The 880,338-nt window shown below is 45.5% G+C and overlaps 2 protein-coding genes across 2 annotated transcripts; both read left to right on the top strand.

The window, feature by feature from the left end:
• The first annotated feature begins 135,733 nt into the window (after nt 1-135,733).
• LOC137562609 (A.superbus venom factor 1-like) lies at nt 135,734-690,605 on the top strand. The gene is made up of 41 exons (XM_068274112.1): nt 135,734-135,809; nt 144,955-145,156; nt 175,451-175,613; nt 216,703-216,773; nt 232,563-232,648; nt 233,640-233,722; nt 251,952-252,039; nt 267,912-268,014; nt 298,172-298,289; nt 298,614-298,729; nt 303,986-304,132; nt 312,461-312,658; nt 319,617-319,811; nt 324,099-324,260; nt 329,627-329,756; nt 351,517-351,603; nt 357,666-357,860; nt 441,364-441,472; nt 445,615-445,700; nt 454,366-454,505; nt 460,276-460,482; nt 464,949-465,012; nt 481,869-481,955; nt 491,649-491,852; nt 500,045-500,123; nt 519,536-519,695; nt 524,905-524,997; nt 528,099-528,249; nt 534,881-535,047; nt 590,151-590,309; nt 615,266-615,325; nt 627,579-627,669; nt 633,843-633,891; nt 646,828-646,915; nt 656,085-656,174; nt 660,223-660,328; nt 665,244-665,333; nt 681,272-681,355; nt 681,464-681,547; nt 683,858-684,005; nt 690,250-690,605. Exons 1-41 carry the CDS (start codon nt 135,742-135,744, stop codon nt 690,386-690,388), a joined length of 4,947 nt encoding a protein of 1,648 aa, XP_068130213.1. The 5' UTR covers nt 135,734-135,741; the 3' UTR covers nt 690,389-690,605.
• A 48,677-nt stretch (nt 690,606-739,282) lies between these two features.
• On the top strand, nt 739,283-879,550 carry C3 (complement C3). The gene is made up of 41 exons (XM_068274111.1): nt 739,283-739,377; nt 742,064-742,250; nt 742,340-742,502; nt 743,974-744,044; nt 751,998-752,092; nt 754,772-754,854; nt 757,042-757,129; nt 759,351-759,453; nt 766,904-767,024; nt 768,811-768,926; nt 771,801-771,947; nt 777,904-778,107; nt 781,016-781,207; nt 783,695-783,856; nt 789,980-790,109; nt 793,995-794,069; nt 794,886-795,089; nt 799,547-799,658; nt 802,016-802,101; nt 804,372-804,511; nt 806,601-806,813; nt 809,412-809,478; nt 809,900-809,986; nt 811,844-812,047; nt 822,872-822,947; nt 830,102-830,261; nt 833,671-833,769; nt 834,775-834,925; nt 836,443-836,606; nt 839,757-839,915; nt 850,000-850,059; nt 856,276-856,366; nt 857,659-857,704; nt 858,377-858,464; nt 858,546-858,635; nt 860,623-860,728; nt 862,078-862,167; nt 865,353-865,439; nt 871,003-871,086; nt 875,998-876,133; nt 879,298-879,550. The coding sequence occupies exons 1-41, from the start codon at nt 739,316-739,318 to the stop codon at nt 879,437-879,439; spliced, it is 4,941 nt and encodes a 1,646-aa protein (XP_068130212.1). The 5' UTR covers nt 739,283-739,315; the 3' UTR covers nt 879,440-879,550.
• The last annotated feature ends 788 nt before the right edge of the window (nt 879,551-880,338 follow it).

Raw genomic sequence — 880,338 nt, 5'->3', positions numbered from 1 at the left:
CCAATGCAGAGCCTAGCAGTGGAGGTTTGCCAGTGGTGGTTAGCAGGTGTCAGGCTGGCACTGGCAGCAGGCCTGCCTGCCATTCGTGGTGGTGTAACCAACTCCAATGCAAAGCCGCACAATGGAGGCTCTCTAGTGAGGGTCAGCAGGTGGCAGGCTTGCACCAGGCCTGTCTGCCATTTGGGGTGGTGTCACCAACTCCAATGCAGAGCCACACAGTGGAGGCTTACTGGTGAGGGTCAGCAGCTAGCAAGCTGGCACCAGGCCTGCCTGCCAATCGTAGTGGTGTCACCAACTCCAATGCAGAGCCACGCAGTAGAGGGTTGCCAGTGAGAGTCAGCATTCGGAGTGGTGTCACCAACTCTAATGCAGAGCCACGCAGTGGGGGCTTGCCAGTGAGGGTCATCTGGAGGCAGGCTGGCACCAGGCCTGCCTGCCAATCGTAGTGGTGTCACCAACTCCAATGCAGAGCCACGCAGCAGAGGGTTGCCAGTGAGAGTCAGCATTCGTAGTGGTATCACCAACTCTAATGCAGAGCCACACAGTGGGGGCTTGCCAGTGAGGGTCATCTGGTGGCAGGCTGGCACCAGGCCTGCCTGCCGTTTGTAGTGGTGTCACCAACTCCAATGCAGAGCCACGCAGTGGTAGCTTGCCATTTAGGGTTAGCAGGTGGCAGGCTGGCATCAGGCCTGCCTGCCATTTATAGTGATGTCACCAATTCCAATGCAGAGCCACGCAGTGGAGGCTTGCCAGTGGTGGTCAGCAGGTGGCAGACACATGGGGACCTCTATGGACGCTGTTCCCAGAAGCAATAGCCCCTTTTGCCCCTATGATAGTGCCGGGCTTGGTCTCATGACTGGAGCGGACTTCGGAGGAGAACGAGAGAAGCCTTCTTAGAATCAGAATCAATTTATCAGAATCAGAATCAATTTATTTGGCCAAGTAAGTTTGCACTTACAAGGAATTTGTCTTGGCAGTTGCTTAACAAACACAAACAAAAAACAATACAAGGACAGACAGAATGGCGTCAATTCACCAGAGGTTACCAACCTATTTATCTCTTGGGAGGAAATTTACCTCCTGTGATATCTCCAAATATCAATTCTCCAGAAGTATAGGGGAAAATATCGACAGAGAGAAATGCAAGAGATAAATGTGAGATAAGTATGAGATAAATAAGTGATAGTTAGTAGTTAGTTTTTCTCCAAATCACAATTCACCAGGGAAGAAAGTGGGGTGTGGCCATTCGTTATTTTTTCATCTCTTTATCTCCTGAATGAACCTGGAGATATCGTGGTTTTCACACAGCAGCTGCTGCTGTGGAAGATGGAGCCTTTTGAGCTTACTCTGTTAGGCCTGGTGCACACCAAAAACCGCTAGCAGATCCGCAAAATGCTAGCAGATTTTGAAACGCTTTTTCTTATTTTTCTGTAGCGTTTCAGCTAGCATTTTGCGGTTTTGTGAAGCGTTTTTGGTGTAGTAGATTTCATGTATTGTTACAGTAAAGCTGTTACTGAACAGTTACTGTAACAAAAACCGCCTGGCAAACCGCTCTGAAGTGCCGTTGTTCAGAGCGGTTTGCGTTTTTTCCTATACTTAACATTGAGGCAGAAACGCCTCCGCAATCCAAAATCTGCAGCAGCCCGGGAGTATGCGCTTCTGCAAAACGCCTCCCGCTCTGGTGTGCACCACCCCATTGAAATACATTACCCAAGCTTATCCGCAGCCTCAAGCGGATCGCAAAACGCAGCCGAACCGCTCTGGTGTGCACTAGGCCTTAGAGCTTGCTTCTATTATGAGTAGACGAAGGCGCAGGAGGAGGGTCTGTTTAATCGCCCCTCGTATTTTTCGTGAGAGAACAGTTCTTGATAATTTTACTGAGACAGAGGTGGTGAAGAAGTTCAGACTCACTCGTGATATGATTTATGATATGATCCGGCAGTAAAAGGCGGGAATACTCTGGTCACGTAGTGGTAAAACTCCGCCTCCTACCCACAATGCTTCACTTTCAAGCTTACAGAGAGGAAAAGTATCCCATGTAAATCATTAATACCGATTACCTAACTCTCTGCTTTCTCACACTTTCCTCATGCATATCTTTCCATTATCCCCTGCTATCGAACATTTTTCTCTCTGTCCTCTCACATTGGTGAATTGACTCCAGAGTGTTAAAATACCTCATGAGATAAACTACCTACCTTTTTTCTCTTAGTAAATCCTCTCTGGTGAATTGACGTCAATGACAGGTAATGATTTATTGTTCTGAGCAAATCTTCTTACTTTGGCATATTTAGTAATGGAATTAAATGGAATGTACCTGTCATGCTGTACACACACACATTGAAACTGAATGCTGACAAAACTGTCAAAAAATCTAACAGAAAAAATCTAACATAAAATTGTATGTTGTGTACTAGGCATACATAAATAGAAGGGGTAACATTGTACAATAAAGATTGCATCATTGATAGGAACCTTAGACTCTGGAGAGGCGGCTGGTAAAAGTGCTCCTAGGGTAATAATGAAAAGTACAAATCTAGCCCTGAGTATATGCGGCGCATGGATCAAAGAGGTGAGTGTAACAGCTCCAGCTATGTGCGCTCCCCCTGCCTGCTATCTGGGTACAGTGGGGCTCTCTGGCTACCTAAAAGGGGGTTCTATTGTGAACTAAAGGGGAGATTTCTGGCTAATTAAACAGTGTCTACCTACATGTTGGCCTTCATGACATTGCCCACATTTTAATATATGACCACGGCCATTTTCTCCCGGGTGGGACGCAAAAACTGTCTTTGTCCCCGGGCGTTCAAAACCCTATCTACACCTCTGCTCTACCTGGGTTATTGTAGATCCATTTATGGTTAAGGGGAGGTGCTGGGTGGGAGATCTCCTAAAGTCTAGTATTATCTCCATGGTTTTAAGAGCATTTAGTTCCAACTACATGCCTGTGTGCAGACTTGTCCCCGTTTTGTATGAGACCAACTACTGTTGTGTCATCTGCAAACTTCAGAACCTTAAAGAGGAACTCCAGTGAAAATAATGTAATAAGAAAAAGTGCTCAATTTTTACAATAATTATGTATAAATGATTTAGTCAGTGTTTGCCCATTGTAAAAGCTTTTAAATCCCTGATTTACATTCTGACATTTATTACATGGTGACATTTTTACTGCTGGCAGGTGATGTAGCTGCTGCTTGCTGTTTTGGCAGTTGGAAACAGCTGTAAACAGCTATTTCCCACAATGCAGCAATGTTTACAGACAGGAAACTGCCAGGAGTTTGTACTCAAGAGTTTCTTGAGGGAGGGGTTTCACCACAATAGCAGTCATACAGCGCCCCCTGATGGTTTGTTTGTGAAAAGGAATAGATTAGATCAGCTACTGATTGGGATAAAGTTCAATTCTTGGTCGGAGTTTCTCTTTAACAGATGGATCTCTGGAGATGCAGTCATTGGTGTAAAGTGAGTAGAGCAATGGGGAGAGCACACAGCCCTGAGGTGCACCAGTACTGACTGACAGAGAGCATGATGTGTGTTTACCAAGTCTAATCTGCTGTCTCCTGTCGGTTAAGAAATTGGTTATCCATTTGCAGATGTATTCAGGTATGTATAGCTGGGAGAGCTTACTGTGTAGCAGTGATGGCAGGCCTGGATTTACATCACAGCAGCCTATAGGCACAGATGTCCTGGCACCTTAGACTTTGCCCGCCATTAACCTAGAAACTTCCACCAAACTTCAGCGCAAGTGTGCTGGCTGGCCCAGCTGTCACTTCTCTCTTACTTCCCCTGCCCGTCATAGGTAGTTACAGGTGCCCCTTAGTATTCGGTAGCCAGAAGTACCCTCAATATTTAGTAGCAAGAGGTGTCCCTAAGTATGAGGTAGCTAGAGGAACCACAGTATTAAGTAGCTAGAGGTCCCCCTGACTGAAGAGAGATCTTGTCAGTGAAATGTCAAGAGAAAGGTGAGTAACCTCTCATATACACTCTTATCAGGACTCTACATAGGAAAGGAGGGAAGGGAGCCGCCTTTCCATCATCAGGCGCCCCTAGGCACATGCCTACAATGCCTTATGGTAAATCCGTCCCTAAATGATGGAATTATGGTATTAAATGCAGAGCTAAAATCTGAATAAAATCCTGGTGTAGGTTCCTGGGGTGTCTAGATGCTGTAGTACATAATGCATACACATGTTTACGGCATCATCTGCGGATCTAATAGACCTGTAGACAACAAATTGCAGAGAGTCTAGTAGGGGATCTGTGATGGAGTTCAGATAAGCCAGTATCAGTTTTTCAAATTTTTTCATAACCAATGATGCATGGGCCACAGGCCTGTAATCGTTTAGGCATGTAGGTTTTGATTTTTTAGGAATCGGTACAATGGTTGAGCGTTTAGAACAGGCAGGGACAATTGAGAGTTCCAGAGATGATTTTAATGTGTCTGTAAATACAGGAGTTAATTGATCAAACATTTTGTAGACACGGAATCTGGCCCAGCTGCTTCAAAAGTCTCCAAAAGGCTTTCCCATCCTAAGGTAAATGCCCCCTAGGGGCACTTTTTGTTTGCTATAAGTACACTTTAAGAAGCGAAGCCACCCCAAAACACTAATGTACCTCACTGCGCAAGTGTGAACTGTGCAGGCATAGTAGAAAGGAGTGCTTGCGCACATAGAAAAAAAGTGATGCATGAGCACCTTTGTTCTACTGAGCCTGCACAACCCATAATTGAGCAGTATGAACACAATCATTCATGGCCACTCTTGCACACAGCAGAAACATATTCGACCTACTGGCAGTGGTGGGCAGAAATTTCGCATATGCAAAATTTTGCATAGAAATTTTCAATTACGCATCATAGTCGTAATGCGAAATTTCAGATAAAATTGTAATTCATTTCGTATGTAATAGTAGTATTTCAAAATTTCACGTAATGTTTCACGAAATTTCGCATAATTTTTTGCTGAATTTAGAGGTTAAAAAGCAAGGCCCCCATACATACTATTTCTACCAAAATATGTAAAGCAAAATAGTGGGTATAAGTCCCAAAAATTTTTTCAAAAAGACCTTGTAGTTTTTGAGAAACTCGATTTTAAAAATGCAAACAAAAATGGGTTTAAAACATTTTTGTACATTTATGTAACGATCCGTGTCAGCACGCAGAGAGAATCTGATTTTTGGTTATCTGCAGTATCACCAAGAATACAGATCTACACCTGATTATGGATGATCTGCAGAATCACCAATAATACAGATATAGTGCTAACCTCTGGACACCTCTGGATATATATGGTGAGTGTTTGGTGTAACAGTATAACTTTGAGCAACCCACCTGATGAACAGGTGACCCTAAGCAGTACAGAAGACACTGCTATGGGGAGTACAGAAACCTTTCAGCAGCCTGAGACTCTCCAAGGGGTGGAGTCAGGCTGAAGGTAGGAAGGATCAGAGAGTGAGTGACACCTGAAGGTGGATGTCACTGACTGATCTTGGAGACTATCTCTTAAGTGGAGAGAGATAGCTCTCGTGATCGGGCAAGCCAGGTCGGCAACACACAGACAGAAAAGGTACAAAGACAGAAGGCTGATTCGGTATCCAAGTCAGGCAGGGTTTGGCAACGTGATATCAGATATGCGAGGTACCGAATCAGAAAGCAGAGGGATAGTCAGGAAAGCAACAGGTGATAACAAATATCAAACAATGCCTAGTCTTGGGTGTGAGGTCCGTGGTCTCTACACCCTGGAACTAGTCTGATGTATAACAGAATGATGATACAAGTTCCCTAGTCTTGGGTGTGAGGTCCGTGGTCTCTACACCCTGGAACTAGTCTGAAGTATAACAGAATGATAATAGAAGTTCCCTAGTCTTGGGTGTGAGGACCGTGGTCTCTACACCCTGGAACTAGTCTGAAGTATAACAGAATGATAATACAAGTTCCCTAGTCTTGGGTGTGAGGTCCGTGGTCTCTACACCCTGGAACTAGTCTGAAGTATAACAGAATGATAATACAAGTAATCTGGCTCAGTGTGAATTCCCAGGTCCTCCTGGTTCAAACACACTGTAGGATCTGACTAAGGTCTGAGTGCTTCCACGTAGTGATCGCAACGGCAGACAACTTGAGAGTGGCCAGCAGTACCCATGTATAGCGCAGTGTTCTCTGGCGCCACCCTGAAGTGATCAACCAATGGTTACCAGCTCTGAGGTCAGCTGACCGGCCTGGTCAGCTGATCTCTCCTTGGCCATCATAAAAGTTCTGCCTTTCAGCGCGCACGCGTATTCCTAAATCTGTGTGAACTAACAGGCTCAGCCACACTAGCTGCACGCTGCTGCGTGCAAACCGCCGCACTGGACGCGGAACCAGCCGCCTTGCCGTCAGCACATGCGGCGGCTTTTCCGCGTTCTGCCATGTCACTAGATGCACGCTTCCGCGTGCAGACCGCTGTGTTGGACGCGGAATCAGCCGCCTTGCTGTCAGTACACGCGGCGGCTTTTCCGCGTTCTCTCACAATTTAAAAAACATTTTTTACTTGCATTTTTAAAATCGAGTTTCTCAAATACTATAAGGTCTTTTTGCTAAATTCTTCTTTTGACTTATACCCACTATTCAGCTTAACATATGTAGCAATTGTGGTGTCACTAGCATGTATGGGTGCTTTGTTATTCACTGCTAAAGTCAACAAGAAATTACGCAAAATGTCACAAAATTTTATGCGAAATTAGAAATGACTACATGAAATCAATTGAATTTGCAAATCGTAATTGCGTATAAGCTTAATTGCGAAAATGTATGTGAAATTTAGCGAAATTGTAATATGTTGATTACGATCATCAGTACCTACTGGGTTCTACTGGCCTCTTGGCCTACCAGCACTGGAATGATACAGGATGCCCCTGGACTATGCAGAGGAATTAGCCTGCAATTCCAGTGTTCCCTTTTTCTCATTCTTTTCTCAGCTTTTCATGTTCACTGTGCAGAAGCTGCTGAAATACGTTCTATGCCATGCTCACATATGTTTACAAAGCAAGCTAGGCATGACAGTGCAGTTTCAAAGAGAAAGAAGAGTAATGGAAGAAATTACATCAGAATTGGCTTTCGTCAGAGACAGTAAAGATGGAAAATGCCTGGAACAGTTTACTCTTTATATACTGTATAAAATTCACTGAAATCAAAACGTGGACAGTACGATACATATGTTACATAAGTAGAACAAGTATTTATCTACTTATATGTTTTGTTTTTCTTGGGATAGTATGGCTGTCCCTGCTGCTTTAACCTTCCTGGCGGTAAGCCCGAACTGAGTTCGGGCTATGCCGCCGGAAGGCACCGCTCAGGCCCCGCTGGGCCGATTTGCATAATTTTTTTTTGCTGCACGCAGCTAGCACTTTGCTAGCTGCGTGCAGTGCCCGATCGCCACCGCTACCCGCCGATCCGCCGCTATCCGTCGCGCCGCAGCCGCCCCCCCCCCCCAGACCCCGTGCGCTGCCTGGCCAATCAGTGCCAGGCAGCTCTATGGGGTGGATCGGAATCCCCTTTGACGTCACGACGTCGATGACGTCGGTGACGTCATCCCGCCCCGTCGCCATTGAACGGGATCTCCGGATCTCCGATCGCCGGCGGCGATCAGAGGGGCTGGGGGGATGCCGCTGAGCAGCGGCTATCATGTAGCGAGACTTTGTCTCGCTACATGAAAAAAAAAAAAAAAATTAAAAAAAAAAAGATTTGCTGCCCCCTGGCGATTTTTTTGCAAACCGCCAGGAGGGTTAAAGGATACCCGAGGTAAACTCCCTTGTACAAAGGGAAGCCCCATGGGCAGGAGTCCTCATCCTCCGTCCCCCTCCGTTTGGGTGTAAATGCCCCCACAAGTGTGCCAAGTCACGGCCAGCAAGTCTTTACTTAGTGCGCTTGCGCCGAGCACTCCCAGCCACAGGACAACGATAAAGGATGCATGTTGTCAGCGCTTGCGTAGTAGGGCGTGACTTGATCGCAGCTTGGCACACTTAAGTGGGCTCCGCCCCCCTCTGCTTGGGGCGGAGGGAAACATTGGGTTGCAGTGGGCATAACGACTCCACAGCCTCCATTTGCACAGGGGAGTTCATCTCAAGTAAGTTTACGTAAGTTTACGTTAAGATAATTTAGATCTTGATATATGAGCTTTGGCTTTACCTGTTAATGGTGTGAAACAGCCTCTTAGGGCCCTTTTCCACTACAGCGTTTGCGATTGCTGAATCACAAAACCGCAAATCGCGATTTTAAAATCGCTACGGTTTGCTTTTTAACATAGGAATCGCGGTAGGTAATTTTCACTACCGCAATTTGTTTTTTACTAAATCGCGATTGCGCTGCGGAGCGATTATTGCCGTGATTTTTCTATGCATCGCATAGCATAGCAAAATCGCGATCACAGGCGTCGGGGAATAAAGGACTTTTGCTGAATCGCAATCGCTAGCGTTTAGCGCTAACCCTAGCGATTGCTAGTGGAAAAGGGCCCTAAGGGGTACTAAACTTCTTTGATCTCTCAAAGTAGGCAAGAATGTGTTATTTTTTTGCTGTGGTTCCCGTGGAAACATATAAGCGTATTTTCCAGTAATTCCTGACTGCCCCTTTCCGTAAGTATCATGTGTACAACCAGTTACTGATTAAAAGCTATATAAACAAATCTGTTTTGGGAAGCAGTGCAAAGGTTTTTTTGTTTTTTTTTGTTTTGTTTTTTCTTCTTTAACTCTGAATTTGACCAGCAGCAAAATATATGCTATCGGTTTCAAGATTGCAGAGAAACACAGGGCTGCACAAGAGCTTGCAATCAAATGTGTTGTTTTCTTACAGGAAGAGAACAGTATTGCACGGTGTAAAGCTATATACAGACATTACTCCTTTTTGTCAAAAAACGATAATTTCTATTTATAGACATCAAAAAACAGCTCTACACATGTATAGTGTAAAGATATAAACAACTTTATTTCTCCATCCAAATAAAACAGTTATTAAAAACAATTAAAATCACCCGATTTAAATCAACAGTAATTGATATTCCAGCTCAAAGACAAGATAATACAATAATTCATAGTAATAAAAATGTATTAGTAGGGCCAGAGAAAGTGCCAAGTGCAAAAGTGTCCTATACAAAAGTGCCTAGTGCCAAATAGAGTACGAATACTGTATTAATAAATACTGTGCACAAACAATGAGGACAATTCATATGTCCATATTCCTGAAAAAGTGCAAATTGCTGCAAAAAGCCTGATAAAGAAATGAATAAACCTCACCCTGTAAAGAAAGAAATAGTTATTGGGACAAAAAAAACACAAAAATAAGTATATGTGTGCAGAGATCACGTGCATGAACAGCCCCAACCAAAAAACGCTGGATCTGTCCAAGCACACAAGCCCCGCACACAGTCTCCGTGCTAAAAAGGGGGAACACTTACAAATGATTACAATGTGTAAAGGTATACATACTGTGCATATTAAGTGAAGGACATGGCCTTACCAAGTTTGAGCTGGAAGCCGGGAGAGAAAACCGTGCCTGACGCGATCGCAGCTACTCTGCTGCTTCAAAAGAGGCTCTTTTGAAGCAGCAGAGTAGCTGCGATCGCGTCAGGCACGGTTTTCTCTCCCGGCTTCCAGCTCAAACTTGGTAAGGCCATGTCCTTCACTTAATATGCACAGTATGTATACCTTTACACATTGTAATCATTTGTAAGTGTTCCCCCTTTTTAGCACGGAGACTGTGTGCGGGGCTTGTGTGCTTGGACAGATCCAGCGTTTTTTGGTTGGGGCTGTTCATGCACGTGATCTCTGCACACATATGCTTGTTTTTGTGTTTTTTTTGTCCCAATAACTATTTCTTTCTTTACAGGGTGAGGTTTATTCATTTCTTTATTAGGCTTTTTGCAGCAATTTGCACTTTTTCAGGAATATGGACATATGAATTGTCCTCATTGTTTGTGCACAGTATTTATTAATACAGTATCCGTACTCTATTTGGCACTAGGCACTTTTGTATAGGACACTTTTGCACTTGGCACTTTCTCTGGCCCTACTAATACATTTTTATTACTATGAATTATTGTATTATCTTGTCTTTGAGCTGGAATATCAATTACTGTTGATTTAAATCGGGTGATTTTAATTGTTTTTAATAACTGTTTTATTTGGATGGAGAAATAAAGTTGTTTATATCTTTACACTATACATGTGTAGAGCTGTTTTTTGATGTCTATAAATAGATGTGGACACACATTGGCATCTTTTCTCAGAATTTATGGTGTTGTTACAGGCATATTTGTGTGTCTCTTGGCACTAAGTTTATGTGCGCTCATCAAGTCTTTGAATATAAAAAACGATAATTTGTGATCATTGTGGGGCCCAATCTAACGTGTATATGGAGTAGATGGATATGTCAGCACTACAGTGCGTGCAGTATAAGGGCCTGTTTCCACTAGTGCGGTGCGATTTCTTTGTGGAAAACGCATAAACGAGTTCGCATGCGTTTTTGTGTATCTTTGTAGGTATGCGATTTTAACCATATCAGTGCCTGTGTGCTTTTACATTGATTTGACACAAAAATGTATGCGAATTTGCATGAAAATTCGCATAGCAAAAACCACATGCGAATTTCCTATTAATTACATTACATGCGAATCGCACACTAGCCTTGCGGTGTGCGAATTCTGATGGCTCTGCTGTGCAGATTTTTCCTGCACAGTAAAACGCTCAGTTTTCCTGACAAGTTGAAACAGGCCCATTGTCTATTATTGGCTATGCGAATCTGCATGCAGATTGGCTCTAGTGGAAACGGGCCCTAAGGGATTGGGGTTAGGTCTAGTCCAGTTCGAACCTATGCAGCCGATTCGGCGTGCTCTGACATATTACAAACATCTATGAAATAAGGAGTAGAAAAGGGAAAGTCTGGACTGTTAAATTATACTTTAATCCAAACGGTGTGTACAAACAGATCACAATTTGCATTATGCACATGCTGTTGATGAATTTCTCACACACGGGTACATAGTGGTGTGACTGGTGGCGGTGAGTGTTGGGCACTAAAGCCCGATGGCCATTTTGCGCACACTGTGCTTCTGCGGAGGCCTTTACACATGCTAGATTATGTACGGAGGCTCTTAAAGTTCCCAACCCTTCCCTTGCCTCCCTTGGTGACTCTCACAACGTGGGGGTTTATCCTATAAGTGTCATAAAACAAGTTTGGCCATCAGGTTCTTCACACCTCATAACAACTGTAGCCACAAAAACACCAGATCTAGAGGATCAAGGGAAGGTTAGTGGTTGGTGCCCCCACACACTTCTGGGTCCCCCTGCAGTTGCTCCCCCCCTAGTTATGCCCCTGTATGGAGGCCAATCTAACATGTGTACAGGTAGTCCTAAATGCTAATGACCTTCCCCCCAAAGCAATGTTTCCACTGTAGCTTATAGGTAGAGTGACCAGATTTTTGTAGGTCCAATCTGGGACAGGGCCGAAAAATGGGCGTGGCCATGACATTGTATGGGCGGAGCTAACATAATGATGTAACACTGAGGCATAAGAAAGCAGTGTTTACGCCATGATATGGACAAATGAGACTTTGCATCATGCAGGGGTCGAGTCCTGCGTGGACGCGGGTGAACGGCGTTCACCTACTTTTTCTTCAGAGTGAACACCGTTCACCCTGGCTTGTGTGGAGGGAGCAGAGCAGAGAAGGCAAGCTATGGGGACAGTGGGGATGGGCGGACATCTCCCCCCCATCCCTCACCTTTGTGCTCCCCTTCCTGCCTCTCTCCCCTCCAGCGTTGTTAAGTGTCGGGCCGGCGGCGAAAGTGGGCGGAGACTTTCCGCCTTCTTCCAGCCGCAAGGGACGCTCCGCTCTGTGTGCGGCTAGAAGACCAAAGTAGCCGCACACAGAGCGGAGCGTCCCTTGCGTCTGGAACGAGGTAAGTCTCCGCCCACTTTCGCCGCCGGCCCGACACTTAACAACGCTGGAGGGGAGAGAGGCAGGAAGAGGAGCACAAAGGTGAGGGATGGGGGGGGGGGGGGGATTTCCGCCCATCCCCACTGTCCCCATAGCTCGCCTTCTCTGCTCTGCTCCCTCCGGGTGGGGGGCTGGGGGCACACCTGGATAACCTGGGCACATATACCCCTGCCTACATATACTGGGGACATATACACCTGCCTACCTATACTGGGGACATATACACCTGCCTACCTATACTGGGGACATATACCCCTGCCTACCTATACTGGGGACATATACACCTACCTACCTATACTGGGACATATACACTTGCCTACATATACTGGGGACATATACACCTGCCTACATATACTGGGGACATATACACCTGCCTACATATACTGGGGACGTATACACCTGCCTATATATACTGGGGACATATACACCTGCCTACATATACTGGGGACATATACCCCTGCCTACAAATACTGGGGACATATACCCCTGGCTACCTGGGCACATATACCCCTGCCTACATATACTGGGGACATATACCCCTGCCTACATATACTGGGGACATATACACCTGCCTACATATACTGGGGACATATACACCTGCCTACATATACTGGGGACATATACACCTGCCTACATATACTGGGGACATATACACCTGCCTACATATACTGGGGACATATACCCCTGCCTACAAATACTGGGGACATATACCCCTGGCTACCTGGGCACATATACCCCTGCCTACATATACTGGGGACATATACCCCTGCCTACATATACTGGGGACATATACACCTGCCTACATATACTGGGGACATATACCCCTGCCTACATATACTGGGGACATATACCCCTGGCTACCTGGGCACATATACCCCTGCCTACATATACTGGGCATATATACCCCTGCCTACATATACTGAGCATATATACCCCTGGCTACATATACTGGGCACATATACCCCTGCCTACATATACTGGGCATATATACCCCTGGCAACATATACTGGGCATATATACCCCTGGCAACATATACTGGGCATATATACCCCTGGCAACATATACTGGGCATATATACCCCTGGCGACATATACTGGGCATATATACCCCTGGCTACATATACTGGGCATATATACCCCTGGTGACATATACTGGGCATATATACCCCTGGCTACATATACTGGGCACATATACCCCTGGCTATATATACTGGGCACATATACCCCTGGCTATATATACTGGGCACATATACCCCTGACTACATATACTGGGGACATATCCCACTGGCTACATATACTGGGCACATATACCCCTGGCTACATATACTAGGCAACTATACCTCTGGCTACATATACTGGGGACTACTATACTCATGGCTACTTATACTGGGGACACCTATAGACCTGGCTACCTGGGGGTACCTATTTTGGGGGAACTGCTGTCAGATTATCTGCATTTTTGTGGAACCGCTGTTATGTATTTTGGGGAACAGCTGCCAAATTATGTGTATGTTAGGGGAACGGCTGCTGCCAAATTACGTGTATTTTAGGGAACTGCTGCCAGATTGTGTATGTTTGGGGGACCACTACTGCCAGATTATATGTCCTTTGGGTGTTACGTGTATTTTGGGTGATCCGCTGCCAGGTTTCGCGTATTTTGGGGAACTGCTTCCAAATTATGTGTATGTTTGTGGAACTGCTGCTGCCACATTGTCTATTTTGGGGGAACCACTTTCATATTATCTGTATTTTGGAGGAACTTCTACGAGATTATGTGTCTTTTTGGTGAAATGCTGTCAGATTCCATCTATTTTTGGGGGATACACTACGGTAGAGCTCAAACTTCCTCGGCAGACCTTTTACATCACTGCTAAGGTCATGTATATTTGGCCCCACCCATGACCACGCCCGCGGGGTGCTTGACCACGCCCATTTTTTGGTGCGCCGAATTCTCCGAGTGAGTCCACTCACTTCTTTTCCCAGGACTAGACCCCTGGCATCATGGGTGTGCAGAAACTGTGTGATGCTAATAGTATACCGTAACCACAAAGCAGCAAACATAGCCATCTATGACCATTAAATAATAAATGCAGTAACAGTTACCCCGGACACCAGAAACTAAATGCAATGGGCAACATGTCAGCACAAAATAAACGCAATGCGGGCAACATGTCAGTACAAAATAAACGCAATGCGGGCAAACATGTCAGTACAAAATAAACGCAATGCGGGCAACATGTCAGTACAAAATAAATGCAATGCGGGCAACATGTCAGTACAAAATAAACGCAATGCGGGCAACATGTCAGCACAAAATAAACGCAATGCGGGCAAACATGTCAGTACAAAATAAATGCAATGCGAGCAATGTCAGTACAAAATAAATGCAATGCAGGCAACATGTCAGTACAAAATAAACGCAATGCGGGCAACATGTCAGTACAAAATAAACGCAATGCGGGCAAACATTTCAGTACAAAATAAACGAAATGCAGGCAACCATGTCAGTACAAAATAAACGCAATGCGGGCAACATGTCAGTACAAAATAAACGCAATGCGGGCAAACATGTCAGTACAAAATAAACGCAATGCGGGCAACCATGTCAGTACAAAATAAACGCAATGCGGGCAACATGTCAGTACAAAATAAAAACGCAATGCGGGCAAACATGTCAGTACAAAATAAACGCAATGCGGGCAAACATTTCACCAGAAAATTACTGCAATGCGGGCAAACATTTCACCAGAAAAGAAACAATGCGGGCAAACATTTCACTAGAAAAGAAACACAATGCGGGCAAACATTTCACCAGAAAAGAAACGCAATGCGGGCAAACATTTCCCCAGAAAAGAAACACAATGCGGGCAAACATTTCCCCAGAAAAGAAACGCAATGCGGGCAAACATTTCCCCAGAAAAGAAACGCAATGCGGGCAAACATTTCCCCAGAAAAGAAACAATGCGGGCAAACATTTCACCAGAAAAGAAACGCAATGCGGGCAAACATTTCCCCAGAAAAGAAACGCAATGCGGGCAAACATTTCCCCAGAAAAGAAACGCAATGCGGGCAAACATTTCCCCAGAATAGAAACAATGCGGGCAAACATTTCCCCAGAAAAGAAACAATGCGGGCAAACATTTCACCTGAAAAAGAAAGCATTTACTTACCTTGCAGAAGGATCCGGCCTCTGGCGCGCTGCTCCCGGGACCACCTTCCTCCTGAAGTCTCCCGCGCTGACAGCCTGGCAGAGCAGGGCTACGGAAAGATGGCGCCCGAAGCCCTGTACTGGAGACAAATAGTCTCCAGTACAGGGCTTCGGCAGCCATCTTGCCGTAGCCCTGCTCGCCTGCCGGTGTCGGAACAGACACCGGAAGAGGAGGCTGGAGCGGGGCTGCGGACAATGAACTGGCACGGCGTCTATAGACGCCGCTGCCAGTTCATAAGGATAGAGTGGCCAGAGTTCCGAGGCCGGGACGTCCCACTGCTGAAAGCGGGACGTTTCCTGGGACCTCATGCAGCCTGGGACAGCAGACCCCGAATCCGGGACGCGTCCCGGGCAATCCGGGACGTCTGGTCACTCTATTATAGGAGGACGCTGTAACGTTCTGCTAGTGTGTGAGGGACACTAGCAGACAGACAGATATCAGAGACTCCCAGAAGGGAAACGCCGTTCCGTTACAGACAGTGTCAGTGAAAGCAGAACTGACACTGCAATACAGATATTGAGAATAGTCAGACAAATCGAGTTGGCAACAGATCAGATTAGTAAAGTACAAAATCGGCAGGCAAGATCATAGTGAGTATTCAGGCAGAAGTCGGCAACAGATCAGATTGGCATAGGTACAGAATCATTAGGCAAAGAGAAGGCAGAGAAACAGGCAGAAGTCAAACACAGTATCTATCTATATATATAAAATCGGGTGTGTGTGTGTGTGTGTGTGTGTGTGTGTGTGTGTGTGTGTGTGTGTGTGTGTGTGTGTGTGTGTGTGTGTGTGTGTGTGTGTGTGTGTGTGTGTGTGTGTGTGTGTGTGTGTGTGTGTGTGTGTGTGTGTGTGTGTGTGTGTGTGTGTGTGTGTGTGTGTGTGTGTATGTGCCGCGATCACGCGAAAACGGCTTGACCGATTTGAACGAAACTTGGTACACAGATCCCTTACTACCTGGGATGATATGTTCTGGGGGTCTTGCAGCCCCCCCTGCACACCTGGGCGGAGCTACAAACAGCAAATCAGATTCCACCCATTCAAGTCAATGGAAAAAATGTAAAAGGCTGCCATTCTCACAGTAATCAAGCCAGAGTCCCCACACTTGGCACAGTTGGTCACTTGGTGTCTGAGGTTACAAATCCAGGAAAAGTGGGCGGACCATAAAACAGCCAATCAAATTTCAGCCGTTCATTTTAAATGGGAAAATGTAAACTGCAGCCATTCTTACACCGTTAATGGCAATGTTCTCAAACTTTGCACAGTTGGTCATTGGGTGGATGTGATTAAGATTCAAGAAAATGGGTGGAGCCTACAACAGCCAATCAAAATTCACATATTGATTTTCAAGGGGAATATTTAAACTGCTGCTATTCTTACACTTTTAATGGCAGAGGCTTCAAACTTGCTACAGTCGGTCATTGGGTGACTGGGGTCCAAATTCACTAAAGGGGCGGGGCCACATACAGCCAATCAGATTTCCTTGGTGGATAAACTGTTTCCATTCACACATTTTTGATGCCAGGAACCTGACAGCTCACAAACTTGGTCATTGAGTGACTGTGTGTCAAGGTTACAAAAAGTGGGCGGAGCCAAAACTACTTTTACTGGGAAAATATAAACTGCAGCCATTCTTACACCGTTAATGGCAATGTTCTCAAACTTTGCACAGTTGGTCATTGGGTGACAGATTAAGATTTTGGAAGGTGGGTGGAGCCTACAACAGCCAATAAAAATTCACCTTTTGATTTTCAAAGGGAATATTTCATCTGCTACCATTCTCTTATACTGGTAAAAGCAGATGCCTCAAACCTGGTACAGTTGGTCACTGGGTGACTAGGGTCCTAATTCAGGAAGGGGGCGGAGCCACAAACAGCCAGATTTGTTTATTTTTCAATGGGAATATACAAAGTATTGATACCAAGGACCCCAAAGCTGATAAACTTGATAATTGAGTGACTGTATGTCAAGGTTAGAAAAAGTGGGCGGTGCCAACAACTTCATTTTTTACATTGCAGGGTTCCCAAACTTTACACAATTGGCCACTGGGTGACTGGGATGAATATTCAGAAATGTGGGTGGAGCCTACAACAGCCAATGAAAATGTACCTATTGATTTTCAAGGGGAATATTCACATTGCTACCATTCTTACACTGTTAGTGGCAGAGGCCTCAAACCTGATACAGTCAGTCATTGGGTGACTGGGGTCCAAAATCACTAAAGGGGTGGAGCCAAAAACAGCCAATCAGATTTGTTAGATTGATTTCAGCCATTCTGTTATTGTTATTCTGTTACGTTCTCAAACGTGACACAATTGGCCACTGGGTGACTGGGACTAATATTCAGAAAAGTGGGTGGAGCCTACAGCAGCCAATCAAAATTCACCTTTTGATTTTCAAGGGGAATATTTACATTGCTGCCATTCATGCACTCTTAATGGCAGAGGCCTAACATCTGCTACAGTCAGTCACTGGGAGACTGGGGTTTAAATTCTAAAGGGAGCGGGCCAAAAACAGCCAATCAGATTTGTTTAATTTCAATGGTAAAATGCAACTTATTGATGCCAAAAACCCCAAAGCTCATAAACTTGGTCATTAACCTCTTAACGACCGCCCCCAGCCGATGGGCGGCGGCAAAGACCGGGCCCAAACGACCGCAATACGCCCATCGGCGGGGGCGGCTGCGGGAGTGGCTGTGCGGCGATCGCGTCATTCGTGACGCGATCAGCCGCCGGGGACTGGCTCCGCCCACCGTTCGTTGTAACCCGCCGGCCGTTCGGAAGCGCCGGCGGGTTACTAGCACCCGGATCGCCGCATGTAACAAGTATAATAGGCTTTGTAATGTATACAAAGCCTATTATACTGGCTGCCTCCTGCCCTGGTGGTCCCAGTGTCCGAGGGACCACCAGGGCAGGCTGCAGCCACCCTAGTCTGCACCCAAGCACACTGATTTCCCCCTCCCCTGCCCCCTGATCGCCCACAGCACCCCTCAGACCCCCCCCTGCCCACCCCCCAGACCACTGTTTGCACCCAGTCACCCCCCTAATCACCCATCAATCACTCCCTGTCACTATCTGTCAACGCTATTTTATTTTTAAGTCCCTAATCTGCCCCCTACTCCCTCCTGATCACCCCCCCCCCACCCCTCAGATTCTCCCCAGACCCACCCCCCAGACCCCCCCCCCCCGTGTACTGTATGCATCTATCCCCCCTGATCACCTGTCAATCACCTGTCAATCACCTGTCAATCACCCGTCAATCACCCGTCAATCACCCCCTGTCACTGCCACCCATCAATCAGCCCCTAACCTGCCCCTTGCGGGCAATCTGATCACCCACCCACACCAATAGATCGCCCGCAGATCCGACATCAGATCACCTCCCAAATCCATTGTTTACATCTCTTATCTCCTCTAAACACCCACTAATTACCCATCAATCACCCCCTATCACCACCTGTCACTGTTACCCATCAGATTAGACCCTAATCTGCCCCTTGCGGGCACCCAATCACCCGCCCACATGCTCAGATTGCCCTCAGACCCCCCCTTATCAATTCGCCCGTGCAATATTTACATCTGTTATTCCCTGTAATAACCCACTGATCACCTGTCAATCACCCATCAATCACCCCCTGTCACTGCCACCCATCAATCACCCCCTGTCACTGCCACCCATCAAACAGCCCCTAACCTGCCCCTTGCGGGCAATCTGATCACCCACCCACACCAATAGATCGCCCGCAGATCTTCTCTCCTCTAAACACCCACTAATTACCCATCAATCACCCCCTATCACCACCTGTCACTGTTACCCATCAGATTAGACCCTAATCTGCCCCTTGCGGGCACCCAATCACCCACCCACACCTCAGAACGCCCTCAGACCCCAGCCCTGATCACCTCGCCAGTGCATTGCTTGCATCTATTTCCCCCCTCTAATCACACCTTGAGACACCCATCAATCACCTCCTGTCACCCCCTAGCACACCTACCCATCAGATCAGGCCCTAATTTGCCCCGTGTGGGCTCCTGATCACTCGGCCAAACCCTCAGATCCCCCTCAGACCCCCTTCCGATCACGTCCCCAGTGCATTGATTGCATCTATTTTCCCCTCTAACTGCCCCCTGAGACACCCATCAATCACCTCCTGTCACCCCCCTAGCACTCCTATCCATCAGATCAGGCCCAATACATCCTGTCATCTAAGAGGCCACCCTGCTTATGACCGCTTCCACAAAATTTGCCCCCTCATAGACCACCTGTCATCAAAATTTGCAGATGCTTATACCCCTGAACAGTCATTTTGAGAAATTTGGTTTCCAGACTACTCACAGTTTTGGGCCCGTAAAATGCCAGGGCAGTATAGGAACCCCACAAGTGACCCCATTTTAGAAAGAAGACACCCCAAGGTATTCTGTTAGGTGTATGATGAGTTCATAGAATATTTTATTTTTTGTCAAAAGTTAGAGGAAATCGGATTTTTATTGTTTTTTTCACAAAGTGTCATTTTTCACTAACTTGTGACAAAAAATAAAATCTTCTATGAACTCACCATACCCCTAACGGAATACCTTGGGGTGTCTTCTTTCTAAAATGGGGTCACTTGTGGGGTTCCTATACTGCCCTGGCATTTTAGGGGCCCTAAACCGTGAGGAGTAGTCTAGAATCCAAATGCCTCAAAATGACCTGTGAATAGGACGTTAGGCCCCTTAGCGCACCTAGGTTGCAAAAAAGTGTCACACATGTGGTATCGCCGTACTCAGAAGAAGTAGTATAATGTGTTTTGTGGTGTATTTTTATACATACCCATGCTGGGTGGAAGAAATCTCTCTGTAAATGGACAATTGTGTGTAAAAAAAATCAAATAATTGTCATTTACAGAGATATTTCTCCCACCCAGCATCTGTATGTGTAAAAATACACCCCAAAACACATTATACTACTTCTCCTGAGTACGGCGGTACCACATGTGTGGCACTTTTTTGCACCCTAAGTGCGCTAAAGGGCCCAAAGTCCAATGAGTACCTTTAGGATTTCACAGGTCATTTTGCGACATTTGGTTTCAAGACTACTCCTCATGGTTTAGGGCCCCTAAAATGCCAGGGCAGTATAGGAACCCCACAAATGACCCCATTTTAGAAAGAAGACACCCCAAGGTATTCCGTTAGGAGTATGGTGAGTTCATAGAAGATTTTATTTTTTGTCACAAGTTAGCGGAAAATGACACTTTGTGAAAAAAAACAATTAACATCAATTTCCGCTAACTTGTGACAAAAAAAAAAAATCTTCTATGAACTCACCATACTCCTAATGGAATACCTTGGGGTGTCTTCTTTCTAAAATGGGGTAATTTGTGGGGTTCCTATACTGTCCTGGCATTTTAGGGGCCCTAAACCGTGAGGAGTAGTCTTGAAACGAAATTTCTCAAAATGACCTGTGAAATCCTAAAGGTACTCATTGGACTTTGGGCCCCTTAGCGCAGTTAGGGTGCAAAAAAGTGCCACACATGTGGTATCGCCGTACTCAGGAGAAGTAGTATAATGTGTTTTGGGGTGTATTTTTCCACATACCCATGCTGAGTGGGAGAAATATCTCTATAAATAGACAATTGTGTGTAAAAAAAATAAAAAAATTGTCATTTACGGAGATATTTCTCCCACCCAGCATGGGTATGTGTAAAAATACACCCCAAAACACATTATACTACTTTTCCTGAGTACGGCAATACCACATGTGTGGCACTTTTTTGCAGCCTAACTGCGCTAAGGGGCCCAAAGTCCAATGAGCATCTTTAGGCTTTACAGGGGTGCTTACAATTAGGCACCCCCCAAAATGCCAGGACAGTGAACACACCCCACAAATGACCCCATTTTGGAAAGTAGACACTTCAAGGTATTCAGAGAGGAGCATAGTGAGTCCGTGGCAGATTTCATTTTTTTTTTTTCGCAAGTTAGAAGAAATGGAAACTTTTTTTTTTTTTTGTTGTTGTCACAAAGTGTCATTTTCTGCTAACTTGTGACAAAAAATAAAATCTTCTATGAACTCACCATGCCTCTCACTGAATACTTTGGGATGTCTTCTTTCCAAAATGGGGTCATTTGGGGGATATTTGTACTATCCTGGAATTTTAGCCCCTCATGAAACCTGACAGGTGCGCAGAAAAGTCAGAGATGCTTGAAAATGGGAAAATTCACTTTTGGCACCATAGTTTGTAAACGCTATAACTTTTACCCAATCCAATAAATATACACTGAATGGTTTTTTTTTTATCAAAGACATGTAGCAGAATAACTTTCGCGCTCAAATGTATAGGAAATTTTACTTTATTTGAAAAATGTCAGCACAGAAAGTTAAAAAAGTCATTTTTTTGACAAAATTCATGTCTTTTTTGATGAATATAATAAAAAGTAAAACTCGCAGCAGCAATCAAATAGCATCAAAAGAAAGCTGTATTAGTGACAAGAAAAGGAGGTAAAATTCATTTAGGTGGTAGGTTGTATGACCGAGCATTAAACCGTGAAAGCTGCAGTGGTCTGAATGGAGAAAAAGGCTCTGGTCCTTAAGGGGCGAAAAGACTGTGGTCCTGAAGTGGTTAAGTGACTGTATGTCAACATTAGAAATAGTGGGCGGAGCCAAAAACAACTAACTTTTTACATGGGGAAATGTAAACTGCAGCTTTTCTTACACTGTTAATGGTAGGGTTCTCAAACTTCACACAGTTGGTCACTGGGTGACTAGGATTATTATTAGGAAAAGCAGGTGGAGCCTACAAGAGCCAATCAACATTCAACTATTGATTTTCAAGGGGAATATTGAAACTGCAGCCATTCTCACACTGTTAATAGCAGAGGCCTCAAACCTGCTACAGTCGGTCGTTAAGTGTTTGGGGTTCAAATTCAGTAAAGGGGTGGAGCCAAAAACAGCCAGATTTCTTTTCTGGATAAACTGCTTCCATTACCACAATTTTTATGCCAGGATCCCAAAAGCTCACAAACTTGGTCATTGAGTAGTGACTGTGTGTCAAGGTTACAAAAAGTGGGTGGAGTTAAAAACAGATTTTTCTGGGAAATTGTAAACTGCAGCCCTTCTTCGCTGTTAATGACAGGGTTCTCAAACTTAGCATAGCTGGTTACTGGGTGACTGGGATTAATATTCAGAAAAGTGGGTGGAGCCTAAAATGCCAATCAAAAATCACATGTCACTTTTCAAGGAGAATATTAAAATTGCTGCCATTCTTGCACCGTGAATGGCACAAGCCTCAAACCTGGTACAGTTGGTCATTGGGTCACTGAGGTTCAAATTCAGAAAAGGGGACAGAGCCACAAACAGTGAATCAGATTTGTTTCATTTCATGGGAAAATACAAATTATTGATGCCAAGGACCCCAAAACTCACAAACTTGGGCATTGAGTAGTGACTTTGTGTCCAGGTTACAAAAAGTCGGCAGAGCCACAAACAAATTTCACTGGGAAAGTGTAAACTGCAGCCCTTCTTACACTGTTTATTTCAGTGTTCCCAATCTTTGCCCAGATGGTCACTGAGTGACTGAGATTAATATTCAGGGAAGTGGGTTGAGCCTATAATAGCCAATCAAAATTCACCTGTTGATTTTCAAGTGGAATATTTAAATTGCTGCCATTTTTACATTGGGTGACTGGGGTTCAAATGCTGGAGAGGGGTGGAGCCACAAACAGCTGATTTGTTTAATTTCTATGGTAATATACAAATTATTGATGCCAAGGACCCCAAAGCTCACAAACTTGGTCTTTGAGTGTTTGTGTGTTAGGGTTAGAAAGTGGGCGGAGCTAACACCAGTCAAATACATACCCGGGCAACGCCGGGTCATCAGTGGGTGGAGACAAATACAAATGTCACTACGAAAATGTAAACTGCAGCCATTCTGTTAATGGCAGGGTTTTTAAACTTTGCACAGTTGGTCACTGGGTGACTGGGATTAATATTCAGAAAAGTGGGTGGAGCCTACAAAAGTGAATCAAACTTCACCTGTTGCTTTTCAAGGGGAATATTTAATTGCTACCATTCTTGAACTGATAATGGCACAGGCCTCAAACCTGGTACAGTTGGTTATTGGGTGACTGGGGTTCAAATTCAGAAAAGGGGGTGGAGCCACAAACAGCCACTCAGATTTCAATGCAGATTATTGATACCAAAGACCGCAAAGCTCACAAACTTGGTTAGTGAGTAATTGTGTGTTAGGGTTAGAAAAAGTAGGCGGAGCCAACACCAGCCAAATACATACCCGGGCAACGCCGGGCAATCAGCTAGTTCCCTATAAACTAAACAAGCCTCGCCCACAGCTTTTCAGAGAGCCTTGGCATTTAGTCCCGTGTAGCAAGGGCTTATGGGAACACAGTCAGGGCAGGAGGAGGAGGAGGTTGCTAGCAAGAGATTTCAGAGGCAGAGAGGAGGAAGGAGGAGGAGGGGGAGTGAAAATTTCCACAGGCTGAGTGCTATCAGCTTGCCTTAGTGTAGTGTGACAAACAGAACATGGCTGCCCTCATTGTATCACAACAACAAATAATCATAAACTTTTGAAGCTGTTTGCAGCTAGATTTGCAGTGTAAACCATCTAAACTTTAGATAAGATATATAGACAAGTTACTTGTTATAGTTACTTTTTCATCTCGGATCCGCTTTAAACTTACTACTTGTCAATATAGCATAGAGAAAAGGCAGGCACTGAGGCTTATGAATGTGGGTTACACCCTCTATGGCAGTGATCTGCAAACCTGGCTCTCCAGCTGTTAAGGAACTAAAAGTCCCACAATGCATTTGCCTTTATGAATCATAACTGTGGCTGTCAGACTCCTGCAATGCATTGTGGGACTTCTTGTTGCTTAACAGCTGGAGAGCCAGGTTTGCAGATCACTGCTCTATGGGTATGGATGGGGCAAACACGTTAACTGTCCCAGTGAAAGCTCAAAGTGTTGTATACAGACACGGGGGTGGAGGTGCCCAATATATAAGATAAACTGATTCTATAATTGAGTAAGTAAGCAAGGTATTTTCTTAGCTGTCTGGATGAATAACACCAAATAATTGGAAAAGGTTTTATTCAACAGTGATGACCATAACCTGCTAATTACCATTATATGAAATTTGGGTAATTTTTTGCAATTACGACCATATGTAATTACCATTTGGAGATTCATTTGATTGTGTGTAATCCATTTGTAATTTTGCATCATTTTCATGCACTTTAGTACCGACTTTAGCGGTTAATAGCAAAATCTGCATACATGCTGTCATCAGCAAAATTGGTACAGATTTTAAGGGGAATAGTGGCAACAAGTCAACAAGTTTTAAAAAAAAAATGTTTTTTCCTTTGCATTTTTAAAATTAATTTTCTACAACGACAAGGTCTTCTTGAAAAATTATTTTTTAGATTTGGACTCACTATCCTTCTGAACGTATATTAACTACTTTGCGACCGCCTCATGCCAATGGGCGTGGCCGCGGCGGCAGCCCCAGGACCGCCTAACGCCAATTGGCATCAAGTCCTGAGGCTGCAGTTTCCCAGGGAACGGCCGTGCGCATGCGCGATCATTCCCTGCCACTTCACGGAACGGAGTTCCGTGATTAGCCTGCTAGCCACCGATCGCGGCTAGCAGGCTGCTTGTAAACGTAAGGGAAAGTGATCCCCTTTGTTTACAGGCGTACAGTGCTGCGGTCTTCAACAGCGCTGTACGAGATCGAAGATCTCCGGCCTCTGATTGGCCGGGGATCGCCGTCCTCTCATACGCTGATGCCTATGAGAGGCGGAGAGCAGGACGGATCGCCGTCCTGCTCAATTCCTTAGGCAGAGGGGAGGAGGGAAGGAGAGGGACAGCGGCAGCGGCAATGAGAGCCTCTAAGAGGCTGAAGAAAAAAAAAATGCAGCATGTCCCCTTAGGGACAAAATAGGAGGTGAGTCCGATCGCCATATTCCTTAGGTGGGCTGTGCAGGAAGCTGAAAAGCCTGCACAGCCCTGTAGTGAAAAAAAGTGCCTGGTCTTTAGGGGGGTTTAACACGACATTCATCAAGTGGTTAACCACTTGATGACCGTAGGCTTACACCCCCCCCCCCCCCTAGTGACCAGGTGATTTTTTACCATTCAGGGCTCTGCAGCTTTAACCCTCTGGGCGATACAATTGTATCGCCCAGGAGGTGACGCAGCACTATTTTTTAAAATTGTTTATTTTTTAAATCATGTAGCGAGCCCAGGGCTCGCTACATGATAGCCGCAGCGCAGCGGCATCCCCCCACCCACTCCGATCGCCTTCGGCGATCGGAGCAAGCAGGAAATCCCGTTCAGAACGGGATTTCCTGCTGGGCTTCCCCGGTCGCCATGGCGACGGGGCGGGATGACGTCACCGATGTCATGGACGTCGTGACGTCGGAGGGAGTCCAGATCCACCCCTCAGCGCTGCCTGGCACTGATTGGCCAGGCTGCGCAAGGGGTCGGGGAGGGGGGGGACTGCACGGCACGGCGAGCGGCGGCGGATCGGCGGCGAGCGGCGGCGATCGGAAGTTACACGCAGCTAGCAAAGTGCTAGCTGCGTGTAACAAAAAAAAAATTATGCAAATCGGCCCACCAGGGCCTGAGAAATCCTCCTGCGCGATGTACCCTGAGCTCAGCTCGGGATTATCGCTCAGGAGGTTAAAAGCCATAAATTGCTCGCTGCAGAGCCATATAACTGGGCATGTAAATGATCCCCCCTCCCTTTTCTGCCCACCAACAGAGCTTTCTGTTGGTGGGCTCTGATCACTGCTGCAGACTGTTTTTTTATTTTTTTCATTAATTTAATTTTTTTTTTTTAAATAAAAATGTCTATTTTTTATTTATTTTTTCCTGCCTCCTCCCCAAGATCCATTCATAGCGATCCCTCTCATAGGCATCAGCCTTTGAGAAGGGATTGCGTTGGAGCCGTTCCAGGGGATAGCCGAGTGACACCGCTGTCCCCAGTACAGCACTGCTGTAGAAAGCAACTCTGTACAATGTAAATAGATGGCGAGATGGCGGTTTCGCTGTCTAACAGTCCCCTATTGCAATTACCAATGGTAGACTGATGACGGAGCTGAGCTCCGTCACTCAAGCAGGGATGTGCGCGCGATCCCCTGCAAACCCCGCCCCCAGGACCTCATGCCAATTGGCGTTAACTGACAAAATAGTAAGATACCATCCAGCCTCCCTACGCACATTATTTTGTCAGTTAGATTTTGCAACTGCTGCCCAGGAATTCTGTTGAAAACAAAGAAAACCCTGAGAATCCCCCATGAGAAAATGGACTGGCCCAAAACCTGACGGTTCTGTCAGATTTTACCTGCCTACTTTTTTTTGCGATAGTGGTCCTTTAAAATTGGTTGGTTTGCCCATACATCACACAACATAGTTACATAGTTACATAGTTATTTTGGTTGAAAAAAGACATACGTCCATCGAGTTCAACCAGTATAAAGTACAACACCAGCCTGCTCCCTCACATATCCCTGTTGATCCAGAGGAAGGCGAAAAAACCCTTACAAGGCATGGTCCAATTAGCCCCTAAAGGGAAAAATTCCTTCCCGACTCCAGATGGCAATCAGATAAAATCCCTGGATCAACATCATTAGGCATTACCTAGTAATTGTAGCCATGGGTGTCTTTCAACACAAGGAAAGCATCTAAGCCCCCTTTAAATGCAGGTATAGAGTTTGCCATAACGACTTCCTGTGGCAATGCATTCCACATCTTAATCACTCTTACTGTAAAGAACCCTTTCCTAAATAAATGGCTAAAACGTTTTTCCTCCATGCGCAGATCATGTGCTCTAGTCCTTTGAGAAGGCCTAGGGACAAAAAGCTCATCCGCCAAGCTATTATATTGCCCCTGATGTATTTATACATGTTAATTAGATCCCCTCTAAGGCGTCTTTTCTCTAGACTAAATAAACCCAGTTTATCTAACCTTTCTTGATAAGTGAGACCTTCCATCCCACGTATCAATTTTGTTGCTCGTCTCTGCACCTGCTCTAAAACTGCAATATCTTTTTTGTAATGTGGTGCCCAGAACTGAATTCCATATTCCAGATGTGGCCTTACTAGAGAGTTAAACAGGGGCAATATTATGCTAGCATCTCAAGTTTTTATCTCCCTTTTAATGCATCCCAAAATTTTGTTAGCTTTAGCTGCAGCTGCTTGGCATTGACATATAATCAGTCAAAAGAGACAAAATGTATACATTGGTTCAAAACAGTAGATGAAGGTTTCATCAAGTATTCTAACTTCTTGGGCTGGTAATATGCGTTTTAAAGGGACTCCGAGCAGTAAATAAAAACAAAATCTGAACTTACCTGGGTATTTCTCCAGCTCACCGTAGGCCGGGAGGTCCCTCGGCGTCCTTCTGGCTCCTCTCCCAGGCCCTGCTCAGAAATGGCTCTCGGCGACAGCGGCCGGCGTGGTAACGACTGACGTCAGCTTTCCGGAAGAGGGAGCCCGACATTCGGTCCCAGCCGCCGGGAGCCATTTCTGAGCAGCACCCGGGAGAGGCGCCAGAAGGGCGCCGTGGCACCTCCCGACCTACGGTGGGGTGGAGAAAGCCCCAGGTAAGTTCAGATTTGGTTTTTATTAACTGGTCAGAGTCCCTTTAAATGCCATTATTGTTTTTATTTTTTACTTCATGTGCTGGTAAGATTGTTTTTAATGTCACAATTCGTTGTATTTCATGTGCTGGTAAGATGGGATTTAAATGCCAGAAATCTTTTTAGCTTATAACAAATAGTATGTACTGTGCCTAAGTTATATTTGAACTCTGGTTTTACAATGTCTCCTCGCCACCTGGAGTGTGTGGTATGGGATGTTTAACCACTTTCCTACTAAGGGCCTGATTCACAAAGCGGTGATAACTTAGTTATCACGCCTAAAAGACTTTAGGCGTGATAACCTTTGCACTAGCAAAGTTATCACCGCTTTCTGCTGTAACTCGCGCGAAGCTCCCGCGCGCAAAACTTTGCAAACGCGCAAAGTCCCATAGGGCTTAATGGGCGCTGCAAGACTTTGCGCGCGGGAGCTTTGCGCGAGTTGCTTCAGATCAGGCCTAAACTAGGTTTAGGCGTGATAAAGGACTTTTCACAGGCGTGCAAAGTGTTTGCACCGCTTTGTGAATCAGGCCCTAAGGGTTTCCCCCCTTAAAAAAACCAGAGCTATTCATATTTCACACTCCTCCCAATAATTTGCCAACTACTTTATCGTTACTTATCACAGCTAAATGATCTTTACATTGTTTTTTTTTTTCACCACAAGTTAGGATTTCTTTGATTGGTACTTTTTGCTAAGAATCATTTTATTTTGTATGTATTTTAAAGGTAAGAAGAAAAAAAAATTAAAAAATGAATAATCTTACTTATCTGCTATTATAGTTTTTAAATTAAACGTGCTACCATAGATAAAACCCAGTTATTTTAGTTGCCTGTGTTTGCCTCAGTTATTACAACATTTAAATTATGTCCCCAGTACTATATAGTGACAATATTTTATTTGGAAATAAAAGTGTTTATTTTCCATTTTGTGGTTCTTTATACTATATTTAAATTAGAAGCCCTTATTGCAAAAATAACAGCAATATACCCTAATGACATACATATGCAAAAAAAAGTCCCTAAGGTAACTACAGTATATATGTATTTTTTTTAAATACTGTCACTTTTTTTTTTTTTTAGTGTTGTATTTCATTTCTTAGTGAATTTAAATGTAGTTTGCCTGTATTTTTTATTTTCCCACTAGATGTCCCCACACTTGCCTGTGTACTGAATTGTACACAGGAAGTAATGTGTTGGTGTATTTACTTTCACTTTCATCAACGGCATCTCGCTGATTCCGGTGATCATTTGTTACGAGCACCTTCATCAGAAGCAGGAAAACAGGGCGCATATGACTAATGGACAAAAAGGGCACCGCCATAGGCTGCAATGCAAAATATCGGCTATTGGGCGCCAGAGAGGAAATTAGGGCGTCCAATAAAAAGCGGTTGCAGGGATCTTGATAACAACAATTTTCATTTGAATACCGTTTACAAAATCATTTGGACTTTCGGTTTACCTTATTTTATCATTTTTAAATTTTGCTTTCGGGAGTGAAATAAGCAAATTTTCGTTTTCACTTATCGTTTTAAAATTCGTTTTCATAAGTATAATGCTTAAATATCGCTTTCAAGTTTATTGTTTTACAAATATATTGCTTTTAGTATTAACCTTGTTTTCAGACTTATTATGCGTAAATTATAGTTTTCAGATGTATTATCTTACTAATATCGCTTTTCATATTACCGTTATTTTAAGATTTTTAATGCGTACATAATTGTAAGGCTATTTATTTTATTAAAAATATATAAATTATTCTATTCATGTCATTTGTAGTGAAGTATTGTGATGATTGCTGCTGCAGCAGCTGTTGCTGGAAGTAGTAGTGCTGCAGCTCAGGCAGTTCTGATCTATTTCCATGCAAACTGCATAGCTTTGTCTGTCTTTCCCTGCTGTCAGCTTGTGACTGATTATCATTCACCTGTGTGGGAATCTGCATGTCTGCTCCCATTGGATGACCTCAGTATAAAGATCTGCTTCCTGCAGGGTTTCCTTGGGTTTTCATAGCTTCAGCCTAAGCCTGTCTTGCTGTCGCTTTAGCCCCCGATCGTGTTTCTTGTTAAAGATACTTTGCTGGTCTTTGCATCATATATTGGTTCATTGCCAATATATATGCATACCAGCACGTTTATTATTTTCCTTGTATTTGTGTTACGTTGATATATCAGTGTTGCTGATATATACGTACACGAACTGTTTATTTCCTGTGTACAGTTAGTCAGTTTTCCAGCACGTTTTGGTAGTTTGCGCGTACCGTGAACACCCGTGCTGAGCTAGTTATCCTGTTCCTGGTCCTGTTTGTGGATTGCGTTCATCTCTGCGAAGAGATAACGAATCCTTCTGAATCCTGTTCTGTTCCTGTTTGTGGATTGCGTTCATCTCTGCGAAGAGATAACGAATCCTTCTGAATCCTGTTCTGTTACTGTTTGTGGATTGCGTTCATCTCTGCGAAGAGATAGCGAATCCTTCTGAGTCCTGTTCCCTGTATTACTCCAGTCCTAGTCAGCGTTCCTGCTTATGTCATATATCGGTTCATTGCCGATATACACATATGTTAGTCAGAAGTTACAAATAGTTTCATTGATAGCTGTAATTGTAATACGCTAGGAAAACATACTTATTGTATATTATCTGTGTTACGTTCATCTATCTTAATCCTGCTATTTCCTGACTATCCTGTCCTGTCTTTGTGAGGCACGCCATCGCCGCAGCGCATTGGCTGCCTCATTCCAGTCTGTCTGGTTTTGGACGCTTGCTGTCGCTAAGTAGCCGCTAGCTAGCAAGCGTTCATTCTGTCTACCTGTCCTGATCTCCTCAGTTCTGGTTTATGCGCTCAGCGCTACTTTGCGCTGAGACGTTGTGGCGAGGGCGTTGTTTGTGGCTGTCAGATCTGCACCGGCTCTGTGCGCCACAATCTCCTATTGGAGTCAGTCCTCCCCTCCACTATACTAGGGATAGCCTGTTTCCTGGTGTTAGTGTGTGTGCCTCCTCCACGCCAGCTCATGCGTTGCATGCTGACTGTGGAGAATACACCACCAAGCCTTACATTATGAAAACCCCATTACCAATCCCCATTGTGGGGGGGATTCCCAGAAAGTATGACACTGTTAATTATGGTTCCTGTTCCTTTAAGAAATTTGAAGAACTTAGCTCTGAAACAGAAAATGAGTTTTTCTCTGAATGTGCCAGGTTCCTGGCCAATCCCGATCTCCAAGCGACTCCTGTTTCAACCTGGGCACTCCAGCTAGTTTATATTTTGTTTAAAGGGCAATTGCTTCAGTGGGCATGTGATGTTCTCAATCATTCCGATTTGAATGAGAGACCACTGGAATTTCTAGCGTTTGGAATCCATAACTAGATCCATTGCCTTTTCCTCTAAATGAACTCCTGGTAGCAGGCCAATCAGCTGCTCCTTCAATTGCTTGCAAGAATGAGCAGCAAGCAGAAAGTGTTACTGATAATTTTCCTGCAGCTTTGAATAAATCATCAAAAACCGCAAGGTCAAAGGCAAAACGCAAACGTTCTAAAAAACGTGTCCAATCTGCAGAGTCGTTATCCTTAGCGACTGAGACCTATAATGAGATTCTGCCATTAACAGATAATGAAATGCAATTGTCTTTCAGGGGAGTTAAATGGACTTATGAAACTACTAATGAACTTTCATCACTGGCTAGGGAAAATAAAGATTTTTGTTTAAAAGAATTATCTGAGTATGATTATGAGGAGATATTACAGAGTATTGAACAAATCAACTTATTTGTGAAGCAAGGAAAGTTTGCATACACTACAGTTAAACACTTGCTACAGGTATTAGAGATTCTTAAGAATAAGGAATCTGCCAATCACCTGCTAATTAACCCAATATATGTCCCTGCCACAATCATATCTGCAAACTGTGATCTGCCTGTTAAGTATGCTTGGAATCCTCCATTTGAGAAAGGAGAGATGGAAGCTCTGGTCAATGAATGGAAGAATGATTCAAGTTCATTTTGTCAATTTTACAGTGCAAAAGGTGAATTAGTATTGAATGCATGCATTAAGTCTGCCTATAACCTAATAAAAACTGGTGTGTGTGGGTATGACTTTGTGGCTCCATTGATCAATGTGTGGAAAATGATTTTGGATGATTTTTATGCGATTCAATCAGTTGATACCAGGGAAGACACACTGTCAATTGGAGACTGTCCCACTTCTCCAGTTACTGAGTCCCTGCCATGTCTTGTGAATGTTCCTGTAACTCCACCCTGTACCATGGATAACTCAGTGTTACTTCCCAGTAAAACAGAAGCCACTGATACTTTCTTAACTTTGCCCTGCACAAATTTCTCAACAGAGAATCCAGAGGTCCTGCTGACTTCTGAGTCCAGCCTAGCCAGTACTCATGAGTCTTTGTTCAGTGAAACAGACACCAGAAAAATCTTGCCTGTCTCTGCAAACACTTCTGCAGAAATTACCCGTGTTAATAAAGTTCAACTCCTGTCTGATCCAGCAGATGCCAATAGATGCACTACATCAGTTTCCGAGTCCCAGCAATCCTGTCCAGAAATCTCAGAACCCCAGCATCTGAATTTTCCAATTTTACAATTGAATGGTGATTCAGATGCGCAAACATTGTGTCTTGATCTTCCTGTTTCTACACCTCGCTCTAGTTTCGTGAATAGCTCAGAGCATCTGCTCTGTGAACCTGAAATCGCAGAATTATTACCTTGTTCAGAAAATGTTCCAATAAATTTGCCCTGTACCATGAATTGTGCTGTAGATCTCTCCAATGAAACTCAGGTCACAGAATCATTATGCTGTCCAGCAGGTGCTTCCATGGTTTTGCCCTGCAATATGGACTGTTCAGTGATCCTGTCCAGTGAAGCTGTGGTCGCAGAGTCTTATGCTTCACCCAGTACTTTGGATATTTCAAACCCTCTAGCAGAAGGGTCTGAGGCACTGCTTACCTCAGTTGGTGTTGCAGTAATATTCACTTGTCTAGCAGCTGTTTTGGAATTACAGTCTGCTCTAATAAAACTTGATGAATTTCTGCCCAGCAAAGCAGAAGCCATTGAAATATTGTCCTCGTCAGCAAGTGTGTCAGATACCTTGCCCTGTACACAGTCTGATTTAACCAATGTTGTTGAGTCCCTCTCCAGTGTTGTAACAGCCAAGGAACTCCAGCCCTGTCCTCTGCATGTTTCAGAAGTCTTGCCCTGTAACATGGATAATTCTGATTCTCTGGTCAAAATAACAGAAGTCTCAGAATTTCAGTCTGATTTAGTAAGCATTCCTGAAACCCTGCCTTGTATCCTGAAAGATTCTGGTTCTCTGGCCGCTGTGGCAGAGGTTCCAGAGTCCCCTTCCTGTCCAGGGAATTCCTCAGTTTTGCCTAGTCCAGTGGGGGCTGCTGCAATACTGACTTGTTCTGCAGCGCCTCATGAGCTCCAATCCAGTATATTAAATGAGTCTCTGTCCAGTCCAGAGGTAGTTGTGGAGTCCCTATCTGGTTCAGTGCATACATCAGAAGATTTGTCCTGTCTTGTTAGTGCCCCTGAATCTGATTTGTTACTGACTTTGCTGGAATCAGCGACATCTAAGTCTGATCCTGCATTCTCGTGTAAAAATCCAGTAGTTGCGAAGTCTAGTCATGATGATTTTTTTTTGGCCGGTCCTGGTTTTGGTCCCGTCTTGGCTGACCCTGAGGCTCACAGTTCCTTGACGTGCCCAGAGGTTTCTCTTGTGCCAGTGTGCCCAGATGTTCTTGGTGTGCCAGAATGCCCAAGTGTGTCTAAGGTGTTAGCGTGCTCTGATGCTTCCTTAGTGGGAACATGTTCTGATGTTGCCAGCAGTGGTGCTCAGCAGAGCTCGAATATTCGAGTAGCTCGAATATTCGAGCTCTTTTTCAGCTATTCGAGCTCGGTATTCGAGCTCCGAATAGCTGGAGCTATTCGAATGGGCTATCCGAGTACACTCGAATAGCCCATTCACTATTCGAGCTATTCGAGCAACTCGGCGCTATTCGAGCTCGGTACCGAGCTCGAATAGCGTCATAGCCCAGATTGATGTCCTTAGAGCCAATCAGAGGGCTCCCAGGCCCTCTGACGGCAGCCAATCACAGAGGGGGACCCTGGCCAGCCCCTACCCTATAAATAGCGGCCGCCATGTTCCGTTTCTCCATGCTTGCCTGAGACTTGTACAGAGAGAGAGTTGCTCCTTTGTGCTTTGGCTTAGCAAGTGCTCTATTGTGATCATTTACCTAGCGTTTTTGCTCACCTACACCTGCCATATACACCTATATTGTTGTTAGTTAGATAGACATTGTATTTTAGTTAGTAGCTTGTGTGTTACATTAGAGACAGGCAGCTGCTGCAAGCTTACAGGTTTAGGCCTCAGGGGGGCCTTGCCTCTGTGGGCAGCTGTCCTCTGTTTATTTCTCTCATCTATACCAGTATTTCTGCTGTCCTTTACTAATAGTATTGTAGTTATACTGTACTAGGAGTAGGACACTCACTGACTGTCACTGTTTATAGGCTACTAGCTAGCTCCTGCGTGTGTGCACTCACTCACTGTCTGTGTGTACACACACTCTATTTCCTTCTGATTACTGATAGATTATTGTTAGTTAGTTGTACTTACTTACTACTTATACTCTTACTGTACCCGTAGGGACACTCACTGTCACTGTTCATATAGGCTACTAGCTCCTGCGTGTGCGCACTGCACTCACTGTCTGAGTGTACACACACAACACACACTCTATTTCCTTCTGATCGCTGATTGATTATCGTAATTAGTTAGTTCTACTTACTGTTACTACTTACTCTTACTGTACTAGGAGTCTAGGACACTCAGTCACTGTCCATAGGCTACTAGCTCCTGCGTGCGTGCACTCACTGTCTGAGTGTACACACACCCACACTCCATTTCCTTCTGATCGCTGATTGATTATTGTAATTAGTTAGTTCTACTTACTGTTACTTTACTCTTACTGTACTAGGAGTCTAGGACACTCAGTCACTGTGTTCATAAGCTACTAGCTCCTGCGTGCGTGCACTCACTGTCTGAGTGTACACACACCCACACTCCATTTCCTTCTGATCGCTGATTGATTATTGTAATTAGTTAGTTCTACTTACTGTTACTGCTTACTCTTACTGTACTAGGAGTCTAGGACACTCAGTCACTGTCCATAGGCTACTAGCTCCTGCGTGCGTGCACTCACTGTCTGAGTGTACACACACCCACACTCCATTTCCTTCTGATCGCTGATTGATTATCGTAATTAGTTAGTTGTACTTACTGTTACTACTTACTCTTACTGTACTAGGAGTCTAGGACACTCAGTCACTGTGTTCATAGGCTACTAGCTCCTGCGTGCGTGCACTCACTGTCTGAGTGTACACACACCCACACTCCATTTCCTTCTGATCGCTGATTGATTATCGTAATTAGTTAGTTGTACTTACTGTTACTACTTACTCTTACTGTACTAGGAGTCTAGGACACTCAGTCACTGTGTTCATAGGCTACTAGCTCCTGCGTGCGTGCACTCACTGTCTGAGTGTACACACACCCACACTCCATTTCCTTTTGATCGCTGATTGATTATTGTAATTAGTTAGTTCTACTTACTGTTACTACTTACTCTTACTGTACTAGGAGTCTAGGACACTCAGTCACTGTGTTCATAGGCTACTAGCTCCTGCGTGCGTGCACTCACTGTCTGAGTGTACACACACCCACACTCCATTTCCTTCTGATCGCTGATTGATTATTGTAATTAGTTAGTTCTACTTACTGTTACTACTTACTCTTACTGTACTAGGAGTCTAGGACACTCAGTCACTGTCCATAGGCTACTAGCTCCTGCGTGCGTGCACTCACTGTCTGAGTGTACACACACCCACACTCCATTTCCTTCTGATCGCTGATTGATTATCGTAATTAGTTAGTTGTACTTACTGTTACTACTTACTCTTACTGTACTAGGAGTCTAGGACACTCAGTCACTGTGTTCATAGGCTACTAGCTCCTGCGTGCGTGCACTCACTGTCTGAGTGTACACACACCCACACTCCATTTCCTTCTGATCGCTGATTGATTATTGTAATTAGTTAGTTGTACTTACTGTTACTACTTACTCTTACTGTACTAGGAGTCTAGGACACTCAGTCACTGTGTTCATAGGCTACTAGCTCCTGCGTGCGTGCACTCACTGTCTGAGTGTACACACACCCACACTCCATTTCCTTCTGATCGCTGATTGATTATTGTAATTAGTTAGTTCTACTTACTGTTACTACTTACTCTTACTGTACTAGGAGTCTAGGACACTCAGTCACTGTGTTCATAGGCTACTAGCTCCTGCGTGCGTGCACTCACTGTCTGAGTGTACACACACCCACACTCCATTTCCTTCTGATCGCTGATTGATTATTGTAATTAGTTAGTTCTACTTACTGTTACTACTTACTCTTACTGTACTAGGAGTCTAGGACACTCAGTCACTGTGTTCATAGGCTACTAGCTCCTGCGTGCGTGCACTCACTGTCTGAGTGTACACACACCCACACTCCATTTCCTTCTGATCGCTGATTGATTATTGTAATTAGTTAGTTCTACTTACTGTTACTACTTACTCTTACTGTACTAGGAGTCTAGGACACTCAGTCACTGTGTTCATAGGCTACTAGCTCCTGCGTGCGTGCACTCACTGTCTGAGTGTACACACACTAAATTTACTTGTGATTACTACTGATTATTGTAACTGCTAGTTGTACTTCCTGACTGTTACTACTTACTTACTGTACTAGGGGACACTCACTCAGTCACCTCACCAACCAACCCACTCCATTAAAGTACCCCACTTTTCACCCGCCCTTTTACAAAACTTTTGTCTATACGCCCAAAACATTTAAGATGTCTGGAAGTGGCAGCCAGCGCGGTTTGGGCAAGGGGAAGGGCAGCAAGGGAATCAGGAGGAGAGGGAGCAGCATTGTGGCAAGCCGCGGCCGCGGGCGCGCCACCATGCACAGTTCCGCAGCAGCAGCGTCAGTGGCTAACATTCCTCCCATAGCCACTGGCCGTGGACGCCTTGGGCGCCGCCCAGCAGGAGCATCTGCAACTCACGCTGCAGAGACACAGCAGCAGCAGCGTGTAGCACCTGCTCCCATTTTCCTCCAGCCGGGTCGGAAACGTCCCATTGAGGAAAAGGATGCAGACACTGTGGTGCAACTCATGACGGAGGATGAGCAGCCCGCCATCAGCTCTGCATCCGAGGCCTCCACCCTCACCACCACCCCTGTTCGCAGCAGCCGCCCAGCAGGGCCTGGGGAGGAGGCCAGTTCACCATCAGTCGCCGACCTGTCACTCAGCAGTCTTTTTACCCCAGGCACCATCAGGGTATTGTCTGCTGTTGTTGGCGATTTTGAGGAGGAGATGCTGATGGGCACTTTGGGGGAGGAGGGATTGGACAGCAAGACTGTGGCGACAGTCAAGCGTCCCATCCATGCATCAGGAGAGGAGTTTGGGGGGTCATCATCCCAGCAGGACATGTTTCAGGAGGGGCATGATGATGATGACCCGGTGACAGACAGACTGGGTGCCACCACCTCCAGGGGATGTCGTCCTCAGCAGCTCTGAGGAGGAGGAGGAGGATGCGCTTGTGGGCCTTGCAAGGAGGCGCATCATTGCAAGCATTGGCAGCGTCCCACAGCCTGCTGGTGTCTCAGGCTCAGCAGCAGCAGCAGCAGCATCAGCCAGTACCACCACCAGCCGCACCCAAGCCCCCCCCCCAACCACCACAGGGAGACAGGCAGCAGCGCTTCCATGCCGTAGGGGGATGTTTCTGTCACCAATCTGGCGGTTTTTCACCATGCCCACTGTGTACAGCAAGTACGCCACTTGCAACCACTGTCAGCGGAAGTTGAGCAGAGGTGCAGACCCCTTAAAGTTCAGCACCAGCTCGCTCATCAACCACCTTGCGGCTAAACATTTCCACCAGCATGAGGAGTTCCAGAGGCTGAAGGCATCTGGTGCTGGCAGTGGCACCACACCCATCACTGCACAGCCTTCAGCAGCAGCAGCAGCAACAGCAGCCACCCGCCCTCCTGCTCCTCCAGCAGCACCAGCAGGAGTGCGGAAACGCACTGCTCCTCCCCCCTCTGCAACTCCTGCCGCCGACACTGAGGCCTGTTCTGGCAGCCAGTCCTCAGTGGCCTCCTCTGCTGTGTCTGCTGATTCCCGTGTCAGCAAAAGGCCACGCCAGAGCCTTTTGAGCGAGTCCTTCCAGGGGGTGGTTAGGGCTCTGCCTCCCAGCAGCCGTCGCGTGCGGCAGCTGAACGGCTTGCTGGCACGGGCCATGTGCTCCCAACTCCTGCCGTACACGCTCGTGCAGGAGGGGAGCGACATTCGTGCGCTGCTTGCTTGCGCAGCCCCAGACTGGCAGCTCCCCAGCAGACACTTCTTTGCCCGCAAGGCCATTCCTGCACTGCACCGCTTTGTGATGGCCAATGTGGAGCGAGGGCTGGAGCACGCGGTTGGTGAAAGGGTCCACGTCACCATGGACTCCTGGAGCAGCCGCTTCGGGACAGGCCGCTACCTGTCCTTCACTGTCCACTGGGTCAGCTTGGTGGAAGGGGGTGAGGATGGGAGAGCAGCAGCGGGCACAGCAGCAGCAGCAACACAGTGGGTGGTGCCACCCCGCAGACTCAGGGGAACTGCAGCAGGTTCCTCCGATCCTCTGCCATCCTCCGGCACACCTGGCCAAACCCCCCGCCTCAGCAGCAGCGTGAAGGCCCGCCACTGCCAAGCGCTGCTGCACTTGGTCAGCCTTGGGAAGACCAAGCTGACGGCAACCCATGTGTTGGCCAAACTCCAGGAGCAGGAGAGGATTTGGCTGACCCCCAGAGGCCTCAGAGTCGGAGAGGTGGTGGCCGACAATGGGGCCAATCTGGTTGCCGCAATAGACAGGGGAAACCTGACCCACATCCCCTGTCTTGCCCACGTGCTGAACCTGGTGGTGCAGAAGTTCCTGCGCACCTACCAGGGGATGGGCGAACTGCTGGAAACGGCAAGGAATGTTGTGCGTCACTTCCGGCGCTCGGCTGCAGCCTGTGTGAGCCTGGAAGACGTGCAAAAGGAGCTGGATCTGCCACGCCATCGGCTGATCCTTGACGTTCCGACTCGCTGGAACTCCACCCTGGCGATGTTGGAGCGTCTGGTTGAACAGAGGCGCGCTGTCAAACAGTACCTTGCCCTGGCCACTGTTTCCGCAGCTCAGAGAAGGGACAAGACCAGCAACTTCCCGTCCATCGTCCCCGATGATGACTGGAGGCACATGCAGCAGGTGTGCTTAGTGCTGGCTCCCTTCCTGCAGGCCACAAACATGGTGAGCAGGGACCATGCTATGGTCTGCGAGTGGGTGCCCCTGGTTTCTCTGCTGAACAGGGCCCTCGATGCTTTGCTGGAACAGGGAGCGGCAGCCTTGGACCAGCAGGAGCGGCAACCAGCTGCGCAGTCCACCTCTGAGGGGGAGGAGGAGGAGGACTTGGTGGAGGTCCCTGACCTGGCTGCTGATGAGGGGGATCAGCACAGCGCAGCTGAGTTGGTGCGGGGGTGGAGAGAGGATGAGGCGGCAGAGGAGGAGGATGAGGACAGCACTGACGTCGATGTGCCAGCAGACGTGGCCCGCCTCTTCCCAATGGCAGCGCACATGCTGACGTGCCTGCGCAGGGACCCCAGGGTGATCCAGATGAAGCAGAGGGAGGACATCTGGATCAGCATGATGTTGGACCCACGCCTCAAGGGGAAGTTGAGCCAGTTCCTGCCGCCTGCAGGAGGAGACCCAGCGCAACAAATAAGGAGCTTGCAGCAGGCCCTTGTTGAGCGCTTGGAGGAAGCCTTCCCCCAGCCTTCCACCCCCACTGTCCAGCAGCCAGCACAGAGGCAGCAGCAGGTGCCTGCATCCAGCAGCAGCAAGCGCCCCACAGACCTGCTGTCTCTCAGCCATGAGCTCTACAGGACTGTAGAGGCTCCGGCAGCAGTGACTAGAGAGGAGATGCATGCAGCAGCATCCTCCTCCGGTCACAGCCAGCGCCTGACCCGCATGGTGGCTGACTACATGGGGTCGTACAGCGGGCTTGACAGCGATGCCCCTGTTGATCCCATGGAGTATTGGGTCAAGCACATGGAGATCTGGAGCGAGCTGGCGCAGTACGCCCTGGAAGTGCTGTCCTGCCCCCCTTCCAGCGTGCTGTCCGAGCGCTGCTTCAGTGCAGCTGGTGGCGTGGTCACCGAGAAACGCTCACGTCTGTCTCACAAGTCTGTGGACAGACTGACGTTTCTCAAGATGAACCAGGCGTGGGTGGAAGGCGAGTTCCTGGCCCCTGTTGTCGGCGAGAGGGGGACATGAACTGGCTGCCGGAACCATCGTTAATGTGCCTTACCACCCTTTACCACCTCCTGGCTCCTGCTCACTAAGCCAGCCTGGTTCACTTTGACTATTACGTCGCCTGCAGCCACACATTTTACACCTACAGTGGGCTGCTGTGTACTGCCCTTCTGCTGTCTGTCTGTGTTTCCCACTGCCAGGGTACACAGAATTACCTTCTTCTGCTGCCACTCTGCCACCAGCTATTACGTCAAACAATAGCTATATTGGTTGCAAAACCAAAAACCAAAAAACCATAAAAAAAAAAAAAGGTTTAATTTTTCTGAGGTGCCCGGGTTGAAAACTGTGTTGTCCCAGTTGTGTATTGGACACAATGTGGGCTGCACGACCGCTGTCTGGGACCTCCTGTTGTGTTTATTTACAGCCCTGGTATCACCGCTAGGTACCAGGGCTATTATGTCACGCTGCCTACCTGCTGCCACACTCACACTGCTCCTCCATACCTCCTCCTGCTGCTGCTGCTGCTGTCTGTCTGTGTTTCCCACTGCCAGGGTACACAGATGATTTACCTTCTGCTGCCACTCTGCCACCAGCTATTACGTCAAACAATAGCTGCTCGCCTACTCCTCCATTCCTCCTCCTGCTGCTGCTGTCTGTCTGTGTTTCCCACTGCCAGGGTACACAGATGATTTATACTCACAAACATAGGAGTTAAAATCGCATGTCAGCGGAATGCCAGCCGCTTCCCTCAGTGGTGGAGGATGACGCGCTGTGGCCAGCAGCGCGGATTCCGATGTCCTGGGCTCCGTTTCGCTGGGGAGTGGGCGTGGCTGGGTCAGTAAGCGTGTGACGTCATGACGCGTTTCGGCGCACGGCGCCTTCGTCAGATGACGTCTACACGCTAGACTTTATAAATTGTGGGAGCGACTATGTTGTGTATCTCCTGACCTGTGGGTGTCCAAAATTTTATGTGGGTAGAACGACCAGACCCCTCAGACAAAGATTGGGTGAACACAAAAGGAACATACTGGATGAGGTAGAGAAACATAGTGTCCCACGCCACTTTAAGGAACATCACAACAGTACGGTTGACACACTCAAGATTTTAGGTCTAGAAATGATCCCCAGATCCCTACTACAAGGACAGAGATTCAGAAGGCTCTGTGAGAGGGAAACCTTTTGGATTTTCAAATTGGATACCCTTAGCCCCAAGGGTCTCAATGAAGGCCTTGAGATATCAACGTACCTGTGATATACCATTGTTTGTAATATATTGACTAATTGTTCAATCTGATTGACTGCAGCTGTTTATTTCTATGTATACTAATTTGATTCCCTCCCCCTCTCCCTTTCTCTCTTTCTCTTCTTCAGCACTCCCCAAATTAGCAGAACTATACACTAGATGAGGGTGGTAAGTATATTGTACAATAGGCAATGTCCATAGCAGGTTGAAATTTCATTTTCATTTCTCCCCCCCTAGAGGTGGTTCTAGGGAATCTCTCTATTGGGAGACCGTTGGTTCCATCCCCCATGGGCATCCTTTGTCAAACATTGCCCAAGAGTTAATCTATAACTCTCCCACAGGCTCTAATCTCCTGGCCATGGGCCACCTAGCGCCCATACAGGGCGTACCAATTGCCACAGACTCCAATTCCCCCCCCCCCCCCCCCATTTTTTTCCTCCTGATCTCCCCCAGGTCTTTTTCCCTTCCCCCCCCTTTCCCCCCCCCCCCTTCCTCCCCCCTTCCCTGTTCCCAGGGCCCACCCACCCCCACCCCCCACCTATCCCTCCAAAATCCCCCTGTCACCTCAGAGACTCTAAGGGTCTCATGATTTGTGTACAATGACCTTGAAAAGTCATGTACACATATATAAGTGTACATATTTGTACAACCCCTGAATGTGGGGTGTAATAACCCATGAGCATAAATCGCCTGTTCCAGCCCCAGAGAATTTCAGTGCATTGGGGGCGCTCTTTATACAATCATGGTTTACAAGTATTTTTTATGTATGTTTTATGTATTTTTTATGTAACTTTTAAGCAATTTTATGTATCGACCAGCGATCATGTAATCTCTACGATGTTTTGTATATGTACTGTCATTGACTAGAGTACAAGTACCTAATGGTGCCCATTGTTGAAGGTTAGTGGTGGATTGTAAACAACTAATTGCCAGCTGCACGGTTATTGGCTGTAATGAATATCCGCTCCTTATGTGCAGCGCATAAGAAAATACTGATTGAAGATATAAATATTAGCCATTTATGTTGGCACAGGTTTTTAAACATTAATGTATATATATAATATTGCTGTTTCATCCAATTTTTTATAATAAGGTCTCTTTGTAATCTATTTATGTCCATTCAAGCGAGAATCTACTTACAGCTATGGAGGATGACGTGCTGGCTAATGCGCCTATACACACGCCTCCCCTCCAAGCTTTGATGCCCCACAATGTGTGCTCAATAAAGTTGTTTTGAGTTTCCCACAGTCGCCATGGCGACTACACAAGGAAACACTACAAGTAAGCCTAGCATAGCGTGTAGACGTCATCTGACGAAGGCGCCGTGCGCCGAAACGCGTCATGACGTCACACGCTTACTGACCCAGCCACGCCCACTCCCCAGCGAAACGGAGCGAAACGGAGCCCAGGACATCGGAATCCGCGCTGCTGGCCACAGCGCGTCATCCTCCACCACTGAGGGAAGCGGCTGGCATTCCGCTGACATGCGATTTTAACTCCTATGTTTGTGAGTAGAACTTTTATGTGTCAATAAAATACCCTGAAAACGTTTAATGCACTATGGCGCGCTCTATTCTTTCTTAGTTGTTTTGCCAATCACCCTATCTGGAGCGCTGCAGTGTGGAAACTTTAAAGGGGAACCATCTGTGACAGTGTGACCTCTCGGCTGGAGCGCAGGATAACTTCGTGTGTTTACACAGATGATTTACCTTCTGCTGCCACTCTGCCACCAGCTATTACGTCAAACAATAGCTATATTGGTTGCAAAACCAAAAACCAAAAAACCATAAAAAAAAAAAAGGTTTAATTTTTCTGAGGTGCCCGGGTTGAAAACTGTGTTGTCCCAGTTGTGTATTGGACACAATGTGGGCTGCACGACCGCTGTCTGGGACCTCCTGTTGTGTTTATTTACAGCCCTGGTATCACCGCTAGGTACGAGGGCTATTATGTCACGCTGCCTACCTGCTGCCACACTCACACTGCTCCTCCATACCTCCTCCTGCTGCTGCTGCTGCTGTCTGTCTGTGTTTCCCACTGCCAGGGTACACAGATGATTTACCTTCTGCTGCCACTCTGCCACCAGCTATTACGTCAAACAATAGCTATATTGGTTGCAAAACCAAAAACCAAAAAACCATAAAAAAAAAAAAAAAAAGGTTTAATTTTTCTGAGGTGCCCGGGTTGAAAACTGTGTTGTCCCAGTTGTGTATTGGACACAATGTGGGCTGCACGACCGCTGTCTGGGACCTCCTGTTGTGTTTATTTACAGCCCTGGTATCACCGCTAGGTACCAGGGCTATTATGTCACGCTGCCTACCTGCTGCCACACTCACACTGCTCCTCCATACCTCCTCCTGCTGCTGCTGCTGCTGTCTGTCTGTGTTTCCCACTGCCAGGGTACACAGATGATTTACCTTCTGCTGCCACTCTGCCACCAGCTATTACGTCAAACAATAGCTGCTCGCCTACTCCTCCATTCCTCCTCCTGCTGCTGCTGTCTGTCTGTGTTTCCCACTGCCAGGGTACACAGATGATTTACCTTCTGCTGCCACTCTGCCACCAGCTATTACGTCAAACAATAGCTGCTCGCCTACTCCTCCATTCCTCCTCCTGCTGCTGCTGTCTGTCTGTGTTTCCCACTGCCAGGGTACACAGAATTACCTTCTGCTGCCACTCTGCCACCAGCTATTACGTCAAACAATAGCTATATTGGTTGCAAAACCAAAACCAAACAAACCATTAAAAAAAAAAAAAAGGTTTAATTTTTCTGAGGTGCCCGGGTTGAAAACTGTGTTGTCCCAGTTGTGTATTGGACACAATGTGGGCTGCACGACCGCTGTCTGGGACCTCCTGTTGTGTTTATTTACAGCCCTGGTATCACCGCTAGGTACCAGGGCTATTATGTCACGGCGAGCTGCCTGCCTCATTGACTGCCTGCTGCCACACACTCATCCTCCTCCTCCTGCTGCTGAATTTACCTCCTGCTGTCTTTGTGTTTCCACTGCCAGGGAGCACATACAATGGCGCTTCCAACATGCGTGCGCCCACCAGCTATTTGTTACGCTCAAAAATAGCTGCATTTCTTTAAAAAAAATTGAAAAGAGAAATACGTGAAGAAGAAGAAGACGATATTGAAAAGGAAGGAGAAGATGAAGATGAAGAAGAAGAAGAAGATGAAGAAGAAGATGAAGAAGATGATGAAGAAGAAGATGAAAAAGAAGAAGAAGATGAAGAAGATGAAGAAGAAGAAGATGAAGAAGAAGATGAAGAAGAAGAAGAAGATGAAGAAGATGAAGAAGATGATGAAGAAGATGAAGAAGATGAAGAAGATGAAGAAGAAGAAGAAGAAGAAGATGATGATGAAGAAGAAGAAGAAGAAGAAGAAGAAGAAGAAGAAGAAGAAGAAGAAGAAGATGATGAAGATGAAGATGAAGATGAAGATGAAGATATAGAAGATGAAGATATAGAAGATGAAGATATAGAAGATGAAGATATAGAAGATGAAGATATAGAAGATGAAGATATAGAAGATGAAGATATAGAAGAAGAAGATATAGAAGAAGAAGATATAGAAGAAGAAGATATAGAAGAAGAAGATATAGAAGAAGAAGATATAGAAGAAGAAGATATAGAAGAAGAAGATCGAGAAGAAGAAGAAGAAAGATAAAGAAGAAGAAGAACAAGTATATACAGTAACACTACTGAACAAAATTAAGGACACAACTTCTCTTTCCACATTTTTTTTTAAAGGAACATCCCCACATAATCACTTGCTGTTGTTACTTGGAAAAAAAGAGGTTTCTTGCATCATTCACCCTCAAAACAAGTGTTGGAAGCTATTTAAGGCCAATTCGAATAGTCAGCTCGAATAGTTAGCTCGAATACCGACTCGAATAGTGAGCTCGAAGTCCGAGGTCGAATCGAATAGTAAAAATTATTCGACTCGAATATTCGACTGACCTCGAATAATTTACTATTCGAATTCGACCAAACTCGAATTTTAAAAAGGGGTATTTGAGCATCACTAGTTGCCAGTCTGCCTGCATGCCCAGAGATGGTTCTGGTCCCTGAAAGCCCTGATATTGATGTTTGTCCTTGTGGCCCTGACTCGGGAATTGCCCTAGGTTCCATAGGGGTTCTTGATAGTTCTCCATGTGAGCCTAAGGGGCGTTCTGACCTATGGGGATCTCTTTGGAGCTTCAAGGTGTTCTGGGAGGTCTCTGAGAAAACTTGTCCTGGTGCCTTGGACTGGTTCAACAGTGGGTTTTGTGTTGGTAAAGACAGTACCGGTGGGCATTGCAAAGGCTTTGGTGTTTCTGAACGGTTCCTGGAAGGCGGTGGGTATCGCTCAGGGAATTTCGGAGGGCTTTCTTCTGGAAGTCATGGTTCTGATGGGTGTCACATTGGGGCTTGTAGTACTGATGGGCATGGTTCTGTAGGTTCTGGTTCTGATGGGTCCAGTCTTGTGGGGACTGATTCTGGGATTCGGTCTTGCCGGGCTGTCCCGGTCATCATGAATTATCAGTCGGACTGTTTTGTTGGGAATTTCAGTTTTAAAAAGCGTCTGGAATCCGCTTTTAAGGGCGGGGGTACTGTGATGATTGCTGCTGCAGCAGCTGTTGCTGGAAGTAGTAGTGCTGCAGCTCAGGCAGTTCTGATCTATTTCCATGCAAACTGCATAGCTTTGTCTGTCTTTCCCTGCTGTCAGCTTGTGACTGATTATCATTCACCTGTGTGGGAATCTGCATGTCTGCTCCCATTGGATGACCTCAGTATAAAGATCTGCTTCCTGCAGGGTTTCCTTGGGTTTTCATAGCTTCAGCCTAAGCCTGTCTTGCTGTCGCTTTAGCCCCCGATCGTGTTTCTTGTTAAAGATACTTTGCTGGTCTTTGCATCATATATTGGTTCATTGCCAATATATATGCATACCAGCACGTTTATTATTTTCCTTGTATTTGTGTTACGTTGATATATCAGTGTTGCTGATATATACGTACACGAACTGTTTATATCCTGTGTGCAGTTAGTCAGCTTTCCAGCACGTTTTGGTAGTTTGCGCGTACCGTGAACACCCGTGCTGAGCTAGTTATCCTGTTCCTGGTCCTGTTTGTGGATTGCGTTCATCTCTGCGAAGAGATAACGAATCCTTCTGAATCCTGTTCTGTTCCTGTTTGTGGATTGCGTTCATCTCTGCGAAGAGATAACGAATCCTTCTGAATCCTGTTCTGTTACTGTTTGTGGATTGCGTTCATCTCTGCGAAGAGATAGCGAATCCTTCTGAGTCCTGTTCCCTGTATTACTCCAGTCCTAGTCAGCGTTCCTGCTTATGTCATATATCGGTTCATTGCCGATATATACATATGTTAGTCAGAAGTTACAAATAGTTTCATTGATAGCTGTAATTGTAATACGCTAGGAAAACATACTTATTGTATATTATCTGTGTTACGTTCATCTATCTTAATCCTGCTATTTTCTGACTGTCCTGTCCTGTCTTTGTGAGGCACGCCATCGCTGCATCGCATTGGCTGCCTCATTCCAGTCTGTCTGGTTTTGGACGCTTGCTGTCGCTAAGTAGCCGCTAGCTAGCAAGCGTTCATTCTGTCTACCTGTCCTGATCTCCTCAGTTCTGGTTTATGCGCTCAGCGCTACTTTGCGCTGAGACGTTATAACGAAAGCATTGTTTGTGGCTGTCAGATCTGCACCGGCTCTGTGCGCCACAATCTCCTATTGGAGTCAGTCCTCCCCTCCACTATACTAGGGATAGCCTGTTTCCTGGTGCTAGTGTGTGTGCCTCCTCCACGCCAGCTCATGCGTTGCATGCTGACTGTGGAGAATACACCACCAAGCCTTACAAGTATTTTACTGTATCAAATATATTATTGTTTCTATGTGTGTAAGGGTGTTTGTGCAGTGAGGATGGTTAGGGTTAGGTAACACCAGGGGGTGGTTAGGGTTAGGCACCACCAGGGGGGTGGTTAGGGTTAGGCACCACCATGGGGGTTTTAGGGTTAGGCACCTCTAGGGGTGTTTTATGGTTAGGCACCACCAGGGGTGTTTTAGGGTTAGGCACCACCAGGGGGGTAGTTAGGGTTAGGCACAACCAGGGGGGTGGTTAGGGTCAGGCACCATAAGGGGGGTGTTTAGGGTTAGGCACCACCAGGGGGGTCTAGGGGTTAGGGACAGGTACAGGGAGGGTTCTGTGTGAGAGTAAGGTTAGGTATAGTTCTAGTACAATATTTGTAATATATAAAATTAATTAAACTATGCTTATTACCACCAGATGGGGGGGGGTCTAGGGGTTAGGGATAGGTATAGGAAGAGTTCTGTGTGCGTACAGTTGCAGTAAAATACCTGTAATATCTACAATTACTATGTTTAATACAAGTGTAAATATCGTTTTTTTGCTATAGACAGTATTTTGCCATTTCATTACCGTTAATTCAATATATTTAGCACTTGATTTTCGTTTATAATATAGAGACGAAAAATATTATTTTTAATAAAAACGTTTAATTTTGTAGATATCCTGTTCCTTTTTTTCCAGATGCCCCTTTCATCGGTTTTCATCGGTGAATGGGAACACGTTGCCATTCACCAATCAGTACCAAAATTCCAGTGATACTCTCCTGATGTTGCAATTAAGGCATCCAATTACATTAATTTATGTTGTCAAAATAATGTTTCTCCTTCGAATGTCCAGTGTATATAAGCTGTGTGTTTTAACATTGTGTTAATATACAGGAACAAAGTCTGAAGAAGGCTTATTAGCTGAAAGCTTACATTTTGTTTACCTCTAAGTTAGCCAATAAATGGTATCATCCTGATTCCAAACTTCTTGCTTTTAATGAAGCTTAACACAGTACAACTCTGTTCTGTGTTATAACATTCTAATATGTTTTGAGATAAAATAGGAGTGTTCAAAAGTGGAAATTACAGCTCAATCGGTTCTAGAGGGTCTGGGGCCTTGGGCTATGGCCACTTCTCAGTAGCATGAATGAATTCCTAATGTCTGGCAAGAACTTTAGTTCCCGTGGTTGGTTGCACTGCACACTTGTTAGGGCTGGCAGATCTCTTGTATTTCTTCAATCTCTGTGCCTCAATCTGACACTATCCTCTTTACTGTAATCCAAACCCCGTCGTGAACGGGAGACAAGTTGCACCTACCCGACTATGGTTACCCCCAGGACTTCAGTGTGCAAAGCATAGAAAATGAGGCAGGGAAGACTTGAGTACTACCAGAACTCACGAGGGGGTTGATTCATTATGGCATGCCTTATCAGAGTAGCATAGCTAGCCCTATGAACTTATGCTAGGTAAACACCATACAATTTTCTGGCAGATTTACCTGCCAGATTGATTATTTCCGACATGTCCGATCTGAATTTTGATCGATTTTTTGATCGTTTTCTTAATGGGTTTTTTTTTTTCTATTTTTTGATTTTCATTCAGTTCTATGAAATTCAGATCGGACATGTTGGAAATAATTGATCTGGCAGGTAAAGTCTGCCAGAAAATTGTAGGGTGTTTACCTAGCATTATGCCTGCTAATTAGCAATAGCGAGAGCTCCATTCGTCCTGCCCTGAGCCCCTGCGGGTCCAGTCACTTTAAAGGACATTATCCCCGCACTTTGATTGGCCCGATAGGCTGCCTGTCAAGTTTCCTGTCAAGTGATAGGCAGCCTTTTGAGCCAATCAAAGTGCAGGGATAATGTCTTTTAAAGTGATTGGACCCGCAGGAGCTCAGGGCAATACGAGTGGAGCTCTTGTCATTGCCATTTAGGAGCTATAAGTTTGTAAGGCTCGCTATGCTACTCTGATAAGGCACGTTAACTCTGATAAAGCACATTAACTCTGATAAGGCACACTATTTGTTATAGAAAAACAAAAGTTTGCTTTCCTAAAACAGAAAGAATTTGCGATAATTCAGGTTGGAGTGAGCTTGAGATGTCTCCCAGTGCATCACTGCTGAATATATGCAAATTAGCCATTGTTACCCTTAGAAGCTAAACACACCTCCAGAACCGCTGGAATGAGATGATGTATCAGCTTGTTAATTTGTACAGAGCCATAATAATCCAACATGCATACAGACTGTTTTGGATTGTTTGCTCCTCATCTGTGCATGGCATGGATTCATTAGGCTCTATGGAGTAGGGCTTGTGAATCCGAGAGGCACAGACTAACCAGCAAGCTCATGGTGACCCAGAACTCATTGGAGTGTGTAAGGGACTACAATGGTCCTAAAAGCCCCCTTACTAAAATGTTAAGAAAAACAAAAGTTTGCTTTCCTAAAACAGAAAGAATTTGCGATAATTCAGGTTGGAGTGAGCTTGAGATGTCTCCCAGAGCAACACTGCTGAATATATGCAAATTAACAAGCTGACACATCATTGCATTCCAGCAGTTCTGGAGGTGTGTTTAGCTTCTAAGGGTACAATGTTTCATTTCATATATTCAGCAGTGTTGCTCTGGGAGACATCTCAAGCTCACTCCAACCTGAATTATCGCAAATTCTTTCTGTTTTAGGAAAGCAAACTTTTGTTTTTCTTAACATCTTAGTAAGGGGGCTTTTAGGACCATTGTAGTCCCTTATACACTCCAATGAGTTCTGGGTCACCATGAGCTTGCTGGTTAGTCTGTGCCTATTTGTTATAGTGAATCAACCCCAGCTGTGTAACAGGTAATAAAATAATAAAAACAGTCCAGAGTTGTACACAGATATCAGATGGCAGTCAAAGAGAGGAATAAGCAATCTCGTAGTCAGCAAGTCAGTGTCATACACAATAGATAATTCCAGGTACCAGGAAAAGACAAAAAGTGGTCAAAACTAGCAGACGGTAGGTCCAGGCTTCAATCAATAGAGTAGTCAGATAACAAGGATGGTAATACAGGCAAGGTAATAGGCAGGAGATACAAAGGTCTGCCCAGCAGCTAGCTATAGCAACTAAACGCTATTACAGGCAACTAACTGATTTTCCATCCTGGTTTAACCCTCTTGGCGGTATTGATTATTTCCAGATTTTAGGGTCTTTTTAAGCCCTTTCTCTTACTTACCTCCCTGGGCCCCAGTGCTGCAAGTTTGCCTCCATCCTCTGGGTGGCGCTGTAACACTTTGGTGAGATCAATGACTGCAATCTCACCTTAGTGGTTCAGAGCCTCCGAGGGCAGGAAGGAGAATGACTACCGATATCCCCCAGCAGGTGAGTAAAAGCTCCCGCTGCGCACAATACTCTGCATAGTAAAGTGTGCAATAATGAAACAATTATTGTCAACTTTCTGTAAATCCAATAAACTTCAATTCAATTTTCAAATATTACTGTGTGTGTCTCCTATATGATATATCCAACTGACATGTTGCATCGTAACAACCAACAATTTATACAGGAAAATCATGACAATTAACAAGGTTGCACAAACTTTCGCATCCCACTGTACATGCCAACTTTGGACCATGAACAAGATAAACCTTTGGTAAATCTTGATGTGTTAATCCTTCGCACCCACACCTGCAGCTTCAGCATCACTGCCATCTGGTGGAACATTACAGGAGTTTCTGTAAATATATATTTTATTTGGTGCTGTATGACCCTTGACAGATCTCCTTAGCTTTATGTTTAAACTAGTTACATATTACACAAACCATTTCAACTGACCCATTCAAAGAAACAGGTCATTTGCCTTGCAGCATCATGTGGTGGAGAAGTCTGTGCCTTGCAATGCTATTCTCCAGACCTGGACCTTAGTTCATTTAGTGTAGTGACAGAAAGACACACATTACCTTTATACTGTGTATACTCTTTATCTCTCTACCATTAACCATGTATTACTAGCAAACAGTTTATCAGCGCCAAGGAAATAGAACATATGATCGCTGCCGAGAATGAACAATGTCCAAAGTCCACAAAATTAGTATTAAGAAGTCAGCGCAGATCAAAGAGGAATAAATACAGTCAATAAAACTTCACCATAGTGATATTCCAACATCACATGGTCTCGTGGCCAACCATCACCAGAAAAGAGTAATTGGGGCTTTCCAGCTGCCAACAACTCACATTATAAGGTTGTATGTCTCACATTTAGTGGTAATCCTAACGAACCTCAAGCAGATATGGATCCAAACTTCCACCACTCCCTCACTCCAATATATGGTATGGTACCTCTCAAGCCCGCTGTCTGGGTGTCACCCTGGACTCCGCACTCTCCTTCACTCCCCACATCCAAAACCTCACAAAGTCCTGTAACTTCCACCTCCGTAAAAAAACATCTGCAAGATCCGCCCTTTCCTGACCTCTGCCACCACCAAACTCCTCATCCATGCCCTCATAATTTCCCGCCTTGACTACTGCAATGCCCTTCTGTCTGGTCTCTCCATGATCCGAATTGCCCCGCTACAGTCCATCATGAATGCGGCAGCCAGAATGATCCACTCCTCCCATCGCTCCACCAGGGTGGCTCTCCTCTGTGAATCCCTCCACTTGCTTCCTATCCAGTCCAGAATCAGATTCAAGATACTGTGTCTGACCTACAAATCTGGAGATTTGTACCTTTCATGTCCCTACCTCTCCCTCTAGATTGTAAGCCTTTGGGCAGGGTCCTCCTCCTTCTGTGCCCTACCTGATCATGCACCTTCATTACTGTGAACCCATGCTATGCATTTGAGTGAACCTAACTTGCCTAATCTCCATGCTCCATCCAGTGACTGACTAAGCATTACCTTGTACTCATACTGTGCTGCGTAATCTGTTTTTTCTTTTTTTTCCCCGTATTGTCGTATTGCTGTACGTCACCTCTAAATATTGTCTGTAACCTAAATTAATGTTCAGCGCTGCGTAATATGTTGGCGCTTAATAAATACAATAAATAAATAATAAATAATGGTATCCAGGAAGGCCAATATATAAACACAACAAAAATCGGCAACTCTAAGTGTAAACTGTTTATTGTAAAAACAATTGGTTTAGACCGTAAAAAACAAGATAAAAACAAAGACTTACATATGGGGCCCAGGCCAGGAACTGGGGAACCGCTAATAAAAACTTGCACGTATAAACTGGTCCACAGCCAATAAGACATTAACCACTTAAGCCCAACTGGACAAATATATTTGTCCAGTGTTGTTGTGGAGAGTGCACCACCAGTTTGCTACTAAATGAGGCACATGTGGTATCATTTTAACCGTGACGAGTTGTGGAATCCATTTTGGTGTGTCTAAAACCTGTGAACCACGTCACATGAAAAATAGGTAGGGACAAACTCAATTAAATATAAAAAGTCATTTTCAGAATTATGATCAAACTTGGGAAAGTTTTAGCAACACTACAAGAGACAAATGTGGTATCATTTTAACCGTGATAAGTAGTAGAATAGAGTTTAAAGAGTTTTAGGGTTGAGGCGCATGTCTCCTGTATTTTTTTTAGTCACAAACTGAATCAAAAGAAATTACATTTTTGCATATTCTGTACCAAAATAAAAGACTTGTAAAATGAAAACAAAGTGACAGAATATGAAAGAAACAACATATATTGTTACCTTAGGAACCTGGATTTTTAAATATGTGTGCCATAAGGGTATATTACTATTATTTTGCAAAATAAGGCCTTGTAATCATTGACAGTGTACAATGAGAAAGCAAAAAACACAAAACAGAACAAAGACACCTTTATTTCCAAATACAATATTCTCTCCATACATTGTGCTAGGAACATAATCTAAATGTTGCAATAACCAGGATGGATGAGCAAATAAAATTAGTGGGTTTAACTTATAGTCAGCACTGTTTAATTTAAAGCTATAATGGATGTAAATGGAGAAATAGATTGTTTTTTTAATTTTTTTCCCTTATTTTCCCTTTAAAATGCATAGAAAGTAAGGTGATTACTAAACAAAATGAACACACACTAAAAGCCAAATTTGTCCTGAAAAAAACAATATATAGATCATTTAGTTGTGATAAGGAGTAATAAAGTTATTGGCAAATGAATGGGAGCAGCGCCTATATGTGAAAATTGCTCTCGGGCTGAAGTGGTGCCGCCTGTCTTCTTTCTGACCGGTTTTGCAATCTAGCATCATCAGGGAATCCATGTATCCACTGGTTAACAGCAACCTCCTGAGGAATGCTCCCAGCTTTTGATGAACTCTATACATTTTCAGCAAAATTTACAAAATGTTGTTAGAGTTTATTATTTAAGAAGTTATTGGAATTCCTATTAGGCACTCTTTTTGGAAGCAGGAAACTTGGGAAGCCATTAGCGGCAGAAATCCCCCCCCCCCCCCACCATAGGCAAAATATCAGCAAAAGTTTGAAATTTGAGCACCCACAGCGCCCCATAAATATTGGGCGCTCTGGGTAGTCAAATGTCACACTTTTGGTGATGTTTTGTATGGTGGGTGCATATGTGGCACACAATAATTTGTGTTTTTGCGGTGGAATTGCAGTGTGGTGGGGGAGGTTAAGGTTAGGCGTCTGTGGGAGGATTTTAAGGTTAAGCGTGGGGGTTGGGTGTCTGTTAAGGTTAGATTTGGGGAGAGTCAGTTAAGGTTAGGGATTTGGGGGTTAGGCATTGGCTGGAGGTTAGTTAAAGAATTGAACTGAAAATCAAGTCAAAATAACCATACACAGGTCATACTTACCTCCCATGTAGTCTGCTCATCAATCTCTTTCTCCTCTCCTGCTTCCTGCTTGTCCACTGTGATCAATGGAATTCTCCGTCGTCCATTTTGAAAATAGTCATTACCCCATAACAGCTTCCTGGTCAGCACACTGTTAAACTGTTATATCGCCCACTTTAGCAGTAGGGAGACATGGAGATTACCTTGCACATTCAGTTGAAACTGACAGCACCTGATATATAACTTACAGCAACTGGTATATTTCAGTTCTGACATCTTGTCAGAACTGGAAGGGATCACTGTAAGAAGATAGTGAGCTTCTGAGAGGAAGCTACTTCATGTGTTTATTTTAAATAATTTTACTCAGTTCAGGTTCCCTTTAAGGGTTAGGCATGAATAGAGCGAGGGTTCTGTGTGAGAATCGAGCGAGGTTTAGTTGTAGTAAAATATTGGTATTATTTACCGACATTTCACTATCGTTATTGCCAATTTAAAAAGTAGAATATTGGTAAATTTACCGATATTCTACTCTCCGAAATTAGGCACCCAAATTTCCTTGTGCATCTTTTTCATGCACGCCTCCCCCCTTTCCCCCGAATCTTGTAATTTGCATTGTAAATCATTCCATATGACATTTTATGCCCTTGTAGACCGTGGATCTGAAGCTATAAAACTTAGTACACACATGCAATTTCCATCCTCGTGGAGGAGCTTATAGACAGATGTTTGTTTGGGGACTCCCCACTTGGTGACAAGTTTTTCGTACAAAACATTGTTATGTAATATTTCATAATTCAATACAAAGATTTGGATCACTACAGACACTAATGACATAGCTCCCAACTGTCCCTCTTTTTGAAGGACAGTCCCTCTTTTGGGAGCCAAATCCCTCTGTCCCTCTTAGTACTTTATGTGTCCCTCTTTGAAGACTGATGTAGAGATCTATGTAAATATTGAAAATGTGCTTAATTGGCTTTTAAAGAGAATCTGTACTCTAACATTCTTACACAGCTTACTGTGTGACTCATGCAGAGCTTGGAGAGGTTGTGTAAAGCTTCTGCCAATGACAAGCAGTGCTGCACATTCCACACATTCCAGCCTCATTCCAGCCTCAGCCCAACAGAGCCGACAGAGGACAGAAGATAAGATTTATTACAGAGACAGTGCAACTAGGAAAGGCTGCAGTAAGACAGACCACATTAGAACAGGCATAGGAACTTATAGGATAGAAGAAATAAGGCTCAAAATTTTGTTACAGAGTCTCTTTAACTTTATTCCCATTCTTGACATTGATATATTTCTTGTTTTCAAATGTTAATATGAAGGGAAAAAAAACACGGATAGAAAGAACCAATGTGGTGTGAATTATAAAACAACATATTTTTTGTTATGACATATTTATGGTATGTGTGACTAGTGGTGTGTGGGGTGCATAATTAGGGGTGTGGCTTAATTGTCCCTCTTTTTCATTTGAAAGTTTGGAGGTATGACTAATGAACCCTCCCTGCTTAGCTGTGCCTGAGCTCTGCTCTGCAGTCTCACAGTCTACGAAGGGCCCTGCTGAAGAACAAGGTGCTCAGATATTTTCACTAAAATCTATTCTCTACATTTCCACCAGCGGTGGGCCGAAATTTCGCATTGAAATTCGCAATTATGCATCATAATCGTAATGTGAAATTTCAGGGAAAATCGTGATTTCGTATGTAATAGTAATATTTCATGATTTTGCATAATGTTTGCAAAATTTCGCCTAATTTTATGCCAAACTTAGTGGTTAATAGCAAAGCCCCCATACATTCTATTGACACCAAAATAACTACATATGTTAAGGAGAATAGTGGGTACAACTGAAAAAAATAATTTTTCAAAAAGACCTTGAAGTTTGCAAAGAAAAATGGTTTTTAAATTGTCATTTTTCTGAGTTTAAAAAAAAATTCTTTACATTTTTGAAATTGATTTTCTCAAAAACTAGAAGGGCTTTTTAGAAAATTCTTTTTTTGCTTGTACCCACTATTCTCCTTAACATATGTAGCAATTTTGGTGTCAATGCCATGTAAAGCATATAAAACAATTATTAAAAGGAAAAAGAAAACTCACATACGGGGCCCATGCACAGGGAACCCCAGTGCACGGGCCCCGAATGTGAGTTTTCTTTTTCCTTTTATTAATTGTTTTATATGCTACGTAATAAAGATGGTTTACACTTAGATGTGCCGTACATCTCTTTCATGTCACTATCCTATTGGACTCCCCTCTGGCGAGTCTTTGTGACCTCAGGATATCTGGCAGCAGGCCTGCCTGCCATTCATGGTGGTGGTGTCACCAACTCCACTGTAGAGCCACGCAGTGGAGGCTTGCCACAGTGGTCAGCAGGGTAACCCAATGTGTGGTACAGGTAAAATATGAGCCCTGACCATGCTTTGCAGACCAGTTACCAGTGGTTAGATGGACCCTTGCCCCAACACTGTGTGCCAGAGATGCTGTGACTTGACAAAAAAAATGTCAATGTTATTTCTGAAAAAAATTATTGTTATTTTAAAAAAAAAATGCTATTAGTGCACTGGAATGTGGGATGTGGAATAGGCCCTGGGAAGCTGAGGGTGATATACATGCCCTGACCGTGCTGCTTTTAAATGTCCATAATGTGTGTGTGTGTGTGTGTGTGTGTATATGTATATATATATATATATATATATATATATATATATATATATATATATATATATATATATATATATATATATATATATATATATATACATACATATAAGTGTTATAAATATACAAAGTCAGCGCAGGTTTATAATAATACAGCTTTCGGCATTTTCTGTTATACAGGATCCTTGGATGAAAAGGTAAAGAAGCAAGGCTTACCAGATTCCAACAACCCACATTATAAGGTTGTAAACGAATTTGATAGATGGTCCGCAGAACTCTCAGATGGTGTTGTTTCACCAGCAATGCCACACGCCACAGATTCCTCTGGAATGCAGTAGATGCCAGCCTGCCACCTGCTGAACACCAATGGCAACTGGCAAGCCTCCACTGCATGGCTTTGCATTGGAGATGGTGACACCACCACCACACCACAAGCCTTGTGTGATGGTTTGTGTTATTTTTTTCATAAATTACTTTTTCATCAATAACTTTAAAAATAATTTATTAAAATTAAATTTGACAAATACACTTTCGGGCTCGTTTCCACTAGAGGGAATCTACATGCGTTTCCTGCATGCAGATTCGCTCAAACAATACTAGTGGATGGCGCCGTTTCCACTTGTCAGGAATTCTGTGCGGCTCACTCTGCAGAAAAAATCTGCACAGCAGAGCCGTCAGAATTCGCACGCCGCACACCCGCACGCGAATCGTCGGTCATGTAACTAAATAGGAAAACCGCAAGCACTTGAGTCTTGCGGTTTTCCCGGCGTTTCCGCGCGCGATTTCGTTAAAAAACCCAATGCTTGCCGGCATTTACATGGTTAAAATCGCGTTGTTAAAATCGCGAACGATTCCGCGTGAAAATCCGCATGAAAACGTCAACGAATCCGCAACCGTATGCGGATTTGTTGACGCGTTTTCCGCGAGCAAAACGCGCCGCACAAGTGGAAACATACCCTTAAGAAAAAAAAAAAAAGGTTGTAAACTGAGCCTGTCTGCTTCAGTTGAGCGCACATGCAGCACGCGCACATCTAAGGGCCTTATAGACCGGTTACACTCAATTTTGCATAACTATCAAAGAAAAGATACCTTCTATGAGCAAAGACATTTTCAAACTTTCCACAATGGAATTTGTAAAAAGTCTTAAAGTTTATTTATCCCCCAAAAATACATACATAAAACAGACAATTACAATAAAATAAAATATTCCCCTAATTCTAATTGTAATCAGAAAGCCTGGGATGTGTACCTTTCATCAATAATAAATAAATATATGTATATATGTGCATATACAATCCCTGACAATGGTAGGCTAAAAATCGTGCAAACAGGACTGTGATTATCACAGTAAAGTGAACTCAATTAGTATTGCTGGATGCAAAAAATTTATATGAAAAGTGTGAAAAAGCTCCAAAAAGACCAAAAATATAGTAAGTGAAAACGCAAGATATACATGTGCATATAGAGCGCCTGTATATCTGCAAAAAGCGCCAAAAAGTATATGTGATTATGCACACAGTGCTCAGCAAATGGTGTGCCTTTAAAAATAATCCGAGAGCTAACTGTGTGTATATATCCCCACAGCGCTCACTCGTGCTCAATAAAACAGAAAGGGGGGGAGTAGGAGAGGAAAACCCAATGCACAAGGCATGCAGCAATACAGTATATAAAGAGCCACAATAAAACCTGTAAGGAAAATACATGAGTAAGTGCAGTGAGCCGCAAGTGAAAAATACCTTACTGAGCTGAGAAGGGACAGCAGGAACGGGGAACCTGCGCCCTACATGCTCGCAGACAGTGGCTGCTTCAATGGAGGCTGCTCAAATTCTGAACTACGCATGCTTATACCTCAGTGGTGGGCGGGGCTTCCTATGCAAAACATTGTGTGGCCACACAAATGATTCCTCTCTATGGAGCGCAGTGATCTGCGCTCCAGGATGGAATCATGGGATTCGGGACCAGAAGGTCGCATTTCCCCTATAGGGTAAATAGAACGGAACGCTGGAAAGGTCACACCATTTAGCTATTGAAAAATACATACACAGTGCAGTGCAGTAAAGGTATACAGATACAATATATTACATAGCGCCCATAATCTAATAATAGTAAAACAAGATTACAAACATCATTGTACTAATATACATCATAATCAATAAATCAATAAATGACATAATACATGGATACATTTATCATAATGAAAACACAATGGGCTCAATTCTGGTAGTGTTTAGTAAATAATTACCTCATGGAATTGGGTTTACCTCATGAGGGAAATCAACTTTTGAATTCTGGTAGTTTATGTAAAGTTTTACCTCATGTAATTTCATGAGGTAATTCATGCAGTAATTTTCGACTAAAAATGTGTGGTATTTAGTAGTGAAATACCTCACACTTGAATTCTGAAGAGAAATAAGGGGTGTGTTTGCATGTCTTTTACCTCACATAATTAGACCTACCTCTACCACATGATAAATGTAGTGCTGTGACAGAATTGTGATATCAGTCACATAACATGGAGCCTTTTCAGCTTGTTCTGTGTTCAGGGCCCCCATATTTTGCTGAAATAAATAAAAGTGATCTGACCAACAATCCCCCCCAGCCCCAGCTTCCATTTTGTTTTAAGAAAGAAAAAGTGCTCCAAAGCCTGTACTATCCTTCATCTGCTGCACCCCCCCCCCCCCCCCCCCCTTCAACATTGCCATTCCCCATCCTCAGGTTGGAAAAAAAAAAGAAAAAAAGTAAAAATGCTCCAACCCACAGCCTCTATTTTAAAAAAAAATTAAGTATAACTGCGGCAAACACCGATTTCTCCCCCCCCTCCTCCTCTGGTTAAAAGTGCTCCGAGGGCCCACCCCCCAGCAGCCTCTAAAAGTAAAAGTGCTGTAACCCCCCCTCCAGACCCCCAGCCTCTAAAAGTAAAAGTACTCACACCCCCAGTCTCTAAAAGTGCTGTCCCCTCCCCCAGCCTCTAAAAGTGCTACGCCTACCCCCCCCCCCCCGCCCCCCAGCCTCTAAAAGTAAATGAGCTGGATTTTTTTTGTAATGGATGCCCATAAAATTTACTTTTCATAGGTTGCTACATAATCAAATACACCTTCCCTCCTCAAAAAAAAAAAAAAAAAACATCTTCCAAAGACTATCCTAACTTATGGAACACAATTAAAGACAATGGCCTCGATTCATAAAGCATTCCCTCATTCGGAAATGCTGAAAACGGCTCACTTTACCGACCACACAGCAAAATCTGTATTCATAAAGGCTTTTTCCGCATGAAAAGCCGACATTCGCGAGCAGAGTGATAAATCACCGCCTTGCGCGGTGATTATCATAGCAAAAGTAACAAGTAGTCAATTCATAAAGATTAGAGGTAGCGGTATGCGGACGGGTATTACCGCTACCTCTGATGTGGCGAGAAGCGTGCGGAATACAGTGCAGTGAATGGGACAGACCTCCCAAGCAGCTGCAGAGAGAACACCGCACGGAGGGATTCCGCCTGCTTCTCCTGTTTCCGCATGCGTAGGACAGCCTAACGCCTGCCTACAGCGGAATATCTCCGCACGCCTGTCACATCTAGCTACATTTTTATGAATTACCACCCTGAAGGCGGAAATACTGACAGCGGTGTTTCCCCGCTCGACTTTCCCCGCTCGACAGCACTTTTATGAATCGAGGCCTATTACTTATTTGCTGCAGGCTTACCACTGAAATACCTCTTGTTTTACCTCACTCTATGCATTTACCTCATGTTTTACCACATGTTTTACCTCATGTTCTGAAATGGAGAAAAATCTTTTAGAATTTATAAAAGAAGAGGAAAATACCTCATGAGGTATTTTACCTACCAAAAAATATTTACCTCACAGAGCTACCAGAATTGAGCCCATTGGGCTCAATTCTAGTAGCGTTTAGTAAATAATTTAGTAAATAACTACCTCATGGAATTGGGTTTACCTCATGAGGGAAATCAACTTTTGAATTCTGGTAGTTTAAAGAGGAGCTGTTAGGTATAGGGTCTCAGAGAAAATAAACACATATATCAGTAGCTAAAGATTGGCTGTACTTACATTACATATGCATTTCACTGTCCACGTTTGGATTTCACAGAATTTGTATATAGTATATGCAGAGAATGATGCTCCTGACAGCTCATGGCAGGTTCCATGTTTGTGAAGCCAAATGTGTCGTCATGTCCTGCCTGCTTCTGATCACAGAACAGCTCATACTGAATAACACTAGTTTGCAGTGAATATTAATGAGCCATGTGGCTAGGAACAATAGCGGACTCCTGCAGTGTACGCTGCCCCGAGATTTATCTGTGCTGTGGCTGGACTGAGTTTTAGAAGCTGCTGAAACTTGATCCCGTCTTCTCCTTAGCAGCCGAGGGGAGGGCCCCAGAATGCTTTGCAGTATGTTATGCGGCTTGCGTCCTGCTTAGCTCTAAGCTTTGCTGATAAGCATACATCAAAGGTAAGAGAGATCTTTATCTTCAGTAATGTCTTTTTGGCTTCCTTCTAAACTGTTTAACACAGGAGACTAGAGGTTTAAATTAGCTTCTGCAGCCTGACAGTTACTCTTTAAGTAAAGTTTTACCTCATATAATTTCATGAGGTAATTCATGTGGTAATTTTCTACTAAAAAGGTGTGGTATTTAGTAGTGAAATACCTCACACTTGAATTCTGAAGTGAAATAAGGTGCGTGTTTACATGTCTTTTACCTCACATAATTAGACCTACCTCTACCACATGATAAATGTAGTGTTGTGATAGAATTGTGATATCTGTCACATAACATGGAGCCTTTTCAGCTTGTTCTGTGTTCAGGGCCCCCATATTTTGCTAAAATAAATAAAAGTGATCTGACCAATGAATCGCCCCCTCCAGCTTCCATTTTGTTTTAAAAAAGAGAAAGTGCTCCAAACCCTGTACAATCCTTCATCTGCTGCCCCCCCCCCCCTCCTCAACATTGCCATTTCCCCCCAAAAAGTAAAAATGCTCCAACCCACAGCCTCTATTTAAAAAAAAAAATTAAAGGAATACTATCGATTCACATATTTTTTTCAATTGACACAGGAATTGTTTGGGAAGTGCTGCTAAGTACTGGTCTATACATTTTAGTAGCAACTTCTTTGTTTACTGTTATCAATATACATTCAAACTTTACTGACGCCAAAACTGACGGCTGACTGAGCCATGAGGAGAGGGGAAATTCCCCTCACACTTGATCAGTTAACTCTGTGTAGCTCTGTGTGTGACAGAGAAGAGAGCTCCCAACAGCTGCAGCTCCTGTGTCCTGTGTTTCTGACTGACGCGTCTGAAGAGAGCAGAGGAAATGTAACTAATTGTCACCGCTTTTTCATACTGTTTTTGCTTTCAGAGTTTGATATGTTTGATATTTGCTTTCTGTAGTCTGATATGCAACTCTGGCTGTGCATTGAAGCAGACACCACTTCTGCAATTGATTTGTCCCAATATAGCTAAATCCTACCCTCAATAAATTACAGCTTTTGCCTCTGATATTTAACATTAGGAAAATGTTTACACAGCTACTTAGACATTATTTGCACACTGTCATTTTAGAACACTTGGGTATCAATAGTATTCCTTTAAGTAAAACTGCGGCAAACACTGATTCCCCCCCCCCCCCCTCCTCTGGTTAAAAGTGCTCCGAGCCCCCAGCAGCCTTTAAAAGTAAAAGTGCTGTAACACCCCCCTTCCAGACCCCCAGCCTCTAAAAGTAAAAGTACTCACACCCCCAGTCTCTAAAAGTGCTGACCCCTCCCCAGCCTCTAAAAGTGCTCCGACACCCCCTCCCCCGCCTCTAAAAGTGCTCCTCCCCCCAGCATCTAAACGTAAATGAGTTGAATTTTTTTATTATTTTTTAGAATGGATGCCTATAAATTTACTTTTTATAGGTTGCTACATAATCAAATACACCTTCGCTCCTCAAAACAAAAACAAACAAAAAAAAAACTCCCAAAGACTATCCTAACTTATGGAAGACAATTAAAGACTATTACTTATTTGCTGCAGGCTTACCACTGAAATACCTCATGTTTTACCTCACTCTATGCATTTACCTCATTTTTTACCTCATGTTCGGAAATGGAGAAAAATCTTTCATAATTGATAAAAGAAGAGGAAAATACCTCATGAGGTATTTTACCTTCAAAAAAATATTTACCTCACATAGCTACCAGAATTGAGCCCATTGTATTTAGTTTTGAGTGTTAAAAAGGAGTCCTCTGAGGGCATCTTGTGGGCATTCAGAAAAACTACATCCAAAAATAATCAAAAGTGCTTGAACAAATTTTCATATGAAATATTTCAAAGTAGACATATTCTGGGGAAGAAAATAGGAAACATTTTTTTAGAGAATCTGTTTATTGCCACATGCCCAATCGTTGGTATAACTGACACCAACATCAGTCCCAGTGATATTTCCCATAAGGTCCACTGTACACTTTTGTGATTAGAGATTTCAATAACATCAATTGGTGATATCAAATTCCAATATGGGTGGCTCTCTAATAGTTTACAGTGCCTATCCGTTAGAACGAAGCTGGCTTGTCCAAATGTGCTTTAGCATATTTCAAGTGGCTCTGTTTGTGCTGTGGGCAGAGAAAAGGCTTCCTCTGCATCACTCTCACATACAGCATCGCCTTGTGTAAAGTGGTTGAACGATGCACAGTGATTCCATCTACAGCAAGATGATGTTGTAGGTCTTTGGTGCTGGTCTGTTGGTTGATTCTGACTGTTCTCACCATTTGTCACTTCTGTTTATCCAAGATTTTTCTTGGTCTGCCACTTCAAGCCTTAACTTTAACTGAGCCTGTGGTCTTCCATTTCCTCAATATGTTCCTAACTGTGGAAACAGACAGCTGAAATCTCTGAGACAGCTTTCTGTATCCTTCCCCTAAACCATGATGGTGAACAATCTTTGTCTTCAGGTCATTTGAGAGCTGTTTTGAGACCCCTATGTTGCTACTCTTCAGAGAAAATGAAAAGAGGAGGAAAACTCAGAATTGACCCCCCTAAAATACGCTTAATCATAATTGGATTCATCTGTGTATGTAGGGCAGGGGTCACTGAGCTTACCAAGCCAATTTGAGTTCCAATAATTAGTTCTAAAGGTTTAGGAATCAATAAAATGACAAAGGTGCCCAAATTTATGCACCTGCCTAATTTTATTTAAACAATTATTGCACACTTTTTGTAAATTTAATAAACTTCATTTCACTTCTCAAATATCACTGTGTGTCTCCTATATGATATATTTAACTGACATTTTTTTGTCATAACAACCAATGAGTTATACAGGAAATTCATGACGCTTAACAAGGTTGCCCAAACGTTCGCACCCCACTGTATGTTATGAGGGTATATTACCGGAATTTTAGTACACAAGGGTTTACAAATGATGGGACACACAAAAAGAAAATACTCTAAACAGAAAAAATACATATTTATTTCCAAATAATATTTTGGCACCATACATTATGCTAGGAACATCCTTTAACCACTTGAAGACCACAGTCTTTCTACCCCTTAAGGACCAGAGCCTTTTTTTCCATTCAGACCACTGCAGCTTTAACGGTTTATTGCTCGGTCATACAACCTACCACCTAAATGAATTTTACCTCCTTTTCTTGTCACTAACACAGCTTTCTTTTGGTGCTATTTGATTGCTGCTGAGAGTTTTAGTTTTTATTTTATTATATTCATCAAAAAAGACATGAATTTTGTCAAAAAAATGATTTTTTTTTACTTTCTGTGCTGACATTTTTCAAATAAAGTAAAAATTTCTGTATACATTTTTGTCCAAATTTATTGTGCTACATGTCTTTGATTAAAAAAAAATTCATTCAGTGTATATTTATTGGTTTGGGTAAAAGTTATAGCGTTTACAAACTATGGTGCCAAAAGTGAATTTTCCCATTTTGAAGCATCTCTGACTTTTCTGACCACCTGTCATGTTTCATGAGGTGCTAAAATTTCAGGATAGTATAAATACTATGTCCCCATTTTGGAAAGAAGTCATCCCAAAGTATTCACTGAGAGGCATGGTGCATTCATAGAAGATTTTATTTTTTGTCACAAGTTAGCGGAAAATGACACTTTGTGACAAAAAAAAAAACAAAAAAAACCCTGTACAGCCTAAAGGTACTCATTGGACTTTGGGCCCCTTAGCGCAGCTAGGCTGCAAAAAAGTGCCACACATGTGGTACTGCCGTGCTCAGAAGAAGTAGTATAATGTGTTTTGTGGTGTATTTTTACATATACCCATGCTGGGTGGGTGAAATATCTCTGTAAATGACAATTTTTTTATTTGTTTTACACACAATTGTCCATTTACAGAGATATTTCTCCCACTCAGCATGGGTATGTGTAAAAATACACCCCAAAACACATTATACTACTTCTCCTGAGTACGGCAATACCACATGTGTGACACTTCTTTGCAACCTAGGTGCGCTAAGGGGCCTAACGTCCTATTCACAGGTCATTTTGAGGCATTTGGATTCTAGACTACTCCTCACGGTTTAGGGCCCCTAAAATGCCAGGGCAGTATAGGAACCCCACAAGTGACCACATTTTAGAAAGAAGACACCCCAAGGTATAGGAACCCCACAAGTGACCCCATTTTAGAAAGCAGACACACCAAGGTATTCTGTTAGGAGTATGGTGAGTTCATAGAAGATTTTTTTTTGTCACAAGTTAGCGGAAATTGACACTTTGTGAAAAAAAAAAACAATACAAATCCATTTCCGCTAACTTGTGACAAAAAATAAAATCTTCTATGAACTCGTCATACACCTAACAGAATACCTTGGGGTGTCTTCTTTCTAAAATGGGGTCACTTGTGGGGTTCCTATACTGCCCTGGCATTTTAGGGGCCCTAAACCGTGAGGAGTAGTCTTGAACCCAAATGTCTCAAAATTACCTGTGAAATCCTAAAGGTACTCATTGGACTTTGGGCCCCTTAGCGCAGTTAGGTTGCAAAAAAGTGCCACACATCTGGTACTGCCGTGCTCAGAAGAAGTAGTATAATGTGTTTTGTGGTGTATTTTTACATATACCCATGCTGGGTGGGGGAAATATCTCTGTAAATGACACATTTTTGATTTTATTTACACACAATTGTCCATTTACAGAGAGATTTCTCCCACCCAGCATGGGTATGTGTAAAAATACACCCCAAAACACATTATACTACTTCTCCTGAGTACGGCGATACGACATGTGTGACACTTTTTTGCAGCCTAGGTGCGCTAAGGGGCCCAACGTCCTATTCACAGGTCATTTTGAGGCATTTGTTTTCTAGACTACTCCTCACGGTTTAGGGCCCCTAAAATGCCAGGGCAGTATAGGAACCCCACAAGTGACCCCATTTTAGAAAGAAGACACCCCAAGGTATTCCGTTAGGTGTATGGTGAGTTCATAGAAGATTTTATTTTTTGTCACAAGTTAGTGAAAAATGACACTTTGTGAAAAACAATAAAAATCAATTTCCACTAACTTTTGACAAAAAATAAAATCTTCTATGAAGTCGTCATACACCTAACAGAATACCTTGGGGTGTCTTTTTTCTAAAAAGGGGTCACTTGTAGGGTTCCTATACTGCCCTGGCATTTTACGGGCCCAAACCCGTGAGTAGTCTGGAAACCAAATGTCTTAAAATGGCTGTTCAGGGGTATAAGCATCTGCAAATTTTGATGACAGGTGGTCTATGAGGGGGCGAATTTTGTGGAACTGGTCATAAGCAGGGTGGCCTTTTAGATGACAGGTTGTATTGGGCCTGATCTGATGGATAGGAGTGCTAAGGGGGTGACAGGAGGTGATTGATGGGTGTCTCAGGGGGTGGTTAGAGGGGAAAATAGATGCACTCAATGCACTGGGGAGGTGATTGGAAGGGGGTCTGAGGGGGATCTGAGGGTTTGGCCGAGTGATCAGGAGCCCACACGGGGCAAATTAGGGCCTGATCTGATGGGTAGGTGTGCTAGGGGTGACAGGTGGTGACAGGAGGTGATTGATGGGTGTCTCAAGGTGTGATTAGTGGGGGGAATAGATGCAAGCAATGAACTGGTGAGGTGATCAGGGCTGGGGTCTGAGGGCGTTATGAGGGTGTGGGCGGGTGATTGGGTGCCCTAAGGGCAGATAGGGGTCTAATCTGATGGGTAGCAGTGACAGGTGGTGACAGGGGGTGATTGATGGGTAATTAGTGGGTGTTTAGAGGAGAGAACAGATGTAAACAATGCACTTGGGAGGTGATCTGATGGCGGGTCTGCAGGCGATCTGATGGTGTGGGTGGGTGATCAGATTTCCCGCAAGGGGCAGGTTAGGGGCTGATTGATGGGTGGCAGTGACAGGGGGTGATTGATGGGTGATTGATAGGTGATTGACAGGTGATTGACAGGTTATCAGTGAGTTATTACAGGGAAGAACAGATGTAAATAATGCACTGGCGAATTGATTAGGGGGGGGGGGGGGTCTGAGGGCAATCTGAGCATGTGGGCGGTTGATTGGGTGCCCGCAAGGGGCAGATTAGGGTCTAATCTGACGGGTAACAGTGACATGTGGTGATAGGGGGTGATTGATGGGTAATCAGTGGGTGTTTAGAGGAGAGAACAGATGTAGACAATACACTTGGGAGGTGATCTGACGGCGGGTCTGCAGGCGATCTGATTGTGTGGGTGATCAGATTGCCCGCAAGGGGCAGGTTAGGGGCTGATTGATTGGTGGCAGTGACAGGGGGTGATTGATGGGTGGCAGTGACAGGGGATGATTGATGGGTGATCGATAGGTAATTGACAGGTGATCAGTGGGTTATTACAGGGAAGAACAGATGTAAATAATGCACTGGCGAATTGATAAGGGGGTCTGAGGGCAATCTGAGCGTGTGGGAGGTTGATTGGGTGCCCGCAAGGGGCAGATTAGGGTCTAATCTGATGGCTAACAGTGACAGGTGGTGATAGGGGGTGATTGATGGGTAATTAGTGGGTGTTTAGAGGAGAGAACAGATGTAAACAATGCACTTGGGAGGTGATCTGACGGCGGGTCTGTGGGCGATCTGATGGTGTGGGTGGGTGATCAGATTGCCTGCAAGGGACAGGTTAGGGGCTGATTGATGGGTGGCAGTGACAGGGGGTGATTGATGGGTGATAGGTGATTGACAGGTGATCAGTGGGTTATTACAGGGAAGAACAGATGTAAATAATGCACTGGCGAATTGATAAGGGGAGGTCTGAGGGCAATCTGAGCATGTGGGCGGGTGATTGGGTGCCCGCAAGGGGCAGATTAGGGTCTGATCTGATAGGTAACAGTGACAGGTGGTGATAGGGGGTGATTGATGGGTAATTAGTGGGTGTTTAGAGGAGAGAACAGATGTAGACAATGCACTTGGGAGGTGATCTGACGGCGGGTCTGCAGGCGATCTGATGGTGTGGGTGGGTGATCAGATTGCCCGCAAGGGGCAGGTTAGGGGCTGATTGATTGGTGGCAGTGACAGGGAGTGATTGATGGGTGGCAGTGACAGGGGGTGATTGATGGGTGATAGGTGATTGACAGGTGATCAATGGGTTATTACAGGGAAGAACAGATGTAAATAATGCACTGGCGAATTGATAAGGGGAGGTCTGAGGGCAATCTGAGCATGTGGGCGGGTGATTGGGTGCCCGCAAGGGGCAGATTAGGGTCTGATCTGATAGGTAACAGTGACAGGTGGTGATAGGGGGTGATTGATGGGTAATTAGTGGGTGTTTAGAGGAGAGAACAGATGTAGACAATGCACTTGGGAGGTGATCTGACGGCGGGTCTGCAGGCGATCTGATGGTGTGGGTGGGTGATCAGATTGCCCGCAAGGGGCAGGTTAGGGGCTGATTGATTGGTGGCAGTGACAGGGGGTGATTGATGGGTGGCAGTGACAGGGGATGATTGATGGGTGATCGATAGGTAATTGACAGGTGATCAGTGGGTTATTACAGGGAAGAACAGATGTAAATAATGCACTGGCGAATTGATAAGGGGGTATGAGGGCAATCTGAGCGTGTGGGAGGTTGATTGGGTGCCCGCAAGGGGCAGATTAGGGTCTAATCTGATGGCTAACAGTGACAGGTTGTGATAGGGGGTGATTGATGGGTAATTAGTGGGTGTTTAGAGGAGAGAACAGATGTAAACAATGCACTTGGGAGGTGATCTGACGGCGGGTCTGTGGGCGATCTGATGGTGTGGGTGGGTGATCAGATTGCCTGCAAGGGACAGGTTAGGGGCTGATTGATGGGTGGCAGTGACAGGGGGTGATTGATGGGTGATAGGTGATTGACAGGTGATCAGTGGGTTATTACAGGGAAGAACAGATGTAAATAATGCACTGGCGAATTGATAAGGGGAGGTCTGAGGGCAATCTGAGCATGTGGGCGGGTGATCGGGTGCCCGCAAGGGGCAGATTAGGGTCTGATCTGATAGGTAACAGTGACAGGTGGTGATAGGGGGTGATTGATGGGTAATTAGTGGGTGTTTAGAGGAGAGAACAGATGTAAACAATGCACTTGGGAGGTGATCTGACGGTGGGTTTGCGGGCGATCTGATGGTGTCGGTGTGTGATCAGATTGCCCGCAAGGGGCAGGTTAGGGGCTGAGTGATGGGTGGCAGTGACAGGGGGTGATTGATGGGTGATTGACAGGTGATTGACAGGTGCTCAGAGAGGATAGATGCATACAGTACACGGGGGGGGGGGGGTGATCAGGAGTCCCCAGGGGGCAGTTTAGGGAATAAAAAAAATAGCGTTGACAGATAGTGACAGGGAGTGATTGATGGGTGATTAGGGGGGTGATAGGGTGCAAACAGTGGTCTGGGGGGTGGGCAGGGGGGGGGTCTGAGGGGTGCTGTGGGCGATCAGGGGGCAGGGGGGGCAGATCAGTGTGATTGGGTGCAGACTAGGGTGGCTGCAGCCTGCCCTGGTGGTCCCTCAGACACTGGGACCACCAGGGCAGGAGGCAGCCTGTATAATACACTTTGTATACATTACAAAGTGTATTATACACTTTGTATGCAGCGATCGCGGGGTTGACAAACCGCCGGTGCTTCCGAACGGCCAGCGGGTTGTCATCGCGGGTAGGCGGAGCCAGTTGCCGGGGAAGCAGACGCAATTGCTTCCCCGGCATGCCGAAAGGACGCAACGCCCTTGGGCGTATTGCGGTCCTTTTGGCATCCACTTTGCCGCCGCCCATCGGCTAGTGGTTAAATGTTGTGATAGCCAGGATTAATAGGCAAATAAAATGGGTGGGTTTTATTTATAGTAGCATTGCTTATTTTAAAACTATAGGGGATGGGATTGGAGAAATAGTGTATTTTTTTTCTTTTGGGGGGGGGGCGAAGAAAACAAGATATAGATCATTTACGTGTGATGAGTAGTGATAAAGTTACTCGCAAATGAATGGGAGGATCACTGACAGAGGAAAATTGCTTCCATCCTTGAGGTGAAAACACCTGTAGGCTGAAATGGTTAATGCTTCAGATTTCCTTTAAGGAATAAGTACATTTGAATTACAATGTAGCTGAGGACTCTGTTTTGTGTTTCTTGATGGTATATTGGCTGTCCGGGTCCAGTACTTGCAGAGGGCTCTCACCTTACATGATCATCCATGTATGTATTATCTTTGACATCAATTCCATTAATATTAAGAACACCAATCTATAATATATTCATTATGTTCATTTGTACAAGTATCAAGTGTGTCACACACACAAAAAAAAAAAATATTTTCCATAAACAAAAATGAAGGTCTGTGTTATTTGTCCAAATGGAATATTGGTGAATCAGTTTAATTACCTAACGCGCACTTTGCAGCACCAAACACCACTTTCTCCGAGGCCCATACTGAGAAATAGAGATGGCCCAAACGGTTCGGCGGCGAACGGTTCCCGGCAAACTTCGGTGGTTTGCGTTCGCTAGTGAACGCAAACTTTTCCGAAATTTCGGTTCACCCCCATAGTGCATTATGAGGGTCAACTTTGACCCTCTACATCACCGTCAGCAAGCACATTGTAGCCAATCAGGCTACACTCCCTCCTAGAGCCCCACCCCCCCTTATAAAAGGCAGGCAGCGTAAGGCATTGGACTCACTTGTGTGCCTGCATTAATTATAGAAGTGAAAGCTGCTGCAGACTCTCATAGGGAAAGCTTAGTTAGGCTCTTGTAGGCTTCTTAGCTTGCTCCTTGCTGATTCATATTGCTAAAAAAGCACCCCTCAACAGCTCTTTTGCGAGCTAATCTTGTTCTTGTGATCTATTTTGTGTGTGTGTGTGTGTCCCACTGACACTTGTGTTGCATAGACAGCCTTGGTAATTACTACTGTGTGTGCCACTGCCAGGCCCAGCACATTCAGTGACTACCTGTGTGTGTGCCAGGTGCGCATTGTAATACCCATCACTGCATATACCTACTACCTGTTGTTCACTTCATTGCACCCACCTACCTACGTGAGCACACGCAGTGTCACTGTGCCTGTCCAGTACCTGTGTGTATGTGTGACAGGTTTACATTGTAATACCCATCACTGCATATATCTAATACGTGTTGTTCACTTCAGTGCACCTACCTACCTACATGAGAGCACGCAGTGTCACTGTACCTGCTCGGTACCTGTGTGTGTGTGACAGGTGCACATTTGTAATACCCATCACTGCATATACCTACCTGTTGTGTTCAGTGCACCCACCTACCTACGTGAGTGCACGCAGTGTGATATACCACTCCGTGCATACCTGTTAACTGCACCTGTGTGACTGCACATTGTATTACTCAACTCAGTGCATACCTTTCACTTCACCCCCCCCCCCCCCAATATGTACAAAACGGACAAAACAGGTAGAGGCTGAGGTAGAGGCAGACCCAGAGGAAGGCCACCCAGCAGGTCTGTGCGAGGTCGTGGTGATGTGATTTCGTGTGGCCCTGGACCAAAGTACAGTGCTCAGAAGAAGGCACGTCCCATCAACTCCCAAGATTGTCAGGATTGGTTGACTATTTAACATAGAACACCTCATCTTCCGCAGCCACCAGCGCTACTCCAGGTACCACATCCACTACATTTGACAGTTTGCAGAAGTTATTTGATGGGGAAATCACTGATGCACAGTCATTATTGTTACAACCAGATGAAGGCGCTAAGCAAGTTACTCCACCTCATATGTCTGAGTTAGGCGACTCTATGGACGTAACGTGTGAGGAGGATGATGATGAAGTACCTGCTGTTAGTGCAGTTTTGGAGGTGTTTGAGGCAAGCGAAGCTGGGCAGGATGATTATGATGATGACGATGATACAGATCCCACGTATGTTCCCAATAGAGGAGATGAACAGGGGGATAGTTCAGAGGGGGAGTCAGAGAAGAGTAGGAGGAGACGAGTTCCTGAATGAAGCAGGGGGAGCTCGTCATCAGAAACAGCTGGTGGCAGTGTCCGGCGCCATGTATCGCCACCTATGTACAGCCAGCCAACATGCCCTTCAACGTCAGCTGCTGATGCCACCATAGTGCCATCACCCCAGGGGGGCTCAACGGTTTGGAAATTTTTTAATGTGTCTGCCTCAGATCAGAGCAATGCCATCCGTTCTCTCTGCCTCCGAAAATTGAGCTGTGGAAAGGCCAACACTCACGTAGGGACAAGTGTCTTACCAAGGCACATGGAGAAAAGGCACAAACTGCAATGGGAAGAGCACCTGAGCAAATGCAGCACACAAAAGAAAAGCCACCCTCCTTCTCCTCTTCCTCCTTTAGGTGCAGCATCTTCAGCCGCTTTCTTCCTTGCACCTTCACAGCCACCCTCCTCCACTCCACCTCTCACCTTGAGCGGTTCCTGCTTCTCTGCCCACAGCAGCCAGGTGTCCATGAAGGAAATCTTTGAGCGGAAAAAGCAAATTTCTGCCAGTCACCCCCTTGCCCGGCCTCTGACAGCTGGTGTGGCGGAACTGTTAGCTCGCCAGCTGTTACCATACAAGCTGGTAGATTCTGAGGCCTTCCGTACATTTGTGGCCATTGGGACACCGCAGTGGAAGATGCCATGCCACAATTATTTCTCTAAAAAAGTGATACCCAAACTGTACCATGAAGTTGAGAGGCAAGTGGTTTCATCTCTAGCACACAGCGTTGTGTCAAGAGTCCATCTGACCACGGATGCCTGGTCTGCCAAGCACGGTCAGGGCAGGTACATTACGTACACAGCCCATTGGGTCAACCTGGTGACCGATGGCAAGCAGGGAGTATGTGGCTGTGCAGCGGACCAACTTGTGACACCTCTATGGCTTGCAGGCAGGGCTCCTGCCACCTCCTCTCCGTCTGCTACATCCTCTTTGCTGTCGTCATCCTCCTCCTCCTCCTTGGCTAGTGCCACAATCTCCTCTGCAGCTATTTAGCCCCATCTCCCTTGGGCCTATTCTGCATGCAATGTACGATGGTGTCACGCCATCTTAGACATGTCTTGCCTCAAAGCGGAGAGTCACACTGGAGCAGCTCTCCTGGCTACTTTTAACAAACAGGTGGATTACTGGCTGACCCCGCACCAGCTGGAGATCGGCAACATGGTGTGTGACAATGGCAGCAATCTCCTTTCCGCTTTGAATTTGGGAAAGCTGACACATGTACCCTGCATGGCACAATTGCTGAATCTAGTCATTTAAAGATTTGTGTCAAAGTACCCAGGCTTAGAGGACATCCTGAAGCAGGCCAGGAATTTGTGTGGGCATTTCAGGCGGTCTTACACGGCCATGGCACGCTTGTGGACATTCAGCGGAAAAACAACTTGCCGGTGAGACGCTTGATATGTGATAACCCGACTCGCTGGAATTCGACCCTAGTAATGTTCTCTCGCCTGCTAGAACAGGAGAAAGCCGTCACCCAGTACCTGTACAATTACAGTAGAAGGACACAATCTGGGGAGATGGGGATGTTCTGGCCCAACAACTGGAATCTGATGCGAAATGCATGCAGGCTCATGCGGCCGTTTGAGGAGGTGACCAACCTGGTGAGTCGCAGTGAAGGCACCATCAGCGACTTGATCCCGTACGCTTACTTCCTGGAGCATGCCGTGCGTAGAGTGGTGGATCAAGCTGTGGAGGAGCGTGAAGAGGAACAGTTACGGGCGGAAGCGTTGTGGGATCAATTCACATCAGACCCAGGTGTTTCCTCAACACTTGCGGCAGCACAGAGGGGGAGGAGGAGGAAGAGTAGTGTGGGGAAGAAGAGTCAGACTCGGATGATGAGGAAGGTGTTTCTTTGGAGGAGGAGGAGGTGGCAACAGAAGAACAACCGCAGCAGGCGTCGCAGGGGGCTTGTGCTGCTCCACGTTCCCGTGGTATTGTTCGTGGCTGGGGGGAGGAGGAGGAGGACTTACCTGATGTCACTGAGGAAGAGCAAGAGGAGATGGATAGTACGTCTGGAGCCAACTTTGTGCAGATGGCGTCTTTCATGCTGTCCAGCCTGTTGAGGGACCCCCGTATAAAAAACTCAAGGGGAATGACCTGTACTTTGTGGCCACGCTACTAGACTCTCGGTATAGGCACAAAGTGGCGGACATGTTACCAACTCACCTGAAGGCTGAAAGGATGCACCACATGCAGAACAAGCTGGCAAGTATGCTTTACAGTGCGTTTAAGGGTGATGTCACAGCACAACGGAATAAAGGTACCACTGCCAGTAATCCTTCTCCCATGTCCATGCAGGCAAGGACAGGATGCTCCAGCAATCTCATGGTGATGTCGGACATGCGGACATTCTTTAGTCCAATGCCTCGCCTTAGCCCTTCCGGATCCACCCTCCACCAATGCCTGAACCGGCAGGTAGCCGACTACCTGGCTTTAAGTGTGGATGTAGACACTGTGAGCAGCGATGAACCCTTGGACTACTGGGTGCGCAGGCTTGACCTGTGGCCAGAGCTGTCCCAATTTGCCATCCAACTTCTGTCTTGCCCTGCCTCAAGCGTCCTGTCAGAAAGGACCTTCAGCGCAGCTGGAGGCATTGTCACTGAGAAGAGAAGTCACCTAAGTCACAAAAGTGTTCAGTACCTCACCTCACCCTACTGCCCACCCCAAGACTAATTCAGTCCCCACACACAGCATCTCTGCCTTCACGCCGTGTGACTGCCTGCTCCAAGACAAAGTCGCTCCCCACACAGCATCTCTGCCCGCAGGCCACTTGACTGCCTTCTCCACCACCACCAGCAGGGTCCAGGACACCAGGTGGTTCCTGAATTTTTAAGGATACTGCTAGCAGCGGCCACTACAATAATATTTCTGGTGCGTGTACCTGCCTGCCTAATTTTTCTGCCTGCACTGCAGCTGCAAGCCTGCAACAACAAAACAAAAGGCATGTACATGTGCCAATTCCCCTTCGTGATCATTACCTTGCCGCAGTGAAGAGGCTTGCGTATCACAATGAAGCAATGACCGCCGGCTATATGAGTGTCTTGGGGGGGGGCACACCCACGATAATAAGGTCGTTGCTTCATTGTGGACAGACCAAATTTGTTCAGTTGGACAGTCACTGTTCTGTCATTCAGCTACCTCAGCCCGTCGACCACATGGTGCGCACCAGTCCGGCATGGCCGTCACTACACAAATGGCTGTTTGCAGTCACTGCATACCTTTCTCTGCATCTGTGACTGCACATTGTATTATACCTGGCAGTCAGTGCATACCTTTCACTTGAATGGATGGCAGACTTGCCCTCCATAACAGATTCTCGTTAAAGGCAAGTGGTGTAATCATTGTCCTCCATAACAGATTCTCGTTAAAGGATTTAAAGTTTATTCATCTCATATACAGAAGGGCCTCGAAAGTCCTCCTGTATTGTTATTTTTGGTCACTACCTTGGGACGTGCATGCCATGCCTCCTGCCTTCCTTGGATGTGTGGTGGTAGCTGTTTCTCAGGCTCCAACTCCGGACCGGAATCAAACCCTGATTCCCCAGCCATTACCCGTGGTCACAATGGCAGACTTGCCCTCCATAATAGATTCTCGTTGAAGGTACTGAACAGCAAGTAGAAAATGTAATTTTAAAAAAATAGATGTAAGCTTTAAGAATGGTAGAGAAAGAACCATCGAAAGTTGATAAGGCAGTCAGACATTACCTGATATCACTGAGTGACGAAGAGCAATCTCGCCATGGTGCGCAGTAGTCCGGCATGGCCGTCAATACACAAACAGCTGTTTGCGGTGCGTTACACAGTGAGTTTGGTCTGTCAGTGTGAAGCAGTACACTAACATAGCCCCCAACCATCCCATTTTCGTTGGGACAGACCCGATTTGGGGGGGGGCTGTCCCGCTATCCCGTTATGACCCCCCAGTGTCCCGGGCGGCTGGGGGGTCAGATGTGCAAAAAAAAAACTATCGCGGCCCCAGCGAGAAGGAATGGTAAGACTGCCCGCTCCGCTGCGCTCTTAATCTCTGCATACAGGGGGACACTGGGGGGGGGGCACATTCGGAGGGAGGGAGGGACAATATTATCCCAGACCCGCATCCCAGATCCCACACACCGCATCCGCCGGCTGGGGCCTCGATCATTTTTTTACCTCCTCAACCATGGGCACCCTCACCCTTCTTAATAAAGGATAGATTATACATATTTAGGATGATTGACTAGGGGTGTGCCAGGGGGTGTGGTTGGGGGTGTGTCAACGGTGTGGCTTAAGTGTCCCGCTGTCTCATCTCAAAAAGTTGGGAGGTATGCACTAATTACACTACCTAATTGATGTATACCAGGGGTCTCAAACTCAATTTACCTGGGGGCCGCAGGAGGCAAAGTCAGGATGAGGCTGGGCCGCATAAGGAATTTCACAATCGCGGCGCACTGCCACCTCTGCCCGCCCCTCTCACTCTTCCTTCACAGAGAGGGGCGGGGAGAGGCGGCGATCCGTGCGGCGATTGACGTCAGGAGGGGCAGAGATGAAGCTGAAAGCTCTGCCCCTTCCAGGAAATGCCGGCGGATTGCCCCCTGGGCGATTTGGGGGCTCTGCAGCCCTCGTTTAGCGGCAGGGATGCGGTGGATTACTTGGTAGCACTGAAGTGAACTATAAGGAAGCTTTTGCCGGCGAGGGCCACAAAATATTGTAACGAGGGCCGCAAATGGCCCGCGGGCCGCGAGTTTGAGACCCCTGATGTATACACATGCAAGATGTTTTAAAGCACTTTAGGCCTGCAATTTAGCATTCAATGTGATTTCTGCCCTTATAACACTGCTTTGCGTCAAATCCAGATTTTTCCCTGGGACTTTTGGCATGTATCCCCCTCCAGGTGTTAGACCCCTTGAAACATCTTTTTCATCACTTTTTTGGCCAGCATAAGTGTTTCTAGTTTTCCAAGTTCACCTCCCCATTGAAGTCTATTGCGGTTGGCGAAAGTTCGCGCAAACCGAACCTTTCGCGGAAGTTCGCGAACCCGGTTTGCAAACCGAAAATCGGAGGTTCGGGCCATCTCTACTCCTTAGATGGAAAAATGGAGAGTGAGCTGTGGCAGTGGACCGGAGGATACTTGAGGACCAGCGTAGGACAGGACGTTTGCAGGGGGCAGGTAGAAGCCCCAGGTAAGTGATTTTTTTTTTTAAAGAAAAGCTTAAAGAGACACTGAAGCGAAAAAAAAAATGATGATATTATGATTTGTATGTGTAGCAGAGCTAAGAAATAAAACATTAAGATCAGATACATCAGTGTAATTGTTTCCAGTACAGGAAGAGTTGAGAAACTCCAGTTGTTATCTCTATGCAAACAAGCCATTAAGCTCTCCGACTAAGTTAGTCATGGAGAGGGCTGTTATCTGACTTTTATTATCTCAACTGTTCCTGGACTATTTACTTTTCCTCTGCTAGAGGAGAGGTGACAGGTCATTACTTCACAGACTGCTCTGAAAGACTCATTTTGAATGCTGAGTGTTGTGTAATCTGCACATATTATAGAATGATGCAATGTTAGAAAAAACACTATATACCTGAAAATAAAAGTATGAGAATATTTTCTTTGCTGCTAATCTTCTAGTAATTATTCATAGTACACAACCAATTCACTATATCATATTTTTTTTCGCTTCAGTGTCTCTTTAAAGATAATGGGATCCCATATGTAAATAAAAAAAAGTCAGATATTCACCTAAGGAGAGGGGAGGCTCGGTCCTAATGAGCCATCCCTCTCCTCTCCCGGGGCCCCCGTTCACATCCCCCGCCGAGGGGACATCGGAAGTCTTCGGGAGCCGAGTCATCCCAAAGACAGGCGGCTCCATACTGTGCACGCACGAGTATGTTAAAGTGGGCGCTCGCACGAGCGCAGTGTAGAGCATCCCGTTTTCGGGAGCACTCTGGCTCCCGAAGCATTTCCGAAGCCTCCCTTCGGCCGGGAAACAGCGGTATTTGACTGAAACGGTCGAATACCGCTACGGGGGAGCCAGCGCAACTGCAGGCATCGGGAGAGGAGAGGGGATGCTCTATGGGACCCAGAGCCTCCCTCTCCTTAGGTGAGTATCTGACTTTTTTATTTAAAAACGGGTTCCCATTCACTTTACAGAACCCCTTTTAGGGCTCTGCCTCTGACACAGGCAACCAGGGTTCAAATCTTGGCTCTTCCTGCTTAGTAAGCCAGCACCTGTGCAGTGAGGAAACCTTGGGCAACACTCCCTAACACAGCTACTGTCTATAAAGCGCGCCCTAGTGGCTGCAGCTCTGGCACTTTCAGTTCACCAGGAGAAAAGCATGATATAAATGTTCTGTGTCTTGTCTCGTCTAAAGCAGACCTGAACTCTTGCACAACAGAGAAGGAAACACAGAGTAATCCACTCTGTGTATGTTTATAGAGATCAGTCTGTCTAATTCTCCCTTCTCAACAAGAAATGAGCCAGTGTAATTTGAGCTGTCAACTGTCTGCCGAGTTGTGAGCTAATATGTAAACACAGGAGGTTAACACTTTCTGTGCTCCCAGAAAACTACGAAGTAACTACACTGCAGCATCTCTGAAGGAGCACTATAAGCTGTAACAAGGGAATTTTTTTTTACTGTAAAGGTTATAATGCCATTGCTTAACATTTAGAGTAGAGAGAAAGTTCTGAATTCAGGGCCGCTTTATCAGAAAAAGTATTGGCGGGTGCCACAAAGGCGGATAAGGCGAGGCGGAGGATTTGGCATCACAAAGCCCATTCCTGAAGGATTTCATGCTGAAATTGATCGGGAATTGGCCTGCGGTGTATGCGTAGCCAACAGATCTCTCTGATTAAACTGGAACAGAGAGAGATCTGTCTTGTCGTTCTGCCCATACGTTGTTAGATGTAGGTGTAAAATTGACAGAAACACAACAGAAGTAGTAAGATTTCATTTTCTTTTATTTAGAAGTAAAATGAAAATTAAACAAGTTGGATAAAATATGAACTAGCAACAGATCTTTTCAATACTGTGATAATAGGACCCCTAATAGCTAGGACTCTGGCTTCTGTATAGAAATTTCACCAAGAAACCAGCAGCATCAGGACTTTTTCAGAACCCCATTTACTTGGAGCTCCACTAAAGATGAAAAAGACCCAGCTGGATGAATATTTTTGGTGTTATAGTAGGAGCCCTTTTATTCAAGGATCTGCTGTATTAAATTAGTTGTAGACAAACACCAGTAGCATAACTTTTGGGGGGAAAAGTATCAGGATCCCTGCTAGGACAATTTAGTAAATGGGGACTTTGAAGAGAATCTGTACTCTAAAATTCTTACAATAAAAAGCATAGCATTGTATTCCTTATGTTCTCCTTGGCCCCTCTTTGCTGTTTCTGCCACTCCCTGCTGCAATCCTGGCTTGTAATTGCCAGTTTTAGGCAGTGTTTACAAACAAAAAACATGGCTGCTAACCAGCATGTGATAGGCTGAGAGTAGCTCAGTCTGTGACTCATACAGAGCCTGGAGGGGGCATGGAGAGGGTGTGTATAACTTCTACCTATCACACAGAGCAGCACATTCCTGCCTGAGCCGACAAATCTGGAAAAGGAAAGAAGATTACATTATATAACAAAGATAATATAGCCACTGTGCAACTAGGAAAGGCTGCAGTAAGACAGACCACATTAGAACAGGTACAGGAACTTATAGGATAGAAGAAATAAGGCTGAAAATGTTGTTACAGCGTCTCTTTAAATGTATTTAAAATTTTACAATTTTTGTGATAGTGGGCCTTTAAAATTTAACATTACAGTTTGCATCATAATTGTGAATTACGATGCAAAATTATGTTTCTGTAAAGTATCTGCAAAGTTTGTGCTCATCACTAATAAGGAAAAGCTGGCATGGATGAACAAACAGTAATGACAATGGGTAATAATTAACGACAGAGCAAGAGATTGTAAAGTAGTTAGTAATAGAATCCCCAGGTCATGTTACTCCACCCCCACAACTTGGGCAAAGTAAAGTCATAAGGTTGTGGCTAGTGATGAGCAGAAATTACGCCCATGCGTAATTATGCATCGTAATACGCAATTACGCATCATAATCGTAATGCGAAATTTCAGGGGAATAGCATAATTAATTTCATAGTTAAATGTTACCATTCGGAATTACGCATGAATTTACGCGTAATTTAGTGCAAATTTTGGTGGTGAATAGCAAGGCCCCCATACATGCTATTACAACCAAAATTGCTACATATGTTAAGTAGAATAGTGTGTACAAGTTACAAAAAGAATTGTTCAAAAAGACTTAGCAGTTTTTGAGAAAATCGATTTTAAATATACAATAAAAATTATTTTTAAACTGTCATTTTTCTGGGTTTAAAAAACATTTTTCTTTGCATATTTAAAATCAATTTTCTCAAAAACTACAAGATCTTTTTGAACAACTCTTGTTGTAATTTGTACCCACTATTCTTGTTAACATATGTAGCAATTTTGGTAGCTATAGCATGTATGGGGGCTTTGCAATTCACCACCAAAATAGGCATGAAATTACCCGTACAGTACACATAAATTCATGCGTAATTACGAATGATAATACAAAGTCAATTGAATTACAAATTTATAATTGCGTATATGTGTAAATGCGTAAATTTACATGTAATTTTGCGCAATCGTAATTAGCAGGTTACGATCATCATTAGTTGTGGCAACGTAGTCAGGCCCAGATTTACATCACTGGAGCTTATAGGCACCCTCCATGAACCTTCAGCACCGAAAGTGTGCTGTCTGGCCCAGCTGTCACTTCTCCCCAACTTCCCTTGCCCAGTATAGGTGGCCCAGCTGTCCCTTCTCACCGACTTCCCTTGCCCAGTATAGGTGGCCCAGCTGTCCCTTCTCCCCAACTTCCCTTGCCCAGTATAGGTGGCCCAGCTGTCACTTCTCCCCAACTTCCCTTGCCCAGTATAGGTGGCCCAGCTGTCCCTTCTCACCGACTTCCCTTGCCCTGTATAGGTGGCCCAGCTGTCCCTTCTCCCCAACTTCACTTGCCCAGTATAGGTGGCCCAGCTGTCCCTTCTCACCGACTTCCCTTGCCCAGTATAGGTGGCCCAGCTGTCCCTTCTCCCCAACTTCCCTTGCCCAGTATAGGTGGCCCAGCTGTCACTTCTCCCCAACTTCCCTTGCCCAGTATAGGTGGCCCAGCTGTCCCTTCTCCCCAACTTCCCTTGCCCAGTATAGGTGGCCCAGCTGTCCCTTCTCACCGACTTCCCTTGCCCAGTATAGGTAGCTACAAGTGCCCCTTCGTATTAGGTAGCCAAAGGTACGCTTTTAGATTAAGTAGCAATAGGTGCCCCATACTGAAGGGAGAACTCATCAGTTGAAAGCCAGTAGGTGGATGATTAACATCTCCTTACACCCTACTCGGGCTCTGCATAGGGAAGGAGGGAGGGAGGCTCTAGGGGAGGGGAGTGAGCCACCTTTCCATCATCAGGCGCCTGTAGGCACATGACTACAGAGCCTTGTCGTAAATCACACCCTGAGCATAGTTATACCAGGCCTTCTGCTCTCCTGAGAATTTGACAGAATAATAACATTAATATCAGCATGTATAGCAGCAGCAATTTTAAAAAGTGGTAGCAATGCCACATCCTATGCATCCTCAACGCCTGGAGAAAAGTTACAACAGCAAGATTATCTGGCTGTCTGGCTGAGGCAGAAGCGGCTGTTTTTTTTTGTTTTGTTTTTTTTTAGTTACAAATTGCAGCAACAGTGTACTCAAGCCTTCAACCCCCCTCCCTCCCCACAAAAGTTAAATAGTGATATCAGATAGTTTGGCCACAGCATATAGTACTGTGAAGGCAGGAGATGTGACCTCACCCGTCAGATGTTTACAAGACTTGGTCACCTTCATGACCTGGCAACAGTATGTAAAATGTCAGAGAGATATGGTAGCTGATATTACAGTTGCAGCAGAAGAAGTGCAAACATGTGTAACATCAGAATCATTTATTTCACCAAGTACATCCTTATTGAGGTTGTACCCGGAATTATTTTAGCACATGCAGGGACGGTTATGTAACGAACATCAACAAAAATATACATAGAGTGGCATACAGTATAGAGTAGGCATAACATGCAGTTAGGATGCATAGAGCAGACAGAGAGCATAGCGGAGAAGGACCAGTGGGGTCATCCGAGAGCTACATGAGGGGAGCTGCCACACTTATTTGCGTTGCTTGACTGCTCTGCATCGATTCAGGTGCCCGCATTAACCCTTATCACTCGTATGTCCCGCATAGCGCGACATCACGAATTTCCCAAAGTGGTTTGTATGTCCCGCCATGCGGGACATTTCTGCAGTGGCGGCTTGCGGCGCATCTATCCCCCCATGCAAAGCCTGATCTCTCTCTGCCTATTTGTGAGCATGTAAAACTACATGCCCACACAGTCGCTACCCCCCTGCTCCAAAACCGGAAGTACGCGATCAGCACTACAAGCAAGTGACATATGCATTGAAATGTCACTGCATTTGCCTTGCAGAATTTTTGCTGATTCCTTTTTGCAGATTCTTTTTTGCAGATTCCATGCAGATTCCATTGCAGATTTCTTGCAGATTGCTTGCAAAGTTGCATAGAGGATCAGTGGCATCCTATGCAATGGACGTGAAGGAGAGTGTAAATAGTAGCCAGCATTTCATTGCTCTAATGCCCAATCGAAATACCAAAGATTGCATTGTGTGTAGTGACATGAAGACACCGGGCGGCAGGCAGAAAACCACCTATTATTGCGAAACTTGCTCACGCAGGCCAGGATTACACCCAGGAAATTGCTGTAAAATGTACCATACTTTGGCTTTCTCCTCTGCTACCAGCCAATAGAAGATTCCAAACTGTCCAAATAAGGTATCAAATTAAACGTCATAATGTGTTCTTTAATATAAGATATACCATGTTACTATGTTATGTTCCATGTTAAAATGGGAGAGAGAGTAAGAGCGCATTTCTGTAAAAAAAAAAACCTCTGAGCAGAAATGACTCCCTTTAGGAAAAAACTCAGAGTGGAAAGGGTTAAAGTGGTCTGAAAGGCCTGGGGCACACCAGAGGAGTTTTTCTGAGCGTTTTGATTTTTTAAATCTACTGCTAATGTTATCCTATGTGTCTGTGCACACTGGAGCAATGATGTTTTGTAAAAAAAACCATAGCATTACATTGGGAAGAGCTTTTGAAACCTCTAAAAGCTCTTCCCAATGTAATGCTATGGTTTTTTTTACAAAACCTCATTAAAATGAATAGGACTACGAGGGCAAAATGCAGGCAGTCAGTAGTGAATCACAGCGCATGTATGGAAACATCACACAGTGCGCATATGGAAACAAGCCCTATGTGCATAAAGTAATGAATTGCATTTATCTCTACTGATCGTGTGGTAAGACATTATGCATGGTATTCTGCTTACCGCAGTTTAGTGAATCTACTCTAATGTGAACTTGGTAGTGGCATAGCTCCCTACTGTCCCTCTTTTGGAACCAAATCCCTCTGTCCCTCTTTCTTCCTCATGTGTCCCTCTTCCAGGACTGATGTACAGATTTATGTAAATATATGTTTTGTTTTGTGTTTTTTTTTTACTGAAAAATGTGTTCAACCACTTCACTTCCAATTTTCACCGGTCAGTGCTCCTTCCCTTCATTTGCCTATAACTTTATTACTACTTATCACAGCAAAACAATCTATATCTTGGTTTTTTTTTGCCACCAATTAGGCTTTCTTTGGGGGGTACTTTTTGCTAAGAATTATTTTATTCTAAATACATTTTAACCAGGGGAGTAGCAGGGAGTCAGGGACGGATCAAGACCAAGTTGCGCCTGGGGCAAGGTCAGGTTTTGGCGCCTAAAGGTCAGGTCTTGGCGCCTAAACTGCCATTCATTTTGCCGCCTTTTTAAGATTTCAACAAACTGCGCCTGGGGCAAGATACCCGCTTGCCCCCCCCCCCCTTAGATCCGTCCCTGGGGAGTAGCTAGAAATGACTGGGCCCCATAGCAAAAAAGTTATATGCCCCCCCCCCATGACCTTCAGACCCCACGGACCTTGAACCTCCCTCCCAAACCCAGGACCCTCCACCTCAACATTCCCACACCCCTCTAAGTACAGTATAAGTAGCAAGGTCTATAGGTGTCCCCAGTTTAGGTAATAGTCAGGGGCGTAACTAGAAATCACTGGGCCCCCTTGTGGCAACAGCAATTTAAACTAAATACTGTACAAACGTTTTAAGTCATACATGAACATTATGGAAAATCCAAGTTGAAAATAAACTGTGAAGATAAACAATTTCATCCATCCTACTCCTGAAAAAATGTATTCATTTTTTTAGAACCTCCCAGTTTTATTTTCTGTTTTAAAAAGCTAAAAAAGTACGTTTAATGCTATTGTCTCATATGATAAGGATTCAGCTTTTCCCATAGTCTCGCAGTTAGCAATCATGTGACCCCCAACAAGACAAATTCAGCAATCATGAGGCCCCTATCAAGACAAATTCAGCAATCATGAAGCCCCCAACATGACAAATTCAGCAATCGTGAGGCTCCCAAAAAGACAAATTCAGCAATCATGAGGCCCCTATCAAGACAAATTCAGCAATCATGAGTGTCAGGAACCGGCCCGCGGCACGCCTGCGTATACGGTTCCCGACTGCGGGTTTGACCAGATTGAGAGGGGAAGCAGCCTTAGTCAAGCTAAAACAAGGCTGGGACCCCTCAGAACACCTCTCACTGCCACCACTAGCGGTTCGCTAGACACTTCCACTCTGCTGTCGAGTCCTCAGCGCGCACTCCGCGTTTTCGTATTTGGGTCAGCTTTGCGCTTAGGCCAAATACGGGAACGCCACGCACCCACACACACACACAGTTGCAATCTTACACTGTCGTGAAGCAAAGACCCACTAACAGTCGTTCCGAACGATACGGTTAGCCACTCTGCTGTCGCTACTCGCACTGGCGTTGTTCGTACGTTGGGTCAGCTGCGCGCTTAGGCCAACGTATGACAAACGCCCCCACACACAATGCAATTTCAATTTCATACGGTAGTGTTGCTCAAGCGTACAATTAGGCATGAACTTATACACGGTTACACTTCAGTCTCTTCAAGGCTATGAGTGTTAGTTTAGTACGGCAGAAGTCAAACTTATTAAATAATAATTTAATATTCTAGAAAAACATAGAACAATGCAGAACTTAATATATACAAAAAGATTACAAAAAAACAAAGTAAAAATGTTACAAGATAAAAGTTACAAAAATAAGAGGTTACAAAGATAACACACACGGATATTTGCGTAAAAATAAACGGGGGAAAAAAGAACGTTACCAGCTTAGGTTAGAACGTTGTTTGACGGGAGGACGCCGTTTCGACCAGGAGTCGCGATCCTCCCTAGCTATTCGCTACCTCCAAGAGAAGATACCGGTGGCTGTCCTGGGCCACCTTAAATAGTCCGAAGTGTCCCCTGGGGCATTTAATGTCCAGCCCCCAGGAACTAATGCAGTTTCCCCGTTTGTGACATCACCGAACGCTTGTCATAATCCTTCTTGTGATATGCACTTCAAAGGGGGTTCCTGTTTTAGCTTCTTGAAGTTTGGCAGGACACAATGTCACCCATTTAACTCTGCAGACATCAAAAAGCTTCCTCCACATTATTTCCTTGGTTAAAGTGTATTTTAGCACATCCATGAAAAGATCGAATTTTGGTTACAGGTAGCAGTTTGCCTGTAATCCTGTTTACACTTACAGATTTCAAAGCAATTCCACTTCCGTTTTTAAAGTCTGTAGAAATTTCCAACCCCTTCAGGTGTCCGCTTCCCATCCCCAACACTCTGGCAGGCTTGCTTTGTATGATGGGACAATGGCTGATTCCAGTTCAAAAGCCATGCCGACCAGCCTATTCTTCCTCAATTGGCAGTACACACAGTTTCCCCGGCTGGACAATGAGGGCAGAGGTAATGTACATTTACATGCAGACTTACATTATCCTTCAGATTACTCTGACCAGGTGGCCAATTACTACCAAGCACAATACACATCTGAGGTTTTACCCAGTAGACAGAAAAAAGACAGAAATATGTTCTGTTATTATCCTTAACATTATCAGCACCCCAATATATCACCACACCTCCCCTCTTTAGAATGGGGCAAGGCAGATGATCTTCCCAGATTATCCTGCCTGCGCCTACATTGTTGGTTCTGCTTGACGGGACAACCCGTCCGCATTCCCATGATTGCTCCCCTTCCTATGTTGAATGGTGAAGCTATATTGTTGGAGAACCAAGCTCCATCTCAGCAATTTTCCATTGTCACCAGAAACCCGATGTAACCAACTAAGAGGGTTGTGGTCGGTGACGACCGTGAATACGCGACCATAGAGGTAGTGCTGCAGCTTTTGTAGGGCCCATACAATTGCCAAGCACTCTTTCTCTATGGTGGCGTAGGCTACCTCCCGGGGTAGCAGCTTCCGACTTAAATACAGAATCGGATGTTCTTCCCCAGTCTGGTTTACCTGGCTTAACACAGCACCCAGGCCAAAGGCTGAGGCGTCCGTGTGGACCACAAACCGTCGGCTGAAGTCCGGCGCTTGCAACACGGGAGGGCTGGCTAGGGCCCTCTTCAGAGCTGTGAATGACTGTTCACATTCTGGCGTCCAGAGAATCTGCTTGGGCAGCTTCTTTTTGGTGAGATCTGTCAATGGCTTGGCGAGGACACTGTAGTTGGGGACAAACTTTCTATAGTACCCAGCCGTTCCTAAGAAGGACTGAATCTGTTTCTTCGTTTGGGGGGTGGGCCAGGACACAATGGCATCTACCTTCCCCGTATCTGGACGAAGCTCTCCCCCACCCACCACATGTCCCAGGTACTGTACCTGTTTCATGCCGATCTGACACTTGCTAGGCTTGACTGTTAGTCCTGCTGCAGTGATGCGCCCCAAAACCTGTGACAGCTGCGCTAAGTGGTCGTTCCAGTTGGCGCTAAACACGGCGATGTCATCCAGGTAGGCGACAGCGCAGTGTTCCAAACCTTCCAGGAGACCATTTACAACCCGTTGGAAGGTGGCTGGGGCGTTTTTCATTCCAAACGGCATTACATTAAATTCAAACAGACCTGAGGGGGTGATAAAGGCAGACCTCTCCCGTGCCTCAGCTGTTAGAGGGACCTGCCAGTATCCCCGACTCAAATCCACGATTGTTAGATATTGCGCGCCAGCTAGCTTATCTAACAATTCGTCGACCCTCGGCATTGGGTAAGCATCTGACGCAGTTATCAAATTTAGTTTTCGATAATCTACACAGAACCGAGTGGTCTGGTCCCATTTGGGTACTAGCACTACAGGTGATGCCCATGCGCTGTGCGACCGTTGGATCACCCCTAGTGACAGCATTTCCTCAATCTCCTTGCTGATGTGGGCCTGAACCTCAGGGGAGACTCTATAGGCTGACTGTCTAACCGGCTTGTTATTTCCGGTGTCAACATGGTGTACAGCCAGGCTGGTCAGACCAGGGCGGGCTGTAAAGGTACCACGGTAAAGGGTCAGCACATCAGATAGCCCAGCCTGCTGCTCTGCTGTCAACTCCGGATTGATCTGCACCTCGGTAACAGAGTCAGTTTCCTGTAATTATGTCAGGAACCGGCCCGCGGCACGCCTGCGTATACGGTTCCCGACTGCGGGTTTGACCAGATTGAGAGGGGAAGCAGCCTTAGTCAAGCTAAAACAAGGCTGGGACCCCTCAGAACACCTCTCACTGCCACCACTAGCGGTTCGCTAGACACTTCCACTCTGCTGTCGAGTCCTCAGCGCGCACTCCGCGTTTTTGTATTTGGGTCAGCTTTGCGTTAAGGCCAAATACGGGAACGCCACGCACCCACACACACACACAGTTGCAATCTTACACTGTCGTGAAGCAAAGACCCACTAACAGTCGTTCCGAACGATACTGTTAGCCACTCTGCTGTCGCTACTCGCACTGGCGTTGTTCGTACGTTGGGTCAGCTGCGCGCTTAGGCCAACGTATGACAAACGCCCCCACACACAATGCAATTTCAATTTCATACGGTAGTGTTGCTCAAGCGTACAATTAGGCATGAACTTATACACGGTTACACTTCAGTCTCTTCAAGGCTATGAGTGTTAGTTTAGTACGGCAGAAGTCAAACTTATTAAATAATAATTTAATATTCTAGAAAAACATAGAACAATGCAGAACTTAATATATACAAAAAGATTACAAAAAAACAAAGTAAAAATGTTACAAGATAAAAGTTACAAAAATAAGAGGTTACAAAGATAACACACACGGATATTTGCGTAAAAATAAACGGGGGAAAAAAGAACGTTACCAGCTTAGGTTAGAACGTTGTTTGACGGGAGGACGCCGTTTCGACCAGGAGTCGCGATCCTCCCTAGCTATTCGCTACCTCCGAGAGAAGATACCGGTGGCTGTCCTGGGCCACCTTAAATAGTCCGAAGTGTCCCCTGGGGCATTTAATGTCCAGCCCCCAGGAACTAATGCAGTTTCCCCGTTTGTGACATCACCGAACGCTTGTCATAATCCTTCTTGTGATATGCACTTCAAAGGGGGTTCCTGTTTTAGCTTCTTGAAGTTTGGCAGGACACAATGTCACCCATTTAACTCTGCAGACATCAAAAAGCTTCCTCCACATTATTTCCTTGGTTAAAGTGTATTTTAGCACATCCATGAAAAGATCGAATTTTGGTTACAGGTAGCAGTTTGCCTGTAATCCTGTTTACACTTACAGATTTCAAAGCAATTCCACTTCCGTTTTTAAAGTCTGTAGAAATTTCCAACCCCTTCAGGTGTCCGCTTCCCATCCCCAACACTCTGGCAGGCTTGCTTTGTATGATGGGACAATGGCTGATTCCAGTTCAAAAGCCATGCCGACCAGCCTATTCTTCCTCAATTGGCCGCTAATTAGCAGTACACACAGTTTCCCCGGCTGGACAATGAGGGCAGAGGTAATGTACATTTACATGCAGACTTACATTATCCTTCAGATTACTCTGGCCAGGTGGCCAATTACTACCAAGCACAATACACATCTGAGGTTTTACCCAGTAGACAGAAAAAAGACAGAAATATGTTCTGTTATTATCCTTAACATTATCAGCACCCCAATATATCACCACAATGAGCTCCCAACATGACAAATTCAGCAATCGTGAGGCCCCCAATAAGACAAATTCAGCAATCATGAGGCCCCCAGCAAATCATGAGGCCCCCAACAAGACAAATTCAGCAATCATCAGGCCCCCAACAAGACAAATTCAGCAGTCATGAGGCACATACATAGACAGCATTGGACATAAATAGGCAGCATGCCCCCTTAATATGGTAGACACCTCTCACCTGGCTTCTGAATTCTCCTGTACTGGCTGCTGTGCCTGGCAATACTGTTTTTGGCTGGATTGGGGATGATGTGTGGGCTGAAAGGCCTGGCAGTGATGCTGTGGCCAGGCTGGCGGTGATGCTGTGGCCGATGCTGTGGCTGGGTTGGCGGTGATGCTGTGGCTGGGTTGGCTGGCGGTGATGCTGTGGCCGGGCTGGCGGTGATGCTGTGGCTGGGCTGGCGGTGTTGCTGGGCTGTGCTTGGCTGGTTGAAGTAAATGCTGGCCTGACTGGTGGTGATGCTGTGGCCTTTTTGACAGTGATTCTGGGCTGGTTGGCTGGTGGTGATGCTGGGCTGGCTGGCCTGGATAGTTTAGGTAGTGACAGGTGCCCCCTAGTTAAGGTAGCGCCACGAGTCCCCCAGTTTAGGTAGTGACAGGAGCCCCCCAGTGTATGTAGTGACAGGAGCCCCCCAGTGTAGGTAGTGACAGGTGCCCCCAGTTCAGGTAGTGACAGGGACCCCCCAGTTCAGGTAGTGACAGGGACCCCCCAGTGTATGTAGTGACAGGAGCCCCCAGTTTAGGTAGTGACAGGGACCCCCAGGTTAGGTAGTGAGTGACAGGGACACCCAGGTTAGGTAGTGAGTGACAGGGACCTCCAGGTTAGGTAGTGAGTGACAGCCCCCCCCCCCCCAGGTTAGGTTGTGAGTGACAGGGACCCCCAGTGAGGTAGTGAGTGACAGGGAACGCCGGATTAGGTACCAAGTGACAGGGACTCCCACTTAGGTAGTGAGTGACAGGGACCCCAGGTTAGGTAGTGAGTGACAAGCAGCACCCCCCAGGTTAGGTTAGGCCGCCCTCCACCCAGGCCCGCTCAGGGCCGTTTTGGGGGGCTGAAGGGGTCACAGCATGAGGGAAGAGCTTGGTGGCACGTCGGTGGGGAGGGGGGACCTCCCTCCCTCACCTCGGGCTTTCCCCTCTGCGCTCCCCTCCAGCATTAAATACCGTGGTTATGCAGGAGGCGGGCAGCGGCAGATACATACCTTCCGTGCGCTCCAACGTGGAAGTTCCTCTAGCTAGCCTCTGACGCGACTTCCTGTATAAAACAGGAAGTCGCGTCAGAGGCTAGATAGAGGAACTTCCACGCTGGAACGCACGAAAGGTATGTAACTGCCACTGCCCGCCGCCTGCATAACCACGATATTTAATGCTGGAGGGGAGCGCAGAAGGGAGAGCCCGAGGTGAGGGCACGTCCCCCCTCCCCACCGACGTGCCACCAAGCTCTCCCCTCATGCTGCAACTCCTCCCGGTCCTAGGAAGGCATCCTGCTGCGGGCCCCCTGTGACGTAGAGCTTGGGCGGGCCCCATAGCAACCGCTATGGTTGCTATGGCGATTGCTATGCCCCTGATTTTAACCATTTCAGCCCGCTGGGATTTTTCACCTTATGCATCAGAGCAATTTTCACCTCCCATTCATTCGCTAATAACTTTATCACTACTTATCACAATTTATTGATCTATATCTTGTTTTTTTCCGCCACTAATAAGGCTTTCTTTGGGTGGTACATTTTGCTAACAATTATTTTTTTATAAATGCATTTTAACAGGATAAATAAGAAAAAATGGAAAACATTCATTATTTCTCAGTTTTCGGCCATTATAGCTTTAAAATAATCCACGCTACCATAATTAAAACCCATGTATTTTATTTGCCCGTTTGTGATAGGGACAAAATTTAAATAGTATAATAACCGAGACAATGTATGGCGCCAATATTTTATTTGGAAATAAAGGTGCGTTGTTTCCGTTTTGCGTCCATCACTATTTACAAGCTTATAATTTAAAAAATGTTCATAGTATACCCCCTTCAAATGCATATTTAAAAAGTTCAGACCCTTAGGTAACTATTTGTCTTTTTTTTTTTTAATTGTAATTTTTTTTTCCATTAAAAATTTTATTTGGGTAATATTTTGGTGTGGGAAATAAACAGTTATTTTTTAATGTTATTATATGTGTAAATTGTAATGTAAAAAATATGTAGATGTAGTTTCTTATTTTCTCCTTGTGCTTCTCGCTAAACAGAAGCACAAGGGGGATACGATAATTTTGACGTGCAGAAAGACTAAAGCCTCTAGTAAGAGCGCTTCGGTTTTTCTGCTGGGGACACGGATCGGTGATCGGGAACCATGTTCCCGTTCACTGATCTCAGGGCTACCGGGGGACACCACGGGGGGCACGGGGGTGCGCCCGCGATCGCACGCAGGAGTGCGCCGAAGTGCGGCACTGCAGCAGAGCAGCCGCCCGGACGTGAGTTTCACGTCCGGCGGCAGAAAAATAATAAGAATAAAATGGGAAAAATAATCATTATTTCTCAGTTTTCAGCCATTATAGTTTTAAAATAATACATACTACCATAATTAAAACCCACACATTTTAGTTGCCCATTTCTCCCAGTTCTTGCAACCTTTAAAAATTTTCCCTACTACAATGTATGGTGCCAATATTTTATTTGGAATTAAAGGCGCATTTTTTCAGTTTTGCATCCATCACTAATTACAAGCCCATAATTTAAAAAGTAACAGTAATATACCCTCTTGACATACATGTTAAAGAAAGTTCAGTCCCTAAGGTAACTATTTATGTCTTTTTTTTCAATTGTTTATACAAGTGGGATGCGAAAGTTTTGGCAACCTTGTTAATTATCATGATTTTCATGTATAAATCGTTGGTTGTTACAATAAAAAATGTCAGTTAAATATATCATACAGGAGACATTTGCGAAGTGAAATTAAGTTTATTGGAATTACAGAAAGTGTGCAATAACTGTTTAAATAAAACTAGGCAGGTGCATACATTTGGGCACTTTTTTTGTCATTTTATTGGTTCCAAAACCTTTAGAACTAATTATTGGAACTCAAATTGGCTTGGTAAGCTTAGTGACCCCTGACCTACGTACACAGGTGAATGTAATTATGAGAAAGAGTATTTAAGGGGGTCAATTGTAAGTTTCCTTCCTCTTTTAATTTTCTCTGAAGAGTAGCAACATGGGTGTCTCAAAAGAACTCTCAAATGACCTGAAGACAAATATTATTCACCATCATGGTTTAAGGGAAGGATACAGAAAGCTGTCTCAGAGATTTCAGCTGTCTGTTTCCACCGTTAGGAACATATTGAGGAAATGGAAGACCACATGCTCAGTTCAAGTTAAGGCTCAAATTGGCAGACCAAGAAAAATCTTGGCTAAACAAAAGCAACAAATGGTGATAATATAACAGTCAGAGTCAACCCACAGACCAGCACCAAAGACCTACAACATCATCTTGCTGCAGATAGATTCGCTATGCATTGTTCAACCATTCGGCGCACTTTACACAAGGAGACGCACCCACAGCACAAACAGAGCCGCTTGAGGTATGCAAAAGCACATTTGGACAAGCCACCTTCATTTTGGAATATGGTGTTTTGGATTGATAAAACTAAAATTTAGTTATTTGGGCATAACAAGGGGCGTTATGCATGGAGGAAAAACAACACAGCATTCCAAGAAAAACACCTGCTACCTACACTAAAATGTGGTGATTCCATCATTCTGTGGGGGTGTGTGGCCAGTGCAGGGACTGGGAATCTTGTCAAAGTTGGGGGACGCATGGATTCCCCTCAGTTTCAGCAGATTCTGGAGACCAATGTCCAGGAATCAGTGACAAAGCTGAAGCTCCGCCAGGGCTGGATCTTTCAACAAGACAACGACCCTAAACACTGCTCAAAATCCACTAAGGCATTCATGCAGAGGAAGAAGTACAACATTCTGGAATGGCCATCTCAGTCCCCAGACCTGAATATAATTGAAAATCTGTGGTGTGAGTTAAAGAGAGCTGTCCATGCTTGGAAGCCATCAAACCTGAAAGAACTAGAGATGTTTTGTAAAGTGGAATGGTCCAAAATACCTTCAACCAGAATCCAGACTCTCATTGGAACCTACAGGAAGCATTTAGAGGCTGTAATTTCTGCAAAAAGAGGATCTACTAAGTATTGTTTTTATTTCTTTTTTGTGGTGTCCAAATGTATGCACCTGCCTAATTTTGTTTAAACAATTATTGCACACTTTCTGTAAATCCAATAAACTTCACTTCACTTCTCAAATATCACTATGTGTGTCTCCTATATGATATATTTAACTGACTTTTTTATCCTAACAACCAATAATTTATACAGGAAAATCATGTCAATTAAAGGTGCCTGGCTCTTCTACTGACCACATATGCTATTGTTCCGTTGTTATTGCCTGATGAAGCGGGATCAAACCTGCGAAATGCGTTGCATATTTGGAGTTCATAAATAAAATATATTGACTGTCTTTACTACAGTCATTGTGTGTCTACTTGGAGGAGTTAAGTCCACCACTACCTCCTCTATTTACCAAGAATTTGGTTTTTAAGCTCATTTAGCTTCCTTTTATCCTCTTGGCGCCTCTGTTCTCCTGCATAATATTGAGTCCACCCTGGGTGGAGGGTTGAACCCCCTTTTTTCTCATCTACAGAGAGTGACTTCTTATTCCTGAGTGGGGTCAGGAAAATCTCCCCACCTGCCTTTACAGTGGTTGCCTAATGGTAACCCTGGTTTGTGAGTATTAATATTTACTCTATCTAGTAACCATTTACCAGTACATATTACACTATTGGGGCTCTTGGTGTTCCTTGATTTTTATAACAATTAACAAGGTTGCCCAAACCTTCGCATCCCACTGTATACATTTTTTTTTTACAAAAACATTTTTGTGTAACTATTGGGGAGTGTGGTAGATAAGGGGTTCATTTTAAATGTAAAAAAATGTCTGTTAATTAAAAAAATGTTTGTAGATGTAATTTTACTATTTGGCCACAAGATGTCCTCGTGCATATCTTTCCTATGTATAGTATTACTACGCAAACAGGAAGTAATGCATGGACGTGTAAGTATCGGTTCTTGAGAATGACAGTGCCATCTCATTGATGGTGGCAGTTATTCACACGAGGACTTAGATCAATGAATGGTAACTGTGTCCACCTATCCACTTCAGCACACAACAAATCCTTCAAATAACTAGTGATGATCATAATCTGCTAAGTACAATTACGTAAAATTTTGTGTAATTTTCGTAATTACAGACATACGTAAATACGGTTTGGACATGCAATTGGTTTTGTGTAATCACCCAAATTTTTCCGTAATTATGTGAAAGTTCACATAATTTTGTGCTGGTTAATAGCAAAGCCCCCATACATGTTATCATCACGAATATCGTTACATATGTTAAGGGTAAAATTGGGAACAAATCAAAAAGAACTTGTAGTTTTTGAGAAAATTTATTTTGAAAATGCAAAGGAAAAAGAGCTTTTAAACTTTCATTTTTCTGAGTTTAAAACCATTTTTTCTTTGCATTTTAAAAAATTTCAATTTTCTCAAATACTACAAGGTCTTTTTGAAAAAAACAATGTTTTGACTTCTTCCCAATATGCCCCTTAACGTACATAGCTACTGTATATTGGTGATGGTGGCATATATGGGGGCTTTGCCATTAATCGCCAAGTCGGCATGAAATTACACCAAATTCCACGCAAAATTATGGATGGATTACATTTACATGTAAAACGTACCGTACGAATTCAACGCATTACGATTTTTTTTATTATTATAAAAAAATTGTGCTCATCACTACAAATAACTTCTGCACATACACACTGTTCAAAGTCAGTAAAATATACCTAACTACCAGCTATCTCTACCTGAAGTACAGAGCCAGCGCTACAAGTAAGGCAAGGGGGCAATTGCCCCAGAGTCCCTGCCTTCCTTTGCCAGGCAGCAAAGATGTACTTGCGGCCTGATGTTTGCCTGACCCGGCGGCTACTGTTGGGTACTTTGCTGCCATTCTTCCTGCGTGTGTGGTCTGACTCTGCCTGTGTGACGATGGCTGTGCGGCCGAGCGCACAGTGCGAGCGGAGGAGAGATTGAGCCGGGGAGGAAGAGACTGCATGGGACCATACATACCACCTGTTTCCTCACCCTAGAGCTGGTGGCGTCTGGTCTCCATGGTTCCTGTCTCCCTCTCCCTGATACATACAAGTTACGCCACACCGCCAGCCAGGCATATGTGCGCTCCCTCCCCAATCATGTGATCTAGGCATGGACGTCAGTGCGTGGGCGTCCAGCCTGTGAGGAAAGAAGAGGTCACACACTATTGTTGCTGACTGGCTGCATTGGGAAGATTAATGTGCCTGGGTGAGCTTGACTGTTGCCGTGTTGGTAAGTCAGTCAGTCAGGCAATTACGCTACAGGTCACTCTCCTCTCTGGGGTGTGTGTGTGTGTACGTGTGTGTGTGTGTGTGGGGGGGGGGGTAGTGCTCAGCCTGCCGCTTGCCATGTAATTCATGTATGTAGCCAATGAAAATCAGGTACTCTGTTTTCCCCTGCATGCAAATATTTGCACTAGATATGATTTCACATGGGCTGTAAGTTCTATTCAGTGGTGGGCCGAAATTTTGCATATGCAAAATTTCGCATTGAAATTTGCATTTATACATCGTAATCATAGTGAGAAATTTCAGCAAAAATAGTAATTAATTTCATATAAACTTTCGCATAATTTTTGCGCAATTTCTCAAAATTTTGTGCTGACTTTAGTGGTTAATAGCAAAGCCCCCATAAATGCTATTGCTACCAAAATTGCTACATATGTTAAAGGGAAGGTTCACAGTCTGTCTTAAAAAAAATAAAAATACAAATCCACTTACCTGGGGCTTCCTCCAGCCCGTGGCAGGCAGGAGGTGCCCTTGGCACCGCTCCGCAGGCTCCCGGTCTCCTCTGGCGGCGCACCCGACCTGGCCAGGCCAGGTGCCAGGTCGGGCTTCTTGTGCGCTCCAAAATGCGCCTCCCGGCGGTGCACTGATATCATCAGACGTCCTCCGGACTGTACTGCGCAGACGCAGGACGTCCGATGATGTCAGCGTGCCGCCGTGAGGCGCATTTTGGAGAGCACAAGAAGCCTGACCTGGCAGCTGGCCTGGCCAGGTCGGGTGCGCCGCCGGAGAACGGGAGCCTGCGGAGCGGTGCCGAGGGCACCTCCTGCCTGCCACGGGCTGGAGGAAGCCCCAGGTAAGTGGATTTGTATTTTTATTTTTTTAAGACAGACCGTTAACCTTACCTTTAACTAATTAACCTTCCTGGACGTAAAAGTTACGTCCAGGAGGCTATGTGCGCTCCCGCGTGCCCCCGCGGCTGATAGCGCTTGTGCATGCGCGCTCCCGGCCCGCGGTTCGTTAGCCAGGCAATCAGTGAATTGGGCTATGGTGACCGATCACTGATTCCTCTCCCCCGCAGAAAAAGCGACTGCTTCTCTCAGAAGCTTTGCTTTTTCTGGCTCTAGCGTCCCTCTAAGCGTACATGTTACGCTTAGAGTGACGTCACTAAACAAACTCATGGCTGCCATCTTGTGGCCAAAAAGTAAAACTACACCTAAATGTATAAAAATAATCATATATTTACATTTAAAAATGACAATTTACATCCCACCCTCCAAAAAATACCCACATAAAATGTTTAATAAAAAAAAAACAAAAAAACATTACAATAAAAAAAAACATGTAAATATTTACCTAGGGGTCTAAACTTTTTAAATATCAAAGTAAAGAGGAAATATTTCTATTTTTTTTTTTTAAATTATAAGCTTGTAAATAGTGATGGATGCAAAATGGAAAAAATGCACCATAATTTCCAAATAAAATATTGTCGCCATACATTGTGATAGGGACATAATTTTAACGGTGTAATAAACGGGAGATATGGGCAAATACAATACGGGTTTTAATTATGGAGGCATGTATTATTTTAAAACTATAATGGCCGAAAACTGAGAAATAATGAATTTTTCCAGTTTTTTTCTTATTCTTCCTGTTAAAATGCATTTACAGTGAAGTGGCTCTTAGCAAAATGTACCCCCCAAAGAAAGCCTAATTGGTGGCGGAAAAAACAAGGTATAGATCAGTTCATTGTGATAAGTAGTGATAAAGTTATAGGCTTATGAATGAGAGGTGAACATTGCTCGGATGCATAAAGTGAAAACGACTGAATGCGAAGTGGTTAAGGAGAATATTGGGTACAAGTCAAAAAAAATAATTTTTCAAAAAGACATAGTAGTTTTTGAGAAAATCATTTTTAAAAATACTCAAAGAAAAATGGTTTTTAAACTGTCATTTTTAGTTTTAAAAAGAAAACACTTTTTCTTTGCATTTTTAAAATCGATTCTCAAAAACTACAAGGTATTTTTGGGAAATTCTTTTTTTGGCTTGTTCCCACTATTCTCCTTAAAATATGTAGCAATTTTGGTGTCACTACCATTTATGGGAGCTTTGCTATTTACTGCCAAAGTTCACACGAAATTACACAAAAATGATACTAAATTTTAGGCGAAATTTAGAATCACTACGAAATCAATTGAATTTTACAAATCATAATTACCTTTAAGCGTAAATGCGAAAATGTATGCAAAAATTTGCGTTATTGTAAATTAGCTGATTACGATCATCACTGGTTGTAATGCACACCTGATTACTCCCAAGTCCCTGGGGCCCCTGCACAATTTGTGAACTGATGGAAAAGCATGTGATTTGTCTGATCAGCTGATAGATTTGCAAAGCTCTGATTTGCTGTGATCACATCCTGCTTTAGCATATGATCATGACTAGCAAATCAGAGACGTACATGTCTATCACCTGACCAAACCAATCACATGAACTTCCATGGGCTCTCCTAGACTTAACTATCACTATCACTAATCAAGATACTTCGAGCAGCAAACATTTTTTCTACAACATAAAGATTTCTTTCAGCTCAAGAGGGACCTCAAGAGAAAACTCTGAAGACCTCAAGAAGAACTCTGAAGACCGCACTCGCCCCCATAATATTTAATGGAAATGAATCAAGCCTTTAGGGAAAATGGGTAATGGTTCGATTAAAGACCCTATTTATCCACTTACTTGAGCGGGGTGGTTATATGATCGTTCCCTTTTTAAGGTGATGACTAGATAGCTGCATAAGCCTCCTCATTACCTAAACTTCCTTTTCACACACCCCAGCCAAGTTTTCAAAGTCACAAAAAGGGTGTCAAGTGGGAGCAGCTCTATTTTCTTCATTTGAATATACTCTACAGGAACTTGCCTAAATTTTCTGTTCTGTTAGACCTTTAAGGACAATTCCAAGCTGTAATTAAAACAAAAAAAAGAGCTATTTACCTGGGGCTTACCTGGGGCTTCCCGACAGCTCCGATTTCACCCGGTGGTTCCGGGTCCCCTCTGGGGAAGATGCTGACAGGCATCTTCTGCGCCTGTGTGAGAGTCGCTTGCACTCACGTGGTCTGGAGTGTTCTGCGCAGGCACAGAGCTACTCCTCCTGCACAGTACACTCCAGTGCACGTGAGCACGACCGAGAATGGCTCTAACGCAGGTGCAGTAGATGCTGACCTGGCGAGGTCAGCATCTGCACCAGAGGGGACTCCGGGCCATCGGCTGAAAGCGGAGCTGCAGCAAGGGCACAGGACGGCTACCAGGGGCTGGAGGAAGCCCCGGGTGAGTAGATCCTTTTTTTTATTTAATAAGCTCGGACCTTCAATTTAAAGAAAATAATCTTTTGATGAATCTTGATGTGTTTTAGTTGCTTTGACTCATTTACCCACATCTACAGAAGTGATGAGGGAAAATGTCAATATTCTTTTTGCATTATTTTTTGGTAAATAATGTTAAATTAGATTTTCGAGTGAAAATGCCATTGAAAATAAGTTTTGTTATTTTTTGCATTCTTCGTTAGGGATGCTCGTTCGGATTCCTCGGAAATGTAATTTCTATATTTCCGATCAGGAATTGCATTTCCGCATGGGAATGTGGAAATCGGTAACACAAGTGTGGTAGGCGGATTTCCTCAGAAATCGCGGAAATTCCTGTGGAAATTTCCGCTGACTTTAACATCGATTTTCTCAAAAACTACAAGGCCTTTTTGAAAAAAAAATTCTCTCTTGTTCCCTCTCTTCTGTTGAATATACCCTGTAAATTTTGTATTTCTATGACCTATAGAGGCTTTGCTATTAACTGCTAGTCGGCGGATTTTGACTGTAATGTAAAATGCAGAAAATCTGCATTACCTGATATGCAGTAATTTTAAGCCAATGAGAAAACTCAGAATGAATAAGCCAATCAGAGAATGCGGAAATTTCCACCTAAATCCCCATTCTCTGATTGGTTTTATGGTTTATTCATTCTGAGTTTTTTGGTTGTCATAAAATTACTGCATATCAGTAATGCGGATTTTCTGCATTCAACATTACAGTCAAAAGCCGCCGACTTTAGCGGTTAATAGCAAAGCCCCCATAGGTCCTAGAAACACCAACTTTCAGGGTATATTAATCAGTGTGGCAACTAGAGGAAAAATACATTTTTCAAAAATACCTTGTAGTCAGCAGAAATTTCCGGGATATCCACGGAAATCCGCATCGGAATACAGAAATCGGTAGCAGAAAGTCAAATCGGTAGTGGTAATCGGCAATAGGGGTGCTCGGAATTGCAAATCCGTGTACCGCGGTAAATTCCGCATACCGCCGCTCCGGAATTCCGTTACCGGGTCATTCCGCGGTATTCCGGAGGGTTTCCACGGTATTCCGGCTATATTCCGGAATTTTCCGAGTGTATGCTTCCGTATTTTTATTACGGACTTCCGTAAATTACGTTAGCGTTGTTCATTCCGTCTTTTTGCTCATTTACTCATTGTTTTTGGTATCTTCTGCCTTTTGAGATGATATGAATTGTGTTAGTGAATAAAGTTTTTGTGTATGGTTTAAATTTGTGATAACAGCGTGCTTTCGTCAGTTTCCGCCCATTTTTCCGGAATTCCGTTTTTTTTTTCAATGATACACTGGGGGGCGGATCCCTGGAGGAATTCCGTGGTTTGCTCACTTCCAGGAACTTGTTGTGGAGTCTGGTGAGGCAGAGAGACCTGGAGGAGCAGATTGCACCTGCTATTGAGGTAAGTGAATAATATGTACATATATTTGTTTACATATATGTTTATTATGTTTAATGATGAATGCAATTATTCCTTTTTTTTAGGTTAGAAAAACAAGTTACCATATTTGTGTGTTTGACACTGACCTGTCAGTCATTTGATTAGGAATAGGATAGCATCATGTTGCATTTGATGGAGATTTGTGGCATGCACTTTCTGTGCATGAAGTTACCTTCGTGGGCATGTAGCGCGGTTTTTATTCCAGACCACATGGTGGAGGAGGGCCAGTGTTAGGAGTTGGACCCAGGAATCTAAATTGGGTTGCAAGGGTTAGTGCTGCTGATGGGCATTATGGGGTTAATGTATGACTTGCATGACTTTGCACGTGTTCAATTTCATTTGTATGCTATTTTGTCGGGTATGCTGAAATGTTGGAACAAAGTGCAGACTGATTAGTCGCAGCTGTGCCCACAAAGTGCAGTCTGATTGGTCGCAGATGTGCCCACAAAGTAAAGTCCGATTGGTCGCAGATGTGTCCATAAAGTGCATTCTGATTGGTCGCAGCTGTGCCCACAAAGTGCAGTCTGATTGGTCGCAGCTGTGCCCACAAAGTGCAGTCAGATTGGTCGCAGCTGTGCCCACAAAGTGCAGTCTGATTGGTCGCAGCTGTGCCCACAAAGTGCAGTCAGATTGGTCGCAGCTGTGCCCACAAAGTGCAGTCAGATTGGTCGCAGATGTGTCCACAAAGTGCATTCTGATTGGTCGCAGATGTGTCCACAAAGTGCATTCTGATTGGTCGCAGATGTGGCCACAAAGTGCAGTCTTATTGTTCGCAGCTGTGTCCACAAAGTGCAGTCTGATTGGTCGCAGCTGTGCCCAGAAAGTGCAGTCTGATTGGTCGCAGATGTGCCCAGAAAGTGCAGTCTGATTGGTCGCAGATGTGTCCACAAAGTGCAGTTTGATTGGTTGCAGATGTGCCACAAAGTGCAGTCTGATTGGTCGCAGATGTGTCCACAAAGTGCAGTCTGATTGGTCGCAGCTGTGCCCAGAAAGTGCAGTCTGATTGGTCGCAGCTGTGCCCAGAAAGTGCAGTCTGATTGGTTGCAGAGGTGTCCACAAAGTGCAGTCAGATTGGTCGCAGCTGTGCCCTCAAAATGCAGTTTGATTGGTTGCAGATGTGTCCACAAAGTGCAGTCTGATTGGTCGCAGATGTGTCTACAAAGTGCATTCTGATTGGTCGCAGATGTGGCCACAAAGTGCAGTCTTATTGTTCGCAGCTTTGCCCACTAAGTGCAGTCTGATTGGTCGCAGCTGTGCCCACAAAGTGCAGTCAGATTGGTCGCAGATGTGTCCACAAAGTGCATTCTGATTGGTCGCAGATGTGTCCACAAAGTGCATTCTGATTGGTCGCAGATGTGGCCACAAAGTGCAGTCTTATTGTTCGCAGCTGTGTCCACAAAGTGCAGTCTGATTGGTCGCAGCTGTGCCCAGAAAGTGCAGTCTGATTGGTCGCAGATGTGCCCAGAAAGTGCAGTCTGATTGGTCGCAGATGTGTCCACAAAGTGCAGTTTGATTGGTTGCAGATGTGCCACAAAGTGCAGTCTGATTGGTCGCAGATGTGTCCACAAAGTGCAGTCTGATTGGTCGCAGCTGTGCCCAGAAAGTGCAGTCTGATTGGTCGCAGCTGTGCCCAGAAAGTGCAGTCTGATTGGTTGCAGAGGTGTCCACAAAGTGCAGTCAGATTGGTCGCAGCTGTGCCCTCAAAATGCAGTTTGATTGGTTGCAGATGTGTCCACAAAGTGCAGTCTGATTGGTCGCAGATGTGTCTACAAAGTGCATTCTGATTGGTCGCAGATGTGGCCACAAAGTGCAGTCTTATTGTTCGCAGCTTTGCCCACTAAGTGCAGTCTGATTGGTCGCAGCTGTGCCCACTAAGTGCAGTCTGATTGGTCGCAGATGTGGCCACAAATTGCAGTCTTATTGTTCGCAGAAGTGTCCACAAAGTGCAGTCAGATTGGTCGCAGCTGTGCCCTCAAAGTGCAGTTTGATTGGTTGCAGATGTATCCACAAAGTGCATTCTGATTGGTCGCAGATGTGTCCAGAAAGTGCATTCTGATTGGTCGCAGCTGTGCTCTCAAAGTGCAGTTTGATTGGTTGCAGATGTATCCACAAAGTGCAGTCTGATTGGTCGCAGCTGTGCCCACTAAGTGCTGTCTGATTGGTCGCAGATGTGGCCACAAATTGCAGTCTTATTGTTCGCAGAAGTGTCCACAAAGTGCAGTCAGATTGGTCGCAGATGTGCCCTCAAAGTGCAGTCTGATTGGTCGCAGATGTGCCCACAAAGTGCAGTCAGATTGGTCGCAGCTGTGCCCTCAAAGTGCAGTCAGATTGGTCGCAGCTGTGCTCTCAAAGTGCAGTTTGATTGGTTGCAGATGTATCCACAAAGTGCATTCTGATTGGTCGCAGATGTGTCCACAAAGTGCATTCTGATTGGTCGCAGATGTGGCCACAAAGTGCAGTCTTATTGTTCGCAGCTTTGCCCACTAAGTGCAGTCTGATTGGTCGCAGCTGTGTCCACAAAGTGCAGTCTGATTGGTCGCAGCTGTGCCCAGAAAGTGCAGTCTGATTGGTCGCAGATGTGCCCAGAAAGTGCAGTCTGATTGGTTGCAGCTGTGCCCATAAAGTGCAGTTTGATTGGTTGCAGATGTGTCCACAAAGTGCAATCTGATTGGTCGCAGCTGTGCCCACAAAGTGCAGTCTGATTGGTCGCAGCTGTGCCCACAAAGTGCAGTCAGATTGGTCGCAGCTGTGCCCACAAAGTGCAGTCAGATTGGTCGCAGATGTGTCCACAAAGTGCAGTCTGATTGGTCGCAGCTTTGCCCACTAAGTGCAGTCTGATTGGTCGCAGCTGTGCCCACTAAGTGCAGTCTGATTGGTCGCAGATGTGGCCACAAATTGCAGTCTTATTGTTCGCAGCTGTGTCCACAAAGTGCAATCTGATTGGTCGCAGCTGTGCCCAGAAAGTGCAGTCTGATTGGTCGCAGATGTGCCCAGAAAGTGCAGTCTGATTGGTCGCAGATGTGTCCACAAAGTGCAGTTTGATTGGTTGCAGATGTGCCACAAAGTGCAGTCTGATTGGTCGCAGATGTGTCCACAAAGTGCAGTCTGATTGGTCGCAGCTTTGCCCACTAAGTGCAGTCTGATTGGTCGCAGCTGTGCCCACTAAGTGCAGTCTGATTGGTCGCAGATGTGGCCACTAATTGCAGTCTTATTGTTCGCAGAAGTGTCCACAAAGTGCAGTCAGATTGGTCGCAGCTGTGCCCTCAAAGTGCAGTTTGATTGGTTGCAGATGTGTCCACAAAGTGCAGTCTGATTGGTCGCAGATGTGTCCACAAAGTGCAGTCTGATTGGTCGCAGCTGTGCCCACTAAGTGCAGTCTGATTGGTCGCAGATGTGGCCACAAATTGCAGTCTTATTGTTCGCAGAAGTGTCCACAAAGTGCAGTCAGATTGGTCGCAGATGTGCCCTCAAAGTGCAGTCGGATTGGTCGCAGATGTGCCCACAAAGTGCATTCTAATTGGTCGCAGCTGTGCCCACAAAGTGCAGTCAGATTGGTCGCAGCTGTGCCCACAAAGTGCAGTCTGATTGGTCGCAGATGTGGCCACAAAGTGCAGTCTGATTGGTAGCAGATGTGCCCTAGATTGTCCACGCTCCTCCTATGCAGCGTGGACAATCCAGAACGCCGCACGCTGCCAGCTCCAGATGACACCAACGCTCCCTACGCGTTCCCAGAGGCAGAAGCAGCGCTGTCTTCCGCCAAAATGGTAATTTTCTTATTCATTACTGCTCCCTAGCAAGTACATCAGGAATTTCTAGCACTTCAGAAGTATATGAAAGTATTAGATATCCACTTCCGTATTACTATTAATCAGATGATTTGTAACTAGATAGCCATTTACACAATAGTCATTGTACAGAGTATAGAACGCTATGTCGCTGTGTTTGCCTCAAAACAGCAAACTCATTGCAATTATACATGTTTTGATCATAAATAATTTCTCGTATGTGAAAAAATATATTTGATATTTTGCAATGTTATTATTCATAGAGTTGTACGAACATGGCAGATGCTGCTGAAGCCGGTGGGAGTGGTGGTGGTGATGGTGATGGTGGGAGGAGCAGGACGTCAGCCTCTGCTGCCTCCGCTGCACGCCTGCGGAAGCGGGAAAAGAATTTGATTATTAAAGTAAGTTTATTTATTTTTTTCTTCACTGTATTAATCCATGACTTTCAATTTATTTTGCTTGACTGTGTAATGCATGCTGCATCTGTAGCTACTTTAATAGTACCATGAAGCTTTGCAATTGAAGGGCTTAATGTTCAGACTACACAACTGTACGCCCCATACACACACTCAAGTCAACACTCAACAGCGGTGTGTAAAGGCCGCCGGGCGGATTGCTCAGAACCTCAGAAAGAGCCTTATCAGTCAGCCGACAGCCTGTAGACACGTCGGACTGTCCACGGAAAATCTGACCAGCGGGAGGTGACTACAGACCCGTCGTTGCCTCCCGTGTAGCGTTTGTACTGGCCTTTAGGCTCTCATAACTTTGATTTCGATTAACTTACCGAAAATCTCCTTCTATTGTTCAAGGAGTTGATAAGACTGCTGATGATAAGTCAATTGAACATTAAATTGACTTTTCATCAGTCTTATCATATGTTAGTACAATAGCAAGCGATGTAGGTATTGTAAAGGTTACTTTTAGCGGATCATTAATTTTGTTGTTGTTTTTTTTTTTTTTCAGACAACGTTACGAGGGGCCTACGATAAGGGGAAGAGGGAGGAGAAGAGGGCTATTCTGGACCAGCTACAGCGGGACCTTGAGACCCGATACCACCGCACATGGTCGGTCAAGAAGATCCAGACCATGTGGAGCGACTTCAAGTCGAAGACCCCATGTGCGGTGAGGAGAATTAAAGACCAGCTTCGGGAATGTAAGTAAATAATGTGTTTTTCATATATGTAGCGTGATGTGTACGTGTTTTCAACCTTGGAAATCCTTACGATTTTCATGTCTAACAAATTGTCTCTCCTATTGGGTATGTAACTCACAATTTTAAAAACAATCTCACATTCTTTTTTAGTGGATCGGTCTCAGGCACGCAGGCGGGCCCGTTCCGCCTCTGCTCCTCCCTTTTCCCGCAATATTGTGGACCCCACTCAGGAGGATCCTGCTGCTTCCTCCCCCCCTGCTGATGATGAGGCTGGACCCAGCACCAGCCAAAGGCCCCGTAGCAGCCGGCAGCGTGGGCGAAGGCGCTGCCGGCAGCGTGGGCGAAGGCGCTCCCGGAGCCGATCTGTGGCATGTAAGTATTTTTTTAACAAAGTTGCAACATTAATCAGATGACAGTGGTACGTCTCTTAGGAGATTAGTACATAATGTTTTTTTTGTACAGAATAGAATTTTTTTTTTTTTTACAGTCCCAAAAAAAAAAAAAAAAGGTGAATGATACCATGTCTTCTTTTTATCTTAGCCTCTATCTCTGTGCGATTGCGCAGACGCCGGCCACGGCAACTTTCCTCCGGCAGGCCAGAAAGTGGTGCCATTGAAACAGCTGAGTGTAAGTAAAATTTATTGTTGTAGAACAAAATACATTAATAAGTGTTTGATGCAGCTTATTGATTTGGAGCCATTGTGTAGTGTATGTATCGTATTGTACTCTAGGGTCTATTCAGGGGGAAGCCAAGTATACTAGTTGTAGATGTTTTGGATGTGGGCGGAAGAATGAGTGCTAGGAGGAAAACAATACAGACAGAAGTAAAAATAATTTTCTTCATCATAATTTTTTATTACATTTCAAATACAGAGTTCCATAGTAATGAAAACAGCTGACTGCATAATATTCATCATACATTCAAATACACTTGCAAACTATTCTATGAATAACACCCCTGGTCTGTCTTATTCCCATGAAGAACAGAGGGAGGTAATACATGAAGCACTCCTATGCGCTTAGTCCAGCCTGGGAGTTTTAACTTGACCCATACTAGGTAACCCCCAGGGCTCGGACATCAATGTACTGTATCAATTCAGTGGCCCGAAGGTTAGCCCTTGATACAGGGTTACAGGGATCCTGTTTCAGTGCTAGAGTGTCTACATAATGCTCGTCGCTGTAGTGAGTATAAAGTACAACACCTGTGGGAAGGACGGACGAGGTCTGACTAGTCTACCATAAGTAACACTACCTACTTAACTTATAGTGTATAGTATACCAGGAGCTATATTGGAAGTGAGATTCTAGTTAGTGTATTCCAACCAGGTACTAGGAAGGGTGAAGATCTTATGGTCCACTGAGGATCTTAGTCTAATTTTATATTCCATATTCAGGTTGCTGTTTACTAGGGAGATTAGTTGGGAAATAGATAGGTAGTCGGCCGATTTCCAATTGCTAGTTATCTGGGAGAGTGCCGACAGAATGATATGCATAACCTGGGGCTGCAAATTTAGTGGGATCTCCTCTAGCCCTACTAAGAGTAAAGCTAATTTAGCTGATAGACGTACGTAAGTAGGGAAGGAAAAAGCTATTAATTAAGGGCTGGTTCAGACGGACGTTTGCAGAGCGTTTACAGCCAGCGTTCAGGGCTTGGTGCTAAACGCTCCCATTCAAGTGAATGGGAGCGTTTGTACCAAGCTTTCAAGCACGTTTACACAAACGCGGCGTTTGGGTCCCGATTTTCCCTGGCGTTCAAGGAGCCCCTGGAAGCTACATGTAGCTTCCAGGGGAGGTTAACCGCGACGGCTAATGTCCCCCTAGGGGAAGAAAAAACGCGACCGCATCCAAACGCACACGAACGCTGCTGAACGCGACGCCAACGAACGCAACGCCTCCAAACGTCCATCTGAACCAGCCCTAAGAGTTCCACATGGTCCCAAAACTGAGCAATATTAGGGCACTCCCATAGCATGTGGAGTAGAGTCCCCACTGAGTTCTTACAATGCCAGCAGTTGGGGGAGTTATCCTCTGAGAACGAGGCCATTCTTCTGGGGGTCAGATACCACCTGAAAATAACTTTACGTGAAAGTTCACAGTGGGAGTTGTTCTTTGAGAGTTTTAGGCTTTTAGAAGTGGTCCTGAGCACATGCTGGTCAGTTATGTTAGATTGTAGGTCATTGGACCAGGCTAAAGCATATCTTTTCAGTGAGGCATCACTCACTTCTAGTATCGACGTATACCAAGTGGAGATACCTCCGGCCAAAATGTGTGTGTGGGGGGGGGGCCTTTATTGTTAATGGCTGTTAGGATTAGGATATGACTATTGAGCTGGGGTATATTAATTTTGTTATTTTTGATCAGGCTATATATCCTATGGTAGGTAAAGAGTTGGTTGAATGGTAATTGGAATTCTTTATGTAATTCCTCAAATGTTTTAAGCTGAGAGCCTTGTGACAGTTGGTTTAGTGAGGTGATTTTAACTTTATCCCATGCGGATAGGTTCAAATGGGGGCTGAGGATTTTAAGGGCATTTAAAGAGATGGTAGGACTATGAGTCAGGGACGACTTAGGCGGGAATTTGATAAAGTGTTCCCATGCCAGCAAGAGAGCCTGGATAGTTGTGTATTGGGAAGATGGTCTCTTTGCTCCCAGGAGCATAGCTTCTGACAGAAGTAAAAACTTAAAGGACCACTATCTTGAACAAAGTTGGCAGTTAAAATGGGACAGATGACAGGTTTTGGGCCAGTCCATGTTTTTAAGGGGGATTCTCAGGGATTTCTTTGTTTGCAACAGCATTTCCTGAACATTTGCAAAATGTCACTGACATAATACAGTGGACTGTTCAAGTGATTAGTGAGGCCGGCTGGTTTCTTGCTAATTTTTCAGTTAATCAGATGTTCAGGAAATGCAGTTGAAAACAAAGCAAACCCTTGAAATACCCTATGAGGAGATGGATTGTCCCAAAATCTGTCGGTTATGTCAGATTTTCAATGCCTACTGTTTTTTGCGCTCGTGGTCCTTTAAGGCATACAGTAAAAAATGGCGCGGAGGAAATAATGGCGCACCGTTCTGCCGATTATAAAACGCTATTTACCGTTTTAATGTAAATACATTAAAACGGTAAATAGCGTTTTATAAAACAGCAGAATGGTGCGCCATTGAAAAATGCAGGGAACTAGCAGAGGGGGTCGGGCTGGCAGCGGGGGTCGGGCTAGAGAGGCAGCGGGCAGTGGGCTGGCAGCGGTGTCAGGGTGGAGAGGCAGCGGGCTGGCAGCGGGGGTCGGGCTGAAGAGGCAGCGGGGTGGAGGGAAGATTACGCAGCATGTGTATATTGTGTATACATTACCTTGTCCCGGCCGGCGATCGCTCCTTCACTTCATAGCTTGCACGAGTTCTGCATCCAGCCAATCACCATGCGGCTTCAGTTTCCGCATGGTGATTGGCTGGATGCAGAACTCGTGCAAGCTATGAAGTGAAGGAACGATCGCCGGCCGGGACAAGGTAATGTATACACAATATACACATGCTGCGTAATCCTCCCTCCACCCCGCTGCCTCTTCAGCCCGACCCCGCTGCCAGCCCGCTGCCTCTCCACCCTGACACCGCTGCCAGCCCACTGCCCGCTGCCTCTCCAGCCCGACCCCCTACTGCCCGCTGCCTCTCCAGCCCGACCCCGCTGCCAGCCCGCTGCCTCTCCAGCCCGATCCCTGCTAAAAAAATTGAACATATAAAACGTTAAATATCGTTGTAATGCAGCGCCATTCTGACACTATTGGCGCTGTGCGCCATTTTTGCCTGTCCCCCCTTTAAGAACTACATCCCGATGTTGAAGGGATTGGAATCGTTGCAAAGCAAGAGCACTAACACACCAACCACCACTACATCACCCTGCCTCCAAATTAGAACACTTCTTCCGGCCAGTGATTATGTCCATAGTAAAACTAGTGTATCATCCGTAAATATAATGTAAGGACATGCTTTAATTTCACAACTTCAAAGGAAGCTTCATTCAAATTTGGCCATAAATAAATGTACATAATGGGGCAACATATCACTTGAAGAAATGTTGACAAGCTGCAGTACTATGCATGTGTGGAATGGTAGTATAAAGGTATTTCACATCCATTGTAGCCACAACAAGTTCTAATACATTTTTGATTTTTTTGGGTGGATTGCAAGGCACTACTTTTGGCAGTCATATTTCATTACTCTTTCTTTACTTTAGGTAAAACCAGGAGTTTTGTTTTTGAATCTGGATGATACCATTCATTGTCAAACTTAGACATGAGTAAACAGTGAGCTTTCGGATTTTAAAATGCCTTCGGCGGACTGGTTCCTGACTAAAAATGAAAACCACACTTTATGTACACTGACATACAGAGTTGAATAATTTTTCGGCAAACATTAATGTATTTTTACATGTCTTAACTGTTACTCAGAACACTTTTCTTGGCCTCTTGGCTAAATTGATAAGTTAAACAGTTCCCTTCATGTAACGTAAAGTACACTCTGGTGATGATGATGGGTAACTATTGGAAATTCCAAGTTGAAATACTAACTGGGCTAGTAGTCACATGCCACATTAATTTTAAACTAAAGAGCATTCTGGCATTTCAAACCAGCATATGCAAGTAAAAAATAATGCATAGTGACAGTAAACAGTAAACACCATCAAACACAAGCATATAACAGAAAAATTGAATTGAAAAATTAAAAATAAAATAAAAAGAATATTGTAATATTGAAAAGCCATTGTACCAGCAAGAGAAGTTGTAAACAAGAGTACTGGTTTTAACCATGTTGTACAAATATGATCCAATGTATGTACTTTGTCTCTTTTTAAAATCTCATTTATGACTTTAAGCCACCCATTAATACAGTGAATGTCAATGTTTGTAAGCCGTGTTTTCAGTGTTGGCCAGGGAAAAGTACAAGGAAGCCTTTTTATAATTAGAAAAATCTCATGTTATTTTTCTCAAAATCAGCCAATAAATGCTATCATCCTGTTTCAAAACTCCTTGTTTTTATGGCTAATACGGTACCACACTGTACTGTTTTTACTTTTATTAAACGTTATTGTACAATGTCCATGTATAGTGTAATTTTGTAATTTTGTACATCTTGTTTTTTACAGCTTCTGAACTTCTAACCGCCCGTGTTGCTGCCCTTGAGCAACAAGTTCAAGGGCTGCAAAGTGACGCACAGCAGCAGCGGGCGGAATATGAAGCGCGCCTCCAGCAGCAACAAGCTGCTTTTCAGCAGCAGATACAGCAACTGCAACAACAGCTGGAGGCACAGATCGAGGACCAACGGCAGAGGATTCTGGCCTGCAGGGAGGAGGGAGAACGGCTCCATGAATATTTTGCCCAGGTTGCCGGTAAAAGGAGGATGTAAGGCGGGTCCTCCTGGAGTCCTCCGGAGTCAGATTAGATGGACAGCGTGTGTGAACAGCATTTTTCAGATCTTGCCACTGATTCTACATTGGATTTAGATCTGGACTTTGGATGGGCCTTTCTAATACATAGTTATGTTTTGTTTGAAACCGTTCCATTGTTGCCCTGCCTTTATGTTTAGGGTCATTGTCCTGCTGAAAGGTGAACCTCCGCCCCAGTCTCAAGTCTTTTGCAGAGTCCAAGAGGTTTTCTTCCAAGTTTGCCCTGTATTTGGCACCATCCATCTTCCCATCAACTCTGACCAGCTTCTCTGTCCCTGCTGAAGAGAAGCACCCCCAGAGCATGATGCTGCCACCACCATATTTGACAGTGGGGATGGTGTGGTCAGAGTGATGTGCAGTGTTAGTTTTCTGCCACACATAGCGTTTTGCATTTTGGACCAAAAGTTCCATTTTGGTCTCCTCTGACCAGAGCACCTTGTTCCACATGTTTACCGTGTCCCCCAACATGGCTTGTGTCAAACTGCAAACTGGACTTCTTATGCTTTTCTGTTAACAATGGCTTTCTTCTTGCCACTCTACCATAAAGGCCAACTTTGTGCAGTGCACGACTAATAGTTGTCCTATGGACAGATTGCCCCACCTGAGCTGTACAGCTCTGCAGCTCGACCAGAGCCACCGCCATATTTGACATTGGGGAATGGTGTGTTCAGAGTGATGTGCAGTGTTAGTTTTCTGCCACATATAGCGTTTTGCATTTTGGACCAAAAGTTCCATTTTGGTCTCCTCTGACCAGAGCACCTTGTTCCACATGTTTACCGTGTCCCCCACATGGCTTGTGTCAAACTGCAAACGGGACTTCTTATGCTTTTCTGTTAACAATGGCTTTCTTCTTGCCACTCTACCATAAAGGCCAACTTTGTGCAGTGCATGACTAATAGTTGTCCTATGGACAGTCTCCCACCTGAGCTGTAGATCTCTGCAGCTCGTCCAGAGTCACCATGGGCCTCTTGACTGCATTTCTGATCAGCGCTCTCCTTGTTTGGCCTGTGAGTTTAGGTGGACGGCCTTGTCTTAGTAGGTTTACAGTTGTGCCATACTCCTTCCATTTCTGAATGATCGCTTGAACAGTGCTCTGTGGGATGTTCAAGGCTTTGGAAATGTTTTTGTAGCCTAAACCAGCTTTACGTTTTTCTATAACTTGATCCCTGACCTGTCTTGTGTGTTCTTTTTACTTCACAGTGCTGTTGATCCAAATATTCTCTTAAGACAACCTCTGAGGCCCTCACAGAGCAGCTGTATTTGTACTGAGATTACATTACAGACAGGTGCACTCTAATCTCTTACCCACCCTGTTTTAAAAGAGCAGGCAAATGGTTGATTTGATGTTGGCAGCCAACCTTTTGTTGAGGTGACAGGGGGCCAGATTTATCAAGAGTGTTTTAAACAAAATATTAGTATTATTTTTAAAAATCCTTGCAGAACTGTCTCAGACAGCCGAAAAAAATCACTAGATAATGAAGATTCCTTCTTAAACTGTAAGGAATAGAAGGAGATAGGAAGGTCTCTCAGGCAGTGCAATGTGTGCGGAAAATTGCTGTGGCTAAGGCTACCAACACACCTGCTGTCAGCAAACTCTGACTGAGAGGGGAGGAGCCCTTCACAAATCACATCTAGCCTACACTATCTGTAGAACTGCTAATGAGCACTTTTCTGCAACATTAAAGGAATGGATTTGCACATTTCTTAAATGTTCAGTTTATTGATTTTTATTATTTAAATGAATCACATATCAGTTACTTCATATGGAGAGCATATCTTTCTCCATAGACCTTGTGTAAAAAAAAATAGTTGCTATCACTTATTTTTGCTTTGGCAGCGAGCAGAGCTGGCTCATTAGCATACTGTAGGACGACGGGCTTCAGCCTGCTTATAGCAGACACTCCAGCTGATTTATTATAACGCTGACTCACACACACTACAGACAGCTGCTGTTCTGAGTTCTCTGTAACCAGTTAATTGAATAGATAAAGCAGTCGGCTAATTATGTACTTATGAAAAAGCATGTTTGTTTATTTACTTATCTAGTTACAGAGAACCGCAGCTCTCTGTAGTGAGTGAGTTAGCGTTATCAGCTTGAGTGTCTGCTATCAGAGAAGTCCGTCCGGCGCATGACACAGCCCAGCTCTCTGTGGTGTATGAGCCAGCCTTATAAATCAGCTGGAGTGTCTGCTAGCCTATAAGCAGGCTGAAGCCCGTCGTCGCATACTATGCTAATGAGCCATCTGCCAAAGCAAAACTAAGTGATAGCATCTACTTTTTTTTAACACAAGGGCGTCAATTCACCAGAGAGGATTTACTAAGAGAAAAAAGGTAGGTAGATTATCTCATGAGGTATTTTAACACTCTGGAGTCAATTCACCAGTGTGAGAGGACAGAGAGAAAAGTGTTCGATAGCAGGGGATAATGGAGAGATATGCATGAGGAAAGTGTGAGAAAGCAGAGAGTTAGGTAATAATCAGTATTAATGATTTACATGGGTTACTTTTTCGCTCTGTAAGCATGAAAGTGAAGCATTGTGGGTAGGAGGCAGAGTTTAACCACTACGTGACCAGAGTATTCCCGCCTTATACTGCCGGATCACATCATTAATCATATCATTCACGAGTGAGTCTGAACGTCTTAACCACCTCTGTCTCAGTAAAATTATCACGAACTGTTCTCACACGAAAAATACGAGGGGCGATTAAACAGACCCTCCTCCTGCGCCTTCGTATCCTCATAATAGAAGCAAGCTCTAAGGCCTAGTGCACACCAGAGCGGTTCGGCTGCGTTTTTTGCGATCCGCTTGCGGCTGCGGATACGCGTGGGAGGCGTTTTGCATAAACGCATACTCCCGGGCTGCTGCAGATTTAGGATTGCGGAGGCGTTTCTGACTCAATGTTAAGTATAGGAAAAACGCAAACCGCTCTGAAAACCTGCACTTCACAGCGGTTTGTCAGGCGGTTTTTGTTACAGTAGCTGTTCATTAACAGCTTTACTGTAACAATACAGAAAATCTACTACACCAAAAACGCTTCACAGAACTGCAAAATGCTAGCTGAAACGCTACAGAAAAACAAGAAAAAGCGTTTCAAAATCTGCTAGCATTTTGCGAATATACTAGCGGTTTTTGGTGTGCATCAGGCCTAACAGAGTAAGCTCAAAAGGCTCCATCTTCCACAGCAGCAGCTGCTGTGTGAAAACCACGATATCTCCAGGTTAATTCAGGGGGTTAAGAGATGTAAAAATTACGAATGACCACACACCGTTTCTTCCCTGGTGAAATGTGATTTGGGGAAAAACTAACTACTAACTATCACTTATTTATCTCATACTTATCTCACATTTATCTCTTGCATTTCTCTCGATCGATAATTTCCCCTATACTTCTGGATAATTGCTACTTGGAGATATCACAGGAGGTTAATTACCTCCCAAGAGATAAATAGGTTGGTAACCTCTGGTGAATTGACGCCAAGGTCGATGGAGAAAGATAAGCTCTCCATATAAAATAACAGATATGTGATTAATGTAAATAGTAATTATCAATAAACTGCCCCTTCAAATAGAGACACTGAAGCGAAAAAAAATGATGCTATTATGATTTGTATGTGTAGTACAGCTAAGAAATAAAACGTTAAGATCAGATACATCAGTCTAATTGTTTCCAGTACAAGAAGTGTTAATAAACTCCAGTTGTTATCTCTATGCAAAAAAGCCATTAATCTCTACGGCTTTCAGAGTCGTGGAATGGGCTGTTTTATGACTTTTATTATCTGAAATGTTATTGAACTATTTAATATTTCTCTGCCAGAGGCGAGGTCAGTAGTTCACAGACTGCTCGGAAAGAAGAATTCTGAATGCTGAGTGATGTGTAATCTGAACATAGTGTATAATGATCCAATGTTATAAATACAACTATATACCTAAAAAAAAGGGAATATTTTCTTTTCTGCAAATCTTCTAGTAATTATTCATAGTACACTACAAATTCATTATATCATATATTTTTTTTTCTCTTCAGAGTCTTTTTAACTGTAGTGTAGCTCTAGAAATCCACGCTAAACTGTCGCTATTACATAGGCTTTGCGAATTTTCTTACTATCATGCAGAACTATTCTTCAACTGGCTAGAACAGTTTTAGAAGAATAAACTGTCGGTAATGCTTTGAGAAATCTGGCCCAGGGACTATGTTACACAGTGCCAACTGTCCTGTGTCCTGGTCACCCCTCCCAGTTGATAGGCAATGCACTGTTATGTTGATGGAGTAGTAGACATCAGAAGTTTCCTGTCTCGTCCAACTACAATTCTCGCAAACTCTTTCTGTTGTAAGAAAGGAAAGTTTTATGTTTTCCTGTGTTTCTTGTTTTGTACCTTTTTTTAAAAAAATTGACAAAACTTATTGCAAATTGCAATAAAAGTTTTTAAAAAAACCTGGTCTTTGTTGTATTGTATGTATTGCACAATGCATATCTAACTGGCTGGTGATAACAACCATTAGGCTCTTGCCTGCCTGGCATTACTTTTTTGTCTGTTGTAGGCACCACAACGTCCGGTAGTTGAATTGTCACAGGCTCAGCAGCAGAAGTACGTCTCATAAGGTTTGACACAAAAGGTAATTGGCAGCAGAGTACACACAGGTCCTCGCACACTAGAGACCTTGGTTGAGGGATATCATGTCCGGTAGTTGACTGGTCGCAGCATCAGAAGCAAAGTAAGTATCACAAGGTTAGACACAACAGGTAATTGGCAGCAGAGTAGACACAGGTCCTCACACACTCAAGACCTTGGTTGAAGGATATCATGTCCGGTAGTTGACGGGTCGCAGCAGCAGAAGTAAAGTAAGTATCATAATATTTGACACAACAGGTAATTGGCAGCAGAGTAGACAGGCCCTTGCCCCTTAGGGACCTGTGTTGAAGGATATAAAGTCCAGGAAATGGACTTGTCACAGCAGTAGTAAGTATCATTAGGTCTTAGAGTCTTGAAACAGCAGGTAACGGCAGCAGAGTAGACAGGCCCTTGCCCCTTAGGGACATGGTTTGAAGGATATAACGTCCAGGAAATGGACTTGTCACAGCAGTAGTAAGTATAATTAGGTTTTAGAGTCTTGAGACAGCAGGTAACGGCAGCAGAGTAGACAGGCCCTTGCCCCTTAGGGACATGGTTTGAAGGATATAACGTCCAGGAAATGGACTTGTCACAGCAGTAGTAAGTATCATTAGGTCTTAGAGTCTTGAAACAGCAGGTAACGGCAGCAGAGTAGACAGGCCCTTGCCCCTTAGGGACCTGTGTAGAAGGATATAAAGTCCAGGAAATGGACTTGTCACAGCAGTAGTAAGTATCATTAGGTTTTAGAGTCTTGAGACAGCAGGTAACGGCAGCAGAGTAGACAGGCCCTTGCCCCTTAGGGACCTGTGTTGAAGGATATAACGTCCGGCAGTTGAATTGACACAGCAGTAGTAGTAGTAGTAAGTATCATTAGGTTTATGAGTCTTGAGACAGCAGGTAACGGCAGCAGAGTAGACAGGCCCTTGCCCCTTAGGGACATGGTTTGAAGGATATATCGTCCAGGAAATGGACTTGTCACAGCAGTAGTAAGTATCATTAGGTTTTAGAGTCTTGAGACAGCAGGTAACGGCAGCAGAGTAGACAGGCCATTGCCCTTTAGAGACATGGTTTGAAGGATATAACGTCCAGGAAATGGACTTGTCACAGCAGTAGTAAGTATCATTAGGTTTTAGAGTCTTGAGACAGCAGGTAACGGCAGCAGAGTAGACAGGCCCTTGCCCCTTAGGGACATGGTTTGAAGGATATAACGTCCAGGAAATGGACTTGTCACAGCAGTAGTAAGTATCATTAGGTCTTAGAGTCTTGAAACATCAGGTAACGGCAGCAGAGTAGACAGGCCCTTGCCCTTTAGAGACATGGTTTGAAGGATATAACGTCCAGGAAATGGACTTGTCACAGCAGTAGTAAGTATCATTAGGTCTTAGAGTCTTGAAACAGCAGGTAACGGCAGCAGAGTAGACAGGCCCTTGCCCCTTAGGGACATGGTTTGAAGGATATAACGTCCAGGAAATGGACTTGTCACAGCAGTAGTAAGTATCATTAGGTCTTAGAGTCTTGAAACAGCAGGTAACGGCAGCAGAGTAGACAGGCCCTTGCCCTTTAGAGACATGGTTTGAAGGATATAACGTCCAGGAAATGGACTTGTCACAGCAGTAGTAAGTATCATTAGGTCTTAGAGTCTTGAAACAGCAGGTAACGGCAGCAGAGTAGACAGGCCCTTGCCCCTTAGGGACATGGTTTGAAGGATATAACGTCCAGGAAATGGACTTGTCACAGCAGTAGTAAGTATCATTAGGTCTTAGAGTCTTGAAACAGCAGGTAACGGCAGCAGAGTAGACAGGCCCTTGCCCTTTAGAGACATGGTTTGAAGGATATAACGTCCAGGAAATGGACTTGTCACAGCAGTAGTAAGTATCATTAGGTCTTAGAGTCTTGAAACAGCAGGTAACGGCAGCAGAGTAGACAGGCCCTTGCCCTTTAGAGACATGGTTTGAAGGATATAACGTCCAGGAAATGGACTTGTCACAGCAGTAGTAAGTATCATTAGGTCTTAGAGTCTTGAAACAGCAGGTAACGGCTAGAGTTGAGCCGAAATTTTCATAATTTCGCATTACTATAATTACGCATGCGAAATTTGCGATTACGATGCGAAATTACGGTAGCGTAATTGCCATTAAAATCGTAATTGAAAATACCGTAAGCGTAATTTTCAATGCTTAATTTCGCGTTTCGTTCATGCCGTAATTTCGCATTAAACGCTACCGTAATTTCGCATTAAACCGTAACGCTCCGTATAATATAAAAAAGCCGCCGACTTTAAGGGTTAATAGCAAAGCCCCCTTAAATGCTAAGAGCCTCACATTTGGAGAATATATTAAGGAGATCAGGAGGAATAAGAGGAAAAATTTTTTTTTCAAAAAGACCTTATAGTTTTTGAGAAAATCGATGTTAAAGTTTCAAAGTAAAAATGTATACATTTAAAAACCCGCCGACTTTAACGGTTAATAGCAAAGCCTGCTTAAAGTTTAGGAACACCAAATTCCTAGGGTATATTAAGGGGATCAGTGGGAATAAGAGGAAAACATTTTTTTTTCAAAAAGACCTTATAGTTTTTGAGAAAATCGATTTGTGAGTTTCAAGGGCAAAAATGTCTTTTAAATGCGGAAAATGTCAGTTTTTTTTGCACAGATAACAATAGTGTATTATTTTCATAGATTCCCCCAAGTGGGAAGAGTTTTACTTACTTCGTTCTGAGTGTGGGAAATATAAAAAAAAAAGCGACGTGGGGTCCCCCCTCCCAGACCCCTTTAACCCCTTGTCCCCCATGCAGGCTGGGATAGCCAGAATGTGGAGCACCGGCTGCGTGGGGCTCCGCACCCTGACTATACCAGCCCGCATGGTCCATGGATTGGGGGGTCTCGGAAGGGGAGGGGCAGCCAAGCTTTCCCCTCCCCCTCCGAGCCCTTGTCCAATCCAAGGACAAGGGGCTCTTCTCCACCTCCGATGGGCGGTGGAGGTGGAGGCCGCGATTTCCTGGGGGGGGGGGGGGTTCATGGTGGAATCTGGGAGTCCCCTTTAAAAAGGGGTCCCCCAGATGCCCACCCCCCTCCCAGGAGAAATGAGTATAGAGGTACTTGTACCCCTTACCCATTTCCTTTAAGAGTTAAAAGTAAATAAACACACAAACACTTAGAAAAAGTATTTTAATTGAACAAAAAACATAACCACGAAAAAAGTCCTTTAATATTCTTAATTAACCATTAATACTTACCTGTCCCTTTAAATAAATGATCCCTCGCAATATCCTCGGAAATGTTCTATCAGTTACAATGTAACAAAGTTATTACAATGTAACTTGTATGCGAGTATATACGGTATACATTTTTACTTTGAAACTTTAACATCGATTTTCTCAAAAACTATAAGGTCTTTTTGAAAAAAAAAAATTTCCTCTTATTCCTCCTGATCTCCTTAATATATTCTCCAAATTTGAGGCTCTTAGCATTTAAGGGGGCTTTGCTATTAACCCTTAAAGTCGGCGGCTACCTAACATTGATCCATGCGTCAACTTTTCCGCTTGGGAGCATGGCCATACGCATTAATTTCGTAATACCCACAGTCTGTAATGCGAAAATTACGCGAAAAATAACGCTTACGCGAAATTTCGCAAAATCCTTCTTCATTACGATTATGTACTTACGGCCATAATCGTAATTACACTAATTACGCGAAATTTCGCGAAATCGTAATTACGTCATTACGCTCATCTCTAGTAAGGGGACTTCAATATAGGCAGCAGGCTATGGGGGTGCTTCAGTATAGGTAACAGGCTATGGGGGGCTTCAGTATAGGTAGCAGGCTATGGGGGGCTTCAGTATAGGTAGCAGGCTATGGGGGTGCTTCAGTATAGGTAACAGGCTATGGGGGGCTTCAGTATAGGTATGGGGGTGCTTCAGTATAGGTAACAGGCTATGGGGGGCTTCAGTATAGGTAGCAGGCTATGGGGGGCTTCAGTATGGGGGACTTCAGCATAGTTAGCAGGCTATGGGGGGCTTTAGTATAGGTAGCAGGCTATGGGGGGCTTCAGTATAGTTAGCAGGCTATGGGGGCTTTAGTATAGGTAGCAGGCTATTCGGGCTTTAGTATAGGTAGCAGGCTATGGGGGCTTTAGTATAGGTAGCAGGCTATGGGGGGCTTCAGTATAGATAGCAGGCTATGGGGGGCTTCGTATGGGGGCTTCAGTATAGATAGCAGGCTATGGGGGCTTCTTATGGGTGGCACATATCCTCCTCCCTCCCCCCGCAGCCTCCTCCGCTCGTCCCCCTGCATACATAAGGAGAAGCAGCCTCTCACCTCCAGCATCAGCGTGGAGCCCGGAGCGGCAGACTTCTCCTTCACTTCCTAGTTCCCCCTAGTGGCCACCGGACCGGCTCGCCTCTTACTGATGACGCGTAGTAAGAGCTGGTCACTAGGGGGAATGAGAAAGTCTGCAGGAGGTCTGCCGCTCTGGGCTCCACGCTGGAGGTGAGAGGCTGCTTCTTATTTATGCAGAGGGCGAGCGGAGGCAGCGCGGGTAGCGGGAGGAGGACAATTGCGAGCGGGTGAAGCGGCGGATGCGCGACGATGCAGCGTCGAGATTCGGCGGATTCGGCGAACGTAAAATGGCGTCGGGATTCGAATCCACGAATCTCGAATATTTCCTAATATTCGAGGGATTCGTGGATTCGCCGGATTCGTCGTCCCATCCCTATTAAATATTGTTAGTTTTGCTATCTCTAGAAAGGTTGTCAAATTAACCCTGGAGGGTTGCGAGGGATCATTTATTTAAAGGGACAGGTAAGTATTATTGGTTAATTAAGAATATTAAAGGACTTTTTTCGTGGTTATGTTTTTTGTTCAATTAAAATACTTTTTCTAAGTGTTTGTGTGTTTATTTACTTTTAACTCTTAAAGGAAATGGGTAAGGGGTACAAGTACCTCTATACTCATTTCTCCTGGGAGGGGGGGTGGGCATCTGGGGGACCCCTTTTTAATGGGGACTCCCAGATTCCACCATGAACCCCCCCCCCAGGAAATCGCGGCCTCCACCTCCACCGCCCATCGGAGGTGGAGAAGAGCCCCTTGTCCTTGGATTGGACAAGGGCTCGGAGGGGGAGGGGAAAGCTTGGCTGCCCCTCCCCTTCCGAGACCCCCCAATCCATGGACCATGCGGGCTGGTAGAGTCAGGGTGCGGAGCCCCACGCGGCCGGTGCTCCGCATTCTGGCTATCCCAGCCTGCATGGGGGACAAGGGGTTAAAGAGGTCTGGGAGGGGGGACCCCACGTCGTTTTTTTTTATATTTCCCACACTCAGAACGAAGTAAGTAAAACTCTTCCCACTTGGGGGAATCTATGAAAATAATACACTATTGTTACCTGTGCAAAAAAACCTGACATTTTCCGCATTTAAAAGACATTTTTGCCCTTGAAACTTAAAAATCGATTTTCTCAAAAACTATAAGGTCTTTTAAAAAAAAAAAAATTTTCCTCTTATTCCCACTGATCCCCTTAATATACCCTAGGAATTTGGTGTTCCTAAACTTTAAGCAGGCTTTGCTATTAACCGTTAAAGTCGGCGGGTTTTTAAATGTACCGTATATACTCGCATATAAGCCGACCCGCATATAAGCCGACCCCCCAACTTTTCCCTGAAAAAACAGGGAAAAATGATTGACCCCCATATAAGCCGGGGGTAGAAAATGCTGGATTGGTGCAGCCCCCCAGTGTGTCCCAGTATAGCTAGTATAGTGCCCAGTATAGGTAGGTAGTGTCCAGTATAGCTAGTATAGTGCCCAGTATAGCTAGTAAAGTGCCCAGTATAGCCAGTATAGTGCCCAGTATAGCCAGTATAGTGCCCAGTATAGCGCCCAGTATGGGTAGGTGGTGCCTCAGTTTAGCTAGTATAGTGCCCCAGTATGGCTAGTAAAGTGCCCAGTTTAGCCAGTATAGTGCCCAGTTTAGTTAGTATAGTGCCCAGTTTAGCCAGTACAGTGCCCAGTTTAGCCAGTATAGTGCCCAGTTTAGCCAGTATAGTGCCCAGTTTAGCTAGTATAGTGCCCCAGTATGGCTAGTAAAGAGCCCAGTTTAGCCAGTATAGTGCCCAGTTTAGCCAGTATAGTGCCCAGATTAGCCAGTATAGTGCCCAGATTAGCCAGTATAGTGCCCAGTTTAGCTAGTATAGTGCCCAGTTTAGCTAGTATAGTGCCCAGTTTAGCTAGTATAGTGCCCCAGTATGGCTAGTAAAGTGCCCAGTTTAGCCAGTATAGTGCCCAGTTTAGCCAGTATAGTGCCCAGATTAGCCAGTATAGTGCCCAGTTTAGCCAGTATAGTGCCCAGTTTAGCCAGTATAGTGCCCAGATTAGCCAGTATAGTGCCCAGTTTAGCCAGTATAGTGCCCAGTTTAGCCAGTATAGTGCCCAGTTTAGCTAGTATAGTGCCCAGTTTAGCCAGTATAGTGCCCAGTTTAGCTAGTATAGTGCCCAGTTTAGCTAGTATAGTGCCCCAGTATGGCTAGTAAAGTGCCCAGTTTAGCCAGTATAGTGCCCAGTTTAGCCAGTATAGTGCCCAGTGTAGCTAGTATAGTCCCCAGTTTAGCTAGTATAGTGCCCAGTTTAGCTAGTAAAGTGCCCAGTTTAGCCAGTATAGTGCCCAGAATAGGTAGGTAGTGCTCCCCCCCAGCTCCCCGCTCCCCCCGCGGCCGTCGCTGCTATTACCTGTTTAGGCAGCGGCCGCTTCCTAATCTGCGTTCCCCTTCTGAAACTTTATCAGAGTGTATCACAGCAGCACGCCCGGCGCTGCTGCTGTGACGATGCAGGGGGCAGGAATGAGCGCGGCTCCCTATAGCGGCGATCTGTATCGCCGTTACCAAGGGAACCGCTCTTTCCTGCCCCCTGCATCGTCACAGCAGCGCCGGGCGCGCTGCTGTGATACACTCTGAGAAAGTTTCAGAAGGGGAACGCGGATTAGGAAGCGGCCGCTGCCTAAGCAGGTAATAGCAGCGGCGGCCGCGGGGGGAGTGGGGAGGGGGGGGGGGGAGCGGGGCGCGGACCACCCACCACTAACCACTATACCACCAGGAAAGAGTCGCATACAAGCCGACCCCCCAACTTTTTACCCCCTTTTTGGGGGTCAAAAATTCGGCTTGTATGCGAGTATATACGGTATACATTTTTACTTTGAAACTTTAACATCGATTTTCTCAAAAACTATAAGGTCTTTTTGAAAAAAAAATGTTTCCTCTTATTCCTCCTGATCTCCTTAATATATTCTCCAAATTTGAGGCTCTTAGCATTTAAGGGGGCTTTGCTATTAACCCTTAAAGTCGGCGGCTACCTAACATTGATCCATGCGTCAACTTTTCCGCTTGGGAGCATGGCCATACGCATTAATTTCGTAATACCCACAGTCTGTAATGTGAAAATTACGCGAAAAATTACGCTTACGCGAAATTTCGCGAAATCCTTTTTCATTACGATTATGTACTTACGGCCATAATCGTAATTACACTAATTACGTGAAATTTCGCAAAATCGTAATTACGTCATTACGCTCATCTCTAGTAACGGCAGCAGAGTAGACAGGCCCTTGCCCCTTAGGGACATGGTTTGAAGGATATAACGTCCAGGAAATGGACTTGTCACAGCAGTAGTAAGTATCATTAGGTCTTAGAGTCTTGAAACAGCAGGTAACGGCAGCAGAGTAGACAGGCCCTTGCCCCTTAGGGACATGGTTTGAAGGATATAACGTCCAGGAAATGGACTTGTCACAGCAGTAGTAATTATCATTAGGTTTTAGAGTCTTGAGACAGCAGGTAACGGCAGCAGAGTAGACAGGCCCTTGCCCTTTAGAGACATGGTTTAAAGGATATAACGTCCAGGAAATGGACTTGTCACAGCAGTAGTAAGTATCATTAGGTTTTAGAGTCTTGAGACAGCAGGTAACGGCAGCAGAGTAGACAGGCCATTGCCCTTTAGAGACATGGTTTGAAGGATATAACGTCCAGGAAATGGACTTGTCACAGCAGTAGTAAGTATCATTAGGTTTTAGAGTCTTGAGACAGCAGGTAACGGCAGCAGAGTAGACAGGCCCTTGCCCCTTAGGGACCTGTGTTGAAGGATATAAAGTCCAAGAAATGGACTTGTCACAGCAGTAGTAAGTATCATTAGGTTTTAGAGTCTTGAGACAGCAGGTAACGGCAGCAGAGTAGACAGGCCCTTGCCCCTTAGGGACATGGTTTGAAGGATATAACGTCCAGGAAATGGACTTGTCACAGCAGTAGTAAGTATCATTAGGTCTTAGAGTCTTGAAACAGCAGGTAACGGCAGCAGAGTAGACAGGCCCTTGCCCTTTAGAGACATGGTTTGAAGGATATAACGTCCAGGAAATGGACTTGTCACAGCAGTAGTAAGTATCATTAGGTCTTAGAGTCTTGAAACAGCAGGTAACGGCAGCAGAGTAGACAGGCCCTTGCCCCTTAGGGACATGGTTTGAAGGATATAACGTCCAGGAAATGGACTTGTCACAGCAGTAGTAATTATCATTAGGTTTTAGAGTCTTGAGACAGCAGGTAACGGCAGCAGAGTAGACAGGCCCTTGCCCTTTAGAGACATGGTGTAAGGATCCGCTCCTCTCGGCCGCAGTATGGTCTGAGGCGACGATTGAGGTAGAGTTAGCTAACACTTAGCAGGGGTTTATTTTAATAATATAAAATTATAGTTTGTGATCGTGCCTAGGATTGAACCCTGGTCTCCCACATCGGAGGTGGTGAGCTTGACCACTGTGCTATGGTTAATACACTCAGAAAGCTTGCTGGTCAGCATTGGGTGGGTCAGCTGACCTGTTGTGGTCATCTGTTTCAGCTGATCTCACTGTCAGCTGATTTATGCCTGCGTGTGATTGGCTGCTGTATGCATGTGGCCGGCCACTGATTGGTTGCATGTAGTATATAAGTCTGCTGAGTGCTTCCTGTCATTGCCCGTGATAGCGTTAGCTAGTCTAGCTGCTGGGTGCGTGTATCCTGGTTGGAAAACTAATCTTTGTTGGATTACTTGGCTTTTTGACCTCTGCCTGATTTTGGACCTTCCTTGCTCGCTGCCTGAACTGACCCCGGAAACTCTCGACTACTCTCTTGCCTGCTCCTCCTGTACTGCGAATCTCGGATACCTGTGTTTGACCCCGGACTGTTATTGGACTCTGCTTTTGTTTCTTGTTTGGTGTTGGTGATCTATCTATACCCACCCTGCATTCAGCCTCAATATCTTGCGCCCTAAAGGCCTGGGTGTAACCGAAGTCGGGTAGGTGTTGTCTCTCACCTCCCGTTCAAGCGGGGACGCGCCACACAAGGCGAAGACGGCGGAGGTAGATTGGGACATTGAGGCTGATTCGTGGGTGGATAGGTTGCCAGGCCTTACATTATCACGGGCCCCTACAATTATTATCATGGAGGAGCTCCAACGCCAGATATTGCTACTTACTGGAGCCGTTAACCAGCTTACAGAACGGGTTAATACTCTACAAAACCAGCAAGCTAATCTGCCGGCTCAACCTGTGGACAACGCAGGGTCTCTTCCCGCTTCGGTCTCGGGGACGTCTGCGGAACCAAAGCTACCACTTCCAGAGAAATTTTCAGGTACCAGGAGTCAGTTTAGTAACTTTATGAACTCTTGTCAAATGTATTTTCGTGTCAGACCAATTGCTTCTGGTTCTGAAACTCAACGTGTGGCTCTTATCATTTCACTGCTCCAAGGGGATCCCCAATCTTGGGCCTTTGGCCTTCCACATGGACATGTGGCCCTTTCTTCTGTTGATGAATTTTTTAAGGCCATGGCAGTATTATACTCAGATCCTGATCTCTCCACTACAGCCGTTCAGAAGTTAAGAGATTTGAGACAAGGCCGCAGACCTGCTGAGGAATACGCTGCAGAATTCCGCAGGTGGTCAGTCTCTACCAACTGGAATGATCCTGCCTTACTTGATCAGTTCCTGCTTGGTCTGTCAGAGACTGTAAAAGACATTTTGGTCAGTCATCCAGTTCCTGAAACGCTTGAGGATGCTATTACCCTTGCCATTCGGGTGGATCGGAGAGTCCGGCAGAGACGCCAGGGGAGAACTTTCTTTCCTACCGTCACTTCTGTCCCTCAAGTCACTTTGCCCCCTGAAGAACCGATGCAACTTGGTTTCTCTAAACTGTCTCCTACTGAGAAATTAAGGAGACGTTCTGAGGGTCTGTGTCTCTATTGCGCAGGCAAGGGACATATGGCCAAGGATTGTCCTGTAAAAAAGAGGCCGGAAAACTCCAGCGCCTAGGTGGGTCCGAGGAAACTCACCTAGGCGAGCAGGTACTTCCTCTTGCATTAAAACGCATTTTATTACCTGTAAGCATTTTTTGGGGTGACAAGTGTCATTCATGTGAAGCATTTCTTGATTGTGGTGCTGCAGGTAATTTCATTGATTGTTCACTGGCCACGAAATTGGGCATTCCTGCCTTGGAATTACAGGACAGGATTTGTGTGACTGCTATAGATGGTTCTCCTCTACAGGAGAATTGTCCGATAGCAATCACTCCGGAAATCTCGTTTAAAGTTGGTGCATTGCATATTGAGTCTCAGTCATTTTATATACTGAGAATGCCTACCTGTTCTATGGTGTTGGGGTTGCCATGGTTGCAGAAGCACAATCCGCAGATTGATTGGACTTCTGGGCAACTTACTAGCTGGTCCTCCTTTTGCCATAAACATTGTTTGAAACTTGTTCCTTTGCATGGGGTTGAGATAGCTTTTGATACATTACCTATTTGTTACAGAGAATTTGTTGACGTATTTTCTCCTCAGGCTGCTGACAAGCTCCCACCCCATAGATCTTACGATTGCCCTATTGATCTTCTTCCTGGTACTATGCCTCCTCGAGGACGTCTTTACAATCTCTCTGGTCCTGAAGATCGGGCTATGAGGGAGTATATCAAGGAAAATCTCAGTAAGGGTTTCATTCGTCCATCCACTTCTCCCGCAGGAGCGGGGTTTTTCTTCGTGGAGAAGAAGGATGGCGGATTGCGGCCCTGCATTGATTATAGAGGTCTGAATAAGATTACTGTTAAGAATAAATACCCATTACCTCTCATTGACGATTTGTTTGCCCAGGTCACAGGAGCTCGGATCTTTACCAAACTTGATTTAAGAGGAGCGTACAATTTGATCAGAATTCGTCAAGGTGACGAGTGGAAGACAGCTTTCAATACAAAGGATGGGCATTATGAATATTTGGTGATGCCATTTGGCCTTTGTAATGCTCCGGCTGTCTTCCAAGACTTTGTAAATGACATCTTTAGAGAATTCTTGGGGCGGTTTATGGTCATTTACTTAGATGATATTTTGATCTATTCTGCGTCACTTTCTGAACATAGATTTCATGTCAAGACTGTACTGCAGAAATTGAGAGAGAACTCTCTTTACGCCAAATTGGAAAAGTGTGTTTTTGAGACCAATCAAATCTCGTTCCTGGGGTATATTATTTCAGATTCTGGTCTCGCCATGGACCCCGTTAAATTGTCCGCAGTCCTAGATTGGCCCCAGCCTTCCGGGCTCAAGGCTCTCCAGCGTTTTCTGGGTTTTGCGAATTTTTATCGCAAGTTTATTAAGGGTTTTTCCACTTTGGTCGCTCCTTTGACTGACCTGACTAAAAAAGAAGCTGATCCCACTCATTGGCCCCCTCAGGCCTGTCATGCCTTTGAGGTATTGAAAAAGGCTTTTTGTACTGCCCCTGTACTGGCTCATCCAGATATCCTTAAACCTTTTATCATTGAAGTTGATGCTTCCGAAATTGGCGTAGGAGCAGTTCTTTCACAATACTCAGGTTCTCCAGAACGTCTTCACCCTTGTGCCTTCTTCTCTCGCAAGTTTTCTTCTGCTGAAAGAAATTACGACATAGGGAATAGAGAGCTGTTGGCAGTTAAGATGGCATTCGAGGAGTGGAGACATTGGTTGGAGGGAGCTTTGCATCCAGTCACCGCGTTTACTGACCACAAGAACCTAGAATATATTGAAAGTGCCAAGAGACTCAATCCTAGACAGGCCCGGTGGGCATTGTTCTTTGCCCGTTTTAACTTTACAATTACTTATAAGCCTGGGTCCAAAAACATTAAGGCAGATGCATTATCACGTTGTTTTGAACCTGAAACTAATCAACCTGTAAGTTCAGAATCCATTGTTCCCAAACATTGTATTATCAATGCGCTGTCCACCTCTCAGTTATCACCTGATCTTTCAGTGTTACTGTCTTCCTGTCAGAATGATGCACCTGCCGAGAAACCACCAGGTCTGTTATTTGTTCCATTAACTCTTCGGTTACAGGTTCTACAGCAATTTCATGATTCCAAATTAGCGGGTCATCCTGGTGAAAAAAAGACTGTAGATTTATTGTCTCGTCATGTCTGGTGGCCATCGCTCAGGGTGGATTGTAAGGCCTTTGTTAAGGCATGTCCAGTCTGTGCTCGAAATAAGACTTCTCATCCTGCACCCAGAGGTAATCTGCAACCACTTCCCATCCCTGATAGGCCTTGGACTCATGTGTCGATGGATTTTATTGTAGATTTACCTTGCTCTCAGGGGAATACTGTCATATGGGTAGTGGTTGACAGATTTAGTAAAATGGCTCACTTTGTTCCCTTGAGTAAGTTACCCTCTGCAAAAGAATTGGCAGAATTGTTTATTGTCCATGTTTTCCGTCTGCATGGTATCCCTGAAAACATTGTCTCTGACAGAGGAGTACAATTCGTCTCGCAGTTTTGGCGAGCATTTTGTTCTCGTATTGGTATATCATTGTCATTTTCCTCTGGATTTCATCCTGAGACTAATGGACAAACTGAGAGAACAAACCAGTCTTTGGAGCAATATCTCCGGTGTTTTGTATCTGATTGTCAGGACCAATGGTTTGAAGTTCTACCGTATGCAGAATTTGCTTTTAACAACCTTGCCAGTACCTCTACTAAAATGTCCCCATTTCAGATTGTCACGGGTTTAAATCCTAAGTTTGCTTCCCTATCAGGTACGTCTTCTGGGTTCCCAGTGTTGGAGGATTGGCTGTCACATATGGTTTCGTTATGGGACCAGGTTAAAAGAAATTTAGAGGTGGCAGTCAAACAGCAGAAAAAATTTGCTGATAAACATCGTTCTCAGGAATTTTCCTTTTCACCTGGTGATTTAGTCTGGGTCTCCACCCGTAACCTTTCTTTACGGCAGCCTTCTTCCAAACTGGGTCCCAGATATATAGGTCCTTACCCTGTAACAGAAAAAATCAATAACGTCACCTACAGGATTTCATTGCCTCAATCCATGCGGGGAGTCAATTCATTTCATGTTTCTCTGCTGAAACCGGCAGTTAATACCATGATATCTGACTCTCCACCACCTCCGGTCATTGTTGATGGAGAACCAGAATACGAAATTGAAAAAATTCTGGATTCTCGTAAAGTACGTAATTCTTTACAATACCTTGTTGACTGGAAGGGCTATGGCCCAGAAGAAAGATGTTGGGTCCCAGCACGTCAGGTACATGCTAAAGAATTAATCCATCAATTTAATTTGAAATTTCCAGATAAACCAAGGTTGGAGTGTTCGGAGACCACTCCTCAGGGGAGGGGTACTGTAAGGATCCGCTCCTCTCGGCCGCAGTATGGTCTGAGGCGACGATTGAGGTAGAGTTAGCTAACACTTAGCAGGGGTTTATTTTAATAATATAAAATTATAGTTTGTGATCGTGCCTAGGATTGAACCCTGGTCTCCCACATCGGAGGTGGTGAGCTTGACCACTGTGCTATGGTTAATACACTCAGAAAGCTTGCTGGTCAGCATTGGGTGGGTCAGCTGACCTGTTGTGGTCATCTGTTTCAGCTGATCTCACTGTCAGCTGATTTATGCCTGCGTGTGATTGGCTGCTGTATGCATGTGGCCGGCCACTGATTGGTTGCATGTAGTATATAAGTCTGCTGAGTGCTTCCTGTCATTGCCCGTGATAGCGTTAGCTAGTCTAGCTGCTGGGTGCGTGTATCCTGGTTGGAAAACTAATCTTTGTTGGATTACTTGGCTTTTTGACCTCTGCCTGATTTTGGACCTTCCTTGCTCGCTGCCTGAACTGACCCCGGAAACTCTCGACTACTCTCTTGCCTGCTCCTCCTGTACTGCGAATCTCGGATACCTGTGTTTGACCCCGGACTGTTATTGGACTCTGCTTTTGTTTCTTGTTTGGTGTTGGTGATCTATCTATACCCACCCTGCATTCAGCCTCAATATCTTGCGCCCTAAAGGCCTGGGTGTAACCGAAGTCGGGTAGGTGTTGTTTCTCACCTCCCGTTCAAGCGGGGACGCGCCACACAAGGCGAAGACGGCGGAGGTAGATTGGGACATTGAGGCTGATTCGTGGGTGGATAGGTTGCCAGGCCTTACACATGGTTTGAAGGATATAAAGTCCAGGAAATGGACTTGTCACAGCAGTAGTAAGTATCATTAGGTTTTAGAGTCTTGAGACAGCAGGTAACGGCAGCAGAGTAGACAGGCCATTGCCCTTTAGAGACATGGTTTGAAGGATATAACGTCCAGGAAATGGACTTGTCACAGCAGTAGTAAGTATCATTAGGTCTTAGAGTCTTGAAACAGCAGGTAACGGCAGCAGAGTAGACAGGCCCTTGCCCCTTAGGGACATGGTTTGAAGGATATAACGTCCAGGAAATGGACTTGTCACAGCAGTAGTAAGTATAATTAGGTTTTAGAGTCTTGAGACAGCAGGTAACGGCAGCAGAGTAGACAGGCCATTGCCCTTTAGAGACATGGTTTGAAGGATATAACGTCCAGGAAATGGACTTGTCACAGCAGTAGTAAGTATCATTAGGTCTTAGAGTCTTGAAACAGCAGGTAACGGCAGCAGAGTAGACAGGCCCTTGCCCCTTAGGGACATGGTTTGAAGGATATAACGTCCAGGAAATGGACTTGTCACAGCAGTAGTAAGTATAATTAGGTTTTAGAGTCTTGAGACAGCAGGTAACGGCAGCAGAGTAGACAGGCCCTTGCCCTTTAGAGACATGGTTTGAAGGATATAACGTCCAGGAAATGGACTTGTCACAGCAGTAGTAAGTATCATTAGGTCTTAGAGTCTTGAAACAGCAGGTAACGGCAGCAGAGTAGACAGGCCCTTGCCCCTTAGGGACATGGTTTGAAGGATATAACGTCCAGGAAATGGACTTGTCACAGCAGTAGTAAGTATCATTAGGTTTTAGAGTCTTGAGACAGCAGGTAACGGCAGCAGAGTAGACAGGCCCTTGCCCCTTAGGGACCTGTGTTGAAGGATATAACGTCCGGCAGTTGAATTGACACAGCAGTAGTAGTAGTATTAAGTATCATTAGGTTTATGAGTCTTGAGACAGCAGGTAACGGCAGCAGAGTACACAGGCCCTTGCCCCTTAGGGACCTGTGTTGAAGGATATAACGTCCGGCAGTAGACTTGTCACAGCAGTAGTAGTAAGTATCATATTAGGTTTGAGACTGCAGGTTTTTGATGTAAAATTCACGGGGGAAAAAATCAGATACAATATTCGCCAAGTTTGTAAGGGATAATTTTCATTTTCTTCAACAATTTTATTTAATTTGGTCTCCTTAAGGATCAATAAGAGGGGCATTAAAATCATCATTAATCCAGGATTCGTTCATTTTGATGAATGTGAGTCTGTCCACATTTTCTGCAGACAGACGTGTCCGGTAGTCAGTGACCACGCCACCTGCCGCACTAAACACTCTCTCAGATAGAACACTTGAGGCGGGGCATGCAAGTACCTCCAGCGCATACTGAGCAAGTTCTGGCCAGGTGTCAATTTTTTTGGTCCAGTACTCCATGGGGTCATTACTCTCTATGTTATCAGGAGCACTAGCCGACCCTAAATAGTCACTCACCATACGGTCCAGCCGCTGGCGGTGACTACTATTGCTGCTGGTGCTGCTGCATGGAGCATTGGAAGACTCTGGCTGATAAAAGTCATAAAACATACTCAGCAAATTTTGTGGTTTTTTGGTACTGCTGGGACCACCACAAGTTTGCTGAGTACTTTGCAGAGGAGTGAAAACTGTGGCCCGGGGTGAAGGTGCGGGAAAAGCATCTTCAACCCAGCGAGCAAGGGCTTCACGGATCTTTCGCATCATGTTGTCTGCCTGGGATGGGGGAAGGAACTGCCTTAATTTCCCTTTACAGCGGGGATCTAAAATGGTGGCCACCCACATGTCCAGCCTCACTTTCAATTTCTTTATCCGGGGGTCACTCTTGAAGCACTGGATCATGTGAGCAGCCATAGGAAAGAGGTGCCTGCCAGAAATCTCCTCTTCCGGCCTGTTATCACAGCTGTCACCATCCTGCTCCAGCAGCTCATCAATCTCTTCCCACCCCCGTACAATTGCCTCTTCCTCCTCCTCCTCCTCAACCTCTGCCTCTCCTACGTCCTCTTCCTGGGCATCAGCATGATCAGACACTCCCGAATTTGCCTGTGCACTCTGATCTCCACGTCCAAGCAAGTTAAACAACATTTTGTCAAGCATGAAGATAAGGGGGAGTACTTGTGAGATGCTACAGTTCTCCATGCTGACCAACTTTGTGGCTTGCTCGAAAGGCTGCAAAACTTGGCAAACCTGACCAATTTGCTCCCACTGGTCCCCAGTAATGTAGTCCAGTGACAAATTTGAGGAAGCTGTCTCAGAAAGATAGATTCTGACTGCCATTCGCTGCTCCCACAACCTCTGCAACATGTAGAGGGTGGAGTTCCACCGCGTTGGGCAATCACTTATGAGTCTGTGCTGCGGAAGATTATGACGGCGCTGCAACAACTTCAAAGAAGCGGAGGCGGTTGCTGAGCGCCGGATGTGAGCTGACACCTTTCGTGCTGTTGAAACAGCGTCCTTTAACCCTTCATATGTTCCTAAGAACTTACTAACTATAAGATTGAAGACGTGGGCCAAACAGGGAAGATGGGTGTAGCCACCTAGACGCATAGCAGACAGCATATTAGACCCATTGTCAGAGACGACAATTCCTGTAAGAAGTTTCCGTGGGGCCAACCACTGGCGGATCTGGTCTTCAAAGGCACTAAGGATTTCAGATCCTGTTTGCCTCTTCTCTTCCATCGATACCAGCTTCAGCATTGCTTGGCATCGATGGTGCTGCATGCCAGTATACGAGCGAAACTGCTTGATGGGAGGCTCATCAACTACCTGGCCTGCCACAGAACAGGTGGCAGAGGGGAGTGGAGCGGGCCTCCCCTTGACCCCACGAGGTGGCACCACAAGCTGTTGAGATACTGGACAAGATCTTCCACCATCCCCAGCACGATGTAGAGTGACCCAATGGGCTGTATAAGTTATATACTTCCCCTGCCCATGCCTGCTGCTCCAGGCATCTGTAGTAAAATGGACCTTTCCACCCACCGCATGGTCCATTGACCGGGCTACACACGCCACCATTTGCTGGTGTAGGGCAGGTATCGCTTTCCTGGCAAAATAATGTCGGCTGGGGATCCTCCATTGTGGCGCCACACTGCTCATAAGTTTGCGGAAGGGGGCACTGTCCACAAAATTGTAGGGTAGCAGCTGTTGGGCCAACATTTTTGCCAGGAGCCCATTATTTTTTACAACAAATTTGTCATTTGGAGGGAGCATACGCTTCCTCTGCAACATTTCAGGAACCGAAGGCTGGCGCTGAAAACCTAATGAGGTGGATTGGTGCACTATTCCAGCCTGGCATGCAGAGAGAATCGGACAGGATTGGGAAGGTGCAGGCTGAATAGGGACAGGCCGAAGGCTGGAAGGAGGAAGGGGTGGGCCTGCTGTTGCTGCTGTTCCAGCCACACTCTTCCCAGAATTCTGTACCCACTGAAATGCACTGTGGTGATGGACGCGCAGATGGCTTCTCATGCCAGAAGTGCCAAAGCCGCTGCCCTTTTGGCCTCTGCTTACCGCTTTGCGGCATATGGTACAGACCACCTTGCAAACGTCCTCTGCATGGTCTGTAAAGAAATGCCATGCTGGGGATGACCTTTCTGCACTCCTACTGGTTTTTTTGGTTGTTTTTTTACCAGCATTGGAATTGGCAGCAACAGGAATTACAGCTGGAAGTTGCTGGCCAACTGGATGATCACTTTGACCATGGTGATTGTGCCTACTGCTGCTGACACCTAGGCCACGAGATGCCGTCCATGTAGGAACATTAGCCTCACAATCATCTACTTCAACCACAGAATTATCATCTTGTTCCTCCACCTGCACACTGTGCAAATCAGTGGTTGTATTAAGAAGTTGAGTAGTACCACTGGTGTCACAAGCTTGTGGAGCTTTTCTGCATGACAAAAAAATGGGGGCCATTTCTGTCAAAACATCACCCACTATTTCTTGAGAGCTTGGACCCAAGGTCTCTGCCAATGCCTCATCCAAATCTTTTTGCAAATCCCTCTCCTCATCCTGAAATGTTAAATTTAGCTCTGGAGAAGAGCACTGGGAGGAGGCAATCACATCACAATCAGCAACTGCCGCCAGGGTTTTCGCAGCCTCACGAGGAACATGAGAACTGGTGCTGCTGTGACTGTCAAGACTACCTAACAATTCCTCAGACTGGGTACAGGGCTCCTTTTCAAAATAGTTCAGGACAGTATTGGCTCGTTCCTCATTAATAGTTATCCTGCGACCAAACACAGGGAACAAATTGCGTACCAAAGGGGATCTATTCCTGCTGCCACCTTCTGCCTGATCACGTGCTTTGCGTGATCCACCATCGCTCCACTGTCTTTTTGGAGTGAAAGGTGCATCCTGCTGCTTTCGATCCATTGCCTTTGGACTCAGTAGATAAAATAAAAATTTTATATATATATATAAAATTATAAATATATGTATATGTATATATATATATATATATATATATATATATATATATATATATATATATATATATACACACACACACTCTCTCTGTCACACCACAGTAAGCTAACTATCCCTGACCCTCGCACACTACAGCAAGTACACTCTCTATCACACTACACCTGACTCTCTCTCTCTATATATATATATCACTCTAAGCTAAACCTGACTCTCTCTCTCTATATCACACTAACCTAAGCCTGAATCTCTATCACACTAACCTAAGCCTACCTATCTGATTCTCCTCACAGCAAATATTACACACTACACTACAATCTAGCTCTCACACTCAATCTACAATCTGTCACAAATACCCAGCTAACTCACTAATCCTCACTCTAGTCTAAGCTCACTCACACACAGTCTTTAAAAAGACTATTGGTTTATTATTTATACAGTAAAGTATATATCTCAAACTCAGTCAGTAACAAAATATGGGTCTGTCTCTCTCCTCTGCTCCACAAGACTGAAACCCACAAAATGGAGGACAGCCTCTCCTCTATTTTATACAAGATGGGTGGGATAAGTTGTGATAGGTCGCTAGGAAATGGTTGCTAACGTATGATTGGTCTATCTTTTTAAAGCAGCCCTATTTGTTCAGCAATTTCGCGGATTTCCGCGGAATTCCGAATTCCGGCAGTTGCCTGATTGGTTCATTCATTCCGAATGCAATGATTGGCTTAAAAATACCGTTCTGCCGGAATCGCGGAAATTCCGCGGAATTCCGTTTCCGTTAACGGAAAATTCCGCGTTCCGCGTTCCGATGCGGAAACGTAATTTCCGGCCGGAATTGCGGAAATTACAATTCCGCGATATCCGAGCGAGCAACCCTAATCGGCAATGGCGGAAAGCGGATTTTCTGCAGAATCGGAATTTGGCATTTCCAAGTACGACTATTCCTATAATTCGTGCTCTTAAAAAAATATTGATTTTTTTTTTGCGTTTTTGCTGTAATCATTTGCATAGTAAAAATATACCTTTTTCACGTTTTTATGCTTTTTGCGGGTTGTCACAGTAATTTTTTGGGGGGCGGGGGGGGGGGGATTTTTCTCAAAATAGAAAATAGCATTTTCCATGTGAAAATGACTTTGGGGAAAATTTGCAAGCAACACTGATCTACAGCTTCATCATCACTTCCACCTAGTGGAATATTACAAGATATATTTTGTTCGGTGCCTGCGAGTAACTAATGACAGACATCTTTGGCATCAATTTCAACCTAGTTACTTATTAAAGAAACCATTTCATCAGACCCTCTACAACACAAAGCCCACTTCAGGGAAAGAGCGCATTTGCCCTGTGGCATCATGTGGTGGAGAAGTCTGTGCCTTGGGCTGCTGCTATCCTGCCAGACTTGGACTTTAATTCATTCAGCGTGAGTATTATAATATATATATATATATATATATATATATATATATATATATATATATATATATATATATATAAATACAGAGGGTGCTGCAGCACACAACAGGAAAATAGTGACAGGGGCTCTTGGTTACGCTTTAACGCGTTTAAGCTCACCAACTGCGCCAAAGTGTCCCCGATCTGGTGAGTCCTACTCTAACCAGGCAAAAATGCTCGTTTTTATCAGCGTTCTAGTGGGAACCATGCCAAAAGCCCAGGGGTCAGCTAAATGGGAGAAATGAAATTAAAAACACCTCACCTTCTACTAGCTACTAACTGAACTATGAGCACCGCTCATTTAAATGCTTAACTGTGCTAGAGATGGGTGTGGTTATGCACGCTCACAGGGGAAAATAATATAAGCCAAGGGATGAGCAGCACAAACCGATTTTTATGCAATACTATGCAAAGCATGCACGCAGCACTGGAGAACCCCAATCTCCATAAGAAATATATAAATACAGAGGGTGCTGCAGCACACAACAGGAAAATAGTGACAGGGGCTCTTGGTTACGCTTTAACGCGTTTAAGCTCACCAACTGCGCCAAAGTGTCCCCGATCTGGTGAGTCCTACTCTAACCAGGCAAAAATGCTCGTTTTTATCAGCGTTCTAGTGGGAACCATGCCAAAAGCCCAGGGGTCAGCTAAATGGGAGAAATGAAATTAAAAACACCTCACCTTCTACTAGCTACTAACTGAACTATGAGCACCGCTCATTTAAATGCTTAACTGTGCTAGAGATGGGTGTGGTTATGCACGCTCACAGGGGAAAATAATATAAGCCAAGGGATGAGCAGCACAAACCGATTTTTATGCAATACTATGCAAAGCATGCACGCAGCACTGGAGAACCCCAATCTCCATAAGAAATATATAAATACAGAGGGTGCTGCAGCACACAACAGGAAAATAGTGACAGGGGCTCTTGGTTACGCTTTAACGCGTTTAAGCTCACCAACTGCGCCAAAGTGTCCCCGATCTGGTGAGTCCTACTCTAACCAGGCAAAAATGCTCGTTTTTATCAGCGTTCTAGTGGGAACCATGCCAAAAGCCCAGGGGTCAGCTAAATGGGAGAAATGAAATTAAAAACACCTCAGGTGTTTTTAATTTCATTTCTCCCATTTAGCTGACCCCTGGGCTTTTGGCATGGTTCCCACTAGAACGCTGATAAAAACGAGCATTTTTGCCTGGTTAGAGTAGGACTCACCAGATCGGGGACACTTTGGCGCAGTTGGTGAGCTTAAACGCGTTAAAGCGTAACCAAGAGCCCCTGTCACTATTTTCCTGTTGTGTGCTGCAGCACCCTCTGTATTTATATATTTCTTATGGAGATTGGGGTTCTCCAGTGCTGCGTGCATGCTTTGCATAGTATTGCATAAAAATCGGTTTGTGCTGCTCATCCCTTGGCTTATATTATTTTCCCCTGTGAGCGTGCATAACCACACCCATCTCTAGCACAGTTAAGCATTTAAATGAGCGGTGCTCATAGTTCAGTTAGTAGCTAGTAGAAGGTGAGGTGTTTTTAATTTCATTTCTCCCATTTAGCTGACCCCTGGGCTTTTGGCATGGTTCCCACTAGAACGCTGATAAAAACGAGCATTTTTGCCTGGTTAGAGTAGGACTCACCAGATCGGGGACACTTTGGCGCAGTTGGTGAGCTTAAACGCGTTAAAGCGTAACCAAGAGCCCCTGTCACTATTTTCCTGTTGTGTGCTGCAGCACCCTCTGTATTTATATATTTCTTATGGAGATTGGGGTTCTCCAGTGCTGCGTGCATGCTTTGCATAGTATTGCATAAAAATCGGTTTGTGCTGCTCATCCCTTGGCTTATATTATTTTCCCCTGTGAGCGTGCATAACCACACCCATCTCTAGCACAGTTAAGCATTTAAATGAGCGGTGCTCATAGTTCAGTTAGTAGCTAGTAGAAGGTGAGGTGTTTTTAATTTCATTTCTCCCATTTAGCTGACCCCTGGGCTTTTGGCATGGTTCCCACTAGAACGCTGATAAAAACGAGCATTTTTGCCTGGTTAGAGTAGGACTCACCAGATCGGGGACACTTTGGCGCAGTTGGTGAGCTTAAACGCGTTAAAGCGTAACCAAGAGCCCCTGTCACTATTTTCCTGTTGTGTGCTGCAGCACCCTCTGTATTTATATATTTCTTATGGAGATTGGGGTTCTCCAGTGCTGCGTGCATGCTTTGCATAGTATTGCATAAAAATCGGTTTGTGCTGCTCATCCCTTGGCTTATATTATTTTCCCCTGTGAGCGTGCATAACCACACCCATCTCTAGCACAGTTAAGCATTTAAATGAGCGGTGCTCATAGTTCAGTTAGTAGCTAGTAGAAGGTGAGGTGTTTTTAATTTCATTTCTCCCATTTAGCTGACCCCTGGGCTTTTGGCATGGTTCCCACTAGAACGCTGATAAAAACGAGCATTTTTGCCTGGTTAGAGTAGGACTCACCAGATCGGGGACACTTTGGCGCAGTTGGTGAGCTTAAACGCGTTAAAGCGTAACCAAGAGCCCCTGTCACTATTTTCCTGTTGTGTGCTGCAGCACCCTCTGTATTTATATATTTCTTATGGAGATTGGGGTTCTCCAGTGCTGCGTGCATGCTTTGCATAGTATTGCATAAAAATCGGTTTGTGCTGCTCATCCCTTGGCTTATATTATTTTCCCCTGTGAGCGTGCATAACCACACCCATCTCTAGCACAGTTAAGCATTTAAATGAGCGGTGCTCATAGTTCAGTTAGTAGCTAGTAGAAGGTGAGGTGTTTTTAATTTCATTTCTCCCATTTAGCTGACCCCTGGGCTTTTGGCATGGTTCCCACTAGAACGCTGATAAAAACGAGCATTTTTGCCTGGTTAGAGTAGGACTCACCAGATCGGGGACACTTTGGCGCAGTTGGTGAGCTTAAACGCGTTAAAGCGTAACCAAGAGCCCCTGTCACTATTTTCCTGTTGTGTGCTGCAGCACCCTCTGTATTTATATATTTCTTATGGAGATTGGGGTTCTCCAGTGCTGCGTGCATGCTTTGCATAGTATTGCATAAAAATCGGTTTGTGCTGCTCATCCCTTGGCTTATATTATTTTCCCCTGTGAGCGTGCATAACCACACCCATCTCTAGCACAGTTAAGCATTTAAATGAGCGGTGCTCATAGTTCAGTTAGTAGCTAGTAGAAGGTGAGGTGTTTTTAATTTCATTTCTCCCATTTAGCTGACCCCTGGGCTTTTGGCATGGTTCCCACTAGAACGCTGATAAAAACGAGCATTTTTGCCTGGTTAGAGTAGGACTCACCAGATCGGGGACACTTTGGCGCAGTTGGTGAGCTTAAACGCGTTAAAGCGTAACCAAGAGCCCCTGTCACTATTTTCCTGTTGTGTGCTGCAGCACCCTCTGTATTTATATATTTCTTATGGAGATTGGGGTTCTCCAGTGCTGCGTGCATGCTTTGCATAGTATTGCATAAAAATCGGTTTGTGCTGCTCATCCCTTGGCTTATATTATTTTCCCCTGTGAGCGTGCATAACCACACCCATCTCTAGCACAGTTAAGCATTTAAATGAGCGGTGCTCATAGTTCAGTTAGTAGCTAGTAGAAGGTGAGGTGTTTTTAATTTCATTTCTCCCATTTAGCTGACCCCTGGGCTTTTGGCATGGTTCCCACTAGAACGCTGATAAAAACGAGCATTTTTGCCTGGTTAGAGTAGGACTCACCAGATCGGGGACACTTTGGCGCAGTTGGTGAGCTTAAACGCGTTAAAGCGTAACCAAGAGCCCCTGTCACTATTTTCCTGTTGTGTGCTGCAGCACCCTCTGTATTTATATATTTCTTATGGAGATTGGGGTTCTCCAGTGCTGCGTGCATGCTTTGCATAGTATTGCATAAAAATCGGTTTGTGCTGCTCATCCCTTGGCTTATATTATTTTCCCCTGTGAGCGTGCATAACCACACCCATCTCTAGCACAGTTAAGCATTTAAATGAGCGGTGCTCATAGTTCAGTTAGTAGCTAGTAGAAGGTGAGGTGTTTTTAATTTCATTTCTCCCATTTAGCTGACCCCTGGGCTTTTGGCATGGTTCCCACTAGAACGCTGATAAAAACGAGCATTTTTGCCTGGTTAGAGTAGGACTCACCAGATCGGGGACACTTTGGCGCAGTTGGTGAGCTTAAACGCGTTAAAGCGTAACCAAGAGCCCCTGTCACTATTTTCCTGTTGTGTGCTGCAGCACCCTCTGTATTTATATATTTCTTATGGAGATTGGGGTTCTCCAGTGCTGCGTGCATGCTTTGCATAGTATTGCATAAAAATCGGTTTGTGCTGCTCATCCCTTGGCTTATATTATTTTCCCCTGTGAGCGTGCATAACCACACCCATCTCTAGCACAGTTAAGCATTTAAATGAGCGGTGCTCATAGTTCAGTTAGTAGCTAGTAGAAGGTGAGGTGTTTTTAATTTCATTTCTCCCATTTAGCTGACCCCTGGGCTTTTGGCATGGTTCCCACTAGAACGCTGATAAAAACGAGCATTTTTGCCTGGTTAGAGTAGGACTCACCAGATCGGGGACACTTTGGCGCAGTTGGTGAGCTTAAACGCGTTAAAGCGTAACCAAGAGCCCCTGTCACTATTTTCCTGTTGTGTGCTGCAGCACCCTCTGTATTTATATATTTCTTATGGAGATTGGGGTTCTCCAGTGCTGCGTGCATGCTTTGCATAGTATTGCATAAAAATCGGTTTGTGCTGCTCATCCCTTGGCTTATATTATTTTCCCCTGTGAGCGTGCATAACCACACCCATCTCTAGCACAGTTAAGCATTTAAATGAGCGGTGCTCATAGTTCAGTTAGTAGCTAGTAGAAGGTGAGGTGTTTTTAATTTCATTTCTCCCATTTAGCTGACCCCTGGGCTTTTGGCATGGTTCCCACTAGAACGCTGATAAAAACGAGCATTTTTGCCTGGTTAGAGTAGGACTCACCAGATCGGGGACACTTTGGCGCAGTTGGTGAGCTTAAACGCGTTAAAGCGTAACCAAGAGCCCCTGTCACTATTTTCCTGTTGTGTGCTGCAGCACCCTCTGTATTTATATATTTCTTATGGAGATTGGGGTTCTCCAGTGCTGCGTGCATGCTTTGCATAGTATTGCATAAAAATCGGTTTGTGCTGCTCATCCCTTGGCTTATATATATATATATATATATATATATGGCCTTAGTTTACTCAGAGTCACTTTAAGCATAATTTAACCCCCACTTATATCACTACTGGTTATAAGGGATACTCCTGGGATTTTGCTTAAAGGACACCTGAAGTTAGTGGTACATGGAGGCTGCCATATTTGTTTCCTTTAAACATACCCAGTTGCCAGGCAGCACTGCTATTCTCTGGGGCTGCAGTAGTGTCTGAATTACTCACCTGAAACAAGAACACAGATCATTTTTAGTGATGGTCGTAATCAGCTAATCATGATTACGCAAAATGTTGCGTACATTTTTGCAATTACGCCTGTACGTAATTACAACTTTTAAATTCAAGAGATTTTGTATACACATTCGTAATTTTGCAAAAATTTCCGCCTTATTTTTATACAATTTTATGCTGATTTTAGCAGTGTATAGCAAAGCCTGCATACATGCTACTGGCACAGTCACTATTGCTACAAAAGTTAAGAAGAATACTGGGAAGAAGTCAAAAAAATACTATTTAAAAAAGACCTTGTATTTTTTGAAAAAATCAATTTTAAAAATGCAAAGAAAAATGGTTATTAAACTCTGAAAAATGAGAGTTTAAAAAAAAAAACATGTTTCCTTTGCATTTTTAAAATGTATTTTAACATTTAGAAATATATTTTCTTAAAAATTACAAAGTGCGTTTGAAAAATTATGTTTAAGCTTATCCCCAGTATTCCCTTTCACATACATAGCAATTTTAATGATGATGATAGTATGTATGGGGGCTTTGCTATTAACCGCCCAAGTCAGCATGAAATTATGCAATATTTTGTGAAATTACACAAAATTATGGATGAATTACATTTACATGTAGAATTTATTTTACATTTTCTGAAATTTTGCCTTAAAATTTTTTGCATTGTTTGTTGTGCTCATTGCTACTAATTTTGTCAGATTTCTGTCAGAGAAACATCTGATCTGTTCAGGGTCTAAAGCTTAAAGCATAAGAGGCAGAGGATCAACAGGACTGCCAGGCAACTGGTAAAAGGAAAACATATGGCAGCCTCCATATTCCTATAACTTCGCTATTATGCCACTACAATAGCTGTGTACTGTTGTAAAAAAAAAAAAAAAAATCTGTGGTGTCTGGGTTGAAAACTGTTCTGTCCCATTTGTGCATTGGACACAATGTGAGCTTCATGACTGCTGTCTGGAACCTCCTGCTGTTGGTGTATATGTACAGCCGTGCTAGTACCAACGCTAGGTACCATGGCCCTGTTACATTGCCTTCTGCCACACGTCACTCCTCCTCCTCCTGCTGCTGCTGTATTTCATCCTCCTGCTGTCTGTGTTCCCACCGCCAGGGTCCACAGAATACATTGCCTGCTGCCATACGTCACTCCTCCTGCTGTATTTATCCTCCTGCTGTCTGTGTTCCCACCGCCAGGGTCCACAGAATTATGCACTGATGCCATGGGCCACTAGCTATTACGCCACTACAATAGCTGTGTACTGTTGTAAATAAAAAAAAATTCTGAGGTGTCTGGGTTGAAAACTGTGCTGTCCCAGTTGTGCATTGGACACAATGTGGGCTTCATGACTGCTGTCCGGAATCTCCTGCTGTTAGTGTATATGTACAGCCGTACTAGTAACAACGTCACTCCTCCTCCTGCTGCTGCTGTATTTATCCTCCTGCTGTCTGTGTTCCCACCGCCAGGGTCCACAGAATACATTGCCTGCTGCCATGCGCCACTGGCTATTACGCCACAAATTTAGCTATGCGGGTGTTGAAGATACAATTTTACAACAATGTTCCCTCTCTTCTTGCCCTTGATGCCCTTCCCCCGGGTGCCAGTGCCAGCACACATAGTGTAAGTTTGTGTGGTGTCACCAGATGGATGTGGAGTACTTGCACTTTATTGCAATTGGTGTTAGAAAACACTTGCTTTAGCCAAACAGCCCTGGAGTGTCTCTCTCAGTGTGCAGTCACAAAGCAAGGACAAGTTGCCTCAACAAAAACTTCTTTATATACAGGGGGGACTGGCCAGAATTCCCCTCTGTGATTGGTTGCTAGGGCTTCTGCTGGGAGCCCTCTTATTGGCTCAATGACGCCTTCTCCTTAGTTACAGTATTCGGATTCAGATATCTGATGGATATCCGCGGATATCCGGGCATGTGACCAAATATCTGCATAGTGCTATTTGGATTTGGGCCCAGGTATCCAGAATCTGAATCCGGTCGGATAGCTGATAAAAGTTTGGATATCCGGAACCTGGATGAACATCCCTGGTTCTCGGCTACACAGTGAATGGCTCCTATTGATAAATAGGAGCCGTTTATACTTCAAATGCTGCACCGGATCCACGGGATCCGATGCAGTAAGTGGACTGCACTTCTGTGCATACCACGATAATCCTGGGCACACAGATGTGTTCCCCTACATAGCATATGGGGAGCACATCTGCCCCAGGCTTCAGCCGAACCGCTGCGGACTGTGGATAGAAATCAGAAAAACAGTAAATGGGGAATAAAAGGATACTTTGGAAAATCTGAGAAACGGAAAACAGGAAATTGGAATTTCCACAGAATCGGAAACAGGCATATCCGACTTCCCCACTTTTCCCAGCTTTCCCCACTTGGAAGGAAGTTCACTGGGCACATCAAGTGACATATAAACTTATTTTATTCTACAGTGTACATCAGTTGCCCTCCACAGCTTTTCTGGAGGAAAGACCACCATCAGTTTCTCAGAGAAAAAGTTGTGACAGTCAGGCCTAGATTTACCTCACAGGAGCCTATAGACAGAGATATCCTCCTGGCTCCTTAGATTTCACCCTCCATGAACTTACAAACCCCCACCAAACTTCACCAAATGTGTGCTGGCTGTTCCAGCTGTCACTTTTCCCTTACTTCTCTTGCCCATCATGTAGCTACAGGTGCACGTTAGTATTAGGTAGGCAGAAGTGCTCTCAATATTAACTAGCTAGAGGTGCCCCCAAATATTAGGTAGCGAGAGGAATCTTAGTATTAAGTAGCTAGAGGTACCCCTGACTGAAGGCAGATCTCTTTAGTGAAATGCTGAGACCCCAGTGAGTAACCTTTCATTTATACTGTAATTATAGGGTAAGAGGGGGAGGGGCACTCAGGGAGTGAGCCGATTTTCTATCATCAGGCATCTGTAGGTACGTGCCTTCAGTGCCTTATGGTACCGTGTTTCCCCGAAAATAAGACACTGTCTTATATTAATTTGTCTTTCAAAATTTGTGTTAGGTCTTATTTTCAGGGAGGTCTTAAATTCTATGATGGTAGCCAGATAGATTCCCCCTACCCGCTCGCTACCTTTACCTCCCCTGCTCTCGCTGCTGTCCCCCTGTTAAAGTCCGGAAGCCTCTCCTGATTATTCCTGTCATTCACACCGCCTGCCCATTCCCTTTGCCTCCCCTGCTCTCGCTGCTGTCCCCCTTGTTAAAGTCCAGAATCCTCTGCCGATTATTCATGTCATTATTCACACCACAGATTAGCGGTGACTCGCGGTGAAAGCAGCTACAGGAATGTATCCGGTAACAGCGCCGACAGGAAGTAAACAGAGTTCACTTCCTGTATAGGGTGGCGCTGTTACCTGATACATTCCTGTAGCTGCTTTCACCGCGAGTCACAGCTAATTTGCGGTGTGATTAATGACAGGCATAATCAGCAAATGATTCCGGACTTCAATGCGAGCGAGCAGGAGCAGGTCTGCCACTAGGTTTTATATTAGGGGAATGTCTTATATTTCGAGCATACTCAAAATATATGCGGTGTCTTACTTTAGGGGAGGTCTTAAATTTGAGGAAAGACGGTAAATCTAGCCTTGGTAACTATCATCTATGATATGCAAAGTATACTTAATATGTACATAAAACACAAATGTAATTATTTTATCATTTCCTCCTCTTACAGATGTCACCTGATTACGCCGAGTGTCTTACGGGCAGACAGTGATGAGACATTTGTGATTGTCCTCCAGGGATGCCAAAATCAGCAAAGCCATTGTAAAGTTAATATTCAAATCAGGGATTTCCCACAAAAGAAGACCGTGCTGGATGAGGGCCAAATATCAGTCCAACAAGACAATGGATTCCAGGGAAAAATCCAACTTAAAGTGAGTACTAAGCATAGGTTCTGTACCGTGGCTCCCCGAAAATATGACAGTGGGGGACATTTATCAAGAGTAGAAATGGCCCGTACGCTTCGCCGCCGAGCAGTATTCGGCGAAGATCGTCTATTCCCGCTCGCAGCGAGCGGCAAGCAGATGGTGCTATTCAACCCACCCCATACAACATCATTGGGCTAAACTTTGACCCCTTACATCACAGTTAGCAGGCACATGGCAGCCAATAAGCCAGCTCTCCCTCACAGACCCACCCACCCCTATAAAAACTCTGCAGTGCCCGCCATGTTCCAGTCTGTCTTCGGCTGGATTAGAGAGAGGACGGGACAGAGTTTGCTTGATATAGGGAAAATATTAACTAGGCTTGTTTCCTTTGATCCTCGCTGGCTAATTGCTCTTTAATCACCCCAGACAGCCCTTCTGACTGAGGGCTACTTCATCCTTCTGCTGTTTTTTTTTTGTGTGTATGCGACACTCCACAGCCCACAGGCACCCACCATTGTGCCCGGTGCCCACTACAAGCACAATAGTGCTTCACTGGCTGTGGGAACACAGACAGCTGGAGGTTAACTACAGCAGCAGCAGCAGGAGGAGGAGGAGGAGTGACGTGTGGCAACAGGCAATGTAACGGGGCCAATGGTACCTAGCGTTGGTACCACAGCTGTAAATAAACAGCAGGGAATAATTCTGTGTACCCTGGGGGTGGGAACACAGACAGCAGGAGGTTAAATACAGCAGGAGGAGGAGAAGTGACGTATGGCAGCAGGCAATGTATTCTGTGGATCCTGGCGGTGGGAACACAGACAGCAGGAGGATGAAATACAGCAGCAGCAGGAGGAGGAGGAGTGACGTTTGGCAGCAGGTAATATAACGGGGCCAATGGTACCTAGCGTTAGTACCACGGCTGTAAATAAACACCAAGAGCAGGAGGTTCCGGACAGCAGTCGTGAACCCCACACTGTGCCCAAATCAACCCAGACACCTCAGAATATTGTTGCTATTGTAGTGAAGTAATAGCTAGCAGTGCTTAATTCTGTGGGCCCTCACGGTGGGAACACAGACAGCAGGAGGTTAACTACAGCAGCAGCAGCAGCAGGAGGAGGAGGAGGAGTGACGTGTGGCAGCAGGCAATGTAACGGGCCAATGGTACCTAGCGTTGGTACCACAGCACCTAAAGGAAAACCAGGCCAAAGTAGCAGGGGACTGAAGGCTGATGTTGTCAGTGGTCACAAATTAATTCCCAGGCACCTCATGTCTTCCTGTCGCCGACAACAGGGGCCTGGAACGTGCCTTCATTCCAGGCCTGATTGACCTTCAGGAATGTCAGTCTGTCCATGGACTCTGTGGACAGACGAGAGCACTTCTCGGTGACCATGCCACCGGCTGCACTGAAGCACCTCTCAGACAGCACACTGGAAGGGGGGCAAAAAAGGACTTCCAGGGCGTACTGCGCCAGCTCACTCCAGATCTTCAAGCGCTCGACCCAGTACTCCAAGGGTCCACAGGCTCCTTGCTTCCGGTTTCAAGCCCGCTGAAGGATCCCATGTAGTCAGCCACCATCCGGGTCAGGCGCTGGCTGTGACTTTGAAAGGAGGATGCTGCTGCACGCACCTCCTCTCTCGGCTGCTCTACCATCATGTAGAGCACCTTAGTCAATGACAGCAGGTCTCCTGGGTGCCTGATGCTGCTGCTGGCTGCAGACACCGGCTGCTGTGCTGGCTGGACAGGGACAGAGGGGGTGGAAGGCTGGGGGAAGGATTCTTCCAGTCGCCGAACAAGGAGCTGCTGCAATTCCTTGTTCGCTGCTCACGGTCTCCAGCAGGCAGGAACTGAGCCACCTTCCCCTTCAGATGTCCGTCCAGGCCATTGAAGTCTATTGCGGCTCGCGAAAGTTCGTGCGGTTCGTAAACCTAAAATCGGAGGTTCGAGCCATCTCTAAACCTCAGTGAGGAAGAGGAAGATGAGCTTGCTATCTCGGCATCCGTATAAAAAGGCTCAAGGAAAACGACCTGTACTCGGTGGCAATGCCACTGGACTGTCACTATAAGCGCAAAGTAGTGGAACTGTTACGGAGGTCTCACCACTTTTAAACCACTCCTCCAGATGTCTGTATGCCCCTCCTAGTAAGCAAACTGTGATGCCCAAGCCCAGTTGAGTGGGATACTCCCACTCAATATACTCCCACTCAACACATTAACTTTTGTTTGGTTTATTTTGTATTGTTATACCACCTCCCCCCCCCCCCTAAAAAAAGCATCTAAAACAAAAGCTTAGGAGGGTGCCAGTTCCTGCATACCACCACCACCCTCTCTTCTCATTCTTGTAAAAGTGGCGGACACCAGAGTGCTGTTTCAGGTAGTTTGCATTTTTATTGCCTTGCTGACCTGCTGCCAGCATGCCACCCACTGAACACACCAATGGCAACTGGCAAGCCTCCACTGCGTAGCTCAGCAGTGGAGTTGGTGCCACCACCATAACGAATGGCAGGCAGACCTGCTGCCAGCCTGACACCTGCTGACTTAACATTTTTTGAAAATTATCATTGAAATTATATAAATATTACCTTGAAATTTTGTATTTTTTATAAGTATATTTGTATTTTTTAACTTCTTGCTGACCGGCTAACGCCAATGGGCGTGTCCGCAGTGGCAGCCCCAGGGCCGCCTAATGCCAATTGGCGTCAAGTCCTGGGGCACTGTTTTGCAGGAAATCGCGCACAGGCTACGCGTGCATCTCTGGCTTGGGGGGCGGAGCTCTGTCTCCTCTTTAGTCTTCGAGCGGCAGTCGCCGCTCGGGAGACTGTTAGACGGCGAAACCTCCGTCTAAGCACATAGTACAGCGCTGTGATCAGCAGCAGCGCTGTACTGGAGACAGCTGCGTCACACGGCTGTCCCCCTGGGGGATAAGAGAGTGATCGGCTCTCATAGTCTGAAGCCTATGACAGCCGATCGTGTGATTGGCTGAATGCAGGGAGGGAGGGGAATAAGAAAAAAAAAACTGTATGTTTTGTGTCAAAAACACACAAATAAATATTTATTAAAAAAAAAACACCTGGTTGGGCGATCAGACCCCACCAACAGAGAGCTCTGGGGTGGGGGAACACTCATGTGCTATGTTGTGTTGCCCTGCAGTAGAGATGTCGCGAACTTCCGATTTTCGGTTCGCGAACCGGGTTCGCGAACTTCCGCAGAAGGTTCGGTTCGCGGAAAAATTTGCGAACCGCAATAGACTTCAATGGGGAGGCGAACTTTGAAAAATAGAAAAAATTATGCTGGCCACAAAAGTGATGGAAAAGATGTTTCAAGGGGTCTAACACCTGGAGGGGGGCATGGCGGAGTGGGATACATGACAAAAGTCCCGGTGAAAAATCTGGATGTGACGCAAAGCAGCGTTTTAAGGGCAGAAATCACATTGAATGCTAAATTGGAGGCATAAAGTGCTTTACAACATCTTGCATGTGTATACATCAAACAGGGAGTGTAATTAGAGTACTGCTTCACACTGACACACCAAACTCACTGTGTAACGCACCGCAAACAGCTGTTTGTGTAGTGACGGCCATGCTGGACTACTGCGCAACATGGCGTGATTGCTCTTCCTCACTCAGTGATGTCAGGTAATGTGTGACTTCCTTCTCAACTTTCCATGGCATTGTTAAAAAGCTTACGTTTTGTTTTTAATTTACATTTTCTACTTGCTGTGTACTTGTTCAGTGCCGCTACAATGAGAATCCTGTGGAGGCGGGCAAGTCTGCCATTGTGACCCCGGGTAATGGCCGGGGAATGAGAGGTTTGAATCCGGTGTGGAGCCTGAGCAACGGCTACCACTACACATCCAAGGAGGGCAGCGGGCAGGCATGCACGCCCGCCCGCCCCGAGGTAGTGACCAAAAATAACAATACAGGAGGAGGACTTTCGAGGCCCTGCTGTGTATTTGAAATGAATGTACTTTAAATCCTTTAACGAGAACCAGTTATGGCGGGCAAAGATGACACCACATTCCTTTCACGAGAATCATATGGAGGCGGGCAAGTCTGTAATTTGTGACCCCGGGTAATGGCCGGGGAATGAGGGATGGAATCCGGTGTGGAGCCTGAGAAACGGCTACCACCACACATCCAAGGAGGGCAGCAGGTAGGCATGCACGCCCGCCCCGAGGTAGTGACCAAAAATAATAATACAGGAGGCGGACTTTCGAGGCCCTGCTGTGTATTTGAAATGAATGTACTTTAAATCCTTTAACGGGAATCCGTTATGGAGGGCAAGTCTGCCATTGTCACCGCGGGGAATGAAGGTTGGATTGCGGTCCGAAGTGAGAGCCTGCTGAGACCCATGCTGTAGCTGCCCTGACCGTGCTTTGCAGACCAGGCATCTGTGGTCAGATGGACCCTTGAGCCAGCGGAAGACAAACCAAGTCGAAAGCATTTGCCAAGAATGTTTTACAGAGGGCAAGTTTTTTTGCCCTTTTTTTAAATTTTTTGAAAATGATAGATGGTTGTATTTTTTAATTGTTTGAAAGTTTAGATGGTTGTATTTTTAAATTGTTTGAAAGTTTAGATGGTTGTATTTTTAAATTGTTTGAAAGTGTATCCATTCCAGTGCAAGTTATGCACTGACTGCCAGGTATAATGTGCAGTCACAGATGCAGTGAAAGGTATGCAGTGACTGCAAACAGCCGTTTGTGTAGTGACGGCCGTGCTGGACTGGTGTGCACCGTGACGAGAGTGCAGGTGATGGTGGCTTTTCAGCCCATATGCTTGCCCGGCTGATGTAGCTGAATGACAGAACAGTGACTTTCCAGCTGATCAAATTTGGTCTGACCACAATGAAGCAACGACCTTAATATCTTTTGTGTGCCACCCCCACCCGAGACACTCAAATAGCCGGCGGTCATTGCTTCATTGTGATGCGCAAGCCCCTTCACCGCGGCAAGGTAATGATCACGAAGGGGGATGGGCACATGTACACGCACCAGAAAAATTAGTGTAGCGGCCGCTGCTAGCAGCGGCCTTAAAAATTCAGGAATCCGCCTAGAGTCCTGGACCCTGTTGGTAGTGGCGGAGAAGGCAGTCAAGCGGCCTGCAGGCAGAGATGCTGTGTGTGGGGAGTGGACTGACTTAGTCTTCGGTCGTGCAGTAGCCCTCCGTGATCCATTCCTCATTCATTTTGATAAAGGTCAGGTCAGGGCCGGGCCGAGGCATAGGCTGGAGAGGCTCCAGCCTCAGGGCGCAGTGCAGGAGGGGGCGCACAATTCATTTAGCTGTCATTCCTAATTGTGTATGAAGCAGAAAGAAATAAGAAAAGGGGATACATGACAGTGACTGCAAGCCAGATAACTAGATATTAAGGTGTTGGGGAGGTTGTGGGCCCTGTGGCCCTCTTAGTCTAATAGCAATCAGTGTGTGACAGCTGGGGTGGGAGGGATGGAGGGGCGCACTTTGGCGTCTCAGCCTTGGGTGCTGGAGGACCTTGTCCCTGCTCTGGGTCAGGTACTGAACACTGTCGTGACTTCTTCTCAGTAACTATGCCTCCAGCTGCACTGAAGGTCCTTTCTGACAGGACGCTTGCGGCAGGGCAAGAGAGGAGTTGTATGGCAAATTGGGACAGCTCTGGCCACAGGTCAAGCCTGCGCAACCAGTAGTCCAAGGGTTCATCGTCGCTTTTCGCAGAGTCTACATCCACACTCAAGGCCAGGTAGTCGGCTACCTGCCGGTCCAGGCGTTGGTGGAGGGTGGATCCGGAAGGACTATGGCGAGGAGTTGGACTAAAGAACGTCCGCATGTCCGACATCACCCTGAGATCGCTGGAGCGTCCTGTTCTTGCCTGCGTGGACTTGGGAGGAGGAGGGTTACTGCCAGTGGTACCTTGATTGCGTTGTGCAGCCACATCACCCTTAAACGCATTGTAAAGCATCATCGACAGCTTGTTCTGCAAGTGCTGCATCCTTTCCGCCTTTTGTTGAGTTGGTAAGAGGTCCGCCACTTTGTGCCTGTACCGAGGGTCTAGTAGCGTGGCCACCCAGTACAGGTCATTCGTCTTGAGTTTTTTGATACGGGGGTCCCTCAACAGGCTGGACAACATGAAAGAGGTCATCTGCACAAAGCTGGATGCAGAGGTACTCTCCATCTCCTCATGCTCTTCCTCAGTGACGGGACGCAACTCCTCTTCCTCCCCCCAGCCACGAACAATGCGTACGTTAAAAAGGGGCGCTGGGAAAAAAGGGCGCCGGGTTTTTAACGATCAGCATGAATAACGTTTAAAAATGTATTGTACTGTATTTCGTTTAAAATTAATGTTTTATAAAGTTATAAATCATTAAATAATGTGCATTAATTCGGCAATTGTAAAAACGTTAATCTTTCGTTTAAATAGTGAAACGTATAATAACGTTTATAAAAAAAAATTACTAATTAACCCTCCCTGTACCTACCCCTAACCCCTAGACCCCCCTGTTGATGCCTAAACCTAAGACCCCCCCTGTTGGTGCCTAAACCTAAGACCCCCCTGTTGGTGCCTAAACCTAAGACCCCCTGTTGGTGCCTAAACCTAAGACCCCCCTGGTGGTGCCTAAACCTAAGACCCCCCTGTTGGTGCCTAAACCTAAGACCCCCCTGTTGGTGCCTAAACCTAAGACCCCCCTGTTGGTGCCTAAACCTAAGACCCCCCTTTTGGTGCCTAAACCTAAGACCCCCTGTTGGTGCCTAAACCTAAGACCCCCCTGTTGGTGCCTAAACCTAAGACCCCCCTGTTGGTTTTTTCGTTTAAAAATAATGTAAAAAAAAAAAATGTACTGTTTTTCGTTTAAAAATAATGTTTGAAAAAAATATTGTACTGTTTTTCGTTTAAAAATAATATTTAAAAATGTATAAATCATTAAATAATGTGTAATCATGAGAAGCAGTAATAAAACATTAAGTCTCCGGGCGCCGCTTTTAAAACGTTATTTTTCTCCGGCGCCCTTTTTTCCTATCGGGCGCCCATTAAACGATATTTATTATAGGAGTGAATGGCGGCGCCCGATTTGTCCACTAGCCTCAGGCGCCCGGATTTACTGTTACCACGAACAATACCACGGGAACGTGGAGCAGCAGAAGCCCCCTGTGATGGCTGCCGCGGTTGTTCTCCTTCCGCCGCCTCTTCCTCCTCCACAGAAACACCTTCCTCATCATCACCATCATTAGAGTCTGACTCCTCTCCTTCCCCACACGACTCCTCTTCTTCCTCCTCCTCCCCCCTCTGTGCTGCCGCCGGTGTTGTGGAAACATCGGGTTCGTGTGTAAATGGCTCCAATGAATCCTGCTGCCCTAACTCTTCTTGTTCACGCTCCTCCACAGCTGTATCCACCACTCTACGCACGGCACGCTCCAGGAAGTAGGCGTAGGGGATCAAGTCGCTGATGGTGCCCTCATCGCGACTCACCAGTTTGGTCACCTCCTCAAAGGGCTCCATGACCCTGCATGCATTTCGCATCAGTGTCCAGTTGTTGGGCCACAACATCCCCATCCTCCCAGATTGTGTCCTTGTACTGTAATGATACAGGTAGTGGGTGACGGCTTTCTCCTGGTCTAGCAGGCGAGAGAACATCAGCAGGGTGGAATTCCAGCGAGTCGGGCTATCGCAAATCAGGCGTCTCACCGGCAAGTTGTTTCTACGCTGAATCTCTGCAAAGCGTGCCATGGCCTTGTAAGAGCGCCTGAAATGCCCATACAACTTCCTGGCCTGCTTCAGGACGTCCTCTAAGCCTGGGTACTTGGACACAAATCTCTTGCCTGCCTGCAAGCCGTGGAGGTGTGACAAGTCGGTCCTCTGCGCAGCCACGTACTCCCTGCTTGCTGCCATCGGTCACCAGGTTGACCCAATGGGCTGTGTATGTAATGTAGTGGCCCTGCCCGTGCTTGGCAGACCAGGCATCCGTGGTCAGGTGGACCCTTGACCCAACGCTGTGTGCCAGAGATGACACCACTTGCCTCTCAACTGCACGGTACAGTTTGGGTATGGCCTTTTGAGAAAAATAATTGCGGCCTGGTATCTTCCACTGCGGTGTACCAATGGCCACAAACTTACGGAAAGCCTCCGACTCCACCAGCTTGTATGGTAATAGCTGGCGAGCTAATAGTTCCGCCACGCCAGCTGTCAGACGCCGGGCAAGAGGGTGAATGGCAGACATTTGCTTCTTCCGCTCAAATACTTCCTTCACGGACAGCTGGGTACTGCTGTGGGCAGAGGAGAAGGAACCTGTAATGATACAGGTAGTGGGTGACGGCTTTCTCCTGGTCTAGCAGGCGAGAGAACATCAGCAGGGTGGAATTCCAGCGAGTCGGGCTATCGCAAATCAGGCGTCTCACCGGCAAGTTGTTTCTACGCTGAATCTCTGCAAAGCGTGCCATGGCCTTGTAAGAGCGCCTGAAATGCCCACACAACTTCCTGGCCTGCTTCAGGACGTCCTCTAAGCCTGGGTACTTGGACACAAATCTTTGCACGACCAGATTAAGCACATGTGCCATGCAGGGTATGTGTGTCAGCTTTCCCAAATTCAACGCAGCAATGAGATTGCTGCCGTTGTCACACACCACGTTGCCGATCTCAAGCTTGTGCGGGGTCAGCCATTGCTCCACCTGTTTGTTAAGAGCAGCCAGGAGAGCTGCTCCAGTGTGACTCTCCGCTTTCAGGCAAGACATGTCTAACACTGCATGACACCGTCGCACCTGGCATGCAGCATAGGCCCTGGGGTGCTGGGGCTGTGTAGCTGGGGAGGAGATGGCGGCACCAGCCAAGGAGGAGGAGGATGACGACAGCGAAGCGGTGATAGCAGGTGGAGAGGAGGTGGCTGGAGGCCTGCCTGCAAGCCGTGTAGGTGTGACAAGTCGGTCCTCTGCGCAGCCACGTACTCCCTGCTTGCTGCCATCGGTCACCAGGTTGACCCAATGGGCTGTGTATGTAATGTAGTGGCCCTGCCCGTGCTTGGCAGACCAGGCATCCGTGGTCAGGTGGACCCTTGACCCAACGCTGTGTGCCAGAGATGACACCACTTGCCTCTCAACTGCACGGTACAGTTTGGGTATGGCCTTTTGAGAAAAATAATTGCGGCCTGGTATCTTCCACTGCGGTGTACCAATGGCCACAAACTTACGGAAAGCCTCCGACTCCACCAGCTTGTATGGTAATAGCTGGCGAGCTAATAGTTCCGCCACGCCAGCTGTCAGACGCCGGGCAAGAGGGTGACTGGCAGACATTTGCTTCTTCCGCTCAAATACTTCCTTCACGGACAGCTGGGTACTGCTGTGGGCAGAGGAGAAGGAACCGCTCAAGGGAAGAGGCGGTGTGGAGGAGGGTGGCTGTGAAGGTGCAAGGGAGAAAGTGGATGAAGACGATGCACCTGAAGGAGGAAGAGGAGAAGGAGTTTGGCTTGTCTTTTGAGGAGTGCTGCTTTTACTCAGGTGTTCTTGCCATAGCTGTTTGTGCCTTCTCTCCAGGTGCCTTCGTAAGGCACTTGTCCCTACGTGAGAGTTGGCCTTTCCACGGCTCAATTTTTGCTGGCAGAGACAACAGATGGCTTTGCTCCGATCTGAGACACACACGTGAAAAAATTTCCAAACCGCTGAGGCCCCCTGGGGTGATGGCGTTACGGTGGCATCAGCAGCAGCTGACGTTGAAGGGCATGTGTGCTCCCTGGCCATAGCTGGCGATACATGGCACCGGACACTGCCCCCAGCTGTTTCTGAGGACGAGCTCCCTCTGCTTCTATCATGGAGTCGTCTCCTCCTACTCCTCTCTGACTCCTCCTCTGAACTGTCCCCCTGGTCATCTCCTCTACCGGGAACATATGTGCTATCCGTATAATCGTCATCATAATCCTCCTGGCCAGCTGCGCTTTCCTCAGACACCTCCTCAAGTGCACCAACTTCAGGTGGTCCACCATCATCCCCATCCACACACGTTACGTCCATACTATCGCCACCTAACTCAGACGTATGAGGTGGTGTACCTGCGCCTTCTTGTTGTTGTTGCAGTAGTGGCTGGGAATCAGTGATTTCACCACCACCACCACCAAATAACTCCTGCGAAGTGTCAAATGCAGCGGATGTGGTGCTTGTTGTAGCGCTGGTGGCTGCGGGAGATGAGGTGTTCTGTGTTAAATACTCAATCACCTCCTCACGATTTTGGGAAGTGATGGCACGTGCCTTCTTCTGAGCACTGTATTTTGGGGCAGGTCCGCATGAAATCACAGCAACACCACCTCGCACAGCCACAGACCTGCCGGTGCCTGGTGGCCTTCCTCTGGGTCTGCCTCTACCTCTTCCTCTACCTGGTTTGTCCATTTTGTCCATCTCGGGGGTATGCTAGCTATATGCAGTGAGGTGGGTTCTCACTCAACACAACAGGTAGTTAGATGCAGTGAGCTGGGTTCACTCAACAGTAAAGGTACTTAAGAAGCAGTGAGGTGGGTTCTCACTCAACACAACAGGTAGTTAGATGCAGTGAGGTGGCCAGGTGGGTTCACACTCAACACAACAGGTAGTTAGATGCAGTGAGCTGGGTTCACTCAACAGTAAAGGTACTTAAGATGCAGTGAGGTGGGTTCTCACTCAACACAACAGGTAGTTAGATGCAGTGAGGTGGCCAGGTGGGTTCACACTCAACACAACAGGTAGTTAGATGCAGTGAGCTGGGTTCACTCAACACCACGCTAGGTATATGCAGTGATGATGTGGGTTAAGTAAACACAACAGGTACTGGGTAGTTAGATGCAGTGAGCTGGGTTCACTGAACAGTATACAGTAAAGGTACTTAAGATGCAGTGAGGTGGGTTCTCACTCAACACAACAGGTAGTTAGACTTAGATGCAGTGAGCTGGGTTCACTCAACACCACGCTAGGTATATGCAGTGATGAGGTGGGTTAAGTAAACACAACAGGTACTGGGTAGTTAGATGCAGTGAGCTGGGTTCACTCAACAGTAAAGGTACTTAAGATGCAGTGAGGTGGGTTCACTCAACACAAGGCTAGGTATATGCAGTGATGAGGTGGGTTAAGTAAACACAACAGGTACTGGGTAGTTAGATGCAGTGAGCTGGGTTCACTCAACAGTAAAGGTACTTAAGATGCAGTGAGGTGGGTTCTCACTCAACACAACAGGTAGTAAGATGCAGTGAGGTGGCCAGGTGGGTTCACACTCAACACAACAGGTAGTTAGATGCAGTGAGCTGGGTTCACTCAACAGTAAAGGTACTTAAGATGCAGTGAGGTGGGTTCTCACTCAACACAACAGGTAGTTAGATGCAGTGAGGTGGCCAGGTGGGTTCACACTCAACACAACAGGTAGTTAGATGCAGTGAGCTGGGTTCACTCAACACCACGCTAGGTATATGCAGTGATGATGTGGGTTAAGTAAACACAACAGGTACTGGGTAGTTAGATGCAGTGAGCTGGGTTCACTGAACAGTATACAGTAAAGGTACTTAAGATGCAGTGAGGTGGGTTCTCACTCAACACAACAGGTAGTTAGACTTAGATGCAGTGAGCTGGGTTCACTCAACACAACGCTAGGTATATGCAGTGATGAGGTGGGTTAAGTAAACACAACAGGTACTGGGTAGTTAGATGCAGTGAGCTGGGTTCACTCAACACAAAGCTAGGTATATGCAGTGATGAGGTGGGTTAAGTAAACACAACAGGTACTGGGGTATATGCAGTACTGGGTAGTACAATGTGCAGCTCCCTGTCACACACACAGGCAGTCAGTCACTGAATGTGCTGGGCTGCTGGCAGTGGCACACACACTATCAATTAGCAAGGCTGTGCATGCAACAAAAGTGTCAGAAAAAAAAAATGTACAGGTTGAGCTCTGAAAAGAGCTGTTGCTGGGTGCTTTAAAAGCAATATTAATCAGTCAGGAACAAGCAAAGCAGCCTAGAACCTAACTAATCTGTCCCTAAGAGAAAAAGTCTGCAGCAGCTGTCCCTTTCCTCTCTCTAGCAGGCACACGAGTGACTGTAATGGCCGCCGGAGGCTGCCTTATATAAGGGGGGGTGGGGCTCCAGGGCTTACTGTAGCCTGAATGGCTACAATGTGCCTGCTGACTGTGATGCAGAGGGTCAAAGTTGACCCTCATAGTGCATTATGGGGCGAATCGAACTTCCGGAAAAGTTCGCCTGGCGCAGGCGAACGCGAACCCCCAATGTTCGCCTGGAACCGTTCGCCGGCGAACCGTTCGGTACACCTCTACCCTGCAGCTTGGCCTTAAAGCTGCAGTGGCCATTTTAAATAAAATGTGCCTGGTCTTTAGGGGGGCTTATCACTGTGGTCCTCAAGTGGTTAATTTGTTATAAATCACTTTTCTATACATAAATAACTTTCAAAATATTTTTTATCAATAACTTTCACAAGTAGGCCCAAGAAAAAAAAATTCAGCTGTACACTGAGCCAGTCTGCCTCAGTTGAGCGCACATGCAGCGCCCACACACCTAAGGACCTTACAGACCTGTTAGCGCTCATTCTCGGTAAACGCAGTGTTTGGTCTGTCAGCGTGAAATGGGCATAACCCTTACATTACCACTCTGGACATTTTAAAGCAGCCCTTTAGACCTTAAATGCAGGAATGTATTGGCATTGGTATTGGCATCGATCCCCCTCCGCCATGCCCCTTGTCCAGGTGTTAGATCCTTTGAAACCAGTTTTCCATCACTATTGTGGACAGACACAGTCTTTGTAGTTTGTAAAATTCGCCTGCCCATTGAAGTCTATGGAGCTTCGCCTGGTTTGCACAAACTCGAACTTTCTTGGAAGTTAGCATTCGCCATATGCGAACGGAAAATGTTATGTTCGCGACATCTCTAATCAAGTGTGCCTGAGACAAAATATTAGTAGCTTTTTAGAAATCAGTGTAGAATTGTCTCAGACATCTTAAGAAACCAGTAAATAGTGCAGTTTCCTTCTTAAACTGTTATCGATTTCGATGTAAAATTTGCCTTTGCGCGTGAAAGCGTTATCGTTTCACGCAAAAATTCACAATCGCGCGCAATGCGAAAATTCGCGCGAAAACGGCCGTGTTAACAGTTAGCACTCTTTTGTGAATCAAGCCCATTGTGTAGCTCAGCTGCCTTGTAATAACTCACCTGTATCAGCTGCTCCTTCCTGTGCTTTGCCTTCAGCCCTGCTGCCTGTGTCTCCTCCATCCAGCACACGTTTTGTGTAAATAACATGCACAGGGTCATAGAGGCATGCAGCGTGGCTGAAGAGGGAGCACGGGATGGAGCTGATGCAGGGACAGGTGAGTTATTACAAGGTAGCTGGGTAGGGGTGTAACTACATCAGGCCCCCCTGCAGAGACTTGTTGGTGGACAGTGCTGCTCATCCAGATTCCGGACATCCAGGTTACCCGAATATTTTTCAGCTATCCGATTCGGATTCAGATACCTGCGAATAGTTGGCTGGCAATGCGGATATCGGCAGAAATCTGACTATTGAGATACTGTATGATGTCCAGGATGTCATTGAGCCAACCAGAGGGCTCCCAGCAGAAGCCCTAGCAACCAATCCCAGAGGGGAACCCTGGCCAGCCCCACCGGACCTCATTGAGCCAATTAGAGGGCTCCTAGCCTAAGCCCTGGCACCCAATCACAGAAAGGAACACTGGCCAGCCCCCCTGTATAATAAGGAGGGCTGCCATGATGAGATATATTGTCCTTGCTTGTGAATGCTCCAGTGATGCTGGCCTAGCAAGTTCTTACACAGTGATAAACCTAAAGCTGTTCAGTGATTAACCCCTTCCCTATCACTACACTATTGTTATGTTGTTAATTAGACAACCTAGCTTGATTTCATCCAATGAGTGACAGTCAAAGTGTGTGCTGCAGTGCTGCTGGCCTAGCAAGTGCTTACACAGTGATAAACCTAAAGCTGTTCAGTGATTAACCCCTTCACTATCACTACACTATTGTATTGTTAATTAGCTTGATTTCCTTGTGTGACAGTCAGAGTGTGTGCTGCAGGGCTGCTGCAGCTGCTATGTGTCTGTGTGTGTGCTGTGCACAGACCAGGCGAGCTGCTGCCTGCTTGCCAGCTATTAGCCTTAACTAACTACAGTATAGGTTAGGTTAGGGATTAGGGAATAGGATTACTGTGTTATTGTTTAGTTAGTACTGCAGTACTGCAATCAGTGCTAGTAGTTGTTAGAGTAGTAGTACTACTGTGTTAGCTTACTACAGAACTGCTGTGCTGCTGAGCAGCGCCAGTGTGACAGTTAGTGTCCTCTCCTCTGCTGTCTGACTGTCACTCGGCACGTGGCACTTGGCATGTGGCACTTTGCACTTGGCACGTGCAAAGTGACACGTGCAAAGTGCCACGTGCCAAGTGCCACGCTACATGTGCCAAGGGTCACATGCCAAGTGCCACGTTCCGAGTGACAGTCAGACAGCAGAGGAGAGGACACTAACTGTCACACTGCCTCTGCTCAGCAGCACAGCAGTTCTGTAGTAAGCTAACAAAGTGCAAAGTGCAAAGTGCCACATGCAAAGTGCCACGTGCAAAGTGCCACGTGCAAAGTGCCACGTGACGTGGCACTTTGCACGTGGCACTTTGCACTTTGCATGTGGCACTTTTCACTTGGAGCTTTGCACTTTGCACCTGGCACTTTGCACCTGGCACGTGGCACGTGTCATATGGCACGTGCAAAGTGCCAAATGCTACATGCCAGGTGCCATGTGCCACTGCCAAGTGCCACATCCGGCATACTCCGGGCAGGCGTTACACCTGCTGCTGCTGCATTGCCCTGCTCCTGCTGCCTTTGCTGTTCCCACCGCCAGGGTGCCACTGCCACAGGCCACTGCTGCTGATACCACCTATATTTAACCCAAAACACAATTGCCCAGTTGTGCGGTTGGACTTTGGACACAATGTGGGCTGCACAACCGCTGTCTGGAACCTAGTCCTGATGTAAATTGACAGCCATTTTTTGGGGGGAGGGGGGGATTTTAAGTCCTCACATCATCAATTAGTGTTTCCCTTTAAGAAATAATGATGCTACATGCCTCATTTACCCTAAAAAACGTTTTTAAAGCAATTTAAAGGCCACTTCCGGTTTCCCTATCCAGATATCCGAATCTGCCTGGATATCCCGGATACTGGGGTCGGATATCCGATTCTATTCGGATACCCAAAAGGTCGGATCCGGATATCTGATCTGGATTCGGATATCTGGGTATCCGGATCCGGGTCAATTAGTATTTTGAAAAGGGGTATCCGAGAAGCACTAGTGGACACCCCCTTTGGACCAGAACAGAGACATACCAGCAGAATCAATCAGTAAAGAAATTAAGAGTGTCGCCCAAGAATGTCCCACAAAGCTACGTATGCTATGTTCCAACACGCTATTCAGTCAACTATTCAGACATTAAAAAAAAAACACCAGGATTAAACTTTTATTTAGCTTTCCTGTATAACAAGAAGACACAGCCAGCCAGCACTAGGGGAAGAGAGAAACAAAGGTGAATGAGGGAGGGCTGGTGCACACCAAGAGGCCTTCTCAGCATTTTTCAAATCGACTGTGATTTGAAAAGCACTTGGCTAACATTACCCTATGAGGGTGTTCTCACAGCAGCATTGTAATTTTTTCAAAATCACAAACACACTGCATGTAGCATTTTTTGGAGCAATTCATTAAAAAAATCACTCTGTAAATCGCTTCACAAATCGCACTCACAAATTGCTAGCAATTGCTATTGTGATTTTGGTGTGCGCTAGCCCAGAGAGAGCAGTGGAGAGAAATTGAGAATAGCCTGAGATGGAGCAGAGAGCTTATCTGTATTGCAGTCCCACATCACCAGAGGCTACTTTCCTGTAATAGGACTCCAGTCTCTCACACAAGTCAGAAAGCAGCGCTCCTGGAGTCTCGGGACTGTCAAAAACATTTCAACTTGTATAACACCTTATCCACACATGCAGTCATAACATTGGGAAGAGACCAGACATATTTTTGCCCACAGACCCTCCAGGCAAGGTCTGCATCATGCTGTGTATATTTATCAGCTTACCTGCCCTCTAATTGCACTTTTATCATCTAGCCTAGTGTTTCACATTGCCTTACAACAACAAACCTGAATACACCAGACACCAGACCAGCCCTAAATCACTGAATGAAAGGCCTGGGGGGAGATTGCCCCCCTTCCCCCCTGGCGAGTGTGGGCCTGCTTGCAACTGTAGCTGAGCTGAACATGCAGGCATATGGGAACAGTAGGAGAGACCACCTGGGGGGCCAGCAGAGGTCGGAGGCCCTCGGGCAATTTCCCCATTTGCCTCTATGGTAGTGCAGCCCTGCACAGCTGATAATCTTGCTCTGTGCTGGGATGACAGGACCAATGCCGAGAGGCTCTGCACCATTGCCCCCCCCCCTTGATTCCTCCTCTGGATTGCAGGGTGGGGGCCACCACACAGTGAGGGATAGCCGCATGCATCAGTAGTGTGAGCTTACAGGGCCGGTTCTTCCATAGAGGCAAAGGGGGCAATTGCCCCAGGGCCTTAGAGCCAGGGATGGGCTCAAATTCAAATTCGGGTGAATTTGGATAGTTGCTATCTGGATTTCACCCAGTTACCTGTGCGGGGTGGGCGGGGGGTTTAAGCTTACCTATCTGACGTCTTCTTCGGTCCATCCCTCGGCGCCTCCCACGATGCGGTCCATGCGTCGGTCACGTGATTACAAACACTTCCTCCTTCCGGGTTGAAGAAGGAAGTGTTTGTAATCACGTGATGCGCGTGGACCACATAGTGGGATGCGCCGAGGGATGGACCGAAGAAGACGTCAGATAGGTAAGCTTGATCCCCCCCACCCACCCGCACAGGTAACTGGGTGAAATCCGGATAGCAACTATCCGAATTCATCCGAATTCGAATTTGAGCCCATCCCTGCCTAGAGCTTGTTGGTGCCTCTCCTCCCCTCCCCTCCAGCTATGGTGACCCGTGAAAGCAAGGATATTGTGTCATTACTCTGCATAGGAAAAGGAAAAAGGAGGAGGTGAATAATGGGAACCCTAAAAATGCTTTTTAGGGGATATACGATAGAGACTTAATATTGTTTCGGGGGGGGGGGGCGCATTGGCACAGAACAGCTACCGTACATGCAGCCCCAACATCCTCAGGTGACTCATCTCCTTTTCCAGGCACCCCATCCTATAGAAGCCCAGCAAAACGCCACCAAACGGAGGAAGAGAATAAAGAGCAGTTACCATAGAATCTAATGATGCCTCCTGTATAAGTTTTCCTTCCTCCTCTCAGGGGCGTAACTAGACTAAGTAGGACCCCCCTGCAAAAACAATAGCATGGGGCACCCTTTGTCCCTGAATCCACGTGATCGGGAGACGGCAAATGGCAGCAGAGAGTGTTCTGCTGTGATGCAGCCTCTGGAGGCAGGAACATTTTTTTTTGTGAGCAAACCAGGTTTTTTGCTAATTGGCTGCACTTGCGGTTGGGGAGAAGGAGTTGGAGGGGTCCCCAAAGTCTCTGCCCCCCCCCCTGCGATGTCAGGGTCACAGGGGTGAATGCTTTGCCTATGTCTCCTCTTTAACTTCTGCAAAGGCTTATTTTTGGGGTAGGGCTTATATTTCAAGCATGCTGGAAATTCCAGCTAGGGATTATTTTCAGGGAAACAGGTTAGATGTGTTTCCCAGTTCAATTTTATACCATCTTTCGTGTAATTTCTGTAGTAGTGTTATGAATTCTGTGTAGTGCTTTTAATATTAAAAATTGTCATGTGATATTCATCAGAATGGGGACACAGTCCTCCAGCACCCAGGGCTGAGACACCAAAGTGCGCCCCTCTATCCCTTCCACCCCAGCCGTCACACACAGATTGCTATTAGACTAAGAGAAGCCCCAGGGACCCCAACACTTTAATCTCTAGTTATCTGGCTTGCAATCGCTGCCATGCATCCCCTTTTCTTATTTCTCTCTGCTTCAAACACAATAGGGGAATGATAGCTGAGTAAGTGGTTTGCCCCCTCCTATACTGCACCCTGAGGCTGGAGCCCCTCTCACCTCTGCCTCGGCCCGACCCTTGTATCCATGCCTGTACTGCTAGCAGCAGTGTGTGGCTAGATTGCTGGATAAATCTGCCTGTTGGCCTAGCAGCAGTAAACATTTCTTATTGTTTCTATTTGGTAAGCAAGGCTATTAACCCAATTGCCAGTCAGATCATGGCCTTCTCCAAAATGACCAATGTAGTCCATTCAAGCCTACTATCCTACCTAATAATTAGCAAGTGTCCCTGCGTCCTGTCCGTGTGTCAGTGCTTCTGCGCTACTGCGCATGTCCTGCACTGACCCAGACGTTCGGACAGGTCGGAGGGCGGGCTAGGAGGCGGACACGTGCACACATGCGGCGAGCAGGCGGTTCCGAGCACACGTGCCAGGCAGACGGGTGCGCGCGAGTGCACACTGACTGGCGCCAGGACCAAGACCTAAAGCCCATTTTTAAACAGGCTTAGGTCAACTAGACTTCTCATAAGTCTCTTCTTATGTCGGCATTACCACCCTGGTTTGCGGCTTTCCATCCCGAGCCTGACTCGGGATTACCGCTAAAAAGGTCAACCACTTGAGGATCGCAGTGTTAAACCCCCCTAAAGACCAGGTCATTTATTGTTAAATTGGCCACTGCAGCTTTAAGGCCTTGCTGCAGGGCCGTACAACACAGCACACATGTGATTCCCCTTCCTTTTCTCCCCCCACCAACAGAACTTTCTGTTGGTGGAGTCTGATCCCCAGCCCACTCCACCCCATCCCCCCCTCCCCCCCGGGATGTGTGTGCATCAGCGCATGCCAGTGATGCTCATCTGAGCTAGGATATCAGAGTTACTCGGATATCCTAGCTCTTTTTTCACTATTCGAGCTCGAATACGAGTTCGAATAGTATTAACTATCCGGGCTGTGCTATCCGAGCGCACTCGGACAGCAAGCAGCTATCCGGACCGGAGATATCCTAGCTATCCGAGCTCGGATAGCATCACGAGCTCGGATAGCGTCACGACAGACGTCACCTTGAGTCCTCACAAGCGAATCAGAGGGCTCCAAGCCCTCTGACTGTAGCCAATCACAGAGGGGGAGCCTGGCCAAGCCCCCCTCTATAAATAGCGGACGCCATCTTGCCTCACTCGTCCTGCTTGTGACTTACTGACTAATTGTACTGAGAGACTGCTCCAGTGCTTTTTGTCTGTGTGCAAGTGCATTGGTATTGTTCTAAACCTAGCGTTTTTACACTCCAACACTTGATTTTCAACTGTATTGCTTTGTATTGTAGATAGATTGTATTTTAGGCAGTTTAGGTTGTGTGATTAGGGACTAGGGAGAGAGAGTCTGTCACTGGTGCTGCTGCTGCAGGCCTGCAGCCAGCAGCTAGGCCCTGTGCCTGCCCTGCTCTGTGCTCTTGCTCTAGTCTATAGTTACCTCACCTCACCTGTGCTCTCACCTGTCCTTACTGTACTACTTCTGTGTTAGATAGATATTGTACTATTTTATAGTTAGCAAGGCCCAGCTTTACTGCTATACCTGTCCTGCTGTATCTGCTCTCTGTAATCTAGTCACACCTGTTGTATTATTTAGCTAGATTCTTCTATTGTTTAGTTAGTAGTACTGTAGTGTACTGTACTCTAGTCTGTGTATAGGTACCATCCGTCACCGCGTTACCTAGGGTCTTTGTGTGCGCAGTGCACGTCTGCGCTGTCCGCACCCTCTCGTTAGTGCTACACCCGTCCTATTGTTTATATATTACTTCTATTGTGTATTTGCTGACTTGTACTGTAGTCTGTGTATAGGGACACCGTCAGTCAGCGTCAGCTAGGGTCTTTGTGTGCGCAGTGCGCACTCTCTCGTTAGCGCTACACCGATCTCTGCTGTAGAGTACACCTGTCCGTCACCTCACACACCCACCACCACCAGTCCAACCCCATTAAAGTACCCCACTTGTCCCACCCGCCTTTACATACATAAGTTTTTTTTCATTTGTATAATATTAAAAATATACAATGTCTGGCACTTGCAGCCGCGGTCTGGGCAGGGGCAGCAAGGACAGCAAGGGCATCGCCAAGAGAGGAGGTCGTGGGCGTGGCAGCCGCGCCACCACCACCATGCGCAGTTCTGCATCTGCACCAGTGGCTATTCCGCCATTAGCCACAGGCCGTGGACGCCTTGGCCGCCCAACAGCTGGGATTCACGCTGTAGAGACACAGCAACAGCAGCAGCGTGTGGCCCAGATGTTCCTCCCACCGCCAGGTCATAGCCGTCCTATTGAGGAGAAGGACGCAGACGCTGTGGTGGAACTGATGGTGGATGAGCAGGCCACCATTAGCTCTGAAACCGAGTCCTCCACCCCCGCCACCACTCCTGTTCGCAAGAGCAGCAGTAGCCGCCCAGCACTGCCTTGGGAGCAGGAGGAGGAGTGCAGTTCTCCAGCCCCAGCGGGCGACACCAGCACCCTGTCATTCAGCACCTTCTTATCCCCAAGCACAGCGAGGCTATGGAGTGCTGTTGCGGCAGAATTGGCAATGGAGGAGGAAGAAATGCTGATGGGCACTTTGGGGGATGATGCTTTGGACAGTCAGACAGTGGTGACTGTCTATCCGCCCATGCATGCAGAAGGGGAGTTTGGGGGATCCCAGCAGGACATGTTTGTGAAGGGGGAGGATGATGATGACATTGTGAAGGACAAAGACTGGTTGCCAGATCCTAGGAGTGGGGATGTCATCAGCTCTGAGGAGGAGGAGGAGTAGGATGCGTCTGCGGGCCTTGCTAGAAGGATCAGCATCGCAGGCATGGGCAGGATCACAAGTGGGCGTGGTATGCAGGCCACACAGTGTGCTGATCAGGAGACGAGTTCTGCCAGTGCCACCACCAGCCGCACCAAGAACCCCCCCCCCCCTCCCCAACCACCACAGGGAGACCAGCGGCAGCAGCACCTTCCAGCCGAAGGGGCAACTTCACCTCCCCAATATGGAATTTTTTCACCCTTCCATATTTGGAGTGCAAGTATGCCACCTGCAACCAGTGCCGCAAGCAGCTCAGCAGAGGGAAGGAGCCCTCTGCATTTGGCACCACCTCTCTGGTCAACCACCTTGCAGGGAAACACTTTCACGAGCATGAGGAGTTCGTGAAGTTGAAGGAAGCTGGCAGTGGCAGACCCGCCACCACAGCGAAGCCGTCGGCAGCAGGAGTGCGTTAGCAACGCACTGCTCCTCCACCCTCTGCAACTCCTGCCGCCGACACTGAGGCCTGTTCTGGCAGCCAGTCCTCAGTGGCCTCCTCTGCTCCCTCCACTGCTTCCCGTGCCAGCAAAAGACCTCGCCAGACCCTGCTCAGCGACACCTTCCAGGGGGTGGTCAGGGTTCTGCCTCCCAGCAGCCGTCGTGTGCGTCAGCTGAACGGCTTGCTGGCACGGGCCATGTGCTCCCAACTCCTGCCTTATTCCCTTGTGCAGGAGGGGAGCGACATGCATGCACTCCTGATGTGTGCAGCCCCCGATTGGTCAATCCCCAGCCGACATTTTTTTGCACGCACGGCCATCCCTGCACTTCACCGCTCTGTGATGGCCAATGTCGGGAGAGGGCTGGAGCACGCGGTGGGTCAACGGGTCCACGTCACCATGGACTCATGGAGCAGCCGCTTTGGGACAGGCCGCTATCTGTCCTACACCGCGCATTGGGTCAGCTTGGTGGAAGGGGGTGAGGAGGGGGGAGCAGCATCGGGCACTGTCAGAGCAGCAGCAGCACCAACAACGCAGTGGGTGGTGTCACCATGCAGGGTCAACGGAACAGCAGCAGGTTCCTCTGATCCGCTTCCATCCTCCGCCACACCAGGCCAAACCCCCCGCCTCAGCAGCAGCGTGAATCCCCGCCACTGCCAAGCGCTGCTGGAATTGGTCAGCCTGGGGAAGACCAAACTGACGGCGAACCACGTCCTGGCCAAACTCCGAGAGCAGGAGAGGAATTGGCTTACCCCCAGAGGCCTCAGAGTCGGAGAGGTGGTGTCCGACAATGGGGCAAACCTGGTTGCTGCAATCAGCAGGGGAGACCTGACCCACATCCCCTGCCTGGCGCACGTCCTGAACCTGGTAGTCCAAAAGTTCCTGCGGACCTACCAGTGGATGGACCGACTCCTTGAGGTGGCAAGGAAGGTTGTGCGTCACTTCCGGCACTCGCCTGCAGCCGTGACGAGCCTGGAAGAGGTGCAGAAGGAGCTGCACCTGCCACAGCACCGGCTCATGCTCGATGTTCCAACTCGCTGGAACTCCACCCTGGCGAAGTTGGAGCATCTGGTTGAACAGAGGCAGGCTGTCAGCCAGTACGTTGCATGAGCAACAGTTGCCTCCCTCACTGCAACTGGGCGTGCCGCCACCAACCTCCCGTCCATCATCTCCACGGAGGACTGGGGGCACATGCAGCAGGTGTGCACAGTCCTTGCACCCTTCCTGCAGGCCACCAACATGGTAAGCAGGGACCATGCAATGGTGTGCGAGTGGGTCCCCTTGGTGTGTGTGCTGGACAGGGCCCTGTATGCACTGGTGGAAGAGGGAGCGGCAGCCTTGGACCAGCAGGAGCTGCAGGCAGCTTCACAGGCCACCTCTGAGGAGGAGGGCTCGGAGTTGGTGGAGGTCCCTGACCTTGCTGCTGATGAGGGGGAGCAGCAGAGCGCAGCTGGACTGGTGCGGGGGTGGAGAGAGGATGAGGTGGAGGAGGCAGAGGAGGACAGCAATGTCGGCTCTGGGGCTGCCGATGATGTGCCAACAGACGTGGCCAGACTGTTCCCAATGGCAGCGCACATGCTGAGGTGCCTGCGCAAGGACCCAAGGGTGATCCAGATGAAGCAGAGGGAGGACATCTGGATCTGCATGATGCTGGACCCACGTCTGAAGGGGAAGCTCAGCCAGTTCCTGCCTGCAGGAGGAGACAGTGCGCAACAAATGAGGGATTTGCAGCTGTCCCTTGTTGAGCGCTTGGAGGAAGCCTTCCCTCAGACATCCACCCCCACTGTCCAGCCAGCCCAGAGGCAGCAGCAGGTGCCTGCATCCACCAGCAGCAAGCGCTCGCGCACCACAGACCTGCTGTCTCTGACCCAAGAGCTCTACATGAGTGTAGAGCTGCCAAGGACTAGAGAGGAGGTGCCTGCAGCAGCATCCTTCTCCAGTCACAGGCAGCGCTTGACCCGCATGGTGGCTGACTACATGGGGTCCTTCAGCGGGCTTGACAGCGTGGCCCCTGTTGATCCCATGGAGTATTGGGTCAAGCACCTGCCGATCTGGAGCGAGCTTGCGCAGTACGCCCTGGAAGTGCTCTCCTGCCCCCTTCCAGCGTACTGTCAGAGCGTTGCTTCAGTGCAGCCGGTGGAGTCGTCACTGAGAAGCGATCTCGTCTGTCTCACAAGTCTGTGGACAGACTGACGTTTCTCAAAATGAACCAGGCTTGGGTGGAAGGCGAATTCATGGCCCCTGTTGTCGGCGAGAGGGGTACATGAGGTGGCGACTGGCACACACACATACACCTGCTGCTGCTGCTGTTATATTTCATCCTGCTGTCTGTGTCTCCACTGCCAGGGAACACATTACAAGGTGCTGCTGCCCAAACGCCACCAGCTATTACGCTCAACAATAGCTGCAATAATTTAAAAAAAAAAAAATTGTAATTATTTTAGAGGTGTCCGGGTTAAAAACTGTGTTGTCCCAATTGTGTATTGGACACAATGTGGGCTTCACGACCGCTGTCTGGAACCTCATGCTGTGTATTTACGGCCCTGGAACCACCGCTAGGACCCAGGGCCAACTATGTCTCGCTGCCTGCCCTCCTGCCTGCTGCCAAATGCCAGTCTGCCACACACACTTATCCTCCTCACGCTGCCTGCTGTTATATTTCCTCCTGCTGTCTGTGTCTCCTCTCCACTGCCAGGGAACACATTACAAGGTGCTGCTGCCCAAGCGCCACCAGCTATTACGCTCAACAATAGCTGCAATAATTTAAAAACAAAAAAAAAATGTGATTATTTTAGAGGTGTCCGGGTTGAAAACTGTGCTGTCCCAATTGTGTGTTGGACACAATGTGGGCTTCACGACCGCTGTCTGGAACCTCATGCTGTGTATTTACGGCCCTGGAACCACTGCTAGGACCCAGGGCCAACTATGTCTCGCTGCCTGCCCTCCTGCCTGCTGCCAAATGCCAGTCTGCCACACACACTTATCCTCCTCATGCTGCCTGCTGTTATATTTCCTCCTGCTGTCTGTGTCTCCTCTCCACTGCCAGGGAACACATTACAAGGTTCTGCTGCCCAAGCGCCACCAGCTATTACGCTCAACAATAGCTGCAATAATTAAAAAAAAAAAAAAAGATTGTAATTATTTTAGAGGTGTCCGGGTTGAAAACTGTGCTGTCCCAATTGTTTATTGGACACAATGTGGGCTTCACGATCGCTGTCTGGAACCTCATGCTGTGTATGTACGGCCCTGGAACCACCGTTAGGACCCAGGGCCAACTATGTCTCGCTGCCTGCCCTCCTGCCTGCTGCCAAATGCCAGTCTGCCACACACACTTATCTTCCTCACGCTGCCTGCTGTTATATTTCCTCCTGCTGTCTGTGTCTCCTCTCCACTGCCAGGGAACACATTACAAGGTTCTGCTGCCCAAGCGCCACCAGCTATTACGCTCAACAATAGCTGCAATAATTAAAAAAAAAAAAAATATTGTAATTATTTTAGAGGTGTCCGGGTTGAAAACTGTGCTGTCCCAATTGTTTATTGGACACAATGTGGGCTTCACGATCGCTGTCTGGAACCTCATGCTGTGTATGTACGGCCCTGGAACCACCGCTAGGACCCAGGGCCAACTATGTCTCGCTGCCTGCCCTCCTGCCTGCTGCCAAATGCCAGTCTGCCACACACACTTATCTTCCTCACGCTGCCTGCTGTTATATTTCCTCCTGCTGTCTGTGTCTCCTCTCCACTGCCAGGGAACACATTACAAGGTGCTGCTGCCCAAGCGCCACCAGCTATTACGCTCAACAATAGCTGCAATAATTTAAAAAAAAAATTGTAATTATTTTAGAGGTGTCCGGGTTGAAAACTGTGCTGTCCCAATTGTGTATTGGACACAATGTGGGCTTCACGACCGCTGTCTGGAACCTCATGCTGTGTATTTACGGCCCTGGAACCACCGCTAGGACCCAGGGCCAACTATGTCTCGCTGCCTGCCCTCCTGCCTGCTGCCAAATGCCAGTCTGCCACACACACTTATCCTCCTCATGCTTCCTGCTGTTATATTTCCTCCTGCTGTCTGTGTCTCCTCTCCACTGCCAGGGAACACATTACAAGGTTCTGCTGCCCAAGCGCAACCAGCTATTACACTCAACAATAGCTGCAATAATTAAAAAAAAAAAAATATTGTAATTATTTTAGAGGTGTCCGGGTTGAAAACTGTGCTGTCCCAATTGTTTATTGGACACAATGTGGGCTTCACGACCGCTGTCTGGAACCTCATGCTGTGTATGTACAGCCCTGGAACCACCGCTAGGACCCAGGGCCAACTATGTCTCGCTGCCTGCCCTCCTGCCTGCTGCCAAATGCCAGTCTGCCACACACACTTATCTTCCTCACGCTGCCTGCTGTTATATTTCCTCCTGCTGTCTGTGTCTCCTCTCCACTGCCAGGGAACACATTACAAGGTGCTGCTGCCCAAGCGCCACCAGCTATTACGCTCAACAATAGCTGCAATAATTTAAAAAAAAAATTGTAATTATTTTAGAGGTGTCCGGGTTGAAAACTGTGCTGTCCCAATTGTGTATTGGACACAATGTGGGCTTCACAACCGCTGTCTGGAACCTCATGCTGTGTATTTACGGCTCTGGAACCACCGCTAGGACCCAGGGCCTACTATGTCTCGCTGCCTGCCCTCCTGCCTGCTGCCAAATGCCAGTCTGCCACAAATACTTATCCTCCTCACGCTGCCTGCTGTTATATTTCCTCCTGCTGTCTGTGTCTCCTCTCCACTGCCAGGGAACACATTACAAGGTGCTGCTGCCCAAGCGCCACCAGCTATTACGCTCAACAATAGCTGCAATAATTTAAAAACAAAAAAAAATTGTAATTATTTTAGAGGTGTCCGGGTTGAAAACTGTGCTGTCCCAATTGTGTATTGGACACAATGTGGGCTTCACGACCGCTGTCTGGAACCTCATGCTGTGTATGTACGGCCCTGGAACCACCGCTAGGACCCAGGGCCTACTATGTCTCGCTGCCTGCCCTCCTGCCTGCTGCCAAATGCCAGTCTGCCACACACACTTATCCTCCTCACGCTGCCTGCTGTTATATTTCCTCCTGCTGTCTGTGTCTCCTCTCCACTGCCAGGGAACACATTACAAGGTGCTGCTGCCCATGCGCCACCAGCTATTACGCTCAACAATAGCTGCATTATTTTGAATTAAAAAAAAAATTGTAATTATTTTAGAGGTGTCCGGGTTGAAAACTGTGCTGTCCCAATTGTGTATTGGACACAATGTGGGCTTCACGACCGCTGTCTGGAACCTCATGATGTTCATTTACGGCCCTGGTACCACCGCTAGGACCCAGGGCCTATTATGTCAGTCACATCACACTGCCTGACACACATTACTCCTCCTCCTGTAGCTGCATTGAGCTTCTGCTGTCTGTGTGCTGCTATCACTGCCAGGGAGAACAGAAGAAGAACTATTTTCTGCTGCCACGCACTCTCCTACCAGCTATTACCACTAAACTACAATAGCTGCAACTACTTCCTACTCCTGCTGATGTCTGTGTTTTACCACAAGAAGATATAGAAGAAGAAGATATAGAAGAAGAAGAAGAAGAAGAAGATATAGAAGAAGAAGAAGAAGAAGAAGAAGAAGATATAGAAGAAGAAGAAGAAGAAGAAGATATAGAAGAAGAAGAAGAAGAAGAAGATATAGAAGAAGAAGAAGAAGAAGAAGATATAGAAGAAGAAGAAGAAGAAGATATAGAAGAAGAAGAAGAAGAAGAAGAAGAAGATATAGAAGAAGAAGAAGAAGAAGAAGAAGAAGAAGAAGAAGATATAGAAGAAGAAGAAGAAGAAGAAGAAGATATAGAAGAAGAAGAAGATATAGAAGAAGAAGAAGATATAGAAGAAGAAGAAGATATAGAAGAAGAAGAAGATATAGAAGAAGAAGAAGATATAGAAGAAGAAGAAGAAGAAGATATAGACAAAGAAGATATAGAAGAAGAAGATATAGAAGAAGAAGAAGATATAGAAGAAGAAGATATAGAAGAAGATATAGAAGAAGAAGAAGAAGAAGAAGAAGCTATAGAAGAAGAAGAAGAAGAAGCTATAGAAGAAGAAAAAGATATAGAAGAAGAAGATATAGAAGAAGAAGAAAAAGAAGAATATATAGAAGAAGAAGAAAAAGAAGAAGATATAGAAGAAGAAGATATAGAAGAAGAAGAAGAAGATATAGAAGAAGAAGATGAAGACGACATAAATGAAGACTTCCAACACCCATTTTGGACACACCTTCTCATGCAAACACTTTTCATGAAGTTAATTTACTTTTTTTGAGACCCTTTTTTTATAACTACTACATCACCACATAATCACTTGATGTTTTTCTTCATAAAAAGGTGGTTTCATGCATCATTGACCTCCAATACAAGTTTTACAAGCTATTTAAGGCCAGCTCGAATATTTTACTCGAATACAGACTCGGATAGTGACGTTGGATATCCGAGGTCGAATCGGATATTCGATTACATCGGATATTGAACTTCGAGTGAATTCGGATAGTTTACTATCCGAATTCGACCAAACTCGAATAGGTTAATGAGGTATCCGAGCAACACTGGCGCATGCGACCTCCTGCAAAACAGCCCCGCAGGACCTTGTTGGTACATAGTTTGTTATGCATGCAGTTGCATTTAATTTACATAGTATTGTATGCACGATTGTTAATAAACATTTTTGCACAGTATTTCCCTGCCTCAGTGTTTGTGTTGCTGCAAACTGCGATCAATCCCACTTTCTCCGTTCAGGTTTGTAACAATGATGTTGTAGGTCTTTGGTGCTGGTCTGTGGGTTGACTCTGACTGTTCTCACCATTAGTTCCTTCTATTTCTCCAAGATTTTTCTTGTTCTGCCATTCGAGCCTTAACTTGAACTGAGCCTGTGGGCTTTCATTTCCTCAATATGTTACTAACTGTGGAAACAGACAGCTGAAATCTCTGAGACAGCTTTCTGTATCCTTCCCCTAAACCATGATAGTGACCAATCTTTGTCTTCAGGTAATTTAAGAGTTGTTCTGAGACCCCCATGTTGCTACTCTTCAGCGCAAATTAAAAGAGGAGGGAAACTTACAATTGACTCCCTTAAATACTCTTTCCCATAATTGGATTAACCTGTGTATGTAGGTCAGGGGTCACTGAGCTTACCAAGCCAATTTGAGTTCCAATAATTAGTTCTAAAGGTTTTGGAATCAATAAAATGACAACAGTGCCCAAATTTATGCACCTGTCTAATTTTATTTAAACAATTATTGTGCACTTTCTGTAAATCCTATAAACTTCATTTCATTTCTCAAATATCACTGTGTATGTGTCTCCTGTATGATATATTTAACTGACATTTTTTATTGTAACAACCAACGATTTATACAGGAAAATCGTGTCGATTAACAAGGTTGCCCAAACGTGTGTGTGTGTGTTTTTTATAGATTATAGACCTTCCCACATATATAATTGCTATTTTTAATAAAAAAAAACATGATGCATCATTTCATGTAAAACAAGGTTTGAAAGCAATTTAAAGGCCATTCGTCATTCTGACTTGTTGTGATTTCAGATTAAGGCTGGTTTCACAGTGAGACGTTAAAGTCCCACATTACAGCAGTCAGTAATGCAGCCTAACTCACAGCACTGTAAAATCAATGTGCTGGTTCACAGTGCACACGCTGCGTTACATTGTAGAGCAGCACGTTTAAACAAAGTGCTGTATGCTGTACGTTATACTGGGCTAAGCCACGTTAGACTGTTTGCACATGCTCAGTAATGTTGGAGGAGGAGGTCTCCCCTCCTCATCCGCGGCCAGCCACATGGCTAATTAATATTCACTGCACTGCAGAGACTCCTGGTGGGACTGTAGTGTTGTCTGGATCATGAACGAATCGTTCATTTGATCTGGATCTTTTTTGTGAGTCGAATCATCCGGATCATCACAATGAAAGATTCGGTTCACAGTGGATGTTTGTCTGGAAGAAACAGGAACATACAGAATGTACAGTGCAGGGAAAGTCCTGTCCTGCTAGTCATTTCATCCTGTCTGCGTCCCTAGTAAAATGATTCAAATGATTCGGTTCAAAGACCCGGATCATTTCAATGATCCGATTCAAATGATCTGATTCTTTAAAAAGATCCGGATTTCCTATCACTAACCTGGAGCGGCTGCTTTGAGAGCTGCATAACGCAGCTCAATCTGATGTCCAACTTCAACACCACCATGCATTGCATTAGGGGCACGTTATGCGACCATAACGTCCCCTAAAACGCATAGTCTTGGTGGGAAGGTAGCCTCAATGCGGAATTGCAACTCGAAACCACATTCGAATCAGTATTTTGTTTCTATCCGTGATCACGATCATGACCTATTTGAAAGTAGTAAGAGTCGTGATTGTGATCACTCGTATCCGAGCAACCCTGTCGACAACCCCCATACAGGAGATGCGCTCTGTATCGAAACATACTGCTTCTTAGCTTGCAGTATGTATTCCAGCCACAGGAAGTGAGCGCTAGAGAGCCTGTTTTATAGTGGTTGTTTGCACCCTCATTATCAATAAACACGAATAAACGCGCATACCTACAAAGGCATGTTTTTGGCAATGTGGTGTAGCCAGGGCCGGGCCGAGGCATAGGCTGGAGAGGCTCCAGCCTCAGGGCACAGTGTAGGAGGGGGCGCAGAATTCATTCAGCTGTCATTCCTAATTGTGTTTGAAGCAGAAAGAAATAAGAAAAAGGGATACATGGCAGTGACTGCAAGCCAGATAACTAGATATTAAGGTGTTGGGGAGGTTGTGGGCCCTGTGGCGCCTCTTAGTCTAATAGCAATCAGTGTGTGAAGGCTTGGGTGGCAGGGATGGAGGGGCGCACTTTGGTGTCTCAGCCTTGGGTGCTGGAGGACCTTGTCCCGGCTCTGGGTGTAGCGGGTGCACCACACCACTGACAATGGTTTGCAGTGTGAGAACGGCTTTACAATATTTACCCTTTTTATCTATTTCTGTCCGGATTTCCTGCAGATTCCCTCAACTAAATTGGACAAGGATACACAGAAGAAACAGTTTGTCTCCATCATTGTAAATTATGAATCCTGCAAGTTGGAGAAGGTTGTTCTGATGTCCTTTCAAACTGGATATATCTTCATACAGACCGACAAACCGATCTACACGCCGGGATCAAAAGGTAAACAAGCACTGGCACACCTTACAGGATAAGTTTACATATTAAGTGCAATGTCAAAATTGTTCCCCCTCTGTCACTCTATTACGCCTCAGATGATGACACCCAAACCTTCAGATCCTGAATGCCCGATTGCCTACAGAAGCCTCTTTATGTGTCTGCACTCTGGGCAGTAGAAAGGAAGGGGTGGGTGGGGGGTGTTTGCATACATTGGAATCTCCACCACTAGTACAGGACAACCGTGTCCCAGCCGTACTCCCACAATTTTACCCCCTTTTTCAAGGTGTATAATCACAGTCTTAAAGCGCACCCAAACCAAACATTTTTTTAATTCAAAATATTTAGTTGCACCACTCTGACACATACAAAGATAAATAAACACTCCTTCAAGCCTATGAGCATTTCAGTGCCTGTTTTTCACCCTTCTCTTTTCAGAACTAGGGTTATACAGGTGGCAGCCATTAGCAATTCCTCCTTTGCTGGACACTGGCAATTTGAATGAAAGGGAGGGGTTTCTCCAATAAATGTAAAATATTTTATATTTGTCATCATGCAGCTGAAAAAAGGCTGCTATTTATTATTATAATTTAGAAAATAGATTTTATTTCTGAAATCTTATATTTTTAATTTGGGTCCACTTTAGTTCAGTTCAGGTTCTCTTTAAGCACTTTGCAATTGAAGATTGAAGAAGTACCAAAAGTAGGTGAAAAAGTATTATCATCAATTTATCAATTTTTTTTTTTTTTATTACTTGCTTACTATGGTTTAACCACTTCACAACTGAGGGGTTTTACCCCTGAAACACCAGAGCAATTTTCACCTTTCAGCGCTCCTTCCATTCATTCGTCTATAACTTTATTATTGCTTATCACAATGAAATGAACTATATCTTGTTTTTTTCACCACCAATTAGGCTTTCTTTAGGTGGGACATTATGCCAAAAATGATTTTATTCTAAATGTGTTTTAATGGGAAAATAGGAAAAAATCATTATTTTTCAGTTTTCGAACATTATAGTTTTTAACCACTTCCTGACCGCCGTATATACAATTGGCGGCCGGGAAGTGGACCCCGCAAGGACCGCCGTATTGACAATTGGCGGCGGTCCGTGTAGGGGCATGGGCGGAGCGATCGCGTCATCAGTGACGCGATCCTCCGCCGGGAGTCGGAAGCCCGGCATTTTGCCTCTGCTCGCCGGCCACTTAGCAGAGCCGGCGAGCGGAGGAATCCGTAAAAGCAACCAATCAGGATGTATAAGGCACTTTGTTAGGTAAACAAAGTGCCTTATACGTGCTTCCTCCTCGCCTCGTGGTCTCATTGTTGCAGAGACCACTAGCGAGGAGGAAGCACTTTGTAAGTAACTCAGCACACTGTTGTTTTTGCCCTCAGCCTACCTGATCACCCACCCCAGGCCTCATACCCCCCCTGATCACCCCAGCAGACCCCTGCCTAGCACCCTTGCACCCCTGCAAAACCCCCACCCCCCCCCCACCTGCCACTAACTAGCGACGCTGCCCCTTAGTTTAGGTCCCTAACTGCCTCCTAGTCACCCCTGATCCCCCCCCCCTACCTTTAGATCACCCCCAGACCCCATCCCAGACTACCCCCCTGTATATTGTATACATCTGTATACAGCTACCTTACCCCCTGATCCCCCTCTGATCCCCTGTCTATCACCTGTCCATCACCCCTTAGCACCCCCACCCATCAGAGCAGACCCTAACTGCCCCGCGGGGTAACCGATCACCTGCCCAGGCCCTCGATTGCCCTCATACCCCCCTCCTGATTACATCCCCTGCTCTTTGTTTACATCTGTCCTCCCCAGCGATCACTAACTGATCTTTGATCAGTAACCCCCTGTGTCTGCCTCTCATCAGATCAGGACTCAGTCTGCCCCGTGCGGGCTCCTGATCAACCCCCCACCCCCTCAAATCGCCCTCAGACCCCCCCCCCCTAATCACCGTCCAAGTGCATTGTATTTGACTGTGCTGCGCTTGTATTCGATTGTGCTGCGCTTGTATTCGATTGTGCTGCGATTGTATTTGATTGTCCCGTGATCTGCTTCGATTGTCCCGTGATTGTTTGATTGCCTCTGAGACCCCACTTCCCACCAACCCCCACCCCACCACCACCCCCCATCACCTTCCGAGTGCATCAGATTTGATTGTGCTGCGCTTGTATTCGATTGTGCTGCGATTGTATTTGATTGTCCCGTGATTGGCTTCGATTGTCCCGTGATTGTTTGATTGCCTCTGAGACCCCACTTCCCACTAACCCCCACCCCACCACCACCCCCCATCACCTTCCGAGTGCATCAGATTTGATTGTGCTGCGCTTGTATTCGATTGTGCTGCGATTGTATTTGATTGTCCCGTGATCGGCTTCGATTGTCCCGTGATTGTTTGATTGCCTCTGAGACCCCACTTCCCGCCACACCCAACCCCCCCCTCCCCCCCCCACCACACCCAACCCCCCCCTCCCCCCCCCCCCCCACCACACCCAACCCAACCCTCCCCCCCCCACCACACCCAACCCAACCCTCCCCCCCCACCACACCCAACCCTCCCCCCCACCACACCCAACCCTACTCTCCCCCCCACCACACCCAACCCCCCCCCCCACCACACCAACCCTACCCTCCCCCCCACCACACCCAACCACCACCTTCCGAGTGCATCAGATTTGCTTGTGCTGTGATTGGAGTCGATTGTGCTGTAATTGTATTTGATTGTCCCGTGATTGTTTGATTGCCTCTGAGACCCCACTTCCCACCAACCCCAATACCTCTCAAATACTCCCTTTTTGCTAGGTAGGTGCTCTTTTTTTCTGGGTAGTCTCAGAGGAAAACCCCATAAATTTAGCAATCCACAATGGCAAGAAGGGGGCTTTCCGATGACGAGGTATACAGGTACATGGACCAGTCGGATGAGTTCTTTTGGGAAGAATCATCCGTCGAATCTTCCGGGTCCGAATTTCAACCTGTAGAAAGCAGTGGTTCCCTGACCGAAAGTGATGACGAGGCTATGGTCCCGGCTAGAGCCAGGCGTACCAGACCCCAAGTCGTTAGACCGCAGGTGGCGCAGGATCCGCCTCAAGGGCAGCAGGGTGGTGCTAGCGCTGTTGATAGTTTTCTTGGTGAGGCAGGCACCAGCAGCGCAGCATCTCCTGGACTTGGTACCAGTACTTCTGTAGACCCTGGCGAAGTGGTGAGCGTCAGCATGGAAGTCGAAACTGGTACGGTGGCAAGTGCAGTAGTACCCCCGTCGCAGCCACCAAGAAGAAGACGGGCCCGTAGTACCCATAGACTCCCAGAGGTGCTGGCACAACCAGATTGGCAATCCCCTGATTCCGCCGCACCCGTAGTGCCCCCTTTCACTGCCCAGTCTGGAGTCCAGGTGGCGACAGCTCATCTAGGAACGGCCCTAGACTTTTTGCAGCTGTTCATCACCCAGGTTCTCTTGGACTTAATTGTGGTTGAGACCAACCGTAAAGCCACACAATTCATCACCGAGCACCCGGAGAGCATGTATGCCCAGCCTTTCGGGTGGAAACCAGTCCAAGTTTCCGACATTAAAATCTTTTTGGCCCTTATCCTTCACTTGGGACTAATGAAACAGAATGTATTGCGGGCGTATTGGTCTACGAACCCAGTACATCATGTTCCCTTGTACCCTGCTGCCATGTCCAGGACACGATTTGAGTCCATCCTGTGCTTCCTGCACTTCAACGACGACGAAACCTGTCATGAAAGGGGAGACCCTGCTTATGACCGGCTCCACAAAATTCGGCCCCTCATAGACCACCTGTCCTCAACATTTGCAGATGCTTATATCCCTGAACATGAAGAAGAGAAGAACCGAGAGCCCGATATGGTGTAGTATGTCAAGGTAATTGGATAATTAGAAAGAGTATGAATTGTATACTCACAAACCAGGGTTACCTCCAGGCAACCACTGTATAGGCAGGTGAGGAGATTAGCCTGTCCTCACTCAGGAATAAGAAGTCGCTCTCTGTAGGCTTGAAAAACAAGAAGGGGTATCCCCCTCCACCAAAGGTGGATACAATCAGTATTATGGTAGAGAACAGAGGCGCCAAAAGGATAAAAACAATATTTAAAAGTTTTAAAATTATTGCTTAGGAGGCAGTGGTGGACTCACCTCCCACAAGCACACACAACAACTGTGTATTCACAAAAGGGACATTTATTGGTATACTCCAAATAAGGTCGCAACGCGTTTCGCAGGTCAAACCCGCTTCATCAGGCAATTACAGGAAGGAGCACACAACAGCAGTATGTCCAGATAGCACCTGGTGCCAGGTGCTATCTGGACATACTGCTGTTGTGTGCTCCTTCCTGTAATTGCCTGATGAAGCGGGTTTGACCTGCGAAACGCGTTGCGACCTTATTTGGAGTATACCAATAAATGTCCCTTTTGTGAATACACAGTTGTTGTGTGTGCTTGTGGGAGGTGAGTCCACCACTGCCTCCTAAGCAATAATTTTAAAACTTTTAAATATTGTTTTTATCCTTTTGGCGCCTCTGTTCTCTACCATAATATCCCTGAACAGAACATCTGCGTAGACGAGTCCCTCTTACGCTTTACCGGGCGCCTTGGCATCAAACAGTACATCCCAAGCAAGCGCGCCCGGTATGGGGTGAAACTGTATAAGCTCTGTGAAAGGGCCACAGGCTATACATGTCGTTTTAGGGTCTATGAGGGAAAAGACTCAAAATTGGAGCCGGTCGGATGCCCTGACTACCTGGGGAGCAGTGGAAAGGTTGTGTGGGACTTGGTGTCACCCTTGTTCCGGAAGGGGTACCATCTTTTTGTGGACAATTATTACACAAGTGTGGCCCTCTTTCAGCACTTAAAGTTAGAAGGAATCCGATGCTGTGGCACTGCGCGGCCTAGTCGCCAGGGCTTCCCCCAACGGCTCGTTACCACCAGACTTGAACGGGGGCAGAGGGCCGCCTTGCGTACTGAAGACCTGCTCGCGGTGAAATGGAGGGACAAGAGGGACGTTTACTTTCTGTCCACCATTCACACAGACACGACAGTCCAAATTCAACGGGCAACTAAGGTCATTGTAAAGCCCCTTGTCGTCCACGAATATAATGTCAACATGGGAGGGGTGGACTTCAATGACCAGAGGTTAGCGCCCTATTTAATTACCCGGAAAACAAGACGCTGGTATAAGAAAGTGTCTTTTTATCTGATTCAATTGGCAGTTTACAACAGCTTTGTTCTCTACAGTAAGGCTGGGAGAACTGGATCTTTCCTCCAATTTCAGGAACAGATCATTCTGGACATCCTGTATCCAGGAGGTGCCAGGCCCCCCCCCCCCCCCCCCCAGATGCAACTAGCCGACTGCATGGTAGGCATTACGCCTATCAGATTCCGTGTGCCCCAGGTCAACGCATCCGAAGAAAACGTTGTCGTGTCTGCAGCAGGACTGGAAGAAGGAATGACACCAATTTTTATTGTCCCCGCTGTCCTGACCAGCCTGGCCTATGCGTAGGGCCGTGTTTTGAGAGGTACCACGAGCAGGTACACTATTAGAACCTAGGGAACTCCAGACACAGGAGTAGGCACACACTCAGTGGTCTTTTGCACATTGTCGCAGGGAGAGGAGAGGTAAGCTTGAAAACCAAACGGGTAAGCATAAAAGTCGGAAGAAGGATCGGTTTCCATGCTTGATATTGCTGATCTGTCCTGGGTTGGCGATATAAGACGGCATGTTTGAATTTCCCTTGAGTGTGGACACCCCCGGTTTATATGTGATTTGGGCCTATGATGATGCTTTAATGCCACACAGAGTCATCTCTATTGGCAGGCATATTGCTGTATCCTACAGGCATAATGCTGTATACTAAAGTTCTGAGGCCCAGTCACATAAGTTGGTGGCTCACCCTGAGTGCAGGGTGGCATGGGGTGTCTCTCTCCTGAGGTTATCACTGCCATTGATGTGGAGGAAGATCTGCCATTGATGTGGAGCAAGGTATGTTTGCCGTTCATTTTTCCTTTCAGCCCAGAGTGCATTACTTGTATACCCAATATAAGGAGTATAGCAGAAACTCCTAATACTGGCCATACATGTAATGATTGCAGAGACCCTAAAATGCCAGGACAGACGCCACAAATGACCCCATTTTGGAAAGAGGACACCCTAAAGTATTATGTGAGGTGCACGGTGAGTTCATAAAAGATTTTAGTTTTTGTCACAAGTTAGCAGAATTTTTTTTTTTATTTTTTTTTTTAACAAAGTGTCATTTTCCGTTTACTTGTGACAAAAAAATAAAATTTTCAATGAACTTACCATTACCCTCATGGAATACCTTGTTGTGTATTCTTTCCAAAATGGGGTCATTTGTGGGGTTTGTTAACTGTCCTGGCAAGTGGGCAGGGTGCTAAATTGTGAGCACCCCTGTAAAGCCTAAAGGTACTCATTGGACTCTGGGCCCCTTAGCGCAGTTAGGGTGCAAAAAAGTGCCACACATGTGGTACCGCCGTACTAATGTGTTTCGGGGTGTATTTTTACACATACCCATGCTGGGTGGGAGAAATACCTCTGTAAATGACAATCTTTTGATTTTTTTACACACAATTGTCCATTTACAGAGTTATTTCTCCCACCCAGCATGGGTATGTGTAAAAATACACCCCAAAACACATTGTACTACTTCTCCCGAGTATGGCGATACCACATGTGTGGCACTTTTGTGCACCCTAACTGCGCTAAAGGGCCCAAAGTCCAATAAGTACCTTTAGGTTTTCACAGGTCATTTTGCGGAATTTGATTTCCAGACTACTCCTCACGGTTTAGGGCCCCTAAAGTGCCAGGGCAGTATAGGAACCCCACAAGTGACCCCATTTTAGAAAGAAGACACCCCAAGGTATTCCGTTAGGAGTATGGTGAGTTCATAGAAGATTTTATTTTTTGCCACAAGTTAGTGGAAAATGACACTTTGTGAAAAAACAATAAAAATCAATTTTCCGCTAACTTTTGACAAAAAAAAAAAAATCTTCTATGAACTCACCATACTCCTAACGGAATACCTTGGGGTGTCTTCTTTCTAAAATGGGGTCATTTGTGGGGTTCCTATACTGCCCTGGCATTTTAGGGGCCCTAAACCATGAGGAGTAGTCTGGAAATCAAATTCCGCAAAATGACCTGTGAAATCCTAAAGGTACTCATTGGACTTTGGGCCCTTTAGCGCAGTTAGGGTGCAAAAAAGTGCCACACATGTGGTATCGCCGTACTCGGGAGAAGTAGTACAATGTGTTTTGGGGTGTATTTTTACACATACCCATGCTGGGTGGGAGAAATAACTCTGTAAATGGACAATTGTGTGTAAAAAAATCAAAAAATTGTCATTTACAGAGGTATTTCTCCCACCCAGCATGGGTATGTGTAAAAATACACCCCGAAACACATTGTACTACTTCTCCCGAGTACGGCAATACCACGTGTGGCACTTTTTTGCACCCTAACTGCACTAAAGGGCCCAAAGTCCAATTAGTGCCTTTAGGATTTCACAGGTCATTTTGCGGAATTTGATTTCCAGACTACTCCTCACGGTTTAGGGCCCCTAAAATGCCAGGGCAGTATAGGAACCCCACAAATGACCCCATTTTAGAAAGAAGACACCCCAAGGTATTCCGTTAGGAGTATGGTGAGTTCATAGAAGATTTTTTTTTTTGTCAAAAGTTAGCGGAAAATTGATTTTTATTGTTTTTTTCACAAAGTGTCATTTTCCACTAACTTGTGACAAAAAATAAAAACTTCTATGAACTCACCATACTCCTAATGGAATACCTTGGGGTGTCTTCTTTCTAAAATGGGGTCATTAGTGGGGTTCCTATACTGCCCTGGCATTTTAGGGGCCCTAAACTGTGAGGAGTAGTCTTGAAACGAAATTTCTCAAAATGACCTGTGAAATCCTAAAGGTACTCATTGGACTTTGGGCCCTTTAGCGTAGTTAGGGTGCAAAAAAGTGCCACACATGTGGTATCGCCGTACTCAGGAGAAGTAGTATAATGTGTTTTGGGGTGTATTTTTACACATACCCATGCTGAGTGGGAGAAAGATCTCTGTAAATGGACAATTGTGTGTAAAAAAAATTAACAAATTGTCATTTACAGAGATATTTCTCCCACCCAGCATGGGTATGTGTAAAAATACACCCCAAAACACATTATACTACTTCTCCTGAGTACGGCAATACCACATGTGTGGCACTTTTTTGCAGCCTAACTGCACTAAGGGGTCCAAAGTCCAATGAGCACCTTTAGGCTTTACAGGGGTGCTTACAATTTAGCACCCCCCCCAAAATGTCAGGACAGTAAACACACCCCACAAATGACCCCATTTTGGAAAGTAGACCCTTCAAGGTATTCAGAGAGGGGTATGGTGAGTCTGTGGCAGATTTCATTTTTTTTTGGTGCAAGTTAGAAGAAATGGAAACTTTTTTTTTTTTCTCACAAAGTGTCATTTTCCGCTTACTTGTGACAAAAAATAATATCTTCTATGAACTCACTATGCCTCTCAGTGAATACTTTGGGGTGTCTTCTTTCCAAAATGGGGTCATTTGGGGGGTATTTATACTATCCTGGAATTCTAGCCCCTCATTAAACATGACAGGGGGTCAGAAAAGTCAGAGATGCTTGAAAATGGGAAAATTCACTTTTTGCACCATAGTTTGTAAACGCCATAACTTTTACCCAAACCAATAAATATACGCTGAATGGGTTTTTTTTTAATCAAAAACATGTTTGTCCACATTTTTCGCGCTGCATGTATACAGAAATTTTACTTTATTTGAAAACTGTCAGCACAGAAAGTTAAAAAAATCATTTTTTTGCCAAAATTCATGTCTTTTTTGCTGAATATAATAAAAAGTAAAAATCGCAGGAGCAATCAAATAGCACTAAAAGAAAGCTTTATTAGTGACAAGAAAAGGAGCCAAAATTCATTTAGGTGGTAGGTTGTATGAGCGAGCAATAAACCGTGAAAGCTGCAGTGGTCTGAATGGAAAAAAAGTGGCCGGTCCTTAAGGGGTAGAAAGCCCTAGGTCCTCAAGTGGTTAAATAATGCATGCTACTGTAATTAAAATCCATGAAATGTATTTGCCAATTTGTCCCGTTATTACACCATTTAAATGATGTCCCTATCACAATGTTTGGCGACAATATTTTATTTGTATTTATTTATGTATTTTTTTTTATTGTAATTGATTTTTTTTTATTACAAAAAAAAATAAAAATTGGGGAGTGTTGGAGGTAATGAGTTACTTTATAGTGTAAAACAATGTATTTGTATATGAAAAATGCTTTTGGGTGTAGTTTTACTATTTGACCACAAGATGGCCACAGTACTATTTTGTTCATGCAACCTGTAAGCGTCAGAAGGACGCTTACAGGAAGTTAAGTGAGGCTGGGAAACTTTTTTCTTTTCACAATGATTGCGCTGCTCCTCATAGAAGCAGCCGATCATTGCTGGGGGGCTTAGATCAACGAACGGGAACGGTTTTTCCCATTCATTGATCTCCGGGTGACCGACAGGCGGCATGCATGAGCGCGGGAGCGCGTGCACGAACGAGCGGGAGCGCGGACAGCGAAGGTAGCGACGGGAGGTGCGGATATCTACTCCCCTGGTGGGGAAAGGATGGAAAAAGGGGCGTAGATATCCATACCTGCGTAGAGATGTCGCGAACCTCCGATTTTCGGTTCGCGAACCCCGTTCACGAACCTTTGCAGAAGGTTCGGTTTGTGGAAAAGTTTGCGAACCGCAATAGACTTCAATGGGGATGTGAACTTTGAAAAATAGAAAAAATTATGCTGGCCACAAAAGTGATGGAAAAGATGTTTCATGGGGTCTAACACCTGGAGGGGTGCATGGCGGAGTGGGATACATGCCCAAAGTCCCGGGGAAAAATCTGGATGTGATGCAAAGCAGCGTTTTAAGGACAGAAATCACACTGAATGCTAAATTGCAGGCCTAAAGTGCTTTTAAACATCTTGCATGTGTATACATCAATCAGGGAGTGTAACTAGAGTTCTGCTTCACACTGACGCACCAAACTCACTGTGTAACGCACCGCAAACAGCTGTTTGCGTAGTGACGGCCGTGCTGGACTGGTGCGCACCGTGGCGAGAGTGTAGGCCGTGGCGGTTTTCAAGCTCATATGGTCGCCGGGCTGTGGTAGCTCAATGATAGAACAACAGTGACTGTCCAGCTGATCAAATTTGGTCTGACCACAATGAAGCAACAACCTTATTATCTTTTGTGTCCCACCCCCACCTGAGACACTCAAATAGCCGATGGTCATTGCTTCATTGTGATACGCAAGCCCCTTCACCGCGGCAAGGTAATGATCACGAAGGGGGATGGGCACATGTACATGCCTTTTTTTTTGTTGCAGCCGCCCGCATTGCAGCCAGAAAAATTAGGCAGGAATGTACACGCACCAGAAAAATTAGTGTAGCGGTCGCTGCTAGCAGCGGCCTTAAAAATTCAGGAATCCGCCTAGAGTCCTAGACCCTGTTAGTGGTGGCGGAGAGGGCAAGCGGCCTACAGGCAGAGATGCTGTGTGTGGTGACTGACTTAGTCTTCGGTCATGCAGTAGCCCTCCGTGATCCATTCCTCATTCATTTTGATAAAGGTCAGGTACTGAACACTGTCGTGACTTAGGCGACTTCTCTTCTCAGTGACTATGCCTCCAGCTGCACTGAAGGTCCTTTCTGACAGGACACTTGCGGCAGGGCAAGAGAGAAGTTGTATGGCAAATTGGGACAGCTCTGGCCACAGGTCAAGCCTGCGCAACCAGTAGTCCAAGGGTTCATCGTCGCTTTTCGCAGTGTCTACATCCACACTCAAGGCCAGGTAGTCGGCTACCTGCCAGTCCAGGCATTGGTGGAGGGTGGATCCCGAAGGACTATGGCGAGGAGTTGGACTAAAGAAGGTCCGCATGTCCGACATCACCCTGAGATCGCTGGAGCGTCCTGTCCTTGCCTGCATGGACTTGGGAGGAGGAGGGTTACTGCCAGTGGTACCTTGATTGCGTTGTGCAGCCACATCACCCTTAAACGCATTGTAAAGCATCATCGACATCTTGTTCTGCAAGTGCTGCATCCTTTCCGTCTTGTGTTGAGTTGGTAACAGTTTGTGCCTGTACCGAGGGTCTAGTAGCGTGGCCACCCAATACAGGTCATTCGCCTTGAGCTTTTTGATACGGGGGTCCCTCAACAGGCTGGACAACATGAAAGAGGCCATCTGCACAAAGCTGGATGCAGACGTACTCTCCATCTCCTCTTGCTCTTCCTCAGTGACGGCATGCAACTCCTCTTCCTCTTCCCAGCCACGAACAATACCACGGGAACGTGGAGCAGCAGAAGCCCCCTGTGACGGCTGCCGCGGTTGTTCTTCTTCCGCCGCTTCTTCCTCCTCCACAGAAACACCTTCCTCATCACCATCATCAGAGTCTGACTCCTCTCCTTCCCCACACTAATCCTCCTCTTCTTCTTCCTCCTCCTCCTCCCCCCTCTGTGCTGTCGCAGGTGTTGTGGAAACATCGGGTTCGGATGTAAATCGCTCCCATGACTCCTGCTGCGGTAACTGTTCTCGTTCACGCTCCTCCACAGCTGTATCCACCACTCTACGCATGGCACGCTCCACGAAGTAGGCGTAGGGGATCAAGTCGCTGATGGTGCCCTCAGCGCGACTCACCAGTTTGGTCACCTCCTCAAAGGGCTCCATGACCCTGCATGCATTTCGCATCAGTGTCCAGTTGTTGGGCCACAACACCCCCATCCTCCCAGATTGTGTCCTTGTACTGTAATGATACAGGTACTGGGTGATGGCTTTCTCCTGGTCTAGCAGGCGAGAGAACATCAGCAGGGTGGAATTCCAGCGAGTCGGGCTATCGCAAATCAGGCGTCTCACCGGCAAGTTGTTTCTACGCTGAATGTCCGCAAAGCGTGCCATGGCCATGTAATAGCGCCTGAAATGCCAACACAACTTCCTGGCCTGCTTCAGGACGTCCTCTAAGCCTGGTTACTTGGACACAAATCTTTGCACAACCAGATTCAGCACATGTGCCATGCAGGGTATGTGTGTCAGCTTTCCCAAATTCAATGCAGAAATGAGATTGCTGCCGTTGTCACACACCACGTTGCCGATCTCAAGCTTGTGCGGGGTCAGCCATTGCTCCACCTGTTTGTTAAGAGCAGCCAGGAGAGCTGCTCCAGTGTGACTCTCCGCTTTCAGGACATGTCTAACACTGCGTGACACCGTCGTACCTGGCATGCAGCATAGGCCCTGGGGTGCGGAGGCTGTGTAGCTGGAGAGGAGATTGTGGCACCAGCCAAGGAGGAGAAGGAGGAGGATGACAACAGCGAAGAGGTGGTAGCAGGCGAAGAGGAGGTGGCTGGAGGCCTGCCTGCAAGCCGTGGAGGTGTGACAAGTCGGTTTGCTGCACAGCCACGTACTCCCTGCTTGCTGCCATCGGTCACCAGGTTGACCCAATGGGCTGTGTATGTAATGTAGCGGCCCTGCCCGCGCTTGGCAGACCAGGCATCCATGGTCAGGTGGACCCTTGACTCAACGCTCTTCTCAATAGATGACACCACTTGCCTCTCAACTGCAAGGTACAATTTGGGTAGGGCCTTTTGTGAAAAATAATTGCGGCCTGGTATCTTCCACTGCGGCGTACCAATGGCCACAAACTTACGGAAAGCCTCCGACTCCACCAGCTTGTATGGTAATAGCTGGAAAGCTAATAGTTCTGCCACGCCAGCTGTCAGACGCCGGGCAAGAGGTTGACTGGCAGACATTTGCTTCTTACGCTCAAATACGTCCTTCACGGACAGCTGGGTACTGCTGTGGGCAGAGGAGAAGGAACCACTCAAGGGAAGAAGCGGTGTGGAGGAGGGTGGCTGTGAAGGTGCAAGGGAGAAAGTGGATGAAGATGATGCACCTGAAAGAGGAAGAGGAGAAGGAGGGTGGCTTGTCTTTTGGGTGCTGCTTTTCCTCAGGTGTTCTTGCCATAGCTGTTTGTGCCTTCTCTCCAGGTGCCTTCGTAAGGCGCTTGTCCCTACGTGAGAGTTGGCCTTTCCACGGCTCAATTTTTGCTGGCAGAGACAACAGATGGCTTTGCTCCGATCTGAGATGCACATGTTAAAAAATTTCCAAACCGCTGAGCCCCCCTGGGGTGATGGCACTATGGTGGCATCAGCAGCTGACCTTGAAGGGCATGCTGGCTGGCTGTCCATAGCTGGCGATACATGGCGCCGGACACTGCCCCCAGCTGTTTCTGAGGACAAGCTCCCTCTGCTTCTATCATGGAGTCGTCTCCTCCTACTCCTCTCTGACTCCCCCTCTGAAATGTCCCCCTGGTCATCTCCTCTACTGGGAACATACGTGGCATCTGTGTAATCATCATCATAATCCTCCTGCCCAGCTTCGCTTTCCTCAGGCACCTCCTCAACTGCACCAACTTCAGGTGGTTCATCATCCCCCTCCTCACACGTTACGTCCATACTATTGCCACCTAACTCAGACGTATGAGGTGGTGTACCTGCGCCTTCTTCTTGTTGTTGCAGTAGTGGCTGTGAATCAGTGATTTCACCACCACCAAATAACTCCTGCGAAGTGTCAAATGCAGCAGATGTGGTGCTTGTACTAGCGCTGGTTGCACTGGCTGCGGGAGATGAGGTCTTCTGTGTTCAATACTCAACCATGTCCTCACAATTTTGGGAAGTGATGGCACGTGCCTTCTTCTGAGCACTGTATTTTGGGACAGGTCCGCATGAAATCACAGCAACACCACCTCGCACAGACCTGCCGGTGCCTGGTGGCCTTCCTCTGGGTCTGCCTCTACCTCTTCCTCTACCTGGTTTGTCCATTTTGTCCATCTCGGGGGGATGCTAGGTATATGCAGTGAGGTGAGTTCACACAGCACAACAGGTAGTTAGATGCAGTGAGGTGGGTTCACTGAACAGTAAAGGTACTTAGATGCAGTGAGGTGGGTTCACTTAACACAACAGGTTGTTATATGCAGTGAGTTGGGTTCACTGAACAGTAAAGGTACTTAGATGCAGTGAGCTGGGTTCACTGAACAGTAAAGGTACTTAGATGCAGTGAGCTGGGTTCGCTGAATAGTAAAGGTACTTAGATGCAGTAAGGTGGGTTCACTCAACACAACAGGTAGTGAGATGCAGTGAGCTGGGTTCACTGAACAGTAAAGGTAGTTAGATGTAATGAGGTGGGTTCACTCAACACAGCAGGTAGTGAGATGCAGTGAGCTGGGTTCACCGAACAGTAAAGGTACTTAGATGCAGTGAGGTGGGTTCACTCAACACAACAGGTAGTGAGATGCAGTGAGCTGGGTTCACTGAACAGTAAAGGTACTTAGATGCAGTGAGGTGGGTTCACTCAACACAACAGGTAGTGAGATGCAGTGAGCTGGGTTCACCGAACAGTAAAGGTACTTAGATGCAGTGAGGTGGGTTCACTCAACACAACAGGTAGTGAGATGCAGTGAGCTGGGTTCACTGAACAGTAAAGGTACTTAGATGCAGTGAGGTGGGTTCACTCAACACAACAGGTAGTTAGATGCAGTGAGGTGGGTTCACTGAACAGTAAAGGTACTTAGATGCAGTGGGGTGGGTTCACTCAACACTCTAATCTTGGTGGAGGGCTGCTTCACTTCACTGCTGGGAATTGTGAGCACTAATTATATTACATTGCTGTTTGTATATTGTTTTTTTGCTGCTGCAATATCTGGTGGATTGTCTGTGTGGTTCATCTGATATTAAGCAGCAAGTGTCAGTTTTTAAAAGTACAATTTTTTTTCTTTTCCCTCTAGTTTGTTTTGCAGCAGGCAATTGGCTAGGGGGAGGGACTAGCTGCAACAGGAGGTATTTGGTCAGCTTCAGGACTCAGTACTGAGCTTGCTCAGTCTGTGGCTTGCTCACTAAGTGGCTGCGACACAAGTGGCATAGGCGTTAAAAACAGGCGTTACAACACAGGCACAAAGAGAGTGGTGAGAGGAAGTAGGTAAGGACTAAAAAAAAAAAAAAAAATAATAAAAAAAATAAAAACCCCTTCAATCAATATTGCGTTTTTTTGCATTGGTTAGAATGTGCTAGGCACGTTGTGGTGTAGTCTTTAAATTTTGAGGACTCCACCCCAACTTCACTCACTCCACCTCCACTCCTCCACCCCTCCCGCCCCTCCTCCTCCTCCCCCCTCCCGACCCCTCCCCCCCTTCTCCTCCCCTCACTCCCCACACTCCCCAACTTTACTTACTCTCCCTTTCCTCCTCCCCAGCTACACTCAATCTCCCGTTTCATCTTTTACCGCCACAGTTTACTTTAAATAATTTTTCCCCACACAAAAGTCATCATGTTGGACTATGCTGTACAGTGTACATCCTGTAACATGTATGCATGCCTTGATCAGCGGATTGAGGGTGTTTACTGTTGCCCTGGGTGTGTGCGTGTTGCTCAGTTAGAGGCGGAAGTCGCAGAGCTAAATAAGCATCTCGCAACACTGAGAAGCATACACAACATGGAGAAGAGCTTGGATCTCACGATCTAGACACTGCATGGAACCGTTGAAGATGAGGAGGGTGGAGTACAGCCGGACCAAGAAGCAGAGGCAGCCACTAGTTGGGTCACAGTTAGAAGGGGTAGGGGAAAAAGTGGCAGGGAGGCTAGTCCCGAGTTGTCCCTCACTAATAAGTATGCTTGTTTGCGTAATATTGGGGAGGATGATTCAGGTGTAGCAATGCTGCAGCAGGATGTGCTCCTTAGCAACCAAGGGGCAGACTGCTGTAACGAGAAAGGGAATAGGAGTGCAGCTAAGGCTAGACAGGTACTGGTGGTAGGGGATTCAATTATTAGGCGCACAGATAGGGTAATCTGTCAAAGAAACTGCGAATGCCGTACAGTCTGTTGCCTCCCGGGTGCTCGGGTTTGGCATGTAGCGGAAAGAATTGACAGATTACTGGGTGGGGCTGGGGAGATGGAAGGTCCTCAAAAATGATTTTCAGGTACTTGGAGATAAACTTAAAGCAAGGACCTCCAAGGTGGTGTTTTCTGAAATACTGCCAGTGCCACGTGCTACATCTGAGAGACAGAGGGAGCTTAGGGAGTTAAATAAGTGGCTGAGAAATTGGTGTAGGAAGGAAGGGTTTGGGTTCCTGGAGAACTGGGCAGACTTTGCAGTCGGCTACAGGTTCTACAGCAGGGATGGGCTGCACCTTAATGGGGAGGGTGCAGCTGCATTGGGGGAGAAGATGGCTAAACGGTTGGAGGAGATTTTAAACTAGGATCTGGGGGGGAGGCGGGAGGATAAAGTCTCAATACATAGACAAGATGAGGTAAAAAGACAGTGGGAACCTATCATTATGGAGGGTGGAGAGGGGGGTGGGGACAGTGTAAAGATTAAGGAGGTTGGTAAAAATTCAAATAGCCCATTTCATGTAAACAAAATTGGTAAATGTGGTGGTAAAAATATAAAGTGCATGGTAACCAATGCTCGGAGCCTTGCAAATAAAATAGACGAACTAGAGTTCATTCTGAATGACAAAGGCTATGATATTGTGGGAATAACCGAGACATGGATGGATGAAAGCCATGACTGGATAGCTAATTTAAAAGGATACAATGTGTTTAGGAGGGATAGAGATCCAGACGAAGCAGGCACCACCTTCAGTAAATAATTAGCTCTTTATTGAAAAAGTCATAAAAAATGACAAGTCATCGGTAAAAAATGGCTTTAGCGGCTGACAGCCCGCTGTTTCAAGCTCAGTAGCTCTTTTTCAAAGCCAGAAGCCATACAAACAAATAGAGGAACAGCTCCTCCTTAAATAGGAACTATACAAGTGATTAGCCAATCAATTTAAAATCTGGCTGGCCAATGAGAGCACTCAGGAGGGCTGTGGACCTGATGGGGAACTGAAAAGAATGACATCACCAAAAACACACCTCCCAGACTTGCCAACGCCTAGCGCATGCGTATACAACCGTCCGCATGCGGAAAAACGTACGCATTATACGCGGAAAATCATCCAGACGGCAAAATCATACGTACGTATAAGAAGGTCCGCATGCGTAAAATTGTACGCGTCTGACGCGTAAAAACCATACGCGTTTAACGCTGAAAATTTCACTAACATGCGTCAATATAGCCGCAAAGAAGATAGTAAGTGAAATTTAAAGATATAGCAGCGGTATACAAAAGTGCCTGGGGACCACCAAAAACGTCATCACAAACATGAAACGGTCACCACAACCAAGTGTGACAATATGCAATGACAACAAAAGGGTGTCCCCAGAGCAAACAACAACCGCCTATACTTACAAAAAGGCAAGATACCACACATCGCTATGCGTTCAGCAAGACACATGGGAGTTTTCCTAAAAAAGAAAAAAGAAAAAATTAGAGACAACACTAGAAAAAATGAGAGGAACACAGCCATCCCAAGATTATCACACAGGCCAACCAGTAGGAGAAACAGTAAGCAGAGAAAGACAATCACAAAGGATAACTCATATACAGAAACTGAGATCATATTCTCGATTTAGCCCACCCAACCCCATAACATTAAGTTTTCGAATCCACCATGCTCCCCTACGTGCCAATTCAGCCTTTCTATTCAATCTACCCCGCCAATCATACGGTACACTATCTATAACCTGCACCTTCATCTGTGCCACACCATGTCGAGCTGTTGAAAAATGAGACGACACAGCCTGTGTCGTATCATGATTCCGAATTGCTGATTTATGCGATGCCATTCTGTCTCGTAAGGGTTGTGTGGTCATTCCGACATATCCAAGGCCGCACGGACATTTAATTAGATAAACTACATAAGTGGAGTCGCAAGAATAGAGACCTCTAACAGTATATTGTGTGCCCTTGCATGGATGAGTGAATGTACCACCTTTTGCTATGTGGCTGCACAAATGGCAGCTTAAACAGGGAAAAGTACCAATTCTTGAACCAGTGGATAATGAATTAACAATCATGGAAGAACTCAATGAATTACAGCTACGTTGTCTAAATACTTTATCACGAATGGTGGGGGCCTTTTTGAACGAAAGCAAAGGAGGATAGCGGAACTCCGGTATCCGGGGGAAGGATTCTTGATAAAGTATTTAGACAACGTAGCTGTAATTCATTGAGTTCTTCCATGATTGTTAATTCATTTTCCACTGGTTCAAGAATTGGTACTTTTCCCTGTTTAAGCTGCCATTTGTGCAGCCACATAGCAAAAGGTGGTACATTCACTCATCCATGCAAGGGCACACAATATACTGTTAGAGGTCGCTATTCTTGCGACTCCACTTATGTAGTTTATCTAATTAAATGTCCGTGCGGCCTTGGATATGTCGGAATGACCACACAACCCTTACGAGACAGAATGGCATCGCATAAATCAGCAATCCGGAATCATGATACGACACAGGCTGTGTCGTCTCATTTTTCAACAGCTCGACATGGTGTGGCACAGATGAAGGTGCAGGTTATAGATAGTGTACCGTATGATTGGCGGGGTAGATTGAATAGAAAGGCTGAATTGGCACGTAGGGGAGCATGGTGGATTCGAAAACTTAATGTTATGGGGTTGGGTGGGCTAAATCGAGAATATGATCTCAGTTTCTGTATATGAGTTATCCTTTGTGATTGTCTTTCTCTGCTTACTGTTTCTCCTACTGGTTGGCCTGTGTGATAATCTTGGGATGGCTGTGTTCCTCTCATTTTTTCTAGTGTTGTCTCTAATTTTTTCTTTTTTCTTTTTTAGGAAAACTCCCATGTGTCTTGCTGAACGCATAGCGATGTGTGGTATCTTGCCTTTTTGTAAGTATAGGCGGTTGTTGTTTGCTCTGGGGACACCCTTTTGTTGTCATTGCATATTGTCACACTTGGTTGTGGTGACCGTTTCATGTTTGTGATGACGTTTTTGGTGGTCCCCAGGCACTTTTGTATACCGCTGCTATATCTTTAAATTTCACTTACTATCTTCTTTGCGGCTATATTGACGCATGTTAGTGAAATTTTCAGCGTTAAACGCATATGGTTTTTACGCGTCAGACGCGTACAATTTTACGCATGCGGACCTTCTTATACGTACGTATGATTTTGCCGTCTGGATGATTTTCCGCGTATAATGCGTACGTTTTTCCGCATGCGGACGGTTGTATACGCATGCGCTAGGCGTTGGCAAGTCTGGGAGGTGTGTTTTTGGTGATGTCATTCTTTTCAGTTCCCCATCAGGTCCACAGCCCTCCTGAGTGCTCTCATTGGCCAGCCAGATTTTAAATTGATTGGCTAATCACTTGTATAGTTCCTATTTAAGGAGGAGCTGTTCCTCTATTTGTTTGTATGGCTTCTGGCTTTGAAAAAGAGCTACTGAGCTTGAAACAGCGGGCTGTCAGCCGCTAAAGCCATTTTTTACCGATGACTTGTCATTTTTTATGACTTTTTCAATAAAGAGCTAATTATTTACTGAAGGTGGTGCCTGCTTCGTCTGGATCTGCATCTTTGGATCATTGGTACAGTGGTCTTAAAGCTACGGCACACCCCATATCCTTTTGCATGGGTGCTCCTCCACTTCTGTTGTTTTTGCTGTTTAGGAGGGATAGAACAGGGAAAAAAGGTGGAGGGGTTTGTCTCTTTGTTAAGAATTCTCTTACAGCTGTCCTCAACGATGAGATGGAGGAAGATTGCGAAGATGTGGAGTCCGTTTGGGTAAATATTCATGGTGGAAATAAAAGTTGCCAATTGCTTATTGGGGTATGCTACAGGCCACCTCTTATTAATGAAGCTGCAGAACTGCGATTACTACAGCAGATTGAAAAAGCTGCAGGTAAAAATGAGGTCATAATTATGGGCGACTTCAACTTTCCAGACATTGACTGGAGTATTGAGGCTACCCATTCTGGTAAAAGCAGCAGATTTCTGGCAGCACTACAGGACAATTACTTGACTCAAATGGTAACTGAACCAACTAGGGGGAATGCGTTACTGGATCTGATCATTTCTAATAGACCAGATAATGTATCAAATGTGCAGGTTCAAGAACATTTGGGAAATAGTGATCACAACATGATAACGTTTGATCTGGTGACTGATAGGCCACGGGGCAGCGGGACCACTAAAACTATGAATTTTAGAAAAGCAAAGTTCACTCAAATTAGGCAGGCACTAAGTTTGGTGAACTGGGATAATGTACTACAAGGGGAAGACACTGAAGGGAAATGGCAAGCTTTTAAACTTATACTCAATCAATACTGTAGTATGTATATCCCATATGGAAACAAAATGTCTAGGAATAAAAAAAGGCCTCTATGGATGAATAGAAAGGTTAAAGATAAAATGAAGAGGAAAAAGAATGCCTATAAGGTCTTAAAACAGGAGGGGACCGAGGCTGCACTAAGCAATTATAAGGAGTGCAATAAAAATTGTAAAAAAGAAATTAGGCAGGCAAAGATTGAAGCTGAAAAACAAATCGCTAAGGATATCAAATCTAACCCAAAAAAGTTTTACAAGTACATTAACTCTAAAAAAAGAAAGGTTGACTGTATAGGACTCCTAAAGGATGAGGATGGGAACTCAATGGTGGATGACCAAGGTAAGGCAGAGTTATTAAATGCTTTCTTTGCTTCTGTCTTCACAAAAGAAACAGCACTGTTGCAAACTACAGAGGCGGAAGAGTCTCAATCTTCTAACTGTAATATTAAATACTTAACGCAGGAAGAAGTGAAGGCAAGACTAAATAAATTAAAAATAGACAAGGCACCTGGCCCAGATGGCATGCATCCTCGGGTCCTAAGGGAATTAAGTTCAGTTATAGATAAACCCCTTTATCTTATCTTTTGTGACTCTCTTGCAACTGGCAGAGTCCCAGTGGATTGGCGTACAGCCCACGTTTTCCCATTATTTAAGAAGGGCAAAAAATCTGATCCAGGAAATTATAGACCTGTAAGTTTAACATCAGTTGTATGCAAACTATTTGAGGGGTTACTAAGAGATACTATACATGACTTCATAGTAGAAAATAATCTTATTTCTCAGCATCAACATGGGTTTACTAAAGACAGGTCCTGTTTGACTAACATGCTCAGCTTTTATGAGGTAGTGAATGCTAATATGGATATTGGGAATGCTGTAGATGTGATATACTTGGACTTTGCAAAGGCCTTCGACACTGTTCCCCACAAAAGTCTGGTGCAAAAGTTGAGGATGCAAGGACTGGGGAAGAGTCTGTGTTCATGGATAGGGAACTGGCTAATGGACAGAAAACAAAGAGTTGTGGTCAATGGATCGTACTCAAAATGGGAGACTGTTAGCAGTGGGGTCCCACAGGGGTCTGTTCTGGGTCCAGTGCTCTTCAATTTATTTAATAATGACCTAGTAGATGCAGTAGTGAGCAATGTTGCTATTTTTGCAGATGATACAAAATTGTGCAGAATCATCAACTCTCAGGAAGATAGTGTCATATTGCAACAGGATCTGGATAGGATGGCTATATGGGCACATACATGGCAGATGAAATTCAATGTTGACAAATGTAAGGTCATGCATTTTGGACGTACTAATGGTCTAGCACCATACAAAATAAATGGGATACAGTTGGGGACATCAAACTTGGAGAAGGACTTAGGAGTACTCATTGACAACAAGTTAAATAATCGTACTCAATGCCAAGCAGCTGCAGCTAAAGCTAACAAAATGTTGGGATGCATTAAAAGGGAAATAAAAACTCGAGATGCTAGCATAATATTGCCCCTGTTTAACTCTCTAGTAAGGCCACATCTGGAATATGGAATTCAGTTCTGGGCACCACATTACAAAAAAGATATTGCAGTTTTAGAGCAGGTGCAGAGACGAGCAACAAAATTGATGCGTGGGATGGAAGGTCTCACTTATCGAGAAAGGTTAGATAAACTGGGTTTATTTAGTCTAGAGAAAAGACGCCTTAGAGGGGATCTAATTAACATGTATAAATACATCAGAGGGCAATATAATACCTTGGCGGATGAGCTTTTTGTCCCTAGGCCTTCTCAAAGGACTAGAGGACATGATCTGCGCATGGAGGAAAAACGTTTTAGCCATTTATTTAGGAAAGGGTTCTTTACAGTTAGAGTGATTAAGATGTGGAATGCATTGCCACAGGAAGTCGTTATGGCAAACTCTATACCTGCATTTAAAGGGGGCTTAGATGCTTTCCTTGCGTTGAAAGACATCCATGGCTACAATTACTAGGTAATGCCTAATGATGTTGATCCAGGGATTTTATCTGATTGCCATCTGGAGTCGGGAAGGAATTTTTCCCTTTAGGGGCTAATTGGACCATGCCTTGTAAGGGTTTTTTCGCCTTCCTCTGGATCAACAGGGATATGTGAGGGAGCAGGCTGGTGTTGTACTTTATACTGGTTGAACTCGATGGACGTATGTCTTTTTTCAACCAAAATAACTATGTAACTATGTAACTATGTAACACAACAGGTAGTTAGATGCAGTGAGCTGGGTTCACTCAACACAAAGCTAGGTGTATGCAGTGATGAGGTGGGTTAAGTAAACACAACAGGTACTGGGTATATGCAGTACTGGGTAGTACAATGTGCAGCTCCCTGTCACACACTCACTGAATGTGCTGGGCTGCTAGCAGTGGCACACACACTATGAATTAGCAAGGCTGTGTATGCAACACAAGTGTCAGTTTGACACACAGAAAAAAAAAAAAGTACAGGATGAGCTCTGAAAATAGCTGTTGAGGGGTGCTATAAAAGCAATAATAATCAGCCAGGAGCAAGCTAAGCAGCCAAGAACCTAACTAATCTGTCCCTAGAAGAACAAGTCTGCAGCAGCTGTCCCTAGTCTGTCTCACTCTCTAGCAGGCACACGAGTGAGGCTAATGGCCGCCGGAGGCTGCCTTATATAAGGGGGGTGGGGCTCCAGGGCTTAGTGTAGCCTGAATGGCTACAATGTGTAACGGGGAAAGGGGACGGGAGATAAGGGAACATATCAATGTATTAAAGCATCACCTTTCCGATTGGAAAAGGGTCCTGAACCGCATTGTAACAACAAAATTGTGGAAAAAAGGTTCCTAAGGACACTCCGGTGTATGCAAAATGAAAAATTCTTTATTGGCTAAACATGAAAACGAGACTACTATTGCATCAAACAGCGAAGCTAAAAAGCAACAGCGCTGTTGTCATTAAAACCAAGGCTCACCACCAACCATACTGACACACCTCCCCATACACACAAATCAGGCTTGGGGTACCCCGCATAGAGCACAAACTGCAGTCCATCCGCAAAGGGCCAAGCATAGGAGGGAAGCAGCGTGGAAAAGAGGCAATAGCTAAGCGAGCATCAGGGCCGGGCCGAGGCATAGGCTGGAGAGGCTCCAGCCTCAGGGCGCAGTGTAGGAGGGGGGCGCACAATTCATTCAGCTGTCATTCCTAATTGTGTATGAAGCAGAAAGAAATAAGAAAAGGGGATACATAGCAGTGACTGCAAGCCAGATAACTAGATATTAAGGTGTTGGGGAGGTTGTGGGCCCTGTGGCCCTCTTAGTCTAATAGCAATCGGTGTGTGATGGCTGGGGTGGGAGGGATGGAGGGGCGCACTTTGGTGTCTCAGCCTTGGGTGCTGGAGGACCTTGTCCCTGCTCTGGCGAGCATGTCCAGCAACAAACGAACAGACGTGATTAAGTCTCATTCAAGGGAACCGGTATGCCTATTAACATTGCATTGACCACATGAGTGTTAATACTCACGACCTCCAACAGTCCGTCGGGAGCAATGCACTTCAGCTTCACCTGGCTATATTATGCTGGCCGCCCAGGCAGGCTGCAGATATTGTATTCCAGAGGGGGCCCCCACCTTGAGATGTAGTCCGGCGTGTGATCTGAAGGCACTGGCAGTTTGAACTTCTCCTGCTGTGGAGCTGGTAATAAACACTTGTATGCAGGCGTCTAGTGTGGGAGGTCTCCACGGAGCTGAATCACTCCGATCGCTCAGAGTCCGTCCACCAACTCAGCCCTCTCACGCAGTGTCTGTTCCCGGTAGCTGGCGCCGCTGGACGCCAGTCTCCACGTGTGCTTGCGGAGTTGCTAGCGCATCATCGCCTAGCGGGTCGGAGGTCAGTGGGCTGGATGGAGGCAGCCAATCACCGACTAGTTTCGCTTGGTAACACCAAGCTTCATCAGGGCGGAGCTTAGAGGAGTGAGCCTCCTTTTTAAAGGACGTTCCCGGCTCCACCTCCTCAAACGCCACAATACTGTGTTTTAAAGGCATAGGAAACGCGCTAATCCTGCTTCAGTATTTTAAAGGGGAAGCAGAGTGTTACATCTAGCATTAGGTAGACAACTGCTTCACATCGTCCACACATACTTAAACACATCTACCTCCCGAGGTGCAGATTTCTTGCCCTACTTTACAACATACAGATACAGTATTCTTTCAAATTATTAAGATCTGTTACCGGCACGGCCGTTAGCTAAGCAAGCGGATGAGAGTGGGGGAGGAAACAGAGAGAAATGGGGAAGAAAAAGGGGGGGGGGGAGGAAGGAAAAAGGGGGAGGGGGGGGAAAGAAAGGGGGGGAGAAGAGAGAAGGAGGGGAGGGGAAAGGGGGGAGGTGGGGGGGGGAAAGGAAAAGGATGGAAGAAAAGCACATCCTCTAATAAAGTTACAGAAACCATTTCAAAGAAAAATCTACATTTAAACCAGCAGGAAAAATGGTCCCCAGGCGGTGCATCCACATAGCCTCCTTCTGCAAGAGCGTTTTCTCTGTGCGCATAGTGCGAAAGGAGGGAGGAAGGTTGTCGATGTCGATCACCAGACCACGTAGGCCCAGAGTTGATCCGCCATGTTCCTCCTGGAAATGCTCCACAACTGTGGACCTACGCTCCCCACTAACAATATCACACATATGCTGCAACAAACGTGTCTTAAAGGCACGGGTGGTCATCCCAACATAATACTTTCTGCATGGACACATAAGTAAATACACAACCCAAGTTGTATTACAGTTATAGAAAGATTTTATTCTATACTGTCTTAGACCATCCTGTGACACAAATTGGTTTGTCCTTAGAGTGCATCTACACCCTTTGCAGTTACCGCAGGGAAACATCCCCGCAGGGGGCGGTATTCGATCTAACCATGTACCCTGCTGCAATTTTGGTAGTTCTGATCTCACCAAGTGGTCACGTAAGTTTCTTGCCCTACGGGCAGTGAGTAAAGGGCGGGGACCTACAATTTTCCTAATATTCTCATCAATTTGGAGGACATGCCAGCATCTATTGAGAGCCTCTCTAATTTTGGACCATTGGCCATTATACATAGTAATAATACGGGCACCACCACCAGAGTTGGGGGCACGGGTACGAGGGCGGAGCAACTGATTTCTATCCTCGCGTAATGCCCGGTTGTATGCTCGTCGCAGGGTTCTATGCCCATATCCTCTCGCCCTAAATCGGTCATAAAGCTGGGCCGACTCAATTTTAAATTGCTCCAAACTTGAGCAGTTGCGACGCAACCTCAGAAACTGACCGACCGGGATTCCCCTGACCAAGGACATCGGGTGATGGCTGGCAGCGTGGAGGAGAGAGTTACCCGCAGTTGGCTTTCGGAACGTTTTGGTCTCCAAATGATCCCCACATTTAAAGATCAACAGATCTAAAAATGAAATACAGGTTGGATCAATGGAGAATGTCAAACGAACGTTCCGTGTATTAGAATTCAATTCAGTAATAAATCGCTCAAAATCCTCTCTCGGCTTCCTCCACACCACCAGCACATCATCGATGTACCTCAGCCAAAGGACCGCCCCCGTTCGGAACAGCTCGTTGGTATAAACCTCCATCTCCTCCCACATACCCAAATGTAGGCAGGCATAAGATGGGGCGCAGGCCGCCCCCATACTCGTGCCCTGTATCTGGTGGTAGTACCTCTCTTCAAAAGTAAAAAAATTATTGGTAAGCACGAAATGAGTCAATTCTTTCAGAAATAAGTTGTGCATCTCATGTAAGGGGAAGGCTCTAAACAGAAAATGTTCTATTGCTTCTAACCCAACCTGATGTGGAATTGATGTATATAATGATTCCACATCAATTGATGCCAGGGACCAATTTTCCTCAATTTTGAAGTCCCTAAGTTGATCAAGGACCTCCATTGAGTCACGTACATATGATGGGAGATCATGAACCAGTGGCTGTAGTTTTTTATCTAGAAATTTTCCAACATTTTCACAAGGTCCATTAACAGCTGAAACAATCGGTCTTCCCGGCGGTGGATGGGTACCCTTGTGAATTTTCGGAAGGACGTAGAGTGTAGGCTTAGAATAAGTCTCTACCTTCATAAACCCGTACTCATCCGAATTAATCACACCGTGACCCAATCCAGCCAGGAGACGATAGTTTAATTCATCAGCTACATGTGGGAAAGGATCATTGATAATCTTCCGATAGGTGTTTGTATCAGAGAGCTGTCTGTGAATTTCCCCAATATACATACTACGTGGTAAAATGACGAGGTTTCCCCCCTTATCACTTGCTTTGATAATAAGATTGTCTTGTTTTTTGAGGTCCTCTAACGCCCATCTCTCACCTGGGGTAAGATTGTCCACTACTTCTGAGCTATTCCAATCTATTTGCCGTAACTCTTTTTCCATAAGGCTACAATGTGCCTGCTGACTGTGATGCAGAGGGTCAAAGTTGACCCTCATAGTGCATTATGGGGCGAATCGAACTTCCGCAAAAGTTCGCTTGGTCCAGGCGAACGCGCAGAGCCGGGACAAGGTCCTTCAGCACCCAAGGCTGAGACAGCAAAGTGCGCCCCTCCATCCCTCCCACCCCAGCCGTCACACACTGATTGCTATTAGACTAATAGGTGCCTCAGGGCCCCCAACCTCCCCAACACCTTAATCTCCAGTTATCTGGCTTGCAGTCACTGTCATGTATCCCCTTTTCTTATTTCTTTCTGCTTCAAACACAATTGGGAATGACAGCTGAATGAATTGTGCGCCCCCTCCTACAGTGCGCCCTGAGGCTGGAGCCTCTCCAGCCTCTGCCTCGGCCCGGCCCTGCGAACGCGAACCCCCAAAGTGCGCCTGGAACCGTTCGCCGTCGAACCGTTCGCTACATCAACATCTCTACACCTGCGGTGGTAAAGTGGTTAAAAGGCAATGTATTGACAAAATTGAAAATATCACCACTCAGGAAAAGTTAATTGGATATGTGGCGGGGTGTAGTGCTGGGTTTTTGGTGTATGCTATTGCGTTTCATGATTGCATTTTTCATCCATTTTTGTGCGTTTTGCATTTGCTTTTTTTTTTAATTTCCTAATCATTGGAGTAAAACACAGTAACATATTTATTTTTTAAAATGTAAAAATGCATTCCCTTGCGTTTACATTAACATCAAGTGCTAGTCCTGTACCAGCAGGTAACATTTAACCTCTTCAGGACTATAGGCTTAAACACCCTATTTTTTACAATTCAGGCCACTGCAGCTTTAAGGGCTTGCTTCAGGGCCGTACAGCTCGGCACAAGCTGTGATTCCCCCCATCTTTTCTGCTGACCAACAGATCTTTCTGTTGGTGGGCTCTGATTGCTCCCACAATGTTTATTTATTTATTTCATGAAATTACCTATTTTTTTATTTATTTTTTTCCCTCTCCCCACCAGCCAATGATGGCGATCAGCTGTCATAGGCATCCGCCTATGAGAGCCAATCGCTCCTGAGGCCTCCCAAGGGGACAGCTCCTGTGGCCCGGTGTCTGCCTCTATTCACCTGCATTTCCAACTGTTATCCTCTTCCTGGATAGAGTGATCAGTGACGTTTGACCCGGAAATACTGTACTGCACATGCACCTGGTAACCCCCCTCCTCTCCTCCTACTCCTACTCCTCCAGAGGAGAATCTTGTCTTCCAGAGATTTGTAGGATGTCAAAAGCTCGCTCACATACATTGCCCAGGAATCAAACCCAGGTCAACTGCTCTGAAGGCAGCTATGCTCACCACTATACCACCAACTCTACAGGCTGAAGCCAGCCTAGTTGGCCTGGGAAGGATGAAAAGCTAGGTGGCCATGCAACCATTCTTGCTAACCTAAAGCTTACTTGTACTTACAACACATTGGCTTAAGACTTTACCAAATCCAATGCTCCAATATGGGGAAGCTTCTCTGTTTGCTGTTTTTTTTTTGTTTTGTTTTTTTGTGTGGTGTCACAGTTCACTCATCTCTTCAACTACAAGAAAGGCCCAGGAGTAGTCTTAGCTACCGTAATATCTATGTTATGGCAGGGCCCTTATTACACTTTCTCTTACAGGGCTATGGAAACCGTTTTGCCCATGCGATAAAGCGAGGTGCAAAAATGAAATCATGCCTAGCAGAGGTTGGTTTCAATCCATCAACCTTTGGGTTATGGGCCCAGCAAACTTAAACTGCGCCACTCTGCAGTCTGCTTACATTTGTATACAATCTTCAAGTTTAAGAAGGGTACATTAGTTGAAATAGTTACACTACAATCTATGTTACAGCAAGGCCCTAATTACACTTTCTCTTAAGGGGCTATGGCCGCTTTATTGAGTCGTGGAAAGACCAAGACATGCGTAGGGACACCTGCCTTATGAAGGCACATGGTGAAAAAGCACAAACGGCAATGGGAAGACCACCTGAGGAGAAGCAGCAAACAAGGGCAAAGCCACCCTCTTTCTCCTCTTCCTCCTTCAGGTGCAGCATCTTCTTCAGTCACTTTATCTCTTGCACCTTCACAGCCACCCTCCTCCACTCCGTCTCTCACCTTGAGCGCTTTTTGCTCCTCTGCCCACAGCAGCAGCCAGGTGTCCGTGAAGGAAATCTTTGAGCGGAAGAAGCCAATGTCTGCCAGTCACCCCCTTGCCCGATGTCTGATAGCTGGCTTGGCGGAACTGTTATCTCTCCAGCTGTTACCATACCGGCTGGCCGACTCTGAGGCCTTCAGAAAATTTGTGGTGATTGGGACACTGCAGTGGAAGATACCAGGCCGCAATTACTTTTCTCAAAAGGCGATACCCAAACTGTACCATGATGTAGAAAGGCAAGTGGTGTCATCACTGGCACACAGCGTTGGGTCAAGGGTCCATCTGACCACGGATGCCTGGTCTGCCAAGGACGGTCAGGGCAGGTACATAACTAATGGCACATTGGGTCAACCACCTCCTCCTCACTTAATACATACTCTCCAACTACACACCCCCAGCTCCCCAGGGCCTATGCTGCATGCCAGGTACGACGGTGTCATGTCATCTTGGACATGTCTTGCCTCAAAGCCCGGAGTCACACTGGAGTAGCTCTCCTGCCTGCTCTGAACAAACAGGTGGATCAGTGGCTGACCCCACACCAACTGGAGATTGGCAACATGGTGTGTGACAACGGCAGCAATCTCATTTCGACTTTGAGTTTGGGAAAGCTGACACATGTACCCTCAATGGCACATGTGCTCAATCTCATAATACAAAGATTTGTGTGCAAGTACTCAGGCTTACAGGAGGTCCTGAAGCAGTCCAGGAAGGTGTGTGGGCATTTCAGGTGGCCCTACATGGCCATGGCGCGCTTGGCCGACATTCAGCGGAGAAACAACTTGCCAGTGAGGCGCTTGATTTGCGATAGCCCGACTCGCTGGAATTCTTTGCTCCTGATGTATGACCACCTGCTACAACATGAGAAAGCTGTCAAAGAGTATCTGTACTACTACAGTGAAAGGACATGCTCTGGGGAGCTGGGGATGTTATCGCCGAAGTACTGGACACTCATGCATAATGCCTGCAGGCTCATGCGTCCGTTTGAGGAGGTGACAAACCTGGTGAGTCGCAGTGAAGGTGCCATCAGTGACTTGATCCCATATGCTTTCTTCCTGGAGCGTGCCGTGCGTATAGTGGTGGATCAAGCTGTATAGGGATGCTCATTCGGATTCTGTGGAAATGCAATTTCCGAAATTCCGCTCGGAAATTGCATTTCCGCATTGGAATGCGGAAATCAGTAATTCAAGTGCGGTAGGCGGATTTCCGCCGGAAATCGCGGAAATTTCCGCCGGAAATTGCAGAAATTCCACCCGACTTTAACATCAATTTTCTCAAAAACTATAAGGTATTTTGGAAAACTTTTTTGCATCTTGTTCACAAGATTCAGTTTAATAAACCCTGAAAATTTGGTGTTTCTAGGACGTCTCCCCCCCCTTCCCTCACCTTAGGGGGCTCTCTCTCCCTCGCTGTCCCCTCCGGAATGAAGTGTGCAGCGGCTGGGCAGCGGGCGGAACTTACCTCGTCTCGCTCCTGCGCCGGAAGTTCTGGTGCCGCACTCTGGTCTGGATCAGACCAGAGTAGCGGCTAATCCATCCGGCGCGTGCGACGTGAGGAGGTAAGTTCCGCCCGCTGCCCAGCCACTGCACACTTCATTCCGGACTCTGGAGGGGAGAGCGAGAGAGGGAGGGAGAGCCCCCTAAGGTGAGTGCCCATAGCTCTCCCTCTTCTCTGCGCTGCTCCCCTCCTGCTGGGGCACACATGGCCACCTTTTCTGGGGACATATCCCCCTGCCTACATATACTGGGACATATACCCCCTGCCTACATATACTGGGACATATACCCCATGCCTACATATACTGGGACATATACCCCCTGCCTACATATACTGGGACATATACCCCCTGCCTACATATACTGGGACATATACCCTCTGCCTACATATACTGGGACATATACCCCCTGCCTACATATACTGGGACATATACCCCCTGCCTACATATACTGGGACATATACCCCCTGCCTACATATACTGGGACATATACCCCCTGCCTACATATACTGGGACATATACCCCCTGCCTACATATACTGGGACATATACCCCCTGCCTACATATACTGGGACATATCCCCCTGCCTACATATACTGGGACATATCCCCCTGCCTACATATACTGGGACATATCCCCCTGGCTACATATACTGGGACATATACTCCTGCCTACATATACTGGGACATATACCCCCTGCCTACATATACTGGGACATATACCCCCTGCCTACATATACTGGGACATATACCCCCTGCCTACATATACTGGGACATATCCCCCTGGCTACATATACTGGGACATATCCCCCTGGCTACATATACTGGGACATATACCCCTGCCTACATATACTGGGACATATCCCCCTGCCTACATATACTGGGACATATCCCCCTGGCTACATATACAGGGACATATACCCCCTGCCTACATATACTGGGACATATACCCCCTGCCTACATATACTGGGACATATACCCCCTGCCTACATATACTGGGACATATCCCCTTGGCTACATATACTGGGACATATACCACTGCCTACATATACTGGGACATATACCCCTGCCTACATATACTGGGACATATCCCCCTGGCTACTTTTTCTGGGGACATATACCCCTGCCTACATATACTGGGACATATCCCCCTGGCTACATATACTGGGACATATACCCCCTGCCTACATATACTGGGACATATACCCCCTGCCTACATATACTGGGACATATCCCCCTGGCTACATATACTGGGGCATATCCCCCTGGCTACAAATACTGGGACATATACCCCTGCCTACATATACTGGGACATATCCCCCTGGCTACTTTTTCTGGGGACATATACTCCTGCCTACATATACTGGGACATATCCCCCTGGCTACATATACTGGGACATATACCCCCTGCCTACATATACTGGGACATATACCCCCTGCCTACATATACTGGGACATATCCCCCTGGCTACATATACTGGGACATATCCCCCTGGCTACATATACTGGGACATATACCCCTGCCTACATATACTGGGACATATACCCCTGCCTACATATACTGGGACATATCCCCCTGGCTACTTTTTCTGGGGACATATACCCCTGCCTACATATACTGGGACATATCCCCCTGGCTACATATACTGGGACATATACCCCTGGCTACATATACTGGGACATATCCCCCTGGCTACATATACTGGGACAAATACCCCTGCCTACATATACTGGGATATATACCCCTGCCTACATATACTGGGACATATACCCCTGCCTACATATACTGGGGCCACCTTTTCTGGGGACATATCCCCCTGCCTACATATACTGGGACATATACCCCCTGCCTACATATACTGGGACATATACCCCATGCCTACATATACTGGGACATATACCCCCTGCCTACATATACTGGGACATATACCCCCGCCTACATATACTGGGACATATACCCTCTGCCTACATATACTGGGACATATACCCCCTGCCTACATATACTGAGACATATACCCCCTGCCTACATATACTGGGACATATACCCCCTGCCTACATATACTGGGACATATACCCCCTGCCTACATATACTGGGACATATACCCCCTGCCTACATATACTGGGACATATACCCCCTGCCTACATATACTGGGACATATCCCCCTGCCTACATATACTGGGACATATCCCCCTGGCTACATATACTGGGACATATACTCCTGCCTACATATACTGGGACATATACCCCCTGCCTACATATACTGGGACATATACCTCCTCCCTACATATACTGGGACATATCCCCCTGGCTACATATACTGGGACATATCTCTCTGGCTACATATACTGGGACATATACCCCTGCCTACATATACTGGGACATATACCCCCTGCCTACATATACTGGGACATATCCCCTTGGCTACATATACTGGGACATATACCACTGCCTACATATACTGGGACATATACCCCTGCCTACATATACTGGGACATATCCCCCTGGCTACTTTTTCTGGGGACATATACCCCTGCCTACATATACTGGGACATATCCCCCTGGCTACATATACTGGGACATATACCCCCTGCCTACATATACTGGGACATATCCCCCTGGCTACATATACAGGGACATATACCCCCTGCCTACATATACTGGGACATATACCCCCTGCCTACATATACTGGGACATATACCCCCTGCCTACATATACTGGGACATATCCCCTTGGCTACATATACTGGGACATATACCACTGCCTACATATACTGGGACATATACCCCTGCCTACATATACTGGGACATATCCCCCTGGCTACTTTTTCTGGGGACATATACCCCTGCCTACATATACTGGGACATATCCCCCTGGCTACATATACTGGGACATATACCCCCTGCCTACATATACTGGGACATATACCCCCTGCCTACATATACTGGGACATATCCCCCTGGCTACATATACTGGGGCATATCCCCCTGGCTACATATACTGGGACATATACCCCTGCCTACATATACTGGGACATATCCCCCTGGCTACTTTTTCTGGGGACATATACTCCTGCCTACATATACTGGGACATATCCCCCTGGCTACATATACTGGGACATATACCCCCTGCCTACATATACTGGGACATATACCCCCTGCCTACATATACTGGGACATATCCCCCTGGCTACATATACTGGGACATATCCCCCTGGCTACATATACTGGGACATATACCCCTGCCTACATATACTGGGACATATACCCCTGCCTACATATACTGGGACATATCCCCCTGGCTACTTTTTCTGGGGACATATACCCCTGCCTACATATACTGGGACATATCCCCCTGGCTACTTTTTCTGGGGACATATACCCCTGCCTACATATACTGGGACATATCCCCCTGGCTACATATACTGGGACATATACCCCTGGCTACATATACTGGGACATATCCCCCTGGCTACATATACTGGGACAAATACCCCTGCCTACATATACTGGGATATATACCCCTGCCTACATATACTGGGACATATACCCCTGCCTACATATACTGGGGACATCTCTACCCCTGGCTACCAGTTCTGGGGACATCTATACCGCTGGCCACCTATTCTGGGGACACCTATAGACCTGGGGCTACCTATTTTTGGGGAACCACTGCTGTCAGATTGAGTGTATTTTGGGGAACTGCTGCCAGGTAAGAGGTCTACATATTAAGGGGGCATTCTGCCTATTTATGTGAAAAGCTGTCTATTTATGTGCCTCATGACTGCTGAATTTGTCTTGTTGCGGGCCTCATGGTTACTGACTTTGTCTTGTTGGGGGCCTCATGATTTGTTGGGGGCCTCAAGATTGCTGAATTTGTCTTTTTGGGGGCCTCATGATTGCTGAATTTGTCTTGTTGGGGGCCTCATGATTGCTGAATTTGTCTTGTTGGGGGCCTCATGATTGCTGAATTTGTCTTGTTGGGGGCCTCATGATTGCTGAATTTGTCTTGATGGGGGGGGGGGGCCTCATGATTGCTGAATTTGTCTTGTTGGGGGTCACATGATTGCTAACTGCGAGACTATGGAAAAAGCTGAATCATCATCATATGAGACAATAGCATTGAACCTACTTTTTCCACTTTTTAAAACAGAAAATGAAACTGGGAGGTTTAAAAAAAAAATGAATAATTTTTTCAGGAGTACGATGGATGAAATTGTTTATCTTCACAGTTTATTTTCAACTTAATTGTCCATAATGTTCATGTATGAGTTAAAACGTTTGTATTTAGTTTAAATTGCTGTTGGCACTTTGTGATAGTAAAGTGACTTTGCAGTTTGGACACTCGACCTCCAAAAGGTTCGCCACCACTGTCCTAATCTAATGTCCCACCATTGCTTAGTTCATGTAAACTTGTCTCCACCCACGACCACACCCACATTCTGGTTCATGACCACACCCATTATGATGTAGCTCCACGCACTACGCGCGCCACACAGCACCAACCCAGATTTGCAGCACGGCGCGCTACGCGCCCCGCACCGCTTTTCGCTCCCCACTTTTTGCCCAACCCTGGAAAATTTTCTGTGGACGCCCATGCCTGTGGCATCATCAACACCTGTGGCATCACAGAGGAGGAGGTGGAGGAGGAGTTGTCTGGGGAAGAGGAGTCAGATGAGGAAGGTGTTTTTTTTGTGGAGGAGGCAGAAGAACAACCGCAGCAGGCATCACAGGGGGCTTGTGCTGCTCACCTTTACCGTGGTTGGTAGTAGCTGGGGGGGAGGAGGAGAACTTTACTGGGTGGCAACACTACTAGACCCTCGGTATAAGCACAAAGTGGCGGAGAGGTTTCCAAATCACCAGAAGGCAGAAAGGATGCAGTACTTGCAGAACAAGCTGGCAACTATGCTTTACAGTGCGTTTAAGGGTGATGCGACAGCACAACGTAATAAAGGTGCCACTGCCAGTAATCTTCCTCCTTCTCCCATGTCCACGCAAGCAAGGACAGGATGCTCTAGCCGTCTCATGCTGATTTCAGACATGCGGACATTCTTTACTCCAACGCCTCGCCTTAGCCATTCCGGATCCACCCTGCACCAACGCCTCCACCGGCTGGTAGCCGACTACCTGGCCTTAAGTGTGGATGTAGACACTCTGAGCAGCGATGAACTACTGGGTGCGCAGGCTTGACCTGTGGCCACAGCTGTCACAATTTGCCATCCAACTACTGTCTTGCCCTGCCTCAAGCGTCCTGTCAGAAAGGACGTTCAGCGCAGCTGGAGGCATTGTCACTGAGAAGAGAAGTCGCCTAGGTCACAAAAGTGTTCAGTACCTTACCTTTATCAAAATGAATGAGGCATGGATCCTGGAGGGCTGCTGCCTGCCCGAAGACTAAGTCAGTCCCCACACACAGCATCTCTGCCTGCACACCGTGTGACTGCCTTCTCCGCCGCCACCACCAACAGGGTCCAGGACTCAAGGTGGATTCCTGAATTTTTAAGGCTGCTGCAGCAACGGCCACTATAATAATTTTTCTGGTGCGTGTACATGCCTGCCAAATTTTTTCTGGCTGCACTGTGGCTGCAACAACAAAACAAAAGGCATGTACATGTGTCAATTCCCCTTCGTGATTGTTACCAGGCCCAGATTTCTGGGAAGGTCAAAGAGGCCATGGCCTAGGGCGTTAAAACTTAGCAGGGCGCAGGACTTGGAGAGATAAGAGGTCACATATCAAAGTAAATCACCACTCCTGCTTTGCTCTGGTCTGCCTGAATTCCAGAGATCCCTGCATCTCTCTTACTTGTGCAAAGTGTGTGTTATGGCAGTCAGCATCTGCTGTCACCTGTATGATGAGAGGGGACAAACAATCTGCTGTGAGAAGAAAAACATATGGGCTCAAGTAGCAGAACTCTTGAGTTCCGAATAGTTTTTCTCATGCAGCACGCATTCAAGGGCAGAAATTAGCAGCTCTCCCCCTCCCTGACTGATGTTAGTTTATTACTAGTAGGTCAGTGCTGTTAAAGACTTCAGATCTGTTGAATTTATGGCTTTTTTTTTCCTCCTAGAGAATGACAACAACATTCTTTGTGCTACAGTTTAACTCTTTTCTGGCTTTTTTTTGTCAGCAAAGTACTGTGTTAACTATCAGTGAAAGCAGGATGTTTTGAAACAGAATGACAACTGTGTTACATTTATTTATATTTACAAAACAATCAGTGCATCTCCTGCTGACTGTATATATAGCTGTGTGCCTAACATCTTGTATACAGTAACACAGTCTGAAGACGGCTCATTAACCAAAGGCTCACTGTTTTTCTTTTGGTTAGCCAATAAAACGGGTTATTCTGTTACAAAACTTCCTGCTGACTGATTTAAAAATCTGTCTTAAGTGCTAAATTGTCACTGTGTAAAGTACACCTGAGCTTATGCTGGGTACACACAATGCAATTTTCTGACAGCTTTACTGTCAGATCGACTATTTCCAACATGTCCGATCTGCTATCCAATCAATTTTCTGAATGATTTTTCATAGAAGTGAACAGCAAATTGATCGAAAAATTGAAATTAGATCAGACATGATGGAAATAATCGACCTGACAGTAAATCTGTCAGAAAATTGCATCATGTGTACCTAGCATTACAATACATCTATGCCAGTGTGTGTAGTGTCGGATCCTTCTACTTACCTGCTCTCTGTTTTGGATGGGCTTCTCTGCATTGTGCTACACTGTCCCCTATTTGTGGCTCTGATGGCAGCAAGTAGCACAGAGGACAAAGAAGCAGCGATGTCCACTGGGGCTCCTTGTGATTTTGCACTCCTGTATGCATGTGCACAGGAGCCGAGGGAGTGTTATGGGTATGTGTACTTGACAAGTGCTGCTGAGTGCTCATACATGAGCATCATTTCTGAAGTATGCAAGCCCAGAACACTATCGCCTGCTGTGCATGCAGACAGGAGCGCAAAATTACATGGAGTGGACAGAGCATGCACTGCTTCTTTGTTGAACGGGGCAAAGCATCAAAACAGAGGGGGGCCCGTTCAAACTAGTCAGAGTTGGACAGAATGGGGGGGGGGGGCGGTTGGTGACAGCTAGAGGTGTAGCGAACGGTTCGCCGGCGAACGGTTCCAGGCGAACTTAGGAGGTTCGCGTTCGCCTGCACCAGGCGAACTTTTGCGGAAGTTCGATTCGCCCCATAATGCACTATGAGGGTCAACTTTGACCCTCTGCATCACAGTCAGCAGGCACATTGTAGCCATTCAGGCTACACTAAGCCCTGGAGCCCCCCCCCCCTTATATAAGGTAGCCTCCGGCGGCCATTACACTCACTCGTGTGCCTGCTAGTGAGAGGAAAGGGACAGCTGCTGCAGACTTTTTCTCCTAGGGACAGATTAGTTAGGTTCTAGGCTGCTTTGCTTGCTCCTGACTGATCATTATTGCTTTTAAAGCACCCAGCAACAGCTCTTTTCAGAGCTCAACCTGTACCTTTTTTTTTTTGTGTGTCAAACTGACACTTTTGTTGCATGCACAGCCTTGCTAATTGATAGTGTGTGTGCCACTGCCAGCAGCCCAGCACATTGTGACTACCTGTGTGTGTGACAGGGAGCTGCACATTGTACTACCCAGTACTGCATATACCCCAGTACCTGTTGTGTTTACTTAACCCACCTCATCACTGCATATACCTAGCTTTGTGTTGAGTGAACCCAGCTCACTGCATCTAACTACCCAGTACCTGTTGTGTTTACTTAACCCACCTCATCACTGCATATACCTAGTGTTGTGTTGAGTGAACCCAGCTCACTGCATGTAACTACCTGTTGTGTTGAGTGAGAACCCACCTCACTGCATCTTAAGTACCTTTACTGTTGAGAAGGCCCAAACAGCTATGATTGGCAAGAACACCTGAGGAAAAGCAGCACCCCTCAAAAGACAAGGCGCGGAGAACAACCGCGGCAGCCGTCACAGGGGGCTTCTGCTGCTCCACGTTCCCATGGTATTGTTCGTGGCTGGGGGAGGAAGAATGGATACACTTTGAAACAATTTAAAAATACAATTATCTAAACTTTCAAACAATTTAAAAATACAACCATGTAAGCTTTCAAACAATTTAAAAATACAACCATCTATCATTTTCAAAAAATGTAAAAAAAAGGGCAAAAAAACTTGCCCTCCGTAAAACATTCTTGGCAAATGCTTTCGACTTGGTTTGTCTTCCGCTGGCTCAAGGGTCCATCTGATCACAGATGCCTGGTCTGCAAAGCACGGTCAGGGCAGCTACAGCATGGGTCTCAACAGGCTCCCACTTCGGGCCGGAATCCAACCTTCATTCCCCGCGGTGACAATGGCAGACTTTCCCTCCATAACGGATTCCCGTTAAAGGATTTAAAGTTAATTCATTTCAATTAGGGCCGCAAAAGGTCCTCCTGAGTCCTGTATTGTTATTTTTGGTCACTACCTCGGGGCGGGCGTGCATGCCTGCCTGTTGCCCTCCTTTGATGTGTAGTGGTAGACGTTGATCAGGTTCCACACCGGATTCCATCCCTCATTCCCCGGCCATTACCCGGGGTCACAAATGGCAGACTTGCCCACCTCCATATGATTCTCGTGAAAGGAATGTGGTGTCATCTTTGCCCGCCATAACTGGTTCTCGTTAAAGGATTTAAAGTACATTCATTTCAAATACACAGCAGGGCCTCGAAAGTCCTCCTCCTGTATTGTTATTCTTAGTCACTACCTCGGGGCGGGCGGGCGTGCATGCCTGCCCACTGCCCTCCTTGGATGTGTAGTGGTAGCCGTTGCTCAACCTCCACACCGGATTCAAACCCCTCATTCCCCGGCCATTAGCCGGGGTCACAATGGCAGACTTGCCCGCCTCCACAGGATTCTCGGTACTGAACAAGTACACAGCAAGTAGAAAATGTAATTTAAAAACAAAACGTAAGCTTTTTAACAATGCCATGGAAAGTTGAGAAGGAAGTCAAACATTACCTGACATCACTGAGTGAGGAAGAGCAATCTCACCATGTTGCGCAGTAGTCCAGCATGGCCGTCACTACACAAACAGCTGTTTGCGGTGCGTTACACAGTGAGTTTGGTGTGTCAGTGTGAAGCAGTACTCTAATTACACTCCCTGATTGATGTATACACATGGAAGATGTTTGAAAGCATGTTAGGCCTGCAATTTAGCATTCAATGTGATTTCTGCCCTTAAAACGCTGCTTTGCGTCACATCCAGATTTTTCCCCGGGACTTTTGGCATGTATCCCACTCCGCCATGCCCCCCTCCAGGTGTTAGACCCCTTGAAACATCTTTTCCATCACTTTTGTGGCCAGCATAATTTTTTCTATTTTTCAAAGTTCGCCTCCCCATTGAAGTCTATTGTGGTTCGCGAACTTTTCCGCGAACCGAACCTTCCGCGGAAGTTCGCGAACCCGGTTCGCGAACTGAAAATCGGAGGTTCGCGACATCTCTAGTGACATCCGGCCTAGGGCGCTGGAAAGTACAAATCCGGCCCTGATTGTTACCTTGCCGCGGTGAAGGGGCTTGCGTATTACAATGAAGCAATGACCAGCTAAATGAGTTTGTTGGGGTTGGGGGGCACACCTGATTCAAGAAGATAGATAATAAGGTTGTTGCTTCATTGTGGACAGACCAAAATCGATCAGCTGGGCACTCAGTCACTGTTCTGTCATTCTGCTACCTCAGCCTGACCATATGGGCTTGAAAACCGCCATCACCTGCACTCTCGCCATGGTGCGCACCAGTCCAGCGCGGCCGTCACTACACAAACAGCTGTTTGCGGTGTGTTACACAGTGAGTTTGGTGTGTCAGTGAGAAGCAGAACTCTAGTTACACTCCCTGATTGATGTGTACACATGCAATATGTTTTAAAGCACTTTAGGCCTCCAATTTAGCAATAAAATGTGATTTCTGCCCTTAAACCCTGTTGTGCGTAAAATCCGGATTTTTCCCCGGTACTTTTGGTGTGTATACCACTCTGCCATGCCCCCCTACAAGTGTTAGACCCCTTGAAACATCTTTTCCATCACTTTAGTGGCCACAATTAATTTTTGTAGTTTTTAAGGTTCGCCAGCCCATTGAAGTCTATGGCGGTTCGAAAGTTTGCATGTTCACAAACTTTTTTCGTGTGTTCGAGTTCGAGGTTCGCGAACCAAAATCCACGCTTTGCGACAACTCTAAATAGTTTACACAGCAAATCTAGCTGCAAACAGCTTCAACAGTATATGATAATTTCTTCATGTGATACAATGAGAGCAGCCATATTCTGCTTGTCATCATTACACAGGCAAGCTGCTCTGTATCTTCACCCCTCAGCCTGTTAAAACTCCACTCCCCTCTGCACCCTCTTGCCTCTGAAATCTCTTGCTGGGAATGCCTTCTCCTACGCCTTCGGGGAAAAAAATCCTCCTCCCCAGACTGAACTCCCATGAGCACTTGATACACGGGACTCAGAATGCCTAGGCGCTGGAGGAGCTGTGGGCGAGGCTTGTTTAGTTTCTAGGGAATTAGGGTATTAAAAAACAAAAGTATTTGGCTTGAGAAATGCCCTATAAACTATATATATGTAAGGGGCACAATTATGCAATGAGTAAAAGTTTATCTCTGATCCATTTTAACAAAGAAAAAGACATATTGCAGGAAGTACAATGAATAGAAAATATGATTCGCAATATTAGGCATAGTGATAACTGAACATGGTTTTGTTTTTCATACAGTTATGTACCGGTTATTCACCCTGTCCCCAGACCTGGACCCCTTGGAAGAGAAGGTGATTGTTGAAATCAAGGTAAGATAAAAGTGGCTACATAGTGGCTACAAATATCCACTATATAGAAAAAAACGAGTGGCAGAGGTGCCCCCAAAAATTCGTGTCTACAAATACCCACTGACTGGGAGCAGTGATACACTGGCTTTTGGCTAGTGGTTATTATTTTTGTTTAGCATTTATACAGCATCAAGATGTCATGTCACTAACTGTCCTTCAGAAGAGCTCATTTTTTTATATAGTTTATGGATAAGAAGAGACCAATTTCATGTACAACATCCAAATCCAACAAAATACAATGCACTCTTCCCCCCATTTTTAACATTTTACAGATCAAGAACAACCTAAAGAACAACATATTACACAATAAAAATAAACAAAACAAACCCTCCCCTCCCTCCTCCTCCTCCTCCCAATCTATATATTGCATTCCTCTTAATAACTAATCAAAAAAAACAAAACTCACACAAGGATACCCATCCCCAGGGGCGTAACTAGAAATCACTGGGCCCCCCTGCAAATATTTGGATGCCCCCCCCCCCCCCCCCATAGTCTCTCTCCAGTCAAGCCAGCACCATCTGCAGTATTCAAAGCTCTTTATTTCTTTAAAAAAAGCATGACAAGCTTTTCACAGCGACAGCAGCGCTGTTTCGATCACCAGATCTTTCTCAAGCTGTACAAAGTAATGTCACACCATATCAGCTATAACATACCTTTAAATAGCCCCCTCAATATGCCTCCACCAATCAGAATCCAATACCTGTAGCCAATCGGAACGCCTAGGCAGCGAGATGGACCAGAAGGAAGACTGCACCTTCTAATATTTAAATTCAGACATCCCATAATGATGTCCACATCCTCACCTAGACTTCCCCTCCCCCGAGCGGACCTTGTTGAAAACCGCTCTTACCATATGCAAATCATATGCGCTTCTGCGCATTCCATCGCAGTGTAAGCCAGCGTGGAGCACAGCCGAGGCCGCTTCCTGACAGACCAGCGTCACCATGACGCGCAGTCATGTGACCTCCCATCAGGGGGCGTGTACACCGCTCTCCGCTTCGTAGCCCAGACAGCGTGGCTATGTTTACATAGCAACAGCTACTTCCTAGGCACAGAGCCGTCGCCACAACATCAGGTCCTGCGCATCATAGGGAGCGTAAAAATCGCTCACCTCATAAATCAGATGCGCATGGCCTCATAGTAATAATAATATGGGCATATATATCTCTCCAACAAAATAACATTTGCGTGACCCTGGCAACCAAGCCAGCGCCACGCATAAGCATCAAAGAAGCAGCCAGGGCTGATTACTCACCAGCCCACTCACACTGTTAAAATTGATAGGGACAGGGATAAAGTTGCCTTTGCGTCTTCCGGCCACAGGCATCCTTGGAGTCTGAAACATAAATCAAAAACAAAAATACAGTTAAGACACAATATTAAAACCCAACCCACCCATATAACAAAGAAGGACACTTCCCACTAATCTATAACAGAACACTTCCCACTGATCTATAACATTATATTCATATGCATGGTAATAAATTATATTCCCTATTTAGGCCACCCCTCCCCAAAACCCCCAATCTATGAATCCATTCCGCCTCCTTCATAAGTAGCATTTTCTGGCGGTCACCTCTCCTAGGACTTAAAGGGACATGATCGATTACTTGTACCCTCAACTGGGCAACAGAGTGGCCGCATTGTTTAAAATGGCAGGAGACCGCCTGATCCTCATCCCCCTTCCTTATTGCACTTTTATGTGACGAAATCCGATCTCTAAGGGGTTGAGTTGTCTGTCCCACATACCCTAATCCACAAGGGCACTTGAGAAGATAAACAACAAAAGAAGACTCGCAAGTATAATGCCCGTTGATAAAAAATTTCTTACCACTAGAGGGATGAGTAAAGCAGTCTCCTTTAGTAACTGACCCACACATGTGGCAATGCAAACACGGATAAGTGCCCCTCCTGACATTTCTCTCCCCATTTCTTCTATAGGTGCTCATAACCCTATCCCTAATCGTGGGTGGTCGTCTATACGACAAGAGAGGTGGATGTCTAAACTCCTCTACATAAGGAAAGGCCTCTTGCAAGATTTTCCAATGTTTCTTAACCGCATTTCCAATGCGGTCACTCCAACTATTATACGTGGTCACCAGAGGAATTCTAGATCCAACCGAACTCCTATTTCTAATTTGTTTTGGCTTAGTTAGTATCTCCCTTGGGTAGCCCCTCCTTTCAAACTTTGCTTGCATCTGTTCCACCCTCTCTATTCTTTTTTGAGGATCTCTCACTAATCTTTCAACTCTAGCTACTTGTCCTGCAGGTATATTATCCCTAATGTGTCTAGGATGAAAACTACCGTATTCAAGTAGGGAATTACGATCTGTCGGTTTGGTGTACAAATAAACAAAACAAACCCTCCCCTCCCTCCTCCTCCTCCTCCCAATCTATATATTGCATTCCTCTTAATAACTAATCAAAAAAAACAAAACTCACACAAGGATACCCATCCCCAGGGGCGTAACTAGAAATCACTGGGCCCCCCTGCAAATATTTGGATGCCCCCCCCCCCCCCCCCATAGGTGCCAAATAATCGTAATGGGGCAGCGTTTTTACTGTAAATTAATTTAAAAATTAAATTTTTAATTAATTAAATTAATTAAAGTGGGCAGCATTTTACCAGACAATCGTAATGTGGGCCAGAAAATCGTAATGTGGGCAGAGTTCACCAGAAAATCGTAATGTGGGCACCAGTCACCAGAAAATCGTAACGTGAGCAGCAGTCACCAGAAAATTGTAACGTGGACAGCATTCACCAGACAATCGTAATGTGGGCAGCGTTCACCAGAATATCGTAATGTGGGACAGAAAATCGTAATGTGGGCAGAGTTCACCAGAAAATCGTAATGTGGGCAGCGTTCACCAGAAAATTGTAACATGGACAGCATTCACCAGACAATCGTAACGTGGGCAGTGTTCACCAGAAAATCGTAATGTGGGCCAGAAAATCGTAATGTGGGCAGCGTTCACCAGAAAATCGTAACATGGACAGCATTCACCAGACAATCGTAACGTGGGCAGTGTTCACCAGAAAATCGTAATGTGGGCCAGAAAATCGTAATGTGGGCAGAGTTCACCAGAAAATCGCAATGTGGGCAGCAGTCACCAGAAAATCGCCATGTGGGCAGCAGTCACCAGAAAATCGCAATGTGGGCATCAGTCACCAGAAAATCCTAATGTGGACAGCAGTCACCAGAAAATCCTAATGTGGGCAGCAGTCACCAGAAAATTCTAATGTGGGCAGCAGTCAGTCACCAGAATATCATAATGTGGGCAGCACACACCAGAAAATCCTAATGTGGGCAGCAGTCACCAGAAAATCGCAATGTGGGCAGCAGTCACCAGAAAATCGCAATGTGGGCAGCAGTCACCAGAAAATCGCAATGTGGGCAGCAGTCACCAGAAAATCCTAATGTGGGCAGCATACACCAGAAAATCGTAATGTGGGCAGCAGACACCAGAAAATCATAATGTGGGCAGCAGACACCTGAAAATCGTAATGTGGGCAGCAGGCACCTGAAAATCGTAATGTGGGCAGCAGACACCAGAAAATCATAATATGGGCAGCAGACACCTGAAAATCGTAATGTGGGCAGCAGACACCAGAAAATCGCAATGAGGGCAGCAGTGACCAGAAAATCGTAATGTGGGCAGCAGACACCTGAAAATCGTAATGTGGGCAGCAGTGACCAGAAAATCGCAATGAGGGCAGCAGTGACCAGAAAATCGTAATGTGGGCAGCAGACACCTGAAAATCGTAATGTGGGCAGCAGTGACCAGAAAATCGCAATGTGGGCAGCAGACACCTGAAAATCGCAATGTGGGCAGCAGACACCTGAAAATCGTAATGTGGGCAGCAGACACCAGAAAATCGCAATGTGGGCAGCAGTGACCAGAAAAGCCTAATGTGGGCAGCAGTCACCAGAAAATCCTAATGTGGGCAGCAGTGACCAGAAAATCCTAATGTGGGCAGCAGTCACCAGAAAATCGCAATGTGGGCAGCAGTGACCAGAAATACGTAATGTGGGCACCAGACACCTGAAAATCGTAATGTGGGCAGCAGACACCTGAAAATCGTAATGTGGGCAGCAGACACCTGAAAATCACAATGTAGGAAGCAGACACTAGAAAAATAAAATGCACCTGTGAAAAAAAAACAATTCACTTACCTGACAGAAGTCTTCTCCTCTCCCGGCATCTGGCTCGCAGCTCCCCGAGTCCTCCTGCAGCACATCTCCCACGCTGACAGGCAGAGTGCAGGGGTACGGCAAGATGGCTGCCGAAGCCCTGTACTAGAGACACAAATAGTCTCCAGTGTAGGGCTTCTTCGGCGGCCATCTTGCCGTAGCCCTGCTCTGCCTGCCGGAGACTATGCAGGCTGCTGGAGCGGGGCTGCGGGGAATGAACTGGCGCAGTGTCTAGACGCTGCGGCCAGTTGAGCACCTTGCTGGGGGGTCCAGAGCAGCGCTCCCCCCACGCACAGTGAGCGGGCCCCAGAGCAGCCCCGGGCCCCCCTGCGGCTGAGGGGGTCGCATCCCCGGTAGGTACGCTGGTGCCCATCCCACTTCAAACAGAAATCACACCTCCCTCCACAAGAGACGTCTTCCCTACATCTCCATCATATTCCCATATTCCATTGTGTCATGTGAAACATACACCACCTTATCCATTTATCATTAAAGACGCCCAATTTATCCTGCTGAAGAGCAATCTGATTCTCCAAATTCTTAACCTAATTTACTCTATCAATCCAATCTTTAAGAGTAGGAGGATCCTGACATCTCCACTTAACAGAAATTACTCTTTTAGCGGCTATTAAAAGGGCAAAAAATTGTAAAAATTAAAATATGTGCAAACATATACAATTAAGAAGTACTTTTTTCCCAGAGTAAAATGAGCCATAAATCAATTTTCTCCTATGTTGCTGTCACTTACAGGAGGTAGTAGAAATCTTACAGAAGCGACAGGTTTTGGACTAGTCCATCTCTTCATATGGGTTTCTCAGCGAGGCTTTTATATAAAGATATTCCCTAAAAGGCATTTAAACAATGATGCTAGCCAGCCTCCCTGCTCTCTACACAGTTTTATGACAGTTGCACAGAGCAACTGCCAGTCACTAAGTGCTTTAGAAAATAAATAAATCCCTGAGATTCCCCTATGAAGAGATGGACTAGTCCAAAACCTGTCGCTTCTGTCGGATTTCTACTACCTACTGTAAGTGACAGCAACATAGGAGAAAAGTAATTTATGGCTCATTTTACTCTGGAAAAACGTACTTCTTATTTGTATAGGTTTGTGCATATTTACATTTTACGTGTGTTTTCGCTAATTAGCGCGCGCAAAGGATTTTTAGGCGTGATATGGGGCTTTTCACAAGCGTGCTAACAGTTAGCACCGCTTTGTGAATCAATCCCAATATTACAAATGGCTGCTCTACTATGACACAGGGCCTTGCCAAATAGGCTTACAAACTAAGGAGTGGGGGAGAGAGACACATAAGGGGGAGTTGGAGTGTATGTCCAAGGGAGGAGGATGGAGTTATAATGATGGTGGTTAAGCAATTGTGAAAAGATGGGTCTTTAAGGCCTGCTTAAATAAGTTGAAAAGTGAGGGTGAGCCTGATGGGTGGAGGGAGAAGGTTCCATGAAGTAGGGGCTGCTCTCGGGAAGTCCTGGTGAGTCAGAGATGCAAGGGTAGACCAGAAAAGGATTAAGATGAAATGGGGACCTAGGCAAGACAGCCATTTTTTGCCCACCGCTGAAGTTCACCTGGGTTTTTTTTAGTAAGATTTGGTGGGAACTGGCATCCACCAGGCCCCTAGACTCTTTAAAGGCTCTAGGAAACAGCCTAAGTTTGCCTAGTAGATGATCTGGCTTTGGGATGGACTTAAGTAGAGTGTTGGTGAGGCGGAGAGAGCAGGTTGGAGATTATCTACAGATGAGATCCTAGATTTATGAATGAGCAGTATGGTGGATGGATTTGTATGCTAGGCATCATACATAGCTGGACAGTGGTAGAAGAGAAGTTGTATATAATATTTTTTTAAACACACAATGGGGTTGCATAAAGCATATACAATGACTTTAAAATTGTAAATGTTATGTCTGGCAGGCCGTGTGACTCAGGAGTGTTTTTTGTTACCTGGAGGTACAGGCGGATGAGTACAGAAATGTGCACGTTTATTGGTAATTTGTGTAAGCCAAAAGTAGTGTTTGTTCACAGTAATATGAGGAATAGGCACACAGCTAGTCAATAAGGCGGCTCAGATTGGTACACAAGTACTAGTGCTGATATAAGGATCAGGCAGGCGGGTGGTCAGCTAGGCAGATCAGGTCGGTACACGGTTTAGCAATACAGGTATAGGGGTCAGGCAAGCGGGTGGTCAATTTAGGCAGATCAGGTCGGCACACAGGTTATCAATACAAGTATCAGAATCAGAATCAGAATCAGTTTATTCGCCGAGTACGCTGTAGACGTACCCGGAATTGGTTGTGGTACACATGGCAAAGGCAGGAGAGCGCGATACATTTAAAGCATTCAAAACATTTAAAACATTTGAGACATTCACTAGTTTTAAGAGACAGAGCAGACATACATGCATTGGTGAGATTAGAAAGTGGGAACATATACATGTTACAGCATGCATGCCAGGCACTGAGAAGAGTACATTAGTCCTGGTAAAGGGTTGGTTAGTCCGTGATCAGGACTATAGGGGCCCAGATGGGCAAGTGTTCAGTAGGAGAACAGCTTGAGGAAAGAAGGTGTTCCTGCGCCTTGAGGTTCTGGTGTGGATTGTTCTGAACCGGCGGCCTAGTGGGAGTGGCTCAAAGAAGCGGCTGCCTGGGTGGGAGTGATCTTGTGCGATCTTGCAGGCTCTTTTCCTCAGTCTGGCAGTGTGGATGAGGTCAAGGGGGGGCAGGGGCGTGCCGATGATCTTTTCTGCAGCGCTAATTACTCTTTGTAGTTTATACTTGTCGCTAGCTGTTGCCCCCGCATACCAGACAATAATGGAGGAGCACAGGATGGACTCAATTGTGGCAGAGTAAAAACTGGAGAGCAGCTCCCGTGGGATGCCAAATTTCTTCAGCTGGCGCAGGAAAAATCGTCTCTGCTGGGCACTCTTCTGGGTTTTGGTGGTATTTTGCCCCCATCTGAGGTCCCTGGTTATGGTGGTGCCTAGAAACCGAACGCACGGTACCCTGGTGACTTCGGTCTCGCCAATGCAGACTGGTGCGAGGGCATTGGGGAGTTTCCTGTAATCCACTATCAGTTCGACAGTTTTGGCCGCATTGAGGACGAGGTTCTTGTCTTTGCACCAGTTAGAGATCCTCTCGATCTTGCTGCGGTAGGCCTGCTCCTCCTTCCTGCTAATAAGGCCGATAATGGTTGTATCGTCCGCAAATTTGATGACCTTAACGGAGTCAGCATTTGAGATGCAGTTGTTGGTGTAGAGGGAAAACAAGAGGGGGGACAGAACACACCCCTGTGGTGCCCCTGTGTTGGTGGTTCTCTCGCTGGAGGAGCAGTCCCCGAGCTTAACCCGTTGTGTTCTGTTTGAGAGAAAGTCCCCCACCCACCTGCAAAGGGGCGCGTCAATCCCGAGTTGCGTGAGGTTGCTGAGCAGAATGTCTGGTCGAATTGTGTTGAAGGCCGAGCTGAAGTCCAAGAACAGTAGCCTGGCGTAGGAGTCGGGGTTGTCGAGATGCTCCGTGATGTATGCCAGGCTGATGTTGATGGCATCCTCAACTGACCTATTTGCTCTGTATGCAAATTGATGGGGGTCTAGGAGGGCATTGGTGGAGCTCTTGAGGAATGCAAGGACCAGTCACTCAAAGACCTTCATGATGATGGGTGTGAGGGCTACAGGTCTGAAGTTATTGTGATCAGTGTTTCCCGGTTTCTTGGGGACTGGAATAATTGTAGACTTTTTGAGACAGCGGGGACCCTGCATTCCAGTAGGGACCTGATTGTGATGTAGGTGGAACTCCGCTCACGGCTCCGTCCACCAACAGTGCAGGAAAGACGGGCTGCTCGAACCCCAAACCCAGTACAATAGAGAGTAGATTCCGCACTAGGTCAGTGGAAACAAACTTCGCTTTATTGAATCACGTACATGACAAGCTAAAATCCATCACCACATGCTGACATGTTTCGGACGTTACACGTCCTTAATCATAGCATGGGTGCAAGTGAACAGGGATGACCCTTAAGTAGGAAGGTACCACACCCAAAGTCACATGTTCACAAACCCCACCCACAAAGAGGTGCATACATTAAAAAAAGAGAATTGAGAAACAGCCTCAATTATATAATCAAATAGATAAAAACATAATACACAATAAAAATGTAAATACATATGATTATACATGGCACAATATTACGCAGCAACTAGCAAATAGTCATCGCAAAAAAGGGTAGTGTATACAGACAGATGTTATTATTGTTGTAGTATTGCACTGATCATAGTCAGGGACGGTAAATCCACATTAGGTAACCGAATTCAGGTCCCATCTGGCATTAAGGCCTCTCGGTGAGCGGGTCCCTAATTTGAAGATCCAATATGCCTCCCGAGTGAGGAGTCGTTTGTACACGTCCCCTCCTCTCACTGGCGTATGGACACGCTCAATACCTTGGAATGAAAAAGAGGACATGTCGCCCAGATGGACAGATCTAAAATGTTTGGCTACATTTGATACCTCCATAGTCACCCACCCGGCACCCCTATAGTGTTCACCTATTCGCTGCCTGAGATGTCGGGTAGTACACCCAACATACTGTAATTGGCATGAGGAACAAGAGATAAGGTAAACCACGGATTTTGTGTCACAGTTAATGTATTGCTTCATAGAAAAGGTAATTCCGTTGGAAAAGGATACAACAGAACGTGTAGGTCTATGGACAACACAGTACTTACAGGTGGAAAAGTTACACCTATAGGAACCTAAGGTGGTTAACCAACATGGACGCTGAGAACCGGTTGAAAATAAACTAGGGGACAAGATACTTCCCAATGTAGGGGCCCTCCTGCTAGCAAATCTAACTCCTGGTTTAAGGATAACGTTAAGAGCTGCATCGGCCTCCAGTACAGGCAGGTACTTTTTCACAATCTCCGTGACCTGTCTAAATTCCTGGCTGTAGGTAGTCACAAAGACTGTTCCACTAGTCGATTGTGACGGTACCTGACGAGAGCCAGGGGCGAGTAGTTCTTCCCTGGTCCTCATCAGGGCCCGTTTTTTTCCCCTCTCAATCATCCATCCTGGATACCCCCGTTCCACAAGTCGGGAGCCCACAACACCTAACTCCGCCTGAAGTGCTGAGGCATCAGAGCAATTCCTACGTGCCCGTATCGACTCACCCACCGGAATTGCACGGATGGTGTGAGATGGATGGCAGCTATTGGCCCTCAAGGTGGAATTGCCACTGCAAGGTTTACGATACGTGGCAGAGACTACCGAGGCCAGAAGGGGGTCTCCCCTGAGGGTGAGGTCAAGGTAATTGACCTCCACAGGTGACCACTGAAAGGTAAAAACAAGGTTCATGGTGTTGACGTTGAGGAACTCAACAAATCGTGTGGCCTCGTCGCGCGTGCCGTCCCAGATGACCAACAGGTCATCTATGTATCTGCCATACCACACAATATGACTCGAGTAAATATTACTCTCACTAAACAAGTGGAGCTCCTCCCACCAACCCATATGAAGGTTTGCGAGTGAGGGAGAAAATTTCGATCCCATCGAGGCTCCACAACGTTGTAAATATAACTCAGAGTCAAATAAGAAATAATTGTGGGCAAGCAGATATTGTACGGCACGCGCGACGAAGAACTGGAGGTCCGTGGAAAAGGCAGAATACCTGGCCATATGGTACTCCAGAGCGTCCAAGGCAAGAGCATGTGGGATGCATGAGTACAATGATTTGACATCAATGGCAATCCAGCTGAAGTTGTCATGCCATCGAAAACATTGTAGACTGCTCAAGACATGCTTAGTGTCACGAACATAGCCTGGAAGTCGTCGTACAAGAGGCTGCAGGTGTTCATCCATCCAATTGCCCAGACGCTCCCCCAGGGATCCAATCCCGGCCACAATTGGCCTACCCTCTGGGGGAAAGCCCTGTTTATGAATTTTAGGTAGATGATGAAATACCGGTATAACAGGAGATGGAACGGCCAGGTATTCTGCCACGCGTTTAGAGATCACTCCCAAACTCTCACCTAACGATAAAAGTGAGAGTAATTGGTTGCTGAATTCTATAGTGGGGTCGCCCCTCAACCGAGAATAAGTAACTGGATCCCGAAGTTGTCTCAGTGCTTCAGCACAGTAGACCTCAGTGTCCAGTATGACCACTGCACCCCCCTTATCCGCATTTCTAATGACAATGCGTGTATTCTCTTTAAGGGAGGAGAGGGCCTGCTTCTCAACGGAAGAGAGGTTGCAACGAGAACTGGCGGTGCTGGCAGAGGCAAGCTCAAACAGTTCCCGTTCTATAACCTCCTGGAAAGCATCAACAGAGGGACTACGGGCCTTGAAAGGATAGAAGGCCGGATTGCGGATTTGGATAGGCCTAACATCTTCTTCAGAAACAAGCGGGACCGTCTCAGTGAGCAATTGCTCTAAAGACAAAAGAGACTTGGTATCGCTAAAGTTTCTTATATCAGAAAAGGCCACATCGTTATTAACCGCAATGTTATCGGCCACTTCATCCCCTGTCCGTCTGTCCATGAAGTGCTTCCTCAGGAGGATAGACCTGACAAATCTGTTCACATCCAAAAGTGTGGAAAACACATCGAAATGTGCTGTGGGGGCAAAGGACAGCCCCCGCGAGAGCAAGGTGATCTCAGGAGAGGTCAATATGGTAGCAGAAAGGTTAATGACAGTGTGATTGGAGGATGTGGGGGAAACTGTAGTTGGTTTTCTATGTTTTATACCCCCTCTTCTCGTGCGCCTCGACTTTTTTTCTTTTTTTTTTTTTGATGATTGAGAGGGGAAAAAAACGGGCCCTGATGAGGACCAGGGAAGAACTACTCGCCCCTGGCTCTCGTCAGGTACCATCACAATCGACTAGTGGAACAGTCTTTGTGACTACCTACAGCCAGGAATTTAGACAGGTCAAGCAGATTGTGAAAAAGTACCTGCCTGTACTGGAGGCCGATGCAGCTCTTAACGTTATCCTTAAACCAGGAGTTAGATTTGCTAGCAGGAGGGCCCCTACATTGGGACGTATCTTGTCCCCTAGTTTATTTTCAACCGGTTCTCAGCGTCCATGTTGGTTAACCACCTTAGGTTCCTATAGGTGTAACTTTTCCACCTGTAAGTACTGTGTTGTCCATAGACCTACACGTTCTGTTGTATCCTTTTCCAACGGAATTAACTTTTCTATGAAGCAATACATTAACTGTGACACAAAATCCGTGGTTTACCTTATCTCTTGTTCCTCATGCCAATTACAGTATGTTGGGTGTACTACCCGACATCTCAGGCAGCGAATAGGTGAACACTATAGGGGTGCCGGGTGGGTGACTATGGAGGTATCAAATGTAGCCAAACATTTTAGATCTGTCCATCTGGGCGACATGTCCTCTTTTTCATTCCAAGGTATTGAGCGTGTCCATACGCCAGTGAGAGGAGGGGACGTGTACAAACGACTCCTCACTCAGGAGGCATATTGGATCTTCAAATTAGGGACCCGCTCACCGAGAGGCCTTAATGCCAGATGGGACCTGAATTCGGTTACCTAATGTGGATTTACCGTCCCTGACTATGATCAGTGCAATACTACAACAATAATAACATCTGTCTGTATACACTACCCTTTTTTGCGATGACTATTTGCTAGTTGCTGCGTAATATTGTGCCATGTATAATCATATGTATTTACATTTTTATTGTGTATTATGTTTTTATCTATTTGATTATATAATTGAGGCTGTTTCTCAATTCTCTTTTTTTAATGTATGCACCTCTTTGTGGGTGGGGTTTGTGAACATGTGACTTTGGGTGTGGTACCTTCCTACTTAAGGGTCATCCCTGTTCACTTGCACCCATGCTATGATTAAGGACGTGTAACGTCCGAAACATGTCAGCATGTGGTGATGGATTTTAGCTTGTCATGTACGTGATTCAATAAAGCGAAGTTTGTTTCCACTGACCTAGTGCGGAATCTACTCTCTATTGTACCAGTAGGGACCTGTTGTAGAGTGAGGTAAGGATGGGAGCTAGCTGTGCTGCACAGGTTTTAAGGCAGCTCGATGACACGCCATCTGGGCCTGCGGCTTTCCTATTGTTGAGTTTACGGAGTTGGCGCAATACATCCCCCTTCTGGATTACCAACGGCGCTACATGCCCCTTTAGGAGGGGTGGAAGGGGGGGAATGTCCGTCGGTGTGGGGAGGAGTTCGAATCTGCAATAAAACTCGTTTAGTTCCTCAGCCAATTGAATGCTAGGGGTCGCCTGGTGGTGGGCGGGTTTGAAGTTGGTGACTGCCCTGAGGCCTTTCCAAGCTTCCCGGGAGTTGTTGGACTGAAAACAGAGGCTCAGCTTATCGGAGTAGGCTCTCTTTGCTGCTTTTATTTCTCGGTTCAGGGTGTTTCTGGCCTCCCTGAACTCAGCGGGATTGCTGGACTTGTGTGCCTCCTCTTTGAGCTTTCGGAGCCGATGCAGCTTACTTGTGAACCAGGGCTTATTGTTGGGGAAGACCTTGAAGGTCTTAGTAGGGATGCACGACTCCTCACAGAAGCTGATATAGGAGGTAACATTGTCTGACCATTCTTCCAAGGAGGGAGCCTCTAGGGCCGACCAGTCCGTGCAGTCCAAGCATGCCTGCAGTGTCAGCTTCGCATCGTCTGTCCACTTTTTAACGGTTCTGATGACAGGCTTGGTGGTTTCAAGGATCCTCCTGTAGGTGGGAATCAGGTGAATTAGGCAGTGGTCGGAGTTCCCCAGAGCGGCTCCCTGCATGGCCTTGTACGCGTTCTTTTGGACTGTGTAGCAGTGGTCCAGTGTGTTTTGATTCCTGGTGGGGCAGGTGATATGTTGCTTGTACCGAGGCAGTTCCTGGCGAAGGTTAGCACTGTTGAAGTCCCCCAGGATGATGAGGAGAGATTCAGGGAGAGCCGTTTCCCACTGCGAGATGCTATCCGTGAGAGACTGCAGGGCATTCTTGGTGTTTGCATCAGGGGGGATATAGACTCCAATGAGAACAAGGGAGGGGAACTCCCTGGGCAAGTACTGAGGCCTGCAGTTGATCGCTAGTAGCTCGACGTCAGGGGAGCAGGTCTTGCTGAGGACAGTATTGTTGGTGCACCAGGCAGTGTTTACGTAAAAGCATATGCCTCCTCCACGTTTTTTTCCGGAGAGGGCCTGGTCCTGATCTGCTCGAAAGATGACATGACCTGGCACCTGAAGGGAGTTGTCGGGGATGCTGTCGTTCAGCCAGGTTTCTGTGAAGCAGAGGACCGGGGTGTTCCCACTGATTGAGGGCTTGCTGCCAAGTAGGAGGAGCAGTTCGTCTATCTTGTTCGGGAGTGAGCGCACATTCGCCAGGAGGATAGCAGGGATGGGAGAGCGTAGGCCCTTTTTCTTGAGTCTCACTCGGGCACCTGCCCTCCTCCCCCTGTGGCGGCGTTTGTTCCTAGCGTGGTGTGTGGATAGCTGCTTAATGTGGGCATTAACTTCCTCCCACAGGGGGGCTCCTTTTATGTCGTGGACTAGGGGTTCCCAGTGCAGGAGCTCCTCTCTAGATAAGGTGACAGTGTGCTGGGAGACAAGCTGAGTTCTACCCATGCCTTGTTCAGTTGGAGCCGGTCGGGGCTGGGCAGGTGCGGGATGGAGCAGAGCAGGGATGGATGAAGCAGGGCAGCACACAGAAGAAGGCACGAGTTCGATACAAGGAGCAGGAGGCATACAGGGCAAGCACATGTAGTAATCCTTAGTGCAGAGGCATGAGAGAGTATAAAAAGTACATAAGAGGTCAGGCCGTGATCAAGGTGCAGGGAAGCATGCAGAGCAGGCACGTATAGCAAGCACAAACAGAACAGTAGCTCACCCATCAGTTCTGTAGTCCATGTGGTCTTCCGGGTGTAGGCCAGAGGAGCTGAGCTGCTGGAGTGGTTGTTGTTGCCAGCAGCGGCTTCCACGCAGACCTAGGGCCAGTGCACGGCAGGAGTGGGTACCCCAGTTGTGGCAGCATGCAGCAGTGTTCTGGCGTGCCTCCTATCATCCCGGTGGAGGAGCCCTCATTGTGGGTGGTCGAGGAAGCGTGCGGCGGCAGATGTGCTTCCTTCCCTATGGGAGAAGAGATGAGGAGGCCAGGCAACAGCGTGGCAGCCACGTGGTGGAACATCTGGGTGTCAGGCGGTGCTTTGATGCACGTGGCTGCGGGACTCAGGGCATCGGCGGGCAGTGACTGGAGCTTCCTTGCTGGAGGTTGCTGGCTGCAGGGACTCAGGGCATCGGCGGGCAGTGACTGGAGCTTCCTTGCTGGAGGTTGCGTGGCTGCAGGGACTCAGGGCATCGGCGGGCAGTGACCGGAGCTTCCTTGCTGGAGGACCGGCGACCCGGAGCTTCCTTGCTGGTTGTGGGTACCAGGAGCCGGTGTTCCGACCGGCGCGCTGCAGTCCGCGGCTGGTGGAGGGAGGGATGTGCAGGGCTGGAGATGGTGCCGCTTCTCTAGAGAGCGAGGAGCCCGAGGAGCGGTAGCCTGCTGGTGAGAGGCGGCGGCAGCGGCTTTCACTGCGGGCTGGGTGCCGAGTGGGATGTGCTGGGCTGGAGACGGTGCTGCTGCTCTGGAGAGCGTGGAGCCCAGGAGCGGTAGCTGTCGCTGCGGGCTGGGTGCCTGCTGATGAGAAGAGGCGGCGGCTGTCGCTGCGGGCTGGATGCCGAGTGGCAGGTCAGTGGTGTAGTGTCCTGGGCCGGGGTTCAAGAGGCTCGGGAGCTGCCGCTGTGGTGGAGTCTCCTACTCCAACTATACTAATCTAACTGGGCTAAGCTAAAAGACTCGACTACCTAAAAAACTAAAACTACAGCTGAGCTAAAGATTGCTGAGAAAAGATTGCTAAAGATTGCTGAGAAAGCTGAGAAAAGCTAAGAAAGCCTGGGAGCCATGTGACCGAGGCACCTCTTACGGCGCCATCTTGGTCTTCTAAGGAGTTTAAGTATAAGGTTCAGGCAAGCGGATAGTCAAATAGGCAGATCAGGTCGGTACACAGGTTATCAATACAGAGATCAGATCAGACAAAATAGCTCAACTACAAGTTACTGACAGATAAAGCATCTAGCTAGTCTAGCTGACGCTATAACTGGTGTGGCGCGGCGTTCCCGGAAGCCTTTTGAAGAGCGGATGACGTCACAAGCGGTGACGCGCTCTGCCTGCTGGAGCGGGACGGACGCGTACTGTCTATGCGTCGCTTGAGACGCATGCCTCTGCCGGAAGAGGAGACAGTGGAGCGCAAGCCGGAAGAGTCTGAGACCTCGCTGGAACGCAGATCAGGTTGTATCCTTACAGTAAAAATTTTATTCAACCTCTTTTGTTAGCTTGATGGTGGCTGACCACGTCCTAACCGTCCCCTCACATGGATCTTCTCATAATCCTTACCTTCCCATGCTTCCCCGTCCTCCTCTGTGGTTGAACACATAATTTTTGTATGGTTACAACGCAAACTACAAAATGCAGGTGATGTCTTTTTTATAATTTTATGATTCTTCTAATATCTCTCCGTAACCTGAATTTTCTTTCCTTCCTCCTCAGACCTCAGAGAATGTCGTTGTATATCAAGAACAACTAGTAACAAAAGGCCTAATTCCCAAAACGTTTAAACTAACAGAGCCAGTAAGGTGAGAGCAACGCACAAAAGTAGAAGTACAGATTTAAAGTGTACTTGAATTGTGCATGTTGTTGTGTTTTTGTTTTGTTTTTTATAATTAAACAAATATGTATATTCTCCTTCTGAACAAAGCTAGCTACATACCTTAACTTTTTCTTTGTGGAGTCCCACTCCTTACAGCTTTCCACTTCCTTTTTCTGTTCTCTACACTGCACTGTTACTACTTCTGATACTGTGTCTGAGTTGGGATCCGGCTGTTTTGGAACAGCCAACCAGAGCAGCCCTGTGAGTATGTAAACCAGACATGTCCAAAGTCTGGCCAATGTCATACTCCTGACTCTTTTCTACAGTTGTTCCTACAGTTCCTTTAATTCATTTATAAAAAGTTTGTACATTTTTCCTCTTCAAAAATATCAATAAAAATGCATTGAAATTAAAAAACAGGAAAGGACTGAACACCTGTTTATGTGTGAACCAAGTCTAACAGTATACCAAAAGTAAGGAAGGACAACCTAGATATTTTCCAATCCTCACATTTACAATGTTACATAAAGCTCTGTCAGGGCTGAAAGTTGAGCAGTGATGAATGAAAATGTTAATATTCTTTTCACATTCATTTTTGCGGAAATAATGTAAAATTCGATTTTTTAGCTAAAATGTCATTGAAAATAAGTTTGGTTATTTTTTACAAATTTTCACGGTAAAAAATTTTTTTTTACATGTTTGTGGAAAAAATAATTGCTGTAAAAATATAATTTTTTTCGCAGTGAAAATACCATTTTTGACTATTCGCAGAGAACACAAAAAAGGAAAGATTCCAGCATTTTTTCACAAAAATTTTCTTGAATCGAAAAGGGGATTTTCAGTGTGAAAATGACTTTGGTGAAAATTTGCAAGCAGCACTGTTGAGAAGCATAAAGTGCTAGTGAAGTGAATCAGCGCAGAACTGGAGAACAAAGATTCCTTTGAAAGTAATAAGTCACATGTTTTTTACCTTTCAGTTCGGGGATTTGGTCCATATCTGCAAGGTATAAGAAAAGCGCCATACAGAATTACACTACCCATTTTGAAGTGAAAGAATATGGTGAGTCATTGTTTCAGGCCACTAGGAGCGATTTTCTGAGTGGTTTGAGATTTGAAAACTCTTGCAAATGTGATGCTATGGGTGTGATCCCACTTGAGTGATTTGATTTTATAAACATCCCCCATATCATCGCTTTAGCAAGAGCTTTTTCAAATCACTAGCGCTTAGAAATGGTTCCCAGTGGGTTTCTGGCCTCAAGCGCTAACTATATTTAGTCCACAGGTTTCTTAGATTATTTCAAAATACTGCAATAAAGGGTACTGGATCCCTACCAACTAAACTAGCAGAGGCACGGAAAAAAGGAGACCTGTCTGGGTTTGAAGGATTATGAAAATTGTGTATGCAAATGTATGCAGCGTGAAAATGGACCAATCAAGTTTTAACTCAGCAGGATTTAATTGGTCCATGTTCAAGCTGCATAAATTTGCATGCAAAATTGGCATAATGCTGCATCAGTGTAATGAATAGCGGAGATGCCGCCACGCGGTCTGGCGGCGGGGTGGCTGTCTCCACGTTCAGACCGGCGGTTTCCACACAGCAGCATGTGTCTGGTTTGCCTGGGCCTTCTAGTGCACACAGATGGAGAGCTATGCGCGCGCGCGCTAGAAGACAGGACCTTTATGCCAGCAGGAGAGGGATCAGCTGATCAGGGCAATCAGCTGATCCCAGTGGAACTCCTGATTGGCTGAGTGGCTGGGGCGGCGCTGCGGAGCACTGTAGTATATATAGATCTTGCTTGTCAGTTGCTGGTTGTCTGCCGTTGCGAATACTTACGTGTGAGCACTCAGACCTCAGTCAGATCCTACAGTGTGTTAGAACCAGGTGGACCTGGGAATTCACACTTAGCCAGATTCCGCTCTTGTCATTGCTGTGTTATTCTTTAGACCAGTTCCAGGGTGTTGAGACCAAGGACCTCACATCCAAGCTTAGGATTACTGTGTCATTGCTGTGTTATTCTTTAGACCAGTTCCAGGGTGTTGAGACCAAGGACCTCACACCCAAGCTTAGGATTACTGTGTCATTGCTGTGTTATTCTTTAGACCAGTTCCAGGGTGTTGAGACCAAGGACCTCACACCCAAGCTTAGGATTACTGTGTCATTGCTGTGTTATTCTTTAGACCAGTTCCAGGGTGTTGAGACCAAGGACCTCACACCCAAGCTTAGGATTACTGTGTCATTGCTGTGTTATTCTTTAGACCAGTTCCAGGGTGTTGAGACCAAGGACCTCACACCCAAGCTTAGGATACTGTGTTATTCTTTAGACTAGTTCCCGGGTGTCGAGACCAAGGACCTCACACCTCAGACTAGGATTGTGCTTGATATCTGTTATGACCTTTGGCTCTGTCGACCTCTCTCTTGCTTTCTGATTCGGTACCTCTGCCTATCTGTCTACCAGTTGCCAACCTTGCCTGTACCCGGTTACCGAATCAGTCTTTTGTCTTTGTACCTTATTTGCTTGGGTGTTGCCGACCTGGCCTGCCCGACCCTTCTGGCTGACACTCATCCCTCGAGTGTTCAGTCTGTCTGTACTACCCGTGACACTAATCCACCAGGTGTCAGTTAGCTGCAAGGACATCTTGCTCCTCAGAGAGTCCTTCCTGCAGTGCAGCTAGTGGCCTCTATCCCATAGGTGTCCCCTGGCTGCAGTACAGTCTGATTCCCAATCCATCTGGGAATCCTGGGCTGCAGTACAGTCTGATTTCCAGTCTACCAGGGAATCACTGGCTGCAAGATCATCTCCATCTCCTTCTCTTAAAGAGATAGTCCCTGCACAGCCGAGGGCCACCTGCTCCTCAGGTGGTCGCTGGCCGTAGTTTATCTGTGTCTCCCGCCCCACGGGAGATAGCCTACAGTTGCACCAAACACTTACACTTTATTAGGTGTCCAGAGGTTAGTCATACTTGTATTATTGGTGATTCTGCAGATCATCCATAATCAGGTATACATCTGTATTGTTGATGATTCTGCAGATCATCAATAATCAGATTCTCTCTGTGTGCTGACACCTTTCGTTACAATCAGCTTGAAATTATTTGCATCTAATTGACAATCCCATCGCCTGCATAGACCTTACCCCTTCAGCTGCAACAGCAATAAAATAAAAAACTACAAGGCCAAACCCTCAGATGGGACGTTGCGTGACCCTGTTTTACCGTAGGGTAACGCAACACCAGTGAAGTTCTATGGGGCCTTTCATACTGGGCAGGTGCGACACGGTGCTTTTCGCCACATGCTGACACAAGGGAAACAGCGCTTTAGACTGCAGTTGTCGTGTAACAGGCGAGATTCACACTAATGAAAAAAAAATGCATTGGAATACGGTTTTATGTTTGAGAATTGCAAAATTGTATGCATAAAAAGACTTACATCTTGCAGTATAAATTCACACCATATGGACATTCTCATTGGCTTTCATTAGCCACTATAAGAGAACACAGTCTGGAAACCTTCAAACACTCTCTCAAAACACACCTGTTCAAGCCTATAATTTTCTATAGATAGCATTGGAGGTTACTGCCTCATCCACTATCCTCTGTGCAGGGGCGTTGCTAGGATCTTAAGAGGTCCGGGGCACTTTTGGGCACTCCAGCTGAAAAATTGAAGGGGCCACGCACCAGAAAGTGGGTGTGGTCATCATGGGTGGAGCCAAATTGACATGCACTTAACAGCAGTCTAAGTAAGCCTTCCCAGCAAAATGTTGAATGAAGCCTCCCTCTTCATTAATACAAAAAAATAATATAAATGCAGCATATCACATAAATAAGCAGTACCACTTAAACATAACTAGGCAGAGTTACCAGGCTTCTGTGCTGGCTGGTGTAGCTTTCTGCTGGGCAAGCTGGTCTGCTGCCAGACAGCTCCCATAGCATTCCTTGACCTTCTAGTGGACCCCCTCGCATGCTCCCACAGTGGCCTCCCATTGAGGCACCAAAACTTCCAGTATGCCCCAATAGAATAACCACACTTCCCTGCATGCCCCCATAATGGCACCACAGCACCCAACATTAGTGGGTAACCCGGATATCTTGATATATTTTCTCAATTGCGCTCCCCTCCTCTCCCACTCCCCTCTATCCCAGGGCCTGCTGCAGCTCAAACACAGATGCTACATGTACATCTCAGATCAATACAATACACAAAATGGAGTGCGCTACCCCCTCCCAGTGTCCAAAACCTGTTAGGACAGTCCTTTATAGGCAATCTACTTTGCTTTTCAACGTCCAATGTCCAGACACTCCAGATATTCCATCCGTGGCGAAGAATTCACATATATGGAAGAAAAGACAAGAAACAATTCATAGTGCAATCCTGTTTGTATCAAAACACAGGGACCATCACCCTATGGGGCCCGGTTGTGCGGCTTCTACTGCGGATTCACCTCTATGTGAGAGACCAGCAGCCAACAAATGGCACGCTCACCTTGTTGCAAAGCTGCCCAGCCTTACAGACAGCAACCGCACTTTGTGAGGTTCACCAACCTCTTCCCAGCGATCAGATCATATCCAATCTCAAAAAAGACCAAGAGAATAGTATCATAGTGCAAGTATGTCTGTAACAAAGCTAGCTTTCCACAGAAATATATCTATTGATCTCCTGCTCACCCTTTGCTGCTGCTGCCCACACTCACAGACAGCTGTCCTCGCTTTATGGGTGTGCAGTCTCAGCCACTATGCTTCCAGGTATAGTCCACCTCTCACAGCATGGTATCAGGCAGATATCTAGAAACTGACAGGCTTCTGATAGTGTAAAACCCACAGTTTTTATTGGATAAAAAAAGAGATTATACTCACAAACACATGAATAAAAAAGCGCATATAAGTTTAAAATGGAAGGGAGGCGACCAGCAGCAGGAGGAGACGTCCCCTGATCATTTTAAACTTATATGCGCTTTTTTATTCATGTGTTTGTGAGTATAATCTCTTTTTTTATCCAATAAAAACTGTGGGTTTTACACTATCAGAAGCCTGTCAGTTTCTAGATATCTGCCTGATACCATGCTGTGAGAGGTGGACTATACCTGGAAGCATAGTGGCTGAGACTGCACACCCATAAAGCGAGGACAGCTGTCTGTGAGTGTGGGCAGCAGCAGCAAAGGGTGAGCAGGAGATCAATAGATATATTTCTGTGGAAAGCTAGCTTTGTTACAGACATACTTGCACTATGATACTATTCTCTTGGTCTTTTTTGAGATTGGATATGATCTGATCGCTGGGAAGAGGTTGGTGAACCTCACAAAGTGCGGTTGCTGTCTGTAAGGCTGGGCAGCTTTGCAACAAGGTGAGCGTGCCATTTGTTGGCTGCTGGTCTCTCACATAGAGGTGAATCCGCAGTAGAAGCCGCACAACCGGGCCCCATAGGGTGATGGTCCCTGTGTTTTGATACAAACAGGATTGCACTATGAATTGTTTCTTGTCTTTTCTTCCATATATGTGAATTCTTCGCCACGGATGGAATATCTGGAGTGTCTGGACATTGGACGTTGAAAAGCAAAGTAGATTGCCTATAAAGGACTGTCCTAACAGGTTTTGGACACTGGGAGGGGGTAGCGCACTCCATTTTGTGTATTGTATTAACCCGGATATCTGACCATTTTTCAGCTATCCCATTCAGATTCCAGATACCGGATTTCTGTAGAAATCCGGATAGCTATCTGCAGATAGTTGGCTGGCAATGTGGATATCCACGGATATCCGGAGAAATCTGACTATTGAGATACTGTAAGAGGTCCAGGACATCATTGAGCCAATCAGAGGGCTCCCAGCCTTAGCCCTGGCACCCAATCACAGAAAGGAACATTGGCCAGCCCCCATGTACAGGGCTGCTGTTAGGATTCCTCCTGGGGCGTGTTCTGTCCATTGCAGGTGGAGTCGCAAATGGACAGTTCTGGCTTGTCAGCCTGCATTCGGTTGTGCATTTGCAGTGAGTCACATTGTCATTTGCAATTGCTCTGCAGTTCTGGGCAGCTCAAGATGCTGTCATCATTCCACCAATTGCTTACTACAGCTTAAAGAGACACTGAAGCGAAAAAAAAAAAATGATATAGTGAATTGGTTGTGTACTATGAATAATTACTAGAAGATTAGCAGCAAAGAAAATATTCTCATATTTTTATTTTCAGGTATATAGTGTTTTTTCTAACATTGCATCATTCTATAATATGTGCAGATTACACAACATTCAGCATTCAAAATGAGTCTTTCAGAGCAGTCTGTGCACTAATGACCTCTCCTCTAGCAGAGGAAAAGAAAACAGTTGAGATAATAAAAGTCAGATAACAGCCCTCTCCACGACTAAACTTAGTCGGAGAGTTAATGGCTTGTTTGCATAGAGATAACAACTGGAGTTTCTTAACTCTTCCTGTACTGGAAACAATTAGACTGATGTATCTGATCTTAATGTTTTATTCTTAGCTGTACTACACATACAAACCATAATATCATATTTTTTTTTTTTCGCTTCAGTGTCTCTTTAACTGCAGCCAGATAGCCCTGGATTTCTTGCATGCATTTTCTTGCATAGTACTGCATGCATTTGTTATGATGGTCTTTCAGCTAGCAAATGGTATTCAGGCCAGCTCAGGATTGAATGATTACCATTCAGCTGTGTGGAGATTTGCATACCTGCATCCATTGGCTGATGCCAGCATAAAAGTCTGCCTCCCCTGTTAGACCCCGGCCCATCATAGTTTCAGCTCTGTCTAGGCTGTTACTGGGTCCTTTGTTATTGTAAAATATATTCCTAGTCTTGTTACTTTCTAGTTCAGTTAAGTTGTGGAGCTACGATTATATATCTCCCACGGGGACATATATACGTACTCCTTGTATTACAGAAATGTTGTATTGCCTAGCCTTGTTCGCTCTATTGCTCCAAATTATAGCCAGTCTTCCTTGCTTATGTTATATATTGGTTCTCTTAGCTCTTAGCCCTGTTGTGCTGGGTTGTCAGAAAGTATGACCCCCCAGCATTACAGCTGCTCATCCGGATTCCGGATATCCGGGAAACCCGGATATCCAAACTTTTTTCAGCTATCCGACCGGATTCGGATTCCGGATACCTGGGCCCAAATCTGGATAGCTATCTGCGGATATTTGGGTGCATACCACGGATATCCGTGGATATTGCGGGTATCCGGATCCAAAATACTGTAACTAAGGGGGTGACATCCTAGAGCCAATCAGAGGGTTCCCATAAGAAGACCTAGCAACCAATCACAGAGGGGAACCATGGCCAGCCCCACCTGACCTCATTGAGCCAATCAGAGGCCTCCCAGCCTAAGCCCTGGCACCTAATCACAGAAAGGAACACTGGCCAGCCCTCCTGTATATAAGGAGGGCTGCCATGATGAGACAGATCGTCTTGCTGAATGCTCACTGAGAGACATGCTCCAGCGCTGGTGGCCTAGCAAGGGGGCTGTACACAGTTATAAACCTAAAGCTGTTCAGTGATTAACCCCTTCACTATCACTACACTATTGTTAAATCGTCAATTAGCTTGATTGATGTCATAGTGTGACAGTTAGAGTGTGTGCTCCAGTGCTGCTAGCCTAATAAGGGCTGTACACAGTGATAAGCTGTTCAGTGATTAACCCCTTCACTATCACTACACTATTGTTAAATCATTAATTAGCATGATGTCATTTGTGTGACAGTCAGTGTGTGCTGCATGCAGCTGCTAAGTGTCTGTGTGTGTGCTGTGCACAGACCAGGCCAGCTGCTGCCTGCTGGCCAGCTATAAGCCTTAGGTATAAGTTAGTTTAGGGAGTAGGGGATAGGATTACTGTGTTATTGTCTAGTTAGTACTGTAGTACAGCATTCAGTGCTAGTAGTTGTTAGAGTAGTAGTACCTCTGAGTTAGCTTTCTACAGAGCTGCTGTGCTGTGAACAGTGCCAGTGTGACAGTTAGTGTGCACTAGTGTCTTCTCCTCTTCTGTCTGACTGTCACTCGGCACTTGCCACGTGCCACGTCCGGCATGCTCCTGGCACACGTTACACCTGCTGCTGCTGCATTGCCCTGCTCCTGCTGCCTGTGCAGCTCCCACCGCCAGACCAGGGTGCCACAGGCCACTGATACCACCTATATTTAACCCAAAACACAATTGCTGCGTAATTTTTTGGAGGTGTCTTGGCTGAAAGTTTTCATGTCCCAGTTGTGCGATTGGACTTTGGACACAATATGGGCTGCACGGTCTGGAACAAAGGCCTAATGTTAATTGACAGACATTTTTTTCTGGGGGGGGGATTTGAAGTCCCCACATCATCAATTAGTGTACCCCTTTGCAAAATAATGATGATACATGCCTCATTTACCCTAATAACCCTTTTTAAAGCAATTTAAAGGGCACTTCCGGTTTTTCTATTCAGATATCCGAATCTGGCTGGATACCCCGGATACTGAGGTCGGATATCCGATTCGATCCGGATTGGAAAATTTTTAAGTAGGCTATCCGACCCGGATCAAATATCTGGGTATCCAGATCCGAATTAGATCCAGATAGTGAAAAGTGGTATCCGCACAGCACTGCCACTGTATAACAATGAGGGCTGCCATGATGAGACATATCGTCCCTTGCTTGTGATTGCTCACTGAGAGACATGCTGCAGTGCTGCTGGCCTAGCAAGTGCTTACACAGTGATAAACCTAAAGCTGTTCAGTGGTTAACCCCTTCACTATCACTACACTATTGTTGTATTGTTAATTAGCTTGATTTCATTGTGTGACAGTCAGTGTGTGTGCTGCAGGGCTGCTGCAGCTGCTATGTGTTTGTGTGTGTGCTGTGCACAGACCAGGCCACCTGCTGCCTGCTTGCCAGCTATTAGCCTTAGCTAGCTACAGTATAGGTTAGGTTAGGGATTAGGGGATAGGATTACTGTGTTATTGTCTAGTTAGTACTGTAGTACTGCAGTCAGTGCTAGGAGTTGTTAGAGTAGTAGTACTACTGTGTTAGCTTACTACAGAACTGTTGTGCTGCTGAGCAGTGCCAGTGTGACAGTTAGTGTTCTCTCCTCTGCTGTCTGACTGTAACTCGGCACTTTGCACTTGGCACGTGGCACTTGGCACGTGTAACGTGGCACTTTTCACTTGGCATAGGGCACTTTGCACGTGGCACTTTGCACGTGGCACTTTGCACGTAACACGTGCCAAGTGCCACGGGCAAAAAGCAAAGTGCCACATGCAAAGTGCCACGTGCAAAGCGCTACGTGCAAAGTGCCATGTGCAAAGTTCAAAGTGCCACGTGCAAATTGCCACATGCAAAGTGCAAAGTGCCACATGCAAAGTGCCACCTGCAAAGTGCCACCTGCAAAGTGCAAAGTGCCACGTGACGTGGCACTTTGCATGTGGCACTTTGCACGTGGCACTTCTCACTTTGCACGTGGCACTTTGCACGTTGCACGTGGCACTTTGCACTTCACACTTTGCACGTGGCACTTTGCACGTGGCACTTATCACGTGCCATGTGCAAAGTGCCACGTGCAAAGTGCCACGTGCCACAGCCGGCATGCTCCTGGCAGACGTCACACCTACTGCTGCTGCATTGCCCTGCTCCTGCTGTCTTTGCTGCTCCCACCGCCAGGGTGCCACAGGCCACTGATACCACCTATATTTAACCCAAAACACAATTGCTGCGTAATGTTTTGGAGGTGTCTGGGCTGAAAACTGCCATGTCCCAGTTGTGTGGTTGGACTTTGGACACAATGTGGGCTGCACGACCGCTGTCTGGAACCTAGTCCTGATGTTAATTGATAGCCATTTTTTGGGGGGGGCTGGGCATTTTAAGTCCCCACATCATCAATTAGTGTTTCCCTTTAAAAAATAATGATGCTACATGCCTCATTTAGCCTAAAAAAGTTTTTAAAGCAATTTAAAGGCTACTTACGGGTTTTTTATCCAGATATCCGAATTTGCCCAGATATCCCGGATACTGGGGTAGGATATCCAATCCGGGTCGGATACCAAAATGGTCAAATCCTGATATCCGATCTGGATCCGGATATCTGGGTATCCGAATCTGGTACAATCCGGATTTTGAAAAGGGGTAACTGAGCACTAGTGTTGGGCGAACATCTAGATGTTCGGGTTCGGGCCGAACAGGCCGAACATGGCCGCGATGTTCGGGTGTTCGACCCGAACTCCGAACATAATGGAAGTCAATGGGGACCCGAACTTTTGTGCTTTGTAAAGCCTCCTTATATGCTACATACCCCAAATTTACAGGGTATGTGCACCTTGGGAGTGGGTACAAGAGGAAAAAAAAATTTAGCAAAAAGAGCTTATAGTTTTTGAGAAAATCGATTTTAAAGTTTCAAAGGGAAAACTGTCTTTTAAATGCGGGAAATGTCTGTTTTCTTTGCACAGGTAACATGCTTTTTGTCGGCATGCAGTCATAAATGTAATACATATAAGAGGTTCCAGGAAAAGGGACCGGTAATGCTAACCCAGCAGCAGCACACGTGATGGAACAGGAGGAGGGTGGCGCAGGAGGAGAAGGCCACGCTTTGAGACACAACAACCCAGGCCTTGCATGAGGACAAGAAGCGTGCGGATAGCATGCTTTGTACCACCATGCAGTCATAAATGTAATAAAGATAAGTGGTTCAATAAACAGGGACCACGCGGCAACGCTAACCCAGCAGCAGCACACGTGATGGAACAGGAGGAGGCGCAGGAGGAGAAGGCCACGCTTTGTGAGACACAACAACCCAGGCCTTGCATGAGGACAAAAAGCGTGCGGATAGCATGCTTTGTACCGCCATGTAGTCATAAATGTAATAAAGATAAGAGGTTCAATAAACAGGGACCACGCGGCAACGCTAACCCAGCAGCAGCAGCAGCAGCAGCACACGTGATGGAACAGGAGGAGGCGCAGGAGGAGAAGGCCACGCTTTGTGAGACACAACAACCCAGGCCTTGCATGAGGACAAAAAGCGTGCGGATATAGCAGCAATGCTTTTTGCCGCCATGCAGTCATAAATGTAATACAGATGAGAGGTTCAATAAACAGGGACCGGAAACGCTAAACCATCCCAGATGTTCATCGGTCATGTTACTTGGTTGGGGTCCAGGAGTGTTGCGTAGTAGTTTCCAATCCAGGATTGATTCATTTTAATTTGAGTCAGACGGTCTGCATTTTCTGTGGAGAGGCGGATACGCCGATCTGTGATGATGCCTCCGGCAGCACTGAAACAGCGTTCCGACATAACGCTGGCTGCCGGGCAAGCCAGCACCTCTATTGCGTACATTGCCAGTTCGTGCCAGGTGTCTAGCTTCATGCCCGGTTTCAGGTCCAGCGGTGCCAGCCACAAATCCGTCTGTTCCTTTATTCCCCTCCAAATTTCCTCCCCTGTGTGCTGCTTATCCCCAAGGCAGATCAGCTTCAGCAACGCTTGCTGACGCATGCCAACAGCTGTGCTGCACTGCTTCCACGATCCTACTGCTGCTGGTGCTGGGTTAGCATTTCCGGATGAGGTACAGCTTTGAGATGCGTTGGAGGAGAAGGAGTCAGAGAGGTAGGTGCTGCTGTTGTTATCCAGCTGTTTGCGGCGTGGGCAACACCCGCGCCGTAGCAGGTGAGGAATCGCTGCCAGGCTCCACAAGGTTCACCCAGTGCGCGGTAAGGGAGATGTATCGACCCTGGCCGAACGCACTCGTCCAGGTGTCAGTGGTGAGGTGAACCTTGCAGGCAACGGCATTCTTCAAGCTTCGGGTTATTTAGCTGACCACGTGCTCATGCAACTCAGGCACTGCAGAGCGCGCAAAGTGGTAGCGGCTGGGAACCACGTAACGTGGGATGGCCACTGACATCATGCCCTTGAAGCTGTTTGTCTCCACCACTCGATATGGCAGCATTTCGCAGGCCAGAAGCTTGGCTATGCTGGCTGGCTGTTACTGCCACGGCCCGGGGGTCATTTGCTGGCAATTTCCTCTTGTGCTCAAACATCTCAGAAACAGACAACTCAACCGTAGCGCTGCACACCGAAGGGCTGTTGGTTGTTGTGTTTGATGAACACTGGGAGACCTCAAGAGCACTAGTCCGGAAAGTGACAGTGTCAGCATCGTCTGATGTTTGTGAATGTTGTGAACCACGCAATGGCTGGGCTACTGCTGCTGCTGAGGCGGGTCTGGTGGTGAGTCTGGTGAACCCAAGGGAGGCAGTGTTGCTGGTGGTACCCTGTCCTGCCGCGTTTGCCCACAGAGTGGGATGTTTGGATAGAATGTGGCGGCTCATGCTGGTGGTGGAGAGGTTGTTAATACTTTTCCCCCTGCTCAGGCGGGTCTTGCACACCTTGCAAATCGCCATGGTAACATCCTCAGTGCAGTCTTCAAAGAAAGCCCAGACTTTAACTGGCTGAGGACTCGGACCTCGTGCGTGATGTGCTGGTGCTGCTTAACCCACTGCTGGACGCTTGAGAGGTCATCCAAGTAATTATCTGGTCCTGTTCTTTTGGATCTGTGAGGGTTGTTGTCCTGGACAACATGGGCAGTATTGAGTGGGTTTTCTTGGGTGCTCCCCTGTGGCCTGTACGTGAACCGTCAGGGGAAACACCTCTTCCCTTGCCCCTCCCTCTTTCACCGGATTTCTTCCTCATTTCACTTATCCTTAAAGTACACGCTGACTGGCAGCAGTACAGTGGCAGTACAGAAATGCTATACAGTGGTGGGTGAGCGGTGTACCACTATTGTCAGCAGTGACACAGAGCACAATGCTATACAGTGGCGGGTGAGCGGTGTACTACTGTTCCCAGCAGACACAGAGTGGAAGTAAACACAATGCTATATAGTGTGGCTGAGCCGTGTACACAGAGTGGCATTAAACACAATGCTATATAGTCTGCTATATAGTCACCCCGAACAGGGTGATGTTCTGCAGAACCCGAACAGTGGCAAACACTGTTCGCCCAACACTACTGGGAGGGAACGCAGATTTTAGTACCTAAACACACGATACAACATGTTTTCCGGGGTCGGACTCTGAGGCACATACAGATGGTCCCGATCATCATCCTCATCATACAACTCTTCTCCTGAGTCTGACCCACCCACCACCTCTGCCACCCCAACATCCCCAGACACAGACCCCTCATCGTCCTCAACATTAACTTGGGATGCTGGCCTGAGCCAGACCTCCTCCTCCACATCAGGCCCCATCATCTCCTCAATGGCAGCCCTCATTAATCGCTCTGGCGACGGACTGATGGACACAACGTTCTCCTCCGGGGAGGGCTGCTGCTGACCACTGGCTGCTGGGGTGGATGTTATAGCTTGCGTGGGGCGTTGGCTGTTGCTGTTGTTGGGAGTGCTGCTCACAGCGGAGGTCTCTGGGGAACTCATGTTGAGCTCATATAGTGGTTGACGGTGAGTGGAGTATTACTGATCCCAGCAATATACACACTGACTGGCAGAGTACGCAATGCTATATAGTGTGGCTGAGCGAGGTACACAGAGTGGCAGTAAACAGAATGCTATATAGTGTGGCTGAGCGAGCGGTGTACCACTATTCCCAGCAGACACAGAACAGTGAACAGAATGCTATATAGTGTGGCTGAGCGAGCGGTGTACCACTATTCCCAGCAGACACAGAACAGTGAACAGAATGCTATATAGTGTGGATGAGCGAGCGGTGTACCACTATTCCCAGCAGACACAGAACAGTAAACAGAATGCTATATAGTGTGGCTGAGCGAGCGGTGTACCACTATTCCCAGCAGACACAGAACAGTGAACAGAATGCTATATAGTGTGGCTGAGCGAGCGGTGTACCACTATTCCCAGCAGACACAGAACAGTGAACAGAATGCTATATAGTGTGGCTGAGCGAGCGGTGTACTACTGTTCCCAGCAGACACAGAACAGTACACAGAATGCTATATAGTGTGGCTGAACGAGCGGTGTACTACTGTTCCCAGCAGACACAGAACAGTACACAGAATGCTATATAGTGTGGCTGAACGAGCGGTGTACCACTATTCCAAGCAGACACAGAACAGTGAACAGAATGCTATATAGTGTGGCTGAGCGAGCGGTGTACCACTATTCCCAGCAGACACAGAGTGGCAGTAAACAGAATGCTATATAGTGTGGCTGAGCGAGGTACACAGAGTGGCAGTAAACAGAATGCTATATAGTGTGGCTGTGCAAGCGGTGTACTACTATTCCCAGCAGACACAGAGTGGCAGTAAACAGAATGCTATATAGTGTGGCTGAGCGAGGTACACAGAGTGGCAGTAAACAGAATGCTGAGCGAGCGGTGTACTACTATTCCCAGCAGCGACACACAATGACTGGGGGGGACCCTGGCTAGCGTGGCTGGAGCGCGAACTACCCTGCCTGCCTACCCAAAGCTAAACCCACAGACAAATGGCGGAGATATGACGTGGTTCGGGTATTTATTTACCCGAACCACGTGACAGTTCGGCCAATCAGAGCGCGTTCGGGTCCGAACCACGTGACCCGTTCGGCCAATCACAGCGCTAGCCGAACGTTCGGGGAACGTTCGGCCATGCGCTCTTAGTTCGGCCATATGGCCGAACGGTTTGGCCGAGCACCGTCAGGTGTTCGGCCGAACTCGAACATCACCCGAACAGGGTGATGTTCTGCAGAACCCGAACAGTGGCGAACACTGTTCGCCCAACACTACTGAGCACCCCTGCCCAACATGCCCCCATAGAGGCAGCACAACACCCAGTGTATCCCGCATTGATACATCACAGCTTCCATCATTCCCACCATTGAGGCTCCACAGCTCTGACTCTGCCTGGAGGGCCTCAGGGGCACCCCAGAATAGATCCGTGGCATGTGCCACCGATATTTGGGGCTATCAATTAGAGATGAGCGTAATGACCTAATTACGATTTTGCGAAATTTCGCGTAATTAGTGTAATTACGATTATGGCCGTAAGTACATAATCGTAATGAAGAAGGATTTCGCGAAATTTCGCGTAAGCGTAATTTTCGCGTAATTTTCGCATTACAGTCGTATCATGCCGTAATTTCGCATTAAACGCTACCGTAATTTCGCGTTAAACCGTAACGCTCCGTATAATATAAAAAAGCCGCCGACTTTAAGGGTTAATAGCAAATCCCCCTTAAATGCTAAGAGCCTCAAATATGGAGAATATATTAAGGAGATCAGGAGGAATAAGAGGAAAATGTTTTTTTTCAAAAAGACCTTATAGTTTTTGAGAAAATCGATGTTAAAGTTTCAAAGTAAAAATGTATACATTTAAAAACCCGCCGACTTTAACGGTTAATAGCAAAGCCTGCTTAAAGTTTAGGAACACGGGTCCGTGCAGCACGGACGCGTATGCAGCGGCTGAGCGGCGATTGACGTCGGGTGCAGCGTAGTTACAATGTAACAAAGTTGTTACATTGTAATAACTTTGTTACATTGTAACTGATACACTGATACACTGATACAATGGAACAACTTTGTTACATTGTAACTACGCTGCACCCGACGTCACTCACCGCCGCCGCCGCCGCCGCGTCTGTGCTGCAGGACCCGACAGAGCTCTGAGCTATAGCTCAGAGCTCTCTAAGCATCTTTGTATTTGGGCTCCAAGGAGCCCCATTGGTCCTTAGCAGACCAATGGGGTTCCTTTAAATCAGAAGGAACCCCATTGGTCTGCTAAGGACCAATGGGGCTCCTTGGAGCCAAAATACAAAGATGCTTCTCAGAGCTCTGAGCTATAGCTCAGAGCTCTGTCGGGTCCTGCAGCACAGACGTGGTGGCGGCGGCGGTGAGTGACGTCGGGTGCGGCGTAGTTACAATGTAACAAAGTTGTTACATTGTAATAACTTTGTTACATTGTAACTGATAGAACATTTCCGAGGATATTGCGAGGGATCATTTATTTAAAGGGACAGGTAAGTATTAATGGTTAATTAAGAATATTAAAGGACTTTTTTCGTGGTTATGTTTTTTGTTCAATTAAAATACTTTTTCTAAGTGTCTGTGTGTTTATTTACTTTAACTCTTAAAGGAAATGGGTATGGGGTACAAGTACCTCTATACTCATTTCTCCTGGGAGGGGGGGTGGGCATCTGGGGGACCCCTTTTTAAAGGGGACTCCCAGATTCCACCATGAACCTCCCCCCCAGGAAATCGCGGCCTCCACCTCCACCGCCCATCGGAGGTGGAGAAGAGCCCCTTGTCCTTGGATTGGACAAGGGCTCGGAGGGGGAGGGGAAAGCTTGGCTGCCCCTCCCCTTCCGAGACCCCCCAATCCATGGACCATGCGGGCTGGTATAGTCAGGGTGCGGAGCCCCACGCGGCCCGGTGCTCCGCATTCTGGCTATCCCAGCCTGCATGGGGGACAAGGGGTTAAAGAGGTCTGGGAGGGGGGACCCCACATCGTTTTTTTTTTATATTTCCCACACTCAGAACGAAGTAAGTAAAACTCTTCCCACTTGGGGGAATCTATGAAAACAATACACTATTGTTACCTGTGCAAAAAAAACTGACATTTTCCGCATTTAAAAGACATTTTCGCCCTTGAAACTTAAAAATCGATTTTCTCAAAAACTATAAGGTCTTTTTGAAAAAAAATGTTTTCCTCTTATTCCCACTGATCCCCTTAATATACCCTGGGAATTTGGTGTTCCTAAACTTTAAGCAGGCTTTGCTATTAACCGTTAAAGTCGGCGGGTTTTTAAATGTTTACATTTTTCCTTTGAAACTTTAACATCGATTTTCTCAAAAACTATAAGGTCTTTTTGAAAAAAAAATTTTTCCTCTTATTCCTCCTGATCTCCTTAATATATTCTCCAAATTTGAGGCTCTTAGCATTTAAGGGGGCTTTGCTATTAACCCTTAAAGTCGGCGGCTTTTTTATATTATACGGAGCGTTACGGTTTAACGCGAAATTACGGTAGCGTTTAATGCGAAATTACGGCATGAACGAAACGCGAAATTACGCGTTGAAAATTACGCTTACGGTATTTTCAATTACGATTTTAATGGCAATTACGCTACCGTAATTTCGCATCGTAATCGCAAATTTCGCATGCGTAATTTTAGTAATGCGAAATTACGAAAATTTCGGCTCAACTCTACTATCAATGCCCCTGCCCCTGTGTCTCCTTCCCTAATGTATCCAACCCACTACCCTCCTCATAGTGTTTCTGATTCTGATGTAATATGTCATAAGAACATGCACCAGTATTGGGGATATCTCAAACCACATCTAATCAAGATATATGTTGTATTTGTATTGTTGAATATCCTAACTGTATACATAAACATGCTCCCCTCTATTTGTTTTGTACTACAGTATGTACAGCTCTACAGAAAATGATGGCGCTATATAAATACAAAATAATCCTATACAATAAAGTGCAAGTGTCCCTGCGTCTGTTCCTGTGTCAGTGCTTTGCGCTACTGCGCATGTCAAGCACTGACAGCCGTTGGGACAGGACGCAGGGCAGGCGGGCCGGGCAGCCGGACATGCTAGTGGCGGTGTGAAGAGACCTAGAGCTCGTTTCTAAACTTAGGGCTTAAGTCAACTAGTAGTAACGATAATTCTCTTGAGAGTTATTATTATTATTTATATACTGCCGACATCTTGGCAACGCTGTACAGAGTATATATTGTCTTATCACTTAACTGTCCCTCAGAGGGGCTTACAATATAATTTTACCACAGTCACATCGTCATCATATGTCTATGTATGTATAGTGTAGTGTATGTATCCTAAACTATGGCCAATTTAGGGGGAAGCCCATTAAGTTTTCTATATGTTTTGGGGGATGTGGGAGGAAACAAGAGTGCCAGAGAAAACATACGCATACATGGCGAGAACATACAAACTTAGTGTAGATAGTGCCCTGGCTGGGACTTGAACCAGGAACCTAGTGCTGCAAGGCAAGAATGCTAACCACTATGCCCCCATCCGCTCAGCGGATCGTTCCGAAACAGCCTTATCATTCCACTGACAGCGCGTACACACGCGCATACTGACGGCTGAAGACCTCCCAGCGCGAGGGTCCCGTGGACCCGTCGTTGCATTTGGTAGTGCGTGTGTACGCACCTTTATACTTTGCAATGTAAAGTGCAGGTTGAGGTACAAGTTTCATTTGAGCTTGTTTTTACCTAATTTTAAGACCTGCTATAACCCAGATGACATATTAATATGTTGTTTTGTAAACTAACAAAAAGAAACTAGGGAGGCTATCCAAGAAAAGAACTCACCAACGACATTGCTTACATTATAAAACATGCAAATTTATTGAAACATTGATAAAAGACACTTAGAATACCCCTATATAGGGGTAGTCATCCTCCTCCATGTGTACAAAAAATCCTAATCCTCATCGCGCCATAATGACCAAAAAACAGCCTGCATGCTCAATCCAGAAATTGAGCAACCAGTCAATATGTTTACATAACCACTCCAGTGTCAATGTCACAGGGACAACAAGGTCACAGTGACAGTGACCTTATCACAATATATTGCAAGCAGGGCCGGGCCGAGGCATAGGCTGGAGAGGCTCCAGCCTCAGGGCGCAGTGTAGGAGGGGGCGCAGAATTCATTCAGCTGTCATTCCTAATTGTGTTTGAAGCAGAAATAAAAAAGAAAAGAGGATACATGGCAGTGACTGCAAGCCAGATAACTAGATATTAAGGTGTTGGGGAGGTTGTGGGCCCTGTGGCGCCTCTTAGTCTAACAGCAATCAGTGTGTGATGGCTGTGGTGGCAGGGATGGAGGGGCGCACATTGGTGTCTCAGCCTTGGGTGCTGGAGGACCTTGTCCCGGCTCTGATTGAAAGTTATCATTGTTTGGAACTCTATACAGTATAAACCTTTGATTGAGAGTAACTGAAATACAAGCAAACATTTTTGTGAAATTTTTCAGTTGATATACAATTAATGTCTTAATATATACAAGCAAAATAAAAGTATACATGCATCTTATCATCACAACTGCGCCGATAGTTCTTCTCCCTTTGACGATTGTACTTAATCTGAGTGTAGAGACTGTGCAAAGTCACATTTTCATATAATCCTCAAAAGTAATTGTTATTGGATAAGCTTCTTGTTAAAGCCATACAAAAAAAGGGTGGGGTGAGTCAACAGCAGGAAAGTAATAGAAAAGAGAAACAGAAATTAGGATGGCAAGTCACGAATGTAATGTAAAGCATGCTTCGCTTTAAAAATGATTGAGAAAAAATATGCATCCTGAAAAATATCAACAGACATCACCAATAATCTAATATTTTTTCCAATGTTTTACAGTGCTGCCCTCATTTGAAATAAAATTAGAGCCAGCTAAAAAGTTTTTCTACTACAAAGATGAAGAATTCAGAGTGGGAATTACAGCAACGTGAGTATTCTTGATACAGAATTATGCAGAATTATCAACACTAAGATGGATAGTGACATATTACATATGACATCCTGGCCATATGGGCAGGCACATGGCAGATGAAATTTTATGTTGATAAATGTAAAATCATGCACTTTGGACGTACCAATGGTAGATCATCATATAAAATAAATGGCATACAGCTGGGAACATCAGACTTGGAGAACGATTTCAGAATAGTGATTAATAACAAGTTAGGTAATTTTATACAATGCTAAGCACCGGCAGTGGTGGGCCGAGATTTCGCATGTGCAAAATTTTGCATCGAAATTCTCAATTACGCATCGTAAGGCAAAATTTCAGAGAAAAACGTAATTAATTTCATATGTAAAAGTAGTAGTTCAAAATTTCGCGTAATTTTTAAAATTCAAATAATTTTGTGCCGACTTTAGAGGTTAACCACTTAAGGACCGCCCCCAGCCGATGGGCGGCAGCAAAGTCCGGGCCTAAACGACCGCAATACGCCCATCGGCAGGGGCGGCTGCGGGCGTGGTTATGCGCCGATCACGTCATTTGTGACGCAATCAGCCGCCGGTGACTGGCTCCGCCCCTAGCGCTGTAACCCGCCGGCCGTTCGGAAGTGCCGGCGGGTTACTAGCACCCGGATCGCCGCATGTACGTTGTATAATAGGCTTTGTAATGTATACAAAGCCTATTATACTGGCTGCCTCCTGCCCTGGTGGTCCCAGTGACCGAGGGACCACCAGGGCAGGCTGCAGCCACCCTAGTCTACACCAAGCACACTGATCCTGCCCCCCTCCTTCCCTCTGATCTCCCACAGCACCCCTCAGACCCCCCCCTGCCCACCCCCCCAGACCCCTGTTTGCACCCAATCATCCCCCTAATCACCCATCAATCACTCCCTGTCACTTTCTGTCAACACTATTTTTTTTTAACCCTAAAATGCCCCCTGCTCCCTCCTGATCACCCCTCCACCCCTCAGATTCTCCCCAGACCCCCCCAGACCCCCCCCCTTGTGTACTGTATGCATCTATCCCCCCGATCACCTGCCAATCACCTGTCAATCACCTGTCAATCACCCATCAATCACCCATCAATCACCCCCCTGTCACTGCCACCCATCAATCAGCTCCTAACCTGCCCCTTGCAGGCAATCTGATCACCCACCCACACCAATAGATCGCCCGCAGATCCGACATCAGATCACCTCCCAAGTGCAGTGTTTACATCTGTTCTCTACCCTAAACACCCACTAATTACCCATCAATCACCCATCAATCACCCCCTATTACCACCTGTCACTGTTACCCATCAGATCAGACCCTAATCTGCCCCTTGCGGGCACCCAATCACCCGCCTACACGCTCAGATTGCCCACAGACCCCCCCTTATCAATTCGCCAGTGCAAAATTTACATCTGTTCTTCCCTGTAATAACCCACTGATCACCTGTCAATCACCTGTCAATCACCCGTCAATCACCCCCTGTCACTGCCACCCATCAATCAGCCCCTAACCTGCCCCTTGCGGGCAATCTGATCACCCACCCACACCATCAGATTGCCCCAGACCTACCCTCAGATCATCTCCAAAGTGCATTGTTTACATCTGCTCTGCCATCTAATCACCCACTGATCACCCATCAATCAGCCCCTGTCACTGATACCCATCAGATTAGACCCTAATCTGCCCCTAGGGCACCCAATCACCCGCCTACACCCTCAGAACGCCCTTAGACCCCAGCCCTGATCACCTCGCCAGAGCATTGCTTGCATCTATTTCCCCCCTCTAATCACACCTTGAGACACCCATCAATCACCTCCTGTCACCACCTGTCACCCCCTAGCACACCTACCCATCAGATCAGGCCCTAATTTGCCCCGTGTGGGCTCTTGATCACTAGGCCAAACCCTCAGACCCCCTTCCGATCACCTCCCCAGTGCATTGATTGTATCTATTTTCCCCTCTAACCACCCCCTGAGACACCCATCAATCACCTCCTGTCACCCCCCTAGCACTCCTATCCATCAGATCAGGCCCAATACAACCTGTCATCTAAGAGGCCACCCTGCTTATGACCGGTTCCACAAAATTTGCCCCCTCATACACCACCTGTCATCAAAATTTGCAGATGCTTATACCCCACGGTTTTGGGCCCGTAAAATGCCAGGGCAGTATAGGAACCCCACAAGTGACCCCATTTTAGAAAAAAGACACCCCAAGGTATTCTGTTAGGTGTATGACGAGTTCATAGAAGATTTTATTTTTTGTCAACAGTTAGCGGAAATTGATTTTTATTGTTATTTTCACTAAGTGTCATATTTCACTAACTTGTGACAAAAAATAAAATCTTCTATGAACTCACCATACACCTAACTGAATACCTTGGGGTGTCTTCTTTCTAAAATGGGGTCACTTGTGGGGTTCCTATACTGCCCTGGCATTTTAGGGGCCCTAAACCGTGAGGAGTAGTCTAGAAAACAAATGCCTCAAAATGACCTGTGAATAGGACGTTGGGCCCCTTAGCGCACCTAGGCTGCAAAAAAGTGTCACACATGTGGTATCGCCGTACTCAGGAGAAGTAGTATAATGTGTTTTGTGGTGTATTTTTACACATACCCATGCTAAGTGGGAGAAATATCTCTGTAAATGGACAATTGTGTGTAAAAAAAAATAAAAAATTGTCATTTACAGAGATATTTCTCCCACCCAGCATGGGTATGTGTAAAAATACACCCCAAAACACATTATACTACTTCTCCTGAGTACGGCAATACTACATGTGTGGCACTTTTTTGCAGCCTAACTGCGCTAAGGGGCCCAAAGTCCAATGAGCATCTTTAGACTTTACAGGGGTGCTTACAACTAGGCACCCCCCAAAATGCCAGGACAGTGAACACACCCCACAAATGACCCCATTTTGGAAAGTAGACACTTCAAGGTATTCAGAGAGTAGCATAGTGAGTCCGTGGCAGATTTCATTTTTTTTTGTCGCAAGTTAGAAGAAATGGAACCTTTTTTTTTTGTCACAAAGTGTCATTTTCCGTGACAAAAAAAGCTTTAAACGCGCATGCACAGTACTGCCACGCCGGCCGCCGTGATGACGCGAGGCGGCCGGCGAGTGACGTCAGCCACGTCATACGCGGAAGGAGCAGCCCGACACTCGGCCGAGTGTCGCCCGGGCTGCGGCCGGTCAGCCATTCCGGAGCGGGGACTTGGAGAGGAGCCAGGACGCCGTCGTGGGACCTCCCGACCAGCACTGGGCTGGAGAAAGCCCCAGGTGAGTACAACTTTCATTTTTTGGCTGAGCTCAGAGTCCCTTTAAGGGGCGAAAAGACTGTGGTCCTCAAGTGGTTAATAGCAAATCCCCCATACATGCTCTTTCTACCAAAATTGCTACATATGTTAAGCAGAATAGTGGGTATAAGTCACAAAAATAATTTTTCAAAAAGACCTTGTAGTTTTTGAGAAACTCGATTTTAAAAGTGCAAAGAAAAATGTTTTTTTTTTTTTTTTTTTTTTTTTTTTTTTTTTGCAAACTCTCAGCAGCGATAATACGCCATATCCCAACCAGAACTTGGCTTCATCAGCACCTTCCCTTGTTGGGTAATTGGTTGCATCATGGTTTGCCATATCTTTTATTTAGTAATCTTATTTGAATTAGAAAATTATTAGAAACTAGCCAACCCGCGTCGTAGCATACGCCGCATCTATCTATCTAATAGAGTACGTGCCTCAACCTTGAAGCAAGAAGAAGTTTAACCCTAGCAAGTCTGGCTTTGCAAATCCGGCCTAATTGGCAAATATGCATTTGCTTTCACATGCCAAACTATGCAGGGTCAAAAAACCAATACTGCAAAGTGCTCTCTCGCTGCCTGGGAACCACAGCGGCACCCCGGAGTGGGAGGCTGGGTGGCGCAGCCGCCCCCCCCCCCCCCAAGCGTGGCCAGCGGTGGGGAGAGCCGTCCGCACCCACCTCCTAATATTAAAAACAGCCACTTACCTTAACGTCCATTGGGTTCTGCTACATGCGCATTAATTTTCTCATGGAAAGCATTTTGTGCAGTTTGTATCCTTTGGAGGCAGGTGGTGGATGGCTTGCTCCGGTGGTGTGAACCCTGGAGTGAGTGCGCCTGTCCTCCCCATCCCTCTGGAGTGCTGTATGTGAGCCAGCCCTGAGCTCTAAAGCTCGGGGTGACCCATGCTTCTCTCCTTTCTCATGTGGTGCCCCCAAATTAATGTGCATGTAGCAGAACGCAATCGACGTTAAGGTAAGTGCCTGTTTTTAATATTGGGAGGTGGGTGCAGACGGCTCTCCCCGGCGCTGGCCACACTTGGGGGGGGGGGGGGGTCGTCCACGCCACCCAGCCTCCCCCTCCGGGGTGCCGCTGTGGTTTCCAGGCAGTGAGAGAGCCTGGGACCCTGCGGTCCCCCCAGTTGTATAAAAAGGGGGCATTGGGAATCCTCCCCGTGGCGCTCCTGGAGGCCTGGAGCACACCAAAAACTGCTAGCAGATCCGCAAAATGCTAGCAGATTTTGAAACGCTTTTTCTTATTTTTCTGTAGCATTTCACCTAGCATTTTGCGGTTTTGTAAAGCGTTTTTGGTGTAGTAGATTTCATATATTGTTACAGTAAAGCTGTTACTGAACAGCTTCTGTAACAAAAACGCCTGCAAAACCGCTCTGCACTGCCGTTTTTCAGAGCGGTTTGCGTTTTTCCTATACAGAGGCAGAAACGCCTCCGCAATCCAAAAAATGCCTCACCTCGGGAGTATGCGTTTCAGCAAAACGCCTCCCGCTCTGGTGTGCACCAGCCCATTGAAATACATTACCCAAGCGTATCCGCAGCCGCAAGTGGATCGCAAAACGCTGCCGAACCGCTCTGGTGTGCACTAAGCCGGATAGTGCTAATGTAGCATGTAGCAGGGTGACTGCTTTGTGGTATTGGTTTGTGCATGCATTTGCATGAGCATTGCCTCATGAATAGCCAATTAGGCCAGATTTGCAATGTCAGACTTGCTAGGGTAAGGCCTCTTTTCCATGGACTGTGAATAGGCAGTGAAATGGCTCTCAAACTCTCGTAACTGCTCGTTGCTGCCTGGTAACTGCTCGCTGCTGCCTGGTAACTGCTCGCTGCTGCCTGGTAACTGCTCGCTGCTGCCTGGTAACTGCTCGCTGCTGCCTGGCAACTGCTCGCTGCTGCCTGGTAACTGCTCGCTGCTGCCTGGTATCTGCTCGCTGCTGCCTGGTATCTGCTCGCTGCTGCCTGGTAACTGCTCGCTGCTGCCTGGTAACTGCTCGCTGCTGCCTGGTAACTGCTCGCTGCTGCCTGGTAACTGCTCGCTGCTGCCTGGTAACTGCTCGCTGCTGCCTGGTATCTGCTCGCTGCTGCTTGGTAACTGCTTGCTGCTGCCTGGTAACTGCTTGTTGCTGCCTGGTATCTGCTCACTGCTGACTGATAACTGCTTGCTGCTGCCTGGTAACTGCTTGTTGCTGCCTGGTATCTGCTCACTGCTGCCTGGTAACTGCTTGCTGAGCACACAGCTCAACAGTCCGTGGAAAAGAGGCCTTAAACTTGGTTTTTGAGCACGCATAAATTTTCTCATGCAAAGTACTTCTTCTTCTTGTTTGAAGGTTGAGGCACTTAGTCTATTATATATATAGAAGATAGATATAGTAAAACAATATAACGTAATGACAGATTACTGTTCACTCAGACATCCCACCTACCACCACACCCCATACATACCTCATACATCCTCCATATACGTCCCCCCAAAAAACTCAGACACTTCTAGGTCCTCTCCTCCTCCTTACAAAAACAAAGAGGTATACGGAAGTCAGACAACACTCTTCTCCCAAATCTGTTTCATAACAACCCAACAAGTAGCATTAGACCTTTCAGTCACATCATCTTCTCCTATCCAAACTCTATTATTTAGAAATGCTATAATATCCTTTTTCCATTCTCCAAGGGAGAGTGGTTCTGGATTTTTCCATTTTTTAATAATAAGCTTTCTAGCTAAGCTTACCCCCAAATCTACCAATAGTTTTTGCTCAGGACCACCTTCTGCTTCTTTTGTATCTTTAATCCCAAAAATTGCCCAGTTTACATCTAATGTAACCCCAGGGATTAAGTACCCGGAACAAAATTCCTCCACCCCTTTCCAGAAGCCCTCCACCACAGGGCAGCTCCACATCATATGCAAGAAGGTACCTGAATCCCGTCCGCAGTTCCAGCAGGTTTCATCGACAGCTAAGCCGTATCTGAACATACGAACTGGCGACAGGTACCATCTGGCTATTAATTTATATTGGGCAAGCTGAATATAGGTGTCCGATATACTCCAGATTTTTTTAAAAACTCTAGCCCATAATTCTCCATTCATTTTAATTCCTTCACATTTTTCCCAACTGTCACAGAATCGTGGGAGGACCCCGTGGAGGGTGGCATCCAGCACTTTATAAATGTTTGAGAGAGTCCTCGGTGGCCTTTGTTTTAATAGGAACCATCTTTCAAAATTGTTTACTTTGTTGCTAATAACACCCTCCTTTCTCTCCAAATTTTTCCAGTAACTCTTTAGTTGTACAGCAACGAAATAATTAATTTTATGGGAATCAAGTAAGGGAGAGATGGCTAGTTCACTATTACCTACCAAGTCTATAAGTCTCATATCCATAGGAAGATGATTAGCCTTACACCAAGCCTTGTCTTTAGTTGGTCCAAAATCTGGATTATTTACAATTGATATCAGTGGGGATATTCCATCAAAATGTCGCCATCTCTCAATTACTTTAGCTAAAATTGATACCGTAGGTTGAATAAGGGGATGGGAGGGAACCAACAAAGCAGCTCGTATCTGAGCTGGAATCCAGGAAAGGAGAAGGTCTCGGCGGAGGCAGCTTCCCTCCATTCTTACCCATAATCTATTGTCCTCATTTATTCTCCAATCCAGCACACGAGCTAGATGAATACTAGTATAATATCTGTAGATGTCTGGAACTGCCATACCCCTGAGATCCTTACCCCTTGAAGTAATGGAGATGGCTATCCTACGCCGTGACCTTGCCCATATAAAATTTTGGAACATCTTGTTCCATTCTTGAAACCATTTGCTGGGTAGGGACAGGGGCAGACACTGTAACAGGAACAGTAATCTAGGCAATATCTTCTTCTTTACAAGTTACATACTACTACTATGTCCCCATAATTGGCTCTATATAAATCTCTTGATTCAGCGCAAATTCTTACACCCAAATATTTGATTGAGTGACTGTCCCAACAAAAATGTATACTGTCCTGAATAGCTTTCTTGGTTCCAGGGGAGCAGCCCAAATCAAGAATTATAGATTTTTGTACATTCATTTTAAAATTAGTAGCCATCCCAAACTGAGTGAACCATTTCATACAGTGTTTCATAGAGACCCCTGCATTGGTCAAAGTGAGGAGTATATCATCAGCGTAAGCTATCAATTTTATTTCCTCCCCTTCATTCACTATCCCCTCTATAAAGGGATCCCTTTGGATAGCTCTGATTAGGGGCTCTAGACTCAAATTGAACAGCACTGGAGAGAGGGGGCATCCTTGCCGAACTCCATTAGTTAATCTAAAGCTCTCAGATAGACAGCCATTTATCTTGACTCTTGCTGATTGATTGGAGTACAAATTTATTATTCTGTCAACAAAACAGGGACCCAGGCCAATCCTCTTAAGAACATCAAATATAAAACCCCTAGATACCCTATCAAAGGCTTTTTCTGCATTGATAGTGGCTAATATTGCTTCTTTATTACTCAATTTACAACCATTCACCACATTAATAGCCTTATAGATGTTGTCTTTAACATGTCTTTGTTTTCGAAAGCCAGCCTGTTGATTCCCCAGAACCAGGTCCGTTTTTCACCCAGTCTTGCAGCTAAGATCCTGGAATATATTTTGACATCACAATTCATAATTGATATTGGACGAAAATCTTCACACGCCATAAGAGATTTACCTTCTTTTGGTATTAGGGAAATTGTAGCCTCATTAGCTCTATCTGAAAAAGTCCCACCACCCCCCTTATCATTCACCAATGTACAAAAATGCGGAGCTAAGGAGTTTGAAAAAAGCTTAAAAAATTCTACCGGAAAACCATCTGGTCCTGGGCATTTGCCATCTGTCAAGCTTCTTACTGCTTCAACAAACTCCTTCTCCTGTATAGGGGCCTCAAGAATCTCACTAGTTTTTTTATCTAGGACTTGCATGGCCACAAGCTTCTCAAAGAAAAATGGTTTTAAACTGTCATTTTTCTAAGTTTAAAAAACATTTTTTACTTGCATTTTTAAAATAGAGTTTCTCAAAAACTATAAGGTCTTTTTGCATAATTCTTTTTTTGACTTGTACCCACTATTCTTCTTAAACACATGTAGCAATTTTGGTCTCAAATGCATGTATGAGGGCTTTGCTATTCACTGCTAAAGTCGGCAAGAAATTACATTAACTTTCACAAAATTTTGCGAAATTTTATGTGAAATTACGAATGACTACACAAAATCAATTGAACTTGCAAATCATAATTTCGTATAAGGGTAATTGCGAAAATTTACACGAAATTTGACGAAATTGTAATTTGTTCATTACGATCATCACTAAGCACCGGTAGCTACATCTAATAAAACTTTAGGATGCATGAAAAGGGAAATACTATCTAGAGATGCCAGTATACTACTCCCTCTGTATAAATCACTTGTGAGGCCACATCTGGAGTATGGGATACAGTTTTGGGCACCACAGGACATTGACCTTCTGGAACGGGTACAAAGACGGGCAAGTAAATTAATCAGAGGAATGGAAGAACTCACTTGCCAAAAAAGGTTGGACAAACTGGGCTTATTTAGCGTGGAAAAAAATGACCTGACTAACGAGGGGACCTGACTAACATGTATAAATACATCAGAGGGCAATACAAAAGCTTGGCAAATTCGTTTTTTGGCCCTAGGGTTGTACAACAGACAAGTGGACATTATTTGCGCATGGAGGAAAAACGTTTTTGCCATCTATTAAGAAAGAGGGCCCATTCACACTAGAACCGCTTTTCTGATTGATTAGCGGTATTTAAAATCGCTTACATTTACTTTCATTAAAATAGTGGTAAAATCACCGAAAAATCGCAGTAATTTCGCAATCACATACACGAAAATCGTGTAAATTTTTCAGCGATTTTTACCGTGATTTTAATGAAAGTGAATGGGAGCAATTTTAAAAAATGCTAATCAATCGCAAAATGCTCAGAAAATCGCTTCTAGTGTGAATGGGTCCTCACAGTGAGAGTGGTTAAAATCTGGACTATCTAACCTTAAAGTAGTTATGGCAAACTCTATATCTGAATTTAAAGAGGGCTTTAATGCTTTCCTTGCATTGAAGTGCATCCATGGCTATAATTACTAGCTTATTCCCAGGAGAGTTGATCCAGGAATTTATCTGACTGCCATCTGGAGACGGGAAGGAATTTTTCCCTTCTAAGGCTAATTGGCCCATGCCTTGTAAGGTTTTTCGCCTTTCCCTGGATCAACTGGTATGTGTGCATGTTCAGGATGGACTTGATGGACAGATGTCTTTTTTTAACCAAACTAACTATGTAACTATTAGGGATGATCAGATATGCAAATTCTTCCGAGATGATGCAAATGTATGCAACTTTGAATGCAAACATATACAGCTTAAAAATGGACAAATGAATTTGGTTCTTTTCCGTTAGCTTGGCGCATCCAGTAGGTGGCGATAAAACTCCACCAGAGTTGCATCTTTCCCTACTATCCATGGCGGCCTGGAGGGGGAATAGTAATTAACGCCACCTGGTGGTTGCGCCCGGCTAACGGAATAGTACCATGAATTTAAACCCGGGTTTAAATTCATTGGTCCATTTTCAAACTGCATACATTTGCCTAAAAAATTTGCAGAATGTTGGAAAAATGTGCATCTTATTGATTATCTCTAGTAAATATGTAATTTATGCTGCACAAAAGAAAGGGATGTGTGCTCTGACCAGTCAACTCCGGACTTAAATACTGGCTGCCTCAAGTCATCTGACTAAATAAAATGGCAAAGCGTTTGCATATTGCATTCGCCCACCAGAATATGCAGGATCTAAACTATCCACCTGCAATTCCTGCAGGAGTTGGCCCATGCAATATATTGCATCTCAAGAGGGGTGCTGCATGTAGGCCTCCTTGTACCACCAAGAAATGAAGGGCAGTGCAAACACCCCCACAAGGCATCCATTGCCCAGGAGCACCGCAACTGCCCCTCAGGGAGGGGGGTGCGAGAGAACATGGCCGGTACACCCCCCGGACATGACCGATGCCCTGGCGGAGACCACCCATGCTGCCCCCGAAGGATAGATTCCCTACCTTTGCGAATTTACTTACCTGTGGTGGAAATTGCATGTCCTGGGAGCAAACACACCAATAGTGGGGTGAGGGGGGGGGGCACAGACAAGTCCCCCAGAAGCTGTCACTGCTGGGCAAGCCCATTTGCACTCCAACCCCTCCCCCCACAACACCCCCAGGGGGTGTCTGCGCTGCCCTTCATTTCTTGGGGGTATAAGGAGACCTACACGTGGCACCCCTGTTGAGATGCAATATATTGCATGGGCCAACTCCTGCAGGAAGAGCAGGTGGATAGTTTAGATCCTGCATATTCTGGTGGGCGAATGCAATATGCAAACACTTTGCCATTTTAATTAGTCAGATGACTTGAGGCAGCCAGTATTTAAGTCAGGATTTGACTGGTGAGAGCACACATCCCTTTCTCTTGTGCAGCATACAACTATGTAATTTATGTTCTTGTGCAAATAAGGGATGTGCGAACCTAAGGGAATAGCTCAGCGTCTCAAGGCCAAAGCTCCCAGCTGCTCCTGAAGGAATTATATAACTGGCAGAAAACATGATGAAAAAAAGTTAAAGGTGGCCTGACAGCACTGAGACTCTGATAGGTGCAAGTTAGAATGAGGAGGCAGAGGTATGGCAGCAGAGAGACACTAATAGGTTCAGGCTGGAGGGAGGAGGCATGGCAGCACAGAGATAGTGATAGATTCAGGCTGGAAGGAGGAGGAAGATGTATGGCAGCAGAGGGACACTAATAGGTTCAGGCTGGAGGGAGGAGGCAGAGGTATGGCAGCAGAGAGACACTAATAGGTTCAGGCTGGAGGGAGGAGGCATGGCAGCACAGAGATAGTGATAGATTCAGGCTGGAAGGAGGAGGAAGATGTATGGCAGCAGAGGGACACTAATAGGTTCAGGCTGGAGGGAGGAGGCATGGCAGCACTGAGATAGTGATAGGTTCAGGCTGGAAGGAGGAGGCAGAGGTATGGCAGCAGAGAGACACTAATAGGTTCAGGCTGGAGGGAGGAGGCATGGCAGCACAGAGATAGTGATAGATTCAGGCTGGAAGGAGGAGGAAGATGTATGGCAGCAGAGAGACACTAATAGGTTCAGGCTGGAGGGAGGAGGCATGGCAGCACAGTGATAGTGATAGATTCAGGCTGGAAGGAGGAGGAAGATGTATGGCAGCAGAGGGACACTAATAGGTTCAGGCTGGAGGGAGGAGGCATGGCAGCACTGAGATAGTGATAGGTTCAGGCTGGAAGGAGGAGGCAGAGGTATGGCAGCAGAGGGACACTAATAGGTTCAGGCTGGAGGGAGGAGGCATAGCAGCACAGAGATAGTGATATAGGTTCAGGCTGGAAGGAGGAGGCATAGCAGCACATGGAAAGTGATAGGTGCAGGCTGGAAGAAAAAGACATGGCAGCACAGGGCACTGATAGGTGCAGGCTGGAAGGAGGAGTCATGGCAGCACAGGGACACTGATAGTAGCAGGCTGGACGGAGGAGGCATGGAAGCACAGGACACTAAAAGGGGCAGGCTGGATGGAGAACACATGGCAGCACAGGACACAGATAGAAAACAAAAACACAAAAGAGAGGAGGATCGCTCTCTGGTGCATTAATACAAATTCCAGCAGCCTGCTGGACGCATACAAAGCGACCTGGGGAGGCCTAAAAGCTGTACAGCATACAGCGCAAGGGGTTGGAGCTAACTACCCTCTATTAGGCTGCTTCAAAAAACAGAAACTTTATTTTTCTATAGATGGAATAAATATATAAAAAAGTATATATAAAAAAAAATATATATAAAAAATGCGCACCCAACCCACCCCCATCCACCCCCTTCTCCCCCGCCTTTTCCTCTCCCCCCCTCCCCTCCTTCACCACCCTAGGCCCCTCCCACTCCAGGAACCCTTTAGACACACATGATTGTGGGTCCTACACACCCCTCACTCTGTGTTTCATATGCATGTCACTCTTCCCCTCCCCTTTCCCCACTTCCCTCAAGGAGCTAAACCACACATTTCTCCATATATAATAATAAATAATAAAAAATAAAAACAATCCTCATTTCACTCAACACAACCCGCTCCAAAGATTTCTGTATATATATAAGTAAGACAGAATTTGTATAGGATAGAATGCATCCTACACACCATACATTATACATACATGTATGATGGAAGAGCCTTTTGCATACACCCCTGCATTTCCATCAAGCGCATTTCTCCCCCCTCTTTTTATTTTTCATATATTATGGGTATTTTACATTCTTTTTTATGTATATATGTATTTATGTATATGAATTTTCATGTGCATGTACATGTATGTCATACCCCTGTTCTCATATATTGCAGTTTGTTTTTATATGTATATGGATTTGATTGTATTTCTCCTGTATATAGTTACCCTTTAGATTAAACTGAATTCGCCTGTTACTGCAATCCCAGACTGTGCAGCATCCTAGACAATAGCGCGCAGTTAACCCTCATCCCCTCACTTTACGGGCGCACTTTCCTATAAGAGTATATACATACTTTTATGAATTTTATAAAATATAAAATATTTATTATATATTTGTTTTTTATGTAAACTTTTGCGCATTTTTTATATATATTTTTTTTTATATATACTTTTTTATATATTTATTCCATGTATAGAAAAATAAAGTTTCCGTTTTTTGACGCAGCTTAATAGAGGGTAGTTAGCTCCAACCCCTTGCGGTGTATGCTGTACAGCTTTTAGGCCTCCCCAGGTCGCTTTGTATGCGTCCAGCAGGCTGCTGGAATTTGTATTCCCTCCATAACCTAAGCGTCCGGCCGGTTGCTGGGATACCCACTCTTCCCTCACCCCACGCAGCACACTTTGCTTTTTGATCTCTCCGGGCCTCTATCCGTGCGCCCGGAGGGTTGCTTAGCAACCAGCCACACATTTAGTTCCCCTCCCTGCGCCGATACGTCATCTGACGAAGGCGTAGCACGCCGAAACGCGTCATGACGTACTAGGCGCAGGGCAGCTGCCGACATCACCTAGTGTTCCTGGCCCCGCTAGCGCTACCGGATTTCCGGATTCCCACGACTACTGGCCATAGAGTGGAGGCGATTCAGCAGGAGATACTATCCCTTGGGCACGGTGATATACACCTTGTGTGTTATAAGCTATATTGTCATTTTACATTGTGAGTTTTATATTTTTATCTTGCGAAAGAGGCATAATTAAAAAGGTTAATGCACCAGAGAGCGCTCCTCCTCTCTTTTGTGTTTTTGTTTCCAATAAGCTTTAATACTTTGGTCCCAGAGTATTTTTGGAGCAGCACCTGGTGGACACCTTGTGTCGTTGTGTCATTCCACTTAATTGAGCGCAGCGGAAAGGTGTTTGTAGGACACAGATAGATGCAGGCTAGGAGGAGAGGCATGGCAGCACAGGACTCTGATAGGAGCAGGCTGGAAGGAGGAGGCGTGGCAGCACAGGGACACTGATAGGTGCAGACTGGAAGGAGAAGGCATGGCAGCACAGGGACACTGATAGGTGCAGACTGGAAGGAGGAGGCATGGCAGCACAAGACGCTGATAGGTGCAGGCTGGAAGGAGGAGGCATGGCAGCACAGGGACACTGATAGGTGCAGGCTGGAAGGAGGAGGCATGGCAGCACAGGGACACTGATAGGTGCAGGCCGGAAGAGCCTGACAGCACAAGGACAGTGTTGGGTACAGAATGAAGGGAAGAGGCATGGCAGCACAGGGAGACTGATAGGAGCAGGATAGAAGGAGGAGTCATGGTAGCACAGGACACTAATATGGTCAGGCTGGATGGAGGAGGCATGGCAGCACAGGGACAGTGATAGGTGCAGGCTGGAAGGGAAAGCCTGGCAGCACAGGGACAGTGTTGGGTGCAGAATGAAGGGAAGAGGCATGGCAGCACAGGTAGACTGATAGAAGCAGGATAGAAGGAGGAGTCATGGTAGCACAGGACACTAATAGGGGCAGGCTGGATGGAGGGGGCATGGCAGCACAGGAACAGTGATAGGTGCAGGCTGGAAGGAGGAGGCATGGTAGCACAGGACACTAATAGGTGAAGGCTGGAAGGAGGAGGCATTGCAGCACAGGGACACTGATAGGTGCAGGCTGGAAAGAGGAGGCATGGCAGCACAGGACACTGATAGGTGCAGGGTGGAAGGAGGAGGCATTGCAGCACAGGGACACTGATAGGTGCAGGCTGGAAAGAGGAGGCATGGCAGCACAGGACACTGATAGGTGCAGGCTGGATGGAGGAGGCATTGCAGCACAGGGACACTGATAGGTGTAGGCTGGAAAGAGGAGGCGTGGCAGCACAGGACACTGATAGGAGCAGGCTGGAAGGGAACACCTGGCAGCACAGGGACAGTGTTTGGTGCAGAATGAAGGGAAGAGGCATGGCAGCATAGGGACACTGATAGGAAGAGGATAGAAAGAGGAGGCATGGTAGCACAGGACACTAATAGGGGCAGGCTGGATGGAGGAGGCATTGCAGCACAGGGACAGTGATAGGTGCAGACTGGAAGGGAACGCCTGGCAGCACAGGGACAGTGTTGGGTGCAGAATGAAGGGAAGAGGCATGGCAGCACAGGGAGACTGATAGGAGCAAGATAGAAGGAGGAATCATGGTACTAGCACAGGACACTAATATGATCAGGCTGGATAGAGGAGGCATTGCAGCACAGGGACAGTGATAGGTGCAGGCTGGAAGGAGGAGGCATGGCAGCACAGGGACAGTGATAGGTGCAGGCTGGAAGGAGGAGGCATGGCAGCAGAGGACACTAATAGGGGCAGGCTGGATGGAGGAGGCGTGGCAGCACAGGGACAGTGATAGGTGCAGGCTGGAAGGAGGAGGCATGGCAGCAGAGGACACTAATAGGGGCAGGCTGGATGGAGGAGGCATTGCAGCACAGGGACAGTGATAGGTGCAGGCTGGAAGGAGGAGGCATGGCAGCAGAGGACACTAATAGGGGCAGGCTGGATGGAGGAGGCGTGGCAGCACAGGGACAGTGATAGGTGCAGGCTGGAAGGAGGAGGCATGGCAGCAGAGGACACTAATAGGGGCAGGCTGGATGGAGGAGGCGTGGCAGCACAGGGACAGTGATAGGTGCAGGCTGGAAGGAGGAGGCATGGCAGCAGAGGACACTAATAGGGGCAGGCTGGATGGAGGAGGCATTGCAGCACAGGGACAGTGATAGGTGCAGGCTGGAAGGAGGAGGCATGGCAGCACAGGACACTAATAGGGGCAGGCTGGATGGAGTAGGCGTGGCAGCACAGGGACAGTGATAGGTGCAGGCTGGAAGGAGGAGGCGTGGCAGCACAGATGCACAGGTTAAAATGGGGTAGCTTGGCAGCACTTATGGCCATGCTGCTGTTCTGCTATTAGTGGATGCTAATATGTTGCTGAGTACAGTAGGTGCTTTCTAGTGGCCAGAGATAATTATATGGAATGATTTGGCATTCTAATGTTTTTTCTTTTCTCTCCTCCAGCTATACGTATGGTGAATCAGTGGGTGGTCATGCCTTCGCGTTGTTTGGAGTGAAAGGCGATGGTCAAGAAATAAGTATAACAGAGTCACTGACAAAGATTGAGGTATCAGAACCAAGCTGTAGTTCTTAAAGAGACACTGAAGCGCAAAAAAAAATATGATATAGTGAATTGGTTGTGTACTATGAATAATTACTAGAAGATTAGCAGCAAAGAAAATATTCTCATACTTTTATTTTCAGGTATATAGTGTTTTTTCAAACATTGCATCATTCTATATTATGTGCAGATTACACAACACTCAGCATTCAAAATGAGTCTTTCAGAGCAGTCTGTGAAATAATGACCTCTCCTCTGGCAGAGAAAAAGTTAACAGTTCACTTACAGTTGAGATAATAAAAGTCAGATAACAGCCCTCTCCAGGACTAAAGGTAGCCATACACTGGTCGATTTGCCATTAGATCGACCAGCTGACAGATCCCTATCTAATCGAATCTGATCAGAGAGGGAACGTATGGCTGCCTTTACTGCAAACAGATTGTGAATCGATTTCAGCCTGAAACCGATCACAATCTGTGGAGCCGCCGCTGCTGCCTGTCCCCCTCCCCGCGCATACATTACCTGACGCTGGCTCCCGGGCATCTTCTCCGCATCTCCTCCACACTGCACCCGCTCCATCCCGGCGCTTCCTGTGTCACTCCGTGACCAGGAAGTTCAAATAGAGCGCCCTCTATTTGAACTTCCTGGTCACTGCAGTGACAGGAAGCGCCGGGATGGAGCGGGTGCAGTGCGGAGAAGATACGGAGAAGATGCGGAGAAGACGCCCGAGAGCCAGCGTCAGGTAATGTATACCTGATCGGATCGGCCGCCACTAGCGACGCGCTCCCTACCTGCGGGCGATCGAGGGTAATTTCCCGCACGGCGCGATCGACGGACCGATCCGATTTCGGGAGGAAATCGGATCGGCGGGTGCGTTTAGCGCGAACGATTGGCAGCAGATTCGATCCCAGGATCGAATCTGCTGTGGAAATGGCCGCGAATCGGGCCAGTGTATGGCCACCTTAAGACTTAGAGAGTTAATGGCTTGTTTGCATAGAGATAACAACTGGAGTTTCTTAACTCTTCCTGTACTGGAAACAATTAGACTGATGTATCTGATCTTAATGCTTTATTTCTTAGCTGTGCTACACATACAAATCATAATATCATAATTTTTTTTTCGCTTCAGTGTCTCTTTAAGGTGTATAGAAAATATCTGTATATTGGAAAGTCTGAGTATTCAGCTCATTTTATGAAAGTCGCTGCTTGAGCTTTACCGGGTGCTTTGAGTAAAACTTAACTGTGCTTAACGAGTATCTACATCCCTGCAAAATCCCTCTTCACCTCACAGGGCCATAGGCTCTCTTGCTGTCGTGCACTCCTGCTCATGCCTGTGCTCGCTCCCGCGCTCGTTCTCGCCGCTGATCGTTAGATGGGAGATCAATGACTGGAAATACAGTTCCCATTCATTGATCTAAGTCCCCGTGTGAATGATCGCTGGCATCAATGAGATGGCGGCATCATTCACAAGAATCGATACTTACACGTCCACACTCTACTTCCTATTTGTGTACTAACACAAATCAAAACACACAAACTGATATTTATCAGAACAACAATTTGATTCCCACGATAGAGAATATATACATATATATACATTAAAACTTTTATTAGTCTACATTAAAACCACATTTCAGTATATTTCCTTTTTAATTAAATGAGGTAGGTGTAATATAGTAATGATCAATATATGACCTGCAGGTCCATATAATACTTGATCCCACCTAATCCTCACTAAAGATTGCTTAAAGTGCTATTTACAAATCCCCCCACCACAAATCCAACATGTTTCAACCCCCTCTAATGGGGCCGTCGTCAGGGATAAAAAGTACTAAGTGCTAGGGTATAAAGTGCATAAAGACATCACATTGCAATCATTATATACAGAAAATAAAAAATGAGAGCTGTTCTCCCAAGCTCAGTCAAGCATCAACTGGGACGTGATCCTTTGCAGCCTTATATACTAGTCAGGTGGGTGGAGTAATGTGAATTTGTATCCACCCCCTGAACAAAGTAATCCTATTGGCTGCAGCATCCATCCATCAGCCATTCCATTACGCTTATTGGCTGCCCTATCCGCCGCAATAATGAGGAAAACCGCTATTTATAAATACATCAATGTCCCCAAAATCTCGTAGCAAGGTGGGGACATCTGTAGAAACCACATACCTTACCGGCAAGCGTCCCCTTATAAGGCCGGCTGATAGCGGCGAACGCCGTCTTTCTCCCCATAGGGAAGCATTGAACGCCTCCCATTGGTCCAAAAAGCTTCTAAGTGGCCTCCACCTCTGCAAACGTCACAAGGCTTCACTCGCCTCTCATTGGGGCGCTGTTGAACAGCTTCTATCGGAGTATTCTCTCTGTCTCTCCGCCCCTCCACCAATCAGCGTTCATTCCGCTCGTAGCTGCAGTGTATTTTGTAAACAACTATGCGGCCCGTCTTATAGACATTATAGCTGACATATTATTGGCAATCAAAGTCATAAGAGGCATAGTACTTCATACATCCACCTTATTAAGCACTTTTTGTGGTAAACTCTGCTCACAATACATAAATACTTTGTCATTAAAATCCAGAATTGATCTTGGACAATAATATTATTGCCTTTACAGATGTAATGAGTGGTCTTATAGAAATTAAGTATATTTTAGTGGGATCAGGTAAGTATTAACACTGATGTGTTAGTTTGTCATGGCGTTTCTGTATTAGACAGCGGCCATTCTTTTATCCATCCAACGTCATATAGGATGTAATGAATTATATTGTATACTTTTACTGTCCACAATACAATTATACTTAGTATTATAACAGGATCTGTAGGCCATCTTATGGGGCTGTAATTCTAAGCCACACAGCACTATAGTTCAGTAAGTGGTTGGAAATATTCCTTAATATATCACAATCCCATATTTCTTTATTCCCAGGCCATATCCTTATCTATAGTTTCTTAGATTATATTGTTCAGTAGCAAAGGTATAAGATTAATATACAATATATATATGTGACCACACATCTCTTGACAGAAACCCTCCACAAAATCAATCATCCCTCTATTTCTAATATTTGTTAGTACATGTCATCAGATAAAGGGAGTATATGTAAATCCCTCATTTAGTCCCTTTGGATTTAAAGTTCCAAGGCGATATATCCATTTGGCTTCTAACTGCCGAAGCTTCTGATCCAGGTTGCCACCTCTTGGTCCCATCTTCCATTGTTGGATTACAAAGTATTTTAGACATGAGGTGTCACCCCCATTTTTCTCTCTAAAGTGATGGGCTACTGGGGTATCTTTAGGATTATTAATATTGCCAACATGTTCCAGGATTCTCTGCTTTACCTGGCGAGTTGTCTCACCTATATACATCAATGGGCATGGGCATACAATCGCATAGACCACTCCCTCCATCTTACAATTGTAAAAGTCCAATATTTCAAATTTCCTCCCATCTTTTGGTGCCAAAATTTTTACAGCTGTTAACATTTACACATGCTTTACACTTCCCACATTTGAACATACCCTTTCTCTTGTGTACTAACACACAGAAAAGTTATGCATGAGGACATCATGCAGCAGACTAGTAATATTTCACCTATATTTTTTTTTAACAGTAAAGTTTTTTTATTTTTTTTCAAAAAAAACATTACAACATAGCATGGTAGAACCAACAAGAAACAGGTGTGGTTGTCATAGGAAAACAATCCAGAAAAGTTCCTGATACAAATCCACTTAAATGTCAAGCGTGGTACAGTTAAATGAACACCGTTATAGTATCAAGTTAGTGTTACATAATAGTTTGCCAGTATCCAAGAAACCACCCTGTGAGGAGGAAAGCAAGTAAGAAAGAAAGAAAAAGAGGAAAGAAGGAGAAGAGAAAAGAAAAGAAAATGACCGACCGCACCCCGACTTGCCCCCGGTCCCCCACTGCCGCATGGCCTAATCCTCATAAGTCTAGGAAACTAAAATTATTATATCAGTATTGGAATAAATTCTGAGTCCGTTGGGTCCATAATTCTGGCTTCCCATATGCCCCAAATTTTATAATATTTCTTTGGGCATCTCCTATTTAGGTATGTAGTTTTATATAAAGGCAGAGAGGAGTTAATAGATTTGGCCCACATTCCCAAGGTAGGGACAGAAGATTTTTTCCATAGCTTGAGTATTTCTTTGCGGGCTTGGAAGCAGAGGGTTCTGACTAATATTTGTTTGTGGGGGGCTAATGTATCCTCCTCCATTTTCCCCAGCAGTAAAAGACCCGGATCCAGCGGGAGAGCAACTTTCAATAGTCTGTTAATCATTGATAATATGTCTTTCCAAAAGGGGGTGATCCTTGGACACGACCAAAACATATGCACGAAAGAGCCTTGCGCCGCTTGGCATCTCCAGCAAACGTCTGAAAAGGATTGGTCCATTCTATGCATACGTTCCGGCGTGTAGTAGGCTTGATGTAAAAACTTAGTCTGGACTAGTTGGTCTCTGGCTGAAATGACCGAGGTCGGGTATAGTTCCAGGACCTCGTCCCAGTCATCCCTTTCCAGTCCTGTCACCACTAGTTGCCATTTGTTAAAGCATTTGTCTAATTTAGTGTTATTGAGAGTCAGAAGTGCTAAATATATTGCCGAGAGTACCTTAGGCAAATCTCTAGTTAAAAGTAATTTTTCTAGATCGTCCATGGTTAGTGTCGGGGGGGATCTTCCAAATTGTGAAGAGTAAGCATGCCTGAGCTGGAGATAGCGGAAAAAGTGTGAGTTAGGCAGGTTAAATTGTGATTTCAAAGAATCAAAAGTTAAAATCGTTTGTCCCTGTTGTATGTGAGCTAATGTTTTAATTCCAAAGTTCGCCCAAATTACTGGATCCGGTATAGTCATAAAGTGTTGAAGCTGGGTGTTGCCCCATAGCGGGGTATGTGGTGAGAGTACGTTTCCCCCTGCCAGCGGGGCCCTAGCCGCCCTCCATGCCTTCCACACCGTTAGCATAGCTTGCGTAGTTTGTGAAGAGCATTTAGGACCTCTATAGGGTAAATTTGTTAGTTTTTCATATGAGCCCAGAATTGCAGCTTCTATTGTGGTTGCAGGATTGGACTCGTCTTGCGAGAACCACCAGCGGGTCGTTACTAGGATAGAAGCCCAGAAATATTTCTGAAAATCAGGCATAGCTAGACCCCCTCTGTTTTTTGGTAGACATAGAATATCTAGAGCTATACGGGGTTGCTTACCCGCCCAAATAAATCTAAGTAGGGTAGAATTCAACTTTTTGAAAAAGTTTTGTGTGAGCCAAATCAGAGATTGTCGAAAGACATAAGTGAATTTAGGCAAGTATATCATTTTTATTAAGTTTATTCGGCCTATCAGGGTCAATGGCAGTTTGTCCCAGATTCTGCATTTACTTTCCAGTGACTGCACTATGGGGTCGATATTCAATTTCTGGTAGGCAGTGATATCTTTAGTTATTTGCACTCCCAGGTACTTAAATTGCGAGACTGACTGCAGTGGGATAGGAGGGGTCGAATTATTGAGAGTAGGGGGGTCTAGATAAAATAAGGTTGATTTGGACCAGTTAATCCTAATTCCAGATGTTTCCCCAAAGGTGTTGAAGATTTTTAAAGCGGCCGTTAGGGAAGAGTTATAGTTGCTAAGGTATAAGAGGGCGTCGTCTGCGTATAGGGAGATTTTCTCCTCCAGATTGCCTATTTTAAACCCCTGGACAGAGCTGGACTGCCGGATATGAGCCGCCACAGGCTCCATTGCCAGGGCAAAGAGAGCCGGGGATAAGGGGCAGCCCTGCCTCGTGCCCCTCTTTAACTCAAAAGGTTGTGAGATATTATTACCTGTTTTATTTCTAGCAGTGGGGGTTGCATATAAAAGTTTTGTCCAATTCAAAAAATTAACCCCAAACCCAAATTTACGTAGCACTGCCCACAAATATCGCCATTCCACTGAGTCAAAAGCTTTCTCCGCATCGAGAGAGGCTATAGCCCTCTGCCCTGTATTGGAGTGTTCAGTCTGGATATTTGTGAGCAGTCTCCTTATGTTGATGTCAGTCCCCTTGCCGGGCATGAATCCTGACTGGTCCTGGTGAACCAAATGCGTTATTATTTTATTTAGGCGAGTGGCCAGAATTTTTGCCAAAATTTTTGCATCTACATTTATCAGAGAAATTGGGCGGTATGACGAGCATACAAGTGGGTCCCTACCCGGCTTAGGTATAACTATTATAAGTGCTTCTGACATGGAGGGGGGAAGGGAGCCGCCAGCAAGGGAACCCCGCAGGGTGTTCAGAAGTCTAGGTGCCAGTAATTTAGAGTATTTTTTTGTACAGTTCAACTGGGAGGCCATCCACCCCAGGGGATTTCTTAGATTGCATAGATCCTATCGCGTCAGAGATTTCATCTAATGTAAGAGGTTCCTCCAGTAGTTTTGTGTCGGTGTCCGACAGAGTGGGTAGTGTAATTCCTGCTAGATATTGGTCTATGTCCTCATCTGCCATTGTCAGTTTACTGGAGTATAAGTCTTTGTAAAAGTTAAAGAAAGCAGTATTGAACAAGAGAGGATCAGATGTGACAGAAGAGTCGTGTAGTTTTATTGCTGGGATAGCCGAAGAGCTTGTTGGATCCCTGGACAGCCAGGCCAGCATACTGCCGTTCCTGTCTCCTTGCTCAAATATCCTTTGTTTTTGATCAAGCAGGGATTTCTTTACTGTATTTATCCTATAAAGTTCAAGTTCCTGAAGCGCCAGTTGCCAATTCCTATAGATAGTATCATTGGTAGTTTGGATAAATTCTGCTTCCAGCTGCATCGCTGTTTGCTCTTTCCACTGGACCAGAGCCCTAGCCTGCCCCCTGGCCACCCCGATAGCTTCCATATACTGCCCCCTCAAAACAGCCTTGCTGGCATCCCATTCAATTTGTGGAGAGGATGAGCCCTGATTATCTTCCCAGTAGGCCCGTATTTTGCGTTTAATTATGTCGTGTATAGTTGGGTCAGCTATCCAGTGATTAGACAAGCGCCACATACGATCTCCCTGAGACAGTCCCGTGGTCAGAATCAATTCTAATGGGGCGTGGTCAGATATGCCACGAGCCAGGAATCCAGAAGACTTTATCAGAGGGAGAGCATCTACAGATACCAGTCCAAGATCTATCCTGGAGAGAGTAGCATGAGTAGTAGAGTGGCAGGAAAAAGCTCTCACCCCTGGGTGCTTCCATCTCCACACGTCTGTAAAATTGCATGTATTGATCCATCTGGTGAAATCTAGCGTGTCTTTAGCAGAGGGTTTAAGCCTGTCCAGAGTGGGATCAGGAACAAGATTAAAGTCCCCGCATATAATTGTTTTAGAGGCCGGCATCTGCGCTATCTGGGTCATAATATTGTCAAGAATAGTAGGGTCTGCTGGGGGAGGTAAATACACATTGACAAGTATCAACTGTATGTTGGATATTGTTGCATGTAAGATAATGTATCTTCCGCTTGGGTCAATTTTTAGATGATGCATTTTAAATGGGATATTTTTGTGGATTAGTATAGATACTCCCCTAGAGTAGGTTGAGTAGGTGGAGTGATAGGCGTGAGCCACCCAGGGTCTTTTCAGCGCTAGTATCTTACTTCCCAGCAAATGGGTTTCTTGCAGTAAGCATATGTGTGGGGAGTGTTGTTTGAGAAAGTTTAAGACCAGTGATCGTTTGATTTTAGATCCAAGACCGCGGACGTTCCACGAAAGTAAGTTAAGTGTAGCCATGTGAGTTGTGTTTAAAGGTAAGAGCTGACCCCCCAGGGGAGGCCAGTGCATACTTACCGGAGCGTAGGGTCGGAGGGTCCTCGGGGCACGGGCGGTCATAAAGAAGAAAAGAAAAGAGAAGGGAAGAAACACACTGACAAGTAGAGCAGAGGCATAAACAAATAGAGAACAATAAACCAACTCCCAACTGTTCCCACCCTACATCCTGTACTTGGAACATAACTTCAGGACGTTTTGGATCCCTTAACGGTATAACCCAACCACACTGTACCTAAAAAGAACTAAATTGTTTTAGGCCAAAATAGGGCCTAAGTGAGAATTACTTCTCTTGAGTGAGAGAGAAAAAAATAAATTATGTTTTTTAGGGGGCAGTGGACAGTAAACTACGGGGGCCGCTGCCCAACATCTCCCAGTCTAAGACTGAGCGTCCAACTTGGTGTTAACTAAGGAAATCAATAAGGTTGCCATGACATCGGGTTGGGGTGCCCATTACTGTGAATGTAAGGTACCTATTCAGACTCTGTGTTCTAGTCATTAATATGTGTAAGGTGACAGTTAAATGATTGTTTACTATCAAATAAGGGGAAAGAAAAAGAGGGGGGGGGGGGGTTGGGTATAGGATATTAGGACTAGCGTTGCCGATCCTGTCTCGCACTTCATTAGGTGAGGTGCATTGACTAGGTAGTGACATTTATGGACTTGTTGTAGGAGGGCGTGGAGGGTAGGGCCTATAGCATCTTTCATGTGGAGATTATCCACCAACCGGAGATAATATTCATTGCACATAGTGTATGTTGAGTTAAATGTATTCATAGCATATAAGGAGAACAGTATCTCTTAGAGAACAAAACTATTCATTTCTATATAATAGTCATAGTATTAAGGTCAAGGGTAGCCTCAATTCCCCCATAGCATTCCTCAATAATTATCAGCACAGGATACTCTAGAGTATACCTAACTAGTATTGAAAAAGAGTGATGGATAGGCATGGGAGGGCAGACACCGCTGAGCAGATGTTCATCATCAGCTGTAATTATGAGATATATAGTTTAATGTTTCAACTGCTTGAGCGGGGTCCCTACATTTTAAATATAGGGCATGCGTATACCACTCCTCAGGCGATGTGGGGGGGGTTCCAGGTAGATAAAAACTGGTTATCCAGTATCAAAGGGGGGTATACCTTTGCTTAGGAGGGTTTGTTGTGTTGCCCTCCAGTTATATATCAGAGTAGAGCTATACATTCGTTAAAGCTATATGGTGGGGTGTGTTTCCAGAAAACTCCCCCAATCGTCCTGAGGAGGACAAGTCTCCCTTCTTTCTTTAGAAAAAGACCATCAGTATATAATTATTCGTTGTCTTCCCTACGTTCACACCCTCTGCAGGGTTAAATAGAAATACAGTACTGTAAAGAGCATTTTTATGGCATTCCTTGCACGTAGCGTATATTAGAAAGATTGTATGCATAGCATATATATTAAGCAGTGCCTTTAAAGAGCAAGAGTAGCTCTTATAGTTTAACATATCTAGTAGCAGATATAACCCCATCAAGCAGTTATCAATGCATCAATGCGTGTTTCAGCGGAGCAAAACCCAGCAGCGGCCACAAAATGTAAGTGTGCGAAAGGTCTGGGAGATATAGTTCCGCAGATCTAGTAATTTAAAATCCAAAAGCTCGTGTAGTATAATATCGATGCAGCCGCGGAAACAGAGGCTTACTGTTCTAAATATAAGCGGTGTTTTTAAATATTTGCAGGCGGGAGTGAAGATCAGGAGAGTTTGAAAAACTGTACCTTGCTGCCCCCAAGTGGCGGCTCAGGAAAGCCTATGTGGAATTAAGCAATATTGAAGTAAATGCTGGAGTTATCACAGCGCCGCCACAAAGAGAAAAATGCTTTATCAGTATATAGTGAACATTTGTCTCGCACACTTCAGTCCCCACCGCACAGCCACTGCCGGGGTTGCTTCGCCGAGATTCATAGAGAAGAAACATCTGTATGCCTTAGAAACTGCGGGAGTTACGTGCGTGGTGGCATATGACAACATTCTCTAGGCTCTTATAATTTTTTACATATGTATAACATATAAGCACCTATCCCAATATACTGTATATTAACTGTCAGAGGAGACAGAAGAACTCGTTGTAAGAGGAGCGGGGAGAGGGGGGGGAGTATATAGGGGGGGGGGGGGGGGAGAAAAAAGAGAAAAAGAAGAGGGGGGGGGGAAGGGGGAGGCAGTTATGTAGAGTCTTCTTAGGTAGGTTGTATAGTTACAGGCATCATTAGTTCGGGCACCTTTAAAGCATAAACATTTCCCTCCTTGCAATTTTTTTTAAAAATTAAAATATAACCTCAGAACCTAACAGCAGGCATATATAAGGTGAACAGTAAAGGAATCAATCCTAGAAAACTATCGCTAAAGCATGTCGGCCATAACATTAGAAAGCTGCTGAGATGTCTTAACCAGATATAGGGCTCGATTCACAAAGCGGTGCTAATCCAGTTAGCATGCCTAAAAGACTTTAGGCATGATAACCATTGCACCATGCTGGTGAAAAGCCAGTTTAGGCGTGATAAGTTTAGGTGTGATAAGTTTAGGTGTGATAAGTTTAGGCATGCTAAGTTTAGATAAGTTTAGATCGCTTGCAAAGTCCCGCACGCAAAGCAGCGCCATTAAACTTTATACAAAGTGCACCAGTCTTTGCTAGCGTAAAACTTTTGATCAGCTGTGCACTGCGGTGCTAACGCAGTTGGCGCTTAAACTTAGCATGCCTAAACTTATCACACCTAAACTTATCATGCCTAAACTTATCACACCTAAACTTATCACACCTAAACTTATCATGCCTAAACTGAGTTTAGGCATGATAAAGGGCTTTTCACCAGGGTGCTAACTGTTAGCACCGCTTTGTGAATCAGGCCCATAGTATCTTGTTGCATAACTGGGATACATAGCGGAGTTCTTGTTCCCTCTTGTCCTGCGAGGGCAAATATGTTGCAGTGGATACTAGACTTTAAGTGCTTATCAGTGAGGTCTCCAAGCCGTTAGCTTGTAAAGACTGTGGTAAGTAAAAAGTTGCGGAGGTGCCGCCATCTTGACTGTCTCTAGAGTCTTCCTAGTGTCTCTTCCAGCCTGTAGGGCGCGAAGGGAATGGGCGGGAGTCGTGTGCGCCATTTTAGATTTTTTAAAAAAAAAACATATTAGTAATGCACAGTGATGATTAACCATTATGAATCTTCTAGCTATCAGAGTCATAAAGCAGGTTAAAGAAAAGACAGCTCTATGTATGTATCCCGCGGCGTCCCCATCACTGAGGCCAAAGGCCTTGGATAGTATACAAAGATATATAAAATCATGGCTATAACTTGCACAACGTGCTGAATCATTGTATGAGACAGTTAGCAAATCAGCAGCTCAGCCAGGAGGCGACTTGTATGTGGAGATAGTCTAGTTATTCCACTGATCTCATCCAGCTTTACGGCCATAACATGAGGGCCAAGCAACAAGAAAAACATCTCAGACATTTTGCAGATAATCAAAGTAAATATACTTAGCCGACTTCAGGGGTTTGCAGGCAATTCCTCCAGCCATTTCAGGGCTGCAGCCGGTGTCTCAAAAAAGATAGCCGTCTCTCCGTCCTGCACCCGGAGTTTGGCCGGAAAGAGCATAGCATAAACTATTTTCTTCTCACAGAGTGACGGAGCTTTTTCTTGACCTCCTGAAATGATTGCCTCTTCTTTTGGGTTTCTGCCGTATAATCCGGGAACAGCATGAGGCGGTGGTTGTTTAAATGAAGGTCTCCCAGACGTCTGGCAGCTGTGAGGATGGTATCTCGGTCTCTAAAGTTTAGCAGGCGGAATATCAATGGACGCGGATAGACTCCCGGAGGGCCCCGCTTGGCCGGTATACGGTGTGCACGCTCGATGACAAAGAAGGGGGAGAAAGTATCCTGCGGCAGCAGCTTTTTGAGTAGCTCCTCCACGAATTTTGGCACATCTTCTCCCTCAGAGTCCTCTGGGAGGCCCAGCAGCCTTAAGTTGTTTCGCCGGTTGCGGTTCTCCGCATCCACCGCTCTGGATTCCAAGCGAGAGAGCCTCTGATTAATGGTAGGAATGGCAACATTATGAGCTGTCACGGAGTCCTCGGCAGCTGAGACTCTTTGTTCAAGTACTTTGGTTTTATCTCTGAGGTCAGTAAGGTCTTGGTGGAGTAAACCAAAGCGAGCCTCAATGTAGTCAATCTTTGTGGTTAGCGTGGACTGACATATCTTTATGGCCTCCAGGAGCTCGGCCGAGTTAGGGAGGGATGACTCCTCCGCCTCGTGGTCCGCCATTGTCACTGCCTCGTCTATCGCTGGCTGCTTCTGAGTGTGCTTTGAGGCAGCCGGGGTGTTCGTGGGTCTCTCCGTTGACGAGCCTGCATCAGCCTTATCCTTCTTTTCCTTCTTATTCCCCATCTCCTCGTATGGGGAGAAGCGGCGTGGAGATCTCTGTGGGCGGGAAGGGCCTGCTAAATCTGTTTGTTCGGCGTCTCCGGTCACCACGTCCTCCAGTCTCGGGGATGGTGGGCTGTACCAGGAATCCAGGATTGATTGCCTGTTCTGTGGGCTTCAATTAGAGCTCTTCAGGAGGATTTAAGTCCACCGATGGCAACAGATTGTATTAGTTGGGCAGCGGAGCTCCGAGCACACACGTCTGCTCAAGGAGCCATCTTGGCCACGCCCCCATTTCACCTATATTTACATTTAAAATTAACCCCTTACCTCCCACACTCCCCAAAAGCTACACAAATAAAGCATAACATATACACAAACAAAAGTAAAATATAGAATTAAAAAAAATACATAAATAGTTACCTTAGGGACTGAACTTTTTTAATATGTATGTCAAAAGGGTATTACTTTTTTAAATTATGGGCTTGTAATTAGTGATGGGCACAAAACTGAAAAAAATGGACCTTTATTTCTAAATAAAATACTGGCACCATACATTGTACTAGGGAAATATTCTAAATATTGCAATAACTGGGACAAATGGGCAAATAAAATGTGCTAGTTTTAATTATGATAGCATGTATTATTTTAAAACTATAATGGCTGAAAACTGAGAAATAATGATTTTTTCCCATTTTTTTCTTATTATTCCCATTAAAATGCATTTAGAATAAAATAATTCTTAGCAAAAAGTACCACACAAGTAAAGCCTAACTGGAGGTGAAAACAACAATGTATAGATCTTTTCAGTGTGATAAGAACTGATAAAGTTATTGGCAGATGAATGAACACAGCTCTGAAAGGTGAAACTTGTTCTGGTTTTTAAGGGGAAACAACCCTTGGAGGTAAAGTGATTAAAGGGAATCTGCAGCGAAACTAAACTTATGATATAATAAATTGTATGTGTAGTACAGCTAAGACAGAGAACATTGGTAGCAAAAATATGAGTCTAATATTGTTCCCAGTACAGGAGGAGGTAAAGGACAACTGTAGTGAGAGAGATATGTAGGCTGCCGTATTTAGGGGGTGGTGGTGTTGAAAACAGACACTTACCAGGGGCTTCTACCAGCCCCCTGCAGCTGTTATGTCCCACGCTGTCCTCCAATGATCCGCTGTTCCCAGCCGCCGGCCCCGGTCTAACGGGGCATCTCATCCAACTGCGGCTGCGTGGCAATGACCGCGTGGGAGCGAGCCCGTGTCATTGGAAGCTTTCTGCACAGGCGCAGTACAAGAAAATTCCATACTGCACCTGCACATTAAGCTCCCGATGACGCGAGCGGGAGCGTGCATTATTTGTCTTGTTAGACGAATAATTGCCCGGTGTCGGTGGTGAGGAAAAGGTAATCGGAGGAGGACGGCGCCAGACATGACAGCTACAGGGGGCTGATAGAAAGCCCAGGTAAGTTTCAGATTTTATTTTCAACCCCACCCCCTCCCCCCCAAGAACCCCTTAAGGCCCCGTTCACACTGCACGCGTTTCCAGCCGCGTTTTGGAAACGCGTGCAGGTGACCGACACGCACGACATCAGACATTGCATAGAGTGCAATGTCTGATGTTCACACTGCATGCGTTCCGGACCTGTGCGGTCCGGGAACGCATGCTGCATGCATATTTTGTAAAAACGCATGGCTGTCCCATTCACTTTTCAGTGATGGGATCAGCCACGCAACGCACTCAAACGCAGATGGCGTGCGTTCGTACGCGTTGCGGTCCGCATGCGTTCTGCACGCATGGCCATCCGGGTTTTTGATGTGAACGAGGCCTTAAGCAATACTAGTTGCCTGGCTATTCTGCTGGTCCTCTGCATCTAATACTTTTAGCCATAGACCCTGAACAAGCATGCAGATCAGGTGTTTCTGGCATCATTGTCAGATCTGACAAGATGAGCTGCATGCTTGTTTCTGGTGTTATTCAGACACTACTGCAGCCAAATAGATTAACAGGGCTGCCAGGCAACTGGTATTGCTTAAAAGGAAATAAATATGGCAGCCTCCATGTTCTCCTCACTTCATTTGTCCTTTTAAGAAACGTCAGTTGTTACCTCCTAGGCAAAAGAGCGTTTCTGAGCTCTCTGACCCAACTTGGGTCACTACAGTGGTGTTTTCTGAAGCACTTATACATCATAAAAACAGTATGAGAAAGCTTCACTATGTTCTCTATATGCACCATGGGGCTGTCATGAAAAGTGATTTCATAATTTCATTGTGTTACACAGTGACAATAAAGTGCTTAAATCTTGAAAAAAAAAAAACAGCAGGGAAGGATTGTGGCAGCTCTGATTGCCCTCATACTATGGCTAGCACTGCACTTCTTCTCTCTTCACTTCTCTTCTCCAAGAAGGCTGGTTCAGTGGCACTGGTGGGAGCAAAGTACCCGTCAGTAGGGGTGCTCAGATACCCCTTTTTCAAATCCGAATTGATTCGGACCCGGATACCCAGATATCCGAATCCGAAAGTTCTGGTACCCAAATTGATTTGGCTATCCGGATAGAAAACCGGAAGTGGCCTTTAAATTGCTTTCAAAACGTTTTTTAGGGTTAATGATACATGTAGCATCATGTTTTTTCTTAAGAGAAACACTAATAGATTATGTGGGGAGTTAAAATACAAAAAAAAAGAAATGGCTGTAAATTAACATCAGGCCTAGGTTCCAGACAGCGGTCATGCAGCCCACATTGTGTCCAAAGTCCAACTGCACAACTGGGACATGACAGTTTTCAGCCCAGACACCTCGAAAAAATTACGCAGCAATTGTGTTTTGGCTTAAATATAGGTGGTATCAGCACAGTAGCAGTGGCCTGTGGCACCCTGGCGGTGGAAGCAGCACAGCCAGCAGGAGCATGGCAATGCAGCTGCAGCAGGTGTAACGTGTGCCAGGAGCATGCTGGAGATTGTACCGTGGCATGTTAGAGATGAGCGTAATGACGTAATTACGATTTCGCGAAATTTCTCGTAATTAGTGTAATTACGATTATGGCCGTAAGTACATAATCGTAATGAAGAAGGATTTCGCGAAATTTCGCGTAAGCGTAATTTTCGCATTACAGTGGATATTACGAAATTAATGCGTATGGCCATGCTCCCAAGCGGAAAAGTTGACGCATGGATCAATGTTAGGTAGCCGCCGACTTTAAGGGTTAATAGCAAAGCCCCCTTAAATGCTAAGAGCCTCAAATTTGGAGAATATATTAAGGAGATCAGAAGGAATAAGAGGAAAATTTTTTTTTTCAAAAAGACCTTATAGTTTTTGAGAAAATCGATGTTAAAGTTTCAAAGTAAAAATGTATACATTTAAAAACCCGCCGACTTTAACGGTTAATAGCAAAGCCTGCTTAAAGTTTAGGAACACCAAATTCCCAGGGTATATTAAGGGGATCAGTGGGAATAAGAGGAATTTTTTTTTTCAAAAAGACCTTATAGTTTTTGAGAAAATCGATGTTAAAGTTTCAAAGGAAAAATATATACATTTAAAAACCCGCCGACTTTAACGGTAATAGCGAAGCCTGCTTAAAGTTTAGGAACACCAAATTCCCAGGGTATATTAAGGGGATCAGTGGGAATAAGAGGAAAACATTTTTTTATTTTTTTTTTCAAAAAGACCTTATATAAATAAGGACAAAACAGAAGCTCTCCCAATTAAAATTCCTCCACAGATACTACTTTCTCTTAAATCACACTTCCCATATAATTGGAAAACCCGTTCCCTTAAATACCTAGGGATACACCTAACGACTACATACGCTGACATATATAAGAGCAACTTTCCCTCACTTATCCAGAAAATCCTGCAGGATCTACACAAATGGACATCCTACAAAATTTCCTGGATTGGCAGGATATACACACTTAAAATGAATATCCTCCCTCGGATACTATACCTCTTTGAGACCCTCCCAGTGCACGTACCCTCCAGTCAACTGTCCAAGCTGCAAAAAGCCTTCTCAGATTTTGTCTGGAACCACAAACGCCCCAGAGTCGCCAGGCCGGTCCTTATGGCGTCAAGAGAACAGGGAGGCCTCGGCCTTCCTTGTCTTAAACACTACTACCAGGCAGCTCATCTACGACAACTGACTGAATGGTCGAGCCTAAAAGTTTTCACCAAATGGGCTCTAATCGAAGCAACTGACATACAACCCCTATCTCTGGCCTCACTAATTTGGGTAGACCCTCTCCCAAAAATATCCCATCTGACCCTCCTGCCCACCATCACCTTCACTCTCCGCCTCTGGAGATCTATCAAACCCACAACAAAACTCAAATCAAACCCTTCCCCCTTACTACCCATACTAGGGAACCCTGCTTTCCAACCTGGAATCTCACCCACTTTTATGGCTAGATGGTATCATATGGGCTACTGCAACTTGCATGACTGGACTGACTCTGCCACGGGCAAACTCTTAACCAGACCTAAGCTAGAGGAAAAAATAACTCTTACATCCAAAACTGTAATGGAGTACAACCAAATTACCCACTTCCTTCATTCATACACTCACAAAAACTCCCCCTTACCCCTTTGCTCTTCTTTTGAAAGACTGTGTTCCCGTGGAGGCCACCAAAAGGGACTTATTTCCCAGATATACTCCCTCCTTCAAACTAACTCAGGAGCCTTAATACCCTCTCATTCTTATATGAAGAAATGGGAAGAGTCTCTCCTCACCTCTATTGACCCTGAGGAATGGGTAGATATCTGGGAAAACGCTAAACACACCTCCATGTGTACACAGATTAAAGAAAACATTTATAAAATTATATTTCGATGGTACCTAACCCCAGAAACCTTATCCAAAATTTATCCAGGCACCTCTGACCTATGCTGGAGAGGCTGCTCTCACACAGGTTCACTGGAACACATTTTCTGGTTCTGTCCAATCATAGTCCCCCTATGGAAGGATCTCCACCGCCTTATCCAAACCACTACTGGAGTCACAATACCATTTGACCCAGTAATTATGCTACTAGGCAAACCAGTCCCTGAAATGGACAAACACACCTCACGCTTAATAACTCACATTCTGACGGCCTGTAGACTGTCCATAGCATCAGCTTGGAAAACTATGGCTCCCCCCACCATAACCGATATCAAAACTAAAATAAATTGGACCAAGAGCATGGAACAGATGACTGCTTCCTTAAGAGACACAGAATCTAAGTTCCACAAGATCTGGGACCCATGGTCTCTCTCTAACCCAGATCTCATGCCCCCATGATGGACCCTCCTCCTACACCAACCCATAGTTCCTACATACCCCTCCATCCCCTCAAAGCAATAATCATCCGACTCAAGCCCTATCACATCCCCTCGTACAACCGACTCTTAGGCCCACAAGCGCTGCGCCTGACCCTTTCCCACTCCCCCCCACCCTCCCAACCTGTGCCTCTAGTTAAACATTAACCTGTTATCGATTAATGTTATCTGTTTTCTCTTTGTTCTCTTTAAATGTGATATATTAGTACGTTGTTCTACAGTAATTATAATAGGCAGTTCTCATCTGGACACTTTCTTTTGATCACATCCGCAGAGACTACTACACCCCCCTGAACATTGTTCTCACCTACCCTCAACCCCAAGAGACAATTGTCCCTCCCCTCTCTACCATTCCTCTCCAAATGTGATAATCCTCTTAGGATTCAAATATTAGAGTCCAACGACCTGGACTGAAGACACTGTAAACTACGCACTCCTTATATCCTTACATGTATCTCACCTCCTTGAGAATATTGTATCACACTCCTATGTACAATCTGCCTATTTGTATTACCATTTTTGTATCTTTAATATCTTTAATAAAAATTAGTGTTACGAAAAAAAAAAAAGACCTTATAGTTTTTGAGAAAATCGATTTTTAAGTTTCAAGGGCAAAAATGTCTTTTAAATGCGGAAAATGTCAGTTTTTTTTGCACAGGTAACAATAGTGTATTATTTTCATAGATTCCCCCAAGTGGGAAGAGTTTTACTTACTTCGTTCTGAGTGTGGGAAATATAAAAAAAAAACGAAGTGGGGTCCCCCCTCCCAGACCTCTTTAACCCCTTGTCCCCCATGCAGGCTGGGATAGCCAAAATGCGGAGCACCGGCCGCGTGGGGCTCCGCACCCTGACTATACCAGCCCGCATGGTCCATGGATTGGGGGGTCTCGGAAGGGGAGGGGCAGCCAAGCTTTCCCCTCCCCCTCCGAGCCCTTGTCCAATTCAAGGACAAGGGGCTCTTCTCCACCTCTGATGGGCGGTGGAGGTGGAGGCCGCGATTTCCTGGGGGGGGGGGTTCATGGTGGAATCTGGGAGTCCCCTTTAAAAAGGGGTCCCCCAGATGCCCACCCCCCCTCCCAGGAGAAATGAGTATAGAGGTACTTGTACCCCTTACCCATTTCCTTTAAGAGTTAAAAATAAATAAACACACAAACACTTAGAAAAAGTATTTTAATTGAACAAAAAACATAACCACGAAAAAAGTCCTTTAATTTTCTTAATTAACCATTAATACTTACCTGTCCCTTTAAATAAATGATCCCTCGCAATAGCCTCGGAAATGTTCTATCAGTTACAATGTAACAAAGTTATTACAATGTAACAACTTTGTTACATTGTAACTACGCTGCACCCGACGTCAATCGCCGCTCAGCCGCCGCATACGCGTCCGTGCTGCACGGACCCGTGTTCCTAAACTTTAAGCAGGCTTTGCTATTAACCGTTAAAGTCGGCGGGTTTTTAAATGTATACATTTTTACTTTGAAACTTTAACATCGATTTTCTCAAAAACTATAAGGTCTTTTTGAAAAAAAAAATTTTTCCTCTTATTCCTCCTGATCTCCTTAATATATTCTCCAAATTTGAGGCTCTTAGCATTTAAGGGGGCTTTGCTATTAACCCTTAAAGTCGGCGGCTTTTTAATATTATATGGAGCGTTACGGTTTAACGCGAAATTACGGTAGCGTTTAATGCGAAATTACGGCATGAACGAAACGCCAAATTACGCGTTGAAAATTACGCTTACGGTATTTTCAATTACGATTTTAATGGCAATTACGCTACCGTAATTTCACATCGTAATCGCAAATTTCGCATGCGTAATTATAGTAATGCGAAATTACGAAAATTTCGGCTCAACTCTATGGCATGTAGCGTTGGTACCATGGCTGTAAAAAAATTGTGAAACAGGCGGCTTAGTTAGTAATAGTTAACAATCAGGAGGAGCCAGGAGGTTGCGGTGGTGGTGGTAAAGGGTGGTAAGTGATTCCCAGCCACTTCATGTCCCCCTCTTGCCAACAACAGGGAAAGACTCGCCCAATAGGGTCTGGCGGCGTTTTTTTCCTTGCATGGGAAGCGGTGGAGGGAGCAGAGGAGGCCACTGAGGACTGGCTGCCTGAACAGGCCTCTGTGTTGGCAGGAGTGGCAGAGGGGGTTCTGGTGCTCCGAGTCTGACCACTGCCAGCGCCAGCTTGCTGCGAACAGGAGTGCTGGTGGGGGTGGAGGTCTCAGTTGTAGAGCTGGTGGTGGCCTGCTCATCCACCATCAGCTGGAAAATGGCCGATACATGCTGCTGCGCCTCTGCAGCGTGACTACCCCTAACAGCTGGATGGCCAGTGGCTAACGGCGGAATGGACACTGACACGGCAGAACTGCTGACGGTGGCCGCAACGTTGCTCGCTCTCCTCTTGGCCTTGCTGCTCCTCCCCCGGCTGCCAGTGCCAGCTGACATAGTACAAGTTAAATGTGATGATGTCACCACCAGATGATGTTGGGTACTTGTACTTTATTAAAATTGGGTTTGGACTTTAAAGCAAATGTGCATGGAGTGACAGACAGCAGAGTAGAAGACAGTGCACACTAACTGTCTAACTGTCACACTGACACTGCTCAGCACAGCAGCACTGCAGTAATCTGTAGTAAGCTAACACAGTACTACTCTAGCAACTAACTAGCACTGCAGTACTAACTAAACAATAACACAGTAATTCTATTCCCTAACCTATACTGTAGCTAAGGCTAATAGCAGGCCAGCAGTAGGCCTGGTCTGTGCACAGCACACACAGACACAGGAAATTACTAGCAGCTGCTGCAGCACACAGAGTCTGATTGTCACTGAATGAAATCAAACAATTACAAGCTCGCTAACTAAAAAACAATAGAACAATAGTGTAGTGAAGGTGTTTAGCACTCAAAAGCTTTAGGTTTATCACTGTATACAGCACTTGCTAGGCCAGCAGCACTGGAGCATGTCTCTCAGTGAGCAGTCACAAGCAAGGACAAGATTTATCATCATGGCACCCTCCTTAATATTCAAGGGTGGCTGGCCAGGGTTCTCTTCTGTGATTGGGTGCTAGGGCTTAGGCTGGGGGCCATCTGATTGGCTCAATGACGTCATGGACATCATCTCCATAGTTACAGTATGCAGATTCAGATATCCGAACTCAGTATCCGACCGGATTCCCGGATTTCAGATAAATATCCGAGTTAACTTGGATAGCGCTATTCGTATTTGCACAGATATCCGGAATCTGAATCCGGGTTCGGATAGTGGAAAAAGTTTGTATTATCTGGGTAGTTCGGGTATCCGGAAACCTGTATGAGCAGCACTACCCATCAGGCCACACTATGGCGTAACTAGTGGTGTTAGTGGCGTAACTACAATTCATCCCTTACCTTGCCTCCCCTTGTTGCCCTTCATGGCCTTGGTGCCCATCTCATGAAACAAGCGTAGCCATCATGCTCTTCACACTCATAAGAAGTGTAGTCACAAAAACACCCGATCTGAAGTATAGTCCAGTGTATCAGAGGAAGGAAAGGTTAGTATTTGGGCCCCCCACAGCTCTTGGCCCCCCGGTAATTGCAGGAGCTGCTCTCCTCTATTTACGCCAATAGAAGAAAAAGACTGGGTCTCCACCTGGATAAATGCAATTGTAGCACTATTTTATTGCACCATAGTGACAAAACAACACGACGTTTCGGCCAGCAGGCCTTTATCAAGTGTTACATAGCCGAGCTAGTGCTCACAAACAAATTACACACCATGAGTAAAAAACACGCCCACAAGGGGCGGGCACATGCTTAGAGAATGAATGGCCACGTTTAAAGAGACAGTACAATAGAACAAAAAATATTCATAACAAACATTTTAAGTTAAATTCATCATTTAGTCCATCAGGTGCTAAAGTGCTTAGCTTATTGATCCATCTATGTTCTGAGCAAGGATGTCTGTCCATCCATTCCTTCATTAGTAACGACTTGTTCTAATACACACCAACGTAATTCGCCAACCATGTGTTCACAATCGTGAAAATGCTTTCCTATAGGGGAATCAAATTTCCTATTAGGATCATCATGGTATTTCCTGTATAAGCAAATATTGCTTCGATGTTCGTTAATCCTCACTCTGACCTCACGAGATGTTTGGCCCACATAACCCATCCCACAAGGGCATTTGAGAAAATAGACTACATTAGATGTCACGCAAGAAAAATGTTTATTAATATTAATTTTATTGCCCTTAGTGGGATGTCTAATGTGGTCGCCCTTTATAATGCTGGAGCAATTTTGGCAGTTTAAGCAAGCAAAAGTCCCCATCTTTTTTGGCAGGAAAGTGTTTTGTTGCACAGTGTGCTTTTTAATGTCAGCTCTCACTAACTTATCTCGTAACCTTTTTCCTTTCCGGTAAACAAAGGATGGAGGGGAGGAGAATACCTTGGATAATAAAGGGTCTGCTTCAATCAATGACCAATTATCTAAAATAGTTTTTTTCACCAGGCCTGCATAATTGTCATAAGTGGAGATGAACTGTACTTCTCTAAAATTTTGTATTGTAACTGTCTTCTTTCTAAGATCTTTCCTATCTAGTTGCGCAACTAGCTGCGCTGTAGTTTCAACCTCCTCTCTTCCATAACCTCTTGCAGAAAGTTTTCCACCAGTTTTTTTGCTTGCTTAACATACGCAGTATCATTAGACGTGATACGTCTTGCCCGAATAAATTGGTTCTTGGGGAGTCCCCGTATCAAGGAACGTGGATGGCAGCTTGTCGCTAATAAAGCGTTATTGCGATCAGTATTTTTCTTAAATAAATCAGTATGGAAAATTTTGCTATCAAACTGAACATCCACGTCCAAGAAATGTAAATTGGTGGGGTAAAACTCAAGAGTGAAACCAATCAAGTCATGACAGAGATTGATCTCCGAAACAAATGTTCTCAGACTTTCCTCGCTCCCCTTCCAGCAAAAAAACAAATCGTCAATGTAACGACAGTAACCAACTCCAAATCTGCAAAAAAGTTCATTGGTGACAATATATTTTGACTCAAAATCCGTCATAAAAATGTTTGCAAGGGTAGGTGCATAAGGAGCCCCCATTGGCACTCCGCTTACTTGTAAACAGAAGTCGCTCTGAACCCTTAAATAATTAGATTGTAGACATAATGACAAGAGTTCCTTTACAAAGGACTTGTTCAAACTAGAATCACTATATTACACCAAAGCCACTGAAACAGAGTCCAATGCCTCAATATGTGGTATATTAGTATATAGGCTGACAATGTCTAAGCTGACAAGATAACAAATTCCATCTGTTTCCATTTCTTCTAAACATTTTAAGAAAGCAGTAGTATCTTGTAAGCAGCAAGGGCTATTTTTTACGATGGGTTGAAGGACGCTGTCTATATAAATTCCCAGCGGCTCCAGTAATGAACTTGACGCTGAAACTATTGGACGGCCAGGGGGATGAATAGGGTCTTTATGAATTTTGGGTAAGGTGTAGAGTACAGGGACTCTAAAGTGTTCCTTTATTAGAGCCGCCTTAAGTGTTTTTGAGATTAACCCTGTGTCAAAAGCCTCCATCACATAGTTATCTATACGATCTTTAATCATCTGTGAAGGGTCACCTTCGCCCCTACGCCCCTGCTTTGAGGCAACTCCCACCCACAGATGGCATAATCCCTTTAGCAGTCTTTATAAAAACAGAAACGACCATGGAAGTTTTTTTTTTTTTTATAAAAGGAGCATGGCTAACCAATGAAAGCTGGATTTTAGTGTGTTTTTTATTGTTACAACGGAGGTCTGCTCTAAGGACACAAGTAAAATTATTTGTTTGCCTACAACGTGCACAACAAATCTAAAATGGTCCTTTCATGTTGGATCCAGATAATAGGCTGCTGTGCCCTGGTGTCACTCCAAAACATGCTGGAGGATGTATCCAATCGTCATTTCCTCTCTACTCAGAGAGCAAGAGGCCAGAACAATGCAAATCTATTGCAAAAATCCTGACCTAAGCCAACATAAGCCACACCTGCCCTTTACCTCCTAGCTTCTTTAGGTAGATAATAAGGAACGAGAGAGAGGACGTCAATAGTAGGGATGCTGATTCCGCAGAATTTAAATTCCGCATTTCCATTCGGAAATCCGAATTTACGATTGCAACACAGAACAGGATTTTAGCGGAAATTTGATTTAACTTAACTCTGTATTTTGTAGCTCAATCACAGAACTCTGAAGCATTGGACCAATTACTGAATGCAACATTTTTCTGCAAAAAATGTATTACTACGATATTTTTAGGTCAACCCCAACCAAGACTTGGATACTACTGAGTATTCCTGAGTCATGTGTTTGGCCTAAAATTTCCATGGTATTCTGATTACCGAGGTAACATTTTGTATTCTCTGATTGGTCCAATACTTCTGAGTCAACTCGGAAGAATTTGGCCAATCCAGGAATGCAAAAAATGACAAAAAAAACAAACAAACAAACTCCTCAGCAATAGGAAAATCGGAAGTCAGATAATTGGAAATTGGGAAATCAGAAATAGGCATTGGCGGAAATCGTAATTTTCGCAGAATTGGAAATTGGCATTTCCGGGCATCCCTAATAGAGTTGTCCTGAATAGTTCGCACCCGAACTTCTTCGTGCGAACATTGCGGATTCGCAATCATGGCCAAACGCGAACTTTATGGCGGTTTGACCCGCCCCCTTTACTACATCATTGGGCTAAACTTTGACCCTCTACATCACAGTCAGCAGACACATGACAGCCAAACAGGCTGCACTCCCTCCTGGATTTCCCCCCCCCCCTATATATAAGGCAACAGCGTCGGCCATGTTCTCCCTCTGTGTGCTGCTGTATTATTGAGAGAAGGGAGAGAGGTTGCTGCAGACAGAGGGAAAGCTTAGTTAGGCTCTTGTTAGCTTGCTCCTTGCTGATATTTGTTGCTGAAAAGCACCACCAAAACAGCTCTTTTGAGGGCTAATGTTCTTGTGATGTGTTTTTTTTTGTGTGTGGCCCAATGACACTGCATATACAGCCCTGTCTGTCGCAGCTGGGCCTTGCTAATTGCTGTACTGTGCCAAGCCCATCACATTCAGTGCCTAGTGTCACTGCTGCAAATTGTATTATAATACCTGTCACTGCATACTTTTCACTGCACCTGTGTGACCGCATGCTGTTTTATATAGCTGTCACTGCATACATTTCACTGCATCTGTGTGACCGCACGCCGTTTTATATAGCAGTTACTGCATACATTTTACTGCATCTGTGTGACCGCATGCTGTTTTATGTACCAGGAGTCAGTGCATCCATTTTCACTGCACCTGTGTGACTGCACATTATTATACCGGCAGTCACTGCAATATTTTTGCTGCACCTGTGTGACTGCATATTGTTATACCAGCAGTCACTGCATACCATTTCAGTGCACCTGTGTGACTACACATTGTTATACCAGCAGTCACTGCATACCTTTTACTGCACCTGTGTGACTGCACATTGTATCATACCACCAGCAGTCTCTGTAACCTTTTCACTGCACCTGTGTGACTGCACATTGTTTTGACCAGGGGGACAGTTCAGAGGGGAAGTCAGAGAGGAGTAGGAGGAGTTGCTGAAAGAAGCAGGGGGAGCTTGTTGTCAGAAACAGCTGGTGGCAGTGTCCGGTGGCATGTATCGCCACCTATGGACAGCCAGCCAACATGCCCTTCACGGTCAGCTGATGATGCCACCACCAAAGTGCCATCATTGTAGGGCTCAGCGGTGTGGAATGTTTTTTGTGTGTCTGCCTCCGATGAGAGCAATGCCATCTGTACTCTCTGATGGTGATAGCGAAACTGTACCGTGATGTTGAAAGGCAAGTGGTGTCATCTCTGGCACACACCGTTGGGTCAAAGGTCCATCTGACCACAGATGCCTGGTCTGCCAAGCATGGTCAGGGCAGGTACATTACTTATACGACACATTGGGTCAACCTGGTGACTGTTGGCAAGCAGGGAGTATGTGGCTGTGCAGCGGAGCTAGTTGTGAGACCTCCACGGCTTGCAGGCAGGCCTGCTGCCACCTCCTCTCCTTCTCCTCCTACTCCTCCTGCTACATCCTCTTTGCTGTCATCCTCCTCCTCCTTGGCTGAGTGCTACTCTACTGCTGCGTTCTCTCAAACTGCACACCCCCAGCTCCCCAGGGCCTATGCTGCATGCCAGGTGCAACGGTGTCACGTCATCTTAGACAGCCTCAAAGCCGAGAGTCACACTGGAGCAGCTCTCCTGGCTGCTCTGAACAAACAGGTGGCTAAGTGGCTGAACCTGCACCAACTGGACATCAGCAACGTGGTGTGTGACAATGGCAGCAATCTCTTGTCCGCTTTGAGTTTGGGAAAGTTGACACATGTACCCTGCATGGCACATGTGCTCAATCTTATAATCCAAAGATTTGTTTGTAAGTACCCAGGCTTACAGGAGGTCCTAAAGCAGTCCAGGAAGGACGTGGGCATTTCAGGCGATCCTACCCGGCTATGGCACGCTTGCCCGATATTCAGCGGAGAAACTGCGAAACAACTTCCTGGTGAGACGCTTGATTTGTGATAGCCCCACTCACTGGAATTCAACGCTCCTCATGTTGCTCGCCTGCTACAACAGGAGAAAGCCGTCAATGAGTATCTGTACAACTACAGTGAAAGGTCATACTCTGGGGAGCAGGGGATGTTATGGCCGAAGTACTGGACACTCATGCGCAGTGGCGTAGCTAAGGAGCTATGGGCCCCCGGTGGAAGTTTTACATGGGGCCCCCTCAAGCACTCTATACATAACAATTGATGCAGCGCACCAAAACCTGCCAAGGACAACCACAGTGTCAGAGGTGCAAGAAGGGGATGGGGAACAGTTTGTTAATCATTATTATCAAAGCATCTATAGAAGAGAAGCACAGGACCAATAGAGAGCTAATACTGTGATAGAGGGTGGGCTCCTTGGGGCCCCTCTGGCCCAAGGGCCCCGATGCAGTCGCTACCGCTGCACCCCCTATTGCTACGCCCCTGCTCATGCGTAATGCCTGCAGGCTCATGCGTCCATTTGAGGAAGTGACAAACCTGGTGAGTCGCAGTGAAGGCACCATCAGCGACTTGATCCCATATGCTTTCTTCCTGGAGCGTGCCGTGCATAGAGTGGTGGATCAAGCTGTAGAGGAGCATGACCAAGAAAAGGAGTAGGAAGAGTTCTTGGAAACATCACCTGCGGAATCATCAATATCTGTAGCATCACGGAGGAGTGGGGAGAAGGAGTTGTCTGGGGAAAAGGAGTCAGATGAGGAAGGTGTTTTTTTTGAGGAGGAGACGGAAGAACAACTGCAGCAGGCATCACAGGGGGCTTGTGCTGCTCCCCTTTCCCATGGTATTGTTCGTGGCTGGGAGGAGGAGGAAAACTTACCTGACATCACTGAGGAAGAGCAAGAGGAGATGGCTAGTTCGTCGGCATCCGACTTTGTGCAGATGGTGACTTTCATGCTGTCCAGCCTGTTGAGGGACCCCCGTATAAAAAAAACTCAAGGGGAATGACCTGTACTGGGTGACAATGCTACTAGACCATCAGTATAAGCACAAAGTGGCAGAGATGTTACCAAGTAACCACAAGGCTGAAAAGATGCCCCACTTGCAACACCATTTGGAAAGTGTTCTTTACAGTGCGTTTAAGGGTGATGTCACTGCACACTGCCAGTAATCTTCCTCCTTTTCCTATGTCCACGCAGGCAAGGACAGGACGCTCTAGCGATCTCATGGTGATGTTGGACATGCGGACATTCGTTAGTTCAATGCCTCGCCTTAGCCCTTCGGGATCCACCCTCCACCAATGCCTTGACCGGCAGGTAGCCGACTACCTGGCCTTAAGTGCAGATGTAGACACTCTGAGCAGTGATGAGCCCCTGAACTACTGGGTGCGCAGGCTTGACCTGTGGCCAGAGCTGTCACAATTTTCCATGCAACTTCTGGCTTGCCCTGCCTCAAACGTCCTGTCAGAAAGGACCTTCAGCACAGCTGGAGGCATCGTCAGTGAGAAGAGAAGTCGCCTAGGTCAAAAAAGTGTTCAGTACCTCACCTTTATCAAAATGAATGAGGCAAGGATCCCGGAGGGCTACTGCCTGCCCGAAGACTAAGTCAGTCCCCACACAGCATCTCTTCCTGCCTGCATGGACATGTGTCAATTCCCCTTCGTGATCGTTACCTTGCCGCGGTGAAGGGGCTTGCGTATCACAATGAAGCAATGACCGGCTATATGAGTGTGTTTGGTAGCACACCCAAGAAAATAAGGTCGTTGCTTCATTGTGGACTGACCAAATTCGATCAGCTGGACAGTCACTATTGTTCTGTCATTGAGCTACCTCAGCCCGGCCATATGGGTTGGAAAGCCGCCATCACCTGCACTCTCGCCAACGTGCGCACCAGCACGGCCATCTGTTTGCGGTGCGTTACACAGTAATTTTGGTCTGTCAATGTGAAGCAGTTCACGAATTACACTACCTGATTGATGTACACACGATGTTTTCAAGCACTTTAGGCCTCCAATTTAGCAATGCAATGTGATTTCTGCCTTTTAGGGTTATAACCCTGCTTGTGTGCGTCAAATCCGTATATTTCCTCTGGACTTTTGGCGTGTATCCCACTCCGCCATGCCCCCTCCAGGTGTTAGACCCCTTGAAACATCTTTTTCATCACTTTAGTGGCCTGAATTAGTGTTTGTAGATTTGAAAGTTCGCCTGCCCATTGAAGTCTATTGCAGTTCGCGTTGATTTGCCGGTTCGCAAACTTTTGCAAAAGTTCACATTCGCGGTTTGTGAACCAAAATCCACGGGTTTGTGACAACTCTAATCCCTAGTCAGTAGCGATTACAACCAGCAGCATGGATGGAAGGGGCACTAGGTAACAGTGGTCAGATTTCTTCATTTTGATAGCCTACCTTTGAGGTTCAAAAACTTGCTTTGCCTTTTTTCAAAGATATTGACCTCTCCTTGGACTCTACTCCTGCTACCTCCCAAAAATGTAGTCATTACGCCAAAAGCTAAAGCTGTAATTTCTTAGGATGATCCCCTCCAAGAGCCCTCTGCATTGAAGCAGTTGTTTTTGGCGCCTCTTGAACCGTTGGTTCTTGGCTGTACCTTAGACCGCAATGTTATTTGGGGTTGTGGCATGCTGAGGACAGTAATTTGGTGTGGTGTTATGGCAACCATTATGAGTGTTGCAGCAAGATCATGAAGCAGCCTCTAATAGGTTTTTGTCCTGGCACTGGTTTATCAGCAAACGGTTTATGGGGCAAGTTTGGAAAATGGTGCAGGAAGATCCAGCAACTGGAGGAAGTGTTAAGATAGCGTTTGGAACATTCGTCTAGCGTTTGGGTAGGAAGGTTAGAGTTGGTTGGATAGGTTTTATGGATTGTGTTTGGAGTATCTGGTAGTTTTAGGCATATTGGCTAGTGTTTCGCGTTTTGGTTAGGCATATCAAAAGGAGAGTTAGTGTGAGAAGATAGGGTAGCTAGAGAGTAGAAGGTTACCATTGGAGATTATAATTAAAAAAGGGTCGCCAACCAAATTATTTGCCATTCTATTACTGATATTCTCATTTTCGGCAACCCTTTACACCAAAATATGTTATCACTAATAGAAAACATACACCTTCTGCCTGTACGCTAAGGTGAGGACTGCATAAAAGTCCTTCTACTTGCCCTTTAAAGCTTTTTAATACTGCTGTGAAAATGTGGTACTACGAGCTAAAAAACATATAAAGCTATAAGTGTTTTGCAATGTGAACATCATGCAATTGCCATGTTCTACTTTTCAATCAAGAGGGCAAATGTGACATTTTCACCAGTGTGGCAAACGCCTGTTGTGAAGTTCTTTTCTACTCCTGATTCAAAACTTCTTGGTTCTACTTCTAATTTGTGTACCTTGAGCAGCACAACATTGCCACACACACAAAAAAAAGTTGGTACCAAAACCAAACTTTCAGTACCCGTATATACTCGAATACAAGTCAACTTCTTATATAAGTCGACCCCAATATTCAACCCTCTTAAGCTGGAATTTTTTATTGACTCAAGTATAATAAGTCTACCCAGCAAAGCTAATGGCTACACTTGAGGCTCAAGAGGGGATAATGACTATGTATGTTAAGGAGAATAGTGGGTACAGGTCAAATTTTTTTTTTTTTCAAAAAGACCTTGTAGTTTTTGAGAAAATCGATTTTAAAAATGAAAAGAAAAATTGTTTTTAAAGCCAGACAGTTGACAGTTAAAAACCATTTTTGTGTGTAATTTTAAAATCGATTTTCTCAAAAACTACAAGGTCTTTTTGAAAAATTATTTTTGTAACTTGTACCCACTATTCTTCTTAACATATGTAGTAATGTAATTTTGGTAGCATTAGCAATAGGCTTTGCTATTCACTGCCCAAGTTGGCAAGAAATTACACATAAATTCATGCGTAATTACGAATGGTAACAATTGCGAAATTAATTACGCTATTTCCTTGAAAATTCACATTACGAATATGATGCGTAATTCATAATTGCGTATTACGATGCGTAATTACGCATGGGCGTAATTTCTCCTCATCACTACAACCATCTGCTAGATGCCTGCATAATTCACCTGAGCCAAGCAAACTTGATGTAAAATTGTTCCTTCGTTTCTCCACTTTTTTACTTTCTCACAGTTGCCAAATACTGATGTGATTGTTCTGAAGAAGGATGCCCTTGTCAATGCTTTCCAAAGTCAAGAGGCAATGATTGGATGGAAGTTGACCCTGACAGTAGCTGTCATCACAGATTCAGGTAAGGGCAATTATTTAAAGGACCACTGTCGCAAAAATCTTAAAGAGAGCCCGAGGTGGGTTTGACAAATCATATCAGCACACCGAGGTAAGTTATGTATACAATTACCAGCCTTTGTGTCTTTTCATTGCTCCTCCAGTCCCCCCCTCCCTCCCAGGCTCTGCTGTCCCCCAATAACAAAAGCGCCAGGCTAGCGACATGCAGATTTTCGCTAGCCTGCCATTTACCTCATTATTTCTGGTCTTAGCAGGAATGTTAAATTGGTTTGTTTCCACACTGGATCAGAGCAGCCTGTTTACACCATGTTTTCTCATTCATTTGCAGGCAGTGATTTACTGGAAGCCAAACTGGAGGATATTCATATTGTGAGCTCTCCGTACAAGATTCTCTTCACCAAAACTCCCAAATATTTCAAGCCTGGGATGACTTTCGATGCAACGGTAAGATTGTCTTCCCTTCCTAGACCTACTCATATACAGTACGGCTCAATGATCAGAACCAGGGCTGGATTTTCCATAAGGCACTGTAGGCACGCGCCTACAGGCTCCTTATGTGTAGAGATGTCGCAAACATAACATTTTCCGTTCACAAATGGAGAACGCAAACTTCCGCAAATGTTCACGAACAGGCCAATCTCTCGAATCTCCATAGGCTTCAATGGCCAGGCGAATTTAGAAACCTAGAAAGACAGTACATACCCACATTTGGGGAACAAAGGGCTGCTTTTAAATGTCCAGAGTGGTAATGTAAGGATTATGCCCGCTTCTCACTGACAGACCAAATGTGTGGCACATAATTAAATAAAATCACTAGAAGTGGGCACAGGTGTGGATCAGTGCCAGTGTGCTCTGTCTGGGCACTATCAGAAAGACACTGAGAATATGCTGCAACAGTTCAAGCACTATATAGTGATAATAACAGAGGCCCTGGAGCACTATTGTGCTTGTAGTGGGCACTGGGCACAATGGTGGGTTCCTGTGGGCTGTGGAGTGTCTCACACACACACACACACACACACACACACACACACACACACACACACACACACACACACACACACACACACACACACACACACTACACACTACACACACTACACACACCACACACCACACACACACACACACACACACACACACACACACACACACACACTACGCACACACTACACACACACACCACACACACACATACCACACACACACACACGCACACACATACACACACACACCCCCCCCACACACACACACACACACACTACACACACACACACACACACACACACACACATACACAAACACACACACATACCACACACACACATACTCACACACACTCACACACACACACATACACAAACACACACACATACCACACACACACACCACACACACACACACACACACACACACACACATACCACACACACTCACACATACACACACACACACACACACACACACACACACACACACACACACACACACACCCCAGCAAAAGGATGAAGTAGCCCTCAGAAGGGCTGTTTGGGGTGATTAAACAGCAATCAGCCAGCGAGGATCAAAATAAACAAGCCTAGCTAACACTTGTCTAATCTCCAGCAAGCTTTGACCCTTCCTCTCACTGTTCCAGCTGATCACAGACTGGAACATGGCGGGCGCTGCAGCGTTTTTATAGGGGGTGGGTGGGTCCGTGAGGGAGTGCTGGCTGATTGGCTGCCATGTGCCTGCTGACTGATGTAAGGGGTCAAAGTTTAGCCCAATGATGATGTATGGGGGCAGGTCGAATAGTGACATGTGCTCATGGCGAGCACAGATGCACAATCTTTGCCAAATAATGCTCACTGACGAACTATTTGGGCCATCTCTACTTATGTGTAAGAGGCGACTCCTCCTCAAGTGACTGAACTCAGCAGCTTACAGTCTAATCCTTGTTTCCTATCACTAACCTCATGCACTTACACCCTAATCATTTTCTCATGTCACTAACGGTGCCCATACACAGTACAATCAAATAGTTTGATTTTCTTGTTTATTCGCTCAAAAAAAGATTGTATAGAGAGGGAATTATAAAGAATATTTTTTTTTTGATCAATACAAACTGATACATGAATAAGTTTTTATGATAAAAATCGGATCGGATGTGTCGGAGAAATCAGGTTAATTGCTTTGAAAATTGAATGGTGTGTGGTAGGCTTTATAAAATAATCGAATAGATGAAAATCTTATTTAAAAAAATGAATCGTGTATGGCCACAGTAAGGATGATATGAGGCAGTGAATAGAGTGTAAGATTGTACGGACAGTTAGTAACATAAGAATGGGAGTTCAAAATATTTGTACTTGGGGGTGTTGCCTGTGTTCAGGGGCGGAGTTTAGGGCACCAGAACGCCTGTGTCTATGAGCCTCTGAGGCATACAACAATTAGGGGAGCCTGGAAATGACTCAAAATCTCCTCAAGGGAAATACAATTAACCAGGGCTGTTGAGTTGGAGTCAAAGAGTCAGAGTCAGAGCAATTTTGGGTACCTGGAGTCGGTGGTTTCAATAAACTAAGGAGTCGGTTGCATTTTTTACCAATTCCACAGCCCTGGTAATAAACTGAGGAGTCAGAGTTGGAGCTGCATGATTTTTGTACCGACTCTGCAGCCCTGGTAAGAATTAGAATAAGGAGTCGGTGAGGAGTCAGAGTCGGAGCAATGTTGGGTACCTGGAGTCGGAGGCAGTGGTTTCAGAAATTCAAAACTTTCAAAACTTTCTACAAAACTAGATGTTGTCTAGCTTTGACTCTTACATTTTCTTTACAATTTTATAGTAATAAAAGCTAAGAATGGAAAAAACCTTTGCCAGGTTGTTTATTGTCTAATTGTTCTAACTAGATATTGCTTGCCAAGATGCTTGCTGTGATATTTACATCAGCAGAGGCTGCAGGAAGTCCCATCCACTCTCTTTTTCTTCATAGCTCGGACAATAAAGTAACTGGCACTTTTTTAATTAAATGTTTACTGAGCAGACTGAACACATAACAAAGATGGTGTTTGCAATAGTGATGATCAAAAAATCTGCTAATAACGATAATGTAAAATTACACGTACATTTTTGCAATTACAGCTATAAATAATTACAAAACGTTGTAATTCAATTGACTTTGTATAAGCATTTGTAATTACACGTGAATTTACGCGTAATTTACACGTAATTTCATGCTGGCTTTGGCTGTGAATTACAAAGCCCCCATACATGCTATTGATACACATGTTAAGGAGAATAGTGAGTACAAGTCAAAATAATAATTTTTCAAAAAGACCTTATAGTTTTGGAGAAAATCGATTTTAAAAATGAAAAGAAAAATGTTTTTTAAACCCAGAAAAATTAGTTTTAAAACCATTTTTTTTTTGTTTTTAAAATCAATTTTCTCAAAAACTACAATGACTTTTTAAACAATTCTTTTTGTAACTTGTACCCACTATTCTTCTTAACATATGTAGCAATTGTGGTAGAAATAACATGTATGGAGTATTTATACCCTGATTGTATGTATAACCTTGTGCTATGTTGTATAACCGTTTGCTACCTCTCTGTCTGTCACCCCTTGTTATAATGTATGTATCCCTATTTATTGTCCAGCGCTGCGTAATATGTTGGCGCTTAATAAATAATAATAATAATAATAATAATGGGGGCTTTGCTATTCACCGCCAAAGTTGGCACGAAATTACATAAATTACAAGTAAATTCATGCGTAATTACGATTGGTAACAATTGACTACGAAATTAATTATGCTATTCCTCCAAAATTTTGCATTACAAATACAATGCGTAATTACGTATTACGATGCATAATTACGCTTGGGCGTAATTTCTGCTCATCAGTGCTGCTCATCCAGATTCTGGATATCCGGGTAACCCAGATATCCAACCATTTTTCAGCTATTCGATTCAGATTCGGATACCAATACTGGATTTCTGTGGAAATCCGGATAGCTATCTGCAGATAGTTGGCTGGCAATCTGCAGAAATCCGACTATTGAGATACTGTATGACGTCCAGGACATCATTGAGCCAATCAGAGGGCTCCCAACAGAAGCCCTAGCAACCAATCCCAGAGGGGAACCCTGGCCAGCCCCACCTGACCTCATTGAGCCAATCAGAGGGCTCCCAGCCTAAGCCCTGGCACCCAATCACAGAAAGGAACCCTGGCCAGCCCCCTGTATAATAAGGAGGGCTGCCATGATGAGACATGTCGTCCTTGCTTGTGAATGCTCACTGAGAGACATGCTCCAGTGCTGCTGGCCTAGCAAGTGCTTACACAGTGATAAACATAAAGCTGTTCAGTGATTAACCCCTTCACTATCACTACACTATTGTTGTATTGTTAATTAGCTTGATTTCATTGTGTGACAGTCAGAGTGTGTGCTGCAGGGCTGCTGCAGCTGCTATGTGTCCGTGTGTGCGCTGTGCACAGACCAGACCAGCTATTGCCTGCTGGCCAGCTATTAGCCTTAGCTAGCTACAGTATAGGTTAGGTTAGGGATTAGGGAATAGGATTATTGCGTTATTGTGTAGTTAGTACTGTAGTACTGCAGTCAGTGCTAGTAGTTGTTAGAGTAGTAGTACTACTGTGTTAGCTTACTACAGAACTGCTGTGCTGCTGAGCAGTGCCAGTGTGACAGTTAGTGCCTTCTCATTTGCTGTCTGACTGTCACTCGGCACGTGGCCCTTGGCACTTGGCACGTGGCCCTAGCACTTGGCACGGGGCACTTTGCACGTGGCAGGTGGCACTTGGTACGTGCCACGTGCAATTGCCACGTGCAAAGTTCCACGTGCAAAGTGGAACTTTTCCTATTGCCCTTCACAACAGATCCCCCTGAACGCAGACGTATCCATTTTTTTTTTTGAGTGAAGAAGGCTGCTATTTTTAACATTGGTATCCGTGGCTCTGTTTTTGATCAGGGCCAAAAAACGACGTCCATGTACGCAAAGGAGGATTGCTCAGCCCCTGGAGGGTCTTTTTACTTACCTTTTTTTTTTCAGAACATGTAGCTAGCACTTTGCTAGCTACATATTCTGTCCGATCACCGCCGCTACGCACCGATCAGCCACAATGCGCCGCTAAAGGGGCTGCCCCCCCAAAACGCCAAGCGCAGCCTGGCGAATCACCGCCAGGCTGCGCTATGGGAAGGATCGGAGCTCCCCATGATGTCATGACGTCGATGACGTCATGTCCGATCATCACCATGGCGACGGGAGAAGCGACAATAGGAAGTCACGTTTCTTGCGGGATCTTGGACGCGTAAGTATGGCCGGCGGGGATTGGGAGGGTGGATGCGGACGCGGACGGAGTGGCATACTGCTGTAGCTAGCAATACGCTAGCTAAAGCAAGCGGGAAAAAAAACAACAAAAAAGGGTAATGCGTACTTATGTACGCATTACCTAGAATGCCACGGAGGTTAAATCAAGCGTGAACCTACAATCTTACATTATAAAAAATACATGGCCAGACTTTGGCTTAAATGGATTATGTAAGCAAGGAACACATATAGGTTATCGTAAATCATATCAGGATTTTTGGGTTTAATTTTTTCTGGTAATGATTATATTTGGAGTATGGTGCATCTCTGGTGTCAACTTTTTCACACACAAATATTGCATTGTGTAAAAATAAGAAACTGATTGAAGAAAATGTCTTTTGTTGTAGGTGTTAGTAACAAACCCAGATGGATCTCCAGCATCTGGTGTCCCTGTGGTGGCAGAGCCAGGAGCAGTGCACGGAACTACCAGGCCTGATGGAACAGCCATACTTCCCATCAATACGGAAGGAAGTGCTAGATCTCTCACAGTAAAGGTGAGTGCTCAGGGTGAAGCAGGTCGTAACAGCGCAAAACCGAGATTTGGATGCCGCCACAGGCCACAATGTAAACTATAGCTGTAGGGGCCAGGGTCGGATTTACCATAAGGCACTGTAGGCACGTGTCTACAGGCACTTGATGATGGAAAGGCGGCTCAATCCCCTTTCTGAGCACCTCCCTCCCATTTTTCCTATGCAGAGTCCTGTTCAGACTAGAGTGTAAATGAGAGGTCGCTCACTCTTCTCTTGGCATCTCACTGACAAGATTTCCCTTCAGTCAGGACCACTTCTAGCTACTTAATATTGAGGTTACTTGTACCTACCTATGACAGGCAAGGGATGTAAGGGAGAACTGACAGCTGGTGGAGGTTTGTAGGTTCATGGTGGGTGAAATCTAAGTTACCAGGACATCTATGCCAATAGGCTCCTGTGATTTAAATCCGGGCCTGGTAGTGGCGCTTAGACAATAATTTGGGCACCGTCAAAATACAGAGCCAAAATTGCTTTAAAAACAGCGTAATTCAGCTACCAGCAAAGCTGGAAGCTGAATTACATCTTTCCCCAAAGTCCATGACGGCCTGGAGGGGCAGGGCAGGGCAGGTGTTTCCATTAAGGTTCGGGGGGGGGGGGCAGAAACCCCACGGCCCCCAAGCTCTGCCGGGCCCCCAACAGGACCCAACCTCCACCTTAAAGGGATCCTTAACTGCTTGCTGACCATGTCACGCCGACGGATGTGGCTGCGGCGGCAGCCCCAGGACCGCCTAACGTCAATCGGCGTAAAGTCCTTGGGCAGCAATTTACAGGAGATCGCGCACAGGCTGCACGCGCATCCCCTGCTTGAGGGGCGGAGCGATCACCATTCGGGAGACTGTTACACAGTGAACCCTCCGTGTTTACATCAGTACAATGCTGCGATTAGCAGAAGTGCTGTATTGGGGACAGCCCTCCTGGGGGACTTAGAAGCGATCGGCGGTGATAGGCTGAAGCCGATCGCTGTGAAAGGCTGGCGGGGGGAGGCAGGGAGGGAGGGAGGGAAAATCTTTAAAGAAATAGGTGTTTTTATTAAAAAAAAATAAACAAAAAGATTTGTAAAAAAAAATAAACATGGGGGGAGCGATCAGACCCCACCAACAGAGAGCTCTGTTGGTGGGGAGAAAAGGGGGGGGGGATTATTTGTGTGCTGTGTAGTGCGGCCCTGCAGCTTGGCCTTAAAGCTGCAGTGGCCAATTTTACATACAATGGCCTGGTCACTAGGTGGGTTTAACACTGCAGTCCTCAAGAGGTTAACTCCCTAGGGTTCTGATTATTTGCGGCGCACAGCCGCAGGAGTTTTTTTTTTACCTCATTTTTTTTATCATGTAGTGTTAAGCTTGGAGGTGTAATCTCCACAGTCAGCATACAACACATAAGCTGACGTGAAGGAGGTACACACACCAGCACAAGGGATCAGGATATCCCCAGTTTAGTGGAGGAGAGGACTGACTCCAATAGGAGATTGTGGTGCACAGAGCCGGTGCAGATCCGAACAGCCACAAACAACACTTTCGTAATAACGTCTCAGCGCAAAGTAGCGCTGAGCGCATAAACCAGGACTGAGGAGATCAGGACAGGTAGACAGAATGAACGCTTGCTTAACTAGCCACTACTTAGTGACAGCAAGCGTCCACAATAAAACAGACTGGAATGAGGTAGCCAATGCGTTTGCAGCAATGGCGTGCCTCACAAAGACAGGACAGGATAGTCAGGAAATAGCAGGATCAAGATAGATGAACGTAACACAGATAAATATACAATAAGTATGATTTCCTAGCGTATTACAATTACAGCTATCAATGAAACTATTTGTAACGTCTGACTAACATATGTATATATCGGCAATGAACCGATATATGACATAAGCAGGAACTCTGACTAAGACTGGAGTAATACAGGGAACAGGACTCAGAAGGATTCGCTATCTCTTCGCAGAGATGAACGCAATCCACAAACAGGACCAGGAACAGGATAACTAGCTCAGCGTGCTGGAACGCTGACTAACGGAACACAGGATATAAACAGTTCGTGTACGTATATATCAGCGACACTGATGTATCAACGTAACACGAATACAAGGAAAATAATAAACGTGCAAGTATGCGTATATATTGGCGATGAACCAATATATGACACAAGACAAGCAAAGTAACAACTTCTAGAACAAGAGCAGAACTAGGAGGACTCGCTGACCCCTTCGCAGGAGTCAGCGCAGTCCACACGGACCAGGAACGAGGTGGGGCACGAGCAGAGTAACAGACTGAATCTGAGACTATGGTAGCCCATCAAGCATTGCAGGAAGCAGTTCTTTATACTGAGGTCATCCAATGGGAGCAGACCTGCAGATTCCCACACAAGTGAATGGTAATTAATCATAGGCTGGCAGCAGGAAAAGGCAGACAATGATATGCAGCCTGCAGGAAAGGGATTGCCCCTCCATAGCAGCAGACAATGTTTGTTTACACAAAAGCATATTAAACTGTCATTAACTTCAGAGCGACTGCAGATGGAATCAGCAACTAGTTTAAGTGCAAACCAAACTATGCAAGAAAATGTATGTAATGACATCAGAACTGCTTGGGTTACAATACCACTGCAGCCAGCAGTAAACGCTGCAGACATGATCATAACATGTAGCTAGCCTAGCGCTCGCTACATGATTCCCCCCTCCCTGCGGCATCCCTCCCACCACTCAGATCGCCGCCGGCGATCATACCCAACAGGAAATCCCGTTCTGAATGGGATTTCCTGTATGGGCTTCCCCATCACCATGGCGACGATCGGATTGACGTCATCAACGTCATTGACGTCAGGGGAAGTCCCGATCCACCCCATAGCGCAGCCTAGCGGTGATTGGCCAGGCTGTGCAAGGGGTCTGCAGGGGGGGCCCTCTTTCACGGCGGGTAGCGCCGGATCAGCGGCGAGCAGCAGCGATTGGAACAAACACGCAGCTAGCAAAGTGCTAGCTGCGTGTTTGATAAAAAAAGTATGCAAATCGGCCCACCAGGGCCTGAGCAATCCACCGCGGCGTTACTGGACGAGCTGAGCTCGTCCGTCAAGTTAAAGAGGAACGGTCGCGAAAATCTTAAAATTATAAACACATACAAATAAGAAGTGCATCTCTCCCAGAGTAAAATGAACCATAAATTACTTTTCTACGTTGTTGCTGTCACATACAGCAAGTAGTTGAAATCCGAGAGGTTTTGGGCTAGTCCATCTCTTAATAGGGGATTCTCAGCGTGGCCTTTATTCTTTAAAAAGACATTCCCTGAAAAAGATTTATACACTGATGCTGGCCAGCCTCCCTGCTCACCGTACACTTCTTTGGCAGTTGGACAGAGCAACTGCCATTCACTAAGTGCTTTTAAAAATAAAGAAAACCCTGGTAACCCCCATGAGAAGATGGGCTAGTCCAAAACCTGTCGGTAATGTCAGATTTCTACTACTTACTGTAAGCGACAGACAGTAACATAGGAGAAAAGTAATTTATGGCTTGTTTTACTCTGGAAAAAACATACCGTTACTTCTTATTTGTATATATGTACACGTATTTTAAATTTTAAGATTTTCACGACAGAGGTCCTTTAAGTCAACAAAAGAAAAAAAATCTGAAAAACTGTTTTACTCACCTGAGGCTTCTACCAGCCCCCGCAGCTGTGCCCTCGCCGGTCCTGAACGATCCTCCGTTCCCCCGCCGCCAGCTACTTTCACTTTCAGCCAACAGGCTTATTGTGCCATGCGCAGGTCTGGCCACGCGTCTCCTTCTACGTATTCCTGTCCGCAATAGCGCCCTGCACAGGCACAGGATGCTATTGCGGATGGGAAAGCATAGAAGGCCACGCGTGGCCAGGCCTGTCGGCAAACTGAAAGTCGCTGGCGGCAGGGGACAGAAGGATCCAATCGTGAGTGCGATGGCATTGGGACAGCTGCAGGGGGCTGGTAGAAGTTGACTTAAGTTAGAGTGACCAGATTTTTGTGGGTCCAACCTGGGACAGGGAAGGGGGGCGCGGGGAGGGGGGGCGGCGAAAAGTGGGGAGGACTGAGGAGCGCGCAGCGCTGAAGACTGGGGGGGGGGCTGCGGTGCAGTTGTGAAAAATGGGCGTGGCCATGACATTGTATGTACGTAATGATGTAACAGCGAGGCATAAGAAAGCAGTGTTTACGCCATGATGTGGACAAACAAGACTTTGCATCATGGGTGTGCAGAAACTGTGTGATGCTAGTAGTATATCGTAACCACAAAGCAGCAAACATAGCCATCTATAACCATTAAATAATAAATGCAGTAACAGTTGCCCGGACACCAGAAAATAAACGCAATGGGCAACATGTCAGCACAAAATAAACGCAATGCGGGCAACATGTCAGTATAAAATAAATGAAATGCGTGCAACATGTCAGTACAAAATAAACGCAATGTGGGCAAACATGTCAGTAAGTACAAAATAAACGCAATGTGGGCAAACATGTTAGTACAAAATGAATGCAATGCAGGCAACATGTCAGTACAAAATAAATGCAATGCGGGCAAACATGTCAGTACAAAATAAACGCAATGCGGGCAACATGTCAGTACAAAATAAACGCAATGCGGCCAAACATGTCAGTACAAAATAAACGCAATGCGGGCAACATGTCAGTACAAAATAAACGCAATGTGGGCAAACATTTCACCAGAAAATTACTGCAATGCGGGCAAACATTTCACCAGAAAATTAATGCAATGTGGGCAAACATTTCACCAGAAAATAAACGCAATGCGGGTAAACATTTCACCAGAAAAGAAACACAATGCGGGCAAACATTTCACCAGAACATAAACGCAATGCGGGCAAACATTTCACAGAAAAAAAACGCAATGTGGGCAAACATTTCACCAGAAAAGAAACGCAATGCAGGCAAACATTTCACCAGAACATAAACGCAATGCGGGCAAACATTTCACTAGAAAGTAAACGCAATGCGGGCAAACATTTCACTAGAAAAGAAACGCAATGCGGGCAAACATTTCAACTGCAAAAGAAAGCATTTACTCACCTGGCAGAAGTCTCCGGCCTCTGGCGCGCTGCTCCCGGGACCACCTTCCTCTTCCTGCAGAGTTCCGCGCTGACAGGGCTACGGCAAGATGGCGCCCGAAGCCCTGTACTGGAGACACAAATAGTCTCCAGTACAGGGCTTCGGCAGCCATCTTGCCGTAGCCCTGCTCGCCTGCCGGTGTCGGAACAGATACCGGAAGAAGGAGGCTGGAGCGGGGCTGCGGGCAATGAACTGGCACGGCGTCTATAGATGCCGCTGCCAGTTCATGAGGATACAGTGACCAGAGTCCCGAGGCCGGGACGTCCCGCTGCTGAAGCCGGGACGTTTTCCGGGACCTCATGCAGCCTGGGACAGCGGACCCCGAATCCGGGACGCGTCCCGGGCAATCCGGGACGTCTGGTCACTCTACTTAAGTGTCTCTTTAACTCTTATGTGCTCCCTGTGGCCCCTGCATGAAAGCAACATTGTATCTCACCTGTCCATGTGGCAGGCGCACTGTCATTCTTGCAACCCGTCCTCATCTTGTGACTTGGTGCATGTTGTTACGCTTACACATAATATGCTCCAGGTCAAAAGGGGCAGGTAGCAGGAAGAAGACAGGGAGCAGCACTCTGGCCACTGGGAAGGGTGGGATACAATGCTGCTATCATACAGGGGCCCCCGTCCCAGGGAGCACAGAGGAGTTGAGGGGAAGATCGGGGTAGTAGTCGGGTGGAGAGCCCTGGGGGCTGAATTTACTGGCGGGCCACAGGTTACCTTTGCCCCGGGGCCCCATCAGATGTTGAACATGTTGAACCGGTCCTGTGGAGGGGGAATAGTAATTGAGGCCCGCCGGGACTTTTGCAGGGTGATCTGTTTTTCAGGTTTACCCTGCGCCCAAACTTTCCAGCACCCTTTTTGTAGGTAACCTTTCTCTAGACTGCAGTATCTATGATTTATAGCAGCGAGTAGAAGCAATGCATGACCACTATACACGACTGCTTACTTGTCCCATTCTCATGAAATGGATAACCTATTCAGTAAAGCAGACAAATGCTATTAAAGAAAATATCAAACCAATATCATAAAGTGCCTTAAAGCACAGTGGTGTAGTGGTTAGCACTCTCGCCTTGCAGTGCTGGGTCCCTGGTTTGAATTCCAGCCAGGACAACATCTGCAAGGAGTACGTATGTTCTTCCCATGTCTGTGTGGGTTTCCTCCGGGCACTTCGGTTTCCTCACACGTCCCCAAAACATACCGATACATTAATTGGCTTCACCCTAAAACTGGCCCTAGACTACGAATAATACATACATACAGTAGACATATAGTATGGACTGGAGTGTGAGCCCCTCTGAGGGACAGTTAGTGAGAAGACAATATACTCTGTACAGCGCTGTGTAATGTGCCCGCGCGATATAAATACTTCAAATAAAAATTAAGTGGAACTGATGTTTTCTGCTAAGTGATATGTTGACACCTTATCAGTAAAGGGCCTTTTAAAGCAGCAGGGCCAGCCATACTATCCCAGGAAAAACAAATACAACATATATATAAGTAGATAAATACTTGTTCTAATTCCATAACATATGTATTGTATTGCCCGCATTTTGATTTCAGTGAATTTAATATAGTAAATAAAGAGAAAACGTTTTCAGGCGGTTTCCATCTTCACTGCCTCTGACTGAAGCCAATCCTGATGTCATTTCCTCCATCACTCTTTTTTTCTCCTTGAACCTGCACTGTCATATCTAACTTTCTTTGCAATCACATGTGAGCACAGTACAGATCGTATTTCAGCAGCTTTTGCAGAGGGGTGAAGCGTATTTTCCTCAGCCCCGTGTCCACTGAACTGCCCTCAGCCAATCAGTGAGGAGCAGGAATGTGGGAGGGGAGATAATAAGCTTCCCTCTCCTCGGCAATGTACCCTTTGTGCCCTTTACTCGTCCTGATATCGCTTACCGTTATGGCTGTGCATCTGATCAAGCAAGTTGGCCCTACATTTTGCAGTATGTCCGACTAAATAATGCAACCAATTTTAGGCCGATATTGGTCGCATTGTTGGTCGGCCATGCACTTTACGGCACTGACTTTCATCCGATTCAGATTATAATAATCAAATCGGATGGTGGATTGGCCACCAAGTCCCCTGATGTATGGCCACCTTTAGACTGAGCAGCTGCCATTCAGTAAGTGCTTTTAAAAATAAAGAATACCCTGAGAACCCTCTATGAGGCAACAGACCAGTTCAAAACCTGTCAGAGCTGTCAAAATAATAGTATTTACTGTATATGACAGCGACAAAGGGTAAAAAGTAATTTACAATGAACATATTATATGTATGTGTGCGCACGCATTTTACATTATTTTGTGATAGCGCAGTAAGTGCTTTTGTAAAAAAAAAAAAAAAACAATAACTGAGAAATCCCCTATGTGGAGATAGGAAAAAAAGAAATATTATAGTCAGTTGCAGACAGTCAGATATCAGCAGAAACATCCACATCCCTGTCAGTTTAGGTTCCCTTTAACCTTCCTGGCGGTAAGCCCCAGCTGGGCTTGGGCTATGTCGCGCAGGAGGATTTCTCAGGCCCTGCTGGGCCGATTTGCATAATTTTTTTGCACTTTGCTAGCTGCGTGTGCATTCCGATTGCCACCGATTAGCCGACGATCACCGCGCCGCACCCCCCCAGACCCCGTGCGCTGCCTGGCCAATCAGTGCCAGGCAGCGCTGAGGGGTGGATCGGGACTCCCTTAGACGTCACGACGTCCATGACTTCGGTGACGTCACCCCGCCCCGTCGCCATGGCCACAGGGGAAGCCCTCCAGGAAATCCCGTTCCTTGAACGGGATTTCTTGATCAAAGAACGCCCTAGGCTCGCTACATTATTTAACAAAAAATAAATTTAAAAAAACACTGCTGCGCTGCCCCCTGGCAGTTTCTAATAGACCGCCTGGAGGGTTAACACCCCCCCCCCCCCAATGCCTAACCTTAACCGCTGCCAGTCCTCCGCTATTATGAAGATATTGGGGCGCTGCCATTATAAATAGCGGCTATAGTGTTACGTTTGTGATTTATCAGGAGCAATTAGTGTGAAATTTGCTATTTATCTCCTGCCCAAATTTCACACTATAGCCCTATTTATAATGGTGCCTATGGCAGCGCCCAAGTTTGTTACAATAGCGGGCACCCCAATTTCACCACTTCGGTTGGAAGTGCCAGCCTGCAGTAATCACTTATGTATAAGACAAAAATAATGTTGTATTCTTCTTTTTTAGGCTTCAACGCGAGATAAAAACATAGCTTCAGATCAACAAGCTTCAGAAAGCATGACCGCCCAGGCATACAGCTCTCATGATGGCAATTACCTGTACATTAGCGCCCTGTCAGCACAGGTGAAACTGCACGACGCCATCCCTATAAAGTTTATTATCAAGAGCAGGACTGAAGTTCAGATCAAACATATTTTTTATCTGGTAAGCTCACCTTGAATATTGTCTGCAATTTTTTTTCCAGAGAAAGAACACACTGGGCAGAAATGCTAATGTTGCGAAAAACGCAGTGAAAACGCACATAATGCAAGTCAATGGGCCGCATGAAAAAAAACATAGGATTGCGTTCTGCAATGTGTGTTTTTAAAAATGCTGCATTTGCTGCATATTTTTCCAAAATGCATCTAAAATGCACATAATGAAAGTCAATGGTGATGCAGAGGTATTGCATTTTAGACCGTTTTTTTATGCGTTTTGTATGCGTTTTTTATACTTTTTTTTTTTCAAAAAAACTAGTTTGATGATACATTTCGCTTCCTGTTGACTTCCTAGTGATTCGCATAAAACCCATTAAAAAAAAAAAACATGCAGCACGCATATGCGATTTATATATACAAACCGAAAACGCATTAAAACACAAACAAAATGCATGAAAATGCATGTGTGGGGAAAAAAATGCAAAACTCAAATGCACAGGAAACGCATGGAAAAAATGCACAGACGTATATGCAGCTAAACACTTCCAAAACGCTGCCTTTACCCCATTGCCTAGTGTGCTCCTACTCTCAGTTATTTTGAAAATCACTGGCTAGAAGTGCTTGAATTAAGTTCATTTTTACATTTCTCACATAAAGAGCAGTGCTTAGTCATAAAGAACCAGATAGCACAGGAGGTCAATAGTGGTGGGCAGAAATTACGCCTATGCATAATAAAGCACCATCATTTGAAATTACACATTATAATCATAATACGAAATTTGCGAATTACGAACACAATACAACAAATGAGCCAAAAATTATTCAAAAATGCCATGGATGTATAGTGTCAAAACCAAAAACAAAGAAAAAGACATCCATATAGCGTAAAGTAATATACAAAATATTATACAGCAAACTGTTTGCTGTATAATATTTTGTATATTACTTAACGCTATATGGATGTCATTTGCGAATTACAAGTCAAAACATTTGCATGGAAACGTAATCGCTAATCGTAATTATGCATGTTAGCGTTATTCACACGTAATTTTGGACCCAAACGTATTTTTTGCATATGAGTGCATTTTTCGAATTGAATATTTAAATATTAGCCATGCATCTTAAGTATAAGTGATCAATGAATTATTTTTTCCCCATATGAACGCATTTTTCACATTGCATGTTTAAATAATATACAGGTATATTAATATGCAGGTGCAGTATACTGGATAATCAATGTGAATTGTTTGCGCATACGAACGCATTTTTTCGCATTGAATATTTGCCGTGAATGTGCATTTGAATATAATAGCCGTGAATGTGCAGTAACCTGGCAAATATTTGTATGCATTAAACGCAAATTACCCTCCTTGCTGGTTTTCTCGACCTGAGCTCAGGGTAGAAAAAAGAAGCTGTATGGCCTGGAACACACCAGAGGAGTTTTTCTGAGCGTTTTGAGTTTTTAAATCTGCTGCTAATGTTATCCTTTGTGTCTGTGCACACTGGAGCAATGAGGTTTTGTAACAAAACCCCATAGCATTACATTGGGAAGAGCTTTTGAAAACTCTAAAAGCTCTTCCTAATGTAATGCTATGTTTTTTTTTACAAAACCTCATTGCGCCAGTGTGCACAGACACATAGGATAACATTAGCAGGAGGTTTAAAAACTCAAAACGCTCAGAAAAACTCCTCTGGGGTGCACCAGGCCTTAGCGGTGATCCTGAGCTCAGGTCGGGGTAGGCAGTGCAGTGCTTTACCTGTAGTTGTGGAGTCCCGCGCGCGACTGCGCTGTGCAGCGGGACTCCAGCCTTACTCACCGGCAGTGTGGGGTCTTTCCCTGGCCGATGGGATCCCCATGTCCCCGCTATTCTTCCGGGGACCCGGCGGCCAATCGGAGCAGTGGAGCGGCAGTGGCGGCGTGACGTCATCGGGGGCGGTGCTAATATTTAAAACGAACTTCTCTATATTAGAGAAATATAGAGAAGTTCGTTTATATGTATATTACTGCCATCTTGTGGTCAAAGTGAAATCTGCAGCGCTGGAGCCCAGGAAGGTACATTTTTTTATTCTGCTGCAGATCTCCCTGCCAGAATGATTTTTTTCAGGTTTTAGAGTCTGAAAGAGTGGAAAAAAATTGCACTTCATTTAGACCCTAAAATCTGGAAATAATCAGAACGGCGAGGAGGTTAAGTGTAATTGCGTAATTACAGGCATAATTATGATTCACAAACGTAGTCTGCTCTACGAAACGTAATCACAATTATGTTACGCCTAATTGTAATAGACCCCTTACAAGCACCAATGGCTTTATTGTTTGTTTGTTTTAAATTTGGCATGCAGTATCAGGGCCGGATTTACAACTCAGGAGTCTGTAGGCACAAGTTGTCTGGTGCCCTAAACTCCACCCCTGAATACGGGCCACACTCCCAAGTAAAAATAATTCTGAACTCTAATCCCTTCCTTATGTCACTAAGGGTTCTTTCACAGTGCAACGTTAAAGTCGCACGTTAGAAAATGTTTTAACGCGGACAAGCGCACAGCAATACTAAGTCTGTGCGACATTCACAGTGCACACGTTGCGTTTGTGTGTGCATGCTGTGCGTTATACACGTTATTAGCTGCGTTGGACTGTTTGCACATGCTCAGTAATAACCTGGAAGCATACTTTTCATTGCCTGTATGCCTATTGTATGCGACGATAACAGGGCCTAGAGCTGTGTTGTGACATTTTTGGGACGTTGCGTTGTTAGTTTGCGTTGCGACTTTAACGTTGCATGAAAACGCAACGTCCCACTGTGAAAGTAGCCTGACTGTTCTTAGAATTCTTACACTCTAATCACTGTCTCATATCATCCTTAGTGACATGAGACAAGGATTAGGGAGTAAGTGCTTGTGGCTAGTGATATGAGGTAGGGATTAGACTGTAAACTCCTGAGGTCAGTGATTTGAGGAGGGGTCCGCCTCTCCCACATAAGGCGCCTGTAGGCTCGCGCCTACAGTGCCTTATGGAAAATCTGGCCCTGTGCAGTATGCTACATTGGCCACTGGTAATATGTGTGCAGACAGAGCACGCTGCAAATGTTTTTGCATTAACTCTGTTGTGTACTCCTGTGAAACGAAGATGATAGTGCCTTATAAATTCATTTTTTTTATTATTGTTATTTTTCGTAATACATTATTATTATTATAGTTGTAATTGTTACTATTATTATTATTACCTCTTGTAGTTCAACTATAAGGATTCATCCATGCATGAAAAAAGGGCATGCAGAAAAAAGGGCCCGGCTGGTTAACAAATTGACGCAGGTGGATAACAAAATCTCAATAACGATAAACATTATCAATGAAATTTGTTATCGATAAATACAGTTTTAAGAAAGACGGTAAATCACCAGGCGGTGTTTGCCCACTCTTGGTGACAAATTGTTTCAGTTCATTGAGGTTTGTGGAAATTTGTTCATGTACAGCTCTCTTAAAGAGAACCTGAGGTGGGTTTGTCAAATCATATTAGGAGACAGAGGCATGTTCTGTATACAATGATCTGCCTCTATGTCCTTCCATTGTGCTTCCAGCACCCCCCCCCCCCTTGGGCTTGCTGTCCCTCATTTAAGAAAAAGGGCCAGACACGCAGATTGTCGCTAGCCTGCTATTTACCTTAGCCTGTCACTCACCACCACTCCCACGTCTTCTGTATTACACGGCTCCCCCCTATGTTCCTTCCCTCCCCACCTCTGTAAGCTTACGGAGGCGGGGAGGGAAGGGACGCAGGTGGGGTGCCGCGCTGTACAGGAGGCAGGGTAGCGATGGTGAGTGACAGGCTGAGGTAAATAGCAGGCTAGCGACAATCTATGTATCGCTAGCCTGGCGGTTTTTTAAATGGGGGACAGCAGAGGCCCAGGGGGGGAGGGGGGCTGGAGGCACAATGGAAGGACACAGAGGCAGGTCATTGTACTAAATACAGAACTTGCCTCTGTGTCCTAATATAAGTGTTCTTATATGATTTGACAAACCCACCTCGGGTTCTCTTTAAAGAGACTCTATAAGAACCTTCCCTGCTCTTTCCCCCGGTGATACTTACCTCGAGAGGGAAAAAGCCTGTGGCTCCTAATGAGGCTCCCCATGTCCTCCTCTGCCCCTCGGTTCCAGCACTGGCTCCCCGGAAACCACAAGGATGTCAGCTGTGGCACAGGCGCAGGGTCCGGGTCAGGACCGGGTCAGACTGGGTCAGACATTGGGCCCTTTTACACTTAATGCATTGGTATGCGTTAGTACACGTTAGTATGTGTTGGTGTGCGTTAGTGTGCGTTTTTTCCATAGCAGTGCATTGTGAAAAAGCTATTAGTTAGAACGCGTATAGTAGGAACTGAGCCATAGGGAAACATGGGCATTACTTTGAAAATCCATTTTCTTTCAGTTAGAATTGAGTGCAACTGGTCAAGTCTAAAAGGGCCCTAATGCCCCATTCACGCTAGAGCGTTTTGCAGGTGATTTCGGCAAAACGCTCAAGCGCTTGCGCTTTTGAAAGCGCTAGTGCAATAGAAACCTATGGGCCCGTTCTTACTTGGGTGACTCGCGTTAATCACCGGTGATTAACACAAATCGCCAAACGCAAACGTGTAACCTGCACCATTTTCAGGCGATCTTGTTTCAGTGCTATAGAAGCGCTAAAGGCGATCGCAAAAAAATCGCCAAGTGTGAATGGGCCCTAAGGCATCACTCTCACTAATAAAAAATTACAGCTATAAAACACTTTCCAGTCAATAAATGGCTTCTATGGCCCAGTGCACACCAAAACCCACTAGCAGATCCGCAAAATGCTAGTAGATTTTGAAACGCTTTTTCTTATTTTTCTGTAGCGTTTCAGCTAGCATTTTGCGGTTTTGTGAAGCGTTTTTGGTGTAGTAGATTTCATATATTTTTACAGTAAAGCGGTTACTGAACAGCTTCTGTAACAAAAACGCCTGCAAAAAACGCTCTGAACTGCCTTTTTTCAGAGCGGTTTGCGTTTTTTCTATACTTTACATTGGAGGCAGAAACGCCTCCGCAATCCAAAATCTGCAGCAGCCCGGGAGTATGCGTTTCTGCAAAATGCCTCCCGCTCTGGTGATCATCACCCCATTAAAATACATTACCCAAGCGTTTCCACATTCGCAAGCGGATCGAAAAACGCTGCCGAACCGCTCTGGTGTGCACTAGGCCTGAGAGCAGGAAAGAGATAAAAAGGATCAATAATTCATAAATTTGAGTTCCGGCATACTTCAATGAAGGTGTCATTGAGCAGAGACAATGAAAGAGTAAAAACTTAAAAACTAGATTTAAATATAAAATCTAACTGTAGGATATCTAAAAAAAAAAGTCATTTTTAGGAGAAGGAGGACTGAGACAATTATTTTTCTCATAAGTTTATTTTCACCTCAGATGTCCCTTAAAGCGAACCTAAAGTCAAGTGAAAAAAATGAGATTAACTCACCTGGGGCTTCCCTCAGCCTCCTGCAGCCGATCGGTGCCCTCGCAGCCCCGCTCCGATGGTCCAGGACCCGCCGGCAAACACTTCCGGTTTGGCCGTCATCGGCCGACAGGCATGGGAACGTGAGTGATTCTTCGCGTTCCCAGCCTGTATATCGCCCCCTAAGCTGCTATTGCGTTCCCATGCCTGTCAGCCGGTGACGGCCAAACCGGAAGTGTTCGCCGGCGGGTCCTGGGCCATCAGAGCGGGGCTGCGAGGGCACCGATCGGCTGCCTGGGGCTGAGGGAAGCCCCAGGTGAGTTAATCTCATTTTTTTCACTTGACTTTAGGTTCGCTTTAAGCTAGGTTGACACAATACCTAAAAAGGGATAATTTTTCAGAAAAGAGGGAAGTGGATAAAGTGACATGCTGATTGATTCTGTTATGTATACAGTGGGATCCATTCAGACATGGTCATTTTCAGTGTCTCTCTCATTTGGCTACATTGTGGCAGTGGAACACATATTATTTATTTTACATGACTATACTATGTCAACAGACATAACAAAAGTCTATAGGCACACACTACACCTGTATTCAATAGGGATGATCAATGAGATGCAATTTTTTTCTGAAATTATGCAAATTTTTATGCAAATGTATGCAGTTTGAAAATGGAACAATCAATGTAAGCCCAGGTTTAAATTGATTGGTCCATTTTCAAGCTGCATACATTTGCATAAGATTTGCATACATTTGCATATCTGTGATCATCCCTAGTTTTCAATAGTGCTTTCAACGGAAATAAGAAATTACCAATGTCCTGTTTGCACTTTGCCACCAGGTATAATAAGTTAAGGCATTCCCGAGGTGAAAGGCATATGGAGGCTGCCATATTTATTTCCTTTTAAACAATACCAGTTGCCTAGCAACCCTGCTGATTCTCTGCCTCCAATACTTTTAGCCATAGACCCTGGACAAGCATGCAGCAGATCAGGTGTTTCTGACAATATTGTCAGATCTGACAGGATTAGCTGCATGCTTGTTTCTGAGTTGTTTCTGACACTTCTGCAGCCAAATAGATAAGCAGGGCTGCTAGGCAACTGGCATTGTTTAAAAAGAAATAAATATGGCAGCTTCCATATACTACTCACTTCAGGTGTCCTTTAAACACTGCCAGCGGCCTGGCAGTGGCAGCCCTTCTGATCCTCTGTTTCTAATACTTTTAGCCATAGACTCTGAGCAGGCATGCAGCAGATTAGGTACTGTGACTCAGGTTTTACTGGATTCGCCATATGCTTGTTCCAGGGTTTTGTCTCAGACACTACTTATGCCAGAAGATTTCAGGTAACTGGCATTATTTACAAGGAAATATTGCAGCCTTCATATCCCTCACACCTCAGGTTCCCTGTAACATCAGCATTGCCCTTTTCTGATTTTTTTTAAGTCATGTATTTTGTATAGAGGTTTTATCATTGACTGTTTTTTTTTTTTTTACTATTTAATGTTATCTTTACAGATACTGTGCTCTGGTAGAATAATAAAAGTTGGAAGACTGGCAGTAAATGGGCAGTCCTTTTTGACGGAGATGCTAACCGTAACAAAAGATTACCTCCCTTCTTTCCGAGTTGTAGCTTATTACATACTGAACAACCCCAATGCTATTGTGGCAGATTCCGTCTGGGTTGATGTTGAGGATTCATGTGCAGGAACGGTAAGATATGTTATCTTCAATATATCGGTAACAGTGGCGTCCGAAAGGGGTGGCGTGAGGAGCGGCCTGCCCCCAGTCTCAGCTTGTGGGGGGTGTGGCAGCCGGTTTTACCACAGCCCAGAACCCCCTCTGCTGCAGGAGCTGCCTTGGCTCTGTGAAAATGCTGCCTGGTCACCTGCCCCCCCCCCCCTTATCTCCTGCTCGGCTCCCCCTAGTGCCAGCTTCTGCTGATGATGTGATCAGCAGAAGCCATCACTAGAGGAGCAGTGCGGAAGAGAAGAGGTCTGCAAGCCCCGCGGGAGCTATAGACTAAGTGAGACACTCTGCTGTTACAGTGCTATTTATACATAGGGGAGCAGGAGGAGACATAGGGAGGGGGGCGGAGACACATTGGGGGACAATGCAGGGAGTCCCTGATGTGAAGGCGGGTAATAACAGTTGGCATTTGTAAGTCGGGGATTCCTTGCATTTGCCATATAAGAGGTAGTGTTGCTTCCTCGGATACCCCCTAATCATGAATTTGAGTAAATCCGGCCATGGCAGAATTGAAATCCGGATATGCCATGATCGTGATCTGAATTTGAATTGGAGCTCCAGATTCGACTCGGATTTTAGCCGTGATTACAAAAAAAAAATGTTAACGTTTCAAAGGAAGTTTCAAAGGTTAAAGGACACATGTAAATACATTAACTGTCATTTACCACATTTAAATGTACTCTATTTTCCTTTGAAAATAGCTCCCACCGTTCTGCTTAAAGCGGTTTAACACCCAGCATTACAACTTTGCTTTAAAAGATTGCTTACAGCTTAGAAATTATTATGCCAGATTTTTTTTAAGCAGAAATTCACTGAATGGGTTAAACATGACATTTTAGATTTAACTAGGAATCTGCATCCGTTCTTATCTTTAGTTACAAATGTATCTTTGTTTGGAATGCAATTAGACCTCTGAAAAGCCTTCTGGGGAAGCCCTCTTTGTTCTCTCAGAGCAGTGTTTGTTTATTACTTTGCAAATAGATACATTTGTAACTAAACCTAAGCATGGAGGAGGATTTCTAGCTAAATGCAGCACTAAAATGTCATGTTTAATCCATTCAGTGAATTTCTGCTAAAAAAAAAAATCTGGCATAATCGTTTCTAAGCTGTAAGCATTCTTTTAAAGCTAAGTTGAAATGCTGGGTGTTAGACCACTTTAACATATTCTGCAAATTTGGTGTTTATATCATGTAAGGGGGCTTTGCTATGGACTGCTAAAGTCGGTGGGTTTTGGCGGTTTTAATCACGGATTTGGATTACGATCATAAGTGCATTCGGGACTGAATCCGTGATCGAGAGGCAATCACAAATTCCGGATCACGATGTCGGATAGTAAAAAAAAAAATTGTGAATCCTGGCTATTCTGTGATCAAGAGGTCGTGATGAGCATCACTGATAAGAGGCAGGGCCTTTTTCTCCCCATTTTTTGTGGATAAAAAGTGTGTCTTTGGGAACCAAATTCCTCTGACCCTCTTTCTTCCTTACTTGTCCCTCTTTGAGGACTGATGTACATGTACTGTGTTGATATATATGTTTCTACTGAAAAATATGTTTAATTGACACTAAACTGTATTCCCATCAATTAAATTGATATATTTATTATTTTAAAATTTAGAAAAACTATGATGGAAAGGACCAGTGTGGTTTGATTGATAAAACAACATATTTTGAATCTAAATTCTCTGTGATATGCATGACGAGGCACCCAAAGTAGCCACCGCTGCCCGCAGCCACAATCCCCACCTTACCCAAATTACCCTATAGGTGCCACCATAACCACTAATGGCATCAGGGCTTATGGCTTCCGGTGCACAATGGAGAAAATCCTAGGAAAACCCCTCCCCCACTGGACTTCCTCTACAATACCAGACTATGTTCCAAAGCGCTGAGAATCGCCATTGATCCCTCATACCCACCTCTTCTTCAGGCGGCTCCCATCTGGCCAGAGGTTTCAGGTAATCCCCACCAGGACCTCAAGGCATAGGAATGTTTTTTCCCCCATCAGCCATCAACCTCTTGAACTCTCTTCATGCCCCCCCCAGTACCCCATCCCTCCCCGCATAGAGTTTCTGGACACCAGCCATGACTATCAACGTTTGTATACTGTGTGCACACTGCTGTATATAGTGTTACTCTGCTGTATATTGTGTGTCATCTCCTATCTCTTACTTTGTTTGAAGAGACCCTGAGCAGTGCTTAAAAATGAAAATTTACACTTACCTGGCGCTTGCTCCAGCCCCGTAGCCTGTTAGGTCCCTCAACATCCTCTGGGTCCCCACTGTGTTTCCGCTGGTGGCTCTGTTTGCCCGGCGACTTCGGCCAAAGTCATGCGCAACTGCGCATGGGCAGCCTGTCCATGCACCCGGCTTGATCACCCGCCTGTCGCCATAAGCTTCCTGTGCATGCGCAGTTCAGTCTTTCAGAACCGCTCATGCACAGGAGGGTTACAGCGGTGGGCGCGTGATCAAGCCGGGTGCATGGACATGTGCAGTTGCAAACAACTCGCTGGGCTAACAGAGCCACCAACGGGACCAAGGAGTCGACCCAGAGGATGCAGAGGGAACTCGCGGGCTATAGGGGCTGGAGAAAGCCCCAGGCAAGTTCTAGATTTTTTGCTGCCTGAGGCAAACTTGTGAGGATGAACCCCACCCCCCCCAAATATGAATAACCGCACAGAACCAGACAATTTGCACCACTGGTTATAGCTGCAGTGAGCCCCACCAAAACACCCTCAGTATCGGTAGGTAGCCAGGTATAGGTGAACCCTGTATTGGTAGCTAGGTACAGTTGCCCCTGTATAGGTTAGCCAGGTACATTTGCCCGCAGTAGAGGTTGGCAAGGCACTCTCTTCACTTCATGTTTCTGCCTGGTGCTGTCCCCAGACTTGTGCTGCCTGAGGAAGTTGCCTCACTTGGCATCATGGGCGGACCGGGCTCAGGATCCCTTTAAAGGGACACTTAAGTCAAACAAAAAAAATGAGTTTTACTCACCTAGGGCTTCCAATAGCCCCCTGCAGCTGTCCGGTGCCCTCACCGTCTCCATCTGATCCTCCTGGCCCCGCCGGCAGCCACTTCCTGTTTGGGTGACAGGAGCTGACAGGCTGGGGACGCTAGTGATTCTTTGCATTCCCAGACACATTAGCACCCTCTATGCTGCTATATGGTATATGATATATGCTATAGCAGCATAGATGGCACTATTGTGGCCAGGAACGCGAAGAATCACTCACGTCCCCAGCCTGTCAGCTCCTGTCACCGAAACAGGAAGTGGCTGCCGGCGGGGCCAGGAGGATCGGAGGGAGACGGCGAGAGCACCGGACAGCTGCAGGGGGCTATTGGAAGCCCCAGGTGAGTAAAACTCATTTTTTTTACTTAAGTGTCCCTTTAACCACTTAAGGACCGTGGCTGCTTTCCCAGATCTGTGCTGCATGGGCTTTCCAGGCCGCAGCACAGATCAAGATTGAGGCAGGGCGATCAGACTTCCCCCCTTTTTTCCCCACTAGGGGGATGTCCTGCTGCTGGGGGGGTCTGATTGCCGCCGCTCTGTGTGGCTCCTCAACGCCCCCCTCCGCAGCGCTATTCTTCTCTCCCTCTTGCTATTGGCGGCACTGGACGGCGATCCGTCCTGCGCCGCCTCTGATGGGCTTCAGCCTATCAGATGCCGGCGATCCCCGGCCAATCAGAGCCCGGGGATTGCCGATCTCCTTTACGGCGCTGCTATGGCTATGGCGCTGCTACGCCGTATGGATGTAAATACAGGGGATTTCTTCCCCGTGTGTTTACATTTAGCCTGCGAGCTGCGATCGGGGGCTCGCAGGCTGTTCACGGAGACTCCCTCCGTGAACTGACATGGAACGCATGGAAATCCACAAACGACCAGCCGCCGCCTATCGGCGTTAGCTGGTCGTTATGTGGTTAAGCTGTGTATGTGCCAAACTCAAGTCATGCTTGGTGAATAAAGATGATTCTGAAATTATTTGCTTCGGTTGCTAGTACTCATGCAATTTTTTTTTTTTTTTTTTTTTAATAGAGAATTAGTTAATTTTATCTCCTCAAAGCTGGGTGTGTTATTGTCAAGAGTTCTTAACAAACGTGTTAGATTGCTTTTCTATACACTGGTCAGACTCTCAATTTTTTTATTTTTTTTATTTCTCTAAATGTGAATAAACATTGATTTGGTAGAATAAATGATAAGGAATGAAAGAAAAACAGATTTTCACAGTAAATATTTTGCACTGGATCTGTCGTGCAGTTGGAGCTGTCACCATATAGAGATTCGGACAAACTCATTCAGCGTCCTGGACAAAGTATGACATTGAAACTGCAAGCAGATCACAAAGCCAAAGTGGGATTGGTCGCTGTAGATAAAGGAGTTTACATCCTGAACAGCAAGTATAAAATCTCCCAAAAGAAGGTATGTAGTCCACTGTAGAAGAATTTTTGAGTATTGATAATACAAGTTCCAAACATTAACTACTCCCACACCACTGGTACACATATCTACGCCCCTTAAAATTTACTTGCACACCAGGGGCGTAGATATGCATACATGTTTATTTACATTGCTGCTCATGTTCACCGCACTGCTTCCATTTATTCCCGTCATCAACATCCCACCGTTATGTGATCGGTGAATGGGAACAGCTGTTCCAAAGGCCAATCACAGTGCCTGTGATGAATGAAAGCTGGTGTCAGCGAGATGCCGGTATTCATTCACAAAGTGAAGGCAAAACGCTTACTGTGTACTGTTCACAGTACAAAGGAATTAAGTGTGGCAACCTGATCTATACTATTACCCTGCTTTCCCTCTGCTATTCTCAGATCTCTACACACACTACATCCTCCTGCTGCTAGCAACATGCTGTACATTTCTGCCTCTCTTTTATCATCTCCACAACTTGCTTTTCATGAAATTATCCTATTCATCAACCTCATTTTACTTTTCATGCTTCTTCTACCCATAAATCCAAATCTCACCCTCTCCTTCAGTCTCTTTGCCTCCTCCTTCTCCTTACTGCAGGTAACATTTCATCAAACCCCCGGACTCTCTCTGCCAGCTCACTCCTCACGCTTCCATATTAACCACACTGCTAACAGCCAGCCACATGCACATACCGACTGCCAGGACCTTATTAATATATTAATATTCTTCTTCTCCCCTTTCCTCCCCCACCTTTCTCTGCTGCCCTCTGGAATGCTCGCTCAGTCTGCAATAAACTCCCTTTCATCCACGACCTTTTCACTTCCATTACCTTCACCTTTTTTGGGTCACTGAAACCTGGCTGACTCTGACAAAGTCTTACCTTCCTCTTCCACTTTAGTCACACTCCTAGAAGTGGGAATAAGCATCGAAGTGGTGTGGGCATTCTTCTCTCTGATAAATGCTCACTCACTCCTATTCCTTCTCTTTCTCACGCATCCTTTGAAGTCCCTGCAATCCAACTATACTTTCCATCTAACTTCCAGATCGCAATTATCTATCATGAAGTCTTCTTAGATCACTTCTCTGCATGGCTCCTCCAGTCCCTGTCCTCTGAAATCCCTAATATCATTATAGGTGACTTTAACATTCCTGTTGACACCAACAATTCTTTCATCATCAAACTTTTCTGTCACTCATTTCCTCCTATGGCCTGTCTCAGTGGTCCACTGCTCCAATGCACCCTAATGGTCATACAATCGACCTCATATTCACTTGTCTCTTCATATTCACTTGTCTCTTTTCTATCACTGGTTTTACTAATGCTCTGCTCCCTCTCTCTGTTCATAACTTACTAAACTTCTATCTCTCCCCCACTCTTCTTACTAAGCTGGCACAAGCACGCTCACATATAAGCTGAACCTCTTTTCCCATTTGCATCTAAATTACTTGAACGCCACATTCATGCTGAACTAAGCCATTATTTTTCTGCTAATTCTCTGCTTGATCAGTTCCAGTCTGGCTTTCAGGCAAAGTGCTCCACAGAAACAGCCCTTACTAAAGTGGCCAATGATCTTCTCACCGTTAAATCCAAAGCCATTTTTCCATATTTATCCTTCTTGATCTGTCACCAGTGTTTTATACTGTCGACCACACTTTACTCTTATAGATCCTCTCATCTATAGGCCCCACTCTCTCCTGGATATCTTCAGACTTCCTCTCCACATCCTTTGTTTACAGGGGTACCTCAGGGCTCTGTCCTTGGTCCACTCCTCTTTTCATCTACATGCACAGCCTTGGTAATGTCAGAATCCACTCTTCTGGCCTTGATTCCCTGGACAGTTTTGTTTCCTATGCAGGTTGCATAGTTCAGTCCAGGGAAAAGAGGCCTTTCTGTCAGTTTGCAAGGCTGACTGATTTGCATCTACTTATCTTGCAATCTGCTTGTCTGTTTCCTTTGAAGGTTTCCAGTATAAATGTCACTTCCTCCCAGAATTCCTTGCTCGTCATAGGTCTTGTTTAGGGAAACTAACCTTAGAGCCTCAGCATCTTTGTTACTATATTCTAGTGTAGTTAATTCTTAGTGAGTGCACCTTGCACTTCTATTAGTGCAGTCAGGTTTGTGTATAATTTGTACTGCCTATTTTGTCTTGTCTTGTCCGTGCGATTGTACTATCACCAGCGGTGGCTGGTAGTGAATAGTTCTGTCCTTTTCCTAGATCGCATTCGCCCTAGCGTTAGAGGCGGTGGCTCTCCCTTGTCTGTATCTTGGAGTATAACCTTAGCTGCGGTTGCTACTGGTTACTCCTTCAGTCTGTCTTGTCTGGAATGAACGCTTGCTGTTGTCTGGTGTGAGACAACCGATTAGCAAGCGTTCCCGCTATCTGTTGTCTTTGTTTTCCGTGTTCATTTGATAGTCAGGGTTGGTACGTTTTGTCACTGTTGAGCTTAACGTGCGGTGACCATACTATTAACGCGCTTGTCACTGTTGCGCATAACGTGCGGTGACCGCGTTTAGCTAGTTCGTTTGTTATTTTCCTTGGGGTTCAGATTGTGGTTATTTGCTGTGTCTTCAGTTCACACTCTGTTTTGCTCAGTCTTGTGTTGCTGATAGCAATCGCCTCTCTTGCGATTCGCTTTATCACTCTGGTCTGTTCAGATGTGATATGTCTACCGTCGCTGGGTGGCGACTAGATTGGTAGACATTCACATAGTCTGTCTCTGTTCTTGCTTTCTTCTGAGTTGCTACTTTGTTGCCCAGTCTTGCTTAATCGTGCAATTTCAATCTGGCATCTGTGGCTGTACAGAGGACTTATTCCTCTGTACTCCACAGCTCCATCTGCTGGTTGGAATTCTCCTCTACATATATATATACTGGGTACTTTGCTTCTGTGACTGTGGTGATTTCCTTCTGCTTCAGCGCACGTGGTGTGCACTGATTGGAAATCGGCTGCAGATCATTACAGGTAACTTATTAAACTCATTTGGCTTTCAATACCATCTATATACAGATGATACACACCTTCACAACTATACCTCTCGGTCCCAGACCTTAACTCCCTCCTCACAGGTGTTTTTTTTTTTCATCTTTTTCTTATTATTCCCTTTAAAATGCATACAAATTAAAATAATTCTTACTAAAAAGTATCACCCAAAGAAAGCATAATTTGTGATGAAAACAATATATAGATAATTTTGGTGTGATAAGTATAAGTACTGAGAAAGTTATTTGCAAATAAATGGGAGGACCGCTGAAAGGTGACAATTGCTCTGGTTTTTAAGGGGGAAAAACCTGTGGTTGGGAAGTGGTTAATGAAACATCGGTTGCCTGATAGGCCATGCTGACACAAACTTTAATACATGGCATGTTTTTGCGTGGGTGGAAAGTTCTTGCTGATGCCACACAAATACACAAATCACTTCCTGCCACACTACCTGGTCAGGAGTCCCATCACTGAACACTTCCTGCTCTGCAGGGGCGTTGCTAGGATCCTAAAAGATGACCAAGAACGAGGGCAATATTTGGTGTATTTAGCATGTCATGCTGGAAAGAAGGGGGAGCCACATGTACATAAAACCTAGAAGATGTGTTACTTAAGGTTAGTGGACCTGCCATGCAAAACTTAAGCTGAAGCCACCTCTCCTTGAAGAAAAACTAAGAAGAAAAACTAAAGCTCCGACTTCCATACAGTCACATGAGACACAACAAAAATAATCATTTTCCACAGCAACCTCTTCTTAACTTATAATTAAGTAGGCATAATCCCCACACAACTTGGCAGCATTTACTCCCCAAAACATATAACTTAAGGTGGCCATACACTGGTCGATTTGCCATCCGATTCGACCAAAATATAGATCCCTCTCTGATCGAATCTGATCAGAGAGGGATCGTATGGCCACCTTTACTGCAAACAGATTGTGAATCGATTTAAGCCTGAAACCGATCACAATCTGCGCTGCTCCCGCCCCCCCCCCCCCCCCCCGCATACATTACCTGCTCCGCCGGCGCGAGTCCCCTGGTCCACCGCTGTCTTCTCCGCCTGGTCCCGGCATCTTCTCCGCATCGGCTCCCGGCTGGCATCCGCGTATAACTTTCTGTCACTCCAGTGACAGGGGAAGTTCAATTAGAGCGCCCTCTATTTGTACTTCCGCTGTCACTGCAGTGACACAGAAAGTTATGCCGGATGCCGGGATGCGGAAGCTGATGCGGAGAAGATGCCGGGACCAGGCGGAGAAGACAGCGGTGGACCAGGGGACTTGCGCTGGCAGAGCAGGTAATGTATACTCGCTGTATTGCATCGGGTCGTCGGGCATTCGAATGCCGCTATCGACGCACTCCTGACCCGCCGGCAACCGAGAAAAATCTTCCGCACGGATGGATCGACGGGAGTCGACAGGAACGATGGATTTCGGACGGAAATCCATCGTTCTGTCAGCGGTGCGCGCGGCGATTTCACGGCCGTTTCAATCACTGTTATCGAAATGGCTGTATTTCGGCGGGAATATGTGTATGGGCCCCTTTAGAAGCTTGTACACCAACCAACATAATTACCAGTATGTTCCTCAAAAAGACATAAATTGATAGAGTGCTGTCCCTTATCAACATAATTAGGCAGTGTATCCTCCCCCACAATAATCAGGCTCCACCCCTCTAAAAAAATGGCTGCAATTCCCCTCAAACAAGGTATACACTAAAAGTATATATTGTATCCAATTAGAGCCGGCCCTAGACTATTTGCCACCTGAGGCAAAAAAAAAAAGATTTTTCTGCATTTCCGAACATGCGGTAAAACTTGCGCTAAAATGTGCAGTATTTCAGCGGTAAGCATGCAGTAAATAAATAATAGTAATCTTTACTTGTGTTCCATCAGTTAGGATAGTTTTTAGAAGTTGTTTTTTTTTTTGGGGGGGAGGGGGGTATTTGATTATGTAGCAACCTATTAAAAATATATTTATAGGCATCCCCTATAAAAAAAAATCCCAGTAAATATTTATTTTCTATTACACAACCTGAATAGGAACCCCACTAAAACAGCAATAGGAACTCCACTAAAAACTGCATATTGCATTCAAATTGATTTTACCTCCAGGTACAGGCAGGTCTTAAACTAATCGGTAAATAATGTGCTTCCATGAGAATAGCTATTTTCGGTACAATGTATGCGAACTACCTCACGAATTACAGTTTAATTTACCACGTGAGGTAAAACATGACTAAAACCTACCAGAATTGCTAAATGTCATTACCTCATGGGGTAAATTACCTCAAATGAGGTAATTTGTTTGAAACCCCTGCCAGAATTGAGGCCATTATTGTGCATCTATAAATCAGTTTGCTTTTCTTTTCTTTCTATAAGGTTTGGGACGCAGTAGAGAAATATGACACCGGCTGCACCCCAGGAAGTGGAGCTAATACTGCTGGAGTGTTTCATGATGCTGGACTTGCTCTTCACACAGATTTTGGACTAACAACAACACAAAGAATAGGTGATAAATAATTACTCACAGGCTTGTGTTACCCATCTCAATATTTTGGTTTTTTTTTTAGAAGGGAACCCGAGGTGATCCTCGAGGGAAAAATCAAATGCTTACCTAAAGAGAGGAAAGCCTTTTAGATCCTTCAGAGTCTTCCCATGCTCAGGGCCGGTTTAAGCAACAATGGGGCCCCAGGGCGAAATAAACCTGGGGGGCCCCCTCAACATATACCCCGGAACAAAAATCGGCATTAGGGGACCTTTTTTGCAGCTGGTATGGTCAGGGTGTGAAGTCCCAATCGGTCAGAGCTCCCCATTCTGGCTATCCCAGCCTGCATGGGGGACAAGGGGTTAAAAAGTTTCAGGAGGGGGGACCCCACATAATTCAAAAAAAAATAAAATTCCCACACTCTAAACATAAATTTTTTTGGGGAAAATAGGAAAAAATGCCAGGGATCTTCATACAGCCATATTGCGGCTGTATAGCGATCCCTGACCAAAGCGCTGCGTATAGACCCCCTGGAAACCCCGTCAGGAAATTTATTGTGCTTTCTTTTGATGCATGTAAAATCACACTACCGTTAGGTTTGCTACTAAAAGTGACATTTACCGCATTGAAAACTATACTTGTTTCCTTCTAAATTTTAAAATCGATTTTCTCAAAAACTATAAGGTCTTTTTGAAAAATTGTTTTTTCCTCTTATTCCTAATGATCTCCTTAACATATCCTGCAAATTTAGGGTTTCTAGCATTTAAGGTGAATTTGCTATTAACTATTAAAGTCGGCAGGTTTTTAAATGTGTTTTTTTTTTCCTTTGAAACTTTAAAATCGATTTTCTCAAAAACTATAAGGCCGATTTGAAAAAATTTTTTTTCCTCTTGTAGCCACTGGGGGCCCCTACAAGCTCTGGGGCCCTGGGGCCACTGCCTCCTTTGCCTTAATGGTAGCGCCGGCCCTGCCCATGCTGTCCCCAAATCCTCCACTGAAGCCTTGGACCCTCCTGCACATTGCAACCAGGCTCCGCTTCATGCACTGGGGTGGCCATGCTGCACCCCTATGAATACGTTGCCCACACAGAAGCCAGTGGTGGCTCCAGCTTAAAATTTTTGGGTGGCACAAATGGGGCACAATGACTGGCTGGTGGGGCCCATTTGGGTGATCAAAATCAATGTTTGTATGGCAAGATGTAGATATTTTTTTGCCTAACTCAGGTGATAAATTTAAGGCTAACTAGTTTAGCAATGATGGGAACCAAATGTAAACATCACAAACAAAACTCAGAGGCTTTTGAGCAGAGCAGATTGTCCAAATGATGGTGCTATTATTAAATAAAAGTTACCTACAGATGTATTAGTTTGCTGGCAAGCTTTAACTGCCCACCAACAGAGCTCTCTATTGGTGGGCTAAGATCGCTGCCAGCATGTTTAATTTTTTATAAATATTTATCTTAATATTGTTTAAGTAAATTTCCCTATTTTTTATTATTTTTATAATCCTCCTTCCCTCCGCCAGCCAATCAGTGCAATCGGCTGTCATAGGCTTCAGCGAATCACCTTTGTGCCTCTGGAGGGGACAGCCGAGTGCACCCCGGCTGTCCCCTGTACAGCGCTGCCTCAGATCGCAGCACTGTACAATGATCTAAAAGTCTCAGAACGGTGATCACCGCTGGGAGACTGAAGGCAGAGCGGAGCTCCGTCATTCCAGCAGGGATACGCACACATCGGCATGCGTGATCCCCTGCAGTCACCGCCCAGAGCCATTCACGCCAATCAGCATGGAGTGGTCCTGGGGCTGCCGCCGCGTTTATGCCAGTTGGCGAGGAGCAGTCAGCAAGAAGTTAATCCTTACTTGCTAGCAAGCTGCTCCTGTGTGGACAGATCATGGACAAATCATTCCATCCCCCAGCCTGTGTCTGACGATACTGTTACAAGCAAAGGGATGGGAAAGAGTCAGGGGTGGAGAGAATCTATCTATCTATCTATCTATCTATCTATCTATCTCAGCACGTTGGTGTGGTGGTTAGCGCTCTTGCCTTGCAGTGCTGGGTCACTGGTTTGAATCCCAGCCAGGTCATCTGCAAGGAGTTTGTATGTTCTCCACGTGTCTGTGTGGGTTTCCTCTGGGCACTCTGGTTTCCTCCCACATCCAAAAACATACAGATAAGTTGCTTGGCTTCCGCCTAAAAATTGTCCCCACACTATGATACATACACAATACATACATATGACTGTGGTAGGGATTAGACTGTGAGCTCCTCAGAGGGACAGTTAGTGACAAGACAATATACTCTGTACAGTGCTGCGGAAGATGTCGGCGCTATATAAATAATAATATATATATTTTTGCAAATATAAGTGTCATCCAGATACATTTATTACATGGGATCTTGCAAGGATTATGAGGTATTCATGGCAACTTGATAAGACCTTTGGTTTTCCTAACACCTACATAGACTCATTGCTGGAACCTGTAAACAGTTAACTTTTTTTTTACTGAGGGAGGGGGGGCACTCGGGGGGGGGCACAGTGATTCCCGTGAGGGGGGGGGGGCAGTGCAGCATGCCCCAGTGTAGCGCCACCCATGGCAGCAGCATGGAGCTCGTACTTGAAGAGGATCACGGTTGCGAGCTTGAAATACAACGAGATCTTGTTGGATTCTTTTTGGGGGTCTGTGCTTAGCAACAGAGGATCCAAGGCAGCGTGGGGGAAGCTCTACAAGATCCAGAGGCTTCCCTCTTCTTAAAGATATAATAAATTGTATGTGTAGTACAGATAATTAATAGAACATTAGTAGAAAAGAAAGGAGTCTCATATTTTTATTGTTAGTTATATAGATTTTTTTTATAACATTGCATCATTCTGTCATATTTACAATTACAAACCACACACTGTATTTTACTTTAAACTATGAAACAGAGCAGAGCTAATGACCCTTTCAACTTCCCTGCAGTGGAACCTTATCTGAAGCTGTGTCTCACTGTTTCTTTGATGTATAAGGGCTTCAGAAACTCGGACCCAAGTTAGTTCAGAGCGCTCAGAGCAGCTCTTTTGCATAAATAACAACTGAAGTTTCTTAACTCTTCCTGTACTGGAAACAATATCTCATTACCTTTGCTACTAATCATGTTCTATTTCTTAGCTGTACTATACTTTCAATTTCATTATATCATAAGTTTATTTTCACTTCAGATTCCCTTTAAGTATTTCCCTTTTCACCCGATGTTTGGCAAAATCTTTAACTACTTTCGCCTCCTGGACGTAGACGCTACGTCCAGGAGGCCATGTGCACTCCCGCGGCCGATCGCGCGTGTACACGCGCGCTCCTGGCCCGCGGTTCGTTAGCCAGGGAATCAGTGAATTGGGCAATGGTGCCCAATCACTGATTCCTCTCCCCCGCAGAAAAAGCGACAGCTTCTCTCGGAAGCCTAGCTTTTTCTGCCTCCTACGTCCCCCCGTACATGTTACGCTTAGAGTGACGTCATGTAAACAAAGCCATCTTGTGGCCAAAAAGTAAAACTACATCTACATAAAAAAAACATATTTACATTACAAAAATTACTATTTACATCCCACCCTCCCAAAAATACCCAAATAAAATGTTTAATAATAAAAAAACAAAAAAAACATTACCATAAAAAAAAACACATAAATAATTACCAAAGGGTCTAAATGTTTTAATTATCTATGTAAAGATGAAATATTTCTATTTTTTTTAAATTATACGCTTGTAAATAGTGATGGATGTAAAACGGAAAAAATGCACTTTTATTTCCAAATAAAATATTGTCGACATACATTGTGATAGGGACATAATTTAAACGGTGTAATAACCAGGACAAATGGGCAAATACAATATGTGAGTTTTAATTATGGAGGCATGTATTATTTTACAACTATAATGGCCGAAAACTGAGAAATAATGATTTTTTCTCCGTTTTTTTTGTTATTCTTACTGTTAAAATGCATTTACAGTAAGGTAGCTCTTAGCAAAATGTATCACCCAAAGAAAGCCTAATTGGTGGCAGAAAAAACAAGATATAGATCAGTTCATTGTGATAAGTAGTGCTAAAGTTATAGGCTAATGAATGGGAGGTGAACATTGCTCGGATGCATAAAGTGAAAATGACTGAGGGCTTGTAACGATTGTGGAATTCTCTCCGTGATCAGCGCACAAGGCGTGCGCTGACACGGTGGAAATCCTCCACAAGCGTATAATTTGCGGGAACCCAGCAAAAGGTGCAATGCACCTGTAGAGGGAAATTCCTGTCGGCAGGTGGAGCTGTGGTGTGCAGAGGAACAGCTCCTCTGCCCTGCCACAAACGCAGGACAGGAATTGTATGAAGGGATGAAACGCAGGGCAAGATAGCCCTGAAAGAGAGAGAGCAAAGCGACAGAGGGTATGTGTGTGCACCAATCTAGTCGCCAACCGGCGACAGTGCACACACAACAGCAGATACGAAGCAGGAGCGCAATCGCATAAGAGAGGCGATTGCCAGAGGTGACACAAGGCTACAGCAAGGCAGAGCATGAGAGTAGCAAAGGCACAGCAAATAATACAATGAGGAGATAAGGAAAATAACAAATGCTAACTAAACGCGAACACCGCACTCATTCGCAACAGTGCACGCGTTTATGCGCGGTCTCCGCGTGTTAAGCACAACAGAGACAAGCACGCCTAACTAACCACCGACAGACAAACATGAAACAGAGGACGCGAGCGCTTGCTTAACGGTTACCTCACCAAGCCTCCAGCAAGCGTTCGTAGCAGAAAAGACAGATACACGAAAACAGGAATAAGTGAGAGATAGAATCCACAGCACTAGCGCAAGAGGCTAGTGCGATCCAGGAAGACAGAACAGAAGGATCCACAGCACTAGCGCAAGGCGAGTGCGATCCAAGCTAGACAGGCAGATGAGATAGCTGGTAGCAACCGCTGCTCCAGCTATACTCCAAGAACAAAGATCAGAACGATCTCCTGTCGACCACCGCTGGGACAGGACAATCGCAACAGACAAACAAAACAGATATGCAATCCTAACTGCACTAGGGAACCTGCCTAGTGCAGTCCCAGGAAATACTCTAAGCTAATCTTTAAACAAAGAGCAAGGCTGACACTCCAGGAGTGTTACACAGGACCAGCCCAGGTCTGTGATATCACATGGTATATATAGAGCAAGCCTACAAAGGATGTGGCTAGGCAATCTGCATGACAAACGCATGCAAATTCCTCAGCAGCAAGCTGCAAAACTGACAAAAGGTCTCTCTTCCAGAGACCTGCAGAATGCAGACCTGAACAGTGGTCAAAAAGCTGCCTGCCTGCGCAGGCAGCCGAGCGGATCCTCACAGGGCTGAAGTGGTTAAGTTCCACTATAAATTATTTTTATGCTGTCAATTACAGTAGGTAGTAATAGTAAAAATATTATATAGGTTTTAGACTAGTCCCTTTCCCGGTAGTCCAGTCCAGAGGTGCTCAACAGTGTTGCTTGCAAATTTTCATCAGTCATTTCCATATCGAAAATGCTATTTTCGTTTTTGAGAACATTTTTGCAAAAATAGCTTGTATTTTCGTGTTTTCATGGTTTTCCCGAAAATGTGAAAATTTATATTTTACCGTGATATTTCGCGGAAAGTGCAAAAAGCCTGGTGAAACTATATTGATGCCATGGAAATTAACGTAAAAAGTTGATAGTTTCACCGCGAAAATGTGCGAAAAGTGCCAAAAATTAAAAAAAAAATCAAAACTTATTTTCAATGGCATTTTCACTCGAAAATCAAATTTTACATTATTTTTGGGAAACTTAATGCGAAAAGAATATTGACATTTTCACTCATCACTAGTACTCAAAGCTCAGCTGCAATATTGTATTGACACAAAAATGCGGCCTGAGCAATTGGTTTTAGCCCACAAAACACATTGTCACTGTCAAATAAAAAGCATCTTTTGAGGTAAGCCACCTCTTCTTTGCTTAATTTATTGGTTTCAACTTTTTTTTTTAATCTTGCGCCCCCCCCCCCCCATACATATTGTTTTACCCTACCTGGTATGGTGTGGTATTTGTTGCCCACATTGACCCTTATTGTGTGATTAATTTGTCAATTTTTACCACTGCATAAAAATACTCATCATTTATTGCACCATTTGGGCTTGCTTTGCCTCTGTTCATCATGTCATCCCCTAGAATCTTTATGGGGGATTCTCTGGGTTTTCTTTGTTTTCAGAAGTACTTAATGATGGATTCATTCCAACTATCAAGATGGTGTACAAGAGGTTAGGGAGTAGGAAGAGCTTTTGTAAACAATAAAGTACATAGTGAGAATACCCCATGGGGAGATGGTCTAGTCCAAAACATGTCAGAGCTGTCATATTTAGGGATGCTTGTTCGGATTCCGCGTAAATTAAATTTCCGAATTTCCAATCGGAAATTGCATTTCCGCATCGAAATTCGGATTTCGGTAATGGAAGTGTGGTATGCGGATTTTCGTGGAAATTTTCGCAGAAATTTTCAATTTTCTCAAAAACTACAAGGTCTTTTTGAAAGATTTTTTTCCTCTTGTTCCTACTTTTCTGATTAACATTCATAACTGAAAATTTGGTGTTTCTAGCACCTATGGGGGATTTGCTATTAACCTCTAAAGTCGGCATCATACCGCATAGCGGTTCCAATGCGGATTTTCATGGTAATTTCTGCCGATTTTAACATCGATTTTCTCAAAAACTACAATACCTTTTTGAAATATTTGCTTCCTCTTTTCTGCTTAACATACCCTGAAAATTTAGTGTTTGTAGAACCTACGGGGCTTTGCTATTAACCGCCAAAGTTGGCCGCTGTTGACTGTAATGTAAAATGCAGTAAATTCACATTACTGATATGCGGTATTATGCCGACTTTAGAGGTTAATAGCAAAGCCTCCATAAGAGTTAGAAACACCACATTTTTTTTCAGGAAATTAGAGTGGATCCCGTTAGTGCCAATATCAGTACTGTGAACTACTTTAAACCTACTGATAGAAACGGATATCTCGACTACTATAGTGCCCATCATAGGCCCTGGCTTAAAAATGTACCGTATGGCCAATTTAAACGGCAACGCCGAAATTGTACGAATGATGACTTTGATCGCCAGTCGACAATCCTAAAAACTAGATTCTTGGAAAAACACTACCCTATTCCCCTGGTAAACTCGGCCTTGGAAAGGGCCTCAGCTCTCTCGCAACAGGAGTGTATATTACCTAAAATCCACACGGGTAGAAAATTAGGAGCGGCCAATTTGATCACGAATCGACTGCCCATTGTTGTCGATTTCTCTGGACAGGCCGGGGAATGCAAACAAATTTTTGAAAAATATTGGCCAGTTTTGCTGAGTGACCCAGTGCTCAGGTGTACACTCCCCCCCAGACCCCAACTGGTCTTTCGTAGAGGTAAAACCATCAGGGGGTATATAGCACCCAGTAGATTGTCATCAAACAAAATTGCAATTAAAGATGACCACCAGGTAAAACTGGGGTGTTTTTCATGTAGGTCTAAACGATGTCTCTGCTGTCATACCCTCACCGATGGTGCAGTCACTTTCCAGATTAATGGTTCCATACAATTTCCGATAAAGAGCCATGTAAATTGCCAAAGTACCTATGTAGTTTATTTGTTGGTTTGCCCATGTAATCTGGGCTATGTAGGTTGGACTACCCAAAAGTTCCAAACTCGTTTAAATAAACACAGATCCAATGTCACCAAGGGGGAGCCCAAACATGGGGTGTCCAATCACTGCAACTTGGTACACAACAGGGACTTTAATGTACTGAGGGCCACCATCATAGAGCAGGTGCATCACTCTAATAAACATGAGAAACACCGTATCCTCTGTAGACGAGAATCCTTTTGGATCCTAAAATTGGGTACCCTGGAGCCGGGGGGGGGGGGGGCTTAATAAATGTCTGGAGGAGCTTAGCCACCTGCCACAGATAGTGTAGTGTTAGTTGGATTGTGTTGCCCTATGTGGGGTGCCCCTTTTGTTGCGTGGGTGAGTGTGGAGATGTGCGCATACGGGTGCGTGGGCATGTGTGTGCCGCGCCCTGCGTGTGCGCCGTCTCCATACTTATATGTGCATCTGAGGAATGTGTCCGGAGTGTTGATGGGGTGGAGTTGTGAATGCACATGACAAAATGTCTGCTGTACCATGATATATGGGTGGGGGGGGGGCTTTTGAATACATGTTAATTGTCCTTTTGTATATGGGTGGGAGGGCTTTTGATTACGTGTTAATTGTCCTTTTGTATATGCATTAATCTATCCATGGGTATTCATGTATTCCACTTCTAGTGGAGTGTGTGGTTTTACACTAATTACAATCTAGAGGACCACTGCCAGGAATATTTATTGAAACTATGTAGATTCACTATTCTGGTATGGGAACCTCTTCTGACACACACTGGGTGCTTGCGTACTCTCCCCAGAGAATGCTGAAATTTTATACCTCCATCCTTTTCCCCTCTACTTCATAGTATACGGTGGTTTGGGCCTTTTGACTCACTGGGACTCCGTAGCTACTCAATAGAAAGAGCTGATTGAATGCTATATGAAGGGGTGTTTTCTTTCCAATTGAAATGCCTGACTTGAAAAAGCGGGGGATGTTCCCCCGTGAAACGCGTTGTCTTATGTCCTTTTATTAAATTTTATTTTACCACACTCCCCGTGTATGTGCTTTCTGCACTATCTCCCTCCCACTGTGTTTACACCGCTGTCTGTGGAGGACTGGACGCCGCTCACCACACTTCTACGCGTGTGTTAGAGGTAGCGTCCAAGTCCCCATAGCAACTGCCGCCTGGACTCCTGGGAAGGTGACGTCACGTCCGCCCTGCCGATACGGAGAGCCCGGTCCCCGGCTGGCTTAGAGGGACGCCTGCTCATCGCGGCTGCGTACGCTGTGCCAGCCACATTAGGACTAGGTGAGACCATTCCATCTTTTGCCTGCACCTTGCTGAACTGTTCTCTCAGAGCACTCCTCTTTTCTCTTTTTCTTTGATTACATATGCAGTGATTGTGGGAGCAGCCGAGTGATCCAATTGGGTGGCCAGATCGCGCCTCAAGGGGCTCACTACCCCTAACTCTCTCTACACTTTTTTTAGGGAATGTTGAACAGACAAAAGGAAACAAGACTTTGTAGTTTTTGAGAAAATCAATGTTAAAGTCGGCAGAAATTACTGCGAAAATCCGCATTGGAACCGCTATGCGGTATGACATTTTCAGGAAATGGTAAGCAGGAAAGTGAGAAAAAGAGGGAAAAAAAATTCAAAAAGACCTTGTAGTTTTTGAGAAAATCCATGTTAAAGTCAGCGGAAATGTAACGAACGGTGAAGCACAGAGAGGATCTGATTACCGGTGATCTGCAGTGTCACTGGGAATACAGATGTATACCAGATTATAAATGATCTGCAGTATCACCGATAATCCGATATACCAGCTAACCTCTGTTCACCTGAGTAGAGTGTAGTGTTTGGTGTAACAGTAACACTAGAGGACTGGGCCTCAGTGCAGTGAGGAGTACTGCACGGCTTCCTTCCGAAGACCTGAACTCTCCAAGGCGGGATGAGTCAGGCTGACAGTAGGAAGGTTAGTCTGAAAGTGACACTCAGGAGGAAGTGTCACTAACAGGACAGGCAACCGCCTCCAATAGTAAGGTCAGTTCTCGAGGTCGGACAAGCCAGGTCGTAACCACACGGACAGATAAAGTACAGATTCAGAAGGCAGAGGCAGAGTCCAGGTACAGGCAGGGTTCGGCAACAGGGTATCAGAAATATCGAGGTACAAGATCAGGAGGCAGAGCAGAGTCTAAGGACGAGCCGGGGTTCGGCAACAGAGTATCAGAATGGCAAGGTACAAGATCAGAGTTCAGGAGGATAGTCAGGCAGGCAAAGGGTCATAACAGATAATCACAATCAAACTAGTACTTTAAGCTATCAACAGAATCTAGCTAAGTGTAGGATTACAGCTCCAGCTGGTCCCGGCAGACTTAAAGGGAAGGTTCAGGGTGGCTGTTAAAAAAATAAAAATGCCCATCCACTTACCTGGGGCTTCCTCCAGCCCGTGGCAGCCAAGACGTGCCCTCGGCGCCGTTCCGCAGGCTCCCGGTCCTCTCCGGTGGCCGACCCAACCTGGCCAGGCTGGCTGCCAGGTCGGGCTCTTCTGCGTTTCAAAATGCGCCTCACGGGGGCGTGCTGACGTCATCGGACGTCCTCCGGGCTGTACTGCGCAGGCGCAGTAGTTCTGCGCCTGCGCAGTACAGCCCGGAGGACGTCCGATGACGTCAGCACGCCCCCGTGAGGCGCATTTTGAAACGCAGAAGAGCCCGACCTGGCAGCCGGCCTGGCCAGGTCGGGTCGGCCACCGGAGGGGACCGGGAGCCTGCGGAGCGGCGCCGAGGGCACGTCCTGGCTGCCACGGGCTGGAGGAAGCCCCAGGTAAGTGGATGGGCATTTTTATTTTTTTAACAGCCACCCTGAACCTTCCCTTTAAGGATCTGACTACAGGTCTGAGTGCTCCCACGTATGTGTTCGCAATGCCAGACAACTAGCAACTGAACATCCTGCAGTATATATACACAGGCCCCCCTCCAGCACCTCCCCAAGTGCTGGACCAATGAGGAGTGGGGCCAGAGTCAGCTGACCAGTCTGGTCAGCTGACTCACTTCTGACCGTCATATATGCTCTGCCTCAGTGCGCGCGCGCGCGTCACTCTAACTGCTGGTGGACTACGAGTCCCAGCCACACCAGCACTCTCCCTGGCATCCGCCGCGGGAGCCGCCGCACTGCACGCGGCGGCCTTTCCGCATTTACCGCTGCTCACGCGGCGTGCGGCAGCTCCTCCATGCGGCGGCAGCGCCATGCTGGATGCGGAAGCAGCCGCCCCGCTCTGAGAGCGAGCGGCTGCACTTCCTCGTTTTGTTACAGTACCCCCCCCCCCCCCCCGAGGAGTGGACTCCGGACAACTCCTACCAGGTTTCTCGGGATGTAAGGCGTGAAACTCCTTCCTTAATTCGTCTGCATGAATGCGGTTCTCAGGAACCCATTGTCTCTCCTCAATGCCATACCCTTTCCAATGCACCAGATATTGTACTGAGTTTTGTACCATGCGTGAATCTAAGATTTTCTCTACCTCGAATTCAGGTCGTTCATCTACTATCACAGGAGGAGGAGGAGTAGGGCCCACATGGACTGCTGGTTTAAGCAGAGATACGTGAAAGGACCTAACCCCACGCATGCTGGCGGGAAGATTAATGGAATAAGTAACATTGTTGATCTTTTTCGCTACCGGGAATGGACCGACAAACCTGGGGCCCAACTTGTCTGAAGGTTGTTTTAGTGTCAAGTGACGTGTGGATACCCAAACCAAGTCTCCTGGCTGGAACTTCCACTCCAAAGAGCGTCTCTTGCCAGCTTGACCCTTCTGACTTCGGAATGCTTTTTCCAAACCATCTCTCACCATCCACCAAATGTCTTTAAAGGACCTTTGCCAGGCCTCCAGAGCTGGAAACGGAGTGGCGGCTACTGGCAATGGTGAGAATTTGGGCATTCTTCCAGACACTATCTGGAACGGAGAAAACCCAGTGGACGAACTATTTAGATTATTTTGTGCAAATTCTGCGAAAGGCAAAAACTTGACCCAGTTATCTTGTGCTTCTGCAACGTAGCACCTCAAAAATTGCTCCAAAGACTGATTAATCCTTTCCGTTTGACCATTGGTCTGTGGATGGTAGCCTGATGAAAACGACAGCTTCATGCCCATTTGGTGACAGAGTGCCCTCCAGAATCTAGAAACGAATTGGACTCCCCGATCCGACACTATGTTTTCCGGAATGCCGTGCAGCCGGAACACATGTGTGATAAACAAGTTGGCCAATTCCTGGGCCGAGGGGAGTCCTTTCAAGGGCACAAAATGGGCCATTTTACTGAAGCAGTCGACTACCACCCAAATGACCGACATGCCCTCTGACTTGGGAAGCTCACCCACAAAATCCATGGACAAATGGGTCCATGGCTCACTCGGGGTGGGTAAAGGCTGCAAGGTACCCACAGGTGCCAGCCGGGAGGGTTTACTTTTTGCGCACACTGCACACTCCCTAACGAATTCCTTGCAGTCTGTTGCTAAAGAAGGCCACCAAGCACATCTGGACACAAGATCTTGTGTTCTGGCGGCTCCGGGATGTCCAGCATTTTTATGTGCATGGAACATTTCTAGGATCTGGAGACGGAAGGGCAAGGGAATGAACATAACCCCTTCAGGCTTCCCTTCCGGGATGTCCTGCTGGAAGGGGCTCAACGTCTCCTTCCAGTCTTCCCAAGTATCAGTTGCAGCCAGCACCAATTTCTGCGGAACAATAGTCTCAGGGACGGAGGGCTGTGCTGTCTCTGGCTCAAAGCACCTGGATAAAGCGTCTGCCTTAATGTTTTTGCTGCCTGGAGTGTAAGTAATTATGAATCTGAACCTTGTAAAGAATAAAGACCATCGGGCCTGATAGGGACTTAATCTCTTAGCTCCCTCGATGTATTCTAAATTCTTGTGGTCCGTAAAAACCGTGGTTGTGTGCTCTGCTCCTTCCAGCCAGTGACGCCACTCTTCAAAGGCCAATTTAATGGCCAGGAGCTCTCTGTTGCCTATATCGTAGTTTCTCTTTGCCGGAGAGAACCTACGAGAAAAGTACGCACAGGGGTGTAATCTTCCCTGTAACCCTGATTGCTGAGACAGCACAGCCCCTACCCCGACCTCCAAGGCATCGACCTCAACAATGAATGGATAAGTGGTGTCAACATGTCTCAGGATCGGTGCAGAACAAAACAATTCCTTCAACCTAGAGAATGCATTTTGAGCCTCAGGAGACCAGTGGGTAGTATCTGCCCCCTTTTTTGTGAGACTGGTAAGGGGTGCAATGATCGTGGAGTACCCTTTTATAAACCTCCTATAGTAATTTGCAAACCCCAGGAATCTCTGGAGGGCTTACAGGCCCACCGGCTGCGGCCATTCTAGGACAGCTGTGACTTTAGCAGGATCCATTGACAAACCTGAGGTAGAAATCACATACCCCAGAAACGTGACGGATGTCACTTCAAAAATACAATTTTCTAACTTGGCATATAGCATATTTTGCCTCAGTTTGTTCAACACAAATTTGACATGGACCCTGTGCTCGGAGAGGTTGTCGGAGTAGATTAGTATATCGTCAAGGTATACAAGCACAAATCTACCCAACACCTCCCTGAATACCTCGTTGATTAATTCCTGGAAGACGGCTGGCGCATTGCACAACCCGAAGGGCATCACTAAGTACTCGTAATGCCCGTCGGGTGTGTTGAAGGCCGTCTTCCATTCATCGCCTTTTCTAATGCGGATCAGGTTGTATGCACCCCTCAGATCTAATTTCGAGAAGATCTTAGCGTCTGTGACCTGCGTAAATAAATCGTCTATCAGTGGTAACGGATAACGATCCTTCACCGTGATTTTATTCAGGCCACGGTAATCGATGCAAGGTCGAAGACCTCCGTCTTTTTTCTTAACAAAAAAGAAAGCAGCCCCCGCAGGCGACCGGGAAGGGCGAATGAACCCTTTGGCTAGATTGTAACGGATGTACTCCTGCATAGCCACTTTCTCCGGTCCCGACAAATTATACAGGTGACCCCTAGGGGGCATACAACCGGCACGGAGATCGATGGGGCAATCGAAAGAGCGATGAGGAGGCAACCTATCAGCAGCCTTGGGACAGAATACATCCGAGAATTCGGAGTATTGCTCGGGAACACCCTCCACATGAACCTTGGTCTGACCTAATTTCACTTTCCTTAGACACTGTTGGGAACAGAAGTCTGACCAACTAGTTAATTGTCCTGTAGCCCAATCAACCTGTGGCGAATGAAGCTGCAGCCAGGGCATACCTAGGACTATTGTGGAAGTAATCATGTGTAACACAAAAAAACTTAAACTCTCCCTGTGCAGTACCCCAGTAATGACTTCCACCTCTGGTGTCTGAGACAGCGGACGGTCCCTTTGTAGCAGGGAGTCGTCCACGGCAGTAACCTGGATAGGTGGTTTTACTGGGGTGAGGGGAATGCCCAACTTCTCTGCAAACTCGGTATTCATAAAATTAGCCGCGGAGCCTGAATCAACAAAGGCCTCCGTGGCTACAGATTTGTCCCCCCATGTAATCGTACAGGGGAGGAGCAAACGTTTTTCTTTTAGGGGTGTGAGTTGAGCGCCTAGGGTGTCACCCCTTACAACTCCTAGGCGGTAGCGTTTCCCATCTTATTCTTATTCGGCTTAACGGGACAGTCTCGTACCCTATGCCCCCCTTCACCACAGTACAAACATAACTGTTCAGACATTCTCCGTCTTCTCTCCACCTGGGTTAACTTAGACCGACCGATCTGCATCGGCTCAGGTGGAGGTAAGACCGGAGACGATGAGACAGAGGGAGATGGAGTTACTAGGGATGCAGCAGGAGGCGCTGCGTAGGAAGTCAACCTGACACGATGACTGCCCCTAGTCTGTCTCTGATGGCGTAGCCTACGGTCGATTCGAATGGCCGATGAGATGGCCTCATCGACTGTTTTGGGCTCGGGTAAACTTAACATCAGGTCGGAGACCTCATCCGACAACCCAGACAGGAAGTAATCCAGCAGGGCATAGGTGTCAAACCTGGCTGTAACTGACCACCAACGAAATTCGGCCGCGTACTCTTCGACTGGACCCTTGCCTTGCCGTAAAAGCTTAAGCTTCTGCTCAGAGGTCGCAGCAAGGTCTGGGTCGTCGTAAATTACTGCCATGGCCTTAAAGAATTCCTCTACTGAGGTCAGAGCTGTGTCTCTAGCGGGCAGGTTATATGCCCAGGTCTGAGAGTCACCGGCCAGTAAAGTTTTGATGAACGTGACTCTCTGGGCCTCAGTACCAGAGGATCGGGGTCTTAATTCAAAATATGATAACACTCCTAAAATTGCGGAAGTCAGATCTGTGGCCAGAGAACCGTTTTGGAACGGGCATGCGTATGTCTGCGCTAGGAGGGGATCGCACTTCATCCACTGACATCTGGAGGGTTTGGACGGACCCTGTCAGAGCCTCAATCAATGCTTTGTGTTCACCCAGCACTCGATTGACATTATCCACCGAAGTGGCAAGTTCACCCAGAGGACCAGTGCGTGCGTCCATTTTGTTTTTGGTCTGACGTTCTGTAACGAACGGTGAAGCACAGAGAGGATCTGATTACCGGTGATCTGCAGTATCACTGGGAATACAGATGTATACCAGATTATAAGTGATCTGCAGTATCACCGATAATCCGATATACCAGCTAACCTCTGTTCACCTGAGTAGAGTGTAGTGTTTGGTGTAACAGTAACACTAGAGGACTGGGCCTCAGTGCAGTGAGGAGTACTGCACGGCTTCCTTCCGAAGACCTGAACTCTCCAAGGCGGGAGGAGTCAGGCTGACAGTAGGAAGGTTAGTCTGAAAGTGACACTCAGGAGGAAGTGTCACTAACAGGACGAGGAACTGCCTCCAATAGTAAGGTCGGTTCTCGAGGTCGGACAAGCCAGGTTGTAACACACGGACAGATAAAGTACAGATTCAGAAGGCAGAGGCGGAGTCTAGGTACAGGCAGGGTTCGACAACAGGGTATCAGAAATATCGAGGTACAAGATCAGGAGGCAGAGCAGAGTCTAAGGACGAGCCGGGGTACGGCAACAGAGTATCAGAATGGCAAGGTACAAGATTAGAGTTCAGGAGAATAGTCAGGCAGGCAAAGGGTCATAACAGATAATCACAATCAAACTAGTACTTTAAGCTATCAACAGAATCTAGCTAAGTGTAAGATTACAGCTCCAGCTGGTCCCGGCACACTTAAGGATCTGACTACAGGTCTGAGTGCTCCCACGTATGTGTTCGCAACGCCAGACAACCAGCAACTGAACATCCTGCAGTATATATACACAGGCCCCCCTCCAGCACCTCCCCAAGTGCTGGACCAATGAGGAGTGGGGCCACAGTCAGCTGACCAGCCTGGTCAGCTGACTCACTTCTGACCGTCATATATGCTCTGCCTCAGTGCGCGCGCGCGTCACTCTAACTGCTGGTGGACTACGAGTCCCAGCCACACCAGCACTCTCCCTGGCGTCCACCGCGGGAGCAGCCGCACTGCACGCGGCGGCCTTTCCGCGTTCACCGCTGCTCACGCGGCATGCGGCGGCTCCTCCATGCGGCGGGGGCGCCATGCTGGATGCGGAAGAAGCCGCCCCGCTCTGAGAGCGAGCGGCTGCGCTTCTGCGTTTTGTTACAGGAAATTACTGTGAAAATTCACATCGGAATGTGGAAATCGTTAGCAGAAAGCGGAATCAGTAGCGGTAATTGGCAATGGCGGAATGCGGGTTTTCGGCGGAAACGGAAATTGGAATTTCCGATCATCCCTAGTCATATTTTTACTACTTATTGAAAGTGACAGCAACACAGGAAGACAGTGCACTTAACTCTGGGAGAAATGTACAGTATGTCTTATACATATGCAAAAAAGTAAAGATGACCAGCACTTGCCAATTCTTAAAAAGCAGAATATTGCTTTCAGTTGACAAAGAGCGGTTTATCCGTTCGAAACGGCGACAGTCCGTTGTGACTAGAATTGGGCTGCAATTAGGGATGAGCAGAAACTACGCCAGTGCGAATTTACGCATCGTAGTTCGCATCTACGCCTCGTAGTTCATAGGCGAAGTTTCAAACCTACGCTTACGAATTTACGCGTAGCGAAGTACCGCTACGCGTAGCTTACGCCCACTATGCGTAGTTAACATGGGTATTGCATAGTGAACTACGAATGCGTTACTCGCGGCTAATTTTCCGCATGCGATTGTATGCATAAAAATTTACGCATTGGAAAGGGGAATGTACGCATAGAAGGGTTCCCAGTACATGCATTTCTAAAGAAATTAATGCGTACAATTTTCTGCATACGGGCATAAGTATCCGCATACACTACGCTTCGCACTATGCATAATTGCGTATTTTAACGCGTATTCTACAAAATGCATACGAAGCGAATATTTGTTTTTTGAACCCGTAGTTTGGCAAAGCGTAATTGCGTAAAACTACGCGTATTTCCAGTGTAGCGAAGTTGGCTGACTATGACCATCCCTGGCTGCAATGGAGGCGTAACCTACTCTGGAGGAAGTCCTCATGCCATTGTATGCAGCTAAGAGCTATATTTACTACCAAGAGCTATAGTTACATTCTGGGAGTCCGGATGTCATGGCTATATTTATTCACTCTTTTTTGTGAATAAATATTCTGCTTTTTAAGAATTGGCAAGTGCTGGTCATCTTTACTTTTTTGCTTGCATCAAGTCTGTATTAGCCACACAGGCTAGACCTGGCACAGCCGTTGAAGCAAGATAGGTGTGCTGTCCAAGAAGTACGAAATATGTCTTATACATATGTGTAGACATGTTTTTTTAAATGTCACTACTGTGTTGGTGGTATTTTAATGTAATACTGTTTTTATTTGTTATTTTTAGTCATATTGTCATATTGATATGAAACAATAACTTTGGATATGGAATGGGTATGCATGGCTGGGATTACTATGATTTATTGTCTGTTTTATTTGTCTACATGGTTTTTATGTGCATTTAAAACACAGTCACCCCACAGAGTTCCAAACAGAGACTAAAGGTGGCCACACACCCTACAAATGTTTTTTAAATATTTGTTCAATTCAATCAATTTTTCTGACTGATTGTAACAATTCAAAAATCTGACCAATGTACCACACACCTAAGTTCAATTTTTCCCAAATTATGAATAAAATAATTGAAAAATTGATTGGAACTGTACATTAAGTAATTGACAATCCATACAATTCTTGATAAAGTTGGTCTGACATTTCCAACATGTCCAATCTCCAAAAATCGAAAAAATGGGAAATTCGATTGGATTTATCGATCAAAAACAAAGAAAAACTTTCAATTTTTCAACTGATTGAAATGATTGAATTGGTGAAAAATTTGATCTTTTAATTGTATGGTGTGTGGCCACCTTTAGGGTGCATACACACATCCAATTTTTATTAACCAATGATTGGCCAATTTCACCACTTCCAAGTAATATGAGAGCCAACAGATTTTGAATACTGTGAACAGATTGTGTAGTTAAGCTCTCATACTACATGGAAGAGGTGAAAATGGCCAATCATTGGCCAATCAAAATTAAATGTGTGTTCCAGGCTTAAGAGTTGTTAGTTTTTTGGTAATCTGTACTCCAAATAGAGCACAGTTGGCATGGTTACCAAGAAACCCAGCTTGAGCTTAGTACCAGTTCAGCTGCCAGCAAATTAAATAGGAAGGTTATTATTATTATTTAATAATGAATTACAAAGATAAGACTTGATGGCCCTTATTTAATTCACTTCTTCTCCAAAACTTTCTCCTAGTAGATCATTTCACATCTTCTATTCAAAATATCTTTTGAGCACTCTGCAATTGAAAAAAGTACCAAATAGTAGTGATGAGCACAAGTTTCGCACAATCATAATTTTGCATCGTAATTCGCAATTACAATGCAAAATCGCAATGCAGAATTTCAGGAAACTGTGTAATTCATTTTACATGTAAACATAATCCATCCGTAATTTTGGGCCAATTTTAGCGGCTAATAGCAAAACCCCCATATATGTTATCAGTCATCACCAAAACACGCTACGTATGTTAAGGGGAATATTGGGAATAAGTAAATACATTTTTTTTTTTAAAAAAAACCTTGTAGTTTTTGAGATAATTGATTTTGAATATGCAAAGGAAAAATGGTTTTAAAACTCAGAGAAATTAAAGTTTAAAACTCCCTTTTCCTTTGCATTTTCAAAATCGATTATCTCAAAAACTTAAGTCCCTTAATTTAAGTAGCAATTTTAGTGATGATAGCATATATGGGGGCTTTGCTGTTAACTGCTAAAGTCAGCACAAAATTACATTCAATTTTGCGTAATTAAAGTGTTCTGAAACGCAGCATTTCTCCTTTGCTCTAAAAATTCCTTACAGCTTTAAAGCTACTTACACAAAATAAATAAATAAATAAAATACAGCAGAACAACATTCAGTTAAACACAGGACAGCACTTTTTCCTGCCATGGAAAGCCCCTTCAGCTTAGGATCCGATCCGAAGGGAAAATTATGGTATCTTTTGTTTACATTCTTTAGTTGTTACATTGTGTTTAACGTCTAAAAAGAGCCCATGCACACAGTTCAGAACAGCTCACTAGAATTTTTTTAAAGTCATTGGGAATCGTTTAAAGAAAAAGCCAGATACTTACCTTCTCTCCCAGTGCCCTCGTTGCAGCGGTAGCTCCTCCGTTTGAGTCTCCCTTCGGTAGCTGAGTCCTCCCAAAGACAGATGGCTCCATACTGTGCTTGTGCAGTACTCGAGCTCCCAAACACTTCCGAAGCCTCCAGACAGCAATATTTCACTTTAATGTATAACAAAAAGCAGCTTGAATAAAATGCATTGGCAGCTTTCAAAGGGGATAAATTGTACTTTGGGATCCTGTCATTTGTAAACAAAAAATATTACTTGTGCACAAATATGGTAACAATATGGGTAATAAAAGTAGGAAAACCCATTTTTATTGAATGTAATCTCAGAATTTCAGACCACTTTAACCTATTACTACGTCCAGGAACCATGCGCGCTACCGCGCGCTCCCGCGGCCGATCACGCGCGTGCACGCGCACTCCCGGCCGCGGATTCGGTAGCCAGGGAATCAATGTATCGGGCTACGGTGCCCGATCATTGATTCCTCTCCCCCGCTGAAAAAGCGACAGCTTCTCTCAGAAGCTGCGCCTTTTCTGGCCGTTCCCTGCCCAATGCGACACTCTAAGCGTGTGTTACGCTTAGAGTGACGTCATGTAAACAAACTCATGGCCGCCATCTTGTGGCCAAAAAGTAATACTGCACCTGTAAAAAAAATAATTTAAAATTAACACACATTTACATTATAAATCTATTGTTTACCTCCCATCCTCCCAAAACTACCCAAATAAAATGTTTACAATAAAAAAAAAAAAACATTACAATAAAAAAACAAAAAACATGTAAATATTTACCTAAGGGTCTAAACTTTTTAAATATCAATGTAAAGATGAAATATTTCTATATTTTTTTTATTTTAAACTTGTAAATAGTGATAGATGCAAAACGGAAAAAATGCACCTTTATTTCCAAATAAAATATTGTTGCCATACATTGTGATAGGGACATAATTTTAACAGTGTTATAACCTGGATATATGGGCAAATACAATACGTGAGTTTTAATTATGGAGGCATGTATTATTTTAAAACTATAATGGCTGAAAATTGAGAAATAATGAATTTTTTCCGTTTTTTCTTATTCTTCCTGTTAAAATGCATTTACAGTAAAGTGGCTCTTAGCAAAATGTACCCCCCAAAGAAAGCCTAATTGGTGGCGGAAAAAACAAGATATAGATCAGTGCATTGTGATAAGTAGTGATAAAGTTATAGGCTAATGAATGGGAGGTGAACATTTCTCACATGAAAACGACGGAACCTGAATGGGTTAAGGATGGATTATGCAAAATCAATTGCATGTCAAAAGCTTAAATATATGGGTCCATATCACTGGCAGAACAATAGGGGATGCAGCTGCTGCACCCGCAGGGGGCTCGGGGCCCGCTCAGAGCTGTTTTGGGGGGCAGGAGGGGTCGCAGCATGAGGTGAAAGTGCGGCCACACATCGATGGGGAGAGGGGACAGTCCCCCCTCCCTTACTTTGGGCTCTTCCCTGAGCGCTCCCCTCCTGCATCAATCATCAGTGGCAGCGGCGGAAGGCAGAAACACATACATCCACACATGCGCCGGAGGTTCCGATCTCTAAGTGTCTGGCACTACTTCCTGTTTAAACAGAAAGTAGCATGAGGCACTTAGAGATGGACCTCCTTGGCAGACCTCCCCGCCGATGTGTGTCCACGCTTTCCCTTCATGCTGCAACCCCTTTTGCCACCCAAAATGGCCCTGAGCGGGCCCCAGAAGGGGGGGCATCCAAATTTTTAGCAGGGAGGCCCGGTTATTTCTAGTTATGCCCCTGGTCCATATACAATTTTCTTTTTAGTTTTCTCCTAGGTGATATGTTCACACCTTGGCAACAGAAAGACTGTTAAACCACCAGCAAGCAAGAAAATGCTCAAAATAATTAGATAGTACCTTTTGGAAATGTTTCAGTTTCAAAGTGGTAAAAAGTTATTTTAACCACTTTATCCTATCTGGGCGACTATAGTCATCCAGAAGGAGCAACGATAAGTCTATGGGGAAACATGTGGTGAAGGGAAACGTGTGCTCTCTGAGCCAACCAAAGTGCCTGTGAATGAATAAACATGCCTTGAATCACAAGGCATGTTGATTCATAAAAGTGAAAGTAACAAGTGTAGGTAAAAAAAAGATTTGGTGGTTAACACTGTTGAGTTTGACGATAGGATATGGCCTGCTGTGTGTTAAGAGATGAGCAGGCAAATAAAAATTTGATCTTGCAGAGAGGACATTTTCACTTACTAAACTTTTTTTCATATTTTGCCTTAAAATCCGCTTTTTACATTGTTGCAAATGTTCCAGTAGATTCTGGGGCAGATTGCATTAGAGTCAATTGGGACAACTTTAGCGGTTGAAGTGGACCAGGACTCAGAACTGTCACTTTTTAATGTGTGACTTTATTCACTTTTTAATGTGTGACGTTGTCTCTTTTCTTCAGAGTATTCCTGTCAAAGTCACGATAGAAGTACAGTGACTCGAAAAAGACGAGATACAGCGATGATACTCCAATTCAAAAACACCCAAGGTAAAATTGGGGCAGAATGATTTATACAAATATAATATAAATAAAAAAAAAATAAAAAAAAATAGAAACATTTATGCTGGCCACAAAAGTGATGGAAAAGATGTTTCAAGGGGTCTAACATCTGAGGTTTTGAGTGGGATACATGCCAAAAGTCTCGGGAAAAAATCTGGATTTGACGCACAGCAGCGTTTTAAGAGAAAAAAATCACATTGCATGCTAAATTGGAGGCCTAAAGTGCTTTAAAACATCTTGCATGTGTACAGGGCCGGATTTGTACTCTTTATCACCCAAGGCCACTTTCACCAACCGCCCCCCTTCAATATAGCGAGATGACCCTTCCCTCTAGTATAGGTAGCCAGATGACCCCTTCCCCTTCCCTCTAGTATAGGTAACCCGATGATCCCCCCAGTATAGGAAGCCAGATGACCTCTCCCCCTTCCCTCTAGTATAGGTAGCCTGATGACCCCTTCCCCCCTTTCCCTCCAGTATAGTCAGCCAAATTACTCCCTGAATCTCTCCTTTTCCCACCCCCCTTCCAGCTCACCTTTACACCGCAGCAGCCATCAGTGTCACTCATTTCTGCACTCATCTACAGTGCAGAAGCTTCCTCTCCCTTTCCATCTCCAATGCAGCCCAAGTCCCTAGCTGCCGGCCACAATGCAAACATGCACAGAGAGCAAAGAGACTGCTGCACAGGTGAGTAGCAGCAGAGTGCCATGGTCAGGCACTAGCCTTATCTCCATGCATTGCAGCATTTGCAAGCTTACAAATGCTGCACCAGTTTAGCCTGCTGCCTTGGTGCCCGAATTACTGTGGTGCCCTAGGCCATGGGCTAGGTGGCCTTGGCCTAAATCCGGCCCTGCATGTGTATACATCAATCAGGGAGTGTAATTAGAGTACTGTTTCACACTGACAGACCAAACTCACTGTGTAACGCACCACAAACAGCTGTTTGCGTAGAGACGGTCGTGCTGGACTGGTGCACACCACAGCGAGAGTGCAGGCCATGGCGGTTTTCAAGCCCATATGGTCGCCGGACTGAGGTAGCTCAATGACAGAACAATAGTGACTGTCCAGCTGATCGAATTTGGTCTGTTCACAATGAAGCAACAACCTTTTTATCTTGGGTGTGCCCCCTCATATAGCCGTTGGTCATTGCTTCATTGTGATATGCAAGCCCCTTCACCGCGGCAAGGTAATGATCACGAAGGGGAATTGACATATGTACATGGTTTTTGTTTTGTTGTTGCAGCTGCAGTGAAGCCAGAAAAATTAGGCAGGCATGTACACGCACCAGAAAAATTATTATAGCGGCCGCTGCTAGCAGCAGCCTTAAAAATTCAGGAATCCGCCTGGAGTCCTGGACCCTTTTGGTGGTGGTGGAGAAGGCAGTCAAGCAGCATGCAGGCAGAGATGCTGTGTGGTTAGCGACTTAGTCTTGGGGCAGACAGTCACCTGGTGTGCAGGCAGAGATGCTGTGCGTGGGGACTGACTTAGTCTTCGGGCGGGCAGTAGCCGGGATCCATGCCTCATTCATTTTAAGAGAAAGTGTCATTAGGGCTTTGCTGTAACATAGATTGTAGTGTAACTAGTTCAACTAATGTACCCTTCTTAAACTTGAAGATTGTAAACAAATGTAAGCAGACTGCAGAGTGGCGCAGCAGATGTGTGCTGGGCCCATAACCCAGAGGTTGATGGATCAAAACCAACCTCTGCTAGGCATGATTTTATTTTTGCACCTCGCTTTATCACATGGGCAAAACGGTTTTCATAGCCCTGTAAGAGAAAGTTTAATAAGGGCCCTGCCTTAACATAGATATTACGGTAGCTAAGACTACTCCTGGGCCTTTCCTGTAGTTGAAGTCTTAAGCCAATGTGTTGTAAGACACAAGTAAGCTTTAGGTTAGCTGGAATGGTTGCATGGCCACCTAGCTTTTCATCCTTCCCAGGCCAGCTAGGCTGACTTCAGCCTGTAGTGTTGGTGGAATAGTGGTGAGCATAGCTGCCCTCCAAGCAGTTGACCTGGGTTTGATTCCCGGCCAATGTATGTGAGTTGGCTTTTGACATCCTACAACTCCCTAAGCAAGCTCATTTTTCTCTTGGATATATCATAATGGTACATGCTAGGCTGGCTTCAGCATGTAGTGGTGGTATAGTGGTGAGGAGACCTGCCTACCAAGCACTAGACCGGGGTTCGATTCCCGGCCAATGTATGTAAGCTGGCTTTTGAAATCCTACAATTCCCTGGAAGACAAGACCCTCTTCCTCCGGAGGAGGGGGGAAGGAGGCTGTTGTGGGGTGCTAGGAATAACAATCAGCCAGGAGCAAGCTAACAAGCCTACACGAGCCTAACTAAACTTTCCCTAGCAGAGTCTGTCAACAGCTGTCCCTTAACTAATTACTGTAGGCAGACGACTGAGTAAAACGGCTGTAGAACCGTGCCTTTTATAAGGGGGGGGGGGGGAGAGGGGAGAGGGGAGGGCTTTAGGAGTGAGTGTAGTCTGATTGGGGACAATGTGCCTGCTGACTGTGATGTAGAGGGTGAAAGTTGACTCTAATGGAGCATTATGGGGGCAAATTGAACCTCCGAAAAAGTTCGCCTTCGCTGGCGAACGCGAACCACCCAAAGTTCGCCTGGAACCGTTCGGGCCATCTCTAATCATCATCATCATCATCATAATCATCCTCCCCAGCTTTGCTTTCATCAGACAACTCCAAAACTGCACCAACAGCAGGTACTTCATCATCTTCCTCCTCACACCTTACGCCTAACTCAGACATATGAGGTGGTGTAACTTGCTTAGCGCCTTCAACTTGTTGTAACAATAATGGCTGTGAATCAGTGAATTCCCCACCAAATAACTCCTGCGAAGTGTCAAATGCAGCAGATGTGGTGCTTGTAGTAGCGCTCAGGGCCGGGCCGAGGCAGAGGCTGAAGAGGCTCCAGCCTCAGGGCGCAGTGTAGGAGGGGGAGCACAATTCATTCAGCTGTCATTCCCAATTGTGTTTGAAGCAGAGAGAAATAAGAAAAGGGGATACATAGCAGTGACTGCTAGCCAGATAGCTAGAGATTAAGGTGTTGGGGAGGTTGGGGGCCCTGGGGCACCTATTAGTCTAATAGCAATCAGTGTGTGACAGCTGGGGTGGGAGGGATGGAAGGGCGCACTTTGCAGTCTCAGCCTTGGGTGCTAAAGGACCTTGTCCCGGCTCTGGTAGCGCTAGTGGCTGGGGAAGATTAGGTGTTCTGTGCTAAATAGTCAGGTACCGTGAACAGGTGCAATGATTGGTGGTATATAACACTGCGTGCGCTCACGTAGGTGGGTGCACTGAACAGGTAGGTATGCAGTGATTGATATTACAAATGTGCAGCTGTCACACACACACAGGTACCGTGAACAGGTGCAGTGAGTGGTGGTATATAACACTGCATGCGCTCACGTAGGTAGGTGCTCTACTGAACAGGTATGCAGGGATTGGTATTACGAATGTGCAGCTGTCACACACACACACAGATACCACGAACAGGTGCAGTGACTGGTGGTATATAACACTGTGTGCGCTCACGTAGGTAGGTGCACTACTGAACAGGTATGCAGGGATTGGTATTACAAATGTGCAGCTGTCACACACACACAGGTACTGTGAACAGGTGCAGTGACTGGTGGTATATAACGCTGCGTGCGCTCACGTAGGTAGGTGCACTACTGAACAGGTATGCAGGGATTGGTATTACAAATGTGCAGCTGTCACACACACACAGGTACCGTGAACAGGTGCAATGACTGGTGGTATATAACACTGCGTGCGCTCACGTAGGTAGGTGCACTGAACAGGAAGGTATGCAGTGATTGGTATTACAAATGTGCAGCTGTCACACACACACAGGTACCGTGAACAGGTGCAGTGACTGGTGGTACATAACATTGCATGCGCTCACATAGGTAGGTGCACTACTGAACAGGTATGCAGGGATTGGTATTACAAATGTACAGCTGTCACACACACGCAGGTACCGTGAACAGGTGCAGTGACTGGTGGTATATAACGCTGCGTGCGCTCACGTAGGTAGGTGCACTACTGAACAGGTATGCAGGGATTGGTATTACAAATGTGCAGCTGTCACACACACACAGGTACCGTGAACAGGTGCAATGACTGGTGGTATATAACACTGCGTGCGCTCACGTAGGTAGGTGCACTGAACAGGAAGGTATGCAGTGATTGGTATTACAAATGTGCACCTGTCACACACACACAGGTACCGTGAACAGGTGCAGTGACTGGTGGTACATAACATTGCATGCGCTCTCACATAGGTAGGTGCACTACTGAACAGGTATGCAGGGATTGGTATTACAAATGTACAGCTGTCACACACACACAGGTACCGTGAACAGGTGCAGTGACTGGTGGTATATAACACTGCGTGCGTTCACGTGTGTAGGTGCACTACTGAACAGGTATGCAGGGATTAGTATTACAAATGTGCAGCTGTCAAACACAGATAGTCACTGAATGTGCTTGGCCTGGCAGTGGCACAGTAGGAATTACCAAAGGGCCAAGGTCCAGCAGCTGCGACTGACTGACAGGGCTGTATATGCAACACAAGTGTCTGTGGGACGCACACACACACACACACACACACACACACACACACACACACACACACACACACACACACACACACACACACACACACACACACACACACACACACACACACACACACACACACACACACACACACACACACAAAATAGGAGTTCTTTTTAGTAATAAGTAAAAGCAAGGAGCAAGCTAACCAGCCTAACACAAGAGCCTAACTAAGCTTTCCCAATGTCATCAGGTTCTCTCCCTTCTCTAATTACTGCAGCCACACGAGTGAGCGAAAAGGCTGACGCTGCCTGCGTTTTATAAGGGGGGGGGGGGGCTCCAGGAGGGAGTGTAGCCTGATTGGCTACCCTGTGTCTGCTGACTGTGATCTAGAGGGTCAAAGTTGACCATAATGATGTAGTATAGGGGGTGGGTTGAACTTGCATATAGTTCGCAGTTCACCACGATGCGAGCCACCGAAGTTTGCGCGAATAAGTTCGCGTTTGAACCGTTCGGGCCATCTCTACACCTAACTGTGAACCAGATAAAGCCTTCAAAAGAGCCACATCTGGCTCTCGAGCCATAGGTTCCCTACCCCTGTTCTATTGCAATAATTGTAGCATTGTCATAAAAATACTCAGTTTTGCTGCAATACATTGAAAAAAAAATCTCCAAAAATACCTTATTGTAAAAGATTCCTCTTTTTGACAAATGGGCAGTTGACTTGCTGTAATTTTTGTAATTATGTATCTATATTTGTTTAGGGACAACACTGAAGGTGCAATATTTTAAAAATTCTGCGCTGAGGCGGCCGCTGTCATGTGCCCAAATCATGCCGCAAAATGCATTTTTTATTATAGGCGCCTACGGTGACTATTTACCGAAAGGGCCTTCTGCATCCTTTTTCCCCTTAGCTATGCTCTGGTAAATCTGTTATAGTTGGGTGCTAGCATCCCCTTGTGGTGTAACTAAACCTATTTTAGATATCTATTAAAAAAATGTGTGGCCCTTGACCGTATGACTCCACAATCAATGTATTACATAGAGCTACAATAAGGACAAATAAAAATTTGCAATTTTTTTTAACGGTCTGTTTTCTCCTCTCCTCCTGGCAGTGCTCAATTTACACATGCGGGGGGAGGATTTTTTCTGAGGAAGTAGGAAATTTGGGTGCTGGAGGGCTGTTGAAATTTGGGCACCACCATGGGAGGATGAGGACCAGCTTCAGCAGATGGGACTGTTTATATGGTAGGAGGCAGTACCGGGAAGATGGGCCACTTCACTGTTTTTTTATTGGACCCAGTAGTGATCCAGCACTGGTAGTTCCCCACTAATTGCGGCCATGACTGATTGCTATCCATAGTAGGTGCACAGACAATAATGCAAGTGTATATTTTTAGAATTCTCAAAAAAATGTCAGGTTCTCCAAAAACCATTTCCCATTCAGTTCTCTAAATTTAATTTTTCAGCTTCAAAGTATGGAGGCCAAGACAGAACTTGCTGTATGGATGGCATGATAACCAACCCAATGGGACAATCCTGCGAGCGTCGTTCTCGTCTTATAGCGCATGGAGAGAACTGTGTTAAGGCTTTCTTGGACTGCTGCAGAGCCATTGAGAAAAAGAAAGAAGCTGAGAAGCCTGGCGCAAGTGAATTAGCAAGAGGTAAAAACGCACCCACTACTATCTGTCACTGCTTGTCCCCACTAATACCCACTACTACTTGTCAGCAATTACTAACTGTCTGTCACAACTCATCATTGCTCACTACCACCCATCACTTCTCATCACCCACTACTTGTCATCTCTTATTACCTGTACCCACTACTACCTGCCACTGCTATTCCTTGCATTGAAGGGCATCCACAGCTATACTTAGGTAATTCCTGGAAGGGTTGATCCAGTGATTTATCTGACTGCCCTCTAGAGTCGGGAAGGAATTTTTCCCTTTTAAGGCTAATTGGACCAGCCTTGTAAGGTTTTTTTGCCTTCCCCTGGATCAACTGGGATATATGCGGGTTCAGGATGGTGTTTTATTTTTATTTTATTTATTTGTTTATTTTTCCTGGTTGGACTTGATGGATGAATGTCTTTTTCTAACCAAACTATGCATGTAAATATGTAACTATGTAACTATTCACACAGTATCCCTGTCACTATTTGACTACCACTTCCATCTTTCACCACTACCTATCATTACTTGACGTTCTGATATCCACGTAGATGCGGATATCCGAACGCATTATCCGGGATATCCGGGTGGATTCAGATATCCGGATAGAAAAACCGGAAGTGGCCTATAAATTGCTTCCAAAATGTTTTTTGAGGTAAATGATGCATGTAGCATCATGTCTTTAAAGGGAAACACTAATTTATTATGTGGGGAGTTAAAAATACAAAAAAAATGGCTGTAAATTAACATCAGGACTAGGTTCCAGACAGCGGTCGTGCAACCCACATTGTGTCCAACTGGGACATCACAGTTTTCAGCTCAGACTCCTCCAAGAAAATTACACAGCAATTGTGTTTAGATAGTTCACCATTGCACCTAGTGTTGGTACCACGGCACAGTTAAAACATTACAAAGGAAAGGTTCCTGGAAGCGGTCGTACTGCCGCAGTTGGGGCCTTCCCACAACTTGGATAGCACAGACGCCTCCAAAAAAATTACACAGCAATTGTGTTTAGATAGACCATGGCACCTGGTGTGTTGGTACCACGGCTGTAAAAAAAATTTGAACCAGGCTTATGACTCAAGACGGAGCCTGGAGGTGGTGGTAAAGGGTGGTAAGGCAGGCATAATGATTTCTAGCCACTTCATGTTTGTGTGATGATGTCACCGGATGGATGTGGGGTACTTGCACTTTATTGAAATCGGCGTTGGACTTTGATGAATCAGCACAGGGGTTGACAGACAACTGAGTAGAAGAAGAAAACAGTGTGCACACTAACGGACGGTCTATCTGTCACACACATTGACAATCAGCAGCACAGCAGAAATGCGCTGATGATCTGTACCTAACACAGACACAGTACTAGTCTCTTAACAACTAAGCACTGCAGTAATAACTACACAATAACACAGTAATCCCTATGCCCTAAACTATACTGTAGCTAATAGCACAGGCCTGGCCTGTGTGCACAAACAGCACACACACAGACACAGACACCTAACTAGCAAAGCTGCTTCAGGCTGCAGCAGAGACTGTCACAGACACACACACTAACTAAAATCACAATACAACAAGCTAGCTAAACAACAATAAAAGAGTGGTATAGTACAGGTGTCTATGTGCAAAAATGCTGGGTTTAACACAGTAGAAAGCACTTGCTTTAGCCAAACAGCACTGGAGTGTCTCTCAGTGTGCAGTCACAAAGCAAGGACGAGTTCCCTCAACATGGCCGCCTCTTTATATACGGGGGGGGGGGGACTGGCCAGAGTTCCCCTCTGTGATTGGTTGCTAGGGCTTCTGCTGGGAGCCCTCTGATTGGCTCAATGACGTCATCTCCTTAGTTAAAGTATTCGGATTCGGATATCCAACAGATATCCGCGGATATCCAGGTATGCGGCCAAATATCCGCATAGTGCTATTCGGATTTGCACAGAAATCCGGAATCCGAATCGGATAGCTGAAAAAAGTTCGGATATCTGGGTAATCCGGATGAGCACCACTGCCTACCACCACTATTACCTACTATCACTAGTTGTTACTGACTACCACCCACTGCCACTATTGTGACCTACTAGCATATGCCATGACTTTCACCCACTACCTGTCACTTCTCATTACTTGCTACTACTTATTAGTCACTGCTTGGCACTTACTGTGTGTCAGTATATCCTCATCCACTGCTACCTACCTCAACTAGTCACCCAGTAGTAGTCACTACTTGTTAGGCACTGCATCATATTACTACTTGTCACCCTCTACCTGCCACTACTCCTCACCCATTACCTACTGCTTATCACCCATTAGCTGTCACAATTTATGACTCAGTACTACCCTGGATTACTTGTCATCCACTGACACTACTCATCACCAAAATTGAAAAATCGGAATATTTGTGGAATCAGAAATTGGCATTTTTGACTATCCCTAGTCACTACTCATCACAGGCAGTGGCAACTGCCTACTACTACTTGTCAATCACTAGCTGCCACTACTCGTCAACCACTACCTGTAACTATGGAGAAAACATAGTAAAAAAAAAAAATTGAATAGAGGCCTAAGGCCCTTGTTCAATTCACTTTTTTTCCTAAGTTTTCTCCTAGGAGATCATTTTTATCTTCTGTTTAAAATACATTTTTAGCACTCTGCAATGGAAAAAGTACTGCAAAGTAGGTGAAAAGTACTCCCAAATTATCCTAAATATCTCCCTGCTTGCTGGGAGCTTCAAAGTATTTTAAATGCAAGATGGAAAATTATCTCCTAGGAGAAAACTCAGGAGAAAGTTTTCTCCTAGGGGATAATTTTTCAACTTCCTTTTAAATTAACTTTCTAGCACTTCGCAAAGGAAAACTTACCAAAAAATAGGTGAAAATGTACTAACAATTTTTTTAAAGTGCATCCGAAATAAACTTTTTCTCATTGCATAATTGTGTTCCTTTCATATAGTTTATAGGGCATTCCTCCTCAAGCCAAATACTTACTAGCTATACTGGGGGCCACTATACTAGCTATATTGGGGCAACGAAACTACCTACTGTAACGATCAGTGTAACACAGAGAGGATCTGGTTACCGGTGATCTGCAGTATCACCGAGAATACAGATATATAGCCGATTATTGATGATCTGCAGTATCACCGATAATCAGATATATCTCTAACCTCTGGACACCAGGTAATATGAGTGTTATGTGCAACAGTAATACTTTGAGGAGAGCACCCGTATATAGGGTGCAGGGCAGTAAAGGGTACTGCCCAGAGAACAGGCTCCTTCCAAAGGCCTGAGGCTCCCCAAGGGGTGGAGTCAGGCTGAGAGTGGGAAGGACCAGAGTGTGAGTGACACCAATGGAGGGATGTCACAAACAGCCTGTGAACTATCTCTAGCTGGGGAGATAGTTCTCGAGGTCGGGCAGGCCAGGTCGTCAACACACAGACAGATAAAGTACAGAGACAGGAGACAGATGAGGAATCCTAAGACTAGCAGAGTTTGGCAGCAGAGTATCAGATATAGCAAAGTACCTAATCAGAGATCAGAAGAGTGGTCAGGAAAGCAGAAGGTCATAACAAATAATCAACAATGCCTAGACTTTGGTGTGAGTTCCTAGATCATCAACACCAGAACTGGTCTAGATAATAACACAGATGGTAACAGGATTCCTAGACTAAGGTGTGAGCTCCTTGGTCATCAACACCTTGGAAACTGGTCTAGATAATAACTCAGATAATAACACAGATAATGACAGAAGGTCTGAGTGCTACCACGTAGTGATCGCAACGCCAGACACCAGAGAAATAGCCAGCACCCAGTATATATACCCCAGCGCTCTCCAGCGCCACCCCTAAGTGCTGGACCAATGAAAACTGCTGGAATTGTCAGCTGACTGGCTTGGTCAGCTAACACCCTTCTGACTGTCATAAAGGCTCTGCCTCTCCATGCGCGCGCGCGCGTCCTCCTGAACCTGTGTGGACTATCAGTCCCAGCCACACCAGACATGTGTTGTAATGTTTCTGCTGTGTTGGATGCGGAACCAGCCGCACCGCTGTCCAAGCATACGGCGGTTCCTCCGCGTTCAGCAGTACTGTCAGAAATATGCCTATGCGTGCAAACATCCGCATCTGACGCGGAATCCGCTGCCTTGTTCATTAGGCATGCGGCGGTTTCATCGCGCTCCGTCATGCCAGTGGATGCAGACCCATGCGCGCAACCTGCCGCGTTGGACGCGGAATCAGCTGCCTTGCTCTGAGTACCCGCGGCGGCTTTTCCGCGTTTTCTCACACCTACACTGGGGGAAACTATACTAGCTCTTCTGGGGGAAACTATACTACCTACACTGGGGGGAGCTATACTAGCTATACTGGAGGCAACTATACTACCTACACTGGGGGCAACTATACTACCTACACTGGGGGCAACTATACTAGTTATACTGGGGGTAACTATACAAGCTATACTGGGGGCAACTATACTAGCTATACTGGAGGCAACTAAACTACCTACACTGGGGGAAATTATACTACCTACATTGGGGGCAACTAAACTACCTACACTGGGGGCAACTAAACTACCTACACTGGGGCAGCTATACTACATACACTGGGGGCAACTATACTAGCTTCACTGGGGGCAACTATACTACCTACACTAGGGGCAACTATACTAGCTATAACAACTATACTAGCTATACTGGGGCAACTATACTAGCTATACTGCGGGCAACTATACTAGCTACACTTGGGAAACTAAACTACCTACACTAGGGGGCAACTATATTACCTACATAGGGGGCAACTATACTAGCTATACTGGGGGTGACTATACTACCTACACTGGGGGAAACTAAACTACCTACACTGTAGGCAACTATAGTAGCTTCACTGGGGTCAACTATACTACCTACAATGGGGGCAACTATACTACCTACAATGGGGGCAACTATAATACCTACAATGGGGGCAACTATACTAGCTATACTGCGGGCAACTATACTAGCTATACTGGTGGCAACCAAACTACCTATACTGGGGGAAACTATACTACCTACACTGGGGGCAACTAAACTACCTACACTGGGGGCAACTATACTAACTACACTAAGGGTAACTATACTAGCTTCACTGGGGGCAACTATACTACCTACACTGGGGGCAACTATACTAGCTATACTGGAGGAAATGTAACTGGCTATATGGGAGCAACTAAACTAGATATACTGGGGGCAACTAAAATACCCACACTGGGGGAAACTATACTACCTACACTGGAGGAAATTATACTAGCTATACTGGGGGCAACTAAACTAGTTATACTACCTAGACTGGGGGCAACTATACTAACTACACTAGTGGCACCTATGCTAGCTTCACTGGGGGCAACTATACTACCTACACTGGGGGCAACTATACTAGCTATACTGGGGGCAACTATACTACTTATACTAGGGGCAACTATGCTACCTTTACTGGGGTAACTATATTATCTGTACTAGTGGCACCTACAGTATATCTGGCATTACCTGATGTGGCATGCTTAGTATGCCATATTCACTTTTTTTTGGGGGGTGTCTTATAATTCCCAGCACCGGTTGTCAAATGCCCTAGGTACGACTTCCGGTTCCGGCGCCTGCATGAACGGTCGCAACTGAGAGGAGCTCCGAGCAGCCGCCTCTGAAACAGTGGCTTAGCCACACTTAAACACCCTTACGGAAGATACAAAGGGTGGCCCACAGTCCACACTCACTAAACAAACAACTCCAAGACCGGCGCTGATATTTAATAACGGAGACAAGCAAGGAGAAACTCGAGCGGAGCACCCAGCCCAAGATGGCGCCACAGCCGGAAAAAAAGCAGGCAAGCCTTCCCCGCAAAGACAAAGATGATGGAGATTGGGGAACAGACTCGGATGAGTTTGATGAGAGACCGAGCACCCATCTCAAAGATGACGATCACTGACATATCGCTAAAGAGGTTGCAAACGCATTGCACCAGACCTACAAACAATAGTGGAGGCCGCAGTCACGAGGTCCTTGGCGGCCATTAACCAAAAGTTGCAGAAGCACTCCAAGCAAATCCACGAGGCAGAAACCAGACTTGAGCGATGCGAATCAGATCTACAAACAGCCCAAAACACCATTAAGGACCTGACCACAGAAAACACAAGCTTTAAAGAAAAACTTGACGACTTGGAGAATCGCTCTCGTCGCAATAACTTAAGAATTATTGGAGTGCCAGAGTCGTGCAAGCCAGGGGATCTACAGACACTTTGCGAAACCACCATACCAGAGGCCTTAAAGATCATAGCCCCACTACGCGTAGAGAGAGCGCACAGAATTGGGCCTCCCAAAGAAAACAACGTAAAGTCCTCAAGAACTGTGATTGTCAGATATCTGGATTACAACGACAAAATGAAAGTCTTAAATGCGTATAAGGCCCTGAGGGAATCCTTTAAACTACTCGGGACGACATTACGCATATTCAATGACTATTCAGCAGAGGTCACTAAAAAGCGTCAGCTCTTCGGTGCAGTTTGTACAGAACTCTACCATCGACAGATGAAATTTGCCTTGCTTTATCCGGCACTACTTAAAGTTACGGAAGAGGATGACAACATCTTGTTCTTTCGTGAACCAAAAGAAGCCCGTGCATATCTCAAAAACCTTCCACCGTTACTACCACCAGCTGAATCAGCAGAAGGAGATGGGTAATGTACGGAAGCAATCACATGTCTGCTATGCTGGGCTGGATTGCCCCCGCTCATAGTATTAGAACACTGTCTTTTTCTCTTTTAATATATCGCTGAAATATATTACTGCTGTTTTTCTAGCTTTACCTCGGTTAACATAGTGGACAAATTATGCCTGTAAGGCAGCTGCAAAGAAGCAAAAGACTGCATAGACTCTTCCCATGCGGGAAAAAAGAGAAGTCCATACCGAAGAAATGGTAAACCTGTTATATACTGGGAGTTTGAGAGAGGAGAACTGTATTCCATTAAATGTTTATATCTTTAGAAAACTCTTTATCTCCACTCTCAGGTTTAAGCTTTACTTTGATGATTTAGGGAGGGGGGAGGGTTTAGAAAGGGAAAAGGGATCTGCTCTCTCTTTGAAACGTAAAACCAAGGTTAGGATAAAAGGGGTGAAGGATGACATGGGCCCTACCAGCTGTGTAATCATACTTAAATACGATCCATGGTAATTAAAATCTACTCATGGAATGTGAAGGGGCTACGGACTCCTGCTAAAAGAGGTCAAATTCTAAGACACCTGAAAAGCCTTCAGGCAGATGTGGCTTTATTGCAAGAGACACATCTGGGCACCTCAGAAATGTCATTTATGAAAAAAAAGTGGGTGGCACATGTGGTTGGCTCTCCAGCAATGGGAAAAAAAAGCGGGAGTACTGATCCTGGTAAAAAAAATCATTGAGGGCGGAAATTTTGGAATCGGGCTCTGATGAGGAGGGGAGATGGGCCTATGTCACCCTTCAGATACCGGGGGAAACATATACAATATTTAATGTATACGGACCAAATACTAACCCTAAATCATTCATGCAGTCGATGCAATGGAAACTGTCGGAAAAATCTTTTTCCAATTTGATAGTGGGAGGAGACTTTAATGACGTGATCAGCGTGGCTGAAGATAGGTCTGGTAAACATAGCGAGGGTCACCACCAAAAGCCCACTCACCTAGCCACGCTGGTTGCTGAGTTGGGCCTATCAGACAGTTGGCGTTTCCTACACCCTTATGACCGCGAATTTTCTTTCCACTCACAGGTACATGCCTCCTCTTCGCGCATTGATTACCTTTTACTGTCCCCAAATTTACTTAGCAAAATTAGAGAGGCAACAATTCATGACATGATCATATCTGATCACGCACCTATTTCTATTTCTCTGGAGGAAAAAATACCCCACGGTACGGATATCTTATAGAGATTTCCGCAATACCTATATGGAGACGACAAGTTCCACCAAGACCTTTTATATTGGTGGCAGGAATATGCCTCAGATAATAAACAACATAAAGACAAGCCACATCTCTTTTGGGATGCATCCAAAGCGGTCATAAGGGGAAGGATTATATCTTATGTAGCAGCAAAGAAAAAGCAGAGCCAGCAGGAATACGAAAGACATGTAAAGCAAGTCAGACAAGCTTACACGGAATATAAATCAAAACCCACTGAGATAAATAGACAAAACTGGCTAAACGAAAAAAAAGAAGTCGACCACTGGCTTAAGGTCAGAGAAACTCTTGCAGTACCTTATAAGCAGCTCTTCTTTTATAAATATGGGGAAAAATCAGGCAGACTCATTTCTAAATTGGCCAAACCTCAAAACCCTTTCACCAATATCCACTCTCTTAGAACTAAAGAAAAAAGCCTAGTCCACCTACCTAAGGATGTTAACAGAATTTTCTATGAACATTATAGACAATTTTATGAGTCACCAGGAGCGGTACCTAGACCACTGGGAGAATCATTCCTGGAGAAGGTCACTCTGCGGAAGCTGACAGAGGAAAATTTAGAGGAACTGAATAGCCCTATCACAGAGCAGGAAGTCCTTGCCACTATTAAGGGATCACATAATCATAAAGCCCCAGGCCCTGATGGGCTACCATCGGAATATTTTAAAATCCTAAAAACAGATATAGCACCTACACTCAACTCCCTATATAATTCGATACTGGATGGTAAACCCATACCGACTTCAGGTAATGAGGCCCACATTAAGCTGATCTATAAGACTGGCAAGGACCCAGCTGACCCCGCTTCCTATAGGCCAATCTCCCTGATAAATCAAGACCTTAAAATATTCACAAAAATAATGGCAAATAGGTTATCACAATTTCTACCATCAATAATTCACCCGAACCAGGTGGGCTTTGTGAAAGGAAGAGCAGCGGTGATAAATATAAGAAAGCTCATGACTATATTAGAACAAGCTAAGGCTTACCCCAAAACCTTCAAAAATGCAGCAATACTGACCCTAGACGCGGAAAAAGCCTTTGATGCAGTCCATTGGGCATGGCTAAATAAGGTTTTAACAAAAATGGGATTTAAAGGGGAATTTATGCAATTTGTTAACTCACTATACACAGCTCCTACAGCAAGAATCTACACTCCAGGCTTCCTGTCTCCGTCCTTTGGGCTTTACCGAGGGACTAGACAGGGATGTCCACTATCACCGCTGCTCTTCAATATAGCCCTGGAGCCTCTAGCTTCCTATCTTTTAGCACATCTAGAAGGAATGCAAATAGGAGACAAGAAAGTGGTATCGGCACTTTTTGCAGACGACATTCTGCTATTCCTAAATAAACCTCAAACACAAGTGCCATTTGTTTTGGAGGCTATCAGGGAGATTGGTCAGGAATCAGGGTTCAAAATAAATGAACAAAAAAGTGAACTTCTTTACCTCTCCAGTCATTTGCCCAAACAAGAACATAGATCTCTAGGTGTCAGAGTAGCACCTACCTCAATAAGGTATCTTGGACTTAAAATACACAGGGATCCAGCCCTCTTATATGCCAAGAACTTCACACCATTGATAACAAGTATAATCCAGCAGTTAGATAGATGGGCTAATATACCCCTGGGGCTATCAGGAAGGTCAGCTTTAATAAAAATGGTCAGCTTCGGCAGACTACTTTATCCAATGCAGACACTCCCACTATTACTCCGACACAAAGATATAAAGAATCTGAATAATGCCTTTACTAAATTCCTTTGGAAAGGAAAGAGAGCCCGAATACAGATTAAACGTCTCCAGATTCCCAAAATGTATGGAGGACTAAATATTCCAGACGTCAGAAGATACAACCTTGCCTGTATCACACGCCACGTTAGAGACTGGGTATCAGCCACAAATTACTTCTCAAACTATACACTTGAAAGTTCTCTAGCAGAACCCTGGTCTCTGGTGGGCCTATTGCATACACCTTGGGCACAATTACCCACACGAATTAAACATAGCCAGGTGTTCAGAGACACAATAGTGGCATGGAAAGAACTAAGGAAACTATTCAATCTTTCCTGGAAAATATCAAAGTACATGCCCCTATGGGGAACACCAACATTCACACCTGGAATGATGCATAAAGCTTATGCACAATGGGAAACTAAGGGGATTGCAAAATTAAGTAATATGTTAAATTTAAATACCCAAACTTTTCTGACATTTCGTGAAGTTCAACAAGAATATGGAATCCATAAGTCACAGTTCCTCACATACGCGCAAATCAAGTCCTTCACAAAAAAATACATAAATAATATCTCCTCAATAGCGAAAATAACTTCTTTTGATCGCTTCCTAAAACCGGGCGGAGAGAGACTATCCCTGTCAGTGCTGCAGAACACCCTAGCCCAAACAAAAGTAGAAATAATATCCAAAACGAATTTTAAAACATGGGAAGGGGCCTTTCCTGACACAAATATTGAGGATAAAATCATAAAGGGAAATAACTTACTACGATCGCTCCTAGTAAGTGAAAAATGGCGAGAATCCCATCTTCTATTCATATACAAAGCCAAATACGCCTTTAACATAAAATATAAAAATCCCCCTTTACATTATGTTAACCAATGACCAAAATGTCATATGGTGGAAGCAGGTCTATTACATTGTATATGGGAGTGTCCTAATATTATAAAACTTTGGGAAGACGTCTCTCAACTCCTGAGCAAACTATGTAAAAGACAGATCCAAAAAGACCCTATACTATATCTATTTCATTATAATGAAGAGGAGGATAGAATAGAAGGGCCAACACGCATACTATGCAGACTACCAGATATAGGACACCTAATATTAGCTGCGACAAAAAAGGCGATCTATAATAGGTGGATATATCCTACACCACCCAGTCTAAATGACGTACACGATGAACTATCCTTCTTGTTTAAAATGGAGAAGTTAGAGGCAACTTTGAATGTAGAGAAAGGCACGAAAAAGTTTTTTAAAAGATGGAAATCATATATACTTCTTAAGTATTCAGATGATCAAATTAAACAACTCATGGAGCCTTTCAAGTACTGCTCCTGGTACGCATATCACCAATTGCTGGGTACCCTAGGGCGACTAGAAATCACATGAATGCCATAGATGGAGAAGCTCATGTCATGTCAACTTATTGGATTTAATATTTTATATCATCTGACTATAAAGATAAAGAGAGAGCAGAAGAGGGAGGGGGGATGGAAGGGCATGGGATAACTAGGGGGGGGGGGGGGGATGGAATTTGAAAGTATTTTCTCCATTGAACTATATATATCTGCTGTGAAACATTTGCTATACCTCTAGCAGCTGCGTCTGCTTACTTTTATGATATGGTCTGTACTGCTTTATACTAAGGGTGAAAATTTATAAAACAAATAAAATTTGTTTGAAAATGCCCTAGGTACGCCACTGCCTGAAAGTAAGCTCTTAGCACAGCAGCATGGAGCTGGGGGGAATAAGAGGATGCATTGCAGGGGACAACTGAGGACATGGGGACAGCGTGACAAAGAGCTGGGAGTCACGAGAGACACCAGGAGGACATGGGGAATAGAGGTGTACCGAACGGTTCGCCGGCGAACGGTTCCAGGTGAACATTGGGGGTTCGCGTTCACCTGCGTGAGGGCCGGATTTACCATAAGGCACACTAGGCACGTGCCTACAGGCGCCTGATTGGGCAAGGGCGGGGTTTTAATTGCTCCTTTCAAGTTTAAAAACCTTAAAGTGCGATCCTCCATGACCGCGCCGCTCGCCCCGCCCACTTTCGTCATAATAATGCAGCCGCCTCACTCTCCCCACACACAGTGACCGAAAGACAGGCTGAGGGCGGCTCTTGCAAGCACAGCTCTCTCCGCCCACCGCTGTATTCATGCCTGGCCTGCACGCAGCGCTGCAATTACAACAAGCCTAGAGCAGCAGCTGCGTGCATAGGCATCGCTCTGCTGCCGCTGGGATGGGAGAAACCATGTGGGCGCCTGGCAGGCATCACTTACCTGACAGTGAATTAAGCCTGCCTGTGCCCAGAGTGAACAAGAGGGAGAGAGAGAAGTACAGCGAAGGTAGGGAAAAAGCTCCGCCCCCCCTCTCTCCTCCTGTTCAGCAGCCACCAGCCAGCATGTGTGTGTGACAGGCTGAGGTGAGGAGTTCAGTGTCAATAATGTGCAACGTGGTTTCACCGTTGTCTGCCCGCTCCCATCCCTCTTCTCCCTCTTCATCCATCCATCCATCACCTGTGACTGTCAGGGAGAAGGGGTCAGGCCGGGGCACACTCAGTTTAGGGGTCGAGAGGTTGCTGAGAGAGCAGAGCAGCTTTAGCTCCTGCTGCCTTCTCCCGAGATGGATTCCTCCTGCTTCGCTCTAGCCTGACAAAAAGTGTCACATGGTAAGGGAACTTCAAAGCTGCCGTAGATGGTACTTTCTGCAGAGAAAGTTAGCTAGCTGTTTGAATGGGGGAGGGGGAGTGAGGGTTTTGTTTTGTGTGGGGATGGGGAGAGTGTGTGTGTGTGTGTCTGTGACCTATGTGTGAGGTGTCTGTGTCATCCGTGCGTCTGTGTGTGTGATCAGTGCGTCTGTGTGTGTGATCAGTGCGTCTGTCTGTGTGATCAGTGCGTCTGTCTGTGTGATCAGTGCGTCTGTCTGTGTGATCAGTGTGTCTGTGTGATCAGTGTGTCTGTGTGATCAGTGTGTCTGTGTGATCAGCGTGCCTGTCTGTGTGATCAGCGTGTTTGCCTGTGTGATCCGTGTACCTGTCTGTGTGATCCGTGTGCCTGTCTGTGTGATCCGTGTGCCTGTCTGTGTGAACCGTGTGCCTGTCTGTGTGATCCGTGTGCCTGTCTGTGTGATCCGTGTGCCTGTCTGTGTGATCAGTGTGTCTGTGTGATCAGTGTGTCTGTGTGATCAGTGTGTCTGTGTGATCCGTGTGTCTGTGTGATCCGTGTGTCTGTGTGATCCGTGTGTCTGTGTGATCCGTGTGTCTGTGTGATCAGTGTGCCTGCCTGTGTGATCAGTGTGTCTGTGTGATCAGTGTGTCTGTGTGATCAGTGTGTCTGTGTGATCCGTGTGTCTGTGTGATCCGTGTGTCTGTGTGATCCGTGTGTCTGTGTGATCAGTGTGTCTGTGTGATCCGTGTGTCTGTGTGATCCGTGTGTCTGTGTGATCCGTGTGTCTGTGTGATCCGTGTGTCTGTGTGATCCGTGTGTCTGTGTGATCCGTGTGTCTGTGTGATCCGTGTGTCTGTCTGTGTGATCCGTGTGCCTGTCTGTGTGATCCGTGTCCGTGTGATCAGTGTGTGTGTGTGTGTGTGTGTGTGTGTGTGTGTCTGCGATCTGTGCGTTTGTGAGAACGAGAGAGATCTGTGGGTGCGACCTGTGTGATCAGTGTGCCTGTCTGTGTGATCCGTTTGCCTGTGTGATCAGTGTGTCTGTGTGATCCGTGTGCCTGTCTGTGTGATCTGTGTGCCTGTCTGTGTGATCAGTGTGCCTGTCTGTGTGATCCGTGTGCCTGTCTGTGTGATCCGTGTGCCTGTCTGTGTGATCCGTGTGCCTGTCTGTGTGATCCGTGTGCCTGTCTGTGTGATCCGTGTGCCTGTCTGTGTGATCCGTGTGTCTGTGTGATCCGTGTGATCCGTGTGTCTGTGTGATCAGTGTGTCTGTGTGATCAGTGTGTCTGTGTGATCAGTGTGTCTGTGTGATCAGTGTGTCTGTGTGATCCGTGTGTCTGTGTGATCAGTGTGTCTGTGTGATCCGTGTGTCTGTGTGATCCGTGTGTCTGTGTGATCCGTGTGTCTGTGTGATCCGTGTGTCTGTGTGATCCGTGTGTCTGTGTGATCCGTGTGTCTGTGTGATCAGTGTGTCTGTGTGATCCGTGTGTCTGTGTGATCAGTGTGCCTGCCTGTGTGATCAGTGTGCCTGTCTGTGTGATCAGTGTGGCTGTGTGATCAGCGTGCCTGTCTGTGTGATCAGCGTGTTTGCCTGTGTGATCCGTGTACCTGTCTGTGTGATCCGTGTGCCTGTCTGTGTGATCCGTGTGCCTGTCTGTGTGAACCGTGTGCCTGTCTGTGTGATCCGTGTGCCTGTCTGTGTGATCCGTGTGCCTGTCTGTGTGATCAGTGTGTCTGTGTGATCAGTGTGTCTGTGTGATCAGTGTGTCTGTGTGATCCGTGTGTCTGTGTGATCCGTGTGTCTGTGTGATCCGTGTGTCTGTGTGATCCGTGTGTCTGTGTGATCAGTGTGCCTGCCTGTGTGATCAGTGTGTCTGTGTGATCAGTGGGTCTGTGTGATCAGTGTGTCTGTGTGATCCGTGTGTCTGTGTGATCCGTGTGTCTGTGTGATCCGTGTGTCTGTGTGATCCGTGTGTCTGTGTGATCAGTGTGTCTGTGTGATCCGTGTGTCTGTGTGATCCGTGTGTCTGTGTGATCCGTGTGTCTGTGTGATCCGTGTGTCTGTGTGATCCGTGTGTCTGTGTGATCCGTGTGTCTGTGTGATCCGTGTGCCTGTCTGTGTGATCCGTGTGCCTGTCTGTGTGATCCGTGTCCGTGTGATCAGTGTGTGTGTGTGTGTGTGTGTGTGTGTGTCTGCGATCTGTGCGTTTGTGAGAACGAGAGAGATCTGTGGGTGCGACCTGTGTGATCAGTGTGCCTGTCTGTGTGATCCGTTTGCCTGTGTGATCAGTGTGTCTGTGTGATCCGTGTGCCTGTCTGTGTGATCTGTGTGCCTGTCTGTGTGATCAGTGTGCCTGTCTGTGTGATCCGTGTGCCTGTCTGTGTGATCCGTGTGCCTGTCTGTGTGATCCGTGTGCCTGTCTGTGTGATCCGTGTGCCTGTCTGTGTGATCCGTGTGCCTGTCTGTGTGATCCGTGTGTCTGTGTGATCCGTGTGATCCGTGTGTCTGTGTGATCAGTGTGTCTGTGTGATCAGTGTGTCTGTGTGATCAGTGTGTCTGTGTGATCCGTGTGTCTGTGTGATCCGTGTGTCTGTGTGATCCGTGTGTCTGTGTGATCCGTGTGTCTGTGTGATCCATGTGTCTGTGTGATCCGTGTGTCTGTGTGATCCGTGTGTCTGTGTGATCAGTGTGTCTGTGTGATCCGTGTGTCTGTGTGATCAGTGTGCCTGCCTGTGTGATCAGTGTGCCTGTCTGTGTGATCAGTGTGGCTGTGTGATCCGTGTGCCTGTCTGTGTGATCAGTGTGCCTGTCTGTGTGATCAGTGTGCCTGTCTGTGTGATCAGTGTGCCTGTCTGTGTGATCTGTGTGCCTGTCTGTGTGATCCATGTGCCTGTCTGTGTGATCAGTGTCCGTGTGATCAGTGTGTGTGTGTGTGTGTGTGTCTGCGATCTGTGCGTTTGTGAGAACGAGAGAGATCTGTGGGTGCGACCTTTGTGTATGTGTGAGTGGCATAAGTAATAAAAGGGTGTCTGGAAATTTGGGCGCCCAGGAAAGCTCATAGTAGAATATTGGTAAATTTACCAATAGTTTACTCTTAAAATGTAAAGAAGGAGGGTAAATATTGGTTAAATACCATTATTTTACTATAGCTCAACCTAACTCTACTCTGAACACAACCCCCCCACCCCCTCCAGAGATTTAACCTTAACAGCCCCCTTCCCCCAAACAACCTATTTGATGCTAACCCTAACAGTCTTCCTTCACACAAACAACCTACCAGCCACCAACCCCCCTCCCCCCACTATTTATCGGGCTCCACAGGCTCTCAAATTTCCTGATAATACCGCCATTTCAATGGGCACTTATGCATTACCTTGCATTTTTTCCCCATAGCTAAAAGGGGGTGTCTTGGAGGTGTGGCCTGTGCTGAGGGGCGGAGCTTAGGGCGCAAGAACTTATGTGCCTATAGGCTCCTAAGCTCTAAATCCGGCCCTGCCTGCGTCAGGCGAACTTTTCCGGAAGTTCGATTCACCCCATAATGCACTATGAGGGTCAACTTTGACCCTCTGCATCACAGTCAGCAGGCACATTGTAGCCATTCAGGCTACAGTAAGCCCTGGAGCCCCACCCCCCCTTATATAAGGCAGCCTCCGGCGGCCATTACAGTCACTCGTGTGCCTGCTAGAGAGAGGAAAGGGACAGCTGCTGCAGACTTTTTCTCTTAGGGACAGATTAGTTAGGTTCTAGGCTGCTTTGCTTGTTCCTGACTGATTAATATTGCTTTTAAAGCACCCAGCAACAGCTCTTTTCAGAGCTCAACCTGTACATTTTTTTTTTCTGACACTTTTGTTGCATGCACAGCCTTGCTAATTGATAGTGTGTGTGCCACTGCCAGCAGCCCAGCACATTCAGTGACTGACTGCCTGTGTGTGTGACAGGGAGCTGCACATTGTACTACCCAGTACTGCATATACCCCAGTACCTGTTGTGTTTACTTAACCCACCTCATCACTGCATATACCTAGCTTTGTGTTGAGTGAACCCAGCTCACTGCATCTAACTACCCAGTACCTGTTGTGTTTACTTAACCGACCTCATCACTGCATATACCTAGCGTTGTGTTGAGTGAACCCAGCTCACTGCATCTAAGTCTAACTACCTGTTGTGTTGAGTGAGAACCCACCTCACTGCATCTTAAGTACCTTTACTGTATACTGTTCAGTGAACCCAGCTCACTGCATCTAACTACCCAGTACCTGTTGTGTTTACTTAACCCACATCATCACTGCATATACCTAGCGTGGTGTTGAGTGAACCCAGCTCACTGCATCTAACTACCTGTTGTGTTGAGTGTGAACCCACCTGGCCACCTCACTGCATCTAACTACCTGTTGTGTTGAGTGAGAACCCACCTCACTGCATCTTAAGTACCTTTACTGTTGAGTGAACCCAGCTCACTGCATCTAACTACCTGTTGTGTTGAGTGTGAACCCACCTGGCCACCTCACTGCATCTAACTACCTGTTGTGTTGAGTGAGAACCCACCTCACTGCATCTTAAGTACCTTTACTGTTGAGTGAACCCAGCTCACTGCATCTAACTACCTGTTGTGTTGAGTGAGAACCCACCTCACTGCATCTTAAGTACCTTTACTGTTGAGTGAACCCAGCTCACTGCATCTAACTACCTGTTGTGTTGAGTGTGAACCCACCTGGCCACCTCACTGCATCTAACTACCTGTTGTGTTGAGTGAGAACCCACCTCACTGCATCTTAAGTACCTTTACTGTTGAGTGAACCCAGCTCACTGCATCTAACTACCTGTTGTGTTGAGTGTGAACCCACCTGGCCACCTCACTGCATCTAACTACCTGTTGTGTTAAGTGAGAACCCACCTCACTGCATCTTAAGTACCTTTACTGTTGAGTGAACCCAGCTCACTGCATCTAACTACCCAGTACCTGTTGTGTTTACTTAACCCACCTCATCACTGCATATACCTAGCCTTGTGTTGAGTGAACCCAGCTCACTGCATCTAATTACCTGTTGTGTTGAGTGTGAACCCACCTGGCCACCTCACTGCATCTAACTACCTGTTGTGTTGAGTGAGAACCCACCTCACTGCATCTTAAGTACCTTTACTGTTGAGTGAACCCAGCTCACTGCATCTAACTACCTGTTGTGTTGAGTGTGAACCCACCTGGCCACCTCACTGCATCTAACTACCTGTTGTGTTGAGTGAGAACCCACCTCACTGCATCTTAAGTACCTTTACTGTTGAGTGAACCCAGCTCACTGCATCTAACTACCCAGTACCTGTTGTGTTTACTTAACCCACCTCATCACTGCATATACCTAGCCTTGTGTTGAGTGAACCCAGCTCACTGCATATAATTACCTGTTGTGTTGAGTGTGAACCCACCTGGCCACCTCACTGCATCTAACTACCTGTTGTGTTGAGTGAGAACCCACCTCACTGCATCTTAAGTACCTTTACTGTTGAGTGAACCCAGCTCACTGCATCTAACTACCCAGTACCTGTTGTGTTTACTTAACCCACCTCATCACTGCATATACCTAGCCTTGTGTTGAGTGAACCCAGCTCACTGCATCTAAGTCTAACTACCTGTTGTGTTGAGTGAGAACCCACCTCACTGCATCTTAAGTACCTTTACTGTATACTGTTCAGTGAACCCACCTCACTGCATCTAACTACCCAGTACCTGTTGTGTTTACTTAACCCACATCATCACTGCATATACCTAGCGTTGTGTTGAGTGAACCCAGCTCACTGCATCTAACTACCTGTTGTGTTGAGTGAGAACCCACCTCACTGCATCTTAAGTACCTTTACTGTTGAGTGAACTCAGCTCACTGCATCTAACTACCTGTTGTGTTGAGTGTGAACCCACCTGGCCACCTCACTGCATCTAACTACCTGTTGTGTTGAGTGAGAACCCACCTCACTGCATCTTAAGTACCTTTACTGTTGAGTGAACCCAGCTCACTGCATCTAACTACCCAGTACCTGTTGTGTTTACTTAACCCACCTCATCACTGCATATACCTAGCCTTGTGTTGAGTGAACCCAGCTCACTGCATCTAATTACCTGTTGTGTTGAGTGTGAACCTACCTGGCCACCTCACTGCATCTAACTACCTGTTGTGTTGAGTGAGAACCCACCTCACTGCATCTTAAGTACCTTTACTGTTGAGTGAACCCAGCTCACTGCATCTAACTACCTGTTGTGTTGAGTGAGAACCCACCTCACTGCATATAGCTAGCATACCCCTGAGATGGACAAAATGGACAAACCAGGTAGAGGAAGAGGTAGAGGCAGACCCAGAGGAAGGCCACCAGGCACCGACAGGTCTGTGGCTGTGCGAGGTGGTGTTGCTGTGATTTCATGCGGACCTGCCCCAAAATACAGTGCTCAGAAGAAGGCACGTGCCATCACTTCCCAAAATCGTGAGGAGGTGATTAAGTATTTAACACAGAACACCTCATCTCCCGCAGCCACCAGCGCTACAACAAGCACCACATCCGCTGCATTTGACACTTCGCAGGAGTTATTTGGTGGTGGTGGTGAAATCACTGATTCCCAGCCACTACTGCAACAACAACAAGAAGGCGCAGGTACACCACCTCATACGTCTGAGTTAGGTGGCGATAGTATGGACGTAACGTGTGTGGATGGGGATGATGGTGGACCACCTGAAGTTGGTGCACTTGAGGAGGTGTCTGAGGAAAGCGCAGCTGGCCAGGAGGATTATGATGACGATTATACGGATACCACATATGTTCCCGGTAGAGGAGATGACCAGGGGGACAGTTCAGAGGAGGAGTCAGAGAGGAGTAGGAGGAGACGACTCCATGATAGAAGCAGAGGGAGCTTGTCCTCAGAAACAGCTGGGGGCAGTGTCCGGTGCCATGTATCGCCAGCTATGGCCAGGGAGCACACATGCCCTTCAACGTCAGCTGCTGCTGATGCCACCGTAGCGCCATCACCCCAGGGGGCCTCAGCGGTTTGGAAATTTTTTCACGTGTGTGTCTCAGATCGGAGCAAAGCCATCTGTTGTCTCTGCCAGCAAAAATTGAGCCGTGGAAAGGCCAACTCTCACGTAGGGACAAGTGCCTTACGAAGGCACCTGGAGAGAAGGCACAAACAGCTATGGCAAGAACACCTGAGTAAAAGCAGCACTCCTCAAAAGACAAGCCAAACTCCTTCTCCTCTTCCTCCTTCAGGTGCATCGTCTTCATCCACTTTCTCCTCCACACCGCCTCTTCCCTTGAGCGGTTCCTTCTCCTCTGCCCACAGCAGTACCCAGCTGTCCGTGAAGGAAGTATTTGAGCGAAAGAAGCAAATGTCTGCCAGTCACCCTCTTGCCCGGCGTCTGACAGCTGGCGTGGCGGAACTATTAGCTCACCAGCTATTACCATACAAGCTGGTGGAGTCGGAGGCTTTCCGTAAGTTTGTGGCCATTGGTACACCGCAGTGGAAGATACCAGGCCGCAATTATTTTTCTCAAAAGGCCATACCCAAACTGTACCGTGCAGTTGAGAGGCAAGTGGTGTCATCTCTGGCACACAGCGTTGGGTCAAGGGTCCACCTGACCACGGATGCCTGGTCTGCCAAGCACGGGCAGGGCCACTACATTACATACACAGCCCATTGGGTCAACCTGGTGACCGATGGCAGCAAGCAGGGAGTACGTGGCTGCGCAGAGGACCGACTTGTCACACCTCCACGGCTTGCAGGCAGGCCTCCGGCCACCTCCTCTCCACCTGCTATCACCGCTTCGCTGTCGTCATCCTCCTCCTCCTTGGCTGGTGCCGCCATCTCCTCCCCAGCTACACAGCCCCAGCACCCCAGGGCCTATGCTGCATGCCAGGTGCGACGGTGTCATGCAGTGTTAGACATGTCTTGCCTGAAAGCGGAGAGTCACACTGGAGCAGCTCTCCTGGCTGCTCTTAACAAACAGGTGGAGCAATGGCTGACCCCGCACAAGCTTGAGATCGGCAACGTGGTGTGTGATAACGGCAGCAATCTCATTGCTGCGTTGAATTTGGGAAAGCTGACACACATACCCTGCATGGCACATGTGCTTAATGTGGTCGTGCAAAGATTTGTGTCCAAGTACCCAGGCTTAGAGGACGTCCTGAAGCAGGCCAGGAAGTTGTGTGGGCATTTCAGGCGCTCTTACAAGGCCATGGCACGCTTTGCAGAGATTCAGCGTAGAAACAACTTGCCGGTGAGACGCCTGATTTGCAATAGCCCGACTCGCTGGAATTCCACCCTGCTGATGTTCTCTCGCCTGCTAGACCAGGAAAAAGCCGTCACCCACTACCTGTATCATTACAGTACAAGGACACAATCTGGGAGGATGGGGATGTTGTGGCCCAACAACTGGACACTGATGCGAAATGCATGCAGGGTCATGGAGCCCTTTGAGGAGGTGACCAAACTGGTGAGTCGCGATGAGGGCACCATCAGCGACTTGATCCCCTACGCCTACTTCCTGGAGCGTGCCGTGCGTAGAGTGGTGGATACAGCTGTGGAGGAGCGTGAACAAGAAGAGTTAGGGCAGCAGGATTCATTGGAGCCATTTACACACGAACCCGATGTTTCCACAACACCGGCGGCAGCACAGAGGGGGGAGGAGGAGGAAGAAGAGGAGTCGTGTGGGGAAGGAGAGGAGTCAGACTCTAATGATGGTGATGATGAGGAAGGTGTTTCTGTGGAGGAGGAAGAGGCGGCGGAAGGAGAACAACCGCGGCAACCATCACAGGGGGCTTCTGCTGCTCCACGTTCCCGTGGTATTGTTCGTGGCTGGGGGGAGGAAGAGGAGTTGCGTCCCGTCACTGAGGAAGAGCATGAGGAGATGGAGAGTACCTCTGCATCCAGCTTTGTGCAGATGTCCTCTTTCATGTTGTCCAGCCTGTTGAGGGACCCCTGTATCAAAAAACTCAAGACGAATGACCTGTACTGGGTGGCCACGCTACTAGACCCTCGGTACAGGCACAAAGTGGCGGACCTCTTACCAACTCAACAAAAGGCGGAAAGGATGCAGCACTTGCAGAACAAGCTGTCGATGATGCTTTACAATGCGTTTAAGGGTGATGTGGCTGCACAACGCAATCAAGGTACCACTGGCAGTAACCCTCCTCCTCCCAAGTCCACGCAGGCAAGAACAGGACGCTCCAGCGATCTCAGGGTGATGTCGGACATGCGGACGTTCTTTAGTCCAACTCCTCGCCATAGTCCTTCCGGATCCACCAACGCCTGGACCGGCAAGTAGCCGACTACCTGGCCTTGAGTGTGGATGTAGACTCTGCGAAAAGCGACGATGAACCCTTGGACTACTGGTTGCGCAGGCTCGACCTGTGGCCAGAGCTGTCCCAATTTGCCATACAACTCCTCTCTTGCCCTGCCGCAAGCGTCCTGTCAGAAAGGACCTTCAGTGCAGCTGGAGGCATAGTTACTGAGAAGAGAAGTCGCCTAAGTCACGACAGTGTTCAGTACCTGACCTTTATCAAAATGAATGAGGAATGGATCACGGAGGGCTACTGCACGACCGAAGACTAAGTCAGTCCACTCCCCACACACAGCATCTCTGCCTGCAGGCCGCTTGACTGCCTTCTCCGCCACTACCAACAGGGTCCAGGACTCTAGGCGGATTCCTGAATTTTTAAGGCCGCTGCTAGCAGCGGCCGCTACACTAATTTTTCTGGTGCGTGTACATGTGCCCATCCCCCTTCGTGATCATTACCTTGCCGCGGTGAAGGGGCTTGCGCATTACAATGAAGCAATGACCGCCGGCTATTTGAGTGTCTCGGGTGGGGGTGGCACACAAAAGATATTAAGGTCGTTGCTTCATTGTGGTCAGACCAAATTTGATCAGCTGGAAAGTCACTGTTCTGTCATTCAGCTACATCAGCCGGGCAAGCATATGGGCTGAAAAGCCACCATCACCTGCACTCTCGTCATGGTGCGCACCAGTCCAGCACGGCCGTCACTACACAAACGGCTGTTTGCAGTCACTGCATACCTTTCACTGCATCTGTGACTGCACATTATACCTGGCAGTCAGTGCATAACTTGCACTTGAATGGATACACTTTCAAACAATTTAAAAATACAACCATCTAAACTTTCAAACAATTTAAAAATACAACCATCTAAACTTTCAAACAATTTAAAAATACAACCATCTATCATTTTCAAAAAATTTAAAAAAAGGGCAAAAAAACTTGCCCTCCGTAAAACATTCCTGGCAAATGCTTTCGACTTGGTTTTTCTTCCGCTGGCTCAAGGGTCCATCTGACCACAGATGCCTGGTCGGCAAAGCACGGTCAGGGCAGCTACAGCATGGGTCTCAGCAGGCTCCCACTTCTGGCCGGAATCCAACCTTCATTCCCCGCAGTGACAATGGCAGACTTGCCCTCCATAACGGATTCCCGTTAAAGGATTTAAAGTTAGTTCATTTCAATTAGGGCCGCAAAAGATCCTCCTGAGTCCTGTATTGTTATTTTTGGTCACTACCTCGGGGCGGGCGTGCATGCCTGCCTGCTTCCCTCCTTGCCTGGATGTGTGGTGGTAGACGTTGATCAGGCTCCAACTCCGGAACGCAATACAAGAGGGAGCTCGTCCTCAGAATCAGCTGGGGGCAGTGTCCGGCGCCATGTATCGCCAGCTATGGCCAGACAGCCAACATGCCCTTCAACGTCAGCTGCTGATGCCACCGTAGCGCCATCAGCCCAGGGGGGCTCAGCGGTTTGGAAATTTTTTCACGTGTGTGTCTCAGATCGGAGCAAAGCCATCTGTTGTCTCTGCCAGCAAAAATTGAGCCATGGAAAGGCCAACTGTCACGTAGGGACAAGTGCTTTACGAAGGCACCTGGAGAGAAGGCACAAACAGCTATGGCAAGAACACCTGAGGAAAAGAAGCACCCCTCAAAAGACAAGCAGCGGAGAACAACCGTGGCAGCCGTCACAGGGGGCTTCTGCTGCTCCACGTTCCCATGGTATTGTTCGTGGCTGGGGGGGAGGAAGAATGGATACACTTTTAAACAATTTAAAAATACAACCATCTAAACTTTCAAACAATTTAAAAATACAACCATCTAAACTTTCAAACAATTTAAAAATACAACCATCTATCATTTTCAAAAAATTTAAAAAAAGGGCAAAAAAACTTGCCCTCCGTAAAACATTCTTGGCAAATGCTTTCGACTTGGTTTGTCTTCCGCTGGCTCAAGGGTCCATCTGACCACAGATGCCTGGTCTGCAAAGCACGGTCAGGGCAGCTACAGCATGGGTCTCAGCAGGCTCCCACTTCGGGCCGCAATCCAACCTTCATTCCCCGCGGTGACAATGGCAGACTTGCCCTACATAACGGATTCCCGTTAAAGGATTTAAAGTTAATTCATTTCAAATACACAGCAGGGCCTCGAAAGTCCGCCTCCTGTATTGTTATTTTTGATCACTACCTCGGGGCGGGCGTGCATGCCTACCTGCTGCCCTCCTTGGATATGTAGTGGTAGCCGTTTCTCAGGCTCCACACCGGATTCCATCCCTCATTTCCCGGCCATTACCCGGGGTCACAAATGACAGACTTGCCCGCCTCCATATGATTCTCGTGAAAGGAATGTGGTGTCATCTTTGCCCGCCATAACTGGTTCTCGTTAAAGGATTTAAAGTACATTCATTTCAAATACACAGCAGGGCCTCGAAAGTCCTCCTCCTGTATTGTTATTTTTGGTCACTACCTCGGGGCGGGCGGGCGTGCATGCCTGCCCGCTGCCCTCCTTGGATGTGTAGTGGTAGCCGTTGCTCAGGCTCCACACCGGATTCAAACCTCTCATTCCCCGGCCATTACCCGGGGTCACAATGGCAGACTTGCCCGCCTCCACAGGATTCTCATTGTAGCGGTACTGAACAAGTACACAGCAAGTAGAAAATGTAAATTAAAAACAAAACGTAAGCTTTTTAACAATGCCATGGAAAGTTGAGAAGGAAGTCACACATTACCTGACATCACTGAGTGAGGAAGAGCAATCACGCCATGTTGCGCAGTAGTCCAGCATGGCCGTCACTACACAAACAGCTGTTTGCGGTGCGTTACACAGTGAGTTTGGTGTGTCAGTGTGAAGCAGTACTCTAATTACACTCCCTGTTTGATGTATACACATGCAAGATGTTTGAAAGCACGTTAGGCCTGCAATTTAGCATTCAATGTGATTTCTGCCCTTAAAACGCTGCTTTGCGTCACATCCAGATTTTTCACCGGGACTTTTGGCATGTATCCCACTCCGCCATGCCCCCCTCCAGGTGTTAGACCCCTTGAAACATCTTTTCCATCACTTTTGTGGCCAGCATAATTTTTTCTATTTTTCAAAGTTCGCCTCCTCATTGAAGTCTATTGCGGTTCGCAAATTTTTCCGCAAACCAAACCTTCTGCGGAAGTTTGCGAACCCGGTTCGCGAACCGAAAATCGGAGGTTCGCGACATCTCTAATGGGGAACAGCAGAGGACATATGAGGACATGGAGCACAGGAAGACAGGGGATACAGGAGGACATGGGTGCAGAGGGGGACACCAGGAGGATACTAAAAGGTACAAAGGGGACACAGAGGCACACAAGAGGTGGATCCAGCAGAGGAAGAGGCAGCACAGTGGGGAAGGCAGGAGGACACACAGCACAGGAACTTGTGTGTTCATAGAAATATAAGACATCCCCTGAAAATAAGCCCTAGCACATCTTTTAGTGCAAAAATGAATATGACACTATCTTGGTTTTGCATAAACATGGGTAGTTGTTTAATTTAAGAGGTGTGGGCACCTTATTCAAAACAATTCTATAAAATAACTTTTCACATTACAACCAAAAATCCCAAATCTACTGCATCAGTAATGTTGACATAGTAAATAGTATTTGTGGCTTTAATTTAGATGTATATTTATTCTTCTCAGTAGGGCAAAGATGACGGTCTTGCAGAGCCATATAGAGATGTCGCGAACCTCCAATTTTCGGTTCGCGAACCCCGTTCGTGAACTTCCGTGTAAGGTTCGGTTCGCAGAAAAGTTTGCGAACCGCAATAGACTTCAATGGGGAGGCGAACTTGGAAAACTAGAAACACTTATGCTGGCCAGAAAAGTGATGGAAAACATGTTTCAAGGGGTCAAACACCTGGACCCCCAGGTGGCGGAGTGGGATACATGCCAAAAGTCCCGGGGAAAATCTGGCGTTGGTGGAGGGTGGATCCGGAAGTGCTAAGGCGAGGCATTGGACTAAAGAATGTCCGCATGTTTGACATCACCATGAGATCGCTGGAGCGTTCTGTCCTTGACTGCGTGGACATGGTAGAAGGATTACTGGCAGTGGTACCTTTATTGCGTTGTGCTGTGACATCACCCTTAAACGCATTGTAAAGCATAGTTGCCAGCTTGTTCTGTATGTGCTGCATCCTTTCTGCCTTCAGGTGAGTTGGTAACATGTCCACCACTTTGTGCCTATACCGAGGGTCTAGTAGCGTGGCCACTCAGTACAGCTCATTCCCCTTGAGTTTTTTATATGGGGGTCCCTCAACAGGCTGGACAGCATGAAAGACGCCATATGCACAAACTTGGATCCAGACGTACTGTCCAACTACTCTTGCTCTTCCTCAGTGATGTCAGGTAAGTCCTCCTCCTCCCCCCCCAGCCACGAACAATACCACGGGAATGTCGAGCAGCACCAGCCCCCTGCGACGCCTGCTGCGGTTGTTCTTCTGCCTCTGCCTCATCCTCCTCCAAAGAAACACCTTCCTCATCATCCGAGTCTGACTCCTCTTCCCCACACGACTCTTCCTCCTCCTCCCCCATCTGTGCTGCCGCAGGTGTTGAGGAAACATCTGGTTCTGATGAAAATTGCTCCCACAACTGTTCCTCCCATAACTATTCCTCTTCATGCTCCTCCACAGCTTGATCCACCACTCTACGCACGGCTTGCTCCAGGAAGTAAGCATACGGGATCAAGTCGCTGATGGTGCCTTCAGTGCGACTCACCAGGTTGGTCACATCCACAAACGGCCGCATAAGCCTGCATGCATTTCGCATCAGTGTCCAGTTGTTGGGCCAGAACATCCCCATCTCCTCAGATTGTGTCCTTTTACTGTAATTGTACAGGTACTGGGTGACGGCTTTCTCTAGTTCTAGCAGGCGAGAGAACATGACCAGGGTCGAATTCCAGCGAGTGGGGCTATCACATATCAGGCGTCTCACCGGCAAGTTTTGTTTCAGCTGAATGTCCGCAAAGCATGCCATGGTCGTGTAAGACCGCCTGAAATGCCCACACAACTTCCTGGCCTGATTCAGGACATCCTCTAAGCCTGGGTACTTTGACACAAATCTTTGAATGTCTAGATTCAGCACATGTACCATGCAGGGTACATGTGTCAGCTTTCCCAAATTCAAAGCGGAAAGGAGATTGCTGCCGTTGTCACACACCACGTTGCCGATCTCCAGCTGGTGCAGGGCCAGCCACTGATCCACCTGTTTGTTAAAGGACTTACGAGGCCTGATTTTTAAAAAATAAACAAAAAAAGTTAGATACCTGTGTGTTTTTGTAAGGCACGGAGGACGCCGTCCGCGCCCTCCGTGCCGTTCCGCCGGGTCCCCGCTGCTGAATATCCCCCCGAACGACCCCCGACCGCACGGCCCGGGTCGGGCTCTCCAGCCTTCACCAAGATGGCCGCCGGAGCTGGCCGCGGCTGCGCAGTCCACATAGCCGCGAGTGCGGCTGCGCAGCTCTAAGGCCAACTCCCCGATCCACGCTACTGTTACGTGGATCGGGGGGTTGGCCTTAGAGCTGCGCAGCTGCACTCGCGGCTATGCGGACTGCGCAGCCACGGCCAGCTCCGGCGGCCATCTTGGTGAAGGCTGGAGAGTCCGACCCGGGCCGTGCGGTCGGGGGTCGTTCGGGGGGATATTCAGCAGCGGGGACCCGGCGGAACGGCACGGAGGGCGCGGACGGCGTCCTCCGTGCCTTACAAAAACACACAGGTATCTAACGTTTTTTGTTTATTTTTTAAAAATCAGGCCTCGTAAGTCCTTTAAGAGCAGCCAGAAGAGCTGGTCCAGTGTGAATCTCCGCTTTGAGGCAAGACATGTCTAAGCAGCGCTGCGTAATATGTTGGCGCTTTATAAATACAATAAATAAATAAATAAATAATAAATAAGATGGCATGACACCGTCTTACCTGGCATGCAGCATAGGCCCTGGGGAGATGGGGCTGTGTAGCAGGAGAGGGGATTGCAGCACCAGTAGAGTTGAACTGCCATTCAGCCAAGGAGGAGGAGGAGGAAGATAGCAAATAGGATGTAGCAGGAGGAGAAGGAGAGGAGGTGGCAGGAGGCCTGCCTGCAAGCCGTGGAGGTGTAACAAGTTAGTCCGCTGCACAGCCACGTACTCCCTGTTTGTCAGCGGTCACCAGGTTGACCCAATGGGCTGTGTAAGTTATGTACCTGCCCTGACCGTGCTTGGCAGACCAGGCATTCATGGTCAGGTGGACCCTTGACCCAACGCTGTGTGCCAGAGATGACACCACTTGCCTCTCAACTTTACGGTACAGTTTGGGTATTGCCTTTTTAGAGAAATAATTGCGGCCTGGTATCTTCCACTGCGGTGTCACAACTCCCAATGGCCACAAATTTTTGGAAGGCCTCAGAGTCCACCAGCTGGTATGGTAACAGCTGGCGAGCTAAAAGTTCCGCCAAGCCAGCTGTCAGACGTCGGGCAAGGGGGTGACTGGCAGAAATTGGCTTCTTCCGCTCAAAGATTTCCTTCATGGACACCTGGCTGCTGTGGGCAAAGGAGCAGGAACCACTCAAGGGCAGAGGCGGAGTGGAGGAGGGTGGCTGTGAAGGTGCAAGGGAGAAAGCGGCTGAATATGCTGTACCTGAAGGAGGAAGAGGAGAAGGAGGGTGGCTTTGCTTTTGTGTGCTGATTTTGCTCAGGTGGACTTCCCATTGCAGTTTGTGCCTTTTCTGCAGGTGCCTTTGTAAGGCAGTTGTCCCTACGTGGGTGTTGGCCTTTCCACGGCTCAATTTTTGGAGGCAGAGAGAACAGATGGCATCGCTCTGATCTAGGGACGACACACTAAAAAATTTCCAAACCACTGAGCCCCCCTGGGGTGATGGCACTATGGTGGCATCAGCAGCTGACATTGAAGGGCATGTTGGCTGGCGCCGGACACTGCCACCAGCTGTTTCTGACGACGAGTTCCCCCTGCTTCTTTCAGCAACTCATTCCTCCTACTCCTCTCTGACACCCCCTCTGACTGTCCCCTTGGTCATCTTGTCTCTTAGGATCCCACATGGTATCCGTATCATCATCATCATCATCATAATCATCCTGCCCAGCTTCGCTTGTCTCAGACACCTCCAAAACTGCACCAACAGCAGGTACTTCATCATCCTCATCCTCACACGTTACATCCATAGTGTCGCCCCCTAACTCAGACATATGAGGTGGCGTAATTTGCTTAGCGCCTTCATCTGGTTGTAACAATAATGGCTGTGAATCAGTTAATTCCCCACCAATTAACTCCTGCGAATTGTCAAATGCAGCGGATGTGGTGCTTGTAGTAGAGCTGGTGACTGCGGAAGATAAGGTGTTCTTGTAACGATCGGTATCAGCACGCAGAGAGAATCTGATTATTGGCGATCTGCAGTATCACCAAGAATGCAGATATATACCCGATTATTGGCGATCTGCAGTATCACCGATAATCCGATATATTGCTAACCTCTGGGCACAGCAAAAGAACACAATAAAGACAGTTAGTATATTTCACAGAAGTGTGGAAATATCCACCACACGGCAATTCCTCAGAGGTGTGGTTACCTCTGAATGGGAACCCCGTGCGTGAGATCCTCTAACCAGGCAGAGTGAGGAATCTTGACCCCTAGCAGTAATCGTCTGCTTGGGGCAGGCGTCTCGGAGAGGCAAGCCTCAGAGATAACCCTCCAGTGGGAGACGTTCCACTGAAGGGAGAATGGTCAGACAGGCAAAGGTTCAGCAACAGAGATGACAGATAAAGTACAAAGACAGAAGGCTGATTCGGTATCCAAGGCAAGCAGGGTCTGGCAACGGAATATCAGATATGTGAGGTACCGAATCAGAAGACAGAGGAGTAGTCAGAAAAGCAATAAGTCATAACAGATATCAAACAATGCCTAATCTGAGTGCGAGGTCCTTGGTCTCAGCACCCTGGAACCAGTCTGAATAATAACACAGATTAACAGTACAAGTAAACTGGCTAAGTGTGAATTCCCAGGTCCACCTGGTTCTAACACACTGTAGGATCTGACTAAAGGTCTGAGTGCTTCTCCTTAGTGATCCCAACGGCAGACAACCAGCAACTGACAAGCAAGCTGTATATATAGTTGCAGGACTCTGCCTCCCCGCCCGAACCACTCAGCCAATCAGGAGTCCAGCAGGAATCAGCTGATCATCCTGATCAACTGACACATCTCCTGCTGGCATAAAGGTCCTGACTTCTGGCTCGCGCGTGCGTAGCCCTAAACCTGTGTGAACTAACAGGCTCAGCCACACCAGCTGCACGCTGCTGCGCGCAAACCGCCGCACTGGATGCGGAATCAGCCACCTGACTGTTGTTGCATGCTGCAGCTTTTCCGTATTCCGCTCTGCCGCCAGACACACGCTTCCACGTGCAAACCGCCGCACTGGACGCGGAATTAGCCGCCTGCTCAATAGTACTCGCGTCGGCTTTTCCGCGATCTCTCACAGTTCTGTGTTAAATAGTCAACCACGTCCTGACAATCTTGGGAGTTGATGGGACGTGCCTTCTTCTGAGCACTGTACTTTGGGCCAGGGCCGCACAAAATCACATCAAAACGACCTCGCACAGACCTGCCAGGTGGCCTTCCTCTGGGTCTGCCTCTACCTCTTCCTCTACCTGTTTTGTCCATATCGGGGGGGGGAGGATGAAGTGAAAATTATGCACTGACTTGACTAATACAGTGTGCAGTCACACAGGTGCAGTTAACAGGTATGCACTGAGTGATATATCACACTGCGTGCACTCACGTAGGTAGGTGGGTGCACTGTGAACAACAGGTAGGTATATGCAGTAATGGGTATTACACTGTGCACCTGTCAGTCACACACAGACAGGTAGCTGACAGGCACAGTGACACTGCGTGCACTCAACTCACGTAGGTAGGTGGGTGCACTGAAGTGAACAACAGGTAGGTATATGCAGTAATGTGTATTACAATGTGCACCTGTCAGTCACACACAGACAGGTAGCGGATAGGCACAGTGACACTGCGTGCGCTCAGCTCACGTAGGTAGGTGGGTGCACTGAAGTGAACAACAAGTAGGTACTTTGCACTTTGCACGTGGCACTTTGCACGTGGCACTTTGCACTTTGCACGTGGCACTCTGCACTTTGCACATGGCACTTTGCACGTTGCACTTGGCACGTGGCACAAGCCAAGTGCCACGTGCAAAGTGCCACGTGTAAAGTGTCACGTGCAAAGTGCCAAGTGCCACGTGCCAAGTGCAAAGTGCCACATGCCAAGTGCCATGTGCCTAGTGCCTCATTACATGTGCCAAGGGCCACATGCCAAGTGCCACGTGCCAAGTGACAGACAGCAGAGGAGAGGACACTAAAGGTCACACTGGCACTGCTCAGCAGCCCAGCAGTTCTATAGTAAGATAACACAGTAGTACTACTACTCTAACAACTACTAGCACTGACTGCAGTACTACAGTACTAACTACACAATAACACAGTAATCCTATTCCCTTAAACCTAACCTATACTGTAGCTAGCTAAGGCTAATAGCTGGCAAGCAGGCAGCAGCTGGCCTGGTCTGTGCACAGCACACACACAGACACATAGCAGCTGCAGCAGCCCTGCAGCACACACTCTGACTGTCACACAATGAAATCAAGCTAATTAACAATACAACAATAGTGTAGTTATAGTGAAGGGGTTAATCACTGATCAGCTTTAGGTTTATCACTGTGTACAGCACTTGCTAGGCCAGCAGCACTGGAGCATGTCTCTCAGTGAGCATTTAAAAGCAAGGACAATATTTCTCATTATGGCAGCCCTTCTTATTATACAAGGGGGCCTGGCAAGGGTTCCTTTCTGTGATTGGGTGCCAGGGCTTAGGCTGGGAGCCCTCTGATTGGCTCAATGAGGTCAGGTGGGGCCGGCCAGGGTTCCCTTCTGTGATTAGTTGCTAGGGCTTATGCTGGGAGCCCCTGGGAGCCCTCTGATTGGCTCAATGATGTCAGGGACGTCATCTCCTATCTCAATAGTCAGATTTCTGCGGATATCCACATTTCCAGCCAACTATCCGCAGATAGCTATCCGGATTTCCACAGAAATCCGGTATCTGAATCCGAATCGGATAGCTGAAAAAAGGTCGGATATCCGGGTTACCCGGATATCCGGAATCTGGATGGGCAGCACTGTAGATGGATGCGCTAAAGGGAACAACAGGTAGGTATATGCAGTGATGGGTATTACAATGTGCACCTGTCACACATAGTGTTGGGCGAACATCTAGATGTTCGGGTTCGGGCCGAACAGGCCGAACATGGCCGCGATGTTCGGGTGTTCGACCCGAACTCCGAACATAATGGAAGTCAATGGGGACCCGAACTTTTGTGGTTTGTAAAGCCTCCTTACATGCTACATACCCCAAATTTACAGGGTATGTGCACCTTGGGAGTGGGTACAAGAGGAAAAAAAAATTTAGCAAAAAGAGCTTATAGTTTTTGAGAAAATCGATTTTAAAGTTTCAAAGGGAAAACTGTCTTTTAAATGCGGGAAATGTCTGTTTTCTTTGCACAGGTAACATGCTTTTTGTCGGCATGCAGTCATAAATGTAATACATATAAGAGGTTCCAGGAAAAGGGACCGGTAATGCTAACCCAGCAGCAGCACACGTGATGGAACAGGAGGAGGGTGGCGCAGGAGGAGAAGGCCACGCTTTGAGACACAACAAACCAGGCCTTGCATGAGGACAAGAAGCGTGCGGATAGCATGCTTTGTACCACCATGCAGTCATAAATGTAATAAAGATAAGTGGTTCAATAAACAGGGACCACGCGGCAACGCTAACCCAGCAGCAGCACACGTGATGGAACAGGAGGAGGCGCAGGAGGAGAAGGCCACGCTTTGTGAGACACAACAACCCAGGCCTTGCATGAGGACAAAAAGCGTGCGGATAGCATGCTTTGTACCGCCATGTAGTCATAAATGTAATAAAGATAAGAGGTTCCATAAACAGGGACCGGCAACGGTAACCCAGCAGCAGCAGCAGCAGCAGCAGCACACGTGATGGAACAGGAGGAGGCGCAGGAGGAGAAGGCCACGCTTTGTGAGACACAACAACCCAGGCCTTGCATGAGGACAAAAAGCGTGCGGATATAGCAGCAATGCTTTTTGCCGCCATGCAGTCATAAATGTAATACAGATGAGAGGTTCAATAAACAGGGACCGGAAACGCTAAACCATCCCAGATGTTCATCGGTCATGTTACTTGGTTGGGGTCCAGGAGTGTTGCGTAGTCGTTTCCAATCCAGGATTGATTCATTTTAATTTGAGTCAGACGGTCTGCATTTTCTGTGGAGAGGCGGATACGCCGATCTGTGACGATGCCTCCGGCAGCACTGAAACAGCGTTCCGACATAACGCTGGCTGCCGGGCAAGCCAGCACCTCTATTGCGTACATTGCCAGTTCGTGCCAGGTGTCTAGCTTCATGCCCGGTTTCAGGTCCAGCGGTGCCAGCCACAAATCCGTCTGTTCCTTTATTCCCCTCCAAATTTCCTCCCCTGTGTGCTGCTTATCCCCAAGGCAGATCAGCTTCAGCAACGCTTGCTGACGCATGCCAACAGCTGTGCTGCACTGCTTCCACGATCCTACTGCTGCTGGTGCTGGGTTAGCATTTCCGGATGAGGTACAGCTTTGAGATGCGTTGGAGGAGAAGGAGTCAGAGAGGTAGGTGCTGCTGTTGTTATCCAGCTGTTTGCGGTGTGGGCAACACCCGCGCCGTAGCAGGTGAGGAATCGCTGCCAGGCTCCACAAGGTTCACCCAGTGCGCGGTAAGGGAGATGTATCGACCCTGGCCGAACGCACTCGTCCAGGTGTCAGTGGTGAGGTGAACCTTGCAGGCAACGGCATTCTTCAAGCTTCGGGTTATTTAGCTGACCACGTGCTCATGCAACTCAGGCACTGCAGAGCGCGCAAAGTGGTAGCGGCTGGGAACCACGTAACGTGGGATGGCCACTGACATCATGCCCTTGAAGCTGTTTGTCTCCACCACTCGATATGGCAGCATTTCGCAGGCCAGAAACTTGGCTATGCTGGCTGGCTGTTACTGCCACGGCCCGGGGGTCATTTGCTGGCAATTTCCTCTTGTGCTCAAACATCTCAGAGACAGACAACTCAACCGTAGCGCTGCACACCGAAGGGCTGTTGGTTGTTGTGTTTGATGAACACTGGGAGACCTCAAGAGCACTAGTCCGGAAAGTGACAGTGTCAGCATCGTCTGATGTTTGTGAATGTTGTGAACCACGCAATGGCTGGGCTACTGCTGCTGCTGAGGCGGGTCTGGTGGTGAGTCTGGTGAACCCAAGGGAGGCAGTGTTGCTGGTGGTACCCTGTCCTGCCGCGTTTGCCCACAGAGTGGGATGTTTGGATAGAATGTGGCGGCTCATGCTGGTGGTGGAGAGGTTGTTAATACTTTTCCCCCTGCTCAGGCGGGTCTTGCACACCTTGCAAATCGCCATGGTAACATCCTCAGTGCAGTCTTCAAAGAAAGCCCAGACTTTAACTGGCTGAGGACTCGGACCTCGTGCGTGATGTGCTGGTGCTGCTTAACCCACTGCTGGACGCTTGAGAGGTCATCCAAGTAATTATCTGGTCCTGTTCTTTTGGATCTGTGAGGGTTGTTGTCCTGGACAACATGGGCAGTATTGAGTGGGTTTTCTTGGGTGCTCCCCTGTGGCCTGTACGTGAACCGTCAGGGGAAACACCTCTTCCCTTGCCCCTCCCTCTTTCACCGGATTTCTTCCTCATTTCACTTATCCTTAAAGTACACGCTGACTGGCAGCAGTACAGTGGCAGTACAGAAATGCTATACAGTGGTGGGTGAGCGGTGTACCACTATTGTCAGCAGTGACACAGAGCACAATGCTATACAGTGGCGGGTGAGCGGTGTACTACTGTTCCCAGCAGACACAGAGTGGAAGTAAACACAATGCTATATAGTGTGGCTGAGCCGTGTACACAGAGTGGCATTAAACACAATGCTATATAGTCTGCTATATAGTCACCCCGAACAGGGTGATGTTCTGCAGAACCCGAACAGTGGCAAACACTGTTCGCCCAACACTACTGGGAGGGAACGCAGATTTTAGTACCTAAACACACGATACAACATGTTTTCCGGGGTCGGACTCTGAGGCACATACAGATGTTCCCGATCATCATCCTCATCATACAACTCTTCTCCTGAGTCTGACCCACCCACCACCTCTGCCACCCCAACATCCCCAGACACAGACCCCTCATCGTCCTCAACATTAACTTGGGATGCTGGCCTGAGCCAGACCTCCTCCTCCACATCAGGCCCCATCATCTCCTCAATGGCAGCCCTCATTAATCGCTCTGGCGACGGACTGATGGACACAACGTTCTCCTCCGGGGAGGGCTGCTGCTGACCACTGGCTGCTGGGGTGGATGTTATAGCTTGCGTGGGGCGTTGGCTGTTGCTGTTGTTGGGAGTGCTGCTCACAGCGGAGGTCTCTGGGGAACTCATGTTGAGCTCATATAGTGGTTGACGGTGAGTGGAGTATTACTGATCCCAGCAATATACACACTGACTGGCAGAGTACGCAATGCTATATAGTGTGGCTGAGCGGTGTACACAGAGTGGCAGTAAACACAATGCTATATAGTCTGGCTGAGCGAGCGGTGTACTACTGTTCCCAGCAGAATCAGAGTGGCAGTAAACAATGGTATATAGTCTGGCTGAGCGGTGTACACAGAGTGTCAGTAAACAATGGTATATAGTCTGGCTGAGCGAGCGGTGTACTACTGTTCCCAGCAGAATCAGAGTGGCAGTAAACAATGGTATATAGTCTGGCTGAGCGGTGTACACAGAGTGTCAGTAAACAATGGTATATAGTCTGGCTGAGCGGTGTACACACAATGCTATATAGTCTGCTATATAGTGTCAGTAAACAATGGTATATAGTCTGGCTGAGCGAGCGGTGTACTACTGTTCCCAGCAGAATCAGAGTGGCAGTAAACAATGGTATATAGTCTGGCTGAGCGGTGTACACAGAGTGTCAGTAAACAATGGTATATAGTCTGGCTGAGCGAGCGGTGTACTACTGTTCCCAGCAGAATCAGAGTGGCAGTAAACAATGGTATATAGTCTGGCTGAGCGGTGTTAGGGATGGTCGGAATGCTAATTTCCGATTCCGCGGTAAATCCGCATTCCGTCATGTACAGATTACCGATTCCGCATACCGCTACCAATTTCCGCATTCCAATGCGGAATTTCCGCCGGAAATCGCGGAAATTCCGCCCGACTTTAACATCGATTTTCTCAAAAACTATAAAGTCTTTTTGAAAACTTTTTTTTGCATCTTGTTCAGAAGATTCGGTTTAATAAACCCTGAAAATTTGGTGTTTCTAGGACTTATGGGGGCTTTGCTATCAACTGCTAAAGTCGGCGGATTTTTACTGTAATGTAAAATGCAGAAAATAGGCAGATGCAGGTTTTCTGCATTTTACATTACAGTAAAAATCTGCCGATTTTAGCAGTTAATAGCAAAGCCCCCTTATGTCCTAGAAACACCAAATTTTCAGGGTTTATTAAACCGAATCTTGTGAACAAGATGCAAAAAAAAGTTTTCAAAAAGACCTTATAGTTTTTGAGAAAATCGATGTTAAAGTCGTGTGGAATTTCCGCGATTTCCGGCGGAAATTTCCGCGATTTCCGGCGGAAATCCGCCTACAGCACTTGCATTGCCGATTTCCGCATTCCGATGCGGAAATGCAATTTCCGATCGGAATTTCGGAATTTGCATTTCCGCGGAATCCGAATGAGCATCCCTAAGCGGTGTACACAGAGTGTCAGTAAACAATGGTATATAGTCTGGCTGAGCGGTGTACACAGAGTGTCAGTAAACAATGGTATATAGTCTGGCTGAGCGGTGTACACAGAGTGGCAGTAAACACAATGCTATATACTCTGGCTGAGCGAGCGGTGTACTACTGTTCCCAGCAGACACAGAACAGTAAACAGAATGCTATATAGTGTGGCTGAGCGAGCGGTGTACCACTATTCCCAGCAGACACAGAACAGTAAACAGAATGCTATATAGTGTGGCTGAGCGAGCGGTGTACCACTATTCCCAGCAGACACAGAACAGTAAACAGAATGCTATATAGTGTGGCTGAGCGAGCGGTGTACCACTATTCCCAGCAGACACAGAACAGTAAACAGAATGCTATATAGTGTGGCTGAGCGAGCGGTGTACCACTATTCCCAGCAGACACAGAACAGTGAACAGAATGCTATATAGTGTGGCTGAGCGAGCGGTGTACCACTATTCCCAGCAGACACAGAACAGTGAACAGAATGCTATATAGTGTGGCTGAGCGAGCGGTGTACCACTATTCCCAGCAGACACAGAACAGTGAACAGAATGCTATATAGTGTGGATGAGCGAGCGGTGTACCACTATTCCCAGCAGACACAGAACAGTAAACAGAATGATATATAGTGTGGCTGAGCGAGCGGTGTACCACTATTCCCAGCAGACACAGAACAGTGAACAGAATGCTATATAGTGTGGCTGAGCGAGCGGTGTACCACTATTCCCAGCAGACACAGAACAGTGAACAGAATGCTATATAGTGTGGCTGAGCGAGCGGTGTACCACTATTCCCAGCAGACACAGAACAGTAAACAGAATGCTATATAGTGTGGCTGAGCGAGCGGTGTACCACTATTCCCAGCAGACACAGAACAGTAAACAGAATGCTATATAGTGTGGCTGAGCGAGCGGTGTACCACTATTCCAAGCAGACACAGAACAGTGAACAGAATGCTATATAGTGTGGCTGAGCGAGCGGTGTACCACTATTCCCAGCAGACACAGAGTGGCAGTAAACAGAATGCTATATAGTGTGGCTGAGCGAGGTACACAGAGTGGCAGTAAACAGAATGCTATATAGTGTGGCTGAGCAAGCGGTGTACTACTATTCCCAGCAGACACAGAGTGGCAGTAAACAGAATGCTATATAGTGTGGCTGAGCGAGGTACACAGAGTGGCAGTAAACAGAATGCTATATAGTGTGGCTGAGCGAGCGGTGTACTACTGTTCCCAGCAGTGACACAATGACAGGGGGGACCCTGGCTAGCGTGGCTGGAGCGCGAACTACCCTGCCTGCCTACCCAAAGCTAAACCCACAGACAAATGGCGGAGATATGACGTGGTTCGGGTATTTATTTACCCGAACCACGTGACAGTTCGGCCAATCAGAGCGCGTTCGGGTCCGAACCACGTGACCCGTTCGGCCAATCACAGCGCTAGCCGAACGTTCGGGGAACGTTCGGCCATGCGCTCTTAGTTCGGCCATATGGCCGAACGGTTTGGCCGAGCACCGTCAGGTGTTCGGCCGAACTCGAACATCACCCGAACAGGGTGATGTTCTGCAGAACCCGAACAGTGGCGAACACTGTTCGCCCAACACTACACAGACAGGTAGCGGACAGGCAAAGTGACACTGCGTGCGCTCAGCTCACGAAGGTAGGTGGGTGCACTGTAAACAACAGGTAGGTTTATGCAGTACTTGGTATTACAATGTGCACCTGTCACGCACACTGAATGTGCTGGGCCTGGCAGTGACACACACAGTATGAATTACCAAGGCTGTCTATGCAATACAAGTGTCAGTGGGACACACACACACAAAAACAAGAACAAGATTAGCTCTCAAAAGAGCTGTTGTGGGGTGCTATTTTAGCAATAAGTATCAACAAGGAGCAAACTAAGAAGCCTACAAGAGCCTAACTAATCTTTCCCTATGAGAGTCTGCAGCAGCTGTCTCTTCTCTAATTACTGCAGGCATATGAGTGAGTAAAATGGCCGGCGCCGCCTGCCTTTTATAAGGGGGGAGTGGCTCCAGGAGGGAGTGTTGCCTGATTGGCCACAATGTGCCTGCTGACTGTGATGTAGAGGGTCAAAGTTGACCCTAATGGTGCATTATGGGGGGCGAATCAAACTTCCGGTAAAGTTTGCGGTTCTCCGCAATCACGAACCCAGGAAGTTCACCGGCGAACCGTACGGGCCATCCCTAATTCCAACTACCAACCACCGGCTTAAGGGCCCGTTTCCATTACATGCGGTGCGATGCGGCTACATAGGGGTGTCATGAAACCAATGCACGGCAATGGAACAGTTTCCATTGCGTGCATTGCGTGCGGAGCGATCTGAGAATCTGCAGCCTGCTGCAGATTCTCGAACAGCTGCATCCACCTGCCATCCCCTCCATACACTTCTACATCTCCTGATGCAGAAGTGACGCGAATGGCAGTGGAAGTGATGCAATGCGATGAGGTAGCCGCATTCGCATCACTATCCCAATGGAAAAGGGCCCTTATCTGTAACCAAGGACTGAACGTCATCCCAGTCAGTAGCTGATACCCCCTTTCCCACGACAAAGCTTTACCTTTTCTCAAATAGATAATCGGGCGGTCTGTATGGAAGATATTGTGGTGTAACCCCTCCCACAGTGTGATGTCATGACCACGGTCATGACAGTTTCCTGCCTGTGATCCTCATTGCATTGTGGGAAATAACAGCAATGCAAAGCAACCAGTATCTTCCTCTGTGCATATGTATATCTATAATAAACACCTTAGTATGGGATAGTCGGAAATGCTGATTTCCACTGCCGTGGAATTTCCTGCATTCCGCCATTGCCGATTAACCTCCTTGCCGATCTAATTAATCCGGCAAGGAGGCAGCGCAGCACATTTTTTCTTTTTTGTAAATCGTGTAGCGAGCCCAGGGCTCGCTACATGATAGCCGATGAGCGGCGGCATCCCCCCACCCACTCCGATCCTCCGGCGATCAGAGTAAGCAGGAAATCCCGTTCAGAATGGGATTTCCTGCAGGGCTTCCCCGGTCGCCATGGCGATGGGGCGGGATGACGTCACCGACGTCATGGACGTCGGGACGTCACAGGGAATCCCGAGCTGCCCCTCAGCGCTGCCTGGCACTGGTTGGCCAGGCTGCGCAGGGGTCTGGGGCGGGGGGGGGGGGGGGGCAGCTCGGCGCGGCGGGTAGCGGCGAATCGGCGGTGAGCGGTGGCGATCGTGTACTACACGCAGCTAGCAAAGTGCTAGCTGCGTGTAGGAAAAAAATATGCAAATCGGCCCAGTGGGGCCTGAGAAATCCTCCTGCGCAGGTTACCCCGAGCTGAGCTAGGGATAACCGGCAAGGAGGTTAACGCTTCTGCTTTCTGCGTATTTCCGCATTCCTATGTGAAAATTATTTTGCATTCCCACACACAAATTTCCGCATTCTCTGATTGGCTTATTCATTCAAAGTCTTCTTATCGACTTAAATGTGGAACAGAGGCGCGAGCAGGATAAAAATTGGTAAAATCTTTAAAAATGCTTGGAGGAAGTGGTGGGCTCGCCTCCCAAAAGCAGACATGATATCCTGTTTTATATAAATAAATACATTTATTTTTATACGGTACCCCAAAACAAAGGTGCAACGCGTTTTGCAGGTCAAACCCGCTTCATCAGGCAAAAATTGGGGACAACAGGAGATCTGTAGTAATGGATTTAGCGCCTCAGACTGAGGCTAAATCCATTACTACAGATCTCCTGTTGTCCCCAATTTTTGCCTGATGAAGCGGGCTTGACCTGCGAAATGCGTTGCACTTTTGTTTTGGGGTACCGTATAAAAATAAATGTATTTATTTATATAAAACAGGATATCGTGTCTGCTTTTGGGAGGAAAGCCCACCACTTCCTCCAAGCATTTTTAAAGATTTTACCAATTTTTATCCTGCTGGCGCCTCTGTTCCACATTTAGATACACTGTGTCCACTCCTGGTGGAGGGGAGTGCTACCCCCATTCCTGTTTCTATTTCTACAGAGAGCGACTTCTTAGCCCTGAGTGAGGACAGGCCTAATCTCCTCACCTGCCTTTATAGTGGTTACCTGAACGGTAACCCACGTTTGTGAGTATAATTTCTTTCACTTCACCATTAATTCAAATATCTCAACATACTACACTATATTGGGCTCTCGGTTTTTTTCTCTTTCACATTATCGACTTAAAGTTACAGACTTTCCTGTTTTTCCACGTTCCAATGCGAAAAAATGTATGTACGTGTTGCAACATGAAAATTTCCACATTTTCTGATTAGCTTATTCTTTCAAAGTCTTCTGATTGGCTTAAAATTACAGACTTCTGCGTTCCACATTCCGACACAAATATTTTCGCATTCTCCTATTGGCTTATTCATTCTAACATTTTAGTCTTCTGATTGGCCTAAAATTACAGAATATCGGTAATGTGGATTTTCCTCTAACATTTTTGCCTAAAATACGCATTTTCTTATTGGTTTATGCCTTCTGAGTCTTCTAATTGGCTTAAAATTACCGTATAGCGGCATATGGAATTTCTGCATTCCGGAAATGCGAAAAATTGCACTTTGGTGGAATGTGAATGAGCATCCCTACCTTTGAGCCTATCACATGGTTAGGAGGTGTGGTTATAGATAACAGGTGTGGTTATAGATAATAGATACATTGCATATGGACCCAGCCAGATGTCATGCAGTCATGTAAGATAGTTTTGGCAGACTTCCGGTTCCGGCGCCCTGGAGGAAAGCGGCTAGAGGCACAGCTCCTGCCACCGATCCCACAGCGTGCAGCTTTACCCCCAAATAAAGCGCCCACACACCCGAACGGGACAGAGCGCATAGCAGGGAGACTGCGGACGTGCAAAAGACAGCCCTCTGATGGACCGTTACCTCACGCGGGCTGAGAAACGAGAACACGCAGCAGCCAGGACACCCAAGATGGCGCCGAAGGCAAAAAACAAGGAAGGCCGCCGACAATCCCCGGCCCAAAAACGCAACACTGACGGCGAACTGGAGTGGGACCAGTCCTCACAGGCTCATGGATGGGACTCGGACTCAGACGCGACCTCAGAACGCAGTGAGTCTAGCACACGCTACGCGAAGATAGCCAAGGCGGTGGTCACACAGCTCAGGCCCGATCTAGAGACCATGCTACAAAGCGCAGTCACACAGTCCCTGAAGAAAGTTCACAAAGAACTTCAGACACATGCCACCCGGATAACACAGGCTGAAAACCGCATTTCCACACTAGAAGATGACTACACAGCCCAAAAGCAGACCCAAGACAAGCTTGTAAAAGAGAACAGGGAGATGCATGAAAAGCTCCAGGACCTGGAAAACAGATCAAGGCGCAGTAACCTGAGAGTGGTAGGATTACCAAAATCATATACAGCTTCTTTCCTACACACATTCTGCGCACAAACTATTCCGGAACTTTTAGACCTGGATGGCCCCTATAAAGTGGAAAGAGCACACAGGGTGGGACCTCCTCAGGCCGCAGACAACAAAAAAGGCCCCCGAGTAGTAATGGTTAAAGGTTACTGATGTTAAAGGCGAAACCCACACTTTTAAGAATGCATGTGATGCGGAACAATACTTCAAAGACACCGCTGACACGGAACCCTCACCTCCAGAGGAAAATCCAGAAACCAATGACGAGACCTGAGTTTTGCAAGTATAACATTCTTATGTCCCCCCTCAAAGCACTTTGGGCGCTGTCTTACACAGTACTAAGATTACTTTTTCTTTTTTTTTTTGTTTTCTCTTTTTTGGTATGCGAGCTGATTTCAGCAAGCAGACTGAATTACAAGGCTGATCATTATAATTCATAAGAAAGCGGACACACTGATTGGGATCTAAAACCTGCTGTCTTCTTTTCCACAGTACTATGCCTCCCTCTAGAGGAAGAAGCGAAGACATGTTATATTTGTTATCCCTGTTCCTCATTTCATTGATTTTGATATTTTTTTCACTGAAAATAGATGAAACATATATATATGGCAATTACATAAAAGGTTCAGGGGAGGGGTTGATTTCGCTTGCACTGTTTGCAAGTGAAATGGGGGGACACCGTCCTATTATAATCAACTATTCTATTGTTATATTTGCAGCATTGCAATGCGAATTCTTGTCATATCTGGTCAAAGTATCTCAATTTATATAGATGGGGCTAAATTTTTGTAGTTGGAATGTGAAGGGGCTAAGATCCCCACATAAAAGAAATATGGTAATATGTCATCTTCAGAAACTAAAGGCAGATGTCGCATTATTACAAGAGACACACCTAACAGATGCACAATTCCCTTTTATGAAAAAAAATTGGGTTGGGCAAGTCCTAGGCTCTTCTGCATCTGATAGGAAGGCTGGAGTTCTTGTACTCCTCCATAAAAAATTTAAAGGAACAGTACTGGATCATCAAACTGATACTGGGGGGTAGATGAATAAGAATTCGCATAAAACGAGCTGGGGATGTTATAAATATTTTAAATGTATATGGGCCAAATGAGGATAATGATAACTTTCTATCAGAAATTAGCGCCTTGATTTTGAGCGATGTGACGTCAAGCTGGATAGTAGGCGGAGATTACAACACAGTGTCTAATACCGGGGAGGATAGATCAGGAAGAAGTAAAGTACCTGCCCAATATCAAAAAAAGTCAAACCACCTAGAGACATTCATGCAAGATACTAAACTAGTTGATGCATGGCGTCTAACTCATCCCTGTGATAGAACCTATACCTTCTTCTCCCCTCCACATGATGTCTGGTCCAGACTGGACATGTTTTTAACCTCAGACAAAATAATACAGAGGACTGTTTCTACAGATATAAAAGATATGGTCATATCAGATCATACCCCAATCACTTTAACCCTTAGAGACGAGATTCCTAGAGGATCAGATATCATCTGGAGGTTTCTTACTCAACTCTATCAAGATGAACAATTTGCCAGTCTACTGCAGCAGTGGTGGTTAGAATTTTATGAGAATAATAAAACTAATGTTTTGCAACCTAGTCTATTCTGGGAAACAGCTAAAGTGGTCTTACGGGGTAGAATAATTGCCTACATGGCAGGGAAGAAAAAAGAAGCTAATTTACAATACTCTAACGCAGTCAAAGAAGTCAGGAAGGCTTTGCTCAACTTCCAGTCTCTACCCACCCCAGAAAACAAATTACAGTGGCTCAAAAAGAAACTGGAGGTTGACAAATGGCTTAAAACTAAGGAACAAGTGCATGGAACATATAGAGAGATCAGGTTCAGAAGGTTTGGAAACAAAATGAGCAGAATGCTGAGCAATATTATTAAAGGCTCCAAACCCTCCACCAATATACTCTCCATAGCAGATGAAACAGGTTCACTTTTGACTGATCCCCCAAAAATAACGGATAGATTCCAGAGATACTACACACTCCTGTACAGTGAAGGCAAGACCGCCCCCTTGATTACAGACTATGAAGCATTGATAAATGAGGCAAAGCTGCCCTCTTTGAATGATGCAGATCTACAGATCTTGAATGCTGAGGTGACACAACTTGAAATAACAGAAACCATCAAAGCAATAAAAAACAACAAAGCCCCAGGACCTGATGGCTTCACGGCAGAATTCTTTAAAATGACAAAAACAGAAATAGCTCCCTACCTACAAAACATGTTTAATGACATAATTCAGAATGGGGTATTGCCTACATCAGCTAAAATGGCCCATATCAAATTAATCCCGAAACAAGGTAAAAATTCCACAGACCCGGCAGCCTACAGGCCAATATCTTTAATCAACCAAGACATTAAAATTTTGACAAAAATCATGGCCGATAGACTGGCGGGCCTGATGCATACGGGACCGTTAAAAATGGCGCACAGCGCCAGGGGAATAAGAAGGGCGCCCCATAGACTTGCATTATATAACGCTATTTAGCGTTATAAGTGTTAAAAAATGGTGCAGGCAGTGTGCCTTACACTTATAACGCTAAATAGCGTTATAAAGCTTAAAAATTTCTGAGGACAGAGGGGTCGGGGGGAAGAGAGAGGCAGCGGACACTGGAGGGCATAGGCAGCGGACGAAGATGTGTGCAATATGCATACGTTACCTTGTCCCGGGCCGCCGATCGCTCCTTCCCTCCGCTCCTTCACTTCCTCCATTCGTTTACTGTAGTCCTGCAGCCGGCCAATCACCATGCGGTTTCAGTCTCCGCATGGTGATTGGCCGGCTGCTGGACTACAGCAAACAAACTAGAAAGTGCAGGAGCGGAGGGAAGGAGCGATCGGCGGCCCGGGACAAGGTAATGTATGCATATTGCACACATCTTCGTCCGCTGCCTATGCCCTCCAGTGTCCGCTGCCTCTCTCCCCCAACCCCCGCTGCCTATACTAGCAACCCGCAGCCCCTGCATGCTTTAATGGCGTACCGTGCTGAAATAAATGTAGCATAAAACGCTATTTACCGTTTTAATGTATTTTCGGTAAATAGCGTTTTATGATACATTTATCGGCAGAACGGTGCGCCATTTTTCTCCCTGCGCCATTTTTAGATGGACCCTATGCATAAACTAGTCAGCACATCACAATCTGGTTTCATTAGAAATCGTTCTGCAGTCATGAATTTGCGCAAAGTGATCACGGTGCTAGATTATGCTAAAGCATATCCAGCCACAGCCAGGGACTATGCCATTCTATTACTAGATGCTGAAAAAGCATTTGACAGCGTCCGCTGGCTGTGGCTAGAAAAAGTGATTCAACAGATGGGAATCTCCGGCCCCTTCCAACATTTGATAACTGCACTTCATGACGACCCAACTGCTCAAATACACACCCCAGGTTTCCTCTCTTCTAAAATACATTTGCAGAAAGGCACCAGACAAGGGTGTCCTCTTTCTCCCTTACTATTTAATCTAGCCCTTGAGCCCATGTTACGCATTTTACAAAAACAACTTACAGGTATACCAATAAATAACACAGTGGTCTCCCAAGCCATATTTGCAGATGATATGCTCCTATTCATGTCTAAACCACAGGAAGAATTAGGCAAAGCGCTAAACATTATAGATAAAATTGGAAACTGCAGTGGTTTCAAAGTTAATTTAGAAAAAAGCAAACTCCTGCAATTATCCACGCGTGCCAACCTGTCCACCTCACCAATCCCATCCCTTATTCCCATAAAACATCAGGTGAAATACCTAGGAATCAAAATAACAAGAGACCCACACTCCCTATATGACCTCAACTACAAACCGTTATTCAAAGAAATTATACAACTACTGCAAAGATGGGAAAACCTACCGTTAAATTTAATGGGAAGAGCATCAATCATCAAATCAGTCTGCTTTGGGAAATTACTTTTCCCGCTTCAGACTATACCACTACTGCTAAAACACAGTGACATTAATTTGATGGAGAGAGCCTTTAATAAATTTCTCTGGAGAGGTCGCAAGGTTAGAATAGCCTACACTAAACTAAAACTACCTAAAACAAGCGGCCTGAATCTACCAGATATCTGGTCATACAACCTGGCATGTCTTTTTAGACACGTTAGGGACTGGGAACGTAAATCTAGTATCTACTCTAATTATGAACTATAAAGATCGTGGATATGGAGCCATGGTCCCCGATGGCAGTCCTCCACATGCCATATAGAGATTTACCAACTAGATTAAAACAGAGTAGAATGGTTAGAGACACTTGGGCAACCTGGAAGGCATTACGTCACTGGTTTGGACAGCCAGTTAAAATCTCAAAATATATGCCCTTGTGGGGCCACCCAGGTTTCCAGCCTAGCATACAACATAGAGGTTTTCTGGACGGGGAAACTAGAGGAATCTCAAAATTGGGAAACCTTTGGTACTTTAAAAGAAACAGATGGTACACTTTTATGGAACTGAGAGCCCTATATGGTATACCCAAAACCCATTTCCTATATTTTGCACAGTTAAAATTATTCTTACTGAACATGGTGGACAGCATGGCTGAAATAATGAACCTAAATGAATTTGACACATTCCTAAACCCCCAAAGACCTAAGATGTCTCTGTCTGAGATACAGAAGACTATAGCCAACAGATCCATTGAGAAAAAAAGCGAATAGCAGTTTCACTGCCTGGACTAAAGACTTGCAGATAGAGAATCTGACTAAAAGTATTCTAGAAGGTAACAACCTATTCCGCGCCCTAGTCATAGACGAAACATGGCGAGAATCACATTTGAAAATGATTCATAGGGCCAAATATGCCTTCAACATCAAATACAAAAACAAACCAATCAACTATCGGCCACGCTGTCCCAAGTGTTCCCAACCTGATGCCTCTATGTTTCACTGCCTCTGGGAATGCTCACCCATAAAAAATTACTGGTCCAAAGTAAACAAATTTATACTATCTATATGTAAGTGCAATCTGCAAATGACACCACAACTTTGTCTTTTTAATCATTGCCCACAAGAAGAACATACACAACAGAACCAAAGGCAAGCTAATAAGCAAGTCCCTCAATTAGCCCACATGATAATTATCGCCGCTCGCAAAGTGATCTATAATAGATGGATCTATCCCAGCTTACCCTCTATATGGGACATTAAACAGGAGCTCACATATATCTCCCACCTTGATAATGTAGAAACCCAAATGCACAAGGAGAAACATACTCCACGATTTTTCAAGATGTGGAAAAACTACATAACCTACTCATTCAAGCAAGCCGAAATACATGAATTAATGGAACCCTATAGGTATACATCTTGGTATGCGAAAAAAGACCTTTTAGTAGAGCTGGGCCAATTAAAGGTATAGCTAAATCCCTGACTACTGTGAACTCTATGAAGTGACCAAGATCTCGGAAATTTGCTTTAATAATAATCAAAGCCTAAATGTTTGATTTGGTATAGGACGGTGACAGAGGGTGGGAAAGGGTGGTTTTCTTTCTTACTTGAGGGTGGAGGGAGGGGGGGGGTTCTTTTTGTCCTCCGTAGAGAGATTCCAAATACTACCTGAATGGTTGTGGCTCTCAGAGCAAGCTTAATGACTGTACAAAACATTGCTTTGGACTCCTTATGAGGATTGTTAAAATTTTAAAACCAAATAAAATTTGTTTTAAAAAAAAAGATAGTTTTGGCTTAGAAAGCTGTAATGGAGGAGCGTACATCCGTATAGGTATTTATTTATACTGCTTCCCAAGGGCAACAGCCACTGCCAAGCTTTGAACGTCATTTACAAATTATTTTATATCTATCTATCTATCTATCTATCTATCTATCTATTTATCTATCCAGGGCTGCCTTCAGGGCATCACAGGGGGGGACTGCTGTATGGGGCCCGAGTGAATCTGGGGCCCGGTGAACAGTGCTACACATGGGCCCCAGCTGCAGTCTGTGCCTGTCCTTCTGGCTGCCAATTAAATGGAACCTTAACTGAGAGGGATATGAATGTTTCCTTTTAAGCAATACCAGTTGCCTGGAAGTCCTGCTGATCTCTTTGGTTACAGTAGTGGCTGAATCACACACCTGAAACAAGCATGCAGTTAATCCAGGGGAGTTAGGGGAGCCAGTGGGTTTGCCCAGTATGGGGCCCAAAAATTTCTGATGGTTGCCCTGTATCTATCTATCTATCTATCTATCTATCTATCTATCTATCTATCTATCTATCTATCTGTACATCTAATACAAGATACAAGATACAAGATACAAGATGGATTTATTCGCCAAGTGCGGGGGTACCGTACTCGGAATTGCTTGTGGTATACATGGCAAAGGCAAAATACACGTCAACAGTTGTCTATCTTACATATATGGCTACAAGTACAAATACACAGACTAAACTAAAAGGATTAACAGTACATTTTACATTCTACGTCTGCAGCCGCTACCATTTTACATGCTGCTGCGTTGGTAAGATAACCTTGACGGAGTCCAAGCAGCTTTAACAGGTACGATGTCATGGATCATTGTGCTAGTGAGAGTTGGATGCAGACATTAAGGCTGAAGAGAAGCACCTGGGGCAAGCCTGCTGATTGGGGGCTAGGAGGGAATAGTCAGGCGTCAGTGTTGTTGAGCAGTAGAACAGCCTGGGGAAAGAAAGAGTTCCTGCGCCTGGTGGTCTTGGATTGGATGGTTCGGAAGCGCCGGCCGGATGGGAGAGGCTCAAAGAAGCGGCTGCCAGGGTGGGAGGGGTCGCAGGAGATCCTGGTGGCCCTCTTCCTCATCCTGGCCGTGTGGAGGAGATCCAGAGGTGGTAGGGGCGATCCAATGATCTCCTTGAAAGTGTACCCAAGGTGACATGTGACATGATGAGACTAATCTCCTTGAAAGTGTACCCAAGGTGACATGTGACATGATGAGATAAACGTACAGTGCAAAGCATTAATGTCAATGGCTTTTAGAAGCCATTTTCTGCTAGGATAGTGTTTTATAGTTGTAATTTCTTGTCAGTGAGGGTCACACTGTAGTCTGACCCAGTCCTGACTCAGACAGGAACTGCCACTTACATACCTGATATTTAACTCTTTCAGGCAGAGAAAAAAAAAAGAAACACAGCCTAGTTATTTGTGTGCTAGGCACTGTACATACCAATGTCTGCCTCATCATGTCACCTGTCACCTCGGGTATCCTTTAAAGACCAGATAAGTAAAAGTTGACATTAAGATTTAGTACTAATGTTAGAGGCACTGTATTGAAGGCACATATTGTAAAATGAAGTAAATTATTCAGGATACCCACTTCTGTGGTAATTTTCCTGGCTTCAGCATCAGAAACACTTCCTATATCTACACATTTCAGTATTGGTATGTAGCCCCGCCGTCTCAGTGATGCTTTGCCTAGGCTGTTTAGCTATGCAGAATTCCTCCCCCCCCCCCCCCATTCTGCGACACCAAGGGTATTTTGTACTGGCTCCAGAACTCTGAGTAAACAAACATTCTGCAGAAATCATTTGACAAAACTAAGGTATAAAGTAAACATGGGCTTCTGCGTGGCTTTGAAGTGGATCCGAGATGAAACACTAACTATAACAAGTAACTTGTCTATATACCTTATGTAACGTTTTGATAGTTTACACTGTAAATTTAGCTGCAAACAGTTTCAACAGTATATGATTACTTCCTCCTGTGATACAATGAGAACAGCAATATTCTGCTTATCATCACACAGGCAAGCTGCTCTGCATCTCCACCCCTCAACCTGTGAAAACTTCACTCCCATCTCCTCCTCCTTCCTCCCCTCTGCCTCTGAAATCTCTGGCTAGTAACCTCCTCCTCCTCCTGCCCCGACTGAGCTCCCATAAGCCCTTGCTACTAAGGCTGAGAGTGCCAAGGCACTCTGGAAAAGATGTGGGCGAGGCTTGTTTAGTTTATAGGGAATTAGAGTATTACAACAAAACAAAAAAAGTATTTGGCTTGAGGAGGAATGCCCTATAAACTATATGAAAGGAACACAATTATGCAATGAGTAAGAGTTTATCTCGGATCCACTTTAAAGAGACACTGAAGAGTAAAAAAAACAATTATGATATAATGAATTGTATGTGTAGTATGGATAATTAAAAGAACATTAGTAGCAAAGAAAATATTTTCATATTTGTATTTTCAGGTATATATATTTTTTTTTTATATAACATTGCATCATGGTCTAATATTTGCAGTTTACACACTGTTCAGCATTCTAAATGATTTTACAGAGCAGGCTAGTGAACTTTTGAACTGTCCTCTGCAGGAAAAAAACAATACAGTTAAGGTGGCCACACACCATACAATCTGACTGTACAATCAATCACCAATTTTACCCCTTTCATGTAGTATAAGAGACTAACTGAAAAATATATCCAAGTCACAGTTATCTATTGCTGTTATACTACATGGATTGTATACAAATTACACAGTCAGATTGCATCGTGTGTCGCCACCTTAAGAGACACTTCAGATAATCAACTTCAGAAGACAGAGCTCTCTGTGACTTTGAAAGTTGTGGAGCTCAGTGGCTCTTTTGCATGCATAACAACTGGAGTTTCTTAACTCTTCCTGTACTGGAAACAATATTAGACTTGTGTCTCTGCTCCTAATGTTTTATTTCTTAGCTGTACTACACATACAAATCATTATTTCATATTTTTTTTCACTTCAGTGTCTCTTTAAACAATGGTGTTGAACACTCAAGCACTGTCCATACAAATGAATGGACAGCTATCGGTACTAGCTTTTACTGACATTCACATAAAACCACGCTCAATCCTGTTGTTTTCCATTGTCTCATTTATCCTGTTAGCTGCTTGTAGCTTTCAGGATTGCTTAAAGAGACAAAATGTTGAGCCTTATTTCTTCTGTCCTATAATTTCCTATTACTGTTCTAATGTGGTCTGTCTTACTGCAGCCTTTCCTACTTGCACTGTCTCTGTAATAAATCTTATCTCCTTTCCTCTGTCGGCTCTGTCGGGCTGAGGCTGGAATGTGTGGAATGTGCAGCACTGCTTGTCATTGGCAGAAGCTTTACACACACCCTCCAAGCTCTGCATGAGTCACACAGGCAGCTGTTCTCAGCGTATCATACTCTGGTTAGAAGCCATGTCATTTGTTTGTAAACACTGCCTAAAACTGTTAATTACAAACCAGGATTGCCGCAGGGAGTGGCAGAAACAGCACAGAGGGGCCCAGGAGAACATAAGGAAGAGAATGGTATGCTTTTTATTGTAAGAAATTTCGAGTACAGATTCTCTTTAAAGGGAATCTGAAGTGAAAATAAATGTACGATATAAAATTGTATGTGTAGTACAGCTAAGAAATAGAACATTAGTAGCAAAGATATGAGTCTCATATTGTTTCCAGTACAAGACGAGTCAGGCTGGGTGCACATATAACAGAACATGGAAGGTTGTGTTTTCTGTCATGTGCGGGTTTTTTGTGTATGTTTTACTGCGTTTGCGTTAGCAATTTTTTTTGCACAGATGCGTTTTTCAAGCGTTTTGGATGCGTTTTTATGCGTTTCGTCTATACAAAACGCATATGCGTTTTGTATGCGTTTTTTTATGCAGTTTTCAATTGCATTTTATGCTAATCACTAGGAAGACATCAGGAAGCGGAAATACATCACAAAACAAATTTTTTTAAAAAAGCATCTAAAAACGCATGGAAAATTCATGAAAAACGCATATCTCGGATCCACTTTAAAGAGACACTGAAGAGTAAAAAAAACAATTATGATATAATGAATTGTATGTGTAGTATGGATAATTAAAAGAACATTAGTAGCAAAGAAAATATTTTCATATTTGTATTTTCAGGTATATATTTTTTTTTTTTATATAACATTGCATCATGGTCTAATATTTGCAGTTTACACACTGTTCAGCATTCTAAATGATTTTACAGAGCAGGCTAGTGAACTTTTGAACTGTCCTCTGCAGGAAAAAAACAATACAGTTAAGGTGGCCACACACCATACAATCTGACTGTACAATCAATCACCAATTTTACCCCTTTCATGTAGTATAAGAGACTAACTGAAAAATATATCCAAGTCACAGTTATCTATTGCTGTTATACTACATGGATTGTATACAAATTACACAGTCAGATTGCATCGTGTGTCGCCACCTTAAGAGACACTTCAGATAATCAACTTCAGAAGACAGAGCTCTCTGTGACTTTGAAAGTTGTGGAGCTCAGTGGCTCTTTTGCATGCATAACAACTGGAGTTTCTTAACTCTTCCTGTACTGGAAACAATATTAGACTTGTGTCTCTGCTCCTAATGTTTTATTTCTTAGCTGTACTACACATACAAATCATTATTTCATATTTTTTTTCACTTCAGTGTCTCTTTAAACAATGGTGTTGAACACTCAAGCACTGTCCATACAAATGAATGGACAGCTATCGGTACTAGCTTTAACTGACATTCACATAAAACCACGCTCAATCCTGTTGTTTTCCATTGTCTCATTTATCCTGTTAGCTGCTTGTAGCTTTCAGGATTGCTTAAAGAGACAAAATGTTGAGCCTTATTTCTTCTGTCCTATAATTTCCTATTACTGTTCTAATGTGGTCTGTCTTACTGCAGCCTTTCCTACTTGCACTGTCTCTGTAATAAATCTTATCTCCTTTCCTCTGTCGGCTCTGTCGGGCTGAGGCTGGAATGTGTGGAATGTGCAGCACTGCTTGTCATTGGCAGAAGCTTTACACACACCCTCCAAGCTCTGCATGAGTCACACAGGCAGCTGTTCTCAGCGTATCATACTCTGGTTAGAAGCCATGTCATTTGTTTGTAAACACTGCCTAAAACTGTTAATTACAAACCAGGATTGCCGCAGGGAGTGGCAGAAACAGCACAGAGGGGCCCAGGAGAACATAAGGAAGAGAATGGTATGCTTTTTATTGTAAGAAATTTCGAGTACAGATTCTCTTTAAAGGGAATCTGAAGTGAAAATAAATGTACGATATAAAATTGTATGTGTAGTACAGCTAAGAAATAGAACATTAGTAGCAAAGATATGAGTCTCATATTGTTTCCAGTACAAGACGAGTCAGGCTGGGTGCACATATAACAGAACATGGAAGGTTGTGTTTTCTGTCATGTGCGGGTTTTTTGTGTATGTTTTACTGCGTTTGCGTTAGCAATTTTTTTTGCACAGATGCGTTTTTCAAGCGTTTTGGATGCGTTTTTATGCGTTTCGTCTATACAAAACGCATATGCGTTTTGTATGCGTTTTTTTATGCAGTTTTCAATTGCATTTTATGCTAATCACTAGGAAGACATCAGGAAGCGGAAATACATCACAAAACAAATTTTTAAAAAAAAAGCATCTAAAAACGCATGGAAAATTCATGAAAAACGCATATCTCGGATCCACTTTAAAGAGACACTGAAGAGTAAAAAAAACAATTATGATATAATGAATTGTATGTGTAGTATGGATAATTACTAGAACATTAGTAGCAAAGAAAATATTTTCATATTTGTATTTTCAGGTATATATTTTTTTTTTTTTATATAACATTGCATCATGGTCTAATATTTGCAGTTTACACACTGTTCAGCATTCTAAATGATTTTACAGAGCAGGCTAGTGAACTTTTGAACTGTCCTCTGCAGGAAAAAAACAATACAGTTAAGGTGGCCACACACCATACAATCTGACTGTACAATCAATCACCAATTTTACCCCTTTCATGTAGTATAAGAGACTAACTGAAAAATATATCCAAGTCACAGTTATCTATTGCTGTTATACTACATGGATTGTATACAAATTACACAGTCAGATTGCATCGTGTGTCGCCACCTTAAGAGACACTTCAGATAATCAACTTCAGAAGACAGAGCTCTCTGTGACTTTGAAAGTTGTGGAGCTCAGTGGCTCTTTTGCATGCATAACAACTGGAGTTTCTTAACTCTTCCTGTACTGGAAACAATATTAGACTTGTGTCTCTGCTCCTAATGTTTTATTTCTTAGCTGTACTACACATACAAATCATTATTTCATATTTTTTTTCACTTCAGTGTCTCTTTAAACAATGGTGTTGAACACTCAAGCACTGTCCATTCAAATGAATGGACAGCTATCGGTACTAGCTTTAACTGACATTCACATAAAACCACGCTCAATCCTGTTGTTTTCCATTGTCTCATTTATCCTGTTAGCTGCTTGTAGCTTTCAGGATTGCTTAAAGAGACAAAATGTTGAGCCTTATTTCTTCTGTCCTATAATTTCCTATTACTGTTCTAATGTGGTCTGTCTTACTGCAGCCTTTCCTACTTGCACTGTCTCTGTAATAAATCTTATCTCCCTTCCCTTGTCGGCTCTGTCGGGCTGAGGCTGAAATGTGTGGAATGTGCAGCACTGCTTGTCATTGGCAGAAGCTTTACACACACCCTCCAAGCTCTGCATGAGTCACACAGGCAGCTGTTCTCAGCGTATCATACTCTGGTTAGAAGCCATGTCATTTGTTTGTAAACACTGCCTAAAACTGTTAATTACAAACCAGGATTGCCACAGGGAGTGGCAGAAACAGCACAGAGGGGCCCAGGAGAACATAAGGAAGAGAATGGTATGCTTTTTATTGTAAGAAATTTCGAGTACAGATTCTCTTTAAAGGGAATCTGAAGTGAAAATAAATGTACAATATAAAATTGTATGTGTAGTACAGCTAAGAAATAGAACATTAGTAGCAAAGATATGAGTCTCATATTGTTTCCAGTACAAGACGAGTCAGGCTGGGTGCACATATAACAGAACATGGAAGGTTGTGTTTTCTGTCATGTGCGGGTTTTTTGTGTATGTCTTACTGCGTTTGCGTTAGCAATTTTTTTTGCACAGATGCGTTTTTCAAGCGTTTTGGATGCGTTTTTATGCGTTTCGTCTATACAAAACGCATATGCGTTTTGTATGCGTTTTTTATGCAGTTTTCAATTGCATTTTATGCTAATCACTAGGAAGACATCAGGAAGCGGAAATACATCACAAAACAATTTTTTTTAAAAAAGCATCTAAAAACGCATGGAAAATTCATGAAAAACGCATACCCTTGCGATGTCATTGACTTTAATTATGTGTGTTCTTGATGCGTTTTGAAGATTATGCAACAAAACCTGCATTTTTAAAAATGCACGTTTGAAAACGCATAGAAAAGGCATATGCATTTTTTATATGCGTTTTTTCCTGCGGCCCATAGACTTCCATGAGGCAGGGAACACACTTAGCAGAATCGCATGCGTTTTACCCGGAGAATATAGATGAAACCGCATGCAATTCTGCTAAGTGTGTTTCCTGCCTTAGCGGCAAAAACGCAGCATTTTCCACAACAGCATTTCTCCTAAGTGTGCACCTAGCCTCAAGCAACTTCAGTTGTTATCTATGCGAAAGAGCCTCTCTGAAATTTTAGACTAATTTAGTCAGCTACAATGTTATTTTCTGAATCACTTATACGTAAAAAAAAAAAAAAAAAAAAAACCTGTGAAAGACCACTTCAGATAAGGTTTTACTGCAGGAAAGTTCAAAGGATCATTTCATAGTTTAAAATGCAGAGTGTAGTTTGTAAACTGTAAATATGACAGAATGATGCAATGTTATAAAAAAAATTATTTAACTGAAAATAAAAAGATGAGACTTTTTTCTTTGCTACTAATGTTCTATTAACTATCTGTACTACACAAACAATTCATTCCATCATAAGTTTTTTTTTATTTTTTTTTTCACTTCCGTGTCCCCCTTAGGGTGTCAAAGCGCAACACATTTGCCCGATAACGGGAGGTGCTGCCGAAGGTTGTTTAATGCCAAAAAATGTCCCCACCTGTGATTCAGAATCTAAATCAGGGAGAGGAAACATTTTTACAATGTTGGAAAAACATAAATAATTTTATCAATGAACACGAGAATAATCCATCCGGCACTACATATATAGGTCCAATCTGTCTGTCATTTATTGCATCAAATCTTCCAGATCATACATACAGATAATGAATTTTATGCAGACATGCATGACATACCCTCTCTGTTTCTTGCTGTGGGGTAGTGCTGGAGTATCGGTCCGCATGACAGCCGTTTTGCTCGAAAACGAGCTTCTTCCGAGGCTCCGTGCTTTCATTACATTATTTTTACTACAGTTCCTCTTTATACCACCAATGCTGACCATAGCATTTTGAAAACAGACAATTTTAACCACTTCACCCCAATGCGGTTCTTACCCTAGTGGACAAAGTGATTTTCACCTTTCAGTGCTCATCCCCTTTCATTTGCCAATAGCTTAATCACTACTAGTCATAATGGGCCATATGCAATTAAGTTTCTCTCCTGAGTTTTCACCTAGTTGCTATTTTTACAACTTGTCATAAAATGACTTTTAAGCCAACAGCAAGCAAGAAAATACTCAAAATAAATTTCATGGCACCTGTTCACCAACATTTGGGTACTAAATTTAGTTTACAGAGAAGATGAAAATTATCTCCTAGGAGATAACTCAGGTGAAAAATTAATTACATATGGGCCGATGAAATGATCTATATCTTGTTTTTTTCACCACCAATTAGGCTTTTTAGGGTTGATATTTGTTTTCAGTAATTACTTTACTATCTATGCATTTTAAAGGGAAAAACAAGGAAGAAATAAAAAAGTACACTATTTCTCCAATTTCATCCCCTTCAGTTTTAATATAAACACTGGTACTGTACATAAAACCCACACATTGTATCTGCCTATTTGTCCTGGTTATCATAAGATTTTAATTATGTCCCTAGTACAAAGTATAGTGACAATATATTATTTGGAAATAAAGGTGTATTTTTTCTATGGATTTTTTTCCCCACTAATTTCACGTGCACACTTGCGGGAAAGCACGTGCGGGAGCGTGCACGTGCACAGCGACAGCAGCACTGTTTGACTTATAAAAACATCCTGGAGCCATTAAGAGGCTCTAGCAGGATGTTTTTATAAGTCTGCTAGTCAATCATTAAGTGGTTAGATTGTGCGCCCATTTGAAGGACAGTTAGTGACAAGGCTATATACTCTGTACAGTGCTGCGGAAGATGTTGGCGCTATATAAATACTAAATAATAATAATAATAATAAACCAGTCCAATAATTAAAAAATGTCATTTCTTAAAGTGACACTGAGGCGAATTTTTTTTTACGATATAATAAATTGTGTCTGTAGTACGGATAATTAATAGAACATTAGTAGCAAAGAAAAGAGTCATTTTTTTATTTTCGGTTATATACTTTTTTTTTTTTTTATAACATTGATCAGGGAAATTAATAAAAAGCAAAACTGAGAAACGCACAATAAACACATGAAGATGAAGAATGCATTAAAATGCAAATGCGAAACTCAAACGCACACAAATACACATCGAAAAGATAAAAAAATGTACAGTGCAGAAATGTATAGTTCTAGACACTGCCTAGAGAGCATGGTCTTAGGCTGGGGGGAGGATAAGTGTGTGTGTGCGTGTGTGGGGGGGCAGTTGGACCCCCACCCTTCCCCCCACACATACCCTGCACACTTACCCTCTCTTTCCTTGACCCCACCCACCATTCACATCCTTCGTACTTTTACAAAAGAATTTACACATATTTCTAGTTACCATTTTTTATACAAATATCTCCAGTCACTATTATTATTGCAAGCCTTACTTAGCCACCTTTGGTTGAACTCGATGGACGTATGTCTTTTTTCAACCCAAATAACTATGTAACTATGTAACCTGTCTCTACCCACAGTATATTCTCCTTCTTATTGTCTCAATTTTTCTCAATTTTTCTGAGGAAGCGGGTCACACCCGTGAAACGCATTGTATTACTCTAGAGTATGTCAATAAATTGTTTTGATGAAAATTAATCAGCATTTTCCTGTGTCTACTTGGGGGAGGAAAGTCCACCACTACCTCCTCATATTTAAACATTTTAGTAGTGATGACCGTAATCTGAAAATTATGATTACACCAAATTACACATACATTTTCGCAATTATGCCTATATGTAATTCGTAATTCAATTGACTTTGTATAATCATTCATAATTACGCATGGATTTACACTTAATTTACGTGTAATTTCGTGCCAACTTGGGTAGTGAATAGCAAAGCCCCACATACATACTATTGCTACCAAAATTGCTACATATGTTAAAGCGGGATTGTCACCATAAACGTCAAATTTCAACAGCAACTGGGCTGAGTGTATTAAGTGATAAAGATGCTAATCCTGCATTCAAAACTTTCAAAACTCTTTCTGCTGTTATGATTTGGAGTTATCACATATTTAAGGAGCACTGGTCCTTTAGTAGTTAGTGCCAAACATTTGCATGCTTGGGGTTCTTTTTATCTATAATATATTCCTCCTTTTCCATTTATTTCCCTGCCAGCTGCTTATTTGAAACACGATCCCCTGCTCACTTGTGTTTACAAGCAAGGCTGAGGTGACTCAGTGAAAAGTAAAGGGCAGAAATGACAACAGAATTTAGCCTAATCTGTGGGCAAAAGGCATGGCCCCCACCAGCAACAGAATTCTCTTCATTTACTATATAACTTTCACTAAAATCAAAATGTGGACAGTACAATGCATGTGTAATGTAATTAGATCAAGTACTTATCTATATACAGTATCTTATATACAGTATGTGTTTTTTCCCTGGCATAGTATGGCTAATCCTACTGCTTTAAAGAGTATAGTGGGTACAAATCAAAAAATTATTTTTCAAAACGATCTTGTAGTTTTTGAGGAAGTCGATTTTACAAATGCAAAGAAAAATGGTTTTTGAACCCAGAAAAATTACCGTTTGAAAACCATTTTTTGTGCATTTTTAAAATCAATTTTCTCTACAAGGTCTTTTTGAACAATTATTTTTGTACCGTGTACCCACTACTCTTCTTAACATACGTAGCTATTTTGGTAGCAATAGCATGTATGAGGGCTTTGCTATTCACCGCCAAAGTCGGCATGAAATTATGCGTAAATTCATGCCTTATTACAAATGGTAACAAATAACTACTAAATTACACTACTCCCATGAAATTTTGCATTGTGATGCGTAATTGCGTATTAAGATGCGTAATTATGCATGGCCATAATTTCTGCTCTTCACTACTTTTTAGTCTCTTATCCTTTTGGGGCCTCTTTATCCATGCTACATTGAAATATATATTTTGATAAGGTTTAATTGATTTAGCATCCAATCAATTAATCTAGATGTGGTATTGATAAATCTGATTGAAATATATTCTCTCATTTGAAAATGTATGGGAAACAGGGGTTAAATGGTGAAATGTCAATGCTCCATTTCAACATAAGACTTTATCCATAATGTCTGTAGACTACCCCCTCGCTTGGGATTTAAATGCCAGTCATCTCCACAGTGTAACCAGAGCTATGGTCAAGCAGCTGTCTCTCATTGTCACTCTAGCCAAAATGAAACAAAGGACTATTTAGTTCTGGCTTAGACCAGTCTTGACCATGTGCTTTGAGATAGATGAATAGTTAAACCTTTAGCATTATTTAATCAGGCCAATCAGAAGATGGAATAGTGGTACAATGTAGGACCATCCCATTTCATATATAAAATGCTCAGGCGGGAAAGGGTTGCCATTCATTCATTTTCTTTCACTCTTCAGCCTCACACACACACACACGCACGCACGCACGCATGCACACACACACACACACACACACACATACATAAAATGACATCAACAATAACCTTCATATACATACAGATTACTTAGCAATTTAATCAGTTTTTATATTATTGTAATTGTTTTTGATGCAACTAAGAACTGTACCTTATTGACTTTTGAACATTTATGGAAGTCAATAATGATGAATTAAACAACCACATCTTTTGAATGATTTATCTTGGTCTCCAAAAGACTTTGTTTGTCTAAAGAAACAAAATCCCTTATTTAACATTTTGTCGAGAAGCCGGTCGTAAACTTTTTCACAAATATAATCTAAGCAAAATCGTTTCAAATGGGGGAACGAGAAAAGATGAAGTAAGAGGAAGCTGTGTACTTGTGAAACTCTTTTTGCATTGAACCTGAATCTACGAAGTTTGGGGTCAGGAGACCAGACCAGAGACTGCATGAATGACCTCCATAAGATGTGGATGTGAACAGGAGTCATCTGCAAAGGTGATTATGTATTATTTTCTGTTGAATTGGCTACAAGTTTAAGTTAAAGTCAGATTACGTTATCCTAAGTTATCCAAAGTTATCAAAGTTATCAAAGTTATCCAAGTTATTCAAGATTATTATTTGTCAGTTAATAAGGGAAATAGTTACTTAAGTTTTGTTAAAATGAGCAGCATGCAAAAGAAGTGGGATTCTTGTTCCCATGTAGAATGGTTTATTAGTGGCAGACAAGATGCAAACTTTGTCAGTGCTTGTGATTATTTAAAAATGGAGACATTCTTGTTTACAGAGCTGCAAGCTAAACGTGGGAAAAAATGTGTTAAATGGAAGCTATATATAGTGTAAATAAAATGTAATTGGATCATAGAAGCAAACTTAACATACTAGCTTCTATAAGTAAAGTAAGGGTTTCATATTTAGTCTAATTGGCCACTTGTGTAAAACGAAAATGTATAGACCATGAATAAGGGCCAATTTATATAAAAAAGGAAATATATCTGTAATAGTGGTTTAATAGAAGCGCAGCCTGCAACCCTGAAAGCCAAGAAAAATAAAAAATGTTTCTAGGCATTTAAAATTGATGTTTTCTAAATTGGTTACCAAAATGACTTGATTTCTTTGCCGCAGCGTGTCTCATGTTACAGATATCATTTGTTTAAACTTAAATTGGAGTATAAAATAATTGCATAAGGTCACTTAAATATCATTGCATTGCAAGCTATATATGTTATGAAAAGTTCATTCAAGTTAAGAGTTGTCCTCTTTTTTCATTTAAGTATTGATAAAAAGTATAAAATATAGTCATGACTCATGAATATTATAATTGATATTAATAAATTTGTATTAATTAGATTTGAGCCTATAATAATATTGCATTGGATTGTTAGTTATCATAGCTTGATGATAGATATATCTGTTTCTGTATTAGGTGATTGATGAGGATATTGTGGTAAGGGTCGGCATTCATAAGGAAAACGTGATTGCTTGTGTCCATAGATAGACAAATATTGTAACAATTGGTTTTCAAAAAAGTTGCTAAAAGGATTTTTTTAAGTTATAGGTTTAGTCGGAAGGTTATTCTTTTTTTTTTAACAACATTTTATTTGCTTTTTCAAATCTGAATACAAGAATACATGTTTTGAGGCACCAAGGCTCAACGCCAACATGTCCAGTGCCTCTGTACATTTTATACACTGCATGTTTCACAATATCTCCTCTGAGGTTTAAAGCATGGGACATTTTTGCAGCATTTGTTTTCCAAAGCAAATATAAATTTAACAATATAAAACATCCCCCCTCAGCCTATCTCTTACCCCTCTATCCCTCCCCCCCCCTTATACCCCTCCCACCCTGTCTCTTCTCTCTGCTGCGTCTTTTAAGGTCAGAGAAATAGTTTTGCAGTTACTTTCATTCGGGACTTGGTTGTAAGGGACATTTTCATCTTGTGTCTTTATTACGTATCAATCTTGAGTGGGCCCAGCTTGCCTAGCAAGTCCATGGTCGCGTACTATTCTGTGTAGCGGAATGGTTCCATTATGTCTCTAATTTCTCCTCTTGAGTGTGCATATGGGATATATTTTTTCCATTTTTTAAAGAAAGATTTGGAACTTCTTTCTTTGTGTTGCAAAGTGTAAGATTTATCAAGGTTGAATAGATGATATAGCTCTTGATTCACGTCCCAGACTGTTGGGGCAGAAGGGTAAATCCATTTATTATATATCACTTTCTTTGCCGCTGCTAATATGATATGGCCCAGGGGTGATAAAGGATTGTCAGTTTTTGTTTTCCCCCCCTCTGCTGTGGTTTCTTGCTGTTCCTCATAATGGAATAGAAGGGCCTGTGGTGACATGTTTATGTCTTTACCACATATTTGCTTGATCATAGATTGTATCGAGCTCCAGAAGTAGGTGATGACATTGCAGCCCCAAATGCAGTGGTATAGTCCAGCTTGGGGCAGTTGGCACTTTGGACAAAAAGCTTTGTAGTTTGCTGGTGGGTTTTTGTATTTTATGTCGAAGGCGTACTTTGCCCTGTGTAGCATTTTAATGTGCGACTCTCTCCAGATTTCGTTTGTGATCTGTTGTCTGTATAAGATATTTCCTTCCACTATTTTTTTTGAGATTTCTGGGTCTGCTATATCTTTGGTCCATCTCTGAAAAATCGTTTGGCGATAAGTTCCCTGTTGTGTACTTTGTAGCTGTCTTTGTATTATGGTCAAAGGAAGACCATATGTCCTTGGCTTCAGGAATGAGTCAAAGTCATTGAGTTTCGCCACTCGAGAAAGATCAGTTACTGAGGACCTTACGAAAGATTTAACTTGGGCATAGTAGAGGAAATGAGTTTGTGGCAAACCATATTCCTGCTTCACCTCTGGAAAAGATTTCCAGTTACCAGAATCTACGTGAAACAACTTTCCCAGTTTGTCTAACCCCTTATCCTCCCACAAACTGAAGCCCTCATGTGCAATGCTTGCCGGAAACCCTGGGTGACCCCAAAGGGGCATATATTTTGATATTTGCATTGGTAATTTGTAGATTTTACGAAGTTCCCTCCACGTGACCCATGTATCTCTCATAATTCCACTTTGTCTAATTTTCTGTGGCAATTGGGCAAATTTTGTGTGTAGGATAGCTGCTAGAGACCATGGTTCCGCCAGAGCTTTTTCTAGTTGCAGGTTAGAGAACACACTAGACTCACAGAGCCAATCTCTGATGTGTTGACTTAAACATGCTAAGTTGTACCTTCGTAGGTTCGGGAGACCTAGACCAGCTTCCTCCTTTGGGAGTTGTAACTTCTGGAATGCTATTCGTGGTCTCTTTCCAGCCCAAATAAAGTAGGACATTGCTTTTTCCAGATCTTTTACATGTTTGTGCTTTAAGAGTAGGGGTATTGTTTGAAGCGGATAGAGGATGCGGCCAAATATTATAGATTTTATCAGGGCTATTCGTCCTGTAATGTTAATTGGTAAATGATTCCACTGTGTCATTTGTTGTTTTAGTTTTTGTATCAAGGGAAGATAATTTAGATCATAGACAGATGCAGGGTCACGTGTGAGATGAATTCCCAAATATTTTATTTTAGAACTGATTTTTACCCCCAACCCTCCCAGTGATCTGACATTCGAAGCCTGCGATGAGAGGAACAGTAACTCACTTTTGTTCTGGTTTACCTTGAATCCACTTTTGTCATCTATTTCGTTTATGAGGTCAAATACTGTTTTGATCTGTTCCTGGGGTTTGGCCATGAACAACAAGATATCATCTGCAAATAGTGTTTGTGTGAGTTCTATTTCACCTATTTTGATGCTTAGTATTCTCTTTTCTAGGAGTTTTGCCATGGGTTCCACTGCAAGATTAAAAAGGAGGGGTGACAGTGGGCACCCCTGTCTGGTTCCTTTTTGGAGGGTGAACTTTGGAGATAGGAAACCTGGCGTGTAGATTTGTGCTGTTGGTGTTTTTTGTAGCGCTTCTATGAGGGATAAGAAAGGACCAGAAAACTTCATGTGTTGAAGGACTTGACCTAGCCACTGCCATCGCACATTGTCAAAGGCCTTTTCGGCGTCTAACATTAGTATGGCGTAATCTTTTGAGGTTTTCGGGTAGAGTTTAGTGTAATCTAACACTGTGAGGACTTTTCTCATATTTGCTACTGCTGATCTATTTTTGACAAATCCGGACTGATGTTTGCCTATCAGGGCTGGAAGAATGACAGCTAATCTGTCTGCCATAAGCTTTGTTAAGATTTTTAAATCTTGGTTCATGAGAGATATAGGCCTATATGCCTCTGGTAATTTTAAGTCCTTGCCCTCTTTTGGTAGAACTTTTATGTAGGCATTATTGGCTGTGTCAGGTAGTTTGCCTGTTTTGATTATCTTATTGAACAGTGTACAAAGATGTGGGACAATTTCATCCTTCAGCAACTTGTAGTATTCTGCGCTAAGACCATCTGGTCCTGGTGATTTTCCATTGGATAGTGTTTTTATGATGTTTTTTATTTCTGATTGGGTTATCTCCCTGTTTAACTCCTCTAGATCTTCTGGTCTTATTTTTGGTAGGGCTGCTTCTCTCAAAATAGTATTTACCTTATTTATATCTATGGGGTTACCTTTGTCCTGATATAAGTCAGCGTAGAATTGATGGAATATTCCGTTTATTTTTTGGGGGTCACTAGTCAAGGTCCCCTGACTATTCTGTAGTACTGGAATTTGAGTCGTAGGTCTGGAGCCTTTAACTAAATTACTTAGGAGTTTTCCCATTTTATTTCCTAATTTGTGAAAACGGAGGGCTTGGTAAGATTGGTATAATTTCTCTTTTGTTGCTAGCCATCTGTCTACTTCTATTTTAGTTGAGAGCCAGTTTTTCCTGTTGATTTCTGTGGGGTGTGATTGGAAAGTTTTGCTAGCCTTTCTGACTTTGTCTACTGCTTTCATATAAGCCGCATTTGCTTCTTTTTTTTTCCTGCTAGGTGAGATATCATATGTCCTCTCATCAGAGGCTTCGAGGCCTCCCAAAACAAATATGAATCCCCTGAGCATGCATTGTTTTCCTCAGAGTATTGTATCCACCAGTTTTTCAATAGGGCCTTAAATTCCTCGTTGTCATACAGCTGGGTTGGGAACCTCCAAAGGATATCTGTACCCTTTGGGATATAATTTTTAATTTCTATGGATACAGGGGAGTGGTCTGAAATAACTAGCTCGTGGATTTCTGCTGTCACTAGTTTATTAAGGAGACCGGGGGATATTAGTAAGTAGTCTAATCGAGACCACATATCGTGGGGCTGTGAGTAGAATGTGTATTGCTTTTCGTATGGATGCAATATTCTCCAGGAGTCTAGCAGGTGCATGTGTTCTACGAAGTTGCTAAACTGCTCAGCTTTTTTCTTATAGAACCTTGTTAATTGTTTTTTGGCTGTTCTATCTTCCTGTAAATCTATGATAGCATTGTAATCTCCTCCGATAACCACATTACTATATCCTGCTACCGTAACATTATAATTAAGTTCCTGTAAAAAAGAAGCATTGTCATCATTAGGAGCGTATACATTGTATATGTCAATTTCCTCTGTACCTTGCTGGATCCGAATCCTTACCCATCTCCCCTTGGCATCCATGTTAGAGTGCGTTACGTTTTGCATGAGGTGTTTATGAACTAGAGTGATCACACCTGCTCTTCTGTCCTCAGCAGCCGCGCAGTAAACTTCTCCCACCCATCCTTTTTTCAAAAGTCTGGCACAGGAGGCACTAAGATGTGTCTCTTGGAGTAACGCGATATCTGCATGTAATTTCTTTAGATATAAGGATCTGAGATCTTTTAGCTGGAGTACGCATTCCTTTTGTGTTCCATGAAATAACTCTCAATGTCATGTCTGCAATAGGGATGGGTAAGGATTTGGATCGCTAACATAACATGCATTTATTTGCCTGTCCCCTTTTAGTGCGCAGCAGAGAGATTCCCTTCCCCTTTCTATACTAACTTTGCCCAAACCCCTGTCTATTAAACAAAGCCTGTAACAATAAACTGCCCATAACATAAAATTTCCCCATATAACTTTGAAATTGACTTCACTTTTTTCCTGGTGAGTGAAACCGATCATCGCTATCTCAGTCTCTGTTCTTCACAGACCCATTGTTGGAAGTTTGTGTAAAAGATTGTGCTAATCAAAGTGCAGTGCCCCTCTGCATAGATCCTAATTTGTAGATATCTTCAGTCACCTTCCTCTTGTGTGTTATCTGCGTCCTCTGATGGAGGGTGGGTTTGACCGGCTGCCTCCTCTGCTGTGGAAGCTAGGAAGTTCTCTGCCTCTCCTGGGTTTTTAAATATGTGTAGTTTCCCAACATTGTCTGTGACACGTAGTATGGCTGGGTATGCTAATGCGAATTTCCATTTTCTTTTGATACACTGGGAGCAGGCATTTGTAAAGCCTTGCCTTAACTTGGAGATTTCAACAGAATAGTCGTTAAACAGGCGAAGCGTAATGCCTTGATAGGTGAGCGGTTGTTGGAGCTGCCTGAAAGTGCGCATTATAAGATCTTTGTCTGCATAATCAAGGTATTTAACCATGATCACTCTAGGTCCCTTATTTTTAGAATCATCTCTCGGTGGGCCTACTCTATGAGCACGCTCCACTTTATAGGATGTAGGTAAGCCCAGTAGTTGTGGTAAAGTGTCCGCACAGAATTGCATGAGCGTAGCTGGTGTATGTGATTCAGGCAGTCCTACAATGAGCACATTGCTTCTCCTCGACCTGTTTTCCAGGTCTTGTAGTTTGTCTTTCATGGTAGCGTTGTCTGTTTCAAGCCTCTTAATCTTTGTTTTATATATTATGTGCTTATCTTCTAGCGAAGAAGTGCGCTGTTCTACTTGTTTTATCCTATTTGCCTGTGCTAGCATGTCTTTGTGCACTTTTTGTAGGGCCTGTGTCATGGCGGCGTGTATCATTGCTTGTAAGTCTGGAGTGAGTTTTTGCACCACCATAGAGGCTAGATTGTGCAAGTGTGCTGGGTCGATGTTTATTTCCGACTCACCCTGTTGGTCTTCAGATTCGGTGTCCCAGTCGTTCTCTCTGGGTTTGTGTTGTTCCCATTCCGGGGACTGGCATGAGTGCTGTGAGCTCTGTACGGATTCCGCTCGTCGTCCTTGTCCGGCGGCCATTTTGGGCTCTGGGGAGCGGCCTCCTCTCTTACTTTGCTTTTCCTCGGGCCGCAGCAGGTACCGGTCCATCTGCCTATCGGCTTTGCCTGGTTTCTTCCTCGACCCTCCCAGCGTGGCAGTGTCAGTATCGGGGCACTTTAGCTGATATCTCGCCGTTAATCTGGGTCTCTTGTGCGGAGCTCTCCTCCTAGCTGCCGCTCATCCAGGCGCCGGAACCGGAAGTCTCCGGAAGGTTATTCTTAGTGAATTTACTGTGAAATAAAAAGTGATATGATTTAAATAAATCTGAATTGTTGCAAATAACGATTGCACCAATCGTGATTGACATAAGAATTAGATTCAAAGGGATAATGTGTAAGGTAAATTTAGTAGTTCATGACTACAGTTAAAAGGCTTGTTTATCATAAGTATTATTGAATTGAGTTGATTTATGATACTTTGTAAGGTAAAATATATTTTAAGAGTCAGTATGTGTGTTCAGTCTAACATCTGATCAGTGATTAATGATTTGATTAACCACTTCAGTCGTTTTCACTTTATGCATCCGAGCAATGTTTACCTCCCATTCATTAGCCTATAACTTTTTCACTACTTATCACAATGAACTGATCTATATCATGTTTTTTCCGCCACCAATTAGGCTTTCTTTGGGTGGTGCATTTTGCTAAGAGCCACTTTACTGTAAATGCATTTTAACAGGAAGAATAAGAAAAAAACGTAAAAAATTCATTATTTCTCAGTTTTCAACCATTATAGTTTTAAAATAATACATGCTTCCATAATTAAAACTCACGTATTGTATTTGCCCACTTGTCCCAGTTATTACACCATTACACCATTTAAATTATGTCCCTATCACAATGTATGGCGACAATATTTTATTTGGAAATAAAGGTGCATTTTTTCCGTTTTGCATCCATTACTATTTACAAGTTTAAAATGAAAAAAAAATAATAGAAATATTTCTTCTTTACATTGATATTTAAAAAGTTTAGACCCTTAGGTAAATATTTACATGTTTTTTTTTTATTGTAATTTTTTTTTATATTAACCACTTCAGGATCACAGGTTTTTCCCCTTAAAAACCAAAACAACTTTCACATTTCAGCGCTCCTCCCATTCATTCAGCGATAACTTTATTGTTACTTATCACACTGAAATGATCTATATATTCTTTTTTTTGCCACAAATGATGCTTTCTTTGGGTGGTAGTTTTTGCTCTGAATTATTTTATTTTATATGCATTGTAAAGGGAATAATGAGGAAAAAAGAAAAAAAAAATATTTCTCAGTTTTCAGCCATTATAGTTTTAAAATAATATATGCTTTGGTACATAAAACCCACACATCTTATTTGCCCATTTGTCCGGTTTATTACAACGTTAAATTGTGTCCCTAGTACAATGTATGGTGATAATATTTTAACTGGAAATGAAGGAGCATTTTTCCATTTAGGGATTTTTAATACTTTTTCACTTATTACAAGAACTTTTTTTGAAAAAATATACTCATGACATCCGTGTTACAAAAGTTCCTAAGGTAACTATTTATGTAAAAAAAATTAAATGATGTAATTTTTTTGATTTTTTATTTCTGTAACTGTGGGGCAGGGATGGAAGGGGTTAAAAGTAATAAAATAAAATAATAATAATAAACTTGCTATGGAAAACAGTATAGTGGCATAAATAGGTGTATTTTACTTTTTGCCCACAAGATGGTGCTATTGAGACCGTGTTTCTATTAATAGAACACAGCCGAACACAGAAGTGTCGGGTCTCAGAGCTTATGCGACGTTAAAAAAAGCTCTGCGAAGACACGGGAACGGTGATCGGGATTGAGAATCAAAAGATTCTCACATCCTGATCACAGATGGAGGGGTCTGCGACGGTGGATCGCCCCTGATACGCACGTGAAGTTTAAAGGGGCATGGATATGCGTACCAAGGATCCTTAAGTGGTTAAACATTTTATTTGGGTATTTTTGTGAGGATGGGATGTAAACAGTATTTTTTTCTGTAAAGATGTGTTGATTTTTATTTTTTTTTACATTTAGTTTACTTTTTGGCCATAAGATGGCAGCAATGATTTTGTTTACATGACGTCACTCTTTGTAACATGTACATTTAGAGGCACCATAGCCCGATTCATTGTTTCCTGGGCTAACAAACCGCAGGCCGGGAGCGCGCGTGCATGCGCGCGATCGGCCGCGGGAGCGCGCGGACGCGCACATGGCCTCCAGGGCATAGCTTGTACGTCCAGGCGTCGAAAGTAGTTCATGTAAGCAGGTTATGATATGCTGAGTGCTCAGTCCCATACGTGATTTGTAATGAATAAGTATATCTTTGTACTTATATATATTTTCATATGGGTCTCTTTTTCTTACCGGAGGAAAAGTGGAAATGTATAAAAATATAATTGATGAACGGTGAGAAATGTTTTCATATATTTTTCTGGTCAAAGGTGTGAAATCAGATGTACCAGTCCAAATTAATGTTACATAAGGGGGACCGGCCTCGATTCATCAACACTTAGCAAATTTGTTAACAACAGTTTGGTAAAATACCGAATTTGTTAACTTCATTTCAGGATTCATCAAAGTTATCTACAGCTGTTAGCGAACATTCGGTAACGATTCGGTAACGATTCGCTAAAACGGAATAAAGTGCAATTCATGAAAAAGAAAGTGGGCGTGGTTTAGCGTTACATTTAGGATTAGTTATCTCCTTCACTGCTCTGTCGTTATTCCTGTCAGATCATTGCTGACAGAGAAGATGGAGCCATTTGAAGTGGTTATGTATCAGCTGAGAGTGATTCAAAGGCGCAGAAGGGCAAGAATAAGGTCTGCAACCATATAAATTTGTAAGAGAATAGATTTATTTGCTATAACTCGACATCTGCATTTCTCTTGAATCATCTTGTAAGAGAACACAGGCAGTGTCAGGGTTAACTAATTTGCTAGCTGCACTATAAATTTTTAGAAAAGGCTCCTATCAAATTGTGGGATTGTCCCAACCACTTTCAGAATCCTGGTCCAGGTGTAAAGCCCTATTCAGAATGTTGCTACGTAGTGCTCAAAGGACTGCCTTTTACCCACAATTCCATGGGAATCTTATGGCCTTGTGTTAAAGTACCACTGTAAAATGGAAATATCGACACGTTACCGAATGGTTACCGAATTGTTATCGAATTCACACCGAATGAGGAAAAACCTTGATGAATACAACTAGAAATCGCTAAACTTCGAATTCGGTAATTTAACAAACTGGAAAAAGTTATCTCAAAGAGAATGATGAATCGAGGCCATTGTGCTGGTGTATCAGATATCTGAAATAAAATTGTATACTTTGATCATTGCTGTAGATTATTAGTACAGTAATATATGCACTGATATTTTAGACTGTACACAATATAATGTTCAAGTTCAAAGGAAAGTTTAAAAATCAAGCTAAAAGGACAACATGTTAAAGGAGAACTCTGATAAAAGTTATTGTTTGTTTATTTCATATGTGCTTAAGTGATAATATTTTTTTATTTCAGTTATGATTTAATGTAGACATGTGTTTTATCTCCTTAACCTATTTTGGTTCCTGGATGTAGAATCTACGTCCAGAAACCATGCGTGCTACCGCGCGCTCCCGCAGCCGATCGCGCGCGTGCACGTGCACTCCCGGCCGCAGATTCGGTAGCCACGGAATCAATGTATCGGGCTATGGTGCCCGATCACTGATTCCTCTCCCCCGCTGAAAAAGCGACAGCTTCTCTCGGAAGCTGTGCTTTTTCTGGCTGTCACCTTCCCCATGCGTCGCTCTAAGCGTGTGTTACGCTTAGAGTGACGTCATGTAAACAAACTCATGGCCGCCATGTTGTGGGCAAAAAGTAATACTACAACTCAAAAGTAAAAAAAAATAAAAATTAACACACATTTACATTCTAAATTTATTGTTTACCTCCCACCCTCCCAAAGCTACCCAAATAAAATGTTTACTATAAAAAAAAAACATTACAATAACAAAAAAAAGCATGTAAATATTTACCTAAGGGTCTAAACTTTTTAAATATCAATGTAAAGATGACATATTTCTATATTTTTTTTATTTTAAACTTGTAAATAGTGATAGATGCAAAATGGAAAAAATGCACCTTTATTTCCAAATAAAATATTGTCGCCATACATTGTGATAGGGACATAATTTTAACGGTGTAATAACTAGTGTTGGGCGAACATCTAGATGTTCGGGTTCGGGCCGAACAGGCCGAACATGGCCGCGATGTTCGGGTGTTCGACCCGAACTCCGAACATAATGGAAGTCAATGGGGACCCGAACTTTTGTGGTTTGTAAAGCCTCCTTGCATGCTACATACCCCAAATTTACAGGGTATGTGCACCTTGGGAGTGGGTACAAGAGGAAAAAAAAATTAGCAAAAAGAGCTTATAGTTTTTGAGAAAATCGATTTTAAAGTTTCAAAGGGAAAACTGTCTTTTAAATGCGGGAAATGTCTGTTTTCTTTGCACAGGTAACATGTTTTTTGTCGGCATGCAGTCATAAATGTAATACATATAAGAGGTTCCAGGAAAAGGGACCGGTAACGCTAACCCAGCAGCAGCACACGTGATGGAACAGGAGGAGGGTGGCGCAGGAGGAGAAGAAGGCCACGCTTTGTGAGACACAACAACCCCGGCCTTGCATGAGGGCAAGAAGCGTGCGGATAGCAGGCTTTGTACCGCCATGCAGTCATAAATGTAATAAAGATAAGTGGTTCAATAAACAGGGACCACGCGGCAACGCTAACCCAGCAGCAGCAGACGTGATGGAACAGGAGCAGGCGCAGGAGGAGAAGGCCACGCTTTGTGAGACACAACAACCCAGGCCTTGCATGAGGGCAAGAAGCGTGCGGATAGCATGCTTTGTACCGCCATGCAGTCATAAATGTAATAAAGATAAGTGGTTCAATAAACAGGGACCACGCGGCAACGCTAACCCAGCAGCAGCAGACGTGATGGAACAGGAGGAGGCGCAGGAGGAGAAGGCCACGCTTTGTGAGACACAACAACCCCGGCCTTGCATGAGGGCAAGAAGCGTGCGGATAGCATGCTTTGTACCGCCATGCAGTCATAAATGTAATAAAGATAAGTGGTTCAATAAACAGGGACCACGCGGCAACGCTAACCCAGCAGCAGCAGACGTGATGGAACAGGAGCAGGCGCAGGAGGAGAAGGCCACGCTTTGTGAGACACAACAACCCAGGCCTTGCATGAGGGCAAGAAGCGTGCGGATAGCATGCTTTGTACCGCCATGCAGTCATAAATGTAATAAAGATAAGTGGTTCAATAAACAGGGACCACGCGGCAACGCTAACCCAGCAGCAGCAGACGTGATGGAACAGGAGGAGGCGCAGGAGGAGAAGGCCACGCTTTGTGAGACACAACAACCCAGGCCTTGCATGAGGGCAAGAAGCGTGCGGATAGCATGCTTTGTACCGCCATGCAGTCATAAATGTAATAAAGATAAGTGGTTCAATAAACAGGGACCACGCGGCAACGCTAACCCAGCAGCAGCAGACGTGATGGAACAGGAGCAGGCGCAGGAGGAGAAGGCCACGCTTTGTGAGACACAACAACCCAGGCCTTGCATGAGGGCAAGAAGCGTGCGGATAGCATGCTTTGTACCGCCATGCAGTCATAAATGTAATAAAGATAAGTGGTTCAATAAACAGGGACCACGCGGCAACGCTAACCCAGCAGCAGCAGACGTGATGGAACAGGAGCAGGCGCAGGAGGAGAAGGCCACGCTTTGTGAGACACAACAACCCAGGCCTTGCATGTGGACAAAAAGCGTGCGGATATAGCAGCAATGCTTTTTGCCGCCATGCAGTCATAAATGTAATACAGATGAGAGGTTCAATAAACAGGGCCCGGAAACGCAACACCATCCCAGATGTTCATTGGTCATGTTACTTGGTTGGGGTCCTGGAGTGTTGCGTAGTCATTTCCAATCCAGGATTGATTCATTTTAATTTGAGTCAGACGGTCTGCATTTTCTGTAGAGAGGCGGATACGCCGATCTGTGACGATGCCTCCGGCAGCACTGAAACAGCGTTCCGACATAACGCTGGCTGCCGGGCAAGCCAGCACCTCTATTGCGTACATTGCCAGTTCGTGCCAGGTGTCTAGCTTCGATACCCAATAGTTGAAGGGTGCAGATGGATGGTTCGACACAGCTACGCCATCTGACATGTAGTCCTTGACCATCTTCTCCAGGCGATCGGTGTTGGAGGTGGATCTGCACGCTTGCTGTTCAGTGGGCTGCGGCTGCATGGGTGTCAGAAAATTTTCCCACTCCAAGGACACTGCCGATACCATTCCCTTTTGGGTACTAGCTGCGGCTTGCGTTGTTTGCTGCCCTCCTGGTCGTCCTGGGTTTGCGGAAGTCAGTCTGTCTGCGTACAACTGGCTAGAGGAGGGGGAGGATGTCAATCTCCTCTCTAAAGTCTCCACAAGGGCCTGCTGGTATTCTTCCATTTTGACCTGTCTGACTCTTTCTTCAAGCAGTTTTGGAACATTGTGTTTGTACCGTGGATCCAGAAGGGTATAAACCCAGTAATTGGTGTTGTCCAGAATGCGCACAATGCGTGGGTCACGTTCAATGCAGTCTAGCATGAATTGAGCCATGTGTGCCAGAGTCCTACCAGAATCCTCATCATCCTCTTGTGAGCGTTGTGATAGTTGTTGTGATGCATCATAGTCGTCACCTTCCTCCTGGTCTGCTTCTGCTGACCATTCGCGTTGAATTGTGGAAGTCCAACGTGCACCGCTCTGGCCCTCGTCAGTGGTGGCATGAAATTCCTGCTCCAACTCCAGCTGTTCCTCCTCCTCTTCTTCGTCATAGCTGCTGGGGCCAGCGTTCCCTGAGGCGGATGGCCTGATGTTGGTACCATCACGCTGATCGTTTTCTCCTTCAGATCCCCCCAGTTGCATCATGACAGCTGTTTCCTTGATTTTTAACATCGACCTCTTCAGTAAACACAGCAGTGGTATGGTAATGCTGACTGAAGAGTTGTCACTGCTCACAAGCAACGTGGATTGCTCAAAATTTTGGAGGACTTGGCAGAGGTCCAACATGTTGGCCCAATCGGATCCACAGAAGCTTGGCAGCTGGCCGGATGCGCCTCGGTACTGCGCCGTCATGTACTGGACCACTGCACTCTTCTGCTCGCAAAAGCGGGCTAGCATGTGCAGCGTAGAATTCCAGCGCGTAGGGACATCACACAGCAAGCGATGGTGGGGGAGATTGAAGCGCTCCTGCATCTTGGCGAGTGCCCCCGAAGCAGTACTGGAATTTCTACAATGTTTGGACACTCGACGCACCTTCAACAGCAGATCGGGCACGCCTGGGTATGTCCTCAGGAACCGCTGAACTACTAGGTTCATCACGTGCGCCAGGCAAGGGATGTGTGTCAGCTTAGCCAACCTTAAAGCGCGAATGAGATTACTCCCATTATCACACACAACCATGCCCGGTTTCAGGTCCAGCGGTGCCAGCCACAAATCCGTCTGTTCCTTTATTCCCCTCCAAATTTCCTCCCCTGTGTGCTGCTTATCCCCAAGGCAGATTAGCTTCAGCAACGCTTGCTGACGCATGCCAACAGCTGTGCTGCACTGCTTCCACGATCCTACTGCTGCTGGGTTAGCGTTTCCGGATGAGGTACAGCTTTGAGATGCGTTGGAGGAGAAGGAGTCAGAGAGGTAGGTGCTGCTGTTATCCAGTGGGAGGGACGGCGGTGCAGCTGTTTGTGGCGTGGGCAACACCCGTGCCGTAGCAGGTGAGGAATCGCTGCCAGGCTCCACAAGGTTCACCCAGTGCGCGGTAAGGGAGATGTATCGACCCTGGCCGAACGCACTCGTCCAGGTGTCAGTGGTGAGGTGAACCTTGCAGGCAACGGCATTCTTCAAGCTTCGGGTTATTTTGCTGACCACGTGCTCATGCAACTCAGGCACTGCAGAGCGTGCAAAGTGGTAGCGGCTGGGAACCACGTAACGTGGGATGGCCACTGACATCATGCCCTTGAAGCTGTTTGTCTCCACCAATCGATATGGCAGCATTTCGCAGGCCAGAAGCTTGGCTATGCTGGCTGTTACTGCCACGGCCCGGGGGTCATTTGCTGGCAATTTCCTCTTGCGCTCAAACATCTCCGACACAGACAACTGAACCGTAGCGCTGCACACGGAAGGGCTGTTGGTTGTTGTGTTTGATGAACACTGGGAGACCTCAAGAGCACTACTCCGGAAAGTGACAGTGTCAGCGTCGTCTGATGTTTGTGAATGTTGTGAACCACGCAATGGCTGGGCTACTGCTGCTGCTGAGGCGGGTCTGGTGGTGAGTCTGGTGAACCCAAGGGAGGCAGTGTTGTTTCTGGTACCCTGTCCTGACGCGTTTGCCCAAAGAGTGGGATGTTTGGATAGCATGTGACGGCTCATGCTGGTGGTGGAGAGGTTGTTAATATTTTTCCCCCTGCTCAGGCGGGTCTTGCACACCTTGCAAATCGCCATGGTAACATCCTCAGTGCAGTCTTCAAAGAAAGCCCAGACTTTGGAGCACCTGCCTCCTTGCTGGCGATTTCTGTTTGCTCCTCTTTTGCCTCTCACTTGAACTTCCACGCTTGTGGTGCCTGAAATTGCGCGCCGCCTACCTTGTGGCACAAGGCGAACTCGTGCAGCAGTGTGTTCTTCAACAGACTCATCTGTGCTGCTGCTACGACGGCGATGTTCTCGTTCACAAACAAAATCTGGGTCTCTGTCCACATTGTCCATACCCTCCTCTTCCATCTCCTCAAACTCGTCATATGTCATTGTGGGCCACCGCCGTGGAGTAGAGCTCCCCACAACAACCTCTGCGCAGCACACTCCAACGTCGTCTTCCAGATCTTGTCGGCCGACCTCCTGCAATTGCAACCCCTCCTGCCCAAATTGCTCTGGGATTTGGGTTTCCGAGTCCTCTTCGGACTCGCCTTGTATTTCAGTGCGCGGTGCATTTCCCACAGTTAACGGTTGTGAATCCAGGCACAACATTTCTGGCTGTTCCTCCATTGACCTTTGAAAGGTGGAAGTTTGTTGGGCTGGGAATAGCTCCTGCGAATACCCCATTGTGTCCTGAGGTAATTCATCGGACTGGTTATCTGGCAGTTGTGTGCGTGGTGTCGCTGCCGGTTGTGTCAGCTTTGTGCCCACTGGCTCCTTGTAACTGGCTGAGGACTCGGACCTCGTGCGTGATGTGCTGGTGCTGCTTAACCCACTGCTGGACGCTTGAGAGGTCATCCAAGTAATTATCTGGTCCTGTTCTTTTGGATTTGTGAGGGTTGTTGTCCTGGACAACATGGGCGGTATTGAGTGGGTTTTCTTGGGTGCTCCCCTGTGGCCTGTACGTGAACCGTCAGGGGAAACACCTCTTCCCTTGCCCCTCCCTCTTTCACCGGATTTCTTCCTCATTTCACTTATCCTTACAGTACACGCTGACTGGCAGCAGTACAGTGGCAGTACAGAAATGCTATACAGTACCACTATTCCCAGCAGCGACACAGAGCACAATGCTATACAGTGACGGGAGAGCGGTGTACCACTATTCCCAGCAGCGACACAGAGCACAATGCTATACAGTGACGGGTGAGCGGTGTACCACTATTCCCAGCAGCGACACAGAGCACAATGCTATACAGTGGCGAACGAGCGGTGTACCACTATTCCCAGCAGACACAGAACAGTACACAGAATGCTATATAGTGTGGCTGAACGAGCGGTGTACCACTATTCCCAGCAGACACAGAACAGTACACAGAATGCTATATAGTGTGGCTGAACGAGCGGTGTACTACTGTTCCCAGCAGACACAGAACAGTACACAGAATGCTATATAGTGTGGCTGAACGAGCGGTGTACTACTGTTCCCAGCAGACACAGAACAGTACACAGAATGCTATATAGTGTGGCTGAACGAGCGGTGTACTACTGTTCCCAGCAGACACAGAACAGTACACAGAATGCTATATAGTGTGGCTGAACGAGCGGTGTACCACTGTTCCCAGCAGACACAGAACAGTACACAGAATGCTATATAGTGTGGCTGAACGAGCGGTGTACCACTGTTCCCAGCAGACACAGAACAGTACACAGAATGCTATATAGTGTGGCTGAACGAGCGGTGTACCACTATTCCCAGCAGACACAGAACAGTACACAGAATGCTATATAGTGTGGCTGAACGAGCGGTGTACTACTGTTCCCAGCAGACACAGAACAGTACACAGAATGCTATATAGTGTGGCTGAACGAGCGGTGTACTACTGTTCCCAGCAGACACAGAACAGTACACAGAATGCTATATAGTGTGGCTGAACGAGCGGTGTACCACTATTCCCAGCAGACACAGAACAGTACACAGAATGCTATATAGTGTGGCTGAACGAGCGGTGTACTACTGTTCCCAGCAGACACAGAACAGTACACAGAATGCTATATAGTGTGGCTGAACGAGCGGTGTACTACTGTTCCCAGCAGACACAGAACAGTACACAGAATGCTATATAGTGTGGCTGAACGAGCGGTGTACTACTGTTCCCAGCAGACACAGAACAGTACACAGAATGCTATATAGTGTGGCTGAACGAGCGGTGTACTACTGTTCCCAGCAGACACAGAACAGTACACAGAATGCTATATAGTGTGGCTGAACGAGCGGTGTACCACTATTCCCAGCAGACACAGAACAGTACACAGAATGCTATATAGTGTGGCTGAACGAGCGGTGTACTACTGTTCCCAGCAGACACAGAACAGTACACAGAATGCTATATAGTGTGGCTGAACGAGCGGTGTACTACTGTTCCCAGCAGACACAGAACAGTACACAGAATGCTATATAGTGTGGCTGAACGAGCGGTGTACTACTGTTCCCAGCAGACACAGAACAGTACACAGAATGCTATATAGTGTGGCTGAACGAGCGGTGTACCACTGTTCCCAGCAGACACAGAACAGTACACAGAATGCTATATAGTGTGGCTGAACGAGCGGTGTACCACTGTTCCCAGCAGACACAGAACAGTACACAGAATGCTATATAGTGTGGCTGAACGAGCGGTGTACTACTGTTCCCAGCAGTGACACACAATGACTGGGGGGGACCCTGGCTAGCGTGGCTGGAGCGCGAACTACCCTGCCTGCCTACCCAAAGCTAAACCCACAGACAAATGGCGGAGATATGACGTGGTTCGGGTATTTATTTACCCGAACCACGTGACAGTTCGGCCAATCAGAGCGCGTTCGGGTCCGAACCACGTGACCCGTTCGGCCAATCACAGCGCTAGCCGAACGTTCGGGGAACGTTCGGCCATGCGCTCTTAGTTCGGCCATATGGCCGAACGGTTTGGCCGAGCACCGTCAGGTGTTCGGCCGAACTCGAACATCACCCGAACAGGGTGATGTTCTGCAGAACCCGAACAGTGGCGAACACTGTTCGCCCAACACTAGTAATAACCGGGACATATGGTCAAATACAATACGTGAGTTTTAATTATGGAGGCATGTATTATTTTTAAAACTATGATGGCTGAAAACTGAGAAATAATGAATTTTTCAATTTTTTACTTATTCTTCCTGTTAAAATGCATTTACAGTAGAGTGGCTCTTAGCAAAATGTACCCCCCAAAGAAAGCCTAATTGGTGGTGGAAAAAACAAGATATAGATCAGTTCATTGTGATAAGTAGTGATAAAGTTATAGGCTAATAAATGGGAGGTGAACATTTCTCACGTGAAAACGACGGAACGCGAATGGGTTAATTATTAAATTTTATTTCCTGAGAAATATGTGAAGAAGATCAAAAATAGTGGTGATTTTCCTCCCTTACGATAAATTGACGAAAATTGAGGTACAATATTGGTTGAGTTATTGGAGAATAGAATAATTTGAGTATCAGTTGTTTATAGAGAAGTGGATTTCATGTTTCTTTGAGTTTATTTTGGATATTAGTAATTGGTTACATCAGTTGCTATGTACTTTAGTAGGGTCAGTTGTAATGAAGTATGGTGAGTTTCAGAAGGGTTAATCAGGAACACCAGTAGTCATGTAATCTGAGCTGTAGTCATCTAAGCTGCAATAGTACATGGAAGTTTAAATGGTTATTTCAAGACACATCAGAAGAGCCTTTATAGCTGATGTATTGATCATTTTTGAGATATTATTGTGTAAGAAATGTAAAGGTATCATTTAGTTTACTTGCAATATGCAAACACACACAGCAGGTAGACTGACTGATTGATGTCATATACACATTAGATTAGCATGTTATGTAAATGAACACACACAAATTAACATGCTTTTACACATTTACATAAGACAAGATATTATGGAGTTGTTCAAATGTATGAACAAGGTTTATGAAGTTATGAAATATAACTTTGTTGTCCTCACAATAAGGTGTGAGAGATGTTTTTAAGATGACATTGTAGTTTTATACGGGTTTATCGAAGGTTATGAAACTTATGTTTATTAGATAAACTACATGAACTAAGGTTCATGGTAGAATTTGTGTCCTCATCAAAGGATTGCGATTGTTGAGACAATGCCATATGAATTTAAATGATATTTTGTTTGTTCAAAGGTGGAACAAATGTTTAAAGTTATTTTTTGAAACAAGAGTAATACTGAATTTCTTGTTATAGGTGTAATCTTTAATGATCTAATAATGAACGGTTGGAGGTACTTGCAGAGATGATGTGGTTACAAGACACAAGATGACGTGCTTCCATTAATAAAGGAATGAATGGCATTTCTGAAGTTTGCAAGGAACAGAAGTGCTTTAGCCTGAAGAATTTGAAGAGTTTTGTTTCTCTCATAAACTGAGTTACACTGAACTGAACTGGAGAAGTGAAATCTTATATCTCTACACACACACAACTTAGTTGACACATATGAAGAAGAATTTTTGTTTTGATGTTTTATGTTCAATTTATGATTATTGTTTGGAAATTGATTTTTTTTTTGATAGAGAGGGTTTACATAAGATATCTTGTATGCAAAGTTATTTTGAAAGTTTGATTGAATCATTTTGAAAGGAATTTTAGATGGTGCAAAAATCATTGATTCTATAATTAATGGGTTGTATTAAGAAACTTTGAAATCGGATTTGTAGATAATAAGGTGTGACAGAAAGAAAAGGGCTAGATAGATAGCATAATCATGTCAAATTAAATCAGATGCTGGGAAAGTATTAGTATACAAATTGCATCAGTATCATGTCCTTCAATGATACATTTTTTATGATATTTTTAAATTTGGTTAATAAAGGAAACAAGATATTTGGTAAGGATATGTTTGAAAGTCCAAACTGTATATATTACATAGATATTTCCAAACAATAATACAACTTTTTAAGGAGATATAACATAATTAAAGAATACAGGTATACATTCATACATATTGATTTGGAATGGATAAGTGATATGAATTCCATCAAATGAATGTACAACAGCTTAATAATATCAGTAGTTGGAAGGTAACACATTTTAATTATTTTGTAACAGTATTAGGTGATCCAATTAGTTATATAAATTGTTATGATTGATTTACTAGAGGTTTTATGATAATTTTAAAATGGAAGAAAAAGTAATGAAATTCAAAGTTTAGATTTGTCATTATGCTTGCATGTTTAGTTTATGGGTATTAGTTTAATTTTAAGAACAGTCTATTATTTTTGCCAAATGTAAAGGTTTCTGCACAATAACAAATGAAAGGGTTAACACACACTGATTCAATGACACATGAGGAACAAAGAAGGTTTGCTGTTAAATAAGGTCCAGCAAGGGAGTAGTTAAACTTTTTTCCCCCCTCTTTGAGTTCATTCACAAGGGATGTATGGAGAAGTTATATTACATGGAGAAGCATATAAATGCAATTAGTTGAAAACAAAAGTTACGTTTCTCTATATATTATAATGTTTTACACAAATTAGTACATTTTCATAGAATTAAAAATTGAAATAATAAAAGATAAAGGTTTAAATTGATAAGTACTTTAGGAAAAAACTTCATTGACACTGGCCACAGGAAATGTATTATTACATCCTATAATCATTTTGTTTATAATAGTAGTATTTTGTATTGTATGTCAAATAATTCTAACATTTAGAATTAGAAAGTTTTATAGACTAATCAAAATGGAAATTAGTAAAGCAGAATTATATACCAAAACTATGATTCAAGGGAAATTGGTAAATTTGATCAATATGGACAAAAGAATTCTGGATAAAAAATGGTTAATAGAGGCGCCAAAATAGGATAAGATGGGTTAAAAACCGTTTAAAAAGGAGGTGGTGGGTGGATCCACTACCCTCACTAAAATGACCAGGCTAAATCAAGCCGTAGATAATACAAGAAAAGATTTATTAGTCTCCAAATACATTGCAACGCGTTTCACGGGCACACATCCCGCTTCATCAGGCAATTGTGGTAGGAGAACACAAGTGTAGGTCAATAGAAAGCTAGAGCGCCTCTGTAAAGAATTCTGGAGAAAGAGGAGCTTTGATAAATCTCTTTAAGCCAGCATGAATGTGATATGAATGTGAGATATGGATGTAATAAAAATATTATAATATTTTCAAGGAGGAGAATGAAATATATATTTTGATAAGGTTTAATTAATTCAGGATCCAATCAATTAATCTATATGTGGTATTGATACATTTGATTGAAATATATTCTCTCATTTGAAAATGTATGGGGAACAGGGGTTGAATGGTGAAATGTCAATGCTCCATTTCAACATAAGACTTTGTCCATAATGTCTGTAGACTACCCCCTCGCTTGGGATTTAAATGCCAGTCATCTCCACAGTGTAACCAGAGCTATGGTCAAGCAGCTGTCTCTCATTGTCATTCTAGCCAAAATGAAACAAAGGACTATTTAGTTCTGTCTTAGACCAGTCTTGACCATGTGCTTTGAGATAGATGAATTGTTAAACCTATAGCATTATTTAATCAGACCAATCAGAAGATAGTCTGAAAAAAACACTGCGCCTATATGTACCATCACATATACATTCTTTAATTCATAAATACAAATGCATGAATCTCTTATAAAACCAGATAAAATTACCTAAAAATGCAAAAACCACTAACTAACTTTCTCAGTGCCGCCGCCCTATGGTACACCGTCTGGCACACACCACAACAGATACCTATAGATTGATTCGCTGAGTAAAATTCGTTTTTTAGCATACAATTGCACTAATCCCTATAACACCTTTCCAATCCCACAAGGGTGATACACCTTGTTTCAGATTAGCAGCATTGGCTGTCTCTTTGATTTCTTAGTTTCAGCAACAGTCGGTGCAATCATATTTTTCAAATTATTTGCTTTACAAAATGTAAACTTTGGCTCCTTCTGCCAGAAGACGCAGCGGAATCGTAAGCTTAAAGGAACCAGTTACCTACCCCTGAAGCTGCGTGAGTTGTCTGAACTGTCTTTTAACCCACAGCCACGCTGTTAGTGTGTGTGCATGCCGTGCAAAATACGGAAGCTCTGTGCTACAAAAAACTTTGCAAGACGTAATCTGCTGAATTATTTTTACAGAACACCATCTGTTTGATAAGTCTGCAATTTGTTTATAAAATCCTGCAGGACGCATTTTTGCATATAAAAGAAAGCTGGAATTGCCAGTATATCTCTGGTGGATATATATGAAAGTCTAATCCACTCCTTATGAATTATTGAGTTGCTCTCTGTTGGATATATGAGGTATACATTTGTGAGCTAACAGGACGCAATTGACCGACAATATTTGAACAAAGATAAGCCAATGCTGCTAATCTGAAACAAGGTGTATAACCCTTGTTGGAGAGATTCATGCATTTGTATTTATGAATTAAAGAATGTATATGTGATGGTACATATAGGCGCATGAGTGTTTTTTGAGACATTTTTTACGTGAACGGTGGGGAAGTGAGTAACCCCACTTATCATTTGTGCAGCCAACCGTATTGAATCCTGAGTGGAACCAGGTCTAATCTCCCCACCTGCATCTACAGTGGTTGCCTATGTGGTAACCCTGACTTGTGAGTGTGCTGCACATACTCTTTCTACACACCTTTATTTACCATACTGTGTATACTACACTATTAGGGCTCTCAGTGGCCCTCTTTTTGTTTTTCTTGCAAGTTTCCTATTAAATCAACCAATTCAGTGTCTACTTACTGGGGAGGTAAGTCCACCACTACCTCCTCTTGTAAACATTTTTAAAGGTATTATCCTGTTATTGGCATCTCTCCTCTGTTACATCCACATACATATGAAATCCCCGCCGGGAGACTTGGGCGCAGGATCCAGTCGGTATATGGCTTATCCAGCTTCTGCACAAGTCCCAGCGGCTTAATTACTATTACCCCTCCAGGTCCACGTGGATGGTGGGGAATGATGTATTTCTGCTTCCAGCTATTGCTGGCAGACATATTACAGTGTTTTAAAAGTAATTTCAGCTCTGTCTTCTGGTGGCTCCTGTGGTGGTGCCAGCTGCACCCAAATCTCCTGCGCTGTAATTACAGTGCTCGATCCATCCTAGATATAAGGCCTAGTTATGATATTGGAACTATGTTTAGTGTACTAAAGATAAATGTTTTTTGTTTTTGCTTGTTTTATCGATCAGAGGACATGGACACTGATTACTTTAGGGACTCTGTTATTGTCAGATCCCAGTTTCCAGAAAGTTGGATGTGGGAGACCAAGGAGATGACCGAGACCCCTGATAAAAACGGGTAACATTTCTTCAGTATTTAAGAAGTCTATTTCTAGCAAGGCTCTTCATTGAATGTGTTACCTAATGATGGATACTTTCAGGACTTACAGTACGGTACTTATACAGGACTTTTGCTACATCTCAAGTACATTGAATGAATATCATTCATTCAATGCGGAAATTAAATTTGCAATGTTGCATTTAGTTGTATATTTAGCATGAAACCTCTGCTAGCCCCCCCCCCCCCTTTTTTGTAACTTGGCACTTTTTTCCGTGTAACTTAGCACTTGGTACATGGCACTTGGCACTTTGTACGTTGCACTTTGCACTTTGCACGTGGCACGTGGCACTTGGCACGTGGCACTTGGCACGTGGCACTTTGCACTTGGCACTTTGCACGTGGCACTTTGCACGTGGCACTCTGCATGTGCCACGTGCTGAGTGACAGTCAGACAGCAGAGGAGACGACACTAACTGTCACACTAGCACTGCTCAGCAGCACAGCAGTTAGGTAGTAAGCTAACACAGTAGTACTACTACTCTAGCAACTACTAGCACTGACTGCAGTACTACAGTACTAACTACACAATAACACAGTAATCCTATTCCCTAATCCCTAACCTAACCTATACTGTAGCTAGCTAAGGCTAATAGCTGGCCAGCAGGCAGCAGCTGACCTAGTCTGTGCACAGCACACACACAGACACATAGCAGCTGCCTGCAGCAGCCCTGCAGCACACACTCTGACTGTCACACAATGAAATCAAGCTAATTAACAATACAATAATAGTGTAGTGATAGTGAAGGGGTTAATCACAGAACAGCTTTAGGTTTATCACTGTATACAGCACTTTCTAGGCCAGCAGCACTGGAGCATGTCTCTCAGTGAGCATTCACAAGCAAGGACAATATTTCTCATCATGGCAGCCGTCCTTATTATACAGGGGGGCCTGGCCAGGGTTCCTTTCTGTTATTGGGTGCCAGGGCTTAGGCTGGGAGCCCTCTGATTGGCTCAATGAGGTCAGGTGGGGCTGGCCAGGGTTCCCTTCTGTGATTGGTTGCTAGGGCTTCTGCTGGGAGCCCCTGGGAGCCCTCTGATTGGCTCAATGACGTCAGGGACATCATCTCCTATCTCAATAGTCAGATTTCTGTGGATATCCGCATTGCCAGCCAACTATTTGCAGATAGCTATCCGGATTTCCACAGAAATCCAGAATCTGAATCCGAATCGGATAGCTGAAAAAAGTTCGGATATCCGGGTTACCCGAATATCCGGAATCTGGATGAGCAGCACCGTGTAATGGCAAAGGGGGTTGCACTGCAGTAGAGCAGGATTATCCCCCAGGCTGCCTAGGAAGGTGCCTGGGGCCTAGTGGGTGTCAAGGGGCCCACCTGACACCTTTTTTGATCTCTCTCTTCTTCAGCTTACCAAAAAGGACCACAAGGGGGCCCCAAATCTACTACCTTACCTAGGGCCCCATTACATCTTAATCCATCTCTGGGCTGTAGGGTCACAAGGACCACAATGCTTCTCTGCCTAATGGGTTGATTCACAAAGGTTACTTATTTTTCACCTTAACTGTAAGGAGTGCTAATACAGGAGATATGCAACCAAGGGGAGATAATTCATGAGATAAATAGATAAGGAGAGCTAAACCATGATTTAAGTCTGTTAAGGAGCGTTATACAATGAATTAAAGGCCCATCCACACGTCGGATTTTTTTATACGACGGGTCGTTTGGACGTCCCGTCGTTCAGTTGTTCGGACGCCAAATCGGGCGTGTGTACAGTCCGTCATTCAGCTGATAAGACTAGTTTTTATTAGTCTTATCAGCTGAATAACGGACTGTACACACGCCCGATTTGGCGTCTGAAAGACTGAACGATGGAACGTCCAAACGACCTGTCGTTTAAAAAAATCCGACGTGTGTATGGGCCTTTAGTCAGTTAAGGAGAGCTAAGCCATGAGTTAAGTAAGTTAAGGAGCGTTATACAATGAATTAAGGCCTCAATTCACTAAGCTTTATCAAATACTTTACCAAACGTTTGATAGTTTACCTCATGGGTAAAATCTAATTTTGAATTTACTAAGGTATTTAACGTTTTATCGATAAAACATTTTCAACCTAGGTGCGTCTTATAGTCAGGAGCGTCTTATAGTCCGAAAAATACGGTACATATTTCAGCTTCCATATCTTTCTCACTTAAGGTTCCCTTTAAATTCACTTCCACTTTTGGTGCCTGGCCAAGTGAAAATGGGCCTGATTACTCAAAACTTTTCTGTTAATTTGCCTCACCTTACTTGTTAACTCACAATTTATCTCTCCTTAACTGACTTAACTCATGGCTTAGCTCTCCTTAACTGACTTAACTAAAGCCTCAATTCACTAAGCTTTATCAAACACTTGATCAAACGTTTGAAAATTTACCTCATGGGTAAAATCTAATTTTGAATTCACTAAGGTATTTAACGTTTTATCGATAAAACATTTGATAAATATATAACACCTTAGTGAATTCAAAATTATATGTTACCCATGAGGTAAATTATCAAACGTTTGATCAAGTGTTTGATAAAGCTTAGTGAATTGAGGCTTTAGTTAAGTCAGTTAAGGAGAGCTAAGCCATGAGTTAAGTCAGTTAAGGAGAGATAAATTGTGAGTTAACAAGTAAGGTGAGGCAAATTAACAGAAAAGTTTTGAGTAATCAGGCCCATTTCCACTTGGCCAGGCACCAAAAGTGGAAGTGAATTCAAAGGGAACCTTAAGTGAGAAAGATATGGAAGCTGAAATATGTACCGTATTTCCTTTTAAACAATACCAGTTTCCTGGCTGTCCTTCTGATCCTCTGCCTCTAATACGTTTAGCCATAGACCCTGAACAAGCATATGCAGATCAGCGGCTTCTGACATTATTGTTAGAGTTGACAAGATTAGCTACATGCTTGTTTCTGGTGTGATTCAGACACTACTGCAGCCAGTTAGACTAGCAGGGCTGCCGGGCAACTGGTATTGTTTAAAAAGAAAGATATTTGCCAGCCTCCATATCCCTCTCACTTCATTTGTCCTTTACAATGACTTGCAATAAGATATAATTAGGAGGAAACTGTTATTTATTGCATCCTGAAGTTACTGGTACCTTTTAACTTGTGTACTACTCTTTATGCAAGTAATGTCATTGACAAATAGCCCGTTTTTGTTTTTATGCATGAAGGAAGTTTTTATATTAAATTGTCTGTGTGCTGTTTAACTATTTCCGGACCGCACTAGTTGAAATCTACGTCCTGTTTGTGGCCGCTTATTTCTGACAGGCCGCTGCTGCCAATCGCGCCGCTCTCTCCCAGCCAATGAAATCGGCTGCTGACCGGCTCACAGAGCTCTGCTGCCATAGCAACCGCAGAGTGGGTGGGCTGAGGCGATGGGTGGCTGGAGTTAGCGCCGGTAGCGGCAGGTCAGTGCGGTGATTTGCCGGAAAGCCCAGTTTATAGACCGCTGGTACCAAAATGGTTAATGAATGGAAATATGTTTATATTTAAAGGACCTCTGTCGCAAAAATCTTAAAACTTAAAATATATGTAAACTTATACATTTAAGAAGTATGTTTATTCCAGAGAAAAATGAGCCATAAATTACTTTTCTGCTATGTTGCTGTCAATTACAGTAAGTAGTAGAAATCTGATAGAACCGACAGGTTTTGGACTAGTCCATCTCCTCATGGGGGGGGGGTTCACAGGGATTTCTTTGTTTTCAAAATGCACTTAATAGTGAATGGTAGTTGCTCCATCCAACTGCCAAAAAAAGTGTACGGTGAGTTGGGAGGCTGGCCAGTCTCTTTCTAGAAATCTTTTTCAGGCAGTGTCTTTATAAAGAATAAAGGCCATGCTGAGAATCCCCCATGAGGAGTTGGACTAGCCCAAAACCTATCGGTTCTGTCAGATTTCTACTACGTGCTGTAAGTGACAGCAACATAGGAGAGAAGTAATTTATGCCTCATTTTATTCAGGAAGAAATGTACTTCTTATTTGTATGTGTTTTGCATTTTAAGATTGTTGCGTTCCTTTTTAAGTCATCAAAGATCATATCATAATATAATCCTTGAACACTAGCCAGTTATTTTTTCAAAGGAAGTATGATTTATTTTACATTAAACATTTTTTCACAGAATTTCAACCAAGACTTTGAATGTTTTATTGCAAGACTCCATAACTACCTGGGAGGTGTTGGCAGTGAGTTTGTCTAAGGGAAAAGGTACGCAATGTTTCTTAAAGTGTACGTAGAAATAAAAGCTGTGCTTAAAATGGACCTGAACTCTTGCACAGGAGACAGAAGGAAAACCTAGAGAAGTGCACCTTGTATGTACTTAGAGAGTTTAGCCTGTCTAATGTAGTGTAATTTGATCTCTCAGCTGTGTCAGCTGACTGCAACAACAGAGCAGCCACTTTGTAAACATAGAATGTAAACCCTATGTCTGCTTCCATGAAAGAAGGAAGTAGACACACTGCAGATTTATTGCAGTATTTGTATCGGTTGTAACGAATAATGTTTTTTCTGTAAAGATTAATATGCTTTCGCTTATCTTTTAGAGCAGAGAGGAAGTCCTGAGTTCAGGTCCGCTTTAAAAATCTCTCCCAATTCTGGTTTCATACACGCCTTTTGCTGGCACAGCAACCAGCTACAGCACTTTCCACTAGAAATGTATTTCTCTATCGCTCTTATTCAATTCACGTTTTCACCTAGGAGGTAATTTTTCATCTTCTGTTTAAAATAACGTTTCAGCACTCTGAAATTGAAAAGTGCCAAAAAAGCAGGTGAAAAAGTACTGTCTATATTATTTTATTGTATTGCTTAGTGGCGGCCTTTCACACTGGTGCGGAGCGGCATTTCACCGCAGTAAAGGGCAATGAAAGATAGCGGGGGCGTAACTAGAAATCATTGGGCCCCCCTGTGAAAGTTTGGATGGGGCCACCCCCCCTTGCTTTCTGCACAGGTAAACTGAGAGCCAATGTTATTCAGTTGGCTAGTGCACACTTGAATGTGTTTCCCCCATGCAGATAAAAACAGACAGCAGTGAAGCACTGTACACACATTCTCTATCAATTACATTAGCTTCTGTAATAAAACCTGCATGTTTTCACACATACAGACACACATGGTATGCAGAAAGCACATACAGTAAACCAACTGACGAGTGTGCTCCCAGCCTCAGCTTCTTATTACACTCACTCAGCCCATCTCTGATGGAGCAGAACTGGTTCTGCAGACTCCTCCAGCATCACTACAGTACAGAGCACTTGGAGAGGGGGTGGAGAGGCTGGGGGCAGGCGTTGTACACAAGAGCCTGCTGCACACTGAATGGATACTGTCTACAAATCTTTGTCTACAAAACTGTGTATGATTCGTTATCAGTGGCTGAGTAGATGCTGTCATTAGAACAATTGTGCAGACAGCATAAAACTTTTTCTCTCTGTGCCCTTAAAGAGAACCAGAGACGAAGCACCCTCATGTATTTTATTACATTTATCAGTGGGAACATGACAGTAAACACCTACCCTGCTTTTAGTTTCATTCTTATCTTCTTAATTAGTCTATTATCAGCTGTGATAAGAATCCCCGACTGGCTCAGTCTAGGTTTGACCTGGAATCATTATAGCTGAGTCACTCTTCTGTGGAGTCTTTTCAAGCCCAAGCCTGCCACCTCCTGGCTCAGATTTCCTGCTTTGCATACTGAGAGACATCAATCAATCAGGGAGTGTAATTAGAGTTCTGCTTCACACTGACACACCAAACTCACTGTGTAACGCACCGCAAACAGCTGTTTGCGTAGTGACAGCCGTGCTGGACTGGTGCGCACCATGGCGAGAGTGTAGGCCATGGAGGTTTTCAAGCCCATATGGTCACCGGGCTGTGGTAGCTCAATGATAGAACAACAGTGACTGTCCAGCTGATCAAATTTGGTCTGACCACAATGAAGCAACGACCTTATTATCTTTTGTGTCCCACCCCCACCCGAGACACTCAAATAGCTGGCGGTCATTGCTTCATTGTGATACGCAAGCCCCTTCACCGCGGCAAGGTAATGATCACGAAGAGGGATGGGCACATGTACATGCCTTTTGTTTTTTTGTTGCAGCCGCCCGCAGTGCAGCCAGAAAAATTAGGCAGGCATGTACACGCACCAGAAAAATTAGTATAGTGGCCGCTGCTAGCAAGAATTCAGGAATCTGCCTAGAGTCCTGGACCCTGTTGGTGGTGGCGGAGAAGGCAAGTGGCCTGCAGGCAGAGTTGCTGTGTGTGGGGACTGACTTAGTCTTCAGTCGTGCAGTAGCCCTCCGTGATCTATGCCTCATTCATTTTGATAAAGGTCAGGTACTAAACACTGTCGTGATTTAGGCGACTTCTCTTCTCAGTGACAATGCCTCCAGCTGCACTGAAGGTCCTTTCTGACAGGACGCTTGCAGCAGGGCAAGAGAGAAGTTGTATGGCAAATTGTGACAGCTCTGGCCACAGGTCAAGCCTGCGCAACCAGTGGTCCAAGGGTTCATCGTCGCTGTTCGCAGTGTCTACATCCACACTCAAGGCCAGGTAGTCAGCTACCTGCCGGTCCAGGCGTTGGTGGAGAGTGGATCCGGAAGGACTATGGCGAGGAGTTGGACTAAAGAATGTCCGCATGTCCGACATCACCCTGAGATCGCTGGAGCATCCTGTCCTTGCCTGCATGGACTTGGGAGGAGGAGGGTTACAGCCAGTGGTACCTTGATTGCGTTGTGCTGCCACATCACCCTTAAACGCATTGTAAAGCATCATTGACAGCTTGTTTTGCAAGTGCTGCATCCTTTCCGCCTTGTGTTGAGTTGGTAACAGGTCCGCCACTTTGTGCCTGTACCGAGGGTCTAGTAGCGTGGCCACCCAGTACAGGTCATTCGCCTTGAGTTTTTTGATACGGGGGTCCCTCAACAAGCTGGACAACATGAAAGAGGCCATCTACACAAAGCTGGATGCAGACGTACTCTCCATCTCCTCTTGATCTTCCTCAGTGACGGCACGCAACTCCACTTCCTCCCCCCAGCCACGAACAATACCACGTGGAGCAGCAGAAGCCCCTGTGACGGCTTCCGCGGTTGTTCTTCTTCTTCCGCCGCCTCTTCCTCCTCCACAGAAACACCTTCTTCATCATCATCATCAGAGTCTGACTCCTCTCCTTCCCCACACGACTCCTCTTCTTCTTCCTCCTCCCCCCTCTGTGCTGCCGCAGGTGTTGAGGAAACCTCTGGTTCGAATGAAAATCGATCCCACAACTCCTCCTGCCGCAACTGTTCTCGTTCATGCTCCTCCACAGCTGTATCCACTACTCTACGCACAGCACGCTCCAGGAAGTAAGCGTAGGGGATCAAGTCGCTGATGGTGCCCTCAGCGCGACTCACCAGTTTGGTCACCTCCTCAAAGGGCTCCATGACCCTGCATGCATTTCTCATCAGTGTCCAGTTGTTGGGCCACAACATCCCCATCTTCCCAGATTGTGTCCTTGTACTGTAATTATACAGGTACTGGGTGATGGCTTTCTCCTGGTCTAGCAGGCGAGAGAACATCAGCAGGGTGGAATTCCAGCGAGACGGGCTATCGCAAATCAGGCGTCTCACCAGCAAGTTGTTTCTACGCTGAATGTCCGCAAAGCGTGCCATGGCCGTGTAAGATCGCCTGAAATGCCCACACAACTTCCTGGCCTGCTTCAGGACGTCCTCTAAGCCTGGGTACTTGGACACAAAAGGTGCAAGGGAGAAAGCGGATGAAGACGATGCACCGGAAGGAGGAAGAGGAGAAGGAGGGTGGCTTGTCTTTTGAGTGCTGCTTTTCCTCAGGTGTTCTTGGCATAGCTGTTTGTGCCTTTTCTCCAGGTGCCTTCATAAGGCACTTGTCCCTACGTGAGAGTTGGCCTTTCCACGGCTCAATTTTTGCTGGCAGAGAGAACATATGGCTTTGCTCCGATCTGACAAACACATGTTAAAAAATTTCCAAACCGCTGAGCCCCCTGGGGTGATGGCACTATGGTGGCATCAGCAGCTGACGTTGAAGGGCATGTTGGCTAGGTGTCCATAGCTGGTGATACATGGCGCCGGACACTGCCCCCAGCTGTTTCTGAGGACGAGCTCCCTCTGCTTCTATCATGGAGTCGTCTCCTCCTACTCCTCTCTGACTCCCCCTCTGAACTGTCCCCCTGGTCATCTCCTCTACTTGGAACATATGTGGCATCCGTATAATCGTCATCATAATCCTCCTGCCCAGCTTCGCTTTCCTTAGACATCTCTACAACTGCACCAACTTCAGGTGGTTCATCATCCCCCTCCTCACACATTACGTCCATACTATCGCCACCTAACTCAGATGTATGAGGTGGTGTACCTGTGCCTTCTTCTTGTTGTTGCAGTAGTGGCTGTGAATCAGTGATTTCACCACCACCACCAAATAACTCCTGCGAAGTATCAAATGCAGTGGATGTGGTGCTTGTACTAGCGCTGGTAGCACTGGCTGCGGGAGATGAGGTGTTCTGTGTTAAATAGTCAAGCACGTCCTGATCTTGGGAAGTGATGGCACGTGCCTTCTTCTGAGCACTGTATTTTGGGCCAGGTCCAAACGAAAATAACGGCAACACCATCTCGCACAGACCTGCCGGTGCCAGGTGGCCTTCCTCTGTGTCTGGGTCTGCCTCTACCTCTTCTCTACCTGGTTTGTCCATTTTTTCCATCTCGGGGGGATGCTAGGTATATGCAGTGAGGTGGGTTCACTCAACACAACAGGTAGATATATGCAGTGAGGTGAGTTCACTGAACAGTAAAGGTAGTTGTATATGCAGTGAGCTTGGTTCACTGAACACAACAGGTAGTTAGATGCAGTGAGCTGGGTTCACTCAACACAACAGGTAGGTAGACGCAGTGAGGTTGGTTCACTGAACAGTAAAGGTAGTTATATATGCAGTGAGCTGGGTTCACTCAACACAACAGGTAGTTAGATGCAGTGAGCTGGGTTCACTGAACAATAAAGGTAGTTATATGCAGTGAGGTGGGCTCACTGAACAGTAAAGGTAGTTAGATGCAGTGAGGTGGGTTCACTCAACAATAAAGGTAGTTATATGCAGTGAGGTGGGTTCACTCAACACAACAGGTAGTTAGATGCAGTGAGGTGGGTTCACTGAACAGTAAAGGTAGTTAGATGCAGTGAGGTGGGTTCACTGAACAGTAAAGGTATTTAGATGCAGTGAGGTGGGTTCGCTCAACAATAAAGGTAGTTATATGCAGTGAGGTGGGTTCACTGAACAGTAAAGGCAGTTAGATGCAGTGAGGTGGGTTCACTGAACAGTAAAGGTAGTTAGATATGCAGTTAGGTGGGTTCACTCAACACAACAGGTAGTTAGATGCAGTGAGCTGGTTCACTCAACACAACAGGTAGTTAGATGTAGTGAGGTGGGTTCACTGAACAGTAAAGGTAGTTATATGCAGTGAGGTGGGTTCACTGAACAGTAAAGGTAGTTAGATGCAGTGAGGTGGGTTTACTGAACAGTAAAGGTAGTTATATATACAGTGAGCTGGGTTCACTCAACACAACAGGTAGTTAGATGCAGTGAGGTTGGTTCACTGAACAGTAAAAGTAGTTAGATGCAGTGAGCTGGGTTCACTCAACACAACAGGTAGTTAGATGCAGTGAGCTGGGTTCACTCAACACAACAGGTAGTTAGATGCAGTGAGCCGGGTTCACTCAACAGAAAGCTAGGTATATGCAGTGATGAGGTGGGTTAAGTAAACACAACAGGTACTGGGTATATGCAGTACTGGGTAGTACAATGTGCAGCTCACTGTCACACACACAGGTAGTCACTGAATGTGCTGGGCTGCTGGTAGTGGCACACTCAGTATGAATTAGCAAGCATGTGTCTGCAACAAAAGTGTCAGTTTGACACACACAAAAAAACAAAAAAACAGGATTAGCTCTGATAAGAGCTGTTGAGGGATGCTATAAAAGCAATAATATTCAGCCAGGATCAAGCCAAGCAGCCAAGAACCTAACTAATCTGTCCCTAGGAGAACAAGTCTGCAGCAGCTCGCCCTAGTCTGTCTAATAGCAGGCAGACGAGTTACTCTAATGGCCGCCTGAGGCTGCCTTATATAAGGGGGGGTGGGGCTCCAGGGCTTAGTGTAGCCTGAATGGCTACAATGTGCCTGCTGATTGTGATGCAGAGGGTCAAAGTTGACCCTCATAGTGCATTATGGGGCGAATCGAACTTCCGCAAAAGTTCGCCTGCTCGCTACATCTCTAGTCTCTACCAGCTTTGCACATCTAGAGACTGAAATCCTTGCCCATTCTTCTTTGCAAAACAGCTCCAGCTCAGTCAGATTAGATGGACAGCGTTTGTGAACAGCCGTTTTCAGATCTTGCCACAGATTCTCGATTGGATTTAGATCTGGACTTTGACTGGGCCATTCTAACACATAGATATGTTTTGTTTTAAACCATTCCATTGTTGCCCTGGCTTTATGTTTAGGGTCGTTGTCCTGCTGGAAGGTGAACCTCCACACCAGTCTCAAGTCTTTTGCAGACTCCAAGAGGCTTTCTTCCAAGATTGCCCTGTATTTGGCTCCATCCATCGTCCCATCAACTCTGACCAGCTTCCCTGTCCCTGCTGAAGAGAAGCACCCCCAGAGCATGATACTGCCACCACCATATTTGACAGCGGGGATGGTGTGTTCAGAGTGATGTGCAGTGTTAGTTTTCCACCACACATAGCGTTTTGCATTTTGGCCAAAAAGTTCCATTTTGGTCTCATCTGACCAGAGCACCTTCTTCCACATGGTTGCTGTGTCCCCCCACATGACTTGTGGCAAACTGCAAAGGGGACTTCTTATGCTTTCTGTTAACAATGCCTTTCTTCTTGCCACTCTTCCATAAAAGCCAACTTTGTACAGTGCATGACTAATAGTTGTCCTATGGACAGAGTCTCCCACCTGAGCTGTAGATCTCTGCAGCTCGTCCAGAGTCACCATGGGCCTCTTGACTGCATTTCTGAGCAGCGCTATCCTTGTTCGGTTTGTGAGTTTAGGTGGATGGCCTTGTCTTGGTAGGTTTACAGTTGTGCCATACTCCTTCCATTTCTGAATGATTGCTTGAACAGTGCTCCGTGGGATGTTCAAGGCTTTGGAAATCTTTTTGTAGCCTAAGCCTGCTTTAAATTTGTCAATAACTTGATCCCTGACCTGTCTTGTGTGTTCTTTGGACTTCACGGTGTTGCTGCTCCCAATATTCTCTTAGACAACCTCTGAGGCCCTCACAGAGCAGCTGTATTTGTACTAACATTAGATTACACACAGATGCACTCTATTTAGTCATTAGCACTCATCAGGCAATGTCTATAGGCAACTGACTGCACTCAGATCAAAGGGGGCCGAATAATTACGCACACCCCACTTTGCAGTTATTTATTTGTAAAAAATGTTTGGAATCATGTATGATTTTCGTTCCACTTCTTACATGTACACCACTTTGTATTGGTCTTTCATGTGGAATTCCGATAAAATTGATTCATGATTGTGGCAGTAATATGACAAAATGTGGAAAACTTCAAGGGGGCCGAATGCAAGCCACTGTAAATATGTCAGCATCCATATGTCTCTCACCTTGGGTTCCCTTTAAAGCAGGATTGCCAACCATAAAATCAAATTCCATTTACCCACTTCTCTGTGTTTATTATGCACTGTACGACCTGACCCTGCATTGCAAGCATTCCAATATAATCCTAAATGTTTCTGCTGTAATTAAACTTATCTCAGTCAGCCAGATTCACTTTGCACAGCATCAGGTGAAAAATGCCCGGGCAGTTTTCTTCTGTGCAGCCAAAAATGAGGCTTGGGTAAGAAAAACAAAGTTCTGATGCTGTGAAACTGTTAAAGAAACACCAGGCCTTTTCAGTGCTGCTGAGTAGATTTTTAGTCTGTAAGTTTAACTATATAAAATTTACTGAAATTAAAATGTGGACATATGTTATGCAACTAGAACAAGTATTTATCTCCTTAAATACCATTTTTTTTTTCTGGGATAATATAGGCTGTCCTTGCTTCTTTAAAGAAAACCTTAACTGTAAAAAAAAAATGAGTTTTATTTACCTGGGGCATCTACCAGCCCCTGCAGCCATCCTATGCCCTCGCAGTCACTCATGGCTCCTCCGGTCCCCCGCTGCCAGCTAGTTTCATTTTTGCCGACTGGGAGTCGGCTGGCCACTATGCGTACGTTTTTACGCATCCCTGCTGGTGTAGGAAGCTTTTGCAGACATCAACAAGTACATTTTTACGCGCAACTATGGATGTAATGCGTAAAATTTTACGCATTACAGCCCTAACGCGTAAAAATGTACTTGTTGATGTCTGCAATAGCTTCCTACACCAGCAGGGATGCGTAAAAATGTACACATGGTGGCTGGCCGACTCCAAGTCGGTAAAAACGAAACTATCTGGCAGCAGGGGCCAAGAGGAGCCATGAGTGACTGCGAGGGCACAGGATGGCTGCAGAGGGCTGGTAGATGCCCCAGGTAAGTAAAACTCATTTTTTTTTTACAGTTAAGGTTCCCTTTAAGATTGAGAACCTTAACTTCCCTAGCGGTATGGACAGATATTTATCCGTCCATAAAAACATGCAGTGAACAGTATAAACGTGCATACACATCAATACTCTCCTGCACTGTATACTAGACCCTTGCTTGACATATTTTGGCAAGTTACAGGAAAAAAAAAGTTTTCAAAATAAATTTTATCTCTTTTTGCACAGAAATCCTGGGGAAATTGAACACCAGGGTTAATTAATCAGGCCAAACTTGTTATACTCTTCTATCACTGTATTTTCATATTTATACAATTAGATTTTTTTTTTTTTCTAGGAATTTGTGTTTCTAAACCGCATGACATTGTGGTAAAGCTCGATGCCTTCATTGACCTCAGGCTTCCGTATTCTGTTGTTAGAAATGAACAAGTGGAGATAAGGGCTATTATCTATAACTACGGAAATGGAAGATTGGAGGTAACTATTGAATTAATGTAATTCTTTTGAAAGTGAAAGGAAATCATTTAAAATGGTATATCCATTGCTGTGTTCAGTAGTCAGAGAGGCAGAATAACTGCAACTTTCTGTAGGTTCATTTACCGTGACAGATAGAAATGGCGCACAGTGTCAGGGGATTAAAAATGGCGCCGCATGGACTTCAATTAAATAACGCTATTTAGCATTATGAGTGTTAAAAAATGGCGCATGCAGTGTGCCTTACACTCATAACGCTAAATAGCGTTATAAGTCTTAAAAAATGCAGATGGCTAGTGTAGGCAGTGGGTGTCGGGCGGGGGGGGGGGGGGGGGGTCGAGGAGAGAGGCAGCGGGACACTGGAGGGAATAGTCATTGGTGGAGGATGTGTGCAATATGCATATATTACCTTGTCCTGGACGGCGATTGCTCCTTCACTCCGCTCCTTCACTTCTTCCGTTAGTTTGCTTTAGTCCTGCAGCCAGCCAATCACCATGTGGTTTCAGTCCCCACATGGTGATTGGCTGGCTGCAGGACTACAGCAAACTAATGGAAGAAGTGAAGGAGCGATCGCCGGCCAGGACAAGGTAATGTATGCATATTGCACACATCCTCCACCTATTCCTATTCCCTCCAGTGTCCCGCTGCCTCTCTCCCCCCGACCCCGCTGCCTATAACCATTCCCTGCATGTTTTAATGGCCCACCCTTCCGCAATAAATGTTTCATAAAACGCTATTTACCGTTTTAATGTGTTTACATTAAAATGGTAAATAGCGTTTTATGATACATTTATCGGCGGAACGATGCACCATTTTTCTCCCTGCGCCATTTTTAGATTGATCCTCATTTACAGGATTTACCGACTCTCTAGCAGTGTCTTCACTCTGTGTTGCTAGCCAGGGCATAACACCGCACAGGTTATATAAAGCGATACTTTTCACATCCACCTTCTATCTTGTTCTCCCTTGCTTTTTGTGTTCTAAGCATGGGCCCATGCATCAGTCTCTAAAAATAAAATGAATATATATATATATATATATATATATATATATATATATATATATATATATATATATATATACATACAGTGGTGTGAAAAACTATTTGCCTCCTTCCTGATTTCTTATTCTTTTGCATGTTTGTCACACTTAAATGTTTCTATTCATCAAAAACCATTAACTATTAGTCCAAGATAACATAATTGAACACAAAATACAGTTTTAAATGATGGTTTTCATTATTTAGTGAGAAAAAAAAACTCCAAATCTACATGGCCCTGTGTGAAAAAGTGATTGCCCCCCTTGTTAAAAAATAACGTAACTGTGGTTTATCACACCTGAGTTCAATTTCTGTAGTCACCCCCAGGCCTGATTACTGCCACACCTGTTTCAATCAAGAAATCACTTAACCTATTTTGGTTTCTGGACGTAGTTTCTACGTCCAGGAACCATGCGCGCTACCGCGCGCTCCCACGGCCGATCGCGCACGTGCACGCGCACTCCCGGCTGCGGATTCGGTAGCCAGGCAATCAGTGTATCGGCTATGGTGCCCGATCACTGATTCCTCTCCCCCGCTAAAAAAGCGACAGCTTCTCTCGGAAGCTGTGCTTTTTCTGGCTGTTCCCTTCCCGATGCGTCACTCTAAGCGTGTGCTACGCTTAGAGTGACGTCATGTAAACAAACTCATGGCCGCCATCTTGTGGCCAAAAAGTAATACTACACCTGTAAGATAAAAAAAAAAAATTAACAGACATTTACATTATAAATCTATTGTTTACCTCCCACCCTCCCAAAACTACCCAAATAAAATGTTTACTATAAAAAAAACAACATTACAATAAAAAAACAAACAAACGTAAATATTTACCTAAGGGTCTAAACTTTTTAAATATCAATGTAAAGATGAAATATTTCTATATTTTTTTTATTTTAAACTTGTAAATAGTGATAGATGCAAAATGGAAAAAATGCACCTTTATTTCCAAATAAAATATTGTCGCCATACATTGTGATAGGGCCATAATTTTAACGGTGTAATAACCGGGACATATGGGCAAATACAATACGTGAGTTTTAATTATGGAGGCATGTATTATTTTAAAACTATAATGGCTGAAAACTGAGAAATAATGAATTTTTCCATTTTTTTCTTATTCTTCCTGTTAAAATGCATTTACAGTAAAGTGGCTCTTAGCAAAATGTACCCCCCAAAGAAAGCCTAATTGGTGGCGGAAAAAACAAGATACAGATCAGTGCATTGTGATAAGTAGTTATAGGTTAATTAATGGGAGGTGAACATTTCTCACGTGAAAACGACGGAACGCGAATGGGTTAAATAGGAGCTATCTGACACAGAAGTAGACCAAAAGCACCTCAAAAGCTAGACATCACAGTACTTTTGTTCTCATTTGTTCCTGAATTTCTTTGGGTCTTGACCCAAAGAAATTCAGGAACAAATGAGAACAAAAGTACTGTAATTGAGATCTATCAGTCTGGTAAAGTTTATAAAGCCATTTCTAAAGCTTTGGGACTCCAGCGAACCACAGTGAGAGCCATTATCCACAAATGGCAAAAACATGGAACAGTGATGAACCTTCCCAGGAATGGCCGACTGGCCAAAATTACCCCAAGAGCGCAGAGAAAACTCAACCGAGAGGCCACAAAAGACCCCAGGACAACATCTAAAGAACTGCAGGCCTCACTTGCCTCAATTAAGGTCAGTGTTCACGACTCCACCATAAGAAAGAGACTGGGAAAAAACGGCCTGCATGGCAGATATCCAAGGCGCAAACCACTTTTAAGCAAAAAGAACATTAAGGCTCGTCTCAATTTTGCTAAAAAAACATCTCAATGATTGCCAAGACTTTTGGGAAAATATCTTGCGGACCGACGAGACAAAAGTTGAACTTTTTGGAAGGTGTTTGTCCCGTTACATCTGGCATAGAAGTAACACAGGATTTCAGCAAAAGAACATCATACCAACAGTAAAATATGGTGATGGTAGTGTGATGGTCTGGGGTTGTTTTGCTGCTTCAGGACCTGGAAGGCTTGCTGTGATAGATGGAACCATGAATTCTACTGTCTACCAAAAAATCCTGGAGGAGAATGTACGGCCATTTGTTCGTCAACTCAAGCTGAAGCGATCTTGGGTGCTGCAGCAGGACAATGACCCAAAACACACCAGTAAATCCACCTCTGAATGGCTGAAGAAAAACAAAATGAAGACTTTGGAGTGGCCTAGTCAAAGTCCTGACCTGAATCCTATTGAGATGTTGTGGCATGACCTTAAAAAGGCAGTTCATGCTAGAAAACCCTCAAATAGAGCTGAATTACAACAATTCTGCAAAGATGAGTGGGCCAAAATTCCTCCAGAGCGCTGTAAAAGACTTGTTGCAAGTTATCGCTTGATTGCAGTTATTGCTGCTAAGGGTGGTCCAACCAGTTATTAGGTTCAGGGGGCAATTTCTTTTTCACACAGGGCCATGTAGGTTTTGAGGTTTTTTTTCTCACTAAATAATAAAAACCATCATTTAAAACTGCATTTTGTGTTAAATTATGTTATCTTTGACTAATAGTTAACGGTTTTTGATGAGCAGAAACATTTAAGTGTGACAAATATGCAAAAGAATAAGAAATCAGGAAGGGGGCAAATAGTTTTTCACACCAGTATATATATATATATATATATATATATATATATATATATATATATATATATATATATATATATATATATATACAGTATATACTGTATATCAATGATGGCTAACCTTGGCACTCCAGCTGTGACCAAACTACAAATCCCATCATACTTCTGTCTCCCCAAGTTATGCTTAGAGCTATCAGAGCATTGCAATGACTCATGGGACTTGTAGTTCTACCACATCTGGAGTGCCAAGGTTAACCATCACTGCTGTATATACACTCTGTAGTGTATATGTGATGGTGGCATTTCCATGCTTTAAAGTGATGTTGTCCCCCAAATGCTCAATAGGATTGAGGTCAAGGGACTAAGCTGGCTATGGCAGCAGGTTAAACTCTGATTGATGATCATTAAACCAATTTGAGACCGATCGAGCACGGTGGCTAAGGGCTCCACAACAGGCGTCTTTCCCTATTTTTCTGTGATACCAAAGGCACTCTTGATGGTCCCCTGCTGCTAAAGCCCATCCTTTGCAAAGTCCGTCTTGTTGTGCATTGGGATATGCTTTGTGATGCACCTGCTTTGAATTCAGCTGTAATTTGTCATGTTGTTGCCCTTCTGTTGCTGTGGACTATGCCTGCTACTCACCTTTCACCTCTCTCATTCACCAGCCTTTTTCGACCAGAATAGTCCTTATCGCTTGACAAACAAACAACAAACAAACACAGAACACTCATAACGCGCTTTTCTCCTGGCGGACTCAAAGCGCCAGAGCTGCAGCCACTAGGACGCGCTCTATAGGAAGTAGCAGTGTTAGGGAGACTTGCCTAAGGTCTCCTACTGAATAGGTGCTGGCCCACTGAACAGGCAGAGCCAAGATTCGAACCCTGGTCTCCCATGTCAGAGGCAGAGCCCTTAACCATTACACCATCCATCCAGCTTGAAGTTTTTCTTCTCAACTGCCACTCTCTAAACATCCGTGATGCTTTTGAGTGAGAAAATCCTAAAAGAGTCATAGTTTCAGAGATGCTAGCACCTGTGCTTCTTGCACCATCCCTCGTTCAAAATCACTTAATGCGGAACTGTCGTGAAAATAATGTAATTAATAAAATTGCTTATTTTTTATAATATTAATTTATAGATTATTTAGTCAGTGTTTGCCCATTGTAAAATCTTTTCTCAACCTGATTTACATTCTGATTGGGATGAAGTTCAATCCTTGGTTACAGTTCCTGTTTAAATCTTTTGCCTTACCCATTTTCTCTCAGTGGTAAAAAAAAACCTCAACCTCAAGGGGTCTCAGCTCTTGGACCCCTTGAGGTCGCAGTGGCTGCTCCCCTGTAGTTATACCTCTGCTGGCTGATTCTCTAATGATGTCATAGCCATCTCTAGTTTTCAGGGCCTGATCATCCACCAAGAAAACCTAAGCATTTGCCTAGGGCCTGGAGAGAGTCTAGGGGCCTAGGGGACGCTAGCCCCTACCAAATCTTACTAGAAAACCAGGTGACCATCAGTGGTGGGCAAACACTGCTATCTTGCCTAGGGCCCTTAATCCATTTGTGCTAGCATTAGAGGATGTAAGGAGTCAGCAAGGTGCCGCCGACGGCCCTGCTGCTGACTCACAGTTGTTGCCGTCCCTGCCGCTGACTCACATGCGTGCAGGGCGGCAGGTGGAGGACGCGTCTCAGTGCGCGCTCCGACTACGTAAACAGTAGACATGTGTCTCCCTGCGTGTCAGCTGATCAGCTGACACACCGAGCTCTGATTGGTCAGGCCTTGTATTTGAACCTGGTGAGCGCTCCAGTCTGTGCCCGTGATTGCCTATGCTGGGTTTGTTGCTGAGATTGCGCTCACAGCTTGTCTTGCTGCCGACTTGTGTCTGTCTCTTGACTAAGCTTTTTCTAGATTGGATATCTGTTGCCGACCCGGCCTGAACCTGACCACGCTTCTGTATTGGATTACCTGTTACAAACCCGGCTTGTTAAAGGATGCTCCTGTGATGTAAATCTGGGCCTGGTTGCATAGCTAGATAGGCTGAGGAAAGGAACATGTCCATTAAGCTCAACCTGATAGAAATTCATGCATTTTTATGTCACATTTTCCTGCATTGTGTTTTCCTGTTTGGTTTAGGGTAAAGTGGAATGGACTTACAATAAACAATTCTGCAGCCTCTCCACCGCTAAGAAGAATTATCAATATAAATTTACTGTTAAGCCTCGTTCTTCTCTGGCAGTACCATTTGTCATTGTCCCAATGGAACTTGGATTACACGAGGTGGAAGTAAAGGCATATGGTCAAGGTATTTCAGATGGTGTGATGAAGATTCTCAGGGTTGTGGTGAGTACTTTATAAAGTCAAACATCTTGTGTCTAAGGATCCTCGGGATACCTGATTGAACTCTTTTGTACAGATGAAGGTTCCAGGCATGTATGGGCAGGAGTTCTCATGCCCACCACTCCTCCCGTTCACCTTCGTCACCCTCTGTTCTGGTGTAAAAGCTTCCATAAGTGTGACAAGTTAGCCAGGTTACGCACAACTGCTGCGCTGCTTGGCAATGGCAACGCACATCCTTGATCGCTCTGCACATGTGATTCATAAGACGTTAAGTAGTAGGCGTGCACTCCCAGCCATGGATGTACAAGACTGGATATACACCACTGGATCAGGGCTTGCGCAGTAGTGCACGACCTGGCCATGACTTTTGTGGGCTTTTACACCAAAATGGAGGGGGATGGAGATGATGGGGGTAGCGGGTGGCATGAGGACTTCTGGAGCCTCTATTTGATGTCTGGAGCCTCTATTTGCACAAAGGAGTTTGCTTAGGGTATCCTGCAGTCTCTTTAGTGCTGGGAATACACCGTTTGTTTCTGGCTCTCGTATCTTTTTCCATTCACTTCTATCAGAAATCGAGCGGCAACAGGATCAAAAGGGAGATCGGACATGTCGGAAATGATCTATCGAACCATCTAATCACCTCATAAATGAACCGTGTATTTCCAGCATTAGAGAGCCTTATCTGAGGAAGACTCCTACTGATAAGGTGGTCTAAGAAAGTTGCTTGCAAATTGTCGCCAAAGTCATTTTCGCATCGAAAATCCTTTTTCGTCGATTCGAGAAATTTTTCGCGAAAAATGGGAAATGGTATTTTTTCCTGTGAAATTGCAGAAAAATAATATTTTTACATTGAAAACATGCAAACAACGATCTTTTGCTATGAAAATTCCTGAAAACCGTGAAAATAACAAAACTTATTTTTAGAATCAGAATCCATTTATTTCGCCAAGAACAACGTGAGCTTTACCCGGAATTGATTTTGGTACAAACAGGTTTGATGATGGTACCGTAACAGATATACAGTGGATACATACAGTGCATACAGATGCGTACAGTAGATACAATGCATATTCAGGCAGAGTATAGCATATAAATTATAGGTAAAGGAACCATAAAAGGTAAACCCAGGGGAAAGAATCAGGTGATAGGGGAATAATCCGCTGCCGTCCATGGCACTCAAAACGCTTCTGCAACGATACTTTGAATCGGATGTCTCCCGGTCTATACTGGGAAAAGAGAGAGAATTGAGGAAAGTGAGAGAAGGAAACATAGAGAGAAGGTGAGAGAGCAGTGAAAGTGAGACCCCTTAGGATTGCAGTGTAACCAGTAAGTGTCCCGAATTGGCTGGCTTTGCAGCTGTAAGTGATCCGCTATGGCTCCATGGCTGCTGGTCTGGCAACGTCCTAGTGAAGATGGGCCTTAAAATGCCAGTATAGGAATCCAGCGCAAGGTGCCGGTGTAATTGTCCGACCCATGTGAGGGCCAGGGTGGCTAACCCACAATGCAGAAAAAAGGTGGAATGGGAGCTCTCAGCCAGGGGGCCAGGAGGGCCACAGCGAGTTCAGCAGTGGAGGGCTGGGATCCTGGATGGAGGGGACAAGATGATGGTCTGGCACCCTTGGGTGATGTTAGGCTCACCTGGGCAGCAGCAATGACACTGGCAGCAGGGGGCAGGAGGCCTGGAAGCCCAGATGTTGCATCTGATCCACCGGTGGATTCCCCCAAAACAGCAGGGAACTGGCAATGGCTGATAGTAGCGGGTGTTTCCCATCTCACCTTAGCTCCAGCCTGCACGGAGGGGGTCCTGCAGCTTAGTGAGCATGGGTGGTCACTACACTCCCCAGCAGAGGTGGCGGTGGGGGCTGATGCAGAAGTCGAGACCACGTGGTGTCAGCTGAAGCAGCTGGTTCTCTGGTCCGGCAGTGGCAGTGTAGGGAATCATCCGACATCGCAGCTTCATGTGCTAACATCATTCTGGCAGCCACGTGTTGAGATGTGAAGAGCGGTGATAGGCTCTGGCTTCCAGAATTCAGTGGTTGAAGCTGGGAGCCCGCTGTGGCTGGGACACTGGCAATTAGGCTGCTGGTTGGCCCCAGGATGGTATCGGAGAAAGCTGTGTTCTCAGCGGTGGTGCTGCTGGGGGCTGCCTGCTAGTCCCTCCACGTGTATGGCCATGTCGTCTTTGGGATCAGCTGATCGGCTGCTAGAGAGGCAAGTTGATGTGGGGGTCCACTTGCAGCTAGCCCTGGGGTCCCAGAAGCTCAGCACCGCATTCCTGGATCCCTCGAATCAGAGGGGATCCATCCCCCAATAGTGGTGATATTGCTATGCCCCTGGGAAGACCTCTCTCACCAGGACTGCAGACATGCTGTTTGGCAGGGACATACTGTTAAAAGAAGCCACTAAAAGCTGAAAAGAGGAAAGGGTAATGGGGGAAGACAATAGGGTGTGTGTGTGTGTGGGGGGGGGACTGGGAAAATAGATAAGATTGCCTGAAATTAAGCTAATCTAAATTGCCTGGAGCTTGTTTCTCTACTCACTACAGAAGTCGGCAGGCAACACCTGTATCACTGGCTTCTGCAATAGCATTGTATCATTCAATGTTCAAAGCGCTTTGGTTAGTTACATCCTTAAAAATAATATCACAGTCAAATCCAAGAGAAGGGTGCACTTTCAACTAAGTATAGCAAGTACTTTAAATAAACATACTGTATATACATATAAAGTCCAGCGCACATTCTTTAAACACACTAATATATGGAGTCCACCATTGCACAGCGAAAGTTAGGTTTCATACAGTCTCTGATGCAGTTATTCCTCAGTGTTCCACCACCACACAACACCCAGCAGGAAACACACTCACCGATTATGATGTGACCACTGTCAGACTTGTCAAATAGGGCACAATTCCAGGTAACCCCAGTACATCAAGTCCCGGCTTCTTTATCACTGTTCACTTCATATGTCCCAAGCACCTCAAATGAAAACCTCCCATAGCATGATACAGTTTAAAAATAGTTACACTTTATTAAATATGTGCATTCACATGCCACCAGTTGTTATTTGCGCACAGAGTTTTCCCACGGGCTCTCCCCCGTTGCCAAGTCGTGCTATGCAGCCCGTTCCGCTGTTTGCGTAGTCCCGCATTCCCCGCCACCACCACTCACTTCCTGGTATGTCCAATCCCCGCCTGACTAGTTTCGTCACTCCCTCATGACTCATCAGGAGAATGGGGATTGGACGCCATACCAGGATATTTACCAAGGGTCTGCTCATCCTATTGGCTGCCATATGCAGCATACTGACTGGCCATCTGCGCGTGCGTGTATAGCTCCTAGCATTATCCACATCTCCTTTATCTCTATTGGCCACATTAAGCTGACGTCACACATCAACTACTCAGCCGCTATTGGCTGCTGTTCCGCCGTATCATAATATCAACTACTCTCACTACATAGAGCTGCCTTAAAGGGGAAAGCCCGTTTACAAGAATAATACATAAAATTGAACATATTCTCATTCTTACACATTAGGTTCCTTCATATTATTATCTAAGACATTTAATAACCACATTCCCTTTCTTTTATTCAGCATATAGGTAATACTTAGTGATTTTACAAACAAAACAATTATCTTGCTTCACCCAAATGTCAATTCTGATTCCATAATATCAGCAGCAAATATATCCACCAAATTTGTTACCCTCCACCAGAGTTGGGACTAGGTCCTCCAGCACCCAAGGCTGAGACACCAAAGTGCGCCCCTCCATCCCTCCCACCCCAGCTGTCACACACTGATTGCTATTAGACTAATGCTGGGAATACACGATGCATTTTTGCGTTCGTTTTTGCCGTCGTTTTCGCTTTCGATCGATTCTACTCTCGATTTACTGCTCGATTCCCCTCTCGATTCCTTATCTTTTCCTATCAATTACATTCACTTGAATGAGGAGAATCGAAACGAAAGTAGAATCGACCAGATCCAACAGGTTGGAATTTATCTATCGAACCCATCTATCTAAAGTAAAAACTTAACGTGTATTCCCAGCATAAGAGGCGCCACAGGGCCCACAACCCCCTCCAACACCTTAATCTCTAATTATCTGGCTTGCAGTCACTGCCATGTATCCCCTTTTCTTATTTCTCTCTGCTTCAAACACAATAGGGGAATGATAGGTGAGTGCGTTGTGTGCCCCTTCCTACACTGTGACCTGAGGCTGGAGCCTCTTTTGCCTCTGCCTCAGCCCGGCACTGCCCTCCACTATCACCCATTATATTCTTTAGACACCAGACATATGCTACCCTGGCATACATAATATTTCTTCTACTTTTTCAATTGTCAGCAAATGAAGCAATTCAAATCCAGTTCTATATTGTGACCTTCCGGCCTCATGCATCCCATTCCATAGATCTGTTGGTCCACGTTAGAAATTCATGCAATGATTTTTTCTTTTACACCCTCTGTTACAGCCTGAAGGAAAGCGCATGGTAAAGGGAACAACCATAGTTTTGGATCCAGTGGTGAAAGGCAAAAGTAAGTAGTCAACTGTATCAATTTAGCTTTATCAGGCAAGTTTATCTATTTTCAAACAAGATATAGAGAAGTACAGGGAAACTAAAATGCGAAGTGTTGTCCAATTGGACACGCCCTTTCGTGCTAAATAATTAAAAGTTATAACTTTATTCGTTTAAATTAAAAAGTGGACAACAAATCCACCAAAGTGTACAGAGAATCGGTATGACCAAGGCAAGATTTACCATAAGGCACTGTAGGCTTGTGCCTACAGGCACCAGATAATGGAGAGGTGGCTAACTCCCCTCCCCCCCGCAGTAGCTCCCTCCCTCCTTCACTATGCAGAGTCCTGAGCAGAGAGTAAATGAGAAGTTAGGCTTTGTTCACGTTATAAATTGCCAGCGCTATCGCAAGCGCTGAGAGAATTATTGAGCTTTTTTCAAAGCGCTTTTCTCTGCACTTTGAGCTTAGAAAAGCACTTTTGTAAGCACTTTTTTAAGCTCTTTTGCCGAACGATTGAGATCTTAACTTCCTGACCTCAGTCAGGAAGTGAACTCTTTACCCCGAAAAGAATAAATGCAATGGGCTTGATTCACAAAAGGGTGCTAAGTGTTAGCACGCCCGTGAAAAGGCCCTTAGCACGCCTAAAGGTAGTTTGCGCACGCTAATATGTGCTTGCGCGCAAAGTTTATTGCTGCGCGGTTCGCACGAAACGGTGCAGTGGGGTGCACCCGGTGCAACGTTTTAGGGGCTCCCAGTGCGACGTTTCGTGCACACCGCGCTGCGCTAAACTTTGCGCGTGATCAGAAAGAGCTTTAGACATGCAAACTTTACTTAACACCCTAGTTTGCACGTCCAAAGCCTTTAGGCATGCTAACTGGGTTAGCACACCTTTCAGAATCAAGGCCAATGTATTTATTCTTAAAAGCGAATGGGGAATCGCTATACAAAGCGCATGTTTCAAGTGCTTTGTGATTTCCCTATACCTTTCATTGAGCCGAAGTGCTCAGAAAATGGTACAGGCAGCACTTATGCAATCAGAAAGCAATTGAAATGCTCATATGTGAACACTCTCATAGGAAGTCATTGCACAAGCGCTTTTAGGGCGATTTCTAAAATCGCCAGCACTTTAAAAAATCCACAAACGCTCATAGTGTGAACAAACCCTTACTCACCCAGCTCTTGGCATAGCCCTGATGAAATCTCCCTTCAGTTGGGGGCATCTCTAACTACCTAATACTGAGGGTACCTCTGGCTACCTAATGCTAAGGGACACCAGTAGCTACCTATGACAGGCAAGGGAAGTAAGGGAGAGGTGACAACTGGGACAGCCAGCACACTTGCAGTGCGGTTTGGCGGGGGTTTGTGGGTTCATGGAGGATGAAATCTAGGGTGCCAGGACATCTGTGCTTATAGGCTCCTAGAACGTCAGTTGCTATGAAACAATAAATCAGCAGGGGGTGAATGCATGGAGGTCATGGTCGATCCGGGAATGCGATCCGCTGCAGATGTCTGACCACTTTCACTTTTATATCCATTCAGGTTGATTAAACATATCCCTGACATCACAAGGGGGCGTGGTTCCCACCCTCGCCGGTAGGGGGTCACCTGTTCTGCCCAACAGCACACCGGCCATCAGGTCTGACTTGGGCTATACTGCTGAGCGAAATACGCTGTGACATTGTATATATTTGTTGTATAGTTGCAGTGGGTTGCGACAGTTTGGGCAACCTTGTTAATCGTTATGATTTTCATTTATAAATTGTTGGTTGTTATGATAAAAAATTTCACACAGTGATATTTGAGAAGTGAAATAAAGTTTATTACATTTACAGCAAATGTGCAATAATTGTTTAAACACAATTAGGCAGGTTCATACATTTGGGCACCACAAAAAAGAAATGAAATCAATATTTAGTAGATCCCCTTTTACAGAAATTACAGCCTCTAACGCTTCCTGTAGGTTCCAATGAGAGTCTGGATTTTGGTTGAAGGTATTTTGGACCATTCCTCTTTACAAAACATCTCTAGTGTCAGAATTCTAATGGTTTATTTATGCAGAAAAGCTGTCATATGTGTAGGTTTTAAGTTTTAATGCTCTGTGCAAAATTTCATCGTAAACTGTAAAGTTGGGTACTTGTTTAAAATATTGCTCTGGGACATATGTGAAGGTTGTAGATAAGTGTACTGTGTGAAGAAAAGAAAGAAGTTTAAAAGTCACATTACAGCAGCAATCATATATATATATATATATATATATATAATATAATATTCTAATATATATATAACTGAGCAAATATATATATATATATATATATATATATATATATATATATATATATATATATATACATTTGCTCAGTTATTACATATAAATATTAATAATCAATACAGTCCTTCTAAAGAAAGCAAGAATTATTGTTAAACTCTATAATTACATATAATAGAATTTATTACTTTGAATTACATGACATGCTGGATTCTGCCAGTGATAGTGTGAGACAGTAAAACTTTCATAAGATTGTTTTAATTCTGAAACTAGAAGATTGGTAATATGTTCTTCTTGCTTGAAGGCCGTCTCAGCTAGCAGAACATTGATAGCTGATAATGTATGCTATGTTTTGGGAAAAGGCCTCATAAAATATAAAACAAAAAGAAGGGTCTTTCCCAATTATTTAAAAATAATTAAATACTGACATCTGCCGGGGGGGGGGGGGGGGGGGATTATTAAATGTATTTATTCATAAGAAATACAAATATATATAGAAAATCATTTTATATTATTGAGTTTTATTATGCAATTATATAATTCATTGTTTTAAGAAGAATTATATAGTAAACTTATATTTAAATAAGTATATTGGAAGCCCTGTGTACTTAAATAAGCCTTACATTACTCTATCTGTAATTCACATATTGTTTGGTTCAACATGCCCTATTTCTTGTTTGGGAAAGGACAGACACATTCCAAACTAATTAGCAGAAGGACACATTATCATAAATGTGTCATGAATTACATTGTTTAATGTTTGAAACTCCAAATGTCTGGGGCCCATAAGTCAACCAGCAGACAGAATGGCTGGTGACATCCATTTTTATCTACTGCATCAAATATGACCTGATAAGCAAATGTCAATATGTATAAACATTGCAAACTACGTAGATTCTCACAGTTAAGATAATTAAGGTATTCAAAACAAAAAAGTGTTACGGGTATTTTAAATGTCAAAGATAGCGAGTTACACACGGACGTTTCAGCCAATCAGAACCTGGGATTTAGGGAACTTCCAGATTAGGCAACCATATTGCATCCTATCACTATAAAAGTAGGAGGTGAAAGCTCATAGTTTGCACTAGCTTACCAATCTGAGAAGACACACGAGACAGAAGCTACCTTCCCATACGTGGTTCTAGATGCTGAAGAGATGACAGAGAAGGGGCAATATGCTTAATATTCTGGTGATTTACTTTATTTATTTTTCAGCATTAAGTTCTGTTAAGATGTTAGCAAGAAGTTTTTACTAGAAGCTATTTTTTATGCACTTTCTTTAAGAAGATTGCTACAAGTTTTTACACAGCTACTAGATACACAGGCAGCTATTGATACAGATGAGACTACTTTTGATTTTATTCTACATAACACATATAAAACTGTTATATTATTTTTGTGAATGTGCTTAAAAGATTAATGATTGCTTGGCTATAAAGGCCTTGATGAGATGGAATACTGTAAGGAAACGCTACTTGGAACTGTTCATATTTTGTATATACAGTATGCTGTATGATAAGCAATTCCTGGACATTGGTCTCCAGAATCTGCTGATACTGAGTGGAATCAATGTGTCCCTCAACTTTGACAAGATTCCCAGTCCCTGCACTGGCCACACAGCCCCACAGCATGATGGAACCACCACCATATTTTACTTTAGGTAGCAGGTGTTTTTCTTGGATTCCTTTATTTTTTTTTCCTCTAGGTATAACACACCTTGTTAAGCCCAAATAACTAAATTTTAGTTTCATTAGTCCACAGCACCTTATTCCAAAATGAAGCCGGCTTGTTTGTGCTGCGGACAGAGAAAAGGCTTCCTCTGCATACAGCATCTCCTTGTGTAAAGTGCGCAGAATGGTTAAACGATGCACAGTGTAGATCTTTGGTGCTGGTCTGTGGGTTGACTCTGACTGTTCTCACCATTCGTTGCTTCTGTTTATCTGAGATTTTTCTTAGTCTGCCACTTCGAGCCTTAACTTGAACTGAACCTGTGTTCTTCCATTTCCTCAATATGTTCCTAACTGTGGAAACAGACAGCTGAAATATCTGAGCCAGCTTTCTGTATCCTTCCCCTAAACCATGATGGTGAACAATCTTTGTCTTCAGGTCATTTGGGAGTTGTTTTGAGACCCCCATGTTGCTAGTCTTCAGAGAAATTTAAAAGAGGAGGGAAACTTACAATTGACCCCCTTAAATACTCTTTCCTATAATTGGATTCACCTGTGTATATATGTTAGAGGTCACTGAGCTTACCAAGCCAATTTGAGTTCCAATAATTAGTTCTAAAGGGTTTGGAATCAATAAATGACAACAGTGCCCAAATTTATGCACTTGCCTAATTTTATTTAAACCATTATTGCACACTTTCTGTAAATGCAATAAACTTAAAATTTCACTTCTCAAATATTACTGTTTGTATCTCCTATATGATATACTAGCTGATGGCCCAGCATTGCCCAGTTATGTCTTTGGCTGGTGTTGTCTCTGCCCACTTTTTCCAGCCCTAACACACAATGGGCCTGATGCTATTCCAGGTGCTAAGTAGCTTGCAGATGCGAGCTACTTGTCACCTTGCCATCGCACGAGGATTACCGGCAAATCCTATTGCCAGTTTCACTCGTGCGATGGCCGATCGTTAGGGAGCATTACTCAGGCGAAAGCCTGAGCGATGCTCCCTATTACCGGGCGATGTGGAGCGAGGTTTACCCTGTGGAGCTGTCCATCAGCACCACGGCCTCGCTCCCCACACATGCGCACAACCCGCCGAACATCGCATATGTTAAAAAGGGGTGCTGGGAAAAAAGGGTGCGGGGTTTTAAACGATAAACATGGATAACGTTTAAAAATATAATGTACTATATTTCATTTAAAAATAATGTTTTATAAAGTTATAAATCATTAAATAATGTGCATGAAATCAGAAATTGTGAAAACGTTAATCTTCCGTTTAAAAAGTGAAGTGTATAATAACGTTTAAAAAAAAAAAAATTAGTAAGTAACCCTCCCTGTACCTACCCCTAACCCCTAGACCCCCGTATTGGTGCCTAAACCTAAGACCCCCCTGGTGGTGCCTAAACCTAAGACCCCCCCTGGTGGTGCCTAAACCTAAGACCCCCCTGGTGGTGCCTAGCCTACACCTAAGACCCCCCTGGTGGTGCCTAAACCTAAGACCCCCCTGGTGGTGCCTAAACCTAAGACCCCCCTGGTGGTGCCTAAACCTAAGACCCCCCTGGCGGTGCGTAAACCTAAGACCCCCTTGGTGGTGCCTAAACCTAAGACTCCCCTGATGGTGCCTAAACCTAAGACCCCCCTGGTGGTGCCTAAACCTAAGACCCCCCTGGCGGTGCCTAAACCTAAGACCCCCCTGGTGGTGCCTAAACCTAAGACTCCCCTGATGGTGCCTAAACCTAAGACCCCCCTGGTGGTGCCTAAACCTAAGACCCTCCTTAGTGATCACTGTATTGTGTGTAGAATAATGTTTTAGAAACAGTAAGGGATAAAATATATTACAATTTACGTTACGTACTGATCGCTTTATTTTGTGAATAATAATGTTTTACAAACAGTAAGGGATAACATTTAAAATAATGTTTTATTGAAATAGGAAACGTAAATCATCACAAGCAGTTATAAAACATTAAAAATCTTTGGGCGCCGTTGAAAAAAGTTATTATTCTCGGGCGCCCTTTTTTCCTGTTCGGCGCCCAGTAAATGATATTTATAATGGGAGTGAATGGCGGCGCCCGATTTGTCCACTAGCCTCCTGCGCCCTTTTTTACTGTTTCCCCCGAACATCCACTGCCATCTTCTACCGCTGCATCTGGGGGTCTCCTTTAATAAGGAGACCCCCAGAGCTCCCCGCCGGCCGCCGCTCTTCTCCGTAACCCCCCCCCCCCCACGTAGCTACAAAGTTAATTGTAAGCAATTTTCTTACCGCCGCTTTACACCCGCCGGCCGCCGCATCTCACCTCAAGTCCCCGCTGTGTAATTACAGTGTACGAGTTACTGTAATTACACTCGCTAATAACACAGTCCCAGCAAAGCATCATTCAATCAGCCACCGGGGCTCCCCATTGGTTCACAGGCTGAGCCATTTTCATTGGTCAAGCCTGTGAATCAATGGGGAGCCCCGGCGGCTGATTCAAAGATGCTTTGCCGGGACTCTGTTATTAGCGAGTGTAATTACAGTAGCTCGTACACTGTAATTACACAGCGGGGACTTGCGGCGAGATGCGGCGGCTGGCGGGTGTAAAGCGGCGGTAAGAAAATTGCTTACAATTAACTTTGTAGCTACGTGGGGCACTGAGGGGGGTTGCGGAGGAGAGCGGCGGCCGGCGGGGAGCTCTGGGGGTCTCCTTATTAAAGGAGACCCCCAGATGCAGCGGCGATGACGTGCATTAGCATGTTTAGACCTGCTTTTTGCAGGTCTAAGCTAATGCTCATGTTTGACGGGAAGCATTGCTTCCCGGAGGCATGCAAAGTGTAATAGGATAGGGTGTAAAGAACTTAGTGGGCGATAATATCACCCAAGCGAGTTCTTTTAGCACCCTGCCTAGGGCTAAATGCAATTGGCTCAGGCGACTTTATAGTCGCCTGATTATCGGACTCACCAGCGTTTAACACTGGCGAGTCTGACAATTGCATCAGGCCCAATTACTCAATCACCTAGTTTGTGAAATTTGTGGTCTTTGGCATCACTAATTTGCATTGAAATGAAACAAATCTGATTGGCAGTTTGTGGCTCTACCTCCTTTTTGGAATTTGAACACCAGTCACCCAATGACCAACTGTACCAGGTTTGAGGCATGTGCCAATAACAGTGCTAGAATGGCAGCAAATTTTTGTATTTGTCTCCACCCACTGATGACCCAGTGTTGCTCGGTTATGTATTTGACTGGTTTTGACTCTGCCCACTTTTCCTAATTCTAACACACAATCAATTAATCATGGCTGTGTGTGGCTCCACCCCCTTTTCTCAAATTAAACCCTAGTCACCCAATGACCAACTGTACCAGGTTTGATGCTTGTGCCATTAACAGTGCAAGAATGGCAGCACTGAAATATTCCCCTGGAAAATCAATAGGTACATTTTGATTTTGGCTGCAGTTTACAATTTCTCAGTAAAATTAAAATTTGTATTTGTCTCGGCCCACTCATGACCCCGTGTTGCCCGCTTATGTATTTGGCTGGTGTTGGCTGTGCCCACTTTTCCTAACCCTAACACACAATTAATCAATTACTCAATTACCAAGTTTGTGAGCTTTGCGGTGTTTGGCATCATTAATTAGCATTGGAATGAAACAAATCTGATTGGCTGTTTGTAGATCCACCCTCTTTCTCAATTTGTACCCCAATCACCCAATGACCAACTGTACCAGGTTTGAGTGCCATTAACAGTGCAAGGATGGCAACTATTACATATCCCCCTTGAAAAATCGATAGGTGAATTTTAATTGGCTTTTGTAGGCTCCACCTGGTTTTCTGAGTATTAATCCCAGTCACCCAGTGACAAACTGTGCAAAGTTTGAGAACTCTAACATTAACAGTGTAGGAATGGCTGCAGTTTAGATTTTCCCAGTACAATTTGTATTATTTCTCTGCCCACTGATGACCCGGTGTTTCCTGGTTATGTATTAATTGGCTTTTGTAGGCTCCTCCCAGTTTTCTGAATATTAATCCCAGTCACCCAGCGACCAACGGTGCAAAGTTTGAGAACCCTACCATTAACAGTGTAAGAATGGCTGCAGTTTACATTTTCCAGTGAAATTTGTATTTATCTCCGCCCCCTTTTTGGTTATGGGAATAAAAGGTATCCTATACTTTATTCCAGGTAATGTACTATGTGTGTGCCAAATTTCATTCAAATCCAATTAAGCCATTTTTGCGTGATCGAGTAACAAACATCCAAACATTCAAACATCCGGACTTTCCCATTTATAATATTAGTAGGATTGTTATAGCATGTCATTATTTTGCACTAGCTGGACGCCCGGCGTTGCCCGGGTATGTATTTGGCTAGTGTTGGCTCTGCCCACTTTTCCTAACCCTAACACACAATTACTTAATGACTAAGTATGTGAGCTTTGCGGTCTTTGGCATCAATAATTTGCTATGAAATAAAATTAATCTAATTGGATGTGGCTCCACCCCTTTTCTGAATTTGAACCCCAATCACCAGATGGCCAACTGTACCAGGTACAGGTGATTAACAGTGCAAGAATGGCAGCAATTAAATATTCCCCTTACAAATCAATAGGTGGATTTTGATTGGCTTTTATAGGCTCCACCCACTTTTCTAAATATTAATCCCAGTCACCCAGTGACCAACTGTGCAAAGTTTGAGAACCCTACCATTAACAGTGTAAGAATGGCTGCAGTTTACATTTGCGCAATGAAATTTGTATTTTTCTCCACTCACTTATTTCCTAACATTGTTCAGGTATGTATTTGGCTGGTTTTGGCTCCGCCTACTATTTCTAACCCTAACACATAATTACTCAATAACCAAGTTTGTGAGCTTTGCGGTCTTTGGCATCAATAATTTGCATTGAGATGAAACAAATCTGATTGGCTGTTTGTGGCTCCACCCCTTTGTCTGCATTTGAACCCCAGTCACCCAATGACCAACTGTACCAGGTTTAAGGCTTGTGCCATTAACAGTGCAAGAATGGTAGCAATTACATATTCCCCTTGAAAATCAATACGTGAATTTTGATTGGCTTTTGTAGGCTCCACCCACTTCTCTGAATATTAATCCCAGTCACCCAGAGACCAATTGTGCAAAGTTTGAGAACCCTACCATTAAAAGTGTAGGAATTGCTGCAGTTTACATTTTCTCAGTGAAATTTGCATTTGTCTCCGCCTACTGATGACCCGGCATTGCCCGATTATGTATTTTGCAGGTGCTGGCTGCGCCCACTTTTCCTAACCCTAACACACAATTAATCAATTACTCAATGACCAAGTTTGTGAGCTTTGTGGTCTTTGGCATCAATAACCTGCATTAAATGAAACAAATCATATTGGCTGTTTGTGGCTCCACCCCCTAATAAATTTAACCACTTCACCACTGAGGGGTTTTACCCCCTGAGCACCAGAGCAATTTTCACCTTTCAGCGCTCCTTCCATTCATTCGTCTATAACTTTATCATTACTTATCGCAATGAAATGAACTATATCTTGTTTTTTCCGCCACCAATTAGGCTTTCTTTAGGTGGGACATTATGCCAAGAATTATTTTATTCTAAATGTGTTTTAACCTCCTTGCCGGTTATCCCGAACTCAGTTCGGGGTAACCTGCGCAGGAGGATTTCTCAGGCCCCGCTGGGCCGATTTGCATAATTTTTTTTTGTTACAAGCAGCTAGCACTTTGCTAGCTGCTTGTAACTTCCGATCACCACCGCTCGCTGCCGATCCGCCGCAATCCGCCGCGCCGAGCCGCTCCCCCCGCCCCAGACCCCTGCGCTGCCTGGCCAATCAGTGCCAGGCAGCGTTGAGGGGCGGATCGGGATTCCCTATGACGTCCGTGGCGTCATCCCGCCCTGTCGCCATGGCGACCGGGGAAGCCCTGCAGGAAATCCCGTTCTCAACGGGATTTCCTTCATACTCTGATCGCCGAAGGCGATCGGAGTGGGTGGGGGGATGCCGCCGGTCAGCGGCTATCATGTAGCGAGCCCTCGGCTCGCTACATAATTTAAAAAAAAAAAAAAAACCTCCTGCGCTGCCTCCTTGCCGGAGGTATTGAACCGCCAAGGAGGTTAATGGGAAAATAGGAAAAATGTGTGAAAAAAATTAATTATTTTTCAGTTTTCGGCCATTATAGTTTTTAAATAATGCATGCTACTGTGATTAAAACCCATGAAATGTATTTGCCCTTTTGTCCCGGTTATAAAACCATTTAAATTATGTCCCTATCACAATGTTTGGCGCCAATATTTTATTTGGAAATAAAGGTGCATTTTTTTCAGTTTTGCGTCCATCCCTAATTACAAGCCCATAGTTTATAAAGTAACAGTGTTATACCCTCTTGACATAAATATTTAAAAAGTTCAGTCCCTAAGGTAACTATTTATGTTTTTTTTTAATTGTAAATTTTTTAATTTTTTTTTAATTACAAAAAAAATAAAATGGGGAGTGTGGGAGGTAATGAGTTAATTTTTAGTGTAAAACTAATTTATTTCTATGTAAAAAATGCTTAGGGTGTAGTTTTACTATTTGGCCACAAGATGGCAACAGTAACTTTTTGTTTATTGCCACCTGCGAGCGTCCTTCCGGAGTACTAGGAGGCTGAGAGTTTTTTTTTTTTTCACAATGATCGCGCTGCCCATCGGAGAGCAACGGATCATTGCGGGGCTTAGATCAACGAACGGGAATGGATTTTCCCGTTCATTGATCTCCGGGCGAGCGGGCGGCGGCGTGTTTACTAGCGGCGGGCGGCGTGTTTACGAGCGGGAGCGCGGACAGCGGCGGGAACGCGGAAAGTACGGATTTCTCCGTCCCTAGTGGTTAAAGGATGGAAAAAGGGACGGAGAAATTCGTACGGGCGGGGGTAAAGTGGTTAAACCCCAGTCACCCAATGATCAACTGTACCAGGTTTGAGGCTTGTGCCATTAACAGTGCAAGAATGGCAGTAATGAAATATGCCCCTGAAAAACCAATAGGTAATTTTTTATTGCCTTTTGTAGGCTCCACCCACTTTTCTGAATATTAATCCCAGTCACCCAGTAACCAACTGTGCAAAGTTTGAAAACCCTACCATTAACAGTGTAAGAATGGCTGCTGTTTACTTTTTCAATGGGAAAGTTCGGATGTTTGGATGTTTGGATGTTTAGATGTTTGGATGTTTGTTACTCGATCACGCAAAAATGGCTGAACGGATTTGAATGAAATTTGGCACACACATAGTACATTACCTGGAAAGTATAGGATACTTTTTATTCCCATAACCAAAAAGGGGGCGGAGACAAATACAAATTTCACTGGAAAATGTAAACTGCAGCCATTTGATTAATTGTGTGTTAGGGTTAGAAAAGTAGGCACAGCCAACACCAGCCAAATACATAAAAAGGCAACTCCAGGTCATAAGTGGGCGAAGACAAATACAAATTTTTACTGGGAAAATGTAAACTGCAGCCATTCTTACACTGTTAATGGTAGGGTTCTCAAACTTTGCACAGTTGGTTACTGGGTGACTAGGATTAATATTCAGAAAAGTGGGTAGAGTCTATAAAAGCCAATCAAAATTAACCTATTGATTTTCAAGGGGAATATTTACATAGCTGCCATTCTTGCACTGTTAATGGCACAAGCCTCAAACCTGGTACAGTTGATCATTGGGTGACTAGGGTTCAATTTCAGAAAGAGGGTGGAGCCACAAACAGCCAATTAGATTTGTTTCATTCCAATGCAAATTATTGATGCCAAACACTGCAAAGCTCAAAAAATTGGTAATTGAGTAATTGATTAATTGTGTGTGAGGGTTAGAAAAGTGGGCACAGCCAACACCAGCCAAATACATAAGCGGGCAATGCCGGGTCATAAGTGGGCGGAGACAAATACAAATTTTACTGGGAAAATGTAAACAGCAGCCATTCTTACACTGTTAATGGTAGGGTTCTCTAAATTTGCACAGTTGGTTACTGGGTGACTACCCCAGTCACCCAGTATGCCTAATATTCAGAAAAGTGGGTGGAGCCTACAAAAGGCAATAAAAAATTACCTATTGATTTTTCAGGGGAATATTTAATTGCTGCCATTCTTGCACTGTTAACGGCACAAGCCTCAAACCTGGTACAGTTGATCATTGGGTGACTGGGGTTTAATTTTATAAAAAGGGGTGGAGCCACAAACAGCCAATACGATTTGTTTCATTTTAATGCAGGTTATTGATGCTAAAGACCGCAAAGCTCACAAACTTGGTAATTGAATCATTGATTAATTGTGTGTTAGGGTTAGGAAAAGTGGGCACAGCCATCACCTGCAAAATACATAATCGGGCAATGCTGGGTCATCAGTAGGCGGAGACAAATGCAAATTTCACTGAGAAAATGTAAACTGCAGCAATTCTTACACTTTTAATGGTAGGGTTCTCAAACTTTGCACAATTGGTTACTGGGTGACTGGGATTAATATTCAGAGAAGTGGGTGGAGCCTACAAAAGCCAATCAAAATTCACGTATTGATTTTCAAGGGGAATATGTAATTGCTACCATTCTTGCACTGTTAATGGCACAAGCCTTAAACCTGGTACAGTGTCAGTTGGTCATTGGGTGACTGGGGTTCAAATTCAGACAAAGGGGTGGAGCCACAAACAGCCAATCAGATTTGTTTAATTTCAATGCAAATTATTGATGCCAAAGATCGCAAAGCTCACAAACTTGGTTATTGAGTAATTGTGTGTTAGGGTTAGAAATAGTAGGCGGAGCCAACACCAGCCAAATACATACCGTATATACTCGCATATAAGCCGACACGCATATAAGCCGACCCCCCAACTTTTACCTACAAAAACAGACAAAAATGATTGACCCCCATATAAGCCGGGGGTAGGAAATGCTGGATTGGTGCAGGCCGCATGATCCCCCCAGTGTGTCCCAGTATAGCTAGTATAGTGCCCAGTATGGGTAGGTAGTGCCTCAGTATAGCTAGTATAGTGCCCAGTATGGGTAGGTAGTGCCCCAGTATAGCTAGTATAGTGCCCAGTATAGCTAGTGTAGTGCCCCAGTATAGCTAGTATAGTGCCCCAGTATAGCTAGCATAGTGCCCAGTATAGCTAGTATAGTGCCCAGTTTAGCCAGTAAAGTGCCCAGTATAGCTAGTAAACTGCCCAGTATAGCCAGTAAAGTGTCCAGTATAGCGAGTATAGTGCCCAGTATAGCTAGTATAGTGCCCAGTTTAGCCAGTAAAGTGCCCAGTATAGCCAGTATAGTGCCCAGTATAGCCAGTATAATGCCCAGTATAGCTAGTAAACTGCCCAGTATAGCCAGTAAAGTGTCCAGTATAGCAAGTATAGTGCCCAGTTTAGCCAGTATAGTGCCCAGTATAGCCAGTATAATGCCCAGTATAGCTAGTAAACTGCCCAGTATAGCCAGTAAAGTGTCCAGTATAGTAAGTATAGTGCCCAGTTTAGCCAGTATAATGCCCAGTATAGCTAGTAAACTGCCCAGTATAGCCAGTAAAGTGTCCAGTATAGCAAGTATAGTGCCCAGTTTAGCCAGTATAATGCCCAGTATAGCTAGTAAACTGCCCAGTATAGCCAGTAAAGTGTCCAGTATAGCAAGTATAGTGCCCAGTTTAGCCAGTATAATGCCCAGTATAGCTAGTAAACTGCCCAGTATAGTCAGTAAAGTGTCCAGTATAGCAAGTATAGTGCCCAGTTTAGCCAATATAGTGCCCAGTATAGCCAGTATAATGCCCAGTATAGCTAGTAAACTGCCCAGTATAGCCAGTAAAGTGTCCAGTATAGCAAGTATAGTGCCCAGTTTAGCCAGTATAATGCCCAGTATAGCTAGTAAACTGCCCAGTATAGTCAGTAAAGTGTCCAGTATAGCAAGTATAGTGCCCAGTTTAGCCAGTATAGTGCCCAGTTTAGTGATCCCCGTCCGCCCGCAGATCCCTCCGCGGCCGCCGCTGCTATTACCTCTTCAGCCGGCGGCCACTTCCTCTACTGCGGGTGCTCCTCTCGCTCTGCTCGCCGTGTATCACAGCAGCGCGCCCGGCGCTGCTGCTGTGACGAGGCAGGAGAGAGCGGTTCCCCTGGTAACGGCGACGCCGTTACCAGGGGAACCGCTCTCTCCTGCCTCGTCAAAGCAGCAGCGCCGGGCGCGCTGCTGTGATACACGGCGAGCAGAGCAGAGCGAGAGGGGCACCCGCAGTAGAGGAAGCGGCCGCCGGCTGAAGAGGTAATAGCAGCGGCGGCCGCGGAGGGAGGGAGCGAGCGGGAGGGAGGAAGCGAGCGGGCGGGGGGCGCCGCGGACCACCACCACCACAATAGAGACTCGCATACAAGCCGACCCCCCAACTTTTGACCCCCTTTTTGGGGGTCAAAAAATCGGCTTGTATGCGAGTATATACGGTACCTGAACAATGTTAGGAAATAAGTGGGTGGAGAAAAATACAAATTTCATTGTGCAAATGTACACTGCAGCTATTCTTACACTGTTAATGGTAGGGTTCTCAAACTTTGCACAGTTGGTCACTGGGTGGCTGGGATTAATATTCAGAAAAGTGTGTGGAGCCTATAAAAGCCAATCAAAATCCACCTATTGATTTGTAAGGGGAATATTTCATTGCTGCCATTCTTGCACTGTTAATCACCTGTACCTGGTACAGTTGGCCATTAGGTGATTGGGGTTAAATTTCAGAAAAGCTCACATACTTGGTCATTAAGTAATTGTGTGTTAGGGTTAGGAAAAGTGGGCAGAGCCAACACTAGCCAAATACATACCTGGGCAACGCCGGGCGTCCAGCTAGTATTGTAATATCGACCACTTGATCCATAGGGAAACATGGACATTACCTTGTACATCGGTTGCCCTTTCAGTTACAACTGATTGCAATTGGTGGAAAAGGGACTTAAGGCTTCTAGTTCCAATTAGATATAGTCTGAACTGGAAGGAATTGTTGTTAGAAGAAAATGGTGAGCTTTCCTGATGGCCAGGTAAGTACTGTATGTAATACTAATAATTTTACTTGGTTCAGATTTCCTTTAAAGGGAATCTGAAGTGAGAATAAACTTATGATTTAATGAATTGTATGAGTAGTAATTTAGTCAGAGAGCAATGCTATTTTCTGAAGCACTTATCTCAACCTATGTAAACCTATCATTTAAAATACAGAGTGTAATTTGTAAACTGCAAAAATTAGAGAATTATTATTATTATGTTTTATTTATATAGCGCCAACATATTCCGCAGTGCTTTACAAAGCACAATAAGACGACAAGGGGAACATAGATACACTAACAAAATCTACAACAGAGTTCCAAGCAGCACAAATATTGTGACAAAAACAGTAAACATTAGGCGGAGGACCCTGCCCTTGTGAGATTACAATCTAATGGGTAGTGGGGGACACACTAGGTAAGGGGGTGGAGGATAGATGAGGCGGTGACCCTTTGCCTCTGATTACAATGTGTCAGATAAGTACCGTATATACTCGGATACAAGTCGACCTCGTGTATAAGTCGACCCCAAAATTTGACCCGCTTAAGCTGGTATTTTTCAATGTTTCAAGTATAAGTCGGCCCACGATAGTTGATAGCTGCAGGTGGGGACTAGGAGGGTTACTGGTTCTACACTTGGGGACCTGAAGTAATGTCTGCACTTGGAAACTAGGAGAGGATAATAGCTAACTCCCCAGTTGCAGCCAGCACCTGCCCAACATTGAACCCCTGTGCCCTGTATGGCTGCAGCTGTGTCCTCCCTTCTGTGTGCCTTGTGATTCCTTAGTTTGCCCACCTATAGACCCCTCTCTCTCTCCCCCACCCCAAGTGCCCTGTATGCAGAGTGCACATTGCAGCACATCAGGCATACATTGCTAGGGCAGAGTTTCCCCTCAAACCTCCCCTCCCTTCCCAGCCGCTGTGGTGCCTCCCTGACTCTGAGTGCCCGCTGCCCTCTCCCTACGGATGTCCGCCTCTCTCTCCCCGTTACGTGAAGCAGTGTAAGCCGGGCTGACATACATTACCTAATCCCCCGCTGCGCGCTGTGTCCTCTGATCTCCTCTTCGCTGATGCTGGTAAGCGTACTATAGCGTCTCTCCCGCTTCCGGTACCATGTGACATCGGGAGTCACATGGTACCGGAAGCGGGAGAGACGCTATAGTACACTTACCGGCATCAGCGAAGAGGAGATCAGAGGACACAGCGCGCAGCGGGGGATTAGGTAATGTATGTCAGCCCGGCTTACACTGCTTCACGTAACGGGGAGAGAGAGGCGGACATCCGTAGGGAGAGGGCAGCGGGCACTCAGAGACAGGGAGGCACCACAGCGGCTGGGAAGGGAGGGGAGGTTTGTTAGGGAAACTGGCCATAATTATTAGTAGGTGGAGGCAGGAGGGAGGGAGAGCCAGAGAGGGGGGCAGTTTAGAATAGCATAATTAAGAGAAAGAGGCACCGGACCCCAGCTATAAGTTGGTAAATTTAGGACTGTCTCAAGTACAAGTCGACCCCCCCACTTTTACACTGTGAGTCAGTCCTAAATTTCTCGACTTATAGCCGAGGATATACGGTAAATAAGGGCTATAGAATGTTTTAAGCTTGTCTGAAAAGGTGTGTTTTAAGAGTGCGTTTGAAGATGTCCAGGTTTGGAGCATGACGTACAGGCTGTGTAAGAGAGTTCCAGATAAGGGATGATGCTCGTGTAAAGTCTTGGATGCGAGCATGAGAGGAGGAATGATGCAAAGTTATAGAAGTTATAGAAAAACAGCTATATAACTGAAAATAAAATACTTTTCTTTGCTACTAATGTTCTATTAATTATCAGTACTACACACATCATTCATTATATCATAAGGTCTTTTGTTGTTGTTGTTGTCGTTGTTTTTTCGCTTTAGTGACACTTTCAGAAAATACAAGTATAATATCTGTCATTAAATTAACTTTTGGCAGGTGGGACCCAGGAAGAATTTATCTCAGTGCTGGATCTGAACTACGTTGTCCCCAATACAAAGATTGAGACAATAGTCACCGTCCAAGGTGAGTAAGACCTTATATCAGGAAGAAAGTTAGTTGAACCGGTATATGTGTGATCATAATTTTACAGGTATTTTGTGCTACCCCAACATTTTTTTTTAAATTTTTTCTAATTACTATACTTTTTCTCCCCCAAACTAGGGAAAAAAAGTCTTAGGGCCCTTTTCCACTAGCGGCGTTTGCGATGCTGAATCGCAAAATCACAAACCGCTGGTGATTTTTGAAATCGCTACGGTTTGCCAAATAATATAGGAAGGTTATTTCCACTACCGCGATTCGTTTTTGCCTCAAGCGCGATCGCACTGCGGAGCGATATTTGCCGCGATTTTGCTATGCACACTACAGCATAGCAAAATCGTGAACGCAATCGCCGGAACTTACCTGCATTTTGCGATTCAGCAATCGCTAGCGTTCAGCGTGAACGCTAGCGATTGCTAGTGGAAAAGGGCCCTTATAGTCCAAATGCAGGGAGTTCCTGACTTGTGAACGCCTGCTAATATGAATCTCCAACCCGCCGCAATGTAGGAGACTCCCTGTACTGTGTCCATGTAGAGAAGATCACAAGGGGAACAACGGAGGACACAGGGGGGACACAAAGGGGCATAGAGGACAACACAAGGGGGACAGAGTTGGACACACGGGGGACACAGGAGGACACAAGTGGGACAGAGGAGGATACAGGGAGACACAAGAGGTACAAGAAGGCATGAGGTACAAAGGAGGCATAATCCACAAGATGCCCCTTCACCATGGATGCACCAGGTTTAGTATATATTTTTCCCCTTGTTTTTTGTCCTCTAAATCTAGGTGCTTCTTATGGTCAGGAGTGTCTTATAGTCTGAAAAATATGGTAAGTGTTCCGTTTTATGCTGCTATGACTGTGATTATGGCAAACTCTATACCTGCATTTAAAGGGGGCTTAGATGCTTTCCTTGCATTGAAAGACATCCATGGCTACAATTACTAGGTAATGCCTAATGATGTTGATCCAGGGATTTTATCTGATTGCCATCTGGAGTCAGGAAGGAATTTTTCCCTTTTGGGGCTAATTGGACCATGCCTTGTGGGGTTTTTTTCGCCTTCCTCTGGATCAACAGGGATATGTGGGGGACGGGCTGGAGTTGTACTTTGTACTGGTTGAACTCGATGGACGTATGTCTTTTTTCAACCAAAATAACTATGTATGTAACTATGTAACTATGTGATGAGCTATACATGAACCACACCTGCTTGTCCCAGATATGGATGGTCGGAAGTGCCGGTTTCCAATTCTGCAGATAGAATTTCCACCAATGCTGATTACCGATTCCATGGATTTCTGAATTTGCGGATTTCCGATTTCCGATTTTAGTTTTTAGTTCTTGTCAATCAGCTTTTGCATTCTCTGATTAGTCCTGTGCTTCCGAGTTCTATGATTGGTCTCAGATTACTGAGTTGCGGTAATGCAGTATTTCTGCAGAAATACGATTTCCGAGATCCGATTTCCGAGTAGTGTTTTTTTTGTTGTTGTTCTTTTTTGCATTCTCTGATTGGCCATATACAGTGCTGCCCATAATTATTCATACCCCTGGCAAATTTTGACTAAAAGTTGCTTTTATACAACCAGCAAGTCATTTTTTGACGGGAAATGACATAAGTGTCTCCCAAAGGATAATAAGACAATGTACCAAAGGCCTTATTGTGGGGGGAAAAAACATTTCTCAGCTTTTATTTTCATTTGAACAAAAAGTGTCTAGTCCAACATTATTCATACCCTTCACAAACTGACACAGTCTGCTGTTTTAATCAACTCAACAGGTGAAAAACAGCAGCTTTCTGCAGTTAGTTTGTGGACAGTTATGGCTAAGACAAAGGAGCTCAGTGAGGACCTGCGGCTGCACATTGTGGCTGCTCACAAGTCAGGAAAGGGTTACAAACCCATTTCTAAATGTTTTCAAGTTCCAGTGGCTAGAGTGCAAAATAGTATTAAAAAAATACAAGATGTTCCACACTCTGGAGGACATGGTCAGAAGCCAAAAGTGACACCTGTGCTGGTCAAGAGGATAGTGAGAGAGGTGAAAAAGACTCCAAGGATCACCACCAGGGCCATCCTGGTGAATTTGGGCTCTGCTGGTGGCAGTGTCTCAAGGCAGACAATCCAACGGACACTGCACACTGCTGGCTTCCACAGATGCAGACCAAGGAGGACGCCACTTCTCCAGATAAGGCACACAAAAGCTCGCTTGGCCTTTGCAAATGCTCATCTGGACAAAGATGGTCTTCTGTGTTATGGTCAGATGAAACAAAAATTGAATTGTTTGGTCACAATGATGTTTCCTTCATTTGGCGTAAAAAAATGAGAAGTCTTCAACCCAAAGAACACCATCCCCACTGTCAAAGATGGTGGTGGGAAGCTAATGCTTTGGGGTATTTTTCAGCCAATGGATGAGGGGACCTAATCACAGTAAATGGCACCATGAAAAAACAGCAATACATGAGGATTCTCAACGACAACATCACACAGTCTGCAGAGAATCTTGGCCTTGGGCACCAGTGGACATTTCAGCATGACAATTACCCAAAACACACAGCAAAAGTGGTGAAGAAATGGTTAGCAGACAACAACATTAACATTTTGGAGTGGCCAAGCCAGAGCCCTAACTTGAATCCAATTGAGAATCTGTGGAAGGAGCTAAAGATTAGGATGATGGCAAGAAGACCCTCCAACCTGAAAGATTTGGAGCTCATTGCTAAAGATGAATGGGCAAAATACCTGTGGAGACATGCAAAAAACTGGTCTGCAATTATAGGAAGCATTTGATTGCTGTAATAGCCAATAAAGGCTTTTCTATTGATTATTGAGAAGGGTATGAATAATTTTGGACTGGACACTTTTTGCTGAAATGTAAATAAAATCTGAGAAATGTTTTTTTTTCCCCACAATAATGTCTTTTGTACATCGTCTTATCTTTTGGGAGACAATTAGGTCATTTCCCGTCAAAACGTTACTTGCTGGTTGAATAAAAGTAACTTTAAGCTTATTTGCCAGAGGTGTGAATAATTATGGGCAGCACTGTACTTCCAAGTGGACTCTGCATTCTCTTATTGGTCCATTGATTTCGAGTTCTGTGATTGGGCTTAAATTACCGAACTGCAGTAATGCAGTATTTCTGCAGAAATCCGATTTCCGGTCGGAAATGCGGGAATTTAAATCTCGCTAAATCCGAATGAGCATCCCTAGTCCCAAATTAATTCACTATTTAGGTTAGATACTTAGGACATCAAACCATTTACATTGTATGACTGATCCTAGGGGTATCCGATAGTAAAACATCTCACCATAGTTGTCCTTTTAGCATTAACCACTTGCCGACCGCGCACTCATAACGCGCGTCGGCAAAGTGGCAGCTGCAGGACCAGCGACGCAGATCTGCGTCGCCGGCTGCAGGCTGATTATTCAGGAAACAGCCGCTCGCGCGAGTGGCTGCTTCCTGTCAATTCACGGCGGGGGGCTCCGTGAATAGCCTGCGGGCCGCCGATCTCGCAGGCTAAATGTAAACTCAAGCGGAAATAATCCGCTTTGTTTACATTTGTACAACGCTGCTAACAGTAGCAGCGTTGTACTAGATCAGCGATCCCCGGCCAATAAGCGGCCGGGGATCGCTGTCACATGACAGGCAGGAGCCTGTTAGAGGCTGCACAGGACAGATCCGTTCCTGTGCAGCCTCCGATCTCCGGGGAAGGGAGGGAGGAGAGGGAGAGGGGGAATCCTGCGGTGGAGGGGGCTTTGAGGTGCCCCCCGCCAGCCACACGCAGGCAGGAGCGATCAGACCCCCCCAGCACATCATCCCCCTAGTGGGGAAAAAAGGGGGGCGATCTGGTTGCTCTGCCTGGTGTTTGATCTGTGCTGGGGCCTGGGGCTGTAGAGCCCACCCAGCACAGATCAGCAAAATCAGCGCTGGTCCTTAAGGGGGGGGTAAAGGCTGGGTCATCAAGTGGTTAAGGCTGTTGTAATAGCTATTTAAGGGATTATTGTTTTGAAGGTTCCTCTCATTTGTCCATGTCACGGTTTATCAAATAAAAACATAAGATAACTACAGCAGGACACTTTCCGGTTCTCATGAGGTGGAAGAGATGCATGGACACTTTCCAGAGGAGTAACAATAGACCCTGCAAGGGGTGCAGCTGCAGGGGGGCTAGAAGCCGCAGAGGACCCCGTGGGGTTAGATGTTTCTTTTCCCCGTCCAGAGAGACTGACAACTAAGGGCACAGGGAGAAAAAGCTTTCTGCTCTCAGCAAAATTGTTCTAATGACTGCATCTGCTCAGCCACTGATAAGGAATCATACAACGTTTTGTAGGCAAAGATTTGTAGACAGTCCCTATTCAGTGTGCAGCAGGGTCTTGTGTACAGCGCCCAACCCCCAACCTCTACCCCTCCCCAAGTGCTCTGTACTATAGTGATGCTGAAGAAGTCTGCAGAGCCAGTTCTGCTTCAGCAGAGGTGGACAGAGTGAGTGTAATAAGCTGAGGCTGGGAGCACACTCGTCTGTCAGATTTCTGTATGCGTTTTCTGCACACCATGTGTGTCTGCATGTGTGCAAATATGCACGTTTTATCACAAAAGCTAATGTAATTGATTGAGAAAATGCCTGCAGTGCTTGACTGCTGTCTGTTTTTATATGCATGGGGAAATCACATTCAAGTGTGCACTGGCCAACTAAATAAAATTTGGTTCTAAGTTTACTTGTGCAGACATCGGAGGGGGGTGGGATGTCTGGTGGAAGGGGGCCCCATCCAAAGTTTAGAGGGGGCCCCAGTGATTTCTAGTTACGCCCCTGGCACTTGCATTACATTAAGTGGATTACCTGAACTTATAGTTGCCAAGACATACCCTCCACCTCATTAGAAATGGAAAAGTGAAGTGATGAACCCAAAAAGTCTACTTGAAGCTACTTTATTTTATTTATTATGTTTAGAGGATTGTTTCTAGTAAAAAAGTTAGCATTTGTTTGAGAGTTGAGTGTTTTTTCTTGTGAGGGTTACTTGATTTTGGAATTGTTTTCACTGCCAAAAGCTCCACTCCAAAATATGGCATAATCAAGCTTACGGCAGCAAAACTCAGATACCAGGGCAGGATTGTGGCAGACCAGTCTTAGGGCTGGTTCAGGTCGGCTTCACACAGCTAATCTTCTGCGGTAGAGGCTGATCTGCACCACCCAAAAAAGCCTCTGGAGCAGTGGCGTAGCTAAGGAGCTGTGGGCCCCGATGCAAGTTTTACATGGGGCCCCCCAAGCACTTTATACATAACAATTGATACGGCGCACCAAAATATGCCATTGGCAACTAAAGTGTCTGAGGTGCAAGAAGGGGATGGGGAACAGTTTGTTAATGATTACCACAATTCAAAGCATCTATAGAAGTGATTATTATGAGCACAGGACCAATAGAGAGCTAATACTGCAGTTGAGGGAGGGCCCTTCGGGGACCCTCTGGCCCAAGGGCCCCGATGCGGTCGCAACCTCTGCAACCCCTATTGCTACGCCCCTGCTCTGGAGATTACTGCGGCAGTGCGTGGTAATCTCCATTCTAGCTGCAGGCCAAGCAGGAAGTGAGGTTCTCCAGAGCTCACTTCCTGTGGCCAGATTCAAAGTGCATTGAGAAAATACATTTCCAATGCTAACGCCGTACATTTTTAAAACAATATGCATCAACATCACCATAGATTTGCATGACTTCGGGTTTGCCACACATTGCTGCGCATGTTGCCCAGCAACACACTGTTGCTTTAGCGGGTAATCGAGCACTTCCAACGGATCACGTCGTACTGCATGAGGTATGAAAAGCCCTATTGGCTTTCATTGGTGTAGCATTGGCCTGCTGTCAAATAGGTCACCACACGGCATCAGTGTGAAAGGGGCCTCATACTAAAAGTGTTTTTATAAGTACAAGTGATTTGAAAAGCTCTTGCTAATACAATGCTATGGGTGATTTTCATAAAATCACATTGCTCAAGAGAGAACACAAACATAGCATTACATTAGCAAGAGCTTTGCAAATCACAACCTCTTAGAAAAAGCTCTTGCCGTGTGAACTATTCCTTATAGTAATAAAATGAATACCATGGCTTCTGATTCACAAAAGGGGGTAAGAGGCGGCCAGAAGTAGATAAAACTGAGTTAAAAACAGCAAAAAATAGAAAAATAGAGGTGGCTTACCTCAATAATAGAGATGGAACTGTTTGCCTGGCGAATAGTTCGCGGCGAACAAGGGGTATTCAAATTTGCATCAGCAGGCGAACACTTGGCATTTTTAACCCACCATTTATAAAGTATCATGGAGCAAAAAATGGACCCTCATCCCAGAGTCAGAAGTTACATGGCAGCCAATCAGCTATCCCTCCCACCTGGACCACCCCCCACCATCACAACGCCAGCACAGCACCCATTTTGCAGTATGTGTTCGGCTTCTGAGCTAGGCAGATGAGGGAGTGTGCCTGTAATGATCAGTGGCGTATCTGATGATCAGAACGTGCTCTATCAGAACCGTAGTCAGTACTTTATTCAGAGTGTGATCACACGTGTATTAGTGCACAGTAATGTTAGGAGTACTCCTTTAGTGATAGCCCTTAGGTGGCTGGGGCTATCACCAATCGTAGAGTGGTCATACAAGCAAAGTCAGTAACAGGTCAGTCAGCAGCGGTACATAATCGTCAGACAAAATCGAGCTAAGTAAACAGGCCGAGGTCGGTATCAGATCAGATGGGTGAAAGTACAGAATCAGTGGGCAAAATCAGAGTGGAGGTCTGGCCGAGGTCGGCAGCAGATCAGATAAGCAAGGTACAGAATCAAGAGGCAGAGAGGATAATCAAAGGTTCAGGCAAAGAGTCATACACAGAAAATCAATTACAATAATATAATATTCCTAAGCTAAGTGTGAATCCCTGGGGTCCTGCCGGATCAAACACACACGGATCTGACTAAGGTCTGAGAGCTGCAAAGTTTCAGCAACAACAGACAACGGGCTACTGAAAGCCCCGAGCTTAAGTACAGGCAGCTATTGCAAAAGATCCGCCCCAAAGCGAGCCGACCAATCAGCACTGCGGAGGTGGCAGCCGAGGTCAGCTGACCAGCGTGTCAGCTGACTCGCCTCCTCAGTGCATAAAGTTCACGCCGCCTGTCGCAGCGCGCGCCTGACAACCTATGCCTGTGCAAAGAAGAGATGCCCGGCCTGCGGCAGGGAGCCTGCGGGGATGCCGCCGCGGGCAAGGTGATGTCAGACGCGGGAGCGGTGATGCCGCTTGCCGCAGCAGAGGTAACTATATTGCTGACAGGAAGAGCATTAGATAGGCCTGTGTTCTGTGTGCTCAGTACAGATTATTGCTGCTACCACATTGTCCTGAACAGCTAAGCCCTTTTTTAGGGCTGGTAAATTTTTCGTATTGCTATTGTATGGCTGTTCTGTGTTCAGTGCACAATTTAGCTGTTGTAGACAGGTCTGCTGGTCTTAGTAGTGCACGGACCATAACCCAGTAATCTTTCACCACCATTACTGGTATCTAGTATCCACTACACTAGGAATTTACTGTTATTTCTGGCTTTTAGAGATTAAAACATACTCTGCGTCAACTACGTAATTTTGGTGGGACTTTTGCCGTGGATCCCCCTTCGGCATGCCACAGCCCAGGTGTTAGGCCCCTTGAAATAACTTTTCCATCACTTTTGTGACCACAAACAGTTCCTATAGGTTTTAAAATTCTCCTGCCCATTGAAGTCTATGGCGGTTCGCCTGATTCCCATGTTCGCAAATTGTTGCGGAAAATTCGTATTTGCGAACCGAAAGTTTTGATGTTCGCTACATCACTACTCAAGAAGAACAAGTTCATATAAATATGAATTTTACTAATCAAATTCATATTTATCTCTCCTTAACTCACTTAACTCATGGTGTATATCTCCTTATTTGTCTTAACTCATGATTTATCTCTCCTTGGCCAATATGTAATTAACTTTTTCTCCTGAGTTTTCTCCTATGTGATATTTTCAGACTTGTCAATAAAATGCCTTTTAAATCACCAGTGAGCAAGAAAATACTAAAAACAGTTTTGTTAGTACTTTTTCGCATACTTTTTGGTACTTTTTCAATAGTAAAGAGTTTTCTCCCAGGAGATATTTTTTTATCTCATCCAAAAAAATTACTTTTCCGCACAAAGCAAATAAAAAAGTACTTTTTCAATTGAGAACTCACGGAGAAGCATGTGATCAGTTTAATCAGCTGATGGATTTGTAAGTTTTGGAGTTGCTGTGATGACTTCCTGCTTTAACACATTGATCATGACCAGCAAATCAGAGCCTTACAAATTGATCAGCTGATCAAACTGATCACAAGCTCCTCCATGAGTTCTCAGAGGCAGAGCCATCCCTATCAAACTTAGAGTATATTCTTGCATGGTGGGAGCTTTCAAGGTATTTTATTGGTAAGATTTAACCACTTAACGACCGCCTAACGCCGATAGGCATCTGCAGGTCGAAGTGGTGTTACCGAGCGGCCGTTCCATGTCAGTTCACAGAGGGTGCCTCCATGAACAGCCTGTGAGCCTCCGATCGCGGCTCGCAGGCTAATTGTAAACACGAGGGGAAGAAATCCCTGCTGCTTACATCATACGGCACTGCTGCGCAGCAGCGCCGCAAAGGAGATCGGCGATCCCTGGCCTCTGATTGGTCGGGGATCGTCAGCATCTGATAGGCTGAAGCCTATCCTAGGCGGCGCAGGACGGATCTTCGTCCTGTGCCGCCCATAGCGAGAGGGAGAGGGAGGGAAGGGCAGAGAGGGCGGAAATCGCTGCGGAGGGGGGCTTTGAGAAGCCCCCCCCCGCTACACACAGCAAGCCGGCGGCGATCAGACCCCCCCCCCCCCCAGCAGAACATCCCCCTAGTGGGGAAAAAAGGGGGAAAGTCTGGTCACCCTGGCTCAATCATGATCTGTGCTGCGGGCTGGAGAGCCCACGCAGCACAGATCAGGCAAAACGCCCCTGGTCCAAAAGGGGGAGGGGGAAATGTATACATAACTGGGGCTTCCGCCATCCCCCTCCAGGCTTATTGTTCCCTCGCCGTCCTCCTCCACTTTGGTTCTTCTGAAATTGGCCTCGACAAGTCCCTCAGGTCCTGGTGTACTGCGCATGCTCGGCCTGGCTGCACGCTCGCCCCCATTGCCAGGAGCATTCTGAGCCTGCGCAGTAGTACTCTAGTAGAACACTGTGCAGTGGCATGCTCACTGCCATGGTAGAGCGACGGGGGAGTGTGCGCATCCAGACTGGGCCTGCGCTGACTGGCCCTGGGGTACTTTTTGGGGCCAGTTTCAGAAGATCCAGGAGGTGTAGAAGGACAGCGAGGGAACAATAAGCCTGGAGGGGGATGGAGGAAGCCCCAGGTATGTATAAATTTACCCCCCTCTTCATCTCTGGTACAGGAGAAAATTTAGGAGAAAAGTTAATAGGATACGGGCCCTTGTGAGAGCTTACGCGTGGCATCTCTAGCTCTGATTCCCAATGCAGACATTATCTGTGTGAAGCTTTTATGTTCTCCTGGCATCCATGGGGATTTCATCTCAAAAACATATGAATAGTTTAGCCATTTGTGACTACATACAGTATGTAGCAATGTGAAGCACGTGGACACGCATACCTATACCTCTCCTCCTCACCCCTCTTTCTCGCACAGGGACACCGATTAGTGATATTGTCCAGGAAACTATTGATGGTGAAAACCTGAATGGCATGATAAATCTCCCTTCTGGTTGTGGTGAGCAGGTCATGATGAAGATGACTTCTCTTGTGATCACCACACATTTCCTTGATGCTACCAACCAATGGACAAGAATCGGAGTGGACCGAAGAGCAGAAGCTATTTCTTTCATAAATCAGGGTAAGAAGAACTTAAAAGGCAGACACGTGCATGGGGGAGGGGCTCTGGGTAATAACCTCCCTCCCATTGTGTGTTCCACTACCCTAGGCCCTTCCTCCTTAGTACGAGTGTGGAGTCTGTGGTGTGGAGTTGATTGGATTGTTGCACCAGACTTGCAGTAAGTAACTTATACTGACTGGTTGTCTGCAGACGCAGGGACCCAGGCAAAACAGGGGCCAACAAGTAGGAAGCTCCTTGAAGTTTGGGGTTTCAAAGGAAGCCATGCATGTTACGTAGCTTTTCGCTGCTAGTGGCCATCATGACAGCGGAGACGCATCTGCCAAGGAGACAGAAAAGAGGAGGAGGGAACTTGCGGCCACTGGTGACAAGTCTGACTGACTCCACACCATTGAATGCAGCCAGCGCCTCTGTGACTGAATGTCTGTGTAAAGCGGAGGGGCTCATGGGATGATGTGGGACAGTGGGAAAGCCTTACTACTCTGTTTTGGTACGACTCTGGGTGGCAACAACCTAAGGAGGGGCAACAAGTGGTGCATGATGGCGCAGCCTTCTACATGGGGGGGGGGGGGAGATTGGCAACTGGCAGGAATACTGTTACCAGCTGTAAATCTGGCATCACTTAGGTTCTAGCATTCATGGAACTTGGGTGGCCACACGTTAGATGTTTGGCGCGTGATCCTCACCTTTTACTGTAAGCTAAAAACTGAGCTGTCCAAAATGATCTTTGCTAATTACAAAATAAATTACTTTGGGTCTTTTCTTAATTAAGTTCCATTATATTACCCATTATACTAGCGGCGTACGAACAGGCTGGAGGCAGGTGCAATCTGTTCTGGGTGTCACCATGGCAGGGGGGGGTGACACTGGAGACCTCCTACAGCCAGAGTTGTGTGAGCAGAAAGAAGCCGCGGCATGCCATTAACTAACCATCGGAGTCCAGTGATGTCCGACCTCCTCTCAGCACTCAGCTCTTCCCCTGGTGCTGGGATGTCTTCCTGCATGCGTGTAATCACCTGATGCAGAAAGACGCGCTGGGCGCTATGTGTGAACCAAGCCATAGAAAATTCATACATAAAACTGACAGGACAGGACTGGATACCTTTTTATGTGTGAACCAAGTAACAGAGGGTGCAAATGGAAAAGCTGCATAAAGAAATGTAAGCATTGCTGGGGTATTTTATTAGCGTACTATTTGCCATAACAAGGCAGACTAGGAAAGAGAAGGCCTGCAAATTGCGGAGGGACTGCACTAATACGTGGTGTACCCTGACGCCAGCATTTACCCAACACTCCTGTTACATGTACGGTATATACACCTTGTCACTAATCGCTACCTTTGCTACTTGAGATTTTCAAAAGAATCCGTAAGAAAAAAAACCTTCCCCATGGGATACTTGCCTTGGGAGGGGAAAGCCTCTGGATCCTAATGAGGCTTCCCCATCCTCTCACGCCTCAGGGATACAGCTTTGGCTCCCCGAAACCAAAGCTGACAAGACTGTCGGCTGTGGCGCAGGTGCGGTAGTGCCTGTGATATCTCCATTCCCCGGCTCCAGCGCAGGCACACTACTGTGGGGCTTTATGATGGGGCTCAGACAGAAATAGCCCATTCCAGGGGCGTAACAATAGGGGCTGCAAGGGATGCAGTCTCGGGGGGGGGGGGGGGGCCTGCCTAGGGCCCATTTTTGAGAGCAGGAGGGGTGGCAGCGTATGAGAAAAGAGCAATGGCCACACCTCGGGCTCTCCTTTCAGCGCTCTCTCTTCCAGCATTAATATGCAGCAGCGGGCAGGAACAGGGAACGGAAATACCTCTTCCATGCGTTCCACATGAAGGAGGTCTGCCTGGTCTCTGTAAGCGTCTGACACTAAATCCTGTTTATCAAGAAGTAGCGTGAGGTGCTTACAGAGACCAAACCTCCGTTGTGTGGAGGCATGGAAGAGGCACGTCCGCATTCCCTGTTCCTGCCCGCTGCAGCCGATTAATCCTGGAGGGGAGAGCGCTGAAGGTAGAGCCCGAGGTGAGGGAGAGGCGGAGTGGGCCCCCCTCCCCACTTCTCTGTGTGGTCATTGCTCTCCCCTCATTTGACGCGACCCTGGGCCTGGGGCACCTAAGCGGTTACCTGATCCCGGCTATACTGTGGGCACCGATGTCTGACTATACTGTGGGCACCTATACCTGGCTATACTGAGGGCACCTATACCTGGCTATACTGTGGGCACCCATGTCTGACTATACTGTGGGCACCTATACCTGGCTATACTGAGGGCACCTATACCTAACTATACTGAGGGCACCTATACCTGGCTATACTGAGGGCACCTATACCGGACTATACTGTGGGCACCAATGCCTGGCTATAATGTGGGTACCAATGCCTGTCTATACTGTGGGCACCCATGCGTGGCTATACTGTGGGCACCCATGCCTGACTATACTGTGGGTACCCAAGCCTGGCTATACTGTGGGCACCTAGACCTAGCTATACTGTGGGCACATATACCTGGCTATACTGGGGCAGCTATATTGAGGGCACCTATAGCTCGCTATACTGCATGCATCTATGCCTGGCTATACTGTGGGCACCCATGCCTGGCTATACTTTTGGGCACCTAGACCTAGCTATACTGTGGGTACATATACCTGGCTATACTGGGGCAGCTATATTGAGGGCACTTATACCTCACTATACTGCGTGCATCTATGCCTGGCTATACTGGGGGCACCAATGCCTGGCTATACTGTGGGCACCCATGCCTGGCTATTCTGTGGACTCCTAGACCTAGCTACACTGTGGGCACCTATACCTGGCTATACTGGGGGCGGCTATATTGAGGGCACCTATACCTTGCTATACTGGGGGCACCTATACCTAGCTATACTGAGGGCACTTATACCTGGCCTGGGGGCACCTACATCTAGCTATACTAAGGGCACCTATACCTGGCTATACTGGGAATGGGCACCTATACCTGGCTATACTCGGGGCTCCTATACCTATATATTTTATTTTTAAAGATCCTCTTTAGTGTAGAGTCCATCAGCGGCCGCATTTGAACTTGCAATGGGCTTGTAGTGGCTGTAGGCGGCTATGGACTCCCCATCTCTCCCTCCTCCCACCTTCCCTGATGCAGCAGCCGCCGCCGCCTGTGTCACTCACATCCCTGCTCGTATCTAGAGCAGTAACTTCCTCTTCTGCCTTTTGCTCTACCTCCATCAATAATGTAATTGGGAGTAGGATCCTATATAGGAAAAGGAAAAAAAAACCTTTTAACCCTTGTTAGGGTCATCCACTTCACCCACTATTGACTTGTGTAGATAGAAAGGATCATAAACAGTTCATGCAAGGTCTTGTGGTACAAAAATATCAAAAAAGTCACCACTACTGGCTATCTTTAGCAGACTTATTATTTTCCCTTTGGGAACAGTGGGTGTGACAGGAAAACTGATATATACTAGCCTGCAGGTTCTTTGTCACCCGGGTTTCCTTCTTGTCTTTGTTGACACTTATTTTCTTTCTTGACGAGTGTTAAGACTTATTTATACCAGTCTTGGTGTATACTCTACGTCTACACACTTTGTTCTGGGATATTCCTCTGTGAGGTGGCGGGATTGATTTTCTGCATTATATTAATGTTGCCAATGTATGTTTATTGGTGTGCTTTTTGTAGATAGTGCTTTGTGCATTTGGCCTGACGAAGGGCCCCGTGCCCGAAACGAGCGTGTCGTTGCCTTATTTATATTGCACTAAGTCTACACTAGTCTTTTGGCTGTTATATTCCTGTATTTGAAGATTCTGTATATCCATAAGGCGCTTCTTACAGAGAGATTTTATGGAACCTTTTTGTGTATCTGTGTCAATAAAGATTTTTTTGATCTTTTTGTACCACAAGACCTTGCATGAACTGTTTATGATCCTTTCTATCTACACAAGCTCTACCTCCATCAGCTACCGCTGTGCATCTGTCCTCTCCAGTTGGCATCTCTTACGTGTGACTCGCTGGCGACCAGCCAGTGACAGGTGAGTGACCAACACGGCGGTGGCTGCAGCAGTGGCCAGGAAGGGAGGGAGAAAGGAAGTTTCTGGCTTCCTGGTGGGGAGGGGGGTGAGAGGCATCTGGCTTTGGGGGGGGGGGGGGATGAGAGGAATTTGTCTGGAGGGAGGGTGGGGAAAACTTCTGGCTACCGTGGGGGGGGGGGGGGTGAAAGGCATCTATCTGGGATTTGGTTAGCACTGATACCTAATGAAATAGGCACAGCCAATGACATGTTTAGGGCTGAATAAGTGGTATGACTTTATTGCCTATGTAATGGTTGGGAGGAGGTTCTAATACAGTTGTTGCAAGTCTATGGTGTACCTCCTAACACACACTGCCATAGTGACCTGAAGAAGCAGGTAAGACCCGGTACCCACGTAGACCTGAAGGCAAGAAACACTCTTAACCGTGAACTGCGAGCTGACAAAAAGTAGTACCCTGATAGGTTGAGACACAAACTCTGTGTTAATGACCCTCAAGCTGCCTGAAAAGGGCTCCAGTCCCCCCCCCCCCAAAAAAAAAAAAAAACATGCAACAGCAAGCATTGAGCTGGCAGAGGAACTCAGTAATGTCTATTGCAGGTTCAAAGGTGGCCACTGCAGGGCACTTGATGCCATCTGCCCCCCCTCCTTTCCCCCCAATGGAAATGATCCAAGACCACCCCCTCTGGCAGTGAGGGATGCTGATATTCTGTAGAAATATACAAAACACACACACCATGTAGGTTCAAATGCAAAAAGGAGTATATTGAAAGACATAGGTTGACAAAATGCAGTCAAAAACGTGTGACAAGATACAATAAAGCATGTATATATACAACTGTACACAGAGCTCATCAACAACTGAGACTACAGCCTGCAGAATGCAATACATGTGCAACCAGGGCCGGAGCTACCATAGGAAAAAATGGGCAATTGCCCCAGGGCCCCAGAGCCTGTAGGGGCCCCCAAGGTGTCCCTCCCCATCTTAACTGATGCTCCCCAGGGACTCTGCAGGGTCTGTTAAGTTGGGAGGTGATGGGGGAGGGTTAGCAGCCAGCTCAGGGGTCCAAGAGGAAAATTTGGAAAAAAGGGCCTTATATGATGCTTTTTGGTTGAGGGGGTGTCTGTTGGGGGGCCCCAAGGCTAATTTTGCCCTAGGGCCCAATTGTTACTTGAACCGGCCCTGTGTGCAACAAGTGCATGATTATGAGGCAAAGATAAGTTGCAACTGCTGTAGCTAGTAACAAGCGGTGCTGGCTAGTAATGACATAAAGACATATGAAATAACACAAACAGTCCAGTGCAATACAACAGAATGAGAGTGAGGTACAGACACTGCTGCATTACCCAGACGCAGCGTTTCGGACATGTCCTTTATCAATGGGGCAAGTGGAGGAGGCAACTGAAGCCAAGCGGCAGAGCGGTGGTGTCCTGGAGTCCCTGGAGCTTGAGTCCGGTCTATATCTATATACCACGCTATATGGAAAAGAAAGAGAGTCTTCACACCGGAGCCGGACCAGTAACACAATGACGTCACGCGACGTGCGTCGCTCGCTGCGTCATTGGACTAACAACAATGACCAGGCCCACCGTCATGCCAAGGCTGTCATCAGACCACATGTATTATTCTTGTTCAGAAAATCAACATGTCCTCATGCGGTCCATAAACAAAAACGGATGTTGGTCTTTGCAACAATAAAGTATTGTAACCTCTGTCGTGGCACTGGCTTCCTTGATATCGATTAAGAGTACCTCAACTTGAATGATTGGTGCAACCTTATAATTTGGGTTCATAGAAATCAGAGACCGCACTCAGAAGGCTTTTTCAACCACTGTATTCACAGCAAACCAAGCATGACAAGGTACACTACATGTTTCGGGCGTCGCCCTTCCTCAGGTGTACCACACCCATTACCAGTGACACTTATATACCCCACCCACAGGAACAAAGGATAATCATATAATCCAAAACCAAGCATTTTTTTAAAAAAACATCCAGGGAACTACACATAAGTGTCTACCCCAGCAAAATCACTGAGGTCAGTCCACCCCGGAACATGTATAACACATTAACATTTTTTCTTTTTGTATTTGCACAATATATAACCAAACCAATATTGATTTGTCAATGATACCAATTGTTACATTATGAGTCCCATGTAGAATTTTCATGGCAGCCAAGCAGAGCCTAGGGGAAGTGGTTGAAAAAGCCTTCTGAGTGCGGTCTCTGATTTTGATGATCTACAGTGTGGTTTAGGAGGAGTGGTGTACAAGCTAGGGACCTGCACCGGCCTACAGGTCAAGACTGCTGACCTGGTGAGTGGTGGTGAGAGGGTGGTGAGAGGGTGAATCTACAAATATTATAATTTGGGTTGGCAACAGCTGGTAAACCTTCAAGTGTTATGGTCATGGCCAGATTTTTACTCTTTACCGCCCAAGGCCACTGTCACCAGCCCGCCCCCTTAAGTATAGGTAGCGAGATAACCCCCCCTTCCTTCCAGTATATGTAGCCAGATGACCCGTCCCCTCCTTCCCTCTAGTATAGATAGCCTGATGACCACCCCAGTATAGGTTGCCAGATGACCCCACCCCCCTTCCCTCCAGTATATGTAGCCAGGTGACTCCTTTAATCCCTCCTTTTCCCACCCCCTGCTTTCAGTATAGGTAGTTAGCTAGCCTTCACACCGTAGCATCCATCAGTGTCACTCATTTCTTCACTCATTTCCAGTGTAGAAGCTTCCTTTTCCCTTCCGTCTCCAATGCTGCCCAAGTCCATAGCCGCCGGCCACAATGCAAACGTGCACAGAGAGCAAGGTGGCTGCTGCACAGGCGACTGGCAGCAGAGTACTGCGGTCAGGCACTAGCCTGATCTTCCTGCATTGCAGCATTTGCAAGCTTGCAAATGCTGCACCAGTTTAGCCTGCTTTGGTGTCCTTGCTCCTGTGGTGCCCTAGGCCATGGCCCTAGGTGGCCTTGGTTATGGTAGTGGAAACAGCAAAGTAATCAATCAAGTGGTGGCACTTACCATCTATTGTGTTGTATTTTTTTAACTAATTCAACTAAAACAAAAGGACTTGTAGACTCCAGCAGCATTTTTTTGGTGTGATTTAGTTGCTGTTTTATGAGAGCGTTGCTTGTTATTGTTTTTAGTTACTTTGGTTCTATTTTTGTTGCCTTTACCAACCCACCCTAGTAAGTGTACTCTTAAGGTTGCCATACACTGGTCGATTTGCCATCAGATTCGACCGACAGATAGATCCCTCACTGATCAAATCTGATCGGAGAGGGATCGTATGGCCACCTTACTGCAAACAGATTGTGAATCGATTTTAGCCTGAAACTGATCACAATCTGTGGAGCTGCCACTGCTGCCGCCCCCCCCCCCCCTGCATTCATTACCTGTTCCGGCCGGCGCGAGTCCCCTGGTCCGTTGTCTTCTTCTCCGCTCCGGACCGTTCCTGCAGCTACTGAATTTCCTGTTCAGGGGAAGTTTAAACAGTAGAGGGCGCTCTACTGTTTAAACTTCCTGCCGGGACAGGAAGTTCTGTGTAGCTGCAGTAACGGTCCGGAGTGGAGAAGAAGAAAGCCAGGACCAGGGGACTCGCGCCGGCCGGAGCAGGTAATGTGTATCCGCTGTATTGCGTCGGTCGTCGGGCATTCAAACGCCGCTATCGACGCACTCCCGACCCGCCGGCGTTCGAGAAAAATATTCCGCACGGACGGATGAACGGGAATCGACGGGAACGATCGATTTTGGACGGAAATCGATTGCTTTGTCAGCGGTGTGCGCGGCGATTTTACAGCCGATTCGATCACTGTGATCGGATCGGCTGTATATCGGCGGGAAAATCGTTAGGTGTATGGGCCCCTTTATTGCTTCTTATTCCAGTGCTTTTAAGTACTGCACTCTACTGGTGTTCCTGTTTTTTCTGTTTGTTTGTTTTTTCAATTTTTGGTTCTGGAGTTTATCTGTTGTTATTATTATTATTATTATTATTATTATTGCCTATGTTTTTTTTTTCCTCTATTTTATTCATTTTCTTTTTCAGGGGGTACTTCTAATACACTCTTCAGTTACTGCATAACTTGTAACACAAACAAAATGGGCGAGGTGCTTTTTCTCAAACACATGCGTTTGTAAGACTCGAATAATCTAAATAATTTGTTTTCACTTTACAGGCGTAACTAAAGAATTGTCCTTCCGCAAGAAAGACGAGCCGGCTTATGTTTCTTACTTTGGAAACCAACCCAGCACATGGTAAGATAAACAGTGTTATTCAATTTACCTGTAATTCAATTATTCAGTTAATGAGATGCAAATAGATACATCTTGCATGCACATTTTCTGTAAATTGTGTGCACCTTTAAATTTGGCAAATTTGATTTAGTAGTAGTAGTTTTGTGGTGGAGTCTTGTACTTTATATCGAAGGCATATTTTGCTCTGTGTAGCATTTTAAAGTGGGATTCTCTCCAGCTTTCATGTATGATGTACTGTCTATATACTTGATATCCTTCTATTATCTTTTGTGGTAGTTCTATGTCTGTTATATCTTTCAGCCACCTTTTAAAGTGTATTCGCGCTAGGGTTCCTTGTTGCTTTTCTTGTAATTGTTGAATCTGTGATAAAGGTAAACCATGTGTCTTTGGCTTTAGAAAGTTATCAAAGTTGTTTTTGGTTTTAGTGGTTTTGCTACTGTTGACTGTACATATGACTTAATTTGTGCATAAAACAAGAAATGGGATCGTGGTATGTTAAACTCTTGCCTCAACTCTATGAAAGACTTCCATTTCCCTGTGTCGAGATTAAACCGGTATCCCAATTTATTTATACCCTTATCTTCCTATATCCCAAACCCCTCGTGTGCCAGACTTGCTGGAAATCCCGGATGGCCCCAAAGTGGCATATATTTTGAGATTTGTATAGGCATTTTATATAGTTTGCTGAGTTCTTTCCATGCCACCCAAGTATCCCTCATTATCCCACTTTGTCTGATTTTCTGAGGTAGGTGACTGTATTTTGTATGTAGGATGGCTGCTAATGACCACGGCCCAGCAAAGGATTTCTCTAGGGTCAAATTTGAGAACACACTGGAATTGCATATCCAATCTCTAATATGCCGGCATATACAAGCCAAATTATATCGTCGTAAGTTTGGGAGGCCTAGGCCTGCTTTCTCTTTTGGAAACTGTAGCTTATGAAGGGCAATTCGGGGTTTTTTACCTGACCAGATAAAGTGTGACATCGCCCTCTCCAATTCTTTCACATGTTTATGCTTGAGGAGTAGGGGTATCATCTGTAGTGGATATAATATGCGGCCAAAGATCACTGATTTAATTAAAGCTACTCTGCCCATAATATTGATTGGTAGCGAATTCCAGGATGTCATCTGCTGTTTTAATTTCTGTATCAGGGGAAGACAGTTTAAATCGTACACAGATGCAGGATCCCTTGTAAAGTTAATTCCCAAATATCTAACTTTTGTACTAATTTTCACCCTCGTTTCCTTAAGTTGCCTATCATACAAAGCCTGCTATGAGAGCATTAGTAGTTCACTTTTTTTCTGGTTAACTTTAAAACCACTTAGTTCCCCTCTTTCTTTAATTAAGGCAAATACCATTTCGATTTGTTCTTGGGGTTTGGCCATAAATAAGATTATGTCATCGGCAAATAACATTTGTTTCAGTTCCACCTTTCCCACCTTGATACCTTTAATTCTTTTGTGGAGGATTTTTGCTATGGGTTCTATTGCTAGGTTGAAGAGCAGGGGTGACAATGGGCACCCCTGCCTTGTCCCTTTTTGTAGAGTGAATCTTGGGGATAGAAATCCGGTTGTGTATATTTGTGAGGTTGGTGACTTCTGTAACGCCTCGATTAGAGTTATGAATGGGCCTGAGAATTTCATGCTAGATAGGATGTTTTGCAGCCATTGCCATCTTACATTGTCAAACGACTTTTCGGCGTCTAACAATAGCAGGGCGTAGTCTTTTGACGTTTTTGGGTACAATTTGGTATAATCTAAAACTGTCAGTACTTTTCTTACATTCGCTACTGCTGATCTATGTTTAATAAAACCTGCTTGGTGTTTTCCTATTATTGTGGGGAGGATATTGGCTAATCTATCTGCGATTATTTTTGTTAACAATTTGAGGTCTTGGTTCATTAAGGAAATGGGTCTATAGGCCTCTGGCTGTTTTAGATCCTTGCCTTCTTTTGGTAGTACTTTTATGTATGAGTTATTAGCTGTGTCCGGAAGATTGCCTGTTTTTATTATTCTATTGAATAATGTGTGGAGATGTGGGACTACATCTTCTTTAAGAAGTTTGTAGTATTCTGAGCTCAGCCCATCGGGTCCTGGTGATTTCCCATTTGCTAATCCCTTTATGGTCTCTATTATTTCTGATTGGGATATCTCTTTATTTAATTCCCTCATATCATCTTCTTCTATTTGTGGTAGGTCTGCCTCTTTTAATAATTTTTGTACGTTGCTATTGTCTAAAGGGTCCCCTTTGTCTCTATAGAGATCTGTGTAAAATTGCTGGAATATTTCATTTATCGTCTTAGGGTCATTAGTTATTCCCCCCTGTGTTGATTTTAGAGCCTGTATCTGTGTTGTATGTCTAGCTCCTCTGACTAAATTACTTAATAACCTCCCCATTTTATTTCCTAGTCTATGGAACTGAAGGGCCTGGTGGGATTGATTTAATTTTTCTTTCTACGCCATCCACCTGTTTACTTCTGCTTTTGTGCTTAAACATTTTTTCCTATTTATATCTGTGGGGTGTTTTTGGAATTTTTTACTTGTCTCTCTAACCTTTTTTATAGCTTCCATATAGGCTATGTTTGCTTGCTTCTTTTTACCCGCTAAGTGTGAAATGATGTGACCTCTCATCACAGGCTTCGATGCTTCCCAGAACAGATAAGGGTTGTCCATGCTGGATTTATTTTCCTCAGAATATTGCATCCACCAGTTTTTTATCAGGTCTTTGAATTCTTCATTTTCGTACAATTGCGTTGGGAATCTCCACAAAATGTCTGTGCCTCTACGAATGAGTTCTCGGATCTCTATTGATATTGGAGTGTGGTCTGATATGACCATATCGTGTATTTCGTCTGTCAGTGTCTTCTTAAATGTGCTAGGGGATACTAGTAAGTAGTCCAAGCGTGACCACATGTCATGGGGCTGTGAATAAAATGTAAATTGTTTATCACTTGGATGCAATATTCTCCAGGAGTCCAGTAAGTTCAGCTCTTCTACAAAGTTGCTGAAATGTTCAGCTTTCTTTTTATATAACCCCTGGATCTGTTTTTTCGTTGTTCTATCCTCTTGCAGGTCTAATACTGCATTATAATCACCCTCAATTATAAAGTTGCTAGTATTCATTACTGTTATATTATGATTTAGTTCCTGTAAAAAAGAAGCATTGTCATAATTAGGAGCATACACATTACATAGATCAGTACTTTCCGAGCCTTGTTGGATCCGAATCCGTACCCATCTCCCCTTGGCATCTGAGTTTGAATTTATTATTTTTTGGGCTAGTCTCTTATGGACTAGTATTATTACACCAGCTTTCCTGTCATCTGCGGCAGCACAATAAACTTCTCCCACCCATCCTTTTTTTTTAAAATTTTGCACTTGAGGTATTTAAGTGTGTCTCCTGTAGGAGTGCGATGTCTGCATGTAATTTCTTTAAGTGCCTCAGTACTTGCGATCGTTTGGCTGGGGTACACAGTTACATAGTTATTTTGGTTGAAAAAAGACATACGTCCATCGAGTTCAAACAGTAGAAAGTACTTACGCATTCCGTTGGTATTCCATGAAATGATTTTTAGAGACATTGTGCCAGTAGGAATGAGTATGGATTCGGCTCACAACCCCTGTTCCTATATGTTATCTTTTCTCGTCTAAGTGTGCAGCAGAGAGTTCCCCTTTCCCTTTTAACCCCCCCCCCCCTTCCCCCCTCTATAAACAGCTTAAGGTAAGTAAAAATATAATTTTCAAAACAAGATATCCTCAATTTAACCGTGTAAATGACTTCACTTTTTTCCTGGTGAGTGAAGCAACTCTCCATCGTCCCTCTTCTTCACAGACTCTTGTGAAGTGGACTTTCTTAAGACATAAGTCTTTTATGTATAGAGCAATGCCCCTCCATTTTAAGATAAACACTTTTTATAAAGTTACTCTCCTTCCTGTATGTTGTCAGCTTCTTCTGGTGCGCCTTGATCTTGGCTGGCTGTGGTTGTCAGAAATTTCTCTGCCGCCTCTGGGCTTTTAAAAACATGTTGTTTCCCGGCACCATCTGTTACTCTCAGGATGGCTGGTTAGAGTAATGCAAATTTCCACTGTCGCTTGATACACTGAGAGCATGCATTTGTGAAACCTTGCCTCTGTTTAGATATCTCAATCGAGTAATCGTTAAAGAGATGGAGTGTGGCGCCCTGGTGTGTTAGAGGTTGCTGAAGTTGTCTATAAGTGCGCATGATGAGATCCTTGTCTGCGTAATCAAGATATTTGACCATTATTATCCTCGGTCCCTTGTTTTTGGATCCGTCTCTCGGTGGGCCTACTCGATGAGCTCGCTCCACTTTATAAGATGTAGGTAGGCCTAGCAATTGAGGTATTGTTTCAGCGCAAAATTGCACTAGCGTGGCTGCTGTATGTGATTCAGGTAGGCCTACTACCCGTACATTGCTTCTCCTCGATCTATTTTCCAGATCTTGCAGTTTATCTTTCATGAAGGTGTTTTCTGCCTCAAGCTTTTTAATCTTTGTTTTGTATATTATGTGTTTATCTTCTAAAGATGAAGTATGCTGCTCCACCTGCTTGATTCTGTTTGCCTGAGCTAGGATGTCTTTATGAACTTTTTGCAGGGACTGGGTCATGGCTGTGTGTATCATGGCCTGCAGGTCTGGAGTGAGTTTCTGCACTACAGCGGTGGCCAGGCTGTGTAGATGTGCTGGGTCTATGTTGCCGTCCAACTCACCCTGCTGGTCTTCCGACTCCGTGTCCCAGTCCCTGTCTCTCGTTTTGGCTTGTTCCCACTCCTGCGATTGCTGCGAATGTTGCGAGCTCCGGGATGTCTTCTCATGCTGTTTGTGCCTGGCGGCCATCTTGGGCGTAGGCGAGCGGCCTCCCCCCTTGCCGCGTTTCTCCTCCGCCGGCAGCAGGTAGCGATCCATCGGCCTGTTTATCATGCCGGGTTTCCTCCGTGAGCCTCCCAGTGTGGCAGGTGAGCACTTTAGGGACACTTTATCTGGTGCTTCGTCGCTTCTCTGGGTCTCGCTCTCGGAGCTCCGCTCTTAGCGTCCGCTCACCCAGGCGCCGGAACCGGAAGTTTTGCGTCATTTCATGCCAACTTTGGCAATCAATAGCAAAGGCCCATACATGCTATTATCACCAAAATAGTGGATACAAGTCATAAAAATATTTTTTTCAAAAAGACATTGTATTTTTTTGAGACAATCGTTTTTTAAATATGCAAAGAAAAAGTTTTGTTTTTTTTAAACTCAGTTTAAAACTATTTTTTTTTCAATTTTATAATCGTTTTTCTCAAAAACTACAAAGTCGTTTTGAAAAATTGTTATGTTTACTTGTACCCCCTATTCCCACTATAAATGTGTAGCAATTTTGGGAGCAATAGCATGTATGGAGTTTTTTTGCTATTAACCACTAAAGACGACACAAAAAAAAATTACATGAAAATTATGCAAAATTACTAATGTATACAAATTACATGCAAAATTAATTACGATTTTCCCCGAAATTTCGCATTATGATTATGATGTTTAATTGTGAATTAAAATGTGTAACTACACATAGGCATAATTTCTGCTCGTCACTAACGGAAATAGGAATACAGCGATAATTATAGACCAGAAACCAGAAACAAGTCTGGTGCTCCAGCCGACATGGGGCCACTTCACCGCTGGGAGATCCCTTGACAATAGAAATCTGCATGCAGCCTGCATCATCACCGTGGCTAGGGGAGGTATGTCCGCTGCTGCTGTTCCATTACTACAGCAGGCTAGTTGCTTCTGCCTCCCCCCCAGCGTGTTCATTGTTACATCAAGCAGGCTACCAGTCAGCATCACAGTCTCCAGCACCAGCCATCAGGTCTGTCCCTTGGCAGCAAGGTCCAATAGAATGCAGTCCCTAAGGCCTGGAGCCACGAACTCGCAGCACCTCCCTGCCCTGGAGCCCGGCAAGCATTTAGGAGTGCCTGCTCCCCTTTATCAATGACGCTGTCCTTTGTCTAAAGCTGCTATCTGACTCTTTGGGCCTACAAATCCAACTGCATTGGTCCAAACTGCTAGCCAGCCACCACTGCAGCCCCAGGGGATTCTCAGACTCTGTTCTCTTATTTCTCCTTTTTCCTTATTTCCTCTCTTCTCTCACTCTCCTCTGCACTATCCTGCTCTCTCTCTCTTTCTCTCTTCTCTGCACTATCCTTTACCAGGTACTGCTGCGGGGCATCTGAATCGCTGCAGAGGTTTGAGCGCCGCAATAGAATGTGGCTGCTCTGCTCAACATAGCACTTGGATGCCCCCTCCGGTCCTTCTCCGCTATGCTTGTCTATATGCCTATGCTCTATGTATATCTCACTGTATTTTATTTTATTTACTGTACCATCGCCGACCCTGTATGTGCCAAAAATAATACAACCCCCGTTGAACTTGGTAAAATAGAGATTTCTGATTCTAAATGCTATGGCAATGCATCCTTTTACACTTTATGCGTTGGTACACTTTTTTGTTTTGTTTTGTTTTTTTCCTCCATAGCAGTGCATTGTGAAAATGCTTTCAGTTAAAATGCATATAGTGGGAACTGAGCCATAGGGAAATATGGACTTTACTTTGAAAATCAGTTTTCTTTCATTTAAAACGGGGAGATACTGATAAAGTGTAAAAGGGCCCTGAGGGGAAGTCATGAAGTAGCACGTGATCAGTAGAGATGTCACAAACTGTTCGTTAACGGTGGACGCAAACTTCTGCAAATGTTTGCGAACTGGCGAATAGATCGAATAGACTTCAATGGGCAGGTGAATTTTAAAACCTATAAAGACTGTTTCTGGACACAAAAGTGTTTCAAGAGGTCTAACACCTTAACAGGGCCATGCCAAAAGTCTCTCCAAAAATTACGGAGTTGACGCAAAGTCGGGTTTTTATCCCTAAAGGGCAGGAATCACATTATGCACAGCTCTGGGTGTCAGTGGGCTGTGGAGTGCAGTGGTGGACCGAAATTTCTCACATGCAAACTTTCGCATAGAAATTCACAATTACGCATCGCAATGCAAAATTTCAGAGAAAAAGCATAATTAATTTTGCATGTAATAATAGTTTTTTAAAATTTTGCGTAATTTTCCGCAAAATTCCTGCAACATTTTTGCATAATTTTGTGCCGAATTTAGAGGTTAACAGCAATGCTATTGCTACAAAAATTGCTACACTTGTTAAGCAGAATAGTGGGTATAAGTCACAAAAAGAATTTTTCAAAAAAACCTTGTAGTTTTTGAGAGACTCGATTTTAATGGTTTTTAAACTCATTTTTCCATTAAAAAACATTTTTACTTGCATTTTTAAGATTGAGTTTCTCAAAAACTATAAGGTCTTTTTGCAAAATTATTTTTTGACTCGTACCCACTATTCTCCTTAACATATGTATCAATTTTGCTATTCACTGCTAAAGTCGGCAAGAAATTACGTGACATTTTATGCAAAATTACGAAAGACTATACAAAATCAATTCAATTTGCAAACCGTAAGTACGTATAAGCGTAATTGTGAAAATTTACGCAAAATTTAGCAAAATCTTAATTTAGTGATTACGATCATCAGTGTCACAAACAGAGAAATGCAATAGTACTATCAGAATGCAGTGAAATAATAATGCACAGGAGTGGTTGTGTACCTGGAACTTAATGAGGCAACAGCAGTAGTGTGCACACAGCTCTGGGTGTCAGTGGGCTGTGGAGCGTCACACACAAAAAAAACACAAGAGACTTGTCACGGACGGTTGCGGGGCCGCAGGCGCGTCCTGTAACCGCCCGTGAAGAAAAGCGATCGCACTCGATTCTCTGCATCGATTGCGCTTCAAATCGATACAATCTGGGTTGAGTGTGTAGGGGCAGCTGAAGTCCTTTTCCCAGCAGAGAGGTAGCACCAGCCCAACTGCTGGATGGCTCTTTTGATATGCTAATGAGCCTGGGCCCAGAGAGTCCCTGGCTTCAAGCTGTGCTGATGGCCTATCCATCAGGTATAAGGTGACAAGCACCATGACAGAAGCAATCTAGAGTGAGGAAACTCCGACACTCCGTCTCCTTTCCCCAGCAGGGAGCTGACATGTGGCTTGCTGCTGCCAACTTCAAAGAGCCTTTGCCTGGGAATGACCTGCTATCAATCCCAGGGGTATCTCATATTCCATAAACTGCTATATGTATCATATTTTCTGTGTTGCCAGGCTGGCAGACCCTCCAAACTAACAGAGCAGGCTTGGCCCTATCTGGCGCTGGTTCTGAAGAAATTTCAGACCATTCTGAGGGAAAGACTGCCAGTTAGGCAGTTCGAAAGTGCCCTGCTGATACCACAAGGGTCCCACCCCTCATGTTTGGTATCAGGCTGCTGGGTACATCGAGGCAGACCTGAAAATATTAGTAAATCTGCCCTGACCTGTACGGTTCTGTGAGATAGAGCCCATATATGGTTAAGGCATGATTTCTGGCCCCCAGGACAAGGGGAGGACTCATCTCATGTTCTAAGGGGGTGTGTGGGCCCGCCCTCACTCCCTCCTACTGAATCAGGGGCATAAGAATGGCAGAGGAGCCAAACTCAGTGTCCTCCACCCTGAAAACATCTTGAACTCATTGGTGCCAGCTTGAGGATATGCTGGCATCCACCTGGTCTGAACTCTGAACTTTGATTGAAACCCAGAACTCTGAATTTTCCCACAAAAAGGGACATCTTTCCAGGAACTAAGTATTTTTCTCCCTTCTTTTATTTTTTATACTGGCTATTACTGTTTTAATAATTGTTGATTTTAATAATTGTCTGTATATATTAATTATTTATATTGCTGTGAATAAAAGACTTCCTCCAAGTCATTCACTGTTCCGCTACCCTGCTTATCAGCACACACAGAACTGATCCCGGGTCTCTGAAGATACGCTACTGTTTGTTTGTTGTTGGCTAGACAGAATACCGTGTGTTTAACCGTTTTATTCGCAGGACTAGTCAGTCAGTAAATCGGGTCCACTGGCCCATACCAGTGGTGGTGGCAGATACCGTGGAATCGTGTGTACGTTGTAATTACCCGTGTCTCACAGGCTCCCTTCTGAGTTGTCTGCGGCTAATTCTTAGCGGTTCCTGCGCATTGACTGCGACCAGAGTTCGCACGATCTGTGCGCTGGCACCGTTTAGAAGGCTAAGTGCGGTCAGCCACTAGGGCTCCTGTGACAAGACTGATGTGCTAGCCCTCTGATCTGCAAACTTGGCTCTCCAGCTGTTAAAGGGGAACTTCGGCCTAAACAAACATACTGTCATCAAGTTACATTAGTTATGTTAATTAGAATAGATAGGTAATATAATCTCTAACCCACTCTGTTTTAAAAGAACAGGCAAATGTTTGTGATTCATGGGGGCTGCCATCTTTGTCATGGGGGCAGCCATCTTTTTGGTTGAAAGGAGGTGACAAGGAGCAGGAGACACAGTTCCAACTGTCCTGTGTCCTGATTACTCCTCCCAGCTGCATACGCTAGGCTTCAAATGTCAAATTCAAAATGTAAAAAAAAAAAATTTGCACCAAAACAGCAGAAAGAGAACAACAAAATCAGAAATCCCATCATGCTTTGCACAGCATCAGGGGAAAAAAGCCCGGGCAGTTTTCTTCTGTGCAGCTAAAAATGAGGTTTGTATAAGAGAAACAAAGTTCTGATGCTGTGAAACTGTTAAAGAAACACAAAGCCTTTTCAGTGCTGCTGAGTTGATTTTTAGTCCGGATGTTCACTTTAAGGAACTACAAGTCCCACAATGCATTTGCCTTTATGAAACATGACTGTGGCTGTCAGACTCCTGCAATGCATTGTGGGACTTGTAGTTCCTTAACATATGGAGAGCCAAGTTTGCAGATCATAGCAAGTGAGGAACGAGAACACAGGCCTAGCTAATGCTTTCCCTACCTATCTGCAGCAAGTCTGTCCCTGCTCTCACTAATAGTCAGCAACCAACCAGCAGACAATTAATCCAATATGGCCACCGGAACTGCTTTTTGATAGGGGGGTGAGGGTCCAGAAAGGGGTGCTAGCTGAATGGCTGCCATGTGTTTGCTGACTGTGAGGTAAGGGGTCAAAGTTTAGCTCAATGATGATGTATAGGGGGCAAATCGAACAAGCCAAATGTTCGCTATTCGCCACAAATGCGAACAGCCGATGTTCGCAGAATACTGCTCGCCGACGAACTGTTCGGGCCATCTCTAGTGATTAGTTTGATCAGCTGATAGATTTGTTAGATTCTTATTTGCTGGTCATGATCATGTGTTAAACAAGGAAATCATCACAGCAAATCAGAACCTTACACATTTATCAGCTGATCAAACTGATCAAATGCTGCTTCTTCTTGACATGAGTTAACCTAAGCATTGCCATGCCTTTTTATATAGCTAGAGTAAATTGCTGTGAAACTTGCAAATTTCACAGGTAAGAATGTTGCTAAATTATTAGAGATCAATTCAAAAAAACTAGGTATACAACTAGGTATATAATAGCAAAGTATCTGTCTACAACAAACTAAATAGCTACAAAAAAATATACAGTGAGTTTTGGCTATGGTAATCAATTAGGTTTGGCAATAACACATGGGCATCATCAGCACCTACTTCCTCCTTAGGCACCTGAGGTGGGGAAGAGCTCCTTGCCCGTGTATTGGACAAGGGCTCTTGGAGAGATGGGGAGGATTGGCCGCCCCTCTCCTCCAGAGCTCCCCCATACCATGGACCACGCGGGCTAGTATAGCTCAGGGTGCAAAGTCCCACGCGGTCAGGGCTTCGCATTCTGGCTATCCCACCCTGCATGGGAGACACGGGTATAAAGAGGCTCGGGAGGGGGAACCCCCATGTAATTTTTTTTAATTTCCTACACTCTGAACAAAAACATTTGAACGTTCCAAAAAATAGGTAAAGTTGCCAGGGATCCTTATACAGCCATATTGTGGCTGTATAGCGATCCCCGCCCAAAGCGTTGCCACATTTTCCACAGGGTTTCTAGGTGTTCAGCACGCACTGCATCAGGATTTGGTGGATTCGGCCAGCGGTAAGTGGTGTTGGAATCCAAATCCACAAATCTCGAATCTTTAACAAGAATCGAGGGGTTTGTGGATTCAACTGATTCGACAGATTTGTCATCCCACCTCTGCTTTAAAGTATCTCTGTGTTTAGCCTCTCCTAAAGTAGACGAGTATATAGAAATGAAAAAAAAAACAAAAAACATTAAAGCAGAAATAACCAGCAACAATTAAGTGTTAACTGTAAACATAGAACCTAATCTCATTTGATTGTCTAAGCCGCTTATGGCTGAATGAGAAGGGGTATCAAGTAGGAGATAGTGGCACAGAGGGCAACATGTCGTGAGTGCTTAGAACTTTTAGAGGGGACTTCAGTTGCATTGACACCATTTTCTTGTAAAATGCCAGTAAAAACTCTAGTAAAATCTCTTCTAAACATTAAATTGATCCTAAAGCCCAGTTCACACAGGCATGAATCCGTGGCCTTTTTAAAAAGCTCAGTTTTACATCTGTGGCCTTCCATTCTGTTAATACGGAGTAAATGCAAAGCATCCATCGGTCCAGACAAATGACAGCAGACCCAAAACTGCGGTCCTTTTGGCTGAACATGTCGAACGGATCAGTTTGAATGGACCAGTGTAAACGGTTCTATTGGTTAACATTGGTTCCATTCACAGCCATTCTCATCTGTTCCGTTATGATCTGCTAAACCTTTATTATTTTTTGGCCAATGTGAACTGGGCCTTGCAGTCTAGCAATCTCAAATCTAGGAGTAGAAGGTTGCCGACACTACGGGATCTCTAGCCGTGTCACTGGAAGTGAGGATGGACAGATATTCAAAAAGCAACCTTGATAATATTACAGATACTGCGTGCTCATGACTAAAATGGTGAAACATACACATAGGATCAGCATCAAAAAAGAAAAACAGTTGAATCAGGCACTGCAGTGTAGACTGTTTTAATGGTGTCTTCAGCTGTAAGTAAAATCACCATTTGTATCAAAAATTGTGACATTCAGAAAGGTAGGTACAAAACATAATCTGTAGAAAAATCATCATGTGCAAACATCTTGTGCGTTCAAACAGTTGCAAGAGGAGGATGTCCTACCATATCAGAGGGTGGCGGTGGTGGGTGCAGGGCAAAAACGATAGCCTGACAGCCGTTTTGCACGGTGGTGCTTCTTCCGAGGCTGATCCACTGTTTGCACATGATGATTTTTCTACAGATGATGATATTTTGTACCTACCTTTCTGAATGTCACAATTTTTGATACAAATGGTGATTTTACTCACAGCTGAGGACACCATTAAAACAGTCTAGCAATTTGCTACCCACACACACACACATAAAAAGTACGTACATACATACATACATACAAATACATATATATATATATATATATATATATATATATATATATATATATATATATATATATATATATATATATATATATATATAGTATATACATACATCTTAATACATTATCTGTAATTTTAGCACAGTAACTTTGTGTCAGGATCTCTCCTGTAGCATGTTCTGACACTTGCAGTGGAGCTGCAACTGGGCAGTTCTGACTCGTCTTCTTGCATTCGGTTGCGCATTCGCAGTGAGTCTTATTGTCATTTGCAATCTGCAGTTCAGAGCAGTTCAGGATGCTGTCAGGATTCCTCCTATGGTTTGCTGCAGCTGAACTGCAGCCAGATAGCCCTGGATTATCTACATGCATGTTGTTGCATAGTACTGCATGTATTTGTTATGATAATCTTTCAACTAGCAAATGGTTATCAAGCCAGCTCAGGATTGAATGATTACCATTCAGCTGTGTGGAAATTTGCATACCGGGCCAGCATCCATTGACTGATGCTGGCATAAAAGTCTGCCTCCCATTTCAGACTCTGCCCGACATAGCGGTCAGTACGCTGGTCAATTTGTCACTCTGTGAGAGATCTGTTATTGTAGTTCAATGCAACCTTATTACTTGTGCTTTAGCTAGTTCTTGATAAATATATATGCAGACTTGCTAATATATATGTATCCGTTAGTTGAGCCGTTTGTTGTTTTTCTGTATTATTGTTTATTGCCTTGTTTCCATGCCTGATGGACGTTCGCTGCATCCGTGGTGGGTCAGTGAAGTCCACTATCCTGATGGCTTGGGTTCTGCCATCACCACGTTAGTGACTGGTAGTATTCCTGCTACTCTAGTTTCTGGGAACATAACTATAGGCTGCAGTTGCTATTAGTTATGTTCTATCCTGTAGTCTTGCCTGGGTGGATGCTTGCTGGTGACTGTTGTTAGCCAGCTTGCTCTGCTTCTGTGGATGTGACTGTGAGCTGCGGTTGCTACTAGTTACGCTCCAATCTATAGTCCTGTCTTGTACCTTTCTGAATGCTTGCTATCACTAGGGCAGCGCTTAGTCTTGCAAGTATTCCGTCTGTCTTTATTGTATCTGTTTTGTTACTTAGCCAGCGGCTCAGACGGCACCCTTATGGGATCATCTGGCCGCCCCCTGCCACTCAAGGAACCTCAGTCCTGATTTTTGAGAGTTATTCTCATAAGAAGGAGAGACACTTGGCCAGCAGTCAGGGGCGTAACTAGACATCACTGGGCCCCCCTGCGAAACTTTGGATGGGGCCCCCACCCCCACTTCCCTCGCTTTCTGCACAGGAAAACTGAGGACCAATGTGTTTTCCCCATGCAGATAAAAACACTAAGACTTAAAGTGACTCCGAGCTCACCCAAAAAAAGAAAGTTGTACTCACCAGGGGCTTTCTCCAGCCCAGTGCTGGTCGGGAGGTCCCACGCCGGCGTCCTGGCTCTTCTCCTTCTCCCCGCTCCGGAATGGCTGACAGGCCGCAGCCCGGGCGACACTCGGCAGAGTGTCGGGCTGCAGCTTCCGCGTATGACGCGGCTGACGTCACACGCCGGCCGCCTCGCGTCATCACGGCGGCCGGCGTGAAAGTACTGCGCATGCGCGATTAAAGCGCGCATGCGCAGTACTTTTACGCCAGCCGCCGTGATGACGCGAGCCGGCCGGCGTGTGACGTAATCCGCGTCATACGCGGAAGGAGTAGCCCGACACTCGGGCGAGTGTCGCCCGGGCTGCGGCCTGTCAGCCATTCCGGAGCGGGGAGAAGGAGAAGAGCCAGGACGCCGTCGTGGGACCTCCCGACCAGTACTGGGCTGGAGAAAGCCCCAGGTGAGTACAACTTTCTTTTTTTGGGTGAGCTCGGAGTCACTTTAAAGGAAATGTCAGGCAATCTATGCTCCCCCCAGATGTACTTACCCGGGGCTTCCTCCAGCCCCTTGCAGCCCACAAGTCCCTCATTGCAGCTCTGCTCCCAGTATACATACACACACAGCCTTATTATTTTACTATATGAGAGCACATGCTATATGGAAGAACAATAAAGACATGCTGAACATAAGATATAGTATTCACTGTAACTTTGGCAAAACATTCAGAATGTCCCTGATTGATACTGTTATTATGGGATCTTGGACTCAGTATGAGACAAGCTCTCAATGAGTGACAGTCAGACATCAATCTAACCCACTCTGCTGTGTTGTAAAAGTAATCAGACGCCATAAGGTCATTAGCCCCATGTGTGATAAGAATCTAGGAATCTTTTTGGAGTTGCTGATAAGGGACAGTCTACAACTTTTTTTCACCTTTGTTTGTAAGGTTGTACATGAAGTCATCAGAACTTAGCAGCAGTGTGAGACAGATGTTTTTTACGAACCCTAGGGAGCAGGGACAGTGTACAAATTCCAAAGTGTGTGGTGGACACATGCAGTCAATATAACAATGGTGCGAGAGCAGAATACGTTTTTTCTCCCCGTGCCCTTAGTTGTCAGTCTCTCAAACGTTTCCCCCTACGGGCCCCCTGTGGCTTCTGGGCCCCCCTGCGGAGACATCCCTTGCACGGTCTATTGTTACGCCCCTGCTAGCAGTATCTAAGTGCACAGCTGTTTGGTTGAACAATCTGTCTGTTCATTTTTTGTCTGGTTACTCAGACCATAGGCAGCACAACATCGCACTGCCCTTGTGTCTTATTTGTAGCAACATCGGAAGCCCAGAGCTGCAGTTGCGCTGAGCAACCTGTGTAGCCTCTTCCATTAATCAGCTACTAGCCTTGTTGCTCTGGGTGGTCAGAAAGTATACCCCCCAGGCATTACACTTTGCTACTTTTTTCCTCTAACTTTAACATCCATTTTCTCAAAAACTATAAGGTATTTTTGAAATATTTTTTTTTCTCTTTTACCCACTATCCTCCTTCACATACCTTGCAAATGTGTTGTTTCTAGCACATAAGGGGCTTTCATATTAACTGCTAGAGTTGGTGGCCTTTGACTTTAGGTGACCGTTGCGAAGATAACACATTCACAAGATGGGAATCCTGATGTTTACCTTTTATGATGGCCCAAGAAAAAAACTAATGTTTAACATATTTGGTGCTTGCAAATTTTGATTGTGGATTTGTCTGTGAGCTCACACCATACACATTGTTGGCGAGCCGTTTTTTCTTTTTTTTTTTAACTACTTTGGCCTCCTGGACGTACTAGCTACGCCCAGGAGGCCATGGCCAGGAGGCCATGTGCGCGTCCGCACACTCCCGCGGCCGATCGCGCACGTACACGCGCGCTCCTGGGCCGCGGTTCATTAGCCTGGCAATCAGTGAATCAGGCTATGGTGCCCGATCACTGATTCCTCTCCCCTGCTGAAAAAGCGACAGCATCTCTCTCGGAAGCTTCGCTTTTTCTGGCTGTAACGTCCCCAATGCGTCGCTCTAAGCGTATGTTACGCTTAGAGTGACGTCATGTAAACAAACTCATGGCCGCCATCTTGTGGCCAAAAAGTAAAACTACAACTAAAAGTGAAAAAAATAAAACTCAAGACACATTTACATTATAAAACTATGGTTTACATCCCACCCTCCCAAAAATACCCAAATAAAATGTTTAATACAAAAAAAAACAAAAAAAACCATTACAATAAAAAAAACATGTAAATATTTACCTAAGGGTCTAAACTTTTTAAATATCAATGTAAAGATGAAATATTTCAAATTTTTTTTATTTTAAACTTGTAAATAGTGATAGATGCAAAACGGAAAAAATGCACCTTTATTTCCAAATAAAATATTGTCGCCATACATTGTGATAGGGACATAATTTTAACGGTGTAATAACCGGGACATATGGGCAAATACAATACGTGAGTTTTAATTATCAGGCATGTATTATTTTAGAACTATAATGGCTGAAAACTGAGAAATAATTAATTTTTTCCGTTTTTTTCTTATTCTTCCTGTTAAAATGCATTTACAGTAAAGTGGCTCTTAGCAAAATGTACCCCCCAAAGAAAGCCTAATTGGTGGTGGAAAAAACAAGACATAGATCAGTTCATTGTGATAAGTAGTGATAAAGTTATAGGCTAATGAATGGGAGGTGAAAATTGCTCGGATGCATAAAGTGAAAACGACTGAAGGCTGAAGTGGTTAAAGATTCTTTATTTATAGAGCATTTTATGTCAATATACATATAATAACAAAACAAAACAAAAAAAAATAAAAAAATAAATAAATAAATAAAAATAAAAAATAAACACCTATATATTTTGGTATAATACATATCCGCACATTAATTTATCATTCCTAATTTCCTTACAATAAAGTAAGTTATCATTTGAATTTAAATTTCAGTGAATAAGACACAAATACATATATTAGAGACTATTCCTACATATTCAGGAATAAGCTCATTCCTGTATTGAACAATATTAGCATAATTTATTTTATTTCCCACAAAATCTTTATTAGTTTATTTAAGACCCTTCAGTTAGCTGATTGGACCTGTCTTATTCCATCAACGCCATTTAATATTTATTTTTGTGTGGCTTAATGAGCCTCAAAAAGAGAGAGGAGAAAAGAAAAGAGAAAAAAAAAGAGAAAAAAAAAAGAAAAAAAAGAAAAATATGCGGACAATAGGACTGCTTGGTTTGGCTGATCCCAATGTAATTAGACACTAATTTTTACGTCCCGGGGGGAATTTTCCTCCAGCTACTCTCCTGTATCTATGAGTTGTTTATAGCTATCCGTCTTGACAAATTCATGCCACGGTCTCCAGACCCTATCAAACTGGTCACCTCTTTCATATCTATACTGAGTAAGATCCTCTAACCGTTCAATTGCATTAATTTCCTTAATCCATTCTATCATTGTCGGTATTTGAGGTGATTTCCAATGACGGGCAATCACGACCCTGGCCGCGTTTATTAAATGACGAGTTAATGAATTTTTATATTTACCAATATTTCCAGGGATATTATGTAATAAATAATATGATGGATCTGGGGAGGGTTCTTCCTCCATAAGTAGGGCAATTTTAGATTTTACAGAATTCCAGAAAGGAATTATATCCGGACAATTCCAGAATATATGTAGGAGAGAACCTATCTGCGCTCCGCATCGCCAGCATAAAGGGCTTGAATTGGGGAACATTTTATGTAGTTTCTCTGGTGTAAAATACCAATGTGATAACAATTTATATCCAGATTCCTGCAGGGGAACTGAAATTGATGTTTTATGCGCCAGGGTCAGGATCTTCTGCCACTGCAAATCCGTAAACACCTGATTTAGATCCATTTCCCATCTTGTGCGTAGGGTAGTTGTGAAGTCTTCCCTTGTTACTAAAAGGGTATATATCTGAGAGATTCCATTGGTCATAAGACCTTCCATATTGCAAAATATTTCAAATTTAGTAAGATTTCGACCAAGGTCAGGTTTATTACCCTGACTCAACAAAAAATGCTTAAATTGAGTATATGACCAATCATCTAGGGGGGATGACTCCCTCTTTATCTCAATTTCCCAAAGGGGCACCCATGTAGTACCTCGCACAAGATGGAGCGCTCTCAATGGGCCAGCTTTCCTCCAAACCCTGTAAGCAGCTTTTTGTGTCCCTGGAGGGAAAAATGAATTGTCCAAGACAGGCAAAAGGGGAGAGGGCCATGGAGAGAGGTTTGCATTCCTACGGTATCTAGAAAAGATAGTTAGAGTATTTCCTACCATAGGGTGTTAAGAACTATTGATCATGGGCGTATTTCTAATCCATGGATAATGCTGTATCTTATGCTGGACCATATCTTGCTCCATTTCTATCCACTGTTTCCAAGGTGCATGACGGTGCCAGTCAATAATTCGTACCAGTGAAGCAGCCGCATGATAAAGCTGTAGATCTGGGACCGCCATCCCACCTCTATTTTGGGGAGTGTGGTTAAGTGATATTTTAAAGCCAATGGGTACCACATTAAAAATAAAAAAGTCAGATACTCACCTAAGGAGAGGGAAGGCTCGGTCCTAATGAGCCTTCCCTCTCCCGGTGCCCTCGGTGCAGCGCTGGCTCCCCCGTTCGCGTCCACCACCGCAGGGACTTCGGAGGTCTTCGGGAGCACTCGGGCTTCCGAAGACGGGCCGCTCCATACTACGCACGTGCGAGTGTGTCATAGAGGGCGCTCGCGCATGCGTAGTATGGAGCGGACCGTCTTCGGGAGCCCGAGTGCTCCCGAAGGCTTCCAAAAGCTCCCTTCGGCATGCGGAAGTGGCAGTATTTGATCGAACTGGTCGAATACTGCCACGGGGGATCCTGCGCGGGAACGGGCACCGGGAGAGGAGAGGGAAGGCTCATTAGGACCGAGCATTCCCTCTCCTTAGGTGAGTATCCGACTTTTTTATTTTTTAAATGGTAAACGATCACTTTAACCTCGGGGGTTTATTATTCCAAATAAACCTTTGGAGCAGTTTTCGAATCTCTACAAAATATGAACGATGAACCTCTACTGGTAGAGTTTGAAAAATATAGAGGAACCAAGGTAAAACACTCATCTTAATTATATTTACTCTCCCAAACAAGGGAAGTTTTATCGCCCTCCATCTGCTTGGATCCAAATCCAAATTTGGATCCAAATTCACGTCCAAAGCCTCACACTTATCGTAATTAATTTTAAAATTTGACAACTGGCCATAGATCTGAAGTTCCTGCACGAGATTGGGGACAGAGACATTTGGCTTAGTAATGAAAAATAAAAGATCATCCGCGTAAGCCGCAATTTTATGTTCTGAAGAGGGGAAACGCAGTCCCTGTATTTTGGAATTTGCTCGTATAGTACGTAATAAAGGTCCTAATGTTAAAGCGAAAATAAAAGGGGATAGTGGGCACCCCTGTCATGTGCCATTTAAAAAATCAAGGGGGTCCGATAATTCTCCATTTACCTTATTCCGCGCTGATGGCGCCATTATACGAGAAAGCATATGTTGTGATAGGCCAATATGTTGAAGTGTACAATATGTTGAAGCGAGCCGTTTTCTCACTCACTCTGAATATCTCTTCTCAGGCTCACGGCTTACGTTGTAAGGATTTTTTCTTTGGCAAGTAACTTAACCTACATTGATCCAGAGACGGTGTGTGATTCAGTCCAATGGCTTATAGATAAAAAACAGAATCCTAATGGAGAATTTGTAGATCCAGTAAACAGGTTTACTTACGGCTTTGAGGTATGTGTGGAATAAAAACACAATTGTTTTGTTTTTTCTTCTTTTTCTACAATTTTATGCCAGATATGTGTTTTTGCCGTTTGGCGTTAAATGTGACACTACCCTTCCCAACCGGGTGACAGGCAGTGGAGTTAGTGCACAGCAAATCACTAACAAACAGCTCAGCAAGATTTCAGATATCCGAGTTACCCAGATAATCCAAACTTTTTCCACTATCCGAACTTTGAATAGCAATTCGAATATTTTTTAAAATCTGAATAGACTATCCGAGCAAACTCGGATTTCCCATCTGAAATCCGAAATCTGGGCGGATAGCTAGTTCAGATATCCGAGCAGAAGCTAAAATCACCTTCAATGGCAAAAATCCCTTTTGAAGGCATTCAGGCCTTGAGAGAGATAGAGATAGGGCTCGATTCACAAAGCGGTGCTAACCCAGTTAGCATGCCTAAAAGACTTTAGGCATGATAACCATTGCACCATGCTGGTGAAAAGCCAGTTTAGGCGTGATAAGTTTAGGTGTGATACGTTTAGGTGTGATAAGTTTAGGCATGCTAAGTTTAGATAAGTTTAGATCGCTTGCAAAGTCCCGCACGCAAAGCAGCGCCATTAAACTTTATACAAAGTGCACCAGTCTTTGCTAGCGTAAAACTTTTGATCAGCTGTGCACTGCGGTGCTAACGCAGTTGGCGCTTAAACTTAGCATGCCTAAACTTATCACACCTAAACTTATCATGCCTAAACTTATCACACCTAAACTTATCACACCTAAACTTATCATGCCTAAACTGAGTTTAGGCATGATAAAGGGCTTTTCACCAGGGTGCTAACTGTTAGCACCGCTTTGTGAATCAAGCCCATAGAGAGAGAGAGAGGGAGAGAGAGAGAGAGAGAGAGAGGGGGGGGGGGGGGGGGGGGGGTTTAAGTCCCCACATCATCAATAAGTGTTTCCCTTTAAAAAATCATGATGCTACATGCCTCATTTACCCTAAACACATTTTAAAGGCAATTTAAAGCCCACTTCCGGTTTTCTACCTGGATATCCGAATCCGGGCGGATATCTGGAATACTGGGTTCGGATATCCGATTCGGATTCAGATTCCAAAATTTCAAACTCGGATATCCAATTCGGATCGGATATCTGGGTATCCGGATCCGAATTCAATCCAGATTTTGAAAAGTGGTATTCAAGCAGCACTGCTTACAAATCATTCGGGTGTCGGTCTTCTTCTCTCCTACAGCTCCCAGCAGGTTTGTGGCACCCTTTGTGTACGGCTCCAATATGTCACGTGCTTGTCACTGTAGTTCATGTGACTAGAGGTGGCCCGAACTGTTTGCCCGGCTAATAGTTAACATTCACCCCCTCAGGCGAACACATGGCGTCTTCTACCCACCTGCTATACATAATAATGGATCCCAATAAAGCCCAATAAATGTCTTTTTACTTTACCAAGGCCTACTGAATTTATAAGGTAGGACCAAGGTATATTATTATTAATATTTTATACTATAGAATTATTGCTAAGTATTATTATGCACTAAATCGATCTGGGCGTCTCCTACTATCCCGCTAGCTAACAAATTATGCCTGGCTCTGCAATAGATAGAGAAGACACTACGGCAAAGTCGCTGTTATCCAGAACTCAGGTAACCAGAAGTCTCATGCCTGAGGCGGGGATAATGGGGACTGGGTCTTAAAGTTTTTTGGAGGGTTTTGCCAGTCACAAGATGCTTACCAAGCCTCCAGCAATGTCCTGTACCTCCTAGCGGGCTCCTGTCGGCTTTCTAGCATCCGTGCAAGACTCCTGGGGTCAGGTGAAATGCGGGGGAGGTCTAAGGGGGATGTCGTAAAGCCCCCAGGAGCCCTTTAGGAGCTACAGGATGTCATTGGAGGCTTGGTGAGTATTTTATCCAGCACGAGGAGGAAGATTTGTGCTTTTTTAGCCAGTTCCTCAAGCAACCAGCAAACACATGTATGGTGGTCCCCACCGGTGCCGGATATTGGGGACACTGCTGTAGATTGATTAACAATGATACATGGGGACATTACAAAGTTAAACAATGGTACAATGAGTAGTAGTGATACACAGTAAACAATAGTGCGCAAATTGCAAGGTAGTGATAAAGATAGACGATGAGTCACTAAGCCCATGTAGTGTTGGAGAAGACCACACAGGGAAGAGGGCGCTGCAAAATAGGCTTATAAACCAAGGGTTACTTATATAAGTAAAGTGTTAGTAATATAGGGTAGTTAGTTACGCATGGTAATGGTAATTTATGCATCTAAATACTGTGCGTAACCAGTGATGCTTGCTAATTTTTGCATCGAATATGCTATTTTGAATTTCGAGAACATTTTTGCAAAAACAGCTTGTATTTTTCAGTTCAGTTCTTCACAAAAAATTGATAAAATCGAAAAAACAATATTTTAAATAAATTTGATATTTTAACCCCTCAAAATTAGCATTTTCACTTAAAAAATTAATCATACCATACATTATTTTCACGAAAAGTAATGCGAAAATAATATTGGAAATTTTGCTCAGGAATGAGCAGAAACTACACCAGTGCAAATTTACGCATCGTATTTCACATCTACGCATTGTAGTTCGTAGATGAAGTTTCAAAACTACGCTTACGAATTTACGCGTAGCGAAGTACCGCTATGCGTAGCTTACACCCACTATGCATAGTTAACATGTGTATTGCGTAGTGAACTACGAATGTGTTACTCGTGTCTAATTTTCTGTGTACGTATTGTATGCTTACATTTACGCATTGGAAAGGGAAATGTACGCATAGAAGAGTTCCCGGTATAAGCAATTAAAGAGGAATTAATGCGTAAAATTTTCTGCATACGGGCATAATCATCCGCATACATTACGCTTCGCACTATGCGTAACTGTGTATTTTAATGCGTAGTCTACAAAATGCATACGAAGCTAATATTTGATTTCAAAGCCGTAGTTTGATGAAGCGTAATAGCGTAAAACTACACGTAGTTCAAGCGTAGCGAAGTTGGCTGACTACGACCATCCCTGCTTTTGCTCATCACTGTGTGTAACATGTCTACCCCTGACAGGCACGTGCAGAGGGGGGGCTCTGGGTGCCCAAGAACCCCCCCTTTTAAAATAACCATAAAAAGGTCTCTTTGGCTGCAAAAAATAATCCTCACCCCAGTCATGGTTAGCCCCACCCACCACTGCAGGAAGCTTCTCCCCATCTGAGAAACTTTGGAGTAAAGAGGTCCCACATAGGATTCATAGTGTAACCATCCATGCAGCTGTGTGGGAGAAGGTAAGATGGTGTCTCCCTGGCAGCAGTGACCTCTCCCCTCCCTCAGCATTCACAGTGACCTCTTCCTTAACCCTGCAGCCACAGTGACCTCTCCCTTCACCTAGGACCTATACTGACCACTCCCTCCCCAGCATTAGCACTGCAGTGAGCCTGTCTACCCCAGCACCCACATGGACCTCTTCTTTCCCCAATGGCACTCTTCTTGTCCCCAGAAGCACCCATAGTGACCTCCCTCAGCACTTAAACTGATCTCTCCCTTTCCAGCACCCGCAGTGACCTCTCCTCTCCCAGCACCCCCAATTACTTCCCCTTCCTGCAGCACCCACACTGACGTCTACTGACCTCTACTTCTTCCAACATCCACCCACACCCCTTTCCCCCATAGCTGGCACCCAGTACTCACACTCACATGACACCAAGTACCTGCACCCAGGCCTAACATTGTACCTAGTACTCACACCTGCACACGGCCTCCACATGGCTTCCACTATCTGCACCAAGCACCCACTTAACCAGTACTCGCACCCAAAGTACCTGCATTTAAAACCCACGTAACACCCACTGCCCACCCATAACTTCTAGCCAGCACCTAGTACAGACCTGGCACCAAGTATTCACACCCATTTCACACCCAGTACCTGCACCCAGCACCCACATGACATCCACTACCCAGATCTCACATGGCGTTAAGTACTTGAAATCAACACCCACATGACACTTGATACCCACCCATAGCCAGAACCCACATGACACCCTGTACCCACACCCAGAACCCACATGGAACCCAGCATCTGCATTCAGCACCGATATGACAACCGGTACCCCCCTAGCTGGAAATGAGGAGGGGGGAACATGCGGCCACTGCTGACAGCCCCGGGCTGACTCCACAACATTGAATGCAGCCAGCGCTTCTGTGACTGAATGTATGTGTCAAGCAGGGGGGCTCAGGGGGATGGTCTGGGACAGCTGGAGAGCCGGGGGGGGGGGGGGGGGGTGAAGGTCACATGTCACTGCAGGGCAAGGGGGCTGGAGGGGGAAGGTCCCACACCACTTGTAGGTACTACTGTGCATTTTGGAGGGGGGGGGGGCAAGGCCCTTTTTAAAATTTGAGCATCCCCTACTTAAGGACCCTCTGCATGGAGCTGACCCCTGATGAGTTACACTTTACTGCAGCTTAGTGACTATACACTTATGTGACTTTATGACACCTAAAGCAAGCCACACAAAAAGGACCCAGACTAAATTTCCAATCATCATTGCCTTACAGTAGAAATCACGGCCCTTATTCAATTAATTTTTTTTCTCCTAAGTTTTCTCCAAGGAGAAATGTTTTCAACTTCTGTTTAAAATAACTTTTGTATTGTATTCTACATTTTATTCCATTGTAATTGCTTAGTAATTTGCCTCGTTCCATTGAAGACCCAGCATTGCTCGGATATGTATTTAGTTGTTGGTGGCCATGCCCAACTTTTTCTAGCCTTGACACATATTGATTTTCAAGGAGAATTTTTACATTGCTTTCATTCATGAACTGTTATTGGCAGAGGCCTCAAACCTGGTACAGTTGGTCATTGGGTGACGGGGTCCAAATTCACAAAAGAGGCAGAGCTACAAACAGCCAATCCTATTTGTTTCAATGCAATGGGAACATTTAAATTACTGATGCAAAGAACCCCAAAGCTCACAAACGTGCTCATGGAGTGACTGTGTGTCAAGATTTTAAAAAGTGGGTGGAGCCAACAACAACCAACGCCAAGTCATCAGCTAGTATTGAATAAAATAGCGCAATTCATACAAGTGAAAAACTCAAGTGATTTATGTGAACATGAACAACAAATCCCAGTAATTACTAAAAATAGAGCAAAATACATATTGCTTTTTTTTCTAAAATCGTATGTATGTCTTTTCTGTACAGGGTGGTACACAAAACACAGCTGAAAGAGATTCTACACTAACAGCCTTTGTACTTATCGCTCTCCTGGAAAGTCAGAGGTTATGTAGTGGATCTGTAAGTTGTCAAATAATATTTTCACCTTTCTTATAATCTATATTTAAATAGAAATGTTAGCACTTGTATTGCACTTTTCTCCAGTTGGATTCAAAGCACTTGAAAGCAGGGATGAGGAGAAAATACGCCAGTGCGAATTTACGCATCGCAGTTCGCATCCACACATCGTAGTTCTTAGGTAAAGTTTCAAAACTACGCTTACGAATTTACGCATAGCGAAGTACCGATACGCATAGCTTACGTCCACTATGCGTAGTTAACATGTGTATTGCGTAGTGAACTACGAATATGTTACTCGCGTCTAATTTTCCGTGTGCGCTTCTATGCTTACAAATTTACACATTGGAAAAGGGAATGTACGCATAGAACAGTTCCCAGTATAAGCATTTAAAGAGAAATGAATGCCTTAAATGTTTTGCATACGGGCACAAGCATCCGCATACACTACGCTTCGCACTACGTGTAATTGCGTATTTTAACGCGTAGTCTACTAAATGCATGCAAAATGAATATTTGATTTCGAAGCCGTAGTTTGGCAAAGCGTAACTGGGTAAAACTACGGGTAGTTCCAGTGTAGCGAAGTTGGCTGACTATGACCATCCCTACTTGAAAGCTGCAGCCACTAATGGTGCACTGATATCAATTGCCAACACTCAGCAGCAGGCTCGGATTTACCTCACAGAAGCCTAGGCACAGATGTCCTGGAACCTTAGGCTCTGCCCTCCATAAACCTACAAACACCCGCTGAACCGCACCGCGAGTCTACTGGCTGACTCAACTGTCACTCCTCCCTTACTTCCTTTGCCAGTCATAGGTAGCTACAGGTGCCCCTTAGTAATTAGGTAGCAAGAAGTGCCCTATATATTAAGTAGCTAAAGGTGCCCCTAAGTATTAGGTAGCTAGAAGAATCTCAGTATTAAGTAGCCAGAGGTGCCCCTGACTAAAGGGAGATCTCAGTAGTGGAATGCAGAGAGCTGAGTGAGTAACCTCTCATTTACACTCTCATCAGGACTCTGCAAAGTGAAAGATGGAGGGAGGCAGTAGGGTAGGAGAGTGAGCCGCCTTTCCATCATCAGGCGCCTGTAGGCACGTGCAAAATCCAGCCCTGGTCAACAGGCTCCCACTATGAGTCCTCATTGCCTCCTCACACTCTCCTCTAGCTTCTCCCAGCTATGCCCTTTCTTCCAGAGTTCTCTGCAGTCTTGAAGGAAGTCTTTAAATCTTGAAGCAGGTTTTTAAAGGCAGCAATACATACCTTAAAAACAGAACAAGATAGACTACGATAAAATCTCTCACAAACACTGCTGGGAATTACCATCAGTGGCGTAGCAGTAGGTGGTGCAGAGGTAGTGACCGCATCAGGGCCCTTGGGCTAGAGGGGCCATGCAAAACTTGCACTGGGGCCCACAGCTTCTTAGCTACGCCACTGAAAACATCTTAGTCTTTAAAGGAGTACTGTAGGGGGGTCGAGGGAAAATTAGTTGAATTTACCTGGGGCTTCTAATGGTCCCACACAGACATCCTGTGCCCGCGCAGCCACTCACCGATGCTCTGGCCCAGCCTCTGGTTCACTTCTGGAATTTAAGACTTTAAAGTCAGAAAACCACTGCGCCTGCGTTGCCGTGTCCTCGCTCCCACTGATGTCACCAGGAGAATACTGCACTGGCACAGACCATACCGGGCCTGCGCAGTACGCTCCAGGTGACATCAGCGGGATAACTTATTTAAATGTCCTAGCTAGAGGAGATGTGCCTGGCTTATATGTGTGTATGTGCATGGTGCGCATGGATAAATTACGTTAGCTCCCTTGTGCGATTGGTATGATGCGCTATCTGTCCCAGGAGAGGATGTCAGGATGTGTGCTCCTAATCCCAAGATAGGGTTGATGCAATGGATGTTTGCATGTCTGCACTATGCATGTTACAGGGCCAGAGTTAGGACGTTTACATTTACCTGGATACTTCTGCGCTGTGTAGGTGACTATGCAAGAGTATGCATTCCTTTGTGAACTAAGACCCCTGGTTAAGACTTTTAACTTAGCTGTAGGGATGACAGTGGTGCCTGGATGAGTGAATCTGTAAATGCATTTGTCTGAACATTTGCATGCGAGTGTGCAAAGGGTTATTGTTTTTTTTTTGCAATTTTTCTGGCCACACCCCCTTTAGCACCTCCCTTTCCTTAATAACTTATTTAAATGTCCTAAGTAGAGGTGATGTGCCATGATATATGTGGTTTTTTTTCTCTGCAAATTTGGTGAGACTTTTGGGGGAAAAGGCGTCACCAGGATGTGGACAGAGCTAATCGTTATGAAACTCTGTAAAGTGCTGCAGAAGATGTCAGTGCTATATAAATACACAAAAATAATGTGGTAGGACATTAGACTATGACTATGATATGATTAGATTGTGAGCTCCTCTGAGGACAGTCAGAAAAGGGGGACACACAAAAGAGGGGGATGCATAGGATGGGTGGGGAATAAAGAGGTAGAGGCACAAGACAGAGAGCCTGGTGGGAGAGGAGAAATGGCAGGAAGACCTCTCATCAGGACTGAAGACATCACCATTGCTATTTGGCAGGGACATGCTGTTAAAAGAAGCGCAGGGGGTAGTTTTAGCAATAGGGACAATTTTTAAAGGGACTCCAAGCACCTCTCATGGGCATGCCTTTAAGACTCCGACCAGTACTGCAAAGGACTTAAAGATACATACCTCTCTGTAGCTTGTGCTCTCCTTTCATTTGATGCCTAAATCGCCATTCTACACCAAATACTTTTCGTTCGATTTCAATTGAAAAATCGCAGCTGCCGTTTTGGCTATGTTATAACCTCCAGGTCACACTTGTCTTCTCTGTTAGAAAAGTGCATCACTGAATGAAGCAGGAAGAGGAAGTGACACGCATGGCCATTGCAAGAGGCTCCTGCAAAGGGGTCATAGCACGACTTTGTTAGAAGTCGTCTGGCTTAAAGGCATGCCCATGAGAGGTGCTCGGAGTCCCTTTAAACAGTGGACTTTCAACTAACATAAAATTATTCTGCAAAACTTACTATCCAACGATTTTACACTGAAACTGAAAGATGTGATTTTGAAATTGTTTCCATCCAGGAATTACGGAACGGCATTAATAAAGCTGTTGGATACATAAATCAGAAGTATCAATCTCTCAAGAACTCGTATTCTGTCGCCATCACTTCTTATGCCCTGGCTAAAGCGGGAAGGCTACAGAGCATAGAAAAACTGATGTCTGCATCTATAGGTATAGTATATACTATGAGCACCATCAGTGCTGTAGAGGTAAGAGAATTTCTCCTGCACTAAGAATTCATGGAAAAGCACATGCTCAATTAATCAGGTGACTTAGTTTTGCTTATCTGATTGGCTGGTCATGCTAAGCCTACACAGAGGTCAAAAGTTAGAGGTCAAACGTGAGCTCCTCTACTAAATTTTTCTTGCAGACCAATCTCACTGGGATTTCCCCATCTCTCATGGAAAGCAACTGCAATCACACACACTATCCAAGGGCTTGTTCACACCTAGGGCACTTTCGTTTTTTTTTAAAGGGACTCCAAACAGTGCAGAAACTATGGAAAGATGCATATCATTTTAAAGCTCTCTTTCTCCTCTTTCCAATAATATATAAACCGCCACCCTTTTAGTTTTCGCTATTTTCGAGATTGAAATTGCCGCGGCCGCGATTTCAATCGCGAAAATATAGAAAACTAAAAGGCGCAGGGCGACGATTTTTCTTTCGCCAGAAAGAGGAGAAAGAGAGCTTTAAAATGATATCCATCTTTCCATAAATACATTGTATTACACAGGACGACTTTTTCTGCTGAATGGAGCTGCTGACACTGGGGAAAGTGTCGTCCTGTGTAATACAAGTAACTATGGAAAAATGGATATCATTTTAAAGCTCTCTTTCTCCTCTTTCTGGCGACACCTAAATCGTCACCCTACACCTTTTAGTTTTCTCTATTTTCGCGATCGAAATCGTGGCCGCAGCAATTTCAATCGCGAAAATAGCAAAAACTAAAAAGCGAAAACTAAAAGGCGTAGGGCGGCGGTTTATATATCATTGGAAAGAGGAGAAAGAGAGCTTTAAAATGATATGCATCTTTCCATAGTTTCTGCACTGCTCGGAGTCCCTTCAAGCGCCGTCGATTTTCAAAATTGCCTAAAAGAAGCGCCCAGGAGTTTATAAAACTGAGTTAAAAACAACAGTAAGAACAATAAATGAGGTGCCTTACCTCAATAAAGACATTCTCATGGGAAAAAAAGATAATTTTATTTTTGAACAGGCAACACGTTTCATGGTCTAAGCCCGCTTCCTCAGGCCAATAAGAGTGCCAGAGTATGTAGAGCCAGTATGCATGGGTACTTCTTTACCCTCATTATGCTTAGTCACTCCCCCTCACATCTGTTGTGGGTGGGGTTCAAAAAACGGGCCATGTTTGAAGCCGTTATTGTCTTTTAAAGAAGTGACCGCCACCAGTTCCAGTCTGGGACACCCCGAGTCGAGATAGGTTCATTATCTCCACCTGCTTCCTGTGGTCGGTTGCCCCCAGCAACCCACCTTTGTGAGTAGCCCTTTTATCATCATATCGTTTTCAGTGTTACTGACATACTACACCATTTGGGCTCCCGATTTTTGTTTTGTCTCTTCTTTCCTAGGGTGTCCTGACACCTTATCCGCTGCGTCCCTATGAGAGTGTTCACATATGAGCAGTTTGATTCCGATCCGCTCACCAAAGCACTGCCTGTACCATTTTCGGGTCAATTTGCCTATAATGGAAGGCATTGGGAAATCGCAAAGCACTTGAAAAAAGCACTTTGTATAGCGATTTCCCGAGCGCTTTTTAGAATAAATGCATTGGGCTTGATTCACAAAAGCGTGATAACTCAGTTATCACCCCTAAAAACTCAGTTATCACGCCTAAAAGCTTTCCACGTGAAAACTAGGGTGCTAAGTAGTTTGCACCCTAGTTTGCACGTGCAAAGCTTTTAGGCGTGATAACTGAGTTTTTTGAATTAAGCCCATTGTATTTTATTCCTTTCGGGGTCAAAGAGTTCACTTCCTGACTGACATCAGGAAGTGAAAAAAAGAATCGCTCTGCAAAAGCGCTTAGAAAAGCACTTTACTTAAAATCAATAACGTGCAGGCAATTGCCTGGAGGTGCTAAAAAAATTGAGCAAAAAAGTTGCAAAACGCTGGCGTCTGCGATTGCGATTTATAATGTGAGCCTTAAGAAGAATGTGAATTTTAAAGGAAACCTATAATGATAAAAAAAAAATACCTTACCTGGGCCTAGGGCTTCTGCCAGCATCCTGCAGCCGCTCTGTACCTATGCCGGTACTCAACAAATCTCCAGTCCCCGCCGCATCTTTCGCCAGCTTGCAAGTTGATGGCCACTGCACCTGTGTTGCCCTGGCTGTGCGCATCCTCGTGCATGCTCTGGTGAGCAGGAACATCCTGCAGAGGCGCAGTAGAACTGTTCTCATACTGCGCCTGTGCAGGATGCTCCCGGTTATAAGAGCATGGCCAGACTCTATTGGCCAGGGCCACATAGGCGCGGTGACTGAAGAAAGCAAAATTGAGCTGGGACAGGGGAATGGAGGATCGTGGAATGACAGCGCCAGACACAGAGCAGCTGCAGGGGGCTGGCAAAAGTCCCAGGTAAGTGAAACTATCAGGAAAAAATGTAAAAATGTAAAATATATGTAATCTCATACATGCACATTTCTTCCAGAGTACAATGAACCATATATTACATTTGTCCTATGTTGCTCTCACTTACAATAGGTCGTAGAAATCTGACAGAACTGTCAGGTTTTAGACTAGTCCATCTCTACAAGGTTGATTTGCAACTGATGTTCAATAAGTGCTTTTGAAAATAAAGAAAATCCTGAGATTCCCCCATGATGATATGGACTAGTCCAAGACCTGTCAGGTTTGTCAGATTTTTAATGCTTACCGTAAGTGACAGCAACATCGGAGAAAAGTAATTTATAGCTCCTTTTACTCTGAAACAAATGTATTTCTTATTTGTATATGTTTACATGTATTATACAGTACATTTTAGATCAGCTAATTACAATTACTAAAAATGTCACGTAAATTTTCCCAGTTACGCCTATAGGCCATTAAAATGTGTAAATTCAATTGATTTCATATTGTCATTCGTATTTTTGCGTAAAATTTTGTGTAATGTTGGCATAATTCTGACTTAAACAGTGAATAGCAGAGCCCCATATATGCTATTGACACCAAAATTGCTACATATGTTAACCTCCTTAGCGGTAATCCAGAGTCGGGCCGGAAATCCACAGCTCAGAGCGGTAATCCCGAGCCTGAGTGAGTTATATGCAGGAGAAGCTGCAGATCTCTCTGTGGTATGTTTTTTTTTCTTGTTTTTAGGGATTAAAAGTAAAAAAAAGAAAAAAAATGTTTTTATACGAAAAATAACTGTTTAAAAAACATTTTTCTTGCGTTTTTAAAATCAATTTTCTCAAAAAACTTTGAGAATTTTTTTAAAAATTCTTTTTTTAAAACTTGTACTCACTAATTTAAAGGGACTCCGAGCTCATAAAAAAAATGAAAGTTGTACTCAGTGGGGCTTTCTCCAGCCCAGTGCTGGTCGGGAGGTCCCACGACGGCGTCCTGGCTCCTCTCCTTCTCCCCGCTCCGGAATGGCTGACGGGCCGCAGCCTGGGCGACACTCGGCTGAGTGTCAGGCTGCTCCTTCCGCGTATGACGCGGATTACGTCACACGCCGGCCGCCTCGCGTCATCATGGCGGCCGGCGTGGCAGTACGGCGCATGCGCGCTTTAATCGCGCATGCGCAGTACTTTCACGCCGGCCGCCGTGATGACGCGAGGCGGCCGGCGTGTGACGTAATTCGCATCATATGCGGAAGGAGCAGCCCTACACTCGGGCGTGTGTCGCCCGGGCTGCGGCCGGTCAGCCATTCCGGACGCCGTCGTGGGACCTCCCGACCAGCACTGGGCTGGAGAAAGCCCCAGGTGAGTACAACTTTCATTTTTTTTATGAGCTCGGAGTCCCTTTAAAGGATACCCAAGGTGACATGTGACATGAGATAGACATGTGTATGTACAGTGACTAGCACACAAATAACTATGCTGTGTTCCTTTTTTCTTTCTCTGCCTGAAAGAGTTAAATGTAAGTGGCTGACTCAGTCCTGACTCAGACAGGAAGTGACTACAGTGTGACCCTAACTGATAAGAAATTCCAACTAGTAAACACTTTCCTAGCAGAAAATGGCTTCTGAGAGCAGGAAAGAGATAAAATGGGTCAATAGTTCATAGATTTTACATCTGGCATACTTTAATGAATGTGTCATTAAGCAAAAAACAATAAAACAGATACAACTTAAAAAGTAGATTTAACCATAAAATAAAACTGTTGAATATCTTAAAAAGTAATTTTTAGGAGAAGGAAGATAGATACAGTTTGTTTATTTCATTAGTTTATTTTTGCCTCGTGTGTCCTTTAACATATGTAATCATTTTGGTAGCAATGGCGTGTATGGAGGCTTTGCCCCCGTGAGGAAGGGCAGGAGGCTATGCTAAACTCGGCCCAAAATTATGTGAAATTACGCAAAAATTATGTGAAAAAGTATGTGAACCATTATGCAAAATTATGAAATATTACAATTACATACAAAATTATTGATGATTTTCCCTGAAATTTTGCATTACGATTATGATGCATAATTGTGGATTACAATAATTACACATAGGCATAATTTCCGCTCATCACTACGTTAAAGGAAACTGAGGTGACATGTGACATGATGAGATAGACATGTGTATGTACAGTGCCTAGCACACACATGTGTTCCTTTTTTTCTTTCTCTGCCTGAAAGAGTTAAACATCAGGTATGCAAGGGACAGTTTCTGAGCTCTGTGATTGGTCTAAAATTTCCAAGTTGCAGTTATGCGGCATTTCCAAAGAATTCCAATTTCTGCAACCGATTTCTGATTACTGCTGCAGTACGCCTATTTCCGATGGGATATTTGGAAATCAGTTTTCCGATTTTCCAAGATTCGTAAAATGTAAGCAGGAGACTCGTTGGAAGCATTGGACCAATCTGAGAATTAAGAATTTTTCCCTTGGAAAACGGATTACTGCAGAAATTTTAGGCCAATCTAAGATTTTTTTGGAGAATAGCAGAATTTTTCCACTGAAATTTGGTTAACACAAAAATTTTAAGCCAATCAGAAGACTTCAGAAGTATTAGGTCAATCGGAGAAATCTGAGAAATATACAGAGGTTACTGACTGAAAATGTGGTTTCTGCATAATAACACATCTGCATACAAAGTTTTCACTTTTTTTTTTTTACTTTTGCACATAGCTGATTTTATTGATCAAAAAAATTCTGTGGAATTCAGAAAGCGGTAATTCAAAAACAGAATTTGGCATTTCCAACCTGCCCTAATTGTCATTTTTAAAGAGTCATTTGCATCATTTAAGACTATATCATTTACCCACTACTCTGTGTTTAATAACCTCCCTAGCGTTCTGGACGAGCTGAGCTCGTCCAGAGACGCCGGAGGTTACTGCTCAAGCCCTGCTGGCCAATTTGAATATTTATTTTTTTCAAACACGCAGCTAGCACTCTGCTGGCTGCGTGTTTGCTGCGATCGCCGCTACCCTAGAGAAGGCCCCCCCCCCGCAGCCCCCATGCGCAGCCTGGATAATCAGTGTCAGGCAGTGCATTAGGGGTGGATCGGGACTCCCTATGACGTCATGACGTTGATGACATCATTACGTTTATCGCCATGGCGACGGGGAAGCCCTAAAGGAAATTCTGTTCAGAACGGGATTTCCTTATGGGCAAGTGTGCCGGCGGTGATCGGAGGGGTGGGTGGGTAAGCGCAGGGAGGGGGGCATAATGTAGCTAGCGACAGGCTAGCTACTTGAGAAAAAAATAGGTTTAAAAAAACATGCGCAGCCGTGCGGCTGCGCATAATTGGAATGCCAGGGAGGTTATTAATATGCAGCCTAAAACCTTATCCTGCATTGCAAACACTCCAATCTATTCAGAAATGTGTCTGCTGTAATAAATCTCATCTGTCATCATCCCTCCCACATCTATTCTCTTCACTGATTGGCTAAGGGCTAGTTCAGTGTGACAGGGGGCTGAAACCTGATCTTTCTGTGCTCACATGTTTACAGAGCAAGCTGGCTATGACTAGGCAGATTCTGGGAGAAAAACAAAAGAGTAAGGCCTTGTTTCCATCTGTCCGCTTCTGTCCGCTTTTTATCAGCACATCAATGTTACAGATTGATACATGTTGCTGAAAAGCGGACAGAAGCGGATTGAAGCGCATAGATGGAAACAAGGCCTAAGGGTTAGTTCCCACTGGGCACTTTGGTAGCATTTTGCTGATCAGCAAAAAGCTTTTTTTTTTTTTTTTCACTATAAAGGAAAGTGATTTAGGAGTGATTGCGTTTTGCAATTCTATAACCTTGAAATGCAATCGCTCCAAAAACGCTGCATGCACCATCAGAAAAATTGCTAATCACTGGCGATCGCTACAGTGTGAACACAACCATTGACTTGCGTTAGCAGCAGTATTTTGTTGATTGCCAGTGATCAACAAAATGCTGAAAAATCGCCCAGTGTGAGCTAGCCCTAAGGGAGGAAATTACATCAGGATTGACTTCAGTCATAGGGATCCAAGATGGCAAATGCCAGGAATATAATTATCTTTATTAACTATACAAAATTCACTGAAATCAAAATGTGGACAATACAATACATCTGTTATGTAAGTGGAACAAGTAGTTATCTACTTAGTATATATGTGTTTTTCCCCCCGGCATAGTATGGCTGACCCTGCTACTTTAAACCCTTCTTCCAGGAAATACTTATTGGGGTGACAACAATGCCTATAGTGAGCTATCTATTGAGGCAACGGCCTACGCTTCTCTCGCTCTTTCAAACACGGGGAGGTATAAGGAGACTGTACCATTGGCTGACTGGCTGATACAACGAAAGTTTCATGGAAAGCTCTATGGATCCACTCAGGTAGGTCATTTTTATTGATCTCCATTTTACAGAGGAAGATTAACCTTTTGTGGACCACCTCTATTAGATCCTACGCTGCACTTGTGGCTGTTCTAGCGTGATGTGCCCGCCGTTTCCGTTCCCGACGCGATCATGTGCACCCGAGAGGGGAGATTAAGCTGTCATATGACAGCTGACATCTCCCCTCAGTGGCTTCTAATCATATGATCACTATGATCGCCGGTGGATCATAGTGATCACTGTGACAGCTGTGGCGGTAGGGGGAAGAAGAGGATCCAATCACCTCCCTGACGTTCCCACGACGATTGGCGCTCCCCTCTGCTCTGGCTGGCATCCCCGCTCGCTCTGACGTCAGTCCCGGGTCCCGGCTTGATGATGTCATCAAGCCGTGACCCGGAACTGAGAGTCAGTATAAGCGGGGATGCCGGCCGGAGTGAATGGGTTTACTGCGGCTCATCACTGGAGCCTGGGAGGTGAGTAAAGGCTGCCAGCTACAGGGGGGACACCTGGCCACACAGAGACACACAGCCCAGCAAGCTCTAAAGGTGGCCATACACCATACAATTTTTTAAATATCTGTTCAATTTAAGAATTGCAATCAATTTTTCTGACTGATTGTAACATTTCAAAAATATGACCAATGTACCACACACGTATGTTCATTTTTTACCCAATTATGATAAAAATGATTGGAAACTTGCTAGGGTGTGTTATATAGTTATTTTGGTTGAAAAAAAGACATACGTCCATCGAGTTCAACCAGTACAAAGTACAACACCAGCCTGCTCCCTCACATATCCCTGTTGATCCAGAGGAAGGCGAAAAAACCCCTAGAAGGCATGGTCCAATTAGCCCCAAAAGGGAAAAATTCCTTCCCGACTCCAGATGGCAATCAGATAAAATCCCTGGATCAACATCATTAGGCATTACCTAGTAATTGTAGCCATGGATGTCTTTCAACGCAAGGAAAGCATCTAAGCCCCCTTTAAATACAGGTATAGAATTTGCCATAACGACTTCCTGTGGCAATGCATTCCACATCTTAATCACTCTTACTCTAAAGAACCCTTTCCTAAATAAATGGCTAAAACGTTTTTCCTCCATTCGCAGATCATGTCCTCTAGTCCTTTGAGAAGGCCTAGGGACAAAAAGCTCATCCGCCAAGCTATTATATTGCCCTCTGATGTGTTTATACATGTTAATTAGATCCCCTCTAAGGCGTCTTTTCTCTAGACTAAATAAACCCAGTTTATCTAACCTTTCTTGGTAAGTGAGACCCTCCATCCCACGTATCAATTTTGTAGCTCGTCTCTGCACCTGCTCTAAAACTGCAATATCTTTTTAGTAATGTGGTGCCCAGAACTGAATTCCATATTCTAGATGTGGCCTTACTAGAGAGTTAAACATGGGCAATATTATGCTAGCATCTCGAGTTTTTATTTCCCTTTTAATGCATCCCAAAATTTTGTTAGCTTTAGCTGCAGCGGGTTGGCATTGAGTACTATTATTTAACTTGTTGTCGATGAGTACTCCTAAGTCCTTCTCCAAGTTTGATGTCCCCAACTGTATCCCATTTATTTTGTACTAGCTGGTCGCCCGGCGTTGCCCGGGTATGTAATTGGCTAGTGTTAGCTCTGTCCACTTTTTCTAATCCTAACACACAATTACCTAATTTGTGAGCTTTGCGGTCTTTGGCATCAATAATTGGCTGTGGCTCCACTACTTTGAAAATCAATAGGTGAATTTTGATTAGCTTTTGTAGGCTCCACCCACTTTTCTGAATATTAATCCCAGTCACCCACTGTGCAAAGTTTAAGAACCCTGCCATTGACAGACTGTGTAAGAATGGCTGCAGTTTACATTCTGGCAGTTACATTTTTATTTTTCTCCACCCACTGATGTCCTGATGTTTCCCGGGTATGTATTTGGCTGCTGTTGGCTGTGGCCACTTTTTCTAACCCTAACACACAATTGTCAATAGTCAATGACCAAGTTTGTGAGATTAGTGGTCTTTGGCATGAATAATTTTCATTGAAATGAAACACATCTGATTCGCTGTTTGTAGCCCCACCCCTTTTCTAAATATTTAACCCCAGTCACCCAATGATCAACTGTACCAGGTTTGAGGCTTGTGCCATTAACAGTGCAAAAATGGCAGCAATTAAATATTTGCCTTGAAAATCAATAGGTGAATTGTGATTGGTTTTTGTAGGCTCCACCCACTTTTCTGAATATTAATCCCAGTCACCCAGTGACCAACTGTGCAAAGTTTTAGAACCCCACAATTAATAGTGTAAGAATGGCTGCAGTTTACATTTTCCCAGTGAAATTTGTGTTTGTCTCCGCCCACTGAAGACTCAGCATTGCCCAGGTATGTATTTGGCTGGTGCTAGCTCCGCCCACTTTTTCTAACCCAAACACAAAATTACTTAATGACCAAGCTTGTGAGCTTTGAGGTCTTTGGCATCAATAATTTGCATTGAAATAAAATAAATCTGATTGGCTGTGGCTCCACCCCTTTTCTAAATTTGAACCCCAATCACCCAATGGCCAACTGTACCAGGTACAGGTGATTAACAATGCAAGAGGCTTGTGCCATTAACAGTGCAAGAATGGCATCATTTAAATATTCCCCTTAAAGATTAATAGGTGGATTTTGATTGGCTTTTGTAGGCTCCACCCACTTTTCTGAATATTAATCTCAGTCACCCAGTGACCAACTGTGCAAAGTTTGAGAACCCTACCATTAATAGTGTAAGAATTGCTGCAGTTTACATTTTCTCAGTGAAATTTGTATTTGTCTACGCCTACTGATGACCCAGCATTGCCTGATTATGTATTTGGCTGGTGTTGGCTGCGCCCACTTTTCCTAACCCTAACCCTAACACACAATTACTCAATTACTCAATGACCAAGTTTGTGAGCTTTGCAGTCTTTGGCATCAATAACCTGCATTAAAATGAAACAAATCAGATTGGCTGTTTGGGGCTCCACCCCCTTATATAAATTTAAACCCCAGTCACGCAATGATCAACTGTACCAGGTTTGAGGCTTCTGCCATTAACAGTGCAAGAATGGCAGCAATGAAATATTCCCCTGAAAAATCAATAGGTAATTTTTGATTGTTTTTTGTAGGCTCCACCCACTTTTCTGAATATTAACCCCAGTCACCCAATAACCAACTGTGCAAAGTTTGCGAACCCTACCATTAACAGTGTAAGAATGGCTGCTGTTTACATTTTCCCAGTAAAAGTTGTATTTGTCTCCGCCCACTTATGACCCGGCGTTGCCCGCTTATGTATTTGGCTGGTGTTGGCTGTGCCCACTTTCCTAACCCTAACACACAATTAATCAATTACTCAATTACCAAGTTTGTGAGCTTTGCGGTGTTTGGCAACAATAATTTGCATTGGAATGAAACAACTCTGATTGGCTATTTGTGGCTCCACCCCCTTTCTGAAATTGAACCCCAGTCACCCAATGATCAACTATACCAGGTTTGAGGCTTGTGCCATTAACAGTGCAAGAATGGCAGAAATGTAAATATTCCCCTTGAAAATCATTAGGTGAATTTTGATTGGCTTTTATAGGCTCCAACCACTTTTCTGAATAATAACCCTAGTCACCCAACGACCAACTGTGCAAAGTTTGAGAATCCTACCATTAACAGTGTAAGAAAAACAAAAGTTTGCTTTCTTAAAACAGAAAGAATTTGCGATAATTCAGGTTGGAGTAAGCTTGAGATGTCTCCCAGCGCATCACTGCTGAAAATATGCTAATTAACCATTGTTACCCTTAGAAGCTAAACACACCTCCAGAACTGCTGGAATGCAATGATGTGTCAGCTTGTTAAATTGTACAGAGCCATAATAATCCAACACGCATACAGACTGTTTTGGATTGTTTAATCCTCATCAGTGCATGTCATAGATTAATTTGGCTCTATGCAGTAGGGCTTGTAACACCGAGAGGTACAGACTACCCAGCAAGCTCATGGTGACCCAGAACTCATTGGAGTGTGTAAGGGACTACAATGGCCCTAAAAGCCCCCTTACTAAGATGTTAAGAAAAACAAACGTTTGCTTTCTTAAAACAGAAAGAATTTGCGATAATTCAGGTTGGAGTGAGCTTGAGATGTCTCCCAGAGCATCACTGCTGAATATATGCAAATTAACCATTCTACCCTTAGAAGCTAAACACAACTCCAGTGTAACAGTGTATGGCTGCAGTTTACATTTTCCAGTGAAATTTGTATTTGTCTCTTTTTGGTTATGGGAATAAAAAGTATCCTATACTTTATTCCAGGTAATGTACTATGTGTGTGCCAAATTTCATTCAAATCCGTTCAGCTGTTTTTGCGTGATCGAGTAACAAACATTCAAACATCCAAACATCCAAACATCCGAACTTTCCCATTTATTATATTAGTAGGATGGTACTAGACCACTGGTATGACCAAAATGCATGACTTTACATTTTTCAACATTGAATTTCATCTGCCATGTATGTGCCCATATAGCCATCCTATCCAGATCCTGTTGCAATATGACACTATCTTCCTGAGAGTTGATGATTCTGCACAATTTTGTATCATCTGCAAAAATAGCAACATTGCTCACTACTGCATCTACTAGGTCATTAATAAATAAATTGAAGAGCACTGGACCCAGTACAGACCCCTGTGGGGCCTTACTGCTAACAGTCTCCCATTTTGAGTACAATTCATTGACTACAACTCTTTGTTTTCTGTCCATTAGCCAGTTCCCTATCCATGCACACAGACTCTTCCCCAGTCCTTGCATCCTCAAGTTTTGCACCAGACTGGGGAACAGTGTCAAAGGTCTTTGCAAAGTCCAAGTATATCACATCTACAGCATTCCCAATATCCATATTAGGGTTCACTACCTCATAAAAGCTGAGCATGTTAGTCCAACAGGACCTGTCTTTAGTAAACCCATGTTGATGCTGTGAAATAAGATTATTTTCTACTATGAAGTCATGTATAGTATCTCTTAGTAACCCCTCAAATAGTTTGCATACAACTGATGTTAAGCTTACATGTCTATAATTTCCTGGATCTGATTTTTTGCCCTTCTTAAATAATGGGAAAACGTGGGCTGTACGCAAATCCACGGGAACTCTGTCAGTTGAAAGAGAATCACAAAAGATAAGATAAAGGGGTTTATCTATAACTGAACTTAATTCCCTTAGGACCTGAGGATGCATGCCATCCGGGCCAGGTGCCTTGTCTATTTTTAATTTATTTTGTCTTGCCTTCACTTCTTCCTGCGTTAAGTATTTAATGTTACAGTTAGAAGATTGAGACTCTTCTGCCTCTGTAATTTGAAACAGTGCTGTTTCCTTTGTGAAGACAGAAGCAAAAAAAGCATTTAATAACTCTGCCTTACCTTGGTCATCCGCCTTTGAGTTCCCACCCTCACCCTTTAGGAGTCCTATACGGTCAACCTTTCTTTTTTTAGAGTTGATGTACTTGTAAAACTTGTTTGGGTTAGATTTGATATCCCTAGCGATTTGATTTTCAGCTTCAATCTTTGCCAGCCTAATTTCTTTTTTACAATTTTTATTGCACTCCTTATATAGGTAGAAAAAAACCAACGTTTTGTAAGAAATGATATTGCACTCCTTATAATTGCTTAGAGCAGCCTCGGTCCCCTCCTGTTTTAGGACCTTATAGGCATTCTTTTTCCTCTTCATTTTATCTCTAACCTTCCTATTCATCCATAGAGGCCTTTTTTTATTCCTAGATATTTTGTTTCCATATGGGATATACATACTGCAATATTGATTGAGAATAAGTTTAAAAGCTGGCCATTTCCCTTCAGTGTCCTCCCCTTGTAGTACAGTATCCCAGTTCACCAAACTTAGTGCCTGCCTAAGTTGACTGAACTTTGCTTTTCTAAAATTCATAGTTTTAGTGGTCCCGCTGCCCTGTAGCCTATCAGTCACCAGATCAAACGTTATCATGTTGAGATCACTATTTCCCAAATGTTCTTGAACCTGCAAATTTGATACATTATCTGGTCTATTAGAAATGATCAGATCCAGTAACGCATTCCCCCTAGTTGGTTCCGTTACCATTTGAGTCAAGTAATTGTCCTGTAGTGCTGCCAGAAATCTGCTGCTTCTACCAGAATGGCTAGCCTCAATACTCCAGTCAATGTCTGAAAAGTTGAAGTCGCCCATAACTATGACCTCATTTTTACTTGCAGCTTTTTCAATCTGCTGTAGTAATCGCAGTTCTGCAGCTTTATTAATAAGAGGTGGTCTGTAGCATACCCCAATAAGCAATTGGCAACTTTTATTTCCACCATGAATATTTACCCAAACGGACTCCACATCTTCGCAATTTTCTTCCATCTCATCGCTGAGGACAGCTGTAAAAATATTCTTAACAAAGAGACAAACCCCTCCACCTTTTTTCCCTGTTCTATCCTTCCTAAACACACTGTATCCTTTTAAATTAGCTATCCAGTCATGGCTTTCATTCATCCATGTCTCGGTTATTCCCACCACAATGTCATAGCCTTTGTCATTCAGAATGAACTCTAGTTTGTCTATTTTATTTGCAAGGCTCCGAGCATTGGTTACCATGCACTTTATATTTTTACCACCACATTTACCAATTTTGTTTACATGAAATGGGCTACTTGAAGTTTTACCAACCTCTTTAATCTTTACACTGTCCCCACCCCCCTCTCCACCCCCCACAATGTTAGGCTCCCACTGTCTTCTTACCTTATCTTGTCTAAGTATTGAGACGTTATCCTCCCGCCTCCCCCCAGATCCTAGTTTAAAATCTCCTCCAACCGTTTAGCCATCTTCTCCCCCAATGCAGCTGCACCCTCCCCATTAAGGTGCAGCCCATCCCTGCTGTAGAACCTGTAGCCGACTGCAAAGTCTGCCCAGTTCTCCAGGAACCCAAACCCTTCCTTCCAACACCAATTTCTCAGCCACTTATTTAACTCACTAAGCTCCCTCTCTCTCTCAGATGTAGCACGTGGCACTGGCAGTATTTCAGAGAACACCACCTTGGAGGTCCTTGCTTTAAGTTTATCTCCAAGTACCTGAAAATCATTTTTGAGGACCTTTCATCTCCCACTAACTTTGTCATTGGTGCCAATGTGTACCATGACAGCCGGGTCTTCCCCAGCCCCACCCAATAATCTGTCATGCCGAACCCGAGCACCCGTGAGTCAACAGACTGTATGGCATTCACGCGTAAATATGTGTGTATAATAATAATTGACAATCTAACACCAGTGTTACTCAGATACCCCTTAATCACGGATCCAAATGCGGCCGTTTTTATTGGTGCTGCATCCAGATCACCCGTGATCGCGTCCCGTATTTTTTTACGCGTAACCGTCACGAAACCGTATTTTCTCCATCTTCACACGGCTAAAAAACAAAGCCGTGATCCGGATAGTTTATGCGTACCTATATGCCTGTATGCATAAAAATGTACGGGTTTGTATTGGTCACGATGCCGCTGTCAATGCGTAACTACTACATGCGTCACGTAATGTGTGTATAGCTCGGTATTCCATTCCCGAATGTCACTCGTACACGTAAAACTGTACGGTTGCTGAAAATTGATGCCATTCTCATTGGCATACGCTGTGATGATGCTGTTTGATGCCTGGCTCCATCCCCTTGTGCCCCTACAGCTGAGCACACTCTTCCTGCCCGTGGAACAGTCCCAGAAGCGGTGGAACTGCCACTCCCTCTCTTCTTGGGTCGTCCTTGTGCCCTTCCAGACATTCTTTGTTATAACTAACTGACAGTCAGTCAGTAATCACTGGCCAGTGGCTACTGGCTATTTAATACAGTACAGTAGTATACATACAGCAGCACAGAAACCTGCGTGCAGTACCTGCCTGCACAGTAGCACAATAGCAGACACTAGCAGCACAGACAGTACACTCTGAACTACACTGACTAACTGACAGTCAGTATTCACTGGCTAGCTAATACAGTACAGTAGTATATATACAGCAGCACAGAAACCTGCGTGCAGTACCTGCCTGCACAGTAGCACAACAGCAGACACTAGCAGCACAGTACACTCTGAACTACACTCATTACAGTAGTAATATAGTCTGACTGCAGCACAGAAACCTGTTTGCAGTGCCTGCCTGCACAGTATCACAACAGCAGACAGTGACACTAGCAGCACAGTACACTCTGAACTACACTCACTAAATGACAGTATAATCACTGGCTAGCTAATACAGTACAGTACAGAAACCTGTTTGCAGTGCCTGCCTGCACAGTAGCACAACAGCAAACAGCAGACACTAGCAGCACAGTACACTCTGAACTACACTCACTAACTGACACTAATCACTGGCTAGCAAAATGCAACTAATATCAGTAGTATGAGATCACTGAAATGAGCAAAAACGCTGGGTTTTTACACCAAAATGCCCTTGATTTGTGTCAGAATGGCCTGGAGATACTCTCTCAGACCACAGTCTCTAGCAAGGACGGAGTTTCTGATAATGGCCGCTGGTTATATACGAGAGGGGAGGGCATAGCCTCCCCTCCTGTGATTGGCTGCTCTAGCCTGCGTCAGGGGCCTCTGATTGGCCCAGTGACATCTTTTGAAAAAAAAACGCGATGTACGGCCGTGATTATGAGCCGTGACCCGTATTTTTTTACGCATTCCGTGATCTGGATTTGACGCGATGCCGTGATTCATGCGGTCATGGCATCCGAATCACGACCTTCGTGTTGCGTAAAAATGGCCGTGAATCATGCGTACCCGTGATCATGACCATCCGTGATAGCACCACTGTCTAACACACACCGTACACTCTTTAGAGAAATTGAAGGAAAATATCTGGCATTCCAGATAGATAAAAATCGAAAAAAACGGGAAATCTGATCGGATTTTTCAGTCGAATGAAAAAAAGCTTTCAATTTTTTCGGGAGATCCGATCATTTTTATGGAATTGCTGTAAAATCGAATAATTTTATTGTATTTTGTGTGGCCACCTTAAGAGGGATCCAGCTGCTTGACCCCCTCCCCAAATGCACGCCTGGTCCTTAAAGAGAATTTGTATTGTTAAAATCGCACAAAAGTAAACATACCAGTGCGTTAGGGGACATCTCCTATTACCCTCTATCACATTTTCGCCTCTCCCCGCCGCATTAAAAGTAGTCAAAAACAGTTTTAAAAAGTTTGTTTATAAACAAACAAAATGGCCACCAAAACAGGAAGTAGGTTGATGTGCAGTATGTCCACACATAGAAAATACATCCATACACAAGCAGGCTGTATACAGCATTCCTTTTGAATCTCAAGAGATTACCTTCTGTCCCCCTGCAGCTCTCATCCACTGATCGTTCCTTCCTGCAGACAGCTCTGCCCTGTCTGTAATTCCTCAGTGTGTGCCAGCCAGCTCCTTTCCCAGCCTAACAGAGGAGGATTTTTATCCAGCTCTCTTCTATCACTGATTGGCTTATGTAAATAACACACACACACACTGGAGTGTGCATAGAGGGGCCTGGAGAGGGGTGTGCATAACAGATCAGCACGGAAGAGTTGGCAACCTTCCAGACACAGGGCGACAAGTCCGACAGGGGAAAGATACATTGATTTATTACAGAGACGGTGATAGTAGAAAATGCTGCAGTAAGCCAGAGCACATTAGAATAGGTTTAGGAACTTGCAGGATGCTAGAAAAAAGGATGGCATTTTTGTTACAGAGTCTCTTTAAGGGGGATTAGGTGGCCGGTCTCCAAACGGATAATATGACATCTTACTAATATTATAAATGCGAAAGTTTGAATGTTGGGATGTTTGTTACTCAATCACGCAACAAATGGCTGAATGGATTTGAATGAAATTTGGCAGACACATAGTACATTACCTGGAATAACATATAGGATACTTTTTAACCCCATAACCAAAAAGGGGGCAGAGACAAATACAAATTTCACTGGGAAAATGTAAACTGCAGCCATTCTGTAACGATTGGTGTCAACACGCAGAGAGAATCTGATTATTGGTGATCTGCAGAATCACCAGTAATGCAGATATACACCAGATTATGAATGATCTGCAGAATCACTAATAATCCAGGTATGTCTAACCTCTGGACACCTGAGATATGAGAGTACAATGTAACAGTAGCACTTTGAGAGAGAACCGCCAGAGGAACTGGAGGTATGCAGAAGAAGGGATTTCACCTCAGACTGTGGGTGAATCCCTAGGCCAAAGGCTCCCTAGGAGAGGGGCCTAGGCTTGGTTGCAGGAAGCCCTGCTGCTAATATAAACAGGCTTGTCTTAACTAGGTGTGGGGGCCTATTCTCTATGCCCTGGAACCGGGTTAAGGTATAACATAGAAATGACACAGTATCCTAGTCTTGGGTGTGAGGTCCGTAGTCACAACACCCTGTAACTGGTCTAAAGCATAACATAGAACTGACACAGTATCCTAGTCTTAGGTGTTTGGTCCATAGTCACAACACCCTGGAACTGGTCTAAAGCATAACATAGAACTGACACAGTATCCTAGTCTTGGGTGTGAGGTCCGTAGTCACAACACCCTGGAACTGGTATAAAGCATAACATAGAACTGACACAGTATCCTAGTCTTGGGTGTGAGGTCCGTAGTCACAACACCCTGGAACTGGTCTAAAGCATAACATAGAACTGACACAGTATCCTAGTCTTGGGTGTGAGGTCCGTAGTCACAACACCCTGGAACTGGTCTAAAGCATAACATAGAACTGACACAGTATCCTAGTCTTGGGTGTGAGGTCCGTAGTCACAACACCCTGGAACTGGTCTAAAGCATAACATAGAACTGACACAGTATCTTAGTCTTGGGTGTGAGATCCGTAGTCACAACACCCTGGAACTGGTCTAAAGCATAACATAGAATAAGCAAGAGAAAGTTTTCTAGCTCAGTGTGGATTCCCAGGTCCTTCCTGGTTCAAACACACTGTTGGATCTGACTGAGGTCTGTGTGCTAACACATAAGCATTTGCAACGGCAGACGATGTGAGACTGAGGGATGAGTGGTTATATAGTGCAGCGCTAGCCAGCGCTGCCCAGTCCCTTCCAACCAATCCGCATACAAACTTGGATCAGCTGACCAAGGGAGTCAGCTGATCCCTCTCTGCTTCCCATAAAGCTTCTGTCTCGCCGCACGCGCGCGTGTATTCCTCAGCCTATGTGCACAGGAAGGCTGCACCAGGTCAGACACATGTCGCCGCGCGTAAACCGCCGGACTGGACGCGGAAACAGCCGCCACGCCGTCAGAGCACGCGGCGGCCATTCCGCAATCCTTTACACATTCTTACACCGTTAATGGTAGGGTTCTCAAACTTTGCACAGTTGGTCACTGGCTGACTGGAATTATTATTCAGAGAAGTGGGTGGAGCCTATAAAAGCCAATACAAATTCACCTGTTGATTTTCAAGGGGAATATTTACATTGCTCCCATTCTTGCACTGTTAATGGCACAAGCCTCAAACCTGGTACAGTTAATCACTGGTTGACTGCAGTTCAAATTCAGAAAAGGGGTTGAGGCCACAAACAGCCAATCAGATTTGTTTCATTTCCATATAAATGATTGATGCCAAAGACGCAAAGCTCACAAACTTGGTAATTGAGTAATTGTGTGTTAGGGAAGGAAAAAGTGGGCGGAGCAAACACCAGCCAGATACATACCCGGGCAATGCAGGGCCATCAGCTAGTTATTAAATATGACAAAGGCTCCTCAGTTTCTTAGAAAAAACAAAATGTCCCCTAGAACTCAGGAAGTAATACTAGTGGTGTTCGTACTGGGTAAATTACGATTACACAACATTCTACATAATTTTTCGCATGAGTAATTGCGATTACATTACACACAGCATACTACGTTTGTGAATAATAATTACACACAAAGTTAAGCAATTACTTTCATGTGTAAAAATATTTGCATCTATTCGCCAGTGTTCTGCGCTTATATGCCTATTAGTTAAATACTCAGTGTGAAGAGGGGTGTGTGGTTACGCTATGGCGGAGTAAGACGTGCTAAGCTGAGCTCCCGGCAAGTCTGCAACAAATCCCTGCCAAAATAAGCTACGATCCAGCTAAGACTGCTCCAAAATATGCCAGAAGGCTCTCGGACAATGAGAAGCTCATCTAAGAAGCACAAGCAGAAGCAAACATCCTCAGGAACGGGAATTAGGAGGTTCCGGAAAGATCGGAACACGAAGGCGGCCATGCTATCCAAGATGGCGCAGCACTCAGCAAAGACACAACACCAGGCCGCCATGGAGAATATTCCACCCGAACACAATCTGATGACTTAACCGGAGAAAGAGCAACCACAAACAGCTATCTCCAAAGACAACCAGGCAACATCACCCTCACAGATCCCGGAGGAGGCCATTACTGCTAATAGTGAGCCACCATTTCTGCCTATGCAATCAAGAGGTGAGAAAACCCCACCGTAGACACAAAATAGGACCCCAAACATCAGTCCTGTAACATCCCCGGTGTAAGCTAGAGGGGGAAATAACAACCTGAGCTCCGAGAAACAGATGACGCCACCACAAGGGGAGGCCACTTCGGGGCCACAGGGGAAGCGAGGCAGTAACCAGCAGGCGGGGAGATCCCAAACAGCGGGGCCACAGGGGAAGCGAGGCAGTAACCAGCAGGCGGGGAGATCCCAAACAGCGGGAGGCCACTGTCAGGGGGGAGAGACGGAGAGGGTTGCAGAACTACGGGAACAGATAAGAAATCTTTCGACCAAAGGAGTTCTAAAGACTTTTGCGGAAAGACTTGAAAGATCATTTAGAAGAGAAATAGATGGTCTGCATAAAGATCTTTCAGCCATAGGCCACAGGGTGATGGATCTAGAGAACATGCAGGAAGGTATGACCACAAAACTGACCTCCATGCTTGAAAAAATCACGAAGCAGGATAAACAGACTCTCTGATTGCACAGTTAGATGACCAAGAAAACAGGTCAAGAAGACAAAATATTAGAATTAACCCTCCTGGCGGTTTATCAAAATCCGCCAGGGGGCAGCAAACTCATTTTAAAAAATTTTTTTCTTTCATGTAGCGAGACAAGGTCTCGCTACATGATAGCCGCTCAGCGGCATCCCCCCAGCCCCTCAGGAAAGAACGGGCTCTCCTGGAGGGCTTCCCCCGTCATCGACGTCGTGACGTCAGCCCCTCAGGAAATAACGGGATCTCCTGGAGGGCTTCCCCCATCATCGACGTCGTGACGTCAAAGGGGACTCCGATCCATCCCACAGCGCTGCCTGGCACTGATTGGCCAGGCAGCGCACGGGGTCTGGGGGGGGGGGGGATAGCGGCGGATCAGCGGGTAGCTGCGGCGATCGCATTGCACACGCAGCTAGCAAAGTGCTAGCTGCGTGTAGCAAAAAAAATTATGCAAATCAGCCCAGCGGGGCCTGAGCGGTGCCTTCCGGCGGCATAGCCCATGCTCAGCCGGGCTTACCGCCAGGGAGGTTAAAGGTCTCCCAGAAGCTACCAGAGATGAAGACCTAAAGGCCACGGTAACTGATATCTTCAATCAGGCTCATACTAACCCACCGAACTACTGAGGAAAAATTCGGTGGGCCCCCTTTAACAGTTGTGACTCTCTTACTGGTCGGGTCGCCCACTGATCGAGGTCTGACACGCTGCTGGCTGCAAGGTGAGGGGGGTCCTGTCACTACCTAAACAGGGGTCCCTGTCACTCACTACCTAAATGGGGGTCCCTGTCACTCACTACCTAAATGGGGGTCCCTGTCACTCACTACCTAAACGGGGGGCGCCTGTCACTCACTACCTAAATGGTGGTTCCTGTCACTCACTACCTATATGGTGGTCCCTGTCACTCACTACCTAAATGGGGGTCCCTGGCACTCACTACCTAAATGGGGGTCCTTGTCACTCACTACCTAAATGGTGGTCCCTTTCACTCACTACCTAAATGGTGGCCCCTGTCACTCACTACCTATATGGTGGTCCCTGTCACTCACTACCTAAATGGGGGTCCCTGTCACTCACTACCTAAATGGGGGTCCCTGTCACTCACTACCTAAATGGGGCGCCTGTCACTCACTACCTAAATGGTGGTCCCTGTCACTCACTAACTAAATGGTGGTCCCTGTCACTCACTACCTATATGGTGGTCCCTGTCACTCACTACCTAAATGGTGGTCCCTGTCACTCACTACCTAAATGGGGGTCCCTGTTACTACCTAAATGGGGGTCCCTGTCACTACCTAAATGGGGGTCCTTGTCACTACCTAAATGGGGGTCCTTGTCACTTCCTAACCTGGGGGTCCCTGTCACTACCTAAATAGGGGTCCCTGTCACTGCCTAACTGGACTAGCAGTCCCTGTCACTCACTACCTAAATGGGGGTCCCTGTCACTTCAATTAATTTACAAAGAGACACGCACACATTTATACATTAATAGTGCTACATGCTGGTCTGAACTCTCAGTACCAGTACCAGTAACTTACTGGTACTGAGAGTTCAGACCAGCATGTAGCACTATTAATGTATAAATTGTGAATACACTTTTATAAGCATTCAAATTGGCTTGGTGTGCGTGTCTCTTTGTAAATTAATTGGTGTTTGATTTTGGACACAGCACCCCGATGTTATTGTGAGACATATATATGCCTATCATTGTTACAGGTGTGCAATACCTAATCTATTGTTTATGGTCCCTGTCACTTCCTAACCTGGGGGCACCTGTCACTACCTAACTGGACTTGGGGTCCCTGTCACTCACTACCTAAACGGGGGTCCCTGTCACTTCCTAACCTAGGGGCACCTGTCACTTCCTAAATGGGGGTCCCTGTCACTTCCTAACCTGGGGGTCCCTTTCACTGCCTAACTGGACTAGCAGTCCCTGTCACTCACTACCTAAATGGGGGTTCCTGTCACTTCCTAACCTGGGGTGCACCTGTCACTTCCTAACCTGAGGGCACCTGTCACTATCTAACTGGACTTGGGGTCCCTGTCACTCACTACCTAAACGGGGGGTCCCTTGTCACTACCTTACTGGGGTCCCTGTCACTGCTCTACGGGGAGGATCCCTGTCACTTCCTAACTTCGGGGGTTCCTGGTGCTACCTAAACTAGAGGGTACCTGTCAATACCTAAACTATCCAGGCCAGCCAGCCCAGCATCACCACCAGCCAACCAGCCCTGAATCACTGTCAAAAAGGCCACATCATCACCACCAATCAGGCCAGCATTTACTTCAACCAGCCAAGCACAGCCCAGCATCACCGCCAGCCAGGTCACAGCATCACCGCCAGCCAACTCACCCACAGCATCACCGCCAGCCAGCCCAACCACAGTATCACCGCCAGCCCGGCCACAGCATCACCGCAAGGCCTTTCAGCCCACCATTCATCCCCAATCCAGCCAAAAACAGTATTGCCAGGCACAGCAGCCAGTAGAGGAGAATTGAGAAGCCAGGCAAGAGGTGTCTACCATATTAAGGGGGCATTCTGCCTATTTATGTGAATTGTTGTCTATGTGCCTCATGACTGCTGAATTTGTCTTGGGGGCCTCATGGTTGCTTAATTTGTCTTGTTGGGGGCCCTATGATTTTTGGGGGCCTCAAGATTGCTGAATGTCTTGTTGGGGGCCTCATGATTTGTTGGGGCCTCATGATTGCTGAATTTGTCTTGCGAGGAGAGTGTCAGCGCATACCATTAAGGCTGCATCTGAAATGACAACCAGCTCATGTGTGCAGCACCTCTAATAGGCTTTCTGCACACTTCGCATGCAATTCAGATGCAAATCATATGCAAAACTGCTACTACTTATCATGCAAACAGGAAACTCAGGAGGAGGGGCTGGGAGCAGCTAACCTGATAGTTATATACTTGCAGAGTTAAGAAAAAGTGGGGGGAAGGCTGCGCATCCCTAAACACATGCTGCAATTGACTGGTTAATCGCATGGTATATAACTATCAGGTTAGCTGCTCCCATCCCCTCCTCCTGAGTTTCCTGTTTGCATGATAAGTAGTAGCAGTTTTGCATATGATTTTCATCTGAATTGGATGCGAAGTGTGCAGAAAGCCTATTAGAGGTGCTGCACACATGAGCTGTTTGTCATTTCAGATGCAGCCTAAGTGGTATGCACTGGCGCTCTCATCGCTGTCCAACAAAATGTAAGTTACACATTTTTTTTGCTTAGCTGCTCCCAAGGTTTTAAATTTAGGTTAGGTCACTTGCCCGGAGGTTTGCCTCACCGTGGCGCAAGTGTCTAGTATAATATACTTTGCATGCAAACCATATTGGAAGCTAAAGTTCCTCCTAGTGTAATAAATGTTAGTACTTGTTTTGGATGCAGGGCATGCATTTTTCAGTCTAATAGAGGCGGTGTATGCCTACGTGATTAACCATTCAATTGCAGCATGTGCTTAGGGATGCGCAGCCTTCCCTCCACTTTTTCTTAACACTGAATTTGTCTTGTTGGGGGCATCATGATTGCTGAATTTGTCTTGTTAGGGGTCACATGATTGCTAACTGCGAGACTATGGGAAAAGCTGAATCATCATCATATAAGACAAAAGCATTAAACCTACTTTTTTAGCTTTTTAAAACGGAAAATAAAACTGTGAGGTTCTAAAAAAGAATATATTTTTCAGGAGTAGGATGGATGAAATTGTTTATCTTAACAGTTTATTTTCAACTTGGATTTTCCATAATGTTTATGCATGAGTTAAAATGTTTGTATGTAGTTTAAATTGCTGTTTCCACTTTGCGATGGATAAAGTGACTTTTGGGTTGCAGTTTGGGTACTCGGCCTTGCAAAAGGTTCGCCACCACTGTCCTAATCTAATGTCCCACATTGCTAAGTTCATGAAAATTTGTCTCCACCCGTGGCCACACCCACATTCTGGCCCATGGCCACACCCATTTTTCAGCGTGGCACGCATAGTGCGCCACACAACATAACCCTCATGTTTTCAGTCCGCCAACCTGATTGCATTTTGTGGGAGTATCTGCCGCCAACCTAATTGCATTTTGTGGGGGTACCTGCTGCCAACCTGATTGCATTTTGTAGAGGTATCTGCCGCCAACCTGATTGCATTTTGTGGGGGTGTCTGCTGCCAACCTGATTGCATTTTGTCGGAAAATCTGCTGCCATTTGACTACTTGAATATTTTACCTAAAATGTATCTGGTTGGACCTAATCTCTGTGAATAACACCACTACTTATTTTGTGTTTTGTTTTTTAAAGTCTGCCCATGACTCATCATGACTACGCCGATGTTCCAATGCGTGGTGACACCCATTTATTTTCACCGACGTGGAACTAATTATGAAAACAATGAGGGAAAAAGAACGCATACAATTTGATGGGGCAAATGTATGTATCCCCTTTCCCAGACTTATCTAGGAGAACCCTCATGCAGAGAAGGGCAGTAAACCTGTTACTAGATGCTATCAGGCAAAAGGAAGGAATTTATCATTGGGGATATACATTTGCGGTCATTGCAACAGTAGATGGAGTCACAGCGTCACTCCGTACAAAAGATGATTTACCTCAATTCTTGGATGACCTTAAGTTACCTCCTACAGATTTTGAGGACTGGAGGGCTCCGAATGATGCTACCCCTCTACCACAGAGAGAAAGGTGGCAAACAACTGACTCACATAGAACGAAATTGGATAATTACTCCAACCTTGGGATCACGCACTCATGCTTCCTGAGGCTTCTTTAACCTTTCACTTGTGTCTGTCTCCTGATATAGCATATATCATAGGTCAGAATGGGGTTCCCACTTCTGACAGAGTTTATTACATCAAGTCAGGTCTCATTTTATATAAAGTAAACGAAGGTGGGAATTTGCTATATGAACTTCCCGTCTATCACTCACTTAATAACAAAGGGGAGACAAAGAAATGTCTTCAGTCGTAATTACTTCTACTTCATCGAACTCCATTTGTAAGGTTTAAGTGAGATGGTCAATTAATCACCATTTTTTCTTCACAGGTTCTTAATAAGTTTATAGACTTATGTTAGAAATATGTTGTTTATAAAATGGTGAAAAAGAAGATGGGCTTCTAGATTTACAACCTTAGTCTTGTTTAAATGACAGGGAATTCATAATACTTTAATCATTGGTGTGCGGGAGGGGGCTGGGGCCCGAGTCATGTGGAGCTGAGGAACAGCGACTTAGCCGGAGGCAACGCATGACTCACCTCCCTAACCCCCCACCCCTTCCCTTTTTAAAATATTGCAATTGACCAGGAGAGGGTGGGTTATAGTTGATGCTCTACACAAAAAAATCCCCGTTCAGGGATCCTGCATCGGCAGGAGGCTTATTAGGGTTCAGTTATACCCAACTTAGAATGTACTTACAGTTTGTAAAAATGAATGTAATGTTATACCATTGTTATGTTGCCCAGTTAACAAATGATAAAGTTAAGACACTGTCCTACTGAGCTCACTACTTTACCTTGGGGTGGAGGGTAAAGGGTGAGCCATCTGGGGACAAGTGTCGAGGTTAGACTGGGCTTGTTATAGCTTTGTTTAGAATAGGTGGTAGACACACATGGAAAGGGAGGAAGCTATCAAAGTATGGATGTACAAAGGGCTGAACTACCAATTACAGTGGTTTGCAAAAGTATTCGGCCCCCTTGAAGTTTTCCACTTTTTGTCACATTACTGCCACAAACATGAATCAATTTTCTTGGAATTCCACGTGAAAGACCAATACAAAGTGGTGTACACATGAGAAGTGGAATGAAAATCATACATCATTCCAAACATTTTTTACAAATCAATAACTGCAAAGTGGGGTGTGCGTAATTATTCAGCCCCCTTTGATCTGAGTGCAGTCAGTTGCCCATAGACAGTGCCTGACGAGTGATAATGACTAAATAGAGTGCACCTGTGTGTAATCTAATGTCAGTACAAATACAGCTGCTCTGTGATGGCCTCAGAGGTTGTCTAAGATAATATTGGGAGCAACAACACCATGAAGTCCAAAGAACACACCAGACAGGTCAGGGATAAAGATATTGAGAAATTTAAAGCAGGCTTAGGTTACAAAAAGATTTCCAAAGCCTAGAACATCCCATGGAGCACTGTTCAAGTGATCATTCAGAAATGGAAGGAGTATGGCACAACTGTAAACCTACCAATACAAGGCCATCTACCTAAACTCACAGGCCGAACAAGGAGAGCGCTGATCAGAAATGTAGTCAAGAGGCCCATTGTGACTCTGGACGAGCTGCAGAGATCTACAGCTCAGGTGGGGGAATCTGTCCATAGGACAACTATTAGTCGTGCACTGCACAACGTTGGCCTTTATGGAAGAGGGGCAAGAAGAAAGCCATTGTTAACAGAAAAGCATAAGAAGTCCCGTTTGCAGTTTGCCACAAGCCATGTGGGGGACACAGCAAACATGTGAAAGAAGGTGCTATGGTCAGATGAGACCAAAATGGAACTTTTTGGCCAAAATGCAAAACGCTATGTGTGGCGGAAAACTAACACTGCACATCACTCTGATTACACCATCCCCACTGTCAAATATGGTGGTGGCAGCATCATGCTCCGGGAATACTTCTCTTTAGTAGGGACAGGGAAGCTGGTCAGAGTTGATGGGAAGATGGATGGAGCCAAATACAGGGCAATCTTGGAAGAAAACCTCTTGGAGTCTGCAAAAGACTTGATACTGGGGCGGAGGTTCACCTTCCAGCAGGACAACGACCCTAAACATAAAGCCAGGGAAACAATGGAATGGTTTAAAACAAAACATATCCATGTGTTAGAAAGGACCAGTCAAAGTCCAGATCTAAATCCAATCGAGAATCTGTGGCAAGATCTGAAAACTTCTGTTCACAAATGCTGTCTATCTAATCTGACTGAGCTGGAGCTGTTTTGCTTAGAATAATGGGCAAGGATTTCAGTCTCTAGATGTGCAAAGCTGGTAGAGACATACCCTAAAAGACTGGCAGCTGTAATTGCAGCAAAAGGGGGTTCTACAAAGCAGTGGTGCTCAGCAGAGCTCGAATATTCGAGTAGCTCGAATATTCGAGCTCTTTTCCAGCTATTCGAGCTCGGTATTCGAGCTCCGAATAGCTGTAGCTATTCGAATGGGCTATTCGAGTACACTCGAATAGCCCATTCACTATTCGAGCTATTCGAGCAAACGGCGCTATTCGAGCTCGGTACCGAGCTCGAATAGCGTCATAGCCCAGATTGATGTCCTTAGAGCCAATCAGAGGGCTCCCAGGCCCTCTGACGGCAGCCAATCACAGAGGGGGACCCTGGCCAGCCCCTACCCTATAAATAGCGGCCGCCATGTTACGTTTCTCCGTGCTTGCCTGAGACTTGTACAGAGAGAGAGTTGCTCCTTTGTGCTTTGGCTTAGCAAGAGCTCTATTGTGGTCATTTACCTAGCGTTTTTGCTCACATACACCTCCTATACACACCTATATTGTTGTTAGTTAGTTAGACATTGTATTTTAGTTAGTAGCATTTGTGTTACATAGAGACAGGCCAGCTGCTGCAGGCTTACAGCTTTAGGCCTCAGGGCCTTGCCTGTGTGGGCAGTTGTCCTCCTGTCCTCTGTTTATTTCTCTCTATTCTATATATTTCTGCTGTCCTTTACTACTGATTGTATTAGTATTGTAGTTATATACTGTAACTGTACTAGGACACTCACTGTCACTGTTCATAGGCTACTAGCTGCTCCTGCGTGTGTGCACTCACTTTCTGTGTACACACTACACACACTCTATTTCCTTCTGATAACTGATTGATTATTGTAATTGATTATTGTAATTAGTTAGTTGTACTTACTGTTACTACTTACTGTACTAGGAGTCTAGGACACTCAGTCACTGTTCATAGGCTACTAGCTCCTGCGTGTGTGCACTCACTGTCTGTGTACACACTACACACACTCTATTTCCTTCTGATAACTGATTGATTATTGTAATTAGTTAGTTGTTTGTACTTACTGTTACTACTTACTCTTACTGTACTAGGAGTCTAGGACACTCAGTCACTGTTCATAGGCTACTAGCTCCTGCGTGTGTGCACTCACTGTCTGTGTACACACACTACACACACTCTATTTCCTTCTGATAACTGATTGATTATTGTAATTAGTTAGTTGTACTTACTGTTACTACTTACTCTTACTGTACTAGGAGTCTAGGACACTCAGTCACTGTTCATAGTCTACTAGCTCCTGCGTGTGTGCACTCACTGTCTGTGTACACACACTACACACACTCTATTTCCTTCTGATAACTGATTGATTATTGTAATTAGTTAGTTGTTTGTACTTACTGTTACTACTTACTCTTACTGTACTAGGAGTCTAGGACACTCAGTCACTGTTCATAGGCTACTAGCTCCTGCGTGTGTGCACTCACTTTCTGTGTACACACTACACACACTCTATTTCCTTCTGATAACTGATTGATTATTGTAATTGATTATTGTAATTAGTTAGTTGTACTTACTGTTACTACTTACTGTACTAGGAGTCTAGGACACTCAGTCACTGTTCATAGGCTACTAGCTCCTGCGTGTGTGCACTCACTGTCTGTGTACACACTACCAGTGGTGCTCAGCAGAGCTCGAATATTCGAGTAGCTCGAATATTCGAGCTCTTTTTCAGCTATTCGAGCTCGGTATTCGAGCTCCGAATAGCTGGAGCTATTCGAATGGGCTATCCGAGTACACTCGAATAGCCCATTCACTATTCGAGCTATTCGAGCAACCCGGCGCTATTCGAGCTCGGTACCGAGCTCGAATAGCGTCATAGCCCAGATTGATGTCCTTAGAGCCAATCAGAGGGCTCCCAGGCCCTCTGACGGCAGCCAATCACAGAGGGGGACCCTGGCCAGCCCCTACCCTATAAATAGCGGCCGCCATGTTACGTTTCTCCGTGCTTGCCTGAGACTTGTACAGAGAGAGAGTTGCTCCTTTGTGCTTTGGCTTAGCAAGAGCTCTATTGTGGTCATTTACCTAGCGTTTTTGCTCACATACACCTCCTATACACACCTATATTGTTGTTAGTTAGTTAGACATTGTATTTTAGTTAGTAGCTTGTGTGTTACATTAGAGACAGGCAGCTGCTGCAAGCTTACAGGTTTAGGCCTCAGGGGGGCCTTGCCTCTGTGGGCAGCTGTCCTCTGTTTATTTCTCTCATCTATACCAGTATTTCTGCTGTCCTTTACTAATAGTATTGTAGTTATACTGTACTAGGAGTAGGACACTCACTGACTGTCACTGTTTATAGGCTACTAGCTAGCTCCTGCGTGTGTGCACTCACTCACTGTCTGTGTGTACACACACTCTATTTCCTTCTGATTACTGATAGATTATTGTTAGTTGTACTTACTTACTACTTACTCTTACTGTACCCGTAGGGACACTCACTGTCACTGTTCATATAGGCTACTAGCTCCTGCGTGTGCGCACTGCACTCACTGTCTGAGTGTACACACACAACACACACTCTATTTCCTTCTGATCGCTGATTGATTATCGTAATTAGTTAGTTCTACCTACTGTTACTACTTACTCTTACTGTACTAGGAGTCTAGGACACTCAGTCACTGTCCATAGGCTACTAGCTCCTGCGTGCGTGCACTCACTGTCTGAGTGTACACACACAACACACACTCTATTTCCTTCTGATCGCTGATTGATTATCGTAATTAGTTAGTTCTACTTACTTACTGTTACTACTTACTCTTACTGTACTAGGAGTCTAGGACACTCAGTCACTGTGTTCATAGGCTACTAGCTCCTGCGTGCGTGCACTCACTGTCTGAGTGTACACACACAACACACACTCTATTTCCTTCTGATCGCTGATTGATTATTGTAATTAGTTAGTTCTACTTACTGTTACTAATTACTCTTGCTGTACTAGGAGTCTAGGACACTCAGTCACTGTTCATAGGCTACTAGCTCCTGCGTGCGTGCACTCACTGTCTGAGTGTACACACACAACACACACTCTATTTCCTTCTGATCGCTGATTGATTATCGTAATTAGTTAGTTGTACTTACTGTTACTACTTACTCTTACTGTACTAGGAGTCTAGGACACTCAGTCACTGTCCATAGGCTACTAGCTCCTGCGTGCGTGCACTCACTGTCTGAGTGTACACACACCACCCACACTCTATTTCCTTCTGATCGCTGATTGATTATTGTAATTAGTTAGTTCTACTTACTGTTACTACTTACTCTTACTGTACTAGGAGTCTAGGACACTCAGTCACTGTGTTCATAGGCTACTAGCTCCTGCGTGCGTGCACTCACTGTCTGAGTGTACACACACCACCCACACTCTATTTCCTTCTGATCGCTGATTGATTATTGTAATTAGTTAGTTCTACTTACTGTTACTACTTACTCTTACTGTACTAGGAGTCTAGGACACTCAGTCACTGTGTTCATAGGCTACTAGCTCCTGCGTGCGTGCACTCACTGTCTGAGTGTACACACACCCACACTCCATTTCCTTCTGATCGCTGATTGATTATTGTAATTAGTTAGTTCTACTTACTGTTACTACTTACTCTTACTGTACTAGGAGTCTAGGACACTCAGTCACTGTCCATAGGCTACTAGCTCCTGCGTGCGTGCACTCACTGTCTGAGTGTACACACACCACCCACACTCTATTTCCTTCTGATCGCTGATTGATTATTGTAATTAGTTAGTTCTACTTACTGTTACTACTTACTCTTACTGTACTAGGAGTCTAGGACACTCAGTCACTGTGTTCATAGGCTACTAGCTCCTGCGTGCGTGCACTCACTGTCTGAGTGTACACACACCCACACTCCATTTCCTTCTGATCGCTGATTGATTATTGTAATTAGTTAGTTCTACTTACTGTTACTACTTACTCTTACTGTACTAGGAGTCTAGGACACTCAGTCACTGTGTTCATAGGCTACTAGCTCCTGCGTGCGTGCACTCACTGTCTGAGTGTACACACACCCACACTCCATTTCCTTCTGATCGCTGATTGATTATCGTAATTAGTTAGTTGTACTTACTGTTACTACTTACTCTTACTGTACTAGGAGTCTAGGACACTCAGTCACTGTCCATAGGCTACTAGCTCCTGCGTGCGTGCACTCACTGTCTGAGTGTACACACACCCACACTCCATTTCCTTCTGATCGCTGATTGATTATTGTAATTAGTTAGTTCTACTTACTGTTACTACTTACTCTTACTGTACTAGAAGTCTAGGACACTCAGTCACTGTCCATAGGCTACTAGCTCCTGCGTGCGTGCACTCACTGTCTGAGTGTACACACACCACCCACACTCTATTTCCTTCTGATCGCTGATTGATTATTGTAATTAGTTAGTTCTACTTACTGTTACTACTTACTCTTACTGTACTAGGAGTCTAGGACACTCAGTCACTGTGTTCATAGGCTACTAGCTCCTGCGTGCGTGCACTCACTGTCTGAGTGTACACACACCCACACTCCATTTCCTTCTGATCGCTGATTGATTATTGTAATTAGTTAGTTCTACTTACTGTTACTACTTACTCTTACTGTACTAGGAGTCTAGGACACTCAGTCACTGTTCATAGGCTACTAGCTCCTGCGTGCGTGCACTCACTGTCTGAGTGTACACACACCCACACTCCATTTCCTTCTGATCGCTGATTGATTATCGTAATTAGTTAGTTGTACTTACTGTTACTACTTACTCTTACTGTACTAGGAGTCTAGGACACTCAGTCACTGTCCATAGGCTACTAGCTCCTGCGTGCGTGCACTCACTGTCTGAGTGTACACACACCCACACTCCATTTCCTTCTGATCGCTGATTGATTATTGTAATTAGTTAGTTCTACTTACTGTTACTACTTACTCTTACTGTACTAGGAGTCTAGGACACTCAGTCACTGTGTTCATAGGCTACTAGCTCCTGCGTGCGTGCACTCACTGTCTGAGTGTACACACACCCACACTCCATTTCCTTCTGATCGCTGATTGATTATCGTAATTAGTTAGTTGTACTTACTGTTACTACTTACTCTTACTGTACTAGGAGTCTAGGACACTCAGTCACTGTCCATAGGCTACTAGCTCCTGCGTGCGTGCACTCACTGTCTGAGTGTACACACACCCACACTCCATTTCCTTCTGATCGCTGATTGATTATTGTAATTAGTTAGTTCTACTTACTGTTACTACTTACTCTTACTGTACTAGGAGTCTAGGACACTCAGTCACTGTCCATAGGCTACTAGCTCCTGCGTGCGTGCACTCACTGTCTGAGTGTACACACACCACCCACACTCTATTTCCTTCTGATCGCTGATTGATTATTGTAATTAGTTAGTTCTACTTACTGTTACTACTTACTCTTACTGTACTAGGAGTCTAGGACACTCAGTCACTGTGTTCATAGGCTACTAGCTCCTGCGTGCGTGCACTCACTGTCTGAGTGTACACACACCCACACTCCATTTCCTTCTGATCGCTGATTGATTATTGTAATTAGTTAGTTCTACTTACTGTTACTACTTACTCTTACTGTACTAGGAGTCTAGGACACTCAGTCACTGTTCATAGGCTACTAGCTCCTGCGTGCGTGCACTCACTGTCTGAGTGTACACACACCCACACTCCATTTCCTTCTGATCGCTGATTGATTATCGTAATTAGTTAGTTGTACTTACTGTTACTACTTACTCTTACTGTACTAGGAGTCTAGGACACTCAGTCACTGTCCATAGGCTACTAGCTCCTGCGTGCGTGCACTCACTGTCTGAGTGTACACACACCACCCACACTCTATTTCCTTCTGATCGCTGATTGATTATTGTAATTAGTTAGTTCTACTTACTGTTACTACTTACTCTTACTGTACTAGGAGTCTAGGACACTCAGTCACTGTGTTCATAGGCTACTAGCTCCTGCGTGCGTGCACTCACTGTCTGAGTGTACACACACTAAATTTACTTGTGATTACTACTGATTATTGTAACTGCTAGTTGTACTTCCTGACTGTTACTACTTACTTACTGTACTAGGGGACACTCACTCAGTCACCTCACCAACCAACCCACTCCATTAAAGTACCCCACTTTTCACCCGCCCTTTTAAAAAACTTTTGTCTATACGCCCAAAACATTGAAGATGTCTGGAAGTGGCAGCCAGCGCGGTTTGGGCAAGGGCAAGGGCAGCAAGGGAATCAGGAGGAGAGGGAGCAGCATTGTGGCAAGCCGCGGCCGCGGGCGCGCCACCATGCACAGTTCCGCAGCAGCAGCAGCAGCGTCAGTGGCTAACATTCCTCCCATAGCCACTGGCCGTGGACGCCTTGGGCGCCGCCCAGCAGGAGCATCTGCAACTCACGCTGCAGAGACACAGCAGCAGCAGCGTGTAGCACCTGCTCCCATTTTCCTCCAGCCGGGTCGGAAACGTCCCATTGAGGAAAAGGATGCAGACACTGTGGTGCAACTCATGACGGAGGATGAGCAGCCCGCCATCAGCTCTGCATCCGAGGCCTCCACCCTCACCACCACCACCACCACCCCTGTTCGCAGCAGCCGCCCAGGAGGGCCTGGGGAGGAGGCCAGTTCACCGTCAGTTGGCGACCTGTCATTCAGCAGTCTTTTGACCCCAGGCATCATGAGTCAATTGTCTGCTGTTGTTGGCGATTTTGAGGAGGAGATGCTGATGGGCACTTTGGGGGATGAGGGATTGGACAGCAAGACTGTGACGACAGTCAAGCAGCCCATCCATGCATCAGGAGAGGAGTTTGGGGGGTCCTCATCCCAGCAGGACATGTTTCAGGAGGGGGAGGATGATGATGACCCGGTGACAGACAGAGACTGGGTGCCACCACCTCCAGGGGATGTCGTCCTCAGCAGCTCTGAGGAGGAGGAGGAGGATGCTCTTGTGGGCCTTGCAAGGAGGCGCATCATTGCAATGCATTGGCAGCAGCAGTAGGCAGGTCCCACAGTCTGCTGGTGTCTCAGGCTCAGCAGCAGCAGCAGCAGCAGCATCTGCCAGTACCACCACCAGCCGCACCCAAGCCCCCCCCCAACCACCACAGGGAGACAGGCAGCAGCGCTTCCATGCCGTAGGGGGATGTTTAAGTCACCAATCTGGCGATATTTCACCATGCCCACTGTGTACAGCAAGTACGCCACTTGCAACCACTGTCAGCGGAAGTTGAGCAGAGGTGCAGACCCCTTAAAGTTCTGCACCAGCTCGCTCATCAACCACCTTGCGGCTAAACATTTCCACCAGCATGAGGAGTTCCAGAGGCTGAAGGCATCTGGTGCTGGCAGTGGCACCACACCCATCACTGCACAGCCTTCAGCAGCAGCAGCAGCAACAGCAGCCACCCGCCCTCCTGCTCCTCCAGCAGCACCAGCAGGAGTGCGGAAACGCACTGCTCCTCCCCCCTCTGCAACTCCTGCCGCCGACACTGAGGCCTGTTCTGGCAGCCAGTCCTCAGTGGCCTCCTCTGCTGTGTCTGCTGATTCCCGTGTCAGCAAAAGGCCACGCCAGAGCCTTTTGAGCGAGTCCTTCCAGGGGGTGGTTAGGGCTCTGCCTCCCAGCAGCCGTCGCGTGCGGCAGCTGAACGGCTTGCTGGCACGGGCCATGTGCTCCCAACTCCTGCCGTACACGCTCGTGCAGGAGGGGAGCGACATTCGTGCGCTGCTTGCTTGCGCAGCCCCAGACTGGCAGCTCCCCAGCAGACACTTCTTTGCCCGCAAGGCCATTCCTGCACTGCACCGCTTTGTGATGGCCAATGTGGAGCGAGGGCTGGAGCACGCGGTTGGTGAAAGGGTCCACGTCACCATGGACTCCTGGAGCAGCCGCTTCGGGACAGGCCGCTACCTGTCCTTCACTGTCCACTGGGTCAGCTTGGTGGAAGGGGGTGAGGATGGGAGAGCAGCAGCGGGCACAGCAGCAGCAGCAACACAGTGGGTGGTGCCACCCCGCAGGGTCAGGGGAACTGCAGCAGGTTCCTCCGATCCTCTGCCATCCTCCGGCACACCTGGCCAAACCCCCCGCCTCAGCAGCAGCGTGAAGGCCCGCCACTGCCAAGCGCTGCTGCACTTGGTCAGCCTTGGGAAGACCAAGCTGACGGCAACCCATGTGTTGGCCAAACTCCAGGAGCAGGAGAGGATTTGGCTGACCCCCAGAGGCCTCAGAGTCGGAGAGGTGGTGGCCGACAATGGGGCCAATCTGGTTGCCGCAATAGACAGGGGAAACCTGACCCACATCCCCTGTCTTGCCCACGTGCTGAACCTGGTGGTGCAGAAGTTCCTGCGCACCTACCAGGGGATGGGCGAACTGCTGGAAACGGCAAGGAATGTTGTGCGTCACTTCCGGCGCTCGGCTGCAGCCTGTGCGAGCCTGGAAGACGTGCAAAAGGAGCTGGATCTGCCACGCCATCGGCTGATCCTTGACGTTCCGACTCGCTGGAACTCCACCCTGGCGATGTTGGAGCGTCTAGTTGAACAGAAGCGCGCTGTCAAACAGTACCTTGCAATGGCCACTGTTTCCGCCGCTCAGAGAAGGGACAAGACCAGCAACATCCCGTCCATCGTCCCCGATGATGACTGGAGGCACATGCAGCAGGTGTGCTTTGTGCTGGCTCCCTTCCTGCAGGCCACAAACATGGTGAGCAGGGACCATGCTATGGTCTGCGAGTGGGTGCCCCTGGTTTCTCTGCTGAACAGGGCCCTCGATGCTTTGCTGGAACAGGGAGCGGCAGCCTTGGACCAGCAGGAGCGGCAACCAGCTGCGCAGTCCACCTCTGAGGGGGAGGAGGAGGAGGACTTGGTGGAGGTCCCTGACCTGGCTGCTGATGAGGGGGATCAGCACAGCGCAGCTGAGTTGGTGCGGGGGTGGAGAGAGGATGAGGCGGCAGAGGAGGAGGATGAGGACAGCACTGACGTCGATGTGCCAGCAGACGTGGCCCGCCTCTTCCCAATGGCAGCGCACATGCTGACGTGCCTGCGCAGGGACCCCAGGGTGATCCAGATGAAGCAGAGGGAGGACATCTGGATCAGCATGATGTTGGACCCACGCCTCAAGGGGAAGTTGAGCCAGTTCCTGCCGCCTGCAGGAGGAGACCCAGCGCAACAAATAAGGAGCTTGCAGCAGGCCCTTGTTGAGCGCTTGGAGGAAGCCTTCCCCCAGCCTTCCACCCCCACTGTCCAGCAGCCAGCACAGAGGCAGCAGCAGGTGCCTGCATCCAGCAGCAGCAAGCGCCCCACAGACCTGCTGTCTCTCAGCCACGAGCTCTACAGGACTGTAGAGGCTCCGGCAGCAGTGACTAGAGAGGAGATGCATGCAGCAGCATCCTCCTCCGGTCACAGCCAGCGCCTGACCCGCATGGTGGCTGACTACATGGGGTCGTACAGCGGGCTTGACAGCGATGCCCCTGTTGATCCCATGGAGTATTGGGTCAAGCGCATGGAGATCTGGAGCGAGCTGGCGCAGTACGCCCTGGAAGTGCTGTCCTGCCCCCCTTCCAGCGTGCTGTCCGAGCACTGCTTCAGTGCAGCTGGTGGCGTGGTCACCGAGAAACGCTCACGTCTGTCTCACAAGTCTGTGGACAGACTGACGTTTCTCAAGATGAACCAGGCGTGGGTGGAAGGCGAGTTCCTGGCCCCTGTTGTCGGCGAGAGGGGGACATGAACTGGCTGCCGGAACCATCGTTAATGTGCCTTACCACCCTTTACCACCTCCTGGCTCCTGCTCACTAAGCCAGCCTGGTTCACTTTGACTATTACGTCGCCTGCAGCCACACATTTTACACCTACAGTGGGCTGCTGTGTACTGCCCTTCTGCTGTCTGTCTGTGTTTCCCACTGCCAGGGTACACAGAATTACCTTCTTCTGCTGCCACTCTGCCACCAGCTATTACGTCAAACAATAGCTATATTGGTTGTAAAACAAAAAACCAAAAAACCATAAAAAAAAAAAAAGGTTTAATTTTTCTGAGGTGCCCGGGTTGAAAACTGTGTTGTCCCAGTTGTGTATTGGACACAATGTGGGCTGCACGACCGCTGTCTGGGACCTCCTGTTGTGTTTATTTACAGCCCTGGTATCACCGCTAGGTACCAGGGCTATTATGTCACGCTGCCTACCTGCTGCCACACTCACACTGCTCCTCCATACCTCCTCCTGCTGCTGCTGCTGCTGTCTGTCTGTGTTTCCCACTGCCAGGGTACACAGATGATTTACCTTCTGCTGCCACTCTGCCACCAGCTATTACGTCAAACAATAGCTGCTCGCCTACTCCTCCATTCCTCCTCCTGCTGCTGCTGTCTGTCTGTGTTTCCCACTGCCAGGGTACACAGAATTACCTTCTTCTGCTGCCACTCTGCCACCAGCTATTACGTCAAACAATAGCTATATTGGTTGCAAAACCAAAACCAAACAAACCATTAAAAAAAAAAAAGGTTTAATTTTTCTGAGGTGCCCGGGTTGAAAACTGTGTTGTCCCAGTTGTGTATTGGACACAATGTGGGCTGCACGACCGCTGTCTGGGACCTCCTGTTGTGTTTATTTACAGCCCTGGTATCACCGCTAGGTACCAGGGCTATTATGTCACGCTGCCTACCTGCTGCCACACTCACACTGCTCCTCCATACCTCCTCCTGCTGCTGCTGCTGCTGCTGTCTGTCTGTGTTTCCCACTGCCAGGGTACACAGATGATTTACCTTCTGCTGCCACTCTGCCACCAGCTATTACGTCAAACAATAGCTGCTCGCCTACTCCTCCATTCCTCCTCCTGCTGCTGCTGTCTGTCTGTGTTTCCCACTGCCAGGGTACACAGAATTACCTTCTTCTGCTGCCACTCTGCCACCAGCTATTACGTCAAACAATAGCTATATTGGTTGCAAAACCAAAACCAAACAAACCATAAAAAAAAAAAAAAAGGTTTAATTTTTCTGAGGTGCCCGGGTTGAAAACTGTGTTGTCCCAGTTGTGTATTGGACACAATGTGGGCTGCACGACCGCTGTCTGGGACCTCCTGTTGTGTTTATTTACAGCCCTGGTATCACCGCTAGGTACCAGGGCTATTATGTCACGCTGCCTACCTGCTGCCACACTCACACTGCTCCTCCATACCTCCTCCTGCTGCTGCTGCTGCTGCTGTCTGTCTGTGTTTCCCACTGCCAGGGTACACAGATGATTTACCTTCTGCTGCCACTCTGCCACCAGCTATTACGTCAAACAATAGCTGCTCGCCTACTCCTCCATTCCTCCTCCTGCTGCTGCTGTCTGTCTGTGTTTCCCACTGCCAGGGTACACAGAATTACCTTCTTCTGCTGCCACTCTGCCACCAGCTATTACGTCAAACAATAGCTATATTGGTTGCAAAACCAAAACCAAACAAACCATTAAAAAAAAAAAAAAGGTTTAATTTTTCTGAGGTGCCCGGGTTGAAAACTGTGTTGTCCCAGTTGTGTATTGGACACAATGTGGGCTGCACGACCGCTGTCTGGGACCTCCTGTTGTGTTTATTTACAGCCCTGGTATCACCGCTAGGTACCAGGGCTATTATGTCACGCTGCCTACCTGCTGCCACACTCACACTACTCCTCCATACCTCCTCCTGCTGCTGCTGCTGCTGTCTGTCTGTGTTTCCCACTGCCAGGGTACACTACACAGATGATTTACCTTCTGCTGCCACTCTGCCACCAGCTATTACGTCAAACAATAGCTGCTCACATTACTCCTCCATTCCTCCTGCTGCTGTTGCTGTCTGTCTGTGTTTCCCACTGCCAGGGTACACAGAATTACCTTCTGCTGCCACTCTGCCACCAGCTATTACGTCAAACAATAGCTATATTGGTTGCAAAACCAAAACCAAACAAACCATTAAAAAAAAAAAAAAGGTTTAATTTTTCTGAGGTGCCCGGGTTGAAAACTGTGTTGTCCCAGTTGTGTATTGGACACAATGTGGGCTGCACGACCGCTGTCTGGGACCTCCTGTTGTGTTTATTTACAGCCCTGGTATCACCGCTAGGTACCAGGGCTATTATGTCACGGCGAGCTGCCTGCCTCATTGACTGCCTGCTGCCACACACTCATCCTCCTCCTCCTGCTGCTGAATTTACCTCCTGCTGTCTTTGTGTTTCCACTGCCAGGGAGCACATACAATGGCGCTTCCAACATGCGTGCGCCACCAGCTATTTGTTACGCTCAAAAATAGCTGCATTTCTTTAAAAAAAAAATTGAAAAGAGAAATACGTGAAGAAGAAGAAGACGATATTGAAAAAGAAGGAGAAGGAGAAGATGAAGATGAAGAAGAAGATGAAGAAGAAGATGAAGAAGATGATGAAGAAGAAGATGAAAAAGAAGAAGAAGATGAAGAAGATGAAGAAGATGAAGAAGAAGAAGATGAAGAAGAAGAAGATGAAGAAGATGATGAAGAAGATGAAGAAGATGATGAAGAAGATGAAGAAGAAGAAGAAGAAGAAGAAGAAGAAGAAGAAGAAGAAGATGAAGAAGAAGAAGAAGAAGAAGATGAAGAAGAAGAAGATGAAGAAGATGAAGATGAAGAAGAAGAAGAAGATGAAGAAGATGAAGATGAAGAAGAAGATGATGAAGAAGAAGAAGAAGATGATGAAGAAGAAGAAGAAGAAGATGATGAAGAAGAAGAAGAAGAAGAAGAAGAAGACAATATAGAAGAAGAAGAAGATGATATAGAAGAAGAAGATCTAGAAGAAGAAGAAGAAAGATAAAGAAGAAGAAGAACAAGTATATACAGTAACACTACTGAACAAAATTAAGGACACAACTTATCTTTCCACATTTTTTTTTAAAGGAACATCCCCACATAATCACTTGCTGTTGTTACTTGGAAAAAAAGATGTTTCTTGCATCATTCACCCTCAAAACAAGTGTTGGAAGCTATTTAAGGCCAATTCGAATAGTCAGCTCGAATAGTGAGCTCGCACACTCAGTCACTGTGTTCATAGGCTACTAGCTCCTGCGTGCGTGCACTCACTGTCTGAGTGTACACACACCCACACTCCATTTCCTTCTGATCGCTGATTGATTATTGTAATTAGTTAGTTCTACTTACTGTTACTACTTACTCTTACTGTACTAGGAGTCTAGGACACTCAGTCACTGTTCATAGGCTACTAGCTCCTGCGTGTGTGCACTCACTTTCTGTGTACACACTACACACACTCTATTTCCTTCTGATAACTGATTGATTATTGTAATTGATTATTGTAATTAGTTAGTTGTACTTACTGTTACTACTTACTGTACTAGGAGTCTAGGACACTCAGTCACTGTTCATAGGCTACTAGCTCCTGCGTGTGTGCACTCACTGTCTGTGTACACACTACACACACTCTATTTCCTTCTGATAACTGATTGATTATTGTAATTAGTTAGTTGTTTGTACTTACTGTTACTACTTACTCTTACTGTACTAGGAGTCTAGGACACTCAGTCACTGTTCATAGGCTACTAGCTCCTGCGTGTGTGCACTCACTGTCTGTGTACACACACTACACACACTCTATTTCCTTCTGATAACTGATTGCTTATTGTAATTAGTTAGTTGTACTTACTGTTACTACTTACTCTTACTGTACTAGGAGTCTAGGACACTCAGTCACTGTTCATAGGCTACTAGCTCCTGCGTGTGTGCACTCACTGTCTGTGTACACACACTACACACACTCTATTTCCTTCTGATAACTGATTGATTATTGTAATTAGTTAGTTGTACTTACTGTTACTACTTACTCTTACTGTACTAGGAGTCTAGGACACTCAGTCACAGTTCATAGTCTACTAGCTCCTGCGTGTGTGCACTCACTGTCTGTGTACACACACTACACACACTCTATTTCCTTCTGATAACTGATTGATTATTGTAATTAGTTAGCTGTTTGTACTTACTGTTACTACTTACTCTTACTGTACTAGTAGTCTAGGACACTCAGTCACTGTTCATAGGCTACTAGCTCCTGCGTGTGTGCACTCACTTTCTGTGTACACACTACACACACTCTATTTCCTTCTGATAACTGATTGATTATTGTAATTGATTATTGTAATTAGTTAGTTGTACTTACTGTTACTACTTACTGTACTAGGAGTCTAGGACACTCAGTCACTGTTCATAGGCTACTAGCTCCTGCGTGTGTGCACTCACTGTCTGTGTACACACACTACACACACTCTATTTCCTTCTGATAACTGATTCATTATTGTAATTAGTTAGTTGTACTTACTGACTGTTACTACTTACTTACTTACTGTACTAGGGACACTCACTCAGTCACTGTTCATAGGCTAGCTCCTGCGCGTGTTTGCGCGTGCGTGCGTGCACTCACTGTCTGTAGTGTACACACACTAAATTTACTTGTGATTACTACTGATTATTGTAACTGCTAGTTGTACTTCCTGACTGTTACTACTTACTTACTGTACTAGGGACACTCACTCAGTCACCTCACCCACCAACCCACTCCATTAAAGTACCCCACTTTTCACCCGCCCTTTTAAAAAACTTTTGTCTATACGCCCAAAACATCGAAGATGTCTGGAAGTGGCAGCCAGCGCGGTTTGGGCAAGGGGAAGGGCAGCAAGGGAATCAGGAGGAGAGGGAGCAGCATTGTGGCAGGCCGCGGCCGCGCCACCATGCACAGTTCCGCAGCAGCAGCAGCAGCGTCAGTGGCTAACATTCCTCCCATAGCCACTGGCCGTGGACGCCTTGGGCGCCGCCCAGCAGGAGCATCTGCAACTCACGCTGCAGAGACACAGCAGCAGCAGCGTGTAGCACCTGCTCCCATTTTCCTCCAGCCGGGTCGGAAACGTCCCATTGAGGAAAAGCATGCAGACACTGTGGTGCAACTCATGACAGAGGATGAGCAGCCCGCCATCAGCTCTGCATCCGAGGCCTCCACCCTCACCACCACCCCTGTTCGCAGCAGCCGCCCAGCAGGGCCTGGGGAGGAGGCCAGTTCACCGTCAGTTGGCGACCTGTCATTCAGCAGTCTTTTGACCCCAGGCATCATGAGTCAATTGTCTTCTGTTGTTGGCGATTTTGAGGAGGAGATGCTGATGGGCACTTTGGGGGATGAGGGATTGGACAGCAAGACTGTGGCGACAGTCAAGCAGCCCATCCATGCATCAGGAGAGGAGTTTGGGGGGTCCTCATCCCAGCAGGACATGTTTCAGGAGGGGGAGGATGATGATGACCCGGTGACAGACAGAGACTGGGTGCCACCACCTCCAGGGGATGTCGTCCTCAGCAGCTCTGAGGAGGAGGAGGAGGATGCTCTTGTGGGCCTTGCAAGGAGGCGCATCATTGCAAGCATTGGCAGCAGCAGTAGGCAGGTCCCACAGCCTGCTGGTGTCTCAGGCTCAGCAGCAGCAGCATCTGCCAGTACCACCACCAGCCTCACCCAAGCCCCCCAAGCCCCCCCCCCCCAACCACCACAGGGAGACAGGCAGCAGCGCTTCCATGCCGTAGGGGGATGTTTCTGTCACCAATCTGGCGATATTTCACCATGCCCACTGTGTACAGCAAGTACGCCACTTGCAACCACTGTCAGCGGAAGTTGAGCAGAGGTGCAGACCCCTTAAAGTTCAGCACCAGCTCGCTCATCAACCACCTTGCTGCGAAACATTTCCACCAGCATGAGGAGTTCCAGAGACTGAAGGCATCTGGTGCTGGCAGTGGCACCACACCCATCACTGCACAGCCTTCAGCAGCAGCAGCAACAGCAGCCACCCGCCCTCCTGCTCCTCCAGCAGCACCAGCAGGAGTGCGGAAACGCACTGCTCCTCCCCCCTCTGCAACTCCTGCCGCCGACACTGAGGCCTGTTCTGGCAGCCAGTCCTCAGTGGCCTCCTCCGCTGTGTCTGCTGATTCCCGTGCCAGCAAAAGGCCACGCCAGAGCCTTTTGAGCGAGTCCTTCCAGGGGGTGGTTAGGGCTCTGCCTCCCAGCAGCCGTCGCGTGCGGCAGCTGAACGGCTTGCTGGCACGGGCCATGTGCTCCCAACTCCTGCTGTACACGCTCGTGCAGGAGGGGAGCGACATTCGTGCGCTGCTTGCTTGCGCAGCCCCAGACTGGCAGCTCCCCAGCAGACACTTTTTCTCCCGCAAGGCCATTCCTGCACTGCACCGCTTTGTGATGGCCAATGTGGAGCGAGGGCTGGAGCACGCGGTTGGTGAAAGGGTCCACGTCACCATGGACTCCTGGAGCAGCCGCTTCGGGACAGGCCGCTACCTGTCCTTCACTGTCCACTGGGTCAGCTTGGTGGAAGGGGGTGAGGATGGGAGAGCAGCAGCGGGCACAGCAGCAGCAGCAACACAGTGGGTGGTGCCACCCCGCAGGGTCAGGGGAACTGCAGCAGGTTCCTCCGATCCTCTGCCATCCTCCGGCACACCTGGCCAAACCCCCCGCCTCAGCAGCAGCGTGAAGGCCCGCCACTGCCAAGCGCTGCTGCACTTGGTCAGCCTTGGGAAGACCAAGCTGACGGCAACCCATGTGTTGGCCAAACTCCAGGAGCAGGAGAGGATTTGGCTGACCCCCAGAGGCCTCAGAGTCGGAGAGGTGGTGGCCGACAATGGGGCCAATCTGGTTGCCGCAATAGACAGGGGAAACCTGACCCACATCCCCTGTCTTGCCCACGTGCTGAACCTGGTGGTGCAGAAGTTCTTGCGCACCTACCAGGGGATGGGCGAACTGCTGGAAACGGCAAGGAACGTTGTGCGTCACTTCCGGCGCTCGGCTGCAGCCTGTGCGAGCCTGGAAGACGTGCAAAAGGAGCTGGATCTGCCACGCCATCGGCTGATCCTTGACGTTCCGACTCGCTGGAACTCCACCCTGGCGATGTTGGAGCGTCTGGTTGAACAGAAGCACGCTGTCAACCAGTACCTTGCCCTGGCCACTGTTTCCGCCGCTCAGAGAAGGGACAAGACCAGCAACATCCCGTCCATCGTCCCCGATGATGACTGGAGGCACATGCAGCAGGTGTGCTTAGTGCTGGCTCCCTTTCTGCAGGCCACTAACATGGTGAGCAGGGACCATGCTATGGTCTGCAAGTGGGTGCCCCTGGTTTGTCTGCTGAACAGGGCCCTCGATGCTTTGCTGGAACAGGGAGCGGCAGCCTTGGACCAGCAGGAGCGGCAAGCAGCTGCACAGTCCACCTCTGAGGGGGAGGAGGAGGAGGACTTGGTGGAGGTCCCTGACCTTGCTGGTGATGAGGGGGAGCAGCACAGTGCAGCTGAGTTGGTGCGGGGGTGGAGAGAGGATGAGGCTGACGAGGCAGAGGAGGAGGATGAGGACAGCAGCACTGCCGTCGATGTGGCAGCAGACGTGGCCCGCCTCTTCCCAATGGCAGCGCACATGCTGACGTGCCTGCGCAGAGACCCCAGGGTGATCCAGATGAAGCAGAGGGAGGACATCTGGATCAGCATGATGTTGGACCCACGCCTCAAGGGGAAGTTGAGCCAGTTCCTGCCGCCTGCAGGAGGAGACCCAGCGCAACAAATAAGGAGCTTGCAGCAGGCCCTTGTTGAGCGCTTGGAGGAAGCCTTCCCCCAGCCTTCCACCCCCACTGTCCAGCAGCCAGCACAGAGGCAGCAGCAGGTGCCTGCATCCAGCAGCAAGCGCCCCACAGACCTGCTGTCTCTCAGCCATGAGCTCTACAGGACTGTAGAGGCTCCGGCAGCAGTGACTAGAGAGGAGGTGCATGCAGCAGCATCCTCCACCGGTCACAGCCAGCGCCTGACCCGCATGGTGGCTGACTACATGGGGTCCTACAGCGGGCTTGACAGCGATGCCCCTGTTGATCCCATGGAGTATTGGGTCAAGCGCCTGGAGATCTGGAGCGAGCTGGCGCAGTACGCCCTGGAAGTGCTGTCCTGCCCCCCTTCCAGCGTGCTGTCCGAGGCTAGCGCTGCTTCAGTGCAGCTGGTGGTGTGGTCACCGAGAAACGCTCACGTCTGTCTCACAAGTCTGTGGACAGACTGACGTTTCTCAAGATGAACCAGGCGTGGGTGGAAGGCGAGTTCCTGGCCCCTGTTGTCGGCGAGAGGGGGACATGAACTGGCTAAGAACCATCGTTAATGTGCCTTACCACCCTTTACCACCTCCTGGCTCCTGCTCACTAAGCCAGCCTGGTTCACTTTGACTATTACGTCGCCTGCAGCCACACATTTTACACCTACAGTGGGCTGCTGTGTACTGCCCTTCTGCTGTCTGTCTGTGTTTCCCACTGCCAGGGTACACAGATTTACCTTCTGCTGCCACTCTGCCACCAGCTATTACGTCAAACAATAGCTATATATCTGTGTAATTTGTTTTACAAACAAAACCAAAAAACCATTAAAAAAAAAAAGGTTTAATTTTTCTGAGGTGCCCGGGTTGAAAACTGTGTTGTCCCAGTTGTGTATTGGACACGATGTGGGCTGCACGACCGCTGTCTGGGACCTCCTGTTGTGTTCATTTACGGCCTGGTATCACCGCTAGGTACCAGGGCTATTATGTCACGCTGCCTGCCTGCTGCCACACTCACACTACTCCTCCATTCCTCCTGCTGCTGCTGTCTGTCTGTGTTTCCCACTGCCAGGGTACACAGAATTACCTTCTGCTGCCAGTCTGCCACCAGCTATTACGTCAAACAATAGCTGCACACATAATTACTCCTCCATTCCTCCTGCTGCTGCTGCTGCTGTCTGTCTGTCTGTGTTTCCCACTGCCAGGGTACACAGAATTAGCTTCTGCTGCCACTCTGCCACCAGCTATTACGTCAAACAATAGCTGCTCACATTACTCCTCCATTCCTCCTGCTGCTGCTGCTGTCTGTCTGTGTTTCCCACTGCCAGGGTACACAGATTTACCTTCTGCTGCCACTCTGCCACCAGCTATTACGTCAAAAAATAGCTATATATGTGTAATTGGTTGTAAAAACAAAACAAAAAAAACCAAAAAAAAAAGTTTAATTTTTCTGAGGTGCCCGGGTTGAAAACTGTGTTGTCCCAGTTGTGTATTGGACACAATGTGGGCTGCACGACCGCTGTCTGGGACCTCCTGTTGTGTTCATTTACGGCCTGGTATCACCGCTAGGTACCAGGGCTATTATGTCACGCTGCCTACCTGCTGCCACACTCACACTACTCCTCCATTCCTCCTGCTGATGCTGCTGTCTGTCTGTGTTTCCCACTGCCAGGGTACACAGAATTAGCTTCTGCTGCCACTCTGCCACCAGCTATTACGTCAAACAATAGCTGCTCACATTACTCCTCCATTCCTCCTGCTGCTGCTGCTGTCTGTCTGTGTTTCCCACTGCCAGGGTACACAGATTTACCTTCTGCTGCCACTCTGCCACCAGCTATTACGTCAAAAAATAGCTATATCTGTGTAATTGGTTGTAAAAACAAAACAAAAAAAACCAAAAAAAAAAAGGTTTAATTTTTCTGAGGTGCCCGGGTTGAAAACTGTGTTGTCCCAGTTGTGTATTGGACACGATGTGGGCTGCACGACCGCTGTCTGGGACCTCCTGTTGTGTTCATTTACGGCCTGGTATCACCGCTAGGTACCAGGGCTATTATGTCACGCTGCCTGCCTGCTGCCACACTCACACTACTCCTCCATTCCTCCTGCTGCTGCTGTCTGTCTGTGTTTCCCACTGCCAGGGTACACAGAATTACCTTCTGCTGCCAGTCTGCCACCAGCTATTACGTCAAACAATAGCTGCACACATAATTACTCCTCCATTCCTCCTGCTGCTGCTGCTGCTGTCTGTCTGTCTGTGTTTCCCACTGCCAGGGTACACAGATTTACCTTCTGCTGCCACTCTGCCACCAGCTATTACGTAAAAAAATAGCTATATCTGTGTAATTTGTTGTAAAAACAAAACAAAAACCCCCCCCCAAAAAAAAGGTTTAATTTTTCTGAGGTGCCCGGGTTGAAAACTGTGTTGTCCCAGTTGTGTATTGGACACAATGTGGGCTGCACAACCTCTGTCTGGGACCTCCTGCCTGCTGTGTTTATTTACAGCCCTGGTATCACCGCTAGGTACCAGGGCTATTATGTCACGCTGCCTGCCTCATTGACTGCCTGCTGCCACACACTCATCCTCCTCCTCCTGCTGCTGAATTTACCTCCTGCTGTCTGTGTGTTTCCACTGCCAGGGAGCACATACAATGGCGCTTCCAACATGCGTGCGCCACCAGCTATTTGTTACGCTCAAAAATAGCTGCATTTCTTTAAAAAAAAAAATTTGAAAAGAGAAATAAGTGAAGAAGAAGACGATATTGAAGAAGAAGAAGATGAAGAAGAAGAAGAAGAAGAAGAAGAAGAAGAAGAAGAAGAAGAAGAAGAAGAAGAAGAAGAAGAAGAAGAAGAAGAAGAAGAAGAAGAAGAAGAAGAAGATGAAGAAGAAGAAGATGATGAAGAAGAAGAAGATGAAGAAGAAGAAGAAGATGAAGATGATGAAGAAGAAGAAGATGATGAAGATGAAGAAGATGAAGAAGATGAAGACGAAGAAGATGATGACGAAGAAGAAGAAGATGAAGAAGAACATGAAGAAGAAGAAGAAGAAGATGAAGATGAAGAAGAAGATGAAGAAGATGAAGAAGAAGATGAAGAAGATGAAGAAGAAGAAGATGAAGAAGATGAAGATGAAGATGAAGAAGATGAAGAAGATGAAGAAGAAGAAGAAGATGAAGAAGATGAAGAAGATGAAGAAGAAGATGAAGAAGATGAAGAAGAAGATGAAGAAGATGAAGAAGAAGATGAAGAAGATGAAGAAGATGAAGAAAAAGAAGATGAAGAAGAAGAAGATGATGATGAAGAAGATGAAGAAGAAGAAGAAGACAATATAAAAGAAGAAGAAGATATAGAAGAAGATATAGAAGAAGAAGATATAGAAGAAGAAGATATAGAAGAAGAAGAAGAAGAAGATATAGAAGATAAAGAAGAAGAAGAAGAAGTATATACAGTACTGAACAAATTTCTGGACACAACTTCTCTTTTCAACTTTTTTTTTTTAAAGGAACATCCCCACATAATCACTTGCTGTTGTTACTTGGAAAAAAAGAGGTTTCTTGCATCATTCACCCTCAAAACAAGTGTTGGAAGCTATTTAAGGCCATTTCGAATAGTCAGCTCGAATAATGAGCTCGAATACCGACTCGAATAGTGAGCTCGAATTCCGAGGTCAAATCGAATAGTAAAAATTATTCGACTCGAATATTCGACTGACCTCGAATAATTTACTATTCGAATTCGACCTAACTCGAATTTTGAAAAGGGGTATTTGAGCACCACTGCTACAAAGTATTGACTCAGGGGGCTGAATAATTACGCACACCCCACTTTGCAGTTATTGATTTGTAAAAAAATGTTTGGAATCATGTGTGATTTTTGTTCCACTTCTCACATGTACACCACTTTGTATTGGTATTTCACATGGAATTCCAATAAAATTGATTAATGTTTGTGGCAGTAATGTAACAAAATGTGGAAAACTTCAAGGGGGCCGAATACTTTTGCAAGCCACTGTATAGTCAAAGAAATACTGAAAGCACTATGATGGCCCTAAAACTGTTTATGAACATAGATAGAGTTTTTCAATTTCATAGTTAAATGTATGTGAGACTATTTGTTTAAAAATAATATTGGCTGACTTTGCTCTGTATGATGTGTCTTACAAAAAATTGAAAGTTATAATTTGTATCAATATGCTGTTAAAATAAAATAAGATTTATATAAAAAAAAATACTCAGTGTGAAAAATGCATTCGTATGTGAAAAAAAATATTGCATTTACCAGCTAGTATACTGCACATTCGCGGCTATTATTTAAATATTCAATGCGAAAAATACATTAATATGCAAAAAAAATACACGTTCATCAGTCAGTACATGCGTAGCTATTTAATTATTCAATGCGAAAAATCAATTTGTATGCATAAAACCGTTCGCAAAGAAAATTATGCATAAATAACGCTACTATGCGTGATTACGGTTAGTGATTATATATACTGTACATGCAACTTTTTATGCCTAATCTGCAAACTTCGAATTATGATGCGTAATTGCGAATTATGATGCATATTTACGCATAGCTGGAATTTTTGCCTACAACTAGGTAATACTATAAGGCCTTTTTTCTCCATCAGCAGCTGAAGGCAGTGAATTCACCACCTGTCCCATCAACTGGCTTTGCTCTTACAGCAGCAGCCGACAATGGAGGGAAATAGACAGCAAGCAATGGGCAGCGCTCACAGGCTGCAAGTGAAGTGAAAGCTCCAGAGATATGCCCAGCCCCTTGGGGCTAAATACACACCTTGAATACAAATCAGATGCAAATTATGTGCTAACACTAATCTAAATTCTGGGTGGATTCACCTCCCCCAAGTATACAAAAGACCAGGCTAAATTAAGCCGTTTACAAGTACAATTGTATTTATTTAAAACAATTCTCCGAATATGATGCAACGCGTTTCACGGGCCAACATCCCGCTTCAACAGGCAATTGAGCAAGGAGAATACAGTTGTGGTTCTGTACGTTTGTACGTGCCAGAGCGCCTCTAACCTAGGGGGAGGTGAATCCACCCCTCCACCAAGGGTGGACTAAGTAAATGAATTGACAAAGATAAGGATTTTTTTTTATTAGGGAAAATTTGTGCACAACTTATGCTGAAGCTAACGCCCTCCTTTACTGTACCTGTTTTGAATGCAAGGTGTGTAATCTGCCCGTTATTTGAGCTCTGCATACTTGTGCAGGTAGTCAATTCAGGTGCAGCGTCTGTTTGGAAGCACTGCCATTTTCTTCTGCTGTACAAAAATGGAGGGAAATCAGAGAGGTGTTCAAAACAACTAAGGAGATTTATTTGGCAATACAGGGATACAGCAAAAATGCAAGTGCAGCTTTAAGAATCTTGTTTACTTCCGCAAAACATGAATCTGAAGTTCATCTTGCATGTCATTGCACTTGAGCCAGGGCCGTTACTTGCCCCGTTCAGCCAGTTCTGCTGAACGGGGCGCCGATGAGAGTGCCTGATTGGGAGGCGCCAGGCAGAAGGATGTCACTGCTAGGAGCCGGTGACCAGTAGTGATGGGCGAACATCCAGATGTTCGGGTTCGGGGGGTTCGGCCGAACATGCCCCCGATATTCGGCATGTTCGGGCCGAACCCCGAACCCAACCCGAACATGTCCCTTTGGGGCCCCTATAGGGTCCCAGCATAAAGGGAGAGCATGCCCCGAGCGTGGGGGGGGGGGGGGGGGGGTCGGAAATGCCCCCCACCCCTCCCCGCTAAGCTCTCCCTTCTGCTGGACCCTATAGCAGGCTACACACGTACCCTCGTACGCGTCATCGCGGTACTTCTGTTCTCTCTTGACGCGACTTACAAATGTAAACAGGAAGTGCGTCAGAGAGAGGGCGGAAGTACCAAATGGTACTAGCGCCTGTGATCGCCGGCTGCCCGCTTCCTGTCCTCTTCCTGCCAGCCTGCTACAGGTACTTTGGGGGACTTCTATTTAATTTTATAGGGTCCAGCAGAAGGGAGAGCTTAGCGGGGAGGGGTGGGGGGCATTTCCGACCCCCCCCCCCCGCGCTCGGGGCATGCTCTCCCTTTATGCTGGGACTCTATAGGGGGCTTTGTTTGGCCGGACACGGAAGGCCTGATCGGGTTCGGGCAGCGTGCCCGAGCACCCTCCCGAACACCATGAGGTGTTCGGGGGGTGCCGAACCGAACCCGAACAGGCCAAAATCCGGGCGAACCCGAACAGTGGCGAACACTGTTTGCCCATCACTAGTGACCAGCGCGATCACCGGCTTCCTAGATCCTTCTGGGCGCTCTCCCCCTGTGGCCGCCGCTCTCTCCCTCCCTCTGGCCACCGGCGCCGCCGCATCAGACCTCGATCAGGCGGCGTCCAGTAGTGCGGGCGCTAGGACCTAGCACGCCGCACTGATATGCGGAAGTGACATCACATATAGAGCGTGTGCGTCTCTTACTGGTCGGGTCGCTCGCTGATCGAGGTCTGATGCTGCTGCAAGGTTAGGAGGTGGCGGCGGTGGCGGGTAGAGGGGGGGGTGTCCCCTTTCACTCACTCGGGTCCCTATACCCCTGACTCCATATACTGGGCACATATACCCCCTGGCTCCATATACTGGGCACATATACACCCTGGCGCCATATACTGGGCAAATATATCTCTGGCTCCATATACTGGGCACATATACCCCCTGCCCCTGGCTCCATATACTGGGCACATATACCCCCTGGCTCCATATACTGGGCACATATACCCCTGCCTACATATACTGGGGACATATACCCCTGACTACATATACTGGGGACATATACCCCTGGCTCCATATACTGGGCACATATACCCCCTGGCTCCATATACTGGGCACATATACCCTCTGGTGCCATATACTGGGCACATATACTCCCTGGCTCCATATACTGGGCACATATACCCCCTGGCTCCATATACTGGGCACATATACCCCTGGCTCCATATACTGGACACATATACCCCCTGGCTCCATATACTGGGCACATATACCTCTGGCTCCATATACTGGGCACATATACCCCCTGGCGCCATATACTGGGCACATATACCTCTGGCTCCATATACTGGGCACATATACCCCCTGCCCCTGGCTCCATATACTGGGCACATATACCCCCTGGCTCCATATACTGGGCACATATACCCCCTGGCTCCATATACTGGGCACATATACCCCTGCCTACATATACTGGGGACATATACCCCTGACTACATATACTGGGGACATATACCCCTGGCTCCATATACTGGGCACATATACCCCCTGGCTCCATATACTGGGCACATATACCCCCTGGTGCCATATACTGGGCACATATACCCCCTGGCTACATATACTGGGCACATATACCCCCTGGCTCCATATACTGGGCACATATACTCCCTGGCTCCATATACTGGGCACATATACCCCCGTGGCTCCATATACTGGGCACATATACCCCTGGCTTCATATACTGGACACATATACCCCCTGGCTCCATATACTGGGCACATATACCTCTGGCTCCATATACTGGGCACATATACCCCCTGGCACCATATACTGGGCACATATACCTCTGGCTCCATACTGGGCACATATACCCCCTGGCTCCATATACTGGGAACATATACCCCCTGGCTCCATATACTGGGCACATATACTCTCTGGCTCCATATACTGGGCACATATACCCCCTGGCTCCATATACTGGGCACATATACCTCTGGCTACATATACTGGGCACATATATCCCTGGCTACATATACTGGGGACACTGGCTGTTTGTCATTATGTGCATTTACTGGTGAAAAGCGGTCTCTTGTTAAGTGCATTTACTGGTGAAAAGCGGTCTCTTGTTAAGTGCATTTACTGGTGAAAAGCAGTCTCTTGTTAAGTGCATTTACTGGTGAAAAGCGGTCTCTTGTTAAGTGCATTTACTGGTGAAAAGCGGTCTCTTGTTATGTGCATTTACTGGTGAAAAGCTGTCTCTTATGTGCATTTACTGGTGAAAAGCGGTCTCTTATGTGCATTTACTGGTGAAAAGCAGTCTCTTATGTGCATGTACTGGTGAAAAGCGGTCTCTTATGTGCATTTACTGGTGAAAAGCGGTCTCTTATGTGCGTTTACTGGTGAAACGCTGTCTCTTATGTGCATTTAGTGGAGAAATTTTGTCAGTAAAAATCTTTTGTCAGTAATTTTTTAGGTATTTGTCAGTAAAAAATAACATGAAAGGTTGGCAACACTGGCAAGCTGCGCGGCGCAACGGGAAAAATACAGGCAGCCCACCTCACGCTTGGGCTGGGGGAGGAGCCGACGACAGCGAGCAAGAGTAGGGTGGCCGCATGCAGCCATAAATACGCAGTGTGTGACTGCGTCGCACTCGCAGAGCCTCTCAGCCTGAGTCAGTCCAGAGACTAGCAGACTCGCAGGAAGCCAAAGCCAGCCAGGAGCAACCCCATGGAAGAGGGGTAGTGAAATAAAATAAAATAAAATAAATAAAAATGGTGAGTTGGTTTCAAGAAGCTTTTTGACATGATTTCACTTAGCAGCTTTGATTTTTGACTCTCTAACTGGGTGAGATTTAGCCTAGAAACTGTCCTGACTTGAGCTAATTCATGCAACTAACTTAGGTTTCTCTTAAAGGGAACCAGAGATGAACGTTTCACCCAAAATAAACATATCAGTCGATAGCTTGTAAAGAATAAATGCTCTACCTGACAATTTCACCGCTCTGATGTGCTTTTTTGAGTCTTTTTTATCCATTGTTGCTTCAGGAAAAATCCAATATGGCTGCCGGCTCATATCCCTTCTGCTTCAGGGTTATGAGTTGTTCTGGATGTGCTGTCTAGGCTCTATAAAACTATAGCCAAGCAGGGCTGTTGCTGCAGCCTTTCATCTGTGTGCTTTCAACTTTACTATTCTGGTATGCTGTGTGGCTGCCTGTAGGAGATACAGGAAAGGAAGTAGAAGTGGGGCCTGCCAAGAACCCCAAGGGCCGATCCTTTATTGGGTCAATCGCTCAGAGTCAGAAACTCGATCTCGCTGTCGCTTTGTGCATAGATGCCCCTATGTGGATTTGCAATCTATGAACCGACTAGCTGAGAGGAGTGTCCTGACTCCAGGGGATTCACCACACACATACAATTCAAATGCTTGCCACCACATGCAAGTCAGCGCACAACTGTAAATATATTAGCACACTGCAAACACTGTAAGTTAATCCTTAGATGTATGCAGGGATCGGTGCCAGATCTGTCTATCTGTGCCCAATTCAAGCATACAGGTTGGAAATGCGAACTGCTATAGAACACAAGGTAACATTTTTGGAGGAGTAAGTACGATTGTGTTCAGGAACAGGTCAAACCGTAAAAGGATTTTTAAACATTTTAACCTCCCTGGCGGTAAGCCCGAGCTGAGGTCGGGCTATGCCGCCGGGAGGCACCGCTTAGGCCCCACTGGGCCGATTTGCATAATTTTTTTTTGTTACACGCAGCTAGCACTTTGCTAGCTGCGCGTAACCTCCGATCGCTGCCGCTACCCGCCGATCCGCCGCTATCTGTCACGCCACAGCCGCCCCCCCCCAGACCCCGTGCGCTGCCTGGCCAATCAGTGCCAGGCAGCGCTGTGGGGTGGATTGGATTCCCCTTTGACATCATCCCGCCCTTCTTTGAACGGGATCTCTTGATTTCCAATCGCCGAAGGCGATCGGAGGGGCTGGGGGGATGCCGCTGAGCAGCGGCTATCATGTAGCGAGACGTTGTCTCGCTACATGAAAAAAAAAAAATTAAAAAACGTATTTGCTGCCCCCTGGCGGATTTTAATAAACCGCCAGGGAGGTTAATAACAAAAATGCTTTACACACATTTACATACACTAATTAACATATAAACACATAGCTTAAAATAAAAGGGGATAACGGTAAAAAATGTACTTAACTGAATGCAATCACCGAGACGTAATTGAAGTCAATAGGGACCCGCGCCTGAAAAAACGTGCAAAATGAGGAAAACTTCTGCAAAATGGGTTGGAAATAGCAGGGACTCATGTTTGCAGAAAAAAGGCATACATGTATGGGGAAAAACTGCACGCTTGAGGCCAATGCAGTTTATCACCATGCATTTATAAATTGTATACAAATGAAATCCTGAAAAGCTGTTGTAGTACCAATGGGACCGGCCACACTAACCCGGCCAGCACACAGGATGGAAGAGGAGGTACAGGAGTGCAGGGCCACGCATTGTCACACAACCCAGGCCTTGCATGAGGACAAAATGCAGGCTTAAAGAGAATCTGTATTGTTAAAATCGCTCAAAAGTAAACATACCAGTGTGTTAGGGGACATCTCCTATTACCCTCTGTCACAATTTCGCCGCTCCTCGCCGCATTAAAAGTGGTTAAAAACAGTTTTAAAAAGTTTGTTTGTAAACAAACAAAATGGCCACCAAAACAGGAAGTAGGTTGATGTACAGTATGTCCACACATAGAAAATACATCCATACACAAGCAGGCTGTATACACCCTTCCTATTGAATCTCAAGAGATCATTTGTGTGTTTCTTTCCCCCATGCACTGAAGTTTCAGGCTGCTCTTTTCTTCTTGCAAACAGCTTTGCCCTTGTTTGTAATTCCTCAGTATGTGAAAGCCCAGCCAGCTCAGAGGACGATTTATCCAGCTGATTAGAGCAGCTTCTCTCTTATCTAAATAACACACAGGCAGTGTGCATAGAGGGGCCAGAAAGGGTGAGTTCATAGCAGAACCACAACACTGAAGAACTTGGCAGCCTTCCAGACACAGGCTGACAAGTCTGACAAGAGAGAGATAAGTTGATTTATTACAGAGACTGTCATAGTAGAAAGTGCTGCAGTTAGCCAGAACACATTAGAATAGCTTTTGGAACATGTAGGATGATAAAAAACAGGATGCAATTTTTGTTACGGAGTCTCTTTAAAGCAATGCATTTTGTTGCCATGCATTGATAAATATAATAGACATGAGCTATTCCTGAAAAGCAACACTAACCCAGCACACAGGATGGAAGAGGAGGTACAGGAGGAGAAGGCCACACTTTGTCACACAACCCAGGCCTTGTATGAGGACAAAATGAAGGCTTAAAGTGATGCATTTTGTCGCCATGCATTGATAAATATAATAGAAATGAGATATTCCTGAAAAGCAGTCCTACCAATGGGACCGGCAACACTAACCCAGCACACAGGATGTGGTACAGAGGTACAGCACACAAGAGGAGGTACAGGAGAGCAAGGCCAAGCTTTGTGACATAACCCAGGCCTTGCATGAGGACAAAATGCAGGCTTAAAGTGAACCCGAGGTGAGAGTGACATGGAGGCTGCCATATTTATTTCCTTTCAAACAACACCAGTTGCCCGGTTGTCCTGCAGATCCTCTGCCTCTAATACGTTCAGGCATAGACCCTGAACAAGCATGCAGCAGATCAGGTGTTTCTGACAATAATCTCTGACCTGGCAAGATTACCTGCATACTTCTTTCTGGTTTACTGTGCAAATTTGGACAGAGGCGCCAGGCAGGTTAAAATGATCTAAAAACAACTAAAAAGGAGGAGTACAGGTGGACTTACCACCTGAAATGATGGACAATCGAGATTGTTCAAATCGCAAATAACAATTTATTTGGGCACTCCGCAACGCGTTTCGCAGGTATAACCCGCTTCATCAGGCAAGGAGTGCAAGCTCAAAAAGGTCCAATAGTGGCAATGCGCCTCCATAAAATAAATTGTTATTTGCGATTTGAACAATCTCGATTGTCCATCATTTCAGGAGGTAAGTCCACCTGTACTCCTCCTTTTTAGTTGTTTTTAGATCATTTTAACCTGCCTGGCGCCTCTGTCCAAATTTGCACAGTATATAGTCCACCTTGGGTGGAGGGGACTGTCCCCTTCTTTCTATCTACAGAGAGCGACTTCTTAAACCTGAGTGGGGTCAGGTTCTAATACTCCCCACCTGCAGTTCAAGTGGTTGCCTATGTGGTAACCCGTGTTTGTGAGTATATCCACATCTGTTAATTATTTCGCCAACAATTGTTAGACTTACTGCACTATATTGGGCTCTCGGTTTTTCTTTTTGTTTCAAGTGCTTCTTTCTGGTTTAATTCACACACCACTGCGTCCAAATAGATCATTATGACTGCCAGGTAACTGGTATAGTTTAAAAGGAAATAAATATGGCAACCTCCATCTCATTCTCACCTCAGGTTCGCTTTAAGCCAATGCATTTTGCCGCCATGCATTGATAAATATTTTACAAAGGAGACATTCCGGAAAAGCAGTCCTATTCCTATTCGGGACTTAACCCAGCACAGATGTTCATGGTGCTTGGTCGGGGGGTGTTGCGAAGTTGGTTCCAGCCCTCGATTTATTCATTTGTATTTGTGTCAGACGGTCTGCATTTGCTGTGGAGAGGCGAATACGCCTATTTGTAACGATGCCTCCGGCAGCACTGAAACAACGTTCGGGCATAACGCTGGTGGCAGGGCAAGCCAGAACCTCTATTGCGTACAGTGCCAGTTTGTGCCAGGTGTCTAGCTTAGAGACCCAATAATTAAAGGGGACTGATGGATCGTTGAACACGGCTACGCCATCTGACATGTAGTCCTTGACCCTCCTCTGCAGCGAGCGGTGTTGGAGGTGGAACTGCGCGAATGCTGTTCTGTGGGCTGCTGCCTGGGTGTCAGAAAACGTTGCCACACCTTGGACACTGCCAATACCATTCACTTGTGGGCACTAGCTGCAGCTTGTGTTGTTCTTTGCTCCCCTCCTAGTCCTGGGTTAGCTGAAGTCAGTCTGTCGGCGTGGCTGGAGGAGGATGCAAATCTCCTCACCAATTTCTCCACAAGGGCCATCTGGTACTCTTGCATTTTTATCATGTCTGACACTTTCTTCAATCAATGTTGGAAAATGTTCTTTGTACCGTGGATCCAGAAGGGTATAAACCCAGTACTCCACATCCGCCAGAATTCGGACAATGCACGGGTCGCATTCAATGCAGCCTAACATGAACTGAGCCATGTGTGCCAGAGTCCCAATAGATTGCTGGTCATCATCATCAAGTCAAAGGTGCACGGCCATGTCCCTCGGCAGTGGAGGCATCCATGTCCTGCTCCAACTCCAGCTGTTCCTTGTCCTCTTCATCATACAAGGGACCAGCAGTTCCTGAGGCAGTTTGCCTGATGTGGATAATATCACGCTGTGCGGTGTCCTCTCTGAATCTCTCCTCTTCCATCCTGATTGCATCTTCCTTGATCTTCAACATTGATTTCTTCAGTAAACACAGCAGTGGTATTGTAATGCTGACTAATGAGTTATCACCGCTCACGAGCAACGTGGATTGCTCAAAATTTTGGAGGACTTCACAGAGGTCCAACATGGTGACCCATTCTGAACCACAAAAGTTTGGCAGCTGACTGCCTCAGTACTGCTCTATCAGTTACTGGACTACTGCACTCTTCTGCTTGCAAGGGCATGCTAACATGTGCAGCATCGAATTCCAGCATGTGGGGACATCAGACACCAAGCGATGGTTGGGTAGACTGAATCACTGCTGCAACTTGGTGAGTGCGCCCGAAGCAGTACTGGATTTGTGAAAATGCTTTGCCTCTCATCGCACCTTCTGCAGAAGATCCGCCATGCCTGGGTATGTCCTCAGGAACCGCTAAACCACTAGGTTCAGAACGTGGGCCTGGCAAGGGATGTGCCTCAGCTTTGCCAATTGTAACGAGATTGCTCCCATTATCACACACAACCAGGCTTGGTTCCAGCCAGGTCCAGCGGTGCCAGCTACAACTGGGTCTGTTCCTGTATTCCCTTCCAAATTTCAGCACCTGTGTGCTGCTTGCTTATCTCCAAGGCAGATCAGCTTTAAAGGGATACTGTAGGGGGGTCGGGGGGAAATGAGTTGAACTTACCCGGGGCTTCTAATGGTCCCCCGCAGGCATCCTGTGCCCGCGTAGCCGCTCTCCGATGCTCTGGCCCCGCCTCCGGTTCACTTCTGTAATTTCTGACTTTAAAGTCAGAAAACCCCTGCGCCTGCGTTGCCGTGTCCTCGCTTCCCCTGATGTCACCAGGAGCGTACTGCGCAGGCACAGACCTTACTGGGCTTGTGCTATACACTCCTGGTGACATCAGCGGGAACGAGGACACGGCAACGCAGGCGCAGGGGTTTTCTGACTTTAAAGTCAGAAATTACAGAAGTGAACCGGAGGTGGGGCCAGAGCTTCGGTGAGCGGCTACGCGGGCACAGGATGCCTGCGGGGGACCATTAGAAGCCCCGGGTAAGTTCAACTCATTTTCCCCCGACCCCCTACAGTATCCCTTTAATAAGGCCTGCTGACGCATGACAACAGCTGTGCTGCACCGCTTCCATGTACCTATTGCTGAGTTAGCGCTGCCGGATGAGGTAGAGTTTGGAGAGGCGGTGGAAGAGAAGGAGCCAGAGAGGTAGGTGCTGTCATCAACTCGTAGGGACACAGGTCCGGCTATTTGATAATCATAAAGTGGGCAGTTCAACACCTTAGGGGTCACAAATGGGCAGCAGCGCTCCCCCCACACACGGCACTTCTTCCTCCTCAAAACAGCCCTGGGTGGGCCCCTTTGCGGCTGAGGGGGTTGCAGCCCCTATAGTTATGCCCCTGTATCAAGCCATCTGTCTGCCCAAAAAATCATGGTATATTCCAAGCATTAGATAGCTAGATGTGCCTCCCTTCCCCATGTTTAGATAGCCAGATGTATCCCCTTGTTCTGCTGCTGTTAACACTTGCTGAGGCAGGGAGAGAAGCAGGGGCACTTCGGGCAGCCAGCAGGGGTGCTCGCCAGTGATCTCAAATTTGAATTTACCCGTGATCACGGGTAGTTTTTTATGAATCCAGAAGTCGAATTTAAATTCAAAGATCGATACCGATCACAAAGTCAAATTCGTTTGTATCTGAATCATACTCTCGAATTCGGCCGTGATCACAGGTGTTAAACCCGGGATCACGAATTCGGATTCAGCTACCGTCGCCCAAAACCCGCCAAATTTAAGGGTTAATAGCAAAGCCCCCTTAAATGCCAGAATCACCAAATGTGCAGGTTATGTTAAGAACAAAAGTGGGAGGAAGGGGAAACATTTTTTTTTCTAAAAAGACCTTACACTTTTTTGAGAAAATCGATTTTAAAAGTTTAAAAAAAACCAAAAACGATTCATTTAAATGCCGGTCAATGGCAGATCGTGGGAAATATTCCCCAGCAATTAATAGCAAAGGCCCCTTACATCCTAGCAACACCAAATATGCAGGATAAGTTAAAAAGATAGTGGGAAAAATATTTAAATGTTCTAAGTGTGGGAAATCTGAAAAAAAAATGACGTGCGGTCCCCCCTCCTGAGCCTCTGTAACCCTTTGTCCCCCATGCAGGCTGGGATAGCCTGAATGCGGAGCCCCAGCCAACTGGGGCTTCACACCCTGAGCTATACCAGCCCGCATGGTCCATGGTATGGTTGGGCTCCTTTGGAAAGTGGTGGCCAAGTCTTCCCCTCTCCCCCCAAGCCCTTGTCCAATCCATGGACAAGGGGCTCTTCCCCACCTCTGGTGCCCCAGGAGGAGGTGGGGGAGACGACTCCCAGGGGGGTGGTTCATGTTGGCATCTGGGAGTCCCCTTTAAGAAGGGGACGCCAGATGCCCACCCCCTCCCAGGAGAAATTAGTAAAGGGGTACAAAGTACCTATTTACCTATTTCCACAAAGGGTTAAATGAAATAAAAACACAACAATGAAAAAAGTCCTTTAATAAACTTAATTAACCCGAAATACTTACCTGTACCTTAACATTTTTTTCCCACGACAGTATCCTCGGTAATGATCCAACGAATACAGTATTCTCCAATCTTGCGATGTTCAATTACCTTGATTGAAGATCTCCCACGGCAATTAGCTATAACAATAGAATACGCATAGCGCCGGCACCCGCTGTCCTCCCCGCCTCCTCACCTGTCACCCTCACCTAGGCTGGCTGCAGAGGCGTAGCTAGGGTTTTCAGCGCCCGGGGACAAAGACTATTAATGCGCCCCCTAAGGTGAAGGGGCGTGGCCAAATATGGGCGTGGTTATGGGTGGAGCCAAACGTACATGGAGGTTAGCAGGCTCACGCTCACCCACCCTCCCTCAGTAGGTACCTTCCAGCATGTTCCAAGACAAATTCAGCAATCATGAGCTCCCCCCCATCAAGACAAATTCCGCAATCATGAGCAAACATGACCAACTCAGCAATCATGAGGCCCCTAACAAGACAAATTTAGCAATCATGAGGCCCCCAACAAGACAAATTCAGCAATCATGAGGCCCCTAACAAGACAAATTCAGCGATCTTGAGGCCCCCAACAAATCATGAGACCCCCAACAAGACAAATTCAGTAACCATGAGGCCCCCAACAAGACAAATTCAGCAGTCATGAGGCACATAAATAGACAGCATTTCACATAAATAGGCAGAATGCCCCCTTAATATGGTAGACACCTCTCACCTGGCAGCAGTTCCCCAAAATACACTCAATCTGACAGCAGTGGTTCCCCAAAAATAGGTAGCCCCAGTATAGGTGGCCAGCAGTATAGATGTCCCCAGAACAGGTAGCCTTTTAGGGGACGTTATGGTCGCATAACATGCCCCTAACGCAACGCATGGTGGTGTTGAAGTTGGACGTCAGATTGAGCTGCGTTATGCAGCTCTCAAAGCAGCCACTCCAGGTTAGTGAAAGGAAGTCCGGATCTTTTTAAGGATTCGGATCATTTGAATCAGATCATTTAAAAGATCCGGATCTTTGAACCGAATCATTTGAATCATTTTACTAGGGAAGCAGACTGGGTGAAATGACTAGCTGGACAGGACTTTCCCTGCACTGTACATTCTGTATGTTCCTGTTTCTTCCAGACAGACATCCACTGTGAACCGAATCTTTCACTGTGATGATCCAGAGAATTCGACTCACAAAAAAGATCCTGATCAAATGAACGATTCATTCATGATCCGGACAACACTACAGTCCCACCAGGAGTCACCACAGTGCAGTGAATATTAATTAGCCATGTGGCTGGCCGCTGAGGAGGAGGGGAGACCTCCTCCTCCAACATTACTGAGCATGTGCAAACAATCTAACGTGGCTTAGCCCAGTATAACGTACAGCATGCAGCACTTTGTTTAAACGTGCTGCGTTACTATGTAACGCAACGTGGGCACTGAACAGCACATTGATTTTACAGTGCTGTGAGTTAGGCTGCGTTACTGTCTGCTGTAATGTGGGACTTTAACGTCCCACTGTGAAACCAGACTTAAGCCATTGAAAAAAAAATAAAGCAAAAAAAAACTAATATGATACAGTATATATTTTTTTATTTTGCATTTCAATTTAGAAGCATTGCTAATGCAAGTTACAGGAAATAAACTGACATTGCAATCCTTATTTATTCTAATCATTTATGACAGTGCAATGTTTATTTTGTTATAACTGTAGAATCTCATCGTCTCCTTGCAGGCTACACTCGTGATGTTTGAAGCCCTTGTCGAGTATTATAAGAGTAAACCAGCCAAAGAAGATGATGAAATGGATGTCAAATTCAAACTCCCCGGCAGGGAGGATAGCACAACTCATCGAATCAATACTCACAATGCATTGTTGGCCCGTTCAGAGTCGGTAAGCAATAATGATCATGGTAATGTGCTGATTATGCGTACCCAGACATTTCACAACTTCACGTTACTACAACTTTGAAATTGAACACATTTCACATTGTAATTTATTCATAAATGTCACGTTTTGCAATTTTTGTTTTACCTGACAGTCATAAATTATTTCTTTGCACAAATTGCAAAAATTATTAGCGCAAACCCGGAAGCATCTGCATGCTCATGGCTGTTGTTGCTCGCACATCCCTATTAGACAGCCAGTATCTGCCAACAGTAATAGGCAGGCCCAGATTTACCTCACAGAGGCCTATAGGCACAGATGTCCTGGCGCCTAAGACTTCACCCCCTATGAACCTACAAACTCCTGCCAAACTGCACCGCTAATGTGCTGGCTGTCCCTTCACCCTTACTTCCCTTGCCCCTTATAGCTACAGGTGCACCTTAGCATTAGGTAGCCAGAAGTATCTTAAATATTAAGTAGCAAGAGGTACTCCCAAGTATAAGGTAGCTAGAAGATACCTCAGTATTAAAGGATGAGTCCAAGCTTTTTTTTTTTTTTTAAAGTTTAACTCACCTGGGGCTTCATCCAGCTCCTAGAAATGTGTAAGGTCCCACGGCAAGGGCTCTCGGACTCACCTCTGGAAGATAAGGAGCTGCGGCCAAGTCGGGATCTTCTCCACATGTGCAGGTGCGCCAAGCGGCTCTCAGATCACACTCCCAGTGCCACGAACCCTCTGCGCTTGTGCAGTTCAGTAAGAATTGAACTGTGTAAGCGCAGAGTGCTCCCAGTTCCGGGAGCGCAAGCGCAATGATAAGTGGCACACTGTGCACCCACGCACGTGCAGAAGACTCGGTGGCAGATATGGAGGAGATACCAGAGGCCTAGATCACAGCGGAACCGCGGCAGGGGCCTTACACACTTCTAGAGACTGGAAGAAGCCCCGGGTGAGTACACGGATGTGTCCTTAAAGTGAACCTAAAGCCTGGAAAAAAATATGAGATTAACTCACCTGGGGCTTCCCTCAGCCCCCTGCAGCCGTTCGGTGCCCTCTCAGCCCCGCTCTGACGCTCCAGGACCCGCCGGCGAACACTTCCGGTTTGGCCGTCACCGGCCGACAGGCATGGGAACGCGAGTGATTGTTCGCGTTCCCAGCCTGTATATCGCCCCCTATGCTGCTATTGCGGCCTCACTCGCGTTCCCATGCCTGTCGACCGGTGACGGCCAAACCGGAAGCCTTCGTCGGCGGGTCCTGGAGCGTCAGAGCGGGGCTGCGAGGGCACCGATCGGCTGCAGGGGGATGAGGGAAGCCCCAGGTGAGTTAATCTCATTTTTTTTCCAGGCTTTAGGTTCACTTTAACCACTTCACCACTGAGGGGTTTTACCCCTTGAGCACCAGAGCAATTTTCACCTTTCAGCGCTCCTTCCATTCATTCGTCTATAACTTTATCATTACTTATCGCAATGAAATGAACTATATCTTTTTTTTTTTCGCCACCAATTAGGCTTTCTTTAGGTGGGATGATTTTATTCTAAATGTGTTTTAATGGGAAAATAGGAAAAAATGTGGGAAAAATTCATTTTTTTTATAGTTTTTAAATAGTGCATGCTACTATAATTAAACCCATGAAATGTATTTGCCCATTTGTCCCGGTTATAAAACCATTTAAATTATGTCCCTATCACAATGTTTGGCGCCAATATTTTATTTGGAAATAAAGGTGCATTTTTTTCAGTTTTGCGTTCATCCCTTATTACAAGCCCATAGTTTATAAAGTAACAGTGTTATACCCTCTTGACATAAATATTTAAAAAGTTTAGTCCCTAAGGTAACTATTTATGTATTTTTTTTTTACTGTAATTTTTTTTTTTAATTACAAAAAAAAAAATTGCGGAGTGTGGGAGGTAATGAGTTATTTTTTAGTGTAAAACTAATGTATTTGTATATAAAAAATGCTTTAGGGTGTAGTTTTACTATTTGGCCACAAGATGGCCACAGTAACTTTTTGTTTATGCGACCTGCAAACGTAGGAAGTACGCTTGCTGGAAGTCTTATGAGGCTGGGAAACTTTTTTTTTCACAATGATCGCGCTGCTTCTCATAGAAGCAGCCGATCATTGCGGGGCTTAGATCAATGAACGTGAACGGTTTATCCCGTTCGTTGATCTCCGATGCATGAGCACGGGGGAGCGTGGACAGCGGCGGGAGGTGCGGGAGGTGCAGATATCTCCGTCCTTGATGTTGACAGGGTGGAAAAAGGGACGGAGATATCCGCACCTGTGGGGGTAAAGTGATTAAAGCTAGAAATGCCCCAACTGAAAGGAAGTTTGAGTGGAATGCTGAGAGCAGGAGCATCTCATTTACACTCTCATCAGGATTCAACATAAGGAAGGAGGGAGGCTTTAGGGGAGGGGAGTTAGCCACCTTCCCATCCATCATCAGGTGTCTGTAGGCATGTGCCTACAGTGCCTTATGGTAAATCTGGCCCAGTAATAGGGGTCCCCATTATCTGCCAGCATTAATAAGTGAGCCAAATATACACCAGCAGTCATAGATGTCCCCAATATATAACAGTAGTCATAGACAGCTCCCTGTATCCACCAGCCCTAACAGTTGGTCACTCATCTCATTTGACACCCACATAGGAAGTTCCTGTGAAGCTAATTTTGCGCAATAACAAGTAAATGTGAAATTATGGATCGAAGTTTTATGTAATTATGCATTTTCAGGAAAAGTTGCATAAAAATTTTGCATCATAATTGCAAATTTTGATGCAAAATTCTGATTATGAGAAATTTTGAGCTCAAAGGGAACCTAAACTGAGAGGGATATGGATGTCTCCTTTTAAACAATACCAGTTGCCTGGCTGTCCTGCTGACCTCTTTGGCTGCAGCAGTGGCTGAATCACACTCCTGAAACAAGCATGCAGCTAATCCAGTCTGACTTCAGTCAGAACACCTGATCTGCATGCTTGTTCAGTAGCTGTGGCTGAAAGTATTAGACACAGGATCAGCAGGAGAGTCAGACAACTGGCATTATTTTAAAAGGAAAAATCCATATCCTTCTCAGTTTAGGTTCCCTTTAACCACTTGAGGACCGCCCCCAGCTGATGGGCGGCGGCAAAGTCCGGGCCCAAACGACCGCAATACGCCCATCGGCGGGGGCGGCTGCGGGAGTGGCTATGCGGCGATCGCGTCATTCGTGACGCGATCAGCCGCCGGGGACTCGCTTCGCCCACCGCTCGTAGTAACCCGCCGGCCGTTCGGAAGCGCCGGCGGGTTACTAGCACCCGGATCGCCGCTGCACGTATGTATAATAGGCTTTGTAATGTATACAAAGCCTATTATACTGGCTGCCTCCTGCCCTGGTGGTCCCAGTGTCCGAGGGACCACCAGGGCAGGCTGAAGCCACCCTAGTCTGCACCCAAGCACACTGATTTCCCCCCCCCCTGCCCCCTGATCGCCCACAGCACCCCTCAGACCCCCCCTGCCCACCCCCCAGACCACTGTTTGCACCCAGTCACCCCCCTAATCACCCATCAATCACTCCCTGTCACTATCTGTCAACGCTATTTTTTTTTATCCCCCCCCCCTGCCCACTGCCCCCTCCTGATCACCTTCCCACCCCTCAGATTCTCCCCAGACCCCCCCCCCAGACCCCCTCCCCCCGTGTACTGTATGCATCTATCCCCCCTGCTCACCTGTCAATCACCCGTCAATCACCCGTCAATCACCCCCTGTCACTGCTACCCATCAATCAGCCCCTAACCTGCCCCTTGCGGGCAATCTGATCACCCACCCACACCAATAGATCGCCCGCAGATCCGACATCAGATCACCTCCCAAGTGCAGTGTTTACATCTCTTCTCTCCTCTAAACACCCACTAATTACCCATCAATCACCCATCAATCACCCCCTATCACCACCTGTCACTGTTACCCATCAGATTAGACCCTAATCTACCCCTTGCGGGCACCCAATGACCCGCCCACACGCTCAGATTGCCCTCAGACCCCCCCTTATCAATTCGCCAGTGCAATATTTACATCTGTTATTCCCTGTAATAACCCACTGATCACCTGTCAATCACCTATCAATCACCCCCTGTCACTGCCACCCATCAATCACCCCCTGTCACTGCCACCAATAAATCAGTCCTTAACCTGCCCCTTGCGAGCAATCTGATCACCCACCCACACCAATAGATCGCCCGCAGATCCGACATCAGATCACCTCCCAAGTGCAGTGTATACATCTCTTCTCTCCTCTAAACACCCACTAATTACCCATCAATCACCCCCTATCACCACCTATCACTGTTACCCGTCAGATTAGACCCTAATCTGCCCCTTGCGGGCGGCACCCAATCACCCGCCCACACGCTCAGATTGCCCTCAGACCCCCCCTTATCAATTCGCCAGTGCAATATTTACATCTGTTATTCCCTGTAATAACCCACTGATCACCTGTCAATCACCTATCAATCACCCCCTGTCACTGCCACCCATCAATCACCCCCTGTCACTGCCACCCATCAATCAGCCCGTAACCTGCCCCTTGCGGGCAATCTGATCACCCACCCACATCAATAGATCGCCCGCAGATCCGACATCAGATCACCTCCCAAGACAGTGTTTACATCTCTTCTCTCCTCTAAACACCCACTAATTACCCATCAATCACCCCCTATCACCACCTGTCATGGTTACCCATCAGATTAGACCCTAATCTGCCCCTTGCGGGCACCCAATCACCCGCCCACACCTCAGAACGTCCTCAGACCCCAGCCCTGATCACCTCGCTAGTGCATTGCTTGCATCTATTTCCCCCCTCTAATCACACCTTGAGACACCCATCAATCACCTCCTGTCACCCCCTAGCACACCTACCCATCAACTCAGGCCCTAATTTGCCCTGTGTGGGCTCCTGATCACTCGGCCAAACCCTCAGATCCCCCTCAGACCCCCTTCCGATCACCTCCCCAGTGCATTGATTGCATCTATTTTCCCCTCTAACCGCCCCCTGAGACACCCATCAATCACCTCCTGTCACCCCCCCTAGCACTCCTATCCATCAGATCAGGCCCAAAACATCCGGTCATCTAAGAGGCCACCCTGCTTATGACCGGTTCCACAAAATGTGCCCCCTCATAGACCACCTGTCATCAAAATTTGCAGATGCTTATACCCCTGAACAGTCATTTTGAGAAATTTGGTTTCCAGACTACTCACAGTTTTGGGCCTGTAAAATGCCAGGGCAGTATAGGAACCCCACAAGTGACCCCATTTTAGAAAGAAGACACCCCAAGGTATTCTGTTAGGTGTATGATGAGTTCATAGAAGATTTTATTTTTTGTCAAAAGTTAGCGGAAATTGGATTTTTATTGTTTTTTTCACAAAGTGTCATATTTCACTAACTCGTGACAAAAAATAAAATCTTCTATGAACTCACCATACCCCTAACGGAAAACCTTGGGGTGTCTTCTTTCTAAAATGGGGTCACTTGTGGGGTTCCTATACTGCCCTGGCATTTTAGGGGCCCTAAACCGTGAGGAGTAGTCTAGAAAACAAATGCCTCAAAATGACCTGTGAATAGGACGTTGGGCCCCTTAGCGCACCTAGGCTGCAAAAAAGTGTCACACATGTGGTATATACTCAGGAGAAGTAGTATAATGTGTTTTGTGGTGTATTTTTACACATACCCATGCTGGGTGGGAGAAATCTCTCTGTAAATGGACAATTGTGTGTAAAAAAAATCAAAAATGTGTCATTTACAGAGATATTTCTCCCACCCAGCATGGTTATATGTAAAAATACACCACAAAACACATTATACTACTTCTTCTGAGTACGGCGATACCACATGCGTGACACTTTTTTGCAGCCTAACTGTGCTAAGGGGCCCAAAGTCCAATGAGTACCTTTAGGATTTCACAGGTCATTTTGAGACATTTGGGTTCAAGACTACTCCTCACGGTTTAGGGCCCCTAAAATGCCAGGGCAGTATAGGAACCCCACAAGTGACCCCATTTTAGAAAGAAGACACCCCAAGGTATTCCGTTAAGAGTATGGTGAGTTCATAGAAGATTTTATTTTTTGTCACAAGTTAGCGGAAAATGACACTTTGTGAAAAAAAACAATTAAAATCAATTTCCGCTAACTTGTGACAAAAAAAAAAAATCTTCTATGAACTCACCATCCTCCTAACGGAATACCTTGGGGTGTATTCTTTCTAAAATGGGGTAATTTGTGGGGTTCCTATACTGTCCTGGCATTTTAGGGGCCCTAAACCGTGAGGAGTAGTCTTGAAACGAAATTTCTCAAAATGACCTGTGAAATCCTAAAGGTACTCATTGAACTTTGGGCCCCTTAGCGCAGTTAGGGTGCAAAAAAGTGCCACACATCTGGTATCGCCGTACTCAGAAGAAGTAGTATAATGTGTTTTGGGGTGTATTTTTCCACATACCCATGCTGAGTGGGAGAAATATCTCTATAAATAGACAATTGTGTGTAAAAAAAATAAAACAATTGTCATTTACGGAGATATTTCTCCCACCCAGCATGGGTATGTGTAAAAATACACCCCAAAACACATTATACTACTTCTCCTGAGTACGGCAATACCACATGTGTGGCACTTTTTTGCAGCCTAACTGCGCTAAGGGGCCAAAAGTCCAATGAGCATCTTTAGGCTTTACAGGGGTGCTTACAATTAGGCACCCCCCAAAATGTCAGGACAGTGAACACACCCCACAAATGACCCCATTTTGGAAAGTAGACACTTCAAGGTATTCAGAGAGGAGCATAGTGAGTCCGTGGCAGATTTCATTTTTTTTTTTTGTCGCAAGTTAGAAGAAATGGAAACTTTTTTTTTTTCTTTTTTTTGTCAGAAAGTGTCATTTTCCGCTAACTTGTGACAAAAAATAAAATCTTCTATGAACTCACCATGCCTCTCACTGAATACTTTGGGATGTCTTCTTTCCAAAATGGGGTCATTTGGGGGGTATTTGTACTATCCTGGAATTTTAGCCCCTCATGAAACCTGACAGGTGCGCAGAAAAGTCAGAGATGCTTGAAAATGGGAAAATTCACTTTTGGCACCATAGTTTGTAAACGCTATAACTTTTACTCAATCCAATAAATATACACGGAATGGTTTTTTTTTTTATCAAAGACATGTAGCAGAATAACTTTCGCGCTCAAATGTATAGGAAATTTTACTTTATTTGAAAAATGTCAGCACAGCAAGTTAAAAAAGTCATTTTTTTGCCAAAATTCATGTCTTTTTTGATGAATATAATAAAAACTAAAACTCGCAGCAGCAATCAAATAGCAGCAAAAGAAAGCTGTATTAGTGACAAGAAAAGGAGGTAAAATTCCTTTAGGTGGTAGGTTTTACGACCGAGCAATAAACCGTGAAAGCTGCAGTGGTCTGAATGGAGAAAAAGGCTCTGGTCCTTAAGGGGCGAAAAGACTGTGGTCCTTAAGTGGTTAAAGTGAGCCTCCAGACTAAAAATGTATTAAGCAGCACTGAAAGGCTTGGTGTTTTTAAACAGTTTCACAGCATCAGAACTTTGTTTCGTTCCATCAAAGAAAACTGCCCAGGCATTTTTCCCCTGATGCTGTGCAAAGTATGATGGGATTTCCTATGTTGCTGATCTCGTTACCTAGCAACTAGGAGGGGTGATCAGGACACAGGACAGTTGGAACTGTGTCTCATGCTCCCTGTCACCTCCTTTCAACCAAAAAGATGCCTGCCCCCATGAAATCACAAACATTTGCCTGGTTTTAAAAAACAGGGTGGGTAAGAGATTATATTACCTATCTATTTTAGTTAACATAACTAATGTAACTTAATGGCAGTATGTTTCTTTAGGCTGAAGGTAGAGATGTCGCGAACCTCCGATTTTCGGTTCGCGAACCGGGTTCGCGAACTTCCGCGGAAGGTTCGGTTCGCGGAAAAGTTTGCGAACCGCAATAGACTTCAATGGGGATGCGAACTTTCAAAAATAGAAAAAATTATGCTGGCCACAAAAGTGATGGAAAAGATGTTTCAAGGGGTCTAACACCTGGAGGGGGGCATGGCGGAGTGGGATACATGCCCAAAGTCCCGGGGAAAAATCTGGATTTGACGCAAAGCAGCATTTTAAGGGCAGAAATCACATTGAATGCTAAATTGCAGGCCTAAAGTGCTTTAAAACGTCTTGCATGGGTATACATCAATCAGGGAGTGTAATTAGAGTTCTGCTACACACTGACACACCAAACTCACTGTGTATCGCAGCGCAAACAGCTGTTTGCGTAGTGACGGCCGTACTGGACTGGTGTGCACCGTGGCCAGAGTGTAGGCCGTGGCGTTTTTCAAGCCCATATGGTCGCCGGGCTGTGGTAGCTCAATGATAGAACAACAGTGACTGTCCAGCTGATCAAATTTGGTCTGACCACAATGAAGCAACGACCTTATTATCTTTTGTGTGCCACCCCCCCACCCGAGACACTCATATAGCCGGCGGTCATTGCTTCATTGTGATGCGCAAGCCCCAAGGTAATGATCATGAAGGGGGATGCCTTCATGCCTTTAGTTTTGTTGTTGCAGCCGCCCGCAGTGCAGCCAGAAAAATTAGGCAGGCATGTACACGCACCAGAAAAATTAGTGTAGCGGCCACTGCTAGCAGCGGCCTTAAAAATTCAGGTATCCGCCTAGAGTTCTGGACCCTGTTGGTGGTGGCGGAGAAGGCAGTCAAGCGGCCTGCAGGTAGAGATGCTGTGTGTGGGGACTGACTTAGTCTTCGGTCATGCAGTAGCCCTCCGGGATCCATTCCTCATTCATCTTGATAAAGGTCAGGTACTGAACACTGTCGTGACTTAGGCGACTTCTCTTCTCAGTAACTATGCCTCCAGCTGCACTGAAGGTCCTTTCTGACAGGACGCTTGCGGCAGGGCAAGAGAGAAGTTGTATGGCAAATTGGGACAGCTCTGGCCACAGGTCAAGCCTGCGCAACCAGTAGTCCAAGGATTCATCGTCGCTTTTCGCAGAGTCTACATCCACACTCAAGGCCAGGTAGTCGGCTACCTGCCGCTCCAGGCGTTGTTGGAGGGTGGATCCGGAAGGATTATGGCGAGGAGTTGGACTAAAGAACGTCCGCATGTCCGACATCACCCTGAGATCGCTGGAGCGTCCTGTCCTTGCCTGCGTGGACTTGGGAGGAGGAGGGTTACTGCCAGTGGTACCTTGATTGCGTTTTGCAGCCACATCACCCTTAAATGTATTGTAAAGCATTATCGACAGCTTGTTCTGCAAGTGCTGCATCCTTTCCGCCTTTTGTTGAGTTGCTAAGAGGTCCGCCACTTTGTGCCTGTACCGAGGGTCTAGTAGCGTGGCCACCCAGTACAGGTCATTCATCTTGAGTTTTTTGATACGGGGGTCCCTCAACAGGCTGGACAACATGAAAGAGGACATCTGCACAAAGCTGGATGCAGACGTACTCTCCATCTCCTCTTGCTCTTCCTCAGTGACGGGACACAACTCCTCTTCCTCCCCCCAGCCACGAACAATACCAGGGGAAGGCGTAGGGGATCAAGTCGCTGATGGTGCCCTCATCGCGACTCACCAGTTTGGTCACCTCCTCAAAGGGCTCCATGACCCTGCATGCATTTCGCATCAGTGTCCAGTTGTTGGGCCACAACATCCCCATCCTCCCAGATTGTGTCCTTGTACTGTAATGATACAGGTAGTGGGTGATGGCTTTCTCCTGGTCTAGCAGGCGAGAGAACATCAGCAGGGTGGAATTCCAGCGAGTCGGGCTATCGCAAATCAGACATCTCACCAGCAAGTTGTTTCTACGCTGAATCTCCGCAAAGCATTCCATGGCCTTGTAAGAGCGCCTGAAATGCCCACACAACTTCCTGGCCTGCTTCAGGACGTCCTCTAAGCCTGGGTACTTGGACACAAATCTTTGCACGACCAGATTCAGCACATGTGCCATGCAGGGTATGTGTGTCAGCTTTCCCAAATTCAACACAGCAATCAGATTGCTGCCGTTGTCACACACCACGTTGCCGATCTCAAGCTTGTGCGGGGTCAGCCATTGCTCCACCTGTTTGTTAAGAGCAGCCAGGTGAGCTGCTCCAGTGTGACTCTCCGCTTTCAGGCAAGACATGTCTAACACTGCGTGACACCGTCGTACCTGGCATGCAGCATAGGCCCTGGGGTGCTGGGGCTGTGTAGCTGGAGAGGAGATCGTGGCACCAGCCAAGGAGGAGGAGGAGGATGATGACAGGGAAGCAGTGGTAGCAGGTGGAGAGGAGGTGGCTGGAGGCCTGCCTGCAAGCCGTGGAGGTGTGACAAGTCGGTCTGCTGCGCAGCCACGTACTCCCTGCTTGCTGCCATCGGTCACCAGATTGACCCAATGGGCTGTGTATGTAATGTAGTGGCCCTGCCCGTGCTTGGCAGACCAGGCATCCGTGGTCAGGTGGACCCTTGACCCAACTCTGTGTGCCAGAGATGACACCACTTGCCTCTCAACTGCACGGTAGAGTTTGGGTATGGCCTTTTGTGAAAAATAATTGCGGCCTGGTATCTTCCACTGCGGTGTACCAATGGCCACAAACTTACGGAAAGCCTCCGACCCCACCAGCTTGTATGGTAATAGCTGGCGAGCTAATAGTTCCGCCACGCCAGCTGTCAGACGCCGGGCAAGAAGGTGACTGGCAGACATTTGCTTCTTCCGCTCAAATACTTCCTTCACGGACAGCTGGGTACTGCTGTGGGCAGAGGAGAAGGAATCGCTCAAGGGAAGAGGTGGTGTGGAGGAGGGTGGCTGTGAAGGTGCAAGGGAGAAAGTGGATGAAGACGATGCACCTGAAGGAGGAAGAGGAGAAGGAGGGTGGCTTGTCTTTTGAGGGGTGCTGCTTTTCCTCAGGTGTTCTTGCCATAGCTGTTTGTGCCTTCTCTCCAGGTGCCTTCGTAAGGCACTTGTCCCTACGTGAGAGTTGGCCTTTCCAAGGCTCAATTTTTGCTGGCAGAGACAACAGATAGCTTTGCTCCGATCTGAGACACACACGTGAAAAAATTTCCAAACCGCTGAGCCCCCCTGGGCTGATGGCGCTACGGTGGCATCAGCAGCTGACGTTGAAGGGCATGTGTGCTGGCTGGCCATAGCTGGCGATACATGGCGCCGGTCACTGCCCCCAGCTGTTTCTGAGGACGAGCTCCCTCTGCTTCTAATCAGGCCCTAATTTGCCCTGTGTGGGCTCCTGATCACTCGGCCAAACCCTCAGATCCCCCTCAGACCCCCTTCCGATCACCTCCCCAGTGCATTGATTGCATCTATTTTCCCCTCTAACCGCCCCATGAGACACCCATCAATCACCTCCTGTCACCCCCCTAGCACTCCTATCCATCAGATCAGGCCCAAAACATCCGGTCATCTAAGAGGCCACCCTGCTTATGACTGGTTCCACAAAATTTGCCCCCTCATAGACCACCTGTCATCAAAATTTGCAGATGCTTATACCCCTGAACACTCATTTTGAGAAATTTGGTTTCCAGACTACTCACAGTTTTGGGCCCGTAAAATGCCAGGGCAGTATAGGAACCCCACAAGTGACCCCATTTTAGAAAGAAGACACCCCAAGGTATTCTGTTAGGTGTATGATGAGTTCATAGAAGATTTTATTTTTTGTCAAAAGTTAGCGGAAATTGGATTTTTATTGTTTTTTTCACAAAGTGTCATTTTTCACTAACTCGTGACAAAAAATAAAATCTTCTATGAACTCACCATACCCCTAACGGAATACCTTGGGGTGTCTTCTTTCTAAAATGGGGTCACTTGTGGGGTTCCTATACTGCCCTGGCATTTTAGGGGACCTAAACCGTGAGGAGTAGTCTAGAAAACAAATGCCTCAAAATGACCTGTGAATAGGACGTTGGGCCCCTTAGCGCACCTAGGCTGCAAAAAAGTGTCACACATGTGGTATCGCCATACTCAGGAGAAGTAGTATAATGTGTTTTGTGGTGTATTTTTACACATACCCATGCTGGGTGGGAGAAATCTCTCTGTAAATGGACAATTGTGTGTAAAAAAAATCAAAAATGTGTCATTTACAGAGATATTTCTCCCACCCAGCATGGTTATATGTAAAAATACACCACAAAACACATTATACTACTTCTTCTGAGTACGGCGATACCACATGCGTGACACTTTTTTGCAGCCTAACTGTGCTAAGGGGCCCAAAGTCCAATGAGTACCTTTAGGATTTCACAGGTCATTTTGAGACATTTGGGTTCAAGACTACTCCTCACGGTTTAGGGCCCCTAAAATGCCAGGGCAGTATAGGAACCCCACAAGTGACCCCATTTTAGAAAGAAGACACCCCAAGGTATTCTGTTAGGTGTATGATGAGTTCATAGAAGATTTTATTTTTTGTCACAAGTTAGCGGAAATTGATATGTATTGTTTTTTTTTTCACAAAGTGTCATTTTCCGCTAACTTGTGACAAAAAAAAAATCTTCTATGAACTCACCATACTCCTAACAGAATACCTTGGGGTGTCTTCTTTCTAAAATGGGGTCACTTGTGGGGTTCCTATACTGCCCTGGCATTTTAGGGGCCCTAAACCGTGAGCAGTAGTCTAGAATCCAAATGCCTCAAAATGACCTGTGAATAGGACGTTAGGCCCCTTAGCGCATCTAGGTTGCAAAAAAGTGTCACACATGTGGTATCGCCGTACTCAGAAGAAGTAGTATATTGTGTTTTGGGGTGTATTTTTACACATACCCATGCTGGGTGGGAGAAATCTCTCTGTAAATGGACAATTGTGTGTAAAAAAAATCAAACAATTGTCATTTACAGAGATATTTCTCCCACCCAGCATGGGTATGTGTAAAAATACACCCCAAAACACATTATACTACTTCTCCTGAGTACGGCGGTACCACATGTGTGGCACTTTTTTGCACCCTAAGTGCGCTAAGAGGCCCAAAGTCCAATGAGTACCTTTAGGATTTCACAGGTCATTTTGCGACATTTGGTTTCAAGACTACTCCTCACGGTTTAGGGCCCCTAAAATGCCAGGGCAGTATAGGAACCCCACAAATGACCCCATTTTAGAAAGAAGACACCCCAAGGTATTCCGTTAAGAGTATGGTGAGTTCATAGAAGATTTTATTTTTTGTCACAAGTTAGCGGAAAATGACACTTTGTGAAAAAAAACAATTAAAATCAATTTCCGCTAACTTGTGACAAAAAAAAAAAATCTTCTATGAACTCACCATCCTCCTAACGGAATACCTTGGGGTGTATTCTTTCTAAAATGGGGTAATTTGTGGGGTTCCTATACTGTCCTGGCATTTTAGGGGCCCTAAACCGTGAGGAGTAGTCTTGAAACGAAATTTCTCAAAATGACCTGTGAAATCCTAAAGGTACTCATTGAACTTTGGGCCCCTTAGCGCAGTTAGGGTGCAAAAAAGTGCCACACATGTGGTATCGCCGTACTCAGAAGAAGTAGTATAATGTGTTTTGGGGTGTATTTTTCCACATACCCATGCTGAGTGGGAGAAATATCTCTATAAATAGACAATTGTGTGTAAAAAAAATAAAACAATTGTCATTTACGGAGATATTTCTCCCACCCAGCATGGGTATGTGTAAAAATACACCCCAAAACACATTATACTACTTCTCCTGAGTACGGCAATACCACATGTGTGGCACTTTTTTGCAGCCTAACTGCGCTAAGGGGCCAAAAGTCCAATGAGCATCTTTAGGCTTTACAGGGGTGATTACAATTAGGCACCCCCCAAAATGCCAGGACAGTGAACACACCCCACAAATGACCCCATTTTGGAAAGTAGACACTTCAAGGTATTCAGAGAGGAGCATAGTGAGTCCGTGGCAGATTTCATTTTTTTTTTGTCGCAAGTTAGAAGAAATGGAAACTTTTTTTTTTCTTTTTTTTGTCAGAAAGTGTCATTTTCCGCTAACTTGTGACAAAAAATAAAATCTTCTATGAACTCACCATGCCTCTCACTGAATACTTTGGGATGTCTTCTTTCCAAAATGGGGTCATTTGGGGGGTATTTGTACTATCCTGGAATTTTAGCCCCTCATGAAACCTGACAGGTGCGCAGAAAAGTCAGAGATGCTTGAAAATGGGAAAATTCACTTTTGGCACCATAGTTTGTAAACGCTATAACTTTTACCCAATCCAATAAATATACACTGAATGGTTTTTTTTTTATCAAAGACATGTAGCAGAATAACTTTCGCGCTCAAATGTATAAGAAATTTTACTTTATTTGAAAAATGTCAGCACAGCAAGTTAAAAAAGTAATTTTTTTGCCAAAATTCATGTCTTTTTTGATGAATATAATAAAAACTAAAACTCGCAGCAGCAATCAAATAGCAGCAAAAGAAAGCTGTATTAGTGACAAGAAAAGGAGGTAAAATTCCTTTAGGTGGTAGGTTGTATGACCGAGCAATAAACCGTGAAAGCTGCAGTGGTCTGAATGGAGAAAAAGGCTCTGGTCCTTAAGGGGCGAAAAGACTGTGGTCCTTAAGTGGTTAAAGTGAGCCTCCAGACTAAAAATGTATTAAGCAGCACTAAAAGGCTTGGTGTTTTTAAACAGTTTCACAGCATCAGAACTTTGTTTCGTTCCATCAAAGAAAACTGCCCAGGCATTTTTCCCCTGATGCTGTGCAAAGTATGATGGGATTTCCTATGTTGCTGATCTCGTTACCTAGCAACTAGGAGGGGTGATCAGGACACAGGACAGTTGGAACTGTGTCTCATGCTCCCTGTCACCTCCTTTCAACCAAAAAGATGCCTGCCCCCATGAAATCACAAACATTTGCCTGGTTTTAAAAAACAGGGTGGGTAAGAGATTATATTACCTATCTATTTTAGTTAACATAACTAATGTAACTTAATGGCAGTATGTTTGTTTAGGCTGAAGGTAGAGATGTCGCGAACCTCCGATTTTCGGTTCGCGAACCGGGTTCGCGAACTTCCGTGGAAGGTTCGGTTCGCGGAAAAGTTTGCGAACCGCAATAGACTTCAATGGGGATGCGAACTTTCAAAAATAGAAAAAATTATGCTGGCCACAAAAGTGATGGAAAAGATGTTTCAAGGGGTCTAACACCTGTAGGGGGGCATGGCGGAGTGGGATACATGCCCAAAGTCCCGGGGAAAAATCTGGATTTGACGCAAAGCAGCATTTTAAGGGCAGAAATCACATTGAATGCTAAATTGCAGGCCTAAAGTGCTTTAAAACGTCTTGCAAAGGGTATACATCAATCAGGGAGTGTAATTAGAGTTCTGCTACACACTGACACACCAAACTCACTGTGTATCGCAGCGCAAACAGCTGTTTGCGTAGTGACGGCCATACTGGACTGGTGTGCACCGTGGCCAGAGTGTAGGCCGTGGCGTTTTTCAAGCCCATATGGTCGCCGGGCTGTGGTAGCTCAATGATAGAACAACAGTGACTGTCCAGCTGATCAAATTTGGTCTGACCACAATGAAGCAACGACCTTATTATCTTTTGTGTGCCACCCCCCCACCCGAGACACTCATATAGCCGGTGGTCATTGCTTCATTGTGATGCGCAAGCCCCTTCACCGCGGCAAGGTAATGATCATGAAGGGTGATGCCTTCATGCCTTTAGTTTTGTTGTTGCAGCCGCCCGCAGTGCAGCCAGAAAAATTAGGCAGGCATGTACACGCACCAGAAAAATTAGTGTAGCGGCCGCTGCTAGCAGCGGCCTTAAAAATTCAGGAATCCGCCTAGAGTCCTGGACCCTGTTGGTGGTGGCGGAGAAGGCAGTCAAGCGGCCTGCAGGCAGAGATGCTGTGTGTGGGGACTGACTTAGTCTTCGGTCATGCAGTAGCCCTCCGGGATCCATTCCTCATTCATCTTGATAAAGGTCAGGTACTGAACACTGTCGTGACTTAGGCGACTTCTCTTCTCAGTAACTATGCCTCCAGCTGCACTGAAGGTCCTTTCTGACAGGACGCTTGCGGCAGGGCAAAAGAGAAGTTGTATGGCAAATTGGGACAGCTCTGGCCACAGGTCAATAATAAATGTATTGTAAAGCATTATCGACAGCTTGTTCTGCAAGTGCTGCATCCTTTCCGCCTTTTGTTGAGTTGCTAAGAGGTCCGCCACTTTGTGCCTGTACCGAGGGTCTAGTAGCATGGCCACCCAGTACAGGTCATTCATCTTGAGTTTTTTGATACGGGGGTCCCTCAACAGGCTGGACAACATGAAAGAGGACATCTGCACAAAGCTGGATGCAGACGTACTCTCCATCTCCTCTTGCTCTTCCTCAGTGACGGGACACAACTCCTCTTCCTCCCCCCAGCCACGAACAATACCAGGGGAACGAGGAGCAGCAGAAGCCCCCTGTGACGGCTGCCACGGTTGTTCTTCTTCCGCTGCCTCTTCCTCCTCCACAGAAACACCTTCCTCATCATCACCATCATCAGAGTCTGACTCCTCTCCTTCCCCCCACGACTCCTCTTCTTCCTCCTCCTCCTCCTCCTCCCCCCTCTGTGCTGCCGCAGGTGTTGTGGGAACATCGGGTTCGTGTGTAAATGGCTCCCACGACTCCTGCTGCCGTAACTCTTCTTGTTCACTCTCCTCCACAGCTGTATCCACCACTCTACGCACAGCACGCTCCAGGAAGTAGGCGTGGGGGATCAAGTCGCTGATGGTGCCCTCATCGCGACTCACCAGTTTGGTCACCTCCTCAAAGGGCTCCATGACCCTGCATGCATTTCACATCAGTGTCCAGTTGTTGGGCCACAACATCCCCATCCTCCCAGATTGTGTCCTTGTACTGTAATGATACAGGTAGTGGGTGATGGCTTTCTCCTGGTCTAGCAGGCGAGAGAACATCAGCAGGGTGGAATTCCAGCGAGTCGGGCTATCACAAATCAGGCATCTCACCAGCAAGTTGTTTCTACGCTGAATCTCCGCAAAGCATGCCATGGCCTTGTAAGAGCGCCTGAAATGCCCACACAACTTCCTGGCCTGCTTCAGGACGTCCTCTAAGCCTGGGTACTTGGACACAAATCTTTGCACGACCAGATTCAGCACATGTGCCATGCAGGGTATGTGTGTCAGCTTTCCCAAATTCAACACAGCAATCAGATTGCTGCCGTTGTCACACACCACGCTGCCGATCTCAAGCTTGTGCGGGGTCAGCCATTGCTCCACCTGTTTGTTAAGAGCAGCCAGGTGAGCTGCTCCAGTGTGACTCTCCGCTTTCAGGCAAGACATGTCTAACACTGCGTGACACCGTCGTACCTGGCATGCAGCATAGGCCCTGGGGTGCTGGGGCTGTGTAGCTGGAGAGGACATTCGTGGCACCAGCCAAGGAGGAGGAGGAGGATGACGACAGGGAAGCAGTGGTAGCAGGTGGAGAGGAGGTGGCTGGAGGCCTGCCTGCAAGCCGTGGAGGTGTGACAAGTCGGTCTGCTGCGCAGCCACGTACTCCCTGCTTGCTGCCATCGGTCACCAGGTTGACCCAATGGGCTGTGTATGTAATGTAGTGGCCCTGCCCGTGCTTGGCAGACCAGGCATCCGTGGTCAGGTGGACCCTTGACCCAACGCTGTGTGCCAGAGATGACACCACTTGCCTCTCAACTGCACGGTAGAGTTTGGGTATGGCCTTTTGTGAAAAATAATTGCGGCCTGGTATCTTCCACTGCGGTGTACCAATGGCCACAAACTTACGGAAAGCCTCCGACCCCACCAGCTTGTATGGTAATAGCTGGCGAGCTAATAGTTCCGCCACGCCAGCTGTCAGACGCCGGGCAAGAAGGTGACTGGCAGACATTTGCTTCTTCCGCTCAAATACTTCCTTTACGGACAGCTGGGTACTGCTGTGGGCAGAGGAGAAGGAACCGCTCAAGGGAAGAGGTGGTGTGGAGGAGGGTGGCTGTGAAGGTGCAAGGGAGAAAGTGGATGAAGACGATGCACCTGAAGGAGGAAGAGGAGAAGGAGGGTGGCTTGTCTTTTGAGGGGTGCTGCTTTTCCTCAGGTGTTCTTGCCATAGCTGTTTGTGCCTTCTCTCCAGGTGCCTTCGTAAGGCACTTGTCCCTACGTGAGAGTTGGCCTTTCCAAGGCTCAATTTTTTCTGGCAGAGACAACAGATGGCTTTGCTCCGATCTGAGACACACACGTGAAAAAATTTCCAAACCGCTGAGCCCCCCTGGGCTGATGGCGCTACGGTGGCATCAGCAGCTGACGTTGAAGGGCATGTGTGCTGGCTGGCCATAGCTGGCGATACATGGCGCCGGTCACTGCCCCCAGCTGTTTCTGAGGACGAGCTCCCTCTGCTTCTATCATGGAGTCGTCTCCTCCTACTCCTCTCTGACTCCTCCTCTGAACTGTCCCCCTGGTCATCTCATCTCCTCTACCGGGAACATATGTGGTATCCGTATAATCATCATCATAATCCTCCTGGCCAGCTGCGCTTTCCTCAGACACCTCCTCAATTGCACCAACTTCAGGTGGTCCACCATCATCCCCATCCACACACGTTACGTCCATACTATCGCCACCTAACTCAGACGTATGAGGTGGTGTACCTGCGCCTTCTTGTTGTTGTGACAGTAGTGGCTGGGAATCAGTGATTTCACCACCACCACCAAATAACTCCTGCGAAGTGTCAAATGCAGCGGATGTGGTGCTTGTTGTAGCGCTGGTGGCTGCGGGAGATGAGGTGTTCTGTGTTAAAAACTCAATCACCTCCTCACGATTTTGGGAAGTGATGGCACGTGCCTTCTTCTGAGCACTGTATTTTGGGGCAGGTCCGCACGAAATCAGAGAAACACCACCTCGCACAGACCTGCCAGTGCCTGGTGGCCTTCCTCTGGGCCTGCCTCTACCTCTTCCTCTACCTGGTTTGTCCATTTTGTCCATCTCGGGAGGATGCTAGCTATATGCAGTGAGGTGAGTTCTCACTCAACACAACTGGTAGTTAGATGCAGTGAGGTGGCCAGGTGGGTTCTCACTCAACACAACAGGTATTTAGATGCAGTGAGCTGGGTTCACTCAACACAACGCTAGGTATATGCAGTGATGAGGTGGGTTAAGTATACACAACAGGTACTGGGTAGTTAGATGCAGTGAGCTGGGTTCACTGAACAGTGAAGGTACTTAAGATGCAGTGAGGTGGGTTCTCACTCAACACAACCGGTAGTTAGATGCAGTGAGGTGGCCAGGTGGGTTCTCACTCAACACAACAGGTATTTAGATGCAGTGAGCTGAGTTCACTCAACACAACGCTAGGTATATGCAGTGATGAGGTGGGTTAAGTATACACAACAGGTACTGGGTAGTTAGATGCAGTGAGCTGGGTTCACTGAACAGTGAAGGTACTTAAGATGCAGTGAGGTGGGTTCTCACTCAACACAACCGGTAGTTAGATGCAGTGAGGTGGCCAGGTGGGTTCTCACTCAACACAACAGGTATTTAGATGCAGTGAGCTGAGTTCACTCAACACAACGCTAGGTATATGCAATGATGAGGTGGGTTAAGTATACACAACAGGTACTGGGTAGTTAGATGCAGTGAGCTGGGTTCACTGAACAGTGAAGGTACTTAAGATGCAGTGAGGTGGGTTCTCACTCAACACAACCGGTAGTTAGATGCAGTGAGGTGGCCAGGTGGGTTCTCACTCAACACAACAGGTATTTAGATGCAGTGAGCTGGGTTCACTCAACACAAAGCTAGGTATATGCAGTGATGAGGTGGGTTAAATATACACAACAGGTACTGGGGTATATGCAGTACTGGGTAGTACAATGTGCAGCTCCCTGTCACACACACAGGTAGTCACTGAATGTGCTGGGCTGCTGGCAGTGGCACACACACACTATCAATTAGCAATTCTGTGCATGCAACAAAAGTGTCAGTTTGACACACAGAAAAAAAAAAAAAAAGTACAGGATGAACTCTGACAAGAGCTGTTGCTGGGTGCTATAAAAGCAATAACAATCAGCCAGGAGCAAGCTAAGCAGCCAAGAACCTAACTAATCTGTCCCTAGAAGAACAAGTCTGCAGCAGCTCTCCCTAGCCTGTCTAATAGCAGGCAGACGAATGACTGTAATGGCCGCTGGAGGCTGCCTTATATAAGGGGGGGGGGGCTCCAGGGCTTAGTGTAGCCTGAATGGCTACAATATGCCTGCTGACTGTGATGCAGAGGGTCAAAGTTGACCCTCATAGTGCATTATGGGGCGAATCGAACTTCCGCAAAAGTTCGCCTGGTGCAGGCGAACGCGAACCCCCGAAGTTCACCTGGAACCGTTCGCCGGCGAACCGTTCGCTACACCTCTAGCTGAAGGTCCTCTTTAAGACTAGTAAACAGTCATTTCGCAAACTTTTCACAAGAGCACAAGGACAGCACAGGGACACCAGTAGAAGATGGTAACATTTCTGAAAATTTGCACAGTCCAGCCATTGCAAACCCAAAATGTTCTCATCACTCCAGTTTATTATTGTAGCTGGTGAACTAAACACATGTGTGGGGTGAAACTTGCACCTTATATTCAAGATATATTGCATGAAAATCTTAAGTTTTATAGTAGGACCGATGATAATATTCAGGGTGGTTTCTAGGCTAAATTGCACCGAGGATGAGGGTGTAAAAATCATGAGGACCCCCCTCCCCGTGGAGCCATGTATAGGTGTCCGCTGGATAGGTTAGCCAGGTCTAGTTGCCCCCAGTATAGTTAGCCAGCTATAGCCCCCCCCCCCTGTATAGGTAGCCAAGCATACTTGCCCCAGTATAGGTTAGCTAGGTAGGTGCTTGCAGTATAGGGTAGCCCGTATTCTTGCCCCCAGTATAGGTTAGGTAGGTTTGTGCCTCCAATATAGGTAGCCAGTATAGTTGCCCCAATATAGGTTAGATAGGTAGGTGTCCCAAGTATAGGTTAGATATGTAGGTGCCCCCAGTATAGGTTAAATAGGTAGGTGCCTCCAGTACATGTTAGATAGGTAGGTTCCCCCAGTATAGGTTAGATAGGAGGGTGCCCTGAGTGTAAGTTAGATAGGTGCATCCAGCATAGGCACAGCGGCTGGGCAGAGCAGGCATAGCATAATTACAATTCACCTTCCACAATCCCTGCGTGCATGCAGCCTCTATCTCCTTCCTGTCCCAAGTGGCCGTCGCATTGGTAACAGCGCTCCCTGTGATAATATGCAATTACGTCATCACAGAGGGCGCTGTTACCAATGCGACAGACACTTGAGACAGGAAGAATATAGGGGCTGCGGGGAATGTGGAAGGTGAGTTGTAACTACGCCATGCCTGCCTTAACCTCCCTGGCGGTATGATTCCTGTGGCCTTGCGGGCGCGGAAGGGTTTTTTTTAACTTTTTTTTTTAGCATGTAGCTAGCCTAGTGCTAGCTACATGCTTCCCCCCTCCCTGCGGCGTCCCCCGTACAGTCTGATCGCCGCCGGCGCGTATGCCCATCTGGAAATCCCGTTCTGAACGGGTTTGCCACGAGGGCTTCCCCCGTCGCCATGGAGACGGGCGCGATGACGTCACAGACGTCGTGATGTCAGAGGGAATCCTGATCCACCCCTCAGCGCTGCCTGGCACTGATTGGCCAGGCAGCGCACGGGTCTCAGGGGGGGCACCATCTTACGCGGCGGGTAGCAGTGAATCGGCGCGGAGCGGCGGTGATCGTAAGTAACACGCAGCTAGCAAAGTGCTAGCTGCGTGTATAAAAAAAATTATGCAAATCGGCCCAGCAGGGCCTGAGAAATCCTTTGCGGCGGCTTACCCCGTGTCCAGCACAGGGTTACCACTAAGGAGGGTAAAGAGCAGTAAAGAGCAAAAACCTGATATTCTTTTTGCATAAATTTTCACGAAAATAAGGTTAAATTTGACTTTTGTGCGTAAATGCCATCGAAAATCATTTTGTTATAAGTTTGTGATTTTTTTTGTTTTGCATCTTTCACAAATTTTTGTGCTAAAATAAATTATTTTTCACATCCTTGCACTAAAAATAAAAATGTTCTTTTTTTTGTGGTTTTGCACTAAAATAACACTTTTTTTCGTGTTTCGTGAATTTTCGCGAAACGCGAAAATACTTTGTATTTTCGTGAAAACGTTCTTAAAATCAAGAATATCATTTTTGACGTGAAAAGATTAAAATTTGCGAGCAAAACTGTTAAAGAAGAAAACTTCCAGTATAAAAGACCGAACCTGTCATGTCAGGCTCTGTCTTACTGATGCTGGATTGAGGGGAATTCTCAGGGATAATAATTAATGAATTAATAATTAATTCATTACCTGATCCACTGTAAGTCATGGTCAATTTATTTTTTCAAAAGTCTGCCAGAGCTCTGGCCACCCCCACCTCTGGCCACCCCCACCTCCACTGCCACGGCCCACCCCCAGCTCGAAAGCCGCTGCCTAATTGGTGGCTGTTGTGCTGGGACAGGCAACGGCAATGGGGGTCGCTGAAGAGCTTCAGAAGACTTGCAAAAATGGTTGCAACTGCATTGCCAAGGAGGGGGGTGGAGCATCACCAGTGGGATGAATTGCACACGGGCAGGTAATTAATTAACCTTGAGACTCGCCTGCTCCTGCAAATGGTTTTAATAACCCATTAGCAGCTTCAAAGGAATTATCTCGTTTAAGAAAGTGCACTGCTTTTGACCTCAGCTGGCAGAACTCGCCCTGTTGTAAATTATTGGAATGTTTTGATGTCTCTCTGCTAGTAGAGGATATAGAAACTGAAAGCAGAAGTCCTATGCTATTTTCTCACACTGCTCCCTAGTGACAAGTGGCCATACATACTCATTACAGCAGTACTTATTAGTAGAGCAAGGAAATGTAACAAATAAGAAATTTTAAAAAATGGGCCAAAATAAATTGGCCTAGAGCACTTGCAACCCTCTAAATACTATGAGCTCGATTCACTAAGACTTTGCCTTATCAAAGTTAACACACCTTATCAGAGTAGCATACCAACCCGCAGGGGCTCAGGGCAGGACAAGTGGAGCTCTCGTCATTGCCAATTAGCAGGCATAAGTTTGTAGCACTCACTATGCTACTCTGATAAGGCATGTTAACTTTGATAAGGAGTGTTAACTTGGATAAGGCATGCTATTTGTCTTAGTGAATCAAGTCCATTGCTAAAGGATTAAACTGAAAGCAGTAAAAAGATTTCTCATAAAAAATAACATTTTCCCTCCCTCTCCCAATGCACACAACACACACATACATGTAGGCAACACACACATAGGCACTTAGCATTTACTCGCACACTAGAAGAACACATGGGCATTGGGCAACACACTTCGGCTTTGTTCACATCTAAAATCAAAATCGCTGATGCCAGCGATTTTTGTTTTTTTGTGCAATTTTTTCCCCCCTCCCAGCGCTTACTTGCACGTTGCTATTTTGTGTAAAGCGCTTTTCAAAGCCCTAGCAGTAACATAGGTATGAGCTCGCATTAGATAGGGTACTTCCGGCGCAGTGCGCGGCACTGCCGGCAATTAGTGTTGGGCCGAACAGTTCGCCTGGCGAACCTCTCTGGGCCTCTTACTACTTCCGGGTCGCAATGACCCGGAGTAGTACGCCTGCGCTGCCCGGAGGAGCGCGTCCTAGATCGAGCTCCCGTTGCCGGGCACTCTCTGCGCATGTGCGTGACGTCATGAGTGACGTCACGCTCATGCCCAGAGAGTGCCCGGCAACAGGAGCGCGATCTAGGACGCGCTCCGCCGGGCAGCGCAGGCGTACTACTCCGGGTCATTGCGACCCGGAAGTAGTAAGAGGCCCATGGATTTAGATGTGTTCGCCGGCGAACGGTTCGGGAACCGTTCGCCACATCTCTACCGGCAATGTGAACTCCCCCCATAGACTTTCATTGCCCTAGCAGTAAGCTGTGGTAAAATGCCGCATCACACCACGCCAGTGTGAATGGACCCAAAGGGTTTAGAAGATCTGTGTTGGATTAGGTAGTAAGACTTTGGAAGAAAAACAACTAAAATCCTCGAGTTATGTTTCTCTTCAGTCCAATTACTGTCGAATTGAACGTTGATCATGTGAGATCTGTAGAAAGTGTTATAAACTGTTCTTATATCACCTTGCTTCGACACCAGTAACTTCTTACAGTTACGTCTCACAGACTGTGAGATCACTTGACTCTCCACACCGCAAACAGGAGATAGACTTTCTCAGGCTTCTTCAATGTTTACGTTATTTATTCAGGAAACAGGAATACAGATAGATACATTCATCATATCCTAGCCATGCCAATCTTCATGTTGCGTTACAAGCTCGTGATTAGACTCCCTGCTGAAGTCAATCAGGTACCTTCTTCCTAAGTACGTTACACTAAACTACCTATGTACATCATACATTATATCAGATTACAGAAAGGAAGAACATGCTTAGAGGTCCCAGTCGGCCTTGCGAGCTAGTGCGGGAGGAAGAAGCAGAATGCTCTCTCCATCGCTCACTCCGGGTTTAATACCGACTAGGAAAGAGTTAAATATGACATCATCTTCGCCACCCCCTAGATCAGATTATTGGTGGACCCACTCGTGGTGTCATCATACCCACCTACTTGATTAATAATCAATGAGGCATTTGACCTAAATGCAGGAATGTGGATTTTTAGTAAATATGGTCGATGTTTACTGTTCCTGTGGTGTACGTGGAGGTCAGAGTAGGCCGATGGCCTTCTTTTAGGAACATGTTCTCAGTATCTGCGTGTATCCTCTGCTACACGCAGACCCTGAGATGCCTCTGCCTGCATCACAAAACCTCTATTGATTTTAAAGGCATACACTGCGGACAAGCCTCTTACATAAAACTCAGGCCAAGTAACTGAGGCCTACTTAAATTATAACAGAAAGCTTTAGACGCTGTAAGGTTTCTGGTAGCGTTTCACTTTGTTCATACAAACAAACTTCCATGTTTTCTTTTGTTACAGACAGAAAATACCGGAGATTTTACAGTCACTGCAACTGGAACCGGGACTGGTGTTTTAATAGTAAGCCCTAGTTTCCTTTTCTTGTTAGAACAGAAGTAAGTGATAGACACCTTTGAAGAGAATTTAACTGGCCAGTGATGTGGTGGGAGGATATCTGCACTTGTACAATGATGATCGTAATCAGCTAATTACGATTATGCTAAACGTTGCGTAAATATTTGCATTACGCCTATACGTAATTACAAATTGTTAATTCAATTGACTTTGTTTAAGCATTCGTAATTACGCATAAATGTACTTGTAATTTATGCGTAATTATGTGTGGTTATCATTTGGCGGTGAATAGCACAGCCCCCATACATGCTATTGCATTTGCTACTAATATTGCTACATATGTTAAAGGGACTCCGAGCTCTAAATAAAAACGAAATTGCTACTCACCTGGGGCTTTCTGCAGCCCAGAGTAGGTCGGGAGGTCCCACGGTGGCGTCCTGGGTCTTCTCCTAGGCCCTGCTCAGAAATGGCTCCCCGGCGGCTCCCGGCGACAGTGGGCCCGAGTGTCGGGCTCCTTCTTTTTGAAACCTCACATCTGTCGTCACCACGCCAGCCGCCTCGTGTCATCATGGCGGCCGGCGTGATAGTATGGCGCATGCGCGATTAAAGCGCGCATGCACCGTACTGTCACGCCGGCCAACATGATGACGCGAGGCAGTCGGCGTGGTGACGACAGCCGTGACATGTGAGGAAGAAGGAGCCCGAAACTTGGGCCCAGTGTCGCCGGGAGCCACCGGGAGAAGAGCCAGGACGCTGCCGTGGGACCTCCCGACCTACCCTGGGCTGCAGAAAGCCCCAGGTGAGTAGCAATTTCGTTTTTATTCAGAGCTCGGACTCCCTTTAAGGAGAATAGTGGGTACAAGTTGAAAAAAGGATTATTCAAACAGACCTTGTAGTTTTTGAGAAAATCGATTTTAAAAATGCAACGAAAAATAGTTTTTAAACTCAGGAAAAGGACAGTTTAAAAAACATTTTTCTTTGTATTTTTAAAATTGATTTTCTCAAAAACTACAAGGTCATTTTGAAAAATTATTTAAAAGCCCAGCAAAGCTTTTTACTTCTTGCTAATGCAATAAAAAGAGTATAAATACTTATTGGTGGCACCAGCCTCCATCTTGTTTCTGAACTGGTAGACCCATTAACAGAAAATGAGTAATAGCGATAGAAATTAGGCAGGAATAAAGATGTGTATGTGAAATCCAGATCATAACAATTGTCTATGATGGTGGTAAACCTCTGAGGTCTTTGCAAGCTCTTCACCTGATAATTCTGTGTGCGAACGTTCTGATAGCCTCGTACATGAGGATATCCGAACGCATTATCCGGGCTATCCGAGCGGATTCGGATATCTGGATAGAAAAACTGTAAGTGGCCTATAACTAGCTTCCAAAACGTTTTTTGAGGTAAATGATGCATGTAGCATCATGTTTTTTTAAAGTGAAAAAAACACTAATTTATTATGTGGGGAGTTAACCCCCCCCCCCAAAAAAAAAATGATGGCTGTAAACTACCATCAGGCGTAGGTTCCAGACAGGGGTCGTGCAGCCCACATTGTGTCCAAAGTCCAACCACACAAGTTTGTGACAGTTTTCAGCTCAGACACCTCCAAAAAAAATTGCACAGCAATTGTGTTTACATAATTCACCATGGCACGTAGTGTTGGTACCACGGCACAGTAAAACATTAGGAGAAGTTCCAGGAAGCAGTCGTACTGCCGCAGTTGGGGCCTCCCCACAACTCGGACAGCACAGACACCTCCAAAAAAATTACACAGCAATTGTGTTTACATATTTCACCATGGCACTTGTGTGTTGGTATTACGGCTCAGTAAAACATTAGGGGCTTGATTTACAAAGCGGTGCTAACTGTTAGCACGCCTGTGAAAACCCCCTTAGCATATCTAAACGAGCTTTTCACGCGCAAAACGTTATGCGTGTAAAACTTTACGCGCGCACTGCACAGAGCGCAGGGCGCTCCGTGTGAAGTGCCCATTAAAGTTTTGCGCGCGGTACTTAGCGTGCAATCTCATTGAGAAATCCGGTGCTAACCTACTTAGCACCCTAGTTAGCACGTCTAAAGACTTTAGACGTGCTAAGTAGGTTAGCACCGCATAGTGAATCAAGCCCTAGGAGAGAAAAAATTACACAGCAATTGTGTTTTGTTTACATAGTTCACCATGGCACCTAGTGTGTTGGTACCACGGATGTAAAAAAAAAAATTGAACCAGGCTTATGACTCAAGATGGAGCCTGGAGGTTGTGGTGGTAAAGGGTGGTAAGGAAGGCATAGAGATTTCCAGCCACTTAATTTCCCCTCCTGCCAACAACAGGGGCCAGGAATTCACCAACCACCCAAGCCTGGTTTATTTTGAGAAACGTCAGTCTGTCCACAGACTGGGGGGCCAGACGAGAGCGCTTCTCGGTGACCACGCCACCGGCCGCACTGAAGCACCTTCCGGACAGCACGCTGGAAGGGGGCAAGCAAGAAATTCCAGGGTGTACTGTGCCAGCTCGGTCCAAAAGTCCCTCATTCGGCGCACAGGGTCTCCTCCTGCAGGCAGGAACTGATGCAGCTTCCCCTTCAGCCGTGGGTCCAGCATCAGGGTGATCCATGTGTCCTCCCGAGCACGCATCTGCTTGACCCTCGGGTCACTGCGCAGGCACTGCAGCATGTGTGCTGCCATAGGGAAGAGGGCTGCCATCTCTGCTGCAACATACTCTTCATCACCCCCAGTGCTGTCCTCCTCCTCTTATTCCTGAGCCTCCCCCTGCATACTCCACCCCCGCACCACTGAAGCTGCACTTGCCCCCTCATCTTCAAGGTCAGGGACCTCCAACTCCTCCAAGTCCTCCAACTCCAAGTCCTCCTCCTTCTGACGCACAGAGGTGGACTGTGAAGGTTGCTGCTGCTGCTTCTGCTGCATCAAGGCTGCATCTCCAACTTCCAGCAGAGTATTGAGGGCCTTGTCCAGCATGCACACCATAGTCACCCACTCACACACCGACGTACGGTCCCGGCTGACCATGTTGGTGGCCTCCAGGAAGGGTGCCAGCACCAAGCACACCAGCTGCATTTTTTCCCACTCTGCATTGAGGATGATGTCCGGGACACGGTGGCATCCGCGGTGGCTCTCACCAGGTGTCGGTTGACAGCCTGCCTCTGTTCAACCAGATGCTCTAACATGGCCAGGGTGGAGTTCCAACGTGTTGCTACATCAATAATGAGCCGGTGCCGTGAAGGTTCAGCTCCAGCTGCACGGCTTCCAGGGCCGCTGAGGCACCGCCAAGTGGTGAAAATAACCAACCGTTTTATGAGCCGCTTTCAAAAGTGGGTCCATCCCCTGGTAGGTGCTCAGAAATGTATGCATTTCCACCGGGGAAACCTCACCCACATCCCCTGTCTGGCCCACGTCCTGAATAGTGTTGGGCGAACAGTGTTCGCCACTGTTCGGGTTCTGCAGAACATCACCCTGTTCGGGTGATGTTCGAGTTCGGCCGAACACCTGACGGTGCTCGGCCAAACCGTTCGGCCATATGGCCGAACTAAGAGCGCATGGCCGAACGTTCCCCGAACGTTCGGCTAGCGCTGTGATTGGCCGAACGGGTCACGTGGTTCGGACCCGAACGCGCTCTGATTGGCCGAACTGTCACGTGGTTCGGGTAAATAAATACCCGAACCACGTCATATCTCCGCCATTTGTCTGTGGGTTTAGCTTTGGGTAGGCAGGCAGGGTAGTTCGCGCTCCAGCCACGCTAGCCAGGGTCCCCCCCAGTCATTGTGTGTCACTGCTGGGAACAGTAGTACACCGCTCGTTCAGCCACACTATATAGCATTCTGTGTACTGTTCTGTGTCTGCTGGGAACAGTGGTACACCGCTCGTTCAGCCACACTATATAGCATTCTGTGTACTGTTCTGTGTCTGCTGGGAACAGTAGTACACCGCTCGTTCAGCCACACTATATAGCATTCTGTGTACTGTTCTGTGTCTGCTGGGAACAGTAGTACACCGCTCGTTCAGCCACACTATATAGCATTCTGTGTACTGTTCTGTGTCTGCTGGGAACAGTAGTACACCGCTCGTTCAGCCACACTATATAGCATTCTGTGTACTGTTCTGTGTCTGCTGGGAACAGTGGTACACTGCTCGTTCAGCCACACTATATAGCATTCTGTGTACTGTTCTGTGTCTGCTGGGAACAGTAGTACACCGCTCGTTCAGCCACACTATATAGCATTCTGTGTACTGTTCTGTGTCTGCTGGGAACAGTAGTACACCGCTCGTTCAGCCACACTATATAGCATTCTGTGTACTGTTCTGTGTCTGCTGGGAACAGTAGTACACCGCTCGTTCAGCCACACTATATAGCATTCTGTGTACTGTTCTGTGTCTGCTGGGAACAGTAGTACACCGCTCGTTCAGCCACACTATATAGCATTCTGTGTACTGTTCTGTGTCTGCTGGGAACAGTAGTACACCGCTCGTTCAGCCACACTATATAGCATTCTGTGTACTGTTCTGTGTCTGCTGGGAACAGTAGTACACCGCTCGTTCAGCCACACTATATAGCATTCTGTGTACTGTTCTGTGTCTGCTGGGAATAGTGGTACACCGCTCGTTCAGCCACACTATATAGCATTCTGTGTACTGTTCTGTGTCTGCTGGGAATAGTGGTACACCGCTCGTTCAGCCACACTATATAGCATTCTGTGTACTGTTCTGTGTCTGCTGGGAACAGTGGTACACCGCTCGTTCAGCCACACTATATAGCATTCTGTGTACTGTTCTGTGTCTGCTGGGAACAGTAGTACACCGCTCGTTCAGCCACACTATATAGCATTCTGTGTACTGTTCTGTGTCTGCTGGGAACAGTAGTACACCGCTCGTTCAGCCACACTATATAGCATTCTGTGTACTGTTCTGTGTCTGCTGGGAATAGTGGTACACCGCTCGTTCAGCCACACTATATAGCATTCTGTGTACTGTTCTGTGTCTGCTGGGAATAGTGGTACACCGCTCGTTCGCCACTGTATAGCATTGTGCTCTGTGTCGCTGCTGGGAATAGTGGTACACCGCTCACCCGTCACTGTATAGCATTGTGCTCTGTGTCGCTGCTGGGAATAGTGGTACACCGCTCGCCCGTCACTGTATAGCATTGTGCTCTGTGTCGCTGCTGGGAATAGTGGTACACCGCTCACCCGTCACTGTATAGCATTGTGCTCTGTGTCGCTGCTGGGAATAGTGGTACTGTATAGCATTTCTGTACTGCCACTGTACTGCTGCCAGTCAGCGTGTACTGTAAGGATAAGTGAAATGAGGAAGAAATCCGGTGAAAGAGGGAGGGGCAAGGGAAGAGGTGTTTCCCCTGACGGTTCACGTACAGGCCACAGGGGAGCACCCAAGAAAACCCACTCAATACCGCCCATGTTGTCCAGGACAACAACCCTCACAAATCCAAAAGAACAGGACCAGATAATTACTTGGATGACCTCTCAAGCGTCCAGCAGTGGGTTAAGCAGCACCAGCACATCACGCACGAGGTCCGAGTCCTCAGCCAGTTACAAGGAGCCAGTGGGCACAAAGCTGACACAACCGGCAGCGACACCACGCACACAACTGCCAGATAACCAGTCCGATGAATTACCTCAGGACACAATGGGGTATTCGCAGGAGCTATTCCCAGCCCAACAAACTTCCACCTTTCAAAGGTCAATGGAGGAACAGCCAGAAATGTTGTGCCTGGATTCACAACCGTTAACTGTGGGAAATGCACCGCGCACTGAAATACAAGGCGAGTCCGAAGAGGACTCGGAAACCCAAATCCCAGAGCAATTTGGGCAGGAGGGGTTGCAATTGCAGGAGGTCGGCCGACAAGATCTGGAAGACGACGTTGGAGTGTGCTGCGCAGAGGTTGTTGTGGGGAGCTCTACTCCACGGCGGTGGCCCACAATGACATATGACAAGTTTGAGGAGATGGAAGAGGAGGGTATGGACAATGTGGACAGAGACCCAGATTTTGTTTGTGAACGAGAACATCGCCGTCGTAGCAGCAGCACAGATGAGTCTGTTGAAGAACACACTGCTGCACGAGTTCGCCTTGTGCCACAAGGTAGGCGGCGCGCAATTTCAGGCACCACAAGCGTGGAAGTTCAAGTGAGAGGCAAAAGAGGAGCAAACAGAAATCGCCAGCAAGGAGGCAGGTGCTCCAAAGTCTGGGCTTTCTTTGAAGACTGCACTGAGGATGTTACCATGGCGATTTGCAAGGTGTGCAAGACCCGCCTGAGCAGGGGGAAAAATATTAACAACCTCTCCACCACCAGCATGAGCCGTCACATGCTATCCAAACATCCCACTCTTTGGGCAAACGCGTCAGGACAGGGTACCAGAAACAACACTGCCTCCCTTGGGTTCACCAGACCCGCCTCAGCAGCAGCAGTAGCCCAGCCATTGCGTGGTTCACAACATTCACAAACATCAGACGACGCTGACACTGTCACTTTCCGGAGTAGTGCTCTTGAGGTCTCCCAGTGTTCATCAAACACAACAACCAACAGCCCTTCCGTGTGCAGCGCTACGGTTCAGTTGTCTGTGTCGGAGATGTTTGAGCGCAAGAGGAAATTGCCAGCAAATGACCCCCGGGCCGTGGCAGTAACAGCCAGCATAGCCAAGCTTCTGGCCTGCGAAATGCTGCCATATCGATTGGTGGAGACAAACAGCTTCAAGGGCATGATGTCAGTGGCCATCCCACGTTACGTGGTTCCCAGCCGCTACCACTTTGCACGCTCTGCAGTGCCTGAGTTGCATGAGCACGTGATCAGCAAAATAACCCGAAGCTTGAAGAATGCCGTTGCCTGCAAGGTTCACCTCACCACTGACACCTGGACGAGTGCGTTCGGCCAGGGTCGATACATCTCCCTTACCGCGCACTGGGTGAACCTTGTGGAGCCTGGCAGCGATTCCTCACCTGCTACGGCACGGGTGTTGCCCACGCCACAAACAGCTGCACCGCCGTCCCTCCCACTGGATAACAGCAGCACCTACCTCTCTGACTCCTTCTCCTCCAACGCATCTCAAAGCTGTACCTCATCCGGAAACGCTAACCCAGCAGCAGTAGGGTCGTGGAAGCAGTGCAGCACAGCTGTTGGCATGCGTCAGCAAGCGTTGCTGAAGCTAATCTGCCTTGGGGATAAGCAGCACACAGGGGAGGAAATTTGGAGGGGAATAAAGGAACAGACGGATTTGTGGCTGGCACCGCTGGACCTGAAACCGGGCATGGTTGTGTGTGATAATGGGAGTAATCTCATTCGCGCTTTAAGGTTGGCTAAGCTGACACACATCCCTTGCCTGGCGCACGTGATGAACCTAGTAGTTCAGCGGTTCCTGAGGACATACCCAGGCGTGCCCGATCTGCTGTTGAAGGTGCGTCGAGTGTCCAAACATTGTAGAAATTCCAGTACTGCTTCGGGGGCACTCGCCAAGATGCAGGAGCGCTTCAATCTCCCCCACCATCGCTTGCTGTGTGATGTCCCTACGCGCTGGAATTCTACGCTGCACATGCTAGCCCGCTTTTGGAGTGCAGTGGTCCAGTACATGACGGCGCAGTACCGAGGCGCATCCGGCCAGCTGCCAAGCTTCTGTGGATCCGATTGGGCCAACATGTTGGACCTCTGCCAAGTCCTCCAAAATTTTGAGCAATCCACGTTGCTTGTGAGCAGTGACAACTCTTCAGTCAGCATTACCATACCACTGCTGTGTTTACTGAAGAGGTCGATGTTAAAAATCAAGGAAACAGCTGTCATGATGCAACTGGGGGAATCTGAAGGAGAAAACGATCAGCGTGATGGTACCAACATCAGGCCATCCGCCTTTAGGGAACGCTGGCCCCAGCAGCTATGATGAAGAAGAGGAGGAGGAACAGCTGGAGTTGGAGCAGGAATTTCATGCCACCACTGACGAGGGCCAGAGCGGTGCACGTTGGACTTCCACAATTCAACGCGAATGGTCAGCAGAAGCAGACCAGGAGGAAGGTGACGACTATGATGCATCACAACAACTATCACAACGCTCACAAGAGGATGATGAGGATTCTGGTAGGACTCTGGCACACATGGCTCAATTCATGCTAGACTGCATTGAACGTGACCCACGCATTGTGCGCATTCTGGACAACACCAATTACTGGGTTTATACCCTTCTGGATCCACGGTACAAACACAATGTTCCAAAACTGCTTGAAGAAAGAGTCAGACAGGTCAAAATGGAAGAATACCAGCAGGCCCTTGTGGAGACTTTAGAGAGGAGATTGACATCCTCCCCCTCCTCTAGCCAGTTGTACGCAGACAGACTGACTTCCGCAAACCCAGGACGACCAGGAGGGCAGCAAACAACGCAAGCCGCAGCTAGTACCCAAAAGGGAATGGTATCGGCAGTGTCCTTGGAGTGGCAAAATTTTATGACACCCATGCAGCCGCAGCCCACTGAACAGCAAGCGTGCAGATCCACCTCCAACACCGATCGCCTGGAGAAGATGGTCAAGGACTACATGTCAGATGGCGTAGCTGTGTCGAACCATCCATCTGCACCCTTCAACTATTGGGTATCGAAGCTAGACACCTGGCACGAACTGGCAATGTACGCAATAGAGGTGCTGGCTTGCCCGGCAGCCAGCGTTATGTCGGAACGCTGTTTCAGTGCTGCCGGAGGCATCGTCACAGATCGGCGTATCCGCCTCTCTACAGAAAATGCAGACCGTCTGACTCAAATTAAAATGAATCAATCCTGGATTGGAAATGACTACGCAACACTCCAGGACCCCAACCAAGTAACATGACCAATGAACATCTGGGATGGTGTTGCGTTTCCGGGCCCTGTTTATTGAACCTCTCATCTGTATTACATTTATGACTGCATGGCGGCAAAAAGCATTGCTGCTATATCCGCACGCTTTTTGTCCACATGCAAGGCCTGGGTTGTTGTGTCTCACAAAGCGTGGCCTTCTCCTCCTGCGCCTGCTCCTGTTCCATCACGTCTGCTGCTGCTGGGTTAGCGTTGCCGCGTGGTCCCTGTTTATTGAACCACTTATCTTTATTACATTTATGACTGCATGGCGGTACAAAGCATGCTATCCGCACGCTTCTTGCCCTCATGCAAGGCCTGGGTTGTTGTGTCTCACAAAGCGTGGCCTTCTCCTCCTGCGCCTGCTCCTGTTCCATCACGTCTGCTGCTGCTGGGTTAGCGTTGCCGCGTGGTCCCTGTTTATTGAACCACTTATCTTTATTACATTTATGACTGCATGGCGGTACAAAGCATGCTATCCGCACGCTTCTTGCCCTCATGCAAGGCCGGGGTTGTTGTGTCTCACAAAGCGTGGCCTTCTTCTCCTCCTGCGCCACCCTCCTCCTGTTCCATCACGTGTGCTGCTGCTGGGTTAGCGTTACCGGTCCCTTTTCCTGGAACCTCTTATATGTATTACATTTATGACTGCATGCCGACAAAAAACATGTTACCTGTGCAAAGAAAACAGACATTTCCCGCATTTAAAAGACAGTTTTCCCTTTGAAACTTTAAAATCGATTTTCTCAAAAACTATAAGCTCTTTTTGCTAATTTTTTTTTCCTCTTGTACCCACTCCCAAGGTGCACATACCCTGTAAATTTGGGGTATGTAGCATGTAAGGAGGCTTTACAAACCACAAAAGTTCGGGTCCCCATTGACTTCCATTATGTTCGGAGTTCGGGTCGAACACCCGAACATCGCGGCCATGTTCGGCCTGTTCGGCCCGAACCCGAACATCTAGATGTTCGCCCAACACTAGTCCTGAACCTGGTGGTGCAGAAATTCCTGCGCACCTATCAGGGGATGGACACTCTTTTGGGAGTGGCAAGGAAAACCGTGTGTCATTTTCACCGCTCGAGTGGACCACAGCGTCCCTGGAAGCTGTGCAGCTGGAGCCTAACCTCCCACAGCACCGGCTCATCATAGACGTTCCAACATGCTGGAATTCCACCCTGGCAATGTTGGAATGTCTTGTTGAACAGAAGCGGGCTGTCAACCAGTTCCTAGCCAAAGCCACCATTGACGCCACCTTGTCTGGGACCGGCACCACCCACCTCCCGGACATCATCCTCAGTGCTGATTGGGGAAAATGCAGCTGGTGTGCTCGGTGCTGGCACCCTTCCTGGAGGCCACCAACATGGTCAGCCAGGACTGTGCATCGCTGTGTGAGTGGGTGACCATTAAGTGCATGCTGGACAAGGCCCTTTATGCTCTGCTGGAAGTGGGAGGGGCAGCATTGATCCAGCAGGAGCAGCAGCCACCTGCACAGTCCACCTCTGTGCGGCAGGAGGAGGAGGTTGAGGAGGACTTGCAGTTTGAGGAGTTGGAGGTCCCTGACCATAAAGAAGAGGGGGCACAGCAGAGTGCAGCTGCATTGGTGCGGGGGTGAAGAGAGCAGGAGGAGGCTCAGGAGTCAGAGGTGGAGGACAGCACTGTTATTTCGGGGGGTGCCGAAGATGATGTGTCAGCAGAGATGGCGTCCCTGTTCCCCATGGCAGCGCACATGCTGCAGTGCTTGCACAGTGACCCAAGGGTGAAGCAGATGCGTGCTCGGGAGGACATCTGGATCACCCTGATGCTAGACCTACGACTGAAGGGGAAGCTGGCTCAGTTCCTGCCTGTAGGAGGAGACCCTGTGCGCCAAATGAGGGACTTGCAGTGGATTCTGGTTCAGCGCTTGGAGGAAACCTTCCCCCAGCCTCCCACCCCCCCTGCTGTCGCAGTCCAACCAGCACAGCAGCAAGTGCCTGCATCCAGCAGCAGCAGGCGCCCAGCAAACCTGCTGTCTCTGACAAAGGTGCTCTACACCACGCCAGTAGCGCTGCCTACAGAGGAGGTGCCTGCAGCAGCATCGGCTCTCAAAGCCAGATCCAGCACTTGACACGGATGGTGGCAGACTACATGTGGTCCTACAGCGGGCTTGACACCGACACCCAAGTGGACCCTTTGGATTACTGGGTCAAGTACCTGGATATCTGGAGCGAGCTGGCACAGTACGCCCTAGAAGTGCTGTCCTGCCCGCCTTCTAGCGTGCTATCAGAAAGGTGCTTCAGGGCGTCCGGTGGCGTGGTCACCGAGAAGCTCTCTTGTCTGTCCACCCAGCCTGTGAACAGACTGATATTTCTGAAAATGAACCAGGCTTGGGTGGTTGGTGAGTTCCTGGCCCCTGTTGTTGGCAAGAGGGGGAAATGAAGTGGCTGAGTGGGTTTTCACTATGCCTGCCTTACCACCACCCTTTACCAACACAACCTCCTGGCTCCGTCTTCAGTAAAAGGCCTGGTTGAAAAAAATTTTTACAGCCATGGTACCGACACTAGGTGCCATGGTGATAATCTTAACACAATTGCTGTGTAATTTTGTGGAGGTGTCTGGGCTGATAACTGTGCTGTCCCAGTTGTGGGGAGGTCCCAACTTTGGCAGTGTGACCGCTTCCTAGGAACCTCTCTTTTTTAATGTTTTACCTGTGCCATGATGCCAACACTAGGTGCCATGGTGATAATCTTAACACAATTGCTGTGTAATTTTTTGGAGGTGTCTGGGCTGATAACTGTGCTGTCCCAATTGTGTGGTTGGACTTTGGACACAATGTGGGCTGCACGACCGCTGTCTGGAACCAAGTCCTGATGTTAATTGACAGCCATTTTTTGGGGGGGGGGGGGGATTTTAAGTCCCCACATAATCAATTAGTGTTTCCTTTCAAAAAAAACATGATGCTACATGCCTCATTTACCCTAAAAAACGTTTTAGAAGCAATTTAAAGGCCACTTTCCGGTTTTCTACTAGGATATCCGAATCCGGGCGGATATCTCCGATTCTGGTTCGAATATCTGAATCGGATTCGGGTACAAAAAAGTTTGAATTCGGATATCCGATTCGGGTCGGATTTCTAGGTATCCGGATCCGAATTCTATTCGGATTTTGAAAAGGGGTATTCGAGCAGCACTGCTCGTAAACTGACAGGAGTGCAGCTGTGAAGAAGAAGAAGTCCCGATGAGCAGTGGTGGGCTGCAGGGGGATTGGAGGAGCCTCTAACAAGGTAGGTTTCTCACTTTTTTCTTTTTATAAGTCAGATTTGTTTCAAGAAATGTTGTTAGTTTTTGTCTTGTCTGAATTTAGCCTTTAACTAAAGAGAAGTGCACTTATCCTAAAATGGGAAAAATTCTAAGCTCTAAAATGTATTTCTAATTTGTGATTGATATTTTAACAGGTTAAGACTATATATTATGAGGTTACAACAGAGAAGGAAATAGAATGTAAGAATTTCTACCTGGAAGCATCAATTACAGATTTTTCTAAAAGTGAGTATTGCCTCCTTTTCTGGTAATAAAATATTATCTTAACAAACAAACCTATATTAATCCAGGATGATGCTCCACACAAGCTAGTTAACCTGATTGAGCGAACTACCATTTCTTTTTTTGATGGGCATAGTTGGTGCAGTAACGCAACGAGAGTCTTCTGCATCCCTGTGAGATTCTTATGCTAGCTGCACCTTATGAGTTTCAGGGCCCATGGCCTTTTTGGTGACCTCAGATAAGTTCACTTTTAAGCTTTTCATCCAACAGTGAAGGAGTGAAGTGTCAAAGGGAAAAAAGAGGGGGAAGGAGGAGAAAAGGGAAGGAAAAGGGAATAGGAGCAAAGAAGATGTGGAGTAGAGAAAGGTAATGGAAAAAGAGGTTAGAAGGGAGTGGGGGAATGGTAAAGGGGGCAGTAAAGATGGGGGAAAGGGAGGTACATGGAGAGTAGAATGAAGACAGGAAAAGACAAATAACATTTATATTGCACTTTTCTCCTAGTGGACTCAAAGCGCCAGAGCAGCAGCCACTAGGGCGCACTCTATAGGCAGTAGCAGTGTTAGGGAGACTTGCCTAAGGTCTCCTACTGAATAGGTGCTGGCTTACTGAACAGGCAGAGCCAAGATTCAAACCCTGGTGTCCTGTGTCAGAGGAAGAGCCCTTAACCATTACACCATCCAACCACCATAAAAGATGGAGATAAGGTGTGTGTGTGTGTGTGTGTGTGTGTGTATGTGTGTGTGTGTGTGTGTGTGTGTGTGTGTGTGTGTGTGTGTGTGTGTGTGTGTGTGTGTGTGTGTGTGTGTGTGTGTAGATGGAGATAAGGTGTGTGTGTGTGTAGATGGAGATAAGGTGTGTGTGTGTAGATGGAGATAAGGTGTGTGTGTGTGTGTAGATGGAGATAAGGTGTGTGTGTGTGTGTAGATGGAGATAAGGTGTGTGTGTGTGTGTGTGTGTGTGTGTGTGTGTGTGTGTGTGTGTGTGTGTGTGTGTGTGTGTGTGTGTAGATGGAGATAAGGTGTGTGCGTGTGTGTAGATGGAGATAAGGTGTGTGTGTGTGTGTGTGTGTGTGTGTGTGTGTGTATGGTGTGTGTGTGTGTGTATGGTGTGTGTGTGTGTGTGTGTGTGTGTGTGTGTGTGTGTGTGTGTGTGTGTGTGTGTGTGTGTGTGTGTGTGTGTTTTAGGTAGAGACAGGAGTGATGAAAAACAGAGGTAAAGGAAGGCATGAAAAAAAGTGGGTTTAGAACAGAAAGGTCCATGAAACTGGTGAAGGAAAGAATGAAAAAGTTTGAAACGAGAAGGGGGGTGGGTTAAACTGGACTTTTAAAGGGACCCTAAGCTCAGACTCAAAATGGAATTTGGACTTACCTGGGGCTTCTTCCAGCCCCCCCCCCCCCCCGTAGCCCACGATGTCCCCGTCCTCCTGGCTCCTCTCCTTGTCCCGCTGGTGGCTCTGTTACTCAGCGACTTCAGCCTGAAGTCACCCGTGTGCGCCCCTGCCGTGCACACAACGCGTCATCACGCCAGCAGACGTGAGAGTCCTGCGCAAGGGCGGTTCAGTCTTAGAGAACCGTGCATGCACAGGACTCTTACTCCGGCCAGCGTGATGATGTGTAGTGTGTGCGGCAAGGGCGTGCATGGGTGACTTCAGGCCAAAGACGCCGATTTCGGTTAAGGGGGGGGGAGGCTGGAGGAAGCCCCAGGTAAGTCCAAATTCCGTTTTGAGCCTGAACTCAGGGTCACTTTAGACTGGTGAAGGCAAATAAGAAAATCTAAAAAAAATAAATGGATGAAGAAAGAAGGGATGATTCACGTGATTTGTGTAGGGGACCCACACATGTTAATAGGGGTAACACACGCAGTGATATTATGTGCAATGTATATGTTAATTGTGCGTAAAGGTATAAACACACCTCACTGAGACTGAGTTAACGGGAACCCTGAAATGAGGGAGATATGGACTCAGCCATAATTATTTCCTGTTAAACAATACCATTTTTAAACACTGCCTTTTAACCATTGCAGCCCGCGGGGATTTTTTCACCTTATGCATCAGAGCAATTTTCACCTCCCATTCATTCGCTAATAACTTTATCACTACTTATTACAATTTATTGCTCTATATCTTGTTTTTTTCCGCCACTAATTAGGCTTTCTTTGGGTGGTACATTTTGCTAAAAATTATTTTTTTATAAATGCATTTTAACAGGATTAATAAGAAAAAATGGAAAAAATTCATTATTTCTCCGTTTTCGGCCATTATAGCTTTAAAATAATACATGCTACCATAATTAAAACCTATGTATTTTATTTGCCCGTTTGTCTCGGTTATGACACCATTTAAATTTTGTCCCTATCACAATGTATGGCACCAATATTTTATTTGGAAAAGGGGCATTGTTTCCGTATTGCGTCCATCACTACCGGTATTTACAAGCTGATAATTTAAAAAATGTTTGTAGTATACCCCCTTCAAATGCATATTTAAAAAGTTCAGACCCTTAGGTAACTATTTATGTTTGTTTGTTTGTTTTTTGTTTTGTTTTTTTAAAAAATTTCCATTAAAAATTGTATTTGGGTAATATTTTGGTGTGGGAAATAAACAGTTAATTTTTAATGTTATTATATGTGTAAATTGTAATGTAAAAAATATGTAGATGTAGTTTTATTATTTGGCCACAAGATGGCCACCTTGAATTTTATTTTTCTCCTTGTGCTTCTCGCTAACCGGAAGCACAAGGGGGACAGGGGAAAACATTTTTTGCAGAAAGACTGTAGCCTCTAGGTAGAGCGCTTCGGTTTTTCTGCTGGGGACATGGATCGGTGATTGTGAACCATGTTCCTGTTCACTGATCTCAGGGCTACCGGGGGACAGCACGGGGGCATGGGGGCACGCCCGCGATCGCGCACCGAAGCGCGGCACCGCAGCAGAGTGATGATGACGTCCGGGCGGCAGAAATGGTTAAACAATACCAGTTGCCTGGCAGTCCTGCTGATCTTTCGGGCAATATTAGTGTCTGGATTAATCATTTACCTAACAAGCATGCAGCTATTTCAGTCAGACTTCAGTCAGAAACACCTTATCTGTTTATGCTTGTTCAGGGTCTATGGCTATAAGTACTGGGGCAGAGGATCAGCAGGACAGCCAGGCAACTGGTTTTGTGTAAAAGTAAAAAAAAATGTCAGCCTCCATATCTCTCTTACTTCAGGTGTCCTTTAAGTTACTATTTGTGTGTTACTTACTCACTGTACATGTATAATGTTTTACCACATGTCAGTAACAAATGGCAATTACAGTAGTTATGCAGTAATTCTTTATACATCTAAACACTGTAAGCAAAAGGCGCCAGCATCTAGTGGATAAAAAGGTCCATAGATTCCACTGCATTTATCATTAATATGGCAAAAAAAGCTGAAAAAAGAGCACCCGATAAATATCATGAACAACATTAGAACATTTAAGTTTTTGAAGTATGTTACCATTTTAGAAATGTGCAACGTTATAGTTTTTGTCATATTATTTCGTTTGTATGTACAGATTTTATGTTATCAAATATATTATCGTTTCTATGTGTAAAAGGGTGTTTCTGCAGGGGGAGTGGTTAGGGTTAGGGACCACCTAGGGGGAGTGGTTAGGGTTGGGCAACACCGGGGGGGGGGGCTAGGGTTAGGCACAGACTTGCTCAAATCCGAATTCGGGAGATACTCGGATAGTTCTATCCAGACATCTCCCAGTAAAGCTGTGCGGGGGGGGGGGGTCAATCTTACCTGTATGACGTCTTCTTCAGGCTGTCCCTGGCACCTCCCACGGTCCAAGCACCGCATGCGCCGTTCACGTAACTACAAACACTTCCACCTTCCGGGTTGAAGGAGGAAGTGTTTGTAGTCTCGCAACCGGCGAATGCGGCGCTTGGAGCGCATCGTGGGAGGCGCCAGGGACAGACTGAAGAAGACGTCATACAGGTAAGATTGAAACCCCTCCCCCCCGCACAGCTTTACTGGGAGATATCCGGATAGAACTATCCGGGAATCTCCTGAATTCGGATTTGAGCAAGCCTGGTTAGGCACCACCAGCAGGGCAGTTAGGGTTAGGCACCATTGGGGGGGGGGGGACTTAGGGTTAGGCACCACCAGGGGAGTGGTTAGGGTTAGGTACCATTGGGGGGGTTTAGGGTTAGGCACCACCAGGGGAGTGGTTAGTTTTAGGCACCACCTAGGGAGGGTTCTGTGTGAGAGTAGGGTTGGGTTAAGTTGTATTGTTGAATTATGTTACGATTTTTAACATTAATATATTTTCATTATCAACTCCCATCTGTTTTAAAACCGTATTTCGTTAACAATGTTTATCGTTATTGAGATTTTGTTATCCACCGGCGCCATTTTGTTATTATTGGCCCTTTTTTCTTGGCGCCCTTTTTTCATGCACGGCTTTACGCATGCTGTACCGATTGCCGCATTACACACAACTGTCAGATACACTACATACAATATTATTATTACGTGGGTTAAAACCTATTGATCTATTACTTTACGTATGCTATTCTGATTACTGTGGTTTAGTGAATGTACTTTGCTGTATGAATGGGAAGGGAAGGGGTGTCCAAACTTGTGGTTCTGGTTAAAGAGAACCTGGAGTGAGAGGGATATGGAGGCTGCCATAAGGGTTGTTCATACTGTATATATATTTACCATAACCATATATTGCTTAAAAAGAAATAAAATGTGGCAGCTAGTATTGCTAGTATTTGGCAGCTAGTATTGATCATACTGATACAAGTACATAGCTACTCGGAATCCAAAATCAAATTAGCCAGAGCTGACTGCGGGAGAGGGTCAGGGCCAAATTTACCATAAGGCACTGTAGGCATGTGCCTACAGACACCTGATTATGGAAGGGCAGCTCATTCCTCTCACCGAGTGCCTCCCTTCCTCCCTCCCTATGCAGAGTCCTGATGATTGAGTAAATGAGAGGTTTCTCACCCTGTATTCCACAGACGAGATCTCTCTTTTGTCAAGGGCACCTCTAGCTACCTAATGCTGAGGTTCCTCTAGCTAATTAATACTGAGAATAGCTCTGGCTACCTAATACTAAGGGCCACCTGTAGCTCCCTATAACAGACAAGGGAAGTAAGGGAAAAGTGACAGCTGGGATAACCAGTACAGTGCAGTGCGGTTCGGTGGGGGTTTGTAGATTCATGTGGGGAGGAGTCTAAGATGCCACGACATCTGTGCCTATAGGCTCCTGTGAGGTAATTACGGGCCTGGAGATTAGGGATGCTCGTTCGGATTCCGTGGAAATTGCATTTCTGCATCAAAATTCGGTAATGCAAGTGTGGTAGTAGGCGGATTTTTGCGGAAATTTTCACGGAAATTGGGGAAATTTCCGCGATTTTAACATCAATTTTCTCAAAAACTACAAGGTCTTTTTGAAAGTTTTTTTTTCCTCTTGTTCCTACTTTTCTGCTTAACATTACCTGTAAATTTGGTGTTTCCTATGGGGGATTTGCTATTAACCTCTAAAGTGGGCATTTTCGCTGTCATTTCTGTCGATTTTCTCAAAAACTACAAGGTCTTTTTGAAATATTTTTTTTTCCTCTTGTTTCCACTTTTCTGCTTAACATTCCCTGAATCCGCATCGGAATGCGGAAATCGTTCGCGGAAAGCGGAATTGGTAGCGGTATCCGTAATTGGCAATGGCGGAATGCGCATTTTCGACAGAAATTGGCGTTTCCGCCATCCCTAGGAGGTTAGTTAACTCACCCATGCCACTGCCTGGATCCAATGCCCACCACCTAACGGTCAGAGTTGGCTAATTTAAATTTAAATTCCGTGTAGCTACGTACTCATAGCTACTCAGTATGAGCAATGATAGCTGCCATATTTCTTTCTTTTTAAACAACACCAGTTGCCTGGCAGTCCTGTTGATTTCTTTGGCTGCAGTAGTGTCTGAATCACACCTGAAACAAGCATGCAGCTAATGCAGTCAGACTTCAGTTAGAAACATCTGATCTGCATGCTTGTTCAGGGTATAAAAAGAAATAAATGTGGCAGCCTCAATATCCCTCTCACTTCAGCTGTCCTCTAATTAGGTATTGATGTCATTGTGAAAGTGGTCATTGAGCAATTGTGAATTAGAGAATACTAAAATGCAACATTTATTTCCTTTTTCAACACAGCTAGGGCCGGGGAAGCTAAAGCGGTTGCCTCGCTAGAGATCTGCACCAGGTATTGCCTAATCTATATATATTATATATACAGTATTTCATAAGACCATAGCATGAAGTTTTGGTGGAAGATTCCCTGCAGTATTGTGTGATAAGGAGAATGGGACCTCCATTCACTTTCCATACTGAGCTGATGATGATAGTTAGTAACAGCTTGTTCATACTATGAGCGTTTGCGGATTTTGAAAATTGCACTAAAAGCGCTTGTGCCATGGTTTCCTATGAGAGTGTTCACATACACTTGCGTAGGACCTCCGGTTTCGCAAGGGTCGCCGTGGCGACTGGGCCCACCCTCTTAGGCCCCGTTCACATTACAAACACGAACACGCATGCCATCTGCGTTTGTGTGCGTTGCGTGGCTGATCCCATCACTGAAAAGTGAATGGGACAGCCACGCGTTTTTGCAAGAAATGCGTGCAGCATGCGTTCCCAGACCGCACAGGTCTGGAACGCAGGCAGTGTAAACATCAGACAGTGCACTCTATGCACTGTCTGATGTCGTGCGTGTCGGCCTCCCGCACGTGTTTCCAAAACGCGGCTGGAAACGCGTGCAGTGTGAACGGGGCCTTAAGGGGCCCGTGCGTGCCCAACATGTGTGCTGAAGATGCTGTTCTTCCTCCTCCTGATATTGCCTGCCAGAGATCAGGAGCAGCTGGCTGAAAAATGACAGAGCTATCTTCACTTGCTGATAAGACGCAGAGTGGCTCTGTAAGTTAACCCCTCGGACAGAAAAGACTGTATTTTAGTCTGCCTGCCTGTGCTCTGTTCTGCACACACTACTCTGCCCCCACCTTCCAGTCACTGAAGGGAGGGGTGAAAACCAGGGAGCAGCTGCTTGTAGGGTTGCCAGGTGTCCGGTTTTACACCGGACAGTCCGGTTTTTGTGCGCTGTGTCCGGTGCAAAAAGGCATGCTAAACCGGACAATTAAGTTGTCCGGTTTAGAGCCCCCCCGCAGCGCAGGAGGAGAACAGCGCAGCAGAGAGAGAGCTGGGAGCAGCGGTGGAGAAGGGGGGCAATCTCCCCCCCCCCCTTCCCTCACCTTAGGGTGCTCTCTCTCCCCCGCTGTCTCCTCCAGGATGATGTGCAGGCTGGCGAGTGGCTGCAGGCGGAACTTACCTCTGTGTCGCTCCAGCGCCGGAAGTTCGGGTCCCGCAGCCGCTGAGATTCGACTCAAAAAAGATCCGGATCAAAGATCCGAATCATTCATGAGCCGGACAACACTAATCAGTCTGAATAGTGTTGTCCGGCTCATAAATGATTTGAATCTTTGATCCGGATCTTTTTTGAGTCGAATCTCAGCGGCTGCGGGACCCGAACTTCCAGCGCCTGCGACACAGAGGTAAGTTCCGCCCGCAGCCACCCGCCAGCCTGCACATCATATTGGAGGAGACAGCGGGGGAGAGAGAGCACCCTAAGGTGAGGGAAGGGGGGGGTTGCCCCCCTTCTCCACCGCTGCTCCCAGCTCTCTCTCTGCTGCACTGTTCTCCTCCTGCGGGGGGGGGGGGGGGGCACCTGGCTACCTAACCTATTCTGGGCACATATAGCCCCTGGCTACCTATTCCGGGCACATATACCCCCTGGCTACCTATTCTGGGCACATATAGCCCCTGGCTACCTATTCTGGGCACATCTACCCCCTGGCTACCTATTCCCGGGCACATATAGCCCCTGGCTACCTATTCCGGGCACATATAGCCCCTGGCTACCTATTCTGGGCACATATAGCCCCTGGCTACCTATTCTGGGCACATATAGCCCCTGGCTACCTATTCTGGGCACATATAGCTCCTTGCTACCTATTCTGGGCACATATAGCTCCTTGCTACCTATTCTGGGCACATATACCCCCTGGCTACCTACTCTGGGCACATATACCCCCTGGCTACATATACTGGGACATATATACCCCTGCCTATGTATACTGGGACATTTACACCCCTGCCTACATATACTGGGACATATATACCCCCTGGCTACATATACTGGGCACATATATCCCTGGCTACATATACTGGGAACACTGGCTGTTTGTCATTATGTGCATTTAGTGGTGAAAAGCTGTCTCTTTTGTGCATTTACTGGTGAAAAGCTGTCTCTTATTATGTGCATTTACTGGTGAAAAGCTGTGTCTTATTATGTGCATTTACTGGTGAAAAGCTGTCTCTTGTGCATTTACTGGGGAAAAGCTGTCTCTTATTATGTGCATTTACTGGCGAAAAGGTGTCTCTTATAATGTGCATTTACTGGTGAAAAGCTGTCTCTTATGTGCAGTTACTGGTGAAAAACTGTCTCTTATGTGCACTGGACCAGTACTACTGGTGAGGACAGTTAGTGACATGGCTATGTACTCTGTAATGTGCTGCAGAAGATGTCAGTGCGATATAAATACTATAATTTTTTTTTTAAAAAGCCCATTGCTTAGCCCCACTCTACATAAAAGTGTGCTTCTGACTCCGCCCCTAACTCCACCCCTAACTCCACCCCCTGTCCAGTTTTCTCCATCAGCCGACCTGGCAACTCTAGCTGCTTGTGAGTGACTACTGGAGAGAGCACCGGCATGGACTTGGTAGTGAGAACTACTGTGAGGAGGGCTAGGTAGGATAATGAACATTTTTTGACCCAAATTTAAGTGAAAAATAGACTGCATATATGTTTACCGTTTTTATAACTAGCTCTTAGTGCTGTATAACATTGGTGACTCAAACTCTCACAGTTTGTGCTAAACCATTGTGGCTGCATAATTTTCCTTTCAGCTAAATTACTTTTCTTTTGACTCTTGAACATTTACTACTTCTTTCCCAGATTATTGCTTCATACTTATGCTTTGCTTCTCTCCCCATTTATGTGGTACACTTTTAATCTTACAATCAGGCATCCAGCAGAGGGCCGGCCCGCTCATGAGGCGGGGTGAAACTTTTGCCTCACGCAGCACATTTCTAGGGGTGGCATCCGCCCTTCGGTGAGTGCGGGGAGCCGGCCGCCGAGCTGGAGGGGTAGCGGGCAGGTTGGGGGTATTGGGCCTAGCGGCGGGGAGGGGGTCGGACACCCCTCCCTCGCCTGGGTCCCCCGATCTGCGCTCTCCTCCAGTCTTAAATAGATCAGAAGCAGCCGCTACTCGTAAGAGGCACGGGCGGGGAGGACTCACCTCTTCCTCGATCCAGCGTGCGCTCCACTGACGTCACTTCCTGCAACGCCGCCCACTGTATTGTAAGTGGACGGCATTGCAGGAAGTGACGTCAGTGGAGCGCACGCTGGATCGAGCGAGGAAGAGGCGAGTCCTCCCCGCCCGTGCCTCTTACGAGTAGCGGCTGCTTCTGATCTATTTAAGGCTGGAGGGGAGCGCAGATCGGGGGACCCAGGCGAGGGAGGGGAGGGGTCCGACCCCCCTCCCCGCCGCTAGGCCCAATACCCCCGTCCTGGCCGCTACCCCTCCAGCTCGGCGGCGGCCTCAGGCGGCAAAAAGTCTAGGGCCGGCCCTGGCTGTAAGTTATCAACCCCCCCTCCAAATTAGCAGTTTTAGTTACTGTCTGTATCCCCAAACCCCCCAACTAGCCGTACAAGAGGTCACCCACACATGCTTCTCATCCAAAGTGCGCACAGCATAGCATTTTCATTTGTCCAGAAGTACGGTGACCATACGTCCCGCTTTACCCGGGACGCGTCCTGCCTTCGGGGTCCGCTGTCCCAGGCTGCATGAGGTCCCGGGAAATGTCCCGTCTCGGGACTCTGGCCACCGTATCTGCATGAATTGGCTGCGGCATCTATAGATGCCGTGCCAGTTCATTGCCCGCAGCCCCGCTCCAGCCTGCATACTCTTCCGTTCCGGCAGGCGAGCAGGGCTACGGGAAAATGGCTGCCGAAGCCCTGTACTGGAGACTATTTGTGTCTCCAGTACAGGGCTTCGGGCACCATCTTGCCGTAGCCCTGCTCTGCCTGTCAGGGCGGAAGACTGCGGTGCAGGAGCAAGATGGTCTCGGGAGCAGCACACCAGAGGCCGGAGACTTCTGTCAGGTGAGTAAATGCTTTTTTTTTACAGGTGAAATGTTGCTCACATTGGCCTCAATTCACTAAGCTTATCACCTGTCTATAATAACGTTTCTAGAGTTGTTACCATGGTGATAAGGCATGTAGTATTCAGGCAACATTTTACCTCAGGCAAACCTAAAGTTAACTCTTCTGTCTTTAAGTTAACTCTCCAATCCTTAAAATAACTCCAGAGTTAAAGACAGGCTGTTAAATAACTGCGTGTGAAAATAACTACAGAGGAGGTAAATTAACTACAGAGGAGGTAAATTAACTACAGAGGAGGTAACTTAAGGAATTAAGAGATAAGATAACTCTCTCACTGTGTGGTGGTACGTTTTCTCTTGCCTTATTATCTCCAGCATAATCTTAGTGAATTGAGGCCAGTGTTTATTTTGTGCTGAAATGTTGCTCACATTGCGTTTATTTTGTGCTGAAATGTTACTCACATTGCGTTTATTTTGTGCTGAAATGTTGCTCACATTGTGTTTATTTTGTGCTGAAATGTTGCCCCCATTGCATTTCTTTTGTGCTGAAATGTTGCCCCCATTGCGTTTATTTTGTGCTGAAATGTTGCCCACGTTGCGTTTACTTTGTGCTGAAATGTTGCCCCCATTGCGTTTATTTTGTGCTGAGATGTTGCTCACAATGCGTTTATTTTGTGCTGACATGTTGCCCACATTGGGCTTGATTCACAAAGCGGTGCTAACTGTTAGCATGCCTGTGAAAACCCCCTTAGCACGTCTAAACCAGCTTTACGCACGTAAAACTTTATGCGCGCACTGCACAGAGCACAGGGCGCTCTGCACGAAGTGTCCATTAAAGCCTATGGGACTTAGCGCGCGCATAGGACTTTATGTGCGTAAAACTTTGCACACAAAACTTTGCGCGCGATCTGATTGAGAAATCCGGTGCTAACCTACTTAGCACCCTGGTTAGACGTGCTAAGTAGGTTAGCACTGCTTTGTGAATCAAGCCCATTGCGTTTATTTTGTGCTGAAATGTTGCTCACATTGTGTTTATTTTGTGCTGAAATGTTGCCCACATTGCGTTTACTTTGCGCTGAAATGTTGCTTACATTGCGTTTACTTTATGCTGAAATGTTGCTCACATTGTGTTTATTTTGTGCTGAAATGTCGCCCGCATTGCTGCACTGCGGCCACCAGGTTGACCCCGTTATCGGCCGCCATATACCCAACTTCCAGGCCTCTGGGGGTCAGCCACTTCCGCTCCTGCTTCCTGAGAGCAGCCAGGACATAAGTTTTTCTTTCCCCCGGGTCACTAATTTCAGCAGCGCTTGGCAGTGACGAGGCTTGGTGCTGCTGCTGCCATGGTGGGCTTGCTTGCCGGGTGTGGAGGAAGTGGGATAAGAGGAGCCTGCTGCATCCCACCTGATCCCGCATGGTGGCACCACCAACTGGGCTGCTGCGCTCTTTTCCTCCCTCCCTTCTACCAGTGTCATCCAGTGCGCTGTAAAGGACAGGTAGCAACCTGTCCCAAATTGGCTACTCCACGAGTCCATGGGGACGTGGACCCGCTCACCCACAGAGTAGTCGAGCGAACGGGCTAGATTTTCCACCACAAACTTGTGGAGTGCTGGCATGGCGTTTCTGGAGAAATAGTGGCGGCTGGAGAATTTTCCATCCAGGGGTGCCAAACTGCAGCAGCATCCGCATATCGCTCCCCTCCTGCACCAGGGAGTAGGGAAGGAGCTGTGATGCCATGGCCCAGGCCAGCAAGCCATTTAGTTTTCGGATGCACCTGTTATTTGGAGGCAGAGGCTTGGTCAGACCCTGAAAGGTGTCGCTCAGCAGGGTCTGACAATGCTGTGCTACAGGAAAAACAGAGGAGGACAATGATGAGGACTTTGCTGCCAGCCTCAATATCTGTGTCCTGAGCAGCTGAGGGAGCACTGGAGGTGGAATAGCGCTTACGTGCTACTGCTGATGCGGCAGGGGATTCACAATCCTGAAGGAGAGTTGATGCTGCTGCGGTGGTGTGCCTTGTGCTCTGAGGACCCCCTGCTTGCAGTACCTGCATCCTCTTGAACTCAGCATACTCATGGCAGTGGGAGCTCAACCCTGAAGGAGGTGGCCCTGGAGGGATGAGGTACCCATCTTGGACACGTTTTTCCCACGGCCCAATTTTTTTCTGCACAAGTTACAGAATGCATAGGTTTTCTCCTGGCTTGACACTGGGAAAAATTTCCATACCGGGGGCTTCAATGACCTGTGGCCCCCTGGCCACTACCGCAAGCAGCGGCAATCTCTGTGGTTGGGGGTTGCATGGTGGTGGTGCTGGCTGAAGCAGTGTCCTGTCATCATCCACGCCCACTGCTGCACCTGCCCCTGCCTGACATATGGCGATATCCTTGCCTAGGCCTAAGTGACTCATCATCCTGCTCCGAGCATTCTTCCGCGGACTCAGGCTGCACATATGTACTGTCCACGTTATCATCATCATCATCATCATCAGGATGAAGCTTTTCTTCTGACTCCCCGACCTCCTCTTCTGCCCCTACATCCCCAGACACAGACCCCTCTTCATCAACATCGTTCAATAACAGTTGTGATTCTGGCCCGAGCTCAATCTCCTCCATATCAGTCCCCAGTATATCCTGAGCTTCATCCATCAGTATGTTCCCAGATGCCGGACTGAGGGACAGAACGCTCTCGTTCTTGGAAGGCTGCTGACCACTGGCTGCTGGGGTGGATGTCACAGCAAGCGTGGGGCGTTGGCTGCTGCTGCTTGGAGTGCTGCTCACAGCAGAGGTCTGGGATGCAGTCATAATGTCCATAAAAATGCCAGTACAACGGGCGTCCCCTCCCTGGCTATGGACCAGTCCCAGAAGTGTGGAGGCAATGAAACTCCCTTTCCTGACACCCCCACGAACCCTTCCAGACATGTTGCTAATGAGCTGAACACAAGTGAGCAGCCAGTGAGCAATACAACTTCACTCAGGAAACTAGCTAAATCAACTTCAGTGGTAACTGAAGTGTATCACTGCCTAATGAGCTGAATAATACTAGTGAGCAGTGAGCAGTAAAACGTAACTGAAGTGTAACACTGGCAAATGATCTAAATACAAGTGAGCAGTGAGCAGTAAAACGTCACTCACTAAACTTAGTAAACGAACTGCAGTGGCAGTGTGACTGTCTGTAAGTAGTAACTGAAGTGAATCACTGGCTAATGAGCTGAATAATACCAGTGAGAGGTGAGCAGTACAACATAACTAAAGTGTATCAGGGGTGCTCGATACCCCTTTTCAAAATCAAGGTTGACCCGCATCCGGATACCCAGATATCCGGATCCAGACCGGATATCCGGATCCAAACTGTTGGGTATCCGAATAGAATCGGATATCCGACCCTACTATCCGGGGTATCCGGGCAAATTTGGATATCCGGGTAGAAAACCCGGAAGTGGACCTTTAAATTGCTTTAAAAAAAGTTTTTGAGGGTAAATGAGGCATGTAGCATCATAATTTTTTTTAAAGGGAAACAATAATTGATGATGTGGGGACAAAAAAAAATGGCTGTCAATTAACATCAGGCCTAGGTTCCAGACAGCGGTCGTGCAGCCCACATTGTGTCCAAAGTCCAACAGCTGGAACATGATGGCAGTTTTCAGCCCAGACTCCTCCAAAAAAAATTACGCAGCAATTGTGTTTTTCGGTTAAATATAGGTGGTATCAGCACAGTAGCAATGGCCTGTGGCACCCTGGTGGTGTAAGCAGCACAGGCAGCAGGAGCAGGGTAATGCAGCAGCAGGTGGCACTTGGCATGTGGCACGTGCAAAGTGCCACGTGCCACATGCCAACACGTGCCAAGTGCCATGTGCCACATGCCAACACGTGCCACATGCCAACACGTGCCACATGCCAACACGTGCCAAGTGCCACGTGCCAAGTACCATTTGCCACGTGCAAAGTGCCACGTGCAAAGTTCCACATGCAAAATGCCATTTGCAAAGTGCAAAGTGCAAAATGCCACGTGCCACATGCCACGTGCAAAATGCCACGTGCAAAGTGCCACGTGCAAAGTGCCACGTGCCAATCGCCACGTGCCAAGTGCAAAGTGCAAAATGCCACGTGCCATGTGCAAAGTGCCACGTGCAATGTGACACGTGCCAAGTGCCACGTGCCAAGTGCCATGTGCAAAGTGCCATGTGCCACGTGCCACGTGCAAAGTGCCACGTGCCATGTGCAAAGTGCCATGTGCAAAGTGCCATGTGCAAAGTGCCATGTGCCATGTGCAAAGTGCCATGTGCCAAGTTCCATGTGCCAAGTGCCATGTGCCAAGTGCCAAGTGCCATGTGCAAAGTGCCAAGTGCCATGTGCCAAGTGCCATGTGCAAAGTGCCATGTGCAAAGTGCCAAGTGCCATGTGCCATGTGTAAAGTGCCATGTGCAAAGTGCCACGTGCAAAGTGCAAAATGCCATGTGCAAAGTGCCACGTGCAATGTGCAAAGTGCCATGTGCAAAGTGCCACATGCAAACACTTGCAAAGTGCCACGTGTAAACACGTGCAAAGTACCACGTGCAAAGTGCAAAATGCCACATGCAAAGTGCAAAGTGCCACGTGTTTGAACACAAAAGGCAAGGCCGGCCCTGGGTGGGCTTGAATCACCAACCTTTCGGTTAACAGCCAAAAGCGCTAACCAATTGCGCCACAGAGACTGTGCACTCAGTTGTTGCTAAATGATTTTATGGGGATGTATGTGTGTCTTTTGGAGGGAGGAAGTAAGTCTGCTCCAAGAATTTTAACGCCACTTTTTCCTACAACAAAGCATTCACTGTGTGGCAGCAGAGTGGTGCAGTGTAAGTGTGCTGGGCCCATAACCCAGAGGTTGATGGATTGAATCCATCCTCTGCTAGGCATGATTTAATTTTTGCACCTCGCTTTATCACATGGGCAAAACGGTTTCCATAGGCCTGTAAGAGAAAGTGTAATAAGGGCCCTGCTGTAACATAGATTTTACGGTAGATAAGACTACTCCTGGGCCTTTCCTGTAGTTGAAGAGATGAGTGAACTGGCTGGCTTCAGCATGTTATGTTGGTGGTATAGTGGTGAGCTTAGCTGCCTTCCAAGCAGTTGACCAGGGTTTGATTCCTGGCCAATGTTTGTGAGCTTACTTTTGACATCCTACAAATCCCTGGAAGACAAGATCCAGGAGGAGGAGGGTGGAGGGATTTTATGTTTGTAATTGGACTCTTTGCTTGATCATTGAATCCTTGGATGCTTGGGCTCAGCACCCACAGGTTACAGAACCCACATCTTGGGTAAGGTGTGCCACCTCTGCAACACAACTGTAGGGTCCGTTCTGCTGAAGCATTTGGGTGCTGGTCCGCTCTTCTTTTTGTAGAGGAAATAGTTTACACAAGACATACCTCTCAGAAACATATAGAAGCCTGCTCCATTTGTCTTGTGAAGACCCTCACACCACCACCATGCCCCACCCTGCCATTGTCGTCACCACAGCAAAATCCTCATGGTCTGCGGGCATGAGTACATGCCCGCACGCTGCAACACGTGCGCACACACCCACCCCTCTGCCCCCGACTTCCTGTGGTGTCCAACGTCCACTCGTGTGCCACTCTTGCGTGCTGGCAAACAAAGGCATGGAGACAGGAGGACACAGGGACACAGGTTTAATTGTATAGGATGAAGCGATCATTGGGTACAATATAAAGATATGGGGCTTGATTCACAAAGCGGTGCTAACTGTTAGTACGCTTGTGAAGAGCCCCTCTTCACACCTAAAGTGACTTTGTGCACGCTAACTAAGTCCCACGCACAAAACTTTGTGGTGCGTGCAAAACATGGCATTGTAGTGCGACAAAAATGGTGCACCCGATGCGACTATAAGGGCGCATTGAGTGCGACCTTATCGTCACACTATGCAACGTTAAGGTCGCACCCAATGCACTCTTATAGTCGCATCGGGTGTGCTGTTTTCGTTGCACCACGATGCGACGTTTCACAAGCACCACACTGTATGCGTGCAACATTTTGCGTGCATGACTTTGCGCACGAGCCGATTCACTTTTCTTGGTGCTAACTACTTAGCACCCTAGTTAGCATGCCCAAAGCCTTTGGGCATGCTAACTAGGTTAGCTCCGAATAGTGAATCAGGCCCATGGAGTGATGAGTAAAATAATCGCAAACAAATGACATTAAAAAAAAATACTTTAAAAATGTTAGCTGTACAGAAACAGTAAAACGATAATGCAGGAAAAGGCTGAAGTCCTCGTGATTGGTGATGATCATAATCTGTTAGTTACAATTATGCAAAATTTTGCGGAACATTTTGTTATTACGGCTTTGCTGTAAAAAAATAAAAATAAAAAGTCATTTTTGAAAAAGTTTTTTTTTAATTCAAAGGAAATTGATTTTTTTTAACAACTTTGAATCCCTTGCTACGCTTATCTACTCCCCACAAAACTTCATCTGAAGCTCAGGGGAGTAGATAGGCGTACTTGTGGTAAACAGTGTGCTGTATGCCCAATAAGCTATCTGATTATGTATATAGGGTATCATTTTAACCGTGACAAGTGAGAGAATAGATTTTGTGGTGTTTAACAACTGAGGGCTAAGTCATGTGATTTTTTTTACCGGAAAACTGAATGAAAAGCAATAAAACTGTTATTTTCATGTACTCTATACCCCTAAATAAATACTTGTAAAAAAAAAAAAAAAAAAAAGTGACAGCATTGAAAAGAGAATACATAGTTACCCTAGGAGCTTTTAAAATATGTATGCCATGAGAGTGTATTACTGTTAATCATGAAGATAAGGGCTTTTAACCACTTTGTCCTCCTTGACGTATAAAAACGCGCGTGCACGCGCACTCCCGGCCGCGGAGTCGGTAGCCACGGAATCAATTTATCGGGCTATGGAGCCCGATCATTGATTCCTCTCCCCCGCTGAAAAAGCGACAGCTTCTCTCGGAAGCTTCGCTCTTTCTGAAGCTGTGTCTCTCTAAGCGTACATTGTACGCTTAGAGTGACGTCATGTAAAAAAAATCGAGATTGCCATCTTGTGGCCAAAAAGTAAAACTACAAGAAAATCCTCAAAAACATTACAATACACCAATATTTCCCCAAATTAAACACTTTTATATCCCACCCTCCCAAAAATGCCCACATAAAATGTTTAATAAAAAAAAACAAAAAAAAACATTACTATAAAAAAAAAAAACATAAATATTTACCTAAGGGTCTAAACTTTTTAAGTATCTATGTAAAGATGAAATATTTCTCTCTATTTTTTTTTTATAAGCTTGTAAATAGTGATGTATGCAAAACGGAAAAAAATGCTCTTTTATTTCCAAATAAAATATTGTCGCGATACATTGTGATAGGGACATAATTTAAATGGTGAAATAACCGTGACAAATGGGCAATAACAATACGTGGGTTTTAATTATGGAGGCATGTATTATTTTAAAACTATAATGGCCGAAAACTGACAAATAATGAATTTTTTCATTTTTTTTCTTATTCTTCCTGTTAAAATGCATTTACAGTAAAGTGGCTCTTAGCAAAATGTACCCCCCAAAGAAAGCCGAATTGGTGGCGGAAAAAACAAGATATAGATCAGTTCATTGTGATAAGTAGTGATAAAGTTATAGGCTAATGAATGGGAGGTGAACATTGCTCGGATGCATAAGCTGAAAACGACTGAGATGTTAAGTGGTTAATTACTGATAGAGTACAATGAGAAAACAAAAAACACAAACCAGAAACTAATATATTATCGCCATACATTATACTAGGAACATTATCTAAATGCTGAGATAACCAGGACAAATTAGCAAATACAATATGTGGGTTTTACCTATGGTAACATTGTTTATTTGAAAACTATAGTGGATGGAAATGGAGAAATAGTGTATTTTTTCTTTTTTTTCTCATTTTTCCCTTTAAAATGCACAGATAATAACATAATTACTAAAAGCAAATATCACCCTCACAAAGCATAATTTGTGGCAAAAAAAAAACAAGATATAGATCATTTACATCTGATGAGTAGCAATAAAGTTATTGGTGAATGAATGGGAGGAGCGCTGAAATGTGAAAATTGCTCTGGTTTTTAAGCAAAAATCCCTGTGGTGCTGAAGTGGTTAATCAAATATAAAAACCATTTCTCCTTTGCATTTTAAAATCGATTTTCTCAAAACTTACGCGGTTTGAAATTTTTTTTTTTTTACTTGTTCCCACTATTCCTCTTAACATACATAGCGAATCTGGGGGCTTTGCTGTTAACCCCTAAAGTTGGTATAAAATTGCACAATATGATGCGTAGTTGCAAAAAGATGGGTTCTGATTACGGTTACAAATTAAATTCATTTTAATTTTTTTCTCAATTATGCGAAAGCTCAGGCTCATCACTGGCTATGCCTTTATCCTCTAACTATATTTCAGACATTTGTTTGGGGTTTAAAATGTTTTTTAAACTTTTTTTTTGTTTTTAAAGCGGACCTGAACTTTGAACTTCCTCTCTGGTCTAAAAGATAAGCAACAGCATAATAACAGTTAAAGAAAAAAACATTCCTTTGTTACAGCTCATACAAATTTGGCTACTTCCCACTTTCAAATTTGTCTACTTTCTGATTTCATGGAAGCAGCCATAGGGTTAAAATTCTGTGTTTACAAACTAGCTGCACTGCCGAGCCAGCTGATTCATAATTAGTCAAAGATGAGGGGGAAATTAGACAGGCTAAACTCTCTAAATACATACAGTGTGCATTTCTCTGTGCTTTCCTTCTGTTCTGTGCAAGAGTTCAGGTCCACTTTTTAACTTTGCAGTTCCATTATGGTGATCTCTGAACTGCACACCAAACAGGCAACCTTTTTTTTAATCTCATCTTTCATCAGAAAATGAAATAAACAGATCTGTTTCTCTCCTTATAGATTCCTCCCCTCCAGAGATGCTACTATGACAGTCATGGAGATTTCTATGATGACCGGTTTCAGTCCAGATAAGGATGAATTAGAAAGGGTGAATACCAAATGCAGAAAAAAAATGCTATGTCATATGATAATGTAATCAGTGTGGCTATGACAGTTAAAGGGACACTTAAGTCAAACAAAAAAAATGAGTTTTACTCACCTAGGGCTTCCAATAGCCCCCTGCAGCTGTCCGGTGCCCTCGCCGTCTCCCTCCGATCCTCCTAGCCCCGCTGGCAGCCACTTCCTGTTTCGGTGACAGGAGCTGACAGGCTGGGGACGCGAGTGATTCTTTGCGTTCCCAGACACATTAGCACCCTCTATGCTGCTATATGGTATATGATATATGCTATAGCAGCATAAATTGTGCTATTGTGGCCAGGAACGTGAAGAATCACTTGCGTCCCCAGCCTGTCAGCTCCTGTCACCGAAACAGGAAGTGGCTGCCGGCGGGGCCAGGAGGATCGGAGGGAGACGGCGAGGGCACCGGACAGCTGCAGCGGGCTATTGGAAGCCCCAGGTGAGTAAAATTCATTTTTTTTGTTTGACTTAAGTGTCCCTTTAAGTATGATTTTGTCTTCTTAAAGAGGAGCTGTCAGCCAATCAAAAAAAAACAAAAAAAAAACACCTTAGCATTTTCCATTTTGACTTTGTCTATCTTGAAGCCAATCCTGACATAATTTCCTCCCGTACTCTGTATCATTCCCTCTCCCCCCCCCTCCTCCCATCTTCAGACACTCCCACCCAGCTCTGCAGTAGAAAGTGCATTGTTTCAGCATGAGAAATATTGGCCAATCAGAGGGAAAAAGGAGAGAAAGAGGCTTCAGCCAATCGGGCTGCATAAGTTATGTCTGAGGGGAAGTAAAGAAGAAAACCCAGTATGCCCTGCACCTTCCTTTGTGCAGCAGATATACCAGATAAGAGCCAGGGAAACTGGGGAATGTTGTTTTATAAAGAAGAAAAGTAAGAGTAATTTTTAACTTTTGGATTGCTTGGTTAGTATCTTTATTACTTGTTTACCAGATAAAAATAAAGAAATAAAGAATTTAAGTGTAAATGTCGGGCATACAATCAAAAATCAATTTTCTTTATTTTTATCTGGTAAACAAGTAATAAGGATGCTAACCAGGCAATCCAAAAGTAAAAAAAAAAAAAAAAAACACACCTCTTACTTTTCTTGATAAATGAGAATCCCCCAGTTTACCTGACTCTTATTTGGTACATTGCTGCACAAAGTTGCAGGGCATGCTGGGTTGTCTTTTTTTTGCTCTTTTACTTTCCTCTAAGCCTTAACTAATGCAGCCTGATTGGCTGAAGCCTCTTTCCCCCCACTGTTTTCCCATCCCACACCTCTGTTCCTCTCTGATTGGCCAATATTTCTCATGCTGGGACAATGCACTTTCTATTACAGAGCTGGGTGGGAGTACCTGAAGATTAAGTGGTAGGGCGGGCAATGATACCTAATCAGGCAGAGGAGAGTAAGGGAGGAAATGACATCAGGATTGTCTTCAAGATAGACATGGTTAAAATGAAGAATCCTAAGGAGGATTTTATCTTTTTTTACTGTAGAAAAATAACTAAAATCAAAACATGGACAGTGCAATACATCATGTGTTATGTAAGTAGAGCAAGTATTTACTTATATATGTGGGTTTTTTTCTGAGATAGTATGGTTTACAGCTCCTCTTTAACATTGAATAGCAACAAACTACACTTATCCAGCATCAGCCAATCCCTGTTGGTGTCGGATAATGGGGATTTTATTCTAAAACAATACAACGGTTAAAAGTAGTGATGATCGTAATCTGCTAATTACAATTACACAAAATTGTGTAAATGTTTGCAATTATGTATTGGATATTGGAAGCTCTTAAAGGATTACTATCAATGCCCAAGTGTTCTAAAATGACAACATACAAAAAATGTCTAAGTAGCTGTGTGTAACGATTGGCCATGCAGATCGTGGTCGTGACTTGAACCAGACTGGCAGATCCACGATCTCTGCATCTCTGATCTCGGCTGAATGGAGGATCAAGAAAATTATCCTTGGATAATTTACTTTTCAGCAACCACTGAAGGACCTGCAGCAGGTCCTGCACATCTTCTGCAGACAAGATTTTCTGCACTATTTTTGCACTAACTCCAATAACTGCTGAAGCTGCTTTCTGGGGTAAGCTGCAAAATACAGGAAGGAATAATCTTTGCTTTCTTCAGCAACCAAGGCATAGTAGTGCACATCATCAAAACTCCAACTCTTTGTACAGATAGATGAATCTGCAGTATTTCTGTGATCAATATATGGGTAGGCTAGGTCATTCTGTAATGATTGGCCATGCAGATCGTGGTCGTGACTGGAACCAGACTGGCAGATCCACGATCTCTGCATGGCAATCGTTTTGGTTTAAACAAAACCAGAAGATAACAATTGAAATACTGACATCTGCACAACAGAGTAGAACAATAAATGTGTTTATTTACAATAATGCAAGTGTACAAATGCAGATCACCATACACATACAATATACAATCAAACAACGCGTGGTGCACCACAAATACCAGAACCCTGACTATCTATCTATCTATACAAATATATACAGCAACACACACAATATGAGAATATATACAGACACGTCTCAGCAGAATCAGAACACAGGAGAATAATCATACAAGCCAGGATCAATAATCAGAGAATATGAAGTACAATGTCAGAAAGCAGAGAATAATTATTTGTAACTTTAACAAAAGGACTATATAAACTAATGCAATCTCAAAAAGGCAAAAAAAAGTCTCTGAAAAAACTTTATTGACACATATAAATAACCTCAAAGAACATAGTTCTTCAATATCACAGTGGTAGGTCTTGAGAATACATAAAAGAGGTTTGAATCAACAAACGGTTGTAGCTTTGCGGGTATGGAACTTCAAGGCAATGACACATGTTCGTTTCGGGCTTTTATATAACATTGTATGTGCCCTTCATCAGGCCGTGATACCCATTTCTGCATCGCTCAACCAAAATAAGGAAGACCAATAAGGCATCAAAGGCCATATACTGGGGGGCGTCTGAGCTCACCAGATGCACAAAACCTTCCCAACGGCTATAACAGGTGCTGCAAGGTGGGAACCATTTTCTTATTTTGCATTAGTTTATATAGTCCTTTTGTTAAAGTTACAAATAAGTGTTGGTGGGCAAGGTGGTCTGCCCTGAAATAGGACTGTGTTTTGATCCTTCACAATATAAAGGATTGTATCCCTTATAAACAGAAAGCAGAGAATAGTCAGACTAGCAACGATCAATACCAGGAGTTCAGTATGCAGGGACAGAGTTCAGGAAGGTTGGCCAGAGTCACAACCCTGCAAGGAAACAAGCGCAATGACCTGTCTATAGTGCTGTGACAGCGCTCCTCTTCTTTTCTACAATTTAAACATAGAAAAAACAATCGCACATAGTGCATTACTGTGAATCGCAAAGTACAATTCCCCACACGTGCATAAGTGCTCAATTGTGCATCACTCGTGGTCTCTACAGCCCCTCCACACTAGCAGCTCACCAGATTGACACCACCTCACAGTCCAGGTGGGTCTAGCGCTTAGCCTATAGAGTGGCCAACTCCAATGACCCTTCCACGATAGTTTAGTTCACAATTGGATGATCCATATTTAATGACAAGTTCCACATGAAAAACATATAAGAACACACATAGCATAAAACCGTTGGGCTAAAAGTTATGGCCTGCGCAATATCAGCGCACTCACTTGTGTAGGAAGATAACAGGCATTTCAGGCATTGCAGCCTAGCAATAAAGCTTCTCTGCTGGCGGTGTCGGTGTCCCGAACTTCCCCGCTCCTCGTGGCAGCCTGTCTCCTGACCTTCCAGATCCCAGTGACGTCAGCGCTCCTGGTCACACCCGACGCGTTTCGTCCAATGGACTCATCATGAGCCCCTGATGAGTCCATTGGACGAAACGCGTCGGGTGTGACCAGGAGCGCTGACGTCACTGGGATCTGGAAGGTCAGGAGACAGGCTGCCACGAGGAGCGGGGAAGTTCGGGACGCCGACACCGCCAGCAGAGAAGCTTTATTGCTAGGCTGCAATGCCTGAAATGCCTGTTATCTTCCTACACAAGTGAGTGCGCTGATATTGCGCAGGCCATAACTTTTAGCCCAACGGTTTTATGCTATGTGTGTTCTTATATGTTTTTCATGTGGAACTTGTCATTAAATATGGATCATCCAATTGTGAACTAAACTATCGTGGAAGTGTCATTGGAGTTGGCCAGGGGCGAGCCTGGGGTGCCTGGCACCTGGGTGCAAGATTTTCTCTGGCGCCTATGGGAGTGGTTAAATTTACCGCGCCCAACCACATAACCACACCCATGTCCTGCCTAATCACACCCACACCTTCCACGCATGCACGTGATACCCCATTCCTACCCCTCTTCCATGGGCTTGCTCCTGGCTGGCTTTGGCTTCCTGCGAGTCTGCTAGTCTCTGGACTGACTCAGGCTGAGAGGCTCTGCGTGTGCGACGCAGTCACACACTGCGTATTTATGGCTGCCTGCGGCCACCCTACTCTCGCTGTCGTAGGCTCCTCCCCCCCGCCAAGCCCAAGCGTGAGGTGGGCTGCCTGTATCTTTCCCGTTGCGCCGCGCAGCCTGCCAGTGTTGCCAACCTTTCACGTTATTTTTTTACTGACAAATACCTAAAAATTTACTGACAAAAGATTATTTTTACTGACAAAATTTCCCAACTAAATGCACATAAGAGACAGCTTTTCCCCATGTAAATGCACATAACAAGAGACAGCTTTTCCCCATGTAAATGCACATAAGAGACCGCTTTTCACCAGCAAATGCACATAACAAGAGACCGCTTTTCACCAGCAAATGCACATAACAAGAGACCGCTTTTCACCAGCAAATGCACATAACAAGAGACCGCTTTTCACCAGCAAATGCACATAACAAGAGACCGCTTTTCACCAGCAAATGCACATAACAAGAGACCGCTTTTCACCAGCAAATGCACATAACAAGAGACCGCTTTTCACCAGCAAATGCACATAACAAGAGACCGCTTTTCACCAGCAAATGCACATAAGAAGACAGCTTTTCACCAGCAAATGCACATAAGAGAGATTTTCACCAGTAAATGCACATAATGACAAACAGACAGTGTCCCCAGAATATATAGCCAGGGATATATGTCCCCAGGATAGGTAGCCAGGGGGTATATGCGCCCAGGATAGGTAGCCAGGCGGTATATGCGCCCAGGATAGGTAGCCAGGGGGTATACGTGCCCAGGATAGATAGCCAGGGGGTATACGCGCCCAGGATAGGTAGCCAGGGGGTATATGCGCCCAGGATAGGTAGCCAGGGGGTATGTGCGCCCAGGATAGGTAGCCAGGGGGTATGTGCGCCCAGGATAGGTAGCCAGGGGGTATGTGCGCCCAGGATAGGTAGCCAGGGGGTATGTGCGCCCAGGATAGGTAGCCAGGGGGTATGTGCGCCCAGGATAGGTAGCCAGGGGGTATGTGCGCCCAGGATAGGTAGCCAGGGGGTATGTGCGCCCAGGATAGGTAGCCAGGGGGTATGTGCGCCCAGGATAGGTAGCCAGGGGGTATGTGCGCCCAGGATAGGTAGCCAGGGGGTATGTGCGCCCAGGATAGGTAGCCAGGGGGTATGTGCGCCCAGGATAGGTAGCCAGGGGGTATGTGCGCCCAGGATAGGTAGCCAGGTGGTATCTGTGCCCAGGATAGGTAGCCAGGTGGTATCTGTGCCCAGGATAGGTAGCCAGGGGGTATGTGCGCCCAGGATAGGTAGCCAGGTGGTATCTGTGCCCAGGATAGGTAGCCAGGTGGTATCTGTGCCCAGGATAGGTAGCCAGGGGGTATGTGCGCCCAGGATAGGTAGCCAGGGGGTATGTGCGCCCAGGATAGGTAGCCAGGGGGTATGTGCGCCCAGGATAGGTAGCCAGGGGGTATGTGCGCCCAGGATAGGTAGCCAGGGGGTATGTGCGCCCAGGATAGGTAGCCAGGGGGTATGTGCGCCCAGGATAGGTAGCCAGGGGGTATGTGCGCCCAGGATAGGTAGCCAGGGGGTATGTGCGCCCAGGATAGGTAGCCAGGGGGTATGTGCGCCCAGGATAGGTAGCCAGGTGGTATCTGTGCCCAGGATAGGTAGCCAGGTGGTATCTGTGCCCAGGATAGGTAGCCAGGGGGTATGTGCGCCCAGGATAGGTAGCCAGGTGGTATCTGTGCCCAGGATAGGTAGCCAGGTGGTATCTGTGCCCAGGATAGGTAGCCAGGGGGTATGTGCGCCCAGGATAGGTAGCCAGGGGGTATGTGCGCCCAGGATAGGTAGCCAGGTGGTATCTGTGCCCAGGATAGGTAGCCAGGTGGTATCTGTGCCCAGGATAGGTAGCCAGGTGGTATCTGTGCCCAGGATAAGTAGCCAGGGGGTATGTGCGCCCAGGATAGGTAGCCAGGTGGTATCTGTGCCCAGGATAGGTAGCCTGGGGGTATGTGCGCCCAGGATAGGTAGCCAGGTGGTATCTGTGCCCAGGATAGGTAGCCAGGTGGTATCTGTGCCCAGGATAGGTAGCCAGGTGGTATCTGTGCCCAGGATAGGTAGCCAGGTGGTATCTGTGCCCAGGATAGGTAGCCAGGTGGTATCTGTGCCCAGTATAGGTAGCCAGGGGGTATGTGCGCCCAGGATAGGTAGCCAGGTGGTATCTGTGCCCAGGATAGGTAGTGAGTGACAGGAGCGCGCCCCGCCGCCTCCGCTCCCCCCTCACCTTTCAGCAGCCCTTAGTCAGACCTCAATCAGCGGGCGACCCGACCAGGAAAAGGGCGCCGGACGCACCCGCTCTATATGCGGAAGTGATGTCACTTCCGCATATCAGTGCGGCGTGCTAGGTCCTAGCGCCCGCCCGCCTGATCGAGGTCTGACGCGGCGGCTAGAGGGAGGGAGCTTGAAGCGGCGGCGGCGGCGGCCACAGGGGGAGAGCGGGGCCGGGCGAGCGGGGCCGGGCGGCGCCTCTCAGAGGCAGGCGCCTGGGTGCCTTGCACCCGCAGCACCCGCCCAGGCTCGGCCCTGGAGTTGGCCGCTCTATAGGCTAAGCGCTAGACCCACCTGGACTGTGAGGTGGTGTCAATCTGGTGAGCTGCTAGTGTGGAGGGGCTGTAGAGACCACGAGTGATGCACAATTGAGCACTTATGCACGTGTGGGGAATTGTACTTTGCGATTCACAGTAATGCACTATGTGCGATTGTTTTTTCTATGTTTAAATTGTAGAAAAGAAGAGGAGCGCTGTCACAGCACTATAGACTGATATTCAAGGACTTGTGATAGCGAACACTCGATTGAAGCATATGCTATTGCACCCGTTTGTACTTTGGCAGGCGCAGTTTGTGTTTATTAAATGCGCAATGACCTAGCAATGTGCTGCTAGCAAGTCCATCCTTTTATGCAGCACATTGCTCAGGTGACTGGCCAGAATCTTTCACAGTTCCATCTGCTGGTGAGCCAAGGAATTGCACCGCTCCCAGCAATATGAGAGCCATCTGCTGGTAGACAGCGGAAGTCCACCTCAAGTTCCTCAGTGCTGCTACCAGCAGGATGACACAGGCACAGATCATTACACTGTGTAAACATGTTCCTACTTTTCACGTTATGTCAAAGACAAAAGCTTTAGCTCATTGGGCTCTATTCTCAATCACACATGCGGTAAGAGCTTTTTACCGCTATATTACCGCATGTGATAAATTCCGCATTTTTTCCACATTCACTAAAAATGTTCCGCATGTTTCCCGCAAGTGGGAACAATGCGTAAAACAATTTGGGAAACATGCGTAATTACATAGTAAACATGCGGAAACCATGCGGAAAAAAAGTTGCATAAAGAAACTTGTCCAAAAAAAAAAATTAAAGTTCAGCAAACACAGCGCTCAAGACTCCATTTAAGTCAATGGGAAGCAAAATATATCACCAAGTACTAGTAGGTGATAAAAAATCGGTAGTTAAAGGGATACTGTAGGGGGGTCAGGGGAAAATGAGTTGAACTTACCCGGGGCTTCTAACGGTCCCCCGCAGACATCTTGTGCCTGCACAGCCACTCACTGATGCTCTGGCCCCGCCTCCAGTTCACTTCTGTAATTTCTGACCTTAAAGTCAGAAAACCACTGCGCCTGTGTTGCCATGTCCTCGATCCCGCTGATGTCATCAAGAGCGCACAGCGCAGGCCCAGTATGGTCTGTGCCTGCGCTGTACGCTCCTAATGACATCAGCGGGAGCGAGGACACGGTAATGCAGGCGCAGTGGTTTTCTGACTTTAAAGTCAGAAATTCCAGAAGTGAACTGGGGGCGGGGCCGGAGCATCGGTGAGTGGCTGCGCGGGCACAGGATGTCTGTGGGGGACCATTAGAAGCCCCGGGTAAGTTCAGCTCATTTTCCCCCGACCCCCCTACAGTATCCCTTTAAGTCAGAAATAAGGCGCCTCTTTTTTTTGTGAATTTTGATTATTTTTTTTTGCGGAAACTACCGACTTTTGCGGACTTTTACCGCATTTTTTACGCATGCGGGTAATTAATGCGTACAATTTTACGCATGCGGTAAATTTCATGCGTAAACATGTGTGAATGTCAAGATGGTTTTTTTTCAGTCGGGAATTTACCGCAAGTGCATTTCCGCATGCGGTAAATCATTGAGAATAGAGCCCTTTGTGTGTAGAGAAAGCTCTGCCTGTCTCTAACTGAGCTCTCTGCGCACACAGAGTTAACAGATACACTGTAAGGGAATTTCCCCCCCCCCTCCCCTCATGGCTGAGTCTGCCATCAGAATTTCAGCAGACTACAGTCAGAAAAATGTGAAAGGAATTAGATAACAGTAATCAAATAGATAAGCAGTGAAATGTATACACAAGTACTTAGCAGCACTTCCCAAACATTTCCTATCTCAATTGGAAAAAAACATGTTAATCGATAGTGTCCCTTTAAGTGCCACATAAAATGTCAAGGAGGGCAGCATTTGTACCGGGGGCCTTGTGTTTGACACCTGTGACCTACTCAGGTCGCTCAGGACTTTTTCCTTTATTCTTCTTTATCTTCTGGTTATACAACTTTCTATATTACTAAATTAGAACAAATATGCAATTCAAATGTTTCCTCTGACTTCCCAAACACAAATGCTGTTTAATGTGGATCTTCCCATGTTGATTCCAGTTGACACAAGGAGTGGACAGATACGTCTCCAAGTATGAAATAGATAAGGGAGCGTTTGACAAAGGCATGCTGGTCCTGTACTTTGACAAGGTAAGAAAAGTTTTTTCAGGACTTTCGCACTTTAGCAACATCTCTGCATGCAGATTATTTCATGGAAAACTTTTTTAACCACTTAAAGCGGAATATAACCCTGCATTTCAACTTTGCTCTAAAACATTATTTACAGCATATTATATGCAAAAAGCATTTTTTTTTTACTAGACCAGCATTGGAAGGGTTAAACACAGAGGTTTTAAGTTCCGTGCAGACATTCAGATGGTTACATTCTATTTAGTTAGTGTGTAACTGTTTATCAATAGATACATCTCTTTGGCTGTCCTCCAAGCTCCTTCTCAGTGAGAGAGATGAGTCATAACAAACACATATTTGTAAACAAAAAGTATCTAACTCAAGTTCGGATTCGGTTGCAGAAATCTCTAGGGACTTTAAAGCCCTGTGTAACCCTTCCAATGCTGGTCTAGTAAAAAAAAAAATGCTGGTTGCATATAATATACTGTAAATAATGTTTTAGAGCAAAGTTGAAATGCAGGGTTATATTCCGCTTTAAAGTGGATCTGAGATAAACTTTTACTCATTGCATAATTGTGTTCCTTACATATAGTTTATAGGGCATTCCTCAAGCCAAATACTTTTTTGTTTTGTTTTAATACTCTAATTCCATATAAACTAAACAAGCTTCGCCAACAGCTTTTCAGAGAGCCTTGGCACTCAGTCCCAGCCTCCCAGGTAGCAAGGGCTTATGGGAGCTCAGTCTGGACAGGAGGGGAAGGAGGTTACTAGCCAGAGATTTCAGAGGCAGAGGGGAGGGGGGAGTAGGAGGGGAGAGGGAAATCTTCCACAGGCTGAGGGCTAAAGATGCTATCAGCTTGCCTGTGTGTAATGTGACAAACAGAACATGGCTGCCCTCATTGTATCACAGCAATAAATAAACATACACTTTTGAAGCTGTTTGCAGTTAGATTTGCTGTGTAAACTATCTAAACTTTAGATAAGTTACTTGTTAAAGTTACTTTTTCATCTCGGATCCACTTTAAGGACCACAGGCTTTAGCCCCCACACCCATCCACCCACCCGCTGTGACCAGGCTATTTTTTTTGGTTTTTAAACAATCCATTTTTATTGTGCAATATACATATAACAATAGCAATACATGCATATAAATGCAATAGATCTGGTCTGTAAATCATACAGTGGAGAAGGGTGATAAACCAGATAAAGAATACAAATATTGTCTGAGATTGAAACTTATTTCACTTAACATTAATGTACTTAAAGAAAACCAAGAAGATATCTCCGAATTCACCCATTAACATGACCTTCGCAGTTGAGTGACTCAGGAGTTCTCTTAGTTTAGTACAGGGATGGCCAACCAGTGTAGGCCAACATAGATCAATAGCTGGGTTGGAACAGCGTACATTATGTAGTACATCATATAAATGATGTATGTATTAATGGCATTAGATGTATGATCCTGAATTATCAGGCGCTGTTCCAATCCCTGCTCACTTTCCGTTGATCTCCTCCTTTCGGATAGCCACTCTCTACTTCCTGCTAATCAGGAAGTTGACCCCGAGGCATTGTGGGAGATGACGGCTGCAAACTGCCAAGCAAGCAGTATCTCTCTCTGTGCATAGCTTGATTTAAAAAATCGCTGGTGTCTGCATCAATGTGTACCGCGTGGTGCATGTGCAGCTGAGCACGGCCCCCCTCCACATGGGGGCGAAACAGCTCTTCTACCTGAAGCGGGGCCGGGCAGTAGCCGCTTGAGAATGCCCGCGCATGCGCATGCCAGCTTACTGCGCGGGCGGGTTACGTTGGCTATTGCATGGTCATGCTCGAGGAAGAAGAACTGCGTGACCCCGAAAGGATTAGCAACAATGCATTGCTGCTAATCTTTCAGGGGGCCATGCTCAGTGACGGAGGACAACACAGCAAGGAGAGAAGCTTCAATAGTATTCTGTGGCTTCCCTCTCTTTTGTACCCGAGCTTCGGCTTGAGTACTCTTTAAGGGCTGTCTCATCAGTGAATAGTTGCCTTGTGCTACTGCACTGGATGTGATTATTATTATTGTGGATTTCAGTGTACAACCTTGCTTGCCTACTGACCCTATTGCTAGATTGCTCTCTGGACCCACCTTAGAATTTTTCTCCACCTGATCTTTCCTCATCCCTTGGTACCGTGTACCTCTAATCTGCCATTTATGATGCCTGGTTTGTTATTGGATTGTTTATGTCTTTTCTGATCACTGATTGCTGACCTGGATTGTCTGATTCTCCGCCTGTACCTGCCTAGTGTGCTTCTGTTGGTACCTCTGTCTTTTCAGTTCCTATACCTTGAGCATATCAAGGCCTGGGTGTAACTGGGTGTTGGGATGATGCACTTGTCATCCCTCAGCTGACCGGGTAATCACCACAGGTGAAGACTGTGGAAGAGATTTGGATATAGGAACTAATATAAGAAAGTGGATCCAGCAGGCCTCGTGGTAACTTGTCAGCACTCGGCAATTGAAAAAGTGCTAAAAAGTAGGCCAACAAAAGTATTCTTTTGCTTGCTGGTGGCTTTAAAAGATATTTTGTTGATAAGGTGCAGGGCTTTCTGGAAACGTCACAAAGGCCAAAGCCTTGGATGGCTACAGGCCAAGGGGCACCTGGACATGAAGGAGGCGAGGGGTTACTACATATGACAGAGGAGCGTGAAGATGGGAATAAACACTTGAAAAAGGAAACTGATGCTCAAGGAAGCTGTTTATGAAAGAAAGGGGCTGCTGTACATGGGTGATACACAGGGAAGAGGGGGCGGCACATGGAATGGGAGGGGCTGCTGTACATGGATGATACACATGGAAGAGGGGGCAGCACATGGAATGGGAGGGGCACTGTATATGGGTGATACACAGGGAAGAGGGGGCAGCACATGGAATGGGAAGGGCTTCTGTACATGGGTGATACACCTGGAAGAGGGGGCTGCACATGGAATGTGAGGGGCTGCTGTACATGGATGATACACATGGAAGAGGGGGTGGCACATGGAATGTGAGGGGGTAGCTGTACATGGATGATACACATGGAAGAGGAGGCTGCACATGGGATGTGAGGGGGTAGCTGTACATGGATGATACACATGGAAGAGGGGGCTGCACATGAAATGGGAGGGGGCTGCAGTACATGGATGATACACATGGAAGAGGGGGCAGCACATGGAATGGGAGGGGGCTGCAGTACATGGATGATACACAGGGAAGAGGGGGCTGCACATGGAATGTGAGGGGGCTGCTGTACATGGATGATACACAGGGAAGAGGGGGCTGCACATGGAATGTGAGGGGGCAGCTGTACATGGATGATACACATGGAAGAGGAGGCTGCACATGGAATGGGAGGGGGCTGCAGTACATGGATGATACACATGGAAGATAAGGCTGCACATGGAATGGGAAGGGCTGCTGTACATGGATGATACACATGTAGAGAGGGCGGCACATGGAATGGGAGGTGGTAGCTGTACATGGATGCTACACAGGGAAGAGGGGGCTGCACATGGAATGGGAGGGGGCTGCAGTACATGGATGATACACATGGAAGATAAGGCTGCACATGGAATGGGAAGGGCTGCTGTACATGGATGATACACATGTAGAGAGGGCGGCACATGGAATGGGAGGGGGCTGCTGTACATGGATGATACACAGGAAGAGGGGGCTGCACATGGAATGGAAGGGGCGCTGCTGTACATGGATGATACACATGGAAGAGGGGGCTGCACATGGAATGGAAGGGGCGCTGCTGTACATGGATGATACACATGGAAGAGGGGGCTGCACATGGAATGGGAGAAGCGCTGGGGTACTTGGCCTCTTTGTCTAGGGGCACAAAAAGTATAAACCCAGCCTTGATAAGGTGTGAAAATACCACCTAGGAGAAAACGTAAGAGAAAAGGTGAATGAAATAAGGGCCTAAGAGAGAAAAATGTGGGTACAACAATTATACTAGCTGTATAAAAAAATGCATTTTTCTTGCAGATAACACTTATTTCTTGTTTCTTTGCACCTTGTACCCCCTTCCTTCTGTTTTATCAATAGATTTCCCATGAAGAGGACCTGTGTCTCACAGTCAAACTTAAGCAATATTTTGATGTGGGTTACATTCAGCCTGCATCGGTCACTGTGTATGAATATTATGCAAAAGGTAAGAAATTGGGATTTCTCACTAGCATCCCATTTGATGTACAATCCCATTGCTCATACAGAGGGAGTATAACTAAAGACAGTGCTGGGGGTGCCTGCTAGCTTACATCCTGTGTGCAGACTTCTGGGAACCGATACTATGAAATCTGGTCCAAAACAGAAAACACCCTTTGACTGCCAGCTATTTTTTTTTTTTTTTGCAAAAGCTACACGCCAGTGCCAGCTATATTTGTATACAGGACCAGTTCTGGGGCAGTGTGGGCAGGGTGACCACCCCGGGCGCAGACTGGCAAGTAGAAGAAGGGAAGGGGGCGCAGGCGGAAGGACATAACCACTAGGTAGCCGGTGATGCGCGGCACAGCCAAGTGGAAGAAGAAAGAAGATTACCAGCTCAATCACCTTCCTTGACTCCTCCTGGGCTGCCTGCGTCAGACATCAAGTCATCATCACGTCACCACCGCCTGATGACACCTGATATCCTGTAGTGGTACTGCAGGTTGTCAGTGGGCGGCGCCCATGGAGGAGTCGGCTTTCTGGGCTCTATTCGCCTGTGTGTTTTCCTGGTCCCGGCTTCCTCCTGGATGAGCGGCTGGTCACTAGTAAGTAGGCAGATTTACTTGTGACCTGTGGCTGTGTGACTGTCCCTAAAAAGTAAGGGTTCGAGAGCCCACAGGGCTGGGGGGGAAAGGGGGCGCAATTTTTACACCCTCACTCAGGGTGCAATTTAGCCTAGAAACTGCCCTGTTTGTATTGTCTTGTCCAAATCTGCAAGTACCAAAGTCCACATTAGTCAGTAAGATTGTTATTGAGGTGCAAATAAATTTGAGATGATTGAGAATTATGCAAATTATTCTAAAAATCTATTGTAAAATGGACAAATTAAATCTTGCTGTGAAAGCATCTCACTGGCCCATATTCAAGCTGCGCAGATTTGCAGTAACATTTGCATATTTCTGCATCCATTTAGAACTATTTGCATCTTTCAAGTAAAGTAGAAAGTGAATGGAGGGGACACAAAAACACCTACAGACCTCTACAGCAGTTGGAAGTGGTTTTGTAGTAAAAAGCATTTAGACAGCTGTGGCATATGGATGGGAATACACAGAACTAGGGATGGTCGGAAATGCCCATATCCGATTCCGCGGAAATTTTGATTTCCTATTTTCCAATTTTTAGGATTTTCCGTTCTTTCCATTTCTCTGATTTCCAATTTTCCAATTTTAGAGGAGTATTTTATCAGCCTTTTTTTTTTTTTTTTGCATCGGAGAATGCAAAAAATGAAAAAAAAAACAAAGCGAAAAAAACGAAACTCAGTCTTGTGGTTGGTCTACAATTAAAATTTTGCAGAATAATTCTGCATATCCTCATTGGTCCAATGCTTCCGAGTTCTGACAATAGCAATTCTGCTAAAATTACAGAGTTGCGGTCAATCAGAATTCCATGAAATTCTGATTCCCGTTTTCCGAATTCTTCTCGGAAATTTGGATTTTTGATCGGAAATGCAAAAATTTCAATTCCACAGAATCCCGGTGAGCATCGCTACACAAAACACCTATAGACGTTGGCGGCAGTCTAAGTGTTAATGCAAGCTAGTGTGAAGAGGCCCATACATGAGTCGGTGTAAGGGAAGGTCAACCATGAGACAGACCCTCTCTGATCGAATATGATTCGAAAGACATGTGTTGCCTGCCCATAAACCCCAGACTGATTATCGATAGATTTCAGCATGAAATCTCTCAGAAATGGGCCTAGCACGTCACATACACGCCTAGTGCCACGTGGTACAGATCACGTCACGTGGTACAGGCTATCGTGGTGATGACAGTGAAGGCGGACAGGTGAGATTTTAAAAGACTTCACGGTTACGGGGGCACACTTTACACTTGGGGTGACACCAACCGGGAATCCGTTGGGCTTACCTCCCAAGTTTTTGAGATGAGAAAGAGGAACACCCCTAGTCAAGCATACCATAAAGATTTCATAAGAAAAATATTTTATTTTATAATTCAAATGACACTGGTCCTTTCTGTCATGGTTCATTTTCCTTCATATTAACATTTTAAAATTAGTAATATATCAATTTAAAGGATGGGGATAAAGTTTAGAGGCAATCAAACACATTTTTTAGTAGAGAAATATATATATATATATATACATAGAAAAAAGGAACAAAGTCCAGAAAGAGGGCCAAATGAGGAAAGAGGGACAGAGGAACAGGGTCCCAAAGAGGGACAGTTGAGGGCTATGACATTGGGGATGTTAGTGGTTTCGATATCAAACACCGCTACAGCCATGCACCCGATCGAGCACTTGCGACCTTCCAGCATGTCCAATTGATCCTTAGGACCAATTTTGGCCCGAAATTAATCGAAATATCGAAAGAGCGGACATGCTGTGGCACTGATTTACCTCTGATGCAATAAAGTTATCTAATCGGAAAGGTTTATCGGCCTGAAAAATTGCCGGATGTATGGCCAAACACCCCTTCTCAATTGTAGTATGTTTTGTTTGTCTGAAGACTAAAATAGAAAGACCATTTTAAATGACATTTAATTGAAACCTGAAATATTAAAAAAAAAGTTTCACTTACCTGGGGCTTCTGCAAGCCCCCTGCAGCAGCTCTGTGCCCGCGCAGTCCTGGAACGATCCTCCGGTCCCCTAGCGGCTAAGTTTCATTCTCTACGACTTCCAAGTCAACGGCCATTGCACCTGCGCACCTCTGGTCGCGTGTGTCCTCGTTCGCACTCCTATCGTCAGGAGCATCCTGCGCAGGCGCAGTATGAGAAAACCTCACACGGTGCCTTTGCAGGACACTCCCAGCGACAGAGAGTGCGACCCAGGATGCATGCGGCCATGGGCTGCGCAGGTGTAGTGGCCATCCACATGGCTGAATAGGCGGAAAAAAAAACTTAGCTGCGGTGGGGGACCGGAGGATTGTTCCAGGACGGTGCGAGCACAGGGCAGCTGCAGGGGGCTGGCAGAAGCCCCAAGTAAGTGAAACTTTTTTTTTATTGTTATTATTTTAGGTTTTGTTTAAATATTGTAACGATTATGGAACTTTCTCCGTGATCAGCGCACAACGCGTTCGCTGATACGGCGGAAATCCTCCACAAGCGTATATTTGCAGGCACCCAGCAAAAGGTGCTACGCACCCGTAGAGGGAAATTCCTGTCGGCAAATCCTCTGTACCTCCACAAATGCCAGACAGGAATTGTACAAAGCGCAGAACGCAATCGCAAGAGAGGCGATTGCGAATGAGAACGAGCAAAGGGACAGGTTGTATGTGTGTGCGTCAACCTAGTCGCCACCCCGCGACAGTGCACACACAACAGCAGATACGAAACAGAAACACGATCGCGAGAGGTGCGATCGCCAGACGGGACACAAGGCACATCAGAACTGAATATGAGGTTAGCAAAGGCACAGCAAATAATACAATGAGAATAACAAGGAAAATAACAAACGGTAACTGAACACGAACACCGCACTCATTCGCAACAGTGCACGCGTTCGTATGCGGTCTCCACGTGATAAGCACAATAGAGACAAGCACGCCTAACTAACCAAGACAAGACAAACATGTAACAGCGAGCGCTTGCTTAACGGTTACCTCACCGAGCCTCCAGCAAGCGTTTGTAGCAGACAAGACAAACACACGAAAACAGGGACAAGCAAGAGATAGGATCCACAGTACTAGCGAAAGTGGCTAGCGCGATCCAGGTAGACAGAGTAGCAGAACAGAAGGATCCACAGCACTAGTGAAAGTGGCTAGCGCGATCTAGGTAGACAGAACAGAAGGATCCACAGCGCTAGCGCAAAGTGGCTAGCGCGATCCAAGGAGACAGAACAGAAGGATCCACAGTGCTAGCGCAAAGTGGCTAGCGCGATCCAAGGAGACAGAACAGAAGGATCCACAGCGCTAGCGCAAGATGCAGTGCAGTTTTCCAGGAATTACTCTAAGCTAATCTTCAAACAGAGAGTAAGGCTGACACTCCCGGCAGGAGTGTTACACAGGACTAAATCCTTATGACCAGCGAAGCATTGTGGGAAACACATAGTACTTATAGTACACGCCTCCAATGAATGTGGCCAGGCAATTTGCATGACAACGTATGCAAATTCCTCAGCAAGCACAAGCTGCAAAACTGACAGAAGCTCTTCTTTCCAGAGTCCTGCAGCATGCAAACCCAAACAATGGTCAAAAAGCTGCCTGCCTGCACAGACAGCTGAGCAGATCATTACAAATTTAAAATAGTTTGTGCAGAAACTGTATTAATGTTAAAGAGAACCCGAGGTGGGAATTACTAATACTATTGGGGCACAGAGGCTGGTTGTGCACACTAAGACCAGCCTCTGTTGCCCCATCGTATGCCTCCATGCCCCCCCTGCTCGCCGCTAGAGACCCCGCAGTGCTGGCGACACGCAGCGTGTCGCCAGCACAATGTTTACCTTAGCGCTGTCTATCAGCGCCGCTCCCCCGCCTCCTCCGCATCGGCGCACCCGCCCGTGTCCCTTCCCTCCCGCTGATAGGAGGAAAGTGACGCGGGCGGGTAGCGGCGATGCGGAGGAGGCGGGGGAGCGGCGCTGCTAGACAGCGCTAAGGTAAACATTGTGCTGGTGACACGCTGCGTGTCGCCAGCACTGCGGGGTCTATAGCGGCGAGCAGGGGGGACATGGAGGCATACGATGGGGCAACAGAGGCTGGTCTTAGTGTGCACAACCAGCCTCTGTGCCCCAATAGTATTAGTAATTCCCACCTCGGGTTCTCTTTAAAGTAACCACTAGAGTGAGTTTAAATACTAAACTTTTCCGGGCCTCATCTGTGTGCTTGTCATTCATTTGTAACCACGTTGTCTTCATTTATGACCACATTTATGTTTGTAAGGCTGACTGTATACTTCTGTTTCTACACGCAGAGAACCGCTGCACTAAATTCTACCATGTAGAGGAGGACAGTAAGCTTCTGGGCAGGATCTGCGTGGGAGAAGTGTGCCGCTGTGCTGAAGGTAAAGTGTGATCTACAGTACAATGTTCTCTTGAGCTGATGAATGACTGTTCAGTCCTAAAAAAAATATCTATTTGCTTTTAGTTGACCTTTTCTTTGAGGCCCCTATTTCACTGTTGTGTGTTGTGTTGCCATGTTTTACCGTAGGGTAACGCAATGACAATGCAAGGTAACAGGCCTAGCAGCACACTTACTATGTCACACTTGCTACTTCGTGGCTGTTACAGCATGGATTCACCAATGATTGCTCTTTACATAAAGTTATAGATTGTGGTTTAACACTTTTCCTATGGCCTGCATCTGATGTTCATATACACTGTGTACCTCTGAGGAAGTGGCTTTTGGCCGTGAAACACGTGCCAGGCAGTCTCTTTTGTGAATTGGATCTCTGAAGTGTATCCACATCTTGCATTTGCAACTTGTGACTTGAAGAATAAAGAGTGACTTTGTTCCATTACAACCCCTCCTTTTGTGTCTGGGACAACTATATACATGCAACATCAAAAGGGATCATTAGATTTTTTTTTCAAGCATAGATACATCATTAATATGCCTTAATGAAACAGAACATCTAATTGAGGTTTTGAGAGGATGTTGGCTAATTTATGACTAATAGATAAGATCACTAGTTTACTCAATCCTCACACAATTGGGACTTCACAGAGGCATCGTAAATTCTGAGTTCACAAGCTTTAGCTACAAGCAGAGTGGATGCAATATTTGTCTAGACTGAGAGAAAGAGTTATGGCGTTAAATATCATCAGCCTTGTACCAATATAAAAAAAGTTTTTGTCTTTATTCAATCCTTTGTCCACAACTTTGAACCAATGTACAGTATACATTTTGTCTTTGATATATATATATATATATATATATATATATATATATATATATATATATATATATATATTGATATATATATTGATATATATATATATATATATATATATATATATATATATATATATATATATATATACCCCGTATATTCCGGCGTATAAGACGACTGGGTGTATAAGACGACCCCCCAACTTTTTCAGTTAAAATATAGAGTTTGTGATATACTCGCCGTATAAGACTACCCCTCTTCCAACGTACACCAAATAAAAAAAATCATATACTGGTGCTGTACTGTATGTGGTACCCAGTATATAACATTATGTAGTCAATTGACTGGTTGGATTGGTCAGCTCTCCCTCTCCCTAAGTGGATTGGTCAGCTCTCCTTGTCCACCTGTTTATCAGAGCGGTATGGAAGAATAGATCGTGCTGTACCCATAAAATATGCCTCTTTCACCCCTCTAGCCCACCCTTGTATGCTATTTACCTCCCTCTCTGCCTCTCAGATCTTGCATATGTGCGCCTGCGCCGCTTCACTACAGTCCTCAGCAGCAAGATCTGAGGGACGGTAACAGGATAGGGGGTATGACCCAGCATCAATGATACCCGGCGTATAAGACGACCCCCAACCTTTCAGAAGATTTTCAAGGGTTAAAAAGTAGTCTTATACGCAGGAATATACAGTATATATATATATATATATATATATATATATATACATATATATATATATATACACACATATACACACATATACAGTACAGACCTAAAGTTTGGACACACCTTCTAATTCAAAGGGTTTTCTTTATTTTCATGACTATCAACATTGTAGATTCACACTGAAGGCATCCAAACTATGAATTAACACATGTGGAAGTATAGTACATAACCATAAAGTGTGAAACAACTGAAAATATGTCATATTCTTGGTTCTTCAAAGTAGCCACCTTTTTGCTTTGATTACTGCTTTGCACACTCGTGGCATTCTCTTGATGAGCTTCAAGAGGTAGTCACCTGAAATGGTCTTCCAACAGTCTTGAAGGAGTTCCCAGAGATGCTTAGCACTTGTTGGCCCTTTTGCCTTCACTCTGCGGTCCAGCTCACCCCAAACCATCTCGATTGGGTTCAGGTCTGGTGACTGTGGAGGCCAGGTCATCTGACGCAGCACCCCATCACTCTCCTTCCGGGTCAAATAGCCCTTACACAGCCTGGAGGTGTGTTTGGGGTCACTGTCCTGTTAAAAAATAAATGATGGTCCAACTAAATGCAAACTGGATGGAATAGCATGCCGCTGCAAGATGCTGTGGTAGCCATGATAGTTCAGTATGCCTTCAATGTTGAATAAATCCCCAACATCACACATCCTCCTCCATGCTTCACAGTGGGAACCAGGCATGTAGAGTCCATCCGTTCACCTTTTCTGCGTCGTCGCACAAAGACACGGTGGCCGGAACCATAGATCTCAAATTTGGACTCATCAGACCAAAGCAAAGATTTCCACTGGTCTAATGTCCTTGTGTTCCTTAGCCCAAACAAGTCTCTTCTGCTTGTTGTCTGTCCTTAGCAGTGGTTTCCTAGCAGATATTCTACCATGAAGGCCTGATTCACACAGTCTCCTCTTAACAGTTGTTCTAGAGATGTGTCTGCTGCTAGAACTCTATGTGGCATTGACCTGGTCTCTAACCTGAGCTGCTGTTAACCTGGAATTTCTGAAGCTGGTGACTTGGATGAACTTCTCCGCAGCAGAGGTGACTCTTGGTTTTCCTTTCCTGAACCCGGTTCACAAACTGAAAATCGGAGGTTCGTGCCATCTCTAGTGTATACATGAATCAGGGAGTGTAATTAGAGTACTGCTTCACACTGACACACCAAACGCACTGTGTAACGCACCCCAAACAGCAGTTTGCGTAGTGATGGCCGTGGCGGTTTTAAAGCCCATATTGTCGCCGGGCTGTGGTAGCTCAATGATAGAACAACAATGACTGTCCAGCTGATCAAATTTGGTCTTTCCACAATGAAGCAACAACCTTATTATCTTCTTGGATGTAGGTAGGCATAGGTAGGTGCCCCAGTATAGGTAGGTAGGCATAGGTAGGTGTCCCAGTATAGGTAGATAGGCATAGGTAGGTGCCCCAGTAGTTAGCTAGGAATAGGTAGGAGTCCCAGTATAGGTAGATAGACATAGGTAGGTGCCCCAGTAGTTAGCTAGGCATAGGTAGGAGTCCCAGTATAGGTAGGTAGGCATAGGTAGGTGTCCCAGTATAGGTAGATAGTAGTGTTGGGCGAACAGTGTTCGCCACTGTTCGGGTTCTGCAGAACATCACCCTGTTCGGGTGATGTTCGAGTTCGGCCGAACACCTGACGGTGCTCGGCCAAACCGTTCGGCCATATGGCCGAACTAAGAGCGCATGGCCGAACGTTCCCCGAACGTTCGGCTAGCGCTGTGATTGGCCGAACGGGTCACGTGGTTCGGACCCGAACGCGCTCTGATTGGCCGAACTGTCACGTGGTTCGGGTAAATAAATACCCGAACCACGTCATATCTCCGCCATTTGTCTGTGGGTTTAGCTTTGGGTAGGCAGGCAGGGTAGTTCGCGCTCCAGCCACGCTAGCCAGGGTCCCCCCCAGTCATTGTGTGTCGCTGCTGGGAACAGTAGTACACCGCTCGTTCAGCCACACTATATAGCATTCTGTGTACTGTTCTGTGTCTGCTGGGAACAGTAGTACACCGCTCGTTCAGCCACACTATATAGCATTCTGTGTACTGTTCTGTGTCTGCTGGGAACAGTAGTACACCGCTCGTTCAGCCACACTATATAGCATTCTGTGTACTGTTCTGTGTCTGCTGGGAACAGTAGTACACCGCTCGTTCAGCCACACTATATAGCATTCTGTGTACTGTTCTGTGTCTGCTGGGAACAGTAGTACACCGCTCGTTCAGCCACACTATATAGCATTCTGTGTACTGTTCTGTGTCTGCTGGGAACAGTAGTACACCGCTCGTTCAGCCACACTATATAGCATTCTGTGTACTGTTCTGTGTCTGCTGGGAATAGTGGTACACCGCTCGTTCAGCCACACTATATAGCATTCTGTGTACTGTTCTGTGTCTGCTGGGAATAGTGGTACACCGCTCGTTCAGCCACACTATATAGCATTCTGTGTACTGTTCTGTGTCTGCTGGGAACAGTAGTACACCGCTCGTTCAGCCACACTATATAGCATTCTGTGTACTGTTCTGTGTCTGCTGGGAACAGTAGTACACCGCTCGTTCAGCCACACTATATAGCATTCTGTGTACTGTTCTGTGTCTGCTGGGAATAGTGGTACACCGCTCGTTCAGCCACACTATATAGCATTCTGTGTACTGTTCTGTGTCTGCTGGGAATAGTGGTACACCGCTCGTTCAGCCACACTATATAGCATTCTGTGTACTGTTCTGTGTCTGCTGGGAACAGTAGTACACCGCTCGTTCAGCCACACTATATAGCATTCTGTGTACTGTTCTGTGTCTGCTGGGAACAGTAGTACACCGCTCGTTCAGCCACACTATATAGCATTCTGTGTACTGTTCTGTGTCTGCTGGGAACAGTAGTACACCGCTCGTTCAGCCACACTATATAGCATTCTGTGTACTGTTCTGTGTCTGCTGGGAATAGTGGTACACCGCTCGTTCAGCCACACTATATAGCATTCTGTGTACTGTTCTGTGTCTGCTGGGAATAGTGGTACACCGCTCGTTCAGCCACACTATATAGCATTCTGTGTACTGTTCTGTGTCTGCTGGGAACAGTAGTACACCGCTCGTTCAGCCACACTATATAGCATTCTGTGTACTGTTCTGTGTCTGCTGGGAACAGTAGTACACCGCTCGTTCAGCCACACTATATAGCATTCTGTGTACTGTTCTGTGTCTGCTGGGAATAGTGGTACACCGCTCGTTCAGCCACACTATATAGCATTCTGTGTACTGTTCTGTGTCTGCTGGGAATAGTGGTACACCGCTCGTTCAGCCACACTATATAGCATTCTGTGTACTGTTCTGTGTCTGCTGGGAACAGTAGTACACCGCTCGTTCAGCCACACTATATAGCATTCTGTGTACTGTTCTGTGTCTGCTGGGAACAGTAGTACACCGCTCGTTCAGCCACACTATATAGCATTCTGTGTACTGTTCTGTGTCTGCTGGGAATAGTGGTACACCGCTCGTTCAGCCACACTATATAGCATTCTGTGTACTGTTCTGTGTCTGCTGGGAATAGTGGTACACCGCTCGTTCAGCCACACTATATAGCATTCTGTGTACTGTTCTGTGTCTGCTGGGAACAGTAGTACACCGCTCGTTCAGCCACACTATATAGCATTCTGTGTACTGTTCTGTGTCTGCTGGGAATAGTGGTACACCGCTCGTTCAGCCACACTATATAGCATTCTGTGTACTGTTCTGTGTCTGCTGGGAATAGTGGTACACCGCTCACCCGTCACTGTATAGCATTGTGCTCTGTGTCGCTGCTGGGAATAGTGGTACTGTATAGCATTTCTGTACTGCCACTGTACTGCTGCCAGTCAGCGTGTACTGTAAGGATAAGTGAAATGAGGAAGAAATCCGGTGAAAGAGGGAGGGGCAAGGGAAGAGGTGTTTCCCCTGACGGTTCACGTACAGGCCACAGGGGAGCACCCAAGAAAACCCACTCAATACCGCCCATGTTGTCCAGGACAACAACCCTCACAAATCCAAAAGAACAGGACCAGATAATTACTTGGATGACCTCTCAAGTGTCCAGCAGTGGGTTAAGCAGCACCAGCACATCACGCACGAGGTCCGAGTCCTCAGCCAGTTACAAGGAGCCAGTGGGCACAAAGCTGACACAACCGGCAGCGACACCACGCACACAACTGCCAGATAACCAGTCCGATGAATTACCTCAGGACACAATGGGGTATTCGCAGGAGCTATTCCCAGCCCAACAAACTTCCACCTTTCAAAGGTCAATGGAGGAACAGCCAGAAATGTTGTGCCTGGATTCACAACCGTTAACTGTGGGAAATGCACCGCGCACTGAAATACAAGGCGAGTCCGAAGAGGACTCGGAAACCCAAATCCCAGAGCAATTTGGGCAGGAGGGGTTGCAATTGCAGGAGGTCGGCCGACAAGATCTGGAAGACGACGTTGGAGTGTGCTGCGCAGAGGTTGTTGTGGGGAGCTCTACTCCACGGCGGTGGCCCACAATGACATATGACGAGTTTGAGGAGATGGAAGAGGAGGGTATGGACAATGTGGACAGAGACCCAGATTTTGTTTGTGAACGAGAACATCGCCGTCGTAGCAGCAGCACAGATGAGTCTGTTGAAGAACACACTGCTGCACGAGTTCGCCTTGTGCCACAAGGTAGGCGGCGCGCAATTTCAGGCACCACAAGCGTGGAAGTTCAAGTGAGAGGCAAAAGAGGAGCAAACAGAAATCGCCAGCAAGGAGGCAGGTGCTCCAAAGTCTGGGCTTTCTTTGAAGACTGCACTGAGGATGTTACCATGGCGATTTGCAAGGTGTGCAAGACCCGCCTGAGCAGGGGGAAAAATATTAACAACCTCTCCACCACCAGCATGAGCCGTCACATGCTATCCAAACATCCCACTCTTTGGGCAAACGCGTCAGGACAGGGTACCAGAAACAACACTGCCTCCCTTGGGTTCACCAGACTCACCACCAGACCCGCCTCAGCAGCAGCAGTAGCCCAGCCATTGCGTGGTTCACAACATTCACAAACATCAGACGACGCTGACACTGTCACTTTCCGGAGTAGTGCTCTTGAGGTCTCCCAGTGTTCATCAAACACAACAACCAACAGCCCTTCCGTGTGCAGCGCTACGGTTCAGTTGTCTGTGTCGGAGATGTTTGAGCGCAAGAGGAAATTGCCAGCAAATGACCCCCGGGCCGTGGCAGTAACAGCCAGCATAGCCAAGCTTCTGGCCTGCGAAATGCTGCCATATCGATTGGTGGAGACAAACAGCTTCAAGGGCATGATGTCAGTGGCCATCCCACGTTACGTGGTTCCCAGCCGCTACCACTTTGCACGCTCTGCAGTGCCTGAGTTGCATGAGCACGTGGTCAGCAAAATAACCCGAAGCTTGAAGAATGCCGTTGCCTGCAAGGTTCACCTCACCACTGACACCTGGACGAGTGCGTTCGGCCAGGGTCGATACATCTCCCTTACCGCGCACTGGGTGAACCTTGTGGAGCCTGGCAGCGATTCCTCACCTGCTACGGCACGGGTGTTGCCCACGCCACAAACAGCTGCACCGCCGTCCCTCCCACTGGATAACAGCAGCACCTACCTCTCTGACTCCTTCTCCTCCAACGCATCTCAAAGCTGTACCTCATCCGGAAACGCTAACCCAGCAGCAGTAGGATCGTGGAAGCAGTGCAGCACAGCTGTTGGCATGCGTCAGCAAGCGTTGCTGAAGCTAATCTGCCTTGGGGATAAGCAGCACACAGGGGAGGAAATTTGGAGGGGAATAAAGGAACAGACGGATTTGTGGCTGGCACCGCTGGACCTGAAACCGGGCATGGTTGTGTGTGATAATGGGAGTAATCTCATTCGCGCTTTAAGGTTGGCTAAGCTGACACACATCCCTTGCCTGGCGCACGTGATGAACCTAGTAGTTCAGCGGTTCCTGAGGACATACCCAGGCGTGCCCGATCTGCTGTTGAAGGTGCGTCGAGTGTCCAAACATTGTAGAAATTCCAGTACTGCTTCGGGGGCACTCGCCAAGATGCAGGAGCGCTTCAATCTCCCCCACCATCGCTTGCTGTGTGATGTCCCTACGCGCTGGAATTCTACGCTGCACATGCTAGCCCGCTTTTGCGAGCAGAAGAGTGCAGTGGTCCAGTACATGACGGCGCAGTACCGAGGCGCATCCGGCCAGCTGCCAAGCTTCTGTGGATCCGATTGGGCCAACATGTTGGACCTCTGCCAAGTCCTCCAAAATTTTGAGCAATCCACGTTGCTTGTGAGCAGTGACAACTCTTCAGTCAGCATTACCATACCACTGCTGTGTTTACTGAAGAGGTCGATGTTAAAAATCAAGGAAACAGCTGTCATGATGCAACTGGGGGAATCTGAAGGAGAAAACGATCAGCGTGATGGTACCAACATCAGGCCATCCGCCTCAGGGAACGCTGGCCCCAGCAGCTATGACGAAGAAGAGGAGGAGGAACAGCTGGAGTTGGAGCAGGAATTTCATGCCACCACTGACGAGGGCCAGAGCGGTGCACGTTGGACTTCCACAATTCAACGCGAATGGTCAGCAGAAGCAGACCAGGAGGAAGGTGACGACTATGATGCATCACAACAACTATCACAACGCTCACAAGAGGATGATGAGGATTCTGGTAGGACTCTGGCACACATGGCTCAATTCATGCTAGACTGCATTGAACGTGACCCACGCATTGTGCGCATTCTGGACAACACCAATTACTGGGTTTATACCCTTCTGGATCCACGGTACAAACACAATGTTCCAAAACTGCTTGAAGAAAGAGTCAGACAGGTCAAAATGGAAGAATACCAGCAGGCCCTTGTGGAGACTTTAGAGAGGAGATTGACATCCTCCCCCTCCTCTAGCCAGTTGTACGCAGACAGACTGACTTCCGCAAACCCAGGACGACCAGGAGGGCAGCAAACAACGCAAGCCGCAGCTAGTACCCAAAAGGGAATGGTATCGGCAGTGTCCTTGGAGTGGGAAAATTTTCTGACACCCATGCAGCCGCAGCCCACTGAACAGCAAGCGTGCAGATCCACCTCCAACACCGATCGCCTGGAGAAGATGGTCAAGGACTACATGTCAGATGGCGTAGCTGTGTCGAACCATCCATCTGCACCCTTCAACTATTGGGTATCGAAGCTAGACACCTGGCACGAACTGGCAATGTACGCAATAGAGGTGCTGGCTTGCCCGGCAGCCAGCGTTATGTCGGAACGCTGTTTCAGTGCTGCCGGAGGCATCGTCACAGATCGGCGTATCCGCCTCTCTACAGAAAATGCAGACCGTCTGACTCAAATTAAAATGAATCAATCCTGGATTGGAAATGACTACGCAACACTCCAGGACCCCAACCAAGTAACATGACCAATGAACATCTGGGATGGTGTTGCGTTTCCGGGCCCTGTTTATTGAACCTCTCATCTGTATTACATTTATGACTGCATGGCGGCAAAAAGCATTGCTGCTATATCCGCACGCTTTTTGTCCACATGCAAGGCCTGGGTTGTTGTGTCTCACAAAGCGTGGCCTTCTCCTCCTGCGCCTGCTCCTGTTCCATCACGTCTGCTGCTGCTGGGTTAGCGTTGCCGCGTGGTCCCTGTTTATTGAACCACTTATCTTTATTACATTTATGACTGCATGGCGGTACAAAGCCTGCTATCCGCACGCTTCTTGCCCTCATGCAAGGCCTGGGTTGTTGTGTCTCACAAAGCGTGGCCTTCTCCTCCTGCGCCTCCTCCTGTTCCATCACGTCTGCTGCTGCTGGGTTAGCGTTGCCGCGTGGTCCCTGTTTATTGAACCACTTATCTTTATTACATTTATGACTGCATGGCGGTACAAAGCCTGCTATCCGCACGCTTCTTGCCCTCATGCAAGGCCTGGGTTGTTGTGTCTCACAAAGCGTGGCCTTCTCCTCCTGCGCCTCCTCCTGTTCCATCACGTCTGCTGCTGCTGGGTTAGCGTTGCCGCGTGGTCCCTGTTTATTGAACCACTTATCTTTATTACATTTATGACTGCATGGCGGTACAAAGCATGCTATCCGCACGCTTCTTGCCCTCATGCAAGGCCTGGGTTGTTGTGTCTCACAAAGCGTGGCCTTCTCCTCCTGCGCCTGCTCCTGTTCCATCACGTCTGCTGCTGCTGGGTTAGCGTTGCCGCGTGGTCCCTGTTTATTGAACCACTTATCTTTATTACATTTATGACTGCATGGCGGTACAAAGCCTGCTATCCGCACGCTTCTTGCCCTCATGCAAGGCCGGGGTTGTTGTGTCTCACAAAGCGTGGCCTTCTTCTCCTCCTGCGCCACCCTCCTCCTGTTCCATCACGTGTGCTGCTGCTGGGTTAGCGTTACCGGTCCCTTTTCCTGGAACCTCTTATATGTATTACATTTATGACTGCATGCCGACAAAAAACATGTTACCTGTGCAAAGAAAACAGACATTTCCCGCATTTAAAAGACAGTTTTCCCTTTGAAACTTTAAAATCGATTTTCTCAAAAACTATAAGCTCTTTTTGCTAATTTTTTTTTCCTCTTGTACCCACTCCCAAGGTGCACATACCCTGTAAATTTGGGGTATGTAGCATGTAAGGAGGCTTTACAAACCACAAAAGTTCGGGTCCCCATTGACTTCCATTATGTTCGGAGTTCGGGTCGAACACCCGAACATCGCGGCCATGTTCGGCCTGTTCGGCCCGAACCCGAACATCTAGATGTTCGCCCAACACTAGTAGATAGGCATTGGTAGGTGGCCCAGTAGTTAGCTAGGCATAGGTAGAAGTCCCAGTATAGGTAGGTAGGCATAGGTAGGTGCCTCAATAGTTAGCTAGGCATAGGTAGGAGTTTCAGTATAGGTAGGTAGGCATAGGTAGGTGTTCCAGTATAAGTAGGTAGGCATAGGTAGGTGTCCCAGTATAGGTAGATAGGCATAGGTAGGTGCCCCAGTAGTTAGCTAGGCATAGGCAGGAGTCCCAGTATAGGTAGGTAGGCATAGGTAGGTGCCCTAGTATAGGTAGGTAGGTTGGCATAGGTAGGTGTCCCCGTATAGGTAAGTAGGTGCACCAGTAGTTAGGTAGGCATAGGTAGGTGTCCCAGTATAGATAGTTAGGCAGGGCCTGGCTGGCACAGTAATAGCAATTACCAAGGTCCAGCTGCAACAGATAGGGCTGTATAATGCACCGTCAGTGGGCAACACACACACACAAAAAAGGAGAACATTAGCTCTCAAAAGAGCTGTTGAGAGGTGCTATTTTAGCAATAACAATCAGCCAGGAGCAAGCTAACAAGCCTACAAGAGCCTAACTAATCTTTCCCTATGAGAGTCTGCCAGCAGCTGTCCCTTCACTAATTACTGCAGGTACACGAGTGAGTGTAACAGCCAGCGCTGCCTGCCTTTTATAATGGGGGGAGTGACTCCAGGAGAGAGTGTAGCCTAATTGGCTACAATGTGCCTGCTGACTGTGATGTAGAGGGTCAAGGTTGACCCTAATGGTGCACTATGGGGGCAAACCGAACTTCCAAAAAAGTTTGCCTTCGCTGGCGAACGCGAACCACCGAAAGTTTGCCTGGAACCGTTCGCCGGCGAACTGTTCGGGCCATCTCTAGCTCTGATGACATAGTTTAGGAATGGCTGGTAAACAATAGTTCAAGCTGATAAGATAGTTTGGGATCATTGGAAGATGCAGAGCACTATGTGCTAGTCCTCTGGACATACCATATTTGCCGTCGTATAAGACGCTCTGGAATATAAGATGCACTGAGGTTTAGGGGGAAAAAAGCAGGGAAAAAAATATATACTAAACTTAGTGTGTTCATGTTCTAGGAGTGTCTTGTACACATTCTCCCCAAATAGTTTTCTCCTGTGTCCCCATGTGTCCTCCTGCGTGGCCCATGTCTGCCCCATGTGTGTGTATGCCCCATGGCAACAAAATAGGTGTGGCTATAACCTGCGGCGCGATAAGCGTGGCAAAAAAATGGCCATGGCCATGACCGGATGAGGTCGGAGTTAACTGTAATTTAAAGTAAACCCGAGGTGAGAGTGATATGGAGGCTGCCATATTTATTTCCTTTCAAACAATACTAGTTGCCTGGCAGCCCTGCTGATCTATTCGGCTGCAGTAGTGAACTGAATTACACCAGTAACAAGCATGCAGCTAATCTTGTCAGTTCTGACAATATTGTCAGAAACCCCTGACCTTCTACATGCTTGTTCAGGGTCTATGGTTGAAAGAATTAGAGGCAGAGGACCAGCACGACAGCCAGGCAACTGGTATTGCTTAAAAGGAGATAAATATGGCAGCCTCAATATTATTCTCACCTTGGGTTCCCTTTAAAAATACAATGTAAAGACAGTGGGCCCAAGTTTTGGTGACCCTTTCCCCAGAAAATTAACATAATTGTGCGGGTTTTCTCAAGAAAATACACGTAATGTGAGCAGATTTGCCCAGAAAAAAACGTTCAACCATGTCAGCAGATTTGACCAGAAAATAAGTTCAGTCATGTCGGCAGATTTGACAAGAAACTATGTTCAATCATGTGGCAGATTTGAAAAGAAAATATGTTCACTCATGTGGCAGATTTGACCAGAAAACACGTTCAATCATGTGTCAGATTTGACCAAAAAACACATTCAATTATGTGGCAGATTTGACCAGAAAATACGTGCAATCATGTGGCAGATTTGACCAGAAAATACATGCAATCATGTGGCAGATTTGACCAGAAAATATGTGCAACCATGTGGCAGACTTGACCAGAAAATATGTTAAATCATGTGGCAAATATGACCAGAAAACACTTCAATCATGTGGCAGATTTGACCAGAAAACACTTCAATCATGTGGCAGATTTGACCAGAAAAGACAATCATGTGGCAGACTTGACCAGAAAACACTTCAATCATGTGGTAGACTTGACCAGAAAATACACCTGCTAATAAAGAAAAAAAAAACATTTACTCACCTGCAGAAGACCTCCTGTCCCGGCCTCCCTCCGACGCGTAGCTCCCACGATCCTCTGCAAGCCAGCGACTGAAACTCCCGCGCTGAGAGCAGGGCTACGGGAAAATGGCACCCGAAGCCCTGCACTGCAGACTCAAAGTCTCCAGAGCAGGGCTTCGGATGCCATTTTACCGTAGCCCTGCTCTGCCGCTGCCGGAGCTGCGGGCTGCTGCTGCCGGTGAACTGACGTGAAAGTCAATTCACGCTGGGGAGTGCTTTAGGGGTGCTTGGACAATTTTTGTGGGTGCCTCAGCATCCCCCTGGTGCCGCCACTGCCCGCGGGCACAATAAATGAGGTAAGCCAGCTGCCACAGCACACACAGGGGGCCAGGAGACATAAGGAGGGGGGGGGGAGATGGTACGCAGGGGGAGCAGACACACACAGGGACACATAAGGGAGTCCCTGCCTTTGCATTATAAGATGCAGGAACTTTTTCTCCCCATTTGTTGGGGAGAAAAAGTGTGTCTTATACAGCCTTAAATACAGTATTTTTTCAAGTAGGTGTAGTCATGAGTAAGGAACGCTGAGCTTTGGGGATCCTCGAAGGAGATGAGAGATTATCTTTAGCCTTTTTGGATTTGGCTTGTGGTGAGCTTTGCCACTCTCTGCAAAGTCTTTTATTTGAAGTGGTAGAGTCCATTGCTAAATCATCTTGTGGGTCTAGTAGGTTGTGCTTCTGTAACAGTTCGAGACCCTCTTGGAGAGAAGTAATTTGAACATTTTGGTAACCCAATTTTAACTGCAGCATAAAGAGAAATCCCAATTTATATTGAATAGCCTTTTGCTGGAGAAATAGAGTAATTGATGGCCCGAACGGTTCGGCGGCAAAGTTGGTTGTGCAAATTTCATGGGTTCGCGTTCGAGGCGAAACGCAAACTTTTAGCGAGTTCAACTTGCGCCCTATACCACATAATTGGGCTAAACTTTGACCCTCTACATCACAGTCAGCAGACACATGGCAGCCAATCAGGCTGCACTCCCTCCTGGAGCCCCCCACCCCCCTTATAAAAGGAAGCAGCGTCGGCCATGTTCTCACTGTGTGCTGCTGTTTTAGTGAGCGAAGGGAGAGAAGTTGCTGCAGAGATAGGGAAAGCTTAGTTAGGTCATCTTGTTAGCTTGCTCCTTGCTGATATTTGTTGCTGAAAAACACCACCAAAACAGCTCTTTTGAGAGCTAATGTTCTTGTGATGTGTTTTTTTCTGTGTGGCCCACTGACACTGAATATACAGCCCTGTCTGTCACAGCTGGCCTTTGATAATTGCTATACTGTGCCAGGCCCAGCACATTCAGCACACCTTTTTACTGCACCTGTGTGACTGCACATTGTATTATACTAGCAGTCACTGCATACATTTTCACTGCACCTGTGTGACTGCACATTGTATTATACCAGCAGTCACTGCATACCTTTTCACTGCACCTGTGTGACTGCACATTGTATTATAGCAGCAGTCACTGCATACCTTTTCATTGCACCTGTGTGATTGCACATTGTATTATACCACCAGCAGTCACTGCATACCTTTTCACTGCACCTGTGTGACTGCACATTCACTGCACCTGTGTGACTGCACATTGTATTATAGCAGCAGTCAGTGCATACCTTTCACTGCAACTGTGTGACTGCACATTGTATTATACCAGCAGTCAGTACCTTTCACTGCATCTCTGTGACTGCACATTGTATTAGTCCAATCAGTACATACCTTTCACTTCATCCTGACCCAATATGGACAAAACAGGCAGAGGCAGAGCCAGAAGCAGGCCACCTGGCAGGTCTGTTTGAGGTCATGCTGACGTGATTTTGTGCGGCCCTGGACCAAAGTACAGTGTTCAGAAGGCACGTGCCATCAACTCCCAAGATTGTCAGGATGTAGTTGACTATTTAACACAGAACACCTCATCTTCCTCAGCTTCCGTACTGAACCGTGACATATCTTCCTCCTCCTGCTCTGATTCTGGCACCCCACTTAACTCTCAGCTGGCAGGCACCACTGCTACTACTAGCACCACATCTGCTCCATTTGACAGTTCACAGGAGTTATTTGGTGGGGAATTAACTGATTCACAGCCATTATTGTTACAAGATGACAGTGCTAAGCACCACCTCATATGTCTGAGTTAGGCGTCAGTGTGGACGTAAGGTGTGAGGATGATGAAGTACCTGTTGTTGGTGCAGTTTTGGAGGTGTCTGATACAAGCGAAGCTGTGGAGGATGATTATGATGATGATGATACTGTCATGGATGTCACGTGGGTTCCCATTCCCAATAGAAAAGATGAACAGCCCGGGTGCACGTGTGCACACGTGCGATCGGCCACGGGAGCGTGCGCGGCCTTTTGGACATAGCTTCTAAGTCCAAAAGGCTTAAATGGTTAAGATGCAGATTATCATGTCTATCTCTTTTATCTCAGACTTCAGTTTTAGAGTCATGAGCTAGCAATAGTTCATCATACATGGCAATCTTGTTTTGCATAGCGTTCACTACTTCCGTAGTCTCATCCATACGGATTTGTTCTCTCACCTATTATGGATACGGAGTGTGTTCTTTCACCTATTTGGCAGAAGGAGTGTGGGTGGATGAACGGATCTCCTGTCTAAGTGATTCTTTCAAGTCAGAAAGTAGATCAAATATGTCTTTTAAAGGGACCCTGAACAGTGGCCTAAATTGAAAATCTGGACTTACCTGGGGCTTTCTCCAGCCCCCCCCTTCCGTAGCCTGCGACTGCGAGTTCCGCCGTCATCTTCTTTCTCCCTTCTGTGGTCCCGCTGGTGGCTCCGGTTTACTAGCAACTTCGGCTGAAGGCCCCTGGAGTGCACCAGGCGCGTTGTCATGCATCCTGCGTATACGCAGTTCAATCTTTAGAGAGCCCCGCATGTGCAGGACCCTTACGGCATCCGGCGTGATGACACACTGGGGGCGAGCATGCCGGAATTACCGGAGCCCCAAGCGGGACCACGGAAGTGAGCAAGACCTTGTGGGCTGGAGGAAGCCCCAGGTAAGTCTAGATTTTCAATTTATTCCACTGCTCACTTCTCAGTGTCCCTTTTAAAGAAAAGTTTCTGTTGTTGGCTTCATCAGTGTCAGATTCTAAGTCCTCACTGCTCTTATGAGAAAGATCAGGTGGTGGATTCTTGTTTCTCCTGCCTTTTGGTTTAAAGAAGTCAGACTGGGCAAACACCAAAGGCGACTGTTTTTTTTTTTTTTTTCCTTTTTCCAACTTCATTTGCCTTTTGTGATTTAAGAGGCAGACATTAACATTTAGATATCCGTATTTTTTATACAGTGAATTGCAGTTTTACTTATTTTTTTTTTTTATTGTTTTATAATTTTTCCAGAAAACTGTTACATGCAGCAGCAATTGGGTAAAGTGGATGCCTCTGTGAGATACGAAAAAGCCTGCGAAGCTGGAGTCGATTATGGTAAGACGCCAAAATATTTAGCCGAGGCGTTCATCAGGACTGATTTTGGCTGTTGAGGCAGTTGGTCTGTTGACTTTTGTTCACTGTTTTGACTCTTCTCACCCACAGTGTACAAGATCACAGTCAGTTCCATCAATGAGAAAGAAAACTATATCGAATACGTGATGACCATTACAAAGGTCATAAAACAAGGTAATAATCATTGTCTTCAGTTGTACTTTTCTCTAGAATAAATACTGCTGGAAGAGACTTTGCCATTATAAAGAGGAGAGCTGGACAGAACAAAGGCAACTCATTTTGATTAACCTCCTTGGTGGTTGTCACGAGTCAGGCTGGGGGTAGAAAAAGCAAGCCAGGAGCGGTAACACCAAGCGTGACTCGTAGTAGCCGCCTGGAGCCTTGTGCAGAGGGCAGTTGCATTATAACTCACCTCCCGGGGGATCCAGACGCCGGCAGCCATTCTCCTTCCTGTCCTCAGAGTCTCTGCATTCCTCGTATGAGATCGCCGTTTATCGTCATGACAACAGAAGGTGATCTTACACAGTGTTACCCAACCCTGTCCTCAAGGCCCACCAACAGTGAATGTTTTGTGGAAATCCACAGAGAAATTTGATCAGCTCTGCTGAGACACTAATTACTAGTGATGATCGTAATCAGCTAATTACGATTACGCAAAATTTCACGTCAATTTTCGCAATTTCGCCTATACGTAATTATGATTTGTAAATTAAATTGATTTTGCACAGTCATTCGTAATTTTGCGTAATTTTCGTGTAATTTCACGCCAACTTTAGCAGTGAATAGCAAAGCCCCCATACACGCTATTGACACATGTTAAGGAGAATAGTGGGTACAGGTCAAAAAAATAATTTTCCAAAAAGACCTTGTAGTTTTTGAGAAAATCGATTTAAAAAATTCAAAGAAAAAAATTGTTTTTAAAACTGAAAAATAACAGTTTAAAAAACATTTTTCTTTGCATTTTTAAAATCGATTTTCTCAAAAACTACAAGGTCATTTTGAAAAATTATTTTATCCACTTGTACCCACTATTCTCCTTAACATGTGTATTTGGGGTTGCAATAACATGTATCGGGGCTTTGCTATTAACCGCCAAAGTTGGCACAAAATTTCACGAAGTTATGCAAAAATTACGTATAAGTTACGCTAAATTATGAAATCTTACTATTGCATACAAAATTAATTATGATTTTCTCTGAAATTTTGCATTATAATTACAATGCGTAATTGGGAATTTTGATGCGAAATTTCAGCCCACCAATGCTAATTACCTCACCTGTGCATGTTTGTGGTTTCCTGCAAAACATGTACTGTTGGTGGGCCTTGAGGACAAGGTTGGGGAACTATGCACTATAGGATTACAGTGCCACCCGGAGGCCGATGGGGAGAACTGCAGCATTGGATCCCAGGGAGGTGTGTAAAGGTAGCCATACATCTAGGGACTCCTCGCAAATCGGACCAGAGGGGTCTACAAGGGGCCATCCTTCATTCATCTTATTAGCTTTTCATTGGTGCTATGCTCTTCATGAACACCTCTATATGTGCATTGCATAGTAGTAATCCTTTACAAGCCATTTCCTAAAGGGGCCCATACACTGGTTGTTTTTAGCCACTGATCGATCGATCGATTATATAGATCGATCAGAAATCGATTCTTTCAAATTCCCCATTCAATCGATTTGTGGCCAATTTCGATCGATTTCGATGGATTTGATCTATCTGACAGGATGGCAGCAGATCGATGGCCCATAGGGTTGCATTGGATCTAATGGTCCAACAATGCATTTAAATTGATTTTCAATAGATTTCATTCTGAAATCTATTGGAAATCTTTTCCTAGTGTGTGGCACACAGCAGATAGATTCCTGTCAGATTCGACTTGACAGGCATCTGACAGAAAACTATCTGATGGTCGAATCTCCTTTACTCTGATTACACCTCTCAGACAATGCAGCTGTCCTTGGAAGGGTTTGTGGCTCCATATCAATACAGTGGTTGGGGGCAAGGCTGGATTTATACTTTTTTCGCCCCTATGGCAAGTATGCTGGGGCTACCCTTCCATGAGCAGCAGTGCCCCTCCCCTTCCATGTGCATCCCCCTTTTCCATGTACAGCAACCCCTCTCTTTTATGTACAACTTTTTTTTAGGCAGTAGCAGTACCTCTTCCATGTCTTGCCTCCCCTCTTTCAGGTCTAGCCGCCCCCTTCGGCTGCAGCCGCCCAAGGCCCCCAAGCCTCTGTGGCCTTCCCAGAACTCTGGCCCTGGTTGGGGGCTCCATATAAAACTCACACTGGGGCCCCAAGCTTCTTTGTTGCACCACTGTCTGCATCCAACAACCTATTTACGATATTTATCCTATTTGCTGCTTTCTGTGTTTCTCTTTTGATGACGTTCCGTGGATCTCTATGCATCACACTCTACACAGATTCTCAGATGCTTAGCCGTACGGTTTGATGATGATGGACCTTTTTCTATTTTTTGCAGGCACTGATTTTCTCAATGTGAAAGAGTCGCGTATATTCATCAGCCATGTCAAATGTCAACAAGCTCTAAATCTGATTAAGGGCCAGAATTACATCATCTGGGGAGTTTCAAAAGATTTGTGGAAAATAGAACCTGAACCGAGTCCTAAGTAAGTAATATCAGCTATATCCATGTGCCACATTCCACCTGCATGGAAACTTCAGTTTATTAATCTCTGTCAGTCAGCAGTTACGTGGTTAAAAAATGATACGGAACTTTAATGCATTGTGGAATTTTTCTTTCACCACTTATGCCGTTCGCGGCAGAATATCTACTCCCTGCAGGACTTCAGTTCCTGCCCAGATGCATAGATTTATGTCTGCTGCCAGGAACGGCAGTCGCTTGCTCCAGCGCGGGTACTCATCACTGATCAATGAATGGGAGAGCAGTTCCCATTCATTGTTCTAAGTCCCCGTATCAGTGATTGCTGGCATAATTGAGTTGCCTGGGTTATTAAGGAAATAATACGTCCACGCATTACTTCCTGTTCACATACCTATAGTATGCTAATAGGGAATTACACGCGAGGACATCTTGTGGCCAAGTAGTAAAATTACATCTGTGTACATTTTTTTTTTAAATAAAATACACATACATTACATTAAAATTAACTACTTACCTTCCACACTCTCCCTTAGTTACACAAATAAGACTTTTGCATAATTAAAACAAAAAAAGACAATTACAAATACAGGTACAAAAACAGGTAGAAGGCTGTGCATCCCTGACCTAATACTGCAGTTGAAATGGTTAATCGCTGTGGCGTACACCGCCCCTCCTGGACTAAAATTTCACGCCCCGCATCCAAACAGCGCACGGGGTCTCGGCTGGGGGGGGGGCGCTGTATCGCGGCGGGTAGCGGCGGATCAGCGGCGGACGGTGGCGATCGGGTAAGGCACGCAGCAAGCAAAGTGCTTGCTGCGTGGTTTTTTTTTTAATTATTCAAATCGGCCCAGCAGGGCCTGAGCGGCGATCTCCGGCGCCTCTGGACGAGCCTAGAACGCTAGGGAGGTTAAGTGGTTAATTGTCATTTTTTTATGGACAGCAGAGAATAAAGCCAGCGCTCCCCACATGGGCTGCATTTGAATGACTTATCACCTCATGTGATGCTCAATTGAGCATACAGCTCAATTACTCAAGTGTCCATAAAAAATGACAATTAACCACTTAACCTCCAGAGATGCCGGAGGTCACCGCTCAGCTTTGCTTGCTGCGTGCCTTACCCGATCGCCGCCGCCCGCTGCTGATCCGCCGCTACCTGCGCGATACAGCGCCCCCCCCAGCCGAGACCCCGTGCGCTGCCTGGCCAATCAGTGCCAGGCAGCGCTGAGGGGTGGATCGGGTCTCCCTGTGACGTCACGACGTGCGTCGCCATGGCGGCTGGGGAAGCCCTCCAGGAAATCCCGTTAAGAACGGGATTTCCGGATGGGCCATTGCGCCGGCGGTGATCGGAGGGGTGGGAGGGATGCCGCAGGGAAGGGGGAATCATGTATCTAGCACTAGGCTAGCTACATGAAAAATAAAAATGTGCAAAAAATGTTACCGCGGCCGCAGGGCCGTGGGAATCAGAACGCCAGGCAGGTTAAAGACAAGCAGACATATTAAAACGTCCTGCTATGAGCCTCTTAACGGCTCCAGAACATTTTTATAAGTTGAGCAGCGCTACTACCGCTATGCATGTGCACTTGCGCACGCTCCCGCGCGTGCACGTGAGAAAAGTAACACAAAAAACACAACATAGACAAAATATACCTTTATTTACAAATAATATATTGTCACCATACTTTGTACTAGGGACATAATTTAAATCTTGTAATAACCAGGACAAATAGGCAGATAAAATGTGTGGGTTCTATGTACAGTAACAGTGTTTATATTAAAACTATAGGGAATTAAATTGGAGAAATAGTGTATTTCATTTTTTTCCTTGTTTTTCCCTTTAAAATGCATAGAAAATAAATTAATTACTGAAAACAAAGATCAACCCCAAAAAGCCTAATTGGTGGTGAAAAAATAAGATATAGATAATTTCATTGTGATTAGTAGTAATTAACTACTTTGGCCTTTTGGACGTATAGTATACGTTTAAAAACATTTGGCCAATTTTTTTAAAAACTACAAGTTACTTTATTCCCGGCTTTAGCAGTGTATAGCAAAGCCTCTAAAATAATTTAAAAAAAATACCTTCTAGTTTTTGAGAAAATCGATTTAAAAAAATGCAAAGAAAAAGTGTTTTTTGAAACTAGTTTAAAACCATTTTTCCTTTGTATTTTTAAAATTGTTTTTCATAAAATCTACAAAATATTTTTGAAAGATTCTTTTTCTAGACTTGTACTCACTATTCTCCTTAACATATGTAGCAATTTTGGTGGCAATAGCATGTATGGGGGCTCTGCTATTCACCCCAAATTCGGCACAAAATTATGCATAAATTACATGTAAATTCATGCGTAATTACAAAGGCTTTTACAAAGTCAATTAAATTAACATCACACCAAAAGTCCACTGCGCCCTTCCACGTTGCCTGTAAAGATAGCCTCACATAGCGTAATACTGTTTCAGCTATTAGAAGACACATGTATTAACAACCAGTTTTATTGACCCCCCAGGTACAGTGACAACGGATTTGTTGGGCCAAAAAGGCTTTTTCCCTTGCAGGAAATGCAGGGGTTGCCGCCGCCGGGAGGCGAAAGGAGTTAGAGGGGATCATTTTATGGCTAGAAGATCGGGATATACACATAAATTGCAGCAGTGCATAACCTGTTCAACGGTGGGTGCGGTCTACATTCTCTGGTGCCCATGTGGCCTGGAGTATGAGGGCCGCACCACAAGAGCACTGCACAAGAGAATAGGGGAGCACATTTACAATATTACTATAGGGTTTGATTCACATAGTGTGTCCAGTCATTTTAAGGAGTATCATGACTGTGACCCTGGTTTACTGAAATTTATGGGGATTGAAAAATGGGTACCAAAGTGGCGGGGTCAAGTAAGGTGAGGGATTTGTCTCAGGCGGAGGGGAAATGAATTCAAAGATTAGGCACATTTGCATGGATGGGATTAAATATTGAATTTGACTTAAATTCTTTCATAACAAATGATTGAATGAGTAATGTAATTATCTAGATAGTTGAGTTTAAGATGTTGTACACTAGGTGGCAGCAGAAATCACGTTAGGGTACAAATGGAGATGCATTTGTTGAAGTATTTGTATAACTTTTAATTGTGTATGATGCGGAGGTATGTTGTGAAGACACTAAGCCAATTTTAATAAGTAGTATGTGCAATAAACTGATCAATAGTTAGGAGGAAGATGTCTGCTATTGTAAATGATATGCGGCAGTGGGGATTCCGTGGGCGGGGTTAGGACGTCACGGAGGGAGTTGCTCATAAGGTTGGCCGGCATACTGGCAACGCAAGCCCCTGATGAGTCTTGATGATGAAACGCGTAGGGCGGAGCCAGTACGCCTGACGCACGTCACGTGGTAGAGAGGAACGCGAAAGGACCTAGGCGAACTCACACAGCCGTGAGCGCGGGATGCCACGGAAAGCTATACGGATCGGTGAATGCTGAGCCTGGGGGAAACTACCGCTGTAGCAACTAGCAAATCATATTCCTTAGGCTTGTAAGTTGTTGGAGAGCGCGAGAGGCACAGATGAAATTTCGCAATGTATAGATATGCTGCGCAATGAAGTTTTTTAATGTGTTTTATTAAAAAGGCCTAATTTTACTACGCTGGAGTGGAGTGTGCATCGCTGATGAGCAGAGTGAGACACACGGATTGAGCTTAATTGCCACCTGTGGATAGGTGGTCAGGATCTGGTGAGCCTCTTGTTGATGAGGTGGTGGGAACACGGCATTGCACTTGCTGTCACTTACACGGAGGTAGTTGATACATGTGTCTTCTAATAGCTGAAACAGTATTACGCTATGTGAGGCTATCTTTACAGGCAATGTGGAAGAGCGCAGTGGACTTTTGGTGTGATTTTTACAGTTCAAGTGGATTGACCATAGCGCACTCCAAGAGGACAGTATTTTAACAGTTAATTGTGGATATTGAGAGTTTGCAATTGAGGTGGCGCAGCATACTGTTGTATTTTATTTTTAATCAAATTAACAATCCTTAATTGCGTATAGGTGTAACTGCAAAAATGTATGCAAAATTTTGCGTAATTGTAATGACCTGATTACGATCATCACTGCGGCTCACCTTACTTCTGCTCAAATTCTCAGAAGGGTAAAATACTATTCCTCCTTCGAGATGTAGCAACTCGGAGAGGGGAGTAATTTCGGGTCCGGCGATTGCTATTGTATTAGTGCTATAGCCGTGCCCACCTCAGGCGCTCGGAACCACCTGATTCGCTGGGAAAAGCCTCAGTAAAATCCTTTTGTTCCACTTGTCTCAGGTTTACTTTAAGTAGACATCAAACTTGTGATGGTCAACATGAACGCTTATGATGGATTTGGCTGTTAGCTCGATGTCTGTATAAGCATCTTTTGCATTTTACTAAATTAGTAGGTCAGATATTTTTGGCTTCATCAGTAGGTGTCGATTGCCTTTCCTCCAGTGTTGGACTGGGAGATGGAAAAGCTGAGGAAATGCACTTGCTGGCCAAGAAGCAGTAATCAGGTGTTGCTGCTCACAGTGAAGACTACAGGTTTATATTGGGAGTCATAACTCGGGGTTCTGTTGCTTGGCCAGCAGGTGGATTTCCTTCCTCAGTTTTTCCACCTCCCAGTCCGACACTGCTCTCCTCCCTTTTCCTTTTCAGTTGGACATTATTACATGTCACTGTATTTATGTAAACTAGGAGACCAGAAAACATATCCTTAGTGGTGCGCTATTACACCAGTAATTCACCAGTATAAATACAAGGATAAGTATATAAAAAAATCATTTGCACAGTCCAAACTTTTTTTTCAAGATGAGCTTAAATATTTGAATGTATCAAAACGTGCAAAAAAATTGATTGACAGATCTTCAGAGAAGTTCATCTTTAGAAACAACATCCCATGAAAAGGTGCAATAAATAACATAGGCTTAGCAAGGTTGTTTAAGAAAAGACTTAAGGTAGCCATGCATCTAGCGATGTGTGGGCAGATTCGACCAAGAGACAAATCCCTCTCCCTCGAATTTGATAAGCGAGATATCTGTCAGCTGCCCATACACCACAGGCCGATTCCCAACTAATTTCATGCTGAAATCGATCCGGAATTGGCCCTCGCCGCTGTGCCCCTCAATGTAATGTCCCCCGTGCCAGCAAATGTATACATTACCTCTCTGCGGCCTCCGCTTGTCCCACACAGGCTTCCGGGTTTTTTCTTCCGCATACACACTCTCCCCACGTGGATTCCTAGTAGCGGCGCACGTGGATTCTTAATGACGTCACACGTGCGGTGTTACCAGGAAACTACGTGGGGCGTGCATGTATGTGGAAGAGGATAATGCGACCGGAGCAGCTGTGGACAAGTGGAGGCTGCGGACAGGTAATGTATACTTTACATGGGCACCGGAGAGGGGGGGGGGGGAGAATGGTTTCATCAGTCGTCAGGAAATTGCATGCCGTTCCCGCCGCGCACCCGACCAACCAGTTTCGGCCTGACATCTTGCAGCATGCGCTATCGACAATGCAAAATGGTCACTTTGTTGGTCCGGCATGCACTTGGTGGCACCGATTTTCATCCAACTCGATTATAATAATCGAATTGGATGTTCGATCAGCCGCCAAGTCACCTGATGTATGGCCACATTTAGTCTTTCTAATGCTGAAAATACATGGGTCGATTCTGGCGCTTAATTCTGCGCCTGATCGTTTTGCCCACTCAAATTCTCTTATCTTCTGCTCGTTTTTCTTATCTTTTTCAATTCACTTCAATGGGAAATTGAGTGGCAAAACGATCGAACGGTGATCGGATATGAACAGAAATTATCTATCGAGCCATCTTAATGGCTCAAAATCTAGCCGTGTATTCCCAGCATTAGACTTAGTCTTTCTGAACAATTGATCTTGCTATGTAATTTATTGCACCTTCTCTTGAGATGATGTTTCTAAAGTTGAACTTCTCTGAATCAATTTTTTTGCACGTTTTGATACAATAAATATTTACACTAATCTTGAAAAAAAAATGTGGTCTCTTCAAATTATTTTTTATGTACTTATCCTTGTATTCATACGGGGACATTACATGTCTCTCGGGCAAAGCTGATTGTACAGGAACTGTCACTGGGTGGCACTAGATTGCTTCCTCAAGCAATGTCAGACAGCAATACCAGTCCACAAAAGCTACACATCTGTACCAGGATGCTCAGAGATGCTTCTGCCCTGACACACAGTGAACTCTCTCTCCGCAGGTACGCCTTTATGATCACCAAAGACACCTGGATCGAGTGGTGGCCATCCGACAGGGAGTGTCAGGAGAAAAATCTCGACGTATGTGATGAGCTTGAAGACTTAGCAGATACCCTGGTGCTAGAGGGCTGTAATCAATAAAGCACACCTCCATTACCTATCACTGGCTTATAATGATTTCTGCATTGTCTATGTCTAGCGGTCACAAAAGATGGTGTATGAATAGTGGAAAGACCATCTTAGATCATGCTATAATCAATCAATGACCAGAAGAAGAAAGATGGAAAAAAAGGTTTTCCTCAGTAAATTGTATGTTCTTAAACAAATAAAGCTGTTTGATTCTATAAGATGAAAAAAACCTTATGAGTTATATCCTTTTTGTCTGTTTTTTGTTATCTGTTTGTCTATTTGTTAAGCTCCTTCCATGAGAATGGAAGGAATGTTACTTTGACTAAAGCAGACAAAATAACACCACAGAGGAGGAGGACTGCAGAGGTTTGTTATCTTCCAGGAGCATTATTATAAACTGAAAGATTAGCAGTTTACTTAATTTAAAGGACAACCGTAGCGAGGCTGCCATGTTTTTTTTCCCCTTTTGTGCAATACCAGTTGCCTGGCAGACCTGCTGATCCTCTGCCTCTAACACTTTTAGTCATAGACCCTGAATAACCATGCAGCAGATCAGGCAGTGGCGTAGCTACAGTACAGACCTTGGGGCCCCGATGCAGAATTTGGACTGGGCTCCCTTCCACCCCCTAGTAGCTAGATGTGCTCCCCCATATGCCAAGTATGGTAGACAGACAGGGGCGTTGCTAGCCCCAAAGATCAGTGGGTGTGCACCGGATCTATTCTGGGGTACCCCGGATATCCCCAAGGCAGAGTAAGCAGTGGTGCCTCAAAGGTGGGCGTGCTGGAAGCTGTGGTGCATCAGTTGGGGGTATGCTGGGAGCTGTGGTGCCTCTATGTAGGCATACTTGGTGCTGTGGTGCCATGCTTGGTGCTGTGATGCCACGTGACATGTGGCAAATGCCACGTGACACTTGGCAAGTGCTGAGTGACAGTCAGACAGCAGAGGAGAAGACACTAGTGCACACTAACTGTCACACTGGCACTGCTCACAGCACAGCAGTTCTGTAGAAAGCTAACACAGTGGTACTACTACTCTAACAACTACTAGCACTGACTGCAGTACTACAGTTCCCCCTACACAATAACAAAGTAATCCTATCCCCTAATACCTAACCTATGCCTAAGGCTAATAGCTGGCCAGCAGGCAGCAGCTGGCCTGGCCTGAGCACAATACACACACAAACACATAGCAGCTGCATGCAGCACACACTGTCTGTCACACAAATGACATCATGCTAATTAATGATTTAACAATAGTTTAGTGATAGTGAAGGGGTTAATCACTGAACAGATTTTGGTTTATCACTGTGTGTGTACAGCCCTTACTAGGCTAGCAGCACTGGAGCACACACTCTGTCACACTATGACAGCAATCAAGCTAATTAACGATTTTAACAATAGTGTAGTGATAGTAGTGAAGGGGTTAATCCCTGAACAGCTAGTTTATAACTGTGCACAGCCCTTTGTGCCACCAGCACTGGAGCATGTCTCTCAGTGTGCATTCAGCAAGCTAGGCCGATCTGTCTCATCATGGCAGCCCTCCTTATTATACAGGGGGGCTGGCCAGTGTTTCTTTCTGTGATTGGGTGCCAGGGCTTAGGCTGGGAAGCCTCTGATTGGCTCAATGAGGTCAGGTGGGGCTGGCCAGGGTTCCCCTCTGTGAGGGCTTCTACTGGGAGCCCTCTGATTGGCTCCAGGATGTCATCACCTTAGTTACAATATTTCGGACCCGGATATCTGCAGATATCCGCGGATATCCGGGTTATGCGGCCAAATATCCACAGATAGCTATCCGGATTTGGGCCCAGGTATCTGGAATCCGAATCCGGTCGGATAGCTGAAAAAAGTTTGGATATCCGGGTTGCCCGGATATCCGGAATCCAGATGAGCAGCCCTGCATACAAGTACTGATCATTATCTAATGATGCCCATACACACTGTTGGAAAGGATCAATTGTCATTCAATTAGACCAGGCAAGACATATCGGCATTTTCCACTGATGTCTGTCGTTATTCAATGGCGCAAATGATTGTTTGTGAAATTTTTGCACATGAGTATCTAACAATCGGTCCTTTTATAGTTGTTTCAAGCAACTGTCTAACGTGTGTAAGCTTAACTTTCTTTGCTAGTCTAAAGGTCCCCATTAACGATCCAATCCAACGGCCGGTTGATAATTTCCTAGGTAATTGATCATAAACGATTGATTGTGCCCATTAACGGACACATTTCCACTAACCAATCAGATCAGATTGATGGGATTAAGCCGAAAAACTGATTGATTCCTTTATTCTGATTGAATTCTCTAGCTGGAATTTGGCCATTAATGGAAACGAATAATCAATTGGCTGCTGGATTGTATCGTTAATGCGCTCGTTAAAGGTGCATACATACACACATCCAATTTTGATTAGCTAATGTTTGGCTAGTTTTACCAATTCCGTGTAGTATGATGGCCAACACATTTTGAATTCTGTGAACCAGGGGCTTAACTAGAAATCACAGACCCCCGGTGAAATTTTGAAAAAAACATACTTACAGTAAAGGTAACCAGGTATAGGTGCTCCCAGTTTAGGTATCCAGCTATAGGTGCCCTCAATATAGGTAGCCAGGTATAGGTGCACCAGTATAGGAAGGTAGTCAGGTATAGTGCCCCCAGTATAAGAAGGTAGTCAGATATAGGTGCCCCAGTATAGGTAGCCAGGTATAGGTTCCCCAGTATAGGAAGGTAGTCAGTTATAGTGCCCCAGTATAGGTAGCCAGGTATAGGTGCCTCAGTATAGGAAGGTAGTCAGGTATAGTGCCCCCAGTATAAGGAGGTAGTCAGATATAGGTGCCCCAGTATAGGTAGCCAGGTATAGGTGCCCCAGTACAGGGAGGTAGTAAGGTATAATGCCCGCAGTATAGGTAGCCAGGTATAGGTGCCCCAGTATAGGGAGGTAGTAAGGTATAATGCCCGCAGTATAGGTAGCCAAGTATAGGTGCCTCAGTATAGGAAGGTAGTCAGATATAGGTGCCCCAGTATAGGTAGCCAGGTATAGGTGCCCCACTATAAGTATCAATGAATAGGTGTCCCCGGTATAGGTGGCCTGTTATAGTCCCACCCCCCAGTAAAGCCTGGCATAGGTGCCCCCAATATAGGTAGCCAGGTAGGTGCCCCTAGTATAGGTAGCCAGCTATAGATGCTGCAGGGTTATATCCAATAGGGTGGAGCAACGAACACACACAGCCACGGGGAGAGGGGCCCAACTCCCCCCTCCCTCATCACCTTGGACCCCCCTTCAGCGCTCCTCCCTCCAGAAATTAGAGCTGTGGGCAGGGAACACAGACTCACCTCTTCTGGATTCCATGCAATGGAGCTCCACGCGCCGCTGGTCTCCTCTGTCTCCAGCGCCGCTAACTCTACTTCCGCTAATCCCCCTGCTTTAAGGATGTGCCCCCCCCCCCAGGGCCCCTGCAGTGTTGTGAGCAATATCAACTCACCTGTCTCTGCGTTATTCATCCATGCTCCCGTCTTCCACTACCCATGCTGGCTGCCTCTTCTTAGTGACCTGGCGCATGCTTTTGTGTAATAACGTGAGTTGGGTCACTTAAAATGGTAGCCAGCATAGATAGAGGATAGCGGGAGCAAGGACGGGCCAGCGCAGTATAGTGATGCAGTATAGTGACTGATACCACATCCGCTGGGAGCATGCAATGGTAAACTTCACACAGTCCATGGGATAATAGAATCATAGTCCACAGGGATGCTTGATTCATCCAGCAGATGGCAACATAATTCAGCTAAGCAAAGATAGCACATGTACAGTCAGCAAACTGCTGTCCAGTGGCGAAACTAAGGAGCTGTGAGCCCCAATGCAAATTTTACATGGGGCCCCCAAGTACTCTATACCTAACAATTTATGTGGCACACCAAAACCTGCCAAGGACAACCATGCTGTCAGAGGTGCAAGAGGGGGATGGGGAACAGCTTGTTAATGATTATTATCATTTAAAGCATCTGTAGAAGTGATTATTATCAGCACAGGATCAATAGAGAGCTAATACTGCTGTTGAGGGAGGGCCCCTTGGGACCTCTCTGGCCCAAGCGCCCGATGCAGTCGCAACCTCTGCACCCCCTATTGCTACAACCCTGCTGCTGTCCCTATACCGTCACTGAATCTGTCAATACAAAATAACTCCCCCTGTATCTCTCCCTGCAGTTAGAGTGACAGCAGGAAACAAAATGAGAAATTCCGCCCATTCTCCACTTCAAAAAAAGATGATGATATCCTAATTCCTATTGGATGCTAGTGGCCGACCCTGTATTGTCTGATTCTTGTTTCCAAGTGTTCAGAGAACACTCTACTGGATGTTGAAATAGATACCTCCCCACACCCCTCCTTTTTGCCCTGAGGATACCTGTACCCACCAACAAAAATAAAAAATATACACTTGCTTAAAGCAGAATGAAGCCCAGCATTTCTTCTTTGCTCTAATAGATTATTTACAGCATATTACATACAACCAGCATTTTTTTTTTAGTAGAACAGCATTCAAAGGGTCACACACAGGACTTGAAGTTCCCTGCCAGCAAAGTTGGCTGCATCCAAATTTGAGATAATGTTATCTTGTGTTTACTTGTATCAAGTGAGATTTGTAAATAAACACTTCTCTGACAATGCCGGTTCCCCTGAACAAAGTCAGACAATTTAGAAAGCATTTCTGCTTGTTAGAACATGAATAAAGCAGTTGTAAATAAAATGTAAAGTCAGCTTTCAGAGCAAAAAAAGTGTACTTTGGGAATGTATAATTTCTAAATGAATACTAATATTTATGCACAAAAGCAAATATGATAACCGTATGGCATATAAAAAGTAGGAAAACGTTTTTATTGAATATTATGTCAGGGTTTTATACCGCTTTAAAGAGGAGCTGTCAGCCTTACTATCTCAGAAAAAAACACATACCGTATTTTTCGGAATATAAGACGCACTTTTTCTCCTCCAACAATAGAAAGAAAAAGTGCCTGCGTCTTATATTCCAAAGGCAGGGAATCCCCGACTTCAGAACCCCCTGCCGATGCCAACCGCCGATCCGCCGCATTGTCGGGGACTCCCTGCCTTGTCCCCTTGTGTGGTCTGCCGGTCCGCTCCCCCGGTAACAATAACTGCAGAGCAACTCACCTTTCTATGGATTCCAGCGCTGTGTGGTCTGCTGTGTGGTCCTCTGCTTCCAGCATGTCAGCTACACCTGTAAATAAAAAGTTAGCGCAGAGACGCTCACCTACTCAGTGGCAGCCGCAGCGGTGGCAGCACGATCTGCAGACATCTCTCCCGGGAGGCTTCCCCTAGTGACGGCTCCTTCTAATGACTCATTGAGTCATGGGGAATGACTCATTGAATCATTAACAGGAGCCGTCACTAGGGGGAGCCGCGCAGCTTCCCCTAGAGACGGCTCCTGTGAATGATTCAATGAGTCATTCCCCATGACTCAATGAGTCATTAGCAAGAGCCGTCACTAGGGGAAGCCTCCCGTGAGGAGATGTCTGCAGATCGTGCTGCCACCGCCGCGGCTGCCACCGAGTAGGTGAGCAAACATCTTGGCCTCCCGGGACCGAGATGTCTGCAGATCGTGCCGCCGCCGCCGCTGAGTAGGTGAGTGTCTCTGCGCTAACTTTTCATTTACAGGTGTAGCTGACATGCTGCAGCCTGCAGGCGGAGGACCACACAACAGACTACACAGCGCTGGAATCCATAGAAAGGTGAGTTGCTCTGCAGTTACTGTTACCGGGGGAGAGCTCAAAATGGGGGGGAGGGGGGGACAGAGGACAGGATGGGGACTGGGGGGGGGGCACAGGGACTGGAGGACCACACAGGGGGGGGGGGGTGAAGGGGACCCAGGGACTGGAGGACCACACAGGGGGGGTGAAGGGGACACAGAAACACACACAAGGGGGGCAAGAGGGGACACAGACACACACAGGGAGACAAGAGTGGACACAAGGGGCCTGGAGGACCACAGAGGGGGGCTGGAGGAGATACACAGGACATGAGGGGACACATGGGGAAAGAGGATCACACAAGGTGGCAGGAAGGGATGCCACACACAGGGGGACAGAAAGGGACACATAGTGGACACAAGAGGACAATGGGGAGAACATGTACTGTACAATACGCTCCTGGAATATGGACGCACCAGGTTTAGTATATACTGTATACATTTTTTTCCCCAGATTTTTGCCCTCTAAACCTAGGTGCGTCTTATATTCCAGAGCGTCTTATATTCCGAAAAATATGGTATATAAGTTAATAAATACTTGCTCTACTTACATAACATATGTAGTTGAGGGAGGGTCCACGTTTTGATTTTAGTGATTTTTCTACAGAACAAAAAAGTAAAAAAATCCTTCTTAGCATTTACCATTTTAACTGTGGCTATTTTGAAGCCAATCCTGATGTAATGTCCTCCCTTACTCTCCTCTGCCTGATTTGCCCGCCCTTTACTATAGAAAGTGCGTTGCCTCAGCATGAGAAATATTGGCCAATCAGAGAGGAAAAGAGGTCTGGGAGGGGGAGCAGGAGGGAAAGAGGCTTCAGCCAATCAGGCTGCATTAGTTAAGTCTGAGGGGAAGTAGAGAAGCAAAAAAGGACAACCCAGCATGCCCTGCAACTTCCTTTGTGTGTACAAAGTTTTGTGTGTCCCAAATAAGAGTCAGGTAAACTGGGGAATGATCAACAAGAAAAGTAATAGTGATTTAAACGTTTGGATTGCCTGGTTAGCATCCTCATTACTTGTTTACCAGATAAAAATAAATTGATTTTTGATTTTATGCCTGTCAGTTGTACTTTAAAAAGAGGGTAAGTTCTGGACCACTTACAGCCTTCCCAATCCTCTCTGCTTCCCCTCGTTCCACATCCGGGCCCCCCATTGCAGCGTCCGGCTGTAATGTTGAAAAACCTTTGGGTATTCATGAAAGGCTTCAGAAGTACTTGGGCCTCCCATTACTTCTGTAGAGGAGTATCTTCGTACTGTGCACTTGTGTGGACTTACGTAGATGATCGTCTTTGGAAGTCCCCCAAGACCCGAGTACTTCTGAAGCCTTCCGAGTAGACCTGAAGATGCAGCCAGCAGGAAATTTAAATGGGGGCCCAGCAGGGGATCTAGGAGACCAATAGAGGACTAGGAAGGTTTTATAGCAGGGGTCTCAAACTCAATTTACCTGGGGGGCCGCAGGAGGCATTTCACAATCGCGGCGCATCGCCGCCTCTGCCCGCCCCTCTCACTCTTCCTTCACAGAGAGGGACGGGGAGAGGCGGCGATCAGTGCGGCGATTGACGTCAGGAGGGGCAGAGCTGAAGCTGAAAGCTCTGCCCCTTCCAGGAAATGCCGGCAGATTGCCCCCCGGGCAATTTGTGGGCTCTGCAGCCCTTGTTTAGCGGCGGGGATGCGGCGGATTACTTGGGAGCACTGAAGCAAACTATAAGGAAGCTTTTGCCTGTGAGGGCCACAAAATATTGTATCGAGGGCCGCAAATGGCCCGCGGGCCGCGAGTTTGAGACCCCTGTATAGGATCCAGAGCCTCCCCTCTTCTAAGGTGAATATGTAACTTTTTTTCTCAGTGGCCACATGTATCCTTCAAGCCCCTTTCACACTAGCATGTTGCGTCGCTCTCTGTTGCCTTTGTTTGCCACTCCCCCATCACAATGGCCATTAGTCTGTATGAGGCCACATTACCTGTGGTGTGGTGCGATGCAACTGAAGTGGTTCTGATGATGCAGAGACTACGCGGGCTCTGCAGTGCATTGCAGAGATCAATACCGCATGGCAGGAATTTGCATTGGAGTCTATGGCACTGCAACCATCTATTTAGATCGTAGTGGTGGCAGCACGGCGCGCATGTGCCAATTGGCTGGAAAACAGGGATGTACTTACTGTGAAGCAGGGAGCACGTCGCAGTTTGTGGGGTGGAGCTATGCATATTACCTTGATGACGCACTCTGCCACGGGATAATTTGCAAGAGGAAATGGTGCGGTGCTATTGTCCTGCCACGGGACAATCACACTGTACCATATTTGAACACTGAAGAGAAAATAAACTTTTGAGATAATGAATTTTATGTGTAGCACGGACAATTAATAGAACATTAGTAGCAAAGTAAAGAGCCTCATTTTTTTTCATTCTGTTATATAGCTTTATTTATAGCATTGCATCATTTTGTCATATTTGCATTGTATAAACCAAACTCTGTAGTTTAAACTATAAAACAGAGCAGAGCTAATGACCCTTTGAATTTTCCTGCCGTAAAACCTTATCCCAAGCTGTCTCTCATTGGTTCTTGGCTGTTTATAGTGGACCTGAACTCTTGCACAAGGGTGCTCGGATGGAGGTCGTGATCAGGACTTGCCGTGATTTCACGACCATTTTTACGCTATCCGCCACGGGTATTCGTTGCCATGGATCAATTTTCAATCACTAAAATCCGCTTCGGCAGACCAGGAATGCATACATTCGAACGCATTCACGCTCGTGAAAACCGGTGCAGAAGCTGTGGTTAGCGGAAATGCGTAGAAATGGGCGGAAGTGACTTCCCTGGCCAATCAGAGGCCCCCAGCCAGGCCCTATCAACCAATCATAGGCATCTCTGATCGGAGGCCATTCGGAGGCGGCCTGGTGATGCGCTGATCCCACTTTTTGCGCAATTTTCGATTTTACTTGGTGGCGCGCCCAGGCTATGCATATGCATGGGTAGGATTTAGTTAGTGTTAGGTCCCCTCCCATGGAGGATTGACTTCTTCGCAGTGGGAGGGACGAGTACTTAACAAGTTGCATGCAAGCTGTTACAGGAAACTAACATCCTCCAGTGGTAGACAGGTCATGTGTATGCTCAGTGTGTATTTTATCCCATAAGTGGGGCTTGCACTCTTTTGCAGGTAGGCACTCATCTGTTTTTAAGTAGCGCTGTTCATTTCCTTGCTATGTCATAGGAGGGGAGGCTATGCCCTCCCCTCCTGTATATAAAGCGGCAGCCATTATGAAAAAGCTCCGTCCTTGCTAGACTCTGGTACTGAGAGGATTATTTCCAGGCCATTGTTGCTTCAGGAAGTGCATTTTTGTGTGAAAAACCTAGCGTTTTTACTGCTAACAGTGCTCTTATACTGTACTTCTGTTCAGTTAGCTAGCCAGTGACTCATTGCTGTAGTTAGTTGTAGTCAGTGTAATCAGAGAGTTCGCCGAACATGGGCCAGATGTTCGGCATGTTCGGGCCGAACCCCGAACTCCCCCGAACATGCCGCTTTTGGGGGCCCTATGGGGTCGCAGGCATAAGGGGGGAGCATGCCCCGATCGCGGGGGGGGGGTCGGAAATTCCCCCCACCCCCTCCGCTAGCGCTCCCCCCTCTGCCCGCTTCCCCATAAAAAAGTTTGTGTAAAGTTAAATAGTACCGGTGGTGGCTGCTGCAGTGGCTGGCTGGCTGGCAGTGGTGTGAGTGAGGAGGAGGAGTCCGAGTAGGACGCGTTGAGGCCAGGCAGCGGGCGGTTCAGCGGTAGTACCCTTGTGGTACTTCCGCCCTTTCTCTGACCTCACGTCCTCTACGTGATGACGTATACGAGGGTACGCGTGACGCTGTTCATTCAGTAAATTTCGAGAGTGACATTGTACTGTGCTCACTGCTCACTGGTATTATTCATCTCATTTGGCAATGATACCCTTCAGTTACATTGTACTGTGCTCACTGCTCACTGGTATTAGCATGCCCGTTTCTAGCCCTGTGCGGGGCGTGCCACCGCCCGGGGCGGTGTTGGGAGGGGGGCGCTGTAATGGAGGGGGGAAGCACCGTAGCCGCGGGGAGGGCAACCCGACCTCTCCCTCCCTCTCCCGGGCCGCCCTCCATGCTCCCCCCTCAGATGTATAGTGAGCAGCAGCAGCCAGGGAGGGATCGCTGTATACAACATACCTCCCTGGCTCCAAGCGCTGCTCTCTCGCCGCCGGTCTTCTTCTCTCTGCATACACGCTTATACACACGCTGCTTCCTGTTTAGCCGGAAGCAGCGTATGTATACGCGTGTAGGCAGATGGGAGAAGACCGGCGACGAGAGAGCAGCGCTTGGAGCCAGGGAGGTATGTTGTATACAGCGCTCCCTCCCTGGCTGCTGCTGCTCACTATACATCTGAGGGGGGAGCACGGAGGGCGGCCCGGGAGAGGTCGGGTTGCCCTCCCCGCAGCTACGGTGCTTCCCCCCTCCATTATGGGGGACAGCTACCTATCTAACTTATCCTGGGGGGCACCTACCTAATCTAACCTACGCTGGGGGGCAGCTACCTATCTAACCTATCCTGGGGGGCACCTACCTAATCTAACCTACGCTGGGGGGCAGCTACCTATCTAACCTATCCTGGGGGGCACCTACCTAATCTAACCTACGCTGGGGGGCAGCTACCTATCTAACCTATCCTGGGGGGCACCTACCTAATCTAATCTATGCTGGGGGGCACCTACCTAATCTAACCTACACTGGGGTGCAGCTACCTATCTAACCTATACTGGGGGGCACCTACCTAATCTAACCTACGCTGGGGGGCAGCTACCTATCTAACCTATCCTGGGGGGCACCTACCTAATCTAATCTACGCTGGGGGGCAGCTACCTATCTAACCAACACTGGGGGGCAGCTACTTATCCTGGGATGCACCTACCTAATCTAACCTACGCTGGGGGGCAGCTACCTAATCTAACCTATCCTGGGGGGCACCTACCTAATCTAACCTACACTGGGGGGCAGCTACCTATCTAACCAACACTGGGGGGCAGCTACCTATCCTGGGGGGCACCTACCTAATCTAACCTACGCTGGGGGGCAGCTACCTAATCTAACCTATACTGGGGGGCACTTACCTAATCTAACCTACACTGGGGGGCAACTACCTATCTAACCTATACTGGGGGGCACCTACCTAATCTAACCTACACTGGGGGGCAGCTACCTATCTAACCTACACTGGGGGGCAGCTACCTATCTAACCTATACTGGGGGGCACCTACCTAATCTAACCTATGCTGGGGGGCAGCTACCTATCTAACCTATACTGGGGGGCACCTGTCTAATCTAGCCTATACTGGAAGAGGGGGGCAGCTACCTAATCTAACCTATACTGGGGGGCACCTACCTATCTAACGTATACTGAGGGGAACCTACCTATCTAACCTATACTGGGGGGCAGCTACCTATCTAACCTATACTGGGGGGCAGCTACTTATCTAACCTATACTGGGGGCACTTATCTAACCTGTATTGGGGGCACCTACCTACCTAGCTAGCCTATACAGGTGACAACTATACTGGCTACCTATATTGGAGACACCTACCTAAATGACCTATACTGGGGGCACCTACCTATCTAACCTATGCTGGGGGCAACTATTCTGGCTACCTATATTAGAGGCACCCACCTAGCTAACCTGTACTGGGGCACCTACCTATCTAACTTATACCGGGGGTGCCTGCCTATCTAACCTATACTGGGGGCAACTATACTGGCTACCTATACTGGAGGCACCTACCTGGCTAACCTATAGCGGGGGCAACTATACTGGCTCACCTATGCCTGGCTACCTATACTGGGGTACCTATTCTTGGCTACCTATACTGGGGGGACCTATACTAAGTGAAACTAGACCTGGCTAACCTATACTGCGGGCACCCATACCTTTCTCGGGGGGGGGGGGAGGGGGGGGGGGCGCAATTTTTACAACCTCGCCCTGGGTGCACTTTAGCCTAGAAACTGCACTGGGTATTAGTAATCTCATTTGGCAGTGATACCCTTCACTTGGGTTGTACTGTGCACACTGCTATTAAGCATCTCATTACCCAGTTATACCATGCCCCCCAACCGTCCCGTTTTCGGCGGGACTGTCCCGGGTTTGGGGGCCCCTCCTGCTATCCCGCTGCCACCCCCTGAAGTCCCGGGCTAGGCAGCCTCAGAGCTGACTGAAAAAAACAATCGATGCTCCAGCCGCGCAATGCGGGGAGTGGGGGCTGCATCATTCTTCCCTCCCTCCCTCCCTCCGGCTCTCTGAATCAGCTGCCTACTGTGTGTGCCCCCCAAAATGCACAGTTTGCGCAGCGGTGGTCACATACTTGTCTATGCGCTCATACGGGAGCCGGCTTTATTCTACTTCCTGTTTCCTATGACATCATAGGAAACAGGAACTAGAAGAGAAGAGCCAGCTCCCGTATGAGCGCATAGACAGGTATGTGACCACCGCTGCGCAAACTGTGCATCTCGGGGGGGCACATACAGTAGGCAGCTGATTCAGAGAGCCGGAGGGAGGGAGGAATGATGCAGCCCCCACTCCCCGCATTGCTTGGCTGGAGCATCAATTTTTTTGCCTCCTCTCTGCCCAGGCACCCTCCTGCCCAGCCTACCCACCCAAGTGGCACCCTCCTCCCCACCCAGATGCACTCTCCTCCCCACCCGAGTGGCACCCTCCTCCCCACCCAGATGCACCCTCCTCCCCATCCAGATGCACTCTCCTCCCCACCCAAGTGGCACCCTCCTCCCCACCCAGATGCACCCTCCTCCCCACCCAAGTGGCACCCTCCTCCCCACCCAAGTGGCACCCTCCTCCCCACCCAGATGCACCCTCCTCCCCACCCAGATGCACTCTCCTCCCCACCCAAGTGGCGCCCTCCTCCCCACCCAGATGCACCCTCCTCCCCACCCAAGTGGCACCCTCCTCCCCACCCAAGTGGCACCCTCCTCCCCACCCAGATGCACCCTCCTCCCCACCCAGATGCACTCTCCTCCCCACCCAAGTGGCATCCTCCTCCCCACCCAGATGCACCCTCCTCCCCACCCAAAGTGGCACCCTCCTCTCCACCCTACCCACCCAAAGTGGCACCCTCCTCCCCACCCAGATGCACCCTCCTCCCCACCCAAAGTGGCACCCTCCTACCCACCCAAAGTGGTGCCCTACTCCCCACCCTACCCACCCAAAGTGGCACCCTCCTCCCCACCCAGATGCACCCTCCTCCCCACCCAAAGTGGCACCCTCCTACCCACCCAAAGTGGCACCCTCCTCCCCACCCAGATGCACCCTCCTCCCCACCCAAAGTGGCACCCTCCTACCCACCCAAAGTGGCACCCTCCTCCCCACCCTAAGTGGCACCCTCCTCTCCACCCCTGGCACCCTACTCTCCACCCAGTGGCACCCTCCTCCGCCTCCATGGACACCCTCCTCCCAACCCAGATGTATCCTCTTCCCCACCCATTGGCACCCTACTTTCCACCTAGTGGCACCCTCCACCCCACCCATATGCACCCTACTCTCCACCCACAGGCACCTTCCTCCCACCCAGTGGCACCCTCCTCCCCACCCATGGACACCCTACTCTCCACCCATGGACACCCTCCTCCCCACCCACAATGGCACCCTCCTCCCCATCCACGGGCACCTTCCTCCCCACCTACTGGCACCATCCTCCCCACCTACTGGCACCCACCTCCCCCCCACGGGCACCTTCCTCCCCACCCAGTGGCACCCTTCTCCCAACCCACTGGCACCCTCCTCCCTCCCATTTTCACGCTCCTGCAAAAGCAGGGTTGTGGCTTAAGGCCGCACAGGGGGCGTGGCTTAAGTGTCCCTCTTTGGCATTTTCAAAAGTTGGGAGGTATGGTTATACCCTTCAGTTATGTTGTACTGTGCTCACTGGTATTAATCATCTCATTACACAGTGATACCCTTCAGTTACGTTGTACTGGGCTCACTGGTATTAATCATTTCATTACCCAGTGATACCCTTCAGTTATGTTGTACTCTGCTCACTGGTATTAATCATCTCATTACCCAGTGATACCCTTCAGATACGTTGTACTGTGCTCACTGGTATTATTCATCTCATTACCCAGTGATACCCTTCAGATACGTTGTACTGTGCTCACTGCTCACTGGTATTAATCAGCTCATTACCCAGTGATACCCTTCACTTACGTTGTACTGTGCTCACTGCTCACTGGTATTAATCAGCTCATTACCCAGTGATACCCTTCACTTACGTTGTACTGTGCTCACTGCTCACTGGATTATTCAGCTCATTAGCCAGTGATTTGCTTCAGTTACTATTTACAGACAGTCAGACTGCCACTGCAGTTCATTCACCACATTTTGTGAGCCCATCATGAGTTTCTCACAGACCTCCGCTGTGAGAAGCACTCCCAACAGCAGCAACAGCCAATGCCCCATGCAAGTTGTGACATCCACCCCAGCAGCCAGTGGTCAGCAGCCCTCCCCAGACGAGAGCGTTGTGTCCCTCAGTCCGGCGTCTGGGCAATTATTGAGGGCTGCCGTTAAGGAGATGATGGGGCCTGATGTGGAGGAGGAGGTTGGGCTCGGGCCAGCATCCCAAGTTTATATTGAGGACGATGATGGGTGTGTGTCTGGGGATGTTGGGGTGGCAGAGGTGGTGGTGGTGGGGGGGGGGGGGGGTCAGGAGAAGAGTTCTATGATGATGATGATCGGGACCATCTGTATGTGCCTCAGACCCCGGAAAACATGTTTTATCTTGAGTTTAGGTACTAAAATCTGCATTCCCACTGCCTGGGTCCACGGATACATATAATTTTTTAGGCAGCCTCAACGGGTCTTTTTGGCATCAGCCATTCATCCTGGTGGCCGCAGTGCAGCAGGGAAACCTCCAGCACATCCCCTGCTTGGCCCATGTGCTTAATCTTGTGGTACACCTACCAGGGGATGAGTGACCTGCTGCAAGATGCCCGGGAAGTGGTACGGTTTTTCCGCCGCTCAGCCACTGCCTCTGCAGTCCTGTCCACCTTACAGCAGCAATATGGCAAGCCACACTGCCTGATCATAGATATGCCAACTCACTGGAATTCAACTCTGGCCATGTTGGAGCGGCTGTGTCAGCACAGGCTGGCTCTTAGGGCCTACATGTTAGACCCAAGTGTCCCCAGCAACCAGCAAGTCCCCATCATCACTGCAACTCAGTGGACACTGATGCAGCAAATATGCCTGGTGCTGAATCCCTTCCTGGAGGCAACCAAGATGGTCAGTGAGGAGCAGGCCTCCATGTGTCAGTGGGTGCCCATGGTTTGTCTGCTGGACCAGGCAATGTGCAACTTAATCAAGCATGGGGGGGGCAGCTGGATAAGGAGCAGATGGCAGCACAGGAGGGCTCACAGGTAGTGGAGGAGTTGGAGGTCCCTAACCTGAATGCTGAGGAGGAGGAGCAGAGCACCATTGGCGTTGTACGGGGATGGCGGCTTGGGGAGGACAACACGGCACAGGAAGAGGACAGGAATGTGATATGGGACAACGATGAAGATATTGTTGCTCATGCCCACTTGTTCCCCATGGGTGTGCACATGTTGCGCTGCCTTCGCAGGGACCCCCGGGTGATCCAGATGCATTAAAGGGAGGACATCTGGATCACATTGATGCTGGACCCACATCTGAAGGGGAAGCTGGGAGAGTTCATGACGCCATCCACCACCGAGCAACGCACAAGGGAGTTGCAGGAGGCCCTTGTGCGCAGACTACTGGAAGCATTCCCCCAGCCTACCACCCCCACTGTAACTGCTCTGCCAACCCAGCAACAGGTGCCTGATGCTGCCACCAGCAGCACAACAACCAGCAGCAGCAACTGGTGCCCCGGAGATCTGAAGAGCTTAAGCAAGAGCCTGTATGCAGTGCAGCAGTCCACAGCAGAGGTGCCAGCCACAGCATCCACCTCCAACATGCACCAGCAGCAACTGACCAGCATGGTGGCTGACTACATGGGGTCAATCACCGGGCTCAATGACACCGACAGCCCCGTGGACCCCTTGGAGTACTGGGTCAAGAGACTGGACATTTGGAGGGAGCTTGCCCAGTACGCCCTGGAACTCCTGTCCTGCCCCCCTTCCAGTGTCCTCTCCGAGAGATGCTTCAGTGCGGCCGGTGGCGTTCTCAAAAACAAAACATTATTTTGGGATTTTTTTTTGTTTAAGTTGTAGCCCTTTATCACCTTGATAATCCATGCAATTTGGGGGATTGTAGCATGCATGGGGGCTTTGCTATTAACGTTAAAATAAAATCCAGATCCGGCCGTGATTGCGTCATTCACGACCGAAAATCCGCGTTGTGGCATGGACGTGTATCAAAATACGGAACCAATCATGCTGAATGTATTTGAATAGGATGGATCACACCAGAGCGATGTTTGCAATTTTCTCCCAAACGCAAACACGGGTCCTAAAGCATTTTTGCGTTTTTCTGAGGCGATTCAGCCTCAATATTAAGTATAGAAAAGTGGAAGATCGCTCTGAAAAGCGCTAGACCAGAGCGATTTTCCAAGCGTTTTTGTTACAGAAACTGTTCAGTTACAGCTCTACTGTAACAAAAAATAAAAAAGCTGCACCAAAACGCTCCAAAATTCACTAGGCATGATTAGAAAATTGCTAGGCACTTGTCTAGAATTGCTCTGAAAAATCACTTCAAAAAGCACTGAGCATTGGCAATTACGCTAGTGCTTGTTGGTGTGCACTGGCCCTGAGTTTGGCAAAGTTGGTCTAATAGCTCAGAGAAGCTCTTTTGCATAGAGCAAAAGTATTTAACTCTTCCTGTACTGGAAAACAACATTAAACGTTTTTTATTTCTTTCTACTAATGTGCTATTTGTTTTCTATACTACACATACAATTCGTAGGGTTTGATTCACTAAGCTGCGCTGCTACAGCGAAGCGAAGAAGATCTCTAGATCATATACTGCTACAGCAGCGCAGCTTAGTGAGAGCAGAGAGCAGGGGCGTATCTAGGTAATATAGAGCCTATGGCAAATACTGAAATTGTGCCCCCACCTCCCCTTTCCCGGTCAGAGCCCCCTTCCTCTCTAAAAACAGCATCCTCTCTCACGTACATGTTATGGTTGCCCATGTTTTTTTGGCTCGGATATCGCTGAACTTACTTTTTTGGAAATAGCTCTTCCTATTCCTTTTCTGTACTCTTTTTTTAACTAAAGCCAAGTGTGCCCTGTATACATCAGTTAATTAGCCAAGTTCCCCAGATAACAGAATTAATCTGATCAGAGGTCTGAGTGACGAGAAGGCATGAGGGGCAGGCATGGCAGCACAGGAACATCCATGGTGGTGCAGCTCAGGGGCTGGCATGGTGCTGTAGCGCCCGTGGCACGAGCCATGCCTGTACCCCTCTAGATATGCCTCTGGCAGAGAGTGTTATAATGCCCTGTGCATGCTATGCAGCCACATGTGAATCAAGCCCATTATCTCATAAGTTTTCGCTTCAGATTTGCTTTAACCACTTGAGGACCCACCCTTTACCCCCCCTTAAGGACCAGCGCTGTTTGTTGGGATCTGTGCTGGGTGGGCTCTGCAGCCCCCAGCACAGATCAGGTTGCAGGCAGAGCGATCAGATCGCCCCCCTTTTTTCCCCACTAGGGGGATGATGTGCTGGGGAGGTCCGATCTCTCCTGCCTGCAGGCATGTTGCGGGGGGGGGGGGCACCTCAAAGCCCCACTCCGCGGCGTAATTTCCCCCCTCCCTCTCCTACCTGTCATGCCCAGTGATCCGGGCTGTACAGGACGCTATCCGTCCTGTGCAGCCAGTGACAGGACGTCCCCTGTCACATGACAGCGATCCACGGCCGCTGATTGGCCGGGGATCGGCGATCTGCCTAACGGCGCTGCTGCGCAGCAGCGCCGTACAATGTAAACAAAGCGGATTATTTCCGCTTGTGTTTACATTTAGCCTGCGAGCCGCCATCGGCGGCCCACAGGCTATTCACGGAGCCCCCCGGCGTGAATTGACAGGAAGCAGCCGCTCGTGCGAGCGGCTGCTTCCTGATTAATCAGCCTGCAGCTGGCGATGCAGTACTGCGTCGCTGGTGCTGCAGCTGCCACTTTGCTGATGCGCGCTATAAGCGTGCGGTCGGCAAGTGGTTAAAGGAATATTATCGATGTATGCATTTATTTTGAAATGCTGTATGTTGTAGCACACATTAGGACAAGTACTAGGAGCAATTTGATTCCTCACACAGCTGTTCCTCTCAGCTGTAAAATCCTCCGTCAGTTTTGGCGTCAGTGTTGGATACAAAATGTATCTAATACTGAGCTCCCAGAGGGCTAGACCATGTCTGCACAGGGGAGTTGCTATCAACTCCTCAGTTTATAGTTTAATTATCACCTTGCTGAAAGAATCTTGTTGATATGTTGGTAAGGGGTTAAATATTCTAGCAATGTGTGTTTATTATCTTTGCTTCTCTTTACTGATAAAGATACTAATAATGCTAATTGTAGACAGTGGTCTGCCCCTCTCAGCAGCTTGTAAAGTGGATGCAGCCTGGAGTGAATCACCTCAAGCAGTCAGCCAGTCTGAGTGTAAACACAGACTACTGTTATAGCTAGTTATATTCCAGCAATATTACAGCTCATTTAGTTACCTGTTACCACCTCAGATCAGCCTATTTCTCCTCATGTCTCCTGCATGCTGTGAGTGACACAGTGAAATATATTTGTGAGCTGTGTGACAGAGTAACCAAGCAGCTCAGGGTGACCCAAACTACTATGAGCTGTGTGAGAAATTAATTTTTAAGCAGGGATAGCGAGAGAGAGACCTGGGTGAATAAATAAAGTGCCCCTAGCACTAGTGGTAATGTGTACACTAATATAGAGTATTAAAAAAAAAGTTGTTTCAATCGATAGTATTCCTTTAAGTGAATCAGCCAGATTAACCTCCCTAGCAATGTGATTATTTCCAGCTTTTAGGGTCTAAAAGTGGTGCAATTTTATGCATTCTTTTAGACCCTAAAACCACAAAATAATCATGCTGCCAGAAAGCCCGTGGCAGCCCTTGCACCTACTCACCTCCCTGGGATCCAGCGATGCAGTTCTCCCTCCGTCCTCCGGGTGGTGCTATACTCCTATAGTGAGATCACCAGCTGTCATCATGATGACAGACAGCGATCTCACCAGAGGGACCCAGAGCCTCAGAGGACAGGAAGAAGAATGACTGCCGGCTTCTGGATCCCCGGGGAGGTAAGTTGAAATGCCAGCTGTGCACTATGCTCTGCATAGACCTTGTGGCGGTCACCACGAGTCAGGCTCAGGGTTATCATTCTGACCTGTGGATTTTCAACCCCGAGCCTGAGTCGGGGATTCTGCTAAGGAGGTTAACAGCAAATCTGACTTTTATAAACATGTAAAATACATTTTGCCTGCTCATCCCTACCCAGCAAGTAACCGAACTGAACTGTAAACAATGTGAGTTCAGCACGGCTTTATCTGTACATTTTCCAGGAGGATTCTGTGAATCCAAAAACATAGACAACAATAAACATTCATGCTTATTGCTATAATTCTCAGAAAGAAAACCAGAGACGAATGAATAGATAGATTTACACATACCTGGGGCTTCCTCCAGCCCCAGCAGCCTGGATCGCTCCCACGCCTCCGTCCTCTGCTGTCTCTGTCCGCCGGTACCGAGCCCCGTTATTTTGGCCAGTCAGGGCCATTCGACGCCAGCGCAGTGCACTCCCTTCGTACTGTGCAGCCGCATGCGTAAAGAGACGGAGGGAGCCCCTCCCTGTGGATGCGGAAAACTGGCCGCGTCCGGCGGAAGTGACGGGACCCGGTACCAGCGGATAGAGGCAGCGGGGAAAGGCGGCGTGGGAGCAACCCAGGCTGATCGGGCTGGAGGAAGCCCCAGTTATGTATAAAATCTTTTTCCATTGTTAAGGTTCCTTCATCTCTGGTTCCCTTCAGAAGGATATATCTCACATAAAACAAGGTCTCTGAACCATCCGTCCATCAGTCACTGACTCATCCAAAAACACACTCTTCTGCTCTGTGGTATGGATTTTCAAGGTAGAGCAAACATCAACGACCAATGACTTTGTTTTTTGAATGCTGCAAGTTCCTTATCTCAGCCCAGCTTGCAAATAAACATTGAGCAACGCAGGCTAGATGAAAAAGCTCCAGAGTGGAGCCTTCCGGGAACAGAAGCTGGCAGAGCAAAACCGAAACTTACTGAGATTAATGGAGGACTTTCCCTGATGAAGCAAGGTGTGGGTGGGGGTGGTAGAGGGAGTTTACAGCTTGGCATCCACTGGTGATACATCAGAACACCGTGTGCTAAACATAGGCTTCTTGAGAAAAGACTCTCTGCAGCAATACAGCCACATGTACATTAGCAGATCTGAGTTATTAAGCACTGGGACCCACTAGCAGCGCTTTTATTAGCGCTTGTGATTTGAAAAACTCTTGCTAATGTAATGCTATGGGGAATGTTTTAAAAAAATCACATTATGCAAAATTTCGCATACATTTTCGCAATTATGGCTATACGTAATTATGGTTTATTAATTCAATTGATTTCGTATAGTCGTTATTTTGCGTACATTTTTGTGTAATTTTTGCATAGTTTTGTGTCGATTTTGTCACAAAGATTGCTACATATGTTAACCATTTCAGCCCGCAGGGATTTTTCACCTTATGCATCAGAGCAATGTTATCACTACTTATCACAATGAACTGATCTATATCTTGTTTTTTCCACCACTAATTAGGCTTTCTTTGGGTGGTACATTTTGCTAAGAATACTTTTTTTTATAAATGCATTTTAACAGGATTAATAAGAAAAAAATGGAAAAAAATTCGGTATTTCTCAGTTTTCAGCCATTATAGCTTTAAAATAATCTATAATACCATAATTAAAACCGATGTATTTTATTTGCCCGTTTGTCTCGGTTTAAATTTAAACTTTGTCCCTATCACAATGTATGGCGCCAATATTTTATTTGGAAATAAAGGTGCATTTTTTCTGTTTTGCGTCCATCACTATTTACAAGCTTATAATTTAAAAAATGTTTGTAGTATACCCCCTTCAAATGCATATATAAAAAGTTCAGACCCTTAGGTAACTATTCATGTCTTTTTTTTTTTTTTGCAATTTTTTTTTCCATTAAAAATTTGATTTGGGTAATATTTTGGTGTGGGAAATAAACAGTTAATTTTGAATGTTATTATATGTGTAAATTGTAATGTAAAAAATATGTAGATGTAGTTTTACTATTTGGCCACAAGATGGCCACTTTGAGTTTTTTTTCTCCTTGTGCTTCTCGCTAACCGGAAGCACAAGGATGATGCAGAAACGTTTACGTGCAAAAAGAATGAAGCCTCTAGTTAGAGCGCTTCAGTTTTTCTGCTGGGGACACGGATCGGTGATCGGGAACCATGTTCCCGTTCACTGATCCCGGGGCTACGGGGGGACAGCACGGGGGCACGGGGTGCGCCCTTGATCGCGCACGGGAGCGCGCCAAAGCGCGGCACCGCAGCAGAGCAGCCGCCCAGACGTAAGCTTCATGTCCGGGCGGCAGAAATGGTTAAGGAGCATAGCGGGTACAGGTTAAAAAAATATATTTTTTCAAAAAGACCTTGTAGTTTTTGAAACAAAACTTAAAAATGCAAAGAAAAATGTTTTTAAAACTCAGAAAATTGACTCTAACCCTTTTTGAAAAATTATGTTTTTTTGCCTTATACCCACTATTCTCCTTAACATATGTAGCAATGTTGGTGGCAATAGCATGTATGGGGGCTTTGCTATTAACCGCTAAAGTCGACACAAAATTATGCAAAAATTATGCAAAATGTGAGTGAAATTATGAAAAATTACAATTACAGATAAAATTACAGATACAATTAGTTACAATTTTTCCTGAAATTTCACATAACGTTTTTGCATCGTAATAGCAAATTTCGATGCAAAATTACATCTATGCAAAATGTGTGCTCCTCACTACACATAGCATAACATTAGCAGGAACTTTTCAAATCAAAAGCACTTACAAAAGGCTGCTAGTGGGTTCCAGGTCTTAAATCCGATTTCTAAGCAAGGATCTGAAATCCGTGTTTACGTATGGTGTACTTGCAAAAATGTATGCAAAATATATACATGTGCACAAGGCAATCAGCAAAGCACAATGTGGGATCATTCTCAGTCCAGCATTTGCGATTTGCATAAATCGCAAACTCTCTCCATGCAGCATTTAGGGTTAATTGCATTGTAATTCTCATTCTATTTAGGGTGAATCGCCAATCATAAATCACAGTAAAAAGGTTAAAATACATTGTGCTCCCAGTGTGAACTAGCCCTAAAGGTGGCCAGTCACACCATACAATTTTTTAAATATCTGTTCAATTTAAGAATTGCAATCAATTTTTCTGACTGATTGTAACATTTCAAAAATATGACCAATGTACCACACACCTAAGTTAAATTTTTCTCCAATTATGATAAAAATGATTGGAAGATCTAGGGAAAATTGCTAGGGTGTGTATATTAATAAATTGACAATCTAACACACACCATACAATCTTTAGAGAAATTGAAGAAAAATATCTGGCATTCCGGATAGATAAAAATCGGAAAAAATGGGAAATCCGATCGGATTTTTCAGTCAAATGAAAAAAAAGCTTTCGTTTTTTTTCGGGAGATCCAATCATTTTTATTGAATTGCCGTAAAATCGGATCATTTTATTGTATTGTGTGTGGCCACCTTTACTGTACTTAGTTTTTCCAGGTTTTCGTAACACAGGTCAGGGTTCACCTTATTGAAAAAGAACCTTAAAAAAAAAATGAGGATGAGTGTGATGAAATTGCAGACAGCAACCAATCAGATGCCTTGTTTCTGTTTTCCTATGATAAAAGATGAAACCTGACTGGTGGCAGACCAGTTACTGCAGACATTTCCTTGTTCTCATTTTCTGTGTCTCCAGGTTTTCCCCTCTAGTTACCCAAATCTGTTTACAAACTTACGGATTACAGATCCCAGTGTGGTGTGTTGTAACAGCTATTGTGAAAACAGCATACAATGGAGGCATGGATAGAAAAAAAGTAAACAAATTACAACCACTTAATAGACTACCGAACTCTCAGTACACCTGCCTTGTAAAATAAAACAGGATTAGTGTGTAATCTCCAGATTGTTTGAGAATGTAGATTTATAATTACATAACGGGTCAGCTGCTATGGCTGGCTCAGTTCTATAGAAAATGTGTCTAATTCAGTGCACTTCCTTATACAATCTCTGAATGGTAGTGGGGGGAGGGGGGGTAAACGCTGCAATTCAGTGCATGTGCTGTCCCGGCAGCGTGCCTCCTTGATCTCGTAGCCGGGAGCATTCTGCGTGTCACCATAGCAATGCTTGCAGCAAGGTGGCATAGTGGATGGCACTTTCACTTACTATGTTGGGTCCCTGGTTCGAGTCCCAGTCAGAGCACTATTTGCACAGAGTTTGTATGTTCTCCCCGTGTCTGTGTGAGTTTCCTCCAGGCACTCCGGTTTCCAACCACATCCCAAAGACATATAGATAAGTTAATTGGCTTCCCACTAAAGAAAAAAAAAATAAAATGGTCCTAGACTATGATAGACTTATGACTATAATAGGGGTTACAATTAGTTACAAGACTTAAAGTGAACCTCCGGACTAAAAATCGACTCAGCAGCATTGAAAAGGCTTTGTGTTTCTTTAACAGTTTCACAGCATCAGAACTTTGTTTCTCTTATCCAAGCCTCATTTTTAGCTGCACAGAAGAAAACTGCCCGGGCATTTTTCCCCTGATGCTGTGCAAAGCATGATGGGATTTCTGATGTTGTTGCTCTCGTTCTGCTGTTTTGGTGCAAATTTTTTTTGTTTACATTTTGAATTTGACATTTGAAGCCTAGCGTGTGCAGCTGGGAGGGGTTATCAGGACACAGGACAGTTGGAACTGTGTCTCCTGCTCCTTGTCACCTCCTTTCAACGAAAAAGATGGCTGCCCCCATGACAAAGATGGCAGCCCCCATGAATCACAAACATGTGCCTGTTCTTTTAAAACCGGGTGGGTAAAAAATTATATTATCTATCTATTCTAATGAACATAACTAATGTAACTTAATGATAGTATGTTTGTTTAGGCTGAAGTTCCCCTTTAAAGGGAAGATCCGCGCATGAAATAAAAAACAAACTGCACTTACCTGGGGCTTCTTCCAGCTCCTGGCAGTCGATCGTTGCCCTCGCCGCAGCTCCTCTCCCTCTCGACGTCTAGCGGTGAAGAAGCCGACCTCGCCAGGTCGGCTTCCGGGTCAGCTTCTGTGCGCTCCATGGCGCGGGTCATGTGTAGTGTTGGGCGAACACCTAGATGTTCGGGTTCGTGAACGTTCGCCGAACATCGCCGCGATGTTCGGGTGTTCGACCCGAACTCCGAACATAATGGAAGTCAATGGGGACCCGAACTTTCGTGCTTTGTAAAGCTTCCTTACATGCTACATACCCCAAATTTGCAGGGTATGTGCACCTTGGGAGTGGGTACAAGAGGAAAAACAATTTAGCAAAAAGAACTTATAGTTTTTGAGAAAATCGATTTTAAAGTTTCAAAGGGAAAACTGTCTTTTAAATGCGGGAAATGTCTGTTTTCTTTGCACAGGTAACATGCTTTTTGTCGGCATGCAGTCATAAATGTAATACATATAAGAGGCTCCAGGAAAAGGGACCGGTAACGCTAACCCAGCAGCAGCACACGTGATGGAACAGGAGGAGGGTGGCGCAGGAGGAGAAGGCCACGCTTTGAGACACAACAACCCAGGCCTTGCATGAGGACAAGAAGCGTGCGGATAGCAATTTGCATTTTGTCGCCATGCAGTCATAAATGTAATACAGATGAGAGGTTCAATAAACAGGGACCGGAAACGCTAACCCATCACAGATGTTCATTGTTCATGTTACTTGGTTGGGGTCCGGGAGTGTTGCGTAGTCGTTTTCAATCCAGGACTGATTCATTTTAATTTGAGTCAGATGGTCTGCATTTTCTGTGGAGAGGCGGATACGCCGATCTGTGACGATGCCTCCGGCAGCACTGAAACAGCGTTCCGACATAACGCTGGCTGCCGGGCAAGCCAGCACCTCTATTGCGTACATTGCCAGTTTGTGCCAGGTGTCTAGCTTCGATACCCAATAGTTGAAGGGTGCAGATGGATTGTTCAACACAGCTATGCCATCTGACATGTAGTCCTTGATCATCTTCTCCAGGCTGTGTTCTGTGTGCTGCTGCATGGGTGTCAGAAAATGTTCCCACTCCAAGGACACTGCCGATACCATTCCCTTTTGGGCACTAGCTGCGGCTTGTGTTGTTTGCTGCCCTCCTGGTCATCCTGGGTTTGCGGAAGTCAGTCTGTCGGCGTACAACTGGCTAGAGGAGGGGGAGGATGTCAATCTCCTCTCTAAAGTCTCCACAAGGGCCTGCTGGTATTCTTCCATTTTGACCTGTCTGACTCTTTCTTCAAGCAGTTTTGGAACATTGTGTTTGTACCGTGGATCCAGAAGGGTATAAACCCAGTAATTGGTGTTGTCCAGAATGCGCACAATGCGTAGGTCGCGTTCAATGCAGTCCTAGGCCGAAATTTCACGAAATGTCTCATGCAGGTAGAAAACATATTGTTCGACTTGGATTCCAAAGATGGGGTCCCTACATCTCTGCAAACCAGAGTTACAGGGGTCCAAAATTGGTAAAATCCCCCATAGGCTTTCATGGGGCCTCCTATTTACAGTTCCAAAATCTCACATCTTTTCAAAGGGCAATTGCTCAGCAGTGGCAAATTTTCTAGCATTGTAGGGACCCTTAGGGGGAACATGACTGGTGAGTTTCGGGCCCCTAGGCCGAAGAGGTCATAGCCTAGGGTCACAAAAACCTGTTTATTTGGGCTATTTCAATGGTAGTGATGGTGACGTACATAAATCTCAGCCATGGCCGTTAGCAATGTCTGAATTTCACGAAATGTCTCATGCAGGTAGAAGACATATTGTTAGACTTGGATTCCAAAGATGGGGTCCCTACATCTCTGCAAACCAGAGTTACAGGGGTCCAAAATTGGTAAAATCCCCCATAGACTTTCATTGCCTCCCTATTTCACTTTCCAAAATCTCACATCTTTTCAAAGGGCAATGGCTCAGCAGTGGCAAATTTTCTAGCATTGTAGGGACCCTTAGGGGGAACATGACTGGTGAGTTTCGGGCCCCTAGGCCGAAGAGATCATAGCCTAGGGTCACAAAAACCTGTTTATTTGGGCTATTTCAATGGTAGTGATGCTGACGTACATAAATCTCAGCCATGGCCGTTAGCAACGTCTGAATTTCACGAAATGTCTCATGCAGGTAGAAGACATATTGTTAGACTTGGATTCCAAAGATGGGGTCCCTACATCTCTGCAAACCAGAGTTACAGGGGTCCAAAATTGGTAAAATCCCCCATAGGCTTTCATTGCCTCCCTATTTCACTTTCCAAAATCTCACATCTTTTCAAAGGGCAATTGCTCAGCAGTGGCAAATTTTCTAGCATTGTAGGGACCCTTAGGGGGAACATGACTGGTGAGTTTCGGGCCCCTAGGCCGAAGAGGTCATAGCCTAGGGTCACAAAAACCTGTTTATTTGGGCTATTTCAATGGTAGTGATGGTGACGTACATAAATCTCAGCCATGGCCGTTAGCAACGTCTGAATTTCACGAAATGTCTCATGCAGGTAGAAGACATATTGTTAGACTTGGATTCCAAAGATGGGGTCCCTACATCTCTGCAAACCAGAGTTACAGGGGTCCAAAATTGGTGAAATCCCCTATAGGCTTTCATTGCCTCCCTATTTCACTTTCCAAAATCTCACATCTTTTCAAAGGGCAATTGCTCAGCAGTGGCAAATTTTCTAGCATTGTAGGGACCCTTAGGGGGAACATGACTGGTGAGTTTCGGGCCCCTAGGCCGAAGAGATCATAGCCTAGGGTCACAAAAACCTGTTTATTTGGGCTATTTCAATGGTAGTGATGGTGACGTACATAAATCTCAGCCATGGCCGTTAGCAACGTCTGAATTTCACGAAATGTCTCATGCAGGTAGAAGACATATTGTTCGACTTGGATTCCAAAGATGGGGTCCCTACATCTCTGCAAACCAGAGTTACAGGGGTCCAAAATTGGTAAAATCCCCCATAGGCTTTCATTGGGCCTCCTATTTACAGTTCCAAAATCTCACATCTTTTCAAAGGGCAATTGCTCAGCAGTGGCAAATTTTCTAGCATTGTAGGGACCCTTAGGGGGAACATGACTGGTGAGTTTCGGGCCCCTAGGCCGAAGAGGTCATAGCCTAGGGTCACAAAAACCTGTTTATTTGGGCTATTTTAATGGTAGTGATGGTGACGTACATAAATCTCAGCCATGGCCGTTAGCAATGTCTGAATTTCACGAAATGTCTCATGCAGGTAGAAGACATATTGTTAGACTTGGATTCGAAAGATGGGGTCCCTACATCTCTGCAAACCAGAGTTACAGGGGTCCAAAATTGGTAAAATCCCCCATAGACTTTCATTTCCTCCCTATTTCACTTTCCAAAATCTCACATCTTTTGAAAGGGCAATGGCTCAGCAGTGGCAAATTTTCTAGCATTGTAGGGACCCTTAGGGGGAACATGACTGGTGAGTTTCGGGCCCCTAGGCTGAAGAGATCATAGCCTAGGGTCACAAAAACCTGTTTATTTGGGCTATTTCAATGGTAGTGATGCTGACGTACATAAATCTCAGCCATGGCCGTTAGCAACGTCTGAATTTCACGAAATGTCTCATGCAGGTAGAAGACATATTGTTAGACTTGGATTCCAAAGATGGGGTCCCTACATCTCTGCAAACCAGAGTTACAGGGGTCCAAAATTGGTAAAATCCCCCATAGGCTTTCATTGCCTCCCTATTTCACTTTCCAAAATCTTACATCTTTTCAAAGGGCAATTGCTCAGCAGTGGCAATTTTTCTAGCATTGTAGGGACCCTAAGGGGGAACATGACTGGTTAGTTTCGGTCCCCTAGGCCGAAGAGGTCATAGCCTAGGGTCACAAAAACCTGTTTATTTGGGCTATTTCAATGGTAGTGATGCTGACGTACATAAATCTCAGCCATGGCCGTTAGCAACGTCTGAATTTCACGAAATGTCTCATGCAGGTAGAAGACATATTGTTAGACTTGGATTCCAAAGATGGGGTCCCTACATCTCTGCAAACCAGAGTTACAGGGGTCCAAAATTGGTAAAATCCCCCATAGGCTTTCATTGGGCCTAGTATATACTGCTCCAAAATCTCACATCTTTTCAAAGGGCAATTGCTCAGCAGTGGCAAATTTTCTAGCATTGTAGGGACCCTTAGGGGGAACATGACTGGTGAGTTTCGGGCCCCTAGGCCGAAGAGGTCATAGCCTAGGGTCACAAAAACCTGTTTATTTGGGCTATTTCAATGGTAGTGATGGTGACGTACATAAATCTCAGCCATGGCCGTTAGCAACGTCTGAATTTCACGAAATGTCTCATGCAGGTAGAAGACATATTGTTAGACTTGGATTCCAAAGATGGGGTCCCTACATCTCTGCAAACCAGAGTTACAGGGGTCCAAAATTGGTAAAATCCCCCATAGGCTTTCATTGGGCCTCCTATTTACAGTTCCAAAATCTCACATCTTTTCAAAGGGCAATTGCTCAGCAGTGGCAAATTTTCTAGCATTGTAGGGACCCTTAGGGGGAACATGACTGGTGAGTTTCGGGCCCCTAGGCCGAAGAGGTCATAGCCTAGGGTCACAAAAACCTGTTTATTTGGGCTATTTCAATGGTAGTGATGCTGACGTACATAAATCTCAGCCATGGCCGTTAGCAACGTCTGAATTTCACGAAATGTCTCATGCAGGTAGAAGACATATTGTTCGACTTGGATTCCAAAGATGGGGTCCCTACATCTCTGCAAACCAGAGTTACAGGGGTCCAAAATTGGTAAAATCCCCCATAGGCTTTCATTGGGCCTCCTATTTACAGTTCCAAAATCTCACATCTTTTCAAAGGGCAATTGCTCAGCATTGGCAAATTTTCTGGCATTGTAGGGACCCTTAGGGGGAACATGACTGGTGAGTTTCGGGCCCCTAGGCCGAAGAGGTCATAGCCTAGGGTCACAAAAACCTGTTTATTTGGGCTATTTCAATGGTAGTGATGGTGACGTACATAAATCTCAGCCATGGCCGTTAGCAACGTCTGAATTTCACGAAATGTCTCATGCAGGTAGAAGACATATTGTTAGACTTGGATTCCAAAGATGGGGTCCCTACATCTCTGCAAACCAGAGTTACAGGGGTCCAAAATTGGTAAAATCCCCCATAGGCTTTCATTGCCTCCCTATTTCACTTTCCAAAATCTCACATCTTTTCAAAGGGAAGTTGCTCAGCAGTGGCAAATTTTCTAGCATTGTAGGGACCCTTAGGGGGAACATGACTGGTGAGTTTCGGGCCCCTAGGCCGAAGAGGTCATAGCCTAGGGTCACAAAAACCTGTTTATTTGGGCTATTTCAATGGTAGTGATGGTGACGTACATAAATCTCAGCCATGGCCGTTAGCAACGTCTGAATTTCACGAAATGTCTCATGCAGGTAGAAGACATATTGTTAGACTTGGATTCCAAAGATGGGGTCCCTACATCTCTGCAAACCAGAGTTACAGGGGTCCAAAATTGGTAAAATCCCCTATAGGCTTTCATTGGGCCTCCTATTTACAGTTCCAAAATCTCACATCTTTTCAAAGGGCAATTGCTCAGCAGTGGCAAATTTTCTAGCATTGTAGGGACCCTTAGGGGGAACATGACTGGTGAGTTTCGGGCCCCTAGGCCGAAGAGGTCATAGCCTAGGGTCACAAAAACCTGTTTATTTGGGCTATTTCAATGGTAGTGATGCTGACGTACATAATTCTCAGCCATGGCCGTTAGCAACGTCTGAATTTCACGAAATGTCTCATGCAGGTAGAAGACATATTGTTCGACTTGGATTCCAAAGATGGGGTCCCTACATCTCTGCAAACCAGAGTTACAGGGGTCCAAAATTGGTAAAATCCCCCATAGGCTTTCATTGGGCCTCCTATTTACAGTTCCAAAATCTCACATCTTTTCAAAGGGCAATTGCTCAGCAGTGGCAAATTTTCTAACATTGTAGGGACCCTTAGGGGGAACATGACTGGTGAGTTTCGGGCCCCTAGGCCGAAGAGGTCATAGCCTAGGGTCACAAAAACCTGTTTATTTGGGCTATTTCAATGGTAGTGATGGTGACGTACATAAATCTCAGCCATGGCCGTTAGCAACGTCTGAATTTCACGAAATGTCTCATGCAGGTAGAAGACATATTGTTAGACTTGGATTCCAAAGATGGGGTCCCTACATCTCTGCAAACCAGAGTTACAGGGGTCCAAAATTGGTAAAATCCCCCATAGGCTTTCATTGCCTCCCTATTTCACTTTCCAAAATCTCACATCTTTTCAAAGGGCAGTTGCTCAGCAGTGGCAAATTTTCTAGCATTGTAGGGACCCTTAGGGGGAACATGACTGGTGAGTTTCGGGCCCCTAGGCCGAAGAGGTCATAGCCTAGGGTCACAAAAACCTGTTTATTTGGGCTATTTCAATGGTAGTGATGCTGACGTACATAAATCTCAGCCATGGCCGTTAGCAACGTCTGAATTTCACGAAATGTCTCATGCAGGTAGAAGACATATTGTTAGACTTGGATTCCAAAGATGGGGTCCCTACATCTCTGCAAACCAGAGTTACAGGGGTCCAAAATTGGTAAAATCCCCCATAGGCTTTCATTGCCTCCCTATTTCACTTTCCAAAATCTCACATCTTTTCAAAGGGCAATTGCTCAGCAGTGGCAAATTTTCTAGCATTGTAGGGACCCTTAGGGGGAACATGACTGGTGAGTTTCCGGCCCCTAGGCCAAAGAGGTCATAGCCTAGGGTCTCAAAAACCTGTTTATTTGGGCTATTTCAATGGTAGTGATGGTGACGTACATAAATCTCAGCCACGGCCGTTAGCAACGTCTGAATTTCACGAAATGTCTCATGCAGGTAGAAGGCATATTGTTAGACTTGGATTCCAAAGATGGGGTCCCTACATCTCTGCAAACCAGAGTTACAGGGGTCCAAAATTGGTAAAATCCCCCATAGGCTTTCATTGCCTCCCTATTTCACTTTCCAAAATCTCACATCTTTTCAAAGGGCAATGGCTCAGCAGTACCAAATTTTCTAGCATTGTAGGGACCCTTAGGGGGATCATGACTGGTGAGTTTTGCCACTGCTGAGCCATTGCCCTTTGAAATGGTGTGAGATTTTGGAACGGTAAATAGTAGGCCCAATGAAAGCCTATGGGGGATTTTACCAATTTTGGAGCCCTGTAACTCTGGTTTGCAGAGATGTAGAGACCCCATCTTTAGAATCCAAGTCTAACAATATGTCTTCTACCTGCATGAGACATTTCGTGAAATTCAGACGTTGCTAACGGCCATGGCTGAGATTTATGTACGTCACCATCACTACCATTGAAATAGCCCAAATAAACAGGTTTTTGTGACCCTAGGCTATGACCTCTTCGGCCTAGGGGCCCGAAACTCACCAGTCATGTTCCCCCTAAGGGTCCCTACAATGCTAGAAAATTTGCCACTGCTGAGCCATTGCCCTTTGAAAAGATGTGAGATTTTGGAAAGTGAAATAGGGAGGCAATGAAAGCCTATGGGGGATTTTACCAATTTTGGACCCCTGTAACTCTGGTTTGCAGAGATGTAGGGACCCCATCTTTGGAATCCAAGTCTAACAATATGTCTTCTACCTGTATGAGACATTTCGTGTAATTCAGACGTTGCTAACGGCCATGGCTGAGATTTATGTACGTCACCATCACTACCATTGAAATAGCCCAAATAAACAGGTTTTTGTGACCCTAGGCTATGACCTCTTCGGCCTAGGGGCCCGAAACTCACCAGTCATGTTCCCCATAAGGGTCCCAACAATGCTAGAAAATTTGCCACTGCTGAGCCATTGCCCTTTGAAAAGATGTGAGATTTTGGAAAGTGAAATAGGGAGGCAATGAAAGCCTATGGGGGATTTTACCAATTTTGGACCCCTGTAACTCTGGTTTGCAGAGATGTAGGGACCCCATCTTTGGAATCCAAGTCTAACAATATGTCTTCTACCTGCATGAGACATTTCGTGAAATTCAGACGTTGCTAACGGCCATGGCTGAGATTTATGTACGTCACCATCACTACCATTGAAATAGCCCAAATAAACAGGTTTTTGTGACCCTAGGCTATGACCTCTTCGGCCTAGGGGCCCGAACTGAGAGGTTGTGCGTACCAGAGCTCCTGTGGACTTCCAGACCCTATTGCTGGCTTATACCTGGCCCAGCTTGAGAGGAGGTTTTCTGGGTGTTTTGGACTACTAGAGGTCCCTGCTCAGGCCTGGCCTGCAGGGGCCTCCCTATTTCTAACCGACTGCTTCCAACCATGGAGCAGTCGGCTCATACCCCCCCTGACCTAACTTACCTAGGGGAAGGGGGAAGCTCAAATGGTGGTAAGCCTGGAGATATCGTGGCAGATGTGGTGACGTGGAATAGGCTCATAAAATTCCACACTGATCAGTATGAACAACTTTGCCTGCAATTGAAGCAGAGGATCCACCGTTTTGGAGTCCGTTGGAGACCTGAATTCCTCCAAGATGACCCAGCCACTGCGGAGCTGCGGAAAAAGGTTGAGGATCAGTGGAGAGTGGTCTCGGATTTAGAACAGAAAGGAGGACCCTTTCGGGAAACCCGCCAGAATGCGGCCAGATTCCGTTTGATGACCATGGAAGCCGTGGTAAAAAGTGCAGAAGACAGCATTGGATTGACATTTGAGAAACCTGTGACCCTCCAAACCGTGAGTCCTGTGGAAAAGGTTAAACCCAAAGAAACCCTGTGCAGGCAGGCAGTGGAGAAGTGTGCAACAGATACGAGAAAAAGTGCTGAGTCAGTGTCTTCAAAACCACACGCAAATGAATGCACTAAAAGCGGTGATATTACAGAAAAAAAACCAAAAGTGCGTGCAAATGAATCAAACCAAAACTCAAATAAGGGAGCTGATAAAGTGGAGTGTGGTGTTTCCAGTGTAAAACGTGGAGCAAGCAGTAAAGAAACAGGAAAACCAGATGTGCCTGAGGCAGGTGAAGAAGTTCTCCCAGCAATACCAGATGTGCCAGATGTCCCTGAATCTCAGTCTGATGTGGATATGCGTGAGGAGTCTGAAGCCTCACAAAGAACAAATGAGGGATCTTCACAGACACCTGGTAAGCCCAAGAGACGGAAAAGGAGAAATGGGGGAGCTGCCAGAAGAAAGACTTACTATGTCCGTAAGTCTGTGAACTTGGTGAGGCAGCTGGCAGCAGAGATCGCTGGACGCGCGCTGGCTGGAGAGGCGCCAATGCGGAGCGGAAGTGACGTTAGCGGTACTTCCGCTTGCGTTCCAGCGTGCGTTCCAGCTTCTCCCCGCGGAGATCGGAGAAGTTCCGGGCAGCTGGTGGAGGGGGAGGTCCCTGAGAAACCTCCTGACAACTCAGCGCAACCCGGGGGTAAGGAAGGAGGAACGGAAAGCGAGGACATCCCCTTGACAAACGAGCAGGAACCAAATAATATGAACACGGAGACGATGGGGGACCAACAATCTTTACAGCCCAAGGAGGGGAGGGGAGACGGAATGGAAGACTCAGTGGAGTCAGCAGAGAATGCGCAGCAGACATGCAACACGGACACAGCGCTGCTTCCTGTGGGAAGTAATCAGGTTGTGTCTGACAGCGCTGATCAGCAGAGACCTGAGTTAAAAGCATCAGAAGAGGTGAGCAATAGCAGCAAAGAGGAAACTGAGGTTTCCAATCTTAAAGAAACTTCAGTTGTGACAGTAAGCACAATATTTGGGGATGTAGATGTGGTTACAGATGGAAATGCAAAAAGTTTAATTGTAACCTCACAGGACTCAAATATAGAAGATATAGGTATGCAAACTCAGGCAGATGATGATGGTGCAGGTGCTATACCTTTTGAACCAGAGAATATAAGGAGCAAAATAGTTGGTGATTTTGTGGCTGGTAAAAAAAGATATGTTGTGGAATTGAACATGTTGTATATTTTGGAGTTTGAGACCTGCAAAGTATTAGATTTTCTCCCGATACAGGATGACACCAATTTGGGCAGAATTGAGTCCGTTGGTCTTGGCAATTCAAACATTGGTATACAATCTAAATTTATAGCAGGGGAACACATGTTCGTAATAAGGAATGAAGTCTTGTTCTGTTATGATAAGAAAGGTAACGAAATTTTAATGGAGGTCGTTAGTGGAATGGGTGAGTGTCATCCATCTGCTCGGGAAAAACCGGCTGGCTCGTCGTCCATCCCTGACCTTGCATCCATTACAAGAGGGGGTGATAAGTCACCATCCCCTCCAGAACCTGCAACGCAGGTACCTACTGCTAAATCTTATGCTCGGGTGACAGATCAGATGGGAGGAGGACGAGTTGGTGGCAGGAGGGTGCCCGCTCCCTTGAAGCAGGGGGAGGATGCACCTGTGGCTGGGGGGAGACGGAACGTGGTCCGCCTGAAATGGACAGGGGAATCTCGGATTCCGAATAAGCGGGATTTTGTCCGTCTCCTCTTAGGCATGGGTGTAAAGGCCCAGGACTTATATGCCATCATTGCTCCTGGTGACCCCCCTGAGTACTACGATGTTAGCTTTCTTACACCAGGGGGTCAGGAATTCTTTATTGAAGAAAAGGAGAAAAGAGCAGAGTGGAAACACTTTACAGCCTCATATATGTCCGGGCAGCCCCTGGTGAGGAGGGCTAACATCGTGGTTACAAATGAGTCCATTCCGGTGCAGGATATCGTCCTCTGGCTTTCTCATTATGTTGATGTAGTGTCCCCTCCACAGAAGGTCCTGGATGACCTGGATATCTGGTGGGGTGGATACGAGGTACAAATAAAAATGAAATACAAAAATGGCATTTATTCACATGTTCCACGCACGGCCCTCCTAGGCAGAGATAAAATTACAGTCTTCTATCCAGGTCAGCCCAGGATCTGTAACCGATGTGGAGGGAGGGGACACTACAGTTATGGGTGTAAGCAACCACGTTGCGGTTTGTGCCAGGAGTTTGGACATGATGCAAAGGATTGTAATAACATCAAATGTAATCTATGCCACAGTTTTGGTCATCCTTATAGCATATGTCCAAACTCCTGGGCAAACCTGCCCGAGTCAGTAAAAGAGGCCTTGCTAACAAAGATGGAAGAAGAGGGTATACAGTCTTACGCTTCCAGCCTACCTCTTGTGTTACCCTCCCAGTCTGTTTCTATCCAGTCAAATCCCCAGTCTTCTGTATCAGTGTCTGTTCCCAGTGTGTCAAACCCCATGTCTGAATCCCAGAAAGATCTCGGGGCTGTGCCCTCTTCTGATAAGACACCATCTGGCAAGGCCTCTGAAACATCATGGCAAGTAGTGAAGAGAGTCAGGGGAAAGCGCCGCACCGTGAATGTGACCGAGGGAGCGGGTGCTCTCCCTGAGCAGACTGGTTTTCAGGATGGTAAGAATCCGGGGGGTAGCTCTCCCTCTGGGAGGCCCAAAAAGAGGTTTCTTGGGAGGGAGGGACCTCGGGGTGCACCGAAAGGGGTTTCTATTTCCCAGTCACCTGGGAGTGGTCCTCAGACTACTCTCGTTTCCTCCCCAATCCTTCTCCTTTCCCCTTCTCTCCATGCCGACCCTTCCTCTTCCCCAGGTCCCCGTCCATCATCACCTCCTGATAAGACCCCTAAGTCCGTGGAACCTACACCCCAACCTTCCACTTCTGGAGTTCTCCCCTCATCAAAGGGAGGGGTGAGGAAAAAGGTGCTTGGTGTGGGGTCTCTCCATCCAGATGACCTGCTTTATCTGGAGGAGAGACTGCACGGTATGAAGAAGCATAAACCCAAAACGCTGAGAGACAGACGAGTACAGAAGCAGAGTGAAGTGGCGGCCAAAAGATTGGTCCGTCAATTAGCAAATAGATTTATGGCATTGAGTGATGAGCAGGAGGAGCCGCCCTCTGAGGAGGGTATGGAGGGGGAGGATACTGAACAGGAGAATACTTCCTAATGTTGTCTACGTGGTTTGTACTTCTTTTCTTTTTTGTCCTGTGTGGAGTAAGCTGGAGTGAAATTATCTCAATTACTCAAATGGCTGTTCCCCCACCACTTAAATTGGCGACCATTAATGTCGCCAGTATTAAATCAGTAAGAGCTCGCAACCTGGCCTTATTTTTTCTCAGTAGTTTTGATGCTGACATTTTGTTTTTGCAGGAGACTAGGCTCACCTCCTTGGCCGATATCCATCTGGCCAGGAGGGACTGGAGATCCGGTCCGAGCTATTGGTCTCTTGCGGCCGAGCCTTACAGTGGTGTGGCAGTGCTTTTTAGAACTGAAATGGTAACTTGCCGGCGAGTAATTGAGGTAGAGATGGGGAGATGTCTGGTCCTTGACGTTGTTGTGAGAGGACAGAACCTCAGGTTAATTAATGTTTACGCACCACAGACTTATTGGGAGAGGAGACGTCTTTTCACAGCGATCAGGCCGTTCCTTTTTACGACGCAACCGATTGTGTTTGGTGGTGACTTTAACACCATTGTCAGGGTAATGGACAGGGAAGGTACCAACACTCGGTTGCGTCCTGATAGTATTTTCTTAAATAGGATAGTTAAAGAAGCAGGTCTGGTGGATGTTCATGTTCAACACTCACCAGGCCTCACTGGGTTCACTTTTCAGAGGCCAGGGCGTCAGAGTAGGATAGATAGATTTTTTGTTACAGAGAATTGTACTGCCTCAGCCCCTAGGGTCCAGGCAGTGGAATTTTCGGATCACTGTATTCTATCGGTGGATCTGGGTGCGTCCTGTGCCCCTCCCAGGGGTAGGGGTACCTGGAAGTTAAATTCGTCCCTGCTGTTGGAAGAGAATGTAAGACAGTCTGTTGAGGAATTTTTTCGGGCACAGATCACCATCCTGGAATGCTTTGACAACAGGTCAGAGTGGTGGGAGGTGGTCAAAAGTCGTGTCATCAGACTTTTCAAGGGCCTAGCCAGGAAAAAACAGATTGGTAGAAATATTGCTTACCAACAACTGAGAAGAAAGCTTGAAATCCTGGTCTCGGAGAACGGAGATCAGGGGGAGATCTCTGAGGTCAAGGCTCAACTCAAGCAGCAGCAATATGACCGTCTGACTTCTCTGTATTTGGAGAGGGATTATGGCAAATACCACTCGCCTGATCCCTATCAGAATTGCAGACAAGGTGCAGCCCTTAAAACGGTTACTGGACTCAGAGATGGATCGGGTTCTGTGGATAGGTCCAGGCACGGAATCCTATCCATTGCTAGAGATTTTTATGCTGACTTGCTTGGGAACAAGCCGATTGACCAGGCTGAGATGGAAACCTTTCTAGTTTCAACCCCAGGGCTGGGAGGTGTAGATGTTTCTGACATAGATCTGACAGAGGCAATCACCGCTGAAGAAGTAGTGAGAGCCATTGATAGTCTCACGCCCAAAAAATCTCCTGGTCCAGATGGTTTGACGGCTGAGTTTTACAAGGCTTTCAAAACCTTTCTGGCACCTCAATTGGCAGATATGTTCAACCAGTGTCTTGCTGAAGGTGACTTATCACCTTCCATGAGAAAGTCAGCGGTCATTCTCCTGTCTAAAGGCAAAGATCCTGAGATGATTGAGAATTGGCGTCCCATCAGCCTTCTCAACATCGACAGAAAGATTCTGGCGAAAATATTATTCTGGCGTCTATCCCAGGCGACATCCTTGCTTTCCCACCATCAGCACTGCTCGATTTCAGGAAGAGGCACTTTCTCAGCACTCTTGTCTGTCCGGGAAGTCTTGGAACGATGCAGGGCTGAGGGTTGGGGAAAATACTTACTGGCATTGGATCAGTCTAAGGCTTTTGATCGAGTAAACCATGAGTACTTATGGCGGCTACTTTGTGTGTATGGCCTACAGGAAGGTTTTGTTAATTGGCTTCGCATTTTGTATAAAGAGGCAGAGAGTTTCATGCTCATAAATGGCTGGGTTGGCGAATCTTTCAAGGTATGTTCTGGAGTGCGTCAGGGGTGTCCGCTGAGCTCCCTCCTGTACGTATTCGCGATCGACCCCTTCGTAAGAAGGCTAGAAAGCAGTGCGCTCAGTGGAGTTCCTGTGGGCATTTCTGATGTGCCTCCCCTGAAGGTTGTGGCCTATGCCGATGATGTGACGGTGGTAGTTTCTGGGACAGAAGAGGCGGAGGTAGTAGTCTCAGAGATTGCGCTGTACTCAAAGGCATCAGGGTCACAAGTCAATCCGGACAAGTGTGAAATTTTCTGGATGGGGAATGATGGAGAGAGCTTTGAGCTTCCTGGCTCCTTTCCCGTGCCTCAACAGAAAATTAAGATTCTTGGCATCGAATTTGGCCCTGGCGATTATGGTCATCAAAATTGGGTATGTAGGCTAAATGATGTCGACGCCAAAGTAGCACGCTGGAAGAACTGGTCTTTAACGTTCAGGGAAAAGGTGGACTTGATCAAGAGTCATCTGGTTCCAATATTACTTTATGTCAGTTATGTCGCAATTTTGCCCCAGTCTCTGTACACGAGGATCTGCGGTCTGTTTTTTCAGATTCTCTGGGGAAACAGATTATACCTTATGCGCAGAAATATCACCTACAAAACCAGGCGGGAAGGTGGCTTAGACATGGTCAATCCAATCGTTTTCTTTTCTCTGCTGTTTATTAAACACAACCTTGGTAGCATGCTTGCAGAGAACCCGCCTGTTTGGGTAGGCATTTTCCGGACCTGGTTTGGGACTTTGCTCACGAGTTGGGAAAGCGGTGGCTCAGTGAAAAGACTGGGGTCTCGCCGTGACTATCTCCCGGCCTACGTTGTCATGTGCTTGAAAAAATTGAAACAGTGGGGATTGACGGTGGAGGATGTCAGATCGGTCGGGAGGCGAGATCTAACGAAACGGGTGATAGACTCCTACTTTCATGACCCAATGTACTTAAGAGACTGCCCAAGCGTGCAATTGGAGGAGGGTTTGAGGCTGATTAATTCGCCACGTATTCCAAATAAATTGTGGGATATAGCTTGGCTTTCTTTTCACGGCAAGCTCTATGTTAGGAGCAATGTTAAGTACTTGAATGTGGATGCACGTGGATGTCCTCGTGAGGAGTGTGGTGGTGTCGAGGAATCCATGGACCACTTTCTTCTTCATTGTCCCTTTAACATAGAGGTGTGTAAACAGGTGGGTGGGATCCTAGGTATCCCCTTTCTGGAGCGTCTGAGTTACGCTGAGTGGGCATATGGGGCATTCAGGTCCTACCAGGGTTATGATTTATGCACTTTATATTTAGTCAGTTTAGCCATTAGACAGCACACATGGTTGGCACGGTGCCAGTTAGTCATTAGACAAAAATCCATCCCTGTCCAGGTGGTGGTGAACAATGTTCTTGGTGAGGTGTCCAGGATTCGGTGCTCGGAGAGACGTAGGTTGGGCAGGAGTGCTTGGTTTCTTGCTTGGCAGAATATCAGGCCTCCTTAGCTCATCCATGTCTCTCCTGGGTGGGCTTTCTATTTCTTTGGCTCACCCTGCTTAGATTTTGATTATTTCTCTATATTTTTTATGTTCGGCCACAGACATAGCTGAAGTCTTCCCTCCAGCTTACTTGGGGGCTCTTTGTTTTGTCTTGTTACAGTTTTGATTATTTTTTGTCTCGTGTGTGCTACCCCTCCCGGTGTGAGTGGGTTGCTGCATGATTACGTCTTGTTATATGTCTGGTGTTTGGTCACTAATGGGTTGGTGCAAGGTGGCGGTTCATGTCGTCTAGTCTTGCGTCGTATATATGCAGAGAATGCATGGTTCTCCTGTTCAGGATCTATTTCAGTTCCCTTGGAAACAATTGTTGTTGCTTTGTTTGGGCGTAAAAGTCCCTTTTGTACATAGAATTTAAAGAATATGCGAAGATGCAGTACAGTTACTGTACTGACATTATGAGTTGTACATATTTTCTGTACAAAGTGTTTATGTTTATGCAGATGTTATGCGATTTCTTTTGATTTGTGTGATCATTTTTGGTCACTAAACTTTATTATTTATTTGTATGTAAATTTGTACATAATTTTTACAATAAAAATCATCACTACCATTGAAATAGCCCAAATAAACAGGTTTTTGTGACCCTAGGCTATGACCTCTTCGGCCTAGGGGCCCGAAACTCACCAGTCATGTTCCCCCTAAGGGTCCCTACAATGCTAGAAAATTTGCCACTGCTGAGCCATTGCCCTTTGAAAAGATGTGAGATTTTGGAAAGTGAAATAGGGAGGCAATGAAAGCCTATGGGGGATTTTACCAATTTTGGACCCCTGTAACTCTGGTTTGCAGAGATGTAGGGACCCCATCTTTGGAATCCAAGTCTAACAATATGTCTTCTACCTGCATGAGACATTTCGTGAAATTCAGACGTTGCTAATGGCCATGGCTGAGATTTATGTACGTCACCATCACTACCATTGAAATAGCCCAAATAAACAGGTTTTTGTGACCCTAGGCTATGACCTCTTCGGCCTAGGGGCCCGAAACTCACCAGTCATGTTCCCCCTAAGGGTCCCTACAATGCTAGAAAATTTGCCACTGCTGAGCAATTGCCCTTTGAAAAGATGTGAGATTTTGGAACTGTAAATAGGAGGCCCAATGAAAGCCTATGGGGGATTTTACCAAATTTGGAGCCCTTTAACTCTGGTTTGCAGAGATGTAGGGAACCCATCTTTGGAGCCCAAGTCTTACAATATGTCTTCTACCTGCATGAGACATTTCGTGAGATTCAGACGTTGCTAACGGCCATTGCTGCGATTTATGTACGTCAGACTCGCCACCATTGAAATAGCCCAAATAAACAGGTTTTTGTGACCCTAGGCTATGACCTCTTCGGCCTAGGACTGCATTGAACGCGACCCACGCATTGTGCGCATTCTGGACAACACCAATTACTGGGTTTAAACCCTTCTGGATCCACGGTACAAACACAATGTTCCAAAACTGCTTGAAGAAAGAGCCAGACAGGTCAAAATGGAAGAATACCAGCAGGCCCTTGTGGAGACTTTAGAGAGGAGATTGACATCCTCCCCCTCCTCTAGCCAGTTGTACGCCGACAGACTGACTTCCGCAAACCCAGGACGACCAGGAGGGCAGCAAACAACACAAGCCGCAGCTAGTGCCCAAAAGGGAATGGTATCGGCAGTGTCCTTGGAGTGGGAAAATTTTCTGACACCCATGCAGCAGCACACAGAACAGCAAGCGTGCAGATCCACCTCCAACACCGATCGCCTGGAGAAGATGGTCAAGGACTACATGTCAGATGGCATAGCTGTGTTGAACAATCCATCTGCACCCTTCAACTATTGGGTATCGAAGCTAGACACCTGGCACAAACTGGCAATGTACGCAATAGAGGTGCTGGCTTGCCCGGCAGCCAGCGTTATGTCGGAACGCTGTTTCAGTGCTGCCGGAGGCATCGTCACAGATCGGCGTATCCGCCTCTCCACAGAAAATGCAGACCGTCTGACTCAAATTAAAATGAATCAATTCTGGATTGGAAACGACTACGCAACACTCCCGGACCCCAACCAAGTAACATGAACAATGAACATCTGTGATGGGTTAGCGTTTCCGGTCCCTGTTTATTGAACCTCTCATCTGTATTACATTTATGACTGCATGGCGACAAAATGCAAATTGCTATTCGCACGCTTCTTGTCCTCATGCAAGGCCTGGGTTGTTGTGTCTCAAAGCGTGGCCTTCTCCTCCTGCGCCACCCTCCTCCTGTTCCATCACGTGTGCTGCTGCTGGGTTAGCGTTACCGGTCCCTTTTCCTGGAACCTCTTATATGTATTACATTTATGACTGCATGCCGACAAAAAGCATGTTACCTGTGCAAAGAAAACAGACATTTCCCGCATTTAAAAGACAGTTTTCCCTTTGAAACTTTAAAATCGATTTTCTCAAAAACTATAAGCTCATTTTGCTAAATTTTTTTTCCTGTTGTACCCACTCCCAAGGTGCACATACCCTGTAAATTTGGGGTATGTAGCATATAAGGAGGCTTTACAAAGCACGAAAGTTCGGGTCCCCATTGACTTCCATTATGTTCGGAGTTCGGCTCGAACACCCGAACATCGCGGCCATGTTCGGCCCGAACCCGAACATCTAGATGTTCGCCCAACACTACACGTGACCCGTTCGGCCAATCATAGCGCTGGCCGAACGTTCGGGTAACGTTCGGCCATGCGCTCTTAGTTCGGCCATATGGCCGAACAGTTTGGCTGAACACCATCAGGTGTTTGGCCGAACTCGAACATTACCCGAACAGGGTGATGTTCTGCAGAACCCGAACAGTGGCGAACACTGTTCGCCCAACACTAGTCAAGTGGTGTAAGTGACGCCATCTGGTCTCTACTGCGCAGGCGCAGTAGTTCTGTGCCTGCGCAGTAGAGACCCCACACCACGTGACCCCCCGCCGTGGAGCGCACAGAAGCCGACCTGGCGAGTTCAGCTTCTTCACCGCTGGACGCCGGGAGGGAGAGGAGCTGCGGCGAGGCCACCGATCGACTGCCAGGAGCTGGAAGAAGCCCCAGGTAAGTGCAGTTTGTTTTTTATATTGTGCGCGAACCTTCCCTTTAATACTATGTAAATCGCTGTGGAAGATGTTGGCACTATATAAATACTATCATAATAATATTCCGGTAACATACATGGCACTAATCAGTTACCAGCCAGGTGCTCCCCCTGCGCTAGTTGCGGTAAAATTGCTGTGCGCTCCCTGCACGTGGCAACTTTACCAGACTTTATTGCATCAGGCCCTTTATCTGTTTATGTAATGATTTACCTCTTATCTGTCTAATGGTTTATCTCTCCTTTGGCACTTTACAATTACCAAACTTGCCAGCATTAGGTGCTGTCAGGAGTCCATTCACATAACACGTCAAACACGTCATTCACATAACACGTCAAAGGAAACAATAAATACTCTTCTGATTAAGTATTGCTTAAAAGTTTTAAAGTTCTAAACATTGCATACATAAAGGGGCCCATACACCTAACGATTTTCCCGCCGATATACAGCAGATTCGATCACTGGGATCGAATCTGCTGGGAAATCATTGCGCAAACGCTGACAGAACGATCGATTCCCATCCGAAATCAATCGTTCCTGTAGGTCCGTTCGTGCGGAAGATTTTGCTAGATCGCCGGCAGGTCGGGGGTGCGTCGATAGCTTCTTCCTGTCCGGACAAGAAGTTTAAACAGTAGAGTGCCCTCTACTGTTTAAACTTCCCCCGGCAGAAAGTACAGTGAAGCTGCAGCCCTGGAAACCAGAGCGGAGAAGAGACAGCAGAGACCGGCAGACTCGCGCCGGCTGGATCAGGTAACGTATGAGGGGGGGGGGGGGGCACGGCACGGCTTCATATTGAAATCGATTCACAATCTGTTTGCAGTAAAGGCAGCCATGCGATCCCTCTCTGATCAGATTCGATCAGAGAGGGATCTATCTCTTGGTCGATCTGATGGCAAATCGACCAGTGTATGGCTACCTTAAGGGTGCAACAGGGACTCAGAAAGGTGTACAAGCATGAACTGTATCAAAAAGGACAACCCTGCTGCACCGATCTCCACTGCACCTGACCAATTTCGCTAAATATAGCTTCTTTAGAGGCTTCATAATTCCCAGCAGAAGAAGCTCATGTCAGTTTTGGATCAGTGTTAGCTTCAGTTGACAGAAAGATACAATGCAATACAATATACAATACAATAACATTTGTAAAGTGTTTTTCTCCCATAGGACTCAAAAGTGCATAGTTATGTGTCAGATCAAGACAAGCTTGCAGGCTGAACTGTGTTACAGAGGAAATAGTCAGGTGTCCATAAATGTCAGACTAAAGAGGTGGGTTTTCAGTTTGGACTTAAATGCTTACAAGGATGGAGCTGTCCTGACAGGGAGTTCTAAAGTGTAGGGGCAGCATGACAAAAGGCTCTCTCTCCAAAGGCTTGGAGGTGAACTCTGGGGGTGACCAAGGTGTTACATCCTTTTGATCTAGGATTGTGGGGGGTTTGATGCAGTTGCAACAAGTCCTTCAGCTATCCAGGGCCCAGATTGTGCAAGGGTTTGAATGTCAACAAGCCAATCTTAAACAGAATTCTCCATTTTATCGGTAGCCAGTGGAGTGAGTGAAGGGTTAGTGTTATGTGGCAATGGCGGGGTTGGCTAGTTAACAGACTTGTGGTGGCATTCTGTACTAATTGAAGGCAGTGTGTAGGTCTTTGTTTGAAAGGCCTGTATAGAGAACAAGTCCAGCCTTGATGAGATGAAGGCATAAACTAGGGTTGGAAGATCCGTTGGAGGTATGAGGTGTTTAAACCTTACAATATTCCTTAGGTGAAAGAAGGAATGTTTCACAACAGCTGAGATTTGAATCCTGAAGTTTAATTACCTATCAATAAGTAAACTCCCAGGCGGCACACAAAGTGTGAGTTGTTTATGTCTAAACTCCCTATCCTTAGTGGTGCTGTTTGAGACTGGGGCTGCTGCATTTGAGACCTTGTGGTAGATTCACTAAACTGCGGTAATCAGAACAACTTGCATAAAGTCTTATGGCATTTCCTGTAATTTACTGCATTGTGCTTTCCTCATCGTGTGGTAAGACTTTGCACGTGTTATTCTGCTGACTATAGTTTAGTTAATCTACCCCCTTGTAACCTGGGTCTACTACTGTTTGGCAAGCCCCTTTCTATTTTGGTGGGGTGGGGGAAGACTTATTTAAATTTTTATGAGAGTTAAAGTATTATTGAGAGACCTCTGTTGACTCTCCTACACCCGCTGCAGCTCTGCTGACACAGCCAGGACATCCAACACCTTTTCTATTTCCTGCACTTGCACTTGGCACCCCTTGAACTGTCACTACCTGCTAAAAAACTACAATACAAGGAGCCCTGACAAAACCATCGTTAATGGGAATTGGGGTAAGAGTCATATGGAGGCTGCCATATTTATTTCATTTTAAACAATGCAAGTTGCCTTGCTGTCCCCCTTGCCACGGATGGCCTGTGAGAAAACATGAACGCAGTCACTTGTCTACTCTACATCGATTGCCCATCACGGCCAATTCAAATTTCATGTCTAGGGGTAGCAGAGCACAGGTTCTGTCTATTCAAGTTAGACACGAGCCTCTATTCTGGGATGACAGTGTGTTTTTCTTTAATTACCCGAAACAAGTAAGCATTCTTCCATCAGGCGGCTTACACATAGGTGTGAACAAACCACCAGCCTGAAAAGCACCACTTGGTTCTACTGCTGCCAGGGAAGCCCTGAAGCACCACAGGGGGCAGGCAAAGAGGAGACAGCCCTAACCTATTCCATAATTGTACTTAAAATGTTATTATTCTGCCTTTTTAAGAGATGCTGCAATTGTGACCTACGTATATGAAAAGTGTGTCATTGCAAGTAACATAATGAACATTTTCATATCTCTTTCTGGGGCTGACATAAACAGCAACTCCATTATTTATAGTAAAAGTATTCGGCCCCCTTGAAGTTTTCCACATTTTGTCACATTACTGCCACAAACATGCATCAATTTTATTGGAATTCCACGTGAAAGACCAATACAAAGTGGTGTACACATGAGAAGTGGATCGAAAATCATACATCATTCCAAACATTTTTTACAAATAAATATCTGCAAAGTGGAGTGTGCGTAATTATTCAGCCCCCTGAGTCAATACTTTGTAGAACCCCCTTTTGCTGCAATTACAGCTGCCAGTCTTTTAGGGTATGTCTCTACCGGCTTTGCACATCTAGAGACTGAAATCCTTGCCCAATCTTCTTTGCAAAACAGCTCCAACTCAGTCAGATTAGATGGACAGTGTTTGTGGACAGCAGTTTTCAGATCTTGCCACAGATTCTCGATTGGATTTAGATCTGGACTTTGACTTGGCCATTCTAACACATAGATATGTTTTGTTTTAAACCATTCCATTGTTGTCCTGGCTTTATGTTTAGGGTCATTGTCCTGCTGGAAGGTGAACCTCCGCCCCAGTCTCAAGTCTTTTGCAGACTCCAAGAGGTTTTCTTCCAAGTTTGGATTTGGCTCCATCCATCTTCCCATCAACTCTGACCAGCTTCCCTGCCCCTGCTGAAGAGAAGCACTCCCAGAGCATGATGCTGCCACCACCATATTTGACAGTGAGGATGGTGTGTTCAGAGTGATGTGCAGTGTTAGTTTTCCGCCACACCTAGCGTTTTGCATTTTGGCCTAAAAGTTTCCATTTTGGTCTCATCTTACCAGAGCACCTTCTTCCACATGGTTGCTGTGTCCCCCACATGGCTTGTGGCAAACTGCAAATGGGACTTCTTATGCTTCCTGTTAACAATGGCTTTCTTCTTGCCACTCTTCCATAAAGGCCAACTTTGTACAGTGCATGACTAATAGTTGTCCTATGGACAGAGTCTCCCACCTGAGCTGTAGATCTCTGCAGCTCGTCCAGAGTCACCATGGGCCTCTTGACTGCATTTCTGATCAGCGCTCTCCTAGTTCGGCCTGTGAGTTTAGATGGATGGCCTTGTCTTGGTAGGTGTACAGTTGTGCCATACTCCTTCCATTTCTAAATGATCGCTTCAATAGTGCTCCGTAGGATGTTCAAGGTTTTGAAAATCTTTTTGTAGCCTAAGCCTGCTTTAAATTTCTCAATAACTTGATCCCTGACCTGTCTTGTGTGTTCTTTGGACTTCACAGTGTTGTTGTTCCCAATATTCTCTTAGACAACCTCTGAGGCCGTCACAGAGTAGCAGTATTTGTACTGACATTAGATTACACACAAGTGCACTCTATTTAGTCATTAGCACTCATCAGGAAATGTCTATAGACAACTGACTGCACTCAGATCAAAGGGGGCCAAATAATTATGCACACACCACTTTGCAGTTATTTATTTGTAAAAAATGTTTGGACTCATGTATGATTTTCGTTTCACTTCTCATGTGTACACCACTTTGTGTTGGTCTTTCATGTGGAATTCCAATAAAATTGATTCATGTTTGTGGCAGTAATGTGACAAAATGTGGAAAACTTCAAGGGGGCCGAATACTTTTGCAACCCACTGTAACTTCTCAGGAAGGGAATGTCACACCCTATTCATGTCTGGTATTAATGTGATCCATAAATATATGGATGTAGATTTTGCTATTATGATTTGTGTGCAATGAATATTGCCTGAAATATAAGTCCTATATTTGGGATTGAATTCCCCCCCCCCCCCCCCAAATATAAGGGGTCGGCTACCCTTGAGGACAGGGGACGCCCCAAGTTCCACTTTCAATACTGGATCCTACATAAGGAAGAGATGGAAGAGACAGAAATCTAATCTGAGTTCTCCATTTTACCAACATCTAAGGACTGAAAGCTAGCAAGTGAGCCCCAGGCTAGCTTCCATCTTGAATGCGTTCTTAACTTAAAGACAAAGGATTCTTGGATTCCACATGGACTTGACCATAATCACTAAGTATTAATTGGGGTTGATTCACTACAACAAAAAGTGTGCCTTATCCGAGTTAACATGCCTTTTCAAAGTTAATGGGCCTTATCAGAGTTATTATGCCTTATCAGAGTTAACGTGCCTTATTAGAGTTATCGAGTAATCACAGAAGTACGGTTACAGAATTGTGAATTCACCGCCTGTCAGCTGCTCGATTGCACTTGTTGGTATTTGGTACTGAGGCCCCAAATGCTGTCAAAACAGCGCAGGAGATTTGGGCGCAGCCGGTGCCACCATAGACCATAATACCAGAATTACGACCATAGCAGCGCACAGTGAGTAACTTCAGCGCCGTCAGAAGAAGAAGCTCAAGTTACTTTTAAAACACAGTAATTCGGCTGCCAGCAACAGCTGGCAGCTGAATTACATCATTCCCCACTATCCACGCGGACCTGGAGGGGGAATAGTAATTAACGCTGCCGGGACTTGTGCAGCAGCAGGATAAGCTGTATATCGTCTGTATCCTGCGCCCAAGTCTCCTGGCGGCAATTTCATATGTACACCTGGCGCCCCCATGAAGTAATATCTGAGCACAGCAGCATCTATGCTCAGAGGAGACATATTGCTGTTCTCTGCTGCCAGGTTACGTGATGACACACGTGGAGTCACAAGCAATGCCATTTGGCTGCATTTTAATTGCATTTGAATGGTGTTTGTGGGCAGCTGAACTCCCTTACAAGCGCGTAGTTCAGACTCCCTCCTGAAAGACAAGACAAATAATATTTATATTGTGTTTTCCTCCAGGCGGACTCAAAGCGTTTGAGCTGCAGCCACTAGGTCATGCTCAGTAGTCAGTAGTTTGGGAGTCTTGCCCAAGGACTCCTTACTGAATAGGTGCTGGCTGCTTGCTGAACAGGAAGAGCCGCGATTGGAACTCGGGTCTCCTGTGTTAGAAATACAATATTAAATATTACAAAAAATACAATATAATAGTAAAATATCAAAATGTATCTAAAACTGATTCATCTGACATCAGCTATTCAGCCTAGGCACAGGAAGCCTCCTCACTGAGGAGGGCTGCAGGGGACTGGGCCAACATTTATTCTGGCAGGGGGACTGTAAGGAATTTTAGTAATAAAGTCAAGTGGATAGATACTTTGCTTATCAAAACATCCCTGCCTCTGATCCTGCAGGACCCCTAATGTCAGCCAGGCCCTGTGTTTACTTTCAGCAGCTCTCTGTGTGCTCATGCAGGAGGACAAAGGTTGGATCCTAAATCTGACTCTGTACCTGTGTGTCTCTGGTAATAGTGTGAAGGGCATGCAATCCTTGTGTACCTGGGCACATTGTGAAAGAATTCAGCAGTTACTGGAAGTGATGGAGTTTGGTTTGTGCCTCCCCCTCCCCTCTCTCTCTCTCTCTCTCTCACTCTCTCCACAATACAGCCAGTATAAAGCCAGCTGCCCAGCCGAGGCTGCACTAAACCTGGCTGCACAATGGGGTGCAGAGCTGTGTGTCTGACTCTGCTGGTCCTTCTGGCTGGAGCCTACGCCCAACAGTGAGTACTGACAAGCAATGTAATATATCTACTGTATTATCAGAGCATAGTAGTTTGGACAGCACGGTGGCATAGCGGTTAGCACTCTCGCCTTGCAGTGCTGGGTCCCCGGTTCATATCCCAGCCACTATCTGCACAGAGTTTGTAGGTTCTCCCTGTGCCTGTGTGTATTTCCTCCAGGCACTCTGGTTTCCTCCCACATCCCAAAAACATACAGATAAGTTGGTTGGCTTCCCCCTAAATTGGCCCTAGACTAGGATACATATACTACACAATAGATACATAGAAATATGACTTTGGTAGGGATTCAATTGTGAGACCCTCTGAGGGACAGTTAAGTGACAAGACAATATAATCTACAGGGCTGCGGAAGATGTTGGCGACGCTAAAATACTAAATAATAATAATAGTAGTTGATAGTGGTTTAGAAATTGATTTAGTAGTAGGTATAGTAGGCTGAGAAGCAGTGGTAGGGAGTTTAGTAGCTACAGTAGTAGGTTTTACAGTAGTAATAATTATAGTTGTACTAGCAAGATGTGAAATAGGTTTAGTAGTAGTAATGTTATTATTGTTATTAGTAGTAGTAGTGGTAGTATCATTACTACTCAATCCCTACTATAGTCCTATGTCTATGCATGTATCGTGTAGTTTATGTATTGTAGTCTAGGGCCTATTTAGAGGGAAGCCAATTAAGTTACATAGTTATTTTGGTTGAAAAAAGACATACGTCCATCGAGTTCAACCAGAGAACAAAGTACAACACCAGCCTGCTCTCTCACATATCCCTGTTGATCCAGAGGAAGGCAAAAAACCCTTACAAGGCATGGTACAATTAGCCCCAAAAGGGAAAAATTCCTTCCCGACTCCAGATGGCAATCAGATAAAATCCCTGGATCAACATCATTAGGCATTACCTAGTAATTGAAGTTATCTGTATGTTTTGGGGATCTGGGAGAAGACCGGAGTGCCTGGAGAAAACCCATGCAGACAAAGGAAACATACAAACTCCATGTAGATAGCGCCCTGGCTGGGATTCAATTCGGGGACCCAGCGCTGCAATGTGAGAGTGGTAAGCACTACGCCACCCTGCTGCCCAATACAGTACTATTACTAGCTGGTTTAGTAACAGTAGCAGAAGTAGAAGGCTAAAAAGTAGTTCCTCTGAATTTTGGGTCCGGTGTGGGTCCACAGACAGGTAGAAATCTGAGACAAGGTCTGGAGCAGCTTAAGAGAGCAGCAGCTAGCATGGGCACGCTCAACGGATATTAGTGAAAGTAGTAATAGCAGTAGTTGTAATGGTAATAGATTGAAAGTAACCGGAGTAGGTTTAGCAGTAGAAGTAGTATCAGTAGTTGCAGTAGTTGTAGCAGTAGAAGTAGATGTAGTCAGGCCTGATATCCACTGGAGCTTTGTCAAATCACCGCGATTTCGGAAAACGAAAAGCATCACATTTACTTGTGCAATTTCCCGAAGTGATCGTGATCTTCCGGTAACTGTTGGCTATGGATCGCTCCGGGAAAATTGCAAAATTGCTGCAGGACCCACGATTACTGGGTATTTGAGGAAAATGTGAGGAAACCACCTGCTTTGAACTGCATTAGCCAAGCATGTTTTAAATCAGTAAAAGTAGCACTAAAAGTGGTGATAGCAGTAGTAATAATAGCAGTAGCAGTGGTAGTAATAGTAGCAGCAGTAGTAGTAGCAGCTGTAATCATAGTAATAGCAATAGTATTTGTAGTAGGTGTTGCAGTAGTACAGCAGAGTCTCAGTTATATGGCACTAACAGGGATTGGCTGATGCTGGATAAGGGTGCTTTCTCGTTGCTTGAGACCCAGTGTTAAGAATAGGCCAAGCTAATATAGTACTATACCCCACTCTATATACAGTAAATGCCATCAACTCTGCATTAAATGTTAAAATAATATCAGAGGCGTTGCTAGGATCCTAAGAGATCACTTTTGGACACTATAGCACCAAATTGTGGGTGTGGTCATGGGTGGAGCCAAATTTACATGACCCTAAGTAGTCCTGCCCAGCAAAATGTTGGATGAAGCCTCCCAATTTTATGTGGACATGGAGAACTTTGCTTATTGGAGTCGTCCAACTGTACATTCTAAACAATTTGGCTCTCAGCTTAGACCTTGTCTTAGATTTTGCCCCTTATGTGATGAAGTTTCACATCTCTTTTCTAAAGATGTGGAACTAATCAAGAAACATCCCTGAGGTTCACAGTTCTGAATAGAATATTTATACTGTGATTGCAATCAATATAGACTACAGTACAGGGAATACTAAGATAGCTAATTGGTGAACCAGAACCAGTAGATGCAAGCCTGCCTCTTCCTGTCCACAAAATTGACTTTAGCCAAAAGTCACATTTTTCAAGTAGAGATCATGAGAACTGGGGGAAATGAGGAAAGGAATGGACAATGCACAGAGGTATGTGGATCCAGCAATAACTTTTCTCTATATTTCCCTTAGGCAGCTTTGCCTCAGGTCAGGTGTACTTTAAGCCTGATATAGAATCCCCATTCAAATAAAAGAAAAGTCTAAAATGTTGATCTATCATCAGCTCTGAACTAATATCCACATTGATGAAGGGTCTGCTTCAATGTCACACGAAGTTTATCATTATCAATGCCACACGAGGGCTATCATTCCGGCTGATGTAATCTTTTTGTTGCAGATGCGTCCTCATAACTCCCAATGTCCTACGTGTGGAGAGTGAGGAACTCATTGTCGTGGATGGGCATAGCCGGGCTTTTGAAGCTGATGTTGAGATCCAAGATTTTCCCCATAAGAAGTTAAGTTTGGCCAAAGTAAAAGTCTCTGGAAACAATGGTAACAATTTTCTCGGCACAACAACAGTTACGGTAAGCCAATAATGTATATGAACAATTATTCATTGCAACAATGTTGGCATGTTACGTATACTGTAATATTTCTTCTGGTGGCTTCACAGATTCCATCTAAAGACCTTCTGAAGGACCGAAAAGCCAAACAGTTTGTGTATGTCATTGTGAGATCCCAAGTGTGCAATCTAGAAAAAGTGGTTCTACTAGGATATCAGAGTGGATACACCTTCATACAAACCGACAAGACCATCTACACGCCAGGATCTACAGGTAGAGTAGTTACATTCAGCACAAGGGAATTCTGGTATGCTGTGATGAAGACAGAACACTTTAGGTTGTCAGAGTTAGATGCTTAATTTAGGTCCTGATGAAGTCGAAGCATTTTGTTGGGTCTTTTTACTAGGGTTGGATGCTTCATATTATCACCAGTGTTCAAGTATTATACTTTTAATAAGCCATGTTTTTTTCCCCTTTAACCACTTTACCCCCGCGCGTACGTATTTCTCCGCCCCTTTTTCCATCCTTTAAAAACCAGGGACGGAGAAACACGTACTTTCCGCGTTCCCGACGCTGTCCGCGCTCCCGCTCGTAAACACGCCGCCCGCCGCTAGTAAAACCGCCGCCGCCCGCTCGCCCGGAGATCAATGAACGGGAAAATCCATTCCCGTTCGTTGATCTAAGCCCCACAATGACCCGCTGCTCTCCTATGGGCAGCGCGATCATTGTGAGAAGAAACTCACGTGTCCAGCCTCCTTATTCTTCCTCCAAGCTTCCGGAAGGAGGCTTGGAGGTCGCAATAAAGCAAAAAGTTACTGTGGCCATCTTGTGGCCAAATAGTAAACTACACCCTACACATTTTTCACATACAAATAAATGACTTTTACACAAAAAATTAACTCATTACCTCCCACACTCCCCATTTTTTTTTTTTTGTAATTAAAAAAAAATTCAAAAATTTACAATTAAAAAAAATACATAATTAGTTACCTTAGGGACTGAACTTTTTAAATATTTAAGTCAAGAGGGTATAACACTGTTACTTTATAAACTATGGGCTTGTAATTAGGGATGGACGCAAAACTGAAAAAAATGCACCTTTATTTCCAAATGAAATATTGGCGCCAAACATTGTGATAGGGACATAATTTAAACGGTTTTATAACTGGGACAAAAGGGCACATAAATTTCATGGGTTTTAATTACAGTAGCATGCATTATTTAAAAACTATAATGGCCGAAAACTGAAAAATAATTTTTTTTTCCCCACATTTTTCCTATTTTCCCATTAAAACACATTTAGAAAAAAATAATTCTTGGCATAATGTCCCACCTAAAGAAAGCCTAATTGGTGGCGGAAAAAACAAGATATAGTTCATTTCATTGCGATAAGTAATGATAAAGTTATAGACGAATGAATGGAAGGAGCGCTGAAAGGTGAAAATTGCTCTGGTGGTCAGGGGGTAAAACCCCTCAGTGGTGAAGTGGTTAATCTATACCAGTTGCCTGTCTGTCCTGATGATCTTTCTAGTTAGTAGTGCCTGTATCACACATCTGGACTTGGACAAAGCAACTAATTAAAATCAATATTGCAGTGGAAGGTGGAGAAGGGCACTGCACCAATAAACATTTTGGCCGAACTTAGGTTTAAGACGTAATCTTGAAATATTGAAACAGAGTACAAAGAAAATGACCACATGAAAAATACTCTATGTGAAAAAAATGATAATCTTCTTTTTTACAGTTCTTTACCGGATATATTCAATGGACTATAAGATGTCTCCTATCAATAAAGCTATGATTGTTGAATTTCTGGTAAGAAATTTGTCTGCTTTGTAATCTAACCATCAATGCAGGATAAATAATATGTTATACTTGCTATATAATGAAGTACAGCGCTGCGTAATATGTTGGTGCTACATAAATCTAATAAATAATAATAATAAACAAGATAATTTAATGCCTGCAGAAAGAATGATAGGGCATGAGTAATAAAAGCATGATGTACCTGTCAGGGCTGCGAGTCTCACTTGCGCTGCAGCTGCCAGCAACATATCGGCGTCTTCCAGGTCCGTGCAGGATGATGTCAGCTGCGCTCCGGCTGGGCTTCCGATTCTTGGAGTGTAAGAGGGCGGACGCACACGCTGTCAGCGTCGCTCCTCTTATTCACTTAGGAAGCGTGTCAGATGACAGCCGCCTGACACACAGGGATCCACCTCTCCATCCTGATTTACGGGCGCGCCTAATGTGTCACCCAGGGCTTCTTAAGGCTTCCTCTGTCAGTACCACGTTGTCTGTTCTAGCTAACACTTCATAGTGAAGGCTTCAGACCTTAGTCAGATCCGTGTGTGCTTGAACCGGCAGGACCCCGGGGATTCGCACTTAGCTCAGGAATAAACATATTATTGTGATTGTATTATTGACCTCTGCCTTGCCTCTTACTACTCTTCTGCCTAACAATTCTGTACCTTTGCCTATCTGATATGTTGCCGACCTCTGCCTGTATACTCACTCTGATTTTGCCTTACGATTTTGTACCTTATCTGTCAGATCTGTTAATGACCCTGCCTGTTGACCATTCTCATAGCTGTATCAGTGACAGTACTGCCTTCTGCTGTCACTGACTGTTGTACATTTCTTCTGTCAGGGAACGTCTATTTTCTGTCTGTCTGCTAGTGCCCTCATACACTAGCAGAATCGTTACAGTACCTATATACAGTAAAAGGTTTACATACATTGAGGGTTTTTTCTTTAAAACTCACTTTATAATTCCTCCATAGAGTACTGTACTTTCTGGCGTGTAAGACTACTTTTTAACCCTTGAAAATCTTCTGAAAAGTCAGGGGTCGTCTTATACGCCGGGTGTCATTGAAGCCGGGTGATACGCCCTATCCTGTTACCGACTCTTAGATCTCACTGCTGAGGACTGTAGTGAAGAGGCTCAGGCACACGTGTGCAAGATCTGAGAGGCAGAGAAGGAGGTAAATAGGATACAAGGGCGGGGCCAGACAGGTGAAAGAGGCGTGTTTTACAGGCACAGCACAATCTATTTTTCCATACCGCTCTGATAAACAAGGAGACCAGGAGAGCTGACCAATCCACTTAGGGAGAGTTAACCAATCCAACCAGTCAATCGCCTATATACTGTTATATACTGGGTACCACATAGAGTACAGCGCCAATATCTGTTCATACTAAGCACCACTATATTAATTTTTTTTTTAATTTTTATTTGGTGTGCATTTGGAAGAGGGGTAGTCTTATACGGCGAGTATATCCCAAACTCTATATTTTAACTGGAAATGTTGCGGGGGGAGGGGGGGGGGGGGAGGGTCGTCTTGTACACCCAGTCGTCGTATACGCCGGAATATACGGTATACTATATATTATTATATAACAAAATTTGGCTTATTATTTAAGATATCTTTTTGATGCAGAGTAAAAATAACTTTTTATCCAACGATGTTCACAAACAGAATAGCTCTCTTTTTGTTGATTATATCACAATTCCAGCTTAGATACACTTTGTTAAAGTGGACCTGAACTCTTGCACAGGACAGAAGGAAAACATAGAGACATGCACCCTGTATGTATTTAGAGAGTTTAGCCTGTCTAATTCCCCCTCATTTGTATTGAATCAGAAGTTGCAATCTGATCTCTCCCCTGGCTCAAATGACTGCCATGGCAGAGATCAGGGGTGCTCGGATACCTTTTTTCAAAATCCGAATTGATCCAGATCCGGATACCCAGATATCCAGAACCAGATCGGATATTCCAAATCCAAACTTTCAGATATCCGCGTTCATGCGAATATCCGAACGCATTATCTGGGCTATCCGGGCGGAATCGGATATCCGAATAGAAAAACTGGTAGTGGGCTTTAAATTGCTTTTAAAACGTTTTTAGGGTAAATGAGGCATGTAGCATTATGTTTTTTTTAAAGGGAAACACTAATTGATGATGTGGGGACTTGAAATCCCCCTCCCCCCCCGCCGCCCCCAAAAAATGGCTGTCAATTAACATCCGGACTATGTTCCAGACATTGTGCAACCCACATTGGGCTTGATTCACAAAGCGGTGCTAACCTACTTAGCACGTCTAAAGTCTTTAGACACACTAACCAGGGTGCTAAGTAGGTTAGCACCGGATTTCTCAATCAGATCGCGTGCTAACTTTGCGCGCGCAAAGTTTTATATGCGCAAAGTTTTAGGCGCGCTAAGTTCCATAGGCTTTAATGGGCACTTCGCACGGAGCGCTCTGCGCTCTGTGCAGTACGCGCGTAAAGTTTTATGCGCGAACAGCTTGTTTAGACGTGCTAAGGGGGTTTTCACAGGCGTGCTAACAGTTAGCACCGCTTTGTGAATCAAGCCCATTGTGTCCAAAGTCCGCCCGCACATCTGGGACATGACAGTTTTCAGCCCAGGCCCCCCAAAAAATTACACAGCAATTGTATTTTGGGTTAAATATAGGTGGTATTAGCACAGCAGCAGTGGCCTGTGGCACCCTGGCAGTGGGAGCAGCACAGGCAGCAGGAGCAGGGCAATGCAGCAGCAGCAGGTGTAACGTCTTCCAGGAGGCAGGAGCATGCCAGGCACTTGGCAGTGGCACGGTGCACTTGGCACGTGGCACTTGGCTTGTGGCACTTGGCACTTGACACTTGACACTTTGCACGTGTCACGTGGCACTTGACACTTTGCACTTGGCACTTTGCACTTTGCACGTGTCACGTGCCACGTGCCACTTGTCACGTGCCACGTGGCACGTGCCAAGTGCCACATGCGAAGTGATGAGTGACAGTCAGACAGCAGAGGAGAAGACACTAGTGCACACTAACTGTCACACTGCTCACAGTACAGCAGTTCTGTAGTAAGCTGACACAGTAGTACTATTACTCTAACAACTAACTAGCACTGACTGCAGTACTGCTAACTACACAATTACACAGTAATCCTATTCCCTAACTATACTGTAGCTAAGGTTAATAGCAGGCCAGCAGCTGGCCTGATCTGTGCATAGCACACACACAGACACATAGCAGCTGCCTGCAGCAGCCCTGCAGCACACACTCTGACTGTTACTGAATGAAATCAAGCTAGCTACCTAATAAACAATTGAACAATAGTGTAGTGATAGTGAAGGGGTTAATCACTGAACAGCTTTAGGTTTATCACTGTATACAGCACTTGCTAGGCCATCAGCACTGGAGCATGTCTCTCAGTGAGTATTCAGCAAGGACGATATTTCTCATCATGGTAGCCCTCCTTATTATACAGAGTGGCCTGGCCAGGGTTCCTTTCTGTGATTGGTGCTAGGGCTTAGGCTGGGAGCCCTCTGATTGGCTCAATGAGGTCAGGTGGGGCTGGCCAGGGTTCCCTTCTGTGATTGGTTGCTAGGGCTTATGCTGGGAGCCCTCTGATTGGCTCAATGACGTCAGGGACCTCATCTCCTTAGTTACAGTATCTGGATTCAGATCAGATATCCGCGCGGATATTGTGGATATCCGGGTATGCGACCAAATATCCGCATAGTGTGAAGCGGATTTGGACCTAGGTATCCAGAATCCGAATCCGGTCGGATAGCTGAAAAAAGGTTGGATATCCGGGTTACCCGAATATCCGGAATCCAGATGAGCACCACTGGGAGATGACAGATAAGCTCATTTGAAAGCACAGGCTGTTAACAATATGTCTGCTTCCATGAATCAGGAAGTAGATACAGTGCAGATTTATTTTAGGATTTGTATCAGCTGTAACACAGAAATGTTTTTTGTTTAAAGGTTATCATGCTGTTGTGTATCTTTTAGAGCAGAGAGGACATTCTGAGTTCAGGTCTGCTTTAACTCTGCCCTTAAATGATATGATAAGGCCTACCATGAAAAAAATGGGGTTTCAAAATTTGGGCACCCAGTAATCTCAATAGGAAACTATCTGTATTTAATACCGATATTTTACTAATTAATTGTCAAAAATTATAGCAAAATATTGGTATTAAATACCAATATTTAACTATAGCTAAACCTAAGCTTATTCTCCCCAGAACCCTCCCCCCTGATGCCTAACCCTAACCTTCCCCCCTTCCCCATACAAACATCCATCCTGATGCCTAACTCTAACCATCCCCCATTTGCACAAGCACCCTTCCAGGTGCCTAATTGTCCCCTCCCACCGCACAAACCCCTTCCTGATGCCTATTTGGGCACTTCCGCAGGGTTCCATTACATTTATCGGTAAGGAAGGGAAATTTGGGCACTGTATTCTAGCCTATTCTCACACAGAACGCTCCCCCCGATCCCTAAACCTTAAAGTGAACCTCCAGACTAAAAATCTACTCAGCAGAACTGAAAAGGCTTGGTGTTTCTTTAACAGTTTCACTGCTTCAGAACTATGTTTCTCTTATAGAAGTCTCACTTGTAGCTGCATCTTTAGCTAAGCTCCGCCCCATCAAAGAAAACTGCCCAGGCTTTTTCACCCTGATGCTGTACAAAGCATGATGGGGTTTCCTATGTTGTTATTCATGTTGCCTAGCAACTGGGAGGGGTGATCAGCACACAGGACAGTTGGAACTGTGTCTCATGCTCCCTGTCACCTCCTTTCAACCAAAAAGATGGCTGCCCCCATGAAATCAAAAACATTTGCCTGTTCTTTTAAAACAGGATGGGTAAGAGATTATATTACCTATCTATTTTAATTAATATGTAATTTAATGACAGTATGTTTGTTTAGGCTGAAGTTCCTCTTTAACCTTTCCCCCTGCACAAGCATCCTTCCTGATGCATAATCCTAACAGCCAAGGTCAGAACTAGACTAGGGCCCCCCTGCAAAATTGATAGCATGGGGCCCCCTCGGTCCCTGAACCCCATGTGGGTCATGTGATCAGGAGTCAGCACATGGCAGCAGGAAGTGTTCTGCTGTGAAGCAGCATCTGTAAGCAGCAAAAAAATTACAGATGCTCCTGCTACTCGCTACCCTGCATGGCAGGGGAGGGTGGCAGGGACGTTTTTTTTGGCTGCACTTGCGGTTGGGGAGAGGGAGGAGGAGGGGCCCCCAAAGCCTCTGGGCCCCCCTGTGATGGCAGGGGTCGCAGGGGTGATTGCTACGCCCATGCTAACAGTCCCCTTTGCAAAAAAACCCTTCCTGATGCCTATATATTGCCTAACCCTGGGCTCTAAACAGCAGCCATAACTGCTGTTCAGCTCTAAATTGTTATAAGTGGTTGTTTTCTTCTCAAATACGAGTGTTTTGTATTCTATTTACTTTTCAGGACATCGGCTGTATTTAACTAGCTGTGTAACTAACTCATTTACATAGATAAAAGACCTGTTTTGTTTTTGTTTTGTTTTTTTAACACCTGCATTGCAGGGAAATGTAAAGGGACTTCAGATAATTTCTAAGTAGGGCAAGTACTACTTAAAGGGGCACTACAGCAAAAAACTGTAAAATTTAAAATATGTGCAAACATATACAAATAAGAAGTACATTTCTCCTAGAGTAAAATGAGCCATAAATTACTTTTTTCCTATGTTGCTGTCACTTACAGGAGGTAGTAGAAATCTGACAGAAGTGACAGGTTTTGGACTAGTCCATCTCTTTATAGGGGATTCTCAGGGATATATTTATTTTCAAAAGCACTTAGTTTTTTGGCAGTTGGACAGAGCAACTGCCATTCACTGTGTAGGGAGCAGGGAAGCTGGTCAGCATCATTGTTTAAATCCTTTTTAGGGAATATCTTTATAAAGAATAAAAGCCTTGCTGAGAATCCCCTATGAAGAGATGGACTAGTCCAAAACCTGTCACCTCTGTCAGATTTCTACTGCCTACTGTAAATGACAGCAATATAGGAGAAAAGTAATTTATGGCTCATTTTACTCTAGAAGAAACGTACTTCTTATTTGTAAGATTTAAAATATGTGCAAACATATGCAGTTTTTCGCTGTAGTGCCCCTTCCTCCGAAGAAGCTGGTTGCTCCCATTAAACGGCTGTTAGTCCACCCCCCACACCCTTGTGTTGTATCTGATGTAATGACTGGAATAAATGTAGTAAGCAGCGACTCCTTGGTGCCCAGCGTCATCATTCTACAGTAGCAAAAACAACATATGTGAACCCCTTGGAATTATATGGATGTCTGCACATATTGGCAATAAAATGTGATTTAATCATTATCTTCATCTAAGTCACAACAATAGACAATCACAGTCTGCTTAAACTAATACCACACAAATAATTAAATGTTTCCATGTTTTTACTGAACACACCATGTAAGCATTCACAGCGCAGGTGGAAAAAGTATGTGAATCCCTAGACTAATGACATCTCCAAAAGCTAATTGGAGTGAGGTGTCGGACAGCTGGAGTCCAATCAATGAGATGAGATTGGAGGTGTTGGTTACAGCTACCCTGCTCCATAAAAAACACACACCAGTTTTGGGTTTGCTTTTCCCAAGAAGCATTGCCTGATGTGAATGATGCCTCGCACAAAAGAGCTCTCAGAAGACCTAAAAAAAGAATTGTTGACTTGCATAAAACTGGAAAGGGCTATAAGAGTATCTCCAAACGCCAGTTCATCAGTCTACTGTAAGAAAAATTGTCTATCTATGGAGAAAGTTCGGCACTGCTGCTGCTCTCCCTAGAAGTGGCTGTCCTGTAAAGATGACTGCAAGAGCACAGTGCAGAATGCTCAGTAAGGTGAAGAAGAATCCTTGAGTGTCAGATAAAGACTTACAAAGTCTCTGGCATATGTTAACATCCCTGTTAGTGAATTGAAACACTAAACAAGAATGGAGTTCATGGGAGGATACCACAAAAAACAAAACAAACAACATTGCTGCACGTTTAAAGTTTGGAAAAGAGCACCTGTGTGTTTCACAGCAGTACTGGAAAAATATTCTGTGGACCAATGAAATTAAAGTTTGAGTTGTTTGGAAGAAACACAGAACACTATGTGTGGAGCAAGAGAGGCACAGCATACCAACATCAAAACCTCATCCCAGCTGTGAAGTATGGCGGTGGGGGCATCATGGTAGGATAGAGGAACGGAAAACACACAGAAGTGTGTGGATTCAACCTGACCATACCTCTGTGCTTACTTTACGCAGCTTTCCCTTGGGTCAGATGTCTGTGCTTTAAAGTGTACCTGAGACTGAAAAATAATATATATATATATATATATATATATATATATATATACCTGGGGCTTCCTCCAGCCCCTTCCAGGCTGATTGTTCCCTTGCCATCCTCCTCCACCATCTGAACCATCCACAATTCAACCCCAAAAGTCCTTCAATCAGGATCAGTAGGCGCAGGTGCAGTCTGGCCACGAACGCTCCTCCGTTGCTCTCCTGCCACCCGTAGCGTTCTGCGCCTGCGCAGTAGTACTGCACTGACGCAGAATGCTTTGGCGATGGGAGCATGATGGGGGCGTGCACATGGTCAGGCTACGCATGCTCAGCACGCCCTGGACCAGAGGACTTTCGGGGCTGAATTGCAGACAGTCCAGGCAGGCAGTGGAGGAAGGATGGCGAGGAAACGATCAGATGACTGGAGGAAGCCCCAGGTATGTATATATTTTTTATTTTGGGTCAGATATCTCAGGTTTACTTTAAGAATAAGTGTATGTCAACTTTTGACTTCAACTGTGGCTGTGAAGCTGCTCTGAATGTGCTCCAGCAGCCACCATAACTGCACATCCCCACTTCTCCAATGCCAATTACTTTTTGAAGACCATGCCACTGTTTTATTGGTCTGCTGATCATTACTTTGTTCTTGTTTGCAGACTCCAGAAAACATTTTGGTTAAGAGGGACACGGTTAAGGTTGAGTCCAGCACTGGAATTATCTCCCTTTCTCACAAACTGCCGGAACTTGTAAGGTAAGGGCCGGATAGTATAGTCGGAAGTATAGTATAGTCGGAAGTAGATTCCACAACACTGATGCTCTGCTGTGTCAGAATTTTTTTTTTGTAACACTGTTTTTTTTATTGAACAGTTATGATGGTACATAAAGACCGCAAAGAAAATGGCAGCTAATAGGCAGGTCATACAAAATTGCAAAATAAGTGGTTAAACGACCATAAGATAACAAGATCTTCAACCAGTCTTCACGTGGCTCATACAATAATCTACTCTAGAAAATGAACACTAATAATGAAATGATAACCCTGATGGAGTAAACAGCATTGTATGGGGGGAAGGAAAGAGGAAGGGGGGGGGAGGAGTTGGGGGGGGGGGGGAGAAGAGGTCCATTATATATTCTGGAAAGTCTATCTGGGGTTAAATACCAATGGTAGAGGATCTTGTATATAATTCTTTTATTTGTACACAGATGGAACTGTGTTTAGCATTTTCCCAAATATCTGTCCAGTCCTCTAAAGTGATAGAGGTGGAGAGAGTAGATTCCCATTTGGTCATATAGGAATGGGAGGGGGTGAATTAATTTGATTTGGTTTGCAAGAGGGAGTACATTTGTGATATCAGACCCTTTTGGTGTCCTCTGAGTGTCAGAAATTTTTTTAAGCGCAATGTCACATTCCAACTAGAAGCTAACTCAATGCATTTCACATGCTACAAGACGTGCCTTTACAAGGGTTAGCAACATGCAGAATGACATGTCCAACCAATCAAAGTCCCCCACAAGTACACAAATAAAACTATAGTTTACAGGTGTTCAAGATGACGGTTTGGTTCCATTTGATTGGTTGGATCTGTGCTTTTAAAGTGGTTTTACAACTCTGAGAAATTTTTCAACAAAAATGTGTCTCCTACTTTTTATGACCCATACAACTATCATATTTGCTTTTGTGCACAGGTATTATTATTCATTTAGACATTATAACTTCCCAAAGTTCAGTTAATTTATTTTTAAAGCTGCTGGTGCATTTTATTCATAACTGTTGTAATTCTGTTGTGAATGCAGCCATCAGTGATTTCTGACCTGTGTTTCACCCCAGGACTCATCAGCTGAAGTCCTGCACAGCCAGAGAATGTTTACATAAATGTATCAAGTAAAGAATGTGTACACAAGATAAGCTTAACAGCAGTTCGGATGCAGGTTCTCCCTGCAGAAGAAAGAGTCAGCCCTGTGATGTAACCCTTTGAATGCTGTTTTACAAAAAAACAAAAACATTGTGTTAGTATATTATATGCTGTAAATAATCTTGTAGAGCAAATAATAAATTCTGGGTTATATTCCACTGTAAAGGATCACTATCAGGAAAAATTAAAAAATGTAAAATACAAGTAAAAATATACATATAGGGTATACATTTTTCCCAAAGTCATTTTTTCTATATCACTTACAGTAGGTAGTACAAATCTGACAGATCTGATAAGATCTATTCTAGACTAGTCAATCTCATGGGAGATTCTCAGTATTTTCTTTTTTTCTTTACAAAAGCACTCCCTGGGAAGGATCTATACAAAGCCACCCTACTTGTTTCCACAATGTTTTGGCAGTTGGTCTGAGCAACTGCCATTCAGTAAGTTCCTTTGTAAATAATAATAACAAAAAAAAACCCAGAGGATTCCCCTTGAGGACATGCATTGGTCCAGAACCTGTCACATCTGTCAGATGTTTACTGCTTATAGTAAGTGACAGTGACATAAAAAAGGAATTTACAGTTCATTTCACCCTCTGACAAATCTTATCTTAGATTGGCATGGGCTGGGGCTGTGAAGCTGCCCACTGTCATGCTCCCTTATTGTTTATACCAGTGTTTCTCAACATTTTATTGGTATGTACCCCTTTTGAAAACCCTGTACTCACCAAGTACCCCCTAGCATAGTAAACATTATCACAAGTACCCCTTGACAAATATATTTTGAATCGTAGTACGTGACAATTGGTTCTAAACAATATACAAACATTTAATACGACTTTTAATTAGCTAAAATGCTAATTTGGCTTTGTTTAAATAAGATTCATAATTTTCTAAAACTCTAAATTTGTTATTCTTGGTTATGTATATCAAGCCTGAGTACCCCCTGGAACCATCAGAAGTACCCCCTGGGGTACACGTACCACATGTTGAGAACCTAGGGTTTATACCACTTGCCCTCAAATCTAAAGCAGTTAGAAATGAGTATGAGTTCAAGTCCCGCTAGTGTAAATTCAGTGGGAATCAAAACATTGCGCTGAGTAAGTAAAAAGTATCTTACCACCATGTAGCCTTCTTCATGGGGAATGGAAGTGTACAGTGATCCAATGTCCAATGTGCACAGGAGGGGGTGCAAATTGGTGAGAGGTCGAAGTGGAAATGGCCTAATTTAGAACATATTTTTGTTGAGGAAAGTGAGTTTTGAGTTTTTAAAGATTTCAAAGGTTGTAGAGTGACAAGTGTGCTGTGGAAGGATAATCCAGAGGAGGGGTGAAGCTTGTGAGAAGTCTTGTATATGTTAATGTGAAGAGGTGATTCTATAATTAAAGCAAATTTACTGTAACATGCATCAAAAATGAGAGGCTGAACTATGGCTCCATGCAACAATATGTGGAGGTTTGCTTTATTTATTATGCTGTATACGTTGATGATATTGCCACGTATGTTCCTCTGCAGCGTGGGAACGTGGACCATAGCAGCTAAATTCGAAGACTCTCCTATTCAGAACTACACCACCAATTTTGAAGTCAAGGAATATGGTAAGGGGTTATCATCAACACTATATTTCACTGTATGTTTGGGACGTATAGAGTGAATTTTAACAAAGAGTAGTGTAGCATAATAACCCCTACATGGGAACATATGTAACACACTACTCATATAGGCTCCATCAAGACTGAAAATGTCAGTTTTCCATGCCTCACTTAAAGGATACGTCCAGGTAAATAAAAAAAAAATAAAAAAAAATCCGCAGTACAGTCCTGATGGTGTCAGCACGACCACCTGAACCGCGCAGTGGAGCGCGGAAGAAGCCGACCCAGAACCCGATCTAGCGAGGTCGGCATTTGCAGTGGAGGATACCAGGCGCCACCGGAGCTGCAGCGAGGGCACAGGACGGCTGCCAGGGGCTGGAGGAAGCCCCAGGTAAGTGGATTTTTGTTTTTTTATAGGACAACACAAATGGCAGTAAACTATTCTACACAAGTAATTTAATTCAACTTGGGCTTAGTAGAAAATTTGGTACAGATATCCAATTTTGATTGGTCAATAATTATCCAATTTTACCACCTCCCTGTAGTATGGAAGGTCACTGGAATTCCCATTTCCGGTTTCCGAATTCCATCCGAAAATGCAGACTTCCGATCGGAAATGCAGACATTTCAATTCCGTAGAATCCAAATGAACCTCCCATATTGGCTTGCTAGATTTGACTCTTGCACAGTATTTCCCAGTATTTCAGAACTTTTTGAGATAAGAAAGAGGGACACTTTAAGACGCGCCCATGTCACACCTCTAACCATACCCCCTACACACCTCTAACCACACCCCCAACACACCCCTCGCCATGCATATCACAAAGAATTCAGAATCAAAAGATGTAGTTTTATCATTCAAACCATAGTGGTTCTCTCCATCCTCATTAGTTTTTCTTGATTTTTACATTTAAACATGGGAATAAAGTTTATAGTTATTTAAATGCACTTTTTAGTAGAAAAATACATGTATATATATTAGCACGCATCTGTACATGAGTCCTGGAAGAGGGACAACTAGACAGGCCAAACTCTCTAAATACATACAGGGTACATTTCTTGATGTTTTTCTTCTGTCCTGTACAAGAGTTTAGGTCCACTTTAACCACTGCAGTGTTAAACCCCCCTAAAGACTAGGCCATTTTTCTGGAAATAGGCCACGGTAGCTTTAAGGCCTCGCTGCAGGGCCGTCCATCTCAGCACACAAGTGACCCATACCTCCCAACTTTTTGAGATGAGAAAGAGGGACACTTAAGCCACGCCCCTGCCACACCCCTGATAAGGCCCCTCTACACCCCTAGTCACGCATATCATAAACATTTCATAAGAAAAATATGTTGTTTTATAATTCAAACCACACTGGTCCTTTCTATCCTGGTTCATTTTCCTTCATAGTAACATTTTAAAATTAGTAATATATTAATTTAAAGGATAAGAATAAAGTTTAGAGTCAATCAAACACATTTTTTAGTAGATAAATATATATATTTACATAGAAAGAGGGACAAATGAGGAAGAAAGAGGGACAGGGCTCCCAAAGAGGGACTGTCCCTCCAAAAGAGGGACAGTTGGGCGCTATGGTGACCCAACCCCTTTTCTCCCCACCAACAGAGATCTCTGTTGGTGGGGTCAGATCGCCCCCAGGATTGATTGTTTATTTTTAATAAATATTTATTTATTTATTTTTATTAAATGTCCCTGTTTTATTTTCTTCTAACCCTCCCTCCCCCCGTCAGCCTATCACATCTCTCCAGCCATGTCACACGGCTGTCCCCATTACAGCGCTGCCTTAGATCGCAGCGCTGTACTAAGTAAATAGACGGCGGATTTTGCCATCTATCAGTCTCCTAGTGGCGATCGCCGCTGGGATGCTGATGGTGGAGCGAAGCTCCCTCATCCATGCGGAGATGCGCGCGCATCGGCACACGCAATCTCCTGCAAATCCCCGCCCCAGGACTTGGTCCTGGGGCTGTCGCCTTGATCACGCCCATGGGTGTTAGGTGGTCGTTAGGTAGTTAAAGAGGGACAGTTGGGAGCGATGCACAACTAACTTTTGCACTGTGTAACACTTTACTGCATCTTTACAACGTTTTACTACCTATCACAACTATTATTATTGTATTTGTTTTCTCTTGCATCGTGCAGTGTAATATACAGTTTATCTGAGTTATTTTCTCATATTTTTGTTTACAGTCTTACCTACATTTGAGATCCGGCTTATTCCAGAACAACATTTTTTTTACATAGATGATGAGGAATTTCTGGTTGATATCAGAGCAAAGTGAGTAAAGCCTGTACCTGAAAATTGCACTTCCAGGGCCGGTTCTAGACTTTTTGGTGGCCGAGGCAAACTTGTGAGGATGCCCCTAACTCCCATCCCCCCCCCCGATTTGGAACAATCGCACAGCACCCAACAATTTACTCTGCTCTGCTGAGGGCTTTGTTCTCACATGACATGCTGCAGCTCAACACAATAGCACACTGACTGGCTGTGAGTCTGTGACAAACAAACTGCTCACCCTCAGCCACTCCATTCCTCCTCAGGTACACACAGTGCAAAAATGCTGCCCCTGTAATCACTGCGCCTGATGCAAATGTTTCACCTACCGTGCTTCATGAGAGAACCGGTCCTGTGCACTGCCAAACTTTTATGCCATTTTCAACTATTTCTGAATTATAGGAGTGTATGTTTTTGTGACGATGTGCGTACAGGAGGTGTGTGTGTTTCTAGTGATCAGTCATATCTGTACAGGGCACTTTTTTCTCCCCAAAATCTGGCTTATATGCGAATATATAGGTTGATTACAATACATAATATTACAATAATTTGTAATTTCCCCCAAAATAATGGATTTTTGCAACTTTGAAAAAATTAGTACTTCTTTCAAAATGTGTGTTTTCCGTGTCCATAGACTTTACTGTTGTTGGTGAAAATGTGTTTTCTTACGCCCGTATACGTATTTTTGCAAATATTCTCATCTGTGCGAAAATATGATATTTTTGTAAAAACTGTAGTGAAAGAGAGTGGCCATATTTGCCCATTGCTACTCGTTAGACACATCACAAGCCTACTGCAAACATACTTGTGTTAATGTAGTTTCATGTAAATTAAAGTGAGTGTTTATCATTTAAAAAATAAAAAAGTCGGATACTCACCTAAGGAGAGGGAAGGCTCGGTCCTAATGAGCCTTCCCTCTCCTCTCCCGGTGCCCGGTCCCGCGCTGGATCCCCCGTGGCAGTATTCGACCAGTTCGGTCAAATACTGCCACTTCCGCATGCCAAAGGGAGCTGTCGGAAGTCTTCGGGAGCACTCGGGCTCCCGAAGACGGGCCGCTCCATACTACGCATGCGCGAGCGCCCTCTATGGCGCACTCGCGCGTGCGTAGTATGGAGCGGCCCGTCTTCGGAAGCCCGAGTGCTCCCGAAGACCTCCGGGACACGAACGGGGGAGCCAGCGCAGCACCGAGAGCACCGGGAGAGGAGAGGGAAGGCTCATTAGGACCGAGCCTTCCCTCTCCTTAGGTGAGTATCTGACTTTTTTATTTTTAAATTGGTACCCATTGGCTTTAAGCAAAATCAAGATTACTGATGACATTGCAATTACAATCAGAATCATAATTTTAAAAACCTTGCACAAATTTGCTAAATTACTGTATTTTTTGGACTATAAAGCTCACTTTTTCTCCCCCAAAAGTGGGGAAAAAATCACTACGTCTTATAGTCTAAATACAGGTAGTTCCTGACTTGTGAATGCCTGCCAATACAAACCTTCAACCCGCCACAATGTCGCGGACTATCTGTACTGTGCCCATGCAGAGGAGGACACAGGGGGACAAACTGAGGACACACGGGGACACAAAGGGGCATAGAGGAGGACACAAGGGGGACACTAAGAGGCATAGAGGAGGACAGAGGTGGACACATAGGGGGCACAGGAGGACATAAGGGGGGCAGAGGAGGACACAGGGAGACAGAGCAGGACACAGGGAGACACAAGAGGTACAAGGGGGCATGAGGTTGTACCTGAGGAGGCATAATCCACAAGACGCCTCTTCCCCATGGATGCACAAGGTTTAGTATATATCATTTTTTCCCTTGGTTTTTGTCCTCTAAACCTAGGTGTGTCTTATGCTGAATACACACCATGCGTTTCCGCGGCAAATGCGTCCGCCGATACGCGTCGATTGGATTATTTCCAAGCATTTCCGAACGCATTTCGATGATTTTTAGGTCGATTGCCATGTAAAGTATGGCAAATTGACCTAACGATCCATTGAAACGTGAATCGGACATGTCGGAAATAATCGAATCGATGCGTATCGACGGACGCAACGAATGCGGAAACGCATGGTGTGTATCCAGTAGCGTCTTATAGTCTGGAAAATACGGTACCTATTACAATCAACACTAGTCATTCCTATTTCCTACTTAATGTCCAGTGCATGCAATAAAATGTTACCGAGTTCTCTTTAACAAGTATGTAATTTTCTCTGCTACTTCAGGTACCTCTATGGAAAGGATGTAAATGGATTTGCATTTGTAATATTTGGTGTCAAGAAGGACGGTGTGAAGACAAGTTTCCCGGACACCCTGAGAAGGATTGCGGTTAGATGATTAAAACATTCATATCTTCTTTTTTTGCCCCCAAATTTTTGCTGCCATTAAACCCCTTTGATGGAAATTCCTACTATTGTCTTCACAAACTTCACAAGGGAAAGCTGTAGAGCATACGTGTCCAACTCCAGCCTGTGGACCAAATCTGGCCCTCAGAGCCACTAAATTCAGCCCTCAAGTGGTCTTCCCACTTTGCATTATGTTTGGCCCACTCGAGACCACCAGGGAAGCTATATTGGAGGTGGAGCCCTAGAACATTATGGAAGCCATATGGGGGAGGGAGGAGGAAAGCACTAAACACCAGGGAACTGTATAGGGGAGGGAGGCGGCCTCTTGACAAAAGTAAACTGTATGGGGAGGGGGCTCTAGACACCGGGGAACTGTGCAGGGGTTGGAGGGGGCCATGAAACACCTGGGGACTTTGTAAGGGAGGAAGGTGGCCAGTAGACATTGAGGTTGGCCCGCTACTAGGCCCCAGTGTACAATGTTGGCTCACTTTGTATTTGAGTTTAACATCCCTGCTGTAGAGCGATAAATCTTTTTTATAGTCAGTTAGGTTAGGGTTATTTGATGGATTAACAATGCAGCTTTCAGGGTTAAAGAGAATCTGTATTGTTAAAATTGCACAAAAGTAAACATACCAGTGCGTTAGGGGACATCTCCTATTACCCTCTGTCACAATTTCACCGCTCCCCGCCGCATTAAAAGTAGTCAAAAACTGTTTTAAAAAGTTTGTTTATAAACAAACAAAATGGCCACCAAAACAGGAAGTAGGTTGATGTACAGCATGTCCACACATAGAAAATACATCCATACACAAGCAGGCTGTATACAGCCTTACTTCTGAATCTCAAGAGATCACTTGTGTGTGTTTACCTTCTGTCCCCAGCTTCTCTCATGCACTGAACATTACAGGCTTCCTGCAGACAGCTCTGCCTATGTTGTTAATTCCTTAGTATGTGACAGACCAGCTCCTTTCACAGCCTCCAGAGGAGGATTTTTATCCAGCTCTCTTCTATCACTGATAAGATAGCAGAGAAGCTGCTGGCTTATGTAAATAAAACACACACTGGAGTGTGCATAGAGGAACAGTTCAACACTGAAGAACTTGGCAGCCTTCCAGACACAGGCCGACAAGTCTGACAGGGGAAAGATACATTGATTTATTACAGAGATGGTTATAGTAGAAAGAGCTGCAGCAAGCCAGATCACATTAGAATAGGTTTAGGAACTTGTAGGATGGTAGAAAAAACGTTGTAATTTTTGTTACAGAGTCACTTTAAAGGGAACCTGAAGTGAGAGGGATATGGAGGTTGCCATATTTATTTCCTTGTAAACAATGGCAGTTGTTGGGCAGCCCTGTAGATCTTCTGGCATAAGTAGTGTCTGAGTCAAAACCCTGGAACAAGCATATGGCTAATCCAGTAAAACCTGAGTTAGCTGAATCAGAGTTCCAGACCTGCCTGCATGCTTGTTCAGGGTCTATGGCTAAAAGTATTAGAGCTACAGGATCACGAGGACTGCCAGGCAACTGGTATTATATATTTAAAATCAAACTGCGCCCAATTGGATTCAGTCCACAGCTCAGAGTATTCACTGTCTATCAAGTCCACATGTAGCCGTTTGTATTTATTGTACTGAGACAGCGCCCCTCTTCTATTCATCAAGCCACCTATAAAAATCAAACAGAACTGCACATAGTGTAATACTGTTATAATAACGTAATATTCCTAAACACCCTAAATGTCAAAGTGCTCCACTCGTGCTCCACTTAAATGTTAAAATCCACGGAACTCCCTTAAAACTTGTACGCTCACCAGATTCTCACCACCTCAAATCCAGGTGGGTCTAAAGCATCGGCATACCAGCCAACGACTCAGCAGTAGTGATATTCCAAAAAGTTTTTAATCCAGTACCTCATAAAATACAATAAAAATCGACATAGCATAAAATCCTTCATACAATGAATAATGCCCTGCGCTTAACGCGCACTCACGTCATCCAGGTGTGTTATAAGCATACTGGGCTCAATAGCCCAGCGGTGTTGCCCTTGCTCCGGTCGCCGTGTCCCGTTCCGGTTTTGGCTTCCCCGCGTTTGTTTCAAAAAGTTCCTTCCCCCCTGCTTCCTGTGACGTCAGAAGCTCCTATTGAGCCCAATATGCTTATTTAAGTGGAGCACTTTGACACTTTGTATGTTTAGGAATATTACGTTATTATAACAGTATTACACTATGTGCAGTTCTGTTTGATTTTTATAGGTGGCTTGATGAATAGAAGAGGAGCGCTGTCTCAGTAAAATAAATAAAAAAGGCAACTGGTATTGTTTAAAAGGAAATAAATAGTGTTGCTCGTATACCCCTTTTTATTATCCGGGTTGATTCGGATCCGGATAGTAAACTATCTGTATACATTCGGATATCCGAATTCGAACCGTTCCGCAATCCGAATAGATCCAGATATCCGAACCCATTATCCAGATTGATCTGGGTATCCGGATTGAAAACCGGAAGTGGCCTTTAAATTGCTTCAAAAACGTCTTTTATAGTAAATGATGCATGAAGCATAATGTTTTTTAAAGAAAAACATCCCTCCCAACTTTTTGAGATGAGAAAGAGGGACTCTTAAGCCACGCCCATGCAACACCCCTGATCACGTCCGCGTCACACCCCTAGTCACGCATACCATAAAGATTTCATAAGAAAATTATAATGTTTTATAATTCAAACCACACTGGTCTTTTCTATCCTGGTTCATTTTCCTTCATATGAACATTTAAAAATTAGTAATATATCAATTTACTGGATGGGAATAAAGTATAAAGTCAATCAAACACATATTTTGGTAGAGAAATATTTATATTAACATAGAAAGAGGGACAAAGTCCTGAAAGAGGGACAAATGAGAAGGAAAGAGGGACTGTCCCTCCAAAAGAGGGACAGTTGGGAGCTATGGAAAGACACTAATTGTGTAAGGAGTTATAATACAAAAAAAAAATAATATGGCTGTAAATTAACATCAGGAGGTTCCAGACAGCGGTCATGCAGCCCACATTGTGTCCAAAGTGGAATTGCACAACTGGGATATGACAGTTTTTAGACCATACCGCTCAAAAAAATTACACAGTACTACTCTAACAACTAACTAGCACTACAGTACTAACTACACAATAACATAGTAATCCTATTTCCTAACCTATATTGTAGTTAAGGCTAATAGCAGGTCAGCAGTAGGCCTGGCCTGCACACACATGCAGGACCTAACTATAGCAGCTGCTGCAGCACAGAGTCTGACTATCACTGACTGAAATCACAAAATTACCGAAGCTAGCTAACTAAAAAAACAATAAAATAGTGGTATAGTACAGGATTACGTGTTATTGTGTAGTTAGTACTGTAGTACTGCAGTCAGTGCTAGTAGTTGTTAGAGTAGTAGTACTACTACTGTGTTAGCTTTCTACAGAACTGCTGTGCTGTGAGCAGTGCCAGAGTGATAGTTAGTGTACACTAGTGTCTTCTCCTCTGCTGTCTGACTGTCACTCAGCACTTGGCACGTGCTGCGTGCCACGTGACGCGTGCCAAGTGCCACGTGACGCGTGCCAAGTGACACGTAACACGTGCCACGTCCGGCATGCTCCTGGCACACGTTACACCTGCTGCTGCTGCATTGCCCTGCTCCTGCTGCCTGTGCAGCTCCCACCACCAGGCCAGGGTGCCACAGGCCACTGATACCACCTATATTTAACTCAAAACACAATTTATGCATCATTTTTTGGAGGTGTCTTGGCTGAAAACTGTCATTTCCCAGTTGTGCGGTTGGACTTTGGACACAATGGGCTTGATTCAGTAAACGGTGCTAACCCAGTTAGCACGCCTAAAGACTTTGGGCATGATAACTAGGGTGCTAACTGGGTCAGCACCGTTTACTAAATTTACATCGCACGCAAAGTCCCACACTGAAAACTTTGCGTGCCCACAGCACGGTGTGCGCGAAATGTCGCATCGCGGTGCGACGAAAACGGTGCGTTGATGCGCCTGTAAGGTCGCATTGCGTGCGACTTTAACGTCACATGGTGCGACATTAAGGTCGCACCCAATGCGACCTTATAGGCGCATCGGGTGCGCTGTTTTTGCGGTGCGCGCGCAAAGTTTTGCGTGCAGGACTGTGCACGCGATGTGAATTTAGTAAAGGGTGCTAACCCAGTTAGCACCCTAGTTATCACGCCTAAAGTCTTTAGATGTGAATTTATCATGCCTAAACTAACTTTAGGCATGATATAGGGCTTTTCACAGGCGTGCTAACACTTAGCACGGTTTACTGAATCGAGCCCATTGGGCTCGATTCACAAAGCGGTGCTAGCCCAGTTAGCACGCCTAAAAGACTTTAGGTGTGAGAACCATTGCACCACGCTGGTGAAAAGCCAGTTTAGCCGTGATAAGTTTAGGCATGATAAGTTTAGACGTGATAAGTTTAGATAAGTTTAGATTGCGCGCAAAGTCCCGCACGCAAAGCAGCTCCATTAGACTCTATGCGAAGTGCACCAGACTTTGCTAGCGCAAAACTTTTGAGCAGCTGTGCACTGTGGTGCTAACCCAGTTGGTGCTTAAACTTATCACGCCTAAACTTACCATGCCTAAACTTATCCTGCCTAAACTTATCCTGCCTAAACTTATCATGCCTAAACTTATCATGCCTAAACTTATCATGCCTAAACTGAGTTTAGGCGTGATAAGGGTCTTTTCACCAGGGTGCTAACTGTTAGCACCGCTTTGTGAATCAAGCCTAATGTGGGCTGCACGACCGCTGTCTGGAACCTAGGGCTAATGTTAATTGACAGCCATTTTTTTGTGGGGGGGGGGGATTTTAAGTGCCCACATCATCAATTAGTGTTCCCCTTTAAAAAATAATGATGCTACATGCCTCACTTACCCTAAAAAAAGTTTTTAACCATTTATGCCTCCAGGACGTAGTATCTACGTCCAGGAGGCCACGTGCACGTCTGCGCGCTCCCGCGGCCGATCGCGCGCGTGCACACGCACTCCCGGCCGCGGATTCGGTAGCCCAGGAATCAATGTATCGGGCTATGGTGCCCGATCACTGTTTCCTCTCCCCCGCTGAAAAAGCGACAGCTTCTCTCGGAAGCTGTGCTTTTTCTGAAGCTATGTCCCTCTAAGCGTACATTGTACGCTTAGAGTGACGTCATGTAAACAAAATCGAGATTGCCATCTTGTGGCCAAAAAGTAAAACTACAAGTAAATGTAAAAAAACATTACAATACACAAATATTTCCCCAAATAAAACTATTTATATCCCACCTGTAATAATCAAATATTTAGTCTCTGTGTGTGACTACCTGACAGCCTTCGTGCTGGTCCTTATCACCTTTGGAAAGTATACAGCCGTTAGCAGACTTTTCACAGAACTTGATCGCCAGAGCAGTTAAGAGAATCTTTATTGTATCCAACCGGGATACTCGGTATAATCTTGGTTACAAACTTATATTGAAAAACATATGAAGCAAAGCAAACATCAGCAGGTAATAATATGGATATTGAGCAAAGCTGATTAATATGAGCGCGCTAGCCCAGACCTATATGGATCTACCTTATAAAAGGAGAAACCTCCAGATCCACAGGTGTTAACTAACCACACGCCCCAGAAGGTGGGATATGGGCGGGTTCCAGATGTCACCCCTATTAAACACTTGCTATTGGCTTACAGAACTCTGTGATTGACATCCAGAACTCTGTGATTGACATCCGTCTAATGCGCAAGCGCGAAGCAGATGCCCTGTACCCTAAATACTCAGAAGCTGGTGTTTAGAAACACCAGGCATTGTTTGGCATTGTTTGGCCCTGGGCATCCCAGGCTCAGACAGCTAGTCTGCACGTCCCATAGATAATGCTGCGTTCTGACCTTTTACTATTCCCTGTAATGTTCTCTTCTATTCCACTCTCTGCCTGGCCTTCTAGATTCTGTATAGCAAGAGAACTCTGCACATAATCTTTAACTGAAACACAGGTTCACTTTGGCTATAATAAGGGCCATATCCTGCAAGACCCTCTAAGAATCTTACACCACCCTCCCAAAAATACCCACATAAAATGTTTAATAAAAAAAACAAAAAACATTACTATAAAAAAAAATACACATAAATATTTACCTAAGGGTCTAAACTTTTTAAATATCTATGTAAAGATGAAATATTTATCTCTATTTTTTTTTTATAAGCTTGTAAATAGTGATGGATGCCAAACAGAAAAAAATGCTCTTTTATTTCCAAATAAAATATTGTCGCCATACATTGCGATAGGGACATAATTTAAACGGTGAAATAACCGTGACATATGGGCAAATACAATACGTGGGTTTTAATTATGGAGGCATGCCCCGGATACTGAGGTCGGACATCCGATTCGGATCGGAAAATTATAAAATCGGATATCTGACCTGGATCGGATATCTGATTTTGAAAAGGGGTATCTGAGCAGCACTGTTCATTACAATTTATGGAGATCCTAAAAATAACCCCAAACCTTGAAGTTTTACTTGGTTAAACTTTTGAAGAAGGCTTGAGGGTTGAGCCTCAGTGATTACTATATGGTGAGGTGTCTCAGCAAGTGCCACTTGACACGTGCCAAGTGACACGTGACACGTGCCAAGTGCCAATTGCCACGTGCCACGTCCGGCATGCTCCTGGCAGACGTTACACCTGCTGCTGCATTGCCCTGCTCCTGCTGCCTGTGCAGCTCCCACTGCCAGGCCAGGGTGCCACAGGCCACTGATACCACCTACAGTATATTTAACCCAAAACACAATTGCTGCGTAATTTTTTGGAGGTGTCTTGGCTGAAAACTGTCATGTCCCAGTTGTGCGGTTGGACTTTGGACACAATGTGGGCTGCACGACCGCTGTTTGGAACCTAGGCCTGTTAATTGACAGCCATTTTTTTGGGGGGGGGAGGGGATTTTAAGTCCCCACATCATCAATTAGTGTTCCCCTTTAAAAAAAAAACTTTTTGAAGCAATTTAAAGGGCACTTCCGGTTTTTCTTTTCAGATATTCGAATTCGGCCGGATACTGAGGTCGGATATCCGATTCGGATCGGAAAATTTTGAAATCGGATATCCGACCCGGATCGGATATCTGGGTATCCGGATCCGAATCGAATCCAGATTTTGTAAAAGGGGTATCCGAGCAGAACTGTTTTACTTGGTTTAACTTCTGAAGAAGGCTCTGAAAGGAAATGGTTGTTAGGAAATAGTGATTACTATATGGTGAGGTGTCTCAGCAGAGCTCTCCTGCAGTCTATTCACATTTGCTCATGAAAACTAATTACAAAGGTTGATTTGCCTAAATAAAAGCAGAATATGAGGAAGTGAATTTCTTCAGCAACTATAGGTGGAATAAATACTTTTCATTGTGTGCTTTGATGTATTTTTTAGATTACAAGTGGAGAAGGTCTGGCAACCTTAAGGAGACAAGACTTTTTGAAGAATTTTCAGAGTGCCGATGAAATGCTGGAGTTTACCATGTATATGTCTATCACAGTAATTACCGAATCGGGTGAGTGAAGTCAAGGCCGCACCGAGGCAGAGGCGAGAGAGGCTTCAGTCTCTGGGCACAACGCAGGAGGGGGCGCAGGGCTGGGCCGAGGCAGAGGCGAGAGAGGCTTCAGTCTCGGGGCACAGTGCAGGAGGGGGCGCAGGGCCGGGCCGAGGCAGAGGCTCCTTCCTCAGGGCGCAGTGTAGAAGGGGACAAAGTGTAAATCTAATTAAGGAGGTAACTAGTTTGAAGTTGATGTCTCCCAAGCACTACAGAAATACTGGTCAGCTCCATATGTTTTGAGGGAATGGAAGGCTAAGAGACATTTGTCAATATTCTATTACTTTTATCTTTTTTTCCCAAGGAGTTATTTTCAGACTACCAGTAAATAGGGATGCTCATTCGTATTCCACGGAAATGCAATTTCCGAAATTCCGATTGGAAATTGCATTTCCGCATCGGAATGCGGAAATCGGTAATGCAAATACATTAGGCTGATTTCCGCCGGAAATAGCGGAATTTCCGCCGGAAATCGCGGAAATTCCGCCCGACTTTAACATCGATTTTCTCAAAAACTATAATCTCTTTTTGAAAACTGTTTTTTGCATCTTGTTCAGGAGATTCTGTTTAATAAACCCTGCAAATTTGGTGCTTCTAGGACTTATGGGGGCTTTGCTATTAACCGCTAAAATCGGCGGATTTTTACTGTAATGTAAAATGCAGAAAATCTGCATCTGCCTATTTTCTGCATTTACATTACAGTAAAAATCCGCCGACTTTAGCGGTTAATAGCAAAGCCCCCGTAAGTCCTAGAAACAACAAATTTTCAGGATTTGTTAAACAGAATCTCCTGAACAAGACGCAAAAAAAGTTTTCAAAAAGACCTTATAGTTTTTGAGAAAATCAATGTTAATGTCGGGCGAATTTCCGCGATTTCCGGCGGAAATTCCGCATCGGAATGCGGAAATTGGTAGCGGAAAGCAGAATCGGTATTTGGCAATGGCGGAATGCGGATTTACCGCGGAATCGGAAATTGGCATTTCCGACCATCCCTACCAGTAAACTACCTTTAAAGAGAAAATGTAGTGAAAATAACATAATAAAATTGCTTTTTTTTTTAATTTACAAAATGTATTTATAGATTATTTAGTCAAGGTTTGCCAATTGTAAAATCTTTCCTCTCCCTGACTTACATTTTAAAATGTATAACTGGTGGTGATCTTTTTAGTCCTGGAAAATTGCAAAAGTCTCAGCGCTGCCTGCAACCCGACGTGTACAGCACCAGGGAGTCAACCAGTCAAAACCCTCATCCACCATAGGGTAACATCAGTACAAGAACAAAAAGGACTGGGTCTCACCTGGATTTAAGGCCCCCTGGCCGGTTTATTGCAAATACCACAGTGCAGAGCACAACGTTTCGACCACAAGGTCTTTTTCAGGTGCTTACAGAACAAAGTGCAACAGTCTATTTAAAAGATATTTTTAGTCCTGCCAGGTGATCTGTACTGAATGTTCATTACTGACGAAGACGAAGATATTGCTTGCTTGGCAGTTGGAAAAAAAGGCATTATTTCCCACAATGCAATGAGGTTCACAGATAGCAAACTTTCAGGACCAAGGTCATGACATCACACTGTGGGAGGGGTTTCACCACAATATCAGCCACACAGACACTACCCCTCCCCCCGATGATCTATTTGAAAAAAGGGAAATATTTCTTGTGGGAAAGAGGGTATCAGCTATTGATTGGAATGATGTTCAATCCTGGGACAATGTTATCTTTAACTCTTTTCTATCTCTCTTTTAGGCAGTGAAATGGTGGAGGGAGAATTAGACAATATCTACATTGTGAAGTGGCCATACAAAATCCTCTTCACTAAAACATCCAAGTATTTCAAGCCTGGGATGCCCTTTGACTTAATGGTATGATATACTGCAGCTTCTCTTCTTGTAAAATATGCTGATAACACGTAGGAAATGAGACGCTTGGAATTCCAATGTGGTCATTATGTAAAGCAAACCTGAAGTGAAAAAAAACGTATGAGATAATGCATTGTATGTGTAGATCAGCTAAGAACTAGAACATTAGTAGCAAAGAAAACAGTCTCATATGCGTGCATGAAAAAAGGGCGCCATGTAAAAAGGGCGCGGCTGGATAATGAAATGGCGCCGGTGGATACCAAATTTGTTGTCAAACTTGATTAACAATAAATACTTAAAACAGACTGAAAATAATTACAAAAAAATATTAAGGTTAAAAATTGTTACGCAATTCAATAATACAGCTTAACCCAACCCTACTCTCACACAGAACCCTCCCTAGGTGGATCCTAACCCTAACTACCCCCCAGGTGGTGCCTAACCCTAACCCCCCGGTAGTGCCTGCCTAATCCTAATGACCCCCTGGTGGTGCCTAACCCTAACCACTCCCCCTGGTGTTGCCTAACCCTAACCACTCCCCCTGGTGTTGCCTAAAACTAACATAGTTACATAGTTATATAGTTATTTTGGTTGAAAAAAAGACATACGTCCATCGAGTTTAACCAGTACAAAGTACAACTCCAGCCTGCTCCCTCACATATCCCTGTTGATCCAGAGGAAGGCGAAAAAACCCTTACAAGGCATGGTCCAATTAGCCCCAAAAGGGAAAAATTCCTTCCCGACTCCAGATGGCAATCAGATAAAATCCCTGAGTTGTGCCTAAGGGTGGCCACTAATGTTCCAATTTCTAGGGAAAAATCATTCGATTGTTCATCAAAATTGTTCACTACACCATCAACTAACCAATCATTGCTTCCTATCTATCATGACCACCAAGAAAATCCAATTTTTCGTTCGACGAAAATTGATTCGGGCGACATATTTTTCACTTCATAATCGATTGTGTCCACCAATGGAGATTATTTACAACCAATCCGATCAGAATTTCTGATCGCTCGAACAATTTTTTGCTAGAAATTGGACCGTTAGTGGCCAGCTTAACCCTAACCACTCCCCCTTGTGTTGCCTAACCCTAACCACTCCCCCCGGTGTTGCCTAACCCTAACCACTCCCCCCGGTGTTGCCTAACCCTAACCACTCCCCCTGGTGTTGCCTAACCCTAACCACTCCCCCTGGTGTTGCCTAACCCTAACCACTCCCCCTGGTGTTGCCTAACCCTAACCACTCCCCCTGGTGTTGCCTAACCCTAACCACTCCCCCTGGTGTTGCCTAACCCTAACCACTCCCTCTGCAGAAACACCCTTTTACACATAGAAACGATAATATCTTTGATAACGTAAAATCTGTACATGCAAATAAAATAATATGATTAAACCTTAACGTTGCAAGCTTCTAAAACGATAACATACTTCAAAAACTTTAATGTTCTCATGTTGTTAATGATATTTATCATGGCGCCCTTCTTTCTGCTTTTTTCGCTGTCTTAATGATAATTGCATTAAAGTCTTTGGCAGCGTCCTTTTCGTCCAGCCTCAGCCTGGCGCCCTTTTTTCTTGCTACCTCTCATATTGTTTTCCAGTACGTTAAGAGTTAAAAAGCTTCAGTTGTTATCCATGCAGAAGAGCTTCTCTGAGCTAATCGACCCAACTTGGGTCAAAGACAGACCTGCTTTCTGAAGCACTTTAACAACTAAGAAATTGTGAGAGACAGCTTGAGATAAGGTTTTACTGCAGGAAAGTTCAAAGAGTCATTAGCTCTGTTCTGTTATATAGTTTAAATTACAGAGTGTGGTTTGTAAACTGCAAATATGACAGAATGATGCATTGTTATATTCCCTTTTTTGGTCAGTTGTCAGATCTACTGTGACTATTGTGATGAGGCATGGACTCCACAAAACTTCTAAAGGGCCCCATGTGGTATTAACAGTGGATCCTTCCTTTAATGGATCACTATCAAAAAAAATTGTAAAATACATGTAAACACATGAGTACACGTATACAGTAAGTATGTATAAGACATACAATTCTCCAAGAGTAAAAATGCCCTATACATTACCTTTTAGGGTTCTGTCACTTGAATGTAGTAAAAATCTGATAGATTTGACAGCATTTGGACTAGTCCATTTCCTCATGTGAGATTCCTTTATTCTTTACAAAAGCACTTACTCTATCTAAAGATGCTGGTCAACCTCCCTACTGATTTGCACAGTATTTTGGCAGTTGGACAGAACAACTGAGTACTTTTCAAAGTTAAGAAAACCATGAGAATTCCCCCCCTGAGAAACTGGACTAGTCTAACATCTGTCAGATGTGGCAGATTCTTACTACCAACCTATAAAGCAACTTAGTATAAAAAAGTAATGTAAAGTGCATTTTACTCTGGAAGAAATGTATAGCAGTATTTTAAATTGTAAACCTTTTTTTATGCCAACGGTCCTTGAAGTGCTGTAGGTCGATTTTGTGATGTATTTTTGGTTTACCTTTTCACCATATTCATTCATTAGGTGTTAAAACAGGTTATTTTCATGAGTTTGCCACAATAAAAAAATCCAATCATTTCGTCATTGTTAGATCAGTTAATTCAACATTTTTTAAATTATCAGGGAACCTGAAGAGAGAAGGATATGGAGGGATATGGAAAAGCTCAAGATCGAATGTCCTTCTCCTAGTCTAGTTTAGGGAAGCCAATCTATCAGTGTGTTGTAGGAGGAAACCTATGAAGACACGGAAAGAGCCTACTACAAGTTCCACAAAGATAGTGTTCTGGACTGGAGCCTGTTGAGAAAATAAACACTATTACTGCAAAACAAGAATGTTAACCGCAATCACCATGCTTACCTTCCTTCCTATTCCTCAGGTGTTTGTCACAAACCCAGATGGTTCTCCGGCTAACCGTATCAAAGTAGTGGCTAATCCTGGAAATGTACAAGGTTTAACTGGACCTGATGGAACCGCAAGGCTGACCGTGAACACACTTGCTAACGCTGACCGTCTACCAATAAATGTAAGTGATATATTACCGTATGCTGTGGGAAAGTTTGGTATGAAGGATGTTACGCCACATCTCAGAGCATTAGATCATTTTGATTTGTAAGGGTTGAAGAACAGTAGAGAACCTAAGTGGAGCAAACCTGGATATGTAAAAAAAAATCAACCTGAATGAACATGCACACAGGCTTTTCAGCAATTCCTGCCGTGCAGGTTTGAAGGATCATGTATGATGTCCACAGTTCTTCACTGTTCTCCAGAGAACTTACATGAATTGTACTGATCATAATTAGAGATTTAGGCAATGTCATATTGACCATAGAGGTTAAAGGACACTTGACAATGCAGTTGACCCACAAGCATATCTTTCCATGTGTATAAAAGTTCTCACAAGCCTATCTCTGCTTGTAGTGCTAGCATGCTTTTCTTGTCCACCCTTATGATCAAAGGTTTGACGAATCAGTAAGTGCTACCACCTCACAAACTACACAAGCTGCTAAAGTTATTAGAGGTCCATATCAAGAAGACCTCTCACTTGAATCCTAATCAAAAGCACCCACTTTTTCCTTTTAATAAAGGTGAAACTTGAAACATTAGAATCTTGTGCAAAAAAGTCCATTTATTTCAGTAATTCAACATAAGACGTGAGACTAATATATGAAATAGGAACCCCTTGCAGATGTTTTGGATGAATTAGCTGGTTAGAGTCTGTCACTTTCAGCCTAGAATATTGAACATTTTCACAATATTCTAATGATCAGAGAATTTTATTTTGGGGTTCCATAAGCTGTAAACCATAATCATCAAAATTATTAAAACAAAGGCTTGAAATATCTTGCTTTGCATGTAATGGGCTTGATTCACTGAAGTGTGCTACCTCAGTTATCACGCCTAAAAGCTTTGCACGTGCAAACTAGGGTGCTGCTAAGAAGTTTGCATGGGAAAAGCTGTTACTGATTGCGTGCTCTTTGGTGCATGCGAAACGTCACACGGTGTGGTTGAAACGTCGCACTGTTCACGTGAAAAATAAGCTTATCAGGCGATGTTTCGCGTGCACTGGTGCGACGTTTCGTGCGCACTGCCCAGTGCTAAACTTTGCACGCACAAACTTTTGCATGCATATTAGCGCATGCAGATCCCAAGTTTGACTTGCTGTTCATGGTGCCCCACCTGCAGCCAGATGCTCCCCCCCCCTGTAATCCTTAACAAACTGTTCCCCATCCCTTTCTTGCACCTCTGACCCTGTGGTTGTCCCTGGCAGGTTTTGGTGTGCAGTATCACTTGTTATGTATAGAGTGCTTGGGGGACCCAGTGTGAAACTCGCACCTGGGCCCATAGCTTCTTAGCTATGCCACTGATCAGAAGCCATACGCAATAGCTTCTGATCACTGAGGGGAAATGTCAACTGTCATTTGACAGCTTAATCTCCCCTCTCAGGTGCACACGATCGCGTCGGGTACAGAAACGGTGGCCGGTGTAAATCCTACGCCGCATCAGGCTAGAACAGCCACAAGTGCAGCATACGTTTTACTACAAGCGGCCCCGAATAGGTTAATGTAACAAAGAGTAATTACTGAAATTTTAGTTCTGGGAGTATAATTCCACTTTAATTATATAATTTAACACAGTAGCATTCCGATCCTTCAGATCTGTACATCTGCTTAAAGGAGTCATCAGGCAATATACAGAAAATAAGTGCTACTTACCAGGGGCTTCCTCCAGCTCCAAGCTCCCAGCATGTCCCTCGCTGCAGCTCTCTCCGCACCCATTCGCCGCAGCTCCGTCCCGTTCCCCGGCGATGATGTCAAGGCGACCTCCAGGCAATGCGCCTGCACAGTCGGCTCCTGGAGGTCGCCATGACGTCATCGCCAGGGACCGGGACGGAGCTGCGATGAAGGGCTGACTGCAGAGCTGTGGCAAGGGACATGCTGGGAGCTTGGGGCTGGAGGAAGCCCCCGCTATGTAGCACTTATTTTCTATATATTGCCTGATGACTCCTTTAAGGATCATCTTTAAGGTTCTGTGCCTTACCTACAGATCTGTGCACAAGACCTGCCTAACCTACATTTCTAAGCGCGTCAACAAATATATATCTGCTCGCCCCCTCCGGACCTCCAATGATCTCCGCCTGACCTCCCCACGCATTTCTCAATCCCAGACATGCCTACAAGAATTTTTAAGAGCTGCCCCCACCCTATGGAACTCCCTTCTACTCCCCCTCAGACTCGCTCCTTCCTTCAACACCTTCAAGCGAGCCCTCAAAACACATTTATTTAAAATGGCCTACCCCACATCTACCACACTCTAACTCTCTCAGTCAACCACCTTCTCCACAGACCTACCTTATCCTTGTCCCTCCCCCACCCTTTAGATTGTAAGCCTTCGGCAGCCCCCCTCCCTTAGTGTGTCCTTCTTAATTTTGCTACCCCAACAATGACACCCTTCTCATGGACTAACTCGGACTTGTTGCCGGGTCTCTGTAAAATGCATTTTATACCCTGATTGCATGTATAACCTTGTGCTATATTGTATAACCGTTTGCTACCTCTCTGTCTGTCACCCCTTGTTATAATGCATGTATCCCTATTTATTGTCCAGTGCTGCGTAAAATGTTGGTGCTTTATAAATACAATAAATGATAATAATAATCTGTTTGGAAAGTCCACTTCTCAATAGTTATTATTCCAAAAAAAGTAGAATCATGCTTATGTATAGAAAAAAAAATTACACTTTCAAAGAGACTCGCACAATATTGTACAAAGCTTTGCAGCTCGACACAGGTTGAAGCTAGCAACGAAACATTAAACAGGACATTCCAAAGCAAGGAGGGATCTTACTCAACCAGAACATCTGCAGATAAACAATCAGCCCAGGCTGCAATTAGTATTTGTCCATGAATTCCAAAATGATAATCTGAGCTCGGATGAAATGTTGTCTTATTTGGAATGAACAGAGGTGCAAAAGAAGAATAAAGTATACTAAAAACAGTTTTGTTGCTAGCAAAAAAAGTGCAGCAAATTCTAATAACATATTGTTTGTTCTATGTGGACCTATTTTGTCATCTGTTGGGAGGTAAGTCCACCACTGTCACCCATTTTCAAACTGTTTTTGGTATATTTTATTCTTCTTTGGAGCCTCTGTTCATCCCAAATCAGTCTAGTTATTGCCCACCCTTGGTGGAGGGGTGTCACCCTTTCTTGCTACTACAGAGAGCGACTTCTTAACCCGAGTGGGTTACCTGCAATTAGAGTTGGGCCGAACCTCCGATTTTAGGTTCGCGAACCGGGTTCGCGAACTTCCGCGGAAGGTTCGGTTCGCGTTAAAGTTCGCGAACCGCAATAGACTTCAATGGGGATGCGAACTTTGAAAAAAAAAATAATTATGCTGGCCACAAAAGTGATGGAAAAGATGTTTCAAGGGGTCTAACACCTGGAGGGGGGCATGGCGGAGTGGGATACACGCCAAAAGTCCCCGGGAAAAATCTGGATTTGACGAAAAGCAGCGTTTTAAGGGCAGAAATCACATTGAATGCTAAATGACAGGCCTAAAGTGCTTTAAAACATCTTGCATGTGTATACATCAATCAGGTAGTGTAATTAAGGTACTGCTTCACACTGACACATCAAACTCCACTGAACAGAACAGGTATGCAGTGGCGGGTTCACTAAACAGGTATACAGTGGCGGGTCCACTGAACAGAACAGGTATGCAGTGGCAGGTTCACTGAACAGGTATGCAGTGGTGGGTTCACAGAACAGGTATGCAGTGGTGGGTTCACAGAACAGGTATGCAGTGGCAGCAGGATCACTGAACAGGTATGCAGTGGTGGGTGGGTTCACAGAACAGGTATGCAGTGGTGGGTTCACAGAACAGGTATGCAGTGGCAGCAGGATCACTGAACAGGTATGCAGTGGTGGGTGGGTTCACAGAACAAGTATGCAGTGGTGGGTTCACAGAACAGGTATGCAGTGGCAGGATCACTGAACAGGTATGCAGTGGTGGTGGGTGGGTTCACAGAACAGGTATGCAGTGGCAGGATCACTGAACAGGTATGCAGTGGCAGGATCACAGTACAGGTATGCAGTGGGCTGAGGGCTCACTGAACAGAACAGGTATGCAGCCAGGAAGAAGTTAAGCCTAACTAATCTTTCCCTATATGAGAGACTGCAGCAGCTCGCCCTACTCTCACTAATGCAGGCACACGAGTGGCCATAATGGCCGCCGCTGCCTGCCTTATATAAGGGGGGTGGGGCTCCAGGGGCTAGTGTAGCCTAATTGGCTACACTGGGCCTGCTGACTGTGATGTAGAGGGTCAAAGTTGACCCTCAGGTGCATTATGGGGCGAACCGAACTTCTTCCGCAAAACGTTCGCGTGCGGTACCCGCACGCGAACCACCTAAGTTCGCGCGAACCACGTTCGCCGGCGAACCGTTCGGCCCAACTCTACCTGCAATTACAGTGGCTGCCTAAGGGCTCTTTCACATTAGACAACACGTGCAGGAGACACTCTCCTGCATGCGTTGAATGGCCTGCGGCATGTCACAAGGAAGCTGTGGTGGGATGCAATCAGCGGCGGTAGCTATTATTCACCTGACAGGAAAACGCCAGCGCCCAGCGGTTCAACACTCCCCGCTGCATTGAACCGCAACACACCGAAACGCAGCGTCGGGTGTGAAAGGTGAAATGAAAGTCTATGGACTTTCATTTTACCTTGGTTAAAACGCAGGAAAAGGGCTCTAGTGTGAAAGAGTCCATAGCAGTAACCCACATTTGTGAGTATTATTTCAACTGTATGTCTTTATCTTCAATACTTTGCATGCTAGTGGCTGTATGGAGTACTGGTTAAGGGCACTGCCTTTGATGTGGGAAACCAGGGTTCAAATCATGTATCTCGTGTCAGTACCTATTCAGTAAGGAGTTCAAGGCAAGACACTCAAACACTGCAGGGTGGCCTCCTGAGCACCTCCCAGTGGCTGAAGCTCTTGAGCACTTTGAGTCTGAGAGAAAAAAAGTGCTATACAAATGTTCAGATTATTATTACTACACCAGAGTACCCTCTCGGTTGTTCTTCCTCCCCCCATCCTTTTTGTATTCAATTGAAATGTATTTCCTGAAATTTTAAGGCCCAAGTAAATGTACCCCGAGGTGAATATGAATACTATGAAATGCTCACAGAGAAAAAAAAACATGAGTTTCATCTTAGGCTGTACAGACCTTAGATAGCATGTTAAAGTCTAAAGTTAATGGTAGTAAAATTAAAAAAAAGTAATCAAGCAGAAAACGGAAGCAACATAGCTGGGGGTACATGGAACAATCCATCAAGAGTATCACACATGCAAGAAAATTTAGGTCTTATCGCCTCATGCAAAGTACAAAAAGTTCTATATAGATCTTCATAAGATGAAGTCTGAGTAATCCTCCAAGCCAGGTGGAAAACGGCCTGCAGAAGTGTGGTGGGGCGTACTAAAAAGATACACTGCCAGCCTGTCCCTATGCTGCCATAAGCAGATGTAACAGAAGGAGACCCACAATGAAGAAAAAGCAACAATTGCTATGCGAGCCAGCACCAAAGGAGAATTACTCAGGTTTCAGCATTTGAAGATCTATATAAAACTTTACGTTCACTTTGTGAGAGGTAGTAAGACTGACCGGTGGTTTTACTACCGCTCTGTAGGTGGAAGAAAGACTAACTTTCCTTGTACATGCAAAAAAAAAGACTAAAAAGTATGGCTTGTTTGGAAGGGTGGCCAGGAGAAGGCCTCTTACCTCTAAGAAGAAAGTTCCAAAGGATTACACACCTTCAACAAGGAACCTGTTGGTGTTGGACCTTTTAGCATATGAAATCCAACATTTCAAAGTACCAACTTGACTTGACCGTAACTTGACTCGTTTGTAGGGAACTATATAACATTCCTGTGAAGCCAATTCAAAAATAAAAACCATAAGTGATGTACCTTCTTTTTGGTTTGCAGGTAAAAACAGATCACCCAGAACTGAAAGTCGAGAGACAGGCGTCTGCCACGATGACGGCAATACCATATCGCTCCACTGGAAACTTTCTGCATATTGGTATCACCGCCTCTGAGGTCAAACCTAGAGAGAATCTTAACGTTAACTTTAACATCAAAGTGACCAACCAGGCAATGGAGAACCAAATCCAGCACTTCACCTACTTGGTAACCAAACCGTTCTCATCATACATTCAAGTAGCAGTAAAGTGTTGTACTTTGTTAGCCATCAGTTAACCATTTCACTACTGAGGGTTTTTTTTCCATTCTGTACCTTTCAGTGCTCCTTCCATTTATTTGCCAATAACTTTATCACTACTTAGCACAATAAAATGATCTGTATCTTGTTTTTTTTGCCACAAATTAGGCTTCCTTTGGATGGTACATTTTGCTAATAATTATTTTATCCTAATGGTGCAGCATCAAGTACCCGTTCGGGAGCGAGGGCGAGTGGCGTCCTTTCGCGGCAATAAACGTATATCTACGCCCCCGGGCAGGAACTGAAGTCCTGCAGGGTGTAGATATACTGCCGTAAAGGGCATAAGTGGTTAAAGCACTAAGTTTTGAACCATTCAAACATTTGGTCATTCTACGGGAATAGATTCTGAGGAAGGCCTACTAGCCTAAAGCTTACTTCTTTTCTTTTAATTCAGCTAAAAAAGGGTATCTTGGGGGGCCTCCACACCCACCCAGGAAAGTCAGCTCCCTGGGCCCCAGAGGTAGCTGCTGCCCCCCCCCCCCAAACCCTCCTCTTCCCTAATAGCAGCCCTCAACATCTGAATTCTGCACTCACTGTGTGGTGCAGTGGTGGTGGAGGTGAGGTGGCAGTCCAGCAGGCAGGGGAGGGAGGAAGGTATACATACTTTACCTGCTTTCACCGGCATCGTGGATACCATGGTTTTCTTCCCTTCTGCTGGACCACAGTGGCACTCTCTCCGACATGACGCAGGCATGTGACATCACACCAGGGAGAGTGGTGCTGTTGTCCAGCAGACAGGATGGAAACCATGGTAACTATGATGCCGGCAGAGGCAGGTAAAGTATGTATCTCTGCTTTCCTCCCCTGCCTGCTGAGCTGCCACCTCATCTTCACCACCACCGGACCACACAGTCCCACATACGCTGTGGCCGCAGTGCCCAGTTGCCAGCTGACAAAATAATATAATTATTAGTGGGGTAAAAAAAGGAGATGCTTGGGGGCCCCTACGGACTCTTGGGCCTGGGGGCCATTGCCCTCCCCCCTTGTCCCCTTGTCTTAACTGCACCTCCGGCCCTGGCTGGATATCACCTTGATTCAAAACTTCTTGCTCTAATAAATTATACTCTCTTCTTAGGCATTAGAATTTACATAAGGTGTGAAACTTGTCTCCAGCACGTGCCAGTTGCAAGAATAAAAAATCGGGCCAGTTACATCAGTATCAGATTATTACCACCATGATCGCGTTAGTAAAGCAGACCATACAGTACTTAGATTTTTGGTATTCCTGCTCAATTCCTGGCATGAACAGATTATGACCTTCCTCTCTGACACATCAAAAGGATGATCAGAAATGCCCATTTCCAGTTCCGCGAAATCTGAATGAGAATCCTTACTCATCAGTAGGGATGAGCTTTTGAGTCGTCACCTACTCAAATTCGAATTTCAAATGAAGTCTGGAGAAAAGAGGCCTTAGAGGGGATTTAACTAACATGTATAAATACATCAGAAGTCAATATAAAAGCTTGGCAGATGATCTTTTTGCCCCAAGGCTTTCACAAAGGACTAGAGGACATGATCTGCGCATGGAGGAAAAAGGTTGTAGTCATTTATTTAGGAAAGGGTTCTTTACAGTAAGAGTGATTAAGATGTGGAATGCATTGCCACAGGAAGTAGTTATGGCAAATTCTATACCTGCATTTAAAGATGCTACATTTTAGATGCTTTCCTTGCGTTGAAAGACATCCATGGCTATAATTACTAGGTAATGCCAAGAGGTGTTGATCCAGGGATTTTATCTGATTGCCATCTGAAGTCGGGAATGATTTTTCTCCCTTTTGGGGCTAATTGGACCATGCCTTGTAAGGGTTTTCGCCTTCCTTTGGATGATCTGGAGTTGTACTTTATTTTCTGGTTGAACTTGATGGACATATGTCTTTTTTCAACCCAAATAACTACGTAACAAGTGTATCCATAAAACACCTGATCTGATGGATGGACTCCTTTTAATGCAGCGAGTGAAGCGGTAGGAGTGTTCCTCTTACAGCTCTGGGCTCCCCTGTGGTCGCAGGGACCCGGCTGGTCCACTGTAGTGACACCCCTGGCAGCCTGAATTTAGACTAATCTGAATCAGAGGAAACTTATTTTCAGTGATGAGGGAAAATGCCGATATTCCTTTCTCATGAATTTCCGAAAAAATAACGATAGATTCGACTTTTTAGCGAAGATGCCAATGAAAATAATTTTATAATTTTTCACATTTATCACAAATTTTCACACAAAAATCAATTATTTTTCGCTTTTTCACCCTGAAACAATTTTTCGCATTTTGTACTAAAATAATTGATTTTTTGTGTTTTCCCATTAAAAGTAATGTTTTCATTTTCATAAATTTTGCCAAATTGCGAAAATACTATGTATCTTCACAATTGTTTTCTCGAAATCAAAAATGCCATTTTCAATGTGAAAATGACTTTGGAGTCTTTGGTTTGTAACAAAATTTGCACTCTTCACTATATTTACCAGGGCTGGATTTTCCATAAGGCATTGTAGGCATGTGCCTACAGGCGCCACCATCTCAGATTACTGAATGTAGGAGCTTACAACCTAATTACTGCCTAATATCACTAACCTCAGGCACTTACACCCTAATCCTTGCCTCATCTAGGATATGAGGCAGGAATGCAAGAACAGTTAGTGACATAAGGAAGGGATTAGAGTTCAGTATTTACTTGGGGTGTGGCCTGTGTTCAGGGGCGGAGTTTAGGGCGCCAGAAAGCCTGTGCCTATAGGCCTCTGAGCTGTAAATCTGGCCCTGATGTTTAATGAAATATATTAGGCATGTGTCCAATTTTCACCATGTGTTTTCTTTCCCCTCAGATCATGAGTAAAGGAAGAATTTTAAGAGCCAGCAGACAACAACGGTTTGCAGGTCAAGGACTGGTGACCATGTCCCTCCCTATCACAGAGGACTTCATTCCATCATTCCGTATCATAGCATATTACATCATAAATAATGAGATTGTGTCTGACTCTATTTGGGTTGATGTAACCGATGACTGCATGGGGACAGTAAGTATATGTATAAAGTGTATCATAGGTGACATTGGATGAAATAAACATATGTATGTACAGTGCCAAACATATTTATAACGAGGCTCTGTTTCTTTTATTCATTCACTACCTAAAATAGTTGACCTTTAGGCATGCAAGGGACAGTTTCTCTCTTGTCGGTCCTTGTCAAATTATAGCATAATCCTCACTGAAAGGAATTAAAGCCATAAAACACTTTCTTGGCAGAGAAGTGCTTCTGAAAGCAGGAGATAGATAAAAACGGCCAATAGTCCATGTATTTTAGCTCTGGGACACTTAATATACTGCCATTGAGCAGAGACAATAAAACATTAAATCTACATTGGTAATGCTTAATCATGAAATAAAATCTCAGATAGAAGTAATTAATAGTTATTGAACTTACTGAAGTATCACACTAGCATTATTATTTGCAAAGCATTACACATGGTGATCTGTGAGTAATTCCTAATAAGCCAGAGCTCAGCAACTCCACCTACCGACCAGGGTCATGATTACCAGCAGCCGGGAAACCCCACCCAATTCCCAGCCCAAAGTAGATGCAGTAGATGGTGCCTTTTGGCCTTCTGAATGGCATAATTTGAACAGGCAGCTGTGAACATATCATCATCAGATGGAGGATCAATCCATCTAGGTATATGGCAAAAAATGTGTTGCAATAGATTAGGGGAAGGGGACCTGCTAATGTACATAATGGTATCTTTCTTATTTGCTTTGACTTAGTATATCTTCTAGACGGTTTCATCAGTTAAGGTGGCCATACACTGGTCGATTTGCCATCAGATTCGACCAACAGACAGATCCCTATCTGATCGAATCTGATCAGAGAGGGATCGTATGGCTACCTTTACTGCAAACAGATTGTGAACCGATTTCAGCCTGAAACCGTTCACAATCTGTTGTGGTGGTGGTGCTGCTGCTGCCGCTCCCCCCCCCCCCCCCCGCCGCATACATTACTTGCTCCGCCGGCGCGACTCCCGGGTCTCTCTCCGCTCTTCTCCGTCTCCGCTCTGGTCTCCGCCTCCAGCATGCTTCACTTCTTCCTGCCCGGCAGGAAGTTTAAACAGTAGAGCGCCCTCTACTGTTTAAACTTCCTGCCGGGCAGGAATAAGTGAAGGCATGCCGGAGACCAGAGCGGAGAAGAGCGGAGACGAGCGGGGGCAGTCGCGCCGGCGGAGCAGGTAATGTATGCGGCTCTATTGCGTCGGTCGTCGTGCACTCGAACGCCGCTAGCGATGCGCTCTTTACCCGCGGGCGAACGACGGTAATTTTCCACACGGCGCGATCGACGGGATCGGACAAAATGAATCGAAATTCGGCATGTAACGCGAACGATTGGCAGCAGATTCGATCCCAGTGATCGAATCTGCTGTCGAAACGGCGGTAAATCGGGCCAGTGTATGGCCAGCTTAAGTGAAAGTTGAAGGGCTTGATTCACAAAAGGGTGCTAACTTAGTTAGCATGCCTAAAAGCCCCTTAGCACGCCTTAAGCTCTCTAGGACGCGCAAAGTTTTGTGTGCTAAGTTAGCGAGCGCAAAGTTTAAGCGCAGCAAAACGTCGCACCAGGTGTGACTAAAATGTCGCACTGGGTGCACCCTAAAACGTCACACCCGGTGCACCAGAAAAGATCACACAGTGCAACATTTTGGGCGCACCCGGTGCAACGTTTTAGGGGCACCCAGTGCAACGTTTTAGTTGCACCCGGTGCGACGTTTCACACGCACCGCGCAGCGCTAAACTTTGCGCACGATCAATAAAAGCTTTGTGCGTGCTAACTGCTTAACACCCTAGTTAGCATGCCCAAAGCTTTTAGTTAGCATCCTTTTGTGAATTGAGCCCCAAGTGTCAATGCAGCCATCTTACTAACATAATAACATAATACGGGGCAATGCAGAGGGTCCTTAAGTGTGGGGTGCTCAAATTTAAAAAAGGGGCCTCGCTGGGGACAGGAAGGGTGCTGCTGGGGGAGGGAAAAGTCAATGTGGGTGCTGGGGGAGGGGGGTCATATGGGTGCTGGGGGGAAGCACTATCACTGCAGTGCTAATGCTGGGGGGAGAGGTCAGTATGGGTACGTGGTGGAGGGAGAAGTCCCTGTGGGTGCAAGGTTGAGGGAGAGGTCACTGTGGATGCTGGGGGAGGGAGAGGTCACTGCTGTCAGAGAGACACCATCTTACCTGCTCCCACACAGCTGTGGGGACGGTTACACTAGGACTCCTGTATGGCACCTGTTTATTCCAAAATATCCAGGATGGGGAGGAGCTTCCTGTGGGTGTAGGTGGGGCTTCCTGCGTAGAAGGGGGCATAACTTATTGCGGCCAGGGGCGGAGCTTAATGTTTACAGCCAAAGGGGCATTTTTATGAGAATTTAAAGAGGGGGTTGCTTGGGCACTCTCGTGCCTGAACATAGTATATTAGAAAAATATATTCGTCCATAAAATTCAACCTGCTGTTTTTGTCATTATCCAGTTGGTGATAACAGGTAACACTGAACGAGACAATAAAGCTCAGACTCCTGGTTCTTCCATGAAGCTCAAGCTGAAAGGAGATCACAAGGCGAATGTGGGTTTGGTGGCTGTGGACAAAGGTGTCTTTGTACTGAACAGCAAGAACAAAATCTCCCAGAGCAAGGTAAGAAGAACCATGAAATAACTTAAGGAGTTACACATGAAGCATAGGCTTTCAGTACTCATCTAGAAATAGAGTTAATATCTGCAATAACACATTATTTATTAAAAACAATGTTAAAGGAAATGTTCAAAAACATTTTTCTTAATTTTTTTTTACATCTTCTCCAAAAGGGAAAAGTAGACATCTGCTTGGATGAAAAAAAAAAGATAATTTAAGGTGTAACGGTCAGACATAAAATCAATTATTTATTGTTATCTCATAAACAAGTAATAAGGATGCTAACCAGTCAATCCAAAAGTTTAAATCACTATTACTTTTCTTGCTGATAAATGATCATTCCCCAGTTTACTCTTATTTGGTGCATTTCCGCATAAAGAAGTTGCAGGGCATGCTGGGTTGTCTTTTTTTGCTTCTTTACTTTGCTCTCAGACTTAACTAATGTAGCTTATCGGCTGAAGCCTCTTCCCCCCCTGGTTTCTCCTGCCACACCTCTGTTCCTTTCAGATTGGCCAATATTTTTCATGCTGAGTCAAAGCACTTTCTATTGCAGATGCAGAGCTGGGTGGGAGTGTCTGAAGACTGGGTGGGGGGCGGGCAATGCATTCACAATCAGGCAGAGGAGAGTAAGGGAGGAAATGACATCAGGATTGGCTTCAAGATAGACACAGTTAAAATGTAGAATCCTAAGAAGGATTTTCTCTCTTTTACTATAGAAAAATCACTAAAATCAAAATGCATACAGTATGTTATGTAAGTAGAGCAAGTATCAATCTCCTTACTAGCTGATGACCCGGTGTTGCCCGGGTACAGTATGCATTTGGCTGGTAAAAACAGGGAACACCAAGAGCCCCAATAGTGTAATACGTACTAGATAAGGTGGCAATAAATTTGCATTGCTAGATACTCACAAGTCAGGGTCACCAGCAGGCAACCACTGTAAAGGCAGGTGGGGAGATTATCCTGACCCCACTCAGGATTAAGAAGTCTCTCTCTGTAGACAGGAAAAAAAGGGTAGCAACCCTCCACCAAGGGTGGACTCGAAATTGTATATAATGAACAGAGGCGCCAAAAGTATAAAATTAGATTAAATGAGCTTAAAAACCAACTTACTTTGCAAAAATGAAGGAGGAACTGGTGGTCTTACCTCCCTCAAGCAGACACGACAACGACTGCGATTCAGACAGTCAAACACATTATTAGAAACTCAAAAAAAATTGCAACGTGTTTTGCAGGCTCAATCCCACTTCGTCAGGCAATACAGGGAGGAGTATCAATCGACCTGCACAAGGATTCAAGTTAAGCGCCTCTGTGAAGAGACAGAGGCGCTTAACTTGAATCCTTGTGCAGATCGCTTGAGGGAGGTAAGACCACCACTTCCTCCTTCATTTTTGCCAATTAAGTTGGTTTTTAAGCTCATTTAATCTAATTTTTTACTTTTAGTGCCTCTGTTCATTATATGCATTTGGCTGGTGTTGGCTCCACCCACTTTTTCTAACACTTACACACAAACACTCAATGACCAAGTTTGTGAGCTTTGGGGTCTTTGGCATCAATAATTTGTACACTCACCTAAAGGATTATTAGGAACACCTGTTCAATTTCTCATGAATGCAATTATCTAATCAACCAATCACATGGCAGTTGCTTCAATGCATTTAGGGGTGTGGTCCTGGTCAAGACAATCTCCTGGACTCCAAACTGAATGTCAGAATTGGGAAAGAAAGGTGATCTAAATAATTTTGAGTGTGGCATGGTAGTTGGTGCCAGATGGGCCGGTCTGAGTATTTCACAATCTGCTCAGTTACTGGGAATCAGCCATCACTGTTGGTGAACGTACTTGCATATATTGTTCATTCGGCTGTGGAAGAACTTACCTTAAATGGATGGAACTTTCTTATGAACTTTATATTCCATATATATGTTCTACCTTCTTTTTGATCTGGTTCACAATTGTTTGTTTTGAGTGTAGTGTATGTATTAACGCAATCTTAGGTGTTAGTGCTTTGCACAACACCCTTATATCTGATTTTATATATATAGATATATGTGGCTTTTTTTCTGAGATAGTATGGCTGACAGCTTCTCTTTAACATGCAAAATCAAGATACTAAAAGTGGGATGTAACACGAATAATAAAATGACTAATAGTAACACACACAAACACACGCACGCACGCACGCACGCACGCACGCACACACACACACACACACACACACACACAAGTAATATTGATAGCAATACAGTGGGCTTGATTCAGTAAACGGTGCTAACCCATTTAGCACGCCTAAAGACTTTGGGCGTGATAATTAGGGTGCTAACTGGGTTAGCACTGTTTACTAAATTCACATCGCGTGCAAAGTCCCGCGCGCAAGACTTTGCGTGCACACAGCGTGGTGGAAAGGCGCATCGCGGTGTGATGAAAACGGCGCACCAGATGCACCTGCTTGGGACTTTGCGCGCAATGTAAATTTATCACGCCTAAACTAACTTTAGGAGTGATATAGGGCTTTTCACAGGCGTGCTAACACGTGCGACCTTATAGGCGCATCGGGTGCGCCGTTTTCGTTGTACCTCAATGCGGCGTTATGCATGCACCGCGCTGTGCGCACGCAAAGTTTTGCGCGCTGGATTTTGCACGTAATGTGAATTTAGTAAACGGTGCTAACCCAGTTAGCACCCTAGTTATCACGCCCAAAGTCTTTAGGCGTGATAAATGGGTTAGCACCGTTTACTGAATCAAGCCCATTGTTAAAATTTTCATTTAAATCAGTTAAAAAAAATATATATAAGATAATCAACCCCTTCACTGTAAGAATCTAGGGTATCACTTAACGGGTCAGTTTTACTCCATTTTTTTCATCTTTCTAATTGATCACATTGTTTTGTGCAAATTTGTATGCATTTTTTTTGTCCAGCATATTGACAATCATTTTAAAAAAAAATGTTGCAGGCTGTAAGTTTTTTTTTTTTTCACGCATGCAAGCACTTAGTGGAAATGGTAAATAGAAAATGCATTGCTATCAGGCAAAATGCGATTTTGCTTTCTGAAAAAATGGATGTTTTAGTCCTAGTGAAAATGTAGTCTTAATATTTTCAGCATCTAGACCGGTGTTTCTCAACATTTCATTGGTATGTACCCCTATTAAAACCCTGTACTCACCAAGTACCCCCTAGAATAGTAAACATTATCACAAGTACCCCCTGACAAATATATATTTAATCATAGTACATAATAATTAGTTCTAAACAATTTCCAAGCATTTACTATTGCTATTCATTAGCTATAATGTTAATTTGGTGGTGTTTAGATAAGATTTATCATTTTCTAAAACTCTAAATTTGTTATTCATGGTTAATATATGAAGCCCGAGTACCCCCTGGAACCATCAGAAGTACCCCCTGGGGTACGTGTACCACACGTTGAGAAACTAGGATCTAGACAATAGAAAACTTTTTCTGAGGCCTGGAACCCACTACAAATCGAAATCACAATCTCTAGAGTTTTTAATGAACGTTTTGTAAGCAATTTCATGAGCGTTTTCCGGCGTTTTCATAGCTATTTTAAAAAGTGTAAACTTTTTGACAGCATTTGTGTAGCGATTAGCGTTTAACGGTTTCTGAATGGTCCTTTCAAGTAATCTTAATTTTTTTTACACTGTGCAGTAATTTAAAAACGTAAATCGCTCGGTATAGCGAGTCATGAGTGACTGCAGAATTTATATACTTTACATTACAGAAACGATAACATTAATGCAAACGCTAATGCTCAGAAAATGCGGCAAGTCCTGCGTTTGAGATTTTGCTAATCATAATCGCTCCAGTGGAATTTGGCCAAACCATTAACATTAGCTGAACGTTTAGGGATATTACTAGCGTTTTGAAACGCTCCCTAAACGCTCGAAAAATCACTCTAGTAGGTTCCAGCCCTTAGACATGCAATGTTCAGCTCATTTCCTCATTATCAATAGTGTGAATTTGAAGACAAAAAAAGAAAAAGAAGAATCATGTGAAACACTGAAAATTGTGAAAAGCATGACACTTTTCATTAACAGATGAAAAGGCACTGAAATGCATCATAGTTTACTTCAAAAAATTAGATGTTCCTTTTTCATGCGTACTTCAACACAGACTTTGGCCTCAATTCACTAAGATCATGCTGGAGATAATAAGGCAAGAGAAAACTTACCTCCACACAGTGAGAGAGTAATCTTATCTCTTCATTCCTTACGTTACCTCCTCCGTAGTTAATTTACCTCCTCTGTAGTTATTTTCACATGCAGTTAATGAACAGCCTGTCTTTAACTCTGGAGTTATTTTTAGGATTAAAGAGTTAACTTAAAGACAGAAGAGTTAACTTTAGGTTTGCCTGAGGTAAAATGTTTCCTGAATACTACATGCCTTATCACCATGGTAACAACTCTAGAAGAGTTATTAAAGACAGGAGATAAGCTTAGTGAATTGAGGCCTTTCTATACTGTTCCTGATACAAATTGACCAATTGTAATAGGTACATAGACTAATATTTTTATTGCTTACACTCACTACACGTTATACAAGTTCTGTGAAGGGTTTGATTGAAAAGTGAGGGAATCAAAATTGGATTATTTTAATAAAAAAATAAAATAAATAAATAAAATATTTTATTAATAAATAATAAAATGTAAAAATAATAAATGATATAGGTGTATTCATGTTTCTCCAATCATGCAAACCTACTAAACCTTCAATAAGCCTTGCCATGGTTTAGTCTGTCCTCCTAGGCAGGGGTGACAAACTTACAGGTGAAACTAAAAAAAATTGAATATCGTGCAAAAGTCTATTTCAGTAATTCAACTTAAAAGGTTAAACTAATATATGAAATAAAATAATTGCATGCAAAGCAAGATATTTCAAGCCTTTATTTGTTAGAATTTTGGTGATTATGGCTTATGTTATGAAAACCCCAAAATCTCAAACCATTAGAATCACGGGAATATGTTCAATATTCTAGGCTCAAAGGCAGGGCCGGATTTACCATAAGGCACTGTAGGCATGTGCCTACAGGCGCCTGATGGTGGAAAGGCGGCTCACTCCCTTCCCCGAGCGCCTCTTCCTTCCTTCCCTATGCAGAGTCCTGATGAGAGTGTAAATGCTCTTGGAATTCCACTGATGAGATCTCTCTTCAGTCAGGGGACCATTAGCTACTTAATACTGAGGTTCCTCTAGCTACCTAATATATGGGGCCAAAAACAAGCTACTAAATTTTGAGGGTACCTCTGGCCCTCTACCTAACACTAAGAAACACCTGTAGCTACCTGTAGCTACAAGCAAGGAAAGTAAGGGAGAAATGACAGCTAGGACAGCCAGCAGTTCGGGCTTTGTAGGTTTAAGTAAGGCAAAGTCTAAGGTGCCAGGACATCTGTGCCTATAGGCTCCTGTGAGGTAAATCCGGGCCTGCTCAAAGTGTCAGCCTCTAATCAGCTAATTAATGCAAAACACCTGCAAGGGGTTCCTATTTTGTATATTAGTTTCACTTTTTATGTTGAATTACTGAAATAAATGAACTTTTGCATGATATTCAAATTTTTCGAGTTTCACTTGTATGTCACCTAATAACAATTTTTGTTTATCCATGGCAGGCATTAAAGGGACTCAGAGGTCAGGGAAATAAAAAGATTTATACATACCTGGGGCTTCCTTTAGCTCCATACGCTCTAGTTGCTCCCACACCACTGTCCTCAGTCTTCTGCAGCGCCGGTATCGGGTCCCCGCACTTCCGTCAGTCGTTTCCAGTCTACGCAGGAGAAGTGCGCTCTTTGCATATCTCTCCAGCAGCTGCTGGGGAGAGATGTTAAGGACGCACTTCTCTTACGTCAGACTGGCTCCGCCTCCGACTGACAGAAGTAGGGGGACCTGGTACCGGCGCTGCAGAAGACTGAGGACAGTGGTGTGGGAGCAACTAGAGCGTATGGAGCTAAAGGAAGCCCCAGGTATGTATAAATCTTTTTATTTCCCTGAGCTCTAGTACACTTTAAGGAACTCTTATCTTTCTGGTCCTCCACTACAAGCCCACAGTGCATCCCAGAACCATGCAGCCTAAAACGTTTGACAGGCTAATGGTGTTTTTATTTCTGATCTATTTAGGTGTGGGATTCAATAGAGAAGTCAGACATTGGCTGCACACCTGGAAGTGGTGCTGACAACATGGGTGTATTTTATGATGCTGGTTTAGCTTTGCAATCAAGCACAAAGACGACAACAGTACAAAGATCAGGTGACTACCAGCTTCCTTTGTTTTCTCTCAGTGTTCGTGTTGCTATATATGAACAGATCTCTTGCCGAGAATTGTTATCAATGAAATTCTAAACATTCATTAAATTCTGAAGTTTCCATTAGAGTAGCCAGCAACCAGATCCTAAATGCCAGGATACTTTGGGGTGAAGCCATAGCCTCCCTCAGTGGGTAGAAGACCTTTCTACTAGCCTATTTTAAAGTGAACCCAAGCTCTCACAAAGAACAGACTTAAAACTGTCCATTTCACAAAGAAATGCTGTAGAAATCAGCTGAATTGAGCTGTGCTTATTTATTTAGCTACAGTGTAAGAGATGTGTAATCAGTAGGCATGACTCACAGCGCTTCTGTGTTAGCCGTACAGGAAAGACAGATGCTTTAACCCTTCCTTTGCTCCCTTAAAGTTCATCCAGTAAATTGTCAGGGGGGGGATTTCTGTGCAAAGAAACAAAGAATATTTTTCCCTGATTGTTTTCATACTGTCCCTAATCTTTTAGAGCAGAGAGGAAGTTCTGAGCTCAGATCCACTTTAAGGATGGGTAGGGTTGCAGAAGACTTTGTCACGCTATTGAATTTAAGCACCATGTACCAAAACGTATCCTTGTGCAATGGTTGGCTTGGGTACCCAATTGTGATGTTTTCAATATAAGGGTTAAAAGAAAAAGGGGAAAAAAGTTTGCCTGAAAACAACACTACCATGAAATATTTAATTAATAATCATATTTTAAACATTAATTTCATAATATTTCAAAGAGTACACATTATAAATGTAAAACTATTATAAAAACTGCAGGAATCGACCACTGGTACATGATTATATCAAATAATGCATAGATCACAATAACATGATTACAGTGGGTTGCAAAAGTATTCGGCCCCCTTGAAGTTTTCCACATTGTGTCATATTACTGCCACAAACATGAATCAATTTTATTGGAATTCCACATGAAAGACCAACACAAAGTGGTGTACACATGAGAAGTGGAACGAAAATCATACATGATTCCAAACATTTTTTTACAAATAAATAACTGCAAAGTGGTGTGTGCATAATTATTCGGCCCCCTTTGATCTGAGTGCAGTCAGTTGCCTATAGACATTGCCTGATGAGTGCTAATGACTAAATAGAGTGCACCTGTGTGTAATTTAATGTCAGTACAAATACAGCTGCTCTGTGAGGGCCTCAGAGGTTGTCTAAGAGAATATTGGGAGCAACAACACCGTGAAGTCCAAAGAACACACAAGACAGGTCAGTGATCAAGTTATTGAGAAATTTAAAGCAGGCTTAGGCTACAAAAAGATTTCCAAAGCCTTGAACCTCCCACGGAGCACTGTTCAAGCGATGATTCAGAAATGGAAGGAGTATGGCACAACTTTACACCTACCAAGTCAAGGCCATCCACCTAAACTCACAGGCCAAACAAGGAGAGCGCTGATCAGAAATGCAGCCAAGAGGCCCATGGTGACTCTGGATGAGCTGCAGAGATCTACAGCTCAGGTGAAAGACTCTGTCCATAGGACAACTATTAGTCATGCACTGTACAAAGTTGGCCTTTATGGAAGAATGGCAAGAAGAAAGGCATTGTTAACAGAAAGCATAAGAAGTCCCGTTTGCAGTTTGCCACAAGCCATGTGGGGGACACAGCAACCATGTGGAAGAAGGTGCTCTGGTCAGATGAGACCAAAATGGAACTTTTTGGCCAAAATGAAAAATGCTATGTGTGGCAGAAAACATACACTGCACATCACTCTGAACACACCATCCCCACTGTCAAATATGGTGGTGACAGCATCATTCTCGGGGGGTGCATCTCTTCAGCAGGGACAGGGAAGCTGGTCAGAGTTGATGGGAAGATGGATGGAGCCAAATACAGGGCAAACTTGGAAGAAAACCTCTTGGAGACTGCAAAAGACTTGAGACTGGGGCGTAGGTTCACCTTCCAGCAGGACAATGACCCTAAACATAAAGCCAGGGCAACAATGGAATGCTTTAAAACAAAACCTATCTACGTGTTAGAATGGCCCAGTCAAAGTCCAGATCTAAATCCAATCGAGAATCTGTGGCAAGATCTGAAAACTGCTGTTCACAATCGCTGCCCATCTAATCTGTTTTGCAAAGAGGAATGGGCAAGGATTTCAGTCTCTAGATGGGCAAAGCTGGTAGAGACATACCCTAAAAGACTGGCAGCTGTAATTGCAGCAAAAGGTGGTTCTACAAAGTATTGACTCAGGGGGCTGAATAATTACGCACACCTCACTTTGCAGTTATTTATTTGTAAAAAGTGTTTGGAATGATGTATGATTTTCGATCCACTTCTCACATGTACACCACTTTGTATTGGTCTTTTACGTGGAATTCCAATAAAATTGATGCATGTTTGTGGCAGTAATGTGACAAAATGTGGAAAACTTCAAGGGGGCTGAATACTTTTGCAACCCACTGTATGTACATTGCATCTGGCCCTGGTATATTATAAAATGAAATAATAGGCACGGTGTCTTTAGAAATAATCCACAGGTCTGTTCAGCCTGAACATTCCCTGGATAAGAACCCGGGTTAAAAATATTGTGTATAAATATATATATATATATATATATATATATATATATATATATATATATATATATATATATATATATATATATATATTATTGTGTAAGTAATCATTTAAAAAGTAGTTAGTGCAAAGAAAACAAAATATGTACAATTAATATATAAATACAATGATAAAGTGCCATAAAAGTGCAAAGATGATGATGATAACTATTTTGTATGAGTGAAATTGCCCAAACTAGTTTCATTAATATATTTGCAAAATTACAGAAGTTTTTTTTTTTTTACGAATATCATTTTGAAGTTTGTAGGGTCGATTTTGCAGAATTTTTCACCGTTTCGCGAATATCATTTTGAAGTTTGTAGGGTTGATTTTTACTGTTGATTACAAAGCCCCAATTTTTTAAAAAGAACTTAAAGTTTTAGAAAAAATCCATTTCAACATTGAAAGGAGAAAACACATTTAAAAACAGTGCAATGTCATATAGCAGCCTCCATATGTCTCTTACCTCGGGTTCAGGGGATCAGTAAAATTAACTGAAAAGCATTTTTAGCTTTCAGGGATTACAATATGGGGCAGGGTCGGTTCTCTCATGAAGCAAGGTGAAACATTTACATCAGGTGCAGAGAGTATAGGGGTAGCATATTTGTACTGTGTTTAAACTAACAGCATGCAGTCAGAGTAGGAGAAGAAGCGAAAGGAGAGGGAGGTGAAGAGGTCATCATTGGGGAAAACAAGCTTGTTGTGCTGTGTGAGGAGTCTGACAGTGAGTGAGAAGGGGGAGGCAGGAGAGCAGCATTGTTTCATTTGACTTGCACAGCAGAAGGAAGGAGGTGTCACTGCTGTCCTGACTGAGGAGGAATGGAGCGGCTGTGTATTGTGTTGAGCTGCAGCATGTCATGTGAGAACATTAAATGAAGCAGTAAATTGTTGGGGGCTGTGCGATCATTTCAAATTGGGGGGCACATCCTCACAAGTTTGCCTCTGGCAGCAAAATGTCTAGAGCCGGCCCTGAAATGGGGCATGCAAAAGAGCACTATAAAACACCATCACAAACCTAAAATAGTAAAACATCAATAATAGTATTAGGCAGGTTGAAAGGTTTAAAAAAAAAATAGGAAAAAAGTACTGAAGTAGCAATGCTGGCGGAAATATATAAGTATCACAGCTGCCTGCTTTAAAAATTTTTTTTTAAATAGTAGTGTTCAGTAATCACAGACATAAATAAATAAGAATAACATTAAAACAATGTACAAATCCTTTCCGTGTAAGATGTAACACATTGTTTAAATCATTTCATTTTCCTCTCTCAGAACACAATTGTGAGGTTCCTGTTGCTCGGAAACGCCGTTCCACTGCCCAGCTGATTGCACAGAAAAACACATATGGTAAGATTCTTTTATAAGTTTGTTGTTCCCCCTATACATGCAACTACTTGGAAAAATTATCCAAAAACACGGTCTGAAACACCACTGCTATGCTGAGGACAACGAGCTATATGTGTAGTGCAAACCTGACATGACAGACCCAATTCTAAGGGCCTGACGCCACTGATAGTGGACAGAAGCGGATACAACTGCCTTAGTGGGCTCAGGCCCTTAATATAAATTAATACTTAGCTGAGCTACAGGAAAGGATGAATGACTTTAACTAAATGGTGAAAAAACTGGGGTTCATTGGAGGTCAGCGCCTAGCAGCAAAGCAGCTCCAGACACAGTCAGCACCGGTGAGAGTAGGGAACTCACACCCTACTAACCGCACCACTGTGCAATGCCTGGGTGTACTGGTTGATGGGGAATTAAACTTCAGGAATCACATTTCAGCTGTCCTTTTTTCACATAAAGAATATTACAAAATGAAAGCACCTCATTCCTTCAGTGGATCTTCCAACCCTAGCCCACGCCTTCATCACATCACGTCTGGACAATTGCAATGCTCTCTATGCAGGCCTTCCAAATAAAGACCTACACCTCCTGCAGCTATTTATTTTATTTATTTATTTATTTATTGCATTTATAATATTCCTGCCATTTTGTGTCCTGGCCAGCCAAAGTCCAAAAACGTAAGTTGAACACCATTTCTCTGCATATTGGCTTCAGCAGCCAGCCACTTTGCCTATTTGCCGACAAGAACAATGGGATTTTTGTTAAGATAACTTAATTAATATTTTCTTAAAAATTCACCCCACTCTTGTTTTATTTCAGCTGGAAAGTACAAAAATGAGAAAATAAGACAGTGCTGCCAAGACGGAATGCATGAGAATCCCATGGGATACGGCTGTGCAGATAGAGCAGAACGCATTATGGAGGGCAAGGAGTGCGCGGACGCCTTCCTGGACTGCTGTACATATATCGAGAAGAAAAAAGCAGCGGAGAAAAATCTGAAAGATTTTGATGAGTATGCAAGAAGTAAGGACTGTCGATAGGGAAATACCACAAATTCTATATCTGGGTCAAATGCTATATCTGCATTTAAGGGAAGCTTAGATGCATTCCTTGCGTTGAAAGACATCCATGGCTATAATTACTCGGTAATTCCCAGTGGTGTTGATCCAGGGATTTTATCTGATTGCCATCTGGAGTCGGGAAGGAACTTTTTCCCTTTTGGGGCTAATTGGACCATGCCTTGTAGGGTTTTTTTCGCCTTCCTCTGGATCAACAGGGATATGTGAGGGAGCAGGCTGGGGTTGTACTTTATTTTCTGGTTAAACTCGATGGACGTATGACTTTTTTCAACCCAAATAACTATGTAACTTAATACAACCCTGTAGTGAGGAAGGGCTTGAACTGGATGCTTACCTCAGTAGTGGGAAGCCTTTGGATGATCCAGAGGCTTCCTGGATTCTCTTCTAGCCTTCTGGTGCTGCCGGGGCTTCTTTTTGTGGCTCCCATCCATGTTTAAGCGTATCCGTAACGGGCATGCACGATTAAGCTCTGTACATGGAGTAAAAAGGAGCACCTCATTATACTGGACATTTGCAGAGCTTACTTGTGCTGGAACCCCGGAGTTTGGATATCATAAAGTTGAACATTAGATCAGCTGTTGCACTTGGGTATATAGGCTAGTGTTAGGTGTAGGTGGGGGGCAGTCTTAAGCCTATGTAGTGGGGAGTTTAGTGTAAGGCAAAAGCAAGGTGGTTAGTGTTAGACATAGGCAGAAAAGGTTAGGGTTAGGCATAGGTGGGGGTTAGGGGTAGGTGGGGGGATTAGAGTGAAGTAGGTATAGATCATGGAAGCCAATAATAGTATCAGGGTTGAGCAGAAACTACGCCAGTGTGAATTTACGCATCATAGTTCGCATCTACGCATCGTAGTTTGTAGTACGCTTATGAATTTATGCATAGCGAAGTACCACTACGCGTAGCTTATGCCCACTATGCGTAGTTAACATGTGTATTGCGTAGTGAACTACAAAGGCGTTACTCGCGTCTAATTTTCCGCGTGCCATTGTATGCTTACAATTTACGCATTGGACAGGGGAATGTACGCATAGAAGAATTCCCGGTGTAAGCATTTAAAGAGGAATTAATGCGTAAAATATTCTGCGTACGGGCATAAGCATCCACATACACTACGCTTCTCACTACGCGTAATTGCGTATTTTAACGCATATTCTACAAAATGCATATGAAGTGAATATTTGATTTCAAAGCCATAGTTTGGCGAAGCGTAATTGCGTTAAACTATGCGTAGTTCCAGCGTAGCGAAGTTGGCTGACTACGACCATCCCTGAATAGAATATCGTGACATTATATTTCCAGTACTCAAACTATCGGCAACAACAGGTGCCTAAGTTAGTGGACGCTATTATAAAACAGATGCCTGTCTTCACTGCCTTCTGTTATTATGCTAGTTTGTATGTTTCAAAGGATACTTAATAACAAGTAGTTGCCTCGTGGAGTGGCCAGGCACTTCCATATGTGCTGAATATAAGTGGTCATCTGCAATGCAGGAGATGCTGGTGGGATCTGAGGAGAGGTTTGGGGAAGAGTGTTAAAGAGGAACTCCAGTGAAAATAATGTAATAAAAAAAGTGCTTCATTTTTACAATAATTATGTATAAATGATTTAGTCAGTGTTTGCCCATTGTAAAATCTTTTAAATCCCTGATTTACATTCTGACATTTATTACATGGTGACATTTTTACTGTTGGCAGGTGATGTAGCAGCTGCATGTTATTTTGGCTGTTGGAAACAGCTGTAAACAGCTATTTCCTACAATGCAGCAAGGTTCACAGACAGGAAACTGCAAGAGTACATACTTTTCTTGTTTCTTGTGGGAGGGGTTTCACCACAATATCAGCCATACAGCGCCCCCTGATGATCTGTTTGTGAAAAGGAATAGATTTCTCATGTAAAAAGGGGTATCAGCTACTGATTGGGATAAAGTTCAATTCTTGGTCGGAGTTTCTTTTTAAGGTAAATTGTAGCTAAGTGGGAAAAGATACTCAATACTGAATATAACTGAGGGAGGTTTTCAATTTAATTCTTTGCAGGAGCTTCCTTTTAACCTGAAAATTAATTAAACTGTCCTCATAGCTGACTGTTCTTATCCTATCAATGGCGTGACCTCATGCTTTGCAAAATACCCTCCAGCTCACGACTGTAGCTAATAATGTAGTTGAATCATTAAATAGGTTCCTGGCAAATGTGTAATTCTGTCATTTCAGACACTATGCTCACCCAGGAGCCATAAGTGTCAGGACACCTTGACAATATGTGCATTATTATTATTATTATTATTATTCCGGGCGCTAGGGCTGGGATGTGATCCCCTTCTCACGGGCGCCCGCCCGCGCTCCCGCCGCATGTGCGCATGGCCGCTCTCCCCGCCAGCCGCCACATGCACCAATGGCCGTCCACCTGTCCTCCAGTTTGTAACGTCCGTGTGCCGTGCATGCACGTTGGCAAAAAGCACAGACACAGGGACAGAAGACGCAGGGACAGTGGTGATTAGGTAGAATCATTATTATTATTTTTGTTTATTTATTTTTTAGTACTCATATAGCCCTGACATCTTCCGTAGCACTGTGCAGAGTATATTGTCTTGTCACTTATCTGTCCCTCAGTGGGGCTCACAATCTAATCCCTGTCATAGTCATATGTCTATGTATGTATCGTGTAGTGTATGTATCTATTGTAGTCTGGGGCCAATTATGGGGAAGCCAATCAACTTATCTGTATGTTTTTGTGATCTGGGAGGACACCCACAAAGACACGGGAGAACATACAAACTCTGTGCAGATAGTGCTCTGGCTGGGATTCAAACTGCTCTGCAAACTGTGTTTCTGAATGTTAATGTACAATTGTATGTGCTTTTATATATAGAGATTAAAATGAAATAGTAAAAGTGCTCGCTTCACATATAGCAAACAACTGTTCGTATGCTTGTTCTTAACAGTCAATGGATTCTGCACTGACAGTCGTCAAGTGCTGCAATTAAGTCTCTGGATTACTGCCAGCGATGATCAAATGGTAATAGTATAATTGCGCTCTTGACTTTAACAGTTTCCACATTCACCTTTCCCCCCCTTCAGTGAGTCCATGAAGGGGGGGAAAGGTGAATGTGGAAACTGTTAAAGTCAAGAGCGCAATTATACTATTACCTTTGATAGATAGATAGATAGATAGATAGATAGATAGATAGATAGATAGATAGATATAGAAATTGTAATGAAACATTTTGCAAATGCCCTTTCTACAGTTCTAGCAAGTAAGGATATAGCAATTTGGCCACACACAATACATTTTTTTTTATGCGGGATTCATGATCAAATTTTCTGACTGTAACGTTTGAAAAATCTAACCAATATATCACTAGTAATTGCTGTGTCTAGAAGAACTCATAGACAAGCATGTGATTTTTTTTTTGATCAGCTGATTTGCTTAGGTACATTCTGCTTTAGCACATGATCATGACTAGTAAATCAGAGACTTACATGTCTATCACATGACCAAACTGCAAAACAGAAGTTTCCTTCTTAAAATGGAAGATATTTGTGATTATTTAGATTGGAGTGAGCATATGATGTCTCCCATGATGCATCACTGCTGAATATGCAAATCATCATTTGTTGTCCCTTTAAGTTCTAGGAGTTCTGGTTCGCCATGAGCTTGCTGGGTAATCTATAACTCCGACCAATCTGATCACATGCTTCTCCATGAGTTCTCCTAGATATGAATATCACTATATAACGTATATAGCACACGTGTCAATTTTTTTCCCAATTATGAATACAATTACCAAAAACTCCCCCCAAAAATTACATTTATAAACAAAAAATGGACAATCTATCCAAAACCATTTAATTTTCTAAAAAATGTATCAGAATATTTGCCACTCCCAATCAGCACACACACCACATTCATCACATTGCTTGCTAAAAATAAAACCTTCGTTTTTTCAGTACAACTTTGAAAAAAAAAAAACTGAAAATACAATCTTGCTTATTGTATCATGTGTGGCCATCTTTAACGTGGCTTCACAATACATTTTTTTTAAATTAAGAATTACAATCAATTTTGTAAATGGAATTTTGATTGTAGCTTATGAAAAATCTGAAATGTAATCAATTTTCCCCAATTATGAAAAAAAAAAAATATTGAAAAAAATATGATTGGGCCTTTAAATCATGAAATTGACAATTTATACTAAACCATTCAATTTTCTGGAAAAATATTCACCACTCCCAGGAACGAGGAATTGAGACTTCTCGGTCTGGAAAAACAAAATAAAAAAAATCTTAGATGTTTTGGAACAACTGATGTAAGAAAGTGGATCTGGGAAAAAGCATGTAGTCGTGGGTCGCTTGTAGTCGTGTTGGATTGTGCCATGTTCACCCTGGGCTGTACCATTGTTTCCGACAGGTGACGATGATGATGAGTACATGCCCGATGCTGACATTGTGTCCAGATCTGAATTCCCAGAGTCCTGGTTCTGGAAGATAGAGACGCTGAATGAAAAACCAGACGGTGCCGGGTAAATCCAACAATTCCTTCTTATTCTGCTGTGAATATGTATTCTCATATTTGTAAGATATAAATCATTTGCATATGCGTGGTAAAATATGCTACCATGGTGTTTTCTCTACTTAAAGTGAACCTAAAGCTTTGGGAAAAAAATGAGATTAACTCACCTGGGGCTTCCCTCAGCCCCCTGCAGCCGATCGGTGCCCTCGCAGCCCCGCTCTGACGCTCCAGGACCCGCCGGCGAACACTTCCGGTTTGGCCGTCACCGGCCGACAGGCATGGGAACGCGAGTGATTGTTCGCGTTCCCAGCCTGTATATCGCCCCCTATTCTGCTATTGCGGCCAGGAGGGGAGTTTATAGCCAAGATTTTTGATTCAAGGGTGCAGGGGAGGTTAGGATTAGCCATTACAAGTGGGGGGGGGGGGGAGGTCTTAGGGTTAGGCACCACCAGGGGGTCTTAGGGTTAGGCACCACCTGGGGAGTCTTAGGCACCAAAAGGGGGGGGGGTCTTAGGGTTAGGCACCACCTAGGGGGTTAGGGTTAGGCACCACCTAGGGGGTTAGGGTTAGGCACCACCTAGGGGGTTAGGGTTAGGCACCATCACAGGAGGGTTCTGTGTGAGAGTAGGGATTAAGATCCAATTAAAATGAAAAAAAACCTAATTTTTAAAAACAAAGAATATTTAAATTAATAAATAAAAACACAGCAGCAGCAATCAGATGCCACAGAGAGCTCTGTTGGTGGCAAGAAAAGGGACCAAGATTAATTTGTGTGCTTAGTTGGACAGTCCTGCAGCAAGCTGTTACAGCTGCATTGGTCTGAATTGTAAAAAATGGCCTGATCACTAGGGGGGTGGGGGTGGGGGCGTGGGGGTAAAGCCTGGTTTCCTTAGACGTATGTTGGTAGCGACTATGCCGTCTGTAGAAGATTTTCGTACACACAGCAGGACAACAACAGACTACGCGACGGTTTGCGCGAGCAATTGAACAGTTTAATCGCTCGGACAAGGCCTTAAGCTATGTAGCGATCCGGCTGGGATTTGGCTTATCAATCGAGCCGCTAATGCGGCTCGATTGATAAGATCCGACAGGTCGGATCTTGCCACTGCCGATTCCCTGCTCGTTCCCCACGAGGGGACAATGGCAGGGAATCGAGCGGAAGATAAGCGGTGCCGGGCGGGGACGAGGGCGGATCGAATGTGACGCAGGCGCGGCCGAGCGGTGACGCGGCGGGTACGCGCAGGGATGCGGAAGAGGCGATCCGGCGGCTAATCGAGCCGCCAGATCGCTACGTGTAGACGTAGCTTTAGGCTTGATTCACAAAGCGGTGCTAACAGTTAGCACCCTGGTTAAAAGCCTCTTATCACGCCTAAACTCATTTTAGGCGTGATAAGTTTAGGCATGATACGTTTAGGCATGATAAGTTTAGGCGTGATAAGTTTAGGCTAGATAAGTTTAAGCACCAACTGGGTTAGCACTGCAGTGCACAGCTGATCAAAAGTTTTGTGCTAGCAAAGTCTGGTGCACTTCGCATAGAGTTTAATAGCGCTGCTTTGCGCACGGGACTTTGCACGCGATCTAAACTTATCTAAAATTATCACGCCTAAACTTATCACGACTAAACTGGCTTTTCACCAGCGTGGTGCAATAGTTATCACGCCTAAAGTCTTTTACTGGGTTAGCACCGCTTTGTGAATTGAGCCCCTTGTCTGCATACTGTCGTTGTCACTCACAGCATGCACACCAATGAACGGTCGCGCGATATGCGTCTGTACAAATATTTGTACACTGTGTGTACTGGCCTTTAGAAGGAAAGAGGTGACCCAAAAATGCTGTGAAGCGAAGGTTTGCTTAACTTCTCAACAAAACGCAATAAGGCTGAATAAATCAATTTTTAGTTGCATACTATGGGCTCGATTTTCTAAAGCGTGATAACTGCTATCACAGCAGTTACCACGCGATCTGCGAACAGCGTTACTTTGCATGAAATGCGCACGTGATCGCGTGTAAACCTTCGCTTATTATGCAAAGTAACGCTGTTCCCGTGAAAACCTTTGTGTGCGGCAGATCGCTTGATAACTGCTGTGATATCAGTTATCACACTTTAGAGAATCAAGCCTCATGTGTGGTGGAGTCGCTGCCACCTTCATCAGGAGTAATCTTGGTCAGGTTTTTTTGATCAGATAAACCGCTCTAGCATAAGTAGTGATTTTCTCTTGATAGTTATAAATTCACCCTCCAGTGCTTCTGACCACGAGTCAATGCAAACCTCTTAATTGTCATTATTATTATTATCATCATCATCACTATCAATAATAATGTTCTCCATTCAATGCCACCACAATTTGTATTTGCTTTACTTTGCAGACTTTCCACCAAGGTCCTTAATGTCTTCCTGAAGGATTCCATCACCACCTGGGAGGTCCTGGCCGTTAGTCTCTCAGAAAAAAAAGGTAATCTAGGGGTAGTAACAAACTCTTTTCAAAGAATAGGTATAACGCACTATATTCAAAATGTGAGAAACGTTATTATCTTAACTACTTCCCTACCAGCAATCTCTGCCCCCTTAAGGACCAGAGAGTGGTACTGTAAAACGGCGCTTACCGGCAAATACCGATGAATTGCTGCAATATTCCGCCCCTCCCGCCGGTCACACCGCTTGCCCATCGCCGTAGGTCTTTCTCTCTCTGCCATCTCTATGCCGGCAAAGCGGCACGGCGACGATGTTTGAAATCTACGTCCTGTCAGATCCGCGCTGCCACCTGCAGGACATAGATTTCAACTGTGTCGGTCCGGATCCAGTTAAAAATATTCCTCTGAATTAGGGATGGTTCAGACGATTTCTGTTACTGCGAGATATAGCAACAGTAATGCGATTTACGAATTCCAAAAACGTATTGGTTTTTAGGAAATTCGTAATATTTTGCGGATGGCCGTAATGTTTGCGGACAAAATGAAATTATTCCGTTAAAAATTAATACTTTACACTACAATGTACTTTTAAACAGTTAAATTGTCTGAGGTTTTCCGAATTTTGCTGTAAATGATTGCATTCTCTGATCGGTCCAATACTACGAGTATTTCTGATTTTCAGAATTTTCGCAGAAAATGATACATCAGAAATGATCAGTAGTAATGGACCAATAAGAGAATGCAGAGTTTTACTGCAACAAATGGAAAACCTCGGTCAATCATAAGACTTGAAAATACTCAGTAGTATCCGAGTATTTTGATTGGCCTATAATGACCTCGGCAATACAATTTCCGTTTGAGTCTTGGTAAATTGGATTTGTGCAGAAATCAGATTTCCCGATCGGAAAACAGATTTCCGATCAGAAAAAGAGAAATTTCAGTTTTGGCGGAAATTTCCGACCATCCCTACTCTGTATACATAAACCTTGGGCTAATTGAAACTAAATCAATCATTTTGGATCATTGGGTGGAAATCTATGTATATGGCCAGCTTTAGATTGCCACACCGTCCTTGCAGGTCCGCTCAAAAGGGCCCCTTCACAGACCTTTAAAGGGGTTGTGTGAAGGGCTTAAATAAACAAAAACCGACACTTACCTGGGGCTTCTATCGCCCTCCTGCAGCTGTCATATCCCGCACCGTCCTCCTGCGATTCTCCGTTCCCTGCCGCCGGTCCCAATCTAATATTCGTCTAACTAGGCGAATAATGCTCGCTCCAGCGCATGTCAGCGGGAGCTTACTGCGCAGGTGCTGTACAAATTTTTCTTGTACTGCGCCTGCGCAGTAAGCTCCCGATGCCACACGCCACACGTTAGACGCGTAATTAGAATGGGACCTGCGGCAGGGAACGGAGGATTGTAGGAGGACGGCGGGGGACATGACAGCTGCAGGGGGCCGATACAAGCCCCAGGTAAGTGTCGTTTTTTGTTTATTCCTGTTGCAGGGCATTCCTGTTGCATTGGTTTTTAAACGATTTTAATCAGTGTGTTCTTTTGTACCCAATTTAGTGCTGTTCATGAATAAAGCTTGTATTTTTGGAGCATTTGAGGTCTAGATTTACATCCTTTTTTTCTTGATGCTTTTGTAGTTTCTAACATTAGTGCCATATCTGACAAGATTAGCTGCATGCATGTTTCTGGTGTTATTCAGACACAACTGCAGCCAAAAAGTTCAACAGGGCTACCAGGCTACTGGTATTGTTTAAAAAGAAATATATATGGCAAGCAGCCTTCATATTCTTCTAACTTTAAATTCCCTTTAAAGTCCTGACACCTCAGCAAGGATACCAGGAAGTCTCCAGGGCTCCACAAAGTGCAGTGTGTGGCATATAGTCCTTCAAGTATGAGCGGGATGCATGTGGACGTTAGCCCCACCCACTGACGCATTTCACGTCATCAAGGCATTTCCTCAGGATAATCTACTGCAAGCATCAGGGCTTAATGCCTTAGGCAACAGTTGTGACTGGAGTGCCATACAGAAGCATTACTCAGCTACAGCCCAGCAATGTGTTCTGTTTCTATGGAGAGGGGAGGAGATATGACATTGTGGCACCTAAATGGTGTGGCTTCCACCAGGCGGGGTAGTGAGGGAAACAATGTGCTCAGCTAAGATGATCATCTCCTGGCATTGCATTGGGCTGGCTGAACACATGCTAGATTCTCAGGTTGGTTGCCTTAACTTTTGCATTTTTTGCTTCAGCATTTGCTGTTCACTCTAAATGGCACATTTGGTCTTTTTTTCTTTTAATTTCAGGTCTTTGTGTTGCCAAACCATATGAGATTCAGGTCTTTAAAGACTTCTTCGTTGACCTGAGGCTGCCCTATTCTGTAGTGAGGAACGAGCAGGTGGAAATTCGGGCTGTTCTATACAATTATGGAAACGACAGAATAAAAGTAAGGATTGAAATCGTATCTGTATTGCATTCATTGTCAGTTGAACACTGTCCATTTAAATGTACCTGCAGTACAATCGTGACAGTCTTTTACTGTTGTTTGCGCAAACCCTGCTCTTCGATCATGATTTTCCCCTTAGTTTGCCCGATGCTTAGTTGATCCTGCAAAAGTTTGCTTCCAGGGATGGTTTATCTTTGTGCTTATTTGTCCCCCTGCAGTGATGGATGGGATTGTTTATCGTCACACTTACTGTGTATACTCGAATACATGTCGACCTTGTGTATAAGACGACCCCAATATTCAACCCTCTTAAGCTGGAATTTTTTATTGACTCAAGTATAAGTATACCCAGCAAAGGCTGCACTTGGGACTCAGGAGGGGTCAATGACTGCATACATTATTGCTGCCATTACCCCTCTTGTCCTTTAAGCGCAGCCAATACCTCCTCCAGGCCACCAAGTGCTGCAATTATTCACTCCCTTTTATGCAGCCCAGTATTTTCCCTGCTGCGCTTTCCTTGTTAATTGTTGTGGCCGGGACTTTCAGACCTGTATTTTCTTAGCATTTCCTTTCCTCAAAGTTTCACTTACCATTAGGTAAATTACTGCAAATGGGAATATCACTATTAGTACACACATTACTCAGTGTGCTAAGTGTTGCCCGTGACTTGTGTATAAGTCGACCCCTATACTGTTATGAAATTAATCAGATCTAAATTTCTAGACTTATACTCGAGTATATACAGTTTGTGTCTCCCTGCAGCAATGGAAAATGCTGCACGTTGAGAAGCACCGCCGAAAGCCAAAAAATGCAGTCTATCAGGCCCATTGCTGTAGTTCTGATGCCCACCAGGGTGCCGCTGTCCCCTCCCAAAGATCCCCGATCTCAGTGTCAGGTCGTAGCTAGCACCTATGCGTGGGACTGGCCGGCCGCTCAATTCTCTTGATTGTGTTCGAGGGAACAGCGGGGCCCTGGAGGGCATCAGAACTATAAAGAGGGATTTGATAGAAAGCTAGGGATTGGAAAAAGCTCCAGGTAAGTATATCAAATTCCCCCCCCCCCCCCCCACCTCACCCCCAGCTCGAATATCCTTTAATGTGATCAGTGTCATAGCCAAATATGAGGCATTTTTGGAAAGAAGTCAGCAGTGGAAGCCCCCATCGATTTCCTAAGACTAGTATACATTAAAGGGAGCCTGAACCCCAGAAAACTATTTAAAATAAACACATGATGTACCTGCACATGAATATTAGAGGGAATTATTTTCACCAGACCAGATCTTGCAAAATTAAAAGCCTTAGGGCCCCTTTGCCCGCTATATCAGTTAACATCAGTTATAACTGGAAGTACAAACTGGTGTGCAAGTGTTTTTCCTATGGCTCAAGTGGGTGATATTATAGTTTAAATGGAGGACAGAGAATTACATCCATCACAGTAGACAAACAAAGAAGCAGGAGAGAAGAATGAGATTGTTCGGTAGACTACACAGGAGGTAAGTATGACAAATACGTAAAAATGGCGCTTGACAAGCGCCACTAAAACTGGCGCTGCCACAAGCGGCAAAAGTAAAAGCCACAATTAGCAGCAATGCACAGTTATTATGGCGCCTGAAAAATTGCAATGGGCAGCAATTATAGTGCCTGATAAATAATGTGGTTAGGCGGTTAAGGGTTAGGTGGGGTCCTAGGTTTAGTCATAAGTAGAGGGAGGGTTTAGTGTGAGAGTAGGCAGTAACTATACAGTACATGCTCTAGCGTCTGACTCGACTTCCTGTATAAACAGGAAGCAGCGTCAGACGCTAGAGAGAGCAACATCCATGGTGGAACGCAGGAAGGTATGTGTATCTGCCTGCTGCCCGCCACCTGCACAGAGACACTCATTGATGCTGAAGGGGAGCGCAGAGGAGAGAGCCCGAGTTGAGGGAGGGGGGCTTTCTCCCTCCCCGCTATGCGCGTCCATGGCTTTACCCTCATGTTGTGAGTTGCGACCCCTCCAGCCCCCCAAAACTCCCCTGAGCGGGCCCGGTGGGGGGGGGGGCGGCTAAGAATTTCTTCAGTACACTAATTACAGCAATCATTTCTTGTTTCAGGCAAGAGTGGAATTTACTCACAATCCAGAATTCTGCAGCCTGGCCAACTCTAAAGCGAAGTACCGTACAACAGTATCCGTTGAACCTCACTCTTCTTATGGCATTCCGTTCATCATCGTCCCATTGTCCACCGGGCAGCATGACGTAGAAGTGAAAGCTTCAGTATACGGACAGTTTTTATCAGATGGTGTGAGGAAGAAGCTGAGAGTTGTTGTGAGTATGTCCTCAGATCTTTAGATAACTGGTCACTAAGCTGTGGCCCTGGGGCAAAATGAGGCTCTTCTGTACCCTTTGTAGAGTTCTGTTTGACCCACGAGATGAAGTTTCAGTATCAATCATTACATCATCATTTTTGGAAAAGGACCTCTAAAGAACACTTATGAAGTTATGACCAGTTCTTTCTCTTTTTAGCAATGTACTTGTTCTATTTAGTAAACAAATGACATAATCATGCAAGGCACAAACACACTGCGGTTAGTTCAGAGTTAAACTGCACAGTTTTCAAGCAGGAACTGCTCAATCAACAGCCGACCTGCAATAAATCCTATATAGTAAACAAAGGATGTAATTATGCACAACTCACTGTTTTGGTTGTAGTGATCGCACAAGCATGCTTTGGGCGGTGGTGGTGTTTGCTTTATAAGTGGCGGTTACGGTGTGCATAAGCAGGCTTTGTTGTGTGGGCATGCCGGCTTTAGGAGGCAGTAGGCTTTGGGTGGAGGTGGAGTTCACATTATAAGTGGCAGGGTGGCATTTGCATTGCAGGCAGCAGTCGTGGTGGGTGCACGCAGGTATACCGTTTAGTACATAGAATGATTTGCGATTCTATTGAGAATCACAGGTTTTCTGGTCCAGCTGTAATGTAACTAAGTTTTTGAACATTTAGATATATTGGATTATCAATGACTTGCCAATATGAACGGCCCAAAAATAGGACATTTGATTCTGTACATTTTTTTTTTCAAAAAGATCTTGTAGTTTTTGAGAAAACCAATTTGAAAAAAATTCAAAGAAAAAAAGATTTTTTAAACTAGTAAAATTACATTTTGCTCCAGTACACTGGGGGCACAGGGGGAGAGAGGTGACACAGTGGGGGAACACAAGAGGACACTGAAGGCATGGGGAACAGAGGTAACACAGAGGGGGACACTGGAGGCACAGGGGAGAACAGAGGGGACAAAGGGGGGCACAGGAGGGCATATAGGAGGCACAATGGACAGAGAGAGCACATTTTTTCAACTTATGGACAGATTCAGGTTAACCTCTTGACGACCAGCTAACGCCGATTGGCGTAAACTGGTCGTCTGCGGGTTACCATGGAAACGGCCGCTCGATCGAGCGGCCTTTCCATGTCAGTTCACGGAGGGTGTCTCCGTGAACAGCCAGAGAGCCGCCGCTCGCGGCTCGCCGGCAGTATGTAAACAGGCGGGGAAGAAATCCCCGCTGTTTACATCATACGGCGCTGCTGCGCAGCAGCGCCGTAAGGCAGATCGGCGATCCCCGGCCTCTGATTGGCCGGGGATCGCCGCATTCTCATTCGCCGGCATCTGTTGTAGGCGGCGCAGGACGGATCTCCGTCCTGCGCTGCCCATAGGAGGAAGGGAAACGCCGGAGGGGGACGGAGGCGGAAAATGGCTGCGGAGGGGGGCTTTGAGGAGCCCCCCCCCGCCGAACGAACAGAGCCGGCGGCGATCAGACCCCCCCAGCAGGACATCCCCCTAGTGGGGAAAAAAGGGGGGTAGTCTGATCGCTCTGGCTCACTCCTGATCGGTGCTGCGGGCTGGAGAGCCCAAGCAGCACCGATCATTGCAGGAAGCCCTGGTCGGCAAGTGGTTAAGAACAAACCTGCAGTCCTTATCTTGTTTGTTAACTGAGGACTACCTCTGGCCTCATGGCCACACAGGTGTGTTAAGCCAGAATTGGGGAGGGGGGGTGTGAAGGGGGATGCGAGGACAGACCTCAGGTAACTGTCTTCTCTTGCTGGAAATGGTTTGGTTTGGGTAATGGTGCTCATAAATCTAGCGATGATGGGCAGATTCGACCAAGAGACAAATTTCTCTCTTATCAAATCTTATTAGGGAGAGATCTGTCAGCTGCCAATACACGGCAGGCCGATTCCTGATGGATTTCAGCATGAAATCTCTCGGGAATTGGATGAGTCCGTCATGTTCCGCTGCCTCGCCACTACCCCCCTAGAGTATAAATGTACCCCCTTGTGTGTGGATTTATACATTACCTGTCCTGTGTCGCCCACCGTGCAGTGCCCATCCGTCTTCTGTTTCTTTCTCTTCCATTTGTGCCTCACACCCCACCAGCGTTTAGCGCGTGATGCGTGAGTGATGTCACATGCTAAACACCTACAGCGTGTGAAGGGCAACATGAGGACTGGGAAGCGGAAAATGGATGGGCACCACATGGTTGACGACATAGGGTAGGTGGAGAAGTGGGGACACATTTATACACTAGGGTGAACAGTGCCGGGGATTTCGTCACGTTCATTGTTTTCCCGGATATCGCTCACCGTCACCACCGCACACTTGATCGACTATGTCGGCCTGACATCTTGCAACATGTCCAATCGATGCATGCAAACAATTTTGGCCCCAAATTGGTCACATCATTGATTGGGCATGATCTTGGTGGCACCAACTTTCATCTGGTTTGATAATAATTCTCAATCTCAAATCGTATGGTCGATCATCCACCAAGTCGAGAGATGTATGGCCATCTTAACTCCCGTAGCAAATTGTTCAGGCGCTAATCTCTCCTGTAGTTTGCTCTAGTAAAAAGTAAATTCTCTCTCTGTTTCAGCCGGAAGGAGTTCGCATCACAAAAAATCTGAAAACGATTGTTCTGGAACCACACGTGAAAGGAGTAGGTGAGGCCAATTTCAAAAATAACAGCAGTTTTCTGGCAATCTGCAGATCATTCCCTTTTTAAACAGGCCTCATCTGTCAGCAGCGATGCTGATGGGGATAAGTATTCTCAGGGCTGGATACAGCCTATACAGAACAATTGATACAGTGGACCAACCTACCAATGGTAACTACAGTGTCAGAGGTGCAAGAAGGGGATGGGGAGCAGTTTGTTAATGATTACCACTATTCAAAGTGTCTATAGAAGTGATTATTATGAGCACAGGACCAATAGAGAGCTAATACTGTAGTTGAGGGAGGGCCCTTTGGGGCCAACCTCTGCACCCCCTATAGCTACGCCCCTGCTTAGTTTACAATAGCTATAGTAGCTTATAATAGCTTCATCATCATTTCTCTCCTACTCTTTGGCCGCAATATCCTCAGGTGGAGTCCAGAAAGAGAAAGTCAAACCTCTGGATGAAAAGAATATCGTGCCTAAGACAGAAGTGGATACCATCATAACTGTTCAAGGTAAAGGGGAAATAATGGCAATAAAACCTGCTCAAATATGGAACACCTTTATAGATGACAACAAGGGGCGGAGATTGTGATCAGGCCAGATTAGGGCCCAGCTACAACGGTCACCAGAGCAGCTAGTATTCACGGCTAAAGGCTTGTTTCCATGCATGCCCTGTGGTTTTGCACTGTGCGTCACTCCCGGCAGGGGGTGGGGCTTGTGATCCCATTCATTCTAATGAATAGGATCGCAGGCTGAAGCTTCCTGAAATGCAGGCAACCATGCGCTGCGATTCAGTGGTATTGTGTATGTGCAGAGGCAGGTACTGCTTGCAATTGGAAACACAGCCATTGTTTACCACAATGCAATGAGGTTCACAGACAGGAAACTGTCATGACCATGGCCCTGACATCACACTGTGGGAGGGATTCCACCACAATGTCAGCCATAAAGAGAGAGAGAGAGAAAATATACAGATTTCTTTTGGTGAAGGGGGCTACTAATTGGGAAGAAGGTAAATCATTTGTTAAAGTTCATCTTTAATATGCCGTGAGTTGTTTATATAGATATAGTTGTGCTGATAGAGAATCAGATGTGCACTGAGGCATCGCAGGAGATTAAATGAATGAAATATGGTCTTGTATTGGGTGGTGAGGAAAAAAAAATCCACTCCAAGAATCAATCCATGTTTTCTTGGCTCTCTTGTGAAAGTCATGCCTAAAGGATACCCGAAGTGACATGTGACATGATGAGATGGACATGGGTATGTACAGTGCCTAGAACACAAATAACTATGCTGTGTTCCTTTTTTTCTTCCTCTGCCTGAAAGAGTTAAGTATCAGGTATGTAAGTGGCTGACTCAGTCCTGACTCAGACAGGAAGTGACTACAGTGTGACCCTGACTAATAAGAAATTCCCCATTTTATCTCTTTCCTGCTCACAGAAGCCATTTTCTGCTAGGAAAGTGTTTTATAGTTGTAATTTCTTATCAGTGAGGGTCACACTGTAGTCACTTCCTGTGTGAGTCAGGACTGAGTCAGCCACTTACATATCTGATATTTAACTCTTTCAGGCAAAAAAAGGAAAATCAGAAAAATGGAAGTTGGGAAAATGGAAAATCGGATTTCGGCATTTGCGGATATTTGCGGATATTAGAATTTCCACAGAATCGTAAATGGACATTTCCAACCATTACTAAACTTAAAGTGTAATAAAAAAGGAGTCTGCCATATTCAGCAGGGATGAGCAGAAACTACGCCAGTGCGAATTTACGCATTGTAGTTCACATCTACGCATCGTAGTTCATAGGCGAAGTTTCAAACCTACGCTTACGAATTTACGTGTAGCGAAGTACCGCTACGCGTAGCTTACGCCCACTATACGTAGTTAACATGTGTATTGCGTAGTGAGCTACGAATGCATTACTCGCGTCTAATTTTCCGCATGCGACTGTATGCATACAAATTTACGCATTGGAAAGGGGAATGTACGCATAGAAGGGTACCCAGTATATGCATTTCTAAAGAAATTAATGCGTACAATTTTCTGCATACAGGCATAAGTTTCCGCATACACTAAGCTTCACACTACGCGTAATTGCGTATTTTAACGCGTATTCTACGAAATGCATACGAAGCGAATATTTGTTTTCGAAGCCGTAGTTTGGCGAAGCGTAATTGCGTAAAACTACGCGTATGTCCAGCGTAGCGAAGTTGGCTGACTATGACCATCCCTGATATTCAGTCCCTAATAAACCATGCCAGTTGCCTGATTTCTGTGCCCTGCGAATAGAGGGACATCTGCAAGCTGTGTGTGTGTTTATAGGTTAAAGATGACTAACATTAAGAGGATTCTCCATTTCCTCGCTTCAGGAACTCCGATCACTCAGATGGTGGAAGAGGCCATAGATGGTTCCAACCTGAATCCTCTGATCGTTGTGCCACGCGGTTGCGGAGAACAGAACATGATCACCATGACACCTAGTGTCATTGCCACGACCTACCTGGATGCCACTGGACAATGGGAGAAGATAGGTGTAAACAGAAGAGAAGAAGCCATTAACCACATTAAAACAGGTGAGCAGTCCTAACATATATATGCAATACCTGAGAACTGACTATGAACATGGTCCTTAGTCTCAGTCGCAAGTCGCACCATGCCAAGTGAACTGGTATTTTGCGGTTGTTAGCCTGGCATTGACCAAAGCGAAAACTTTAGCTATTCAAACAGGGCAACCTATTTCTTTTATATTATTATTATTATTATTATTGTTGTTATTGTTAAATGTTACCTTCTCAAAGATAGAAAAGTGTTGTGGGGTAGTGTTGCTTGCAAATTATTTTTTACTAGTCATTTTTGCGTCAAAAAGGCTATTTTTTATTTTGAGAAAATATTTGCGAAAATACATTGTATTTTGCAAAATGAACAAACTTGCAAACATTTGTGGAAAACGGAAAAAAAATTGCAAGAAGCGCAATATCGTTTATTTTTAGCGTGAACATTTGCCAAACAATGGAAAAAAACACAATCTTCATTGAAATTAGTGGATCATGAGAGGAGCGAGAAGGCTTTATAGAACCCAGAGCCTTCCCTCTCCTTAGGTAAGTATCTGTATGTTTGTTTGTTTCTTAGGTTCCCACTAGCTTTAACCACTTAAAGTATGAAAAACTATAACAAACTTGTCTATATATCTTATCTAAAGTTTAGATAGTTTACACAGCAAATGTGTCTGCAAACAGCTTTAACCTCTTGAGGACTGCAGGGCTAAACCCCTGTAGTGACCAGGCAATTTTTAGTAAAAAAGGCCACTGCAGCTTTAAGGCCAAGCTACCGGGCCGCACAACATAGCACACAAGTGATCCCTCCCCTTTTTTCACCACCAACAGAGCTCTGTGTTGGTGGAGTCTGATGACTCCCCCATGTTTATTTTTTTTTAATAAATATTTTTGTTGCAGCTTTTTTTTAAAAAAAAAAAAACACCTGTTCCTTTAAATCCCTTCCCTCCCTCCCCACAACCGGACAATTACGGCGATCGGCTGTCATAAGCTTCTGCCTATGATAGCCGATCGCTCCAGGGGGACAGCCGTGTCACACGGCTGTCCCCAGTGCAGCGCTGCTGCTGATCGCAGAGCTGCACAGAGTAAATAGACGGCAATAACGCCGTCTAACAGTCTCCCGAGTGGCAATAGCCGCTCGGAGACTGAAGGCGGGGCGGAGCTCCGCCCCCCAAGCAGGAGATGCGCGCGCAGCCTGCACACGATCTCCTGCAAAACAGAGCCCCAGGACTTTACGCCAATTGGCGTTAGGCGGTCCTGGGGCTGCCGCCGCGGCCACGCCCATCGGCGTGACGCGGTTGGCAAGAGGTTAATAGAATATGATTATTTCTTCCTGTGATACAATGACAGCATCCATGTTGTTTGTAAACATTACACAGAGGCAGGCTTATCTGTATCTCGAGCAAAAAAAAAACCTAATCCCCCCTCCTCCTCCCTCCTCCCCTCTGCCTCTGAAATCTCTGGCTAGTAATATCCTTCCCCTCCTCCTACCCAGACTGAGCTCCCATGAACCTTTGCTACTGTCTGAAAGTGCCTTGGCTCTCTGAAAACCTGTGGGCGTGGCTTGTTTAGTTTATAGGGAATTAGAGTATTAAAACAAAAACAAAAAAAGTATTTGGCTTGAGGAATGCCCTATAAACAATAGGAAAGGAACACAATTATGCAATGAGTAAAAGTTCATCTCGGATCCACTTTAAGACCCAGGGCTTACACCGTCCTAGTGACCAGGCTACTTTTTGCTAAATAGGCCACTGCAGCTTTAAGGCCTCACTGCAGGGCCGTACAACTCAGCACACAAGTGAACCCACCCCCTTTTCTGCCCACCAACAGAGCTTTCTGTTGGTGGGTGAGGATTGCTCCCAGGATGTTTATTTGTTTTTAAATAAATATTTATTTCCTTTTTTATTGATTAATTATTACTATTATTATTTTTTTTAAAAACACTGCCCTACGTCCCCTTGCCAGCCAATCAGCGCGATTGGGTGTCATAGGCTTCAGCCTATGACAGTGGATCGCTTCCCTGCCTCCAGAGGGGACAGCTGTGTCACATGGCTGTCCCAGTACAGTGCTGCCGTAGATCACAGCACTGTACACAGTAAATAGATGGCGAACAGTCTCCAAGCGGCGATCACCGCTGGGAGACTGATGATGGAGCTCCGTCATTGAAGCGGAGATGCGCGTGCATCAGCGCACCTGACCTCCTGCAAATCCCCGCCCTGGGACTTGACGCTAATTGGTGTTAAGCGGTCCTGGGGCTGCCGCCGTGCTCACGCCCATTGGCGTGAAGTGGTCATTTAGTAGTTAAAGCGATCCCGAGCTTCAAAAACAAATACTCACCTTTAACCATTTTCGGACCGCGGTGATTGAGATCTACGCCCTGTTTTGGTGGGCTCCTGGCTGGCAGGGCGTAGATCTCAATCACTGTCTGCAGCGCGCATCTGCCGTTTCCGCCACTACCCGCCGATCGCACCGCTCAAACCCGACGATTCTCGCCGCATCTCACAGGCTCTGCCTGTCTCTATGACGGCAGAGTCATGTGAGCGGGTCAGGAGCCGATTTCATTGGCTCCTGGCCCTGTCTTTCACTGTAAGCCGTTCCCATTGGCTTACATTGAAAAACAGGGTCAGGAGCCAATGAATGCGGCTCCTGACCGGCTCACATGACTCTGCCGTCATAGAGACGGTAGAGTCTATGTCCTGAGGGTCTCGGCGAGCGGCGATGACGGCGGTTGCGGCGGGTATGTGCGGCGATTAGTCGGGATTTCGTCGGGATTGGACCAGCGGTCTCTGGTCTTTAAGTGCCCAGAGACCGCTGGTCCTTAAATGGTTAAAGGAGTTATCAGGCAAAAAATAATAAAACAAGCGCTACTTACCCGTGGCTCCCTCCAGCCCCAAGCTCCCAGCATGTCCCTCGCCGGAGCTCTCTCCGCAGCCGTTTGCGACAGCTCCATCCCGGTCCCTGGCGATGACGTCAGCCTGACCCCCAGGTCAGCCTGTACTGCGCCTTCGCGAGCGGCGCTGTCAGTCACTGCCACGTGGACCGGAGCGGACTGTTCAGGCGCAGTAGCACGGTGCCCTTAGCTCCGGCTTAATGCTTATGCACGGGCGGGTTTGCACAGCCATGATAGAGGGAGAAGAGCTGAGCTGCCCCGATGAGATTAGCATCGCTAATCTTCGGGGGGGGGGGGGGATTTGAAGCCTCAATAAGAATACAGAGGTAAGCCTCAATAAGATCCTGAGGCTTCCTTCATTTAAATAAGCTTCTACGTATGTAGTTTTAAAGAGGAACTCCAGTGAAAATAATGTAATAAAAAAAAGTGCTTTATTTTTACAATAATTATGTATAAATGATTTAGTCAGTATTTGTCCATTGTAAAAGCTTTCCTCTCTCCGATTTGCATTCTAACATTTATCACATGGTGACATTTTTACTGCTGGCAGGTGATGTCACTGGAAGGGAATGCTGCTTGCTTTTTTGGCAGTTGAAACAGCTGTACACAGAAAACAAACAAACAAAAAAACAGCTGTTGTTTCAAACAATGCCACTAGTTCACAGACAGGAAACTGCCAGGACCATGGCCTTCACAGCTTCCTGTGGGAGGGGATTCACCACAATATCAGCCATACAGAGCCCCTGATGATTTGTTTGTGTAAAGGAATAGATTTGTCATGTAAAAGGGGATATCAGCTACTGATTGGGATGAGGTTCAATTCTCGGTCACGGTTTCTCTTTAAGTTACTAGCACATTAACTACTTGCCGACTGCTCCACGCCAATTGGCGTGAGCAGTGTGGCAGCCCCAGGACCGCTCCACGACCATTGGCATGAATGGCTGTCTATGGGGCTAGCAGGAGATCGCGCGCAGGCTGCGCGCGCATCTCCTGCTCGGAGGGCGGAGCTCTGTCCCGCCTTCAGTCTCTGAGCGGCGATTGCCACCTGGGAGACTTAGACGGCAAAACCGTCATCCAATTGCTTTGTACAGCGCTGGGACACAGGGAAGTGACACAGGTGGTAGCACACATTAATGCTGTGTTACCATTGTATACAGTAGGTGTAGTAAAGCATGCAGGCAATGAAAAGTAGGCTTTCCTTTACCCCGGTAACGTGTGCGCTTAGAGGTAGCGCACTGCAAGCAGTGCGTGACTATAACGCTTCACTTTATTCCAATCGCCGTGTATTCCTCCCTTCCCTCCACGCCCTGCGCCCACTCCCGCAAACACTAGGGAACGCAAATCGTGGGTGGATCCCCTCCCTGGTGGTTGGTCCTGATCTCGTCGTTCCGGGTAGCTATTGTGTGTCGGTACCCTGCCCTCCTGCATGTTGTTCTTCCTTATCTATTCCTGTCCTAGATTTGTTCTGGGTGCATTGCACCTGGATATCTGATGTATGTGTTTATGTCCCTGTAGGGGGCAGTGGTGGCATTGGACAAGGGTTTTAGGGGTATTGTTACCCCTGTGGGTCTCTTAAAGAGCATAGATTCCCCCCAGTTTTTCAGGAGGCTTTCTTTTTGGGGTGTTTTTTAATGGGGGTCTTTTTAAATCCTAATTAATAAAGACGGGAATATACAATCAGATGTATTATTTTATGTGACTAATAACTAAATGGAGATAAGCCATGTCCTGTGAGTGCTGCAGCATGTATATCCTATCTTTGCCACATGTTATTAGGTAAAGGCAGTTAGCGTTTGCACTTGATTTATTATGCACAGTGTCAATTATGCACAAGTTTGTTAATACGAATATGTATATTTGCATATTGCGTGTCACTTTAATCTATGTTGTACACGTTGTTTTTAATGTTTTTCCACTTCACTATCCCCAGCACAATGAGGGGTGCTACATGTAATCATCACTCATGTCCACAGTCTGTGGCACGCTATGCTACATACGCTTGCCTGTCAAGCGTATGCGGCTCTTATTGTCACATCGCCGCTGGTCGGCGCTTCCCCGCCCCTTCACCCCCGACCTTCCAGACACAGCTCCTTTGTCCAATCACAGGTACCGGGGGCGCGGCTCCCGAACGTCATACAGGAAGCCGCGCGGCTGTTTTGGACAAGGACAAGCACGTGAACAAGCGCCAGGCGGGCGCGAAATGGCTGTAGTGCCGTCCTTTCACTATCCCTGGTCACCCGATCCCTATACACCCCAGCACCAGCATCATCATGTTTGATCATTCCTTTACTTGTTTGATGTATGTATAATGTGGCATGAAGATAAATAAACGTTTAAAGGGACAGTTGCCCGGTCTACTTTTGATGTACTGAACTTTTGTACTAACATTTTGGTTGTGTCATGGGAGAGAAAAGGTCGGATACATGCTATGTTTTTGAGTTGGAGATGGCAGGAGCTGGTTAGGGAGTTAATGTGAGGAGTAAATGAGAGAGAAGAATCAAATATTACCCCCAAGCGCCGTGCTTTGGGAACTGAAGTTATAGACATGTTGTTAACATTTATTGTAATATCAGGGAAAGAGGTGGACAGGGATGGTGGAAAGACTATTAGTTCAGTTTTATTCATATTAAGTTTTAAGAAGCGAGCGGACATGAAAGAGGAAATAGCGGACAGGCAGTCGGGAACCCATGTGAAGAGGGAGTTAAGGTCTGGGGCTGAGAGGTACAGTTGTGAATCATCTGCATATAGTTGGTATTGAAAACCAAATGAGTTGATTAAGTTACCAAGACCATGCATGTAGATGGAGAAGAGGAGGGGACCGAGGACAGAGCCTTGAGGTACCCCTACAGACAAAGGATGTGAAGAGGAGGCCTGATCTGAATAAGAAACAGTGAAAGACCTTCCAGAGAGGTAGGAAGATATCCAGGAGAGAGTGAGGTCCTTTATTCCTATAGATGGAAAGATCTGTAGGAGTAGAGTGTGGTCGACAGTGTCGAATGCGGATTAGCATTTTAGTGCGGTAAGCTGCGTTATAAGACTTTAACCACTTCCCGACCGCCGTATGTACAATTGGCGGCCGGGAAGTGCACCCCGCAAGGACCGCCGTATTGACAAATGGCGGCGGTCCTTGTAGGGGCATGGGCGGAGCGATCGCGTCATCCGTGACGCGATCCTCCGCCTCCGCCTGGCGCCGCTCACCCGCCGCAACATCCCGCCGGCCATACGGAAGCGCCGGCGGGATGTTAACCCGACGATCGCCGCATACAAAGTGTATAATACACTTTGTAATGTTTACAAAGTGTATTATACAGGCTGCCTCCTGCCCTGGTGGTCCCAGTGTCCGAGGGACCACCAGGGCAGGCTGCAGCCACCCTAGTCTGCACCAAGCACACTGATTTTTTTACCCCCCCTGCCCCAGATCGCCCACAGCAACCCCCCCTGCCCACCCCCCACACCCCTGTTTGCACCCAATCACCCCCCTAATCACCCATCAATCACTCCCTGTCACTATCTGTCAACGCTATTTTTTTTATCCCCCCCCTGCTCCCTGCCCCCTCCTGATCACCCCCCACCCCTCAGATTCTCCCCAGACCCCCCCCCCCCCCCAGACCACCCCCCCCTGTTTACTGTATGCATCTATCCCCCTGATCACCTGTCAATCACCTGTCAATCACCTGTCAATCACCCATCAATCACCCCCTGTCACTGCCACCCATCAATCAGCCCCTAACCTGCCCCTTGCGGGCAATCTGATCACCCCCCCACACCAATAGATCGCCCGCAGATCCGACATCAGATCACCTCCCAAATCCATTGTTTACATCTATTCTCTCCTCTAAACACCCACTAATTACCCATCAATCACCCATCAATCACCCCCTATCACCACCTGTCACTTTTACCTATCAGATCAGACCCTAATCTGCCCCTTGCGGGCACCCAATCACCCGCCCACACGCTCAGATTGCCCTCTGACCCCCCCTTATCAATTCACCAGTGCATTAATTACATCTGTTCTTCCCTGTAATAACCCACTGATCACCTGTCAATCACCTGCCAATCACCTATCACCCATCAATCACCCCCTGTCACCCCCTGTCACTGCCACCCATCAATCAGCCCCTAACCTGCCCCTTGCGGGCAATCTGATCACCCACCCACACCATTAGATCGCCCGCAAACCCGCCGTCAGATTACCTCCCAAATGTATCGTTTACATCTGTTATCTTCTCTAAACACCCACTAATTACCCATCAATCACCCATCAATCACCCCCTATCACCACCTGTCACTGTTACCTATCAGATCAGACCCTAATCTGCCCCTTGCGGGCACCCAATCACCCGCCCACACGCTCAGATTGCCCTCAGACCCCCCCCCCCTTATCAATTCGCCAGTGCATTAATTACATCTGTCCTTCCCTGTAATAACCCACTGATCACCTGTCAATAACCTGCCAATCACCTATCACCCATCAATCACCCCCTGTCACTGCCACCCAACAATCAGCCCCTAACCTGCCCCTTGCGGGCAATCTGATCACCCACCCACACAAATAGATCGCCCGCAGATCCGACATCAGATCACCACCCAAGCGCAGCGTTTACATCTATTCTCTCCTCTAAACACCCACTAATTACCCATCAATCACCCCCTATCACCACCTGTCACTGTTACCCATCAGATCAGACCCTAATCTGCCCCTTGCGGGCACCCAATCACCCGCCTACACGCTCAGATTGCCCTCAGACCCCCCCCTTATCAATTCGCTAGTGCAATATTTACATCTGTCCTTCCCTGTAATAACCCACTGATCACCTGTCAATCACCTGCCAATCACCTATCACCCATCAATCACCCCCTGTCACTGCCACCCATCAATCACCCCCTGTCACTGCCACCCATCAATCACCCGCTGTCACTGCCACCCATCAATCAGCCCCTAACCTGCCCCTTGCGGGCAAACTGATCACCCACCCACACCAATAGATCGCCCGCAGATCCGACATCAGGTCACCACCCAAGCGCAGTGTTTCCATCTATTCTCTACCCTAAACACCCACTAATTACCCATCAATCACCCCCTGTCACTGCTACCTATCAGATTAGACCCCTATCTGCCCCTAGGGAACTCAATCACCCGCCCACACCCTCAGAATGCCCTCAGACCCCAGCCATGATCACCTCGCCAGTGCATTGCTTGCATCTATTCCCCCCTCTAATCACACCTTGAGACACCCATCAATCACCTCCTGTCACCCCCTAGCACACCTACCCATCAGATCAGGCCCCAATTTGCCCCGTGTGGGCTCCTGATCACTCGGCCAAACCCTCAGATCCCCCTCAGACCCCCTTCCGATCACCTCCCCAGTGCATTGATTGCATCTATTTTCCCCTCTAACCACCCCCTGAGACACCCATCAATCACCTCCTGTCACCCCCCTAGCACTCCTATCCATCAGATCAGGCCCAATACAACCTGTCATCTAAAAGGCCACCCTGCTTATGACCGGTTCCACAAAATTCGCCCCCTCATAGACCACCTGTCATCAAAATTTGCAGATGCTTATACCCCTGAACAGTCATTTTGAGACATTTGGTTTCCAGACTACTCACGGTTTTGGGCCTGTAAAATGTCAGGGCGGTATAGGAACCCCACAAGTGACCCCATTTTAGAAAAAAAGACACCCCAAGGTATTTTGTTAGGTGTATGACGAGTTCATAGAAGATTTTATTTTTTGTCAAAAGTTAGCGGAAATTAATTTTTATTGTTTTTTTTTCACAAAGTGTCATTTTTCACTAACTTGTGACAAAAAATAAAATCTTCTATGAACTCGCCATACACCTAACAGAATACCTTGGGGTGTCTTCTTTCTAAAATGGGGTCACTTGTGGGGTTCCTATACTGCCCTGGCATTTTAGGGCCCCTAAACCGCGAGGAGTAGTCTAGAAAACAAATGCTTCAAAATGATCTGTGAATAGGACGTTGGGCCCCTTAGCGCACCTAGGCTGCAAAAAAGTGTCACACATGTGGTACCGCCGTACTCAGGAAAAGTAGTATAATGTGTTTTGGGGTGTATTTTTACACATACCCATGCTGGGTGGGAGAAATTTCTATGTAAATGGACAATTGTGTGTAAAAAAATCAAACAATTGTCATTTACAGAGATATTTCTCCCACTTAGCATGGGTATGTGTAAAAATACACCCCAAAACACATTGTACTACTTCTCCCGAGTATGGCGATACCACATGTGTGGCACTTTTTTGCACCCTAACTGCGCTAAAGGGCCCAAAGTCCAATGAGTACCTTTAGGATTTCACAGGTCATTTTGCGACATTTGGTTTCAAGACTACTCCTCACGGTTTAGGGCCCCTAAAATGCCAGGGCAGTATAGGAACCCCACAAATGACCCCATTCTAGAAAGAAGACACCCAAAGGTATTCCGTACGGAGTATGGTGAGTTCATAGAAGATTTTATTTTTTGTCACAAGTTAGCGGAAATTGATTTTAATTGTGTTTTTTCACAAAGTGTCTTTTTCCGCTAACTTTTGACAAAAAATAAAATCTTCTATGACGGAATACGGAAACGGAATACCTTGGGGTGTCTTCTTTCTAAAATGGGGTCATTTGTGGGGTTCTTATACTGCCCTGGCATTTTAGGGGCCCTAAACCGTGAGGAGTAGTCTTGAAACGAAATTTCTCAAAATGACCTGTGAAATCCTAAAGGTACTCATTGGACTTTGGGCTCTTTAGCGCAGTTAGGGTGCAAAAAAGTGCCACACATGTGGTATCGCCGTACTCAGGAGAAGTAGTATAATGTGTTTTGTGGTGTATTTTTACACATACCCATGCTGAGTGGGAGAAAGATCTCTGTAAATGGACAATTGTGTGTTATAAAAATTAACAAATTGTCATTTACAGAGATATTTCTCCCACCCAGCATGGGTATGTGTAAAAATACACCCCAAAACACATTATACTACTTCTCCTGAGTACGGCAATACCACATGTGTGGCACTTTTTTGCAGCCTAACTGCGCTAAGGGGTCCAAAGTCCAATGAGCACCTTTAGGCTTTACAGGGGTGCTTACAATTTAGCACCCACCAAAATGTCAGGACAGTAAACACACCCCACAAATGACCCCATTTTGGAAAGTAGACCCTTCAAGGTATTCAGAGAGGGGCATGGTGAGTCCGTGGCAGATTTCATTTTTTTTTGTCGCAAGTTAGAAGAAATGGAAACTTTTTTTTTTTTTCTCACAAAGTGTCATTTTCCGCTTACTTGTGACAAAAAATAATATCTTCTATGAACTCACTATGCCTCTCAGTGAATACTTTGGGATGTCTTCTTTCCAAAATGGGGTCATTTGGGGGGTATTTATACTATCCTGGAATTCTAGCCCCTCATGAAACATGACAGGGGGTCAGAAAAGTCAGAGATGCTTGAAAATGGGAAAATTCACTTTTTGCACCATAGTTTGTAAACGCTATAACTTTTACCCAAACCAATAAATATACACTGAATGGGTTTTTTTTTATCAAAAACATGTTTGTCCACATTTTTCGCGCTGCATGTATACAGAAATTTTACTTTATTTGAAAAATGTCAGCACAGAAAGTTAAAAAAATCATTTTTTTGCCAAAATTCATGTCTTTTTTGATGAATATAATAAAAAGTAAAAATCGCAGGAGCAATCAAATAGCACCAAAAGAAAGCTTTATTAGTGACAAGAAAAGGAGCCAAAATTCATTTAGGTGGTAGGTTGTATGAGCGAGCAATAAACCGTGAAAGCTGCAGTGGTCTGAATGGAAAAAAAGTGGCCGGTCCTTAAGGGGTAGAAAGCCCTAGGTCCTCAAGTGGTTAAAACACAGCTCCACAATGTCCCACTGTAAATGCACCCCGACTCTCACTTCAGTTGCCCTTTAACTCTATATTTATTTTTCCTCTGCAGGTTATGCACAGCAGCTTGTCTACCGTAAAGCAGACAGTTCTTATGCTGCCTTCAAAGAAAGACCGGCCAGCACATGGTAAGTTGTGTGTGTTAAAGGGGTTGTGAAATGAACTTTTCTTTTGAATTGAGCGATTTAATTAAGTAATATTTATATATTTGTGTTAATTATTGGGCCTTTGCAGTAAGATATTTAATATTGTTTACTAATCCCTCATACTTATGGTATGTATTGCGCTTCCACTTGTAGTGGCTGGATAGTGTACTGGTTAAGGGCTCTGCCTCTGGCACGGATGACCTGGGTTTGAATCTTGGCTCTTCCTGTTCAATATGCCACCACCTATTCAGTAAAGAGACCTCGGGCAAGACTCCCTAATACTGCTATAATCTATAGCGTGCACCCTAGTGGCTGCATTTCTGGTGCTTTGAGTCTGCCAGGAGAAAAGCCCAATATTATCTGCCTTGTCTTATCACTAATGGGGCTTGATTCACAAAGCGGTGCTAACAGTTAGCACGCTGGTGAAAAGCCCTTCATCACGCCTAAACTCAGTTTAGGCATGATAAGTTTAGGTGTGATAAGTTTAGGTGTGATAAGTTTAGGCATGATAAGTTTAGGTGTGATAAGTTTAGGCATGCTAAGTTTAAGCGCCAACTGCGTTAGCACCGCAGTGCACAGCTGATCAAAAGTTTTACGCTAGCAAAGACTGGTGCACTTTGTATAAAGTTTAATGGCGCTGCTTTGCGTGCGGGACTTTGCAAGCGATCTAAACTTATCTAAACTTAGCATGCCTAAACTTATCACACCTAAATTTATCACACCTAAACTTATCACGCCTAAACTGGCTTTTCACCAGCATGGTGCAATGGTTATCATGCCTAAAGTCTTTTAGGCATGCTAACTGGGTTAGCACCGCTTTGTGAATCGAGCCCATGGTGTATTGTTGTAGTATTCACAGCGCAAGTATATTCTTCTAGCCGGTGTGTATCTCTCCACATCTTTGCCTGTATATGCACTCAATGTGCAATAAAACAAAACAGGGATGCTCTCAGTGGATCAAACGATTCTTGTTTATTTCTGGATAACAGGCAGTACAGGGGATACCAGGTAACACTTACTTCTAGAGGGCCCTAATCCACTTAGAACGCCCTCTAGGTGTATAGCGCTTCCTACCCAATGTGGTACTACTTTCCTCTATATACGACCCGGACGTCCTCTGTGGCGCCGTCAATTGGCTCATCCTGGAAAAAACGAAACCAGATGGACTTTTCAAAGAAGATGCTCCAGTCATCCATCAGGAGATGATAGTAGGATCTTTATGTCGTTTATTCTATAACGTTATGTTGTCACCCTGCTAGGGATTGATGACCACAGAGGCTCTCCAGGGCCTTCACGAGGTTCTCCAGCACTAGAGGCAGAGATCTCAAACCCTCCCCAAGATAGATAGCCAGATGTGCCGCCGGTATTAGGTAGCCCCTCCTCCTCAGGTTAGAGTGGCAGATTAGCCCCCAGTATTAGGCAGCACACCTCCCCATTGTAGATAGCCAGATGTGCCCCCAGTGTTAGGCAGCCACCCTCCTCAGGTTAGATAGCCAGATGTGCCATTAGTATTAGGTAGCCAGATGTGCCCCCAGAATTAGGTAGCCCTTCCTCCTCAGGTTAGATTGGCAGATTAGCCCCTAGTATTAGGCAGCTCCCCTCCAGGGCCGGATTTGTACTCTTTACCGCCCAAGGCCACTGTCACCAGCCGCCCCCTTCTGTATAGGTAGCGAGATGACCCCTCCCCTTCCCTCCAGTATAGGTTTCCAGATGACTTCTCCACCCTTTCTCTCCAGTATAGGTAGCCAGATGACTCCTCCCCCTTTCCCTCCAGTATAGGTAGCCAGTTGACTCCTAGAGGGCCCTAATCCACTTAGGACCCTCTCTAGGTCGGTAGCAGGGATGGTCGTAGTCAGCCAACTTCGCTACGCTGGAAATACACTTAGTTTTACGCAATTACGCTTCACCAAACTACGGCTTCGAAAACAAATATTCGCTTTGTATGCATTTCGTAGAATACGCGTTAAAATACGCAATTACGCGTAGTGTGAAGCATAGTGTATACGGATACTTATGCCCGTATGCAGAAAATTGTACGCATTAATTTATTTAGAAATGCATATACTGGGAACCCTTCTATGCGTACATTCCCCTTTCCAATGCGTAAATTTGTAAGCATACAACCGCATGCGGAAAATTAGACGCGAGTAACGCATTCGTAGTTCACTACGCAATACACATGTTAACTACGCATAGTGGGCGTAAGCTACGCGTAGCGGTACTTCGCTACGTGTAAATTCGCAAGCGTAGGTTTGAAACTTCGTCTATGAACTACGATTCGTAGATGCGAACTACGATGCGTAAATTCGCACTGGCGTAGTTTCTGCTCATCCCTGGTCGGTAGCACTTCCCACCCAATGTGGTACTACTTTCCTCTATATACGACCCTGACGTGTGCTGCCCGCTCTTGTCCCTACTCCCTATCCAGAAATAAACAAGAATTGTTCAATCCACTGAGAGCATCCCTGTTTTGTTTTATTGCACATTGCGTGCATATACAGGTGGAGAAGTGGAGAGATACACACCGGCTAGAAGAATATACCTGCCCCGTGAATACTACAACTTTGTTGCTTATTTGGATACAATATAAATATAAATATCCTCACACAGCTGCAACTTTATTGTTCATACCAACTGTAGGTGCCACAGTAGGTACGCCATACACTAATGGTGTAGTTACAAATAATAAGGTATTCAGTAGGGATGATCAATGATATGAAAATACACAATGGGCTCGATTTACCAAGCGGTGCAAAGTGTTAGCACCGTGGTGAAAAGGCCCTCTTCACGCCTAAAGTCACTTTAGGCATGATAAGAAGGGCTTCGCGCGAAGTTTCCGCGCGTAAAGTTTTGCGCGCGCTCCCGCGTGCGTGCGCGCGAAGCGCCCCTCACTTCGCGCGATGCGCCCATTAAACCCTATGGGACTTTGCGCGCGCGCCTGTGCGGGTGCGCGCGCAAAACTTTGCGCGCGATAACTTCGCGCGAAGTGCAGCCAAAAACGGTGCTAACTCAGTGGTGAAGAGGTCATCACGCCTAAAGTCCTTTAGGCGTGATAACTGGGTTAGCACCGCTTGGTGAATCGAGCCCAATGGGCTCGATTCACAAAGCGGTGATAACCCAGTTAAAGACTTTAGGGGCTTGATTCACAAAGCGGTGCTAACAGTTAGCACGCTGGTGAAAAGCCCTTTATCATGCCTAAACTCAGTTTAGGCATGATAAGTTTAGGTGTGATAAGTTTAGGTGTGATAAGTTTAGGCATGATAAGTTTGGGTGTGATAAGTTTAGGCATGATAAGTTTAAGCACCAACTGCGTTAGCACCGTAGTGCACAGCTGATCAAAAGTTTTGCGCTAGCAAAGTTTGGTGCACTTCGCATAGAGTTTAATGGCGCTGCTTTGCGTGCGGGACTTTGTGCGCTATCTACACTTATCTAAACTTAGCATGCCTAAACTTATCACACCTAAACTTATCACACCTAAACTTATCACGCCTAAACTGGCTTTTCACCAGCATGGTGCAATGGTTATCACGCCTAAAGTCTCTAACTGGGTTATCACCGCTTTGTGAATCGAGCCCTAGGCGTGATAACCATTTTTATCATGCCTAAACTCAGTTTAGGCATGATAAGTTTAGGCATGATAAGTTTAGGCATGATAAGTTTAGGCATGATAAGTTTAGGCATGATAAGTTTAGATAAGTTTAGATCGCGCGCAAAGTCCCGCACACAAAGCAGCGCCATTAAACTCCATGCAAAGTGCACCAGACTTTGCTAGCGCAAAACTTTTGATCAGCTGTGCACTGCGGTGCTAACCCAGTTGGTGCTTAAACTTATCACGCCTAAAAACTTATCACACCTAAACTTATCATGCCTAAACTTATCACACCTAAACTTATCACACCTAAACTTATCACGCCTAAACTGGCTTTTCACCAGCATGGTGCAATGGTTATCATGCCTAAAGTCTTTTAGGCATGCTAACTGGGTTAGCACCGCTTTGTGAATCGAGCCCCTAAACTTATCATGCCTAAACTGAGTTTAGGCGTGATAAAGGGCTTTTCACTAGCGTGCTAACTGTTAGCACCGCTTTGTGAATCAAGCCCAATATGTTTATGCAAATTAATGTAAATGTTTATGCAACTATATGCGCTTAAAAATGGACCAAATGAGTCCCACCTAGGTTTAAAGTCAATAGGTCCAAAAATGAAAATAAAAAAACATAAGCCAAAGCCAGATACTTACCTAAGGAGAGGGAAGAGCTCTGAGGCCTATAGAGCCTTCCTGCTCCTCTCAGGGTCCCCTCCATTAAACGTTGGCTCTGCGAGAGAGGGTGGTCATGCATGCGCAGTATGGAGGGGCCTGTTTTCGGGAGCACTCGGCCTCCTGAAGACTTCCCAAGTAGCAGAATGTAAATCAACAGAATGTAAATCAACGTGTCAGAGCAAAGAATTTATATGTGTTACGGCCAGAACCCGAAGTGTGGCCACTTTTAGTTCTGGCCAGCCACTTCGGGTTCTGGCCGGCCAATGTGCGAAGTGGCCGCAGTGCAGCGGCCAATGTTAGAAATGGCATGATGACACATAAGTTACAATGTATTTTATGGCCATCTCGCTGCGGCCAAATGTATTAGAAGTCTCGCACTGCCTCCTCTCCTCCTCCCCCCCACCTCTCTCCTCTCCCTGCCTCCTATAGCACATACGGAGCAGCCGGCGGGGACACGCGGAAGTTGGTTAATTTCATGAAATATAGCCGGCGGCAATGTAATAGATGAAGCCGCCGGCTTTCGCACTGCCCCCTTCTCCTCCTCTCCTCCTCCCCCCCCCCCCGCCTCTCTCCTCTCCCTGCCTCCTATACCACATACGGAGCAGCCGGCGGGGACACGCGTGTCCCGGAGGCGGAGAGTCGTTCGTCGCGGCAGGGGAAGCAGAGCTGGGAGGCTGCAGACATTGCTTCTGCCAGCACCCGCTCTGCAGGAAAGGCAGGATTCCCCTGCCGCGACGAACGACTCTCGGGACACGCGTGTCCCCGCCGGCTGCTCCGTATGTGGTATAGGAGGCAGGGAGAGAAGAGAGGCGGGGGGGAGGAGGAGAGGAGGCAGTGCGAGACTTCTAATACATTTGGCCGCAGCGAGATGGCCATAAAATACATTGTAACTTATGTGTCATCATGCCATTTCTAACATTGGCCGCTGCGCTGCGGCCACTTCGCACATTGGCCGGCCAGAACCCGAAGTGGCTGGCCAGAACGCGAAGTGGCCACACTTCGGGTTCTGGCCGTAACATATATATCAAAGTCACTATACATATAGGCTAAAAAGAGAAACTAGACCACCAAGAAAGTTGCCACATGTATATAAGTATAATCACAAACTCCTTAAAGATATGTCCAAAAAAATGCAAAATTTATTGAGTATAAATTGCTGACAAGAAATTCTAAAAACACATAAAAAACAGGTTGAAACAGTGCTCCCAATGCCGATTATAATCAGGCAGGCTGCTGCTAATACTGAAATATCACAAAAATACAATATAATACCACTGCGGTAAGTAACCAATTAAAAAAATCAGATATGACTACATAAAAAACATCCAAAAATGAGTAAAAAAAGAAGGAATATTTACAATCAGAAATATTCTAATATCAAAAAAGACACGTGTGCAAAATGCAGAAGAAAAAATCACAGTGAATGTGCCAAAATGTGTTCCGAAGTGGCAGAGAGAGCAGTCTGAGACACACCAGAAAAGCTCCCCAAACGCTAGAGGTTTCAAAAGCTCTTCCCAATGTAATGCTGTTTTTTTGTTTGTTTACAAAACCTCATTGCTCCAGTGTGCACAGACACAAAGGATAACATTAGCAGGAGGTTTCAAAAACTCAAAACGCTCAGAAAAACTCCTCTGGTGTGCACCAGGCCTATTTTACTAAATACTGCTACAGGGGAGGGGAACAAGCGCTGGAATGGGCACCGGGAGAGGAGAGGGAAGGCTCTACAGGACCCAGAGCCTCCCCTCTCCTAGGTAAGTTTCTGGCTTATTTTTTATTTATTTTTTGTACCAATTCCCGTTGACTTTAAAGGGAATGTCCAAGCAAAATAAAAAAATGAGTTTCACTTACCTGGGGCTTCTACCAGCCCCGTGCAGCCATCCTGTGCCCTCGTAGTCACTCACTGCTGCTCCAGTCCCCCGCTGGCAGCTTGCCGACCTCGGAGGTCGGCGGAACGCATTGCGTACATTTTTACGCATTCCCGCTAGTGCAGGAACATTAACAGATACATTTTTACGCGTTACTGGTTCAATGCGTACATTTTTACACATTGAACCAGTAATGCGTAAAAATGTATCTGTTAATGTTCCTGCACTAGCGGGAATGCGTAAAAATGTACACAATGCGTCCCGCCGACCTCCAAGGTCGGCAAGCTGCCAGCGGGGGACTGGAGCAGCAGTGAGTGACTACGAGGGCACAGGATGGCTGCATGGGGCTGGTAGAAGCCCCAGGTAAGTGAAACTCATTTTTTTATTTTGATTGAACCTTCCCTTTAAATTGGTTGTTCCAATTTCAAGCTGCATATATAAGCATAAAAATGTACAAAAATCTGCATATAATTGATCATCCCTAGTATCCACATTAAAAATTTGACAGGGCCCCCCTTCTGCTGTGTTTCCAATCACATTCCCCATCCCCAGCTCTACAGGGACTCTGATGTAACTGTTTAAAGAACAACTGTAGTATGAGAGATATGGAGGCTGTCATAATTATTTCCTTTTAAGCAATACCAGTTGCCTGGCTATCCTGTTGATCCCCTGCCTCTAACACTTTCAGCCATAGACCCTGAACAAGCATGCAGCAGATCAGGTGTTTCTGACATTATTGTCAGATCTGACAAGATTAGTTGCATGCTTGTTTCTAGTGTTATTCAGCCACTACCGCAGCCAAATAGATCTGCACGTCAGCCAGGCAACTGGCATTGTTTAAAAGAAAATAAATATGGCAGCCTCCATGTTCTTCTCACTTCTAAAGTTGTCCTTTAAGTGATCTTAAAAATAAACAGAATAGGTGATATGTAACTGCATAATCAGATGCCTCCAATACTGGAAACTGCTGTATCAAATGTGTCTCATAATGATATTTTTTTATCTGCTCAGGTTGACTGCATACGTAGCTAAGATTTTTGCCATGTCCCGTACATTAGTGGATATAGAAAGTCACGTCCTCTGTGGTGCCGTCAAGTGGCTCATCCTGGAAAAACAGAAACCAGATGGACTTTTCAAGGAAGATGCTCCAGTCATCCATCAGGAGATGATAGTAGGATCTTTATGTCGTTTATTCTATAACGTTATGTTGTCAGGGATTGATGACCACGGAGGCTCTCCAGGGCCTTCACAAGGTTCTCCAGAACTAGAGGCAGAGATTTCAAACACTCCCCAAGTTAGATAGCCAGATGTGCCGCCGGTATTAGGTAGCCCCTCCTTCTCAGGCTAGATTGGCACATTAGCCCCCAGTATTAGGCAGTACACCTCCCCATGTTAGATAGCCAGATGTGCCGCCGGTATTAGGTAGCCTCTCCTCCTTAGGCTAGATTGATGGATTAGCCCCCAGTATTAGACAGCCCACCTCCCCAGTTTAGATAGCCAGGTGTGCCCCCAGTGTTAGGCAGCCACCCTCCTCAGGTTAGATAGCCAGATGTGCCATTAGTATTAGGTAGCCCCTCCTCCTCAGGTTAGATTGGCAGATTAGCCCCCAGTATTAGGCAGAACACCTCCCTAGTGTAGATAGCCAGGTGTGCCCCCAGTGTTAGGCAGCCACCCTCCTGAGGTTAGATAGCCAGATGTGCCATTAGTATTAGGTAGCCATATGTGCCCTCACAATTAGGAAGCCCTTCCTCCACAGGTTAGATTGGCAGATTAGCCCCTAGTATTAGGCAGCCGCCCCCCCCCCCCCCTCCTCCAGTTTAGATAGTCAAATTTACCTCCAGGGCCGGATTTGTACTCTTTACCACTGAAGGCCACTGTCACCAGCCGCCCTCCTTCTGTATAGGTAGCAAGATGACCTCTCCTCCCTTCCTTACAGTATAGATTGCCAGATGACTCCTCCACCCTTTCTCTCCAGTATTGGTAGCCAGATGACTCCTCCCCCCTTTCCCTCCAGTATAGGTACCCAGATGACTCCCTTAATCCCTCCTTTTCCCACCACCCTTCAATATAGGTAGCCAGCTTGTCTTCACACCATGCAAGTATACAAGGGGCCTCAGTGTAAACACTTCAATCAAGGCACCTATGAGTCTCACCTCTGCTAACACTTAACAAGGTAGCAACAGCCGGTGCTCCTGCAGGTACACCACTCCTGCAAAGCAACAACGTAGTCCAATATGTAGAAGAAGGCACTCCACAGGCTCCAAACTTGCGTTTGACTTCTTTATTCGAGCAACAGCACACACTACATGTTAGAGGTACACTGACCCTTCATCAGGTGTAACCACCCACCACCACACCACCCCTTATATAGGACGACGCACAGGAAGTTCAACCCCCTGGAAGTCCAACATGAGTCCACAGGAAGTTCTACATAATTAAAAAACAAATATGTACAGTATCCAAATCCTCATACAGGGGAACTACTATACCGTCTACCCTGCAATAACAAGATGAGGGGTCATCCATATCCCGCAGTTTATAGAGGCGCACACTAGAATTCTTTCCTGTAAAGAATTAAAGGAAACATTCTTGTAAAGAATTAAAGGAAACATTTAAAACTCACATTTTCATTTAGTCCTCTAGGGTTCGCACAATCTAGTTTCCTTATCCACTCAACCTCTCTGCGGAGTAATACCTTCTCCCTATCCCCTCCTCGTCTGAGGGAAGGGGGGGTGGAGTCCACTACCATCCATTTGAACTGAGACGCTGAATGTCCAGCTTGATAAAAATATTTAGCCACAGGGACATTCTGTTTCTCAGGATTTTTGTAGAAATCTGAGATGCTCCTTTTATGTTCCTGAATACAAACTTTTACATTCCGGGGCGGTCTCCCCTACATACACCAGCCCGCAAGGGCATTTCAAAGCATATACAGCATACTCTGTGTTACAGTTGTAATTACCACCCACTCTGATCCTTTGACCAGTGTGGGGGTGGGAAATGTAATCTCCCTTAATCCAAACACAAGTTTGGAGCCTGTGGAGTGCCTTACATATTGGCCTCAGTGTAGAAATGAGTGAAAATTTTAAAATTATTTCTGCTAAATTTTTTCAAAAAAGTACCACATTCTTATGAATTTTCTGGAAAGCTGATTTAAGATTGTCTCCAAATTTTCCCAGAAATGATCATTTCTTTTGTTACACCAGTTCACATGAATGAGTAGAAAGTGATTTGGCAGATCAGGCCAAGACCATTGTTCACCTCACTCACCCTGCCTGCTGTGTCATGTGCCACTGCTTCAACCCTCCCCACGTAGCAACAGAACATGTCGTTATCTACAGGCTAGCGACGCGTCCAAGGCCGGATTTATACTTTTTTCGCCCCAGGCCAAGTATGAAGGGGCCACAGTGCCCCTCCCATTCAGAGCTGGATCATCCACAAGGATTAGCTAGGAAATTGCCTAGGGCCTGAACTGAGTCTAGGGGCCTGGTGGATGCTAGCCCCCACCAAATCTTACTAGAAAAAAAAAGCCAGATGATCATCAATGGTGGGCAAAAAATGCTAGGACCCCATTTCATCTTAATCCTTTTCTGCTCCCATTCCACGTGTAGCCCCCCCCCCCCCCCCCTTCCATGTGTAACATCCATGTACTGCAGACACTCTCTTTCAAGAACAGTTCCCTTGGACATCAGCTTCCCTTTTTCATGTGTTGCTCCCCATTTGCTACCTTCTCTTTCGTATGAAGCAACCCTTATCTCATACCCAGGAGGCGGAGCCCCCTTGGGCAGCAGACATCCAAGGCCTGGGCCTTTGAGGCCTTTCCTGAAATATATAGACCCTGCAATGTCGCTCGAGAGATTGGGTCTTAATCTCTGATAGGTATAGACTAATCAGCAAGCTCATGGTGACCCAGAACTCATTGGAGTGTGTAAGGGACTACAATGGTCCTAAAAGCCCCCTTACTAAGATGCTAAGAAAAACAAAAGTTTGCTTGTAGTCCCTTACACACTCCAATGAGTTCTGGGTAACCATGAGCTTGCTGGTTAGTCTGTACCTCTCGGTGTTACAAGCCCTACAGCATAGAGCCAAATTAATCCATGCCATGCACTGATGAGGATCAAACAATCCGAAACAGTCTGTATGCATGTTGGATTATTATGGCTCTGTACAAATTAACAAGCTGACACATCATTGCATTCCAGTAGGTCTGGAGGTGTATTTAGCTTCTAAGGGTACAATGGTTAATTTGCATATATTCAGCAGTGATGCACTGGGAGACATCTCAAGCTCACTCCAACCTGAATTATCGCAAATTCTTTTTGATCTCTGATGGGTGACATACCTTATACTGTACATGTGTACGAAGCTTTATAGGTGGATCCCTTTTAAAACATGCCTAAGGCCCATTACAAGCAAAATCCATTCTTGAACTACTCCAGGTGATCAGTTCTCCTTCATCCACCCAATATTCACTACTACTTTTAAGAAGATCCTCGGCCTTCCATCCATAACTCTCTGCAGCTGTAGATAAAGCACACTCCCATTTCTACCCCTCACTTTCTCCTGTTTTTATTTCACAGGGTGGAATCAAAGGATCAAAAGAACCAGATGTTGCCCTCACGGCCTTTGTCCTCATTGCCCTGCTGGAGAGTGAGACAGCCTGCACCGAGCATGTCAACGTAAGTCACTCCGTCTGCTCATTCCTAGAATAGAAAGCAAGTCAGTTTGCTTGGAAATAAAACTGTACTTTGATGTGAAAACTTTTATTTTATTTACATATAAATGAACAGAACTACGAAAAATACAACATTGCTTCCAGGTGCAAATATGAACAGTAAACTTGTCCTCAATGGACAAGAACAAAAACATACCAAACATAGCACTGGTCATTATAATGATCAAATGGGCCACAGGCTCAAACGTGATGTTTTCCATGTTTATCAATGGCCAGTAGTGGTTATTGTACCAGTAATCAGCTAACTACGATTACATGAAATTGTGTGCACATTTTTGCAATTATGTCCCATACGTAATTCACGCAATGATTTGTGAAGTCAATTGATTTCATGTAATCCATTTGTAATTTTCACATCTTTTTCACAACATTCACAACATTTTCTTTATGCAACAATAGCAGCAAAGCCCCCTTACATGCTATTGTCACCAAAATTGCTACATATGTTAAGGGGAATAGTAAGTGCAGGCGTAGTTTTTTTTTTTTTTTTTTTTTTTTTTTTTTGAGAAAATTGATTTTAAAAATGCAAAAGAAAAATGTTTTTTAAATTGTCATGTTTTTTTTATTTCTTATTTGTTACATTTCCTTGCTTCAAATTAGTACCGCTGCAATAAGAATTTATAGCATCTTGTCTTTAGGATTGTAATTTTTTTAAATTTCTTATTTGTTACATTTCTTTGCTTCTAATTAGTACTGCTGTAATGTGTATTTATGGCCACTTGTCATTAGGGGGCGGTGTGAGACGATAACAGAGAACTTCTGCTTTCAGTTTCTATATTTTCTGCTAGCAGAGAGACATCAATGCATTACAGGAATTTACAGCACAACCTCTGCTGACTGAGGTCAAAGGCAATTCACTTTTCTCAAACGAGATAACTCTATTGAAGCTGCTAAAGGGTTAAAGCCAGTGCTTCATAAACTCATATGTATATTTTTTTATTTCCCACAGAACCTGAAAACCAGCATTGATAAGGCAGCCAGCTTCCTGCTGGGCCAATATCCGAGTCTGACCAAACCCTACACCATTGCTATCACCACATATGCCCTTGCTATGGCTGGAACTGTCAAAGACTCAGCAAAACTGATGTCTGTGGCCACAGGTATGAACAATTTTAACTGGTTCTGAATGCAGCCTATTGAATCCTATGTCCAGTTTGAGCATCAAACTTGTTTTTGCAAACTTACTATCAAACTACCTATTTTAAAGGAGGTCACAACCCAATGCGTTTTACGATTTTTCTGCATTTTTAAATAAGGCACCAGGTCTGTTTTTATTATTCTTGTGCAATGTTTAATTCATGTTTAATGCAAGTCAATGGTAAATGCAGAAAAAAATCAATTTTGTGCTACGAAGGAAGCACAAAATTGTGCTTCCCTCGTAGTGATCAGTAATTTAAGGCATCAAAGTTTGACTGTAGTTTAGCTGAACTCCGACTAACAGTGGTAAATGTGGTAAATGTGGTGTTAGTGGCGTAGATTGGCAACAGTGTAGCCAAACTTCAGGTCACAGGAATCAATGCAGTAATGGAGTTCGAACTCCTGATAGCAGTGATGATTAGGAGGATAGTGCCAGTGGTGGCCAATATAATAACAGAGTTTGGCTATCTGTATATCTCTTTAGCTGATCTCAGTGTATCAGCAGTGACTATGGTTAGCAGTGGGGAATAGCGGTGGTGTTATTATTTATTAGGTGCAGATGGGGGTTGGTGTTATTGTTAGGTGTAAAAATGGGGGGTTATTGTAAGGCATTGATAGGGGGGGGGGATATTGTTAGGTGTAGATGGAGAGGGGTTGTTAGGATAGGATATGATATAGCCTGGTAAAATATTGGTAAAATTACTGATATGTTACTATTGGCACCATCTCGTGCCCAAAGTAACTTACGTTTCTCTGAAAATACCCTTGTAATGTTAGATGTAGGTAGGGGTTAGTGTTAGGTGTAGATAAGGGGTGGTTAGTGTGAGGATAGGATAATAGGATAATAAAATAAGGTCATAGTAGAATATTGGTAAAATTACTGAATATTCTACTATCGGCCACGTCTTGTGCCCACTGCAGCTTACAACGCTTTTAAATGCACCCTTACTATATTAGTGTGTAATATTATTAAAATATAATTATTTATTAATCTTGGTGTCTCCCAGGGCCGGATTTACCATAAGGTACGGTAGGCATGCGCCTACAGGCGCCTGATGATGAAAGGGCTGCTCACTCCCCTCCCCTAGCGCCTCCCTTCTTCCCTATGCAGAGTCCTGAGCAGAGCATAAACGAGAGTTTAGTCACCTGGCTCTTGGCATTCCACTGACAAGATCTCCCTTCAGTCGGGGGCACCACTAGTTGGCTACCTAATCCTAAGGGACACCTGTAGCTACCTGTGACAAATAAGGGAGAAGTAACAGCAGGGCCAGCTAGCACACTTGCGGTACGGTTCAGCGGGGGTTTGTGGGTTTCTGGAGGGTGAAGTTTAGTGTGCCAGGACATCTGTGCCTATAGGCTCCTGTGATGTAAATCCGGGCCTGGTGTCTCCTTCATACATCATTAACATGCTTTGTGCACATTCAGTCTTGCCATTGTTCTGCTCTAATTGTTCATTTCCTGGTATTCCTCTTCTCCAAAGCCAAGACCCAGTGGGAAGAGCCTGGAGCTCGACTCATCACTCTGGAGGCTTCATCTTATGCTGTCCTGGCCCTACTGCGCCTGAAACAGTATGACCTTGTTGGGCCAATTATACGGTGGCTGACCGAGCAGAGATACTACGGACAAGTGTATGGATCCACACAAGTAAGTCATGGTTGTCCCAAACCTTCTCAGCCATGTTTACTTCCCTTTGTCATCTTTTAGTTGCCAGCCAAAACTGTAAATCACAGGTGCACAGTAGTTAACTAGTACAATAGAATACTAGTTTTCACATTGAAAATGCTATTTTTCAATTTCAAGAAAATATTTGCAAAAATACATTGTGATGAAAATTCGTGGAAACATGAAAAATCTGTATGTTTTACCTCAAAAAAAGTGTGAAATCATTTAATTTTAGCATGAAAAATTTTGAAAAAAATCACAAACTTTTACAAAATTATTTTCAAAGGCATGCTTGCTTGAAAATCAAACGTAACATTTTCTCAAAAATTAATGCTAAAAAACTTTGCGCGAGGGAATTTCGCACGAGTTTCTTCTTATCATGCCTAAACTGAGTTTAGGCGTGATAAAGGGCTTTTCACTGGCGTGCAAACAGTTTGCACCGCTTTGTGAATCAGGCCCAATGAATTGTTGCTCTACAAACCTCAACAGGTGATCATAAGATAACTAGCCACTAAATAGAGGTTGCTGAATGCCAATTTTACATAGAAGTGGGACCAAAGAACATATTTAATAAAGGAAAATATATTTTATTATGGGAACGAATGCTGAACATGTAAAGTACACTGTGTCAGCAGATGCTGGATAAGGTCAAATCTATTCAACTATCAGTACTTCGTACTGAATATTCTGGACTAGTACCACTGGAGCTGTTGGGACACTGAAGGTCTTCTTATTTTATTTCTTGTATTTTTCAGCAGAACTTGTTAAAAAATAAAAACAAATTACTTAATTTTGTGTGCTGAAAAGACAGAGAGTTACTGTCCTTCACTTTCCATTTTCACCTAATGGCCAGCAGATCTGCCAACTGACTTAGGCCATCAAGATTCAGTTTGTCAGTAGAATAGAAGAAGCTATCATTTCATGCCCATTTCCGATTTCTGCCATTTTCCCTGTTTTGGATTTCCAATTTTCTTTTTCCGATTTCCAATTTTTGAGGTGTATTTTATTGGTCAATTTTTCAATTAGAGAATGCAAAAAATGAAAAAAAAAAATCTTAAAAATGGAAATTGGAAAAACGGTCTTGTAATTGGTCTAAAATTACTACACTGATCCGATTTTTAAGAAAAATTCTTCATTCTGTGATTGGTCCAATGATTCCGAATTCTGTGATTGAGATAAAATTACCAGATTGCAGTAAATTGGATTTCTACACAATTCTGATTTCCGTTTTTTCGAATTCCGATTGGAAATGCTGATTTCCAATCGGAAATGCGGAAATCTCAATTCTGCAGAATCCGAATGAACATCCCTACCTCTAATAGATCATTGATACGGCGGCCACACACAATACAATTTGTTTCTATTTATTTTCAATTTGAGAAGTGCAATACATTTTTCTGATTGATTGTAACATTTGAAATTTCTGACCAATGTCTCAAACTCAATGTCTCATTTTTCCCCAATTATGAAAAAAAAAATGAATGAAAACTTTGAAAAAAATATCATAGGTCTATAAAACGAGATGCTCATAATCTTCCCTACACTATTCAATTTTCATAACCACTGGTCAGAAAAATCAGCCACTGATGATTGACTTTTATCAATAAAAACGGGAGATTCAGATTTCTCGCTCAAATAAAAATAAAGCGCGAAGTTTCCTGCATAAAGTGCATTTGAAAAGTAGGATAGACTTGAATATCCTAGAAAAACACATCTTGCTTAACAAAAAAATGGAAAAAGCTTTATCTAAACTTAATAAACTTAATAGCCTAGGCGAGATAGATAACTCTACCCCAACCTATTGTGAAAAATGGGAAACGGCCGTTAGTCCCACTCTTAGCCACAAATGGCCAAAGATTTGGCAGAGTAATTGGTCCATACGGGATACAAGTCTACAACTCATCCAGTACAAGACCACTGCTAAATGGTATCTCACTCCATCACGCATCCAGAAATTTACTAGCCATATAGTGGTTTGTTGGAGGTGTGGGCAGGAGGACGGGACAGAGATGCATATGTGGTGGTCATGCCCCATAGTAAAAGTTTTTTGGGAAGAAATAACCCTCTTTGCAGAGAATTACTAACAGATACCTTCAACCTATCCGCAGAAGAAGCTATCTTTGGATTTGCTGATGCAGGTGGTTGTAAAGGTAGCATTTTAATCAAAGAAGTAGGTTCCAAGGTTGCTAAAAGAATGATACTGGATAAGTGGAAAGAACCATCCCCCCCAAGTCTGGATGAATGGGTCTGTAGAATGGACCAGCTGTGCTGTGGCAGGAATCCTGTAGTCCAAGATATGAAGGAAGATGATATGACCTATGATGGAGGTGAATGGGCAAGATCATGTAGTAAAACCTGGCGAGTAATCACAGAAGGGTATTTAAACAACTCATAGATATAGATTCATGTCGGGGATAAAGGCGGGTGGGGTTCAAGGCGGTTGGGCAATTCGTAGCAGAGACTGGTGATAGGGGTGTGGTATTTGTGAAGTCTGAATGGGTAGTTTGTTGGATAAGAGCTGGTTGGATGAGGGTTGTGTGTGCTCACATGCGGTAGCTGGAATTTACTGTCCATCGTCTTAGGGTTTGTGAGAAGGGGTAGTTGTTGTAGCGCGGCTGTCTACAGTGTGGGGATGATCGGGCTCTGAAAGGGCGAGTATATAATCAAGCTACCTATGAGCAATATAAGAAATATAATCACTATATCAGACGAACGATGATGATGATAGCACTACCCAGCGTTGGCAATTGGCATACAGCCACTTAAGGCTGATAGGCCCTTAGCTGACAAGCTTTCCGCATGTGGTGTGCATCTGAGTGTAAAAAAAGAAAAGAAAAAAAGGAAGAGAAAAAAAATAAAAATAAATAAATAAATAAAAATAAACTAAATTTTTTTATGTAGTTTTTTTATTCAATTGCTATAAAATCAAATCTTCTTATTTTATCATGTGTGACCACCTTTAGTGTGATAAATCTGTACAAAGGTTGTGAGGTCAGGTTATAAGGGGTGTGGCCAGTTTAAGGACATTGTTTGTCATCTGCATGTGTAAGCATTGAACCTTTTACTTTGATTCTACATTTTGCTTGTTATGTATTGAGGAAAATAATAATAATAATAATTGATATCTCGTAGGCTACCATTGTGATGTTCCAAGCCATGGCTCAGTACCAGATTGACATCCCACTCCTCAATGACATGAATCTGGACATTAGCATCACACTACCTGAAAGACAACAACCGATAAAGTATCGCATCAATAATGAAAATGCCATGCTTTCTCGATCCGCCGAGGTGAGATCTGGTGGGGTTGGAATGTTCAGTGTGGACCTCTTCTGCAGGTTGAGTGCTATTTGGTGGAGCTTCAGTACAGTATTGCTTCCCAAAGGGTGGAGCTTGACCCTGTCTGTCGGTACTCCGGGACAGTTATTCTCCAACAGATAGACTGGAATCACTTTTTTCCATCAATAAATTTTTATTCAAAAATATGTTAAGGCAGTAACAAAGGAACTGTAACATGTTATACAAGAAAACTTCACATACGTTAAAGAGAGTCTGAAGCGAGAATAAATCTTGCTTCAGACCTCATAGATAGCAGGGGCATGTGTGCCCATGCTAAAACGCCGCTATCCTGCGGCTTAACGGGGGTCCCTTCACCCCCAAATCCCCTCCGTACAGCGGGGGAGCGCTTCCTGGTTGGGGCAGGGCTAACCGCCGCAGCCCTGCCCCATGCGCGTCTGTCAGACGCGTATCTCCGCCTCTCCCCCGCCCCTCTCAGTCTTCCTTCACTGAGAGGGGCGGGGGAGAGGCGGCGATGCGCGTCTGATAGACGCGACTGGAGGCAGGGCTGCAGCCGTTAGCCCTGCCTCCAGGAAGAGAACATTTTACGACCAACTTGCGACCAAGTCTTGCGGAGGTGGGTTTGGGGGTGAAGGGACCCCCGTTTAGCCACGGGATAGCGGCGTTTTAGCAGGGGCACACATGCCCCTGCTAACTATGAGCTCTGAAGCGAGATTTATTCTCGCTTCAGAGTCTCTTTAAGTACATCTGGGTTCTTCTGAGTATGAATACATTTGAGATTAACATAAATGTAATATAGAGGTAAAGGTAACATGCCTTCAACTATTAGTGGTGTCCTGGCTTACACATTGCCAGAGTAATGACTTCCTATCTTGTCAATGTCTAACCATTGCTGGCTGACTGACAGGAGGGTCAGTTTCTGACTATGTTGTTTGATTGAAGCAGTGGTTTGTAGACTGGCCTCACTTTGATGTATCAGTCATATTCAACTTTCCCTAGCCTTATTTTTGAAAACGTTTGCTATGGCATGGTTGGTCTAGGCAACAATTTGAGGCGAAAACAAGCTGTTTCAGCTATACAGCAGTAGTTGCTAACTGGGAGATGGTAGCACTGAAGTTGAAATAACTCTCAATGTGCATCCAGGTACCCAGGGGGACATTGGTGGAGGGCCATTGGATTGGGTATCAGAGATGAAGCCAAGGTCACAGACAGAGGTGACAAATGGTCTGTATAGGTTAGGCATGAGTTAGGAGAGTAAGAGGAGGGTTTATTAATTGGTGTGATGAACTGATACCTACCAGGACATTTTGTGTAGTGCATATTTGCAGTGTAGGGATAGAAAAGGGTTCATGTCAGCCTTTGGTGGGCTTTGTGAGCTTTGCCAGTGTACACTGCATGATGTTAGAGGAATTTATAAAGTGGGTGTGCAATTGGTTACTGGGGGAGAGAAGTCATATCCTGCTAACGTTTTGGTGTACACGATCATGATGATAAGACCACAATGGACACAGAGATTAGTGAACATTTATACTGACAAGAAATACATTTTTAAGGAGTTCCTCCAGACTAGTGTCTTTTATTCATAAGTTTTAAACTCTCAGAAAGTCAGATTATTCTTGTATGCAGCCATGGTAAATTGACAATGTTCTTATCTGTATTGGCCTAGCTGCTAAGATTAAAAAGGATAGGAAAACAAAAATGGAGAATATTCTTAAACAAATCTAAAAACTAGAACAAAATCCTAAATCAACAGATTCGATAACTTTGCTAGAGCAGCTAAAAGCCTTATGAACTGACTTACAACATCTTTTCCTATATCAATATGAACAAGCACTTAAAAAAAATAAATTTAAGTTCTATACCCAAAGTAACAAACTTGGAGCCTCATTGGCAAATCAACACAAGAAACGGCTTTTGAAAACTAATATACACTCCCTATACAACAAAAATTGGAAAAAAATGTTTTAACCCTAAAGATATAGCAGATTCGTTTGCAGAATTCTGCACCACATTATACAACTTAAAAAACAGACAGTGAAACATATCAACCTACACAAAAAGAGATTAACCTTTCTTGATCAAGTAAACCTGCCTAAAATATCACAAGATGATGCAGTTGCACTTCAAGCCCCTATCTCATCCCTAGAGGTTCTAGAAGCTATTTACACATTCAAAATTAATAAAGCCCCTGGCCCAGACGGGTTAAGTAGTGAATACTACAAAACTTATTCAGGAATTCTAATACCCTTTCTCACTCAGACTTTTAATCAAGCTATATTATCTACATCCTTCCCAACAGAAATGCTTCAAGCCACTATTACAACTATACCTAAATCAGGCAAGGACCCCAACTTCCCTGCAAATTATCGACCAATCTACCTATTAAACACAGACCTTAACATTTTTCAAAAATATTGGCTAAGAGATTAATAAATATCCTACCCACTCTTATCAAAAGTGACCAAGTAGGCTTTGTTAAAAACCGACACACTGCAGACGGTACCAGGAAGGTCTTAAATCTGATATTTGAGGCTGAAAGATGTCGAAGGCCTTCTCTGCTTCTCACTTTGGATGCAGAGAAGGCCTTTGATAGAGTCAACTGGCTGTACTTAAAGTCAATCCTAAATAAATACAAATTCCCAACATTTTTTCAGCAAGCAATTATGTCCCTATACTCAGTCCCTTCTGCCAAAGTTCTTGCTGTCGGCCTCTTATCTAAGTCATTTAGTATCACAAACAGAACAAGACAAGGCTGCCCTCTATCTCCACTCATTTTTGACCTTGTAATGGAACCAATGGCAGAAAAAAATCAGACAGCACCCTAATATACAAGGCATCAAAGTAGGTTCTTCCACGTACCCAATAGGACTATATGCGGATGATGTTATCATCATGATTGAAAACCCTGAAAAATCAATAGCAGCAGTATACGAAACACTTAAAGAGACACTGAAGCGAAAAAAAAAGATACAAGATACAAGATACAAGATACAAGAAGGATTTATTCGCCAAGTACGGTGAAGCCGTACTCGGAATTGCTTGTGGTACACATGGCTTAGGCAACGTACAACAGCAACAGTTGTACATGTTACACACACGGCTACATTTACATATGCTGACAGCATTTAACAATACAGTACATTTACAACTACGTTTAAACAGGCTAGCAGCATAAACAGTACGATAACATTACGATAACATTCGGAGTGGTATTTGTGTCGGAGTTGCCAGGGAGGCGGAAAGTGCAGGAGAGAAGGCGGAAAGTAATGCTGTAGAAAGGCAGTGTGAGTAGGGATGCAGAGGAGAAGTGAAATAGCCGCATCAGAGGCAGACGTGCTGGTTGCAGACTAGAAGGTGGAAATTCAGGGGTCTGTGTTGTTCAGCAACAGAACAGCCTGTGGGAAGAAGGAATTCCTGCGCCTGGTGGTCTTGGATGGGATGGTGCGGAAGCGCCGGCCAGATGGGAGGGGCTCAAAGAGGCGGCTGCCAGGGTGGGAGGAGTCGCGGGAGATCCAGGTGGCCCTCTTCTTCATCCTTGCCTTGTGAAGGAGTTCAAGCGGTGGCAGGGGCGAACCAATGATCCTTTCTGCCTCACCAATGACTCTTTGCAGTTTATGTCTGTCACTAGCTGATGCGCTGGCATACCAGACGATGACTGAGGAGCAAAGTATGGATTCAGTGGTGGCGGTGTAGAAGCTGGTGAGCAGCTCCCGAGGCATGCCAAATTTTTTGAGTTGGCGCAGGAAAAATAGCCTCTGCTGTGCCTTCTTCTGAATTTTGATGGTGTTCAGCTTCCATTTTAGGTCAGACGACAAGGTTGTGCCAAGGAACCGGACCGATGAAACTCTGGAGACTTCGGTCTCACCTATGTGGACTGGTGGGCGAGTGGGAGGGTTTTTCCTGAAGTCAGCGATCAGCTCGACCGTCTTTGTTGCATTTAGGACAAGGTTGTTGTTCTTGCACCAATTGCAGATTCTCTCTATCTCACTGCGGTAGTCTTGTTCTCCGTTGCTGCCGATAAGGCCAATGATTGTAGTGTCATCAGCAAATTTAATGACCTTGACAGAGTCCGAGGAGGAGGTGCAGTTATTTGTGTACAAGGAGAACAGAAGCGGGGACAGTACACACCCTTGATGTGCCCCCGTGTTGGTGGTTCTCACGCTAGAGGAGCAGTTGTCGAGCTTGACCTGTTGTGTCCTGTCCGAGAGGAAGCTCTTGATCCATGCCCGAAGCATGGGATCGACGCCGAGTTGCGCCAGATTGTCGACCAGGGTGTCTGGGCAGATCGTGTTGAAGGCCGAGCTAAAGTCCAGGAACAGGACTCTGACATAGGAGCCAGGCTTGTCGAGGTGCTCCATAATGTATGCCAGGCCGACATTTATTGCATCCTCTATGGACCTGTTGGCCCTGTATGCGAATTGGAGTGGGTCTAGCAGTGCATCAGTGGTGCCTTTGAGGTGAGCGAGAACTAGACGTTCCAAGACCTTCATGATGGTGGATGTTAGGGCCACGGGTCTGAAGTTGTTGAGGTCTCTGCTGCCTTGCTTTTTGGGGACCGGAATGATTGTGGACCTCTTGAGACAGGAGGGGACTGTGCCTTCCGCTAGCGACTTCCTGAACAGAGAGGTGAACACCGGGGCTAGCTGGTCTGCACAGGTCCTTAGGCAGTTTGTTGAAACACCATCTGGGCCTGAGGTTTTCCTGGGGTTGAGCTTGTGAAGCAGCTTGAGAACTTCCACTTCCTGGACTGCAACTGGTGCAGCGATGTCTTGGTCTCTCGGTGCGGAGGGAGCCGCTGGTCTCATCATCGTCCCCAGGGACCCGAGCTGCTGGGGCTGTTGCTCGAACCTGCAGTAGAACTCGTTGAGTTCCTCAGCCAGTTGAGTGCTCGGGGTCACCTGTTGAGGAGGGGGTTTGAAGTTAGTGACCGCTCTGAGGCCTCGCCATACCTCCCTCGAGTTGTTGGACTGGAGTCGGAGTCCCAGCTTATCAGAGTAAGCTCTCTTTGCAGCTCGCAGTTCCCGTTTCAGGGCGTACCTGGCCTCCCTGAATTCTTCTGTGGTGCCGGACTTGTGCGCTTGTTCCTTACTCTTACGAAGCTGGCGCAGCTTCTCACTGAACCAAGGCTTGTTATTGGGGAAGGCCTTGAAGGTCTTAGAGGGGATGCACATTTCTTCACAGAAGCTGATGTAAGAGGTGACGTTCTCTGACCATTCGTCCAGGGTGGGTGCCTCCAGGGATGACCAGTCAGTGAGATCAAAGCACGTCTGCAGCTTCAGCTTAGCCTCTTCTGTCCACTTTTTGACCGACTTGACAGTGGGCTTAGCAGTCTCCAGGAGCCTCCTGTAGGTTGGGATCAGATGGATTAGATTGTGATCAGAGTTCCCCAAAGGGGCGCCCTGGGTGGCCTTGTATGCGTCCTTGTGGACTGTGTAGCAGTGGTCCAGGGTGTTATGGAGCCTGGTGGGGCAGGTGATGTGCTGCTTATAGCGGGGCATCTCCTGGCGTACATTTGCATTGTTGAAGTCGCCCAGGATGATGAAGAGGGCATCTGGATGGGCGGTCTCCCACCGGAAGATGCTGTCACTGAGTGTTCGCAGAGCATCCTTGGTGCTGGCGTTGGGTGGGATGTAGACTCCGACAAGAATGAGGGATGAGAACTCCCTGGGGGAGTACAGTGGTCTGCAGATGATAGCTAGGAACTCTACTTCTGGGGAGCAGGCCTTGCTGAGGATGGAGGTGTTGGTGCACCAGGTGGAGTTAATGTAAAAGCAGATGCCCCCACCCCTCTTTTTCCCCGAGAGCGCAGGGTCGCGGTCCGCTCGGAGGAGGTCGTAGCCTGGTACTTGCAGGGAGTGATCAGGGACGCATTCGCTCAGCCAGGTCTCCGTGAAGCAGAGAACCGGGGTATTCCTGCCGATTGTGGATTTGCTGCCAAGTAGTAGGAGCAGCTCGTCCACTTTGTTGGGGAGAGAGCAAACATTCGCTAGCAGGATGGCAGGGATGGAGGAGCGAAGGCCTTTCCTCTTGAGTCTCACAAGTGCACCGGCTCTTCTCCCTCTGTAACGTTTGTTTGTGGCACCTTCAGTTCTTGTAAGATATTTGATGTGTTCAGTGACTGCGCCCCACAGGGAGTTATCCTTTGGTAGGTTGCTACTGGCGGGGGGTTCCCATTTCAGGAGCTCCTCTCAGTTGTGACGGTTCCGAGACCACAGAGCCCAGAGACACAGTGTATAGCGGCAGATTAAACGAAACCCGACTGGCGGGGCATTTATTGGTCACACAGTTCACACAAAAAGTTCACAATATTACTATATAATCCACAAGGGAGTGTCCCAGATTCCCCCTACCAAGCAGTCACAATTCCCAGCTTCGCAGGCAAAGCAACATAAGTCCCAAAGTTCTAGTAACTCCACCAATAGAAGGTGTCCAAGCGGTGCACAACAAATCCCAACAGTCCCAATAGATGCAGTTCTCATCAGTCCCAATATCCAGTAGACATCCGACAAGTCTACACGACCAGATGCAGGTGAGATACTCCAGTCCACAGTCCAGGGCCTCAGGACACTAAGTTCAGCAAACCCTCTCTGGGTCCTAGCCGCATGGGGAAATCCTCCTGGCGCACAACAGATCCAGTGAGCTGCTCTCCCTTCCCCAGACACAATCCAAAATATATGATATAATGAATTGGTTGTGTGCTATGAATAATTACTAGAAGATTAGCAGCAAAGAAAATATTCTCATACTTTTATTTTCAGGTATATAGTGTTTTTTCTAACATTGCATCATTCTATAAAATGTGCAGATTACACAACACTCAGCATTCAAAATGAGTCTTTCAAAGCAGTCTGTGAAGGACCTCTCCTCTGGCAGAGGAAAAGTAAATAGTCCAGGAACAGTTGAGATAATAAAAGTCAGATAACAGCCCTCTCCAGGACTAAGTTAGTCGGAGAGCTTAATGGCTTGTTTGCATAGAGATAACAACTGGAGTTTCTCAACTCTTCCTGTACTGGAAACAATTAGACTGATGTACTGTATCTGATCTTAATGTTTTATTTCTTAGCTGTACTACACATACAAATCATAATATCATAATTTGTTTTTTCGCTTCAGTGTCTCTTTAAAGCCTTTGGGAAAATATCCTATTACAAAATCAACGAAAATAAATCTCAAATACTCCCCTTTAATGTACCTAATCCAATGAAAAAAAAAAAACACAAACATCTATCCCCTTAATACGGGAACCCTCCCAAGTACAATATTTGGGTATCCAGTTAACCAATCACACCACAAAATTGTACTCAAAGAATTATATTCCGCTACTTAAAAAAGTAGAAGACTTATGTAAGAGTTATAAACATATATCAATTTCCTAAACTAGTTAATTGAAGGGCGCTGCTATATTAATTTAGAGCTGCCTATTCCTCAAGGTCTGGGGTATCCCCTTCCCCCTACCAATACTTGGAGCAAAAAAAGTTAATACAGAGGATGGTGCTACGCTGTTCATAGCGCCATCGTCTGTATTAACATATATCAATTTCTTGGACGGGTAGAATAGCAGCCATCAAAATGCTCACATTGCCGATTATACTTTACCAATTTAGAAATCTCCCCATAACCATTCCTACATATTTTTTCACTAAAATCTAAAAGATTATTAATGACTTTATCTGGCAAAACCCCAAACCACGTAGAAATAAACACATTATAGGACTTCCAACTGCTAAAGGTGGAATGGGAGTTCTAGATATCAAACAATACTACTATGCCACGATACTTGACCAATCCAAATTTTGGTTAAAACCATCAGCAGCCAAAGACAAAGCGTGGATCCAATTAGAACAACATAATATTGGTTACAGATTAAAAGATCTATTCCTTCGGACATTAATGCAACTCCCACCTTTAAAACCCTGATCTCCAACAATCCAAGCTTCATGGTTGGCGTTAAAAAGGTTTGCCTCCACGAAAAGCCTGCTGACGGAATCACATTACATCATTGCCCCCTAATATGGCTAAACGAAATGGTCTGATTATGGGATAACCAATATAGGTCAATTATTAAATGGAGAAACCCCTCACACTTTCCTATACCTACAAGACAAATACAATATAACTGCCATGGACATATATAAATATATCAAAATCCAACACTACTTACAACAGATATACCACTACAGAGAAATGTGTTTAACAGTGAGTTAGTCCCCATTATTAAATACAGTCTGATGAAAAAATCATCCACAGGTATTTGGTAGTGGTGCCAATGTCTAAAACAAATTCATAAACGTGAGCATAAATATATAACCTTATGGGAAAAAGATCTGGGAAAAGAGTTCTCCCAAGAGCAATGGAACAAACTTTTCTACACGTCCAGTCACATTTCACATTGTACAGCACATTGGGAAACTTCTCAAAAAATACTGCTAAAATGGTACTTGACCCCTGATAAACTATCAAAATATGATCAATCCATGTCTAACACATGCTGGAGAACTTGTAAGTCTGAAGGCACATTTATCCACATTTGGTGGTTTTGCCCTAAAATTATACCTCTATGGAATCAAACAATTCAGCTAATTTATGATATCACAGGTGTTCAATTACCCTGCAAACCTGAAAACCTATTGCTCCATTTAGATATTAGTATGATTCCATCGCATCCAAAATCTCTAATCTTACATATTCTCCTTGCTATTAAGATCTCCATTTCCAGAAATTGGAAAACAGATAACTGTCCGAATATCACACAAGTAATTAATATAGTACAGCAAAATAGTGTATATGAACATATGTATGCTAGAACTTGTTGTAAAGAAAAAACCTTCCTAGAGCATTGAAAATTCTGGCTCGAGTGGTACTCACTTATAAGAATAATCTCCAGACCCACTAAGCAATTGTTTAGATCTTACAGAGTTACATTGACTCTAGTATTAAGAGATCTAAAGGACCATCTCCGATTACATATTATTATTATTATTATTATTATTATTTATTAATAATATATAACTTGCCAACCCTCCCAATCTTCAAGGATCATTCCTCACCAGATCCTCAGACTTAACCCACATACTAATTTGTCTGCCCTCAGTGAATAACTGTATGTCAATCTCGGTTTTATGCCTGTTATATCAATATTATTGCTGTTATTGTTATTACATACGATAGATAGTAGAATTTAGACGTCCAACTGCCTAGTTCCTTTCATATGCTAAAATATCTTTTTGTATCCGAGTTGTACAGTTGTATATACAAGTGTATGATGAATGTTCACAATCAATACTTACTTGTATGTTATTTTTTTTTTATTTTCTTTTTACAAAAATCAGTAAAAAAAATAGTTGATTAAAAAAAATGACAATGTTCTGAAAATTCTTTTTATGGTCACGTGGTTGCTTCACAATTCTGCAAAGAGCAGGAAGTACAATTTTAGCCTTCTCCTGCACTGTTCAAGGCTGGATTTAAACTTGATACAAGGTTCTTGTGGCTCCCCTTGCATGTGCTGCAGCCCCCTCCCATTCCATGTACCGCCCTCTCTTCCATGTCTAACATCCATCAGCTTTCTTTGGCAGCAGCTTCCTTCTTCCGTGTATTGATCCCTGATTGCTTCCTCCTTTTTCCTCTTCCATATGCAGCAACCCCTCTTCTATGTCCAGCCGTCCCCTTTGTCAGCAGGCGCCCAAAGCCAGGGCCTTTGTGGCCTTCTCAGAATTTGTGGCCTTTCCATAAATCCAGCCCAGACACTGCTAGGGATTCAGTGTTTCTGTCTTTCACAAGCCTTTGTCTTGATCACCCCCAAATGTACTACCTCCCGTCAGAAACTGCAATGCTTTTAGTCTCCACCCCCAGAACAGAAATAGGAGCAATACAGCTTGGTAAGATCTCTGCAATGCATACCGTTTTCTTACCAGGATGTGATAATTAATAACTCTAAGTACTAAATCTTAATATCTAAATATCATCAAGCCAGGCATTAGATACTTTGCCTATAAATGACATTTCATAATGACATTACACAAGCCATACTCTGTATTCTGTGTTGTATTTTCTTCTAATAAAAAACTCAATTTTGTGACAGACTCGACTGACTAAAGAGTTTGAGGTGTCTGCTGAAGGAAGGGGGCAAGGAATAATGACGGTAAGGTCAAATTGCTTTCTTTATGAAGACGGTTAAGTTGCTAGCTTAGAATATTTCTTGCTGTAAGCCTCACCCACATTTCTAATTTAACAGCAACTTTTCAAAATGTCCCCTCCCAGAGCTCCCAACTGCCCCACTGTTGGAACCCAGTCCCTCTGTCCCTCTTTCTTCCTAATTTGTCCCTCTTTCAGGACTGATGTAAAAATGTATATAAATATACAGTGTGGTGCAAAAGTTTGGGCAACGTTGTTGATCATCATGATTTTCCTGTATACATTATTGGTTGTTACAATAAAAAATGTCAGTTAAACATATCATATAGGAGACACACACAGTGATATTTGAGAAGTGAAATGAAGTTTATTGGATTTACAGAATATGTGTGCAATAATCGTTTAAACAAAATTAGGCAGATGCATACATTTGGGCACCACAAAAAAAATCATTATTTAGTAGATCCTGTTTCTGCAGACATTACAGCCTCTAAACGCTTCCTGTTAGTTCCAATGAGAGTCTGGATTCTGGTTGAAGGTATTTTGGACCATTCCTCTTTACAAAACATCTCTAGTTCATTCAGGTTTGATGGCTTCCGAGCATGGACAGCTCTATTTAACTCACACCACAGATTTTAAATTACATTCAGGTCTGGGGACTGAGCTGGCCATTCCAGAACATTGTATTTGTTCTTCTGCATGAATGCCTTAGTGGATTTTGAGCAGTGTTTAGGGTTGTTGTCTTGTTGAAAGATCCAGCCCCGGCGCAGCTTCAGCTTTGTCACTGATTCCTGGACATTGGTCTCCAGAATCTGCTGATACTGAGTGGAATCTATGCGTCCCTCAACTTTGACAAGATTCGAAGTGCCTGCACTGGCCACACAGCCCAATAGCGTGATGAAACCACAACCATATTTTACTGTAGGTAGCAGGTGTTTTTCCTGGAATGCTGTGTTCTTTTTCCTTGATGCATAATGCCCCTTGTTCTGCCCAAATAACTAAATTTTAGTTTCATCAGTCCACAGCACCTTATTCCCAAATGAAGCTGGCTTGTCCAAATGTGCTTTAGCATACCTCAAGCAGCTCTGTTTGTGCTGTGGGTGAAGAAAAGGCTTCCTCTGCATCACTCTCGCATACAGCATCTCCTTGTGTATAGTGCGCCGAATGGTTGAACGATGCACAGTGACTTCATCTGCAGCAAGATGATTTTGTAGGTCTTTGGTGCTGGTCTGTGGGTTGACTCTGCCTGTTTTCACCATTCGTCGCTTCTGTCTATATGAGATTTTTCTTGGTCTGCCATTTTAAGCCTTAACTTGAACTGAGCCTGTGGTCTTCCATTTCCTCGATATGTTTCTAACTGTGGAAACAGACAGCTGAAATCTCTGAGACAGCTTTCTGTATCCTTCCTCTAAACCATGATGGTGAACAATCTTTGTTAACACAAAAAAAGAACGAGCAGACATATTCAGGCAACAATAATTACCATATATACCTAATAGGTTTAATTAAGCAGGGGGAAAGAGGTCATCGACCTACACCACTTACAACATGAAAGAGCAACAAAAATAGCCATGAGCAAATATATATATAAATCAAGCCTGAGACAAAGAGATGGTGAACAATCTTTGTCTTCAGGTCATTTGAGAGTTGTTTTGAGACCACCATGTTGCTGCTCTTCAGAGAAAAATAAAAGAGGAGGGAATCTTTCAATTTATCCCCTTAAATACTCTTTCTCATAATTGAATTCACCTGTGTAATTAGGTCAGGGGTCACTGAGCTTACCAAGTCAATTTGAGCTCCAATAATTAGTTCTAAAAGTTTTGGAATCAATAAAATGACAACAGTGCCCAGATTTATGCACCTGGCTTATTTTGTTTAAACAATTATTGCACACTTTCTGTAAATCCAATAAACTTCATTTCACTTTTCAAATATCACTGTGTGTGTCTCCTATATGATATATTTAACTAACATTTTTTACTGTAACAACCAACAATTTATACAGGAAAATCATGGCGATTACCGTATGTACTCGCAAGCAAGCCGAATTTTTCACCCCCCAAAAGTGGCCCAAAAGTAGGGGGGTCGGCTTGCTTGCGAGTCATGGGTAGGTGGGTGGGTAGGTGCTGCCCCTCCCCACTCCCCCCGCGGCCGCCGCTACTATTACCTTAGGCGGCGCCGCTTCCTCTATCCCCGTCCTGCTCCGATAACTAACTTATTCACCGCAGCGCGCCCCTCGCTGCTGTAATGATGGAGGAAACCATAGAGAGCGGTTCCCATAGTAACGGCATCGCCGCTACAGGAAGCCGCTCTCTATGGTTTCCTCCATCATCACAGCAGCGAGGGGCGCGCTGCGGTGAATAAGTTAGTTATCGGAGCAGGACGGGGATAGAGGAAGCGGCGCGGGGGGTGCGGGGAGGGGCGCCACCTACCCACCCACCTACCCATACTGGGGCACTATGCTAGCTATACTGGGGCACTATGCTAGCTATATTGGGCACTATACTAGCTATATTGGGCACTATACTAGCTATACTGGGGCACTATACTGGCTATACTGGCTATACTGAGCACTATACTATCTATACTGAGCACTATACTATCTATACTGAGCACTATACTAGCTATACTGAGCACTATACTAGCTAAACTGGGGCATTTTACTAGCTATACTGAGCACTATACTAGCGATACTGGGCACTATACTAGCTATACTGAGCACTATACTAGCTAAACTGGGGCACTATACTATCTATACTGAGCACTATACTAGCTATACTGAGCACTATACTAGCTAAACTGGGGCACTATACTAGCTATACTGAGCACTATACTAGCGATACTGGGCACTATACTAGCTATACTGAGCACTATACTAGCTAAACTGGGGCACTATACTAGCTATACTGAGCACTATACTAGCTATACTGAGCACTATACTAGCTAAACTGGGGCACTATACTAGCTATACTGAGCACTATACTAGCTATACTGAGCACTATACTAGCGATACTGGGCACTATACTAGCGATACTGGGCACTATACTAGCTATACTGGGCACTATACTAGCTATACTGAGCACTATACTAGCTATACTGAGCACTATACTAGCTAAACTGGGGCACTTACTAGCTATACTGAGCACTATACTAGCTATACTGGGACACACTAGGGGAATAAGGCGGCCAGCATTTCCTACCCCCGGCTTATATGGGGGTCAATCATTTTCATGCAGGTCGGCTTGCTTGCGAGTATATACGGTAACAAGGTTTCCCAAACGTTCGCGTCCCACTGTATGTATTTTCTACAGAAAAAAATGTATTTAATTGACTCTAAACTTTATTCTCAGCTTTTAAATATATATATATATATATAAATATATATATATTTATTTTCAAATGTTAAAATGAAGAAAAAGTGGTTTGAATTATAAAATAACATCTTTTGCTTATGAATTATTTATGATATGCCTGACTTAAGGGCATAGTGGTGGTGTGACTAGGGGTATGTCAGTGTCATAAAGGAAACATCAGGCACAATAGAATTCCCCCCAATCTATTTAACCGGGTCTTCCTCCAGCCCCATGCCACCGATACGCCCAGTGCTGCAGCTCCACTGTCAGCCCCTGGCCCGGGGTCCCCGATGGTGCAGAGGCCAACCTCGAGGTCGTCCTCTACTGTGCCTGCGCGAGCACCACTGTCAATCAAGTCCACTATGTCCGAAGTGTACTGAGTTTAATCAATGTGGACTTTATTGAAAGCTGCACTCGCGCAGGCGCAGTAGAGGATAACCTCGAGGTTGGCCTCTGCACTGGTGGGGACCTCAGGTCGGTGATTGGGAGTGGAGCTGCGGCACTGAACATATCGGCGGCAAGGGAGTAAGTAGATCGGGGGTAAGCTTATTTTGGCTGATGTTTCCTTTAAAGGTGTCCTTGTTTGTTATCTCAAAATGTTGAGAGCAATGCCCTCTGTTATTCTTCTAGCTTACATATTTCCTTTTTAACCCATGTTGCATGTACTTACAGTATATTCCTTTCTAACCTCTTTGTATTAACAATAAAGAGGAACTTTAACCCAGAATTGCACTTCATCCCAACCAGTAGCTGATACCCCCTTTCCCACGAGAATTCTTTACTTTTTCATCAATAGATCATCAGGGGGCTCTGTATGGCTAACAATGTGGTAAAACCCCTCCCACAGTGTGATGTCAGGTACATAAAATAATATATGAAAGCATTCCCAAACATTTCCTGGGAATACTTTCATTACAATATAATATATTTCTATATTTCTGGCTCATGTGTGATCGGTAAAATAAAGTTGATTTCATGCTGGAAATCAAGGTCATTTGCTGCAACCACTCTGCAGATTGAAACAAGGTGGAGAGACCTCGGACTAGCTATTCCTAAAGGGAAAAAAAATATTTGCAACCTAGCTATCAAATCAATAATTTACACAAATAAGACAATGTGGTAGTGGGTATCTTCGTAAAGACAGAGAGTTCTAGCATGGATCAGAATAATCCGTAAACAAGGGCGTAACTGGAATGATTAAATTGTTAGTTTTATCATAAAACGATATACAAAAAATATACATTGAAACTGGCAAATAAATATATCTGGCAGTTAAACAGATTGGTTGGATTATAGAGATGAGAAAATGAGGTAGAATGTTTGAAAGTTCAAAATACCATTTTTGCAGTGTCCAATAAGCAGTAAAGTCTTCGTGCTGAATAATCCAAAGTATTGTGCTTTGGCCTGTGTCCTGCTGGCGTGACGGTAGATGGAATTCAACAGATGATAGACAAAGGACCCAGAGATCTGAGTGTACCAAACGCTTAACCTCCCTGGCGGTAACCCCGAGCTACACTCGGGGTAGCCGCCACAGAGGATTTCTCTGACCCAGGATTTTTTGAATGAAAGTTGTTGTAGCCTTTGTAGCTAGCACTTCGCTAGCTACCATTGTCCCCCAAGTCCCTCTGCTGTTTTTTGATCACCCCGATCATTGCTGTTTTACGTACCCTCCTCCGGATCTCGCAATGGTGCAGCCTCTCCAATCCGCTCCAGGCTTCGCTATGGGGAGGATCGGGATTGCGCATGACGTCGATGACGTCAGACTCTTGTCCGATCGTTGCAATAGCAACAACTGACGCTCATTGGGGAGGCTGCGGCTCTCGCGGGATCGCGACTGGGTAACGTATAGCGGCGGCGATCAGGGGATCAGAAGGGTGCGGGTGGACTTGGGGGACAATGGTAGCTAGCCTAGTGCTAGCTACAAAGGCTACAACAACTTTTTAATTAAAAAAATCCCTACCGCGGACGCAGCCTCAGAGACTGCGTACCGCCAGGGAGGTTAAAGATCTCACCTTGATGGGAGGGGCTGACGTAAGAGCTGAGGCCCTCCTTGCCAGAGGGAAAACTCCAGCCCCCTTTCAGAAAGGAAGAAATCAGGCAGAACACGACTTATGGCATGTGAGTCCTATCCAGAAATGGACTGCCTGTTTGCATTCTGTAAGGCATTACAAATTCACACATATGAAACATGCGTAGAAAACTGTAGAGCATGACTAAAAACTTGATTTTACTTAGCAGCTATGAGTGTAATTTGCATGAAAATCTCTCGGTGTGTGTGTCAGATTGAGTTTAACAACTGTTGTAAAAATGGTTCAGTTTTCATATTCCTAGTGGTTAGAAACACATGAAATATAAAGAAAATATGGACCTCGGGGTTACTGTAGCAGCTGTGTGAATAGAAGCAGATATAGCATCAGAGTGTCTCCTTTGATCCTTGTAGCCATCCAGTCTGCCCTAGAGCTGGCTTTTTGTGAGTAGGGGGTGCTTATACAGCCAGGAAGAGACTTTTCACAATCTTTTCAAGAGCTTGCTAAACTAATTACCTCTTTTCTGCCGAAAGTTAATTAACTTCTGTGTTGGAAAAGTTTGCTTTTTGTAACACTGTTGGGATCACTGTAACTGAAATATGATGCATTCGCTATTCCTTCGAGATCAGTATTGAAAAGATCGCAAAGGTGTCACAATGTTTTCGAATGTTATTTTATGCGCCAAAGAGTAGTTACTGAAATTTTTGTTTTGGGAGTATAATCCGACTAAAGATGAGACATTAAACAATTAACATTATGCAAACCTTACTCTGAGTCCATTTGATCTCTTCAAACTGTGTGGTACATGCTGGTTCTGTGAGTGACGCGTGTGCTTCCTTGTAGGTGATGTCCGTGTTTCATGCTCTTGTCACCGAGAAAGAAAACCAATGCAAAAATTTTGAGCTTTCAGTCAAAGTTCAAGAAGAGCCCAGAAGTAAGTGACACATCAGTGACCTGTAAAGTGTTCATGAGATGACATGTTGCATAATGAGATAGATGCGCAGATGTTCAGCGTAGCATGCTTTGCTAACTTAGGTCTGGTTCACACGGACCCCTGGCAGGCCTTTACCGCCAGCGTCATGGATTCGTCGTTAAACATTCCCATTCAAGTGAATGGGAGCATTTGTGTCGGCTTTTACCAACGTTTGCACAAACATGACATTCCGATTCCGGTTTTCCCCATTGTTTCAGGTGACCCTGGATGCTACATGCGGCATCCAGGGTCGATTACCGCCATGTCTTCATGTCCCAATAGCAATGGGAAGCTACCAAAAGCCCGCTGAAAGCCAGAGCGAGACAGGATGCTGCTGGAAGCCAGGCAGAGGCCCATGTGAACAAGCCCTTACTCGCGCTCCTTCAAAATAACGGCCGCTCCACTGAACCCGCCCTGAGCCCCGGGGCCTGTCACTTGACAGACAGCCTATTGGGCCAATCAAAGTGCAGGGATCACGTTCATTAAAGCCACTGGACTCGCCTAGACTCAGGGTGGTTTCAGTGGAGCGGCCGTTTCTTAGAAGGAGTGTGAGTAAACTAGCAGAGCCTGCTACGCTACCACACGTAACGCAAGCATAACTTGCGCTCCTCTCATTAACCCTCTGGGGGATAATCCCGAGCTGAGCTCGGGGTAAGCCGCCACAGAGGATTTCTCAGGCCCTGGTGGGCCCTGGTGGGCCGATTTGCATAATTTTTTTGTTGTTGCACGCAGCTAGCACTTTGCTAGCTGCGTGTATATACCGATCGCCGCCGCTCCGCGCTGATTCGCCGCTACCCGCCGTGCCGTGCCGCTCCCCCCCCCCAAGATCCAATCAGTGCCAGGCAGCGCTGAGGGGTGGATCGGGACTCCCTCTGACGTCACGACGTCATTGACGTCGATGACGTCATCCCGATCCTTGCCATGGCGACGGGGGAAGCCAAACAGGAAATCCCGTTCTGAACGGGATTTCCTGTTTGCTTTGATTGCCGGAGGCGATCGGAGGGGGTGGGGGGATGCCGCTGCACAGCGGCTATCATGTAGCTAGCGCTAGGCTAGCTACATGATTAAAAAAAAAAAATAATTTTAAAAAGATGTGCTGCGCCGCCCCCTGGCGATATTATTGTATCGCCCAGGAGGTTAAGCTGCGCTGCTTTAGCTTAATGAATTAACCCCTTTACTTGTAGTAAGTATGCTAATTTTATTTTATGACAGTAAATCATTGATTCTTACTGTTATTCTTTGTTTCCTGACAGAGAAGGAAGGCACCTTTGGTACTATATCACTGGAGATCTGTGCAAGGTGGGAATGAACTCTGGAAATAATAAAGATGTCTAAGAACTTTACAAAAAGAGGATCATTTTTTTAAACTCAGAATTGCATAGAATTCTGCGTTACTGCCAAGGCGTTTTCCTCGGAAGACCCCGAGTCCAGACAGATAAAAGAGGCGCGCAATCAAGGACATGCATTGCCGGGCAGCGCCTGCACAGTCAGCCGTGACTACCCCGTCCAGGAAGTGACTTCAGGGGATCAGTACGCAGTAACGGAGGAGGACGGCAGAGAGTGGGGGGAGCGGTGGGCATAATGAGAGCCCACTACACATGCCTGCTCCCCCAATTTTTAAAATGTTTTTGCGCTAAGGTATCCTTTAAATAGAGAGGAAGTCCAGGGTTGCCAAAGTCAATACTGCCACCAACAGGCAGAAAGTGGCAGGACATGAGTCCTCACAGTTACTTTGAACACTGTAGAGAAACAGCATCGGCACCCAAAAACAGAAAAGGATTCTCAGAAGAATATAGCTAAAATGATTAGCCAAGTATGATGTTTTCCACACTAGGCTTTATATCTGTCATCTAGCCTTCTGCAACCTAAAGTATCATATGTTGATCCACCAATATAAAGACGGCTTTGTGTGTAAGCTATTTATTAGAGAACTTCTCCACCCAGTAAGATATGCTCTTCTTCTCTGTGCAGGCACCTTCTAAACAGAGATTCCACTATGGCCCTGTTTGACATCTCCATGATGACCGGATTTGTTCCAGATGTTGAGAGCATTAATAAGGTGAATTTCCTTGATGAAGTGTGATAGGCAGTGACCACTCTTTTTATCCACTAATGGTGACTCTCTTTGTTTCTACTTCAGCTAGCAAGAGGTGTGGACAAATATATCTCCAAATTTGAAATGAGTAAGAACGAAGGTGAAAGGGGCACATTGGTATTGTACTTTGATAAGGTGAGTGTTTGACGTGTAGTCAGTAGACAACGTGCTGCTTTTTATACAGTCAGTCCTGCAGTTAATGGAAATTTTTGGTAGGATGTTTATGACAATGCATTTTGACCATCTTTCTTGATGACGTATGTATGAATACATGGGGTGGATTGTCATTAGATTGGTTTGCTAGATGGATTTTGGCCTGGAGCTGGAAAACAAAGTTTATGACTTACAGCCAACTGATCGGTGGTTTACAAGGTTTCTCTAATTGAAGTGAACCTCAGTTCTCAGTTCTCAGTCCTACAGTCCTCAGTACTGTACCACAATAGGTATATGATCTAATAAGAGGTCTAAAGATGGCCGTACGTCTGGTGATTTGGCAGCCAAACGACCATCAGATTTGATAATTGTTATCAATCGGACGAAAATTGGTTTGGGACAGAACCTGTGTATCCATCATACATGATGTCAAATCTCACACTGGCATGATCGATCAGTTATGCAACAGTAATGGCGTATGATAATCACGAATCATGAAAATCCCCGCCGCTGTCCCTCCTAAATGTTATATGTAACCCCTACCAACCCAACCCCAACAGGCCTGTGCATTAAAATATTATTTTGGTCCCATGTGACTACTAGCATATAGCACATAGGGGGCGTATGTGACATCACACACAGGCCCCACGCTGGCAGCCACGTGGGGCACTAATGTCAAAATGCGGCGGCTGCACAGCCACCGGGGGCACATAGAACATTTAGGTGGATGCAGCCAAGGGGAGTGGAGAGATAGTGTCACTTGGCTGAAATGCTAAAACATTGCAGGAAAGTACGCCAGTGTAAATGCACTTTTAATATAAGTGTAAGGCTTGACAGGTTATGTCCCCAATCAATCTCTATGCCTCAATCTAGTGCCATGGCTCTGAGCCCGGCCCACGGTCTTCATCTATAGACAAGCCCCCACATGAACAGGACACTTTATTTGTCTCCTGACTACGATTACCCCAGGTCTTAATGTGCAAGGCATACAGACTGAAGTAGCGAGGACAATAACCCGCCAGAACCCCACTGAGGCAAGTATAGCACAGTTCAATAGTTCATCATAAGTATCACATAGGATTAGTACCTTGATATTAGAAGGATGCGGCAGTCAGCGTCGATTGCCAGTAATGAATGACAGATGGTTCAGGGAAAAGGCGTTCATGCAAGGTCAGCATGCAAGATTATCCAAGCAACCAGCAAGGGTCAGTCCAGGTAATATGCAGAGAACAGGCAAGGGTCGGTCCCGGCAGCAAGCAAGAGTATCCAGGAAACAAGCAGAGGTCGATCCAGGCAGCAGGCAAGAGTATACAGGTAACAAGCAAAGGTCAGTTCAGGCAGCAGGCAAGAGTATCCAGGAAACAAGAAAAGGTCGGTCCAGGCAGCAGGCAAGAATATCCAGGTATCAAGCAAGGGTTAGTAAACAGCATACAAGAATGGTCAAATACAAGCCAAGGTCAATTCCAATAGTTCAGACAAAGTGAGTGCACACCCAGCAACTATCCAAAGCTAAGCTTATCACGGACGATGACTGGGAGCACTCTGCGCATTAAAATACAACTTTCATCCAATCAGTGGCCGGCCACACTCCACACATCCAATCACAGCAGACGCATCTGCCAAGTGTCAGCCGCACAGTCAGCTGATGCTGAACTGTCAGTTGACCGCAGTCAGCTGACTATTGTTTACCTTTGCGGAGAACATACTGAGAACGTGCCCTCCACCTATCAGGAAGTGCGGCCTATGTCCCAGCTTGCACGTCATCAGTGGGGAACAAACGCCGAGACCCGGAAGTGGCAGATTCCACCTGGTTCTCAGCACAAACATCAGCATTCACAGGCCTGTTCCTTATAATAAGTCATAAAACCGCCCATCTTACACAAATATGTGTGCAAACCATGAAATTGACAATTTCATGTATCTCTGTTCACCATGACAACTTCTTCCATGTTTTTTTAACCTCCATCAGATTTCTCATAAGAAGAGTGAATGCGTAAGATTCTTGGCCAACCAGATCTTTGAAGTGGGTCTAGTCCAGCCAGCTTCTGTCACAGTGTACGATTATTATACCCCGGGTAAGAGACACTGTATAATATATACTCTTTTTTTCCTGACCATTTTAACTGAAAGCCATGTTTAGCATTCAGGTTTAGGTGATGGGGGGAGGTCTAAGGGTTAGGCATGAAGGGGGGGGGGGTTAAGGGTTAGACGTGGGGGAGGGCAGTTGAGGTTAAGGGGTTTAAAGGTTTAGGTTTAGGTGTGGGGGGAGGTTTAAGGGGTGGTTAAAGGTTACACTGGGGCAGGTAAGGTTAGGGGTAAGGAGGGGTTTTTAGGGTTAGGCTTGGGAGGACTGTTATACATGCGGGGTTAAGGGTTAGGCATGGCAGAGAGGGGAAAGCTAAGTGGGGGGAGTTTAAGGGTTAGACGTGGAGGGTTATGGTTAGGCCTGTGTGGGACATTTTTAAGGAATAGGGTTAGGCATGGGGGGAGTGTAAGGTTAGGTGTCAGTAAGGGAGGGATGTGTGTGAAAATAGTGCTAGGTAAAGTTGTAATAAAATACTTTTTATCAATATTTTATTATGATAAATCACACCTTTAAAACATAGAATATCTGTAAATGTTACTGATATTCTGCTAGTCGAGATCAGGTGCCCAAATTTCTTCACGTCCCCTTTTCATGTACGTCTACATGGAACATTGTAAAATGACAATAAGGGCAACTCATCACTTTCTAAATGTGATAATTAGCACAACTGTGTCATACAATAATTCTACATATAAAAGTGAAGATTACTCAGAGAAGATGAAATCTCTACAGCTGTGTGACAAACATCGGGTACCCTGGAAAAAAAAAGTTTAAAACCTTTAGTTATTTTAGTTAGTGTATTTTACTTATTAGAGACACAACATAGTGCTTAGAAGCTTGTTCTGTCCTCATAATGTACAATGTTAAGAAGAGAACTAGGGCCGGCTCTAGCCTATTGTGGCCCTGGACAAAAGTTACATGTGGTTCCCCTGACCTGACCAGCTGGACATGTGGTACACTCCACTGCAAATACTCTGCAGGGGACTTTAGTGACCACTATTCTCTTGGTGAGGGTGTCAGCCAGCTCTGGGGCCCTGAGCAACTTGCCCCTATAAAAGTGCTGGCCCTGAATAGAGCACACCTTCACCTGTTCTTCTATATCACACATGATCGCTGTGCTCACAGCAATTTTGTAACTTGATGAGCACCAATTGGCTGCTCTGCTGAAAGCCATTTGCACTGTTTTAATACTGTGCTGTGGAGCAGAATAAACATCCATGTTCCAAAAATAGTGTGGCTTAACTATGGTTATGTTGTTATGGTTTGCAGAGTGAGAGTTACTGTACTTTTTCTGCCTTTTACCTGTGTGGTTACCTTGTATTTCTCTGGCTTGTGTAGAAAACCGGTGCACAAAATTCTACCATATGGATGAAGGCAGCAAACTATTGGGCAAGATCTGCAAAGACGATGTGTGCCGATGTGCTGAAGGTAAGCCACGCAATACTGTCATGCTTGTAATAAACTTATTATTGCATGTGAGTCCCTATACTGTTACTGATTGCTCGATGTCCACAAGTCATGGCATTGGACCCAACTTTGTGTACATATGTATACGTCGCCAGTGAGCTGGGTGTAGGGTGAGCCGAAAGACGTCTCTCCCTGCTGCCGCAAAACTCCCCGGCCGTCGGTGCTAAATACTATTCCCCTCACAACTCGGAGAGTGATGTAATTCCGGGTCTAGCAACCGCCGGAGCCCCGAATTAACCTTCCGTGTCCTTAAATTGCTGCTATGGGGTGTCTGGCTTTGGCTCCCGGCGATGAGCGCCGTAACCACCTCCTTCTCCAACTTTGATCAAAGAGGCTCCTGCCATCTCAGACTTCACTAGGCATTGAGATGCAAGAAGTGGGGTAAGTAGAAATTATAAATCCCCCCAGCAATTTTGACACCCATTTCCCTGTCTTCCTTTGGTGACACCCAAAGCATGGAGTCCATTTGACAAAGGTCATACCATATGACAAGTGTGGCCATGATCATCTACCTACCCATAACAACCATGGCCACAACACAACCTGATCTGGAGGCTGGAATCCTTTATTGGGGGAAGGGTAGGTAGTTGGGGCATTCTATAGCTCTCGGCCCCAATATATTTACGCCACTGGGTGCCGATGAGAGAAGAATAATACTAATGTTACCCAATGTTGCTTCAATCAATAATGCAACAGTCCTCTATATTGAAGCCCTTCTTCTCTATCTAAAATACTTTCAAAGAGCTTATTAATCAGAGGGCTCAGATGTTAATATTTTTCAGTGAAATGAGGCTTCTACACCCATTTTAATTTTTTATTTTAATCACGTGATCAGAAGCTCCCCAAACCCCATTTCTCATTTAGTCATCATCACCCATGTTTGGAGTAATAATAGTAAAAATATGCCCGTGTTTTGAACTTTAACCAGAGATTGAACTTCATCCCAATCAGTAGCCGATGCCCCCCTTTACTTTTTCTTGAATAGATCACCAGGGGGCTGTGTGGTTGATATTGCATGAAACTCCTCCCACTGTGTGATGTCATGACCAATGTCATGACAGTTTAATTTCTGTGAACCTTGTTGCATTGTGGGAAATAATGGCTGTTTCCAGCTGCCAAGAAGCCAATATCTCTGTCTGTGCATATGTATATCTATATTAAAAAAAAAAACTTTTAGCCTATCACATTGTTAGGGTGTGGCTATAGATAATGGCGGTTGGTGCTGTCTAGTTTTTGTCTTGTCTGCCAGTAGCAAAGATGATGATGTGCAGGCTTATTGTGGATCAAATGACATTAACGAATTACTTGGTGAATATCAATAATTTCTTGACCTACTATTATTTGTATGTAAAGTCCTGGTTCTCTGGGGTTAATTCGCAAAACTTGCCTAACAAATTATCTCACCTTTATTTCACCTCAACTATAAGAGATTCAAGGGATAAAACAATTAGAATTCCTATTCAATTAATTTCTCTCCTGAGTTTTCTTACTGGATATGTTTTCACCAGGGATGAGCAGAAACTACGCCAGTGCGAATTTACGCATCGTAGTTCGCATCTACGCATCGTATTTCGTAGGTGAAGTTTCAAAACTACGCTTACGAATTTACGTGTAGCGAAGTACCGTTACGCGTAGCTTATGCCCACTATGCGTAGTTAACATGTGTACTGCGTAGTGAACTACGAATGCGTTTCTCGCGTCTAATTTTCTACATGCTTACAAATTTTACAAATTTACGCATTGGAAAGGGGAATGTACGCATAGAAGAGTTCCAGGTATAAGCATCTAAAAAGGAATTAATGCGTAAAATTTTCTGCATGCGGGCATAAGCATCCGCATACACTACGCTTTGTACTACGAGTAATTGCGTATTTTAACGCGTAGTCTACGAAATGCATACGAACTGAATATTTGATTTCAAAGCCGTAGTTTGGCGCGTAGTTCCAGCGTAGCAAAGTTGGCTGACTACGACCAACTTATTAACACCTTATCAAGAAAGTTTGATATTACATTTTTCCCAATTTTTTAGTGATTATTAATTTTTCAGGTACTGAAAAGCTATTTTGTAGATAAGATAAAAAATGATCTCTTGGGAGAAAACTCAGAAGAAAAGTTACTTCAAATAGGGGCCAAGGAGAGATAATTCATGACATAAACAGATAAGAAGAGATAATTCATGAGGTAAGACGTAGATAAGATAAGGAGAGATAAGTCATAGAAGAAGATTTTGTAAATCAACCCTCTGTATTTCTAAAGCTGTGTCTCTAGACTCTCTACCAGGCACAAGTTATTCTGGATACCAAAGCTGGCCAAAACCTTGTAAAGAAAAGACTTTGCTTTGCTTAACCACTTAACAACCGCCTAACGCCGATCGTCGGCAGGTCGAAGTGGTGTTACCATGAAAACGGCCGCTCGGGTTCCTCCGTGAACAGTCTGCGAGCCGCCGATCGTGGCTCGCAGGCTGAATGTAAACACGCGGGTAAGAAATCCCCGCTGTTTACATCATACAACGCTGCCGTAAAGAAGATCGGCGATCCCTGGCCTCTGATTGGCCGGGGATCTCCGGCATATGATAGGCTGAAGCCTATCCTACACGGCGCATGATGTATATCCGTCCTGCGCAGCCCACAGAGAAAGGTAGAGGGAGGGAAGGGGACGGAGGGCGGAGAGCCCACACAGCACCGATCATTGGAAAATCCCCTGGTCCTTAAAATTCAACAGATGTTGATTTTCTTGTTGTTTGCATGGAAGTCTAACATCTGTTGAGGGCTGTTTTTAAGCACAGGCAGATGCCTTGACACATGCAAGAGGAGCATCACAGAGCTATTCTGTTGCAATGGAAAGGGACAGAGGGATGACACGTGGTGCACGATGGAGCAGCATAGAGCGGGAGGGTTAAAGAAGCACAACAATGGACTCAGCCAGTATTCAGCCAAAATGATATGACAGTTTGGGAGGGGAAGAAGCGCCACCTTAGATACACCAGATTTGTGGCAGAGGACCCTGAATGGCCACCTTTGCCCAGAACCATATAGCATGTTTAGAAGGCTTACGGTGCAAATTGATCAAAAAATAATTTCCACCCAAAGAGAAATTCAAAAGTCCATCTCAGCTCACCAACCATTTCATCAATTTTTATCTTTCAGCCAACTGTTTCTTGCAGCAGCAGCTTGAGGGCGAGATCGATGCAGCAGAAAGAATGCAAAGAGCATGCGAAAAAGGAGTAGACTATGGTAAGAACTTAGAAGCCACCTGTGTCCATATCAGAAACTATTCTATTCTATTCATGGACATTCTTCATGTAATGTCCATGGTCATCACAACAGAAGACCAAGAGATCAAAAGATTTTGGGAGCATAGCAACTCACCTGTCCCGGTAAGTGCGCTGCTCCATTACTCCGTGCACTCTCATCTTCATCCTTCATCAGTGACACAGCTCATGTTATTATACATAGACATGCGCCATGCCACTGAGAAGAGCGAGGATGAAGACAAGAGTGCACGAAGTAATGGGTGATGTACCCACTGGGACAGGTGAGTTGCTATACTGCCAAAATATTTGCTGGAACCCTGGGGAAGTCAGAGGAAGACCTGAGAGGGCCACACAGTGCTCGGGGGCTCTGGGGCAATTGCTCAGGTTGCACCTGTGGTAGCGCCGGCATTTAGAGATGTGCGTAATGACGTAATTACGATTTCGCAAAATTTCGCGTAATTAGTGTAATTACGATTATGGCCGTATGTACATAATCGTAATGAAGAAGGATTTCCGCGAAATTTCGCGTAAGCGTAATTTTCGCATTGCAATGGGTATTTGTTCATGTCGTAATTTTGCATTAAACGCTACCGTAATTTCGCGTTAAACCGTAACGCTCCGTATAATATAAAAAAGCCGCCGACTTTAAGGGTTAATAGCAAAGCCCCCTTAAATGCTAAGAGCCTCAAATTTGGAGAATATATTAAGGAGATCAGAAGGAATAAGAGGAAAAATTTTTTTTTCAAAAAGACCTTATAGTTTTTGAGAAAATCGATGTTAAAGTTTCAAAGTAAAAATGTATACATTTAAAAACCCGCCAACTTTAACGGTTAATAGCAAAGCCTGCTTAAAGTTTAGGAACACCAGATTCCTAGGGTATACTAAGGGGATCAGTGGGAATAAGAGGAAAACATTTTTTTCAAAAAGACCTTATCGTTTTTGAGAAAATCGATTTTTAAGTTTCAAGGGCAAAAATGTCTTTAAAATGCGGAAAATGTCAGTTTTTTTTTGCACAGGTAACAATAGTGTATTATTTTCATAGATTCCCCCAAGTGGGAAGAGTTTTACTTACTTCGTTCTGAGTGTGGGAAATATAAAAAAAAAACGACGTGGGGTCCCCCCTCCCAGACCTCTTTAACCCCTTGTCCCCCATGCAGGCTGGGATAGCCAGAATGCGGAGCACCGGCCGCGTGGGGCTCCGCACCCTGACTATACCAGCCCGCATGGTCCATGGATTGGGGGGTCTCGGAAGGGGAGGGGCAGCCAAGCTTTCCCCTCCCCCTCCGAGCCCTTGTCCAATCCAAGGACAAGGGGCTCTTCTCCACCTCCGATGGGCGGTGGAGGTGGAGGCCGCGATTTCCTTGGGGGGGGGGTTCATGGTGGAATCTGGGAGTCCCCTTTAAAAAGGGGTCCCCCAGATGCCCACCCCTCCTCCTAGGAGAAATGAGTATAGAGGTACTTGTACCCCTTACCCATTTCCTTTAAGAGTTAAAAGTAAATAAACACACAAACACTTAGAAAAAGTATTTTAATTGAACAAAAAACATAACCACGAAAAAAGTCCTTTAATATTCTTAATTAACCATTAATACTTACCTGTCCCTTTAAATAAATGATCCCTCAAAATAGCCTCGGAAATGTTCTATCAGTAACTTACAATGTAACAAAGTTATTACAATGTAACAACTTTGTTACATTGTAACTACGCCGCACCCGACGTCACTCGCCGCTCAGCCGCCGCATACGCGTCTGCGCTACACAGACCCGACAGAGCTCTGAGCTATATAGCTCAGAGCTCTCTAAGCATCTTTCAATTTGGGCTCCAAGGAGCCCCATTGGTCCTTAGCAGACAGAGCCCAAATTCAAAGATGCTTAGAGAGCTCTGAGCTATATAGCTCAGAGCTCTGTCGGGTCTGTGCAGCGCAGACGCGTATGCGGTGGCTAAGCGGCGAGTGACGTTGGGTGCGGCGTAGTTACAATGTAACAAAGTTGTTACATTGTAATAACTTTGTTACATTGTAACTGATAGAACATTTCCGAGGCTATTTCGAGGGATCATTTATTTAAAGGGACAGGTAAGTATTAATGGTTAATTAGGAATATTAAAGGACTTTTTTCGTGGTTATGTTTTTTGTTCAATTAAAATACTTTTTCTAAGTGTTTGTGTGTTTATTTACTTTTAACTCTTAAAGGAAATGGGTAAGGGGTACAAGTACCTCTATACTCATTTCTCCTGGGAGGGGGGGTGGGCATCTGGGGGACCCCTTTTTAAAGGGGACTCCCAGATTCCACCATGAACCCCCCTCCAGGAAATTGCGGCCTCCACCTCCACCGCCCATCGGAGGTGGAGAAGAGCCCCTTGTCCTTGGATTGGACAAGGGCTCGGAGGGGGAGGGGAAAGCTTGGCTGCCCCTCCCCTTCCGAGACCCCCCAATCCATGGACCATGCGGGCTGGTATAGTCAGGGTGCGGAGCCCCACGCGGCCGGTGCTCCGCATTCTGGCTATCCCAGCCTGCATGGGGGACAAGGGGTTAAAGAGGTCTGGGAGGGGGGACCCCACGTCGTTTTTTTTTTTATATTTCCCACACTCAGAACGAAGTTAATAAAACTCTTCCCACTTGGGGGAATCTATGAAAATAATACACTATTGTTACCTGTGCAAAAAAACCTGACATTTTCCGCATTTAAAAGACATTTTCGCCCTTGAAACTTAAAAATCGATTTTCTCAAAAACTATAAGGTCTTTTTGAAAAAAAATTTTTTCCTCTTATTCCCACTGATCCCCTTAATATACAATGGGAATTTGGTGTTCCTAAACTTTAAGCAGGCTTTGCTATTAACCGTTAAAGTCGGCGGGTTTTTAAATGTTTACATTTTTCCTTTGAAACTTTAACATCGATTTTCTCAAAAACTATAAGGTCTTTTTGAAAAAAAAAAATTTCCTCTTTTTCCTTCTGATCTCCTTAATATATTCTCCAAATTTGAGGCTCTTGGCATTTAAGGAGGCTTTGCTATTAACCCTTAAAATCGGCGGCTTTTTTACATTATACGGAGCGTTACGGTTTAACGCGAAATTACGGTAGCGTTTAATGCGAAATTACGGCATGAACGAAACGCGAAATTACGCGTTGAAAATTACGCTTACGGTATTTTCAATTACGATTTTAATGGCAATTACGCTACCGTAATTTCGCATCGTAATCGCAAATTTCGCATAATTCGCATAATTCGCGTAATTATAGTAATGCGAAATTACGAAAATTTCGGCTCAACTCTACCGGCATTTGGTGTTGGCCGATTCTCCTCCTCTGGTAAGCTCTCCAATTCTTCAGTTAAGCACTTCAGTTTCAGGTTGTCGGTCTAATTCTCGGCTCTTCAGAGTCTCGTTTCATTCATTAATTCATTACATTTACCGCAATTCCTGGTTTGCGCTGTCCCTCTTTCACCATTTCGCTCTCATTGCTATTGCACGGCTTTGCAACTTTATTCTTCACGCAGCCTCCTTTAGATTCTTCCTGCTTATTCTCGGGAAGTCTCGTTGCCAGAGTTGCTTGTAAACTTTCGCCCAAAGTAATTTTAGCCTCGAAAAATGCTATTTTCGATTTTGAGAAAATATTCACAAAAATAAATTGTATTTTCGCAATATGGTCAAAGGAAACACGTTTTCCTTGCTGATACGAACATTTGCAAAAATAGCAAAAATTGTCATTTTTACTGTGAAAAGCTGTGAGAAACGCAAAAATAATTTTATTTTAGTGCAAAAATTTGCAAAGAAAAGTTACAAACATATTACAAAATGATTCTTGATAGCATTTTCGCTTGGAAGTCGAATTTTACATTATTTTTACAAAAATGAATGCAAAACAAAAAAATTGTCATTTTCACTCATCCCTGCTCTTTGCATGTACTCTCAGCATTGCACTTTCTGATCTATTAACTTAAAGGACCACTATCAAGAAAAAAGTAGGCAGTTGAAATCTGACAAAACCGACATGTTTTGGGCCAGTTGATCTCCTCATGGGGGATTCTCAGGGTTTTCTTTGTTTTCAACAGCATTTCCTGAACAGCAGTTTAACTGCCGAAATAGTAAGATACCAGCCAGCCTCCCTACTCACTTGCACACTATTTTGCCAGTTAGACTTTGCAACTGCTGTTCAGGAAATGCTGTTGAAAACAAAGAAAACCCTGAGAATCCCCCATGAGGAGATGGACTGGCCCAAAACCTGTCAGATTTTAACTGCCTAATTTTTTCGCAATAGTGGTCCTTTAATGCACTCAACTCTTTTCTTTGTAGAAAAAAAAAACTTTTTTTTTAATGTTTCCCTGCATACACTATTAGCACTGCATTAGGAAGAAACTCTTCCATTACCCCTCTTCCACCACCGGGTGGTGCTGTGACGCTGACATGATTTCCTGAATACCGATCACAAGTCATATCATGTGATCGGAGTTGAGTAGACATGTCGGGGTTACATCCCCACCACGGTGGAGGACAGAAGAAGTAGATCCAGCCATCCGGACAGGTACTATAAAAGCTCCCTGCCACCCGCTCTGCATACCCTGCCAAGCCTGCCAGGCTAGGAGAGGCACACTTCCCCAACGGCAGGAACAATTCCTCCCTGCAGTCAAAAGTTTTACTTTATTTGGCCGCTAAAGGGTTAATTTGGGATATTGTATAAAGGACAATATACTATAATGAATTATGATGCTCACTGATTTACAGTGGTCCATATGATTGAGATTACCTCACCATGTACTATTACAGTTTATTTGTGCCTATCGTTGTTCTGTGGTCTGGTGAGGTATTTTGACCCTTCGGTCTTCTGTCCTGATGTCTGTAGAATGTAGTTTATTCTGCACAGCTGCGTACATGCAAAAAATGTGCCGGAAATATGGGCAGCAGAAATAACCAGTAGTAGAATATTGCTAGAATTACTGATATTCTACTATTGGGCAGTACTAATTCCGATAGTAAAATATCTGTAAATGTTACCAATATTTTAATATGGCTAACCTAAACCTATACTCACATAGATCCTTCTGTTTACTGATGCCTAACCATAACTGACCCCTTCTGCTGATGCTTAACTCTTACCATCCCCCTATTAATGCCTAACCCTAACAATCTCCCCCACTGGTGCCTAACCCTAACCAACCCCCACCCCTCCAACCTTAACCACCTCATGCCGATCCCTAACCAATACCCTATCAATGCCTAACACTAACAATCCCCCCCCCCACCGGTGCCTAACCCTAATCAAACCCCTAGCAATGCCTAACCCTAACCAACCCCCTATCAATGCCTAACCCTAATTATCCCCCCACTGGTGCCTAACCCTAACCAACCCCCCCAACCTTAGCCACCTCACGCCGATCCCTAACCAGTCCCCTACCAATGCCTAACCCAAGATACCCACCACACACACACCTTAATCTAACTGACCCTTACCCCAGCAACGCCTAACCTTATGGTGTTTGTTCATATCTTTGTCTTTATTGGAATCTCTATGATGATGACCAGATTCTGTTGCTTCTCCCAACAGTATACAAGGCACGGTTGGATGAGGTACATGCTGGTGACAACTTTGACAATTATGTGATGACCATAACAAGAGTTATCAAGACAGGTATGTATAAAAAACAAACAAACAAGCAAAATAAATGATTGCCTATACAGAGATCTGAACAGAAATATGTATCTATATTTATATATAATGTGTACATAATATGTTGTACACCCAAGTTCAAATAGAAGGCAGCCACAAAATGTCCAGTTTTTTTTTTGTTTTTTTTTTCGTTTCATTTTATAATATGGAAAGTGAATAGACTTTTCATGGTTATTATTGATGTCAGTGACCCATTGGAGAGATTTTCTTTAGACCACTGGGGACTATTAGGGCCTTTAAAGAGACTCTGAAGTCTAAAAAAAAAAAACACGTTTTTACTTAAAGTGGACCCAAATTAAAAATACAAGATTTCAGAAATAAAATCTATTTTCTAAATTATAATAATAAATAGCAGCCTTTTTTCAGCTGCATGATGACAAATATAAAAAATTTTACATTTATTGGAGGAACCCCTCCCTTCCTTTCAAATTGCCGGGATTTTTCCGGCAAACTGGTGGAGTAGATGGTGTCTGGCAATGGAGGAATTGCTAATGGCTGCCCCCAGTAGAACCCTAGCTATGAAAAGAGAAGGGTGAAAAGCATGCACTGAAATGATCATAGGTTTGAAGGAGTGTTTATTTATCTTTGTATGTGTCAGAGTGGTGCAACTAAATATTTTTAATTAAAAAAATGTTTGGTTTGGGTCCGCTTTAAGTAACTTCATTAGCACTAATGCCCTACCTAAAATGCTGCATCCCTGTGGCTGAAATCTCTATTAAACCCCCGAAATCCCTGGGGGGAGATTTGGACAGCGCTTCCTAGTAGAGGCAGAGCTTTGGGTTGTAGCTCTGCCTCTACTCCCATCAATCGACGCTGATCGCCGCCTCTCCCCACCCCTCTCAGTCTTCTTTCACTGAGAGGGGCGGGGGAGAGACAGCGATTAGCGCTGATTGACGAGAATGGAGGCAGAGCTACAGCCCAAAGCTCTGCCTACCCAGCAGCAAAATCCACGACCAAGAAAGTCATGGATTTTTGCCCTGGGATTTTGGGGGGTTTAATAGCGATTTCAGCTGCGGGGAAGCAGCGTTTTAGGTAGGACATTAGTGCTAATGAAGTTACTTAAGTTAAAACGTTTTTTTTTTTGAGACTTCAGAGTCTCTTTAAGCAAAACTGAAGCCACCTTAAAGTGACACTGAAGAGGAAAAAAAAAACTTATATAATGAATTGTATCTATAGTACAGATAATTAATAGAACATTAGTAGTAAAGAAAAGAGTCTGATATTTTTATTTTCAGGTATATAACTTTTATATATTATAACATTGCAGGTATATAGCTATATTTTTTATAACATTGCATCATGCCCTAATATTTGCAGTTTACACACTACACTCTGCATTTTAAACTATAAAACAGAGCAGAGCTAACAACCCTTTGAACTTCCCTGCAGTAAAATCTTATCTGAAGTTGTGCCTCAAAAAATAGCACTGCCCTCTGACTAAATTAGCTGGAGAGCTCAGACAAACTCTTTAGCATAGTTTAGGAATGCGCGCACCCAACCAGCCGGCTGGCCTGTCCTGTGTCCTGTCTAGTGTTGGGCGAACAGTGTTCGCCACTGTTCGGGTTCTGCAGAACATCACCCTGTTCGGGTGATGTTCGAGTTCGGCCAAACACCTGATGGTGTTCGGCCAAACTGTTCGGCCATATGGCCGAACTAAGAGCACATGGCCGAATGTTCCCCGAACATTCGGCTAGCGCTGTGATTGGCCGAACGGGTCACGTGGTTCGGACCCGAACGCGCTCTGATTGGCCGAACGGGTCACGTGGTTCGGGTAAATAAATACCCGATCCACGTCATTTCTCCGCCATTTGTCTGTGGGTTTAGCTTTGGGTAGGCAGGCAGGGTAGTTCTCTCTCCAGCCAGGCTAGCCAGGGTCCCCCCAGTCATTGTGTTGCTGCTGGGAACAGTAGTACACCGCTCACCCACACTATATAGCATTGTGTTTACTGCCACTCTGTGTCTCTGCTGGGAACAGTAGTACACCGCTCACCCTGTATAGGATTGTGCTCTGTGTCACTGCTGGGAATAGTAGTACACCGCTCACCCACCACTGTATAGCATTGTGTTTACTGCCACTCTGTGTCTCTGCTGGGAACAGTAGTACACCGCTCACCCACCACTGTATAGCATTGTGCTCTGTGTCGCTGCTGGGAACAGTAGTACACCGCTCACCCACCCACCACTGTATAGCATTGTGTTTACTGCCACTCTGTGTCTCTGCTGGGAACAGTAGTACACCGCTCACCCTGTATAGGATTGTGCTCTGTGTCACTGCTGGGAATAGTAGTACACCGCTCACCCACCACTGTATAGCATTGTGTTTACTGCCACTCTGTGTCTCTGCTGGGAACAGTAGTACACCGCTCACCCACCACTGTATAGCATTGTGCTCTGTGTCGCTGCTGGGAACAGTAGTACACCGCTCACCCACCCACCACTGTATAGCATTGTGCTCTGTGTCGCTGCTGGGAATAGTAGTACACCGCTCACCCACCACTGTATAGCATTGTGCTCTGTGTCGCTGCTGGGAACAGTAGTACACCGCTCACCCACCACTGTATAGCATTGTGCTCTATGTCGCTGCTGGGAACAGTAGTACACCGCTCACCCACCACTGTATAGCATTGTGCTCTGTGTCACTGCTGGGAACAGTAGTACACCGCTCACCCACACTATATAGCATTGTGTTTACTGCCACTCTGTGTCTCTGCTGGGAACAGTAGTACACCGCTCACCCACCACTGTATAGCATTGTGCTCTGTGTCTCTGCTGGGAACAGTAGTACACCGCTCACCCACCACTGTATAGCATTGTGCTCTGTGTCGCTGCTGGGAATAGTAGTACACCGCTCACCCACCACTGTATAGCATTGTGCTCTGTGTCACTGCTGGGAACAGTAGTACACCGCTCACCCACCACTGTATAGCATTGTGCTCTGTGTCACTGCTGGGAACAGTAGTACACCGCTCACCCACACTATATAGCATTGTGTTTACTGCCACTCTGTGTCTCTGCTGGGAACAGTAGTACACCGCTCACCCACCACTGTATAGCATTGTGCTCTGTGTCACTGCTGGGAACAGTAGTACACCGCTCACCCACACTATATAGCATTGTGTTTACTGCCACTCTGTGTCTCTGCTGGGAACAGTAGTACACCGCTCACCCACCACTGTATAGCATTATGCTCTGTGTCGCTGCTGGGAATAGTAGTACACCGCTCACCCACCACTGTATAGCATTGTGCTCTGTGTCGCTGCTGGGAACAGTAGTACACCGCTCACCCACCACTGTATAGCATTGTGCTCTGTGTCGCTGCTGGGAACAGTAGTACACCGCTCACCCACCACTGTATAGCTCCTCATGCAAGGCCTGGGTTGTTGTGTCTCAAAGCGTGGCCTTCTCCTCCTGCGCCGCCCTCCTCCTGTTCCATCACGTGTGCTGCTGCTGGGTTAGCGTTACCGGTCCCTTTTCCTGGAACCTCTCATCTGTATTACATTTATGACTGCATGCCGACAAAAAGCAAATTGCTATCCGCACGCTTCTTGTCCGCATGCAAGGCCTGGGTTGTTGTGTCTCAAAGCGTGGCCTTCTCCTCCTGCGCCGCCCTCCTCCTGTTCCATCATGTGTGCTGCTGCTGGGTTAGCGTTACCGGTCCCTTTTCCTGGAACCTCTCATCTGTATTACATTTATGACTGCATGCCGACAAAAAGCAAATTGCTATCCGCACGCTTCTTGTCCTCATGCAAGGCCTGGGTTGTTGTGTCTCAAAGCGTGGCCTTCTCCTCCTGCGCCGCCCTCCTCCTGTTCCATCATGTGTGCTGCTGCTGGGTTAGCGTTACCGGTCCCTTTTCCTGGAACCATCTGTATTACATTTATGACTGCATGCCGACAAAAAGCAAATTGCTATCCGCACGCTTCTTGTCCGCATGCAAGGCCTGGGTTGTTGTGTCTCAGAGCGTGGCCTTCTTTCAGAAGGGAGAAAATTAGGCAATCAGTATGTCCTGTGGAAGTACAGTGAACGGCATTGCAGGAAGCGATGCAAGCGCTGAAAAGCAGCACTGGAGCGGAAGCAGGAAGGTGAGTCATTGCTTCCCCACTGGCCCGATTGCTGCTGATTTAAATGCTGGGCAAATAGCTGGAGGGTAGTGCGGTAGGGAGAGCCCTCGCAGAGGGATGGAGGATCTGACCCCCCTCTCCACCGCTGTGCCTGCTTCTCCCCCTTCCTGGCTGATACCCCTCCAGCTCAGTGGCCCCCCACCTACGGCTAGGCGGGCGCCACCCTCCCACTTCTGCTGCCTGCAGAACCTGCCTCACCCCCCTCATGGGCGGCCTAGGGCTGAGTGCAGGGAGAGCCACATTTTGCCTTCTCCCTGTGCCCAAAATGTACGCGGCCAGAGCATATGTCCATAGCTCCCAACTGTCTCTTTTTCAGAAGGACAGTTCCTCTTTGGGAACCCTTTCCCTCTGTCCCTCTCTCTTCCTCATTTGTACCTTCTTTGGGACTGATGTACAGATTTATGAAAATATATGTATTGTTCTACTGAAAAATGTGTTTAATTGTCTCTTTCTTAATTTCAAATATTATGATATATATATATATAAATAAAATTGATATGAAGAAAAACTAGTGACGATAAAAACAACCAGTGTTGTTGAAATTCTAAAATTACATCTTATGCTTAGACATTTTTAGTGGTATAGGCGGTGACATGGGTAATTTAAAGGAGAGGAGGGGAGGAGTTAAATTACCCATGTCACCGCTGTGGCCAGCAAGACGTGATCAAAATTACGACTAAGAACGTGGAGACAATTCGGAAGCTCATCACTATTCATTATTTCCTCTCTGAATTTATTTTTATGTGAAAACAGGTACAGATGAGAATGTTCAAGACCAGCAAAGGCATTTTATCAGTCATCTCAAGTGCCGCATTGCCCTGAACCTAAAGAAAGGACGAGAGTACTTAATATGGGGAAACGTAGCAGACCTTTGGGACCAACCATCTGGGTAAGAAGATGCTTCAGACTATCACCTTGTAGAACATTTGTGGAAGCTATTCAATCAGGGCATACTGACCATCTACCAGTGTAGTGCATTGGAGATCTGTGGAGAGTAAGGAGGAACCTGGACTCTGGTCACACTTGTCAGTTTTCTGTGTGCGTTTTTCTACATTCGTTTTCTGACAGTTCTTCTTCAGGTGAAAAATGCATTCAAGTGTGAAGTAGCCCAGAGGTTAAAGTGAACCAGAGATGGCACACTAGCACTTATTTATACTTATCTGGGGCTTCCTCCAGCCCCATGAGCATCGTGGCCTCCCTCGCCATCCTCCTTGGCCCCTCCATTACGCCGCTATGACTCCCAGTAATCCGGGCAGTCACGGCCTTCTGCGCATGTGCGGCTTGGGCGTGCGTGCACCCCTCGTTATGCTCCCATTCTCTGGAGTGTTCTGCGGATGTGAGGAAGCCCACGACTGGCGGAGACCGACCGGATTACCAGGAGTCATAGCGCCAAAATGGGAGGGAGCAAGGGAAGCCAGGGTGCTCATGGGGCTGGAGGAAGCCTAGGCAAGTATAAATAAGCTTGGTTGATTCTCCCCATAGGCAAAGAGAGTGGTTGCCTATGTCCGGCAACCCAGACTTGTGAGTATAACCTTTATCTGCATCCTACACCAATTGTACTATCAATAATACACTATTGGGGGCTCCCGATTGTATCTCCTTCTCTCTAAAAGTATAAATAAGTACTAGTGTGCCATCTCTGGTACACTTTAACTTAGCCAGATGCCACTTCCCCCTCCCTCGAGTATAGGTAGCCCGTTGACCCTTTTATTTATAATAGGCAGCCAGATGAACCCCCCCCCCCCCCCACACACACACACACACACACACCTCCAGTATAGGTAGCCAGATAACCCTTCCCCCCTCTTCTGGTTTAGAATAGCCTGATGACCCCCCCTTTTGATGACCCCACCCCCTTCCCTCTAATATAAGAAGCCAGATGACCCTCACCCCTTCCATATAGATAGCCTGTTGCCCACCCGCACTTGAATCTGTTGTGCCCTAGTCCATGGCCTATGAGGCCTTGTCTTAAATCCGGCCCTTATTGTGAAAAAAACATTTGTCAATTTTTTTTCCTCAAAAGTTTGTATAATTCGCATTAGTTGGTGAAGGAACCAACGGGGAAGTCCCAGCATTACATCTAAAGATGCTTTTTTCCGAGCTTGCTTTACATTAGTATAGCGAGTACCTGCGGGGAGCGACGTGTGCAGTGTGTGCGTAGATTTGTGATGGGGATCTTCAATCAGCAAATAGGATATTGTTGTGGGATGATTATTTAAAGGCAAAGAAGGATTAGGGTTAAACAGGGCCTAGGCATGGTAGCAAGTTTGGCTTCTCTTGTTTGCCATGTAGTTGGGTACGGTGATATGGTAGACTGGACAAGAGGAGATGCACCAGGACCTAGGCATCTGCCTTGGTTGCCGCGTGGATGATCTGGGTCTGATAAAGGTATTTATGGTTAATTAAGAACAATAAAGGCCTTTTTTTTTCAATGTTACAATTAACCCTTTGTGGAGATGGGTAAGGGGTATACTCATTTCACTTGGGGAGTGCACCTGCGGGTCCTATAGATAATAGAGACCCCAAGATTTCATCAATGGCCCCCCCCTCCCCCCACACACACACACCCAGGACCACCATCTCCTCTTCAAGCACTGGAAGAGAAGAGCCCCTTGTCCATGGTATAGACAAGAGCTTTTGTGGAGAAGGTGAGGCTTCCCCCCCCCCCCCCTTTTTTCCAGAACACATTATGTACCATGTGGTTGGTATAGCTCAGGGTGCGGAGTCCCATGTGGGCTCTGAATTCTGCCTATACCTGCCTGTTGGGGTGACAAGGATTTAAAGGGGTTCTTTGGTGGTTTGAAAAAAACACAAACCGACACTTACCTAGGTCTTCTATTAGCCCCTTGCAGCTGTAATGTCCCGCGCCATCCTCTTACGATTCTTCGTCCTCTGCCGCTGGTCCCGGTCTAATTATCGTCTAACTAGATGAATAGTGTTCGCTCCTGTGCGCATCATCAGGAGCTTACTGTGCAGGTGCAGTACAAAGTCTTCCTGTACCACGGCTGCGCAGCTGCAGTCTAATTAGACACGGAATTAGGCCGGGACCGGCGGGGAACAGAGGATCGAAGGATGAAGGCGCGGGGCATGACAGCTGCAGGGGGCCGATAGAAGCCCCAGGTAAGTGGCAGTTTTTGTTTTTTTAGACCACCGAAGAACCCCTTTAACCTCCCTGGCGGTAAGCTCGGGCTATGCCGCCGGGGGGCACCGCTCAGGCCCCGCTGGGCCGATTTGCATAATTTTTTTTTTGTTACACGCAGCTAGCACTTTGCTAGCTGCGTGTAACATCCGATCGCCGCCGCTACCCGCCGATCCGCCGCTATACCCGTCGCCGCAGCCGCCCCCCCCAGACCCCGTGCGCTGCCTGGCCAATCAGTGCCAGGCAGCACTGTGGGGTGGATCGGATTCCCCTTTGACGTCACGACGGGGGAAGCCCTCCAAGAGATTCTTTGAACGGGATCTCTTGAACTCCGTTCGCCGAAGGCGATCGGAGGGGCTGGGGGGATGCCGCTCAGCAGCGGCTATCATGTAGCGAGACATTGTCTCGCTACATGAAAAAAAAATTTGAAAAAAAGGTATTTGCTGCCCCTGGCGGATTTTAACAAACCGCCAGGGCGATTAAAGACACTTGGGAGGAGAGTCCCCACGCTGTTTGTTTTCTTAAAATGTATAAAACATGTATACAGGCCTAAGAACCTTGGTTCTTTTAACAAGTTTAAAAAACATTCTCCGATTTTATTTTTTTTAAAACACAAAAAATAAATAAATTATTAAATACAGGGTCTTTTTAGAAAAAACAATTGTACTACAAGTGAAATAAATTACTAATTTGCTGGAAGTTCGCATTACTATATTGCATCATAATTTGAAGTTTTGATGCGATTATGCAAAATTTTAGCTCAACACTAGTTGAAGTGGTGAGACAAGGCAATCGGCAAAAGGCTCCCTCCAAGTTTGGCTTTGGGACCCTGTAAATTGTTGTTATAAATGTTAGTTATAAATTTGTGTACACCTGGAAATGAAGAGCTAAAATGTCTGAATGATTCTCTTTAGCTACTCATACATCATCGGGAAAGACACATGGATTGAGTGGTGGCCAAGCGAAAGAGAGTGCCAGAATCCCGAAAATCAGGATTTGTGTGATGTGTATTTCACTTTGTCTGAGAACCTGGAGTTCAATGGTTGTCCTTCATAAAGAGAATCTTCAGTCCTTTCAACACCCTTCCCTGTTCCACAGTGCTCTGTTTTTCCATGTCTTACTTAATCATGTTACATTTTGTACACAAATAAAACACATTACATCTTTTATACGTCTTCCCGTGTGTCATTTTTTGTTATGGTACAGGTTCCTTGAACAGTTGTGCTGCAATGGTGGCATATACACTGTATGTATCTACAGTGCTTCCTGGTTTCTATGCTCAGTCCCAGCTTCTGAAGACCTATCTCTAGAAACACAAGGGCTAAGAGGTTACCTAAATCAATAAAACTTACAGTGGTTTTGCAAAAAGTATTCGCCCCATTGAAGTTTTCCACATTTTGTCATATTACTGCCACAAACATGAATTCATTTTATTGGAATTCCACGTAGGGTTGCCAGGTGTCCGGTTTCAGACCGGACAGTCCGGTTTTTGGCCGCTGTGTCCGGTGCAAAAAGGCATGTTAAACCGGACAATTAAGATGTCCGGTTTTATGCCTTTTCCGGCGGCTGTCAGTGTTGACTCGCTGTCTCCTCCGATCTGTGTCCCTCGCTGTCTCCTCCGATCTGTGTGTGGCTGTCTCTGACTGGCGGTGGCGCTTGGCAGCGGGCGGGACTTACCTTCCGTGTCGCTCCAAGCGCCGGCCGGAAGTTCTGGTGCCGCAGCCGCTGCTCTGGTCTGCATCAGACCAGAGTAGTGGCAACTCATCCCGCGCGGCGCCTGCGACGAGACCAGACGGAGGAGACACGGAAGGTAAGTTCCGCCCCTCTGCCAGCCACCGCCGCACACACTGATTGGAGCAGACAGCGAGGGAGGGAGAGGACCCTAAGGTGAGCGAAGGGGGGGAGATGGCCCCCTTCTTCACCGCTCTCCCTCTTCTCTGCGCTAACTGCTTCCC

This window comes from Hyperolius riggenbachi, chromosome 3 (genome assembly GCF_040937935.1).
Source record: "Hyperolius riggenbachi isolate aHypRig1 chromosome 3, aHypRig1.pri, whole genome shotgun sequence".
Lineage (NCBI taxonomy): Eukaryota > Metazoa > Chordata > Amphibia > Anura > Hyperoliidae > Hyperolius > Hyperolius riggenbachi.
The sequence above is the reverse complement of the archived record's forward strand: the minus strand, read 5'-3'. Positions and strand labels throughout refer to the sequence as shown.

Excerpts from the sequence above, each read along its gene's own strand:
- C3 (XM_068274111.1), top strand. The coding sequence starts at position 739,316 with ATGGGGTGCAGAGCTGTGTGTCTGACTCTGCTGGTCCTTCTGGCTGGA. Across the intron at positions 802,102-804,371 it reads TAGTCTCTCAGAAAAAAAAG|GTCTTTGTGTTGCCAAACCA; the intron begins GTAATCTAGGGG and ends TTTTAATTTCAG. Across the intron at positions 839,916-849,999 it reads TGCTTTCTCGATCCGCCGAG|ACTCGACTGACTAAAGAGTT; the intron begins GTGAGATCTGGT and ends ATTTTGTGACAG.
- LOC137562609 (XM_068274112.1), top strand. The coding sequence starts at position 135,742 with ATGTGGTGGAGAAGTCTGTGCCTTGGGCTGCTGCTATCCTGCCAGACT. Across the intron at positions 232,649-233,639 it reads AAACTAACAGAGCCAGTAAG|TTCGGGGATTTGGTCCATAT; the intron begins GTGAGAGCAACG and ends TTTACCTTTCAG. Across the intron at positions 445,701-454,365 it reads GAGTTTGTCTAAGGGAAAAG|GAATTTGTGTTTCTAAACCG; the intron begins GTACGCAATGTT and ends TTTTTTTTCTAG.